Here is a 1143321-nt window from a genome sequence, read left to right on the forward strand (position 1 = left end):
GTCCCCACTCATTGTGCATGCCATTTCTCATCAGCACCTGTGGCTGTGTACCAGCCTTTTTCTTTTGGGCCACCCACCAGCTCCCAAATCTGGACATGGAAACTTACTATTAGCTATGAATGCGTTGCCTAGCTTCGGCACGTTTCTGGCTAGTTCTTTTAATTTAAATTAACCAGTTTCTCTTTAGCTACCTTTTGCCTCAAGGCTTTTTGCCTCCTTTCTGCATATTTTACTTTCACTGCTTCTCATGCCTGCTGGCTGGTGGCTGCTTGGCTGACCCTGGGCCTCTCCCTCATTCTCTCCTCTCTTCTTCATCTTGTTCCCCCAGGCCTAGATTTCTCCTCCTCTCCCTGCCTGGCAGTCCCACCTATCCTTTTCCTGATTAGCTATTGGCTGTTTATCTTTTTATCAGACCAATCAGGTGCCTTAGGCAGGCACGGTGAAACAAATGCAACACATCTTTACATAATAAAACACACATCCTTATATAAATAAACACAGCATAAACAAATGAACACATCTTTGCCTAGCTAAAATAGTATTCAACAACAGGCATGGACTCTGAGCACGCTTCACTGGCTTCTCTAGCCTGTTGTACTGGCATTAAATCCTCTGTTTTTTTCTTTCTTTCTTTTTATTTTTTTCTGAGAGAGGGTTTCTCTGTATAGCCTTGGCTGTCCTGTAACTCACTCTGTAGACTATGCTGGCCTTGAATTCACAGAGACCACCTGCCTCTGCCTCCCAAGACCTGGGATTAAAGGTATGCACCACTGCCTGATGTTTTCCTTTTATTCTCAGGACAAGTTTGTGAGGGCATAACTTGCTGGTGCCCTGTGGGATTGTGAGTACCCTTAATTCCACTCTCAGGCTCCAAAGATCATGGCTTAGGATAGATCTGAAGCTTCACCCCACCCTTTACAAGTCTCACTCATCAGTCTAGTATGGTTTACCTCATCAAACTTTCTTCTCTTCCTCTCTCTTAGATTAATTTCCTAGCAATGACCACAAACCTGGCACTATATAGCCACCATCACTTATCCCTCTGAATAAATTCCAGAGATCAGAAGTCTGAGCCTGGGTGTGGGAGAGCCAGCCCTGCTGTGGAAGGATGAGGGCTCACTCTAGCCCACATAATCCTGGAGCTTCCCAGCAGCCTTAGCATTCTTAGCATAGAATCTGTGTCCCTTCGCTCTGCCTCTCTGGTCACAAGGCATTCTCTCTGTGTTCCTGAGCCTCTGTGTCCCAATCTCCCTCTCCTTATAAGGACACTAATTGCTGGTCTGAGGACCCACCCTAACTTGGTGCCACCATATGGTAGCTTGATCATAACTGCAAAGGCTGCTTCCAAATAACGCCACAATCCCAGGTGCTGGTGGTTGGTGTATGAGCCTTACCCTTTGGGGGATACAATTCATCCCCCTCTACCCTTTCACGTTTTCATTTTTTTCTTTATCCCACAGTAATTCCAGCCTTTAAGAGGGAGAGTAGAGGCAGGAGGATCAAGAATTCAAAGTTATCATCAGCTGAGCCAGAGACTCTGTTTGCAAAACAAACACAAAGCAAAGCAAAACAAACAAACAAAAAAAAAAAAACCCAAAGCAAAAAGAGCGTGTGTATATTTCTTTCCTGTTTTATTTTACATCTTATTTATTTATATGTGGGTGTGTCGGGGCTCTTGGCTCTTGTGTACCATGCCATGCCTGTGGAAGGAAGTCAGAAGCTCATTGAATTGATTCTCTCCTATCAAGTGAATTCTGGGGATTGAATTCAGTTCTTCAGGCTTGGCAGCAAGCACCGTTACCACTGAGTCATCTCTGTGGTCCCATTTCTCCTTCTTAATATGACCGTTTTCTTATCAATTTTTGTGATATTTTTATCTTCATGTATGTGTGCATGTGTATGTGTGGCATGCATTTGTATTTTGTGTGTCTACATTTTTGTGTATCTAGTTCATGTGATGTCAGTGTGCTGTTTGTAGTTTATGTGTAGTGAGTACATGTGAAGGGTATTGTGGTTGATGGGTCTTTGTGGGTATATGTATGTTTCTATATCTTGTATGCATGTCTGTGATTTGTATGTAGTGGGAGTGTATTGCTATGTGTTTGTGTATGTATGCTATATATATTGCTGTTTGTATGTAGCATATGTGTCTATGTACGCTATGTGGTATATATTGCTCTATGTCAGTATGTAGTATGTATGACTGTGTGTCTGTGCCTGGTGCCCCAACCCCAGATCCTGGCACATGGATAGAAGGACCTATGTGTCCATCTTCCACATCTCTTTGTCCTTGACATCATTTTCTGGTTCCATGTTGGAGAAATTTATTTCTGTGTTCTGTCTTCTCCTCAGGAGCTCCTCACTTACAATGCCACTTTATCTGAGTTTTACATTTGAATGCACATTTATCCCCACTTCTATATATGCACAGGGTCCCCTGATTTTCCTCAATTACCCTCTCATCATGTTTTACAGGGGAAGGAGCAGGAGCGATTTCCTTCTCCAACTGAGCTGGTGTTTCCTGTTTATTTTGTAGAGATGCCTGAATAAGGGCCTTGATGCCCTGCTCTTAATCCCCAGGTGCTTAACATGGCAAAGAAGCTCTGCAGATGGCACTAAACTCAAGGGCTAGAGATGGTTCTGGGTCTTCACAAGAATCTCAGAAGGAAGCAGGAGAGCCAGGGTGGGGCGGAGATGCTTCAGTGGAAGCAGATGGTTGAGAGGCTGTTACTGGCCTTGAAAATGGACAGAAGATGGGCCCGAAAGATGGAAGACTAGGAAATAGGTCCTTCGGGACCCTTTCTCAGGAGAGCCTGACAATTCCGCACTCTCAGTCTGCTGACATGCCCAGAGAATGATGAAGATGTTCTGTGTTAAGCCCATAAGTTTGTGGTTGTTTGTTATAGCCGCCAGAGAAAATGGATGCAACAATTTAACAGTGTTCTCAACTGTACACTGATCGCTGCCACAGTTACGTCGCCTGCTTGGAGTGGGAGGGAGGGGAAGCCTGGGGGCCCTTTGGGGTTGCTCTTGGTCCTCCTCAGAGGTAAACTATTCATAAACATAATATTATTTTGTTTTCTGAAGTGCTGGGGACCCAGAACAAAGGACGTATTAGGCAGACACTACTACCCAACTGTCCTCCCAACTCTACATGTTCATCAAAAACACAAACAGAACTGGAGCTAGATGTGGTGCTGGACATTTAATTCCTGTGCTGGAGACAGAGGCAGACAGATCCCCGTGAGCTCGAGGACAGCCTGGTCTACACAGCGAGTTCCAGGTGAGCCGAGGCTACTTAGTGAAACTTTGATTCAAAATAAATATACTAAAGGAATTCCAGGGGCTGGAGAGATGGCTCAGTGGTTAAGAGCATTGCCTGCTCTTCCAAAGGTCCTGAGTTCAATTCCCGGCAACCACATGGTGGCTCACAACCATCTGTAATGAAGTCTGGTGCCCTCTTCTGGCCTGCAGACATACACACAGACAGAATATTGTATACATAATAAATAAATATTTAAGAAAAAAGCAAACAAACAAAAGGAATTCCAGGTAAAGTGGCTCACAGCTCATTCTTGGTACTTTGGGGTGCAAGGCAGGAAGATCTTGACTCTAAGGCCTGTTAGTCGTCGTCGCCCCGGCTCCCTCCGCCGCAGCAGCCGCCTCTGCCGCCAAGACAGTTTTACCGTCATCGCTGACAGGTGCATTTCCTCCATTAGCTACGCCACATGTGTGCCCCTTAAAAGTGTTTGCCTGGTACGGCTCGCCTGCTTACCTCTCTTCCCTGCTCTGTCTGTCTGTCTGTCTGTCTGTCTGTCTGTCTCTGTCTCTGTCTCTGTCTCTGTCTCTCTCTCATATCCCCACTTCAACACCACCTTTGGTCTTTCGCGCTCCCCCTCTCTCCTCCTCTCAATAAAACCTCTCGCATTAACTCTGTGTGTGTGGTGTTTGCTTAGTGGCATACCTTGGCAGGGCCCGAGAGGTACCCACTTAGCCTCTCTGTTTTTAATCATTACAAGGCTAAGCTGGACCTCATCCGTTTCACCCCAGTAGGACAAACATATCTGTATAAGAGGATTAGGGGTAGGAACAGATTAACACAAGATGACAAGCTGGGTCTGGCAAGGTAGCTCAGGAGGTCAAGACGCTTGCTGCCAAGACTGATAAGTTGAGTTTGATCCCAGGGACCCACATAGAGCACAGCGGAAGAAGAGAACTTTCTGTAAGTTGTCCTCTGTGGAATATATAATAGTGCCTGCATTCCCAAGCACACAAATAAATAAGTGTGGGCAGGGAGAGAAAGGGAGGGGGGGAGGGGAAGATGGAAACTGAGTAGGGATAAGCACCAGGGTACCCATCCATACTGGGTAGTCCTGGAAAGAGGGGAAGAGGGCACCAAGCTGAACCAGGAACAATCACCTCCCACAGGACTTGGCCCCTTCTAGCCGGGGCTAAAGACTCCTGGGGGCCGCATCTGCCTCAGTTTTCCCATCTCCTACCTAGACCAGGCCAAGCGACCTGGACCAGGATCCGGGCTCACAGGATAGAACATCCTCATCTTTAAGCCCTTGTCGGAAAGGCACCTTACCTGAGGCTCCGCCCTTGTGACTCACCCCTCCTCCTGACCCCGCCCATGGCCACAGCCCCTTCCCCTGGAGTACCTGCCTAACAAAGACCAAGGCCTTGGTGGGGATTGGCCACCTCCCACGTAGTCCTCGGCTTCTACCAAGATCCGCCCCTACCAGCAGCTGAGCGCCCTCATGCCCTCCCTCTCACTATTATCTGTTCCTTCACCCTACACCGCCCTACAGCAGGCCGTTCTGATGCTCCCTGCCTTGTGACAGTCAGAGAACCAAGACTGCTAAAATCAGGGGAGGGGAAGGGAGTGTGTACTGGGGGAGGTGTCTTCTTCCTCCGTCCTGACCTGTACGATAAACCTCAGATGGGTCAGGAAGAGCGCACTTGTCAGCCGCGTGATAGCTGTCAGGGACAAAGAGGACTTCTGAGTGGCCTTGGGTCCTCTCGTGCCCCCAGGCGGCCAGCTGCCTCAGAGAAGCGCCTGGTCCTTTTGCGATTGAGTTGCTATAGAGTTTTCAGACAGCTGCAGGAAACCGGTGGCCTGTGTTTCCTGTGGGGACTTTAAGTTTTTCCCTGAGGATAAGCATTCTTTTCTTCAGTTTGTTCCACGTTCTGGGATCTGCGAGCCCTCCACCCCCAGCCACAAAATATGTTGTTTTGAAATAGCATTGTTCTGAGATTTCAAAGCCAAGGCCAGCAGTCAACACAACATTTTTTCCTCCAGCTGTAACCATAAAACCTGGATACACTATACTGGAAAAGCACACAAGATTTTAAACGTTGCAATAGCTGCTTGGAGATAAGAACTCTCGTGGTATATTTTCCATCCAAAAGAATATTCACATTTATATCATACACCCGAGGATCTAAAACCAGACTTCACACTTAATGTTACATACGTATTGGGTTCCTCAGGCTTTTCTTCACATCCTAAGGGCATTTGGAAACTCCATCCCACAGCTGGGATCCTCTGCTCACTCTTCCTAGACAGTCTGACTTTGTCCTTAATGTGGTGATAAACGCGGTAGAAGGAAGCACCACAAGGAAGTGTCTCACCGTGGTCAGGGAGGCGAATTCTGGGCCAGAACTCAACTCCGCGGCTGCAGAGACATTGCTCTTTGGTCTGGAAGACACTGGTTCCTTGCCCAAGCCCCAGGGGAGATGGAGAGTTTGTGGTTCTCCACCTGACAGAGAAGAAACAGACTCAGAGAAAGGAATAACTGCCCTGCACAAAGCAATTCAGTGGTGAAGTGGGAAGCCTGAGAAACTGGCAGAAAACCTAGGGGCCAGGTGGAGGGTGGGGCTGATAGCAGGATCCAGCACCTCTGTCCTAGGAGCAGACCCAGCGGGGCTCGATCCTGACAGCAAAGGGAGATCTCATTTGGGCATCCTCCCTGCTGGCCAGCAGCTGCTAAACCGCCCCAAGGACAGTGACTAGGAGTCCACTCTGCAGTCTATATGTGTGCGCACACACACACACACACACACACACACACACACATGCTCACAGGAAATCTCTTCCGGGACACACCCCACCCCAAGGTCAGAAGTAAAAATTACCCAACCCAGAGAGCTGAAGTCCGAACACGGGCAGGCGCTTCCTATCCTCTCCTGGTGGTCTCCTAGCCTTCTTCACTCAGCAATCTCATTATCTCCCTGGTAGTGCAGGCTTCTCCAATCCTCAGATCATTCAGCTGGACCCAAATGGCCAGGAAGTAGTGAAAACCACACAGAAGTCCCCAGGCTGCTCTTGCTACAACCCAGGCAGGTTAGGGATCACGCGAAGAATTTTGCCCCAGCACGTAGGCCACACAGTGAGATGTCACAGGCTGGGTGGACAGACAGCAGCTGTTCTAGCCTTGCCCGTGGCTCACCTAGTCCAGTCCTGGGGCTCTTGGTCTGCCACTTGGCTGAGATCCATGCTTAGACCCCTTGGGGATGAACTCCTTGACGCTCATTGCCTTTCCTTGGGCATTGACTTCTCACACTATTTTGCCAATTGTTTTTTTCAGCCTGGTCTCAGTGGTGTAACTGAGTCCTCTACCTCTCCGGAGGCACAGTCTACACCCCACAACCAGTGCCATACGATCTCAGTCTCCAGGATAAGTGAACAAAAAATGCCCAGAAGATTCTGATGTGCTACAAGAACGAAATCCACAAAGATGCTCTGGTGTAGGAGATTGACAGCTTGGACCATGCCATGAGGGCTGAAGAAACGGCACGGGAGACCAGTAATAACAACTGTGAGGTCTCAGGAAGAGGAGTCAGCAGCAGCATTTGAAACCCTGACATTAGGGGAGTCAGGAACCCTCAGGCAGTGAAACAGACAAGTGGCTCTGGGGGCATCTCTGATAACCATGGAGCCCTGGGGAACAAACGAATAGCAGCTGAGGAAGGTGAATGAGGAGGAAGCCTGGGGCTGGACTGCCTGAGTTGGTTCTGGCCTCTCCCTCTGATTCCAGGCTGGATTCATGCATGGATGTTGTCCTAAAACTGAAGAAGAGGCTGAGCCACCTTGGGGGAAGAGTAGGGATGTTAACTCCTGAAATCAGAACCCATAGGTCTGCTCCCAGCCCATGGAGGGACCATTTGTAGTACAATTCAAATTTTTGGTTGGGGTGATCCTCAGTGAATCACATGGTCATCACAGGACCCCTTGAGTGACATAGCTCACTCTAGGGAGTGAAGAGAACCAAGGGATGGATGGTTCATGCACATCCTTGTTTCCTTGAGCATAAGCCAGATAGGATGGTGGACAGAGTACCATAGACCTGGTGAGACCTGTACTACACCTCCAAGTTCTGGCACAGAGCCGGTGACTTGTATGTGAGGTTATTTGTCCTACAGCAAAATGTGCGAACCAAGGCCAAGGGAACCCAAAGTTCCATGTTTCCTCAGTGGAGGCTTGGTTCATAAGGAGGACAGGTTATATCTAGGCTAGATAATGAAACTGAGACCTTGCCTTCCCTGGCTTTGAGGAAGATGTGTGCTTATCGAGTATCTGAGTTTCTCTCCCGTGTTTCCCAGGGATTCATTAGGAAGGTGTGCCACTTCATGCTGGGGTAAGGTAGACCAGATGTCCCTCTGGCTGTGTTCTCCTTCAAACCCTCTCTCTGCACTCAGGACAGATTCTGTAGGGGAGAGGAGCATCTTTACACCTGGGGACAAGACTTTGCAGAAAGATATGCTGACATCTTCTGGTTGCCCCACTGCCCTACCCCCTATATTTGTGTGTTTGTACAATCTGGCAAATGTGACCTGTGCATAAGAAGAAAAGGGCCAAGCCTCTCCATGGAACAAAGGAGCCTGCCACACAAATGCCATCCCCAATAGTCATCTCTCAGGAGTAGTATCGGAGGAATAACATAGTGTGGAAGGCAGCCAGTAGAGTCCAGTCCACAGTTGCCCATAGAACAAGAGGCTTGATTTCTACCATGACTAAATGGTGCTGACAGAAGCAGAAGCAACCATAACAGGCAAGAACTATCAAGCTCCTGATTTGAACAAAGAGTTTGCCAGTCTCACAGGGGAAATCAGGCGAAATTTAAACACTGTGAAATGAGTGTGTGGCACGTTCCTAATCCCAGATCAACACCAGCATCCTCCCGTCCCTCCCTCCCTCCCTCTCTCCCTTCTTCTCTCCCTTCCTTCCTTCCTCTATCCCTCCCACCCCCTCCTCCCCTCCTCTCTTTCTCTTTCTCTCCTCTCTCTCACCTTCCCCCTCTTCCTTTCCTTCCTCTCTCACTCTCTTCTCTCTCCTGCCTCCTCCACCCCACCCCCCTCCCTATCACTCTCCCTCTCTCTCTGCTCTCCCCTTCTCCTCTCCCCACCTGCTTCCTTCCTGACAGTGGATGCAGGGTGACAACCTGCCACCATGCTTTCTCATCATGTGGACTATATCCGCCCAAACTATGAGCCAAAACAAACCCTTCCTTTCTTTCCTTAAGTTTGTTACGAGGAGAAAAGTAAGTAACACAGTGTCTTACTACATTGAATTCACTCTTCCTGTGCTGAAGTTGAGATGTAACAACACTGGTGATTCTGCTTTGGAGAACCCTGACACACACTTACACTTGCTATTATTGATTATCAGTGTTTTATTTTCTACCAGTGATTGTAGTGTACACACACACACACACACACACACACACACACACACGGTTTGTATTCCCTTGGGGCTTTAATTTTTCACTTCCCTGCTGGTTGCTGACTGGGTACCCTTTTTGTTTGTTTTGTTTATTGAGACAAACTTTCTCTGTGTAGCCCTGGCTGTCCTGGAACTCTGTAGACCAGGCTGGCCTTGAACTCACAGATCTCCCTGCCTCTGCCTCCTGAGTGCTGGGATTAAAGGTGTGCACCACCACCACTCGGCTAGTGCTTTTCCTTTTTGTAGTAAAAATATAGAAGATGAAGATACCATTTTAGGTCTACAATTCAGCGGCCTGAGTAAATTTCCAGTGTGACTATTTTTCCCTCATTCCGAACAGAAGGTGAATGTGTCCATGAAGGTGTGTTTTCCCATTTTCTTCTAGGCCCTGGGAACTGTTACTCCATTTTCTGCCTCTTGGGGTTGGCCTCGTCTTCCTACCATGGGTGTAGAATTATGTTATTTGTTGTTTGTGTCTGCTTATTCAGTGGGCAGTTTTATCCACTGAGTCACCTCCCTCTCTTCATTCACCCACCCCTTTTACGGTGTTTGTCTCCGAGGGTGTGTGACGTGTCATTTCAGTGGAATTTCTTCATTGGTTTTCGCTCTGGGGAGTGAATGCACACTCATAGCTGAGCCACATCTCTCGGAGGTTTTTGTTTGTAGTTCCACAATGTTTAGTAACATTAAGCCTCTTCTCCTGCAGTTACAATGGTAAGGGGATGCAGCTCAGGCCGGCCACCAATCACCTGATAAGCTCCTTTTCTCTTTAGGTAAACCCGGAACCTTGCCTACATTACAGAAAAAAAAAAAATTCATGACCAGTTAAAGTAAAGCCAAACTGGTGAGTTTAACAAGCATTTAAATAGAAAGACATACAGGAAAACTATGGGGCATGCTTAAGACACGGGAACGGAATGAAAGAATCATGCTTAGGTATCTTTACAGTGGATATATGTGTGCGTGTATGTGTATATGTGTGTGTGTGATTGTGATTTTTAAAGATATATTGTTCAAAGTATATCATTAAGAGTCAGGTGGGCCGGGCGGTGGTGGCACACGCCTTTAATCCCAGCACTCGGGAGGCAGAGGCAGGCGGATCTCTGTGAGTTCGAGACCAGCCTGGTCTACAAGAGCTAGTTCCAGGACAGGCTCCAAAACCACAGAGAAACCTTGTCTCGAAAAACCAAAAAAAAAAAAAAAAAAAAAAGAGTCAGGTGGTAGTGGCCCATGCCTTTAATCCCAGCACTTAAGAGGCAGTGGCTGGTGAGTCTCTTTGAGTTCAAGGCTAGCCTAATCTACAGAGTGAGTTCCAGGACACCCAGGGAAACTGTCTCAAAAAAACAAAAAAAAAAACAACCAAACAAACAAAAAAAAAACCAAGTCAACAAAACCCAAAAAGACAATGAGCATTAACACAGTTAAACTCAAAGCCACAAATGCTCTGGGCACAAGAAAGCATAGTCCATTGTATTTAACACCCTTGTTTGTTTGAAATGTCTTTAAGAAGATAAGCACTACCTGTGTGGGCCATTTTGGTTTCTTGCCCCTCATTTAGCACGGAGCACAATAGCTCTTAGGGTGTCTTACTTAGAGTGTCTGCTGCTGTGAAGAGATACCATGACCAAATGGCAATCCCCAGATCTCTGGGTTTAGACCCCTTCTTGTCCCCATTAAATCATGCAGGTTCAGACTTTTGGTCATTGATATGCAGTGACTATGTCCTTGTTCAGTCTAAAGAAGCATTTGAATACAGTTCTTCAATTATCCTCAACCCCGAAAGTCTCAGGGGAATATCAAGATAAAAAGAAAAAATAATTAAGGGAATGTAGGAAGAAAGAACAACATCTTGCCTTGTGTGGTAGTTTGAATGTAATTGGCCTCCAAAAGCACAAAGGAAGTGACAGCATTAGAAGGTATGACCTTGCTGGAGTAGATGTGATCTTGTTGGAGCGAGAGTATCACTATGGAGGCAGGCTTTGAGCTCTCATATATGCTCAAGCCATGCCCAGTGACATAGACCCCTTCCTTCCAGATGTAGGACTCTCAGCTCCGGCACCGTGTCTGCTTTCATGCTACCATGTCATACCATGACGATAATGTACCAAACTTCTGAAACTGTAAGCCACCCCAACTAAATGTTTTCCTTTATAAGAATTGCCATGGTCATGGTGTCTCTTCGCATCAATAGAAGCCCTTAAATAGGACAGAAGTTGGTACAACAAGTGGGGTATTGCTCTGATAGGCTTGACCATGCTTTTTTTAGGAAGGAATATATGCTGTGAATTATTCTCATTGTTAATAAAAAACTGATTAGCTGATATCAGGGCAAGAAGAGATTGGGCAAGACAGACTGACAAGAGAGAATGATCAGAGGAGGAAAAGCAGAGTCAGGGGAGTCGAGAGAGTCTTGATCCAGCTGCCCAGGAAGCAAGACATGCTAGAGGACAGGTAAAGTCATGAGCCATAAGACAATGCATATATTAATAAAAATGGGTTAATTTAAATGAAAGAGCTAGTTAGTAATAAGCCTGAGCTATTGGCTGAGCATTTGTAATCAATATAAGCCTCTGTATGTTTATTTGGGACCAGGTAGTTGGGACAGGAAAGCTCTGCCTACAAATATAGACCTTGGGACTAGGGATTAGAAAAGCAGTTGAATGATTTAAGTACTGCTTCATGGTCCATCCTATTAAGAACATTAAAGACAGGTGCTGAGTGTGATTTGAACTGTGGGTGCCTGGATCAAGAGGTTTCAGAGGAGAAGAATATTAATATGTGGCCTAGAGATTGTTCTTGTGATATTTTGGTAAAGAATGAGGCTCCTTTTTGCCCTTGTCTGAAGAGTCTGCCTGAGGCAGAATGAAGAGATTTTGATTAATTCCATTGGCAGAGGAAATCTCAAAACAACACATAAACTCTGTCCTTTGCTTACTAGTGTTTATGCTTGTAAGGATTTATAAAGAAAAGGAGCAATCTGAGCATATAAAAATACAAAATGTGCGGATTGAGAAAGGGGGTACCAGGAAGTAGGATGGAGTTAAGTCCTGTGTTGAAGGAGAAAAACATTAAGAGATGGACTAAGGGGAGAGGTGACCTCAGAGCAAGACCCCACTCAGCTAAATTTCCAAATTGTGAAATGGAATTAAAGGAAATTTTAGAGCCAGGCAGCTTTAATCCCAGCACTTGGAAGGCAGAGGCTGGTGGGTCTTTCAGTTTGAGGCCAGGCTGGTCTATAGAGCAAGTTCCACAACAGCCAAGTTCAAGCAGTCAAAGAAACCACAAAAATAGAAAACTGGTGAAGATGTGTTGAATGAGGGGCCATGTTCCAGTCCAGTGAGCAGCAGAAGTTGGCAGATTACTGAGCCTGTGGTCCTAGAGTCAACAATAGAAGAAAGGCATTCTGGAACCTTCCTCTGTGACTGAGGAAAGCCACTGAGACCAGGCATGTGTCAGGGGTGTCCTTGCATGGAGGCCTAGAGAGGCCATTGTGTGGAGCTGGGAAGTTGAAGCCTGAATTGCCTTGGAGACCCCAAGATGTTGGAGATGCCAGAGTTGTGGGATATCTGCTGAAGAGAGCTGCTAACAGGGATGGAACCAGCCCAAGAGAAAGAAGAGTGCTGCAGTCAACAAAGCCAAAAGGAGTGGAAGATCTGAAGAGCATTTGGCATTGGACATGAAGATGCAGAGTTTGGAGTTTGCCCAACTGATTTTTGGTCTTGGTTTGGTCCAGTATTTCCTCACTATGCTTCCTTCCCGGCATTTTGGAATGGTAATGTATATCCTCATATATCCTGTGCCATTAACTGTTGGAAGTATGTGATCTGCTTCTTGATTTTGATTTTTTTTTTACAGGTAATCACATTTAAGAGATTGCATGAATCTCAGAAAAGACTTTAAACTTTGGATTTTAAAACATTGTTGAAACTGTGATAGACTGTGGGGACTTTTGAAGTTGGACTGACTGCATTTTTGCATTTTTTCATTATGTTGTGGCTACAAGTCTTTGGGGGGCCAGGGAGTGGAATGTAGTGGTTTGAAAGAAAATGGCCCCAAAGGAAGTGAGATTATTAGGAGGTATGATCTTGTTGGAATAGGTATGGCCTTGTTGGACCAAATGTGTCACTGTGGAGGTGGTCTTGGAGGTCTCATATATGCTCAAGACCAATGTCTCAGACCACTTCCTGTTCCCTGAATATCAAAATGTATCCAGCACCATGTCTGTCTGCGTGCTTCCATGTTTGATCATGGTGAGAATGGCTTAAACCTCTGAAAATGTAAGCCACCCCAATTAAATGTTTTTTTCTTTGCAAGAATTTCTGTAGGGGTCTGAAAAGATGGTTCCCTGGTTAAGAGCATTAGCTGCTTCTTCCAGAAGTCTTGAGTTCAATTCCTAGCAATCACATGATAGCTCACCACCATCTATAGTGAGATCTGATGCCCTCTTCTGGCGTACATGCAGAAAGAGCTTTATAATCATAAAAATCTCTTTAAAAATATTTAATTATTACTTATATATAATTTTTTGGTTTTTCGAGACAGGGTTTCTCTGTGGTTTTGGAGTCTGTCCTGGAACTAGCTCTTGTAGACCAGGCTGGCCTCGAACTCACAGAGATCCGCCTGCCTCTGCCTCCCAAGTGCTGGGATTAAAGGCGTGCGCCACCACCGCCCGGCAAAAATATTTAATTATTTAAAAAAAAGAGTTGCCGTGCTCATGGTATCTCTTTTTTATTTTTATTTTTTTTATTTTTTAAAAGATTTATTTATTTATTATGTATACAGAGTTCTGTCTGTCTGTATGCTTGCTGGCCAGAAGAGGGCACCAGATCTCACTACAGATGGCTGTGAGCCACCATGTGGTTGCTTGGAATTGAACTCAGAACCTCTGGAAGAGCAGTCAGTGTTCTTAACCTCTGAGCCATCTCTCCAGCCCCTCATGGTATCTCTTTACAGCAATAGAAACCCTAACTAAGACAGACTGTACCTGAAAATAATAATTTGATGTCTTACTTTCTCATTCTGGTCCCTTTATGTCTTTTTCATGACTAACAGCTATAGTTAAAACTTGGAGCATTAGCCGGGCGGTGGTGGCGCACGCCTTTAATCCCAGCACTCGGGAGCAAGGAAGGCAGATCTCTGTGAGTTCGAGGCTAGCCTGGTCTACAAGAGCTAGTTCCAGGACAGGCACAGAGAAACCCTTGAAAACAACAACAACAAACAAACAAACCAAAACCTTGGAGCATTATACTGAATAAGAGAGGAGAGTATGACACTGGCCTTGTCTTGCTCCTGGGTTTAGAGGAGATGCTCTCAGTTTGTCCCATTTACTATAATTTTGGCTATGGGCAAAGCCATTCTAAATGGAACTTTATTGAACAAGAGCCAGCTCCAAGTGTCACCAGAAGAGATTAGATAAAATAAAAAGTTTCTGCACAGCAAAAGGAAATATCAGTAGAGGAAACAGACAGCCCACTGAATAGGAGAAAATCTTTACCTGCTTACTTCAAACAGGGGACTAATATCAAAAGTTTACAAAGAACTACAGAACTTAAACACCACAGAAATAAAGCTGCCAATCAACAAATATGCCGATGAGAGAGGTTAATGAGACGAGAAACACTTTCAGATTTATTTTACATGGAAGAGTTTTTTGCCTGCGTGTATGTGTGTGTACCTTATGTATGCCTGGTACTACAGAAGTCAGTCAGTAGAGGACATCCAATCCCCTGGACAGGATGGCTGTGAACCACTATGTGGGTGCTGGGAATCAAACCCAGGTTCTCTGCAAGAGCAGCCAATGCTCTCAACCACTGAGCTGACTCTACTGCCCCACTATGCTTTTTAAAAAGCATTTAGCATAGTCAGTTATCAGGGAAATATAACTTACTACTACTTTGAGATACAACCTCCAATCACAATGGCTGTCAGAAAATCTGACCACAGGGCTGGAGGGCTCAGCAGTTAAGAGCCTGTCTTAGGTTTCTGCCGCTGTGATAGAGGACTGTGGCAAGAGGAAACTTAGTGTGGAAAGTGCTTACCTGGCTTATTCTTCATATTACAGTCTGTCATCAGAGGAACTCAGGGCAGGAACTCCAAGGCAGGAACCTGGTTGCAGGACCATGGAGAAGTGCTGCTTACTGGCTTTCTCTTCAGAGTGTTCAGTTTGTTTTCTTAAATGCCTCAGGGCCACCTGCTCAGAGATGGTGCCACCCACATTAGTTATCATTCAAGAAAATACCCCAGGCTTCTGTACAGGTCAGCAGATGGGAGCATTTTCTCAGATGACATTACTGGTGCTCTTTCAGAGGACCAGAGTTCAGTCTCCTGCACCCACACTAAGTAACTCATAACCTTTAGCTCCAGGGTCTTTTTGTTGTTATTGTTGTTGTTTCAAGACAAAGTTTCTCTGTGTAACTGCTCTGGCTGGCCTGGAACTCACCAAGATCCTCCTGCTTCTGCCTCCAAATGCTGGGATTAAAGGTGTGCGTCACCACTGCCTGGCTCGGGGTTCTGCTTTAATTCCTTTTCTGTTGCTGTGATAAAAGCACCATGACCAAGGCAACTTATAAAAGGAAGGGTTTAACTGGACAGTGGTGATGCACAGAGAAACCCTGTCTCAAAAAAACCCAAAATGATTATAAATAAATAATAAAAAGTAGAACTATCATAAGACCCAGCTATTTCACTCCCAGTCATATTTCCAAATGACTCCGTACTCCACATCCTACCAGAGATATGTTCAACCATGCTTATTGCTTGCTACTCTGTTCACTACAGCAAGAAAATGGAACCAGCCAGATTTCTATCAACAGATGTTGTGGAATATTATTTTAACTAGGGAAAAATGTGTTACATTTGTTTAAGCTAAAGAATATCACTTTAGGGGCTGGAGAGATGGCTCAGAGGTTAAGAGCATTGCCTGCTCTTCCAAAGGTCCTGAGTTCAATTCCCAGCAACCACATGGTGGCTCACAACCATCTGTAATGGGGTCTGGTGCTCTCTTCTGGCCAGCAGGCATACACACAGAAAGAATATTGTATACATAATAAATAAATAAATAAATATTAAAAAAAAAGAATATCACTTTAACTGTGTAAAGGTGTGTTCCTTTGCTGCATCTGTTTAATTGTGTAAAGATGTGTTGCATCTGTCCCGCCTTACCTGCCTAAGGCACTGGATTGGTCTAATTAAAAGCTAAACGGCCAATAGCAAGGCAGGAGAGGGATAGGCGTGGCTGCCAGGCAGAGAGAATTAGGAGGAGGAGAGTAGAGACCAAATGAGACTCCTCAGGGCCGGAGGCCAAGCAGACGTGTAGAGACAGCAAGAACAAGAGAAAGGTTAGAACCACCAAGGCAAAATTAGATAGAGAAACAGGTGAATTGAAGTCAAATGAGCTATCCAGAAACGAGCCTCCGCTGGGTGGAGCATTTATAACTAAGAAGTTTCCAGGGCATGATTTGGGAACTGGTTGGTGGCCCCAAAGAAAAAGCCTAGTGCAGAGAGAGGAATGGCTAGTACACAAAGTGGAATGTTACTCAGCTATAAGGAAAATGTAAGTCATTAAATTTGCACGAAAAGTATAATATAAGCTAGGCGACCCAAACTCAGAAAAATACCACACGTTCTACCTCATATGAGGAAACTAGCCTATAATAATAATGTATATGTGTAAACAGATGTAAGTATGGGTACAGTAAAACCAAAATTAGAAAAGAGACCACGAGCCGGTAAAATCGCGTGTGAGTCATGAGAAAGGACATGAAGCTGTTTCTTCTAGCATCAGCTCTCATGGTTTCCTTTTTTCTTTCCTTTGTAGTGGATAAATGAATAAAACCACCGCAGTTGACCGTGAACGGTTAAAACCCCAGGGGAGGCTCCGCTGCGTCTGAAAAGCCACGTGAAGAACTTCACCGAGAAGTAGAGTTCGGGACTGAACAAATGCTGGGTAGGTCCTTGATTTAGCTGTGCGATGTTTTCCATTGTGATTTAACTAAAATAAGGCGATTTTCATGCTAAAAAGTTAAGTCTTTTCTTGTTTGGAGAGAATTTTTAAGCTTTAAATGGTTCGTAGGTTCGAAGAATTCGTCTAGAGGCTGCGGAGACTCAGAAAAAGAATGGACTTAATTCTCTTTCCACCCTGAGATGTCAGCAAATATGAGAGCCAAGGGAAGTCTAATAGGCAATGCCTCTTCTGGAAATACGACCCTTTAATCAAGGTGGGATCTCAGGGCAGCTCCCTGGACCACTATGGAGACAGAGTGCGCAGAATCTAACCTCAGTTTATGGGTGGACTTTCATCCTTTTCCCGCAAGACACAGATGACTAAACTAGTTAATATTTCACTTTCCAGGCGACGTGAGTCATGAAGTTCCTGAATCATTTTTCTTTTTATTGGTCTGCTTGGGGCAACAGAATCTTGGGTTCCCTTGAGTCCACCAGCCATTTTCGGTCTCCCTTCACTACGGAGCCGGACTCTTCTCTGTGTCTTTGGGGACGATGTATCAGAACCCTCTGTGCTGGTCCCTGGAGTTAGGTACACCAGTCAGTATGTCACCCGGTGTAATGGTTAAGTCGCTCTGGCATCCCTGGGTACATTCCTGCTCTCTGTGTAAGTCATCGGACATCTCCAAAAGAGATAAATTCTTAGGTCTGTATGTAACCAGATGGTTTTCCCTGTTAAAAGTTCTCTCTTTGGGGGCCAGCACGATAGCTTTGAGATTGTGTACTGCTCTTGCAGAGGACCTGAGTTTGCTTCCCAGCACCCACATCAAAGAGCTCACACCAGCCCCAGTAGATCTAATACCTTCTTCTGGCCTCAGTCAACACATGCATTCACACATACATAATTTTAAAAAGAAACATATCTTTTAAATAAATCCTCATTTTTTTATAGAGCAGCTTGAGCAAGAAAAGCTAGGGCTGAGGTCTTCTATTCAGTGCAGACAGCAGCTTGCTTATTTTTCCCGACTGTGAAGCAGTATGTTCAGCGTTTTGAGCTGAGGTGTTTTGAGGAAGGGGCTCTGTATGTCAGTTTGTCTATCTATCTATCTATCTATCTATCTATCTATCTATCTATCTATCTATCTTCTATCTATCTATCTATCTATCTATCTATCTATCTATCTATCTATCTGTGATCTATCTATTTTAGACAGCATCTTCATGGAGCACAGGCTCCCCTCAAATTCACTAAGTGGCTGAGGGTAAGCTTGAACTCTTGATCCTCTATCTAAGGATCCCAGAACTCTGCTTTCTGAGCGCTGGGGTTAGAGACCTGCACCACCATGTCCGTTTCTGTGATTACTTCTTTATTTGATTGTGGGGGTAGCTAGTCCCATGCCACGTGTGTGGGAAGTCAGAAGACAACGTGTAAGATGTGATTCTTTCCTTCTGTCGCATGGATCCCAGAACTTGAGCTCAGGGTATTAGACTTGGTGACAGGCCCCTCCCCTCTACCTCCTGAACCACATCACCGGCCCCTATAACTGTCTCTTGGAACAATCCTCTCTTCTGTTTAAAGGGTTTTGCTTGCTTATTCATGTAATTACTTTATTTGTAAACTACTTTATTATTTGTTAAAGGTTGGCCTCTCAGGTTAGACTTGCTAGAATAGATATTATAAGATTTTTACATTGCAGTAGAATTTTGTTTGTTTGTTTGTTTGTTTTCATTTGTTTTGGGGAATAAGAGCAAAATTATCAGGCTTAGCATGTGGCAAGATTTAAGGATGACTTTTAATTTGCCTAATGAATGAGTTTGATATGTAGGCGTCTTCTACTTAATTACTGGCATGCATTGATTTTAAGGCTCTGTTTTTAAGTGATTTATTCATTTTTATTTTATGTGCTTTGATGTTTTGCCTGCATGTATGTTTTATGAGGGTGTCAATCCCCTGGAACTGGAGTTACAGACAGTTATGAGCTGCCACATGGGTGCCGAGAACTGAACTGGGATCCTCTAGGAGAGCAGCAAGTGCTCTTTTTGTTGTTGTTGTTGTTGTTTGGTTTGGTTTTTCAAGACAGAGTTTCTCTGTTTAACAGTCCTCGCTGTCCTGAAACTTGCTTTGTAGACCAAGCTGGCCTCGAACTCACAGATATCCACTGGTCTTGTTCTCCAGAGTGCTGGGTAAAGCGGTGCACCACCAAAGCGCTCTTCACCACTAAGTCATCCTTCCTGCCCTTTAAGTCCCTGTTTAACACAGTGTTGAGTTCGGTCCTTGTTGACGTCAGGCTACCCCCTGTTCCAGTTACTCCATATTATATAAAAACAGCTCTCTTTCAGGGTGTGCCCTTGAAGACTTCATTTTACAAGCAGTTTATAAACAAACAGAGGGAGGATGACTCAGGCCCTGGATGGACTTAAGAACACCGCCTGCTAGGCGTTACCTGCTTATCGCAGGCTGATAAATGAGTAATTCCGGGGAACAGACTGGAATAAAGGAACCTGCGTTCACCTTGGCCAGATTGCTAAGGGAGGGAGGGCAATATGACAAAATATTGTTATCGAAGCTGCTAAACCTTGGGAATTTATTGCTCTTCAATAAATTCGGACATTGTGGAAAGACCTAGACATGTTCATTTATGTTTCTGGCACAGAACACTTAGGACAACCCTCTAACGTGGTGGTCCTCAACCTCTGGGTTGCAATCTTTGGGGAGGGGATCAAATGACGCTTTCACAGGGGTTGCCTATCAGATATGATAGTTATGAATAGCAACAAAGATAGTTTTATGGCTGGGAGTCACCACACCATGAGGAACTGTGTACTAAAGGATCGCAGCATTGGGAAGGTTGAGAGCCACTGCTCTAGCAAGTGTCCCAGATTGAGTTCCGTGGCATCAAGTGCCGGCATTGCTGTTAGCTCCTCCTGGGTATTCTGACCACCCACATCTACAGACTCTCTGTTGGAGAAAGCCGGCTACGGGCCTAGATACATCCTCTTACAAAACGGGGACGACTCCCCACGAAACCTTGTCTTTCTGTCACATATAGGACAAAAAGCTGCTTGATTTATTTATTGATTAAGATAGAGAACGAAGCCCTATTATCTAAAAGAAATTCAATGTTTTATACACCCCCCATCAGGGCTTATCCAAGGCTCCTCACTGATGCCTGCAGTAACCGAGGGGAGATCCGCCAGGGAAAATTGGTGAGCTTCAGTCTTCAAGAGCAGGCATCACTGGAACGAGGCCTGTCCCCCCTCAGGAGGTCAGGGCATCTTGGCTACACCGATTCCTCTCTGTGCAGGACAAAGACTTGATGTCTTAGAACTCTGCTGAGGATAGTTTTCTCAATGTGCATTTCACACAGCAGTGCCAGGAACTGGTCCCTCTACAAAACTCTGTCTTTTATATGGGGTCTCTTTGAAGAGGACGGTTTATTTGCCTGGGGGAAATGTATTATTTCCAGGACTAAAGCTGTCAAATGAACTTGACTGTATGTCATTTCCCCTGGGCTGTGGACTGTCTTTATTTTATCTCTGTTGTTGAAAAGTCAAATATATTTCTAGGCATGGTGGTGTACGTCTTTAATCCCAGCACTCAGGAGGCAGAGACAGGTGGACCCCTGAGTTTGAGGCCAGCCTAGTCTACAGAGTGAGTTCCAGGACAGCCAGAGATATACAGAGAAACTCTATCAAAAAAACAAAAAACAGACAAACACACACACGCACACAAACCAGACAAAAAAAACAAAGGAAAAAGGAAAGAAAGGTCAAATAAAGTTGATTTGGAGGTGATTCACAGGTCTATTTATGAGACTGATGTCGTGTCCGTCAGGGAGCTTTTAAAGGTTTCTATTAAGGTCCAGAACAGACTGATAAAATAAACATGGAGGAAAATTTGGTTTTAGGATTAAAAAAATGTCTTTATTTACCATACATATACTATCACTAAATTTATCTTTTGTAGTATCTTGAAACTTTAGGAAAACAAACATTATCATAAATTTTATTACATTTGTGTGTGTAAATGTATGTGTATGTATGTGTGTATGTGTGTGTGAGTATGTATGTGTGTGTATATATTTGTGTGTGTAAATATATGTGTATGTATGTATGTGTGAATGTGTGTGTATGTATGAGTGTGTATGTGTGTGTGAGTGTGTGTATATGTATGTATGTGTGTGAGTGTGTGTATATGTATGTGTGTATGTATATGTGTGTATATATTTGTGTGTGTATGTGTGTGAGTGTATATATATGTGTGTGTGTATGTGTGTAGGTCAGAGGACAACTTTCAGGATCTGGTTCCCTTCTACTCTGAGGCTCTTAGGGATTGAAGTCAGATTGTCAAGTGGTCTGCCCATTTAGCAGTCTGCCAGCCCAGCATTATCTTCATGGACAATTTTGTTTTGATTTTTTTTGAGACTGTGTAGACCAGGCTGATCTTAAACTTGCTGTGATTCTCTTACACTTCCTTAGTGTAGAGATTATAGCATGTGCGCCCTGCATAGCTTTTTACAGGTGGTTTGGGCTTTATCAGCTGCATTATAGCTTCTTGGCATGCAGCCAACAGGAAACACAAGTAGCTATCAAGATGCCAGGGGTTTTCCCCCTTCTTTTAGTTCCTTGTTTTTGTTTTACTTTAATGTTTATTTCATTTTTTTGATTTTATGTGTGTGTGGGGATGGGGTATGTACGCGTGAGTCAGATGCTAGAGGAGCCCAGGGGTGGTGGATCCCTTGGAGCTGGAGCTACAGAATTGTGAGCGTTGGACTTGGGTTCTGGGAGTTGAACTCAGGTCCTCGGCAAAAGCAGTACTCCCTCCTAACTACTTCGCCATCTCTCCAGCCCTCTCTTGGTTCTCCCAGCTGAGCTACATCTCCCGGCCCTGACCCAAGCACACCTTTTCTTGAGACAGGCAATCCTCCTCCCTCAGTTTTCTGAGGACTAGGACTCTAGAAACGTACCACCAAACTCGGCTTTCCAGTCTTTTTAATCTTGATTTGGTTGGTGTGATGGCTGTTCTTGGTTGTAAACTTGACTATACCTGGAATTAACAACCCCAACACTGGGGCACGTCTGTGAGGGATTTTTGCTTAGTTTGAAGTGGGACAATCCGCTTCTAATCTGGATCTTTGAGGTAGGAAGACACCTAATCTAGATAATTTGACTGGGAAAACCCACCTCTACTCTTGGCCACACCTTCTGCTGGAAGCCTATATAAGGACAAGGAAGAAGGAAGCTTGCTCTTTGCCTGCTGCTCTTGCTTTGCTAGCAAGTGTCTGTTCCTTCACCGGCATTAGAGCCGACTTCTTCAGGGTTCCAGCATGTACAGAAGATGAGCCGAGACACCAGCCTTGTGGACTGAACAACTGCCGGATTCTTGGGCTTCCCATTCACAGCCCGCTATTGTTGGATTAGCTGGACTGTGGCCTGTAAGTCATTGTTTTTTGTTGTTGTTGTTTTTTGTTGTTTTGTTTTGTTTTTTTGTTTTTCGAGACAGGGTTTCTCTGTGGTTTTGGAGCCTGTCCTGGAACTAGCTCTTGTAGACCAGGCTGGCCTCAAACTCACAGAGATCCGCCTGCCTCTGCCTCCCGAGTGCTGGGATTAAAGGCGTGCGCCACCACCGCCCGGCTTTCCTGTAAGTCATTCTAATAAATCCCATATATATGTGTGTGTGTGTGTGTGTGTGTGTGTGTGTATGTATGTATTAGATAGATAGATAGATAGATAGATAGATAGATAGATAGATAGATAGATAGATAGATAGATAGATTCTATAGGTTCTGTTACTCTAGAGGAGTCTAATGCAGCAAGCTATCTGTACACTTTCTATGAAAAAATGCTTAAATTCTTTGCCCATTTTGAATTTTAGTTTAACACATTATTGCTGGGTCGCAGTTCTTTGTCTATTTAGGGTCTTAAACCTTTTCAGGTGTATAATTTGCAAACATTTTCTCCCATTCTGTGGGTTCTCTTTTCTCTTTATGTATGTGTATGTGGGTGTGGCTCTCTCTCTCTCTGTTTTGTTTTCTATGTGTGCTTGTCTGTAGGTGGATGTATCTGTACATATATCCATGAGTAAAGTCGCCCATGTAGGCATATCTAGAGGCCAGAGAGTCTTCAATTGATTCTCCGCTTCCTTTCAAGAATATTTATTATTATTTATGTATATCGGTGTATCTCTCTGTGTGTGGGTATATGCCACATGCGGGGGAGGGGTGCTCCTGGAGACTAGAAGAGTGTTAGGTCCTCTGGAGCTGTTGTTGGGGGGCGGGCAGTTGTTAGCCGCCTGACACAGCTGCTGGGAACTGAAGAACAGTAATCAGCCGCCTGACGCAGCTGCCGGGAACTGAAGAACAGTAAGCACTCTCAACTGCTGAGCCACCTCTCCAGCCCCTCCCCATCATGGCAGGAGACAGGATCTCTCACTGACCCTGGACATTGTGGTTTCAGCGAGACTGGCTAGTCAGTGAGCCCCAGGGATCTCCCTGTCTCTGCCAGCCAGTACCGGAGTTACGTGTTGTGTTTGCATGTGAGGGCTGAGTGTCTGGACTCAGGTCCTTATGCTGGTCAAGCACACACTTCACCCAGCGGGCCACTGCCCAGCCTTCTTTGTGTGTGCTTGTTTTGGTTTGGTTTTGGTGTGTGTGTGTGTGTGTGTTCACACATATCCATGTGTGAGGTCAGGTATGCGTGTGTAATATTTGGAGATCCGAGGACTCAGTCTTCACCATCCACCTTGTTTGAAACGGCGTCCTTCATTGTTCCTCACGGCACATGTCAGGCTACCTGGCCTGTGATCTTCCGGGGGATTCTCCTGTCTCCAGAACTCATGTTGCCGGAGCACTGGAATTACCGATACCCAGCTCAGCTCACGTTCTGGGGCTGGGAACACAGGTGCTCACCCTTGCATGGCAACTACTTTACCTAGCCCCCTCTGTGTGTGTTCCTTAGAGGTTTATTTTTATTTATGTGTATGAGTGCTTTACCCGCACATACACGGGCCGTGTACCATGTGAGCGCCTGGTACCTGAGCAGAGACAGTTATGAGCCACCTTGGGTTCTAGTCACCAAACCCAGGTCCTCTGCAAGAGCAAGCAGCCTGTGTAGGCCAGTCTGGCCTTGAACTCACTATGCAGGCCAGACTGGCCTTGAACTTAAGATGTACACCAGGCTGGCCTTGAACTTAAGATGTACACCAGGCTGGCCTTGAACTTAAGATGTACACCAGGCTGGCCTCTGACTCAAGTGCAAGGATTATTCCTCTTTGGGTGTTTTCAGAGTGGGTCTTGCGATCTGTAGCCCTGGCTGACTTTGAACTTGTATGGATTCTTCCAACTTTACACTTGCTTAGGACACTCATTTATATAGGTTTTGAAGTTACTTGTTTCCATCTTATCAGCTTGTTCTGCCTGGAACTACCAGAGAACAAACACGGTGAACTTGCAGCTGGCACAGGGACACGTTCCTGTGTGTCTTCTGGGGGTCGATCGCTGGCATTTTCTGTGAGGAAAAGGGAAAATCTGGAATCTTGTCCACTCTTACCTAGTGGGAACCTTTGCTTTAAGTTTTCTGTTGTTGCTCTTAGTCAGAGTCTCACTATATTGTCCTGGCTGGCCTGGAATCTGCTTTTTCTACCAGCGTAACCTCAGACTTGAGGCCGCCGCTTGCTCATTTGTAACAGTGAACTCACAGCACTGTGCCTCTGTGTCAGAAGTTCTTGTCTTCCAGAAACACACACACACAGATCTAGGGGCTAAATGGGGTTTGAAACTAGAGTCACAGAATATTTTAAAGATGCGCTAGACAAGCAAAAACAGTTTCAAAATGGAAAGTCAGCTTTAGGCGGTGGTCTGAACTGGAAAGCCAGGTTTAGGCGGTGGTCTGGACATTGCTGCCAACTCAGATAAGCTCTGGCTATAAGGAAGTCTTGAACACCCTGGCAGCTTCTGCCATGGCTCAGGATAATAACAAACCCTCCTCCCAAGTATGAGAGAGTCAAATGAACTGCAATGCAGAAACACTGAGAGCCCGACCACTGTAAATGCTGTCTCAGGGGCAAAGAGACCCCACCTCCTGGGAGTGAGGGCAGGGATGTTAGTTCTATGGAGGGCAGTGTCCCCTCTAACATTTCAGGTGTTTTGCACGCATTGACTCAGTGAGTCCCTTCCAGGAAATGTCCCTGTGCTCCCCTGTGACGTCATCACAGGGGTCATGGTACAGCAAAGGTCAGGACACACCCTGAGCTCATCACAGAGATGCAGTCCATCTGTAGGTATTGGCCTAGATTTAGAATCCCATCTGTTGTCAGGAAGATCAGGCAGGTGTCCTATGTGAGATGTACTGTGTGGGCTGTGCAGTGGAGGAGGGCACGGGATGCCTTGTGTGAACTTCTATGTGTGCCTGGGAGTCTTCAAAGGCCCCTGGGGCTGGTAATAGCTGCTTCTCTGGGAGAAAAATCAGACAGGAAGGGTGAGAAAACTACTTAATTCCAGAGTCAATGAATCTTCTTTCCTTCCTTTCTTCCTTCCTTCCTTCCTTCTTTCCTTCCTTCCTTCCTTCTTTCTTTTCTTCCTTTCTTTTTTTATTCTGAGACCCAATGCTTATTTTAATAGAAATTTTGTTTGGAGTTTTTACATTTCTCATGTGAATTAATCTTAATCCTATGCCCCATGGGTGGCCCAGTTCTGGGGAGCAAGTGCCCAGCTTTCCTCAGTGTGTGGGAGCCTGAGTGTCAGGCCTTTTTCCTGTCTTGTTTGGGTTCCAGGAAGGAGAGCATCTCCTCTCTCCTCTTGCTTCAGGGGTTACAAGGGAGTAACAGAGATGGGGAGAGAGGATAAAGCTATCAGTCAAAAAAGACCAGAGCCATTGTGACAGCTATTTTTGGTTGTGAACTTGACTACATCTGGAATTAATTAGAACCTCAAAATGGAGGGGCACACCCATGAGGGATTTTTGCTTAATTTGAAATGGGAAGATTCACTTTTCATCTGGATCATTGAGGTAGGAAGACACACCTTTTGTTATCTGAACTGGGAAAACCCACCTCTGCTCTGGACTGCACCTTCTGCTGAAGCCTATATAAAGACAAGGAAGAAGGAAGCTTTTGCTCTTTTCCTGGTTGCCCTTGCCTTGCTAGCAAGTCCATTCCTTCACTGGCATTTAGAGTCTACCTCTTCAGGATTCCAGCATCTACTGAAGACCAGCCGAGACATCCAGTCTCGTAGACTGAGCAACTATTGCGTTCTTGAACCTTCTGTTCATAGCCAGTCATTGTTAGATTAGCTGGACCACTGCCTGGTCATTCTAATAAATTGTATAAATCCCATAGATATAGTGTTAATATATATATATATATGTATGTGCATACATACATGTAAATATATAATGACCTGTTACATATATAATTTTTTTAGACAAAGTTTATTTGTGTAGCTCAGGCTGATCAGAGGTCTGACTGTCTCTGCCTCCTGAGTGGGGATTAAAGGTGTGTGCCACCATTGTCTGAGCTTCACAACAGACACATGTATCACCCCCTCTAAAGGTGAGGGTACTAAGAAGGAAAGAAATGAGGGGTCTGCAGCTCCCATGCTGCCCTAGCAAAAACTCCAAGGACATTCACAGAAATAGAAAAAATAGTTCTAAGTTTCATATGGAGGCACAAAGGATCTCAAGTAGCTACGGACATCTGGAAAAGGCAAACAGCTGAAGCAGGACTGGATGGCATACACATGTCATCATCCCTAGAGGAGACATGGAGGCAAAGAGAATCATGGGTTCAAGGCAAGCCTGGGCTAAATAGGGAGACAGTGTTTTAAAAAGTATGGGTATCCTGAATTCTATCCCTAGCACTGGCAAAAAACACAAAACAGATGGAAGGGGCTGAAGAGAGAGCTCAGTGTTTAAGAGCACTCATTAGTTTTTTATATGACCTGGGTTCGATTCCCAGAACCCACATGGTGGCTTATACCATCCATAACTCCAGTTCCAAGGGATCTGACACCTTCTTCTGACCTCCACGGGCACCAGACACACACATAATGGTACACATACATACGTCTAAGCCAAACACTCAAACATAAAATAAAAAAATATATATGAAAAGAAAAAGTTGGAGACATCTTGGGGCCATATTTCAAAACTATAGTAATCAAAACAGTAAGATATTGGAGTAAAAACAGACATACAAGCAAATGGAAGAGAAGAAGGTCCAGGGGGAAAAAACCTACAAATACATAGTTTCTGTGGTTTGAATGTTTATCCTCTTCAAAACTCATGCTGGAGTTTAATAACCATTGCAACAGCCTCAAGAGATAAGACCCTCAAGCAGCACCTGGGCTGTGAGGGTTCCACCCTCATGAATGGACTAATGCCAATGGAAGGACACTCGGCTGTCTTGCTTCTGTCTCCTTGTCCTCCCATTGTGAAAAAATGCAGTAGGAAGGCCTCATCATACGCCAGCATATTGATCTTGGCCCTTTCAGCCTTCAGATATGGGAGAAAGAAATGTCTTTCTTACAAGTTTTATAGCTTTGAATGTTTGGTTATAGTAGACATGACTACAGACAGACTCAGGCAGCAGTCAGTCTTCAACAAAGCTCGTGGGAATACACAGAAGGGAAAGACAGTATCACAGCCAAGCAGTGCTGAGAAAATGGATGACCACGTACAAAAGAAGCTGTATCCTTGCAAAATACAAGGCACAGAAACCAACACCAAATAGATCAAAGATTTACACACCTGATCTAGAAACCACAGGACTCCTAGAAGTACAGAGGGAATCTCCTTGCCTTTGGTCATGGTAATGATTTTTCTGAATGTCATTATAAAAGAAAAAACACAAATGGGACCTGGGTTAAATCCCCAGCAATGCATAAAGCAGGCTTGTAGGCTTGATAATGCAAGTCTTATAATTATAACACCCAGGAAACAGAGACAGGATTATCAGAAATTTGTGTGTGTGTGTGTGTGTGTGTGTGTGTGTGTGAAGCTTATGCATAGCAGGGGAAATTATCATAATAAAGAAGAGGGGCCAGGCGGTGGTGGTGCACCCCTTTAATCCTTTAATCCCAGGCAGAGGCAGGCAGATCTCTGTGAGTTTGAGGCCATCCTGGTCTACCAGGACAGGTACCAAAGCTACAGAGAAACCTTGTCTAAAAAAAAAAAAAAAAAAAAGCCCAAGATTGTGAAGTGGAAAAATATAGATCCAAGCATGTATACTATACAGGAGAGGGGAGGGGGGAGAGATCCCATAAGTAACCTGACATCACTGATGGTTGGGGTTAGAGGTCATCAGTAGAGGTCTTGCTTATCGCTCTCATGGCTCTGGGTCCCATCTCAGCACCACTGTGCTGCTCTGGCTATTTCTGACGAGATTATTTTTCCCTTGTAGAGCGCAGTTTCTGTCTGGCTGTCACACTGCCTGATACCATCTCTTTATCCCTGGAGCTGTGCAGTTTCGCTGGGTTGCTGTAGAAGGGAGTTGTTTTTTATTTATGCTGCTGACCCGTGAAGGGCACTTTTAAGAGCCTTTGTGACTTTCTTCACGTCTGGAAGGTCTTAGTTGGTATATTTTCAGACAGTATCAGGACCTGCAAGTCATGCCCGGTGAAGACTAGGTAGAAAGAATTGCACTGTGAGCCTGGAGTCTCAAAGATTCTCTGTGGTGAGTGGTGTGTGTGTGTGTGTGTGTGTGTGTGTGTGTGTGCATGTGTCCATATGTGTGTGTTCTGTGTGGTTGCATGCATGCACGTGCATGCTCACACACTTGCCTGTAGAGGGCAGAGGTTGACATTGAGTGTTGTCTTCAGTCCCCTTCACCTTATCTTTTGAGACAAATTCTCTCAGTGAATCTGGAGTTTGTCAACTTGGCCAGCTGCTTGTCCTGCTTCCCTCTTCCCAGAGCCGGGATTACAGAAGTGTTCCATCTTTCTTGGCTTCTATGTGGGTTCTGGGGATCTGAACTCAGGTCCCTGTGCTTGCATGACAAGTGCTTTGCCAACGGAGTCATTTTCCCACCCTCGAAATTATTTATCCACCAAAGAAAATCTCCTAGTACCTTGTCTCCCACCCCTGAGCTCCCAGCTGTGGTGGAGGCAGAGTTCACACTGCCGTATTTGCTCTTGGTGGGTCATAACTAAGGGGTCCTTAGGCATTTGGTGGCTGTAAAACCTCAGTGAGGCTTCCCTGCCTCTGCTCCTCCTGCTAGGTTCCATTTCCTGCTTTCCTTTTACAGTTAAGACTGGGAAATTCCTCACACTCTGTTGTGAAACCACAAGTAAATATTTCTTGTCTAGCTATAGTGTAATTCTAAGCGTTGAAAATCACCTTACAAACTGGTGTGCTATGTTGTGGGATAATCTTTTTGTACACTATGAATGTGTCTCTGCTAAGGCACCTTCTGATTGGTTTAATAAAGGGCTGAATGACCCATAATGAGGCAGGAGAGGATAGACGGGACTTCTGGAAACAGATAAAAACTCTGGGAAGAAGAGAGGTAGGTTTTGCCAGAGAGACCCAGAACAAGTCGGAGGTATAGTATGGAGGAGAAAAAACAAGCCATGTGACAGACACAGATTAGTATGAATGGTTTAATTAAAAAGTGTTAGTTGGAAACAAGCCTAAGCTAAGACTAAGGTTTCAGAATGAAGAAGAAGTCTCCATGTCATTATTTGGGAGCTGGTGGTCCAAAGAGATACTGGCTACAGTGCTTACACCTTTATTCCCAGCTCTTGGGAAGCAGAGGCAATTGTAACTCTGAATTTGAGGCTTGTTTACGTAGTGAGCGCCAGCTCAGGGACACATAATGAGACCCTGTGAAAAGGAAGAAAAAAAGAGAGAAAGAGAGACAGAGAAAGAAAGAGAAGGAAGAAAGGAAAGGAAGGAAGGAAAAAAGAAAGAAAATCGCATTTAATATTTTATTGTTATTGCTAAGACATCATTTGTTGCTGAACTGAGATAAACACAAGAAACGTCCTCACCATAACACAGCATATTTGCTAAAGAAGACTTTCTTTTCAAAATTACCTTCAGAGCGTAGGCTGTAGCTCAGGGGTTGTGTTTACCTATCTTGTGAGGTTTCCTCTCCAGCACTGCATCAAGTGCCAAACGTCCCATCCCTCATGGCCTCACAATGTAACTGAGATTTGGGCAGAATTCCTAAGATCTCACACTCCTGCCTCCAGGAAGGATTTTGATGCTTTCTCCCATTTAACTGGGTTGAGTGTGTAACTGACAGAGAGGTTGCATTTCTTCTGATTATAAGTCAATAAAAAGTATTCTGCCTTAGTCTGTTAGAATGTCAATCCTTGGAAACCCTTGCTCTGGCCTGAACTGTGTGCCCCCACCTCATCTGATGAAGCCCTGTGTAGTGGTTTGAAAGAAAATGGCTCATAGGTACTATTAGGAGATGTGGCCTCGTTGGAGTGGGTGTGGCCTCGTTGGAGTGGGTGTGGCCTCGTTGGAGTGGGTGTGTCACTGGGAGCAGGCTTCAAGGTTTCACAAGCTCAAGCTGGACCCAGTGTCTCTCTCTGCGTGCTGCTTGTGAATCCAGATGTAGAACTCTCAGCTATCTCTCTGACACCGTGTGCCCCTGCATGCGGCCATGCTTCTAGCCATGATAATGAACTAAACCGCAGGACTGTAAGGCAGCCCCAGGTAATGGTTGCCTTTATAAGAGTTTCTGTGCTGGTAGTGTCTCTTCACAGCAATAGAAACCCTAACTAAGACCCCCTGAGTCTCAAAAAGACTATATTTGGAAAGGGAGTCGCCAAGAGGTGAAGCTAAATAAGGTCACAGCGTGGAGACAGTGATAGGATTTAGGATTTTTTTTTTTTTTTGATACAGGGTTTCTCTCTGTAGCCTTGGCTGTCCTGGAACTCACTCTGTAGGCCAGGCTAGCCTCAAACTCACAGAGATCCTACCTCTGCCTTCCGAGTGCTGGGATTAAAGGCCATGCCACCACCTCCAGGCCGTGATAGGATTTCTTAAGGAGAATTGCCAGGTCCCACCTTCTTGCAGTCCTGAGAGCAGTGAGCAGGCAGTGGTACGCAGCCCACCTGGCCGGGAGCTAAACTAGCTGCCATCTTCATTTTGAGCTTACCGGCTTCCAGAACTGTGGGGAATAGATTTTGTTTGTTTTGTTAAGGTGATCAGGCTTTGGTATATATATTGTTATAATCTCTGAGCTGACACGTACAATCTTCGTATTCCTCCTGCCCAACCCATGGTGAGGAGTGTGTAGAGTTCAGAACCAGGCAGTGGATCCCCTGGAGTTGGAGTTACAAGCAGTTGTGAGCTGCTCATGTAACTGTCAGCTAGAAACCAGCCTGGTGCTGGAAACCAAGCTCAGGTCCTTTTCAAGAGCAGTAGGTGCTCTTAACTGCTGAGCCAACTCAAGTCCTATTATCTATCTATCTATCTATCTATCTATCTATCTATCTATCTATCTACTTACCTACCTACCTATCTATCTATCTCTCTATCGTTTATTGTTGTAGGATATTCAAACATACTGTGAACCCTGAGTTTGCATTTGTGTTAATTAAATAAAATCAGCCTTGGGTCAGGAGGCAGAGCCAGCAAGTAGTTGACAGAAAGTAGTCACAGAGAGTCAGAGGGAGTCCGGAAGATGGATAGAGATGCACAGGAAGGAGTAGGGAGGAACTTTGTGTGTGGCGGGTTTTTTTGGTTTGGCGGAGTAGAAGGATACACTCTGACATCAGTGAAGTGGGAAGGTCAGCAAGTTGCTCCTCAACCTCTCTGAGCTAGCAGGTTTTCACCCCAGCCTCTGATTCCTGAGTCTTATTGTTAAATAGAATGATAAAAGTTTAGTTACAAACTGTATTTGGTGGCAGTGGCAGGAGGTGAATCTGGTGGGATATAAAAGTTCCACTGGTTCATTGCCTGAGAAGTAGTCCAGTAACTGCAGAGCTATAATTACTGGTTGAGGTAGCTGTAACTGCTGTGACTGTGGAAAAACATCAATTTATTTATGTGATTATTCTTTTTATTTTTCCTATTTATTTTCTGGGAGGCAGAAGCAGGAGGATCTCTGTGAGTTTAACACCAGCCTGGTCTACAGAGCAAGTTCCAAGACAACCAATAATATACTCCCACCCCAAAATAAAATAGAGAAGGAAAGAAAGAAAGAAAAAAAGAAAGAAAGAAAGAATAAATGAAAGAAAGAAAGAAGAAAAGAAAATATCTCCACAAGCTCTGACTGTAGATAGTCTGTAGGGAAATTTTCTTAATTAGTGATTGATACGAGAGGTCCCAGTCCATTTTGGGTGGAGCCATCTCTGAACTGAGATAAGAAGGAAGGCTGAGCAAGCCGTGAGGAACAAGCCAGTAAGCAGCACACCTCCATGGCCTCTGCATCACCTCCTGCTTCTATGTTCCTGCTCTATTTGAGTTCCTGTCCTTTCTTTGATGATGAACAGTGATATGGAAGTGTGAGCGAAATAAACTCTTTCCTTACTAGTTTGCTTGGGTGATAGTGTTTTCTCACAGCAACAACAACCCTAACTAGGATAGACGTCGGTACCAGGATAGGGGGAGTTGTTATGACAGACCTGATGTCTTGGGGATGATTGTGAGAGGACTTTGGAACTTTGGGCAGGAAAAGCCACTGAGTGTTCATACCTTGGTGAGCTGTTCTGCAGGAGCTTGGATGATAAGAATATTGACAGCAGCACAGATAATGGAGCTCTAGTTTTTAATCCAAGTTTTTCTATTACCAATAAAGACTAAGGAGTCAGATATTGGAGTGAAAACTTGAGAGATCAAAGAAACAGTGGAGGAGTGGCCAGCTGGCCTTCTCTCCACATTTCCCAGATCAGAAAGAGGCAACTCCCCCACACCTCAAATCTCAAAGTCCCTCCCTACTCCTTCCTATCAGTATTCTGGGTCCTCCCTATTCTCTATGGCTACTTTTTGTCAATTAGTGACTGTCTCTGCCTCCTAATTCAAGGTTAGCTGTATTAACACAATCTTGGGGTGTTATAGTTTGTTCAAATGTCCCACAACATTTCTCCCTTTTTGTCTAATTAAAAGAAAAGCTTTTAACTTTAAACTATACAATAAGATCAATAACCAGGTATTGTCTAAATAAAAAGGAAAACTACATATAATAAGAACAATTATCAGATAAGATTATATTCATAATGTCAAATTCATTTGTATTTGGCAAATTCAGAGAAAATATTCTATTATCTATCCTATCTTGATGAATCCAAAGTTTTATACCTAAACCACTTTCTATCATAGCTTCTATTACTATCATAAAATATCCTTTTAGATCTTAAAACATTTTCTTAAATGAACAACTTAAGCTTTTATGTCTCTCAGTCTTATATACTTTGCATTTCTTTTGTAAGTTTCTTTTCTAAATTTTGTAACAAAGAAAATGATGTAATTATCTAGTCTTCAACCCCATCAGAGACCAAAGAAGGATAAAATATTACCTGAGTAAAGAGGAAGTGTGAAGGAAACAACTTCCAAAACTATAGAAAGACAGAGACGTCTGACTGCCTAGATAGTCACCCAAGATTCCTCTGCAACATTGGGACATCCATATTCAGCTTACAGGCCTAGAATAGCTGACAGACTTTTCTGTGAAGCAGGAATTTTGAAGGACTGTCTGACCTTGTCTTGGCAAAGTTCAACAGTCAATTTCTGTGTGTCCTGCTTATACAATTTTGATAGCATATGGTCAGCAGTCAAGAAAAGGAAGTTTCTTGCCCAGTGGCTAACCTTACCACAATGCAAGCAAACCCCATATGGAGGTTCTTTGATGCCCATCATCCTTTTTTTGAAGTTGATTAGTGCTGTTAGGAACAGACGTATCTCACTATCGTGAAAAAGTTTATGTTATTAAAACACCTTAAATGCCATATTTTGTAGGTCTCTGAAGTGTTTGAAGACCACCTATATATCTAAAATATATTTGTTTAATCTTGAAAATATATCTAACATGACTACAAGTTTGATTGTTATAAATGACTAACTATCCACCTGTATTTCTTTATTGAGTCTACTTTTAAATTAAAAACAACTACTAGTTTTAAATATTTTATATTGGTATGGGTTTTTGTATAATTGGTATATACAAATTCACAGTTATTTTGTTACAACATATTATAAGTTATTTTGCCTAACCAACTCATTTAAAATTATAATATAAAGTTCTAGTCCTCGAAAGCTACTATTACAAACTGTTTATGATAATTAAGAAATCAACCCTTTATTCTATCGTTCCTATATTCCCTTTTATATGCTTTTTAATATACTTTTCAGAAAGAGATTCCTAAGTCTAACCTCCTTTGCTTTGATTTATCCCTGGCCATGATCAATAACAACTTGCAATTTGCCCTCCCTAAATAATGACAAACATCCATAACTCATCAAATAACCAAGACCACCTACCCCAACTCTCGGGAATGTGGGTGTCATGTTCTTAAAATTACATCCTGTTGTCTGGGGAGGCAACAGCATCTTTAGGGGACCCTGAGGAAATTGGGATAGTGGTCAAGTCCTGGCAGAACTAGCTGTATCATTTGTTGTTCAGTCTCTGTGTGATGGGAAAGTAGAAGATTTACTTGAAGTCCTGGGTGGAGTAGTTTATGAGGCTGGACCATCTTAGCTAACTACTTTGAAGTTGTCCTGAGCAGTTTGTAGTTCAAAGATATCTTTGGGTGGTGTTTGTCAGCTCAGTGCCATTATTACAATCAAGGTGGATTTGTCATTGAAGGACTTCTTGAAGAAGTCAAAGGTGACTCACTACCAGAAATGGTCACGGCTCACTGCAGAAAACTTTTTAACATTTTAAATGTCATATGCAGCAGATCTCCAAGATGTTAAAGGACCACAATCTATGAGATATTTCTGGGGTATACAAACTTAGTTCCTAGGTATCTGCTTTAGACTCAAGTATGAAATCACATACAGGAAGCCTAGATAAAGCTTATTTCTAAAATTAGTTAGTACTCCATTAATATGACCATTAATATCACAACAGAAAGTTTATATATGTATGTGTGTGTGTGTTAGTCTTACAAATTTTGAAATAATATTTATACCTTAAGAAAGTTTTAAAGAATCAAATGGAAACCAAAGGATAAGGGATTAGTGGCAATAGAATAGTGCCATAATTTTAGTTTTCTTCTGTCCCGTACCAGGTGACTCTTCTGACATGAGACAGAGATTTTGGGTTTTCCTTTTACAAGCATGCCTGGGTTTAGAGATCAGAGCTCCACCTTCCAACTACAAAGCCAGCTTTAATCTTTAATTGAATTGGGACCAAAAAAAGACATTTGCCTTTTATGTCTGTAGAGAGTAGCAGAAACAAATGTTTGGGAAGATTTATGAAATTTTATCCTGTTGTAAATGAAGTATACCCATTAGACAAGTTTTATTCTTCTTGGGATGTTATTCTCTGTATGATGCATTCTTCTTCTTCAGATGTCTCATTTGTCCAGTGGCCTTCAGACTCCTTAGTTGGATGCTTTTATTTTCCTGGAAAGACAAAAACAAATCCCTGCCCTGAACTAACTTTGGGGGGGTTCCCTTTTGGGGGAAGGTGGGTTATATCTTTGTTAAGACAAATGTTTTTGGCAACAGATATAGTATTATATTTTAATAATAAAAATTATTTTCTTATACCTGACCTAACAGAAGGCATTTATTAGTCTTATAAGTTAGGGTAGGTAGACTTTTCTGTCCCACCAACCTGCTCCCAAATAGCCACACAGAGACTTTTGATTAATTATAAATGCTCAGCTGATAGTTTAGGCTTGTTACTAACTAGCTCTTTCAACTTAAATTAATCCACATTTCTTATCTATACTCTGCCACATGATGGTACCTTTTTTCAGCATGGCATGTTCATCTCATGCTTCCTTTGTGTCTGGCTTGCAACTCTGCCCTCCTTCTTCCCAGTGTTCTCTCATTCGAGCTCTTTCGCCTAACCTCTTTCTGCTTAGCTATTGACTAGTTGATTCTTTATTAAACCAATGAGAACAAAACATCTTCATAGTGTACAAAAGGATTATTCCACAGCAAATTAGTTTAGATTGAATGATCAAGTTGTTTGATGAATTATCACCTCTCCTAATCAAGCAATCTCTCCTGTTTGAGTCTACTATTTATCAATCTTGAAGGTATCCGTGACTTTTATTTTCCTGTGGAAACAAAGAAAAAAACCTCTTTGCCAATGTACCACATATCCTGGTTTTCATTCTGAGGTTAACATATCTTTAAAATACATAGGCTTATTTAAAGTTAATAACGCATTATATAATTTTTTCTCTGGGGGGGGTCTTTATTACCCTTTTCTGTTTTTTTTAAGATTTATTTATTTATTATGTATACAGTGTTCTGTCTGCATGTACACCTGCAGGCCAGAAGAGGGAATCAGATTTCATTATGGATCTTTGTGAGCCACCATGTGGGTGCTGGAAATTGAACTCAGGACCTCTGGAAGAGCAGCCACTGCTCTTAAGTGCTGAGCCATCTCTTGGGCTCCATTTTCTGTTTATTAAGCATATATTTTAAATTGCAGTTAGATCTTTCTATAACTGCTTGTCCTGTAGGATTGTGTGGTATACCTGTAATATGCTTTATGTTGTAATATGCAAAAAAAACTGTTCAATTTTACTAGAGTCATATGCTGGAGCATTGTCAGTCTTAATTTGTACAGGTATCCCCATAATGGCCATGATTTATAATAAATTATAATTACAGAATCAGCCTTTTCAGAACGTAAAGCAGTTGCCCACTGAAATCCTGACTATGTATCTATGGTATGGTGCACATACTTTAAGTTTCCAAACTCTGCAAAATGAAACACATCCATTTGCCAAATTTCATTGAGTACCTTTTGGGTTACTTCCTACAGGTAATAGAATTTGATTATACAGAGAGCAGTAGAACATGGCCTTATAATTTCTTTCGCTTGTTGCCAAGTGATAGAAAAATCTTTCTTCAAACCTTTGTTGTTAGCATGGTGCTTTTTATGAAATTCTAGCACATTTGCTACCAATAGCTGACCACTTTCATCTGTTATCTTGTGCTAGAGGGCCTGGAAGACCTGTAAGGCTCTGATATGTGTTATATACATGGGATGGTTTCCGTTTCTGATTATTACTTGTAACTGAATAAATACCAAAGTTAATTCCATATCATCTGGAATAAGTTCAGCAGTTTCAATATGTAAGACTACTCTTTCTGCATATTGAGAATCAGTAACTACATTAGGAGGTTCTGGAAAATCTAATAATACTGTAAGAATAGCATATAATTCTGACTTATGAACTGAATCGTAAGGGATTTGAATCATTTTATGTAATTTTTCTGACTTATACCTTACCTTTTCTGTTTTATTTGCATCAGTATAGAATGAATGGCTACAGAAATTGGTGTTCCCTTAATTATATGGGAAAGAATACAGTTATTTCCTTTTATAAACTGAAGTCTCTTGCTTTTGGAATATTTGTTGCTAATCTCTCCCAAGAAATTACTGCAAACTCTTTGTCAGTGTTCATTTTCCATCCATAATGAAGCAATTTCAGCATTACTAAAAAGTTCTACAATTTCTGCTGGGTCCATTCCTGCTAACTGATGAAATCTTGATTTTCTTTACAAAATCAATTCAGAAATTCTTTCTTCATAGCTCTTTAATTTTTGTACTCTGTTTGTGTGACTAAAATATCCATTCTAAGATATTATCATCTCTCTGCATAAGAATTCACACGGGAGAGTGAGTATAAGGAAAAATATCTAAAATACTATCAAGCTTTAGATCCAAGCAATCCACATGTACATTCTGTTATTTCTTTTCTATCAGAGTCAATTCTCTCTCAGCCTCAGATGATAATTTTCTTGGACTATTTATCACCTTGTAAGGTTTGAAATAAATTACTTAGTTCTTGAGTTGTTAATCCAAATGTGGGCTGTAGCCAGTTAATATCTCCCACCAGTTTTTGAAATCACAAAGAGTTTATAATTGATCTCTCCTGATTTGTACTTTCTGTGAATGAATTTTTGTAAACTTAGCTTATATCCAAGGTAATTAATATAATTTCCTCTATACTTTTTTTCAGGAGCATATTGTAATCCCCAACAAGGCAAAATTCTCTTTACTTTAATAAAATATTTTTTCTAAGGTATTTGTGTTTGAATCAGCTAGTAAGATATCATCCATATAATGGTAAATTATAGATTGAAGACACTGTTTACAAATTATTTCTAATGGTTGTACAAAATATTGACACAAAGTGAAGATGTTTAACATTCCTTGTGGAAAAACTTTTAATGGTAACTTTTAACAGTCTGGGAATTATTTAAAGTCAGCACCATGGAGGCAAATTTTTCTCTATCCTGTTCTTGTAAAGGTATAGCAAAAAAAAAAAAACAGTCTTTTATGTCAATTACTATAATAGATTATCCTTTAGGCAATAGAACAGGCCAGGGAATTCCAGGCTGTAAAGAGCCCATTGGCTGGATCACCTTAATACAGCTCTCAGATCTGTTACCATTATCCATTTTTGAGATTTCTTTTTAATAAAAAATACAGGAGAATTCCAAGGACTGGTCAATTCAATATGTTGAGCATTTAGCTGTTCCTGTACTAGTTGTTCTAATTTTTCTGATGTCAAAGGCCATTGTTCCACTCACACAGGTTTGTCATTTAGTCATTTTAAAGGTAGGGCTGTTGATCCTTTGAAAGAATAACAGCAGTTGTGCCCTGCTTATGTACAACCTGAATAATCTGTGACTGTTTTTGATAATACATTTTAATATTTCTCTCAGAAGCTTTATTTTATGGTTTGTTTCTAAAATTGGAGGAATGCTAACCTGTGCTTTTCATTGCTGTAACAAATCACATTCCCATAAATTCATTGGCCTGTTAGGGAAATTAAAACTATATGTGGCTATCTGTTCTTCTGACTCTATACACTCTACCCATCTTGTACTTTGTTTTACCTGAGATAAAATTCCAATCCCTAGAAGCTAATATTTACCTACTGAAGAGGCTAATCTGGGTGCCAAGATTTTGGTGAAATTATTGTTACATCTGCTCCTGTGTCTATCCATTTATTCATATTTTTAGTTTTGATCTTTGATCATTTATAGAAGTTCTCCTAAATACTTGTTTTCTGGTCTCTCCTGAACTTTTGATTATATTTATAGAAGTTGTTCTGTCTTTGTCACCTCCAGAGTGGCATGGTTTTTAACAACAGGTATTGTTTGTTAATTGCACTGTGGATGAGTTTCTCCAATGCTGACAGGGAATAATTGAACCAAATTTGATAGTGGGGCCTGTGGGAGGCTCCCCAAGGCATTACCAAATGGCAAAGAGTTACCTTGCCTGTCTCTTGTTGATCTGTTTTCATTAGTCCAATGCTGGCCTTTGCCACACCTTCTGCATACCCAAAAGGTAGGGTCTTCTATTTGGATTATGTCTAGAAAAAAAAACCTTGTTTACAGGAACTCCCTGACTGCAATAACTTTTCAGATGACCTTTCTCACCACAATTAAAACACCTAACATTTTGATTTTTAAAAAAACTTTTGGAAATCACTTCTCCCAGCTAAGTGTCATCATAAGCATGAGATCCAATATCAGTTGTATTTCTAGTTCATTCATTTACTTGCCTTTAAAGACCTAATCACCCTTTCTGAATTAACATTTTCAAAATCAAAGATTCAATTAATATTTATCTGACTTCTGGATATAATAATGTTCTATTCACAACTGAAGTCAACCTTGTCCCAAGTATTGAAAGCTGTTAGACAACATAGTGGTGTAGGAGGTGCTTCTGTTTATGTGTTACTTTCATTGGTTAATGAATAAAGAAATTGCCTTGGCCTTTTGATAGGACAGAACTTAGGTAGGCAGGGAAAACAGAGCTGAATGCTTGGAGGAAGAAGAGAGAGTCAGAGAGAAGCCATGGATCCTCTGCCTGAGATGGATACACGGATTAATGGAGATGGGTCAAACTAATATGTAAGACTTAGCCAATAAGAAGTTAGAGCTAATGGCCAAGCAGTAATTTAATTAATACAATTTCTGTGTGGTTATTTCGGGGCTAAGATAGCCGGGCGGCCAGGACAAACAAGCGGGCCCTCTCCATACAACACCATAGAACCATGGTGGGATCATCAAGTCCAAACAGTCTTTTCAAATCAGCATATTGGCCTTTGCTCAGGAAATGATCTTGGGAAATATCAGTACCTCTAGCAGCCTTGTCCCATTCTTCTATGGCCTTAGCTTCCTCTTTTCACCATGTTCTCCATTGTAACTGAAGACCAGGCTCTAATATTGCTATGTCTAAATCTTTCCAGTCTTGGGGGATAATTCAGTTCTGAGTTGCCAGTGAATTTTACATCTGCTTCACAAAGGGTGAATGCATACCATATGAAATAACCACTTCCTTAAATATCCTCAAATCTAAGACTTCTATAGGATTCAATTTAACTTATGACCTTGGGGGTGCCTGTGATCTGCTGGTCATTCTTGTATTGTAACTGGATTAACTAAGTTTGCTTTTCTAATAACCTTGGGCCTCCCCCTTCATTTTCACCATGCAGTGGTGTGGTAGGTTCTGTTCTAAATTCCTCTGTCTGTGTCTGAATATTTTTTTTATTTTCATTAGTAGGCCTTTCGAAACTTGTATCTTATTGATAGTAAGTCTTTCTAAGGCTTGTTTCTTATCAGTCAAATTTTCATATTTGACACTATTAGCAAATAACTTTTTTGTTGTTGTTTTTAGTTTTGGTGTTCATGTTTGTTTTTCAAGACATGGTTTTGCTTTGTAGCCTTGGCTATCCTTGAACTCACTTTGAGACCATACTAGCCTCAAACTCAGAGATCTGCCTGCCGCTGCCTCCCATGGGATTAAAGGCATGTGCCACCACATTTGGCTTCAATCCACTTTTTAAAGAATAAATTATGAAACACCAAATGATAGTAGTTATAATCAACATCACATCAATCTCAGCTAAGTTGGTTATCTCTTCATTGTAGGCGGAGACTGTTCTTTTGTTTCCCAACTGCTCTGACTCAAATAATCACACAGAAACTGTATTACAACACTGGTTGGCCAATAGCTTAGGCATATTCCTGGCTAACTCTTATATCTTAAATTAATCCATTTCTGTTAATATATGTATCACTATGAGGCTGTGACCTACCAGAAAGGTTTTCCAGTGTCTTTCTTTTTTGGCAGTTACATGGCATCTCCTTGATTCCGCCTACTCTCTCTCTCTCTTTCTCGCTCGCTCTCTATGTCTCTGTTCAGATTTCCTGCCTATCTTTGTTAAGTCATTGGCCCAAACAATTTTATTCATCAACCAATAAAAGCAGTACATACACAGAAGGACATCCCACATCATCTCCCCTTTTCTGTCTAAATGAAAAGTAAGGTTTGAACTTTAGCATAATAAAATTACAAATACAAAACAGTTAGCAAGCAAGAATTACAGTTACAATATCTAGTTCATTTACATTTGGCAAATTAAGAAAACTATTATCTATCCTATCTTTGTGAGTCTAAAATTTTATATCTGATTTATCTTTTATAATAACTAAGGAAAACTATAACTATCTGACTTTAACTCTTTAAAGATCCCGGAAAGATAGAATATTACTCAAGTAAACAGGAAAGTGCATTGTAAACAACTTACACAGTTCTAGAACTGACAAAAACATCTTGCTGTCTAGACAGTCACTCGAAGTTTTTTTGTAATGTTGGAGCACCCATCTTCAGCCTACAGGCCCAGAGTATCTGACAGACTTTTTCATGAAGCAGGAAATTTAAAAGACTTAATTGCCTATATTGGCAGAGTTCATCAGTTTTCTTCTGTGTCCTGAAGAATGTCTGCCAGTTTCTTTTGTGAAGAAGAAACCCTCAAGGCCCCACATTGAGCCCCATTTTGTAAATGAAGATGGGTTTTTTGTTTCCCTACTGTTCAGACCCAAATAATCACGCAGAAACTATATTAATTACAAAATGGTTTGGCCAATAGCTTAGGTGTCTTTCTATCTAGCTCTTATATCTTAAATTAACCCATTTCTATTAACTGTATCACCACAAGGCTGTGGTTGTGTTCTAGCATCTTTCTCCTTCAGCAGTTACATGGCATCTCCTTGACTCCACCTATTCTCTCTATATAGTGCTGTTCAGATTTCCCGCCTGGTTTTGCTCTGCTAAGCCATTGGCTGAAACAGCTTTATTCATCAACCAATAAAAGCAACACATATACAGAAGGACATCCCACATCACTTTATCTATTTTTCTCCTTCTTCAAGTCTTCCATACTTGCATTATTCAGAATCCTAGCTCCCTCTATTGTGATATTTCCCATTCTTAACATGGGAAAGATTTTTCCTTTTTGATATACTCTAACTCTCACATAAAAAATTTCCCAGATGGCTCACCAAATCCACTGACTTTTCAGTTTGTCCACATCAGCAGTGAGAGTGAAGGTGGTGTCAGGAAGCCAAGGGGCACAGTTGGGGAGGGGTATCCAGGCATATGTGCTGGCTCAATTGGTGCTGAGGGTGTGGGGGAAAGGGGTACAGCAAGCTAGGGCACAGTAGGAGCCAAGGGCATGGCAGGTATCAGAGCTGCCTGGCTGACAGAGCCTGAGGTTGGTGGCTGTAGCAGGACCAAGTGGGAATGGAGTGTCCTGTGTGCCCATGTGGAGGATTAGCAGCAGCAGAAGCCTGAGCAGGCTCTGTAGGTAGGTGCATGTGACTTTGGCCCAGGGAGTGGACACAGGGGAACTACAGCAAAAGAAGGTGTGGGTGGTGGTGATGGGAGAAGCAACCCAAGGAGTCCAAGGAGTGACTGCAACAGTGTGTGTATGTATATGTATGTGTGTGCGTATGTGTGTGTATGTGTATATATGTGTGTGTGAGTGAGTGGTGGCTTCAGAAGCATCCACATGATGTTGTGCCACATGTTGGGTGCCAAATGTTTTTATGTAAGTTACTCTATTACTAACAAGGACTTGGGAGTCGGATATTTGTATATCTAATATATATCTTTGATATATACCTTTGATGTATATATCTTTGATATATACCTGATATATCAAAGAGGGAGCAGAGAAGCCACTACAGAGGCCTGGTTTATGAAATTTCAGAGGGAAGTTTGTGAGTCCCTTAATGATACTATCAGGGAAGTTTGCTATTTTGAGTTGAGAATCTGTGGTTCTGATCTGTTGGGCCTGAAGAGGCATGATTAACAAGATGCCAGAACTACTGAAGTGAAATTTTGCTTTGCTGCCTCAGTTGATGCTGGTCAGCTGGAGCTGAGAAATCAGTGGTGATTAAGAAGAGACCAACAGGGGGCTGGAGAGATGGCTCAGAGGTTAAGAGCACTGACTGCCTCCTAGTCCTAGTACTAAAGTTGTGTACCACCACCACCTAGTGAAAATAGATTTTTTTAACAAAATAAAATATGATAATATAAAGCAAAAACCATCATATCAAAGTTGGATAAGGCAAACCAACAGAAGGGAAAGATCTCCAAGAGGAGGCCCCAAATCAGAGACCCACTTATCCACACACTCAGGAGTCTTATAAAAAGATTAAACTAAAGACTATATGTAAGAACCTGGTACAAACCTGTGTAGGCCCTATGCATGCTGTGTCAATCTCTGTGAGTTTATATGAGCTTTTCTCAGTTGATTCAGAGGGCCTTGTTCTTCTGGTGTCCTCCATCCCCTCTGCCTCCCACACTCCTTCTGCCTCCTCTTCTGTGGGGTTCCCTGAGCAGGAAGGGGAGGATTTGCTGGAGGCGTATCACTTAGAGCTGCATGTTCCAAGCTCTCCCCCCCCCCCCCGTGTGTGTATGTGTGTGAGATCTGGCTGTGGGTCTCTGTATTGGTTCCCCTCTGCTGCAGGATGGAGCCTCCCCTATGATGGTGGAATAAGGTCTTGATCTGTGAGTGTAGATGAATATTATTAGTAGTCATTTTATTGCTACTTTTTTTAGAGCAGTTATGTTTGGTTTTACCCTAAGTCTCTGAGCTATGTAATCTCTGGTTCTTGTCACCCAAGCAGTGTCCTATATGAGCTCCATTGTGAAGTGGGCGGGCCTGACGTCAAACCAGACGGTGATTTGTAACTCCCACGAGTCCTGTACCACCATCGCACTATCGTATTGTGCAGATGGGACAGAATGTAGGCCAAAAGTTGTGGCTGGGCTGGTTTGACCTTTCTCTTTTGGTAGCCTGCAGAGTCCCTTCCTAAAGACAGTAGAGCATGTGAGCAAAGGTTCTTTGTGGGTATCAGCTTGACTTCTCCATGTTCAGCATGGATATTACACGGGCTCTTAACTACTGAGCCAACGCTCCAGCCCCAAGATTGAATTTTTTTAAGTGTTTGAAACTATAGGACTATGGGACTTTTTAAGTTTGTAAAATGTTTTATATTGTGATGTCGAAATTAATGTGTAATCCTGGGGCTAAAAAATGCTGTGCTTTACAGTTTGTGTGTCAGGTTGACAAGGGGGTCAGTTGTGCTGGGTAATTTTATGTCAACTCAAAATACACAAAAGTCATCTGAGAGGGAGAAAATGCTTCCATAAGATCAGGATGTAGGCATTTTCTTAATTAGTGATTGATGAGGGAGGGGCCAGTCCATTGTGGGTGGTGCCATGCCTGGGCTGGTGATCCTGGATTCTATATGAAAGTAAGCTGAGCAAGCAATAAGAACAAGACAGTAAGTGGCACCCTCAATGGCTTCTGCATCAGCTCCTGACTCCAGGTTCCTGTCCTGTTTGAGTACATACCCTGACTGTGAAAATGCACAGTGGTACGTAAGCTTAAGCCAAATAAGCCCTTTCTTCCCCACGTTGCTTTGGTCATGGTGTTTTATCACAGCAATAACTAAGCCACAATGATTTTATTGTTTTATATGTATAATAAGACATTCCACATCCATGTATGTCCGTGTAACACTTATGTGCCTGGTGCCCACAGAGGCCAGAGAAGGATTCAGATCCCCTGGAATTGGAGTGACAGATGGTTGTCAACCACCATGTAGATGCTGGGAATTGAACCTGGGTTCTTTGCAAGAGCCTGCAGTGCTCTTAATAGTTGAAAAAAAAAATCTCTTCATGCTCTTGGGAAATGCTTCAGAGCCAAGTCACAACAGAAGTCTTTCTAAATAGCAACAGCCCTTGGCTATCTGTTTGATCCAAGAACAAGGCGATAAGAAGACATAAAGTTTAATCTCATAAATAGTACTTTTCATATTTAATGTGAAGGTACCTGCTTAAAATCCCATCACTTGGGAGGCAGAGCCAGGATTGCTGTAAATTTGAGGCCAGCATGGGCTATGTAGTGAGTTTTAGGTCAGCCTAGGCTACAGCGTGAGATCCTGTCTTAAAAGACAAATACAAAAGCCAAGAGCGATGGCTCAACCATTAAGAATTTTTGTTGCTCTTTCAGAGAACCAGAATTTAGTCACAGCATCCATGTCAATCAGCAGGCAATCCACCCTGTAACTCCAGCTCCAGAGGATCCAACACCCTTTTCAGGACTTAATAGTTGTAACAGGTCTTTCTTTGGATGCCATTTCCTGAATACGGAGACATATTATTAATTATGAAAGCTTTTCTTGGCTTAGGTTTGTTCCCAACTAGCTCTTAAAACTTAAATTAACGCGTGTATACTAATCTGAGTTCTGCTATGTGGCTTGTTACCTCTCCTTAATACTGTATATCCTACTTCCTTCTTGTCTAGCTGGTGCCTTTCAAATTCTTCCCCAGTTCCTTTCTCTCCAAGAAAGACCCGCCTATCCTCTCCTGCCTAGCTATTGGCTGTCAGCTTGTTATTAAGCCAATCAGTAGGTTCCCTTGGCAGACGAGGTAAAACAGACCCATCTTCAGTGTATAAATAGATTATCTTGCTCCAAAGCTACAGAGAAAAAAGAAAAAAGATTATCTTGCAACAGGTGAGTAACCATTCACATGTAGCATACAGACATATGCCCAGAAATAAGTCTTTAAAAAACAGAGTAGGACTTGCCAAATGCCAGGTTTTACTATAGGAGGGCTAGGTAGGGGACTCAGGCTATCTTGAAGGCCACACCACAGATAGTCTCTTTCAGGGGCAATAAACATCTTTGCCCCCTTTGGCAGGACATAGTTCTATGGGGCCCAGTGTTTGCAGGAAGTCTACTTTATTCAGGGGAGGCGGGTAACACAACGAACACCCTAATGACCACGTAGTGAAGTTTGGAGATTAAACAGAGTCAGATGCAAGGTGCTGTCTTGGATGCAAGATTTGAGAAGGCCCCAGGATGGTGCAGAGAAAGAAAATCCACCAGGGAGCAGAAACAAAACGCCTTCAACAGTGGGAGAGTCAGGGGGAAGCTGTGGGTTTGCAGGGAGCCTTCACAGGCGTTGAGTCTGTAGAATGGACACGATACGGGGCAAATCTCCCTCCCGTGGCACACTAGGAGATTGTGCTGAGGCGGACACTGCAGACCTGGTCCCTCATGACGAATTCCACCTGATTTCACAGGATGAAGGGCATCTTCCAGCTTAGGGACACCTCACTAGGACCACAGACATCTTTCTAGCACCCGGTCTTGTCCTAGGGCCCTACGATTACACCTTTACAGATAGAGAAACTGAGGCAGGAGAAGCATGAGCTTCAAGGCATGAGCTGTGCTGAGCGACTTCTCTAAGGCGTGTGTGAGCGTGCGTGTATATTGCGTTTAAAGCTAGAGCACCAGGCTCTGAGGATAAAGTGGGTCGTGACTCCACCGTACTAGTACTAGCCCTGAGGCTTCGTAAACAGCTTCGGGGAAAGTGAGGTGGATTGAAAGGCCTGGAAAACTTCAGGGCAACTGCGCATGCGCTGTACTCGGCACACTGCGCGGCCTAACTGGTGGGTCAGCCCCTGCAAGAACCCAACTCAAGGTTCCAATCCAATCTGTGGTGTGTAAGTGCCTCTCCACTGTCCGCCCCACCGCATGGCCTGCTGGGATTTGTAGTCTAAAACCCCCAGGGCCGCAGAGTACCCGTGCGACTCCGCATCCTACCGCGCAGCCAGCTGGGACTTGTAGTCTCAACTTCGCGGGCCCGGGGTACCCGGCGGGCGGCGGGACTCCTAGTCCCACAGAGCCTCGCGCTCGCCACGACACCCTGCCCATAGCCGCTGCCTCCACCTCACGGGTTGGGAGGCCTGGGCGTTCCGGGAGACCGAACTGCGGTGGGAGCCGCCGTGGGGACTGCGAAGGGGGCCGGGAGTCCGGGATGGAGCCTCCCGAAGGTGGGCGCCGCCAGCGGGCCGCGCCTGGCTGTTTGGGAGGCCGGGCACGCCCTGAGGGCGGGTCGGTGGGCTCCTGGCTCGGGACCGGAGGTCGCGGGTGGAGGGACTCCACGGAGCCCGACCCTGGGCTGCTGTTGATCCAGCGGCCTGCGGTTTCTCGCAGGTGCTTGAGGCGGACGGGCGGAGTGGCTACAACGGACCGGTCGGGTCAGTGGGGACATGGCTCACCTCAGGGGCTTCGCGCACCAGGTGAGTGTGGGCGTCGGCGTGCCCTGGGTTGGCGGTTCGCGGTGGAGCGGATCTCTCCACACCAGGCGGGAGAGGGGCGGAGGCCGTGTGCCCTGGGGAGCGTCTGCGGGTCCAGGTCACCGTGGCCTGTGCGACCGAGCCGGCGGAAGACGGGATCCACGGGGCCCCTCTGCTATGTGACGGCTCCTGCTCAGGAGTCGCTGTGGACAGGTGCAGGACCTGCTTGACCCAGGCTCGGAGCGCCTCCAGAAGATGGGCTTTTCCTTCCTAGGCTAACGGGATGCAATCCCAGCACGGAACCGCACAGGCATGGAGGATGAGGCGGCATAGGGTTCAAGGACTCGGGGATTTGCTCTCTGGACCCCTTCTCTCCCTCTCTCTTTGTTATTTCAAAGCAAACGTGACAGACAGCCGTTAGTGAAGTGGAGCAGACTGCCCTGGTGGCTGGTTTTCCTGGGCTTAGCTGTGAGATTTGCTTTTTAAGGACTCGGTTTGGTTAGACTTAGGGTTGACAGTTGCCCAGCGAGGGAATCAGCTCTTGAGGACAGAGTAGCCTCCCCCCCCCCTTCCCCCTGCATCCTTCAGAACTGGGTGTGCAGACAGGAAGCGCGTCCGTCCGCTGCTTGTGGGCAGGAACTGGAGGCAGGGCTCCTTGGAGGAAACCAAACCAGCCTGGAAGACTACTCAGTTGTTGGGTAGGGCGTTCGGCCCAGCTGTCAACAGATGGGATCCCCGGCTTGCTAACTGCTGCTGAATTAAGCTAACACATTTTAAATATGTTTTTTTTGACATTTTGCCTCTAATTATATAACATCTGAGAGGAAAAATCTGCCTCTAGTTTATTTTTAAGAGGCTTAGACTTAGCTCCTGTAGGTCCCAGGATGACACATTGGAGCTGTGAACTGTGAGGGAGTAGAGGGATGCTGGCTAGGGGACCTTTCTCAAAGACAAAGCACCTTTTTGTCTTTTTAGGGGCCTGTATCCAGCCTAGACATATTTGGCTTCTGAAAGTAATACAAACCTTTGTAGGACTCTTTTCTCTCAACATGGCTGCCATGGCATCCTTTGAAAATGCCCATTTGTGTGGTAAGGATTCTATTGTCATCCATAGCCTGCGCTCTTGCCTTAAATTACTCTTTACCTGGCCAGTCCATCTCTGGAAGGACCAGATGATTATGGGCAAGCACTGTGTGGTGGTAGTTGAGGATGTGTATTGGATAGCTCCTCTTTTTGGGGGGGCGGGGTGACACACAGCAGGCGTGTTGGCAGATACACAAGAGGCTCCATGTATAACAGCCCTAGGAGTAAATGGAGAGTATCGTCTCAACTGCACAGAACCAGTTAAATGGCTTGAGTGATGGTTCATAGCACATCCTGTCCAGAAGAGAAATCTGAGCCACCCAGATCAGGATGCTGCCTAGCGGTCCCAGTTAGGGTTGGGACTAGGGCTGCTTCAAAGATGTAAATATAATGTTAGGACCATGCTGGGAAGGTTCCTGTCATACTGATTGTGCTAAGGCTGGCTGGTCCATATATGTAGCTATCCAAAAAGCATTGGCTTTGAAGAGTGAGGTTCCCTCCTTTCTTGTAGAAAACTTAGAACTCTGGCTTTGGGGTCTGCTGTATTCTGAGGCAGTGGTGAATGAATGCATGACCTGAGGATTCCCTTCTTGGGCTGCTGTGGTGGACCCAGTTCTGACTGTAGGCTCCCCAAGGGGAGAACAATTAAGGATCCTCAGTGTGGTTGGGCAGTGTGGGAGGACATTGTGTCTGTCAGGAGTGGGAAAAGGGGCCCCTGAGATCAGAGGGATGGTGGCCTGGGTCATGGTTCTACATCACCCAGGTTTTCTCAGGCTGCTTAGCAGGCACTAGATGAACCAGTGATAAGACTTTTTAGCCTCAGGTCATCAGCTAGACCTCCTAGAGTCTTGAGTTGGCTCTCAAGGGTCTCACAACTATGTACATGGTGGAGCAGTAGCAGCTGAAGAAACAGTAGGACTAAGTCGTAAGAGGAGGGTTTAAGGAAGTGTTTGCAGGGGCTCTTGGAGCAGAAACAGGCAGAAAAAAGTCTGCTCTGTGGACCTTATCCTGCACCTGGCTTTCAGGACTGGCTTTGAGCAGGGCATCAAGTGACAGGAGGTGGCAGAAGACTGAGGTACCTTTGTACCGACCTCTTACACCTGTATTGGTGGTCTACACACTGGTGAATGTGCTGAGAGTACGTGGCTCAGAGTGTTTAGTTCTCACCCGGCTTGGGTCCAGTGCCAGTCTTGGAACAGCCAAGGTGTCTGACTTATCAGCCACACTAGAGGAGTTTTTCTTGGCTTTTCACTTGAAAAGCTGAGAGCTTGGGGGGCAAACACTACTCCCTGGCCTGTGCAGCCTAAGGTATCTCAGGCAGTGCTCTGCTTCCTCTGTCTGGTCAAATCTCAGTGTGGCCTTTCAGGATTTCAGGCAGCAGATCTGCTCCAAGCATCGACTGCCGCTAAGTGAGAACTGGTCTCAGGGTCTGGCTGCCAGTTCTGATGAGGCTGCGAGAAGGGTCACTTTAGATGGATTGGTCCCCCTTTTCATTTTCTTTAAAAAAACAAAACAAAGATTACATTTATTTATGAATGGGTAGGTGTGTATGTACCACAGTGTAAATATTAGAAGACCACTTATGGGCGTTGGTTCTCTCCTACTATGTGGGTCCAGGGGATCAAACCCAGGTTGTCAGGTTTGGTGACAAGTGAGCCATCTTCTGGTCCTGGTCCTTTTCTTTTCCTTCCTTCCTTCCTTTCTTCTTCTTCTTCTTCTTCTTCTTCTTCTTCTTCTTCTTCTTCTTCTTCTTCTTCTTCTTCTTCTTCTTCTTCTTCTTCTTCTTCTTCTTCTTCTTCTTTTTATTTTTCTCTTCTTTTTTTAAAATAGGTCTAATTACTTTTGTGTGTGTTTGTGAGTACATGCATGTATGTATGTACACCACATGTGGGTAGTGCTTGAGATCATCTGGGTTGTTGGGAACCAAACCCGAGTGCTCTTACCCACTGAGCCATCTCTCTAGCCACAGTAGGGTACATATGGATACCACAGCTAGTCTGCTCAAAGTGCCTGCTCTGGGCACTGCATGGCGCTGTGTTACATACTCAGGCCTCTCAGAGGCAGCTTTGCTTAGAGGAGGCGGCTCCTGTGTTGACACCGCCCTTGTTCCTGGAGCTCTTCTCCACACTTCTCTCTGCTCGGCTTGAAAATGGGCTGGGGAGTGTGGTTCTCTGTGTCTCCACATTACTTCTTTTATGCTTAAAAACTTTAGGAATGTAGTTAGTTGGCAAGTTCAGATTGAAATATCTCTGGAAAGTCTCAAATGGGGTTAGTCAGGTCTCTGAAACCAGTTGCCTTGCTTGGAGAGAAAAGGCTGGGGCAATTAGGCCTCAGGGAGGCAGGCAACATGCCATTCTTAGAGAATAGGCTCCTTAGGAACATGGTAAACACCTAGGACAAGCTGTTCCCTAAACACAGAGGGATTTGAGCATCAGTACTTACCACAGTTGTAAGTAAGTGTGGTTTGCCTTTTTGTATCTTGCTCCCTGCACCCACCACCCTGTGCGGGACCAGGGGCTGAACTACAGGCCTTGGTTATGCTAAGCAAATGCTCTGCCACTGACTTATTTCCCTAGTCCTATTAAAGAAACAAAACAACAAAAAACCTATACCTCCCCATGTGTTGACCATGGTACGTATGGGTCACCAGACTGCTTTTGGGAGTCAGTTCTCTTCTTCCACCATGTGGGTCTAGGGAATCAAACTCAGTCTCGGTGGCAAGTGCCTTTACCAGATAAACCATCTCACCAATCATATTTGGTTCCTTTTAATGGACATCCTTTTCGGGGAGCATTTCCTAATGGAGGTGAAACCTCACAGGGTTGAAAAACTGGATGATTTCAGTGTTCCCATTTCTAGGTCTTGGGCCTGCTAGTCAGTGGTATGGAGAGCACGTTCTTTTCCAGAGTCTGCCAGATATCACAGGCAGGGGACACTCATTGATGGCGCTGGGAGAAGCTTTTCTGCTTCTGTCCTTTTCTGTGCAGCCCAGGAACATCTCTGTTCCCGGAGGCAGCCCTGGTTCAAACGCTGTAGTGTGGTTTGGACAGAGGACATACCTTTGCCATCCTGGTTCTTTACTTGTAGTGTACTGGTATTTAAACCAGGTATCTTCAACACTGTTGGTTCAGCAATGATAAATTCTTTTTTATTAACTCGTAAGAGCCATCAAGGGCGCTGTCTGTGTTTAGTATCTAGAATCAAGCATCTGAGGAAGTGTTTAACTCAGTGCTAGTCTGGGGGTGTAGCTTGCTAGAGGACTGATTTGGAAGTAGAGCAGTACTTTAATGGGTGTAGCTTTTCGAAGTGTGGAAAACATGTTAGCTTGTGCTAAATTTTAATCTCTCTCTCTCTAGTTTTGTTTTTTGGGTTTTTTTTTTTTTCTTTTTTTGAGACAGGGTTTCTCTGTGTATCCCTAGCTGTCCTGGAACTAGCTCTATAGATGATGCTGGCCTCGAACTTGGAGATCCACCTGCCTCTGCCTCCTAAGTGCTGGGACTAAAGGTGTGCACCACCATGCACAGCCAAATTTTATTTTTAAAATATGGGGGCGGTATGTACATGTGCGTGCAGGTATTCCCCAAGGCCAGAGACCTCAGATACCCCTGGAGCTGGAATTGTAGGCGGTTTTGAGAATTGAGTTCCAATTTTCTGCAAAAGCAGCATGTGTGCTCTTAACCACCAAGCCATCTTTCCAGACCCCAGCACACATTTTTTTTTTTTAAGAACAGTTTTAGATTTATAGTAAAATGAGTTTTAAAATACTCTGTTACACACACATATACGTTCCTATCTGTCATTTCTGTTAGGTCTTGGCCCAGCTCACTGTTAGACAACTGATGAGGGCACTTTGAGATGTGCTATTACCTAAGGCTTATAGTCTACATTTGAGTCTATAGATATATGTGAGTTGAGTCTATAGATATATTTGATTCACTGTATCAAATCTATTGAATAAAGTGATTCTTGGAGAGTGCAGAGTTTAGGTTTTCTGAATAAGGGTTCAGATAAAAGCTGGAAAAGAATTGACATGAGTTCCCTTCCCTTTAGCTCCTTGCAGTGGCCATGCCCTCAGTCAGCAGAGTAGCCCCCTTCTAGTATTTCTTCTGGTGGGTGTTGTCCGTGCTCTGTCTCAACATTCTGTCCCTGTTGGCTTCAATAGCACTCTCGTGTGGACCCAGAGGAACTCTTCACCAAGCTTGACCGCATTGGCAAGGGCTCGTTTGGGGAGGTGTACAAGGGCATCGACAACCACACCAAGGAGGTGGTGGCCATCAAAATCATTGACCTGGAAGAGGCAGAGGATGAGATCGAGGACATCCAACAAGAGATCACTGTGCTCAGCCAGTGTGATAGTCCTTACATCACCCGCTACTTCGGCTCCTACCTGAAGGTATCTGCAAGGTGGAGGGGCATCTGTAGTGGCTGGGGGTGGAGAACTCTGAAGATTCTGTGACATGTTTTCTCCTTTGTTTCCAGAGGGATTAATTTGTACCCAAGGGTAGAGAAGAGCAGAGAAAGGCACTGCTGGGCACATGGGAATTCCTCTGGAAGGGCAAAGAGGGCCCCCCACTCCCACCCCATAGCTCAGAGTCACAAAAAAAGTCTGTTCTCTTGAGAAGTGCCAATCTGCAAGGGTCAGTTGGCAACCAGCTGTCTTCTTATCTGTGGGTTCTGTTAGGCACAGTCTAAGGGGCCCCTGATGGCAGTACTTTGGGGACCTGCAAGGAGGGCACTTGGACTATTGAAGTAGACTTAGCTACTGCTCTTAGGACTTGGTCTGTCCACCAGGTGCCTGTACCAGAGGTATGGTAGCTGGGTAGTCAGTGAGACCTTTTCTCCTGCCCCTCACCCTGGGTGTTGTCTATGTAGACCCGGCTGGCCTCAAACTCTAAGTGCTGAATTAAAGTGTATGCCACCACTTATAGGCCTCTATTTTTTTTTTTTTTTTTTTTGGTTTGGGTTTTAGTGTGTAAGTGTCTTTTTGTAGTTGTTGTTTTTGTTTTGAAGCAGGGTCTCTCTGTGTAGTTCTGAGTCTCATTGTGCAGACCAGGCTGGCCTTAAACTCACACATACCCTCCTGCTGCTTCCTCTCTAGTGCTGGGATTAAAGGCATACACCACCATGATTGACTTGGACCTCCTTTTAAGAATATTAATTTTTTATTATTACTTTTACCTATATGTGCCAGGTGGGGGTATGTGCACATGAGTGTGCACGTGTGCCTGAGGAGGCCAGAAGAGGGTGTTGGATCCACCTGGAACTAGAGTTAAAGCCCTTTGTGAGCCATATGATGCTGGTGTTGGGAATTAAACTTGGGTCTTCTGGAAGAGCATCAAGTGCTCTTACCTGCCAAGACATCTCTCTATCCCTTCTTTCCCTTTTTAAAAAAACAAGGTCTTAAGCCAGGCGGTGGTGGCACACGTCTTTAATCCCAGCATTTGGGAGGCAGGCAGACAAACCTCTTTGTGTTTGAGGCCAACCTGGTCTACAAAGTGAGTTCCAGGATGCTCCAAAACTACAGAGAGAAACCCTGTCTTGAATCCCCCCCCTCCAAAAAGAAAAGAAAAAAAAAATACACAAGGTTTTGTAGCCTCGTCTGACCTTGAACTTCAGCTCCTCTCAAGTGTTGGGATTATAAGCATTTACTACCTTGAACCCTTTCCTATTTGGGTTCCTGGTAGGAACTAGCTGGTGTAGTTGCTGACATAGTAGGCTGAGCCCCTAGCTGACATCTTTTGGTGGAGGTAGAGGGGTTGGCCTGTGGACTCCACTCTTGGGTATGCCTCCTTCATTGGCTGCGCAGGCACTGACATGTTTCTTTGCTCCCAGAGCACCAAGCTGTGGATTATCATGGAGTACCTGGGTGGCGGCTCTGCACTGGACCTGGTAAGATCAAGCTCAAGCAATGAGCAACTTGCTGTGGGGGTTGTGGTGTCTTCCAGTGCCCCAGGGGCCACTGCTCTGCAAACTCTTAGGCTTGTGGGCTTTCTCAGGCTACCTGTCTACTGACTTAGTGCTTTAGATGTTAATCAGGAATTGTCAATTCCCAAAACAAATTACTGGTTATCTTGCCCTGATTGATGGTGAAAGAGGTCTTGGACCTCTACTGGCCTGGGGGCATAGGCAAGGTTAGAACTCCCAAATAAGAGGGTCAGGGTCATGGTTAACAACCTGTTCTTATCTTTATAATGACAGAAAAGATAAAAATAGCTTGTTTTTGTTTTTTTTAGTTTAAGACAGGGTTTCAGCCAGGTTTAACAGCCTTGGCTGTCCTGGAACTCACTCTGTAGACCTGGCTGGTCTTCAATATCTGCCAGCCTCTGCCTCCCAAGTGCTGGGATTAAAGGTGTGCACCACCACGCAGCCTCTGGAAAAAGCCTGTCACCCCACTTCTCCTTCCCTCATTATCCCTGACAGCTGAAACTTCCAGAATGAAGGAACACAAAAGCCTTGTGCAAGGACTCAGAAGTTGGTGGGTGGTGGAGCTACAGAGCCGTGGTGGTGTGGGTATCGTAGCTACAACCGAGGTTCTTCTTCCCTGATGTCTTTCTTCAGCTAAAACCTGGTCCACTGGAGGAAACCTATATTGCCACCATTTTGCGGGAGATTCTGAAGGGCTTGGATTATCTGCACTCAGAGCGCAAGATCCACAGAGATATCAAAGGTCCCACGGGGTGGGCATGGTTGCAGTTCTGCTCATGACCTAGAAAGAGATGGGCATGTAGAACCAGTAGATTGTGGTGCCTGAGGGCATGGGATGTGGGGAGCCCTCTACCACCTGGGAACTGGGGTGTGTGTTTTTACCGCCCTTTTAAATGGCCACACTGAGGATGGAAGCTAGGGGATTGTGCACGCTGAGCAAACATTCTGCTGCTGAGCTACTTCCCAAGCCTTGGAAAACCTTCCTAGTCTCAGTCTTCATGTATGTGAAGGAAACCAGTTGTGTACCTAGTACATGGCAAAAGCCTTGACTCAGCATCAGGTGTGGTCCAGTCCTGATGAGGACTCACAAAGCTGGGCCAGCCCACCACCTGTGGACAGAGTGATGGAGTTCCTGACTAGCCCATGTTAGCTGTACCCTTTGGTTAAGGTCACTATGATTAGATGTGATGCGGATGTCACCTTTGTTGGGGTTTGTCAGAAAAGGCAAACAGGGAAGCCCTGGAGCAAAGATAGGACTACTCCTGTAGGTCCCCCAGCTTGCCTGCTTCTGTCAGCAGTGGCCTGCTGGCCCACAGTGGCAAGAAAAACTGAGGTCCCAAGACATCCCTGCTACTATCCCCAGGGGCCAGGGATCCCATGATTCATCAAGGAGTTGCATGCAGGGCTACTTGGGGCGGGCTCTTGGAGCCAAGGATGATGCCCACCTGTCCTGTATTGAGCAGCTGCCAACGTGCTGCTCTCGGAGCAGGGTGATGTGAAGCTGGCAGACTTCGGTGTGGCTGGGCAGCTCACAGACACACAAATCAAGAGGAACACATTTGTGGGTACTCCCTTCTGGATGGCACCTGAGGTTATCAAGCAGTCTGCTTATGACTTTAAGGTGAGTTCTGGGTGGGAGGTGGGAGTACACTGCCACCAGCCCAAAATGTTACATGCAGCAACTGTCCTGTGTGATACCTGTCTAGGCTGACATCTGGTCCCTGGGCATCACAGCCATCGAGCTGGCCAAGGGGGAGCCGCCAAACTCTGACCTCCACCCTATGCGAGTCCTGTTCTTGATTCCCAAGAATAACCCACCCACGTTGGAGGGCCATCACAGTAAACCCTTCAAGGAGTTTGTAGAGGCCTGCCTCAATAAGGACCCACGATTCGTAAGGCTTATCTCCACTTCCCCCTCCCCCAGGCAGCTGAGGGTCTTGGGGAATCTTATGAAGGGAGGATGCTTATTTGGGGTAAGACAGGGCCCAGCCTTCATATCCCTACATGCCCTGCCTTGTGTTCACTGTGAGGGTGGAACTCAGCTCTGACTATCTTCCTGGCAGCGACCCACTGCCAAGGAGCTCCTGAAGCACAAATTCATCACACGCTACACCAAGAAGACCTCCTTTCTCACTGAACTCATTGACCGCTACAAGCGCTGGAAGTCTGAGGGGCATGGCGAGGAGTCCAGTTCTGAGGATTCTGACATGTAGGGCCTTTTGTTGTTGTTCTAAAGGGCTCCCTGGGTGCTTTGATGCCAGCGGAGGTCTCCTCCAGAGGCAGACTTAGAGTTAGTTGCTAGGGTGGGGACTGACTGATATTGGGCAGGGAACTTTCATGCTGAAGAACAGGACCTTTTAACTATCACCTAGATGCGGCAGCCTGGGACAGCCTAGGCCAAGAGGCTACCTCAGAGAAATAAGATGTAATTGGTACGATGGTTACTTCCAGCCCTGTCTCCATCAGCTCTTCTGATTCTTTATCCTCTTTAGTGATGGCGAGGCTGAGGATGGGGAGCAGGGTCCCATCTGGACGTTTCCCCCAACCATCCGGCCAAGTCCACATAGCAAGCTGCACAAAGGGACTGCCCTGCACAGCTCACAGAAGGTCTGTTCATACCCTGGGCCAGAGCATGGCCCATATGTACCAGCCCTGCCTCAACTTCCTGGGGGAAGCAGATAGGGACTGCATGCAGTCTGAGTACCAGGCTTTGAGGAGGTCAGCTCCAAAGTGCCCTTGACCTAGGGCTATTTTAAAACTCATTATCTGGGGTCTGGGAAGGACAGTGTAGAGCAGGTGGTTCCTAAGCTTAGAGTGGTATTGAGCTAACTAAGAATCATGCTGAAACCTGGGTCTTCTGTGCTTAGGTGTGGGCGTGATGAGAACTGATGGCTTGTAGTTTGGGAGTTGACCCCTGGTGTATATACTCTGTCAGCGTAAGCCAGAGATTGAGGAGACAGAGAAGGGAGCCTCTCTTATCTCCTCCATGTACCCAATCCCTGCTTTCCCATTGCAGTCTGCTGAACCTATCAAGAGACAGCCAAGGTCCCAGTGCTTGTCCACGCTAGTCCGGCCTGTCTTTGGAGAGGTGAGAGTTGGGGTGAGCCTAAGGTCACGTGGGGTAGTAGCTTTGTTCGTTATAAGTGCTCCCTGCAGAGGCATGGAGTGGTGTTCTAGTGGGCCCTGTGCCCGGGCTTTATCCATTTGATTTCTGGGTCTGTTGCAGCTGGTTATGCGCAGGCTTGTGGGTCTAGTTTCTTAGCTGGAAGGACCATAAACCACCAGGAAGAACTGACCTGGCCAGAGTCCTTTTGTGTTCCCAGACTTGCTAAGGTTGTCTGGCATTACAGTACTAGTGTGTTTTTCAGTGTGCAACTACCACATGGTTCTTCTGTGGAGGAGGACAAAGAACTGTTGATGCTGGGTCAGTCCTAGGCCAGGGAGGTGATTCCTTGGTGGCCACTTGACCTTATGTCACTGGTACCTGCTGAGAGAAGTCAAAGCCATCATTAGAAATACAGTGCAGCAAGCTGGGTGTGGTGGCGCACACCTTTATTCCCAGACAGAGGCAAGTGGATCTTTGGGTTTGAGGCCAGCCTAGTCTACAAAGCAAGTTTCCAGGACAGCTAGGGCTATTAAACAGAGAAGCCGTCTCAAAAAACAAAACAAACAAAAACACACAGTGCAGCCAGGAATGAGTGCTCACACATGGATGTGAAGGTCAGGCAGTAGGGGTAGGCCTATCTTCCCACCCCTGTGGGTAACAACAGCACCTGGAGCCCAGGGAGGGAGTGCAGGATACAGGTGAATAGAAATAGCCATCTCCCTGAGGACAGTGGGTAGAGTAGGGTTTGGCAGTGACCCTAGCCAGAGTAGGAAACAGCCACTTAGGGCTGTTATGGGCAACATGCAGTGTTGCCCAGGGCCAAGAAAGGGCTTCTTAAGTAAAAGTACTATCAAGGGAGGAGGTCCCGAAAGTGGTTATCAACGCTCTGTAGTCTGATCTGGGATGTCCGTCAGCATCCTTGTAGTGTGCTCTGGGTTACTGTACTAATTTGTAAGTTAGACTGATCCACCTAATTTGACTTACTGAACTTCATCCTGGAGAAGCCGTTTGTTCTGACCTTTTGAGAACCCTAGTCAGGGGAGAGGAGAGCCCCCGTCAACAGGGCCATACAAAGTGCTGCCTTGCTTTCTGTAGGTCTTCCAAATGTGGGTCTCAGGTCAGATGCCAGTTAAACGGTCCATGTTCTCTCTACAGCTCAAAGAGAAGCACAAGCAGAGCGGTGGGAGCGTGGGTGCCCTGGAGGAGCTAGAGAACGCCTTCAGCCTGGCTGAGGAGTCCTGTCCTGGCATCTCAGACAAGCTGATGGTGCACCTGGTGGAGCGTGTACAGAGGTGAGCACAGTGCCCTGAGGAATTTCCATGGGGGAACTGAACACAAAACAAAGCCTGGGACTCATTCTTGGGAGCAGCTGGTTTGGTCCTCCTTTTTTACTGTTAGCATACTCTCTCATTTGTGCCTTTGGAGTTAAGAGAGGGAGAGGCAAATGGGCCACTTGTGGCTTTGAACCACATCAAGGTCGGACCTCAGTCTCAGGCAGTGTCTGGACAGAGTTGCACAGAATGGATTCTGACCTTTCTACTTGGTGGCTTCCTAGAGTCCTATGCCCAGGAACAGCATGGGTACTCTGTAAGCCAAGGACTTGTCTACTGTTGATGGGGAACCCTGAGCTGACTCATGCCCGTGAAGGGACAGGGCAGACACTAGCCCTTCCTTGGCAGCTCCACAGACTCGGGGTTCCAAGGCTGTTAGAGGCAGCTGTACCTGTTTCTTCTCCCATTTCCTCTGGATCCTGTCCTTATGTACTAAGAGACCCACCCTGGGGGTTGTTAGGAGCCCCAGGGTTTGGTCTAGTCAGCACTGAGGACATCTTGTGAGATGCTGTGAACTGCACATCTGAGAGGCTTGTGAGGTGCTGCTCAAATACATGCCCAGGACAGTAATGGTACCTTCCACTTCCAGGTTCTCACACAGCCGGAACCACCTGACGTCTACACGCTGAACTGGATGCACTGCTCTTCATAGAGAGGGAGAAGAATGCGTTTTGTTTTGAGCTCTAAAAGGACTGACTTGGAAACCTTCGTGTACTGTGCTGCAGCTGCAAAGATCTGCCAGCCTGTAGGCTTCACCAGCCAGGTCACCTTCCTTCTGCCCACCATAGTGTGCTGCCCTGCACAGCAGCACTCGACACCTGTGCTCTCCTCCTGGGTTGGCCGACGCTACAGTAGGTAGCCAGGGCCCTTGAAGAACTGGGTAGCAATTTGGGAAGCTGGGGTGACCTTCCAGAATCTTTGGTCCTGCAGCTGCTAGACTAAGGATCAAAGCAACTGTTGGGCAACTCTGGCTCTCACCCTCCACCAGGGATAGTGTCTCGGGGGCTCATAGGGTCCAAGATGGTCATAATTTGGTGTCAGTTCAGGTACTGTGTGTTCTCATGAGTACTCAAATCGTTCAGAATATTTTGCACCCCCCCCCCTTTTTTTTTTTTTAAAGAAAATTGAACTTGCTAAGTATTCTGACAGTAAGCATTAGTTTTCATAGAGCATTGAAAGCCCTACCATTTCAATAAAGACCTGGATTGGAGACATTCTGATGATGGAGCCTGGCCAGATGGGGTTTCTGTAGCCTCTTAGCTAGTGTCCTTTCTAAATGTTGGTATATAATCTGACAGTTTCCTTTGGCCTGCTGGAGAACAAAGTAAGGCAGAGGGGATGCTGGTGGGTGGGGATATGTCCTTTTATTTATAAGTCACATAAGTGAACAGGAGTCATAGGCCTGACCTACTTGATGAGAAATACCGGGAACTAGTAAGAGGAGCCACCCTCCCTCCCAGGCCCTGGTGGTGGGGTCTTTGGTTTCTGCTTGTCTAGATGGTATGTGGAATGGGAACCAGAGTAGTTTTTGCCCTTCTCTTGTTTCGCTATATCTGGAGGCTAACCCTGAGGTTATCACATAAGCCTGAGTATAGTGCTGTCTAAGGCAATGTGAAGTTGGCTATTGGTGCTACAGGTAGAAGTAGAAGCATCCAGTCCTGTCCTGTGTTTGGGGCCAGTCCTCAGCAGAGGACCCTCATTTCTTTTTCGTGGATCTTAGACATGTCCCGCAGCCATCATGAACCCCTCCTGGAGGTCTGAAGGCTCATTCTAGGGTCAGTGCCACCTTCATCTGTGGAAGGACGGCTCTGGTTGCTCAGCTCTGGGGGCGATACCTACACTCCCTGAAAGCCTTGGTTATAGGTTCTTGTCCATGCAACCCGAAGGACATTCTTCCTTCCCTCTGATCTCTGCCTCCAGCCCTGGAGAGAGATGTGAGCAGTCCTGAGTGAAGCTTGGGGGTCTCTCCGGTGAGCTGCTGGCCCTTTCAATGACTTCCATCCACCTGTAGAAAGGTCACACCAGTGGCATATATTCACTTACCTTCCCAAGAATGATAAGTACAGCTAGTTAGTAGAGTTCTCAATACTCAGTCATGAACTCAGTTTTACCCCTAGTACCTGAGTAAAAGCCAGGTGTGATGTGCACTTGTAACTCTAGCACTGAGGAGGTAGCGATGGATTTACTGGTGGCTAGCCAGCCTAGCCTCATCAGTGAGCCCCCAAGTGAGACACCTGTCTCAAACAAGGTAGATGGGGCCAATGCGGTGCCTTAGCAGGTAGCAGCACTTGCCAAGCCTGGCAGCCCGAGTTCCATCTCCAGAACTCACACACTGTTGGTACATGGAGAGAGCCAACCCCACAAAGTTGTCTTCTTGCCTCCACATACAAGTGGTGCATGTGCCCATAACCCCCACAATAAAAAAATTTAATAAAAGGAGGGGGGACTAGAGAGATGGTTCAGTAGTTAAGAGCACAGGCTGCTCTTCCAGAGGACCTGGGTTCAATTCCCAGCACCCACATGGCAGCTCACAACTGTAACTCCAGTTCCAGGGGATCCGACACCCTCCCACAGAAATACATGAGCGCAAAACACCACTGTACATAAAATTAAAAAAAAAATAAAAAGGATGTTTCCTGAAGTTATACTTTGGTCACTATATGTATGCATATATGTGTGTATGTACACTAGTGCCCGCATACAAACATGAACATACACTGAAAGCAAAACCCTGCAAGCATTATTTGACCCTAGTTTCCTGGGAACTGGGAAGTTTGCCTCTGGCTCTGTTATTGGCAATGAACAGAAGAAGCATAGCAGAATCACCTTTCAAATGTGTACTTGCTCTCAGCCCGGAAGAAGTAGACGTGAGATTTGAATTGGAGCTTGAAAACGTAGTCTTTGTGGATGCTGTCAGCCTCCCTGGGGAGGCTCACACTGTAACCCAGCAGTGGGAGACTGGCCAGGGGGTAGTCATCCTGGAACAGCACAGGAACAGGGTCACTGGGTGTTGGGGTGCAGTTCTGCACTCAGGGCCCATTATTCTGTGGTGCCCCCCAGCCCTTTACTCGCTACCAGTGGTTCTCCCAAGGAAATGGTAGTTTGTACAGAGGGACCCGCAGGTAAGAAAGGCTAATTCCATTTCCATAGAAAAGGTGTTGTAATGGTGGAATCGGCACCAGACTGTGAGGAGGAAATAGATAAGCAGATGTGTCGTGTACTCTGTGCCTAGACTCCAGTTAGGCTCAACATACCTGATGGGTTTTATAGAAGAACAAACAGAAGTTGGTAAAGACCACCCAGAGCTTCTGCCAGCCGTTGCTGTTCTTGAACTTTCTCAGCAGATATCCCGAAAGCTGGTTCTGTCAGTAGAAAAGGCAAAAGCACTTTGCTGTCACCATAATCCTTGCTCAGCAGCTGTCACCAGCTTCATGACCCTGACACCTACCAGATCTGCGTGCTCAGCAAGGCTTCTCTGTGTAGCCCTGGCTGGCCTGGAACTCCCTCTGTAGACCAGGCTGGCCTCAAACTCAAGAGATCTGCCTCCCAAGTGCTGGGATTTTAAGTGTTGCCAGCACTGCCCAGCTGATGCTTAGCGTTTTTTATCAGCATGGTTTGTGCATACTTAAGACCTGACAACAGGATGTTAGTCTGGGAACCGGTGTCCCAGACACTTAAGTGTACGAGACTTCTCTTTCTGATAGATAAGTTAGTTTCCCGATGAAAGCATACATTTGCAAACCTACATGAGAACAAGATGAGGATGGTGATGACACCTTGAACCAAGTTTGGAATTATGGGGGGAAGGAGGGCATTTAAGTGCAGCACTGCAGAAGACCCTGCCAGCCAGCCCACTGACCTGTCCTGTCTTCTGGGCCTGTGTCTAATATGTGCTGCCTAGCTTCCCAAGAGGTCCCCACCTACTTTGATCTGTAGACATCTCAGGTCTCACTATGGACCTGTGCTCTGACCCCCACAGCCTTCAGTTCTCCATAGCCCAGTAGAGTGGGGATGAGGCTATGGAGACCTTAGAGTCGGGCGTGAAGGGAGTAAGTCCAGGAATGGGTATGTAGAGGTGTAAGCTGAATAACTTGAGGTTCTGTGAAGCCAGATGTGTACAACCACTAATCCTTGGGATGCGGGTGAGCATGAGCCCAGGATGGGAAGTGGGAAAGGGAGAGTACTGCCCTGGGGCAACATGTGGGCCTTCCAGCAAATTCCACCACTGCTGTCTCTGCCATGACTGCCCTTACAAGACACCAGGAGACATTTGGTGTGAAGTCCCCTTCCAAAGAAAGCTTGAGTAGACAGTGAGCCCTAAACTGGTTTCTGACAGTGGGGGAGGGAGGCAGGTGGCAGCTGTCTGGGCACCGGTAGAGGAAACTTGCAGAAGGGCTCACGCGTATGCTCATGACAGCCATACCTCAACAGCTGCACTGTGGTCTGCTCTGGACACACTTGTGTTCCGGTACCAGCACACATGCATTGTGGTGTTGGCCCGGTGCTGGCTGTTCCCTTCCAGGGAGCCCCGGGTTCCTCGAACATCTTCTGATTCCTCCAGAGAGACCTCATCGGAAGATCCTGGGGAGAGTTAGCCACACCTGGCACCATGCACCCATGAGGGTCCTCCAGGTTCTGGGAAATAGGCACTTGGTACCCAAGTCAGCAGCCAGACAAAATCATATGGTGCTAGGATAACCCAAGACTTCTGCCACCTGGGCATGGCCACCTATTTTCCTTGTATGGGAGGGAAGCTCATGGGACTTGACATGCTGGGCAAGATCAGGAAAGCAATTTCTAGAAGTTTTTAGAGCTACAGAGGGACTCTCCTGGGGTGTCTTGAATCAAAACTCACTGGGGGTCTGAGTACACACTGGGCCTCCCAGCAGCACTGGGGCTGAGTCGCCAATACTCTTGGCTGCCTGGATTGCGGTGTTCAGGTCCTGCATCCACTTTTCCTTTTCTAGCCGAGTGCTGTAAAGGAGAAAGTCAAGTGAACGGCCTCTGCCTGGAGTTCTGTCCTTTTGTGTCAGGAGACAGGTCTGGTTTGGGCACCTGCCCATCCCATGGGTCCTTCTCCAGCCCGTTCCTAGGGTGAGCTAGGAGGAGCTGGAGAAGCAGGCAGCCTTTGGTGCTGGAACTAGTGAGTTTAGCACCGAAAGTCTCAATGCTGAAACACGAGACTGGATTGGGCTCATGATTAAGGTGGCAGTTCCTGGTGGAAGAGGACCAGCCAAGACAGATTTCACTGAGCAGGAGCTACACCTGAAGAACGCACTGATCTGGAGAGGAGAAAGCCTGTTTCTCCTTTGCTATGGCCCCAAGTTGACTTTCACCATGGTAAGTACTTCCCTTATCTGAGGGCTAGCGCGCTGCTGCCATTAGAAGACCAACTGCCAAGAATCCTAGGGCACAGGCACCTTCTCATAAGCACCATGGTTGGTCTCTTGAAAACCTCAAATGTCAGCAATCCTTCCTGCATAACCTGGGAACAGCTGAGTCCCCTGAAGCTCTAGAGGCTGGTAACTGAAGTCCGCATCCCTGCAGCAGGCCCTGTTCTCAACTGAATCGTGAAGAAGGCCCTTACCTGGCTGCCACCACGATCGTTTTCTGAGCTGCATAGATGGTGAAGCAATGAGGAACTGACCACTCATTGTCGCTTTCTTCTACCTGTAGGCAAGAGAAGAGGTGACACCCCATGGGCAAGGAGGATGCTAACAGCCTGAGGCATGTACAAAATGACTAGGTGCAGCTGGCTTGGAAGGCTGTACAATCTAAGACTATATAACTACAAGGGAAATGCAGGAGCACACTTGTGTCCCTACATTCTGGAGCTGCCGCCAAGTGACTGAGGTCTCATTTAGAGACACTGAAATACTCACCGGTGGGTCCAGCACTATTAGCTGAAAATCAAGCAAAGAAGATGTTGAGCATTTTGGAAAATTAATCTGTCAACCTGGCACCAAAATCCCTATCTGAAGCCAAGGAAGCCACTGCATACTGACTCAACCAAATCATACTGATGATGTGGTGGAGTAATTCCAAGATAAAATATTGCCAAATCAAACCTAAAAGCATATTCAAAAGTGTCCTAGCACCAAGCAAGGTGGATTTAAAGACTGCAAGGATGGGTTTATAACAGAATTCCTTAGTAACAGAATTCATCCTGTCAGAGGTCAGAAATGGTGATTTCTTTACAGACTGAGAACACCTTTGCCAACACTTCTAATATTTCTGACAGTAAATAGAAGTAAAGATTTCTCTGCAAAAGAAGGAAACAGTTTTAACATGACCAAGTTTCTCTCAAGCCGAGAACCTCTCTCTCTCTCTCTCTCTCTCTCTCTCTCTCTCTCTCTCTCTCTCTCTCTCTCTCTCTCTCTCTCTCTCTCTCTGAATAGCTTAGATAAGGACACACACTGGTCCTGAGGACTGCCAGTTACAGATGATCCAAAGAATACACAGTTCCCTATACAGAACCCACAAGACAAAATTCCCTGAGCTTCACTCTTGACAGAAGAGATCTGAATTGGCATCCTGGTGGTCATTTAACAGAATGTGGTGTCTTCCAAGTTAATATTTAAATTTGTGTGATTTCAGATGAAATGACAATGATATTTTGGAATGTAATTTGTCTAAACAACTCCAGAGTTTACTTGGAGTACTTAAATGCATTTCTAAGAAGTGTGTCAGCTTTCTACTTCCACTTTCCATGGGTTCCAGGAGACCCAACTTGAATTGTCAAGCTTGCACACTAAGCACTTTATCTGAAGAACTATCTTGCTGGCCCTGTGTGGATAAGGATGGGGTGGGATGTAGTCCCTCACACAGTATCTCTCTCCACTGTGGGTAACACCAGTGGAGTGGAAGGTCCTGCTATAAGGAGAGTGGGAGATGAGGCTGGCACACAATGCAGGCAGCCTTGGAGTTCAGGGAGAACATGGAGGCTTCAACAAAAGATGGGGAAAGTGACTCTATGGAGAAAAAAGTATGAAATCCTTAACCAATTACATCTAGCAAATTCTAGACAGACTGGAAAATGAAACTGAAGAGATGGCCCAGCAGTTAAGGGTGCTTGCTGTTCCTTCAGGGGACCAAAGTTTGGGTCCCAGCACCCACTTGGACGGCTCACAGTTGTCTGAAACTCCAGCTCCAGGATATCCAACACCCTTTTCTGGTATCCAAGGACACCAGTACACATATGTAAATACCCAAACATACATAAAAATACATCTTAAAAAACATTAAAAAGTGCCAATAGGATTGTGTGTGATGGCACACATCTTTAATCCCCCACTCAGGAGGTGGGCAGAGGCAGGCAATGTCAGTTTGAGGTCAGCCTGTTCTACAAAGTCCTAGGACAACTGGAGCTACTCTGTCAAAACACCCCAAAATAAAAGCCAATGCAGTGTTATGTCTAGCCTGAAGGGGCTAAAAATAAAGCTCTCATGGAAAGGTGGGAAGGACTGACCACAGCAACGTGTCTACAGCATTCCTTCAACAAACAGTTAATGCCACCCTCCACATTTCAAGGCCATTCCAAAATAAGACACCTCCACAGGATGGAGTTTTAAGTTTCACTAAATTATAGAGAAACTAAAATAGCTAATTACTATAAGATAAAAGCATTTGTGGCCTGGGGCTGAGCAGATGGCTCAGTTCAGTAAAATGAGTTCAGGTGCCCAGTACCCATGTGAAAAGCTGGGTGTGGCAATGAGCATCTGTGTCCCCAGCACTGGAGACACAGTCAGACAGACCCCTGGAACCCACTGGCTAGCCAGTCTAACTACACTGGTGAGTGCTAGGTTCAGTCAGAAACTGTCTCAAAAATAAGGTGGAAAGCAACCTAAAAGAACCTAATGTTGACCCCTGGGCTATCACACTCATGCACAACCCCCATAGACATGTACACGCATGCATGCACACAGGCAAACATGCAAACACACACACACACACACACCTGTAAAGGTTGACTAGCCAGCTTTGCTATAGAAAGGTTTCCCTACTGTGTAAAAATGGAGACAAAGCAACAGATACACTAAGTGCTTATTTTGCAGAAAACCAAAGTGCCAAGATTAGGGAATGGAGAGTAAAGTAATGGTGCCCTCTCCCCAGGTGGGGAAGGCAGAGAGATGACCCTCATGTACTGTGGGCCAGGGGCACATTTAGAACTCGCTGTGAGCAGCTGACTGGTGTTACTGCTGGGCAGCCATGAGCAGAGACACTAAGAGCAACATGTGCTTTGCATGATGGGACCCTGTGAGGATGGATTGGAAGATGTTTGGGAGACAGAAGCTCAATAATGTGGCATACACTCTTGAAAGACCATACTTGGCCTAAAGACAGGTTAGGTTAGGTCCTCTGGAGCTTACTACTGGTCGCCAGGTTCCCCTACTGCACCAGTAGTCAGAGACTGTAACAGAGCGCTCAGGGTGAGCTCAGCTTATATAGACGGTGGTAATCCGTGTCACGTCACCACAGCTAAACCTGGAGTGCTGTGATCACAGCGATATTTAGCTTATAGTTTCAGTTTTCCCTCACAGGAATGTGTATTTTAAAAGTAAACCATCAAACAACCAGGATGGCTTCCAGAGGTGGCCCCTGCTAAACCCAGCGAAGTGGAGTCACATATTACAAACATGTTTCAAGGCTGAGCAGAGTAGAGTCAGTGAGAGAGGAACCTCGCATGATGCTGCAGCAGTAGAACCTGCATGATGCTGCGGCAGTAGAACCTGCATGATGCTGCAGCAGTAGAACCTGCATGATGCTGCAGCAGTAGAACCTGCATGATGCTGCAGCAGCAGACCCTCGCATGACACTACAAGAGCAGACCCTCGCATGCTGCTGCAGCAGTAGACACCACCTCAAGGAGCAGTGTGAGGGCCAACAGATGAGCACGGCGCTAAGATGTCCTGGAACCACATGCTGCATCGTCTTTGCCTTCAGTGTCTCCACGACACGTTTCAGGCCAGGTTCCAGGGCCTACATGAAGAGAACACAGCCTCTAGAGCAGTGGTTCTCGACCTTCCTAATGCTGCAGCCCTTTAGTACAGTTACTCATGTTGTGGTGATCACCAGCCATAAAATGATTTTCATTGCTACTTTGTAACTGTAATTTTGCTACTGTTATGAAGTATAATGTAAATACCTAGCTTTTCCAATATCTTAAGCGACCCCTGTTAAGAGTTGGTTGAGCCCAAAGGGGTTGCAACCCGTAGGTTAAGAAGCACTCGCTGCTCTAGTCTTCCTGACTCTCTATGACTTTAAATAGGGTTTTCTTTTTCTAAAATTTGTTTTGAGATTTATTTCCTTTTAGTTCATGTATATGGTAGTTTTACCTGCATGAATATCTGCATGCCATGTGCATGCAGTGCCTACCCACCTAGACAATAAGACAGTGTTGATCCCCTGGAATTGGCATTACAGACAGTTGTGAACTCCCATGTCTATGCTGGGAATCAAACCTGGGTCCTATGGGAGAGCAGTCAGTGCTCCTAAGTGCTGAGCCATCTCCAGTGTTTATTTTTAAATATGTATTATTTTTATGTTTGTGTCTGTGTCCGTGTGAAGGTGCTCACAGATGGCATTGAGTCACATGGTGCCTGAGCTGCAGGCTGGCATGGGTGCTGGGAACTGAACCTGTGTCCTCTGGAAGAGCAGTAAGCACTCCTAACTGCCCGCCCTCTCTGCAGCTCTTAAACAGGTTTGTATTAACCTCCAAAGGCAGATCTGATAGACTGGATTATGTTAAAGCCCAGCGGTTATCCCATGTCAGACATCCTGGTGAGCACATATGCAGGGTGTGCAGAAACTTCACGGCGGCAGCAGCAGTGGCTCAAGCCCCAGGCAGCGCTGTATCAGGCACAGTCAGTGACCACAGCCTGTGTCTGTCCAAGGAATGGTTGTTCCTGGGTGAGCATCATAACTACACGATATCTGGAAATAGCTGATACCAAAACCCGCTCCAAGTTGTGGGCAAAATAGGTGAATACTATCAGGTGCTAAAGAAGACTGACCTAGAAAGCTGCCCATGGGTGGAATACGGTGCAGTCTGGGGTCAGGGAGAACAGTAGCCACGAGGAAGAGCGAGAACAGTCCATCATATTCCCTCAACACCAGGTGGCCTGCTCACCCCTGAAAATGACCTCAGACTTGCTGTTGTATTAGGGAGGTGGGGCAGAAGCCCAGCCCAGCACCTAAAAACCAAACCTCAGGTGAGCATGGTGCCACTCACCAGCATTCCACGTAGAGGAAGGAAGCCACGGATCCGGAACTGACTGGCCCCGGTGACACTTTTGCTTGTGTATAGCAGCATATCTGAGAACTGAGGGATGGAAAGATACAGACAAGGGACAAAGCTTCAGTGTCAGTGTAGTTAGACTCGAGCTACAGACAGCCATGGTGTGTTTACCAGATCTACAGAAGTTATTGGAAATTGTTGGGGAAAAAGTTTGTTCCTTTGCTCCTTTTCGACCAGATATATGCAGTAGTCACATGAGCTAGCAGAACTGGGGGCCAGTCACCAGTCTCCTCCGGTCTGGCCTAGCTGGTAGAAGCAGCCAGGAGCTCTAGCAGGTGCTCCTTCCCTGTGTGGATCAAGTCTGGGGCACTTGGAAAAGAAACCTGGTAAGGCTGGGCGGTAGTGGCGCACACGTTTAATCCCAGCACTCGGGAGGCAGAGGCAGGCGGGTCTCTGTGAGTTCGAGGCCAGCCTGGTTTAGAGAATGAGTTGCAAGATAGCCAGGGCTACACAGAGAAACCTTGTCTTAAAACCACCACCATCCCCAAAAGGAAGAAAGAAAGAAACCTGGTAAGATGAGGACACATGGTCAGGTCCTCTGTACCCAAGTTTCTGGGCAGCACTGAAGGCCCCTGGCTGCCACTAGGCTAGCCATATGGACATCTCTGAGTTGGCCCTGCTTGCCCTCCCAGAATGAGGACTAGGAATAAACAGGCAGCGTGGGCAAAGCGGCTGCTTCCTATTGCTCACTCTTGAGAGACTGCCTGAGTTTCCAGATGCCTGAGCTGCCATCCCAGGGATGGAGCCAGCAGGCAGCGGGCCAACTTTCCTGATAGACTTTACCCGCCAATTCTTCCCAGAGTGGAAATGCAGTTTGGGGCACAGTGGGAAACATACCAGGAAAAACATCCTCTGCTGCAGGCCCTTCTTGGTGAGCTTGTGAAGGCAGCCCTCACGGATGAACTCCTGAAAGACAACCAGGGTTCCTGTGAGCAGGGATGCAAGAGACACGTGGTAGTTGGGTCAAAGGTCATGGGAGCCAACAGTAACCTCTAGCTTGTTTGCACACGCCATAGCATACGTGTGAGGGTCAGAAGACAACTATCAGTACTGGCTCTCTCCTGCCACTTCGTGGACTATAGGATTAAACCAGGGTGCCAGACCTACATGCACACCCCTTCCTGCTGAGCCATCTTGCCAGCCTCTCTGGCTTCTTTAAGCCCTGCTGAGTGGCAGCCCTCTGGGAGAGCCACTACTCTACCCTAGTTACCTATCCTGGTACCAACCTGGTCCCAGTCATCTACCTGCCCTGAGGCGTGGGAACCAAGAGGAGAGACACTAGTGGAGAGACAGTCTCTGCCAACACTGGGTGGCTACAGTTCACTGCCCTGCACTGGAATACTGAATAAAGGCTCAGAAAGTCAAGCCGCCAAGCATGGTGGCACACGCCTTTAATCCCTGTACTTAGGAGGCAGGGGTATGAGGATCTCTATGAGCCTGATCGACATCGTGTAGTTCCAGGCCAACCAAGGCTATAAAGTGAGAACAGGAGCCCATCTGAACGAAATGACTGAAGCCAGGGTGGGCACAGCACCCACCCACCAAGGCACACAGAGGAACTACACATTATTGACATAAGATGAAAACAGCCCTAGTAGGATTTTCCCCTAGGAGACAGGAAGGTGTACCACCCTGTATGTGAACTTCTGTAGTGGTTAGCACTTAGTAGGGCTAGTTACTAAGCTTGCTTACTCTTTGCGTCAACGGTACCGAGTCAAGAGCAAGGCATCTACTACACAGGGAAGAGACATACCAACTCATGCGATGAAACTCAAAGTCCAGAAAGAAGCCCACACATCTACGGGGCTTCTTAATTTTCATAAGGAGGACCAGACAATTCAACACATGTGCCAGGGTAGCTGATGTGTGTGCAAAGGAATAACACTGGACTAACTGGGCCGGAAGGCTGGGCATGTAGCTCAGCCGGTATGTGCTCAGCAAGCGGGTTCCATCCCCGCTATCACATAAGCCAAGTGCAGTGGCGCACACCGCAGTCCCATCAGTCAGGAGGTGGAGGCAGCAGGACAGAAGGAACAGAAGTTCAGGGTCATCCTTAAATACACAGCGAATTTGAGGTCCGCCTGGGTTACATAAGACCCTATCAAAGGGAAAAAAGATAAGAAGAACTCTTAGAAGAAAAACCTGTAGGTGACTAATTGGGTTAAGACACATCTGGTATATGATACCTAAGGTATGAACAACTAAAGAGGACTTGAAAGTCATTAAAATGAAAAGTTTTAGTAGTATAAATGATAAAAAGACAAAGCCAGAGAAGGGGAGAAAATCCCTCAGGTATGATCCTGTTGCTTCCCATCTCAGATTCTGAGATGAAATCTCACGATGCAGCTAAATGGGCCTCAAAATCCACAGCCTGCAGCCCAGCCCCGAGTGTGGGATTCGGATGTGAGCCACCATTCCTGCTTTTGTGCCGTCTTGAGGCATTTCTCCCAGTACCTGGGGGGAGGGGGGGGCTCTTCTGTGCTTCCCGCTACCAGAACGGGGACCAACAACTAATGGGTCTTGGGGTTTCTTTCTGGGAAAATGTCCCCAATTGGTGATGATGGCTATATTAACTGAGTGCATGCAAAGTCACTGAATTGTGTACTTTAAAAGGTCAAGTCTTAGGCTACATTAGTACAATTCAATTGAAGACAACAGGCATAAAATCTTTCCCAGGTATGGCCACTTACCCTTCCAGGAGCAATGAGGTTTTCTACACCAACCAGGTCCCGCTGTAGCTCCGTCAGCTTCTGGAGGTTTTCTAGCCGGGTGAGGCTGTGCTGGAGCCCGGTGGTCACTTCTGTGATGGCCTTCAGTGCCTCTGTGTGGAGAGGTCGCCCAGTTCAAACCCTGAACAAGACTCCCCAGTCTCTGCCTTGTGGAAGAGCCAGTATTTTCTAGGGTGCCTTTAGCTGGAGGCACTGCAGACTCCGGGCAGGGCTCTGGCCCACTGGCACAAGCTCCTGTCTAAGTACAGTCCCTGCAGAACCCAAGGGGGTCAGGGGTCACCGGCCAATGCTATGCCTTAACGGGGCAGGTTCGGGAAGCAGTGCAAAGCACTGTTAGTTCTTGAAAGGGATCCTTCAATGTCTGAAGTAGCTTACTTCTTTCTGGTAACAGACGCTCACCTGAAGCAAATGTAAGACGTCAATAAACAGGAAGAAGCTCACTAAGATGAACGTGAACTCTACACCAGCCCCGAGGAGGCGACACTGGATAGAAACAGGTGCTCACCTAGTCCTGCCCTCTGCTGTCCCTAACGCAGCGACCTCTCTTACCTGCCAGACCACTAATGGGAACTGTTCTCATCTCTTTTAGAAGAAATTTTATTTTTTTGTGTATATGTGTGTGTGTGGTTGTACGTGACTGTGTACACACCTGACTGCAGAAACCCTCAGACTGTAGACAAGAGCACTGGATTCCCTGGAGCTGGAGTTACAGGAGACCGTACGCCTCCTGACATGGGATGCTGGGAACCAAACCCGGGTCCTCTGCAAGAGCAGCAAGTGCTCTTAAGCACGGAGCCATTTCTCCAGCTGCCAGGACCCTCTTCCTGCCCAACCGCAGCGCCTCACTCGTAGATCCCCCTCTGTGAGCATCTGACAAGGTCTGCAGCCCTGACTCACACGGCCTTATCCTCAGACCCACCCTGACAGGGACTTCATGGAACCAAGGACTGCTAGTGTTCTTTACAGGGTGCTTGTGGCTTTCAGAAGCACAAGCCAACCAAGAGAGGAACACACCCAGAATTCATCATCCTTGACAAATCATAAACAGATCCTTCTATAACTGCTCTGCAGACAGCACTGATGACATCAGGGAGAGCCTGAGCAAGGTGACCACAGCCTCACACGAGCCATGGCAGCTGCTGTCTGCAGACTCTGGGCATCTGCATTGCCTTGTTCTGCCTCTGCAAGCCTGGGGGCTGGAGAGATAGGTCAGTGGTTGGGAGCACTGACTCCTCATACAGAGAGGTCCCAGGTTCATTTCCCACACCTACATGGCATCTCATAACCCCCCCCCGTAACTCCATTCAGTGACTCTGCTACCTGGAATTCCAGTGACCCTCCTGCCTGTACTTCAGGCATCCTCCTGCCTGGGCTGCAGTGGCCCTTTTTCCAGGATTCCATGAACCCTCCTGCATGGACTCCAATCACCCTTCTGCCTCAACCTTCCAAGTAGCTAGGATTACATTAATCCGTGGGCCACCATTCCCAACTAATTATATTTTAATGACAATTTCAGTAATTTATAGACAGAATTTTCTTGTTCTAAACTGATGCTATAACTAAAATTTCTATTTGTAAATGACAAGATTCAGACTTTATTCTTTTGTCCCTTTAACAAATAGAAAATTATGATTCACATAGGTCAGAAACTTCCAACAGGCTGCTTGGCTCAAACATTTGCTAAGTCTTAGAGTCAAGTCTTCCAGGCCAGAAACACCCACATAAAGAGGTCATTCTAGGATATGCCCCATCCCCCAGTGCCCTCGCGTGAGAGACCTTGACAGCAGGAGGCCACCTTGGTTACAGTACCCCACTCCACGGAAGGAGAACAGTTCAGCCTGGAACCCGCTTCTCTGAAGCAGCTGGGCAGAGGCCAAGGCCAAGGCCAAGAGCCAGCAGTGAGCGCCGGGGCTGGCAGCCGCTCCCGGCAGAGCCAGTGGAGTCTAACACCACGCACGCCGCCCTCGGCCTCACTCACCGTGGCAGTCGGCATAGTCCCGATGCCCAGGGGCGTAGTGAGCACACAGGCGGCTCAATAGCAGGCGGTAGTGCACCAGCCTCTGCACGGGCTTCAGCAGGAAGGTGTTGAGAGGCAGGTAGCAGACCTTCTGGAGCTCGAACTCTTTGTAGGCGGCCTCCAGCTTCTTGCAGTGTTTTGTGGCCTTTTCCAGTTCTGTTAGAACCTCGTCGTGTCTTTGGAAGTAGCTGGTAAACTCCTATCGAGACACCAAAGGACAACACTTGGGTGGAGAGGCATGATGGCAAGCCTGGTCCGGCCGGGTTCAGCAGCTCGTCCGCCTGGGCAGAGCCCAGTGTGGACTGGGGGTGCTGGAAATGCTGACAGGGCGTAACAGGGATGCACAGTGTGGTAGGTACAAGCCAGAGTTTCTCTGTCTCCCCATTTCCCCATTTTAGACTCTATCCCAGTGTGTACCTTACTCCGTTCCCAGGGGTCAGGGCTCCTCCGCAGCCGGTCCTCACCATGACCACTGCTAATTGATTGATTCCTCCATTTACGGATAAAGAATGACCCTCAGAGGCGAGGAGAGCCAGAGCTCACCTTATGGGACACACTGAGTACCAGGCAAGAATGAAACTCCATTTGAGCTCTGCCCAGGTTCAGTGCTGACCGGGTTACTGGAGAGAGGGAGCAACCATGTTTTGGGCAACTGTCCTGAGAACTATTCTGAAGGATCGCTGTGCGGAGGGGCGGGCTACTGGAAAGGCAGCAGTGGTCAGAGGGATTCTGTTTTAGGCACTGTGTCTGGGGAGAATTCTGTAGTGGATAAAAGCATGGTTCAGGGGACCCTGTTGAGGGCAGTGCTATGCTGGAAATGCATGTATGGAGGCTTGCTTCTCTGAAAATTACTGCTCTGAGGGCGGCTGCTTTCATGGGAGCCTCATTCAGAGGGCTCTGTCCCGAGGGTGTGTTAGAGAAAGATATTCTGAATAAAACCTGGTTCTGAGGGGCACTGTTTGGTTGGTAAGTTGTCTAGGGAAACATTTTGGAAGAATGATACTCCCAGAGGAACCTGCTCTGGGGGAAACATGGCTTTAAGAAATTATGTTGAGTAGCCAGGCAGAGGTGGTGCATACCTCTAATCCCAGCACTTGGGAGACAGAGGCAGGTGGATCTCTGAATTCAATGCCAGCCTGGTCTACAAAATGAGTTCCAGGAGAACCAGTTACGCAGAGAAACCCTGTCTCAAAAAAACAAAAACCAACCAACCAAACAAACAAAACAAAAGTGAAAAAGAAAGAAATTACGTTACGAGAAATACTGTTCCGGGGAAAGGTGTTCTGAAGGGAACCCTGCTGTGGGGGCCCCATTCAGAGCAAAACACTGCAAACAGGAAATCCTACCCTGAAGGAACTTATTTCTGAGGCATGATGTTCTGGGGGGGGGGAAGATAATCATATTGAGGAGAATGCTATTCTGAGGAGACCCCTTTCCTGGGGAAAGCCTTATCTCCTTCTCCTGACCCTGACTCTTCCCAAGTACTGGGATACCACCATGCCCTCTCAGAAGGGGGCGCCAGATCCACTGGAACTGCAGTGCTGGGACGTGGGTGCTGGGAACCCAGCCCAGGTCCTCTGTAGGTACTAGGAGACCTCTGACCACTGAGCTGTCTCTCTGGTCTGGGATGTTGTCCTGAGAGCGCTGCAATTGGCAGGAACACTGTACAGGGGGACCCTTAATTCTGAGAACATCATTCTGAGAGGAAACACAGGGGTCCACCCTTCTAGAAAAACACTGTTCTATGGAACTCTGTTCTGAGGGGAACCATGTTTAGAAAACAGCTGTCATGAGGTGGTAAGGCCACTCGAGGGAAATACTATTTTGGTGAAAGACATTCTTAAGGGGGACCTAAGGAGAGGTGGTTCAGTATTGAGCAAGCCCCTCCTGAAACCATGTTCTGAGGAGAGTTGCTTCTGAGGAAAACGTTTTCTTTTCTCTGAGAGGCCTTTGTTTTAAGCACATCTTCATTGGTAAAATCTTGTTCTGGGGACTTTGCTTTGAGGGGACCCTTGCTAGGAATTATACTCTGAAGGAACCCTGCTCTAAGAACGTCTGTTCTTAGGCTCTTGTGAGTCCTAGCATTTTAGGAGAACCACGTTCTGAGGAGACCCCCGTTCTGAAGGAAACCCCCTCCGGGAAAACCCTGAGACAGGCTGTGTTTTTATTGGGATGCTGTTCTGAGGAACACCGTCAAGACAACACTGCTATTAAATGTACAGTGTTTTTCAGGGAACAGTTTTGAAAAGTTCTGAGTGGAGCGTTTGGGCGACAAGAACCCTCTCCTCAGGGGGCCCTGCTGTGGAGAATGGTGAGATGAGCTTGTTCTTGAGAAGGCTGCCGTGATGGGGACACTGTTCCAAGAACAACAGACATGTTTCCATCACAGCTTTTACTCTAAGCCTGGCGTTCCCGCACAAACTCGCCATACCGTACCTTTAACTGACGCATGTTCCTGAGGAGGATGTCCCCAATTCGTTGATCGTCACCTTTTAAATGGGCACCAGAGGGCCCTTCCCTGGATTAAAGGAACAAGAAGGTTTATAAATCCATGAAAATTTAACGGTAACATGTTGCGGTAGTCGTAGTCCTTTCCCTCTGACTGTGTAGCTGGAGCTGCCCCACGTGTGATTCTCCTGTCTCTGTCTCCTTGCTGCTGGCTTTATAGGATGCATCACCACACCCAGCAGTCAGTCAGAATGACAAGGAATTTCCAGGTGGAAAGAACTTAACTCTACGGCAACAATGACTGCATTTCTCTAAATACGATGGTAACCAGGTGAAAACATTCTTTTCCTATTTAACTTGCTCTAGTCCCTTCTCTGGAATAGGATAGATAAAATGCATTATTATTAAAGTTTATTCTAGCTTGCCCAATAGAATTTTGAAATACACATCAGTGAAATAATGGCTGTTCTGAATTAGCTTCCTGAGGCAAGGGCTGGTGTCAAAGATGGGTGCTCCCCAGGGAGAGTTCGGGACTCAGGGGCTGCTGGTCCAGGCCCCCAGCCAAGGTGCCAGCAATGTGGGAGCCATCCAGAGGAGGCTTCAGAAGGTGGCGGCTCCTGTGGAGGGAGGTAAGGAAATAGCGCCATCTGCTGTATGGTACGGTTACCAGAGAGCCAGCCTCTGCTCCACCTCGTGCAGGAAGCCTCGATGGAACTCGTAGACGGGATCGATGTTGGAGAAGAGCAGGGTCATCAGGGCGGCAGGCATGGCGTCCTCCTTGCTCACCAGACTTCGGAACCACTATGGGAGGAGTTTGGCCTGGTGAGAGGCTCAGCAGAGAGCTGTGACCTCATGACACCAAGCAAAGCTCCTCCAGTTTATAAGAGCTTAAACCAGCGTTCCACGTCCCCTCTTTATCGACTGTATAATTTCCAAATACAAACAAACCAATTCTAGGTCAGAACTTTCAGACAGATACATTCTTAGCTTTACAGCGTCAGGAAAACTGAAGACATCAGATTTTAACATGACTTAGACATCGTGCTGGAAGGCAAGTAGATACAACAGAATTTATGTAAGTGGGTCTCAAAACTGCCAAAGATACTTCTCAGGATGGCGCCTCTGTGTTTATATATAAAGCATATTAAGGAAATAAAAAATAATCAAGGACTAAGGTTCCATACCACAGTAATAACTTCTAAATCTTTCACATATGTTCGTTCTGTAGCGAGAATCTCCTTGGCTATGAAATAGGCCTTGTCTTCTGGCAGGTGCTGAAAGAGGCAGAGAGAAACGTGAGCACACTTCCGGGGGACATGTTACCTTTCCACACGCAGGGAGAGCCCGAGGCTTGTAACATGGTATGCTCAAGCCAACATTTTAGAAACTCCTGCCTTAATTCCTAGAGGGATTTACTGTAAAAAAAAAAAAAAAAAAAAAAAAAAGTTGGATTTATTGGTATATGTGTATGCCTGAATGTATGTTTGTGTACTGCATGTGTACAAGTTCCTGCAGAGGCTAGAAGGGGCCACAGGTTTTCAGTTACAAGTGGGTGAGAGCCACCCGATGTAGGTGCTGGAAACTGAATCCGGGTCCTCTGTAAAATCAGCAAGGACTCTTAACTTCAGAGCCATCTCGCTAGCCTGATCTGCTTGTAAGTAAACACGTCCAAGTAAGCCCAGCTACATTTCTCTCAACATGTCGTCCTCATTATATCACTGTACACCATTCCTTAGAAAAGTAATTGCTATTCAAATATCAATATATGTGAACAGAACCGAAGCTTATTACTGGTTTTGTGGTGAAACTATGATCCTTTATCACTGCCATTGATGAAGCTGGTTAAAAGATAAGGAACCATGAGTGTATGTTTAAACATGTATGTATGTGATGAAGGGCTGGAGAGATGGCACAGTGGTTAAGAGCTCTGACTGCTCTTCCAGAGGAACGGGTTCAAATCCCAGCACTCACATGATGGCAGACAACCACCTATGACTCCAGTCCCAGGAGACACCTGGTGGTCTCTCTGGGAACTACATGCACATTGTACATATATACAAGCCACAAACGTATAATAAAAATTGATAAGAACATATGTATGTGATTAAAATAATTAAACTTGGGCTGGAGATAAGGCTCAGCATAAAAATTTAAAAAATTAAAAGAATAATTAAACTTAGCTCATAAAAGTAACAACAAAAACCTCCCAGTGTCTTCTTAGTGTGCCTATGACAAGGCGCTGAGCTGGCTGGCACACTTCCTGTGTGCAGAAGAGGACCCAGGTCTACCTCCAGGCTCAGCTCTCTGCAGCTCCCCTTATGCTTGCTAGAACGGGACCCAAGATGAACCTGTCTAGGGGGTTGGTGAATCTCCATCAGGGCTCTGTCTAATGTGCAAACACAACACTCAAGTCAACGAGGGGCTACAAATCACAGCAGAACACAGTCATGGGGAGCACAGGGCGGAAAGTGCTGGAGGCTGCAAAGAATGTGACCAGGCCACAGATTCACATGGAGTGGGTGGAGCGCCCGGGCCAGCAGACAGGACAAATGTCAAGGCACAGAAAGTGATGTGGGATAAGAAAGAGGGGATGAAAGAAAGTCATCTGGCCTCTGCGGTTCCGGAGTGTTGGGGGTCAGTGTGTGTGCACTCTGATATGTGTGCATGCAGGATGCAAGCTGACCTGGAGGGGCAGACGGGAGTCTCAAGAGGCCTCTGCACAAGTCCACTGAGATGGTGTTGGTGTGCGTGTGATGTGTGACTGACTGACACAGCAAGAACAACTGCAACAAATTCTGCCTCAAGTCAAGGGAAAGATCAGCAGTCACCACCGGGGGTCAGTTCTGGGAGGAAGAACAGACTAAGTTTGCACCAGGATAGCCTGCGATATGCTTCCCAAGCTGCATAAGGAGAAGCAAGGGGCCAAGGCGATCCCAATGGAGGCCCGTGTTTGGGGATCACATCTTCTTTTCTGTGCCTGCTGTAGTTAAACACAGGCTGCAATATTCTCTCACAGTCCCTGGAATAAAGGAGTAATGGGTGTGTGTGTGTGTGTGCTCATCTTATGTGTTCTGGAGCCCATGGAACGCGGTGTCTTCTACCATCACAGAACACACCAGGGGCACTGCCAACATCCTGCAGAGTCAAGTCCTGCCATCCTCTCCCTGGGAGTCATGTTCAACATCTCCATCAGCTCTTCTCAAACGGCTGGGAGCAATGTCATAGCCTGGATCCCTGGTTCCATCCCTTGGTCTCTTCATGTTGTTCCTGGAGTGTGGTCTTTCTCTCCCAGAACAGCTCACTTAGTTTTACAACCTTCCACAATGTTTTTGGGTTTTTTGTATTCTGTGTCATAAAACTATTTTTTTAAATTCTAAACCAATGGCATCTTTAAAAAGAGTCTTATCTCTCCCTGGTTTGGTATACATATGTCATGAGCTTTCAGCAGTGAGAGCTGGGTTTCTCCAGCCTTCCTCACAGCAGGACAGATGTTCTGCTTGCCAGTTTTGTGTAATTCTGGCCTTGGCCTGGGACAAACATGTCAGGGAAGATGACCTCTTCATGGCAATTATCTTTGTCTGAAACTCAAAAGCACACCCTAACTGTGCACGTGCTATAGAAACCAGGTCCAGAGCCCCAGACCAGCTCCTCACTGTGTGAAGAAAACCTACCAGAGCAGTCCCAAGAGCGTCAACAGAAACTCTCTCTGCAGGTGCCACTGATGGCGACAAGCTACCAACTGCCCTGCCCCTGTTCTAGAATGACCTAATCAAACCCAAGCAAGCTGACCTGCTGGCCAGAGACAGCTGGGGACAGCACCATCCACCCATCTTCGCCACCTGCCACCACAGCATAGCACCATTTCTCAGACCCACACAAGCACAAAGAGAAATGCTTCTGCCATCTTTTAGCAATCTTGCCTTCTGAATCCTGCTCATCTTCACCAGCCTCTATCAAAAACGAAGAAAAAAAACCTGCTCTACGTGAGGCCAGAGAAACAGCTCAGTGTTCAGAGCACTGGCTGCTCTTCCAGAGGCCTCGGGTTCAATTCCCAGCCTCTATATGGTGGCTCACAACCACTGTAATTTCATTTCCTGGGGATCTGATGCTTTCTGTGCCTCTGTGGTCACTGCATGCATGTGGTACACACATACATACAAATGAAACACTCATATACATAAATACAATAAGAGGTGTCAAGTGGAAGGCAGTGGAACGAAGGGGAAGACTGGCTCCTGCTCCCACCAGCAGGTGTGGGGGGCCATTCATTCCTTATTCCTCACAGCTGAGCAGCCAGAAAAAAGTCCAACCAGGCCTGGGCATGGATGAGGCAATGCAGCTCTAACTCACGCCCATAGGCACAACCAAAAGGCACAGACGCTGCCCAGGGTGAGTCTTCAAGACTGTCAACAGTGGCTTTGATTTCCGATCAGGAGAGTCAGAGACTCTGATGGAAATCTACCTTCAGGTCAACTCCAGCTACTTCTGTGGGTCTGTGACAGACCTGGCAGTCTGTGCCCCTGTTAGACACAGACTAAACTCTGCTAGATTCTAGCTTTATTAGGTCCTTAGATATTTGCCTGTACAGTTGCCAGACCAGAGCTGAATCTCAGGGGCTGCTGCGGATCTACCTCCATCTTCGGTTAAGCAGCTACCACCTCCTGGAAGGCATGTATCAGTGAAGGCTAGAGGTGACCTTAACCCACAGGCCTGGGAAGGGTGTTGCTTTCAGGTTGTATCATGATGACCAGACACCTTCTCTTAGGACTACACACTGTGAGCTCAACCATCTCAGATGAAGAATCAACTAGCTTTTTTTGTTTTGTTTTGATAATGTGGTAATGTGAACATCCAGTGTTAAAAGCTGTTTCCTCAATCTACTTTTTTTGTACCAAGGAAATGATGAAATAGATTATTAGGTTTCCAAAAGAAATGAAAATGGCTATAAGACAATTGTGTTCATGCCAAGCACAAGTGGCCAATGAAGTTGGAGTGATCTCACCATGGCTGATCCTACTCCTGCGAGTAGGCCACCTCTTGCCTGCAGGCCTCCAGGATAGCCACCTCGTAGCCAGCTCCCTCATCTGGTTCAAAGGCCTTCTCCCAGGGAAGGTGGGGTCCCAGAGGATCCCTGGGCACAGAGAAGGGAGTGGCCTGTCTCACAGCTTGTGGAAATGGATTTTGCCCTCCCTGCCAAGGCGTCTCAAATGTCCCAGGGGCCTCGCTACTCTTTGGGTAATTAGCCTAAGATCTTGCTATCATTTGGATTTGGACTGTTCCTGAAAGGCCGACATGTTGAAATACTTGGTCTCCTATTTGGCAATATGGGAAAGTGGTGAACTTCAGGTGGGACCCAGTGGGAGTTTTGGGGCCACTGGGGGCAGGAAAGTCCCCAAAGGGGTTAGTGGGGTGCAGTCCTGCTTCTCTTTCATGTCCCGGTCGTTCCACCACGAGCTCCCATCAAGACAGCTTCTCTGGGGCCCAGACAGCAGGGCAGCAGACCAGGGGCTAAAACCACCCACACTGTGAGACAAAATAAAATTTGTGTCTTCATAATCGACCTGTCTCTGATGTTCCTGTTAGAGTGACAGACAGCAAACACAAACAGGGAACACAGGCGCTGCAAGGAAGACAACTTTCCGCGACGGTGCTGGAGACAACCCCAGGCTGGCCACCTTAAGGCGAACGCGTTGTCCCTGGCGCCTAGGAGTGAGTGGGATCTGCTGCTTGTTCGTACTCTCCTGGATATTCCCAACGTGCCCTCACTATAGAGACCTATAGGAACACCATGTCATGTCACGTCACAAAGCCCAGGACCCCCCACCTAAGGCACTCTCTCTAATGTTGGCCAGGTCCCTTTATCATCCAGGAAGTCTCTGATAAAAGAACTTCTTGAGCCCCAACCAACCTTTCTTTTGCAACGGGATCTCCAAGTTACTCACCTACAAGGATGGAGAAAGGAAGGAATGGGCAGGAGCGAAACAAAAGGGGAGAGGCAGTGACCCCTTGCAGGGAATTAGCCTGCCTCTTTCCCACTCATCTTCGGGATCCAGCCTAACACTTGGAACCATGGATGCCAAAACGGCCTGTTACCCAAACAAGGGAAAGTATGTTTACATGGAGCTTCGACTTCTAAGAATAACAGTGTCTCAGAAAGGGGTTCTGTTAATGTTCTGCCCCGGGCTTATGGGGTGTGAACGTCTTTTCCTGGCCACCCGGGGGCTCCCTGGTAAAGGTTTGCATCCATTAGCACTGTCAGTCTCAAGAGTGGCCCACCTTGTGTTTCTGCTCTTCTTGGTTGTCCGTCCTGGCTGTACTGAGGACAGGGCTGAGAACAGGGGACGGTCCCTGCTCAGCTGTGCTCAGAGAGGCCTGAAGCTCAGGGCTCTGCCTCAGCTGGCTCTTCAGGCTGGAGGGAGAAGGCTGAGGGCTATCCACAGAAAAGCCTGGAAATGAATGAAGTAGGGTGGAGCAAAAATGAGAACAGCTGTGAGGTCGGCCTCCCTCGCGCTAGACTGCAAACCTCGTGCTGCAATGGCTTTTATGGAGCATGTGTGTGGTCTGTCACCTGCGCTCCTAGACACGCCACCAAAGGGAGCGTGGTGATGGCTATTCTGCCAGTATCAGAGACCAGCACATGGTGTGACTCCTCCTGGCCCCGAATCGTGTTTCTAGGGGCTTCTTTCTGGGTAAATCAAACACCGCAGGCCTGTGAAGCAAGGCTCCACGAGGCCAAGGATGGCAGAGGCCCATGCCTCACATGCCGCCCGCCTGACAGGCACACCGAGATTTCCGCCTGTGTCACTACCGAGTCATTAAAAAGAGAATACATAAAGCCGCTCATTTCACAGTTCCGTCTTCTAGTTGCTGGCCTTTTCACTAACGAGTGATTTTTTTCCTTCCTGTTGGTTTCTCATACCAAAATAAGAGACTAGTCCTTAACTCCTCTCCTTATTAAACAGTTTGCTTTTGAATAGCCTAGAATTTTAGCCAGCTTCCTAGGAGGTCAATGATGAAGCATAATTCACCTGACAATTTATAATACTGAAATTTCCTTAGGAGGCAGAGGCAGGATGATCATGAATTTAAGGCCAGCCTGGGCAACAAAGTAACATCCTGTCACACATATAAAAAAGGAAAATTCTGGGGCTGGAGAGATGGCTCAGAGGTTAAGAGCATTGCCTGCTCTTCCAAAGGTCCTGAGTTCAATTCCCAGAAACCACATGGTGGCTCACTGCCATTTGTAATGGGGTCTGGTGCCCTCTTCTGGCCTGCAGGCATACACACAGAAAGAAGACTGTATACATAATACATAAATAAATATTTTTAAAAAAAAGGAAAATTCCCTAACCTCTTGTCGAAGGGTTCTCATATTTTTCTATGGGAAATCAACAATTATTAAATGCCAAATTTAGAGATACATTTAAATGTACCTCCTTACCCTCTTGCTTCCACATCCTGAATGCCCGGACGACAGACAGACAGCACCATAACTTCAAATGGTATTGTACAGAAGAAATTCAAATGCTATTAGAAACTCCGGACATTTTTCCTAACTATGACTATTAAGTGCCCGAGTCCCCTGGTTTCAGGGACGCCACAGTACCTGGCCTCCCCTCTCCACCCCTTTCAAAGGAAGATCCTCATAGTCTGTAGCGACCAGTTTATAAGATAAACCTTGGTTATTGAGCTTAAAGATTCCAAATGAGAAGAGGTAGCATGGACAGGCACAGGCCCTGGGCAGGGCAACCTCTGGTGTGCCAAGCTGGAGCAGAGGAGGTCCTTATTTTCACATTGACAAAGTCAGCGGCCGCAAGGACCTCGCCTGCTGCCGGGGAGTTTGAAGGCACTCTGATAGCGTTCTGATAGAGCTCTGCTCGGAAATGGTTCACAAGTCATAGCTGAAGGCAGGAGAAAGCACTTATTGACATAGAAAACCTAGACGATGTTATTATATGAAAGTTTAACAACAAGTTTATTAAAATTTGCTTTATTACATATTTAAACATGCTAGACAACAATAGTGATAAAAAATTGTATCTGCCACTGCATTTCAATCAGAGTGGAGCCGGCCTCCCCTGCTGCCCTCAACTGTGCGCTATTCCCCATGTGGAGCACATCCCAAAGATGTACCAGCTAAGGGTTATGCTTCAAACTCTTTGTTGCTGGTAAGTCAGAACTGCATGAGGTCCTTTTATGAAATTAAAATTCAGAGAAAATCTAGAAGCTATGTCTTACACTTTATACTGTTTAAAATATAGTTGTGATGTTTTACATTCAATTATAAAAAGAAAATCAAAGACCACATTTTAGAGCCAAGAGATGGTGGTGCATACCTTTAATTCCAGCACTTGCGGAACTAGAGACAGGAGGATCTCTGAGTTCGAGGCCAGTCTGAACTATAGAGTGAGTTCTTGGACAGTTACGGCTACATAGAGAAACCCTGTCTCAAAACAAAACAAACCTCCCCCCCCCAAAAAAAAAAAAAACAAGAGAAGGATACCTAGGCTACAATCCACAATCCCTGAGAATCCAGGTAACAAGGAGGACCCTAAGAGAGACATGCATGGATGCCCTGGAAAAGATAAGATCTCCTGAATAAATTGGGAGTGCAAGGGGGAAGGGAGGGGGAAGGGGGAGAGGAGAACAGAAGGGAATGGGATGGTTGAGTTGGGAGAGGGACAGAGAGGGAGAGCAAGGAAATCTTAATAGAGGGAGCCATTATGGGGTTAGGGAGGAATCTGGCGCTACGGAAGCTCCCAGGAATCCACAAGGATGACCCCAGCTAAGACTCCTAGCAATAGTGGAGGGTACCTAAACTGGTCCTCCCCTGTAATTAGATAGATAACCACCCTAACTGTCATCATAGAACCTTCATTCAGTAACTGATAGAAGTAGATGCACAAATCTACAGCTAAGCACTGGGCCGAGCTCCCAGAGTCCAGTTGAAAAGAGGGAGGAGTGATAATATGAGCAAAGGGGTCAAGATCATGATGAGACAGCTGACCTGAGCTAGTGGAAGCTCACTGACTCTGGACTGACAGCTGGGGAACCTGCATAGGACCAACTAGGTCCTCTGAATGTGGGTAACAGTTCTGTGGCTTAGGCAGTCTGTGGGGCCACTGGCAGTGGGACCAGGATTTATCCCCAGTGCATGAACTGGCTTTTTGGAGCCCATTCCTTATGGAGAGATACCTTGCTCAGCTTCGATTTGGGGGAGTGTGGATGGGCTTGGTCCTACTGTGACTTGATATGCCAGACTTCATTGACTCTCCATGGGAAGCCTCACCCTTTCTGAGGAGTGGATGGGAGCTGGGTGGGGGAAAAACGGAGGAGAGGAAAACAGGAACCGTGGTTGGCATGTAAAAACTCTTTAAAAGTTTTTTTTAAAAAATTTTTTAAATAAAAAAATTAAAAAACTAAACAACAAAAAGGAAAACCGTAAAAATAACAACCCTCCCCCCCAAAAAAACAAGAGACCACCACTTTACCCATGTCTCTAATGCTCCTTATAGCATCACACTTGAAGATATTAAGTCTAGGGAAAGTTCTAGAGGACAATTAAAAAGTTCCTGGACTACAAAGCAATACAGAGCACGGACCAGCCTGCAATCCTAACAATTATAAAGTCAGCTGGGCTCCACAGCAAGCCCCATCTCAAAACAAACAAAACACACTCCCCGCCCCTCAGAACAAATCCAAAACCAGACAAAACAAAACAGGCTACCACAAAGGCTGGAAGGATGGTTTGGTGGTTGAGAGCATTTGCTCCTGTTCCAGAGGACCCAGGCTTGGTTCCCAGCACCCATATGGTGATTCACAACTGCCTGTAACACCAGCTCCAATGGATCTGATGCCCTATTCTGACCCCTGTGGGCACCATGCGTGCATGTAGGGCATAGAAAGATACATGCAGGAAAAACATTCATAAACATAAAATAAAAATAAATCTCTTTGAAAAGATTGTCACAAAATTGGACATTTTTAGTAGCAGGAGGCGCAGAACATGCAGAATGGTGTGCTTTAGGCACCATTAAACAATGCACTTCTGGGGTGCTGGTAGGTTAGCAGGAATGTGCAGCCAACGTGATGGAAACAGTCATGAAGGCAAGAGACGCACTGCCAGCAACCGGCCTTTTAGTAAACACCCTATAAAGAGGGGAGACTCCACTTTGGGATGGATTAGGGTTAGTGTAAACTACTTTTGGTTTTATGGCAGTTAAAAATCACTTGATATTATCACTGTACATATTTTATATATTATAAAAGTTATCAACTCAAAATTTAGTGAATAATCCACAAGGTTCCCTGAAACATTTTTTTTTACAGTTAAACTGGTGAGAGAAAAATTTCTAAATTATTCTTGAAATTATACAAATAAAGACCATCAGGTGTTAAATAATCCGGGTCTGGGACTTAGTAGAAGAATACTTCTCGGGCTGGAGAGATGGCTCAGAGGTTAAGAGCACTGACTGCTCTTCCAGAGGTTCTGAGTTCAATTCCCAGCAACCACATGGTGGCTCATATCCATCTGTAATGAGATCTGGTGCCCTCTTTTGGCCAGCAAGCATACAGATAGAAGACTATACATAATAAATAAATAAATCTTTAAAAAAAAAAAAGAATACTTCTCCAGCACTTGCAAGGTCCTCAATTTGACCCCCAGCAAACACACACACACACTCCACCACTGCCACTACTCTACCAAAAACTATGAGGAAATGTTTTGACAAGTAATTGGCAATAAACATGAAGTTTGTCTAAACGTGAGTGTGGTGTGTCTTCTGAGCTCCATCAGCACAGCAGTGTCTGTCCCAGCAGTGCGTTCAGCTGGAGCCACCACTGTCCACAGCATGTGCGTGTGTGCACGCCCGTGTGTGTGTGTGTGTGTGTGTGTGTGTGTGTGTGTGTGCATGTTGAAGTGTGGCTAGCCAGGACGCTTTCCGGAAGTGACAAAGACAGCATGAAGTCAGTGCCATTCAGGTTCTGTGACTCAGTGTTCCCTGACGTGAAAGACAATTGGCCTGACAGTTCTCCCATTGAAAGCCCTCTTATTACTGAGACATACTTTGGTTTTGTTTTGTAGACAGGATCCACAAGTATCTCAGGCTGCCCTCCAAACTCCCTGATCTTCCTGCTTCTACTTTCTGAGTACTGGGATTACATGTGTAAAAAGAATGCATGGCTGAAGTTGTCTTAAGAATAGTTTTACGTGCTATGTAATGTTTTATGGTAACTGACATTTCACCACAGAGTCATCTTAAGTATCTGCAGAAACACCGAAGGTCCTCTCATCGGCAGCAGCGAGAGTAAATCAGTATTGCGCTGAGCCACGGAATCCGTTATGAAACTCACTCATCCCCAGCTCTTGATGTATATGCCCGCACGCAGAGAGCACTCAACCCTCCTGCTGTCGGGTGAAGGACCAACTTCTTTAGCTGCAGAGAAGGGTTTCTTCCGTCCCAAAACAGCATAAAGAACAGCTCTGAACTCCACACTTCTGTGGGGACAGATCCCACAGTCTACTGGGAGACATTGCTGCACAGGCTGGAGGTGGGGGTGTCATTGTCTCAGAGTTACAAACTTGCTGTCACAGGGCACTTAACACTTCAAACGGTCAGCAGTCAGCCTTTCTGGCAGGTGGTTTATCTCCTTAGACTTCTCAAAGTACATCTGATGATTTTGAAATGTTATTTAAATTCTTTTGTGCTTACCTTCACTTTTCCTTCAAGACAATTGCTTTTGTTCTTCTAACTAGAGATGGAAGATGATGAAAAAGGACTTCACATTTAGAGAGAAAAGAAAATGTACTTTTATTTCATACCTTTAAGTTCTTTTTAAGAACTCTTTAACAGTCTTGAACATATCTGCCTCACAGCACAGCATCAGATCCTATTCAGCAAAACTTAAGGTCAAGTTGAAGGTTAATGTGAGTCTAGGAGGCACAAGGGAGAGAAACTATGGCTTGAATGGAAGACTGTCAGTTTCAGAATGGAAGAACCCCCACCCACCCCAACTGACTGCATGATGAAAACAGGTAAATGGGCATTTGATGAGTTCACAAACATTGTTTCAGGCTTTGCTACCTGGCGAGTGTCATGATTCACTTTTACAAACAGAATCTGTTGAAAACAAGCGGAAGGTGGTGGAATTGTTAACAGTGCCTCCCTACCTTGATGAGGAGATAAGGAAGACAAGGACTTTCTTCCCAATGGTCACTATGGTTTTATGAACAGCCCCACCAGGCCCACAGCCCAGAGCCAGCAGCCCTTTGCCCCCTCCAGCCTTCTCAGAACCACACCAGGGTGCTCACTATCCCTGTGGCAGGTGTGCCAGACCCCCTGCCAGGACGTGGAAGCCACCATCAACTGCCAGATCAACCTAGAACAGCTCCAGTGTCTACCTATCCTGTATTAGCGCTGACACCGTGATGGTGTGTGGCTCTCAACTTTGTTCACCAGAATATCACAAGAGAAAACGATAAAGCTGCAGAAACCATCGAGGTAGCTGGATCTTCCTTCAGGCTGTCAAGAAATCAGACTGAAGCAACTGAAACAGTGGGCTGAAGGCATGCTCCACCTGGGAAGAAGGGGGTTTTATTACTAGAGCTGGACAGACTGCCACGGACAAAATACAAGCACACTTGTGTGACGTCAGTGAGACTCATTACCTGAGCAAGTAAGTGAATTCCAACAAAGAACTGGTGATCCCATGGCCAACAAAGTCAGAGTTCCCCAACGTGACCTGGGACAGCAGTGAGAGCCGAGCCTGAGGCAGACTCTCCTGTAGCTCATGTCAGGCAATTTTATGCTTGTTGGGGCTTAACACTGCACAGAACACCAACTTAAGTTCTTTAATTACAGAGGGGAGGGAGGAGGAGGGAGGGGAGAAGAGGCACAGCACGGCCAGGTCATGTGGTTCACTCCTGCACATAAGACTTTGATAGTTTCGTTTTAGTGGGACGATTCTTGGGTGGGGGAAGGGTATAGCTTACTGGCAGAGCATTTACCTAACATGTATGATCAGGTCTAAAACAGAAAGCAAACCCCTTCAGATCCAAAAACATACTTTTGCCTAAAACCTTTAGAGCCTGTGACAAGTCAAATATAGTGAGTCTACTGAGTGGGTCTCATCAGAAGTGGCAGAGTTTAGCAGGCAGTGGTGGTGCACGCCTTTAATTCCAGCACTCAGGAGGCAGAGGCAGGCAGATCTCTGTGAGTTCACAGCCAGCCTGGTCTACATGAGCTAGTTTTGGGACAGACTCCAAAACTACAGAGAAACCCTGTGTCAAAAAACAAAAACAAAACAAATCAATCAATCAAACAAAAGTAAGGACCTCGCTGGCTTTACCATCTCCATCAGATGGGGTGCTAACTCAGGTCAGATGGTACACAAAGCCCCGAGCCAGAACACAGCAGCTCATTTATGTCAGTTTTCTCCCTAGAGACCCACACACTAGGTCATTACTTCATTCATGTGCAGCAGGTGCTGGACAGTCAAGGTGTCAGTAGGGAGTAGGCCTGTGTGACAGGAGACCTGAGTTCCTGAGACTAGTCTCTTTTGTGTGAGAGGTGACTGCCACCACGGACTGTCTCCCACGAGTGCTGTTGCCCAGGCATCTATTGTGTGGAAAGAGACAGAGGCTGGACTCTGTGCTCCCAGCACCTCAAAGAGTCAAAGTGCTCAAAGTGTTTTCGGCCACTGCTGCCCAGAAAGTGGCAACAAGGTCCTGAGCCTCCCAAGGATGCAAGGGGCCAGAAAAGTATGGACCTCCAAGCAGAAAGCAGAAAACCTCTGTTAGATGAATGGGAAGTTCAAGTTTGTAGCTGGAGAAAAACCTGCTTGAGACCACTGAGCTCTAGGGAATAAGCACTGCACTCTGGGACAGGTCTCGTCTCTGTGGGAGCACACTGAAAAGATGTCCTAGCGCTCAGCTGTCGGGGTCAGCAGCACTTCCTGCGCAGTGTGCTCGACACTGAAGGTGGCAGGTTGAGGCTTGCGCCTTCAAGTGTGGTACGTGGTCTAAGCACGCTGCACAGGCTCCTCCACCTCCTCTGCCACACTGGCCATGTTAACCATATCAGACAACAACAGAAAGGTATTGAAAGAGGGCTAAGACAGAGGAAGCAAGATGCTACACCCAACTGTTGGCCTTCAATACAGATATCACTACCCACAGCCACAGTAATGCAATCTATGCAAGCACCACGCTGCCTGTTTGGTGCTCGGGAGCCCATGAAAGAAACATCAGTGAAGGTTTGCATAAATACTTGCTTGTTTCAAGAATTAATTTAATATGTGAAATAATCTGCAACCTATATAAATCAAAACTCTTAAGTAGAGGGAAAGAAAGCTAAAAAGCCCATTTAAAAATTCGTAGTAAATATTTCCTCATTTTATTGAATAAACAATTAAAAATTGTCAGTACATATCTGCAAATTTATAAATGGTGATTTCAATAGAAAACAGATTTGATAAGTACCACAAACCAGACAATCGAAGTGTCTCTTTAAAGCATCAACAAGTTCGAATGCATAAAGAAACCCCAGCTCCATTTCTCTTCATTTCCTAGAAGAATCAATGTATACGCTTTCACCCAGAAGACAGAGCTTTGTGCACTAGTGGACACTGGCATTGGCGACTTCAAGGAAGGAGGTAACAATACCTGCCACCTGCAACAGTGTCTTTTGCATAAGTAGCCCTGCGACAAGAGCCAAAGTGAGACCACGGCAGATGCAACGCCATGGACTTGAGAACAAACATTAACCACTGAATACTACACTGATAATGAAGTAACTGTTCCTTCCAGTAATGGACTTTCTGCTGTTCTAGGAACTGGAGGGAATGAGTGTACTGTGAAGATCTACAGGAACTATCAGCATTGACTGGCACATAAACACATAAGAGTTAAGAACATGTGTGTGCACATTGCTGTGTTATCATAACCACAGTGAGGGTGACACAATACAATCATTACTCAGGCAGAACAGGGGAGATTACATGAAAAAATGAACATATACCTGTGCACGAAAGCCATCGGAAAGGATGGGATCACTGGGCATGTCAACAGTTTTCATGTTACATTCCTGGATGTGCTAGTGCCCATCCCTTGGTCATTTGCACTAAATAAAACACAAGTGCTAACGAAGACAGGGCATTCTAATCTAATGCCAGACCCAACACCTCTGCCATGTAAAAAGGCACATGGCCGTACCTAATGGATCAGAAGCCTATGCAGTGCAGAACCCTACACATCTCTAGTACGAACAGTCTCGCTGCCATGCAAGTATTGTTAGTCTTCAAATATTCACGTGGTTTATATAAATTACTGAGACTTTGGGATCTTAAATATAAAAATAGACTTGATAACTAATAAAAATGTATCTAAAGCAGAATACATTGTTAGAGGTGGACTTAATGGTTAGAATAGATACTGCTTGATGGTGGCCTTGTACTGCAGGGGACAGCCACAGTCTTGTCCCCTATAAACACTGACACACTGGTTACTATTATTTACACAGACAGACCTGACCACTGTTATCTTTCTGCATGGACACACTGGCTGTGACAGCTCTCTACCTGGGTTTCCTTTCTACCCATCCTAAAAGTCACGAGGACAGCCTTGACAGAAGCTTATGCCCTTTAAGAAGTTCTGGACATAACTAAGGAAACCAACAGACTGAGCACTAGAAAACTCACTCTGAGGAGCTGTTCCAGATCAGGACATGCTACTCAAGGCTATGAACTCACCTCCCTCAGTCTCTGCATCCTTCCCAGCCACTGGTTACATGGGCCACACCCCCACGTTGCAGCAACTGATGACACAGGCAGGCAAACCAAAGAAAGGCTCAGTGCGTATTCTGGATTGAGTGGCTTCAGGCCAAACTGCAGCTTCTCCCAAGGTGAGAGTGGCACCGTAGCTCAAGAGCAGCAAGGAGAGGAGATCTGTGACAGCTATGGCACCCTGGGCTCTAGGCTGAGCACCTGCCCACTGCGACTCCTTAGGAGGGGAGGTCAGGACAGTGTGAACAGGAACTCAGAAGAAGGCACAGCTGAGGAAGTAGCAACACTCCATTAAAAGAAAGTTGTTTAAAATTTCTCCACATTATGCCAAAAAGTAACCCTGTACTAGTGCCACCCATAGAGCCTGGGACGCCAGGCTCGTACCAAAGCTGCCTTGCCCCCTTGTCCACTGGAGGTCATGTCATGTGGGGTTACAGAAACTTGTATCATACCTGGCTGGCCTCCTGGGTACCAGTCCAGGCTTCGGGACCGGAGGCAGCATCACTCGCCTGGCTTTCCCTACAGGGCACACCCTAAAAATAGGGGATGACTGAAACGTAACAGGCAGACATAGAAAGCAGGCCATGTCTGTCTCTTGACTTGAACAGTCAAACACTAACTGGCTTGTCACTTTTTGAGACAGGATCTCACCATGTAGCCCAGGCTGGCCTTAACTCAAGAGCCTCTTCCCTCCACTTCCAAAATGCTAGGATTGCAGGTGTGCGCCATGCCCAAGCATTCTGAAGATCACTGGGTAATTTAAGTACATTCTCAGCATTGGGTTATAGCAGGGACCTATCATTTTATACGATAATGAGTGTGTAGGCTCATGTAGAGTGTACCTTGTGTTTCAGAAATACTCTCAGAATTCTAAAGAAAGGTATAATAAGCTTCTTTAAAATGCTACAGTCCCAATTGGAAAAGGCAAAGGATGGCAGTAAACACCTATAATCCCAACACCGAGGAGGCTACAGCAAGAAGATCACAAGCCCAAGGCCTGCCCGGGCAGCTTAGCAAGAGCGTGCCTCAGCATAAACGGTAACAGCAGACTGGACAGAGCTGGTAGTAGGCAGAGCTGCAAAGAGCCCAGGTTCAACACCCAGCACTGCAGACAAACTAGAAGAAAAGAGACAGAGTAGGTGTGCCAAATACCAGCAACACAGACGTGGGCGGGGACTGAATGGGGAGAACAGGTTTATTATACTTCTTTTGGTTTTGAATATTTTGAAAACACCCCCCATGAAGGAATTATCTACAGAAAGTGAGGTTCCATTAGGAGAAATAAAACAACAACAACAAACTCACTTTATAGGAGGCCTAACAGAAGATGGTGACAACAGACTTCACTGTGACTCTCTAAGGGGAGAGTGTGGAAAACTGATTTAGAGGAGGAGGTCCTTGCCTGTCTGATGGGAACGACCCTTTCCATCAGCACTAGCTTTACCATGAAGTAGTCACCCAAGCCTGGTAGTAGAGTCAGCTCTACCCCTCCTATACTTGACCTGTATGAGGGTGGGCTTGCTTAGAAAACAAATGAGTTCAACCCTCAGTACCTCAAAAACTGGATGTGTGATAGCAGGTACACTTGTAATCCCAGTGTTCTAGATGTGGAGGTAGAGGGCCAAGATATCTTTGGCTAGATAGCCTTGGATCCAGGGTCTCAGAAAATAAGACCAACCAGACAGCCAAAAATCACGAGTGACAACCTGGCTGCTTCACAGCATAATGAGTGCACTGGGTAAGTGGCAATGAGGGAGCAGGGTCGTCTTCAGCAACCACGCGAATACTAAGGTTCAAGAACAGTTTAAAGATGATACATACTAGTTCTTCCCCAAACACAAATCCGAGGTTTACTCTGGGAATGAAACACGGGAGAAGACCAGCACTTCTGCTCTAAGCAGCGCTACCTTAGATGCACGGAAAGCAGCACCCCACCTCTAAGAAAAAAGGGGACAGAGTCAACAATAACTAAACACACAGCAAACACTGATTGACTGGACCAATAGAAAAGACTGCAGCTTACAAGTCTAAGGGAATTACAAAAATGAAAATTATGGCTAGGTATAGTTTATGTTCCCAGCATTTGTGAGGTTGAGACAAATAGATTGCCATGAGTTCAAGGCTAGCTTGGGCTACATGAGTTCTAGGTCAGCCTGGGCTACACAGTAAGACCTTGTCACAAAAACCAAAAGAAAAGAAAAGGATACAGTTAGCCACACCACCTTGCTATAATCTGAACTATACAATAAGAAAAGACAGATGCCCACGGTGCCTCAAAGGCCAGCACTGTTATTCCATCCAAGCACAGAACCGGAATGAATGGTGAAAGTTCCCAGAGGAGGCTGGAGGTGGATCTCAGTGATGAGACACTTGCCTAGCATGTTCAAGGACCTGGGTTCACACCAGAAAAAAATGATTTCCACAGGACATTTTGAGAAGAAAATAAAACTTTCAATGTGTATTGCACTGCTATATAAGATCACAAAGGACCACCACCAAACCAATCAAATGCACGGTAACACCTAGTCAGTCGCCTGTGGACCAGACACACATAACCAGGCCAGGACAGATTAGGGTCATCACTTATGAGATCCTGGCTCTCATGTCAGTGGCTTATCCTGTCTGTACCATGAACATCAGTTCTGTCCTTCAGAGTACTTTGGAACAGGTAGTCCTCCACATAACACCAATCAGGTCTACCTCAGCACATGCTCACTGGGCCCTTGCTGCTTTGGGGAAGAGCCATGTCTGCAACAATATCTACTGGAAACAGCTAGCAATGTATAATACAGACTCATGCAACCCAACATCACTCCTAGAGAGAGGATTAAAATTCTAGTACATCCTGTGGCATTTTTTAGGTTCTAATCATTTTAAACAAACAACTGGCTAGGCCACTAAAAGAAATGACTCTCCTGCACCAGCTCATGTTATGACCTTCAAAGCTCACTTGTGGATCTGGTTCTGCTCGGCTACAACCACAGCGCCTACTGCACCTGTAATTAAGATGAACAGAGGGAAGCAAAGCAGCTCACACTTTCACAGTGGCTTTTAGACCAGTACCTCTGCAAGCCTGCTCTAAGCACAGCATGGCCTTGGTCTCAAGTCTGTAATAAGGAGAGTCCCAGGGCCACCTCTGCATCCAGAAGGCTATAGTCTCCACTGTCCCTCCAGGGTTAGAATGCCTTCAAGGCATCCTGCAGAGATTTTATACACAGCGCTGGCTGTACAAACTAAACAAAACCTACATGGGAAGCATGGGTCATTTTAAAAGCAGCACCAAGGGGCATGACACACAGTCTATTACAGACGAACAGAATCTGATCCGCATAATATTAAAAATGTATAGCACCAGTTTTTACTTGAATTCAAAGCAGGTGTCAAAAACGCCAATGCTGCAGAGGCCAATTCCTCAGTCACTACAGGGAATGGCTGAAAACGCTCCTCTAGTTTAGAGTCACGTGTAAGTTTAATATCACTTCAAATCAAAGTTTTAGCTCCTTGACATTCAAAACCAAATAATCTACCTGTAATTAGAAACAACCCCTGACTATCTAGCATGAACTCATTCACCTTCTACGTCTGAGGCAAAAGATTCTGATCTCTAACTGTGCCCAGGGGGAGGGGTCTCTTTATAAAGGAGACCTGAGGGTCAAGACGGGTTTTGATCTATCTGCTTTCCTGGAGTGGAAGTCTTTAAATTGGGCTGAAAACTGAAAGGGACTCTCTCCCCACCAGTCTGTGCAAAAGGGTTGCTGAAGAAGAGGCTCATGTCCAGGGGCGCCTCAGCCTCCGAGTCCCACGAGTCTGAGTCTGTGCTGCTCGAGTCTTCAGCAGTTGTGGGTGGGTAGCTGAGCTGCTCTAGCTGGTCTATAATGTCAGAGAACTGGAAGGCTGAGCTGGACTCGGAGCGCACTGAGTAGGCTGGGAAGTTGACCATGGAGCTGGCCTCAGACTGATTGGCTGAGCTGGATGTGTGCAGAGAGAGCCCACCATGCAGTGGCATGTTGTTGAGGGAGCTGTTATCAGACTGGTTGTTCCTAAGTGAGCTAGTTTCGGAAGGACTCAACAGGCTCTGCATCAGGCTAGCCTGTGCCTTCACCTCAAACAGCTCTGAGGTGTCTGAGGGATGGACATTGCCATTGAAGTCACTTCCTTCCCCAAATTCAAAATCATCTTCTACACTCATGTCCACTGCTTCAGTGGAGTATCTATCTGGGCTGGACTGGGCCGACACTGGGTGCTGGAAGGAATCCAGACCACACAAGGCAGGGGACCCAGCGGACTGGACGGGTAACAGCGACTCCTGAAGGACTAAAGAACCATACCGGAAAGAAAAGGCCTCGGAGCCTCCAGCAAAGAAGGAGATGTCTGCCGGGTCATCGTCGATGAACTCTTCAGACACCTGCAGCTGTGCGTTTGTCAATGTGAAAACAGGGGGCCCTCTGAGGCCACCCTGGGACTCCCCGCTGGGCAAGAAGGAGCCTGCAGAAAACTCATCCTCACTACTGTCATTCCTGCCAGGAGCTTTCAGTCCCCTACTGGCCCTCCCTTTGTTTAGGTCTAAAGCATTGGGACTCTGTCCTCTGGGACAGGCAGAACCATGGCTGTTCACAACACCACAAAACCCGGCACCTGGACCAGGCTGGAGCACAGGGGGTCCAGGCAGATGGGCCGACTGCGTGCTGGGGCCTTCGGATGATGATGTTCTGCTGTTCCTCTCTGCTGCTGTGCTCTTGACGGAGGGAACCTGGGGATCCACAAGGGAGCTGCTGCTGTCCTTCACACTGAGCATACCAGAAGGGGACAGAGAGGAAGCAGGGAGTGCATAAAAGGAGGCATTTGCTGAAGACAGGGAGGCAGAAGCTCTCAAGCCATCGGTGAAAGAGATGCTCTGGGGATCAAAATTGAGAAGAAAAGAAAAAAAGGCACAAATGAAATTAAAAAATGCTATTACAAATTGTAAAGTCCATTGGGTCAACTTCCAACATCTATGCATCCTTACAGTTTCCTTCAAAAGGGAAACTGAGCAGATCTGCCCTTCACCAAGTGAGGGTTTGCATTCTGTTTAGAGACTGTAGTCTTGGCTAGTCTCAGACTCGCGGCAATCTGTCTCCCAGGTACTGGGATTATAGATGTGTGCCATGCCTGGCTTAGAAATGCACACTCTTGCAAACTGACCTAAGGCCATATGCTTATAAACACCCTTTAATTCTGTCCCCCACTGTTGCGGCATGAAATGTCACAGTGAAGAAGAGAAGCTATCACAGCAAACTAGGTAACAGGCAGACGAGGTTTTGTGGCAGCCCTAGTTCTCCTACATTTATAGGCAGATACAATTGGGTGTTCACATCTCTGTTCAGCTAAAAGTGCCCTCCACTGTGCTGCTGACATCAGATGACAAGGACACAGTGACAGTCCTGGGCTCGAGTGTTAGGAGATTCAGTATCACCTAGGAGGAGATACACGTGTCAGCCCACTGGTGAGATGGGAGCTGAGAACCACTGACTAGGATGCCACCTGCCAGCATCAAGTGTAAGAGCCCTGGGACATTCTGAAAATGCTACGGTGGCTCTAAGTATGAGTCAGGAGAGGCTTACAGCAGGCTAGGGAAGGGAAGGAAGCACACCGTGGTCCTCACTACTCCAGGTGCCCTAGCCATGACCCATTCATGATGTGACATGCAAGGATGTCTCACTTCTCTACTTGTTAAGCATCACTCTTGTGTGTGCATTACTAAGATACAGTCATGCCTTGAAAAAACCCTTAGCTGGGAGGTGGTGGCACACACCTTTAATCCCAGCCCTCAGGAGGCAGAGGCAGGTGAATCTCTGTGAGTTTGAGGCTAGCCTGGTCTACAGAGAGAGTTCAAGGACAGCCAGAGCTACACAAAGAAACCCTGTCACAGAACTGTATTTCTGGAGCAGTATGTCCATAAGCAATATCATTAGGTATCTACACACGGTAGCATGAGAAGCAAGCAAGTGCTGTCCCAGGAGGCCCATAACCAGTCTTGTAGAAAAACACAGCTGGTCATAGTTTAAAAGGAATCTATTTCCAATGGCTACCATAGTGCATGCTTTTAGTTTAGTTTTGTTTTGTTTGCGGCAGTGTATTCTATGTAGCCTAGGCTGGCTTTGAACTCAAGCCTCCTGCTTCAGTGCTGAAATTATACGTGTCATTCATCATGCCTGCCATATTGCCTTTTCTTAATCATTCAACCACATTTCTTTATTTTCTGTGGTTTTTAAAATAATATAACGAAAGCATAAATGTAATTTTTAGGATATTTAACATCTAAAATTTAGTTAAAAGATGGGGACTCTAAACATTAAGCTATAGGGTTCAAAAGAAGCTCTCGGAACCTGTGCTCAGAATAAATGACAGACTCTCAATAAAAATGGGCAACTACTGCTCAGAATGAACTACAAGTATGAAATCACAGTAGCACAAGGAAATAAATAATGATACCCGAAAGCAGGATTGGTCATACAATCATGCATGAGTGTGGGAGTTGATATAAAAATGATAAAAGTCTTGTTCTCAGGGAGACCTGGCTCAGCATAGAGCCATGGAACGGCTGATATCTCATTGGCGACATCCCTGACATCCCTGCCAAGTGCTCTTCCAGGAGGAACCTGCACATCTCTGTGCATCTCTGCTTTAATACAGCTGTAGTCAGACCAGACACACACAGATGAAAAGCTGTTGAGTGTCAGCGGCAGGGATGTCTCTGTGCTTCATCTTCTTCCAGAAGTCCACCACCCGGAGAGTCTACTGTGTATTTAGGAAGTCACCTGCACAGCTGGCACTGGTTTAGGTTTCCTAGCAGACTGCACAGGGCTATGATTCACAGGGCAGAGCTCACGGCTGTCTCATCACCTGGGATTCACTCTGAAGTCAGAGTGTGCATTAGGTCACGTGAGCCTTCTTACAACACTGAAGAAGACTGTCTAGAAGAGCATACCCTCGCAGTTAATACTGCCATGGTTTCAACCAAAGACTGACCTGTTTAGGCAGATCGACAGTCAGAGCATGAAGGGACGTCCGAGTCTTACTGTGCCGTCTGCAAAACAGAGAATATGTGTGAGGCTCACACCCATCTCCTCATCTGCCATTATCCTTTTCACCATGTGTTTCTAGATCACATGTCTGTATTGTATCCATGAAGAAAGCTCACATAAGAACATAACCAAGACAGGGTGGCAAGCTAGAAACTGGCAGAATAAAAGGAGTCAGTAAGTAAAATTAAAAAAGAAACTCAAAGGGGACAAAATTATATATGCATACTAATAAAAACTTTCCACAGGAGTTTTGAGGTTGCTTACCATATTATCAAGGTTAGTGTTAGCTGCCAACATGACAGGATCTGGGATCACTTAGGGGGACAAGCCTCTGAGGTCAGTTAGCTCTGGGGTATGCCTTGAGAATTATGCCGATAATGTTAACTTCCCACTGTGAACGGCCTTCCTCACTGGGAGAGGATCTATTCTTTAGAAGGAGTGAACTGAGCAAAGCCATCCCGCATCCTCCTCCTGGCTGTGGCAGCACTGTCACCAAGTGCTTTGAGCCTGCTGCTTCCATCTCTCCACTATGACCGACTGCCACCTGGAACTGAGAACCAGAACAAGCCCCTCCTCCCTCCCTTACTTCCGTCCAGTGTTTATCACAGTGACAGGAGAAGGAACTAAGACACCACGGGGAAATGTCATAAACAAAATGAGCTATGCAGTTTACAAACTATAAATTCATACTAAGTATGAATGCAATTATCTCCATGAAGACATTACAAACCTTATTAAATTCTTTAAAAAGAATAAAAAGCAAAAACAAAACCAAAAAACCTGCATTTAAATACATGTTTATACCTTTAAAATGCCATTTATCCAAGTAAATATTTAAAATAACCTGAACATGGTGGCACTTGCCTTTAATCCTAGCACTCAGGAACACAGAATCAGTAGGATTTCTGTGAGTTCCAGGCCAGCCCAGGCTACATGAGTTCCAGGACAGCCAAGGCTACACAGCGAGACCCTATTTCTTAAAGGAGAGAAAGGGCTAGAGAGAAGGCTCAGTGGTTGAGAGCACTGGCTACTCTTCCAGAGGACATGGGTTCAAGTCCAAGCATCCACCTGGCAGCTTGCAACCACCTACAACTCTAGCCCCAGGGGGTCTGGCGCCCTCTTCTAGCCTCTGAAAGCCTGGAGGCTTGTGATGCACAGACATGACAGCAGGCAAACACCCACACATAACATACTTGAAAATAGCAAATTTAAAGACACAGACTTTATATGATAAACACTACAGTTTACCTTTCATATGGAATTCTCTTCATCCCACCGTCTTTGACATAATCTACTAGTTGTTTCTGAGTTCTTCCACTACAAATAAAGGCTCAGTTAAAAACAAAACAGTAATTCACAGTATTACCTTTACAGTTAAGAGCAGAAGTAAGACTGTCCATCCTCTCCCAGACACATGTATAAATAACTCAAAATTACACTCTATAATAAGCATAGACAATTTTCTAGGCAGTCTTTAAGCCTATTCTCTCATACTTTTTTGTTTTGTTTTGTTTGCAACAGGGTTTATCTGTGTAGCTTTGGAGCCTGTCCTGGAACTCACTCTGTAGCCCAGGTTGGCCTTGACCTCACAGAGATACACTTGCCTCTGCCTCCAGAGTGCTGGGAGTAAAGGCGTGTGCCACCACCACGTGGCTCCTATTTTCTCATACTTTTAATATTTGATTTTTTCTTTATGTATTGTTCTTCACAAAATTACTCCTAGATGCAATTATCTGCCCAGCCTATGACACCTCCCTCTCACCGCCCCTCCCCAACAGTCAGCTGTACCTACAGCTCAGGTTAGCCCTACCTGTATCTGAAGGAGGAGCCCCGGCTGAAGAAGACAGCTTTTGCCTTTGGTTTAGGCTGGTCAGAAAGCCTAAAAAAGGTATGGTACTCCACACATATCTTCCAGAAGTTCTTACATTCATCTCTGCTACCCAACAAGAATTCTAATGTGTCCTGGTAGGGTCCCTAAAAATAACATACAAAAGTTCAAGAAGCAAACACAACAATAAAGTTCTGGAGAACAGAAAGCAGATCCTATCACAGGTAGTTTCAAAATTAAAAATTAGAGCCAGGCATGGTGGCACATGCCTTTGATAACTACAAGTCACATTTTTAAGGCTCACATATATCAACATGAAGAAACCATTGCTGTCTGACTCTTTGATTTCTTTAGGTGCCTAGAAATGAAGTTCTGAGCTCTTAGACCACATACATACATTTTTAATCTTATGATATATATATTACCAAATCACTTTATACAACTGTTAATACTTTGATCCTTCTACTTAGTCTTAGAAACTAGGCAGCCGAATGGTGGTGGTGCACACCTTTAGTTCCAGCACTTGGGAGGCAGAGTTAGGCAGATCTCTGTGAGTTTAAGGTCAGCCTAGTCTCAAAGCAAGTTCCAGAGCAGAGCTGTTTACACAGAGAAACTCTATCTTGAACCCCCCTCAAAAAAAAGAAAGAAAAAAAATCTATGTGTTTAGGGACTTAAATGCAACTTTCTCAAAACAAACAAACAAACAAACAAAACCCAAAAAACCCTAGGTGTTTAGGTATTTAAATGTAACTTTAAAACATGCCATTCCAATAGTTACTTTTGTAAACTGAGCAGTGTAGCAAGCTTTCTTTTGGGTTACCAACTAGCTCCCAAATCATGGCACAGAGATTTATTATTAGTTATGACAGAACAGCCTTATCTTATTATTATCCCACTAGCTCTTATAACTTAAATCATCTACGTTTTGCCTTGGGGCTTTTTTACCTTCTTTCATTCCGTATGTCTCTGTGTCTGACTGGTGGCTGCCTTGGACATCTCTCTTTCTCCTTCATTCATTCTTTCTTTTTTTTTTTTTTTTTTTTTTTTTTGGTTTTTCGAGACAGGGTTTCTCTGTAGCTTTGGAGCCTGTCCTGGAACTAGCTCTTGTAGACCAGGCTGGTCTCGAACTCACAGAGATCCGCCTGCCTCTGCCTCCCGAGTGCTGGGATTAAAGGCATGCGCCACCACCGCCTGGCTCCTTCATTCTTTCTTGTTCTCTGCTTTCCTCTTATTTATTCTCTCTGCCTGCCTGCCCTGTCTATCCCTCTACTGCCTAGCTATTGGCTGATCAGCTTTTATTAGACTAATCAGGTGCCTCTGGCAGGTAAGATGAAACAGTAACATATCTTTACATAATTATATAAATACAGCATAAACAAAAGCAACACACCTTTACATAATTAAACAAATGCAGCAGGAACAACTTTTTAACTTTAACTTTTACAGTTAAAGCAATATTCTACAACACAGCAGTATTTCTATTCTACCTTTCCAGAATAACTCTAAACACATTTTACTCAGAGAAAAGGGAAACCTTTGGTTTGCATCTTTTTATCCATAGAGAGCAGAGTAGTATTTAAATAATAAACAGCAGAATACCTTTCTTTTGATTGGGTCTGTGGCATGGGGATATAACCAAAGCACTTAGGAGTCTGTGGCAGGTAGTCTGGGACACACTGTCTCATAAAACCCCAAACCAAACCAAATAGCAACAAAAACAACCAAACAGCCAAGCAAACACACAGACACAAGCAGACACACAGACACATGCTCTAAGTCTCTACTGAAACCAGTGCTGCCCCATACTGCACATCAACATGGACAAAAGCCCCATGTGTTTCTCAGAGGTTTAGACAGAGACACCCTTCTGACTGGTTCAAGGGCCCAGATGCTGCTGGGACAGGAAGCACCCTGAACCCCACCCAGGTTGCATCTCAAGCTTCAGCCATGCAATCTACTGTTTTCTAACTTCCTTTGGACAAAGAAGATACATTTGAAAACTTAACTACTTGAAGTACTGAATTTTCCCAATGATCACATAACACAGATAGTTCCCTTTTCTATTTCTAATCATTAGATGAAATTATGGTTATTAGCTTGCCAGCTAGTGTTGATTGAAATCTCTGGGGGGCAAAAGGGAGGAGGGTGTTTTTTGTTTTTCTAGATTAGATCTTGCTATATAAACCAGGCCCGTCTCAAACTTTATAATTCTCCTTTCCCAGCTCCTGAGTGTTGGGATTAAAAGGAGTTCCTTTGTTTTTGTTTTCTTTTGTTTTTTTTTCAAGACAAGGTTTCTCTGTAGCTTTAGTGCCTGTCCTGGAACTAACTCTTGTAGACCAGGCTGGCCTCGAACTCAGAGATCCACCTGCCTCTGCCTCCTGAGTGCTGGGATTAAAGACATGTGCCACCACCATCTGGATTAAAAGGAGTTCTTATTATTTCTTGATAATCAAGGATTATTCAACCAGACCAAGTAAGGGGTCAAGTTCTGGGGATTATTTATTTAATGTTTCTGTGTATGTACCTGCTTGTATGCCTGTGGACCATGTGTGTGGATCATGTGTGAACATGCCTGTGGAGGTCAGAAAAAGGGTTGGACCCCCTCAAACTGGAACTACAGACAGTAGTGAGGCCCGATGTGGTTGCTGGGAACTGTGCCTGGTCCTCTGCAAGTGCAGTGAGTGCTCTTAACTGCTGAGCCACCTCTCTGGCCCCCAAGATCATTAAAAGCACCTGGGAAGACAGGGGAGGCCCCTTAGCTCTGTCTAGCAGAAGTCCTCACTGTACATTGCTGATAGGCTCAAATTACTCTCAACATGTCTTCCTAGGCCAAAAATAAACTGGAAACCTTCAAGGTAGGAACTGATAAGTTCCCCAGAGGGGCAATGTGGGCATGCTAGGCACTCATCCCCATTTTGACTCTAATCCCAAGTCCCGACTTTAAATTATTAAATACCTGATCCTGAAATGATTTATAAAGTAGGGTTTTTGGAGACAGGGTTTCTAGCCCAGGCTGGGCTCCAATTCCCTAAGTAGCCAGGGATGACCTTGAACTTCTGATCTTCCTGCCTCTGACATTACACATGTGTTTCCCCAATTTTATTTCAAATGCTTAAAAAAACTTTTAATAATATGTAGGATTAAATTGCCTAATAATATTAAAAATTCTAAGATAATACTCACATGGACCTCTGGGTGGAGTTTGATGAGAAACCTTTTCCTCTTGAAGCTTAGCTTCCGGACCTTGGACCAGTTGAAAGTGTTGATTTTGGTGGTTCCCTGAAACGTCAGAGACAGACACACATGTCACTTGTAATGTGAGCACACACACCTTTTCCACAGAGAGCAGGCTCCGCTGAAGCCGCATCCTTGATAAGCAGCAGAACAGACCAAGTGCACATCCCCATTTCTCCTAGAGCAGCTCTGAGTCAAAACACCAACACCAAATCTGTTATCTGTTTTGTACTGGGGATTTCAGTTTCTTAGATACAGTTTCATTACAAATTTTAAAAAACAACGGTAACACAACACATTTTGAAGTAGTCCTAACAAAAGGAAGTGTCTGGAAGAGGCAGTGGTGTTGACCAGGCTGGTGGGGTTTCTTTCTAGGGAAAGGCAGGAAGATGATCCCAGACTACACTGTAGTTAAAGAAAACTTCTGGTTTCCACATCTGCTGATGGACAGATACAAAAACAAATATAGGCATGTGCCCAGTGCACACATATGTAGCTTACAGAGGGCTTAGAAATGAGTCCTTAAAAAGCAATGGGCAGACCTGCTGCCCACATTTTGGTTTAAATTTTTTTTTTTAAACTAGGGTCATCAGGTTTGGTAGTAGGGGCCTTTATTAGCTGAGTCATTTTGCAAACCTAATCCTATTTCTAAATTTGTAACTGTTGTTCTACCTTTGTTTTTCTCTACCATTCTGATTTGTTTTTAGGGATTGATGTTTACTCTGTGACAGTAACAGACGGACAAGGCTCAGAGCCTGAAGCAGCAGTGAGTTCACAGCAAAACCTCCCTCTCACTCTTGACTGAAGGCCTGTCACTGCAGCCAACCTCTGGAGGACAGTAAAAACACCAGTTTAATTTGTACAGAACAGTGTGTGTGTATGCACAGGTGCATACATGTCATGGAACATGTGTTGAGGTCAGAGGACAAGTTGTAGAAGTCAGTTCTTTTCTTCTTCCATGTGGGTTCTTGGTGTAAGAGGTCCTTCTGTTTACGTGTTGCTTTCATTGGTTGATGAATAAAGAAACTGCCTTGGCCTTTTGATAGGGGAGAACTTAGGTAGGCGGGGGGTGGGGGGTGGGGGGGTGGGGGGTGGGGGGGTGGGAACAGAACTGAATGCTAGGAGGAAGAAGGGCAGAGTTAGAGAAGCCATGGATCCTCCGCCTGAGACAAACGCCGGTTAGAATCTCCGGTAAGCCACTGCCACATGGCGATACACAGATTAATGGAGATGGGTTAAACTAATATGTAAGAGTTAGCCAATAAGAAGTTAGAGCTAATGGCCAAGCAGTGTTTAAATCAATAGTTTCTGTGTGGTTATTTTGGCTGTAAGTTAGCCAGGCAGCCAGGACAAACAAGCGGGTCCTCTCCTGCAACAATTGGTGCTCCAACATGGTCAACTAAATCCACGTAAAACCTGAGAGAGCTTGAAAAAGAAATTCTAGACAAAAAAAAAAAAAAAGAGAGAGAGAGAGAGAGAGAGAGAGAGAGAGAGAGTGAGAGAGAGTTTAACACAGCTTGCGATTTGCTGGTGGCATGCCGCAGCTACTTTGAGGTTTTCCTGACTCAGCAGCAATAACAGAAAAAAAGCCGCACCAATTTAAAATGCAGCTTCCTGGGATGTGCTGCCGGCTATGAAGCATTTTGATGCCATTTGTGGGCCCAGGTGTTTGTGTGTCCACCAGTGTTAGTAGGAAAGTCGCTGAGACCATGCCCATGGCTCAGCACTCCCGCTTGGGCAGGCAGCTGGATCAGGTCTACTAGAGTGCACAAGCAGGAGTGCATGGTGGATTCCCACTGCCATCCAAAGAGATATTTCCAGGCTGCACAGTGCTCTGCATGGCAGATTTGGCTGTTACTCAGATAAAAAGGGTTTACGTGCTGCACGCTCATTCTTGAGGTTGGACTGCTGAGCGCGGCTCCTGCCTGGTGGCCCCAGAGCTAGCACTGGTGGTACTTCCACCATTTTAAAATTGGAGATAGGCAGAGCCAACATCCAGAGCATCTGCAACCAAGCTGCTTAGCATTTTAAAAGCTCTACAAGACAGTAAAAAATTACAGATAATGCAATAAGGACAGATTCAGACATAAAAAAGAACTTTATACGAGTCACAGTGTTGGATAAATGTACATAGGGTTGGGAGAGAGAAGAAAAAAGAGTATAGAAAGTCATAAAATAAAGTTAATGCTTAAAAAAGGGTAAAGTGCTGGATGGTGGTGGCGCACGCCTTTAATCCCAGCACTCGGGAGGCAGAGGCAGGCGGATCTCTGTAAGTTCGAGGCCAGCCTGGTCTACAAGAGCTAGTTCCAGGACAGGAACCAAAAAAAAAACTATGGAGAAACCCTGTCTCGAAAAATCCAGAAAAATAAATAAATAAATAAATAAATAAATAAATAAATAAATAAATAAAAACGGTAAAGTCTTTAAAGAGACAGGGTACAGATAGTCATAGATTAAAAGGAGTAAAAAAAATAAGCCATGTAAAATGGAAAATTCACAGAGTCTGGATTATGTGTATTATTGTATTTTCTTTGAATTTTTTGACTGTGAAGGAACTAAGTACAGAGAAACATTTCATTGTAGAGGCTGCTAAGCTAAACCAGCATATATGTTCTAAAGATATCATTACTTCCAAATTTGAGTCTAAGGATAAACTGCTTGGAAAAGAGGCTCTTCTTTTGTTTTCGCAGAAGATGAGAACCTGTGGATTGCCTCCAGGCAAATATGGTTTCATGGACCAAGACCTCCTGAAAGATTGCCATAAACATCCTCAAAAAATTACTTCGCCCAACTTCTGACTGAAATGATCTAGCACACAAGATACATCATGAAAGACCTGATTAACAGTGCCCCCAGTCAGCAGGATGGACAGAACTGCACCCATAGTCCAAATATTGTCTATAAATGTTTATTTACATTTAAAGGGGGAATATGATATAGGTATGAATAATTTGCATTGGTATGAATCTTGGTTTATTGATACAAATTTAAGTTCAATTTTGTTATGTGTATATTTCTGCTCTTGATTAAGGTATTGTGATTGTATAGTTCATTTAAAAATGTAACATATAATTAAGAAATATAGGTTACTAGAGAATCTATAATAGTCAAGTTTGTAGTTATATTAGATTTTCTAGATGTATAGAGATATACTTAAGTTAGATACGTATTCTTCAAATTTTTCAGAGACCTTCAGAATATGGCATTTAAAATGTTTTTAATAACTTAGGACTTTTCATGACAATGAGACACATCTGCTCCTGGCAGCACCAAGCTATTTCAAGAGGAAGATGGGCATTGAAGACACTTCTTATGGAGTTGGTTAGCCATTTGGGCAAGAAACTGCTCTTGCCTGGACTGTTTCATGGTATGCTGTAAAAACTGGACATGTAGAACCTACAGAGAGAGGACTGCTGAACTTGCCTAAAGGTGAGATGATCCTTTGGGGTTCCTGCTTCATGAAAGAGTCTGCGAGACATTCTGCAGGACACAGAAGAAACTGACTGAACTGTCTTTGAAATTTCCTGCTTCATAGGAAAGTCTGCTGGATACTATGTGCCTGTAGGCTGAAGACGGATGCTCTAATGATAGAGAAGAACTTTGGTTGACTGTCCAGGTAGCAAGATATTTCTGTCAATTCTAGAGTTTTGGAAGTTGCTACAATGCACTTCCAGTTTACTTTGGTAATATATCCTTCTGGAGTTTTTGATGGAGTTGGAGAATAGATGGTCATCATGATAGTTTTCCTCAGTTATGAAAAGATAAAATATGGATAAACATTGTAACTGTAGCTTTTACTTGATACCTGTTTTGTTATATATAATTTTACTATGTTAAAGCCTTCCTTTTTGTTTAAACAGAAAAGGGGAAATGGTATGGGGGTCCTTCTGTTTGTATGTTGCTTTCATTGGTTGATGAATAAAGAAACTGCCTTGGCCTTTTGATAGGGCAGAACAGGTTCTGAGGATCAAACTCACGTCATCAGGTTTGGCAGCAAACAAACTTACCCAATGAGCCAGTATGCTGCCAATTTTTTTTTTTTTTTTTTTTTTTTTGAGGCTCGCTTTGTTGCCCAGGCCGGCCTTGAACTTGTGATACCAACTCAGCTCCGTGACAGCTGGGATTACAGTATTAAGGTATCAGTGGTAAATGCACTGTGGTTATGTAAAAGAGCACCTTGTCCATAAGAAATGCATATAAAGGTCTGAAGGGTCAGGATGTACACACTTATTCTCACAAGACACTGTGTGGCAGAAGCCGGGACCGAGTGCTCCACAGTGTTGAGAAAGGATAGACCCAGGTTAGGGACAGATGGGGTTCTCTGTGCCGCCCTAGTACTCAGCTTTCCAGAGAAGCTTCCACACCAATGCTCTGTTGCAGATACCACCATCAGCACCTTTGGGCTAGACAATCAGGCTTTTCAAAGAAGCCTCCAATTTCCTGTCAATCTGGCCAATGTTCCTGGGAGCTGACACATGGAGGGACTGTGTCACCTTCTAACTGCAGGTTTCTTGTGAGTCTACATTTTCAGGGAGGTGCCTTGATTCTAACCTCTGACACAAACCACGGAGGGGGACTCTTCCAGTAGCACAGGGAATGTACACTGTGTCTGCCAGCGGGCTGCAACGGCTTGTCATACAGACAAATCAGGCCTTCTGTTTTCAGGCCCACTGTCTAACTCTGAGCTTCTTGTCATCAAAACCTCTCGTAGCCAGCAGAGTTCTTACCCCCAGAATGTCCACAGCTCCCCCAACCCCAGAAAAGATCCTGATTCCCAAGGATCACTTTGGTTCAACATCAGAATGAATAACAGAGGAGATATTTTGGGCAGTGGTCAGCCCTGGTGGTAGTGGGGATGGTGAGTTCCAGGGCAGTGAGCAGGGTTTTATGTGAGAGAAGGACAAGAAAGCGGTGCTGGCCAGGCTGGCAGGCAGGGTCAGATAATGTGCTAAGTTTCTCTTCCACACATAGCACTCACTCATCACAACAAAAATCCACCAACAAATACACAACAAATACACAACAAACCATGCCCACTCATTGTGCACCAGGACTCAGGCCTGCTCTGCCCCTCCCTGTCCTTCCACCTACCTGGAACACGAGGACGCCCATGTGAGAAACTGCCAGGTTAATCTTGGTCCCTTCTCTATCAGAAGCCATGTGAAACCTGATGCCATACATTTCCAATTTTCTTGCAATTTCTAGCACCTGAAAATCTGATTCAGCAGGTGTTTGGCCCCTATAACAAAGAACATTTTAACATATCAGACTTGTCTTCTAAAGGAGTCAAAGCATATAAGAAACTGAGTCAGAAAAACAATGAGATAAAGCCAGGCAACAAATCAGTGTGGAAGGTTTTGTTTTCAGAGGGAATATGGCTCACTTCTATGCATTTACCCACTACAAGCTAACATACCATATAGAGAAGCCAAGGAAATAGGTTCCTTCTATGTTAGTCTTCTATCTTCTTATTCTCATCTACTTGTAAAAGATAGACTGTTGCATTCGAACTCACTAAGTGACCAGATTTACAACTTACTTGAAGTTATGTGCAAACAACATATCTAGCCACCAAAAAGTGAGCTGAAGGAAATGTCCTAAATGATACTGTCACAAAACAACTGGATTTATGGAGTGGTGGTGGCACATGCCTTTAATCCCAGCACTTGGAAGGTAAGGCAGGCACATCTCTGTGAGTCCAAGGCCAGCGTGCTCTACAGAGAGAGCATCTAGGGCTACACAGAGAACCCTACCTTGAGAAAACAGCAACAACAAAAGTAACTGGATCTACCCACATACAGGTAGTTCACTGACCAGGCTACAACACTAGAACACAGAAGTGAATCTGGCCAGCATCCTAGTAAGCAGCCTTCAGGAAAGTGATGCTCACATGATCTCACAGCTGGGGAACTACACTACCCCCCTTCCCGACCAACTTACGTGTGCCTCTGATGGAAGTCTAGTATCTTTTCCAGGGATCGCTCCTGGTTGGGTAAGTACTCATTAGCTTTGAGGTGTTCTCGATCCAAGGCTTCATCATAATCTCCTATCTCCGCTGAGATGAGACAATGAAAGTCAGCCACTTAAGATTTTGAAATAAATGATGAGCACTGAGCATGCAGATGCTTTATATTTTATCTTTCTAAATATGCTGTTCATAGGTAAACACAGAAAAGACATAGTGATTTACCCCTCCAACTCCTGAAGACCAAAAATTCTGATTAGAGTTTATAGTAAATCCTGAGTATAAAGACCATTTTTATTTTACTTTAAAAAAGATTTTTAAAAGTTTATGTGTATGAGTGTTTTGCCTGCATATGACTATAGCATGTATATGTATCATGTGCATATACCATGTGCATGCAGAGCTTGAGGAGGCCAGAAGAAAGCATGTACTCCTGGAACTGGAGTTGTAGATGGTTATAAGCCACCATGTGGGTGCCGAGAACAGAACCCGAGACCTCTGCATGAGCAGCAAGTGCTCTTAACCTTTGAGTCATCTCTCTAGCCCTTGCTTACTATGTTTTCCTTTTGTTTTTTGAGACAGGGTTTCTCTGTGTAGCTCTGGCTGTCCTAGAACTTACTCTGTAGACCAGGCTGCCCTCAAACTCAGATATCTGCCTGCCTTTGCTATTAAAGTGCTGGAATTAAAGGCGTGCGCCACCACTGCCTGGCTTCTGTTTTTAAAAATCAGCTTATACATATATTGTCTCATGAATACTATAACCACAATAATCATTTTCCTTTAGAAAAATGCACGCTAAATCATTTTTCCCTTCAGAGCTTTTCAAATTTTCAAAAATATCCTAAATTTATGAATTTTAAAAAGTTTTTTTTTTTTTTTTTGGTTTTTCGAGACAGGGTTCTCTGTGGTTTTGGAACCTGTCCTGGAACTAGCTCTTGTAGACCAGGCTGGTCTCGAACTCACAGCGATCCGCCTGCCTCTGCCTCCTGAGTGCTGGAATTAAAGGCGTGCGCCACCACCGCCTGGCAAAGTATTTATTTTTATTGTACATGTTTTGCCTGTACATAGTAAGTGCACCATGACATGGCCTCACCTTTAGTCGAAACAATGTGGGTTCTTCTCTTTCTATTCCTGTGACTTCCTAAATCCTGAAAAACACACAGCCGTGTCTCTGAATCTCTTGCTACACTTCTCACAGTTTATTTCTGAAGTAAGTTTAGTTTTTATATCCTTCTCCATCACCTTTTGTTTCATGGAAGACATTAAAAGAAAGTGTTCTCTTCCCTTTAGTGTTAATGTTTAAAGACAGCGAGGACTGTGATTCACCCTCGGGAGGCCCCTTTCTGGGTGCACTGAGAAGCTGATTTATGCCGGATTCTGAATATGTATTGCTGTTGAATTAGATAAAGGTAGATGGGGCATGGAGACAGAGGTCGGTCTGGGGGTGCACAAATTAAGACTGGTCCAAATATATATATTTTATATTTGTGTAAAAATATAAATAATAACAACAACAAAACATCCAAGAGCTGGTTCTGTGGTTTAGTGGCTGAATGTCTGCCTAGCATGTGGAAAGCTCGGTGTTCTTTCTCAGCATGGGAAGGGGAAGAGGAAGCATGAAGACACATGTGGGAGACAACGCTAAAGAATGGATGTGACTACAATTCTAGCTTTGAGTCTATATGCAGAGCTATTTGCCTCAAGGAGTGGTGCATTGAAGAAGTTAGCTTTCATCTTATCAAGAATATATCTAAATAGAAATGTACATTTAAAAAAAAAACCAAAACCAGGCATGTCAGTTACACATGAGCACCAGCCAACTAAGGGCAGCTCTGTTGGCGCCTGCCCACGCATCTTCCCACAGTGGAGATACTAACACTGCAGAAGGTGGGATATGAGAAGGGCTGCAGTGGTGGCAGCGCAGGGCAAGCGTTCTTCCAGGAGGTCTCTCTTGAGCTGTAAGGCAAACAGGTACCTAGAAAGAAATTCAAAGCAAGAGATCAACTCCAAAAGTTCTCTGAACACAATACAGCCACGCCTCTCTAAGAGAGCACACAGCTCTGCGGAGTAGCACACAACACTGAACAAACTGTAGAGTCCTCCAAGAACAGGCCAAGTCACAAAAGCCCTTTCATATAGCAAGCAGATACCAAAGGTCAGACGACAAGAGCTCAGCAGGCTATCGTGCACGTCAGAGCACACACCAAGGACTCAGCATACAGAGGAGCTTCTGTCCAACAGCAGGACAGAGAAACTAGTCTTTCAGGCTACCACTGACCCACGCAATCACACTCTCTAAGATAATACCTTCAACAAGGAAGTTCATAAATTCACGTAACAAAACAGCACTCAACAGATTTGGAAGGAAGAACAGAAGTACACAGTTAAGACAGCTTCAAATGTGCCGTGGTTCTTTTAAGCAGATTGGTAATACTCAGTCTCGGTGCGGATCTAAGAAACAAGTGCTTTAAAATACCACTGGTGAAAATGTAGACAGAGAAGACAACTTGGAAGCATTTGTGAGGCAAACTGTGTGGTAGCACACACTTTTAGTCCTGGCACTCTGGAGGCAGAGGTAGGTGGTCTCTGTGAGTTCAAAGCCAGTCTAGTCAACATAGTGAGTTCCAGGAAAGCCAGAGCAACATAATAGTCAGACCCAGTCTCTAAATAAATAAATAAATTAGGTAGGTAGGTAGGCAGGCAGGCAGGCAGAAAAAAAGAAAAGAAAATATTTATATCTTAATTTAATCCTTTAATAAGCAATGAGTAAGAGGTTTTTTCTTCTTTTTTTGACTTTTCAAGACAGGGTTTCTCTGTGGCTTTTTAAGCCTGTCCTGGAACTAGCTCTTTTTTAAAAAAAAATATTTATTTATTTAATTTATTTATTTATTATGTATACAATATTCTGTCTGTGTGTATATCTGCAGGCCAGAAGAGGGCACCAGACCTCATTACAGATGTTTGTGAGCCACCATGTGGTTGCCGGGAATTGAACTCAGGACCTTTGGAAGAGCAGGCAATGCTCTTAACCACTGAGCCATCTCTCCAGTTCCTGGAACTAGCTCTTGTACACTAGGCTGGCCTCGAACTCACAGAGATCCACCTGCCTCAGCCTCCTGAGTGCTGGGATTAAAGGCATGCACCACCACCACCTCCCAGCCTAAGAGTTCTTTCTAAGTATTGTTCTAGGAGTTGCAAAACTTGGTGAATAACCCAAACTCCCTATCTCCACAGAAATTTACACTTTGGTACAAACTATTAAAATTTTACTAGATTTGGAAATGGAGAGCTGACTCGGCAATTAAGAGTACTGGCTGCTCTTCTGGAAGACAGGGCTCAGCTCCCAGCATCCACATGGGGGCTCCACAACTGTCCTGTAACTCCACTTCAGAGACTCTGATGGCTAGGTGGTTATCAGGCACGTGGTACACAGAAACTCATGCAGGAAGACACACACATGTGAAAAAAATGCTACATTCTCTCTTTTTGAAAAATGAAATGGAATGCTTCATGAACCTGCATATGGTTCTTGTGTAGATGCCATGCTAATCCCTGTGTCCTTCCAATTTTAGCATGCGTGCAGCTGACAGGTGCGCCTGCACGCTCCTAGAACTTAAGATGTGTGTGCTTTTTAACTAGGCGGTTCCAGGCCAACAGTTTCCCCACGGCAGCACTCCCAGCATTCACAAGGGCATGCCAAGAGTGATGCTTATTTGTGACATTTTAACAGAAGACTGAGAATAAGCCCCAAATGCACTAAGATGCTAATGACTAAATAAATTAGGGCCGGTCCACATGCAGTGTGAAAGGCCATGGACTGCTAAAAATGGGGACAGTTCATTCCAACTGAGAGTTCACACGTGTCATTTGGCTGTGCTCTGCAGCCTAACTTTCTTAAGGCTCTGCTGTGTCCATGGAAAGGCTGCAACCCGCACAAAGACTTCTGCCAGTGTTTGCACTTACCTGGGGAGTGGAGTGCGAGGGTGGGCAAGGACAAAAGAACACTGGTTTTTCATTTTACGTAAGTTTATCTGAAATTTTCTTTTTACCATAGTTATACATTTTAATAAATTAAAGGGGAAAAAGACCTTCTGAATGAAAATAAGAGGAGAATAACTGGCTTCCTCGGGCTGGGATGTTGTAGAGTGCTCACCAAGTGCCTGAAGCCCTGGGATCCATCCCTAGCAACACTTAGACAGGCTGTCGTGGCCAAAGCCTAGAGTCCTAACACTCAGGAAATGGAGACAGAGGGTCATTCTCAGTCACACAGTGAGTTAAAGGTTAGCTTTAGTCAGAAGAACCTTTTTCAACAACAAAACAAAAACAAACAAAATCAGAATGTCCCAAACCAACCTGAACCTAATACTCTGACACAGGATCCTGAATCAAAGAGCATTTTAATTTGTGAGAATATGATTTAAAAATGATTCCCCTTCAAAAAGGGGTGCTTCTTAGACTTCAAAAAATTGCCAAGGGCTGGAGAGGTGGCTCAGCAGTTAAGAGCACTGACTGCTCTTCCAGATGTTCTGAGTTCAATTCCCAGCAACCACATGGTAGCTCACAACCATGTGTAATGAGATCTGATGCCCTCTTCTGGCATGCAGGCAGAACAATGTATTCATAATAAATAAATTTTTGCTGAGTGGTGGTGGCGCATGCCTTTAATCCCAGCACTCGGGAGGCAGAGGCAGGCAGATCTCTGTGAGTTCGAGGCCAGCCCGGTCTACAAGAGCTAGTTCCAGGACAGACTCCAAAGCTACAGAGAGACCCTGTCTCGAAAAACCAAAAAAGAAAAAAAAAGCCAAGGTATGCTTTCTGTGTTCACTCTCGGTAGCACTGCTTTCTGTGTGCACTCAGGGTAGCACTGCTTTATGTGTGCACTCATGGTAGCACTGCTTTCTGTGTGCACTCACGGTAGCACTGCTTTCTGTGTGCACTCAGGGTAGCACTACTTTCTGTGTGCACTCAGGGTAGCACTGCTTTCTGTGTGCACTCAGGGTAGCACTGCTTTCTGTGTTCACTCTCAGTAGCACTGCTTTCTGTGTGCACTCACGGTAGCACTGCTTTCTGTGTGCACTCACGGTAGCACTACTCTGCTGTCTACAGTTTGGTCCCTTCATCTACCTGAGAACAAGAGGCTGAGCTGATGCTGTGTCCTCCTCTCCTTGCACCTGATTCTGTGAGTTTCTGGTGTTCTGTGACCTACAGAGCATTTAAGAGTGGGTCACTGTGACTCAATTACGATCCTGGTGCAGTCAGAAATTAAGAGTCATTTTGGGGGACACTATGATAGTATCCTATTCTCTTTCATCTGCATCTACCCAGGGTCTTGAGCCCATTTTATTTTTATTTTATTTCGGTTTTTCAAGATATGGTTTCTCTGTGTAGCCCTGACTGTCCTGTAACTCACTCTGTAAGACCAGGGCACTGGCCTCAGACTCAGGAATCTGCCTGTCTCTGCTAGGATTAAAGGTGTGCATCACCATGCGGCTTGAACCTATTTTACAGTTATTGTTTTATTTCTGATTATAAATATATATGCATGAGCATAAAAAGTACAGAAAAGATTTCCTAATCTTTACCACCTAGAGGACTACTGTTAATATGCCAATAATTTCTGCAAAAACGCAATGTATAATTAGAGAAGCAAGGGGAATTTCCTTATACCCCTGCCCCACTCATTCCACGGCCTATTCACGAGGACTACAGCATGGTATACACCTCCCACTTAAGTAGGCTTTTATTGACAAAGATTTATCTGTCCAGAATTTTGACAAATTGTATTTATAAACATAAATCTAGCCAACCAGAGAATACTGACTTGAAACTGTTCTAGCACACCATTAAAGGTTTTTTTTTTCAAATTTTAGGCATAAGTCCTTGTTCTAAGCTCTACCTCATGTTTGTGTTTGTGTAAGAACCTACGATGCTCCCTTTAACTGTGTTTACTGTTATCTGTCTCCGAGCTCATGTATTTTTAACTTACATATTTCTTTGGGGATAACACTGTTCCCCACACATGCATGTGAAGGTGAGAGCAGACTTTGGGCGGCTGTGTCCCTCTCCACCATGGGCTCTGGGGACTGAGTGCAGGTCAGCTGGCTTGGCAGCGAGCACCTTTACCCACACTGAGACATTCAACCTGCTCTCACTCATTCCTTTTGTTTTAATTGTGTGTGTGTGTTTTAATGCACCAAAGATAACCTTAAAGGTACCAAAATGTGTTGATGTTGCATAAGAATGAAAACAAAACCCTTCATTTTGTATTTATGTGACTAAGAACAAGACCAAATTTGAATTCTCCACTATTTTCCTCATATCTTCTCTCTGTCGTATTTTGTGGTTACTGGTCAATCTGTGTTCTGCTGTTGTATATATTTGTGCCTGCCTAAAGTCTGACTATTTCTTATGCCTGTCTGTCTCCTAACAAGGAACTTGGGCCTGAATTTATTGAACTACACCAAAAACAGCATGAGAAAGGGACAAGGATTCCTTTATAGAAGAAATCTTTAACAGAGTTCTATAAGGGGAGTCATTTTACCACCCCTAAATCATTCAGACAAATAATAGCTATATTTTTTTTCCCAACATTTATGGTGAATACTTACAAGGTTGCTTCTGATCTAACCTGTTGGATGCTTTCAGCAGATAGTTACCATGGCACACACATGTATGCACACACACTCTATCCGGGCTAGGGGCATGGAAGAGGACATAACTTAAGATTGAAGCCATGAATTAGCCTCGGCTACAAAGATTGATTCCACGGGAAATCCAAGGCAAGGCTGGCTGTTACGAAGCTCTCTTAAAGGCAGGAGGAACCGAACATGTTAAGTTGGCTTTTTGTCAGTCTCACACAGCTGGAGTCATTTGGGAAGAGGGAACCTCCACTGAGAAAATGCCCCTCCAGAATGGTCTGTGAGCAAGTCTGTGGTGCATTTTCTTGACTCGTGATTAATGTAGGCAAGACCATCCCAAAGGATGAGGGGTTACAAAACAGGCTGAGCAAGCCATGCAAAGGAAGCCAGTCACCAGCATTCCTCCTTCAGTTCCTGTCTTGAGTTCCTACCCTAACTTCCCTCAGTGATGAAGTGTGACCTGGGAGTTTTAAAATGAAATAAACTTTTTCCTCTCCAGGTTTTGCTTTTGTCATGCTGCTTTTCCACAGCAATGAAAATCCTAACTAAAACGAAGATAAAGCTTATGTGATCTCAAGGTATATCATGAACTTGGCTGTGAGGTCCAGCAAAAATTCAGTCTCTCTGGGTGCAAGAAATATTTCATCAAATTATAGCACTAAAATAGAGTATCATAATCTTTTTCACAATAAATAAAATGTCGTAAAAATACAGTTTAGCCACACTCAGTGACAACTAAGTAGAAGCGCAATCTCATTCACGCTAATCACTCAGGCAGAGGAACAACAAAGTCCTGGCTAGTGTGAACATTTTACCTTGTGTACTCTTCCTGTAACTGACCAGGGTCTGGCGGGAAAAATTTTACTGCTAGACGAAGCACTGCATTCTTTGGCCCTGTAAAAATAAAATAAAATTTCACTGATAAGGTTAATCTCCATATTTATTTTCTTTCTATAATAAAATTTTAAAGAAATTTCCTATGCACACATTTATGAGTACTTTCTCAATACACATGTATTAAGAAATCTTAATATTTTGCTTTAAGCAGAGATTACTCCGAAAACATTCTAAAGTAGGTGGGAAATTACAGATTAAAACTTTAAAATTAATGCCAGGTATGGTGGTGCTCACCTTTAATCCCAGCATTTAGATGTCAGAAGCAAGTGGATCTTTGTGAGTTCAAGGCCAGTCTGATCTACAAAGTGAATTCTAGGCCATCTGGGGTTAACAGTGACACCCTGCCTCAAAAAGAAAAAGAAAACAAGCCAGAGGGGACATAGTGAGTTGGTAAAGTATGTGTCTATGATACACAAGGCACTGGGTTCCATCCCCAAGACCACATGAAAACCAAGTGTGGTGTATATGCCTGTAATCCCAGCACTAGAGACAGAAGGACCAGGAGTTCAAGGTCATCCTTGGATACTTAGCAAATTTGAGGCCAGCCTGGACTACCTGGACTACGTGAGATTGTCTCTCAAAAAAAAAAAAAAAAAAAAAAAAAAAACAACCAAACTGAATTATAGCCAGGTATGGTGGCTCATGGCTGTAACCCCAGCCCCGGGGAGACTGAGGCAGTAGGACTGCTGGGCATCTGAAGCGATCCTAGGCTACACAGTAAGCCTAAGGTAGCCTGGGCCAAGAGTAAGACCCTGACCCTAAAAACAAAAGCAGCATCAACAATAAATATTTTTTAAAAAAATATGGGCCAGGAGTGATGTAAGATCCCCAGTACTTAGAAAGCTGAAGCAGAGGGGATCATGGGCTCAGGACTAGTTTGAGCTATAAAGACAGACCTTGTCTTGAAAATGAGCAAACACATAGAATAAAATAAATTTCTGTTTACATTTTAGGATAAAATTATATTAAGATGCTTATAGCATTATATTGTGGTAATAAAAATACATTTTTCCATCCTTATATACATTAGAGAGAGAAAACATCACTGGCACTAACCGAACCAGAACAGCCTGACTCTGCAAAAGGCACCAGACACAGCAGATCTGATGTCTGTGCCACTGAAATTTAACAGCCGGGCTGTACAGTTGTTAGGGAAAGAGGAGGAAGTTGGCTAACACACTATGGTAACACCAACAGCCTTTTCTTCTCTGCACGAGTTACTTCTGTGTATCCTTCTTTCAATGTAGTCACTTAAACCAGGTGTATTCAATGCTGTGCATGGTAGCACATGCACTACTCCCTTCTCTTGGGAGGCTGATGCAGGGGGATCATGACTGCAAGGGCAGTCTGGAATATGTGGAAAGAAGCTGCTTCCTCTCCCCACATCCAAAACCCAAACCAAGAAAACATGAAAAATCCCCAAGCCAAAACGTTTGCTTTGTTAAGTGGTGGAGCTGCCTGGTGCCCTTGGAAAATGGTGGCAGGTATCCTTGGGAAAGGGTTGCAGGTGGTTATAAGTGGATCCTGTGAGGGCAAGTGCTCTTAACCACAGAAGCATTTTTCTTAAAAGAGGCCTGTCAATGTCTTCTCATGACTTAGAAACTTCTTTTTCCCCTTAATATATTGATCCACAACTAAGATACCAAGCAAGTTGATCCACTGTGACTATTACCACCTATACAGGGCCGTGACAATGGCTGTGAACACACCTAGAATTCACTGTTCCAGAACAAGTCACCTTAAATGAGGAAGGTTTTTAAGAGTTAAACAAGGTACTTACTTCGCACTTGCCTAATGATGGGCTTCATGGGCTCAAGCCAAATCTAAACAGGGTTTTTAATAGAAGAGAATAAAACTATTAAAAATCTCCTCATTTAGTAAGTATGCTACAAAATACAAACAATCAGATTTTATGACAGGATTTTTATTTTGTTCTCTTACACATTCATCATATCTTAATAAGCTGTACAGGAAGCTCAGCAACACCTGCTTCAAGAAGCTGGAGGAGCATTAATGTGCTACAACTCCACAACATTCATTTGGGTAACTCTACAGTCTCAACCAGAACCAGCTGTGCGCAAACAGCAACCTGAAGTGGTGCTGCTATGTGAAAGGTGTCTGCTGTGCACCGGAGCAGAAAAACTCGGCACAGCACAGCAACGACACATTTTCTGATCTAAAGGGCTGATAAGTTTTTTGTTTTAAAAACAAGTCACATCTATAAATAATAATAATACTACACCACACATTTTACAGTTTGTCTAATAAGTAAAATGATGCAAAAATCAGTCCACTTTGCTCAAAATCAACCTGCAACACAATTCATATTCAGCAGGATGCATCAGTGGTTGCCATGGCAACTCAGGTTCCCTTGGCACAGATGCTAGTGGGTGGAATGAGTTTAGGGAGGCTATGCATTTAGGCTTAAAGGCAGATGCGCTCTCCATAGCTGAAAACCAAGTACTTTCATATCACAGCTTTGTTAAGAATAATATGTCATTTATCAAACAACTTGTTTACATCATTACAGTATGACCTAAAATGCTCTGTACATCCCGGACACCATGACTATTCTACAACACAGTCAGACCCAGTTTCCGAAAGCAAATGAAAAGCACATACCCAGTAGGACTGGACGTTCTTAAACTCCAGACCAAAGTAGTCACATTCAATCAGGTTCAAACGCTTCCACACTTGTGTCAGTAAGACCTGTCCATCACACTTAGGCTGCAAGGAGACAGGAGAGAAAAAGCTCACTGATTGGACAAGAACAAAGGTACGTAAAAGCTGTCATAAAGTCACATGTTCCACATAAAGTTTTATTGAATTTCTTGCTTCATTTTGCTTTTGTTGTTATAAGATTCACAAGCTATCACACAGCAAATAAATAGATCTTGTGCTTAGAAACTAATAGCAAAATAAATATGCAAACAAAAACTCTATCTTATAGTCTCAGTGTGTTTTAGTCATCTTTCTTTGTGACTTTAGACTACAGAAACCATTTCTAGTCTCAGTTAACATTTTATCAAATAATTCACCACATAATTTACCAATAAAAAGCAGAGTTCCAAGGTCTATTTATGCAGTGTTCCAGTGAATATTTTATTATTTGACAGTATTCACATGCTGTGTAGTCTGGCTGTTTTGGAACTCACTTTGTGGACCAGGCTGACCTTGAACTCAGATATCCACCTGCCTTTGCCTCCCCAGAGCTAGAATTAACTTTCTGGCTGAAAAAATATTTGAATAGAGAGATGTTGAACAAATTACAACAATCTAGAATCACACTGAATTACTATAATTTATCTTCTACCCACACATAAGCTTAGAAAGAAAAACAAATGAAGTTTAGAATTAATAAATTAGTCCCAGGATAAATTAAAATTGCTTCATGTGGATATCAGAGGACAACTGTGAGGAGCTGGATTCTCTTTTCACCTTACATGGCTTCCGTGGGTCACGGGGATTGAACTTAGGCTGTCAGACTCAAGGCTACCTTGATGGCCATATTTCAAAGAACTGGAGGTGTGGGGAGCATGATGCTGCATACCTGTAATTCCAGCACTCAGGAAGCAGAGCTAGCCTGGTCTACATAGCGAGTTCCAAGTAAGCCAGGGTTACACAGTAAGACTGTTATCTCAAAAACAAACAACAACAAATCCAACAAAACAACAACAAAAATCTTTAATATTGCCGGGCGGTGGTGGCGCGCGTCTTTAATCCCAGCACTCGGGAGGCAGAGGCAGGCGGATCTCTGTGAGTTCGAGGCCAGCCTGGACTACAAGAGCTAGTTCCAGGGCAGGAACCAAAAAACCTACGGAGAAACCCTGTCTCGAAAAATCAAAAAAAAAATCTTTAATATTATTAATAATATGTGTAACCCTTGAGGAGGAAATCTGAAAATAATCTCGGTCTAATGTGTATTTATGGGTCCGCCTCTAGAGCCTTCCATGCAGACATCTCATAAACTGCACAAGGCTGGTTACACAGGACAGAACCAGCAGAGGACTGGCCAGCAGAGAGACTGAAGCAAGCGCATGGCTGTAATCCGAGCACCTGGGGAGGCTACTGTGTCTGAAACTGGCCTGACAGACATGGTGAGTTTCCAGGTAAGCTTGGCTCAAAAACAAACAAAAAAAACCATAAAAACCCAAATAAATAATAACACAACCATGATGAAAAGAGAACACTGAACTCTTTATACACTATGGAATAAAGTACAAAGCATACAGATAAGGTAAGAGGAAAATTAAAGTTCTCTATGTTCATAGAGTCCATATAATATGATTCTGTCTTATATATAGCACTTATAAATTGATAAATAATAAATTTGGAAGTTGCACACCAAATCTTCAAGAAAATTATCATTACTGTACTAGATAGAGACAGCAGCAACACTTTATTTCTTTATTTCTGAGATGTTAGATCAAGGTGCTGGGCAATCTTTCCTTCTGTAAAACATACAAGGAGGAGGAGAGGTAAACTTTCTGTCTGTGTGACCAGTGGTAATGCTCTTCAGGAGAAAAACTATTTGAAGGAATAAACTCCTAAAATTTGTAATAACAAAGAATCACAGAGTAAAAATATACAGTGTATACCTTAGCAGAGAAGAAGGCCTATAGTGTGAACATACAAGTGTCTTTTCTGGAGGGTGGGGGGCAAAGTCTCCCTATGTAGTTCTACATGGAACTTGCTATATTGACCAGACTAGCCTCAAACTCATAGTGTTCTCTCTCTCTCTCTCTCTCTCTCTCTCTCTCTCTCTCTCTCTCTCTCTCTCTCTCTCTCTCTCTCTCTCACGCACACACACACACACACACACAATCTTACAATCTTGAGTTCTGGGATTAAAGGTGTTTTTTGTTGGTTGTTGTTTTTAAGACAAGGTCTCACCATGTAGCCCTGGCTGGTCTGAAACTTGCCATCTGAACCAGAGATGGCTTTAAACCCAGACATACAAATGCATTTCAAATATATTCTTTAAGAATTCATATATGTGGGCTGGGGAGATGATGGAGGAAGGTCATTGGCTAATAAAGAAACTGCCTTGGCCCATCTGATAGGGCAGAATTTAGATAGGTGGAGTAAACAGAACAGAATGCTGGGAGGGAAGAGGAAGTGAGCGCAGATGCAGGGCAGCTCCTCTGAGAGACAGATGCCATGCTCCCCTCTCCCGGGCAGATGCAGGGCAGCTCCTCTCAGAGCCAGAAGCGATGAAGCAAGCCGCCAGGTCAGACATGCTGAATCTTTCCTGGTAAGACTGGTGCTACACAGATTATTAGAGATGGGTTGATCGGGATATGAGAATTAGCCAGTAAGGGCTAGAGCTAATGGGCCAAGCAGTGTTTAAAAGAATACAGTTTCCGTGTAATTATTTCTGGTGTAAAGCTAGCCGTGCGGGAGCCGGGCAGGATGAAAAGCAGGCCTGCAGCTCCACACTACAGGGAGATGGCTCAGTGGGCAAAAAAGGCTCTTGCTGCTAAGCCTGTTTGGTCTCCAGAAGCCACATGCTTGAAGGAGAGAACCCACTGTGTAAGTTATCTTCTGGTCCCCACATGTGAACTGTGGCACAAGTGTACCACCCCCAATAAATGAAGACTTCCCAATTTATCATCCTCCCTTCATAAATTGCCATATTATTTTTTAAAAAAAAATGTTGGCCCAGTGGCGGTGGCACACGCCTTTAATCCCAGCACTTGGGAAGCAGAGGTAGGCAGATCTCTGTAGTTCAAGGCCAGCCTGATTTACAAGAGCTAGTTCCAGGACAGGCTCCAAAGCTACAAAGAAACCCTGCACTGGTGTGAAGGTGTCAGGTCCCCTGGAACTGGAGTTACAGTTGTGAGCTGCCATGTGGGTGCTGGGAACTGAACCCAGGTGGGACCCCTGGAAGAACAGCCAGTGCTCCTAACAGCTGAGCCATCTCTCCAGCCCTGAAGCAACTCACTGAGCCTAATTAGTTCTGACTATATAGTAGAGATGTATAAGGCCTGGCTTCTCAGAGTCATCAGTGTCTTAAAAGGGCTTGATGTAAGTTCCTGAGTGTAAGGGCCATGCCATCTCCAGAGGACAGTGTTTCACTGCCAGCCTTCCTGCCTCTAGCTCTTATATCATTACTAGTCTCTGCACTGTTACAAACACAGTTTATAAATAACAGGAGAGCAGACATCAGTAAGTCACCCAGACATTATCTCTTGTCACCTCATGTGATGGGCTTCTCCTAGGAGGCTTGCCAATGCTTTGTGCTTTGAAAGACACACCCCACCAGGTATATACTTCTCAAGCTGAGCAATCAACCTCCAGGGTTGTTAAACAGTTGGAAGTCACAGAAGTCAAACCCCAGAACCATTCCAAGGAAACCTCTCAGAAGCTATGGTCACTAGGATGACCACATGGGACATTCTCTCTCTTAGTGCTCCCTGTTTCCTGAACTGTCAAGTTCAAATCTAAGGGTGAGATGGGAGCGGGGGAGGCTAGGTACACCCAAATACTGCTTTAGAGGAAACACACTTCATTCTGTCAGAGCGCCCCTCGACAATCTAAAACACAACCAACCTACCCATGAATCTCAGTCAGTTCTACCTCTCATACTATTTGTTAGTGACTCTAGCAAGATAAACATGACACTGATGTCTACCAATTTGTTTGGTAGTTCATTCTTCTAGATAGTCAATCTGAAGAGCAAATGGCAACTCCTAAAACATGCACAACTGTTTAAGGTTTGGATGGTAGCTGTAGTCTGAGATAAGTCTTATTTCAGGTGGTACAGAAAGGAGGCAGTTCATTCCTCAGCCCCTCTTCCTTCCTCTTCTACTCTGTGCAAGCAGAGGGCGTGACCTGGGCTTGCCCACCAGACCAGGTTAGACCCCCATGACAACCACAGAGATATGCAGGAGCATACTCAGGATGGACCTTAATATCTAGTAGGTCCTATACCTATTTATATATATTTTTATTAACACACATATGTGCCTGTGAGAATGTAGCCTCTAAAACTATAGTTTTACTAAACAAATAAAGTTCTCTCAAGTTTAAGTAACAAAAGAAATTTCACATCTTTTGAGTCACTGAAATCAGACTTCAGTCCAAAAATACTACCATATTCATGAGGTTTCACAGCTACAAAAAAGAGACATTTTCAAAACATTTCTTCAAAGCATTAGAGTCGGGGTAATATTTCCAAAACTTGAACACACACAAACATATTCTCACAGAAAAATTCAAATTTATTGGTATTAATAAAAATATCCTTAGTGGGGTTGGAGTGGCTCAGAGGTTCAGAGCACTAGCTGCTCTTCCAGAGGTCCTGAGTTCAATTCCCACTAACCACACGGTGGCTCACAACCATCTATAATTTGATCTGGTGCCCTCTTCTGGTATGTAGGCAGAACTCTGTATATATAATACATAATTAAATTTAAAAAAATCCTTAGTAAAATGTAGGCAAATACAAGTCAGTTAACAATGAAAAGAATTCTATTATAACAATGCAAAGTTTATTCAAAACATTTAAGAATAGTTCAAATCAATGCTAGGAAATTTAGTAATGTATTATATCAATAAACTTGCAGAAAAAAATCATATTACCATGTTGGGCAAGATGGCTTAGTGGACAAAGTGCTCACTGTGCAAATTGAATCCCACAGTAAAAGGTCATAACTGACTTACACAAGTTGTCCCCTGACCTCCATACATATGTAGCCAGGATGGCAGAGGAAAAAAATCTTGACCTCCTGAGCTTCTTGACTCTACCTCCAAAGTACTGCGATCATAGGTTCGCACCACCACACACCTCCTCAATTTCTATTCTTGACATAAATTCTTCTATGCTGTTTTGTTTGTTTGAAACCAAGTCTCTCTATAAAATTCTGGTTGGACTGGAACTTGCTATGTAGACAAGGCTGTTCTCAAGTTCAGAGACCTTCCTGCCTCTGCCTTGTTGTGTGTTTGGTTTTTGAGACTGAATCTTGCTATGTATTAAAGACAAGCCTCAATATGGCATCAATCCTCCAGCCTCAGCCTTCAAAATGCTAGGTTTACCACCATGCTTGTTGAAGAGGCCTAATTTAACATCAGAGCGACCATACAGGCTGCAGACTAACAAAACTGGAACTAGGTCTCACCATTACAATAACTAGGAAAAGTCACAGATTGCACCATGTGTGGGACCAGTCAGAATTAAGACAAAAAAAGTACTAGATACTCTAGAACATTAAGAATAGTTTACCTAGGGGCTGGAGAGATGGCTCATCGGTTAAGAGCATTGCCTGCTCTTCCAAAGGTCCTGAGTTCAATTCCCAGCAACCACATGGTGGCTCACAACCATCTGTAATGAGGTCTGGTGCCCTCTTCTGGCCTTCAGGCATACACACAGAAAGAATATTGTATACATAATAAATAAATAAATATTTAAAAAAAACAAAAGAATAGTTTACCTAACTTGTATATAGGTTGCCAATTTCTTTACAGCCACGCCAGTACCAATCCCTGTTTGACAAGACTTCTGTTATCCCACTCCTGCCCAATCAGGAGTTCAACTCCCATCTAAATCTGGAATTCCCCTAACCCCATCCTTTATTCCTTAAAAACTCTGTCATAAGGGAGGGGAGCAGAGAAAGATGTAGAGCTCAATAAAAATCAGTAATAATAATAATAATAATAAACCCTGCCATAGCTAGCTGAGCACAATGCTCTCCCTGATCCAACCGCTGTGTTGGAACTGACGGAGAGCCCACACTTGAGCTTGCAATAAAGGCTCTTCACTTTTGCATATAAGCTTGGACTCTTGGTGGTCTCTGGGGGACTAATGATGCAGACATAACACTTGACACACTCTTGATATAATTATTCTTTAAGATTTATTCATTATCCTTAACTTTGTGTATGAGTATTGTGCCCCTCTTCCTTCTCTTCTAATGCCTGCAAGTACTTCTACTCTGCGTGCAAGAAAGGTGTGGTGCCTGCAGAGGTGAGAGGAGGCACCAAATCCCCTGGAACTGGAGTTAAGGATGGGAGTTGTGAACTCAGCCTGGGCCCTCTGAAAGAGCAGTCTCCAGTTTTTTTCAAGTTAGTGGAGCTAGTGATAAGAAAGAATACAAGATTCTGAGCACAGCAGGCAGGTACTCTATTGTTAAGCTAAATCCCCAGCTTGATATAATTTAGAGATTTTTTGGGGGGATGGAGTGGGGCACGGTCTCACTACATAATTTTTATGCCTTTCCTGGATCTCTTTAAGTAGATCAAGCCGGCCTTGAGCTTGCAGGGGTCTTTTTTGCTGCTACCACTTAGTGCTAGGAAGATAGATGTGGGACAGCAGGCTATCAAATGTGACTTTTTGTTTGAGAATAGTTTTTATTTAATATGGTTGTAAGTGCTTATGTGACACTGAAAAGCAAACCAGTGTCCTCATAGCAGCAAGAGTTCTTTTTTTTTTTTTTTTTAAATTATGTGTGAAAGAGAGTCACCAGGTAGTTCTTGGTGAGCACTTAGTGTGAGGGGGGTTCACAAGTTACTCTGTTTGGATATATTAGGGCATATACCTGTTTTGTTATTTTTTAAGTATTTATTTTTGTTTACGTATATGAGTGTCCTGTCTGCATAGTCCTCTGCTCAACAGAGAAGGGCACTGGATCCCATTATAGATGGTTGTAAGCCACCATGTGGTTGCTGGGAATTGAACTCAGGACCTCTGGAAGAGGTTCAGAGGTTAAGAGATACTCTTAACCACTGAGCCATCTCTCCAGCCCGCAGCAAGAGTTCTTAACCGCTGAACCATCTGTCTAGCCCCCAATTTCTTTTTTCAAGACAAAAGTCTTATGTTGCGCAGGCTAGCCTTGAACTCATTATGTAGACAAGGCTGGCCTTGAAGTCCTGATTCCCCTGTTTCAACATCTATAGTGTTAGAGTTAAGTGCATAAGCCATCATGCTCAGTTACTGAAGTTATTATTTTTTTTTTCTGAGACAGGGTTTCTTTGTACAACCCTAGCTGTCCTGTAACTCACTCTGTAGACCAGGCTAGCCTCAAACTCAGAGATCCACCTGCCTCTGACTCCCAGGTGCTGGGATTAAAGGTGTGCACCACCACCATCTGGCTCCAGAAGTTATTCTTTACCATCATAAGACTGACTTCCAAAATTCCATCTCTGTTGTTTTAACACCTGTATCAAGAGAGAAAAAAGAATCTGGGTGGTGGTGCATGACTTTGATCCCAGCACTCAGGAGATAAGAGCAGGCTGATCTCTGAGAGGTTCAAGGCCAGCCTGATCTGCAAAGTGAGTTCCAGAACAACCAGGGGTGTTACACAGAGAAACCCTGTCTTGAAAACAACCAAACCAAAGGTGGGGCAGAGAGGTTAAAAACCTAAAAGGAAAAGAGCAAACTATCATAAATTGAAAGTGGTGTTATTATTTTAAAAATCCAAGGACACCAATTAGAAACTATTACAAAAGAAGTCAAATTCAGTTATGTAACCAGGAGAAAACTATTACACACAGGCAACCAACAGCCTTTACTTACACAATTAACTATAATTTGAGGACAGACTAGAAGAAACAACTACATTTTTAACAACACAAAAAGTGAGCTATCTTGGAACATGCTCACTGAGTCTGTAACACTGATCATGTCTGCAGCTTCTTGGTTGATTTTCTGTCTATCACTGTGGTAGGGTGTTGAAGTTTCCAACTATGGCCCTGTCCTCAGCTTCCTCCCTTCACATGCTATTGTTAGCTTTAGAGGCAGGTGCTCTGATGTTGGGCTGAACTGACACTTCCATCACTGTTTTATTGTTTCTACAGTTTACTTCGTCTCCTACGTACACCTCTTTCCTTCTACCTAACATTTTCATGGCATACCATTTCGGCCTGTAAGCATCTCTGAATCTAACAGCATGTTTCTTGTAAATAGCATATAACTGGATCTTACAGATTCAACTCAATTCCTATAAAAACTCTAATGAAACTTTTCATATAAACAGAAAAAATTCTAAAATTTGTGTCTAATCACAAGAGGTCTCATATTGCCCAAAACAATCCTGAAAATAAAAACAAAGTTGGTCATACCATACTCACTGATTTCAAGTGACATTATAAAGCCACATCAATCAAAACAATATGGCACCAGAATTAGTTATACACAAAACCAATGGAGTATAGAGAGTTCAGAATAAACAGAAGTAATTAAGTCAGCTAAATCTGTTTTCAAGGAGACAGAATAGGAAACAATAAACTCTTTAATAAAAGGTACTGGGGAAAGAAATTTGACCCTTACCTAATATTGTATATAGAAGTCAATTCAAATAAAGACTTGAACATATCTGAGTTAAAACCATAAAACTTCTAGAAGCAAGGCCCAAAATAGTATACCCAAAATCCAGTACACATTTAAAAGTGGCACATGAGAGGCAGATGCAAGATGATCAGCACAAGTTCAAGGCTAGCATGGTTTACAGGGTGAGCTGCAGGCTAGCATGGTTTACAGGGTGAGCTGCAGGCTAGCCAAGGTTTCATAATAAGACCCCGCCTCACAGCTGCTTCCACAAAACAAAACAAAACAAAAAACGAAAACAAAAAAAGAACAAAACTTTCTCAAAATAAACAGAGAAAAGGTTACTCAACACTGACTGGCCTAGATTTATTTGTATATCATTCCAAAAGCAAAAACAGACAAGTGGGACTACACCATAAGGAAGAGCTCTGCACGGCAGAAGGAATTATCAACAAAAAGAAAACTTGGTATGTGGAGTGTGAGAAAATAGATGCAAAGCACATATGACAAGAAGCTAGTTGCCAAAATATATAAGCAAGTCACATGACTCTAGAACAAGAAACCCCAAACCAAATAACAACAACAGGAAGGACAGTAAACCTTAGTGGACACTTTCTAAAGAAGATGCGAAGGTGGCCAGCTGAGGCATAACTCAGGGGACAGTACTTTCTAGCATGTAGAGGCCCTGGGTTTGATCTTTTGTACCAGGAAAAGAAAGGGAAGAAGAAAGGAAGATGAGGAGGAAGAAGGAAACGAAGGAGTCGAGGAAGAGGAGGAGAAGAAGAAAGAAGACGACGACAACCACCAGTGAGAGCGCTTAATGAGCTCATCACACTTATCTCTCCCTGCAGAACCTTAATGAGCTCATCACACTTATCTCTCCCTGCAGAACCTGAGGTCTCAAAGTACAGCATGTTGAGAAAGTGGAGAACAAGCATGTTCGCGGGACAGGCAGTACCCAACAAATCCAAGTATCTGCACCATTATCTTCAAATGTCCCCTTCTTAGAAATACAGTGCAAAATCATGCACGAAGACAGCATTTGTTATAATAATATTTCTAATACTAACTTTAAACATAAATCGTTCAGTAAAGTGTTGTAGGATATTTGTTTACACTGTGTGAGATGTGTCACCATGACTGGTTTAATAAAGAGCTGAATGGCCAATAGCTGGGCAGAGAGGAATCTGGGATGGATCTGGGCACTGAGAGACACCAGTGAGACACTCAAGAGGCCGTACATATGGTACAGAGAAGAGGTAACCAAGCCACGTGGCAGAACGTAGTAGGTTAATTTAAGTTTTAGAGTTAGTTGGGAAAAAGCCTAAGCGAAGGCCAAGCTTTTAATTACTAACAAGTCTCCACGTTGGTATTTGTGAACTGCCAGCCCAAAGGAAATACGACTACAATAGAGGACTGCTTGATAAAATCTAAACATTCAGACCAGGAAATGCTGAGTGCAGTAAAAAGAGTAAGGCTGCCACCTGCATACTGAACTGTGAGTCTCTCCAGAATATAATGCTATAGAAAAAAAGTAATATGATTTATGCTGCGCACAGATTTCCAGAGATTTCCTTTTTTTAAATAATTTATTTTATGTGCATTGGTGTGAAGGCATCAGGTCCTGGAATCGAAGTTACAGACAGTTGTTAGCTGTCATGTGGTTGCTGGGAATTGAACCTGGGTTCTCTGGAAGAACAGTCAGTACTCTTAACTGCTGAGCTATCTCTCCAGTCCCTCTCAGAGGTTTCCAAGATGGTCATCTGGCACCTTTGTTTCTGGCCTGTGCATGGTGAGGCTGAACATCTGATGGAGAGCATGGGGTGCACCAAGGTGGCTCACAGGAGGCAGAGAAAATGAGAAAGAAAGGCATAGGAACAAGATATACCCTTCAAAGGCACTTCCCTAGCCTCCCAACTTCCTATAGCTAGGTTCCATTTCCAAATAATACAAACAGTTATGGAATATTAAATGGATTAGCTAATTGAGAAAGTAGGACACATAATCAAATCACCTTTCTAGGGCAGGAGAGATAGCCCAGTGATTAAGAAGAGCACTGACCGCTCTTCCAGAGGACCTGGGTTCAATTCCCGGCACCCACATGGCAGCTCACAACTGTAACTCCAGTTCCTGGGTACCTGAAATACATGGCAAAACACTAATGCACATAAAATTAAATAAGTAAAAAAAAAATCACCTTTCTGTATTACCATCAGCTGGGGTTCAAGCCTTTAACAAATGAGCCTTTTTGGGGGGAGACACTCTGTATCTTAACAAAAACATATGGTAAGGACAATGGGAAATAAAATCAAATAGAACCTCTCTCTAGTCCTCTGACTCATGGGTGTGCTGCCCGGCATCACCAAACTGTACCAGCAACTGTCCTTCCTGAGAGCTGGTAAGCCTCTGGTCACAGGGTGTTCCCCAGACATCATTTGGCCCCTGTGTTTAACAACAAGGGCAAGTTTCACTGTATACTTACGAGACAGGCTTTGAGGCTAGATGCCTGGTTTCTATTGAGTGGTTATTTTAAGCCTTGGTTTTCTTCATCTGAAGATTAAAAGCTATTCTTATCCTATTGCTGGTTACTGTTTTGTCAATTTGACCCAAGCTGGAGCTATTTGGGAACATCTGTGGGCAAGCCTTAGGGCATGAATGACCGATGTGGGTGGGCTCATCCTAGTGTGGGCAGTGCCAACCATGGATAGGTGACACTGAGCGGTCATAGAAAGCAGGCTGAGAAAGCCCATGGGGGTCAAGCCAGTATTCCTCCATGAAGTATTCCTCCATGCTCTCTGCTTCAATTTCTGCTACCAGGTCCCTGCCCTGTCTTCCTTCGATGATGAAGTATGATGTGGACATGTAAGAGAAATAAACCCTTCCTTTTCTGGTGTTTTTTGTCATGGTAGTTTAACTCCACAATAGAAACCCTAACTTAGTTATTTTCGAGACAGGGTTTCTCTGTGGTTTTGGTTCCTGTCCTGGAACTAGCTCTTGTAGACCAGGCTGGCCTCGAACTCCCAGAGATCCGCCTGCCTCTGCCTCCCGAGTGCTGGGATTAAAGGCGTGCGCCACCACCGCCCGGCTGACTGGAAGGGTTTATGGATATTTAATGAAATAACAGGAAATAGGCTCTGTACCATGCTAGGGACAGGTCTCCAAGCTGAAAACCAATATATACCAACTCAATACAGAAAACATCTACCTGCAAACACGCCGAGGAAGCACACAGGTCCTCAAGTATGTAACTATCTCTTCAATGAGGTCTGCTGAGAGGATAAGACAACAGATAGGACTGCGATTCCTTGATTGTATGATGGATGAAGTTACTCAAAATGACATCTAATAATTTCTTCCTCCTGCCTATATGTAGACACAATAGGTGCTGGAGATGTGGCTCAGTGGTAGAATGCTTGCCCACTATGTTCAAGACCCTGGATTAGATCCCAGCACTAGGGAAAAAATATAAAACATGAGAAATTTTATCATTATCACAATGTATTTTATTCTAATTTTTTAAATTTTTAAATTTTATGTGTTTAAATGCTTTTTAGATATGTGTGTGTATGGTGCTCATGGGAGTCAGAAGAGGGACTTAGATTCTCTAGAACTGAAGTTCTGCATGACTGATCCACTATGTGGATGCTGGGATCCAAACTTGGGTCCCCAGCAAGAGCAACAAGTGCTCTTTGCCACCGATCCATCTCCCTAGCCTGCCATGATATATTTTAAAGATACAAAATTTTGAGACTATTTTTCAACATTACTTTCCAAATAAATTTTTATAGGCTCACGCTCCTTAATTTTTACAGGTGCCTCATGACCTGACTGGAAGCTTAGAAAATGTCATAATAAGCTCAATTCTTAACATTATACAGTTCTATCACATGCCCACTCTGTGTGTATGACATATATGACTGCAAGTACATGCATGCCATAGCTCACACATGCCATAGTGCCCCTCTGGAAGTGAGAGGGAAACTTTGGGAGTCAGTCCCTGACCTTGCACCTTGCTTGAGGCAGGCCTCTCTTGCTGCTGTGATTTATCCTCCAGGCACGTTACTCAGGAGCTTCCAGGGGATTCTCCTGTCTCTGCCTACCACCTCATTGTAGGAATGCTAGGACTGTGACTCAGATTCACTGTGAGGACTTTGACGTGGGTTCTGGAGACCTGAACTTGGATTGTTTTACTTGCATAGCAAATGCTTTTACATTCACTGAGCCATCTCTCCAGCCTCCATATGTCCACCTTATCATCTCCCATATTCTCTTTTAAAAGTTTAGTCTCTATACCTGAAAATGAAGAAATTCAGTTTCAGTTAGGCAGTAGTAGCCTATCCCCAAAGCAATGATCAGGTGAAACAAGACTGTCCATGAGATAAAGTGAAGACTGTCCATCCACCGACAGAAACACTGCTGTCATCCACAGCACTCAGACTGGAGAGAAACCTGTTGTCCCACTTGACAATGCAGCCACCCAGATCAGAATGCAACATGAGAACTAGAGGGTAAAAAGCAAAACATTTTGTTCAATGTTTCATCATTTTAGTTGGTCATGGCATTCAAGTAAGTCCCTTCTCCAAGCTTAGACATAAAGTATATTGTTCAAAATCTACATCTACAAAAGCGCCATTAAAGATTCTGTCTAGATAGAAACGGGCACAAAAGCTCAGTTAACAAAGTACTTCTTTATCCTTTGTCTCAGATCTGTGGGAAAATTCTTCTGCAAACAGCCTGATTTTGTGCTCTAGCCTGTTTGCCTCACGCACCCATTTACAGTTCAAGTCGAGTCGCCCTGTGACAAAATCTGTATCTGTATCATTAGCTTCATTACTTAATATTTGTTTCTTGTCTCATAGTTGGTCATCCTCAAATTGCTTTTTATAATATATGGTACAGCCGGGCGGTGGTGGCGCACGCCTTTAATCCCAGCCCTCGGGAGGCAGAGGCAGGCGGATCTTTGTGAGTTTGAGACCAGCCTGGTCTACAAGAGCTAGTTCCAGGACAGGCTCCAAAACCACAGAGAAACCCTGTCTCAAAAAACCAGAAAAAAAAAAAAAGGAATATATGGTACAATCAAAATAATCTTGGGAACTTGTGGGCAACTATAGCTTTATTCATCGTGGATTCACTGAAAGGTCGTCACCACTGTGGACAGCCATCTTCAGTCTCCTATCTTACAACTTCACGTCTTAGGTGCTCATACATCCTTGAATGGTGTTATCAGGTGCTTCTAACTCTGCACCAGTGAGGCACAGGAAGTGACTCCATGCATTCTACATTCTTAGGACAAGAGACCAACTGAAGACAGGGGTGGTGGTGCAAACCTATAATCTCAGCACTCAGGAGACTAGGACAGGAGGACTCTGAAGTTCCAGGCCAGCCTGGGTTAAATAGGGAGACTCAGCTTGACAAAAACAACCAAGTAAACAAATAAGCACCAATGTCATAGGGTATCTATAGACAGCAATTATTCTCCACCACAGTACAAGGGGAAACACAAGGTCACCTGACATTGTACTCACAACAGTTATCTTAAACTTCTCAAGGAAACAATGTAAACTAAGATTCCAATTGAAACCTGTTAACATCAGTGAGATAATTATTTCTTTACTGTCTCTCAGTCCAAAATCCATGTTCCTCAGCCATGCTGGGTGCTGGGGCAGAGAACTGAGGAAAATATGAGAAAGAAGTTTTCTCCTATTTGAGACTTCAGGAGTTGTGTGTGAAGGATGGCCAGTGACTTCCACTATCCCATGAACTTCACTGGCACTCCAGTCCAGGCCTGCCAACATTTCCACTGACATCACCAAACTTCACCATCATCCAGTGGTCTGAACCTCAACTCTGGGGAAGGAGGCCTCTCCAAGTCTGTTATTTCACTGAGTTTCCTTTCCCTCAGCTCTAAGGGGCAGCTGCTCTGTACAACTCCAATTCCCATACTCTTGAGCATTGCCATCCCCAGCCTTTCCGTTAACCTGCTCTAACTAGTTAGTTAGTGGAAGGTCCTAGTGTGGATAGTCTGTTTCCCGACTAGACCATGAATAACTAAGTAGACAGACTCTAGATAATGCCCTTGTACTGGCTATCCTTAACATTTTGTCTGAAAAGAGAAGCCCATGAGTGAGCCAGGAAAAGCAAAGTCCTGTGGTACTCCTGCAAGCTCCAAGTGAGGCTGCTTGCACAACAACAGTAGTGTAAAGGAGCAGAAGCTCTGCACATCCAGGAGTGGCCAACTGCTTCGTAGAGGCCATCAGACATCTGGTCCACTCGGTACTGACCTGTACTCCCAGGCTTATCAGCCCAAAGAAACCTTGACTGTCAGTGTCTCATGAGTGAAGCAATGAGCCTGAGACACAGAACCTGAGAAGCTTCCTAGTAGAGAATCCATTGGACTTGTAGAGCCCGAGGCATGAACAGAAGTGCAGATAGTAGTGAACTACTTACTATCCCACTAGTGGAAGAAATTGCTCAAGTCTCCCGACTGAGCAAGAGCAAGAGCATATCAAGAAAGACTGCACTTAGTAGTTTTACTACAAGCTTGTTTTCTCAACACACTTGCATGAAGCATATGTCATACAGAGAAACAACTTATTAACTGATGTTTAGGATATGAACAATTAACACAGGACTTCCTTTTATTTCTTATCTTCTACTCAGAGAAAAAGTAAAACACAAAGACAATTTGGCTCAAAGAAAACTCTCTAAAGTAAACCACATTAGGTAATTCCCTTATTTCTTCTTTATTAATGGAAGTGGGTCCTGACTTGTGAGTACATGTGGAACTGGCACAGGGAAACAGAACTGCCCATCAGTGTACCCTCACTGTGCTGGTACCCTACTCATTTCCACGGCTCGCTGCAGCATGGAGACCCATTTCAAACCACACAGACAAAGAAAGAGTAACCTCAAATTCCTAGACTATCAAAGCAGAAAATTGACTCCAATAAAAAGTGTATTGGCACAACAAAGAGGAAAATATAATTTTAAAAATTTGATTTTTTAAAAGATTTATTGTGTATGAGTGGAAAGAGGAGGCAATATCTTCCACATCTCCTCTTACACAGGAATGGATTCCATTCCACTTGGTGATCTGATTACCTCTCAAGTCCCCTATCTCCAAATATCACATTGACAGTATCAGCATTATTTTTATAAGATATAAATGTTCAGCCTATAATGTAAGAATTATTTTATAGGGGGCTGGAGAGATGGCTCATCAGCTAAGAGCACTAGCTGCTCTAGCTGCTCATCCGCAGGACTCAGGTTCAATTCCCAGCACCTACATGGCAGCTCACAGCTGTCTATTTAACTCCAGTTCCAGGGAATATGACTCCCTCACACAGACTTGCATGTGGGCAAGACACAAGTGAACATAAAATTAAAAAATAAATAAATCTTAAAAATATTTTAAAAGGAATTTTGGTAGGTGAATCAAAAAGCAAAAATTAAAAAAAATAGTTTGAACAGAGGTATCCCTTGTGGGTGTATAAAGCTGCTCCCAGAAGATGGTTATTAAGTGAGTATTCTAGTGACAGGGGTGAAATATCGTCCTACAAGCTGATAGCCAGGGAGGCACCTAGGGCCTCCAACAACACAGATAACTGTCACTGCTCTTGATCAGCTACTAGAACAGTTGGTAAGACCCTAGTGCTGAAGCTATAGGTCTTGATCTCGGAACATGGAGAAATCAAGCTAGAACTGGAGTGGCTAGTCCTCCTAGCACTGGAAGGTACTGTGCAGGCTGCTGGAGAGAATTGTCATTAGCAGTCTTAGTCTTCCTCAGCTGGAGACCGTGTGCAATAATACTACGGTAGTCGGGGTTTCTATTGCTGTGATGAAACCCCATAGCCAAAAAGCAAGTTAGGAGGAAAGGGTTTATTTGGCTTATATTTCCACATCACATTCCATCACTGAAGGAAGTCAGGAAAGGACAAGAATTCAAACAGGGCAGGATTCTGGAGGCAGGCACTGATGCAGAGGCCATAGAGGGGTACTGCTTACTGGCTTGGTTCAGCCTCCTTTCTTATAGAACCCAGGACCACCAGCTCAGGGATAGTCCCACCCACAATGGGATGGGCCCTCTTCTTTCAGTCACTGATTAAGAAATGCCTTACAAATAGATCTTATGAAGGCATTTTCTCAATTAGGGTTCCCTCCTTTCAAATTCCAACTGGCCAGGCAAGTAGATTTCAGCGGTACAATAGTGGCAAAGCTGTTATGGGTATAACCAACAGCTTTCTGATTGGATTTGATAACCACTCCACAGGAGGGAATTCATACTTAGTACTTTAAATCCAGTCAAAAGCCAGTGGCTAGGAAGGCTACAACCACCAGCACAGAAGCCATTGCTGTTGGTCTGCTAACTAGACGTGCTGTGCCTGTTAAACTGCCTTAAAGTAACTACATTTATCTCCACAGAACAGTGTTGCTGTCAGTGTTGGTGAGAGACGCTTCTTTTTGCAATGGCCAGCTGTAACCGCAGAGATGAATAAACTGTCAAAGTACAGAGAGTTAAATGACTGCTGACTGCCAGCCATAAATGGGGCACTTAAAACATCCACCCAAGACTGAGGGAAAATCAAGGAGGAAGATATAGAAAGAATGCAAGGGGCAAAGGAAGCGGAGCAGTGTGGAATGCTGACCCACAGACATGACATAGTAGTTGTACACACAGCAGATGTGACTATCTGTGCAAGATCTCCAAGAGACTGGGTCTCTCAACACCCTGTGAGGGGAGGGGGATGAATGTATATGGCCCCACCCTCTTTGAGGATTTATTTGCCAATAAACTGAAGATTGGAGGGACATTTTCTTCAGTTGTGCACATGCTTCTGTAAACAAACTCCCACCAATGTTCCTATCAACAACTAGGTATTAGTCAGGTTTCTTTAGAGTAATAATGAAAACACACACAGTGGATCTATTAACAGCAGTTTGTAGACTAGTCCAGCAAGTCCAACAGTGGCTGTCTCCAGACAGAAAGGTCAAGAATACAGTATATTATTCAGTACAAAAGGCTGGATGACTTAGTTGATCTTTAGTGTATGCTGGAATCCTGAAGAAGTAGGTTCTAACACCAGTGAAGGAATGAATGCCTCAGCAACAGGACTGCAAGGGCGAGGGCAGGCAGGCAGGCAGGCAAGAATCAAAAGCTTCTTTCTTCCATGTCTGTTTTTGAAGTCTGCCACCAGAGGATGCCCAGACTTAAGGTGGGTTTTCTGACTTCAAACAATCCAGATCTAGGATGTTTTCCCACCTCAAGGATTCAATCAATAAAAATTATTCAGAGGCATACCCAGCTACTTTGGGTTTTAGCTGATTCCTGACTTAGTCAAGCTGACACCCAAGGTAAGCCATCATAAGCCCTAATGATATTCCTAGTTATCTCTAAATGTGACTTTTCTAATTTGGTAAGGTGAAACTATACAGAAAAATCTTGTCTTGAAAAACGAAAACGAAACAAATGTGTGTGTGTGTGTTCTCAGCATGACTTGATATAAGATTCCTAAGATTGTCTTTTAGTTCTTTAAGACAATTACAAGTTCTACTTTATAGGTTAAGATTTACATATAATAACAATTTTATTAACAATATTTTATACCTAATTATATTTAAGGAATTTTTGTTATTTTATGTTTTTAAAATACTTAAGACTGGTGGGAGGAGACAAGAAGAGATAAAGAGATGGTACTTGCCGCTCTTACAGAGAACATGGATTTGGTTCCTAGCATCTACATGGTGGTTTACAAACATCTCTTAACTGTAGTTCCTGGGGATCTGATGGCCTCTTCTGATCTCTGAGGGTACCAGGCATACACATGGCACACACACATTCATGCAGGCAAATGCGTGTGTGTATGTGTGCGCACGCGTTCACTGTCATCAGTGAAATATTAGGTAATAATGCTTGCTATGCAACCCTGATGACCTGAGTTTGAGCTATGAAACCTGAGGGGAAGAAAAGAGCCAACTCCCACAAGTTGTTCTCTGACCTTTATACATGTATCTTACATAGACACACACAAATAAAATTTAAAATTCAAGTAATGCTATAAAACCAAGAATACTTTTTAAATTATTTAATGTGTGTGTGTGTGTGTGTGTGTGTGTGTGTGTGTGTAAGTCAAAGGACAGTTCAAAGGAGTCAGCCGTCCCACCATGTGGGCCATAGAGACTGAATTTAGGATACCATTACTGGCAGCAAGTGTCCTTACCTGCTAACATGTCTCATTGGCCCTAAAAGGAAGCACTATTGATCTAACATAAATTTGCTTCACTTGCTATCAGGACTGGAGAGACGGTTTGGCAGTAGTAGTAGGTTTGATTCCCAGGACTGACATCAAGGGTGAGAATTCTAATTCCAGTCCCAAGGGGAGTTGACCCCCTCTTCAGGCCTCAACTGAGAAAATGTCCCCACAAGATTGGCTTGTGGGAAAGCCTGTGGGGTACTTTATTGATTGATTATGTGGGAGGGCCCAACTCACTGTGGATAGTGCCACACCTGGGCTGATGGTCCTCGGTACTACAAGATCACAGGCTGAGCAGGCCATGAAAGGCAATCCAGTGAGCAGTGACCCTCTATGGCCTCTGCATCAGCTCCTGCCTCCAGGTTTCTATCTGGTTTCTCTCAGTGACGGATTTATAAGCAATAACATGAAATAAATCCGTTCTTTCCCAACTTACTTTTGTTCACTGTATGCTATCATATCAACTGAAACTCTGACTCAGACAAACCCCAACTCCATTTAATTTTTAAATGCTGATGTAAAAGGCTTTAGAAGGTTCCTCAGAACTTTGGATGGCTGCTCACTTTAGCAGCCACCTATGGGTGTGGCCATGAGAGTTTCCAGGTTTCTATAGTAAATATACATTACTTTCAAATTTTGTTTGCTTTTGCTTGTTTGTTTTTTTTCCTTTTTTGAGATAGGGTCTCTCTAAATCGCCCCAGCTGTCCTAGGGCTTGCTATGTAGACCAGTTTGGCCTCAAACTCAAGAGAGATTTACTTACCTCTGCTTCCTAAATGCTGGGATTAAAGATGTGTGCTATGCCCAGTTAAAACAATTATTTTTTAGATGAACCCTCTGTAAAATCTTAAGGCGGAATAGCGCTGAGACACCCATGTAGCAGTATGCAGCATATGGATGTAATGGCTGTATAGAGTTCCTGTCTGAGGCTTTCCCAGGGAAAGCCAAGGAACTGCCAGTGCAAGCACAACCCCAATGGGGACACACTGCTTGTAAAATAACATAACATCTATAAGTATATGATATTCTGTAAGGTAGAAAAGCAGAGTGCTGTCTCTGGAAAGACAGAAATCACTGTGTTTGTACTCTCAGCATTCTGGGAAGATCTTGGTCTCTTTTTATATCTAAAAGTGATGGGTAACAGAATAAAGCAATTTTGTTAAAGACAAAATCTCACTATGTAACTCAGGCTAGTCTCAAGCTCTCCATCTTCTTGCCCTAGTATCCCAAGTGCTAGGTTTGCAGGTATACACCATCACGCATAGCATAGAGTTTCCTTTTTATATGTTGTAAGCAGGACTGATGTGACTGAGAAAGGCCCACAGTGAAGGGGATCTGAAATGGAAAACACACATGGAGAAGAGAGGCTTTCTGCCCACAGGTGAATGAGGAAGATTTTTTTTGGTTTTTCGAGACAGGGTTTCTCTGTAGCTTTTGGTTCCTGTCCTGGAACTAGCTCTTGTAGACCAGGCTGGCCTCGAACTCACAGAGATCCACCTGCCTCTGCCTCCCAAGTGCTGGGATTAAAGGCGTGCGCCACCACCGCCCGGCTTTTTTTTTATTATGTATACAATATTCTGTCTGTAGGCCAGAAGAGGGCACCAGACCTCATTACAGATGGTTGTGAGCCACCATGTGGTTGCCGGGAATTGAACTCAGGACCTTTGGAAGAGCAGGCAATGCTCTTAACCACTGAGCCATCTCTTCAGCCCCCGTGAATGAGGAAGAGTTAGAAAAGAAATCCCTGGCGGATGGTGACGGGGAATAGAAGAGCCCCATTCCCAAGCTCATTAACTCTTCTCACAGCCACAGCCTACTGGCTATAAATGTTTAGGGAGCTCTCAACATGACACCCACCTGTTTACTGCTAGGCTTTAAAGGCCACTGAGGTGGAGTCAGGACATGGTTGAGACAGTGACCAGGGCAGGCCTGGTTTACAGGCCCACAGCAGGTCAGGTGAGAGACAGTAAGAACTAGAGCATGATACGGCCCTGTGAAAGCTGGGGAAGCAAAGACAGAAGACAGCAGCAGGGATATGATAAAAAAAGGGACCAAAGTCCTCCCATCCTCCCCTTCTCATGTTTCTCATCCCATTTCCCCTTTGCCCCATGCCACCTCACCCGCAAGTTCCCAGTTTTTGCCATGCAATCTTGTCTACTTCCGCTCTCCAGGCGGATGACTATACGATTTTCTTTGGGTTCACTTTCTTATTTAGCTTCTCTAGGATCACAAATTATATGCTCAATGTCCTTTATTTATGGCTAGAAACCGATTATGAGTGAGTACATCCCATGTTCCTCTTTTTGGGTCTGGGATACGGGAGCAGCGAAGTATATATCCTAACTAAGGGAGCCATCTTAGGGTTGGCAAGAGACTTGACTCTAGAGGGGTTCGCAGGTGTCCAGGGAGATGTCCCCAGCTGGTACCTTGGGCAACTAAGGAGAGGGAACCTGAAATGACCCTATCCTATACTGATGAATGTCTTACATATCACCTTAGAACCTTCATCTGGCGATGGATCGAGGTAGAGACAGAGACTCAATTTGGAGCAACGGTCTGAGCTCTTAAGGTCCAAATGAGGAGCAGAAGGAGGGAGAACATGAGCAAGGAAATCAGGACCACGAGGGATGCACCCACCCACTGTGACAGTGGATCTGATTTATTGGGAGCCCACCAAGGCCAGCTCGTCTGGGACTGAATAAGCATGGGTTGAAACTGGACTCTCTGAGCATGGCGGACAATGAAGGCTGATGAGAAGCCAAGGACAATGGCACTAGGTTTCGATCCTAATACATGAACTGGCTTTGGGGGAACTTAGCCTGTTTAGACGCTCACCTTCCTGGACGTAGATAGAAGACCTTCGTCTTCCCGCAGGGCAGAGAATTTGGACTGCTCTTCAGTATCGAGAGGGAGGGGGAATGGTGTGGGGGGTGGAGAAGAGGAGTGGGGATAGGGGGAGGAGAGTGGGGGGAGGGGGCAATATTTGGGAGGAGGGGAGGGAAATGGGAAACAGGGAGCAGGTGGAAATATTAATTAAAAAATAAAAAAAAAAAAAGGGACCGAAGTTGGGAACGAGTTGACTCCTGTGGAGGTCACAAGACTATAAAACAGCTTACTTTCCAGAACAATCCAGCAACACCTTAATAGCAATCCAAGATATGTAGCCCTCAACTCAGAAGCACAACTGTGCACATGCTGACATAAAAGAGTATGTGTGGCAGTCGGCTAGACACAGTGAGACTAAGAACAGTCTCACCACTCACATCTCTTGAGAGGCAGCAAATCAGCTGGAGCCACCCATTTCTTCCTGAGTCATCACAACAGCTAAGGGAGGCAAGCAGTTCTAAAGTACTATATCATTCTACTTTATGTGTGCTGGGCAGCTGAGGAAGGACTATAGTGACGTATGAGCCCCTTGGCTTCTGGGAGCAAGCTGGTCTGCAATCTCACTAACCTCAGGAGGCTAGTGCTAGTGACTCTTGGTCCTTGTATTTGTATCTGCATGCCCAGATGTGATGCCTGACCAAACTGTCCTACCAAATCTCTCCCCCAGATTTGCAAATTGGTAGAGATGCATGTCCACACTCTATCAGGCGGCTAAGGACTGACATACAAACCTTGGTCCTAACCAGTTCCAGAGATGAAAGCTGATGAAAAGATGAATGAGCATGTGGGCATTGTATGCTTGAAATAACAGCAGACATGCCTTGTGACATAACCTACCCTCCTCCTACTCTGATGAATAATCCATGTCCTGGCAGGTGTGCTCCCCTTGTCTGGAACCAAAACTTCTAGGCCAGCAGAACTTAAAGTGGTGGGAACAGGAAGCATCACTAGCGGTGACAGTAAGTGGAACGAACCATTCTCATTCCACCCCTTGACTGGGGATCTGTGAATCCTAGCTATGGGAGAGACTGTACCATGGCTGACACCTAGTTGGTGCTCTATGTCATCCCATTGTTCTGTTGGGTCAGACGCTTCAGGATGGTGAGGAACATGGTAAAATAAATGGATTCTGTGAGCAGGGCCCATTGCCATACTTCTGTGGCTGTGAGGTTAAGTTCCTTGGTTAGAAGCAATATCGTGTGGAATACCATGACAGTGGGTAAGGCATTCTGTAAGTCCCTGGATGGTGTTTAGGCAGAAGCATTACATGCAGGAAAAGCAAATCCATAACCAGAATAAATATCTATTCCACGAAGAACCAAGCATTGTCTTTTCATGAAGGAATTTTTTCAATGTACCTAACCTGCCACCAAGTCACTGGCTGTTCACCACTGGAAATGGTGACACATCTGGGGCTCACTGCTGCTCTCTGCTGTTGGCAGATCTGGCTCTCAGCAGCAGCTGTAACCAGGTCAGCCTTGGTGAATGGAAAAGTCCATGTTATTGAGTCCATGCATAACCTCCATTTCTGCCACTCTGCTCACAGTCCTACTGGGAAATGACAGAAATGGCTAGGGAAAGAGGCTGACTGTCCCCAGACTGGTCATCCTATCTACTATCAAAAGGTGAAGTCACCCCTTGATGAGCACTTACATAGGACAGGAGAATCTTCACAGCCTTTGCCCTTTTGGAGGTTCCCCCAGCACCAGCCCTGGGGTGGCAAAACTCACAGTGGTATCCCCTAGCTCTCCCGATTCCCATTAATCTCCAATTAAGAAAATGCCTGTCTTAGGCTTGCCTGTCTAAGGATGGATTTAATGGAGGCATTTTTTTTCCACTGAGGTTCCTTCCTTTCAGAAGACTTTGGGTTGTGTCAAGCTGACAAAGGACTAGCCAGAACAACCTATCTATGAGGGGTTAAGTCAAGAGTATAGTGTTTGAATATCAAACGGACAACCTATGTATGAGGAGTTAAGTCAAGAATATAGTGTTTGAATATCAAACGGACAACCTATCTATGAGGGGTTAAGTCAAGAGTATAGTGTTTGAATATCAAAAGGAGATTCAAAAACAGAAAGGTAGTGATAATTCAAAGGTAAAATAAGCAGACGTCTCTCATGAGTTAACTTCTTTCTTGATCATGCAAGTAAAAAGAAAGCACAGAGGTTCTGACTGGGGCTTATAGCTCACATGTCCCTATGCTACCTGGGAGGACTCCTGTTCCCTGCTGGGGTTGGTAATGAGGAGATAAATGACATCAAGGGTGAGAATTCCCTGGTACTCAAGGAACAGCACTACAAGCCAAGATATCCTGACTTTGACCTACTTTTTCCCTTTCACCCAGTAAAATTTTCATGATCCCAGTTGTACAGGCATACACAGTAGGTGTTTACCAGTAAATCATAAAGAAATTTCTCTTAGAAATAATCCTTTGGTGTTGTATGGAAGAGGGCCCACTTGTTCGTCCTGGCCACCCGGGTTGCTTAGCCCCAAAATAACCACATAGAAACTGTATTAATTGAATTACTGCTTGGCCCATTAGCTCTAGTCTCTTATTGGCTAACTCTCACATCTTGATTTAACCCATTTCTATTAATCTGTATATCGCCACGTGGCAGTGGCTTACCGGGAAAGATTCAGCACGTCTGACTCTGGTGGATCCATGGCGGTTCTCTGACTCTGCTTTCTTCCTCCCAGAATTCAGTTCTGTCTTCTCCGCCTACCTAAGTTCTGGCCTATCAGGCCAAGGCAGTTTCTTTATTCATTAATCAATGCAAGCAACACAGAAAGAAGGACCTCCTACACCACTCTGGCCTGGCAGTGGTGCTGCATGCCTTCAATCCCAGCACTCATGAGGCAGAAGCAGGTGGATCTCTGAGTTATGAGACCAGCTAGAGAGTGAGCCCCAGGACAGCCTGGACAGCACAGAGAAACCCTGCTGAAAACAACCAACAACAAAAGCAAAATAAACAAAATCTTTGGTATACAAATAAGTTCATCATTTATTAAGAACAAAAGCAAATTTGAATACAAAGAGATAGAAGTACATTTTTGTTTTGTTTTATTTTGTTTTTTTGAGACAAGGTTTCTCTGTGTAAACCCAGCTGTCCTGAGACTCACTCTATAGGCCAGGCTGGCCTCAGTCTCACAGAGATCCATCTGCCCCTACCTCCCTGGTGCTGGGATTAAAGGTGTGCTCCACCATTGCCTGGTGCATATTTACTTTTAAGAATTAAATCTTGGGGGGGCTGGAGAAATGGCTCAGAGGTTAAGAGCATTGCCTGCTCTTCCAAAGGTCCTGAGTTCAATTCCCAGCAACCACATGGTGGCTCACAACCATCTGTAATAAAGTCTGGTGCCCTCTTCTGGCCTTCGGCATACAGATAGACTATTGTATACATAATAAATAATAAATAAATATTAAAAAAAAAAGAATTAAATCTTGGTTGAACATTTGATGCTGCAGGACACAGAGAATGTTTAATGTTCTTCAGGGTTGAACAATATTTTGATTTTATAGTCATCAATGTTGAGAATGCTACTTTGTATCAATATATAACATAAAATAGATGTTTACTGCCATTTCAGAAACAATTGGAAACTCTAACCTAATTCTACAAAGTTCATTTAATATTTTAAAATGAAACTTAAGTCATCAAAACAAACATTCTAACACAAGACAATCAAAAGACATATTAATTTGATACCTGTTGAGAGAAAACGATGGTAGGAAAGTATTAAAAATCTTTGTTTTCTATAATTAAACCATTATATTTCTATAGACAGAGAAAATTTTGCATGTATAATAAAAACAAGGAAACTTATACCATACAACAGCCTTGAATCTGAGTTGAGGCTTTTCAGGCAGCATTCACTGGGCTTGCATGGTGTGAGGTATATACAGTATGAAGGGTGCACGCTGTGTTCAGAAACAAGGCAGCAATCGGTATATGGTGCAGTGTAAGGTAGGTGAGCACTGCATGCACTATGCACATTCAGTTCTGAATTACTTTTTAGTCACTGTTCATTAAGAAATCTTTTACTGATGCCAAGTTTTTCACAATCCGCACATTCAGTTACATGAGCCCATATGGGGTTGTGACCCACAGCTAAAGAAGCTGGGAACTGACCAACAAATTCACTTCTATATCCTCTACTGAGATCCTGAATCGCTGTAGCAGTCTCCTTTATAAAACCATGGCTAAAGGAGTTTTGGGGGGTACCAGGACAAGCAAGATAACATTTCTGATCCTCTATTTTAAAACTTACCTTCATCAGGCATCATTTATTTTCTAATAAAGCACAGGGGGTGTTTGCTGGCGTTAGGCAGGGGGAGCTGGTACAGAGAGTTCCAATAACACATCAGAATAGCTAAGAATAAGAATGTCAATGCCTGCCACGCACCACCCAACCACATTCCTAGCATTAGGATTAAAAAAGAAAAAGATCAATTTTCTATGACAAAATCATAGGTTTCAAGATCTAGAGCAGAGTCATATAACAGCTATGTATCCTAAAATCTTCTAAGAGCTTTTGCAAAATACCTACATTATCCCCAAACTTAAGATGTTAAATTACTAGCTTTTTCTTCTGAGGTCAGACCAAAATGAGTTCTAAGGCCATTTATTTGCCATATTTAGGATGCTCATGTGGGAGAAATGGCAAACATCTGTTTACAATACTTTCTGGAATTCTGACTATTTTTTCCTGGTCAGAACGAAAGCATTAAGCTTTTACTGGAACACAAAATTTGTATTCTAGCATGGAACTTCATGCCTGAGAATTTGTCCTTGTCACATAGTTGAACTATTGCTTTTTTTAAAAATCATTTTTGTTTGTTTTGATAGGTATTTCAATTGCACATGCTGGCCTTGAACTCCCTGTGCAGCTGAAGATGACCTTGAACTTACATCAATGTGGGATGCCGGGCAGTGACAGCATGTGTAGTATCATACCCTATTTATGCAGTGCCAGAGACCAAACCCAAGGCTCTGAGCATAACAGACAAGCATGACACCAACATGGCTACATTCCCAGCCTACCTCTGTATTTCTTTTACTTCTTTAAAGACGGGGCTTAGCTAGCCTGCCTCTGCCTGAGTCCTGGGATTCACACCTGGTAAGTTATTTCTTCAAAAAAGAAAATGAAGGCTCATGCATTAGTTTTTGCATATACTAAAGTATATTGAAATATGAAAAAATAGAGTAGTACTAATGAAAAATACCCAAGAGCTCATTAGAACTTGATTCCGATTACTCAGTAAAGGTACAGAACATCCTTCCCATCTGCATCCTACATCTACAGCCCAGACCTCTTTTTCTTTTCTTTATTTATTTTGTTGAGACAGGGTCTTTGTTAGTTATTAATTTATTATTTATCTTCTGTGAATGAGTGTGTACCACAAGCATGCCAGAGATGCCTTCAGAGACCCAAAGAATATGTGGATTCTCTTGAAATGGAGTTATAAATCGTCATAAGCCATCATGGGGGTGCTGGGAATCAAACTCCAATATTCTGGAAGAGCAGCTAGTGAATGCTCTTTACCACTGACCCACCTTTTCAGAGACAGGGTCTTTTTACATAGCCCTGGTTCATGCAGAACTCAGAGATCCGCCTGACTGCCTTCCCAGAGCTGGGATTAAATGCTTTTGCCACCATGCTCAGCCTAAGACCACCTTTTTTATTTGTTTGTTTAGAAAAAAATCTCATTCTGTAAACCTGGTACTCAATATGTAGTATAGGCCAGCCTCAAATTTATAGTAATCCCCCTACATCAGCCCCCAAGACACTAAGATTACAGGAGTATATCACTATACCTATTTTACTTTTTTTTTTTTGGTTTTTCGAGACAGGGTTTCTCTGTGGCTTTGGTGCCTGTCCTGGAACTAGCTCTGTAGACCAGGCTGGTCTCGAACTCACAGAGATCCGCCTGCCTCTGCCTCCCGAGTGCTGGGATTAAAGGCGTGTGCCACCATCGCTCAGCTACTTATTTGTTTGTTTGGTTGGTTGGTTGGTTAGTTTCTAGCATGGTGCGGAAAGTTAAACTTAGGGCTTTCTTTGTACATGCTAGCAAGTGCTCTACCATTGAACCACATCCTCAACACCAGTGCTTCTTGTAATTATTAAAGTCACTTCTGCTACAATACTAACCTTCAGGTAATAGAAAAATTATTCCTTCATATTAACTCCTAAGTTTTAAAAGAGCAAATCATCAACCAATGAAAGTTCACCTGTCCTAGACTTCCTGCTCTCTGCAGTTTGGAGAGGACTCTGTAGGAGAGGTCTTGGGTACCCCCTTCACTGTATGAATGACAGAGTTGGCCTGTCTGTCAATGCCAGATCTGAAAGCATTTCTACTCCACAGCACAGCATGTGGGACAAAGCAAGCTGATACATAACTTTCTTCTACAATGTTCTGAAATAGTTATGTCTCTAGAGACTAGCCTTTAGATAGCCAAATATCCCATCTATAAATGTCAAAAGTCCATTATGATAAGAATAATAACTGAAGCCTACATCCACACGCGCGCTTCACCCCAAAACTGTCCCAGTGGTCTCCTCTTTTTCCTGCATCACTGCAGTAAGTGCCTTCCTCACAGACAGTAGCATCTCAATCTAGTCGTAGTCAGTATGAAGAACCACGATGTGTGTCTTCATTCACCATCTTACGAAATTCTGGTAACTAAGTTTGTTTCAGTAAATGATATCTATGGATAGCAGTATCATAAGTCCTGATTCTAAAATAAACTTAAGGCTGGGTGTAGTGGTGCACTCAGAGGCAGAGGCAGGCAGATCTCTGTAAGTTTGAGGCAAGCCTGGTCTACAGAGTGAGTTCCAGGATAGCCAGGGCTACATAGAGAAACTCTGTTTCAAAAAACCAAAATAAATAACCATAAGGCTCAAAACTAAGACCCTTTAGAGCGGAGGTCAGACTATAGTGTTTACAACCATATAGCTCATTCAGTTAACTGAGACAAATGACACTCTTCCCGGCCAGAAAGCAGCCACTGACTGACCTCTGGACAACCAAATACCACATCTATAAATGTCAAAATATTATTATAAATAAATAAATATAATTTACATATATAATGCATAGTATTGATAATCTTAAGTGCAATAATGAGGAGGAAGGGGATTTGGTTTTGGGAAATCCACCCAAAGGAAGTGATAGTTTAGCAGATTCCTGATGGATAAATAAGATTTAGCAGCCGAGTAGTAGTGGCACACCTTTAATCTCAGCACTCAGGAGGCAGAGACAGGTGGATCTCTGTGAGTTCGAAGCCAGTCTGGTCTACAAAGTGAGTTCCAGGACATCCAGGACTACTATTACACAGAGAAACCCTGTTTTGAAAACAAGATTTAGCTACATATTAAGTGTTGGAAGAAACAAGGATGTGCAAGCTTATTAGCCAGGGTTCCTATTTTCAAAACACCATGACCAAAAGAAAGTTGGGGAGGAAAGGGTTTATTTCACCTTATAGCTTAGAGTCAGTTCATCACTGAAGAAGTCAGGGTAGGAACTCAAGGCAAAAACTTGGAGGCAGGAACTGAAGCAAAGACAATCACTGCTCACTGGTTTGCTCCTCATGGTTTTCTCAGCCTGCATGAACAACTCAGGACCATCGGCTGAGGGGTGTCACTATTCACAATGGCATGGGCCCACCCACACCAATCATTAATCAAGAAAATGCACCACGGGCTTGCTTCCAGGCCAATATTTTTGGTGGCATTCTTTCAACTGAGGTTCCCTCTTCTCAAGCTTGTGTCAGTTGAAGAAAAACTAGCCAACTAGTGATGCATGAGAGGTTGGGGATTCCAGGACATGCTGGTGTCTGGGTTCAGAAGGTAATAAGTGAGAGTTAGGACAATATAATTAATGTAATTAATAATATCAAAAAGAGTAAGAAAAGAGCAAGTGAGCAGGACGTGATGACGCATGACTTTAATACCGGCACTCATGATGCAGAGGCAGGCGGGTTTGAGTTACAGGCCAGGGTGGTCTACAGAGTGAGCCAGGGTTACATAGTGAGACCCTGTCTGAAAAAAGAAAGCAAAAAAGAAAAACAAAGTATCATTTCAATTAATGCAAAAAATTGGCAAATTTTAACATATGGTTTTAAAGAGAAGGGGAGAAGTCTCACTTAGCCAGGAATAGATGGCAACTTCTTAACATGTTAAAGACATCTATAAAAACCCACAGCAAACAATATACTTAAAGATAAAGTTGCAAATGTTTTGCCATAAGATTAAGAACAAGACAATAATGTCTTCTCTCAACATGTGTGTTTAACACAGCACTGGAAGCTATAACCAATGTGATTATACAATGAAAGGCACAGAGAGTTAGAAAGAAGAAACTACCTTCACAGACAATCCAATCACGATTGTTAAAATTAAGAAATGCAAAAAGCCAGAAGGAATAAGAAAAAGTGTTTTCAATGAGTTGTATCAATTCATAGACTCTGTCACAACCCTTTATCTGAGGGACAGAAACCATCCTGTGTGTCTTCTACGACACTGCCTAAGGAGGCACTTTGTAAAGCTTGCTGTGATGTCTTTTTCAGTGTTTTTGACATTCATAGACCTCCTGGATTCTCTGAGAATATTTAAGTGTAGGTGTTCTAGGTCTCCACAGACTCGCTGGCTTGCTGGATTTAATCTTGGGGGAACTTTCAAATGATGTGGGTGCCTTGAGTATGAAGACTTTCACAGCTCTTGCTGAGCTTAACTCAGTATTCTGGGTAATAAACAATCAATAGCCACCTAAGTCTCACTGAGCAAGTGGCCTCTGAGTTCACTCTCCGGCCCAAGAAGCATATGGGAATTGGGACAACAAGTAAGAACACAACGTGTCCATTTATTAAGAGAAAGTAAGAAAGAACTCCCAAGAGTACAAGTGGCAACAATGGAAGATAACTTTTTTAGCTTCAGCTTGTCTGTAATTTGTGGTAATCCTCCTGCTTCAGCCTCCTGAGTACTGGGATTACAGATGCACACCACCTTATCTGCTACTTTATTTAAATCAATATTTAAGCTTATAGTTCAGTTTGAGGTCAACCTGGACTGTACACACAGAGAATTCTATGCTAACCTGGGATATAGAGTTTAACTGCATCTCAAAACCAAACCCAAACCAAACCTGACAGACAGACAGGAATCAATTTTTTATTCCTACAAACCTGTGTAACATTTCTAGATGGAACTAAAATGTTCTAAAATCATACAACTAAACTTTTGTTCATATACCTCTTCGGGGTCTTTATGGGCAGAAGAAGCATACCTTCCCCTAGCTCCTCCTACCCTTGCACTGCAGACACAGCTCTCTCTGCTGTGCTGACTCAGAGACAGGGCCCACTCTGACTGAGTCACTTTGTCCTAATCTATCTCAGGAGCAATTTCCTAAATGTCACACCCACTAGAATGGCTGAAATTCAAAGGTTCAAAAAAAAATGTGGAGAAACCAGAATGTTTTAATATGGCTGATGGGAATAAAAAAGTAGAACCGTGATTTTGGGAGACAGATTAGCATCCTCAAATGACTAAATGAGTTATCATGTGATGTTGCAATTTGACCTCCCTGTCCCGTACAAAAGAAATTAAGACATGCTCAAACAGAATCTTTTACATGAATGTCCATAAACAGCATTATTTATAGTTAAATGGTATATACTGACAAATGGAATTTTTTAGCTACAAATCATCTTTAGCTATATACAGAGTTTAAGGTCAGTCTGGGTTACAGGTGATCCTGCTCAAAAAAAAAAAAAAAAAAACCTGTATAAGTTAACCTGAGCAAGTAAGTTCTGCACTAATAACGTGAACTGTCTCCCAACATTAGCACTTGCTGTGCACCTCCTCACAACAGCAGGCTCACACTCACTGCACATGGCCTTTAAGGCAGGTTCACTGTACTGCCTCAGGAAGTCAGGCCTACACTACCCAATGCAAGACCCTTACTACACACTAACTCCCAATGTAAGGCTTTCCTGTCTGCTCCCTGTCAGTGCAGGCCCTCACTGTCCAGTACATATTGATGTCACCCCTCACTGTGTAACACCTCATAAACAGGCTCTCTTCCTAGTGTTCATTCAGTCCCTGAGCAGGAAGGACTATTCTTTGCTCAGACAGGTATGCTGACACACCTTGAGGCCACCTGGCATCTATTATGGAGGTACCAGGACTCCAGACACCTACACGGGGAATATATGTCTGAGTCAAAGCCATTTGGTCAGTTTGTATTCTTTAGTCATTCTCTGAAAACAAAGGAATTTTATCTGAAAGTTAACTTAGATCTACTATTTCCAAAGACTCTGCTGGGTAGCCATCAAAGCAACTCTTGGTTACCTGAATAAATACACAACACAAACTCTTACCAGCAAAATGGAGTCTGGTACAGAATTACTTGACTTTAGAACATAGAAAGGAATATGTCTTAAAAATCAAGCTTCCTACCTCAATGTCAAATACTTCCACAGTACTATCCAGCAACTTCACTCTGATGTGCAGGTGCTTCTCCTGCATCCTGGGTGTGAGGGTCTCCTCTGGTTCCAGGGTACTCCCTCCAACAGAAGTCTGGCCGCCCAAGCGCGTCCCGGAAGTTGGTAAAGCTCTGTATGTCCCTTCTATCTCCCCCATTCTTCATTGGTTGAAGGTGGAGGAAACACTAAAACAAAAACATACTAAATCACTACATTATTTAGATATTAAAGCAATGTAAAAAAAAATTGGGCTCGGGGCTGGAGAGATGGCTCAGTGGTTAAGAGCATTGCCTGCTCTTCCAAAGGTCCTGAGTTCAATTACCGGCAACCACATGGTGGCTTACAACCACCTGTAATGAGGTCTGGTGCCCTCTTCTGGCCTGCAGACATACACACAGACAGAATATTGTATACATAATAAATAAATAAATAAATAAATAAATAAATAAATAAATAAAAAAAAATTGGGCTCATAAGGACCCACAATATTGTATATTTAACTTCTATAAGTTTTAAATTACATCAAAATAAGGAACACAACATTTTTCTTCATCTATACATATGGTTGTAGCACAAAAATCAATAAAATTACCCCTAGTAATATTTCCAAGGTTCTCTGAGCCAGGCACACATATTAACTCATCAGTGACATCATTACCACTCCCCTGGGAGAGGGAGAACACCTATGACTATCTCTCTTCCCAGAACTGCTCAATACCCAGCATGCCTTCCTGCTTCAGCCCAGTCACATGTGCTAACAATTAGGTTCAAGTGCTGGACAGTGTCCTTTCTAGTAAAAGTGATCAGAGAGCATCAACATGTGACTGGCATTGTCATAGTAATCTGAAGCAGCCATGGACCTGTCTTTTACATTAGCTCAGTGTGCAAAGAAGGCCACCAGGGATGAAGCCAAAGGACATGAAAACAGCCAGACTCATCTTTGCCAGCTTCATACTCCTTGTGCTTTCTAGAGCAGAGCAGTTGCCACTGGTCATTTGGGAGGAAATCGGAGGTACAGCACCAAACGGCAGTCCAGATGAGGACCTGGTAAATCCACACACCTGCTGCAGACTATCCTCAAGTTGGACCCACCTCAGACCCACCATAATACTGGCATCATCATGCAAGACCATATTATAGATGACACCAAAGGTCCAAGAGGGCCAGGGTCATTTTCAGTCCTCCTGTGGCACTACAGGAAAAGCTTGTTTATAGGTTGTCAAGTCTAATAGGGTAATATCCTTGCTGTCTTTAACAAAGAGCAAGCTAAGTATCTGTTCGAATCTATAATATTGTTTTTTCTTGTACTAAGGTACTTACTACTTATGGAAATTTTCATTTTTAAATATATTATTTACATTAAAAAATCAACTTGAAGAAAATTAAGGAGTAGGGCTGTGGCCTGGTTATTACAGCATTTGCCTGGCATGAACAAAGTCCAGAGTTCAATCCCCAGGATCACATAAAGCAAGGTGGTGGCAGCACACACCTAATTTCAGCACGCAGGAACAGGAGTTTGGGTCTGAGTTCAAGATCATCCTTGATTACATAGCAAGTTCAAGGGCTAAACAAACTGGATATAGGGGTCATGCCTTAAAATTTCAGCCTGCAGGAGGCAGAGGCAAGAGACACTCTGTGAGTCTGAGACCAGCCTGATCTACACAGTGAGAACTTACCTTTAAAACAACAAACAACAAAGAGAAAAAGAAAAAGGAAAAATGTTTAACAGTAAAACCAGGATAGCAAAAGATACATGCCCACGTGGTAGAAGTGAGACGCAAACACCAGATGTCTAACCAATAAAGAATGCAGTCTGCAAAACTGACTGCACGTCTCTTAAATCACTTTGTGAATGTTTTCTGTTAACTATAGTCTTTTTTGGGTTTCTCTGAACTGTAGTAACCTCTTAAAGAATTTATTTCACTTGGGCTGTAGCTGTAGCTCAGTGGCAGACTATTAGCCCAGCACTAAGAAAACAAAAACCAACAAACTCACTCAATCCCCAGCCCATTCTCTTTTGTGCCAACCACTGCTGCGGGTCCTTCCCCGTTTTCACACATATCTTATCAAGACAAACCAAACAAGGGGTCTTGTAGCCTTTGAACTACATTTGAAAAGCTTCTTCATAATTCACTGCTAACCAATTCCTTCTTAAAACCATATCCCACAAGGATGTTGGTTGAGAAGTGCTGCAAGCTCCCGGTTTATCAAAGAAGGGTAAAATCTTTTGGCAAAGTGCAACATAAGGGCCAGCGAGCAGGCTCAGCAAGTAAAGGCACTTCGCCAAGCCCAATGACCTGGGCTCTACCCCAGGGCTCACATGGTGGAAGGACAGAACTGACTGCAGAAAACTGTTCTCTGGCCTCCACAAATGCACCACATATGTGCACCCACACATATGCACACAAATATTTTTTAAAACAAGTATAATGAGAGAGAGAGCAAAATGATGAAGTGGTACATAATTGTACCAAGTTAGTTTTCCACCTCAATTCCTGTATAAAGTGGTTCAGACCAATGAATAAGCCAACTACTTCCATGTGACACTCAGGTAGCTGTGACCCACTCTCTAGTCTGTACGCCCCTGAGGGCAGGGACTAGATTCTCACTCTGTCTGCTAGCTAAGTAGTTACTTAGTACCGTAGCATTAAAGACATTGCACTGTCTCATCAAGCAGTATACTGTATAGACTGTCGTGGTAAGACTGAAGACCGACTACAGCAGACCAGTACTTAAGAGTGCCCCACTGTTAATACTAACATGCGTCTATGAAGCTTCGAGAACTACACTCACAGACGTTTTCACTTCACTTTCACAAAATTTTAATGCAAAAGAGACTGTAAATGGAGACTTCTATCTTTAGGGTACGAAACAGTGGCCTCTCTGCTCTTCATCTGTTTACATTTATAAAATACTGGAATCATCCAGCGTTCTGCTAAAGTTTGAGCATGAACTGTTCCCAAAGGTCCCAGTGTTAAAGGCCTGGCTACCATCTGATGGGCTTTTGAGAAGTGACTGAATTATGAGTGCTCTAACCCTATGGTGGATTAACCCACTGCCAGGTTCATAATTGGATGGCGTTATTGCCTGAGGGCCTGCTTGGGGGAAGTAGGCCGGTGGGCATCAGCCACTTTACTCCACCACAGGCTCTCCGTCATGCTGTTGTTTCACTACAAATGGACGCAGAAGCAAAGAGGAAGTGATTGTGGACTAAAGCCTGAGACTGATTCAGATAAAGCTCTCTTCCCTGGAGTTGTTGGCTCAGGTGTTTTGTTACAGTGATGGGAAAACTGATGAACTTAAGTTAGTTCTCCTGAAACAAGGAATGTGTTTCACTCTGCTCATCAAAGCCAGTCTTCCCTGAAGGAAGACTACAACTCTGAAAATACATAAAGTCAAAATACATTTTTAGGGGCTATTTACCGAATTTATCTTACTATGTAATTATCACTTGTATTTTCATATGTATCAATTTAGAGACAGGATTTTATTTATTATATTCCCTGACTCAATCCATCCTCTTGACTCTCACAGGTAGAGCCATGGGTACCTGACACTGGGCTCAGCTCCTTTATTGAAAGGGAAAAATTGCTCAGGTTTTCTGTTGTATTTGTTTTTCAAGACAGGGTTTCTGTGTAGCCTTGACTGTACTGGAATCCACTCTGTAGATCAGGCTGGACTCGAACTCACAGAGATCCATCTACTTCTGCCTCCTGATGCTGGGATTAAAGGTGTGTGCCACTATTCCCCAGCTTGTATTTGTTGTTAGAAGGTTGCATCTAACCATACAATGCTAAGAAAATGAACAAAGATAATCACAGGGCCTAGAAGTATACACTGTGTTGGAAAAAACTACATTAAAAAGAAAATGCAAGGGAAGTTATTGCTAGTACACTCAGAATAAGAGTCCCTCTCTTACTTAAATAGGTCACAGCATAACTACTAGGGCAAATAGAATTCACTTTATAAAGCATTAAGCCACACAGAGTGGTGGCGTACACATGCATCTAGGAGGCTGAGGCAGGTGGTCAAAAGTTCAAGATCAGCTTTAACAAAAGCTCTTAACCAGTGGGCAATCTCTTTAGCCCAGCCCCTTTATTATTTTTATTTTTTATGTGTATAGGTGTTTTACCTGCATGTATGTCTGAGCACCTCATGAATGCAGTGCCTGAGGAGGCCATAAGAAAGCATCAGATCTCCTGGAACTTGAATTATGGACAGTCGTGAGCCACCAAATGGGTGCTGGGAACTGAAGTGATCCTTTTTCAAAAAATATTTATTTACTTATTTCTGTGTGTGCCACATGCCTATAGGAGCCTGTAAGGTGGAAAGAAAGCATTGGATCCTCTGGTACTGAAGTTACAGGTGGTTGTGAACATCATGTGGGTGTTGGGAGCTGAACCTGGGTCCTCATGCAAGAGCAGTAAGCTTGCCTTCCTCCCCCGCCCTTTTTTTTTTAAAAAAAAAAATTACTCATTTTGTATGTGAGTGTTTTGCTTGCATGTATGTCTATGTGCCACATGCATGCCTGATGTCTGGAGGTCAGAGGATCCTCAAACAAGGTTCCCTGAAATAAGTTATGGACAGTTGTGAGCTGTCATGTGGGTGCTGGCAATCAAACCCAGGTCCTCCGCAAAAACAAATACTCTTAAACACTCTCTCAGAAACAAAACAGATGGAGCTAGAGAGATGACTCAGCAGTTAAGAGCACTTGCTGTTCTTGCAGAGAACCTGGATTGAGTTCCTAGCACTCACATCAAGAGGCTAACAGCCATCCGCAGCTCTAGTTCCAGGGAATCTGATACTCTTCTGGCCTCTGAAGTCCAAATGCACACACATACAAAACAAATCCTTTTTTTTTTTTTTTTTTTTTTTTTTTGGTTTTTCGAGACAGGGTTTCTCTGTGGCTTTGGAGCCTGTCCTGGAACTAGCTCTTGTAGACCAGGCTGGTCTCGAACTCACAGAGATTCACCTGCCTCTGCCTCCCAAGTGCTGGGATTAAAGGCATGCGCAAAACAAATCTTTTTTTAAAAAAACCCTACAAAATTAAGTCATATTTCACGCTGTATGTGTATATTTAGCAAAAATATATTTAAAACAATTTAACTCTAACCATAGCTGTAACTTTTCATTTAACATTAATTAACTCATTGGCTATAAGAACAAAAGAAACAGAAGAACTCGAGGGATATCAAAGCTCTCCTGAACTACACAGCTTACCAGGGAAACCTCTGCAAGCTTACACACCTTCTGAGCCATGACCTTTGTCTTTCTTTTCATCTGGTTCAAAGAGAGTCATTCATAGAGCTACAGCTGAGACCCAGAGTCCTAACACACTCTTATTCACACTGGTTTGGAAAAGAAATGACCCTGGAGGCGCTCTGCTGCAAATTCACAGACAAACCTGTTTGCTGTTCCACAATGGTGAGTAGTGTGTGTCAACCACCCACTTAACAAGCACTCGTGCTAAGTCCCTGCTTGAGACGCGGTCTTAAGGTTAAAACTTGAAGCCTCGGTATATCACCAAGTTCAGGAGAGATGAAAAGAACTTGATAGAACACTGGTAGACAGCGGCAGTGAGGGAATGCCGGAGAGCCTTTCTCTCTGCTCTCTCAGCTGCTTCGGAAACAGCAGACCGCTGCGCTCTGCTGGGCTCGGCTGGGCTCTTACTGCAGAAGCACAGGGTGCTTCACTCAGTATCGTTTGCTTTCATCTGACAGGAGGAAAATTTGAAGGAGGGGAGTATGCCCTGAATCTGCCTTATGTAAGATATGACCTAACAGGAATGAACTTTATTTTGTTTTGTGTGCTTATAAATAAATATTAAGAAGCTTAGGATAGAAACACAGTTCCGGGAGCCCATGGTCCACTTCTGCCCTGTCGTGGTATCTGCTGGAGCACCACCCCCAGATGTCCACAGAAAGGCAGTGCAAAGAACCAGAACTCAAGGAATTTTCTCATCTTTTTTTCCATGTGAATGGAATGCTTTGTTGTCTGCATTCCTAAAAATATCTCTGGTAGCTGGATACAATTTCCATCATTTTGTACCATTCACTACAAATCTGGCTGCTTCGGTATGTTCCCATTTAAAAATAATAATTTAAAAAACCCTGTGACGTGTCATTTCCTAGAGTTGGAAAATTCAGCTTAAAAGTTGGCAAAGGCTTTGGGGATGGTGGTGATGTAACAGATGTCTGCTCTGGAAAGGGCTGCTGACAGTGGGGGATGTACAGGATGGAACGGGTATGCAAAAGCTCTGCACTAAAACTGGATGGATAGACAGACAGACAGACAGACAGACAGACAGCCACAGAACACTTAACCAGAGTCTGCTTTGAGTCTTGATCTGGTTACCAAGATTCTTGCTCTTCCTGAACAAAGGCACAGTCTACTGTCCACAGTAAGGGAGCTAGCTAGAATTCTGCTGGGCAGTGAACATCTGCTTTCCTTGAAACCCTGGGTCCTTGTGGGAAACTCCAGAGTCAAAATTCTTTATTGACTAACCAAAGAGACAGAATATCATACTTTCATTTTCATGAAATCTGTCTTACAGGTCTAAAATTTACTCAATGTTAAGAACTTAAAAAACAAAAACATTTATGTTTGTGTATATGTGTATGGGCACATCTGTGCCACATCATGTATGTGGAGGTCATAGGATTACTTGTGGGAGTTGGTTCTCTCATTCTTCCATGTGAGTCCCAAGGATGGAAAATCAGGACATTAGGTTTGGCAGCAAATGCCTTTACCGGCTAAGCCATCTTACCGGCCTGTGAGTCAGCTTTCATAGCTGGTGATAAATGGACTCCTACCCAGTCCTCCAATCTTGGGCTACACCCCTGCAGCAGAGCAAGAGATGGGTCCCTCATTCTCTAAGCACAACTGACTAAAAAAAGATAATAAGTAAGCAAGTTAATCAATACGCAGAAGCTGAAAAACAATGTTGGTTTTATATTACAGGGCAAGGTTCAAAGACCCGAAGAAAAACAGCTAGCTAGGCAGATGGGCAGGTGTGAGCGAACATCCACACCCTTCCCAGGAGTCTCACTGTATAAACATACACCACTGCTCCAGACACAGTTGCACTGCCAGTTGGTAGCTGACGTGGCCTCAGCACCACAGAAACCAGACCTGGAGTCATCCTCTGCACAAATGTGACCCTTGCAAACACTGGTTCTGCCATCCTCAGCAAGATCAGCCAAGAGATCTTGATGCTGGTGACTGTTAAAGCTTTAAAGGCCATAGAAGAGCTGGGAAGACGGCTCAGTTGTAAAGTGCGTGCTCTACAAGGCTTAAAGACTTGAGCATGGATCCCCAGAGTATTGTGAGATACTTGTACACTGTGTGAAGATGTGTTGCTGTGACTGCTGTAATAAAGAACCGAATGGCCAATAGCTAGGCGAGAAGAGGTTAAGCAGGACTTCCAAGGACATAGAAGTTAGGCAGGATTTCTGGGGATAGAAAAAAAAGGCGGAGTTGCCAGTCAAATGTGGAGGAAGCAGGATGGGCAGTATAGACAAAGTTAACGCCATGTGGCAGAATGCAGATTAACATAAATAGGTTAATTTAAGTTATAAGACCTGGTTGAGACAAGCCTAACCTAAGGCCAAACTTTCATAATTAATAAGAAGTCTCTGAGTTGTTATTTGCAGGCTGGTGGTCCAAGACAGTCCAACAAGGAAGCTTGCTACACCAGAACTCACACAAACCAAGTGTGCCTGCAATCCCAGTGCTGGGGAGGCTGAGACAGGCAGCTCCTGGGCGTCTCCTGGCCCAGCAGTCTCAGTTTGTAAGCGCTGAATTTAGTCTCTTAGCCACTTTAAAAAAATTGCTGTGATAAAATACCATGTCCAAGGCAACTTATAAAAGACTTTGGGGCCTACGGTTTCAGAGGGTTAGAGTCCATGATGGCAAAACAAAGGTACTGGGGTAGAAACAGCCAAAAGCTTATCATATCTTGACCCAACAGTTGGAAGTAGAAAGAGCAAGACACACTGGGACTGACAGGAGTCTGTTGAAACCTCAAACCCACCCCTAGTGGCATATCTCTTCCAAAAAGGTGGTACATACTTCGGAATCCTTTGCAAACAGTCCACCAACTGGGAACTAATACTCAAATATATGATCCACATTTAGTAAGAGACCTTCTAAAAACTGACTGAAGATGACACCTGACGTCAACATATATCCATACACGTGTGTGCACACCCATGGTATACACACACACCATACCAAAAACCAGACTGAGGCAGGCATTTGCTGAAATGAGGACAGCAGATGGAAAATTTAGAACTATTACACACAGATCCAGTCCCAACTCTGTTGTAAGCTTCTCAATGGAGCAAAACCTGAAAGCTGATGTGCCAACTAGTTTATAGTACTTATAGCCAAAAATAAAATAAGCCCCGTAAAGCTCTGTGATCAGTCTTCTGAGAGAGGCATGTCTAGTACTGGCTATAGAATAAAGCCTTTGGCCGGGCAGTGGTGGCGCACGCCTCTAATCCCAGCCAATACTCAGGTGGCAGAGGCAGGTGGATCTCTGTAAGTTTGAGGCCAGCCTGGTCTATAAGAGCTAGTTTCAGGCTCCAAGGCTACAGAGAAATCCTGTCTCAAGAAAAAAAAAAAAAAAAAAAAAAAAAAAAAAACAGAATAAAGACCCTTCACACAAACAGCACGGAATGAACTAGCCACCGGGTCCAAAGACACGCCTCTGGACACAACTGATATTCACCCCCTTACAGCTTTACTTTCACTCCCTAGTTGTTTAAGTATCTGAACATTTCCTTCACTGGAGGCTTCAGACAATTGCTAGATGTTCTAATTTTATGTAAAACAAAATTCTGTAACTGAAAAAAATCTTTTTATGGTGGCCTCATAAGCACTAGGTAAGTACCGTAGGCCCAGGTGTAACCGCCAAGGATAACAAGAAGCTACCTGCATTCTTGGCTCCTGGCTCCTTCTAAGGCAGGAAGAATTTATATTGAAAACACATGTTCTAACATCTCTACCTCTCTCTTCTGGTATCAGCCGGAGAGAGATCCCCACAGAACTCCAATCACATGAGTGGACCACCGAAATCCAGGCCAGCCTCATTATTTCAATGTTAGCTGAATAGTACCCTTAATTACATATGCAAAGTGTCCTGTTTATGTATCACATTTCCAGAATGAACACTAAAAATTAATGGCCAAAGAGGCCACAATCCTGCCAGTCTTAGGGTTTTTACTGCTGAGATGAAACACCATAACCAAAAAGCAAGTTGCGGAGGTTTATTTGGCTTACACTTACACAGCATGGCTCATCACTGAAGGAAGTCAGGACAGGAACTCAAAGAAGGCAGGAATCTGGAGGCAGGAACTGATGCAGAGGCAATGGAAGGGTGCTGTTTATTGCTTCCCTGGCTTGCTCAACTTGCTTTCTTACAGAACTCTAGACCACCAGCCCAGGGATGGACACACCCACAATGGGTTGGGCATTTATCCACCAATCAGTAATTAAGAAAATGCCTTACAGCCAGATCTTACTGGAGCATTTTCTCAACTGAGGTTCCCTCCTTTCAGATAATTGGATTTTGTGTAGCAAGCTGACATATGACTAGCCAGCACACTGACAATCACAAAGTTCTCAGACCAGTTCAATATTTTCACTGCAGTTTTAGTCTGTGAGCATTTCCTTGCGTTTTCATATATGAGTATCTTTGGATTATATCCTAGACTTTTAAAACACTCTGCTGTCGGAATCTTATTTTAGTCCTATGGAGCATACTGGTATTTGTAGGGACATAGCCCCACCCATTGGGGGCGTGTTCGCCTCGGGCTAATGTTTACGGATAAATCTGACGGGCGTGAGCCCAGCAGCCCTTTTTCTTTTGCTCCGCTTTTCCAGTGCTCCGCGGGAACCTGTGGTCCTGTAAGTCTATTTCCTTATTAAAGCTGTATATATCTATATAATCTGTCTACATTCATTTGCGCCACCACAGGTATTTCTGATGAGAAGACACTGGCCTGACTGGATTCAGGCTGCCAGACCCATCCAGTCTTCTGTGGAATATTGTTAGTGAAATTCCATTTCAGAACCCTGATATTCCCCAGTAAAACCCTACTTACCCTGTGTTCCACTCACCCTGATGCTAGAACTGCAGAGGCCAGAAGAAAGCATAAGGTCCCTTGGAACTGGTTGTGAACTGGCATGTGGGTTTGGGGAATTAAAAACAGGTACTCTGGAAAAACAGCCAGTGCTCTTATCTGATGAATCATCTCTCCAGACCCTGGTTCTCAGTTTCTGACTCAGATATGCTCAGAGTTGAGTCTCTAAGTCCAAAAACTTGAAGTGGCAACTTTCTCTCTGGGACCTCTCTGGTATACTTTGCTCTCTTTTCAGTCCTTTAGCCAGAAATTTGGGGTTTTGGCAGTGCTGTTTGCCCACAAATTGTACTTTGCCCGGACTGGAGCTCCAAGAGGGAAGAGAGGAAAGAAGCAACTGCTAGAGAAATGACTGAGAAGCAGAGAGGAAAACAGTGGACTTCCCCACTCTCTGCTGGAGCCCACCTCCAGGTTCTGAACATTCTGATTTCCTTCGCCAGGGAATGGTGAAGGAAAACAGGCAGCTCTCTATTGAGGTGGCCTTCATCTCCACTACCCATTACCTTTTGCTTGTCAGGGTCTTCCACAGCTGCATCACACGCACATCCAGATGTTCTAAATAATGAGTGGGCGGGCCGGGATGGAGTGTGCACTCCCAGAAACTAAGCTCCATTATCACGTTTTAAACCATAAGCCAAAATAAACCTGTACTCCTTTAAAAACAAGCCCAAACATGTTTATGGTGGGTCTCACTGGGAAAGAGTAAGGGACCAATTTTTACTTGTCTTTCCCATGTAAAATTCTTTCCCAACTGTTTACAGTAATGGATGTATATTACCTTTGAAATCACACAGCTTCCAGAGAAGGCAAAAATACTGTCTCTTCTCTAAGAGTTACGGTTGTTCTTGTTGTTTTCCTAAAACAGTTTAATTAGTAAATACTTTTAGTTGAGCATAGTGGTGCCTGTCTTTAATGCCAGCACTTGGAAGGCAGAAGCAGGCAGATCCTTAAGTTCGAGGCCAACCTGGACTACAGAGTGAGTTCTAGAACAGTCAGGCCTACTTGTTTCAAAAAACCAAAATAAAAAAAAAAAATACATAAAAACTTTTAACACTGGAATTAATTTTGATATTGTGGTCCACTCTCCATATTAACTACTACTGAAGAAAATTTGACTTTAGTAAAGTAGACAAAATATTTAGTAAAGCTTTGTAAGTTTATTTCCAACATTACTTCCTCCTTCTCAAACAAATGGCTGAGGAAAATGCACTTAGGACCTGCGTGCCACACACTGCTGGTTTACTTGGCATCAAACACGGAGTATAAAACTACCCCAATAAAAGTTGATAAACAAGTAGTCTGGCATGGAAGGTACATGGATAATAGAAAGGAAAAAAAACTGAAATACAAGGAGCTGGAAGCTCATTTGTGAGAAAATTTTCAGTAGATCTGTTAAACTCTAGGCAGAGTTCAGTTCTCAGAAGAAAAAGTACAAATCCTTACCTATCAGAAAAATAGGTCAGTAATATAGAACTATAATTGTAAATATGCCTTAGATGAATATTTTTCTTCCTTATTAAATGTAATTGTGACAAAGAGAATAAAATCTTTCCACCCTGCACCCACCCCAGGAACATAAAGCTGTTTGTATACAATTATAAAATATATCTATATGTGAAATCATAAATTATGTATTCTATCACTAAAAAATTATCAGCTATTCTAGAAGAATAGATGAATTCTATTTTCTCACTATCATGAAAAGGAAATTAAAAATACATAGCTAAGAAAAAAGGGATTATATATGTGGTAATAAATGTTGCCTCCTTTCCAAACAGTCTCATGCATCCCAGGCTGTCTTGATGACCCTGAACTTCTTGTTTTCCTGTCTCTACGACCCATGCTGAGATCACAGGGATCCACCACTATGTCAGGCTTATGCGGCACTGAGAATCACACTCAGGACTTTGTGTATGCTAGGAACGCGCTCACTCTTTATCAACTTAGCTACAATCCTAGCTCCTTACTTTTTTGCATACTAAACAAATGTTTATTTAATGAATTAACTTTTATTTGTAACCTTATTCATTTAAAGAGATTTGTATTTAATTTTAAATTGTGTGTGTGTGTGTCTGTGAGCTTGCATTTCTAGTGCAGGTGTCCAGAGACCAAAGGTGTCTGATCCTTCTGGAGATGGAATTTTTGGCTGATGTGAGCTGCCTATCCTTTTCTAATTATATATGCCTCAGGTTTCACAGAACCTAGCATCAGACTTTGCTCCCCCACAAGACTTTACTATTACTGTATTATATTACTGATTTATTATTTTGTATTTCAAACATTTAAACATTATTTAAAACTTTTTCTGATACTACAGAAACTCTAAGTGTTTAAGGATACAGGACTTTCTACAGGGGAAAATCCCTGCGGTGCAGTGGAATGGTAGATGGTAAGTGCATTAAAGTGAGGATGGCAGAGGGCTGGCAGAGCAGCTGGGATAGAGGGACAGTCAAACCACAAAGAGTTATCAATCCTCATACGCATGACAGTAGCTACTATGTCCCAAGTGACTCCCACTACCAGAAGGCCCAGATCAAGTCCTTTGCTTTACACTGTGCCATTTATAGCTCACAAGCACCTGTAATAGGCAGCAGTGTTTCCTCACTATAACTCAAGGAATTCCAGAGGAGAATGACTTGGAGTTCCTCACCTCCGCAGACGGCTTCAACTCCATCCTGATTCTACAGTGCACACAAAAGGAGTTGAATGGAGAAAGGAAAGCAACAAAGTAAGCCCACAAGAACACGTGTTCACTGAAGTCACATTTAAAAAAATCACTAGAGCAGTGGCTGCTCTGGCTGCTCCTGCTCAATGGGGTGGGTCACTTACAGGAAGCAAGGGATCGAGTGGAGCATAATGCACTCGCCCTTACTCCCAGCACTCCTGAGAAAGAGGCAAGCAGGTTTCTGTGAGTTTGAGACCAGCCTGATCTACACAGCGAGTTCCAGGACAGACCCTGTCTCACTCAGGTGGGGAAGGCAGAGGACAGCCAGCTCAAGACAACAGAGTGGAGCAGAGGAAGCTGCCTGGGGCTGAGCTGGGAGGGCTCCAGCAGGCCGACTAGGGACATTAGGGAGGAGAGAGGAGCCAAAGCAGCTCTCCTCATCATATCCTGTTGTCACAGCGCCTTTGTGTTTTATTTACATTTACTTGTGGACGCGTGTGCACGTCTGACACCGTTCACATAAAGAGGTCAGAGCACACCTTTTGGGAATCATTTCTCTCCTTCTACCATGTGTGTCCCTGGTTCCAGTGCAGGTCACCAGACTTGGCAGCAAGCACCTTTACCCATTCAGACATCTAACCGTCCTCAGGTTTGTATCTTTAGGGAGCAATAAACTAAAATACCTTAGTATTTAGGGTTAGTGGGAAATAATCCTATAAGACTAAAACAAAATCACTTAAATCATTCTGCCTTCCTAATTCTGTCCCTGTCCTCATGCATATTTTTTACACTTGAACTTTTGTGTGCACATGATTTCACCTTTAAGGTTAAAGGCATATTTGAAGCATATTTCCTGGGATCAAAAATGGTTCAAATTATGCTTTGAGGAGGAACAGGAATGAGCTTGCCAAAGAATGTTGACTGGCCAAGAGTACTTACTTAACCACCTGACCGATACAATGTTTGCTTATCTGATTATTTTTTAAAAGTGGGATTTCAAAAATCAAAATATCACATACTGGTAGTTGCCTTCCAAAAATAGTCGACCACAATCCTCTCCAACATAAACAAGAAAATGATAGCACTGGGGTTTATCATGCTAAGTTTTAGGAGGTCCTCAACTTTTTAGCTTTCCTCCATAAAGTCAAACCATCACATCAACAGAGCCATTTGCATCAACTGACGCCACACATACTGACCTGAGTGAGCAGACTAAAGTCACCCAACTTTTCAATGTGTTCTGGCTGCACACCTAGCCCCGCATGGCGTTGCACGAAGCTCATGAAGGGAAAGGGGGAATCAGACGGGTAAACGGGGGAAAGAAAAATATGAATGTAACTGAGACGGCAGACGGAACTGAGAGAAATCTGTTAACGTGTGAATACAGGTGTTCGTGTGACTAGAAGCAGGAATGTTTGGAAAGGGGACACTGGCCTATAGACGTAAACGGCCTCCCATGGGACCGCCCAGGGATTAATCTCTGCTTAGGCAATCCAGTTCACATCCTTCCCTCCACGCAGGATAACTGTGGCACCACTATGTAATCCCCTCCCAACTCATCTGACAAACACCCAGGGTTAGCCTGTGCTACTTTCACTTGCTAGTAACAGTTACTGAAGTTCACGAAGTTCTTACTCAATGCAAGGTCATTTACACAGCTTCCAAACGTTGATTCTTAGTCCTCACAACAACGCCTGAGGTAAGTACATTTTAAACCCACTCTATGGATAGGGAACCTAAGGCAGGGATAAATGAAGGACATACCTTCTAGTGACCTGCTCTTTGGTAAAGGAATTTGTAGGTATCATCATCTATAAACTCGCTAATAAATGTAGCAAAGCAGGCCATTAGAGACTGGTTTTGCACATATCCCAGAATGCCACCCTAAACCCATCCAGTTTGCTTCTTCCTGGGCTCGAAAATGGAGGTGTGCACAAGAAGTCACGATGTACACCTCTACTCTCGGCACTCAGAGGCTGAGGTAAGAGGGTGGCGAGCTGGAGGCCAGCCTGGGCTATGGAGAATGTCTCAATAAGAACCGTGGGGATGTGCAACTTGGGCATGTCCCCTTTGAAGACTTTAGAACCGACAAGAGCAGTCACGAAGTGCTTCACAAATGACTTTCTGTCTCCAGACATTCACAAACATTTTACTTAGCCTACAAGTCAAGGTTACTTCACATCTCCCTATTTCAAACGACCTCTTTCATCTTTCTAACACTGAGAGAATCGTAGGGCCGACTATGATACTGTCTCCACCAGACCAACGCAAAATCAGTGTTAACCACTAATTACCAAACATTTTCACAGTGGCCCAGTCAAAACCACCTCATGGAAACAAAACAAAGCTAGCGAGACAAGCCACCCTTTAAAGATTTTGCCCGGACTTTGAAGCCATTCCATTTTCTGAACACTATGTATCGACATTATTTCCTGCATGAATGCCTCGTTTTAGTTTCAATTTTTCACTACCATTACTGGGGGCATGAAAGATCCTGAGAAATCACTGCCACGTGTGTAAATGGCAAAGGTGTTTATAATCTAGGGTGAGTACAACGCAATGGGCCAGTACTACTTCTAGATCCTAGCAGAGTAAGAACATTAACACTTGAGTCTCGGTTTTGAAGGAAAGGCAGAGAAGAAAAAACAGGGAGTGGCCAGTGCCCTTCTGGGCTTTCATTTATGGCTCTTGGTGGTGCTTCCCAAGGCTCTTGCTTTGTTGAGCGCTGGCCTGGGGGATGGGGTGGTCTTCAGGAGGGCATTCTAGTGGCCCTTAACCCTCCACGGGACACCCAGTGTCCACGACAGCCGCTGGGACTCTCGATCATGCCCCTTCCTCTACAGCTGGTCTCCACGTGTGATGTCCCTGCCCTCAGTACTCTGCTGACAGCCAGGCTCCTTGCGGAACTCCGCAGCTCTCAGTCCTCCCCAGACTGCCCATTTACACAAGCAACACTCCTGTCCTCAGCGGACATCTAGTCTCTACCCGAGACTCTCCTCCCTTCGCCCCTCAACGGACAGGCCGTTCACAGACGTGTGTTGTCAACGGCGGACTCGGCGAGGAGCTGGCGCGCCTCACCAAGGCCTCAGTGCCCGGCGTGGACTTTCTCTGGTGGACGGCCAGCCTCAGGCCTGGTCCGACTCAGGTTCCGCTGAGGTCCGGCCGACGAAGGAAGCCCCAGCTCGCCCCACCGGCCCTGCGCGGCTCGCCCGCCGCCCCCGCCCACGGCCGCCGCGTCCTCACCGTGCCACATACACCGGCCTAAGACGCCGCCAGCCAGGCCTCCTCCACGTCCTGCGCCCGCGCCGCCCGATCCCGACAGCTAGCTGCTTCCCCGCCCCCGCCGCGCGTCCGCCGCAGCCCCGCCCCCCCGCGGACGCACCACCGATTGGCCTGCGGGCGGGTCCTCCCGACGGGCGCCTGCGAGCGCGGCACCCAGCTCTGATTGGTGGCCACACGGGGAAGGGAGGGGCGGGAGGGGACCCCAGTGTCCAAGGCAAAACTGTGCAGCTCCTCCGCGGGTGGATCCGTGCCCCGCACGCTGGGCGGACCTTCGGTGCTGGGAGGGGTTTGGGGACTCGAGAACTCTGTACTGGGTGGGACTTAGGAAAGCCGCGAGTTCTTAGTCTTTGGCTTGCCAGGAGGATTCGGTCTTGGACCCGGCTTCGGAACTACAGGAAGACTCTGGCCTGAGCTGGACTCTGGAACGCGGGTGGGCCCTGCGTGAGCCTTGGGCGGGACTGTGGCACAGGGGCGGGTCTCAGCCTACAGTCTGTCTTTGGCAAACAGGGAGGGTCTGGGTGGGGCCTGGGATTGCTCACGCACCCCTCCCCCAGTTCGCCGGACTACCCCGACATTTATACCCTTGGTCACGCCCCTGCCAGCCTCCTTGTCTCCCATTCGTCGTGTCCCGCCGCCCTCGGGAATAATGGAACTGTAGTCTTTGGACACCAGGGTTGTTTTTGAGGTGCTGTGCTGGAGGCAAGCTACGCCAAAGAAGCGCCCTGAAAGCTTTCGTTGTTCCCTTCTAGTTTTGAGGCTCTTTTTGGGAATCAAAACGGTGACACCAGATTCTGGGCCCTCCATTCCTGTGACTTGCAGTACCCCCTTTCTTGTTCCGTTGGTTAATTGAATGGCCCTGCACGGAGCCCTCTCAACCATGGCCAGTCTAAATAAACCCAGAAACAGTTTGCGCACAGTCCCAAGTGATTCATACAAATCCCTGGCGTTTGGAAGAGTCCCTAAGATGGGAGTGCCTCGGCCCACTGAGGGTGGGGCCTCTGCTTCCCCAAGGCAACCTAGGAGCACGGGTAGACTGAGCTCAGTAACATGGGGAGGCCTCCCAACTTCTTCCACCACCCCTGCCTTTTCCTCGAACCAGACAATGCCACTGAGTGTGCTATCGATCATAAGAAAAGTGACAGGGCAGGAATGACGTTAGACTGAGCAACCTAATGACCTAGAGAGCAAGAATCCCACTACCCTGGGGTCAGTGTGCTGCTCAGAAAGCAAGAGGAAGAGGGGCCCAGATAGCACTGCCATGGTCAATACAGTGGTCTGGCTGCCCAAATGGGCGTGAGCCCAAGTCGAGGGGGTTGATCCACCACCCAGATTAGGATAAAGTTTAGGGTTGTGTGGGTTTTGTTGTTGTTTTCTAAACAATTTTGTGTCTCCTTCCACCTTGTATGTCTCAGGACCAAACTCAGGTTTGATCAGGTGAGTGGGAATACTCAGCTCTGAACCTCTCACCAGTCTAAAGTCTGGTTTTTAAAGTTGCTTTCCTGGGATGGAGAGATAGTTTAGCAGTTAGGAGCCACTGGCTGCTCTTCCAGAATACCTAAATTCGATTCCTGGCACCCACATGGCTGCTCACGGTTCCAGAAAATCTGACATCCTCTTCTAGCCTCCTTGGGCACCAGACATGCACATGGTACAGACACGTGTATGCATGCAAAACAGTCATACACATAAAATAATGTCAAAGTCTTAAAATCTGAGCATGGTGGCTTACACCTCTAATCTCAGCACTATGGAGGCAGAGGCAGGTGGATATCAGCCTGATCTACTTAGGGAGTTGCAGGCTAGCCAGGCTAAAGGGAGACTGTCTCAAATACTACCAAACAATAAGTAGTTACTTAAAAAATTAAAAAGCTGTTTTTCGAACTCATCTCTTATATGGAGAAACAGAAATATATTTGAAACACTTTTACTTCCCACGATGTTGAACAGTTGTTGCTTTGTTTTCTAATTAATAAACTTACTTTTGAGGTTTTAGTGTCCATTTTTACCAAATAATCTGTTGATAATTTGATAACCTGTACAAAGTTCTGTCCCAGCTGTACCATTTCTTATCAAATATCTGGATTATCACTGATAAAAACATATGCAGTACTCATGCTATTAATACAAGCAACCTCCTGTTTGGATACACAGTTGTCACTGGGGCCCTGAATCTTCCCAGTGAACCTCACACCTTACTCAAATAAAACGAAGACTGCTCATTTTATTAAACAATAGTGCTTTATTGAAAAAGGGTTAGTTTAAATGGCTACAAAGTTGAAGTGTAAAATGTGTACATTTCTACAGGTACAAGTTAACTTCTTAGTGAGAAAGCAAATATTTATTAGCAAAAGTGTGTTTAGATTTGGATGGACAAACTGAAGGGGATTTAGAATTGTGGCTGCAAGATCTTCCAGCACACGTTCACACTGTCACCTTCCGATGTCGGCTGGCTCTCAGTGGCACCCTTAACTCACAAACACAGGGCTCACACTGAATGCTTGAAAATGCTTTTGTTTAAAAAAACAAACAAACAAACAACAAAAAAAAAACCCTTTCTCCAATCAAATTAATGTTAAAATAACCCAAACAGGATTCCATGGGTGCACTCCATAGTCATCAACACTTTTCTTGGTAGAAACTTCACACAATTAACCCCCAACCATTCACAGTGATGCAACAGTGAAGGGGCAAAATGAGCAAACGTATTATTTTCTGTAATTTGTAACAATTTTTAAGTCTCATTTTATTAGTACTATTGATTTTTGGCCTGAATTACGCATGAATCCCTGGCTCATCATCAATCAAGCACTTTCTTCTGCAGCAAAATGACAGCAGAGAACTAGCACCTGCTTTGTTTCCTCCGCACCACCGTCTCCTCACTTGCCCGTTTCTGTGGCCATTAACTGACATTAGGGGACACGTAAGAAGGCAGGCCATAGTGCCAGAGAATATAAGCCAGGTGTGGCTCTGCTCACCTGCTTGCAACACAGATCTGAAATGCCTTTCATTCATGCCACACAGACATTTAACTACACAAACTGAGGAAAATGACAATGGCTGAAAACAGATGAGACAGTCTGCACATAAAAAACTGCTATTTTCCTCCCAGTAGAAAACCATTGAAAAGGGGAAGAGTTAGAGGAAAACCTGGCAGGGCAGGCATTTGGGCTTCAAGTGGCATTTTGTGCAGAGCACCACCCAATCACAAGCCTGGGTTCCGATCTATGCCAGCCAAGGACCATGATTCCCACTGCCATGGCTATCTTTGCACCTAGTTACACAAAGTACATTAAAGTGCAGTATAAAATATAAACATTTTGGTTTCTTTAAAAAAGTATTGCCTTTTAGTTGAGTAGAAAGTTTACTGACTCTTACTGTATAAGGAGTCTTGTTACAATATGAAGCTGGAGCTCACAGCTGCTTTGGTTTTCTCCACAGCACAGCACTATCAGCATCCACAGTATAAAAGTCCTTGTAGTGAGTTCTCTACAGAGGTTTGAAAATGATCTGGCACTAGAATCCAGAGCTCTTAAAATTCAACCCTGAAATCCTGCTTTTTAAAAGCTATTTAAGTATAAACATGTATCTCATTAGATAAATCTCCTCTGTTCTGCCTGGTTAACAGATAAATGTGCAGATGAATTAACCGTACTAACTACAGCAGCAAAAGTGGTTTTAGGTGTTCTGCACAAATATAAAGTTAACAGTGTGTGCTTCATTCTACTAAGCAAATATGCTGCCACCAAGTATGCACAACCACCTCTGTTACAGGTACGTCATGTCCACCACACAGGAACATTCTGAGCAAAGAAAAATGTCTAGACATAAATCAAGAGTACTTGTCAATGATTAGTCAGGCCAGCTAAATCAAAGAAATTCACTATTAAGTTATACATGTTGACTGACTTTTAGAAAAAAATTCTAACATTAGTGGTTAAGGAAGAAAAAAATCAGGATTTACCTCACAAAATATAAAATGTAACATACCAATGAAATATAAATGTTAAAAGTACTTCATACAAGAGGGCAAAAAAAGAGAAAAGAACAAAATATCAAAACCATCAAAAGTTTAAAAAACAACAAAACAAAGTCCCAACTGAAATCCTCAGACACAGCGAGTTAATCCGGATGGACACACTTTCAAGCGTGTTAAGAAACTTGATGCTGCAGCACTTATCAGGAATACTTTTCTTTTAATCCAAGAGTGTTTTCTGGAGAGCAAAAACAAAACCATTTAAATGGAAGTGATACATTTATTGCTTTGATCATTAACAATACTCCCTCTTATGTGAAAGGGCACGAGCTGAGGAAAATGTTCTAGTTAACTAAATCAAGATGCCATTTATGAAGCTTTCTGAAACCACCAGGTTCCATGAAACTAAAGTGTAGAGAATTACACCAGACCACAAATGTAAATGATATGCCCATTTCTAATGGTCACATATTGTCTGTAATCTCCATGCATCAAGGTGACCTTCATTTAGCTGGCATTAATTCTTCTTCCTAGTACCTATACCATTCATCTGCAAAAGCTTTTAATAAATTAAGAAAGTTCTTTCTGAAGATGTTCACAATATTAATGAGTTTCCAATACTATGTCTAATGAAAGTTTAAAATTTTTTCTTTAACATAAATTATATATGTAACATTAGAAAATAGGAATGTTTTTATTAGACAGTAGGTGGCAGCAGAGAATGGTTTTTGCTTTTCAATGAAAGGTTAGGGATACAGAATGGTAGGTTCAAAAACGCAAAACATTGGTAAAGCTTAAGACAGAGGAGCCCCTGATACTCAAGGTGAGCTGATAGTGAAGTCACCTTACCTCTCCAATGTACTAATATGCAAACACCACCTCACACATGGTGCCCGAGTGTCCCACTGTCACTGTCACCACCCTGCATCTGCATCTGCATCTGCGCTTGCATCCTTGCAATCATCTCCTGCATGCGGCGAAGCTATGAACGGGACATGTCAGATACAGTGTTAGTGTTGTCATAATATTTAGCTTTTACTGTTTTTCTCAAGAACAGTATGCTCAAATAAAAAGAACTTCCAAACCAATCTAAAAAGTCAATAATTCATCAAAAATCCATGTAAATGACAAAATATGCATTAAGACAAAAATTACCAATAAAAAAGAAGCAACAGTTAAAGAATACGACAATGCTATTACCCTCTGGGGAACAGAAAGGGATAGGGAATGGGCATGAGTCATCTTTTCTGCTTGGCTAAAAGGTCTTAGCCATGAAAACAATGCTTACCCACTGCTACCCTTATCCTTTTTTTAATCCCTTTTTTTCCTTTTATTTTTGAGACACATTATCATGTAACCCAGGCTAGATCAAAACTCCCTATGTAGCTGAGGATGACTTTGAACTCTTGATCTTCCTGTTTCTACTCCTCAAGTGCTAAATTACAGGCAAGATCCATCATGCCTATTTATGCCTTTTTAGACTGAACCCAGGGGTTCCTGCATGTTAGATAAGCACTCTACCACAGAGCTACATCCCCAGACTCCTACCAATTATTATTCTTGAGGTATATGTTCAGAAAGGCTTCAGGCAAATACTCTAAAATACACAAATTTTCTTCACAGTAGCTTTGTGGTTATGACAAGTATCCACACTGGATTGATTTGGCCAAAGAAATGATTTCTTTTTCTTTAAAAAGGTTGTCCACTTATGAGCACTAAATAATCTACATGCCACAGCTCTAGCAGGTCTGAACGCACCATTTTCATTAGCACAGTTGTATTCCTGACTGATCTCTAGCTGGTTATTTGGGTGTCAACTATTCTCTAAAATGTTTCTGTAACCAGAAGGGCAAGGCTCTTCTCATGAGTCCAATTTAAATGCGTTCTCTGTACCTCACATGCTTACTTATTCCTTCAAACATTAGGATTACTTTACCCAGGAAAGATAAGAGCAAGCATTACTTTGTACAGGTATTTTTAATATGGTTCTAAATTTAGAGGTTTAGAAGACTGAATTCTTATAGCAACTTGTCCTATCCACAACTTTTTCATGACTTTTCAGTCTTATTAGAAGCATTTTCTAACTTCTCCACCATTTAAGTCCTATGTATTTCTACCCTTTTTTAGTGATGAATGCAAATTGCAGCCTCAATGTGTTTCTCAATTGGTTATTATCCATATATAGGAAAAAGATTTTTGAACATTTTCTGAAAATCAGTCACATTGCCTTTTATTGTTAGCAAAACTGCTACTAGAGACTGAATGAGGAAATGTATTTTAAAATATATTACATATATACACATAAATTTAAAAGCTTTATGTATAATGATTCAAAAAAGGAAGAAAGAAAATTGTAATAAATTAATTATAAATATTTTTGGATAGGGCTGGAGAGATGGCTCAGCGGTTAAGAACAATGGCTGTTCTTCCTGAGGACCTGAGCACCCACTTGAAAGCTCACAACCACCTATAACTCCAGTTCCAGGGGATCTGACAGCTTCATACTAATGTACATAAAATAAATTTAATGAATTATTTAATAGGAAAATATTTTTGAGTAGAAAACAGCTACAGACACTAGACTGTGGCTGTTCTACTTACCTCAGCCTCCTTTTCAAGCAAGATCTGATCTTTATTCATATCCTCATTCTCCACTTTCCTAAGGGAAAAACAACAAAAAAATTACAATTGGAATATTGCAATGTACTTCTGAAAAAAAAACAACTTTAAAATTCTGAAGGCCACCACTTTATAATTACATGCTTACAGCTTTTTAAAGTCATGAAAAAAATATCAAAACATGAAACTGGAAATTCAGAAGATGACCTGACTTTTGTTTGACAGTCACAAATAGCTGGTCTAACCCAAAAAAGGGTCTTGGTTTTACGCTCCCCTCTATGACTCTATGGTGAATAAAACTGTCCTTGAAGGAGTCAGAAGGAGCTGAGTAGGCAGAGCATGACTGACCAGGACTGAGAAAGGCACCTCTAAGCACACTGACACCAACACCAGGGTATACTACTAGGGATTCTTGTACTTCCTCATTCTAAACCTTTTCTTAATGTCTGGTTTTCAAATTAACATCACAATACTCCAAAAAGCTTTTTTATTCTTAATTATGTGTATATGTGTATGTCTATATATGCACACATGCACACGAGTGCTGGTGCTCCCCAAAGGCCAGAGGCACTGATCTCTTGAAGTTGCAGGCAGTAAGCTTCCTAGACACCAAATTCCGGTCCTTTGGAAGGCCAGAGTGCATTTTTTAACTGCTGAGCCACCTCTCCAACCCCTGTCAAAAGACTTTGAGTAACTAATATATCACTTATTCATCCAGCTCCATTTTAAGTGGAGACATGGTTTTATCTGATGCAGACTGGGTCACAAAACACATACATTAGGATAGTAAAAAAGAAAAGGTGAATGAATGTGGCCCCATGGAATCTATAGGAAACAGAGCTGCTACTCTAGGGACACCCATTGAGAACTTACCCTAGAAAGCTTTCAAAGGCAAGTAAGTCTGCTTACTTATCAACACAGTAATGCTAAGGAAGTACCAATATAACAAGCCTAAAGTTGTTTGCATAAATAAATCATTTTATTATTATTCCACATATTTGTGTTTTGCCTGCCATATATGCTCACACACAAGCATGCCTGGTGCCCAAACATGCCAGAAGGCATTGAATCCCTGGGAACTGGAGTTATAGATAGTTGTGAGCTGCCATGTGGGTGCTAGGAGTTGAAATGATATCTCCTGCAAGAGGAGTCCTTCAAGAGCAAGTGTTCTCAACCACTGAGATACCTCTCTAGCCTCCAAAACTGCACATTATGTCTCCTCCCCTTCCCAATTTGATTAAATTAGGAATATTCTTTTAATAATTCTTCGATAGGAAGTATATATTGTTTGTGATCAAGAGGTCTGAGGTAGACACACTAAAGACAAGTGAAAGTGACTCAGGGAACGTGATATGGGGAAGACTGCACAACCTGCCGCCTCTCTTCAGCCTCTCAGAACGGAAGTTTTCATAGTGAAGGTCCTGGGTCACTTCCTGTAGGTCTTGCATGTGGGTACTGAAAAAGAGAAGGGATATAATAAGGATTTATGTGTATGGCCGTCTCATGGGGAACAACAACAATCAAGAACACATAAAAAACTGCCAGTACTAAGAGCCCAAATAATTATTTAGTAAACTGTACACAGGTTGCTAATCTCAGGATAAAACTATGGAAATGCCTAGGTGAAGGAGCTCCTTTGCAACCACAGTAAGCTATAACACAAAGGTTTGGGTGAAACACTTTCTCCTTAGCATTGCCACAGGCACTACGAGACACAGTACAATGCTAATACACAAGAGACTTTAGGAGACTTTTAGGTAAAAGATACCAGAAATAAAACACATTATTTTTCTAAAAGATCTTATGAAAAACAAACTATTCAAATAGCTGTTTGCATAGCTTTTTTTCAAATACTACACATTAAAAAATATATAGAGAACATTACAACATATCCCTGGTTTGCTGAGGATCTCGGCAGATAGTAAGAATGTGGATACAAAGGTAGCTGGATCTTTTTCATTCTAAGAAATACACAATTGGTGTAACAAAGAACCACACCTCTCATGTAACACTAACAGTCCCTGAATGACAGGGACTAGGACAGCCATGGGCTCAGCACTGCAGACCAAGTGTGTCTTAAGTACTTCAAAGCTATTATACTATATTTATAATAACTTAGGTGGAAACATGTTACTGGTTCTCATTCGGTAAACAGTGTTAGTAAGAGGCAATTTTTGCTAATCAAAGTATTAGTTTATTCAAATTACTTCTCTTTTAACTTCTTTAATTAAAGGTATATTTTATGGAGAACTACAAGAGGAAAAGTTGAAGGCTCTATAAAGAAGTGATAGAAGAAAATTGTTTGGTACATATAGTATATGGGTGCTAAATACACTATTCCCCAAAATATGTATAATCACATGCTAATAAAAATAAAACAGGTTATCTGTTCTGTCTCATCATGTGATAACCTGATTAATTTTAACACAGCAAGGAGACCCTCATCAGATGCCAACGTTCTAGCTTCCAGAAAGTGACAAATAAGGCTCCAAATTTATGAATTACAACAATAGGAAATAAACCAAGATAATCTTATGTTAACTTGACATCTGTAACATTTATAGAATTTTCTAGGTGAATTTTAAGAGTGGTACTGATTTACAGCCTATAGCATTAATAGGCACCGGGGGCTCTCGCTTTCTTTGCTGGATAGTAGCCACAACACCATGGGGCCTGATCTGCACTAGTAACAAGCCTGCTATTGGTGAGACAATGCTAACATGTAGGTAGTTCCGTATGCCAGCCTAACCTTGACATTATCACCTCAGAATGCCTTTGGTTTTTTTCTTTTAAAAAAAGAAATGTATTTTTATTTATGTGTGTACATGTATGTTCAGGAGCTTACAGGGGCCAGAAGAGGGTGTCAGTTCACTTGGAGCTGTTGTTGAGAGCCTGACATGGGTCAACAGCAGCAGGCACTTTTGACTGCTGAACCATCTCTCTAGCCCGGTTTTAAACCACCCCCTTCTAAAATTTAGAATTCAATAGACTATATCTGTAGCATGAATAATAAAAATCCAGAGACAGATACAGGGCTAAAGATCAAAGAAGCAGAGCAGTCAGCCGCTAGAGAGACCTTTACCTCTACCAATGCTCAGACTGAAGGGGCGATCCTCAGATTGCCTAGACTGCACTGTGCGTCTCCACCAAACCTCAAACTCCACACTCCAGTGAGTTTCTGTCTCTTCCCCTTTATACTCCTTTTCCCACCCACCCACATGGCTCATCTCCACCTCTCTAGTGCTGGGATTAAAGATGTGTGCCACCACTCCCTGGCCTCTAGTGGCTTAGCTTTGTACTCTGAGCTTTAAGCAAGCTTTATTAATTAAAATACAAAATAAAATATCACTATGTATATTCTCTTTTTTCATCCTGTTGTTCAAAGTCATTACCCTTAATTATAAAACTATTCAGAATCAAGGGTGACGGGATTCATACTTAAAAAAGGAAAGGGGTGTGTTGTCTTTAATCCCCTTTTCTGTACTCCCGTATTTCTATATGGTATGGCAGCCAGGCTCTCAAGCCATAGTTTGCACCTGAGATAGCCTTCCAGACAGGCTGTCCCTACCCTAACAAGGGGTCAGGATGTTGCTCTGCTCCTTCTCTGTAATTTGGAAGATGCCTGAATGCAGATGCTAATTCAAGCCTACGTGATTGAGCTAGCATACTGACCAGAAAGACGTAACAGAGGAGACATAAGTAAATATGGACATGACTAAAAATTCACCTGGTTACCTAGGAAACAGAATGCTAATGGATTTCACCCTCAGTTTATATTTTGATATATAAGGCTGTTTGGAGAATAAACAAGAGGAATTTCTCAGGATGTGAACTCAGGATTTCATGAGGGATCATGGAGAATTTCCCTCCCGATAAAGCCATGTGAGTTGTGTCTTTATTCCTGTGCCTCCACGCTGGTCAAGAGAGATAGTTTATGTTGGATGGTCGAGAGAAATAATTTATGATCTGGGCTGCCACTGGACCACAACACTTTTCTAAGTTTACACTTATTTATGGGGAAGCACTTGTGTCATGGCCTGCCTGAAGGTCAGAGTTGGACAACATGCAGGGGTCAGTTATCACCTTCTGGTGATATGGATCCAGCAGATAAAATTCAAGTAGTCAAGTATGGTAGTATGCATGTTTATTGGCTGAGATAACTTACTGGTTTCTATTTATTTTCTTTATCGTGTGTGTGTGTGTGCGCACACATGCATGAGAGAGAGAGAGCGAGCGAGAGCGAGCGCGCAAAGGTCAAACATCTACATTTGGGTGTCTTCTTCAATCAATCTCAATACTTTAAAAAAAAGGTAAAATGGGAGAGGGTTCTAAAGAAACTGCCTTGGCCCTTTAATAGGACAGAAAATTAGGTAGGCGGAGTAGACTGAACAGAATGCTGGAAGAAAGAAGCCGAGTTAGGCATTCACCATGATTCTCCCACTCCAGACAGACGCAGGTTAAGATCTTTCCTGGTAAGCCAGCTCGTGGTGCTACACAGAATATTAGAAATGGGTTAGATCAATATGTAAGAGCTAGCCAATAAGAGGCTGGAACTAATGGGCCAGGCAGTGTTTAAAAGAATACAGTTTCCGTGTAATTATTTCAGGTAAAGCTAACTATGCGGAGCTGGGAGGGAACGCAGCCCGCCGCAGCTCCTTCTACAGGGTTCTAAACAGGGAGGGAAAAGGGAGAGAATTACAGAAGAAATGAGGGTAAAATAAAAAAGGAAGTGTGTGTACACACATACACAAGTGCCTGCAAAGGCCAGAAGAAGGAGTTCAAGGGCTTGAGAGATGGCTCAGCAGTTAGTAAGAGCACTGACTGCTCTTCCAGAGGTCCTGAGTTCAATTCCCAGCAAGTATATGGTGGCTCAAAACCACCTAAAATGAGATCTGGTGCCCTCTTTTGGCCTACAGGCAGGATACTATATAAATCAATCAATCAATCAATCAATCAATCAATCAATCAATCAATCAATCTTTAAAAAAGAGGGAGTTCAGTTCCCTGGAGCTAGAGTTACAGGCAATTTTGACCCACCAGATCCAGGTGTTGGGAAACAAACCCAGGTCCTCTGCAAGGACAGCAAGTATTTTATGTTGCAGGATATTTGATCACACTATGGTGAAGATGTGTTGCTGTTTTACCTCACCTGCCTACAATACCTTCTGTTGGTTTAACAAAGAGCTGAACGGCCAATGGCTAGGCAGGAGAGGATAGGCAGGACTTCCAGATAGAGATAGGAACTCTAGAAAGGATCTGATTTATGTGTGTGGCAGGGGAGGGGGTTCACCAGTCAGACACAGAGGAAGTAGAGCATACTGTACTGAAGAGAGGTGCTACACGGCAGAAAGTAGGTTAACATAAACAAGTTAATATAAATAAGTTTGTCATTAGCCCCTCCCCGATTTTGAAACAAGGTTTTTATGTATAGCCTTGGCTGTCCTGGAACTCGCTCTGTAGGTCAGGCTGAACTCACAGAGATCCTGCCTTTGACCTCCAAGTGCTGGGATTAAAGGCGTGCACCACCGCACACAGCTAATTTAAGTTTTAACAGCTAGTTGGGAACAAGCCTAAGCTAAGGCCAAGCTTTTATAATAAGAAGTCTCGATGTCATTATTTGATAGCTGCGCTCCAAAGAAAGTCCGATTATACTTTTAAATTGCTGAGCCATCTCTCTAGCCCTTTCATCTTCTTTTTTAAAATATACAGGTAAATTATATGTGTGTGCTTCCACCATAGTCCATATGCACAGGCTTTGCAGTACCCTACTGCCAGCAACTGACACATTTCATGGCTCTCTCTACCATTTCCCCAAGATAGGGGTTCTCTGTGTAGCCTTGGCTGACGGGGAACTCATTCCATAGACCAGGCTGGTCTTGAACTCACAGAGATCCACCTGCCTCTGCTTCTCTGGTGCGCCACCACTGCCTCCTCTCTACCGCATTTTTGAGAGAGGATTTAATAATAAACTTAGAATTACTGATGTGGCTAGGCTGGCTGGCCAGTGAACCTCAGCGATCTCCCGGTCTCCACCTCCGCAGTGCTGGGATCACAGTAATGTGTCACTGTACCCATACTACTTTCTGTGAGTGCTGAAGATCCGACTGCAGGTCCTTATAGTTGAGTAGCATGCATTTTACTGCTGAGTTATCTCTTCAGCCCCCTCAAAGTGTATTTTTTTTAAAAAAAAACAATATGCTTTCTTCTAATGTGATGGTTTGAATGAGAAAAGTTCCCCACAGGCTCAGATGTTTGAATACTTGGTCCTGGCACTGTTTGGATAGGTCTAAGAGTTGTTGCCTTACTGGAAGAAGTCTGTTATTGAGGTAGGTTTTAGGATTTCAAAGCGTCATGCAACTTGCAGTATGTTCTTGCTGCTTCTTGTAGTCAGTTAAAGAAGTGGACTCTCAGCTTTTGACTACCATTCCTGCAGCTTCCCTGCCAAGGGAGACTCGTCCCTTACAAGTTGTCGCTGTTCTGGTGTTTTATCACAGCAACAGAAAAGTCACATCTATACTTTACTCTCTTAGTAACAACATGGGGCTGGGGATGTAATTCAGTTAGTAAAGAGCTTGTTTATCATGCAGAAGGCCCTGAGTTCAGGTCCCAGTACAAACTGGGTGTGGTGGCACATATTTAGAATACCAGCACTGGGAAGGTAGGAGAATCAGAAGTTCTAAGTCATAATTGTATACATATTGAGTTTGAAGCCAACCAACATCTTTAATACTAGACATGAAACTCAACTATAAAGAAGTTTAACAGTTGCTAAAAATAAACAGAAACCTCAAGGATACCTGGGTCCATCAAATGTGAAATCTTCAGGCTAACAAGGAGGAGCACCATGTGTCAGAGCTGGGCCTGGGACAACTCCAAGAGGCTGTCCACCTTCTTCTATACCAAGACCTAGCACCTCTTGGGCCGTAGCTAAGGTTTAATTTTCCTTTAGCATCAGTGACTTAAGAAGAGAGGGCAAGAACAAGTACTATGAGAAAGAAGTTAGTTCAACAGCGATTCAGAGCCCGAATAAAGAACCTCAGTCCCTAACTGCAATGGTCTTATCAGTCTGATGCAGGTATACCCTGTATACCCTGCTATAATGAATACAATCAATGTCTTACATGAGCATTGTTCTCAGCTTCAGGAAGTCATTGTGTTCTGGGTTCTCCACCTCTACAACACCCCATGGGTAGAGACGACCTCTGACCTTCTTGCCTTTGGCTTCAATCAACTGGTTAGAGCCAACCACAGAGAATGGGATACTGGCCTAAAAAGAAATATAAGATAGTAGGAGAATACCAACGTTCACTGTAAACCAACAATGAACACAGAAATGACTTCATGTTACTATATTACAAAATTGCTTTTTCTGTTATTATTGTTTTGAGACAGGCTATGGATGGTCTGGAATTGGCTATGCAGACTTGACTAACCTCTAACTCACAGTGATCATCCTGCCTCTGCATTTCCCAGCCTCCAGTGCTGGTACTGAATAGGTATGCCAGTACACCTGGCTTTAACTATGTTTGACTGAGTGCTAAATGCATACACTTAGAAATGTCAGTTATTTTCCAAATAGGGCAAATGAAATCTGCAATGACACGTTCAAGCCTTAAGTAAAAATTTCCTAAATATACTGAAATCAAAATATATTACTTGCCAGTCTTGATCAAATTTGTCTTTTAAAATATGTATGTAAGAAAACAGGGAAGAGAGCTGTTCATGTTATGTATCTGGAGCCAGTTCTTACCTTGAGGAGTCTAGTCTGTTCCTTAAAATCTTCATCTTCATCTGACTCTGCATCTGGTAAGTGATAAATTTTGATGTTATGCTCTTCAATTTCATCCAAAATCTGGAAAAATAGCAAAACTAGAATCAATTTTAGTTAACTGTATATCATTTTAGCTAGCCCATATTAGAAATTCAGAAGAACTGTACTCAAGACAGACCCTTGTTAAGTTCAAAGCCAATTTAATTTGCTTATCAAGGTCCAGATAAGCCAGAAGTACAAGTAAGATCACCTTAAAACAGTGACAACAAAACCAAAATAATATACAAGAAATACGTAAGAGGTACTTGAATACTGAGGACCAAACAACTAATAAGTTATTTTCAAGTACTTTAAGAACTGTTAAAAAGGTTATTTATGTTTGCACTTTTAACAATAACAGTAATAATCGCGGGCAAGCCATCACTTTCAACATACAAAGCAGTAGCAATATTAATGATAGCCCCAGTACAACAGCTAAAGTGAAAATATTCCCACCATCATCTACCAAGACAAGAATCCGAGAACAAAGAGATACTGTGAGCACCTAAAGTTCCTGGGCAACAGGCAGGCGTTTCATACATAATCATGGAATGAGAAGAGGTGTGTATAATGTAGGCAAAAAGAATTCTGGAAGAGTGATTCCAGTGCTTGTTGGCAAAGGCTGGTGGACCTCCGCATTCAAAGCCACCCTATTTTACATAGCTATTTCCAGGCCAGCCAAGGCTACACTGTGAGACTATCTCAAAATATTAAAATTCTTTAATTAACTAATCTTGAGCTGGGCATGGTGGCACATGCCTTTAGTCCTTATCTCAGAAAACAAAAATAAAATAACAACCAACCAAACAGGGAACCATAGAGACTGGTCAGTGTTGGACTGGCTGAGATGCATCAGGTGGTAGACAGCAGCAACAAACACAGGGAACAGTTCTACTTAGACAAGCTCTTAAGTGGACCACTGCAGCGAAACAGACTTTCCTGGAGTGGTGTGGGAGAATTGTTTATATTCTGTCAATCATGTTTTAAATAAACGCAGATTGGCCAGGCAGGAAATATAGGTGGGAAAACCAGACAGGAAGTAGAAATGATGTAAGGAGAACAGGAGAATTCTAGGAAGGAGGAAGCTGATTCCTCCCACTCCTGCCCAGACCACAGAAGCAGCAGGATGTGATCTGCCCCACTGAAAAAAGATACTGAGCCACATGGCTAACATAGATGAGAAAAATGGGTTAATCAAGATATGAGAGTTAGCCAGTGAGAGGCTAGAGTTAATGGGCCAATCAGCTTATAATTTATGGAGACCTATGTGTGATTTTCTTTGGGGCTAAACAGCTGGGGGTACCGGGCAGGACAAAAACCCCAACAACAAACAAGCCAGGCCCGTCCATGTTACACTGGAGAGTGCACCCTTTCGTTATAGCATTCACTTAATACTTGTGGGAGTTCCTTTTACTCAGCCACTTGCTATTCAACGAGGCTAATTTTATCTAAGAAGAATTTAAACTCTACAAATCTGATTCTTCTATGAGGATAAAAAGTAAAAACTAGAACAAACAAAAACTCTTCAAACAGTGAGTAAGCTTTGAATTCCAATACACAATGGGAAATGAATTCTGTAGTCCTGCCTCTGGTAACTCAGTTGCAATCTTCCTTCCTCCTGCTTCCTGAGCTGGTTCAAAGTCATGCTGAGGAGGCATTTGTAGCCAGCTCTTACCCTTTTCTTCAGCCGCTCACGCTCCTTCAGAGTGAGTGTGTCAGCTTTTGCGATGACAGGCACAATATTCACTTTATTATGTATTGCTTTCATAAATGCAACATCTAAGGGCTTCAATCTAAAAACAAAATTCAAAAGTCACATTTAGGGAAAGACCATGCATACAACACAATTTGTTTTTCTCAAAAGCACCTCACTTCTTATATTACAACATGCAGCAGGTTTCCGTGATAAACAACTGACTCACCCATGTCCAAAAGGTGAGATAAAGTAGAAGCAACAATGAACCCTGTTATCAATGATGTGCCGCCTGTTCAGTCCACTCTCATCATGTAGGTAGCGTTCAAACTGCTCATCGATGTAGGAGATAATTGTCTTAAAACTGAAACACAAATTTCAAGAGTAATCATGGGTACAGTGACAGGCAGTCACTAACTTCAAAGGAAAACAAGTTTCTCTTCCCTTTCCCAATAGTACATAAAACAATCCATGAGAGAAGACTGACTGTTAATCTTTAGCAAAATGAAGGTGTGTGTGTGCACGTGCATGTGTGCATGTGTGTGTATGTTTAAAATGTAACAAGTATTAAGTAGGTTTGGTGAAAAAGTGGGACTCAACAACCTAAGTACAACAAGTTACAAAGTATCTGACAGGTAGCCTGTGAAATTAGAAGGCTGCCAACCCTTTCAAAACATTCCACTGCTTCACAGGAGGCCAAGAAGCAGGGCACTATGGGAAAGCATGCAGTCCAAGTCAGGATTACATAAGCTGTCAAACAGGATAGCACATTCACAGAATGGTGAGAAGGGGGGCATTCTTAATGCAGAAGAAGGGCAAAAAGGAACCCCTTGTTCCTTTTCTCAGTGATGCTAAGTTGACACTTTATTTTAGCAGGTTTAGAACAAGGAAGCAGGTACAAAAGTAGGATTTTCTGCACGATGAACAGGCTGCTTAACCTTCTTAATTTCCTTATTTGTGAAAATAATGGCAAAGGGAAGTCATTCACAGGTACTATGACTCAATTTCACCTCCTACCATACAGAAAAAACGTACATATACAAACAGCAACTTGTCCACTGGTTGCAGTTCATATCACAGTGCTTTATGTTAGCAATTACAGATTAAGTTTTGAATCTCAGGTCTTATTAGAGTGCTCTTAGAAAAATTCTCAAGCTGAACATAGCGGCTCATACGTATTATCAAAATACTTAGGAAGACGAGGCAGGAGAATTTTGAATTGAAGGCCAGCCTATATGATATAGTGAAACACTGCTTCAAAATAGCCAATATTTAGTACTTTTAAATGATTAGATCCAGCACTTCAAGTGTTATTAACATTGCCTATAAATGTAAATCCATTCAATTAAATAAGTAAAAAAATGCATAGCACTTGGCACGTTAGGGGTTCTGCACCCTCTGGATTCCTACCAATCCCTGCAGTTGATGGCATCCCCATAGCCAGGTGTGTCCACTACTGTAAGCCGAAGCTTGACGCCCCGCTCTTCAATCTCAACAGTTGAAGCCTCAATTTGGACAGTTCTTTCAATTTTCTCTAGAAAAGAAACAAATTTAATAGAAAATGTACTTTAAAAATCAAACATACTAAAGGAAAGATTATCCATTATCTATGTTCTTATGAAAAATGACTTGCAAGAAGGTATGCCTGCCAAGTGCTAGGATTAAAGATGTCTGCCACCACCACCCATGTAACTTTTTAAATATATAAAATTCTTTCAGTTGAGTTTTTCATCCAAAGTACAATAGAGATAGAAAACTAGGACTTTACTAGATAACAAAATAAAATAAAGGTTAGTTGCACAGATACAGAACAAAGTCTACAATCAAGATCCTAGGAGCTCAAAAAGAGCCCACTTTCCATACTTAAGTGGACAGTCTATAAAACACAAAATGACTAAGCAAAACATACATCTAAGGCTTAAGGTATCAATTATATATTCTAACAATATTCAGGTAAAAATTATACTTAACAGTAACATAAAAATATTCACCTGCAGCTCCAGGTATAATTCTTTCTGGGTAAAGATCAGTCAGGAATAAGCTGTTTATGAGAGTTGATTTTCCAAGACCAGATTCACCTGAAATGAAAACATTGTCATGACGTTCCCCATATAATTGTTAAAGCTATAGTGTTTACCATCACATTTGCTTCACGAAAAGGGACATGTATGCTCAAAGAAGATGAGCAACCTGCTTAAAGAACAAGAATCCAAGACAATGGGATAGTACAATTTGGTAGTGGCATGATCACAAACAGTTTTATCTCTTCACAGGTGTATAGAATGTACTTTGTAATTTCACTGTTGTTCTTTAAAATAAACTTTGATTTCTATTTCTTAAAAACCTTCATTAATTACTTCACTGATTCTTTGTGCTTCAATACTTTCACAACGATTTTCTACTACTCAAATTAAGAAAGTACACTTGATCCTGTCAAAAACACATTTAGCATACATGAAACCACATGTATGACATGCTTCTTTATGCTTTTTGAATAATCTGATAAAGATTTTAGGTCTTAACAGCACACACCAATTTTAGTGCTTTCCCAAACTTCTTAGTATAAGGCAAACAATCTTATCACCAGGGGTTCAAGGTGCACTAGTTCTTATAGAAACTGTATTATAGGAAAGACGACAATAGTATGGGCCATGCTGCGTGTGTATAAGCACCATCCATGGAAAAGTGATTTTGTTGCTCCGAGATGGGGTTTTACTATGTAATTCAGATCCTCTTAGAGAGCAGTGTTCACTCTCAATGTATAAGCTGTTACTGGATATTTTGATCACATCCTGAAGCTCCCAAGACTCTCAATAAAGTTTGCTTTGAATCAGAGGGTGGAGCTAGTTACTAGCTGACCAAAATTTACCAGAGGGTTTGGAGGACTGAGAACAGAAAAGCACAAGGAGTATAGGGTGGGGTTTAGAGTCTCAGTTTCTTTGGATTGAGGAATGAGAGGGGGAGGGTCACTGGTTGCTTCACCGCAGCTTTTCTGATCATTCAAGTTCATACTCCAAAATCTGATTCCCAAGTTTTTATTGATAAACAATAATTAGAAAAATGCTTTGGTGGGATGCAGATCTCTGGGTTTCCCTTACTCCTTCAACAAGTAAAATGCCTCCAAGGATATGTTGTGGGATATTTGTACACTGTGTGAAGATGTATTGGTTTGTTGGTATAATCAAAAGCTGAACAGTCAATAGCTAGGCAGGAGAATATAGGTGGGACTTCTGGGCAGAGAGAGAAGTCTAGGAAGAAAAAAGCGGAGACAGCAGCCAGATGCAGAAGTAGGATGGGCAGTACAAAGATCTGATAAAGAGCCACGTGGAAGAATGTAAATAAAGAAAAAATATGGGTTAATTTAAGTAATAAGAACTCGTTAGGAGCAAGCCTAAGCTAAAGTCAACCATTCATAATTTCTGAGTCTCTAGGTCATTGATTGCAGGTTGGCAGTCCCAGTGAGAAAGTACAGCTACATCGAGCCATGTCTCCAGCTTCAAGGTAATATTTTTCTGTATAAAATAAAAAGATTTACACTAAATTATGTGTATGTGTGGTTGGGGGTTATGTAGAAGTGAGTACAAGAGCCTGATGAGAACAGAGAAGATGAATCCCCCAGAAGCTGGAGTTAAAGGCAGCTTTGAGTTACCTCACAAGAATGCTGGACTGAACCCGGGTCCTCTGCAAGAATATCAAGCTCTCATAATGGATCAGACATCCCTCTAACCACCAACATAATATTTAATGAAACATTTTTTCCCTTCTTTATAACTATTCTTTATGATCTATGAGATATGTGATAGCTCTGTCAGAAAATTATGCTTATCTACTTTCTTCTAAATTTTTGCTTTTCATTATGTGTAGGATCTCTTTCAAGTTAATTTGCAAGTACAATAGGAAGTACTAGCTTAAGATAATTTTTTTCCACCAACACTCATTTAGTATTTTTTAAAAATTTAGCTTTTCACTACTGAATAATCCTGGTACCTCAGTCAAAAGTAGCTAACCTTATAACATGGATCTATTTCTGGGCTATTAGTCTCCATGCCTTGATTATTGTAAGTAAGTCTTCAAATCTAGTTAAGTTCTGCAACTTTGTTCATGTTCTAACCTGCTTTATTCACTCTAAGTTCTCTGAATTTTCATTTAAACTTTGGAATTAGATTTTCTTTGTTGGCTTTTTTTTGTGGTGGTGGTTTGTTTTTTTGAGACAGGGTTTCTCTGTTTATCCCTAGCGGTACTGGAACTCTCTCTGAGATCAGGCTGGCCTCAAACTCACAGAAATTTGCTTGCCTCTGCCTCCTGAGTGCTGGGATTAAAGGAGTGTGCCACCACCGCCCATCTTGGAATTAGATTCTTAATATCTATTTTTTAATAGCCCAATAAAAATGTTGATTGGGAATAAACTGACTGTGTACAATCTGGAGGAGAAAGGATATCAACTGTGATGGTTTGAATGAGAAATGTTCCCTCTAGGATCAGGCAGTTGAATATTTGTTCACCAGTTTGTGGCCCTATATGGAGAGGTTTCCTGGTTAGAGAAAACAGATCATTTAGGGGTTAGGCTTCTATTGCCATGCTAAAATACAATATATATTATGATCCATAACACGGTATGACAGAATCTGTATCTGACAAACACAAATACATTCAAGCAACCATTCAATTTCAATAGTCCTCCACTGTAATTTTATGATTTACTATTTTTAAGTGAAAATTAAACACAATACTAATTAAATGATTATATTCATCATCTCCAATATGTAAAAATTCTGCAAATTCACCTTTAATAATACCTCACAAATTTAGGCTGTCAGAAAATTTGACTGTCTCCTTTTCGCTGTTGTTCTTGTTTTTTTGAGATAGGGTCTCTCTGTGTAGTCCTAGCTGTCCCAGAGTTACCAATGTAGACCAGGCTGGCTTTGAACTGACTGAGATCCTCCTGCTTCTGCCTCACAAGTGCTGGGATTAAAGGCATTCACCACCATATCGGTCTTTGAGAGCTTTCTGGTTTGATGTCTCATGAGAGAGTAGCTAATGTTGGCAGGGATGGCAAACATGCAAAGGAAAACTAAGAGGGACTAGAGGATGCTTCTGAAGTGGGTCACCAATAAGGCTACTGGCAGCCTCAGTTCCTTGCCTGATAGTCTTTTACAAGGTCATGACAGCTAGATTCCTCTAGAGAGAATGACTCAAGCCATGGCAAAGTAGGAGCCATAATATCTTTACGACATAGTATTGGAAGTCCTATCATTTCTTCAACATCCACTGGCTGTATTAACCCTGTTTAAAAGTGGAGCAAAAAAGAAAGTAAAGCACTTGCTGCTCAAGCCTGATGACATAAACTCTATCCTTAGAACCCATATAAATATGAAAGGAGAGAACCACCTGTTGCGGGAGGTCCTTCTACTCCTCCAGCCAATAGCCGCTGAGATACCAACCCATTGGGGTGTGATCTCTCTCCCTTTAAAAAAGCGGCCACTTCCCTCCTCGCTCTCTCTTACTTCCTGCTCCGCTTCTGGCGACTAGACTCCCTTCCTCATTGCACAGAGGGCTGTTGTCTGGGACGGTGATCTGTAAGTTTTTTCCCCTTTAAATAAATGACCATTATATTAATCATAATTCCAAACTAGCATGGGATTGTTTGTGACTTACACCTACGCCTTCATCTGGCGCCCAACGTTTGGTTTTAGGACCCCTCCTTCCTCCGCTCAGCTGCCTGCCACCAGTTCGGCCGCGGCCTGTGCCTTGTGCATGGAGCCAGCAGTTTAACATAAATCATCACACAGTGGCTTTTCTTGCTGCAGTTCTTTATATTTTCCCTTTAGACACCTCAGATTGACTTCAAGTCCCCACGCAGCCTATTGTTTGCCTCCCCACGTGGATTTAAACTCCACAGGCCCACGTAGTCTCTGCCCACGTGGTTTGTTCTTTTCTGAGTCGTTTTTAAATCTCCCTCCCAAGCGCTTGAGTGGCGGAAACCAGAGCATGCAGTTGCCGGTTGCCTAAAGCTGCAACCCCTTGGGGTGACTCTGTCACATGGAGGCATACACGGCTTCCGGGTTACTCTTCTCTACCCCTGGACTCTGGGTTTATGGTTCCGTGTACAGAATTGATTCAATTACATTTACTTTGTTTAGCAACTTACATTTCCCACTTTTTAACAAATACTAGGCGGACACTGAAACAGGACCCCTTTTCATCGTGACTTGGCAACAGCGCCACCTGCTGGATAATATGGCAGTTTTCGTTTCCAACACAAATTTTACTGTTTTGTTTGCCAATACAATGGGTTATTTCATGCAAGGTTTATATGACTATGGGTATAACTTAATTTACTGGTTACTAGGTTTCAGTATTCTTTTGAATATTCTATCATTTAGGAAGATTATGGCACTCCTAAGAACCATACAATCTTTACTAGAAACTCATGCAGGTCAGGATATTCAAGATTCAAAAGAGACAATAATAAAAAGACTTGAAATGATTGAAGAAATTATTGGAGCTGGTGAACAGAGTAAGAAGGCACAAGGACAGGATACAATGCCACCACCAGCTATTAGAACTGGCTTACCCAGGGTTTTAGCGACATACCCTGTAATTCATTCTGACAAAGCGTCAACTTCTAAAGGCTCAAAGGAGTCAGAGAAGCTAGATGGATGCCAATAGCAATGAATGATCTAAAAGAAATTAAGCAAGCTATTGTTACCTTTGGCTTGCACTCTGCATATGTTAAGAAAATGATAAGGACTTGGGCTTCTAATGCTAGAGCTACCCCCCATGATTTCCATCAGTTAGTGTCTGCAGTTTTAGATAATAGACCTTCCTTGATGTTTGAAATCTATTTCAGAGAAGAATCCAAACATATGGAACAGCAAGGAAAAGCAAAAGGTGTGGAGGTTTCCCAAGATCAAATTCTTGGTGCAGGAGAATATGCTGATCCACAGGTCCAAGCTCTTTATGATGATGAAGTACTGTGTCTATGTCACCAAGCAGCTTTAAGTGCTTGGAATAGGCTACAAGATCCAGCAAAAAGGGTTGAATCATATACCAGAATTAGGCAGGGACAGAGAGAACCCTTTATTGACTTTTTGCAAAGATTAATTAAGGCTCTGGACATAGGGGCAACAGACCCAGAAGCTAGACGAATACTTCTTGAATCTCTAGCTTTTGAGAATGCAAACATAGAATGCAAAAAGATAATTGGGCCTTTAAAGTCTAGATCAACACCTATGGATGAATGGATTCAGCATACAATGAATGTTGAGATGTTTAGCTATAATGATGAATCTTGGGTAGGAGAAGCAATTTCTAAAGCAATGAGGAGACATCAAACTGCCAGGTGTTTTAATTGTGGTAAATTAGGACATTTGCAAAGGGATTGCAGGCAAGGAATTACTAGGAATAATATCTCTTCTGGGAATGACAAAAATAGGAGACCTCGGCCTTCAGGTATATGTAGGAGATGCGGTAAGGCCGACATTGGTCTAACAAATGCAGGTCAACAACAGACAAACAAGGCAACCAGATACCGTCGGGAAACTCGTTGAGGGGCCTCTCGCAGGCCCCCAAGCCAACAGTGGCCCAGTCATTCCCAATCACAGTGGAGAATGTGCCTCACCAAGAAAATTAAAAGCTCCAATTTCCGCTGTAAAAAATATTACTGGTCTAAATGATGAATTACACATGGAGGATGAGTCAAAAAACCCAGTAGGACAGAGTAAACGTATATTTTGGCAGACTTTTATTAACGATCAAAGACCAAAGCTAAGAGTCTGTATAAATGGCACTTTTATTGAAGGCTTATTAGACACAGGTGCGGATGTAAGTATCATTACTCCAGAATCTTGGCATCCGAATTGGCCTCTTCAAGAGGTAGATGTTCAGTTCCTGGGAATTGGAACCCTATCTCGTGTAAAACAAAGCACAAAATGGGTTGAATGCATAGGGCCCAAAGGGCAAATAGGAAGACTAAGGTCATATATAGCCAATAATGCAATAAATTTATGGGGCCGTGACCTGGCTAATACCCAGATTAACATTCCTGTAGTTCCAGGAACTCATAATTCTGGGAAGGATATGATGAGGTATTATGGAAAAAGGCCACCAGCCATTCAGGCTGTACAAGAACATACAGCAAATACCAAACCTTTAGAGGTACCAACAGCCCTACCTTTAAAATGGCTAACTGAGAAGCCAATATAGATCAAACAGTGGCCTCTAGCTGAAGATAAATTACAGGCATTGGAACAGCTGGTGCAAGAGCAACTAGATGCTTAGCATATTGAAGAATCAACCAGCCCTTGGAATTTTCCTGTGTTTGTTGTAAAAAAGAAATCTGGTAAATGGAGAATGGTGACAGATCTAAGAGCTGTCAACAAGGTAATTCAACCTATGGGCCCACTACAATGTGGAATTCCTTTGCCTTCTCTATTACCAAAAGGATGGCCTCTTATAGTTATTGATTTGAAAGATTGTTTTTTACTATACCGTTACAAGAAAAGGATAGAGAAAAATGTGACTTCACAGTGCCTACTTATAATAATTCTCAGCCTACTAGGAGATATCAATGGACTATCCTCCCACAGGGTATGCTCAATAGTCCTACATTGTGCCAATATTTTGTAAGTAAGCCATTGGAAATAATTCGTAAGCAATTTCCCAAGTCCATAATTTATCATTACATGGATGACATTTTGTTGTCTGATTCAAATAAAGATACTTTAGAAAGGATGTTTGAAGTAAAGAAAGTCTTGCCTAAATGGGGATTACAAACTGCCCCTGAAAAGATTCAAAGAGGAAATTAATTACCTAGGTTACAGAATAGGGTTAGAGAAAATTAAAACGCAGAAGGCACAAATTAGGGGAGACCGGTTAAAGACTCTTAATGACTTCCAAAGATTCCAGTCTACGACCATCTATTGGGATAACACCTGATCTAATAGTTCATTTAAACAAAACCTTAGATGGTGATAAAGATTTGAATAGTCCAAGAAAACTGACAGCTGAAGCAGAAAAGGAACTGACAATGATTGAGGAAAAATTACAGGAGGCACATGTGGATAGGGTGAACCCAAATCTTAGCTGCATCCTAGTCATATTGCCTTCCAGAACTTCTCCTACAGGGATTCTAATACAGAGGGAAGATATTATTTTAGAGTGGATATCTATACCTAATAAACCAAGTAAAAAATTAAAAACTTATGTGGAAAAGGTCTCTGAATTAATTATAAAAGGTAAGCTGAGACTTCGTCAACTAGCAGGTATAGACCCAGCAGAAATTATAGTGCCTTTTACTACTGAAGAAATAAAAAAGTTATGGGAAGACAGTGAACCATGGCAAAGAGCTTGTGCTAATTTTTTGGGAGAAATTAAAAGCAACTATCCCAAAAGTGGTAGACTTAACCTCATAAAGAGAACTTCTTGGATTCTTCCTAGAATTGTACGTGATGCTCCAATAACTGGAGCCCATACGTTCTATATTGATGCAAATATATCAGGGAAAGCAGGTTATAAGTCAGATGAATTGAGTAAGGTGGAACAAGGCAGAATTATATGCCATTCTTATGGTGCTAAGGGATATTAAAGAACCTCTTAATATAGTTACAGATTCACAATATGCAGAAAGAGTTATCTTGCATATTGAAACCGCTGAATTTATACCAGATGACAGAGTTGACTTCATTGTTTATCCAGGTACAAGACATAATCAGGAACAGGCTTTGTCCGATGTACATAACACACATCCGGTCCCATACAGGTTTGCCTGGTCCTCTAGCACAAGGCAACACTGAGAATGATCAATTATTGATTGGAAGTGTGTTGCAGGCCTTAGAATTTCATAAGAAGCATCATGTCAATAGTAAAGGCCTAAAGAAAGAATTTTCCATTACATGGCAACAAGCTAAGGACATTATAAAGAGATGTCCTACTTGTTCTTTCTATAATCAAACATCATTGCCTGCAGGGAGTAACCCAAAGGGTACTAAGAGAAATGAAATCTGGCAGATGGATGTGTTCCACTTGATGGAATTTGGTAAATTAAAATATGTACACCACACCATAGACACGTATTCAGGTTTTCAATGGGCTACTGCCCTGAGCTCAGAAAGGCTGATTCAGTAATCACACATCTACTGGAAGTTATGGCCATCATGGGAATACCTGCACAAATAAAGACAGACAATGGTCCAGCATATGTATCTAAGAAAATGAAACGCTTTTTTGCTTATTATAATATATTATGTGATATACACATTACAGGTATACCACATAATCCCACAGGTCAGGCAGTTATAGAAAGATCAAATCGTACTATAAAGGATATGCTGAACAAACAGAAAGGGACCGAAAATACCCCCAGAAATAGATTACATAATGAGAAAGGAACAACAGCAGCAGAAAGACATTGGATAATGGAAAAGTCTGCTGAACTAAATCAACCAATTTATTTCAAAGATGTGCTGACCTCTCAATGGAAGCCAGGAGATGTGCTACGTTGGGGAAGGGGTTTTGCTCTTGTTTCCACAGGAGAAGAAAAATTGTGGATACCATCAAAATTAATAAAGGTTCGATTTGGAGAGAAGAAACCTCTTGGAAAGGAGAAATGACAACTCATCCACAATGATGATATTCATACAGGTGGTAAGAAAAACATATAGAATGGGGGCAGGGTTCTGTTCTTATCTCCACAGGAAAACACTCATCTTTGAAAAATTCAAGGGATCCTGGATGTTTGGATACTGACAGATGGAAAAATACCTGCCCAATAGGAACTATCAAGAAAACTGAATAAGTTGTGTAAGTAAAATATACTAAACCATATTTCTAAATTTATAGAGCTGGTTTTGAAGTTGGACTCTGGCTCATTCCCTCTCTAATTCCAAGCCTGTTGGTAAGAGAAAAACCCAGAGTTTCTGGAGTTTCTGTCTCATGTCAAGAGCCATGATAGGGGACAGAAAGAAATATGAGTTTAGAAAACATCTTTGCTTTTCTTCACATCTATCATACTTTTCATTGAATATATCTATCATGCCTTTCATTGAATATATATATGTGTGTGTGTATATGTCTATATGATTAATGTTTAAGGTTTTCACAATGAACAATGAGTTTTTCCTGAAGTGACATTTAAAGTTTCCAGGAAGAAGATGGGGCCCCATAACAACGACTCCACCTGGTTGATATGACGTCATGATACTGATAGCGCTACTACAAGACCTGTTCTGGGTAGCAGCTGCACAAGACAGTTCCAACTTGGTTAGCTGAAACGGTGCACATCTTATACAACATTCTGGCCAGACCTGCACAAAATACTCAGAGACTATTTGCAATTTTAAAAGACATTGATCTTGAAATTTAACCATCATTTTACTTTCATAGGATCCCCCAGAAAGAACGTCGCCCCCATGACAGCTGGAAGTAACTCTAGATGACGACGTCCCCTCTCCCAGTAAAGTTTGCCCTTGGGTTTAAGGACATCATTTAGGGGTTGATTATAATTGGTATACGGTTGAGGGTTGGGGGAGGAATTTTATAAACTCAGGGATTGTTTGAAAAAAAAAAAGAGGGATAATGGGATAATAGATTGGTACTTGTTGATACTTGTGAGTTATTGTTTTGAGACAAATATATTGGTATCGATTCTTATATATTGATACAAAGTGAAATTATATTGACTACTGTATGCATGCATGTTTCTACCTGTTTAAAACATTTTTTATGTATTGACAAATACCGTATTGATATATATTGTATATATTTACCATATTGCAGTGTACATTTCTACCTCTGATTAAGATACTTATATATTGTTTGTGTATTGATATATATTTATCATACTGCAATGTATATTTATACATTGTTTATATTTGGAGGTCATTGTCCTCATTTGTTTCACAGTCGTTTATTGTCTTAGTCTTTAAGTTAGATAGGTACTGAGAATTATATAGATCAATAGTATTCTAAGTTTGTCATTTATAATTAGACTAATCAAGTTCTTTAGATACATAGAGATTATACTCAGTATAGATAGATATTCTTCAACCTCTTCAAAGAGCTGTAGAAAATGGCCTTTAATCTAACTCAGAGTTTTGTGGTAGTGAGACACAATTGCTCCTGGCAACACCGCTCTATTCCCGAGAGAAAGTTGAGCACCAAAGACACTCTACCTGGAGCCTTTCTTCTTGGCTGAACTGGCCTTTGGTCAAAGAAATGCCCATACCTCAACCACTGACAGAAATACAGAGTATTCGTGAATGGAAAAAAGAGGACTGTCATATCCTGCCAAGACAGGGTAAGATAGTTTTGACAAGTTTCTTGACTTTGAAAATGGTATGTCAGTTATGTTAGGCCTTAGCCAAAGTTGGTTGCTTCAATGCTGCAAACATGACCTTGGGTGATTGCTGAGGTAGCTAGTTGTCTCTGTGATTTGTTGCATGTTTTGGAAGTTGTTTGATTGCACTTCCTAATTACTCAGGTAACATTATTTCCCTTCTCAGATCTTCGATGGGGTTGAAGACTATATAAATGTAGTTACTTTCCACTCATGACTTGGCCAAGCTATTTATTATACAAGACCTAAGCTAGTTAGAATAGGATATTTGTACTTATTGTATATAATTTCATAGTAGGTTTAGAACTCTCTTACTTAAACAAAGGGGGGGGGGTGTTGCGGGAGGTCCTTCTGCTCCTCCAGCCAATAGCCGCTGAGATACCAGCCCATTGGGGCGTGGTCTCTCTCCCTTTAAAAAAGCGGCCACTTCCCTCCTCGCTCTCTTTACTTCCTGCTCTGGTTCCGGCGACTAGACTCCCTTCCTCATTGCGCAGAGGGCTGTTGTCTGGGATGGTGATCTGTAAGTTTTTTCCCCTTTAAATAAATAACCATTCTATTAATCATAATTCCAAACTAGCGTGGGACTGTTTGTGACTTACGCCTTCACCTTCAACCACCTCTACAGTGTGCCCCTGTGCACACTAAAGACACGCATGCATATACGCACACACACGCGTGCACACAAACAAATACAAAAAACAAAAACAAAGAAAACAAAATTAAACAAAAAACCTACTCAGTATGGGAAAGGACTGGTAAGGGTTGTGACTACTTTAAGTCAAGTATCACTGGTGACTATTTTGAAAGTTAATTATCACAAAGAAACATTCATTGTACACAAATAAGGAAATAGCATAAATCGTATTTTCCTTTTACACAAAATTTCCTGAATGTATATGTGCATATAAGTGAAATCCTGGTCAAATAACAAATGTTTTTAAGATCCATAGGTGATTTTGCCAAAAAAGAAATTTTCTTAATTATATGATAGGTCAGATCAGTGCATTTCACAGGCTGGGAAAAGGGGATATTTAGTAAAATAATTTCTTACCAACCACCATCAGTGTGAACTCGAACCCCTTTTTCACTGATTTTCGGTGAACTTGATTGGGAAGATTTGCAAATCCAACATAGCCAGGAGTTTCTGGATTTATAAACTGAGTTGGTTGTTGCTAAAGTAAGATTTTAAAAATAAAAAAGAGCTAATGAACATCTTATTGGTTGCTTTTATGACATTACCAGATCTGTGATAAACATAGGCAATCAGCAGTTCTACAAATTAAAAAAAAAAAAAAAAATCAAAGAAACTTCACAAATTATCATTTTCAAAACTTACACCATTATCAAAAAACAGTGTTCACTTAAGAGGACAAAAGAAAACACAATCTGGAGCTGGAGAGACAGCTCAGCAGTTAAGGGCTCTGGCTGCTCTTCCAGAAGAACTGTGTCAGTTCCCAGCATCCACATGGAAGCTCACAACTGTCTGTAACTCCAGTTCCAAGGAATTCAACACCCTCATATACATATGCAGACAAGACAAAAAAAATAAAAATAAGTCATTAAAAAAACATGATTCAAACTTTGTAGCTATATGCTGACTCATAATATTTTGTTAAATATTCTCCTTAGCAATTTAACTATGCAAAATATAAAATATTAAATTATCTCAGTGCAAATAAATTTAATTACAGCTTGAGATAAAGAGAATTCAGAAAACAGACTCCTTTCATTCAACACTTAGCTAAAGAGGAGCTGCAATCAGTTATTAGGTATGATGGGTCTGTGAAAGCATCCAGGAAAAAACAATTCTTGCTATTCTTCCTCTTATGACAGACACAAAACTTTGTCTATGGAAAGGCAGAGAAGCTAGGAGTGGAATGTTGAGAATTCAGCTTAAAACAAAAAACAAAAAACTATGAAACAAAAAACTATGAAACAAAAAACTAAGCCCACAGCTGACTATACTGAAATATCTATCTGTTTGAGACAGGCTCCCTGCACATTCCTGGCTGGTCTGGTGCTTGCAATCTTCCTGCATCAGCCTTCCAAGTGCTGAGATTATAGGCATGTGTCACCGTTAAGAGGCACGATGGTAAAGAGGCGGTTAAAAGAATTCTTGATGAAAAAATAACTGGTAAGACTAAAGATGACTGAAGATGTGATAAATCAAAAACAGTAAAACCACAATCTAGGATATGGGAAGATAAGAGTACTTGCTTTGCAAGTCTCAGAACCTGAATTCAACCACTATAACCTCAATTAAAACACACACACACACACCAAAGCAAAACAAAACAAAAAAAACAAACAAAACAAAACTGGGCATGGGTAGTAAGCTTTTGTGATCCCAGCCCTGGATAAGCAAAGACAGATAGACAGTTGAAGCTCTAGGCCAGTGAGAGATCTGATTGTCTCTCAGTCTCTCTTCCTTCCTCCTCCAACATGATAAAATAGGAGAGGGGACAAATAAGCCTACAAACAAAACACTGGTGAATAGTGAGGAATGGCGCCCAAAGACCCAAGGTTGACATCTGGCTTCTACCTACACACACACACACACACACACACGCTAATGTACGTACACACAGTAAAAGCTGAGTGGGCGAGCCCAGGGAGTGTGTGCAGCCAGGTGCAGGTGAGGAACCCAGCACCATGTAACTTCTTTCTAAAAGGAGCAACTTCAGCATCGGTTTCTGTACTCTGGGGAGCTGAGCAAAGGGGGTGTCTTCTCAAACGTGGACATCCAAAGCTGCACTCAACACATTAAAGCTGAGTAGACCAGAGAACAAGACCTCTGGTATGCCACAAGCACACACTCACACTTTCATCCTGTTCTCATATGCCAGCACTCACATAGAGCTACAGACACAAAGATTCACATGCACACAAACATATACCCAAACAAACACCATACTCTAACACACTATACTCATTCAGCTTTCAGAAACTCAAACAATCTTGGGCTGGAGAGATGGTTCAGTGGTTAAGAGCACTTGGCTCCTCTTCCAGAGGTCCTGAGTTCAATTCCCAGCAACCACATGGTGGCTCACAACCATCTGTAATGAGATCTGGTGCCCTCTTCTGGCCTTACACATTCATGTAGACAGAACACTGTATTCATAATAAATAAATGCATCTTTTAAAAAAGAAAAGAAACACATATCCTTACACACTCAGACTGTCATTCACAAGGAACTCCCACATGCACACTTACCACACTCCCACTCATGCATATATACACAACATACTTTTATCTTCACATATACAAGTCTTACGCATACCATACGCAGCTGCACAGTTACACACACACATACACACCCCACACACGTTGTGTACATGCAAAAATCCTTCAATTTATGCAGTGGCATATTAAAAATGAAAACATTTTAATACACTATCTGAAGTAGATGAAAAAGACAAGGTATAGCCTTTCTTTGAGGATGACATTTTCTAATTATCCATTCACATATATACACAGATAAAAATATACCTAAAACCTTCTGGGTTCTAAAATAATGGCTTGTTTATCTTTGCTCCACATTATTTTATAGAAAGCAAAAACTCATGTTATGGCTTTCTTTTCTTAAAATTTTATGTGCATTAATTGTTTTGCCATGTGATTTGGGCACCCTGGAACTGGGATTAAGAGACAGTTATGAGCTGACATATGGTTTCTGGGAATTAAACCTGGGTCCTCTGGAAGAGCTGTCAGTGCTCTTAACTGCTGAGCCATCTTTCCAGTCCCATGGCTTTTCATTTGTAATAATAAACACCCATAGACTAAATAATAAAGGACAAAGACTAAAAATTAAAGAAAAATGGTAATTTTGCAGTTTTAGCCACAAGTCCCACTTTGTTAGCTTATATCTATTAAAGCTAATTTATACAAAGATTCTGGACCACTTTATTTTATTTTTTTTTTTTTTTTGGTTTTTCGAGACAGGGTTTCTCTATGGCTTTGGAGCCTGTCCTGGAACTAGCTCTTGTAGACCAGGCTGGTCTCGAACTCACAGAGATTCACCTGCCTCTGTCTCCCAAGTGCTGGGATTAAAGGCGTGCGCCACCACCGCCCGGCATCTGGACCACTTTATAAGGGCTAATCTAAACCAATGTAGATGTCTAAAAGCCCCAACAATTTAATTATATGAATTACCGGAATTCTGAATTGCTACTTGATTGGTTTTGGGAAAAAAATCTAAGACAGTTAAGAGCATTTGCACTGACAAATTTAAAAATTTGGAAAAGGTAACTCAAAACTTTAGACTAAAAACCCAAAATTGGAAATTTACCTATAGAAACCCTACTTTTTAACTATTTGATAATATAAAACAATTTCTCTTTAGACCATATATATATGACATAAGACCTTACCTTAGACATCTTCCTTGATTTTTCTGTCTATCTGTTAAAAAACAAAACAAATATCTGAATTTGAATACACACATTTAACAACATGAAATGATCCATGAAGATACAGATATGTGACATCAGTTTTTTTCTAAAGCTTCTCTATAGCTTGAAACATTGCCTCCCAAGTGCTGGGATTAAAGGTGTGCACCACCGCCTGGCCCAAATATATATATTTTTTTCAGTACCGATTACATTTTAGACATCAGGAATGAAATGGGAGAAAAACAACCTACAACTTAACTGAAGCCTTTCAAAGAAGAAAGGATACCCCTGTGCCTGTAGTACTGTAACGTGATTTGTGTGCCATCTCTTCTTGAAAGATTCCTAGAGTGACTTGAGAACTAAATTTTAGCACGGAGGTACAAAGTGCACTGTGAAGCACATTTACAAGTAAAGAGGACAGATTGAATTTGTTAATATTTATGTGCCTGCCTGGTGATCTCTGAAGTCAGAAGGTATCAGACCCCCTGGATCTGGAACTATGGAGGTCTTCTGAAAGAGTAGTAAAGGCTGTTGGGCACTAAGTCCACCTCTCTAGCCCCAGAGGACTGAATTCTTATACAAATTTTACAACCTTGAAACTCTGGGAAACAAGGAGTGTTAATTTTGATTTCCTTTAAAACTCAGAAAGCTTCTTTGATGTTTTCTAAACCTTAACATATGTGAGCACTGCAAACCCCAATTTTCTCTCTCAAACAGAAATGTTTTCAAGCTCCTAAGACAAAAATGAGGTTCTCGCACTTCACCGTATTTGGGCAGGCTAATTAAGGCAAGCATGCAAAAAATGGGCCTTTAATTCAGTATTATTATGTTTCATGGGAAACCTAGGTTACAGTCTTGATTCTCAGTTTCTAGTGGCTTCTATAAGCCTTACTGTTGAAAAAGTAAGGAAACCTACATTATTACAAGAACTTTCAAAGTGCTGGGATGAGGGAAAACATAGAGAGGCAAAGAAAAAAGAATAAAATTTTCCTGTCAAAAACAAATACCAGAGTCTGTACATTAATCAGCTCTCTGGAACTATGAATAGATGAGTGAATTAAGGCCTTTGGGTAGAAAGGACAATCTTTAAAAATGCTATTAATAGAACAACTAAAAATATTAATCCCAGCAAAATTGAAAAATTAGGAGCAGGAGTAAAAGCAGAGACGTAAAACTTTCTAAAGGAGAGAGAAATGGGTCAGAGGAAATATGGTTTGTCAGAAGCTATACCCTGACTGCAAAGAATAGAGTCCAGTTAGGAAATAAATGGAAAAGTAAACACTAATGGGGAAAAAAGTAGACTTTCCGAATCAATAAAAAAAATACAAAACTATGGTGCTGGCCTACATACCTGTACCCCCAACACAAGGGAGACTGAGGCAAAAAAACAGTGAATTCAAGATTAGCCCTGGATATCTGTCTTGCATTGTGGGTTTTGTTTTTTCCTTCCTCCTATTATATATTTCTTGCTGGCCTCAAACTTAACAGGGATCCAATTGTCTGTCTCTGAGTTCTGCAATTAAAAGAGTGATCCACAACACCCAGCTAATATTTATCTTGTTTAAGCCTTAAAAAATAAAAGTAAAAGTAACAGCAACCTAATCAACACCTAATCAAATCTGCAAAACATAGGGAAAAAGAAGAAATTATCAATAACAATCTTAACATCAAGACAAAAAAGATGAAATTCAAAAAGATGAGCGTGAAAAAAGGTACCCTCCATAAAAGACAGACTGTGTTAAAACAAACAGACCAGGCAGTAATAACCTGATTGTACTGCATATGGAGTGAAGGTAGGGCAAGAAAGGTTGAAAATAAAGAGGCAGGCAAAGAGATACCCCGCCAGTGCCAACACAGACAATCGTGAAGTTGTTTTTTAAGTCACAGAAGAGTAACTGACAAGAGAAAATGTTAACAATGTATTTTAACATAAAACATGTAGGATACAGTTTAATACCATTTGTATGGAAAGAAAAATAGACATACGTATAAAATCATGCATAAAGTATTAAGAAAGATATACACCCCACATTTATGGTTATCTCTTTGTTGTTTTGTTTTTCGAAACAAAGTTTCTCTGTAGCTCTGGCTGTCCTGGAACTCAGTTTTGTAGACCAGGCTAGACTGGAACTCCTAGGGATTCTCCTGCCCCTACCTCCCAAAGTGCTGGGAATAAAGGTGAGCTGCGCCGCTGCCACACACACACACACACATCCTCGGCTATGTTCACATCTTATAGTTGAATTGGATTTGATTACAACTTCCCGAATATAGTTCATCAGCCCAGCAACCAATATACTTCATTTGTTTCTCTGAAATTAGTCTAAAATAATTTTTTTTTTTTACCACAGCCTGCCTCATAGGTCACAAAATATTTCCATCATACAGCTACTGCTGTTTCCATTAAAAAGTTGATGCGACTTGCTTTTATATATTGGTGTATGGAGAACATTCTTAACTAGTAAAAAGAATGCCACAGTAGACACCTGGCTGTACAAAGTTATATAGAAAACTGGAAATTCTCTACACATGATTTTCTCTCTCTCTCTCTCTGTTTTTTTTGTTTTGTTTTGTTTTGTTTGTTTTGATTTTCCAGACAGGGTTTCTCTGTAGCTTTTAGTTCCTGTCCTGGAACTAGCTCTTGTAGACCAGGCTGGCCTCGAACTCACAGAGATCCGCCTGCCTCTGCCTCCCGAGTGCTGGGATTACAGGTGTGCGCCACCACCGGCCAGCTTGATTTTCTCTTTTTTTAACACAGGAAAAAAAATGCTATCATTAGCTGTTTTACATTCCTGGTATAGTTTGAAATGTGTAATTCAGGAGTTAGAACTGAAGATTTCTCCTCCTACCAGCAAATGACCTGTAGTGAAAATTATGGATTTCATTTCCAAATGTGGCTATTAATATTTTTTTAATTAACAATTTTAAGTGAGATCAGGGATATTAAAATGTTTGTCTTCTGTAAAAAGTCAAAACAAATGTTAGACAAAACATCAAAAAAGAATTTAAAATTTATTGTGGCGGGAAAATTAGCTCCTTCCCCCAGCATCCAATTCTTCCTGCTTTTATTGATGTCCATGTATCAGAAATGTCAAGATTGTGAAGTTATTTTGATTTTAATAAATGACATCTGAAGTCTTTAACAGTTAGAACATAGAATATATTTAGGATCCCATGATAACAGAGTTGTGTCCCAAATATACATGTATAGGCCATCCTACCACTCTTGATAACTTACATTAAACAATGCCGAAAATAAGATTTTCTGTTTCAGAACCCACTCTACTGTAAAGCTGTTTACTGGATTCTCATTTAAAATAGTAAGCGAGAATGTGGATCTTCTGAAGTTAAAAATCAGAGACAAACACCTGCCCAACTTCAGATGCTTTCCATGCTCTTGTACTTCCCCCAACTCCTCCCTAACTTCTGCTCCCTCCCTTGGGAGTGAAACCCAGACAAGTCTGTGGTTAGCTGATTAATATAGTAACTATTGGCATCCTATCTGTAAGGAAGCAAAATCTGTCAAAGAGCAATTTTCTGTCTTTGCCCTTTCACACAATTCAATCCTGCCTTTTTTCACTTTCTTCTTTCCCAAACTCGTAGATGACTACTAGAGTGAACGTATGAAGTTTCCACCAGTATATTTCTAGCAGCTGTTGGTATGTTTGAAATGATCTGATCCTAGCAGAATCCTTCCATACCAGTGGGATACTACCAACACGACATTCCTCCGGTTCAAAATCTCCATCATCCTCACAGTCCTGCAAGATGGTCTGCTTATCCTTACACCTTATGCTATAGGCACAGATATTATGGGTGAACACTGACTTTTTTCTTAGTCTCACGGAGATTGACAAGAACCATTTTTACTCATTTAGAACAGTACTGTGGCCAAGTGTGCTTTAAAAGTACTTCTTCCTTCGGTATGACTCATTTTCACTGATGCTGAAATCCAACGCTTTAACTGGTTTTTTTTTTACTGATATTCTAAAATGAGATCATCTTTGTATTCAATATTTTCTTCAGTCTCCCCCCCCCCCTTTATATCTGAGTCTGGTTCTGTCAACCTGAAATTTCTGTATCAGAATATCTTTAAAAAAAAAAAAAAAGATTTGTTTATTATATGACATGTTTATTATATATGCATGTCAACCTATATGTCAGAGGAGGCATCATTATAGATCTCATTACAGATGGTTGTGAGTCACCATGAGGTTGCTGGGAAATGAACTCAGGATTTCTGGAAGAGCAGCCAGTGCTTTTAACCTCTGAGCCATCTCTTCAGCCCAGAATATCTTTTCTTTTCTCCACGTACTGGCAAAAGATTCTTTCACCAGTATTCTGTCTTTTTTTTTTTTTTTTTTTTGGTTTTTCAAGACAGGGTTTCTCTGTGGCTTTGGAGCCTGTCCTGGAACTAGCTCTGTAGACCAGGCTGGTCTCGAACTCATATTTTGGGAGGACCTGGCCTTGATCAAAGGACATAAAGGGGACACTCTCACCGTACCAAAAAGAGTAACTTTTCCTTAAGGCTTTTTGATAATGGTGCACATTCTGCCCTTTCAGCCAAGGTGCATTCAACTGATAAATAAGTAGCTGTGCCTGAGTATTTACTTGGTAACATTACCTGCAAGCAAAGTGTCTATTTGGGGCCATCTATATCATCAATGATTCTAGTACAGAATTATTTTGGCACAGCCATTAATGACAAACTATTCCTAGCCATAAATGGTGTCACTTCTTCAATTTCCTCATTAGTTCCAGAGGAATAGGAGTCCATCATCGTTAAGATAAGGAAGCATGGCAGCAGGCACTGGGGCAGCAGCTGAAAACTCAAATCCCTATCTATACACCTTGACATTGTTAATACAAAGCAAGTGGAATTCAAGAGAAAATAATAACACAGGAACAATGCATTAATAATCATTTAAAGATTTATAAGGAAGATATAACATGTCCTGTCCAAATACCTAACTGCAGGCAGAACCACAAAGCAAAGACAAAGAAAATTACCAAGTCAATTTAATAAAGATACAGTTCAAACGAGGAAGTATTAATAGGCTTTTCTTAGAATTGAACAGACTAAATAACAGTATTCCAAGGGTAGAAAGGTAATAATACAACCAATCGTGCTTAATTGATATACAGAGCTTTATAAAATAGGGAATAAATAAAATCACATCTTACATTTTGAAGGTATTAACAAAATGTGAAAACTTTAATTTACCTTTTAGGGTTTTGTTTTAGAGACAGTGTCTTACTATGTAGCCTTGACTGTCCTGGAACTTGCTATGTAGACCAGGCTGGCCTCAAACTCATTAGAGATCTGCCTGTCTCTGTTTCCAGAGTGATTGGATTTAAGGGTATATACCACTATGCCCAGCTTTTTATAATCAATACTCTCAGTGCATGAACTGTTTAAACTAAGTGTGAAAAGAAACAAAGTAAACTCTCAAGGAGCTGGAATAATCCTGAACAACTCTTGGATTAAGGAAAGCCCAAAAGCAAAACTCACAAGCTGTCTGCAGAAACCAAAGGAGATGGGAGGCCCCAGGAGGGGAGGGTCTTCAGATGTCCACATTTATATGAAAAATTCAAACTTGAGTTTCACATAGTTTTATCAGTAACATTGAAAATAAAGAAATTTTCCCGGCCGGGCGGTGGTGGCGCACGCCTTTATTCCCAGCACTCGGGATGCAGAGGCAGGCGGATCTCTGTGAGTTTGAGGCCAGCCTGGTCTACAAGAGCTAGTTCCAGGACAAGAACCAAAAGCTACGGAGAAACCCTGTCTCGAAAATCAAAAAAAACAAAAAAAACAAAAACAAAAAGAAATTAATTTTGTCCCTAAAAATATCCACAAATAACAAAAAATTCTAAAGAAATAAAGAGGAAAAAACGAAACTATGCCAAAAATACAAAGACAAGTAAATTCAAAGAATCTTTGAAACTAATTCTTGTTTGTTTTTGAGGCAGGGTCTCACTATATAGCTCTGGCTGTCCTGGAACTCAGCTATAGAAATGAGGCTGACCTCTGACTCACAGAGATCCACCGGCCTCTGCCTCCCCAGTGTTGGGGTTAAAGGCGTGTGCGACCATACCTGGAAGAAACAAATTCTTCATACAAACCCAATTAAAGAAATGAGAACAAACATAAAAGGTGGCACAATCAAAGATGCAGACTATAAAAAGGGCCACAAATTGAGAATGAGAGAAAAGAATACTATCCCCGGTACTATAAATTACCAAACTAGAACAAAAACTACAACCAGTGCCACTAAATAGCCCACTAAAGCTAGATAGCCCGTGGGGTAAAGGTACTTGCCTCCAGCCTGAATACCAGGGTTAGATCTTAGAAATCCACATGGCAAAAAGAGAAACCAGGTTCCAGCAAGTTCTTCACTAATCTCAAGCATACATAAGGAGCATATGTCCTCACTCCCACCAAACACATAAATGTAAAACAAAACAAAACAAAAAAAATCTAGCCATAAAGCAACACACACATACATACCCTAAACTAAAAATGTGAATGGCTAACACCAGATGGAATTAGAGCAAAATAGCATGTAATTCCGAAGAGATAATGTCATTTAACCATTCCATTTAACTATTCCAAGCCATTAGAAAAAAGGAACATGAACCAATTTATCTGTGAAGTCAGCATAATTTCAATAACAAATCCATAAGGGAAAGGAAGGAAGGGCCCTGCAATAAGAAAAGACCAGCAAACATCAAATCAACCTCATTCATGAATATAAATACAAAAATTTTAAATATTTGCCAGCGATTAGATAGATGATTCTAATATTGTATCAAAGGTACCAATAAGACATAAAAATCAAGAGAAAGCCATATATAGATACTGATGACGTATAAAATAAAATTCAATCAATATACATGAAAGCACTAAGGAAACTGCTTAAATATAATTCAGGATTGTTTCCAAGAATAATAGCAAATGCTATTCCTCAAACAATGAAATTACTTAAACTAGGGGCTGAAGAGATGGTACAGGTGAAGAGCACTTGCTGCTCTCTTCCTGGGGACCTAGGTTCGATTCCCAACAATGAAACAGCAGTTCATATCTGTCTGTAACTTGAGTTCCAGGGCACCTGGTGTCCTCTTCTAACCTCCCTGGGCACCAGGCATTGTGATATACAGATGTACATCTAGACAAAACCTTCATACACATTAAATATAATGTTTTAAAAGAGATACTAAACCTATTTGAATAGTAACCAATAAGATTTAAAATGTCCATTGCTCTCATAATTACTTTAAAACACAAATAAAAAACTTAAAGCACACACAAAAACATCACAATAAAACCCTCAAGTACTAACCTTTATTCAATTTCAATAATTAGCAACTCAAGGCCAATATTAGTTTATTTCCAATTTCCCTGAATTACAGTAAAGCAAATCCTAAATACACACTTCATTTATAGTTCAGTATGCACAAGACTCCTAAAAATGGCAAGCTATTATTTCTAGAGAAAATTAATTTTAACTGTTTAGATCAATCAAATACTCAACTGCCTCATTTTTTCATTAGAATCAAAATGAAGTAGGATCTATATTGCAGTTTTATTATTATTTAGTATTATCCTATTAGGATTAGTGAATCAAAAAAAATCATGAAACGAAACTATTTTGCTGACAGGACTAAGTATGCATAAAACATAATACTTGAGTTATAAGAACACAAAACAACAGTAGCCGGGCATGGTGGCTCTCACGTCTTTGATCCCAGCACTTGGGAGACAGATGAAACTCTCTGAGTTCGAGGCCAGCCTAGTCTACACAGTGAATTCCAGGACAACCAGCACTGCATAAGAGAAAGACTCAAAAAAAAAAAAAAAAAAAAAAAAGGCCAACAGTAAAGCAGGCTGAGAGGTACAGGCCTTCAATCTCAGGTATCTGAGTGACTGTCACAGGATCATGAGCACAGATGTTCCAGGTCAGGCTGGAACAAAAAAAGAACTTTAGAATAAGGTAATTTATTTGGCCGGGTGCTAAAAAAAGGTATGTGATGAGTCAAAAGTTTCTTTCTAGCTGGCTGTGGTGGTACACTGCTGTAATCTCAGCACTCAACAGAGAGGAAGACTGCAAACCGGAGGCCAGCTTGGACTACACAGGGAGACAAGGTCTCAAAAACTGTAAATTTCCTACTCTCTGTGTGTGTGTGTGTGTGTGTGTGTGTGTGTGTGTGTGTGTGTGTGAGAGAGAGAGAGACCCCTGGTTTCATGTATGCTAGACAAGTGATTCTATCAATGAGCTGCACGCAAACATTCAAAGTTTCTTTTTATACAGCATTAAACATTTAGGAACAGAAATAGGGGAAAATACTTTTTTTTTTTTTTGGTTTTTCGAGACAGGGTTTCTCTGTGGTTTTGGAGCCTGTCCTGGAACTAGCTCTTGTAGACCAGGCTAGTCTCGAACCCACAGAGAGCCGCCTGCCTCTGCCTCCCGAGTGCTGGGATTAAAGGCGTGCGCTACCACCGCCCGGCCAGGAAAATACTTAACAAGAATAAAATCAAGAAAATCGAACCTCATGTGGTAGCACAGCAATAGAGGTTGAGGCAGGAAGATTACAGATTTGAGGCAAACCTGGATTATACAGTGAGCTCTCAAATAGTATAGGCAACAAAGAAACCACGTCTGAAAACACAACAAAACACTCAAATACAAAAGAACACATTTTAGGTTCTTTGTCTCTCTTTTTTTTTTTAAAGATTTATTTATTATGTATACAACATTCTGCCTCGATGTATGCCCGCACGCCAGAAGAGGGCGCCAGATCTCATTACAGATGGTTGTGAGCCACCATGTGGTTGCTGGGAATTGAACTCAGGACCTCTGGAAGAGCAGCCAGTGCTCTTCACCTCTGAGCCATCTCTCCAGCCTCGTCTCTTTTGGTTTTAAGACAGTCTTTGTACTCAAAACTCACCTTGAACTGGCAATCCTGCTTCAGCCTCCTGATTGCTAGGATTACAGGGGTGCAATACTATTCTTGGCCAAAAACAGATTTGGGGGGAAGCGCTAAACATATTATTGTTTCCCCAAATTGGTATAATTAATTCAATTGTAAACTGGCATCCGTAAGGTATGACTTCTTTAAGCCCTGGGTAAAATAACCTTTGTGTTTACTTGGAAGGATAAATACCTGAGAGAAGTAGAAGAGTAGATACTTGCCTTCACCACTATTATACGCATTTGATTCCAAACCACCACAAGAAGATACAGGAAGCATCATGAGCACCTTTTCTACCCTGCAGTATCTACACTGCTTTACTGACCCAAGTTCCCATGAAGACATGGGTCAGTTCAAACCGTATTTTCCTTTCTTTCAAAATGTTTCCTGATGCAGAAGGAAAGTACAGAACTGAAGAATACAATGATTCTTCAATATGGAGCATGCCAGGCTATGAATTCTTTACATGCAAACCACTGGATCCACAATGGTCTTCTAACAATTTAGTAACCAAAACAAAAAAGGGTTTAGGTTTTGTGAAGGGGGTATAATAGGGATCCAGGACTCTTGCACTCAGAGAAAGCACTCTACCAACCGAACTATATATCCCCATTAATGCCAAAATGAAAGCTGCGAGAGGAATACTGAATTTCTAAAATACTTGGTTTTTAGTGAGAAAACCTTGATCCATTAACATATTGCCTAAGTACAAAGTGCAGATCAATTAAATCCCCCACATCTAAGATAGGTGAGTAAACTAAATTGTTATTCTTTCACACCGTGTAAATTTCAGATGTCTTAAGTTATTTGTAAATTCTTTATCTTTGACCCACAGCTTCTTTATTCCAGAGTAGTATTATCACCCCAAATTAGATCAAAAAAAAATGAATAGGTTAACAAAAGTGCATTTTTGACATTAGAAGCTTATTTTTGCAAGTGGCATTTATAGTAATGGAATACTCATAAATAGAAAGCGCCATTCATGTACATAAACTGCTACATTTGTATGCATCACCCCTCCCTTCCCCCAATGAGACTTCTCAACCTAGGATCCTGAGCTTTTATAAAGTGCCTGGACTACCTTGCCATTTAGATTTCTTAGATGTGAGGATTGCACAAGTACATTATGCAGCACAACGCTCTTAATGGAGCTTGGGGCAGCAAGCCACAATCAAAGGGAGCTGAATTACACTCATGAATGATAATGGAAGGAGGTCCCACCCCCTTTCCCTAGGCTATCCAACTAAACCAGAATGAGAATCTGATCTCATTTAAAAGCTCTTGATCTTTACAGAGCTGTAAAGAGGAAAAACAACTCAAGGTGGAAAATTTGAAAAGTAGAACGTGACAAACTTTACAACTAAGAAAATCATCACCAAAATTAAATATAGCAGCACAAAATGACAGTCTGGAAGTTGGGTACTGCAAAGAATCCCTGACCGGCGACTATGAAAAAAAAAGCCACTGAAAAGGATTAAATCAGAGGCATGATGAAGAAAGTTTTCATGACCTATACAAAACCCTACTTCTCCATATGTTAGCAAGACTAATTCAGAAATGTATCTGAGATGCTAAAATCAGGCCACCCGCCAACGGACTCGCCAAGGGCCTAGGGTGACCCCGCTGTCGGTCCCCCACCACCTCTCTATAAATGATAACACTGCGGAAATACTTGAAAACCCGAGGCTTGAATCCCTTGCTATGCAGTAGGCACACCAATACTAAACCCCAATGGAACACCTAATCCGTCTGATAGAAATCTCACCTAGAGCCCTGAATACCAAGCAGCGAGCAGGAACTAACACAACAGATAAGAAGACGGAGAACGTGGGAGGTAGCTGAGCTCCAGAAAAGACGAGCAAACTGGGCTAAGGCCAGCGCCAGAGACCACAGCGGTCTGAACTAGAAGTCCTAAGTATAAGAGTCCGGCATTCGTGTAAGATAGGACTTACATGGCCGGGAGTCACTAACAAATGAGGCCGGAAGATACAAAAAGGCCAGGCGTGGTCTGGGCTTAAGACCCGCTTCAGAGTTAAACTTCAACGCTTCTCACCGTCAGAGGCTTCCGCTCCATGCCCCCTAGTCCGGGTCACTACCACTGTTCCAGTTCTTTGTCTAGCATCGCACAACGCCGGGGAAGGCCACAGCAGAAAAGATCCCTCCTCCATACAATTATCCACAGTCTCCAATTGGGAAACTTCATTAACATCTCGGGGTGACTACTAGTCCTTCGCTTCCCCGGGACGAAAGGGCACCGTTAAGTGAGAAGATGGCCACACAAATAGAAGTGCTTCATAGATGGGAATCTACAGCTGCCTCGCCCAACTTCACCACCCGCCACCACACAGCATTTGGACCGGGCGCGGTAATCTCACCGGAACCAGCCACGCCCGCCCCAACGCCCTGGACCCGGCCAGGGCGATTACCCAGATGGGGGACGCCCGTCCAGTTGTCCCCGAAGGGACGACGCCCGCCGCGCGTCCACGGCCGGAGCCACGGACCAAGGGCGCGGCCGCCCCTCCCCCCACGCGTACCCCTTCCGCACCCGTCACCACGGCCCGAGTAGCCGGGGCGACCGATGGAACCCTCGCCAATTCCTCAGGACGGCCAGTTCGACTGGGGCCCCCGCGACAGTGGAGACACACCGCCACACACACTCACCCACTAACACGCCAGAGAACTCTCGTCGGACCACAGCACGGGCCTGCCCCGCCCCGCCCCACCGCGCGCGCGAACCGATTGCGTCATCGCGCCGTCCCGCCCCATGCCAACTCCTTCCTGAGCCCCGCGTAGTCCCCTCCCCCGAGGCTGCCAGCAGAGCGCAAGCGTAGACCCGGCTGGCGTCCACCTCTGCGCAGGCGCTGTGCCCCTCCCACGGCGGTTGGCCATATAGAGGCTGGGGGCGGGGGGAGGTCAAGCGTAGCCTCTTCTCCTTTACCAAGATGGCGTCTTGTTCCTGTTTCGCCACAGTTCCTACCTTATGAGCTTGGTTTCCTCGCGCTAATAAGAGAGGAACAGGTAATGAGATGCTTCGCTTTGTGGGAAACTAGAGTTGGGGGAAGGATATTCCTTAGGAGGAACGAGGTGTCCACTGACACTGAGAGCCGATCGGGGGCGGGCAGGTGGCAGCGTGAGTGCGGAGCGGTGAAGGGGAGGGGGTCCTTTGCCTCTGCCCTTTCCTCCAGGAAGATGGCGGCAGCACCGAGCTCGGAGCCCTGAGCCGGGATGGACAGGCGCCTTTGACTTGCCGGCGGGCATCTCTAGCCGCCTCCGCGGTCGTCTCGATGGCGGGTCGCGGTCCTGCGATTGGATAGGCGCTAGTCACGTGGATTCGCGGACCCCTCCCCCCCACGCAAACCATAGAGTGCTGCCTGTCCCTGGGGACGTGGCCTTCCTGTGCGGTCGTGAGCCCGTGCCCCGCGGGGGAGGGCGGAGCCGACACGGCCCCTCGCCTCGTTTGGTCTAGGGGCGCGCGGTGAGATCCGCGGCACGCCCTGCGAGCCTGCTGGTCGCGACCGGCGCGAAGTTGGGGAAGGTGCAGTGCTGGACTGCGGCCTGGCCCGGTTGTCCTTTCCTCTGTCCCGGGAGGTCCTCTGACAGGGCAGCGGCCGCAAACTCCCGCCTAGGCCTTGCACCAAGGCCTTTCTAGAGGAAAACACCCTAGGGTACCCCCGCCTGAGAGAAAACCATAACCGCGCGACCCTAGTGAGTGATGTGCACAGTGTCGGTACCCCAAGCTGTTTTGACTCATGCCTGTTGTAAGGGGGTGTTTTGTGAGTATCTACTTTTGAAAAGTAGCCGGTTGCTCGTGGCTACCTGCTGTATGTATCCTGAGTTAGAAGACCGGAGGGTCAGTCTGGGCATGGTGTTTGCATACGTATAACTATACCAAAGGAGAAACTGACTTAGGTTTTATTAGTGTTTAGAGACAACGAAACAGTATTGGGGGGAAACTGGAGAATTACAATCTTCACTTACATCATGACTTGCCCTTCAGATTTTGGTTTTTCTACATAAGCCCTCAAGCAATGACTTCACATATTTGTTGGTGTGCCCGCCTTTATTCCCAGCACTCAGGAGGTAGACTAGCCTGGTCTACAAAGTTCCAGGACAGCCAGGGCTACACAGAGAAACCCTGTCTCAAAAAGCAAAAAAAAAAAGTCTCTTTCTTAGCAAGTAACTTTCAAAAACCCAATTAAGTCAGTGATTGTTCTGTTTGAGGCTAGTAGCCACAATCCACAAGCTAAATATTTATTATGAAAGCATATGTGAATATGAAAACATGGGGCAAAACCTATTGCTTAGGCTTATGTTTTGAACGCTTTAAAGTACCATAGGCTAAACTTGTTAAACTTGTTACTTATGTTAGACACTGGGATACTTGAAAGCAGTGCTTTAAAGTGGCTGAAAGGGTCTTTTGTTTAAAAAAGTGTATTAATACTTCTGCTTTCAAAACAATCCTTAACTTATTATGACAGTTTTAAACTTAGAGAAAATGGGGCATATTTTCTCCAGTGTCAGGGATAGTCTTTGAAAAAGTTAAGTAATTTCCAATGGCAGCCAAACTGTGTTGACTCATTAGTTATGAGTCCTGCACTTCTTAGAGGCTTGCTTCACCTTGAGAACACCTGGAAGAGGCAGCTGGCTCAGAATGGACAGGGACACTTACACAGATAGATCCTTATCCCTTCCTGTCTTACAGACAGGTTGACTTCTCAGTGGCCAAATAGACTTTTAAGTACGTTTCTTTTAGTATTGTCTTAATTTTCTAATGTCAGCCTAATAACCCCACTTCTTTGGCTTTTAAAATAATGGGGCACAACATGCTGTTAAAAGATTCTGGAGATGCAGATAGAAAAGATTTATTTTTCTCTTAGCTGTCTATGGTCTAGTGTAGAAGATTTACTTGGAAAAGAAAGCTTATTTTACAGTCTAATGAGGGCCATGATGGATTATATGAATGAGATAGGAAAACATAATTAGTTGTTGGAAAGCCTTACATACAGCGAAAGGTTGAGAATTCAATAGTCATCAGCTGATTCCTTGAGCGGTAGAGGGCTTAGCTGAGACTGTGTGAAGAGGGCATTGTGACCTGCTGAGTCCCATCTAATTCTGAATCAGGATAGGATTATGACCACTGGGATGATCTGTGACATTCCTTACATTCTATCTGTAAGGTCGATTCTTCATTAATACCTCCCAACTGAAAATGATTTACTGTAGAGTCTTGAGCAGAGAGCATGCTTTTTTGTTGTTTTTGAATCTCGGACAATTTCACACATCTATCTTACATATCTTGGTTATCTCCACTCAAAACTCTCCCCTTCCACTCTCTGTGGACAACACCCTTCCCCTTTTAAATAACACAGAGTTCAGTTAGTGCTTTTAGCATGAACGTGGAGAATCTACCAGCATTCCCTACCAGGAAGAAAAATGATACCAGCCCAACCCCTTGGCAGCCATTTATTGCCGGTAACTCCTTAATTGATGTGGAGCTTCATGAGCCCCTATCCTGTTCATAACTGAAATTGACTGGCTTAATCTTGTGCGGATAACTGTACTGCTCTGAGTTTGTTCCTGTAAGGCCATGTCCTGTCTAGCAGGCAGTACTTCATAGCACTTCTTCCTGTCTTCTGACTCCTCTATTACTTTCCACCCCTCTTCCGCAGTGTTCCCTGAGTCTTGCTGGGAACCAGACCCCATTTAGGGCTGAGCACTCACAAGAATACCAGATTTCTTGAACATTTCATTTTGGATTAAAAAATTCTATTATCTTAGAATTACAAAGAAGTGACTGTTCTTTAGTGTTATTAAAGACTGTGCTTTGATAAACAGTTTTCATCATGAAGACATCAAAGACTAAAGTGGGCTCTCATTTTTAGTTGTGCAGGTAAATATTATTTTGGGTGTGTTTTAAAACTTTATTAAAACTAAATCCGTAAGCTCATTCTTTTATGAATAATATTTTTTAAGGCAGGAAATAAAATGTAAAACAAATTACAAAAACAAGCATGGTGAGAATTTATCATGTTTTGATTTAAATGAGCTAGGGGTCTCAGAAAAAGTCTGTCATCAGGGAGGTAAATATGAGTCTACTCTTCTCTTTGTACCCAATATATTTTATAATTTAAAATCTAAAAAAAGCTACAGGACTAGAGAGAAAGCTCGGTGGTTAAGAGCACTTACTGCTTTTGCAGAGAACCTGGATTCAGTTCCCAGCACCCAGATAGCCATTCATATCTGTCTGAAATTCCAGTATCAAAGAATCCAACACCCTCTTCTGGATCTTAGGGTACCCGGCCAAAACATGGAGTGAATACATAACATTTAGGCGACTTTTACAAGCATGAAAAGAAATAACTATAGTTAGGAATGGGGGGTGCATGTCTGTAATTCTAGCACTTGAGAGGCTGATGGAAGTAGCTGAGAGAAGAGATTCAAGTCCTGCTCTGGGTACATGATCGCCTTCTCATTACTTTTTATTCTAGAAGCTGTTTTGATGAACAGAGAAAGACGGAAGACTCTTGATGGATTGTAGCCACACTCAGTCATGTTCTTGTCCAGTTCTTACAGACAGTGGAGGTGCTCTGTAATTGGCAAAGTATAATCTCTTTTGGCTTCTTTCCTCTGTTCCTTTTCTTCCCCCCATGGCTCGTGCTTTTTTGTGATAACCTGTTGGCTGACTCCTCGTATACTACAATTAGATGTCCTGTCTGTGTCTCATTCTGGAGAGCTTTTGTGTGGCAAATTTAACATTTCTCCTGGATTTCGAGACTCCATTGTAGTCTGAAGTAGGATGGCAAACTGATATTTGCCCTTCCGAACTTTTGTTCTTTTGGCTGCTTTTGATGACATAGGCCATCTCCACATATTCCACATACTCAATCCACCTAGGGTGCATTTGTATACATGTGTACACAGGATAAAAGGCTGTAGTCCCAGCCGGGCGGTGGTGGCGCACGCCTTTGATCCCAGCACTCAAGAGGCAGAGGCAGGCAGATCTCTCTGAATTCGAGGCCAGTCTGGTCTACAAGAGTTAGTTCCAAGACAGGCTCCAAAGCTACAGAGAAACCCTGTTTCCAAAACAACAACAAAAAAGGCTGTAATCCTAGCACTTGGGCAGTAAGAAGATCAAGCTTTGTTATTCCCAGCTATATGTTGAGTCCCAGGAATCTTGGACAACATGAGACAGTTTCAGAAAATGTTATAAACAGTGCTTCAGTAAACAAAACACTCTCATGTTTAATCCAAACATAGAAAAGGGCAAAAGGGTTATTCTTTACATGTTATGTAATTACTTAATTGGAAAATTGAGCAGAGCTATTGGTGACAAGATTTTAAGTTGACCAGGTACAAAATATCTGCAAATCTAGATTTATTTGTTTATTTATACGTAGGGTTTCTCTGTGTAACAACGCTGGCTACCCTAGAACTCACTCTGTAGACCAGGTGGCCTTGAACTCAAAAAAATCCACCTGCTTCTGCCTCCTAGGTGGGATTAAAAATGTGCGCCGCCACCTGGAACTGGCTATTCTGGAACTCTCTATGTAGACCAGGCTTGCCTGCCTCTGCCTCCTGAGTTCTGGGACTAAAGGAATATGCCACTATACCCAACTTTAGATTTCTTCTCTGTAGAAATAATCAGGTACAGAATAACATAGAAGTAAGACATGGTGGCACACCCCTGTAATCTCAGTACTCAAGAGACTCTGTCTTGAACGTATGCACATGCACACACACATACCCTCAACGAGAAAACTGATCTGATTACCTACCACAAATATGTGTGAACATATAAATGTGCACAAATACATATGTATACATGCATGTGGATTGTTGTGCGTGTGAGTATGTGTGTGTGTATACAGGCACACAATAAATCTATAGCACTTAACGAAAAATCTAAAAAATTATTGAAAGGCTTTTATTAGACGACTGTGTTGTAATTCCTCCACAAGTTGTAACTCTTGGTTTTTCAAAAGGTGTTGTTGTTATTACTTGGTTTGGGTTTTGGTTTTTCGAGTCAGGGTTTCTCTATATAACCCTCACCCGCCTTGAACTCGAGATTTGCCTGTGTCTGCCTTCTGAGTGCTGGGATTAAAGGCCTGTTCCACCACTGCCTGTCATGATGTTATTATTTTTTGTTATGTTTATGAGGGGAGACGAACATGTGCTAGTGAGTGCAGGTGTCTGTGGAGTGCCCTATCAGCACTGGATTTCCCTGAAGGTCCAGTAGGCAATTGTGAGCCACCCAATATGGGTGCAAAAGCAGCAGCACACACACTTAGCTGCTAAGCCATCTTTCTTGTCCCTTGTTGTTTTGGTGTGCCTGTGTTTTAGTTTTATTTTATATGTATGGGTAGTTTGCCTTCATGTATGTCTATACACACATACGCAGTGCCATAGAAGCCAGAAGAAGGCATTAGATCCCCTATTGCTGAACTTACAAACAGTTGTGAGTTACCATGTGGGTGCCATGAACAGAACCTCTGGAAGAACAGTCAACACTCTTAACAACTCAGCTATCTAGCTCTCTCTTGATATTTTTAAGTAGAATACCTTTTATTCTTGTACAGTTTCATTCGTGTAAACAATCCATCTTGATCGCATGCATCTCCCAGCCTTCTACTCAATACAGGCACCGCTAATACTTTCCTAGTCCCTACTTTGCATTCTTTCCTTTGTTGCTATTTTGTTTATTAATAATGCACTGAGTCCAGTAGTGTGGCCTGTTAGAATGTCGACTGATCTTGTGCAGGTAATCATAGCTGCCCCAAGTTTATGAGTGTATTGGCCACACTATGCTCACAGTAATCCTCTCTGTCCTCCAACTTTCTGCCCCTTTCTGTGATGTTTCCTAAGCCATTGTGGCTGGGGCAGGGCTGATGTAGGTGTCCCCATTAGGGCTGGACACGGAATAGACACTGCACCTCTGGACTTTGACCCTTTCGTCAAACTGCAGAGGAAGGTTCTCTGGCCACGGTTGAGGGCAGCATTAATCTGAGTATAAATACAAATATTTAAAAGGCAACTTGACAACACATTACTTTTTTTTTAAAATATTTATTTATTTATTATGTATACAATATTCTGTCTGTGTGTGTTTGCAGACCAGAAGAGGGCAGCAGACCTCATTACAGATGGTTGTGAGCCACCATGTGGTTGCTGGGAATTGAACTCATGACCTTTGGAAAAGCAGACAATGCTCTTAACCACTGAGCCATCTCTCCAGCCCCCAACACATTACTTTTTCAAGACAAGGTTTCTCTGTCTATACTAGGCTGTCCTCTGCCTTCCAAGTGCTGGGATTAGTAGTTGGTTTAGCAAAGCAATAGTACTAGGTTCCTCCGTAGGGCCTGTGACCATCAGCTTTTGACCACGTTTACTTTATCAGGCCTGAATTTTTTTCCTGTGGACCAGACCTCAGTTGAATCCAAAAGTTTTTGTTGTTGTTTTTGTTTTGTTTTGTTTTGGCCTTTTGAGATAGGGTTTCTCTGTGTAACAGCCCTAGCTGTCCTAGAACTAGCTCTTATAAACCAGGCTGGCCTCGAATTTACAGATATCTGCCTGCCTCTGCCTCCCAAGTGCTGGGATTAAAGACGTGCGCCACCACTGCCTGGCAAATTCCAAAACATTTGATTACTCCCATAGCCTCTGTGCCACTGTTAAACTAGTGCATGCATCCTCCCTGGCGGGTTGATATTGTAGCATGCAGGGTTGGATACAGTGATGTCTTGGATGCTAAGGATTCCAGATGTTTACAGCCATGCCCAGTACTTCCCTTGGTTACTGATAAGAATTTTTAAATTAAAATTTCATTTAAAATCAAGTTTATATCTTCCTATATTTTAAGTGTGAACTCCTAGAAAAGCCAAAGATACCAATACTCTACCCCATTTACAGTTCCAGCCTCTGTAGAGAACCCACGAGGTAAATTCTCTTCGTTTTCCAATTTAAAAGTGCTGTCTGATTGTTTTCCACCCGTGTTTCCTATATTGTCTCTTCACTTAGCTGAGAGTAGATGAGAAGTTTCTAGTCTGATGTGATTCACAACTAGGTCAAATGCTGTAAAATGAGGTTATCATACATCTTGTTTGCTGAACCTTCTTAGTTTTCTTTATGTTTGTCACTAAAACCTAATTTCACATTCTGCACATATTGTTGAAATCTTTTAATAAATGTAATCCTTTTTACCTGATGAAATGCAGTATTCTGCCCATTTCAGTTTTAAGGTTTAATGTATTTTTATGTGTATAAACGTATACCTGTTTGTATGTGAGAGAGAGACCGAGACCTTTGGAAGCTATAAGAAAGCATCAAGCATCAGATTCCTTGAAACTGGAGTTACAGAGAGGATTGTGAATAATCATGTGGATGCTAGGGACCAAACCCAGACCCTTTGCAAGAACAAGTGCTTTTAACCTCTGAGCCATCTCTCCAACCCACCCTGCTCTGTTTCATTTGGTGTACTGGAGAAATGGGATCCCAGGTCCTAGAAGACAATGCAGAGCATAGCCAAGTGTGTGGCCAGAGAGCTAGAGATCAAGGAAAGAGGAAAGCAGACTTTAAGGCCCTTGGTTATTAGGTGCCTTTAGAGACCTGCGACAGAGTAACACTAATGGTGGCCATAGTTTTCCCATCAGTCTGGGAGTCAATACTTTACTCTCTCCTTCTGAGGGAGACTTAAGGGTGAATGCAGTTGGGGGGAACAAACAAAACATGGTCTGTACCTTTGCCTTTTATTTCTTGCTAAACCTAACCTGAGACTATCTCACATTCTACCACTTATCCAGAGGGCTGCATACCCTCCAAAACTTATCATACGCATACAGTTGTAACTTCCTTGCCATTAAAATTACCTTTTGTCCAGCTAGGACAAGTTCGTGTTTTTAAATGCAATAGAGCTCTAGCAGGTTTAGGCTTCTCAGATGATCATCCTAAGTTACTTTTTGACTAGTCTAAAAGGATGTCTTTTTCAATGGATTGATGTTTTCTCAAGTTTTGCTTCTATCTCCTTCAGCAGCACTATTTTAAGCTTACAATTTGAATTTCATGTCAGATCATCAGTCCTCTGTTCACTCCGGTTCTGTTGGCTGACTGGATATTGTGATTTTTAGAAACATGTGTTGCATCACTCTGACAGAAGACTGGAGAGAGGTTATGAAGAGTGTGGGCTTCATAGTCAAGAAATTCATATGGAGCTAGAGAGTTGACTTAGTGGTTAAGAGCAGCATGCCTACCGAGCAGTGGTTGTTCATGCCTTTAGTCCCAGCAGTCGGGAGGCAGAGACAGGTGGACCTCTGTGCATTTGAGGCCAGCCTGGTCTACAGAGCAGGTTCTAGGAAGACTCCAAAGCTACAGAGAAACCCTGTCTTGAAAAACAAAAAAACTGGGGGCTGGAGAGATGGTTCAGCAGTTAAGAACACTGACTGTTCTTCCAGAAGACCCAGGTTTAAATTCCAGCACCCACATGACAGCTCACAACTGTCTGTAACTCCAGTTCCAGGGGATCTGAAACCTTCACACCAATGCACATAAAATAAAGTTAAATTATATAAGAAAAAAAGAAAAAAAAAAAAACTTGAGTTCAATTCCCAGGCAACTCACAGCTACTTGTAATTCCATCTACTATAGGATCCAACTCCTCTGGCTCCTGTGGATCCCTGCATTCATGTGTACATAAATATACACAGATACATACCCATAAAATAATAAAAAAATCTTTTATAAAAATGAAAAATTCAGATGGCAGATAAGCTAAGTGAGATTTCAAACTAACAGTAAAAGAATTGCCTTAAAATTATATTTTCCTCACATCAGACTGGGAAAAATAGACACGATAATGTTAGTTATTGTCAAGAGTGACAAGGATAGTTCACAGATTGTTACTGGACAGTTGAGCTCATTAGAAGGTGGTTTTCTTCTGGCAGTACAAATTGCTGCATTGCCTGGAAAAAAAAAATATTTTTCAGGAATTTTCCCTAAGGCGGTTCAGACCCAACTGAACAGAGACCTTCCTTCCTCCCTTCCTTGTTTTTACTCCTTCAGCCCTTCCCTTGAAAGAAACTCACAGAGTAGCCCCAGGCCAGCCTCAAATTCTTAATACTCCTGCCTCCTCTCCCAAATGCTGAAATTAAAGATAGAAGCCACCACAGGCAGCCAAAGAATTTTCTTTTCAGCATTTTTTGGTAGCTAGTAGTAAGATGAACAAACAAAATATAAGATAGCTTTAATATATACCTTTAATCAATCCTAGAACTTGGGAGACAGAAACAGGTGGATCTCTGAGTTCTGAGGCTAGCCAGAGCTACATAGTGAGATTATGTTTCCAGAAAAAAAGTACAAGATACTCAGGAGTTCCATCAGTGGGGGATTTATTGTTATGTTTACTCAATATGATATGCAGTTGTTAAGAAATGAATTAGATTTGTACATAAATCTTAGACAGCCGTGACCTATTTATGTATGGAAATAGGTATGGCAAGTGGTAGAGGTATGTAATGAGATCTTGTTTTTATTTAAGCAGCTTGTTAATGTTTGTACAGAAAATATCTGTAAAAGATTGAACATGGCCGGGCGGTGGTGGTGCACGCCTTTAATCCCAGCACTCGGGAGGCAGAGGCAGGCCAATCTCTGTGATTTCGAGACCAGCCTAGTCTACTTGAGCTAGTTCCAGGACAGGCTCCAAAAAACCACAGAGAAACCCTGTCTCAAAAAAAACAAAAACAAAAAAAAGATTGAACAATGAATTTGGAAATGTTTTCTTAAAGAATAAACCTTGAGCTAGGTGTGGTGATGTACGTCTTTATCTTTAATCCCAGCACTGGGGAGACGGAGGCAGGCAGGTTTCTGAATTCAAGGTCAACCTGGTCTATGTAGTTTAGGACAGCCAGTGCTACATTGTGAGATCCTGTCTCAGAAAACAAAAGCCAAAACAAAAAAAGACTTAATTTTTACATAGTTCTGTTCCATAGTTTGTATTGCTTAGTGATAAAATTTCATTCCTTGTTAGACCATTCCTATAGCAGCTACACATTAATACCAGTGAATTAATTTACCAGTATTAATCAAACCAGTATTGATGTATCCCCTCCTATCCCATCTCAGGCCCTGCTGTGGGCAGAAGACTCAGAGTAGATGGAGACTCTGCTGTGACAGCAGGCTGCAGCTGGAGTGACCAAAGGTAGGAAGTTGCTGGTGTAGAAACCAGTTTTTTGCAAGTGGCTGTGAGCAATCATGAAGGAAGTTTCTGAAAATACTCTCAGCTTTGCCCTTTATTCCCTTGTGATGGTTTCCAAACTTTCTAAAGGTGAGCACTGAAAACATGCAGCAGTATTGGCTGTCTTAGGTTCAGACTGCTAGACCTCCATTCTTCATCCCTGACTGGATCAAAGTTTGAGGTGTTACCTACCTTTAAGCTTTGCAACTGTTATTTTTTGTTAGTGTTGAGAAAAGGTTTCACTGTATACACCATACTGGCCTTGAACTGGCTACACAGCTCACATTGGCCTTGAGTTCACCTGACTCAGCAAAGCACTGCTGAGTGCTGAGATTTACAAGTGAGGGCCACAGTGCTCAGCTTTTGGAATTGATAGGGTTTTTCTTCTTTTTTTGAGACAGTGTCTCACTATGCATCCTTGGCTGACCTGGAGCTCTCTATGTAGACCAGGCTAGCCTTGAACTCAGGTCCTCCAGCTTCTACAGGTTCTTTTCTCTCTCTACCTGCATCACACAACTTTGCTAAAATGGCTGGTCTTGGTGCTCCTGGGATCTGCCTGTCTCCCCATTCCAAACCCAAGTACAGTATATGTGGGTGTTAGGGATCCACACAAAGTTCTCAGGCTTCTGTGGTTAGATTTGAATGACTGTACTTTTATATTTTTTTAAAAAATGCTGCAAGATCCCTGGCAGCAGTAGGCAGCAGAAATGCTGTAAGTCCCAATGGTGATAGCCGGCCATGTGGCGGCAGACAGCGGGCCCTGAGAGCAGCCAGTCCCCGAGCAGTGGCTGGTCCCAGGCAGGGAGACACATGGCGGGCCGGTGGGCAGGAGACAGAGACATGGATAGACACGACATGCAGAGTGAGGTAGAATATTTATTCAGGAGGTCATGGAGGAGGAAGGGTAAAGGGGGGGACAGAGGGAGAAAGAGACAGAGAAGGGGGGAAGCGGAGAAGTGGGGAGAGAGGCAGAAGTGAAGCTGCCTCTCCGAGAGGAAGATGGAAAAGAGAGCGAGCTCAGGCCGGAAGCTGAAGAGAAGCCTGCCTCAGCGGATGGGGGAGGGAGTGGGCGTGGCTTGTCTCTTCAAGAGACAGAAAACCATAACATGTACCATCTCCCTAGACTTTGCTTTCTAGTTTAAAGATGAAGAAATTAGTCTAAAAGGGTTTATTTTATAGCTCTGGAATCTCAGAACATTTGATTGACTTGGTTCATTAGAAATTTGGTTTTTAAGATTTAATTTGTTTTAAAAGTAATGCATTATTAGCTAATTGTATAGTTTTCAGCATTGCGGTCCATTTCAAAAATGAAGCCTGGTGTATCAGCACACGTCTTAGCATCTGTGAGGCAGAGACCAGCTTAATCTACATAGCAAGTTCTAGGATAGCCAGGATTACATAGAGAGACCCTGTCTCAAAAAGGGAGGGGGGGGCTAGAGAGATGGCTCAGAGGTTAAAAGCAATGACTGCCCTTCTGAGGTCCTGAGTTCAGTTCCCAGCAACCACATGGTGGCTCACAACCATCTGTAATGAGATCTGGTGCCCTCTTCTGGCCTTCAGGCGTACATGGAGGCTGAACACTGTGTACATAATAAATAAATTTTTAAAAAAAACGGAATGCATCAGTGATACAGAAAGCCTCATTTGCTATACATAATGATAAACACTTGTAATCCCTATATCTTGGAGGCTGAGGCAGGAGGATTGTGAGTTTGCAGTCATTCTAAGCCACAAAACAAAGTCTTGTCTCAGAAATAAACAAGGCAAGACAGAAAATACCTTACCTGCTGAAACTTGTGTTCATTGCTTTCTTTACCTCCAGTAGTGGTTCTCAGCTGGGACAGGTAAGTTGTCTTCAGTGGCCATCTGGCAGTGCCTACAGACCTTTGGTGGAATGGGTGCTTCTCAAATCTAATGGGTAAGACTGCCCTACACTGCACAGGACAACCACATAAAGATTGTCTGACCCAAATACCAGCAGGTCTTGCAGGGTGAGTTTGTAAAGTTGTCATCACTGCCCCTATTTTCCAGCTTCAGGGAGTAGAGGCTGGTGGAGTAAAGCCTGTTGCCAGTATGATTTGGTGTTGTGTCACCTGCAATGTAGATGCTCTCAGGGATGATGTTGGTAATAGAAAATCTGCACTTCTACCTGTGCCAGATATGGGTTAAGCATCATGTGTGAGCACATTTAATCCTCACAGTGACACCAAATGATACAGGAGAGGAAACAAATATACAGAGTCAAGACTTGAAATTTTTGGGGGGTCTTGTTTTCATCCTTTTGTGGGGGGGAGGGGTCTGTGTAGCCCTGAATGTCCTGGAAATCAATCTGTAGAGCAAGCTGCTGTCCAGTTCAGAGATAGCGTGCCTCTGCCTCCTGAATGCTGGGACTAAATGTGTGCACCACCGCCATCTGGCTTGTCCTTGCTTTTAGAAGTTAACATTTAAATATTCAGTCACAGTTACTGGTGAGTGTCTGTTGAGCCTCTCCAAAGTTCAAGGCTTAAAAGGTAATATCCACATCATTCTTTCTAGTCCAGGAATGAGGACAGTCAGGTCCTTGTCTTTGCGTAAATATAGATATTCAATCCAAAAATAACCACTATTGAAATTGTACTATGTCCCTAAATCAGTAAACATTTATTTTTACCAAGTACATATTCCCTGAGTGGATTTCTGGTAGGGAATGAACAATTTGAGTCTCAGTCCTAAAACCATCCATATACTCAGCTCATCTTTACAGTAATCTGCTGTTGATTAACACGAGAACTAAGACCACTTGTGGGTATCTTCAAGAGATGGACTTTCTAGTCTAGACTACCTGCCATATCAGTATTTCTGTCATTCTGTCAGTGATGTAACTCCAAAGATTCTTAGCATCATCCTGCTGTCTAATGAAGGCCTCCACCCCAACTCTAGATTAAGGGCAAGCCAATGATGAACATTTTTTTTGTTTGGGATCCCCTTATCTTAGCTGGGTAGTCAGATAATCAAGGGTACCAGCACATGTTTGAGGACATGAACAGGATATTGTTGGTTGGTATTGTGTACACTTGTCTTTTAACTGATTTTTTGATGAATTATATTGGACTTCCCAGATCTAGATCCTCAGTTTCACGCTCTGGGAAAATGCTTGTTATATGTAGGAATATAGTCTGAAGGCCATCAAGTGATGTCAGTGTCCAGCTTTCTCTGGAGTTTTACATGTGCTGGGATTAATAGACTCTTGACATCCAGGTTTACTTGAGTCAGTGCATTCTGTGTCTGAGTTCAAGTGTTTAGGGCCTGCTGTTGTTTGACACTATTTTTGTTTGTTAGGAACCGTATTACTTGATGGCATATGATGCTTTCTTCTCTCACCTCTTACTTTCTGTACTGGTCACCTTTATTAGTACTAATGTCTTTGCCCTTGCATCATCCTTTTGCAGGGGTGAGGAGGCAGGGGGCACCTCAGTGGGGCCAGGGAGCAGTGCTTTATGGGTCTGCCTGTAACAAGCTTTCTTGTCGGACTATCTTTGGACCACCAGCCCGTAAATAATGACCCAGAGACATATTATTAATTATGGATGTTTAGCCTTTAGCTAAGACTTGTCTCAACCAGCTCTTATAATTTAATTAACCCATATTTCTTAATCTGTTTTGCCTCATGGTTTGGTTACCTCTGATCTGTACCATATGTCCAACTTCGTTAAAGTCTCATTAGTCTCTCCATCTCTTCCCAGAATCCTCTCTGTCCCTGGAATTCCCACCTAGCCTCTTCCTGCCTAGCTATTGGCATTCAGTTCTTTATTAAACCAATCACAGCAATATATCTACACACAGTATGCAAATATCCCACAATATTTGCCAAGTAAAAGTGGACATGGATAATACTGAGCTACTGGAGGAGTCTCTGGCCCTCTGAAGTTGTCCTGGACAGAACAGACAACTTTTCTTTCACAGCTAATTGGACTGACAAGACCCAGTGCTAATTCTGGTTTCTTTCCAGAGATGGGAAAGTAACTTCAACCAACTACAGTCCATTTGCCATGTTATCTTTACTGCAGATGCTGCTAGAGGTACATTGAAGGACAGTCTAGGGTGCACTGACACTTGTGTGTCAAGCCTTCCCAGTACTTGATCCCCACACTGGGATTGAGTTAGTGGAGATTGGAAAGCAAATTCTGTAACCAAAAATCCTCTTACCTTGAGTCAAGCAGATAAGGACACATGTTTGGGTTCCTGGGGGAGGGAAAGTGGCCCTCTGTGGGTTCCTTGGCATTACCACCTGCAGAAGAGCTCAGCCAGTGGAGGTTTGAAGCCTGGAGGGAGGCAGCTACAACAGTGGTTGCCATGCAGAGGCCTTGGGGAAGTGGTAACTGGAGAAAGGGCTCTGACCCACCAACAAGTAGAAGAAAGGAGAGAAAGAGAAACAGTCATACAAGTGGAGAACTAGTAGAAAGTTTTTGAAACAGGTTTAGTTGATTTGACTGTTTTTGTAATTAAGATAAGAGGTGACTTACTAACAAATGTGTTCTCTCAAGGATTCCTTTCCTGTATAAAATGTGTCTAAATCCCAACTTTACTTGATAAGGTTTCAGAATTGATAGTGTATATGAACAGAAAACTTAAACAATCGTTTCGAAAGTAGGTGTAGGGGTTTTTGTTTGTTTTATGATACTGGGTATTGAACCTGAGACTTGAAACATGTAAGGCAAGCACTCTAGCACTTAACTATATCCCCAACTGTATTAGTCAGTGTTCTCTAGAGTAACAAAACTCAGAGAATGAATCTAGAGAGAGAGAGAGAGATGGGGGGGAGTGAGTTTACTTACAGGCCACAGTCCAGGTAATCCAACAATAGCGGGCTGTGTGAATGGGAAGTCCAAGAATCCGGCAGTTGTTCAGTCCACAAGGCTGGTGTCTCGGCTCATCTTATGTACATGCTGGAACCCTGAAGAAGTCGGCTCTAATGCCGGTGAAGGAACAGACACTTGCTAGCAAAGCAAGAGCAGCAGGCAAAGAGCAAGCTTCCTTCTTCCTTGTCCTTATATAGGCTTCCAGCAGAAGGTGTGGCCCAGAGTAGAGGTGGGTTTTCCTATTTCAAATGATCTAGATTAAAGGTGTGTCTTCCTATCTCAAAGATCCAGATTAGAAGTGAATCTTCCCATTTCAAATTAAGCAAATATCCCTCACCGGTGTGACCTCCCATTTTAGATTATAGTTGATTCCAGATGTAGTCAAGTTCACAACCAAGACTAGCCATCACACCAACTTTTTTCATTTTTATTTATTTGATTTATTTTGTGTATGTTTATTTCTTTATGTGTGTACACAATTCAGCCAGATTCTTCTCTGAGGCAGAGATAGGAGTCCTGCTCTCTGTAAGATTGAGGCTAATCTGGCCTAGAATGAGCCAGAGGTCCATAGTGAAACCCTGTCTCAAACCAACAAACCTTACACAACCCACCCCCTACCCTCAAAAAAAGACAGATTCTCACTAATCTGCCCAGGTAGGATCCTCTAGCCTATAGAGTAGCTGAGATTGATTACAGGTGTGCCTTGGCAGACCTGGCTGCTTTGTGCCCTTACTAGATTTTGCACTAAAGCCAGAGTGTTTCTCAGGGACTCTTCTGACTACTGTGAATGAAATCAAATGTGCTACATTGTCCTCGTGTATTCTGTTTTATATAAACTCTTGTTTAGCTGTTAATTTTATTATTTATTTCAGGGCTAGAGAGATGGCTCGGTGATTAAGAGTGCTGGCTGCTCTTCCAGAGGACCTGGGTTTCATTCTTAGCATCTACATGGCAGCTTGCAACCATCTGTAACTCCACTTCTAGGGTACATAACATCCTTTTCTGAACTTTGTGGGCCTCGAGCATGCATGTGGTGCACATACATATTTGCAAAAACCTACACACATAAAATGAAATATTTGTAAATATTTCAAGTAGAGTTATGGATTGTTTTTGCTTTTCAGTTTTTAAAAATTTAAAAAAAGGTAATCCACTAGGTGGTATTGCAGTCTAGACTAAATCTTATGTGAGACATCAATTTGAAGGCACTTTTCTTTTAAAACAAGGCTTCTATTTTGATACATTTGCTTCTACTGGGAGCTGCTGACATGCCAGCCTCGGGAGACTAGTGTTCCCTGTTACCTCTGTTGCCTGCACGGTGAGCCCTGTGGGATTGTAGGGTGGCCTCACACAGGACACTTACTTAGCCTTCCTAGGCTTACCCTGGCAGTTTGGGGGACATAGTAGAAAGAGCCAGAGCACTCAGGCAAGAACATCCTTAATTTGCATAGATTCCAGAAATGGTTGTCGTCATATCCCTTTGAGATTGGTAAGTGCAAGGTGGGGTGACGATGATATTACTGAAGAAAATCAACTAAAGTCTGGTCGTCTCCTTTGACCCTGTGTAACATGAAAGATGCTGTGTTGCAGAGCAGTGATTTCAGTGTGCTGGTGCTGCTGTGGCTGTCCTCATCTTCCTGTCCTTGACTAGCTCTGATTAGGGTCTGCTTAATTAAGGAGGAAGGAGCCCTGAATGGGAGGAAGGGAATGTGTTATTCCAAATGAAAACTTTTTCAAGTTATGCTGTTAATTTTACAGCAAGATCTTCATGCAGATTATGGCTGCAAAGCACAGATGTGATAATAGTTTTTTCTCCATCAAATCTCACTAGTTAGCTCTTATCGTAAATTTTGCTGTTTGAACTGGACTCCGTTGAAGGTTGTTTTAGCATATTAAGAACTTAATTTGGCTTTCATTTACAAGTCTGAAATATTTTAATTCCAGTATGTAGTTTTGCTTGTCTCATTAAGTTCCACATCCTGATTTGGTAGGGATGTGATAGCAGAAGTCACAAAATAATCCCACACTAGTTCAGAATTATGAATAGTAAAGGGTTATTTATTTAGGGGAGACTTATAGATCACGGTCCTAGGTAACAGTCCTCTGTACAAACGGGGAACAGGAACACAATATAGCAGCCGGAAGTGAGAGCTGGAAGCGAAGAGAGCAAGTGCATGCCTTACAGCTGCGTTTATAGTATAAGAGACCACACCCAAGTGAGCTGGTATCTTGAAGGTTGTTGGCTGAAGGAGCGGAAGGAGCTCCCACAACAGGGATGTGTGTCTAAAGGAGCAAGTGTGCCTGTATTTCCCTCTTTTAGCCATTGCTGATTGACAGTTGCTCCCTTACCTTGGTCCTTGGCCCATGTGTATGTCATGTGTTGACCAATCTATAAGCAGTTTTTTAAGTTTTTCATCTTGCTGTGCTTCAGGATAGTCTGTCTTTGGATCCTTAGCACTGGTGATAGGCTTCTCGTGGAACGCTGATTTCTGGCTGTTCCTGGGTGGGATGGGTCTTCATGTAGGCCTTGAAGCTGTCTGGTGTGTGTCTCTGAACATACCAGGCTGAGCTCAGTAGTTTACTTTATACTTTCTAATAATATTTAAAGAAAACAAAAAACCTGCCCTGCTTTCAGGAACTTTTGACAATATGAGTAACAGGCTTGAATAACGTTACATCTTTTTTAAAAAAGATTTTTAGGTAGGTGGGTATGTGTGCGAGCGTGTGTGTGCGTGTTAGCAGGACTCTATTCCCTCTCTGGGCTTTAGAGAAGAGACTGCTTTGCTTCTTCCAGCTTCTTAGTGGGTACCTTGTCACCCCATTTCCATCTCTTTCTGTACAGCTTGCTCCTTTCTCTTACTGTTCTGTCTCTCTCACACAAAGACACATATCATGAACTTAGAAAAGAGCATCTTTTGTGATACAATCTCCTGGGCTAAGGCTTGATATCTTCTCCCTTATGCAGGTTTTCCTGCCAGCATATACATGCAGTCTATTGAATGCGAAAAACACTTCAGTTTTACCAGCAGTCTGAACTCTTCCCTTCAGTGCTCCTAGGACTTCAGTACAACAAAAGAGGTTTTACTAGACAGGTCATTTGCAAATAGTGCCATTTGTCTTCCTGCTTAGTTGTATTTCCTTAGATTAAGTGTTTGCCAGTCTTTGATGATAACATCTTGTAATTTTGTTGCTCATTTTAGTGTAATTGTAACTCTTCACTAAATATACTAGTTAACTTCTGGGAAAGATTATACATGTAGACATTTCCTAAGGTTGAAACTGTAGGAAGCAAGGAGTTGATGTGAAATGTCCTCAGTATCTGGATTTTCTTTTTCATGTGTATGTGTGTTATATGTTTTTTTTTTAATGATCCTTTGTCAGTCTGTGTGTTTGTACTCCTTTAAGTTACAGCTGCAAATGTACTGGAATTAAATCATTTCTGCATGTAGAATAGATCTACTGAGGTATAATGTTTTATTTTTTAAATGTGATTTGTTAAGCTAGTGTACTTAAAATTTTGCCTGTTTATATATGGTTTGGATTGATAATCTCTTTGCGACATCCTCCTTGTTTGGGGATTCGGGAAGCAGAACCATGTTTGCTCTGTTTTCCTTTGGGGGACCATCCTTTCCACCAGGTAGAAATCATGTGTTTGGGATAGAGTGGCTCAGCTGTTTAGATAGATGTGACTGGTTTGCCATGGCCCATTCACTAGTTATTGGTCCCTTAATGGTCTCAGGACCCAATTACTGCCAGTGAGATACCAAAATAATTAGTGAGGCCCCATGAGATATGGAAGCTCTTATTTCCTTAGGAGCTAACAGATGATATAATTACTGCTGTTTGTAACACTGTTCTTGTTCAGAACCAGGCATAGGTCATTTTCATATTCTCTCTCTGTATCTCTCTGTCTCTCTCTCTCTCTCTTTCTCTCTCTCTGTCTCTGTGTGTGTGTGTGTGTGTGTGTGTGTTCATCTTTGTTGAACTAAAGTTATTTTTCTTTTTAAAAGAATCTGACACTTGAGTTTGGGTGGCTGGGGAAATAGGATTTGTTTGTTTGGCTTTCTGATACAGGTTCTCAGTGTATAGTCCTGAGTGGCCTACAACTTCTCGCTCTGAAGTTACTTACTAGAATTATAGGCATATATGACCTCACCTTGACCTGACTTGCATAAACTCAGTTTTGTTATTGCTTTTATTTTCTCTTTGGCCAGTTCTTTTGTTTATTCCTCTGACTATTAGTTTTTTGTCTTGCCTTGAGTACTTAATTAATTTATTTTCATCCATCCCTTTAGTACAGGTTTGCTTTACCCACTGAGTACAGTTTTAGTCATATCCTGAGGACTTTGGTGAATAGTGAGTGCTCTTTGCTCCTTTTCTTTTAAAAATATTTTTCCTTAGTAAAACCTTGAAATTTACAAAAAAAGGGGGGGGGAGTATTTGAAATTCTACCAGCCAACTTTTAACAGTTGTCAGTGTATTACAATTTTGTCTCTCCTCTTTCCATCTCTTTAATATTTTAAATCAAATTTCAGACATTATATCATTTCTTAATACTTTAGTGTACTACCCTTAGTAGATGTGAGGCTTAAATCATAGCCATGTTATCATTATCAGTGTTATTAATATCATCTAATATATATCAAATATTCAATTTACCAGATATCACAAAAAATAGTATTTTTATACTTGGCTTATGAATCAGCTACAAAGCTCTTATCTCCCCTCCTGTTTGGCATAAACTGACTCTTAGAAAATCTGGAAAAATACATTTCCTTGTTATAAAATGTCCTTTATACAGTTAAGAAAGTGTAGGGCATCTTTACTGTGGGGTGTCAACAGTGTGTGTTTGGCTCACTGGATTTTGTACTCGTCAACATGATTTCGCAATCCTTATATTTCCTGTAAATTGGAAACTAGATCTAAACAATTTTTTTTGATTTCAGATATTTCCCCCTACCCTCCTTGGAGGTCATCGGAAATATTTCATGGGACTGGAAAGATGGTTCAGTCATTGAGAGCAAGTACTGCTCCCCCAGAGGACTCAAATTTGTTTCCCTGCACCCACACCAAGAGACTTACAACTGCTTCTTAATTCCTCCAGGTGGACCAGGCACCTTTGACCTCTGTCAAAGCACAGGCACAGACACAAATACAGATGCACATGCACACAAATACACGCAATTAGAAATGAAATAAATCTTTTTTATTAAGAAAAGAATATTTCTAGACATTGCTGAATGTTTATTGTGCTTGATGAGGAGGAGTGGTACCTGACTTAGGATAGGTCAGTGGATACAGTGCAGTGACATCGGGGATGATTTGTGAAGTTCCTTGTCAACCAGTTATCTAATAGGCTTAACAGTCGTTTTGCTTGTTGCTTGGGTCCATTGTTTCACTGGAGTATTGGTTTCCTGTTGCAGCTGTTCAAATTACCAGATTGTGCCTGAAATGAGCCTTGCCAAGCTAGTCAGAGGATCACTGGATGGCTCCTGGAGGTGCCTGGGGCTCCCTGCTTTTTTCCCTTTGTAGAAGCCATTATTTAGCTTGTGGGCCCTTCCTCCTATAGATATACCTTTAGATGCATAGATACAAAATATCCCACATGAGGGTTTTAGGCATGCAAGGCCAGCACTCTATCATTTGAACTATATTATCAACACCTTTGATCTTTTTATTTGATTTTTGAAGCATATCACCTAGACTGGCCTCCAGAATGTAGCATGACCTTAAACTTCTGATATTTGTGCTTTAGTGTCAAGGGTTGAGATTACAGGAATAACCACATGTAGTTTTATTAGATGCTAAGCATCAAGCCTAACTGTGTGCTAGAGAGAATGCTTGATAATTAAGAGCACTTGCTCTTGTAAGAGATGCTGGTTCAACTTCCAGTACCAATATGGTGGCTCACAACCATCTGTATCTCCAGTTCCAGAGGATCCTCTGATACCCTATTCTTTCCTCTGGAGGCACCAGAGTGCACATGGTGTACATATGTACATGCAGGCAAAATATTACTACACGTAAAAATAAATAAAATCTTTTAAAATTATAACATTAAAAAAAAACCTGGTCCCTACTGGGTGAGTATTCTCCCAACTGAGCTATATCCCCAGACCAACTTCTTTTTGAGCTAGGTTATCTTTATTTTTATTTAAATGTGTGTTGGGGGGAATAATTATGTACAGGTGCCCATGGAAGGCATTGTGTCTCCTGGAACTGGAGTTACAGGTAGTTATGTGCCTCCAGATGTAGGTGCTAGGAATCAAAACTTCAGTCCTCTGCTAGAAAAACAAGAACTCTGGATTGCCGAACAAAAAACAAAATGGAAACTCCTTATTAATTATGCAAGCTTGGCTGATAGCTTAGACTTGTTTCTAACTAGCTCTCATAACTTAAATTAACTCCCGTGTCTTTTAATCTATATTCTACCACATGGCTTTTATCTCTATTCCATTTTGTGTGTCTGACTCAGTCCACATCTGGCTGCTGACTCCTGATGTGTCCACCCTTCCCCTTCCCAGCATTATCTCTGCCCTGAAAATCCTGCCTAACTATTGACTACCTTTTTATTAAACCAATCACAATGACATATTCACACAGTGTAAAGAAATATTCCACAGCATTTTTCTCTTTTTGTCTAAATAAAGAGGTTTTAACTCTTAACATCATAAAACTATAAACAATAAGAGCAATTATCAGATAAGAATTATATTTACAATGTTATTTATTTATAATTACAATTATATTTATTTGGCTTATTTGGATTTTTCTCTTGATGAGTCCAAAACTCTGTACCTAGTTTACCTTCTATCATAACTAAGGAAAACTGCAAATAAAACTAACTAGTCTTCAACTTCAAAGGATATAATGTAACCTGAGAAAACAGGAAGTGCAGAGTAAACAGCTTCCAAAACTATAAAATAACAGAAACAGCTATAACATTGAGGCATCCATCTTTGGCCTACAGGCCAGAATATCTGACAGACTTTTCTGTGAAGCAGGGATTTTTAAGGACTGTCCCACCTTGTCTTGACTTGGTGTCAAGACAGTTTTCACAGCATAATGTCAGTAGTTGAGGCAAAGGTAGTTTCTTGCCCAGTGGCTAACTTTTGCCATAAAGAAAACTCCATATGGAGGTTCTTTGTTATCCATCATCTTCTCTGAAGTAGGTTGGTGCTGCCAGGAGCAGACCTGTCTCATTGTCATGAAAAGCCTTATTCTATAGGTCTTTGAAGTGTTTAAAGATCACCTATCTGAAGCAAAATTAATAATAAAAAAAAAAAAACCCAGAGACAAATATTGGCATTCAACCTGAAGAGCAGAAAAGCAAAGCAGCTAGCCACTGGCTCTTACCCCAACCTCAGTCCAAAAATGGTGATCCTGCCTCCAGGAAACATCAGAATGAGACTTGAGACTGAGAACTTACTCCTCCCATCTTATATTCCTCTCTAGTTCTGGGATTAAGGAATGCACCACAGCCAGGCGGTGGTGGCGCACGCCTTTAATCCCAGCACTCGGGAGGCAGAGGCAGGCGGATCTCTGTGAGTTCGAGGCCAGCCTGGTCTACAAGATCTAGTTCCAGGACAGGAACCAAAAGCTACAAAGAAACCCTGTCTCAAAAAATCCAAAAAAAAAAAAAAAAGGAATGCACCACAACTGCCTGGTTTCTATGGTAAACTAGTGTGGCTGTGTGGCTGCTAGGATTAAAGGTGTGTCATTACTGTCTGGTCTGTAAGAGTGGCCAGTGTGGCTGTTTTACTTTCCTGACCCTCAGGCAAGCTTTACTAAAATACAAAAGAAATGCCACTACACCTATATGTCTAAAAGATCTCTGTATGACTTTGAAAACTATTACATAAGTTATGAGGACTCTATAGCCAATAAGATTTATCATGTCTCATATCAACTCAGAGCTGTTCTCATGTAAGGGATATACACTTACACATTACTTGTCCTGTAGTCTCTTGACTTCCTCCCCCTTGTCTGTAGCCAAGATAGTCAGGAGGTCTCCCCCAGTCAAATCTGATCTCTGTTAATCTGTAAGGAATCTACAGCCTTGCCTTTCCTGTGGAAATAAAAACATAACCTCTTCCCCAATGTAACACATTGACTTCCATTTTGAAAATATGTAGGATGGTTTAATTTAGCATTTTCTATAATGTAGTATCTCTCAACAGCTGTTATTTTTTTTGTACATTAGCATTTTAAAAATTCAAAGTTAATGAGACACCATTTAGGATCCAGACTTTTTGTGTATTTTCCTTACTTGTTTTTTTATTATTTTACTCTCTATCTTTAAAGACTTTATTTAACATTTATTTAACTTTATTTAGAGGTTTTGTCCATCTGAACTTGCTTTACTGTGTCTGTATGAGCAAAACCTTAAACCCACCATATAACTTAGGTCGTGGTGCACTGGAGCTCAGGCTCACGGGCAGCTTGCTAGAGAAGTGAGAGACATGAGACTAGGAAGCGCCACTTTTTTAAGCTTTCTTAGATCTTATGTGGATATATGTGAATGGATGTCGGCACCATTTGTAGGTGGATTTGTCTGTCCCTCCAACCAGCTCCTAGAAAACCACACATAGACTTCTTAGTAATTACAAAAGCCTGGCCGGTAGTTTAAGCTTGTTTCTAACTAGCTCTTATAACTGAAATTAACCCATATCTTTTAATCTATGTACTACCACGTCGCTTTTACCTCTATCCCATTTTGTGTGTTTGACTTGTTCCGCATGTCTGGCTGACAGCACCTGGTGTCGCCACCAGCATTGTTTCTGCCCTGAAAATCCTGCCTAGGTATTGGTTGTTTAGCTTTTTATTAAACCAGTCACAGTGACATATATTTACACAGTGTTAAGTAATATTCCACAATAGTTACAGGTTCTGGGAATTAGGACTTGGAGAAAGACTTTTCTAATTTGATTTGTACATTTATTCGATTTTTATTTACTTACATTTTAGTGTATGTGCGTACACGTACATACATACATACATACATACATACATACATACATACATGCTGTAGTGCACATATGTAGATCAGAGGACAACCCACAGGGTTCTGGTTTGTCCTTCAACCATGTGAGTCCCAGGGATCAAACTCAAGGCAGCAGGCAAATTTATCTCCTGAGCTCTCTGGCTCTATTAGTTGTAATTTTCATAGAGATTCCTGTGTCATTTGCTTGTCCTGAAATATGATTTCTGTAAGGAAAACAGACGGTTTCTGTATCATATTGAAACATATTAGAACTGACAACTTGCAAGGATGAAATGTGGGTTTTTGAGCTTCTCGCCTCTAGAATTGACATGTAGATAGTTGCATGTCAGTTCACCGTAACCATTTTAAGAAGCTTGTATTGTCCAAGTTGATTTCTCTGTACCTTACTCTTTAACTGCTTCCTTTTTTGTTGTTTGGGGTTTTTGTTGTTACTTTTATTGTTTTTTTTTTTTTTAATTTTGTGTGTAGATGTTTTGCCTGTATGTATATAAAGACACCACAAGTTTGCAATGCCTGTAGAAGTCAAAAGAGCGTGTTGACTCCCTTGGAATTTGAGTTAAAGATAGGTGTAAGCCAGCATTTGGGAACTGGGAATCAAACCCAGGTCCTCTGAAAGAGCAGCTAGTGAGTGTTCTTAAGTGCTAAACCATTTCTCCAGCTTGATTGTTGTTTTACTTGCGTGTCTGTATGTGTCCTTGATGGCATTCCAGTTTTAGTCTCTCACTCAACCTAGAGGCTTGCCTCAGAGATTCCGTCTCTGCCTCCCCATAGCTGGGGTTATTGAGTGGTTGTCACAGCTGCCTGGCTTTTGCATGGGCTCCAGGAATCCAAAGTCCTCACTCTTTTGAGGCAAGGCTTTTTTATCCACGGAGCTATTTCCAGGGCCCCAGGACTCCTTGCTTTCTGCTACGGCAGGATTGCCAGTACTGTCTAAATCTATTTCAGGCCTAGAGCCATTTCTCAATGACTCCTGGCCCAGTGGGAATGTGGTACCTGCCATTAGGTTGCTTCTTGTGCAAGCAAACATAGAAATGTATCCCAAGACCAAAATGAAAAGACATTTACATATTTCCAGTATAAATAACTTCTAGGGTTTTTACTGTAGTGTATATCTTATTCTGAAAATTTCAATTCTTAGGGATATAAAGTTGATTACCAAGACACATAAGGGTGTAATAAACATAATAGAAGACTGTGTATATCTAGATAGCCTCTTTGTCAAATTTTGAAGTTTACCATCCCCACTCTTGTCCTACATGGTTCCTAAGATCTACCTGTTGGTTGCAATAGAGGACACTCCACATCCCTTGTTGCTGATCTTCAGCTATTCTGCTTGGCTCCGTCTGGTTTAGAATCTTTGGATTGTCTTCATCTTCCTTCCCTCTTTGTGTGGTTCTGGTTTTCTAGCAGAAATTATAGTTTGTGAACTGAAGAGGTAGCTCAGTTCATAAAGTACTGACCTCATAAGCAATAGCGTGAGGATCTGAGTTTGATCCTACATTAAAAAACTAGACTTGGCCAGGTGTGGTGGCTCGTGCATTTATTTAATCACAGCACTCAAGAAGCAAAGGCAGGCAGGTATTAGTGACTTCCAGGCCAGCCAAGAATACATAGTGAGCCCTTGCTCCACTCCTTATCTCCCCCAAAAACCAAACATGAAATTATAATCAAGAGCACTGGAGAGGCAGAAACAAGCAGAGATCCTGAGGTTCGCTGACCTGAAGATTGTTCTTTGCCCATCATACAGTACACACACGTATGTGCATGCGCACAAATTATACTTTGGGTTTTTTTGCAAATAGCCTTCTCATTTGACAGATGAAACATCCAAGTTCTTGCTAGCCAGATGTGAGTCCGTTTTTCTCTTAAATTGTGGCATCCTAATGTTAGAAAGTGATGTTTTGACTATCTAATTTAGGATAAAGGAAAATGACTTTATTCTTGTATGAGCATGATAGTTGTATGAATGCAGTTTTATGTTGAATTAATTCATTGCACAGAGAGGAAGTGTTTCCAGGAAGTCTGTTTGTTTGTTTGTTTGTTTTTTCGCGGAGACAGTTTTACTGTGTAACAGCCCTGGCTATCCTGAGGCTTGCTCAGTAGACCAGGCTGACCTTGACTTCACAGAGATCCACCTGCCTCTGCCTCCTTAATACTGGGACTAAAGGTGTGCACCACACCACCACCACCACCTGGCTTCAGAACGTCTTTAAATCTAAAAGTGAGATTTAATTCCTAATAGTTATGTTATAGAAAAATAGTACTGAAAAAAGGAGGCAGTCCCACTAGCTCATTATACAAATGAGAATCAAGCCAAGTGAAGGAGGAGAAATGTCCAGTGTAACCAAGGATGTGACCTCTCTGAGTGCTATGGGCTCTATTCTTTGGAAAAGTAGAGAACCCAATTAGTTTGTTTGGGTTTCTTACAGAGGTTTCATTTCTATTTGGATAGAACTGGTCTTAAGCTTACTCTTAAAGTTTTGTTGTTGTTGTTGTTTTATTTTGTTTTTTTGTTTTTAAGACAATCTCACGAATCCCAGACTGGCCTGGAATTTTCTATGTAGCTGAAAATGTCTTTGAACTGCAGATATTCACTCTTTCAAATGCTCAAGTATTTGCCTCCATGACTTTAGCTAGCATTGTATCCATAACAAAGCTTTTTATAAAGATGAGCTTAATCTAGCTTGTAGAATGTTGTAAGAAGAAAGTTAAAAATCATTCAGATAAAATCCTCAAGTTGTAAGTTATATATACAACTGTCAGTTGTCAGAGCATTTTGTTTCTTGCCGATGGGATTCATAGTGAGACTTTTCTGAGTGCTCAGAGAGAAAGCTCTCCTTTATAACCATTTCATTTCTTGCCCTCATCCCCAAAATATTAGCTGTTGAGGCTGTATTGTGGGCTCCAGAGCTGCTTTGAATAAAGCCTCTCTTTCCTAACATGGTGGTGTACATCTTTAATCCCAGCACAGGGGAGGCAGGGACAGACAGATCTCTGTGAGTTTGAGGCCAGTCTAGTCTACAAAGTGAGTTCCAGGACATCCAGGACTACATAGTTAGACCATGTCGGAACCATGCAAAGCAAGTGATCTTGGGTGAAGATGCAGGAAAGCATGTTCACTTTCTTTTTTTTTTTTTTTTTTTGAGGCAAGGTTTCTCTGTAGCTTTGGATCCTGTCCAGGAACCAGACTGGCCTTGAACTCACAGAGATCCACCTGCCTCTGCCTCCCCTGGGATTAAAGGCATGCTTTCAAGGCCTGTTTTTTTGTTTTTGTGGAGGAGGTGACTTGGAGATGGTGCTGTAGTTTGACAGGATTGAGCCTGTGTTGCTCTCCAAATTCTCAGAGCAGTTCTATATCATTTTCCCAATGCCCACAGGCCTGTGTATGGTTTTTATTTTTTGTTGTTGTTGTTTGTTTTTTGGTTTTTTTTTTTTGTTTTTATTTTTTTGGTGGTGTTAGGAATTGAACTTACTTGTTGGCACAGTAACCAGTTCTACCATTTTTCCTTCTCCAAAGCTGTCTTTCTAAAAAATGGTTGTTATTTTCTGTTCCATGGCCTTGGGTGTAAGGTTGAAGTCCTATTTATTACTAGACTGTAGTCAAGGCTCTAATGGCTGCCACTTACTGAGTGCTGGGTAGAGCCCTGAGACCTTGTGCCTCCCACTTGAAATAGGTCTACCAATTAGGTTCCATTTGCTTTCTTAGGTAAATCAGACATTAGCTTCTAGAATTTTAATTTTTTTTTTAGATCCAGAACTTCAGAAACTTAAAAGCAAATAGAATATACTGTTCTTTGAGATTTTAAAGATAGTTTTTTTCTCATTGACATAATTTTTGAAGCAGTTTGCCTTTCCTAAGCATTTCATTATAGTAAACTTAATGTTCAAGAACATTTACTCTTGCTTCATTATTTGTACTATTTTTACATGTGGTTACATTAACAACCAGGTATGAGAGTAAGCCCAGTGGAGTCTCTCTAAACTACAACATCCCTGGTGGGAGCCATAACTCAGGGCAACCAGAAAGCAGGCTGTTAACGGGATCTGACATCATCTGACTTTCACTGGGGTGGAGGTTTGCTCTATTAGGATTGAAGAATAGTCTATTCATTTCTGTAGAAATCTGTTGACTTACTGTTTTGTTTTGGATCTAACATTTCTTCTACCATTTTTTAAAAAAAATTACATGTTTTATTCACCTGACATACATTCTTTTGAATATATCTTAAATACATTTTAAAAAAATGTTTTGTTTTATTAGCTATATACATATATGCTGATTATTTCAGTATTTATAGAATTAGAGTCTCAATGAAATTTACTAAATGTACTCCTCATTTAGTGGATTTGCTCACTTAGTGCTAGCATTCTAAACAGCAAGATACTATCTAGGCCAAGTTCTTTAGATGTCACCACAATGGACAGAAACCCCACCCACCCACCCAAATCTACAAACAAGACAGGTAAAAGTTAAGCTCATAACAATTTAGGCAAGATGACCTGAATCATATCTGAGGAAGATTCTAAACTCAGGCATTATGGCAGCACATGTGGTCTGTGCACTTAGTTCAGCACTGCAAAGTGCATACATATTTTCACATTACCAAGAAATACATGCCCCCAAGAAATAATCCAGAATAACCGTCATTGAAGAAGAAATTGTTACCCTATCTGTCACTCTCTGAAGAGACACTGATAGAATTGGGGGTAAGAGGAGACGAGATTGTGGCTGAGTGAGGCGTCTCAGTCGGTAAAAAGTTTGGCAAAACGGGACTCTGCCTCAACAAGGTATAAGGTGAGAACCATATCCTTCAAGTTGTCTTCTGACTTCCACGTGTACTATGTGGTATATGAATGCCCTGAGTTGACAGAGATTTCTGTCTTACCTGGTCCTACTGCCATTCAGCCTCAAAGGAACACACAGAGGTCTATATTAATTATAAACTGATTAGCTTATTAGCTCAGGCTTATTAACTCTTATAACTTATATTAACCCATAATTCTTGTCTGTGTTAGCCACGTGGCTTGGTACCTTTTTCGGCGAAGCAGTCACATCTTGCTTCCTCTGCTGCTGGATGATAGGTGATGACAGCAGGCTCAATCCTTCCTCTTCCCAGAATTGTCGTGTTCTCATTGTCCCGCCTCTACTTCCTGCCTAGCTACTAGCCAATCTGCATTTTATTAAAAATAATACAAGTGACATGATAAAAGACCATTGTCACACAGCACCCTCCCCCCATTTTTTAAAACAAGAACTCTGAATCTAATATCCTTTGATTAGCTTTTTGTCCCAACCATTATCCATGACATTATAACCAACACTCTAAACAAAGTTAAATATCCATGGGGGAATGTGGGTGTAGTTTTCCAGGCTACTTTCTGCCGATTGGGAGTGCTGATAATCTTATGGGGACCTAAAGAAAATTTAGGATGTGGTCAAGTTTTGACTGGAAAAATCTGTGAGGCTTGATCATCTCAGCTGGCATTCTTGAAACTGTTCTGGATGTAGAACTCAGAGGAAACTCCAACAGAAGTCCTCTGAAACGTTGGATCATCTGGACCATCCGCTCCTATCTGAGATTTCCTTGATCAAACCTGATTTTTCTTAGCCCAGAATGAATCCACAGCCTCTAATTTCCTGTGGAAACAAAAACAAAAGCTCTTCTCCAGAGAAACATATCTTTTGACTTAAATTTTGGAGTCAAAGTATTTTCAAAATACGTATATTGGATTAATAATCCAACAACATTTATAATCAAATGTCTTTTAGCAGCTGTTTCTCCTTCCTTAGCAGTCATACAATTCTAAGACAACACAATAATGTACAGTATCCACACTTTCTGTGTATTTTCCATCTTTACATGGCTTTATTTTAAAAATTCTATTTCTTTTATTTTTACTTATAATTTTTTGGTTTTTTGAGACAGGATTTCTCTGTATATCTTTGGCTGCCTGGAACTGTAGACCAGGCTGTCTGTCCCAAGTGCTAGGATTAAAGGTGTGTGCCACCACACCCAACTACTCTGTTTCTTTTTTATCTTAAGGATTTTATCCTTTTTCTTTTCTCTCACAAGCCTACATATATTTTTAAGTCACACTGTAAACCATTTAGAGGTTTTCTTCATCTGAATCTATCTTTATATCTTTTTCTGACCACATGAGTCTTTAATTTACTAGACAGTATGGCTAGGATTAAAGCCACGGCTTTGACGGCTGGATCCAACCCAGTCCTTAGCTTTCTGAGAGCCTAGCTTCATGGCAGAGGTAGTAGCTGGAGCCATGTTTATTGCCACAGCTGTATGAAGTTGCAAGGTCCCTGACACCACTAAGAAGCATGCTGTCAGCAATTCATAAACATCATTTAAGTGTTTGGTGACATGGCCTCTTAAAAGTTTCGCAGCTAAAGTTGAGTCAGGAAGCCTCTCTTAAATGTGATGTGCTTGCCTCTAGCAAAGAGACCAAACCCGAGAAATTGCTGCTACCAAGAAGCCATGCTCAACACTCTTATTTTGTGTCTAGAATCACTTCCCAAGCTCTCTCAGGTTTTCTGTGGATGCAGTTGTCCACACGTTGAGCACCTTTGTTGACAGAGATTTCTGTCCCACCCAGTCAATCAGCATTTTATTAAAAATAATACAGGTGACAGGATAAAAGACCGTTGTCCCACAGCAGCCCTGTCTCTCTGTCTCTGCTTGCTCTGTCTCTCTCTCTCATACACATACACACACCCTCAATTCTGTGTAGCCCTGGCTGTCCTCAAACTCCTTCTCTAGACCAGGCTGACCTCAAAGTTCTGCCTGCCTCTGCCTCCTGTGTGCTGTAATTAACACCACCATCGCCAGACATAATTTTATTTTTAATGAAACATAAAAACAGACACGGTGTCTCAGTGTGGGTAAAGGTGCTTGCCCCAGTTCTTATGATTGAGCTCTATCTCTAGAACCCATATGTTGGAAAGAGAGCACTAACCAAAGAGAGGGTGACCAAAAGTCGCCCTCTGGCCACCATGCAATTTGTGGCATACCTACATCCCACAGTAAAAGGTATTTATTTATTTTTTTACTTCTAAGGAAAAAAATGTTAAACATTTACTATTTTCTAGGCAATATGAAAGAAACTAAAGAGTTATTTGATTCTCTTACTGAAATTGTACTAATTTGTTTTAGGCTCCTGAATTGTGTATGCATATGACAACAAATATCAGTGAAAGAAAAGTCAATTTTGATACGTTCATTATTAAGATTATTGCTGCAAGTTTACCTAAACTTTTTTTGTTATTGGGTTTTGTTTTCCAGGCAGGGTCTTGCTGTGTAGCTCTAGTTGTCCTGAAAATTTACTCTGTAGACCAGGCTGTCCTAGAACTCACAAAGATCCACCTGCTTCTACTTCCCCCAAGTGCTGGGATAGAAGGCATGAATCACCAAGCCTGGCTTGCAAGTTTACTTAAGCATAGTCATAGAAGGGGTTTACACTAATAAAAGTATGATATGGGCCATATACATTTACAAATCTTTAGCTATCGAGAAGGATGAAAACATTTGGTCACCAGTCTCAGTATGAGTGATCAAACTGTTAGCATTGTCATTCCTTGTTGATAATTAGTGTAGCATGTCTGGTGTAAGCCAGTTTATTCTGTGATTTTTTTTTTTTTTTAGGTGGGGAAGTGTAACTACTCTAAAAGTGGTGGGACCTGGGAGAATAGACACAATAAAGGAGACAAACTGAAGTCTCATGCAGTCACCTTCTCTATTCAGAGAATCAGACATTTATACTCTGAGGGTTAAGAAGAGTCACACGTGTAAAGGGTGCAGTCACAAGGACATGACAAAAGCATGTTTTCCCTAGAATTATAAAAAGGATAACTAAAGGACTTACTTAATTGAATAACAGCAGCAGGCAATAATGAGTAATCCGAAGTAAACTCACTCCTGTTCTCTATACCTGGGAGGAGCACAAAAACAGTCCAGGAACAATTCTGGGGGCTGGAGAGATGGCTCAGCGGTTAAGAACACTGACTGTTCTTCCCGAGGACCCGGGTTCAATTCCCAGCACCCACATGGCAGTTCACAACTGCCTGAAAATCCAGTTCCAGCGATCTGACACCCTTACACCAATGCACATAAAATAAAGTTAAATAAACCATAGAAAATTAAAAAAAAAAAAAAAGAACAATTCTGTGTTTTGAAAACACTGGGGTCAGAAGACTATTGTTTTCCTGGAGTTTTCTCACAAGCACTCAAAATTCTCACATGACTCCATTTGTGAACCATCTTCTCAACAGGGGGATGTGTTCCTTAAGTCCTGAAATATTCTCATTTTTCCAGTTTCTGTTCGTGTTCTCTTGCTTTATGATTCCTCTTAGAATATGTTAGACTGTATTATCCTCTACTCCATGATTTATTTTTTATATTATTTTGCTGGGCTAAGAATCAAACTAAAAATTTGCTCATGTTGGGCAAATGATCTACCACTGAGCTACATCTCCACCTCTGAAATTCCACTCCATGATTCTTAACCATCTTTCTGTTCATTCTTATGCTCGCTTTATTTGTATTTATTTATTTATGTTGAAAGCCCAAATGACAGCTAGGTGTGCTGGTACACAACTTTAATCCCAGCATTTGTGAGGCATAGGCAAGCAGATCTCTCAAAATTCATGGCCAGCGTGGTCTACAGAGTGAGTTCCAGGACAGTCAGGGCTGTTATACAGAGAAACCCTAGTTGGGGTTTCTATTGCTGTGAAAAGAGACACTGTGATCACAGCAACTCTTCTCGTTTTATTTGGTTGGTTAGTTTTGGTTTTTGTTGTGGGTTTTTTGTTTGTTTGTTTGTTTTGTTTTTTTTGTTTGTTTGTTTGGTTTTTTGAGACAGGGTTTCTCTGTAGCTTTGGAGCCTGTCCTGGAACTAGCTCTTGTAGACCAGGCTGGCCTGAACTCACAGAGATCCACCTGTCTCTGCTTCCCGAGTGCTGGGATAAAAGGCGTGTACCACCACCGCCTGACTAGCAACTCTTATAATAGAAAAAAATTTAATTGCAGTGGCAGCTTATAGTTCAGAGGTTCAGTCTATTATCATCATGCCAGGGAGCATGTGGCCTGTAGGCAGACATGGTGCTGGCTACATCTTGATCACAAGGCAACAGGAAATGGTTGGGTCACACTGAGCAAAGCTTGAGCAAAAGAGATCCCAAAGCCCGCCTCCACAGTGACATACTTCTCCAACAGGGCATTCCCACTCCAACAAAGCCCACCCTCACAGTGACATACTTCCTCCAACAGGGCATACCCATTCCAACAAAGCCCACCTCCACAGTGACATACTTCCTCCAACAGGGCACACCCATTCCAACAAAGCCACCTAATAGTGCTACTCCCTGAGATTATGGGGGCCCATTGCATTCAAGTTATCACATTCCACTCCCTGGCTCCCATAAACTTGTATTAGTATCATAATGCACCAGGCGGTGGTATTGCATGCCTTTAATCCCAGCACTTAGAAGGCAGAGGCAGGTCTCTGTGAGTTCCTGGACTGGCTCCAAAGCTACACAGAGAAACCCCCATCTCAGAAAACAGACAAACAAGCCAACGAAATTATAATGCAAAATGCATTTAGTCCAACTTCAAAAGTCCACATAGACAACCGGGCATGGTAGTGCACACCTTTAATCCCAGCAATTGGGAGGCAGAGTCAGGCAGATCTCTGTGAGTTAAGGCCAAGCCTGGTCTACAGAGTTCCAGGTCAGCCAAAGAAACACAGAGAAACCCTATCTCTAAAAAAAGAAAAAAAATCAAAAAAAAAAAAAAAAAAGCCCACATAGTCTATCACAGTCTCAATAATGTTTAAAAGTTCAGAGTCTCTTCTGAGAGACATGCCATCTCTTACTGTTATCCCCTGTAAAATCAAAATCAAAAAACATCATGTATTTCCAACAATGGCACAAGATACACATTACCATTCCAAAACATAGGGAAGGAAGCATAGCAAGAAAATACTGGACCAAAGCAAGACCCAAAACCAGCTTGGAGTTTGGGGAAAACTCCAAACTGCATTTTCATGTCTTAGGTCAGAATTCTCTTCAGATCTCCAACTCCATTCAGCTTTGTTGACTGCAACACACTTCTTTCTTTTGGGCTGGTTCCACTCTCTATTCGCAGCTTTCCTCAGCAGATATCCCACAGCGGTGGCATCACTAACATCTTGGGTTCTTTAAGGCAATTCAGGCCTCAATTTCACAGCTTCGCAAAATGGGCTTTCTAGGCCTCGATTCAGGGACACCCCGATATATGTTTGGCCGCTGCAGAAGCTAGACTCACATGGCCAAAGCTGCTAAACTCTGCTGCTTGCTGAAACACCCATTTGTATTTATTTTTATTGTTTGTGGTCTATGTCTTTAATTATTTCAAGTTTTAATAGTTATATCACCTCAGGTTCTCGTATCTGTCTAATCCTATAATTTAATTTTTTAATTTAATTTTTTCAATTGTAGTTTTACAAATTTTCATAGCAATAGAGAGCAAAGCCAGGGTATGTGTATGTGTGTGGTTCCTGGATATATGTCTGTGTACTGCATAGAGCCTGGTGCCCAGGGAAACCAAAAGAGTACACCAGATACCCTAGAACTGGCGTTGCAGACAGTTGTGAGGTTAGATTTTGATGCTCGGGATCAAAATTGGGTCCTCTGCAAGAGCAGTGAGTGCTTTTTAACCAGTTAGTCATCTCTCCGCCTTACCCCTATCTAAAGAGGTGTGTATGTTTTATACAGGTGTTTATGGGGGTGCCAAGTGAGTTACATGGGTGCTGGGATCCAAATTCCAGTCTTCATGATTGCAAAGCAAGTGCTCTTAACTGCTGAGCCATCTCTTCGGCTCCACTGCATCTTACTCTTTGAACTTTGGACTTTAAGCTTCTATACTGTAGTTGATCTCTGAATATTTTATCCTGTTATAAAATTTATTCCTTCTTGAGTGTGCCTACTTTTTTCTGTTTATTATTTTTGTTTAGGGTAGGATTTCCTGGACAGAAAGGGTAGTGGGGATTTAAACCCAAACCTTTAGAGTTCTAGTCTCATGTCTCTGAGCTTCCCCAGAGACGCTTTTATCTCCCAGCCCAGTAGAGTCAGAAATTTACAGCTGTTTGTTGCTGTTTCTGGTCTTCTGCTTCTCCACTTAGATCTACTTTCTGCTTAGGGTACACCCTTTTTGGTTTTTTGAGACAGGGTTTCTCTGTAGCTTTGGAGCCTGTCCTGGAACTAGCTCTTGTAGACCAGATTAGCCCTGAACTCACAGAGATCCACCTGCCTCTGTCTCTGCTGGGATTAAAAGCGTGCACCATTTAGGGAATCATGATTTGAGAATTCAGAGAATGTGTCTATGTTCTAGGCTTTTACCCTGAGCAGTCAGGAAGCTTATTCCCTGTTCCTTGAGGTATGAAAAACCAGGCCAGTGGTCACTTTTTGACACTTCTCATGTCATCCTTATGGGCATTCCAGGAGCATCTGGGATATGTTGTGGTGCACATTTAACATTTGTATCTTTTTTGTTTGAGATAAAGTCTATTAATAGGCTAGGTTGGTCTTGAATTCCTTAATCCTCATGGCTCTTTCTATCTCTTAAGTACTGAGATCACAAGCCAATGTTACCACACCTTTCTTGGTTTAATAATTTCATTAATTCCATGCTTTGTTTTATTTTTGAGACATCACCTTACTCTGTAGCACACTGTGACCTCGAACTCCCAGTACTCTCTGCATCAGCCTCCTGAGTACTGGGATTACAGGATATCACCACACCTAGCTAACCACATTTTTTAACCAGCTCATTCAGGTCTCCTTGTACAGCAGGCACTGGGCTAGCTTGTACTTGTGTTGGCTTCCTAACTCCACTGGCGGTCCCTAGACAGCAAACATGTTGACTTGTGGGTCCTTATCCCTTTTAGCCTCATCTCCCTCTCCACAGCACTGAGATCTCAGTAACAAAAGAACAACAACAAAAACTTTTGTTCTAGTTACTAGTTGATTCATCTCCAGGGAAAGGCAACTTGGTGCCTACAGAGGCTTTAGGAAGCTGTATTACTCGGTGGCTGCTGGCAGTTTGGAGATGCCCTTGGGTCTTTCAGACAGTGCACATTCTGTGCCTTCAGTGATTTAGGTCATGAAGGGCTGTGATGTTCTTGCCATTTGTGTTGCTAGTTCTGGGGCTTCTGAACTCTGCCACCACAACTTGCATATACTTTCCTATTCAACAACCCCCATCCCCAGCCTGAACTCCTTATTCTTTGCATCTCATTCCTCTTTCTTCCTTGCCCTGTCTTTAGTGTCAGCCCAATTAGAGCAGCTCTTCCCAGTCCCTCAAGCCAAGAACTTGAGTGCTGTGTTGTTTGTAATGCCCAGTACAGTGCTACTACACTTCTAAGCATGTGTCAAGTCTGTCTGTCTAAAACCTTAGGAGCCTTAGACTGAAAACTGCAGAAAGCCTCTCGAGCCCTTTCCACCTATCAGTGTCGCACTAAAAATACACCTGGGAGGCACATGTTATCCAGACCTGGTGGCCCAGCTGCGACCAAAGAACCTCTAGTTCTATACAGTGAAACTTGGTCAAAAGTGAGGTGGGGAGCACAGCTGGTTGATTGGTTTCTAGCCTTTAGTCATCCTGGATAACATCCATCTCATGGTCACAGCCAGTGCTGATGGGTTTCATTGACCTGTCTGCTCTGCCTAGGTCAGAAGTGTGTTCATGTCACCTCGGTACAGGTTCAGAATGTCTACAAATTCTTCGAGTAGTTGTCACTAGACACAATAGGATAGAACTAACCTGCTTCCAAAGAAGGAAGCAGCAGCCTGAGGACAGAGGTCCTGCATTGTCCAACTCAATATAGGTGGGAGAGGAGCACACTGCAGGCTGCTCTGTACAGATGGGACCCTAAATAAAATTTCAGTTTCGGAGTTTGTTATGTTTGTTGGTCATTGAGGAATGAAGCAGCCGGCTGTAGTAGAGGTGGGGAGGAGGAACAGAACCCTTGAGATGTGCTCCACAGGGAGTGCTCTGGGGGATGGTAAAATGGTTTTCTCGGCTGGCCGGGCCGGCCGTCTACTGTGTGAGGTCCTCGGAGCTTTTCCCTTTTGGTGACACTGTTGCTGGTGGCCTCGACTTGTGCACCCTTGAGCCCTTATATCGGGGCCTGCCTGCTCACTGTAAGTAACTAACTTCCCAACTCGCCCCCTCTCAAACCGCAGAACTCTTAAGAAGTTGGTCGGCTCCCGGGCGCTCTAGGGACCCTGCAGCGGGCGGGGCGGGCGGCCGGTCTGACGTGTCTCGGCGGGATTGGAGCCGCCGCCCTATATAGCAGCGGCGGCCCGAGCGCCGCGCCTCGGAGCGTCCCGGCTTCTCCCGCGCAGCGGCAGCGACAGACGGACAGGCTCTTGGGCGGTCACACTCACTAGTGAGAATCGGGCGAGTTGGTGGGCGGGCCGGCGGGGGGCTCGTTGCTGGGCACGGCCGGGGTCGGTTCCCCAGCTACCCGGCCGCACTGGCGCCTGGTCTCCGCTACCGCGACGGGCGGGGGCCGCTACGTGTCACTCTGCGCATGGCCGCGCTGGAGCGCAGAAACTTTCCCAAGTCCGCCACGCGCCGCGGGTCTGCTTGCGGGCCCGGGTAGCCTGAACTACCGGCTCTCCGAGCAAGCCGCCGCGGTGGGGGAGGGGAGCGACCTGGCCAGGTTGGTGACGTGGGCAACCGAGCCGGCCCCTCCCCCGCACCCCTTCCCCCCAGCGCGGCCACACGGGCCCTACGGGCTGTGGACAGGACCTGGGTCAGTGGCGCCCTAGTTCGCGCGGCAGGCTGGGATCTTCACCCGGGGCCCCTATGTCCGGCGCGGTGTCTCGCTATACCTCTACCTGCGGCGTCCGGCTACGTGGTCACTGAAGGACTCCAGGCCCAAGTACTGCTTGGATGTGCCCCAGGGTCCATGGGTGAAAAATACATTACGGAAAAATACCGAATTTGGATGAAAGGCTTGGAGGCCGAGCAGGATGCTGTCCCTTTAAGCCTGTCCCCGCCCGCGGGCGCTCTTGGCCGGTGGGAGGGCCATGCTGAGGTGGCATCTGCGAAAGTTCCTCCCAGGCTGGATCTCTGACTTCCAGTGCTGGGTAAAGCACTAGGCCGGCCTTGGTGATCACAGACTGAAGAGTTTGATCTCAGCAGAGCCTGGTTTTATTCTTAATTTTGAAGTTTGTACTCTTGAATATTATTGTGGGGGGTACCTTCTTAAGACTTCAGAGGACTGTAAAAGTAAACACTTTCAACTTTGGAAGAGAAACCTGAATCCCAGCGGAAGGTTTTCACGCTGGAAGTTTTTGGTGACCTCCATGAGGACTGGTCTAGAGTATAAAAGAACTTCATTCTCTCTAATGGAGGTTGATAGGATATACTTTCTGGAGCGTGTCTGAATTCTCTTCGCATACTCTTGGCCCTTACATAAGTAGTTGGCACAACTTAGCGCAGGGGAATCAATTTAAATGCTTCCTTGTTCAGAAGCAAAAAAAGTAGAATTCTTCACTTACAGCCTTTTATGTTTTCTAGATTAACACATGGTTTCAAGCTGCCACAGCCTCACCTTTCTCTTTTGCAGAAGTCACTGTTGCTCCTTAGTTTTTGGAGGAGTAGAAGAAACTGTCCCTGGCTTCTACTTATCTTGCTTTATTTAGTTCTAGTTCTGTGTTGAGAACTGACGTTCTGCCATGTTCTTTTATGCTCTCTGAAGGAAATTGTAACGGCAAAGTTGTAGGTTAGCATTGGGTACTAACTCCAGTGTCCAGTGGCAAAGATGGTTGAGATGGCCTCAGTGCCAGTGAGGGACTGGAGACTCTGGAGAGAAGGGGCTGCACCCACTGTAGGAGACATGTAGCAACCAGAAGAGGAAAGAGTAGATTTCATCCTGTCTTGACAGAACCTTTACAAGGAGGCAGGGGAACTGGGCTCCCAGGAGCACTCTTTATTTTCTCTGTTGGTATTTGAAAATTAGAATAATACTCAATGTCTTTCAGTCCTAACATATGATTCGATTCACTCCACCAAAAGTCTGAGCTACCAAATCATGGGCTCCTGTACTCCTGAAGGTTTTGGCAGTGGAGATGCAGAGTGGAGGGCACATGTTCAGCTGTAGTGCCTGCTGCGCAGTGTGGACAGCCAGGTGCAGCAGGTTAGGCCTGTGAATTTTGTCAGTAGAGGTAAAGCAGGTGGGGTGTAAAGACAGAGGGACTGTTGCGTAGGTTCTGCTGGTAAACCAGATGCAGGTGGGCTCTCAGGCTGTGCGCTACTGGAAACTGGAAGGCATGTACTGACCTTTACTTCTGGAGTAAGTAAAGCTTCTTACTCCAGAGTCTACAGTGGAGATGAAGTCTGTATTTACAAATGGGCATTAGGTATTTATTTTAATTTAAGATTTTAACAGGGTTTTGAGTTAATTTTTAAAAAAGCCTTACCAAATGATAACCTGAACAGACTCTGTTCAGTATATCTTTAATTGTGATCTCTATGCCCCAAGCTCTGACAAACTTTGAAATCTAGAAGCTAGACCCCAATAAGTCTTGTCAACCTGTCTGGAGTTTTCTAGAAGTCCACTCTGCTGTTCCTGGCTGCCAGAGGGTGTCTGTAGTTGTCCAGGGCTCTGGAAGCTCTGCTCCAGTTTCTTCCTTGGCAGTGACAGTGGGCTTAGACATGGAGGTGCTTTCGGCAGTCACTTGGTTTGTTGTAAATACTCCTGGAAAGGGATGCTTAGGTGTGGGGCATGCTTAAGAGTGTGCAGAGACTGTGTTGCAGTCTGCACAAGGCAATATATGGTGTAGGCTTGTATATTCCTCTGTATCAAGACTAACCTTGTCCTGGAAAGCAGGGGCAATAGTCAGTGGCAGCACAGAGACAAAAACACATAGTTAGGGTCACGCGGATGAACCTGGTAAAGTGGGTGGGCATCAGGGTTTAAGAAGTGATAGCAGAACACACTTTAGTCCCAAAAGTCAGGAGGCAGAGGCAGGTGGATCTCTGAGTTCAGGGCTAACATGGTCTACATAGAGAGATCTTGTCTCAAGACCAAAAAAAGGTATTTATATGTAATTTTTGGCCTCCTCTGGTGGCCTTGGAATCTTGAAATTTTATGACTTGATTTTTAAGTCTTTGTAGATTAGAAGGGACTGAAGGACTTCTACAGGACAATAGCAAGAAAAAAGGAACTGTAAAGTTAACAAGGATTCTTTTGGTTTTGATGTTTTTGAGGCAGGTCTCGCTTTGAAACCCAGTTTGATCTTGAACTCACAGAGATCTACTTGCCTCTGCCTCCCAAGTGTTGGGAGTGTGCCACTCCTAGCTCTCTCTGTCAAGGAGCCCTTGGGCACTCCGATAGCTCAAGCACAAGATGTGCATTCTGCTAGGTGACAGCTTTACAACAGAGTCAGTCTGGCAGGTCACAAGGACCCAGTGTACAGATCACTTCTAAGATCCCTTGAAGAATTGTCCTGAGAGTTCTAGATGATTCAGGTTTTACTGTAATGTGTCTTACTCAAAGTTAATGGCCTAAGACCAGAGCTTTTGTAGTGTTTTTTTTTCTAAGAGATTTGCCTAACTGTTGCAATTACTAGAAACTAAATGTAAAGAATATTTAGTCCCGTTGTTTCTTGAGAGGTGAAAGGGTCTAAATTATAAAGCATGGATAAGTAACCTTTCTGGGTTTTGTTTGTTTGACTTTTGTCTGTTTCTCTCTCTTTCTCTTCCCTATACTAGTAAAAGCTGGCAGGCTGACAGAGGCAACCTCGGGACGGACTTTCTGGCTACTGACCATTTTGCTGGTAAGTTTGAGTGCCCTTCCTGAGGACTTCTGTGCCTAGATGTGTGAGTTAGTTCTAGCCTGAACCATTTCCTCTTAGGCTTCTTCTGTGCCGTAATAGGCAAATCCATGGCTTCATGTGCCCTCCAGCTGTGTCCTCTGCCTTGCATCTGTTTTTAGTCCTTTTCGTCTTAATCATGAATTATGTTTTGTTTTCAGAATTTGGGTCTTAATATGCTTTAGGAATACTTTGTAAGGTTGGGAAGAGGTTTTTACATTATTGTAATAAAGTAATATTTTTGTTTTGTTTCATTTTTTGGTGTTTTGTTTTTGATACAAGGTTTCTCTGTGTAGCCCTAGCTGTCCTAGAATTCACTCTGTAGACCAAGCTGGTCAGAGAGATCTGCTTGCCTCAGCCTCCTGAGTGCTGGAATTAAAGGTGTTTCCATTGACAGCCAGCTGCATAATTTATTGAAGTGCTTGCATTTTACCAAGATATGATATACGTAAGGCACTGGTGTATAGTGGTGTAAAGAAAATGAGTGCTTCCTCACTCTGGTGTTGTGAAGCTGCCGAAAATTACAGAAGGGCGGAGAAGCTAACAACTGTGCCTGAGAATGCTGCATTGCACCATAGGTTACAAACAGGGAGCTGGGACCTTCAGAGCCAATGTCCACAGCTGTCCTGGAATAAGGAATGCTGTGCCTTGAGCCAGTTTCCTCTCTTGTGAGTGAATCTCCTCCACACTGGGCAAAAGTGCCCTGTGATAATCAGCAGGTTGAGGTACTTGGCACAATATGTGGATCTGGTTTTACTGACAACATGAAGCACTGTGAGGTTTCTTCCCCCCCTCCCCCCCAATTTTCCTGAGATGTTTGAAATGGTTATGGCCTCTGGATAAGTACCTTACATGTCCTAGTTGTAGTAATTGTCATTTTTATGGTTCTTAAAAGCATCAGGAGGCATATATGAACAAAATAAGATGGAGATAGCTATTAAGAGAATGATCCTGGGATTGATCTGTAACAAAGATGGGTCAGGCAGGTGGCAGGTTCCAGTAATCCCAGAGTACCCATGATTTTGGGCGGGGTAGGGGGTAACAAGCTGTTATTGAAGCCCTCTCACTGTGGCTTCCACAATGGGTAGGTGGTACAGATTCTAAGTTTTGGGCTTCTAGGACTCTTAGCCAAATCTTGTCTACTGTGTGACAGTTTCTGAGAAAACAGTTAATCAAATGGGCTAGAACCCTACTTTACTTGAATTTGCCATGTTCACTCTTCCATTGAAAGTCTGAAGAATAATTTACATGAACCTTGTGCAGAAAATAAACACTATAGCTTTCAGTAAGAAGATAAAAACCTTGACTGAAACATTTAAAACAGTACTATACATTACTGAGTTAGCTGTACTTGGGTTGTCTCCTCCTTGATTACCTTTCTCTTGTAGTGTCTTACTAGGATTGTGTGTGGACGTGAGATCAACCATGAGCTCCGTTGCAGTTTTGACCCAGGAGAGTTTTGCTGAACATCGAAGTGGGCTGGTTCCACAACAAATCAAAGGTAACAGACTACTTTACAAGTTTTCCTTATTAACTTTGGAGACTGGGCTTCTGCTAATTTATATTAGTTGGTTGCAAGTGGGATTGGACAGGTGTGAGGAATGACTCCAGAAACAGATCTAAGTATGGGCAGTTTCTTAGAAATCCAATTAATCTGACAGTTGGCAATGACTGGGATCTTTACAAAATTGCTGCTCTAATTATGGGGTGCTGAAATACTGACTGAAGCATCCTGAGCCTCTGAGGATGAGGGTGAGATGTGACGTCTGTGCTCTTTAAGGCTATTAGTCAAGATGGAGACCAGCATTGTCCAGTGGGTTAGAATGCTAGTCACATAAGCAATTTGGAAGTTTTCCAAACCCAGGTTAAATAAAAGGGAATAGGTGAATTTTTTCCCAAATATTTTCAGTCAAAAGTTTTGCTGTTTAAACCAGACCAATCTCAAACTCATGATTCTTCTGCCTCTGGGATTGCAGGCATATACCATTACACATTTAACACATTTAGCCTAATGTATGTAAAATATTGTCCTTACAACATCTCAATATAAAAAATACATACCTTAAAGCCAGCTACTTTATTTTATTTTTCTTTAAACTTTAGTATATATGTTTATGCGGGGCATTTGATTTGAGTGCTAAATTTTTGTTCAAACGTCTTTGATCAGGGCTAACAAGACAGCGAATAGGTAATTGTGTCTACTTGCCAAGCCTTTGACCTGGATTTGATCCTAGCACCTACACAGGTGAAGGAAAGAACTGACTCCTGCAAAGTGTCCTCTAACCTCAATATGCAACTCAACATGCATACATATGCAAATACACAAATAAACATAGATAATATTTTTAATTTTTGATTTATATTTAGATTTTCTAAAATTTTTGAATGAAAAAAATAAGTTGTTCTAAGTTGTTAGAACATATTTAAATTTTTCCTAGAATGGAAATGAATATCATTTCTTAAATTTAGATTGAATTAAGCGTTTAAAATTCACTTCTTGGCTACACTTTACCCACTCATTCCCAGTGACCACTGTGTTGGTCATCCCTAAGACACTGCTGGTTGTCTGGTTCTCAGTATCTGGGGTCTAAGTGCAGCTATCTGTAGTTCTCCTTTCTTAAGAGGGAAATGGCACTTCAAGAGTCCTGCCTCTGTTTATCCCACCACCATCAGGCTCAAAAGCAGTGAACTTAGACTAGAGTCCTATCTAATTCCAAACGTCATCTTGTCCTCTCCATATCTGCATGCCCCATTGTGTTTTTATTGGGCCCTGCTACTGGTAGATACTGCTTAGCCTTAGGGATATGGGATTATCTAAAACATCTATATAGTTGTTTTTGTGGAGATCATAGTTAAACTAGACAAAAGCATGAACAAATTTGAGCATCATGGACCATGAACATGACTAATAGTCAGGCCCTAATTTCTCCAAGTCTTGCTGTTCCTGTCTTGGCTTGAGAGGCCATCAGAGACAGTTCCCGTGTGAGTTAATTTCACCATTGTACATTACAAAGGGAAATGTGGAACCTTTCTAAAAGCTAATTCTTTTGGGTTTTTTGTTTGTTTGTTGTTTGTTGTTTTTTTGTTTGTTTGTTTTTAGAACAGGGTTTCTCTATAGCTTTGGAGCCTGTCCTAGAACTAGCTCTTATTGACCAGTCTGGTCTTGAACTCACAGAGATCTGCCTGCCTCTGCCTCCCAAGTGCAGGGATTAAAGGTGTATGCCCCTGCCACCCGGCTTTAAAAGGTAGTTCTTAAAAGCAGTGTTTAAAGTTGTACTATGTGCCAAGCATTTACAATCATGATTTACTTTTGTACTATTAGAAAATATGAGGACCTAAAAATCTGTCACAAGCTTGCATTCAAGGCTTTATACATCTCAGTACTAAAATGGGACTTATTGTCTTACCTTTCATAGTGGGACCATGTAGAGAGCAAAACATTAACATTTCTACTGGGAATCTCTAGCCCCATCCATTTTGCACACTCAGGGTGCTGGCCTGATGACTACCTGAGGTTTTTTCCCATAGCTATGAATGAGGAAAGTGTAATAGTAGCCTTGCTCATTCACCACGTTTTAGTGGGGGTTCCTGCTACCTTTCTGCTTTGTTTGTTCATAGAATGTTTAATTATAGTGCTTTCTTCCTAATCTGTGTGCTCTGGTCTAGTTGCCACATTAAATTCAGAAGAGGAAAGCGACCCGCCTACCTACAAGGATGCCTTCCCTCCGCTTCCTGAGAAAGCAGCTTGCTTGGAAAGTGCCCAAGAACCTGCTGGAGCCTGGAGTAACAAGATCCGGCCAATCAAGGCCTCTGTCATCACTCAGGTAGAAACACATTTCTTTTTGCTTTATCTGTTCCTTGTAGGAAGCAAGAACTGATAAAGGGCTTTTGAGTCTGCAGTGGTGAGTACATTTTGGGTATGTAAAGTGGAGGAGTCTAAAAAGGTTACGATTCCTCCTGTGGAGCACACCCTCCACCATGATCCTCCCACGCAGCCTCCCTGGCACTCTGGACAACTGGCACACAGTTTGAGATAGGCCATTATTTGTCAGATTCATGGGACCATGTACTTTTGTATTCATTGTTGCCTCTGGCTGCGAAGTCTGCCTTTCCTTATCCATATGACAGCCAAAAGCTAATCTGTTACTGGGCTTTGTAACACCTAGCTAATCTATCACCAGAAGCAAGAGGCAGGCAGATCTCCAGAGTCAGAGGCTAGCCAGAGCTGCATAGTAAGACGGATTAAAAAAAGAAAAAAAAAAAAACATAAAAAGTTAATAGTCTGTCAGTAACAACTAATTTATTTCCTGGTTTCCTTTGGCTTCATTCCCCTTCTCTCTTGAGCTATTGAGCTAAGAGTTGAGTGCAAAACTGATGCCTGGTTATGATAGAAAATTATCACCCTTGTAACTGATCTTTTCTTTGTGGCCTTGTTGCTATCTTGTCTTGTTAAATGTATCTTTTGAATGATTCAGACCTCTTTTAGGGATAATTGATCTCTCTTGCTTCTACCACTGCTCCTCCTCAACTCTCCATAAACCCTCCTTGTTCTTTTAGCAGAATTTATTAAGCTTAAAATCCTTGATGTCGCCTATGCCCCTGCCTCCTGCCTGCTGCTACCTCTGCTGTTTCCCATCATGGGTGCTGCTTTCTCTTCAGAAAGGTTTTCTATTGTGTCCTTGGTGGTTTTGACCTAGGCACTTGCCTCCCTTCAAATTCTTAACAGGCTTTTTGTTTCTGGTGCTGTTCATTGTTATCTGTACCTCATGCCAGCCTCCTATCTTGGAGGATTTCTCCTTACTGTCTTGCCTACGGCACTGCTTAGTGGGTGAAGGATTAATAAATATATATTACATGTGGTCATTCTTCCTTTTCTTTGATTGTTTAACTTTGTCTTCGGGGGTCTTTTCTGAACAGGTATTTCATGTACCCCTGGAAGAGAGAAAATATAAAGACATGAACCAATTTGGAGAAGGTGAACAAGCAAAAATCTGCCTTGAGATCATGCAGAGGACTGGTGCTCACCTGGAGCTCTCTCTGGCCAAAGACCAAGGTCTCTCCATCATGGTCTCAGGGAAGCTGGATGCGGTCATGAAAGCCCGGAAAGACATTGTTGCTAGACTGCAAACACAGGTGGGTGTCGCTAGGCCTGGCATCCCAGGTTACTTGACTGATCCTGGTGCAGGCCAGAGGACAGCAACATTTAGAACCTTTCTGATTTTATTCTAATCACTAAATTAATGATAGAACTGGGGTACCTGTCAGATCAACCATTGAGCTAAATGTACTGAAAAATGAGGCTTTTTCCAGATTTGAGACACTTAACAGCAGTGAGCTTGCTAGGTAGGTAGTGATCGTCAATTTCTAGACCTCAAACTTGGGAAGTAAATGATCAGATTTTTTTTTCCTCTATTTCTACCAGTCTGGTGCCAGTACTTGGAATTATTTGAGAACAATTAGAATAAAAGGCATTTCTTCAAGGCATTTCTCCTTAAGACCAAGAAAAGGCAGAGAATCTTACTAACGTGCCATGTGATAGGTGCCACGCTGTGGGGTTTGTTCAGAGATAGGGGCTACTCCCACTTACTGCTGAGCCTCTAGACAAGCTAAAGGGGAGTGATCCTGCTCTGCCACTGATGTAGCCAGCACAGTCTAAGATGGTTCTAAGTCCCAGGTATCATCATGGAATTACACAATGAAATGTCATTGTGCTTGTGATTGTATAGCATTGGGCTATTGTATATATTGGGCCCTGAAAAACTGTTAGGAGAATTTTTAAAAGCAAACTCCAAAAATATCATTTTACTTCTAAATAGTATACTATCTAATGATTGTGCTATTATATTACTTTATAAAAGAGATGCTAAGGATTTCATATTTGACCCTTGGTTTAGACTTATGTCTCTGATGTCTTTCAAGTTGGTTGTTTAAATCAATGTTCATTTGATTGTGGCATCACATGTCTCCTTAACAGTATCTCCCCTACACACACACACACACACACTTAATGCCATTGATTTGTAAAAAGGTTAGTAATTAATTGCTCTGCTTTCCTTTGTCATTTCTTGTGAACTGTTACTGGGTGCTAAGAGCTTGACTGCTTTATTTCTTGTTTTTTGGGGTTATTTTGTTTTGGTTCTGAGACAAGAACTCTCTATGTAGCCCTGGCTGTCCTGGAGCTTGTTCTGTCTCCCAAGTGCTGGGATTAAAGCACTTGCCACCATGCCTTGAGCTTGATTACTTCATATTCAGCTTGTTTGGTGTGGATACTTGTTATCACAGATGGATTTTGTTGTTGTTTTCCCATGAACTGATTGTGTGATTGATTAGTAGAGTGGGTGTCATCTGCCTTATTTGTCCTTCGCTTATAGGATTCACTGATGATCTGGCTAAATTCATTAAAAGTTGAAAATGGGCGGGGGGGGCTGGAGAAATAGTTCAGAGGTTAAGAGCACTGGCTGTTCTTGCAGAGGTCCTGCGTTCAATTCCCAGCAACCACATGGTGGCTCACAGCCATCTGGTGTCCTCTTCTGGCATGCAAGCATAAATGTATAGGCATACATAGAGGCAGAATGTTGTATACATAATAAATAAATCTTTTTTTTTTAAGAAAATAAAGTTGAAAATGGTGGTTTTCAAGTGTATGGTGGTGCTGGAGAGCCGGTTTTGTGAGGAAAAATACCTACCTGCTGGCAACCTGAATTCAATCCCTGAAACACACACACACAGTAAAAGGGAAGAACCAATTCCCCAAAGTTTTCCTCCAACAGCACACAAATAAATGCTCATAAAATAAATAAAAATGTAAATTTTAAAATAAATCACTCGGTCTGGGGGTGCTGTCAGTGATGGGTAAAATGCCCTTTTTTTTTTTTTTTAAATATTTATTTATTATGTATACAATATTCTGTGTATATGCCTGAAGGCCAGAAGAGGGCGCCAGACCTCTTTACAGATGGTTGTGAGCCACCATGTGGTTGCTGGGAATTGAACTCAGGACCTTTGGAAGAGCTGGCAATGCTCTTAACCACTGAGCCATCTCTCCAGCCCCTAAAATGCCCTTTTTTATTGTTGTTTGGCATCTTTTGTTTTTTGTTTTTTCTTTTTGGTGACAGGGTCTCTGTATAGCCCTGGCTATTCCGAAACGCTCTATGTAGACCAGGCTGACCTCAAGCTTAACAAAGATCCACCTGTCTCTGCCTTCCCAAATGCTAGGGTTAAAGGTGTGTACCACCACCCCTAACCTGGTAAAGTATGTTTAAGACCCTAGGTTTGATCTTTAGCATAAATAAATTAAATAGTTAACTAATTAAAATAATAATTTTTCTCTTTACTATTTTCTACCATCAGTCTTCAGCAGGTAATTGTCACATTTTAGTACATCTTTGAATTACATTGTGTTAGAATGTTTGAGAGAGGCGGGTGGATCTCTGTGAGTTTGAGGCCAGCCTGGTCTACAAGAGCTAGTTCCAGGACAGGCTTCAAAGACACAGAGAAACCCTGTCTTGAAAAACAAACAAACAAAAACAAACAAACAAAAAATGCTTGAGGGACTGAGTTTAGTTTTGGTTTGGTTTGGTTTTTTGCTTTTTCAAGATAAGGTTTCTCTGTGTAGCCCTGGCCATCCTATAACTCACTCTGTAGACCTGGCTGACCTCTAATACCTGTCTCTACCTCCCGAGTGCTGGGATTAAAGGTGTGTGCCACCATCACCCAGCTAAATTTAGTTAAATTTTTTTAAGAAATGTTAAATAAATTTTGAGCAAAATTTCCAGCATTTTTCTGCAATGACTATAAATATGCTTTGCCATTTAGTCCTACATAATCAGTAAATATTTAACTTGTATACCTGGAGTATCAGAATTTCTTAGGTACAAAGGAGTTGCTGCTGCTGGTGACTCCTGGTCCAGACCATATTGGTTCTCTGAGCACATCTTCACTGCTGATGAGAGAACCAGGCTGTCATGGAACCATGACAGCCATGCAGTCCAGGCTGGTCTCTAACTCATGGTCCTGTCTCAGCTGTCATGTTTTGCCATACTAGAGAGTTTTCATAAAATGTCATTGTGAGCTTGGAGAAGTTGATAAATAAGCCTCCTCATCTTTGATCAGAGAAGTTCCTCTGGGTTTCTCCTTGCAGGCAGCTTTCTATTGTCACCCAATAATCTGAATTTCTTCATTTGTAACATAGAAAGCTTTCTCAGCTTAATCTCAGATAGAAATTTTTGAGGAAGGAATATGACTCATTCAAACTATTTCTGTTTAACATGAAAAAATAGTATTTTTAAATCAATAATTTTCTTTTTTGGGTTTTTCTATTTAAATTTATTTTCAGTTTTTCAAAATTATTTCAATATTTGCATAACTATAATGTCAAGCTGAATAGAGATCTTCCCAGCTTACGTAATGTGCTCCTGTCCTTTCCATTATCATCTTTATACACCACTGTGTATGTTCTTCATTGTTTACATTTACTTTTTTTTGTTTGTTTTGTTTTTTTGTTTTTCGAGACAGGGTTTCTCTGTAGCTTTGGAGCCTGTCCTGGAACTAGCTCTTATAGACCAGGCTGACCTTGAACTCACAGAGATCCGCCTGCCTCTGCCTCCCAAGTGCTGGGATTAAAGGCGTGCACCACCACCACCGCCCAGCTTGTTTACATTTACAAATAGAAGCAGAATACAACTTGCCATCATCCCTGATCTCTACGTTGCTTTTTTTCCATTTTCTGTGGTGTCTTGTGTATCAATAAATAATGATTTTCTCATTGTTGTAGAAAGCAGTGTGATTCCATATGTATGCTGTAGTTTAAGCTCTTAAGTGGTTTGTAGGCTCTTGTTTCTGTGTGACCAAAAAAGTGCTGGGGGTCATGTGCATAGGCTGTTTCTTTTTAATGGTTTATCTTTAGGGATAATCCTGGAAATGATATTGCTAGGTGAAAAGATTACCTTAAATATCTACTTTGACTACCAGCAGCAAGTAAATTCCCTCCCTTAGAAGTTTATGTCTTGCTCTCCCATCTGCAGAGTACAAGAGCCACACTCACCTAATACTCAGGGTTTTGCCAATCTGAGGCATAGTCAGCTTCCCAGTTTGTATATGACAAATGCTTATATAGGTGTTTATGTGGGTGTATGCTTGTGTCTGTGGAAGCTAGAAACTGACACCCTGGTGTCTTCCTTGAGCATGCTCCTCCTCATTTTTTGAGATAGGGTCTGCTGCTAACCCTGGAGCTCCAGCTTGGTGGGTTGGTCCTTGAATTCCACAAGCCCACTGTCTTCCTCTCTGCTATTAGGGTCACAGACTAGTGCCTCTGCAGCCAGACCTTACTTAGCTGGCAGGCACTTTACCAACCAAGTCAATTCCCGGCTTCAGGAATATACTTTTCATTTGCAGCAGGATTTGTGTGAAAAGTCTGTTATTCTGTCCATTTTTGATGTCAGATTGTTTACCTTGCTCAGTTTGGGGGAATTAACACTATAGAAGGACTTCCAATCTGTTCATCAGGCATAAAAAGTAAATTTTTTCCAATTTATTGTTATTTTTAATCTCTGTGTTTTGCTCTGGATATTTGGTCCGTTTATATAGTTAACATTTACTGTTTTTATTATGTTGAATCATTGTTAGAAAAGCATTTTCTACTTCCAAATCATAAAAATGTTTATCTTTTTTTTTCTTCCTGCACGTATAAGGGTGTCCTTCTTTTCCAGTTTCTGACTATTTGGGTTGTATTTCAGTCTTGTGAAGTACTGGCCCAGGTTCTCCTCTTCCCACATGACTGCTTTGTCATCAGCACTGTTTGCAGAAGGCAGTCCTCCCACTGTGGCCAGAGGCTGTTCTCATCAAGTCCTAATGCCCACAGTAACCTAGGTCTTTCCTGGGCTCCAGGTCATGGTCCATTAGTCAGTCTTTGTAACTAATGCTTTCTCACTTTCTCTAGTGTTCACTATTGCTTGGTTTTCTGGTTTCCCCATGCAAGTTTGGGGTGAGAGAGGGGTGTGTGTAATGTACAGGTGTGTGCACATGTGGGAGGTTGACATCTTTCTTCACCTCTTTCTGAGATAGGGTGTCTCACTGTACTTAGAGCTCACAGATTACCTAGACTGATTGACCAGCCAGCCCCCAGGATTCTGTCGTCTTCACTTTGCCAGCACTGTGACCCGTGGAAGTTTATGATCAACTTTATGCTCAAAACTCTAATAATTTTTTTGTAATTAGAAAAATTGATATTTTTGTTATTTAAGCCACCTTTTGTAGCTTGTATGTGATGTTGTAGTAATCTTTCTCATGGTGGGAAAAGGCCAGGGTTTATAGACGCCTGTCCAGGCATATACCACTGGACTACACACCCCCATATTACACCTCGTACCTTGCAGTTAAAGTTGTTTTAAAAAAAAAGACTCCAACTGACTTCTGGAGTCTTTTTTCTTTCCTTCTTGTTATAAATGGAAAGAAGAATTTAATGAAATAGTGATTTCCCCATGCAGTCAGATGTTTTCTTCTGTCTCATAATAGAGAAGTAAGTCTACATAATGGTGTGGCCCTGGTTTGGACCAGGGTAGGCTCCCTGTGATCATGACATGGGGTTTGAGCTCTCGTGGTTATAAGGGGATGAATGAGATAGCTTTCTTGAGCATTCTAATTAGGGAATATCCTAGAAGAATGTGCTTTATCAGAACCCTAGGTAATTTTTTTGTTTGTTTAAAGTTTTTGGTTGATTTGTCCTGTAACAGGCCTCAGCAACTGTTACCATTCCTAAAGAGCACCATCGCTTTGTCATTGGCAAAAACGGAGAGAAACTGCAAGATTTAGAACTAAAAACTGCAACCAAAATCCAGATCCCACGTCCAGATGACCCCAGTAATCAGATCAAGATCACTGGCACCAAAGAAGGCATTGAGAAAGCTCGCCATGAGGTCCTTCTCATCTCTGCTGAGCAGGTGAGCCCTCTGAGTGCTCTGAACCCCTGCACTCTGCGACACACCCAGCCTTGTTTCTGGTGTGCTGCCACTTTCAGAACCAACTAGAGGCGCCGTGTATATGTGAGGCCTTGACTGTGACTTTGGCAAGCTCTGCTGTTCCAAGGTGTTCTTATCAGTCAGTTCATTCTGCCCTTTCCAGGACAAGCGTGCTGTAGAGAGGCTAGAAGTGGAGAAGGCCTTCCACCCCTTCATCGCTGGGCCGTACAATAGACTTGTGGGCGAGATCATGCAGGAAACAGGAACACGCATCAACATCCCTCCACCCAGTGTTAACCGGACAGAAATTGTCTTCACTGGAGAGAAGGAGCAGCTGGCTCAGGCTGTGGCTCGTATTAAGAAGATTTATGAGGAAAAGGTGCAGTATGGAGGTGGCAGAACTGGGGAACAAGAACAGTTAATGGGATTTTAGTGTGCACCCTTTTACCCTTGAACACAAAGCTTAGTATCTGTGTCCAGTACTTGGTGGCTACAGTTCCCTACTGTAGGGTATGCTGTAGGCTGTGTCCTGGTGTTCTGTGTGTGTCCTTTCTCGGGATCTGTGACCACACTGGTAGGTTGCTGCTATAGGCTCGGCGCACACCTTTTAGAGGTGACTTGTAGCTATTCTGACTTTGAGGTAGGCATGAAACCTTTTCCTTATTTGGAAAAAGTAGGGTGGGAGTATAGCTCTGTGGTAGAGCACACTTGTCTAACAAGGAAAAAGCCCTAGGTCAAATCCCCAACACCACAAAAAAAAAAAAGAAAGAGAGAAGGAAAACGGGGAAAGCATTTATTTACTCAAGTGTTCAGGGTTGACATTAAGGTGACCAGACTTGGGAAGTCCAGACACCTGAGAAGTAGAATTTCTGGGGGAGCTGGTTATGGTCTTCACTTATTGAGAACCACATCTAGGTCCCCAGCTGGCTTTGTTGGTAGTGACAGACTGTCCATACTGCCTGTGTCTTCTGTCTCTCCTGCTGACTACCTATATGGTGCTCTTCATTAGAAGAAGAAGACTACAACCATTGCGGTGGAAGTGAAGAAATCTCAGCACAAGTATGTTATTGGGCCGAAAGGCAATTCATTGCAAGAGATCCTGGAAAGAACTGGAGTTTCTGTTGAGATTCCACCCTCAGACAGCATCTCCGAAACTGTGATACTTCGTGGAGAGCCTGAAAAGTTGGGACAGGCATTGACTGAAGTCTATGCCAAGGTAGTTCCCTCTAAGTGTGCTTTGATAATTTCTGGGGGCCCATTATGGACTGGCTGTTAGTATAACCTGGAGACCCAGACACAGTGAAATGTGTCAAATTGGGGGTGGGGGGATAGAGATGCTCACCACTGAATTCTTTGTGTGTTCATATGCATGTGTTTGTGCTAGTCCATGCGTGTATGTAGAGGCCAGAAGACTGTCTTGGGGTCATCACTCAGGAGGTGAGACAGTCTGTTGACATAGAACGTCCAAGAGGGCTGGGCTGGCAGGTGACACAAGCCCCAGAATCTTTACTTCCACGAGTCTACATGCATTACCCTGTCCATCTCTTGGGACCAAAATAGGTCCCTGAGCTCACACAAGTACTCCTGACTGAGCTGTGTCCCCAACCCCACCTCTATACTTTTTTACATGAGCAGTTTGATAGCTTTGGAGCCTGTCCTGGAACTTGCTCTGTAGATCAAGATGACCTTAAACTCACGTAGATGCACCTGCCTCTGCCTCCCGAGTGCTGGAATTAAAGCCATCACCGCTTGGCGACTTTTTGTTTGTTTTTAAATAAGGTCTGACTGTTAGACCAGACTAAAACTCTTAAAACATCTCCCTGCCTTGGTGTCTTCACTGCTAGGATTTAGGGAATGCACCATCACACCTGATTTGACCTTTGTTTTAACATAAAGTCTACAGACCCATAACATACTGTAAGATCTATAGACCCATAACTGTTTCTCTGTTTTTGTCGTAGGCCAACAGTTTTACCGTTTCCTCAGTCTCTGCCCCTTCCTGGCTTCACCGTTTCATCATTGGTAAGAAAGGGCAGAACCTGGCCAAAATCACTCAGCAAATGCCAAAGGTAGGGAAACATTTTTAACCTGGTATTTTGAAACTGCCTGTCATGATTTTGTTTTTGTTATTTGTCCTGTGGGTGCTTTGAAGACTATAGAACAATATTAAGCTTCAGTTACCCTGTTGATAGTCAGCTTCCACCAATAACTATGGGAAAGCATGATAAATGTCTTTAGGTATATGTGTCATGTTCTCGTCTTTGTTACCCGAGACTAAAGAAGGGCACTAAAAAGAAATCCCACACTAGCTCAGAACTGAGTATAATAAAGGATTATTTATTTAGGGGTAGACTCACAGATCAGTAGCCTCTCCATGAGCAAGGAACAGGAACTGAATCACACTGCCGGAAGAGCGCAAATGTGTGCTTTACATCAGCATAATATAATATAAGAGGCCACATCCAAGTGGGCGGGTAACTTAAAGACTACTGGCTATAGGAATTCCTATAGCAAGAGATGTTTTTTTCATTAATAGGTTTAATAAGTGTCTTAACTGAATTTAGTAATTATGTTATGATTTCATAATGATTTGAAGAGCAATACTTGGAAAGGGACTTAAATGTGTCATCATCTGTCTTAATACTGTTGTCCTTACCAAGAGGCAGCAGAGAGCTTTATTCCTAGTTTGTTGACATGAGTATTGTTTGCCTTACCTGTCATTTCAGTCTTTCTAGCCTAAGAATCACTAATGATTTACTTAGATGTAGGCAGACTTCTCTCCCTTTCCAACTACCTTACCCTTTGTGTGTTACAAACAGCACAAGATACTGACCTGCTCGAGTGAAAAGTGAGTTTTATTCCATCACTTCGTTTTCAGAACTTTTGTCCTTGGGCTGAGTAAATATCTTAGCCACTAAGACATTTGCTGAGAAAGTATGAAGACAAGAATGTGGATCCTCAGAATTCCTATACATGCCAACGAGGCATGGCAGCAGTTCCTATAATTCTAGTCTCAGAAGGTAGAAACAGGATCATCAGAGCAAGCTCTGGGTTTCATTGAGAGACCCTGCCTCTTGAAATAAGGTGGAGGAATCATCAAGGATGATTCCTGACATCTGCTTCAGGTCTCTACAGACATATACTCACATGGGTTTATACACAAAAATGAAGAAAAGAAAACAAACAGATACTGTCTTTGCCATCTTTTTCTCTTTATACAATCAAAGTGAAGTCTGCCTTCCAAAAAGGAAAACAATTCCTGAGACCATGAACAGTGGTGATGTCTGTACATACTGAGGGCAAGCACACTGTGAAGGGCTTCCCAGCTCCTAGTCTCAGCAAAAAGAAGGTATATCAGAGCTTGGGCCATGATGTATAGTGCCATCCTTCAACCCTTCATTTCAGTTCTTTGTGTTGGTGGATGAGCCCTTACTACCTGTGCAGTGCATAGCAACTGTGTTATTTGGCCTTGGCCATTCCTTTCCTCATTTTGGTCTGGTAGGTTCACATTGAGTTCACAGAAGGTGAGGACAAGATCACCCTGGAGGGCCCCACGGAGGACGTGAGTGTAGCCCAAGAACAGATTGAAGGAATGGTCAAAGACCTGGTAAGTAGAACATTGCTGGTTACAGGGAAGGCTCTGGTAGGGTGGAGACAGGTAGAAGTCTTGTCATTCAGGACTTACACGGGTGTCATGGTGATGGAAGAGTAGCCTTGTTGTGTGTGTAATAGGTTCTGAAACACAAGATGACTGAGGTCCCCTGGGTGAAAGAAACTATTTTGAGGTTGGGACCTTTGAGGGTGCAGCAATTCTTGGTTGTTGAGATAGGGCAAGTCTTGCTGGGTACACATGGTGGTACACACCAGGGCGGGGGCAGATGGGTCTCTGTGGAGTTGGAGGCCAGCATGGTCTACATAAAGAGTTCCAGGACATTCAGGGCTACATAGAGAAACTTTGTCTCAAAAACAAAAAAAAAGAAACAAAAACAACAACAACAACAAAAAAAAAAAAAACAGAGAAAGGGTAAGAAGCGAGAAGCATTCATCTGTTTAACTTTATGCTTCCCTTGTAGATTAATCGGATGGACTATGTAGAAATCAACATCGACCATAAATTTCACAGACACCTCATTGGAAAGAGTGGAGCCAACAGTGAGTAAGGCCGATGGGTGGTGGCAGGGCTCTAATACACTGAAACCCTGAGAAGGACAACCTCAGTGCTGAGGACCCTCATGGTTTTCCTGCGTTAGCCTCCTGGGTGCTGGGTGAATAGGCCAGGCTGGGTGCTGCTGTGAATAGAAATTTGATTCTGCAGCTTCGTACATTTTCCTAAAGAGACTGCCTTTCCCTTTTGCCCAAGATAAATTGTCACTTTCAGAATCAGCCCTCTCTTTTTTTTTTAAAGATTTTTTTTTTTAATATTTTTTATTTATTTATTAAGTATACAATATTCTGTCTGGATATATGCCTGCAGACCAGAAGAGGGCAGCAGATCTCATTACAGATGTTTGTGAGCCACCATGTGGTTGCTGGGAATTGAACTCAGGACCTTCGGAAGAGCAGGCAATGCTCTTAACCGCTGAGCCATCTCGCCAGCCCCTAGAATCAGCCCTCTCTAGCTAGAAATTGTATTTTTACTTTTCATCCAGTCTGCTTTACTTAGCCCACCAGTGTTTGTGGGACTCTAATGGTTACCTTCCCAGACTTGCACCCAAGTTGTCCACTCAGGAGTTTTGTTAAGTGAGTAGTAGTAGTCATACACTGTCTAAAGATTGGGGTTTGTGTGGTGGTTGGTTGGTTGGTTGGTTTGGTTTGGTTTGGTTTGGTTTGGTTTGTTCTTTTGGTACAGGGTTTCTCTATCCTGGAACTTTGTAGACCCTGCCCCTGCCTTTAAGGCATGTGCCACCACCACCCAACCTTCAAGCTCGGGTTTTAATTTGTTGATTGAGATTACAGGAAGAGCACAAGAATGCACTGACCAACTGGGCGTGGGGGTGTACACCTTTAATCCCAACAGAGGCAGGTGGACCTCTGTTGAGTTCAAGGCCACCCTGGTCTACAAGAGCTAGTTCTGGGACAGGCTCCAAAGCTACAGAGAAACCTTAGTAATGTGTTAAAGTGAACCACACACAAAGATTGATAGGTTGAGAGATAGAAATTAAATCTAGGCCCTTGAAAGTACTAGGCCAAAGAATCCTCTACCCCCAGATAGGATATCTATATAGCCTAATTGAATTCGTGATCTTTCGTGGTCCTGAGAGCCGGGATTATAGTGTATGTCAGCACTCAGGTTCTTTTTTTAATCCATCTTTTCTGTATGACTGTATTCATAACACATGTTAGCATATTCTTGAAACAACTCCATGGTACAGGGGTTCAACAAATCCTTTTGCATTTCATTTTGACTTGGACCCATTCATTATGTTTTTGTTGCTTGTAAATATAAGCCTCTCCGCTCCAGTGATGGTAGTTTCGATTCTGTGCCATTTTCATGACTGTGATAATTCCCCAGCTGAATGACCTTGACTCACATGCAGCTTGAACCTTGTGTGTGCAACCAGGAACTTGCTTTTATGGTTTTGCTTTTTTGTTTTAGTTGACTGTAGAGTTTACTTAATAGAAATAGATTGAACTGTAGTATGGTCAAAAACTATAGTCTACCAGTTAGAAACCTTCCTTTTCTTCTATATTCTGAAATCTGCTACTTATTTCCCCAACCCACCCATCTCTTATTCTTGAATTTAACCTGGAACAGCTGGTCATATCAGTCCCTACCAGATTACTTTCTCTGATCATATACTGTCTGTGGAGCCCATCTTGGGCTTTGGTTTTTCTGACTGTACAGTGGACATTTCTTGAATGGGGTTACCATGTTCTGTTCAGAGAACATGATGGAAGATTTTTGCAAATTTTTCCAAACAGCTCTGTTCTGCCAAAGGTGTAGTCTCCTAGCATATTACCCCCAAAGCCATGATTCCTTGAGGGACCCCAAATTAAATGGCCCTAGTGTGGTGGTACATTCAGGAGACAGGCAGATAGATCTCTGAGTTGGAGGCCAGCCAGGGCTATTTAATGAGACTCTGACTTTGCCAGGGCAAATCAGGTCCCTTCAGTGGCTATGTCCTTATTTAAAAAATGTAATTTGCTACCTGAATTGTAGAGTCCAAAATTACTTTCATATTAGTAGTACCTGTGATAATTTAGATAGTCTAAGACCATATGTATACTCAAGACCAGCTATGTTTCATACTAATTAACACTGGTCATAATTAATTTGAAGCTCTTACGACAGTTGCAGCTTCTATTCAAGGCTGGAAGACAATGCCCTAGAAACTTTGCTATCTGATAGAGATCTCAACCAGGTTTTTTTGGTTTTGTTTTTGTTTTTTAGACACTGCAAATTTTAATTAATGGGAATGACTCAATAGCATATTGAAGCTTGGTCCTTATCCCCCTTTGTTGTTGGTCATTAGTAGGCCACCATACCTTTTGTGTTGAAGATGTGTTTGTATTTCTTTTTGTCCTAAGTCAACAGAATCAAAGACCAGTACAAGGTGTCTGTGCGCATCCCGCCTGACAGCGAGAAGAGTAACCTGATCCGGATTGAGGGAGATCCACAAGGCGTGCAGCAGGCCAAGCGGGAGCTGCTGGAGCTCGCCTCTCGAATGGTAAGCCAAGCATCCAGACCATACCCAAGAGGTGCTGGCTTGTGCCTGTTGGCTGCCACTAAGGAAAAGTATTGTTGGTCCTAGAGCCGTGCTCTGCTGTCCTCCTCAGACCACCAGCAAGGCCTGGTGTTAGAGTGTTAGGGGTCTCTTGACCCCTGAGTGTTAGAGAACAGAGGTCCCATATGCTTGGCTGTCATTTCTAAACTTGAACATCACTACAGTCTCACTCCCTGTGGGCCTGAGGCATCCAGTAATGAGGATCATGCTTCAGTGATTCCTAACTGGCTGCACATGCAAGTTACTGGCTTGATAAAGACCTGATAACTATGTCTTACTGTGTGCTGGTCCCAGTTCATTTTCTTATCCTAGTTCCCACACTCGGAACCTCAAATTGGAAGAAATGTTTTATGGGAAGTGGTTATTTCCTGTAACCCAAGGTCTAGCCTTTGGCTTTCCTCTGACATTCCTGGGCTCAGTCTCCAGGCCAGGGTCTGCTGTTGGCATCCTTGCCTCCTGCCTTGCAAATCTTGCCCTGGAGTGTGTTCTGCCTGTTCTTGAATCACTGTCATCAGATCCTCCAGAATTCCTGAAAATGTTTTATAGGCAGACGGTGTTCTTCCTGTATTCCATCACTGCCTGCTGCTCTTGCTTGTGGGCAATAGAGGACATTGAGACTGGTGTGGATTCAGTGACCTGTGATAAGGCACTCTTTCTTATTTATCCATGTAGGGTATGTGGTCCACGTCCATTGTACTCGAGGAATGCTTCCGTGCTATGTGAGATGTTGTAGTTCTGGTGGAAACACGTGCTTCAGGCTCAGTTTAGGGATTAGTGCTACCGTGACTGCATTCAGGGCTGAAGGGCCAGCCCTGCAGTCCATTCTTTAACTGTACTGTTTAGGAAGATAGCTCACCAGCAGCATAACATAAATTGAAAGATTAAGCAGGTATCCTAGAATAGGCACCCCTGGAGACATGTTGTTTCTGGAGGCTGCCACAGACAGCTACCTGGGCACCACCTCATGGTTTTCGAGGCGTTAGTAGTAGCCTCTTGTGATTAATGGCTTCATCCACTTTAATTGTATTTTAGGAAAATGAGCGTACCAAGGATCTAATCATTGAGCAAAGATTTCATCGCACAATCATTGGGCAGAAAGGTGAACGGATTCGTGAAATTCGTGACAAATTCCCAGAGGTAAAGCTTTCCCCAAAGCACTCTCCCTTCTTTTTCACCTTCTGGGTTTTTTGGGGGGGGGGGGGGGGGATTTTTGTTTTTATGCTTGTTTTTTGTTTTCTTGTTATTTGAAATCAAACCCCCAGGGCCTTGTACAGTCAACTGAACTACACTGCCAACCCCAAAACTCTGACTTCTGGGAGTGATAATAATCTTCGCTTAAGGAATTGTCAATATTTCGCTTTAAAAACATTGACGCCATGGGGGCTGGAGAGATAGCTCAGAGGTTAAGAGCACTGGCTGCTCTTCAAGAGGTCCTGAGTTCAATTCCCAGCAACCACATGGTGGCTCACAACCATCTGTACTGAGATCTGGCGCCCTCCTCTGGCGTGCAGGCATACATGGAGGCAGAATGTTGTATACATAATAAATAAATCTTTTTTTTAAAAAAAAATTGACACTTATAGTCATACATACCACAGTGGATATCTAGTTTGAGGTCAGGGAGCATCTTTCAGGAGTTAGTTCTCTTCTGTGTGAGTTCTGAACTCAGATCATCAGCCTTGATGGCAAGCACCCTTCCCCACTGATCCATCTTGCTGTCCCCAAAGTTTAGTATTACAATAATTGTACACTGTCCCCTGTGATTTGTTTTAGGTTATCATCAACTTTCCAGACCCAGCACAAAAAAGTGATATCGTGCAACTTAGAGGCCCCAAGAATGAGGTGGAAAAATGCACTAAGTACATGCAGAAGATGGTTGCGGACCTGGTAGGTGACTGTACGCACCCTCTGGGGTTGGAGAGCAGGGCTCTCACAGTCCCTGCAGGAGTTCTGCCTTTAGGGGTGGTCTGCTGTGTCAGAGGCTTGGAACAAAGTGGTGGTAGCACCTCTCTCAGTGCCTTGGTGTTTAGTTTTCACTGTCGGAAATTATCAGCTTGTTTGTGGTGGAATTAAATTGAACTGGAAAGGGAACTGTAATTGAACCTATCTGTAATTCTAGCTTTCAGAAGCAGAGTCAGAAGGATCTTGAATTCAAGGCCATACTGGCTACATATTAAGAACCTGACTCCAAAATGAGAGGGGGAAAGAAAAATAATTAGGGGGCCTGGAGGGATGGCTCAGTGTTAAGAACACTGAGCTCTTTTAGAGGACCTAGGTTCAATTCCCAGCACCCATATGGCAGCTCACAACTGTCTGTAATTCCAGTTCCGGGGGACCTGACACCTATGGCAAAACACTAATGCACATAAAATAAAAATAAGTAAATTTAAAAAAATAATAATTGTAAAAATACAATAAGCTGAAAGGTTTGGAAAGTGTGAAAGGGTGATTGATGGTCACATGAGGGGTTCCATTGTAGTTTCTGTCTCTCCTGAGTTACCATTGAACTATTGCCATGATGCTGCTAGGTGCTATGCTTCATGGGGTACCAGGGCTGACAAGCCTTGACATCAACTGTTGCTGAAGCTGTATAGACAGATTTGTTTGTGTCTATATTGAGGAGCTACAGTCTTTGGACTGCCACTTTCTAAAGGGACTTTCTGTAAATTGATATGCCAAGTTAATTGGATGGTGAACAGTTTATCTAATTTTTCCTTAAGTAGGTGGTGGGGGAGTAGGCACTTTCTGTTTGCTAACAGTACGTACTTGAGTTCATGTAGCTTTGAGGGATAAATAGGAGACTTCATCCTCTGTCTGGCATGAATAGTTATTGTGCCATTCTCTTGTCTTTAAGGTGGAAAATAGCTATTCAATTTCTGTGCCGATCTTCAAACAGTTTCACAAGAATATCATTGGGAAAGGAGGCGCGAACATTAAAAAGGTGATCAATTCATCTTGCCCAGCCCTAAAACCTTTGTGGATTAAAAGGAGGAACTGACCTTCCTTCCCAGCCCTGTGCTCAAGTGTGTGTACTGTAGGAAAACTGTTTATCTTATATACATCTCCTTTAGATTCGTGAAGAAAGCAACACCAAGATTGACCTTCCTGCAGAGAACAGCAACTCTGAGACCATTGTCATCACTGGCAAGAGAGCCAACTGTGAAGCTGCCCGGAGCCGGATTCTATCTATCCAGAAAGACCTGGTAATGGGAGATGTTTCTTGGTGGAACTCCTTATCCATTTCCTGTGTTGTAAAATCTGGGCTCGGCTTTAAACCTGGAAAGTGTTAATCATGTGATCAACAGCTCTCTACTTCTGTGTCTGAATTCTTGTTTACTTGGCACTACAGCAATGATGCCGTTTGTCCTTGTGTTTGGCCCAGTGCTACTTTAGTATATTTGGTTTTTTGAGACAGCTTTCTCTGTCTAGCCCTGGCTGTCTTGGAATTCACTTGGTAGACCAGGCTGGCTTCAAACTAAGAGATCCACTTGCCTCTGCCTCCAGAGTGCTGGGATTAAAGGTATACCAACATCACCACCACCCTGCATAGACATTTCCCTTTTGTTAATTTTTATGCCACTTGAATATCATTTCCGGAGCTGGATAGATGGCTCAATGTTATAAGTACTCACTGAGCAAACTTGAGGACATGAATCTCAGAAATCATGTTGAAGCCAGGCTCAGTAGTATACGTCTGTGATTGCACTGTGTGGACATACATGGATATGGGAACTGAAGACAAGAGAATCCCCAGAATCTTATAGACCAGCCAACTTAACATACGTAGTATATAAAAAGAGGCCCTCTCTCACACAAGGGGGAAGATGAGGATGATACACCCAAGATTGTTCTCAGACACATACACAAGGTTTAAAAAGGAAAGCAAACTGTATCTCAAAGTGCCCACCAAATTTTGTTTAGCTCTAAGTTAGAAATGTTTCCATTGTGCAGTTTGGTAATCTTGGTATGTATACACTCCTGAAGTCATCTTATTGTGTGACTTCTCCTAGGGAGACCTAAGTGAGTATCTTTTCATACTAGATAGGGCACGAACAACACAACAAAGTAACCAGTACACCAAAGTCCAATTTGGTAACCCAGTGAGTTTATTGGTCATTTTAGAGAACATAGATGAGAGATTAGTTACAGCTACATGGGTGACCTCTTGTGAAAGCATCATCCCTGAACCTCAGTGTACCACTTGGAGACATCTTAGACAGTTGGAAACTTCCTCTCTCTGCAATTATTACTTCATGTATAACTGTGGGTAGGGTCTTTGTGGATCTTGTAAGTTTCAAGATCTTTCCAAGACTTTGGAGGGGTTTTTAATTCCTGAACTTTATAAATTTAATTTACTTGCTGAGACGGGAGCCTTCTCCAGGAGAGAACTTGCTTTTGTTTGTAGACTGGGTCTGACTACTTAGCCTTGCTTGGCCTAGAACTCAACAGAGATCCACCTGCCTCTACTTGGGACGAAAGTTATGTGCCACTACACCCAGCCTAGAGAGATTAATTCGGAAATCATTATACAGCACATCCCTATAAGTCAAATTAGTGTCTAATTATTGTTGCATGCTTTCATATACTTTTGAACTTTAAGTTATTAGGAAACCATTTTGGGTTGTTAGACAATATCACACCTGACTGTATCTAGTTTATGTCCAAGTACCTTCTGCTGAGTTTAGAGGCATTGAGTACTGTGATAGTCTTCCAGAAACTCGGCACCATGTCATCTACTGAAGGTGGTACTCTGGGCTATGACTGGGATACAGGCACCATCCCTTTCAGTCCTAGGTTCCTCCTCTGCCCAGGGTAATGTGTATGTAGACCAGTATTTGAGTGGCCTCTATTTCTCGGGTTTGTAAATCCATGCTTCCCCCTTTAGACTCTGGTCTGTGTACTCAAACGGCCTCATCCCTGGCTGATAGCTGTTTCCTCACTTCTTGTGACTCAGCTTGCCTGTTTCTCATCACCAGTATCTTTAAAATACTTTTCTGGACTTGGGAGGCAGAGGCAGGCGGATCTCTGAGTTCGAGACCAGCCTGGTCTACAAGAGCTAGTTCCAGGACAGGAACCAAAAGCTACGGAGAAACCCTGTCTCGAAAAATCAAAAAAAAAAAAAAAAAAAAACTTTTTTGGGTAAAGAGTAGATTCAGTCTTTATTTCATCTTGATCAAAATCAGAATCTTGGTTTTGATAAGAAAATTTGTCTCAAGACATATTCATCTGCCAGCCACCTGCAGAATTGACTAAAACAACAGGTCCAGCATTGCATAGTCTAAAGTCATGGCTCTCCTATTATGCTCCTTATGCCTTCCTGCTGCCCTAAACCCAGCACGCCATCCTGTTTCTTCAAACATCCTCAAGTTGGAGCTGCATTCTTTCCTTGTGGGCTTTTCTCACCACACAAATTGTAACTTCCTCTTAATGTTGTATTTGGTTTCAGGCCAACATAGCTGAGGTGGAAGTTTCAATCCCTGCCAAACTTCACAACTCTCTCATTGGCACAAAGGGCCGTCTGATCCGCTCCATCATGGAGGAATGTGGTGGAGTCCACATCCACTTTCCTGTGGAGGGTTCTGGAAGTGACACGGTTGTCATCAGGGGTCCGTCCTCAGATGTAGAGAAGGCCAAGAAGCAGCTCCTGCATCTGGCTGAGGAGAAGGTGAGTCGCTGCTGACACTCCCTTTGTCAGTCTGGAAAGTCTTAAGTGTTCTTCCGTTGTAGCAGGTCAGAAAACAACTTCAGTAGGCACTTGTGTGTGCAGATGTCCACGCATGCGAGCAGAAGGTAGGTACGTGTGTGTACAGATGTCCACACATGCGAGCAGAAGGTAGGTGCGTGTGTGTGCAGATGTCCACACATGCGAGCAGATGGTAGGTACATGTGTGTGCAGATGTCCACACATGCGAGCAGAAGGTAGACACTTTGAATCACTAAGGTGGTGGGTTAAGGAGAAGCAGTTAACATTTCAGAATGGATTAAAATATGATTTACCATAGAACTCAGTTCTTTTATCTGTAGTTCTGAGATTTGACCAAGATAGTCCTCTAACCGCCACTGCCATCAATTTATTAACTACCACCTTTTTCCAAAAACTCTCTATTGGTCCTTCGGTCAATCCCCCAGGGGCTGGTGTGGTGTAACATGCCTTTAATTCCAGCAGTCTGAAGGCAGAGGCAGACACATCTCTAACTTCCAGGCCAATAAGAGGTACATAGTGAGAGCTGTCTCAAAAAAACTAAGCAAACAAAATCTCGTTCTGAATATAGACCTTTCTACTTGGACAGAACAGGTTTGGATGGCCAGCCTTACAGACCGGCATGTCAGCTGATGGGGACTCCTTCCTTCAAGTGTAGTTTCTCTTAATTTGTAATTATTGAGATGAGGAGCAGAATAGGGATAGCTTGGTGGTTAAGTACTGATGCACTAGGGACGAGACTTACCACAAACCATTAGGATTGGAGTTTGGATCCTCAGAACCCGGCTAAAAGCCAGATGGATATGGTAACCCATCCATATCTTAATTCTTGGGCAGCAGAGCAAGATGGCTAGTCACGGGCTGCAGAGATGGCTCAGAGGTTAAGAGCACTGACTGCTCTTCCAGAGGTCCAGAGTTCAATTCCCAGCAAACACATGGTAGCTCATAACCATCTGTAATGATCTGGTGGCTTCTGGCCTGCAGGCATAATATAAAGTAGAGGGTAATTAAACAATGTTGAGCATAAACACACACACACCCTAAAAAAATTTTTTTTTTATTAAAATTTGCTTGAGCTAGCTGGGCAGAGGTGACACATGTCTTAACTCCAGCATTTGGGAGGCAGATGTAGGCAGATCACAGTAAATTCAAGGCCAGCCTGGTCTACAAAGTTAGTTCCAGGGGAAAAAAAATTTGCTTGGACTGTTCTGATCTTTTGTTTTTCTACATGGACTCAACTATTATCTCTGTTTTTAGTGATACTATAAATAGGTATTTTTAATTTTCTGTGGTTGACATGTAGAAATATATTTATTTTTTATATATACTAAATACTTATCAATTCTCATAATGTCTTGGCACATTTCTGTCTTGTATGTAAAACTCACAGGTCTGTGAGTAGGCACATTAGTTTTTAAATAATGTTGATTATGAACATCTTTATCCAAGGAGTAATCAATTTCTAGTAATATTTGGTGAAGTCTTCTTCCTCATATTCTTCATGCTGTGGGCCAGGTGGCATATCCAAAGGCAGGCAGGCAGGCTGTATTCTGCCAGGCACACACCTGTAAAGAGATCACAGTGTCCAGCTTTTGTTGTGCCCTGCTTTGTTGGTGCAAAACAAGGGCTTTGGGCTACCGTTAGTTGAGGGCCATGTCTCTGCTGTGGCCTTTATGGCTGGTGGTTCTCCAGGCTTGAGCTGGTGAGTTGCTGTTGTGTATTGGCTAGTCTGTGGCGCTGGGAAGGAACAGGGCTGGCATTTGGAATACTTGATGTGTGTTTGATCCGGAAGAATATGAAAAAGTGGGAGAGCCATGGCCCAGTAAACCCTGCTCTCCTCAGGGCTTGCACTGTACCTGTTTGCCACCACACATTAGCATACCTCTAGTGGGTAACAAATGGCTTGGAGAAGTTTAGTCATTGCTGATAACTAACTGGACCAGAATTATTTCTGTATTTTTCTGATGGCTGTGGAGAAAAATGACTGTCTAGGTGTTCTTGTGTGGGGTGTAAGATGTGATAATTCTATTGGGTGTGGGGTGTTAATAAAACACAGGACACCCTACTTCTCAGATCTCGTACACTGTGGCCCAGGCAGGCTGTGAAGGGCAAACATACATGAAATTTATTTCTACAGCAAACCAAGAGTTTTACTGTGGACATCCGAGCCAAGCCAGAATATCACAAATTCCTCATTGGCAAAGGGGGAGGTAAAATCCGAAAGGTGCGTGACAGTACTGGAGCCCGCATCATATTCCCAGCTGCTGAGGATAAGGACCAGGACCTGATCACAATCATAGGAAAAGAGGATGCTGTCCGTGAGGCCCAGAAGGAGCTGGAAGCACTGATCCAGAACCTGGTAAGTTGCGGGCCTTAGCTATCAATGCTGCTCATGCTATGGTAGGAGAGTAGATCTTCTTCAGTTCCTTTCTTCACTACAGGATAATGTAGTTGAAGACTACATGCTGGTGGATCCCAAGCACCACCGCCATTTTGTTATCCGAAGAGGGCAGGTTTTGCGAGAGATCGCTGAAGAATATGGAGGGGTGATGGTCAGCTTCCCACGCTCTGGCACACAGAGTGACAAAGTCACCCTCAAGGGTGCCAAGGACTGTGTGGAGGCAGCCAAAAAGCGCATTCAGGAAATCATTGAGGATCTGGTGAGTACCCGAGGGGCTCTGATTGGACTCTGATCACCTTTGTGTGTCTGTGAATCCATAGAGCAGTCACATGAAGTCACCAAGACTGTCCTGAGAGTGTCCCCTTCTTCACATGTATTATAGTCTTCCTTGCAAGGACTTATGCCCCCTCTGCTAATAGTTAGCTATGTCTGATGTGACTGCCCACCAGCAGACAGTGTCTCATGGGCAGCTTGCTTCAATGAGGCAACACTTGTATGTAAGGCAGGTATTATATATTTATATGAGTCTGTGTAAAAAAAACTTGCCGTGGGTTGTGGGTATCTTTTTTACTAGAATCCATTGCAGGAGGCCAGCCCCCCTACCCTGTGTACCCCTCCACCCACTCATGCTGGGATCTCTAGGTTCCCTTCATAAAAGGTGGTGTGAACTAGTGGGGAAGATGGGTAGGGAAAATGTGACTTGTATTTGACCTTTGTTCGTTCTTGTGTCTACCTTCAGGAAGCTCAAGTGACGGTGGAATGTGCTATTCCCCAGAAGTTCCACCGATCTGTCATGGGCCCCAAAGGTTCAAGAATCCAGCAGATCACTAGGGACTACAATGTTCAAATTAAGTTCCCAGACAGAGAGGAGAACCCAGGTGGGTCTGCTTAAGCTTAGCCCTGGTGATCACATTGGTGGTGACCATCACTGCCCATGGTGCTGTCAAATGAGTCGATCCTGGTGGTTCTTTCTTGCCTCGTTTCGGCACTGGAATGGTGCTCGAATGCTAGCATGGATTTCATCCTCTTGGTCTGTAAAGACAGTACAAGACCCATAAGAGGGCCAGGAGCTTCCTTTGTCTTACCTAGGAAATTGCTGAGAGTCTACTTCCACTCTTTTACTTGAGTAGTAGAGAGATGTCTGCTCAGCCGTAAAGAACCCTGTGTGCGTATATGCACACACTCTGCAGATAGATCCTCTCCAAGCCTCTTACCTCTGCCCGGGGGCACCATTAAGGTACCCCATATCTCTTCCAGAAAGGCCTTAAGCCTAACAATGCTTGTTACCTTGTTCTACTTGGGTAGTTGGTAATAGGAGACTTTGGTTGAAGACAAGAAGAGTTAAATGTGGTCCACTGCCAACGAAGTGTCATGTATGAACTTTGCCTGCTTCATGTGTGTGAAACACAGGGTGTGGGCTTTAGTACTGATGAGTCCTTGTTGATCTGCATGATCTAGAAACACCCTGCACCCTGTTGTATATTTACTGTCATTGGCTTGGTGCCCATGGCATTTGTCCAGTCCATTTTCCTAAGGATGCAGACCACTTATTAGAAATCTTGACCATACTGATCTATGGATTTCAAAGCTGAATAATCTGTTCTCAGCAGTTTAGTGTTGAAACACTTACCAGAGGAAAAACTGCATGGAATAGCATAATGAGCTGTAGTGTGTTTTCTTAGCCATCCCCATCCCCCAATTATCAATACATTTTCTAACTTTGAGTAGCATTTATACAATTATTTTATCAGTGAGTGTTTCCTAAGAACCTTTGACTTAACCTTGGCATGTTCATCAAGATCATGTCTAGTATCACATAGCTATTACATAATTCATAGTGTGTCTTCAGAGCTACCCTTTCCTAGAATTCCAATTGATGACTCTCTCATTATTTGTTTATTCTATTAGCTCACTTTGATGCATGGGTTAATATTATCTGGGTATTTTTACAAGATAATATCTGGGCATTTACACCTTGCTTGTGTCCTAGTGACATGCCCCTTTATTTGGGGGCTTTTCCTTTCTGGCATGAGGAACTATCATGGGCCTATTTTGGCCTCTTCTTTTTGTCTTTCCTAAATCTATGAAACCCTGCCATTCCTGTCCAGAGCTAGGTCGCTTGAATTGTACGTACCAGTGTTGGGTAGTGAGTGCTGCATCACAGCTTCCCCAGCATTCAGACTTCTGCACGCCTGTGACTCACGAATGTATGTGATTTATACCTCTGCAGTTGTCAACTAGGCTTTTCCCTTTATTCCTAGTTCACAGTGTGGAGCCTTCCATCCAAGAAAATGGAGAAGAGGCTGGAGAGGGCAGAGAGACCAAAGAGACTGACCCTGGCTCTCCCAGGAGGTGTGACATCATAATCATCTCTGGCCGGAAAGAGAAATGCGAGGCTGCCAAGGAAGCCCTGGAGGTGCGTTTGCCTCACTCTTTCTCTTCCTTGGTAGTTCAGACTCTTCCCGGGTGGCAGCAGACCGTAGATCCTACCATTTCAGTCCCAAAAGTGCAAGCATTTGCTCTATGCCTTTCTTCGCTGCTCACACAGCCCAGGGAGGCCATTTCTTTTCACCAGGACTCAGGATTCTATAGTTTACTCCCTGACAGCAGTGTTAGGGCCTAGCCTCTTGGGCCATAGCCATGGCGTCTGTAAAAGGATCTCGTTAGTGGGTGGATGTGAACTCGTCCAGACAATGCCTGTATGTCAGTATCTGTTGACTGGTAGTGGTAGGTGCCATGCAGGAGCAAAGACTGAAGAGTGGTAGACAATACATACGGGAATTGAGTGCAGATAACTGGTCCACCTGTCTAGGAGACTCCCTTGCAACCCACACAGGCTTTGGCGAAGTTGTCACAACCACAGAGGCGTGTCAGGAGTTGGGCCTCAGTATACTGTGTCTTCCCAGTGGGCCTTGGCCTGCTAAATGCCAAAGTATAGGTGCAAGAGTAAATCCTCTCTGCCAACATTACCTTAGACTGTGCTCCCTGTCCTTTCTTTTCATTGAGATCTATGTAGACTGTTGGTCTGGAGCTCATGATTTCTACCTAATTTCTACCATTGTTCTTCTAGGCACTGGTTCCAGTCACCATCGAGGTAGAGGTACCCTTTGATCTTCACCGTTATATCATTGGGCAGAAAGGAAGTGGAATCCGCAAGATGATGGATGAGTTTGAGGTAAACCATGTTTACTGGGTGCTATACTATGTGGGAACTGTTATCTGGAGAAAAACCCATGGCCCTCTGAGTGCTTCGGTCTTTCATCAACCCATATTGGCTCTGCCTCCGTTGTTTTGTTAAGTCAACCACTGTCCTTCCTCCCCCCCCTCAAATTCCCCAAGGCAGGTGAGCATCACTGCCTTTCCATCTTGGTCCTGTAGACACCGTTGGCTCTGTTGTGACAGGTGAATATACATGTACCAGCTCCCGAACTGCAGTCAGACACCATTGCCATCACTGGCCTTGCAGCAAATTTGGACAGGGCTAAGACGGGGCTACTGGATCGAGTAAAGGAGCTGCAGGCTGAGCAGGAAGATCGGGTGAGCCAGAACGAGGCTGCCGGGCTGGGCTGGGGTAGGAAACAATCTGGTTCAGAGCCTATTTCAGACGGTAGGGCAGGAGGCCAAGCCAGGTGCCATTGCTGTTTTGTCAGAATCTGGTGGTCCTGCTATGAAAGGGCTAAAAGCTCAGAGTTTCCGTTACTCCCCAAATCAAGAGAAATATTTTGATATATCAGCTCCTATAGAAAGTATAGAAGATAGTGCCTCATCTCAGGGACAAGTAGCTCGCTCCTGTGCCTCTGGCAGGGTGCTCTGTAAAGAGTTTTGAGTGACATGCTGCTGGGAGTTGGGCGTGGTCTGGGAACGTGGAATGTCACTTTGGGGAACTGGCCCTTTGTCGGGAGAGTTGTGTGTGAGTGCACATGTGTGGGCAGTCCTGTGGTATAGCACAGCTCAGAAGCTTGTGCACATTATGACTGCTGTGGTGCATCTCTAGCCTTGGGCTGTGGAGGTCCTGAATGATCTCTCTGTCCTATGGACAGACAGGCTCCAGGAAACTGTTTACAGATCATTTTCAATGGCTGACTTACAAAATATTGGCACAGGGTGGGCTATTTAACATTCCCTGTGAGAGATCCTTTAGCCCATCCCCCAAATATGGTTCCAAACAGAAAATGTCTTGGCCTCTTCTATATGCCAGCCCTAAAAGACCTAGAAGATTTCATTCAAACTGATTCATCAGATCCCTGGTTCATAAATCAGAAAGCAAGAATAGAACTTCAGAAGCAATTATATACTAGGTGAGGCATGAACAAGATCTCTAGTTCTATAGCAGGAACAAAGCAATACCTAGTTCTTCTGGACCCCAGGGTTAAATTAAAGTCCTCCGCTTTAATTTAACCCAGAAATTAGAGTTTCTGGCTTATGTTTTAAAGATCAGGCTGGACCTGGGCAGGGGTGGTAATCCCATCACTGGGGGGCTGGATCTCTGAGTTCAAGGCCAACCTTGAAAAACAAACAAATCAGGCCGGAAATGGTACCTGAGTACAAGTGGCTTAGTTTTAAATATAAGTGCTCATACTCTCTCTCTCCCTATCCCCTTTTCTCTCCCTGCCCTCTCCCTGCCTCCCCCCCCCCTCCTCCCCAACCACCCTATCCTCTGCCTCATTCTCACTTCATTGTAGGCTTTAAGGAGTTTTAAGCTGAGCGTCACTGTAGACCCCAAATACCATCCCAAAATTATCGGGAGAAAGGGGGCAGTGATCACCCAGATCCGCTTAGAGCATGAGGTGAACATCCAGTTTCCTGATAAAGATGATGGGAACCAGGTAAGATGACCATCTAAAAGGTTGTAGCTAGAACACTTGGGCAGGTAGAATCTTGTTGACCCTTGCCTTGACCTGGGTTTTTTTTTTTTTGTTTTTGTTGAAGATGATGTTTTTGAGACAAGGTCTCTATGTAGCCTTGGCTGTCCCGAAACTCAGTATGTAGAATAGGCTAATGTGGGATATTTGATAGCACTGTGAAACTCCAAGACTGTTAATAAATTAGTTAACCTTGAATCATGGGGCGGAGCCAGTTGTCAAGAATTAGCCATAGAGAGTATGGAACACTCAGGAAGATGGAGAGAGAGGCACAGAAAGGAGCAGGGAGGGACTTAGAGGCTCTTAAGGCCTTTTAGGTTTGGGACAAGTGGAGATGTGCTCTCTTGCTGGTCTCCAGCCAAAAAGGAAGGTCAACTGGTTGCTTCTCAGCTTCTCTGATCTAGCAGGTTTTCACCCCAATATCTGACTTTCAAGTCTTTATCGACTCAGATTAAAAACAACAGGCTAGCATTGAAATGACGGATCTGCCTCCTGAGTGCTGGGATTAAAGGCGTGCACTACCATGCCCCGCTTGACTTGGGAGTTATACTTAGGCAGATTTGTCAAGTAAGAAACAAGTGGATCGGTTAGAGGGACAACGGTGTGAGAACCAGGGCCTAGTAGTTGTCAGCTTTGTGCTTCCTTGATTATTATCTGAGCAGTTTTAAATTCCCTATGCCTACTTTGGCACTCCTGACAGGCAAGCCCTGAACCTCCAGCTGGTTCCTCCTTGAGCCATCATGCCTACATATGTGCACACTATGTCTACCAGTGCCAAGACTTTGTGGCCAGGCTCCACTGAACTACTGGAAGCAGAAGGATAAAAGCCAGCCCAGTCTAGATTCTCTGCATTCCCCATTCCATTAGCCATGGTCCCTGATGAGCTCTGAGCAGCCTCCTGTTATACATAAAAGAATGTGAAGGGTAACTCACCTCCTCACTTGGTTCCATCCTGGTTGGACAAACAGTTCATTCCACCTCACCTCCAAGTTTGCTTATTGCCCTCAGCTATGAGTTCAGTCCTTCCTTATTTTTGGCTATCATGTCCATACTGGGAATTGAACTAGGGCCCTCTGGAAGAGCAGCCAGTGCTCTTAACAGCTCAGTTATCTCTACAGCCCTCAATTTCGAGATATTTTTATATTAATATCTCCAAATATATATGTCCCCAAATGGGGGGGGGGCATAGTGAGGACAACGGATTTTATACATGTGTATATATAAATCATCAAAAAAATACATAGTTTGTTGTCCTCACCATGCCTAATCTCCCATCAGATTCCCTGTAACTACTAATATTTTTAGGGGTTGATTCACCATTTTGACTTAACTAATCTGTGAGCCTAGTAGGGTAGAGCAGATGCATCTCTTTATATAGGGCACACATGCGCCATAGGGTGTGTGTAGAAGTCAGAGGACAACTTGTAGGGTCAGTTTGTTTCCTTCTACCATGTAGGTCTCTAAGATTGAACTCACTGGGTTTGGCAGCAAGTGCCTTTACACACTGAGCCATCTTACCAGCCACAATCTCTTTAAACCCACAGCTTTTTCCTGTGAAAGTTGCACTTGCAGGATTGGTTCTGTGGAGTGTGCTGACCATGGCCATGGCATGCCTGTTTTGGGTGAACCTTAATTGGATCCGCTGCCTGGCTTTACCCTTAGTCTGGACAGGAAGTTCTTAGTCTGCTGCCTCTCCCCTTGTTCCTAGATCTCTTGCTTCCCTCGCAGGCTGGATCTTTCTGCCTTTTATTTGGGGCCTATTGCCCAGGAAATTAAAACACTGCCGCTGTTTCGTTCCCACATGTCCTTCTGTTGCTCAAATCTGGAGGCCTGAGCTGGTGGGTTTGAGTGAGCAGAGAGGACTCTAAAGGTCCTGGACACCTCCAAAGCAGGTTAAGGAACTGGGAACTTTGTCACTAGTCCCCAGCCTTGTGCCTGCTTTCTTGAAGCCACCTACTGGTGCTTCTCCATCTTCATCATCAGGTGTCCTTCCTGGCCTTGTCCTTTTTGATTTTTTTTCTAACATTTCACACATGTACATGGGTGTATGTACATGTGCATACAGATGTGTCCACCCCACAGCACACACATGGAGATCAGAGAACAGCTTGAGGGAGTGGTTTTTATCCTTCCACCATCTTCGTTCTGGAGATCAGACTCAGGTTGTCAGATTTGGTAGCAAGCACCTTTATCCACTGAGCCCTCTCACTAGCCCTCCTTTCTGTCCCTTACGGGGGTTTGGGAAGGAATAAGTGCATAATGGATGTTAACTCTGGGTGGTTGTTTTTGAGTGTATGAATGTTTCGCCAATGTGTAGTATCCAAGGAGATTAGAAGAGATCTGGAGTTGTGGGTGATGTTTGTAGCTTTGTGGGAGCTGGTTACCAAACCCAGGCCATCTATGAAAGCAGTGTGCTCTCTTGACTATTGAGCCATAGCTCCAGCCCCAAGTTTTAATTTTTAGCTTTAATTATGTGTATTTGTGTACGGGCTCATGAGTACAGGTATCCACAGAAGCCAGAAGAGGGCATCAGACCTCCTGGAGCTAGAGTCACAGGCACTTATGCGCTGCCTGACATAGGTGCTGGGAATTGGCTAAGAACTGTGGTCCTCTGCAAGTATGGCAAGTGTCTTAATTGCAGAGTCATCCTTCCAGCCCTTAACCTGTGGTTTACATCAGCCACCTGATGTGTTTCGACCTTATTCTGAGAGAATGAGTATCTTCCCTAAGGTGTGGTCTGATGAAGAACCACCATCCACACACCTGCCGTCCGTGTGTCATTTCCTCAGGTCAGCCTACTCGCAGCGCACTGCTGATCCTGGGCGTCCCAGAAGAGTCACTCTCCTCTCTGACTGAATTCTCCTTTTTAAGCCTCAGGATCAAATCACCATCACAGGGTATGAGAAGAACACTGAAGCTGCCCGTGACGCTATCTTGAAAATTGTGGGTGAGCTTGAGCAGATGGTTTCTGAGGATGTCCCATTGGACCACCGCGTGCATGCCCGCATCATTGGTGCCCGAGGCAAAGCCATCCGGAAAATCATGGATGAGTTCAAGGTGAGTCCAGACAAAGCCAACTGAAGCACAAGATTGAGAATGCCCATGGCAACCTGCATGCTCCTACTGTACTACTGACCACACGAAGCTAGGAGGGAATGGGTATTTGGTAAGTACAATAATGAGGGCTCAAGAAGGGCAGAGTTATCAGGCTATCTGCCATGCTCTTCTGCAAGGTGGGACTATCAGGCACACACTCAGTGCCTTTTGTCTTCAGGAAACCAGGTGGTCTGGCAGGATGATGCATGTGACTGCCTCAAGTGAAGAATCCTAAAACCCGACTTCCTAAAATTTTCCTGAGTTCACTGACTAAGAATAGAAGTGTGATGGTGGTACTTTGATCTAGAGTCCCCCCTTTAATGCCCTTTGACATTGTTTCTTCCAGGTGGACATTCGCTTCCCACAGAGTGGAGCTCCAGACCCCAATTGCGTCACTGTGACAGGACTCCCAGAGAATGTGGAGGAAGCTATCGACCACATCCTCAACCTAGAGGAGGAATATGTGAGTCCTGTGCAGGCAGGATCTAGGGGGCCCTCAGCCCAGGCTGGGGTCTGAAGCATCCTGTCCCTTGACTAGTTGGAGGCCTGGCTATAATCCTGTGACAACCAAGCATGGGCAGGAGCAAGTGGGTGGGTGGGTGGCCCTGTGGTATCTAGCAGAATGGTCAGGTGGCTGTCTGTAGCTGACCCACACCACATTCTCTGCCATGCAGCTGGCTGATGTGGTGGACAGTGAGGCGCTGCAGGTTTACATGAAGCCCCCAGCACATGAAGAATCCAAGGCACCATCCAAAGGCTTTGTGGTGCGAGATGCTCCCTGGACCTCCAACAGCAGTGAGAAGGTCAGGTGGCACTTCTGTATTCTTGTTTCCCAGGGCAGGGGCTAAGCTGCTGGGATAGTGGGATATGGGTGGAGTTACTCTGGAAACTATCTAAGTCAATGAGAGCCACCTGTCACTAAAGTTGTGTCCTCCCTCCCCACAGGCTCCTGATATGAGCAGCTCTGAAGAATTTCCTAGTTTTGGGGCTCAGGTGGCTCCCAAGACCCTCCCTTGGGGCCCCAAACGATAATGATCAAAAAGAAACCTTTCCAGCCTGCTGCCCAAACCCAGACACATGATGGTTCGTCTCAATCTGACCCAGCAGCTGGACCCTCGTAAATTGTTGATGCTCTTCCCCCTCCCCGAGGTCTCGCAGCAAAGCCTGGTGGGCTGGCCTTGAGTGGCTGTTTCTCCAGGCCTGGTCAGCACCCAGCAGGCTCAGGGTCTGCTCCTGATGCTGTGCTCTGGGACAGGCACGTCACTGTGTGAAACACTAAGCAAGGTAATCGAGCATTTCGTGATCACAGACTCCAGCTTCCTGGTCCACCCAGCATGTAGTCAGCACTCTGACCTTCACACCAGAGCTCCAGCGGCTAGGAGCTGACTTCCTGTGTCATGACCTCAGGAAATAAATTTCCTTGACTTTATAAAAGCCAAAACGTTTGCCCTCTTCCTTTTCCCACCTCCCTCCTGCCCGCCACCTGTCACCCAGACCTTCCTCTTGTGGAAAGCAGTCAGCTACCTTTAGCTGTCAAAATCTGCTTAGCACAGGCTACAGGAGAGGAGGAAGGCATGGTTTGGGGCAGCAAGAGGTCAGATGTCCTGGTGATCAAGTGGGTTGAGAGGTAGAGGGTGGCCTGGGTCCTCAGATAGAACTGATGATACCCATGTTGGGTTCTGAAAGCATCAGCGGCTTCTACTACAGCTTTCAGCCTCATGCGCTGGAATATATACCCTAGAGGCACGGCTGTGTGTATGTCACCTGGGTTCCCTGTGGCTGTCACAGTGGACTGGGACGACTTGAAACTTTGGAGGCAAGGGGAGGTAGAGACTGGCTTCTCTTTGGTGGGAGAGGGGGCTTGACCCAGTGGCAGCTCGACCTTTGGCCTCTTTGCCTCACCTAGACACCTCGTGTTCAGTTGCCTTCTTTCTACCTCAGCCAGTGTGGTAGTACTCTCATGTGTGGCTAGTGCCACCTCCAAGGCTCTTCTTGATTTAGACATTCTGGTGATTCTGGGCTTGCCACTGAGTGAAGGGTGGAAGCTAGTGCTTTCCTTCAACCCACATGATTTAGGGGCTGGTGCAGAGCAGGGTGCTCATTCCCAGCCAGCCTGACATGTAGGCTCTAGCAAGCATACTTGGATGCTTTATGCAGTCCTGAGGGACAGGTTTGAGGGCAACTATCATCAATAGAGCCTGTTATTTAGCATGGATTAAAAGGGAAGGCAGAATGAAAACAAAGGGCCCAGTGCAGGGAGTGCTGCTAGCTGAGGGAGGCCTTTTCTCAGGTGCAAGAGGTAACTTGGACCACTGGCCCCAGCCCTGACCAGGAAAAGTGGTCCCCAGTAGAAGTGCCCCCTTTGTGTTATGGAGACTGAGGACGGGTCTTTTATCTCCAGGTCATCTGATCAACTAGCAACATGTCATGGCCTTCCCTGGAAACTAGTTGTCACTGCTACTGTGACACCTTTCCCCAAGTCTTTCACTCTCCACTTACTAACTCAGGCTTGGCTACCTGTAGACTCCTAACTCCTAAGTGGATCCAGAATTGCTTCTCCAAGTCTAACTTCAGTTCCCTGTAGATGAAGCAGCCCCACATGTACCCCATTATAGGAATGATATTGAGAAGGCCGGCAGCTTGGGCCAGGCGGGGGAGACAGGGAGAGGGCGTCCCTGCCTTTCCCGGGAGCTGTCTCTTCTCCCATCTGCATGAGGCTGGGGACACGTTGCTTCCCTCCTGCCCTTCCAGCCCCCTCATCGTCTCCACAGTCATCCTACAACATCCAGTCTCCTCCTTCCCAGAAAGTAAAGTTGAGATGACACCACAGGATTTTGCACATCTCCATTTATTGCTAAGTGCTGTAAACGTAAGCCCTGCCCTACACTGTTGAGGGTCTCACTCCTTTTCTGATTGTTAATGAGGACTATGAGATTGACTGTGCCTGGGTCACCTCTCTGCAGCCTCCAAGCTGCCCAGGGGCCTAGGCAGGGGTGGGGAGTGTCCTTTCCTCGTTGTTGAATGTCTTCCATGTCCTGTTTCCATAGCTACATCCATCCCTTGGCCTTAACTTTGGAATTTGGAGATTATATGCAAACCATGTGTAAAGGCTCATGAATATGGATGACACTGGAATTTTATAAATTCTAAAATAAAACCCAAAACCAGATGCAGTGTGATGAGACTCATTTTATCAAATATATATTCTCTCCTTGTGACTAAGTGGTAATTCCTTGATCCATTTTAGATTCTCTGGCAATTCTGTCCTATTCAGTGGGATTTCCCTGGGGAACTCTTGCCTGTTCCTGCACCTTAACCCATCCCAGTCAGTGGCTTCCCCTGAGCTCTTAACTGAGACAGCTCTGCTTGGAGAGCAGCTTGATCTTTGCAAATCCCGCAACATCCCCAGGTTTGCTGTTGACATTTCCTGACAGGCTTTCCCAACACCAGGCTGAGGTTGACCTGGAGGCAGGGTCCTGCCAGGAGGCTGTAGAAGCTGTGAAGGAAGGGGGTGGAGACAGAGCAAGTGTAGGAAAGGTTACTCCAGTTCCCTTGAGATAGAAGATCCCATTAAAGAGCAGGGAACTAGCATAGCCCCTCTGTTGCTGAGAAGACTGATAACCCAGCATCTCCATCCCAAGACGTGCATCCTGAGTAAAATGGTTCCAGATAAAAACAGGATCCCACAACCGGTCTACCTTCAGGTTCCAGCAGCCAATAAACACTTCCTATATAAGGCCCTCCCTGGTGTGCAGAGGAAGTCACTGGGAATCCATGACCCATTCCTGGCGTAGCTGTCCTGGGTGGGGTGAGGGCATGTATAAGTGTGGGCCACCCTGCATTGGTTTCAGCCTTGTGTTTACTTGAACATTTTAAAGATAGCACCAGTACGATGGCTGAGCAGGTGCATGCCTTAGTGACTGCTCTGCCACTGAAAAGACAAGGCGACCTTCAGAAGGAACTTTACTTCGGCTTACAAGGTTCCCGGAGGTTTAAAAGTCTACAATACTGGAGACAGCGTAACAGCAGGAGGATGAAAGCTCACATCTCTACCCATAAATATGAAGAGCACCAACTGGAATGGCACACTTATTCTCAAAGCCTACTCTTCCATAAAATTTCCTCCAGCAAGACTGCAACACCTAAACATCCCCAAATAGCATCACCAAATGGGGATGGAGTATTCAGCTGCCAAAGCCTACCAGGGACGTTTCTCATTCCAACCACTACACTGCCCAAGCCTGGCATTCTCTGGAATGAGTTCATTCTCTGGACCCCGCAGTGGAAGAACTGGCCCCACAAAGTCATTTCCTGATGCCTACATATGAGCTGTGGCATACATCCCCATATTTACCCACAGTAATAGATTTTAAAAATTACAACAGCAGAACAAACAGCTTGAAGCAAGTAAATGTAGTTGGTGTTGTTGTAAGGCTACCTAGTAGATTCATTCATTGAACTGGCTAGGTTGTCCAGTAGCCATGCAAGGTTCAGTGGGCAGCTGCGACCCATTGCAAATGGCAGAGTGAGCACAGAGCCACGTCTGAGGCCAGAAGTTGCCAAAGTTAACAGTGGGTGGGTGAGTGAGTGGTTTGGGGAAGTTTTTGAAGCAAGTGTGTGTGCTTCACAGCCCCTTCCAAGGCTGCACAACCCTCTTGTCGCAGCCGAGAACCCTACAGAAATAAGCACAGGTGAGAGTGACTGAGACCTTTATTCCAGTGTGACTGAAAGGCCTGGGTCCCATCATGAGTGGGCAGCTAAGTTAGGAAATAACTGGCAATTAACCATCAGTTAACCCAGCTAACAGAAGGCAAGCAACAGGAGGGAACGGCCCAAATTGTACCCAGTCTGAAAAGTAACAGAAAGGGGAGAAAATAGGAAAGACCCACTAGGTATCCCAGAAATCTGTTTTCTGTGTCTTGTTTTGTCCTTCCTGCTTCCACTATAAGGGGTAAGGCTTCATTCCACAGCCTTGCCCGTTCTGTGCTTGCTGTGTGCTGAATCCCTGACCCAGCACTGGAAAGCACAGGAGACAAAGGGGATAGATACTGCAGGGGCCTTGATCTGTCAGGATAAAGAGGCCAAGACAAGAGAGAACCCAGAGGTCTTAGGTAATTGGGTATGAAAGGAAGAGCAGGTGCAAGCTGTGGCCTGGGATGTATCAGGTCTGAGAGCCAGATGTGCAGATGTCTACTGGCCATGTGAGGAAAGGCAGAGGGTGGGTCTGGAGGGGTGACCTGACCCTACACTATCACAAGGAATGGCAGGGACCCCAGAGTCTAACCTGCTCAGTTTACAGAAGAGTTATGCCAATGGATAGGGGTGGGGGAGGGAAGGATATGTCAATAGTAAAGCCACCTCCTGGTCACTAAGATTCAGGAATGCATACAGAGGACCCTTAGTCTTTGGTTTAGGGACAGGAAACAGGGATCCTCCCTATTGGGGACAAGAGAAAGTCATGGCTGAGGCAAGGGAAGGACAGGTGCTCTGAGTCCAGTGGCCAGTACTATAAATATGAGAGCTACAGAAGCCCTTCATATGCCCTTTTGCCTTGAAATCATTGGCTCATGGGACTTGGGAATGGCAGTAGGGGATAGCTTCCTAAAGGCTAACAGCTGTCTCCATTTGGGTGGCCTTAGGAATATCTAGTAGAGGTGGTAACCAAGCAGTATGTGTGAGCTGAAGACAGTGGCAGCCAAGGGCCATGGTTATTCTAAACCAAGCATAGGGGATAAGTTGAGTCGGGGCCAGGAGTACAAATGACAGAGACAACTGGCTACCTGCCCTTCTCCCTCCCAGCATTCAGTCCAATCCTCTCCGCCTACCTAAATTCTGCCCTATCAGGCCAAGGCGGTTTCTTTTCCCATTAACCAATACAAGCAGCACATGCACAATGAACTGGCTCCGAGTGCATCTTCAGCCGGCTTCCAGGCAAGTGCATCAGCCTCCAGTAACCCCTACTGTGACTTCAGAGATGGAGGAGCGGTTACCAGTTCTAAGACCCTAGGCTGGAAGGCCCAGACTCTGAGCTTGGGAGCTGGTCATCCTTCACTCCGCTTGCTCCAAGAAGAGCCTGTCTTGAAGAAAGTGAGTTGTCAGGTAGACTACAGAACAGATGTGACAATAAAGCCCTCAGTCCTTCACCCACTTTGTAGCTGTCCTGCCAGGACGGAATAGGTGGAAACCAAGGCCCATGGTTGGCCATGAGGCCAGAGACAGCATGAGGGACAGGGCTCGGGTGCTCACCTCGTTCTCAGCCAGGGCCTGCTTAGCTAAGTAGTATTCCCGCTTCACCTTGATCTCCACAGACTCTGGGATGTCAGGAACCAGGAGATCCAGAAGACGGCCAATGGAAAACACCACGTGCTGGCGGTAGAAGCCCCACCCCAAACTTGGTAAAACAAAAGCCCAGACTAGCCTTCAGGAGACCAGGCAGGCTCCCCAGGTGAGTGGAACTGCTGGACCAACAGAGGCCTGGACTACAAAGACCAGGCTGTACACCCCCTCAGAGTTCCCCATGGCACCTTGCGATCCTCAAAGTATGAGCCAGGGACAGAGGCCAGCAAGGGAAAACAAGATGCATAGAATTTTGATGGGCTAGGAAAACAGAATGGGGGTTCTTTAGGCCTTACTGATCTTTCCCATGCCACAGGCTTAGGTTAGACAAAACGAGTAAGGGGCCAGCAAGATGGGAGTCATTGAAAAAACTTTCAGATATCTTGGATACCTCAAACACGATGACAAAGGCCAGGCGGATGGCCAGGAGAGTCCAGTACGTCTGGGAATAGTGTCCATCATCGTCCCTGAAAGCCCGGTACCTGCAGGAGACATAAGACTCAGGGTAGCACTCTTGGGTTGAGCTCTTGCTGGCAAATGGTCCATCTAGAATCAGCCTTTCCATTTCCCCTTCTCTGCCTCCTTGGTGCTGCCCACAGACCAGCTTTCTATCAATGGTCCTTGAAACAGGAATTACCCCCAAACAGGGACTCAGATAGTATCTTCAGCTGGTGAGGTTCTGAATGGGTGGGCAGGAAAGCTAAGCTGCAAATGTCTTTAATAGATGTAACAGCTCAATGAGGCTTCTACAAAGGATATCTATCTACTTACACCCAGAAGACGTAATCTCGACGAGTCAGCAGCTGCTCTATTCCCTTACCACAGCGGCTTTTTTTTTTTTTTTTTTTTTTTTTTTGGTGGGCAGAGTGTTTTTTCGAGACAGTGTTTCACTATGTAGTATAGTTCTGGCTGTCCTGGAACTCACAGAGATCCGTCAGCCTCTCCCTCCAAAGTGCTGGGATTAAGGCATTTGCCACTATGCCCAACCTGATGCCCAGTTCTGATCTTTCTCTGTGGGCAATGTACTCATGTTGTACACAGCAGAACACACACATAAAAGTATATTTTGAGACTGGGGATCTTGCTCAGTGGTAGAGTGCTTGCCTAGCAAGTGCAAGACTCTGGGTTGGATCCCCAGCTCAAAAAAAAAAAATTTAAAAAACATAAAGAACTGATCAGTCATGGTAGCACATGCCTGTAATCCCAGCACTCGTGAAGCTGAGGCTGGAGGATCACTGGAGTTTGAAGCTAGCATGGTCTGCATAGTGAATTCCAGGGCAATCAGGAGCTAAATACCAAAACTCTGTCTCAAATAAATAACAACAAAAACCTGAACCTGCCTACCTAGTCATCACACATCCTTCCTGAAGAAACTACTTAAAAGATGTACTTCAAGGGGGCTGGGAAGATGGCTCAGCAGTTAAGAGCACTGACTGCTCTTCCAGAGGTCCTGAGTTCAATTCCCAGCAACCACCTGGAGGCTCACAACCATCTCTAGTGGGATTTGATGCCCTCTCCTGGGATAAAGATGTGCATGCAAATAGAACACTCATATACAGAAAAATAAGTAAATCTTTAAAAAAATAAACAAAATACAATGTACTTCAGTAGGAAGAGAAAGATGCTCAGAGGGAAGACATCTACCTATACCTAAGAAGCAGCTGCAGGACCAGCGAGCTGGCTCAGTAGGACGTTACCTGCCATCGAGCCGTCATGACCATAGTTCCATTCCCAGGTCCCACATGGGAAGAGAGAACCAGCTTGTACAACACAACAACCAACAGAGTCAGGAAGATACACCATTAAATCTGATAGTGTCGTAGAATAGTATTTTAAGGTATGTTACTTTTGCATATGCTCTGAAACATTTATTTAATGATGCAAAAATGTGTTTGATTAAATAAAATTCCCCTGCAGCCAGGAGACTGAGCCAGCAAGTAGCTGACAGGAAGTTCTAGGGAGGAACCAGGTGGAGAAGGATTTTGTTTTTGTTTTGTTTTGTTTTTGCCAGGCAAGCAGTCAGTGGTGGAACGCAAATTTAATCCCAGCACTTGGAAGGCAGAGACAGGCAGGTCTCTGTGAGTTTGAGGCCAACCTGATTTACAGAGCGCGAGTTCCAGGTCAGGCTTTAAAACAAAACAAAAACAAAAACAAAAAAACAACAACAAAAACTACATAGAGAAACCCTGTCTCGAAAAAATATAAATAAATAAAATCTTAATTTTTAAGAGTTCGAGGCCATCCTCAGATACATGAGAGACCAACCCAAGAAACAAACAAAAGAGCCCTATATCTTGAGGGTAAGTGGGGGCATCGGGGGAGGATGAATCAACAACCTAGAAAGCGAATCCTGCACTTTCCCGCTGCACGCTCACCTACAAGTGCGGTTGTGTGCAGCGGCGAAGGTGGATGGCGCGCGCGCCAGCGTGAAGTTGAGGAATCCGCGCAGGTCGGGGGCGCGCGTCCAGCGGTAGTAAGCACGCGGCAGGAAGTCCGAGGAGAAGGCCAGCAGGAAGGCCTGCGGGGACGGGGTCAGCACGGGGTCTGTAGCACCAGCACCACCCGCCCCACCCGCCCGCCCTCTCCACCGCACCACCCTGCAGGAGGCCCGGGCGCTCACGTTGCTGATGACGGCGAGGTGTGTGAGGCCGGCTAGGATGTGGAACCAGATGCCGATGTCCTGGGCGCGTTCGGCCACCGGGCGCCGGTACTCGCACACGAACTTGCGCGCGTCCAGGCGGATCTCCACCCAGTTGTTGAGCAGGGCAAAAAGCGGCGCCAGCGGGCAGGCGGCCACAAAGATGGTGACGAATCCGAACTGCAGCACTGCGGGACCGGAGTAGCCGCGGGCTGGAGCTGGTAAACCTCTCAGACCACCCCAGGCGGGAATGGGGTAGGGATGCCCAGCTTGCCCACCAAAGCACCAAGCAGTTGATTTCACGCTATTTCCCTCCGCTCCTGTTGTATTCAGAGCAAGGACCACTGCCCACCTTCCTGACTGGTCCCTGGGAGCCCTGATCTGCACTGCTCTGATATTGGTGCTCCGGGATAGCCTCGGCCACCCAGTACACCTGAAGTCCCTTTTTTTCTCCAAGGGCGGCATGGGTCTTCTATAAAATTGCTAGGGAGGTCTTCAGATGCCATTGTGGAGGGTGTGAGGATACATAATATCAGACTGCTCCCCCTAACTCACCCTGATTTTATCCACAGAAAGAGCCTGCAACTGTTACTGCTTATGCTTTGGTTGCCAGGCAACTCAGTCACGTGTTCTGCTGAGCCACTGTGCTCACTAAGTTATGACTGTGCCAGATCTCCCTTCTATTAGTCAGGCAAAACCTCGCCCTCAAAACCATCACACCCCTCAAGCTGTGGGTATGGGCCACCACTTGACAGTTAATACCTGAGGAAACAGCTGGAGGAAATTAGTCCTCTAGGCTGGCATGGCCCCGGGTGTACTTATCTTCCCTGTTGGAGAATCTTGGCTCTGCCCCAGGACCTGCTTTCCCTAATACACAGTGTCAGCTCCCAGGCATCCCCCAAACTCCCCCTCCCCCACCCCCGCCCCAGCTTTGCTGCCCACCCAGCTCTTCTCCAGGTATCTAGAGGCCTGACTCCCAGGGCCCCTTGTGCGTTCCCATCTCCCAATGACACATTGCATTTCAGGGTAGTCCAGGGGCAGCAAAGCTGTATTGTGGGTCTTACCCATTTCCAGGTACTCGTGGAACAGCCCCTCACAAGGCAGCAGCTGGTAGTCAGCCTCCCAAGGTGCTGGATGGGTCCCCGTGCCAGCCTTCCTTCTCCTGGAGTACCACTTCTGCCAGCAGCCCCTCAGCTTTCTGCAGGTAGGAAGCAGAAGATGGCCTGGCTGTTCCTGTGCAGCTGATGACTGAGCTAGTCAGAGAGGACACACACCCTGGATGGGCCGTTGTTCGCAGGCGAGGCTGGGCGGGACAGCAGCCTGGTCTGCAGTTCTTGTGAATCAGACTCCTCCAAGGCCCCTGGCCCCGTGATGTAATTTGCCCTCCTGGCTGCTTGCTGTTTCCTCAAGAAAGGAACCCCCCAGCTCCCTGGAACCTTTGGAGGGTGGAGCCATAGCAGGGCTAGGAAGGAGCTAGTGAGGGTAACAGCTGAATCCCAGGGAAGCAGAGGCCGTGGGGACCCAGGTATGTTGGCTTCGTCATACTGGGGTCACATAGATGTGGCCGCATCACACCTCGGAGGCAAGTGTCAGTCCTGTGTGGATGGGGCTTTGTCAGAGGTTGTGAGGTATCATGCATGGAATACATAGGTTGCTTATCAGATTGTATGGGGGCGCTCCTGATACAATTGTATCCCTATACAATTATCATATTGTATGTATTGGCTTCCTCACACGACCTGCACCTGCCAGACACTGAGCATGACCCTGGACTTCCTCGTCCCACTGAATACCGGAGAAGTCGGGATGCTTCCAGGGACTGACTGCCATGGTTGCAGCGTCAGAGCGAACCCTGCCTTTTGCAGGTGGTAGTAGGCATCTGGGTTGGTGTGGCTTCGGGTAGGAAACTGTCCCTGGGCAGACTCTTTGGAGGACTCCAGCCTGTGAGGGAGGCCACAGTTCCAGCTAGTGGGACAGGGATGGGGAACTAGTCCCTAACAAGGGAACCTGAAACAGGCATATGAGTCTAGGAGTCAGGCCTGAGGCTCTAGCTTCCCCTTGCTTATCCTTCTCCTGCTGGTTGGTGGTGGTAGGAAGTGTGTGCTGGCCTGTGTGGCCTCCTGCTGAGCACTTCCCCGACAGAGCTGTCGAGAGGCAGTGCTGGTGACAAGCTCCCCAACACCCCAGTTAGAACAACGGATGAGAGAGGCTGTCATGAAGCTCACACTATGACATGGAGGTCCTGGGATGACAGGTCCTACCTCCCCCTTTAGTCTCCTAGCACCCTAGAAACTGCAGGACAAGGTGAAGGTGACTTACGGGACAAGGACCTCCTGCACATTGTTGATGACCTGCTTGCCCACCATGATGACCAGGAGCTCCTGTGCCAACTCAATGAGGCACCCTCCAGCCGCACACTGCAACAGCACAACCTCAGGTGAGCTGGGGGCGGGGCCGGGCTCACACACTCATCCAGCTTCCTTCTTGCCTCAAAGGTGGCTTCTGTACCCCCACCTCCCATAGGACATGCCTAGAGCACCTTGAGACCTGCAGAGATCAGCCCTTCCCACCCCACTTCAGTTACGTATGGGAGCAACCGCTGGGCAGCTGTAGTTAGTGCCCCATAGCTCCTCAGCCACCTGCAGCCACAGCTCCAGGGAAGACCCAAGATGTGGTCAGTAAACAATCAGACCCCCCCGCCCCCCGCCAGGAGCTTCTAGGAATGCATGCCGTGTCCGGGAGCCCTGGGAGCCTCAGTCACATTGGGGTGTCATCCTCTCCAGGTGGGAAAACCCTAAGAACCCAGTTAGTGCTGGGGGCAGCACCTGGGTCCAGCCATTCTTGAGTTGCAGAGTCTTGAATAATTTCAATGCAAGACCACGTGGTAGCCCCTTTCCCCGCCGATGCCAGTCTGAATTAGGCATCTTGCTAAGAGTTGGAAGGTGCCTCACATTATACAGCATCCACGGTCATGCTCCCTAGGTAGGGGCCTCGTTGCTCTGCCTCTCCCTACACAATTCCCTACCCGTAATGCAAAGGTGGACAGCACCCCTCAGGGAGGTGACCCGCCTTGAAGTAAGAGGAGACAATGGCCCAGGCCCTGGGAAGATTTCTGTTCTCCCTCCTCTAAAAAGAGAAGGGTCTTTCAGATCCGGTGCTCAGTAAGGGCGGTGGAACCCCATGTCCCCATCTCCAGTTCCACAGTCACCAGTGGGCAGCTCCAGATGTACCCGCCACCCTGTGGGACCTCTGGTTAATCCTGCTCGGCCCTCAGCTAACAAGGCCAGAAGTGTAGAGATAATTTTTGGGGGAGTCTGGGCAACATAGGGTTCATTTCTTACTCCTTCTTGGTATTTATGCTTTGGTGTCTTGTGGCTCTGTCACCTCCAGAGGAACCCACCTGCGATCCTCTGCAAAGGCCACCGCACATCTGAGAAGCCAGGCTCTCCTGATTCCCAGAGTTCCCAGGTCCCAAAGACAAGCAGAGCATACTAGGGCTAGTGGAGGGTGGCAGCCCCGGGAGAACCCCGGATAGTGAGGCTGTGGGCTACTGGCTTCAGCAGTGCTGTGACTCATAGGGGGCTTGGATGCCTCCAGGGTGTGTGTTAGGTTGAAGCAGAGAAGGCCTAAGACCCATGGGGTGAGCATTCTTTAGACAGTGGTTGCCGATCAGGACCTGGGGCTGATGTGCGAAGAGTCGTGGGGTCCTGGGAAGCAGCTGTTAAGTCTGGCCACTGGCTCGGACAGTGGTGGGAGGTGGGCACGAGGACTGGCATCCAATGAAGGCCTCGGTGGGTACAGAGGGTGCCTAGCCTCCATTGCCTGGCTAGGTGTGTCCTCAGCACTCACCTCTTCGTTTCGGACTCCAAACAAGGTGTGGTAGTTGCCTGGGTATCCCACAAACCTAGCAGGGTCCAAGTTGTGAGGCTGTGAGGGACTAGATTCTGAGTGTCACCTCTCTCTCTCCCACCCTGAGGCCTGGCCTGGCCTGGGAGAAGCACAGACTTGTCCTGAACCACCCCCCTTCACCCACCGTCCCTCCTGAGCACACCAGACAGAGTGGAGCAAAGCTGAGCCAGGGGGGAGAGGTGATAAGTCAGGAGGGTGACCCCCTGCCTGCCTAGGGGAGAGGTGACAAGTCAGGAGGGTGACCCCCTGCCTGCCCAGGGGAGAGGTGACAAGTCAGGAGGGTGACCCCCCCATGTGCCCAGGGGAGAGGTGACAAGTCAGGAGGGTGGTGACCCCTACCTGCCCTTGAAGAAGGCGATGTACACCGGCGAGGCGTAGAAGTTGACAAACTGGAAGATGAACACCTTGAGGGTGAAGGCATCCTCGAATGCGGTCTGCGTCCGGTGCATCTCTGCAGATGGGGCTTGCACTCAGTTCCCCTTCCCGTGAGACCACACCACCATCCAGGGTGAGGAAGAAGCCATGTTGTCCAGATAGGTTAAATTTATTAAAGGAAGGGTCAACATATAACAGTCCTACATTTCTAATTTCTAAATTTTCCTAAGACATGTGGATTAAAGCAGTGGTGGTAAATCTTGATTGTCTGCTTGGTTTAAATTAGATTATTAAAGCACACCTGTTGGTCTTTCAGTGAGGTTGTTTCCAGAGAGTATTAACTCATGAGGATTATGACTTTATCAGTGGATCAATATTATTAATCACATGGATTAATAATATACTGACAATATTTGGGAGTTGGAGCCTGCATGGAAAAAGGTGTCCTGGGATCTGTATACCACCTGATCCTGTCCTGTATTCCCCTTCGTGGGAATCACACCCTCCCTGCTGTGAGGGACTGTCACTCAGAAACTGTGATCAGGAATACGGAATTCCTCCCTTAATTCATTCTGTCTGGTATTTTGGTCACAGTGGCAAAAAAAGATAACTAATACAATTAGGAATATCTGAAATAGTTGATCAAAAAAACTCCAGAACACTAAAACCAAACATTTGCGCCTTCATTAAAATAGCGTGTACAGGAGCAATGAGCTGGCTCAGTGAACGAAGGTGCTTGCCTCCAAGCCTGATGACCCGAGTTCCTTCCCCAGAGAGAACTAACCCTCACCAGTGCCATAGCACACACAAGCCACGACGCATGAGCACACATACACATGCATTAAATAAATGTAATCATTTTTAAAGTGTGTATAGATAAGGTTGGGGTCGGGGGGGGGGTGTCCAAAGACAAAATAGTTTCTGGTCAAGGTTGAAAGGCTGAATTATAAGTGCAAAAAAATTGCCAAGACCACCAGGCAGTGGTGGCACATACCTTTAATTTCAGCACTCAGGAGGCAGAGGCAGGCGGATCTCTGTAAGTTCAAGACCAGCCTGGTCTACAGAGTAAGTTCCAGGACAGGCTCCAAAGCTACAGAGAAACCGTCTTGAAAAACAAAAATTTGCCAAGACCAGTGTGGAAACGTAAAAGGTCATTTGGAGAAAAAAGGGACCCAAAGTCCCACAATTGTGGGAACGCCTACACCAGCTCCTATTCCCCTACTCATTCTCCTTGGGACACTGCTAAACCACTCCCCTGGCACCTACCTGGGAACATCCCATAATACTGTGTTCCCTTTTCAACCATGATCACTGTGCCCTGAGTTTGCTTTGTCCCCTCCCCTCAGGGCCTTGGCCAGGGCTGGTTTAGTCAAGGTCTTGTGAGATGAGTAGTTAGGCCTCTTAGCGTTCTCTCTTAGGGAAAGTTGAAGACAGGAACAGAAGGAGAAGTGGAGAAACAGAGGCAGGGGGAGAGGCATCTAGCTCCTAGGGACAGAAACAGGAGGATGTGCAGACACTTGGTAACCATTTGGAGTGGCCTGAGCTGGTCACAGCCCCACAGTCCACCTGATGTGATCCTAGCCCTTGTTCTAGCGATTCTTGTCTCACTCTGATCCCACAAGCTGGAGGGATCTGGGAGGACAGCAGGAGAAGCAAGGCCCCTGGCTGAGTGCTCTTGACCTTCCTCCCTGTTAGTGTCATGTAAGGGCTCCCTGGGAGACAGCTCAGACACCTCTTTGGGGATGTGGGTGCACGGTAGTTGGTCCATGTTTGTACTGCCTTGGTCAGCACTCACCCCATCTTGTTAGGACCTGGGCCAGGACCACATAGACCTTGGAGAGGATGACGATGAAGACAAGGTTCACCACCGACCCTGTGAGGCTGGCGATTCGTGGAGCCTGATAGGGAACAGGTGATCAGGGAACAGGCAGAGGAGTACGGCCAGAAGCCCCCAGAAGAACAGGCAGCGGAGACTCACCCAGGCGGAAAGGAAGGCATTTTCTGACTTGGACACAACGACAGCCATGATGGCCCGGTACAGGATGATAGACACAAGGCACATAATCACCACGGCCACCTGCACGGCCGGGAAAGTCCTGAGCCCCCTGCTGTGGACCCGGTACCCACACCCTCAGGCCTCTGGGTCCACAGCAGCCCCACAGGTTCCTTTTCCAGGGGCTCCCATCTGCAGCCTGCCCGTGTCCCCTGTCAGGTTAGGATGCCAGGTAGTTTCTGTAAGTTGTCCTTATACCCAGTGTTGAACTGTGCCCCATTCACCCACCTCCTTACAGCCCTAAAGTGGGTTCCATACCTGGAGAGGGTCCTTTAAAGCAGTCTTTGGCTAGAGGGTACCAAATTGATTAGCGTGCCCCATGCTCATTTTTGGAATCTGTTCCCTCGTTTAATGGGTGCCACACATGGTGAAGCCCTTCCAGGACCCCTCGTGGTACATACATATCCCCTACGAGAGCACATCTCTTAGCCCTGGGCTCCGGCCCTTCCCTGAGGCACAGAGCACAGAGTCTTTCCGGGGGACAGTGATAATGTTATGTCTGTAGGAGATCTCAGGCCAGGGCAGAGTGGAACGACCCCTGTGGCTCAGGAAGACAGAAGCAGAGGAGAAAGCGGGGTGCCAGGGTCCCCTCACCATCATCAGGAGAACCACAGAGCCAGCCAGCATGCGGTGTACACGGCGCTTCTCAGGAAAGTAGGGCTCATCTTCCCCAGTGATGGGGTTCAGGGCTGTCGTCGGAGCTCTTGCAGCGAACTGGGGCCGAGGCCTCTCCTGGAAGGGAACCGTGCTCGGTAGGGTGTGACCCTTCCTCGCCAGAAGCCACCTAGCCCAGCTCACTCACCTCAATGTCCTCGTAGTCCGAGCAGTCCCAGCGGTAGGCCAGCGTGGCATTTTTCCGCTTCCAGTACTCCAGGAACAGCACTGCCCATAGCGCCATGAACAGACTGAAGAAAACAGTGCCACCGTGGTCAAAGAGCCGCCCAGCCTGGAGGGGAGAGGGGCATCCGCGTCTTCCCAGGGACGGGTGGGTGGTCCTCTCACACACCCGTTCTCTAACTGGAGCATCTTCCCACACAGGCACACCACGATGTCCCAGACCCACAGGGAAAAGCGTTCTGCTCAGGAGCCACAAGTACCTAGTTTTACCCGGTCTCGGGAATTTTGGTTTATTTATTTATTTATTTATTTATTTATTTATTTATTTATTTATTTAAGCTTTATTTGTTTATTATGTATGCAGTATTCTCACCGCCTGGCAAAGGCATTTCTTTTTTTTAAGTTTTATTTATTTATTTATTATGTAGACAATAGTATGCCTGCATGTATCCCTGCAGGCCAGAAGAGGGCACCAAATCTCACTGCAGATGGTTGTGAGCCACCATGTGGTTGCCGGGAATTGAACTCAGGACCTCTGGAAGAGCTCTTAACCTCTGAGCCATCTCTCCAGCCCGATTTATTTATTTATTTTTTATTAAGAGTACCTTCAAACTCACCATGCCACTGAGGAAGACATTGAATTCCTGATCCTCTTGCCTCTATTTCGGGCATACTACCGCCTTTGTTTGTGTGGAGGGGGTCAAACCCAGGCAAGAGCTCAACAGTTTGAACAGGGGGTGAATGCATTTCACACACAAGGCAGACAGGAATCAGGGGGCTTGGGAGCTGTAGGGGGTTGGATTGTGACTCTCAGGAGATGTGTCCCTTGACGTCATCTCATCTGGAGTAGGAGGCTTTGCATCATAGAGGTGACTAAGGTTAGGGGCAGCAGAGTTAACAGAGCTCGCCGAGGGCTCTGACTTCACAGGTAGAGCCAGGACCTATGGGAACTGTGAGCCCCCAACACCTTCACCCCGTCTCTCGTTCCATACCTGGGCCAGAGCGCAGGCACTGGAGAGCAGCCAAAAAGAACAGTCGGGGCAGAGTGGGCACATGTCGAAGCCATCAGAAGTGTGGCACAGCTCCTGCCTGTGGGGTGTGGATGGTTCCAGGGACCGAAGAGCTGCACCCCCTCCCAAGTCAGCCCCACTCCTCCCCTTCAGGCCATCCCTGCTCTTCCAGCCCTAGAACTTTGGGTTATTGTTTTATTTTTTGAGATAGGGTCTCACGTATCCCAGGCTGGTCTTGAACTTGCTACGTAGCTGAGGATTCCTTGAGTTTCTGATGGCCCTGACTCCATCTCCTGAGTGCTGGGATTGCAGGTGTGCACTACCACGTCTGGCTTCGGAAGGGCTGGGACCAAAGCCATGGCCTCGTGCATGCCAGGCGGGCACTCTATCCATTGAGCTACATCTCCAACCCTACCATCCTTTCTTTAAAAAGCAGTTGTTTCTGAAAATTTGCAACAATAATAATGAAAGGTAACATTTGGATGTTCAGCTACACAATAAAATAAAACACAAAGCCAGTTAATATAGGAAAAGCCTTACACTATCCTAAGGACAAAAGACTAAGTGTCAGTACCAGCCTGGGGACACCCTTGACAACCTGTCATCATCCTAGGGACAGCCCGACAATCTGTTATCCTGGGGCACCTCTGTCCACTGGTGTCAGCCTGAGGTATCTCTGTCCAGTCTGCCTTCTAGCCATGTCTTTGGGAGAGCAGGCTGTGCTTGGCACATACCTCCACCCCAGCTCTATACAGGGCCTGGTGCTTGGGAATCCCATGGTCACACGACCCAATGAGGCCCAGGAAGCCTTGGGAGCCAAGGTAAGAGGGACACTTACGTTGGTACATCTGAGAACACCAGGAAACATCCCACCAGGAACACCACTGTGCCTACCACAGCTGCAGGCAGGAGCCAACCCGTATAAAACCCTGCAGAGGAAATGCCAGGGGTACAGAGGTTAGAAATTGGGTGTGCCCAAGGGATGTATTTGCTTTATGGGACCCAGAACCTCCGGCAGGATATTGAGAGACCCTGGACTCTTCCCTGGCCTTAGCTTGACTCTAAGCATCTGTCCTCAACTCTCTCACCCTGCTGACTTAGTAGCAATGTCTCCCTGACTCCATCCCCCTGGGTACTTTATCTCCTGGTACCCATTTCCAACCAACTGCTCACTGGTGTCTTTCTGAGAGGCTCAGCATGCATTGCAGTTTGAGCCCCAGTGAAGGTGTGGGTCATTCTAGACCTACCCTGCCCCACTAGGGTACCATCTTAATGGACCACACCCCGGTCCCCTGATGTACTCCACATCCATCAAATTTACCTGATTCCTGTGGGGTCAGTCCAGACCCCAGTCAAGTGTCCTGGTCCCTATTGACCCTGTGAGGCCAGGAAGACACCTATAAAATGTCTCTCTCTGGAGCCTGGATGAAGAGTCCTTCCCCCGCCCCCCAGAAGTTCTCCAGCATAGCCATACTGGAAAGGCAAATCTCAGGATGGGGAAGGAGGATCAGAGGCAGATCCCAGAGAGGGTTGCTAGGCTCAAAGGTACCAGTCTGACTAAGACCAGCAGAGAATGGCTTGGAGTAGACTTCCCCATGGGGATGTCTTTTCTCTCAGGGTAGACATTCCTGAGGGAGCTTCCCAAAAGGGAAAAGGTGCTAGTTGGGGGGGGGGGTCAAGAGGACCCCACAAACTAAAGGGCTCTCAGTGTAGTGTCTAGTGTTGTTGTGGGATATTTGTACACTGTATGAAAATGTATTGCTGGGGGCTGGAGAGATGGCTCAGTGGTTAAGAGCACTGGCTGCTCTTCCAGAGGACCAAGATTTGATTTCCAGCACCCACATGGCAGCTCACACCTGTCTGTAACTCCTGTTCCAGGGGATCTGATATGATACAAATGCATGTAAAATAAAGTTAAATAAATTATTTTTATAAAAAGAAAATGTATTGCTTTGGTTGGTGTAATAAAAAGCTGAATAGCTAGGCAAGAGGTATAGGCAACACTTCTGCATAGAGAGAATTCTGGGAAGAAGAAGGCGGAGTCTCCAGCCAAATGCAGGGGAAGCAACATGGGTAGTACAAAGAGAGAGAAGGTAATAAGCCACACAACAGAACACAGATTAAAATAAATGGGTTAGCTTAAATTATAAGAGCTAGAGCAACAAGCATAAGCTAAGGCTGAGCTTTCATATTTAGTAATAATTTAGTCTCCATGTCATTATTTGTGAACCAGCAGTCCAAAGAAAAATCCATCTACACGGTGTCTGTTTTATTATCAGGGGAATAAGGTCTGGCAGCAGAATTATCCCAGAGGGGAGGTTGTCATAACGCAAAGACCTTGCAGAAAGACAAGACTCACCAAGCCAGGCGAAGTAGAGAGCCACCTTCTCCCCGAAGTACCTACGCACGTGGTCCAGTGGCTGGTACTTGCACCACTTGCTCCAGCGAGCCCAGTGCTGGAGTAAGACTTGGCGCTGGGTGGGGTTCTCTGGTACTGCAGAGATCGGGCCCTGGGAATAAGAGGCCGCTGGGCTGGGCTTCTCCATGCTATTTTCACCTCTGCTCACTAGTCCTCCCACAGGACACTTCTGGGAGTGGGAAAGAACTTCAGTCTGACCCAGACCCACAATTCCACCCTCCAGGGCCAGCATATGGCACAGATCCCAGGGGATGGTGTAAGGAGAAAACACAATCGCACTGGGGGAGGGGCCAAAAAGTGTCTGAAGAGAAATGTGCATTGCGTTCCTTTGACTCCCGGGACTGCTGGATGTCCAAGGCACTGAAAGAGCTGGTCAGGTCAGTAACTGGGGTGCAGGTCGACCAACAGTGCACCTATGCTGTGTGCCACCCAAGCGATGAGCCACTCCTCATGCACCCAGTTCAGTTGACGTGAAGAGTGATGCCCGTGCAAGACGTGTGTGTGTGCGAGCCTGTGTGTGCGCGCGTGTGTGTGTGTGTGTGTGTGTGTGTGTGTGTGTGTGTGAGAGAGAGAGAGAGAGAGAGAGAGAGAGAGAGAGAGAGAGAGAGAGAGGGGTGGTGCCTGACATTTCTACACCCACTTTAACTTCATGATGTCAAGTAGTACTGTCCGCATGACTTCATGGGCACACATGACTCAAGCCCTTTTGAAATTGCTCTTCAGTGTCCCCTGAAGGCTACAGAAAAGCTGGGACCTGACCTACACATGGGATGCATAGCAATGATAGAAGGGGTGCCGGGAACACCAGACAGCTATTACAGTGAATGTCTCCCTGCCTCTGCCCCAGATTGCCCAGCTTCAGGGTAGAGAGAAAGGTGCTGGAGACCTTCCTATATCTTTCCTAGTAAGAGACACTGCCCGAGAAACCCAGACTTAGCACCCAAAGTGGAGACCTGGTATATTTGCCGGGGACCCCCAGCAAGGACAGGAGACCAAGCTGAACCTCAGCCTCCAACACTGGCTACTTCACATTACAAGGCTATGCATTTGGTATTCCCGACCCCAGGGAGAATGGACTGTCACAGGTGGCTTCCTGTGGGTAAGGTGGGGGAACTCACAGTCCACCCTGGCTCAACTCACGTCATGCAGGGGGAAGGCAGCGCTGAAGGCACCTTCTGCCAGCAGCTGATCGATCCCAAAGAAGCATTTCTTCTCATGGCCGTATTGAGTCTTGGCCAGGATCTCAAACAGCTGTGGGATGGGTGGAGGATAGTACCTATCACTGGTCATGTGATGGCACAATAGGGAGACCCATCCTGGTGCTGAAACCTTGGATGACCTCTTATGGCCCCCAGTGACAGATAATGATATTGATGGAGTGTCCCCAAGGCCTTGACACCCAGGTCCTATGTCACAGCCACACCTGCGTGACCACACTGGTAGGGATAACAGTCAGTCATTCTCCCATCTTACAAACCCAGAAGGCTTTGACTGCAAACTCCTTAGAGTTCAGCCTGGGTTCGAACCTGGGCCTGGTCATGCATGGCTGTGTGGAGCCCTGTTCTAGTAGGATCAGCTCCGTTAGGATACCTGTCTGGGGTGGGAAACCTCTGCCTTGGTGGCCACAGGAGCAGTGGCTTTTGGTGGTCATAAGCTGTTGGACCACACCTCCTAGTACAGTGGTCCTCAGCCCTCCTAATGCCCTGGCCCTTTAATACACACAGTCCCTCACATTGTGGTGACCCCAACCCATTGCTACTTCATAACTAATTTTTATTGTTTTGAATTATAATGTAAATAGCTGTGTTTTCTGATGGTCTTAGGTGAGTCCTGTGAAAAGGTCATTTGACCCCCAAAGGGGTCGAGACCCATAGGTTGAGAAACACTGCCCTAGTGCCTCAGACCCGCCCCTGTAGCCTGGTTTTGACAGATGAGCTTAGGGCATACTGAGACCTCTTGCTTGTCTGTTCTGGCCAGCCAAGAGGACCACCTCACCTGGGCCTGGTGCCTTACCTGCCTGTCCCAGAGGTCCATAAGCATGTATTGTCCTGGGCCTCAGATTGGGGAGGGTACTGGATAGAGAGCTGGCCTTCACCTAACTGAGTGCAGTCTGGACATGCCCCACCCCCACCGTTCTGCACGCAGGCCATATCCTCCCTCTATGCAGCAAGATCAGGGGCAGTCTCTCAGGCTTTGGTCCTCTGGCTACAGGGAGCTTGTGGTGGCCGGGAGGATGTCAGGGTCCATGGTTGGGATATGTCAGGCCTTTCTGGGCCTAGTCAGATTAGGGGCTGCAGCAGGCACACCCCACTTACAATCTGGTGCCTCTTGGTACTGGTGAAGAAGGTGTCCTGGTTCCCACTTCCAAGGAACCTGCAGGGGTGAGTACAGTTTAGAGATTTGAGAGCATGGGAATTTTTGCCACCCATACGTTAGTAAAGCCACAGGGGCAGCCACGGCGGAGAAGAGTATGTGCACGCAGAGTCTGCGCAGAAGCCAAGGAGTATACACCAGGCCGGATAAACTCAGTTCTCGTTTCTGCCTTTTCTTTTCCTCAGACAGGAGGCCACGACAGATGCTACACAACACACACATGAAGCAGGGGAAAAGCAGACAGTTCGTACAGAGGACAAGCCCTGAGCAGGAGGTTAGGCCCACCAAGAAGCCTCTAGCACACTTGCTCTGAAACTTGTAAAAAAAGACCTAAATAAAGGCACAGGAGGAGGGTCAGGGGTCACAAAAGCCTGGGTGCTTCATTAGTGGAGGCAGCCATGGTGGGGCTTGGGCTGCAGGCTTCGTGTGGTCACACAATTGCTCTGTCCAGTCATGAATGTGCTGTCTCCCTCCCCAGTCAGGGAAGGTGTGATGGTGGTGTCTGCTGACCTGGACATTGGAACAGAGCAAGGAATGCTGTGGTCTGAGTGTCTCACTAAAGCTCATGGGCTGTGAAGGGTCAGGTGGTGGAACTTTTAAGAGTGGGCCCAAGTCAGGCATGGGGGTGGCACACGCCTTTAATGGCATACCTGGGAGGCAAAAGCAGGAGGATCTCTATGAGTTCGAGGCCAACCTGGTCTACATAGGCAGTTCCAGGAAAGTGGGGGCCAGTACAAAGGCATGAGGTCATGTGGATTCCACTCTTAGAAGGGACTAATTCTGGTCTTGTGAGAGACTCAGTTATTGAAGGAAGCCAGACAACTCTGACTGCCCTTCTGTCTCTGTTGTGCTGTGCCATAGCTGCTGTGTCTAACCAGAGGCCGACCAGCTGAAGCTACCAATACTGATGTTTCAGCTGCCAGATGTGCCAGCTGAATGAGCATCTTCTTTTAAAGAGCAGTTTATTTTATACAGCGGGAGGGAAGAGCAGGCTGGCAATAATCACTGCACATCATGTATATTCCCATATGTGTATGACATGTGTGCACATGCCACAGTGCACGGGTGGAGGCCTCAATACCGAGGAACCTTGTCGAGGCAAGCTGTCTCTAGTTCCTGCTGCACTGTGTCCTCCAGGCTAACCGGTCTGTGAGCTTCAGGGCACTTATGTCTTAGCCTCCATCTCAGTATAGGAATTCTGGGATTGCAGATGTGCATCATCCATCACATCTGGCTCTTCGGGTGGGTTCCAGGGATGGAACTCAGGTTGTCAGGCTTGCACGACAAGTATTTTGACTTGTTAAGCCATTCCCCCTGCACCCAATTTTTCTCAACAGAGTACCCATCTTTGGGTATTTTGTTATAGCCTCAGAAATGGATTGCGACTTGGGCCTCATGCATCCTATTCCTAGAATCTGGGGCATATTTGTTCCACAGCACAGCCACCCTATCCTGACTGATGCAGGAGACTTTACCAACACACAGCTGTTTAGTAGGCTTGTCCACCTGGGATTCAGCTGGTGTTCTCTGAAAATCCCAGGTGGGGAGAGCATTTGAGAAAATGCATGATGTTCAGTTAATTCATTCACAGTCTTGTTCATTTACACTCTCACTCATACATCCTTCCTAGTCCTCATAGGGGCTGGTCCCCCAGGAGGCTGTCCTGCTAGGCTCACCAGGGCTGCAATGCCATACCATCGCAGCTTGCTTGCTTTGAACTGGCAGGAGTAGTACTCAGGAGGCGTGTCCGGCACCTGCTCCAGCAGGATGTTGGGGATGCCTAGCCACTCCAGGAGCGTGGCCGACCAGTTGGAGGCCTGGTTGGGAAACTCCTGGGGGAAAATAAAATTGTTCAGAGGGAAATCTTCACAGTGGGGGAGGTGACTGGCCAAATCCGCAAATGGGACTCCAGTCCAAGGGCTCAGCAGTGAGAAATGACGTCTCTTACTCTTGGTCCTGTTGCGGACCCTTCCCCTTTGGGGGCCTTGGGCTCTGAGAGTTGCTTGACTTGTTAAATTGAGGACCAGAACTGCTCAGGCCACTAGGGAACGAAAGAGAGTGAACAGTGTGTCTCTGTCTACCCCGGAGCCATGCTGGAGAAACCCATTGTGAGCGGTCCAGGCTCATCATTCTGGGGACCCAGAGAGGCAGCTATCCTTTATCCTGAGCACGCGAGGTTGGAGCTACCTCAGCAGATGGTCCTGTGGGTTCTGGGCCTGTAGAGAACTCAGCCAACTCAGCCGCCTTACAGCCTTGGCTACCCTCCCCAGTGCCAGCTTTTTAAATTCCTGAGCCTGACGTGCAGGGTGTTATCTGCTGTTCACCCAGTGCGTGTTTTGGTGTTGTAGGTGACAGCGGATCAGAGGGAAACTCGAGGTTCCCAGGTGGGAACACATCCAAGGAGTGATAGTTTTGGCAGATGAGCCCAGTGTGCAGGGATCCATCAAATGTAGACCTGGGTGGGGACCCCTATCCTCCCCCTCTGCCCTCACCACCCCCCCATACCTGCAGAGGCAGCTTCAGGCGCAGGTCTTCCGCATAGTAACAGAGCACAGCCCAGGGCGCTCTGAGGAGGACGTAGTGAACTGTGGTGGCCTTGTCCTGGACATCATGCTGTGGGTACCAGGGGCTTCTGTGAGGGCCTGAGGGTGTTGCTATGATCTATGTATCTATTCGCACTTAGGAGAGGGCTAACGCTGGCATAGCCCTGGTGCTGATGGACAGTTAGAGGCTGTGGCAGTTTGAATAAGAATGGCCTTTATAGGCTCACATATTTGAATTCTTAGTCCCCAGGGAGTGGAAATTTTTGAAAGGATTAGAGAGATTACGAAGTGTGGCCTTGTGGGAGGAAGTGAGTCGGGTGGGGTGGGGTGGGCTGTGAGGCCCAGTCTGTCTGTCTGTCTGTCTGACTACAGATCAGGATGTAGCCCTTAGCTACTGCTCCAGCACCAGCCTTGCCTGTCAGGTGCTCCCCGCCGTGATGATAACGAACTAATAACTCTGGAACTGTAAGCAAGCCCCCAACTAAATGCTTTCTGTTTGAGTTGCCTTGGTCATGGAGTCTTTTCACAAGAATAGAACAGTGGCTAGGAGGCAAAAGAAGCTCTATCAGTCAGTTAAAACAAACAAAACTCAGGGTTGGAAAGATGGCTCAGCAGTTATGAGCGCTGACTGCTCTTCCAGAGGACCCGGGTTCGATTCCCAGCACCCACATGGCAGCTCATAAGTGTATGTAAATCCAAAAAAATCCAGTCCCTGGGCGATCTGACACCTTCACACCATTGCACATAAAATAAAATTAAAAAAAAAAAAAAACTCACATCAATAGTGACCCATGTCACCAGCAATCTACGTATCTAGAACAAACGAGTTCTACACAACTGGGCAGAAATAGACAAATGACCCAACAGAAAAGAGTGTAGCTGGCTTCACAGCTGCTCCCGGCCTTAGATGGCTCAGCTCTGGATCTCTTCGTATTTTAGGACAGGTTGCTCATAATAATATGCATATGTGCACACCAGACTTTGGATTTGGGTCCCACCCTCTCTGATGATGCCGGGAAGCTGCTGTGAGCACAGTTCCCAAGGGGAACGTCTGCCCTATACAGTGTACCGTGTGGCTGAGCTGGAGTGTTCGGTATGATGGGTGCATTTGATGCATTTTTAATCCTACCCAGGTCTATCTAGGTTCTAGGTTCAGCTGGGTTATGGTTGGGAGAAGGTGCCCCACGATAAGTCAAAGAAAAGCTTCGTGGGAATACAAAGGGCTCATAAATGTGTAAAACGGCACAACCTCTTTAGAACCAAGGGAAAAAGAAGGTGAAAGCTGGAAAGCCAAGCAGTGGTGGCACACACACACCTTTAATCCCAGCACTCGGGAGGCAGAGATATGTAGATCTCTGTGAGTTCGAGGCCAGCCTGGTCTACAGAGTGAGTTCCAGGACAGGCTCCAAAGCTACAGAGAAACCCTATCTCAAAAAAACAAAACAAAACAAAAAAACAAAACAAAAAAGAAAATGAAAGCTAGAGTGAGGTACTGTTGTCTGTCAACAGACTGTTGAAGATGGGAAAGGCTGACAATGCTACATGTTGAGGAGATTCAGAGCAGGGAGCCAGTGTGAATTAGGTCACCAGTGAGAAAAAGGGCATGGTCACTGTCGTAACCTCAGGTGATTGTCAACCCTGCTCCTAGGAGAGATGCAATATAACACCCTCCCTGCAATGACTGACAACAGGTAGCTGCCGCTGGGGTCCTCGATGGGGACTAAAGCAAGCACCCAGCATCCCACAGCAAAGCTGGATGCTGCTCAGGAGAACCTCACAGGCCACAAAAGAATGAAAGAAGCAAGACTCTTTGGGTAAAAGTCAGACCGACAGAGCCAAGCCGAGGTGCCGAATGATCTGATTAGCAGAGTGTCACAACTGATTCTTGTGGTGGAGTCTATGATGATAACAGCTCTGCTGGGGACAGAGGAAGGTGGCTGGGATGGCAGAGGAGGAAGAATATGTATGTAAAGACCTGGCAGTGAAGGGCATGGGGATAAGACAGGGCTCCTCATATCCCCTCCCCCTGAGATCCCCTGTCACCTGCCTGCCCCAGCCAGCACCCAGGGCTCACATGACAGTGAGCCTAGTGCATTAGGATGGATCCATGTTCTTCCTGGCCTGGGGTCTGTGGCCCCCAAGCCACAGGAAGGGTGGGTATCCAGAAGGTGGGGGCCCTGATTGCTTCCTATCTTTGGGTAGTAAGCAAAAGCCTTCCCTCCAGAATGCAGAATCTATAGAGCCCTGCTTCTACCACCATGTACCTGGTCTACATTCAGGCCAGCCAGACGAAGATTTTCCAGAAAGGTCTCCCTCCAGATCTCATGTGTGTCTGTCTTGTCCTGGGAAGGACTCTCTTGATTCCTCAGGTCTTCTTCCCAAACCAGAACAAAATCTGCAGGGACCAATGGGGGACAAAGGCAGCGTGTGCTTGCTGATGGAATGCAGGCCCAGGGTGGGGTTGCTAGGGTCTCAGCTGGGACACAGGGCTCGTGATGGAAAGTGAGAGCCTGGACTGTTCAGTGGCTGTTGCCCAGCCCTCGTCTTAGTTGTAGTTAGGGCTGGAGGGCAGGCGAGTGTGCAAGGCAGATCAAGAAAAGAGGCTGGGGAGGAACTGGGCGTTTCCTCCTGGGATTCCTTCTGTAGCTTGGTTCCCACAGTCTAGGTCCCAAACTCCTAAAGGAACCTGTTAGGTGTGATTTCTTGGATCAAGCAAAAGCATAGCAATAAAACAATAAAAGTTGATAAGACAAATTTTAGCAGAGGACACCATCAAAAAGGTTAATTGAACACAGAGAATAGGAGAAAATATTTCCAAAATGTATTTCTGATAAGGGACTTGGATCCAGAATTTAGAGGACTTTTGCAGTCTAACAACCATTCAGACACAGACACACAGACACACACACACACACACACACAAGAACAACTAACTTAGGCAAAGAGTTTGAATAGACATTTGTCTGAAGAAGATATGGAATGTCCAGTTGGCACAAGAAAAGACAGTCAATACCATTAGTCATTAGGAAAATACACACCCAGTCTATAGTGAGATAATGTTATGGAACTAATTCGCCTTCTCAGTGAGCAATCACCAGTGCACTTAGAGAAGAAGGACAGCTCTTTCCTGAAGCCCCTGACTGACAGTGGGGGGGAACTGAAGCCAAAATAAGAGAGAGGTTTCTGTAGCTTGCAAACACCTCAAGCTCATGCACCTCACATGCATGGTCATCCTTAAATCATTTCGGGTCCTGGCCCCAGGTTACACTTCAGACAATTAAGACAGGACTGCAAGTGTGGCCGCTTAGGCTGATGGACAGTGTATTACCACAAAGATATTGCCACAGCTAATAATTGTCACCCAGGGTCTCTTCTTCACCTGGCAGAATGATGCTTTCCCTGATAAGAACACAGGGGACTTCACAGCAGACAAGATCTTAATGATGGTTGTGACCCTGCACTGCCTCATTGGGCTCCCTGTAGAGGTGAGTCTTTGGTATGGGACTCGGGGCCTTGAGAGCTGCACAGTCCTAGTGTGGAAACATCTGCATGCTAATTTTGCTAATCTCCAATAGGCCCGGTTTGCAGACTATGTATCCTGTGGGGTCATTTGGAGGCAGCACTCTAGTTAAACTTGTGGCTTTATGTCTCCTAAGCAGAATCTCAGAATCTCCCACGCTGAGTTTCCGCTAACATTTCATACCCCGCTGTGCCAAAGAGAGGCAATGGTGTGCTGAGAGAGTGTGACCTCGCACGCTGTGGTCCTATGTGAAACAGGTAACTCGCTCTTTGGAAAACAGTCTGGCATTAGCACAAAAGGTTAAACAGTGAGTTCCCTTTTGACCTAGCAATAGCACCCAAAACTATCAACTCAAGAAAAAATTCAAAGTGCGTCCATATAAACACTTGCATACAAACGTCCATCTTACAACAGAAGGAAAGAATGGGTGAACCTTGTGGTACGCAAATTATTTATCAACAAAGCTGCTTCAAAACAACGGCCTGAAAAACCCCAGCAATAGCAACATTTTCCTCCCTTGACCACTTGCAGAGAGAGTTGCTGAGCCCCATGTGAGTGTGTGCCCCTTTTCCATGGAATCTTCAGTGTTTTCTGTGCTTGCCATTTTGCATCCCCTCGTTCCCCTCCCACAGACCTTTGCCTGACTTCGCTTTTCTGTAAGAGGCATGCTTAGGAGGGCGAGAGTCATCTACTCTCCCTTTGGAGCTGATGGGGAGGGTGGGCCCTTGACCCCACCCAGACATACTCAGAGCAGGTCCCACCACAGAACAAAGGTGACTTTGTGCCTTGGGGGGGACGGTAGGAGAAGTGGGCCTGAGAAAATCTAAAGGTAGAAAAAGATGTGGTGCAAAAGAAAAGAGAAAAGAGTCTGAGATGACCAGAATTTGTGGATAAAAACCAGGGGGAGGGGCTAGTTTGTCTAAGGCTGGAGCAGGCGGAATGGGTTTTCCTCTCTGAGCCCTCTGGTCAGTGTGGACCTCCTTTCCTGTGTCTGCTCTGCCTGTCGCTTGCTCAGCAGGCAGCTCTCCCCTCACCTTCAGGACTACAGCTGTGCCCAGAACACAGGCGACATCACAGGAGGCCTGGTTATGGAGTGATCCAAGCCTATTGGCTTCCTGTCACCACTCAAGGCACCCCATTTGTGACCCCACCCCAGGACGGAGTACAGATGGCTTACCAATCGGGGGTTGGGCAGGGCTCCCAACTCTGCTGGGCACCACCTGCTGTTTACCTGCCTGAAGGAAGGAAGAACACCTTCAGCACCCAGCCATCAGCATGACTCCCTCCCTGCCCCAGTCCCCGGCAGCTCCTTGTCTCCTCAGCGGTTCTCAGCCTTCCTAATGCCTTTTAACACGCACTTCCTCATGTTGTGGTGACCCTCAAACCATGAAATTATTACGTTGCTACTTCATAACTGGAATTTTGCTACTGATATGAATTGTAAATGTCCGATATGCAGGATTCAGATAAGCAAACCCTGTGATATGAGAACCGAAGGGGTCACCAGCCATAGGCTGAGGACAGAAGCACTGGTCTACCTTCTTCTATGTCCCTCCCTGCCCCTCCTGTCTCCACCTTGCACCCTCTTCAACCCTCCCTGATTCTTCCTGCCCCTTCTCATTTCTTCCTCGGCCTTCCCACTCATCCCTGTCTCCTGACCCTGCTCTGGCCCTGCCCAGGACCACCCTGCTAAGAGAGGGGCGTAAAGAGAAAAGCTGGGGGCTGCAGGGCAGAAGATCCTGAAAGGCAAATTCGAAGGGTAGGCTAGTGACCAGCCTTCACCATCCTCATCTTTCTCACCAGCCCCCACTGGGCTAGGAGTGCTCTGCCAGGCCTGTGTCAAGAATCAGGTTGGCAAAAGCCATGGTCAGGGCTGTGCTGAATGCTCTTCTTGGTCTCCATGCTGCCCACATTGTGGCCCTGAGGGCAAGTCAGAGCAACCAGAGTATAGAATCTTTCTTGTCTTCCTTACATTCTTTTTCCCGTTGAAGAACAAAACTTTGAGTTCTCCTCTCTGGGGGCCTCACTTCATGGTACAGAGGGATGATAGAAAGGGGAACTTACATTTACCCTCAGATTACTGGGGCAGCTTTAGGGAAGGAGCAGGGCCTCCTGTATGGTTTCAAAGACTGGGACTCCCAGTGCTCCCAAGCCTACTTGGGATGTCAGTGGGCTACCCAACAGAAAGTCCAAAAGACAGACTAGGGTAAGAAGGCCAGAAAAGGCCACCTAGAGGGACTCGGTCCTTCCCCAGGAGCTAAGGGCTGCCTCTTGGTTGTGTTCAGGAGACAGTGTCTATGGCTCAGTTGCAAAGAAGCTCAGCCTAGGCCAAAGGAAGCTGTGTAGACCGAGATGCCCTCCCTCTGGGGCTACTTCTTTGTAGAAGCCCTCTACCTGTCTCTTGGGGATTAACCCTTATCCCAAACCTAACTTCCCTGGTTCCCTACTCAAACTTTAGTCTTCGGGGAGTCCCAGGCCCACCTCCCCTCCACCTTCCACTAACTGCACTGCCCATCCTAGCCAGGACATGGCTACGATGCTTTTCCTCCAGCAGGAGTGGGCTCCCTTCAAGAGCTACTTTTCTGACCAGAGACTAAGCCACAAGCACCTTTTCACTTCCAGAAGAGAAAGTACGGAAGCAATAAACCACCTAGGGTGTGGTGACCTTGTGCCTTTGTTATCTGAGTTCTGGTATTGACAGGCCTTTGCGTGCTTACGAATTCAGAATTCATGGGTGACTCCCCATCCTCCCATCCCTCACGTCCGTAAGAAACATGGTATGTGGCCCTCATTTCCTCCCTTTCCTGGTGGCTCTGGCAGAGGGGACCAGACCCTGCACCTTGGTCCTGTCTTTGCCTTCTCTCCTCCTGAGCCTCCCATCTAACAGGGTCTCTGCTTGTCCCTCCTAGTTTGACAGAGGTGAAACTAGGTCACAATGGTGACCTGATTCTGTGTCAAGAAGGCATCTGTCCCCTTGAGGGGCATCCTGGATGCTGCACCCACTTTTCAAGGGCTCTAGGACAAGGGAAAGTGTCCTGACTAGGATGGGAGACCTCCCAAATCAGACAGCACGCAGGAGCCTCATGAGTCTAGGAAGGGGGCTTTCACCATGCCCACTGCTACCTCTAGGGTTGAGGATACCTCCGCAGCATGGGCTGTGCTTCCGTAAGAGGACTCATTCCCTGGTTCGAGGGAGGCCATGTCAATCAGCACCGCATTGTCTTCTTCCCGGGCTCGCTTCCGCAGCATCTTACTCCTGCACCGCAGCAAGGCCAGGGTAGCCGCAGAGGAGGGAGTGGTTAATAGACACCAGTAAGAGCCAGCCCCGACACTGTGGCGGAGCCGGCAGCAAGCCTATTTTACAGGTGAGGAGACAGGTTCATAGAAGTGGACAAGGGCTCCTCTGCCAGGGCCAGAGAGCATTATCCTAAACGTGGGCATGTGAGGATCCCCACATCCTGGGACCCGAACTGCGGGAACGAGTCAAGCACTGAAAGGAATATCTAGAGCCTGGGGTAGCATTCATCCACCCATTCGTCCGCTCACCCAGTTCACCCAGTTCACTCAGTAAGTGCCAAGTCCTCCTGGCCCTGAGTGTTTACTGTCTGTGTAAGGCAATGTCGCAGCATGAGGTAGCAGTGCAGACTGCCCCTTCCTTCCTTCACCTAGAGAGGATCGCCATCTGGGCCAGGAAGGATAGACGCTGCCCTTTAAGGCCATTTGCCTTCACAGTAATTCTGGAGAACTTGTTGCAATGACCCCAGGCTCCCCGAACAAGACAGAGCACAATCCCTTAGAGAATCCTATGGGGTCTCCATGCCAGCCTATGATCTGTGGCCCAGGTAGGTAGGGCCTGGGCTGTAGTTCAGGAAGGGAAAGGCATTGCTCTCATTCCAATTCCCTATTTAAATAAATGGAGGCCTGGAAGGGCAGCCATAAGCCCAAACCTCCGCTCCTGCCAGGACTCCAGGAGTGAGTGATAACCACAGGGTGCTCTTGGGACAAAGGCGCTGGAGCTTATGCATCCTGATGGATTGGACAGGGAATGAGGACAAAGGAGTCCCAATCAATCCCAGACACGACCTATTGTGAGTAGGTCGAATGTTTACTCCTTAGGGCAGGGTGCCCTATTCAAATTAATACTGGACACTTGTCCCTGCTCTCCAGTGCTTGGAGCAGACACTGTGCCAGGCCTATGGGCCCAAGAGTAAGCACCAATACCGTCTCTCATAGTTCAGAATGTGGAACCCCAGGGAGCTACAGGTGCTGGCTCAATTTTCTGGAGTCTGTCTCCCTTCTGCCATCCCTGTGGTCCAACCATCTTGGAGGAGGTCACCTCGCCTACCTGGCACAGTGGCTTCCAGGAGATCTCAGAGGTCACAGCCTGCCCATCAGCACAAGCCTTGTCTCAGCAAGAGCAAAATCAGGACCAGTGATCCTAGGGCCCTGCCTGAGCTGTGGCAGCCACTCACCTGCCCTTGCCTACAGGCTAAAAGGGCTGGAAGCAGAGAGGTTCTCAGTGCAGCTGGCCACCGAGAGGTCTATCATGTCTCTGGGCAGGATCTGCCTTTGTTTAAGAAGAGGGTGTGGGGTTCTGAGCCTGCAAACACAGTCAGCCCATTTTCCGGAGAGCCTTCACACACCCTCCATGCAAATTCCATGTGCCTCTGGCACCTTATTTGCGTAGAGATTCCAGGGCAGCAGGCCTGTCTGCCGTAAGGAAAGTCCAGGGAGAAGTTAGTTACAGTCCAGTCACAGGTCTCTCCGTCAGGAGCCCTGTTTATGTGGGGGTGACGTGAAGCTTCCCGGGGTTGAGGGCACTGAGAAAAGGGTGCTGCTTGGCGTGTCAACTTAGGCACTGTCGTGAGCATGCTTTTAAGAATATAGACAAAGAGTTGGGTTTTTTTTCACAATGTAATGTTTTATTGACAACAAATCCACAAGGTACAGCATCTTCAATGGCAAAACTATTTGCCAGATACTCCTGCTTTTCTTGACAGTCCTGGCTGAGGCAACATGGGTTCTTGTCTTTTAATCTTGATTACTCTCCAACGATACACGGCCTATCACACAGTAAATGTATCTCTATATATGTATACATGTAGATTATGGAATGGCTGTAAAGGGTTAAAAGATACAAGGGGTTTTAGAGTTTCTGACAGGCCTGAGAAGCCAAAGCTGGGAAACTGTCAGTGACAGGAGCCTCTGATAGTGAACTAAAGGAAACTGGAGAAGTTGGAGAAGCAGTGGCCCTGAGTCAGGACACTGAGGGTCATAGGTTTGAGAGTGAACTGGGAGAGCTGACTCCAGCTGCCGGGGCAAAGGGCAAGACTGGTCCAGACAACGGGATGGGCTGAAGGATGGAGGCAGTACCAGAGGGGACAACAGGAGGATGGGCAGATAGAATCAGACAGCCTGAAGCCTCTGGAACAGGTGGGAGTTCTTTGCCTGTTAGTCAGTCCTTGTTACATGCTGGTGGTGAGAAATAGGTCCATGAGGACTGTCACCATCCAACTGCTAGATGTTTACTTCTGTATGGGGTTCAGATGAAGGACTTACATACATACTTTCCATGGCTGGGTGTGCCCACTAAATTCTTGAATCTGATTTTCCTGGTATGATTTTAATATTCTCACTTGCCTCTACAGTTCCAATCCACCACGATAAATTACAGAGTAGTACCGTTGCTACTCCCAGAAATAACCAGTGATTACTCCGTGCCATGAGGATGATGTCGGACAGATGGTGCAGTCAACGAACATCTTCCTTCTAGAGTACAAAGATGCCTGTAAACGGGGTCTCTCGGGGAGGCAGTGTGAAAAGCCACTGTTTTACACAACGTGGAATAAATTAGGGCAAGGTGCAGCCTGACCTCAACAGGCACGTACACAGGGCCTCCTGTGAAAGGGCTTGCGAAATGGAGAATTGTCTCAGCTTTTCTCCTCCCTGGTTTTGGTCTGTCAGTGAGCCACTCCCATCTCCTTGCTTCCCCATGCAGGCAGTGAGAGTCCTCTGCTCCCTTCTGAGATCTTTCAACGGATCTCAGACTCATGTCTCCAACGCCCCCCGGCTTGGCACCTCCCAGGAAACCTCTATTCTGGGTCCTGTGATGTGCCCTTGAACAGCAGGTAAAGCTCCGATGGGCAGCAGGCCGTGCATACCCCAGGGAGACCAGACTTCCCAGGCCCAGAGTTAGACCCTGGACATGACTACAGTCATCCTCACAGTAAACAGGAGAGCACAGGGGGATGACAGAGGGAGAGAGGACCAGAAAGGTGGGGGTGAGGATGCCAGTGGCTCTCAGCAAGTCTCAGCTTGGTTCACTGGGATAAGCTGGAAAGTATGACACGATCAAACTGCCTCCCCCAGCCTGCTGCAACACTACTCTTTTCGCTGGTTGGTCAATACCAGAGAAACATCACAGGAAAAAAATAAAAAAATAAAAAAAAACAAAACTCAAACAACAAAACCTCTGAGGACTCTCCAACTCCAAATCTCTGCTCTTGTATTGCTTCTTTTCTTTTTGTCTTTGAGACAGGGTTCCTCTGTGTAGCGTCAGCTGTCCTGGAACTCACTCTGTAGCTCAGGTTAGCTTTGAACTCAGAGATTCGCCTGCCTCTGCTTCACGAGTACTGGGATTAAAAGTGTGCCCCACCACACCCAGCTATGTAGCTGGGATGTGGATCTTGCTGTGTAGCCTGGGGGTGGTCTCAGACTACGGGCAATCATACTGCTCCTGTCTCCTGAGTGCTGGGACCACAGGCGCCACCACAGCACTGGCTCTGGTTTCTGCTTTTGGTGGCAGCTGGAGCAGGCTGAAGTCACTTCAGACTACAGCAATGGGGTGGCAGGAAAGCCTGCAGGGAGGGCTACTGTAAGGCACCTGAAAGGACTCTCATCCCTGGGCCAAGATTAATTTAAAAATTATACTTATTCATGTAGGAACGTGTGTGTGCATGCACACCCATGCACGCATGCCATCACGTGTATGTGAAGGGCAATTCGTAAGAGTCACTCTTTTCCTGCCACCATGTGGGTTTCCAGGGATGGAACCCAGGTCCCCAGGCTTGGTTGGTCTTAACCCACTAAGTCATCTCACTGGCTCCAATGGGCTAATTTTCTGTATGTATGCTATACAATCCTACATGAGGTGGTGCTTTTTTTCAAACTGTATTACTTTTTACAGGAAAAAAAAGAACTAGTCAGTACAGATATCTTGTTAGATCCCAGGTGCTAGGGAGAGCTAAGAGCTAAGCCCCGAATCTTTGACACCAACTTAGTTTGGCTCTAACTTTTTATTGGCTTATGTGACATTTCTAAGTCCATAACAGGGGCTGGAGAGATGGCCTAGTGGTCAGAAGCACTTGCTGCTCTTTTTTTTTTTTTTTTTTTTTTTTTTTGCACTTGCTGCTCTTGCAGGGCGCCACTGTTCAATTCCTAGCACACTCAGGACAGCTCACAATCATCTACCACTTAGTTCAATGCCCTCTTCTGGTCTCCAAGGGCAACACAGTACACTTTGGTGGGGGAGAAACATACACATAAAAAAAAAAAAAAAGTCCATTCTATAACAGGAGAGTGAGTCCCTACCCAACCCTGCCCAAAAGTTTAGGTATCCATGCAGGGGGGCAGAGAGGCGACTGTAACATCTAGGTGGGTTGGCCTCAGGACCCTGGTCTGTTTTCTATCTAGGCTGTGGTCCTAGCAAATTGGGTCACAGGCTCCCACACCTAACCCTGGAAGTTTTCTGTATCTCTCCAGCCTGCTGTCCCCAGACTGTTTTGATGTCTCTCAGGCCACATCTCACAAAGGTCAGAGGCCCAGCGATATCTTTCTCTGTCCATGAGGAGTGTTGTAATCTGCTAGACCAGAATTGGCCTCTGTTACATCTACCACACTTGGTCTGGCACCTGCCTAGGGTGCTCCTACCCCTTCCCTTACTAAAACACCCTTTCGCCGGGCGTGGTGGCGCACGCCTTTAATCCCAGCACTCGGGAGGCAGAGGCAGGTGGATCTCTGTGAGTTCGAGACCAGCCTGGTCTACAGAGCTAGTTCCAGGACAGGCTCCAAAGCCACAGAGAAACCCTGTCTCGAAAAGCCAAAAAAAAAAAAAAAAAAACCACCCTTTCCAGGCTTGGTGCGCAGGGGCAAGGAGAGGGAAACAGGGTAGGGGCCACAGATTGGCCCTAACCCTCTGCCCCCACCTGACAGGAAGCAGGTCCCTGGCTGCCCCTCTGCATGACCCATGGTGGTAGAGATGAAGCTGCAGCAGGGTTGGGAGTGTTATGAGACACTGCCTTGTCCCAGCCAACATTCCTGATCCCAGCTGGCAGAGCTGAGCTGGCCAGTGACAGAGAGAGCTGGCAGGTGGGTCTGGGATGACCAGGATAGAAAAGCACAGGGGAGCAGGTCTCTGAATAGGAGGGTGAAGACAGGGGTGAACACAGACTCTAAGACCTTCCACACTCTGGGGACTGGGAGAGGTCATTTCTGGAGAGCCCAGTGAAGGGAGAACTCACCTGTGGTCCCAGTTCCTCCAGCAGAGGCCTCCTGGTGTGCTGGGTTCTTGGGGGAACAACCTTGAAGGGACACAGTACTCAGTCTAGTCACAGTCAGAAGTAAATCTTGTTTAGTAGCTGGTCATGCTTTGGTTAGACATCAACGGAGCCATAGGCAGAGATGCTGAGAAATAAAAGAACTCGCTTTTATACAGTATGTTTCCTACTGCTTCTGCCTAGCTGCCATCTTAAAACACACAGTGCCTGCTGATGGCACACTTCTTTAATCCCAGCACTCTGTGAGCTCAAGGCCAGCTTGGTCTACCGAGGGAGTTCCAGGACAGCCAGGGCTACACAGGGAAAAACCTCTCTTGAAAAACCAAACCAAAGCAAACCAAACAAGCCCACGAAGGACATCACATACCCCAGTTCTGGAGGGGTCAAGTCTAAGTCCGTCACTAGACTAAGGTCATTCTGTCCTGGGGTCTGGGCACAGCCCTTTCCAGTTTCAAGGGACAGGATGATTTATAGGTTCTCCGTCATCACAGCCATCTTTGCATCTAACAATCCACCTTCCAGTCACACTTCCCCACAGTGTCTCAAAGTGTATACTTAATCCAAACTGCAACCCTCTCCTGCTCTATCAGGTCTCAGAGATTAGGGCCTGGATGTGTGAGGGTTCAAGTTGGCTTCACTTTCGTGGGCAGCACTGGACAGGGTCTTAAGTCGTTATATACACATCTGATTATCTCAGCAAGACAAAGTTTCAGAAGAGGGGAGTTGAGTGGAGGAAGAACTTACCATGGTGTGGGACTGCTGCAGCCCCAGCTTGCTGTGAGTATCTTAGATCCCATCAAGAGAGCAGCGGGCTTATCCCCTGAACCTCCACAACGCGAGTCACTTAGTGCCCACTCACAGGCATTCTGTCGGAGCTGTTTGGGCGTTTGCTGTATTATTTTGCAGTGCTGGTGATCAGCCTCACATGCTGGGATAGCACTCCACTCCGGTTAACAAAGGCTTTAATTGCCCGTCAATGATTACTATGAGCTGTATGTTTGCTATGCACCTGTTTCTTCTGATGGAAATTCCCAGTTTTCTGACTTGACTTTTTTATTAAAAAATTACATATTTATTTGTATGTGCATGCCAGAGGACATGTGGAGGTCAGAGGACAACCCACTGAAGTTGTTTCTCTCCTCCCATCATAGACAGAACTCAGGTCATCAGGATCGGTGCCCAGTGGAAGGCCTGACTCTTGTATTGTCCTGTAGGTACTCTATATACTAAATCATGAAGTTTCACAGGTGACTTTCTACTTTACTGTTTGGAATGTGGCTTTTGGTAAGAGGGGCCCTTTTTCTTAATGGTGGCTCTTTTATCAGGTAGCAAATTCCGAAGTCTGGGTTCTAGTCTCACGATTAGAAACCCTTCCTTAGCCGGGCGGTGGTGGCGCACGCCTTTAATCCCAGCACTCGGGAGGCAGAGGCAGGTGGATCTCTGTGAGTTCAAGGCCAGCCTGGTCTACAAGAGCTAGTTCCAGGACAGGATCCAAAACCACAGAGAAACCCTGTCTCGAAAAACCAAAAAAAAAAAAAAACAACAACAAAAATGAAACCCTTCCTTAGGAAGGAAGTCAGTGTAATTCTATCCATATTTTCCTATGCTTCACCAGTTACTTCACCTGTGTAACAAACAGATCTGTTCCTGCCTGCGGGGAAACATACCTTGTATCGATTTCTACTTGCTTTGTTTCCATTTCAGTGATCATTTGTAGTTTCTAGCCCTGGTATTTATGCAATTTGTTTCATTTTTCACATTTCAGTATCTCTGGACTGAGTATACAGAGTACAAACGAGTACAACTAATTGTCAGGGTTTCCTAATGGTTAATAAAGTGCCAGTATCTTACAATCCATGGTATGCACATCTGATGAAATACAGCATGGTAGTGTTTCGTATGTGAATGTGTATGTGCTACTGGTGGAAGATGAAACGTCCTCAGAGGCTTAAACATTTCAATATTTGGCTCCCAGTTGGTGGTGCTATTAGGGAAGGCTGTGGAACCTTTGGGACATAGAACCTAGCTTTGTCAGTTCCCACTGCTACCATGGGAAGCTTCCCCTGCTGGCACTATGTTCATTGCGCCATGAGCTAGGTTAAACCCCTCCTTATGCTGTGTCTTCAAGATAAGTCTATCGCAGTGACAATAAAAAATAAGTGTGTCAACCAGTGGGGAAAGTGCCCACCCTTGGTCATTCCCACCCCCGGCAATGGGATTAGGGCCTGGCATAGTCTAAACACACACTCTTCAACAGAGCTATCTTCTTCTAAGGTTATAGTATTGTAATCTTGGTCAGAAACAGTGCTCAGTTTTTGACATGGAGATGGGGATTTAAACTCAGGTTCTCAGGTTTGCAGAACAAGCTTTCTTACCCATTGGCCTTTCTCCATGGCTTGAGTTTATTTATCAGATTCTATAATCTTTAAGACATCTTTTTATTTATAAAGGAATAAAAATGTTACAATTCATGAATACACGAGCCAGTGAGATGGTTCAACAGGTAATGGCTTGCTGCACAACCCTGACAAGCGAAGTTCAAGTGCAGAGCTCACAAAAAGGGGGAGGAGAGAACCGACTCTACAGATCTGTCCTTGGAAGTGCACACGGTGCACATGGCACATATGTGCCCACAACACACACTGACATCATGCATATAACAACAACAACAATAATTAGTTTTTCCTTGAAAGAAAATCCAGGGATTATATACAGCTGAGTCTTTGTAACATTAAGATAACTGGTGGTGCTTTTTAACTGCACTAAATGGTGATATATAGAAATGGTTTGTTTCCTTTCTCTTCCCCTAACATCTGAAACTGAACAGGGTCTCCGATATGCTAGGCAGGTATTCTATTCTTTTTTAAAATACTTATTATGTATACAATGTTCTGTCTGTGTGTAAGCCTGCAGGCCAGAAGAGGGCACCAGACCTCATTACAGATGGTTGTGAGCCACCACGTGGTTGCTGGGAATTGAACGCAGGACTTTTGGAAGAGCAGGCAATGCTCTTAACCGCTGAGCCATCTCTCCAGCCCCAGGTATTTTATTCTTGAGCTATATTCCCAGATCCCTTGTTATTTTTTATTTTTGAGATAGGGTTTCATTAGGTTGCCTAGGTTGGCCTTGATGCCATTCTGTAGCCAAGGCATGCCTTAAACTTTTAATCCCCCTCCCTCAGCCTCCTGAGTAGCTGGGATTACAGGCCTGTACCCCAGGCCCAGTCCTGTCTACTCTTAAACCATCCTTGCATTCCTGAGATAAAACCTTGGTCAAGAAGCAGTATCTTTTGACTTGCTGATCTTTTATTTAAGACTTTTGCATTTATGTTCCTATGTAAAAGCAGTGTTTTCTTTTTTCACATTATATTTGTCCATATTTTTAGCAGGGTCATTCTCAACGTAAACTGAACTTTTAGCTAGTTCCACTCTGGAGATTCTGGGACCTAGAACTATTTTAAGGAATAACTTTTCACTTTTTTTTTTTTGAGACAGGGTTTCTCTCTGTATAGCCCTGGCTGTCCTGGAACTTGCTCTGCATACCAGGCTGGCCTTAAACTCAGAGATCCACCTGCCTCTGCCTCCAGAGTGCTGCGATTAAAGGCACGTGTCACCACCGCTGGCTTAAGGAATAACTTTTTGACATGTCTTCCTACTTCTAGATTTTGAATTCACTTGGAGAAAATTTCCCCGCCCACTCTATTTAACTGTTAAAATTCTCCTACCACTGAATGTTGCAGATGATCCTCGAGATGGTTGTACTACTTTGGTGCCTGCTGCTCCCTCAGTATTACTTCTCTCTACACACTCTACAGAATCATGTGCACGTGTGTAGGGCTCCTGTGACTGCAGAGGAGACACCGACATTTCAGTCCTTCTGAACTCCCAGGGCTATGGCACAATGTTCTTGGCATGCTGCTCCACCCACTTTTTCTTGCTAAGAGCTTGTTTCATGACAGGGAGATGCCGCACAGATTCAGATCATACAGTTTATTTTGGTGAGAATTAGAATCATGAATGGATGTTAAATCCCATGTAAGCATTCTGATGTTACAAACTCCTTGTCAGCTGGCCAACTGGTTAGCTTGGACACCTGGGCACAGGCTTCACAGCACAAGGCAGGCTGTTCCGATACTGAGCAAAGTCTAGAGCAGTGCTGCCTAGGACCTTCTGTAATGATGGAAACGAAGAGACGCAGTGTGAGCACAAATGATGATAAAATAAGTTCAATGGACTTAGACATGAACAGTAACTGCTGCACATGGCAGTTAGGGCCCCATCTTAGACTGTGTAGAACGAGAATCCTGGAAGCTGAGGAGCCTGTGGCGATCATATTCAGTCCTTACTGTGTGAAACAGGAGATTTGAGGCTCACAGGGACGACAATGCCTTTGCAGCATTAGATTCATGCCCTAGTGCTTTGCTCAGAGAGACGTCATATAATAAGGCCAAGAGGATCATGGGTAAGAATAGGAGGCCATGTGACTAGTGGCCGAGAGCTGAGTTACTTATGTTTTTAAGAACCACTTAGTTTCAGCACAGCTGGGGGTGTGTGATGACGCTCTCCATATCTCGGCTCCCACCAAGTGGGAACAGGGTCATACAGTGCCCAGTGTGCTCATGATGGGAAGGCTCTAAGGGCTACAGCATCTGAGATCCGACCAGATTTTACTCAATTTTTTTTAAATACAATTTTTTTTTCTTTCCAAAATTGGTCTGAAAGACTATCAAATGTGCTGTTGTGGGTCATGACTGCTTAAACCCTGCAAACTGACTTGAGGGCCTGCTGTAGCAGCCTGAAATGCCCACCAGGCTAAGGACATAGACAGACAAGAAGAACAAATGACTGTAACATGTCCTGCATTTTCTCCATGGCTATAATAACCGTCACCAATTCACCAGGAAGACCGCGTGGCAAGATTTAATAGTGTTGGCATCTCCAAATGGTGTGTGGCATCATAGGCCAACTACCACCAGTGCCTTATTATTGCCATTGGGTTGTGACTGTTGGTATAGTGACGACTTCAGGAGCAATAGGTAGATTAAAAAACCGTGGCTGGGAAGTTCTTTCGAGGAGAGGGACCAGGTGAGGAGCAAGGAGGACTCAGAACCTGACGAATGTGGCATCGATCTGCCGCACGGAGGGTAGGGCCAGCATGATCTTCCGCCGGTACTGTGGGTCCTTCTGCAGGGGGTTGCGCTCCAGGTACACGGTTTCCAGGTTCCTGGCACCCTTCAGCTCATCAAGGTCACTCCAGCTCTCCAGGAGATTGTCATTCATCTGAAGGAACACGAGGAAAAGGCTGTTAGAGATCAGCTCTGGCCCCTATGTGCCAGGATCCCAAATATGAGACAGGGGTCATTAAAACACACTACAGCACTGGATCTCAGCCTTCCTAATGCTGTGATCCTACAGTTCCTCATGTTGTGAGGAACCCCAGCCATTAAATTATTTTTCGTTGCTACTCCATACCTGTAATTTTGCTGTTATGAATTGTAATGTACATATTTCTGGAGAAGAGGTTTGCCAGAGGGGTTGCAACCTACAGGTTGAGAATCATGGCTCTATAGTTCTCCTTACCCCAAGCCCTCACAGATCTTCTATCACCACTTGGCTCTTCCTGGTTGCCTTTTGGCAGCACTGGGAAAGCTCCACTTGCTCACACGCAGACTAAGATCATTAAGAAGAGTGGGGTGACGCTGGCTGTACACCTGGCCCTCAAGCAGCTCTGAAGCGGGCCTGGCTACTCTTCCTACATACTGGCTCTTACTAATTGCTACCAATGCTGAGACTGCGCTGACTGTAATGCAGCTGGCCAGAGGCTGCTCTACTCCAAACATGACTCTTAGATCACCTTAGTGGTACATTTCTGAGGATATCTAGCTCCTGTATGCAAAGGCCACCAAAGGCTGACAAACACTGCCAAAACCAGATGAGGGACACTGAACCCTACAGTGGGCTGGGGTCTGAGCACGGCAGGAGAGTGCTCTCTCTTTTCAAATGTGCCATCAAGATGAGACCGAACTGGATGACTCCCACAGTGTTCAAAGATGCATGTTGTTTCACATTGGGATCAAATTTTGAGACAAAGCTACCTTGGGTAAGAACCTACAGTACCTGGTTAAACTATCCAAACCCATTTTCCAGTCTAAGTGCTGAGGCAGAGGCTTGGGAAGGGTGCCTTTAGCAAAGTAGCCACCTAGATGTGGGCCATGGTAAACTAGCAAATGTTTAATGTTTAAGCAACATTTTGTTCTACAGGATAGAGAAAAATCATAAGTTGAGTGTGCTACTTTCTATGGTGTACCATGGCTGACTTAGCACCAACACGACACCACTAACTATGGATTAATTATAGATGTTAGGAGTGTGCACAATGGACACTCATGTCACTGCACCTATGGGTTTGAAGACAGAAAATAAAGTCAGGACTAGCTGCTATGTCAACAGCCTGAACAGAGGAGCCAAGTCTACCATCAAACTTTAGGACTCTGCCTGCGGCTCCTGTTCTGCCCATGTAGAAGTCAGAAGTCATGTCTGTAGATACTACAGGCTGCAGGGTTTGCACCAAGCAGCTGTAGGAAGAAGCAGGGTACCACTCCTGGAGACATGACCTCTGCAGCCTGAGAACCTACCATGGGACAGATAGGCTACATGTGAAGCAGAGGGGATCAGGATGAAGAGTCACTGGATGAGAATGCAGTGGAGGGGGCATCTCAAGAACTAGATTAATTTCCATGTAAGAGCTTCTCAGGCACTTGTCCTAAGACTTCACTGTCCACAGGACTTGATCTGGTACCATTCCTTTGGGTTTGAAGCACCTGGTCAGTATAGGTTCTGGGACTGTTGTTTCTCCTGCGCTGATGACTCATGGGGCCCTATCCTGTGTGAAGCCCTGAAGAATGCGGGATTTGGCAGAGTGATAATACTTGTGGAGAAAGGTAGGGAAGGGATGGGCAATACAACAGGGAGAGCCATTGAGGGGATCATGGAACTTTATAGGAATTACGCTTTTATTCCTAAATGGAATGGGAGTCCATACAGGATTTTTTTCTAGAAGGTTCTTAATGATTTTTGCCCTAGTTCTTGTCTTTTTATTAATTCATATACAATAAAGATATGGAATGTTTCATAAATGTCTGTCATCTTTGCATGAGAGCCATGCTAATCTCTGTATTGTTCAAAATGTAGTATATGTGCAGCCAAAGCAAGCACAAGGATCTTATTTGGAGGGTAGATGCAGGGCTTCAGGTCAGAAGGCCATCAGAACATACAGGGAAAGGGTGCTGGGCAAGTGGCAGCAGCAGAGGTGGGAAGAAACTGGGGTTTTGGATGCACTTTAAAGGCAGAGCAAATATTTAGATGTTGGAGTGGATCTGGTACACAGGAAAGGGGAAGTTTAGGAGGGTGCCAAGACTTCTGGCTTGAGGATCTGGAAGGACAGAGTTACTGAGGGACTGTGGGGATAATGCATGAGCTCGGGCTTGGACTTGTCCTATTTGGGTGATGGCTCAACACAAGAGCAGACAGCTGGATCCAGGAAAGACAGTGGAGCTAGAAACAGAAGCTGGCTGCCAGGAGCACAGTGGTGACATTTAAATCTGTGAGACTGGATAGGGCTGTCAAGGAGAAAGAAAAATGAAGACTGAATGCTGGAGCATTCCTGTGGGTGCAGAATAGAAAAGAAGCAAAGACAACCAAGAAAGACTCAGGGAGACAGGAGAATAGAGGGCCAGTGGCTGGCTATCTATTTTGAGAAATGTATAGGAATCAAATATAATTGTTGTTGGGAGGTGAAAGAAAGATGCAGAATTGAGAGGATGTTGAATCTGGAATGTGTCCACTGGTACAGTGGGATTAAAAGCAGCATATGAAGGGCAGAGTGTGGGCACTGACCCACTGGGATACCCAGATGCTGGCTTCCAGGCCATGCTGGTGGCTGCATGCTTAATTGCAGCAGGCTCAGGAAGATGGATGTCTGCTCCACACAGGCAATCACCTAACAGGGCAAGTCCAAGTTTGACATCATAAGCCCCCTTTGCTGCCCCTCTGTCTGGCTCAACTTCAGTGGATAAGGGTCCACCCCTGCTGCCAGGCTAGATAAGGACTGGCTGTGAAGGAATCAGGACGTAACCAGGCCAATATAAGTCTGAAGTTCTTTTTTTTTTTTTTTTTTCGAGACAGGGTTTCTCTGTGGTTTTGGAGCCTGTCCTGGAACTAGCTCTTGTAGACCAGGCTGGTCTCGAACTCACAGAGATCCGCCTGCCTCTGCCTCCCGAGTGCTGGGATTAAAGGCGTGCGCCACCACCGCCCGGCGAGTCTGAAGTTCTTGGAAAAGGGTATAAAGATGAAGAGGTGGAGGAACTGAGATGTTAGGTCATTAGAGAGATCAACTACAGGGACACTGGTATCACCAACAGTGTAGACAGACTGAAGTGGTGTCGGAGAGTGTGAACTAATTACAAATGTCTGCAGAGAAGAGAGTAGCTGTGTGTGGGTGTGTGTGAGAGAGCTGTCAGTGTGCAGGATGCTTGGATGGGCTATACAGCCTCTACCAGCAACCACTAAGTCACTGGCCAGGCATACTACCAGGCTGCTTAGCACTGACTGCAAACACAGGACAGAAGTTCCGAGAGGCCCAGTGGGCTGATGCGAGCACAGGCACATTGAGAGAAGAGAAGCATCTGATTCACTCATTGCTGGTGACACACAGGCAATGTGTGCTGCCAGAGTAGGTGTCAGCAGCAAGTAGGCTGCTGCACCAGGTTCTCCTTCCTGCTGTAGATTTTGGTCAGCGTGATGTCTGCTTTACCAGTCTGGTAAGGATAAGGGGCAGAGGAGTGGGCCCTCCAGGGACCTGTGTCATCCGTCCTAGGTCCAGACTGTAACCGTGGAACATTTCAAATAGCAGGAATAAGACAAACGGCTACACACTGCCCATACTTACCTGCCTGCTATTTTCTACTGGTTGTTTTCTTGTCACTTTTAAGGTCCCATACATTATAGAAAGTAATCTTGGCCTTTCAGGTGACCACCACACTCATGCATCATGTGAAATGTTCCTAGGTTTCATATATAATAATGCATCTAAAAAGTGTATCTAAAAGATGGATATGATATATGCTATAAAGGCTTTCCTTTCCTCTTTAAGCCTGACCTTATGTATAATAAACATGCATTTTTATTATCAAGAAACGCAACAAAGCTTTTACTACTATGGGAAACAAATCATGTGCCACCTGATGACATTTTGGCCAACAAAAGACAATGCGTCATGTTGGACCCCAAGTCCATCTAACCGAGCCCTACATGGTGTCTTTGTCTGTGTACTCTATGATGCTCATATAACAAAAGCTCCCAATGATGTATTTCTCAGAAGTGTCCCACTGTATAATGACACAAGACTACTTTACATGTATGTCTCATCATTTTGTTAGGATCCTGGATGCGTCACCACCATGCTTTAGTGAGTGGGTATGTTTTTAAGGTTCTAAATGCTTCCAAATACTTGTGCTAAGCACAGGGGTTGCTGTACTACAGACTGGCTGCAATCATATTTCACAAATCTGCCAACTGCACGGACAAAATGCTGTATCTCATTGTTTTTAAAAAATGGAATAAGTTAGGAAGTGCCAGCAATGATTACTTCTTCTGTTTCTAGCAGCAGAATGCTAACCTCTCACTTGACATGTGTAAGCTCGGTTCTAACATTAACACGGTTAGCCTCACTCAAATGACAAACCTTCCTTCCCTAACTCCCTCTTTTGGACTCACCAAATCTATATCAAGCATTGTTCTAAAGGTTGGTGAGACAAAAGAAGAAACAACATATACAGAATAGAATAGTACTTATCCTTCAAAAGTAGGGAAAATCTCACTTGTGCTAAAACAAGGAAGAGCCTGGAGCACAGCCAGTGAGAAAAGGTCAAAAACTGTAAGAAGTCAGAAAGAAGACTGGTAGGAGAAGGTCATTAGTATTTAGTGAGGGCAGTTTCGGTTTTGTAAGACAAGCATGGTGGTGGTGGCCACACAAACATGACTATGTTTCACAACATTCTATTCTATACTAAGAAGGTTCACATAATAATTTTTAGGTTTTATATATATATATATATATTTTTTTTTTTTTTTTTGGTTTTTTGAGACAGGGTTTCTCTGTGGTTTTGGAGCCTGTCCTGGAACTAGCTCTTGTAGACCAGGCTGGTCTCGAACTCACAGAGATCCGCCTGCCTCTGCCTCCCGAGTGCTGGGATTAAAGGCGTGCACCACCTCCGCCCGGCTAGGTTATATTTTTTAAAGATAAAAAGTCCTAAACAACTTTATTCTTTGGTCTTCATGACATTTAATAGTGGGGAGACATAAATACAAAATTAAGCAAATATAGCTTCAGCTTCAATCAACACTGGAGCAACTGTTGCTAGACTATAAACTAATAGAGTAGGGCATGGTGTGGGGACAGCTGCTTTCATAAGCTGGACAACAGGCGGTGCAAACCAGTGATTCCTGAGAGGAAAAACAAATGGGTGAGTGCTACGGTCACCCTGGCTGGCCTCTTTATGAGGAAGGGGAGTCAAACCAGCTCTGGAAGCCACACTGAAGTCAAGTGAAATTATGTTTAGGTGGGGAGAGGGGATATCAGAATTTCTAGGTAAGAGTGAGCTATATAGGAAAACAAAATCCAGAGATCCCGTGCTGTCTCCCTTCTTGTATCTTGAAGCAAAGACTAAGGCATATACAGAGAGTAGGGAGTATGGCTGAAATCTACCAGGGTCCGCATGGGGTGGAGGCATGTCTGTGGCCCCCATGAAATTTACTAGAGGTCACAGAGGGACAATACACAGGGATAGAGCTGGTTAGCCTAAGAGGACAAAACATGTAGGCTCACCCCAGCAATAAGCCTTGAAGTCTAGCAGTGACTTCACTTCCTGCTAGATACAAAGTCCAATATATTCTGCAGAAAAACAACACAAATCTGACATACAACTGTTTAGTTTCACAATACCCAGCATACAAGAAGTTACTAGCCATGTAAAGAAGGAATGACAAAGAAACATAAAAATCTAATAAGAAATCCAATCTGTGAGAAATAAAAAAAGAACAATACAGGCTGAAGAGACAGCTCAGAGTTTAAGAGCAAGTGCTGTTCTCATAGAGGGTCTGAGTTTGGGTCTCAGCAGTCGTATCAGCTGGCTCATACTCCCTGTTAACTCCAGTTCCAGGGATCCAATACCATCTTATGGCCTCCACAGGCACAGGTCCTCACGTGTTCACAATTCATACTCAGACACATATGTGTATATATTTACTAAAAAAAGAAAAACCTTAACAATATGTTCTCAAAGAGCCAAAAGGACAACCAGAACAAAAATTCACCGAATAGGTATGATTAACTTCACTGTCAGCACGACTGGGTTTAGATTCACCTAGGAGATGTCTAGGGATGTCTGAGAGGACTTCCAAAGAAGTTTAACCAAGAAAGGAAGCCATATCCTGAATATGGGTGGCATCGTCCCTTTGGGCTGGGATCCTGGACTGAATAAAAAGGTGAAAAGCAAGCCGGGCGGTGGTGGCGCACGCCTTTAATCCCAGCACTCGGGAGGCAGAGGCAGGCGGATCTCTGGGAGGGAGTTCAAGGCCAGCCTGGTCTACAAGAGCTAGTTCCGGGACCGGCACCAAAGCTACAGAGAAACCCTGTCTCGAACCCCCCCCCCCCGAAAAAAAAGGGTGAAAAGCAGTATCATGAGATCCTGCTCTATTTCTCAGCCTTCCCAGATGGGAGGGGTCCAGAGTCCAGCTGTACACTCCTGCTACCATGAACCTAGGGCTAGAGAGGTGGTTCAGGGTTATGAGTGCTTGCTGCATAATGAGGACCACAGTTTGGATCCTGTGTAACAAGTCAGGCACCCTGCATGTGTATGTAACCATAGCTCCAAAGGAGGCAGACATGGAATCACCAGGGCTTGCTAGCTTCCAGCTTAGCGGAGTGAGAAAATAAATGCCAGACCCAGGTTCAGGGAGAAACTCTGCTTCAAATAAACAGGCAGAGGATGACAGAGGAAGTCACAGCTACCTTCTGTGCCACCCACAGGCATAGACACCCATACATATACCTATGTACTATAAAGAGACATAAACACAAATAAATATGTAAGTCTCTAAAAACTGAAGTAGCTAAATAATGATCTTAAAAGCAGACTGGGTACTGCAGAAGGGAAAATAATATCTTGAAGACAGAGCAATAGAAATGGTGGCGCATGCCTTTATTCCCAGCACTGGGAAGGCAGAGGCAGGCGGATATCTGTGAGTTCAAGGCCAGGCTCCAAAGCTACACAGAGAAACCCTATCCTGAAAAACAAAAACAAAACAAAACAACAACAACAAAAAGAAAGAAAGAAAGAAAGAAAGAAAGAAAGAAAGAGAAATCACATAAACTGAGGCTCATCTAGAGCAAAGCCTGGGGAAAGGAGGGGTAGACGAGCAACAGATGTGCTATGATCTAATTACCAAAGGACTAACACACATATACTGCGTTTCAGAAGAGGACCTGGAAAAATTTTAGAGCGAAAAAAATTTTGTTTTCTTTATTTCACAAAAACTATACATTTACATATTTAAAGCTCAGCTGGGCACTGTGGCTCATGCCTTTAATCAGAGCACTTATGAGGTACAGGCAGGTACATCTCTGTGATGTCAGAATGGTCAGGGCTACACAGGGAGACCTTGCCTCAAAATAAACAAACAAATAAATGAAATGATATATCTATAATAGTATACTAAAAAAATTGAAGGCAGGGATGGTGAGATGGCTCAGTGGGTAACAGCACATGAAACAACTTGCATTTGATCCCCAGGACACAGGCATGGTTCACTGGGTATCAAGGCTTCCAGGACTAGCAGACTTTCATTCATTCACATGTTTTACTCAACAGGACCCACTGAGCCAAAAGAGAGATGCCAATCCCGCTATGTTTAAGACTTACCCAGAATTCTTGCAGTTCTGTTAGATGGCTGATATTTTCAATCTTTTTTATCCTATTTGATGCAATGTCCAACATGGTGAGTTTGTTCTAAAATAAGAAAATTTTTTCTGGATTACTGAACTTCAATAGCAGCATGCAACCACATGCAACAGTATGAGGCTGAGCTGAAGACTGCATAGCTACCCTCTATGTGCCTTGGGGCGACTTTGATAGAGCTGGACTGATACCACCTACCCACTTCCTGTGGCTTCCTCAGCTGGACCTGATGCAGTGTTTTTGTCAAAACCTCATGAAGCCCTCACCGTTCCTAAACTTTGTGTCAGTCTGAGGCCCCATAACTGTGGAGGACCCCAGTAAGACCCTTGTTCCTGTTCATGGGGTCTGGGGAGAGCAGTGACTCTGAGCTTTGAGGAAGGAATGACAACCGTTGTAGCAAGTCTTTAGTGATTACTGTGAGGAAATACAGTGCTGAATTACTGACAATGGAATTCCTTTCTTCAGTGAGGCTGAGGAGCTTGAGGTTCGGGGGAGGATAAGATACTCCAGGCACACAGTAGAGATGGGAGGAATAACAAAGAGGCCTTCCTGTCTTGGACAAAGCTACCTGGGGCGATGCCTGGAAGGCCAGGTACTGAAGGGCTAATATTGGGGCCTGCTAGAACTTAGGAAAGCAATGAAGGCAAGTGGGACCTTAGCAGCTGAAGATGGTGTCTGTGGGTACCAAGTATCCTGCAAGATACAGCATTGTGCCTTATCTCTCCTTCCCCCACACCAGACAGGGTTTCTTTGTGTAGCCCTGGGTATCTTAACAGCTAGCTCTGTAGACCAGGTTAGCCTCGAACTCACAGAGACTCACCTGCCTCTGTCTCCTGAGTGCTGGGATTAAAGGCATGTGCCACCACTGCCTGGCTTTATAATTGTTTTCATGGTTATAGTTTCAAGATTCAACAGCAGAACAATATCATGGTGAAAATTAAGTCTACCGTAACTTATAGTGCTTGCCAATATGTTTTAACAAACCACTGGGATGCTTTCCTAGACTCCATGGCAATCTTACAGCTGGCTGGAAGTCCTTCCCCCATCTGCTCTAAAGATCTCTCAGCACTTTAGAGATTCATGGTCCTTGTTTTCTACTGCATTCCTGGTATCTTGATCCCAAACCTTTCCAAGTTTTAATGGAAATTAAAAAAAAAAATTCATAGTCAGTAGCTATTGATTAAAAAAGTCACAGGTGTGGCTTCCTAATCCCTTGAAGGTTCCACAGTACCACCCTACCTGCCTCCACATCCCATACAAGCATCACACAAGCATTGGCACACATGCTAGAAGCACTGATTCCAGATATGCAGCACAGGTATGAGAGTACCAAGTAACAATTCATGGAGCTTCAGAGTCAACAGAACCATAAAACAACGATATGGGGCTATAGTGCCAACCCGAGGACAAGTCCACCAATGGAATCCTTCCCCAGCACTCGTGACAGCTCAATGAGCAAGACTGTAAACTAGCAGAACAGTAGTAGCCTGAAACCCACTATAGATCTGAGTCCAAGGCTCAGCAGGGAAGAGTGCTGGTGGTGGATACTGGCCCCCAGGACGGCTCACTAACCTTTCTGACCTGAGATCCAGCTATACACTCAATCCCCTTCTGTTTGAGAAGGATTTGAGTGCTTATTCAAAATCAAACAAGATTTTTTTTAAATTAAAACAAAACAACACAACAGGGTAGGGAAGGCAACTTATAAACATGATAAAGAAACACCCAGGTCAAGAGCCAGAATAAACATTTTAGGTTAACAAAGGGAAAATCTCAGGGTACAGAAGAGCCAAATCCATCAGACAGGCGCCTTGGGACACTGAAGAAAGAACATTTGATAAGTGGGCCAGTGACAGTGTATGTGCCACTTGGGAAAAGTCACTTCTTTTTCTCCCACCATGAAAGTAAATTCTTTTTTTTTTTTTTTAAAGGATTTTAATTTATTTATTATGTATACAATATTCTGTCTGTATGTATGCCTGCAGGCCAGAAGAGGGCACCAGACCCCATTACAGATGGTTGTGAGCAAGGCTGGGAATTGAACTCAGGACCTCTGGAAGAGCACGCAGTGCTCTTAACCGCTGAGCCATCTCTCCAGCCCCGAAAGTAAATTCTTGATTAAGATAAAACTTGGGAGAACATTAGGTAAATACTTATACCGAAATAAATCTGAAAAGACTGTCACATTTGATCAAGGTAAACATTACGATGACACAGTTACTGTTAACACAGTATTTCTCTGTTCTATTTTAGACATGACATGTAACCAAGACTTAGCTATAAGATACCTTGGGTAAGACTCTACACTCACACTTCTTTCCTGTTTGAAGACAGACCTGTACCATGAGGGAATTACAGAGCAGATAGACATGCTGGTCCCCTAGAGGGGACTGTTACCTGTGAGGAGCAGAGGTACTGGTGCTCTGTCAGTGTGTGCACCCCACCTAGCCCCAAGGCTTTCTGAAGTTCCCTTGCTCCAGCTGCTGCCTCTGGCTCTCCTTTTAACTACCATCCTACACTACAGAAGGTCACATGCTGGTTTTAATTGTTTATGTGTGTTTGAGACAGGGTCTCACGCTGCCTAGGCTAGCCTTGAACTTCTGATTCTTCTGCTTTCAACATTCAAGTGCTGTGATTACAGGTGAGTGCTACCACACCTGGCTTCACATGCTAGCTAAATTCCTAATTTGATTACAAAGTTAGAGGAAGGTTACCAAACTTTGAAAAGGCAAATTTTAGCTTTCCTAAAAATTCTTATACAAGTGATTAACTAAAACTCAGAACACTAGTTTTCCTCCAGAATTTCACTGATGGGGCACAAAGGGCAAAGGAACCTATGATGAGATTTGAATAATGATGATTCCAAGAACAAAAACCTGACCTAAGCTTGTTGCATTTGATGGCAATTTAACAAAAGCAACCAATCAACCAAATAAACAAAAAACATTACCCTGAAACAAAACAAAACAACCCCAGTAAAATTGAACAAGAAAAAATATTTTATTTGTCTTGAATCATGCTTGGAGGAAAAACAGGTGAGATCAAAGGCAACTGTAAGTAGGAGAAGCTCTTCTTGAATGGGAATCTGGAGGTGGGTGGGAGGAGTGGACAGATTGGTGAAAGGTAGTGGGAAGGAGGAGACCTTCAGCACTCTGGACTCCAGGAGCATGGCTCTTCCTTCTAAGCAGGCTAGGCTCTCCCTGGAGTCTTTACAGGCTGAGGCAAGGCAGGAAGTTTAGTGGCCAGAGGGAGTAATGGGAAGGACAGAGCTGATAATACTTGTGTTAGCTATCTGTGTGATACAGGGGCAGGTAAGAATTTTTTACATCACCCAAAGGCCTAGAATACATGGCAGATGTGCAGTGAACTGCCCTAGGAGGGTGTCTGTCTGTGATAGCTGTGTTGAAACCCCACAGGTCGTCATGTGACATGCTGGCCCTTTGACTCACTGGGGTAGAGGGCCCTTAGCTCACATCCTGTAGGCACTATGTCCACCTGAGGCCAGGACTGGAGGGCAGTGGATGCCAGTACCCGCCCCTTCCTCTTCACCTCCCTTTAGCTCCCTCAGACAGACCAATGGGCTCTTACGTTGTTCTCCAGGCCCTCGATAACCTCGATACCATTGTGGCTGAGGTATAGTTCACGCAGGTTCACCAAGCTCTGTAGACCCTCAATCTTTGTTAGCCGATTGCTCTGTAGAAGAGAATTAAAAAGTATCATCCTTGGGGCTGAGGAGATAGTTCAGTAGTTAAAATATCTTCCACTTAAGCTTGAGGACCCAAATTTGAACTTCCAGAACCCACACAAATGCCAGGTGAGTATGGTGGCTTGCCTGTGATTCCAGCCATGGAAGCCCAGAGATAGGTGATTCTCAGAGCAAGCTGGTCAGCAAAACTAGCCATAAAATTAGCTCTGGGATTGACTAAGAGACTCACTCTATGAATAAGGTGGAAGGGCGATCAAGGGTGATTCCCAACTTTAACCTAATCTGGGATCTCCATAAGCATACACATACACACACATGCATGAATACACACACAATCATACCACATACATTCATACCACACACAGGAAAATATTAAAAGATAAGAAAAAGAACAGTCAGCTACACAGAAGGTGAGAAATACAAGGGCTTTAGAAATGAAGTTTCCCATTTATCCTATTTAATTTAAAAAGTGTTGGGGGGTGAGGGTGGATGGGTAAAGAAGTGGTTCAGTGATTAAGATCATTGGCTAGTCTTTCAGAAGACCTAGGTTTCATTCCCAGAACGGGCACAGCTGCTCAGGATCATCTGTCACTCCAGTTCCGGGGTATCTGATGCTTTTTTCTGGCCTACAAGAGCAGTAGGTATACATGTGGTACACTGACATACATGCAGGCAAAACAGCCATACATATAAAAATAAAAAATTGGCATTCAGGAGGCAAGGCAGGTGGATCTGAGTTCTAAGCCAGCCTGGCCTACAGAGTAAGTTCTGGGATGGCCAGAGCTACACAGAAACACCCTGTCTGCATAACTAAAACAAACAAACACAATAAAATCAAAAAATTAAAATATTCTTGAATGGGACTTGAGAAGAGGACTAACATTTTGGGTCTGTTGTACTGGGTTGAATATCATGTTGAAGTTTGGGGTTTTTATATGAAAATCATAGTTTTTTTTAGATGTATCTGAAGGCTTATTTGAAGTAATTAAGAAATAGATTTGTCTTGTGTATGTATGTGCATATGACCATGTAATGGTGGGTACATGGAGGTCAGGGGACAACTTGTAGAGTCAATTTGCACCTTCTATCATATGGGTGCTAGGGATTGAATACAGATTTTTTGTTTTGTTTCTGTTTTCATGTGGGAGTGTCTTCTATCTATTTGTTGCTTTCATTGGTTAATTAATAAAGAAAACTGCTTAGCCTGATAGGGCAGAATTTAGATAGGCGGAGTAGACCGAACAGAATGCTGGAAAGAAGGGAAGTGAGGCAGACACATAGCTCTCCTCTCCAAGATGGACGCAGGTTAAGATCCTTCCCGGTTGGTGGTGCTACAAAGATTACTAAATATGGGTTAAAGCAAGATGTGAGAATTAGCCAATAAGAGGCTGAAACTAATGGGCCAGGCAGTGTTTAAAAGAATACAATTTGTGTCTTGTTATTTTGGGGCATAAGCTAGCCTGGCGGCTGGCAGGAAGTAGCCCACAGCTCCTACTACACTGTTTGTTTGTTTTCTTGAGACAAGGTTTCTCTGTGTGACAGCCTGAGCTGTCCTGGAACTGGCTCTGTATATTAGGTTGTCCTTGAACTCACAGAGATCTGTCTGCCTCTACAGAGTGCTGAGATTAAAGGTGTGAGTCACCGCTGCCAGGCAGGTGGCCAGTTTTGGCAACAGGAGTCTTTACTTCCTCTGCCATCTTTCTGGACCACTTACTATAACAATTTAAAAATCTCTAAAGTATCAATGAAAACATTTTTTGTTTTTTCTGTATGGGTGTTCTATCTGTATGTATGTTTGTGTACCACATGCATGCCTGGTGCTGAGGCCAGAAGAGGTTGTTGGAGCTGCCATGTGGACATTGAGAATGAACCCAGGTTCTCTGGAAGAGCATCCAGCACTCTCAACTGCTTTCTAGCTCTCCTCAAAGTATCATGGGTTTTGTTTTTGTTTTGAATATTTAAGCCGGGCGGTGGTGGCGCATGCCTTTAATCCCAGCACTCGGCTTAAATATTCAAATATTCTCTGTAGCTTTGGAGCCTGTCCTGGAACTAGCTTTGTAGACCAGGCTGGCCTCGAACTCACAGAGATTCACTTGCCTCTGCTTCCCGAGTACTAGGATTAAGGTGTGTGCCACCACCACCTGGCTCATTTTTGTTTTGAAAGGAAGCAATTTCCATTTCTTTTAGAGTATCTTACAACTCGATTACAGTTCTCTTTGAAGTCGTCTGTAAGATATTTGTTTTACTCAGTCTTTGAGGTTCCTGTGCCATGTCAGTGGGACCTTCCACACGAGGCATCCCAGGCACACCCAGGCACATCTCCCTTTAATCCTTTAAGGTCTGATTCTGCCAAACAAAAACGAAACTTCAAAAACCAACAACAAAGTCCACATGAATCAGGCATAGTGCTGCACACCTCTAATCCCAGTATGCAGGAGGCAGAGACAGCAGGATCTCTTGTAAGTTTGAGACCAGCATGGTTTATAGTGAGTTCCAGGCCATCAAGAGTTACACAGTGAGACCTTGTCTTAATTAAAAATAAAAGTTAACGAGTCTATACATACATTAGTGCTGAACAGCTAAACTGTCCTCAAACCCATGGTCTCACAAGGTCTGCCCTCTCTGTGTAATATGGACAGAGAATTTCTACCACTGAACAGACGCACTTGAGAGGACTGGAGTGAGCTCTCCCTCCTAAAGATGGCCACAGAGTTCATTTATTGTTCAACTGCCAATAGAGAAAGGAATGAACATCACTATTATTTTATGTGCATAAATGTTTGCCTGCATGTATGTCTGTGCATCACATGCTCGCCTGGTGCCCTCAGAAGCCAGAAGAGGCTATTGGACTAGAGTTACAGATATTTGTGAGTTGCCATGTGGGTGCTAGGAAGTGAACCTGAATTGCGTGGAAGAGCAACCAGTGCTCTTAACTTCTGAACCATCTCTTCAGTCCAAGGAATGAAATTCTTTTAAAAATTAAATTAAATTTATGTGTGTGGGTGTTTTGCCTGAATGTCTGTCTGTCTGTATACCATCACATATGTGACTGGTGCCTGTGGAGGCCAGAAGAAATGTGTCAGATTTTGTGGAACGGAACAGCTGTTGAGTCACCATGTGGGTGCTAGGAATCGAACCTGGATCCTCTGGAAGGCAGCTGGTGCTCTTAGCCATCTTTCCAGCTCCCAAAACTGAAATCCTTAAAAGTAAAAATTATATAAGAACAGAATTTTAGTTTAGAATATATATGTATGTACAATCTGTGGATTCTAATGTTTCCACCATCTACTGACTGTGAAACAGTGTTGGTCACGGACATACTAAGGGAACAAAACAGGTTGGGTGTGATGGGTCTGGCCCTGTGAGAATGAGAAGCTGGGAGCTGGTGAGGCCCAGTACCTGCATACTGAGGACTGTCAGGTTGCTAAGTGCATCCAGGTTCTGAAGTTTTGTAATTTTGTTTTTTCCCAGAAACAAACTCTCCAGGTTGGTTAACGTGTCGATATTTTCAATTGCCTGTCAAACAGACGAAACATCAAGTAAAGAATCTAGACCACAAGATGAGGCAATCTAAGACTTCAGCTCTGTGATGTTTGGACTCTGGGAACTTGCTAATGAACTATCTCTTCAATATACAGTATGGAAAAGAACAAAAATGATGGAGGATTGAAGACTGATTCCTGGGGCTCACTCCCAAACCCAAAATCTCTCTCTCTCTCTTTCTTGTTTCTTGAAATAAGAGATTCTCTGCATAGCCCTGGATGTCCTGGATACCTGTAGACCAGGCTGGTCTCCAGTTCAGAAACTCGCCTGCTTCTGCCTCCCAAGGCAATATGCTACTACCACCCGGTCAACTCTCATACTTTCAGAGCTCTGGGATTATTTGAAAACTCATAAGCTCGCTGATTTCTCTGGCATTTCATTCTACACAGCTTTTGAGACTATGCATTCCCATGAGCCTAGGCCTCTACAGAAATCAAGATACTGGGAACTTTGATCTCAGAAGCCCATGAGGGATGCCCCATGGCTGTTCCCATTCCTTGTCTCTTGCTTTTCCTTGGTGCAGTCATATCTACTTAGTTCTAGTTTTGTACCCTTATGGCTCTTGAAGAACCATAAGGACAGGCCACAAAGTGTGGTACAGTACTTCCAAACACCAACTGGGTGCTGCTTCACATATGGAGTGGCAGACACAGGCATGTAAATACCTGCCTCAGTCACTAACCAAGCAGACTGAGGATAGACACAGCATGATGACACAAGATGTCAAAACTAGGCTCATATAGTCTTAAGACTGACAAAACCCTTGTGTGTGCCCATGGGTAAGCTTCCCTCCTCTGCCTGGCAGATCCTCTTCCAATATTAGAACTTACATGATCCTCTGAGGTTCCTGACTGTCAGATACAAGGCACTTTCCCTAGCTGTTATGTGTCAACTGGCAAAAACTTGGGTTTTGCTGGGTGTAGTAGTATATGCCTTTAATCCTGGTACTGGGAGATCTCTGTGAGTTCCAGGACAGTCTGGGCTACACAGTGAGTGAGACCCTATCTCAAAAGACTTAGTTTTGTTTCTGTGGAACACTGTAGCACTCCTTTTTTCAAAGGCCTTTCATTTTCATTCTGACCCATGTTTTCAAGGCCAAATGGATCTTGAACATCAAACCAAATTCTTCCAGAGGACATTTTTAGGGGATGAAGGACCAGCCCAGTGTTCTTGGGGACATTTCAGCAGTAAAAATCTTGCTTATCACATGATCACTGAAAGTGTGAAACACACCTCAGTTACAGATGAAAGAAAACTACTATGAACAGGTTTAAAAGAAAAGCTTAGTTGGCTTTCTTTATGGAGTACAGCTGGCACTAGTTTGGCACAGGATCGTGATACAGATGAAGAGCCATGAAAGCTAATTACCAGATAAGATCAGTTGGTGTGAGCACAGTTCTTATTAATACTGGCTTCCAAGCTCACATAATCAACTAACCTGGGCTCACAGGGGCTTACGGAGACTAGAATGAACCGACAACCAGGGAGCCTGCATGAGACTGGCCTAGGCACTCTGCATATATGTTACAGTTGTGTAGCTTGGTACTCTTATGGGACTCTTTTTTTTTTTTTTTTTTGGTTTTTCGAGACAGGGTTTCTCTGTGGTTTTGGAGCCTGTCCTGGAACTAGCTCTTGTAGACCAGGCTGGTCTCGAACTCACAGAGATCTGCCTGCCTCTGCCTCCCAAGTGCTGGGATTAAAGGCGTGCGCCACCACCGCCCGGCTTCTTATGGGACTCTTAATGGGAACAGGGGCTGACTCCAACTCTTTTACTGGCTTTTGGGACCCTACTCCTCATACTGGGTCATCCTGCCCAGACTTAACACATGGGGAGGTGCTTAGTCTTACTGCAACTTGATACGCTATGTTTTACTGATACTCATAGGAGACGTGTCCTTTCCTGGATGGAGATGGAAGAAGAGGGGTTGGGGGTGAGGAATGGTGGAGAGGGACTGGAGGGAATAATGGAGGGGAGGCTGTGGCCAGGATGTAAAATAAATAAATGAATTTAAAAAATATTGGCTTCCAGTTAGCAGTTTTCCTTAACTATTTCTCTGCATCCTCCAAACAACATGAACCTAACAAAGCCTCAGCTGAGCACATACCCTATGTGCACCACTGCAGATCCATCTGTACTTACTCGGATGCGGTTCGAGCCCAGCTCCAGCATCTGTAGTTGATGTAAGGTACTTAGGTTCTCAATTTTACTGATCTTATTGTTGACCAAGAAGAGTTTTTTCAGCTGTGTCAGTTTGTCAATCCCTTCAATGTTCCTTAGCAGATTAAAAGAAATATCTAGAATCCTGGAAAGAAGCAAAATATTTCTTGAAGGAACACAGGGAACATAGGAGTCAGAATTCCACTTAGAGGATATCTACCTTCAGGATCTGAAGTCACTAGGAGGTTGGATCTCACCATGGCCCCATCACTCACTGACTGGAGCTGACCTATGGGACCATGAAGCTGTCTGGCGCCTGGAGGGCAGTAAAGGCAACCTGCAGGCTATGAACACTGTCTCCTAACTGCCCTATCTAGAGCAGAAACCAGGTTTCATTTATGCCTGTGTCCACGGCAGAACCTAGTACCATGTTCAACCTGAGTGGTGTTGGACTAAAACTGAAACAAAGAAAAATCAAAACAGATGGGCATGGTGGCACATGTCTGTAAGGCCAGTAATGGAGAGGTGGAGGCAGAGGGCTCAAGATTCAAGATCATCTCAGCTACAGAGAGTTCAGTTCAGCCTGGGCTACTTCAGACATGATCTCAAAAAGAAACAAAAACAAAAGTCAGCACCAACAAAGGAATGAAGCCAGATAAGGCTATAGTCAGGTAAAGCTGATCCCTTTAGTCAGAAATGTGGTTGACACTTGTTTTTTAAAAAGGGGATTATGGATTAAAGATCCTACTTCCCAGTTTTTACATCATTATTGAATGCCTTCAATGTTAATGGCATGTAAGAAACTGTTGCTCCCTCTTAGAGCACTAGCACAGGGCAGCCCTCCAGGACTATAGCCAGTGGGTAGGTCACCCTCGTCACCCAACCCATCCCATCTCCTCTGGGTCTCCCTACTCACTCCAGTTGTGTCAGTGCCTCCAGATTCTCAATCTTCTTGATCTGATTATCATAGAGATCCAGTTCTCGAAGACTCTGCAGTTCCTCCAGGTTCTCAATGCATTTAATTAAGTTTTGACGTAGGCAGAGTGACTGGAGGATAGGAAGAGGGTCAGCATTGGAAAAAAGAACACAGGGCCACACTCCTGGGGCTATTTCATGCTGACCTTCAAGGGGCAGTGAGTGGGGATAAGAAGCTGGAATTACTCTCCTCTACTTGAGAACATGCACAGGCCCAAAGGAAAGTCAGGAAGACCCATATGGAGCATACCTGTTTGGGGAGGGACGCCCTGAATAGGGTTGGAGTGTAAGTCAAGTTCTCGCAGTTGGAGGAACCTTTACTGGGCTCCATTTTGAGAGGTAAACTTAACTGTAGTGAGCTAGTACAGGAGACTGCAAGGCCTCACCAAGGCAGTACTAGAGCCCAGACATCCCACCTGTCCCACTCAGAAGAGAAACATGAGAATATAGTCCAGCGTCACCCACAGGATGAGAACAAGGATTATGCATATTCTCCAAGTAAATGTTACCAAGTCACCTTGTGTGCAAGGACAGATTCCTCTCACCTTCACTTTCTTCAGCACCTCAAAGCCTTCAATCTTTCCAATACGATAGTGATTCAGATCAACATCCTGAAACACAGAGGAATTTTGCTTAGAACCATCAGAGTTTCTGGAGACCTGGCCAGGAGCTGCTTAGGTGAATGCCGGAAGAGAAGGGAAGGGAGAGGCTGTGAGGCTAGTAGATCCATTTGTGATTGGCAGGTCGACATTTGGTTTAGTTGTGATTTATGTTAGTTTTATGTAAAACTGACCCAGTGGTTAGTCTGAATCCAATTCCCTAGCAACTGGACACAAATCCACATCCACACTTTTCCAAAATTTGGGGTTTAAGGATCCATATCAACAATATGATCACTGGATTCATATAACTTGAATCAAAAGCATTTCATTTGTCACACAGGTCTTAACTATCTAAACAGAAATAGATTTCAACTGCTGGTGTTAAAAATAGTAAAAATACAGGAAATCAAACTAATCAAAAAAAGTCTTGGGTGATCTCTTTAGTCACTATCTGCCACCTTTATAAAAGATAAGCTGATGGCTAGGGTCATCTGTAACCATGCCCCTTGAGGCTGAGTCAGGCAGGCAGCATTACCTCTGCATCTCGGTCCAGGCTGATGGTTTCCATATCCACTGTCAGCTCATGCTCCTCTAAAAACAAACAAGCAAAAAGAACAATTCTGTTTATAAAGAGTTGCTACTCTGCCCTAGGACTGGAGAAGTTTGATGCAAGGGACACTGAAGATGAGAAGGGTGATAGCAAAGCCTCCAAAAGCCATCTGTGCCTCTGAACCTCCTAAGAAGCCAAAGGCAGCTTGAAGTTTTTGGTGGGAAGGAGGAGGAAAGCAGCTGCCTGAGTCTTGGTGAACCCAGGGAAGTTTAGTCACTGCTGGGAAGCATGTTCCCATCATGACCGTCACCTTGGAATCCCTGGAGTTTGTGTTGCTAGAAGTCTCTCTACCCATGTCTTCTTTCCCTTCTGTTTGTGGCAATAAATTGCGCCACTTGAATACAGCTCATGCTGGGCGTATTACATGTTCTGGGATGTGCCTTTTATTGCTTTGGAAACTAGCCCAGCATCTACAGATGCTTCCTTGACAGAGAGGGAAACAAAATGAAGCAGAGCTCAACAGACAGAATCAAAGAGCTTCACTGAATAATTTAAGGGTTCTTCTCAACTGGAAGCCTGGTGAACTAATTCCAGCAGAGAAGCCTATTTGAATGTCATGAGACTATCTGCCCTAGAGAGCCAGATACAAACTGCTTTCTGCTGCAGTGGAGAGTCTTATATGAAAGCCCCGTTTGCATTTCATCAGAACCTGATTAAAAATAATGCTGAAAGAATTAAGGAACAGAGGAATACAAATACATGTGCACATATCCCCAAAACACTTGAGATTAACAGCATTTCCCTTTACTACCAAAGTGTCATCTGCTTTCCCTAGTGGTCTTATAGTTTTTCCCCTTAGTTTGTAGCCATTGACATCCAAATAAAGCTATTTTGACTGGATTCCTGCCCCACCCCTTTTCTCAGACTCGGTTTCATTCTGTAGCTCAGGCTGGCCTTGAACTTGTTTAAATGTTTATGTACACGGGTGCTTTGTCTATGTGTACGTCTGTCCACCAATTGAAAGACCAGTAGAGGGTCCCCTGGACCTAGAGTTACAAGGTGCTTGTGAGCTGACATGTGGGTGCTGGGAATTAAATCCATGTCTTTTGGAAGAGCAGCCAGTGCTCTTAACAACTAAGCGATCTCTCCAGCCCTTAGCCTTGAATTTTTAATACTAATGCTTTAGGTCCCAGATGCTGGAATGATAGATAAGTACCACCACACCTAGCTGCATGGCTTCATAGATGGTGTTTCCCTTAAGACATTTTTTTATCTTGAAACTTTCTGTAGGAAGGAAATAGACTGCTTTTTTTGATTGCTTCTTTGAGTCTAAACTGTTTTGTCCCAGAATACTCTTGCCTCTATTTCCTTTAACTTCTTATCACTTATTACTATTTTTTTCCTAGGCTCCCTTTTCCTGTGTTTCTTTTCCTTAGTGCAAACATGCACTTGCATCTATAGTAGAGCCAGCTTACGCACTCTTGACCTCAGCCCATATCTGGCTCCTCCAAACATTAGCAGACTATGTGCTGGTCAGCCTGTTTCTTAGAGAGAAGCCTTAGAGAGAAGCATGTGGCAAGGGACCAGCTTAATAACAAAGAAGAACTGGCCCTCCATGGCCATTCACTTCACTGACTTTACATGATGTCTTCTCTACAGCAGTCAACAGTACCCAACTAAAATATGTTACTTTTGTTGTTTACCTATAATTTATAGTATATGAACTAATCTGGTATTAAATAAAAGAAATTAGACAAACAAGAAGACATTACAAGAGTCCCCTTATCCTCAAAAAAAGCAGTAATTCACCATCCATGAGCTCAGGAAGTTGTGACATGAAGGCACTGTAGCTAAGGCAAGTAGCCAGGCCACTGATGTCCAAACCAGACACGAAGACTAAAAGTAGGCACAACCGGCAGCCGCACTGGGTTAGAAATGGGGCTCTCCTAGGCTTCTCAGGATATGTGCTGCACAGCTCAAAATTTCCTGTCTAACAACAGCATCCAGCATGGGTTGTTCCTGTCCCTTCTTGAAACACCAGCTTAACCTGGAATAAAGTTACCAACTGGAACAAACTTCTGGTTTGGTGTCCCCCCCGCCCCCAGACAGGGTTTCTCTGTAGCTTTGGAGCCTATCCTGGAACTAGCTCTTGTAGACCAGGCTGGCCTCAAACTTACAGAAATTCACCTGCCTCTGCCTCCTGAGTGCTAAGATTAAAGGTGTGCGCCACCACCGCCTGGCAGAACAAACTTTTGAAAGTATCATAGTTGCAATTTTTAAAGTAAGGGTCTAGGGATATAGCTCAGCTGTAGAGTCTTGTATAGCAGGTGTAAGGAAGCCCTGGGTTCAATCCTTAGTACTGAAGAAAAAAAGTCGGGGGAGAAGGGTTGGGAGATAACTTAGTGAAGGGGTTGTGTAAGCCCAGGACCTGAGTTAGATCTCTGGAACACACATAAAAACGTTGAGCATGATGGTATACTTGTAACCCCAACACTTGAGAAGTTCAAACATGTGGGCTTGCTGCAGTCAGTCCAGTGTAAATGGCCATTTCTAGGCCAGTATGAGACCTTGTCTCAAAAACAGTAAACTGGAGAACAACACCTGAGTCTGTCTTCTGGCATCTACATGCACACATACATACCGGTATACATAAACACCTCATAAATGTGAAATGTATATAAACATACATAAGTTAGGAAAAATAGCCGGGCGGTGGTGGCGCACGGCTTTAATCCCAGCACTTGGGAGGCAGAGGCAGGCGGATCTCTGTGAGTTCGAGGCCAGCCTGGTCTACAAGAGCTAGCTAGTGCCAGGCTCCAAAGCTACAGAGAAACCCTGTCTCGAAAAACTTAAAAAAAAAAAAAAAAAAGAAAAATAGGAAGGTAATGATTGACGTTTGAATGTCTTCTGCTGAAACTTACGTAAGTATGAGCAGTTCCAGTTTTTTTAAGGAGTAGAAATACATGTTCCCAGAGAATTACTATGTGTTCTAGTCACCTGGAGGCAAGAGCATGGACTTTAGTAAGCTGGGCTCTAGCCCAACTGGCCTGCCTTGCAGTAGCGATCTCTGGCTAACATGGGATTTTTACTCTCCTCACCTATCACACATTAGAGTTCTTTTACAGTGAGAAACCCATTACAGTAACATAGCCAGGAAACAAAGTTTAGGATCATGCTGCTCTAACTTCCAAGTCTTCCAGGTAGCCTAATATTTCAGTGGCATAGATCTCAGCCCTTCCGTGACTAAATCAAATGATGATGACAGCACCCATTTGCTTTATCCACCCACATCACCTCCAGAATATCAGCTCTGAAGTTCCAAACTAACTGTGGTGGGTACTTTTGTGGTAATCTCCTTTTGCCTTAAAATTTGGTTACCATAGTTACCAATCATCTTTGCTGGCACACAGTGAGCAATGCTATTTTAAAAAGTAGCTATGTTTTTGCAAATTTATTTTTATAAAGGTAATGCATAATTATGAATACCTGAAAAATCCATACAAATCTGAAAAATCATGAGGCAGCTTCCTCTCAAGTCTTCTGTTAAAAGAGATCCTCAGCAATGCTAATGTGTTTTCTTTTTAAGCAGGTAAAATTAAATACTCATGCTTTTTAACTAAAAGTCATATTTTAAGATACATCCTACTTACAAATTGCCCCCCCACAACAATTCAGCTGAGACATTTTCCTGTGGTTATATATTTTCTGTCATTCTTTTCCATGTAAACTGATTTTCTGAGGAAACATGTAAGCATAGGCCATTACTGAGGAGGATATAAAACCACCATAGGAAGCTGCTCAGTTCCAAATGGAGTGATCTCCCTAACATCTATGCTTGTAACAGGTGTCTCTCAGGTCTAGATGAATGTTGAGGTGGATGTAGGCACAGTAGCACATATCCTGAGGAGGCAGCGGCAGGCAGATCTCTGAGTTTGAGGTCAGACCGGGCTACATAATGGTTTCAAGACCAGCCTGGCTACATAGTGAGATCCTGTCTCAAATAAGAAATGTCAAGGATGGACAAGAAGTGATTTCTCATCACTGTGGCAGGTACAGAAACAAAGCAGTCAATCACTATGCTCTCTTCAAATTCTACTTTCTGAGGAAAGGATTAAAAAAACATTTTCTGGCTCTGCTCTAGGTGACACATTAGTGCCAATATCACCAGTAGTAGCACTGTCCCTTCAGCAGAAATGGATATTTCTCTACCCATAAATGTAAATCTGCTAGTTGCTGAGGCAGCACCGCAGAGAGCAGGCTGCCCTTTGCCAGCATGCCCAGCTACCCAATCTACTGGGGACCTCTGAAGAACACAACTGCTTCCACGAGGAGACATCACACGCAAAGAAACAGCAATCTTCAACAGCACACTCCCCCCTCAATAGTGAGTTCAAGGTTAACCATGTCCAGTACCTTCTGGGTCTTCTGCCCCCTGTTCTACTCCATCCTTCAGGCTCTGCTGGCTGAGGTCTGACACAATGCCACCGCCGTGCTTCTTCCCTTCCTCATCACCTGATTCTTCAGATTCAACCCGCCTGTCAACTGAACCCAAACACATCAGTGAGAATTCACATCCATTTCATGTGACCATTTGAGGAACAGAGAACAGATTACCACAAGTTGTAACTCAGCAAGACTTCTTTCTGAAATAGTTGAATTCAGTTTATATGAACACTTCTATGTCCCAGCACTATTAAGACACAGAGACAGGACCCAAGAGGACACATGGGCACAACTAACATGCTGTTCTTCCCCCCCTAAGAGCTTGGAAAGAACTGCCAAGTGTTCCAAAAGCCTCTAGGCCACCTGTGATCAGGTACACTAACGGCACCACATAGTGAAGTACCTTCCAGGTGACTCTCACAGTTGACCTGATGTCCACCACAAGAGGGGACCACTGTGATCCCTCTACCACATACCTTCATTGATGTCCCACTATCCATTTGGCCATGAAAAACTGGTTCAATTTACAGGGTCCCACATTCTGAAAGAAATCAAGGCTAGCTAAAATCAGACTGGGAGCTCCAGTGAAAATGAGAATCTGTCTCAAGTGCCAGATGCCAGGTAACCTACTGACGTGAAAAGATCACATGACAATGTTACCAATGCAAAGCTTTTCAGAGTAAATAAACAGGCTTTGAGAAAGCAACAATGACATGTGGCTCTGCCGAATGATCTTCTTTTCTAAACCTCAATTTTCGTATCTGTAGAAGAGAGTTAGGGGAGTACACTCCCCAGACCTCCATTAGGACCAAACGAGAAAGGGCACAAGAGTGGCCTGGTGTGTAGGACATGGAGAATGTATGAGTTACCAAGAGGCACACAACAGTCTGTGATCCAGGATTAGGGAAACTAGGTTCAGTGTAGCAGTCACTGAGGAACCAGAGGACGGAAGGGACAGTTGCTGCAACCTGTGCCTTTATCCTCAGGTCAGCAGAGGTTCTACAGTTTGGGACAGTGTGCAAAAATGTGACTGTGTGGTCCTGGGGATGACAGTCTTAACAAAAAGGAAAAAAATATATCAGGAGGAGGAAGGTTTGATTTAAGGTATTGGCCTTATGACAGAGAAGGTGACAAAACACGGAGCTCACTAAGCATGGTGGTGCATGCCTTTAATTCCAGCACTCTGGCAGACTGACATGGGTAGATCTCTGAGTTCTAGGTCAGCCTGGTCTGCATAGCAAACTCCAGGCCAGCCAAAGCTGCATAGTGAGACCCTATCTTAAAACAAACAAACAAATCAACCCCCCAAAAAACCAACCAACCAACCAACCAACCAAACCCAAAACCCCTCCTCGCCAAAAGCCATGAGGCTATAGAAATACAAGTGTCAGCTGGTAATGACATGTGTGGGAGTGGAAGAGAGAAAAGCCTGGCTTTTGTATTTGCACTTTACTGAGAAACAGAGGAAGAAGGGGGAGAAAGGTACTGGAGGAGGGAAGGGTGAGACAGGAAGAAGCATTTCCTTGCTTTGAAAAGATTCAAAGGTAAAAGAAAGCCCCAGCATGACTCTCTTTTTAGGCTCTCCATAATCTTTTCTGGGAAGCCTTGCCGGCTCGTCCCAACCCCCATCTCATCTGACTGTTAATTTAGGTCAAACTCTTTTCCATACTCCTTTGCTTTGGACTGGGTTTCCTTTCTCTGGAATGGTCCTCCCCACCTGTCCCCAGCCTGGATGATATCTAGAGATCCTTCAAAGCCCAACCCAGGGCAGCATCACCACTCTTAAACACACTGGACTTTTCTTCCAACACTCTTGTTCCTTGCTCTGCAACCCTCTTCCCTAGCAATCTTCTCAGAAGAGTGACTGCGTGACTATTCTTCCAGAAGGAAAACTCACCAAAATAGAGGAGTCTTTAAAAGGCATTTAAGGGTTCAGATTCGCCGGATGCTACAATGGGTAGTATACGAATGTGTGTATGTATATATGTGTGTGTGTGCGCACACACAGCTATATATATGCATACACACATACATATGCACAATGTAACGATTATGTATCTAACAACTGTGTACAAAAACATGCTCATATGTAATACATGTGTGTGTATGTATGTATGTATATGCAGACACAATTCAACACAATGAAAAAGGGAAGAAAGTTGAATTTAGTCCTTCCAAGATTCTGAACGTAAAGAAAACAAGACACCGCCTCGTAAACAATCTCCGGACCTCCTTGTCATCCATCGCTCTGCCACAACCTATTCGCTTCCCGATTAGACTCTTTTCCATCCATGCCTCGTGAACAACTATGGACTTGGCAGGTCCCCACGCCTGAAACCTCAGTTTCCCAATGAGCTGACAGAGGACAGTCCCCCGCCTCCTAGCCTGTCAATCTCGGAGCTTTAAGACTAGGTTCCCATAGCCGCCGCTTCCTCGTCCGTCCCTTTTTCCTGGGCGGGCTCGCGCCACGTTGTTCCCGGGGCTCCGGTCTTCCCTGCCCGCTGCCGCCCTCGGGCCGGGGCTCCCGGGCTCCGAGCCTCCCCGCCCCGTCCAGCCGGGTTGGCAGCTGTCAGAGATCCGCGGCTATGGCCGGAGGCTGAAGGCCGAGCTCCGATCCGGCAAGGGGCCGTGCCCGCCCAAGCCCAAGCTCGCCGATCCCCGGTCGCCCGCAGGGGCCGCTCACCCTCCATCATCTCCTGCGACTGTTGCTGCCCCGCGCCGCGCTCCGCCGCCATATTGGCTGCTCTTCCCCTTTCCGGAATCTGTCGCCTCAGGCCATGGACCAATCGGGACTCCCGGCCCTGTCAGTCAGCCAATGGAACCGAGCATAGAAGCGCTAGTTGACGCGCTTGCGTGAACGCAGTGCTTCATGGGAGTTGTAGTTCCCGTAGGCGCCGGCTCCACCTGAGCTAGGTGTAAGAGGAGTGAGAGGCGTCTAGGCGAGCAGGGCGAAAACTGACTTCCCGGCAAGGCATCAGGAAGCATGGGAGCTACTTCAAACTTGCGGGTTCGCCCAAACCACCATGTCGACTTTCGGAGGCGTGGAGGTACGGCGGTCAGGAGAGCGCTACAGGACACAGATGAGGCAGGTGAGACTTGCACCCGCGATCTCGGGAGCCTCGCTGATGTGTGTCTGCACGACGGGCCGGTGGGCCGGGAAGACGGCTTTATTCCGCGCCTGCGCGTTGCCTGGTGCCACGGGCCGGTTGTCGCGGATGCTCAGAGCAGGAGGGAGGGGCGGCCGCGGTCCGGCTCGGGGGCGCACGTTCGCCGCTCCCACCTCACGCCGTTTCGTCCGCTTCCGCTCTTCCTCCGCCCTCCTTGAGAATGTGGCCGTCGAAAGGCGGATTGCGCGTCGCTCACCGCTCTCGGTCCGCTCTGGGAGTAAACGGCAGTCCCTTGGCGTGGGGGGTGGGGTGGGAGGGTGACAGAGAAACGGGTCTCTTTTGGCTCTTTGGGGGCGCGGTAGGGTGGTGTCCGGTGAGTCCCTAGCAACCGTTGCGCGCGCTCAGCGGCTTGCTTTCACTGAGGCCCGCCCATAGGGGTGTCTGGTTGGTTCGTGTCGCCTGTCACTCTGCGCAACTCGTTCTGCGATTGGTCAGTAGGTAGAAGCGCGCGGGATCTTCACGTTGTGAATCGGTCCTGGACGGTCGCCGGCCTCAGGTGAGACACCCGTGTTCTAAAGTTCTCTTGCGGGTGGCGGCGAGGTGTGGTCCCTACCTCGCGCGCCCGCACTGCCTTCATCCAGCCCCGGCCCGGGTGGTGGCGGGTTCCGGCCGTTTGACCCGCGCACAGGAGCTGCCAGCACCGGAATGCCCCAAGCTTTCCTTTTAGGTTAGGCTAGCGGGCCAGTGAGCGCTGGGGATTCACTTATCTTCATCCCCTAATTCTGGGATTGCAGGTACGTGCATCCATGCCTGGCTTTTTATGTGATTAAAAATTTAAATTCAGGTCCTCATGTTTGCATAACAAGAACTTATAACACAAGGAGCCATCTCCCCAGTTCCTATATTTTAAAATAAAAATTTGTAGCGTTGACAATTTAGCTTGAAGAATGGTATTTTTCTTTTATAAATTAAGATTTTATAGCAATGTATTATGAAGTTATACAACTTCTAAAAAACGAAGCAAGGTTTGGTGGCATAGTGTGATTGTATCATTGTTTGCTTTAGCAGTAATTAGTGCATTTAGATACCTAGAGAAGATGTACACCTTGGATATTAAAATGCTACTACTTGAAGGAAAGTTATACATTCCAAAGTCATACATTTCTAGCCCCTACGTATCTTTATTTTGTTTGAGACAAGGTGGTGTGTCATAGAGCCTTGAACACTGTGTAGCTGCTTTTATTTCATATTGAGTTGTTGCTTTCTAGGATCGCAAATTGAGTGTCTGTGCCTATGTATGTAATATGCAAAATACGGAGGGCAAATAGTCCTTATGTAGGGTTTGCTCTAGGTTTAGTACTCAGCTCCACACAAAAATAACAATTGTCAGGCTGATGATGCCTTCCTGTCTTCCCAGCACTTCCAGTGCTCTGGAGACCTTGCCTCAAAAAACAAAAGGAATCAAAACTCTACAGTTTGGGCTCAGCAAAATGGCTCAGGGGATAACAGCACTTGCTGCCAAAGTCTGACAGTTTGGGTTTGATCCCTGGGATCCACGTGGTGGAAAGAGAGAACTGAGCCTCTGACCTCTGTAGGACCTAGCCAGGACAAGCTCAATGGAGGCCTGAGTCTCAGTAGTTTACCCTAGGGCAATACCTGGTTCCTGTAAAAACCACAAACTGAGACCACCCAGGCACTACCCACCCAGGAACTGACCTTCCAAAGGAAATTCCTAACGGTCCAACGCTGTAGATAGGGTCATCTGCCAGCCCACACCCTTGGCTTTTCACCAGGACACCCCTAGACAAATGTCAGCCAGCCAGTCAGGGTCCTGAACCTTAGCGATCCCTCACCCCCACCTTTGCTACTATAAAAACCCAACCCCAACTGAGCTTGGGGGCCTTCTCTATCATTCCTATATGCTGGACACACGTGTAAGAATGAAGGCTCTTTGCTTTAACATCCAGGACTCGGTCTCCTAGTTGGTTTTGGGGGAACTCTGTGATCTGGGCATATTTCTAGTTAGCTCTTACATCTTAACCCATCTCTATTAGTCTATGTATTGCCACGTGGCTGTGGCATTACCTCATTTTCTACATGTCTTGTTTTCTCGGTGGCTGGCTTGTGTCTGTCTGATTCCACCTACTCTCTGCCTGGTTTTACTCGGCTAAGCCATTGGCCAAAACAGCTTTATTTATCAACCAATAAAAGCAACACATTTACAGAAGGACATCCCACATCAGCACTCCTTGCTTCTTGTTTCTCCACTCCTGTGTATTTCTCTGAAAAAGCTTCTTGTAGCACAGATTTGGGCTGACTATCCTCACTCTGTAGATCTGGATCTCTGGGACGCCTGGACTTGGGCTGTTTGACTGCTTCTGTGTTCTGTACTGCAGACCTTAATCATGCATCCTTTGTTATCCAGGTGAGGGCTATTGGAGTTGGGAACTTGGTGACCAGTTGGCCTGCTCTTCATGGAGGATGGGAGTCCACCTGTTTTTGCTAAGGACCAGAGATGCTTGTCTGGAAGTTCTCCTGCCCAAGAAGGTCCAGCTTCTCAGGCCTCCTCTGAACCCAGCAAGCCACTCTCCATAGCCCATAGACATCCGAGCAGGAAGAATGGGCTTTCCAGACTCTGCCAGAGTCGAATGGCACTCTCTGGTAATCATCTTGTGATGTTGTGGGCATCAACCTTGTAAACTAAAAACATGGAGTTGCAGTTCCTCCCCTGGGAGCTGTTTTATTAGGGACTAAAAGACGGTTTATGTTTTCTTGCCAGGGAGAGGTGTGTCTTCCAAGGTTCTGGTCCATCCCTGGGCCTGGACCATAGCTGGGAGGAAAGAGCTAACCTATCTAGTGTTGTGTGACAGGGTCGTGGGGTTGGGTGGGGAAGGACTGAAGGACAGTAAGGTGTGTACTTGAAACTGAGGGGGATCTAGACAGCAGGGAAGTCTTTTAGGATGGCAGATGTCCATGGACCAGAACAGAGCACAGTAAGGGTTAGGATCCTGTCTTGAGGTCACAGAGCAGCTTGCTGGGACATCAGGTATGTTTGGTCCTGGGAGAGGGCCAGTGGTGCAAGGCAGAGGCCACAGCTTCCCAGGAGGCTGCTTTGCCTGGCACTGACCAGGTTCTTTGCTTCAGTGTTGACATGGAAGATTAGTTTCAGATACCCTAGGCAGCTGCTCAGGGAACAGGGGCAAAAAGGTAGAGGTGTGAGTAAGGTACTGACTTGGTCACTGCTGAGGCAAGTGGGTGGCCTTGGGGAAGGTTAGGCTGAGGTCAGGTACTAGAAGAAAGGAGAAAGGACGTGGTAGGAGAGCGGTGAAGACTCAGGCTATGTGCATTTGGTTTTAAACTTCGGAAGAACAGGCAGTGTGGGAGGCACTGGGAGTTGGGTCTTGGAAATGATTGGAGCTAGAGGTAAGTGTAGGTGCCAAGTCAGGTAGTAAAGGTGCTGGGAAATGGGAGAGGTGGATGGATCAGTTGGTGAGAAGAGGGGAAGGGAAAGCACTCGGGTGTTCAGATGGGGTCTGGCTGAAGAGCTCAGTGCTGCCAGTAGGTGGAGTGGGGTGAGGACTGAGGGTTTGCTGATGGGCTGAGCATTTTGGAACTATTGGAGAGGTGGCTAAGAGCAGCTCCTTTAGTGTGATGGGGACAGAGCCCATGGGAGGAAGCAGGTAGGATGGTGGGCAACAGGTAGCCTTAAGTTGTCTGACAGTTCTCAGGAACAAGTGACTGGGCAGTGGCTAGGGATGACTGGTATTTGAGAGGAGGCACTGTAAGCAAGAGCTTTCTAGGTGTGAAGGGCAAGGCCTTAGAGTGTGACCTAGACAGAAATGTTGTTGAGCTGTCTGTATGTCTCAGACAATATTGATGGATGCTATTGAGCCCTAGAGGGTTGTTTTGGAGAGACTCGTTCAGCCATTCATTGGCACTTGTGGGTTATACAATGCTTGAGTCCTGTGCAGGCTGTACACTTTGCCTGTCCTAGAGGCCTGTTTTGGTAGCTGTCTGAGATCTAATACTTTCTGTCCTTCCTTTCCTCACAGAAGACAGGTGGAGTTCTTACTGCCTCTCATCACTGGCTGCCCAGAACATTTGCACAAGCAAACTGCACTGCTCTGCTGCATCTGAACATGCCGACCCTGCAGCTGGGCCTCTGGGCAGTACTTCCTGCTGCTCCTTGCTACGTGGCCTGGCTTCAGGGTGCTCTGCACCCCTGCACTCCACTCCTGTGTGCAACCCCAACAAGGCTGTCTTTACTGTGGATGCCAAGACCACAGAGGTATTTGCTGTAGTTTGAGGCCCAGCATAGATGTGGATTTGGAATTGTCAAACTTGGTTCCTTCAACAGAGAAATTTGTGTTTGAAATGTAATTAGAAAGATAGTTGATCTTACCTATATGATGCAAAAGAGACAAGAATTTTTCCTTTTTGGACAGAGGTTCAAAAGAAAGGATGAAGTGCATTCTCTGTTATACTTTTAGCATGTTGGCTTAGTTATGTAAATGAAATTCAGTGCCTGAATAAGATGTATTTGTACTGTGTACATTCATTTCTACAGGAGCTGAGACTGTTAGACAGGAGTGGAGTGGTGCAAATTTCCTCATTTTTAAAAATAATCTTAAGTTAATTGATCATATTATATTTTTTTTGTGTGTGTGCAAATGTGTGTGTGTGTTGGTGCATGTGTGCCACAGTGTGAGTGTGGAGGTCAGAGGACAGCCCTGTGGGAGTCAGTTTTCTCCTATCTTGTGGATCCCAGAAATTGAACTCAACTTGTTAGTCTTGACTGTAAGCACCTTTCTGCTGAGCCATCTCCAGCCCTCTCCTAGCTTCCTAGTCTTGATAGGCCTGTGCCTGTCTTGGCTGGTGGAGGGCCTTGGCTATAGCTGGCCTTGATTGGGTGGGTGTGTCTGAGGTGCAGAGTGTGAGAGTCCCTGAGCCCCTGAGGGGAAGGTGTTAGGGGCAGTGCTGGAAAAGGGCGGGTCTTGGGCCTCCTTGTTGCCTCCTGTGTTGTTTTCTCCTTTGTTCTTTCTAGGGCCCCAGGAACTTTTGGTGATATGTGTGTCCTCTGCAGATTCTGGTTGCCAATGACAAAGCCTGCAGCCTCCTTGGGTATAGCAGTCATGACCTGATTGGCCAGAAGCTTGCACAGTTCTTCCTCAAGTCTGATTCTGAGGTGGTGGAAGCCCTAAGTGAGGAGCATGTGGAGGCCGACGGCCATGCTGCAGTGGTGTTTGGCACAGTGGTGAGTGAGTGTAGGTAGGGTAGGGTGGGGAGGATGCTTTGCCTTTTATTTTTTGGTTTTTCAAGACAGGGTTTCTCTGTAGCTTTGGAGTCTCTCTGTAGACCAGGCTGGCCTTTAACTCACAGAGATCCACCTGTCTCTGCCTCTTGAGTGCTGGGGTTAAAGGCGTACGCTGCCATTGCCCAATGATTTGCCTGTCCTTAAGGCAAGAATAGCATGTAAAGGGAAGGGCTCCCATTTCCCTGCCTCACTTTTGACTTTGAGCTTTGTTCTGCTTTATGACTGGCAGCACCTGAGTTTAGCATCTTCACTGAAACATGGTCTTGGTACTATTTCCCTACTTCAGATGTGAAGAAGGATGGATGGGCCCTTTAAAACCAAAGTATTTAAGAGGGATATAGTGACTCTGGCACTTTGTTTTCATGTTTTAGTGAGGGTTGAAGCTTGGACTACATTTTAAAAAACTACAGGTATCACGTGAGAGTTCCAGAAAAGTAATAGATTCCCCCCTTTTTTCATGTACTTGTGTGTGTGTGCATGTGTGTGCATGCATGTGCCCTCCTGATGTTGATGTCAGAAATCATCCTCCATCACTCTTCCACCTTATTCATTGACGCAGGGACTCTCAGTCAAACCCAGAGCTCTCCAATATGGCTAGTCCTGCTAGCTGACTTGCTCTGGGTGTCCAGTCTCTGTCTTATGAGACTGGACTAACAGTGGGCCTCCATTCCCACCCAATATTTAAGTGGGTTTCTGGGGATCCTGACTCAGGTCCTAGTCTTTGTATGGCAAATACTTAACTGTGGAGCTATTTCCAGAGCCTTCTGAAATGATACAAATTTATCACTGCACCTGATTCTTTAAAGCCACACATTCCATTTATTTGCTGTATGGTGATGGGATGGGAGGGTTTTACTGGAGAGTTTTGGTCCTCTCTCCTAGGCTACTGGGTATATCTGGGATATTGACAGGTGAGTTGAATTATAGGATGCAGAAGGCTAAGCTCTAGGCATGAGAACTTGGTCAGGGTCAGTTGTATCAACAAATTACTGGGCCAAGAAGCAGATTACTTCCAAAACTACCAAGAAAGTAATTATAGCTCTCAGCATATGTTAATGCCTATTTATTTTTTCTTTTTAAAATACTTATTTTTATTTATGTGCATGTTTACATGTATGTACATACGTATGTGGGAACTCAAGGAGGCCAGAGGAAGGTGTAATAGCCACCGGGGATGGAGTTACAGGCAATTGTGAGTTGCCCAATATAGCACTGAACTTGGATCCTCTGGAAGAGCAACAAGAACTCTTACCACTGAACCATCTCTCCAGTCCGTTTGTCCGTCCGTCCTTCCTTCCTTCCTTCCTTCCTTCCTTCCTTCCTTCCTTCCTTCCTTCCTTCCTCCCTTCCTTCCTTCCTCCCCTTCCTCCCTTCCTCCCCTCCCTCCCTCCCTCCCTCCCTCCCCTCCTCCCTCCCTCCCCTCCTCCCTCCCTTCCCTCCCTCCCTCCCTCCCTCCCTCCCTCCCTCCCTCCCTCCCTCCCTCCCTCCCTCCCCTCCCTCCCTCCCTTGTTTTTGCTTTTGTTTTTCAAGACAGGGTTTTTCTATGTAGCCTTGGCTGTCCAGGAACTCACTCTGTAGACCAGGCTAGCTTTGAACTCATAGAGATCTGCCTGCCTCTGCCTCCTGAGTGCTGAGATTAAAGGTGTGTGCCACCACTGCCCACATAGTGCTTATTTCTTGAAGAAATTACAGATTCCACTTTTTTTTTTCTCCTGCTTCCTTACTGTGAAGCTGAGTGTATTGGTCAGTTTTTCATATGCACAGGATCAACTGTATCTGGATAAAGGGATTTATTAGATCATTTTGTATGGTTGGAAGCTGGATAGTTCTACAGTAGCTGTTTGCAGGTTGCAGACCCAGTGGAACCAGTAACCACTCAGTCTAGGAATCCAAAAGCCCCAGAACCATAGGGATTGATGATGCAGCCTCAGTCTGGTGGATGAAGCCTCCTGGAAAGTTGCTGGTGCAGGAGTGCATTCAAAGCTGAAGACTGGAGTTCAGTGTCCATGGGTGATAGCCACAGCAAAAAGCACCCACTCACGTCAGAAAAGCTGGAGTGATAATTTATACCTGTAATCCCACCACATAGGAGACCAGGAATTGAAAGGCATCTTAGGAAACATGGGGGGTTGAGAGCACATGGGCTCACATGAGATCCTAACACCAAAACCCACGAACACCAACAGCACAAGGATAGTTGAGTGTACATGGGAGCTCTCCTTACCCGCTGCTTTTCTTTTCCTTATAGGCTCCTGCCTCCCATTCGAGTGTGGTTTTACCCTATGGTTCAATGATACACACCAGTACTCTCTGCAAATACCATCATAGGTACACCCTGTGTGTGTGTCAGGCGTTTTCTAGGTGTTTCTCAGTCAAGGGTGGCAACTAAAAATTGACCATCACACTGGGTATGAAAACCCTTTTGATAAAAATTCAGTCAGACTGTAGCACTGAGGACTAGAAGACTGTTTACACTTTGGTAGGTTTTTGAAAGGTGAACAGAGATTGGCTGCGCTGAAGCGTTGAAGCACCAGGGAAGGTCTCTCCTGATGAGAAGCACTGTGCCATGCTAGTTGCAGAATCCACTGCAGTTGCTGTGCACCCTGGTACAGGAAATGTATTTCTACAGGTTGACGTTGTTAGCCGAAGTGGGGAGAAAATTCCAGTCTCTGTATGGATAAAGAGGTTGCAGCAAGAACGTGGCTTATGCTGTGTAGTGGTTCTGGAACCCGTGGAGAGGGTCTCAGCCTGGGTTGCCTTCCAGAGTGATGTGAGTATATTTCCAAATCGCAGCTGTCTCTGCTAACACAATGCTCTCCTCTCCTTTCATAACTTAGGAAGGAAGTGCCAAAGCCAACTGGAGGTTTGCCTTGGCTATGGCCCTTACTAACTGCATGCTTGAGCAAGGAGTACAGTCCTTGATTGCTCAGATTTCCTTATCAATAAAATGGGAATAGAATCATAACTACTCAAGATTGTTCTTTCTTCTTCTTCTTCTTCTTCTTCTTCTTCTTCTTCTTCTTCTTCTTCTTATTATTATTATTATTATTATTATTATTACTATTATTATTATTATTAAAAATTTCCACCTCCTCCCATTTCCCTTCCCCATCCCCCCCCCACTTCCCCTCCCCTTCCCTCTCCAGTTCAAAGAGCAGTCAGGGTTCCCTGCCCTGTGGGAAGTCCAAGGCCCTACCCCTCCATCCAGGTCTAGGAAGGTGAGCATCCAAACAGACTAGGCTCCCACAAAGCCAGTACATGCAGTAGGATCAAAACCCAGTGCCATTGTTCTCGACTTCTCAGTCAACACTCATTGGCCGCCACATTCAGAGAGTCCGGTTTGATCACATGCTCCATCAGTCCCAGTTTAGCTGGCCTTGGTGAGCTCCCATTAGATCAGCCCCAGTGTCTTGGTGGAAATAGAAAACACTATCCTGAGTGAGGTAACCCAGACCCAAAAAGATGAATATGGTATGTACTCACTCATAAGTGAATTCTAGCCATAAATAAAGGACATTGAGCCTATAATTCATGATCCTAGAGAAGCTAAATAAGGTTAACCCAAAGAAAAACATATAGTTATCCTCCTGGATATTGGAAGTAGACAAGATTGCCAGGCAAAAATTGGGAACTTGGGGGTGGGGGTAAGGGGAGATGGGGAGAGAGAAGTGAGAAGGGGAGGATGGGGAGAGTTTGGGGGAATGGGACGATTGGGATGGAGGAAGGGTAGATATGGGAGCAGGGAAGTATATATCTTAATTAAGGGAGCCATTTGAGGGTTGACAAGAGACTGGACTCTAGACGGGTTCCCAGGTGTCCAAGGAGATGTCCCCAGCTTGTTCCTTGAGCAGCTGAAAAGAGGGTACCTGAACTGGCCCACACTGATGAATATCTTGCATATCACCAAAGAACCTTCATCTGGTGATGGATGGAGATAGAGACAGAGACCCACATTGGAGCACTGGACTGAGCTCTCAAGATTGTTCTTAAGCTTAAAGATGCTACTCTTTTAGAATAGTACTTAAACATGAACTTGGGTGTTTTTATTGAAGAGTCTGGATCAGGGCTTTTTTTTTTGTTGTTGTTTGATGTGGTATGTCCTTTTGTATATGTGTTGCTTTTATTGGTTGATGAATAAAGCTCTTTTGGCCATATAGCAGAGTAGAGCCAGGCAGGAAATCCTAACAGAGATATATAGAGAGATTGGGTGGGCAGAGGCAAACAGCTGTCAGCCGCCAAGGAAACAAGAGATATAGAAAATGAGGTAACACTACAGCCACGTGGCAATACATGGCCTAATAGAAATGGGTTCATTTAAAAGCTAGCTAGAAATATGCCTGAGCCATCAGCCAAAGAGTGTTGTAATTAATATAGTTTTTGTGTGATTATTTGGTCTGGGCAGCCAGGAGATGGAAGTGTAGTTTCTGTTTACAGTTGTTTTTTTTTTTTTTTTTTTTTTTTTTGTGAGGCAGGGTTTCTCTGTGTAGCCTTGACTGTCCTGAAACTCGCTCTGTAGACCAGGCTGGCCTTGTCTTAAACTTACAGAGATCTGCCTGCTGTTGCCTCCTGAGTTCTGGTATTAAAGCCGTACTCACTGCCCCCCCCCCCCCAGTTGACCTAGGGCTTTTGAAGAGTTCTCTAGAAAGTCACTTTGGTACAGTGAGGAAATGGTATTGTTCTTGTGAAAGCCCATGGCAAGCCTCTTGGGCTTTGACTATTGGAGCTGTGACATTGTTCTTGCATTTGGTTTATAAACACTAGAGCATATACTTCAGTGAAGTTTAAAGACAACTTCTGTGAGAAGCGCCTGTTAGAAGCATTGCTTTTTTTTCCCCAGGGAACTATCACATCATGTGACAGTCTCTTTGCTCATCTCCATGGGTTCACATCTCCAAAGGATGTAGTTGGGCAGTGTGTCACAGACTTGATTCCATCGATGCAGCTCCCTCCTCCTGGTCGACATGTCCCAAAGGTAGGTTTCTGCACTGGGTGCTGGGTCTTGAGTTCTTCGACTTGACCCTGTAAGTTGACAACAGGACCATTCTTGAATGGGGCAAAACTCCAACTCTAGTTCTCTGAGCTTAGAGGCTCAACCAACGCCTAGAGTCATGTGGTCTCCTGACTGACAAGCCTTGTCCCCTAAACCCTCTCTTTCCTGAGGGCCCAGGAGGATACTTTGATCTGTAGGGTAACCTTGTATCCCGGTTAGAGTTCTTCAAACTGAACAGATAGGATTTTATATAACTACACATGATTAGTTGGGGGAGTTGATGCTTGTGATTATGCAGCTACTTGTAAGCTGGAGACCCTCGGGTAGGCCTTGGGTGTGGCTCATCTAAGACTGAAGGTCTGAGAATCCTGAGGGCCTCTGGGGAGAGTTCCAGAAATCAAAGTTAGAGCGCCTAGAGTTCTGACATGGGGCATCCCAGCTGCAGAAGAGAAATTCCAATTGCTCCTTCCCTCATTTTTTTCTTCAGACCTTGAGTTGACTGGATGGTGCCATCCACATTGAGCGTGACACTTCCTTATTCATACTACTCAGACTCACACACCAATACCTGGAGACACCCTCACAGACACACTTAGAAATAGTGTTTGAATGACGTTAGGTATTTGTTAGTCAGCCATCACCTCCTGGAGGTGGACAGCTGTAATTCACAGGGAGTGGCAAGGAGATTGGGGTATGGTGGAAGCCTGATTCATACTGACTTCTTAAGGTCTCCACTTTTCAGCTTGTGTATGGCATTTACACAGGGTAATTGACAGTTGTGCCTTTACCTGCTGTCATTTCTGTGTCTTTAGGAATGAATTGAGCTGTTTCGGCCAGTTAGTTTTGCTTACTTTATAAGTTTTTCCCTCCCTCCCTCCCTCCCTCCCTCCCTCCCTCCCTCCCTCCCTCCCTCCCTCCCTCCCTCCGTTCCTTCTTTCCTTTCTTCCCTCCTTCCTTCTTCCTCCTCCTTCCCTTTTTTTTTTCCTAAGGAGAGGACATACAGGTGTGTCCTCTCTGGGTGTGCTTCACTAAACCCAGTCCCCTACACTGACTTTTTGTGTGTCAGATTTTCTAGTTCATGAGATGCAGGCCTGCTTGCGGTGGTTTTACTGAAGAGTCTGGTATATACCAGGCTTTTTTTGTTTTTGTGTTTTGAGACAGGATTTCTCTATGTAGCCTTGACTATTCTGGAACTCGCTCTGTAGACCAGGTTGGCCTTGAACCCACAAGAGTTGTCTTGTCCTCTGCATTCTCTAGTCTACTCTGAGGAAGTTGTCTGCAGCGTGGCAGGGCATTGTCTGGTGGCAGTGCTGTATGTAGAGCCCTTTACAACAGCTGTTGCTGACTAACTCTCAGGAAGACCTCTCACTCCCCGAGGCAGGGGTCCTGGAGATGGCAGGAGCAGACACATGTCAGCGTATTCTCAGCCCAAAGCAAGTCACCTTCCCTTGTAACAGATGGAACCTGTACAAACAAAGAGAAGTCTTTGTCTCTTCTCATTGCTGTGTTTGGTCTTGGGGTCAAGTGGGATTGGTAGAGGTGGGTGTTGTGATCTAGATACAGAGGAAGCAAGATGCATGAGAAAAGGGATCAAGCCACTTGGCTAAACGTAGATAAGAATTATGGGTTAATTTAAGTTCTGAGAGGTAGTTAGTAATAAGCCTGAACAATGGACCAATAGTTCATAATTAATTTAAGCCTCTATGTGTTTATTTGGGACTGAAGAGCTGCAGGACTGGGAGAGAGAGAAACTTCTGTCTACATTTTACTCTTTTGGCTTTTTTGGGGGGGAGGGGTCCACCATTCCATCTCCCAAATAAATCACACACAGAGGCTTATTCTTAGTTAGCCCGGCCTTAGTTTGGCTTGTTTCTTGCCAGCTTTTCTTGACTTAAATTATCCTGACTGGCTTTTGCCTCTGGACTTTTCCCTTTTCTTCTGTATATTTTACTTTCACTCTTACTCTGTGGCTGGCTGGGCAGCTTGGCCCTGTCCGCCTTCCCTTGTTCTCATTGCTTGCTTCTCTTCTTCCTCATTTCTCCTTCTTTTTATACTCTCTGCCTGCCAACCCTGCCTATCTTTGCTCTTGCCTCACTATTGGCTGTTGTTCAGGACTCATGGCCTGGGGGCTCACTATGCTCAGGACAGGGTAGATGAGCCACCAGACCTCCAACATGGTCCCTAACTTTTCATGTTTTCCAGGTAGAAAAGAAAACCTAGGTCTAGGCTCTCACCCGAAACCTGATTCATTCTGGTTAGGATCAATGCACTACAATTTTGCTTTTTTATTTTATTTTATTGGATGTAACACCTGTGTTACTCTCTATGGTACAGTTTGCACTACTGTACCATTTGTGAGCCGGGCAAGGGCCTGGCGAGTAAAGGAACACACAAGACATGCTGAATGCCATTTATTCAAGCTTAGAAAAAAATCTTATATACCTAACTGCTGCATAGTGGAAATCCTCCCAGGCAGGTAGGAAATTACCAGGCCCAAGACAGAGTAAGGCCACCAGCAGGAGCAAAAGGAGCACAGGAACAAACAGGATGGATGTTTTGCCGGAAACTGCAAACTATCCTCAATATGAGCCCCGGGAGGGGGGGGTAGAGTAGACCTGTGGGCCCTACAATTTGAGATAGGGTTTCTTTGTGTAGTCTTCACTTTCCTGGAACTCTTTCTGTAGACTAGATTGGCCTCAAACTCACAGGGATCCACCTGCCTTTACCATCCAAGTGTTAGGATTACAGTTATACCACCACCCTGCTTGGCTCTATTCAAAGTCTCCATTGGAAAATCACATGCCTTCCAAATGATAGAAGTAGACAGTATGTAATGTAAGGATTTGGTTGTATGTTGGGGGAGGGGCTGAGAAGGTAGATGGTTCCCTGAGTGGACAGTGACAACAGGAAAGCAATACCTCTAGGTTGGAGGGACAGAAGACTGGGTGTGGAACCAGGGCTGTTGTCTTAGTTGCTTTTCCTGCTACTGTGTGAAAGAGAAACTAACGAAAGCAACTTGAGAAAGAAAGGATTTATTTTAGCTTACAGTTCAAGGGTACATCTAAGGCAGCAGGAATGTGAGGCAGCTGGTCACACTGTCTCACAATCAGGAAGCAGAGAGTGATGACTGCCCACTGCTGCTCAGCTCCCTTTTTCCACCTACACAGGCCAAGGGAATGGTGCCACCCACAGTAGGTGAATCTTCCCACCTTAATCAGTACAGTCAAGAAAACTCCCCTATTGGCAGCATACCCAGAGGCCTGTCATGAAGGTGGTTCTAGATTCTGTCATGGTGACCTTAATCATCACAGCTACTCCCAAACATGGACTATACATTCGCTGAGACTAAGAGGTGCTGGAGAAACATGACAGTTCTTTCCCTTCCAAACTTGGAGCTGAGAAGGGTGCAGCCTGTGGATACTAGCAGGCTGTAGTTTGGCACAATGCCTGCTCGGGATGAGTCTGGGTCCAGTCCTCTCATTGGTTTGTGCCTTGGTCCTTTCATTATGCATCTGTTCCAGACCCTGAGTCCTCCAAGCCTGCTGCTGCTGTTCCCAGTGTTCTGAATTCTTTGAACAGGGTGGGACTGAGGGATAGTTAGAGAGAGCACCATGGATGAGGGTTGTTCCTAGCACGTATATGTGAGTGGAGCTTGGATCTGAAACATCACAGCTCAGGATTCTGTGTACATAGATAGTATTGCTGTAGTACTGAAATGGGGCTTCCCTGTCTTTCAGAGTCTCAAGATTCAAAGGTCTGTTGGGAGAGCCAGAGATGGTACCACCTTCCCTCTGAGTCTGAAGCTGAAATCCAACCCCAGTGAAGAGGCTGTAGCTGACAGTGAGGCTACATCTGAACCAGGTTACCGGGCATCTGTGTGGGTGTTCTGCACCATCAGTGGCCTCATCACTCTCCTGCCTGATGGCACAATTTATGGTGTCAACCACAGCTTTGCACTAATGTTGTTTGGTTATGGGAAGACTGAGCTCCTGGGCAAGGTAGGCTCACCTAGTTTCCCAGCTCCTTGGTACTCTGAGGAAACTGTTCTGTATGGGCTATAGAGCTTACAGGCTATCCTCATCCTATTTACAACCAACTGTTTCATATTCCTGGGCCCCACATCAGTGGCCTCTCTTGAACTGTCCTGAATTGTTCCAGAGAAGGAAGTGGGTCTTCTGCCTGGGATCTCTGTTCCCACCCAGCTGGCTCTGGTCTGGCCCATTGAACCATGTTTTGGTTACACTATGGATACTGCTGGTTCACCCATCCTGAGCATGGTTGGTGGTGGGCACTGGAGAAGGAGGGGTTCTATAACCTTCCTTTCTGAAGTTGGGATTGGACTTGGATAGACGTTTTACTCACCAGGAGACAGGCCATTACCTTTAACTTCTCCTTACCTAGACTTGTAGGGTGCAGTCTCATTGTGGCTCTGTGCAAGCCTCCAGGACAATGTTTAATGCATTCCAAGTCATGAATCAGCCTATTAGGCTAGGCTTACTAGGGAAAGGCCATTTTGTTCCACATGATGCCAACTGGGGTGACTCACTAGGTGATTGTGGAATCCTGAAGCCTTGAGAGCTTACATTCTTGGCTCTGATGCTGTTTGGAACATTAATGGGAGCATCCTGCCTCTTAAGTCTCACCTCAGCTGCAGAAGTCATGCCTCACAGCTCCCACAACCACTTATTTAGGAGGTGGATCCCAGTGGTGTTCTGAGCCCATTGGGGGGGTACATGCCTCCCAAATGCCAGAGGGGTATCATGGAGCAGCCTTGGAAAGCCACCCAGTCCTGCCAGGTGATTATGTAGGATATATAGGAGAGAATCCTACATATCTCTCCCCTGATTTTGACACCTATTGAGTGCCCACCAGGCTCACCTAGTTCCTGGGTGCAGGTACTTAACGCCCTTTAGTAAGCACCTTGATCACTTGGGGACTGCCTCCATAGCAGGGACCTCTGTCTTTTCTTGTCATTTCTACGGGGTGCTACTAGACTGTGACGCTAAAAAGAGGTTATTCTGCTTTTCAATAAAATCATAAAGAGTAACTAACCTAAAGTTTAGTTGAGTTTATTTGATTAAAAAGCAGCTAGCAGAATCCCTGGTTGACAGTGTTCTGGAGGAGTCTTACAGGTGTTGAGACCTCTTGGAGTCTTACAGGTATACAGATTTGACTCTCCTTGAGGTTAGAGTTGCTTGGATTCTTGTGGCCACAGGTGCTTTCCAGGATGGAGGCTGCATACACATTCAGAAGCAGCATCTGTGTGAGCAGCTCTTACTGTGTAATATGGTCCCTGATGGGTTCACATCGGTGTTCTTGGACCAAGAGCTGTAAGATGTTAGCTTGGCAAATACAGGGTTTCTGTTCTCAGTAAATGTGAAGTCACAGGCAAGATTTCTGCTTGGAAGACATGTAGGTATTGGTATACCTCGCCTTAGAATGTATTGTTTGCCGTTTTATTAAGCAAAATGAAAAAAACTGTGCATTATGTGTCAAGTGTCAGAGGGTGTATAGATTAGCCAAAAACATGTGACCCAAGATCTTTTCCGCTCTGAGCGCCTGAACTGTTCACATTGCCAGTGTTTTCATCCTAGAAGGATGTATTCAGTGGGTCAGAGTGGGTCCTCCTAGATTCTGAAATATCACTGCTTTGCTCTCTAGAACATCACTTTCTTGATTCCTGGTTTCTACCACTACATGGACCCTGCATATGACAGTTCTGTACAGCTGCCAGACCTTGTCAACTGCCTGGACATTGGCAGTAAGACTGGGCCTGGAGAGATGAGCTCTGATGCCCAGCAGGACTGGGAACTAGCCAGTGGAGCACACGGTAAGGCACAGCCTCCTCCACACCGTGTCTCTGTGGCTGCCCAGCCCCTTATAGGCTGGTGGCTCTGTGACAGAGAGGAGGAGAGCAGAAGTCATTGGTGACCTCTCCAGAAGCTCAAAGGTGGGCAGAGTAATGGGAGGCTCTGTCTTGTATGGCCTCTTGTTTTTCTTTCCTGGAGATGGGACAGTTGTGGGTAGGTTTTACAAGTATGTTGGCATCTAGAAGTCCTCCAAGACTGAACCACTTGTGCCTATGTCTGAGACAGAAATAGCTGGCCAAAGTCTTGTCCATTTAAAGAGAATTTATAACCAAGCCAGGTGTAGTGGCACATACTTGTAATCCCAAATTAGAGGGTTGCAGTTATTTGAGGCCATCTTAGAATACATAGAAAGACCCTATCTGGAAACAAAAAGCTGCTTTCCAGGAATCCCCATCCCCCAAATAAAATTTATATAGTTTCATGTAGTATAAGATTGAATTGTTTGATGAATAAAGCTGTTTTGACCAAAAAAAGATTGAATTGTTATAGCATATCATATTTATTTATGAATTATGCTGTATACTTATTGACTCCAATATGTTTATCCCAATAGTTTAAGGTCTTCAATGACTGGTTTGTAGAGATAGTGTAAGCAGTGAGCTTGCTATTCCCTTTGTCTCAGAATATTGGGAGGGTGTGGGACTTACAAAGCCAGTGTTTGATCTCTTGGGGGTTTCTGGGCTGTACTGGGGCCTGTGAATCTGGTGCCATGGAGTAGGAAGGATCTCTGATCTTCTAGGGAAGGGAGAGAGGTGATGAAACAGGAGCAATGTGAGGAATCAGTGCTAGCAGAAAGCAAAGCTTTTGGTGTGCTTCTGTTGTACATGCTAAGTGTAGGCTGAGTATTTGAGGTTTTGATAAACAGAGTGCTTGGAATAGAAAACTCTCTTGATTTTGCTGTTAGATCCAAGGGTAGACGTGACGTTGGCCCATGACCACGTGCTATCACAAGATGAGCCCTTGAAAATGATGGGAGGACAAGTCTCCCTTAGGACTCAGACACGGTTGGAAACCGAATGCCAGATACTTCCTTCTTATTCGTCTCAAACCTCCCTGGGGTAAGTGCTTTCGTGGGAGGTTGCAAGTTTACCAGACACCTGGTTAGGGAATATCCAAGTTATGGGTAATAATGACAGCGATGACTAATTTGTACTGGTCACCTACTCTGTCTGTATACACTAGTGCCTTTTCCTGTTGCTTGACTGAGTCCTTACAACCCCTGTGAGAGAGTACCCATGATGTTATTCTCCTCTTATGGGCAAGGAGGCAGCCTGTTGAGAAGTCAAGAAAATGTTAAAAGATAGAAATTTAGAACTTTGAAAATCATTTAAAACCATTCTCTTCATATATTTTAAAATAACGTTATTAATTTTGAATAAAGAGAATTTATATTGGAAAACTTTGTAGAAATAAAAATTCATTTGTCTGTCACCATAGCATTTTAATGTGTCTAATGATGTTCTAAGAGCTGGATAAGTGTCCATCACATGTACAGTTAGTTCCTGCAGAGGTTCATTCACTTATTCTTTCATCTGTTTGTGTACTCATTTACTCTTAACTCAACAAACTTGTAGAAGACTTAAGGTCTCATCCCCAAAGGTTGCAGTGTACTCAGGAAGGTAAGCTTCCATTGTCAGATGTCTAAAAGTCAGGACTTGTTAGGGAAGGGAGCGAGTGAAGTGTGTGTTCTGAGGAACTGATGCCGAAGCTGAGTTAGTTGTTACATGGTAAGCCAGGTGCTCAAACAAAACAAAACAAGACAAAAAGCCCCAGGTGAAATACTTGGTCAGTAATTGGGGTTCTTGGCTCTCTAGAAGCCAGCCCTTGGTGCTCCCTGGCAAGAGGACTTGAGGTTCCTGGGGCAGCTCTGGACATAATTCCCAGTAGCCTTATGTGAACCTCTGCTGGTAGGAAAAGAGGAGGGGCTCGTAGCTCCAAAGGGTCACTTGAAAACCTCTCTCTGTACCTTTCCATTTAGTGACAGGTGATACTTGATTGCCAGGGGCAGCGTGCAGGTTTGTCATTCTAAAAATTAGGGATTCTAAGTCTCCAACCCCCAAACTTGATGCTAGCACTGTGTTAATGGTCAAATCATTGCCGGACTGATGAGATGCAATGGTAGCCTTCCACTGTCCCTTGCAATGCAGGATTTAGAGGCCATGCTGTAGGGAAAAGATCATGTCCCCAATCTACCAGTTTTTCTAGCAAGTGTGACCTGTGACCTTCCTAAAATTTCAGAGTCTATCTTTCAGGGTTTGCGATAGAAAGGGAACAGGTGTGACAGTAGAGAGGAAAACAAATACTGGGACCCACCAGCATTTGGAGACCCTAAGAGGGTGAATACCACACCCAGGGCTGTCCAGACTTCTTGGCAAGGTCTTAATGAGGCACTTCTGGTGTGCACCCCCTGTGCCTTCATCCTTAGAATGACCCTGTAATCTGTTCCTGGAGAGTGCTAGGCTCACCAGGGAGGGGAGAGGTGGATAGATACAATCCTTTCTTGCTTTTCTCTGCAGACCTTTTTATCTCTGCATCTTTGCATTTGCTTTTAGGACTCCACCCACAAAATCCACTGTGACACTTCTCTAAGCTCCCCCACCTTTTAGTTTTTTTGTTTGAGACAGGGTTTCTCTGTAACTTTGGAGCCTGTCCTGGAACTCACTCTGTAGATCAGGCTGGCACAGAACTCAAAGAGATATGCCTGCCTCTGCCTCCTGAGTACTGGGATTAAAGGTGTGCGCCCCCATCTTTATGGACTTCTGTCATACAATTTGTGGGGACCCGCAATTCAAGACCATATAGTATATCTTGATTACCAGGTATTTGACCTTAGTCATGGTTGATGTGAACAGACACTATGAAGAATGGGCTGGTGGAGGTAGATCATCCTGCCTGGACTGCGTGCTTAGCAATTTCCTCACTTCTTGCGCAGCTTCTTCACACGACGTGTGCTCACCCTCGCCCTGTTGAGTAAAGGTCTTTCACCTTGCTCCGTACCTCAGCTCCTGAATGCATTACTTTGTCAGCGTTCTCTGAGCTGCCTCCCCAGTCTCTGTGCAGCTAGATGTTAGATGGTGTTGAGACCCAGCCTGCCGTCATGGGGTTTATTAAACACTCTGAAATCCATTTCAGTAGCTTTCTTTGATTCATTCTTGGTAAATGTAGATTTATATGAATAATGTTTAAGAGTAGATATTTTAATTTTTACCTTTGTTATAAAATTGAGAGACTTTCTGCTATAAATTTATCATGCTAAATGCATTGTACTTGTCTCTCATAAAGGGAAAGTCAGTGTGATCTCTCATTACCACTAGTGACTCATCCAAATTCCTGTCTCCAGGGTGGACAGCAACCCAGTTTATGGTGAGCATTCATTGCCCACAGACCATCAAAGCATTCCAAAGAGAAACCTGCTGCCTCATGATGCACAATTGCTGTCTACGAACCAGCCAGACACTCTAGAAGTATCCCCACCAGTCCTTAATGAACATTTATTGTCTGAGATTCAGAAAAATACCTCAGAAGAAAGCCCACTAACCCACAGGAAATGCCTATTGCCTAAGGCCCAGCAAGACACCACAAAAGGAAGCCCGCCAGTCCATGATGAGCAGTTACTGCCTACAGACCAGCATATCAATGTCTTGGGGAAGGAGAATCCTTCCACAGCAGAGAGCTATAGACAGGGTCTTTTAGAAGAAAGCAGGTCCAAACCAAATGATGCAAAATTGCTTGTTTCCTGTGAAGTTTCTGAGCCACTAGTCCCAGCTAAGAACAGGAGCAGCAACATGGACGTGTGTAGTCTACATCAGGAAGCTCAGCTGGAACTGATGGGCGTTAGCAGTCCCAGTAGTCCAAAGCACTGGGCTGATGCCACCATGCCTGAGCCCCACACTACAGGGCAGCTAGCAGGAGGTGGCTTCCTGACACACTGCCCACAGTATAGGAGTGAGTGGATCTTACAGCAGCGAGGCCAGGACTTGGCTCCCAGCCCCTCTGGAATGGCATGTGTTTTGCTTGGGACACCCACTCTGGATGAACCATGGCCAGGAATGAGAAATGACCGAGAAGAGCTGCAGACTTGCTTGATTAAGGAGCAGTTGTCCAAGTCGAGCTTTGGGGGAGCTCTGGGCATCTCCTGTGTGGAGCTTGTCCCTGCAGAACATCCTCCTTTCACTGCCCCTGTGTCCTTCTGTGATCTGGGAGGCCGAGACCTGCATGCTAGCCGCTCAGGCAGCTCCTCAGCCTGCTATGCCTTGGCCACCGACCTCCCTGGTGTCCTGGAGGCAGTGGAAGCCCAGGAGACTAATGTGAATTCTTATTCCTGGAACCTCAGGGAGCTCTTTCTCAATGATCAGACAGACAGAACTCCATCACATTGTTCCTGTACCACGTCTGAACTCAGCGAGACACCTTCTCCTTCAGTGGTGGGCTCAGATTTAGATGTGGGTGCTTTGCACAGGCAGAGTTCAGATATTCTAGGTGACCGAGAGATGTTGCTCCTCACTGGCACCTATTTTGACCTTGGTGAAGGCCAACAGTTCCAGGAGGTGGACGCAGGACATAATCGAGCAGAACTGTCTGACATCTCTTTGGTGTCCTCTGAACACTATGAAACCAGTGACATAGAAAGCCCAGACTGTGGCCCTCCTGTACCAGATCATCCCAGTACTGATGGTATGTGCCTATCAGCAGAGAAGCCCAAGCTGAGTGTCCAGATCACTTCCACTCCTGTGGCACCTGGGGCCCCCACCCTACAGCCGGATATCCAGGAGGGCGTCTACTCTGGAAGCTGCTACCACCGAGATGGCTTACGACTGAGTATGTTCTGGGGAAGAGGCTTTTTCAGTCACAGCAATGTTAAATGAGGTCATTGGAGGGATTGGCAGAGCGCTGTACTCCCTCACCTCCCTGCCTTTCAGGTATACAGTTTGAAGTGAAGCGAGTGGAGCTCCAGGGCTCCGCAACCCTGTTCTGCTGCTGGCTAGTGAAGGACCTCTTACATAGCCACCGGGACTCAACCACCCGAACCCGCCTGTTCCTTGCCAGCCTGCCGAGTTCTACCCACTCCATGCCTGAACTCTCTGGATCCGGCTTTGGAGAGGTTGGTATCTGTGGTCAGCTCACTCCTCTGTTCACTTTCTTCTGTGCTGCAGGTTTCCCAGGTGCCTTTTCTGCCCTTTTGGCTGAACTGGGTGGAGGGTCTGTCTGTCTTTAACATTGTCTTCTAGTACCAGTGTAAAAGTGTAAAGCAAATGCAGGGCTTTGAATGAATATATGCCTTGTGCAGTGGAATGTAGGTGCATTTAGACAAATCAGTTTGGGTTGGTGAGTGGACGCTGTCACAGGGCTCCATAGGTTTTCAGACTAGGCCCCTGTGAGCACAGGAGATAAGAACAGCATGGATGTCAGTGCTGTTGATGGAGATGAGGTGGCTTGTGATCTCCCAGACCTTTCTTTGTCTCTATAGATGCTCAGAGCCAAACCTTGGTTTGAGGAATCCCCAACACCCGCAGAGCTGGAGGGGCTGGCGGCCTGTGAGGGCGAATACTCCCATAAGTATAACACCATCAGCCCACTTGGAAGTGGGGCCTTTGGCTTTGTGTGGACTGCAGTGGAGAAGGAGCACAACAAAGAGGTGCTTGGGTTCATGTGGGGATGGCTCTACTGGAGGGTCCTGATCCATAGCTCTGAGACTTGTAATGGAGGAGGAGGGACCAGGATATGGGTGCTTTCTGGATATAGGTGGAAGCTTCTACAATACACATTCACTCCAGAATAGCCCTGTTGAGTTTTGCATTCAGACCTTGCTTTCTTGCATGCTCTTGGACCCTGGCCAGGCCTTTTCTGTGTTGTTACTTCCTTTCTTCTGAACTCTCTTATACTATTTTTCTACTGTTCACATGGCATGCTGTTGCCTCATGAGCATATAAACTTGCTTTTAAAACCAAACTCAGGACCTCCTCAATTCAACTGGAAAAAGAAGCAAGTTAGCTAATAAACACAGGGTCTACCCAAAATTTCTTATGATAGCTCTTATGATATCTCTCAGCTGGGTTTGTACTTCATTCCTCTTGGGTGCCAGACATTCTTTTAGGTATACTGATTCCTCCAGCTGGCCTCCCTCTCCAGTATTGAGGGTCATTCCTATGCATTCCTCTTGAACCCAAGCCTTGGAACTCATTGTCCTTTGCTCCCAAATCCCACTGGTATTTGTGATTTTAGTTCCAACCCTCCTACTCAGAAGCAGCCTCCACTCCTTGCTATGATACTGTCACCAGGCATGGACCACTAGCAGATCCTGGAGTATTGCCACAGAGTTCTTTCGTATCACTTGTTCCTGGAATGTACCAAAGAGCTGTGTCTGAGTTGCCGTTTCATAGTCTTTCTGGGTCTAGTAATTTTCAGAGGATATTTTAGAATTTTCTTCTCCATAGCATGGCAGTTTTGTCTTTCCTTTCTCTGGTTCACTTTTCATCCTTTCTCCTTCCTGTCACATTGGCTAGGGCCCTGGAACAGTGTTACTTAACAATTACGTCACTGTGGTAGGTACCTTTCATTTCCCAATGAGCACATATTATTTGAAGATATTACATTTTATTATTCGTCCAGCTGGGTTGGTAATTTTTTTACATCATTTATTTATTTGAGTGAATGAGAGAGAGAGAGAGAGAGAGAGAGAGAGAGAGAGAGAGAGAGAATGTGTACATGCACAAGGTCAGTGAAAACTTACAGGAGTTGGTTCTCTTCTTTCACCATATGGGTACTGGGGATCAAATTCAGGTGGTCCTTTACCCACTGAGCCATCTCACTGGTCCCTGAATTTTTTTTTTTTTTTTTTTTTAAAGAATGAGTTTGAGGGGCTAGAGAGATAGCTCAGTGGTTAAGAGCATTGGCTGCTCTTCCAGAGGACCTGAGTTTAATTCCTAGCACCCACATGGCGGCTCACAACTGTCTATAACTCCAGTTCCAGAGAATCCAGTGCCCCACACGGATATACATGCAGGCAGAACAACAAACATTAAAAAATTTTTTAAAAAATCATGTCGGATGGAGGTGCACACCTTCAATCCTAGCACTTGGGAAGCAGAGGCCGGTGAACCTCTGTGCGTTCGAGGCCAGCCTGGTCTACAAGAGCTAGTTCCAGGACAGGTAGGATTGTTACACAGAAAAAAACCTGTCTCAAAAACAAAAATAAATAAGTAAAAAATCATCACAAAATTGGGTGGACAACTATTGAGTGATGTCTTTCCAGCGCTTATTGACATGGTTGTACTCCTGTTTCCTGCAACATAATGATAACAATGGATTTTCTTGTGCTCCTGGATTCCAACTTAGCTGTGTATAATATTTTTCAATGCATTGCTGGCTTTGATTAACTGTTGTATTATTTATTTTTATTTAAAAACTCTTGATTATAGGCCAGGCATGGTGGCACATGCCTTTAATCCCAGCACTCAGGAGTCAGATGCAGGTGGATTTCTGTGAGTTTGAGGCCTGCCTGCTCTACATAGAAAGACCTGTCTTAAAATTTTTAAAATTATTATTGTATGTATATGTATAAGTGCATGCTACACAGTGGATGTGGAGGCAAGAGGACTGAGTTGATTTTCTGCTTCCGCTGTCTGGGTTCTAGGGATTGAACTCAGGTTTTATCAGTCTTGGCAACAAGCGCCTTTACTTGCTGAGCCATCTTGGCAGCCCTAAAATTGATGATCCCCTATTCACTTGGTATCCTGAAGATTTGCTGAACTCCTTGCATAAACTTTTTGTGAGATAGGTTCATTTTATTACATTTTTGCACATGTACATGTGGTGTACATGCCTGTATGTATCATGCATGCTCATGTGTATGCATACAGTGTGGAGGTCCAGGTTTTATGTTGTGACTCTCAATCACTCTCCACCTTACTGAGGCAGGGCCACTCAGTTGAACCCAGAGTTTGCCAATGTAGCTAGTTTAGCTAGTCAGTTTGTGCTCGGATTTCTTGTCTTCATCTAATGAGAGCTGGGCAGGCCACCATGGTCATGAGGTTCTAAACTTTAGTTAGTTCCCACACTTGTGTATCAGACCCTTTAACCGCTGTGCCATTTTCCCAGCTTCAATTTCTCTATTGAATATGAATACCAGACCATTCCTTTTTTTGTTTTTTATTTTAAACTTGTAATGCTTGTCTTTATTTTGTTCCTTATATTTTGAAAGTGAAAAGAAATAGTATTGAGTCAGTTCCTTTTTTATGTTTTTAAATATCTGTTCTATATATTTACAAGCCTTAAGATTGCTCTAACGATTTCAGTGGTATTCAGGGTATTTCCAAGGTAGCACTTTTTTTGAACAATTCTTGGATTTTTCTAGTCCACAGTACTTCCTTCTGTTCCGAGGTTATGTATGTTTTGATTACTAGTGTGATTTTTAACTTTTCAAAGTTATTTCTGACCTGGGTACCAAAGAATAGTCTTAAGAAATAGTGCTGGTAGCTGTTAGTCCAGACTTGAAGATTTATTTTAATAAAAGTCTTTATTTTTTGTTTTTAATCAATCTCCTCTCTTATTTCTGTGACACTCACTTCAGGCATGTGTGGTAGGTAGCCCTTGGAGATTGCCTGCCTTTTTCGTCATCTTTCTCTGTGCAGGTGGATGGGCAATAGGCATGTCTATTTAGGATGTCTGAAGCAGACCACCTGCTGGCGGTTGACCGCTCTTCCTGGGCACTGAGCCCTCTCTTCTCAATTCCTCAGTACCCTACATCTTCCTCCTTCCTTGTCATCTTTAGAGTCTGTCTGCTTCACCCAAACTAGATCTCTTCTCACTTGATCAGGTGGAGGATAGTTGTGTAGCGTGGAGACTTCAGACTGCTGCTGCTCCTCCTGCACACTTGCTTGGCTTCCTACAGGTCTGGGCCCTTGCTGGCTCTTGTTCCAGCTTTCCTCCCTTGCGCCTGCCCACTTCGTGCCTCATCATTTCTTTTTTTCTGGGCACTCATCATTCCGTAGTACATGATACAATTTACTGTCTACTTCTCAGTAGAGGATCAGCTCCTTGGAACATGACAGTGTCTCTCACTGATACACAGAAAGACCCTGCTGGAATTTTTACCCAGGGCTGCTTTATCTGTGTACCTAACATTCCACATAGTAGCCCATCTGCTGAGTGGCAAGCATGTCTTGTAGTGAATGACATGCACTGTTTCTTCTTTACAGTGGAACTTAGTCCCGTTACACCTGGTAACTGAATGCTGCCTGCTGTTGCCCGGTGGTGTTTCTTGTGTTCACCACAGCCGTCAGGCTTGAGGGACTCCCTGGTTAATCTCAACATCAGGACTGACACTTGTCTACCAGTGACAGTTTTCTTTATTTTCTCTACTTTTTAGATTTATTTCATTCTCTTGGGTGTGATATAGAGTATTGTGGGAACACTTGCTGTTAAGACTTCTTTTCTCCAGCAGTGAGCATTGCTCCTCAGGCCCTCCAGGGATCCCCATCTGTCCCATCTTGCCCATAATAGGCAGGTAGAAATTACCGGCATTTCTGTTTGGCTGCTGCCTTCTCCCTGTCTCCTGTTGCAGGGACTTTCTACAGGGACTTGTTCTTTCATGACTGTGGTCTTAGGGGAGGGAGAAAAGTGTAAGCCAGTAGTGAGCACCAGGTTTAACAGATGATAGAGATATGCTCTCCTTCTCCTGTATAGGTGGTGGTGAAGTTTATTAAGAAGGAGAAGGTTTTGGAAGATTGTTGGATTGATGATCCCAAACTTGGAAAAGTTACTTTGGAGATTGCAATTCTGTCCAAGGTGGAACATGCCAACATAATCAAGGTAGGTGGTGGTCTGTGTGCTGACACCCTCATGTTATAACTAACATTAATTTGTTGATTGGAGGTATTTCCAAACAAAACTAGACCCTGTCTTGTCTCTTTCAGGTTCTGGATATATTTGAAAACCAAGGGTTCTTCCAACTAGTGATGGAAAAACATGGCTCTGGCCTGGACCTCTTTGCTTTCATTGACCGCCATCCCTGCTTGGATGAGCCCCTGGCGAGTTACATCTTTCGACAAGTGAGAGTGGGCCAGGGCTGTGTGGGTGGATGTGGGGTTGGGTAATTGAATCCTATGCCTGCAAGGGTCAGTGGCATGTAGTAAGTCTCCTCAGTGAGCCAGTGTTAGCCTTCAGCCTTGGGGTTTATGAGGTAAGATGCATACTTTGAAGAGAGAGTTGTATGACTGAAGTAGACAAAGTGAAGTTGGAAGGAATTATCGGGGAAGTGTATTTTAGTGATTAAAGTTTATTCATATCTGCATATTGTTTTTGTGCCAGTCACAAACATTAAACAACAAAGAGATCATGCTGGTTCTGAGCCCTGTGCCTTTGATCTGAATCTGTGTCCTTACCAATCATGAGACTTGTGTGTAGCCTTAACCACCTAATGTGTGCAGTTGAAAACACTGATGACTGCATGAAAAGACTGTTGGGATTAAATCAGAGATCACGTAAAGAAGCATGAAGATTGCAATTTGAGCTATCCCATGTTACAAAGTTTGTCTTGATCTGTTTTGTATTGAAATGTGTGTGAATCTTTGCTCACTTGCTGTTTCATAGGCATGGAAAAGTGATCAGCAAATCTGGAAGGCATCTGAGAACAAGAGGAAAGGAGGGCAAAGACAGTGACTCTTGTTTTGAGTAGCTAGAAGGCAGTGGCTCCTGTCGGTGCTCCCAGAAATGTGTGGATCATTTATACTTGTCCTTTAGTTAGTTCCTGAAAGGATGCGATTTGTAGTGAAAGCTTCTCTAATTTATAGTTCTTGAGTGTAGTGAGCTCCTCAAAGCTATTTTGGTTTCGGAAAGTTTCTCGGACTCTGCGCTGTTTGGCCACTGTGGTTGCCAAAAGACTGCCCCACCCCTACTCTCACACTTCTTTTTTTTAAGTTTGTTTGTTTTTATTTTTTCTGTGCATTGGTGTTTTGCCGTGGGTGTTGGGTCTCCTGGAACTGGAATTACAGTCATGAGCTGTCATGTGTGTCATATGGGTGCTGGGAATTGAACCCAGGCCCTCTGGAAGAGCAGTCAGTGCTCTTAACCACTGAACCATCTCTCCAGCCCACGTTCTTTTTTGTTGTTGTTTCTGTTTTTTTATTTTTTGTTGTTGTTGTTGTTTTGTTTTGTTTTCAAAACAGGGTTTCTCTGTAGCTTTTTGGTTTCTGTCCTGAAACTAGCTCTTGTAGACCAGGCTGGCCTTGAATTCACAGAGATCAGCCTGCCTCTGCCTCCAGAGTGCTGGGATTAAAGGTGTGTGTTACCACGGCCTGAGTAGCCACACTCTTACACTACTTTTTGTAAGATTATACATTTTTTTTTCCTTCCTTCCTTCCTTCCTTCCTTCCTTCCTTCCTTCCTTCCTTCCTTCCTTCCTTCCTTCCTTCCTTCCTTCCTTCCTTCCTTCCTATTATCTATCTGTTTATCATCCGTCCATCCATCAGCACTGCTACTTGGGGATCAGCACCGTGGGTAGCTATATGGATACAGCAGAGCTGGGACTTGTGGAAAGGAAGAATGAGCTCGGTACAATTTAGTTATAGTTGTTTTATAGTCTTGTTAAAAACATGGCTTCTAGCTGGGCGGTGGTGGCGCACACCTTTAATCCCAGCACTCGGGAGGCAGAGGCAGGCGGATCTCTGTGAGTTTGAGGCCAGCCTGGTATACAAGAGCTAGTTCCAGGACAGCCAGAGCTGTTACACAGAAAAACGCTGTCTGTCTCAAAAAATCAAAAAAAAAAAAAAGTTTTCTGACTAAATGTACAGTACATACCTATAATTTCAGTACTCCTGATGCTATAGCAGGAGGATAGAGAATTCAAGGCCACTCTGGTCTACATAGCAAGATTCTCCCCTGACCCAAGTCTCCTGTTTGGATTCTAGCATGTATGTGTCTATGTATGCATGCATGTATGTTAATATGTTAATGAATGTTCAAATATATGCATACATGTAATCATAAATCTATATGTGTAAATATACAGGCAAGTGTTTATAATGTGTACTTTATTTTTTAATTGATTGAGCTTAGTTGACATGCCATTAACTATTTTTCTGATTCAAACATTTTTCATTTGGAAGTATAAAATTGTCTCCAAAGATGAAAATGATTGATGTCCAAGAAATCACTAAATTGATTGCTCTAGTTGGTATCCAAATTGTGGTGCAAATATTCTTACTGAAGCCACAGGAAGCTTGCTTAGCAGACCTCCACTGTAAAGATACAGCATGCCTGGGCAGATGTGTGTTAAAATGCCTGCCTTCCAGAGGCAGAGTGCTTATATACAACCTGCTTCCTGTGGAGCCACTTACTTCACATAGAGGTAGGTGTGCTGACTGGGGAACACAGCACACAGAGGATTATCTGTCCTACTTTGACTTTAAACTGCTGTGCAAAACACTTTCCTTCCCTGTGAGCTGTGGTATCCACCATAGTGCATGGGTACTTTGCATGTGATACTGACCAACAGTGATCCCTCAGTGGCCTACATTTTTCTAAGTACCTACTTGTGGCCTTTCTCCTGATATGGTTATAGGGCAAGTGCCTGCTGGGAGGCTCTTTTGGGTCAGTAATAACAGAGATGTCATGAGGGATGAGGTATTTGCTGTTGCTTGCTGGCCTGTGCTAGTCACAGTGATGGACTCACAGAACAGCTGTGCCTCCTGTATATGCAGAACCATATCTCCAGCACCCAAGACTATGCACTGGAGAATGGTTTTTTCCTTTGCTGTTGTTTTAATTTTTTCTTCCTAATATCTATTGTAAATGCCTTTTGCTTGAATTGCTTTTGAAGTATTCTCCTGGCTTCTGATTCCAGCTGGTGTCTGCTGTAGGATACCTGCGCTCCAAAGGCATCATCCACAGAGACATCAAGGATGAGAACATTGTGATCGCCGAGGACTTCACAATTAAGTTGATTGATTTTGGCTCAGCTGCCTACTTAGAGAGAGGCAAACTATTTTATACTTTTTGTGGGACCATCGAGTACTGTGCACCTGAAGTTCTCATGGGAAATCCGTACGTATCACATGATCCTGGAGTTTACCCTCCTCCTGTCTTGCATTGTGCCCATGAATATTGTGATTTTATGAAGAAGTGGTTTCAGTTTGGGGTGCTTTATTGAGTAACGAGGGTATTGTTCTGGAAAATCAGTGTGCAATAGGCAGGAAGCTGGACGATGGACAATAGGGGTCGATTCCACCATTTCAACTTTTGATTGGAATTTGATGATACAGAAAGTTAGAAAAATACAAGATAAAGAGGAAGGTCTCAAAAACTGGAATGCTCTGAGTGACTCCTATAACTTGCTGTACTTATTGAATAACAGGAATAATCGTTACTTCAAGGTGTTATCTATCTGTTTGTATAACAGTGGGTTTCTTTATGTAACAGCCCTGCTATCCTGGAACTCATTCTGTAGATCAGGCTGGCCTTGAATTCACAGAGATCCTCCTGCCTCTGCCTCCTGAGTCTGGGATTAAAGGCATTCACCACCACCGTCCAGGTTATTTTTATTTTGTTCATTCATTCATTTATTTATTTACTTATTGGTTTTTCGAGACAGGGTTTTTCTGTAGCTTTGGAGCCTGGAACTAGCTCTTGTAGGCCTGTCTGGCCTGGCGCTCACAGAGATTCACCTGCCTCTACCTCCTGAGGGCTGGGATTAAAGGCATGCAACACCACTGCCCAGCTTTATTTTTATTTATGTGTATGTGTGTTTTGCCTGCAGGTGTGTCTGTGTAGCATGTTCAGCCTGCAGGTATGTTTGTATAGCATGTTCAGTGACTGCAGAGGCCAGATAAGGGTTTTTGATTCTGTCCTGGTTAATGTTTTGTCAGCTTGACATAAACTAGAGTTATTTGGGAACATTAATTGACCAAATGCTCCCACAAGATTGGCCTGTTTCTTAATTAATGATTAGATGGGCTGGATGGTGCTACTCTTGGCCAGTGGTCCTGGATACTATAAGAAATCAGTCTGAGCAATCCATGAAGAACAAACCAGTAAGGAGCACTCCTCCACGCTCTCTTGTGTGAGGGTTTGAATGAGAATGGCTCTTCATAAGCTCATGTTTGGATACTTGGGGCCCAGTTGGTGGAACTGTTGGGGAAGGATTAGGAGGTGTGGCCTTTTTAGAATTCCTGTGTCACTAGAGGCAGACTGAGGTTTCAAAAGACTAGCATCCTTCACACTTAGCTCTCTCTATCTCCTCCTTGCATCAGGACGAAGGGAGCTCACAGCATGTTGGGTAGCTTTTGCTCTTCACCATTAGGTACTCTAGCCGTCTGAAACTGTAAGCAATCAAAAGCTTTCTTTTATAAGTTGCCTTGGTTATGGTATTTTATCATAGCAATAGAAAAGTAACTAAGACACCTCTGCTTCAATTCTTGCTTCCAGGTTCCCTTTTGAGTTGTTGTCCTGACTTCTCTCAGTGGTAGTTTGTAACCTGAGACTTAAGATGAAATAAACCCTTTCCTCCCCAAAGGGTTTGTGGTCATTGTGTTTTATCACAGCAGTAGAAACCCTTAACTAAGAAATTGGTGCCAGGTTGTAGGGTATTGTGACAGACCTCATCATGTGTTTTTGGAAGGATTGTGGTGGATTGGACTTTGGACTGGAAAGACCTTTGAGTGTTCAGAGCTCAGTGAACTGTTCTGTGGGAGCTTGGAATTTAAGAATGTTAAGAATCGTGCAGACAATGAAGGCCTAGCTTAGGAAGTTTCAAAGTAAAGTTTGAGAATCCTTTAAATACTCTATGGGGCTGTTTGATAATTTGAATAAGCATCTGGTTCTGGTGAGCTCGAGCTAAAGAATCAGCAGTGATTAAGAGACCAGCACCACCGAAGTGAAACATTGGCTTTGGTGGGACAGTCTGTTCAGATGGGGCTGAAGAATCAGCTGTGATTAACAAGAGACCAGCATCATTGAGGCTAAATCTTCTGGAAGATTCTTCAAGGTCAGTACACAGAAGCTGTGGTTCAGAGGGGACCAGTGCTGACTTCTGACCTTGGGCCAGCAGCCAAACTTGGCAATATGTAAGAGTCTCCCAAATGGTATTGGTATTGAAGACACAAAGGACTCATGGAGAATGGCTGAGGCTTGGCGCCTTAAGAGATCAGGAGAAGCCATTGGTGAAGGACCAGCATTAATTTTAGTTAAAGCCCTAGGAGTAATTTGGAGAGAAAGCTCTAGGAGAGAAATTGAGGCTTGGTACCATATGGCAGGGTTAGAGTCCCAGAAGAAAGCCCAGATAGCTATTATTAAAGGTGAGGTCTATGTAGAGTGGATACCCCAACATTTTAGAGATGCTAGTACCATAGGACGGTCATCAAGGATAGCAGTAGGAGTGGAGTGGAGGTGAAGCAAGCTGGGTGTGCTGTGGGTGCCAGCGCTGGAGAGTGGAACTGTACAAGCTCTCGGGAGCCCAGAAGACCGTGAGTCCCAGACATTGAACACGGAGTTAGTTATACTGTTGGAGTTCTGATTTTCTTTTGATTTTATTGAGACTACTCTGTTTTTTTCCTTTTAGTGTAAGAAAGTTATATAACTTATTTTTTGTTTTACAGGAGCTCATGGCTAAGAGACATTGGGATTTTAGAGAGATTTGCATATTTTAGGGAGACTTTGAATGCTTTAAAGAGACTCAACTTTTAAGGACTGTGAGACTTAAAAGCTGGAATGTCTTATATTGTGATATTGATATTAATATGAGAACTTGGGATAAATAAAAAAAATGTTATGGTTTAATAGTAATGTTAGGTGTTTTAGGTTAACAAATAGTCAGTTGTCCTGGCTAGTTTTTTTGTCAACTGACACTAGAGTCATTTGGGAAGAAGAGAACTTCAATTGAGAAAACGTCCCACCAGATTGGTCTTTGGGGTATTTTCTTGACTGATTGATGTGGGAGGGCCTAGCTCACTGTGCAGTGTGCTTCCCTAGCTGAGTGGTCTGATTGCATAGGAAAGCAGGCTGAGCAAGTTAGTCAGCAGCACTCATCCTGACTAACTTTCAGTTCCTGCCCCACATTCCTGTCTTGGCTCTCCTGATGATGGACTGTGACCTGTAAGACAAACTCTTTCCTCCCCAAGTTGCTTTTCATAGTGTTTATCACAGGAATAGAGACCTAACTAAGACAGAACCTTTTGGGCTAGAATTACAGACAGTTGTGAGCTGCTCTGTGGATGCTAGGAATGGAACCCAAGTTCCCTGGAAGAGCAGCCAGTACTCTTACTGTGGAGTCATCTCTCTAGTTCCAGCAATCAGAAGCTCAATAATAGTGTTGGGCTGACTATAAGAAGGCCCAATAGGAAGATTGAGAGCAGGAGGAATGATGTGAAGGAACTGTCGGGGCTCAGATTCTTGGCTCTGAGCTCGGGGAAGCAGGCTCTGGGGGTAAAGGCTGAGTTTGTTGCTCTGTAGTTGGGGAGTCTGTGGGCAGCAGGAACCTGACCTGAAAAGACCTCTTTTCTTGGGACGTGAGAAAAAGAATTGAAATGAAGCTCATTGCCCACATGTATAGGGACTGCATAGAAATTGCTGATAGTGGTTTGTGCTGTCCATGCAGGGATTGTGGTCTTTGCTACACACTAACAGGTGTGTCTGTATAAAATAACCTTCCTTAGTCTTTTCACACAATGGTATCTTCCTCTTCTTCCTGCACAAATCTTAGGTATCTCAGGAAGAGTGGGTAGTTAGAGGGACAGAATGTTTAGCTCTGTGTGGTCTTATAGAATAGTGTGTTGAGTCAATAGATAGACATGGTCAAAACTGGATTTCACATTAGGCCTGATCAGGTCCTGGTTGTCTGCTCAACCACTATCCTACCTTGTGTGAGAAACCTTCAGCAGTGGGGTTGGGAGGTGACCAGGACCCAGGCCTGTGTCTTCTCAGGGCACTTTTTCAAGTCACAGTCAGAAAGTGAATGTTGAAGGGGCTGGAGAGATGGCTCAGAGGTTAAGAGCATGAACTGCTCTTCTGGAGGTCCTGAGTTCAATTCCCAGCAACCACATGGTGGCTCACAACCATCTGTAATGAGATCTGGTGCCCTCTTCTGACTTGCAGGCATACATGGAGGCTGAACACTGTGTACATAATAAATAAATAAATCTTTAAAAAAAAAAAAAAAAGAAAGTGAATGTTGAGTTAGCTTTCACTGATTCCTGGAGCTTGGTCTCCTTAATCTGCTGTAGCCACCCCCATGCTGAGCTGGCCCTTGCGTGCAGCACAACGCAAGGCTGTGTGCTACTAGCAGAGAGTGAAGGGGGCAGGGAAACTTTCCCTTTTGGAGTCTCTGTGTGTTCAGAGCTACCATAGCAAGGTGTTGAAGGGACTGTAGTTTCTCTTCAGATCTGATTCAGTTGTCCCTATTTCCAGTGAGTGTCCTGCTCTGGTACCATCCTGTAGTGGTTGAAATATAGGCGACATTGAAGAGGAGCTACATGTAAACTGGCTCACTCTAAATGCTTTGTGTGACTGGTTGGCTGCTCCACGCCCAGGCTATGATGCTTCCATCTCAGTACTTAGCCATCTGCGGCAAGTGCCTTCCCCATGTGTCCTGTTTACACTGTGCTTTCTGCTCGCTGGCCATCCTTTACAGTCGTGTGTGTGCTGGTCCTACTTGTGGACCTCTCGGTCAGGACCTTGTCTCATTCTGCATGCTTCCTTCCACATTGCACACACATCTCCATCTCATCAGACAAAAGGCTTTCTGAATCCTGATTCCAGATTCTATCTGTAAGAATGTTTTTTCTTCTTGTTTTTTATTGTTCTTCCTCAGGGGTCGGCAAACCATAGGCAACCTTTAGACAACCTACCTGGTGTGGCTGGTAGCATGGTGAAGTTAGGATACCACCTCCCCTCCTCCCCCAGGCCTAATCTTCCAGGCGGCCCTAGTTCCTGATAAACTCCTCCATCCTACCGTTCATTTCTCTGACCCCTCAGCTGTCACATACTTTGTTCTCTTGTGTTTCTCCTGTTTGATTTGACTTTAGGTGTCCCTTTCCTCTCACCACATGGTCTTTCTGTAGGGTGTACCACCACTTGTTCTGATGTTGCCTGTGGCCCCTGTTGGCCCTTACTGACACCAAGTTGTGACTTGCTCTCTGGTCCTCTACTCTCCCCGCCTCTGGGAATCATCCCCCCTTTTCCGGGTCATTTAGAGTGTCTCTTGCTTGAGGTAGCCCTGTGTGGACTGTGAGAATGCAAGTCTCTGACTGGGGTTGGAAGGCTCTGACATTCAGAGTGGGGCTGACTCGGTGAGCTTTGTACTGAGTGTTCTCGGTTCCTCCTTGCAGCTATAGAGGGCCAGAGCTGGAGATGTGGTCTCTGGGGGTCACTCTCTACACGCTTATCTTCGAGGAGAATCCCTTCTGTGAAGTGGAGGAGACCATGGAGGCAGTCATTCATCCCCCGTTCCTAGTTTCCCAAGGTGAGCATGTCCAGGTGGTGAGTGATGTCATTGCCTGAGAACTCAACATTTTGGTTCTGTCTCCTCTTTGTCTATGCTGATTAGTTCTTTTATCATTTTTATTCTAACATTTTGATCTGAGCATAATAATTTTAATATGACTCAAAACATTTTGGTAATTTTTATTAGTGTCCCTTGGATCTTAAAGGCCCTCTTGAAAGTGATATTTTGCAGTCAGTAAGCTTGTCTGTGGGAGCATCTATGAGATCAGACATTTAACTTAAGCCAGGAGCCCCATTTGTGAAGGAGGGTGGTGTCAGTACATGGTGAGACTTGACCCTCAGAAGCTCACATAGAAAATGTCAGTCAGCCGGGTGGTGGTGGCGCACACCTTTAATCCCAGCACTTGGGAGGCAGAGGCAGGCGGATCTCTGGGAGTTCGAGGCCAGCCTGGTCTACAAGAGCTAGTTCCGGGACAGGCACCAAAGCTACAGAGAAACCCTGTCTCGAAAAACCAAAAAAATAAAAAAAGAAAAGAAAAGAAAATGTCAGTCATACCATGAGCCCTGTGAGCAATTGTGACAACAAGTTGAGGCCTAGTGGTAATTTGTATCTGTAGTGAAGGCCGGGGTCAAGTGGACTTTGGCTTTCTAAGCTTGGAGCAAGTACCTTAGGAACCTGGATCCTGGAGGAGTTCATAGTGCGGGCAGATGCGGTCTGGTGTCAGCTGAGCCCCTTCTACTCTAATATCCTGTGGTCCCACAGCACTCACTCACTGGTAGGACCCACGTGGTGACAGATCTTCAGTCTGTGTCTTAGCCTCTGCTTAGGTTAGACACCTCTGTCTGTTCTAAGAAGTCCAGATAGGACCTGAAACAACAGATGACCATTCAAAGTAGCAGGAACTGAAAGTCTGAGTAAAGGTGGTGGCAGGTTCAGTTCTCAGTGAGGCCTCTTTTCAGCTTGTGGATGGCACCTTCTTGCTGTGTCCTCATAGTGAAGATGGAGAACCAGTCTTTTCTACCTCTTCGGACACCAACTCCAATCTTTCTTCCCACTCACGGCTTCCCCTAACACCTCCCAGCACCCCACTGCCCTGCACAATCTCATTAGGGGTGAGCTCTCCAACACACAGACTTTGGAGGGACATATCAGCCACAGCAGCTTGGAAGAGGATTTTAGAGCTTCACTGGTGGGTCCCTACGATGCTGCTGTTTCTGTGGTGTACTGTTCTGCTTCGGGACTGCTCCATGGCTTCTCATTACACAGCTGGGTTCCTGCTGATGTGGCCCAGAGGCTCTGGCCGATGCATACACATACTTGGAGGAGACAGGGCCCAAATGCCTCCCCTCAGAATGATATGGGGTGCTTCAGTTGCCTGCCATCTTCCCTTGCTTGTCATGCTCATCCTCAGCCACTCACAGCTGAGCTCCTGTGTCATTATTAGGATTTCCATTGCTGAGATAAAACACCATGACCAAAAGCACCTTGGGAAGGAAAGCATTTCAGCTTACTAGTTACACAGTCCATCGCGGGGGAGTAGGACTGAAACTAAAATGGGGCTGGAACCTGGAGCTGCTGTTTGCTAGCTTGCTCCTCATAGCCTGCTCAGCCTGCCTCTCTCTCTCTCCCTCTTCCTTCCCTCTCCCTTTCTTTTTCTTTCTCTCTCTCTCTCCTTCCTTCCTTCCTTCCTTCCTTCCTTCCTTCCTTCCTTCCTTCCTTCCTTCCTTCCTTCCTTCCTTCCTTCCTTCCTTCCTTCTCTTATTTTATTTGAGGCAGGGTTTCTGTGTGTGTCCCTGGCTATCCTAGAACTCTCTTTGTAGGTTGGCTTTAAACTCACAGACATCCGCCTGCCTCTTCCTCCTGAGAGCTAGGATTAAAGGCATGTGCAACCACCATCCAGCTTCAATCTGCTTTCTTCTACCACCCAGGACCACCAACCCATGGGTGGCACTATCCACAATGATCTGAGCCCTCCTACTTCAATCAAGAAAATGTCCCACAAGCCAATCTGGTGGTGGCATTTTCTCAATCGCAGTTCTTTCTTCCCAATTAACTCTTTTTTGTTGTTGTTGTGGGGGTGGGGTGGGGTGGAGGGTTCGAGACAGGGTTTGTCTGTGTCACATTGGAGCCTGTCCTGGAACTCTATAGACTGGCCTCAAACTCAGAGATCTGCCAGCATCTGCCTTCCGAGTGCTGGGATTAAAGGTGTGCGCTACCATTGTCTGGTCCAAATAAATTTTGTTTGTGTCAGGTTGGCACACCTTGAAATCAGACTACCTGAGGTTTGATTGAGCTGGATCTCAACTTCCACGCTTCCATTTGGAGGTGATAGATTTATAAAGGTATTCTCTGACAATACCAGGGCAGACCCTCAAGCCCTAGAACTCCAGGCTGCTTCCTTGCTTTGTGAGAGGTTCCGTGAAGCAGGACACCCTGAAGTCTGAGGTGTGTTCCATTTGACTTGGCTTGGTTCCACCTGTGTTCTTTTTTTTTTAATTAATTAATTAATTAATCAATTTATTAAAGATTTCTGCCTCCTCCCCGCCACCGCCTCCCATTTCCCTCCCCCTCCCCCAATCAAGTCCCCCTCCCTCGTCAGCCCTAAGAGCAATCAGGGTTCCCTGCCCTGTGGGAAGTCCAAGGACCACCCACCTCCATCCAGGTCTAGTAAGGTGAGCATCCAAACTGCCTAGGCTCCCACAAACCCAGTACGTGCAGTAGGATCAAAAACCCATTGCCATTATTCTTGAGTTCTCAGTAGTCCTCATTGTCCACTATGTTCAGCGAGTCCGGTTTTATCCCATGCTTTTTCAGACCCAGGCCAGCTGGCCTTGGTGAGTTCCTGATAGAACATCCCCATTGTCTCAGTGTGTGGGTGCACCCCTCGCAGTCCTGAGTTCCTTGCTCGTGCTCTCTCTCCTTCTGCTTCTGATTTGGACCTTGGGATTTCAGTCCAGTGCTCCAATGTGGGTCTCTGTCTCTGTTTCCTTTCATCGCCTAATGAAGGTTAATATTCAGGAGGATGCCTATATGTTTTTCTTTGGGTTCACCTTCTTATTTAGCTTCTCTAGGATCACGAATTATAGGCTCAATATCCTTTATTTATGGCTAGAAACCATGTTCCTCTTTTTGGGTCTGGCTTACTTCACTCAGGATAGTGTTTTCTATTTCCGTCTATTTGCATACAAAATTCAAGAAGTCATTGTTTTTTACTGCTGAGTAGTACTCTAATATGTATATATTCCATACTTCATCTATTCTTCCATTGAAGGGCATCTAGGTTGTTTCCAGGTTCTGGCTATTACAAACAATGCTGCTATGAACATAGATGAGCATATACTTTTGTTGTATGATAGGGCATCTCTTGGGTATATTCCCAAGAGTGGTATTGCTGGGTCCAGGGGTATGTTGATCCCGAATTTCCTGAGAAACCACCACACTGCTTTCCAAAGTGGTTGCACAAGTTTGCATTCCCACCAGCAATGGATGAGTGTGCCCCTTTCTCCACAACCTCTCCAGCAAAGGCTATCATTGGTGTTTTTTATTTTAGCCATTCTGACAGGTGTAAGATGGTATCTTAAAGTTGCCTTGATTTGCATTTCCCTGATCGCTAAGGAAGTTGAGCATGACCTTAAGTGTCTTTTGGCCATTCAAACTTCTTCTGTTGAGAATTCTCTGTTCAGCTCAGTGCCCCATTTTATAATTGGGTTGATTAGCCTTTTACAGTCTAGTTTCTTGAATTCCTTATATATTTTGGAGATCAGACTTTTGTCAGTTGCGGGGTTGGTGAAGATCTCCACCTGTGTTCTTTATGTCCTTAGAACTTATGACTCTTCTGTCTGGGCTGCTGCAGCCTTCCCCTGAGCAGCGGACCACTTTAGAGGAGCTGATCCTAGACCCCTGGGTGACACAGCCTGTGAACCTTGCTAACTACACCTGGGAGGAGGTGTGTCGGACCAACCAGCCAGGTGAGAAGTCTCAGCCTCTCCTCCTCCTTCCCTTTCCTGTGTCTTTTGTTTGGGATGGGAAGGTGACTAGGCCTCCTTCCGGGATGAGGCTTCTTTCACCACACTGTCCTAGATACATATACCAGAATCTGTGGCTGGTCTGAAAAAATGGGGCTTGACTGTGTAGAGACCCTTAGGTGCCACTTGGGTGTGGCCATGGACCTTAGAGGGAGGATAAGTGCTTTTAGTAACCTTGGCCGGGAGAGATGAGAATGTAGTAGTTGAAGAGTCAGCTGGTTGACTAGTCCCAAGAGGGGTCAGGGTACAGATGCTGACCATGATGCTGAGGGGCTAGACGGGGCATCATGTCTCTTTAGAAAAAGACTCCCTAGCTCCAAGTCAGAGCTCCTGAGGAACCAGGCTGGAGATTAGTGCGTGTATATGTGCGTGCTCACACACAGTATCTCAGTAGGATCTTCACCTCTAGAGTATCACCCTGTGATTTCAGAATCCACTGCCTACCCTCCCCCAATTCTGTTGTTCCTAAGTATTTTAGAATCTTATTGTTATGTTTTCTTCACCCTTTAGAAACTGGCCTGTTGTCAGCTGCAAGTTTGGAGCTTAGGAGCAGGGGTCCAAGTGAAGTGACTCACACAAAGGATTTCAGTGGACCTCCTGCTCCCAGGGAGGCTCCTGGTGATGAGCACTGCCTGCATCCCGAGGACCCATCTCTGTCAGTCGGCTGAATGAAGGCTCTCTCCTGCTATTTTCTACTTGATCTGGGAAATTGTATGCATTTCAGGGCTTCCTACGAGGAGAAGAACTGGGATGAATTCCCCTTCTACAGATTTCTGTGCAAGTGCTAAAACAAGCCTGCAATACTATACACACCACACACACACACCACACACACACACACATTGGTTTTAGGTTTATGAAAGGCTTGTAATTCATTTTTTTATAACCTTGGAAAAAAGCATTCTAGTGTTCAGTTACTTTGTATTATTAAAGGACTTTAACTAGTGAGCCTCAGAAAGACATGAGGAATATTTCAATTCTCTGTTTTGTTGTTTTGTTCTTTGCTTGTAAGCTTGTGAGACAGGATCTTACCACGTAACTGTTGCTGGCCTTGAAGTCATAGAGATCTGCCTGCCTCCTGCGTGATAGGATTAAAGATGCGTGACACCATGCCCAGCTCTTTCATTCTGAGAGTGTGTGTGTGTGTCTTTCCCACTGACTTGGTATCTGTGATAATGTTGTAGAGACCATAGAGTTAGCTAGACAAAAATGACTAGAATATTTTCTTTCTTGAACTTTTTCCAAATTAAAGCTACTTAATTAGTTCAGTTACCCTGGCTAGGACTCTATGGGACAGTATGAGAAGTACTTGGTTTTCTTCATTTTTCCATTTCTGTACCCCACTTACCACAGCCCAAAGAGCAATCTATCCTGGTTTACTCTGGGACTTTAGGCCTGTCAGCCATCTATCAACCCATAGTACCCTCCCAGCACTTTCAGACATCCCGTGTCTGGCCCAGCTCTGCTTCGTCTGTGTGAAAGACTCTCGGTGAAGGGTGTCAACTCGACTGCCACTGAGGGTTTCCAGGCCCAGTCTCCAGAAGTTGGTGACATTTTAGCTTTTGATTTCAGATGAGCTGTGTTTCTTAGAATGAAACAAATGTTTCTCCTTGTAGTCTTTATTACACATAAAGCACAAGATATTACAGATTTTTTTTTCAGACAGTGTAGTAGGGCTGAGGATGCAAAATGCAGCTTTCTAAGAACCATTTCTATATTAGAAAAAAAAATAAAGCTTTTGGTTATAGTCTGATGTCTTATGGTGTTCTTTGCAGGAAAACAAAACCAAACAATACAAAAGCTCTCAAAACCTTGGAGACTAAGGTTCTGAGTTGGCAGCTGATAATTTTCCCTCTTGGAATTTCAAGTTTGATTCAAGATGCAAAGTTTTGTGAAGACTAAAGATCCTGCCAGACTTTGACAGCAGCCCTGTGTTCTAGCCATCATTTTGTTCCAGTGCTGGCTGACTGGTTCAGGTTCCTAGATTATTTTCAAGAAGTTGGAGTGGCATGGGGTTTTCTTAGGCTTTCAGTGTAGAAAATTAAGACAAAAGAAAGTTTTATGGAGATTGCAACTTTCCTGTCCTTTTATACAACCCAACCCTTCTGTCAAAAGATATGTTTAAATACTTTAGCCCTAGGTCAGTGTCTAGCACAAAGTAGGAACATGTTTATTGATGTAACAGCCTGATCTCTTTTTTCACATAAGAAGCCAATAAACCAGGAAGAAATAAATATAATGACTTACGAGTGGTGGAATTTAGGCAGCTGTGAGAACACAGCTTTTTATCTTTTACTGTTCTCTCCTTCTAAACGGTTCCCAGGCTTTTTGCCCAAACAGGTCTAAGATGCAAATTTAATGCATACAAATTTGTATTGGAACATTGTGGTGCCTCATCTTTATGGGAAATCAGACCTCTGTGCTAAGAGAGCTCTATTGTTTATAAGTGAAAATGTGCCATTGTTCCTATCATTTTATTACTTGGGCCATGTATTTTTTTTAATGGCAGACATATTTCTCTGTGTGTACCTATGTGAGTTTATATGTGTATTACATACTTGGTTGTTACGGTTGGGTGTCCTCTGTAACTTTGAGGCCGGGTCTCTCCCTGTACCTGGACCCACATTTCTTTTTGACTAGACTGTCACTCAGTAAGTCCCGTTGATCCTCCTGTCTCCTTCCCTCTCCGTGTTGGGATTAAAGGCATGCATGGGGTCACACCTGGATTTTTATGTGGGTATTGTTGGGATCTGAAGTGAAATCCTTATGGTTGTGCTGCTAATTGCTGAGCTATCTCTTTAGTCTCTACAGACTGGCTTCTTTTAGTGTGTGTGGCCAGGTATTCACGTTGAACACAGAGTTAAAAAACAAAAACTTATATGGGCATTGTGTGTGTGTGTGTGTGAAGGTAGACATTTGTGGAGTGAGTTTGTTCTTTTACACTTTTACATGGGTTTCTAGGATCAAACTTGGGTCATCAGACTGGTGTGGCAAGTATCTTAATTGCTGAGCCATCTTGCTGACCCTAAACACGCATTTTTAAACAATACAATTTACCAAATACCTTTATCTAGGTCTGGATCCAGCTTACCATTTCAGGAAGAATTTGGGGCTGTCCTGAAAAGTTATTGCTATATTACAGTGTCCACCAAAACCAGTATTCACTTCAAAGGTGAGCCCGGGAGCATGAATTTTGGTTGCTCCAAAAGAGATTCCACTGTGGGTGTAGTTAGGTGAGATATTATTAGCTACAGAACAAAGTCATAATCAAGGCATTTACCGGACACATTGATGGGGATAGAGATAGGAAGGTGACTGCAAAGACATTTACCTACAGTATTTTAAGTGTTAACTAATTATATGATTAGCTTTTGGATTGGTGAGAACCAGTGGTGGTCTAAGAATATATTTTAAAGGCCTTCATAGTCACAAAACTGTTTAGTTGGACAGTGAATGAGTTTCAAAAAGGCTAAAAGATAATCCATGATATTTTGATTCTGGTCTGCGACATCCTAACTCCACAATTACAGTTGGGTTATTTGGTCTTATAGAATCTTTTTTAAAAATTTATTTAATTTTTCTTTTTCATTTTACATATCAACCACAGTTCCCCAGTCTTCCCTTCACCCAACCTCCCACCCACTCCACTCCTCAGAAAGGGTGAGGTTTCCCATGGGGAGTCAACGAAGTCTGGCATATCAAGTTGAGGCAGGACCAAGCCCCTCCTCCCTGAATCGAGGCTGAGCAAGGTATCACTCCATAGGGAATGGGCTCCAAAAAACCAGTTCATGCACTAGGGCTTATAGATTTTTAACACGCGCTTCGTTTTTGTGTCCCGTCTCTCCCGGTGCGCCTGTAAGAGTGGTTTACGACAGGAAATAATGGTGTGAGCTTAGCTTCTTCCGTACTTTGAAGGGCAGTTGAGAAACCCCTGTGGTCTTGCTTGTTCCTGGCAGAGCACAGCTGAGGGAAGCTGCATCTGCATGCGGCGGCGCGGGGAAAGAGCCCAGGGGATTAAAAGCTTGGCCGCGGAACAGAGGAACGCTGGCTCCCAGGATTGCAGCGGACACAGACCGGAGGACGGACGCTGTGGGCCAGGAAGGACCGCCCCTTCCGGCGATCCAGTAACGTTCGCCTCTGGGGCTCCATGGCTGCTCTAGGACGGCAGGTGAGAATGCCATAGGTCCGGGGATCACAGCAGCTGCGGGCGGAACGTGCAGGAGGCCCTGTCTCAGGTTGTGACCACATCCGGCCGCTTTGTGGCAATAGCGCTCCCGGGTGGCGTGGCATAGACAGCCTGGTCCTGAAATGAGCCACTGGCTTCTATGGAGTTTCGGCTAATGTGGCGGCTATGGGCTTAGGAGAGAGAGGAGGCTGGTCGTGCTAGAGAGGTTTTGGATTGGCATCGGATGCCTTATTTGTTATGTGATGGTCCCACACACCGAGAATCGACAGACTCCTGCCCAGGAATATTTTTCCTTTAATGAAAGATAGCATCGAAACAATTATCCTTTGTTGTAATAAGTTTAGGTAGTGCATCTATCTGGTGGCTTGTCTGCGGTTCAGAATTTTCAGCCAAATATTAATGACTAGGAGTCCTTCATAAAGGTCAGAGTATGGGCTGTGCCCGGCTCCTGTATCTTCTGTAAGTGCTGTCGTCTCCATGCTAATTTTCTTCTCTGGAGACCTTTTAGGCCCAGGGGTTTTACAGATTGTTTACAAAAACTGTTAGCTTTTATGGGCCAAGGTCCAAAATACTCGCGCTCCGTGATCTTGTGGTGGTTATTATCCCAAGGTGGAACTGATTGTGTTTTGGCTCTGTCTTACAGGTTCCTGACTGGCACCGACTAATGACCCGCTCCTGGACCTGTTTGGCCAGGCAGACCCCTCATCTCAGAGACCGTAAAAGGATGAGTCCTTTGTTTTGCAAACTGACTACAGTACCCAGTGGAGAGAACCTTCAAGAGTCCTCCTGTGTTAGACCCAAAACGTATGTGCAGGAACCAGAGTACAGGACACATCTTGTTCAGTGTCTTCATGAGGAGCAGAAGACTTTTGTGGATCCTAAGTCCACGGAGCTTGCAAATGTCATCAGTTCCCTCCAGGACATGGGTTTTGATGAAGCCCATATTAACAGCTTGCTCAGTATACAGCCAAGCGTCCATCCTCAACAGCTGCTGGACATAATTTCAGAATTTCTACTCTTGGGATTGCACCCAGAACCTTTACTTATGGCTTTGAAGAAAAGTTCACAGTTACTGAAACTGTCTCCAGTGCAAATGAAGAAGCGGTCCAGTTACCTGCGGAAGCTTGGCCTTGGAGAAGGTAGATGGAGCGGCAGACTTTGTAGTGTGAGAGGAGTCAGAGTTAGTGAACAAATAGCCTGCCTTGGTTCAGCCTTCTGATACTGTGACATGACAGGTCATATACAAATGTGTTAGGTTGCATTCCTAGCTATCCTGGGATGCATGTGGTCTGTGGGCTAAACACACCTTAGTAAGGTGAAGTGAGATTGGAAGGTTCTCCGAGGAGATGTGTGATGGGCCCTCTGCAGAAGGTGTTGTAAGAGGTATGCGGGGAGATTAGCCAGGAGGAGAGAACCAAGGCCAAAACAAGTCCCATGTGTTCTGTTCATTGAGGTCTCGAGCTCCAGAACAGTGGGAACATGAAGTCTGTTTTTGGATGCTTAGAGTTGCTATGTGGTAGTGATATGTGTATGCATATGGGTGACCACTGCAAAAACATCCTGTACAAAAATTTAGACCTGGTGGTACCAGGTTCCTGGAGAGCTGCAGAGTGGCCTCCTGCTAACTGTTGTCATTCCTCTGGAGAAGGGAGATGGAAATCTTCAGTGATGTCTACCCATTTGACCACTTTTTATTTCTTTTTATTATTGACTTCCTGGTAAGATTTTTACCACCCAAGTAGGGGAGGCTTAGAGTCCACTGTTTGGTACCTCTGTAGGTCTCCTCTAGAAGATGAGCAAAAAAGAAAAAAAGGTTTTCCTGTAGTGTCTTCTGAGTCTAAGCTCAGTATTGAAGCACAGCCTGAGAGATGAAAGCAAAGTGCACACCTTGGCTGGGCGTGGTGACACATGCCTTAAATCCCAGCCCTTGGAAGCCAGAGGCAGGCGGATCTGTGAGTTCTAGGACAGCCCCAACTACACAGAGAAACCCTATCTCAAAAACAAAACAAAGAAACAAAAAACAAAAATAGCTTGCCCTTTGGAAATTCCTCTTAACACAGCAGTCAAGCAGAGACAGTGACCAACTATGCTGTTGGGAAAAATAGTTAATAGTCTAAGTAGTTTTTAAATTTCCAGCTATTAAATTTGCCAATATTCCTAAGAAAATTGGTCCAACTACTAAAAGAAGACCATTTACTCCACTTTGTCTGGGACAGCTCCTGTTTATAGCAATTGTCTGGATATACTAATGTGGCTCACGAGAGGACACTTGGAGGCCAGGTTAGGAATGTAGGGTGGGCTGCTGGATCTGAAGGACGTGTTTCCACGGTGCTTTATAGAAGGCAGAGTCTGAAGTCAGCAATCCTATGGAGGTGATCCTTGTCAGAGTCTGTGGGTGTATTGTATCTGTGAGTGTGTTTGGTAGCACATGTTCCGGGGCTTACGTGGATGCCATGAGACAACTTTGAGAGTCAGTTGTCTGCTTCCACCGAATGGGTCCTGGAGATTGAACTCAAGTTATGAGGCGTGGTGGCGGGCGCCTTTACCCACTGACCGACCTGTCTACCAGCCCCTAACTATTGTTCAGCCCTTGGCTTTCCAGAATACCTGAAGTTACATGCTTTCCTTTTCTTAATATTCTACAGGGAAACTGAAGAGAGTGCTGCATGGTTGCCCCGAGGTTTTCACCATGCGCCAGCGGGACATTGATGGTATTGTGAAGGTCCTCAAGGAGAGGTGCATGTTCACAGCACAGCAAATCACTGAGCTTTTGCACAGGTGCCCAGGCGTTCTTCAGGCGGACCCCAGTGAACTAGAGTACAAATTCCAGGTGAGCATGAGTGACTAGACTCTTGACTTCAGATTTTAAGTTGAGTAAGGTCAGCTGTGTGGACAAGAAGCCTCTGAGTAGAGCTCAGAGCTTCTGTTCTAGAGCAGTACAGCTAGGTTCTTTTCTCCCCCAAAGCAAACCTGTCCTTCCACTTTACTTCCTTGACAGTGAGGGACCTGGCCCCATTCCAGGTCCAAGTAGGTACTCAGAAATAACTACTATTGAGAAAGCTAAAACTTTCCTACCCTTAGAGTGAGTGGGGATTTGGAAAATGTGACAGAAGCACCTGTGCAGCTGGGAAGGGTGGTACAGTCCTTTAATCTTAGCTCAGGAGGCAGAGGCAGGTGGACCTCTGAGTTTAAGGCCAGCCAGGGCTATGTAGAGACCCTGCCTCAAAACAGACAAATGAAAACCCTTGTGCCAGCATGAGGACCAGATTCTGGGGACCTGTCAAAATTGAATGTGCAGTGCCCCAGCACCCCTGTGGGGAGTTGTGGGGTAGAGACAGATGAATTCCTGGAGGCTTGTAAACCACCTAGGCTGGCCTTTGACCTTCACAAACATTCTGTAACATACTCAAATAATTGTGCACTCACACATTTTTTAAAATTCCAAAGCATCTTTGGGTTGGATTTTTCTATACTCATAGTTTTTGTTCCCCTGTTTAAAGAAAAACTTAACACACCCATTTGTTTTCTGCTGCATTTTTCTCAGCATGAATTTTGAAATGCTTTGAAAACTGTCAGACTTCACACAAGTGAAGAGAGTAGCTATTCTACCGTTTCTAATCAGGCAATTCTTTTCTAATGTTTTTGGACTAAAGTTTGTTTTGAACTGAACGATAGGCTTTAAGGTTCTCTGCATAAATTCCTAAACATGTTTGTATCTTCCAGTATGCATATTTTAGGATGGGACTTAAGCATCTGGACATAGTCAAGAATGATTTCTTACAGTATTCAATAACCAAGATCAAGCAGAGACACATGTACCTGGAACGCCTTGGACGGTACCAAACCCCTGATAAGAAGGGACAGACACAGATCCATAACCCTTTACTGAAGGACATTCTCAGGGTTTCTGAAGCTGAGTTTTTGGCCAGGACAGCACGTTCCTCTGCCGAGGAGTTTGAGGTTTTTAAAAAGCTCTTGGATAGAGAAGAAGAGGAATCTGAGAGCCATGCATCAGAGGAAGAGGAGGAAGAGGAGGAGGAGGAAGATGAAGAGCAGCTGTGATGGAGGATGGGACAAAAGGGTCCAGAGATGCCAGAGATCATTCCCGTATTCTCAAAGCTTTGGGCGATCACCTGGATCTTCAAGAATTTTTCATACTAACACTGGTCATTTGATAGAAAAAAAATAAAAGAAACTGTTAAGATCCACTGGAGATGTAGGTACATCAAACCAAATAGGAGATGCTTTGTTGCAGTCTAGTGGCTTCTGTGGAGGCCCACTGCATCCTAAATAAAGGACTTAGCTGTTAAAATCCAGGGGATGCCACCCATCCAAGTTTGGTATCTTTTTCTCTGTTGAAATACGTTGGTGTTAGTTCTGAAATCGTGTAGAAAAAGAGGTGCTTTCCAGCTCAAGAGCCGCTGCGTGTTTCCTTGTGGTAGTAAAGGTAAAATCATGAGAATGTAACATGAGGGTAGTATGTCATAGCACTTTATTTTATGAAAACAAGCAGGTTTTCCACAAAATAGTCATGTTTTTAATCCGACATCATTTCACGGCCCTCTAATGTGTTCAGTGTACAGCAGAGTGAAAGGCGTTGGTTAGTAATGTGTTTAGTTTTGCAGTCTTCGAACTAGCAAAACATTCTTCTCATCTGTGAGATGCTGACCCTTCCTGCTTGGGCAAGCTGGCCTTCATGTGTGTTCCACTTCAAGGCCTGATTCTTTGGCTCTTTAGCCTGTGCTGCCAGAGTGAACGGGCTCAGAACCAGCACTTCAGGGGCTGGGGCTGGGGCTGGTCTCTGAGGGACTTCCCTTCTGCCTTCTGTGTGATAGATGGAGAACACAGACCCCAGGTCTGATTTTAGTTTGTTGTAGGGATCTTTCAGATACCCTGTCACCCTGGGGAGCACAGTGAGTGTCTCGGAGTGCTGTTCAGTACTGGTGCTGGCATGAGGTGAGCTCTGAGAAGAGGCCTGGTTGGTGGAGCTAAGGCTCAGAGGATTGAGGCCTCCTAGGAAGTTGTCTGTGGCCCTTCCTCAGGAAACCGCACAGGGCTGGTGATGCAGAAAGCTTTTTTGATGGTAGAGCCAAAATCAGAAATGCTTGGTAATATTTTTTTTTCTACTTAGTGACATTTAATAGTCATGTGAAATCCCTCTATGGGTCTTGTGTTTCCTATATAGACAGAACCGAATGCATACATGGGGATGCCCTAATTCTCAAGATATCTGACAATCTTTGGAGATTTTTCTGTGTGTCCGGGCCCTGGGATCTTGAGAGTAGAAGCCAGGGATGCTGCAGAATACCCTCCCTTGCACTGCACATGAATGGTCAGGTCCACAAAGCAGTGTCCAAGACCTGGCCCAGTAAAATACTGTGACCATAACACATTTGGATGGTAAATGGGCTTGACATGTTTATTTCTGTCTAAAGTAGAGATCTTGCTGGATCTGAGGTGTATTTTGTGAGGAATCAGCACCAAGGCGCGGAGGCTTTGGACTCACCTAGAGCCTGACTGCAAAGAGAAGAGCGTTCACAGAGAAAAGCCGCCATCCCAAGACTCCCGTCCAATCAGAGCTCCCGCTGTGTCAGGTCTGTGAGTCAGGCCAACCCCTGGCAAGGCCGTGTCTTTGCCTGTTGGACTCTCCCACAAAGTAAGACACAGCAAGCCGTCCTGTCTACCACCAGCAGCCCGAGGGCAGTAGAGAAGGGAAATGCCTCCTAGCTGTTCTTGGCCATAGACAAAGCTCTTTGAGAACAGTGATGCTCGTTCTTTGCTGCTCACTCTTCTAGTTTGTGGCACTGAAGTGACCTCCACTGTCCCTGAATGTAGGATATTTGGCCTTGGGCTCCATCAGAGCTAAATAGAATGCTAACCCTGAGCTTAATTAGGTATCTGCTCATCCCGTGTTTGGATTAGCAAACGGTAAGCCCAACAACTCATGATTGCGTCTTCATTTTGACCCCAAAATAAATCTTTACACCTTGTCAGTCTTCTGATTCTATTGTGACATTTCCCAAGTGGACAGTGACTGTTTTGGAAGGACATACATCTGCTTCCGAAAGATGTGTGAGAAAGCAGAGGCATGTTTGGAATGTTACCCATGACTTCCCTCAGCATCAGCAAGTCTGTCTCCACTCGGAAACACTGGAAGGATTGTGTGCCAGCTCCACACTCAGCCTTCAGTAGGCTGGGTCCTGTCTGAAATATAGACTCCAACTGGAGGTGGGAATGTGGCAGCGTTGGCCTGGCGGGTGAGGCTCCTGAGGTCGTTACTATAAAGGTTTCATCTCCGTTTCCAGTGATATCACTTGGTCTTGCCATTCACTGCTAACGCTGTAGCTTATGTAGCGGGATGGTGGCAGGTCTCACTGTCGCATGGAAGTCGACTTAGATGTTTGTGGACCTGGTCTCTGAGCCCTGTCTTTGGCCCCCCAGGTCTCTGGAGACAAGCCAGTGTGAGTTTTTGATATGAAAAGGAAAAAATTGCATAATGCACAGGCTCAGCAATATTTGGTAAAAATAAATGTTTTTCTTCAAAGTACGTTTTTATGAACTGAGGACAGGAGGCCTCTGGTTGGTGCTGGATCTCCAGTCAGGCTCTGTTCTTGAGGGATCTTTTTTCCAACCTCACTACAGGAGAAGGCAGCTGGTTAGAGCCTTGTTGATAGTAGAGTGGAAAACAGAGACTGGGTGAAGTGTGTTTGTCTTTGTTGGCATACCATCTACTTGAGGCACGGATTACAAGTAGCCTTGGGCACTGTCCCCAGGAGCCTGCCCGCCCTGTGCCACTCTGTGCTCCCTTCAGATGAGTAGCGCTTGCTGCTTTATGGTGGAGGCATATCTTAGGTTCCAAGCGAGGATCTTGGCTCCTTTTCTTCTGTGACATTCAGGGGTCTTCATGCCTTGATGGCAGTTTGTCCTTCAGGAGATGTCTTTCTGTACAGAAGACCAAGGTCTAGATCTAAACCAGGTACTGCCAACTATGGCCTACCGCTTGTTTCTGTGGATGAAGCGTTAATGGGATACAGCCATGCTGTCTGTCTACATCTGTGACCGTGTTGGCAGTACAGTAGCAGAGTTGGGTGGGTGCCAGAGAGGTCACGCCATCTGAAAACCCAAAATACTGCTTGAGCATTTGTCTGCCCTGCCAACTCCTGAGTTGTAGACCAAGTGTCTAAACTCCGTAGTAGTAGTGATTAGCATTTCTTTGGGTCAGTATAAACGAGGGTAGAGCTCCTCTGTTTCCATGTGGCCCATTTTGCATCTCTTGTGAAAGCTGAATCCTTCTCTTCTTGAGGTTTTGAAGGTTCAAGAGACACTTCTCTGATGCTGGAATCTGGGGCAGGTTTCCAAGCATAGAGAAGCACCACTGACCAAGCCTGCTAACCCAGGTAATTTGCACACTCACTGCTCACAGAGGTACTGGCTACAGCTGCAGAAACAGCAGCCTGGGTTAAGATTACAGATGCTTCAGGGCTTCCCTTGCAGGAATCCTTGGGTGTGCGGATCTGGTTGTCTTCTAGAAATCTGAGGACAGAGATCTTAGGGGAGACTGACTACAGCCAAGAACTTGTCTCGTGTCATTTTTAAGTTAGATTTTGGACCTCATCTTCCTGCATCTTGAAAATTCTTGAGGTGGGCAGTGTTACCAGCACCTGCTGACCCTTAGAAGTAGGAGCAGCAAACTGAGACTCCTTTTTATGCTCACTGTCTTTCTCTGGGGGCAGCAGGCACTGTTGCCCAGGGGACTTGTATTCATTCTTGCATCGCCAGAATTCCAGCTGGCTGTGATAGAGGGTGGAAGTGAGAACACAGGCACCTCTATGAGGACACCTGGGTTCAGCCCGTCCTTTAAATTTGAATCAATAGGCTGCTGGTCCTCTGCTGTCTTCTGGAGATGGCACTGGGTCGTTTTCCTAGGGCAGCCTTGAATGGTGTTTTCTGTGAGTGTGTGTGTGTCTGTCTGTGTGTATGCGCACACGCATGCGTGCTTCCTGTCTGTTTTCCCTGTTGCTCTGGAAATAAGTGTTCTATAAGTCAGTCTGTGGTAAGTAGCTGGGGATTATTAATTTTTATAAAAATGGGCATTCTGGGTGAGTTCTTAAAAGATACATTAATATTTTAAGTGACATATTGCCGTATAAATATTTTAAAACCAAATAATTTCTGGACTCTTGATCTTCGTTTAAATTGCTCACAAGTGTTGGAGGTGTTTTGTGTTTGCATTCTTGGAGGCTGAGGTGAATGGTGATGCTGTTGAGTGGACAGGATTTGAGTGTTGTCAACTGCTCTTCATACAGGGTTTTCATAGTTGAAACGGTGAGGATGCAAAGGCCCTGCTGCTTGATGTCCGAGAGCCTGCTGTTCTGATGCCCCATCCATCTTTGCTCATGTCCTATCCCTTACTGTGAGCATTTTTTCCTTAGGATAAGCATTGCCTGGAGCTCCTTTTGTTTGTGGTTGTTCTTAGGCCTTTGGGTGACATTTCTCCTTCATGTCCTCCAATGCAGCTGATGTGGCTAGTTTCCAGATACACCTCTCTCCCAACACAGGAAAAGTGAACTGTTCTGGCTCTCCCAAGGGAGGGGAGTAAATTATCTTGGGCCAACCAATCTGTTGTTCCCAATTGATGTCACGTCAATAGGAAGTCACTGTGGGGTTGAGTTTGGGCCATACAGGGGTCTCCTCAGAGTAACCCAGTATTTTCCAGACTGTTGTGGAAAAGCATCCAATGCCCTTTAACATCTCACAGTTTATACATGGGGAGGTGGGTGGCAGACAAAGTTTCTTTCATTTCAGGAATATTGGTGCTTAGAATCCCAGGATCCACCCTAACCCCCCAGTGAGAGGCTGCATTTAGGATCATCTGGGTGTTACACGACAAGGCTCCCACCCCATTTTACCAGTAGAATGCCATTCATGGGGTTGAGGGTATTTCCTTAGAGCCTTCCCAGCACCCCCAGGGTTGTTTGGCATCCTTGATCCTTCTACCACCCAGGCCCACTGCCCTAAAGGGGCCAGGTGACTGTTGTGCCTCGCTGTAACTGATCTGCCGAGAGAGAGAGAGAGAGAGAGAGAGAGAGAGAGAGAGAGAGAGAGAGAGAGAGACCCCTCCCCCTTAAAGTCTCATTTCCACCTGAAAGCAGATTCGTATTCACGGCCAGACCAGATTGTATCTACAGGGAGGCTATAGTCAGGAATTCTGGAGCCTTCCTGGTTGGGTCTGTAAGAGCACAGTGCTGAGTTTGTGCCATCAGTGTCTGGTAAAGGACTTCAGTGCTCAAGGTGCTGGGTGTGATGGTGTCTCCAGTTCTCAACAGATCTTGGTATGAAGGAGTGTGCCTTAAGATTTCTTCAGTGTTTGACAGTTACTTTGTTTCCTGAAATAATGAAGAAAACCAGTTTAGTGAAAACGAATCTTGTGCACCTTAAACCCCACCCTTAACCTTCTCTGTTCCTCATCTATAACCCAGCCAAGCCCACATACAGACTGCCGGGTGTCTGCCCTCTCGGTCTGGTGGATGCACACACCAGCTGAAAGTGGCTGTTGGGGATTAAGCAGAAGAACCCTGGCATTGTGGGGAGAGTGTGGAAGGAAGCAAGCAAGGGCTGCCCTGGGAGGTAGCGACACACTCTGGTCAAGCAGCACTCCTGGTGAGTGCATGCTGCAGCTGCCTCTCCTCAGATTTAGTCATGCAGAGCAAGGATGTGATGTGTGGCTTCACGTGGTCATGGAGACCATACCTGAAGGTGGACTCTCATTGTCGGAACACCATGCTCTCAGTAGAACTTTGAGCAAGATCCTAAACAGCGATGCAGCTTGTGACTACCTTGAACTGGGGGGAAGCCTGGCTGTGAGTGGTGTAAAAGGATCGTCTAAACTTGCGCTTACACACTTGGGCCTGTCAGTAACATCCTGTGCTTTCCCATCACAGCACCGATTCTCTGTGAAGGACTAGAGTGACCGCCTCCAGGCACTGCTGGGCCTGTCTGTGCCCCCACACGTGCAGGTGTGGGCATCCGTTTCCGAGCAGGGTACAGCCGCATGCGAGGTGTTTGGGCAAACAGCCTGGCTTGCTCCCACCCACCCACAGAAATGCACAAGGCAGCCTGGCCCCAGGGTGTACCTGCTTGGGGTTTGGGCAAACAGCCTGGCTTGCTCCCACCCACCCACAGAACTGCGCAAGGCAGCCTGGCCCCAGGGTGTACCTGCTTGGGGTTTGGGCAAACAGCCTGGCTTGCTCCCACCCACCCACAGAACTGCGCAAGGCAGCCTGGCCCCAGGTGTACCTGCTTGGGGTTTCCTGAGGCTTGTGCTCTCACAGCGCTCTTTAAAGCAGATGTCCTGGTGAACTTTGTAGACTTTCTTATACCTATTGTCACAAGAAAACTTTGTGAAACCAGACACCGGGAGAGGCGTCTGTTTCATCTAGGCTGGACAGAGGCAGAGCCCACTCTTTTCTTAATACAGTGTTACTGGGGGTGTACGTAAAGTCTAGCACGCATAAGGATGTATTCATTTCAGGGTACCGTTTCACAGATGCTGACAAAACCAAGGTGGTGAAAGGAGTCACTGAATTTTCAGTGACAGGACATTGCTGGGGCAGGCCACTTGTCCTGAGGCTTTGGGACGGTCTGACTCGGTGTGCTAGTTAGTGTTTTTATTTGTTTGCTTGCTGATTTGTTTTGCTGGTCAGCTTGACACAAGATAGGGTCATATGGGAAGAGGGAACTTTAATTGAAGAAATTCCTCTATCAGATTGCCTATAGTCTGACAAATATGTGGGAACCTTTTCTTGACTAATGATTGATGTGGGTGGGTCCAGACTGGTGTGGCTAGTTTAACCCTTGGGCAGGTGGTCCTGATGGTATAAGATAACTTGTCCAGTGAGCCATGGGGAGCGAGTCAGTAAGCAGGACATCTCGTGCTCTCTGCTTTAGTTCCCGACTCTGTTTCTGTCGTGGTTCTGTTCCTGCCCTTTGTAAAGACTAAGATAAACACTCTCCTCCCTGTAAAGACTGAGATAAACACTCTCCTCCCCAAGTTGTTTTTGGTTGTTCTTTGTCACAACAGTAGAAAGCAAATCAGGAAACCCAAGTCTTCTGTTCTATGAATGTTTCAAGAACACAGTCATGAAGTCTGGCCCTGGAAGTCTCAAAGGCAGGCAGTATGGACCAGGAGGCCTGATGAAGCCTGCCCATCCCATTTTTAATTAGGCTATGCTAGCAAGCCTGTTTAGCTCCCAAGTCTCCGTTTCACGTGTAGCGGGATATACTCATAGAACTTCTCAGCATTCTGTGGGAATGGGACTGTGTCTGAGCCATTGAAAAGAAAACCAGGGAGGTGGCAGAGAAGCTCCTGCCTGCACTAGTTGGGAGGACCGTTTGGAGGACTTCTGGCTGCGAGGGAACAGAGGACCTAAAGTTGACCTTCAGCTTCAGCTACCAGAGAACTGGAGGGGAGAGGGGCGTAACTGAGAAAAATCGCATGCCCTGAGAAGAGGGGAACGTGAGAGGAATATTGCCATGCAGGCTGGAGCATTTGCTGGGAGTAGGCAGTGGTCAGTGTTGAGGAGGCAGGCTTGAGTTGGTGAGGCAGAGGCAGCTGGAACTTGGGGGTGCTCTGGAGTAGAGAGGGATCCATGGGGGCAGTCTGGAAATCTGCCATGAGAGGCGAGCTGTGCACACACAGGCCTGGAGTCCTGAGCAGCAAGGCCAGACCTGAGCCAAGAGTGCTAAGATCTTGTTTGACTCCAGGAAGATAGTGCCACAGAAGAGGGTGAAATTAGCCCTAGATAAAGTCTCTAAAACCATCCTAAATCCTCAAAAGGACCAAACTGTAATCAAAGCCTGCCTTGCAGAAAATAAAACAACAAAAATCTCTTTCTTGAAAAGAATTCAAATAAATTCACCTCCCAGTAATATGAAATTTATAATGTTCAGCATCTGATAAATTACACATTCAAAAAATCATAAGAACCAAAAATCAAAATCAAATGAGAGGAAAACTCTGAAGTATCTGCTACCTGTTTGTTCAATAAGCTCAAGAAAAATATCAGCAAAATGAAGAGAGAAGTGGCTGACAATGATAAACACGGTGTTTGTGCTGGGGCTGGGGCTCAGTAGCACAGTACTTGCTGGGCAGCCTTGGGTTTAATCTTAAGACTGAAAAAAAGTGACAACCCCCCCCAAATCTAATCCAACAACCATCAACAAGTATCTGAAGTTGCAGTTGAATTGTTGAATTGGATTGATAACAAACTAGATGATGCAAAAGAGAAGGTGTGTGGCGTTGATCACATAGCAATGCAAACTACCCAACAGGAAGCATAGATATACACACATATAACACCATTCACAACACTAAGACAATGGAAAGATCTACAGTGACCCGAGGGACAATATTAGTTAAATATATTCATAATTGAGCTCTAGGAGAGGAGAAATGGAGGAACGAAGAAGATAACAATGGCTCAGATTTGACAAAAGCTAAAGCCCCAGAAACACAAGATTAACAAATTCCAGAGAAGGAACCCTTTAATTCCAGCCCCCCAGAGGCAGAGGCAAGTATATCTCTGTGAGTTTGAGGCCAGCCTGGTCTACATTTGCTAATTCCAGGACAGGCAGGACTACAAAGAGAAACTCTACCTCAAAATAAGTAAATAAATAAATACTCAGGGAATAAAAATAAACACTATCAAAACCAAAACACATGATCAAGTTGACCAGAAAGAGCAATAAAGAGAAAATAAAAAAGGTGCCACAGGGATGGAGATGACATGGGTGGTGACAGAGCTAAATTTGTCAACTCAGTTGCACCTAGAAGCACACGAGGTAGTAAAGAGCATCCTTGGTTGTGTCTGGGGGTGTTTGAAGAGAAGGCTGCCGTGATGTGGGTGGCACCATCCCACAGACTGTACAAGTGGATAAAGGAGAAAGCCAGGGAACCATGCCAGGAGCTCTTACACTTCACCTTGACCTCCACCATCATGGACTGAAACCTCTATAACTGTGAGCCAAAAGAAATCCTCTCTTTTCATTATGTGCCAAGTATGTTGTCATAAAGATACTTCTAACCTGGAGTGCTGAAACAAGGATCAGAGCTGTCAGCTAATCATCCTATAACTTAGTAAATATTTATGCCCAAAGCGAGGCTTAGACAAAAGTCTTTCAGACCATCGAGAGCAGAGAACCATCACCTATGAGTCTGTGTCCTCAGAAATGTTCCAGTAAGTTTTCCAGAGAAGGAAAATGATACCAGATGGAATCTTAAGTTACACAAAGGAATGATGAGTGTTGGAAATGCAAGGCCTTCAGCGTTGCATAGCGATAAATGGCTGACAGCACTGTGACGTCTCCTGCTGTAGATGGGAGTAAGTCTTCTGTAACTGCAGTTGTATGCAAGTAATCAAGGTAAGTGGAGACAAACTGAAGATGTACGTTGAAAATCCTAGAGTGACTATGGGACAAAATGAAACAATTATAATCGGTGACCCAGCCAGAGAAGAGGAAAAAGCAATAAGGTTCAGATGGAAAAGATAGAAATCGATACATAGATTTAAACCCAGCCACACCACCCATTATGATAATTGTAAAGTGATTTAAACTCTAGTAAGACCAATCAGAATATAAGCAAAACCCATCTCTATGTTAGCTAAGGGGAGTCTCTTCAAAGATACATATAGGTTACAAGAGCAGGACAGAAAGTTTGGTGAGTGAAGGATTCTCACATGACGGGGGCATCTAACACAGAGGCAGACTCTGGTGTAACTAGAAGAGCTGGAAGCCGGAGGACTATGGTAGGTTCAGGCTAACATTGCCATTGTGGGTCCAGGGTGAATGGTGGTCAAGGCTGCTTCCCCAAACTCATACAGATTAGGACCTTTGACCTCTTCCTTTTCTTTCTAAGCCTGGCTTTGCTTCAAGCTTGGGGACACTTTCTGCCATTTTCCTTCTGTTCTTTCACCTGCTTCCTCCTCCTCCTCCTCCAAGCATCCAGAGGGGCTTGAACAGCGTGGTCACACATCACCATCCGCACAGAGCCCTTTAGGATCTCTGTAGTTCATGGGGAACAAATGCCACGGTCCGTCTGAGGGTCTCCAAGATCCCAGGAACCCTCCTGTCTTCTCCCACATTATTCTCTGCTCTGTTGGCCTCTGTTCCTCAGACATATTGGGCACCTTGCAACACATGTACCTGGTGTCTGGAACATTCTTTTCTCTCTGATAGCCCCACCTCCTCCATGTCTGTTCAGTGTCCCTCTCTCATGAAGCCTACTCCTGTCTTATGCTTTTTTTATCTCTCTCCTTTCCTGGGCACTCCCTGATTTCTCCTACACTGTGCAGAGATGTGCCTTTGCTATGGCTGTCCTCATCTAGAGCACTCATCCCTGAGTGCCTGGAATAACCTGGCACAGCAGGCCCTCAGACACCTGACCCAGAGTCATGAGTGCTGTAGCAGGTAGGGTCTCGAGATGAGACAAGCAGTCCTTCCTCCTGGGCCAGGTGGAGAAACCGCGGCAGGAGTGGTTTGCTCACCGCCACATCATGCTGGGGTGGTAGAGCTGGGACTGGGGCTCTCCTGTGCTGACTGATGTTTGGGCTTTAAGGGAAGGAGGAGAGTCAGGTCCTGAGACTGTGTGAGGGCTTCCATGCATGGGACTCAGCCTGTGTTCTCTAGTCAGTTCTTGGGCTTCATGGGCTGGACAGATAGTTTAGACAGAAGTGGCCCAAGCCAGTATCTGCAGTGTTTGTCCCTCCTTGGGGGGCGGGGGGAATAAGGCCACAACACCAGGGCATAAGGGCAGAGGCAGAGCTGACTTACACGTGGTGGCAGACATCTCCTTCCCAGACAGGAAACGACTTTGTCTCCGAGAACAGCCGTGTGCAGGGGCGAGGCACTTTTTCACAGGCTGTGGCAGAGAAAGAAAGGCCAGCCTTGAGGAGGAGGCTCTGTTTCTGCCTCTCAAGAGAGACCTTTGCCTGGGAAGAGCCCTGCAGCCTGTGTGAGCCTGGGGATCTGTCAGCTACTTTCTGGACTTGGGGCCTTGCCTCAGGGCGCTCAGTTTCAGCAGGTTAGTTTTCCTTAAGGTTCTTGTGGCCTCGGGATTATTTTATGTCTTTGTGGGAGCTTCCAACACTTTTGGTTCTCAGTCCAAATATGTTCCCTCTCATCATCAGTCCAGCGTCTGAAATGTTTCCTTGCAATCACCACCCATTCCTGACTTCCTAGGCTCTCTCCTGGGCAGTGCCTTGAGTAGCCCCATGCCCCTTGTGGTTGGTTCATGGTCCATCCCTCAGGTCCCACATCCACCATCCTTCCTACCTGGGCTCTTCTGGCTCCTGCCTTGTAATCTTTCAGATTGGAAGCCCTTAGGTATAGCCAGTTTGTATGCTCAGCCTCCCAGGGCCAAGTCCCAGGTTACCGTGTCAGCTGCCCTGAGGCCAGTAGCCAGCTCTGACTCACCAAGCTCACAGTGTCTGCCTTTGAACCCAGGCCTGCAGTCGCAGCTGTGGGCATTGGCACCTGGCACACAGGTGCCTCCATTCTGACAGGCATCTTCTGAACAGCTACCAGGGGCACCTGGGAACAGGAAGGCAGTGTCAGCTTCAGGGCCTGGGGAGGCCTGCTGACACTGTAGGCTGCATCTCCTGGTAATCTGGCCCAGTACACAAGAACAGCTGTCATTAGCGTTCTTGGTTTCAAGTTGTCCCATCTTTGTCTAACTAGAACCCTTTCAGGTGAGGAGCACAGTCCCGCCGACTCTTATGTCTGACACAGTGGATGCTGGGCTTAGTCTCTATCTTGCTTGGGTCTGAAAATTGCCGTTTCCCTGCATTCGTGGAAACATGTCTGGAGCTGACACTCAGCCTGAGCTGTCCTGCCTAAGGCCTTTCCAGTGAACAAAACGGGATATTAGGCTTTAAAGAATGAAGCAAGCCAGGTATGGTGGCACACGCCTGTAATCCCACTTGGGAAACCGAGACAGGAGGATCACAAGTTAGAGGCCAGCCTGGGCTGCGTAGAGAAACCCTGTGATTATCCAGTGAGTCTGTTTTATCCACTCCAAAAGCAGCAGGGCATCTTCAATACAGAAACAAATCCAGACGGTGGTGGCTCACACCTTTAGTCCCAGTACTAGGGAGTCATACACTTTTAATCCCAGCACTAGAGGGAATATAAATGGGAGAAGAGAGAGTTTCTGTCTGCTTAGTCTGCAGTCATCCAGCCTTGGTAGAGGCGAGACTTCTCTAGTGGCTTGGTTGCTTTGCTTGTCTGGTTTTCAGGTTGAACCCCAATATCTGCCTCTGGGTTTTTATTGTTCGGGCTACAAACCACCCTCCCAGTGTGCACAGGGCACACACTGGAGCTGGTACAGGTGCCCCTGGGCTGGGGAGAATACTGAATTCAGGGATCAGTGACCCTGTGTTTGCATATGTACCCTCTGGTACTGTACACGTCCTTACTAGGGACAGATGTCCTTGGAGGGCAGAGTTTTCAGGTGAGGTGACCTTGAGGGTCACACTCCCACAGGTACTCAGGTCTTCTTTGGAGCTAGGTGAACACAATCTAGTCCCTAATATGACTCAGAGGAGAAAAGAGTTCTGGGTCCTAGGCGCTGGAGAGATGGCTCAGAGGTTAAGAGCACTGTCTGTTCTTCCAAAGGTCCTGAGTTCAATTCCCAGCAACCACATGGTGGCTCATAACCATCTGTAATGAGATCTGGTGCCTTCTTCTGTCCCACAGGGATAAATGCAGGCAGAATATTGTATATATAATAAATAAATAAATCTTAAAAAAAAAAAAGAATTCTGGGTCCTAGGAAACTCTCATCCATAATCCCTAGAGGGATCAGAGGGAGGACAGAGCAAGAGTCTGACAGTTTAAGCAGAGGCCATGCAGTTTGTGCTGCCGACTGCTAGCCCAGAGGTCTGGAAACACACAATGCTGTGTGGGGAGAGCCAGCTGATCAGACGGTACAGGCTGAGTAGCCCTACAGGTTGCCAGATTTGAGAGGGCATCCCTCAAGGCAGGACTTGCTCAGTGGGCACTCTTCACTGATTAGCCTGACTTAGTACCTCCTCTCTGAAGTGAGGCTGGGTGGATCCCCAGGGCAGGTAAGGGGCGAGATATGGGTGGCTACTGGGAAGAGGTGGGATGGGTCTTTCCTGGATTGGCCCTGTTCTCCAGCCCCCTCACTCATGATGCAGGGGACTGTTTTCCAGATGGGGTGCCCAGCTGCCCCTTGGGCAGAACCTGTGCCTCCTAACTTCCCACTGTGGTGTTCTCACTGTGGTAGCTATATGCATAAGCCAGTTCCCATCCCCTCCACACATGTGACTTACTTTCTGGATCCTTGCTGCTGTTCTTGGATAGCTGGAGGGCCAGGCGGACCTGCTCAGGGGCCTCCTCTGTGTTCTTGAGCGGCACCGGAGTGGTGGGTTCTAGGAGAAGCTAAGGGTGACCACATGGCCCTTGCTTCATACCTAGGCCCATCCCTGCCAGCTCACCCACTGATGCTACAAACTGGCAAAGAGCACTGTGGTCCCAGCCCTGTCTCCCATCGAGGCTGGGCCTCGCTCCCGCTGCCCCTCTGAGAGACATGCTTTCTACTTTCCCAGAGCTGCCTCCTAAGGGGGATCCTTGTTGTGCGGCTGAGGTGTGGGGCTCTCTAGCTTTCCCAGGCTCAGGTTCTCCTGTCCTCTTCCCTACAGCCCTGCTCCCTGGGTGGGTATATTTTCTTCTTTTTCAGCATTTTCAGCAGCCTGGGCTCTTGGCCCCAGCTGCAAGTCATCTCTACAGAACTGAATCTGCCCGTAGGCATTGCTGTTGCCCCGTGTCTGCAAGTCTGATGACCTCTGCCTTGGTACTCCACATCTCAGCCTGCCCGCCAGCAGGCATCCCCTCTCTTGCAAACTTGGCTTGGTGTTGTCCTTTTGTCATGGTCCCCCTGCTCCCCACTGCCCCTCCCTCTCTACTCATGCCCTCTGCTTCCCACTGCCCCTCTCCTCCCTATTCATGCCCTCTGCTCCCCACCCTCAAACATTCTCAGTCACCAAGGAGCTGGGGAATCCCATGAGGTTTGGTGGCTGGCCTCTCACAGGCAGACTCCTGGGGTGCCCTTAACCTGGTCAGCCTTCCCACTGTGATGGCAGGCTCCTTTCCTGCTACCCTAGAAGTCTAAAACCTTACACACGGTCAAGATCGTGATTGCTGGTGGAGCGCTCACAGGCTAGTGTGATCTAGTTTTAAGGGCCTCAACATTTTTTACGCCAGGGGCAAGGGCAGTGAGGCCACTAGGTTGATTACCAACTTGGTGCCAGGAAATTTGCAATACTCACGTGATCTCACAGTGACTGATTTACTGGGTAAGCCACCAAACCTGGCACTCACTCTTGCTCTTCCATCTACAAGCTCTGAGAACCTGCAGACAGGGTAGAAGGGTCAAGGGTTGAGCACAGCCTAGGAACCCAGGGCCGGGGCTAGCATGTGTACCTGGGTGGCTGAGTTGGTGTTTCAGGGGCACTGTGGTCATTGAGCAGGCGCAGCTCTGGAAGGCGCACGGGGGCCGGTCTATTTCTGAGCATCCGTAAGTGGTGTCCTCCCTGGTGCCAACGTCTGTCAGTGCCATCCCTGGAGGCTGCAGAAAAGGAAGGAGAAGAAGCCACCAACTAGGTCGCCTGGTGTCCCCGTCTCTACTGCAGGAAAGTGGCGGCTCACACCCAGCTCTGCTTAGGCAAGGGCAGAGAGGGGTACGTGTTGCCCAAGAAGCCTGTATCATCTGCTATATCCTTTTTAAGCGGAGGCCATGCATTTGTGCTGCAAGAGACACACTGGCCTGGAAGAAAGGCCAGCTCCCCGACACTCCCTGGCAGAGCCTTCATCTGCTAAGCAGATTGGATCACAGCCTTGTGAGTCAGCAGTTTTCCTGATGGGCAGCTTCATGCCTTGTCACCCTAGAGTGTCCTTCAGCCTCTTCCTTTATCTGCCCCATCCTGGCTCTGATCTGTTGTAATGACAGGTTCACAGCAAGACCCCACCTGGCTTTCTACCTGGCAGGTATGCCAGGAGCCCAGCTGGTAGAATGGCAGGGTTGGGACTGAGAATTAGCATGGCAGATAAGCACTGTAGAGGCTGTTGTGTCACAGAGTAACCTCCTGGGCTGGGAAGAAGGAGGAGGAGCGGCCCAGGAAGGCTTCCATTGCCCTGCTCTTAGGTCCTGCTGCTTGTCCCTGTGCTCCTGCTTGCCCTCTCACTGTGCTCAGCCCAGTGAAGCTCTTCACGCACCTCGTGTGAGGTTTGAGAATGTAATAAAGGGCACAAGGGACACTCGTGGGTTCCCGCAGGGCGCCCTGTCACCCTTGGGACCTGAAAGTCCCACCCCAGCTTTTTGCTTTTGCACTTCTCTGTCCAAATGTCCCTTCCAGTCCTCCCAAGCCACTTGAGGTCTCTGGCCCTTCTTGTGCTCATGTTCAGTGACTCCTTTTAGGTCAGGCCTGGGCCTCTTGTTGCCTGCTTGGTGGCTCTTTCAGGATGAGGTCCTGCATTTGCTGCCAAGGCTGCCTGGATTGGATTGGTGAAGGCTTGACAAACATGTATTTCCAGATTGCTAACCTTGTCAATTGTCCTTTCTTACCCGTGGGTAAAAAGCCCCCTTTCTCGTGCCTGTGTCTCTATTCCCAGGAATGGCCCGTGCCAGTTGTCTATTCTACCTCCTCTGAGCAAGGACACCACACCCCAAGAACATCAGGCAGCAGATGTGGGTCTGACCGGCACCCAGCCCCCTCCTGTCAGAACACTCACAGGTGATGATGTAGAGGAGAGCAGGCTCACTGTGCAGCTGGCCCTGCTCCGTGCTCTGCACAGCCGTAACTGAGAGCTGGTACCGCCGACCTGGCAGCAGGTCCCGCACCGTGTAGGACACCAGCTTCCCATTGGGGATGTAGCGGCTCTTGGTGCTCTGACTGGTGGTCACATTGATGACATAAGCCTCCAGTGAGATACCTGGAGCGGGGGCGTCCCATACCATGTGGGCAGAGGTGTCTGTGACTCGAGAGGCAGTCAGATTTGCTGGAGGCAAAGGCCCTGAACGAGGAATGGACAGAGGGAGAAAGCGAGAGTCAGGTCAAAGGGCATCTGGCAAAAACATCACCTAGGATCTGAGAGGGATCAGGAGCTGCATCTGAAACCAGCCTTGGTTACTGGTGACACTGTCACCCCAGGGGAGCGTGGGGAACTTGTATGCAGAGGTTAGGTCACTCGTCCAACACGCCTCCTCAAGTGTCTGAGGGCCACAAATGGGCAGTCCTGAGTCTGGGAGGCATAGAGTTGTTCTCACTAGTCATCCTTGCTTCACTAAGTTCCACAGCTCACAGCCTGCCTTCTCACAACCCATACCATGGAAAGAGCATGTGCAACGCCAAGAAGTGCATCTAGAGTGGGCTGGTCACATGGCCCCAAAGCCCTGGGTGTCCTCATCCCAGCCTGCTCCTTGGACTTTGACGTGTTCCACAGAGGGCACACTGAGGAATGTCTTGGTGTTCTCAGGTGCTGGGGGCAGTCTTGGACGACAATATCTCTGGCAGAGGGCTTCTCCCTTGGGGAAGAGATCTTGGGGAGGTCAAGGGCTGGGCTTATAGTATAAGGACACTTTGGAAGGGACAGAATGTCAGGAGGGTGCCAAGTGCGACAGAGGACTGCAGGGAGAAACTGTGCCTGTCTACTTACGGGTCCACACATTCAGTGGTGCTGAGGCCAGGCTCTCAGTAGGGTGCTCGGCTCCTCCAGGCCCACTGAGGGTGGTTAGCCGCACGGTGTATCTTCTTCCTGGCAGCAGGTCCCTGCCAGAAGGGGGCAAGGAAGAGAGGGACATATAGGGCTCTGTGGCTAGCTCTGTGTGACCAGGAATGGGGTATTTTTGCTGTTAGTGGTTGAGGGCACCTCCACGAGGGGCAGATTAGCGGTCAGCCCTTGGACTGTACTGGCCCAGGGCTGGAAGGTCTTCCCACTATCTAGTGAAATGAGAGAAGCGTCTGGACATAGCCACAGTGCGGTCAGAGGACAGATGTTCAGATGGGAAGTCCAGAAATGGGACAACCTGAGAAAGTCTCTGTGTAGATCCATGTAACGGCCATGGTCTGGCTTTTAGAGCAACCTTCAGAATGCTTGCAGGGCAGAAGGAAACCTCACTCTAAGTGACAGGGGTCTCCACTTGCTGCTTCTGACCACAGAGGACATGGGGGCCACAGCTGTTGCACCCCTCCACTGTTGCTAGTCCCATCGCACCCAGTGATGTAACATCCAGAGAATTCAAAAGCCAGTGCCCCTCTGCCAACTTCTATTTTCTTTTCTTCCTATTTGGGGAGTCAGGCATTAAGGAGCAGGGTATTCCAACACCAGCTGCATATCCAGAGAAAATGGGGAAAGTGACCATGCAAGCCAAGGGTCCAGTGGCCTGGGTTGACCTTCGCAGAGATAGCTTATGACAAGACAAAAAACTTAAAACCAAAACAAAATGGAAGAAGAGAATCAGTCCTGGAGTTCTGCATCACCTGGTTCAAATGCGCAGATTTAGTAAAACAAAATCACAACCATAGAAGAATGGTACATTCAAAGGGAAGAGAAGCGGTCAGGAGCTGCCTAAGAAGACATGATGCGGATCTACTGACAGAGATCTAAGCAGCTACATCGGAGGTCAGGCCAGTATCGAAAGGGAGATGTGCAGCAAAACAGGAGCGCAGTCTATAACAAGTGGACTGAAGAGACAGGCGGCCTGCAGAGAGATGAAGAAAAGAACCCGGGAGGCCACGAACAAAGGCAGCCTGTCCTCAGCACAGCTGGATGACTGGTTTGCAAGAAGGAGCAAGAAGCTTAGGAACGAGATCTTGAGAGGGCTGGGAAAGGTGTCTCAGTGGGTAAGAGCACTTGGTCTTGCAGAGGGCCTCGGTTCCATTCCCAGCACCCACGTGGTGGCTCACAACCATCCACAACCAGTTTCAGGAGTCTTCTGTGGTACAAGGTGCACAGACATTCATGAGAGCAAAACACTTATACACATAAAATTAAATAACTCAATCTAAAAAAATAAAGAAAAAATTGTTTGGACAATTCTGTGAAGGACACGCCTACAAACCTAGAACAAACCTGGATTTTAGGGCATTCTGGGGTCCTTGCAATACTATCAGAGTACGGCTGTTTGTAGTGGCTCGGGGATACACAAGGTAGGACAGCATACACACACACGCATGCACACACATACATGTGCACACACAAACACAGACACACACGCACGCCCATGCACATGTCCCCAGTGAGGCTGGCTCACTCAGGCCCCAGCCCCACTCAGGTGAAGGATGGTAAGTGTATGGATACACAAACAACACCCTGGGCCCGTGTTCCTGAGGCAACTGCTCTTACCCGAATGTGAGTCGGTCCACACTCCTGTCCACCTCAGTGGACTGGGCCACTGAGGCCTCAGGGTAGAGGATAGACACTCGAACACTGCTGACAGTAGCATGCTGGATCCTGTGGAGAGCCCACTGCACTGAGATGGCATTGGCTGAAATGTTGGTGACCTCAAAGTCTTCCACAGGGCGGGGTCCTGGAGGGCCACAGGATGCTCAGTTGATACCACACCTCCTGCTCCTCATTGCCCAGCCCAGTGCCTGCTCCTTTCTACCTGATCTCTTCTCTGATATACCCAATAGGAAGGGCAGCGCCCACACAGAGATGGGACAGGTTCCTCCCCTGGGCAGCGGTAGCCAGGACACCTTCAGGAACTCACGGGTGCGGGTGAGCAGCGCTGTGGGCCTGCTGATGTCGTTTTTGTTGTTGGTGTTTCTTTTGACGGAGAAAACGGAGATATTGTAAGCACGGCCGGCTGCTAGGGCTCGCAGCTGGTGAGAGGAGCGGCTCCGGTCCACGAAGTCTGTGCGCCGGAAGGATCCGTCCGAGGAGGCGTAGGTGACTGCATAGCCATCCAGCACCTGTCTGGCCATGGTGCCCTCAGGTGGGCTCCAGGAGATGGAGACCCCACTCTCCTCTACCCTCTCTACCCTGAGAGCTGTTGGTGGGAGGAGCTCTTCAGAGTTGTCACCAAACACAAAGAAGGTGCAGGGGTTAGACTTTAAGCTTGAAAGAGCAGCTCCCCAGTCAAGTCTCCTAGATTGGTTCTGGGGCTTGGTCACCCAGGCCATTGCTGGCAGGGAGCCTTCTCATTTGGGCTGCCGTGACTCTTGGAAGTCTGTGTTTCCACATGTGTGGCTGTTGGTACCACCTCCCTGCTCTCAAGAAGGGGACCTACGTCAGCAGCTGTCTGCCCATCTTTCCCACTTGGCCCCTGGCCTACCTTCTGGCCCCCTTGCTCCTCCATCCTCCTTCCCGGAGCTCCTGGCCCTCACCTTTGGTGCAGTCCTTGCCTGTGTAGCCCACTTTGCAGGTACAGCTGTGGGACCCGTTGCTGGCCAAGCAGTAGCCGCGGCCCCCACAGGGGCTAGAGAAGCAGGGGTCACTCACTGAGGGGGGGAAATAGCATAGGTGATGTGAGTTGGGGAGGAGTGGGGTGGTGTCATGGCATCTGCTGTCTCTCTAAGTGCTACCTGCCAGGGACTGCATAGCCAAAATAGTCTTGGCTCTAAGTCGGTGCTCCCATCCAGGAGGGGCTCGGTTTCAGGCTGAGACAGAGACCATTCTAGAATGGACAAGAATGCTGTCCAGTAGTACTCTGGTGCTGGGAGCAATGGTGAGCAGGGATAAGCTGCTACCAGTACCAGTGCCAGTGCCAGGAAAGGCCTGGCTGAGGGACCTACCATGTGCTAATAGGAGAGAGAGTTCTCCCCAGAAATGACAGTGAGTGTGGGTCCCTGGGGCTGTAAGCTCGGCCTCTCCAGGGACAGCAGAGGCAGTTAGGGTGGATGTGGAGCTATGGACTGAGCCTGTCTTCCTGGAGGTGCAAGTGGAGGAAGGTGAAGGCAGCAAACATGGCCACCAAGGAAATCAGAGGGTTATGGAAGGGCCCCCAGTGGGCAGAGAGGCCTGAGATCCTACCTGTCTCGCAGTGGTAGCCAAAGAAGCCCTCTGGACACACGCACAGGTAAGCCCCACCACCGTCCTCACACCGGCCTCCGTGCTGGCAGGGGCTGGAGGCACAGGCGTCCACCTCTGGAGAACACCCAAAGGGTTGGCCCGAGCTGCAGGGAGGGACTCTGGGGGAGGGAGGAGAGTACAGCGGGAAGAAGGGATAGGGGGGAGGCAAGGAGCAGTGGCCAGGAGAGGGGTATGGCGCACCTGTGGGTAGGAGGGGCTCTCGGGGATCCCTCCCACCACCCAGTTTCCTTCCTCCCTCCAGGTCACCACAGCCTTGGGGGGTTTCTTTCCCTGGGTGGATTGTCCAGCAAGAGGATGTCTCCTGACTTCCCTCCAATCTCCTAGTAGCCCTGGTTCTGTGGGACCCACCTGAAAGAACCCTACCTGTTTCGCAGTGGACTCCAGTGAAACCTTCAGGGCACTTGCAGATGAAAGCCCCCGGGAGGTCCCTGCAGGAGCCTCCATTTCTACAGGGCTGTGCTTGGCACTCGTCTGTCTCTGCATAGACAGGGGATGGTACTGGCTCATACTGGAGCTCCCAGCATGTCCCCCAGGATTCTAATTGCTCCCTGACGATCAGCAAGGCCCCGAGGCCACAGTCCCGGGGGTCTCAGCTCTGGACCACAGCCTTTCTGTCACCAACACTTGTTCCCTCTTGGTTGGTATATTGCCCATCTCTAATGAAGCATCCCTAATATCCTTGTGGCTGCTTCTGTCCTCCGTGCTTGAATGCGCTCTATCATACGCCTGGAAACAGCTCCCAGGCTTTGCCCTTCCAGAAGCCAGTGTCTGTTTTGGGGCTTAGCGCCCACACCGGCGCTAGGGATGCAGGTCTCACCCTGTCATATATTGGTCAGGCCTCTGCTCTCTCCAACATGTCCATCTCCTCTGCCCCACCCCCAGGCCTGAGTCTGATTCCTAGGCCAAGGATTTTCAGATGAGCTCTCAGTCCCCAGGGCAGGAAGGGACAGAGACATTTTAAATCTCTCCTGACCATAAGAACGGTTCTCGGAGAGCCAGCAGGGGTGGGATGGTTACTTAGGCAGAGCTCTGTCCAAGGGAAGGAGTGGTGGAACAAGGCAGCCATGCTGGGGAACCCCAGTGTCTTGAGCAGACCTCTTACCTAGCTCACAGTGGACTCCTTCGTACCCTGGGCTGCAGAGGCACTGGTAAGCAGCGGTGAGGTCCTGGCAGGAGCCTCCATGCAGGCATGGCTGAGACCGGCACTCATCTACTTCTAAGGAGAGATCCCAAGAACAAAGCAAGGCGGCTATTATTACTCTAGACGCCAATGGTTAGGAAGTAGCATCGAGGCCTGGGACAAGTTTACAGTACCCCTTGATGCTTTGGCCAAATCAGGGTCATCCGTAGAGGTCTCATGCCCGGCTCTTAGCTACACAATGACTGGGGTTGCTTCTGAACCACTCAAGAGTCTCCCAGAAAACCTGCTGGATCCACAGCCTCCCAGGCTTGGCAGGAAACGCCTGGTGTCTGACCTTGCTATTTCTGTATGTAGCAGACCCACGTGAAACTAGCATGTTTCAGGGACAGTCTGTAGCTTTAAAACGTTCACCACCTGCTGCTTTTAAACCGGAAGTTGTGGTCCTGAATTTGAATGTTTGATTTGAGGAAAGTCTAATGTCACACTTGAGAAGTAAATAAATGGTGGGGGCCAGAGAGACACTTCAGCACTTAAGGGCATCTATTGCTCTCACAAAGGACCCAGGTCCAATTCCAGCACCCGCATGGTGGCTCTGTAACTCCAGTTCCAGAGGATCCAGTGTCCTCTCTTTGCCTCCTCGGGTACACGCATGGTGTGCACACACAAATGCAGGCAAAACACTAACACACGTAAGGTAAAGAAATCTAAACATCATTTGAAGAAAGAAATCAATGGTGGTGACTGAGTGCTGGGACCAGAAGCCAGAGTGTTACTTCCCATCGGCTTACAGGTCCCTCCCTGCTGTACGACACCCAACACCTGTGTCTGTCGTTTCTTGGTTTCTTTGAAATTATGTTTTAAACTTATTTTTGGAGACAGGATTTCACTATGTAGCTGTGGCTAGCCTGTAACTCTTTTTGTTAACTAGGCTGGCCTTGAACTCGTAGATCCTCCTACCTCTGTCTCTGGAGTGAGTTTTGAGATTAAAGGCGCATGCCACCATTCCCAGGCCTAAAATCAGTTCTTAAACTTTTTGAATTACCTGAACAAGACATGGCTTTGATTTTGTTGCTTCTGAACTTTGACAAAGTGCCATGATTGGTGTTCTTTCTCACCTAACCTTTCATTAGTGGGGGACCTCCATACTGTGTGGGTCCCTGTGGTTCACCACTGCCACTGCTGTTAATGCTCCAAAGTTGATTATATCATACTTCTTATTGACAAACTCTTGAGTTGGCGCTAGATTTTTTTTTTCTTCTCTTTCTGGTAACTACAAAGACAGCTGCTGTAGAAGTTCTCCAAATACCCTGGTGAGTTTCTCAGGTTTACTAGGAAATGGGATTGTTGAGACATAGGCTGTATTGGTAGTCAGCTCAACAAGCAAATTGCCAAATCATTTCCAAGCGCTTCTGGCAACTTAGAGTCCCTCTAGTGACTGATAAGACAATTTGTTGTCCATGTTCTCACCAACAGGCTTCCGGACTTCTCAGATGTGGCCAGCAAAATGCATCTCGCTGCTTGATTGGCAGTCACATTTCCCTGATTACTGCAAAGTAAAATGTCATTTCCATGTCCGCTGGCCCCCTACAGCTCTTCTTGAAGTAGTCTTGAAGTCTGTCTCTGTCTCGAGACCTAACTGACCTATCTATAGTCATACATACACATCCTCTCGCTTTCTGTTACTTTCTTCAAAGCTTTAACGTCCTAATTTTTACATACCCCAATTTGTCCATTTCTTTCTTTCGCATGGTTTTTTTTGTGGTCCAAGGAATCTTTCTTCATTCAAGCAAAAAAGATGTGAACCAATATTTCCCACACAAAAGTGCTATGTAAGTGTCTGCCCCTCCCCCAGTCAATCACTTTTTTTTTTTTTTTTTTTTGGTTTTTCGAGACAGGGTTTTTCTGTGGCTTTGGAGCCTGTCCTGGAACTAGCTCTTGTAGACCAGGCTGGCCTCGAACTCACAGAGATCCGCCTGCCTCTGCCTCCCGAGTGCTGGGATTAAAGGCGTGCGCCACCACCGCCCGGCTCAATCACTGTTATTAATGACTGGAAACAAATGCTGTAATCATCAGATGCATACCATGTTATTCTAGATGTCAGGAACATTTTCCCCATATGCTTTCTCTGCACCTTCTAGCCTTAGCTTTTACGTAATTCTTCTTACACATGCAGAAGCTGTGGCTCCAACGCTGCTGTGCACAGTACCATTCTACTGCATTTTCCAAATGTTCCCCGTGAGACTATGGGAACTGGATTGTTCTACAGCCTGCCTCATTTCCTGTAATCTCATTCACCCGTGGGTTGTGTCAGCAGCTTCTCTGGTAGCATCTGCTTAGGGTTTTCTGTGCACACAGCTGACCTCCTTTCCTTGCTGATGGCTAAGCCTTCTATGGCGGTGTCTCACCTTAGCAGTGCTCAGGACCTCCTGGGCAATGCAGGAAAGCCATGGCGGAGTGGCCTTTCCCCGTGGTGGGCAGCCTTCCACCATTAATCTTTGTTGGCTGTAGAGTTTTTATGGATGCTCTTAATCTGACTGAGGAAAAACGCCTTCTGTTTTTAGTTGGTGAGAAGTTTGTTTTATAATAGCTAAGGTCTGCAGAGAGATTGTCCTGGAGCAAATGAGAATCACATGGTTTCTCCTGTTTCCTAATATTGCGAATGTGGATCAACTTTCAGATGCTGTGCCAGCCTTTGCCCCTGAGATAATCCCACTTGCCGAGACATTATTCTTTTATGTGATACTAGGTTTGATTTAGTAATATTTCATTCAAGTTTTTTGTCTTTATCTTCAGGAATATTAGCCTATAATCTCAAATTTTATAATGTCTATATAGTTTGGAATTAAGGCAGTACTATTCTCAACAAATAGTCTCTGTCATTTAGAAATTAATTTTTCACAATTTATAGTTCACTTAAATTATTTTCTCTCTGATTTGCAGTTTGTGTAATTTTGTTATACTTTGGTGGTTTTTCCTATTGTCTATTCTGTTGGAAATCCAGTTTAAACCAGCCTATCCCAGTAATTATCATAATGTTGCATTTTCAGTTTAGAGTCTATTTTGTCATTTAAATTTCTTTATTATCTCATTCAGTTGGATTTCCTCTTTCTTTCTTTTTTGTTTTTGCTTTTTTTTTAAACAGTGTTTCTATGTGTAATAGTCCTGGCTGTCCTGGAACTTGCTTGGTAGACCAGGCTGGTCTTGAACTCACTGAGATCCACCTGCCTCTGCCTTCTGAGTGCTGGGATTAAAGGCATGTGCCACCACCACCACCCATGCTGTTCTTTCTTTCTTTCTTTCTTTCTTTCTTTCTTTCTTTCTTTCTTTCTTTCTTTCTTTCTTTCTTTCTTTTTCATTTTAATAGTGGCATTTTAAAGTCCTTGCTTGTGAGTTCAATAATTTCTTTCCTACATTATCTGTTATGATTTCTTGTTCCTCCAGCATAGGGTAAACACAGTACAGACCTAAGTAGGGCATTTCTTCCCTGGGCTGGAAAGCTGTTCATTGCCCTGCAGCCTGCAGGCTAATCTGCCTGCCTCTGATGTTACTGGGTCATTCACTGTTGCTGGAGGCGTCTGGGGGTTAGTTTTAAATTCTTAAGGGCTGGAGCAAGCCTTTCCTGCTGGGTTTCGGTTCTGAGTCTTGTGGGAGAATGGGGTGGCTGTCTTCAGACCTGCCTGGGTTTTACAGGCATATGGCAGGTTCCTGTGGGTGAGAACTGGTGGCTGTGTGAAGACTTGCTCTATGATTTCGGCATCTCTGCCATCACTGCACTGTGCCCGCCCTACGGGATTTGCCCTGCTTTGTGGCTCATTTCCCCTTCCCTATCACCCCTACTCAGGGTGGGTCCCTGCTCTGAGATAAAAGTGCCAGCATCCTGTCTCACATAGGAAAGGATGCCTGACATTCTGGGCCTTCAGCTCTGACAGGTTCACAGGTGTGAGTCTACGTGTCTCATGGTGTTTACCTCCAGTTCAGCCAGGGTGACTGTCTCTGTCCTCACCCAAGTGCCACTGAAAAGAACGTTCTCTCTCCCCTCTGACGCTGTTGTTGAGAAGTCTGATGCTGAGGTGATTCCTTCACCATGCTGTCCCCCCTGGCTAGTCAAGGTTTTGCTGTTACTGCATGATATTCTGACATCTCTGGCTTGGTGCTGCTGCTCCCCTCCAGGCTCTACACTTTCTTTGGTGCACAACCTGCTCCTCTTTTTTTCCCGGGGAAGTTCTCGTGACTGTCTTTCAACTTACTGACTTATTCTTCATCAATATTTACTAATACATTACGCTGGTTATTTTAACTATTGTGGCGTAAAATCTCATCTTTCTACTTGATTTCTACTGACCCCTTTGTACATGACCAACGCCATATGACCTTTTGCCTACTGTCACCATATACGGTGCAATATAAAATGTGTACAGTAGACGAGTATCCTTTTATGCTGTGTAGCCATCTCCAGGCATTTGGAAAATGGTAATTGTCGTAGGTGTTGTCCCGATGTAGGTGTCGTGAGAACTGCCCTACGATCATGCAGTTCCTGAAGGCAGATGCCATGAACTTGCAGCCATGGTTAAGAGCTTCACAGAATGACCCTGGAGAGGATGCTGCTTGGGATAGCACTCCTTCAGTGCATAGGTGAGGGCTAGGATTTTGCTTAAATGCAGCTTGATTCTCCAGCTCTAGGTGGGGCCCTGAACTGAGATCTGCTTTCTTAGGACCCTGCACTTGGATTAAGTCTTGACCTCAGCTGCTTTATCTGCAGTTGTGGGTCTGCAGCTGCTGTTCAATCTGCTCATGGTCTCTCTGAGGACAGGGATGCTCTAAATAAGACTAGTGCAGAACAAAGCTGATAGCAATCACCTGTGTCTCCACAGGATGTACAACCTCCATTTACAGAGGAGATGGGGGAGGGGCTTGCGTGCAGGCTCTGTATAAATGCATATAGCTGTGAGAGAAAGGTGTTGGCCCTACCCACCCATCCCTGAGGGCCCACAGAATCACCAATGCACTGGGGAGGCTGACTCCAGAAACCTTGTGGCTGGCAGACACGCATGTGGCCAAGAGCAGTCAGGCTGAAGCCACGATCACATGTGTACAGGGCCACTGAGCCCATGTGAGTTCCATTGAAGCGCATGGTCGCATGTTTTACCTCCTCAGGGCGACCACAGTCCACCTCTGCAAGAGAACATTAGCATTTCCTGAGTGTCAGCATGTTCACTTAGTCCAGTCTCTATTCTTCCATGTGACCAGGGAGGCCACCTGCTCAAGGGGACAGGGCTTGGTTTCTGGGGGCTGACACCTCTGAAACTGATTTTCCCTTTCCCACAGTGGTTTGAATGAGAATCATCAGCTCATATATTTAAATACTGGGTCCCCAGTTGGTGGAACTGTTTGGGAAGGATTAGGAGGTGTGATGTTGATAGAGTTTGTATCACTGGAGCCAGGCTTTGAGGTTTCAAAAGCCAATGCTTTTCCCAGTTAGTTTTCTCTTTCTGCCTTATGCTTGTGTATCAGTAAGCTCTCAGCTTCTGCCCCAGCACCATGTCTGCCTGCTGCCATGTTCCCTACCGTGATGGTCATGGACTCACCCTATGAACTGTAAACTCCCAATAAACCTGTCTGTAAGCTGCCTTGGTCATGGTGCTAGGTCACAGCAGCAGCAAAGTAACCAGCTGTTCAATCTGCTCATGGTCCTTACCCTGCCCAGCTCTTAGGGGATCTGCAAAAGATGCCACGCTCCCAGCCCACACACCTGGCTCTCACCTGCCTGACACCGGTGTCCTGTATACCCTGGCTGGCAGTGGCAGAAGAAATCTGCTCCTAGATCCTCACAGGTACCCCCATTCATACATGGACTCCGGAAGCAGGGGGAGGGGGCTGCAAGAACACAGAAGACCCCTTTTACCATGTTTCTTCGAGGTCCTCTGTGTTGTACAGAGGCATCCTGCTTCCTGTTCTCAGCTCACCCCCCACCCCTCCCAGCTCAGTTCTGCCCTTTGATCCAGTTTTCCCATGTGCCCAAGAGAGGATCCCTGCCTGCTGTCACCTTACCTATCTCACAGTGCCGCCCAGAGAAGCCTGGAGGGCAATCACACTTGTATTTGCCAATGTAGTGAAAGCAAGTGCCACCATTGTGACAGGGACCAGAGGCGCAGGAGTCTGGCTTTCCTGGAGGCAGAAGATACTTATCACAGTCAAATGTTATAGATACCATCTCTCCAAGTTCCCACCGTCCCAGAAACAAGACTTCAGGAAGGTGTTCCTGAGAAGCAGGTGCATGGCAGTCAGGTCCTGGCCAGCTGGATTCTGGCTGGCTCAGCCCTAGCTCAGAGCATGTCCCTCACCAACCACCCCTGCCCTGGGGCCGCACCAATCTCACAGTGTCTCCCGGTGAAGCGATAAGGGCAGGTGCAGTGGTACTCATTGCCTGTTTCTTTGCATGTGCCCCCATTCCGGCAGGGCCCCGAGCTGCAGAGGTGTGGCCGGGCTGTGTGCAAAGACAGAGAAAGACGGTGAACGTGGGTCAGCCTCCTAGTGGTGCAGAACTCCTGTTACTGTGCTCTGCTTTTCCAACCCTTCCGTAGGTACTGAATGGGCCTGAAGTCAGACCTGCTTCTCAGCTATGCCCCAAGACCCAACATAGCAGGAGCCATATCAGCCAGGTTTAAACAAAGGGTGGGTGGAGCTCACAGGCTGTAAGCCCCGACCCTGCCAGTTTTCTCTTTACTGAGAACTGAGCCCCAAGTCACAGCAGACACATGCAGGGCCCTTCCAGAATCTACTCTGGACCCCCCAGCCACAGAATTCACAGCTCTCCGGGATATCCCTCCCAGAGACCACTCCCTCTCCAGGCTAGGCTTACAGGGAAAAGTGTCTCTGTCTCATCATTCCTATGCCACCTTAGCAAATGCACAGGTCCCCCTCAGAGCAGATGGGGTTTCAGGGGTAGCCCTCTCTGCTGCTTCAGGGACGGAGGCAGTTGCGAGGGTCTCAGACACCCCTGGTACACAGCAGGAGAGGTGATATGGGCGGCTCCTCATATATCCATTATGGTCTTGGCTCTCCCGAACAGTCAGACTGTGGGATGCCCAAAGCCCTGCATGAGGTTACAAAGGCCTTCAGTCAAGGGGATGTCTGAGATGCTTGGTTTGTGAGAGTGTGTGTCACCGCATGTTATTTCATGGAAGAGATAATCCTGGGTGGCACTGGTGGAGATGGCAACACTTGCAGTGCATTATGGAAGAACACTTAAATTCTAAGTGGATGAATGTAAAATGTCTGCATCCTCTACGTTAAACGAAATTTAACAAAATTGGAATAAAAAAATTTAAGTTCAATATAATCATTCTAAAATCTATTTGGAAAAATGCTGAGGGAAAAATGAAGCCTCTTGAGGCATGCAAACCAGTGACGAAGTGCTGTGACAAAAGTGACGAAAAAATTAACTGTCAAAGACGACGAGGCACATGCTGCCCTAGATGGAGCAAAGAGCTCCTTGGAGCAAAGAACCTAAGGGAATCTTCAGAGAAAGAGAGAGAATGATGAGAAGGCGCACCAACAGCTGTGGGCTTGCGGGCTGGGAGCTCTCCGTGGTGCTGACGGCGGAGACAGGGGCGGCGCACGCCCCGCCCCCTCCCCACCCGGACCCGCCCCGCCCCGCCCCCAGCTGCGCTCCAGAGCACACCCCGCCTCATCCCTCACCCCACTTCCCTCCCTGTCCCGCGTACACGTCACCTTTCTCGCAGTGCCTGCCGTGGAATCCACGGGGGCACTCGCATGTGTAGGAGTCGTCGTGGGCATCACAGGAGCCTCCATTAAAACAAGGGTCGGAGTCGCAGGGTGACGGCAGAGCTGGGGGAAGAGGGGAAATGCTGTCCTGGAGCACGGGTCTGCCAGGGTCACCTTGCCAGCCCTTCTGGCTGAAACCAAGGCCTCTTAAAATATACTCTGCGTGCATCTGCTTTGCTCACCTTAGCCCTAAGGCCTCAACCCTCCCCCCACCCCCAGTTTCTCCTGCTCTTTGATTTTAGCAACATTCAAGCTTCCTCTCTTACAAGGTATCTCTGACCTGTAGCACCGCCAGATTTATACACCACTTAACCAATCAGTGCCTTTATACTAATGGTAGTGAATGCATCGGTCACACAAAATTGTACGCATTAAGGGCTGAGGGACGGTAGTTTGTGGTGCCGTATCTTTGTCAAAATGTTTTCCCTCAGGGAGTGAAGGAGACCCCTGCAACCCATGCAAGTGAAGCTGCTGTCATCTCTGTTAACCCTGGCTCTGTGGCATCGCCTGCACCTTCTCCTGCTAGACCACTGTCCAGGATCCCTGGTGGCCTGCCCCTAGCCACTCACAGTGGCTGATGTTGTGGTCTGTGTGGCAGACGCAGAGGTAGCTCCCGCCGTACTCCATGCAGTAGCCTCCGTCTGGACACTGCGTGTTCATGTTGCAGGGTGTGGCTGTGACTTCTGCAAAGGAAGAAGTTCCTTCAATGCCCACTCACCTTCCCGAGGACCTTGTTTTCTTGAAGAAGGTGCTCCCCCCCAAGACCCAGTGACCCTGTTAATGATATCCAGGGATCGGTCAGAAAACCTACCAAATTCACAAAGGAGCCCGAAGAAGCCCGGAGGACACTGGCAGAGGGTGATGTTGGCACCCAGGCATCTGCCTCCGTTCCGGCACTCACAGTCATTGGGGATTCCTGAATGCGGACAAGAGAGAAGCTTCCATGGGTGAAATCTTCTCTCCCTTAACCCTGGCCAATCCTACGTCCCCCCCCAAACAAAACAACTGAGCACACACACACACACACACACACATACACACACACTCACACATTTTTCCCCTCGTAGAGTTTCCTGCATGTATAACCCAAGGGAGGACATTGCCATAGGCAGCCCACCCCCCGCCCCTCCTCCTGCCCCAGCCCTGGGACATAGCCCTAGCAGCCCCAACATACTATCTGTGCAGTCCAAGCCCATGAAGCCTTCAGGGCACTCGCACACATATCCCGGATCCGCATCCACACAAGTGCCCCCGTTCTGGCAGGGGTTGGAGAGGCAGGGGGAAGGCATTGGGTAGCTTCCTGCGAGAAAGACAGTGATTAGTAGCAGCCACTTGAGAGAGACGAGGATGCTGGGGCAAGAGCAGCCACGGCTGCTGGATATGGAGGAGAAACTGGCCGCCCTGTGAGTTCCCACATTGGACGTCTCACATTTTGTTCTTCTGAGTAGATCTATGTTTTTGTCTTAGATAATTTTCTTCTGTCTAAAAAATTTCATTTAACATTTTTCTCTCTTTTTTTGTTTTTGTTTCGTTTTTTGAGACAGGATTTCTCTGTGTAGTCCTGACTTGTCCTGTCCTGGAACTCACTCTGTAAACCAGGCTGGCCTCTAACCCAGAGATCTGGCTGGGATAAAGGTGTGTGCCACCTCTACCTGGCTTCTTTAACACTTTTCAGGAGAAAGGTGTGCTGTTGAATGCTTCTGCAAGCAGGTCTTCATCTCTTCTCGGTTCTGGAATGTAGTTTTGTAGCACTAGGCTGGTGATGCTGGGCTTGCCTGGCTCCTAGTAAGTATCTCCTGTTGCTCATGCTTCTCTAGATGTGAAATGCTTCTGCTGACTTACGTTTTAGAAAATGGTTTACTTTTATTTATGATTACATGTATGTCACATTTATTCAGGTGCCAGAGGCCAGACGAGGGTTTCAGAGTTCCTGGAACTGGAGATATAGCTGGTTGTTAGCCCCATGGATACTGGGAATGGAACTCGGGTCCACTAGAAGACCAACAATAGCCCCTAACTCCTGAGCCATCTCTCCAGCTCCATCCGCCACCCCACTCAGCAGCTTTGAAGATGAGTTCTTTATCTCTGATGTCCAGAAGATTGGTCATAGTGTGACTCTGTAGAGTCACGTGCATTTCTTGAAAACCTGGGATTCAATTATCATCAAATTTGGGAAATGTTTTGTTATGACTTCTGTTTGTATAACTCCTTCCCTCATCTCCTTCTCAGACTTCAGATTCTCATGCCAGATGTTCATGTTATTTTACAGCCCCTGGTGCTCAGTTATTTCTTCCAGTCTTGCTCTCTGCATTGTCTGTTGTTTCTTTTTTCTCTCTCATTGGCTTTTTGTTGTTGCTGTTGTTCAATGTCTCACCAGCTGCTACTACTACCAGTTGGACTCTAGAAATTCAGACACAGTTTTCACTGCTAGCAATGTTAAACATATGTCCCTCTTCTCATTATGTCTCCTGCCTTAACAGTCGTGAGACTATGAATCCTATTTTTATTAGTTGATTATTTGTGCCTAGTAATTCTTTCATCTGTCTGTAGGTTACTTTACTTCTTTGAATTCATACCTAATGACTTCACTGAGGTAATTTTAGGTGTTGGTTTCTGTCAGATTCCTGTTATTCTGTGGTAAGTCTGTAGGATTTTATTCTGCACACAGTCAAGGCTTGGGGTCCGCTGGTCCTTTTACATTTCCTTCTAAGGTTTACTGGGGGCAGGCCCAGGCCAGTATAGTCCTCTAGCAACTTCTTCCTCTCTCCCAAAGTAGCTCCTGCTCAAGAGAGGCTCTGCTCCACCCTGGCCCAGGGTGTGGGCTCTCTGAGTTCCACAGCTCCTTGGATTTCTCCCCAGCCCTGTTGAGCCTGAGGAGCTGCTGGGTTTCCTGATTTCCAGTGGTTCTTTCCCAACCTGGTAGAATCCCTGACACAGATCCGCCAAGTCAAGACAGGGGGCCTCCTGCTGCCAGGATCCTCCCCTCCACTAGAACTCTAGCTGCTCTGCTTCCCACCTCCCCACTTTAGCTGCTGTTGCGTTGGACTTTTCTCCTCAAGTCAGAGGGACTGGTCGCTTGGGCCATACGATGGCATGGAATCTGGGGGGGGGCAAAGATAGGGCTTGTTCTGGACCCTTCTCTAGGGTTGATAACTGTGCAGTGTGGTCTAATGGCTGAAGACAGCAATTTTATACAATTTGTCTGGGGTTTTAGCTACTGACTGTGAAAGGGGCATTTTCCGGGCAGCTAACTAGAGCAGATTAGATAATCTGGTTGTTGTTGTTTGCTGTTTGTTTGTTTTCACCAGGGCCTGTCCTGTTGTCTTGCTGTGGCATCTGACAGCATCCATCCATCTGGGTCTTCCTTGTGAGTAAACTGTGAACCCTAAAGTTAGCCAGAGACAGGGTTTCTCTGTGTAACAGCCCTAGCTGTTTAGCTTTCCAGGAACTCACTCTTATAGACCAGGCTGGCCTAGGAACTCACTGAGATTTGTCTGCCTCTGCCTCCCTGGGTGCTGGGATTGAAGGCGAACGCCACCACTGCCCGGCCTTTTATCTCGTTTTTACACCATGCTTTGCAATCTCTAGTTGGCTTTGTCATTGATCTACCAAGGCACAGCCAACATTTAAAACATGAGGTAGGGTAGAAAAGAGCATACTTGGTCCCATGTGGCAAAGGCCAGTTTTCTGTCTGTTCCCCACAGTTCTTTAGTGCCAGGAAAGAGACAGTGCTAAAGAGCATAGAATCCTGAGTTGAAAACACGGACTTGGGAATGGTATCATCTGCCCCTGCGTGTTCTAGATGGAGACCAATGCCCAGGGAGGAAAAGTCCAACCTGGTTGCCTCCTGCTCTCTCCGTTTGGTGACTCTGGAAGGGCTGAGAAGTGGGGCGGGAAGGGAGGAAGGAACCGGGAGTGGCTAAAATGACAGCCACTGCACCAGCTGCAGCCACGGTGGAGGACTATGTGGCAGCTACCTGTCTCACATCGAGGTCCCTCGAAGGGCTCCGCGCAAACACAGCTGTAGTTTCCAACCAGGTCAACGCATGATCCTCCATTCAGGCATGGGTCGGAGCTGCATTCATCCACATCTTGGGGCAGGAAAGATACGGGCTTAGCTTAAGTCAGACTGTGACCATACTGAACCTCAAGAAGGGAGCCCCCCCAAGCACTCCCTGTCACCCAGAGTCCCCCACCTCCCATCCTGTGTGTAGGTCACTCACCTGTCTCACAGGTGGCCCCAGTGTACCCAGCCTGGCACACACATGCTGCGGAGCTGCTCTCTGCCTGGCACTGGCCGCCATTTTGACACACTTTGTTGTCACAGGGAGACTGGGCTACAAGTAAGGAGGAATAGACAGGGTATTGGAGGCCTGATGAGCCGAAGTTCCTGAGGACAGGCACTGGGCCTCACCCTTGACAGCTCTAGGCTCAATGAGAGGGGATCCTGGTTGTCTCTGGAGGGGTGACAGGCTGGGAGGAAGCCTGGTTAGGGCAGTTCCAAGGGTACCCAAAGCTCTGTATGAATTGGTTCTCGTTCAGCAAACCTGGTACAGAGGAGGGGCACGAATGCGGGACAGGATGTAGGGAGAATGGAACCAGCTTCTGCCATGCATCCAGAGTGCTGCTGGGGCCTGGGGCTTCCAGCCTGTCTCAGTGGCTAAGGAACGGCTGCTGCCCAGCTCGGCTCCTGTCCTCTGGGGCCGTTCTCATACCTCATAGGCTGAATTCTCCCTAGACAGCGTGGTAGCACCCTTCGTCCGGGTCTGCACAGTAGCTCCCACACCTAGCTCTGCTGGTGCAGGGAGGGCAAGTAGGGCCCAGCCCCTGCTTGAGGAAAAGCTCTTTAGCCCAGAATGTGTTCTGACCAACCAGGCTCTGGTTTGGGCTGGAACAACATAGCCTTGTCCACATTGGACAGCTGAAGGTTCACTGCAAATCCCTCTTCCCAGACGGAAATCCCATCTTTGTCTGCACCGAAAATTACATTTCCTTTTCATTTCTTTCACAAACTCATTCCTTCGTGTGTGTGTGTGTGTGTGTATCCTGAAATTAGCATTTAGCTTCTTGTGACCATGAATCTTGATAGGCTTGTTTTTCTAGACTGAGGTATTGAGATGGAAGCTATTTGAACACCCGCAATCTGAATCCTACGTTCTTAAACTGTGCATTGCCAATCCCATATGTGGCTGCATAACTGAAATCGGATATTGTGAAAAATTTGCAACAGCAAAGTACTTCTGACTGCATAACTAAAAATTCAAAATGAAATGCATCCTAGATCTGAGGTGGTTTTGTCTTGGCAGTGTGCACTGTGTTGACTCTCAGCTTCAGGGCTGCCTCAATGCTGAACACACTCCACCTGCCACTGGGCATGCCCAGTGTACAACCCTGCCTGAAACCCCTCACCAACCTCACTTTTCTTATTGTACATATGATGTTTTCTTCTAGGGCAAATAGAATGTTTCATGAAAGCAAAGGCTTTCGGTGCTCACCTACTATCCTTTCTCAGCACGGAAGTATCAAATTAGTATTATCTTTGAATTATGGGATCTTAGAGAGAACTTGACTTTTGACTTTCTTTTCTTTCCTCCCTTCCTTCCTTCCTTCCTTCCTTCCTTCCTTCCTTCCTTCCTTCCTTCCTTCCTTCCTTATTTCCTTCATTCCTTCCTTATTTCCTTCCTTCCTACTTCCTTCCTTCCTTATTTCCTTCCTTCCTTCCTTATTTCCTTCCTTCCTTATTTCCTTCCTTCCTTATTTCCTTCCTTCCTTCCTTCCTTCCTTCCTTCCTTCCTTTCCTTTTTTTTTGAGACAGGGTTTGTCTACAGAGCCCTGGGTGTCCTAGAACTCACTGTGTAGAGCAGGCTGACCTTGAACTCACAGAGATCTGCCTGCCTCTGCCTCCCTATTGCTGGGATTAAAGGCGTGAATCACCATGCCTGGCCTGAGAGTTTGAGTTTTAAAACTGCTGTTTTACCAGAGTCAACTCGAAAACAAACAAACAAAAACCCGGTTGAATTAATTTGCGTGTGTATGCATACATACATGTGTGTGCGCTTGCATGTGAGTGGTGACCAGAGGTTAATCTCTGGTGCCATCCTTCAGGCACTGTTTGCCTTGTTTTTTTTTTTGTTTTTTTTTTTTTTTGAGACAGGCTTGGAAGTTGCCAATTTAGGGTAGGATGGCTGACCAGTAAGCTCTAGGGAGCATCTTATTTGTTTCTGGATGGATACAAGTACCTACTACGGCACCTGGATCTTGAAGATGGAGTGCAGGAATTCATCTCAGGTTCTTATGCTTGAGTGGCAAGTGCTTTGCTGAGCCATCTCCCAAACGCCATGAATTTTGGCTTGGGACCAGGGCTGTTTTCAGCATTGCTGATGGCGCTAAACGTACGTCTGTCATTTTGTACTATACTTTTATGTGAAGCAGTATTCTTATCATTGATGATTATAAAATCAAAATATTCATCAGCTCTGAATTACTGAAGATGCCCTGCATTATCAAATACTCAGCCACAATTTAATTTTTTATGTAAAAATAAATAAGCACATATACGCTGTTAGTATTCAAATTTAATGGCACCTTTTTTTCCCCTCTCCTTATATTTTGAGAAATGGCCTCTCCATGTAGCCTTGGCTGACTTGGAACCCTCCATGTAGACCAGGCTAACCTCAAACTTATAAAGATCTACTTGCCTCTGCTTCCTAAGTTCTGACTTTAAAGGAATTCACCACCACTCCTGGCTGCTTTCATCTTTAATCAGTAGTAAAAATTATATGTATATTTGGTAGTTTAAAGATAAATTTCAATATTATTTATCATTAGTAAATGTTTGATTTATATAGCGATTTTGTGTACCTGTGTATCTAGGATTGCATAAAAATTTCTTTAGCAAAAGGTTGGTGCATAGAAAGTGTTTAAGAATCCTCATTGTAACACTGTAGTAGTATTTTATAATGATGGTTAGATGATGTAGAACACTATGGAGGTGAAAGGGGTGCCTGTTTGGCTGAGCTGGGTCGGGTATGGTGGTCACTGTGTTTGACATTCAGGGGCTGCCTTGGAGTAGCCCACATGGTGATGCTGGAGGCTAGAATGCCCACTTTCTAGGACAGTGCAGGGCAAGGAGGGCTCTCAGATGGTACCAGTGGACAGTAGGAACCCAGAGCCTGAATCTACTGGGGGATGCTTCAGATGAGTTGGAACTGTGAAAACAAAGGGCTCCAACGGTTGGAAAGCAACAGTGGAGAAGCAGCAGGACCCCACCCTGCACCTGCCCAGATTGTGACAGCCTTGGAGGGAGCAGCTGGTTCAGGGGTCAGTGGATTGTGTGGCAGAAAGCCTGTGCTCTGTGAGCATGTCCCTTGCCCTTTCCATCTCAAAGCTATCCCATCTTACCCAAGAAATCCTCCACCTTCTCACTCCCAGAAGTCTCCTGACTCTGACCCCGGCCAGTGCAGGACCTGGGCTCTCATCTATTCCGAAGCATCAGGGCCAGGAAGTCTGTGTTTGCTACACTCACCCATATTTGTTCCTGCCCACACCATAAGACATTGGGCTCCTGCACTCCCTTATGACAGAACTTTCTAGGCTGCCCACGCTGGTGCCAAGTTCTTCTGCTGTTCTCAGTCTCACTCTTCCCTAGCTGAGTGCCTTGAGTCTTGCAGCTAGCAGGGTCGGTGCCTTCTTACCTGATTCACAGGTGAGTCCCTTGAAGCCGACGGGGCACTGGCAGCTGAAGCTGTTGACACCGTGGGTGCAGGTCCCACCATTTTGGCATGGGTGGGAGGCACACTCGTTTACATCTGAAACATGGAGCAGGCTGGGGCCTCAGTAGAGGAAACTGTGAAGGAATTGCCAGGGCTTTGGGTAGGGGTGGAGGACAGACTAAGCCCCGAACCCAGACAGGCCTTAACTTAGAGTGGCTAGAAGTAGCAGCAGCAGCAGCAACAGCACTCACTACCACAGGGCCATAGCCTTAGACCTCCATCAGTTTCTCCGTCACGAGCACGGAGACCTTGGCCCTCTGCGCCACTGTCAGTATCCCCCTGAGCCTGGCATATGACCAGTGGGTGGGGGAGTGATGTCGTGCAGGGCAATCAATGGGCACCTTGTCCCCACCTGGGTGCCAGTGACTCACCCAGGTGGCATCTCCGCCCTGTGAAGCCAGCGAGGCAGGAGCAGGTGTAGGAGGGGTTGCCTGTGACGCAGTCATCGATGCATTTGCCGCCATTGAGGCACGGACGCAGGGCCAGGCACACAGAGGCTGCGGACACAGGAAGGAGCCCAAGCCTCATGCCACTGCATCAAGAATGTGGGCAGGAGAGCCACCTGCAATGGCTCCCTTCCCTCCACCAAAGGGTCAGTTTAGTGACCACGACTTGGTGACAGTGCATCTTTGTGTTCAGTTTCTGGGTCTTTGAGCTGGACCCCAGTTTGCCTGCAGGTACCCTTGCCAGGGTCTCTTGCTGATTGTTCTAGGCTTAATGTCCTAGGCTCTGACTCTGGCTTCCTGTGAAGCCATCCCCAGAATCATCTGCACCCACAACTCCTCTTATCTCTCTAATCCTTTCTACTTCTACCATGGCCACTTCTAGAGCTGCTCAGCTACCCTCCTGGTTCCTACACGTGTAAAATGAGAAGCTGTCACAGCCAGTGTTTATCACAGCACGGGCTCTTAGGAAGGCCTCCCGGGGTTCCCCTGAGACCTCAGCAACCCCCAAATTCCATTCTGTAATTTCTGGCTGGGCTCCTGAAATAAGAGGTTAATCACAAATTGGCAGGAGATGAGAAAGTCTCAAGGACTCCAATCGCCTATTGCTAGGAGGAGGACTCCAGGGAGGACTGATGGTCCCTCATACTCTTCAGACTGTGGTGTCTTCTGATCAGGAAGCTTACCTTTCTGTCAACTGGGATCATTTAGCAGCACTGTGCTCACCCGGTCTACTTGAAATTTGGCTGCTCTTTGCAGCCATGGCCAGAAGCTGGGTTTGCTTAGGAGTTAGACTTCCATGCACCAGGCGCCACCTCTAAGGCACCGTTCGCCCTCCCTTCTGAGCAATCTCACATTTCTATAACAACACCCCACAATTGCCCCCAGACTTTCAGCATAGCTATGTCCCTGCTCCGAGAGGCAGCACAGCGCCAAGGCATCTCTGCTGCTGTTTCGTGTTCCGTCTTATCACATAGACCTGGGGATGGTGCTCTGCAATGGGGGGGCGGTACCCGGAAGGACCTGGTGGGATGCTCTCCTGAGAGTCCCCCTTCAGCTGAGCTGTAGCAGCTTCAAAAATATGGTCTGCCCATACGTGCCCCTTGCTCCTCAGCCAGAACCTAACACTCGGGCCTTCGGCAAGGGACCTGATTTCCCAGCCCCCACTGCAAGCAGCATCCACAGGCCCACTTGAGATGCCACTGACCAGGGTCCTAGTATCAGAGCTGACTGCTGGCCAGGACCAGGGCTGGGGCTGCCCTGGGGTTCTGCCCCCTTAAGTGTTCCACTTGCTGCTCTGGGACTGGGATGGCATAGAATTCAGCTTCGGCTTCCCAGGCTGGCCTGCTATGTACCCAGCATGTCAAGTGTGTGCCAACTTCCCCCTCCCCAGCCCTGCATGTCCTGAGTACACTCATCCTCGTCTCCCCTTCACCCCACGGTCCCCCCTGACCTGTGGCTGCTCTGTGTAATTTCCCAGTTGAGTTCTCTTCAGGGGATTCAGTGCCAAGGAAAAACACCCTGTTCTGTGGCCTCATCCATATGACCAAGTGTGTGTGGGGGTCCCGGCAGGGACATGTCTTCAGCTCGGATTTAGGAGGGTTTGTGACGAAGGGATCTACTGGTCAGTCAGCTAGTGCTTTGACACCTCTGCATTGTGTACAGGGTGTGTCTGGGTATGGTACCTTCTAGAGACCACATGGTGGTAGAGCTGTTGTTCCTGAGTGGGTGCATGGTCAGTCTGTGCTACCAGGGTCACCTGACTGCTTGTCCTACTAGACCAGAAGGACCATATGAAGTTCTGACTTGTCAGTACCATCAGGCCTATAGAGGTCCCCATCTTCCCCCCTCACCCCTGAGATGGAGGCAGGGATGGGATGTGGGCAGGGACCCTGTTTTAGTCCTCACCAGGAAGACCCTGATCACCTGAGGCACGGGACAGGATGGGCTGTGGGTCAGGGGTGGGTGGATGGGGATTTAGGGAGGTGGGGGATAGGTTCTAGCCCCTGAGTCCCGCCCCTACTGCCACAGGGTTCCTCAGCCCTCCCCTCCCTGAGCCTCTTACTTGTATGGCCGCAGCCCCCCACGCGCACCTGGGCATCATCGATTCTAAACGCCCAGCGCCCGGGCACGCCCACGTTGGTGGTGGTCTCCACCTCAGCCATGTCTGCTGTGCGTGACCCAGGGATGTTGAAGTAACGGTGCCCATCACCTGCGTTGAAACCTGCCTGGGAGCGGGGCAGAGAAGGAGGCAGGTCTCCTTACAGTCACTGAAGCCTCTCTCAGGATGGCCAAGTCAAGGATGGTGGAGGGATGGCCTTGTAAGCAGAGGACACGGTGGATGCTGGGGTCTGCTGACTTTAGTAGTCCCTCCAGTCAAGCGTGGTGCTCGACTTCCTCCCTAGCTTCCAGCACTCACGCATTCAGCATCTAGGCCTCATTTAGGGCCCGTGGAAGTGTTGCCCCAGGAGAAAGTTAGGGACCAGAGGTGAGTGGAGGAGCATGGCTTGAGGGATGGGCACAGCCCTCCTGACACATTTGGGACAGAGACCCTTATCAGGGAGGAAGGGACAAAGGTACCAGGGGCTCTTGTGGTTCTGGGCACTGAGAGGCCTGAGGGACAGTCACCGTGGCTGCCACAGACTGATCTCTGCATAGAAGTGGAGGGGAGCAGGTATCTGCTACAGTGGATGTCTGCCTACTGCTTCTGCCCATGGTATCTTGGTGGGAGGAGCAGGGTGGATGCCAATTCTAGCCTGGCCTACCTGGGCTGCGATGCCTCCCAAGCCGTCAGCGTCACCCCCGCTGCTGGCGTGTGTGCCTGTGGTCCACAGGATGGCCTCGTAGTTGAAGATGGTGAAGGAGAACCGGCCATCGGTGATAAGCACTATTTGGAATGTGTTGACCTGCCAGGAGAAGGAGCCAGCTGTGACTGGCTGCATTCCCTGCCCCACATCAAAGGCCCTTTCTCTTCCAAATGCACAGCCAAGCAAGGTAGGACCATGGTAGTTTTTTGTCTATCTCTACAGCCTACCCGAACGTTGAGGGACAGGGCCAGAACACCTGGAGCAGACATGGTCCCCAGCTACAAGGGGCTCAGGTTCCTGTAGAGGCTGAAGTACTCCCTCAGCCAAACCCACAAAATCTCTGTGGTAGGAACAAAAACAAAGAGGAAAAGTAGCTGCTAATACTAGGGTTTACAGTTTTTGGACCTTTACTCTACAAACATCGTATGAGCAGTGTACCCGAAGAAGACATTTCAGACTGGGGTGAAGAAACTGAAAAAGGGCAAAGCTAGCATCCTGCCCCGCTTCACACCTTGCATGAAAACAAATCCCAAATCCAGTATTCTTTTTTCTTTCTTTCTTTCTTTCTTTTTTTTTTTTTTTTTTTTTTTTTTTTTTTTTTTTTTGTGACAGGGTTTCTCTGGGGCTTATCCTGTAACTCTTATAGACCAGGCTGGCCTCCAACTCACAAAGATCCTCCTGCCTCTGCTCCTGAGCAGGGATTAAAGGCGTGTGCCACCACCGCTTGGCTCAAGTATGTTTTTAAAACAAACATCATAGAATTCCTAGAAGAAAACACTGGGTAATACATGTTGCATCTCAGAGAAGGACTTCTGTGACGCTTATTAATAGCAAAGACCAAAAGAGAGATCAACACATTTATGGACAAAAGCTTCTGAAGAGTGGAAAAAGTGTTGTGATATTAAAATGTTTGGAGACAGTAGCAAAAAATGTATTCATTAACATACAGCACATAAGACTGCTGTTATCCTTCATATCCAGAAGAACTTAGAACAATAAAAATGGACCATAAGTATTAAGAGAAATTGGAAGAAGGCATGAATAAGTACATTAGCCCTAGCAATGATACTAGAAAAAATATCTAACATTTGTAGAAGCCAAAGATGTCTAAGTTTTAAAAAAGCATTCCTTGATTTGCTTGTAGTGTTAGCAAAGAAGAAAAACGACAGAGCGCTTATCTGGGGTGCAGAGAACGGGCACCTCCAAATGGACTCCTGTAGGAGACCCTGCGAGGGCAGCAGCCTGCTCTGGAGATGTGTTTCGCAGTAGAATCTCGAAGGGCCATGCATAAGGCACTGGTCCTCCTCACAGTCCAAGGTTGTCTCAACCATTGGGAACAATGGAGAATGGAGCAGGAATCATTCTCATATAAAATTTGGCAGGAGAGAGTAAACAGACTGATGCTAATTCTTTGTGTGGGTGGCAGGAAGGGTGACGGTCGCAAAGGTCAGTGGTCAGGGCTGTAGAGCAATGAGATGCACAGATCCACCTGGTGTTGATGAGCCTCCCCAGCAGGTGCTACCTGCACAGACTGCACTTCTGAGCATATCCCCGTGCCTGCTGTCTTTGTTAGGGGCCCATATAAGCCCCACAGTGTGGGCTTGTCTTGTTGGTTCTTCCCAGGGCTGCTATCCAGTACTTGGGACACTGCCTGCCACCCAGAAGGTGCCCTTACCAAAGCCCTTTTGAAAGTCCACTTGCATCCCAGGGCCTCTTTCTGTGTGGCTCAGTATCCAGAACAGGCCTATGTATAGTAAGTGCTGGAAAGTACCCATCTGGATGGGTAACATCAGCCAACCACACTCACCAAAGACACAAAGGGCTCAGCCACTCCATCAAGGAGTGAAACGGAACAGTCAGGTATGCCAGCACATACCTGTAGACCCAGCACTCTGGAGACTGAGGTGAGAGGATCAGGAATTGAAGGTCATCCACACCTACGTAGTGAGTTTGAAACCAACCTGGTTTTACATGATTACCTTACTCCAAAACAAAACAAAACAAAACAAACCCAGCAGTTGTGCTGGTGGTTCAGCTGTACAAGTGCTCGCTACACGAGTGTGAAGATGAACATCTAGCACTAGTACACACTGGAACATGGCCACACATAAGCCTGTGTGTGCACATAAGCATAAGTGCTGGGGTGGTGGAGACAGGGGGATTGCTTGAGTTTTGCCGGCTGCTAGCCTAGCCCAAAGTTTACTGCTAGCCCCTGTCTAGATGATATAAGGGAGAAAACGACACAGAACAGGACACCAATGTCTTCCTCTGGCCTGTCCATAGGCATGAACACTTGAAGATACATGCGTGAATACACCTCTCTCTCTCTCACGCACGCACGCACACATGTGCGTGCACACACACAAAACAAACCTACAAGAACCAACCAAACAAAAAATATCCCGCCGAGAACAGACCCTCCCTCCCTCTGCCCCACCCTGGAACTGTTCGAGAACCAAGCCATTCCAACAGAAATCCTCCTAGCACCTATGCAGCTCCCTCCTGCCAACTGCTGTGCTGGGCCTGGAAGGGCGAGGCTCTGTCCTCCTCCACCCTGGCCTTGTGATCTCAGAAAAAGATGGCATGACCTTAAGCCCAGAGTCCTCTCTGGCTGTAGACCGTCTATACCTGGCCTGCCACGGTAGGGTCCCAACCACACAGCCTCCCTCCCAAGCCACACAGCCACCTGGACTCACGGGGGAAGAGGAGCTGCCTCCAAAGAAGGTCACGCGGTACCAGGTGGCAATAAAAACCCAGGAAGCAGAGAAGTCCGGGAGCTCAGGAAAGTACCGTCTGATGTCCTCTGTGGCTCTCTGTAGCGTGGCCGGGTCAGTGGCCTCCCGGTAGTAGACGTCGCCTGCACGTCGGTTGTCCACATCTGCCCAGAAGGCTGCCACCACACAGCGGTCTTTGGCAATGGGGAAGGCCACAGGGGTGAACTGAGAAACCTCCTTCAGGAAGGAGATGATCCCGTTATTGTTCACCTGTGAGGCAGAAAACCAGAACGGGTATGGACTGGGCACGGCAGAAGGTGGTCAACCCAGCGGTGTCTCAGTCGCCCTACCCCCAGCATCCTTTAAGAGCGATCCAGCTCAGGCAGGCATCCCAGGCTGGCTGGCAGCCCCTTACCCCTGAAATGGAACCATGTGGTCCTGTTCTATCCTCTCGTGCAGGTCTTGTACTCAGGGCCAGGCTCTGCTCTGCTGCTACCAAGTGGCTCTGGTTGCTACCCAGGCCATACTCTAGCCAGAGGCCTTGGGAGGTGGGTCAGCATTCTTTCATTGAGCCAAGTGCGTGAGAGTAAACAGGAGGCTCAGGGGCCAGCATGGCTTGGAAAGTCTGTGATGGTCAAGCTGGGCAGTGTGTGTTTGGACCTCAGGATGGGCAGGAGGCTCTGTCCCCAACTCTGCAACTCACTAGCTGTACAGTCTGAGACAATTTAGCCTGGTTTTTTCACCTCTGAGACTTGGCTATACTACCTGCCATGTGTTAAAATCGTTAAGTCAAGGGTGCAGTTAAGAGGGTCAAGCCCTTGTGAATGGGATCAATGCCCTTACGAAAGAAGCCCAGGGTCCCTTCTGCCATGTGAAGACACAGCAAGACTCCCATCTATGAACAAGAGGGCAGGCCTCACCAGCTATGGATTCTGGTAGTGCCTTGGACTTCTCGGGCTCCAGGACTGTTAATTAATTCCTATTGCTTCCAGGTTGCACGGTGTAAGATACTTTGTTATAGCAGTCAGGTGGACTGCAGCTAGCTCTAACCTCACCGGGTGTCAGGCAGTGGTGCATGGTTATACTCTGGGCTTCATTCTGAGGAGACCTGTACTAGCACTGTATGGCATCATTTATATCATGGCATTATTAGCAATATCTAAACATTGGGAGCAACCCAAGTGTTTACTGATGAACAAACGTGTCAACAAGACGACATAGCACATGCAAAGAATGGGGCATTATTAAAAGGGAAAACACCTTGACATGCGATAATGTGGATGAAATTTAATAACATCCCGATGAGTGAAATATAAAGATAAATACCGCATGACTGCATTTTTTTCAAAGCCTCCAGATCATTAAACTCACAGAGGTGGAAGGAAGACTGGTATTTTTCATGGGCTAAGGAAGGGGGCAATGGGGAACTGTTCCTTAATCAGTATAGGGTTTCAGTTTTGGAAGATACAAAGATTTGCTTGGATGGACGGTGGCTGTAGGGAGGGATTAAGGTCCTGAGTGGATGTGTATTGTTGGCATGGACACAGTCACGTCTAGGACCCTGATACCTCAGATCCATGGGAGCAGCAAAGGCTTCCTTGGGTCTGAGTACAAGTGTTGACAATGTGTGCAGAAATGTCCACCATAGCTTTCTTCCTCTAGATATTTACAGCCCGAAGACTGCTCTCCTACAGAGACTGCTCCTACCAAGATGAGCTAAGCCTGCTTCCAGCTCAGTTGTATACAATAACCTCAGCTCCCTGTCTATAATAGACATGCTGAGCTTCCAGGGTACTGCAGCTTCTCCATCAGATAACCCAAACCGTATGACCTCAGCTCTCTGTACTTGCGTCTGTGGGTCTGTCCTTTCTTCAGTACCTTGTCCCTAGTCAGGGTTGTGAGACCCAGGTTGTGGAAGAACACGACAGATGGTAATGGTTAACACAGCAATTAAATGCCCGTTAACACTGTTTATACCTAACATTGAAGCTGTATATTTTATTACAATAAAAATTGGGAGAAAACGGTTGTGATAAAAAATCTTGATGATAATTATAAAAGAAGATATTTTCAACTGGGCAGTAGTGGTGCACGCCTTTAATCCCAGCACTCGGGAGGCAGAGGTAGGCAGATCTCCGTGAGTTCGAGGCCAGCTTGGTCTACAGAGCAAGTTCCAGGATAGTCTCCAAAGTTACAGAGAAACCCTGTCTCAAAAAACCTGTAAAAAAAAAAAAGAAGTATTTCCAAAGCCAAATATAACAAGGAATCAAATACATATAATAAAGTAATGAGATTTCAAAATCAATTTGATGCAATTACAGAAAAGCAGTGGACTGAAACCAAAAGGATGATGAGATGGAGGAATCAGAATAAAGGTGAGAGGCACAAAAGAACCAGCACAAACACCAGAGAGAAGGAAAGGAGACAGACAGTGCGAGAGCCTTCCAGGATCGATGAAGGACACAGAGCTGTACATTCAAAAGCCTCAGAGATCAAGTAGCTGGGAAAACAAAAAATAAAGCCACAGTGAATCCGTGCTAGAAAAGTAGGAAACCAACTGCAGAAAGCCCTTCTGAAAGAAGAGAGCTAACAAGTCAGGGGCGGTTCATGCACAGACAGCTGACTTTCCCTGGGAACCATGGAAGCTTGAGAACAGTGGAGTTACGTCTCCGGCACCAGAAAACAACAGTGCCAACATAAAGCCCCAGACTCAGAAGTTACATGAAGGAAATCCACACAAGCAGTAACAAAGGCACACCTAGAAATATAGACCCAACTTCAAGTTGGCAGGAGGTGTAAGGTCAGAGATTCAAGAAGGAAAGAAGGAAGAAGCTAGAGCTTAAATCCAAGTGGACAATGACCAAAAGGAACACTATAGTTAATGAACTAGTGAGGAAAATCTACAAATTAAAACTCAAGACAGAAAAAGCATAGACACTGGAAAAGGCATCAAACTGAGGTCCCCTCAGGCCACAGCTGTTCCAGTGGGGAGTAAAGGTACAAGGGGGCCTATTAATGACTCCTGATGTATTAAAGGTTATCTTGTACCATCTGGAGAATCATTGAGACCCTGGGAGCTGAACATCCTTGATGGAGAGAGATAAGATAAGGCAGTTAAAATACTCAGAATATGATGAAGAAGATTAAGGATGAACCAGATAGAACCAACTGGTAAGGGGTTAGAGATAGAATCAGTTGTCAGTCAGAGGGAATGAACAGCATGAGGGATAGAGATGAAGACATCTCTTCCAGCCACACAATGTGTTAAAATGAATTAGAGGTTCTAGTGAAGATAAACCAGATGCTAGCCAAGGGACAGCTGGCACGGTTGTATTATCATCAAATAAAAAAGGGCAAATGGATCACTAGAGGGAAACATAACTTCACACCCATCAGGCAGATGTAATGGCTTCACACCTAATGGGGTCTCAGTAAATGAGAGGGCAAATGGAAATAGGCCACTTCGTGACCATGGTGGGCATCTCAGAATGTTCTCTGGTGAAATGTTTGGTCAAGAATATGTGGGCCAAGGAGTAGCCTGACGGGGGAAGCGTTCACTGTGGGCCCGAGCCTAGACTTTTGCTGGAAACAAGAATGCTAGGTCCTGTCGGCTATCGACAAGGTCATTTCCTTGCATTGTGTTCGCGGAGCGCAGCCTTGAGAGATGAAATATTGTCCTCTTGGGGATGAAGAGCAGGCTTGTGGTAAGAGCCAAGCTTCTCAGCTAAGAGAGCGAACCCACGACGTGTGAGGCATCTACTTGGGCCTTTGCGATGTCCCCAGACACTCAGTAAAGAAGTGCAGACAGAGGGACTCTTTACGAGGCTCACATGGCCTGTTCTGGATGGACAGTTACGTTTGTAATCGTCAGAGTCTGGAGATATGGACGCGGGATAAGTTACTCATGGTTATCAAACTGGGATTTTGTTAGGAAGATGTGACTTACATTAGAAACAATTTTATTTATGGTTAAACTAATTTTCTTTTTCTTTTCTTTTTGGTTTTTTGAGACAGGGTTTCTCTGTAGCTTTGGAGCCTGTCCCGGAACTAGCTCTTGTAGACCAGGCTGGCCTCGAAATCACAGAGATCCGCCTGCCTCTGCCTTCCAAGTGCTGGGATTAAAGGCGTGCATCACCACTGCCCGGCCGGTTAAGCTAACTTTCATCAATCTAAATTACAATTGAGGGAGAAAATCCCCAGTACACAGATATAAGGAATGCTGAGAGCAGGAGAAACAGTCTTCTCAGGGAGGAGCACACCAATTGCTCATCCGGTACCAAAGGGTCAGCCCTGAAAACTTAGATACAAAAAACATTATAGAGGCTGAGCAGGTTGTAGTTGAGTATTTAGGAATATTATGCATATATATATATATATATATATATATATATATATATATATATATAAAACAATTAGTGAAAAAGAGAGACCACTAATTTGAAAGAGAGCAAGGAGGGGTATGTGGGAAGGTTTGGAGGGCGTCTGAACCTGGAGCTCTTCATCCTCTGGGATGGGCCATACCCAGCTGTAAAAGAAAACAATCTCCCATTGGCAACAACATGAGCTGTGCCTGGATGACCCCAGGAGAAGTGAAATAACCCGGGTCCAGAAAGACAACTGCCACGTGAGCTCATGCGTGGAATCTAAAAACACCAAACCCACAGAGCAGGGATTAGAAGTATGGCTTTAAGACTTGGAGAGTGAGCCGGGCGGTGGTGGCGCACGCCTTTAATCCCAGCACTTGGGAGGCAGAGGCAGGCGGATCTCTGTGAGTTCGAGACCAGCCTGGTCTACAAGAGCTAGTTCCAGGACAGGCTCCAAAACCACAGAGAAACCCTGTCTCGAAAAACCAAAAAAAAAAAAAAAAAAAAAAAAAAAAAGACTTGGAGAGTGGATGGGGTGTGACAAGCAGCAGCTGAAATGGCATTCTAGTCTTTATCATTTAGTTATGTAAGTGCTCCAGTCCAGTGGTGCTGGCTGCATTAGAAATACAGTATCGTTTGCTTGATACTAGACCAGCTCCCACCTGTGGAGGCCCACGTGGAGGAATGCTCATGGCATTCATTCTCAACATACCCCAAGTCGCTGCATCGCATGAAACCTGAATACATATACTTAGGTCATTTTACCAATTTTACTTCAATAAAGCTGCAAATCTTAACTAAAACAAACCCCGGAACAGCCCTGACTGTCTAGCACTGAAAAACACATAAATATCTCATAGTCTGTTCTGCCAGCCACACGGTAACGACGAGGAGCAGACAGTGCCATCAGGAGCAGGGACGAGCCACCCTGGACACAGTGAGGGAAGGAAGGTGGTGCTTGCTTGTGGCTGGGGTAGACTGTGGAGGGGCCTTGTCAATGCTGTGTGCAGGTGCTAGACAGGGGTGGCTGCCCAGAGGTGGGGTGCAGGAAGATTGGGCAGCTCCGGGCCTTTTCCCGAAGGGAAGACAAGCAGGGTCTGTGTTATATTTCCTTGTTCTTAGTACACATCAGGAATCCCTTTCCGACTGTTCTAGAGAAAAGACGTAAGGGTTAGAGGGCACAGGGGACAAAGGCGACTCTGCTGGGTGTGGGGGGGTCAGTGTCTTTGGGACTGGACTTAGTGACCAATGGAGATGGGCTACCTTCAGGGTGGGGTCCTGCTGCACTGCCCCTCCCCACAGCCACCCACTCTTTTGGCCACTTCAGCTTCCTGAGTTTTCCTTCCTGCCTCAGGGTGTGAGGTACGCCATGTGTGCAGAAGAGGCCTCCGGCCTTTACGGTCTCCTATGTTACACACCAGACTGCTGTTGCTCTTCTTCTCAGGGTAGGAGCAGGACCAGAGCTGGGGGTGCGGGTGTCCAGGAAGGAGGCAGAACAAGCTGGCGCTGTTCCCCTGCCAGGACAGGGCAGTACCAGGACCACAGCCAAGCAGGTACTAGGGCCCAGATGCTGGGCTGGCAAGCTCGCTTTCCTGGGCAGAGCTTTGTGGGCTTCCTTTCTCTAGATGGAGTCCATGAATCTCTTGTGGAGGTACGCAAGGCCCAGGCCAGAGATCTAGGGAGTGTTTGGTAGCCCTCTCCTTCAGGTCCTGAGAGATGCTGTGTCTCCCCAGATGTCAAGTTTATTATAGTTTTTCTGTACTTCAGTACCACTCTGTGAAGTACGCAGAGAATGAATGAGACTTGAGTCCCTGACTGATACCCCTGAGAACTATGGATGCCAGGCATTCCTACATGAGTAGCCATCATGTATTGCCCTGGCTTCAGAGGTGACTACCAGACAGTCTGCTGCTTGGCCACTGGCTCCTCAAAAACCCGATCATGAGTCCAGATGTTGTCTCAAGACCCGTGTTGATACTCATCCAGACACCTGCAGAAATGCTAGCTCCCCAGGAAGCCTGCCACCCTGGACAAGGAGGGGGCCATGTTCTCTAGGGATCTGCAGGCTGAGGATGCTACTACATGCCTGGCTTTGGTTCACAATCATGGCCTTTCCCAGCCCTTCCCTGAAAGTTAGGCAGGGCCTTCCTGTTGGCCACTCCCAGGTCTCCTCTGGGACCTGCAGCTTTTGGGCCAGTTCAGGAACATTGTCTTGTCTTCGGCCTGAGCACCTGTTGTTGAGATTAAACAAGGCTGCCACCTGGATGTCACATCACAGTCCAGCGTGGGTGACAGAGGTCCCAGGAGGAGCTTTCAGGATGATTGCTGGTAAAGTCTGCAGTGGACAGAGGTGAGTATAGATGGCTCCTGCTTCCCAGGGGTGCCCTCCCCTCCTGGACTGTAGCTAGCTTTACCAGGAGCAGGCTGAGATTTCCCCTGGGGAAGATTCCTTGTCAGCTGTCCAGCTGCCCAGCTGCTTTGGGAGGCCCGGAGGTCTCAGGAAGCAGCAGTGACTGTGAACACAGCAAGAGGTGGAGGAGGCGGAGCATCCTGGATGGTGTGGGGCTGCCTACATGCCAGCATATCCACACTCTCCGGTTGCTTCCCCCCACCCCCATTTCCCCCTTGTGGCTCCTGCCGGAAGGCAGCCCTGGCTGGAGGAAGCGGAGAGGCAGGGCTGTTGGCATTTCCGACTTGTTTGAAGTCAGGAACGTGGAAATGGCCTGAGAGACTAAGTGCAATGTGGCCTGAGCCTGGGCCAACACCCTGGAGTCCAAGGCCAGAGGCTGCTCTGGGTAGGGGCTCTGGCTTACCAGAGAGGCTGCTCCAGTTATGCAAACATCAGATCAGAGAGGGCGTCACCTGGGTTCCTTCCTTCGGCTTGGACTTCTCTCTCCCAGCCCAAATAACAAAGCTCTCCTGACCCCAGGCTTTTGACACTTGTTTTGATGACTGTAGGCATGTCATTTATTTCCTGGCAGCTTTCTGGGCAGTTAAGATTCCTTCTGCAGGCACAGTGGGGGCTGGTGTCCTGGGCAGCTGGCAGGGAGGGCTGCTGTGTGAGCATCCTTTCTTCTCAGCCATGGAGGGAAGGTCTCCCCCCCCACCCCACCCCCACAGCAAAATACCTTGGTACAGGGTTAGGCATCATAGAGCTATATAAGTGGTTGTGAGAGGGACAGGAAAGTCACTAGGGACAGTCAGGATAATGTCCAGAAGGAGGGGTCCTTTGAGCTGTGGTCTGTGCTCAGGTTGGGAGGGGTACATCCTTTCTCTTGCCCTCTGTCCTCAGTTACAACTTTCTGATGACGTAGAACCTGTACTTGGTGTAAGTTTGTGACCGAGTGTGGTCAGTGATACTCTCGCTCATGTTCTGTCTCCAGCTGTCTCAGATTGTCCTATGTAAATGGAGCCATTGCATCACCTTCAACATACCTGGTCAGATGCTCCTTAAATTTCATGTTCAGCAGGGTCAGAACCCACCCCCCTGGACATGCCCAGCCAGTGAGTTCTGACTGTACCTTGCCTGGTGTCCAAACCTTCTTTTGTGTCTGTCCCTGGCTACGCCACTTGCCTCCTGTACTCTCTTGAGACTTTGGGCCTTGATGGCCTTCCAGCAGCCCTGCGGCGTCCATGTCAGAGGTAGACTTTCCAGGCCAAGCCTGTGGCCTCCTGCTTCCCTCACAGAGCTGGGACTTCTTGGTACAGTGGTCCTTCCCCAGTTCTCATCCCCAGTGGGCCTCTAAGGCTCCTAGGCCTGCTCTGCTTCCCATCCTGCCATCTAGCAAAGGTGGCAGATGTTTGCCCAAGGTCAGTCTCATAGGCCCGGGGGGTTATGTCTGACCCTTGACAAGCTCTGTACAAACTCAGAGAATAGCATGGGCTAGGCTGACCTTGGTGTGGAAGTTCAGGGTCAGGGGTCTGCCTAGAAGCTGCCTTAGTCTCTCTCTTTGTACTGCCAATTAGGCATACAGAACCTTTAGGAGACAGTAGCATGTACTGATTCCCAAGTGCAAGGGGGCAGGGCCGTGGTTGTATACAGTGGGACTTAATAACGGGGCTGCTTGAGCAAATAATTTGCCCTGACTTGTAAAGAAGTGTACACACACACACACACACACACACACACACACACACACGTCAGGCTGGGAAGATGGCTCAGTCCTGCCTCAAAAGCACAAGGACATGAGTTTGATCCTCAGAACCCACATTAAAAGGCAGGTGTCATGGCATGCTTGTCATCCCAGCACTGGGGAGGGTAGAAACCGGATCCCCGGGGCTTGCTGGCTAGGCAGCTTCACTTGCTTGACCCGCTGTGTAGACAGCTTTCCTCATCATAAGCACACCAGTAATGTGTTGTACGAAGTCACCATAATGTTCTTGGTTGATGGGAATTCTCAGCTCTACTTATCACCCTGGAGGACGATTCCTGACATGACTGCATGGATGCATGTGTACATATGTCATGTGTACACATGTCATGTCTACATAGCCACATCGGGATCCATTATCACAATGCATACAGAGATGCAGGTACTGCGTGTTAAAATGATCCGTCCAACTCAAACCCGACACAAAGCCTCCCTTTATTTGTGCTTTCTCCTCTCTGAATCTGCAGTTGTCATCTCTCACAGTGATGCTCACTGTCCCCTTTAGCTTTGTCAACTTGACACAGCCCAGAGTCATCTGAGAGGAAAGCCCTCACTGAGGAATTACCTAGACCCGAGAGGTCTGTGACCCCATGTGGAGATGCGCTGTCTTGATTCCCAACTGATGCAGGAGGGTCCAGCCTGGTGTGGGCAGTAGCAGTACCACAACGAGGCAGGTGGTCCTGGGATGTATAACGAAGCTGGCTAGGCACGAGCTTGCAAGCAAGATGAGAAGGATGAGCCAGCAAACAGCACTTCTCCATGGCTCCTGCCCTCATGTCCCTTAATGATGGATTGTGACTTGGAAGTGTAAGCTAGATAAATCCTTTCTTCTTCTAAATTGCTTTTTTCTTTGTTAGTGTTTCATCATGGTCACGGGAAGAAACTAGGACATTCACATTACCCTCCTACGTTTACCTTTCTATTCATTAGTTTCAAAGCTACAAACACATACCTCAGTGAAGCACAAAACTACATCCGGAATTCCATATTTGTTTACTATTCCTTTTTAGTTTATTTTTTCAGGCCTATGTACAGTCAAAGTACTTCATTAAAATTACTTTCTAAAATTAGTACGGAAGCAACTATTATAAATATAAGACATCAATGGAAGGAAAAGAGAAATAAAAGATGCAGAAACAATCCAAATAAAACTATGAGTAAAAAAAAAAGAATAAAACAGTTGAGGGCTAGGAGATAGCTCGCTCGCTACACAAGCATGAAGGCTTGAGTGTGAGCCTTAGAACACACATAACAGGGCTGAGTGTGGTGGCTCACACTTGTAATCCCAGTGCTGGGGGAAAAGGAATGGGTGGCTCCCTAGGACTTCCTGGCCATTCAGTCTAGTTGAGCTGGTGAGCTCCAGGCCAATGAGAGACCAGGGTTCACTCTGGTCCACACACACACACACACACACACACACACGAACACGGATGCTCACTCACACTTGTGAATGTGTACACACAAACAGATAAAAAAGCTAAAATAAAAATACATCGAGTCAGGCATACTAGCAAATGCCTGTAATCTTAGCACCAGGGCAGCTGAGGCAGGAGGATTACAAGTTCAAAGCTGGTCTAAGACATATAGTGAGATCCTGTCTTGAAAAACCAAGGGCTGAGGACTTATCTAAGTGACTGAACACTTACCTAGCATGCCCAAACCTGTTTTTAATCCTCAGAATTGAAAACAAGGACAAAAGCAAAACAAAGGCCACTGAATAATGTGAATAGGAAGACTGGCCACTGCAGATCAGACTACCAGTGACCATGAAAACACAGCAATTAGAAACACCTCAAGACCTAGCTATACCAGTGGTAACTCTTGGGGATATACTCAAAGAATGCTTCATCTTATTGCAAAGACACTTACTCAACCATGTCCATTACTGCTTTATTCATAATAGTCAGAAAGTGGAAACAACCTAGATGTCCCTTGATAGATAAATGGATAAAGAAAATGTGGTGCATTTACACAATGGAGTATTACTTAGCCGTTAAAAAAATTACATCATGAAATTTGCAGGCCAATAGACAGAACTAGAAAAAAAAAAGTCATCCTGAGTGAGGTATCCCAGACTTAGAAAGACAATTCTTGTATTTATTTACTTATATGGGGGGTATTAGCTGTTAAGTCAATGATAACCAAGCTACAATCTGTAGAACCACAGAGAGTAGGTATAGAGTAAGAGACTAGAGGGCACAGATAGATCTTGTTTAAAAAAAAAAGGAAAATAGATAAGTATGACTGGATATGGGGGGCTGGAATAGGAGGATCAGGTGAGGAGGGGAAGGAGAGAGGAGATTGAGAGTGAGACTACAGAAAGAGATAAAATTAAGAACTATTTGAAGGATAGTATGGAAACCTAATACAGTAGAAGCTTCCTAAACACACACACACACACATATTTCATTTAGATTACATATATATATATATATATATATATATATATATATATCCCCAAATGATGGGGAGACAGAATCTCAACAGGACATCTCTTTGTCACCAAATGAAGCTTCCAGTGCTGGGATTGGGATACCTAATTTGAGCTATTGGCCAAAGGGGGCCCATGGGAATCCCCAAACAATCCAGGCTATTGCCAAGACAATAAGTTGCTCTCCATAAGCTGACAGCAAGGCCCCATTGTTGAAGGCAATACCCCCACAACTCATTGAACATAAAGAGTTCGAGCTGGTGCCTACAGAGAGCCTTCATCTCTACATGCTAGTGTCTTTGGTACAGGAAGATAGTCTGCATTCTACCAAAAGAGAAACATAAACATCAAGCCTGCCACAAACCCTTCAATCTACAATGGTGTCCTGTCTGCAACGATAATGCTAGAGCAATGGTGGCACAAACCTTGTGGGAGTAGCCAACTAATGTATGATTTGACATAAGGCCCACTCCATGAAATGGAGCCCAAACTTGACACTGCTTGAGTGACCAAGAACCAGAGACTAGATAGATATCCCAGGGACTTAGGGTAAAACCAAATACTACTGGTCTAAAAAAGTTGTAGTGACAAACTGACTCCTAATAACATTCTGTTATAAGCATAAATCAGTTCCTTGCTCAGTCAGCATCAAAGAAGCTTCTGAAGAATATGGGAACAAGTACAGAGACCTACAGCCAGACATTACACAGAGTGTGAAAGACTTTGGAACATTTAACCCTAAATAGAATGTCTCCATCAAATCTCTCCTTTCAGAGCTCAGGGAACACCACAGAAGAGTAGGCAGAAAGAACCAGAGGAGATGAAAGACAGACAGACAGACAGACAAACAGACACACACACACACACACACACATTGCAGGATATTCGATCACACTGTGAACCCTGAGTCTGCGTTAATTAAATAAAATCTTGGGTCAGGAGGCAGAGCCAGCAACTAGTTGACAGGAAGTAGGCATAGAGAATTAGAAGGAGTCTCGAAAACAGAAATGCACAGGAAGTAGTAGGGAGGGACTTTGGTTTAGTGGTCTTTGGTTTGGGATGGAAAGAGAGGCTCTCACTTGCTAGATAAGGAGGAAAGGCAATTGGTTGATGGAGGAAGGTCATTGGTTAAAAAATAAAGAAACTGCTTGGCCCTCATAGGTTAGAACATAGGTGGGTGGAGTAAACAGAACAGAATGCTGGGAGGAAGAGGAAGTGAGCTCAGACTCGACAGCCCTCCTCTCTGGGGCAGATGCGATGAAGCTCCGACCCAGGATGGACGTAGGCTAGAATCTTCCCGGTAAGCGCACCTTGGGGTGCTACACACATTATTAGAAATGGGCTAGTCCAGGTGCGAGAGTTAGCCGAGAAGAGGCTAGATATAATGAGCCAAGCAGTGTTTAAAAGAATACAGTTTGTGTGTTGTTATTTCGGGGCATAAGCTAGCCAGGCGACCAGGAGCTGGGGCGGCAGGAACAGAGCCTGCAGCTCCTACTACAATTGGTTGCTTCTCGGACCTCTCTGAGCTAGCAGGTTTTCACCCCAGCATCAGATTCCGAGGTCTTTATTGGTAAAATAGAATGATAGAGACTAAGTTAACTACATCTTGCTGCATGCAGTTCTGGTGGGAAGGGGAGTCACGCCTAGGCTTGGCCTGAGCAGCAGGAGAGTGACGGTGGGGCTGCAGTCGGTGGCTGGAACAGCAGTAGATTCAGGTGTGGTAGCTGGGCCGACAGTGAAACAACACATGCAAAAAACAAATAAACAAAAAACAATAACAAAACCAAACCAAGACCTTCTAAATCAATATGACCAGAGCTCACAGGAACTCAGAGACTGAAGCAGCATGCACAGGGCCTGCCTGGGTCTGTACCATTATGGCTTCCAGCTTAGTGTTTTTATGACTCCTGAGTGTGTGAACGAGTGGGTCTCTGATTCCTGTACCTTCTCTTGGGATCTTTTCCTTCTGTTTTTTTTTTTAATTATCTTATTACATTTCATTATTATCTGTTAAAAGCTTGTTCTTTTCTAATAAGAGGCAGAAGGGGAATGAACCTTTTGGGAGAGGAGATGGGGGAGGAATTGGGAGGAAAAGAGGAAAGGAAAGTCATAATCAGGATGCAATATGGATTATATGAGAAAAGAACTTATTTTAAATAAAAGGAAGAAAACAGAAAACAGGAAAATGAAAAAAAGAAAAGAAACATCCCAAACTAGGTCAGTGAGATGGCTCAGCAGGTAAAGGTGTTTACCTCTAAACCTGGCTACCTGAATTCTGTCCCTGGAGCCCACATGGTGGAAGGAGAGAATCAACTCCTGCAGATTATCCTTTGGCCTTTGAATGTGTGCTATGATATGCGCCCATTTTCGCAAATCAATAACATGTAATAAAAAAATTCTACTGAAAATAAAGGGCCCAGGGGAAGGGACTACCAATGACAGAAGAACATTCCGGTGAGCTCTGGGCAGCAGCACACAGTAGGAAGTGCCCACAGTGAGTCTTCAAATGAGGGCAGCAAAGGACAGAAGAATTACTTGAAGATAACAGAAGTTTCTCAAATTTCATGAAAACCATATAACCACAGGCTGTAAGTGTGTATGTATGAACCTTGAGCAGAAAGGTTAAAAATACCACACTTTAAAAAATACCACAATGACACACCCAAGAATCAAGCCACTGGGAAGCAGGGCAAAAGGGAAATCTTGCAGTCAGAGGGAAGAAGACATGTTAGACCCCGTCCAGCCACACGAGAATGGCAGGAGCCATTAGAACCGTGCAAAGTCAGTGGAACTTCCTTTAAAAATGCAATGTTCAACCCAGAATTCTACAGCCATACTGCAGACACAGCTCTCAAAAGGAAGGTGAACAAACCCATTTCTCAGACAAGATAATTTATGCACATCAAGTGAACACTACAAGAAATGTCACGGGAAGTCTTGCTGGAATAGTGTGAAATGGGAAGGAATGAAATCTGGAAACAGCAAAGCTGGGTAAACAGAAAAGACTGTCTAATTTTAAAGTCTATAAATGACAATTGGCTGTTTATAGATAATATCAGCAGTGTATTATTTGGGCTTCTTACCTACGTGAACACTATGGCAATAGCATGCAGCAGCATGGGGAAATAGATGGATGCTATTTCAAGGTCCTGACATTGAATAGGAAGGAGTGCAGTTCTATTTGAAGACAGAATGTTGGCCAAAGAGGTCCTATATGCTCCCCCAACATTCTAGACTAAAGCTGTTGCTCACTCTCCATAGCCCAATGGTAAGGTCCTACTGCTGAACACATAACCTAGATCATCGAACATGGGAAAAAATCGAGCTGGTGCCCATCTAGGATCTTCACCCCTGCTGACTAGTACTGGCAGTTACTCCAAATGCTACTGGAGAAGAAAAGTAATTAATTTCACATGTGAACAGTAAATCAGAAGGCTAAGCCAGCCATACTGGTAACCGTTATCAAATGCAAACACTATAAACGCTTCAATTGAAAAAAGAGAGACTGCCAGGCTGGATAGAAAACATCCAACTTCATGCCCTTCGCCCTTAACAGGAGAGAGAATAAAGGCCACCATCGGCATGGTGCTGTGAGTGTCCTGGAAGTCGGAAGGAGAAGTCGCACCTGCTCTAGCCAGGCTGCCACTGTCTGTGCTGTCATCTCTATGCACCTTCTGTTGTCCTGGCCTGGGGGGGGGGGTGTCACATCTTAGCCATAAGACAAGCATCAGAGCTATAATCAGAGAAGTAAAGAGGCAGGGCTTGGCAGTGAGGGGCCTCTTCAGGAAAGGCCTCTTAGAGGAGCCAGGCACGTGTGGGAAGGGGAAGAGACACGGATCTCATTGGTGCTCTCAGTTCTGCTGTGTCTACAAGTAGAGGGGGCAGATGGTAAGGAAGGTTAGGAACTGGGCATCCAGTGAAAATACACTTTCAGGGACAGAGCCTGGACCACAGTGACTGCAGATTCTGAGAAGTGGTCTAGGGAGCAAAGAGGACTTCAGTTTGGGTCCCCCTGTGGGGGCACAGTAAGAAGGCAGCTGGATACGTCTGAACCCTAAGTTCAGCTTTCTCATCTGCACATCTCGCTCGCAGACTGGTTCTACTTTCCCAAGTCTAGCCCTCTCTGTACAGGACCCCTGGCTACCAGCTCTGGCTATCTAGAAAATCCTCTCTGACACACACAGTGACCTGCTGAGACCCAGGCCCAAGTACAAGCATACAAGGAAACCCTGGCACCAGAGGGAGAAATCACTGTCTACTATGCCAGAGCTAAACCAAGGCTCATGAGAGGAACAAGTCCAAGATGACAAAGTTGCACATAGAGGAGGAAGAGGAAGAAGAAGAAGAGGAGGAGGAGGAGGAGGAGGAGGAGGAGGAGGAGGAGGAGGAGAAGAAGAAGAAGAAGAAGAAGAAGAAGAAGAAGAAGAAGAAGAAGAAGAAGAAGAAGAAGAAGAAGAAGAAGAAGAAGAGGAGGAGGAGGAGGAGGAAGCTGCTGCCGCCACCACTCTGGTCCAATGTCTGAAGGGTAAAGATGGACTGTGCTCTAAGGGTAGGAAGGCCAGCACATGTGATGGTGTGGAATCAAGCCTTGCCTCAGGTATGTGAGAATTGATGTTCTGGTCAGCAAGAGTTTGAATCAAGCTGACTATTACCTGTCCTTCTCACCTTTGGGCTCACTCTCTCACCTCTAAATCCTTGCTGTTTTCCCACCCCACGCTCTATAGTTCATGCACTGCCTCCAGAGTTTTCCCAGAGACCAGTATAGTAAGTAATTTCTCAGGCACAATGGTCAGGGATGATCAGAGCCTTAACATGGTTGGAGGAGCTACCTGGAGGATGGGTGGAGATGGCTTCCCAGAGTGCCAGCACCCTGTTGGCTCCTTCATCCTGCTGGGGCTGGATACACAGCTGGGAGGCCCCTGATCACACTTCAGCCACTGGACCACCTTAACAGACTCCCGGCCCTTGGAGGAGCCCAGCACCCTGAAGGACGTGGCTCACATGGCTCTCCCTTAGAAGCCGACAGGTTATACCTGCTACCCAAGGCCACAGCGGGGGCTCCCAGTGTCAAGCGAGACACGATTCAGGCCCGGCGGGCCTTATTGCAGCTTCAATCTTTACTAAGTGCCTGGCAGTAAAAGTTCCAGCCAGCAGGTGGTGGGCAGTACCCCAAACCCACCAGGAGCTTCTTACCTCAGGAGCTTCAAAAACCCTCAGCAACAATGTGTGCGCTCAGTAATTTCAGGGCCAGCTACTATGGCACGAGGAAGCAGCAGAACATAAGGTCTTTGCTAGATAGGGGCCACCCTCAAGCTAGAGCTGTCATGCTGGGAACGTGTCTGCATTTCTCTAAGGAAGTCACAGAAGCGCCAGTCTCATGCAGGGCACTTCTGATTTCCGCTGGGATGTGGGGTGACACAGAAAATTGGGGCATGCATTCTTTCACTCATTCCTTCAACAAGCCTACTTTTAACCAAGCTGTGAGGGCAAGAAGAGCTTGCTATGTGGGATTGGATGAGGGCCAGAGCAGGCATTCTCTCAGCCTGAGGGGCCTGGGGACAGTCAGCAGACACCCTGCTCTTGAGACAATGCCTCCTTTTCTCCATATAGCCTTGACAGTCACCTACCCACATGCCCCAAGGGCTGTTTCGGGCTAGATACATGGGCATGGCTTCCTGAAGAATTCCACTTTCACCGGGCGGTGGTGGCGCACGCCTTTAATCCCAGCACTCAGGAGGCAGAGGCAGGTGGATCTCTGGGAGTTCGAAACCAGCCTGGTCTACAAGAGCTAGTTCCAGGACAGGCTCCAAAGCTACAGAGAAACCCTGTCTCGAAAAACCAAAAAAAAAAAAAAAAAAAAAAAAAAAAAAAAAAAAAAATTCCACTTTCTTTTCCATTGAGCAGAGGGAAAGGCAGGGCACACTGTGTGCACATCAGTGGGTGTTTTTTTTACAGTGTATGTTTCGGGGAGAGGCTCCTGTAGGGCGCATGTTTTCCTAGGAGCCAGAGGTTGGTTTCTCATGTTAAGAGGGTCAACCATTTCAATAATATTTTCACCTGCGATGTGGGAGTGGAAAATTCAAAGCTAGCCAGAATGCTCAAAGAACATATTGATAGAGATCTGTTAGGATGAGTCTTCACGTTCCTGAGATGTACAGGCGGCCTCCTCCTGCTGATTTTCAGTGATGGCTGCCTCTCCTCTTGCTCCATGCCCTCCCTGTTCATGTCACCCCACCAAGGTGAGGAGGCCATTTTGAGTGGGTACAAGAAGGCTGTGGAGTGCCACAGTGGTGGGCTGTGTGGGTTGATGGTGGCAGCTGTGGGTGTTTTGGAGATGGTGGTGGTGGTGGACAGGCTGGTGGACAACGTTCCATGTCAGGATGAGAATGCAGACTATGTGGCTGGTGATGGAGACATTGCTCAAGATGGCAGGGATGCCGATATGGGGCCGAAAGAGGCAGTGCCTGTGGCAGAGGTGAGGAGCCAGTGGTAGTACTGATAGTAGAGGTGGTAGTGCTAATGGTGACTGGCATTGGATGTGGCAGAGGCTGTGGTTAAGAAGATGGTGTTTTAACTGTAGACCAAGTTGGCTCAGATGTTTCTAAGCTGATTGGGTGATTGGGTGGTTCCGCAGATATCAGGGCTGGCGCTAAGTGGTCACTTCACCACAGCTCATTGCGCGCCCCCCCCCCCCCCCCGCTGTGTGTACAAGTGATTGGCTCAGGGTCAGACCCTGGGAACAAGGAGACTCAGGCTTTGTCATCCACTGACACCTTTTCTGCATCCGTGTTGGGGGGTGGGAATTACCTTCGGGAGTCCCGTTTAGAGGGTCTGAGCCTGGATGACCAACCTCCGGACTAAGAATGGGAGAGAGGCGTAAACCCTCCACACTGCCCCTAGCTGCCAGCCCTGCCCAGCGCAGGTCAAGCCAGAATTCCTTCTGGCCCCGGGCCTTGGGTGTTAATTGTATGTGAGGTTGAAGTGGCCCAGAGAGGGCTGAGACCATCACAAGCCAGATGCCCCACTGGGAAAACTGTGACCAGAGGCCATATACCCACTGCCACATAGCTCTGTGAAGGAACAGGAGCGAGGGTCCCCACTTGGTAGCTCTGTGGATGCCTGGCGAACAACTCTGCCAATGTCCCAACAGGTCGGGCCATGAGCCGGAGGGGCGCGCCGCGCTCCGCTGGCCTGGCTGTCGCCTAGGTGCCCTGGCGGCTGCTCGCCCCGCCCTGCCCACGCCTCTCCAGCCAGCCGCTGTCCGGCCTTGGCGGCGGGAGAGAGGAAGCGCTGTCCTCATTCCACCTCTGACTGCCGCGGTGCCAAGATGCTGGCCGCAGCAGCAGCGGGAGTTGGGGAGGAGGGCAGCGACGCCCTCCCTGGAGCCCCCTCGAGCTCGGGGTTACTCACGTAGAGTCCGGAGTGCTCGGCGCCGAAGAACGGGAAGGGCACCGAGAGGGGCTGCAGCCCCGAGCCGCCGTCGTCCTGCTTTGGGGTGACGGCGTCGCCGCGCTTCGTCCCGAACGGGTAGAAGTCGGCGAGGGGCACCGCAGAGCGCACGCCGCGAGCCCCAAGCCCCAGGGCTGCGGCCAGCAGCAGCGCCCATGCGGCGCCGCGGCGCATCGCCGGGCTCTGAGAGCGGACCAGGGTGCTCGGGCAGGTGGCCGCAGTCACCGCACGGCCGACTGGCGGCACCGTCGCCTGTCGCCTCTCGCTAGCTCGCGCCGCACTCTAGGCGCAGCACTGCTCAGGAAGGCACGAGGCAGGACCGCGGACCGCCGGCCCACCTCCGGTCCCAGGGTTTAAATAGCCCTGGAGGCCACCCGGGAGGGGCGGGGAGAGGCGGGGTCATGCAAATAGTGGCAGTTTTAACTTGCTGGTCTTCTGGGCGGGAGGGAGCTGGAGCGAGGTCCCAGGTCTCCCTGTTTCTAGGCGCTTAACGTCGGACTAGTTCTGGGTTGGTTCCCCCTCCAGCCCCGAGACCCCCTATCTCTGGAGCTCCCTTGCAGTTGGGCATTCATGAGGTGAGGAACTGCGTTTCTAGGCACCAGCTTGGGGCTTGCCCACCAGAGGCACCTGGGCTAATCCAGCAGTTCTGAAGCTGACTGGTTGCCCTAAGGCCTAATTTTGGACAGGTTTCCTGAGTGTCCTCTGGGTCCCTGTCTGTCCAGAGCATCTTCCCCTGATAGAATGTCAGTCTGGGCCCACTTTGTCCTGCAGCACTTAGATGAACCAAGTGTGGCCACCACACCCCAATCCTAGCCTAGGTCACCAACTTTCAATGCCAGATGAAGCCTGTCCCAGGGTCTGTTCCTTATCTGGTTTCATTGAAGGTGAATCTTGGGCCTGGGAGACTTGAAGACTTACACAGCTTTCTCCCTATGTAAGGATTTTTTGTTTTGTTTTGTTTTTTTCCTCTGAAGGGATCAGACACCTTTCATAGCTGGAAAGTATCAGGGAGACCTGTGGGATAGGCCAATATCCAGCCCTGGGGCAAATCAGTTGCTATGGTGCCTTAACCCTCCTTGCTCATCTTGAGAATTGCTTTTTAAGTGGCTGTCCTGCCTTAGGAGCGCAATCTAATCCATTTCTGTGTCCCCAGAACCACTACAGGGATTTGACTCCTAGGGCCTCAGTCCCCACCTTCTTGTCCACTCCCACATCCTACTATTGGGTGACATATAGCTATAAGCCAAATCCGCGATCTCCAAAGGCAAGATGATTTCTCTCAAAGAGAAGAAGAAGATGAAAAAAAACCTGCAAGAGTAACAGCTGCCGTTACTGAGATTCTGGGTGGTTTTATGCTGGCTTTGTGTTTTCCGTGTTTCCTGAAATCTCTCTAACAAGCATATGCTGTCTTTCAGTTAGAGCAAGGAACATAACATGCTATTTTTTAAGGTATAGCAGAGAGTTCTATGTGTGTCAGTCAGGGGTTCCTAGCTTATACAGATTCTGTACTCATCAACCTTACCACTGTAATGTCAGGGACAGGCACTAAATTTAAGGACATCTTTGTTTGCAATGGCGAGAGCCTGAAAGTGACCACTTCCTTCCATCCTATGCCTAGTGCCTGGCTTGCCTTGCTCTTGCCCACACACCTCGCTTTGTGTGGCGATCCTGTTTTGCAGAGGTGTAAACCAAGGCTGGAGACGGGAAAGGTTCACCTCTACAGTTAGCTATAGAAGATCAGCCCCTGGTGACAGAGGTGGTGGCACACACCTTTAATCCCAGCACTCAGGAGGTAGAGGCAGGTGGATCTCTGAGTTTGAGGCCAGAGTGAGTTCCAGGACAGTCAGGAAACTACACAGAGAACCCTGTCTCCAAAAACAAACCAAACCAAACAACAACAACAACAAAAGATCAGCCCTTGGGCCAGGCTCCTGGATTTAAGAGTGCTTTGTGGGAAGTTCCCTGGCTTCACTGACCAGGCCAAGTCAGTGTCATCAGGACCAGGCCTCTCAAGGCATCCTCTAGCCCAGAGCTTCCAGCCGGCTTGGTCACTCTACCCTGTACCCAGGAGCTCTATCTAGCCTCTTTGTTGGGTTCCGCGCCTGCTAGGAAGCTCCAGTCTCCTCTGTCACTGGCCTTCTCACATGGAAATGCAGTCCCAAGGGTGGAAGCTTAGGGGATACAGATTCACCTTCCTGCCCCTGGGACACTAAACAGAACCCACCACTAGCCAGCCCTGCCCGTACAGCCTTGCTTTACCCTAAGTGCCTGGCCCCAGCTCTCACCTCAGCCCCGCCACCCTTCCCCCAAGTACGTGCCTCAGAGGGTCCCAGCAAAGTCTCTCTTTGGATTTGGGCTGGGGTCAGCTTGAGAACTTCCGGGGTGCCTCAGGACTCAGCACACTGCCAGGTACATACACAGTGTCACTCAATAGATCCCTTGATTGAAGACTGTCCTTCCAGGTATGTAAAACAGTGGGTGGCACGTGGGGTCCGACTGCTTCCCACAAGAACCCCCTGACTGGCTGCGGGGTAAAGGGCACAGGCTGATCTCAGAACTGGGCTTGTGGGGAGGTACAGCTGCAGGCTGGGTCCTCCGATCTCCATCAAGAGAGGTGGCACTGACCTCTGTCTCCAACTGGGTGCCCCGTGCAGACTTTCAGTGAGGCTTGAGAGACAGGGTTTGGGGATGGAGTGGGGGCTAACACAGACCTCACTATTGTTGCTGGGCATTATTTCACACACACACACACACACACACACACACACACACACCCACACCCACAGGCAAAAATCTAGGGAAAAATAGTTTTTTTTTTCAGGTGCTAAAAATATTGTCAGGAAATACTTTTCAGCAACATGCTGTTTTAGGTCCCCCCCTGGACTCAAGGGCGCCTTTGTCTCTACCACAGAAAATCCACATTTATCACAACCAAAATCGTTTTATCAAGCAGGCTCATGTTCTCAGGAAACTTGAGCCCCCCCAAGAGGCCTGTGACACTTTAATTTAGGGCCCGACTGTGTGTGCCTGTTTTGGTAGGGGAGCCCCAGAGCCACCCACCAGATGTTCAGGCCTTAGGAAACCGTGAAGGTCAAGATGGGGAACACTATCGTTGTTCTGCCTGGTCGGGGGATTGGGCTAGTCAGCTGGTCCCACATAGCAGAACTGAGGCTGCTGCCCACCCCTGCCTCTCTCCGCCTTCCCTTTGGATGTAGCTAGAGAAACCCACGCTCCCCTGCAGCAGCTCTTTCCATCACCGCGGTACAAACAGAAGCTCCCTCCCCACTAGTGACCCCTGACTGTTCCGGGATGGGGTGGGAGGGGCCTCAGGACCCAGGGCAGGTGGGGCCCTGCTCCTGAGGAGAAGCACATAGCATACCCATAGGTGAGACTAGACAGCCTGCCTCGACAGAGGGGAAGGACGCCATACCTGCAGAGCATCTGCACATGAGGCCTGCCAACCCTAGCACCCGTGACGTGACCTTTGCTATTGATGCTCAGCATGTGCTCCCCAAATTGCTACAACTTGCTTTGTTTCAAGCAAATGGGAACTGAAAAGGCCAATGCAGGTGAGGCTCAGGCAGAGCTTTCCCACCAGCTTGCGTGGGCCATGATGCAGGAATTGGCCTATGGGAAACTCCGAGTCCACTCGAGGTACAGGGTGGCCGGGAACACGTGCAGATGCGGGCCTGGGCTCCACCAGGTACCTTGGAGGCCAGCTCTTATTTCCTGCTTCCTGAAAACCGAGGCAGCTGACACAGGATAGGCCTGTAGACCTGGAGAAACCGCAGCTGATAAAGTCACGCTGCTGGGATATTTTTAAAGGCCTTGGGAAAACTCCGATGACATCGTGCCAAGGAAAACATTTGGGAAACAGCATTCAGAGCAGTGTGCCCCTTACAACCATCCTAAGTGTGTGTTCTGGAGGCAGGAACAGCTCAGGTTTCCCCTCTGAAGGAGTGGGGTTCGGATCATGTGCGGCGGTGTGATCTTTACTTGCCTCCTGCGAGGTTTTATTTTCTCGTATAACAATCTTCCTGTCAGGTACGGATCTATTCCAGATGGTCTCCAAAGTGGATCACCCGGGAATACTGCAGGGACCTCAGTTTGTGTAACAAACTCCGTGATGCTCTGCAGTGACCAAGCTGTCCAGTGACATTTCTCAGATGCATCTTCATTGTCACACCACACGGGATGTATTTTTAAGAAAAACGTCAGCGTTTTAGACATCTCAGATAAACAGGGCATGTGGAGTGCATCCCGCTCCAGCACAGTCAAGAGGAACCTTTGCTCCTGCTCCAGCTCTGACGCTGACCAATCTCCATGTGACACCGAGCCCTCAGTCAGGCCTTTTCTCCAAACTCTCCCCAGGCCCAAGCCCTTCTGCTCTGTTTATCTTCTCCCTACACTGACCTGAGAGGCTGGTAAGGCCAGTGGCTCCAGACTGGGGCACCCAGGGGTGGGTGTGGCCAGAGCCCCTGGGTGAAGGGACTAAGGATGTTAGTACCCTCGGTGTGTCCCAAATCCCTCAGTGGAGGTTGCACGACGGCATGTGTCTGTCAGATTTTGTGTTATCTCTGGTAAGAACCGGATCAATGCCTGATTCTGGGCCCTCTGTGTGTCTGTGTACCTGTTTGTCTTTCTCTCTCCTGTGTTCAGAGCCCCGTGAGATGCCTCGCCTGTATTTTGTGCTTCCCAACCCCTGGAGAGGATGGGCAGGCAGAGGCTCATCTCTGGAGCCACACACGGGTTCCAGGTCTAACAACATACGTGTTAACTCCAGGCTCTACGAGGAGCCCTGGGGCTCCACCGTGGCAGGACCAGGCCTGAGGACCACTTTCTCATTTTCATAGACATCAAGAGAGCCTGTTTGGATTGCTCAGGTTAGGGGCAGAGCTGAGGCACCCATCTGAAGCCAGCACCTCTCAAATGGATGTTGGAATCCATCAGACTTCGTACAGGCCAGGAATCACCAAATGTGGGGTGGTCCAAAAAAAACAAAAAAAGAAAAGAAAGGAAAAAAAAAAAAAGAAACTGCCTGCCTTCCCTTGGAAGTGGGACTGGGCAATTCTAGTACTGATGTTTCATAACCCTGTCCTCCCAGACTCTGGGGAGGACAAGAGCCAGAAGGCTGGGTCCCCCACCACCTGCAGAGCCTGAATCATTCACCCCAGCTGCCTCCTTCCTTGGCCTCACCTCTGCCGAGGGATCCCATTCTTTAGTCTGCATTCCTGTGCCTGCAGCTCCACTGGGCAGGGCCCGAATGGAATGAGCTGTGGGGTCCTGGGTTTGACCAACAGATAGTTACCTATTTGATCCTGGCCCAGCTGCAGCTTCCTCACCCCCACACACTGGTCTCAGAGCATGGCTGGAAAGGCCTTTCACAAGCACCAGCCCTCTGCCCAGGGCAGGAGTCACCAGACTCTGACACACATGAATGTGCACACGCCTTCGAAAATGTTTAGAGAAATGCAATATATTCTTTCGAACAATCCCTTTTCCCCAAATACATTCTTTTATGTTGAATAAGTAACAGCAATATTCCCTGCAGCGATTCAAATACTCAAAGCGCAGCATTCTCGAAAGCCCTCATTGTACTCAATGTTCTTCCGAGCAGCCCATGTAAAGGCCCCAGATCACCAGGGAGCACCTTGGCTGGACCACAGTGTCTTTCACTTTGGTGCTGAGAAGTACCCAGGCCCCTCACTGCTAAAGCGTGTCCTCAGCTTCCAGGTACATTTACGGGGTACCTCCTCAGCTGGCAGCTTCAGTACCACTGATGTCCCCGGGACACCAGTGAGCCCTGCGAGGACAGGAAGAGGCATGGACACTACGTGGGCTCCTTGAATGAGCAATGGAGGCGCTCCCTGGCCTCCCGGGGCAATCGCCAGCTTCCGGGCCACTCTTGGGACCTTGAGCAGGGAAGTCAATACTATTCCGAGGGATCTGCAGCCAAGGGAAGGAGGAAGGTGAGGGCCAAGTAGAAAACCCCACTTTCTCAGTCCTTGATGGGTCAGGCCATCCACTCTCCTACGCCAGGCTCAGTGTTGGCTGGTACCTGGAAACTGTAGGTGGGCATAGAGGCCGCCTTTGCCACCACCAGCTTATCCTTTGTCCAGGGAAGCTATTGCCAAGGGATCCCTGTGCTCTTCTTTTCAGAGCCTGGGCCAAACCTCAGGATCTTTCTTCACACGGTCTTCAGTGAACCAGCCTGTCTTCCCACCTCGGCTGCGCAGGGTCTGGTTCCTAAGTTCAGCCAAAGGTCTGACAGGATGGCTGGTTTTATGTCTGGCGGTCTTGGAGTCAATGACAGGCTGTCACACACCTCGGCCACAGCTACATGACTGTGACTGGATGGGCTCCAGGAGCCTCTGGCCTTTCCTGCCCCATGCCAGCATCCTCGAAGATGCTTTGGGAGGTTTGGGCAGAAGCACAAGCCGTGGGGCAACCTGCACCCTGTGGTGTAGGTAAGCATTTACCAGGCTCACCGATCACCTAGAGGTACTGGAAATGCCATTTACAATGCCAGAGATGCTGACTGGAGGGGAAGAGAAGCCATTCTGACCACTGCTGAATAGGAGAGAGGTTTACAGATGCCATCAGGTGAGGCAGGAGCAGGTTCCGGTAAAACGATGGCCTCGGTGTCTCCATTGCACCAGAGCAGGATTCCCTACTGGCACTTGCCAGCACTTTTGGTGTGGAAATGCGAGATGCTGGAACAGCTTATCTCCCACGGCCAGCGAGTCACGGACATGTAGCTGAGCCATTTCCAGCCACCTGCCACGGCACCGGGACTGCAGTTCCTGGATGTGGAAGAGTCTGTGGCCTCTGGATATGGGGTGTGGCGGCTGGCCTCGCAGGACACTGTGTTTTTGGCTCTTGCCGGTGGAAATGTTTTCCATGTGTTTCCCTGTGTTTACAGATCTGAAGGCATGGAATGCAGCCCGTGGTGAGGGAGCTGGTCTGACAGGGCCCAGTCACCAGTGCTTGGCCCAGTAGCAGGGCCAATGTGGGAATGGATCCCCGGGCTGGTATGGGCTGAGGGGTGGTCAATGCGCCTGCTTCTTGCGGCAGGAAGGAATATTAAAGAGCAATGACCAACAGCGTGGTCCAGCCCAACCTACGTGTTCCCCACAGGCAGGACTTCTGCAGTCTGAGGAGGAGCTGAAGGAATAGCGTGCTTTGGTTGGTAGCTGTCTATATGTGCATCTTCTCACGACACACCAATGCTTGCTGGGCTTGGGCCCCCCAAGTGGGCATAGCACCAGTTTCCCCAGCAGCACAGGGCCCTAACGTCTCCCCCGGAGCCTGCTGTTCCGGCTGCTTGCTGCAGGCCACCCAGCACAGGGAGGTAGTGAGGGAACTGCAGTGGAGGCCATTGCTTAGCTCAGAGTGTCTAGTCACTGTGGGCCTGCTGCTGTTGCTGCCACACTGCCTTGTCCAGTTGCTTCTTCAGGCTAGCCACCTGGGGACACAGTAGAGCTTCAGTCAGGTGGGAAGTGACCCATGGAGAGATACGTCAGGAAGGGCTGGGGGAGGCTGCAGCCCGTAGCTCCCAAGGGAGTGTGCATGGGCTAGAAACAGTGGGTAGACAGGCAGAAGGACTCTTTTCATCGGATTAGACCTGCCATGATGGACATCGGTGAGCATCCTATGAGTAGTGAAGGGGATTGTTTTTTCTGTTAAGGCCAGAAATATACTTATAATGACTGGGTTAAAATAAGCATTGCTAGTGGGGCACGAAAACTAAATTGAAGGTAACACTGGGCAGTCACTTGGCCTCTCTGTATCTCGGTTTCCTTTTCGTAAAATAAGGGGTTTTGACCATCAGTGGTTCTAAGGTTCTTATGACTCAGCAGCTCAGCTATGGGCTGCGGCAGGGCTCAGCACACATGTACTTGTGTGCGTGCACTGTGTGCACACTCCTGAGGCTCTGTGCACACGTGTACTTGTGTGAGTGTACTGTATGCCCACTCCTGAGGCTCTGTGCACACATGTACTTGTGTGAATGCAATGTGTGCACACTCCTGAGGCTCTGTGCACACATGTAATTGTGTGAATGCAATGTGTGCACACTCCTGAGGCTCTGTGCACACATGTACTTGTGTGCGTGCACTGTAGGCACACTCCTGAGGCTCTGTACATATATGTACTTGTGTGAATGCACTGTGTGCACACTCCTAAGGCTCTGTGCACACATGTACTTGTTTATGTGCACTGTGTGCACACTCCTGAGGCTCTGTGTACACATGTACTTGTATATGTGCACTTTGTGCATACTCCCGAGGCTCTATGCACACATGTACTTGGGTGAGCGCATTGTATGCGTACTCCTGAGGCTCAGCACACACAAATACTCACGTGAGTGCTTTGTGTGCACACTCCCAAGGCTCTGTGCATACATATACTTGTGTATGTGCATTGTAGGCACACTCCCAAGGCTCTGTGCACACATGTACTTGTGTATGTGCATTGTAGGCACACTCCTGAGGCTCTGTGCTCAGATGCACTTTCCCAACCTACTAAGCTGCCACGTGTTGATGCTCTCCCCATGCCTCAAAGGACAAGTGTGGGGCCACCACTGCTAGCTGTACACAACAGGCAGTCTCTGCATGTCCCTCATGCATGTTCAGGGTCATGGCTATCTCTGACTGAAATCATCCTCTCAGGGGGCAGGGCAGTGGAGGTCCAGAACCCATTGATCTGTGGATGATCCATGGAGCCACTCATAAAAGGGCAGACATACAGCGTACGCTAGGAACCAAGGCTCTCAACAGAGGTCATGTGGTTACCCTTGGGGTGCCATGGGGGCAGGGGCCCTTCCTTTTCCCTCATGCAGCCCTGCTCAGAGGACAGGGGCTGCTGGCCCTACCTGCCTTTCCAGGACCATCACCCTCTGCTGGTGTATCTGCTCACGGGACTCTAGAGCTTGTGTGGCCTGCAGCTGGGCCTCGTGGAGCCTCTCGGCCTCAGCTGCCAGGTCCCGCTGGTGCTGGGCAGCCAGCTCTTGGAGCCGCTGGGTGTGGGCCTGTTCCAGCTCGGCCATCTGGGCCTGGAGTGAGAACACAGGCACTGAGGGCTGCCGGGATCCTGGGGTCAGGTCCAGTGGGATGCCCCACCCTACCTTTGGGGCTGCACTTCCTGTCTTGGCCCCACTGCTTTCGGCTGGGGTGCTGGCCCTGGCCCAGAACCAGCAACAGACCTGGAGCTGGCATACATATTCAGCCCACAGGTTTTGAGTCCAGGCCACCTGCTATGGGTTTTGCTGGGCTGGAGCCCAAGCCACAGGCCCCAGGAGTGGGCCTTATATCTGTGTGAACAGCATCCCAGGTTCTCTTGGAGGTCACTGAATTTTGATGATTATTCATCCTCTCTGGAATAGGGGGTGTCCCATGGTGGAAGGGGAGACTGAACCCTCAAAGGAGCACAGGTTGGTATCAGGCCCTGGGCTTAGAAGACATATATGGCTCTATCCTCCAAGCAAGCTTGATCCTCCATTCTGTTTCTTGTGCCATTCAGCCTGGCTCACAAAGGGCCTCACCGGTTCCCCCATTCCTAAAAGACTGTCCCTAGTGCTGACCAAGTCCTGTCTGGAGTTCTGAAGGATCTCTGGTGGATTTCACTGTTGTCTCAGTCTCAGCTTGGCACTCGTCACGTGACCTGTCTAGCTGCCTTTTCTGTACACGTGCCTGTATACACAGGTGACATTCACAGGCATGAGATACATGTGGGCCCCCCCTTGAGGGCCGCACCATTTGAACCTGCCCCAGGTTTACCCCCCCAAGCTTACATACCATAGAACACCATTGACTCAGCTCACCTGCAGCTGCTGGCTCTGCCGCAGGGCCCCGTCTACTTCCTGCTGTAGGCTGCTCAGAGACTGGAGCAGCAGCTCCTTCTTGGCCCCCAGCATTGCTGTGTCCTCCTCCTTCCTCAGGGTCTCCTGCTCTGCCTGCAGGGAGAGGGAGGCAGAACTGTGGTGGAATTTAGGGTCTTTCTGGAAGAGGTGCAATATTAGGTCAGACTTCCCTCTGGAGAGTAAAGGGCGCTTCTGCGATGGAGTCCAAGTTTCCCGGTGAGGCTGGCAACAGTACTACTCCCTGTCCAGGTCTATTGGCATCTGCAGCCACAGCAGGAGTTAAGGAGAAGGGGCAAGTATCTGTCCTGTTTTGGACCAGCAGAAGTTCCTGTAGTAATCCTTGGTAAGGGATGTGGCATTTGAAGACCTATGTCTCTACCTCTTCCTCAGGCTTCTTGAACCCTACATGCCCCTATGCCCTTTTGCAATGCACAGGACCTGCTAACTGCACAGCCAAAGCCATGGATCTGACTATGGTCATTGTCACAGTGCCAACAAGCCTGTGTCAAAGTGGCAAAGCTCTCTCTGCCATCCATCCTGGGACAGAGCCCTCTTAGTCACTCACCCCCAGCAGGGTGGATACTGGCTAGGAGGAGTAGCCTGGAGGTTAGCTGTGAGACATAATCATTTTCCATGTGGAGGTCAGGGACCCTTTAACCCTGCAGCTGGGACCTCAGGAAGACAGAGCTGATGGAGAATCCTCTCCTTTGAGATCAGCAGAAGCCTACCTACTCACACCAGGAGCCTGGAGTGGCTGCACGGTGCTCTTGGAAACTTAGTGGATCCTGGCTTTATAGTCTCACCAGGCCGGCCATCACCAAGGCAGGATCAGAGCCAGTCTGCCTCTGTGGTCACTGCTGTACCCGCCTGCTGCTGGCCTGCTGGGGTCATGTTCCGTGCCATGCAGCACCCTTTCCAGTGCTAGAAAAACCCACTTTTGTCATCTGGGGCCTGGAGCCCACGCGAAACTCTCAGGGACCTTGGGATATAGTGAGCTGTTTGCACGGGCAAGGTTATAAGGTCAGGGTCTGAGCACTAAAAAAAAAAAATAAAAACTTTCCTCTTCAGCACTGAGAAAAACAAAGAGTTCTCTCCACTGAAAAGGGAACCCTGTTTCTTTAAAAAAAAAATCTAGCTACACTGCTAGAAATGCATGTTATAAAGAGAAGAGAAAAGTGAAATCCAAAATAAATAATGCCCACATCCGGGTTTCCCCTCCTGAGACACCAATAAAGGGTTTATGGGTTTGTGGGCCCCTCACAGCTGACCTCCTGGAACTAATTAGCTGTTCCTGCCCTCCCCCTCTCAGGCCCCAAGGACCCAATGCTGGCATTGTGCCCATAGCTTGCTCTGTTACCCCTAGGCAGTGCCACCTCCCCTTGCCCTAGCAACCTCTGGGAAGGCACGATCCTTCTCCCCACCCAGGCTCAGGCTGGGAATAGCTCATCCTTCCTTCCAGCAACTACAGGAAGACTCAGGTGACTCTCTCCTGCTGACACCACCTTCCCTTTGTGGGAGGACAGGTGGCCTTTTACGGACAAGCTGGTTGGTGGCTTTTGTAACTACCCTGGCCTCTGACTCCTGTGCCCTGGGCAGGCTGAGGTGGAGGGCGAGTCAAGAGGCCTTGAGAGGGGCAGCCTACCTTGGAACCCATGCCTGAGGCCCTCAATGTCTCAACTCAAAACATTCCTGCTCCACTGTTTTGCAAATGGAGACCCCAAAATCCTCGAGTAATCAAGTTGCTGATGCTACTTGGCCAGCCTGAGAGATTCTGTCCTCCCCTCCAGTCTTCCACATGCCATCTCCTCCTGACTCTCTGGGCCTTTTCTGTCTTGGAGAGGGCATCAGAGCTCTGTGATCACAGTCTAGCCCGGTGCTCTGCTAAGCTAGCTTGAATGGGCCGGGTGGCCATGTCCTGCTGCTTCCTTCTTCTTTGTAGCACAGTGGACACCTTGCTGCACAAATTTTATCTTGTACCCTGACTTGGGCTGAGCAATGACCATCCCTAGCCCTACACAGCATCAACACTGCCCCGGTTTCATGGCCTGCCTGTCTGCTCTGCTCTACGCGAGCTCAGTGGTACTCTCCATGAGAAATGTGTGTGTGTGGGGGGGGGGGGACACGACTATGGATATGGAGAGAGGTTTGCAGAACCGATGCAGCGCATGACATCCTCAATGTAGGGTGTTTCACCTCCCTCAAAGACAATCAAGATGGGTGCATTGCCACCACCAGAGGTCTCTACAAGGTGCTCTGAAGCTTTAGGGCCGGCTCTGAACTTGGCACCATTGCCAGGCCAAATGCAGACACTGAAGCCTGCTGGACCAATCTTTCTTTTTCCCAGCATCCGCTCTATGACCATCCGTGGATCTTCCCCCGCTTCTTGCAGCCCTTCCCTCCATCTCTAGGAATCTTTTCCGCCTCAAAACCAATACCTGTATGAGGCGTGTGCGCAGCGCCGCGAGCTCCCCCTGTAGGCGGGCCCGCTCGGTGCGCAGGGAAGTGGTTTGCTCCCGTAGGGCTCGCCTCTCTGCCCGCTGGGTCGTTGCAGCTTCCCGTTCCCTGCGACTCTGCAGGAGCACCTGGGTGAAGAGAAGCTGCATGTGCGTGGGCCAGGGATGGGGATCCTTGGCCTCTTGGAGCCAGGCAGTCTGTCTGAGGAGGGTCTTGGGCTCAGTTTATTGTTTTCCCCTAAACCTGCTCCCTCTGGAGGTGCCTACTGTAGAGCAAGGAAGTCAAACCTCTCCCTCCCTGTGGTGTCCTTCCAACCAGGTTTCCTGCCTGTCATCTGGGAATTGGATGTTTCTTGGTCACTGCACGACTTCACACTTGCCTGGCCTCTGGCATCTTCCTAGGCTTCTTTTTTTTTTTTTTTTTTTTTTTTTTTTTTTTTTTTTTTTTTTTGAAAACATTTCATTGTGGTGGCTTGCTTACAATTCAGAAGTTTAGTCCATTATTTTCTAGGTGGGAAGCAAGGTGGCATGTGGACAGACATGGTGCTGAAGAATGCCCTGAGGGGTCTTACATCTTGATCCCACAGGCAACGGGAAGTGATCTGACTCACTGGGCATTGCTTGAACATATATGAGACCTCAAAGCCAGCCTCCACAGTGACACACTTCCTCCACCGAGACCACACGGACTCCAACAATTAGGTCACATCTCCTAATAATGCCGCTCCCTTTGAATGTAAAGTATTTTTTTTGTGTGTGGTTTTTCGAGACAGGGTTTCTCCTTGTAGCTTTGGAGCCTGTCCTGGCACTTGCTCTTGTAGACCAGGCTGGCCTCTAACACATAAAGATACACCTGCCTCTGCTTCCGGAGTGCTGGGATTAAAGGCGTGGGCCACCACCGCCCCTAGGCCTCCTTTTATACTGAAGAACTTTTTAGGTATTCAGATGCAGCATCTTGCCACAGTGAGCAGGTTTATTGCCTCCTGGTGACAGATAGACCCTTTCCTCCTGGGGTCCCTCCTCCTGGGGTCCCTTACCTGCTTCGGGGGCTCCAGGTGCCTCCCCTTCTCTGTAAGGCTCTGACTGTGCCTGCTGCTCTCTTCCAGGGCCTGGCGCAGGGTGTCTACTTGCTCCTAAGAAGAGAGAGAGAGAGAGAGAGAGAGAGAGAGAGAGAGAGAGAGAGAGAGAGAGAGAGAGAGAGAGAGAAGAACCTGAAAGTCATGGTGTCTGCTGGAGAGCCAAGGACATGGTTGAGATAATGTGCTGTGCTTTAACTGGTCAATGGACGGTGCAACAGCAGAGGGATGGAGGACTCTTTAGATGTCCTTTGGCTTCATTAGGAAGGACAGAACAGGGGCTGGAGAGATGGCTCAGAGGTACTGAGTTTGGTTCCCAGCAACCATATGGTGGCTCATGACAACCTAGAATGAGATCTGGGGCCCTCTTCTGGCATGCAGGCATACATGCAGGAAGAACACTGTACATATAATAAATAAATCTTTTTTTTAAAAAAGAACAGAACAGGCTATCAAGTACCCTAAACCTGTTCCTTGGGCCCCAACTGATGGGGAGTTGAGGGGCATGTATGTATGTGTTCATAAGGCTTGTGTACATGTGTGTAGGTGCTTATCCCTATACATGGGGAAGCTAGAAGGATGTTATACATTGTCCATGACTATTCTCCACCTTAGTTTTTTTTTAAATTTATTTTTGTTTTATGTGTGAGAGTATTTGCTTGTATGTACATGTGTGTGTACTGCACACATGTCTGGTGCCTGAGAAGGCCAGAAATTAGCTTTGTTTGATTGGATTCCCTAGAACTAAAGTGTGGGTGCTGTGAATCGTATATATACTCGGGTTCTCTGCAAAGGAAGCAAGTGCTTTTAACCCCCAAGCCATTTTTCCAGCTCCTCCTCAATTTTTGAGACAGGGCATCTTACTGAACCTAGAGCTCCTTTATCCCACTAAGCTGATTGGTTAGTGTGCTCCAGGGCTCCACCTGCCCCCTCCTCAGTGCTGAGGTCACAGACACACCCCTATCCCATCACGCTGGCCACCATGGTTTTAATATTCTTCTCCAAAATTTTGTTAGCATATCTCAGATATCATCTACCTTGTAAACAGACAAAACTAAACCAAAAGCACTGAGCCAACAAACAGCCATCAAGCCCACATAGACATAAAGACACACATGAAACTGATTCAAACAAGCCATCTTCTGCTGCACCAGAGCCCAACCCCTCTAGGGAGCAAGTGCACAAGGGAGGCCCAGCTCAGCTCGTAGAGTGCGTGCCTAGCATGTGTGAAGTCCTGCGTTTGATCCCTAGCACCACACAAACCAGGCACGATAATGTCTTCCTGTAAAGGAAGTACTAGGGAGATGGAGGCAGGAAAATTAGAAGTTCAAAGTCACCCTTAGTTAGGTTCTGAGGCTAGCCTGGACTACGTGACTCTGAAAAAAATAATACCTACCAACCAGACAAACAAACAGAAACTACTGCGGGGCACACACCAAATCACAGCTAGGGGAAACTGAAGAAGCTCAAACACTAACCAGTCATGCATTCCACATTCACAAAGTAGAAAACAGCAAAAAAAAAAAAAGACCCCCCCAATATCATAGAATATTATTTGAGATAAGAGTTGAAATGCATAGATGAGATACAAATGAGAGAAGAGATAAAAGTTGATTATTTGAAAAGACAGACTTTGAGTAAGGCAAATTAAGAATAACAGACTAGCAATGCAATGGTTAGGGACAGCAGGGTGTATGGGTCCAGACACCCCTCCACCCAGAAAACCATTGTGCACATGCAGGCATTCATGTAACATATTTGCACCTGTGTGTAAGCCATCTGAGGCTGAGGGAGATGTATATACAGGTTGTTGGCATGCCTAACTCCCAAATGACACGCCTCAAAAGTGGCAGAGACAAAGACTGGCCCGGAATGGAGATGAGTGTGTAGGGTGGAGTAGGTACCCTGTCTTGAAAAGCTGATTCCTGTGCAGTTTCTCTATCCCTCCATTGATAGACAAGGGCAGGAAGTGCAACAATTCTTTTTATAGCATGAAATATTATTAGCACAGATAAATCCAAACAAATGTGACATCATTAAAGGATTACAGCTGTGAACATTTGACAGCAACCGTGGCCTCATGTCTGCGGTGTAAGCCCCGGCAAACGTGCACCTCCAAGGCAGGCCAGGTGGCTCTGGACTGGAACCCGGGGCTTGGTCCTGAGGCTTCCGTATGCTGGCAGGAGAGAGAGAGAGCGAGAGAGCAAGCGAGCACAGTGGGCTGTGTAATGCTAGTGGAGTTGTTCAGGGTGTGCTTGCCACAGGGGAGGCCTGGGCAGGAGTCCAAGGACTCTCCAGGCGCTGCTGGGACTATGGGGCTGTGACCTGGTGCCACAGAGAACATCAGTGGCCTCTCCACTGGGGCATGAGGAATGTGCATGGGGGGGGGGGGGGCAATTCTTGGTTCCTCTGCCCGAAATCCTGTCCAGATGCCTGTGTCCTGGTGTTGGGTGGATGCGTGTCCTCATGCTGCGGACATGGCTGGACATACATGGCTGGACATACATGGCTCCCTGGGGGTAGTCCTATGTGTCCTGTCATTCTGCTGGGTCCCTAGGACAGTCCTCTGTGTCTGTCATTCGACTGGGTTCCCTGAATAACCTTTGTGTCCCATTTTTTCTCTTGGGTCCCAGGATAGCCATGTGTGCCTTGTTGTTCGTCTAGATTCTCAGAGCAGCCCTGTGTGCCCTGTTGTTCTGCTGGTCCTGGAGTAGCCCTGGCAACGGGAAGGAGTTGCTCTCAAACAAGAGTTGTACTGTTTGCATAGCACAGCCTCCATTTAATTAGAAAAATATGTTTTTAATTAACTTTTTCTTGACAAACACATTGGCTTATGTGAACCAAGTGGTGGTGGGGGGAGCAGGGGGGAATCAGCCCATGAAAGTGAAAGAAGCTGTAGAAAATTCAGGGCTTGCTTCGGAATATGCCCTAGGTTTGGCAGAACCAGGAGGGCACTAGGCCAGCCCTGTGGGGGCCGGCAACTACCCAGCTGTGGCAAAGGGGGTGGCACGAGGAAGCCATAAGGGTAGCCATGTCCCCAGGTCTCCAGCTGGCCAGGAACAAATGGTACTTTTCTAGGGTTATGGGAAAAAGATGGCATAATGTTGACAGGTTCTGCTATAAAAGCAAAGTGACTGCTTCATTGAATCGAGAGGTGATTATGGACAGGGGAGAACAGAAAGACACAGAGCTGCCCCCTGCATCTTGAGGGTGGGAGGCCCCAAGGGAGATCTCCCAATCCCAGGTAACCTGGCTCATGTGAATGAGGTGGTCCCCTGTCTCCCTCAGGACCCCACCCTGGCAAGCTTGAAGCAGAGGGCACCTCTATAACAGTGTTCCTGGGAAAGCAGGCCTTTGTCTCTTTGTTCCCAGGACGGAGGGTCTTTGGAAGGAGGCACTACTCTGATGCAGGCCATCAGGGTTTCCTTCACCAAGGGGGACGCTGGAACCTTTCTCTGCCTTTCCCTTCAGCCTACGATGTCAGGATAAAGTCACTGAGTTCCCACTGGTTCTGCCCCCACTCTGATTTCCAACAATAGCAGAGGTCCGCTCTTCACAGATATGCAAAGTTAAAAACAAAATCTGGAAGAGTGATCTTCAGAGGGGTTAGGTTTGAGGCCCTCTAACTAAAGTGAGTATTGTTTTTAAGGTGAGGTAGGGCAGGAGCCAGAGTTCCAACGAGCAGAAAAATGCCAGTCACAACCCAGGATACAGGGAAGACTGATGACCCAAGTTCTGGATTTGGGGGAATGGTGATAGGAAGGAGAAGTGGGGGGTCAGGGGCCAGGAGTCTAACTTAGGACCCAGGATCAGGAGACCTGAGTTTAGGACGAAGCACTGAGAAGAGAGTGATAAAGAAAAGGGTTTTGTTTGTTGTTTGCTCTATTCTTGTACTGGAGATTGAGCCTAGGACCTTGTATACGCTAGGCAAAGGCTCTACTACTGAGCCATATCCTCAGCCATTTTCCTGCACTCAGGATTTTACCATGTTGCCCATGCTGTCCTTGAACTCCCTCAATGTTTTAGTTCAACGCCCTTGAACTTTCAATTTTCCTGCATCAGCATCTGGAGTGGCTGGGGTTATAGTCCTGACTGAGATGTTTCTGAAGTGGGAAGGATGTGAGCAGAAGGCAGTGGATTCAGCTCTCCTGGTGGACAAGGCTCACAGCAGACAGGTAAAGGAGATAAGAGGGGCTGTGGCAAGCCAACATTTTGGTAATTCACACAGCCCTGCCTGGCTTGGAGCTTTTTTGTCATATGAAGCAAGTTGACTTTGAACTTGTGGCAATCCTTCTGCCTCTGCCTCTGGAGTGCTAGATTCGCCACCACACCCAGATTTGGCAACGTATTTAAATTTTAAAGACAAGTGAGCCTTCTGGCTTCTACCTTGGAGAGAGCCCGAAGAAAAGAATCAGCAAAGTGTCAGTCACATCTTTATAACACACCTGAGATGCTACTCAGAGAACAACAAGGAACCTGAAGTCTAAGAGAAAGCAGCTCCCTCCCAGGGGAACCGGGTGTAACCACATACCAGTCAGGTTCCGAGGGACCCTTGCATCACCCTGCCGTGCTGAGATCTATGAGGTCGCCTAGCAAGGCGTTAGGTAGGGGGTGTGAAGTCTACACATCTGTGGATGGGTTAGCTTGCTGCTCAGCTCCATCCTGTCACACAGGAGCTTTGAGCTAGGATCAGAAGAGGAGCAGAAACCATCCTGAGTTGCCTAGCTCACACTACTCTTCTGTGAGTCAACCCAAGAGGGGCCATGGTTGGGATCCCGAGCCCTGGAAGCTAAGTGGTACTTGGCCCAGGCCCAGAACCTCAGTCTTAGAATTGCAAGGAGCTGGACCTGCCCTAGCAAGCCTGGAGGGCCTTCTCCAGGGCCTTTGGTGGGGATTCTGCCAGCTCTCCCCTGGAGAGGCCCTCTGTGCCAGTGCTGTCTCAGGGAATGGGCTTCCTGCACGAGGGAATTTATATCATGAGCTCATGGTCACGAGCTGCAAAGACCCGGGAAGCTGTTGGCCAAGCGCAGGCTGTAGTGGCTAGAAAGCCTGTGTCTGCAGCAGAAAAGGATGTGGGAGTTCAAAACACAAGTGTGGGATGTGGTGACAAGCAGCCTCCCCAAGGTTACTCTAGAGGAGGTCCAAGAACAGACAGACAGATCCTCGGTACCAAGACACAGGCAGAAGGAGTATAAGGAGCCAAAGATTCACAAGACATTGCCTGGCAGTGGGAGGACCCCCTAGCACAACCAGCGATGATCACCCTTGAGACAACCCTAGAGAAACACCTGAGAACTGAGGCTGGAAGAAGATGGGAAAACAAAGAATGAACTTCCTTTTGTGGGTAAGAAGAAAGCTCAGAGAAGTGAGCACGGATGCACTCTGAGGAAAAGCCGTGTCTCATCACGGGACTCTTGTCAGGGGGGTAAATGCCCTGAAAAGGCAAGGATTGATAGAAATAGCTGGGAATGAACATAAAGGGCAAAAATGTGGAAGCTTAGCTGGGCAGATAGTGCAATGGGGGTCCCGTCAGCCTTGGTCAGGTAGGACTGAGGACACAGCATTTAACTGGAACCAAGGCCGTTCTCCTCCGTACACTGGTGTGGGACACTGCCTTAGGAGGGGCATGCCATTGAGTCTGTGCTGAAGATCCACAGAAGCAGCTGATAGTGACAAAAGGAGGAGCTGGAGAGGTGGCTCAGCAGTTAAGAATCAGTAGCTGCTCTTATAGAGCCCCTGGGTTCAAGTCCCAGCACCCACGTGGAAGCTCACAACCATCTGCAACTGTAGTCCTATGGGATCCGATGCCCTCTTCCCGTGTGCAGATACACATGCAGACAAACACTCATTATGCATTAAATAAATAATAAAATTAAGCCTTTTTAAAAAGTGACAAAAAAGTCACAGTAGACATCAACACCCTTCTCTTGGCCTGGGGAATTCAGAAGAGACATCACATTGGCAGAATATCAGTCTTTGTAACTTTGTAATGGTTTAGAAAGGCCTGGGGAATTCAGAAGAGACATCACATTGGCAGAATATCAGTCTTTGTAACTTTGTAATGGTTTAGAAAGCCCCCTTCAAGCCGGGCGGTGGTGGCGCACGCCTTTAATCCCAGCACTCGGGAGGCAGAGGCAGGCGGATCTCTGTGAGTTCGAGACCAGCCTGGTCTACAAGAGCTAGTTCCAGGACAGGCTCCAAAGCCACAGAGAAACCCTGTCTCGAAAAACCAAAAAAAAAAAAAAAAAAAAAAAAGAAAGCCCCCTTCCAAATGAATAACCCAAAAGTGATAAGCTATTTTCAGCTCTGCTTGGAGAAAACACACACAAGTGAACATACATGTAAAATAAAACTGACCTAGCCCAGCAGGCCAACCAACCCTGACTTCTCTGATCCCTCATCTCCCGAGTACACCAATCCTGTCACTGCCTATCTAAGCCATTTAACTGCAACCAAGGCCATTGTCCCCATCCATCGATGTGGGGATACTACATTAGGAGGAACATGCTCCACACACACACACACACACACACACACACACACACACACACACACTGCACAGCAGCTGTGCCTAGAGGGGTCTTTCTGAAACCTCCTGGGCAGATGAGGAAGCTGCTCCTGGAGGCAGGAGAGGCTCTCTCTTCTGCCTTCTGTCTCCCTCCTTATAGGCTGAGGGAGGCCCCTGCCCACCTAGACTGCTCTGTGCAGAAGTCCCCTGAGGGTGGCTAGACTCCCCTGTGATCCTCGTGTGGAGAGAGGGAGTGAGGCTGGTGACCAGTCTGGTCTAGTAGTTGCTTCTTCGGTTGAAACTTAGAAGCCTGTGAACCCATGATGTCGAGAGGCTATTATTCACTTGCCGCTCCCTCCTTGAAGGGATACTTGGGGACAAGTGACCTGCAAGTTTTTCCTGCGTTCCCCCGTTCCCACCCATGGTTGCCAACTTTATCCTTCTGGCAATCGGCCCAGGGGATCCCGTTTTCCCGATACTTGGTGGAGGCCTTCCAGCTGGGTGTGTTCTTCCTACACATCTGGGCCTGCCTGGAACATTTGGGAAGGCCTCAGCTGAGCTCTGGAGTCCCGCCCCTGACCAGGGGAAGCCCAACATTTTCTGCATTCCTTCACCTGTAGTCCATGGGTAGAATCCCTTGACTGAGCGGGTGGAGGGAGGCCAGAGCCAGGTCCTGATCTATGGCTTGACTGCTCCCTCTCTAGGGTTTCTAGGCCCCATGTCCTCAACTAAAATGGAAACTCCAGTAGCTACCCATAGCACAGTACCCAGTATAGGAAAATGTACTTAAGTCCCACGCAAACCCTTCTGTGTCTGAGTGATGCAGAATAAAAAGCAGGCCAGGAGCAACAGCCAAGGGCCCCATGAGGATCTCAGAATTAAGCAGGACCTCCTCGTGCCCGCCTGGGTGGACCTGTAAGGCAGGAATCCAGTCCTAGCTCTGCCCCTTGCCAGCTCTGCCCCCACCAGAAGACCTCAGTTTTGCCAATCTGTACGATAAGGTCTAGGACCACCTCAAAGATAACTGCGCTGGGGATGGGCCCAAGACCCACATTCTGATGCCCATCTAGTTTGTCTGTAGCAATGTCCCAGGAATCTTACCTGCATCCTCCGCCTCTCCTGGCTTGCAGCTCGTGTCCTTGCCAGATGCTCTGCTTCCAGCCTCTGGAGTGCCTCCTTCTGCAGGACCTGAGTTGCCTGGGCACCGTGCAGTGCACTCTCTGCCCTGCGTTGACCTGGGGGCAAAGCAGTGTGGCTTGAGGCTCCCAAGCTTGCAGATCTATGGGGTAACTTCCACTTGATACTGCCCCTCCCCAGCTCAAAGACCACAAGTAGGCTCAGTGAGTTGAGGCAAGGGTCACCTGTGTGCAGGGATGGGAGAGGTTCCCCTTCTCAGCTGGGGTGCTAGGAGTGGTCCCAGAGCCTGATCGTCTGACCTTGGGTCACTGCTCCCTGTATCTGTCTTGCTTCCCATCATTCTTCCCATCATCCTTCCTTCTTCTTTCTTGGGCTCTGGGCTGCCACCCCCCACATACCACATACCGCCTTTTTAATGGGGGCAGTAAGTTTAAAATAGTAGGGGGAGTCCCAGCAAAGGGGCCTCTCTGAGGAGCTGACAAGAGGAATCATGTGACTTTCTGGAAGGGAGGGTGCCATGTAGAGGAGGGCACAGTTGCAGCTGGCTTGAGGTGGGGGGTGGGGGATATGGTTAGGTTCAGCAGGTCCCAGAAGTCTCTGCAGTCCACCCCTCTAATAGGAAGTCATTACTGAGAAAGGTGGCATTGAGTCATCCTGGGGACTGGGTACAGTCCCCGGCCTACCCCAGAGCCCTCCTGAGACCAGACACCAAAAGTGGCTAAGGAAGGGCCATGGAAGGGCCCCCTCATAGGAAGGAGAGATCCACCTTCCGCTGCATCTGCTAGGTCCCTCTGTAGCTGCTCCACACGGCTCTGTAGGTGGATGAGCTCGCTCTCTGCCTCTCTCAAGCGGCTGTTCAAACTGGCCACCTGGATGCAAGAGTTGTCCTAGGCAGAAAGAAAGAACTCAGCAGGGTGAGTTCTGGCAGGCAAGAGGGAGGGGGCAAAATATTTACTAGTGAGCTGTGTGGCCAGGCAGGCATCTTCTGATCTAGCCCATAACATATGGGGCAGAGTCGTGGGACCATAAGCTGTAGGGAAGCCAGCTATGGTGGATGGCTGAGTTTACACACTAGCTTTGGAAGGCATAAAGGCTGGCTTTGGGTAGAGCCTGAGGAGCCTAGATTTGGGGGCATGGATATAAAGTGGGGGAGCTTCCAGGGGTGGCCATAGAAGGCTGGAACAATAGGCTAAGGATTAGAGCTGAGAAACTTGCCCCCAGATCTAGCATTGTGGGAAGGGGGAGCCCACAGAGAAAAGGTAGACAAGCCCTGTGGTCTCTGTGATTATGGTCTGTCCCAAGCTCATCTGTTACCAAGGAAGTCATAAGGGGACAGCCACTGTGTCCCTGATGGAGTCCTGGCACCAGGGGCATTGGTTCCTAGGAGGGGAGAATGCCTCCATGTGAGAGACCGTGGGGGAACACTCAGGTGTCCTGGCCAGGTGTGTAATGCAGTGTGTCCTCAGACTCTAGAAGCTTCAGCAATGTGAGCTCCAGGGCACCTTCTGCTGCCTACCCTGAAGAACAGAGTGACCTGTGCCATGTGAGGCAGTTGGATATGAGAGGTGCTGGCATTCCTGGTGTTTGTCACCACAGGGTAGTCTAAAAACTGACCACAGAGTGTTTCCCAGGTCTCAGCAGGCCCATAAATGGATAGACACATAGACAGTGGTCTTCAGTGAGTGATTAAACTCCCCCCTGCCTCCCAGAGTCCCTGGGAGTATATGACCATATGGGTGTGGAAGACCCGAATCCCTTTTACCCGCTCCTGCTGGACTTCTTGAAGCTTTTGCACCAAGTCCCTCAGGGCATCCCTGACAGAGGCCACATCTATGATATGTGAGTCGGGGTCTCCAGGTACAGGTGAGGGCCATCGGGATGGAGAGTAGGATCTAGTAGGGGGACTGTCCCTTTGCCGTCCAGGGCGAGTCTGGGAGCTGCCTGCAGGAGGTGAGAACCCGGGGAATGTGGGTGGGAACAGACACAGATATCCTGCCTGTAGGAGCTGGGAGCAAAGCTATGGTAAGCACAGACTCCTAAAATTGTTGGGACTGGTCTGGCCTCATTATTATGTGGGTTGTGAGGCCTAAGGAGAGGTTGGGGTACCCAGGTTGGGAACAGAAGAGAGCCGAAATCACTGACCTGTTGTGGGAGAATGGGACCTCTCGGGAGAGGCCACGTGGCTTTGGCTCCAGAGCCCTAGGCTACTGCGGAGTGTGGAGCACAGTCGGCCCAGCTGGGCCTCTGCATTGTGCCTGGCACCCTCAGTCTGGGCCAGCTCCTGCTCCAGGATGTGAACCCGGCTACAGGCATTGTCCAGGCTGCCCTGGAGGCTGTCAACCTGGCTGCTGGCCTGTCGTAGCCTCCTGGTGAGTTTGCGCAGCTCGCCCCGCAGGGTCTGCTCAGCCCTCTGGCTCTCACAGAGATGTCCCTCCAGTTGCTTTGCTCGGGCCTCCCCTGCTGCCTCAACTTCGGCCAGCTTCTGCTGTAGCCCTAGAACCTGTAGGAAGGACATTGGGACTCAAATGTAGAATTCCAGCATCTATGCTGGTTGAATCAGTGGCTCAGCCAGGCCAGGAGGAAAATGCTGTTCTGCATACCTCTTGAAGCATCATTTCAAGACAGGTTTTAGCTGGAAGGTGCCCTAGCTCTGTCTCCTAGTGTTTAGCAGGTGGGTAACCCAAGCCAGGTTAGGACTACCACCTCAGCATCATGGTGTATCCGTCAGCAGCAGAGAGTTCTGCTGGCAGCTGTCTGCAAAACTGCAGCTAGCTAGGGCCACAGACTGGCTGCCCTCTCCTGCTAGGGACCCACCTCAGCCACTCTTCTTCACGGGCCACTTCAGGGCCCAGTCGTGACCAAAGCATGCTTTGTTATGTCTCTTGCCATGGGACGATACCTGTGCTCCACATACTCATGCGTGCACGAGCTGGGAATGCACAGGCATGGGGAAGACAGAAAGGCAGCTTGCCCCTTCCCCTGAGCCAGCAAGGGGAACCTGGCCTCATGTCCCTTTCTGGGTGACTGCATCCTAACAATGGCCCTATTCACAGAAGGAGGTGTGGGGCTGAGGTCATTCTGGGTCGCCTGAGCTTGGGAGCTAAGCCCCCACATTCTAGGCATGACTGGTGTTCACGATGGCCAGGCATGCAGTTAGAGTACGGAAGCTGGGGACTGCTGGGCTCAGAAAGGCCCCTCTGTCCCTGGAGGCATGCAGTACCTTTAGTACACTGAACTACAGTCCTGGGCTATGGTTAGACAGTGTCTTGGGAGCTGGCCTAGGGCCTGTCAGTCCAGGGTGCAGGGGTGTGTGTGCAAGGGTTGGGCATGTGTGATGTGGGCAGGTAAGGTCTAGGCATTAACTCTGTGTCCTGAGGCCTCCCTACCTGGCTCCTGCCCAGGACTCTGCCTAGCACCTGGGCAAGACTCGGCTCTTTTGTAAAACAAATCTGGGGAAATAAATGGGTTACAGCTTAACCAAACCCCTTGCCCTCAGATCCCGTTTTGCCCGCCCCTTGCTGCACATGGTCATCACGGGGACAGTGGATGGAGACAGAAATGGACATCAGGCTTCTTTCCACCAATCCCTCTCATTGCCTCCTGCCTCCCCCACAGGTGTTCCCATGGACCTTGTCTCAGTTCCTGTTTGTACCAGAGCTCGGTGGTCCCCCTAAGAGGGGCAAAAAGCCTTCCTACCTCCTTCTGGGCACCGTCACGGGCAGCCTGGGCCTCAGCTACCTGCCTCTGCAGCTCCAGGACCTCCTGCAGGTTCTTCCGTCGCTGCTGTGCATCCTGAGAGACTTGGGCCCGCAGCTCATTTACCTCCTTCCTCTTCCTCAGGTTCTCAGCTTCCAGTGTCCTTGTCTAGGATGTAGGGGCGGTTCTGAGGGGTCAGGAACCCAGCAGCCCCCATAGCCCCTGCCTCTTGTCACATGGTCTCCGTTTAGGAGCTGCCCACATTCGAGGGGCCTCAGTTCAGGTCAGAGGGCTTGGGATCTAACCTCTCCTACTCTGCAGACATACACGCGGGGCTCCTCTTTGGGGGTGCTGACTGAGGAGGGTGGGAAGCAGCTGTGTGTTGGTTATAGCTCTTCCTAGGGGAGTAGCTCTGGCCAGTGTCACTCTATGGCTATAAGACAGGGACAGGGGAGGAGGACCTGGGGCAGCCTGGCTGGGTGGAGGTCCCCTCACCTGTCTGTGGTGCTCCTGGAGCTTCCGGTGGGTATCCGCCTGTGCCTGTTCCAACTCCTGCAGCTTGGTCCTCAGCTCGCAGGCGTCCTTCTGAGCTGCTGCTTGGGCCTCCTGAAGCACCAGCAGCCTTTGCTCCTGCTCCTCCTTGGACCGCTTTAAACTAAGCAGGCCACAGGCTGGCTGGACACTGGGCCCAGAGCTCATCAGACAGACCCTCCCCAGGGAGATGCTATTCTTTGTGAGCTCATCAGACAGACCCTCCCCAGGGAGATGATGCTATTCTTTGTTCCCTATTCTCTGCCCTAAGACCTGACCTCTGGAGGGCTCCCGTTACCCTTGACTCAGAGTCTATCCAAGTCTTAGTACCAAGAAGTGCACCCCTGTTCACTTTCACTTCTCAGCTCCTCTTTAGCTCCACCCTCTTTTACCTCTCTATCAACCTCCCAAAGACCCCTTGTCTGGCCCAGCCTCCTGAGCCACTCATAAGGACTCCAGTTCCCTCACCTGTTAAGTCTGCTGGACGGGAACTCCTTGATGACAGGAACAGGTTGGCTTGGTCCTTAGCCTCCCCGAATAGACTAGCATTTGTAGGCATTTTAATCTGGGTACCTGAAGGTTGCTTTCACTGTCTTTCTGACCCAGCTCACAGGCTACCCCTGCCCTGCGCTCTCTCACTACGGCCTGGCTGAATAGCAGGGCTGTAGGCTCTTCTCATAACTACTCTATAGGGTACCCGTCATACCCTGTCCGTACCTGGCCTTCTCTTGCTCAGCCCTGTGGATGGTGGCCCGCAGCTTGGTGTTGGAGTGCTGCAGCACATTCTTTTCCTGAGCCTCGTCATCCAGTGCCCGGCGGGCCTCCAAGGCCTCCCTGCGGAGCTCCTCACGACTAGCTTCACTGTCCTGAAGCTCTTGGCGCAGTTCAGACAGCCGTTCATGGGCCATGTTTAGCTGGGCCTGTAGCCCCTCTGCCTATGGGAGAAATGTGCTCTAGTGACCAGTTTGGGCACCCATGGGTGCACAGGCAGCTGCTCCAGGGACCAGAGAGGGTACAGGATTCTTACTCTAGCTGGATACCCCCGAGTCACCCAGCACTTGCGAGAGAAAGCAGATCCCCGGGGTACAAGGCCCAGATAGCGTTCGCCTTGACTGTTCCTGGAGCTGGCTCCATGCTATGTTCACTCTGTAGAATGCTGAGATGTGGATTGGGGTTCAGCAGGGCCTTCCTGGGGCATAGTTTTGTTTACACATAGCTTTGACTACCGATAGCTCTTTTTACCTGCTAACCTGGGGCTTGCTCCTCCCTTTTGATACCTATATAGGTAGTGTGGGTCAGCAGTCGGGTGCTTAGCACCAGCAACCACATAGTCGTGAGGTCAACCATCCTCTCCAGCCTCTTAATAGTGAGGGAGACGGGGGGGGGGAGCTCAGGCACCTGCGCTCTTCGAATTTTCTAGCAGACTCAGGGCTTCTCAGGCCAGGCTGCTCCATTGCTGAAGCAGGAGGCGATAAGCATCACAGGAGTCTCCAAGGCAGGGGCATGGATACCCTTAAACATAATGGAGGTCACTTAGTACCTCTGTGAACTGACCCAGGGAAGGCAAGGGGTCACAGTGTAAGTTTCCATCTCCTGCTGGCTGGCCCATGGCCCAGAGGGTGACCCCATCATTCCGGAATTGAGGGTAGGGCCTTCACATTGCAGGGATACTAAATCCTGGTTTCCTGCCCTGGGGCATAAAGCACCCAGGTTCTATATGGATGGGTCCAGAAAAGGGCCAGTCCACTCTTAACTCCCAGGCTATGGGATAGGGACTTGCTGAGGCCTCCCAGTCCCAACCTACAAGTCTGACCAGAAGCCTCAGAGAAGGCTCCATCCTGGCTCTCAAGTGTCCCTGGGGAGGAGGTGGAGGAAGCCAGCAGGGACATGTTGAGAGAGGAAGCCACAAGAACTCAGTGATGTTGAGTTGCTGGTTTGCCAAAAGCAAACCCCTCTCTGCGAGCTGTTTTCACGGGACATTGTCCAGGCCCCCGGCCGGCCCGGCTCCAGAGTACGCCCGCTGTTATTGTTGTTCTGTTTTTGGGAAGGGCCAGGGCCTCCCCACTGCTCCCCACCCACCCCCCACATGTGGGAGCCACAACCGTGCAGAGCATTTTCCGCTGAGCTCAGCAGAATCCACCCAGAAGGTCAAGGACCAGGGAGAGGGCCTGTCCATCATAAAAGGAGCTGCACTCATTTCCCGGAGTAGGGGAGATGAAAATAAGCAAAACAAATGGGGGAAGGGCCCCCCTGCTGCCAGGACACCTCCTCCCCCCGCTGTCCAGCACCCCCATCCACCGCCTCTTGAGGACATCCATCCCTTTTGCAGGAATTTTACAGCCAAATCGCTTAATGTGATTATAATAATTATTTCTTTACTAGAAGTTGTATAAACAGTCTCTTTTGAAATTTCCTGCAGGGAGGCAACTCCAGAGCTCTGCAGGGAGGAGGGCAGCAAGGCAAGCAGGGGAGAGGTGACAGCGGGGTAGCCTGTGTGTGCATTCATGCATTCATGCATGAGTAAGGGTATTCGTGTGCGCTTTGTGCACACCCAAAGGATATGTGTGCATGCATATAGATGTATGTTTACACATGTAAGATGGGTGTGCTTCTAAGTATGCATGTGTGTTTGCTCTTCATCTATACGCACATGTATATGCTTCTCAATGTCTGTGCTTTCATATCCGAGCCCTGCAAGTGTCTGTGAATGCCTTAGGTGTGCCTATGCACATTGCTTAGTGTGCACATACCAGCGCGTATCTGTGTTCATATATGTGTGCTGTCTTAGGTTGCACGAGATGTGCACATATGTGCATGCAAATGGGAAGTTATCAACATGTAGACTTCCATGTCTGTGTACATATTTACATGTGTGTGAACCCCAAGAAGGTCTGTGAGAACATACAAGTTCCTGCAGTTGGAAGTGGGGGAATTCTGAACCAACCTGACCCCCCGCATACCCTTCTGCAGTCATTTCTCTTTTCCACTCCATCCCCCCACCTTTTCAGACTCCTGTCACTCCTTATCACTTTCTGGGGGGCTTCCTTACTGAAAACTTGACTTTGCTGTGAGATTCATATCCTTCATCTGACCAGAACAAAGAGCCCCCCTCCCCTCGATCCTCCTCTTTCTGCCCCCAGTTTTGAAATTACACTTTGCTTCTCCATGTGGTCGCTGACCAGGCCTCGGCTTTGAAATCTGTTGGAAGGAGCCCGTTCTCTTTGGGGCCAATATAAACAGCCCGTCATGTTCAGTCATGCTCTCTTCCTCTCCCGGGCTCTTGGCCGGCCCCTTGGGGTGTGCTTGGGGAGGGAGAGCCCCTCTCCTCACCACACCAGGCCAGCTGCCCTGCCTGCCAACCTTGGCACACAGCCCAGAAGCTGTGAGGCCGCTTTGTCCCCACAGGCCCCACCTGGGTTCTGGCTGACCCCCCTCCATCCTCAATCCACATACCCCCCTGCCCTTGCCTCTCCCAGGAGCCCCCAAGTCCTGTCAGAACTCCTCAGAAACACCTTTCCATCCGCCGGCCTGCTGGGCCCCTGCCTGGCCTAGCCCTGGCCTCTTCTGGCCCCGCCCAAGACTGTCCCCCATCCTGTTGTGATCATGTGACTCCTGGAGCCTCTGTGTGAGCATCAGGGCCCATGATTGTCCCTGAAAAATCCCACCACCATCCCACTTCTGCCTCTCTGCCCTGCATATTCTAAACTCAGCTTCACGCCTCCCCTGCACCACGCCTCTTGTACAGGCTCCCCATGGCTCGTTAGGTGGACAGATTTTTAGATAGCATCTCCCACCCCTGTGTCACAGTGGAAGCCACTGTACAATGACAGCTCCCTGTTTCTGACTCCTGGTCTCTGAACTGTGTAGAGGTGAAGGTTAGGCTAGGGAGACCCTGGAGTCCGTGCCATGGTTCTTATCAATTGTCCACGGCTAGTATCCCTGGGTAGCCAGTCTCTGACTGTCCCCACAGGAGCACAGATGCTCTGTGGTCTCCCTGGGGGGAGGCAGGACCGGTGGTAGCCACGACTGGGCCTCACATCTACCTACAGCAAACTACAGCAGCTCTGCTTTCTCTTAGCAGTGGCTCGGCTCTGTCCTGTCAAGTCTCTTAAAGCCCAATCTATCACTTTGGGCTAGAAATGATGCTAGGCCATGGCCTGCTTTCCCCAGCTGATATCAGGAGCCAGGTACCACTTCATTCCTCGGAGAGATGCCCCTGGTTGCCGAGCCAAATGGGGAAGTCCGTTTGACTCTTGCTGGTCTTGTGGTATCTTCCTTTCTCCTGCATCCTTCCCCTCTCAGTACCATCTTCTCACCTCCCTCCTCACACTGCTCCGCTCGGCTGCTGTCTCCCGGAGCTTCTCTCTCAGAGTTTCGGCTTCTCTCTGGTGGGTGGAGATGGCCTCCTCAAACTGGACCTGGAGAGCCCGGAGCTCTTCCGTCGTGGCGGTGATGGCGGCCTGGGGATAGAGGGACCACTGGGTCTCTGGGAGGCTGGCCTGTGGCCCGGCTGCCCGGCCATGGGATGAAACACGTGGTATGGATGCTCTGAGGTGAGGCCCATGGCCACGGCTCTTCACTTTCCTTCCGGGATTCCCAAGCCATCATCTTGTGGCAAGTGAGTGGACAAGGCCTGATTGGTGGGGGGTGGGGCTCAGGTGTCCTTTTCTGTCTAACAGTCCTGTTTAGCCCACTTTATATGGAACCCACCACCGGGGTCCTGCCCTCAGTGGCACTACCTGGGCAAGCAATGGATCTGGGGCTGAACCTCTACCCCAGTGAAACTTTCTGCTACTCAGGTCACCCAGGTCTGTCTGGTCCTCGGGCATCCACTACGGTCAATGTCGGGTTGGCATGGGGCAAGGAGGCAGAAATCCCAGTGGAGAGATGTGGGACGGGATTGGGCACTGCTCACCACGTACGTCCCCGTCCACCTGGTACCCAGTTTCCTGAACTTTCCAGTGGTGGCAATAGGGGACAGCTACCATCCTACCATCTATAAATGAATGTGCCCTAAACATATGTGTCCTGCTTCCATATGTCGAATGCTGCCATCATAGCCTGGCAGCTGTGCTGTGCCAGGGACTCAGGGCAGCCCAGGTCTGCTGCCCTGTTTCACCACAGACTATTCCTGCAGACTGCTGAGCACCCAGAGGAGACTGAGGTCCTCTAGGCACCAGCTCCTGGGTTCAGTCTGAAGCACTTCCTTGTCTGACGATGTTACTTCCCTCACCTTGACGAGGCCCAACACAGTCCCTGGTTAGGATTCTTCCCCACTCACTCTGGGCCCCATCCTAGGCCTCACATGGTTCTTGCCCAGGACTGCAAAGTCTCAGTATTTGGGAGAAAGCACTCTTTCCCCATGATAGGCTACTGTGCCTGATAGGCTGAGGATCGAGACATCTAGGCAGGTGGTGTCAGGGCCCCTCCAGAACCTGCAGTTTTACCGAGAGGCACCAGCGATCTGTGGAGGCCCCACCCCCACACCTGCATTCTGCAGGCCACCACCTGGGGTTAAGGCTACATAGAGGCTTCCATCCACCCCACCTCTCCCTCTGGGCCTTGGCCCCCCGCTCTCCTTCTCAATGGGCACGAGTCACCTAGGATGGCCAGGTCAATGGTTTTGTGCCCACATGGTCCAGAATTGCTTACTCAGTGAGGTTGCGGTTCCCTGTGAATCTTGGGGACCAGGTCCTGGAGGCAATGATGACTCAGGCCAGTAGGCCCCTCCAACCATCAGTGGCTCAGTGCCATGTCACCCCACAGCTGGGGTTCCTTGGCTGTACTTCCCCACTCTCAGCGGGTTTTAATTTCCATTTTCTAAGCCTAGGTGGCAAAAGAACCCTTAATGAGCTCCCGGAGGAGCCGAGCTGGCTGGAAGGCCTGGTCCCTAGCCCAGGGGGAGATTTGGCCAGCATGAGAGAAGGCTCCAGAAGCTGCAGAGGTTGGTCTATGAGGAGGCAGCAGCTCCCTGGGTCTCAGGATGCTTTTCTGCCCAGAGGGCAGAGATTGGTAAAGGTGCAACTTGGAAAGAAGATCATAGCCATAGACTCCTCCAGGACCATGCCAAGGAAGTGCTGCCCAGCCCTAGTGAGGGACTGGGGGTGAGAGAGGACAGAGCAAGAGGAAAAGGAGCCAGGGGAAGCTTTTGAAACCTGGGTACCACTTAGGTTGTCCTCATCTGTGATGGGGGGTCAAGGTATGTGTACTGGGGTGGGGAGTCATAGCTAATTGCCACACCGTTTCCTACTGCACAGCACTGGGGACCAGCCCCTGCCTACTTCTATAAAAGCCACCAGGACATCCTCCCCAAGAGCCTGCCACCTCTGTGCACCTGCCTCTTGCTCCTGCTGGGTGATCTTCTCTCATCGTCCATGTGGTAACAAGAACAGATCTCCAAGAGTCAAAGGCTGGCCACCAGTAAGATTAGTCGAATGCCCTCCCACAACTGGGCTTTATTAGAACTAGCTTGAGCACAGCAGGCAAGGTTCGTGCTATATAGACCAGAAGGTGGGGACATAGGCCTGGGTCTACTCCTCTCCAGGCTGTTGCCATCCAGTATATGGTCCAGCCTGGCTCTCCTGTCAGTCTTGATCAAGTCCTGGGAGCACCAGGCCAGAAGAATCCCAGTGCCCGTAGCCAGCACAGGCAGGAGCCAAGGCATAGAAAGCCATAATCACTTGGCTACTTCTGCCTTTGAGATGGTGGTTTCTCCCAGAAGGAAACTTGGAGGCCAGGGAAACGTAAGACTCAGGAAGACACAAAGAGGGGGGTATACTTCTAGAAGCAGACAGAACGGGGGTATTCTGGGGGCTCTGCCAGGACTTGCTTGGCCCTACAGGACCAGGCAGTTGTCTGACCCTTGCCTGGGAACTGTCGTCAGTGGGGCTCACCTCAGCTTGTGCTTGCTGGTGCTGGGCCTCCTGGCGGGTCCGTTCCAGCTCTCTGTTAGCCCCAGAGAGCTCCTTGCTCAGCAGGCTCTTCTCTGCTTCCTTCAGAGACATCGCCTGGACATGAGGAGACAGAGAGCTTGTGAGGGAGCTGAGGAGTCAGGGAGCTCAGCAGAGCTGCTAGGGCTCCCTGTCTGAGGCACAACAGGATGAATGCCATGTTAAGTTTTCTGTCAGGCTTACCAGCTTTTGTTTGCATACCCTGCCACTGGGCAGGGGGTGGTCCTGACTCAGGCCTTTACTGGCAACATACTCCTTCACCCTGATCTCCCCTTTGGGGGTTCAACCATCCTTCATGCCGCTCCCACTTTTCCATGACCAGAGGTCTGGTTCTCATTGGACAGACTGGTGTTTCATGATTTTCTATCATCCCGGTTAAGGCTTCCTACAGTGATCACGAAGAAGCCGCTGATGGCACTACATCCCAAGAATGTCTGTCTCACCAAGGGTATTAACAGGATACAGCAGCCAGACTCGGGGAGACCCAGCTCCACGAATGGCAGGACTGGAAACAGACTTCAACCATGCCCCAGTCATATCATTGATCAAGCCAGGCAGAGAAGTCCTAAGAGCCTTGGATACCGGCTCAGGGAGAGTTCTGGTTGGTGAATACAGGCAGGCTAGGAGTGTGATGGGCCAGTCCAACTGGGAGCTGCAGTCAAACTGGTGGCCTGGCTTGTCCTGATTGAGATAAAACTACAGCAGCAAGCACAGCACATTCCTGATGATCCAGTCCTTCCCCTGACTCTCCGGTTGTGGGTCATGGCACTTTTCACACTCACAGTGAGTCTGGTCAGAAGTAGGGGTAGCAGGAGAGCACCCCTTTAGCTTCCAGCCAACATACATCTAACCCACGGCAGCTAGGATGCGTTGCATCGCCGAGGAATTTAAGAATGACAGTAGCCCCCCAAAAAGAGGTGGCAAGGCAGGAATGCCACTCTTCATGTTTCAAAGAATTAAAAAACAAACAAGCAACAAACAAACAACCCTTTGCTCCTCACCGATCCTCTCCCTGTCAGAACGCATGCTTGCTTTCTTCTGCCTCATTCTGGTAACCCGCCCACCCCTAGCCTGTGAGACGTTTGAGACCTGGGGCCTTGATTTCCATTCTTGCTAATGGACATAGCAAGAAAACACTTGTTGAAATCATAAGCAAAACTTCATGAAGGACAGAGTGTGACTTTCACTGCAGCGAGGTGAGCAGGTCACAGTTCAGGCCCAGCTGACTACAAGAGTGGAGAATTTAGGGGAAATGGTCCTTCATAACCAGTTGTCTTGTTTCTTTGAGGTCTGGTCCATGCAGACTCTCTCTTCTTGCCTGGGGTCTCCTGAAGATTGCACTATGGTTGAAATTGTCAGTTTCTTCCAAGAAGTGTGGCGTGCAAGTTCTGCCTGCCAGATCTTCCCCACCGGGCACTGTTTCTTCATGTTGACATGAGGGGGAGCAGATGGTGTGGGCAGAGGGCCAGGGAGAGGCCCCTGGCTGCTGTGGTGACCACTGCCCACATGCCTGGCTTTCTGGATTATAGCATTGGAGCACAATGTTATTGTGGTCTTGCTGTGGGTCTGGGGAAACCATTGGAGGCCATTTTCTCTGCTTGTTCTCCTCTTATTGATGCTCCTCTCTGAAGCATTCTGAAGCCAGGAAGCTTCAGTCAGATGGGAATAGGTGGTGTGGCCTGGTGTGGCCTGGTGGGTGGTCTCAGATGGCAGTGAGGGACTGTGTAGGGCCTTGACCACTGCCCCAGATAGGTTGCTTCTCTGAGCATCTTCTCATATACCCATGGGGATGATGTCACTGGATCCTTCACAGGTGCAGCTTTTTCGGCTTTAAGCTCTGTATGTCCTCTCTGAATTCAGCCTCGTTACCCCAACCCTCTTCATATTACTCCTGCTTGGAAACATCTATATTTTCCATTACTTGAACCTGGTGCATAGGGCCTTCAGGGCTCCTCTGCAGTCCTTGCCATTCAGTTCACACAGCTCCTGGTGCCCATACTGACACATGCATTCCAGATACTACTGAATGCTCTCATCCAGCCTCTTGCTCCTATTTCCATAGCCTGCTCCTCTTGCAAGGCCTTAGCTTCCTCTAGTACACAGTTAAAAATCACGCCTCCCGGGGCTGGAGAGATGGCTCAGAGGTTAAGAGCATTGCCTGCTCTTCCAAAGGCCCTGAGTTCAATTTCCAGCAACCATATGGTGGCTCACAACCATCTGTAATGGGGTCTGGTGCCCTCTTCTGGCCTGCAGGCATACATGGAAGGAATGCTCTGTATACATAATAAATAAATATATATATAAAAAAAATCACACCTCCATGCCCAGAGTGTACATGGGCAGGAGACCAACATGTGCCCTTCTCAATTTCCTACTAGTCAAATACCTTATGAGGCTAGAATGTTGACAGTTCATTAGAAACACAGTCTTGCCACAACCCCTACCTCTTCCAGCCACCTACATTCTCCCCTTGCAATTTGTGATCAGTGCAGAGAGATTATTGTCCTTGCTCACTGTGATGGCATGCTTGTGTGTGTGTACTTGTCTGCTCAATTTACTCAGCAATGGATTCTTGAGGACGGCCCAGTTCCTTGGAAAAACCTGGGCTCAAGGGTAACCCAGTGTCCAGACTTGTGGCATGGAAGAAGGCTCAGGTTGAATGAGAGTTGTGTGGCTGGACCTTGCAGATAATGGGGTGACTGGCCGATCAGGTGAGAGAGTTGACAGACACATGGATGAAGAGTTGGGCGCCTGGGTAGATAGCTGAATGCATGGCTAGCTGAAAGGGCATCTCAGTGGGTAGGTCGATGGATGGCCAGGGAAGCTGACAGAGGGATGGCTGGGCAAATTAATGGTCAGCTATGTGGATGGAGAGCTGTGTGTGTTTCTGGATGGCCATGGATATGGTCAGTGAGCATAGAAAGAAAGATGGATAGTCAAGTAAGTAGAAGGAAGATGGATGAGTGGAAGGACATTCAAGTGTGTGGATGGGGAGGTGGGTGGATGTGCAAGGAAATATATGAATATATAAGTGTGTGTGTGTGTGTGAAGGGGTGGTTGGTTACGACGACATATGAACGTGTGGCTGGATGGTTGATACATGGGCATGTGGATGAACGGATGGGTGTGTAGACGGCTGGATGTGTGGGTGTGTGGATGTCTGTTCATCAGGATTCCCACGGCAGCGCAAGGCTGTTGCAGCCTGGAAGGGACGCATCCACATGTGGGAAGCCTCACTGTGGCCCTTGTGCTGGGACCCAGAAGAGAGCGCAGCAGGTAAGGACCCCAGTTCCCACACCACCATCACCTGCTGCATCTCATGCTCCAGCTGGAGGAGGCTCTCATCCCGCTCCTGCTTCAGGCTCTGAATTTCTCCCTCCAGAGCCTCCCTCTCAGCTGTACTTCTTGTCACCAGTTCCTTTTGCCGTTCCATCCACTGGGCAGCCACCTCTTTCTCCTCTGCCAGGGATAAACTGAGGGTCTCCTGGCCAAGGCAAAGGGTAGGTTGTGAGGTCAGGACTGGGAGACAGGTAGACACTTGAAGCTCTGAGATTTATCAACCTCCTAACCCCGAAGAGCTAGGGGTCGGTGGTCCAGCAATCAGTTCTCCCTTTGTCTTCTCTACAAACAGAAGCTGGGAGACCCAGACCTCTTTGGGTCTCAGTATCTGCCACCCCATAGTAATCTAGCAGATCTTAAGATGCTCCCGAATCTCTGCCAAATGTCACTGGGACAGGGGCATGGACATAAAGATGGATGAGTATATAGATAAATGGCTGGCTGGCTGGATGACTGGATGGATGGATGGACAGGTAGATGCATGGATGGATGGATGGATGGATGGATGGATGGACAGGTAGATGGATATACATATAGATGGAGGGATGAATATATGGATGTGTGTTTGGATAGACAGATGGGTGCGTGTCTATATGGGTGGGTAAATGTGTGGATGGATGGATGGACAGATGGATGAATAGATGGATGTGTGGGTAGAAGAATGGGATGGAACAAACAAGGCCTTCAGGGTCGCAAGACCTTAGTGGTACAGTCTGACAGATGTGAAACTGTTTGGTCTCTATAATAGCCTGAAGCCAGGATAATGGATCTTCAGGCTCAGTTCCTTCTCCGAGCAAGAGCCTGCTCAGCACATCAGCTACCCCTCCCCCATACCGTGCAAGGCCTTCCCTGCCAGGTCCCTCTCCCTGTTCTTCCACCTCTGCCTGTTAGGAGGACACGGAGGACACGGCAGACCTTCTCCCTCTGCAGCCGTGCCAGGTCCTCTCTGTGGGCCAGTCCCTGGCGCTCCAAGGCCAGCCGTGCCTCCTGCTCCTGCTGCGCGGCCTGCTGCTGCAGCTGCCCCAGATCCTGCTGCAGCTTTGCCTCTCGGACTTCCCAGTCACCTCTCAGCCGCTCCATTTCCACTGCGAAGGGTCAGGAGTGTCAGATCACGGTGCCCTCTGCTAGCACACGGTGGGCAGTCCAAGTGGGGACACAAACACTGGGAAAGGGTGTGGGGCAGGAAGCCACTATACCATCCTTGTGACTGCACCTCAGATCTGAGCTCAGAGTCGGCCACAGCCACAGAGCAGAACGGGCCAGGCGGCCCCCGTACATCCCACACAAGCTCTAAGCCCTTGGGTCTCCCCTTACAGGGCCCAGGGAGGGAGAACAGCACCTATAGGAACTGAGTTCACCCCAACAGTGACTTGGGGGTCAGGGCAGAGAGGGCCCACCCACTACCGCACCTTGCAAAGCCCTGCGAGCCAGTCGAGCAGCTTGGGCTTCTCCTTCTAGCTGCTCCTGCTGGGCCTGCAGCTGTGTCACCAGCTGCTGAGCCTCAAAGAGGCTGTTCTCCAGAGAGTTCCTCTCGGCCCTGTGGAGAAGCATCAGAGAGAAGGCACATCACCACGTGGTCCCGAGGTGTCTCCTAGTTTGAACATGTAAGAATCGGTTGCACTCTATACAAAAACACGTTTCGGGCCAAATTTAAAAAAAAAAAAATAAGCAAGTCATCGCAGAATAACTCAGAACTGTAAAAATAGAACATATGCGGAAGATATTTTAATCTTCTTAAGCCTGACACGAAAGCCACAATTAAAAAAAAAAATAAAGAGGCCAACAGATCTGGATATACTTAAAGGAGGAAGGGGTGGTTTTCCATAGAAGAGATTTCATAAATAAAGTTGGAAGGAAAGGGCAGGTAATGAAACCCATCACTTCGACTGCTAACTTTAGAAACTGATCTTTAAAAATAAAAAAAAAAAAGATGACAAGCGGCAGAATTAGAAGAAAATCTGTATGTACTATATAAACATAGGGGTAAGCATCTATCCTATGTAAAGAGTTCTTGCTAATCATTAACAAAGTCAGCAAAATGAGAAAAATAACAGTTACAAAGAAAGCTTCAAATCAAGACAAAAGCACATGAAATGTACTTTACCGTACCATGAGAGAGCAGAGCCCAAGGAAATTCAAAGTACAGCCAGGCAGTGTCATTAATCATAACACCAGATTAGCAAAGGGCTACAGACAACATGCCTAGCGGTAGCGCAGGAGAGCTAGGGAAGACTAAGAGTGCTGACTTCACCCAGGGCAAGACAGGTTGCTCACCATGGCTTTATGTGGGGCGGGAGCTGGATTTGACAGGAATGCCAACAAATGGGAAACTGTTGTAGACATGGTGGTGCATCTAACGCATGCAGCATCACACCCTTGGCAAGGGAGGGGTCACCCACAGGACAACCAGCAGAGCTGGAGTGTTGCAGGCAGTGTGATCCACTGTGGGAAATGCAGCCCAGCTTTGAAGGCAGAGGCTACCATTCAGAGGTACGTCTTGGAGGGAGGTGTACCACCCCACAATAGTACCCGCTCCCAGGGGTGGTAGTTGGGTAACTGCCAATGGCTTGACTTCCTGACCGTCAGCTGACAGCGATCTGCCAGCCCAGAGCCACCAGCATGATTTGTCCCCGAGCTCTGGTGACACCATGAACACCTCAATTTAATGTGCATCATAACGTGACATCAAGGTGTGCTCTCAATGGGCGAGGGAGGCCACTGCCCCTGACCAGTCTGAGAGTTTCGCCACAGCTCCTGTGTTGTCCTGGAGAGCACCAGAAATCTGCCAGGACCTCCTGCTGTGTGAGGAAAAAGTTCTCTGGACCCAGGCTACAAGCTCTAGAAACCTCAGAGTCGGCCTCACCATAGCCTGCCTCTCTTGTTAACTACACATTTCCCACTCTACGAGGGAATACGTCCTCTGCCAAGGTGCTCTTCTCAGCTGTGTATGGAGAACATCCTTCCTCTGGGCTGCCTTGAAGGCCCCTCCTAGAACTGTACCTGGTTTTGTCTAGGGGACATGACCTCTGACCCTCTGGTGTCTGTCTGCTCACCACCTGAGAATCTGAGGGTGTGTTCAGTTTCTTTTCCCAGAGTCCCAGGAGCAACTCACTGTGGTTGAGGTCACGAGTGGAAGCCTGGTGTTACAAGGGGAAGGCATATGGGGCCAGCTATACTGTGATGTACAGGTGTATACATCATGTATACAGATGTAAGCCTGGCCCATCTCACTGATGAGCAGCCAGTACTCGTGAATGGAGAGAGGTTTGGTTCAGGCAAGTCCCCAAGTGGCCCTGCCACTAAAACCAGCCATCATGGTACACTGGTGGTCCTTCAGGGCTGCCATATGCAATGGCCCTGGGTCCAGAGGTCAAGCCTGGAGCCAGGGGAATGTGGGGGCGGGGCCCTACCCATGGAGGACTCTGACCAGGCTCATGGAAGTCAGGTTTACATTCTGGGTAGCAGTCTGTTTCCAGGGCTCAGGACCCACTCTGCTCTTGTTCACCCCCAAACTTGCCATTTGGATGTCTGCACCAGCCTTTATTCAGAAAGTTCGGTTCTGAGAAGCTGAAGATCTGGGTCCCTCTAGTTCCCCATGGCCCTAGTTTCTGGAGTTCCCAGAGGAACTCCTCCAGGAAGCCAGCCCTCCATGGCTGAATAGGCTCTAGAGAGAGAAAGCACCAACCGGCCTTGGGTCCCAGCAGAGGCTGTGGGACCAGTCTAAGCAACCACTGTTCTTGCCTCCGTGTTCCCACTCTAAGTTTTGGATGTTGTCTTGTTGGTTGTGGGGCTTCCCCAACCTCCACTGTCAGGACCATGGTTCCCTGCATGGACCCTTCTCCAGGCTGCACAGTTTTGTCTCTCTGGCTCCCAGAACTGTAAGGGAACAGCCACTGGATAGAAGTTCAGGCAGGCTCTCTTGCTACCTCTAGGTGTCTCCCTGGAAATGAAATCTTGGAGGCACTCGGCAGGAGGAGGGGAAGGATCTCTGAGGTCCTAGAAGCTTCTAGACACAGCCGGCCTGAACTCCTCATTCTTCAGGAAGAAATTGCATATCTTTCTTTTACCGGTCTGAGCTGAGTTTCTGGTCTCATAGGGTTGCCCCTGTCTTCAGGAAGGTGACCCCAGGGCACCTCATCTAACACTGAACCATCTCAAAGGTGCAGTGCCTCCTCTCTGTACAACCCATAATACCGTATGCTGACAGCAGACATGCCCTGTCCTATGTCACTGTGTCTATGTAGCACCTCTGAACTCATAACCCCATGGGCTGTCTGAAGGCAGGATCACGAGAGGTGTGCCCCGACTAGTGGTCTCACTGGTACCTCAGATCGGCTGCCTCCTTAGTCACAAGCTCACTATGTCTTTCCAGGGCTTCCTGCTTAGCCAGTAGTTGGGCCTGCTCCTCCGAAAGAGTGTTCTTCTTGTGAAGAGCTTCTCGCAGAACGTCCATCTGAGCCTCCTGATCCTGCAGGCTCTGTGCCAGCTGCTTCTCCAGGGCCTGTTTCTTGCAGGTGACCTAGGGGGGGAAAGAGAGACCGTGGGACAATGAAGAGAGTGAGCCAATGGGAAGAGGCTGCAGGAGGTGAGAAGGCACGGGAAGAGGAATGCTATGCAGAGTGGCATGGAGGTGACCGTAGAGATGGTGGGTAGACATGAGAAGCATTGACACCCATCGAAGGGCATATGGACACCCTTCAAATTGTGTATGGACTTTCCAACAGAGGGAGCAGCCACTCTGAAACCGGCCACTCTGAAACCTTGGTGCACTGTGACAGAACTGGGTGTTTCTAGGTGAGAGCCAACTGTCAATCTCAGTGGCAACCTTTGCTAGACTGTGAGTGCCCGGGGAGTTGGTCATGTGATGTAGGGGTACAGACGCAGCACAGGGTGGAGTCTAGTGTTTTCACCAGGAACCTCAACAGAATCCAGGCAAGACCTCTCGGAGCCTTAGAGCTGCAGAAGCAGCAGTGTCTAGAGCAGCGGGGCTCTTGGGGCAGGGAACAGCCACTTGGGCCTCTTCTCTCCTCAAGGCATTTGCTCATTTGTAGTTTGGGTTGTGATGGTTCTGAGGAATTCAGTTACCAAGAATACCCCAAGTCTTATTTGGTTCCATTGTCCACAGAGGGCTTGACTCGAGTTGTAACTGTGAGCCAACTATGGGCCACCCCTGCAGACTAGGAGGCAGGATCTAGCTCAAGGAAATGGGTCACTAGGAACAGGCCACAGGGGGATCTTGTCCCTTTTGTCATTATTTCCTTGTTTCCTGACTTCTGTGATGTAAATTGTCACTATTTCTTTCTTTTTTCCGTTTTCTACATTTTTATGCCAACATGGTATTCTGTCTCAAAACTGACCCAGAAATGTAGAGCCACATGACCATGGCCGGAAACCCCTGGAAATCAGGGTCCCAAATGCAAGGCACTCTTAAATGTCCTTGTCACTCTTTTATTGCTATGAAGAGACACCACAGACAAGGCAACTCTTATAAAAGAAAGAATTTAATGGGGGCTTGCTTACGGTTTCAGAAGCTTAGTCTAGTGTCATCATGGCAGGAGCATGTAGCACTGGAGAAGGAGCTGAGAGCTACTGATCCTCAGGCAGAGAGAGAGAGAGAGAGATAGAGAGAGAGAGAGAGAGGGGGCCATGGGCTTTTGAAACTTCAAAGCCACCTTCAGTGACACACTTCCTCCAACAAGGCCACACCTCCTAATCCTTCTAATCCTTTCAAACAGTTCCACTCCTTAGCTACTAAGCATTCAAACATATGAGCTTATGGAGGTCATTCTCATTCAAATCACCACAACTAATATGTCAGGTGCTTTGCCACAATGACAGGACAGTAACTCACCCAGCAAGGCAACCCAAACATGGGGGTCCCTTGAAACAGGGACTGGTCAAGTGAAGATTAGCATGGAAGACAGCACGTGTTAGTTCCCACCCCACCCTGCCCACCTGTGCTTCTCACACTCTGATGATACCGGAGTCACCTGGAAGGTAACTGAAATCCATATTTCCAAGTCTTACTGAGGGAGTGTCTGACTCAGTGGATCTGATGGTCACAAAGCTTGTGTTGTTACATACTCTGAGATCCATGAAATTGATACAAAATGGACGGAAGGCCTCAACCAAGGCCACATGAAAACACAGAAGGTGAAATTTTGTCCTTAGGAAAACTTCAGGACATAGGAAATACTGATTGTAAGATAAAGAAAGCCTGGCCTGGTGGCTCATTCATATAATCCTAGCAGTTAGGGAGATTAAGGGAGATTAAGGTTGTTACATTTGAGGCCAATGTGGGCTACGTAGTGAGTTTCTGGCTACTGTTTCAAAACCAAACCAAAACAACAAGTCCACCACAACAAAACAGAGCAATGATTAAAAATGTAAAAGAAATTTGTCAAAGTTAAACCTTTATGTTCTTCAAAAATATCACTAAGAAAATGGAGCTGGGTGATGGTGCATATCTTTAATCCCAATACTCGAGAGGCAGAGGCAGGTGAATACCTGTGAGTTCAAGGCCAACCTGTTCTACAGAGTGAGTTCCAGGATACCCAGGGCTACACAGAGAAACCTTGTCTCAATAAACCAAAAAAAGAAAAAAGAACAAGAAAATGGAAAGATAAGACAATAGCTGGAGAAATCGTTCACAGTACATCTGTCTGACAGAGTTCTTGTATCCATATATATGAAAAACTCCTACATAGACCAAAACACAAAATCTACATTTACAAAACACGCAAAATCCTAAAAAAGACACACAAATTCAACAGGTGCCTGAAAATGTGCCCAAAACACCACTAGTTACCTTGGAAACAGGAATCAAAGCCTTAGCATGTAGAATATCACACAGAGAAGAGCTTAAAAAATCAAATGGATGATATCAAATGCTGACAAGGTCAAGGAGCAGCTGAAATGCTAGAGCCACTTCTGAATCAGCACACTCCTTCCCATTTTCACTCTTTGTATTTGCTCAAGAATACTGAGGAATGAGTATACAGAAGTTTTCAGGAGCCTTGTGTCTACTGCCCAGCCAGAAATAGCACAGGTGTGCAGAAGCAGTGAGGAAGGAACTGTGTTTATACCTACCACAGCATGCAGTTATGTGCAAAAGCAAAGAGCTATGCTACATGCACGTACATGGATGAGTCTTACAGGGTGTGTGGAAAGAGAGAACCCTGGTACAAGTGACCCACACAGCCAGTGCAGGGTACTCCATGTTGGACCAGAGGCTCCTGGGACTTTAGGAATTTGAGCAAGAACTGGGTAGCCTATGAGGGAAGCTTTTGGACTGGTGACTGGTCATCCACAGGGCATACCATTGTCAACTCATTGTCCTGTCTGTCACCAATACTGCATACTGATTATATCTTACCAAAAACGGGGAACATTATAAGAATAAGGGCCTGAGAATGGGGAGAGGTCACACTGTTCCACATGAAACAAGGATTCCCGGATGTCGCCAGAAGTCTGAGACCCACCAGAGACACAGTTTCTGCACAAAATGTATTGTAAAAGACCAAAATGGCTTCAGACTCAGTCCACACTGAGTGATTCTCCTATAGCTCAGTGGGTGAAGAGTACTGTGGGATAATGGTCTTGTACCCTGTAAAGATTTGTCACTTGTATTGGTTTAATAAAATGCTGATTGACCAATATCCAGGCAGGAAGTATAGGCAGGGTGACCAGACTGGGAAGGGGAAAGGCTCAGTCTGCAGTTACCAGCCAGACACAGAGGAAGCAAGATAAGAATGCTGTACTGATAAAAGGTAACAAGACACATGGCTAAATATAGACAAGAATTATGGGTTGATTTAAGTTGTAAGAACTAATTAATAATAAGTCTGAGCTAATAGGCCAAACAGTTTATAATTAATATAAGCCTCTGTGTGTTTTGTTGGAACTGAATGACTGCCGGACTGGGCAGGATAGAAACTTCCATTTACACCTGAGTTCAATCCCAGAGCCAATGTTGAAAAAAATCTGAGCATTGTGGTATGATCTTGTAGTCCCAGCACTGGGCAGAGACCAAGGAATCCCCCATGGTCACTGATCAGCCTGTCTAGCTTAGTGAGCTCTGAACCAGCAAAAGATCCTCTCTCATGAACAAGGTAGAAGGGGCTGGAGAGTTGGCTTAGCTGTTAAGAGCACTGGCTGTTCTTCCAGAAGACCCTGGTTTGATTCCCAGCACCCATGTGGCAGTTGACAATTATCTGTAACTTCAGTTCTAGGACACCCTCTTCTGGCCTCCACAGGCACTGCATGCAGGTAGTGCACAGACAAACTCAAGGTCAAAACACTTAAACACTTTAAAATAAAAAAAAATAAAAAGAAAAAAAACCAAGGTAGATTACACCTGAGTTGTCTTCTGACCATCACACGGATATATGCACATATGAATGCACACACATGTGCATGTACATCTGTACATAAGCATAAAACAAAACCCCCCAAAGATATCCAACAACCAAAAGACAGGAACTAAAAAACACACAGATGTTTAAACAATGAGTGACAGGCGAGTTCAACTGTGAACACACAGACCATGTCCCAGGGGCCAGGAGCAGAGCCCCATCCCAAACGTGGAGAACAGGTCTGACTCAAATCTCCCTTCTACAAACTCCCTTCCCCTGCTCACTGAAGCTCCCACGGGGATCGCATATGCTGCTGCTGGCTCCTCCATTCTGTAGGTCCTGATAACCTCAATTCAGGCCCCCAAGCTTGTGTACCCTGAGCCCTCTCTCCACCCCTCTTTAGAGGTACAACCAGCAATAGCAAGACAGATGTGTGACTGCTCACTGCCTGGTCTCACCTGGTCCACCTGCTCCCGAAGCTGGGCACTCTCCTGCCCGAGCAGGGCCACCTGCCCCTCTAGATGTCCCTGCTTTTGCTCCAGGTGACCGCAAGTCTCCTGCAGACTTCTCCGCTCAGCCCTAAGGAGGCCTAGCTGCTGCTCTGTCTGCGCCAGCTGCTCCCTGGCGTCGGCTTGCTCCTGTTTCAGAATCTTCTGCAGCTCATGAAGCTGGTCCCGCTCCTGCTCCAGCTGCAGAGCCGACAGGAGGACATTTAATCTGTGGACCGCACACCTCTAGTTCCCACAAGCCAGTCACCCAAGTAGGCCTTCCATGGAGATGCTGTGACCCCTGCTTCAGGACTGGCCAGCGTCGGTGGTTAAGGTCTATTTCCCATCTCTAGCACCTACCTTTGGGATGGTGGTCTCAGTCCAGGTAGGAAGGCGTTCTGAGGGATGGATGACAGGACAATCCCATAGAGAAGGTTCAGGGGCACCTTGGGGAAACTGAGGCCTTGGCTCTTGCCTTACCTGAAGCACCAGATGGTTTAGGGTGTCTTTGTCCTGGGAAAGCCCTTCCACCAAGGTAGTCATCCTGGCCAGTGAGTCCCGATGCTCTCTGCCCTCCGACTTCAGCTGTGCCACCATGAGTTCCAAATCAGCATTGCTAGATTCAGCCTGCAAAGGTGTGGTGGTCACCCAGAGTTGGCTCCGGGGAGAGGCTTCAGATTCTTCCCAGGAGAATTAAGGCTCTGATTAGAGTTGGTGACTGGTGGCCCAGGGAGCATTCCCTAGAAGATGTGGCCAGAAGGGTTGGGAGGGCAAGGTGTCAAGAGTGAGGCTGGTGTACAAAGATGGTGACCAGGAGCCCTGGTAGCGGACCAGGCTGTGTGGGTAAGGACAGAGGCAAAGACGATGTGTACTGGGGCACATACCCGGGCCAGGGCATCACGCAGGCTCTCCCTTTCAGACTCCACGATGTCCCTCTGCAGCTGCATTGAACTTAGTGCCTCCCGGGCTGTGGCCAGCTCCTTCCTGAGCCCAGAGACCTTCTCTTCCAGTTGTTCCAGGCGGCCCTGACTGAGGCCCAGGGCCAGAAGGCAAAGTCAGTGGTCTCTTCAGAGATGTCCCCACAAGACTTATAGGCAGGGAAATTCTAACAAACCCCTTTAAGCCCAGGGAGCCCCAAAGCTGCATGGTGCCCCCCTTGAGAGCAGCCTTTGGCTGTGTGTCTGGGTGAGGTATAAACATGGGAGGTTTGTATACATAGGGCCAGGCATTGGGCTGACAGAGGTGTGGGAATGTGGGTTGTGTGATACCCTGCCCGCCCCCTGCCCCTGACGCATTGTTGGTTTCTCACTTGTCATCTCACAGTCTAAGGGACCCTGCCATCCTGCAGCCCCTGTGGGACCCACCTAGCCTCCAGCTCGCGCAGGCTCCGCTCACTCCGCTGGGCCAGCTCGGCTTTCTGCTCTGCCCGCAGCAAGAGGCTTCTCCGCAGCTCTGCATTTGTGACCTCCAGCTTCTGTGTCTCTGCCTCCCGAATGTCTGCCTTCGCTCTTAGCTCCGTCATTGTCGTCTCCAAGGCCTCTTTCTCCCTGGGAGCGGGAGCAAAGGGAGAGGCCGCCTCGAGCCATACTTCGGGGGGAAGCCCCTGAGCCCATCAAGATTTACCGGAATGGAGAGGGTGGTCAGGGGTGAGTGGGTATGGATCAATAGGGTATGTGTCTGTAGAGGTTGGGGTGGGTACAGATCCTCAGGGGTCTCAAAGGCAGATGGAGTTCAGGGAAGAACAGGAAGAGGAATTGACACTGTGACCCAAAGCCTCAGGCCCTCACTAGCTGGTTGAGATGACGTGACCACTGTCTGGCTAGACCAGCCTTGCCCTTCCCTTGCAGGAGCTTAGGGTCCAGCTCTCTGCCACATAGGCCAAGTCTGGGCAGTCATCACAGATCTCTCTCTGCCACACAGGTAATGTCCACCCCATCCTTGCAAGCCTCCACCATAGAAGCGACATCTCTCTGGCTATTATCTACCCAATCTGTCCCTTAGCCCTCAAGTCTTCACGCCTGCGGGTCCTGAAACCCCTGTGCAGTGGCCATGGAACTCTGGGTGCTTCGCCACACTTCTCTTACCCTGTCCTCTGAATATCAGATCCCATTTCCTGAAGGTCATTTGGATCTGACACTGCACGGGCCCATTGTGTCCAGCTGATATCCTCCCAGCATGCCCCCTGCCGCTTCTGCCCTGCTCCAGCACCCCACAGTCACCCCATCCCACGTGGCCTCTTGTGGTCTCTGCTTTTGGAGATGTGGATAGACCTCCCTCTGTGACATGGCCCTGCCTGCCCAACGGGCTCACCGAAGTCTCCCTATAGACTGCCCACATAGTACTGCCTTCCCTCTGGGAAGGCCTCCCTGCCCTCTGTGAGCTTATTACTGCTGCCTTTGGATTTCAGCCCCTGGGTAAGGCTGCCCTGATCTGCCCACCCTTGTGCCCTCCTGCTCTGTGTCCCTCCAGGACAGACTGATTCATACTCTTTTTGTGTGTCACTACGCCTAGTGTAGTCTGCTTGGAAGAGCTGTGAAGGATGTGTGGTCTGTCCCCAAACCGTGGTAAAGGGGGCATAGTTGTCCCTGCTCCCTGGGGCATTGTACATCTCTTTCAGGAAGGTTTCCAGACTCACGGCTAACACCTGGTTCTTACTCAGCTTACTCAGCTTGCATCCAACAAATCCCAGAGATTCCCTGTACACTCCATGGCCCTGGTTCTTTCCAGCCCCAGGTCTAAGAGTCCTGTGTAGAGAGTATCTAGAACTCTATCGTGGCTGCAATGGAGCCATGGAAGCATAGGGTATGTGGAGAGTGGGGTTCTTTTGGCCATGGTAAAGGGTCACCGGTAGAGAAAGGTCATCTAGAGGGGAGTCTGGGGCAGGGGTAGTAGGAGAGCAAAGACTGCATGAGGCCAGAGCTTCTGGGGATGGGATATGGGCCTGGGCCTGCAGAGAGCTTAGGGCATGTGCAAACGGTGCTTTTGATGTTCAGGGAAGGGAAAGCCAGATCAGCTACAGTATAGGGGTCACAGAAGAGGGAGAGGAGCTACTCAATCCAGGCAAAGGGGGTGCAGAGTGAGGGGTAGCCTGATCACCAGAAGGTCTTTCCTGGAGATATGGCGTTTTCTCGCTCCTCCTGTGAGAGCTCACAGTACTGCCCCATCCCACCCTGCCGCTCCCATCACCTTTCCAGGAGATGGATAGACGACTGGCAGTGCTGTGCCTCCTGCCTTTGGGCCTCCAGCTGGCCCAGGAGATCCTCATGCTCCTGTGCCCTGTCCTGCAGAAGTCTCTGAGAGGCCCGCAGCTCCTGCCGGTACCCAGACAGCTGCTCCTGCAGCCTGGCTGCCTCCTCCTGGGAGGACTCCAGCCTCAGACGCAGCTCCTGCCGGAGTAAAAGAACCCATAATGAGCACCAACAGCCATCTAGAGCTCCTCAATTCTCTCAGAAAGGCCTCCCGACCCCTGAAGCCCCTTCCCAGGCTTTGGAGCTCAGGGGCAGGCTCGATGGCCACCAACCCCACCCCCACCCCCCGCACCAGGGCAGGTTGTGAAAAGTTCCATAAAGGTCAAGATTTGTGGCTCTGGTGACCCTGTGGACCGTGGTCGCATACCTGCTCCCTTTGCTGCCGCCTCTCAATGGCGGCTCGCACAGCCTGAAGTGCAGAATCCAGGCCGACTGGAGAACCGCTCAGTGTTGGGGACATATGCCGGTGGGGTGACACAGAACGAGGGGGGCTTCTCAGTCGGCCCTGCACCACCCTGACCTCACTGCTGCTGCTCCAGGTCAGCTCTGGACACATTGCATCTGACTGGGCCACCTTCAGGTCATACAGAGAGTGACGGGAGAGGAGAGAGCACAGGGCCACCATTAAACAGTACCTTCTGGATGAGGATCAACTAAAATCAATGCTCCCAGAGGCTTCTGAATCCAGGAAGAACATCAGGCAAGACCATACCTCCTTGATGCTGGCCAGGACATGGTGCAGGGCTTCAATTTCATCCGTCAGTTCATCTACCACCACTTGGCCCCCACTGCGCTGGGATTTCTGTGGACAGAGAGCCCTGAGCCGAGCAGACATGCCCCCATGGCAAAGCACCCCAATCTCCCACCCCCACAAACCAGTCTCTGGATGTCCGCCTTGAGTGTCAAGATGGATCTCTCTCCTTCTTCCTTCTGCTTAGAGAGCTTCTCTACCAACAGGGTCTGCTCTGAAAGTCTGGAGAGAGATGGGGTTATGATGAGGGGCCCTGAGGGTGCTGTGGGCCCATCAGGACTCCTCCTGATGGTACGGAGTCCACACAGTGCTAAGGCTATACCTCAGTCCATGTCCTAACTTGATGCTTTCTCTGCTATAGAACTCTGATAACTCTTGCTATCTTGAAGCTCAGCTGTCATGGCTCATGCTTTCACTCCGACTCAGATCTGAAGCCCCGTGCCATCACCCGGAAAAACTGCAACCATTCTCTCCACTTCATCTTAAGTCCTTGTGGGCATCCCTGCACTAACCAGCCAGAGCCCAGGGCCCACCTGGCTTGTAGCGCCACCTTCTCAGCCGCCCAGTGGCCCTGCATCTGTAGCATTTCCCTGGCCTGCTCCCTCAACCGCTGCTCCAGGTCACGGGTCATGCTGCTGGCTGTCAGCTGCAGGTGGGAGTCGAGGCTCAGGCAGGCCACGTGCAAGCGCTGGGCCGTCTGGGCCATGTCTGCCTGAACGTCAGCGAGACCCCTGGAATATAAGAGTTGTACCTTGACTGAGCCTCATGATGCTGCTGGGAGTTTAGGACCCAGGATGTTGCAAGCCAGATCTCAGAGGGAGAGGCAGGTCATATGAACAATGACCATTTCTATGAGAAGTCCTACTGTATGCTATGAATTGTCTTCTATGTCATAGAATGGTGAGGACAGAGCCAAAGAGGAGTGAGCAGGGATGAGCCTGACCAGAAATGACAACTTTGAGTAAGACACTGGCTTCTGGGCCTTTATTTCCTCCTGTGTACATTGAGGATAACTGGGCATGCCTAGGATCCCCAAGAGGTGTCCAGAAAGGCCTAGATGGATCCCTGAAACCCTGTGAAAGCCAGTGTCCGCCCTCCCGCACCTGTGCCAATCCCCTGCTCTCATTTCCCCTTCTCTCCTCCTCCCTCTCTCCTCCCCAGCTGTCCGCCTTCCCACGGGGCAGCCAGAACCAGCACCATTGCAGCCCGGGAGGAGCTGCGTCCTACCACTCAGGCACCACGGGGTGGGCACTTCTGCTTACCTCTCAGTGGATGCCCGGAGCTCAGCCAGGTGTGTCTTCAGAGCTTTGGCTTGTCTCCACAGGGGGAGGATGTCCCGAGGCTGTCTCAGGCCCAACCTTTGGGTCTGATAATAATAAGAGGTTGTGCTTACTAGACCACGTTCCTTCCCTCTCCTACCACCCTACCATGGGCTGCAAGGGGAACCTGGGTCACCTATTAGGTGTCCAAGCCTCATATCCATCCCACGGGCTTCCCAACGCCACATGGGAGACACTGCCATGTCCTCCAAGAGAGGACTGTTTCCAGGTCCTACCATGGCAGCAGGGAGTATTGTCCCACAGTAGAGGGCATGGCAGGGCTACTGAGAACCAGGTCTCCCCAGAACGGAAAGACTCCCCCAGGAACTGTTGCTGCCCTCTGAGGGAGGAGCTGCTCCCCTGTCCCCTTAGTGCCATGGTCTAATGCTAGGGGGTTCTACAAGATGTGCAGGACCCATGCCCTGCAGGGGCTAAGAAACTGGGCAAGAACACCCAATAGAACTCTAGTGCAGCCAGAAGCCGAGGAGTTAGCAGAGAAGCCAGGCAGGAGGAGGAGGCAGCTGGTGATGGTGAAATACATGCCCATCATAACATGTGCCCACAGCCTTTAGCAAACAGTGGGGATTAGAAGGCTCTTGGGGTCTATATGCTACCTTCCTGTCATCATATCTCACTGTGTCCTGTATGCTGACCTCTGGGACCCACAGGGTTCTCTGTATCAATTGCTCCGTTATAGCTCCTTGCAGGTCCCTGCATGATTTAGCTCCACCTAGGACCCTTCAGCATGATTTTCAGATGGTCACTCTCCCTATGCCTGTCTAAAAGCCACGCCTCTTCCTGTGTGAAGCCATTCCCGACTCTTCAGCAGACCCTGTGTCTGAGCCCTCTGTGGGTCCTGATCCCAGGACCACGCTTCTGTACACCTTGGGACCCAGCAAGGAACACTTGATTGTGCTCTGTCACATCCCAGAGATGAGACGGACTGGCTCCTGTCTCATGGGAGCATGAAATTCTAGACCTTTCCTCTTCTTGACAAGGCTGAGTGGGCTAGCACAGTGAGCGCGTGCAGCCAGGACATGGTGCATAGCCAGGTGCAGGCGAGGAACCCGGCACCATGTAACTTCTTTCTAAAAGGAGCAACTTCAGCATCGGTTTCTGTACTCTGGGGAGCTGAGCAAAGGGGGGGTCTTCTCAAACGTGGACATCCAAAGCTGCACTCAACACATTAAAGCTGAGTAGACCAGAGAACAAGACCTCTGACGTGCCACAAGCACACACTCACACTTGCATCCTGTTCCATGTCACATGCACACAAACATACACCACACTGCAACACACTGTACTCATACAGCTCTCAGAAACTCAAACATTCATATGTCACATGTCCTTACACACCCAGATGTCATTCACCACAATGAGCTCCCATGTGCACACATACCACACGCCCACATATGCACATATACACAATACACTTATATCTTCACATATACAAGTCTTACACATACCATACACACAGGCTTACACACACACACACACACACACACACACACACACACACACACTGTCTTGCAGAGAAGCTGCCTGTCTTAGAGCAAATAAACAAAAGAAACAGCTCTTCTTTGTGCCTAGAACCATGGCGAAACATCATGTAGCCTAAATGCACACACACAATGCAGATTTTTACAAATGCAGAAGCCAAAAGCCCATTGCAGTGTGGCTGGAAGACTATTGGAGCCTCTAGGCCCCCATCAAAAGCAGTTAAAAATCCTTTCTGGAAAAATCCTGCATTCATCCCAGTTTCAAAGAATTTTCAGGAAGTTCCAAGGAAAATAACCAGCACCCTGTTAGAGAATCAAAGATCACCAGTGACATAAGGAGACAATGCTGAGGTCAGCAGAAACAATGGGCTCAGACTCGGGCGAGGGCAGGTGGTGGAACATCGGACAACAAGCACAACATAGCTGCGTGGGATCCACACCAGCCAGGGAAGGGGATGTTTACATAAGACTCAATCTATTCGCCTAAAGATGAAAAGTCTGCTGTTTGGACTTTAAGTCACGGAGGCAGAGTCCAAGGTGATTGAAAGTTAGAAAGGACAGTGATGAGCGAGAACGTGGGTCTGAAGAAATTAGCCTGGCTCAGGGTAAAAGAGGCAAAGTAACTCAGAATGATTCTGAGCACTGGAGATGGTGTAAGATTGACACGGACCCCTTGTTGGCATGAGAGGAGGGGGAGGTAGGCATAGGTAATACTGAAAGGGTTAACGGTCCTTTCCGGCTATGAGAAAGGACACAGGCTGGATAAGCCTTAAGCAGAATAAACAGGAAGAACCCACACTGGGGTGTGTCATAGAAAGCTGCAGCCTGCCAAAGCCAAAACGAGGTGGGAGAAGTCGCCCGAGCAAGGAGACCAACAGTCTCATGTCGAGTTAGGGTCAGGGGAGGCCACAGCCTTGTTGGCAGCAGCAAAGGGTCCAAAGGCAGAGCCCTTCACAGGCCTGAGAGGAAGAATCTGACCCATAAGGAGCAAAGTCAAGGTGACTGTGGACACTGCTTGTATAGCATTGTTTGGTGGAAGCCACTCAGGTGGGTGGTGTGAACCACACCCAGATACATAATGTGGGCAGGGCAATGGCTGTTATCTGCCTTAGCAAGCCTATTTCCAAGCCTCCTGGGATGACAGACCCAGCTCTCTGGTGCCTCTTTCTCACACCTTAGCTGTCACGGATATCCTCCTGTCTCCTGCAGAAGTGGTGACGACAGGTGTGTCAACTGTAGTTGCTGCCAGGAATGACATGTGTGAGACAGGAGGCAAGGGACCTCTATGGCTGCCTTTCCTGACCTCGGAGGGCAGGGCAGTGGTAGCCTCTCTGACGTGGATTTGTTTGAAGGGATGTATGTGGACCCAGGCCCAGGGATCTCCCTCAGCTCCTGCTTTCATATGGAGAGCGTCTACTCTTCAAGTGACTTCAGAAGGGAAATCCTACCACTGGTGTGTGCAGAACATTTGGATGTGCATCCATACTCCTCTGGAGCAGGGCTATAAAAGGACTCCTGCCTGCTCCTTGCTGCCCACCTACCACCGTTGGCTGCAGGCACCAAATTAGGCAGAAACAGGGACAGGCTCTGGGGACCAGCGACATACCTCCCGCAGCTCCAGCTTGCCCTGCAGGCGGAGCAAGCTGTGTGTTGTTCTGGCCAGCTCCTTTGCCAATGTGTCATTGGCCTTCTGCATGTGCTCCAGCTGTCCCCGCAGGAGGGTGTTTACTTGGGAGAGGCCCACGCTCCTAGATGGACAAAACCCACAGCTTCATGTGTGGTGACTTCCTAAGGAGGCACACGGAGCCCAGGGGTCTAAACCAGGGGTCTAACCGATGCCCTGAGGCTCCCGCGCTTGCTCAGGTGCATGCCCCTGCTTGTGCTCCCAAGTGGCACTGACCACCTGCAAGGAGCCCCACATGAAGCCAGCATCAGAAGAACTCTCCCCAGGGCCAGCTCAGCATCATCTTTCCTTCCCGAGACTCCTGTTCTCCCAAGTTCTCCCTTACCCCTAGCCACTCCTTTCCCTGTAAGAAATTTATAAGGTATGGGAGATACAAAGGGAGCATTGGAGGGGCAGGCTGGCAGGAGCTGGGCACCTATGGGAGATGCTAGCCATCCTGTCAGCTTTTCAGCCATCAGGCTCCCCCGGGGCTCTTCTTCCCCCTCAACATGGGTTTTCAAAATGCTCTTCAGCATTTTCTCCCTCCGCCAGATTCCTGGAGGATAAGCCAACCACAGGATGTTGGTGATGGCAAGATCAGCTCAAGTGGGGCTCTAAGGGCTGTTTCTGGGACTGGGGTGTGGTGCATTCTTGCCAAGTCTGAACAAAAGGGCCTGTTGACATCAGAGAGGCTTGGAGCCAAGAGTTCTGCAGTTGTGGTTGGCGTGGTAAGGGGAGCTAGAGAAGGGCACCCAGGATTGTGTATGCCAATGGCTCATGGTTGACTGTGGTAACCCACCAACAATGATGGCCAAGCGTCCTGGCATCACACTCAGGGAATGGGGTCAGGGAGCCCTTGGCAATGGCTGTGCCTTGTGGGGCTGCCCATGAGCCCAAACCCATTCCTGCAGTGGGTGGGGAGGAGTGAGCAGATTCCCCCTCAGTTGCTCTGGTCTGACATGGATGCTCCCGTGTCTAGAGGGTGGGAATATATACTGAGGAGTGTGGGCAGAGGACAACAAGGCCATCTCTGATGCCAGCTGTCACTTGTAGATGGTCTCTCAGAACCCTGGGGGGCTGGAGAGATGGCTCAGAGGTTAAGAGCATTGCCTGCTCTTCCAAAGGTCCTGAGTTCAATTCCCAGCAACCACATGATGGCTCACAACCATCTGTAATGGGGTCTGGTGCCCTCTTCTGGCCTGCAGGCACACAGACAGAATGTATCCATAATAAATAAATAAATAAATAAATAAATAAATAAATAAATAAATAAATAATAAAAAAAGAACCCTGGGATATTAAGTCTTCAAGCCTCTGATGTCTTTGCTCCCTGTATTCAGGGGTAAAGATAATCACTATTAAAGAGACTAGGAGGCATCTCACTCACCCAGCAGTGATGAGAGGGCTCTCAGCTCTGTACTGTCTGTGCCCTGGCCTGTGTCACAGGGAAGGCAAGGGCAGGGAACCTGCTGCCCACTCTACAGACTGCCCTTTCTCTCCCTTCTCGCTCTCCCTGGCCCTGAAGGATGAGAAGCTCTATGTGAGGATATGGGGATGGTCTCCGGTGGAAAGCAAGGGAGAGCAGCATGGTACCCAGCTCTGCTTGATGATGACCCCTCTTTCCAAGGGTCCTTCCCCTGCACCACTTTTCACAGTGAAAGTTAACTCAGAATAACTTTGATGGGTTGGCCAGTAACTGTGAGGCAGAGTGAGGTCTGCCCCCTCTGGAATGATGGCCGCACTCCTGCAACCCGGATAGCCTGTCCATTGGGTCTCACCTCTGCTGTGAGGCCTCCAGCCGGCTAAGGGCCTCCTCCAAGTCCATGCTATGCTCCAGCTCTGACTTCCGAAGCCGGGCCTCAGTAGTATCCAGGCGGGCCTGCAGCTAGGAAGGAGTGTGAGCCCACCTGGTCCACCTCTCTCTAGTCATCCAGGTAGGGCATCTTTGACATAAAGCTCACTCTGGGCAGAGGCAGGAGACAGGGCCTCCCAGGGGCCTGTTCATACCCTGCTTCTCTGTCCAGTGCCTGTGGCCCACAGAGGAGGGGGAAGGGAAGCATACTGGTTGAGTGGATGATGCTTGGGTACTATTAGGCTTGGGAATACAGTGAAAGTGGAGGGACCAGCAGGGGGCAGGGCTCCGGAGGTCCCCGGAGACACTTCACCCTTGGTGGCTGGGAGCAGGGACAGCTGAAAAGCAGGCTCTGCCATGCCTGCATGGGACATGAATCTGGGCCCTCTAACCTGACCTATTTCCCAAGTTGTACCTCCACTCTCAACCCCCATTCTTAGGAGGTGGGAACTAACTCACACGAAGCCAAGTCCCCTTGCTCCCAATACAGAGCATTATCCCAAGGGGTTAGAAAAGTAGGCTGGGAACAATGCGGGCGTCGGGAAGGCACACCCAAGGCCTACCGCTCAGAGTCACACGGCCATTACTACAGTGGGGATCTGAACCCAGAGCCTAGGAAGTCACGGAGTCCAGGAAGTTCTGGGAGGAAAATACAAAGAGCAGCAGGGCACGGTGATGGAACACAGGACTGGCCGATGGCCAAAGACCTGTTTCTCAGCCACCAGCAGTGTGACAGTTGGGATCAGGCATTGTATTGCCATCAGGGGAGGACACACTGGACACCCCTCGCCCAGTTGCCCCCATGTGCTGGGGAGTAGTGTGGGGCAGGGTCTCCTGGCACCCCCATCTAGCTGGCTCTGAGCTGAGCTCTGACTCATAGCTTATTAGTTTACTCCTCTTTGGAAGGACATCTGCAGCTTCTATTCCCTGAAGTCCCTTCCCAACATCCCCCGCCCTGTGCTAGGAAGATCCCTACCCCCAGAATGCACCAGGGCAGAGGCTCACAGGAAGAGTAGCCTCACGGAGCTCCTGAGCCAGACCGTGATAAGAAGGAACTCGCGGTCTTTCTTAGAGGGATTCTAGGGATGGAGCTAAAGAAAACAGCATTTTCCACATTTGGTGGAAAGGACATCCGAGAACTGGCACCCAGCGGCAGGTGGGCACCTTAGGGCTAATGTGGTTGTACTCGGAGGCATGGCCAAGGCAAGGCCAAGCATGGCAAGCCTCTGATTTGTCACAGTTACATGCCATAGGACGAGCAGATCCAGGGCGGGACTGGGCCTGGGCATGGTTGTGAGATATCAGGGTGGTGGTTCTCAGCCTTCCTAATGCTGCGACCTTTGAATACAGCTCCTCATGTTGTGGTGACCCCCCAACTACAAACTAGTTTGTCGATATTTTATGACTGTAATTTTGTTACTCTTGTGAATCATAATGTAAATATATTATGTAAAATATATCTGCTAAGCACCCCCCCCCCCAAGGCAGGCACAAGAACCATAGTTTTAGGGAACACTGGCCAGTGCTGAGCCTTAGTTTCCTCATCTGGCCTGCCACACAGAGCTCAGGCTAGGTTCATAGATGGCCTGGTGGTCGATCCTAGAGAGTCAGAGCCCCCACTCTTCTCCCTTACCTATCCTTCAGTTCTGCTTCTGAAGCTCTCATGACTCGGAGAGGATAACGTGTGCAAAGGGCTCTGGCCTGGACAACGCCTTTGCTTTTCTGCCCGAGTTTCTTTATCTTCATAGAAAAAGCATCCCCTAGCCCACAGGCATCCCTCCAAACCTCTGGCTGAAGCCTTTACCTCAGAGGTCACCCCTCACTTCTCCCATTCTGAGACCTGGAGGTAAGTAGGTGCATGAGAAAGGCCTAGGGGCTGGAGCAGAAGTGTTTGCCCACAGGCTCTGCCTGGGGTCTGAGGCCAGCCCTTCCTGGCTCTCTCTTCTGTTCAGAGCTGGCTCTGTGATTATGATTGACAAAGCCCTGGGACCAGCGGGTCATCATTGACCGGGTCACGCCATAGGGCTCCTGGAGCAGACATACGTCTGAAGGGAACATCGGCTTCACCTGCTTACGTCTGGTCTCCATCTGTTGCCCAGGTCCTGAGACTAACTGACGGACCCACCACTATAATCACCAGTCCTGGGAGGTGGTCCCTAACAAGGGCTCGATGGGGAGCACTGGCCTGCAGGTACCAGCTGCACACTCACCCTCTGGCTGACCGTGTGACACCTGCTAACCAGTTCCTCCCGCTCAGCATCTGCCTGAGCCAACAGGTCCTCCAACCGGGCCAGCTCCTCTTGCAGGAGCTCGCTGTCCTCCTGTGTATGGGTTGTAGTAGCTGGCAGCTCCCGCAGCCCTGTGGTGAGCACAGCATTAAGATCAGGCCAGGGCCCTCCTCAAACATCCTACTGCTAGGTCTGTAACAACAGGAGAGGGCTTCCATGAGGAACTTCACTTCCTCTCCTGTTACTAAGCACCCTTCCTACCCTTATTGCCTTTGGTAAACATCTTTAACCTTCTCAGACTCGTGCATGGCCAGGCCAAGTCCCTACCCATCAAAGCATGTGTGGGGGACACTGGGTACCACCCATCATGTCTGGGTCCTGAGCAGTAGTGGAAACGCTGCTTTGGGGTAGCAGGACCCTGCTACCAGAAAGATTGCTTTTCCAAATATGCAGTGGTGTTTCTCTGTTCTTTCCCAACAGTACTCGGGGCCATCAGAAGATTAGACACAAAGGGGTCATCAAGACCCCAGCAGAAGGGAGCCGTGAGATCAACTGGAGGTCAGGGAGCCTGACTCCTATTTGACTTCCATGCAGGGATGGAGTCCTTGGAGCCTGTTCCTGCAAGGTGATGGTAAGATGTGCATGGGACTGGATGGAGGGCAAAGACAAAGTTCAGGATGTCTGAGCTCAACTTAAACTGAAATGTCAACCTTTAGGATTTTCACTCTGGCAGAAAAAAAAATGAAGATGGATAAAATCAGGACACAATGACATAACGGTGTCACAACACAGAGATTACCTCCATATAGCATTGATAACAGCCTCGTAGCTATCTGCGTGACTCCTGGGGACCCAATGGGGAGATCATTTCCCATTTGGGAAAAATGGGGCTAGGAGAGTCTGGGATGGGCAGCAAGGGCCACAGACAGTCCTAACGGTGTGGCTCCCTAAGGCCAGACTCCGTGTGCGGCTCTGAGGTCCCACGGGTACCTGAGCAGCTTCAGCGCCCTCACCTGAGAGTGGCTCTTCCAGGCTGCTTGACACGATCTCTCGGATACGGGCTGGCACGGGGGTGGGTAAGGCCCGCTGGCTTTCTCCACGGACAGTCAGTGCCCGGTCCTCCCTGCTGGCCATGGGGCTCAGGATGGTGTCTTCCAGCTTCTGAAAAACACCCAGAACTCTGGTTCGTGCAGGCCCTGAGCGACTTGCAGGCCCCTCGCGCAAGCTCACTGGGGCCAACAAGTGACACCACACGGTCACTTCCATGTAGCAAAGACTCCTGGGGACAGCAAAGTGGGGCGTGGCTGGTCACTCAAGCCACATGCCTTAAGTCTCCCCACTTGTGGGCTGGCATTGTGCCAGTCGCATACCGTGCTTTGGCAGAAATGAGGTGATCAAGAAAATGGCCATTTGAGAGGATTCCTAGCTTAGGTCAGCGCAGCTCACCTCTAAGCCTTTTTCTAGCGCTAAGCAGATTGGGCTAAGTCCTGGGCCGACGCAGACTAAAGGGCGGGCACTTTCTCTAGTCACTCAGTAGAAAATATGAGACTTGGGGTTGACTGACCGCAAGCGTGTGGCGCTCTTTCCCAGCTATCTAAGCATCTTGCCGGTCACTCTTCTCGAGTTAGAGCAGTCTCCTGTCTCCAACCCTCTGGTGTTGCAACATCAGAGTCAATAAAAAGCTTGTTCCGGAATGGTTTCTTTGTCCACATTGTGGTCTTTAGCATGAGCAACATGGGCTGGGCTGGCTGAATGAATTAGAGACAAGACCTCAAGCTTCTAAGTCTTAGCAAAGTAGAAGCGGCTGCATTGGAGGGTACGAGGAGCTAAGAAGCCTGACACCTGGAACTATGAGCCACTCTAACGCTGGGCATGGCAGCTGAAGTGTTCAAGACAGTAACTGAGGGCAGAAACCCAGAAGTTAAGAAAGCTAATGAGAGGCGCCGGTGAGATGGCTCAGAGGTTAAGAGCACTGGGTGTTCTTCCAGAGGTCCTGAGTTCAATTCCCAGCAATCACATGGTGGCTCATATCCATCTGTAATGAGATCTGGCGCCCTCTTCTGTCCCACAGGGATATATGCAGGCAGAATATTGTGTATATAATAAATAAATAAATCTTTAAAAAAAAAAAAAAAGAAAGCTAACGAGAAAGCTAGAACTCAGTGAAGAGCACGAGGGTGGAGCCTAGACTTGGTAGACTGCAAGCCCCAGAAGAATTTGGGAGAGCTGCCAGGGTTCTAGAGGCAAGTTGGGGTACCTAGAACGGAGGACACCGGCAGGTAGTCTGAGCCAAGAGCAATGGACCTTGGTCTCAAGCACACAAAGCAATAAACTTCTGACTGAAGGCTTGGAGCCATAAGCCTCTTGGTCCTAAGACTTAGTGCCGTGGGCCTCTGGCTTTGGAAATTCAGGCCCTAAAACTCAAGGTCATCAATACCACGGGAACAACTTCTTGTCTACCTAGACATGGTCTTTGGGCGCTCAGATTCTTAGCAACATTTTCTTGAAGGGGGGAGGTACAGTTTTGGGAAAACAATGGTCTGTGGGCAGACTTGTTGAGTGTCAGCTGGAACCTTCCAGATACAGGACGGGCAGATAATATGATGAGGATTAAGAACCTACAGTGGCCCACCTGCCCCGTGCATGAAGGATGTTTGAATTAGAAGCATTGGGCTAACGACTGGTGATGGATGCCGGGGGCCCCACTCCCAGAGCTTTCCAGGGCAGCAGCCACAGTGGGACGCCCCAGACCCCTTTCCCACCTAGAGCTCCTTCAGGTGTCACTAAGAAGTCTCCTGACTTCCATTTTTTAGCCCCCACTGACAACCTTTTTTATCTGGAGCCCTGCTTGTTCTGACTCTCAGGCCTGTGTTCGTGGGGAGGTCCTGCTTCTCCACGTGGCCCACCTTCCTTATTCATACTTCCTCTTGACTGTAGCCAGGCCTCTTTCTACTCTGAATCCTGACCACCTCCGTGGAGATAAACCAGGACTTTCACCTAGTCCTCCTAAATATAATGACTGCCCCCCTCTTCTTTCTGAGACAGGGTTTCTCTGCATAGCCCTAGATATCCTGGAATTCCCTCTGTAGGCCAAGTTGGCCTTGACTGCAGAGATCTGCCTGCCTCTGCCTCCTGAGTGCTGGGATTAAAGGCATGTGCTACTGCCCAGTTGACTCCTCTCTTAGGTTAGTCAGATTGGAGTCACCCCAATATCCAGATTCTCCAGGGCCCTGGACAGGGCCTGTCCTGGTCCCCCAGGAATCCTGCAAAGGTCAAATGCTGCAGATGAGTGAGTTCAGGGCCTGGCTAGTCTGCCCCTTCAGGCTGGGCAAAGGCTTACTTTCTCAAGGTTTTGCACTTACTCCCCTAGGTGGTCTTGGAAGGTGCCTCTACTTTGCTTTCCTCCAGAGGACCTCCCAGTCTTGCTCTGAGTGGGTGGTAAACAAATTTTCTTGGGTGCAGCAGCTCCACTGGTGAGGAACAGAACTTGCTACATCTTCCCAAGACCACCAAGGCCTCGCCTGCTTTTCTAGGAGTTGGAAGCGCCCAGCCATGGCTGCCCTGTTTTGCACAGGAGAAACCCAAGGCCTAGTGGGGGTAGCAAACAGCACCCCAGGCCCCCAGATTAAAGACGTGATGCTGGCTCCATTTAGAGGTTCCCTCCAGGCCGGAAGGACCCTGCCTCCCCTCCCTCCTCTCCCCGGAGCATCAACGGCGCCACCCGCTAACGGGAAAGCAGCGGTGCAGCACAAACTTGACTCATTCCTAACGTTTACAGAGGGTCACTTATTAGCCGGGACGTCCCGAGAGGCGCTGGGGGCGTAATAGGTTCCAGCTGTGGCCGGGTGCCTGCGATGGGTCGACGCCCAGCCAGAGCAGGAGGGGTGCGGAGGGGGAACGGGAGGGGCGCGTCCCTGGCAGCCCGCCCTTCCCTCCCGCCTCTGGTCCCTAGCTCGCGCGGGAGGATTGCAAGCGGGGCCGCCCCGCCTCCACACAAACGGCTCGGGGGGAGGGGCGCGGGGCTCTGCTACATCGTGCATGGAGGTCTGTGCTGACCCGGGCTTGGATCTCGTGGGATCTTACCCGGGACCGCCTCCTTCTCCATCCCAAGTCTGGCCCATGGTGAGGAGTGGGGCTAGGGGAGTTTCCAGCGTGTGCCCCACAGACTTTGTCCATGTTGCCACCAGCGTCTCCCCCCCCCCCCCGCCCCCCAGCCTGGGTGGGTAACCATCTCCAGGGCCAGGATCTTTCCTATCCAGCCTGGTTCTGGGGAAGGTTCTAGCGGGACCTGGATAGCCTCTTGGGGGGATCCTCGGACTGTGGGAAGGACGCCAAGGTTTGGCAAAAGGGACTTCCATGGTCACTTTCCTAAAAGACATCAGATTCAGATGAGCTGGTCCACGTTTGCTCCTTCCTGTTGCTCTCAGTGCGTTCCCCAGCTCAACAAAGACCCCAGGGAGGCCACTGCCCCTGTTGGTCATCTAGATCTAGCCCCACGTGGGTTTGTTTGAGACAGTGGGGACAAACGCCATTGTCTCCTATTCTTCTGTGGTTGTGTGGAGGAGTCCCATCTAGGGGACTGGCCTCTTTACCTCACTCTCTGAGTCAGAGCAGGACTTCCTTCTAAGAGAACTGAGGAGGGGTCCCCGCTGTGCCATCAAATGAAAGGTGACCACGGATATATCACACCACCGTCTGTGAAGTGATGGAGATGAAATTCAGGCCATTCTGGGTTCCAGGGCCCCAGGGGCTGTTGAGTGAAGGCTGGGGTTCAGGTCTAAAAAGGAGGGAGACTGAGCACCAACTGCCTACACCCCTGATAACAGCCCCAACACTGCCCACCATCCCCTGGGCTCCTGGGAATGCAAACTGCTCAGGTCTTCCTTGTAAACTGGCCTCCCCATCCTCTTGGGCCTAGGAACCCCAGACTGCACTTTTGCCCTTGCCTAGAGACAGACTGGAATGGGGAGTTTTGGGGGTGGGGTATGCATCCTCCCCCATTCTTGAACTTGACTCAAACATTGTGGGGAGACAGCAGTTGTTGTAGATGGTGGGGGGGATGAGGTCAGGGGCAGGGCTCCAGCCCTCGGTGTAGGTTCATATCCGGGAAAAGAGCCTATCACAAGGATGGGCTCCAGACCAGGGCCCTGTTCTGTCCTCCGAGGCTCCTGCCCCACAGCCATGACCCTTCCAGATTTGGGATGGTGATCACCCTGAAGGGGAATCCAGGCGACATCCAAGCACAACCCACTGCTAAGGATCAGTGGGGAGCCCAGACTCAGAGGAGCATGGCCTCTTTCAGCTCTCAGGGATCCTGGGCTGCTGTCTAGGTTGGGCAGGAGGAGGAGTCAAAGTGTGCTCACTGCAGGGGGTTTCTTGAGCAGGGTTTGGGTGGTCTCTCAACTGTTGCTTCAAACAGTGGAGGCAGAATAGAGCACACAGGGACAGGCACCCCAAGTGGTCGGTCCCAGTGGGTAGCCTGGCACCTTCTGGGATGCAGGTAAAGGATAAAAAAACAAGACAAAGCAAAACACACAAACAAAACCCATTAAACCCTCCAGGGGTGTAAGAGGTCTGACTTCCACTCTCCCATCTGAACCAGAACCAAGCAGGGACTGCAAAGGCACGAGTGGGAAGCTCCCACTACCCGTAAGTTCCCCTTGGTGGACTCCCTGAGGCCTCTTACAGTGCCAGCAGCACTGGCCCACTCCCTGAAGACCGGCAGGGTCTTCTGTGGCAGGGCTGGTGTGACATAGAGACAAAGGGGGTCAATAAGCAGAAAGGGCAATGCACACAAGCTAATTCACAGCCTCTTGCTCACGACTATGGCCACAAACAGGGGGACAGTCTAGGCGCTGGTACCCCAGGAGAGAGCAGAATGGGTTTTAAAAGGACCTTGGCCGCTTCAGGTGTGGAGAAAGGCAGAACTCACCCATATCTTTTAAATAAAGAACTCAGTAGCAAGCAGGACAGGGCCCCTCCCCCCAAGTCTCCGAGGGAGAGGGCATTCAGCAGACAAGCCCAGTGGGATGCTATCTCAGGCCCTAACCTAGGCAGCAGGCAGAACATGGCTGGGTGACAGAGTCCTGGAGCCTGGAGAGCTATCCTGTATCTATCACAGTGCAGTGCAGGGGTAGCTAGGCTTGCTGCTAATGTCTGCATGCTGAGCTCCAACAGTGCCCCCGTGTGGCCCCATCCAGTACTGCAGAAGGGCTTCAGGGCCTACCCAGCTGCTGGAACTCGGGGGCTCCACCATGATGGACAGTAGAAGAAGCTATGATAGTGTGTGAGTTGAGGAAGGTTAGATTGTTTGTAGTTCCTTAGCGCTGTCCACTGTCCAGGAGCAGACGTTTTTAAATCAGTTACCTCGACTTGGAAATTCTGCCCTTCTCCCTCTGGGGAAGCCTGGGCTGGGCAAGCTTAGCACTGCTGACAGGGTCTATGTTAGGACCGAGACTCGACCCTGGGTCCCCAGATACCTGTGGGGCTAGTTTTCTGGATAGTCAGGTCTCTGAATAATCCTCTGCCTTGTGTGCACCTGGTTGGATGTCCGTGGACCCTCCTGCACCCCCATCAGTGAACTGGCCTGGTCAAGAGCAGGCCCAACTGTAGGCGCAGAACACTGTTCTCCTGCAGAGGGTTTGGTCGGTACTGCTGGACTTGGTACCTGTAATGCCTACTCCTGTGTCCCACAGGCTGACATTAGTTCTGTTTTGATTGACACCCCTCACTCCCACCTCTGACTGTACCTGTCAAGCTGGGGTATGGGCATTGCCCCTGGAGCAGACATGTCTAAAGTCACGAGGGGACTAGATGTTGGCGCAGGGGCTGAGGATGAAGGGGACAATGTATCCTTCCACCCCTATCACAACGCCTGCCATCTAAACAGGCTCAGACAGGTTCCCAGCACAAGTAATTGGGAGCTGTGTTGGAATGGCCAAAAGGATGAGTCACTACCTACAAAATGACTCACAGCATGGAATGCTCAGCAGGATGGAGATGCTGTCTGTCTTGTCTGCTCCTATGTCCAGACACCCTCACAGGCGTCCTGGGGAAGACAGCAGGCCTGCAGAGCATGCAAAGGCCCAGGATAAAGAACAAGGGGCGAGGAGTGAGGAGACAGGAGGAATCAGAGAGAGGGGAGGCGGGATAGACACAGCAGAAAACTTGAGTGCCATTGTCAAGGCTTGGGATGTTCTACCGAGGAGGGCAGGGCCTGTCTCTGCAACATGGTAAGAGAAGTCTGAGTAGACCATCTGGTCAGTGCAGAGGTACTGGTGTCTGAGCATGTGGCCCTGGGAACAGAGCTAATTGGTGTGTCCTTCCCTAGCTGGCATGTGGTTAGCACCGTGGCCAGGCCACATTTGGGCCATCATTGGCTCCTGTCCTTGAGGGGCCCACTCTCCTGGGACCTCACACCCTTGATCTTAGAAGTGAAAAGTGACTTTGAAAGGGGAGTGTGAGGGGGAATGGCTGGGTCCCTGGGGAACTCTGGAATGGCAAAGGCAGGATGAGAGCTCTGGATCTTTCTGCCCACTCCCAAGACAGCTGGTGATCTAGTACTTCAGTCCTCAGGGATGTAATCAGTAGTGTTTATACAGGAAGTACCCACGAATGCCCCAGTGAGGGGCTTGGTGTGGCTGTAGGGCTGGGGCCAGCGTGTACCCCAACAGGGTGCTTCAGCTCTCCCCGGCATCAAGTTGTGAATTTCCCCGAAGGAGCCCTTTAAGTCAGCGTCAGGTGATGCCTGAGTGTTAGCAGCTGTTTTGGGGAAACCTTGGGTTTAGCTAGCCAGTCAGAGGGCAAAGGGCAGCCTACGATGGTGTCTGACCTGTTTCCTCCTGTAAGGCTAGGCCCTAGCTTTACAGGTATTACAACAGGTGGGTCCAGAGCATTGATGAATCGGCTGTGGTCAGCAGTTGAATGAGTGATGGGTGAGAACAGTCCCTAAAGCCAACGTCTTGCTTTAGACACATGCATTCGCAAAAGAGTGTGGGAATGAAAAATAGTGGAGTCGCTGAAAAATAAGGCGGGTTCATGTGGAATTAGCGCTGGATCCCTCAATTCTTCTAGAACAGACCCTACAAAAATGAAACCAGAGACCCAGGCGTTTGAGCCTGTATCCCAGTGATGCTCTTAGTGGTGCATGAAGGAATGACTTGGTGAGCAATGCATGGTCCATCCACAGGAGAGATTGTCCTCAGCCATGCTCAGCTGGGAGGACCTTGAGAAGACACTATGCTAAGTGAAATAAGTTGACAGACAGTTCCATCCATGTGAGATTCAAAGATACAGAGACAGGGAGCTGGGAGAGCTGGTGTTTAAGGAGAATGACAATTCGGGAAGATGAAATTATTTGGGACCTGTATAGTGACAAATGCCTTTATAAGACTGGCCTATATGCAGGTCTTGTGGGGGTGTTGTCTGGATTAATGATTGATGTGTGAGGGCCAAGTGCATTGAGGACAGTACCACCCCTGGACAGGTGGTCCTTCAATATATAAGAAATCAGGCTGAGCAAACCATTAAGGAGCCTTCTTCCCCCATGGCCTCTGCTTCAGTTCCTGCCTCCAGGTTCCTGCCCTGACTTCCCTGAATGGTGGATTACAGCTATAAGATGAACTCTTTCCTTCCCAGGTTGCTTTTGATCATGGTGTTTTATTACAGCAATAGGAACCCCAACTAAGACTAGGGTCAAGGAGAAGAAGAAGCAGGTGATTCTCAGGGAGACCCCCTCACCCTGGTTAGTCCAACACTTTCTTGTACTTAAGAAGCATGTCTTAAGTTCTGGAGACCTCTTTTTCAGACCCTTTGGGAAGAAGAGGTGGCTGCTCTGTCTGCTTCAGGTCCCATGATACTAAAAATTCAGAAGCTTATGAGCCACTACCCTGGTTCATGTCTTGCTGCCACGGTGAGCCTGGCCCTTGTATAGATAGAAATGGGGGTTATTTAGCTCATGGAGCTGGAGACAGGGCCTCTGACGGGTGCTGGTGAGGTGCCTGGCTATCGCCCAACATGGCAGAAGCCGTTGTGGTGGACGTATGTGTGAAAGAAAAGGGTATGTGGTGTATGGGAGGAAGGAGCCAGAGAGTGCAGGAGCCGGATTTGCTGTCTTTTTTTTTTTTTTAAACAACTCATCCTGGAAGGAAATGGGGGCCAGAAAGAAGCCACCAATCCCTTCTGGGGCCAGTGCCCTGTGACCTAAACACTTTCCACTCTTCATTACCGTCACCCCCTAGACTTCCAGCTCGTGAACCCTTTGGGGGTACATTCAAACCACACCCAAACCATAGCAACAGCTTTTGCCAACAAATATGAAAATTTATAATGGACAAGTTCCCAGAAAACTAGAACTTAACCCAAAAGAAACAGTTCAAAAAGTTCTATGCTGTTAAAGCAACCAAGTCAAGAGTGGGGACTCTTCCCACACCACTCGCATCACCTGGGTCTGAGAGGACGCAGGAAGCTCCGTCTCCTGGTGCACATGTAATTTTAGGGGTCTTTGAACTCACCAAGTCAGTGGGTCCTGCCCCTCAGGATCTAGCTCAGGGCTCCCAAGCCTGGTCCTTGTCTCCAGTTCTAGCTCTCAAAAGGCCTGGGGGGCTAGGGCTCTAGGACACTGTGCAGAGGTTATTAAGGTAGGGTGTGCAGATGAGGCAAGGGAAAGGGGACTCTGACCGGAGGAAGAGGGATGCTGAGGAGCTCTTCCCATCTCAAGAAGCAGGCTGAGATCAAAAACCATGTTCCTGGTCATATAGGGGGCTTCCCCGACTCAACCTCAGGCCTTCTCTGGGTCCCACAGTTTCCTGTATGTAGCCAGAGGAGCTGGAGGTCCCTAGAGTCCTGTCACTAGTCTGATATGCCTATCTGGGTATCTCATGGCGCCTTCCTGCTGCATGCTCACCTGATGTAATTGCACAGAGATCTCAATCACAGCTGTGCAAATAGCAGGTGTGGCCCGGCAGACAGAACAGTCTCACCAGGCTCTGTATGACTCTTAGGTGACAGCTTCCCAGGGACAATGGGATTAGGTGCAGGCAGAAGCCCCCATCACCTGTGCCCAGAGCTGTTCGCATCACTCTGGGTTTCTCCCTCAAGTACCCTGGCAAACACATGGCCACTCACTTCTACCCTGAAGCCTCAAAGGAGCCGACCAGGTCCTTACAGGGTGATGTGATGCTCAGATGTGCTGGGCTGGGAGTAGTTTGTGAGCTGTGGTGTGCTGACCACTCCTTCTGAACCCACCATCAGTCTTGTTCTCAGAACTCAGCCCGCGACCCCATCAGGCAGAGCTTGCAGAGTGGTTCCAATCTCTTGTCTTGTTGCACCAGCTAACCTATTTCTTAATTACACTTATTTATTTGTGTGCAGGATTTGTGTGTGTGTGTGTGTGTGTGTGTGTGTGTGTGCCTGCGATATGGTATGTGGGGAGGTCAGAGAACAAATTTTGGCATTTGGACCTCTTTACCATGTGACTCCCAGGGATCAGACTCAGGTCATCAGACTTGATGGCAACGGCCATTACCCACTGAGCCGTCTCCTCCACCCCAACTGGCTGTAATACTCTGTCTGTGTCATGGTCTGTCCTATGTGGGCAGATGTGTATGCCTATGTGTGCAAAGGTGCTACCGTGTTATTTAGTCACTTGTCACCTTCTGTGCAGCTACTCCTTCCAGGGGATCTGATGCACTGTTTACCTAGGACCACGTCAACCCCCTGCAGCATGGCTTTGAGGGGCTGAGAGCTGGATTAATGAGTGCTCTGAGTCAGCAGGACCATCTGCAGCACACTGCGATCCCCAGGGGATGGGCACTGCCTGGCTGGTGTGGTTGGATGATGACGGTGAAGGGCAAGCAGGATGTGGAGGCTTAGGATGAGGGACAGCAGGACCGGCAAGTAGATGAGCTTTGAGGAATGGGAGGTGGCGAGGAGGACGGGGATGTGGGGATGGATGATTCCATCAGTGCTGTTCTGCAAGCAAGTTCCATGATGATAGAAAAGAAACTTCTGCAGCTTACAGAGTGGGCATTGGGGGTCCCCTCAAATTGAACTCTCCCTCCCAGCTCAGCTCCAACTGCTCCCCTACCTGGCTACCAGAACAGAGGAGCCCCTATTCTCCCCACCTTGGTATGCAGTCTGCAAGCCCAGGGCTCCAGGGAGCTGGCCTTCTGAGCTGCTGCACCAGTCTGAAGGTCTGCACTTACATGCTCATATTCACTATGAGCACGTGCTGCGCATGCCCCTGGGAGGTGCAGCAGCCTTCCCTGCATCGTCCTATGGAAAAGTGCTCTCAAGACCTGCTCTCCAGGGGTCACCAAGGGCAGCCACTTCACTGACCTGGATCACGGTGGCCAGCCCCAGCTGAGACTGCTCAGTGGTGTCCCCGTCTTCAGGGTTGCTGGAGGTGGAGCTCATCCTGGGCTAGAGCACAGCCCCTCAGAGAAGCAGTGCCTGGACTCCTCAGCACGTCTCCTTGTGCCTCCCGACACCCGTGTGCGATACCTGGGGCCACTCACTATGCTGGTTCTGCCCTGCTGAATTCACTTGCTCCTGGGTGCCCAACTGCCCCACCTTGATTGTGGAGACCACACACCAAACAAGCCCATGAGTGTTGCTGCGGCAACCAGGACGCTGAGGGCTGGGTTTCCCTGGAAACAGGAGTAAGGGCTTGTTGTGAGGACTAAGGAACACTGTTGGCTGAAGCCGTTTCCCTGGAGACCTGGAGTGAAGCTGACCCGAGGGCGGGACTAGCCTCTTCCTAGAGCCCCCATTTTCTGTCCAGAGAGACTGTTTGTTTGCCGACCACACCTGAAGGTGCAGACTGTTCTCCATTCAGGGTCACAAACTGACTTAGGTAACATGCCAAAGAACTTTATGATCAGTAGTGAGATGTGTGTCATGGATGTCTAAGGATTAGGGGGGAGCAGACCTTGCCCAGGAGCCTGGCAGGTTACCTGCTCTGCAGTGTGCCCTGCTAGACCGTACAGAATCACATCTCTCACTGGTTATCCTATTGGCACCTGTCTGGTTCATACTCTTATCGGCACAGATTCTCAACCTACTTCTGAGACCTTTTGAGCTTTGCCGCAGCCTCTCTGTTCATCTGTGCTGCATATGCATGCAGATAGAGAGATATATTTACTGCACAGTACGTGATATCAACGTTAACATTAGTAATTAAAATTGGAATAAAAGAATCTGCCCTCCCCTTGGACTGGGCGACCAAGGAGGGTGGAATTGTATGAAAAATGTATGTTATTGAAACTGCTGAACCTGTGTACTTACTGTTAATTCAATAAAATTTGACATGGAAAGCACAAATATGTTTTCTTTGTGTGGGACACGCATGTGCTTTTCTGGCATTGCAAGCTCACGGCAGCGAGGCATCTTCAGAATGTCTAGGACTAGGAGGGCTGGTTCTCAGGTGGGGCCACCCTGTTCCCTACTCAGGCATACCGTCTGATCTCCATACTCAGTCTCTAGGTCCTAGGATGTACTCTACGGTCGACAACCACCTTGGTCTGTCCTCCTCTGGGCTGTCTGAGAGGACCTTGGCAGTGTTCACCAGTTCACCCCTCTTAGCCATGCACAGGAGCCCAAGACTCTGCCTTTGCATCCACCCCTGATGCTCTGTGTGGTCCATGACTGTAGCTTCTGGTCCAGGACTGTTGATGGCAAGGAGAATCTTCATGGTCAGCCCAGAACATAGTCTATAAGGAGCGCTGTGAGATTGGCCATTGAGGATAGTGGGCCTCAGGAGGGTCTCGTCTAGTCCTGACCCCCCTCCTAACAGACTGGGCTGTTGGGCCCAGTACCCTGAACCTCCTGTCCTGAAGTACGGGGAACGAGTTCCTCCATAGTTGCCAAGGACAGGCTCTGGCCCTGTTGTCCATCCTCCTAACATGTGGCTGATTTGCTTCTGTCTGTGGCCACCTGTCTGGCAGGCTGTTTGATACTTCCGTACTCGTAAAGAGACTCCTTTTCAGAGGGGCGTTTGTTATCATTCCTTCCTCCACACCTGAAACCTCACCTGAATCAGCGCCAGGACACCACAACCCTGGATTTCCAGTTCCTTGGTGGACAATTAATAGCTCTCTGGTACTGAACATGAGCACTGTCATGGCTGGCCTCAGGTTTGCATAGGCACAGACACCCTGGTGATGATGGGAGGTTAGCCTTTGTACCGAACAGGGTTGTAGTGAACCAGAAGAAGTCCAGTGCACAGGGCACTTCCTCCAGAACGTACAGGGCATGCACTTTTGACAGAAAAGGGGCAGCACCTCGGTCAGTCCAGCCTTGGCTACCCTCGAGAACCACTCCCTGTGAGCAATGGCTGCCGCCTCTGGACCTGTGAGTTCAGCACGTGTGGTGTCCGCCCTGTCTCCGGGGCACAGAGCCACCAAAGGGACAGAGACGGCCACAGACAGCGGGTCAGATTCCAGAGCACTTCCGACCAGACAGGCTATCCTGGGGCTGTGAAGCAAGGTCAGGACATGACATCCACCCTCTTCACAACACAAGAGTTGTCCCTTACATGAACTATGCTCGGAGGATGTCAGAGCCCAACAGGGCTAGGCATCAGGGCTCCTTCAGAGACTGAACGATGCTATCCTCATTCTTGGCCGTTGAGTGAAGTGGAGAGGCCAGGGCAGGGTTGGGGTGAGGCTGTGGGCGCCCAGCCTTCACACAGAAGGTACATACAGGTTCCCTCATGAGGACTTCCAATGTCCCTTTCCTACTCCAGAAAGGTTTGGGTCAGGGTGGCAAATTACGACATTCATAGAGCCAGCCGATGGCACAAAGAAGAGACGCTAACTACGTCTGAAGGATCCAGATAAGGATGACCTGAGGGGTCCCCTGAGCAGAGGAGAACCTTGCTCTCTACCCGCTCAGTCCTCACCTGGCCCGTTTGAAGGATGGTGGTTGGTGAATGGTCCTGGATCATGACTGCCAGGTTGGCTCAGGAACCCTGCCCTCTGTCACCCATTCTCAAGGAATACCAAGATACAACCAGGAAGAGACTGCTTTCAGTGACAGGAGAGGGTGTGGGGCTGCTGCTCATTACCAGTTTGGCAAGGACCATGGCGTAAAGAAATGAGGAAGGCCCAACACACCGGATCTGGTCGTGACTTCCTGGATACAGTCTGGCAAGCCTGGCTGTCAACAATAACAGATAACTTGAACTTCATAAACATTGAAGGGTTTCATACCTCGGGGCAATATTAAGACAGAGAAAAGACAACAGCCAGGATATTATGTGAAAAAAAATACTTGCAAATCGTCCATCTGACAGAGAAATAAAATCAAGAATATCTAAAAATTTTCAAGCAGTCAGCAATACAGTACAATTTAAAATTGAATCAAGAATGGGAGTGGATATTTCTCTGTTGGACACATATAAAAGGCTCGCGAGCCTACAGAAATGTTTGACCTTACTAATTATTGGGGGAAAACTGTACCGATGAATGTCACACCCATTAGGGTGGCTGCTATTAAGAAAGTAGAAAAGTATGTTGATGAGGATGTAGATTAAGTGGAGGCCTTCGGTGCTGCAGGAATGTGCAATGGTTAAGCTGACTGAGAGCAGCAGGGCACTTCCTCAAAAATCAAACACACGCCACGTGATCGAGCAGTTCCACATCTGGGCGTGTACCCAGAAGAAAAGAAAACAAAGATGGAGAGATCTGGCCGCCATGTTCATAGCAACCGAGTGTCTGCTGGTGAGTGAATAGGTAAGCCACATTTGGCTGTCTGTACAGCTGGATGACTGCTCCGTATTTAGTTGAAGGGACGTTCTGACACATGTTGCAGCAGGGACAGACCTGGAGGACGTCAGGTTGAGTGAACTAAGCCAGTCATAACAAGACAGGACTGTGCAGTTCCATCTCTATGAAGCTCCTAAGGCTGTCATATCTACAGAGGCAACCGTTCTCCCCATGCTGCTGTGGCTGACGAGGTGTGTAAGGGGTTAGTGTCTCATGGTGGTACAGCTTCTGCTCCAGAAGACAAGAGACTAGCTGGGCATGGTGGTGCACATCTGGCTCTCAGGAGACAGAGGCAAGTGGATCTCTCTGAGTTCAAGGCTAGCCTGATTTACGTAGCAAATTCCAGGCCAGCCACGGATACACAGTGAGACACGGTCTCCAAGAAAGGAAGGTAGATGGTAGTAGTGATGGCTGTACAATGTGAACTTTTTAATGTCACTTTAATGCATACTTTAATATGGTTAAAATAATAGACACTGTGCTTATTCAATAAACCTCTAAACCCAAACCCAGCAACAGCAAAAAATTTTTCTTGTGAACACAGAGGCAAAGGGAGACCTAGCAGAGATGGCACCCACAGATTCTGAACCCAGAATTGGCTAGCTTCTCCTCTGTCCTGGGCTGATTAGGTGGCCCTGGGTCAGAAAGAATGGCCTTGTGTACCCCATGTGTTGAGGTGCCCCACGTTGTGTTCCCATGGCCTGACAGGTCCCCCGACACTCCCTTTCACCCTTATTCTGGTATCCCTCCCCTTTGTCTATCTTTTGTGTCCCATGCTCCCCTGAACAAGTGTCACAGTCCCATACCCCCACTTGCTGAGTACCGGGGCTGCTTGGACCCCAGTGTAACTGAATAGCAGGCAGGGCTCACAGTGTCCCCTTGGGGCAGCTGTGGGGTGATCGTGAGGACATTCTGAGGGTGGATGACAGTTGGTGATCCCAGTCTTGGGTCAGTAGAGCCCTGTAGAATATGTTCCCAGTAAATCACTAGACACAGAAGAGCTGCACATATTATAAGTTTCCTATATATGGTGTCAGAGGTGCCTGAGGCCAAGATCATCTCTCTGATAGAGGCCGGAGGTTGAGTAACAAAGGGGGCGGTGGAGAAGGTGAAACAGGGAGACTGTACTGACACCCCTGAACTACAGGGGTGGGAGGAAAGAGCAAGGAAGAATGCAAAGGACGGATGGGAAGGTATCCTTGCGTGGCCTTGACACCTCCTCTGTGTGGACAGACACTGGGCAAGTGGAAGGAGGAGGTGGGGCTGAACCTCCCTCTCTTACAGAACCTTCCCACCTCAGGCCCTGATGCTCACATTATCTTTCCCCTGACTAAGGAATGAAGGGAAAGGAGAGGCCAGCAGGGTTTGGTTTTACAGCTTGAACCCTTTGTGGGGCATGCTCTGGTGTCCTAGCTGTGTGAGGGACGGAAACAACAGGGAAGCAGTAGTTCCAGCTCCTGTCTGGAGCCTCTCGGACATCCGTTGGTGAAGCTGAGGCTCCTGGGAGCTACCATCCTGCCTGTCTTGGTCCTGGTCGGCCAGCTTTAAGCTTGGATCCCATCACTCCAGTACCAGCAAACGACAGCGGGTCAGCTCCAGGATGTCAGTTGAGCAAACCCAGTCTTGAAGACATCTAGCAGACTGATTTTCCCCGTAGTTCCTCCCTTACCTCCTAGGACAGTGGTTCTGAATCTGTGGGTCATGACCCCTTGGGGGGTCAAATGACCCTTTCACAGGAGTCCCGTATCAGATAGCCTGCATATCAGATACTGACATTATGATTCCTAACAGTAGCAAAATTACAGTTATGAAGCAGCAGCAAAAATAATTTTATGGTTAGGGGGTCACCACAACATGAGGCATTATATTAAAGGGTCATGGCATCAGGAGGTTGAGAACCACTGTCCTGATATGACTGTGGACATCTGTCTTCTCCTGAGATCCAGCTTGGTGACAGACACAATGGACCCTGCTCAGCTCTGTTCTTAGCTGGGTGGCTAGGGTTTCCCGGGCCTGCTTCATGCTGGAGCTCACCCTATTGACTCCGTCATCCTCCAGACCATTCCCAGCTCTTTGTCCCCGGCTTCTGCTTTTCCTGAAGTGTGTTTGCCTCCGATACTTGCTTATCCCACAGATGATGACTGTGGCATTCTCATAAGCACCCTTAGGTGGGCTGTGGGACTGGCGTGTGAGCCAACAATGACTTCAGCTGCTGTGAGCGTTAGGTCACTAAGTTGTAGATAGTCGTCTCTCTTGTCTGATCCTTCTCAGTGGGCACACACATGCTCCACCTCATGGGGTGGGGGCAGACTGAGCAAATAAAACGCAGGTCTCTCACCATTCCATAACAAGGAATGCTTATGACCTTCTCGCATGTCCAGCGTGAACCTCAGAAATCCCGACTTAGCTGGGTGCTGTATGCAGTATCAGTCATCCATGCCGGACTTAGACCATGATGCCATGTAGCAGGCAATGGGTATAGCCTGTGAGAGTTTGTTCAGCATGGTGAATCCCGCTGTTCCATCTGAGATCCTGAACTACCCATCTCGTTGTGGTCACTTGCTTCCCCAGGAGAGAGCTTGTGTCAAGGGTCTCTGGGTAGTCAAGAATCTACTGGGCACTCTCAGAGTGTGGAGGCAGCTGGGAGCACATATCTTGTGACCTCCCATTCTTGGTTAAAGACTCTAAGCCCAGACGCATGCGCTGGGGAACCTGACTTTCTGTGTCCACGGCTGAACTTTAACAGGTAACAGGCACTCTGGGCATAGGGATCCTCTCAGACCACAGAGTTCCAGAGAGAACCAGCACAGCTCACAAGAGAGGGGAGGAGTCCATCCCAGAATCTACCACGAACGCCAGTGGACCTCAGTGGCCTTTCTTAGGGTACCAGGCGGTGCCTGCCTTCTCATGGGCTTCCCTTTGGTCATTGCTGCAAATCCTGGAGGTTGGCACAGAGCTGCTTAGTAGAGAGTAGAAGTGGTGGTCTGGGAAGTTGATGTGGCCATGTAGGACTGGTGGAGAGGCTGTAAATGCAGAAGCCAGGTGGTTGAGTCCCGGTATGGTGGTATGTGTCTTCAGGTCACAGGAGGGGAGGGGCAGCCAGATGACAAAGACCTTAGGCAGACCTTGCTCAGGGGTGGCTGAGTTTCCCTGAGTGACTTTAGGAGACTTCTGTGAGGTTGGGTGGAGATCAAGGCTAGGAAAGCCCAGACTTTTCCAGACCACTGTGGCAACCTGACAACTGGTCACTTGCAGTGACAGAGCCTGTGTGGCCCTCACGAGGAGATCATGAGGACTGGGGACTTTATTTGGTGGCCTTGAATGCCACCTCACTATTCCTCATAAGAGACAGACTGAAGGCAAAGGAACATGAGGTAGGAGCTCTAGAGGACGGGGCAGAGGCAGCTTGATGCCACGGAGGCAGCTGTAGCTAGATCCAGAAGAACCTACAATGCTTTCTGGAGTCCTCTGAGGGAGCTCAGCCATTTTTACCCTGACCCAGGGCTTCCAGGTTCTGTGCCCAGGAAGCCAGGTCTACTAGGGAGACCTGGTAGCCCAGGGGACTCACAATGGCTCTGGGCAATATCCATGCAGAGTCTACAGCCGTGGGGCCGTGTGTGAAATGTTGAGGCCATGTGGCGTCCGCACCTTATACTGAAATTTATTCTATGCTTCCATACTTCTATGCTTTAGACTGGAGTGTCCCCTCCCTGCCAGAACACTTGGGAATTCCCGAGGCACTGAATCAGTGTGGTTGTCCCTGTGCTACACTGAGAAGGTGAATCGATAACGTTTGTGATTGGCCCCATCACCAAGGTCTTGTGAAACCCATGGGCTCCGACAGCTACACTGACCATCTGGCTTCCCTGTCTCCTCCATCTCCCCTATTTTACATATCGTCGCTCCGGGGTCTGCAGGGTGCTAGACTTGGGCCCTTCCTGTAGGTCCCTTCAAAGTCAAACACAGCCACCATCCCCACCTTCCTCTCTCCACTGCCTGCTTGTGATGTCTTTAAGACATCCAAGCAGAGCCCAGGTCACGCTCTTCTTCCCTGGCCACCCCTTGCGGGGCTGACCATTCGATATCAAGACCAGATGGAGAGGGAGCACACGGAGGAGAATGACAATGACATCGCCCCAGTCATGGGGAGCTTTCACTATCGGTTCGCGGGGGGGTGGGGGGTCAGCATAGAGGGTGAGAAGCTTAGGCAGCACCCCTTGCTTGGGGGTGGTCCGGTCTCCTAGGTGGCTTGAAGGGACTTCTGTGAGGTTGTGTGGAAAAAAGCCCAGGGTCTCAGCAAGGAAGAAACTGTCTGGCCTGGTGCGTCACAGCTGGACTATCTAGGGCTGCAGGGCCTACCTCTCACAGACTACGGTGCAGTGGGGGTACTGGGTGGGGCAGAGCAAGCAGTGTGAAGGGCAGAGGCAGCACTTTGAAACCTGCATAGCCTTGGTGAGCTGTATGCTGGGCAGCCCAGCAGCCAGAGCTGCACTAGGCTGCAGGGAAGCCTGTTTCTGTCATGGAGGCTCACAGAGGCCTGCTCACAGGTCGGAGCCCCTCAGAGGCTCTGAGCAGCCACTCCAAGAAGGGTGGTTTTCCTATCCTATCATCTGGTAACTCTGACTTAGTGCAGATGGCTGGGGTCAGAGGTCATGTGTGGTGTGGCTGCAGAGATGGAATCTCTGTGACACCCATGGGGCTGTCGCCTTGTTGTCTGTTTGCAGACTAGAAGCTGAGCTGCTACCTGTACAACTGGAGCTCCTCTAAGGGCCAAGGGTCGCTAGGGGTGGCTCCCTCCTGCCTGTCTGGACTTGCATGACATTGAGCAGGGAGGAGACGGTGGGCAGGGCGCTGGCAGGTGGCTCGTAGGGTAAGACTTTCCAGCCATGAGGTGGAGTCAGAGGCCGCTTCTCTTCTAGAAGGCAGCAGCTCCTGGCCAGGTGAGTGTTAACTCTTCTCAGAGGGAGGCTGGAGGGATGAGACAGGCACCCTGAGGGGCCGAGCTGGCCAATTATATGGATGACAAATGGAGAAGGGATGATTTACACTGGTATCTGGGGAATGCTTAGGAGGTACTACCCAGGTCAGGCCCAAGTCTTGCTCCTCTCGCAGCCCAGCCGCCTTAGAGAGGAGAGGACCCATACAGAGTACAGAGTCGGGCGGGGGGGGGGGGTGTGAAGCATGAGATACACCTGCCCTCCTCCAGGTTAGGCCACTGTGTTTTGAACCTAAGGTTCAGGAGGGAGTAGGGAGGGAGGAGAGTAGTAAGCAATTGGGCCTCCGCCTCCCGGGACAGCCCCCTGTGATACTTTTAATTATTAGGTACTGACTCACCCCACTTCAAAGGCCTTGGCCTTGGTTCAGCTATTTAACCTGCTGCGCGGCGCCTGCCCCTCTGGAACTCTGCCTGTGGAGAGCTGAGCCCTACCTGCAGACCTTCGCCTCACCTGGGCAGGTACCGCTTCCTCCTCGCTTCCTCCTCCTCGCTTCCTCCTCGCCAGTCCCGCACCAGCTGAAGAGTCGTCCCCAAGGGCCCCTAGGCCCTGCTGCCTACTGCTCAGGGATGCCTGCCCCCTGTGTCTTTGCTCCAGACATGACCGAGCAGGTGCCCCTGTGGCATCACTACCTGTTGGCCATCCAGTCCCGGGAGTCACCCCGTGTCCAGGACTACCAGAGAGCGGAGAACATCCTGCTCACCGTGCTGGAGCGTGTCCATGCCTTGGACCCCCGCTTCCTCGTCGACTATTCTCGAGACCTGGAGGCCTTCCAGTTTGCGCTGCGCTCCTCAGAGGACCCGCTGGATGTGGCGGTGCCCCTGGGGGTGGATGCCGAGGTTCTCCTGGTTGAGGAGTCAGAAGCCACTGAGCCAGGGGATGGCCCTGCAATCTGTCGCCTGGGTGTCCTCAAGGAAGCATCTGGCCTGGAGCCATGGATGACTGATGATGTCTTTAGCATCTCCTCAGAGAGCAGAGACAAGTGCTGTGGCCACATTGTACCCAGTAAAGTATTGTGTGTCCTTAAAGATCTTCTGGTGGCTGCTATTGTACACTGCAAGCATCACAACCTCGTCCCACCAGGTAACGGGGTGGGGAGTGGGGAGGTACTCTGCACATATGTGCAATATGTGTGTGCATGTATGTGTGTGACCACTGTGTTGGAGGGCTCAGGGTATGGATTGGCCCATGGGCGCTGCATACAGGTTCCTCTGTGTGTGTGTGTGTGTGTATGTGGTGTGTGTGTGTGTATTCGCTGTGCATATGAGTACAGTGTGAGTTTCATTGTGTGTTGGGGGCCCGTGTGTGTGTGTTTGTGTGTGTGTGTATTCCCTGTGCATATGAGTACAGTGTGAGATGGTATTGTGTGTTGGGGGCCCCGTGAGCCAGGAGACTTGCTCTGGCCCCTGAACCCCCAGCATCCCTGAGAAAACAGGTTGTGAATCACATGTGACCTGTTTCTGCATGGTGCTTTGGGGAAGATATTTTAACGAATGTCACTTTATTAATGTCTGAGAGTTTAGGGCAAGCTGTGGTTTTGCTGGCTAGCTTGCCACACAGGGTCTCTGGCAAGGTTTTAGGAATTCAGTCTGCTACCTGTTACAGTCTGTGGTGGTGATACTTAATGCCTGTCCCCACTTCAGCCTCGGTCACAATCGCTCAGACTGTACGTGAGTCAGGATGCAGACACATGCTAGTGTGCACGTATATGAGAATGTGGGGGTGTGAACAGACATGAGTACACATGTGAATGTATATGTGTGAATGTGTGCCTCTATATATACAGGCATGTGTGCATGCCTGCTCCAATTTATGACTGAGATGCTAACTTCGTACATTAAGATCCAGAATGGGTATTTTTAAATATGGCAGGAACCCAGCCTCAATCTCTTGTGGGATATCTTGTTTATATAATCTGGGGTATTGGCGCTTCAGGTAGGTCTCAGCATGACCAGAAGTAGCCAGTCTCTTTACACAAAGGTGACTTCAATAGTAGGTGCAGCTTGTGACAAGTAAGAAGATTGGGGACCCTAAGTGAAGACACTCGTCCTCTTGAGTTCAGGTATAGGAAGTCAGGTTGATAGGGCATTGGAGGCCAAAAGAGAATGTCCTGTTTTTCTTGGGAGGAGACAGACACATGATGGTGGCAGTTGCTATTTTCTCATACGTTTGTCTTCTCAAGTCAACTTCCTGGTATTTATACTGTGTCGTCAGCGAATGGGTAGTTGCCTCCCCAGAGGGCAGTAACATGCCTGAGATCCCTAGTGTGTGGAGTCTCAGCCTGGCTGCATGTCTAGGGATAGTGGAGCCTGAGGCAGTGGACTGCTGTTCCTTCCTAGGACCCTGGGAAAAGGTGTCTAGCAGAGCCCACAGCTGGGCACCTAGGTTTCAGTCTGGGCTGCAGGATTCAGAAAGCCCTTGGGCTCTTAGGCTTCCAACACCAGGGGTCAGTTTCTGTGGGCAGTCCCTCCCAGACCTGCTAGGCCAGGTGTCCTGGAGCAGACTGACCTTCGGGTGGCCAGAGACCGTTATTAAGCATCTGGTGTTTTGCAGCTCCTTGGGCATCTTACGTGGTCATCTCTTGAACCCTCTAATTCAGCAGGACCATTCCTGCCTTTTTGCTTGACCTAACACAGTCATTGCCACTGCTAGCTGGCCCTGGCTTCTGCAGGCCCCACTGTTTTGCTGAGACACAGACCTATGGGGTAACTAGGAGATTTCCAAGTTATGGCCCATCAAGGACAGTGCAAACCTCTAGGCCCCGCATGCATAACCAGAAAAGAGACCCCATAGCCTATGCTGCTGTGGTTGAGCTGGGCCCATGGGGACATTCCAGGCATTGCTTCCAACACATACCTTAAAAGGGAAGCTATTGCTGGTGACAGGGTTCAGCTATTCACTCCCTGGAACCGGTGAGACCAGCCAGGCCTGGCTTAGAGGTAGCCTGCTGAGAACAGGTGTGGCTGGCTGTCTTCCAGGTTGCCATTTCACAAATAAAATGTGTGACTAGAGGAAGACAAGGAGACATTTAAATGCTGAGCCAAGAGGGTCCCCTCCCCCTTCGCGGGGAAACTGAGGCTCATGCAGAATGGAGGATTCCAGAGGTTGCCTTAGAGTTATTCTGCAGATCATGGGAGCTGAAGGGATACACAGCAAGGCCCAGCTCTTTCCTTGCAATGAAGGCTCTGTTACAAGGCTTGGGTTGGGGATTCTGTTTTGAGCACACCCAGCTCCCAGACGACTGGCTGTTCTGGCTTCTGACCCAGGTCCCTCAATGGACATAGACAGATAGCGCGGGGGTAGGAGGGAAATGGTTCCACCCTGAGCCTGTGTGATGATGTGGGCGTCTTTGTTTTCCCCCTCACTATCTCTGTTGCTGACTTGTTTTGAAAGAAAGGGAACACTGAAGTAGAAGGCTCCTGGATACACCAGCATCCAGCCCTGTCACTCCTGAATGTTCCCTCTTAGGGGCCTAGGGGTTCATGATAGGGACATGAGCTCTGGGTGAGGTCTCAGTAGGGAGAGGAGACAGAAGCCTCTCGGCCATAATGTGTTATTCACCAGGTAATGGAGGTAACCAATTCCTGGAGTGTTAAGTAGATACAGACCTCATCATACAGAATGTTCAGGCTTAGCCTGGATTTCTGGGTCATGGCAGCCTGGAAATGGGGTCACCTAGTACTTCCTCTCAGGATACCAGGGCCTTTCCCAACATGGGCAGTTCTCTCCCACGAATCTGATCCTAAGCTTTTCCTGTTCTTTGCTGCCCAGTCCCACCTGTCTGGTAGGAGGACCAGCATGCGTACATGCATGCATGCATTGGTGGCTCTGACCTGAGCTGTTAGGGAGGCTCTCGGTGTAGGGGACGCGATGGGCACAAACCCACCAGCTCCTCAGCAGAGGTCCAGCCTGGGATTGATCCCCCTAGCTTTGTTATTACTCAGGTGAGCTGGGCTATCATGTCTGTTCTCCCTGGCCACAGCTGGCTGGAGCAGGGATATGAGTCTTCAGACACTGCAGGTGACACTGTAGCTAAAGGCTGTCCTTTGGAGTTATCAGTGTCTAGGGGGTACAGAGTCCCTGGAATGGGATGCTAGGCCCAAGAGCACCCTGTTGACTTTCCTTAAAGACTGGAAAGGTTCGGAATGAAGCAATGAGATGTCTTTATCACAGCGATCCGCCAAAAGAGCTGCAGGCTCTGAGCTGCCCAGGGAGGCAGGGGAACTCCACCAGCCCAGCTCCTCACACTCCAGCTTTAAGCACCATACATGTTCAGTGCTTCTCCTTGGGACTTAGTCTCTCTCCTGGCTCCAGCCTGGACACTGAATGGAGCTGACTTGAGCAGAGGTGGAACAGACAAGGGGCAGATCCCACAGGTCCAGGAGGTGTGGGAAGCAGGCTCAGGCAACAAGACTGAGGGAGGGGCCTAGCAGACAGAAGGCTCATGAGGGAAGGTGTTGTTATGAAGGATGCTATGATGTAGCTCAGCTGGCATTGCTTCATGCGTAGGGTTGTGCAATGGTTCCTATGGGCAGGTAGAGGAGCCGCAGATACCGGGAAGGGCAGTCATGACAGCAGGGAGGGTGTCCCAGACCAAAGCAGGGTTAGGCCCAGAAGAGGGGAGCTAGATTGATGGCAGGTTGTTGCAGGTTCCCTGAATGCTGCTAACCTGAAGGAAGGGCAGCTGCACCTGTCCCTGCTGGTGTCCAGCGGCTGGAGGAAGATCCGCTTCAACGTTGTGCCTGTGGTGAGGAAGAAGCATAGGGTGCCTGCCTTGGAGCGGGTCCAGTTGAAGCCTGGATTCCCCGAGGGCATCTTGAGAAGAATTGCCAGCCACGGGGTGGACCTGGTGCCAGCTAATGCCCAGCACTGGAGGTAAATGCCACTCTGGACCTGAGGGAAGGGAGAAACACCTCATGCAGGAAGATCTGAGGGATTCTTGCCTGTTTCTGCCCTGTGGACATCTGTATCATGCTGAGGTTTCTAGAATCTCTGGGGCAGTTCTAGTGTTTAATGACTCACAGGGAGCTTTGGGGAGGACATGGCTGGGCCATCTTCTTCAAAGAAGGTGACCAATAGCATAAAACCATGATGAGATATCCAATGTGGAAGGTGGTGTTTTAGGGGGTCTTTCACCAATAGCCAGCTAAACTCTAGCAGAGAGGTTGTCTAAGGTCCTCACACAGGAAGGATGCTCACACAGAAAGGATGTTCACATAGCAAGGATGCTCACACAGTGAGGATGCCAATACATGAGAACATCCATACAGCAAGGATGCTCACACTGATAAAAGTAACTTGAGCTTGCTAATAACTTTCACTTGGGGTGGCATTGCCAGATTTACAGAGCCCTTCCCAGAATCTTCCTCCACTTGAGATGTTTAGTTACAGATGTTTCCTTTCGTGTGCCAGCCCTTATCTCCACCCCTGACTTCTTTGAGTCCCCTGAAGCCTGTGAGTTCAGTGAGGGCTACTTGCTACCAAGTCAGTATCTGTGAGAAGGTGAAGGGGACAGAAGCTCAGCCACCAGGACTCAGGGCCTGGGACCCATCCAAGACTGACATCACTGGCACCCACCTACAAGACCATAGTGATTCTGCTGGGGGACTTGAAAAACACTCACATGCCCAAGGTGCTGCCATCTTGGAACTGAGTTGCTTCTTATAAATGACATTTATAAGCTGCTGTGACATTCTGAAGCTTTTGCAGAGCTCTGTGGGCCCCATACCCTGCACCCTTGCTGACCCATTCATGCAGAACAGGGCCTGTGCCAAGCATACTGAGTAAGCACCAGCCCACCAAGGCAGGTGAAGGGTGGGGCCAAGAAGAATATGGCCTTCCTGTTGCCCCACCTCTGCCCACCCTTTAGAACTGAGATTCACAGGGCGTGGAGGTCCTACCCAATGCTGGTTCAGCAAGCACAGAAGTGCTTGTGATGTGCTGGGCCCTGTGCTAAGGGTCCTAGATGAAGACCCTCCACCCTCTGGCTCCCATGGCAGACAAGGGGACTTTGGTTTCCCTAATACACCCTAGAGTGGAGCCCACACCCCCTGCCAGCCTGGAGCTCCACCAAATCCCAGTCTAAATAAAGGGTAGACTGGCTGAGGTCTCCCATAATCCCTGCAATCTTTGATGGGGAGTCTGAACCCCAGATGTTCAAGCTAGCAAACGGAATCAGCTGCTAAGAGAGACATAGGTCATGGAACCCCAGGATGGCCACAGTAAGGGTATGACCCCCCCTATGGGACTCACGAAGTTCTAGTATTGGGGAGCAGCCACCACCTGCTTTTTCTTTTGGGTGGTACACAGGGTGTTGGGTACTGTGAACCCCAGACCTGACAGGTGGGTCTGGCTTTCAGGATCTCCACCGGCTACCTGCTCAGCCGCCTGCTTGGTGCACTAGGCTCCTTCCCTGGTCACCGCCTGGACAGCCTCTCCATCCTCGACCGGGTGAACCTAGAGAGCTGGCGAGGTGGCAGCCAGAGCCCCGGCCTAACTTTTGACCACTTGAAGGTAGGCATGGTAGCTCACCATCTGCCTTGCTCCGTCACTCACATCTGTGACTAGACGATAGAGGGCAGGGACCCCCTGGGTGTGTCCCTCACACCAGCACCCGTGATGAGCAGTCTCAGGTACTGCGAGGATTCCAGGTTCACCTGAGGAAGAGACCACAGCCCACGAGGTCTCGTAGGCATGGCTGTAGAGTGGTGCCATGATGCTGGCACCATGCTGGCCTTGGCCGTTCCTAGACAGGTGTCTTGGGAGGACTTGCAATCGGAAACATGACTCGGGCCACACAGCGGTGGACCTCTCCCTGGCATGAGTCCTCTCGTCAGATTCCCCTATGGACTGGCGCCAACTGGGAACCCATGGGAGCACTGGCTCCCTTCCTATGCTCCCTGGGGCAGGACAGTCACGTCACATCTACATCCTGCTCTGGATGAAGAACAGGGGTTCCATCACCCCTGGCCCCTGGGGCAGTGAGAGGCAAGTAGGTAGAGCTCTGAAGTCTTGGGATCCTCCCAGGGTGTGTGTTCACAATGGAGAGGACCCTCTGCTTGGTCCATGTTGTCAGATACTGGCTCTGGGCAGTCAGTCTGCTGTCTCAGGCCTCTGCCCGAGGTGGGGATCCGGTTTCCATTGGCCATTGGGGTCTGATACACAGAGGATCCTAGATGAACTGAGAGATGAGGAGGAAGATGGTCTGAGGACACAGATATGCGGTTGGGTAATGGGGGTGGCAATCTAGTAAGGGCCTTGGAGCAGAAAGGAGGAGGAGGAGGAGGAGGAGGGAGAGGAGAGGAGGAGGACTTCTAATGCCCTTAGGGCTGGTCTACAAAGATCAGTGGAGGGGCATGGAGGAAGCCTCAGATAACCCGAGGGAGTTCTGAAGTTGACCAGAGTTCAGCAAAGGCTGAAAAGGGAGGCCCAGAGGAGAGAGGGAGGGGCAGAGAAGGTGATGGGAGCCCCAGAAGCTGCTAGGGTGGCAGATATCAGAGAGACTCTGCATTGGAGGTGTTGAGGAGGGTTGGAGGATGTGAGCTGGTGCAGGGCTAGTGGACAGACAGGTGGTGGGGAGCCGGTCCAGCCGCCCCTTGACAGGTCTGACTTTGTGTCCTGCAGACCGTGCTGCTGTGGGCCTCTGTGCTCTTCCCAGCACCCGAGGACTGGACGGATCTGCAGGGGGCCGTGTACCGTCTGCTGGTGGTGCTGCTCTGCTGCCTGGCTACCAGGAACCTGCCCCACTTCCTGTACCCGGAGCACAACTTGCTGCAGGACAGCGGCCTGGACCTCGGCGTCATCTACCAACGCGTTGAACACTTCGCCAGTCAGCCTGAGGAGTCCTTACGCATCCACGTCACCCACCTGGGCCACAGCCGTCCGCCACGCATTGACAATGGAGTCAAAGCACTCCTGCAACTCCCTGCCAGTGACCCTACCTACTGGACCACTGCTTACTTTGATTTTCTGCTTGATAAGGTGGGTGCAGCTGTTTCATGGGGGGAGTGGCTTAGAGTCCTGGTCTTGAACCCTGACCACTCTCTCCCAGGTCAGGAACTTAAAGATGGCTGTGGTAAAACCAGAGCTCTGAATGGTGGAGGGTTAGATGGGACATAAAATGCCACCTCAGGAGAGGCTCCATGGGTGGAAGGTTGCTCTCTGGAAGTAAGGGCAGAGTACCTGAGATTGCGCCCGTGTTCCACAGAATTAAACCACCCAGAAGATGCCCAGAGCCCTCTCTACTTTGGGGCTTTGACTTTGCCTGGACCTTCTGGGTTCAATTTCCTGTGTATTGCTGGACTTGGCATTTTGAGAGTCACATCCTTTAGGACCTTATGTTCTCTGGCCTGCTGTTTTGGGGTGCCTACCCACTGTCCCTTCTACACCTAGGGAGCCCATTGGCCCCCGACAAAGGCAGGGACTCATCCACCCAGGTCCGAATACTGCCTCCAAAGCATGCCTGACATTTCTTGGTCAGGAATGTGCAGGGAAAAAGCCTTCAACCACCGTTAGTGGGACCTCCTCAGGCAAGGGGTCATTACTGTGTCAGGGATACATCATGTGAGGTAGGGCTGTTGGAGGAGGGGTGCTGGGGTGGTCCACCTGCAGGGGTGATGGACCAGGTGGACACTCATAGGTAGGGTGGTCAGAGAGGATTCTGAGACAGGTGCAGCCTGGCTGCCTGTGACCCTCTGTCCCTGCCCACTGCAGTTCCAGGTCTTTGACATCCAGGATAAGGACAGAATCTCAGCCATGCAGAACATCTTCCAGAAGGCCAAGAGCATGGGAAGTGACCACAGCTGAGCTGGGCGGGCAGGTCCAGCCTCTACCAACCTGCAGAGCTCCCTGGAACTTGTGGGAAGGAAATGGGGAATCAGAGATATTTCTTTGAGTGACTGGTGGAGGGACTTGGTCCCTAAGGACTCCTGTGCAAGGGATGGCTGTGAGACTCCAAGTACCTGGCACTGTGGTCTTGAGGCAGCTGCCATGTTCCAGACTGGGACTGAGGTGGGTGGTTGTTTGCTTCCCAGAGACCCATGGATCAGAACAGATATAGGCAGGAGACAATAATGGGTGTTTGCTCTGCCTCTGCTCCACACAGCTCCTGGGGTTGAAATACTGTGTGTTCAGTGTTGAATACATTCGTGCCCCCGTGTGCCCTGTGGAGAGGACCCCCCCCCTCTCTGTATCTCTTGGTGCAAATATAGACTCCTAAGACGCTGAAAGGCTTGAGTGCCAAGATGACGTCATTTCAAACCTTCTCCACCCTCAGGTAAGGATTGTCCCCCTGGACAGATGTCCTTACTCTCCAGGTCAGAAGGAAATGGAGCCAGAAGAGGGACTTCCACAGCCCCCTTCCCCCTATACTGGTCTGACCTACTGCTCTGTCTCTGGAGGAGTGTCTCCTGTTCCCAGAATCCCGTGATTCGTGTCTTCTCATTAGCTTGAAGCAGCTTCCCTGGAGCCCCAGCTCAGAGACATCTCTTCTCCACTGTCTTTGGCCCTTGATGACATTTGCTCTTTGACCTCAGAACTGCAGACTGCACCCAGGTCCCATATGTGGACAGGTCATCCAGTGTCCCAGTGTCCTCCAAGGACTGATAGCATTGTCAGAGTAGGTATACAATGAGCAATGCTCAGAGCCTCTGAATGTTGTGGGACCAGGGCCTGAGCTATCATCAGCACAAGGGAAATGCCATGTTGTCTCCAGAGTGGGACTGAAGTCGACCCAGGCCCACCCTGGCCACCTCCTTGGGGATGAGTATAAGTCACAGTGGCTGCACTTAACAGAGATGAGAGCTATGAGCATAGGAAAGGCCAAGAGGACACAATTTTTTAGACATGATCTTACTATATATAATGCATGGGACTCTCTGAATAGGCCAGGCTATCCTCAGACTCTTAGAGATGTCTGTTTCTATCTCCTGAGTGCAGGAATTAAAGGTGTGCACCACCACACCCAGGTAAAAGCTTTTAGAATTATATTCTGCGTATATATTTTGTTTATACCAGTGTGTATAACAATGTGTGTGTGTGCGCGCGCGCGTGCGCGCCTGCGTGCACCTGCGCGCGTACACACATGATTCCATGGTTTATGTGTGAAGGTCAGAGAACAACTTGGAGGAGTTGGCCCTTTCCTGCTCTTATGGGTCAGTCCAGGGATGAACTCAGGACTTCACCCACTCAGCAATCTCATCAGTCCTCAAGGGAATATATTGAAACTATCCCTAGTCCACTTCCCTTTAGTTAGTCTACCCAAACACACCCCAGAAGGGTGTAGGAGCAGAATGGAACACTCCTTTCAGTGTACCTCAACAACCCCAGTAAGAACCAGGTGGACTGCAGTGAGCATTGGGAAGATGCTGTGTTAGACATGTGACCTATGGTAGGATAGGATGGCAGGGCCTCTGGAACTTGCTCTGTAGGCATCAGCACAGGAGGCATACCCTCTCTGGTCCATTAGAAGGGACGTCTAGAAATGGTGTGTTGGAAGAGGACCGTGTAAGATCTAGGTCTGGCCAAAGCTAACCCTCCAGCTCTGGGCACGAGACAGACCTAGGAAGAAACGCTACAAAAGGGTTCTATGATGATACCATGCAGATCAGGGCCAGGAAGACTCGCTGGCAAGTTCTCCAGTGCCTTACACAGGTGTCCAACTTTTGACATTTCAACATGACATTATGGTCTACAAATGAGCTGGGTTCCATTCACATGGTCTGTGGGCCACAGGTTGGATATGCCTACAGGCTTACAAAATGCCCTCATTCCATAATTCAATCGGGGCGAATCTTTGTACCTTCTCAAGGTCAGCCACACAGGCAAAACCCTTGGGCTCAGAGGCCCAGCATAGGCTGGGACTTTGTCCTACCTGCCTTGGTTCTTGGTGACCTCTCTGGATCTTGAAGACTCTCTGCATCTCACCTACAAATACCCATCAACTAAGTGACTATGATGATTATCACTTCTGAGTGGGAACAGTACACAAGCGGCTTCTACAGCAAGTTTGTGCTGTGGTAGGACCATAGGGTCAGGGATATGTGGATCCCGGCAAGCCCCAGCAAGGAGCTGAGACCCTGGAGCAAGGGATTGTCACACACAACAGAAGGAGCCCGATACACCATGTGACCCCATTCCCACTGCCACAGGCCTCGTGTGTGTTGGCAGAGGTGGGAGATGATGGATCTGGAGGACAATGGATGTGGTCTATCTGGGGCCAGTCAAGCAGGCTGAGGGACAGATAAGTTACAAGAACAGCGGCTTGTGCATCTCTGTCATCACGCCTGATGACCTGGGCTCCCCCTCACCTCATGCTGGCCTTGGCGACTTCTCTGGGTACTCAGAGTCCTGGAAGGCAGCAATGAGGAACGGTCCTCAGAAACAGAGCTTCAAGACAAAGAATTATTCCTTAACTGAAGAGACGAGAGGCCCATGAGAAACATGCAATGGAAGGAAATTACAGGGGTGAAGGTGACTGAAGATGGCATCCAAAGTAAGTCCTCAGGGAAGCCCAGAAATTCTGAAGTTAAACAGTCTCCATACCCCAGAGGACCCACGGAACGTGTGGGCACCTGGAGATAGGAACAGACCCCCAAGATATGGACAAGAATTACCTGTCAATCAAGAATTTATCCAAAATTTCAAAGAAGTGCCAGTGAGATGGCTCGGCAGATAGGAGTTTCTACTGACAAGCATGGTGACCTGAGTTCAATTCCCAGGACCCCCATGGGAGGAGGAGAAAACCAACCCCTGCCAGTTGTCCTCTGGCCTTAACACATCGTGGCATATGTACACACACACATACACAGGCACGGAGAGGGAGGAAGGAGAGAGAGAGAGAGAGAGAGAGAGAGAGAGAGAGAGAGAGAGAGAGAATAAATAGAATGTAGAAAAGTTTAAATGAATAAATTAAGACCACAAGAGATCAAATGAGGACTGTACAGTAGATCAGAGAACAGACGACAGAGAAAAGGCAACACAAGCAAACACTGCAGTTTTGAAAAGACAGATAAAATCAATATTTCTGTCAAGGCTGATGAACAGAAAAAAAAAAGGAGAAAATATAAGCCACCCATATAGAGGATGCTGAAAGAAAAATCGCTACAAATCCACAGACACAGGAAGTCCATGAAGGGACGCTGTGAGTGACGTCGTGCTAGCACACTTAGCAGCTGAGATGGAAGTTAACATGCCATGGGTAGTACAATTCTCAAAATTGATACGGGAGGAAGATAACATCTAAAGAACCCATATCCAGTCAGCTCTCAGGGGGCTGAGGCAAGCAGAGTGCAAATTCGAGGCTAACTCGAGCTACATAAGGAGACCCTGTCTCAAATGGAAGAAGGAGGGAGAAAGGCAGAAAGGGAAGGAGGGAGGTATGGAAGGACTCACATGTGTTGAAAAAAGTTTTAAATTTCTCTCTTAGGAAAGTTTCCATCCGTAAGTCCTGGGTTGTTGAATTCTACCAAGCACATGCGAGCAAGAAAATATCTCTATTTCTAGATAGGCTTTATTAGAAAATAACAGAAAGTATTGTTTAAATTGTAACCTCAATACCTAAGAAGTCCTGCACAGTAGGTAAGGGTGGGAATGTTGTGAGCTCACCACGGACAGCAAAATCAGCAAACTGAGGTAGACAGGAACTACAGAAAACCTGCTACTGGTACCATTCATAAACTGAACACACACACACACATCAAATAGATAAAAATTTTAAAATTCAAATATTCAACACTTTCTCTAAGACTGAAGTTCTCCTAACCATTTTTTTTTTTTTTTGCAATGGCTTTATGATCCTCAGCAAGGTGAGAAAGAAAGCCGGCGAAAAGGGTACATGTTTGAAAAGATGTATCAATGTCATCATTCAGAGACAACTTGATTATCTACTTAGGAAAGCCAAAGAAATATACAAAGAAGTCATTAGAAGTATGACCCTAGTAAGGTCAGTAAATGCAAGACTAATATAAAACACCATATTAAAAAGAAACAGTTGGAAATGAAAAAAATAAATACCATTTATAATATCAGCAAACTCCTTAGAAATAAATCTAACAAAAAGATATATATGCAAGACCTCTACATTGAAAACCTGAAACATTGCTTACAGAAATTTAAAGTCATCTAAATTAATGCTCATGAACTCAAAGTTTATGGTATTTCTAAGATTTCTACTGTCCTTATCTAATCAAAATCCCAGGAAACTATTCTGTAGAAACAGACAAAATAAGCCCAAGATTCATGTGGAAACTCAAAGGTTTTAGAATAAGAAAATTCTCTGCAGGTGGGTGTGGAGAGAGAGAGAGAGAGAGAGAGAGAGAGAGAGAGAGAGAGAGATTGCGAGATTGCTTCGTATTCAGACTTACTGGTGGCTGCACATTTTGAGATAAGGTCAATTGACTTAGGAACAAAAAAGCAGGCAGAGTAGAATAGACACCAGAAATCAATCCACAAATACGTAGTTGATGACATTTGCCAAGTTGGCGGGTCAACTAAATGGAGAAAGCAAGGTTTGTTTAACAAGCGTACCGTTGGGACAACTGGGCCCTGCTATGGATAAATGCACTTTGCCCCATGTCCACACCATGGAACAAAGGATAGACCTACATTGCAACTCCAAAAGAAAAGACAGAAATATCTGTAACAGCCTCAAAATAGAGAAGACCTCTGGAGCAAGATACAAATAGCTGAGATCACAGAAAGAAAACTCATAGGACTTTGCCAACATTAAACAGACCCACTCTTTGGAGCCATCAGTAGGAAAATAAATAGGTGAGCCACAGCACAAGGAAACCCTTGGCACACAAACATCCGGGTCAAGGATACAATTTCTGAAGTCTATTATGGAACTGGGGAGACAGCTCAGTGGGTAAAGTATTGTCACCAGGCAAGCATGGGGACCTAAGTTTGAATGCCCAGCAGCAACATAAGAGCTGGGTACAGCTGTGCACACCTGTAATTCTTTGAAGGGGCAGAAATGGGTTTGCTGGGCCGAAATGTGAGTTCTGGGTCCAGTGAGAGATGCAGTCCCAAAATTAAGGTGGAGAAACACGGGTGGAAGACATTCCAGAGTTTACCTTTGGCCTTCATATGCACCTGCGTAGACAAGTGCACCCCACCACACACACACACACACACACACACACACACACACACACACACACACACGGGAACTAAGTTACAAATCAGCAACCCAAAGAGGAAAGTCCACATACTGAACGAAATATTTGAACTGACACTCCTCTAAAGAAGGTTTGCAAGTGGCCAGTGGCACAGTCTCCAGGGGAGGGTACATTCGTACGCAGTTAGTTTGACAGTTGCTAGAACAAAAGGATGCCCGTCACCTGGGCAAGGATGTGGAGTGACCGCAGCTGGTAGGCACAGTGTCTCCTAGTCAAGGTGGCCTGCAACTGAGATCCTTGTCATTTACTCAAAACAAGTGAAAACACACAGCCACACGAAGCCTTGAATCAGGAGGCCCTGACAGCTGGGTTTATAAAAGCTCCACACTGGAAATGAATCAGGTGTCTGTCCATCACTGGCAGGTCAAGAGACAGAATTTCTACAGTGCGGTCATGCACTCAAGGACAGTCAGGCACACGTGTGCAGAAGGTCCAAGATGCTGGGCAGGCTTTCATCAGAGAATGTTTGTGGTACGGGGTGCCACAGCTGATCTGCGGGACCAGAGCCAGGGGATCTTCCACTGGGTGATTCCTGGGTCCGTTCTCAGCCAAACCACTTGTGTACCTTAGTGAGCCTGCCTCTCAGGAGATCAAGTCAAGATAAGACAAAGGCCAGGCTCCAAGTGATCACATGGCCTTGGGCATTCTGGGCCCTGAGCTCTCCTGAATCCTCTCCAAGAACCCCCTCCTTGCTCTGCTCTAGGCCCCTGTGTGGCATTGATCACAAGTCTGCTGTGACTGTGTCTGTGTCTCTTAAGACTGTCCCTTCTGATCAGCAGAGCCACAGGGCTCTGTTGGCTCAGGAACCTATCCCACAACTGTGACCAGTTGTACTAGGGATGTAGACATAGCCAGGCCAACCATTCTCTGCCAGGGGGTGCATACCTACTGGCAACCTGGTAAGAGAAGGCTCTCCAGCCTTGGCAAAAGGGGAGCCCTCCAGCCTTGATAAGTGTGGGGGGTTCTTCAGTCTTTGTAAGAGGGGCGCCCTCCAGCCTTGATAAGTGGGGGGTTCTTCAGTCTTGGTAAGAGGGGTGCCCTTCAGCCTTGGTAAGATGGGGGTTCTCCATCCTTGGTAAGAGGGGTGCCCTCCAGCCTTGGTAAGAGGGGTCTCTGAGTATAGCTGCCGAGTGTGCTCTAGGTCTGAGTATGCCGGACAACTGAGTCAAAACTGAGGTTTAGGAGACAGAGCAGGGAACTGGGCCTCAGGGGTCCCCTCAGGTGCATATGAAGCCTCAGTGGGGAGGGCCAAGGATGTGGGCCTTCATGGTTATGAGTTTCGATTCTGCGTGTTTGCGGGTGTCTTGTTTTTGTGAGAGGGGTTCCTTGTAGGTTCACTTGAAGACAGTATTATGAGAGTGTGTTTGGAGACTGAGTGACATCTGGAAACTGAAAGCAGTATCCTTAGACCCGGGAAAGGATCTGTGTGCAGGCTCCAGAACAAGCGACTCTCCTCAAAGAGCCACACTGGGGCCCTGCAGGCAGCGGAGGGGCCCCAGTTCTCTCTTCCACACCCAATTTGACACAGTCAGAGAAGAGGCGTGACTGGCACTTTATTGATTCTTCCCAGAGGGCAGCGGCCTCTACACTGCAGCACTATTGGATGGTGATTACCACCCTGTGTCCACAAGGTCCCATCTGGAGGGGACGGGCAGCTTCACGCTGTTCCTTCCCACCTCGCCGGGCTGTGTCAGCCGCTTTGTGTCCCCAGGCCTGGTGGCCTTGTACTATTTTTTGGTTCCTGTGATACTTCCAGCTGCTTCAGGAGTGCATAGTCCGGCAGAAGCTTGCTCATAGCTTGTTCTTAGGACAATGTTGCAGGGCTTCCCTCAGGGCCTTGACCAGGAGGTCCACATTCTCCATGGTGGCATTGGAGCCCAGCAGGCCAATCCGTAGCACCTGGCAGGCATGGAACAGGCAGATGTCAGTCTCTGTTTGTGGCCTCTTTCCTGATAGAAGCTGGTCAGGGTAGGGTGTATTTACCACATGGGAACACCATCCATCTGGTATGCAGGAGGGAAGTGGCTTCATGCATGCCACACAGGGGCCAGAGCCAGCCTTCCCTTCTGTCCCCAAAACATAGAGAGTCCAGGGTTGGGGCCAGAGTGAACCTGGTAAAGCTAATGTGTGACTTTCCCAGTGTGTGGAGAGGGTTGAGGATATTCTGCCTGAGGTGCTGTTCTGGGCCCTGCAGTACCCACACAGGTGGGGGCGTGTGCAGCAGGGCTCAATACAGGGTTGTCTAGTGCCTCTGGCGCTCCAAGTGCCTCCTCACCTTCTCCTCAGAGGGCCCAAGGCCACCAGAGATTTCAATGTTGAAGTGGTCCAGCACGTAGCTGACGATGTCCCTCCAGTTGTAGCCAGCAGGCACCGTCACCGTGGTGACTGTGGGTAGCCGAATTGCCTGCAAGAAGTGCCAGGCTCAGCCATGTAGGAGGAGGAGGAGCCTCTTTGATGAAGCTCAGGTTTCTGGATCTGCGCAGGCTTTTAGAATCCAAAGAAAGGTCCAGAAACTTGCCACTTAGCTGGTGGCTCCTGAAGGAAGGGCTCCCTTGGCAGGGAGTAGGAGCCATCTGGAGATTGCCAAGGGCCTAAAGCGGTTGTCCCCAGCTTTGGGAGGCTCAAGTCCCACTGAAACATGGTACACGGTCTCACCAATTGATGGTAGCCTCACCCTCCCTGTCAGACTAGTGTCTAGGTCAACTGACAGTCACCCACTTCTGATGTAGGTGGGTCTTCTTTCTATGTGTTGCTTTCATTGGTTAATTAATAAAGAAACTGCTTGGCCTGATAGGTCAGAACATAGGTGGGTGGAGTAGACAGAACAGAATGCTGGGAAGAAGGGAAGTGAGGCAGACACCATGATTCCCCTTCCCAAGACGGACGCTGGCTAGACTCATGCCGGTAAGCCACAACCTCGGGGTGTCATACAGATTATTAGATATGGGTTAGTCAAGATGTGAGAGTTAGCCAATAAGAGGCTAGAACTAATAGGCCAGGCAGTGTTTAAATGAATACAGTTTGTGTGTTATATCGGGATATGAGAACACCAGGAGGCCGGGAGCCGAGCAGGATGAAAAGCAGGCCTGCTCGCCTCTTCACTACACCCTTCCTTTGGGCTTCTCACCGGGTCCTTCACAAAGAGCTGCAGGCCCAGCTCCTGCAGGCGTTTGTGCAGATATGCTGTGGCTTCCCTGTGCCGTTGCCAGGAATTTTCCAGGCCCTGTGGGGGAAAAGGTGGCCATGACCAGCAGACATGGTGGAAGCCCCCCCCCCCAGATGGTAGGACCCACAAGGCTCTGTGGCGTAGGTACACTGAGGTAACTCTGGAATCCCAGGCCCTGAGGAGACAAGAGGGTCTAGGCTTGACCAACTTGAGAATAGAGGATATTTTCTGAGTCTGAGAGGGAGAGAGGGGGTGCCAGCTTCCAAGGGGTACCCAGTGAGCTCTGGGGAGATAGGCAGGACACATTTCAAAGTGTAGGCTGCCACTGGGGGAGGTTGGGATTGCCGGCCACACACGTCTGGTGTGATCAGTCAGGTCCTATTCATTCTGACCCTGGACCTCAAGGAAATGTGATGCATGACCTCTAAGAACTATTCCTGCCCACTCGAGACCCACAATCACTTCCAGGTCTCATCTTTCCAATCAGCTCCTGCCTCCATTGGCCACTGGTTCTGCTTAGCTTCTTAGTGGATCATCAGGCGAAAGCTGCCGGAGTTCACTGAGCTAACCTCTTCCCCAATACTCTTTCTTCTTCCGTTTTAGGGTCTCGGTATGTAGCCCAGGCTAGCCACAAACTCTTGATCCTGCATCAGCCTCTGGAGTGCTGGGATTACAGGTAGGGGCCACCATGCTTAGCTCCCCGTGACTTCTTTCCTTTCCCTGTCCATCTCAATCCTAGCCCTTGCTCCACAGGGATGTCCCCCCAATTCAGAGCCTTAGCCAGGGTGTAGGTGACCATCTAGATCACGGTCACCACATCTCTAACCCACTCCTCATGCAGCGATTTTTTGGGGGTGGTCCTAAGAACACAAACATGATAACTACAGCCAAGGGCCTCATCGTGGCCTCTGACTGGCAATGCTTGATGACCCATCAGGACCCAGAGGAATGCGGTCAGACTTTGGTGGGTGTTTTCTGTTCTGTGACCCTGCACAACCAACTGGGCCTGTAGCCCACACTTCACCTCCATTTCCTGAGACTGGACTCTGTACTGGACACAAGCCCTGGCCCAGTCACACCCAGCTGGCCTGGAACCTGCACATGCCTACAGAGTGCCAACCCCTTCTTGACTCTCCTGAGTGCTGTGGTGGCCAGGTGTGCCCCCAAGGCTTCCGTGGAAGCTATCTTGGCTAGTGATACAGAAGCCACAAGGGGTGCTGGCTTGTGTCTGATGGTGGGGTTTATAATGAAGCCTAAGATAGCTGGGCATGGTGGTACCTGCTTGTAATCCTAGAACTTGGGAGGTAGATGCAGGAGAACTGGGAATTCAAGGCTAGCCTGGAACTCAGATACACAGTGAATCTGAGGCCAGCATGGGCTACATGAGACTTTAATTTAAAAAAAAAAAATGTCAGAAGCCAGAATAACCTTTTCTTACTCCACCTGGCTCTCTGGCCCAAGTGATGCCTCAGATACACTATGATGGAGTTAAGTGTAGGCTCTGACCTTGAACTTAGATTTTCCAGTTTCCAAAAACTTTCAGCTGAGTAAATCTAACTGTAAAGCACTCCGCGTGTGGCTTTCCGTTAGAACGACACAAGCTAAGATAGCCATTGAATTACCGAGCAGCGGCTGCACACACCCCGACCCTGAGACCCCTCTCACTAAGCCTATCTCTCTCAGAGCCCCCACTCTATTTCAGGGATCCCCCCCCACTTTTAGCCTGCCCTGTGCTCTTCTCAGTAACTGAAGGGTCAGATGCAAGTGTCTCTGTCTGTCCTGGGCTCTGTCCTCCCAGTCTTTCCATAGTTAGTGCTCCATCCTCCTCGTCGAAGAAGCCCTTCCTTCCCTGGCCCTCCTTAGGAAGAACTCCGTCTTCCCAGTTACACCGCAGGGAAGCCTGGGTCCGTTGGCAAACAGCTTCACTGCTGTCTCACAAACCCTCTTGTCCCCTTTCTCCAGAGCAATCTGAGGGAGTCACGGGGAAGGAAGAATCCCACAGGTGCCCAGTCTGAGGTACACACAGGTCTGAGGGTCTTCCTTCTCTTCCCTTTCTCTTTCTCCTCCCCCATGCCTCCCCCCACCTCCTCGGGCAGAAGTCCCTCTAGTACCTGCTCTGAAATGAGCGCCAGACTCTCCCTCAGGCAGTATAAGCTGATGACAGGCGTGGTATGGTGAACTCTAGGGAACAAAAAAGAGCCTGGTCCAGTATCATGGGAGGGGCTGGGCCAGGAGCTGATTGTCCCATCCCAGCCACCCAGACTCCATGGCAGGAGCCAATCGTATCTCAGGGACACTTTCCTGTTTCACTGTTTCAGAGTCACAAAGTCAAGGATACCAGAGAGGGAAGGCCAATGTAGGGCCTGGCAACATGAAGGGAAAGGGGAGAAATACAACATGGATCCCCTTGCTACCAAGACTCCATGTTCCCAGGAAGCCAACATTGGACCCTTTGTGCTCACCGACCTCCACCGGCCTAGCTCCTTCCCTGTCCCTCCTTGGGAAGAACTCTATCCTCCCAGTTCTGGTTCCCTGTCTTGTGTTTAATACAAGACCCCTCGGGATTATGACCAAGATGGTCTATGGAATCTCTGGTGAACCTTCCAAGAGAGGAAAACTGAGGCCTGAAATAGGAGGATATAGCAGAACCAGGTGTAGAAAGCTGATGGAGGACAAGGATTATGGGAATGGTAGAGGAGGGTGTTTATTGAACCCAAGCCTCTGGGCCAGTGACAAGCGAGGCCTGGATTTAACGGCCAGCATAGGAGTTTCCCATTAGAGCCTGGCAGCTAAAGGCGCAAAGGCATGAGATGCAGAACTGGACATGCATGGCTGAGAGGAGGCTGATGCACAGCTGGCACAGGGGCACATGCATGGCTGAGAGGAGATGGATACACAGCTGACACAGGGCACAGCCACCCTGCTACCCTCACCCCCGGCCCTGCCCGACACTCACATTCTGGTCTTGCCCTCACAGCCCCACAGCTTGGCCAAATACGTGATGTCCATGTAGAAGGAGACGGGCTTTGTCTTCCGAGAGTAGACCTTGTGTCTGGGCAAGAGAAACCCGTCTGAGTACCCATCCCTGGCTGTGGGCTGTCCTGTGTCACAGTTGGGGTGCAGCGGCAGAAAGCCTACCGTGGAGCTTGAGTTCTCGGGACCTTGTGAGTGTGTTCAGACTTCCCAGCCCTCTGCCATCTGAATGAATGTGACTGTCACATGGGTACCTAAGCCCTCTGTCCCCACCATGCTTAGTCTCTTTATTCCTTCCACTTCTGCCCATGGGTTTGTCCTGCCTCACTTCTCAGGGAAACTGAGGCCCAAACTTGGGTGGCACACTGCTTTCCCAGGTGGAACTTCCCAACCCTTCGTCCCTCTCCTGATGTGCTTCCTCTCTATCTAGCTCTCAGCTCCCACTTTCCCTATGGTACCGCTGGTGTTTGCCATGACAGCCAGGAAGAATTCCTCACTGTACCAAAACTGACTCATTTGGGTTGGGATACAAATGCTGGTTGCAGCTGATGGTCACGACCCGCTGAGGTCTCTCTCTCGTGACCCTGTCTCTCCCTCCAATCCCACTGGCCTGGCTCGGGATCTAGACTGCAAGAACCTGAGATGATGGTGGAACTGCTGAGTGAGGGGTGGCTTGTGCCTGTCTCTGGCAGGTCCTGTGCCAACTCCAGGGAGCTGATTTGGAGTGGAAGGATGGGTGCTGGGCTCTGAGTATTCAGACACATTAAATCAATCACCCCTTAGCATGATACTGGGAGCCTCCAGAATACCAGCCTCTGATCCTGCCCACACCTGGGCCCTGGATGTGTTCATCCCCGCCCCTACCCCCTGCCCCGACTACTACTACCCTGAAAGCCAGCTTTGAACACATCTTGGCTTTTAGGACATCCCAGCAGGGTGAACAGGGAGAGGTTTCAACATGGAACCTTTCCTTTCCACCCTGCAAAGGCCAGAGACACCCCCATCTGCATCCACAGCCCAAGGTGAGGTGGGGACCACTCACTTGGCCTTGTCACTGAAGGAGATGAGGGAGATCCCTGGTGGGGCATTCAGAACCTTCTGGGAGCCAGAGTACAAGATGTCAATGCCTAGGATGGGGATGGAGAAGGGGATGTCTGAGATCTCACAGAGGAATTTACCAAATAGATGTGTCTGTCCAGTCCAAACCATGTTCTGTGACTGGAGTACCAAGTCTCTACTGATAGGCGGAAACCAGGAGGTGTATGAGAGAGTCCTGGCTTCAGGTCTCAGCGCTGTTTCATCCAGCTGATGACCCCAGCCTGGAGCTTCTTAGCATGGCTTCTCTAACCCTGTGAACAGCCAGACCTGGGCAGCATAGCATGGCGTTTGAGGGACGGCGCCGACACCCGCGGCACTGGACTTGCTGCATCTGATACACAGGGTCCCGCCTTTCATCCTTCTGTCTGCTCCTACTGCAGCTGGAGTGCCTCCCAAAGACCCCCAGAGTAGCAGCTGCCTCCCGCTGCACCCCCACATCCTGTCCGGTGGCCTGGCAGATACTCAGGCTGTCAATTCGCTTTGGAGTCTGTGCGGGACCCAAGGCTGTGGTGGACATGTTAATGTGCTGCTCCAAAGGCTTATGTGTTGGAATGCTGGTCCTCAGTGTGGTATGGGAGGGCTGGGACCGCTGAGAGGCCCGACCTATCGGGAAGTTATTGTGTCCCTGGGGCTGTTATGAAAGAGCGAGCCTTTCACTTCCTGGTCTCTGGCTTCTCATCCCACCCTGTGATGGCTTCCCCTTGTTTACTGTGTTGCTGTCTTCTATGAGGTGACACAGCCAGGACCCATGCCAGAAGCCCTACCACGCTGCTCTGACTTTCTGCCTACCTAGCAAACTTCAAGCTACGAAACCTCTTTTGCCAGGGCCTGTGGAGACGGCTATAAATTCAGTTACGGCCCAGCAGTGGGCCTACAGGGACTGTCAAACTGAGCCTTCTGTAGCCTCGGAGTCTGCCAGCATGTGTGACCTGGAATATGGGAGCGGGGCATGCTCTTACCTTGCTGGTCCATGTAGATGGGGACCCCGCCCAGCGATGCTACAGAGTCTACCAGGAATAGGCACTGGTACCTGGAGGAGTCATGGGCATTGAGGCAACACAGTGAAGTAGAAGAGATCCTGGGAGTTCAGAGTTCAGCCTGGACTGGGTGTCTGGTGGGGTGGGGGGTGGGGGCAAGGGTAGAGCAAGGGAAGGGCAGCAAGGAAGCAGGAGGGGTCCCTCTCACTTCCTACATGGTATTCCCTCCCTAAAGCAGCTCCTTGAAACCAGAAGCAGCTGTAGGGTTGAGCAGGCATCTATATTGGGGCCTGGGTGGCTGGGTCACAACCCAGGTGGTTCTGTTGCAGGACTTCTCAGAGAATGATGGGGGTCAACCAGGGTTCCGAGTGCTAAGAGCCGGTGCAATCCAGCAGCACAAAGGTCTGGGCCTCCCTCCACCAATAGCTGCACACTTGGACAGCTGCCAGAAACGCACAGCCTTTAGAGGCCAGAGTCCACCTCTAGTAACAACCAGTTACGTTCATTCTCTTCTATCCAGATTTCCTCATAGAACTATGTAGGCACAGCCATGGGCAAGGCTTGAGTCCCATGGTCTAATTGGGCTTCATGCATGGGCAGGACTCTGTGTGAGGGACTCTTTCAGTGGGGTCCCTGCCCACATGGGTTCCACGTCCCTGAGGCCAATGGTGGATCTGCATGGCAACCCTCTACGGCTGTGGAGAGGTCTGTGGCCAGCACTACAGACAGCACTCCCAGCTTCCAGAAGGGCTACTATGACACGGAGCCATTCTCCTGTAAATCTCTGTGTGGGGGGTGGGGAAGAAGTGCAGGCAAGGGGCAGCTTTGGTGCCTGGGGAGAGCAGACTTTGAGATGCACATGGTGGGCCATCCCAGCCTTTGCTGGCCATGGGGCCCCCAAGGTCAGTACCACTGTGGTGGCATCTGGCAAGAGGGTGCTTGGCCCTACTCCAGCCCCTGCATCCTCACCAGAAAAAAGCTGAGCACATGCATTCAGCCTGGAGCAAACCCTCCCGTGTCGTGGGACAGTGGCAGGAAGGGAGGCGAAACGGGATAGTTGGGATACCTTGCCACCGCCAGCCCCGCAGCTCCCTGCCAGCGTCATCCAGCCAGGTTATAAGTTTTGTTCGATCCTGGTACTGGCACCCTAGGCCAGACTCACCTGCGGCAGAGCTCCCCAAAGCCGTCTAGGGGTTGCATCACACCAGTGGATGACTCCCCGTGGGTCAGGAACAGCAGTACTGGTTTGTGCCGGGCCAGGCCCTGAGGGACAGAGGTGACAGCTGTGTATAGAGCTGATGGGAACCTCTCCCTGGATCAGCCGGCCCCTTACAGAGGGACAGCGGCGTGTGAGGACAGGGTCAGGATCATCCACATACGCCCAGCTCCCTCCAAAGTGGAGCAGGCCAATGTAGCAATCAAGAATGCCATGTGCCTCTCCCGCTTCCTGTCAGTGTGTGCCAATGTAGGGAACCGGGTAGAAGGCTTTGCCAAGAAGAAAGAGTGACCGGCATCCTCCCCGGTCTTCAGGTAGTTGGGACTGACCTGACCTCACAGGGACGGGCTGGCACCCTGGAGTTCAGTACCAAGTTGTGCCTCCCTGACCCCACACAGCTTGCAGCCACACTGGCCCTGCCCACAGGACTGCATCCCAGACTTCATTTTCAGTCAGAGGTAGGCTTCCCACATGGTCCTAGGTACTGGCTCCACTCCTGTGGCCAGTCCTAGACACTAAGACCCAAGTCAGGCTATCCCCAGGCCTCAGCATCTCAGCCCAGCCCCTCCCACCATGACTCAGTTGGCAGTACCTCCTCCACCTCCTGCAATGTGTAGTGTTCTCCAGGCTCCTTGATCATCTGGTGCACATGGGCTCCTGAGGACGGGGGCAGAATGGGTCAGTGAATAAGAAACAGGGTGGGGGACCCCATTCATGCTGACTCCCAGGTGGCTATTCCATAGAGGGAGTGGAGCAGGTTCCGGAAAGGCTGCTTTTTGCATAGATGTAGCACTGTCCTGGCCTCCAGGGCTTTGAGAAGTCCCTCCTCAGGCTATGCACCTGAGGCTCTTGGCAGCCCTGTGGTATAGATAGTATCTACAGAGGTCACTCTGGGCACAGCAGGTGGCATGGGATCCACCTGACCCAAGTGCAGTTCCCGATATCCCACATCTTTGGGTGAAAGACTGAGCGAAGGCTGAGAGGAAGATATAGGTCTTGACCTTGTGGGTCTGGTGATACCAGGAACCAAGCAGCTATCCTGCTCTTGTCTCTGAGTCCTATACCATGTGCACCTGCTCACAACCAGGGTCCTAGCAGGGGAGGGACCTGAGCCACTCAGGTCTCAGTGAAAGGCAAAGAGGAGCCTGGATAACCAATGCCCTCTTGAGTCCCTAGCCCTGCCCTACCCTGGCTACTTTTGAAAATGGTGGCCTAGGGCCTGGAGAGATGGCTCAGCTGTTAAGAGCACTGACTGCTCTTCCAGAGGACCCAGATTCAATTTCTAGCATTCATGTGGGCAGCTCACAACTGTCTACAACTCCAGTTCCAGGGAATCTGACACCCTCACACAGACACACATGCAGGCAAAACACCAATGCACGTTTGTAAAAAAGAGAGAAGGAGAGAGAGAGAGAGAGAGAGAGAGAGAGAGAGAGAGAGAGAGGAAGAAAGATAGAAGGAAAAATAGACAAAAGAAAGAAAGAAAGAAAGAAAGAAAGAAAGAAAGAAAGAAAGAAAGAAAAAAAGAAAGAAAGAAAGATGAAGGCAAATGGTGGCCTATCAGGAAGCGGTGGGAGCTCCACACCCCCCTGGGCCCTCTGGCTGTCCATCAACACTGTGGTCATACTCTTGTGAACCATGCAGGCCATTTGCAAAGGCCGGGGTCTACCAGGAAGTCTGGGAGCACACCTGTCCTCTTCCATCTCAGACGATGGAGAGACAACCGTCCCTAGGTCCACATTTTACAGATGAACAAGGTTCTGAGATTTGGGGAGGGAGTTAGTCTCTGAAATTCTAGTCTTCCTGAGGTCCCCAGAGAGCTGCTGGAGCTCAGCCCGGGGGGGGCGGGGGGGGTCTCCCAGCAGCACTTCATCCATGCATTCCAGAAACAATTTTGTTCTAACTGAAATGTCAGTGTGTGTTCATCTGCTGGGGCAGGAGAATACCCTGATGCCTGCCTCAGGGAGGAGGCCTTAGGGCTACAGGAAGGAGTGCCCACCAGGATGGCACAGACCTGATCTGTTGGAGGCAGCTTCGGGATTCCCCCAGGAGGCCAGGCCGCTGGAGGGATAACATTGGGGGCGGAGGAGGAACACAGTGTCATAGACTGCTCTTTCCCTTACCAATGCGCTCAGCAATCTCTGCAGCCCGCATTCCCCAGATGCCATTGGCTCCCACTAGAAAGGAGTCCCCAGGCTCTAGCAGGTTCAATAGGGCAGTCTCCATGGCACAGTGTCCAGAGCCGCTGACCACCAGCGTGAGGGGGTTCCTGGTCTGGAACACATACTGGATGCCTTGCTTGATCTCGTCCATGATCTAGACAGTAGGCACACAGGTGAGACCCTTTCCTTTGCCCGTCACCAAGTGATTACCACCCCTAAGCTGAGGCTGCTGCCACCAAGGCCTACCTGAAACATCTCTTTCTGCATATGGCCGATCATCCTTAGCCCTCCGGCTGCCAGCACTCGAGGAGCCAGGTTGGAGGGCCCTGGACCCAACAGGAGCCGCTTAGGAACCGACAGGGGCTTGCTCAGGGCCTCTGGGGGTGGCACCAGCAGCTGGTGTGAGCCCATGGTCCGTACCCAACCTGCAGCTCTGCTGCCCAGCGTCACACTGGTCTTGATCAACATCCGGAACATTTCCCAGCTAGCTCTGGGCTGGACTCGGAGGCGAGGCCTGGCTGATGAGTCCTGTTGCTCCTGCCCTTTTATTGTCAATTTAACCCTGATCGATGTTTGTTCTTCAGGATGAATGGGACAGTGGAGATGTTGAACCTTCTGTAGGGGGCAGGGAACCTCTACTGTCAAAGAATAGCAGTATGACGTCACACCCTGCTCCCTGGGTCCACACACAGTCCAGAGTTGTGAAAGTTTCTTCAAGAATCAGAGAACAGGTGCCTGAGGCCTGTAGGACTGAAATATTGTAACTATCACCTGAGCAGTGAGGTCCCATAGCAGCCAGGGTGGATGGGGCTGCATTCCAAATCAACTTCACTCATTTGGTGCATGGTGTAGGACTGCCCTCTGCACAGGGTTAGTCTCCTCAGATGGGGTGGGATTCGTGAGCTCCTGTCCTGCCCCAGTCATGCTGGAAAGCTGACTGGATTGGAAAAAAAAAGAACACTTTAAGTCAGGTACGGAAAAATGAAGGGGCGTGAGGAAGAAATTGAATTGGAGGGGAGGGGAAAGGGTGGATTTGGTCAAAACACATTATACATATGTAGGAAATTCTTAAGTAATAAAAATAGGTTAAAAAATCAATCAATAAATCTTTTAAGAAGATTCCAAAGGCAAGACACCATATGTTTTGTTTTTTATATGTTGCTAACTAAAAATGGTTCATTGCAGATAAATGTTTATACTGAGGGGCAAATCTGTCCATTGACTCTCAGAGGTTAGAGAGGGAGAGAAAATAAAGCAACTATTACAGAATCTTATAATGCCTTAACTACAATGTTTTGTTCATATTCTGCCTTCCAGTGAAGGAATATCTTTGTCAAGTATATGTGTGCATGTGTGTGCATGCACATATGTGTGTATGTATGTGTGCATGCACATGTGTGTATGCACATGTGTGTATTTCATTCACATTCATAAAACAGGGTTTGGGGGTCCAGAGACTGTATGTAGCTTGTGGACCTTGGATTGACTGATGGGTAGGTGCATTGCAAGAAATGTTTGTGTGTGTGTGTGTGTGTGTGTGTGTAGATTCCACCACACCCTCCCTCTCACACTGAGACCCTAACCCTGCATGAAGACACAGAGATGACATGAAGACACGGAGATGACACGGAGACACGGAGACATGGAGACCTCCACCTCACTTAGTGCACTCACCAAGACACCTCATGGAGACTGTCACCTCTCACCATCCCCTCCATGCAGTTACCCACACGACTAATCCTCACACAGGTCATGCACCCACACATCAGTTCTCACACTCATGCACAGACACAGACTCATATATGTCCCACACGCTCACCTTTACATACGTGCCAACTCACATACACCGACTCTCACACTCATGTACTTGCACAACCACACAACAGCTCTCTCTCACACATGAGCGCATTAACTTCTGTATTCACACCAGCTCTTATACACACACCAATTTTAATGCATTCTTACACTTACACACCCTCCGGCTCACCTGCTGCCGACATGCTCAATTCTAATCTATTGGGCGTAAGGACTCCAACAGCCCCCTCCCTCCAGCGTGCCCCCTCAGAACTCTCTGGAATCAAGTTCACACTCACAACCAACCAGCACAGGCAGAGCTCTCTCTGCTTTCCAGGTCAACATTCAGAAAGGATAAATGAAAACTCAGGTTCCTAAAGAGTAGGAGTCAGCCTAAACTGAGGGTCCTGGGAAGTAAAGAGGCTACATAATCACTCTTCCCTGCTTTGAGGAAGTGAGGCCCCGCCCCCATATCCCTGCGTGTGAGGAGGTGGAGTGCAGTCGCTGTCCTCGGAAGACCAGGTTTGCTGACAGCAGTGGTTTTTTTCTTCACGGTGCTCAGGAGCCAGGCTGTAACCTCACAGGACTCAAGGCCCCTCTGATGGGGCAACCCTGGGCTTTGACAGCTGAGGTCACATGTATCCAAACACAACAGGAGCCAGCGCAGTGGCTCCAGGAAACAGTGGTGCCCCAAGGACCTGCTTCTGAGCTGGACAAAGGGTACAGGACTGACTCACAGGCATCAGGGTCATTCCAGAGGACCAAGCTTCCAAGCCCCAGGTCATCCTCTTCCTTCATCCCAAGGGCACGCAAGCCATCATCATCAAGACCCTTATCATCATAGAAGTCCCTGCCTCCTAAGGGACAGCACCCCCACTCAGATCAACTCCTGCTGTAGCCTCCAGAGAACCTACTCCAGGTCCATCAAGCCCCCATCCCAGAGACCTCCTGGACCACTGTCTTTTGCTAGCTTGTTGGGTCTTGGGTGGCTTTGTCCCTTTCATTCCTGTTAGGAATATTTCTTAGGACGAGCCTCTCTGCCAATGCAAATAATTCCAATGAGACTGAATTAAACCAAATTAAAGATGCCCATGTTTAATGCAGTGCTCCTGGGTGGCACCAGGAAAGCATGGTGAGGGAAAAAGAGAGAGAAGGGGAGACCACTTGTTCATTCTTGGGGGGGGCAGTTTAAGTAGCCTGTAAGGTCTTGGCCTTCCCTGGGGAGGGTTTACCATTTGGTGGACCTTCTTGACCCTCCCTGGGGAGGGGGTCACTGTTTGGCGGGCTTTCTCGGAGGTGGAGTTTGGACTAAGGCAACTCCTAGGGGAAGGGATTTGAAATGGAGTTTCCTGCCCAATATTCCAAAGGTGAATGCCAGGGCCAGGGATGAGGCCCCTGACTAAATATTTCAAACAATTCCCTCACATTCTTTGCTGCCCATCCAGCAGATACACCCAGGCTCCTGCACACAGTGGTCTTTCTGCCTGGGATGTTTGCCCCTTTCTTGGCTCTACTCCCCTCTTGGAATCTGGGAAGTGTCCCTTGTTGGAACTTCTGCGTGCTTTTGGATAGCCTTCTGCAGGGTAAGGGCACCTCCTTCAGGCCACATGCGTAAGCGTGACACCATGCATTGACCACCTGCCCCTTCCTACCAGGACCCCCTGGTATGCTCTGTGCAGCTCTGTGCACCCAGTATGGCTCATGAGAGGCACAGAAGATGGAGGGACACTTTGAGGGGTGCGCGTGCAGCCCCTCTTGAGCCGGGAAGGTATGCACTTTGCTCAGGGCCGAAGCAGGCTCACCTGTGCCGTCAGAGCCAGGAGCTGTTGCAACCCAGGGAGGGCGTTATCACAGGCCTCACACTGATTGGGAGCTGGGGCATTGACAGCAACAAACACCAGAGCAGGAAACGACCTCGGTTTCCATGGAGATAAGGGCCACCTGGGCCTGGCAGCTCCAACCTCCACGTCAAGCTGGAAGATGCATCCTGGAGTGGATTGTCAAATAGGAACCAAAAGTGTGTCACCCATGGGCCTTGGCCCGCCGTGTGTCCAAGGGTGGGTGTGTCAGATCCACATTAGAACCTGGGTGACTGGGGGGGGGGTCCCAATAGGGTCTTAGGTGTCCAGACAGAATCCCCAGTGGGTCCAGCCCTTGACATTTTGTACCGTGATCTGAAACAGTGAGGACAGCTGCTCTGGCCTGCAGGTCCAGCATTTGCGTACTAAAGTAGTGTGCTCTGTGACCCTAGAGTGTGCCACATAAGTTATAATGTCATCATACTTCTCTTCCAGGCTGCCCACTCCTGCCAGCACCTCTGAGAGGCACTGTTCTGTGACATCCAGGCTGGAGTGACCATTGTGACCGAAGAGTTCATTTCCCTGACAACCAGCATAAATACATGCTGCAATCAACACTATTTAGTTATCAATATATAAAAACAAAACATGCAATATTTTGTCTTTGGAATCTTTTGAAGATATATTTATTGATTTTTCTAATCTAAGGGACTTTTTTTTTTTTTTTTTCCAAGACAGGGTTTCTCCGTAGCTTTTGGTTCGTGTCCTGGAACTAGCTCTTGTAGACCAGGCTGGCCTTGAACTCACAGAGATCCGCCTGTCTCTGCCTCCCGAGTGCTGGGATTAAAGGCGTGTGCCACCACTGCCCGGAGTGACTTATTACCTGAGAATTTTATACACTCATGTAATATGCTTTGATCAAATCCATCCTCTTCCTCTAAGTTCTAATTTTTCCCTTATTCCCCTTCCAAACCCACAGCTCTAGCTGGAAGGGGAACTCGTTGTCTATGAGCCAGCTGAGGGCTGAGCAGCTCTGCAGAAGGCCAGGGTCCAGACCCAAGACGCCCTCTTTAGGTCAGGATCTGCATGGCAGACTTTGGTCTTTGTCAGGTGTGTGCCCCTCAGAATTAGTCCCAGCAAGCAGCTCCTGACCTTCCTGCCAGCCCTGGGTGTCTATTTTGGAGGGTGGTGATAAGCACCACAGGTCAATGTCCTGCCACCTGTGGAATTTGACACAGTTTCCTCACCCGTACTTGGTGTTCAGGACACGAGGCATTCAGACATGAAATGTGGACACACATGCCAGACTCAGCATGGGAGAGAGGGCAGTGGAAATCCAGTTAGAAAAAGGAAACACAGATCTTTACTGAACTGCGGTATCACAACCTGCCTTAGGGTCTCAGGGTGGGTATCAGGGGCCCAAGGGTGTGAGATTGAGTTGAAGGAGAGGCAGGGGGCGGTAGTGATGCAAAAACTGTTACAAGACAACTTAAACCTTCAAAAGAGACTTGTGTGACCTGTCTTCCTCCAGGCCCTGTAGTTGGACTGTTTGCTCAGGCATTGCTCCCACCATGGTCTCTTGTTGTAATAGGAGCGGCGGGGCTGTGTTCCGCCACCCGGCTGCCCGCACGACTAGCTTATGCCCCGAAATAATTACACGGAAACTGTATTCTTTTAAACACTGCTTGGCCCATTAGTTCCAGCCTCTTATTGGCTAGCTCTTACATATTGATCTAACCCATTTCTAACATTCTGTGTAGTACCACGAGCTGGCTTACCAGGAAAGATCTTAACCTGCATCTGTCTGGAGTGGGAGAATCATGGCGACTCACTGACTCGGCTTCTTTCTCCCAGCATTCTGTCTGTTTACTCCACCCACCTAAGGGTTGGCCTATCAAATGGGCCTAAGCAGTTTCTTTATTAATTAACCAATGAAAGCAACAGATTAGAAAGAGATCACTCCCACATCAGTCTCTTACCCCACTATCCTGCCTTGTACAAGCCTTGCACATCTGGACCCCAGGAAACCTTCCTATCTACATCTGTATCAATTCTCTGTCTTCAGAAGGTGTCTTGGGTCACAAGGCAACCACAGGTTCAAAGTAGGAATCACATCTGCCTCCTGAACCCTATCTCATTCCTTATGCCATCCCTGACAGCTTAATGGACTTTGGGGCACCCCTCCTTGGACAAGGGGTAGGGGGTCTTCCATAGGAATCTTGGTGCAACCCACAAACTCTGAAAGCTTGGGAGCTGGAATATTAGGGGATTTCCAGGAGACCAGCGTTCCTTTCCTGGCCTTACTGGTCTAGGCTTGTTTCATGGGTGTGGCACAGCCTACCCAGGTAGAGTAGGGGTTCCTAGAACAGGAAATTCTCCACCCTATCCTCAAGACCCACCCAAATCCCCCACTCCAAGGGCTGTGAAAGGAGGCTCATTGTGGGCTGGCCTCCTGGACGCGGTGGTGTAGGGAGGGCCATGAAGGGTCATGTCAACCCTCCAGTCTGAGATCTGGACACAGTGTCCTTAGGCCTAAAGCAGGAAGAGACACTCAATTCCTGAAAGTCTGGTGGCCAAGAACCACAGGAGATGTTTTTTGCTGGATCTCCACCCCCACCCCACAGGACAGTCCACCACTCTTTTCTGGTCAGTGGTATAGACATATACTGGAAGGTAGAATTTCCCAAGATACCTTCCAGGTAGGTAGGCTGGCTGGCTCAGTCAGGCAGCCACATCCACAGCGTGCCCACGCATGCATGGAAGCCAGCATCCAAGGACTGCTCAGGAAGTGGGAAAGTCCACACCAGTCTTGGTGGTTATGGTTTTGTATCCCTCAATATGTGTTTTAGTCCAGACCCTTGGCGTCTCTGATGGTGACCTTGTGTTTAGGTTTTCCAGATATGGTAAGATGGGTCGTTCTGCATCAGGGTGGTCCTGATCCTATGACGGTAACCATATAATAGAAGGGAATTGTGCATACACGTGCACACGCATGCACATGTGCACACACACACACACAACACAGAGACTTAGATACACTCGCAGATATACCGGAAGCCACAGACACACACAGCAACATGCAATGCCAACTCAGAAGCCAGGTGAAGCAGACACAGCCTAGGACAGCCGCAATCACAGAAGCAGGAGAGACACCAGCCTGTAGCTTCAGAGATGGGCCTGTAGACAGCTCGATCTTGGACAGCTTAGTGTGTGTCATCACAGCCACGGGGGACATTAGCCAGAGCTAGAGTCTGGTCCTATCGAGGGTTTTGTCATCAACACCTGTAAGCACTGAGCTCAGGTGCACTGCGACTTGCCTCCTGGGTATCCATCCCAGCCTCCACCCTACCTGGGTCATCAGGCCTCAGTGGCTGAGGTCTCCAGGCTTTTCCTGCTTCATCTTAACTCCACATCTCACATCTAGCTGCCCCTCTGAGGGCCACCACCGTTGTTCTCATAGCCTCTCACTACGATCCCCTCCCCCAGAGACTTCTGAAACTTTGAGACATGGACAGAGGGAACACACAGGGGTGGGGATAATTCCTCATTGAAACTCTTGCGTTTCTCACAGACTTCTGAGTGTTATGTCAATAGCAAACCACAGTGAGAATGTACAATGCCTTATGGCTGCTTGCCAGGTAAGGGCAGGCTGAATAACCAAACAGGTGCTCTGCCATGCCCAGCCTTGCCTCCCGAGCAACTCACCTCCTCCCCTGTTTCTGTGGAAAGGTTTCAAAACTTTTTATGGGGCTGTGAAGGCTTCTAATCTGAGAACTACCGTCCTGGCCCTCCAGCCCTTCTGGGCCTGACCATTTGAAGCACTGAGGGACACTCTCCAAGAGTCAGAGAATCAGATCCACTGTCTTAACCTGCACTGGGATCTACAAGGGGTGTGTGTGTGCGCGCCCATGCGCGTGCATGTGTGCATGCATGTGTGCGAGAGAGAGAGAGAGAGAGAGAGAGAGAGAGAGAGAGATGGTGGGTGGTACCTCAGGAGCTGGGTTCTGTCCATCAGCATCTGAGGGATTTTGAAAGATTGACAGATACAACTTGAGGGGAGATGCTGGGACCCATTGCCCTCTGAGCTCCCAAGCCTCTCCTGGGATCCCCTGACCCTCCTGTAGGGTCCTCTAGCCTTCCCTGAACTCTCTTGACCTTCCCTGGACTCCACAAACCTCCCCCAGGCTCCTCTGGACTCCTAAAGGATTTCTCTTTAGTCTCTCTGGTCTCCCTGGGACTCCCCAAATTAGATCCCCAATTCCTTTCTAGGCTTCCCTGGGCTCCCTGGGACCACCCCCTTTGGACTCCCTCTTTCCTTTCTAGGCTCTCCTGGTCTCCCTGGGGTTCTTCTGATCCTTCCTAACCATCTACTCGCCTCTGGCCTTCTTTGAATCCCCTGACCCTCCCTAGATTCTCCTGAGATTCTTTTAACCCTTCCTGATCTGTCCTTAGACCCCCTGACTGCCCCGGGCTCTCTTGTGCTTCCCTTGGGATCCTCTGACCCTCTTTTTTGGGGTCCCCTAGCCCTCTTAGGTTCCCCTGGTCTAGTGCTTCCCTCCTTCCTCTGTGGCTTGAACTTTGTACGCTTTCCTTGTAATAAGTCACAGCTGTGAGTGGATTGTTCTCGCCAATTCAAAGATGTGTACATGCTGTTTTCACAGTCGGGTAAGACCCTGAGAAACACTAGGATTCTGTGCCAGGAGACTACGGCCTCAACAGAGCCGGCACCCGTCTGGCACCCACGTCAGCAGGGGCCCTGAGACGGTCAGAGTGCCCAGTATGGCAGCACAAGACAGTAGGGCTCAAAGGGATGCGGGGGGGGGGGGCGGGGGGGGCAGAGGCTCAGAAGTCCATGCTTGAACTCACCCTACCCAAGGAGCTATCAGCCAGGAACTGTAGAAGATGATGTGTGCTCCCCCTCGAAAACAGCGACACCCAGTGGGCACACTGCAGCAACTGTGTGTACCACACCCCCTTCCTCACAGGCTTACAGCCTCTGTGCTCCCTCTTTTTCTTTTCTTTTCTTTTTTTTTATTTTTAATTGTTTTTATCGCACTATTCATTTTTCTCTGCTCCCCTACCTTCCTCCCCTCTCCCCTTCTACCTTCTCCCGTGATTTCCACGCTCCCAATTTACTCAGGAGATCTTGTCTTTTTCTCCTTAAGAAAAGTTTGAGGCAAATGCATGAGGTATAGAGTATTTTGCACAGGCTTTTCAAAACCCACCGTGCTATAGGAAAGAAACAGTTTAAAGAGTTTGCTTTTCTCATTGTTTCAGAGGGTTCAGCCCACAATCAGCTGACTCAAGCGTGTCTAAGCCTGTGGTAGACAGACTATCCTAAACCCCGCCATGGAACAGAAGAACCTGCTCACACTGTATGGTGGCTGAAGAAGCTGAGAGACAGACAGAGAAGGACCCAGGAAAAGAGAAAGTCCCCTAGGACCATGGCCCTGTTGACCTCCAAAGGTTTCCATTGTTCATCAATGGATTAATCCATAGATTATGTCAGAGCTCATGATCCAAATTTCTCTCAGTGACTGGGTCTGCTACTTCCAAACTATAACATGGAGGGACACAGAAAAGTCCAGAGAGGACCTGCACCTACGCTAGCCCGGCACACAGAGCTTTGGCCGTGGCATACGGTTGCAGATCCTGCAATTGACTCGTGAGTGTCAGCCTGGACACTGACCTTCTGCGTAAGGAATGCTGAGCCCAGTGGCAGTGGCCTCTGGCAGGCACAGTCTGTGAGCAGACAGAAGTGTGAGGTAGTGACAGGTGACATGGCTCCTGCCTGGCAGAGCCGGGAGCCTCACCTCACACTGACCCAGCAGGGCCAGGGTTTGGCAAACAGAGATATCCGGAGCCGAGTAAGTGGGACAGAGAAGCAGTCACTCGGCCTTCACTCCTGGGGGGAGGAACAGCCTCTAGAGGGGAGCAAAGGCGGTTGGGACACGGGCAGCAGGCCAGGATCTAAGCCAGGAGTACACCTTCGTAATGAGGACTGTCAGGAACAATGGGCAGACTGGAAAGGGCCTGCAGGGGCTCTGGCCTCCAGCAGAGTCACTCCGAGTAGTCCTGGTGGCTTTGGTGGGTTCAAAGCCCTGGGGGAGGGAGGGGCTTGCGGACATGGCTGTGGGGTTCAGATCCTCCTGCCTCTCACTGACATGGCTATGCTGCAGTCTCCCAGAGTCCTCTCATTCAGTGTTTTACCCATCATCCCCTGGCTTCTGTCAGGGTGTGGTGGTTCCCATAGGCTCACAAGGAGCGGCACTATCGGGGGGTGTGGCCTTGTTGGAGTAGGTGTGGCTTTGTTGTAGGAAGTACGTGTGTTTCAGTTCACTTCCTGCTGCCTGAGGATCAAGATGCAGAGCTCTCAGCTCCTTTTCCAGTGCCATGTCTGACTGTATGCTGCCATGCTTCCCACCATGGTGATAATGGACTAAACACCTGACCTGTAAGCCAGCCCCTATTAGATGTTCTCCTTTACAAGAGTTGCTGTGGTCATGGCATCTCTTCCCAGCCGTAAGGACCCAGGGGATTTCATCACAGTGACAGGACAGAAACGGAGACACCTCATCTTCACATCACAGACATCTTGAGGAAACTGGATCAAAGCTCCCCATCACTGGCCCACAATTTGGTCTTAGCATCCACAGTGGACTCCCCACAACATTCCGGTGCTCACCAAATCTTGGTTTACGCCTGCTGGCTCAACTTAGTTCAAATGCGTCTTTGTTTTGGTTTCATCCATCTCCCACATTTCCTACACAGCCTGTCTGAGGAAGGCTGAGTCTTCCTGCTGTGTGTCATCCGCCCCACTGGTGACAAGTGGGTGGGGATTCCTGTCACCCCTACTTTGCAGTGGCAGCCAGCTCTCGTGCGGTGTGGATAAGAAGACACCTGAGGGTAGGAGCCCTAAGACAAGTTGGCAAATGGACCCAGGAGTGACGTCCCCTGGGATAGAGGGCAAATATGCCAGTCTAGACAGGAGAGGAGAGCCAGGCCTGAGCCCACTGGTTTCAATCTGTCTCTTTTTGCTTCAGTTTCCACGCTAGGGAGAGACATCGAGCCATGAGGTGTCTACTCGAGTCAAAGCCTGAGATCTATAAAGTCCTCTGGCCCAGAGGTGGAATCGGTCCCGCTAGGAAGCAATTCACCACAATGCCTGGTCAAGAGCCAGCTCCAGGATGGGGGCAGGTGTGTGGGTGAGCCTGAGATAATGTTCCTGTCCTCCATCCTGATGCCCTTGGCCTCCAGAGTTGGTCTCCTCTCTCACCACCAGAACCCAGACCTCCTGTCTCAGAACTAGAAGACCAGAGACTCATCACCATCCAGAGGCTGAGCTTCAAGCCCTTACACCACAGTCTGAAGTCACAGGATCCAGCTACCCTTCATCTGGAGGACATCCTTGTGTGGCTGCTAGAACCTCAGACAAGGCATGTTGGCTGCCACAAAGCAGGGCCCCAGACCCCCTGAGAGAGACCTTGGCTCTGTCCATTTAGAAAGAAATCACCACAAAACTCCCACAGGAAGCACAGTTTCAGAATGTTCTAGACCAATCTCTGTGTGCCCTGTCTCCAGGTTCTACAGGTCCTGCTCAGCCACATCACATGGTTCCTAGAAGAAGACCTCCTACTTATCCTCCCGTCAGGAGAAGACACTGACGTCCAGGACAGGGCGGCGACCTTCCCAAGGGCGTCCTGCAAATGGGGTAGCAGTCAGCTAGGGTAACCTGGGTAGAACTGGAGTGCAGGCTAGAACTTTCCACTTGAGATTCGGGGTCCTGTGTATGTCCTGACATGGCTTTGACAATGCCTTGGGGTTTCCCATCCCCAGGGGGTCAGTTTCCAGTCACTGTGCTGAGACACCCTCTCCCCCAGGAGGAAATTTGGAGAGTAGGTGGCAGGCCCAGTGGAATATACTGCCTCAGATCTGGCTCTCTTTTTTATCACGTGTCTCCATATGCTAGAGTTCATCTCTTTTACCCGGGTGTCATGCTGGACAGGCTATGTAGAGCCTTCTGACTCAGTTGGCTCAGATCATGCCTTCACTGGATCCCAGCTGGAGAGTCTTTTCAATTCTCCACTGTTCTCGCTCCAGGACATGCCTTAGTTTCCAGTATTCCCAGTGAGTCCCTGACTCTGACCCTCCTTACCTCCCCTGCCTTTCTCCCCTTCGCATCTTGAGTTGTACCTGGGGAGAAAAGGGGGACCAGAAGTGGTCCTGGAAAGCAGTGACCAGGGACACCTGGAGAATGTTTTGTGAACCACAGCACCATTGACTGTGGGCTGGTCGCCCTTAGACATCCTCCTGGGAAGCAAACAGGAATCGATCTCTAAACTCCTTCCTCCAAGGTCAGCCTTTCTTCTGCCAAGATCTAAGAAAAGACTTGGTTCCAGCGGCTTCTGCTGGTGGTTGGGTTTTGCATTGTCACCGTCTGACCCATGAGGTTGGACGGGATCCTTGTGCGTGGTGTGTGGGTGGAAGTGGCACCCAGCCTCTTTGATGGAGCCCCTGGGGCTTCCAGGTTTACACACAGAGAGATCAAAGCTGGAGAGACAGAGCTCTTCCCGAAGCTAGGAAATACCATCTGGAAGTGGAGATGGGGAGGGCTCAGGTATGCCTTTCCTGGGGGTTTTCCAGTGTGGGCTCTGGGGAAAATCACTTCCTAGCTCCATAGAGGGGGCTAAGAGGAGGTAAGGCCAACAGCTCAGTGCAGATGGATTCCGAATTGTCAACACGACCTTCCACAGGGCAGGTGCTGGAGGCCATTCTGACCAGTGGAGCACAGAGAATGGGCACAATGAATCCCCTGGCAGCTGGGCCTCTGAGGATGTCTGATGGAGTCTGATTCCTGTCTACAGATGAGGAGGCCAAGCCTATGGGGAGCGGATGCACCCAGCTTGTCCCCCACCCTTGGCCATGCGCAGCAGCTCCCTCTCTCTGTCATAAGTCGATGCAACATGTGTGTGTGTGTGTGTGTGTGTGTGTGACATTTATTTGTTGTTAGATTTATTCTGTGACTTACAGAATCCCATTGCTGGTGTATAAAATCTGCCTTCCACATGTTCATATGTCAAAACATTTTGAAGGTCAAAACTGCACACCCATCCCCAATTTAGTAACTGTTAACGATTTCCTTAGTTTTGCCTCAGACCTCCTCATCACTTTTTTTTGTAAAGGAAACAGTTGTCAGTTGCTGCAGTCACCAGCCAGTGTGGCATTGGCAGGAGGAAAGCAAACGGATCGATGGAGCAAAGTTTCACCAACAGACGCAGCACCACGGGCAGGCCCTAAGAGAGAAGTGACGCTGAGACAGAGAAAGGTGTCTTCAGTGAAGGGGCCGAGCTTCGTCATACTGCGTCTGTGGCTCTGACACGGGATCTTATGGATCGGTTGCCAGAAGATGACAGTGAAGGATGTCTTTGTATTCTCAGGGACCAACGGTGCCCCCCCCCCCCAGAGGCACTGCGACTAACTATAAAGGGAGAAAGCTGGGCTTCGATACATTGAAAACTTGCTCACCCAAAGCATCATCAACAGAATAGAAAGGTTACAAACTGGGCTGGCAAGAAGCTAGGCAGGCAAAGGTACCTGTCACCATGCTGGATGGCCTGTGCTCCAGCCTCAGGACCCGCATGGTGGAAGGAGAGAACTGACTCCTGGGAGTTGTCCTCTGACCATCACATGTGTGCTGTACGTACACATGTGCATACACACAGAGAGAAACATACCAAATATATGTAAAAATGTAAGACAAGAAGGTGCCAGTTCTGTGTACCTAGAGGAAGGAAATGTGATGGTTCTTTCCAAGTGAAACATTGTTACTGCTTAGGAAGTTTGAGAGAATAAACACATTATCAAAGTGACCAAACTCTAGATCAACCAGAAAAGCCAGCAGCAGCAACCAGAAAATGCAATGGCAAGGATGGGAATACCAGGCAGGAGAGGGAACAGCCAGTAAACAGGAACACACACACACAAAGATGCTCAATCAAAATCAAAATTAGGAGCTGGCAAGATGGCTCAGCAGGTAAACATGCTTGTCACCAAGTCCTATGACCTAGGTTTGATGCCCAGAACTCACACCACAGAAGAAGAGAACTGACTCCTTCAAGCTGTCCTCAGACCTCCACACACTGTGTGTGGCGTGTGCATGCACTCACACTCACAAATAAGAAATGGAAGAATTTTAAGCAAAATGGAAAACAAGATGCTATCTCATAGCCCATGTATCTGACCAGGCCCAGGTGGCAAGCTGCTGGCCAAGGCTGAGTCCCACACACCGAAGGACCAAAGAGTAAAGATGTGCTTCCCTAAAGACCAGTGGTCCTGCTCCAGCAGGAGAGCAGTGTACTCAGGGATGCTCATTGCTGTGTTAGTGAACATCCCCAAATGCATCAGCATGGAAGAGTCCCTGGGCAGAAGACTGGGCAAAGGAAGTGTGGGTGCTCATGTCCTCAGCACCAAGATGGAAACAGTACCCAGATAAATTCCCCACGCAAAGCTGGATGGTGAGAGTCAAACAGCCAGCCACTCCCCAGCCACTCCCCTGCCACTCCCCAGCCACTCCCCTGCCATGTTTCACTGCAGACCATGCAGCCTGTCGCTTCAAGACTTTACATTGTCATAAATATGTAATGAATATTATTTAGAAACCACAAGCTGGTAGAAATATCGATAGCCCAAGTAATTAGTGAACGCATTATATCTAGAATTTGAATCTTGCAATTCAGACATAAAAAGACAAAAATCCAGGCGAGGTGGCACGTGGCTTTAGTCCTAGCACTCAGGAGGCAGAGTCTGGCAAATTTCTGTGAGTTCTGGGCCTGCCATGTTTATATGGTGAGACCCCAACTCAAAGAAAGTGGAGGGGAAGAAGAAGAAAAGATAGGTGTTCAACCTTCTGCTTACAATAAGCAAAATATGGAACAAGCCTTTCACAAAAATAATATTCACGCACAAATAAAAAGATGTATATGAAAAGGTTCTCAGTTTGTTGGTCACAAAAAATTCTCAAGTTTATTAGGAAACACACCTTCTAGAATGGAAAAACCACCATACGGACAAAACCAGCAAGAATGTGCAGCACCTGGAACCTTCCAGAAGGGGTGGACATTTTGGTTTTGATTGAGCATCTTTGTGTGTGTGTTCCTGTTTACTGGCTGTTCCCTCTCCTACCTGGTATTCCCATCCTTGCCACTGCGTTTTCTGGTTGCTGCTACTGGCTTTTCTGGCTGATCTAGTATTTGGTCACTTTGCTAATGTGTTTATCCTCTCCAACTTTCTAAGCAGCAACAATGTTTCACTGGAAGAGAGCCGTCCCATTTCCTTCCTCTAGGCACGCAGAGCCCGCTCCTTGTCTTCCCGCTTGTGGAGAACAAGCACTGTATGTGAAATGTTGAGAGTGGCCAGAACAGGAGCTTAGCTTTAATTTGTTGGAAACCCACTGTCAGTCATTTCAGTTCCATCCATCCATCATTGCCATGCATTTATCACCTCACGCACTTATGAGGTACCTCCTTTTTAGAAATTGGCATGTAGTAATTGCATGTATTTATGAAACATAGCATGACAATCTGATGTATTCATGTTAGCAGTCGAACCAGGGCAGTTAGTATTTTCCTCTGTAATATTTATTCTTTATCAATATTTATTATATATACACATTCATAGTATACACACATAAATATATGTTGTAGCATGTATATAATATTTAAATATGTGTATACATCTTCATATACATGTATGTACATACACTTTTATTACAGCTGGCGGTTAAACCCAGGGTCTTGGGCATGAAAGGCCAGCATTCTACCCGAGCCGTATTCCCAGCCCAACATTTATAGTTCCTCTGTATTAGGAACACTGGGCCTCTTGTCTTCTAGTTCTTTATACAATATTCAATAAGTCATTGTAACCTATAGTCCCACACTGTGCTGTAGAGTAGAACAGTGGACTTTCCCCTTCCCTTCTGTGTGAATGGTCACCCTGCCTCGCTCTCCCACTCCCCCGTGCCTTCCCGGCTTCCGGGAACACTGCTCTGTGATTTCTACCAAATCATCTTCAGCTTCACTTATGAATGTGAACACGGAGTGCTTGTCTTTCAGTGCCTGACTTGTTTCACTTAACAAATGGCATTTCGTCCTCCTTTTTGAAACTATATTTAGCCAAGGGTGACCTTGAACTCCTGCTCAGCATGCCTGCTTTATGCTGTGCTGGGGTTTGAGCTCAGGATTTGGTGTGTGCCAGGCAGACATTCTACCAACGGAGCTTCATGAGTTTCACCTTATTTCCTCCCCTCCCTCCCTCCATGCCTCCCTCCCTTCCCTCACTCTGTGTCAAACTTGGTTGTTGGTTACTATTAGATTTAAATGAGTCAGCCATTCTCAGCCCCCCTAGCTTCTCCGAGGGCTTATGGCTTGCTTTCTCCTTGCTGGAGGGGCTGTGTCCCTCTAGAGTGTTAATAAGAATCTCACGTTCATTCATTTCTGAAGGACTTTCTTTGTTCCTTAGACCCAGCAAAATTTTCAACTTCCCAGAACTTGGACTTTTTTCTCATCTGTGCTCTTATTATTAATGGGCTCAGAAACCAATGCCCTGTGTAGTTTCTCTGCTGACATTTTTTGAGGCGCAGCACGATTAGTTAAGATGGCATCAGTGCTCCTGGGTTCTAGAGATGGCCTGAGCATGTCAGAGAACTGCAGCTGGAAGCACAGGGTACTGCAGATGTCATCAGGACTGTGGACTCCCAGAGAGGGGAAGGCTAGTTACTAGTACCAGCCTGGAGGGTCAGAGATAAATCCATTGCCACATTGTGAAGGAAGAGGCGTAGGATCCAAGGCCCTCTAGCGAGAGCTGAAGTCACCTGAGAAGGACTAGGCAGAGGTGGGTTGAGGAGGCCCAAAGGACCTGGGCTACCACACTCTGGTACCTCTATAGGGTACTCAGCACACCCCAGCCACTCCACAGGGTACCCAACACATCCCTGCCCCTCGAAAAGGTAGCTAACACACTCCAGCCCCCAACAAGGTACCAAGAACACCCAGCCCCCCACAGGGTACCAAGCATACCACAGCATCTCCTAAGGGTACCCAGCACACTTTACCCCTCCATGGGTACCCAGCACACCCCAGTCACTGCACAGTCTACAGAGCATACCCCAGCCCCTCCATAGGGTATTGAGCACACAAGATTCCCTCCACAGAGAAACCCAACAGACCCCAGCTCCTCTTCAGTGTACCCAACACATCCTCAGCACCTCAACAGAGTATCAAACACACCCCAGCCTCTCCACAGGGTACCCAGTGCACTCCAACCACTTCAGAAGATATCAAGAACAGCCCAGAACATCTGGAGAGTACCCAGCATACCCAGCCCATTCCACCGGGTATCCAGCACACCTCAGCCCCATAAAGTACACGGAACACCCCTGTCCCAACACAGGCTATCCACATACCCCATCCCATCCACAGGGTATCCAACACACCCCAGCCCCTCCACAAGGAACCCAGCACCCCCAGCCCCTCCACCAGGTTCCCACATGCCCAGTCCTTCCATAGGGTACCCAGAACACCTTAGTCCCACTACCAGGTACCCACACACCCATCCCCCATAAAGGTACACAGAACACCTCTGTTCCAAAAACAGGGTGTCCGCACACCCCACCCCATTCACAGGGTACCCAACACACCCCAGTCCCTTGAAAGGTTACCAACATACTTCACCCCTCCCAAAGTGTTCCATGCACACCCCATCCCCTCCACAAGGTATCCAGCATCCCCTCAATCCCTCTTCAGATAACCCAACATACCACAGCCCCTCCAGAAATTACCCAACACACCCCAGTTGCTCCACAGAGTACCCACACAGCCCAACCCCTCTACAGGGTACCCGCACACCCCAGTCCCTTCACAGGTTACCCAACACACACCATCCAATCCACAGAGTACCCAGCTCACCCCAGCCTTTCCACAGTTTACCCAGCACACAACAGCCCCTTCATAGGGTACCCAGACATCCCTGCCCCTCCTCAGGGTACCGTACACTCCAAATTCTCATCAGGTTCCCACACAGCCAACCCCAGAACACACCCAGAACACCTGTGCCATTCCACAGGGTACCCAGGCACCCCATCCCCTCCAAAGTGTACCCAGTACATCCCAATCCCTCCACCAGGTACCCACACTTCCAGCCTTTCCATAGAGTACCCAGAAACCCCTGTCCACCCACAGGGTGCCAAACACACCCCAGACCATTCAAGGATACCCAGTACACCCCAGTTCCTACACAGGCTACCCAGCACTCCCCAGACCCTCCACAAATCATCCAAAAAACCCCAGTCCCTCCACAGAGTAACAATACACCCTAGACCCCTAGACCCCCACTGGGTATGCATACATCCCAGGCCATACACAGAGTACCCATCAAATGCCAAATATCCACTAGGTACCTAGCACACCTCAGCCCCTCCACCAGGTACCCACACTTCCAGCCTCTCCGCAGAGTACCCTGCACACCCCAGCCCCTCTACAGGGAACCCAACGCACCCCAGCCACTCCACAGGAAACCATGCATACCCCAGGCTTTTCACAGGGTACCCAGCACACCCCAGCCCCTCTAGTGTACCCAACATATCCCATCCCCTCCACAGGGCACCCAATACACTCTCCCCACTCCAGATGGTACCCAGCACATTCCAACTCCCCTACAGGCACATCCCAGGCCCCCACGGGGTATCAAGCATACTCCAGTCCCTGCAAAGGGTACCCAGTACACCCCAGATCCTCCCTAGGGTAGCCAGCACACCATATCCCCTCCAAAGTTGAGAAAATGCCTCCATGAGATCCAGCTGTAAGGCATTTTTTCATTTAGTGATCATGAGGGCCCAGCCCATGGTTGGTAGAGCCATCCCTGGACTGGTGGTCCTGGATTCTGTCTGAAAGCAGGCTGAGCAAGCCAGGGGAAGCAAGTCAGTAAGGTCTTCCATGGCTTCTGCATCAGTTCCTGCCTCCAGGTTCCAGTCCTGCTTGAGTTCCTGTCCTGTCTTCCTCCAATAATGGATTATGATCCGGAAGTGTAAGTCAAATAAACCCTTTCCTGCCCAACCTGCTTTTTGGTCGTGGTGTTTTGGTGCAGCAATAGGAATCCTAAGACAGATTTCATTAATCAAGGTTTCGTTAGGGACTATTTGTTCACCGAGAACCCCCACTGTACTCAAATCTAGTTTTCATGTTTAAAAAGATTCCCATTTCTTTTTCCACTGTGTTACAAGAGAGTTTCTTCATTATTCAGTATAATTTGGATAAAAGGAATCTATTCTTTAAAATGACCAAACCATATTTTAAAACTTCCGTAGGAAACTCTATTTGGGGGTTGCTTATATTTTAAATCCAAACTCTTACACAAACTTTTTCCAAAAGGAAAAGTTATATAACTGGGTCCAATCAGTTGGATTCTTTTTTTTTTTATTATTTCATTTCATTTATTTATTTAGTTTCAAGACAGGGTTTCTCTGTGTAGCACTGGCTGTCCTGGAACTCACTCTGTAGACCAGACTGGCCTTAAACTCACATAGATCTGCCTACCTCTGCAACCCCCTCTCCCCCCAAAAGTGGTGGGATTAAAGCTAAAGCTAATCACTTTTTATGAGGTCATAACTATAAGGTCAAACTGGTCTAACAAGCAAAAAATCAAAACAAAAACAAATTAAACACCAAAAAAAAAAAAACCCAAACAAACCAAACAACATCTCCCCACCAAGATTATTTTAAATATGCCAAATATAAAATAGCTCAAAAAGAACAAAAAACTGTAACTACACAGGGAGCACAGCCTAGGAAAAGCTGAAGAGAAGGGCTGGCCTGCCACAATGGCCAAGCAGCGGGGTAGATGCTTGGAGCCTAGCAAGCTAGCTAGTCCTCGGAGGTCTCCATTTCCCTATGAACCTTTGAATCCCTAAAGGCTTCCACTGTTCAGTCTGCGAGGCCTCATCCCAACCCCATTGAGCAAATGCGAATCCTCAGAGCTCCTCAGGCTCGCTGACACTTCAGAAATCTGCCGGACCAGCAGCCAGACACTCAATGCAGGCAGGACCAGGCTCTGGCTGCGGTTTACAGAGCCCTGCGGCTCTCACGCCTGGTGGGGCCTGCCTCGCTGTCGCTGTCGCTTAGAGCTGCAGTGCCTAGCAAAGGGCGGGGCAGGGAGTCTAGCAAGTACCAAAGAGGTTACCATGGCAACCAGGCCTCCTGTGGGGCGTGGCTTGAGGGGTGTGGCTCGAGACAGAGCCTGGTGGTGTGGTACCGGCTGGAGTCGCCAGCATCCTCTCAAGCTCCAAATACACGGGCTAAACCCAAGCTGGGACCTCACAGCTAAGCTGTCTTCTTCACTATGATTGTGTTCTTTTTGACCTCTACGTTTGTTTTTTGTTTGTTTTGTTTTTCTTGCATCCTTTGTTAAGACTTGAAATACTATTTCAGTGTCTTCATTGTCTATACTCTTAAACTCCAGGGGATCTTTCTGAGCCCCCGCCCCTTACTCTGCAGGGCGCAGGCCCGCCTCCTGACCCGCCTAACCAGATGCTCAGCTAGTCTTCCCTTAGGCTAACCCGGGTAAGACTTCCCATTCCCATGTCCACCTAATCCCTGAGTGCTTCCCCCTTTCCCCCCCAGACCTGAACAACAGCTGTCTGGGTGCCTCGGTTCTCCCTATCCCTGGGCTCAGCTTGGGCAGAACCTCCATGTTTTACTTTCTCTTGGTCGGCAGGCAACTTCTGGAGGGTTGTACCTTTCAGACTGGGAGCTTGGGCTCTTCTGATGACCTGTTACTCTGACACGTGGTTGAGCCTTTAAAGTTTTATTAATTTTTTTTATATTATAATACAGCTACATTATTTCTCCTTCCCTTTCTTCCTTCCAAACCCTTCCAATACTATGCCACCTCTCTCTCTTTCAAATTTATGACCTCTGTTCTCATTAAGTGTTGTTGTTGTTGTTGTGTGTGTGTGTGTGTGTGTGTATGGACATCACGAAGGGAAGTCAAGGCAGGAACCTGGATGTAGGAACTGAAGCAGAGGTTACAGAGGAACAGTGCTTAACGGAGCACGTGCACACACACACATACTACTAAGTACAAGAATACAACCTGTTTATTCTGCATGTGTATTTATGTTTACAGATACGATCATTTGGTATTGAATAAACAATTGCTATCTTCTTTCCTGGGGAAAATTATTTCTCCCACTCCTGACGTTCTTAGTGGTCTGTAGTTCTTTTGTAGGGTGGTGGCCTCCAGGGTACACTCCACCCCATCCATATTAGCCTGTGTTGATGTTGCTTGTGTTTAGGAAGTCATGAGTCTGGCTCAGTGAGAGGGAAATCATGCCTGGTACCAGACACCTAGTCAACTCTCCAGGGCGAGTGAAGTCATGGATCTTGGAGGAAAACATTCAACCACCACTTTGCTAAAACAGTACAACCCAGAACTACACATTCTAAGTATTTGTCCTTATACCCATCTCTCATTAAGGAAACTTCTCTTCGCAACAAATGGAGAACATTACAGAAACCCACAACCAATCAAAACGCAGAGTTGTGGAACTCTGACCCAAGGGATGCATCTACAACATAACTTCTGCGCTTAAGGTTCAGAGATAATGGCAGAAGAGAGGTCAGAAAGATCGTAAGAGCCAGGGGATCAGGGAGTTAGTTCTGAGACTAAGTCTCCTATGGATACCAGATGCTGTCTCCACGACCTCACCCATGTGACTGCCCAAGCGTGGGTTGAACAAGGGCAACAACAATAGAGATATTGAAGTAGATGGAGAAGAACCCTCATGCCTCAACCTACACAAAGAACTACAGACCAGCAACTAAGGGAGGTTGAGTGTTTGAACCTCATGGCATACAATCATAGACCTTAGACACCAGGAATTTCATATGATTCAGCCAATTATCTGTTCATCATGGTTCGATTTTTATCTCGATGTCTGAATCTCTAGCAAAACATTTGAAACTTTGCCTTGTTTTATTGGAAGACTGTTTTAGCTCTGTAAACTCAGAATACTACTAAAGAATTACTTGCCTTCGTCAGTACTCTTAAGTCTGCTGGTGAGAAAGTATTATATCGGAACAAAACTTCAAACTTCGAACAACAGAGGGAGATTATTTATTTAAAAACTGAAATGAAGATTACCACCCCTCACTCCCAGCAGGTTCTGTAATCTTGCCAACCTTAAAAACCCAGAAGCAAGGTTACCTACTCACAGAACAGATCACTACAATACCTGTCTCTAAATAATTCATCAAAACATTCTGGTGTGCTAGTTAGTTTTGGTCGACTTAATACAAACCATAGTCATCTGGGAAGAGGAACCTCAATTGAGAAAATGTCTCAACCTCACTGGCTAGTGGGCACATCCATGAAGCGTTTTTCTCGACCAATGATTGACGTGGGAGGGCCCAGCCAGATGTTGGCAGTGTCACCCCTGGGCAGGAGGTTTTGGGTTGTATGAGAAAACACTCTTGAGCAAGCCACGAGGAGCAAGCCGCTAAGCAGCGTCCTCTGTAGCCTCTGCTTCGGTTCTGACATCCAGGTTCCTGCCTTGAGTTCCTGCCCTGAGTTCCCTTCATGATGTAAACGGAGATAAACCGCTTTTCTCTCCTTATTGCTTTTGGTCACGCTAGTTGTCACAGCAACAGAGAAAAAAGAGAAAAAAACTAGAGCATCTGGCCATCTTTCTATATCATCATATGCTGTCCACACATACACACACTCTCGTTGGCAGCTTTGGGGATGTCGCCCCACTTCGTCAAGCCACTTGATGACGAACACTCCATCAGCTCCGTTTTTGCATCAACCGGGGCACATATTCTTGTCTACTCAGGGAAATCTTTGCATAGACAAAAAGCACAGAGCAGGGAGCGAATGCAAGCACAGTTGAAATGCAGATGGATCTTGACAAGCTTCCTCTAGGGGAATGGCACCACTGGAGTGTCCTGGAGTTACAGTGACAGACAGCTGGCTCTGCTGAACGTCACTAGACCTGCTCATCCTCAGAGGCCATATAGATCTCTCTGTTTTGATCCGAATTTCTCTGCGATGGTCTTTTTGCCTGGCACTCATCCATTCTCTTTATGTAAGAGGCCCATCTCAGTCTTTGTCCATCTGTCTAGGGATTACATGTATTGTTGTTTTGCTTGCTGTTGACCTGAGCAATCTTTTCTTACAATTAGGAAATTCTTGTCGCCTTTGTGTGTGTTGAAATGGTCTTTCTGGTGTATGGTGACCTTTTGGATTCTGTTCTTGGCTGGGTTAAATAGATGTTCAGGCATTTTTTTTTCCCTTCAGCCCATCTATCTTCTTTAGAGAGTTCAGATTACATGCTATAGCCTGTGTTCTCTATTCCATCCAGCTCCCTAAATGTTCTGGCCGGGGATTTATCACTGTCAGGTATCAGGTGGAGTCCAGCTTTATATCTTCATACTTCCCCAAACGATGTCTTCATCATACACACCTGATGTTCTTCATGCTGGCATCTTTGTAACTATCAGAGTTTCATAACGTTTAGGTGTTTTTGAGACAAGCTGTCTCTTGGTAGCCCTAGCTGTCCCAGAGAGCTGGTTGTGTAAACCAGGCTGAACTAAAATTTACAGTAATCCTTCTGCCTCTGTGTCCCTAAGGCTAGGATGACAATGCATGTCATCCCAGCTGGCTTATGATTTGACATATGTGTGACAAATCCTCATCAGGACTTTTTATTATTATTTTTCCCATGTAAACATCTGCCGCTATTTTATTAGGGAGTCTACTGCACCTGTATTTTTTTTCTTTTTTTTTTATTCTTTTTTAATTAAAATTTCCAACTGCTCCCCGTTTCCCATTTCCCTCCCCCTCCTCCCACACATTGCCCCCTCCCCCCACTCCCCTCCCCCATCCCCACTCCTCTTCTCCTCCCCCCAGTCCATTCCCCCTCCCTCTCAATACTGAAGAGCAGTCCAAATTCCCTGCCCTACAGGAAGACCAAGGTCCTCCCACTTCCATCCAGGCCCAGGAAGGTGAGCATCCAAACAGGCTAAGCTCCCACAAAGCCAGTTCATGTATTAGGATCGAAACCTAGTGCCATTGTCCTTGGCTTCTCATCAGCCTTCATTGTCCGCCATGTTCAGAGAGTCCAGTTTCAACCCATGCTTATTCAGTCCCAGTCCAGCTGGCCTTGGAGAGCTCCCAATAGATCAGTTCCACTGTCACAGTGGGTGGGTGCACGCCTCGTGGTCCTGATTTCCTTGCTCATGTTCTCCCTCCTTCTGCTCCTCATTTGGACCTTAAGAGCTCAGACCGTTGCTCCAAATTGGGTCTCTGTCTCTCTCTCGATCTATCGCCAGATGAAAGTTCCTGTGCCATTCTCCTTGGCCTCTCGTCAGCTCTCATTGTCCGCTACATTCAGAGAGTCCGGTTTTATCCCATGTTTTTTCAGTAGCAGTCCAGCTGGCCTTGGTGAGCTCCCAATAGATCGGCCCCACTGTCTCAGTGGTGACAAAAACTTTAAGGCATTGAAGAAAGAAATTGAAGAGGATACCAGAAAATGGAAGGATCTCCCTTGCTCTTGGATTGGGAGAATCAACATAGTAAAAATGGCAATTCTACCAAGGGCAATTTATAGATTCAATGCAATCCCCATTAAAATCCCATCAAAATTCTTCACAGATCTTGAAAGGACAATAATCAACTTTATATGGAGAAACAAAAAACCCAGGATAGCCAAAACAATCTTATACAATAAAGGAACTTCTGGAGGCATTACCATCCCTGACTTCAAACTCTATTACAGAGCTACAGTAATGAAAACAGCGTGGTACTGGCATAAAAACAGAGAAGTCGACCAATGGAATCGTATAGAAGACCCGGATTTTAACCCACAAACCTATGAACAACTGATTTTCGATAAAGGAGCTAAAAGTATACAATGGAAGAAAGAAAGCATCTTCAACAAATGGTGCTGGCACAATTGGATGTCAACCTGTAGAAGAATGAAAATAGACCCATATCTATCACCATGCACAAAACTCAAGTCCAAATGGATCAAAGACCTCAATATCAATCTGAACACACTGAACCTGATAGAAGAGAAAATGGGAAGTACCCTACAACATATGGGCACAGGAGATCGCTTCCTATGTATAACCCCAGCAGCACAGACATTAAGGGCAACATTGAATAAATGGGACCTCCTGAAACTGAGAAGCTTCTGTAAAGCAAAGGACACTGTCATTAAGACAAAAAGGCAGCCTACTGACTGGGAGAAGATCTTCACCAACCCCGCAACAGACAAAGGTCTGATCTCCAAAATATACAAAGAACTCAAGAAACTAGACTTTAAAAGGATAATTAACCCAATTAAAAAATGGGGCACTGAACTGAACAGAGAATTCTCAAAAGAAGAAGTTAAAATGGCCAAAAGATACTTAAGGTCATGCTCAACCTCCTTAGCGATCAGAGAAATGCAAATCAAAACAACTTTGAGATATCATCTTACACCTGTCAGAATGGCTAAAATCAAAAACACCAAGGATAGCCTTTGCTGGAGAGGTTGTGGAGAAAGGGGTACCCTCATCCATTGCTGGTGGGACTGCAAACTTGTGCACCTGTATTTTGAACTTGGGGGAGTCCTACCTTTACACACCACTGTACCTTTTCACTAAGCTTTAGTGGATTTTTACTCTTTTCTATAGTCACAAATAACTACATCAAACTCACTGTCATTATAGCTTTCCACTTGTCAATCAAGCTTTCTAGATAGATCATTATGTCATCTGACAATAATAATTTTGCTGCTGCTTTCCTGATATATTTATCCTGCGTTTAAACAGGAAAAAAACCCCTGTGTATTTCTTCATAGCCAATATCTCTGGAACTGTAGGGGTGAGATTATCCTACATCAAACGGTTCTTCAGCTCGCCTGCCACCGGCCAAGTGTCCCGCAGCTCAGCTCCGTCAGGGATTACCTAAGCCAGAGTGAATCCCCACAAACTCTGACCTGGCATGTCCCTCTAGAAGGCTTAGGTTCAGCTGAGTGGGACAGCCTTCCCTGAGAAGGAAGATGTTTCTTCAGTGCAGGGCATGTTACAGGCTGTGATCTCTCGCTAGAACCTCCCAATAAGCTATGAAGAATAAAAATGTTGGTTTGGCTTACTGTTTGAGGGAATACATGTCAGGGAAGGCATGCCAATGGGTGGTTTCTTGGTGACTGAAGTCTGTGGCTAGGTCTCAGTGGAACCAGAACCTAGAAGCAGACAAGAAACAAGGCAGGTTCCCAGGCTCAAGGCATACCCCAGTGGATAGTGATATTTATGTTTTAATAACTAAAGCTTGCCTGAATATTAGAAAAGCAAAACAACCAAGCCACTAGAAAAGGCTTACCTCCACCAAGGCGGGCAACTGCAGACAGAGAGCTGAAACTCTGTCTCCTCCCATTTTATATTCCCCTTTACTGCTGGGATTTAAGGAGTGACTCCCTAGGACTGTAATCAAAGGTGTGAGCCACCACCACCTGGATCTGTTCCTGCATTGATCTTGTGTAGCCCAGGGTGGCCTTGAACTCACAGAGATCCATCTGCCTCTGTCCCCCAAATCCTGGGATTAAAGGTGTGTGACACCACTGCCTGGCCTCTAGTGGCTTAGTTTTACCCTCTGATCTTCAGGCAAGCTTTATTTGTTAAAAACATAAGTAAAATATCACTGCACCAGTGTCCCACTTCCTTTAGCTAGAACCCTCTTTCATTGGGTTCTACAACTCCCAAACCAGCTCGAGAACCAAACATTTAGACAGACACACCTATGGGGGCATTTCATGCTCAATGGTACCAAGCAAGAATCTCATTCGTGAGGGCTCTGCTCTTCTGACCCAATTCCCTAACCCCCCCCCCCCACACTCTCTCGTTTTATCCAAGATAGGGGTTTCTTTGTGTAGTTTCAGCTCTCCTAGAACTCACCTTGTAGACCAGACTGGGACTGGCCTCAAACTCACGGAGAGCCACCTGCCACTGCCAAGGGCTGGGATTAAAGGAGTGAGCCACCACCGTCTGGCAAGATTCTATCTCTTAATATTATCTCACTGAGGGTTAAGTCTATCTGGATGACCTAACAGAATACCTGAAACAGGTATTAAATAGGGTGGGGGCAACATTGAGTCCATTGTCTTTATCGGTAGGTATGATTCGCTATGAACTCATCTTTAGCCTCTCTATCCTCAAAGATAAGGGGGTGAGGTTGAAGATTTCCAGCTCCCAGCATGGCTTAAGCTTTTCATGACAAACCCTAGGGCCTGAAACTATTCAGGAGCACACCGCATTGTACTCACTGGAGCAAAAGACATTCCATTGTCCTGGAAGGCTCAAGAAGAGAACCCAGGTCTTGGAACCAAAGATTTGATCTGGGAGAAAACTACAGAACAAAAGATGGTCCTATACTCAATAAATTATAAGAATTTTAGAAGTTTGATGGACAGAGATGGATATGAATATATTCTCCTGTCACATTTTCTTCTTTTTTCTAATTATATGGGTTGATATTTGAGTTGAAGCAAGAGTGCTTATTCTTATGCTAATAGGAGTTATTTTGCTGTCTTACTATTATAAGTCTTATTTACATGTTTTTTGCCGTGAGCTCAGACCCAGGCTCAGCATTCATATGTGCTAATTCATTTTATTCTTCTTATGCAGCTGCCTGAGGGTGGGTGGCCTTTTCCCATCAGCAGAGAAGGACTAGCCCAGAGGCTGGCACCTGTGGAGGTCACACAATTGATGGACTTCTGCCCAGGTTGTTCCAAGAATGAAACTGTCCAGTGAGACCCTGTACAGCTTCTCTTTTCTCTCGTAGAAGAGGAGGTCAGCCTTCCCCAAAGGAGATGCTTATTTATTTTTGTACTGAGCAATGAAGCCAGGGCTTTAACCAAAGTAGATTTGCTTAGCTACATCCCCTAGGCTTGACCAACCCAGTCTAAAGATTTAGCCGTAGTGTGACATGTATTGTAGAGCTGGATTCTGCCCAGTCATGGTGTTATTATAGTGTCAGCATTCTCAGAAACCCGCCAGGGGTCACTAGGGCCTCCCCACCAGGCAGCATTGTCGTTCCGACTTCACAAAGGGGTTTTATGGGCATCCTCCTTTTTGTAGGTGTAAGTCACTTTTGTCAGCACCAGAAGGTTCTCGACTATTTTTATGATTGAAAGAGCGTGACATTCTCCTGGCCAAGTCTGTGGGGTGCTTCTCTGTGAACGTGTCCATTTCCCCCATGATGCTCATCTGTTTGAGCTTCAGTTGATTTATTCACAAAACTCTTCACTTCATAGGTATTTTCAAGTTATTTGTGTCGCGTGTTTCTCTAACTCTAAATCTGTTTTCTCTCTCTTTTTTTAATTTTATGTTTCTATGTTCTTTAAGTATCCAGCCAGCAATGTTTCTGCCCTGCCTCCACCTTTGTAAAAGTCTGTGTGTGCAAATATGCTGAAGTCACACTCCGTAGCCAAATTAGCCTGGGACTCACTGTATAGCCTAGGCTGACCTGGAAATATTGCAATCCTCCTGCCTCCTGAGGCTTCAGAATAATTTCCAGCCAGGATCCGTGTTAGAGTACTTTACATTTCATGAGTAATGTAGATTAAAAAAAAAAAAGATTCAAGAAGTATGGAGCTAGGCAAGGAGATCAGAGGCTCAAGGTCACTCTCTGCTAGAAGATTCTAGACCAGCCAGGGCTGAGTGAAACCCAGTCTCAAGGCAAACACGGAGAACCAGACAATAAGAGGGTCAAGTATTTCAGAATGTGCATCTGCTGTTTAAAGCAAGAAGTCAGGGGAAGAAGAATGTGTTTCTGCTGTAACCGTAAGTCTAGACAGACTCAACAGTGCCTGCGATGGAGAAGAGAAGAGACCAAGGTGATGCCCAGAAAGTGAATACTGGGAACGTGCATCCGTGCGTGAGTCTTGTACTCTGCACCTGAACGTCCCAGACAAACACCTGACCCCAGTGGCACTGTGGGGAGAGGGCATGGATCTCTAGAAGGTGGAGCCTAGTGGGAGATCCTTAAGGCAGTGGGATTAACACTTTACTCCAGCACGTGGAACCCTCATCAGATGGCCAAGGCACAGTAGTCAGTCTCCCCAACTGGGCCTGGGACCTCCAGAGTTGTCCACTAATGGTGAATTTTTTTCTTTCTATAAGTCCATTGTTTAAATGTTTTATTTATAATTTTTAGTTTTTTGAGACAGGATTTCTCTGTGTAGCTTTGGACCCTGTCTCACTCTGTAGACCAGGCTGGTCTCTAATTCACAGAGATCCACCTGCCTCTGCCTCCCAGTGCTGGGATTAAAAGTGTGTGCCACCCCTACCTGATGTAGGAAGTTCTTCTGTATATGTGTTGCTTTTATTGGTTAATGAATAAAGAAGCTGCATTAGCCTGTGATAGGTCAGAGTAGAGCTAGGTGGGAAAACTAAACTGAATGCTGGGAGAAAGAAGGTGGAGCCAGTGAGAAGCCATGTAGCCACCACAGGAGACAGATGTCCCTGTGGAGCCTGCCGGAAACTTGGTGATGAGATTAATAGAGATGGGTTGATTTAAGATGTAAGTGTTAGCTAGAAATACACATAAGCTAATAGGCCATGTAGTATTGTAATTAATAGAGTTTCTAGGTGATTATTTTGGGTCTGGGCAGTTGGGAAATGAACAAGCAGCCTCCAACTACAGCTACCCAGCAAATATTTTATTATAGTAACAAACAAGCACACAAAGCAGAGTTGTTGGGGCTGGAGAGGAGGCTAAGCAGTTAACACTTGTTGCTCTCGCAGAGGACCTGGGTTCAGGTCCCAGCAGTCATACTGGGTGACTCACAATGGCCTGTAATCTCCAGGGAATCCAATGCCCTCCTCTGGCTTCTTAAGTCACCTGTACAAATAGGTACATACACTCAAATATACATATAATTTTAAAAGAAAACTTTAAACTGGGATATGGGATAAATCAAAATGAGTCTTAAGTTTGAAGCAATTTCCATAGAATAAAAGAATAATTCAGGAGACAAAAACTCAGATTATTCAAGGAGAACACCACTGAATTAATGAACATTTTAAATATGGTGTTAAAACCGGGTTTTTGATACAACTGATTATTATAGTGAATTAAGTTAGAATTAAAGATTGAAACAAAGTAGACTCATAAGTTCCAAAAATTGACTGGGCAGTGGTGGCACATGTCTTTAACCCCAGCACTTGGGAGGCAGAGGCAGGTGGATCTCTGTGAATTTGAGACCAGCCTGGTCTACAGAGTGAGTTCTAGGACAACCACTAGTTCCAGTTCGTAGAGAAACTCTGTCTCAAAAAATTAAACCCCCAAACAAACAAATGACAGCAACAACAAACTATCAGGGTCTGAAGTGGCTCAGCTGTTAAGAGTGTTGACTGCGTACAGAGAGCTAGGCTTCAGTTCTCAGTACCCACATGGAAGCTTGCAGCCCTCTGTAACTCCAGTCGTAGGCGATCAAATACCCCCTTTTGTCTCTTTGGGCTCCCGAGTTAATATGGTGCACACACACACATACATTTACTTCTGGCCAGAACTTTGACCAAACATACTTTGTAATGTAATGAGGTTTAATTGGAAGGTGGTAACAAAAGATTACAAACACCTCTGGAAAGTAAAATTATTTGAGAGGTCATTAGGGAGACGAACTTTTAGATCATAATGATCACGAAAACAGGATCAAATTTGTTATGTCAGTCCAAAGCAGGACTTTAGAAGGAGTTCTGGGGGCTGGAGAGATGGCTCAGAGGTTAAGAGCATTGCCTGCTCTTCCAAAGGTCCTGAGTTCAATTCCCAGCAACCACATGGTGGCTCATAACCGTCTGTAAAGGGGGTCTGGTGCCCTCTTCTGGCCAGCAGGCATACACACAGACAGAATATTGTATACATAATAAATAAATATTAAAAAAAAAAAAGAAGGAGTTCTGTAGCTTTAAATAGAAACCTTAGAATACCGAAAGGTTTAAGGGAGCAACAAACAGAATCTAAAGACCCATGAAGGGAATAACAGGTGAGGACAGGAATAAGTAAAATAAAGGGGAAACCGAGAATATTCACAAAACTAAAGTTGGACTTCTGCCAGTATTTAAAAACATTGAAAAGAATGGGGAAATGACCCAATGGGCGTTTGCTTTGAAGGCACAAGGAACCAGAGTTCAGATCCCCAGGGCCTGTGTCAATGCTGGGTAGGTGTGGTAGACCATCTGCAATACCATTGCTTGGGAGATGGAGGCAGGAATATCTGCATAGAGTTAGATAGATAGATTTGCCAAATCGGCAAGTTCAGGGTTTACTTGAGAGACCTTGCCTCAATATTAAGGTGGGAGGCCAAGAAAGAGACACAGTGTCAGCCTCTGGCTGCTACATGCATGTGCACACATACAATGTACTTGCACACACATGTGGTCTCACTCATAAATGCATACCACATACCACACACACCAAATGATATATATATATATATATTTCTAATATATATATTAGAAAAAAAAAGAGATCCAGAAACCAACAGTCTTCAGTCTGGCTGGATTTAACATCACCAAGAGACACAATGTGGACTTTGTCAATGAGGTGTTTCCAGAAAGGCTTAATTGAGGGGAGAAAACCCCTAAATGTTGGCAGCACCATCTCATGGGCTGTGGTCCTGAATTGAATAAAACAGAGAACGTAATCCGACCCAGCAGTCATCTCTCTCTGCTTCCTGACAGTGGACACGATGTGACTGAGGACTCACGGTGACCGTGGACACAAGGTGACCGGCTGCCTCAGGTTCCTGCTAACGTCCTCCCAGGAGCACATCTTCCCACTGTGATGAACAGTATACCTTCTTAAACCACATGTTAGCAACTCAAAAACTCAAAGAAATGAATGCTTAGAAGCTCAGTTGCCTGGAGAGCTGTAGACTTTGCCGGGATTAACATGCGAAAACGGAGTTGGCATCACCACGGCTTTCTGGTCATGACATCCTTGAAGATCAACTGCCTATTAGCCATATTGTCTATAGTTGTCCAGTATCTTATTTGGGTAATACTGGAGAACAAGAAGGGGAGCCGGAAGCTTTTCCCTGGCTTTTGAGGGGTGTGGTAGGAGTGGGGGTAGTATCTACCAGAAGATGGAGGGTCTGGGCCCACGCTGCCAACACGGATCTTGCGAACTAAGGTGGAGCATCGCCTCCCTCAGGTTGCTGTGGATTAAATGGCTAACAATTTACAGAGCCCAGCAACTGCCGGGGAGCAGGGGATGTTGCCGGCAGGGGCTCTTTGGCCAGAAAGCCTGGAGCCTTAGTTTCATGGTCGTATGACGTCATCTCACCCACCACCGCAGTGCGGGGAGTCCCGGTGGGTGAGCTGACCATAGGCCGTGTCAGAGTAATTTAGTCCTGGGCTGCGGTTGGCCCCATGTGCATCGAAGCTCAACCCCGACTGAAAAAGGACATCAGAGGCGAGTCCTTGAAGGCCGGGTTTGCCGTTGAAGATCTAGGGAAGCATGCGGGTTGAGGTTCAGGGAATTCAGACCGGAGTGATAGTGTGTGATGACAGCCTATGACCCATGGAATAGGGAGACAAGGATGGAGGTCTCCACCCGAGGGAAGGAGATGCGGGTCAGTCCGCCGGCTGTGGCGTCATCCTATTAGCAGCACGCCCCGCAATGCTCTGACTTCCCTCTGGTGATCTGGCCCAGGCACCAGAAGCGATTTTAAGACTCACCTGTTAATTCTCTGGAGTCCAGAACCATAGCCCGCCCTACATACCTTCTTTAGTGAAAGAAGCACCCCAACCCCAAACCCAGTGGGTTTTTTTTGTCCCCCTACGATGCACCTGTGATGATGTTCCTGGGCCCAGCAGGTGGATGTTTTACAGTTTTTATGATTTCAACTGAAAACAGTAAGGAGTATGCAGGCAGGTTCAACTGGGCGCTACCGAGCCCCTCTCTGGGAGCGAAAGGCAGTGCTGAGCTAGGGGCTGCTGCATCCGAATCCGGGCGTCTGTCCCCCACCCCTCACTGGTGATGTCACAGCCCAGCCCCAGCCCCAGCCCCCTCCCGCTCCAACCTCATCTCTTCTGCGGCCCGCTATGCCCGTCCCTCTCCCCGCGCGACAAACCAGCTGGCGGCTGAGGCTCGGACGCAGCGCGCAGCCAACCAGCGCATCGGGAGGGGCTCGGGGAGGGCCGGGCCGGGGGCACGGAGCTCGTCACGCGGCGCCACCGTCACAGCACCAGGAGCAGCCAGCAAGCAGCATCAGTTCCAGGCTCGGGGACTCTCGCCGATGCCGATGCCCATGCGGGGCCACCACCAGTGACGCCTGAGAGGTAAGGCTACCGCCCGCCCGGCCTGTCACCATCCGCGTTCATCCTCCGCGTTCATCATCCCGCACCTGTCTGTAGCATCCGGCACCCGCACTAAGTGTGCATCGGGTGGTGGATTCCGGGCCGACGTCAATGTCCTTGTCGCAGCCCGAAGCGCGGGCTCGGAGCTGTGGCTTCCCTTCCCCCGACCTTCCTCCGCCTCTTCGAAGAACAAAGAGGCGAATTCAAGGGGTGTTGGTGCTCCCTGCGAAGCTTTTCAGGGCCCTCAGAAAAGACTCCTTTGCTGTCGCGCGACCCTTGGCCCATGTGGGCGGAGGTCGCCAGCGAGAGGGACCAGCAGATTTATTCACAGACTCCTTTCCCCCTGTATCCCTGCACTGCAGAGAGGCTACCCAGAGGGATGCGAAGGATCCGCGGGGGAGGGGAGGCAGAGATGCGGAGTAGGGCTCAGGAAAAGGCTGCGGGGTGTCCGGACCGGGCGCGGCTGAAGATTTAGGCCCTAGGGGAAGGTGAGCAGGGCAGCCGCTCTGGTCCCTGGTGGGTGGGGGAGGGCAGATGCTGGCGGCGACAGCAAAACAGGCGGGCGGGCGGGGCGGGGGATGCGGCGCCACGGCCAGGCCACCGGCTTAACGTGCACTTGGTGACTGCCCATCACTCCTATTACTCCCGATGCCCCTCCCTCCAGAGACCCCATATCCCTTCCAGAAAGACAGCGCGGGAGGAACCACCCGTAGACACGCCTAGAGGCTACTAAGCCAGCGCCCCAGTAACAGGTGTGGCCCCCGGCTGGAGGGAGGGGGCCGAGGGACGCAGTCGTCTGGGTTAGTAGAGGTCCCCAGTCATCTGGCATTGGTTGACTCTAGGAACATTGCCAGCGAAGACCCTCGCACTACCTCATTAAGCCACTCCTTGCTCCAACTGCTTCCTAGGAAAAGGCCACCGCCCTCTGCTCCCGAAAGGGCAGGGACCGCATTTGGGCTGAGAGGGAGAGGAAGGGTCTGCGGTGCAGTGAGGTGCAGGCTGATGGGGGCCGCAGGCGAGGGAGGGGGAGGGGAGAGAGGGATTGCCAAGTCATGGGGCCTGCTGGGCGCCGGCGCGACGTCGCCCGGGCGCGGACCCGATGCGCGCCCACGTCCCCAGGAATGGGGACTTTTCCCCAGAGGCCAGAGGACCCGTCCCCCAGAGTCTAGCCTACCTAAAAGGGAACCGCATTGCTGGGATTAAAGGCCTGCTAGGGTAAGCGGATTGGGTCACGCGGCTGCGGGAGGAGGAGGTGCGGAGAGTTCCTGCTGCGTTCAGGGCTGGTGCTAGTCCAATCTCGGGGACCCACAGACTCAGCGCAGGCTCCTGCGGAAGACACGGTCACACCGAGCTGCCCGAAGGCGGCTGTCAGGGCAACGTGCCAAGCGCCTCTGTCTAAGGAGGCAGCGCGGGCTGCAGGGAAGCTGTGGGGTTCGGGGGGGGCTGGGGACGCACCTGCGGCGGCCATTTTGCAGGTGTGGCTGGCCACCTGCCCTGGTCAGGCTGTGAGGAGCGGGTGGGCAGGGCACGTGCGGGGCACCAGGATGAGGGGTGCTGCAGGGTCCAAGGCAGAGCTCAAGTCGGCTCTAGCTCTGCACAAATCTGGTCCCCTGGAGGTTCCTTGCTTTTGGTGGGTGGAGTCAACATTCAAGTCTTCTCTGGCAGAGGGCTGTGTCTGGGTGTGAAGCCTGGGAGGGCCCTGTTTCCAAGGCAGGGATCCCAACTAGTTGCTTCCTCCTGTAGTGAGGATGGATCTGAAGGACAGGTTGTCCTTCTTGGTTTGTGGGCCACGAGTCAGAGAGACTGCCTTAGGACGTCCCTGTGTGGGAGCTTGCCATATGACCGTGGGGGCTCCCTCACTGGGCACCGCTTGGGCTGGATGCCTCTCTTGCCATGCCCCCTGATGCCCTACTCAGATGGAGCATGGAACCTGCAGACTGCGCTAACCTCAAACAGGTGGAGGTCTGGGCTCTCCGCAAAGCCTAAACTAATGAATGACTGAGTGGTATCCAGGTCCAGGCCAGTGGGATGAGGGGCGGGTGTCTCAGGATCCAGCCTGTTCTGTGCCCAGTTTTCTGTCTCTTAGGCTGATTGTGTGCTCTGCGAATGTTGGGCAATACTCCTATGGGCTTTGTGCTGGGTTTGGGGGGAGCAACTAAGACAGGGTAGCAGGTGAATCTGACCGGCCGCAGCAAAAGCCTAGGGCAAGATTATTCAAGGACGATCATTCTGCACAAAAAACGGTATCCTGGCCAAGCCTTTGGGCAGAGCTCATCTCTCCAAGAACGGGAATGGGACTCAGTGGAGAGTGTTGGGCCTGGGTCACTGAGCTGGCAAACGAACATGTGATTTGCAGTATGCAGAGGTCCACGTGTTCCCTATGGGCAAAACCAGGGCTCTTAGGCCCAAGGACAGAGCTTCCCATGGTCGTCAGCAGAAGCAGTGAGAGACTCCCCAGGCCCTCCTGATGCCGTAGTGTTTGTTGCTCTACTCCTGAGCCCAGCCAGGGTCCTGGATCCACACTTGACCTACTGACTGCCCCTCCCCCCCGGGTCTTGGTGACTCAAGGCTGGCCGAGCCAGGCCTGCCATGGTGAAGGTGAGGGCACTGCAGGGCTCAAAGATTCAGTCGAGGCCAGCAGCAAAGGCCCTCCTGACTCTTCCGAGCGCCTACCCCAGTCTTGCCCGCTGGCACTTAGTTCCTGAGTTTGCCCTCAGCAAAGCCTAAATTTATACCCTACGTTCAGTCTAATCCTGGGTGTGGCATGGGCAGGCCAAGACATACAGATGATCTGGAGGTCCCCCTGTGTGCCATCTCTTGCTCGGATGTCAGGACTCACATCTACCTACCTGGGCATCCTTCTTAGCCCCCGCCCAATGCCAGGAATCGGCAGCAGTGGCAGCCCAGGTCCTAGAAGCAGGTGGGGGACTAGAATCAGGGACACTAAGTAGCTATGTATCCCTTGTTCAGATTGGCAGTGTCCCTCAATGCTGGTTCCCGCTGACCCCTCATCTTGGCTTGAGCTAGAAGTAGGTGAGGAAGGCAACTGTGGCCCATCTAAGGGTCGCTGGCAGGAGAGACAGGGTAGGAGTTCTGGCATCCATGTAGGAATTCCTGGGTACCACTAACTTTACAGTGGGACGGATCAGAGGCCAGCTCAAGGGGAGGGGCCACAGGAGCAGTCAGGGCCGTCAAGACCCTGAGGGTTTTATCTTCCCCACATTTACCTCGTGTGGCTGGGGCCACACACACCAGATACAAACACACAGGTCACACTGGTACACATATGCACGTGTGTGGACTACATACATTCAGCATCCCTGGGTCCCTGCTTTTGTTTTGACTCTTCTCTGAATCGTCCTCTTCCGGGCCCTAGATCTTCCTGAAAGGCCTCTTGGGTACTGCCTCCTTCAGAAAGCTTGCTGTAGGTCACCAGCATGAAGGGAAGCTGTAGGCTTGGGGCTGGGAAGAAAACAGAGGACATTTATATGACATTAACAGCACTGTGTTATTGTGTGGATTCCATGATCTGATACTCTCAGATACTCCTCAGTGAGGAGGTGGTAGCGTGCCCATTACTCAGATGCAGACACTGAGGCTCCTGAGAAGTCATGCTTGACTTTTCCAGGCTCCAACAATTGCTGCTCTTTTAGTTCCTTCCGCCTACCTCCCACCCCTCCCATCTGTCTTTCCTTTTTCTCTTATATCTCTATTCCTTGTCCCTTTTCAGGGGGCAGCATAGTGTCACCTCCTACCCTTCAGTAAGACTCAGTGAGTACCATCTTTGATCTCCAAAGCCCAGGGTAAGCAGCTGCTACACTGTCTACTGGACTGGGGTAGTCTTAGGTCTGCGACTAAGATTTTTGAGGCTGTCTGGGGAAGACATCCTTCCCTTTGGGTGGAACTCTAGGGGTCACCACAGCCCCTGACTGTTCCTATGGTCCCCTCTCCTTGAGCTGGTCTCTGGGGATGATGATGATGCCCAGGAACGTGCTAGAGGGGTGCCCAGACTCCCCACATCTACTCACCTTCCCAGGGACCTCAGCAGCCTGTCCCATCTGTTACCCGTTCAAAGTAAGAAAGTAAGCGACTGGGCCAGTGGGCACCTTTCTGAGACTTCCCTGGAGGTGGGGACTCAGCTGCTTCGTGTGATTGCCTCTCATTTTCTGGCTGCTTCTTGGTCTAGAGTCACTGTGGCTGCAGGTCCCCAGCATGGGACAGGGCATGGAGGAGCATGGAGACACATTGGCCTGGAGTTTTGCTGCCTGTGCCTTACTTCTGTGCTTCCGCAGGGTTTCCTTTTTTTAAAAAAAAATATATATTTTTTTTAAAATTTAATTTTATGTGTATGTGTGTTTTGTTTGCATGTAAGTCTGTACATGCATGCATGGTACCTCAGGAAGCCAGAAGAGGGTGTCCCTGGAACTGGAGTTATAGACAATGGTGAGCCACCATGTGGGTGCTAGGAATTGAACCCAGGTCCTCTGGAAGAGCAGCCAGCACTCTTAATCACTGAACCAGCTCTACAGTCCTGGCAAGACTTTCTTGATTAGATTTTTTTTTCTTTTCTCGAGACCTCAGATTCCTTCCTTCCTTCCTTCCTTCCTTCCTTCCTTCCTTCCTTCCTTCCTTCCTTCCTTCCTCCCTCCCTCCCTCCCTCCCTCCCTCCCTCCCTCCCTCCCCCTCTCTCTCTTCCTTTTTTAAATTGAATGGGTTTCTTTTGTCTCCAGGGTTCCTCAGAGTCCCCTCTTTCCTGACACTGCAGGCCTGGGAGCCACCTCCCTCTGGCTGACTACCTTCTGTCAGTTGGCTACTGCCTTCCGTCAATTGAGTCTCTGATTCTTGACCCCCTTGGCTGTCTGTTTATGCTTTTCTATCTTGCTTTGCTGGGGCGCATCCTTTCAAGATTTAATGAAAATGACGCATGACTCTGAGCGAGCCTGTGAGGGGCTCTGCTCCATCCTCACCCCCTGCTGAGTCATTTCCTCTGATCTTGGGAGGCTATGACATCACAGGCCTGGGCATCCCTGCGCCTTCACCTGTAACTCTCCTCCTTCTGGAATCTTTGTTTTCCACGGGAATCTACCATGCATTTGGATAGGTCTCAGTGGGTGTTTGTTTTTAATGATGCGTGTGGGCCATTTGGATGGAGAATCAGGTCCCTCATTTGTAGGTTCACAGTCCTCCCACCTTTTCTCTCCTTTCTTCCTCTAATTCCCGTGTTGCTGCTTTTCTCCCCCACATTAATCTCCTTGTCTTTTCTGCTTCGCGGACGATTCTTAGAGTTCATTGCCTAGTTCTTGGTCTGAAATTCTGCGTACTCCCTTTCCCATGTTTCACCTCTAACACCTCACTTGCTTTAACTGCTTCTGTCTCAGAGCACCCTACTCTCACTGCTGAAGGTGGCTCTTTTTGGCGTCTGTAAACTAAGTTTGGTCTGCTTGCTCTGTCTGTGGCCAGTTTCCTGCAGCTATACCCCAGCTCCCCACTTTGCTCATCCACGGGACTCAGAGACCCGGGAGTCCTCATTGGTACACACAGGACTTGGGAGGCCCAGCATCAGAGGAGTACGTGTGATCCATCCGCTTTCTCTGAGCGAGACTCTGACTGGGGTAAGGACCCTTTGCAGGCTGACCCAGGGGATGGGGTGGCTGCTGCCAAGTTACCTACTCAGTACCAGAGTTTTGGTCTCTGCCTCTGCCCTGAAGCTTGTGCTCTTTAATATTTGTGGGAAAAAAGAAAGCAGTCAGCTGCCTGCTGATGGTCCCAGTAATGTTACTGATTATGAGGCGGGTGGTAGCAGTGGGGGTTGGGCAAAGTTTCCTATTTAGCCCTATGCCTCACGCCGGCCTTCATCAGGGTTCTTTGGGTACCCTGGGAAGCAGCAGCCCCGGCACCACTGAAGTCATCCAGGCCCTTTATTCTCACCATTGGGGTGACTCTGCTGTGCCTTTCCTCTCATTGCATGAGGTCTTAGTGTGACTGGCAGGCATGATGGTTGGTTGAGGGCTCCCTCCTCACACTGTGGGAGTCATGGGTGTGAACTGGCTTTGAATTGTGTTAAGAAAACCCCTTCCAGATGTCTTTCCTCCCTCATATCAAGGAAGAGATCCCTGGCAATGCCATCTTCTTCAGTGTCCCTGGCATGGTTGTGTGTACACGGATCAGCCCACTGACCTATCTGAAAAGTAGACAGACCCCTAGGTAAAGGCTGCTAGGTTGCCAGGGAGGCCATCGTGGGTTCTCTGTAGAGTCTCACCCTTCCTTGGTGGCCAAGAGTACCTGCTGCTCGTGCCTAGCCCACGTATTTGTCTGCCTTCTGCACGTGTCTTGATCCGAGTTCTGTAGCTTTAATGAAATACCTGGGACCATGTAACTCACAAAACATATGGTCTTGTTTGGCCCATAGTCAAAGAGCGCAGTGCCTGCCTTTGCTTAGCTATGGTGAAGGACTTATACCACATCCAACAGCCAAAACTATCCCATTCAAGACAGAACAGGTGTACCAGAGGGTTTGATTTTATATTGAAGTTGAGAGCTTGATTTTATATTAAAGTCACTCCTGTGATGAGCCATTAACCCGTGAATCCATGAATGGTCCATTTTTTCATCCTAAAGATGTTGTTAGCACACGACTCAGGGGGATTAGGTTAGACCCATGACTGCATTCTCAGGCGTTGCATCATGGCTGTCTCCTACCCACTGTCCACAGGGATTTGACATTTCCTCGCCTTCGCTGTGCACAGTCCAGTCCCATGTTGATGTAGAAGCCTGAAATATACAGATGCATCCTGGCCCATGCCTCCCTCAGACACCGATAGCGTGCAATGCCTCCGATGCCCCAACATGGGTCCTGTCCCCTGGCTCAGGAGCCCCCAGGACAGCCTAGTTTTCTTTGGCTGTGTCGATACCATGCTCCACATTAGCCGTCCCTTCCTTTGCGCACAATGACCCATTCTCTTGGCCTCTGAGAGAATCTGCCATCCCCCACCCCCTCTGGAGTATGGTGTGATGATGTTATCCTAGCTACCCTTTCTTAAATTAAGCATATTTTAAGAGTCTTTGTATATATGTGTGTGTGCAGGTGTTGTGCCCAAGTTTGCACATGCAGAGAGGATGCAGAGGCCAGGGGAGGACTTTGAGTGTCCGGCTCTAAAGTCTCCATCTTACTCTTTTGAGACAAGAATTTCTCACCGACTCTGGCTCACCGTTGGTTTAGCAAGCCCTTGTGACTCTTTTGTCTCTGTAACCTGCCTCCTCAATCCCTGTTTGGGTTATGGGTGTGCCTGGCTTCTTACATAGATGTTGGAAATATGGACTCAAGCTGTTATAATAATAAACCTGACAAAATTTACAACTTAGAAACTACTTAGTTTTGCAAATTTCCATTTAATATTTTTAGGTCATGGCTGCTCCCAGGTAGCTGAATCCAAATGTGTTAGCTGTTTTTATAACAAACATTCAAGAGAATCACCTTTCAAAGGGGAAGGTTTTGTGAGGCTCACAGTTTTGTTCCAGGGTTGCATGACCTCATCGCTTTGGGCCTGTGTGGAGACATCACCATAGGAGTTCACTGTGAATTAAGCCATTTTTACCTCATGTTTAGGAGAGAGGAAGAGAGGCTAGGGTCCCTCTATTTCTGTCAAGAATCTCCCCAGTGAGCTGGAAGGACCCCCCCGCCATTCCTTTCCTAAAGACCACATCACCTCCCAGCAGAGTAAGCTGGGATCACAGCTGAATGTGGGAAGTCTAGATCCAATTTGTAGCCCTGGGAACAGTGAATCCATGGTCTGTTCCCTTCAGACTTGGCACTGGCATCCCTAGTATCTTGTTCTCCCACACACATTTTTAGAAGTAAGTTGCCAAGTTTAATAAAAGAGATTAAGATATCACTTGAAATTACGCTGATGTTTTAGATCGATTTACATAAAAGTCAGCATTTTTGAGATTTTTGTTTTTCACGAAAGGCCATAGCTTAGGCTGGGGAGGTAGCTCAGCTGGTGTCCGGCAAACATGAGGACTTGAATTCTAATTCTATCCCTAGCACTATTGGGGAGTGGGCAGTTCTTGCTTGCAATCCAGGTGCTGGGGACATAGGGGCAGGAAGGCTCCTGGGGCGTGCTGGCCAGCCAGTCTAGCTGAACGGGTGAGCTCCAGGTTCAGTGAGAGACCCTACGTCAAAGAATAAGGTGGAAGAAAATACCTTATGTAAACGTCAGCCCTCCCACGCACCTACAGGCATCATGTACACAGACATGCGCACACACCATGTATGCACTAAAATAAACAGGAAAAGGTCAGAATTCTTTATTTAGATCTTGGTAAAGTTTAAAGCCTTTCTTCATGAAAATTTCATAAACTTCTTAGTGATGATCTTTAGGTACTTCATAGTTTGGTTATTATTTTAAATGGTATCATACAATGTTTCTAATTCTCTGACCTGGTATATATCAACACATAGATTTCCAACAATCTTGCCAAAACCTTGCACTTATTCATGATTTGTGGGAAATAAATTGGCATCTATGTAAATGAACAAACAGACTGGGTGGTAACTATCCTCTTCCTCCCTCCCTCTCCCCCTCCCTCTCTCCCTCCCCCCCTCTCCCCCCTGCCCTTCCCCCCTTCTTTGTTTATTGTTTTTCCTGTCTTACTGTGTGGTTGGAACCTCTGTAACAGTTAAGCAGAAGTGGTGGCAGGCATTCTGGGATGGTCCTAAATTTTTTATAGATGGAACATTTTTTTCCCCAAGTCACTGACAAGTGTGACGTTTGAGTGGTTTCAGAGGACTGCTTCTGGGATTTAAAAATCATTTTTTTTTTCAAACATCACTCAGAGATTTACATATGTGGGTCGGGAAGACTACTGATTTTTTGCTGTTATTTGTTTTGTTTTTTTAATATCTGTTGAGGATGTCTATATTCCATTTCCCAGCTGTGTAATGAGTCACAGTGACAGATGTCCCTGTTGTACTTTATACCAATATTTCAGGAGCTCCAGGTTTTTTGTTTTCTAATTAAATTTTTAAAATGACATTTATTTGCTTTCTATTGCATGCGTGTTTGTGAACTTGAGAGCCGTGACCACGCCTGTGGCGGCCAGAGGCCAACCTGTGTTAGCTGGTTCTCTCCTCTCGTCACGTATTGCTTGTGAATGACGTCAGACACCAGGCTTAGTGGCCAGCGCCTGGACCCTCTGAGCCACCGTGGGAGCTCCAGTGTCAGCTCTGTGTTCATTAGTGAGATCCATCTATAATGTCCATTTTTCTAATTCTCCTTGACCAATTTGTCACCAAAGTTTTGCTAGCTTCAGAGAATAAATTGGAAATATAGACTTCCTTTCTGCACCCTCTCTCCCGCCCACTTTCTATCAAGGTGTGTATAAAATTTGAATTATTATTTTTAACATGTCTGGTGGACCTCATTTATAAAGCGCTTCTAGTTTGTTGTCTAGTTTGTTGATTTTTTTTTTTTATGTTATTTACTTTAGTTCTTTCCTTGAGGTGGAGTCTTGTTCTGCTGCCCAGGTAGGGATCAAAATCCTGGCCTCAAATGACACCCACCTTAGTCCCTTTAGCGCTGGTGCCTGGCTTGTGGGTGAATTAATGTAGAAAAATGTGTGTTTCTGTTGGCTGGCTTTTCTCGAGTTCCAGGTTTTCCTGCTTCTCAGCACATCTGGAATTAATTTTTTGGACACCAGGTGTGGTTTTCCCACTCTGGTTCGAGTCTTCACAGGTTTTACCTCTAGAGCGCACTGGGTATTGCCCTGGCAGGCTGGCAGCTCTCTGGAGGGGCGGCTTTGTCAGTCAGAAAGAAGTCCATGAAGCTTCTCTAGGGTAGATCTAGAGTAGATTTCCTGCAGGGAGGTGTGTTGAGTTACCTAGTTACAACAGGATTCTTCGGTATCTCCACAGAATTCCTGGGATGGAGAAGACTCTTGTTTCCTGACTGGATCACAAATACCTCTTTAAAAAACAAACAAACAAAAAAAAAACCCCAAAACTTTTTTTTTCATTTATTTTACATACCAACCACAGTTTCCTCTCCTTCCTCTCCTCAAAATCCTGCCCCATGTACCCCCTCCTCTTCCACTTCTCCATCTCTGTTCAGAAAGGGTTTGAGCATATCATGCCTTCAGTGGTACTCTGTCCACAAACCCCTCTTTACTCAATGGGAGCTTTGGGGATTGTTTAGCCTGCAACTGCTCTGTCCATTTATCTCTGGACCGCATGGCCATAGACTGATACTCTGCAAGACTCAGGGGCATCACTGGCAAATACCTGGAGCTATGAGCAGTCTCTTCCCCTGCCCCAGAATTATCCAACTTTTCCCACCTACCCAAACCCTGAGAGTTGAGTCTGGTCCTTGTGACTCTGTCCTGGTTGGAAGAGAAGCCCCATTACGGTTGCTGATAGTATTTTTGTTATTGTTTACTAAGAATTTCTGTAGCTCCATTGTGACTCCTTTGGTATATCCATTATTTAAAAATTTATTTTTAAAATTTCTAAATATGTGGCTTAGGGTTTTATTGTTATTATTTAGCTTGTTTTCAAGTGAAGCAATTCATTTGATACATTATGGAAGTTATTGGGAGTTACTTTGTGGCTTGCTGAGTTTTAGACTTCTTTTTTTAAATTTATTTATTATGTATATAATATTCTGTCTACATGTATGCCGGCAGGCCAGAAGAGGGCACCAGACCTCATTACAGATGGTTGTGAGCCACCATGTGGTTGCTGGGAATTGAACTCAGGACCTTTGTAAGAACAGGCAATGCTCTTAACCACTGAGCCATCTCTCCAGCCCATGAGTTTTAGATTTCTAAAAGTTCACATTTTACCTTGTTTTTAATTTAATTACTGCTTTCTTCAGTAAACATTAAGACAACTCTATCTGGACATTTGAAAACCTGAAGCCTGGGCTGGAGAAAAGGCTCAGAGGTTAAGAGCACTGGCTGTTCTTCCAGAGGTCCTGAGTTTAATTCCTAGCAACTACGTGGTGGTTCACAACCATCCATAATGAGATCTGGTGCCCTCTTCTGGCCTGCAGGAATGCATGCATGCAGAACACTGTATACATAATAAATAAACAAATCTTTCAAAAACCAAAAAACGAAACCTGAAGCCTTTCGGGCATCATATCTGCCTACGTCCTCTCTCCCTTCCTTGGCTCCTAATGGAATAAATTGCTTTTCCATTTGTTTGGCGATCTATGATTTTGAGCTTCTATGTGGTTGGCGTGTACTACATCTACACGACATAGGCATTTTAGGGAGGCTGGAGCTGGGGAGCATGGGTGCTGGTAATTTTCTGGAAAGCCTGTGGTTGTTCTGAGGATTCAGATCTGATGCTGAGACCAACTTGGGTCTGAATATCTGTGAGTCACACAGACATTCTCGATTTGAAACTGAGATACCATGAGGACAGTCCGTGACCTTAGATTCTTAGAAACTCTCGGTTTGTCATTCCTTGGGTCCCTTTAATGGTGAACTGGTCTCCCCAGCCTTGCTGTCACTGTGGGAGTAGATTTGAAGGCTCTGCTGTCTTGAGGTGATGTTTGTAGTCATGAGTGGTCTGCCTCCTGCCACGCCGTCCCAGTTCTCGGATACCTTGGCATTAGCAAAGGCCTGTGCCTTCTTGCTGACATGACATCTTCTTTCAGCGATGCTGTTTAGGCAGTTTCCATTTACTTGTCTTTCCCGGGTAGTTCCCTCGCTCGTTCCCTATGTGTGTTATCTGTCCCGGACTTCTAGGTGCTCTGTAATGTAGGCTGGAGGTGGCTGTCCCCACTCCTCTCCTTCTCTCTACTGAGAAATGTCCATTTTAATAAGAAAACATACTCTTGTCTACGCTTGTGCATACATGTGTGCACACACGCGTGCGCACACACACACAATGTTGACCAAAACGAGTCTTTCTTTTCTTGTTTGTTTGAAGACATATGGCCCAGGCTGACAGAGTGCTCCAAACTGCCTATCTCAGCTTCTGAAGTGCTGGGATTACAGGTGTGTGTGTGTGTGTGTGTGTGTGTGTGAGAGAGAGAGAGAGAGAGAGAGAGAGAGAGACCACACCCATCTGAGTCTTATTTATTTATCTGAACCACTTAATGATAACATTAAAATAATTCTTTTAAAGTTAATATGCACACAGAAGAATCAAATGATGTACCAAATTTAGTTAGAAAAATCACCAGTTTTTACATCTATCTATCTATCTATCTATCTATCTATCTATCTATCTACCTACCTACCTACCTATCTGGTTTTTTGATACTAGGTTTCTTTGCGATACAGTCTTGGCTGTCCTGGAACTCACTCTATAGACCATCCTGGCCTTGAACTTACAGAGATCTGCCTGCTTCTGCCTCCTAAGTGCCGGGCATAAAGGCGTGCGCCACCACTGTCTGGCCCATGTAAATTTTTTAAATAGTAAAATAATGGGCTTACCCTGTCAGTCCTCAATATTTTAAGCATTGTACGGAGAGGCAGTTAAGGTATTTAGCCTTTGTGTTGTGTTTATTTCAGTGCCTTGCTTTTGAGATTCATTCAGTCATACTCTCTATTCCGAAATTAAAGGACAGTAAACTAAAGAAGAGAGCTGGGCTTTCCATGAGGACAAGGAACAGGCAAGAACACAGAACAACCAAATCAGTAGTGTTGTGTGATGTTTTACTCTTTTGGCTTGGGGGGGGGGCACCCAGCTCTTTCCCTCCTGGGCTTTTACCTGTCTTAGTTCTATAGATCTTACTTTCACTCTTACTCTGTGGCTGGCTGTGTGGCTGCCCCTAGCATTCTCTCTCCTCCTTTTCTTGTTCCTCTTCTTCCAGATTTCTCCTTCTGTTTATACTCTGGCTGCCAGCCCCGCCTATCCTTGCTCCTGCCTTGCTATTGGCCACTCAGCTCTTTATTAGACCATCATGTGTTTTAGACAGGCAAAGCACCACAGCTTCAGAGTTAAACAAATGCAGCATAAATGTAAGTCACACACCTTAAAATAATATTCCCCAACATTTCCCCCTTTTTTCTTTCTAAACAAAAATGAAAAGTTTTAACTTTAACATAGTAAGAATGTATACAGTAAGAACAATTATCAAATAAAGATTACATTCACAATGCGCTGAATTCCAATTCATTTGTATCTGATAAATTTAAAGAAACTACTTCTATCTTAGTAATCTATCCTACCTTAGTAAATCTAAAATTTTATATCTAACTTATGTTCTATCATATCTAAGGAAAATTACAACTATAACTATCTAGTCTTCAACTCCATCAAAGACACCAGACGGATATAATATTATTTAAGTAAACAAAAACTGCATTGCAAATGACTTCCAAAATCTCTAGAAATGACAGAGACATCTGACTGCCTGGATAGTCACCCAAAGTTCCTTTGCAGTGTTGGGGCATCCATCTTTGGCCTACAGTCTAGCAGACTTTTCAATGAAGCAGGAACATTGGCAGTTTGCCAGTCCCGCCTACATTGGCAGTTTGCCAGTCACTTTCCTCTGTGTCCTGCAAAATGTCTGGCAGTTTCTCCAGTGAAGCAAGAACCCTAAGGGACCATCCCACCTTGTTTTTGGCAAAGTTCAGTGGTCACTTTCCTGCGGGTCCTGAATGTCCAGTTTATGCAACATACTGTCAAGCAGTCCAGGCAAGAGCAACTTCTTGCCCAAATGGCTAGCCTTGCCACAATGAAAGCAAACTCCCTAAGAATTTTCTCCAATTACCATCATCTCCGAAGTAAATTGGTATTGCCAGGAGCAGATATGTCTCATTTTCATGACAATCCCTAAATTAGCAAAACATTTTTAATAGGTCTTTGAAGTGTTTGAAGACAATTTATCTGTCTAAAAATATATCTCTGTATGATCTAGAAAACATACCTAACATATGTACAAATTTGATTGCTATAAATGACTAACCACTAAGCTGTGTTTCCTCATTATTCTAAATAGTTCATAATAATAGCTTTCAAAAATTAAAACTTCATCCTACATTTCCAAATGAACTGCATAGGCCCAATACCTCAAACAAAAATAAAAACATATATACAATATGTTGTAACAAAAAACTTTGAATTGGTATCAATATACAAAAATCCTTTAAACAAGTAAAAATATATATACATTGTAACAAAATTGATTTTGAATTTGTATCAATATACCAAAATCCATGCCAATGCAAAAGTATCTGAGATTAATAGTTGTCTTTTTTAATTTTTTTTTTTTTTGAGACTGGCCTTTTCCCCTTCTTGTCCCTTTATAATCTGCAACATTTATTCAGACTATTTAAAAATATTTGTGTGTATGAGTGTTTTGTCTGCGCATTTGTATGCATGTGCACCATATGCATGCCTGGAGCCCTTGAAGGACAGCAGAAGATAGCACTGGATCCTCTGGAACTGGTCATGAGCTACCATGTGGGTGCTGGGAACTGAATGTAGATCCTCTGTGAGAGCAGTAAGCTTTTTAAACTGCTGAGCCATTTCTCCAGCCCCAAGCCTTGTAACTTTTGACAGAAGGGCTCATTCTACCAACTGAGATGCCATCCAGACTCTGACACTGCTGCATCCCGTTGCAGGTGACTCGCCTCCCCTACAAGCTTCAGTCACAATCAGTTGAGGCCAGGCTGTGCACAGCAGGGTTCATCAATGTGGCCTCGTCGACTGGGCTCTGGATTTCCAAGAATGGCCTACGTGACCCCCACAGTTTTTAGTGCTTGCTAACTGCTGTGGAAATTTCCTTTGACTTTCAGAGGCTCTCGGTTTGGGCTCTGAAATTCTCTACCTGGGATTCAGAACTTGCCAGATGTTGAAGACACAGGAGAGCGCCTGTGTGTCCACCTTGGCATCCTGCTTCCTTATCGTGGCCTCCTGTTTGTTTCTCCACCACAGCTCTGCAGGTTTTTCTGTCACTCAGCAACAGCTCTCTGCCTGGAAAGACTCCAGTCTCTCAGTCTCTCACCCCGTGTCCAGAATGCAAATGGGCTGGGAGCCAGCACTGTTTAGTGTTTTCTGTTCTTGCACCCTTCTTGCACCCTGTCCTAGAATCTTGGCCTGTTACTCTAGTTGCTTCAGTAACTCTGAATCCTTGGAAGATCGAACATTTTATCTGCACCAGCTGCCCACCTGCATGCAGGACTGCTTTGCTGGCTTCCTGAAGCGGCATTTTTGTTTTCTTCAGGGAATAGACCTGTGTGTTTGTGCTTCCAAAAAGAAAGTTCCAGCTCATGATTCAAAGAGGCCAGTTGTTCAATGCTGACCTTAATTTCTTTTTCACTGTCTGTGTGAATGTTTTGCCTGCATGTATGTCTGTGTACCACATGTGTGCAGTGTCTACGAAGACCAGAAGAGAATATCAGAACAACAAATGCTTGTGAGCTGCTGTGTGGATTCTGGGACTCAAACCTGGGTTCTCTGAAAGAGTAACCAGTATTCTCAACTGCTGCCCTAGTGCTGAGCTTGTAAAACATTACTATTTCCATAAATACACACACACAATATATATATACATATGTATGCATGTATGTATATATGTATGTATGTGCATATATAGTAATATATGTGTATGTGTGTCAGTCTGTGGACATAATCTGTCTTTTCCACAGAACCTCCCATGTGGCTGCAGTTCTGCCTAGCTTTAATTGCCAAGTTGACACAGCCTTGGGTCATCTGAGAGAAAAACCTGAATTGGGGAATTGCCCGAATCAGATTGGCCTGTGAGCATGCCTGTAAGGAGCTGCCTTGATTATTAATTGATATAGGAGGGCTCAGCCCACTGTGGGCGGCACCATCCCTAGGCAGGTGGCCCTGGGCTGTATAGGAAAGCCTGCTGGATATGAACTCACAAATGAGCCATCAAGCCGTGTTCCTCCACAGTGTCTGCTTCAGGTTCCTGCCCCAACTTCCCTCAGTGATGGATTGTGACCTGGAAGTCTCAGCCAAATAAATCCTTTCCTCCCCGGGTTGCTTTTGGTCTGTATTATTCCAGAAACAGAAATAAAACTAGATCAGACGCCATTCCAGCCTTGAAATGAGCACAGTTTATAGTGTATGCCGGGGCTGGGAGGGGTGTGGCTGTTCTTTGTCCTCATTTCCCAAAGATTTTTATCTTGCCAGATTTCACCAAAATCCTGTGGAAATATCTGGGTGACAGGAATCGAGCATCTGTGCAGCTAAATTTGGGGAGCGCGAGAAGCTTACCACGTCGTGTATCTCAAACATGTTCTCCCTTGCTAATGACTTCCTATTTCGGTCGCAGGGTATACCGCCTTAAAGGGTGTGAGGTGTGCTGCCGCACATACCACCTAGGACTCTTGTCCTAGCGACTTCATGGCCTTGCCTGCACCCACCCTCATCCCTGGCTAGGATGTCAACACAAGGAAACACGCTTCACCTGCCCTTCTTGGGTGGTCACTCGTGGATTTGGGAAAGGTGGCACCTGCTCTCGGAGTGGCTGATGCTACGCCTTGGAGCTGAGGGGCTGCGTGAATCCAGTCCCCGCCAGTTTCTGTTCCTGTCAGTTGTAGGGAGGTCTGTCCCTCTCCGACCCGAGTGAGGTCATCACACCCCAGTTTCAGCCTGTGTGCAGGCTCATGGCTCTCACCCTGCTCTCTGGTACACCCATAAATGCCCAGGGGTGAATCACACAGCTGGACAAAGCAGGACCAGGACCAGACTGACACCTGTCCATCTCTGACCCTTGCTCAAGGAGCCCTGTAGGTGTGAGGGTTACCAATTTCTTCTTCTTTTTTAAAATTCAGTTAAAAGATTTTTCATACAATATACTTGGGTTATATTCATTTTTTGTTTGTTTTCGGACACAAGGTTTTTCTATATAATAGTCCTGGCTGTCCTAGAACTCACTCTGTAGACCAGGCTGGCCTTGAACTCACAGAGATCCACCTGCCTCTGCCTCCCGAGTGCTGGGATTAAAGGCATGCGCCACCACCACCTGGCTTGGGTTATATTCATTCTCCTTCTGAAGTTTTTCCTACCTCTTTCCCCATCTCTACCCACTCAACTTCATATTCTTTTTTTTAGAAACAAAACAGCACAAAATGAAAATAAGAAAAAAACATACACCCTCTCATCCCACCCAGGACACACACAAGAAAACAAAAACAAAACAAACTAATAACGCAGCGTCTGTTCTATGTTGGCCAACTATTCCCGAGTATACTGCCCTGGGGTGTGGTTGATAGACCTGTTGTTAACTCATGCTCAAAATCTGTACAAACTCAACCCAAACAAATCCTAGCACTGAGGAAAGGAAGTGGGCACAAAGTCCCATCCCTAACCAAGAAGCCATTTGCAAATTATAGCTGCTGGGAGAAGGGAACCAGTTTTCTTGGCTGGAGGGTCACCTTGTTCTTGCAATGGGCTCCCTATACTTAGTTTAGCTCTGTGCTATTAAAATCAGTTACCTGCTCCCACTTCTGTGTCCTGTTCATTGGACACCACACTGTGTCATTAGGGTGGTCGAAGTGGGCAGAGAAGTCCTGTGGGTACGGCCAGGTACCCTTGTACTGCCTCTTTGAATACTGTTCCTAATTTGTGTCTTCTCCCCATTCCAGGTGACTCTGCCCTCTCTGGGGCAACCAGAGCTGCTGAATTACCAACAAACTCCACAGAAATGGCCGGGGCCTCTGTGAAGGTGGCGGTCCGCGTCCGCCCCTTCAATTCCCGGGAAATGAGCCGCGACTCCAAGTGCATCATCCAGATGTCAGGGAGCACCACAAGTGAGTACTGGCCATGATGGCTACCAACAACTGCTGGTCACGTGCAACCGTGGGACCATGCCTACTAGCCAGATTTAAGAGCCAGCCTAGCCTGCATTCAAGAGCCCTGAGCCTTCCTAATCCACATGGCGTGTGAGGGCCGAGGGCTCCCAGGTAACAGATGAGCACAGATGATGCAAGCCAGACATTCAACACCAAGGCGTGGGCAGGGGCTTCCCCTCCACGCAGGGGACCATCTTTTCTGATCTCTCCGAATGTCTGGTGGTTGTTGTCTGGCTGGATTTGTGCCACACTGCTGTCACTTGGTCTCCCTGCTATCCGTGCCCCTGTGTTCGGGTTGGTTGTTTGAGATAGAGTCTCAAATTGTATCTTCTTTTTTTTTGTTTATTTTCCACCTCCTCCCCTCCTCCCTTTTCCCTTCCCCCCCCCTCCCCCTTCCCCCCCCTCTCCAGTTCAAAGAGCAGTCAGGGTTCCCTGCCCTGTGGGAAGTCCAAGGTCCTCCCCCCTCCATCCAGGACTAGGAAGGTGAGCATCCAAACAGACTAGGCTCCCACAAAGCCAGTACATGAAGTAGAATCAAAACCCAGTGCCATTGTCCTTGGCTTCTCAGTCAGACCTCATTGTCCGCCACGTTCAGAGAGTCTGGTTTGATCACATGTTCCATCAGTCCCAGTCCAGCTTTCTTTGGTGAGCTCCCATTAGATCAGCCCCACTGTCTCAGTGGGTGGGTGCACCCCTCACGGTCCTGACTTCCTTGCTCATGTTCTCCCTCCTTCTGCTCCTCATTTGGACCTTGGGAGCTCAGTCCGGTGCTCCAGTGTGGGTCTCCGTCTCTATCTCCATCCATCGCCAGATGAAGGTTCTATGGTGATATGCAAGATATTCAGCAGTGTGGCTATAGGATAGGGCCATTTCAGGTTCCCTGGATTATTAGTCACACTGTAGCCCAGGCTACCCTTGAACTCTTTCCTCAATCTCACAGACTGTAATTCCAGCCTGGCCTGAGACACGGGCGTGTGTCATCCCTGGATGTATCGCTGGCCTTTTTACAAGGATTTAAGGCATAACTAACAGTTAATCTCATCTTTACCATCCTGTTTGCAAGCCTGTCATCTCAGCTGCTCAGGAGGCTCAGGCTGAGTACCACCTGGGACCAGGAGGACCCAACTTCGGTACCATAGTGAGGTTATGTTAAAGGAAAAAAAACAAAACAAACAAAAACCTAAAAAAACCAAACCAAACAACAACAAAACAACAAAAAACCTGTTTCCAGATAAGATCACACCCTGAGGTTCCAGGAATATGAATTTTGGGGTGGAAGCCAACATAATTTAACTCAGGAGTGATGGCTCAGTGGTTAAGAGCACTGCCTGCTCTTCCAGAGGTCCTGAGTTCAATTCCCAGCATCTACATGGTGGCTCACAGCCATCTGTAATGAGATCTGGTGCTCTCTTGAGGAAGAGACCTGGTCAGTCATCCTCATCAACTTAGATCATGAAATCCAATATGGCCAAGTTCAACAGAACCACCATATACAGGCTGTTCGAGCATACTTCAGCATGGCCAGGACAGAAATTTCATTTTTTTTTCTTTCATGGTTACAGCCCCGGGTTTTCAGCTCCCCACTTTATCTGTTCTTTGCTGTGTTTCTCATTTAGGTCATGTCAGACTTTGAAAAGTGGGGGGTATGGTTTTGTCTTGGGGAATAGGAAGCAATAAGCCTGGGGACAGCCCTTCCATAAGGCCAGGGACATAGACCTGCCCCAAAGGTTCCATCAGCTGCAGGATTTGACTGCTGGGATGGGAGACGGACCCAGGCTCTAAGGCTCTTGTCTGCTTATTATTTTATGGGGAAGATTTCTTAATGAGCTGTGGTAGACCGGCAGAGAGGTGGGCAGATCACAGTGGGAGTCTCACTGGAATTTTCAGGATCTGACAGCCACACCCAGATCTGCAGTAGTGCTCAACAGGGCCAGCTGCTGCTGTAGTTCCCCCATTCCTCCACCAGGGGAGCTGTCGGCTTAGCTTCTGACTCCCTAGGCTGGGTGGGCCCACTTTGGGGTCCTCTGCGAATGGCCCAGGGTTTGAGTGGACTATGCTGATCACAGTCCACCCTAAAATGCTTCCATCTTTGGATTAGAACTGGCCATCGCCTCTGCTTATGGTTGTCTGGGCTTGGTGGATATGTGAGCCGGGGTCTCATGTGACTTCTGTTTATTGCCTCCCACAAGCTTCTGCTGGTCCAAACTGCACCTAATGGTTGGCACCAACAGATACCTGATCCTTCCTCAGGGTGTCAGATGATGACATCACAGTGTCCAGCACCTGTGCAAACACCTGGCTGGTCGTTTCCTAGCTCACAGGTGGCTGCTGAGGTTGAGGGTCTCAGATGTGTCCATAGATGCCCCCTTGGGTGGTCTCTCAGCCTATTGAGGGAGGAGGAGGACCCTAGAATCACTGTGGGGTGCTCCAGGCACTTTTAGGTCCCACTGTTCTGGAATTGTCATGGGGCAAACAATGTTTTGTGTGCTTTATTTGTGGTCTGTCTCCTACACAATGGGGCAGTCTGCACCTCTTGCCTTTTTTCTCCTATTGTCATATTCTAGTCTCAGAGAAGTGTGGCTCTGGTTCAGCCACGTCCCTGTGCAGGCCTCTGGGTGGGCTGGTGACTAGTCTCACATTGAGGGATCAGCCGAGGATGTGGCCCTGAAGCGAGTTCCTGGAGAGCCAGGGATAGAGAGTCTGAGAGGGAGGGATTCTGCTGTTCTCTTATCTTACTTGGGACTGACCTCAGTGGAACATCTCTTTAGGCCTCAGTTTCCCCACTTGTGCAAAGAAGTGATGCTGGGTCCTCCCTACAGTCCCAGCTTCAGGTCACTTCTGAACCCTCTCCCAGCCACACAGAAAACCCCTGGGGTCAGGGGGCACCTGCTCCTGCCTCTGCCCAGCACACTCATCCCCTCCTTCTGCATGTTCCTGGCTGCAGGGGACATTCTGATGCTGAGAAAACTGCTCGATTAATTTCTTTCCCTCTGTCACTCTGCACACTGCCCCCACCCTCACTTTTGTCCTTCTCACCAGGTGGCCGCCTCCATGGAAGAGCCTGGCGCCTGGGGGCCCAGCCAGAGTAAAGGGTAGAAGGGCCGGAGCCTTAATGAGCTGGTCCAGGGGACCAGCTTCCGGGCCTAAGTGGCCCCATTTCGCCCTCCTCCTGCTTTCACAGAACAGCCAGTTGCTTTCTGGCCTGACAGGCTCTGCTTTTATGAAAATCAGACTGATGGGGAGGGAGCTGTGGCTGGACAGCCAGGCCTGGTGCATTATGGGATCTAGGCCTTCTGTGTTATGTGAAATGCGGGGAATGGCTCCACTCTGGAGTAGATTGACTGAAGAAGGTATTTCTAGTAACATACTGAGGGATCCAGGAGACAGGCTGTGGGGGGGACAAGAGCAAGCAGGGTCTGAGCCTAGGGTTCTATGCCAGGTGGGCCCCACAGGAGACTCCCCACTTATAGCTTGAAATGAAGACCTCTCCTCCCCATTCATTGTCTGCTGCCCCGTTCCCATGAGCTTGCGTGCTTCCTTTGCCCTGGGAGGCTTCAACCCCAGGGAGCTTAGGGCCCATATGGGGGTACACTGACACCTCTAATACCAGGACCCCATCAGAGCCAGAGAGGATGGGGCGGTTGGGACATGGAGTCCGGAGCTCAGGCCTGTCCGGGAGTGAACAGGGAATCTAGGACTGTGTGGAGGTTTGGACCCACAGTACGAAGGGTGAAGGAGCAGAGCCAACAGAGGTGGGGCAATGGTGACATAAAACAAAGGGGTCCTGGCTTACTCACTGGGGCTTCAGAGGCCCACTTCAGGCTGCAGTGAAGAAGGCGCCACAGTCGTTTCCATGGCAACACCTCCTCTGGGCTCCGGTTCTGGCTGCATTGAGGCCACTGTTCCTGGGTCCCAGAACAGAAAATAGGTCAGTTTGCACCGCTGCCCCCTTGAGGCAGCTGTGGTAGGGCATAAATAAATGGTCAGTCACTGTGTCTAGGGGCCCAGGTAGGGTCCGAGCAGAGAGGTCTCCCCGTGTCTCTTGGATGTTTGACCAGAGCCTTGGGGGACATTGAGTTTGTTACAATGGCAGAGCTGCCATGACAAATCATGGAAGGTTAGTTTAACTTTTGGAATGTTCTACACAGCCAGCCATGCTGCAGATTTATAGTCTGGGCTGAGGCCTCCTGAGGCGGGGAGGGAGGATCTCCCCCCAGACCTTTGCAGAGCTCTTGGAATGCAGATGGATTTTGGTGTTGTGCTTTTATCTTTATCTTAACAGGATGCAGCGTTCTCCCTGTATGTGTGTCCCCAAATTTTCCCGTTTTGTAAGGATATCAGTTATACTAGATGAGGGTCCACTCTGATGATGTCACTTTAATAGACTCCATCTGCAGTGACCCCCCCCCCCATCTCCAAACAAAGTCACCTTGACATACCAGGGGCGTCATTTTGAAGTGGGTGTAGGTTTGAGAAAACAATTTAATTATGACTGAGAACAGGTGTCTGGGCCCTCCCCATACTGTAGCAGGAAGTCATCTTGAATGCAGACTGGTGGGTGACCAGGGATTCTAAGGGCTATGTTGTGGTTCTCACTGAGGAAGCCTAGTCCCAAGTTGACAGAGTCCTGGGGGTAGAGAGCTTTGCTTTCCGGAATTGATGATGACTATGATGGACACATGTCCTTTATGGATGTGAGAACTCAAGGCAGTGTGTGCATCAGGCCTGGGGTCCTCAAGTCTCTATCATACACAGGTATTTTGTCTTTGACAACCTGGGGAGCACAGCCTTAGGATGTGGGAACCAAGTCCCCTCTCTATGGCTACAGGTGCTGTTGGTCAGGTCTGTTGGAGATGAAGTCATAGGTTATGGTGTGGCATTGTGGGGCTCCCGGATTACTGGGGGTCTCTTCCGGGAAACTTCAGGCCCTAGCTGTTGGTGACACATCAGGGCTCACTCAGAATGTGTCCCTGGCTGTGGGACTAAGACGCTACCTCAGTCATCTGGGTCTCTGGGGTTGGGATAGGGACCCTGTGAGGAGCAGGGAGGAGGCAGACACTGTGATACCTCAAGAGGAACAAGTCAGGGGATAGGCCCATGAGCCTGGGTGGTAACAACAGGCTAGAAGGCATTTACTGACAAGAGAGGAGTGGATTGTGTTATGCCTGGCAGTGAATACCTCCCCTGTAAGAATGGGAGCATGGCACCCACAAACACCCAAATGAGCTGTGCAGGCGTGAGAGTAAGACTGGCAATGTGCCAGGGTGCCCTAGACATCAGCTATTTTGGAGGCACAAGTGTGCCGGGCAGGGCAGGTAGACCAGTAGGCTGTAGAACCATAGCATAAGGGAGCTGGAGCTTGCAGTATGACTGTCTTCAGGAAGAAGTCACCAGATGACAGGCCTGGCCTGGTGATGCTCTCTGACACCCATGAGTCTACTCCAGAGAGAAGGGCAGAGACCCCTGTGTGTTTGTAAGTGGGTCTCTTGTCCCATCTAGTTTGGGGGTTGGTCTGGCTTGCCTGGGATTCTCTGAGGATTAGGCTTCTACTTTAAGATACCGTCTGGATGGTTGGGATTCTATTGCATAGAATTAACCAGCCTCATTATCTGTGTCCCTTGCAGCGATTGTCAACCCCAAACAGCCCAAGGAGACACCCAAGAGCTTCAGCTTTGATTACTCGTACTGGTCACATACCTCGGTGAGCTGCATCTGGGGAAAGGCAGGCTGGTGTTGTGAATACTGGCCCAGCCCTGACTGGAGTGTGACCCTCCGGAGTCCCGAGACCTCCCTAAGCTGTGTGTTCTCCTATAAAATGGAATGAAGAAGCTACCCTATTCACCTGGAGGGTCACCCTGAGCTGGTCACCAACCTCTAAGGACAAGATCCTCTTGTTTACAGTCCCAGCATCACAGTTGTGACCATTTCCTTATGTCTTCTCCCCTTTCCCAAACATTCCAAACTCAGAAATCCCAAAGCTGAGCCTGGCCTGGGAGCTCCAGCCTCCTGAAAGCGAAGGAGACTTGAGGACTCTAGACTCAGCCCTCCCCAGCCCCAGCATCCCGTCCACATCAAGCCCTGTTCACAGTCCACCTCTTTCTGGCTTCTTTAGAAGCATGCAGTCTATGCCCTCAACCTCCTTGGCCTCTGGATCTCTGGATGTAGCCCCGGAGTTCTTCAGTGCTACCTCCCCATCCAGTCCTCCTACACAGTTCTGCCCCTTGGCTTGGCCATGCTTTCTCTGCCTGAGGAACCCTCTGCCCTCAGAATAATCTCTAGCCTACATGGTCCCTGAGCCCTTGAGCCCTGACTTCTTTCAGCCCCTAACCCACCACGGTCAGGAACCGGCTGGGTTGATCTCTTATCTCTGGGTCTTTGCACACGCTATACTCTGCTGTGATCTCTTTGCCCTGCTCCCCTCCACTGCCCAGGCACCCTCTGTCTCCCAGTCAGGAACAGGATGCATAGCCCTTCACCCTAAGGTTCTAACCCCATGTGGGCTCCGACCACTCAGGAACAATCTCTTACAGCCACGCCTCTTCTCTCTGCAGCCCGAGGACATCAACTATGCCTCTCAGAAGCAGGTGTACAGAGACATCGGGGAAGAGATGCTACAGCATGCCTTCGAAGGCTACAATGTTTGCATCTTTGCCTATGGGCAGACAGGGGCTGGCAAGTCCTACACCATGATGGGCAAGCAAGAGAAGGACCAACAAGGCATCATCCCACAGGTATGGTTGGGGTCTAGAAAGGCTAGTGGGAGGTAACCTAAGAGGAGGAAGGAGTAGGGCCTGGGATGGGCTGCAAGAAGGGGGTCAGCCTTTGACAGTTCCCAGTGGGGGCGTAGCCACAAGATAAGACACTAGCTGGGGAGATGTTCTATGTGGGTGTTCTGAGGACCAGGGGTAGATGTCAGGTGGCCAATACAAGAGGTGACCACATGTTTATAGACGACTCCTCAGAAGCCACTATAAGTCTGATATCTCCCAACACTTCTCTCCTCCCAGAAAGAGGTCTCTGGATCCGAGCTGGGTCCATACTTGTCCTTCTCAGAGAAGGAGGGATGCTGGGTCAGCTGAGGAACAGTGAACCCAGCCTCTGTGCAGATGAGGACGGGGTGACAGATGATCGAGGAAAGGGTCAGATACTAACCAGGGGGACATTAGAGTTAGAAGGTGGGGTGTTTGGATTCAGGTCTTTACACTGGAATGAGCATCTTGGAGGAAGCAGAGGGGTCAGGCAAAGCAGCACCCTGCCTGGGTACAAGCTGCCCACAGCACTGTGAGGGGCGGGGCTCCGAGCCACCAGCCCCCATCACTAACGTGTTTCTCTCCATCCTTGCAGCTCTGCGAAGACCTCTTCTCTCGAATCAATGACACGACCAATGACAATATGTCCTACTCAGTGGAGGTAGGACTTCCTGCCTGCTGCCTGTTTCTGAGTGTAGATCTGGGCAGTTCTAGGTGTGGTTGGTGATGCTTTTCTGACTTAAAATGAATATCTCTATTCCTGTCACTTATCCACACTGACTGTGTCAGCATGCCCACACGGGACTTGGAGACTCTCAGCGCTCAGGAGGGGTGATGGGAAGTTGGCCCCTGGCAGGTGTTTATTACACAGCTGCTTATTCTGTCCAATGTAGGGGCAGACACCACAGAGCCTGAGCTATATTGTGGCTCCATTCTTGAAGCTGAGGTGCCCCCAGGGTGACCACAGGGGCTTGCGCCATGTCATTAGTCTCAAGATGGCTCTGAGTGGGAGAGGGCAGGGCAGGGGAAGTAGGCTGACCCTGGTCGAGTACCCATGTGTGCCCTGCCCAGTCGGCAGGCAACCACTGTCCTGCCTTGGAGTCTCTGATGGCATAGCTTGGTCCTGTTGGTCAGTTACATGGAGGGAGGACTGGACAGCTAGAGGTGGGATGACATTCACATTCTCATAGAGGCCACAGGCTGGACGCCCTGTGTTCCCTTCCTAGGGATCAACTCTCTGCCCTGCCACAGGGTTCTGATGGTGAAGCTTGCCTCACTTGGGGTCCTGATGGTGCATCCTAGCCTCACTTGGGGTCCTGATGGTGCAGCCTAGCCTCACTTGGGGTCCTGATGGTGCAGCCTAGCCTCACTTGGGGTCCTGATGGTGCAGCCTAGCCTCACTTGGGGTCTTGATGTTGCAGCCTAGCGTTACTTGGGGTCCTAACAGCCTGGCTTCACTTGGGGTCTTGATGGTATTGCTCTGCAGGTCAGCTACATGGAGATTTACTGTGAGCGGGTCCGTGACCTCCTGAACCCCAAAAACAAAGGGAACCTTCGTGTGAGAGAGCACCCTTTGCTGGGGCCCTATGTGGAAGACCTCTCCAAACTGGCTGTCACCTCCTACAATGATATCCAGGACCTCATGGACTCAGGGAACAAGGCTAGGTATGTGGGATGACTTTAGCCACACTCTCACCTCTGACCTGGTCCTTGGGGCACTATTGATTTTACCTCCTGATAGGTCTGTGTGGTGACTCCTAGGGCAGCATGGGCTTCGTGTGCCAGGTCACTGAGGACCTGTTTCAGCCTGAGAGGTGCCTTGGCTCCCACCTGATGAGGGCTGTTCATGGGCTGAGCAAATGGGCTGTGTGACTCTGCCACCTCCAGTAACTAGGCTCTGATAGCAATACCAAGAGCTCCAGTCTTGCCCAAGGGTAACTGTTTTGTCAGGCCTAAGCCTAGAAACTGTGTGGTTCATCATGGTGGCCATAAGCAATCCACCCCCTTTAGCTTGGGACACTGGTTGTCATGATGGTTCTTCTGCATACATTGATTGCCTCAGGTTGCTCAGGTGATTGCCATCAGTTCCTGAGGTAGTGTATATGTGTGTGTGTCCTGAACTACCCCGACAGACCCTCAGGGTTGTACATAAAGTTGCTCAGTGCATGTAAGGGACACCGTGACCCTCGCATGCCAGGTTCTGAGCCATTGCAGTGAATTCCATCTTGGGAGATTCTGTGAGGTGCTTGGCAGGTTGGGGCAGTGTTGGAACCAACCCCCACCAGTCCCAGGCAGCTTTGGGATTTTTCCTGACGGCCACATAGTTGGCCTATATTACCTTCTGTGGGGTATGGCTACTGAGGACATGATACGCTCCTAGGACCCCCAGAGTGCCTGCAGTGGCATGAGATAGATGAGTGGTGGGTATTGGTCCCTTCCAAGAGGCTTTCCCACATTAAACCTGTGAGGACTTCTGTCCAGTTGGATGATATTGAGCCTCAGTAACAGGAAGCACCAGAGACTCTGTAGCCACCCGCCCCCCACATATGAGACACCATTTGAGGTCTGAGCACCTCCAGCAAGCGGGAACTGGGCTTGAGTCTTGGCAGGCAGTGTGGTCTCAGCCAGGCCGCAGAATTTGAGTCCCGTTGACCTAGATGAGCATATTGCTACCTAAGTCTCACGTCTGACCCCTGGGTAAGGGACAGATAACCTCACTCCACTTCCTGCTCCCAGGACTGTGGCGGCAACAAACATGAACGAGACCAGCAGCCGTTCTCACGCTGTCTTCAACATCATCTTCACCCAGAAGCGCCACGACGCTGAGACAGACATTACCACGGAGAAAGTGAGCAAGCGGGTGGAGTAGTCTGGGCGGGCAGGTTCCAGCTTGGGTGGTAGCTGCCACAGGGCTAGGGTGGAGGGTTTAGTGGTATTTGCGGGCCTTTGATACTGGCTGGTAGGGCAGGGTCTCCCACTCCTCCTGGAGCGATGGGGTCCCAACCGGGAACAGGACGTGTGGTGAGCAGTGTCTTCTTAGGCAGAGTGCCCGTGCTGAGGGAGCACAGTCCCCGCAGTTCCGGCTCCAGATGCCCCTCCTCCAAGCCACACCTTGGCCTTTTCAGAGGGTCTGGACCATTGTCTGAGTATTGTTTCCTGTGGTCTATGTCTTAGTTATCCAACCTGTGGGCTTCTGGGAGGGTAGCAGAGTCATTCCGGGCCTCTTGCCATCCTTTTGCCAGAAGGTCTTCCTGTTCAAACGTTCTCTCAGACGCCTCAGGAAAGAGCTCTGTAGAGGAGCTAAGTGTCCTTTAAGGTCTCTGTGGGTCCCTGATAGTTCTGGGGTCACCTGGGCCTGGTGCCATGCTCCCAGCTGCGTCCCATGACATAGTAAGAGGCTCAGAAAGGCTGAGGAAGGCTGAGGTCACTGGAGAAGACAAGGTTTTACCGCCGGGGTTTCTCTGAGAGGGTCCCTCTTATATCTACTATCTATCCAGAAGAGGCTGTGCCTTCCTGGGGTCATGTGATTGACTGCTTCCCTGCAGGGAGCCTGGCCAGTGCTCTATGAGGCAGCTAAGCGACAGCCATGGCCTTTTGTGGACCCGGGTTCAAAATCCATCACAGATGATTAGAGACATCTGTGGAAATGGGTGACATGCCCTGCGTCTGCCTCCTGTGTTGCTGTACAGTATGCCCAGCCCAAGAAGGCAGGACTGGGGGAGGTGTGTGCAGCCTCTGAAGGGGTGGTGTGGTACCTCGCTGGGATAGAACGTCAAAAAAAAAAAAGCTGTGAATGGGTGTGCAGAAGGAAACTGGGGGGACCTCAGGGAAGGAGTGTGGCCATAGCTCCTCAAGTAGCTCGTGAGACTATCCCCAGAGGGACACGATGCCCCTGCAACAGTCTCAAATCAGGGACTTGCAGCAGGAGATTGCATTTGATGCATCTGCCATTTCAGGTGAGCAAAATCAGCCTGGTGGACCTGGCTGGCAGTGAACGAGCTGATTCCACCGGAGCCAAGGGCACACGACTCAAGGTAGGGCCAGGGTATCAGGACCAGAGAAAGCGGTAAATCTGCTCAGAGGTCCAGTGTCCAAGCATTTGCTGCCCCAGGGTGGACTGGACGGGGGGTCTGTTTGGGGATGGAGCAAGGTTGGGCCACCTCCAAAGGCAAGCCTGAACAGCGATGGTGGGGTACATGGGCCCGAGCCTTTGGTCTTCAGTAGACAGAACATCAGTCTTGGCACTCCGGCTCCAGTGAACAAGAACAGACACCAGTCGGAGAGTAAGCTCCTAGTGTCCGCCACTGGGCTTCATTTCCAGAGCTTTCTGCTTCCCGCCCCAGGGAGACAGGCTGTGGGGCAGCCGTGGACTGAGCTGCCTAGCCTGTGTCCTGAGGGCACACCCACTCTGAAAACAATCTTGCGTGTCAGGAAGGAGCATTTTTAGTTTCCTGAGCATCTGCCTTTGGCCCATGCCCATGATCTGTTGACTGGGAAGGGTCCCTGTAAGTTGTTCTGTGTGGGTTCAGATGTGTGAGAGGTTATCTAAGGTCCTGATGGGGGCTGAGCAAGAACCCTGGAACTCTGACCAGCTAGCTTCCTGCCCCAGCATCCTCTGTCCCTAGTGACCTCAGAGATCAGCTTCAGGGTCTCAGCCCCATACCCCACAGACCAGGCCCCAGAGGAGGACCATGCTAGATCAAGAGGCTCCAGGTGCCAACTGACATCCTGATCACCTTCTCCACACATAGGAGGGAGCCAACATCAACAAATCTTTGACCACCCTGGGGAAGGTCATCTCTGCCCTAGCTGAAATGGTGAGTGGGCTCCAGGCTTCTGGAGCTAAGTTGGTGGGGTGGGCTACAGAGGAGTGACCCTCACCTGTCCCTGAGGAAAAGCTGGGTGTCTTTCACGCATGTTCCAGGATCTATCTTTAGAGAGGTAGCTGGGGCTCAATGGAAAACTCAGAGATGGGGAGAGCGCCGCAAAGCTGGAAACGAAATAACAATCTAGAATTACTCCCCTGAACCTCGGTTTTCTTACTTGTAAAAAAGGGATGGTGGGCCTCGTTTATTGCACCTTTCTGAGGGTTACCACATGTCAACTGTGAGCTTGTTCGGCTGATATCCTTGTGAACGGGTAGTGCAGTCCTTAGGTCCGACCATTGCAGGTCTGGTAAAACCATCCTCTAGAGGGAGCCCACAGTCCTTGGAGATGAAGAGCTAGATGTCTTTAGAGGACAGTGCATTGTCTACCTCCCCCCCTCCCCCAGAAAAAAACATCCAGGGAAGATTCTGGAGACTGTATCTTATTCTGAAATTATTAAGCATATACAAAGATTGCTGTGTGACAACCGCCTGAGAAGTCACACTCTTATGACCAGTTCAAGGTGGCCAGCTGTGCTGGGCAGTGAATGACAGATACCTGGCATGTACTTGGGCTCCCGTCTGCCATTTGTCCCTCTGCAGCCAGCCTGTCCTCTCTGTCCGCTGTACCCTTGGACCCTAGCCTTGCTCCAGGTTCTCAGACTCTTTCTGTTCTTTGTTTTTCAGGACTCTGGACCCAACAAGGTAAGCTGAGTGCTTCAACTTCAAGGGAGAAGGGTCAGAAGTCCTTGGCCCCGGCTCCCTACTGTGCAAGTCTCAGCAGTAAACTCAACACCTCATTCATTCACTTAATGAGGAAGCACGGTGTGCTTCTGAGCTGGGGATGGTGCTAACAGCTGGGTCTTAGGATGAACAACCCAAATGGCCCCAGAGTTGGGGCCAGGCACAACAAATAGGAACATGAAAATGTAATTGCAAATTGGAATACATTCTACACAGTGTGGCGGAGGGGGGGCAAGTTTTCAATGGTGGCCCCAAAGTGAAATCTTTAATCTGAATGGATAGAAGGTTTTTTAGAGAGACACAGCCTCAGGCAGAAGATCTGAGAACTGGCGAGGAGCCAAGTGGGTCTGGCATACAGTGGGAGGCACTGGTGTGAGTGCTGAGGCCATAGAAGGTTGGTAGGAGTAGGGAACTGTGGGAGACAGTGAGGCAACAGGAGAGAGAGAGAGAGACGGTGAAAAGCGTGTGGAATTCTGTGAGGAAGGACGTGGAAAGGTGTGGGATGGTGTGAGCAGGGACATGTGTCGGCCACTGTGGAACTCTGTGTGATAGGCTGTAAGGAAGTCTGTGAGGAACCACGTGAGCAATCCTTACCATGGGGTGGAGGTACATGGAACAAACACTGTGAGGAGCCATGAGAAACCTTGGGGGAAGGCCTAGGGAACTCAGGTTCTGGCCGAGACTGACATGAATTTTGAGAAACTGTGGGGCATGAGAGGCCTTACGGGAATATGAGATGAAGTGGTGGCTTTGTGGGGAGCTCCGTGGAAATTATGGGAGGAGTCGTCAGAACGTGGAATTTGTGGAACTGTGCGGAGTGTATGAGCAGTTTTGAAACCGAGTAAGAGTTTCTAAGAAACTGAAGGGAAGTGTGTGTGTGTTGACTCTCCCTGCGGTGACAAGATCTCCAGCCGCAACTTGAAAAGGGAAGGGGACTCGCAAGATGGCTCAGTAGGGGACTCGCAAGATGGCTCAGTGCGTCGAGGCGCTTGCCACCAAACGTGACCACATGAGCCTGAGCCCTGGACCTGTTGGTGAAGGAGAGCCAACTCCCCAAGTTGTCCTTTGACTGCCACATGTATACAGCGACACTCCTGTGCGTGCACACCTAAATAAATAATAAAAAAATGGTGTGTATATATATTTGGTTTTTTGAGACAGGGTTTCTCTCTGTAACCCTGGCTGTCCTGGAACTCACTTTGTAGACCAGGCTGGCCTCGAACTCACAGAGATCCACCTGCCTCTGCCTCCCAGGTGCTGGGACTAAAGGTGTGCACCACCACTGCCCAGCTGATGTTTTTAAACAGAGAAAGGAAGGGTTTATTTGGCTCACAGTTTGAGGATACTGTCCACTATGGTGGGGAAGGCATGACAGAAATTCAGGGGGCAGACAGCCATGAACGCCGCAGCTCAGCTCTGTCCTCGCTATTCAGCCCAGGACCACTTCAACCCCGTGAAAGGAACGGGGTCACATTGGGTCTTCACACTTAGGTGAAATCAGCTAGGAACTCTATCACAGCCACACACACACTTGTCTCCTAGACAATTCTGGGTTTCTTTTCCAAGTTGACAGTATTTATAATCATGCTGTAGTCTGTGAGGACCCAAGAGGTGAGCATTGTGAGGAGCTAGGAAGCTGCATGAGGAAGCATGTCCAGGACTTTTGAGGATTTGTGTGAAGAATTGTGGGGAATTTAATTCTGTAGACAACTGGATGAATGATAGGAGCGGGGTGGAAATAGGTCACGGAACTGTGCGGGTCTGTGCAGGGAACCTGTGTGAGGAACCGTGTCTAAAGGACCCGTGTGCCTGTGTCTGAAGAGATGTGAGGAGCTGTGGAGAAACTGATGAGTTAAGAGGAGCTGAACAGTGTGAGAGGTGTGAGTGTGTATGTGAGTGTGTGTGTGAGGTGTGCGAGTGTCTATAAATGTGTGTGACTGTGCGTGATTGTGACTGTATGTGAGTGTGTGTGAGTGACAGTGTGTGTGTATGTGTGTCTGTGTGAGTGCGTGTGTGAGGTGTGTGTGTGAGTGTGAGGTGTGAGAGAGTGTGTGAGTATGTGTGTCTGTGTGAGTCAGTGTGTGAGGGGTGTGTGTGTGTGTGAGTGAGGGAGTGTGAGGTGTGAGTGTGTGTGTGTGAGGTATGCGAGTGTGTATGAATGTGTATGACTGTGTGTGATTGGGACTATATGTGAGTATGTGTGAGTGTGTGCGTCTGTGGAGTGTGTGAGGTATGTGAATAAAGTGTGTGTGAGTGTGTTTATGAGGTGTGTATGTGACTGTGTGTGATTGTGTTTGTGTGTGTGTGATTGTGAGAGTGTGTGTGAGGTGTGTGTGTGTAACTCATGAACACTGTGAAGACTACATGAGGAAACTGAAAATGGATATTTATGCAATGGGTTCTGTGAGAAGTTTGAGGGACAGTATGAAACTTTTTCAGGGAAAACATGTAATGAACCTCGAGTGACTGAGAGAACCGAGAACGATGTAAGGAACCATGGATGGACTGGTGTGGAACTTCGAGGATCTGTGTGCACTGCTGTGAGGACCATCTTGAGGAATGCAGTGTTTAACTGGGAGAGACCGAGTGAGGGCCAGTGAGGCTGCAGAGGACCTTGTGGGGACAGTGTAGGTGTGTGAGGGACCTTGATTAAAAACTTCTAGGAATGGAGTGAGCTTTGAAGCTGCTGGCTGAGGAACAGAACCTGGAAAGGAAGCAGCTGTCGATGAAGAGGAAGGGCCACGGGCCTGAGGTTGGGTGTGAGGTCTTGAGTCCACCGTCAGAATCGGGCTATGATTTAGTAGAAAGCAGTGGGTGGATTTTCAGCAGTACTAAGTCAGATTAATCAGGGCTGTCCGTGCTCAGGCGAGAACGTAGATTACGAGTGAGGTGGTAGGTCGGGAGAATAGAAAGTCAGTGTGGGCGTGGTTCAGGCTTGAGATAGCAGAGAGGAGGGAGAGAGAGAGAGAGGGAGGGAGAGAGAGAGAGAGAGGAGGGAGGGAGGGAGAGAGGGAGGGAGGGAGAGAGAGAGAGAGAGAGAGGAGAGAGGAGAGAGGGAGGGAGGGAGGGAGGGAGGGAGGGAGGGAGGGAGGGAGGGAGGGAGAGCAGAGAGAGCAGAGAGAGCAGAGAGAGCAGGAAGTTATTCTGGGAAGTGGCAGAGAAGACTGGACAGTGGGACTGGCTCCCAGGGGATGGAATAAAAACAGTAGAATAATGGGTTACTGTCGGGCTTCTTGGCTGAAGTGACAAATGTCAGTTATGGGAACAAAAAAATACAATATATGACAGAGAATTCAACCTCAGGGACTAGATTAGAAAACCAAACCAGAAATATTTTTTTCTTGTACTGAGTTTCCAGAAGTGCCTCGCATGGACAAGCTTTGGGGGTGGGTGCGGGGGGGCGTGGCACTGTTACAGGCTGCTCATAGAGAAGTTGGGGCAATGGTTCTGAAGCCCACTTTGATGGTGTGGTGTAAGGACATCCAAAATGTATTCGGTTGTGAGGTAGTGGAGCTTGTCCTAGGATTCATCCTAGGAATAACGATGAACTGTGCCTGCATCCGAGGAAACGGAACAGCCCTTGTGATGGTACCCATTGCCTCCCTTAGAGCTGACCTGCTAGGTTTCCAGGGACTAATATTAACCTTCTCCTTGCTGCCTGAATCCTGAGTGGGGAGAGATGACGGCTCAGGGGACAGGGGCTGTGTCTGCGGGCCACAACAGGTGCTCAATTACCGATTTGCAAACAAATGCACCATGAACTAGTAGACATTGGGCAGTAACTATGTATCTGTAATTTACAACACTGTTAGGTCCCTGGCAGAGTGTCCATGAGAAGCCAGGGGCAAGAGTATGGAGGGTGCCCACGCACAGGGAGGCCCAGGAGAGTAAGTTATTAGAGGAGGGGCTCAGAGTTGGCTTCTGAAGGACAGGAGGGTGTTCTGTCAGGAACAGACTGTGTGGATATTGGAAGTGCCTCATTGTGGGGAAGTCTTTCCCCTCTGCTGGAAGGGGCTCTGTCCTGGCAGAGTAGGGGGAGACACAGTGGCCAGTGATGTCATCATTCCTGGCCTCGAGTCCAGTGAGTGGACCAGAGCGAGGGAGGAGCCGGAAGAATGTGCTAGCTTGGCCTTGATCTCAGCCCAGATTGGAGTTGCCTGGAGGTGGCACCCCAGGATTCAGGTGAAGTTTAGGGAGGCACTGAGAACATGGTCCTTGCCTCCTTCCCCACTTCTGTTCCCTTCCCTTCCCCTCCCCTCCCCTCCCCTTCCCTTGCCTTCCCTTCCAGTAGACACAGACTTGACCTTGAATGTCCCCACAGAACAAGAAAAAAAAGAAGACAGACTTCATCCCTTACCGAGACTCCGTATTGACCTGGCTTCTCCGGGAAAACCTGGGTGAGCATGCACCAAATCCTTGGTCACCTGGACTTCCACTCCATGCTATGCCCATCTCCGTGTGAGGAAGAAACCATCTCATTGTCCAGCCACAACACAGTCTCTTGCCTTTTCTGGGCAAGTCCGAAGTAAGCTTGGAAGGGCCAGTTGGTTCATAGTACAGCCCTTAAGGTCTGGGGCAAAGGTGGGTGAACCAAAGCAAGTTGGAGGGGCCATCATGGCCCTTGGGACCCACAGAACACATGCCCTGGTGTCTACTTTATTTATGACACCTGAACTTTTATTTATGGTGAACTTATTTTGACACCTGAACAAGTTCCCACCCTTCTCTGAATTTTTAGTTTTGTCTGTAACAGGGACCTAGCCCTTGGTTCTGGGAGCACTGCTGTCCTGCTAGAATTCAAGGGACTGATATTCGAGGGACCTGAATTCTACAAGTGGGGAGAGACGATAGACAAAGGCTGATGGATGTACAGCATAGAACCCATCCTTTCCAAACTGACTTCAGGGTCCTCTCTGGATGCCTTTGTAGCTGAAGACACTGCCACCCCAGAGTGATAAACTAGATCTTAGGTGGGACTCCCTGGCTCCCTTGGCTACATGACTTTGCACCCCACAACTGGATACACTGATGTCCAGCTCAGGCCAGCATCGTATCATGGCAGCCCCAAGTATATGACAGCATGTAGGGCCACATGGGCTCTAGTGAGAGGGCAGGGGTGTTGCCACAATTACCTGTCCCTTCAACTGGGATGGGATCTAAGTCAGAAGCAGGCCTTTCTCACAGGGCCGCAGTTTTAGCCCTAGAGGAGGGCCTCAGGGCAAATCCTCTCATATTCTTGGGGTCTGTGCCCAACCCTTTCTCTCCTCACTGTCTCTGTAGGAGACTCACTGGAGAGCCACACCTCAGGAATGTGGCCCCAAGACACGGTTCTCTGAGGTAAAGCAGGCAAGAGCAAGTGCATATTGAGGAGAGTACTTCCAATGGAAATGGTAGAAATGAGTAAAAAAAAATTGGCCACAAATATAGAAATCAGTCTCAAAACAAATAGACAACAACAAAACAAAAACAAACAAAATAAAACAAAAACGAACTCTCCACAACTCATCTCTGCTACAAGGAAAAGGGGCCCATGACTGGAGACTGGAAAATGGCTAATGAGAGCCGAGGGGCAGCCAAGGAACCCCCGACCTGCCACTGTCTCCGTCACACAGGACTGTGTTTCAGTGTCTTCTCTGGGCTTCATCATCTCCACCGGTAGCTTCAGTAAGAGGACCTTGTGTACAAATGGATTGTCTTCCCACAGGAGGTAACTCAAGGACAGCCATGGTGGCAGCCCTGAGCCCTGCAGACATCAACTACGATGAGACCCTCAGCACCCTGAGGTATGTTCTGTGGGGGACCCTGGGGCCAGCACATGCCTTTCCATGAAGGGTGTTCCTTTGGGGCGCATTCTCTAGGAACTCAGAGGCCAGCAGTAAGATTCCGGAGCTCTAAGGTGTTCATGGCCTGTTCTGTCCCTGTTATTTATACTTCAGGAAACAATTCAAGGGGGCCCAGAGCCCTGTGGCTCCAGGTTGGAAAAGCCATACTTCTGGCTGTGGGAGTGGAGGACTTTAAATTAGCAAATAAGGTCCCATGAGCTCTCCCCAAATCTCCCACGGTGAGGTGGGCATTTTGGGATGGGAAGCATGGGTGCAAGAGGCAGCTTGATTGCCTGGGTTGGGAATGTCTGGCCTGTATAAAGTGTACACTTTCTGTGGAAAATGGAGCCTGTGTCGTGGCAAATTCCCAGGTGCTTCTGGGATGGCAGATAGCATACTGAGCATTGGGTACCACTGTTCTAAAGTGGTCCTCTCTATCTTGGAATGTCTGACTCAGGTCTAAGGGTGTCAGTATAGGATAGGACAGCATGCTGTGCGTTCTGTCCCCGACACCTCAACCTTCTAAGTAGATGAGAAAGGCTCGACTATCCCGCCAGTAGGATGTTCTTCGCCGCTGGTCCCAACCGCCATCCTTTAGAGTGGTGGGCTGATTTCTCATTCTGCCAGCCTAGGTCAAGGATTTTCTCCCCAGCTGAATTCAACCAGACAGGGTTCTGAGCACCCCTGGGTCTGCTCTGTGGACCCCATCCCCCAACTCCTCTATCCCTTTGCTGCCCAGATACGCAGACCGGGCCAAGCAAATCCGCTGCAATGCCATTATCAACGAAGACCCTAACAACAAGCTGATTCGAGAACTGAAGGATGAAGTGACCAGGCTACGGGACCTTCTGTACGCCCAAGGTCTCGGTGATATCACCGACAGTGAGTGTCCGTGGCAGCCTGCCCTGGGTGGGGCAGGGACCTCAGACGCCTCATGCCCTCTCTCCTGGGGCTGCTTCCTACTCTTGTGCTGTTCACTGTAGCCACAGTTGTCGGGAAGTGTCGAAGTTGCCCAAAGCCTCATCCCTCCTCCAGCTCCTGGGCAGAATGCCTTGGGGTGGGAGGCTGGGGCGGGCAAGGACAGGGCCAGGTTTTCTGGCCTTGGCCTGTATGGATTGCATGGTTTGGGTTTGGAGCTGGCCTAACCAGGCCAGGGAATGTTTCTTGGAAGCCCCCAGGCCAGCTGCAGCTGCTGGGACTTTGAGGGGTTCTATGTCCCTACATTGAAGACCTACTTTCCCCTATGCTATTCACTCTGTGAGATGGGTACATGGACCCTTGGGGACAAACTGCTCTGTTTCTCTGTCTCTTCCTCCCCTGCCTGCCCTCCCCATAGCCAACACTGTGCCCGGAGGACCCAAATGTGTGTATTCCCCACTGCTGCTCTGCACCCCTGCTTTTATCCCGGCCATGGGGGCCACGGGGCAGCACGGGTGGGGAGGGAGGTCCCACCACCCTCTTCTGCCTCCCCCACGAACGTTCCTGGTTCATCCCTGTCTGCGTGGGAAACTGAGGCAATAAATAGGCAGAGTGCAGTCAAAAGTGGTTGGGGTAGACTTCTGAGCACCCATGGGCCTAGAAAGGTTAGATGTTAGACCCTGAGGACTTGGGGGGCCACGAGGCCATGCTATCCTGGCTCTAGGCCCGACCTACCTCTGTCTGCTCCTGAGCCCCCCACCCACAGTATCTCCTCCATCCTGAGATCTGGATCCTTGGGGTTCACTTCCCCAGTACCCCGTGCTGTCCTGTGTTGGCTGCTGCTTTGCTGTGTGTCTGCTTCTACTGGAAAGGGCCTGGCACGTCTCCTCCAGGTGCCACAGCCCAGCCTCCCATCTGTAAGGGTGGTGGAATTCTGGGGGGCGGAAGAGTAGGGGCTCCCTCGTGAGTGTCCTCCTCGCAACTTCTCCAGGTAGTCTTTGGGCCCATTCTGGGTTCAGTGGGGGTGATGAATACAGCTCGGCTCACAGTAGAGTCCATGCACAGAAGATGGCAGTGAACCTTAGGGTATAGGGGGGACAGGTGACCTAGTGAGCTGAGGTGAGCTCCTGGCCTCAGGTGCAGGATGCTGTGAGGTGGCTAACAGGCATGGGCCTCGAACACAGGTGCAGAGTCTGCAAAAAGGCCCCAGTCAAAGGGAGAGTGGAGTGGTATATGTACAGAAGGGGATGGGTGCTGTTAAGGGTTGAGAGGGCCCGTGGGTCAGGCAGGCAAGTGGCAGGGTTGTGGGTAGCAGGAGACCTTGCATGCGCTTGTCCTGGGCAGCTGGGCCAGGCTGCCTTGCCTTGCCTGTGCTTCCCATTTCTTGCCTTCTCCTGACCCCGCCTCTTGCTTTCCCCAACTGTTTCTTTCTCTTCTCTCCCTCTTTCTCTCTTGCCTTCCCCTCATGCCTTAGACATGTCTGACCTTGAGAACAGTAACCATAACTGGGGGCGGGGCCGAGCTAAGCCAAGCCCCTAACAATTTCTTCACAGTGACCAATGCCCTGGTAGGCATGAGCCCCTCATCTTCGCTCTCAGCCCTGTCCAGCCGTGCGGCCTCTGTGTCCAGTCTCCACGAGCGCATCTTGTTTGCTCCAGGCAGTGAGGAGGCTATTGAGAGGCTGAAGGTGAGGGCCACCTGATCCACGGCACTCCTGGGTGGGTGATGGGCATCAGCCTGTAGGACAAGGTAGGCTTAGAGAGGTGAGAGCAGACTCTTGCCTGTGACCTCTGGGACACCCCTTAGGTATGGCCTCACCTCTCAGGAGCAGCGTGATATAATAATGGAAGTCTTTGGCATGTGGCCAGCCTGGTGCGCTGTGGCCAGCCCACCCACAGCAGCCAGAACAGCTAGTGCCTTCAGGCACCAGGCTGAACCAGGTTCAGATAATGAACAGAACCGCTGGGCAGTGAGTACCTTTGAAGGTTCTTGAACCTCTCTGGATGGCTCCGACCCTGAGTGCTAGGGGAGGGAAGCTCAAGTGTGGAATATCAGGCCAGGGTTCACGCATGAGCAGGTGCTGGTACAGGGAACAGTGGACTGTGTGGTGACCAAGGTGGGGGGTGTCCTGTCCCAGCAGCACCTCTATGGTGCCTCCGTGGGTGCTGGCAGCTCCGTCTGGCGTCCTGCAGAGCTGCTTTCACCAAGAAGGGAGGTGGATGTTCGGGCTCTTAGCCACTTCCAGACTGTTGGTTTTTCCTGGCAGATGAGGTCCCTGCTCCCCAACACTGTACTTGGCTAGCTCCAGCCTCATACTCCCTCTGGATGCATGATGGTCTGCACAGAGAGCCCAGCCCCTGGGGGCTGAGGGACCAAGGAGACAAGGGACAGAGGCTAGCATGAGGAGTAATATAGGGTGACCAAGAAGCAAGCAGCATAAAGCTCCTGAGATGTGGGATAGATGGCCTGTTTGGGACTTGGGGGCCCAACTGAAGTATAGCTGTGGGGGAGTGGCTAGGAACTAAGTGGGAAGGGAACAAGGGCCAGTGCCACTGATGAGAAGTGAGGCCATGTCCTTAGAAGGGGCTATTACGTTTGGGAGCTGCTCCCAGTGTTTCCCAGGGGCACTTGCTTCCTCTCTGCTCCTGATCTATTTTGCTGTCCTTGTTCTATGTGGTGTGTTCACAGGAAAGTCTGTTGTACTTCACCTGGATCCCCCAGAATTTCACAGGCTGGGAAGCTCCTGGGTGTCTGAGCCCCAGGGCTCTGCAGCCCCTTTCCTGACTCCCCTACATCCTTGAACGCCCCACCCCACATACATGCAGACACTCCCTGGGATCTCACCATGCTCTGTCTCACTACCCCAGGAAACAGAGAAGATCATTGCTGAGCTCAACGAGACCTGGGAGGAGAAGCTGCGGCGGACAGAAGCCATCCGAATGGAGAGGTGAACAGAGGGAGGCTGAGAACAGGCCTGGGAGTGAGAGCAATCCTGGCCTCTAGCCCTGGAAACCCAAACCCTGGGGGAGGTTGCATGCTAGCCATTGGACAAGTCTATACTGTCTGACCCAGGCAGCTAATATGTGGCACTGGCCCCTGGCCATTGCGGCCTTGAAGAACAGATCTGTGGGTGAGCCCAGTCCCACGGGTGGATGCTGCCCAGGCACTGCTGATAGCTCCTGGTTGGTGGGTGGGTCAGGCAGGGTGGGGATAGTCCTGGAAGCCTCTGAGCTTGAGCTGACTGCAGCTCTGTCTTCCAGGGAAGCCTTGCTGGCTGAGATGGGTGTGGCCATGAGGGAAGATGGTGGCACTTTGGGTGTGTTTTCTCCCAAAAAGGTAGGAGCTGAGTCGAGTGCTAGTGTGGACAAGGTGGCACCACCACTGGTGGACATCAAGTGGGGGGTTCTGGGGAAGGTGTCGTAGGATGGGGTTCTGACCCAGGCATGAATCAGCCTTACTTAGACTTTTCATTGTGTGGTGGGACATCCCGGTGGCTGGGTGACATCATGTCGGGCTCTGAACTGCTTGAGGTTTAGATTGGAACCCTCAGGACTGGAACAAGACTTGGGGGTAATGTTCAGGCTGCAGAGCTGAGTGTTGTGGGCCTATCCCCACCCTGAGTCTGCTACTTCTGGAAGCTTCTGGCCTTCCTTCCCAGAGCAGCTCCACGGGCTGCAAGGCCGAGTGGCAGAAGTCCAGGAGGATGGCGCTGGTCCCCAGTCATAGCCAGTTTCTAGGCCCTGCTTTGTGCTGAAGAAAGGCTGCCTTGGGGGAAGTGGAGTTAGCAGCTTAGGCATCTGAGAGATAGAGCCAAATACCCGTGGTGCGGCCTAACTAGATTCTACTGAGCTGCCTTGGTCTAGGACTGCTTAGAAACAATGTATCACATGACAGCTTGAGGTGGCAGGCTGGGGGACATGAAGAGAGGCCCAGGCCGCTGGTTCACTGTGCGCACACAGAGTGGTTGAGGACGGTCAGAACTCCACACCCATGCTTCAAAGTGCACTTGGATTTATAGTTTAGCGTGGCGGTGACTTACCTCCAGGGTACCATGAGGGGAAACAGGAAGCAGCCCGTCCTGGCACCTCTTCCTTGTTATAGGACCCTCGTCTAGGACACAGGTATAAAATGGCTCCAAAGAAGCTCGCAGGAGGGGGCTGAGGCAAGAACGACCTAGGACAAGAGGCAGAAGGCAGCTATCAATGGGTGTGGGAGACAGGAGGCAGATACCTTGACCTGGAGTTGGGATGCTAACGTGCAGGTCCTGGGTTGCTCAGTGGTGACTCCATCAGCTGATTCTTCCCAGGCCTCCGTGGAGACCCTTCTTGGCCAAGGCCCTTGTTCTTCTTGCTGATAGTTTCACTGGAGAATCTTTAGTTCTCGGTTGTCCCTCTAAAATGAGCTTCCCAGACCAGCTTTGTGTAGTGCAGGAGTCAGGGGCCTAGGACTCTTGAGACCAACCCTGGAGCCCGTTGTGCACCCTACATATCCAGGACTTCCAAACACAGATTCCATCTAAGCTTGACCTGGGTCCTCCAAGAACTGGGAACTGGGTCTTCCCAATCCCCCTGCAGCCCATCTTCCCACAAAACAGTTCAGGCCCCACCGAGCCTGCTGTTTTCAAGATGGGCTAAGCTTGGGCCCGGAACTTTGTCTTTCATTTTTCTGATGAGGAGTTGCCAATCTGTGAGGCCAGCTGAACTTGGGACTCTGGGGTTCTGGGTGCCCTACTAAAGGCTCCCTGGGGGGTCCTTGTCCTCCATGTCTCTTTTCTTCTCCACTGGGCTGGGTAGAGCATTATGTCCCCAACAAATCCAGTTCTGAGAATGGTGATACTTTGGCATCTGAGCAGAGGGCATGCGGGATGGCCACTGTGAGGACTCTGCTCCTCCCCAGGAGAGTGACCTTTCTGTTTCTTCCCAGACACCTCATCTTGTCAACCTGAATGAGGATCCGTTGATGTCAGAGTGCCTCCTCTACTACATCAAAGATGGAGTCACCAGGTAGGTGCTAGATGAAGGTAGAGGAAGGGTAGCCAGCTGAGGAGATCACAAGGTGAGGGAGCAATAGCATCTCCAGCCAGCCTGGTTCTAGTGGGTTGGGGAGTGCGGGTCCCCTGTTCCCACTATCCTGTGCTGTCCCTGAAGAGCTGAGTTGTGTATTAGCCCTATGTGGCCTGCAATGCTTTTTAAGTGTCTCTAGGGGCCATCTGGATTTCCCTATAGCCGGGCTGCCCTGGGGCTGTCTTGCCCGCTCTCATTTCTCCATGTTCCGACAGTACATACACCCTGGTATTTTAAAATAAAAACAAACATGAAACAAACAACAGCAAAAGCAACAGCAAAAGCCAGCTGGGCATCCCTAGGAAGCTGCACGCAGGAGTGGGTCAGGCAGAGTGGGTATGCCGGGGCCCTAATGCTATGCCACCCGTGATTCCTCAACAGAGTGGGCCGAGAAGATGCAGAGAGGCGGCAAGACATCGTCCTGAGTGGGCACTTCATCAAGGAGGAGCACTGCATCTTCCGGAGCGACTCCCGGGGAGGTGGAGAAGGTAGTGTCATCCTGTCTCACCCCACCACCCATCCTGCCCCCACATTGCTGATCAGGCATCAGCGAGACCTAGTAGCTCAGCCCTCGAGGGTAGGGTGCTAACCATTCACTCAGCTTCTCAGCTCTAAACATGCTTCTGGACAGAACTCTATGAGCCTTGAGGACAGCTGAGTGATTAGAAAGGTGTTTGGGAAAGGCCCGCTGACTCCTGTGGCCATGTGGCTGTTGCTCTGGGGAGCCAGCTGCCTTGAAGACTGGAGCCCAGGGTCATGGTGGGATGCTGGGACAAGGGGGGTGTTGAGTATGGCAAGTAAGCAGGCGGGGATGAGTATGGGCAGAGGGACAACGGGCCACATGGATGGAGCCCACTCTAGGGTTGACGTGGTTTTGAGAGCATGCTCTCCTGTTGGCTGGGTAGCAGCTGTCTGATTTCTCTGCCTGCCAGCACCCTGCATGGTGCTGCCTCAGTGCTGGGCCTGCGTGTGCTGGTGTGCAGACACTGGGTCCCTGCCTCTGCCGGTGTGCAGGGCTGGTGTCCTAGCCAGAAAGCATCTGACCATCCTCAGGCTTGTGAATCTATTATTAGATGCCTGCCTAACTTGGCCACCTTGGGATGGTAGGCCTCAATGGTGCTGGGGATAATTGCCACTCCTAGATTTTCCTGTCCACAGATTCCCATTTCTCTCCTGTGCAGACGAGTCAAAGGAATCTAGAGCCTCCTGTTACATGGTAGCTGCTCTCGTTCTTCTCCACTTAGAGACCTGAATAAGAACTTGAGAAGTCAAGCCTAGCATGGCCTCCTCAGCTTTGACCTTGGCTCATGTGTCTACTTTTTGACATATTTTCCTCCTTGACTAACTGATGGGACCCTTGGGTTCATCCAGGGGTCATGATCAGGTTCTATGGCCGGCCGGGGATGAGGAACCTGACTGGTGCCTGCCAGGGGCCAGGAGAGCTGAGCCACTGAAGTAACAGCTTCTTACAGTGTCCCTCTTATCTGTCTTGCAGCCGTGGTGACCCTGGAGCCCTGTGAAGGAGCTGACACGTATGTCAATGGCAAAAAAGTCACTGAGCCCAGCATCCTGCGGTCAGGTATGGCTGGGAACACTCGGGGACTGCAGGGTAGACAAGGCGAAGCCTCAGGGCTCATCCTGTCAGGCACAGTTTGCTCCCCGCAAAAGGCAGCATTGCTGTGAACAGCAATGAGACCCTCTGGTCCCCAAACTGGGCACTTGAGGACTAGAGTGCCTGGACCTGAGACTAGAAAAGCAGAGGGGTTCCCACTTACAGGATACCGGGCTAGTGCAGAGTGAGAAGTCAGAGTGGGAGGTCCCTAATGGTCACTTTGTTGGGCTATGCTCAGGAGAGAGGGCAGGAGACAGGCAGATGGTTGGCCCAACTGTGGTCAGTGTGGGACAGGTGAGCGCCCTCTTCAACACCTGTTTCCTGGGATTAAATACTATAATCTCCACCCTGCTGCTATAAAAACCACACACATGGAGGTGTTAAAATCTCTTTCAGAAAAGTCATATAGGATATTTAAGGTGGGTCTCCAGATGATGTAGCTCTTGCCTGCATGATGGGAGGCATGGATGTACATGGGATTGAAGACAGAGCTGGGCCAGATGAATACTGAAATATACACACATGTATAAGGAGACATCTCAAGGCACCAACTTACAGGAGCGCCAGTCACCATCTGTTGCTGAAACAGAGCATCCGAGGAAACCATTTGGGGGAAAAGGATTGCTTTTGGCTCACAGTTTCAGAGGCTCCAGCCCATCTTCACTGCTTTGGGCCTGTGGTAGTCAGAGCATCATTGTGGAAGGGTGGGTGAAACAGAGCTGCTCACCTCTCGGTTGCCAGGAAGCAGAGGTGAGAATAAGAAGGTTCTGGAAACAGACACACCCTTCAAAGGCATACACTCTACTTCCGCCAACAAACCCCACCTCCTGGTCACTCACTCATCCTCCAGTGAACTCACCAATAGAGTAATCGACCAGTGAAGTTAGTACTCTCATGATCCGATCGCCTCTCAATAGTGCCACCGGCTGGACCCCTAGCCTTCAACATCCTTTGAGGGAGACATCATTCTGAACCCGCAGCATTCTACTCCTAGTCCCCCAGGCTGTGCCCATCTCACAATGCAAAGTGTATTCCGTCTGTCTCCAAGAGTCTCCACACACTTAAAGTTCCATCATTGCTTAGGAGCCCAAGTGTAAAGTGTCCTCTTAGGCTCAGGCCAAACTGTGGCGAGCCCATGTAACACCAGAATGGAAATGACATACTTCTGGTACACGATGAGTCAGGGTGTACATTCCCATACTGAAGGGGAGAAAAAGAAAATTAGCCAGGAGGAACGGGGCTAGAGCAAGACAAAAACTCAGCAGGGCAAACGTTAAATCCCATAGCTCCATGTTTAGAAGCTAAGGCATGTTGTGTACAATGCAAACTTCAAAGGCCTCGGTAACCTCATCCCTCTGACCTCCCCCGCTGTAGCCTACAAGGCTCATCTGGAAGGCTCTGCTGTGGCTCATGGCTTTCCTTAGAAGATGTTCTGTGTTCTGGGCATCTCTAACATGCTGGGATCTTCACAGAAACATAGCATTTACTCTCATGGCTCTATACGCTTTCCTCTCAAGGTCTGCCTGTGAGGTATATAATTTCTACAATATATTTAATATATTATATATTATAAACATATGAAAAAAATATATAAAACTGACCTCTCCAAATTTACATTGAAATCTGTTTGGAAGCCTTTGTAACTACATAACTCTAATGGTTCACGTATCTGCAAAATCATCATCACTTGGACAATGCTAAAACCCACTGCCAGCTTCAGCGGTACCTGGGCCTGCTTGGGTCACGGCTGCAGTTGCCACTGAGTATCTGGATGACTGGACACAGGGAAGTACTTCCCGAGACAGCCTGTGCACACACCTCCCTTGGCTCTAGCATGTCAATGTGCTTCTTTTCTACTAAAACTTCCAAGTTTTTAAAATCTTCTGCTCTGGTTGTTGCTCCCCAGTCATACTGTAAACCTGGTCAGAATCAGCCGTTGGAGTCCATGCCATAGCTACCTGGATGCTATGCTGCCTTGAAATCCCTTCCACCAAGTTAATTAGTCCAACACTTTGAAATCCAGCCTCTCACATGGTCTTAGCACATGGACAACACGTAGCCATGTTCTTTGCCAGGACATAGTGTGAATAACCTCTAGCCCAAGTTCTCATGGAATCCTGTTCTCATCTGAAACCTCACGAACGGTCTTACATCTGATCTCCAATCAGTGTTCCAATCCTTTGAACTTAGCCTTATAGCATCCTGGGACTTCTATAGCCTGTGTCTCTAAACGTTACCAATCCCTCCTACAAAACCGAAACCACATAGTCAAGGGGATAGATTTGGGAGACAACAAGGAGTCCATTCCAAGGAGAAAGGTGATTTGGAGCCAGGGTTTGGGGGGCTGGATGCTCTTCCCGAGGTGGGTGATGCTAGGATACCCAGACAGATGAAGTACCTGCACCCCTTTCTCCCTTCTCCATCTCCCAGGAAACCGTATCATCATGGGCAAGAGCCACGTTTTCCGTTTTAACCACCCCGAGCAGGCCCGCCAAGAGCGTGAGCGAACCCCCTGCGCAGAGACGCCTGCCGAGCCAGTGGACTGGGCCTTCGCCCAACGGGAACTGCTGGAGAAGCAGGGCATCGACATGAAGCAGGAGATGGAGCAGAGGTGAGGCCTGGGGGCAGATGCCTGCCTGCCAAGTCTCATGGCCTTGTGTTCACCCAATGCTCTCTTGCAGGCTCCAGGAGCTGGAGGACCAGTACCGGCGAGAACGGGAGGAGGCCACATACCTGCTGGAGCAGCAGAGGCTGGTGAGGATGTGCACCCCACTTTCCAGGCCCCTATATGCTCTAGCCCACTGGGAAGGCAGCTCTCTGTTCCCTCTGGCCATGCTCTCTGCTGGCCAGGTCCCTCCTTTGCACTCCAGTGGGCTAGGGTAAGACCGTCTCAGTTGATGGTAGAACCACAGGCCCTCCCTGTCTCTTCAGGACTATGAGAGTAAGCTGGAGGCCCTACAGAAGCAGATGGATTCCAGGTACTACCCAGAGGTGAATGAGGAGGAGGAAGAACCAGAGGATGAAGGTAAGGACTTAAATTGGGCTTGTCTCCTAGCAACAGGGCCTGAAAGACCAGGTCCCAGGTGGCTCTCTGGAGGTCTGAACTTTTGCCCTGGGAGGTAAACCTCCTTCATTCAGGGAACTATCCTACAGGCAAGGTTTGGGAGGCTGTACTGGAGCAAGTGACCACACGTCTCATGCACACAGACACGTATTTGTTCATGGGAGTGGGCCAGAACCATGGGTGGTCCTGATGAGGGCTCTCCATGTTTACTGTGTGGTGTGTGGAGACCACCAAAGACCTGGTTCACTCTGCACCTCAACTAAGGATTCCCCTTTTCAGAAGGGCTTCGTGAATAGAGGATGTGTGAGCCTCTACTCTGCTCTTCTTCCTCTCCCAAGAGTGCTCTTCCTCACTGCCAACCCCGCAAGGCAGGTGTGGCAATCACTGGTGATACGGCCTCTGAGCTGCTTTGACTTCCAACCTATTAGGGAAGCTCATTTGCGGGGGGGCACTTAATCTTTGGGTGATCTGGGGCATTTCCACATTTCTTATTTGACTGGTCCTTCTGTTAGGGTCTCCTTTCTCCACACCAAGAGGGCTTAGTATGAAATCAGGAATGCGAGCATGGGGACCCCAACCCAGAATGGCAGGGACTGATCGGAGGAGCCTTTATCTGGGGAGAGAGGGCTGGAACCCAGCCAGTTTTCCAAGTTAGCCTGCCCTTCAACATCTATCTCTGGCTACATTGACTACAGAAGGGCTACTCTTTATTCAACAAACCAGCTACAGTGTGGACCGGATCCACTCAGCTGGTCCTGTGATGTTGCCAAGTCATCTTGATCTTACAGGACTCAGGTTGTGGTAGGCTATATTATGACTTTCTTTGATGACACCCATGGCTTCTCCCCTAGTCCAGTGGACCGAGCGGGAGTGTGAGCTGGCATTGTGGGCCTTCCGGAAATGGAAATGGTACCAGTTCACTTCTCTACGGGACCTGTTGTGGGGCAATGCCATCTTCCTGAAGGAGGCCAACGCCATCAGCGTGGAGCTAAAGAAGAAGGTGGGAATCCATCAGAGGAGTTGGGTTCTTCATGAGTGATGGGCTAGTTGCTTATAGTCACAGCTCAATACCAGCACTCAGCCAACCCTAGAGCTGACTGGGGCTCTTGCCTGAACTAGGTACCCAGTGTAGGTGGTTGAAGGAAGCCCTGGAACTGGGCTTGGGAATCAACAAGCAATGGCGGGGACCAGGGTTGGAGTGTCGAACATTTTTCAGTGACTAGTTGAATAGTTTGGTGAACTATAGAATATAGAGCTGCAGTCTCGGTGGGGTGGGGAGAAGCTCCCTGGAAACCTGGCTCCCTCTCAGCAAGGAGTGGATGAATGAGCATCTTCTCCCCTTCCAGGTCCAGTTCCAGTTTGTCCTCCTCACAGACACCCTCTACTCCCCACTGCCGCCAGACCTACTGCCTCCAGAAGCTGCCAAAGACCGAGAGACACGGCCCTTCCCCCGAACCATTGTGGCAGTGGAGGTCCAGGATCAGAAGAACGGGGCCACCCACTACTGGACGCTAGAGAAACTCAGGTGCCGCTGATGGGCAGTGAGGTGGATGGTGGACGGGTGTCTTCCTCGGGGACAGAAACAGACTGGAGTGTGCTTCACAACAATGCCAGTGTGTCTCTGGGTGTGATGTTTTTGTTCTGCTTCTGAAGGAGCCCTCAGGCAGTAGAGGGGCCTGCAAGGTGGCTCAGTGCCTGCAATCTGGTCTGTGCCAAGGACCTTAGAGCTGGGATGGGGGGGGCTGGCTTCTCCACTCTACATGCCTGAGGGAAATCATCCCCTCAGCTCCCGGAAGACTGAGGATCTGGGCAGGTGGTAGTGCCCTGCCATAACTGAAGTTTTCCACTGCTTGTGTGTTTTATGAGTACTTCTGCCTCTTTAGACTCCTCCCCTAACTCTTGCCAAGTCTTCATGTGTGAAGATGACCGGGTAATGACTTAGCATCTGCCACGAGAAGGGTAGAATGTACTCACAGCCCTGGGAAGAGGAGGCACAAGACAGGCCCATGACTGGGCATCAGTGCAGGCTAGGAGTCAGAAAGCCTGGGACTGCGGAGGAAAATGTGGAGTAGCTGGTCTCTGTGGACCAGCTCCCTGAATTAGGCCAGCCTTGAGCAAAGGACCTTCCTAGTTTCTCGCTGTCCTTGGTGATTGAAGGCAGAGAGAACACTGGTCAAGTGTGTGAGACCTTAGGAAGAGGGGAGGTGAGTGTGGACTTGGGGTCTATGGGTTAGCATGTAGAAAGCAGGCTCACGAATGAGTTGTTAGTTATCTCTCAGAATTAGTTAGATCAGAGGCTCTCAACCTGTGGGTCGGGACACCTTGGGGATGAATGACCCTTTCACAGGGGTCGCTTAAGACTACTAGAAAACACAAATATTTACATTACAATTCATAACAGTTGCAAAATTACAATTATGAAGTAGTAACAAGAATAATTTTATGGTTGGGAGTCACCACAACATGAGGAACTGTATTGAGGGGCCGCAGTATTAGGAAGGTTGAGAACCACTGAGCTAGGTAGAGAGGGCTCTTCCCGGTCAGTCAGGCCTCCTGAAGATAGCAAATATGAACAGCAAACATTATTAGTAGGCACACCCTTTTCTTGTTCAGTTTGTGTGTGCCTCTGGGCTCTCCATCCCTGCTGTGTCCTAGGAAGTCAGGCGGAATATAACACCATCCATAGTGGATGTTTCTCTTCCTAGAAGGCAAACTCTGAGCCCTCTAGAGAGCACGATCTCACTTTCTTCCTCCTACATTTTGTCCTGCCTGGGGGTGGGGTGATATTTAAAAATGCTTTGTGGTCTCCATTCCCTTTCCTGCCTCACGACAAGAGCTTTCAGGGCTGTGCTACCAATCCCGCTTCTGAGTTGCTGTAGGGTGTCTCCCCACGTCTCTGTCAGCTCTCCAGCTGTGCCCTGCCTTGTCAAGTCTGTTCAGCTCACTTTTGCCATCACCGGGTAGGACTTGGGAGGCAGTTGGGGGTGACCTGCCATTCTCATGGGTTTCTAGCTGGCAGACCTCTGAGCCTGTGACCCTGACAGGACGGTGGCGATGGGACCAAGCCGAGCCTGATGCCTAGGAGGAATGGGGTGCCAGGCTGCTTCTGGGCACTGGTCTGAGCCTACATGGTCTTTGAACCCCAACAGGCAACGCCTGGACCTGATGCGGGAGATGTATGACAGAGCCGCAGAGGTGCCCTCCAGCGTCGTTGAGGACTGTGACAACGTGGTGACCGGCGGGGACCCTTTCTATGATCGCTTCCCCTGGTTCCGGCTGGTGGGCAGGTGGGCACCTCCTCCCATCCAGAGAGAGAGAGAGAGAGAGAGAGAGAGAGAGAGAGGGAGAATGAGTGCACACAGTGGGGTCAGAGCCCAGACCCTGAGCTGCCCTGTCCTGAAGTCAAGAAAGCCATGTTCCACTTTTGTCCTTCTCTCCATCATTCCTCATCATGCACCTGTAGGCCCAGCTTTTTTTTTTTAGGAGACCTGGGGTGGCATCTTGTCACTACTGCCGTCACCTACTGTGATACATATCCATGAGTGTGTGTGTTGCCCAAGTACCCAGGTGCCTACAGCAGGCATTCTAAGTGACTAGTGTTTTGGGGGTGGGAACACAGAGGCTCCTTCCTTGTTTTCCAGTCTGGTGTCTGTATCTAGTCTCCGACCCCCATGTCATCCAAGGAGGCCCTCAAAAAGCTTTGGCTATAGCCAGCCTGGACCCTTGTTCTCGCTCATACCCGTTGGTGGTGCTTTCCAGAGCCTTCTACTGATAATGGATTCTGTTGTCGTTGTTAGCTTGGGGTGTTTTGTTTTGTTTCCTCTTCCCAGCCCTGAGACTGGGCGCCTTTTCGTTCATCGTCTTTTAAAGCAGCGTTTCTTGGTGGTTGGTGCTTGGTTTGAAACAGAAGTCCTCCTTGTCCCGCCCCACCCTGCCCCACCTTCCCCAGAGTAGCTGGTGTTAACCTCTTTCTGTCTTGTCGCACTAACCTCAGTTCAGTCATCTCTGGCTGCAACAGCTACCCTCTTCTCAACACATGCATGAGCGAGCGCATGGCTGCTCTCACCCCCTCCCCCACCTTCTCGAGCCCCGACTCCGACACCACCGAGCCTGCCGAGGAGCAGAGCGTGGGGGAGGAGGAGGAGGAGGAGGAGGACCTGGAGGACGACGTCTTTCCGGAGCACACGCTGTGCGACGGCCGGGACCCGTTTTACGACCGGCCCCCCCTGTTCAGTTTAGTAGGAAGGTTGGTGAGGTTGAGGCACGCATGCTGGGGAGGAACCAGCTCTTTTGCATAGGAGCACTGCTGTGGCAATCGGTGGGGTTATCAGGGCAGACACCGGACCCTCTGGGCCAGGCAGGCTAGGGCTAGCTTCTGAGGAAACTGAGAAAGCCCGGCTCCCCTGTGTCTTCACAGCGGGATATATGCACATCTAGAAGATGGATACTCTGGCTCAGCAGGGAAGAGTCTGGGCTTCGAGTACAGAGCTACAGCCAAGAGCTCCTGGTGCCCACTCTGGGTAGCTGGGATGGTTCCTGTAGTGGCTGTAGGAAGTGAACAAGATTCTGTGACCCCTTGGGCAGGGTTCAAGGGGCATTTGAGAGTGGAAGAAAGATATCCCCAGGAAGGATGCTCCAAACCCTTGTCTTGGGAATCAGCTTTATTCAATTGAGGTGCCTTCTGCTTATTCCACTGTTGTCCAAAAAAGAAGGTACCCTATGTATTCAGTGCTACTCTGTTCTGAGAAAAAGCCAGACTGTGAGCCTCCCAGGGCAGGGGAGGAAGGGCCTCCACCTCTCTGCTTTAATTTTGTGGAGCCTAGCAGGTGAGAACAGTTCCAAGCCCCTGACCCAACATGATGAGATGGGCACGTGCCCTTTGCAGAGAACCCCCAGCTGCTTACTTTCTGGAACAGGTGAGGGAGGCTGAGGTTGAGGGAGTGGGCTGCAGGGAGGCAGGTCTAGTTGCTGGCTTCAGCAGTAAGGCACATAACTTCAGACATGCTAGGGTTTGTCGCTTACCTGCTTGGAATGGCTGCAGTCTTAGGAGTGTCCTCTTGTGGAGTTTAAGATTGATTCTCGGACAGTGGGAGTTTCAGAGCTCTTGATCTTGGGGCACAAGTATTGAAAGTTCAAGGCTGAGCCTAGTCCCTTACAGACTATGGACTTTCTATGCCATTCCTTCCTTCCTTCCTTGAATGGAGGTGGTGGTGTGAGAGCCCCTCTCCCTTTAGGGAGGTAGCAGGTCCCATATCACTGGCCAGGAATGTCTCTGATGTGTTCTCCTAACTGTCGTTGGCTGATGTTAGCCATGATGAGCTCCCAGCTGCACACAAATGGGTAACCTCTCCCTCTGAGGTACCCTGGGTCTGGACTTCCACCCCGCTGAGCCTGAGCAAGAGGAACAGATTACAGGCCAGCTCTGCACAGGCTCCCCCCAGTGAGCCTTGGGCTATAGTATCAGACCTCCCATGCCTGCTGGGCCCTGGGTGTGGTTCCGGGTGTCAGGTAGACAAGGGGTCAGGAGACACAGAGGATGATGATATTGAGGAGACATGGGGTATGGGCTCCTCAGTCTTGTGAAAAGAGCTGGGTCCTTCCAACGTTGTTCCCCCCTCTTGTGGATTTGAGATTTCACAAAACGACCAAACTTAGCAAAAGTCATCCATGAGAGGCCCGGGCCCCTGTATTGTGGGGTACTCTGTGCAAGGCTTCATTTGGCAATATCCTGACCTTTTTGGTTTGGCAAGAATTGGCTTCTCCGCACAGCAGCTATGCAGGCCCAGCCCTGAAGAGGGCTCCACCTTGATTTTCCTTTTACCCTCTGGTAGCTGCTGGCTCTCTCTCCAAAGCTTAAGCAAAATTGGGGTGCCCACTCTCGTCCCCTCTGGAAAGGCTTCCCGGGGCCCCAGCATGCGTTTCTGCACCTCACCAATCTGTGGTTAGCGCTGCCTCCTCCCTCCTGCCTCGCCACACGTGCCGCTCTGCCCGTCCTGCCCTGCCCTCCTCTCCTCTTTTGGGTGTTCAAGTCTGCTTCAAGGTAATCTGGATCTGGGCAGTCGTCTCGTGGCTATAACCAGAGAGCCTCTTCTCACATCCCAGGTCTCTGATGGTTAGGTGTCAGGTGGCCTGGGGATGTGGTTGAGTTGGCTGGTGAAGTAGGCCCAGAGGCTCCCATTTTCTACCTCACACACATCCAGAAGATGGGGGCAGGGAGGCAGGCACAAGAGAGAGGAGGATAAGAGTTAAGGGTTTAGGGGGGATCTGGGGAGGGTACTAGAGGGGTAAATGTTGACCCAGAAAGAAGCTGCACCTGTTAGCTCCATGAGTCTCTTAGCTCCATGCTGGGCCTCCTTATCCGGGCCTCCTGTCTTTGCCAGTGTGGCTGTGACAATATTCTACTGACCGAGAGCAGCCAGGTGTTCGACTGATGTGGCACACTGAGGTTGGCAAGGGCTGTGTTCTGACCCTGTAGCGGCTTACACTATCTTCTAGTTGTTTCTGGTGCCCAGAGAACAGGTAAGATGAAGGCTAGAGTCTATGATCCCCCTGAGCGGTGTCCGCCTGGGTGCCCTCATCTCCCAGGTGTGCTGGCTGAATGAGTTCTACTCAGAGTGGGGCACAGAAGCCTTCCAGATTCAGCTTGTGGTCCCTTCAAAACCAGTCCTGCCCCTGGAAGGCAGTCCAGGCCCAGAGATCTCTTCTAGCAGAATAACCCCACCACAGTGCCAAGTGGGCTGGGTTGATGGTGTAGATCGTGTAAAGGAAAGGGGAACATTACATCATTTTTGTCCTCGCCAACATCTGAGGCTGCAGCTGGATCCACAGTTCCCATGTGATCTGTGTGGGGATCATGACATCAGGGAGGATCTGGGGCTTTGGCCAAAAATGGGTCTCTTTCAGCACATGACCCCCAGCCTCCAGTGAGAGATTAGGGTTAGGATTAGATATGGACCATACGGTTCCTACAGTTTGAATGGGGATCTTGGCAGCCTGGATTTTCCCTCTCTGATGGGAGGAAGTTCTAAAAGATGGAGATGCAAGATTGATTTGTGATTAGTTGCACTGCCAAGCAATAAGTGACAGGATTGAGAGCTATCTAAAGGGTAACTTGCAGGTCCCATCCTAGCTCTGGCCCTTGCTGCCATCCTGGCTACTGCCCAATGTTTTTATGCATCAGTTTCTTCTCTTGTGAAATGAGCCTGCGTGCCATATTGCACCAGCTCTAATGGGCCATGCCAGACTCTAGACTCTACATCCATCAAAGAGGAGAGCACAGCTAGCTAAATTTGGGGGCATCATGGTTAGGACATAGTTGATAAGCTACCTTCCAGGTGTTGGGGAGCAGCAGCTGTCCCAGGATGTGTATTTCTTCTTTGGGTCCTACAGTCTCTGGGGTCACCCCATTTTACAATAGTCCTCGTAGGGAGCCTGGATAGCTGCCTGCTGATGTCTTACTGTATGACCTAGGCACGGCCTTGCTCTGCCTCAGTCTCCCTCTCTGGGTACTGCTCCAGAACCCCTAGTTCTGGATGGTGGGGAAGGGTCAAGTGGTGAGCTTCCCTATGGGTACTCACAGAGCTGGGGGTATCCCCATAGCGCCAGTAGGGCTCATCTGTCTAGCTCAGAACCTGGGCTTGAGTTCAAGCAAGCTCTGTGCATCCTCTAGAGAGGTAACTTATGTTATCAGGGCCTTGGGATGGCAGAGGTAGGTTTCGGTCTGGCTCAGGGTCCCTGAATAGCCAGCACAGTTCCAGTGTGGCTATTCCCTCAAAGTCCTCTGTAGGTTCTCTATATCCTCTCCACAGTAATGCCCTGACTGGTGCCTTGAACAAAAGGGTTTGGGCTAGTGCCCTTCCTGAGAGGCCACTGTGCTAGGAAACTGGGTCCCAGGGAGATAGCCCAGGGGGACCATTATGCCCTTTGAAGGTAGCTGCCTCCCACCCTCCAAGGCCTGACTTGGAAGACTTTGCTAGAACAACTTGCTGAAACTCTGTCATATATTAAAAGCACAGAAAACCAGAAAGACTACAGAGAGGTTCTTAAAGTCAGAAGATGGAACCAGAATGAGCTGTTGTCATGAGAGCAGGCAGATGACAGGGACTCATTGGCCCGTGTGGCCAGGTGGAGGCTGCACGTGGGGGCAGTAAGATGGGGTTGGCCGTCCTTGACTGCATAGGGCTTAGATGATTCAATAAGGAGCTTGGGCGTACCTGAAGGTGTGGGGACTTCTATGTGACAGGTGCAGGCAGGGTGATGGAGAGGCTGAGGGAGCTCCAGCAAGACTCTTGATATAGGTAGTGTTGTCTAGCAGAGAGGATCAGGGCAGTGCCCAGGCTTCTGAGTGATGGGCGCACATTCGGAGTTATGCCTGCCCCGAGAAGGGTAACACCTAGGGACGGGTTGTGTTTGACCTCCAGGTAAGCGGAGAGGGCACGGGTGTCTGTTAAAGGAGCTCCACGGAGGGGTTGCTTGATGGCGCCATGGAAAGTAGACATCCGTACTCTAAGCGTTGAGGCTTTGTGAGCATGTCCCTGTTCAGCCCAGGTCCCCCAGCCCTTGAAGCAGGCTGAAACCCCCTCTTCAGCTGTTCTCTTCTCAGACAGCCATGTCCAGGCTGAGCTGGGCTGTGCCCTCCACTCACTGAGCTCCTTCCTCTCTGTTCCTCCCCCTCCTGTCTTCTCTGAGCACTGAAAACCCTCCTCCCTCACCCCCCGTCCTTGCCTGTGCCCAGCCCACCTCGCTGCGTCTGTCTGCCCTGGCTGTCTCGCCGCTTTGCTACGCTTTGCAGCTTCATGTTGTGTGTGAGCCGGCCTTGGTATCACTGTTGTAGCTCAGAGCACCTCCCGAGGGTCGCCTGTGACAATGGCTCTGCTCCTGCAGGGCCTTCGTATACCTGAGCAACCTGCTGTACCCTGTGCCCCTGGTGCACCGCGTGGCCATCGTCAGCGAAAAGGGAGAGGTGAAAGGCTTCCTCCGTGTGGCGGTGCAGGCCATCTCAGGTGTGTGTGGCTCTGAGGCCCTTGGCGGAAGTGGGGGGCTTTGCCTTTGCAAGCAAAGGTGGGAGGAAAAATATTGTGCAGGAGCCAATATGAAACTGACTTTACCCAGGACCCACCCGGCCTCCCTGAGGCCAACCAGGCAGGAGGGCAGGTGGGGCTTGAAGGAAAAGTATGCCAAGTCCTTGGTTCTGGCCTCCTAGGCTCTCCTGGACTAGACGGGGACATCTCAGCTATGCAGGCTCTGCCCAGGATGCCTGAGCCTGCTCTGGCTTGGAGTTCCCACCTATCACACAGTTCAGGTGGGCCCAGAGATTTCTGTTACCTCCCAGCAGCATGGACTGCCTACCTGCCAGCCCAGCCCACTCGCCACTTTCTCCATAGTCAAGGGAACCTGCAGACTGCTGGCCCCTCCCAGAGTGGCTCTCAACAGCTGCCTCAGTTTCTCTTCTATGTTCCTCCCTTAGGTCCTGGTCTCAGGCACAGGCCTAAGCTGGAGGCTGTAGACTCTCCTCATCGGTGGGCCTGAAAACAGAGGCTCCTCCATTGTAAAAGGCGTACAGTTTCTCACGCCCCATCCCTCTGGAATAGCCGGGAGGTCCCAGGATTAGCCAGTTGCAGAAGCCCCTGGGCCTCCGTTTGCTCATCTGTAGTCCTATAATGCAATCCTTGCATGGTGAGAATGTTTGTAGGACTTCCGAGAACAGTGTGAGGTCATGGTTCAGAAGGTAGCCGCAGGTCAGTGGTGACATCTGCTGTAACAGCAGTTCAAAGGTCTGTATACCATGGCTGCCCAGGCACCTGGGGACAGGGAGACAGGAACCGAGTGGGGCTGAGTGGGATGCTGCAGGTCGGCCATGGTTAGTCTGGCGCTGGCTCAATGTGGGCCCCTGGAGGATCTGGGAAGGCCAGCATCCCAGTGTGTTACACACTCCCAGGTTCTCATATTGTTCTAGATTGTCACACTCCCCAGGTTCTCCTACCTCCAGGATATTATGTCCCAGCTATCCCCCTCACTCTCATACTCTCAGATTCATGATACCCCAACTTCTCACACCCCAAATACCACCAATATACTTGTACCCCCAGGTTCTTCTCTCCCCCAGGCTCTCATACCTCTGACCTTCCAATGCCTCTTCCTCCTCCACTCGGAAATGTCTAATCATTCCTTCCCTGGTATTCTGGCCACATTAGGTGACATCGGTTCTACTAATTAAGCTAATTGTGGGCTGTATTGCCACTCTCGTCAGCCTGTGATTTCCAAATGTCCTGCCCTGCCCCCGCCCGTTCCAATCTATCACCAGTCATGACGCACTAATAATTGCTTAGATGAGCACAGTCACTGTTTCCCCCAGCGCTGGTCCAGAGCTCCCCTCTAGCAAGGAAAACCAGGAGTGGGAATTATGACCTGGTTAAAAAAAAAAAAAAAAAAAAAAAAAAAAAGCCCAGACTTCAGTACCACCCTGGCCTCACTGCTGGAAAGTGAATGTTACCGAGACATCCTTGTTTAGGGGTGCCTCCTTCCTGGGGAGTTCCTCCTCCATCTTGCCAGGCCCTTAATCTCCTATCTGATCTAGCAGCTCCTAACCACACCGGGTAGATGTCTCCATCTTGTCCAAATATTCCTCGAGGCCAAGGGACTCGCCTACGTCCCTTGCAGAAGAAGTGGCTAACCTGCTCTGTTCTCAGTAAGAAGAGCCCTCTAGGGGGTCATCCTTAGGATTGCTGGCCAATGATCCCATCTCCAAATTTAAGCTGAGGTCTACCTCCACTCTAAACCCAGCGGGACTCAGTGGGTCCCCCATATATCAGAGGAGGGCTGAGAGTTAGGAAGGTGTGTGAGGCTCAGAGCCCAGGCCTATGAGCAGCCACAGCCCTGCTGTCCCCCAAGTCATATTCAGGAAAAGAGGCTATGATGAAGTCTGATCTGGGATCCCCAGATCTTCTATGAAGACAACTGGATTTTAGCACGTTTGGGGTCATAACTAATATCTCCCCACCTGTGGCAAAGAAAGAAAGGAATTGAGGAAACACACAATCTTGTCACCCCTGTCCGGCCCTGTGGCCATGGGTTGGGGTCAACTCATGCATTGAGCCCCATTGGGGCTGGTCCTGGCTATCAGACACGGTTGGCTGGGTGGTGGCAGAGGAGTAGCCACACTGATGGAGGTGACATAGTAGGGCCCATGAGCTCTGAAGAGGGTGGTGGAGAGGTGGCAGGAACCTGTTGCTCTCCCTGAGCACCTGGGACAGGCAGGTCGAACAGGGTAGGGCTTTGTGGCTCACGATGGGTGGTTATGAGAAGGACATGCCTCTGGGTCCCTGAGGCAGCACAGGCTGATGGTTAGTGTGTCCTGGTGACTCCTGAGCTGCGGGTGGTGATGTTGGCTGCTCAGGGCAACTAAGAATCTGGTCACCAGATTCCTATACCCTCTCCACAGTCCCGGCCGGGGCCCTTTGGCCTGGCTCTGTCCACTATGGAAACAAGTTGGCCAATCAAACCCCTGCTTATTCCTCTTGCAGCTGATGAAGAGGCTCCAGATTATGGCTCAGGGGTCCGTCAGTCAGGGACTGCTAAAATCTCCTTTGATGACCAGCATTTTGAAAAGGTACTATGAAGGCTTGCCTTGTATATTCCTTCCACATAACCCTAGGCTCTAGGGGATCCTTGGCAGGAATCCATGGGCGTGGAGTCTTTTTTCTCTCCCTGAGCACTGTGCCTGTCCCATCCCTTGCTGTCTAAAACACACAAATGTCCCTTCCCCAGTTTGTCAGGACCCACTTGGTCCAATCATCTTCCCGAGTCTCCCACAGCAAGGCATAGAGCTGGTGAGTAAAGGCAGCTTTTTAGAATGGGCACCCCCATTCTCTCTCCTCTTGGGTTAGCTGTTCTCGGGGTTCCTATAGCGTACTATATTTTCTACCATCCTTCTTCTGCTTTCCCTCAAACCTGTGAGAATGAGAGCAACCCCACTGAGGCCGCCCTCTGACCCCCACAGAAAGGACTATCTGAGGAGATGGTAGAGAGGTTAAGTCCATGCGTGCCCCTCTCCAGCCGTGCTTATTTAGCTACCTAGCTTAAGATCTCAGCCTGAGGATGTCCAGGATGGGAGAACTGCCTGTGACCTGCCCCCAGGAAGGCCCTAGTGTCCTGGGGGTAGAACTAAAGGCCAGGAATGGTTCCCGGATTCCCTTTCCTATGTCTCAGGCACTGAGGCAGGTGGTGTGTTCCTCTCGGGCAGACCTCAGCTCATCTAAACCAGAGTCAAGGTGGGCTGCTCATGGCAGTGGGATGAGAGGCCTAGACGGGTGGGTGCTTCATCTAGGGATCAGTGGCAAGGCTGGCTCAGGACCCTAGAGACCTAGGCCCCGGTGCACAGATCTCTAGTCTGTGGCAGGGTGGCTTTAGCTTAGCCGTCTAGCTGATGGGCTTTCTCTAACTCTGTGTCCTCACAGTTCCAGTCTGAGTCCTGCCCTGTGGTGGGGATGTCCCGCTCAGGGACCTCCCAGGAGGAGCTGCGCATTGTAGAAGGCCAGGGCCAGGGTGCTGACTCTGGGCCTTCAGCTGACGAGGTCAACAACAACACCTGCTCAGGTAGGTGCGGCCTCACTGTGTGCTACACAGATGTGTGGGACCAGGGCCTGAAGAGCCTGGAACCTAGAGGCCCTGTCCCTCTGCCCTGGCTCCCAACAGCTGTGACTCCTGAAGGCCTCCTAGACAGCCCTGAGAAGACCGCTCTGGAGGGACCCCTGGACACAGCCCTGGACCACCTCCGCCTAGGCAGCACCTTCACCTTCCGGGTGACAGTCCTGCAGGCGTCCAGTATCTCTGCTGAATATGCCGACATCTTCTGCCAGTTCAAGTGAGCCTGTTGTCTGTACCCTGGGCTGCTGGGAAGGGGATGCTCTCCTGAGGGGCGCACGCCCACATAGGCTGTGGGCCATGCAGCCTCATGTGATACCCAGTGAGGCCACAGGTCCTTGCTGCAAGTCCTTGCTTCAAGTTCCTCTTCTTGATCCGCAGCTTTATCCACCGCCACGATGAGGCCTTCTCCACTGAGCCCCTGAAGAACACTGGCAGGGGACCCCCTCTTGGCTTCTACCATGTCCAAAATGTAGGTCCTGGCCCCTATCCCTGAACACCCAAGGTCCTTCTACAAGACTAAGCTTTGTTTTCCCTTCCTATCCGGTCTTTCTCCTCTGAATGGGCTGTCCTGGGGGCTGTTTGGCACCAGGTTGTAGAACCTCCGGTGCCATTCTGGGATACTGACGTACAGCTACATAGCAGGGGAATCTGTGATGTTTAAAATTGGAACCTGGGGTCAGAATAGAGGTCCTGAAAACTGCTCACAACGAGCCCTGAGCAGACACGGGCACCACATCCAGGGATGTCGTGGCTAGAATTGGTGCAGAGGGCTGGGCCCAGAATACTGTGTTTTTATAGACACAGAACTTTTTCAGATACGATCCATACTTTCCCTCCTCTCCTAGATTGCGGTAGAGGTGACCAAGTCCTTCATCGAGTACATCAAGAGCCAGCCCATTGTGTTTGAGGTCTTTGGCCACTACCAGCAGCACCCATTCCCACCTCTTTGCAAGGATGTGCTCAGGTCATCTGCCTAGGTCGCCCAAGTGTCCCATGTACCTCTGATGTCCTCTCCTTAGCTGCCCGGCATGGTCAGAGCATGGGCTGTGCCTGCCACTGCCCTTTGGAACTGGGTTCTTTAAGGACCACTGTTGTCAGTACCTTGACCATCAGCCAAGCGTGGGAGTCTTCCGGGGATTAGGCCGGGCTTTGCTGTGGGCTGGCCACTTCTAGGAAGGGAACCGCTGTCTGATTCCCCCAGTCTTTGGGGAGAGGGGACAGAGGGAAGTCTCAGGAGGTGGGGGTGTGAGGTTAAGGGACCTGTAAGCCATCGCACCATGGGTCCAGGAGATGGGACAGGAATTATAGCCACCCTGAGGTCTGGAAATATGTTGACGGGCCTTTGCTCCTCTCCAACGCTATTTCTCGTCAGCTGAGCAGACCTCACAGCTGAGGGATGCCCAGGGTACAGGAATGGAAGAGGGAAGCAGCAGGGATTATTTGGGACGCTGAGTCCCTGGGGCCTTGTGGAGCCTCTGGGATAGTATCTAAGACCCTAAGGGTTCCTCCTCTCATATCTAAGCATGTACAGAGACCTGGGGTTCTTCCTGTATCTGGTGGGACAGGAAACTAAGGGACACATGAATGCGCTTCTGAGCAGGCTGCCCTGCCCTGGGCTGCCCCAGGACTAAGACACCAGCCTAGGTCTGCTCACTCTGACTTTTCCTCCACAGTCCCCTGAGGCCCTCACGTCGCCACTTCCCCCGGGTCATGCCACTATCCAAGCCAGGTAGGTGAGGTTCTCCTTAGTCCAGGGGGGGCAATGAGGGCCCCCACTATGGGTGAAAGTGTGGTTGGACCCCGCTGTGGGTGTAATGGTCTTTCAGGCTGCAGCTGACAGCAGATGTCTTCTGGCCTGAGGAATAGATAGTTTTCGGCTTTGTGCTCACCAGCCTGTCCGCAAGGGAGACATTTAGACCCAGTGACTGGTGACATAATGAACACTCAGCGGGGACTCAGTGGAGGAAGGGCCCAGAGCAGGGGCTGTGGACAGACATGGTTGAGCCCAGGAATACATGGATGAGGTGGGGTGGGTAGAAGCGGTCAGGGGGTAGACATATTGGAGAGCCAGCAGAGCTGAGTTTAGGGCATCCCGGGCAAGTTGTGGGTGCTTGGCAAGACACACTTGGATTGATACATTTTGCTGTGTCCCAAGTGTAGATCAGGTAACAATCCGGGCAGAGGAGTCTTTTTTTTTTTTTTTTTTTTACTTATTTATTTTTATTCTTTTTTAATTAAAATTTCCACCTGCTCCCCATTTCCCATTAGGGCAGAGGAGTCTTATACATTGGGAAAACCTATGAACAAGTGTCTCTGCCGCCCTAGCGGTGCGTGGAGTCCCTAACCACCACTCTCACACCCACGTGTGTAAGGCCACATGCTCCTACCTGGGTGTAGAGAGTGTAAGTGTCCACACATCTGAGACCAGTTCCAGGTTTCTCATGCCTGACTGTGTAGAGCTGGGGCTGACCTGGCCATGGGTAGACCAGTTGGGTACCTCTGGGCAAGTTGTTGCCCATGCAGCCTTTGCTGATCTCTCCTTGAGTGCCCCATCCCACGGCATTGCTTTCTTATCTTCCTAGTGCCCGCCACTAAGCTCAGCACGATGACACGGCCTTCCCCAGGTCCTTGCCACTGCAAGTATGACCTGCTGGTCTACTTCGAGATCTGCGAACTGGAAGCCAATGGCGAGTGAGTGGGTACCCGGAGTGCCCATGTTGGTTGCCAGCTTGGAGCCTAAGAGTCTGTAAATAAAGAGGAGAGGGGCACTGGGAATGGTGTTCTGAAAGCAGCTGAGAATCCACAGTGGCTAACATGGGAAAAGAGGGCCGGGGAACTCTGAGCTGGTGTCGGGGAGGCCTGGGACCAAGTTCTCCTTGAGTGTCCCAGTCTTGAGGCACGGATCACAGAAGTCCTGATACAGCTGTGCCCAGGTCATTGGGTATATAGATTTCTGACTTTTAAGGTACATGGGAAAATATGAGAAAATATGGGAGCCGTTACAGACAGACAGCCCTGAAGGACCTGCTCTCCTGAAGGGGTTTTCAGCTCTGCTGACTCTGGGACCAGGTCTCGTGCTGTGGGTGGGATGGAGGAGGGGCTTTGCATCTCACCACCACCATCTCTTCCAGTTACATCCCTGCTGTGGTAGACCACCGTGGCGGCATGCCCTGCATGGGGACCTTCCTTCTCCACCAGGTGGGAAGCCTTCCCTGCCTTCCCCAGAGCTTGCCCTGCCCTGAAATTCCTTGTATCCCCAGTGCCACCTGACTGTTCCCTCTCCTGGCACGTGACAGGGCATCCAGAGACGGATAACCGTGACGCTGCTGCATGAGACAGGAAGCCACATCCGCTGGAAGGAAGTGCGAGAGCTGGTTGTGGGTGAGTGGGGCAGGCAGGGGTTACCTCAGGAGCAGACAAAACCCTGGGATCTAAAACCACAGTTCTTCCGGGCGGTGGTGGCGCACGCCTTTAATCCCAGCACTCGGGAGGCAGAGGCCAGCCTGGTCTAAAAGAGCTAGTTCCAGGACAGGAACCAAAAAAGCTACGGAGAAACCCTGTCTCGAAAATAAAAAAAAAAATAAAACCACAGTTCTGTTTTGTGTGGGGGTCTGGCTAGGTCATGAAGTCTTTTTGCGATTCAGCCCATCGCCCAAAAGGGAGTGCCCTGGATCTGCTATAGTACCAAGTTTCTACCAAATCTGTTGCCCTTCCAGGGTTGTTGAAACCACAATTAAATGGCTTAAAACAACAGGAAACTACTAAGTGTCACAGTTCTGGAAGTCAGGGTACCAGCAACAAGCATGCTATCTGGGACTATCTGGGACACTTCAGGGTCCTTCTCTGCTTTGTCCAGTCTTGGGAGGTGGCTGTGATCCTGAGTGTTAGCTTGTGAAAGAGTACTCCAGTCCTCAGCCCTATAGGGCGGGCTCCACACATTTTGATGGTGCCAGACACATGGCAGTAGGGCTACCACACTCACCCCGTGACGACTTCAGCTTGGTCAATGCCACCGCTGGGCTATGGGGTCGGGACTCTAGTGCACTTTGCTAGGGAGAGCAAGAACACTGTCTTTCTCTGTGACCTCGTCTTTTGAATTCCCCTTTACCAAGCTGTCCCCTAGACCCTCATTGGGGGACATGGGTAGATACTTATCCCAGTATGTACCTTGGGGCCGAGGTATATCTATCTAGAAGCAGCTCCCAGTCCTGGGTAGGCAGGATCTCAGGACCAGTGTCCTTAGACTGACCTGTCGTCCTGGGTCCCCACACACAGGGCTGTGGAGAGTTGGTCTGGGTACCAGGATGGACGCTTGGGCTTTACAAGTGTGTGTCAGGGATCAGAAAAAGCATGAAACCCGTGATCAAAGTATCCTATGGGGAGAGTCCAAGCTAAATCCATCCCAAGGCCAAGGTCAGACTTAGTACCTGGCTTCTGAACCCAGCTATCGCTGGAGTGGGGGCAGTTCTGCCTATGCTGTCATCCGGTGGTGTCCCATGCCACCATGTCCTCCCTCTCAGATGGACAACCCAGACTGTCTTAAATCTCACCTCTCTTCTTCTAAAAATGCAGACACCAAAAGCTGCCGATTTGTGGTGGCAGTGGGGACTTAAAGGAAGTGAGGGAGATACAACCATGAAAATTTGGTCCCATTTAGGTTATTGCTAAACCCCAAGCCTAACATCCCTAGCATGGGCCTTTTAGGCCCTGTGAAGTGGACATTGCGAGAAGGGCCATCAAGATGGATGAAAAATAAGAGACCTTGGTGGCCATGAACTCCATATAGGTGGCCCTTTGAGGGATATAGATGACCCTAACCCAGTCCCCACCTCCCTCTTGTATCCTGCCCGAGTCTCTCCTCAGGTCAATTTCCTAGCGTTGAGTATCTGCTCTGGGCAGGCTCTCCTTGCCCTAAACTCCTACTTGCCATGGGTATCCCAAGTACTGGAGAGTTTGGCATCAAGAAAGGACCCTAGATTGTCCCCTCCCAGAATCCTTATGCTGCAGAGCTGCAGGGAGCTGGGCAGGATGGCCCAGAATGTGCAGTGGAGGAGAGGCATGCTGGTCACTCTCTTGCCAGGGCAGAGAACCTGTGAGCCAGATGTGGGCTCCTTTAAATGAGAAGATATTTGCTTTCAGGCTGAGGAGTTAGGAGACGAAGTATCTCTCTCACAGACAGACAGATGGACACCAAAAGCAGGCATCTTCTAGGCCTGAAAGAGTGGTTTGTACATGAAGAGCATATGCAGGGACGATGTGGCTTCTCCCTTTGTTATTATCTTTAAGCATAAAATGGGGTACACTCATTCCTCAGTCTGATTTAGGTCCCCTTGTCCCACAAGTAGAAAGGCCTGAGCTTGCTAAGCTAGGCAACTGAGATCCACCAGAAAGTGTAGAATTGAAAAATAGAACGCAGCCCTCTGCTGGAAGGAGACAGAGGAAGGAGACACTGGCCATGTCACAGGAACCATCAGGTTCCCATCAGCCTCCCTGTCCACCCTAGTGCCCCTTACATGGCTAACAGTCATGTAGGGAATCCACTCGCTAACCTGGCTTCTGTCTAGAGGCCTCAGTATACCTGGGCCACTAGCCTTCCCGGGCAATGACATTTGGCCACTGCCCTTCCCGCAGGTCGCATCCGAAACACTCCAGAAACTGATGAATCTCTGATCGACCCCAACATCCTGTCGCTCAACATCCTCTCATCAGGATATGTCCACCCAGCCCAGGATGACCGGTGAGTCACAAGGAAGGTGGGAGGATCACAACCCCCACTGACCAGCTCGCACACGGGTCAACCACACCAGCCTATTATGGCCTCTACTGACCAAGGCACTCATGCCATGGCCAGCGCCAGGCCCACATTCCCTCTTTCTGACACCTAAAGGAACAGAGCAGTGAGTGGTGGCCCGTGGCCTCCGAGTCTCTCTGCTCCCTCAATTGCATGTCCCCCATCTCTGGTTTACACATTCACGTCATCCTGTCTCCTGGGGAGTGTCAGCATGGGCTTGTCCTGTCCCTGGGGGTTTGTGGGTAGATGGTTGGTTACAGGGGGTGGGAGACCAACACCCAGGCCATGTTTCTGAGGACCACACTGATAGGAACAGGTCTGAAACCTCTGGCAGGGAGGATGAGTGGGGATCAAGAAGGCAGGTCAGAGTTGGCAGCTGAGTAGTTCGAACAGGTTGTGAGTTACCACTTAACACATGCTTCTCAACACTTTCCAAGCTCCAGAGAGTCCCAACCCCCATCTTCATTTAAACAGTAGAGGGGTAATGCCCCCCCCCCGCCCCAAGATGTTCTTGGCAGCCCTGAAGGGTTTGCCAAGGTGCTTGGGCATGACAGAGTCACACAAATGCTGCAAGGGCCAGAGTTATCCTGTAAGAGTCATCATGCCAGGGCGGATGCCCAACTGGACAAAATTGCCCGGGACACAGTCTCCCAAGGATTTGTGGGGTATTTGGCAGGGGCTGAGTCCCAACATGGGTCTTCCTCAATGACTCAGCCTGGACCAGGGTCAAGGAGTCAAGAGCTGACCCAGGAGCTGTAGCTGAGGCTATATGTTGTAAAACATTTTTTAAGGGTGCAACACCCTTGGAGAAGCGCGGGAGGGTCACATCCCTGTGAGGGGTTGCATGGACCCAGAGTCCTGGAAGTGGCGTCTGTTCTTCCGACTTCTGCATCCAGAGCTCCTCTTCTGCACAGACACATAGGGAGGGACCAGAAGAGGTGCTCCCCCAAAGCACCAGAGGCAGCTTCAGCTGAGTGGCAGTGAGTACAGCCAACAGGAGAGGACGGAGACTGGGGTGTGCCCATGTGGCTCTGGTCCTCACCCCGCACTTCCGGAGGTGTTCTCTTAGGAAGGTGGTACTATGAGGACTAGGCTGGAGTTCACGTTGAGAGATAGGAGGGGAGCCAGACTACTGTGTGAGGGGGACCCAGAACTTCTTCTGGTCTTTCATCTCCTCCTGTTCTGCAAGTGCACCCTGCTGAGGCAGAGAGGCCTATGACGCCTAATATGGGTGCTGCCCCCTAGTGTTGGCCACTGTGCCTGAGCATGGGAGTTCAGGGCCACAGAGGCAAGGGTGAGGGCCTGGCTGCCACTGAGTGCTAAGGGGTGCTTTGGGGTCTGGGAGTGGCTTAACCCCCTTGACCTCTGATCACCCACTGCAGGACATTCTGGGAGCCAAGGGGAGGGGTAGGACCAGGAGGTCAGTGGGTAGGTGGGAGCCTTCCAGACCTCCCTTTTAGTTGTCTCCTTGTGCTGAAGACCTTATTGCTGGTGTCTTCTTGTCATCCATCCCCCACCAGCCCAGCTATCCTTGACCCTAGCTAGGTAGGGGACAACTATGAGGCCAGGACTCATTGTTCCTCAGCTGACAGGACGCTGGTTAAACAGGCTCAGGCCTGGCCCTGGACTGACTAGCTTCTGTCCTGTTCCCTGTCCAACACCACACCTAGGCTGGAGGCCCTGGGTGCCAGGAGGAGGGAAGACAGATGTGGCCCCTCGCTTGGCTCTTGCCCTCGCTGTCCCCGCTGGTGCAACCCCAGCCCTTCCTACCCCAGAAAAGCCTCAGGCACGCTCCTTGGCCCATGGCCTCCTCCCCAGAGCCCGCTGGGGCCAGCTTCCTGTTCCCTGGACATGGCTGACGACATCCTAGGAGCCATTGAGAGCCAGGCTGCTCAGAGATCAGCCACTCCATAGAGGCTGAGGCTTGGGCCTGGCCTAGCTCTGCCCAGGGCCTCAGGCTACCATTCGCTTTGCCACACCTGGGCCTCTTCCTGCTCCACGGTCCCTGCTTTGCAGCCCTCCCTGGCCCTGAACGGGTTAGCCAGCCACAGGCGGCTGCCCCCCGCTGCCGCTTGCTGCTGTCCCCTGCTGTCCCACTGCCCACCCGCAGCTCTTCACTAACGTGTGGTTGTTTGTGTTTTGCAGGCAGTTTCTTGATTCGGACATACCTAGGTACCATTTCTGTCCCTTGGTTTGATTTTAGCCTTTTTCCCTCCCTCCTCCTTCCCTGGTCACCTACACAACCCTAAGATTTTAATTTTTTTTTTTTTTTTTTTTTTTTAGCTTTTTCAACTCATAACCTGCTCACCTTTCCTTCCTGTTTTCTCCCTCCTTTTAATTTCATTTCCTCGGAATAGCGTTCTGGTTTTATTTTAATTTTCCTCCCCAGCCCCACCTTCCTGGCTGAGTATCTCCCACCTTCTCTAGCCTTCATTCCTGATTTTGGCTGCTTTTGTAGTTTTCTGCCTCTGTAGACACTGGCCGGCCTCCTGCTCCTCCCACCCCAGCCTTGCCTTCTCTGCCAGCCTCTAGCCTGGCCACAGCGGGTGCAGGTTATCTCGCGCATGCAGGCTGGACAACCCGGCTGTTGGGCTGCACCAGCTCACAAGGGCCAGCCAGTTCCTGCAAGGGGCCATAGCAGGCAGAGCCAGGAGCATGGGGAAGGGGCAGACAGGACTCACTGCCAGGAGACTCCAAGCTCCCATGTGCTCCACAGCTGCCCAGGAGCCCTTTTTAGGCCAAGTCAGGAAGAGGGACCTCACTCTAGCCTCACTATCCCAGCCATGGCCTCGGCCTCACTTTTTGGAAGTGGCAGGCGCTAACTCCGCAAGAAGACTCGCAGGACTTTGAACGTGGCTTGTGCCCATTTCAGACTCACTAGTGCTGAGTAGGGGGGATTGCTGTGACCTCCTTTTACCTGGTCCGAGGAAGTCCCAGAACACACTGGCCTATGCTGGGACTGTGATCTCTGGGAAAGGACTTCCAAGTCCTGTGTCCATATTGGGTCCAGGGAGAACTTGGGGCTGTTCTGAATGGGAAGGCCAAGGTGTCACCTTCTGGGCACTTGCAGGACAGTGGCCAGAGCTTCCTGGTGGTTGTCTGTCTCGTGGGTCAGCTTTCTTAAAGTCACGAATGCTGCTTAAACCTTTAAGCTGCCTTGCCTACATAGAGTTCTAGGATGGAGTGGGCTGTGTCCTTCTCGGGCCATGGCTGTAATGATCAATGCGGATGGCATTCATTGGCCGTCTTGCCTGGGTACCTGGGAGTGAGGGCCCCAGAAGGAGGCTCTATGGGGTTATGGAGCTGTGGTTCTCTGAAGCATATTCCCAGGGCCATGGATGTGGGACACCTGAGTTACTGACTCAGGTCAGTAACTGTGGGCCAAGAGCTGAGTGGACACTCCCTGGAGACCTGGGGCTAAATGAGGCAGAAACCTCATCAAGAGACAACTGAAGTGGTGGCCACACTCAAGCAGGGGACATAGCCCTTTCAAGCCTGAACATTTCTCCCTACCAAGATCAGCTGGGTGGGCTCACTGGAGGAGGTGGCGTGTGGGTTGTGGAGGCAAGTGATCTATGCAGAGATGGAATAGAATGGGGCTTCTGTCTGCTGGCAGCCTCTGTGTGTTTGAGAGGTCTTCTTGACTGGACCAGATAGCTCTAGCTACGAACATCTAGTGCCTCCTGGGCGCCTTCTGAATGAGCAAAGAGACACTGGTTCTGTGCAAAGGAGGAAGCTGGTTTTTTTCCCCTTGGTACTTCTTTCTCACGAGCTCTGATTATGCACCTGGGTTTGACCTTCTTGGAGCTGACCCTCCCATTCTAAAAATAAATGTGTTAGTAACAGGCCTGGGGCTTGGCCTATTGAGAGAGAAGGAAGGAAGGAAGGAAGGAAGGAAGGAAGGAAGGAAGGAAGGAAGGAAGGAAGGAAGGAAGGATAGGAAGGAAGAAACGAAAGGCAGGAAGGAAGAGCAGGAAGGAAGGAATAAACAAAGGAAGATCAGAAAAGAAAGGCAAGGAAGGCGGGAAGGCGGGAAGGCAGGAAGGCAGGAAGGAAGGAAGGAAGGAAGGAAGGAAGGAAGGAAGGAAGGAAGGAAGGAAGGAAGGAAGGAAGGAAGGAAGTCCTTAGATTGGAACTAAAGCTTCCTCCCAAATCCAGTTCTACATGACAGGAATCCATCGTGGTGGCCAGTAATACCATCACGATCATGAAGGAGAAAAGTCTTATCACATGTGATCCTGGGACCACACAGCTGAGCCAGAGGCATCCTGATTAAGTCATTTGCTAACTAAAGAGGGACATACAAGTGCCAGAACTTTCTGGATGTTACTTCTGCCCTGCGGATGGGGAATAATGAGAGCTGCGGGCTGTCGTGAATTAGCTGATTCATGCAAAGCTCTCAGTTCAGGTCCAACATGAGTCTCCCATCCTTGCCACTGACAGTGGCATTTGGTGTAAGAATGCAGAGCCCCTAAACAAATTTGTGGTTTGTATCCTAACTGCTGAGGAACCACACCAAGACACAATGGGACACACACAGGGACTCCAGAGAGTTGTAGAATGCTAGCCTGAGTATTTATCACTTAATCCACATCTTAAAAGACAATCTGACCTCTGCCCCTCCTGTGCTCCTTCATACCTCGCCTGCCCTGAGTTACGGGGTTCCCCTAGATAGATATAAGGGGCAACAGGTCCTTCTGAAGCGTCCCCAGGAAGTAGAGACACAACTGGATCTTGGCTCTCTTCATCTGCCCAGCTTCAGAACTCATTTTCCCAATGCTCCGAGAGTTCTCTAGCCTTCTGGACAGGGCCAGATGCGGGGTCTCATGGAAACTTATTTTCCTATCTGTCTCCCCTGACGTATTTGTGAGCCCATAGCGTTCACTCTTTCAGACGTCCCTCCAGTCCTGTGAGCTGTCTTTAGCTTGACATTAGGAACTCTGGGTCCAGAGACCCAAAGCCTATTGGATACTCATTCACCCCATCCCCACTGCAGTTGGTGATGGAGCAGGCTCTGTCCTTGCCTTGAGGCCCCAGGGTTGGGGTGAGGGGTAGCAAAGAACTTTGCATCGGGATTCAGCTCCTGGAACCTCCTTGATGAGGGATAGGCCCGATGAAGAGACAGCACCAGGAAGAAGAGATTAAACCAGGCTGGGAGTGGAAAGGGGTCCCGTGAATACAAAAGGAGAGAGTCAGGCAAGTGATGAGGATTTCTCTAAAGGTAGGTCTGGCCAGGGTCCTTCTCCAAGGACAGTGACTCTCAAGACTGGGCCTGGCCATGTGGGCCGGCGAGTCATAGAATGAAGGTTGTCTATCAGGTACAGAAGTCATTACCAGCTCAGGTTGCCTCTACTGGGCTCTGGCCCCAGCCCTTGCCTGATAGATCCTGAAGAGAGTCACACTCTCTTCTGGGTTCCCATATGCTCCTATGGCCCATGTATCAGGAAGAAGGTCTCTGCAGCTGCATGCCTCCTATCTAGCCTGCCTGCCATCCCAGCTCCTCAGCCCGCATCCTCGGCAGGCTTCAAGCTCAGCAGCAGCTCTTCCTCCTGTAGGCGCCCTCCTCACCTGTTCATCTCGGATCTCCCTTTCCCTGTCTTGATCTGGTAAATACGTCTTCGGGTTAGGATTCAGGCTCTATCATCACACGTCCCCCCAAGGATGGGACCCTTGAAGGAGCCACAGGTGACCTTGAAGAGTGAGGAAATTAAGCCAGGATGACCAGGACCCGGTCAGAGAGGTGGAGAGCCACCCTTAACCTGCAGGGTGGGTTTGGAGTGCAGGTGGCTGGTCCAGCCTTCCTAGGATGTTTTTTGGTGGCAGCAAAACTCAGCCTGGTTGTGCGGCTGCCATTTTAGTTCTGGGAGAGGGTCCAGCCACATGTGGCCACTGTCCATCCTGGGTCATCAGATCCGGAGCTACGGGTGGAATTTGTGCTTGGCTTTTGTTGTGCCATGTCCAGACCTTCCGTACAGGATCTCCAAGGTCAGCTTGGGAGTGGTTCCCTTGTTCAATTTGTCATCAATCATGCCATCAAGCCCCCACGGTGGAAGGAACTGCCCTGACCGTAGACTGGGAACCTGTGACATCAGTGAGCCTGTGAAGGGGCTTCCTTGGAGGACCTGGACCCCCGCCCCCCCCCGCTGGAAACACACTTCTCAGGGCATTTGGGGTTTGGGGCTGCAGTCGTAGGCCTGGAGTTTTATGTTCAGATCCTCAGGAAATCCCCTTGCACTGATACCCGCCTTGTTTGCCCTCCGCGACTGGGATACCTTCAAGGTCTCAGAGTCATAGAGCCACAGCATAGTTCAAGCACACTTTGATTACCGTCAGCAGCAGGCAGCGAGCTTCACCCAAGAGTGACGACATGTATTTACAAGTTTGCACAGGAACACGTGTGTCCTAGTGACCCACAGGCTTATTTAGGGAACATGAGCAAGAGGAAGACTTTTTTGTAAAGGTTTTTCTTTTTTCGGACTATATCAGGTGTTTCGAAACAGTGATCTTTAGTCGCAGTGATCAATACCAAGAGACGTCAGTAGTAGGTTGACCAGACACACTGGGTAGCTGTCCTTGCGCCAGCACCTGTGCAAGCTCGTGGTTTTGACTGCCTTGTGACAGTCACTTGCAGGCAGTTGTGATGAGAAGCCTCCATCCATGGCTTCCTGGCTTTAGCCTTCATCCGTCATAGCTGACACAAGGGAGTCCATTTCAATGCGACCTTGTCCTCTGTTCTTCCGCACTATCACAGACGGTAGGAGCTGGTGCTCTGTAGAACCTGGTGTGTTCATGAGCTGCCCTCTGTCGGCCAGGCAGGAAGTGCATCTGCCTCCACAACGACTGGGGAAGTGCCTGTTTCTAATTTACAAACGTGTGGTGGCATGGGATCACTTGGCCAGGCGCCTGCAGCCTGTCTGTGATAACGGAGGTAGACAGAGTGGGTGTCCCACAGCGCCCACTGTCCTCTCTATGGGCAGCCCTTGGTCAGTGATGGCAGAACTCACCACATGGTTTATAGCCTGCTTGAGCGCTTATGCTTATTGTATCACAGGTCTGAACTTGGCTGTCCTGTTTGTAGCCTTGCAAGGGTGGCTGTGTCCCCTTAGAAGAGAAGAAAGCCACACAGTAGGCCTCCTGGTGTCCCTCCAGGTCAGCGAGCCAGTTAGAGGCAGGACATTGCCTAGAGATCCCACCTACTACACCCTCTGACTTTAGGAGGAGTCTTGCTGGCCAGCCTTTCCTTTTGAAGACCCTATGTCACCTGCCCACACTCTGCATGGTACCGATCAGCCATTTCACATCCCTTCCATTGAATGGGGCCCCAGAAATGCCACATCTATAGGGACGCCAAGGGAGTACACACAGTAGTCACGGACTCAGGTGGCCCCAGAGGGGCCGCAGTCAGAGCAGTTGCTGATGGGGCTTGGAGGGACTTTACCTGCCCTAGGCCTGTTTCTTCAGCTGTATTTGGAGGGTCCCCAAGATGACGGGGAAGCAGAGCAGATAGCAGAGGCCATTTGGGGTCAACTGAGGTTGTCTGCTACAGGAAACACCAGCCAGAGTCTCTGACTCAGTGGTATGGGGTGAGGCTCAAGAATGCACATCGTAACAAGTTCCCGAGCGGTTCTGGTGTAGGGTCTTGGCTGTTTGGACTGCTCTCGGAGTGTGTCTGAGAGTGGCTGGTCCATTTCCCAACACTCTAGGAAACTATCTGAGGTTGGGTGACTAGGAGAAGGGTGTTTGGGCTCAGAGTTCTGGTCCACTGTGGGTTGGAGGACTTGCATCTGGAGAAAGCCTCTTGTTGCAGAGTTATAAAGTGACGCAGAGTCAAGGGACCAGAAGCAAGAGTCGCATGCTTTGCCTGTCTCCTCTTAGCCATCAGAGTTTGGTCATAGAGAGCCCCTGGCCAGCTTATCATGTCTAGAGGCCGCATCTCTAGACACCGTCTTCCAACCTGTGGATGCCTCACAATAGGGCACACATTTTGACCCAGGAATGCTGGGGTCCCCACCTCCAAACTATTCACTAAATGTCAGCCTGTAAGGAATGAGGGGGTGTGTGGAGGAGATCCAGGCTTCCCCTGGGGTACCTGATACCCAGTGATCCAACTGGATCCTGAATTCCATGTGGAGTAAGGGCCCACTACACCTCCACGGGCCTCCCCATTGTCCTTGTCTTGGGCTTTCCTATGCAGGACACCTGGGTCCCACCTAATGGCCTGCATGTTTGGTGGAACCCATGAAGGTGGCAGTCCGTCTGCTTCCCCTGAACCATCCCCAACTTGCCCGCCCTCAGCAGAGGCCTTAGGGACGTTGGGAAGCTCCAGACCCTCCAGTCCTTGGGGCACCACAGTCTATGTCCCATGACCTAAGTCATGGCTGGTGGAAAGTAAAGGCTGGCCACAAGGCCCTATGTGTGTAGCCCCCAGAGGACAGCCGGTGACCTCTAAGACGAGGGACCGAGCATCACTTGGGAGTAACTTGCAAGAAGACTCATGACTGCTGATGTCGGAGCCTGTTCTGGTTGGCCACCTGACCGCTGGAGGATGGGGCAGTGTCTGAAAAGGCCAGTCCTGCTACAGAAAATGATCCAAACGGAGTCACACCTGCCTCAAATAGACATCTGCTGGTCAGGCCTTCAGAGATAGCCCAGTTTGCTTGGGTTTGTAGCATCCTCCACCTATACACTCAAGGGCCACCATTTCGTTTTCTCTTACTTGGGCCTGGGTTAAGGCGGCTTTAGACCCAGCTGGCAGGGCACCCCAGATAAGCTCCGAGACCCCACTAGTCTGGCCAGATTCATTCCTCTGGGTTTTTTCACTCAGGTTTGAGAAACAAGGACAGGCCTGGGGCTCAATCCTTGTGGGGGAACCCAGGCTGGGGAAGCCATACTTTTCACACACACACACACACACACACACACACACACACACACACACACACCCCACATTCAGAAACTGCAGGCCACTTCAGAGACTTTGAAGGCAAAGAATAGTAGATGCAGGTGCATGGTCCAAGCAAGACGTGACAGTGGTGGTCCTACCCTGGCATCGTTGTAATGGTGACCCTGGCTCTAAGATGCCCCCCATTCCAACCCTCATGCTCTCCTCACCCCCATGTTAGCTCCTTGGTTCTGAAGGGTGCCATGACCCTTGTGGTCATAGCTGGAAATGGTTTCGTGAGGATACTGGGGCATCTGTGGGGCTGGGCTGGGGCTCCAGGGGGCCCCTCAGCAGCTGTGCTGGCCATGGAAGGCCTGTTCTGACGTCTCGCTCTCTTCTGTGTGTGTGCGTGTGTCCTGGCTGCGCCCTTAGCGTTTCCTTCGGAAATGACACTAGGTACAGGCACCATTCTCTCCTGCCCTCGCTTGCTCCACCCCCCTCTACTCTGTCCCTTCCCCCTTTTCCTCCAGTGCTGCCTGCTCTTTGCCCTGTTCTGGTTGCCCGCTGTCTCCTCTTGCCTTAGACCTCTCCTTAGTGACACGTGTCTTACAGTGGCCCTGCCCAGCCTGCTTTGTCCCATGCCCCTGACCCGTTGACCCCGTATCCTATTCCCCGGACAGTGTCGTACAGGATGAAAGGCAGCGCCAGTCAGACTCTCCCATGGCCAGGCATCTCAGGGAGCCGGCCGGTGTCCTTGGACCGCCTGGCCATGAGGTGGTAGGAGAGTGTGCTGCCGCCTGGGCTGTGAACTGTGTGTCAGCGAGGATGCTTGGACAGGATGGGGCTGTGGAGTGGCCATGCTGTGAACCGAGGCAAATCTTCTCCCTGGAAGCCCTGGAGATTTGTGTTAGGATAAATAGTACAGATACTGTCCCACAACAGCCGTCTTCCCGAGAAGGAGCCTCTGGGGATTGTGGTGCAGGGGTCCCTATGGTAGAGGCAAAGTCCTGGGCTCCTGGTAGCCACCTTGAGCCAACCTGGGCAAATCTGAGCCCTGCTGACCCCCCGGCTGGAGATAGGGACAGAGGAAAGAGCCATGGTTGCTATTCCCATGGACCTGCTCTCAGGAGCCCAAGGGATGCTGTTCACAAGCCACCGTTTCCACTCCAGGCATCCTCCCCAGAGCCTTCCCCTGGCAGCGTGAATCTCCATGGAAAGGGGTGGGTGGAGGAGGAGTTAGCTAACTTGGGGAGATCCCTAGTGATGCCTCTTGGCTCAGACTGAGGCTGGGACAGCCCCCTCCCCTTCCTCTGCCTTCCTCCTTGCCCCTGGTGTGTCCTCTGAGGGCTCTCCCCTTCCTCCTAGTCCACACCATGGAGCCGAGGAAGCTGGAGCCGGCAGGAAATGGCCCTATGGAGGCCCCTGCTTGGTGCTAGGTCTGAGTGAGGAGGGATCTGCCACCCAAGCTTCCCGACCTGTGACTCCAACGACCCCCCCTGCAGTTCTGCCCTCTGTGTGTGTCTGCATGTCCCCGTTCCCGCCAAGAGCAGCCCCACACGTTGTCCTTTACCTCGTCTGCTTTCTTCCAGGACTTTCTACCAGTTCGAAGCAGCCTGGGACAGCTCCATGCATAACTCTCTCCTGCTCAACCGTGTCACCCCTTACCGGGAGAAAATCTACATGACCCTCTCTGCCTACATTGAGGCAAGACACCCACATCCACAGCACTGCCCCCCCCATAGCTCGAGTGACACTGAGGTCCAGTGACCTCCTCCCCCACACTCTCTTTCCAGAGAATGCCTCAAGTCCTTGAGTAAACCCATATGCCTTTGATGGCAATGCTCAAAACTAGTATACACCTGTATCTTTAGTGTGTGGATTTTAGCTTTGAGACTGCAAAAGGACTGCGTGACATCATTATTACCTTACATCAATATTCCAGAAATGACAAAAAATAGAAGCACTTTACTGCCACTCCTACCTCCAGGCTATGTATGGCCAGGTGTGTGCTGTGGCCCCTGAGTGTTTCTGCCTGGGCACAGCAAGCAAAGGAGAAGTGTGGGGATGGTGGGAGTGAGGGCACCGCTTCTCCATAGAGACAAATCACTCTGGATATCAGCTGTGGGCTGCCTCAGGGGCAGTGACACAGCCCGGCAAACACCAGTAAGGCCCCATCTTCACATTTGTTGTGAGATGCCCACTATGTGCAGCTAGAGTTACCAAACATCCACAGGAAGGAGTTTGCTGTGGTCTTTTAGAGTCTGGAATGAGAGTGGCCAAGTTCGGCCTTGAGCTACAAGAAGATTTCAGGCTATGCCCCTGGTTTACAGTTACACAGCCAAGGAGCAGAACAGGTTTAGTGCCCTGGAGATCCTTGCTAGTCTCTGTCTTCAGCAATGGGGGGGGGGGGGGGGGGCAGAGCCCTGGCTCCCTCCCCTAGGATTCTGCCCAGGGTCAGGAGCAGGCGTTAGTGCCTTCAGTGACTAGCTCTTATATCCTAGAGGAAGGTGGGGAGGGATGGACATTGTGCCTGGTTAGGCTGGGGCCTGGGCGCTCTGGACCATCTCTATGCCTTGACCTCTGTCGTCTGTCACAGATGGAGAACTGCACCCAGCCAGCCGTCATCACCAAGGACTTCTGCATGGTGTTCTACTCTCGCGACGCCAAGCTACCCGCCTCACGCTCCATCCGCAACCTGTTTGGCAGTGGGAGCTTGAGGGCCACAGAAGGGTGAGCTCGCTAGGGTGGGCAGAGGTGGGAAGCCTGAGCTTCAAAGAGGGGAGCCTTGGGTGTCACCCAGGTAGACAGACACTCCTGTGTCAGGCAGCCTAAGCTCCACAGTGCAGGCTGCTGGAGTGAGGACCAACCATCCTCCCTGCAGCTCCCTGTCTTCAGTTGTACCTGCTGGGCAGTGGAAGCACATGTAGGAGACATGCATCATGTCAAGTAGGCATGACGGAGTCCTCTATTCTCTATGGGAAGCAGAGAGGCCTATGGACACCAACCTCCCCACGGGTGCCCTGCAACTCTACCCCAGGAATTTCTGCCCTTAGGTCTGCTTGCAGCTCACAGGAGAAGCTGAATGAGTGTGGTGGGAGTGGGGTGAGAGAAATGGCTTTGCTGAACCCTGGAAGGCCCAAGGAAGTTGGGTTTCAGATACCGGATCATCCTCTTCCTCCTCCTCTTCCTCCTCCATTCTTGGCGCTTACTGTAGCTTCAGTGGGAGGGCCTGAACTTGAACCACGGAGGGTGGAGGGGGCAGTGAGGCCCTCTGCAGCTCAGTGCAGGCCACTAATCTACCACACGGAACCAGGGTCTGGGCCAACTTCGGGCACAGCCAAAAGGAAGGTGCTTGAGGATTAGGACTCAGTGGCCATCAAGGCCCAGCTCTGTGAGAGGGTTGTGTTGGTGACCTTGGTGGCATTGGTATCATAAGAACAGGAGGGTTTCTCTGTGGGGTTTGAGGACTTCAGGAGACTGATGGTACCTGGTGCTGAGTGTAGCAAGTCTTTCTCTGTCCCACCAAGTCAGCTCCCAAATAACCACATGGAGACTAATTATTATTAATTATGAAAAGCTCGTCTGGATAGCTCATTTCTAACGAGCTCCTGTAACTTAACCCATTTCTTTTAATTTACACATTGCCACATGACTCTTGGCTTGTCACCTCCTCTCCTACATGTCATGCTTCCTTCATGTCTCCCCACGACTCCTTCCTCTTCCCAGTGTTCTCTCTGCCTCCCCCAAATCCTGCCTAGCTATTGCTCATTCAGCTTTTTATTAAACCAATCACAGTGACAGACATATCTTCACACAATGTAAAGGAATGTTCTACAACGGCTGAGGATCTGGGCGGGGGACGACAAATATGTCCATGTCTCTGTGTACCCCAACTCCCCCCAAGCAACTCCTGCTTCCAGAAGGGTCATTTAGTTCACACAGCCGAAGTCTCTTTGGGGTCTTGATCTAGAGCAGAAGTCTACATAGAGACTGTCGCTCAGGAGGTAACATTAACACAACCTGAACAGGCTACCTGCCTTAGGCCTGTGATGAGATCTGTGCCCAGAAGACATCAGCGGTGGTGCTCTGTCCCCAAAGCTGTGCTTGCTAATGATATGACCTCTCCCTCTGCTTCCTCAGCAACCGCGTGACTGGTGTGTATGAGCTCAGCCTTTGCCACGTGGCCGATGCAGGTAGCCCAGGTAGGAGACTGTCTTGACTACTCTCTGCTGGGACAAGAGTCAGCACCCTGGGACTCCTGGCTAGATTTCCCTCCAGTCTCCAGCATGTCCTCAGATGGGAGGGCAGACAGGAGGAATCAGGTTTGCTAGCTGCTGTGGCCACCTATGTCACAGTCTCATGGGAGAGGGACTGTTAGGCAGTCTGTGGGTGAGGCCCAGGGGAGCCAGTCTTGAACCCAGAAAGGAAAGAACTTTGGAGAAACCTGATGTCTGTCTGTCAGAACGCTAGAGTATCAATCCCCATACAGGGATGCAGCGCCGGCGCCGGCGTGTGCTGGACACATCAGTAGCCTACGTCCGGGGTGAGGAGAACCTGGCTGGCTGGAGGCCTCGGAGTGACAGCCTAATCCTGGACCACCAATGGGAGCTGGAGAAGCTGAGCCTTCTGCAGGAGGTGAGTGTGGGAGGCACTGGGGACCAAAAGGCACAGGAGAGCAGGACTAGGCAAGTGTAGCTAGTCAGCTGTGACCCGAAGGAAGCCCAAGTGAAGCCAGAGAAGTGCCCTCTGCAGAGAGCTGGCACTGCTGGGTCTACCCACAGGGCACACACAGGAAGCAGGATGCAGAGGCACAGTCCCCTACTGCTCACAGCGGGGCCCGTGAGCATCATGGGGAAGCCTCGCTATGAAGGAGACGGCAAAGCTTGCCTGGGACTTCTGAGTCCTGCCAGCAATGTGTCCCTCAGGTTACTAGCCATAACCCAGGCAGAGAGGACTTTCCCACACTTTACCAGGGGCCCCCTGCTCTGGCTGGTGCCCCCTCTCACCTTTGTCCCCTTGGCAGGTGGAGAAGACACGGCACTACCTGCTCCTACGAGAGAAGCTGGAGACCACCCAGAGGCCTGGCCCCGAGGCGCTGTCGCCAGCCTCCAGCGAGGACTCTGAGTCCCGCAGCTCCTCGGGTGCCTCTTCCCCACTGTCAGCTGAGGGTCAGCCATCACCCCTGGAGGCGCCCAATGAGAGGCAGAGGGAGCTGGCCGTCAAGGTAGGTTGGGCTGGTGGGTGCTGTGGCCACAGCAGTGACCCAGCCTGGTCTATGGCAAGCTCTAGTCTGAGTTGCCAGGAGTTTAGGGATGGGGATGATTGGATCTAGTTAGTTCTTTGCCTGCTACCTTCCCCCACTTCACTCTCCTTCAGAACCCCCAGTCTGAAGCCTTTTGTAGGTTCCATCCCAGCAGTGACTTGCCATCTCTGCGATCTCTGAACTGCTGGGGAGCTAGCTCCCTGCCTCCATGCAGAGCCAGTCCTTGCTACTAGACGGGCCATTAGGGAGGCCTCGTGTCGTTTTTTTTTTTTTTTTAAAGATTTATTTATTTATTATGTATTCAGTATTCTGCCTACATATAAATATAGGCCAGTAGAGGGCATCAGATCTCATTACTGATGGTTGTGAGCCACCATGTGGTGGCTGGGAATTGAACTCAGGACCTCTGGAAGAGCAGTCAGTGCTCTTAACTTCTAAGCCACCTCTCCAGCCCAGGCCTTGTGTCTTTAGGTGATGCTAAGTCACAGCCTCCCTAGAAGAACAGTGTAGAAGCTCCTTAATGTGTCCCACCCCATGGCTGGGTGGAAGTGTTGCCTCCTCAGCTTCCTGTTCAACAACTCCCCACCTGGCAATGTCCGGGGCAGGGTGGTTGGAGGCCCCAGGCTGCCATCAGCGCAGGTCTAACCATGCGTTCTCCGTCTGCAGTGCTTACGACTCCTCATGCACACTTTCAACAGAGAGTACACCCACAGCCACGTCTGCATCAGTGCCAGTGAGAGTAAGGTAGGTTCATGTCCCAGATGTCTATAGTCGGGGGTGAAGATCTCAGTTCTCATGGCCCAGTGAGATACCTCATAGCCGAATGGCTGGTTTCCCTGGGCCTGGGATCTGAGGAGACTGGGGTGTGAGTGAGGGCCTGACCTGGCCCATCTCAGACCACCTGGTGTCTACCCAGGCCCTGTCTTCTGCTCGCTTCCTGTCCCCTTGATATTATCATATTTTCCTGGGACCATCATCCTGCAGGTTCCTACCAACTCCAGAAGCTCCTGACCCTGTAGACGCTGAAGGGGGAACCCACCTGAGTCAGGGCAGTCTGAAGCCCTGGGAGGAATAGTCAGGACTCTGTAGGAGTTAGAAGGAGGCCAGGGGTACAAAAAACGGAGCACCCTGAGCTGGGAAAAGCGGGAGGGAGGGCATACAAATCAGAAAGTAAAACGCAGGCCAGCCTCATCCTCCTCCAGGCCCAGGGGTTCAGCTGAGAAAAACTTTCTGTCCCCTGCAGCTCTCTGAGATGTCTGTCACCCTGATGCGGGACCCATCCATGTCTCCTCTGGGTGCGGCCACGCTCACTCCCTCTTCCACGTGCCCCTCTCTGATTGAAGGACGCTACGGTGCCACGGATGTGAGGTGAGTGAGCTCCGCTACTGGAGAAGCTTCCTGACACCTGAAGCCAATTGGTGACAGTTGCTGGGACTCAGGGATGGAGAAAATAGGTGCTAGGTCCCAGAGAAAAGCGGGGCCTGGCGGAAGGATGCACTGGGCTTCTTGGAGTACCTGTGTCCATCCTGCTCATACAACCTCTGTGCCCTCTAGCTCCTAGCTAGCACAAATGAGAGATATATTAGTGATAAACCCGGAAACAAGAGAACAGAAACACCACCCTTTCCAAGGACAGGGCTCTAAAATTCTCAGTGGAGAGAAGGTAATTTGACCGGCGGAGGCTGTGGTTTAGCATGGTAAGGAAACCCCACCTCCCGTTGTAACATTACTGATTACTAAGAGTTTGGGCTGTTTTCATTTTTTTACTTTAAAGAATATTTTAGACTTTCCAATTAAAAAAACAAACAAGCAAAAGTAAAAAGCATAAACAAACAATCAAACAGAAGGCATGGAACATTCTCTCAATACAGAGCAGCCTACCCCGGCTGAGCGACCATGGAGCCTGTTCACTCAGCCCAGTAGCTCTGGAGCCAGGTGGACTCTGACGCCTGGGTACTCCTCCTGAGGACTTAGCCAGACAGCCCCTGAACCATTCCCCAGCAGCTCTGAGGAGGACGTTCCCAGGAAACACTAGTCCCTTGAAGAACCATGGCAGAAGGCCAATGCTACTTTCCATCTCTAGGACCCCCCAACCCTGCTCCAGGCCCGCCAGTCCAGAGCCCGAGCTCCTGCCAGAAATTGACTCCAAGAAGACGCCTTCCCCTGCTCGGGCGTCAGAGGCAGACAAAGAGCCCCAACGCCTGCTGGTCCCCGACATTCAAGAGATCCGAGTCAGGTATGCGAGGTCTTTGACCCAGTCAGAAGCTGTCTAGCAACAGGCACCCAACCCTGATGAGTGTGCAGGGCAGAGCTCGGTGCCAGGGACCCCCTCACCTATGTACAAGGAAGTCAGGCCCCTCTGGCCCTTGGCACAGAGGGGAAACAACCAGAGAGTAGAGGGTTGAGGAATCGGGCAGAGATGGGGACCGAGTGGATGGTGGGTACTGGGTAACTGTTCTGAAACTTCAGCTTTTTCCTCCCGAATCTCCCCACTGAAAACTGGGGAATTAGCGCAGATGTGAGTTGGTGGTTCTGCTCTTGGGTATCCCAAGGCAATATCAGTTACCTTTTCACGTCTCCTTCCTTCCCGAGGGCCTAGTGCAGGGTCATAGAGTGTGAGCCCCCGTGTTGGTCCCCTACCCCAGCTGACCACCCAAGGTTCCTGAGCCAACAGGTGTTGTCTCTGTCTCCCAGCCCAATCGTCTCCAAGAAGGGGTACTTGCACTTCCTGGAACCACACACGGCTGGCTGGGCCAAGCGCTTCGTGGTGGTGCGGCGCCCCTACGCCTACATGTACAACAGCGACAAGGACACGGTCGAGAGATTTGTGCTCAACCTCTCCACGGCCCAGGTGGAGTACAGCGAAGACCAGCAGGCTATGCTCAAGGTGCGGCCGGGGCCCAGCTCAGACGTACTGAGTCCACCAGGGGCGGTACCCACTTTTCCCTCCCTGACCTGCCCCTTTCTGAGCCTCAGCAGCCACTGATGATAGTGTTGCCATTTGTCCATGCAATGGCCAGCAGTTAGGTCCTGTCCTGGGGCTCCCGAGAACCCTGGCAGGTCGGGTTACAGCTCCAACAAGCTCTCTTGCCAAGGCTCTCCACAAGCAAACAGTGCTCTAGAGGTGTGGGAGCCAGCCCCTCTGTAGCTGGTTGGAGGGAAGGGCTCTCCAAGACTGGAAGGAGGCTACAGTGCCCACCGGATATTTTATCTCTTGTGGTGAGAGCAAACTATATGGACCTAGTTACTATACACAACCAGCACAGAGGGCACGGATGAATGGGGCACTTCAGCCAGGGTCCCAGGCAGAGGTGTGGCCCATGAAGGTCAGAGTCATTCCCTGGGGATACAAAGCAGCATGAACACAGAACTGGAACAAGCTTCCCGACCTCAGAGGCTTCCAGAATGGAGCTGCATGCCTGTGTGGTCAGGACAAAAGTGTGTGTTTTACAGAGAAGCTAGCCCCGTCCCTGGGGAAGGGGGTGCTGTGCTGTGTAAGCTTGGCTTTCTCTCGCACTTGTCCGCTCTTAAAACCTTCCAAAAGGGCTTTTTCTCGGGAACGGGAGTGACCATGTCACCCCGGAGCCTTCTCACCAGTGACTTTCCTCTACAGACACCCAACACGTTCGCCGTGTGCACTGAGCACCGAGGTATCCTGCTGCAGGCCAACAGCGACAAGGACATGCACGACTGGCTGTACGCCTTCAACCCACTCCTGGCTGGGACCATTCGGTACGGGCTGAGCAGAGAGATGGTACCTGTTTCTGTGCTGTGGCTGCTCATGCAATAAGTCAGCCGGAAGACTTTCTGAATGCAGGTCCTAACGGGTGAACCCGGGCCCTTGTGGATGGGATATCACCTCTCCCAAACCACAGACTTGTTGAAGGGCCATAGGGATGAGGAGGGGCTAAGGTAACCCCCCCTCCCAAGCATTGGTGTATCAGATAGCAAGTTTCTATCTATGAGTATAAGGGGCCAAAGAAGACACGTGGCTGTGGTATGGTGTGGGGATCTGCTGAGCTGCCTCTGGCTGCTGGAGGGTCTGGGGATCGACTCCTGGCCCTGACCACAGCTTCTTTACCCGTACCCTTGCAGGTCCAAGCTCTCCCGAAGGAGATCTGCGCAGATGCGGGTCTGAGCCGAAGCCTCCTGGACATCCAGTGGCCCAGACCACTCCCCTGTCCTTCTCATCTGTCCTGTCATCTGCCACTCAGCCCTTCTCCCACCAGGGGACACCTGTGCTGGGCCCAGCAACCCCACCTCTGGTGGGAGGCCTACACCACATGACGAATTGTGCCCCCCAGAGGTTGTGCGTGTTGTTGTTTCTTCCAAAATTGCTCTGGTGGAAAGTTCGGAATGCCAGGAAGGTCAGAGGGCACAAGACCCAGGGTATTGCCGCTGTTCTAATATTTTTTTAAGCATAGACAGACTTATAATTAATATACATTAGTTAGTGGTGTTGAAACAGTCCTCTGAGACATTAACTATAAGACTGTGTTCTGTTTGTAAGTATTTATTTCTAATGCCTCCAGGTAGGGCTGTAAGGTTCACGTGGAGCTCTTCCCAATACCCTGACCCCTCACCCCCTCAGCCTAGGCCCTGTTGGTTCCCACATATGTCTCCAGCCTGCTAGGAGCAGAGAGAGGGAGGGGGATGAACAAGACATGGCTCTTCACAGCTGGCCCAGGAATGCTCTGCCCTGGCCAGTTTTGTCTGAGATGTACCTACCAGGGTCTGTGTGTGAGAGGGGTCTGCAAGTCCCAAGACTTAGGCGACTCAGATGGTGGAGTCTGCTGCTTCTGAGGGAATGGTTCCCAAGATGGCTCGCTAAGGGTAGAGCAGGCAGCTTCATTCCCAGAGTGGGGAGGGTCCGATGAGCGGAATGAAAGACGATCACCCCTTGCTAGGCAGTGCAGACTGGCTCCAGCCGGGCTGTGCACAGGCTGTTGGGTAAAGTGGCCAGGTTTACACAGGGCTGTGGGTGGCAGAGCCCACTGGTGTTCAGGATGGGGGTCTCTGACTTTAGCCTTGGGTGTCATTGAGAAGAGAACTCAACGAGTGATGTGTGTCCTTATCAGGCAGTTGAGGGTGACCTCGTGGTGGTCTCGGCAAAGGGACTCTTCTCTTCTGCATCTGGGGAATTTCCATAACACAGGCCTATTTGGAAACCTGAAGCCAAACCTCAAGTCCCCAGCGCCCCTCAGGAGCAGTTACACTCAGCATCCAGCTATTCCAGGCCTCTCTCTCCACCTTCGCCATCTCTCCCACCCCCAGATAAACTGCTGGGTCTGAGCTCCCTGTCAGACCAGGCTGTCTTCACATGGTACTGACATGACATGGAGACTCCCGAGGCCATTGTTCACAGAATCTCTGCTGACTGGAAAGGCATAGCAGACGGTTCTGGCTTCAAGGTCCCTTAGCATAGTTATCAAGTGCCCTGCCCTTCATCCAGGCATCAAGATTCAAGGTGGTAGCAGGGTTCATGCTGGCATTTGTGTGTGCACCTGCCAGCCAGTGTGAGCCCTGCTGAGACCAAGAATCCACCCATCACTGGGGTCAGGTGCCGTATGGGTGGCCACCATCATGTCCGGCTATCCTCACCCCAGGACCCGAGGTAACTGTCCTTAGCATCAGGTCTCAGGAAACCCTATCTTTGAAATATAGAATAAGACTTATTTCTATGAATCCGGACCAAGATGCCCACCCCTGGACCAAAATTAAACCATAACCAGAAACCAGGTGACCTGGGCTGTCTAATACGGACCTTGGAGGCTGGGGTAGAGTGGAGAGAAGACAGCTGTGTGTTTGACTCTGACACTCATGACCTACAAAAAGAAGGGAAAGAGCGAGTTGCTTAGATTTCTTGGTTCCCCAGGGCCACACAGCCACACAGCTCCCAGCAGGCAGAGAGGCAGCCAGGCTTGCCACGCTCGCTCAGGCCAACCAACCTGAAGCTGAGGCCTTGGAAGGGTCTGGCTGCACCCAGCATGTGGGTGTCTGAGGCCAGCCAACCTACAGAGCCCCTGTGCCTGGGTCGGGTTATAGAAAGGTAGGAACTCTACCCCCTCCCCCCCACACACACATACACTATTCAGAGGCATTGTCTAGGAACCAAGGTGGGCTCCCTGCTTTTGTGGGAAGTCCTGAGTCAGAGTCTAGTAACCAGAACTAGTTGAGCAAGAACCCCATCCACAGCCCAGGAAACCTGATTTCTTCATGCCCTCCCTGCCCAAAATTATGTCAGCTGAAGGTCATTTATCTGAGCCGACACGGAGGGCTGACTTGGAGACGGGGTGTACTCATGTCTTGAACTACAAGCACGTCTTTCTGTTTGCTGCTAAATGCAGAGAATGAGACGGGTCCAGAAAACCACTTCCACAGACAGTTTGGTTTTGATACTTGATGCTGCCCAGGCTGTGACCTCAGTTTAATTTGGGATAATCATCTTTCCTGGAGAGGGTGGGCTGCTTCTGCATCCTGGGAGAATTTGGCCCAGTGCTGAGTTCCTGTGAGACCCTGCTACTGCCTGAATAACACATCTAAGGCCTCCTGTCCTGCTCTAACAATCATGCCAACCACGCGTGTACACACACACACACACAACAGCTGTACTAAATTGTTCTCCTTATCTCTCCTGGTCCCCGGAGACCCCCGAATGTCTTGGGATTACTGAATGTGACTGATGTGACAGATGTGAACAAGGCTAAGGTGTTGATTCTCTGCTCCACCTAGCGTGGGAACCTCAAGAGACACATTCCTTTACCAGTGGGACTGGAACCATGCAGTCCCCCAGGATGGACAGATGCCATGGCTGACCCGAGTCTCTCCTTGAGCCTGGACCTCCTGTAGTCTGTCTATACCGAGGGCCCCCCTGCAACTCAGAGGCTGTGTCCCCGACTTGTACATACGTGATTGCCGTGGGCACCCCCTGGCCCCCTTGTCGTAACCATCCGACGTAATGACTAGTATCCTGCTGTTTACACCTGAGTGTTAGCTGTAAGCTCTTGTACTGTTTGTGTGCTCCCAGGGCTCTGTCCAATTAAGAAATAAACGTGGCTCTCATGCAACACACAGCCATTCACTTCCGTCTCTGTCTATTGGCTGTGACTGGACATGCTCACCGGTGGTACCGGCCCCCTGGGGGTGAGGAAGGGAGGAGGCGGCTTCTTGGATGCCAGAGAGGCAGAGGCTTTGAAGGGTGAGGGGTGCAAGAGGGTTCTAGCTCTGAGCCCGTCTGCTTCCTTCAGGACTTACTGAACATATTCCAGGCATCCCTACCTGTGTGCAGCGGGCTCTAGGCAGCTGCTACTCACCCCTTCTCCCAGCAGCCTTTTGGGTTGCAGTGCCTCAGAGGCTCTGACCCACAGGGTGTGACCAAGGCCTGGGAACTTTCCCTGACGTGAGGGCCTCACTCATTCACGGGGTCCTGATCTTTCTATGGACTGAGAGTTTGGAGTCCTACTGCACTGGTGATTCACAGAAGTATAAGAAAGGAGACTTGGACTTCAAGAAAATGAATACACATATCCAAAGCATATGGCAAGTCAAGAGCCCAGTGCCTCGCTCTGGTGGTCATCGCTTTTCCTCACATTCTTAGGCGATTGGCTAATACCGAACTGCACAACTTCTGGGAAGAAATGAAACTTATCATATATTTTGATTTCAAGAAATGCCGGTCCTGTAGGAATTTGAATTTCTATCAAGTGGCTTCTTTACATTTTTTTTTAAAAAAGTGAAGTTCTGTCTTGTTTAGCCCTTTGAGAGGAAAAACAGTCTTTGCTTCCATTTGTCATGGGAGGATGGGGTCTGTATGGTTGCCAAGTGTTAACTGGCTACCTCCAAAGGACACCAGATTGGCTGGGACCCTGGGGGGCAGAGATGTGCCCTGGAGTCTCCTGTGGTGTCACCCCCTGGCTGCAGATGGTATTGCCCCAGCCTGAGAAGCAGTTGCCTCAGTGGGAGTCTTGGGTCTCAGGTCTGGTAGGCTCTAGGCTTGCGGTCTGCGGAGACCAAGAAGACATCAGAGGGCATGGGCTAGCCTTCCTTCATCTTCCCGAGCTAGATTATCGTGTTATATTCTAGTCTTGAGTTCATTTGGCTTGGCCAGTCTCTGCATGTCCTAGTGTAATGAGATTGGATCCCTACCAGGTGCTCCAAAGTTGGGGGTCAAGATTCCCAGAGATTGGGGCGGTGGTGGCGCACGCCTTTAATCCCAGCACTCGGGAGGCAGAGGCAGGCAGATCTCTGTGAGTTCGAGATCAGCCTGGTCTACAAGAGCTAGTTCCAGGACAGGCTCCAAAAAAAAAAAACCACAGAGAAACCCTGTCTCGAAAAAAAAAAAAAAAATTCCCAGAGATGCAACATGGCCTTGAGACACCCAAGCTCTGGAAAGCTTTTGACTGGTCGCTCCAGACTAAGCAGGGCTAGCTTTGAGGCCACCAGGCATCAAGAGTAACAGGTGTTTTCTTAGAGTAGGGCCAGCTTGGTTCTGGAGTCATCTCAGGGTCTTAGCACAAGGTCCTCCTCCTTAGGATGGGTGGCAGGATCCTCTTGGGCCCTGGCTTCAGGGGACCAGGCTCTCTTCAGCCCAAGCAGGCTCTGGCATAGCAGAACATGGGCTGTGGAGAAGGCAAAGGGCCCAGCAGGGGCAGACAGGGGAACCCTTTTGGTTGATTGGGTTGGCCTGAGTAGCTTGGGGTTTGGGAGTGGTAATCCCAGGCTCTTCTGCCCCGAGTGTCCTAAAGGCTATGAAAGTTTTAGTCTAGACTTATGCAGGGCACAAGAAAGATGACCTTACACTCAGGAATGACAGCGGCCTTCCTCTGATTTAGGATGAGTGTCTGCTGCCAGATGCCCTGGGTTAGAGAAACAAGGCCTGAGAGGACTGCCCGTCAGGGGCATGCATTGAGGAACCAGCATGGGATTGCCTAGTCAGGAGGGGCTGTGGCCCAGGAGGAGGAAGAAGACCCATAGGGTACCACCCGGGAGACCAGTGGCTCTAGACTCCAGAAGACAACCACAAAGAAGGTATTACCAGCTGCTAGAGCCTGGGGGCATCCAGTGGCCTGTGAGCTGACTCATGTTTCCATGCCTAGGTATTTCAGAGTCTGTTGGTAGTCACTTAGCATCTGTGGGTGCCTAAAATGGAGTCAGGGATGGGCAGAAATGACACAGGTTTGTCTTTACACTGAAATGCACATTCACTTTTAAACTTGACATTTTTATTTTTTCCAAAAAGCTTCTACCAGACTCGCTGCTGGTATGTCCAGCCCTAGGCTAAGCCTTCTGAAAATATGACCTCACCTTCTCCGCATCCCAAGCCACAGTGAAGCTGCTTTGACTCTGCCAGTCTTCACTTTCCTGTCTTGGCTCATGTCCCTCTTTTCATTTTATTTTATTTTTTTAAAGATTTATTTATTTATTATGTATACAACATTCCTTCCGTGTGTGCCTGCAGGCCAGAAGAGGGCACCAGATCTCATTATAGATGGCTGTGAGCCACCATGTGGCTGCTGGGAATTGAACTCAGGACCTCTGGAAGAGCAGCCATTGCTCTTAACCACTGAGCCATCTCTCCAGCCCCCCCCCTTTCATTTTATAACCGATGAGCCATCTCTCCCCCCGTTTCATTTTAAAAGAATTAAGCAATAATGTAAATTTGTTGTAGGGCAGTTTTCAAAATGTGAGTAATGGCAGCTTTGTGAGAAAAAATGCAAACAACAAAAACCCACCAAACACAGCAGAGAAGCTGTGACCCGCCTCCCAGTCCGGTCCATCAGATGTTGAAAGGTCTGACTCAGTGCCTAGAAGGGGAGAGACCCTGCAGACTGCACCCACTGGGATAGAGGACCGCACAGGCTGAGCACCTCCCAGCCAGAAACAGCCACTTCCTGAGCTCAGATCCTGATTTCACAGTTCTGCAGAAGGCGCTGGGGTTGGACTGTCCCCACAGACAGCCGGGTGTATTTCCTGAGGAGATTGTCCATGGCCACTCGGCTTCCTCCAGCGTAGATCCGGCAGGCTGCCTCTCTGCCTGCATCCCTTACCCACCTCCTATCCCATACAGAGGAAATCAGTGTTGCTCTGCCTTTTCCAAACCAAAAGTGAAACTATTCTGATAAACAAGTGTGCATTTTTCTTGCTAGAAATAGATTTATTTTTCATAAAACACTGCATTTTATTTTGTCAGCAAATCTTAACTCATGGAGTTTTAGAGACTTCTCGATGTATCGCTTCATAGACATACCATAGTGAAAACGGTCAGTTTTCAAAAGCGTTGGAAACAGTGGTGCAGCAAACACCAAAGACTGGGAACGTACTCTGGGATAAATTCCTTTCAAAAGTTGTGTGTGGATATCCACCCCTCTACCCCATGTATGTGGATGTGTACACACGTGTGTACATGCGTATGCACACAACACCTGCACAGCTTCTAGAATAGCTCCAAGCTGTCCTCTCACCACGACGGCACAGACACGTGTGGCTCTTACATCCTCCATGTACATCACCCCGTACAGCCACCTTATATATAATGTATTATTTTTTTCGCTTTCCACATCTGGACCAAGTTCTGCCACATCGTGTCAAAAGACTGTGACCTTGACACTTCAATCCCAGCAGGATTTCTGTTCCAGCTCTCTGTGCAGGCCATGAAGCCCCCAGGCTGCCAGCCTCCCTGGGTTCAGTGTGGCCATGAGGAGCTGTCTCTGTTCCTGGGATGCCGCCTTGGGTGCAGCAACTATGACGCCACCCCCAGACCTGATGCAGCTATAAAGTCCTGCAGGGTGCTGGTAGGCACACGGCCCTTATCACCTTCCATTGCACGCACACTGCCCCCACATCACCACCTCTGTGTGCTCACCATCCCAAAGTCAGAGGCCACACAGAGCTGGCTCTCCAGCCCCTTCCAGGAGCAATCAGGGAACTGGGGTCCTTGTCACTCATTCCCAGGTTGGTCGCACCAACAAAGGGAAGGAGGCTAGGTGTTCCGGACAGGGACTTCTGCCAGAATGGGTGTGCAGAAGAGCCTTAGAGAAAGTGAAGGGGCAGGCATGGAAGGGTCTGGAAGGATCTTCTCCTTGTTGTGGCCTCACCAGTATCCAGGAAACCCGGACTATCCTCTTGCTTTGTCCTCTGGTCCTACCCCATCACAGAGCAACTGACTCAGGAACTCCTGGGAGAAGGGTTGGCCTAGCTTTGGGGGATAAAGAGCCAGTGTCCTAAGGGTAGGAAACATGAGACATAGCAGCATTAGGTTCCTTGCTCTGGGCCGGGACCCCTGAAATATATCCACTGATCTCCACTGCAGGTTCCACAGTTGTCCTTGGGGGTCTCCAGAAAGTCTTAGGCCTCTTTTGACTGTGGGCTCCCAGGCATGTACCAGGTAGCCAGGCCCAGGTTAGCTCACCCTGAGCCTTTTGCCAGTCTTTGTAGCCTTAAATTTTTATTATCACTCTGTAAACATGAATCAGGAAATAATGTGTCATAGGTAAAAAGGACTCACCCTCCCCTGTCCTTCCAGAGGCTTCTGTCAGGCCAGGGAGTCAGGTGGGTCACAGACACGGTTTATTGGCAAATGGATTCATGGAGGGGAGCCCCAAAAGTCTCATGAGGTGACTGAAACCTTGTGAACAAGACAGCTCAGCTGGACCCCAGTATCTACAGCTCTTTGCCACTATACTCCTTTGTGGGCGTCTGGGTAGCCGCAGAACCTGGGGACAGCTTCCCTCTGGGAGTTCGGTACTTGTTTTTCTGCCGATAGAAGAGATTTCTCTGGAAAAGGCGGGGAAGGTGGCCCTGATGGAGTAGGACGGCCAGGATCATACCTGCAAGAGATGGGGTCAGGTTGTAGAAGATTCCCATCAGAAGAGCCCAGGCCCTCTCTGCAAGGCTCTACCTGGGCTCTGGCCTGGCTCTTTCTGGCCACAGCCTTCCTCTGGGTCTTGCTCCTTAGTGCTGAGAACAAGCTGCCTGGATCTTTTGGAGCATACATGGGAGGTAGGGATGCTTCTAGATTATGCTCTGGGGACCCAGGATTTAGGGTGTCCCACACAAATGTCCTACACCAATTTTCAGTGCCCTCTGACACCCTCTCTTTCAGGTTGTCTCTAAGGGTGGCGTAGCAGGCTGCTTTCAGTTAGCAGAAGTTTGGGGGGAGGGTATGCTGGATAGTTTTTTTTTTTATCAACTTGACACAAGGTAAAGTCACCTGGAGGAGGAAGCCTCAGTTAAGAAAATGCCTCTACCTGGTGGTGGGGACGTATACCTTTAAGCCCAGGACTTGGGAGGCAGAGGCAAATGAATCTCTGTGAGTTCTGAGCCAGCCTGTTCTACAGAGCATGTTCCAGGACAGCCAGAACTACACAGAGAAACCTTTTCTTTTTTAAAGCCTCCATAAGAGTGGGCTGTAGGTAAAACTATAGGGCATTGCATTTTCTTAATTAACAATTAATGGAAGAGGGTCCAGCCCAAACTGTGGCTGGTGCCATCTGTGGGCTGGTGGTCCTGGCTTTTTTAGGAGAGCAGGCTTGAGCAAGCCAGAGGGAACAAGCCAGTAACTGTACCCCCTCCATGGCTTCTGTGTCAGCTCCTGCCTCCAGGTTCCTGCCCTGTTTGAGCTCCTGTAGTGACTCCCTTCGATGGTGAACAGTGCTGTAGAAATGTAAGCTGATTGACCTCTTTCCTCCCCAACTTGTTTTGGTCATGGTGTTTGTCACAGCAATGATAATCTAAGATGGGGGGGGCAGGGCTAGAACCCAGCTGGGAGGGACTAGGGAGTGGGGAGCTGGCTCAATCTCTGTTTTCTTCTGATATCCTCAGTCTCCACCTCCTCCAGGGTCTCAGAGGGACCAGCTAGCCAGGGAAGGAGGAGCGGTCTGATAAGTATTGAACTTGTGTAGTGTTCCCCATTAGGAACTCCCTTGGTCCCACGCATGTCATCTGCTTCAGTTGAGATAGGCTCCTACGGCCTTCACTCCCCTTGTCCACACTCGACTGCTGACCTTGGTCATCCCCTGAAGCAGGTGTGGTGCTGCTATTCTGGGTCCAGAAGCAGAGACAGCCCCTGCTCTGAGACTCCCGAGCTGCAGGACCAGCTTCCGATGGCTTCCTGATCTTCCCCACCAGGGGGCGCTGCCTCACAACTGCCCCTCCTCTCTCTCTCAAATCTTCTTTCTTTTCTTATTGATTTATTCATTCATTTATTTATTTTATATCCCAAGGGTGAATTCCTCTCTCTCCTCTCCTGCTAAGTTCCTATCCTGTTTGAGTTCCTGCCCTGAAATTCCTTGATGATGAGCGGCACCTGGAGCTGAAAAGAGGGAGGGAAGGAGGGCACATGAAACAGAAAGTAAAACCCAGGCCAGCCCCATCCTCCTCCAGGCCCAGAGGTCCAGCTGAGAAAGACTTTCTGTCTCCTGCAGCTCTCCGAGGTGTCTGTCACTCTGAAGCAGGTGATATGGAAGTGTAAGTCAAATAAACCCTGTCCTCCTCAAGGTGCTTTGGTCACGGTGTTTGTCACAGCAATGGTAGCTCTAAAACAGGTTAGATCTGGCCTGGGAAGGACTAGGGAGCAAGAGGGACCAGCCAACTGGGGAAGGAGGAGAGACCCCAATCTGCTGTGTCCATCCCACCTCCCCTCTGCCCGTCCCCCATCCACTCCTCCGTTTCTACTCAGAAAAGAGCAGATCTCCCATGGATACCATCAAAACACGACATATCAAGTTGCAGTAAGAGAAAGCTCCTCTCCTTATATAAAGGCTGGGCGAGGACACAGGAGGAGAAAGAGAGTCTCCAAAGCCGGCAAAAGAGTCAGAGACAGCTCTTCCCCGGACTGTTAGGGGTCTCGCAAGTGGACCAAGCTACAGGACTGTAAAAAAGATGCAGAGGGCCTAGGTCAGTATCATTTAGGCTCCCTGGTTGTCAGTCCAGACTCTGTGAGTCCCTAAGAGCCAGAATCGATTCTGTGGGGTTTTGTTTGTTTGTTTATGGTGTCCTTGACCCCTCTGGTTCCTTCAATCCTTCCTCCCTCTCTTCAGTAGGATTCCCTGAGCTTCGCCTAATGTCTAACTGCCCTGTTCTTTTTTTGGGGGGTGGAGGTGTCTTGTTTTGTTTTTGTTTGTTTGTTCTGTTTTGTTTTTTTGAGACAGGGTTTCTCTGTGTAGCACTGGCTCTCCTAGAACTTGCTCTGTTGACCAGGCTAGCTTTGAACTCATGGAGATCTACTTGCCTCTACCTCCTGAGTGCTGAGATTAAAACCAACTCACCTTAGTTCTTAACGGTGACTTTCTCTCTCTCTCTCTCTCTCTCTCTCTCTCTCTCTCTCTCTCTCTCTCTCTCTCTCTCCTCCTTTCCCGTGTGTGTGTGTGTGTGTGTTTCTACATCCCAGCCATATGAAGATTGTGGTGACTTGATCTCAGTTCCTCATGTGTTCAACAAAAACATTTTATGGCACAGAGCCACCGCTCCAGCTCCTCAACGTTGAATTCTAACTAAACTTTGTAAATTTTTGTTTTCGTGTTGGCGACTTCTAGATGAATGGGACTGGAGCTAGGCATGGTGGCACATGCCTGTCATTCTGTCGCACCAGGCAGGAGGCTCAAAGTCTGAGGCCAAGCTAACCAGAAGTGACCCCCAATGGGGGATGAACATGGAGGCAGCCTACCCAAGTTATGTTAAAAACTGAAATATTAGGGTTGAAGAGATGGCTTGGCCTATAAGGTGCTTGTCTTAAAAGTACGAGGGCCTGTTTGGTCTCCAGCACCTATGTATCTATGTAAAAAAGCCATACAAGCCAGGTATAGCACACACCTTTAGTCCCAACACTCAGGAGACAGAGGCAGGTGGAGGGCCTATCTGAGTTTGAGGCCAACCTGATCTACATAGAGTTCCAGAACAGCCAGGGCTTCATGGAGAGACCCAAGCTCACCCTCTCCAAAAAAGTAAGATGCAGTGGTACATACTTGTAATCCCAGCACTGGGGAGGAAGAGATAAGATCCCTGGGGCTTGCTGGTCTCCCAGTCTACCCTAATCAGAGAGCTCTCTCAAAAACAAAAACAACACAAAACAACAACAAAGGAATGACATTCAAGGTTGACCTCTGGCTTCCATGTGCACATGCACCCAAATGTGTACTCACATACACGAACACACATGCGCACTCATGTATATGAACAAATGCACACACATGCACACACATGAACACGTGTACACATGTGTACACACGCATGCTCACAAGCATGAACACATCCGCACGCATGCACATATGCATGTTCACATAATGAACACATGTACACGCGTGCATGCACACATGTTCACAAACACGAACACATGCACACACACACGCATGTTCACATACATGAACACATGCACACGCATCCACACACACCTATACACAAGTTAAAGCTGAAAAGTCATAGAGAAGCCCTGCAGTGTGTATTTGGGGACAAGGACATAAATTGGAAGCAGTCCACAGAGTGGCCCATGGGTAGGTCACCTTACAAGAACCCAGGTTACAGGTAGTGAGCCTGCCCATATCTCAGTCCTCATCCCACGGTTGTGTTCGTGGGAAGAGCTGGGACTTCTGTTCCTGTTCCCCTCGGGTTGAGGCTCTGCCCTGAGTCCTGCCAAGTGTGGACCCTGAAAGGAGTGGAAGGTTTCCAAGGTTCCAGTGGGCCTCAGTCATCTGGTAAAGCCATGGACGGTGTGGGGAGACCTAGTACCTGGGCCCAGTGCCAGAGAGGAATTCCCCCAGATCCTGTAGCGAGAGACAGAGACATCTGGTGGCCTTCCTTGAGTCACTCTAGCCCAAGGACTTCCACTGCCATTCCTCTTTCAGAACTTGGACGACTGGAGGGGGTTCGTTTTGTGCTTCAAGGAGTCACAGGGCAGACCCACCAGGAGTCACAGGCCCTGACCACCCAGGGCTGCAGCCCTGAAAGGCATGAGATCATCCAAGCATGACCTCTGTGCCTCAGAGACCCTGTGGCAGCAGAACCCAGAAAGACAGCTTTAACTAGGTATGTGATGATGCCCTGGGGAGGAGGGAATCCCAGTCACAAGTGAACTTGTGCAGCCTGTCCCTGCTGCCCACACAGCATTTCGGAGGGTCCGATTCCCCACACCCCACTTTCCACCGAACACCGTCCCCTCTCCTCTGTGACAATCCAAACCGAGACATAGCCATCTTAGTCACTTCCTCCAGCTGCCCACACTGCAGACACCAGGAAGGAGAACTGATCTCAAACTCTTGTTGCCCCAACACCCAGGATCCCAGGGAGCCAGGAAGGGTGGCAGCATCGTGAATCTGTAGCTGGCAATGCCCTGTGGGTCTGTGTCTGCCCACGGACACTACCCAGGACAACCTTGCCTCCACTACTCACCCGCCACAGGACCAAGGCAATACACATGAGCGTACTCCAGCAAGGTGTTCCCAGAGCAGTGGAATGTGACAGAGGCAGCCAGGGCGGGATTGAAGAAGGCAGATGTGTAGGGCCCAGCTGTGGACAGAAGCACCAAATCCTCATGGACTGATTCTGATTGAAGCTGAGACCACGCTGCTAGACATGAGATTGGGCTCTTGGCACTAGGGGACTGGGGACAGCCGCTCTCCCTGTTGGATGCTGATGAGCACAAAGGAACGAGGCCAAAGGTCACGGGAGAGGCTCTAGGACCAAGGTCGTACCAGGGATGTCTGACACACTCCCCCATTCCTCATCCTGAGTGAGACTCCTACATCAGGAGTCCTCTGATCCAACCTCCCTACCTTCTGGGAGGTGGCCCAGAGATATTGGGGAGAAACAGCAGGGGATAGGGAGAGGGAAAGAGAAGAGAGGGCCAGAGCCAGAGAGGTGAATAAAAAACAAAACAAAAAAATAAAACAAGGAAAGGAGCCAGGGTAGGGTGGGGGTGGGGCAGGAGGCAAGAACAAGACAGGGAGAGTGAAATAAGAACAGTAGCAGGGACAGAGATGTCACTTGCAGGCCTTGGGAGAACTACAGAGAAGTCATCTGCTGAGTAGCCACAGGAGAGAAGTGGGGTGAGGGGAGCAGTTGAGCCCGTTACGACCTTTCAAGCCATGCCAGGAAGCTGGACAATGGCCCTGGGCAGGCAGAGCAGGGTGTGGGCCTCAGGAAGAGCAAGCGCCCTGTGGACCTATACTCGGGTGCAGGGCACAGGCAGCTCTGCTGTGGGAGCTGGGAAGCCTGGCCCCCAGGGTAGGGTAAGGTACAGCTGCTCCTGTGTGCTCTGCTGTAGATCACAACCCTCCCGCGTTCTCTGTGCTTCTGGCCTCAGCTCATCGCCTCTGACCAGGGTGCTGGAGGTACTTCCCATGGTCTTGCTAGGGTCACCAAGTGTTGGGCTGGCTTGGCTCAGCATTGGCTAGTGCTGGGTTCTTGGCCTTCTGGAACAAGCTTTTAGAAATCTCAGCTCTGGGGCTGGAGAGATGGTTCAGAGGCTAAGAGTACTGACTGCTCTTCCAGAGGTCGATTCCAAGCAACCATGTGGTGGCTCACAACCATCTTTAATGAGATCTGGCACCCTCTTCCGGCCCGCAGGCATACATGCAGATAGAATACTGCATTCAAAATAAATAAATAGTAATAAATAAATAAATAAATCTTTTTTAAAAAAGGAAAGAAAAATCAACCTCAGCATCCATCGTGATGTAGCATCCATAGAGCCCGCAGCTCTCAGGAGCAGAAGGTCAACAGCCTGTAGTGTTCCCTGTCCTGGGACTCCATCTAGGGATGCCTTCCTCCAGGGGGATCCCTGGGCTGATAAGTGAGGTCTGGGAGCCTTGAATCAGCCTGAACTGGGCCCAGAGAACCCCTTGAAAGAACATGAGGGACCACACAAACCTAGTCAGGATGCCAGCATGGCCATGGCAGAGATCACAGGCGTGAGGGACTGCTGCTGTCCCGGGCCTGAGTGAGGAGGGTGGGACGACCCAGGGAGAAAGAAATCATAAGACTTGTTGCCCTTTTTGGGGTGCTCGAGGGCTCAGGAGCATCCAGAGCACAGCCAGGACCAAGCCATGAACTGAGTAATTGCTTCAGCTGCCCCAGATGTAATGAACACAGTTGGGAGCTATGGAGACATGCACGGTACAAGACTCCCCTACACACAACCTAGGCCTAGTCTCCCAGCCCCTACCCACCTGTTGGGGGGCCCAACAAGTGCCTACAAGGACTTGTGGGCCCCTTGGTCAACAGACCCCCCTGTAGGGTACCAATGAAGGTGCTGAGGCCCTGAAAGTGGAGCCCGTCTTACCTGTGTAGGCCATGAAAGTAACCAGCAGGGCCAGGGCAGGCACCCTGTAGACGAGAAGGCTGTGCTGCAGGTGGAGGAGGCTCAGATGAAAGAAGAAGGTGCAGGCACCCTCCACCAGTGTACCCTGCAGCACGGATGTGCGCAGGGTGGAGCTGCAGTGCACAGCCATGAGGCTCTGTAGCAAATGTAGTTCACTGAGCTCCCAGGTCCAGCAGTGCTGGGTCAGGGCACAGGCGGCCTGGGCACCCAGGACCTGGGCCACCACTTTCAGCAGGGTGCTGGGCAGTGATGCCTCAGCCATGAGGAACTCCTGTAAGGCCACAGTGGGGTTGGCAGAGGCCCCATCAAAGGTGACCCCGTGCACCACGAAGAGCAGGAAGATCAGGGTCAGCAACAGGTCGGGCCCGAAGCCCCCGGCCCAGGGGCCAAGTTCCACCAACACTCGCAACTCGAGGCAGCAGGCTGCCAGCTGGGCTGCACCCACTGCCTCCCGGGAAAAGTTAGCATAGGTGCCTGCTGGGAGCAGGGCTTTAGATGCCCTTCTCGCCACCTCACACAGGGCACAGGTGGCAAAAAAGAAAGAGAGGGATACGTTCAGGCTGGCCATCACTCTGGGACCTACAGGGAGTTCTGCTAAGCAAGGACCTGGTGACGTGTGGGAGACTGGCTGGCCCCGCAGTCCAAGGACAGAGGAGCTGTACGAAAATGCACCTGGCTCCTGGGAACACCACACCTGTACCCCTCACAACTGACACCACTGGTCACAAAGCCAAGTGCTACAAGGAACACCCACAGAGGACCCGCCATGCTTGGTATTCTCCTTGGGCTGAAACACCCTGTCCCTACTTCCCTCTCTCACTAGTCTGGGGCTCTGGAGACAGGACACTTTCTTCAAAGCCACCAGGAGGTCTGTGACTCACACCAGAGTCCTGGCACCAGGACCACAACACCTCTTCCCAATGTCTGCATTATCCCTACCTTGTCCCTCATCTCCCTGCTACTATACTATGTCCCCTCTTGGGAAGGTCCCTTAGAGCTGGGAGCCATACTGTCTCATGTTCCTGGAATTAGCCGAGAAGTAGCTGCCCTACTGGGATCTGCTGTATGGACCAGGTCCCCCCACTCCCATCCCCACACACGTACACAGGAAACCGGTGGGGAGCTTTGGGCTTCAGGACACTAGAATTACAAAGGTGGGTCACTTCGCTGCGCTTTTTGGTTTTCCTGACTGGCCGTGTACAGAATAACCTAGAGGAAGGTCTTGACAAAATGATTGACAGAGAAGCATTGCTGCTTCCTACAGACCCCGGGATGTGTTGGACCAGGATGAGGACATGGTGCTACCTGCTGGGGACAATGCCCTACACAGTACCCTGCCCTTTCACTGTGGACAGGTATGTTCCTGGGGCCATATGGTGGGCTGTGGCTCTCGGGACTAGAGGAATCAGAGCAATTGGGGACACTTTGGGGACTCTGTGCTGGGCCCTGGTCAGGTTGCAAAGCATAAAGGCTAGAGGTCACGGTCCCAGGGTGGAGGGTTGCCGTAGAAGACCGCAGGGACACTAATGAACAAGAGGGTGAGTATGCATTCAGAGGAGATGCTGGGGTGTCTTCAGGGCAGTTCAAGCAGCTCCCTCCCCACATGCCAGTCCTGAGAGAAGGGTGAAGTAGGTCCAGATATAACATGTCCCCAGCCACAGAAAAGACATTTCCAAAAATTGCTGCCATGATAAAAAGACAAGAAATCAGCCAGAGATCTGGCCAATGTTCCCCCAAGACACCGCTACAGCTCTAGAAAGGGGAGCAGTGTGAAGGGAATAGAGAGAATGAAGGGTCAGATGGAGGTGGGACACCTGCCTGCCTGGGCCCCCAGCAATCCCAGAGACAAAAGCTTTCCGGGCCCCACTGAGGTCAAAGTTAGGGAACTCAAAGAGTAGGTGTTGTTGGTTGTTTTGCTCTTTGGGGGGCCCGCCACCCAGCTCCCAAATAAATACACACAGAGTCTTCTTTTTTCTTATGAATGCCTGGTCTTAGCTTGGCTTATTTCCAACCAGCTTTTCTTAACTTAAATTATCTCATCAATCTTTTGCCTCTGGGCTTTTTATCTTTCTCTTTTTCTGTATATCTTTTCTTTCCTTGTTATTCTGTCTGCCTGTGTGACTGGGTGGTTGGCCCCTTCTTTTCTCACTTCTTGGTCTTCTCTCTTTTTCTCCTTCTATTTATTCTCTTTCTCCCAGCCCCGCCTATCCTTTCTCCTGCCTTGCTATTGGCCATTTAGCTCTTTATTGGACCAATTAGGTGTTTTAGACAGGCAAAGCAACACAGCTTTACAGAGTTAAACAAATGCAACATGAAAGAACGCAACACATCTTTGCATCATTATAAACAGAATAAACAGATGCAACACATCTTTTCTAAGATTTTTATTTTGTTTTCATTACATGCCTGTGTATGGGTTTGTGCACATGCATGCAGGTTCCCACAGAGATTAGTGTTGGATCCCCAGAAGTTGGGGATGTGGCCTTGGGGGCTGCCTGGTATGGGTGCTGGGAACTGAACTTTGGTCCTCACTCCTGACCTGACCTTTATTAAGTCCTTGCTCCATCACCAGCATGTGCTAGGGTTTCTATAGATGCCTTTGGTCAAGTTGACGGAGCCCCCCTCTGGGACTAATTTACTGTAAGTTTTATTAAGCATGGACATCAGAGCTTGTCTGGAAATTTCTCTACAGAGACATTACAGGCAGCACAGTGGGTACCAAGGCAGAGCTTTCAGCTCATCCCTTCCTTTTTTTTTTTTTTTAAGTCTCATCTGGGCATGTTACTCCCTCCTGCTTAGCACCCCTCCTGAAATGGGGTACAAGCTGACTTGCCTCATCAGCACTACCCCCTCCCTCTGGATCAACCCTCTTGAACTCACCCCTCAGCTGTCACCATGAGCATCCAAGGTCACTCTATCAAAGAAATGACAGTGGTGTTGAAGATTGGGAAAAGGTGTTGGTGGCCATGGTGGCACCTTCTCCTCAGGCTCACGTAGCAGCGATGGTGGGGGACAGTGTGCAGGAGTCCCAGCCATCTTTGGTTCTGTTGTCAGCAACCTGCAGCGGAATTGAACCATCCATTACAAACAACAGTTCCCAGGTGAACCTGACCTCACGGCCTCTCAACTTTCACAGGGTGCCAACGACTGACAGATCACCTCTTACTCTTCTGAGGCCACTCCTGACCCCAACGGCAGCAATGGCAGTGAGCCTTCCGAGAATCGCAGTGTCTGGTGGGCAGTGTGCTGTGCCTGCCACCTCCGGCTTATAGAAGTAGCGAGTCCTGGCAGGTCTACCCAGAGTGATGACTAAATATTCAGTATAAAGTCGTCCCACGGTTCCTGCACTGACAGCCAGCAGCTGCAGTTTGCTACCATCGAGGCCCAAGTGCAGCAGGATGGGTCTGGTCAAATGAAGATCATACCAGCTGCAAACCAATGGGTGACTACGAATCAAGGAAATGGGGCATCACCGCTGCTGTGCCAGTCCCGTCCCCTTCCAAGGCCTGGCTAATGAAGCGCTCTCAGACAGACTCCATATGTGACCGATGGACCAGTGGCCCTGAATGGAAGCGTTATTTCGCTACTCTGTCAGCAGCGTTTCAGCGAGTACCTTGACTCCCCAGACTCCCAGTTCTCAGGCAGTCACGATCAGCAGCTTCGGATCCCAGGAGAGCAGCCCACATCATGTCACCTCAGGGACTTCCATTGGTTCTGCCTTCTCGCGGTCTTCACACGCTAGCTCCAGCTCCTTTTGTACCAAAGTCGATAGGCACTCAGCAACCACTACCACCAGCAACACGGAAATGACACAGTTTACTACCAGTAGATAATCAGGGACCAGCTCTCAACGCTGGATGCTCCAGGTCAGTGGGCTACAGGAGCCTGATGGGAGAACATATGGGAGACACTGGGACACTCGCTGCAAGGGAGTCAGCCAAAAGAGGGAGTGAACCCTGCAGATATAGTAAAAACAAACCCCACTCCCCTCAGCTAGTTCAGGGGGACAGCTCTTCAGGACCCCCAAGCAGCCCACCAGCAGGGCAGAGCTTCACAACTCAAGCTATTTCCCTGGGAAACTCTTCAGAATCTCCAACTTTGAGACACCAATAGTGAGAGTCAAGGAATGTGTCAGTTAGCAGAACACCCCCCACCATGCAAAATCTCCAAGTTTAGAACCCAGTGCTCAGACAATCACCTTGGCTCCAACGCAGGGTCTTTACTTGGAGCAGAATAGCAACAGCAAGATCACCCAGAAACCCACTGCCTTAACTGCCTGGTCAGTGTGAATTCTGCCCAGTTCCCCTTCACATCAAACCTCCGGGTGATTAACTTCAGTCTGGGGTACTTCGGGGAAGCAGAACCATCTCCCAGCCTGCACTGACTATCGAAAATGCCCCAGTTGATCGCAGAGCTCACCTTGACCTCCGTGGATCTGGTGGGTGATAGAACACATAACGAGACATCAGGTGGGAAAGAGAACAGCCCTGATTCCTATCCCCAAGCTGGGCAGAGGACCCAGTGCGACATGTGTATCTGTCCCTACTATAAAGACAGCAGAGGAAGGGACTCTGGAGAGCCTGGCACAAAAACAGACTGCACATTTGCCGCATTGGGGTGTGCCAAAGAATATGGCAAGACCTCCTACCTCCGGTACCATGAAGCTGGCACGTAACGAAGAGACATGTTTGCATGTTCCTGGCCATGTGGGAAGCCCTTGGCACATCCAGATGAGCTGAAGAGACAGAAACACACATGCACAGGTGGGAAGAAATTTGCCTGCTACGAGTGCCCAAAGAGTTTCATAAAGGGTGGCCATCTGTCAAAGCTAGCAAGGCTCACTGGGTTAAGAAGGGAAGCCCTGGGCGGAGGAACCTTGCCTCCGGACAATGGGGCAAGTTTGGAAGGCTGCAATAATGCCACTACTTAGCCTTTATTACCACCAGTATGGAGGCCATCTGTCCTGAAGACATCACCCATATTGCCAACAGCGGCATCAGTGCCATCCAGGTGGCAATGATTTCTGAGATGAGACACCTGGGGTTAGGTCCATACGAGCTATTATCTATCAACCATGGGGTGCAAGGTAGCGTGGGTCCATGAGACACGTAGAGGAGAGCCACGGGGCATTAAAGTGCACGTGGTGGGAAGAATTTGGAAAAGGACAACAGATGAGATTGTGGCACCCATCTATGTCACCTGTACCTCCTTGAAAGTGGAAAATACTAGTGAAAATTCTGTTGCTGTCACCCTTTAGGGGAGACACCCCAGTGCACTTCTCTCTCTCTCTCTCTTCCTTCCTCCCTCTCCCTCTGGGAGAGATCTGGTGGGTAGGAACTCTTAACTATTTGGATTGTTTCGTTCTCCTCCGTAGCCCCCGGGGAACCACTCCAACCAGTAGTCCAGGGTCTGGCATCTCTCTTGACCAACTGAGGCTCACCACACGTACTAAACCTCCTTCACCTGCCGCCAGGCTTGGCCACTGCACCCCCTCTTCTCATCCTCCCTCTCAGATGACCCCAAGACCCTTCCGTTCAGATCCTACTCTGGAAAGCAGAGACCTGTCCACACCGTCTGACCACAGAAGAGTGTCACCTCCTCTTCCAGAGAGCCCGTCCTTCAGGAAGCCTGCTGCTGAATTCTAGAGTCACAGCAAGACAACTCTCTCTGCTCAATGAATGCTTGTTTTTCTCTTTTAGTGTTTATGGCTGTCAGTCAGTCTAACAGATAATTCAAGACCAGCATTCTGTATTTAGGCATGCTGGGTAATTTAGATAGGACTCTTAGAAATTAAATGTTATTCTCTTTGGAAGGGGGTGATTACATCATTTTGTGGTTGCTGATAAGTATAATGAAGTGACAGGAAGCTCAAGGAGAACTTGGAGAACTTGGTTTTGTCATTTTGATGTTTTCTTTATTTATTGCTCTGGTCTAAGCGGCTATGCAGGCTTTCCATGGAGCCCTGAAAAGGATGACTTTAGGGTATTGTCTGATGCTTTATTTTACATTATATGAAGTGCTTTGTTTTTTGAGAGTGGATCTCATATGATCCAGGCTGGCCTTGAACTTACGACATAGCTGAAGGTGACATTGAACTTCTCTGATCCTCCTGCTTCTCTACCTCCCAAGTGTTGAGATAGAAGATGTGCACCATTATGCCTGGCATAAATACGGATTCTAGGACTGGAGAGATGGCTGAGAGTGCTGACTGCTCTTTCCAGAGGTCCAAAGTTCAATTCCCAGCACCCACTTGGTGGCTCACAACCATCTATAATGAAATCTGGTGCCCTTTTCTGGCATGCACGCATGCATACATGCAGGCAGAACACTGTATAAATAAATCTTTTTTCCCTCTGGTAATTTTTTATTACGTTATAAATAATAAAAATCAAAATTTCCACTTCCTCCCCTGCTCCCACTTCCCTCCCGCTCCCCTACTTACCCCCCTTCCCCCTCCAGTACTAAGAGAGGGCAGGGTATACCCTGTGGGAAGTCCAAGGCCCTCCCCCTCCATCCAGGCCTAGGAAGGTGAGCATCCAAATAGAATAGGATCCCAAAAAGCCAGTACATGCAGTAGAGACAAATCCCAGTGCCATTATCATTGACTTCTCAGTCTGCCCCAATTGTCAGCCACATTCAGAGGGTCCAGTTTGATCCCATGCTCGTTCAGTCCCAGACCAGCAGGATTTGGTGAGCTCCCATTAGCTCAGGCACACTGTCTCAGTGGGTGGACCAACCCCTCGTGGTCCTGACTTCCTTGGTCATATTCTCCCTCCTTCTACTCTTCAACTGGACCTTGGGAGCTCAGTCCAATGCTCCCATGTGGGTCTTCGTCTCTGGCTGGACGAAGGTTCTATGGTGATATTCAAGATAGTCATCAGTCTTACTACAGGACAAAGCCAATTCAGGCACCCTCTCCTCCACCGCCCAAAGTTCTAGCTGGGGACATCCCTGTGGATATCTGGGAACGCCTCTAGAGTCAAGCCTCTTGCCAACCCCACAATGCCTCCCTTAATTATCTTCTTCCCTGCTCCCATATCTGTCCTTCCTCTGTCTCAACCATCCCACTCCCCCAAGCTCTCCCCAACCCTCCCCTTCTCCCTTCTCCCTTCTCTCTCCCCCTCTCCCCTTCCCCCCACTCAACCCCTACTCCCATGCCCCCCAACTTTTGCCTGGAAATAGAAAACACTATCCTGAGTGAGATAACCCAGACCCAAAAATATGAATATGGTATGTACTCACTCATTAGTGAATTCTAACCATAAACAAAAGACATTGAGCCTATAGTTTGCGATCCTAGAGAACCTGAGTAATAAGGTGACCCCAAAGAAAAACATATATAGATCCTCATGGAAACTGGAAGCAGACAAGATCGCCAAGCAAAAATAAATGAATCTTAAAAATAAATATGGATTCTATTAGCGTTCTATTTGATTTCTACATGGTGTGAGTGGTTTGGAGAGTGTCCACTGACCCAGAAGTCCCCACTCTCATAAACCAACTAAGTCTTTCCCCTAACTTGACTTCATAAGGCTGTCATGGAGGAACATGGGGTGATTACACACATGCACTCTAAAGTGAGGTGGAGCTCTAGATCTGCAGACAGCAACTCCAAATGTAGCTTGTCCGGAGGGGAGTCCTGAGTGAGCTGTGATTGCTCTTCCCCTTGGGAACAGTTAGGGATGCTGCAGACATGACTGCATGGGGCTGCTCTGTGGAGCAAGCGATGGGCTCACCCCTGACACAAGACTAGTACGTTCATGGTCAGGTGTGTGTGGTAAAGGTTTGGGGAGCAGTGCATGAGAACGTCCCCCGTTACTGGCATGTTGGTGACTCCAGGAGGTACGGCCATGAGCTTTGCTTTCTCAGTCTTTTATGCTAAACTTCATCTTGGGTGAGTTCTTGAGTGGCATCCGGTATCTCCCACTTGAGTGACAGCTCTCAGAGCCAGGGTTACTAAGCACACTTCAAGGTATTCCTATGGTTAGGACAGGGCCACCAGGATGTTCCCAAGTTGGATCACCCCTTCTCAGCCAGCCCTGAACCCAATATTTTCCAAGATTTTGACTGTCCTTGCTTGCTCTGTGTGCGTTGCCTCCCAAACCTCTGCCCATTCCTGGCTTTAGATGCCCAGTTCTCACCCCCACCCATGACCTCACTAACCCTTCCACCACTCTCACCTTTAGCTATGCTTGGCCACACCCACTGACAGTTACAACTGCCCACAGCGGACCGTTTAGAATTCTGCTTCCTCCCAGGGACAAGAACAGAGAAACCCTGCTGGCTGGCCATGCCGCCCTGAGTGCTGTCCACCTTCTCCACACTGTTGTTGGGTAAGGCTATCATAAGACTGGACACAAGTCTTGCATAAGCTCATTGCGGTCAGAATTTGACATCAAGAGGGAGACTAAGTTCGCATCAGTGGGAAGAACATTCCCTTCTCCCTGAATGATTACTCAGGGATAGTAGCCTCTGAGTGAGGGGGTCTGCATGCTTCTCCCAGTTCCCTGCTGTAGAGACGATGCCTCACACTGTCCATTTGGTCACTGAGACTGCCTGACCGGAGCTACCATCAATTTAGCATGGATATTCTATCCTGGGAAGACAGACCAGTCATTTCCTCCAAGTCTTTGGCCACAGGCTTGAGTGTAATGTGGAAGATTCTAGCACTACAGAGAAATGCTTCCGCAGTTCCTCCAAAGCCCACCGACAGTTCTCTGTTGCCCTATGCGGTCTGAGAAAACCCTTCCTTCTGAAACCACACCTCATCCTGGTGGGCTTCACAACACAACATGCCCTTACATCCCAGCTGCCAGAACAAGGGTTTGGTTTTTTCCCCTGAGCCTGGCTTTTGCTGCCATCTCCACTGAGCTCCTGGCATCCGAGGAGCCACCAGCCTGCCTTGGTGTCAGTCCTTTGTTTGATTTTACTTGGAACCCGGACTTCCCAGCTGTCTCTATCCCATGGGCTAAATACCTCCTCAGGATCGTTCATCTCTAACGTTGAGGGAATGGCTTCAGTGCATCGTGTTCTGGAGGTGCTGGTGAAGCCTCAAATCTAATACACTGATGCTCCCACATGGGTGAATTGGGGTTTAAAGGCATAAAGAGCACCATGGACACAAGAAGGACCCACTAGGGAGGCCCTGAAGCTCTGGTGGCCTCCCCTCCCCCATCAAGAGAGGTAACTTTTCGATCCCCCTCCAACTCTATGCACACCTGTTTCCTCACTTCTCTGTGTTCAATGTACAGTACAACCCAGAGCGACGGGGATAAACTGGCTGTAGCCTCAGCCTCTAGCCTGCAGACTTGCAGTCCGGGGACTCCTCCTGGCTTCCTTTGCAAGTTGCTGTCTGTTGGATCTCAAAGGCATCTGTTGATTTATGACTAATGTTCTCAGTCCGCAAGCACAAAGCCGACTAGTTACAAAGGAGACAAGATGTTTTCCTATCTGGCCCTCTACAGAAAAGGTTGGCCAGTGCTGATAGAGACCCCCTGCCTGACAAGCTGCTGCCAGAACCAAAGCAACTGGTCTGCAGACTTATAGGCCAGTGATCTCACACTAACCCAAGAGGATAACAAGTGAGCACCCAGTCAGGGTCCCAAGAAGAGCACAGATCTCACTGTGGGAAGCGGACATGCCAGATAGATGCTCCCTCCCCATTTGCCTGAGGTGGTCCTAATCTTCACTTCTCCTCCCAGGCTGCCTCAGCATCCTATGAGACCATCCAAAAGCTTAACAACACACAGACAGCACCCACTCTGACCCACAGGAAGAACTGTACCCTGCTGTTCATCTATGGCTCAAACCTCCCTTCATTCCCCCTGTTCAACAAAGACCCCAGAGTACCTGCCATCCAACAGCCCTACTCTGGTGCTCAGTCCAGAGCAGAAATCAGTTTCCTCAGACTTTAATCGCCTCACCCAGCTAGAGTGCGGCTCAGTGATAGAGCCTTTGCCAGCTCATCGGTCAGCGGCACCTCGGGCTCATCTCTCCAGCTGGCCAGGACCCTTCGACCATGTTCAGATACCTCCGCCAGCAAGTAGCAAACCAGGCATTGTTGCTGCTAAGACCTCCTGAGTGGTCTTCGCTGATGAGCATTGGCATTGGTAACAGGGCCATCACGCTACTGGCAGATACTGAAATCTGATCAACGCTCACTGGGATTTCCAGGTTCTTGTTTCCTGGGAAAAGAAATGGCACAGGGACGTGTGAATAGCAGTAGAAGCAGAGACAGTTTATTAAGGAAGAAAGCACTTCTGGGGGGAGAGGTGGGCCAGAGTTTGAAGAAAGGTCAGAAGCTCAATGGCTCCAGTGCGCTCTTTGAGGATCTGCTATGAGTTGGTCTTGGACGGGATAGGTTCAAGTTTTCTCTACCAATAGGATTTCTTTAAAACACTAATGTGGGTCTACCCCTCTGCCCTGCTCTCCTGACATAATCACCACTGTCACGAAGGGCCATGCTGGTTGTTTGTCCTTTTCCAGGTCCCAGGTCTCAAGGCCGGCAGTTCTGTACGCATAGCAAGCCGCAGACTGCTAAGTAACGCTTTCCCCTGATTGGAGGCACAGCTGCCCTGGCCTTATTATTTTTTTTTTTTCAGTAATGTGGTGATTATTTGGGTGACTTTAGTCCCCTATTTGGACTGACAATGTCACAAAGACAGAGGGACTGGGGCCTGCAGTTCCACAGGCACCGATGTAGTAGTGTTTGACTTGGGGCCTGCAGTTCCACAGGCACCGATGTAGGTAGTGTTTGACTTCTATTGCAGAGGTGGCGTCCCGGCTGGGGTTCATCCAGCCTGGTCCTTGGGTTGGTTGCTTTAAGGAACCCTGGAAAGCAAATACCTTTTCTGTCTCTATCTCTCAGGCCTGCCTAGAAGCCTGGAGTCATGCTCAGCTGGGAAGATAGTGCGACATGCCATCTGGCCCCCTCTGGCCCACAGCAGTTGCCTGCGGAGGGGGGCACATTTCACACCTGAGTCAGGTGGTGACTGAACCATGTCCCCAGCACTGGTTTTGGCCTGAGCACTCTAGGAGGATCTTATTCTGGGGTGGCCACAACAGGGAGTCCAAGTAATAAGGTCAAGTCCTAAACTTTTCTCGGTTCTCACCTAAGGGGACAGATGCAGGGCAGGAAGCTTCTCTCCTCTCCCTGGATATGAGCTGCTGGACTGGGGGTGGAGTGGGGGTGGGGCAGAAGCCTCTTGATCACTCACAAATGGATCAGCCCCCAATGGCCCAGGCACGCTGTGGGAACAAGAAGAACAGCTGAGGCTGGCCAGTGTCTGCTCACAGAACTATTGAAAACTAACCAGGAAATCAGTGCTTAGGTGGTAATCATGGTCACTGCTACCATCTGAGGCCCCTGGGGAGCTGCCCTTCAGGTGAACAGTATTTGTATTGGCAAACTTGGGCTTCCATACTCCCAGGGCTGGAACAGGCTGCAGAGGTACAGCCTCCCTGGCCCCGCCCCAGATGTCTCTGTACAGCTGAGGCCATAACAGGCTCTTGGAGACTTTTACTGAGTAGCACAGATTCCTCACTTGGACCCACAAAGCCACAAACCCCAGGATGAGACCTTGGCATCTCTGCCTTGTTTGGTGTACTGATGAACCTATCATCCACCTTCAAGGCTGAAATCTCAGAGAAAATTCGTTGTCCTGACCTGAGGTTACCTTGGATTCTAGGAGCAACAAAGTCTCCCAGGAGAGGCCTTTTTTTTTTTTTCCAGAGGAGGACAGTGATCTACGAGGATGAGGCTGCTCCTTGGCTGGGTTTGTTTCATTATACATACTTCCATTTCTCCTGCACCGGTTCTCTGTTTTAACCTAAAGCTCATGTCAGTATTCCCAAAGAGGACTTGGGAGATCCTCATGTCTGTTCCTCTTTCTACTGCGGCCACGGTGATTACATTTCCTACTTCGCATTACTGCTTGTTTCTTGAATTGGTGGGCCAGTGACGAGGGTGGGTATTGGGGTGTGGTGGGTACATCTAGAGAGGGTCCAGGTTCTTACATCCCAAAACAAGAAATTAGACAGAGACGCACAGGTAGTAATAATATAAATGAATGTCTTAAGAATGTGCCTCCAAGGAAGAAATGTGCTGGGGCAGAAGGAAAGTTTAGAAACTTAGTGTTGGCTCACAAAGGATTGGACTGGGGCACTTGTATCACTAGGGTGGGTTTTAGGGGGTTCATTTGCATAGCACCTACTTTGTGGTTCATTTGTATAGTATGGGATTTCCTGCACCCTGTTACATGTTGCTCATAATGAGTTACACCTCACTTTTGAGCATTCTGGAACAACTCTACCCCTGTCCCAGTAACTTCAGCCAATTCTAGTCAGGCTTGGTGGTGGGTGAGCCGTGCTAGCTATCTTTGTTTTTGCCAACAGGTGTTTCTCATATTCTATCTATGCATCCTTTTGTTTGTTTTTGGTAAGGTCTTCTAGATCTCCCACTGTAGCCAACTCTCCCACCTGGACTCCTTCCTGAGAACTGTGGTCTGTAATCAAAGGTTTCTCCGTCCCACCCTGTTCCACAGTCGCTTCCAAATAACCGTTCAAAGGCTTATATTGTTACGAATGCTTGACTAATGACTCAGGCTAATTACTAGCTAGCTCTTACATTTAAATTAACCCATATTATCTATGCTTGTCACTTGGTTCGAGGCTTGTTACCTTATTTTTTTTTCATGTCTTGTTTCCTCAGTGGCTAGCAGCCTCTCCCAGACCCTGCCCTTTTCCTCTTATATCTTGGCTTGAATTTTCTGCCCGGTTCTATTCTGGCTTGCCATAGGCTGGAGTAGTTTATTTATCAACCAATATTCACAGAGTCCAGAAAGACCACCCCACAGCAGTGGTCCCAGAAATCTTTGGGGGAGAGCTAGAGGACAAAGATCTTTTAATATCTTTCAATAAGCATTTCCTGGTGTGAAGGGCACAATCTCTAAGAGGAACCACAAAATTCCCTGTTCTAGTCAGTGACTGCAGAGATTTGGACCCCATGTAGTAGGAATTTTCTGAAATCCCCATCTCACAATGAGTTTACTCTGAAACTTCTGTATTCTCCTAGAAGACTCAAATTTTATAGCAAGGTTAAGAACATAAGATCCAAAGTGCCTACTAATGATCCCTAATGGGGCAAGAGCCAGGAAAGCTATGACTGTGTGTTGTCCCAGGGGAGCCATCCTTGTCCAGTGTGCTCCTGGGCTATATCTTTGGGCTGCTTTAAAACAGAATACTGGTGGTTCTATATTGATAATGTGGGGAAGAAAAAAATAATTCTAAGAAGAAATACAACTGTGAAACAGATTAAAAGGAAAACAGCTGATGTTGTAGTCACTGAGCGTGTATTACACGAATAGTGCCAAAAGAAAATATCAAGACAAGGCTGTTACATATGCTAGCAGATGCATTAACCGGACATCTTTACACTTAAAAGATATATTTTTATAATAAAAAGATACATTTTCTTGATTAAAAGAATTTTTTTTTTTTTTTTGGTTTTTCGAGACAGGGTTTCTCTGTGGCTTTGGAGCCTGTCCTGGAACTAGCTCTGTAGATGAGGCTGGTCTCGAACTCAAAGATCCACCTGCCTCTGCCTCCCGAGTGCTGGGATTAAAAGCGTGCGCCACCATCGCCCGGCTTAAAGGAAATGTTTAATTTTAAGTTTTCAGGTATAAGTGGTGTTATTCTTGCGGTCCCCGCCCTAGCCACGCCCACTCCTTTTTTACCTCTGACCTCCGCTGCCCTTTCTCTCTCCCTTTCTCTCTCTCTCTCTCTCTCTCTCTCTCTCTCTCTCTCTCTCTCTCTCCCTTAATAAATGTTTATGGCTACCTTTTGTGTCTATGGGTCTGCTCACATGCGCCCGCCGCATGGCTCCCCGCTGATGGGAACTCTGCCGCCGCTCGCTCTGGTGCTGGACTCTGGAGCCGGAGCTGGCACCGGGCACCTGCCAGCCCCACTGGCATCTGCTGGAGCTCGCTGCTGCTCCGTGAGCCCCGGGGGACCCCCCCCCATTTTAGAAACAACAAGTGGCCTTCAAGATGGCCTTAAAATCGGAGAGACCCAGAGAAATTGTATTCTAGTGATTAATCTTGTTAGTCTAGGTGGAGAAGGCATCTCCCCACTCTGAGAAGATCCCAATAAACATCAGAAGATATTTACCTCCTGGTCAAGGCTTGTCTTTTGCGTTGCTTTGGCTGCTACAGCTTCTAAGTATCTAGGTCTGTGCATACCATGGGTCAAGCAATGTCCCCGAGCTTTTGAGTGAGGACTCCCAATGATAAGGCCTATTATTAAACCAACACAGGGCAAGTCTCTAGCAGGAACACCTCCTGCATTAGGACAATTAGGTATGATGGCAAAGTTGAAGCCCCAGAAGGAATAATCTGAGAATCCATACCCGGAGAAATAGGAGTTTTGGGGGGGGACCATCTTCTGGGACCAGAATTGAGACAATGATCAAATAATACCTTGACCAATTATGTGTATCTCTTACTCTCTGTTTTATTTAAATTTAAAATTGTGTCTAAATATGGACCTGGGGCTGTTACTCTGTTTTTTTCCAACGGGGTCGTGTTGATGAACCTCTTTTCTCTATCCTTTTCCATCATTTCTTTTGAGGCTACCAACCAGGAGTTTGGACTAGCACTCCATTTACTCTGTGCACTAAAAGGAAAGTTTTCAGTTCATGTGACCACTTATTCATAAGCCACTTGGGTACCATGTAAACAACATACAAACCTAACATATGTAGACAGCACATATCCACACATGGCTACATATACAGATTTAAACCCCAAAGGTTTTTTAGCTTTCGACTCATCCTTTGCCAGTTTTTAACTTAGACTGTTGATGTGATTATTTCCTCCACAGCACTGAGTGATATTTAATCCAAAACCTGCTCTTTTGAAGGATTTTAATAGAAATAAAGAGGGCTTAGACCTTAAAGACAGACACGAAGTTGAAACCACCCCACTACTGTGGGTACAACATAAATATATAGGAGGCATGGCCAGTTAGCAAAGTAACGGGATTCTGCCCAGAACCCATGACTTCCCCAGCCATGGGCTTTTGACCAGGATCACAGTACCAGTCATAAAATTTCTTCCTGTAGAACAGGCCTCAGATCCAATCAGAAGGTAGTTAGTTAATCGCCATGGCAATCCTGCCACCATTGCACCCGTGGGCACATCTTGCTGGACAAATCAAAATTACAAACAAAACAAAAACGCAACAGGTAACGGTAGGGAGGGTTTGTTTCATTTTCTTTCCTGGACCTCTTGCTCCAGTGTGCATCTTATTACCTGGGAGTAATAAATAAATGTACACCCTCACAGATGGGACTGTCCGCAGTAAATGGACAGGAAGGACACGACACACGGAAAGTGTGACCAGCAGCTTGAGCTCTTGTGTGGGGTTGAATCTGGAAAGATAAGGCCATAGTAGCTCATTATCTTCTTAGGACAGAAACTGAGGCAAGGCACAGGGCCCTTAGGAGGAGAGAACTTATATTTTAAAACATCACAAGCCACTGGGTCAGACTCCAGGCAATTGGGATCTGATCTTTAGTGGAGGGGGGGTGTCACGTTTTGGTTTTGGCTTTTTTATCTCTACATCCCCTCCCCCGACAGATCGACAGGGTCAAATTATTGAAGAGTAAAGGTCTCCTTCCATCTGGAACTGATTGGGGTCTAGGAGACCTGGATGCTGCCTTCCTGACAGAGAATCCTAGGATGATAAGGCACGAAGAGACCGGGCTGCATATTTGAGAAAGCACTGGATAGTTATCACAGGAGGTTGAAGGCCACATGTGACATCATTTAGAGGTCAAGAGGTCCTCAATTGAGGGGCACAGTATCAGTGTAGATAGTAGTCGATATCCCTGAGACAATCCTAGCTAGAGCTTAATGGACTATAATCTGAAGGTACCAAACATGCCGGAAGGTTAACCAAGCAGAAGCCGGGGTCTCGGTAACTTTCCTGTTGCTATAATAAAGTACCTTTACAGCATCATCTTTGGAAGGGAGACTCTGTTTCCGCCAGCAGCCCAGGGTCCTATCCATCATCACTGTGGGGAAGCCACAGCAGCAGGCACGTCATGTTACAAGAAGCAGGGGGTTAGTGCTGTATGGCAATCTCCTCCAAGCTGAAACACCAGGAAGTAAACTTCACATGGCTGGGAAAGGGGCAGCAAAGGCTGCCAGGACCCTTCCCTGGGGTCACAGAACCACCGAGGTGGCTGGGCAGCCTTGCTGCCAAGAGAGCCTCGGCCCTGCGTGCAGGTTACATGCAGAGTTCTAGGAATGCAACCTTCCTGAGTCCTGCATTGGGATAGCTTTTCCATGATGCAGATACCTTTGACATGGATTTGTCTGGTCTGCAGATTTAATAAGTCGTTATGTACTGAAGGGGGCTGCTTCCAGGAGGTCACTGAAGGGAAGACAGGGCCTGGACTAGGGCCTATCCAAAAAGGTGGGGAGAAAAATCTAAAAAGGTGGGTAATACCCAAAGCCCTAACGTGAGACAGACTAGACAAACTGTTCAGTGTTCTGGATGGAGGGGGTCCTTGTGATATTTTGTTTGTGCTTTAACAAATAAAGCTTGCCTGATGATCAGAGTGCAGAGCTAGTCACTAGTTAGCCATAGAGGCCAGGCAGCAGCGGTGGTGCACACCTTTAATCCCAGCACTTGGGAGGTAGAGGCAAATGGATCTGTGAGTTCAAGGCCATCCTGGGCTGCACAAGATCAATCCAGTCTAAAGGAGAATCAGAGGCAGGCAGTGGTGGCTCATATCTTTAATCCTAGTACTTGGAATTAAAATCACACACCTTTAATCCCAGGACTAGGGAGATGGAGGCAGAAAGGGATACAGCTGAGCAGAGAGAGGAATATAAGGCAGGAGGAGACAGGAGCTCAAGACATTCAGTCTGAGGATTCGTGTGGACAGGATCACCCCTTTAGTCTGAGAATTCAGTAGAGAGAAGAACTAGTGGCTAGCTGCTCTGCTTCTCTGATCTTTCAGCATTTACCCCTGTATCTGAATCCAGGTTTTTATTATTAAGACCAATTAGAAACCCACTGCAGGTCCCGCCATTTGAAAGCAAATAGGAGCTGAAAGTCTAGCCGGCTGAGAACACAAAGCATCCTCAGCAGCCAACACTGTGACTCAGGGGGCACTGGAGGAAACCCTAGTTTCTGCTGTCTTGCACTGATGAACACCATGACAGAAACCTGAAGAAACTGAAGCAGAAGCCGTGGAAGAACACTGTTTTACTGACCTACTTCCCATGATTTGCTCAGCTGCCCAGGAGAGCCACTGTCCACAGCAGGTTGGGCCCTTCCACATAACTAGCAATGTGAAAAAATGTCCCACAGACATATTCCTAGGTCAATCCTATGGAGGCAATCCTTCAGCTCAATTACCTCCTCCCAAACTGACAAAATCTGACCAGCACAGAAGGAAGGTATCTATCCCAGAGCATTAACGGATTTCACACTATAATATAAGATGGGTTAGAATCACACAGCTTCATTTACTGTTGTTTGGTCCTGGACCATTCTGGAAGATCCATTTGATTTCTTTATGCCAAAATAGGGGTACTGCATTTAGAGGGTTACATATGTGCCTTAGCTCAGTAACCAGAAGTTATTGAGAGGCTAAGCCTTCCTTTTAAACTAGTATCTTTGAGGAAAACTGTTAGAGCCCTTAAGAGTAATTGTTGGCCGAGCAATAGTGTTGCACACCTTTAATCTCAGTACTCAGGGGGCAAAGGCAGGTGGATCTCTTGAGTTCAAGGCTAGCCTGATCTACAGAGTGAGTTCCAGGACAGTCAAGGCTACACACAGAAACTCTGTCTCAAAAAAAAAAAAAAAAAAAAAAAAGGTAATTGTGACAGGAATTTGTCAGAAATTGTGACAGTAATGTCCAGGAATGGAGGCCCCATACTTCAGTGTCACTTGTCAGGTAGGCGTCTACAGTAGAGACTATAGGAAAGACACTTGAGGCTCCAGGTACTCTTGGCCACCATGGGACAGGGAACTTGACAGTAGGAATGTCACAAGAGCCTATTGGGTTTTAAAAATCGACCTGAAATTTAGAGATGGTATCTCTACTTGGCAAGGGATGGGGCAACAAGGCAGTACCAGAAAGGGATGAATGAGAAGATGTGTCTGTCATATACAGTACAGGGGGTTCATCTGGGCTAGTTCTGGCTTTCCAGAAACAACAGCGAGGAGAATGGGGAGTGAAAGGGTGAACCAGAGTCGCCAGGGTGGAAACAATAGCTCCAGTGTCCAAATGACAATAATTTTGTTCCCTATCACGTTTAGGCTTACCCAAGGCCATTCGCAGAGGTGCAGAATACAGAAGCCCTATCTTGGCAATGAAGAAGTCAGATGGATTGTCCAGAAGAGCCCAGGACCTGAGTTTAGTAAAGAACAGATGGAGAGGAGGTTGGGGAGGAGGAGGAGAGGGAGAAGTCTGGGAGGGTACGTGGGATCAAAGTTGCTAAGTGGAAGTGTAGCTGGATGGATTGTGATGCTCGTCCTCTGGGAAAGGAGCTGACATAAGAGAATCTGGTGAAACATAAAATCCCTCTCACAGGACATGGCATCCCTGTGACAAGGCCATGAAGGTTTGGACATGGGAGTCTCACAGTCTTTTGAAATTATGAGAAAAAGAGGTCTAATTGCAAGACCTAGGTATAGCTTAATGAGACATTAGGCTAGCAGCATTCTTGGTCTAAGAGTGGATATAAAGAATCAATTTTTTACAAGGGAAAATAACTTGAGAGTCTGCGGCTCAAACGGAGCAGTCCTAAGGATATACTGCACTGTATAGGTGCCTTAGCATATAATAGAATGCAGATGTGATGTACAAAAGGTCCCTGCCCCCTGCTGTGTTCCCACACAGTCTGGTCCAAGACTAAGCCCTGCCTTCTTGTCCCTCTCTCTCCCTCCTCTGACCTGTACGTTCCTTCCACGTGAATTGCAAAAAGACAATGGGATGTGTTATTTTGGTTCTAGTGCCTGTGGAGGAGATGGCCATCATGAGACCAAGTGGGTCTTACCAGATGATGAGCACAGACCCTGAATGCATCCCTTACAGCAGTGGGTTGATCTGTGCGCACTGACTCAGAGGGCATGTCTTCTTCCTGGGTATCCCCCAAGGAGAAAAGGGCCTTCCCCTGTAGCTGGAGAGCCTGCAGAGCACTGCAGCTGGCTTGAATTCCCAAGTTAGCACCTGGGCTTTGGATTGCCTTTTGTGACTGTTACCTTTTGCTACTGTTACCTTTTGTGACTGTTACTTTTTGGTACTGTTATCTTTCATGACTGTTACTTTTTGGTACTGTTATCTTTCATGACTGTTACCTTTCACAACTGTTACCTTTGCAACCTTTAACTTTTGTGATGCTACCTTTTGTTTGAAGAGTTTGAATCTTATGAGTTCTTCCTGAAGGGTTTAAGGCCTCTGAAAAATTGGCTGTGAGAAAACTTGGATAACAAGAGGCCTAGCTACTGAGAATTGCTTTAGCATTTGTTTCCTTGATGGGGAACTTTCAGATAAGAGGTTTTAGTATGTGGAAATTGACTTGCTAAGGTGTAAATTGTATAACAATTATCATCATCATCATCATCATCATCATCATCATCATCATCATCATAAAAGCCCTTTTGTAAAGCAATGTCAGTCAGTTCACCAGAAACTTTTCCCTAGTGCTGCTAAGCCAAAATTCATTCGGGACTTACCCAATTTCTTTCATTATGCCATGCAAAACTGAATGCCAACACTCCCACAAGGAGGTAAAACCCAGTTTCACTCCAGAGGCAAACCAGCCTCAAAGGAACAATCGTAAAGTGTACTTGTCCTCATAACTGTGGTGAGGGGAGGGACTCTCGCTATCCTGGAGAAAGTTAAACCCTGGTGAAGCCAGAAGTCAACCAGTTTGGCTGGGAAGGAGACAGCAGGCTCAGACACCTCCGCCATTCTGCTCCCTTCTGTTCTGAAGGGTGGGGCAAGTGCTGGGGTGAGGGAAGGAGCAAGAAGAGAGAGAAATGTGGGGGTCATTTTAGAGAGGTGGTTCTCAATTTGTGGGTTGTAATCCCTTTGGGGATTGAACAACCCTTTCACAGATGTCACCTAAGACCATCAGAAAACATAGATATTTACATTACGATTCGTAACAGTAGCGCAATTGTAGTTGTGAAGTAGCAATGAAAATAATTTTATGGCTGGGGGTCTCCACAACATGAGGAACTGTATTAAAGGGTCACAGCATTGGGCAGGTTGACAGCCACTGCTCTAGCTGGATGCCATTCTCCCTGTTCTGCAAATTTCGGGTGAGGGAACTTTTAGAAGGGAAAAAAAGTAGTCCTTGCCCTTACAGACTACAATGGCTTGACTTGCTTCAGGCTCTGCCAAGGCACTCAGGATCTGTCAATTGCAAAGAAGAAGAAAAACTTTCCACAGGGGGTCAAAGTAACTTTTTAGCTAATACCTTGGTGGGTGATAGCCGGCCAGAATCACAGTGCAGAAGCTTCCACACCCAGACACAGATCTCCAATTACATGTGAACAGCTGAGCTGGCCACCACAAACATCAGCGGCTAAAGAATCAAGGCAAGGGGTGAGCTTCCCCCCAGGAGGCTGACAAAATATTCTAAAAAGGAGGAGCCCAAGGAACAAAGGTTTTACTAAAGGCAGAACTGACACATGAATTGCAGTAAAGGACCCCATCACAATGAGGAAATTCCCGAGAGATAATTACCACCTAACCCCAGGAGGAACTGGGTCCCTTTAAAGCAGTTAAGAAAGTGACTTGGCCTTGCCTCTTGGGCAGTGTGGAGATCATATGCAAATTGCTCAGAGGAGGGCAACTCAGTATCTTCTTGGGTGGGTACATTTGTGATGCTGTTTGCCCCTCCAGAGACTAGCCATTCAGTATGAGGGGGTCAGCCTTCTTCGTTAGGAGTTAGGCTGTGGTCGCTCGACTAGAGGCTGGTTTAGGCTCCAAGCAGTCAAGGTCTTATTGTTAGAGAGTGAGGGTTCAAACGCACCTTCGTTTTTGTCCTTTTTGTCTCCTCAAAGTAGAGGAGAGAGAGAATGGTAGCCATTTTAGGCTCCTTTCAAGTTACGACTCTCAGCAGGAAGCTGCTGTGGTTTCACAGCGTCCTGGAGCACAACCGCGGCTCACGTTGACATTGTCCTGTCACGGGAGTCTTCAGGTGTAGCGTGTAGTTCCTTGACCCATACCCACAGTTTGCGTGGCTCCTCTCAGATACCCCTAGGATGAAGAACATGTTCAAAGAGGTTAGACACATAAGATTTGCCTCTTGGATGGCTTGCCAAAATGTTACTGAGTTCAACAGAATTTCTGAAGGGGTTCCAGGTCTCCCAAACAAGGAGTTGGACAGAGACATGTGGATAGCAGCAAGCAGAGCAAGAGAATTTATTAAGAAATGATCCACTTCCAAAAGACGTAAAGCAGGCTGGTACACGGAGGAAGTTGGGGAGCTCAAACAGAGATGGCACACATGGGCTTTTGGGGTCATTTGCATAGAGTCCCCGCTGGGGTTTCTATTGCTGTACTAAAACACCACAATCAAAACCCATTTGGGGAGAAAATGCATTTCATCTCATAGCCCTCAGGCCATACTTTGTCACTGAGGAAAGTCAGTGGCCTGCTCTCCACGGCTTGCTTAGCTTGCTTTCTTCTATACCCCAGGACCACCTGCTCAGGGGTAGCACTATATATAACGGGCCCGGCCCTGTGCATCAATCACTCATTAAGAAAACAGGCTTGCCTACAGGCCATTTTTTCCTTTTATTGAAAATAGATTGCTTTCTATTGCATAATACCCCCACCCCTGTTCCTTCTCACAGCCCTCCTATCCAGAGCTAATCCCTTTCTGTCTCTCATTAGAAAGCAAGCAGGCTTCTAAGGGACAATAAAATATAACAAAATAAAATATAATCAGATAAAACAAAAACTGTCACCTCAGAGTTGGACAAGACAAACAGAAGGAAAAGAGCCCAAAAGAAGGCACAAGAATCTGAGATCCACTCGTTTGCACACTCAGGAATCCCATAAAAACACTAAACTGAAAGCCGTGATAGATACACAAAGGACCTGTGTATATACACACACAGGCCCCATGCATGCTGCCTCAGTCTCTGTGAGTTTTTATTCATTTGATCATGCTGATTTAGAGGGCCTTGCTTTCTTGGTATCCTCCATCCCCTCTGACTTTTACATTCTCCTGCCTCTTTTTTCTCAGGGTTCTCTGAGTCCTAAGAAGAGGGATTTGATAGAGACATCCCATTTAGGACTGAGTGTTCCAAGGTCTTTCACTCTCTGTATAATGTCTGCTTATGGGTCTCTGTATTTGTTCCCATCTGCTGCAGAAGAAAGATTTTCTGTTAATGGCTGAGCAAGGTACCACTCTGTAAGCATAGCAGAATAGCATTAGAAGTCATTTTATTTCTGTCTTCTTGTTGTTGTTAGAACATTAGGTATTTGGTTTTAACCTGGACAAATGCATACCCCAGGCTATCTAGTCTCTTGGTTATTGGTCACCCAAGCAATGCAAGGTATGGGTTCCATCTCGTGGAGTGGGCCTTATGCCAAATCAGATATTGGTTGGTGACTCCCACAAGCTTTGTGCCACCATTGCCCTAGCGTATCTCTGCACACTACAGGACACCATTGTAGATCAAAAGGTTGTGGCTGACTTGGGATTTATGTTTCTCTTTTGGTGGTGTGCAGACTTGGGATTTGTGTTTCTCTTTTGGTGGTGTGCAGGGTATCTTCCAGTACCAAAGATGTCAGATGTAGGGGTGGATGCCTCTGTAGACAGCAACTCGACTTCTCCATGCTCAATGAGTTCTGTAGGTGTTGAGGCCTTGCTGTCAGTTAGTGGAGAGCAACTTACGGTCCTGGCAGCAGCCTGGGTTGTTTGGGGAGTCCCATGGCACCCCTTTGGCCAACAACTCAATTAGATGTAACCCAATCCCTGCACTGGAAATTTCATTTAGTGACAAGAGATGGCCTTTGGGGACTCTGTCTTCCCCATTATTTGGTGATTTCATTTAAATCACCTTCATATTTTGTATATATTTTAGGGAGCTTCTACTGTATTAGGTTTCAATACCACTCTCAAATTGCCCTTAGTTTTAGCTGTCTCTCTCTACATTCTTTCCCTCGTGCCCCTCTGCTCCCCTCCCACTTGATTCTCCCATTCCAGTACCTCTGTCCACTCACAGCTAGTCTGTCTCTCTTTCTCAATGGATCTAGCTACCGACCCTTACTCCCTTACTCTATGCCTACTCTCTGTGGTTCTGCAGGTTGTAGCTTGGTTATCATTGACTTAACAGCTAATACCTACATATAAACAAATACTTACCAATTTTGACTTTCTAGGTTTGGGATATCTCACTCAGGATGATTTTTCTCTCATTTTATCTATTATTTGTGAATTTCATGACGTATTTTTTTTTAAATGAATGAGTGCTTTTACTCCATTGTTTAAAAGAACCACATTTTCTTTATTGATCCTTCTGTTTAGGGATATCTAGGTTGTTTCCAGTTTCTGGCTATTATGAATAGGGCCCACATCACTCAATCATTAAGAAAACAGGGTTGCCTACAGGCCAGTCCTACTGAAACATTTTCTCTATTGCAGTTCCTTCTTTTCAGATGACTCTAGCTTATCTTGACAAAACAAAACCAAACCAGCCAGTACACACAGAGTGGGCTTTGGGGAAGTTATTTGTGTAGCATGAGCTTTCTCACGAATGCTCTGTCACATGCAGTTTTTAATAAGTCAGAGGTCATATTCAGATGCTCTCGAGTGTCCCGGCATCTACTCCAGTGGTTCTCACCAGTTCTAGCTGGCCTTGGCCAGTAGTGGTAGGTATGGGTTCAGTCTTCCTCTTTGCCTACGGGGTTTCCCACTATGCTATTTTTATCTCTCTGTCTATCTGTCTATCTGTCTATCTATCTATCTATCTATCTATCTATCTATCTATCTATCTGTCTATCTATCATCTGTCTGTCTATCTATCTATCTATCTATCTATCTATCTATCATCTATCTATCTATCTATCATCTATCTATCATCTATCTATCTATCTATCTATCTATCTATCTATCTATCATCTATCTATCTATCTATCATCTATCTATCTATCTATCATCTATCTATCTATCATCTATCTATCTATCATCTATCTATCTATCATCTATCTATCTATCTATCTATCTATCTATCTATCTATCTATCTAATGTGTGAGGCCAGAGCACAACCTGTGGGATATGGTTCTCTCCTACCACCATGCTGGTTCCAGGGTGTGAACTCAGAATGTCGGACTTGATTGAAAGCACCTTCACCAGATGAGGCTTCTCACTGCCTCTTCATATTTTTTAGCATGCTAACTTTGAAGCTTTTGTGTAAAGATTCTGTCCTTCACTTCCCATTCATTTCTTCAGCATCCTGACAGTTGATGAAGTCTAGCCTATGGGAGCATGGGATGTCCCCTGAAAACTGTGGCTACAAAGAGGATGAGGAAGGTAGAGGGCTATCTTCATCAAGGCAGGTGCTCTGCTGGCGTTGTGGGCAGGAAGCCTACTGCTACACACTAGGAGATGCTACGTGGGGGGGGGGATCTATTTCCTCCTCTCCTGAGGCTTTGTTTCTTCTACACGGTCAGGCCATTTAGAGAAAGTGTCTGTTCTTATAGTCTAGAGGCATAATCCTCAGAAAAGAATCACAGTCACACACATGTATATTATATATTTATATATAGATATATATGGATACATCATACCTTCCAAGGCAAAGGTTTGGAGAATATTGCAGAGTGTGGAAAGGGGAGCTGAAGGAAGAGCGGTCAAATGTGGTAGGAAAGCCATTTCCTCTAGCTTAGCATGATCATCAGCCATGAGCAAGAACACTGCTGCTATGATCCACCCAAGACCTTGGCCCATAGTCGTGGCAATGAAATTAGCAAAATACTACTGTGGTAAGCAGACTGATGTTGGTCCGGAAGCTGTTAGCATTCCCTTTTACAGGAACATGAGGGTCAGCAGCCCTGAGATTCCAGCCACCACTCCCTGTGACCCCCCATCTGCATCTTGTCTGGAGCGGGTGTCCAGGTCTATACGAGGTGGACATTTCCTAGGGATTGGTCATCTAGTGGTGCTATTTTTGTGAGTTGTCACCCACGCTGAGTGAGGCTTCGCAGTGATGGAGTCACCATGGAGTCACCAAGCTTTGGTAAGTAACTCCAGCAAACTGGTTCACCTGTCTGGATTTGGATGGAATCCTTTCTTTGGTATCTGGAAGGTAAACAGACGTTTGGTTTCTGCAGAAAAGGTCATACGAAAGAGGTACCAATAAGAGCAGGATGAAGTGGGAGTTGGGAGTCTGGAGAGGAACTCCCAGTTGGAGGGGTTCTGGCTGCAGCATTTGGACCAAGACAAAAGATAAAGTTCAGAGGGAGAAAGCCCAGGACTATCAACACCTCCAAATGTGCTCTGGCTCTGAGCTAGCTTTGGTTTGTTTGTTAATTCGCTAGTTTTAAAGATTTATATATGAATATAGTGTTCTGTCTGCATACCAGGAGAGGGCGCCAGATCTCATTACAGATGGTTGTGAGCCACCATGTGGTTGCTAGGAATTGAACTCAGGACCTCTGGTAGAACAGGCAGTGCTCTTAACTTCTGAGCCATCTCTCCAGCCCCCGAGCTGGCTTTGAAGCCGGTCCTTGTCTCTGGAACCCCTTGCAGGCCACATCCCCCAAGAGTGCAGGTACCAGGCCAAATATCAATCTTCCTCACAACAAACTCCAGCAGACTACCACCACAGCCATTGAGCCTGTGATCAACAGGCCCACTACAAAATGGAAACACCACCAAGAGGCTTAGGGCTTCAACAGCAGCGTGCTACTGCATTGAGCATTGTTTTATGACCATGGGGTCTCCTGAACTGGAACCCCCGAATACGGAGCCTAAGCAACACTGACAGCCATGTGCCATAGAGGACAGCCTTCCAGACCACAGCCACTGCCCTCCTGCCTACCCCTACAGGAAGCATGAAGTCTGGAGGTCTCTAGAGGAGGCAGCCATCAGACGGTCCTCTCAGAAGAGATCTCCTGGCTCTTTGAGCTCTTTGTTCCTTCTTTACATCTCACCACTTGCATCTGGGTGACACCGAGGGCCCTGTCAGGACTGTGTCCAGGGGAGAGCTCTGTTCTAAACCCAGTGGCTGGCCATCAAGGCCCCATTCTGGTGCCTCGGGGGTGGCAGGTCCAGGGTGACAGGTTCCAGGGTCCTTCAAGTTGATCTTTAGTCTCAGTCCTCTGGTCTCTTCAGGGGAGCAGACACAATCTCTCTAGGCTGCCTGAGCTTCCTAGAGTGTTCAAAACCCACGTCAGGTTCAGGATGATTTGGGGGCTCCTTGATAATATCACAGGTTCCTCTGGTCCATGGTGCATGCTGGCTTCTAGGTGAGGGTCAAGCTCTGAGAATCTTGGCTCTTGTGGGGAGTGTTGGAGGACATGGCTGACATGGATGCATCCTGGAACTCCTTGGCCATGTAGTAGTAACAGATGGCATCCAGGCAGCAGTTGGCATCTGAGAGCTTGCCTGTGATGGACAGGGCCCGGCTGAAGGTGAAACGGGCAGCACAGGTGTTTAGACCCAGGGAGAACTTCACCGTCAGGACCACATGCAGTGGCAGGAAGCAGATGATAAACACTGCCAAATTGGCCCAGATCATGTGGGTGGCCCTGCGGGTGACCTCTACCTGCACCACATCAGTGGTCGGCCTCTGCCCCAGCGCGGTCACAACCTGCAAAGAGCAGAAGACCATGATGGCCAGGGGCAAGTAGAAGCCCAGCAGTGAGAAGGCAATGGTGCTGAAACTGTGCCGGCCATAGTTCCTGAAGCAGAAGCCACCCTCCTGCAGCCCCAGGTGCCAGCGCACTACCAGGGAAGAGAGCACCACCACCCAGAGGGCCACACACACTGCAGCAGCCTTTCTTGGGGACCGCAGCTCACGGGCGCGTATCGGATGCCGCACTGCCACATAGCGGTCCACAGCAATGACAGTGACCAAGCTAATGCTCATGTACCTGTTGGCCAGGTAGATGCCCTGTGAGAGCTGGCAGACTGGTGTATCTGAAGTGTGTTTCAGGGAGTATAGCACGAATGGCAGGGAACAGAGCAGGCAGAGGTCAGCCACAGCCAGGTTGGTCATGTAGACGCGGGTCTCCGTCCACTGGTGCATGCGACAGCAGAACACCCAGAGCGCCAGGCCGTTGAGCAGCAGGCCCAGCACCAGCAGCAAGACCAAGTAGGCGCCGAACACGTAGTAGAGCGAATCAGGCCATAGGTCGTCGCCGTTGCAAGTTGCATTCATGGTCCTGGAGCTGCAGGAGAGTCAGGAAGTCAGTGAGGGTAGGTAGAAGGAGGAGCCCCAGGATAAGTTCCTGCCCCTGTCCCAAGGCCTGCCCACCTCTGTGCAGGAATTCTGGGAGCAAGCATGTACCACACTGTGAAAGTCCTCTTTCCAAAGAAACCATAGAAACTGTAGAAATCTCAAAGTCACTCTCATTGGACCTTTTCTCATTGGACAGGCAGGGAGACCAAAGTCTCCAGAGATGGAGGAAGACCTAATGGTGCAGTGACCAGCCCAAAGCCAGAGACAGAAGACTCCTCCCATCTCCCTGGCCCTCCTCTCCTTGGGCCAGCCTGTTGCAGGGGAGAGGGAGTGGGAGGAGGGTCCACAGGTCCTATCCAGGAAGCTCCAACTCTCTAGAGCTCAATGCCCACCAGCCTCTTTCAGCACGCAGCTCTCAGCAGGGAGGCCTCAGAGCAGCCCCACCTATGGGTGCAAGGATCCCCAGGCTGGGCTCTGATTGTGAGAAAATACCTACACTTGATTCACAGATACGATCAGCACCCACTCTGTCTGGTCTGCCTCTGAAGCACACGGCAATAGAGGGTACACAGAACTGAGATCACCCCTGGAAAGCTGTGGAAACTTCTGAGGTGCCACCACCAGGCCTGTATCATCCCAAGGACCCATTCCAGGCTCATGTCTGAGATCGGGGTGTCCACCTTGACCTCAGAGGTACACAGTTCCCAGAGGCCATAGCCCTGTACCTCCAGGACCTGGATGTGCCCAGAGGCCTATGCCATTGCCATTGCCAGGAACATCCCCAAGGCCACCCTCCACTGTCCGCTCTGGCCCTTTACTGCCCTGTCTCCTCTCTACAGTGAGGCCCAGGGGAGTTACTAATCCCATCAAGCCCCACCTAGGTAGCTTGGGCAGTGGTCTAACATCTAGGGTGTGGCAGGTGGCATGGCAATGGGTGGGAACTAACTCAAGAAAGTGCCAGCAAGTGCTGAGCCCAGGCACACTGGATGCCTGGCCCACTCCCTTGTTCCTTGCTGGGTACCAGGGCCAGGAAGTGCTGCAGGATTGGGTGAGTCATAAGTTTAGGATTTTCTACAGGGGAAGACGACAGGAGAGGAAGAACTGTATTCTCCAGGGAGAGTCAGGCCCTAGCTGACTATCTTGCCTTGGAGACGTGGAAGGCATCATCAACCTTCCCCACAACGGAAATGGACAAGCACTCACTCAGACCCGGGGATTGCAGACAGGGAGGTTAATGCATGCTAGATGAGCCAAGGCTCATTTCCTCTTTGGTCTCCAGGGAACCTGCAGGCCCACAGTCCATTAGGGAAGTTAGGAACAGACTCCAGCCGAGCTGGATATTCTGCCATCATATTTTGTGTCTAGATTCTATACCTGCCAGATCAGAATGGGCTGAATGCCAGCAATCACAGTTTCATGGGCCCTGCTCTGCGCTTTCTGTTTGCTTCTGTTTGGTCGGATTTTTTCATACAACCCAGGTTTCTGAAGACACTGGAGGGACCCTGAGCAGGGCTAAGCTCTGAGGACGTCCCCAGAGCACCCCCCACCCCCCACAGATTACTAGATGGCCTTTCCTGTCTGCCCTGCACTCCCAGAGACACTCACCCAGAAGCAACCTGGGGTGCCTCCAACAGAACACATCCTTGGCATGTGTTCAGTGTCCAATAGCAGCATCAGGAGCTGGACAGACTGGGTCCTAGGCTGCCTGTGGGGAAGGGCTCCACGCTGCCAGCGGCTGGGCTCCCAGCTGAGCCCCCTTCACCTGAAAATGCAGCCCCCCCCCACACACTCTTACTGTCTGCCTCTGGAGGCAGCCTGGCTTCTCTGCTACCTGAAACCTGTGAGTGTGAGATGTGAGGTCACTGCTAAGAACCCTAAGGAAGAGGGATTCAAAAGTTCCAGGAGGTTAGTGTGCACACATAGCTCATGGAACACTGCTCCCTCAGGATACCTCCCTGCAAAATCCCAGAGCCCAGTGACAGCCAGCATGTCCTAGCCTTGCCTTGATATAGCGCAGGGAACAGAAGTCAGACACTCCCAATTGCCTCAGAGCAGCAGGCGGGTTGCCCTCAGCAGGCACTTGGCATCTTTCCCACAGCCAGTTTCAAGATGCTCACAGCTTGGTCTGGAGAAGCTGCCAGGGGCTGCCAGGTTGTGGAAACGGTGCTTTCAGGCAAGTAACTGCCTAGCCTGGGTAAACCATGGAGCTGGCATGAGAAAGGGAGCAGCTGTGCACAACAGGCCCTTTCTTTCACTTTTGTGGGCAAGATCAAGCTCCCTTATACACAGAACAGGCAGAAGGCTGTCCTGTGGCTTCAGCACTGACCATTCAGGAAAGAAGTCTATGGAGGCCGATGGAAAGCTGAGCCCACCGGAGCCTGCTCCCTTACCCATCCTGATGTCTGGATGGAGACCTACACACACACACACACACACACACACACACACACACACACACACACACCGCCCAGTGCTTGTCTGCTCATAGTCAGGCAGGCCTAGGGGCCCCACCCACTGGCTGAGGTTTGGGGGCAGGAACAAAGCACTATCAGATGGATACTGCAGAGGCTCAGAAACCTCAGGCGCTGGAGCCTGGACCCCTACGGAAATGCCCCAGGCCCCACAGAGGTGGGCGGCTGAAAGCTTGCTGCTCCTCTCAAAGGCACAAACAGCTGTTTTCTAGCTTTCAAGTGCAAGACACCACCTACAGAACAGACTTGGGAGTCTCAGATGAGGGAAGTACCAACGTCCAGAAACACCTCGAGTTACTGTGCACTTACTGTTCATGTCATCCCCTCCCCACCTCAACCCCTATGAAGAAGAGTGCACTGGTCCCAAGTGTGAGCGCTTCTGCAGGCTCCCTCGAGAAGCCTACCCTGAGAACCCACATCCCCAGCACAGTTGGGACTGGGCTATATCTATCTATATACATACCAATCTGCAAGACCTCAGCCAAATCTCACCCCTCTGCCAGACCCCAGCCAAACCCCACCTAACTGCCAGACCCACGCCCCAGCTCAGCCCCACCCTCACCTCCCCCCCATGAACCTCAGCCCAGCCCCCCTCATCTGACAAAGCACCGCTGCCCCGCCTTACCCATCTGACAGATTCCAGTCCAGCCTCATTCATTCCAAAGACTCCAGCCCAGCCTCACCAAATGTGATAAGTCCCATCCAGTTCTGCCCCATGAGGAAGCCCCAGCTACATCAGTTTCTCGCGGGGGGGCTAAGGATGGTCAGCCTCACAGCAGACTGTCTCAAGCCTGCCTGTAAGCTGAGTAGGCTGTGGGGCTTATTGACGACATCAACAGAGAGGTGGCAGCTCCCCGCCCACTGCCTGCACTGCTTTCCCCAGTCCTCAGGCTGGGTTAAAAAACTGGGGATTTCTGGAAGGGAAGCTGGTACCTGCCACTTCTGACGACACCTACAGAGAAACAGCAAAGAAAGCGTTTGTTCTAGAAACATCTTGAAATGGTTAAACCCAATTGCTCAACCCCACCCTTGGAAGCTTCCTCTTCATCAACTCACTTCATTCTTTTTTTATCATGACCGGGCAGGGCCCCCACAGAATCTGTGGTCATGAAATGGCACCCTATAGCCTGTTCCCTGGCCAGAGGGCAGCAATGTTCCCTCTCTCCCATGCTCATGAAGATGTGTTTGACAGTAATGTCCCACATCCCTACCTGACAGATGACCCAATCAACATGTGTATAGGACAGAGGCAGGCTTGACTCAGTCAGCCCACGGACAAATGCAGATAGGCCACTCTAGAAATCTTTCCAGGGCTCATTCTCTTGGTCCGGAATATCCCTTTACACCTGTAGGTCTCGGTGGGCATTCTTTGCTACAAACATCTTCACTCAGAGCTAGGGTCTTTCCTGAGGCCACATTTCTTGCAGATCACCTTCCCAGTCCCAACCACCCAAGGTCTGGGGACCTTTTCCACACGAGTCCCACAGCTTCTGATCACAGACAGCGTTTCTGTCTTCAAAACTGGCAAGGGGCTAGGGAGAGCCTCGGTTCCACCCCTCCCCATCGCCCAGAGGTGGGGATGGAGACACAGAGGAGGAATCTATTGGTTAGGGCGTCACAGTCGACAGCGGGTTTAGGACCTACACCCTAGTCTGTGTCTGTCAGGATGAGTTCCCTGCCCCTAGGGGAAGTTTGCTCTAAGCTACTCTCTTTCACGGTTACCACAGGCGCAGCCTAGGCCCTAACTACCTTTCCAGACCTTGGTCCCACCTGGGAGAACTGTCGGCTGCCTGTGTACTGAACTGAGTTTCCATCCTCAGTATCTCCCCAATTTCAGCCTCTGGCTAGAGCATCTAAGATGGTGCTGCTGGGTAGAGGCTTGGTTCCCTACTGTTAGGTGGACTGGCTCACATGGCAGGGCTCCACTCCAGGACTTGCTTACCTCCGGATAGATAGGTAGGGCAGCCGCATCAAGGCCTCTCCTCCCTCCCCACTGAGCTTCTCCTCAGCAGCATCCTGGCCATCTAGAGGGTAATGTGTCCTAGGAAGATGCTCAACACGTGGAGGTCATGGTGGGCTGTAAGCCACCATCTTCTCCTGCACAGGGCACAAGTTGCCCTCAGCCCTGTCTCCACACCCCACCAATCCACTTGTACTCTAAGCTAGGCTCTGCAGGAGACTCAGGGCGCTACTACCCAGGCTGCCCTATGGGGACGCCCAGCCCTTTTCTCAGGGGATTTAGATCCCTGGTCTCAGAGACCTGGACATTGCTGGCCAGGCTCCAGGGTCCTGGCCAAGTCCACACTGTCCCTGCTGGGCAGCCTCAGGACCACAGCTGCAGGAGACTTACTGGTGCCTCTCAGCAATACCAGCCTCGGCTACTGGGCAGCCCTCCCTCCCTGAGGCCTGCCTGCCCCACCCTGAGACCTGTCTGCCCCAGCCAGGGTCTGACTTGGAAGCCCTCACCTTCTTCTCATATGCTGAGCTGCTTAAGCCCACACCAGGCCAGCTTCTCTCCCCCTTCTCTCTCCCTCTCTCTCTCTCCCTCCCTCCCTCCCCCTCCCTTCCTCCCTCTCTCCTTCTCTCTCCCTCCCTTCCTCTCTCTCCCTCCCTCCCTTTCTCCCCCTCCCTCCCTCCCTTCCACCCTCTTTCCCTCTCTCTCTTTCTCTCTCTCTCCCTGTGGTTCAGGAGCTCTCAGCTACTGTCCCAGCACCATGCATACTGCCATGTTCCCAATCATAGTGATAATGGACTGACCCTCTGAAACTGTAAGCCAGCCCCCAATTACATGGTTCCTTTTATAACAGTTGTGGTCACAAGGACTCATCACAGCAAAGAACACAAACTAAGACAGGTGCTCAGGCCTGCAGGCAGTTGGAGTCCAATACCCTCCCCTTGAGGATTCAGGGTACCGTGGCCACCTCTCGAACCTGAGTCAGAAGTTGGATGGAGCCTCACCTGCCATCCACCTCCCCAGGCTGACCTGGTAGTGCCTAAGGCAAAAAGAACACTAAGGTTGTGACCCTGTCTTTGTCTACAGTGCTGCCACTGATCTACACAGATATCGCGGCATTGGTCTTACAGAGACAGCGCCTCAAGCATTGACTTTTCTGGAAGTCTATTTGCTTCAGGGCCCTCTTAAGTGCCATGCATCATCTAGTGACTATGTGGCCACACACAGATGACAGGATTAGAAGGCAGGATCCTCTGTGTCCTTAACCCTGGCTGTGCAAGGTAGGGCTAGCAGAGAGGATGTGATTATCTCCCAGTTTTCTGTTGGCACTTTCGGTTCCCTCTTCACAGAACCAGGTCTGGAAATAACATCTTCCTGGGAACACCCCTCCCCCACTGTCTGGCCCAAAGCCAACGACTACATGACCCTGCTTCTAATGGGTTTATGAACGAGAATCCACAAGAAGTGGGTACAGAGCGGAAAGACAACACGGAGGGTCGCGGCCCCGCTCAGCCATTGGCCCTGGATGGTTCAGCCTCTCTTGCTTCTCATTCTGCTCTCACACCAGGTCCTTCCAGCACCAATCCTGGCAAGGCCACCTCCCTTTCCTCCATAGGTCATGTCCCCACTTCACAGGACAACAAGGTGACAGAGACTGAAGCCCCTCACCATCTCAGGACCAGAAGCTTTGCAAGCCCTCGAGATCTGCTCGAACTAAGCTCCTCTCCATCTCAGGATCGGAAGCTCTGCACCTCCTCAGTAAACTCCCACCCAAAGTCTTCCCTGCTGTTTGGAAGCCCCTGGCATTCATCCTGGTGTGGATCCCAGGAGTCTCCAGTGAGATACCTGGGCACACCCTTGCTCCCTCCACTCACTCCCTCCCCCCTCGGACTCAGCAACTCCTCTGCAGGGCCCGGCCTCCATGACTCCTTTTAGTCCAGTTCTCCCACTCTTGGCTGGGACTGCTGGGCACATCCCAAGCCACAATGTTCCCCTGGATTGTTCTGACCCGCCCGCTGTTATCCTCCTCTGCAGGGTGATCCTGACAAGACACAGTTAAACACCAGGCATGGCTCTTACCTCCAACCCCAGAACCTGGGAAAAGCTACTCTCTGGGTCCTCGCCTCTGTAGGCCTTGTGAGGCAGCCTTTGGCACAGCCCAGACTTTTGCCTGGGACTAACCCTCACAAAACTTGTCTGCTAGCGACACACACTCAAGTGTCTGACGTAGTATCGGGATCTGCGGTCCTCCTGAAAGTCCCTGGTAGAGTAAGACTGGGCAGAGTGGGGTCTTCACTAAGCAGATGTGACAGAGGTGGCCCCGTGGGGACGAACGACTGGGACACTGTTAGCTCTGCCTTACCCGCCCCCCACTTTTCTGTGCATTTGAAAATCTCCATGGGTTTACACAGATACAAAAACGAGTGAGCAGCTGTGAGACGGTTTGTGAATGGAAAAGTCCTCCAGTTATCTAGGAAAGGTGGCCAAGCAGTTGAAAGACATGTTGCCAGAGGCCAGTAACTTTGTTGTGGGGTCCCTATATAGCCCCTTGATGGTTGTACCCCAGCCTCTCCTGCCTTTCCTGAACAAAGAAACCCCCTCAGGCTCCTCCAACTTCCTGGTAAGGCACCAAGAACCCAGACCATAGAAAGAGATTTGTTTTGAGGCAGGGGAGGCCAAAGCTTCCTCTGAGTGGGAGGCAGCTGGAGGGGGGACGGATTAAGCAGCAGTTACTTTGTATATCTTTTCCTAAACAAAAGTGCCTCTGAGATCTGGGCCACCCTCTCATGCAATGCCTTCCACAAAGTTACGGTTTAAGACAAGCGTGGGGGTGGAGAGCTGAGAGAGCAGGGCCTGGCTAGGCCTGGATTCACGCAGCCCTCTTAGGTACCAGCCATGCCGCACAGACAGGCTTGTGTTTTCCACTCAGACTAATTTAAAACCATCATTTCAACAAAAATGTGGCCAAGACAGAAAGAACCCATCTTAGTTCCAGGGAAGGTACTGGGGCCATGCTCTCATAAGGCCCTACAGTCCTCGGGTAAAGTCCCTGGCTCTCTGATGAAGCCATACCCTCCCACTCTCCCCAGGACGGCTCTGACTCTGCTGCTCCTTGGCTGCCTCTCCTAGGTGATGCTGAAAGCCCCTCCGCTCCCAGAAGCTGGACCTCTTCCTCCATGTGCGACAGTTAGTGTATTCCCAGGCACAATGACAACAGCCCTGGTGTGGTGAGCGGCCTTGCCCACATCAGCTTCCCCGTCTTCTCGGCCTCTCTTCCGTCTTAAACAGCACATGGAGCTGTTGCACAGAGTCATCTCTGCAGTGGGCAGCTCTGGGCTCTGCCCATCCTAGTTCCATGGTCCTCTACTGGTAGGATTTCCATAGGGCAGGGGGTTGTAAGCTTTGTTCAGAATAAGCTCCCAAAGGATGGTTGAGAGACATGGTGAGGGCTTAAAGAACCCCCGAAGAATCTTGAATCAGGTTCTTAGAGAGCCCCGAGGAAAGCTAAAGGAGTTTTGAGGGGGCTTTAAGAGAGTTGAGGATTCATACGAAAGGGTCCTGAGGACATCCTGATAGAGTCCTGAAGAGATTATGAGGTGATTCTGAGGAGGTCCGAGAGGACCCTGAAGTAGTCCCAAGAGGGTTTTGTGGACATCCTGAGAGGGTCCCTGGAGGGAGCTTTCAAGAGTTCTAAGTAAGTCCTGAGGTGTTCCTGAGTTGTGGAGGGGGTTCTGGGTGGCTGCTGTGGCACCCACTGTCCTTCCTGCCTCACTCATTCCAGCACCCGCCTCCAGCAGTGAATCCATGTCTGCGAGACCCATGGCTGCTATCCTTCCTTCCAGGAGCCTCCTGGCCACACGTCCCTTGATGCCCACAGACAGTTTATATCAACTGGGTCCTAAAGACAACTAAAGTATCCTCACCTTCCAAACCAAACCTACAGGCTGGCTGCGGGCAGGTACCAGCTCCGAGACCCTAAGGACGCACTCACCTTAGGCAGCGCTCTTCTGCTCCAGATGGGCCCTCCCAAAGTGCTGCTCAGTTTCAGTGCTGCCGCACACCCATCTGGGACACCCTCCGGACAGTGGGATGGGACCTTGCTCTCCAGGCTGTAGGTTCCTGCCTCTTCAGAGCCTCATTGCCCTTTGAATTGCTTATTCACACTCTCTGTCCTCCTTCCCCTTTCTCTGACTGGAAGGCTGACTTCTGACCTCACATGAGCCCCACTACTGGAGATGCTATCTCCCACCACAACCCTCTAATCACCCACTGTGTTTCCTGGTCTCAAGGGAGTTTCATGAACACATCATAGCTTTCTGTCCCCACTCAACCCACCTCTAGTCTGAGGGCCCCTCTAGCTACCCCCTTAATCCAGAATCCTGACTGGCTGCTGGAAGAAAGCCTACAGGTCCTGACCTGTGGCAGAGATCTCAGACTAGAGAAATCTAGTGGGCCAAAAATTCCAGCTTGATCCAAGGGGTGGTGGCACATGCCTTTAATCCCGGCACTCCGGAGGCAGAGACAGGTAGATCTCTGAGAGTTCGAGACCAGCCTGGTCTAGAGTAAGCTCCAGGACAGCCAGGGCGACACAGAGAAATGGTGACTTGAAAAACAAAAACAAAACCAAGCCAGCTCATGAGAGTTGTGGGTAGTGAACGTGTCACTCTGCTCCAAGTGGAATGGTCACCACCCAGAAGCTTGACACTAGCCAAGAGGGGCTGGTCCCCCTGTGAGGGACTTTTCTACCTCCCCCATCAGGACATCAGCCTTTTGCTTGGGTAGACTAAGGTAATGTGTCTTGGGTGGGCCAGGAGTTGGCTTAATCAATATCACAGACACCCTGAGGCAGCCATTCTGAGAAACACAGAGCTGAGGGTTCTCACAGCACCCTTTCCTCTACCCGGGTCACCAGCTCTCTGAGCCACTTCCTCTGAGGTTGAGCAAGATGTGGCTGATGATAGAAATGGAAGCAGAAGAAGATGTGTTACATGGGCTGCTACAGATATGAAAATGGTCCCTAGCACAACTAAGAAAAGACAGATACGAATCACCAGTTCTCTGCAGCACCATGACTGTTTCCTCACATGGGCATAAGTCCAGGAGTCTGAGACAATCTCAGAGAGACATCTGGTATGACTCATTGATTGCTAAGATGTTACAAACCCCAGTGGGGGCACTTGGCCATGTTGAGCAAAATGAGGTCTGTAATTATCATTTGACCCCAAAACCCCTTATCCAGGAATCAACCATAGGCAGTGAGAAAGTGACAAGCAGCCGGGCGGTGGTGGCGCACGCCTTTAATCCCAGCACTCGGGAGGCAGAGGCAGGCGGATCTCTGTGAGTTCGAGACCAGCCTGGTCTACAAGAGCTAGTTCCAGGACAGGCTCCAAAACCACAGAGAAACCCTGTCTCGAAAAACCAAAAAAAAAAAAAAAAAAAAAGGAAGTGACAAGCAAATGTTTTAGGGTGAGCACTATGGTGCGGACCAGAGTGGCAACAATCTATAAGCCTCAAACTTCAATCTGCGGGGATCTGGTTGAAGGAAGGATTCTGGTGCCATAGAACACCGCATAGCCGTAAGAAACAAGAAGACATTCTGTGTCTAAGATCTATTTCTGGGCCAGGCAGTGGTGGTGCACACCTTTAATTCCAGCCCTTGGGAGGCAGAAGTGGGCAAATCTCTGAGTTCAAGGTCAGGTTGATCTACAGAGCAAGTTCCAGGACAGCCAGGGCTACACAGAGAAACCCTGTTTAGGAAAACAAACAATCATCTATTTCTAAACATGTTTATATATGTATGTATGTTTATGTATGTATGTATGGGTGGATACACGTTTGTATATATGTATGTATGTGTGTATGTAGGTATGTATGTATATGGGTTTGATGGAGTATACTGGAACCTCACACATGCTCAGTAAGTGTTCTACCCCTGGGATACAACCCAAGCCCTCCTTTTACCTTTGACCTTCACACAGGATAGGCCCTGAAGTTGTGATCTCCTGGTATTAGCCTCTGGGTCAGCCTGGGAAAACATGCCTGTGCCTCCAGATCCAGACAATTTGTATTCTTTTCACTTTTATACTTTTCCTTAATTTAATGTTTTAAGGACAGGATGTCACTGTATAACCTAGGCTAGCCTAAAACTCATGCTCCTTTGCCTCAGTGGGATGCGATGACAGGTATGTGACACCGTGCCCAGATAATTTAGATCTTGTTTATATGGAGCCAGGAGTTTATGAAGCTTGTTTGTTTGTTTGGTTTTATTTCTTCTGGAGACTGAGTTTCATTTAGCTGAAGCTGGCCTTGAACTCCTGCTTCTATCTCCCAAGTTCTAAAGTTACAGGTATGTGCTATCATGCCCAGTAATTTTGTGTTTTTACATATGAGATATATTATTTATATTTCATATATAAATTATATATAATAAAATCAATACCAGGAGATGGTGACACACACCTTTAAACCAAAGATAACTATATAGTTTTTGATTATGTTATTAGCCAGAGGGTGTAAATGGGATGAAGAGACAGGAGCAGATGCTAGACTTCAGTGAATACACCTGGGTTTGTAGATTTGCTTTGGAGACACATGTCATTGTAATTGCCAAATTAAACTATTTTTAAAAGATTTATTATTTTTATGTATGTGTGTGTCAGAGAGAAGGAGGGAGGAGATGCAGGAGGGAGGGAAGGAGAGAGAGATGCATGGATGTCTTCAGAGGCAGAAGGAGGGAGGGGATGCAGGAGGGAAGGAGAGAGAGATGCATGGATGTCTTCAGAGGCAGAAGGAGGGAGGGGATGCAGGAGGGAAGGAGAGAAAGATGCATGGATGTCTTCAGAGGCAGAAGGAGGGAGGGGATGCAGGAGGGAAGGAGAGAGAGATGCATGGATGTCTTCAGAGGCAGAAGGAAGCATTGGGTACCCTGGAGCTACAGTTTCACGTGGTTGTGAGCCATCCAATATCGGTGCTAAGTTTCAAATTCTGGTCCTCTGAAAGAGAAACTGCTTTTAACCTCTGAGCCATCTCTCTATTCCTGTGGTTTCATTGTTGCTGCTGTTTTGTCTTGTTTGAAATAGAGTCTCGGTATATAGATCTGGCTGGCCTTGAACTCTATATAAACCAGGCCGTCCTGGGATTCAGAGATCCACTTGTCTCTACCTGATTGCTAAGGTTAAAGGTGTGTATTACCATACCAGGCCATACAAAACTAAATTTTAAGAATTCTTAACAGTGACAGAAAAACAATGCTAGCTGACCTGTACTATCAGTGGATAACACAACCTGCCCACTCTTACAAGTGGTTATGAAACCCAGTCATTTCAACCTAGTAAAAAGAAGGACCAAAAACACTGTTTTTAATAATCATTTCCAAATTTTTTTAAAATGCTGTTTTGCCTATATATCAATACAGTCTAAAAACTGTAAAAATATTACACAAATCTGCACTGTTTTTCAGCAACCACGGCTGGCACTGGCCCTGCTCCCTAGTGCTGTGTGTCTGAGGATGAGGGAATCAAATGACTGAGTACTGCTGCGTATTGGGGTGGAGCGATCGTGATTGAGATTAAGTAGACATAGTATGGAACTGAATTTAACCAAAAGTGTCTGTTTATACTTATCTTGCCTTAAGAATAATCAGAACATTTCTTAGTTCTGTCCACTGACAAAGCCCTCGACACAGAGGTTTAACCGAACAGCGACAAGTTTTCCTAAAGTCCACACACTGCTCTGAACACCGAATTGCTTACGGAGCAAGAGAAACTCTTCTAAAAGGCAGCCTGGGATGGAGGGAGCAGAGATGAATAAGATGAACCTGGAAGGTCTTTCTGTGCTAGAGAATCCAGTGACCACAAAGATGTCAATGCAATGCTCATGGGGACTGACTCAGGCATGGCCCAGATGGACTTCACTGTATAAAGAAGGGAACGTTTGGCTATCAGCAGGGTGTGTTTAATGAACTGGAACATAACAAGTTTAAACCCATAAATCTGTGGTCGCCCTTTAAAAATCCGTGACTCACCTAAGATGCTAGGAAACCTGTTTGGAAAGCCAGTCTATGAAAACGAAGACCCACACCCTCATCCTCCCCTCCCACACGGCCTGCGTCAGCGTGACCAAACAACTCCGGAGGCTTCTTTACATACTAGCAGCTAGCAAAGGAAGGAGACTACCGGCCACACAATGGTCATCAGTAGCTGCATCACAAAAAGATCCAGCCACCCCTCCTACAGCATGGTCTTGCCAGGAATCCAGTGACACCAGAGTCTTCTTGGGCATCTAGAGTCTGCTTGGAAGATTTTGGGAGAGTGGTGGGCATGAAACACTGAGTGAGGGATGCGAGCAAGCGGGCAGGATCAGTTGGGGTAGAGGTGGGATTTTTCAGGGCAAGAAGCAAACAAAACAAACAGAGTCAAAAAGGGGCAGATGCTGGGTGGGGCAAGGAAGATGCCCTCAGTGATGAGACTTAGAAGGCCCATGAGCAGTAAACTGGGTGGATTCTCTGGCCTCCGCTGAGTTGCTGCATCAGCATGGGTGGCCAGGGCACAAGTCATAACTAAGCCTGTGTCCCATCTCCCAAGAGAAGGAAGGAATTGCCAGCTCCTCATTGCCATTGGCCCTGATGACACAAAGCAAGAACCACTTGACATACAGATGGGGCTAGTCTCCCTGCTAAGGGACTGGCAAAGGCCCTTGCCTTCGGATGGACCTGGGAGGGGAAGAGGAAGGCTGAGTGCTGCAGCCCATATGGGGCCAGGCCACGGTCCTGGAGAATCCTGTGAAGAGGGTTGAAGCTCGAAAAGGGCCAATATGATGCAAGCACAGCCTGCCCCGAGGAGGCGGTGGTGCAAGGGCTGCAGCCCAGAGACAGCAGGGAACTGGCTGACGCCCATTCTGGTGACATGCACGGAGGCTTCTCTCCTCAGGGACCTGCTGGCCCAGCCTCACAGCTGCGACAGAGCAAGCTTGAAAGATCACACAGAAGACTCTGGCCTGCAGCCAAGCCCTCTGGTCCTGGTTCAGTTACGAAAACTGCTCTTTCAAATTTAAGATGGGATTAGATACCTGCCTCTTTCTACCCTGCTACAAACAGGTGATCCTCTCGCAGCCAGGGTAGCAGTGGTTGTAAGAGTCATGTCGTTTTAGAATTCCTTCACATTTCTCATTCTGGACTTTTTATTGGTGAAATGATTAAAATCATCTGAGCTGGTAGAGGGAAAGTAATATTGGTCATGGTTTGATCACCACTAACATGAGTTTGGTGGACTTGTGTGTTTCCTGTGTGTGACAGTTAATATTGGCTCTTCTGGATGGTAGTGGCACACACCTTTAATCCCAGCACTTGGAAGGCAGAAGCAGGCAGATCTCTGAGTTCAAGGCCAGCCTGGTCTACAGAGTGAATTCCAGTACAACCAGGGCTACACAGAGAAACCCTATCTCGGTTACCATCTCCCCCCCCCCCCAGCCATGTTGGCTATTAACTTGACACAGTCTAGAATCACCTAGAAAACAGAAGCCTCCTCAGGACTCAGGGCTGGGTGGCTCATTTGGGTGCCTGCTTCTGTACCTACAGCACCAAATCTATACTGCACAGTGGAGAGGAATCATGGCCCGGCAGAGCCAGACATGGGCTGGAGTATCCAAGAGAGTGCAAAGAGGGCAGAAATGGATGACCAGCTCAGGCTTCCTGGCTGAGAAAGGAATGACAAAGGCGATGGGACCCAGGAGGTCGTGTAAGCCCTAGAGAAGGGCAGGTAGCTGTGGGCTGATGGGGAGTGGAGGAGGCAACAAGTCAGAGAGACAAGTCTCATCTAGAGTATCCAGCTAAGGGGCAGGCAAAGTGCTATTGAGAATGGTTTTTGTTTGCTTTGGTTTGCTTTGGATTTCTGGAGACAAGGTCTCGAGGTCAGACAGAAAGACAGGGAAATGCACAGACAGGAGGAAAAGAAACCCCTCACCAGAGTCTGATTGAAGCCTCTCATCACCTGAAAATCAAGAATTTCAACATCTTGAGCATCGCCAAAGACCTTCCTCCCTCCTGTGACTTTCTAGGAATCCCACCAGAAGTCCCCTTTACAGTAAAAGGACGTGTCACAATGCCCTGTGGGTCCTACTTTTATTTCCCCATCTTGTAATCCCATCCAAGGCACCTGTGGCTCAACCATACCATCCCATTTATTAAAAGCCAGGAAGGAAGGAAGGAAAATAATTGCTTAACAGTCCTTTGGGATGTAACTTGAAAGTCACCAAAACAGTATGTATGGACAGTATATATGGCTAATCCGAAGACACTTAATTGTGACTGTCTCGAGTGGTCACACTTGGGTGTTTTTCATCTTTTCTGTATCTCTTGTCCTCTTAAACACATACTTAAGATCCGTTAAAAGTGTCTTAATAAAAGGCAGCTCCTCCGGAAGGCCACACCCACGCTCCCAGGTGTGTCTTCTTTCCCTTAGTACCTTTCTATTTCTAGCAAGCCCCACACCTACTAGATGCTGGCTTGCCCTAAAGTTCTTTTGTGCATCAAAGTCAACAATCTGGTGTTACCTGCATTTAGGTCCCTGAACTCCCCAGGCTGCTGCAGGTGACAATATAAACCTATGTTTCCATCTCAGCTGCTTCTGACAGTCTCACCCTGTGGCCTAGGCTACTTGGAACTCAGGACGATCTTCCTGCCTTCGCAGGAGGCCTCCCAAGTACTAAGATTATAGGCAAGAAACCACTCCATGACAGGCCTACACGTAAGCACATGTGGATGTCTATGAAGATAGCAGAGGGCTTCCCTAGCATGTGGGAAGCCCTAGCTTCAACTTTCCATACTGCAAAATAAATAAACAAACACCACCTGCCTAGAGTTAACCAAGGAGTCACCTCTTTGACAACAGGCTGGCCTGTCATCACAGCACAGCTGCTTAGAGCCCTTAGTGGATGCTCTGAGGAGACTTCAGCTGTAAGCACCACTGTAACCATGGCTGCGCTGTAGCGCCTTCTTCTGCTTCAGGGGCCTTGTTCCCATCACCACTCCAGCAGCCTGCAATTGCTCCAGGTGACTCTACTTTGGCCATGAAAAGCCTTGGTTGCTGTCTCAGTGACTCTGTTCATCTTTCCACTGGAGGAGCGCAGGGAGAACTTCCCTGTTTGCTCCTGACTGGCGCACATTCAAGGCTTATGATCGATACACAGGCTGGTGGTGGGTTTAAAGCTGTACACAACTTAACACATACCTTCTCTGGCTCTTTTATGCAGCATCGTTTCTGCTCTCTGGGGTCAGTCCTGGAGACGTCTCTTCCATTTACCAATATGAGGCCCCAGAAAAGGCTGTCTAAATGAACTCTTCCCTACTTGTGGTAGAGCAGGCTGAGCTGGCTGCACAAAGCGGACAAAAACTCATCTTCACTCTCAAGGTCCAGTTCCTCAACTCCCTCAGCACTAAAATGTTCTGGATCATGCAGTCCCTGTGGACTCCCAGATCACTAGACCCAGTACGTACCTGGTAGACACTATCTTGCTCCTTCTGCAGGCAGTATCCAACAAAGTTAATACGGTCTCACTTTGGAGACTTTTTTTTTTTTTGATGAACTATTTTAGTGAAATTCTGGATAATATAAATGAACTCCCATTTGCCCACCAGAAAAATTAGGGAAAGAACTTAAAATGACCTTGGAGGGCCTCTTGCACATTGCCCTGAAGCCCTCTCCTGCCCACACCACCGCAAAGCCACTTCCTCTTGTAGTGGCCGCAGCACACATGCGACCTTGCCTCCTCCTACTCCAACCGTTCCACTCACACTGTCTTCCGTGAGCTATCTCGATCCCGGACTTGTCATAGCACACACGCTCCACAGGCAGATCTTCCCACTCCCACTGATCTCACCGTTACCTGTGCTCACAACCCTGCACTACTGTCAGCCCCGACTCTGGAGTGAGTGCACGGGGCCATGCAGGGCTCTGCTAACAGATGTTTTCTCTCAGATGCTTCCAAAGTACTTTAGCATCAGTTTGTACCCAGATGGCCTTATCATCTTCCAAACACCAATTCCCTAGAATTTCCCAACCTAAAGAGTGACCGCTCTACTGCCTATGCCACATTTGTGAGTCTGAGTTTTCAATCTTCCTTCCTCTTCCACACTTTCAATTAATCAAGTATGCATGTGATAAATCTTATAATAATCACTGAAAATAAAACAAAAGGGTGGGATCACATAATCGAGGAGGTAACTAGAATAGAAAACAAGATGCCAACTCTCCAAAATTGGGAGAGCACAGGCAGGAAAGGGTACAGGGGGCAGCCAAGAGAAACAGAAAACAAAGATGGTCACTTCAAACCAAATGAAATTAACAATTGCTTAAATGTAGCCTGGTATAAACAATCCAGTCAAAAAGTGAAGATAAGCTGAGAATGCTCGGCAGGTAAGAGCACTTGCCACAAAAGCTGGATGACCTGGGAAAAGGCCGAATACAGCGGCACACATCTGTAACCCTAGAACTTCTATGGGAGATGGGAAGTGGAGAAATACCTGAAGATTTGTGTGCCAGCCAACCTGGAGTATGCAGTGTGGGAACACAGAGAGAGCTGCCTGAGCAAAGGAAAAGGGGAACCTCTCCCTGAGAGGTGCCCTCTGACCTCTATGTGTGTGCATGATGGAGGAGTTACTTTCATTTAATAAAGAAACTGCCTTGGCCCATTTATAGGCCAGCCCTTAGGTGGGTGGAGTAAACAGACAGAATGCTGGGAGAAAGAAGCCGAGTCAGGGAGTCGCCATGATTCTCCCACTCCAGACAGATGCAGGTTAAGATCTTTCCTGGTAAGCCAGCTCGTGGTACTACACAGAATACTAGAAATGGGTTAGATCAATATGTAAGAGCTAGCCAATAAGAGGTTGGAACTAATGGGCCAGGCAGTGATTAAAAGAATACAGTTTCTGTGTAATTATTTCGGGGCATAAGCTAGCCATGCGGGCGGCTGGGTGCCGGGAATGCAGCCCTGCCGCTCTTATTACAACATGTGCATGTGGTATATGATCACCTGCACACATACAAACACGCCTAAAAATAAAAAAAGAAAATCAACAATTATTAAAAGTGGGTTTAAAAGCCAGGAAGCAATCATATGCTGGCTGTGGCACTTTAAATACAAAGAAAAGTTAAGAGTAAAAGAAAAACAGTATAGAATAATGGAGAAGTTATAGGATTTGAGCACTGAGACTTTAATGTCTTTCACAGGAACTCAGAACAAGCAACCCAAAGTCAGGACACGCTACATTGGGGAAGCAGCTGATATGTCCTAAGTGGAATTTATAGGACACCACACCTAGAAACAGCACAACAGGCAGGACAATGATTACCTTCAAATGTACACAGAACATTCTCCAAAATAGGCCACATGTCAGCTGTAAAGCATCTCTGTCAAATTAAAAGTCAGGTACTGTGGCATATGCCTGTAATTCCCAGCACTCAAGAAGCTAAGGCAAAAGGATCACAAGTTCAAGGCCAGCCTAGGCAACTTACGAGTGCTTGTCTCAAAAAACTATACCAGAAACATTAAAAAAGCCTTAAGTGGAGCTGGAGAGATGGTTCAAAGGTTAAAAGCATATACTGTTCTTTCAGAAGACCTGAATTAATTCAGCTCCCGTGTTGTGTGGCTCATCACTGCCTGTGCCTCCAGCTCCAGGGGATTCGATGTTCTGGCCATCATGGGGACCTAAACCCATGCATTCATACACATACTATGCACATGCATGCATGTACACACACATAATTTCTTTTAAGTCTTTAAGTTATACAAAGTATATTCCTTAAATATAATTAAACTTAACAACAAATCAGTAACAAAGAGCTATGTCACCTAAAGAAAGCTCCAAAGCCTGGGGGTGATGACACACATTTGCTATCCCAGTACATGTGAGGCTGAGACAGGGGGGGTGGCTATAAATCCAAGACTAGCCTTGGCTGCATAATGTGACCCTGTCTCAAAAAACCACAACATATATTTTTAAAAATTTTTAACTTGAAATGCTTCCAAAACAACACATTTAGAAACAAACCAAAGATCAGCAATAACTGAAAGAGCATTAGTAAATACTTTGAGGGCTGGAGAGATGACTCAGAGGTTAAGAGCACTGGCTGCTCTTCCAGGTCTTGAGTTCAATTCCCAGGAACCACATGGTGGCTCATAACCATCTATACTGAGTTCAGGTGCCCTCTTCTGGCGTGCAGGAATATATGCAGGCAGAACATTATACACATAATAAATAAATCTTTAAAAAATACTTTAAATCAAATGTGCCACATTTTCTTTATCTATTCTTTGGCTGTTTCCAGGTTCTGGCTATGACAAACAATGCTGCTATGAACAAAGCTGAGCACATGTTCTTCTGGTATGATTGCGCATCCTTTGGGTAGAAACCCCAAAGTGGTATTGCTAGGTCTTGAGGTAGGTTGTTTCTTAATTTTCTGACACAATGGAGTACTATACAGTGGTAAAAAATAATGACATCTTGAAATTTGCAGGCAAATGGATGGATCTAGAAAACACCATATTGAGTGAGGTAATCCAGACCCAAAAAAACAAATATACTATATACTCACTCATAAGTGGCTCTTAGACATAAGGCAAAGAAAAACCAGCCTAAAATGCACAACCCCAGAGAACCTAGATAACAAAGAGGACCCTAAGAGAGACATCCATAGATCTAAGCTACATGCGAAGAAGAAAAGACAAAATCTCCTGAGTAAATTGAGAGCGTGGGGATCACGGGAGAGGGTAGAAGGGAAAGGGAAGGAAGGGAGGGGAGGGGAGAAGAATATATAGCTCAATAAAAACAATAAAAAATAATTTGAGGGCTGGAGAGATGGCTCAGTGGTTAAGAACATTGCCTGCTCTTCCAAAGGTCCTGAGTTCAATTCCCAGCAACCACATGGTGGCTCACAACCATCTCTAATGAGATCTGGTGCCCTCTTCTGGCCTGCAGACATACACACAGACAGAATATTGTATACATAATAAATAAATATTTAAAAAAAATAATTTGAGCTAACTGACCATGAAAACAGAACTTATTGATGTTTATGAAAGAAGTCAATGCCATGCTTACAGGCAAATTTGTAGCTTTCCTGTTTATTTCAGGAAAGAAGAAAGCTACAATCATTGAACTGATATTCCACTGTAAGAGCCTGGAAAAACAACAAACTAACTTAACAAGTAGAAGAAAGGAAACAGGAAGGAAGAAAGGGAGGGAGGGAGTGAGGGAGGGAGGGAGGGAGGGAGGGAGGGAGGGAGGGAGGGAGGGAGGGGAATTTAATGTGTTAGAACAAAAACAACAAAATTTTTTTTGAGACAGTTTCTCTGTTTCTCTGTGTAGTTCTGGCTGTCCTGGAACGTGTTCTGTAAACCAGATGGCCTTGAACTCACAGAAATCCACCTGCTTCTGCCTCCCAAGTGCTGAGATTAAAAGCATGTGCCACCATCTCCGGCTTAGAAAATCAATTTTTTTTTTTTTTTGGTTTTCCGAGACAGGGTTTCTCTGTAGCTTTGGAACTCCCTTTGTAGACCAGGCTGGCCTCGAACTCACAGAGATCCGCCTGCCTCTGCCTCACAAGTGCTGGGATTAAAGGCATGCGCCACCACCGCCTGGCTAGAAAATCAATTTTTAAAAGCTGGCTATAAGCTTGGCCTGGTGGTCCAGGTCTGCAATCCCAGTTCTTCTGGAGACTAAGGAGGAAGGTCCTGAGTTCGAGGCCTGTCTGATGTACAGCAGTTTCAACAGCAGCCTACACAACTTAGTGAGACTTCATCTCAAAACAAAAAATGCTGGTTATCTGCAAAGGTAAATAAAACTGGCAATCTTCTGGCTAGATTTGTCAAAACAAAATAGGTACAAATCCCTAATATGAGAAATGAAAGAAAAGAGTTGGGGGACTTCCAACATTAGTAAGCTAAAAATAGTCGTAATAACTTTAACCAAACACATCTGACAACTTTGATAAAGTGGATGAATTTACTAAAAGTCACCACTTTGTCAAAGTTAGTATCTCATGGTCATGGTGAATGTGTGGACAGCCTGGGTGCTTAGCTTTCTTTATGCCCAGTGACCATGAAACTCTTACCCTTAGAGGTTTTCATCACATTCAGGACATAGTGCAGAATTGGGGACAGCACTGTGCTCCTGGTTGAAAACAGAATAGTTTGTATCCACTAAAGTTCTTGAGTTCGTAATGTAAGACCTTTCTACAAAGAAAACACCCCAGCTTGATAGTGTGCTTGGTGAGGTCCCTTCCTGCATTTAAGGGTAAAGTGAACTGAATGTTGGAGGGACAGTCCACAGAGCATCCTCTAAGGCAGACCAGTGTCACACATGAACATAGACGTGGAAATCCTTCCTCAAACCCCAGCGAATGAAACAACAATATGTAAACCGACCGATCTCAAGCCATCAACCAGTACCCTAGAAGTGTGAGGCTAGCTTTAACATGGGCAGATCTGTCAGCGGAATTCGTCACTGGAAAAATATGAACAGGGAAAAAATGAAATTTATATAATCTTCTCAATAAATGCAGAAAAATTAGACAAAACTTCCTACTCCTGAAAGATAAAGCCCTTAGCAATCTAGGACTCAAAGAATGGGCCCGTGTGTGATAAAGGACATCCGCAGATGACTGACAGGAAACCTCCCGAGAGAGGGAGGGGCCCTGCCATTGCTATAGAATGGAACTGGAGAGCAGAATGGGCACAGAGCACAAGGTGGTGGGAGGGCACTGAAAAGGAATAACGGTATCGTCACCTTGGGTTGAAACGCGCACACAGAAGCCGTAAGTATTTACCAGGGGGAAGAAAAGCAGAAATTTAAAACTAATAGGTGGATTAGAAAATTATAGGGCACTCTATCAACAGACTGAAACAACTTATCTCTATACAGTAATAAACAATTGGGAGCTAAAACGACAATACCATTGTGGACACTGAAATATTAAGGGATAAGTGTGAAGCCTGTGTTCTCAGAGTTATAAGATATTGCCGAGAGAAATTCAGACAACCCTGGATCGCTGAGAGGAAGGTCCTCTTCTCCTTAGACTAACCTAGGGGACTACCAGACAACACATCTCACTGGGCTCCTGACTGCACTGGATCATGGCCTCTTTCGACTCTATGGCCTCCCAGGAGTTAAAAGTTAAGACTAGCCTAAGCTCTGGTCTGGGTGGGGGGACCGCAGACATCCTTAACTGAGTCTCACACCTGTATCTCCCGAGATGCAGGGAAACAGGCCATGTGGCTCCAGGCCAGACTTGAAACAAAAGGTGTGTGGGTGCTGTCTCTCAGAGGACAAAAGAGCAATGGCCAGGGTGTTCAGCACCAGGTGGAGGACTCAAAGCTCTGCAGATGTGGTCTAAGCACCATGGGTGACAGGTAGAAAGTGCTCTCAGCCAACAAAGCCTGTCGGCCTGCCCAAGCAGAGCAGAAAATCACCCTCTGCCAGCACAGCTCCACCAGAGCTTTGTGGTGGGCCTGGAGGCTGCCGTGGGTTTCCAAGAACAAAATGATTCTTCCATTAACTTCATAGGGAGGCAAACCTGGCTGAACATCTGGCAAATATCAGAGGACAAAAAGACAGGAAAAACCAAGAGAGGCATACCTGGGAAGCTTTGTAGGTTAGTAAGGCATGTTTATGAATGGGAAGTGAGAGAGAGAGGGAGGGAGGGGAGAGGGAGAGGGGGTCACGAGAGTACAGTGACAGAGCATGGGATCTGTGGCTGGCTTATATAATGCCCAAGGCTCTCACCAGCTTACCCCAACCCTCTTAGCCTCCTATCCCCTCCAAGACCCCTGCCTCAGGACAGGGCTCCATACTCACCCTAGAGGCTCTGGACCCTCAAGGTTGACTGAGCCTGGGAGGAAGGAGGGGTGAAAACAGGAGAGGGACAGCCAGCACACGGCTCCAGGAGGCGTTCCCACACTTCTCTGGAGCAGGAAGTACTGGGAAGGAGCTAGAGTGGTCAAAGTCTTCCAGGAGGAGACATTCTCACACAGACACACCCAACCCGGCCTTCTGGATCGGCCAGAACTACCCTCATCCTTTGGTGGCAGCTGCCACCAATGATCTAGTCTGCTCAGCAGGCACCGTGTGGCCCTGGACACCGGGAAGACAAACAGGCCCTGCTGAGATGCCCCAGCTCTTCCCAGAAACCTGCTGCTCCCACCAGGGTGGCTTTACATACCAGCTGGCTTATAAACAACAGAAATGTATCTAACTCTTCTGGAGGCTGCAAGTCCAAATGCAAGGCCACAGGGATCCAGGGGCTGGTTCATGGCTGGTCATCTTGCTGCAGCCTCATATGGTGGAGAGGTAATGAGGTTCTCTAAGGTCCCTTTTATAAGGTCACTGTATTAGCTACTTTTCTCATTGCCATAATGGAGTATGATTTAAAACAACCAAAGGAAGGGTGAATTGACTTTGGCTCGTGGTGGGCAATGTGACAATGGCAATGTATGACAATGAGGCAGCTTGTCACACTGTATCTGCAGTCGGGAAACAGGGACAGATTCTGATAGTGGGCTTTTGCTCATCTGGGTCCCCAGCCCATGGGATGGCACACCCATATTCATGCCGGGCCCGCTCACTTCAGTTAATCTTCTGAAAACAGACATGCTCACAGTGCTCCTGGGCGATTCTAAACCCTGTCAGGCTGAAAGATCCTGCCAAGCCCTCAAGCCTGCTCCCACCCTGGTTATGGCAGTCCTGCAGGCCAGGGCACCACAGGGCTTGGCATACTCAGGCTGGTGGGATCTGGCCCTAACCAAACACCACAAACATTAGTGCCCCTCATGCAGTCTCCACTTGGATCCCAGCCACCTTCCCAAGGTCCAACTTGGGGGTGGGGGGCAGGCTTTCAGACCCCAGTGGTAACCCCATGGCCTTAGGGTGCCACTCCCCACCTGCCCTTTAACAGTAGCCTGTCACGGCCCCCCTCGTCCAGCAAGGAGGACGCGCAACACCGGAGCTCTTCTCACTGCAGTTTTATTCAGGACCTTTTTAACAATTGTAAAATTTCTCTCTCTCTCTCTCTCCCCCTCTCTCTTTTTCCTCTCTTTTTTCCTCTCTCCCCGGGCAAACCTCTCCCAGCCCTTAAGTAGGCCTGGGCTACCAATCCTGGATTGCTAGGTGGGCACTGCTCATAGGTCCACGCATATGCAAGCAGCTGATAATCATTGCGTGATAATAGCATAAGTCAGGCCTAGTTGATATTAGAAGTTGATTATCACAGAGCACTCGCTTTCGGGATTGCGGAGGGCGGGAGCCAGCACCATCATGTGCGACTCCACGCAGCTCTCTACATTGCCATCAGGTGTGGCTTCACGCAGCTCGCTACAGTTCCCCCTTTTTGTTTTGTAAAGCTACAGGCAAGAGTAGAGGTCTGATCTCTGTTAAAAATGGAACATGTACTAGTGTCTGTCCAGGTGTCATCCACCCAGAGAACACTAGACCTGTCCGGTGTCTTTTTACAGAGGTGGGAGTTAGACACCAACCCACATGCAATCAGACTTGCTCTTCTTGAGGTTGATGTATGCTTACCTCAAGTGCAGTGCCCAAGCCTCGCATCCTGTGCTCGCTTCTATCTCTTTTAAGACAGATAGCCAAACTTGGGGAGACTGTCCTGCTTCAATGGCCGTGAAGGCCTGAATGATCATAACTGCATTGCAATGCTGTGAAACCCTTATGTGACAGACGCACCACAGGCATACCAGGGAGGCAAGCACCATTAAGCCTGTTAGGGCTCCTACTCCCGCCCACTCCTTCAGATGATCCATGGAGTGATCCAGGAGGATAGTCCTTCTGCCAGGCTGGTATCCATGCATGTGGAATCTGCAGTCACAATCGTCATCCGCAGCTTTTCCAGTTGTTTTTGAATTCACCAGACCAATTACCTAAAAGATATGTAGACAATTCTTTAGACAGATTAGCTGCATGGGTTAATGTTTCATACTGAACGCTGGTCACACACAGCCCTGGATGGATAGAAATGTCTGACAGACTGGGGTATGGACTTGCCTCTCAACATACCCCAGCTGCCATACCCCCATGGCACATTCATTCTTGTCAGCTGAGTGCATGGAAGACACCTTCTCCTCGTGCACCTCTTTGGCTTCCCTAGCAGCTCAGCTGATCCTGCTTCTGCTAAGTGACCATATGCTGCATTCTCATGAGTTGTCTGATCTTACACAGGATTTAAAGATAAATGCCCATGACAACAGGTGTTGAGATTGCCAGCAGTAGGGTTCCTAATCACCATTAGACCCAACCTCCCATTTGGGCTATGGTATTCTACCAACCCTTTGGCTAAAACAGTACCCACAGGTACCTGCTCTTACAATAGGGCAGTCTCTTGATTAAAATTCGCTCTGTCACAGACTCTTCAGCAGCGTGCAGAGCCTAAAACTGCCATTGCCTTTTCCTTGCCCTGCAGCTACACTGCGTTCTCAGGCAGCCCTGTGGGGTCTGTGCTCCAGCTTGTCTCAGCTCCAGCACTTGTTGCGTTTGCTGATACTCTTAGCACTGCTGTGGCATCCGTCAGGCTAGGCACCGACTGCTGAGGCAATGTGCCTTCCACCACAGCCACCTAGCAAAGCTCTGCTCCAGCTCTGCTCCAGCTGCCTTTCTGCCCTAGCTGCATTCGTTCTGGGTCCAGACTGGTGCATGGAGTTGAGCAGAACTCAGGGAAGCAGGCTTGCTGCTCTGCAACCATTGAAGGGTCCCCACTTACATGTTTTAGGGAATTTGGGCGTTGTCAGTCTGTCTGGCTACTTCCTGCTGAGCGGGGACGTTGCATTCTTACTGCCATTTTCAGCTGCGCTTGGACACAGGTCGCGGCAGCGACTGGAGAGAGGAGGGGACTCTACCTCCCAACCCAGCTGGAAGGTGGAGGCGTGGCAGCGCAGAGCAGCCCTGGTTGTGCTGAGCTTCTATGCCCTGAGGCACACGCTGGGAGTGGCCTAGCGTTCTGGCCTTGTTGGTCCTCAAGGCAGGTCCTGGGTGTTTGCAAGTTTGCAGACCCTCAGCGCTGCTTGGCCTTGGAGCCGCAGCTGCTCACTCTCCACTTGCAAACTCAGGAGGTCTCGGTAATTCAAACCACATGAATCTAACTCCCTTCCTTAGCGTACCTTGTTCTGCAGCAAAATTCAGATCTCTACCAAGCTTGTCCCAGGATGACACATTAAGATTGCCAGAGACGGCAAACCAAGGAGCAATTGTGTCACATTCAGTCAAAAACTTTTCCAATGTGCTCCGTAACAGCTCGTTAAGAGCCAGAAAAATCAGGTGTGATGTTGAAGCGCCCATTCTAAAATCCCATTCTTTTATTTTTATTTTAAACCGTCCACTTTGGCTGTGGCTCTCACTTTGATCCGTCTGCTATAGTCGCAGCTCTCATTACCCCTGTAGCGAGCTGCGTGAAGCCACACCTGATGGCTATGTGTAGAGAGCTGCGTGGAGTCGCACCTGATGATGCTGGCTCCCGCCCTCCGCGATCCCGAAAGCGAGTGCTCTCTGTGATAATCAACTCCTAATATCAACTAGGCCTGACTTATGCTATTATCATGCAATGATTGTCAGCTGCTTGCATATGCGTGGACCTATGAGCAGTGCCCACCTGGCAATCCAGGATTGGTAGCCCATGCCTACTTAAGGGCTGGGAGAGGTTTGCCCAGAGAGAGAGAGGAAAAGGAGAGAGGAGGGAGGGAGAGAGGGAGATTTTACAATTGTCAAAAGGTCCTGAATAAAACTGCAGTGAGAAGAGCTCCAGTGTGTCGTGCGTCCTCCTTGCTGGACGAGGGGGACTGCGACAGTTGGTGGCCCATACGGGGACAAGACAAGTGGTGCCGCGTACGGGGAACCTCCAAACCTCTCTCCGTGGAGCCCAGAACTTGCTGCAGTCGGGGTGCGCCGGATAATCCTCAGGTAAAGACTGGGGATCCGCGAAAAAAGCGGGTTTTCCACTCTCGCGGTAGAAGGGAGAGTGGGGGTAATGAGAGCCACGACCAAAGTGGACGGTTTAAAGTAAAACTAAAAGGAAGAATGGGATTTTAGAATGGGCGCTTCAACATCACACCTGATTTTTCTGGCTCTTAACGAGCTGTTACGGAGCGCATTGGAAAAGTTTTTGACTGAATGTGACACAATTGCTCCTTGGTTTGCCGTCTCTGGCAATCTTAATGTGTCATCCTGGGACAAGCTTGGTAGAGATCTGAATTTTGCCGCTGAGCAAGGTACGCTAAGGAAGGGAGTTAGATTCATGTGGTTTGAATTACCGAGACCTCCTGAGTTTGCAGTGGAGAGTGAGCAGCTGCGGCTCCAAGGCCAAGCAGCGCTGAGGGTCTGCAAACCTGCAAACACCCAGGACCTGCCTTGAGGACCAACAAGGCCAGAACGCTAGGCCACTCCCAGCGTGTGCCTCAGGGCGTAGAAGGGCAGCCAACCAGGGCTGTTCTGCGCTGCCACGCCTCCACCTTCCAGCTGGGTTGGGAGGTAGAGTCCCCTTCTCTCTCCAGTCGCTGCCGCGACCTATGTCTGAGCGCAGCTGAAAATGGCAGTAAGAATGCAACGTCCCCGCTCAGCAGGAAGTAGCCAGACAGATTGACAATGCCCAAATTCCCTAAAACGTGTAAGTGGGGACCCTTCAATGGCTGCAGAGCAGCAAGCCTGCTTCCCTGAGTTCTGCTCCACTCCGTGCACCAGTCTGGACCCAGAACGAATGCAGCTGGGGCTAGAAGGCAGCTGGAGCAGAGCTTTGCTAGGTAGGTGGCTGTGGTAGAAGGCACATTGTCTCAGCAGTCGGTACCTAGCCTGGCGGATGCCACAGCAGTGCCAAGAATGCAGCATATGGTCACTTAGCAGAAGCAGGATCAGCTGAGCTGCTAGGGAAGCCAAAGAGGTGCACGAGGGAGAAGGTGTCTTCCATGCACTCAGCTGACAATGAATGTGCCATGGGGGTATGGCAGCTGGGGTATGTTAAGAGAGGCAAGTCCATACCCTAGTCTGTCAGACATTTCTATCCATCCAGGGCTGTGTGTGACCAGCATTCAATATGACCCATGCAGCTAATCTGTCTAAAGAATTGTCTAGATATCTTTTAGGTAACTGGTCTGGTGAATTCGAAAACAACTGGAAAAGCTGCAGATGACGATTGCGACTGCAGATTCCTCACGCATGGATACCAGCCTGGCAGAAGGACTATCCTCCTGGATCACTCCATGGATCATCTGAAGGAGTGGGCGGGAGTAGGAGCCCTAACAGGCTTAATGGTGCTTGCCTCCCTGGTATGCCTGTGGTGCGTCTGTCACGTAAGGGTTTCACAGCATTGCAATGCAGTTATGATCATTCAGGCCTTCACGGCCATTGAAACAGGACAGTCTCCCCAAGTTTGGCTCCATTTTTAACAGATCAGACCTCTACTCTTGCCTGTTGCTTTACAAAACAAAAAGGGGGAACTGTAGCGAGCTGCGTGAAGCCACACCTGATGGCTATGTGTAGAGAGCTGCGTGGAGTCGCACCTGATGATGCTGGCTCCCGCCCTCCGCGATCCCGAAAGCGAGTGCTCTCTGATAATCAACTCCTAATATCAACTAGGCCTGACTTATGCTATTATCATGCAATGACTGTCAGCTGCTTGCATATGCGTGGACCTATGAGCAGTGCCCACCTGGCAATCCAGGATTGGTAGCCCATGCCTACTTAAGGGCTGGGAGAGGTTTGCCCAGAGAGAGAGAGGAAAAAGAGGAGGGAGGGAGAGAGGGAGATTTTACAATTGTCAAAAGGTCCTGAATAAACTGCTTAGCAAGAAGAGCTCCGGTGGTCGCGTCATCCTTGCTGGACGAGGGGGGCCGCGACAACCCCCACTCTCCCTTCTACCGGTGAGAGTGGAAAACCCGCTTTTTTCGCGGATCCCCAGTCTTTACCTGAGGATTATCCAGTGCACCCCCTGACTGCAGCAAGTTCTGGGCTCCACGGAGAGAGGTTTGGAGGTTCCCCGTATGCAGCACCACTTGTCCCCGTATGGGCCACCAACTGTCGCGGCCACCCTCGTCCAGCAAGGAGGACGTGCAACACCGGAGCTCTTCTCACCGCAGTTTTATTCAGGACCTTTTTAACAATTGTAAAATTTCTCTCTCTCCCCCTCTCTCTTTTTCCTCTTTTTTCCTCCCCGGGCAAACCTCTCCCAGCCCTTAAGTAGGCCTGGGCTACCAATCCTGGATTGCTAGGTGGGCACTGCTCATAGGTCCACGCATATGCAAGCAGCTGATAATCATTGCGTGATAATAGCATAAGTCAGGCCTAGTTGATATTAGGAGTTGATTATCACAGAGCACTCGCTTTCGGGATTGCGGAGGGCGGGAGCCAGCACCATCATGTGCGACTCCACGCAGCTCTCTACATTGCCATCAGGTGTGGCTTCACGCAGCTCGCTACAGTAGCCTATGTTCACCCTTCCAAACCAGGGCTACCCTGAGAAATAACACCCTGGTGGCTGCTCGCCTCGCCCCTGCCTGAGCTAGACTCCCGGAACTCCTCAGATCATGGAAGGTAGGCTGGCAGGATCTAGCTGAAATGGTCCCATGATCCTGAAGAGCAGGCCACAGCTTCAGTGCACCTCCTGGAGGTCATTAGAGTGAACCACACTGAGGAGCAGCAGCCTGTTCTGTGGGAGTCCTCAGGCCTCCCTCAGGAGTCACGGAAGACTGGCCGGTGGTGACACTGGTGAGGCACAGTAGCCGTGGAACAGTGGACAAGGGTGTGGGAATCCAGATGCCTCCAACCCCTAAGAGATCTTTGATAGCTCTTGGAGGTAGGAAAAGTCCACTGGGTGGAGGCTCAGATATGTTCCTTGGGGCATCCTGAGGGGACAGGTGCTCCAGGGGCCTTTCCTGTAAGCTGTCAGTAGAGGGTTTCCCTCAAGAGTCATCCTCAGATGTCCCTGGAGCTACCAAAACAGACATTGTTGAGAGGGGGAAGGGACAGCAAATAATAAACATGCTAGCTCAGGGAGCAGCTGGAGGGGAACCCCTGGGAAGGCCCGCTGTGGCAGTACAGGTCTTTAGGGTGGACCTTACATTTGAGGCAGCCTTGCCCAGGTGACAGAGCTGGCTGGAACCCTAAGACCGAGCATTTCAGCCCCATGAGGAACATTCAGTCAGGCCTCCATCCTTCTAAAGACCCTAAATTTGAGACTGGGACTGCCCGAGTGTCTCAAAGAGTTGTTTCTACCCAAATGAGTTGCCCCTAATCTCATTCTGTTGTGTACTTCTCGAAAAAAAATGTAACAATTTAGGCTGTGGAACTGGATTACCCGCTACGCACAAAGAGCAAGGGTTCATAATAGGCAATGAGGAGACAGCAGGGCCTAACCAGAGTGATTGTCCTATCTGTTGAATAAGGCGTACATGAGAGGGGAGTGTCTAGTGACACTCCTAGAACAGCACATCGTCTAGGTGACGCTGAATAAGGTGAGCATGGACGGGGATGTGATGGACTCAGCACACTGTCTAGGTGCAGACTAAAGAGGGATTCCTGGGACGACAGGGATGGCTGTCGAGGGAGCAGCTGTAGATGGCTGCTGTCCAGCTTGATCGAAGCCCTCAAGTGTTACTTTTAAAGGAAAGACCAGGTCTTTTCCTGCCAAGCCCTTGGGCCTACTCCCACCCTAGTTAAGCTAGCCCTGCAGGCCAGGTGATTGTGGAAACTGCCATTACAGGGCTTGGTAAATACCAAGGACAGTGGGATCCAATTCCAAAAAAGACAAGTGAGGTGAAAGGCCTTGTCAATAAGAGTGGCACCGTGCCGGGCGGTGGTGGCGCACGCCTTTAATCCCAGCACTCGGGAGGCAGAGGCAGGCAGATCTCTGAGTTCGAGGCCAGCCTGGTCTACAAGAGCTAGTTCCAGGACAGGCACCAAAACCACAGAGAAACCCTGTCTCGAAAAACAAAACAAAAAAGAGTGGCACCGAAAATAGCTGCCTAAGGAAGTTATGGTTTATCAACAGGGGTGATGTAGAGGGCCACAAGTCAGACATTTGACCAAGCAAATCAATTAAGGATGAAGAAGGAAGCACCTCAACACAGTCCAAAGACCTGGCCCACAAGAGGACGTTTGTTGTCCACATCAATATGATCAGAAATCCTTCCACCAACAAATTCTGGACCATGGCTGTGTACTAGGCAGGCTGGCTGTTCAGGTATCCGGCAGGCCTGTGGGTGTGACCGATGTTGACAAAGCTTGTCAGAGCAGGACACAAGAGTGGCAGTTTGTAACAGTTCAGCAAAGACGAGCTTGTGCAAGTCCAGGAGGCACGCTCACCGCAGCCATCCCGACCCCAATTATCTAACTGGGACTGACTTAAGGAAGTGATCAATACCCTTAGCACATCACTGGAATTGAGTATCACACAGGCACAGATCGCAGCTCAGGGAGGCCAAAGTAGGATGCTAAAACTATGCTGAAATCTTTGGCTTTTAATTCCCTACCTCCTCCAAAGCCCACGCTGCCTGCCCTCACCCCCTCGGCACCTCCCCGGTGTGCAGCTGACTGCTCGGATGCTAATTTGACCTTGGGCTTTGTGAAACAAGACCAATTCATAAATTACTCATGTTTATTTATAAAGTCGTTCCTAAAAATATTTCAAGTAATAGTTTTCAACATTTGTCACCAGCTGCCTGCCTGGTGTAAGGCTCCTGACGTCAAGAAGGGCGTGAGGGTTCTGCAGAGCCTTTCCTGGCCGGCCTGGGCACCAGGAATCTCCTGGTCTTCACTGAGGAATGAAGACGTCACTTGGGAGTCCTAGTCCACTACAGCACCCACTGGACTCCGAGATGTCTTCTATCCAGGACAAAGCACCCTACTTTCTCCTCCGGATCCACAGACAGCCCTCGGAGCTGAGGAGCTAGGCTCACAGTCGCTGCAGATGTGCCTACATGCTGAGTCGGGGAGCGGCAGTCAGGCTTTCATCACTGCCATGAAGGAGACCTGCAGGGAGAGAAGATAAGGTTGGGCCCTGCCTTCTGTTCCCCACTGTCCTTCTAAATGCCTGAGAGTAAGACTCAGTCTCAGCTCCCAAATCCCTGAAAGCTCTGCCTTGTGACTCTTTATGAGGGGTCACAGCACTTTATATATCAGAGGCCACTTGCAGCAAGGCTACTGGGAGAAGGATGAGGGAATTAAGACCCCAGACCACCAAGGATACATAGATAGGTGAACCAAGCTAGGCAAGGGTACTGCATACAAACCTCCTGGAGTAGCTGGCCCAGCATCTCCTGGCTGTGAATGGACTGCCTGTGGAGAGAATGTCAGGTCAGCCCCCAAGCCTGCCTTACACACCTCCCACCAGACCCAGGCCCTATCCAGGCTTAGACCAGCAAGAAGTTCCAAAGCCCATAGGAGTCCCAGAGCCCTCTTGGCTCTGCCAGAAAGGCAGGAGCGTGGGCACATGGCTCAAGCAGGAGACTCACACGGAAGAAAGAACTACAGTGCTGAGGACCTGGAGTCCTACCTGTCTATTCTGGTTGCTATGGTCACTGTGAAGGTACCCTCTGTATCTGGCAGGTAGGTGGAGGGCACAACCCTGTAGGTCCCCACTGACAGGAGGCAGAGGCGGCTCACTTCCTGGGCATAGCGATGTGGTACACAGCTTAGCAACGGCTCCTGAAGCAGCAGGGAACGTGCACTCTGGTTCTCACCATCTGCGGGAACCTGGGGCAACAGTGCAATCAGCATGGAGGCCTACACAGGACGGCATGATGTGCTCTCCCTCTGAACAGTACCAGCTGAGGGCATAACACCCAGGGTCAGCTGGAGTAGCTGATGCTCTCAGTCCTTGAGCTATTTATTAAACCCCTTTGCCATGGACAAAAGCCATGGAGCCATGCCACGTTTGCCAGAGGCCCTGTCAGAGTTCCAAGTGGCCTGACTCAAGACTCCAAGAGTTCAGCTTTTTGTGATGTACTGACACCCTCAACAGGACCTTCTTAATGCGAAATTCCTTTTCTCTCCTCCCCACGTCACCTGCAATCCAGGCATGCATGCTTCCACCCACCACAACGAATCCTGATGCAGGCCAACACACACTTAGCCAATGCTCACTGGGAAGTGAGGCCCCAAAATGAACAAAGCCTCATAGGAGGGAAGCCTTATTATTACCATCACGGAATCTGTAGCCTATGACCCTGGGCCTCTAGCATATTACCTCTCTCTCCTCCCATTTCTCCAACTCAAACATCACTAAGTGTGTTCCCTGGTCTGGTTTCAGAGCCAGGGGAGCTGCCCCAGACAACCCCAGCAATTACGGACTCTGTGAACTTCCAAGTGAGTCTTTCTTGAGGCCAGCCAGCTGGACCAACAGACTCAAATGACAGAATCCAGCCCCTGTGTCACAGCAGCTGGCCTCTCCTGGAATCCAGCTCACCTGAAAGATGTGGAAACCAATGGGGTGAAGCTGGCTGTCACTGAGTCGGCAGTGTTGGTGTAGGGTAACGCGGATGTAGCGGGGACCAGAACCCTCAGGAACGGAGAAGGGGAGGCAGGGATTGCAGGGGTAAGAGGCAAAGTTCCTGCTGCCCCCGGCTGTCTGGCCAGCTCTCCAGCAGCCCCGCAGCCGCACAGTCTCCCACTCGCCTGCAGGCGGGGCTGTTCCAGGTGATGCAGCCTTGGCGGCCAGCCTGACAGCACTGACGGGAGGACAAGCACAGAAGGCGATGGCAGCCTTGTCCAGAGGAACCTGCCCACGTCCTGCCCCACACTGAGCGCACCCCTGCTCCTTGCCGGGCCTCAGTCCAGCTGAAGGAAGCCCAGCTAGCACTGGCTCCTCACCTGAGGGAGATTTTCCCAGTGGAGAAGACTCGCAGCAGGAACTGCCCTGACACATCCTTCAAGAAGGTGCTAGGGACGGCCAGGTAGTAGCCTGGGGAGAGCTCACAGCGCAAGTGGACCTCACGGTCATAGGCATGGCATGCAGTACCAGCTACCGGGGGTGAAGACAGGACTCTGGGCAGGCTGACCTTCCGCTTCTCTACCTGCATGATCGGACACAGGAGACTCTGAGGAGACTCACATTAATACAGTGGGCCTCTGCCTCTCTGCTCCTTACCACTCAGGCAATGAATGTTCCCAGGAGACAGCCCTTAATATCCATCCTTTTAAGCTAGGGTTCCCTCAAAGGTGCATAACAGACAAATCTAGAACTATGTTCAAAATGGCCCCAGTGCAGCCTGGGGAATGCTGGAGAAGGTACTTTCCAGCAACTCTTTTACAGGAGCAAACGACCATGAGGTAGGTCACACTTGTAAAGGAACAATGAACGAAAGGTAGCCACTGAGTAAGCAAGTAGCAGCTCCTCAGTGACCTGTTCTAGGAAACAGATAATCGTTCACAGAATCGACCAAATGTCTGAGACCCACAATAAACAACCCTGCACACGTATAGGTTGTAAGGGAGGAACCAGGGGAAGGTAGCTAGGCTGGAGTACACAAGGCAAGCAGCATCCCTAATATAATGGGAAACTTCCTTCGGGGAAGATGGGATTGTAGTCATCAGACTAGCCTCCACCTCAGTGGTGGGATGGGCAGGCTTTGAATCAGTTGCAACAGCTGCATCTGCTGGCATATGAGAGGTGCCTGCAGCCAGAGGACGTGGGAAAAGGACAGGCGCTGCTAGGGACCCAGGCCTCCAATATGGCTGCCCGTCTTTCCAACATAAGGCCAGTAGATGGAGTTACCTTCCAGATGTGCAGGCCCACAGCCTGGTAGTCCTTGCCGGGGAGAGTCACTGGCGCAGGACTGGCACCCACTAGTGCCCGGGTCTGGCCCTCGAAGCACCTCCGGGGTCTCTGAAGGACAGCCACACACACCTCACTGGGTTCCAAGAGCCGTAACCAGAACTTGGGGTTGCAGGGAAAGCAACTGTTGTTCCGGCAGCCTCCGGCTGACTGCCCTATGACCCAGGCGCCAGGCAGTGCCCGTGTGTGACACAGCACCTTCTCTAGTGGGAGAGCACATGAGTCAGCTGTGAGAGGACCTTGCTGGCTAGGCTACATCCACAGGCCAAGGCAAGCACACAAGTGGCAGTCAGCCCACCCTATAAGGACCTCACCTGTCCCCTTCTCCAGGTCCTCAGTCCATGAGGCAGAAAGGGCTGTACCCAGTCACCAGTGTGCCAGCCTGTGAAGGTCCTACCTGTGTAGAGACTCTGTAGGTGGCCAGCTTCTGTGACGGGGTAGCCAACAGTGACCTCGTCAAATTCCCTGAGGAACTCCTCTTCTTCCACCCAGAATTCTCCTTCCTGGAGCTGTGCCAGCATCTCAGACGCCTCAGCTGGCTCTACCTGGTTCCACCCTTCACCCCTGCAGAAAATCTCATTTCAGTACAAGTTCAAGGTGGAACATCAACAGACAAACAGGGAAGTGGGACCCTGGGGGGTCAAGAGTCCCAAGTTCCCACCAAACCCTGGATGGCCAGCTGCACAACACACTCCCTTGCTAAAAAGTGACCTATAGAAGGTGCCTTCTGTGTGCTGACTGTCCATCAGAACCCCATGTCTGAGAACTTGCCTTCTTAAGGCCCTCAAACCTGAGCCCAGCCTCTCTGGTCTCTGAAGGAGCTGTCACTTGAGTAGTGCTGCTCTGCTTAGCAGCAGCACCAGACTCAGCCTGGGCGCAGAGGGGAGTTGGGATCCAAGAGCCTTAGAGCTCCCAGGCCTCAAGGGGATCCTGGCTTAGTCGGGTCTTAAAACTGAGCCGAGGACTTTATCTGCGGGCCACCCTCAAAGCCATGCTTACCAAAACCCCAGGCCAGGCATTCACTATCCTATGGGTACCCAAGATAAAGCATCATAAAATAAAAATAAAAAACTGTAGGATCCCAGGTCTTCCAAGACCTAGACAAAGCAAGGGGGTGCACAGACAGGTGTTGGGTAAGCTCTGCCATAAGAAAGCAAGCACTATCCTGGCAGCTGGATATGAACACAAACCAGGCCAGATGGGCACTGCGGCATGAATGCCCTCAGAGCATCAACCCCTCCTCACACATGCAGCCCCCACCTGGTACTCACCCCTCTCTCCAGAGGCCCTGCCAACAACGTCGGCCCCAAGGGTTGTGAATTCGCAGGAGGAGGATACCCTGGCCAGTTCGACTCCACAGCTCCCGCAGATCTGAGATGATGAAGGCATGGAACTCCCCGAGCTCCCTGGCACCTGTGGGACCAGGTCAGTCATGTGCAGGACTAACATTACCATGCCCCAAACTGGATAGGACAAATAGATTCTTGCTTTCTTGCCTGTAGGAGAAGCCCTGGGTCTCTACAGAGTTAAGGAGCTCTGTTCTAAACACAGGCCAGCTACTTGCTGTGTTCACTGGCATTCTGTGCCAGGAAAGGCCAACAGCTGGGCCCTGGCTCACTGCCACCAAGGACTGTTGCTTCACACTATATTCCTTCCTCTGGGTCTCAATTTTCACCACGTGTGCCAGTGCAGAGCCAGCTATCAAGTATGAAACCACCATTACTGTCACCGACATATCTAAGACCATCAATAGCTAAAAGAAGCCTCCCCTAGGCACAGCCAGATGGAGAAGGAACACGTGAACCAGAAGTCAACACTGAGGACTTGAGGCCAAAAGGAATTCTACCTGGCTAGAGACCACAAAACAAAGGGCCCTTATGTGAAAGAGAAGAAGTGCTATTCCAGGGAGGGGGGCAGCCAGAGAAGGCAGGAAGGCCTGTGACCATAGCTCTACTCCCAAAGGCTCTGCAGCTATCATTCTTGGTGTTCCTCTCAACCCCAGTCCTTGAGGTTTCAGGAGCCCCAGCAGCTCTTTGCCAGGGAAAGGGGTTCTCCAAAACCAGAAGTATCAAGAATCAGCCCTCCCACTCAGTCACCCAGCATTAACAGTTCCAGGAAGCTGATGGTCAAGGAGGGAGGTTTAGGGAGCCAGCGTGAGCCACAGTGAACACACACCCTGCTCTTCCCTTCAACCCCAGAATCACCTGAGGGGATCCCAGCCTTTCCAACTCTTCCCTGTTGGACTGGCCAGGGTGATTACCAACAAGTTTTGGGTTATTTTGATAGTCATACTTAATTATTTACATGTGTGTACGTGAGGGGGTGTGTACATATACACATGTGTACAGGCCAAAAGATAGCCTTGGCGTTCTTCCTCAGGAGCTGCCTGCCTTATTTTTTGAGAAAGAGTCTCTCACTGGGACCTGGAGTTCACAGACTCAACTAGGTTGGATGGACACCAAGCCCCAGGCATCCTCCTATTTCCACCTCCTGGGAGTTGGAATTCTAAGTATCCATCAGCATGCCTGGCCTTTGACCTGGGTGATGAATATCCAACTGGGCTCCTCAGGCTGTGCAGCAAGCACCTGACTGACTGAGCTATCTCCTAGCACCTGAGGTCCCTATTCTTAAACCAGTTACAGAAAATACTCTGAAATGTGAATAGTAAATTATAAAGGTGTTCACTACAGTATTATCAGAAAATCTAGTTGGGCATTATACTGCCAGAGGTCTCAACATTTGCACATCAGAGGCAGGAGACCTACTTGAGTTCTAAGCAAGCATGATTCCCCCAAAACAAAACAACAAGGATTGAACTATCCAATGTTGCTGGAAGGATCAAGAAAATCACACAAGTCCAGCAATGGAGGAAGATACTCTGAAGTTTATGTAATAACATAGAAAATGGTATACGACAAAAACAAGCAAGATTGTATACAACCTTTTTGTGAAGAAAACTCAAAAAGGGTACTAAAGAGTTGCAAGTGGCTTACAGTGCTTTTATCTGGATGCTCTTTTCTTTCTTATTTTTGTATGCAAATTTTCCTTCATGAACCTAAATATGTAGTACGATAGAAAATGGCTTTGGACTTTGGTTAGCTGGTCACCAGCTGGGCAGGGAAGATGGTGTGATCAGCTTAGACACTTCCTGCTACTGCTCCTAAGCTGTCTAGGAGCAACAGGGGATATAAATTAGGTCCTGCCTTGCTCTAGGTGAAAGAACTGGTCTAGAAGAGGGTCACCTCTCTCTAAAGGAGGGACAATAGACACACACAAACCCAAGACAGCCCTCTTGGGGACAGACTTCCTTCTCTATAACAAGCTCTTGGTGAAAGGAGTTGTGGCCACAGGCTGTACCTGCTCTGGGGCTGAGCACAGAGCAGCTGATCAGACACTGGTTCTTCAGGCGGAGCAGCTGCCGACAAGTCCTTTGCTCTCGGCTGCTGGGTCTGTCCTGCTGGCCACTGGCTCCCACTATGTCTTTCAGGCTCCACCTTTCTGCCAGGCTTCCAGTGAGATCCACCAGGGCATCTGCCACCTGCCCTGCCCACAGGTGCTCATAGGATCCATGGACCCTGGAAATCACAAGCACAGGAGGTATATAAGCCTTGCTACTGGGGGCTTCCTGCTGCTCCTATTCCCATAATTCATCACACCTCCAAAGCACCTTCCAACCACCCTTTCACTGCACCTGGATTGCTCCTCTGCTTTGTATCACATCTTCACTCATCTATTAATGTCAAATCTGCTCTGGCCCTGTTGTTCTCTGCCCAGGTTCAGACCCATTCTTCTCTAGTGTGGGCAGCAAAGGACAAGACAAGGGGCCATAGAGGCTCCATCTCTGAAGCTCAAACCCCACTGTCCCAATATGGATATTCTGCTAGCCCTGAGAACCTCTGCTCAGACACCTGCCCATTAGCTAGCCTCCCTCAGAAGCCTAACACTATGTAGGAGGGACAGCTTTTAACTGGGGACCGCAGTGAGAGCAGGACCGTGATAAGCAAGTGTTGCTCCACAGCAGGCTCCTCACTCCCCTAAAACAGGCAATGTACCACTTGTCCTGAATGTTCAGAAACATACATGGGGGCATCTTTGTGCTGGGACTGAGGAATGAGGAGGACCTCTCAGCAGAGTGCTGGGAAATATGGGAAGGAAGAGTGAGCAGGGAGGGGAAACCATAGTCCGAAAAGCAGAGTGTCCACGCCAAGACCCACAGGATTGGCTGCCAGACCCTGAGGACTGCAAAGCGCTCTGTAGCCCAGGGCAGAGGAGATGGGCCTCTGGGGACAGTCTGAGTACTGATGCCACCCAGACTGGCTGGCCCTGCCACTTCTATACCATACGTACTTAGCATAGGCCTTTTCCAGTAAGGGAAGCCAGAAAACATCCTCTCTCTGGCACCGGGAGAAGCAGAGTCTCCCAGCAAGGCAAGGCAGACGGTCATCTATGGTCACCTCCTCCCAGTGTCCAAACTGCCAAATTCGACAGGTGAAGAAACCTCGATACTTCTGGTCAGACCAGCTTGGCTGTCCTGGAGGGAAAACCTAACGTGCACAAGGAGAGGCCAAACACACAGTATGAGATCAGCTTTTGTGAGCTCCTGAGCATCCCAACAGAAGCACTGCAGACATCTGATGGGCCAGCTGAGGGACCACCAAACACCTGTGCTCCTCAGCACCCCAATGGAACACTGCAGACACCTGACGGGCCAGCTGAGGGACCACCAACACCTGTGCTCCTCAGCAACCCAACAGAAGCACTGCGGACACCTGACGGGCCAGCTGAGGGACCACCAACACCTGTGCTCCTCAGCATCCCAACAGAAGCACTGCAGACACCTGAGAGATGAGGATCATTGTGCGCCTCAGTATCCTAAGAGTGGCTTCAACAGAAGCTCTCCATGAACACCTACTGAGAGTAAAGGGCTCTGCTCTGTTGCCTACCAGATCTATATGGCCATGTCACACCAAACTCAACCAGTGAACACAAAATCCAGATTTTCATATAAATAACTCATGTCCCCAAGCTTACAGCCAACCACGTTTACTGCCCCAAATAAGCACTTGACCTGAATTCAAAGCTTTGGCTGGCAGGCGGCAGTAACTCAATCTCTTTTTTTTTTTTTTTGAGACAAGGTTTCTCTGTGTAGCCCTGGCTATCCTGGAACTTGCTCTGTACACCAGGCTGGTTTTAAACTCAAGAAACCCACCTGCCTCTGCCTCCTGAGTGCTGGGGTTAAAAGTATGCACCACCACACCCCGGTTCTGTAACCCAGTTCTCAACAGACCTGGCTGTAACAGGTAGCCACAAGCCTAGCAGCCCTTCCTGCTTCTCAAAGCCATGTGCCCCAAACTGGCCAGTCACTGGCGAGGCAAAAGCAGGCTCTGCACCTAGGGAGACGTAATGTGGTGCTGGCTCCAACACTCAGGAGCAGAGGAAATACGGTAACAATGGCATCAGCATCCTTTCACAGGAAAGTTAGATGTCAGTAAGGCTGTAAGGAGAGGTAACAACAGCGATGAGCTTAGCCCAGGACACAAGAGAAGCCATACACGGGTTATCCACCTCAATACTGTTGCCTTAACTGAAAACCCTGAGCAATGAGCCAACCTAAAGCAGGCAGCTCTGTAAGGAAGAAAACCCACAATGCCTTTCTTATGGAGTCTGCCAGTATCAGAAGACAACTCCAATGACCTTTTCCCTATTGGTATTTAAAACCTACATATGAAAAAATAAAGAAATCAATCCATTAAAAAAAGCAAATTCCAAACCAGAGATACAGATACTTCTGCTGACCCTGTTCCACCTGTCAGCTTGGCCTGTTTTCATGTCCCAAATGTGTGGGTGATTCCAGTCTGGTGAACAGGCCACACTTGAGTCACCGTCTTGGTGCCCTAACCTTCCCTCCACCCATGCTGCGCAGTCACAAATGTGCTACAGCAAGCCCTGCTTTTGGAAGAACTTCCTGTCCTGTGCAGGCAGAAGGACTCAATTTGGGAGAAGCCGAAGGTGGCCCGTACCTGGTCCAGGAGGTGTTGACTCTTCTGCAGGGCAGCACAGGCACACAGGAACCAGCAATCCCCCAACAGCCCTTGCTTCACCTGTCCTTCCCATGGGTTATCTGGAAACAGCTGAGGTGTGGCACAGATTTCCTGAAAGCATGGCATCCAGTTAGCTCGCCTGCAGCTACTCTTTAAGCTAAGAACACATGAATCCAGGACAGGCTATGGAGGCACTTTCTGATTATCTAAGCTTCTGGCCCAAAAGGGAAAGGGAAGCTGCCCTCCGTCACCCCACCCTCTAGCGCCGCCTTGGCTACAAGTCTCCTACGAACATCTCTACACACTTTCCCTATCTGCAAGACCTCAATTCTGGATGACCCTTTTTGAAACAGCTAAGTTTAGAAACTAGCTCTACTTCATAAATTCGTGGTGACAAATATCAAACGGGTGCTCTACACTGCTAGAAAGTCTACTGTGTTAAAGTCTACAAAGGAAAATTCCCACATCCACAGACACTCGCATACCTTCCCCTTTTGTCTCTCAAAACATCCTCATCCCCTTTGCCCACACACCTGAGCTACCAACCTGTCCTCCTACTTCCCAGAAGCCACTGGGCATCCACCCTCTGCTACCTTGGAGCTGGACTTGTACTGCTAAACCCTCTCCTTCTGTATGTTCAGGCATTCCACTCCTGGGGCAGACCACACCAGCATGCTAGCAGGACAGAATTCCCTTTCTAGGCTCCCTTCAATGACAGCTTCTTAGAGAAACTGCCAACCCCTTTGTCCTTGCCCTTCACTCTAATCAAAGTTTGTTCTTGCTCCTCAATCATGTCCCCAAACTGCCTCAATTTCACCTTTGTGATGTTAAATTTAATGGCCATGTCCTATCATTTAGTAACTTTCAGAACGGCTGGCTGGCCCCCGACTCTCAAGCGCATGGAAGCTCCCATCAGCTTCTATGATGTTACATGCACCTCTGGTAGTCTCCCTCACCCACCTGCGGCACCTCACCTGTTGCTGACTACCTGCTAGGGTGCTCACTTGCACACTTATACACGAAGACTTAAGGCTAAGTCTCAAGACCCTTGCTCTACCCCTGAGCCAGATCCTGAGTGGCTCTCCCAAGCTGGATCACAAACCATCTATCCCATCTATCATACCCTTCCTGATCTTCTGCCCCACTACCTGACACCTCCACCTGAACAAGGGAAGCAAATCAGGGGCTGCTGAGGACCACCACCGACCTATCACTCTGATCAGGAATCAAGAAGTCATTCTTGTTTTCCTCTATCTATACAAATTATGCCTGTTTGCTTGCGACACAGTATAAGTATGGAGGCAAGAGGCTAACTTATTGGAGTGGGTTCTCTCTTCCCATCATGTGGGCCCAGGATCAAACTTAGCTCATTAGGCCTGGCAGTAAATGACTATCGGCTGAGCTGTTTCATGGCCCAAGAACCCACTCTTGATTCCTACTTTGACGTTTACTTAAGCAGGCACTCCTTCCAAAGCATTCTCAGAGCTGTCTACTGCAAAACCCCCTCCCCCCAGCTGTCAGGCCAACCTGAACACTGAGATCAACTTCCAGCACTACTAAAAGGGCAGCCTGCATTCTAGCCCTGATGACCATCTCCCTCCTAGGAGTGAGCTTCTTTCCCAATTGTTTTTTTTTTTCTGTCTTGTTTACTACTGTTGCTACAATCATAAAGAGGGATACACTCACATGGCTACACTATAAAAAACAAAAAGATATTATCCCTGTGTCCTAGCCACTAAAGAGCTAGTTTCTTAAAACATTCCAGCTCCTTAACTGAAACCCTTCACAGGTCTCTCATGGCACTGGAAATTCATATATTAGTTTGTATTTGATGTCTACGAGTGTTTTGCTTGACTCTGTCATGTATTGCTTTCAGAGGCTAGAGGAGACTGTTGGATTCCTGGGGACTGGACTTACAAATGGTTGTGAGCCACCACGTAAAACCCATTTTTTATGTTATTTAAAAAACAAACAAACAAACAAACAAAACACCTAAAACCTGAAACTCTCAGTGTGCCCCCCCCAAAAAAAACCAGGATGCCTATCAACACCATTGAGTCAGGCAGTGCAGCCTATAGAAGGGATGGTATCCATCCAGTTGTCATGGATACAGTAGCACTATATCCATGTGGGCCAGACTGTCCCCTAGGCAGTCTTGTTTAGCAGATAAGCCACATCTAAAAACACCAACTAAAACCACTAGGCCTGGGCATCCATTTTAGCTGCACAAAGTCCAAAAAAACATCCACCACAGTTCTCTGAGGTCATGAGAGGGCGACACTGCTGTGAGGTGCAGATCTGTGTGGACACAGCAAGTGACCAACACTGATGAGGGCTGGGGAGAATCAGGAAGGTGGGGCTGTGCCTGCTACAATGACCAGGTGTTCTGCCAGTTCTTATGCAGCTCCACCTTCAGCTTCTGGATCAAATAGATTTGTTCCTGCAAGTTAAATTGTGCAGTTGAATACATCTGCAATAAATTGACCAGTCGATCCAGAAACTGCTGGTTGGGGACTAGAATTTTCATGTCTATTTATAATACATAGTCCCACCTGCCTGTACCATTTAAGGCAGTAATGAGAAGAACAGAAGCCCCTTAGATTTTTCCCACTGTAGTTAAACACAACCACGCCTCTGTTCTGTGCCACCTCATGGTGTTCATACCCCAACGCCAGGAGATACTAAAAGAAATGTAAGCAAAGTACAAAGCCAAGAAAGATATGTCGGGGCTGGAGAGGCGGCTCAGCGGTTAGGAGCACTGGTTGCTCTTCCCAGAGGACCTGGGTTCAATTCCCAGAACCCACATGGCAGCTCACAACTGTCTGTAACTGCAGTTCCAGTTCCGACACCCTCACACAGACATGAATACAGGCAAAACACCAATGCACATTTAAAAAAGGAAGAATTTGTCAAAGTATGCTGAATTATACGATGTAGGTGGTGAGATATTGAATTACTGCTAATATTCATATTTGAACAACTCCCTTATTACCTGACTTTGGGTCGTACTATATTTTTTAGTACAAATACTCCAAAACAAAATCTAAAAGACAACCCGTCAGACTGCTTCCAACCTCCTGAAATGGAGCTGCCTCATCTCAACCCTCAGGGTCAGCTAGCACATCCTTCTGAGTGCACTTGAGGAACTACCAGACCAGGAGGCGGCGGGTACTGCTAACCCCAGAGCCCCACCTCTGCGGGTAACTTATATGCAACACCCGCCCAGGCGAGAGAACCGGATGCACCTGGGGCCGTCTCCAAGTGATGTCCTCCCGAAACTGGGCCAGAGGCGTGGACAAGTTGAAAAAGAGCGAGGAGTCCGAGGCGGGGAATGCGGCGTCCCGGAAGAGCTCCCGCGCCGGCGTCTCGGCCCGGACCGCCCGCATCTTCGGCGCCCTGGGCTCCCATCTGCTGCCTGTGGACTCGGTCGTCGCCTGGGAGCGTGTGCGTGACCGTCGCTGCGAACCTGGTCAGCTTAGCCCGCGAGACCCACTGGTGCTGACCCGCCCGGCGCCGCAGGCTTCGTTGTCCAGGTAACCCAACTGCAGCCAACCAGGCACCCTGCTCGGGTCATGTGACACAGCTGCCGAATCGCGCACGCGCTGCGCCCCAGCTCCAATCCAGGAGGGCAGGACTCGCAGGGCCTGCTCTCGCGTTAGCTCTGTCTTTCTGCTTCTTTCGCGGAGGCGCTACCCTGATAGATCTTTATGTCTTATTCTCGGGATGGCGCAGCTGCACTTGCTTGAACTCGAGGTCTAGGGGACCACAGGAAACTGAAAAGACGCTTTGGTTCAGGGCGCTTTGCCAGCTACCTATCCCAGCACGCAGCGCGATCCCAGCGTACTTCACTGATCACAGGAGCCGCCCACTTCCCAGCGTGCGTTGCTCTTTCCGGTGTCAGGCGGGAACTTGGCAAACCGCAGGTTTCCTTCCTGGGTTCTGAAAGAACCCGTGAGGACCTGGCTCGGGAAGGCCCATTGTTCCTCCTCCGGGGCCGACCTAGTGTTCGTGCCGTGGTGGTGTGTTCTGAGGAGGCAGGGGTGTCACCGGCTTGGGCGGGTGTCGGGGACGCTCTGGATCCTAGAGAGGGCTGTGGGATGCGGATGGAACTTTCTTTGAGCCCCTGAATGGCCGGGCATATGGTTTGGTTGGCGACCACCTGGACTTGCGGCTCCATTCACAGTTTCTCGGTCATTGTATTTCCATGGAGATAGCGAGATGAGAAAACAGGGTCAGCTTGCAGATTACCCAGGTTAGGTTGAGGGTAGTGGTGGGGAACAAGAGGGGACTGAGTCTTGGAAAGGGGACAGTTAAGGTGTCCTCAGTGAAGAGACTGCCAGAGAAGACATTGAGTACTAAGTCTTTGACAGGCTGCCATGTTTACTGGGGACCTACCATACAGCTCCTATCCTCTTAGAATAACCCCGGTTTTAGTTTTTTTTTCTGGTAGTTAAGTCATCTATGGAGTCTGACCTCTTCCTGGCTCCGAGGTCATACATTCAGAAAGGAGGTGGACAGTCGTTTGGGATAAATGGCGTCAAAGGTAAAGTGCTTGTTTCAGAAGCACGAGACCCTGAGTTCTATCTCTAGGACCCACAGAGAAAGCTGATCACGATTGCATATTCTTGTGATCGCAGTACTGAAGAGACACGGATTGGGAACCCTGTGCTCAATGCTAGCTCAGCCTAGCCTAATCCAACAAAGCTCAAGTCCCAGAGAGAGATTAGGTCTCAAACAAGGTTCATGGCATCTTAACCTAGTCCCTAAGAATTTCCGCTCACTGTCCACCCGTGGAGCCCAGGGCCAGTCATCTGCTTTGCACCCCATTTCTCAACTCTCAAAACTGCCTCATGGGTACTCTGATGAAGCTGTAAATAAGAAAGCAGCCGGGCACGCGCGCACACACACACACACACACACACACACACACACACACACGTAGCCTGCTGTCTGCCGAGGTCTTCCCTAGTGCGTCATGTAGAAGATACAAAGACAGGTATCCCATGCCAGCCTCCAAGTGCCAACGTGTGCAACTGGAGTGCTTCCATCTGCTGAGACAGCTTGTAATCACATGGTGACATGCCAGAGACAAAGACCAGGGTACTGAGAACCTGGTGCAGACAGTGATACTGCGAAGTGCTCTGGCTGGTCAGGTAAAGTCACCTCAGTTTGGAGCTCACTGAGCATGTGGTTACTTTAGATGTAACTTCTGTTGAAAACTTTGTGGTCTTTGTGGCAAGACATGCAGGAATTTTGTTTGCACTATCTACTATGTAACAACTAACACTCTTGCAGCTTCCTCACGATGTGAATTGGGAGCAAGTCATTTGTGGTTCTAATTGAGGATCTCTCAGAACATAAGGTTAGTGTGAGGCCAAGGCTGAACATATCTGCAGGCTTGCCTGGGGCTTGCCTTACTTCCTCACTGTGTGGCCACTGTGATTCGGTTTTGCACAAGCTTGCAGGACAGGTTTTTGCCAGAGGAAATTTCAAGAGAAGGGAGAAGTGCAGGCCACATGTTTTGTGACCCACCACAGATGGCATGGTCTCATCACAAAGAGAATCAGGACTCTTAGGAGTGAGTGGAGGGAGGTAGCCCTCTTGTCGTTTAAAAACTGTATATCACACTTGCCATTAGGGTCAGACGAGCTCATTCCAATATCTGAAGCTTCAGTGTAGGAGAGACTTGGGTTTCTAGAAGTAGCGTGCTGAGTTGTCACAAACAGCAAAGTTGTAACTTGGAGTGTGGAGCATCCCTGTAGCTACAGCATTGAGGTGAAAGCAAGAAGATCACAAATCCAGACAGGCCTGGACATAGCAAGCTCAGGCCAGCAGATGTTAGAGGTTGAGGTGTCAGCAGACACAGAATATGCCAGGTCCTACAGGCCTGGAAGACAAACCAGTTTAAGTAGCTCATGAGACTGAACTGGATAAAAGTATCCTGACGTGAACTTGGGTTAGGCACACACACAGTTACTTGTGCAGATCTGAAATGCAAAGCACTTTAGGGATGCTAAAGAGTGACAGTTTACACACAGCATCCCATGTGGGTTGTCTGCTGATGAGCAGGCCTGGTGCCTTGTCTCTGTGAGAATGGCCTTACCTTTGAGCCAGGGACTTAATAGTAGGCAAGTATGGATTTTATGGGTTCTCCACATTATCAGGTCCTGAGTCACAGGTTCACCTGCCACCATGCATCTAGAGCCTTCCAAGTATAAGAGGTGATGGGAGCCTGGCACACACTTCAGTGGGCCTGAAGTGTGTCTAGAGAAGCACACCTGGAGTCCCGGATCCCACAGCTCTTTTCAGGGAATAAGTAGTGAGGTGAGATTCTAGGTCTTGAGTAATAGTGGCAGTTATGGGCTTTGGGTGTGACTGGCAGTCAAGTATGAATTGCTCTTCTGTGGAATTGTCTCATTTAAGGTGCAGTGGGGCTAAGGTCCTGAGAGCTTGGGCTTTTCTCCTTCATCAGCAGACAGTTTCCAGCTAGAAGACTTCTTCTGGTTAATATTGGGGCAGAGACTGTCTTTCCTGTAACCTTCCCTGGGGAGAATGAGGAGAAGGCCACCTGGGCAGATCCCAAGGACTTCAAGGGTCAAACCAGGTTGACGTGTTGAGATTCTGATCCGTATCAGCCCCAGAGGTCGTTATTCTCCCATTTTATGAATGAAGAAGCCGCAGTTCAGACAGAGCAGTCAATGACTTGGGAGTATAGAGGGCAGGAAGGCCATGGCAGCTTTGGGAAAGGCAGAAAACCAGGCAAGCTGTCTTAGTTAGGCCTTTGTTATGATAAACACCACAACCAAAAGCAACTTGAGGAAGGGTTCTATTTCATCTTACACTTCCAGGTAACTGGTCAGAAGTAGCCACATATCTGCTGTGCACCTCAGGCAGGGGACATCACCTCTCTGAGCAAGTCTTCACATCCTTAAAATGAATAGTCTGACTACCCTGTTTCTTTCACTGAAGGAAGTTGGGGCAGGAACTCAGGCACGGCAGGGACTGATGCAGAAGCCACAAAGGGGTGCTTCTTGCTAGCTTGCTAGTTTGCTAAATACACAACCAAAGCCCACATACCTAGTGAGCTGGACTCTCCAACATCGATTGATCAAGAAAATACCCTCTGGACTCTCCTACAGGAAAATTTTATGAAGGCATTTTCTTATTTAAGATTCCTCTTCTGGAGCCGGGCGATGGTGGCGCACGCCTTTAATCCCAGCACTCAGGAGGCAGAGGCAGGCGGATCTCTAGGAGTTCGAGGCCAGCCTGGTCTACAAGAGCTAGTTCCGGGTCAGGCACCAAAGCTACAGAGAAACCCTGTCTCGAAAAACCAAAAAAAAAAAAAAAAAGATTCTGCCAGGCAGTGGTTGTACACGCCTTTAATCCCAGCACTCGAGAGGCAGAGGTAGGTGGATCTCTGTGAGTTTGAGGCCAGCCTGGTCTACAAGAGCTAGTTCCAGGACAGGCTCCAAAAGCTACGGAGAAACCCTGGCTTGAAAATAAAAAAAAAAAAAAGATTCCTTTTCTCAGATGACTAACTTGTATCAACCTGAGAAAAAAACCAACCAGGACGATTGACCCTTGTCAACGTGGTACACAAACACATTAGTATTCAACTGTAACCTTTCCTTTTTTGTTCAGCCCCAAGATCAAGATCTTGTATTAATAACACCATATAAAACAAATAACTTTAAAAGTTCTACAGGCTTTAAAACTTTCCATCACTTATAAATCTAATGTCTCTTTAAAATATTCATAGTTTCTCTAAATTACCCAAAGTCTCATAACTGGAGGCTCCCATAGGAATCAAAAAACATTTTGTTTTGCTCCCACAGGGAAGAAGCAGGCACAGTCACAAATCATAGCAAGACTCAAGGGCTCCACCTCTCTGCCTCTGTCATCCGTAGCACACAGAGCATGTCTCAGACTCAGGCCAGCTCCACTCTACAGCCACTGCTGTCCCTGGTGCTCATCCCATGGTGTAGGGATCTGGGTATCTTCAATATGCCGGGGTCTCCACTGTAACTGGGCTGCACCTTCACCAATAGCCTCTCCCGGGCTGTCTTCTAGGATTCTGACCCTGCTACACAGTGCCAAGCCTCAGCTGCCTTCCATGACCCCCTCATGCCTTCAAAACAAGCATCACTTGGGTGACTTGAACACATTACCGAGTTCAGCTGCCAGCATGAGACAATACCCTCAGGCCCCTCTGGACCACATCATCATCATCATCATCATCATTTGGTTTTTCGACATAGGGCTTCTCTGTGTAGCTTTGAAGCCTGTCCAGGAACTTGCTCTGTAGACCAGGCTGGCCTCATACTCACAGAAATCCACCTGCCTCTGACTCCCATGTGCTGGGATTAAAGGCGTGCACCACCATTGCCCGGTTGGAAAGGGTTAATATCACCTTACACTCCCAGGTCTTAGGGTTTTTATTGTTGAACATGACACTATGACCATAAGCAACTTGGAGAAGAAAGGATTTATTTTGCTTATACTTCCACATCATAGTTTATCATTGAAGGAATCGGGGCAGGAACCTAGAGACCTAAAGCAGAGGCAATGGAGGAGTACTGGTTACTGACTTGCTCCCCACGGCTTGCTCAGCCTGCTTTCTTATACAACCTAGAACCACTGACCCAGGGTGGCACTGCCCACAGTGATGGATCCTCCCACATGAATCTTTAATCAAGACATTACACCACATAGTTGCCTAGTTGCCTTCAGGTCCATCATATGGAGGGATTTTTCTTTTTTAAAGATTGATTTATTAGGTACACAGTGTTCTGCCTGGATATATGCCTGCAGGCCAGAAGAGGACACCAGATCTCATTATATATGGTTGTGAACCACCATGTGGTTGCTGGGAATTAAGCTTAGGACCCCTGGAAGAGCAGCCAGTGCTCTTAACTTCTAAGCCATCTCTCCAGCCCTGCAGAGGGATTTTTCTTAATTAAGATTTCCTCTTCCCAGATATGTCTAGGTCTGTGTCAAAGTTGACAAAACCCAGTCAGTATACTATCTATCACGGAGAATTCAGAACAGAACTCAAGCACAGGGAAAGAAATTGGAAATAAGAACCAAAGCAGACACCTCTGAGGGATCCTAGTCTTGCTAGTCCAGTCCATGAGTCTCGTCACATCACTGTGAGTATTATAACAAATTTTCAGTATAAAAAATTTCAACATGGTTCTATAGCCAAAATGGCTGACAGATTTATTCTTAATTCCCATCAAAATTCCAAGTACATTCTTCACAAAATAGAGAAAAATATATCCTAAAATTCACATGATAGCATAAAAGATCCTGAGCAGAAACAGCAAAGTTACCAGTGTCACTGATTTTAAATTATACCACAGAGCCATAGTGGTAGTAGAAGTCAGTATGTTAGTGGCAAAAACAGACTCGTAGACAAGTAGAATACAATAGAGGGTCCAAAAATAAACCCATTTAGTCATATGATTAATCTCTCTCTCCCTCCCTCCCCGTGTGTGTGTGTGTGTGCTATGATATACAATTAGGAAGGTCAGAAGACAACTTTGTGAAGTTGGTTCTCTCCTACCTGTAGAAGGGTTCTGGGGATTGAACCTAGGTTGTCTGGTTTGTATGACAAAGTACTTTTACCTGCTGAGTCATCTTGCCTGCTCAGACATCTGATTTTTTGACAAAGGTGCTCAGAACACATACTAGAAAAGACAGCCTCTTCAACAAATGGTGCTGGGAAGGGGACATCCACATGTAAGAAAACGAAAGTGGATCACTCTCATGCCTTCAACAAAAATCAGCTCAAAACCGACCAAAGACTTCAATATAAAGCCTGGAAGTGTTATACTGCTAGAGAAAACCCTTCAAGATCTAGGCACAGGCAAAAACTTTCTGAAAGACTCCCATAGCCCGTGAAATGACAAGAATGACAGATGAACTTGCATAAAAATCAAAAGCTCCTGCACAGCAATAAAACAAAGTGAAGAGACAGCCTAAAGTGGGAAAAACTTTACCAACCGTACATCTGAGAGGATGTCAGCATGGTACCTAGCATCTATAAAGAATCCAAATAAATAGATACCTAAAAACCGCACCCCACACAAATAATTCAGTCATTAAATGAGCAAGTTCTCAGAAGAATAAATACAGGGGAGGTGAGATGGCTTGGCAGGTAAAGATGTTTTCCATCAAGTCTGAAGACTGGAGTTCAATCTGTGGAACCCAGATAGTAGGAGAAAGCCTGCACCCACAGGTTATTCTGGCCTCCACATGCGCACCAACACCACAAGTGCATCCACAGACAAAACAAATAAATACATGTAATAAAAAATACAAATAATAAATACATAAAAAAATCTCAACATCTCTAGCTAAAGGAAATTTAGATTTCAAATTACATTGACGTATGTAGCTATCTAAACACACACACACACACACACACACACACACACACCATACACTGAGATTCTATCAGCCAGAATAGTTAATATAATCAACAACCAAACAAAAATTGCTGGAGGTAAACTAGTGCAGCTACAATTGAAACCAATGTGGAAGTTCTTAAAAACTTAAAAATATAATGATCGATATGATGATGAAACTAAGCCACCCCTGGGTTTGTATCTGAAGGAATATTCTCAGCCTACAACAGAGAACCCTGTGCATCTGTGTTTACTGTAGCACTGTTCACTACAGTTAAGATACGGTATTAGTCTAGACGTCCATCAACAGATGAATGGATAAAGGAAACGTGGTGAACAAATGTAGCTGCAGTACTATTCAGCCACAGAGAAGCATGAAACTATGTCCTTGGCAGGAAATTTGATAAAACTGGAGATTATCCTGTTAACAGGAAAAGGCTGAGGGGTTGTTGGAGAGATGGTTCAGTGGTTAAGAACCCTGGTTACTCTTGCAGATGGCCCACGTACATGTAGGCACTCACAGAATATAAAGAAGGACTCAGAAACCTTTTTTTCTCTAATATGTAGAATAAAGAAGGGAGGGAAGAAGGGAATGAGTGAGGAAGGGGTCTGGAGGAAATTTGTTTAGTGGAGAAGAGAGGCATGAGAAGGTAATAAGTGAGGATAATATATACACACTATGGAAACACCATCATGAACCCCAGTGTTTCATATATAAAATCTTATAAAAATGTCCGTGGTTTCTGGCGTTTTTGTCAGCATTGTTACTGTATTCCTTCCTATGTAGTCTGTTTTACACCCTCTCTTGTTTATGTGGGCCACGTGCTCTAATGTTCTCTGCCAGTGTCCCCCAGCTGTCTCGAGTGCAAGCTTGACTTGTTCTATGTTGTCCTTTGCATTGCTGGCACTAACCAGTAGATGATCTCAGTCGTGCTTTGTCCTTATGCCAGAACTTCTCCAGAAGGCTTCCCAAGTCTCTGTGGAGGAGAGTGCTAATAGACATTCCAGACTGCACAGGCCATGGCCTGATGAAAGGGACTCAGAAAACTTGATCTGGGGCCTAAGGACCCGGGTAAAGGTTTTAGGTACCCACCATCTCCTCATACCACCGCCTCAGGCCAGCTTCAGGTCTCTGTGGACTTCAGTCTCTTCTATCAGGAGCCTGGCCTCTAAAATCTTTTTAAATTTATTTTATGTGTATGAGTGTTTGGTTTACATAAACACCTGTGCACCATGTGTGTGTCTGATATCTACAGAGGTCAGAAGAGGGTGTCAGATCTCCTGGAATTGGAATTACAGTTGCAAGTAGCTATGCAGAGTGTTGGGGTGGAACCTGGGTCCTCAGGAAAACCAAGTCTGTGCTCTAAACCACTAACCCATCTCTCCAGGCCCTGGTCCATTTTTTTTTAATCCTTATCCACAGCTTCATCATCCATGCTCCTACATGCCTAGCTCATCCCTATTCTTTTGAAATGTACATATCCCCCAACCTTTCAACCTCCGCTCCTTAACTGGTACTACCTGCTAAATACTCCTAGGCACAGCCAGGGTGGGCTATGGGGGTAGAAATGGCACATGACCCTCTATAGCTTTTATTCTCTGGCACATTGTCTGGAAATACTTGAAATCCCTTCCACCAGCACAGGTCCCTGGGTAGCCCCAGAGGGAGAAAAAGACAACATACCCCCACCATCCCCGTGTGGCTCTCACCATTGTCTGTGTTGGGTATAAGTTAGCCTCTAATGCAGAGACCTCCCAGAGGAGAGATGCTGGCCAACAGGACACAGGGCATGTGGTACTGACTGGGGTAGGCTGTGGATGGAAGCAAACACCGGGGTTTGAAATGTTGGTTTGCCATGGGAACGTGAGGGCAAAACATCTGAAGCCCACCTATGATGGATGATGACTCGCAAGGCAGAGAGAGTATGGCAGAGTTAGGTAGGCACAGTAGAGGAAGCTGGAAACACTGGCTGTGAGTGACAGCTACAGGCTGCCCTAGCAAGATATTACAGGGAAGAGAGTAGAGCCAAGGCAGTCCAGCTTTGCCAGCTGGAGAAAACACAGATGAAGACCGGAAATGCAAGGATGTGGTGAAAGTGTGCTCCTCTGTACCTCTAATGGCATTCAGAGCCACGGCGGATCAACATTAAGGATGGCATTCTAGGTAGGCACAGCTCCATGGCTGTAACTGCTGGGAGTAATTTCTGACTTTGTACAGATCTAAGGAGCGTCTGGAGGACACTGTGGGTACAGTGGGGGTACCCAGAAACTGGAATCCATGCTCTGGGAGACCACAAAGGTGTCAACTTGTATTGTCAATGAGAAGCCCAGATGAGTTTGTGGTGGCAGGCTTGAAAGCAGTCTTAGCAGGAACAGGTTGAAAGCAGTTCTGCCATTGAAGAGGGCTGTGCAGACATCTTCAGGTTGGCCCTCTGGATGGTGGCACCTCAGCCAGAGGGCAAAGCTGAGTGGGATATCCAGGACTCTTGGTTATGCCAACTAGTGGTGCTTAAAATCAGATGCTCCTCCCCCTCAAGCCTCCCATTACGTTTTACATCTAAAAGCGCCTCCTGTCCCCAACCCAGGCTCAGATTTGGAACATCAGATCATCAGTTCATGGTGCTACTTTGAACGCTATGGAACCTTTAGGAGATGGGGCTGGTGGAAATAGGTCCCTAGGGGCTGGTCTTCGAGTTATATTTGCCTGAATTGCTGTCTCTGCTGTGTAGAACTGAGGAATCCCAACAAGCCCCCACTGCCAAGCTTCTCTCGCCGCCATTCCTTCCCTGCCACTAAGGTCTAAAAAAACAGCCAAAGCAAATTATTGTTTCTGCCACTGTTACAGCAGTGAGAACAGTAGCACCTTTCTTCTGTAAGGTCCCCTCTGCCCTCTGCTGGTTGTGAGGGATGGGTCTCATTCTTGAATGGGATAGAGCCTCAGTCAGTAGAGACAGCTAACCCCATAGCTTGCCAGGCTAGAGTTCAGTCTCAGCATTCCCAACCAATCCCTGTCACGCACACCTCCCTTGCACTCTGGTTGTGGAGGTCTGGGTGCCCCAGTGCCAAGAGGCAGAGGTATGGTCAGAGTCACAGAGGTGAAAGTCCAGAATGAAGCAGACAAACAGCCTCTTTAGGGTCCTGAAGAGGCCATGTTCAGTCAAGGTCTGATTGAGGAGCAGAGAACAAGGGGCGACCTACTGTTCCCCATTTCGGTCTCTAGGGTAGGTTCTCACCTCTCTCTCTCTCTCTCTCTCTCTCTCTCTCTCTCTCTGTCTCTCTGTCTCTCTGTCTCTCTCTCTGTCTCTCTCTGTCTCTCTCTGTCTCTCTCTGTCTCTCTCTCTCTCTCTGTCTCTCTCTCTGTCTGTCTCTCTCTCTCTCTGTCTGTCTGTCTCTCTCTCTCTACGTCCGTCTATGGGGACAGGCTATGACCATGACTCCTGTGACCAGTTCTCATCTCTTTTGGCCCTACCATGGCAGCTGGGTAGGTGCAAAAGACAGGGTAGTGACAAACAGGAAGGAAGGTCGGGTCTGCAAAGTGGAGATTTAATGGGACAGTTACCGTGGTTCCTGCTGCAGTGGTCCCAGGCTGAAGCCCACAGCCTAGTGCCGCTCCGAGCAGGCAGACACATTGAGCACCAATGGTACCCAGGTAGCCACATGGACAGGCCATTCCCTGTACCTCTGGGGCCTGGACTCCAGGTGCAGAGACGGAGACCTGCTTGAGAGGTCCATCCTCTCCTTCTGTTCCCTGCCCTTGCCCCTCTGTCCACTGTCCCTCAAGCAAGTCGAGCCCCGGGGCCAGACATAGGATAGGGCTCTGCAGGAAAGCACACTTCCAGGGCCATGCATCCTGGGTCTCTGGCATGTGTAAGGCACATTGTGGTTGTTGCTGTGGGACTGCTGGGATCACTGTCCCCAGGGCAGTGTTCGGAAGATGCTGGCTCCAGGGTGAGGCATGGCTGTCAGTGTTGAGACAGGAGGCATGGTGGGTATGGGCCAGCCCTGGGCCCCGCAGTGCAAGAGAGCAGGGACAGGGTGGGCCCTGGTCCATAAGCCTCAATGGACACAAGATCCTTTTCCCAAGCCTCTGGCCTGGAGCCAGTAGGAAGGGATTATGGTCCTGGGCAGAGCTCGTGGCCAGAGCCAAGGCGCAGTCATGGCGCCCGGACCACAGAAGGCACAATCGTGGTGTCTGGGAGGTTGAGGGTCAGTCACCAAGGCTAGGCAGACACATTGACATCCCTGAGAGAGATGGTGCTACTGGGGGCCTCGTCCCCAAGTAGCAGGGCTGGCGAGTCTGGGTTCGTGTCTGCCTCAGCACTGCCCAACTCTGTGCTGGTCTCTGCACTGGGCTCAGCACTGGGGCCTAGTCCCTGGGACAGGATCTGCTGGATGGTTCTGCGTAAGTTGGGATGTAGCCGGCCCTGTGTCTGGTAGAAGACCTCCAGTGCGAAGGACTTGAGGGCACCGGTGCAGAGGTCCTCATACAGGGGGATGGTGTACATGCGCGACATCTGTGGAAAGCATGTGGTCACACTAGCAGGCTCCCTGTGCGCCTTCTGCCACCCAGATCCAGATGTGCCCCAGCTGCTCAGGAAGACTTTGGTCTGGACTCACATGCTACAATGTCCTCATCAGTCTCACCCTCACCTCTCCCTCTGACTGTCGGAGAGTTTGGGGTGGAAAGACTGGGCAAGGAATAGGGATGCCTGAGAAGCTTGATTGGCCCCTGTACCCAGACATGGAACATGATGCCTACAGGCCTTAAGTCCAACTAGCTCAAGGCTGATGCCAGTGGAGACCCAAATTTTCCCCATGCTGGAGTTCAGGCCACTCTGAACTAGTTTTGCATTCTTCTCCCGTCTCACCTGTACTGTGGCCTCTCTACTCTAATTTTTGGGTCTGTTGGCTTCTAGTCCCCTCTCCAGGACATGCCTGGTCTGCCTGAGTGGCCTGAACTCTACTCTGATGGGGTGAGATGGGCCCCTGAGGAGAGGCTGTCCCCCTCCCCCCATCATAACCCGGGCATGTAGCTGCACCTGGTTCTCCAGAAAACGGCGGACCCTGTGGAGATCAGGATAGTAGTCATTGCGGACAACGATCTGCAGCCAGCGGATGCGGATCTCAGCATTCATGGAGTCCAGCAGGGATGAGTAGCATTTGGACAGGCTCATCACCACCTCTGTGGGGTGGTGGGCAGGTCAGGGCTGGGCCGGAGCCACATCCCTTCCCCAGACTACCCTGTTGACTGGGGGACCCACCCTGGGGCAACGGGGATCCATCTAGCAGTCGGTCCAGGAAGAGCGCTGTCTGGAAGGTCCTCCACTTGGAGATGTCAATGGCACTGGCTGAAGCTGTTGCTTGCTCCAGAGGCTCCGCAGTCCACAGCTGGAAGAGGGCCTCTACAGGCCGGGTGAGGCTGGACCCCTGAGACAGGTCTGGCTCAGCAAGTGGTGGGCCTGTGGCATTGAGCCAGCGCTCGAACTCCAGCCCTGCAGGAAGACCAGGCCTGCGGTCCCTGCCTGGGCTGGGGAAGGGGCCACTGGAGCAGCCTGCCAGGGAGACTCCAAGCCCAGAGGGTACCCCGGCAGGTGGTCTCTTCTAGGACCCAGAGCCCTCAAAGAATATAAGAGTTTCCCAGAAGTTTGTGCTTTCCCCTTGAAGCCCAAAGGGGGCTCCTACGCAGGACACAGGGAGGTCAGGAAGCTTGGGCTAGTCACCAGAGGATTCTCTACCTGCTACAAGCCTGTCTTGTATCCAGCAATGAGGCCAAGGAGGCTCTGCTCTGCTCTGTACCATTCAAGAAAAGCACACGGACTCGGAGGACCCCTACCAATCTTACTGTGCACGTATATACCTTCCAAACTTGGGGTCACCATCCCTAGACCTTGAAATCCTCTAGCAAACTTTAATTTCTCTCTGGATATGCAGTTCTTCCAGTGTTTCCTTTGGTCCTCAGGCCCCCGGGAGACCCCTACTATGCATAGACAGGGTCCCAGAGCCAATCCCACCACCTTGCTGATCCTCCTCTAGGAACTCTGCATATTCTTTCCATAGCCCATTCCTGCTGGCTGCTTAGCTTGGCCTGCTTAGCCTAGGGGCCGCCTCTTCTAGGAAGCCCCTGTCGCCCCATCTCCTTGCCATGGTCCTTTAGATTAGGAGGCACAGACTCCCCTTTACTCTCAGGGCATCCTGACCTAGAGCCTGCACAGTGCAGTTGGGGTTGACAAACTTTCCTCCAGTCACGGCTACCATCTTGTTCTCCGCCCTTGTGCCTGTAGCGGGGTAGGTGGTCTCACCTGCCCGGCAGTCCACGCTCTGCTCCTTCAGTTCGGGAAAGAAGCTCAAGAAGGAGTCCAGCAGGTCCTGGGCCACCACGCTGGTGAATTTGTATTTCTCCACATAGGCCTGTGAGATGAGGGGCAGGGCCTTAGCAGGTATGGAAGGCTGGGGTGTTTAGCTCTGGCAGAGTGGGGCTGGCACACTGGGACATCTTCTAAAGATGTGCATCACAGTCCAGGTGGCCCACAGGCCCTGCCGAAAGGGTAGGAGAATGAGGGACAGTGCCTCAGAAGGCCAAATCCCTTCTTCCCAGAGAAGGGGCAAGTCTGCCAGCTGGAAGCTGTTTTGGACAGGAGGTGGTAGGGCCCATGCGCTTACTCGGAGAAAGTCATCAAAGCGCTGGGGATCTCCACAGAGCTGGGACAGGTAGTATACGAAACAGTAGCCCTTCTCATAGGTGAACAGGTTCATCAGGTGGCTGGGGTTCACTCCTGCAGGGAAACACCTTGTCTGGGATGCCACTTGACTATGTCCTTCATGTGGGGCTGGGGCGGTAGTGTGGAGCTGAGGAGTGGGCAAGGGGGAGGGCCACAGTCCCTTATATGAGTACCAGCATCCTGGGTATATAGTGGTTTGCGCTTGCTCTGCCCCGTGGCAATTGATGCTCAGACTTTGTGGGGTTGTGGCAAGCCTAGGGCACCTGAGAGGTTTTCCCTGGGGCTAAGGACACCCAGCCTGACCTTGGAAGGAATTCAGGTATGGTGATGTAGAGGGGCCCCAGCAGGGCAAGTGGACAGCAGGAAAGGAGGGCCTGTGGATGCCATGCATGGGTTCCCAGTGAGCCTGGAGTAGAGAGTACCTGGTTCTAGCTTGACCTGCAACTTGCTAACTGGACTATCCTCCCCAAGAAGCCGCATCTGCCTGTGCAGGGCGTCCAGGCGGAAGGCTGTCTCTAGGCAGGTGAAAGCAGCCCCTGAGTGAAGTCAGAGTAGAGAGAAGGTGGAGGTCAGGGAGGTGGGAGCATCTACAGCAGGGTTGTCATACTCTACCCCCCACCCAGTCCCAGAGACCGTTAGACCCTGTCAAGCTGGAGGCTAGGCAGGGCTCTGTGCCCCTTACAATTGGTACCTAAGAGGGCCCAAGGCTACTCCACCCTTGCCATGGCTGCCCCAGACAATACCATAGGTCTCTGTGGTGATGCGGCGCTGTGCATAGGTGGCCAGGCCCTCACTCAGCCACATCTCCTCCCAAGTGGCATTGGTGACAGCATTGCCGAACCAGCTGTGGGCCACCTCATGGATGACATCAATCACCAGGAACTCATCACTCTCAAGGATGGAGGAGATGATAAAGGTGAGGCACGGATTCTCCATGGCAACGATGGGGAAGGAGGGTGGCAGGAAAACGATGTCATATCTGTGTCCATGGTTGCAGGGTGAGGAAAGGAAGGGCTCTGACCACAACTCATCAAGCCCACAACTATACTTTTTTTTTTTTTTTTTTCTGGTTTTTCGAGACAGGGTTTCTCTGTGGTTTTGGAGCCTGTCCTGGAACTAGCTCTTGTAGACCAGGCTGGTCTCGAACTCACAGAGATCCGCCTGCCTCTGCCTCCCAAGTGCTGGGATTAAAGGCGTGTGCCACCACCGCCCGGCGTACTGTACTGTTCACCTGGGATAGCAGCCCAGCCCCGCAGTACCACTTCCTTCCCAGGAGACAGAGGACAGGAAACCCGGGGTTAGACAAGGAGTTTCCAGTCTTTCTCTGAGGGAAAGAGTAAAGCCAGTGGCAAAGCCAGGGGACAGGACATACCTGCCCCACATGTACGGCCCGTATAGTCGCTCTGCGGCACTCAGCCACTGTTCCACAACACCGGATAGCTTGCTGGTGGCTGTGGGCAGGAGGCATGGCTCAGCCCACACACGGCTCCTGTCACAAGGCAGAGAAGGTAGGCTGAGGCAGACAAGCCTGGACCTTAGTTACCCCACTGGATCCTCCCTCTGTCTTGTCTGGCCCTGCTCCCTGGATGTAACCCTTGCCACAATAGTAGGGGAACTGCATAATAAACCCAAGATCTACTCAGATCCTTTTGTCAATGAACTGAAGGAACTAGTACGGACAGGAGGGTGCAGCTGGTTGTGTGGAAGCCCTGGGAGTGATGGCAGACTGCTAGGCAGGGCACTGGATGCATCATTTAATTGTATGTCTGAATGCAGCGTGTTCTCAAAGAGGCATGGTAGTCATGTGCGTGGGTTCTGGGCTCTTCCTGAGGTCCTGCTGCCCAGGACAGTGCAGCAGGATGCAGAGGGGGCCTTACCTGGGCCCAATGTCCGCTGGCTTGAGGTCTCCGGCTACAAGAGCCACGAGGTAGGCAGGTACAGGATGCTCCATGTGGAAGTGGTAGACGCCTTCCCCCTCCACGTACACGCTCCGCGTTGCACTCATCAGCACCTGTACCCCTAGTGGGGCCTGCAATGGGCTAGGCTGAGGACTGGCAGCCTACAGGACACAACCACCTCCCAGGAAAGGGAACCACACTTGGGAAGGATGACTCATCAGACAACTCAAGTCAGAGGACCCCGTGTCTGTGACAGGGAACCTTATGGCCCCATCAGGGGGCTCTCCATCTAGAAGGCACCACCACAATCCAGGTTGAGGAACCCCATATCCATGAGGAAGCCCTCACAACCTCATAGGAACTGTGTCCCCTTCAGAAGACCACACATTGGAACCCCAAATCCTCTCAGTTCAAAGTTGCCATGCTTTGGCTATAACTCAAGAAACCCCATCAGGTTCCTGTGGATCCAGAGGTCCTGGAACCCAACTGTCAAGTATGTCCTCATTGGTGCTGTACCGTGGTCCCTGCACCCGACCTCCATAAGGCCTGTCTCTGGCTTCTCTGCATAACTGTCCCGCTAAGACAATGGCCTTTAGCAGCTGGGGTCCTAGTCTAGGCAGAAGAGTGCAAGGAGGTGGGCCAGAACTCATCTGCAGGCTTGCTGTAAGCGCCAGTCTTTTACAATCCCCACAGGAGGCAGAAACAACCCCAGCCGCGATTCTGACCTTGACAACGGCTGAGTAGGTGCACTTGACGGCGGGCGTATCGAAGCACGGGAAGAAGGAGCGGTTGCACACAGAGTGGCCCTGGGTGAAGACGAAAGGCTTGGCATTGCCATAGGTCAGCTCTGGGTCCAGCCACCAGATCTGCAGGCAAGGTGAAACATAAGCAAATGTTGTCACCTGGTTCAGGGCTCTCGCTGTTTTCGCTACAGGTCCACAGCTGCTCCTGCACCCTTCACCTGCCCGCCTGGCACACTCACTCCCCTCCCCTGGCAGGAACTGTCAACCCAGTTTGTGTGTGCCAGACACACCAAGCAGCCTTGTTCCAGACAGGAGGCCACATGTCTGGAGCTGGCCCACGGTATCTCCCAGCACTGCCTGAGGAAAGAGGAAAATGCCCACCATGGTATTAGCTGAACTTCCAAAGGGGAACTGAGGAACAGTCAGAGCGCCTGGATTCAAATTCCCACAGGTTGGTAGCTAATCTGATCTTAGGAGCAGGGAAACATGGAAAACAAATGCTTCCTTACATGGGCATAGAGGAGAGTAGAGGGACATAGAGGGGTCAGTCCAAGTGCTGGCCAGAGCGGAGGCTAGATATGGAGCTCTGATATGACAGGAGCGTTAAGGGGAAGGCCTCCGAGGTCAGTGCCCAGGGAGAGGGCTGTGGCAAAGAGCAATCCCAGTAACTGATGTCACCCACTCTCTCACCGTCAAGGTCCCTGGCCTAGCCAACCTCCTTCCCAGCCATGGCTGTTGAGACATTCTGAATCTTCAGATGTCCAGACCAGGTCCCGCCCCACTGAGGAGTTCCAGCTACAAAGCAGTGTCTGCCCCATGCTACCCTCTGCTAGGACAGCGGGAAAGTTGAAACAAAGTGAATTTTTCATTCTGGTGATCAAGGGCATATGGGTCCTCTCAGGAAATCACAGATAGGAAACACCCCCAACACTTCTCCACGAGTGGACAAGTGTTCCACCAAGGCTGACTGTCATTACAGGGAACAGAGCCAAGAGTCAGCGGGGCTGACGGCTCCCAGACCACTGATGAGGGATGGTGGTGGGGCTGCTTGTTCCACAGACCTCGTGTGTGGGGGGAGTCATCCATCCCAGACCCAGAAAGAAATGCTTGCTTTCAGACCCCAGAGTTGTGTGGAATGCCTGTCACCACAGACCCCAGGCCGGGGGCCTTGACTGCCTACTCTAGAGCTGGGGACGAAGGTAAGTGCTTGTCCACAGACCCCAGACTGGGGGTGGTGGCAGTGGAAACTGCCACAGACCCTAGGATCTGGGGTACTGTCTTCATATAGACCCTAGATATGCCTTTCCCAAAGACCCAAGAATTAGGGAGTAATGCCTTGCCCCGCAGACCCGGGAGTATGCCTAATCCACAGATCCTAGACCTGGGAGAGATCCCTGTCCCAACAGACCTAGAGATGGATGCCTGCCCCACAGACTCAACACCCAGGAGGCTTCCTGTCAGAGTGGGTTGCTTGCCATGTAGTCAGGTCTCTGCCAGCATTTATGGACTTCTTCCAAAGTCGTTCTGTCTGCCCCATCACTGTCTTCTCCCCACAGCAAATTTCCAGATGTGTCTTCCTTTTCTGCTGGGGAACTAGTTCCAAAATGTAGCCTCCAGAGGTCTAGGACCCAGGGACCTGAATGCAGGATTGTCCCTGCAGTGGATCCTGTTGAGAGCGGGTTCTTGATCCACTTTTGGAGAACACACTCCCAAATGCTCTTCGGTCTCTACCTTCTCCCCTTATACCAGCTACACTTCAGGGGCAGTACAACCCGCTCCTCTTCCACTGATCCCCCAGGCTCTGCCTACCTCTCATCCTATGTAGTGGGCAGGCTGCCTTTCCCAGACACCAGAGGGATGCGATGGACTGAGCCCTGCCCCAAAGGTGGAAGGCTCCTGTCCCAGAGCACAGCAGCTGATTGATGGATAAGGAATGGGTCAACCAACTCAGATACTGAAGGGCAGGAAAAAAGCTGTTCTTGTAGGGGTGGAAAGGAAGGGCTGGGGTGCAGAGGAGCCCTAGAATCTGTAGCACCTCCAATCTGCCGCCCCTGGAGCAGGGTCTCCTGCTACATCCTCACTAAGCACGGGGCAGACACGGATGTAAGCCCTGAGCAGCTCAATGCTCAGGTGCAACAAACAGTAGGCGCCTGAGGTTAGGGGCCAATCTGCTTCCACGGGTGTGGGTGAGCTTTGTCCCTCTGGAGGCCCTGTCCAAGAGGACCCTGCATCTTGTCCCTGTCCGGAACAACCACAGCCCCACACATCAGGACCACCCTTGCCCACTAGCCTTGTCTACTGCAGTCCAATGAGGGTTCCACTCCCAACTCGTTGCTGTCAACGATCAGAGCAAGCACATATGGTACATATTCACAGGTAGAAGCCAGGAAGCAGCCTGCCCCTCAGTTTTCATCGGACATGCTAAGAAGCAGTCCCAATACCTGCAGAGGCCCCACAGGACCACGGCAGACAGAGGGCGAAGCCCTGCAGACCAGGTGCCAGCACGTGGCAGGGACTCTGGGAAGAGGTGGCACGTGCCAATCAAAACTCCCGAGAAGGGTGCAGGAAGCCCGCAGATGTGAATCCCATCTGGTCTTTTGCTGCCCAGAGGTCACCTTGTTCCTTTGCGGCCACTGGCCTGTTTATTTGTGCTCCCCAGGTAGTGGCAGATGGACTTTCCAAGAGCCCTGCAGAGCTGCCTGCGTGCTATGTAGCCATGGCAGATGTCACATGAGCGCTCTACTGCCTGGGGAGCTGGAGGGAGGCATCGTGCCTCTGGAGTCAAAGGTCCTGCTCCAGTCTGCAAACCCACTGGTTGTGCTGCGACGGCCCTTGCCCGACACCCTTTGCTTTCCCATCAGGGCCTGCGGGATGGTGGGCACCCTGTACAGAAAGCCTCGGTAGAGCCCTGTGTGTCTACTGGGAGGTGGGGCGCACCTGCCCCAGCATGTCACAACCCAGCTCGGGGAGCCCAAAGCCCAAGCATCACAGGCTACAAAGGAAGGCCTCTGTGCCACCTACTGTCTCTCATTCCACCTGTAGAGAATAGAGCCGGGTGTCCTCAAGTCATCTGAAGGGCCAGGTCATAGGCTGACCCTTCTGTAGCAAACACTCCCAGAAGATCCCTCAGTATGGAATCTTACAGCTGGCTTAGCAGGGGTCCACCAGAAGCTGCTCTTGTACAGGGAAGTCCCCCCCCGGAAGTCCCCCCCCCACACGAAACATGCTATTGAGTAGCTCTACTGTCCACCGGGGCTGGCCCTGGGGCTCCACTCAAAGGTCCCAAGAACTTGCAGGCAACATCTGGGAATTACCGTGGGTACCTGGGGAGGACTCCAGGGCCAGGCTGCCCCTCGCTCCCCTGCAGGTGTCCCAGAAGCAGGGTGCGGATTAACATCACCTGACCCGGCAGTAAAGCGAGGGGTGCCTGCAGAGCCCCGCCGATCACCCACCGGCCTGACGCCCACCCGGGCAGGACTCACTGCGGGGGCGTCCGTGGAGGTGTAGCGCAGGATAACCTGGAAGGGCTGGTGCGCCTGCAGTTCGGGTGGCAGTGTGACGGTCAGCGAGGAGCCATAATCGGTGAATGGGTCCAACCTGAAGGCCAGAGGGCAGCCGGCGGACTCCGCGTCAGACGTATTTGCGAAAGCGGGCAGCGGGGGCCCCAACCCGGGGACAGGGAAGGCGAAGGTGCAGGGCGACTCGGAGGCGGCAGGGGCGCGGCGGAACGAGACCGAATGCAGGCGCAGGGCCGGGTGCGCGTCGAGCACGAGCGCGCGGGGCGCGGGCCGCAGCGCGCACAGCTCCAGCACCAGGCAGCCGGCCAGCTCGCGCGCCTCGGGCCGCAGCTCCAGGCCGAGCTGCAGGTGGCGGAGGCGGAAGAGCTGCGCGCTGGAGGCCGAGGCCACGTCCAGGGCGGGCGGCGGCTCGGGCGGCGGGCGGGCGGGTGCCGCTTCGGCACCGGGCGCCTTGCGGCAGCAGCACTGTGCCGCCATGGCCACCGGCGCTAGGTGAAATCCATGGGCGGCGGCCGCTGCAGGCCGCGGGCAGTGGGCGAGGGACCCCGGGCGGCGGTGGTGGCCGTGGCGGTGGCGGCGGCGGCGGGGCGCGGGCACAACAGGAAGTCGCGCCGGGAGCCGCCCGGCCCGGCCCCGCGCCGTGCGCCGCCCCGCTTGGGCTGGGCTCGGCCGCCGCCGGGGGCGCTGTGTACGGCCCCGGGGCCTGTGCGCCGGAGCGGAGCGAACCGTGCAGCGGAGAGCGAGGCTGGAACACCCGGGGCGGCTGTGCGTCCTCAGCTTGCGCTCTGCGCTCGCTCGTTACGGCTCGGAGGACAGCCTTGGAGGCGGGACCGTCGCTTTCCCAGGGACGCCGGCGGCACCTTGGTAGTCGGTCCTCTTACTTCGGGAACGATTCTTGTGGTTCCGCTGACGCGATTCCCTCGTGAGTCCTCCGGTTGGTTTGTACCGTGGCCAGGTGGTGCCGAGAGGCTCGGGAAGACGCGAGGCTGTCAAGTACAGAGCCCATGCAGGTGTGGCTGTTTAGATCCAAATTAAGCAAAAAGAGACGCTGTCAGTTGCACTGGCCATGTTTTAGGGTTGGCTTTATTGCTGTAGAGGTGTGTGTGTGTGTGTAGTAGAGATAACACTGCTGAACGTAGTTCTGTCTCAGCTCCAATCTAAGGGGGCTGCAGGAACATGTTAGGCTGGCGCAGCAAGGCTACTCAAAGGTTGAGCCGTTCAGTACAGGACCAAGGTGGACAGAGATGTCCTGCCATCTACGGCAGGAGGCAGGCATAGATTCTGAGGGAGAGGGGCTTCCAGTCTCCCCAGACGTAAATCAAGTGGCCCTGCCTTCCTTCCACGGGTGAGAGTCACAGCTCAGTGGCGAATAAGCCACAGGTGCAGCCTAAACACTGAAACATGGCTTCCTTTAGCAGTGGCCCCTCACGTCTTCGTGTGCACTCTTAGCTGGCAATCCATGGCGCCCCCATTTCAGACTCTGGAAGAACTCCAAGGCTCATGCTGTGACCCAGAGGCAAGGATGAGAGGGAGAAAGACTGTGGGCTTGGTGGAAAGCACTGGGCATTCCAACAGTCGGGAGACAAAGGCATCGGATGTTCACAGTCATCCTTGGCTCTATGTGGAGTGTGTGAGGTCAGCTTGGGTCACTGACATCCTGTCTAAAAAATAAAGAGTGAAGAGACCTGGAGTTAAGGTTACTGCCATTTTCTGGTGTCCAGTGGCCTGTCCACCAGACTATCCAAGAAGGCATTCTCAATCCTGATGACCTGGGTTCCTTTTGTCCTTCTTGATGTAGATTGTAGGGTTCTCCTATCTTAGTCTCTCAAATTGGACCCCCAGGGATTGGGGTTATATCTGTGTGGTTCTGGTGATACTCCATTCCGCAAACAGAAAGGGTGATGTGGGGGCAGCCTTGACCCAGCTATTCCACTTCTAAGAGTGGGGCTGGATATGCCTCCACCCCGTATTTACATAAGGAGCCAACACACTTCTTTCAAGACCAAGAGGACATTTTGCATGGTGGATTCAGGAGACTGCAAACACAAGCCCTCAAATAGTGTCCAGTCAAAGACCCTGTCCCCTAACACTGATAAGCTACCTTGAGTGCCCCCTTGTGGTTTCAGTCAGTGTTATACCCCAAGCCCCAGAAGAAAAGTGTTTGGCAGGGGTGGGGGTTGGGTGGGGTGTGTCCTGTCCTCCCTGGGGCAGAGGTTTGAAAGCAGGTCATGCCAAAACTACAGTTGATTAGCTCCCAGAACCAGGCTGGTGGAATAAAAAGCACCCGGTATACTCCACAGCTATCCTTCCAGCTGACCTGGGCAGTATGTCCCTGGCATCTTTGTCACCTTTAGGTGACCTGACTCTAGTCATCAGGTTAGGAAGTATGCCCTGCCCTGGTGGGAGGGCAGTGGCCTCTTGGAAGGTGTTGTGAACCAGGGGTTGTGGGCCTCTTGGAAGGTGTTGTGAACCAGGGGTTGTGGGCCTCTCAGAAGGTGTTGTGAACCAGGGGTTGGCTTAGCACACTGGGGGTGGGGCGACCTGGGCCTGGAGCCTTGTTCTCTGCAAGCCACTGTAGTCTCAATGGCTGATTGGGGGAAGGGGGGACAGTAGCAGAGGCTCCTTTAAGGGATGAACATATGGGACCTGGTGGAGGAAGCTCGGTGGTCAGATGAGCCAGCTTGTGCAGCAGTCCTGGCATGGACAATGCCAGCTGATCACACCTTTAAGGCTAGGTATTCCCTACAAAGTGTAGCGAACACTTTGAACCAGTGACCGCTGAAGGGCTTGCTCATCACAGTCAGAAACCAGAAGTGTGGGGGCAGGTGGGGAAGGCGGTGCTCACTAGCACCCCAGTGCCTTGATCATGAACTGTGTGCCTCACGTCCCCTCAACCTTGGGTTCAGCTAAGTGAGACGGCTTCATTCTTCATTTTAAGGGAGAACCCTCCATCTGGGGACCCGAGTATGTCTCACTGCATAGAGGCAGACATGACCAAACCCTTTAGTCTCTTCAGGGGCAAAACGGGGAGACAGACCACGATCTTCAAGAAGCTGATGCAAATGGACTATTCCGGCCCCAGAGACCATAAGCAGGGAGAAGTAGAAAAGAGAAACCATAAATATCAACTCTGGGATTTTATTCACGGATTCATATTTGTTGGCAAATTTACCAGTGGCCACACATCTGTAATTCACACACCTAGCCCAGGTTTTTCTTTGCTCTTCCCTCACTACTTCTTTAAATGGTAACTAAGTTTCCAGGGCTCTTAAGGAAACAATGTCTAAGAGGCTATGTCTGAACTAGACGAGCAAGCAACACAAGGTGACAACTGACGGGCCTGCCTGCCAGCTGGGGAGGATGGTACACAGTGTATAATGGCAGCTTGACAATGCTAGGCATTGATACAGGTTAATTACGGCGGTGGGGAGAAGGGCAGATGCCTTCCTCCCACCGCACAGCAGCTGTAAGATTAAAGATGATGGGCCCCGGACCTCCTGCTGGGAGACTCTAAGCCTCTGCCTAAGAAGGGGCAAGAAAGAAATCCAGGGGGCACGAAGTTCTGCCTGCAAGGCCAGGCAATCCCTGGGAGGAGACAGCAAGCTAGGACTCTGGTCTGTCACTCTCTATCAACTCTCGTAGGCGCCCCAGACTCATCGATCCCTAACGCGAGTTCTCTACCTAAAACTTAGCTGGTTTGTATTTGACCCAAACCTGATGAATAAACGAAGCCCCCCTCTTCAGTAGACACTCCTGGACTGCCACCAAGAGGGGGCAAAACCCTAGGCCATTGCCTATTGAAAAGAGGGAAGGAACGCCTTGCAGTGTAGACACCTGGCCACCCAGCCGCTGAAGGGGGCGGCTTACTCGGGATCAGCGGGTTCCCGGGGCAGGAGGGCCTGGGCCCGGAGGTTCTGTTCAAACTTCTGCAGCTGAGCCCAGAAACCCAGATTGGGCTCGGCTACCGGGCGAGCGCTCTTCACCATCTGCAATCAAGAAAGCTACGATGAGCGAGACAGTCCCCGCAGCAGAGGCTCCGCCCCCAGGGTGAGCGGGGTGGGCGGGGCCACCCTGGAAGAACCACTCTCTATGTGGGGGCCCGCCCCGGAAGACCCGCCCCTGGACGCTGGCACCTGGAAGGCGCGCTCCAGGCTGTGCCCGCGGTGGCGCATAAGATAGGCGGTGCAGACGGCGGCTGAGCGGCTGCGGCCGTTCTTACAGTACACGAGGCAGGCGCCGCCGTCGCGCACCGCGGCCTCCATGGCGGCACAGGTGGGCTCCAGGTGCGTCAGCAGGTCTTCCGCCGGGTCGTCGAACACGGGCACGCGCAGCTCGGCCACTCCGGGCGCGCGCGGCCCAGGCTGCTGGCGGGAGACGTTGACGCACAGAGTGATGCCCGCGCGCACCAGCAGCTCCGTCGCGCCCGCGGCTCGCGCGTTTCCGATGAAGAGCGCGGGGGCGACGCGCGCGAACGGCGGCGGTGCGGTCTCGGAGGTGCCCATGACCCCAGCGACCCGAGGGTCAGCCGAGGGCCGCGGCCTGCGGACTTCTTGCTGTGGCCGCTAGGAGGCGACCTCACCGCGTCGTGGGGCGGAGCCTCTCCTAGCCTCGGCTCGGCGTTGGCTAAATTGACAGTGGGCGGGGCCAGGAAGAGGTGGTGCGGATGTAAGGGGCAACAACAGGTGACAGGCGTGTTTAGTAATTGCTATGAGGCTGGCCCCGCCCAGGACAGCAGGGTACTTGTCAGTTGCAACATTATTTCCTTTTGTTAAATGCTGTCTAGTAAATTGCTCCGTGGCACCCCCAACTTTTCCTTTGTAAAACATGGTTCATATGCAATAAAACTACCACAATGAATTCGTGTCTTCTAGACCAGAATTTTTTTTTTTACTTAATCATAAGGTAAAATCGTAAGTCGGTGCTGCGACTTACCAAAGCTTGTTTAGAGTTATTTAGTGAGGCCATGGAGATGGAGATGGCACAGGGAGTGAAGGTACCTGTTGCCGAGCTTGATCTGAGTTCTATTCCCGGGACCCACACAGTTGGAAGGAGAGAACCGACTCTTGCAAGTTTTTCTCTGCCCTGCACATGAGTGCTCATACAAGCAATTACAAAACCGTTTTCAAAATTAGAAATAGAGGTACTTAGTGCCTATGAAAACCATTTTTTTTCTGATGCCCAGAATTTTAGGAGTAATTTTCCTAAGGCACCATCAACTCAAAGCCATGAACAGATAGATTGATCATCTCAGCTTCAATTTTGTTATAGCAGTGAAAACTTTTGGTTTCATTTCCTTGCACCCTGAAGTCAGTTTCCATTACTCCATACACCCCAGTAATAATATTTCTTCAAAAATCTTGGCAATAAGGAAAAAGATGGGCCTACTCTCTCCCCTCCTGCTACTAGATGTTGGTGACTCCCAGCTCACGACTGTAGCCTGGTCCTCCTCTTGTGCTAAATCCTCAAAATATCTGCAGCCAGATCAGCCTCGCTGCCAGCCCGTACAGAGCGGGCCTTACCAGCAGCTGCCTCAGCTTTTTGATCCCCCAAGGAAGGAGCTGACTTGGCTTTATTGGGACAGGAAAACAATGTGTGGTCAGAAAACAGTTCTAACCTCAAAGGAAATGAGTTAAATATGAACGGCCATGGCTGGCAACGAGGACTCAAGTTGCCTCAAATGGCTTGTTTCAGTATAGAAAGTTTCACTAGCATTTGTAGCTACAGAACAAAAGGAAAGCACTTCTCAAATACATTAGTGGAAACATCAGGTAAGTGGGTGAGAGAAAAATGGGAGATCTGGTATAGGTTTCAGACACTTAGCTTTTGGGTTGGAGGCAGCTAGTCTATTAATACAGTCCAAATACTTACCTCATAGTCACAGACCATTAGTGTATAAACCAAGGGTGTGACGCTCCAAGGTATGGTTAAGCAGAAGGTTTTAATTTTTATTTGTTTTGGTTTTTTGAGACAGGGTTTCCTTGTGTAACCTTGGCTGTCCTGGAATTTGCTCTGTAGACCAGGTTGGCTTTGAACTCACAGAGATCTACCTGTGCTGTGGGATAATGTTCTTGTACCCTGTAAAAATTTGTCACTTAATATTGGTTTAATAAAATGCTGATTGGAAAGTAGCCAGGCAGGAAGTAATAGGCAGGGTGACCAGAGTAGGAGAATTCTGGGAAGAGGAAAGGCCCAGTCTGTAGTCACCACCCAGACGCAGAGGAAGCAAGATGAGAATGCTGCACTGAGAAAAGGTACCACATGGCTAAACATAGACAAGAATTATGGGTTAGTTTAAGTTGTAAGAGCTAGTTAATAAGTCTGAGCTAATAGGCCAAACAGTTTATAATTAATATAAGCCTCTGAGTGTTTCTTTGGGACTGAACGGCTGCTGGACCAGGCAGGATAGAAACTTCTACCTAAATGCCTGCCTGAGATTAAAGGCATGTTCCACCACTGGCCAGCTGAAGGTTTTTATTGGAGATGTGAGGGAGAGTACAGCCAGAGGCATCTGAAAGAGTCCAGGACACAGAGAGAAAGTAGTAGACAACATATGGCTAGTAGGTTGGACTTGGCTATGAGAGGAGAGAAAGAGGGAGAGCAAGAGAGGAAAACAGAAGAAGACCAAGAAAGAGGGGGAAAAGAGAGAGCATCGCTGAAATAGCAGGGTTAAAAGGACAATGAGAAGCTGGAGGTATGGAACCCCTTGAGCTGGAGAAATTTGGGGTAAGTGTGAGAAAAGTCAGGATGCCAGCATGGACTCTGAAATGTGTAACAATGACTAGTATACTGAGGGAGCCTGGAGGCCAGCGTGTGTGTTGTGTGGTTCTTGGACTACCAGAAACCACAGATCCTTATTTGTCTGAGAGTAAAATGGTTTCTTTGGTGGAGGGGAACTGGCTTCATGAGTTCCAGAGGAGTGCTGGCTTTTATGAGACCAAGATGTGGGCCATGAATGGCTGTTAGGAGAATTAAAGACAGTCCACAATCATTTAACTGGATTAAATGATCTTTCCAGTTCTTTCCGGTCTCAGTGTTCTAACTGTCCAGTCAGCCTTTAGCTAAGTGTCAGTCTTTTGTTTGTTTGTTTTCTACTGACTGTACTTCCTCAGTTTATAGGAGCCACCCACTCAGGTGTACATTTCTCTATCCCCCGGTCTCGGAGCAAGCTCAGGATGCTCCCATGTGTCAGGGAAGCCTCACACCCTGTGATGGTGTCTCAGTTACTTTTCTATTGCTGTGCTCAGATACCATGACCAAGGCAACTTATAAAACAAAACATTTAATTTGGGGGTCAGGGTCACAGAGGATGGAGGAGTTCATGACCATCACAGAGGAGAACACGGAACAGGTAGGCTGACATGGCTCTGAAACAGTAGCTGAGAGCTTGCATTTTGAGACAAAAATCACAGACAGAGGAGTGGGGGGAGAAACCTAAGTGGATGTGGAGGGCTTTTGAAACAGCAGATCCCATCTACACTGAAACCTCCCCAACAAGGCCACACCTCCTCATCCTTCCCAAACAGTTCCATCAACTGGCTATCAAACATTCAACTTTCTTATTCAAGCCAGCTCTGTTCTGAAATAATCTTTTTGTGTGCTGTGAAGATGTGCCTCTGCCAAGGTGCATTCTGATTGGTTTAATAAAAGGCTAAATGGCCAATAGCTAGGCAGGTAAAGGATAGGCAAGACTTGTAGATAAAATAGAGCACCAAAAAGAGAGCTCCAGGATGGAGAAGACATCTTCATGGCAGCCTGATGCAGGGGAAGCAGGAGATTAACAAGCTGTGCTGAAGAAAGACACTGCCATGTGGTAGAGCATAGATAAGAAATATTGATTAATTTAAGTTGTAAGCGCAAGTTAGTAACAAGCTGTAGCTATTGGCCAAGCATTTATAATTCATAAGTCTGTGTGGTTATTTGGGGAACTGGCTGGCGGGACAGAACTGAGAGGCAGGACAGAGAAGGTCTGCCTACAAACCACAGATAGTCTCAGGACTGGGACTGGACTAATGGGAATGAGGGGGAAGGGTTGTAAGGTTTTTCTGTCCTGTCCAGTGGTCAGCATGGAAGACAGCTTTGGGTAAAGGCAGGGCGGCTGGGAGAAACTGAGTCATTGGAGCTTGGAACCACTGAATCAAACCAAACTTGGAGTCCTACTCTGGGATTGCTTCATGTGTCTCCCTAGAGGGTATTGGAGGTGGGTGTGGCTCCAGAGCCTCTGAGCTGATATCTCATGCTCGACTCTACTGAGCTCATGAGTTGCTTACCAAGTCTGTCTACCCCTTGGCTGTTCTCTCCTCTGGGTAGCTGGAATATACTTTCTGAAGCTGGGCTTTCCTGGAGGTGAGCCCTGACTCTGGCACAATGTGCTGATTAACCATTAGTGTGCGTTAACAAATCAGTTCCGTAGGTCATGACCAGCATGGTTTTTCTTTTTTCATTAAAGATAGAGAAAAGAATGGACTACATGAACAACTGGGTGTATGCATGCAGTGGGTGAACTCTTTATGAATCTCTTTCTTTCTTTCTTTCTTTCTTTCTTTCTTTCTTTCTTTCTTTCTTTCTTTCTTTCTTTTTTTCTTTCTTTCCTTTCTTTCTTTTTTTTTTTTAAAGATTTATTTATTTCTTATGTATACAACATTCTGCCTCCATGTATGACTGCAGGCCAGAAGAGGGCGCCAGGTCTCATTACAGATGGCTGTGAGCCACCATGTGGTTGCTGGGAATTGAACTCAGGACCTCTGGAAGAGCAGCCAGTGCTCTTAACCACTGAGCCATCTCTCCAGTCCTTTATGAATCTTTCTGAGCTTTGTTTTGCCATAGTATAAAAGGGCATAGTGTGTCGCTGTCTTAAACGTTCTTACTGTAGGTTGAAGGCAAAAAGTTTAAGCCTCTGAGAGAACACACAGAACAGCATGCGTTTAGAACTGTTCCGCTGCTCTGCCTTCAGCCTGGATTTTGAGACCCCTCCTGCCCTTTATAGGTAACTCACTAGTACTGAGTGTGAACCACATTCCAGCATCCGCATCAGTGTAGGGGAACTGCCTGGGTGCTGGTTCCCAGGCCTGCTGAAGATCTGTGGAATCAGAAATGCTGGGGTGGACCCAGAAAGCCTGCTTTGGAATGGCTTCATGTGTACTGACATTTTACCCATCATTTAGTGAATCTTAAGTTATTTAAAGTCACAGAGCTAAAATGAGTGAACACATAGACACACACACACATACACACACACATACCACCTTAATGGAATTTTTTACTTAGTACGTGCCACATATATTCACGAGTTTTGAGCTAGGGCTAGGTGTTGGGTAAACATCATTAGTGGGCCCCAGTACTGTCTGCCTTCCAGTTTTGTGAGAACCTAAAACCGTGCTATAGACAATAAAAGGAGAGTCCTTTTGGAATTCCACTTTTCCCACCATTGCTTCCAAATATCAAACTTGGGTCTAATATGTGATTTGAAGTGATTTCCTTTGCTAATTTTTCAGTCTTTACCAGATTTAGTAGAAAAAGCCTCATTTCCAGCCAGCGATTCACCGAATTCTATAGCAACAGCAGTGGCTCAGTAGGCACCTCATGTTTGCAGATACCCATTTTGGCAATGCAAGCCGCTAATTTGCTGAAAGCAAGTTGGCCTGAGATCAGTTTCCAACTGTCGAATCTGTGGAATCTGCTAAGTTTACCAATTCACCAACATTTAAAAAGCTAATGTAACTAGGTTTTCTTAATGAGTGTTAACATTTTATGAAAACATTACTTTTGAATAACTTGGGACGGGTGGAGGGCTGAGAGGATGCAGGGTCTCACTCCGTGATCCAGGCTAACTTTTAACTTGCAGCGATTTTCCTGTCTCAGTCTCCGAAGTGCTGGGATGAGGGGCTTGCTTGTGTCGCTGTGCCTGGTGAACGTTTATATGACAAACTATAGAAACATAGCTTTTTGGGGGGAGGGTGCGATGTGTGGGAGGAGGGGGGAGGGAAATGGGAAACGGGAAAGAGGCGGAAATTTTAATTAAAAAAGAATAAAATAAAGATAAAAAACATAGCTTTTTATCTTTGTATACCAACTGTTCATGTATTTATTTATGAATATAAACAAAATTTCAGCACGTTATGTGTTTTGGTCCAGCCTCATCATCTGCAGCTCCTCCTATCACTCAAGGTACACTGGTACCCATTTCCTCAATGTGACTCTGGATGCGCACTCCAGTGCTTCCTCTCTGCAACCCTGTTCTAGAATCCCCTCTTCTAGAGGTCTTTCTCTTCGCCAGGACCAGGTTGCCGTCTAGGGCTTTGCGAGCGACTACTGCATACAGTTGGGTTTAGCAGTCAGATGGCCTTAATCAAGCCATGGCCCCAGGGTCTTTCACCGAGCTTTCTCCTTAGGAATGCTGGCAGCTTCTGGTCCGAGGCTAACCGGGGTTGACGCGCCGCGTTTACTGAAGGACTGGAGCTTTGGCGATAGCTGTACCAACGTGGCCTGTTCGGGGATTGGTGGTGGCTGGGAGGAGGCGTGGTAATCTCAGATTCGCTCGTGCATTGGCCGAGGTTTGTTCAGGGGCGAGTCTGGGGCGTTGGGGGAGGGTCAGTGCAACCTGGCTGGCTCCGATTGGCTGGGGCTGGGAGCACACCGTGGGCGTGACCGTCTCCAGGGCAACGTGACGCTCGAGTAGTGGGTCTACACGGCTTGCTGTGCTCTGAGGTGCTTGATACCCTCTAAGCCAGGGTCTCCCGAGTGCGTCTGGAGGTCAGCAGGCGAGGCTAGATCCCATGTGGTCCTGACGGCCCTTTGCGGTGAAGGGAAGGCCAGGGAACTCCCCAGGAAAGCCAGTGAGCCCTCAGGAGCTAGGAGTGTCTACTTGGAGACTCCGAAGAGGGTCGCCCAAGTTAGGTGGGACTGCGGGCGGGTCCCCCAGCTGCCACTGTCCTCGGTCATGAGGGCGAATTGTGAACACAGATTTGCTTCTAGGTTTGAAGAGGACAGACATGGACGACGTTCGTTCCATTGCCACTCTGGACTCCCAAGGCTCGAAAACTTTCAGTTCCAGAGGTCTGGAGGGACGGAGTGGTCAGTCTCCTGACACCGAGAGTCAGGAGTCTGTGAAGAGCTACACCTTCTTCACCAGAAGGTGCAGGGGACCCGCTGGCAGGAAGGTGCAATCAGCACCAGAGGGCCATGCATCAGCTGGAATTCACTATTGGGGCAGGCCTTAAAAATCGCTAAAGGAAGGCTCATGTGGTAGCACCCTACTTTAATCCCAGCATTGGGGAGACAGTGACATGCAGATCTCTGTCAGTTAAAGGTCAGCTTGACCTACACAAGGCAATTCAGGCCAGTTAGTCCACATAGTGAGACCCTGCCTCTAACATTACTACTACCCTTCCACTACACCCTTAAAGATTCCTTTACCTCTCCAGCCTAGTCTCTGGAGAGAGAAAACTCTCAATTATACCAAACCGAGAGGAAAAAGGATGGGCAAGTAGTAGCGGGAATCCCATACCTGCTCTTGGCACTGCCCGCATAGTCAGTCCCATTCACTTCTAGGCAACTGAAGGAAGCCCTGCCCCAGCCTGTTACCCGCACAGCTCCTTCACTACTCAGTGGATAATAGTAGGGGCTGCTTGGGCCAGGAGCCTCGGCAGAGCCTTATCCATAATAAAACCCCCACCTGCTCTGCACTCATTGTACTTGCCCTGCTATGGGCTAGGGTTGGATGCTCGTGTACCTCAAAATCCATGTTGACACTCTAATCAAAGTGATGACACGTGGAGGCTAGACTTGGGGAGGTCGTTAAATCCAGATGATGTCATGAGGGTGAAGTCTCATGATAGGACTAGAGTTCTTACAACACGAGAAAGAGGGACCGGGCCAGAGCGCTGTTTTTCTCTCTCTGCACTCTCTGCCAGTCTGAGCTCACATCCACAAGGTTCTAGGGAGTAAGTCCTTGTGAGCTCAAAAATGCTGCCCTCTGCGCTTAGCTCGTGGCAGTTGGCGGTCAACTCCATCTCGCGGCAGCTGTCGGGAGGCGTGGCTCTGCATTGTGGCCGGGGTGAGACTGTGAGACTAGGAGTCTAGGAAGCTGCACCTGACTCAGTTTTTGTTTGTGGTTAGAACCTTATTAAGGCTTTTTTCAGGTCTTATGTGGATCTTTGTCAGACAGTGGGCACCATTTGTAAGCAGAAATTTCTTGTCCCCACTGTCTCTTCCCAAATAACCGGCAGCCACTTCCCAAATAACTGACTCAGACACTTGATATATTTTATAAATGCTTGGTCGATAGCTTAGGCTTGTTACTACCTCTTACATATAAATTAACCCATTTTTTTTTAACGCTTTGCCACATGGCTCATGGCTTGTTACCTCATTGTCTACACGTCCTACTTCCTCAGTGGCTGGCTCCATTCTTCTTCCCATCATTCTCCTAATTTGATTGTTCCACCTATGGTTCTGGCCTGGCTACCGGCCAGTCGACTTTTATTAAACTGGAGTGACGAATCTTCACAGTGTACAAATGTATAATAGCACAACAGTACAATATCGTACAATAGTACCATACATATACTATTAAAGTGGCTTACAGGCTGTGGTCTGAGTATTCCAACAATTTCTGTCTCCTCAAAGAATGGCCAAGAATTAACAATGATAGTTGTCAAGGCCACAAGGTTGGATGTTTCAGCTGACTTTTGGTATTTGTTAGAACTCATAGAAAGTAGACTCTAATAATGGGAATGCCTCAGCAAGCAGGACAGATAAACTTGCCAGCAAGAACGAGGGAAAACAAGCAGAAGCAAAAGCTTCCTCCTTCCATGTCCTGACTACTGCCAGACAGCGTGGCCCAGACTTAGCATGAATCCTCTCTCCTCATACTATCCAGTGCAAAAAGTCCTTCACAGGTGTGCCCAGCTGTTTTAGGCTTTAGTTGGTTCCAGATGAAGTCAAGTGACAATCGAGGTCAATTATCACCGGGTCTGAGGGAATCCCATGTTGTGTGCTACCAATCTAGCCACCAGCCGGACACTGGGATTGGCCTCATGAGAAGAAGCATCACCACAGAGCATCCCGAGAGAGCCAAGAGGAGGCTGAGGGGGGAGTGTCACAGGCTTAGGACTGAGATCCTTGTCTAAGTAACAACTCATCCCTTCAGAACTCAAGGGCCAGAGGGAGGCAAACCTGCCTTGTACACACTTCTCCTTCCTACTGTAGTTTGTGCTCTGGCATCTGTCCATCTGTCTGTCAGTTTGCTGCCCCTCCAACTGCTCTCAGACCTTTCCTGGGTCTACTTGTGTGTTTGAGCATCTGGTTTTTGCCCAGCCCAGGGCTGGTACTGCCAGCTCAAGAGGGAGGACTGTGGGCAATCTGTCTGGAAATGGCTAGAGGGACTGACTGGCCCTATCTCAGGGGTGGGCATAATTTACTCACGTCAGTTTGTACCCTTCCTGCACAGTTCATTTCCTGGGGAATCCCATAATCACTACATCACTACATCATCTATGGCCCAGTTTCCCTTTGGGGAAATTCGGAGCCTTGGGTTCCTCTGGAGAGTGACAGGAGATGGAGGGGTGGAGCTCTGTACATGGTCACCCTTGGGGTGTCCCTGGTTGCTCTTCTGTAGCTCTCTATCCTTCTAGGGACCCTTCGGTGGATCCTAGGGAGGATGAGGCAGAGTCTGAAGGCTCCCCGAGAGAGCAGGACCTGAAGGAGACCTACATCCAGCTTGTCCAGGGGGTGCAGGAATGGCAGGATGGCAGTGTCTACAGAGGGGAGTTCGGACTCAACATGAAGCTCGGATACGGCGAGTTCTCTTGGCCCACAGGCGAGGTAGGTGGCTTCAACAGAGGCCTCTCTCCTGAGGGCAGGCATTGTGAACCTTCAAAGCAGCCCATAGGACAGGGTTCAGGCTTTCTGCAGGAGAATTCCAGAGGCGTTCTCTGCACATTTCTGTATCATGTCATGGTTTTCTCGGGGTCATGCATGGGGTTCGGGAAGCTGCGACTGAAGAAGGTAAGTTCTTATTCTGAGTGGATGTTTTATTATTTAAAATGTTTTTGTTTATCCATGTATAGATTTTATCTTGAGCATATTTTGCCCCACTTTCCACTCCCTCCAACCCACCAACATGTCCCTCTCTCTTTAAAATTTCTCCCTCTCTCTTTAAAATAGTTTACCAAGTCCAATCAGTGCTCCTCACATTTGCATGGGTGAGGGGCCCTCCCATGGAGCATGGGCAACCTACCAGCAGACACCCCACCCCCCAGAGAATACCGTGTTTCTCATCCCCAGAAGTCATTAACTGCCAGTAAATAGCTCCTCAGCTCGGGGTGGGGCCTCGTGAGCCCCTCCCTCATCCACTCTGGAGTCTTACGCAGACCTTGTGCAGGTAGCCACGTGCTGTGAGCTCATGAGTGTAGCCACCATGTCATGTCCAGAAACCAGTACTGTACAGCTTTCATCCCTGGCGCATTCTCTCCCCACTTCTACAACGTTGCCTGAGCCTTGCGGGACGGAGATAGATTCAGATGTCCCGTTTAGGGCCGAGGACTTATCAATCACTTATTCTCAGCAGCTTGGCCAGTTATAAATCTTTGCGTTGACTGATTCCCACTGCGAAAAGAAGCTTCTCTGACCAAGGTCGAGGGCAGCATGAATCAATGGATATTCATATAAACATCGAGAAGGCAGCTTGGCAACATATCCGTTTGGCAAAACAGCAGTAGTAGAGTCCCCTCCCCCAAGGTGGGAAAATGTTTCAAAGCTTCAAATTATTGCAGAAACTCGCATATTTTACCTTGTTGAAATTGCTTGCTGGATAAGATATTCTTAACTATAAACTGAAAATGTACCTCGGCCCCCATGCTGGGCTATGCCCAGGACCTAAGAGAAGACTTCACGGAGGCAGCGACCCAAAACCAAGCCCCGTGACCAAATTTGTGCTTCCTGTGTCACTATTGGGGACAATATCTCAGTATGCAGCAAAGCAGGGGTGCAGCGTGTCTGGAGGCCTGGCCTGGTCACCAGGGATGCAGTGCTATGAACACTTCTGGTGGTTTTGTTTTTCTATCATGTGTGTTCAGGTAGAGGACTTGGAGAAAGAGCCTAGGGTTTTTATTGCTGTGAAGTCTCACCATGACCATGGTGACTCTTATAAAGGCAAGCTTTTAATTAGGTGGCTCACTTACCGCTTCAGAGGTCCAGTCCATTATCATCGTGGCCGGGAGCATGGCAGCCTTCAGGCAGATGTGGTGCTGGAGAAGTAGTTAAGAGCCCTACATTTTGCAGGCACAGCGGGAAATGGTCTGAGGGTCACACTGAGTAAAGTTTGAGCAGAAGATACCTCAAAGCCCGCACCCACAGTGACACACTTCCTCCAACAAAGCCACACCTCCTAAGAGTGCCACACCCTTTGAGATTATAGACCACAGGTAGTCTAGGAGCCCTGGCATTGGAATCTTTTCAGTCTGGTGTTAACTCATGACATCTGGGGAGTCATGGGCTCCTGTTCTGCTCCTTTGCCCCAAGGGTGGCTCTGCCTCTGGCAAGGGTTTCTCTAACTTAGTACCCAAGCCTGGGGTTACCTGGTCCAGTCCTCCCTCCAGCATCCTCCATCCAGCCTGGCCTCTGTTACCTGATGGAGAGCTCATCAGAGTGGGGCCAGGACTCCTAAGTGGGGGGGCTCTGCCAAACCTTGGGTGGGTACTGTCCTGGCAACAACTATAGGCAATTCTGACACCCTCCTGCAAGGATACCAGAGCAGAGGGCAGGGCGGGTGGACTCATAGGGCTGGCTGCCCGGAGACCAATCATCCCATTGGCTACCTGGCCTGAACGAAGCCTTGTATCTAGGTACCCAAGAAGCCCATCCCAGCCTCATGGTCCTCATTCTCTTCCAACCAGATGTGGTGGACTGGCTTAGCAGTTCCTGCCAGGGTTGGGGTTCCAGATGGAAGTGGCTTCTCCCAGATAGGGGGTTCACTCACCTTTTCTCTCCATAGACCTACCGTGGGCAGTTTTACCGGGACCATTGCCATGGTGTGGGCACCTACACATGGCCGGATGGCTCCAGCTTCACAGGCATGTTTTACCTCAGCCAACGAGAAGGCTATGGCACCATGTACACGAAAACAAAGTTATTCCAGGTGAGGAGATCCTGTGATCATGTGATATGCGGGACCACTGTGTGTTCATGTGAGGGGCAGGGTTACTATGTGTTTATATGAGGAGATGCTACTACATGTTCATGAGGGGAGAGGCTACCGTATGAACACACACATGTGAGGAGGCGTGGACCTCTGTGTGTTCATGTGAGAGGTGATACTACCTGTGTCACCTGTGTGTTTATGTCGTGTGGGGCCTTTGTGTGTTTGGGTGAGGAGTGGGTACAGCTATTATCTAGGTTACTGGAGAAAAAGATTTTTTAAAATAATTTTTGATAATTATTTTTTACAACAATTTTTTCTCATTTTACATACCAGTCCCAGTTCCCACTCCCTCCCTTCCTCCCACCCTCTTCACCTTCCCCCCACCTCACCACCCATCCATTTCCTCAGAAAGGGTAAGGCTTTCTGTGGGGAGTCAACAAAGTCTAGCACATCACTTTGAGATAGGACCAAGGTCCTCTCCCCATATCTAGGCTGAGCAAGTTATCCCTCCAAAGAGAATGGACTCCAAAAAGCCAGTTCAAGCACTAGGGACTTTTTCTTTTGGCCCAGTCAATTTGGTGTTCTGTAAGCTTTTAGTACCTTCATAGGCATATCCTTCTTTAGGTTAGGAAACTTTTCTTCTATGATTTTATTGAATATATTTTCTGTGCCTTTGAGCTGGAGTTCTTCTTCTATCCCTATTATTCTTAGGTTTGGTCTTTTCGTGGTATCCCAGATTTTCTGGATTTTTTAAAAATATTTATTTATTTATTGTGTATACAATATTCTGTCTACATGTGTGCCTGCAGGCCAGAAGAGGGCATCAGACCTCATTACAGATGGTTGTGAGCCACCATGTGGTTGCTGGGAATTGAACTCAGGACCTTTGGAAGAGCAGGCAATGCTCTTAACCGCTGAGCCATCTCTCCAGCCCTTTCTGGATGTTTTGTGTTAAGAATTTGTTGGATTTAACTTTTCCTGGACTGATGAATCTGTTTTCTCTACCATATCTTCAACTATTGAGATTCTGTCTTCCATCTCTTGTATTCTGTTGGTTACACTTGCATCTGTAGTTCCTGTTTGTTTACCCAGGTTCTCCATTTCCACAATTCCCTTGGTTTGTGTTTTCTTTATTGCCTCTGTTTCAATTTTCAAATCTTGATCTGTTTGAGATGCTTGCTTCACCTGTTTGTTTTTCTTGGTTTTCTTTAAGAGAGTTATTGATTTCTTCCATTTTTTGTCTTTTCCTCCATTTCTTTAAGGGAATTTTTCATTTCCTCTTTAAGGGTCTCTATCATCTTCATAAAGCTATGTTTATGATCATTTTCTGCTTCTTCTGGGCTAGGAGGTTCGCGTCTTCCTGTTGTAAGACCACTAGGTTCTGGTGGTGTCATATTGCTCTTTCGAATGTATTCTTATATTGGTACCTACCCATCTCTTCTACCAATTGGTGCAGGCAGTATCTTTGCCTCTTGGTCCAGTTCTTGCAGTCACTGTCTGTGTCTCAAGAAGCTGCTAAGGTCTCTGGGATGGGTGGGTTTGGGGGCAGAGTGGGACTTGTAGATTACAGGGTCCAATGTGGGGGTGTTGGAGCAGCCTACCTGCAGGAGGCTTTCTTGCTAGCCAGCTAGTGCAGCTGAGGTGAGTGGGGGAGGGTTCTGGGGTTTTGCCTAGGGGCCTAGGGCCTAGTGACTGGCTGTCCAGCTGGGGGGCAGGGAGGGCTAGTCACTCACCTCTTGGTCTGCTCTGTGTGGTTGTAGTCTGTGTCTCATAGAGCCGCTGAGAAAAAGATATTTAGGTTCTAGAAAAGCTTAAATAGAAATAGCTTTCTTATTTTAGTAACTGTAATACTGTCAGTAATAAAGATATAAATAAAACAACCCAAAAATGCATCTATCTGTTCCCAGAAGGATGTTATCAAGTTATTTATCTTTTTTATTAAAAATACCATGAATTTTTATTTTTAATATATAAAATGTGTCTTCCTTATATGTACTGTCTAAAACTTGCCTTTCCCCCTCCCCCAGGAAAAAAGTTCAAATGATTTTCCACTCCTTAATTTATTAAATATAATTCACAATTATATGCACTCTATCAGTAGAAAGTTTTGAAAGTTTCAAGTGTAGATTTGTCTGCAATGACTCCCTTACCCCACATCACTGCCCATGCCTCTGTAGTACGCGTTCCTTCCAGTTCCAGCCACGGCTTTACCTTCTGCCTGTAATTGTGCCTTTGCAAGAGAAGGCCACAAGATGGTGCCCTGCCGAACTGGGTCCAGCGTCTTCCTCTCCGCAGTGCAGATCCAACCCCATGGCCCAGTGTTCCCCTTGTTTCTTTGGTTACTGAAGTCTCCATCTCTTGGTATGTGGTATGAAGTAACCACAGCTTAACTGAAAGTCCTTTAGACTGTTTCCTGTTTGGGGCAACTGTGAATGAAGCTGCCGAACACATATGTTTAGTTTGTTTTTGTGTGTGCATGTAAACATTACATTCATGTTTTCATTTCCCTGGGGAAACTTCTAAGTATAGCCTGGAGTGTCTGAATGCTCCCTGTCTGTAAGATTTCATCCCCCACCAATGACTGTGGGATGCCGGTCTGCATCTGTGTGAATGCTTAGAGTTGTTAGTGATCCTTGCGAATAGCAAGGAGCCTCAATGTGGGTGGGACTATTTCCTTCCTAACAGGGAGCCAATATAATCCCCCAACCCCCCTGTGCCAGGTGTTTATCAATTTTGTTATTTGGTTCCCTCAGAGAATCAGCTTTGGTCAGCTTATTTATCCATTTGGTTCTGTTTTACCACTAGTTTCTTTCTGCCCGCCCTCCCCGCTCACCCCTGCCTCCGCCCTCCCTGTGCACCCCTGCCTGCAGTGATTTCTAGGCTCTTCTCACCTGCTTGTCAGATATACACCCGGCTCTATGTTCCACAGTTTTGATTCCCTCATATTGTCATTTCCATTCAATTCAAAGTGCATTTTAACTTCTGCTCTGATTGCTTTCTGATCCATGGGTCCTTGTCATGAGTATTGTTTTTCATGCTCCGACTTGGGCTTTTGCTGGCTTTTTGCTACTAATTTCCTCTGTGCTTGCTTAATTTGTATGATTTCCATTTTTTAAATTGGCTGTGACTTGTGTTATGACCTAGACTATGGTCAGTCTTCTTTTTTATTTTGTTGCTGTTGTTCTTATTTTTTTATAGTGCTAAAGTTCAAACCTAGGACCCGGTGTAGCAAGGCAAACACTCTAATACTGAGTCCCAGTCCCAGACCTCTTTGTCCTCGTTTTGAGACTGGCCTTGAACTCACTCTGTACCCAGGCAGGTCCTGACTTGGCAGTCATCCTGCCCAGCTTCCTAAACAGCTGGGATGACAGGCCTTTATCACCATGTCTACCCTGCAGGGCTGACTTAGTAGTGTTTGTTTTTTAAATCTGTTTATTCACATGAAGGTCAGAGGATAACGTTGTGGAGTTGGTTCCATGTTTACATGTGTTCAGAGAATGGAATTCTGATCACTAGGTTTGCACAGCAAGTCTCTACCCGCTGAACCTCTCATCAGCCCATGGCTAACTTTTGTTGTTGTTGTTTTTTTTCTTTTTTTTATACTTTATTTTATTTTTTTAAAAGAAGACAAACTATCTTTTTTTTTTTTTTCATTTTGTATACCAATCCCAGTTCCCACTCTTTTCCCTCTTCCCATTACTTTTCACCTACCCCCACCCCACTCCAGCCACTCCTCAGAGAGGGCAAGGTACATTGCTTTGGGGAAGGTCCAAGTCCCTCCCTACTATATCTAGGGTGAGCAAGGAATCCATCCAAAGAGAATGGGTTCCAAAAAGTAGGGATAAATCCTGGTGCTGCTGCCAGTGACCCCTCAGTCTGGCCCAGCCATACAACTGTCACCCACATCCAGAGGGTCTACTTTGGTCCTCTGCTGGTTCCTTCCCTGTCCAGCTGGTCCAAGGCTAACTTCTAAATGCATTTCAGCAGCTGTTGACCACAGTGTTTCTAGAGCCACATGTTTTTGCTGTTTGTGTTATTTTAAGTTGAATATACATTTTTTGTTTTGTTTTGTTTTTGTCTGCTGACTCCGCCAGTGCTCAGACATGGTGAGTGATGATGTCTCACCACAACTGAAAATTTTAAAATTACTCCCTACAGCGCCACATTCATCTTAATATACTTTGAGACTGTGATATTTATTTAATGAGTAAAATTGGAGATTTATTGTATGTCCCTGGTATTTGTCTTATGCCCTTTTATTATAATAAACGGATACACCATCTTTAGAAATAATCTCTTTAGGCCAGGCTTGGTCCTAGCACTTGGGAGGTAGAGGCAAGTGGATCTCTATGAATTGGAGGCTAGCCTGGTTTATATAACAAACACCAGACAGCGAGAGAGAGAGAGAGAGAGAGAGAGAGAGAGAGAGAGAGAGAGAGAGACCCTGTCTCAAAAGCAAATAAATGAAAAAGGGAGAAAACCAAAACCCAAACAGACAAAAATCCTCTTCAGTATTTCATGACCCAAATCTAAGAATTTTAGTGTTAATAAAATTATATAGATTTTGGAACATTATTTTCACTGTGGTGTATCTGTCACCATAATTTTAAATAACTTTAGATATTTCTTCTCTTTAGTTTTGGTCACTGGACAGTTAGATCTGCCTTGTCCCCTACAGTGGCCGAAAGACATTGTGATTGTGTCTACTGAATGGCTGAGATGCAGCTCTCCAAACTAAGGTGTTCTGTAAATGTGAAACATGCATCAGGTTCTTTATTTTGACAGTGCTGGGGCGGAGCCCAGGGCCTTACACATGTCTAGCTACACCCTCAGCTCCCACAGACCAGATCACAAAAAGAAAAAAAAAAAAAAAGCAAAATATCCGAAAAGCTTTGAACATCAGGTATATTTATAAGCGATATTTTTGGAAAGGTTGAACTAAATATAAACACTATAGTAAAATGAATTCCACCTCAGGACAGGAGATGCAGCCCATTTGGTATCACAGCTCTCGCAAAGCTCCGAGTACGATCAGTGGATGTCATAGTGCATGCCTGTGATCCAGGAGGCAGAAGCAGGAGGATCAGAAGGTTAAGCTCATCCCTGGCTACTTAGCCCAAGACCAGCCTGGAATACACCAGTCCCTGTCTTGAAAAAGAAATAGAAATTTGCCCAGATTTTGACTTTTGTAGTGCTGCTACTGGGAAGTTTAACATCACATGTTTAGCTCTTGGTTTCTCGCCTGCCTCTGATCAGGCAATTTGGCGTTGGTAGAAGCACATTTGGGGTTAAGTCTGTTGCCTGGTGTGTGCTCTGCTGACCCCACTGTTCAGCATTCCTCCGCCTCTGAATTTCATTTGGATTGAGAGGCTATTTTTAAAACCAAAAACATCACCTTATTTCCAGACTATTGGTTTTATAAGTTTTACACTCTTCTTTTTTTTTTTTTTTTTTTTTTTTTTTTTTTTTTTTTTTTTTTTTTGGTTTTTCGAGACAGGGTTTCTCTGTAGCTTTGGTGCCCGTCCCGGAACTAGCTCTTGTAGACCAGGCTGGCCTCGAACTCCCAGAGATCCGCCTGCCTCTGCCTCCCAAGTGCTGGGATTAAAGGCATGTGCCACCACCGCCCTGCTACACTCTTTATTCTTTTTTTTTTTTTTTAAAGATTTTATTTATTTATTATGTATACAACATTCTGCCTCCATGGATGCCTGCAGAATGCCAGAGGGCGCCAGATCTCATTACAGATGGTTGTGAGCCACCATGTGGTTGCTGGGAATTGAACTCAGGTCCTCCGGAAGAACAGTCACTGCTCTTAACCGCTGAGCCATCTCTCCAGCCCCCTACACTCTTTATTCTTTTAGGACTCCCCCTACTCCCAAATGACAGGATAAGTTCTTGGTTGAAAAATGTAAGAATGAGTTTAGATTATTTCAACTCCATTTTCCTATTTTGATTATATGCTAATTTTAGATATTAAAAGCACATATTTTCCAGGGTTTTTTTTGGACAGCGTATCAGGAGATGCATTTTGTTGTTGTTTGTTTGTTTGTTTTTGATGTTACAAGACAGGGACTCTCTGTGTAGCTCTGGCTGTCCTGTAACTCTCTTCATAGATCAGGCTGACCTTAAACTCAGAGATCCACCTCCCTCTGCTCTCCAGTGCTGGGGTTAAAGGTGTGCATCACTACTGTCTGGTACACACACACACACACACACACATTAGTTTTTTGTTTTAACATCACCCTTTACATTTTTATAAACAAAGTCATACTATATGTAGTTCTTCCTGTCTGCTTTCTTTTGTGTAGGGCATGACTCTTTTGAGACTCATTTGTTTCCGTGATCCACTTAGTTTTATTATAGATGAGTATTTCACTGTGTGGAAATCTTGCGGTTTTGATGTTGCTATTGTTTGCTTGCTTGCTTCTTTTCAATTCACTGATAGATGCTCTCTTGAGTTCTTCAAATAAATTTTGGTAACATCGAACTGAGAGGCAGTCGCTAAGAGCAGTAGCTTCCCAGTCTCACGTAGACACACGCCTGCGTTTATTCTCACCTGGACAATACCCGGGAGTGAGAATGCTGGTTTCGATGGTAAGCGTGCAGTCGTTTTTCTAAGAACTGCCCCAACTGCTGTGCAAAGTGGTCACACCATTTCCACCCTCAGCAAACACTTCAGTGACTCCACGTTCCTGTCTGCACTTGATAGTCCATCTGTCTTTTAGATGTCAGTATTCTTGTGGGCACGAGGGGACGTCTCCTTGTGGTGTGGGTTTGGAGCACCTCGATGGCAGGCGATGCTGATTCGGCCTCACTCCTGTTTGTTATCTGCATATCTTTTGTGGTGAATTGTCTGTTTATGTTTAGCTAGTGATATTAATTAGGTTATTTGTGTTACTACAGTTAGAGAGCTCTTTCTGCCCACTCTGCCATGTGAGTAAAATCACATCATATCAGTGATGTGATTTAAAAATATTTCTCAGCACTGGGGTGTCTTTTGAGGAATCACTTTAATGCAATTACGATTCAACCCTGGGACATGGGAACACTAAACTCTCTTGTGCCAGAGAGCTACATCCCGGCCCCCTTTTTAGCTTTTGTTCAGAGAGAGGGTCTTACCGAGTCACCGAGGCTGACCTTGAGCTCGCTCTGCCATCCAGCTTGGCCTTGGATGTGCAGTCCCCTCACCACACACTGGAGTAGCTGAGAACGGAGGTCTGTTCTGTTGTGAGGAGCCGGCTTGTGGGGTTCTGCTGATGTTTGGCCTATCTTTTTTGAGTGGTTTCCTATCAGTGGGGCTGCTGGGTCCTGATCAAGAGCTCCGTGGACTCCATGCATGCATCCGACAGCGTCTTTCCCCCTGGAGTGCCTCTGTCCCTCTGGCCCCTGTCTTGCTTGACTCCCTAATGCCTCTTCAGCTTGCTCTTACAGCTGCTACCTAAGCTGAACTTTCCAGATAAGGGTGCTGCCTCCCTGTTGGAGCCATCAGGCCCGCAGATCACCTGGCTCCTCACTGTCACACCCCTCCTCTGACTTCTGTCTGAGTCTTCCACCCCACCGCTTTGGCCCCTCTTGGGGCCTTCTGGAAATGTGTCTGTCACCCCATGTCACCCTGTAGAGTGAAGCCACCCTCAGACACCGCACCCCTCTTTCTCATGATCCACTCTACAGACCTTTTACATTGCTCACCTCAGACTGAAGCCAGGAAGCCGAGATGAGATTGTTTTCTGGTAGATGAGGGCACAGGTGCCATCATTTCTATATTTTAGGCCGTTGACTTAGGTTGACCTTTGACCTCCCAGTGACCTCCAGGCGTCTTTGAATGTGACTTTAGAAGTGGCATTCTTGTGGCAAGCTAAGACTTGACTTTGAGCCCTGCCCCAGACCACTGCTCACTGTTTTCTTGTCTGAGATCCTTTCTTCTCTGCAAACCCAAGGCCGGTGGTGATGGAAGCGTTTAGAACGCCTAGAAACTGCATTCTCCCTCGGGGTCGTAGAAAGCAAAGAGCAATTCCTCTCCTCTTCTACTTTCTGTCCTCTTCCTTCCTCCTCCTCTTCTCCACTCTGGAGTAAATCAGAGTGACAGAAGGGGTGGGGCTGGTTCCTAACAAGCTTCTCTGAAGGACCTTATCTGAGATAAAGACATAATTAGGCTTTGATGTTCATTGAGCGCAACATCACAGGCCGCAGGTTCCCGTCCTCTAAAGTGTAGAAGTTTGTAGGTAAAACAGCCTGTCTAGTAGCTAACTTCAGGCCTGCAGGAGTCTCTTGGGATTGAACACACGTGTATCTATCCATCACAGCTTCAGCTTACAGCCCTCTGTCCTGTCCTCATTGGAGAGATGCCACTCCTAGCCTGGCCCTTTGTCTTCCAACTTGGCCACAGCACCTTCTCCATGTCCTGCATTCTGAGCACCACGGCCTTGCTCTGTCCTAGTGCCAAGCACACGTCATACTTCAGCGCGTGTGTGTTTGTGGTGTGTGTGGTGTGGTGTGTGTGTGTGTATGGTGTGTGTGTGGTGTGTGTATAGGTGTGTGTGTGTGTGTGTGGTGTGGTGTGTGTGTGTGGTGTGGTGGGGGTGTGTGTGTGGTGTGTATGTGTGTGTGGTGTGTATGTGTGTGTGTGTGTGGTGTTGTGTGGTGTGTGTATGTGTGTGTGTGTGTGTGTGTGTGGTGAATGAGTACATTTTCTTTTGCTGATTTTATGGAACCGCATCTAAGTGGAAAACTCGACTGAGTGTCTCTCCTGGCCCCCGGGACTTCCCTTGTAGGGACTGTATAAAGAGGACCAACGGTTCGGGCCCGGCATCGAGACCTATCCGGACGGCAGCCAGGATGTTGGACTGTGGTTCCGTGAGCACCTCCTCAAGCTAGGGACAGAGGTTCCTGGCAGCTTCTCCTTGCTGAACTACCCAGAATTCTTAGACTTCATCACAAGCTCCAGGCAGAAAATCAGTCTTTCGGATGAGCAGAAGACGGAGCAGGGTCTTCCCGAGGAGCAGGACCCCTTCTTCTACGAATATAAACGGTTTCTCCTGAACGATGACCTAACGCTGCCTCCCGAGATGCATGTCTATTCTACTGACAACAACCACCTGCCCATGACAGGTTCCCTGCGCAAGGAGCTGGATGACCGCATCTTCTTGAATGAGATCCCTCCGTTCATTGAGGATGAAGAACCCTGGCTTATAACAAATGAGACTCCTTTGTTGGTCAAAATCCAGAAGCAAACTTACAAGTTCAGGTGACCAGTCTGGTCTTTCTCTCCTTCTTGCCCCCTCGTTGAACAGGGATCCCATTTTAGGAAGGGTTCTGATGCTCCCCTTTGCTGGGCTGCTGCTAAGGGCCCAAGTACCTCTCGGCATTGCTTGTTGGATGAGCATGAGCACACAGCCTTTGCTTCAGTGACTCAAACGGTCCCTGCTGTGCTGTGAGACCAGATGGGTGTCCTGAGGGTAGGGAGCCAGGCAGAGTGGTCAGGCATCTTTGTCTGTGTAGGGGAACAAGGTCTCTAGCCTTCCATTTGCACACTCTCTGAGAGAGGAATGGCCAGGAATGGCTCACACATGTGCAGCTGCCGTAGTCCCAGGCTGGAATGAGAACCCTGAAGGGGATATTATCTAGGATAAACTCCTGAGCAGAATCCTGAGGACACACCTTGGCTTTTGGACCTGTGTACGTTCCCTTTTTTGTGAGCCAGAGGTTGGGCACTTTAAGGGCAGATTCCTGTGCCACTAGAGGCTCTGTGAGTCAAGACTCTCCACACCAACGTAATAGAAGAGATCGCTATTACTATCATTTGTTAACGACAGGTCCGGCAGAAAGCCAAGGGTGGGATGCGGGGAAGGAATGGGATCTGCAAACTGATTAGACCTCTGGCCTTTGTAAGGAAAGCCATGAAACCTGGCATTGTTCTGCCGTCTCTGAGGATACCCTCCCTACCCACAACCCAGGGGAAGGTCAGCACCCACCCAGGGAAAACTGTTTTCCTTAAAAGTTAAAATACTCAAGTACCTTCTACTATCCTTACATCCTTAGACAATGCCCTCAGATATCAGTGAACATGTTAGAAAGCATTTGATGGGCACACATGACTATTTTCCATCCATCTACCGATACATCTATTCTTCCTTCCACCCATCCACCTATACCCCCACTCCACTGACCCATCAATAGGTTAATGCAGCCACCCACTCATCCATCCTTTTACCTGAGAAACCACCTTACATCTATCCACCTGTCTATTCATTCAATCCACCCATTTATTCCCCCATACCCATCTTCCTCCCCATTCCATCCTTGCATTCAGCATGCACCTTTCCATCTACCCACTTACTATGTCCATCCACACACACATATATATTTACTCCATCCATCCGTCCATCCATCCACCCACCCGCCATCTATCTACCTACGCCACCCATCCATTGTGTAACCATTAACTGAACTCATAAACATCGACGACTATCGAGTGAATAGAATTCACCTGGTTGTTGATTGTGGATGGCATTCTGCGTACCCGGGAAGAGTCAGTGTGGTGTGATGACCTGGGCCGTGGGACACTGATATTGTCAACTCCAACAGAAAGCAAATGAGCAGAGGGTGGGATGACTTGGCTCGACTCCAACAGTGGAGCCACGTGTATGCCACCTGCTGCCCACTCAGGGTCCTGCCGTTGAGAGCTTATTTCCCAGTAAAACAGTAGGCAGTCCAAGGAGCCAGCCAGGGACAAGGTTGCAGTCCTTGCTGGGGTAGCACGTGGCCCGAGTACTTTACCTCAGGGTCTCATGTCTCCCTCACTGGGTATCGTGATTATAACCGGTAGGCAGCCATTAGGGCTCAGGGTGATAGAGGAGTGATGGATGCAGAGAGAATGGAGAGCCCAGGGAAGGAAGGGGAGTTCTGAGGGCTCGGAAGACTGAGGGGTGGAGGAAGGCAGCCAACCGCCCCCCCCCCCCCCCCCCCCCCCGCTTGGGCTCTTTCTTGTGGACAGTATCAGGTGATCCAGGTTCTGGTCGGAGACCAATGAAGCCCGTTGTGTTGCCAGGAACAAGAGTGCTCATGCTAGCTGGAACATAGGCGCCATCCTGGAGGGGAAGCGCAGCTCCTTTGGGCCCAGTGGCCCCAAGGAGCACACTTCCAGGGAGATGATCCTGAAGGCGCAGGAAGGGGACTACAACTGGATCTTTGGAATCCTGAGGGACAATCTCGCCTGCGCTGACGTGGCTGACTCCAAGGGCTACACCGTGCTTGCCGCTGCCGCGGTAAGTCCTTTCCCGACGGGAACCCGGGCCTGTGGGCTCCCTTGTGCGGTCCACTCTGATAGTGAGTGTCTGACAGGAGCTGACCAGTCCTTGCTGCTAAATAAAACCCCACTCACTCAAGTGTGATATTCAAGGCCGAATGGAAGCAGGCTGGGCCTGATCCATTCGTTTCTCCATCCTACACTGGCCCCTTCACCAAGTGTTGCGTGCCCTTCTGTCGTGCTGCCTTCTGAGGGGCAGCATGGATTCCAGGTGGTCCTCCCCGTGTCCTGCTGGGGGCCAGTTCCCGGATGCACAAGTCTGACTTTGTCGCTCCCTAGGTGCATTCTCACCGCAACATTGTCAACCTCCTCCTGGATTATGGGGCCGACGTAAACAAGCTCTCGGATGAGGGCCTCACCCCCCTCAGCATGTGCTTCCTCCACTACTACCCCAGCAAATCCTTCCAGCCCAATGTTGCCGAGAGGACCCTGCCCCAGGTCAGCCCCCATCAGCCACCACACCCTCATCATCCGCCGTGCATCCCATTTACCTCCGCGATGTGAGAACCAGGCCCGTGTAGGGTGAATGGAAAGATAAGTCTATCGGGGAAGAGGTCAGAAGAGAGAGCCTGGGGACTCCCAAAGGCATCCTGAGGCCATATGCACCAAGGGGTGTGTGCTCCCTCGGAGCCACATACACAGCAGCCTGGGGTCCCGAGACCTCCCCAGCAACGTGCCGGGAAGGGAAAGAGCCAGGGAATCTACATGTCTCACACATCCCTGGTGGTTGCGCGGGTCACCCAACTAGGGATTTCTCTTTGAGAATCCAGGTGCCTAAGGAGAGAGGTGGGGAGCAGGTCAACTGGGCAGAAACACAGTTTAACCTGGAACACAAGGGTACAATGAGAACTTCTGAGTGGCAAGAGAGTAGGGAAGTGAACCGTCATGATGCAGTTGTATTTAACATACAGTACGTAGTACCAGCCCAGCCCCGTGTGGACTCAGCCTGAGGGATGAGAGTGAGTCATCTCCCCAGCAGCCATCCTTGGCTTGCCCAGCGATGCTCATTCTAGGCAGATCATGTACAGGAGGCACAGGTGGTGGTGGAACCCCGAACAGCGGCTGCTCACTTCTAGTTCTGTGTTCTGCTCAGGGTGGTCCCTGTCCCCCTCCCCCCCCAGCAAGGGTATGTAGACTGTGGAAGGAGCCCCGCACCACCACCCAGGTTCTCACCGGGCCAGTTCCTTCCTCCAATGAGACTTTTTTTGGTGCTTGCCATAGGAACCTCCCAAATCCTTGGTCACCCCCAAAATTTCATTCTTGTTTGGAGAGTCAACCGTGGATTATTTCTACGATATGGGCACGTCCACCCCAGGCGGAGAGGATCTTAAGTCATCACCGCCCCTCTCAAGCATCCTGGATGATGCCCTGGTCCTGGGGACTGCACAATCCCGGGACTCCTTAAGCTGGAGGAGCAGTGTGGTTCACAAGCGAGACACCCCCTCAGTGAAGAGTGCCAGCAGTGACTTAGAGAAAGAGCCGGAGGACATAATAGGAAACGTGGACGCCAGCACCCTTCACAGCATCGACACAAACTTCGAGTCTAACATGTGCCTGCGAAACTACTCTATCCACGTATCGAAGGATATCCTGGAGAAGAGTGCCCAGGCCTACAGCTCCCTGCTGCACGTCCCCTCCCTCTCAGACAAAGGGACCGTGAGGAAGATGGCACAGACCATGGCTGAGTAAGTCACTGATGCTCTGGGGTGGGGGCGGAGGATCGCTGCCGGGGTAAGCCATATATTCAGTGGGTGCCCATCACAGCCCTCTGCCACCACCAGGAGCTGTTTCTAGAGACTGTGTCCTATTGTCTGGGACTCCGTGATGACTAGTTTTATATCAACCTGACAAGCTAGAGTCATTTGGGAAGAGGGGACCTCAACTAAGAAAATGTCCCTTTAGATTGGACAGGGGGCAAGCCCGTGGTGCATTTTTTTTTTTTTTTTGATTGATGGCTGATGTGAATGGGCCCCGGCACTGTGGGCTGTGTCACCCCTGAGCTGGTGGTCCTGAGTTGTATAAGAAAGCAGTCTGAGCAAGTTATGAGGATCAAGCCAGTCAGCAGCGCCCCTCCATGGCCTCTGTGTCAGCTCCTGCCTCCAGGTTCCTACCTTGCTTGAGTTCCTGCCCTTACTTCTCTCAGGGATGGACTGTTACCTGGAAGTGTAAGATAAAATAAACCCTTTGCTCTCCAAGTTGCTTTTTGGCATAGTGTTTTTATCAAAGGAAGCCCTCACTAAGACAGCATCCTTGCAAGGGCACTGTGGTGGGGCTGCATTTTCAACACGGGCAGTGTGTGATGCGTGTATATTTGTGTTCGCTTCACTGTCTGGCACCTACCCCAGCAGAGTCCAGTTCTCATCTCATGAGGTTAAGTGACCCATGCTGGACCAAAGCCTTGTGTGACCACAGCTGAGGTTGACTCAGGTGACCCACACAGGGAGGTCTGATGTTATGCTTCTGAAACTCCCAGGGTGGGGACCAGGCTCTCGGAAGGGCCGACGTTAGGTATTTTCAAGGAAGACTCGATACCGGGGTGCAGTGTTTTCTACGTGGTCAGCACCCCACATCTCTTGTGTGGAAGATCCTGTCCAGGTCATAGGTGTGGCGACTACCCTGCACATCCCCTCCATCCTGTGAGACTGTCCTTCTGGTACCCACAGGCGTAAAAACCGCTGGCTGACCATCACTTTGCTGCTGCGTAGAGGAGCTGATCCCAACCTATGTCAGGTGCCCATGCAGGCCCTGTTTTTCGCCGTGAAGGCCGGGGATGTGGATGGGGTGAGGCTGTTGTTGGAGAGCGGGGCCCGGACTGATATCCAGTATCCTCCACAGGTAGGTGTCAGGGTACAGAGGGGCCTCTGAGGCATGATGGATGTCCCCCCACCCCACAGACTCACAGGTCCTTCTTCACAAAAGCCCACAGCTCCTCGGGGCCAGCAGTCGGGCTGATCCACCCTGCCTATAAACACTGGTATGTGAGGCACTGGTCTTCTAGCGGTAGTTCCCTGAGCCATGGCTCCACCATTTTATTTATGGCACCTCATCTTCGCACACATCAGCACAGAACTTCTGTCATCTCGTGAGAAGTGTGACCCACTTATGCACTGCTGTGAGAGATCCTGGCTCCTTCTGTAGCTGGTCTTCCTGTTTGGGGTGTTTGGTGTTCCATGGCTTATGCACCCTCATCGCTTTGCTGTCTTGGGACGCACCACTAGCTCTCCTCTGTTTGTTAACTGGGGAGCGAGGAGCAGCATGCTTTCTTTTTTTCCTGTTGTTTTTGGGACGCTTCCACAGTGGCACCATCCGATTTCCCCTTCGGTTGTGTCTGTTGTGTCTGTTCTGTCGCTTGCCTCAATTGCTGCATCTCAGTAACTACGGCTGAAAAGTCTGTCATGGATGTGATCTCCTGCTGGGATCCGCCGCAGCAGGAAACTGCGCTCTCTGCTGTAGTCACTCAGTCACTGTGTACCAGGGAAGGAACCTAACCGCTCATGTGACAGCTGAGGCTGCTGTCGGTTGTGGGTATTGGCTGTAGGGGTGAGGACTGTCTGTAGGTTTTTTTACTCTTTGGGGGTCCACCACCCACCCCCTAAATAAACACACAAAGATTTATTTTTATTTATGAATGCCCGGCCTTAGCTTGGCTTGTGTCTAGCCAGCTTTTCTGACTTAAATTATCCTGTTTCTCTTTAACTACATGTTGCCTTTGGGCTTTTTACCTTTCTTGGTTTTTTTTTTTTTTTTTTTTGGTTTTTCGAGACAGGGTTTCTCTGTGGCTTTGGAGTCTGTCCTGGAACTAGCTCTGTGGACCAGGTTGGTCTCGAACTCACAGAGATCCGCCTGCCTCTGCCTCCCAAGTGCTGGGATTAAAGGCGTGTGTCACCACTGCCCGGCTTTACCTTTCTTTATTCTATATATCTTTCCTTCTTACTCCATGCTGGCTGGATGGCTGGCCCTGGCAGCCTCATCTTCTCCTTTTCTCGTTCCTCATCCTCTTTTATTGATTTTTCCTCCTATTTATTCTCTCTGCCTATTTTCTCTCCTACCTAGCTACTAGTCATTCAACTCTTTATGAGACCAATCAGGTGTTTTAGGCAGGCAAAGTAACACACAGCTTCACAGTTAAACAAATGCGACCGAGAAGAATGTAACATATCCTTGCATCATTAAGCAAATCGTCCACAGCATACACTATCACATAGTATCACATCTTTTTTTTTTTTTGTGGGGTGGAAGTTGGGGGGCGTGGTCACCACAGGGTTTCCCTATAACTTTGGAGCCTGTCCTGGAGCTCTGTAGACCAGGCTGGTCTTGAACTCACAGAGATCTGCCTGCCTCTGCCTCCCAAGCGCTGGGATTAAAGGTGTGTGCCACCACCACCCGACATAAGGTATCACGTCTTAAACTAATAGTCTACAACACCTGCTTGCTCGTGGGCTCTGGAGCCTTCATGCCTGAGTTAGCAGCTGCAGGAGCGAGTCACAGGTCATGTGCCCTGTAGAGCTAATGCTTCCCAGCATTTGAAGATTCCCCTGCCTCATCACATCCACCCACTGTGGGCTCTTTCTGCTTTCTGGGCTAACCATACCCTGCCTTCAGGGGGCTCTCCAGGCGCTTTTAAAAAATATTTATTTATTTATTATGCATACAATATTCTGTCTACATGTGTGCCTGCAAGCCAGAAAAGGGCACCAGACCTCATTACAGATGGTTCTGAGCCACCATGTGGTTGCTGGGAATTGAACTCAGGACCTTTGGAAGACGAGGCAATGCTCTTAACCACTGAGCCATCTCTCCAGCCCTCCAGGCACTATTATTCAGGGACACCTTCCTATTTGAGTGAGATCACACTGAGGGGAACTGGACTGGAGACAAGTGGAACATGTCTTCCTGACTTCTCTGTCTGGGTCCTCTCAGTTGCTGGTATTCAATCTGAGAACAGGGTCCCCACCCTCCATGGCCATTAGCTGTTGGAGGTCGGAGACCGTCCATCAGGGACCAACTTCAGACAATGGAGAGAGGGACACCATGGGGAGAGTCAGAAGGCTGTCGGATGATGGTGTCTGAACCAGAGCCTGGCGGGGACACAGAGGTGGACCTCTTAGAAGATAGTGTCAGACAAACGGCCTAAAACCAACTGGGTTCAAGCCAGTTGATTTTCAAGCATTCAGAGCTGTGATCCCGGATGCTTGTGGCTTACACGGCATGTGGAGAGCATCCATTGTTCGTGGGCATTTGTCCATGTCTGCCCTCCTGGGCCTCTGTGTCCTGCGCCCAGAGGCCTGGTGAGGAGATGGTGTTGTGGAAACCTGAAACAGTTGCAGAAAGGTATGCATCCTCTCCTCCGCTCAGGCAGCAAGGACCCTGACAAACCCCAAACCAGGGCCTCACCTGCCTGGCTGCAGACTGGGTTTCACCCTCGCCACACCTCCTCCACAGCTGCGGTCTCTGACCCCGCTCCACATCGCAGCCTCGCTTCCTGGGGAGGAGGGTGTCAAGATCACGGAGCTGCTGCTCCACGCCGTCACTGACGTGGATGCCAAGGCGGCTGACCAGGACGACATCTACAAAGCTGGCAAGGTGTGGCTCTGTTTGGATCTGCAGCTTTTCCTGCCGACAAAGAGACCTGCGTGCATGCTCTGATCGCTGTGCTCCTGACCACGGCCCCTCCTAGTGTGGGTAGGCCAGATGAGTCAGCACCCAACAGTGGCCATGGCAGGAAGCAAGCTTGACACGCTTGGGAGACTCCAGGCAAAAATAATTGACTAAAGGGCTGGGGATGTCGCCAGGCATGGTGGCACATGCCTCTAATTCCCAGTACTCAAGAGGCAGAGGTGGGCAGATCTTTGTGAGTTCCAGCACAGTCTAATCTACATAGTAAATTCATAGGGAGAGACCCTGTCTCAGAAAGTGGGGGCGGGGAGTCTGGGGCTGGAGCTCAATTGGTAGCCCAGTTTCCTCGGTATCACATAGCAACGAAACAAAGATACCATCACCACCACCACCACAACAACAAAAACAGGCTTGGTGGTGCATGCCTGTGAGCCCAGCTCTCCAGAGGGTGTTCTGAGTGCTGTGGGAGTCACGTGGCTCTGGGAGGATTCAGAGAGGTGTGCGGAGGGCTCTGTGGGAAGATACTCCACACCTACAGCCTGCCAGCAGGCACTCCTGCACACATAGGATCTCTCTCAAGCCTTGTGTTTACCGCAGAATGACCTCCTGCCCTCAAGCCTGAAGCTCAACAATGAGCCAGGCCCACCCAGAAGCTACTACACCGTGCACTCGTTAGTCCCGGAGGAGGGTGGGCGCACGGCTCTGCACGTGGCCTGTGAACGAGAGGACAACAAGAAGGTGAGCAGCCATGGAGCCCTGCCGTGGGGTTGGCTGACTTCTCAGAGTATGGAGTGTGATGGTCGGGGCAAGGAAGGGACTGAGCTCTGAGCCCCAAGGGGTGCTGTGTGAGGGATGTTAGGCCAGGCAAGAGCTGTGTTCAAATATAGCCTGTATGTGTCTATAAACTTTCACCTCTAAGTTGGTGTGTGTATGTTCATGTATCTACACATGTGGGTATTAGTGTGTGCACATTCTCTCTAGAACCCCAGAGGGCAGCTGTGAACTCTGGGAACAGGGGCAGGGAGATTCCAAGAAGGCAGACTGACCAAGGCTCCAGCCAGTGTGAGGTATCAGCCTGAACAAACAATTTTCCCCTCGTGTGTATTTCAGAATGAAAAGTCCTGGGAAAGTAGGAGGCACTAACGTGGCACTATCATTAGGTAGTGGAGACATCAGTGGCGTGGAGTTCAGAGTCCATAGTTGAGGGCATCGAGGCTGCGGTAGTCAAGCTATTACACCTCCATATTATCCGGTGAAGATGGAGAAGGTTTCCCAAGAGCCCCTCCACAGATTTCTGGCATGTCATTGGCTTCAGGGAAACAGGCTGGGGAAGGAGATTGGTCCCCAGCTCCTAGGGTTTGTCACATTCTGAGGGTATAGTGTCAGCAAAGTGTATAGGGCAGCTAGAGAGAAGCCCCTGCGGTGAGGGAAATAGAGGGACCACTGTGTAACAGACAGTACTGGGGAGAGGCTCCCAAGTGAGCCCAGGTAAAGGAACTTCCCTCCATCATCCCAGTGCCTTTCCTGTTTGCTTCCTGTAAATGAATGCTTGGAGTCTGTCTGAGCATCCTCCATCTCCCCTGCCCCATATCCCTGTTCGGAGTTTTTGCTTAGGTGGTGCTGGTGCAAGGAGCCAGCAGTAGAGTCAGGCTTGACTTTAAAGGTGGCGATAGTGTTATTGATGGTGTGTAGGGGAGCCTCTGATTTCAGGTGCTTCTGCCTTTCTTCCCACAGTGTGCCAGGGACATAGTCCGGCTTCTTCTCTCACACAGAGCGAATCCAAACATGCTGTGGAGCGGCCACTCCCCGCTCTCCCTGTCCATTGCCAGTGGGAATGACCTGGTGAGCCTGTCGGCACCCACGAGCCTGACTCCTGCACACCTGTTCACCCAGTGCCTGTCTTGTGTATGTGGTGCTCATATACCCAGCTCCTGTGTGGATGTGCACCAGGCAATTGTGCTTTCTCTGCCACCATTGACCCCTTTCCTCAAATCAGCCACTGGGTTTGCTTTGCCGTATTCCACTTCTTCGTCTACTGGTTGGTTCATCTACCCAATCTCCCACTTACTAACCCATCCAGCCACCTACCTGCCAATCTAACCACATAGCTACTCAGCCTTTCCCTTACCTACCCAGACGTCCATCTACCTTTCCAGCTACTCGTTCATCCACCCTCCCCTGGCCTACACAACCTCTCACCCATCCTTCCTTTCATTTAACTTTTGCTTACTGAGCACCTTCAATGGGAAGGAAGGAACCACTATGAGCAGTAGGTTTTGAATAGAGCCTCTGCTTTGAGGATCCCCCGACACACATCAGAGCTGGGGGAATCAGGACCTACACCAGCATGCAGCACAGTTTTAGATACTGATGAGTATCGTGAAAGAAAAAGGAGAGTTGGGGAGGAGCAGGCAAAGGGCCCGGACAGGATGCGCTCCTGGCCAGTGGTACGTACCTGCCCAAGAGCCACGCTCTTTCCTGGGCTAGAAAGTGAGACATGAGCAGGACCCATCAGAGCAGCTGCTTTGGAGTAGCACCAAGAGAGTGTCATAACCAGGCCCTGGGTAGAACTGCAACTCCTCCCTAAGGAGCTTCACCATGATCCTTCCCACTCATTATGTTCCCTGTGGGTGGGACCTGTGGATCGTACCCAGGGTTATGGTTGCTGAGGAGTCTGTCTATGTGTCCAGGTTGTGAAGGAGCTCCTGTCCCAGGGAGCTGACCCCAACCTGCCTCTGACCAAAGGCTTGGGCACTGCCCTATGCGTTGTATGTGACCTGGCCTATGAGCAACAGAGGAGCACCGAGAACAAGATTGCCCTGGTGAGGGGAAGCATGGGAGGATGCAGGGGATGAGGTAGGGGGATGGTGAGTACTGGCTGGGGTCAGGGTGGGATAGACTGCATCATCTTAAGACTAAAAGACCCAGCATCCTGCAGCCAGCACTTGCCTCCCATGGTGCTTGGGAAATGAGATGGTGTTAATCTGTTGACAGTGTCTGGACCTGGTAGGTCAGCTTCTGCATTGTGGGCTTCTTGGAACCCAGGGTTTGGAACCCAGGGTTTGTGACCTGTATGAATGAAATATGCTAAGAAAGTGTAGACATTTGTATCTTTCCAGAATGCCTGAATTTATTTATTTAGGTGCTTTTTTCTTTTTTTTTTTTTTTTTTTTTTTTTTTTTTTTTTTTTTTTTTTTTTGGTGTGTGTGTGTGTGGGGTGGAGATCCTTGTTCTGTAGCCTCTCTCAAATTTGTAACCTTTGGTCTCAGCCCCCTAAGCGCTGGAATTACAGCTGTCCACCACCACACCCAGCTGGGGTTTATTGAATAACAGCCACATCTAGTCCACAGGCTGCTGCTCACCACCCCCTCCTGATTCCACTGATCAGCCAACTGCAGCCGTCACCGTCTCTTTTATCGTATTCCAGTCTTGGTTGTGAACTCTGACAACTCTCAGGCCATGCGTTGCACTGCACATAATAACACGCACAGGCTAAGGCGTGGTTCAGAAACAGGTGACGCGGAGGTGTTGCCCCCCCAGTGTGCTGACAGAGGGTGCTTCTGACTTCTGTAAGCTGGACACAGCTTTTGAAGGCTGATTGGTGCTCCACTGTATGTGCTTGCCACATTCTGTCTATCCATTCACGATGTTACTGTGACCATGAATGGAGTCAGGGAGGGCTCTCTTCCAGGGAGTGGCCTCTTAGGATGAGGCTAGGTCAATCTTGTCTATCGTATTTGTCTCTGACTTCCTCACACACGTGGGGCATGGCTAGAAAGCAGGGGACAACAATCCTTCTGGGCAGCTGTGCTCTCTGGCTGGGCGGTGCCCTTTGGCTGTCTTTCAGCTGTTCAGTGAGTAGCGTTCACAGGACCCGAGAGCCATGGTCACGCGTGGAACTGCCCCACACAGTCCAGTGTTGCACGTGGCTTCTGCCACCCTTCCAGTAGCCCTGTGTACTTAACAGATTCTGCGCTTTCCAGATTGACCGGCTGATTAGCTACGGGGCAGATATTCTGAAACCTGTGATGCTTGTGCAAGGTGACAGGATGGCAGTGGGGACAGCTGTGGACTATGGCTACTTCAAATTCTACCAGGTGTGGCTTCGTTTCCTGAGCATGACCCCTCTGAGACTTGCCTTCTCTTGGGCAAAGTTAGGAGTCCACAGCCAAGGCTGATCTTCCGGGGAAGATGACCTCATGATGATAAATTGGTGCTTTGGGCACTTGTGGGCAAGTGGCCCTCTGTGTCGAGCAAGTGTCTTCTGTGTCCTCGGTCACATTAACCGGGGATGGAGAGGTGGCCTGCTCACTCAGTTACTCTGCAGTCTGGGCTGGGGGTGGCCCATAGTCCTTGGTGAACCTTGAGTGTTCTTGGCTGGCAAGTGACAGCCCCAAGGACCCATAGTGACCCTGTGTTCTGTCGTAGGACCGGAAGATCGCCCACTGTCCCTTCCATGCTCTGATGCCAGCAGAGCGGGAGATATTCATGGCCCGGAAAAGGCTGCTAGAATATATGGGCTTGCAGCTGCGGCGTGCCGTCCTTGGCAAAGAGAATCAGATGGACATGAAGGCGCTGTACCTGAGCAAACGGGGTAGGTGAGGCTCGTCAGGGTGCACGGCCTAGCTCCGCTCTTGCCCCCAGCGCCCTCATTCTTCAGGCCCCTATCCGCTCACCCACATCCTTTCCACACCTCCCCCACTGACGATGCCCCTGACGGTTTCACTCTCAGTCACGTCAAACTGCAGCCTGCCCTGTTCCAACCTTCTCACACATGGCTACACGTCCGCTACTCGTCCCCAACACCCCGATTACCCACCGTGCACATAATCTTCATGCCCACGATGCCTTCACTCACATTGTCCCCAAAGCACACCTGTCCACCCACATGAAACTCCCACACATGAACCACTGCCTCCACCATACACCCTACGTCCACACACACAGATACCTGCTTCAAAAACATGTTGGGTCCACTTATCTCTGCACATATACCAACCTGTAGACCTTCCTGATGGCCCCAAATTTGGCCACAATTAAATATAATCCACTCTTTCCCCTACAGAGTAGCCCACTCCTACCCCACAACCATATCTGCCACACACATGCACACCTACCCACCCGCACACCCACACCCCGATATCCTGAACCCCCCTACACGCATTCATCCTCCCCATCTCCCATGCTCACATCCACCTACCCCCATTCTCCACAAATAGTTCTCAGCTACACACCCACGCTTACACACAGCCATCTACACACCCACGCTTACACACAGCCATGTACACACCCATGCTTACACACTGAACTACCGCCCTCTCTTATATACACACAACCAGCCCCCTACACACTACTTACAGTCCCACCCATAAACCTACTAGCACATTTGTGGCCAGAACCTAATTATTGTCCACGTATACACACACACACACATACATAGCCTGTACCCTTGTCCCGCCCACGCTACTAACTCGTCCTGACGCAAACAGCTGTCCCGTGTGGACACAGATGAAGAATAAGGAGTTCTGGCCGGTGTGACTGGAAGGTGATGCCTGTATTCGGATGCAGGCTCTACTGTGGAAGCACAGGCTGTGCCTTTGCTATGATACCCCTGAGAATTCTGGGCCTCTGATCTCTCACAACCGTTCCTAGGCGGGGGACTGGCTGAGGGAAGCTGGCTGAGAAGACCTGACCAGACAACCTCTCCTTTCCCTCACTGAGTAGATCCCAAAGTAGGGATATCACCCATGGAGAGGTTTGCCGTCCCCCACTGTTTCCAGAGCCTTGGCACCGTGCTGTAAAGCAGTAAGCTTTGACAGAGAAATGGACTCATTTTCAATAGTGCATGGACCAGTTCAGGCTGGATAGTGAGATGTACCTGTGAAGGAGTTGGTCCAATGGTACCACAGGCTGAATTGCAGGATGACTTACCACTAGAAAGATTCAGGAGAAATGAGGGCAGAGGAGCAGTCCAGAGTTTAGAACAAGCTCAGGCCTTGGAGACTTGCCCCTGAAATAGCCACAAAGTGACTGACTCAATCCAAGGGGTCACTTATGTTCCAGGAACACTTCTGAAACCAGTGGAGTAACCAGCTCAGCACTGGTGGAGCTGATATCTAGGTAGTCATGGACAGAGACAGAGAGGGTGACCGGAGCCATGTCCTAGGCTGCACTTCATGGAGAGCAGTATTGGGATGGGGACACCTCATAACCCAGATAACCACCAAACAAGTGAACAGCTGCAAGCCTGGGCTGGGTGTGGGATTAGGATCCAACACAACTCTAAGACCAACACAAGACACATGCAAAGAAAGAGAGTCTAACCCATGTGCTAGCATGAACCACAGACACTCCTGGCGAGGGCCCAGATGTCAGATTTAACAGCAGTACCATTATAAACATGTTAAAAAAAAAACCCAAAACACATTGTAAAGAAGTAAAGGAAGGTACCCTGACAACACCTTGCATAGTAGAGAACATCAGTAAAGAGTGGAAATTATCAAAAATACCAGTTGGGAATTCCAGTGTTCACACTCAGTTCAGCCCCCAAGTCAAATATTCTCTTAGAGGGTCTCGGCTATAACTGAAAAAAAAAAAATCATCAAGCCAGAAGACTATAAAGGGATGAGTTCAGTCTGAAGAGGAGAGAAGAAGGTACCAAGATAAAGGCACCGGGTTCAACAGAAGTGTGGCACCCGTGAGCTCATCAGCACATGTGGTGGGATTCCAGGAGAGGAAGAGAAAGAGGCAGGAAGCTGTCAAAGATGTGTGAGCTACGGTATCCCAGGGACACTAAAAGTGCTAATCAGTACATTCTAGAAGATAATCCCTAAGTGCAAAGAAATCCAGAGACACTTTATAGTGAAATGTTAGAAACCCCCGAAGACCAGGAGGAAATCAGATCATCAAGAACAAAGATGGCTTAGTCCTTACAAGGGAGTACCTGTAAGAGGCACTGCTCTTTTGCTTTAAAACTATCACTAACTTTTTTATGTGTGCGATTGTTTTGTCTGCACATATGCATGCACACCACTTGTGTGCCAGGTGCCCAGAGAGCCCAGAAGAGGGTGCTGGTGGTTCCCTTGGACCCGGAACTGCCATGTAGGTGCTGGCAACTGAACTCAGGCTCTCTGTGCTCTTAACCACTGAGCCACAGAAATTACTCCTGACTAAGAAGTTTTCTTTATAGCTAGCAAAACTATCCTTAAAGAAAGAAGGCAAAACAAAACCATTCCCGGATAACAGAAGTCAAGAGCTGTTAGCAGACCTGCTATATGGAGTATGAGAAGTTCCGAAAGAAGGACGGTGGCTGTTGAGACACAAGGGCACAGTTCCGCTCCCTCTTCCTGATGGGTGTAGCTCTCACACAGTAACAGATCTAGTGCCCACCTTTACCATGGTAACCTGGCACTGTCTGAGGACCCAAGACACACACACACACACACACACACACACACACACACACACGCATCAAAACACAGTAAGAATGCAACACCTCACCATGTAAGATTTCTGCAAGTGGTTCAAAGACCGTGCAAGGTATAAGGGAAAAATTAGTCAACAAAATCCACTAAGTTCCATGCCAACAGACCATAATATTGAATGCTAAACTGGGGCCTAGCCAAGAAAGCCCCAACAGGAGGCCTTTCTTCTAGAAACCCCCAATCGGAGGTCTTTTCCTCCAGAAATCTCCAACAGGAGGCCTTTCCTTTCTGGAAATCACAGAGGACAGCGGTCTTCATGCCGTCTTTAGCTGCCCACTCCACAGGCCAGGATCTACACTGAGTGCACCCCCCCTCCCCCCCCGTGACGGGAAAGAGAGACTCCGCTGTTGCACTCAATCTCCCTTGCTGGACAGAGAGAGGCACAGCCTCAATTTCAGTGTTGATGAAGATCCTGGGACCCCGACCACCTTGTCCAGTTGGTGGGGCAGGATTCCATGCCAGGAGACGCAAGCTGTGAAGACCTCCTACTCTGCACTCGGTACTCAGTTCCTAATGTGAGGGCTGTCCCTTAGAGACGTGTGCCATTGTCTCCACCACCTGCTCCAGGACCTCAGTTCATATTACTCAGAGGAAAAGCCCGTTGAACAGAGCGTCCTAAATCTCTCTCAAGGATGTAACATTGAACTGAGACTGGTCTGTTGGTGTTCTTGGAGCTACTAAAGGTTTTGAGGGCGATCGTGAAGAGTGGCAGCCCAGCTGGAGGGACAAGCTGGACAACTGTGACTAGACGCCAGTGAGCATGGGGGAAGTGGCTGGAAAGAGCAAGCAGCCAACACCGATCTGGGCCTGTCCTTGCAGCCAGCCCTGATTGGTTGTGTCGGTCTTTTGAGCAAGTTCTGCCAGGAGGAAGCACTGTTGGAAGCCAGAGACAACCAACCAGCAATTCAAAGAATTCAACAGCCTGGTGTGGTCAGGGAAGAGCCCTGCTCAAGCCACCGGCATCCTGTGGTGACAGTGGAATTCCCAAGGCTGCACCTTCCAAGGAGCAGTATAGTACTGGGAGCAGGGGAGAAGAGATCCGTGGGTTACTGTCCTCATTGCTGTGATGAAACCCTGAAGAGAGCTACTTCAAGGAGGAAGAAATTAATTTGATTCGTAGTTTAAAAAGGGACTATAATCCATCATGGTGGGAAGGCATGGCGACAGGAGCTCGGAAGCAGCTGGCCACGTGACACCTACAGTCAGGAAATAGAGCGAGGTTAATGTTGCTGTTCCAAGTTGCTTTCTCTTCTTTACTCATTCACAGCCCACAGCCTAGGGGCTGGACCCCGCCCACATTAAGGGTGGCCTTCCTGTGTCAGCTAAACCTGTCTGCTGTCTCTGGCAATTCTAAATTCTGCTGCTTGCCTATCAAGAGGAAAGATCGCTAGTCCACTCATTGTCAACTCGGCCTCTAAACACATCACCCTTAGTTTTACTTTTATTTCCTTTAGGCTGTATGTGTGTGTATGTGTGTGTGTGTGTGGCGGGTGAATGTGTGCTTTGGCACACACGTGGTGGCCAAGACAACATGTAAGCATCAAGAATCAGTCCTCTCCTTTTACCACGTGGTGGCAGAGATTGAACTCCTGTGGTCAGGTATGGTGGAAAGCGCTGTCCGCCTGTTGAGCCCTCTCTCCAGGCCACACACCACTTTAAAATCATAATATTCTACTGGCTTTTCTAGGGCCTCATTCTCATCTCATAGCACATGGGGTGAACCTCCCCATTCTAAAAGAGAGGACCAAAGATAGTGTGGTGATGTGGATGACAGTGGCTCCCATAGGCTCATGAATTTGAATGTTTGGCCCTCAGTTGGTGAAATCACTTGTTAAGGATTAGGGGGTGTGGCCTGGTTGGAGGAGATGTGGCACTGTGTTGTAGGAGCAGTGGGCCGCTTCCCTGCTGCCCCAGCTCCCGGCCGCCTGGCTAGCTTATGCCCCGAAATAATTACACGGAAACTGTATTCTTTTAAACACTGCTTGGCCCATTAGCTCTAGCCTCTCATTGGTCAACTCTCACATCTTGATTAACCCACCTCCAATCATCTGTGTAGCACCACGAGGTGGTGGCCCACCAGGAAGGATCCTAATCTGCGTCCATCTTGGTGAGGAGAGCTGTAGCGTCTGCCTCAATCTGCTTCTTTCTCCCAGCATTCTGTTCTGTTTACTCTGCCTACCTAATTTTCTGTCCTATCAAAGGCCAAGCAGTTTCTTTATTAACCAATAGACATATGACCCTCTTCCATCAGCACTGGGGCAGGCTTTGAGGTTTTCAAAAGCCGGTGCCATTCCCAGTTAGCTCTGTCTCAGGTTTGTGGACCAAGATGTAAGCTCTCAGCGACTGCTTCAGCAGCCGTGCCCTCCTGCCTGATGTTATGCTCTCTGCCATGATGGTCACAGACTCTAGCCCTCTGAAACTGAGTCCCAAATAAACTCTTCTATAGCCTCTCCTGGTCATAGTGTCCGATCACAGCAATATAAAAGTAACCAAGGCAGATAGCAAGAGAAGATCAACGTAAAGCAAGACCAAATCTCAACAAGGCAAACACCAAAGCCTACAGCCCCATTTCTGCACATCTGGAGATTTTCTCGAACTATATGAACTCCCAAAAGCTTTGGCTAGCCCCACCTCAGGTTCTACTGCACCTCACATCGTCTCTCTCATGCTAGCTCTGTTTTCCTCACTAAACTTGTTGCTCTCTCTCACTGATGATCCAAATAAGAACAGTGAACAGTGACCGTGCCACAGCCTGAGTGCCATGCTGGCATCCGCTAAAGAAATTTCTACATTAGGGATTCAGCCTCCCCCACACTCTGAAGACATGGGTTGAATGAAGGTGGATTCTTTGCCAGAGTATAACCTGAATAAACTCCAGTCCAAGTCTCAAGGGAGTCCTGATCTTCTCAGAAACTTCATGAGCTGAGCCCCCACTGCCTATGGTTCTTTATTCCTTTAGCCGTTCTTGTTTTCCAAACTCCCCCCAGAAAGGCCCACTGAGCTCCGTTTGCAGCAGTCTAGGGCTAGTCTATCCCTCCGCTCCAGACTCTTCCATGTTCCTCCCACACATCAGTTCCTCCACAGGACCAGATCCATCACAGCAACAGCCTCAGCCCCTGGCACTGTTTTCTGGATTAGTTACTTTCCTCGTTACCATGGCAAAGCACCCAGCACATGCCACTTAAGGGAGAAAACATTCATTTTGGTTTAAGGTTCAAGAAGGAAGTTGTGCTGAGAGAAGCAGGAAGTGGCTGGTCACCTTACGTCCTCAGTCCAGCAGAGGAGAGAGATGAATGCTCGTCTCGGCGCATGTCTCCTTTTTATTTAGTCTGGGCCCCCGTCCCATGGGATGGTGCCACTTATATTCAGGATCGGTCGAGCCATGTTGGTTGAGCCCGTCTGGAAACGCCCTCCCAGACATGCTCAGAGGTTTGTCTCCTAGGCGATTTTAAATCACCAAACTGACAAGATTGGCCACCACTGGACTCCACCAATTCAGGTTTCTGAGCGAGTGACAACTGGCCTCTGAGAACGAGCAGGAAAAAATAACCAGAACTTCAGAGACAGGTGGGAAGCCATCAGGGTGACTCCTTCAGAGTCGGCGGACTGGGCAAGGCTGCCTGGTAGCCTTTAGTGGTGGTGAATGGAAGTGGAAGGCAACAGCAGGACCTAGGCAGGGGCTGCAGGTAGGTAAGCCCTTTGAGGCACAGGTGGTGGCCCCAGGTGAGGACCCCTCCCCTAGCTGCTGCGCTCCCCTGCCCACCAGGTGCTAACTCAGCTCTCTCCACAGCGGAGCTGTCCCCCAGCCACCGGATGAAGAAGAGGAGCTCCAGTGTGCCTAAGACCTCAGCCACAGAAAAGCAGCAGTGAGTGGGTCCCTGGGGGCCACCTTGTCTCTCTGTCCTGAGCAGTAGCGCCTTGGCCAGGCAGCCCGGCATGGAGGCACAGGCTCCAGCTGGAATGAGGCTGACAGATGGGGTCTCAGGGCACACTCAGTGAACTGGGTTGTCTGGCGGGGGGACACACGAGCTCTGCATCCTCAGGGGAGTGGGGGGTGGCCACCTCCCGCGGCAGAGCACAACCCAGCTCAACTACTGTTTTTCCAGGAAGTCCCATCATCCTCTTGCAGGGTGTTTCTGTGGCAGACTCTGTAGTCACCTTCTGTGTGTGCCTTCTGGGGAGGACCCATACATACTCGTGGGAATATCCGCACCATCAGTCCGGAGGGACAGGGCAGGCATAGAGAGGGCGGTGGGGAGCATCTCCTCTGGAAATGGAGGTTGGTGTTGAGTTTCACCCCACACATGAGCTCTGAGCTCTGCCCTCGAGTAGCTGACTCATTGCAGCCATGCTATTCACGACCCGTCTCTCTGTGCTGGTAAGCTGCCATCCAGCCGCCATGTTGGATGCACAGACTTTGCCTGAGCAGCCTTTATGGCAGAACCTGTGGTGGGTCCAAAGGCTCTGTGTGTATTAACTGTTGAGAACTGTGTGGAGACCATTGTGGTGGGGACATCAGGGCTTCTGTTCATATGTGGTAGCTGCTCTGCCTGGTGGGATGTGTGGCCATGACCGCAGACCTTAGGAGCTCAGGTGTGGGCACAGACCTGACCTTGGGATTCTGTCACAGCCTTGCCTTTTACAAGTTTTGCTACCAGTGTGGTCGCTCCATTGGGGTCCGTCTCACACCCTGTCCCCGCTGCTATGGGATCCTGACCTGCAGCAAGTACTGCAAGACCAAGGCCTGGGCCGACTTCCATAAAAAGGACTGCAATGACATCATGATCTTGAGTAGGTTGGGTGCCATGTTAGGATGGGCTGGCGAGGGAGGGGCCTTCTACTGCCTCCCAGGACAAAGATGTAGGCCTGGGGAATGGGTGGGGAAGAGAATCGCCATCTCCCTTGGAAGCTCTTTTATGCTGTTTTCCTGGAATTTACAGCCAGGACTGAGTGTGTGTTTTTGTGTGTGTGTGTGTGTGTCTGTGTGTGTCTCTGTGTGTTGAGGGGTAGAAAGGGGAGGATAGAGCAGGGAGCCATCCTGGCTCTTCACCTGTGGTGATGTCTCTATGCATGGCCACTACCTGGAAAGTGGTCATGTAACTTCCTTGCAGAGCTGAGATATGGGTGCCAGGCGATTTGCTGTCACCGGGCACCTGCTAGTCACATGCAGCACAAGATGGTGCTCACCATAGGGGCTGCTTCTAAAGTGTCCACTTAGCAGCCCCCCTTAGAATTTCTAGCAATGTGGGTTCCAACAGGTGTCTTCTTCTATGAATGGCATCCTTGATCCTTTCCCCTGGCTCTGTCCTCCCCTCCATCCTCCCCGCCCCCTGACTTTATGCCCTTCCCCTCCATCCTTCTTCTCCCTGACTCTACTAAAGTGGTGAATGACACGGGGGTCTGGCTATATTCTAATACTAGCATTTTAGGGGACATTATCCACTGTCCTGGACTTGGCACCTGCCAAGTGGCTGGGCTACTCCTCTATAAAACCCTCAGTGGGATTTACCTAGAATTTGGTAATAGCTTTTGTCTTGCAGATCTTGCAGGCAGTTGTCTTTGAAGGGTGACCATGGCCAGCCCTTCCTATTGTTGCAGGCAGCATTTACAAGCACTTACTGGGAAAAGCATAGAGAAGTTGATTGCAGGCCGTAGCTGAGTGAGGTGGGGGGCTCACTCACGGGTAACCCGTAGAGTGGGGGCGGCTCAGGGAGAGAAACATTTTGGTCTAGGAAGCAAGGCGTAGTGGTCACTGCTCCAGGGCCTGACCTCCTTAGGGACACTCCAGATTCATCTACCCCTTGAGTCTCTTGCTCAGGCCCAACGGTTGGCCCTCCATACCCCTTCCTGTGCCTCCTCTTATCCATCCAGTGCCCCATTTGGACAACTCAGTTTGGAGGGCGGCAGAATCCCCGTGAGGGGACAGCGCTTGGTGCTCAGCCTTGGGAGAAGCCCAGGGTTGCACCCTGTGGTGGTCTTGTGCAAGAAGTATGTGTGCTACTGCGGCTGCATGTCACAACAGTCTTTGTCCTCCAGACCCGGCAATAAAGTAACCTATGGTGTGTTCTCAAGTCTGTGTCCTGGGCCAAGTCTCAGAATCCCTGTCCATGCTGGTTATGACTACCCTGGTAGTCTCTCATAAGGCCTGTGCTGTGCAGATCAGGGGTAAGGACTCTGCTGGAGGGCTGACTGCAGGAAAATGACAGCTCCTGGCTCATGCTGGCACTAGCTCTCCCAGTTGGAGGCATCCCCCGGTACCAAAGAACCGTTCTCTGCTGTCTAGGTCCCTTCCAGGGACTCCAACTCCCTATGGGGTCCAGGGTACTCTTGTGGTGCATTAGTTGCTTGTCTGCTGTGTGCTCAGCTTGTCCTGCGGCCACAGTGGAAGTCACAGGGACTGATGAGGGTAAAGGGACAGGACTAGAGCAAGGCAGTGTGGCCAAGACTGGCAAGTCTGCCCCGGAGAATCAGTTACACTTTCAGGGTGACAAAGAGGGCAGGCAGGCAGGGAGGACTGTAGCCACTTGCCTGAAGGTAGACAGGCCTAGGGGTGCCTGGGGGAGGAAGTGGGGCAGAGAGCACAGGACTGGAGAAGAGGTGGAAAAGGGACTACAGAGCCTGAGAGGACTGGGGAAGACACCGGCTGGGCAGCCTGTCTCCTGGCAGTAGCACGGCAATACTGGTGCCTGGGTTTTGAATTCTACTCTTGAGGGGGAGGTTCATAGGGGTGGCAGGTAAGGCTTACATATGTAGGTGGGGAGGACAATAGCCAGAGGAACAAGCTGTTCCTTTGTGGAACTCAGTCACAGATAGCTTTCCAAGAGGGGCTCCTGACAGGCAGGGACTGGAGCTTTGTCCCCTAGCACTGATCGGTTGTTATCATGGCTGACCCAGCTCCTTGTTCTAGAGTGGGCCTTCCCGGTTGGGATGCTGGTGCCCATGTCAGCAGCCAGTGTGCACGAGCATCCCACTTCCAGTCCATTAGCAAGGAAGGTAATTTCCATGCTTCTTATGGAAAGCAAGAGCAAGCAAATGCTATTGACAGTTACCCTGATATCAACAAGGGTCTTCAGAAATGCAGGGATGCAGGGACTAGCCAAGGACACACACACATGCATACCTAAAAGTAAGGGCATTCCTCTGTTCCAAACAAGGCCATGAACACCTTTTATTTGTACTTTTTTCTACAACATTTTCTCCAAGTGAAAGCCCTACCATGTTTCACTAAAATATGTGCTAATTGTTTTCATTTGATCTTGAATGAATGCTTTGCCTGCATGAATTTATGTATATAAATGCCTGGCTGATGACTGCGGAGGCCAGAAGAGGGCACTCAGTCTCCTAGAATTGGCGTTGCAGATGGTTATGGGCTACCATGTGGCTTCTGGGTGTTGAACCTGGGTCCTCTGGAAGAGCAGAAAATCGGCTCTTAACTGCTGAGCTAATTTTCCAGCCACCCCTAATTGCTTTAAAGGAGATAATAGTGACAACCATATTAATCTTAGGGTCCATTCTGAACACTTTGGGGAATATATTTAGATTTTAATCTGTGGATGCACACAGCCCTCCAAGATGCCATGCACACATACACACACCTCTCCACTGGATTCTGCCTTGAACAGTTACTGTGGCCTAAAGCTTACTTTTTTTTTTTTTTTTTTTACTAATTATAAATGCTCTGCCAATAGCTTAGGCTTGTTACTAACTAGCTCTTATAATTCAAATTAATCCATTTCTATTAATTTACATGCTGCTATGTGCTATGTGGTTCATGACTTGTTACCTCATTTTCTTCCTGATCCCTCTGCATCTGGTTGGTGACTCACCCTTCTTCCCAGTGTTCTCTCAATCTGGCTCTGTTGCCTAGCCTCTTCCTTCCTAGCTATTGGCCAGATGACTATTTATTAAACAGTGTGAGCAACACATCTTCACAGTGTTTCATCTCTATAAAGCCTAACACACAGCCTGCCTATGGTGTCAGAACTCAGGTCGGCAGTTGCTCTTGGAAAGGAACCGACGGGTCATGGGGCCACTTTGGTGTCTGTGAGGAGGAAGAAGAAGTTCTCCTAGATTTAGTTGCTGCCTATATGAGACTCGGTGCTTAAGACTAGTGCACTTTATGCACACAAATACACATGTATTGTGGGATAAAGCTTACTTTCTAATGCACTTGTTCCACAATTTCTCAATTAGTCGTGGAGGCTGGTCGGAGCGACAGATTAGAACTCAGGCCATTTTGTCCTTCAGTCTACAAAGGGTCACACACTCATTGGGGTTTTATCCCTTCCAGGAAGCTTCCCTGTGTTCTGAAGTGTGCTCTTGTAGGTTATGAGGTGGGTGCCTCATAGTGACCATGTGTGACATCTGTCCGTGTTGGTGTGAAATTTATGTTCTTTCATCTTCTTCCTCACACCTCTTGTGTGGAGAACTCGGTGGCATGGGGACTCCTTTTTCTGCCTCACCTGTAAAGTGGCTTCTTGCAGCCTGAGCTGTACCACATGAAAGTTCTCAGATCCCTCCATCCCTGAGGCTGAGGGAGCTGTTGGCTGATGAGGTTGCAGACAGGGGTGACTTATTTCTGCTGTCCATAGCTATTTTAGTATGTCACCAATCGACCTGTGGTTTCATTGTCTGCCTGGAACTGAAAGGTCCTGGGTCTTCCCTAAGATGGCCCGTGGTGACTGGCAGTCATGTCTCTCCCTGTGAACTGCAGGTGACTCCTAAGCCTGTGGCCTCAACCTTCAGGGCTGTGACACCTTTTCTTGTCTGCTGGACAAACCCACTCACATCTCCCTGAAGCCCTTTTAGATATGATTGTGGATTTGGTGGTTGAGCTCAGTTATCTTGCTGGAATCGAGCTCAGTTATCTTGCTGGAAGCTTGCATTTGGCTGGTTTTGTGAGAGACAGTGGGGAACCTGGAAGTACTGAGACCTCGGGGTTCAATGTGAGGCTGCACTTCTGTTGTTTTCTTTGCATGGGATTCGTTGGTGGCTCCTCTCTGGCTTTCGTATCACATCTTACCTGTTGAAGTCAGCTTATCCCTGCCCTCAAAAGCAAAGCCCGGTGGAGCCCTGTCCCTCCCATCTTGATTATCCTGCACGATGTTCCTGGCTTCTCTGTCCCCTCCTGGCCTTACTGCTCTGGGGTCTCCCTGCCACTGCAGCAATGCCTATCTTTAGCCCCACCCAGACTTGCTGGCCCCTTGTGGCTCCCTGCTGTGTCCACCTCCACTGGGTGGCTTTCGCTGGGTCCTCTGCCTTTCCTGTTACTCACAGGCTCAGAGATGCATTGCCTCTTCTGGATGAACTCCGTTTTGAGCCAGCCCCTTTTAGGTCATGGGACATGGTGGCCTGGTCCCTGTGCCTCAGGCTCCCACATTCCAGCTACATTGTTGTATATTGGTGGAAAGAAGGATTGAGTGAGAGGGGGTAGGTGGGGCAATGCATACATGGATGGGGTCGCTCATTAAAGCCAGGAGGAGTCTTGTGGCCCTGGACATATGGTCTAGAAAAGCCCCTCTATTTTTTTTTCCAAGAGGAAGAAGTTACTCTGTGAAACAGTCCTGGCTGTCCTGGAACTCGAGAAAAGCCCCTCTTAGCAGGGAACTTTGTTTCGAAGAAGAAGAAGAAGTGAGATACCAGGGGAGGGCTGGGGCTAGAAATCCAGGAGGGAATTGTATCTATGCTCTTCCCAGGAGCAGCCCCTCCCCGTCTTTTTTTTTTTTTTTTTTTTTTTTGTTTTTGTTTTTGTTTTTCGAGACAAGGTTTCTCTGTGGTTTTGGAGCCTGTCCTGGAACTAGCTCTTGTAGACCAGGCTGGTCTCGAACTCACAGAGATCCGCCTGCCTCTGCCTCCCGAGTGCTGGGATTAAAGGCGTGCGCCACCACCGCCCGGCCCTCCCCGTCTTCTTAGAGCCTTGGCAATTCCTGCAGAGCAGTTAACTTTCTCACGGAGCCAGCTGGCTTGTACTCCAGAGCAGTCGGAGGCCTGAACTATCAGGCCAGAGAGCGGAGGAAAAGGGAAGAAATTCTAAAGTGGTCATGTCCCATGCCACTGATGCTTCTGCCTGCAGAGAAGAGAGGTGATACTCAAAGCTGGTATTCATAGCAGAATGTCTTTCTTCCTCACCCTCAGTAGGGCTGCTGGCCCTAGTGCTGTTTGTGGGTATTCTGGGGCAGGTGGTGTGGGGAAGAGCTGCACGGTCACTTGGAACATGGAGGGAAGAAGTAGGAGATGTCCGCACATGGCCATATGGAGGGCAGGGCCTCCTCTACCATATACCTGCTGTCTACCGGAACCTCAACCAGCCCTCTCTAGGGGAAAACCCAAGCACTTGTCCCAGCATCTCAGAATCCATCTTGTGGCTCCTGCCACCAGCACCTTTCCTATCTCAGGGGCCTCCGGCATAGTACTGAGACCACTGGGTGAGCCTTCTGTGCTGTTCTATGGTAGGGGTGGGACAGTAGGGGAAGGAGATGCCGGGAACCCCAACAACGGCTCTGTTTTCTCTCTGACACTCTCTAGCTACTTATGCCCTGGCTGCTCAGCTGTCAAGCCTCCACCTTGAAGCTAACTGCCGTCCCTGTTGGGAGATGCGCTCCTTCTCTTGTTCTAGCGTTGGCACCTCCTCAAAGTAACCCCCGCAGGCAGGCAGCCCTAGGGAAATCACAGCTGCCCTGGAGCTGCACATCCTGGGGGACCCCAGTGGGCTCAGGATTCAGTTTAGAGTCCAGCCTGCGTACAGAGGACACGTGCCTCCATCAGGTGTCCCGAAGTCAGGGAAGCTGTTGAGGACTCCACTAGCAGAGTGGGGCTGAATCTCTGCCTCCGAGCTGTCTCGATGGTTGCCAGGTGCTGCTGGGAACTTGAATGTGGAAAGGACATAGCGCATGCCCGAGTGGTTGCCACGCTGCTGCAGCCCGTCTGCTCCTGTTCTCGAAGCATGTGGGATCAGCTGGCGGGATGAGGAGGATAAAGGACAGAGACTGATGAGAGCTGTCGAGGCCCAGGCACCTTGGGAGGGAAGAGAAGCCCTTTTTCTGGAGGCACCTCCCCAGGGGGGTTCTTAGGCCATCCTCAAGGTGCCAATGTCTGTGGGACACAGTATCTCCACCTCTATTCCCCCCCCTCCCCCTGCCAGAATCCCCTTCTCAGTGCTTACCTGGAATTTTGGGTTCTCCTTTTGGGCTAGACTCAGCTGCCCTGTCCTTTCTGAGTGAAAGGTGTCTTGCTATCCACCTGAGCCCTCAAAGGCCGAAGCAAGGAGGCAAAGCCACGTGGGCTGTGGCAAGTGATCAGATCATACCTTTAGAGCACAGACTCAGGACAGGAAACGAGGACAGAGTTATAGGGGAAAGAGTCAGGAAGTGATGGATGTGATGGCCCTGGCCAGTAAGCAGGATAGGGACAAGAGGTGCCCGGGGGGTCTCTGAAGGAGGCAAGACCTGGCAGGCTGTGGACACAGATGGAGTTTGGCTCCATAGAGACTAGGAAGTCAATAGGGAGCAGCAAGAGAGGGCAGAGTCTGGGGCATGGAGTTAGAGTTTGGCTGTAGACCAGCAAGAATGGGCACCTCTTCTCAACTCCCTCCGACATCTGGCCTTTTGGGAGAGTGGGCTGCTGCCGGGGTTCAAGGCCAGGTGACCATCCAGGGCTTGGGAGGAAAGGCGAAAGAGCTGTGGATGGCCCCGAGAGGGTCTCAGATGGCAACAGCGAAGAGTAGCTTGGGTCGTGATGGAGATGGAAGCCTAGAACATGGCCACCAGGGTTCCATGCAGAAGTTTGGGAACCTCCGTGTTCTCTAGAGAGGGAGAAACAGGTAGCTAGAAGAAGGGTCTGTGCTACAGGCAGTGTAGCTGAGGCCAGGGCTGTGGCTTCTTCCTTTGATAGTTTGTTCCCTTGAGGCCTGGGAAGGACATCCAGTTCCCTGTTTTCCCCCAGGCCCTGGCTCCACCCGATTGAAGCCAGGAAGCCTCTTCAGACTACACTGCTTGGGAGGGTATCATTTCTCCACTGTATTCTACTGGTCTTGTTGAGTAGCTGGATGTGTATGCTTTCCCTAATTCCTGGGCTTCCTGTATTCTTACCCATGTCCATTCTTACCTGGCTCCCGCTACTGTTTCCATTAGTTTTGTTGGCAGATTTAAACAGAAAACGGGACACCTCTGTAGTCTTGGTTCTTCCTCAGACACAGCTTTGGCTCTCACAGTCTTTTGTGCTTACATACGAATTTAGGATTGCCCTATGAAAGATATTATTGGGATTTTGGTCTGTAGATTGTTTTGGATGGTATCACGCATTCCAGCAATATTAATTTTCCCAGTCCAGATTACGGTATATTTTCTTATTTACTTATGGCTTTTTAAACTTGTTTGTCAATGTTTTCTGATTCCTAGCTTATAGTTTTTCGCCTCCTTAGATATATTCATTTCTAAGTATTTTAATTTTCATGTTATTACAGATGAGATTGTGCCCTTAGCTCCTCCCTTTCTTCTCTCGCGCCTTCCCTGTCCCATCCACCCCACTTTTCTTCTTGGCTCTGAGAAGCAAACACAGAGCTTTGCATAGGCGAGACCAGCACTATTTCTGTGCTATATCCCTAGACAGAGTCTGGCTATGTAGCCTAGTCTGACCTTGAACTCTATCCCCCTGCCTCAGCCTCCTGAGTGCTGGGATTGAAGGTATGCACCACCTCCCCTGGCCCCTTAGTTTCTTTTCAGATGACTCATTGTTTTTACGCATGGACTTTATGTCAGTTCTGCATCTTGGTACTGGGCTGAGACTTCTTGTTAGCTCTCAGAATTCGGCGTAATTCTGCAGAGAAATACACATGTTGTCGTCTGCCAGTGGAGGTAATGTGATTTTAGAACTGCGGCCCTTTCTTTTCTTTTTCTTGTCTTTTGCTGTCTAGGACTTCTAAGCAATAAGCTGAGTGAAAGAGGTGAAATGGGATCCTCACCTTGTTCTTGATCTTAGATAAAGAGATTTTAGGTATTTTTATTTGTTTGTTTTTTGTTCATCAAGTATGCTGTTAGGTGCGCGCGCGCGCACACACACACACACACACACACACACACACACACACTTGTTGACAGAGGCTACTTGTTCATTTCCTGGCCACCCAGACCTGAAATAATTACACAAAAACTATATTAATTGCAACATTGCTTGGCCTATTAGCTCAGGTTTTTTTTTTTTTTTTGTTGTTGTTGTTAACTCTTACATCTTAAATTAACCCATTTCTATTATTTTATATTTTACCATGAGTCTCGTGGTTTACCAGTAAGGTTTTGGAGGGCTGGCGACTTTCTCCTTTAGCGGCTACATGGTGTCTGACTCCACCTTCTTTTTTCCTCTATCTCTGCTTGGAATTCCCACCTTGCTCTATTTTGCCCTGCCATAGGCCCAAAGAAGCTTCTTTATTAATCAATGGTAATAAAACATATTTACAGCACACAGAGGGGAATCCCACATCACCTCCCTTTTCTGTCTAAATAAAAAGGAAGGTTTTAACTTTAACACAGCAAGATTACACACAACAAAACAGTTATCAAGCAAGAATTATAGTTGCAATATTTAGTCCATTTATATTAGGCAAATTAAGGAAAATACTCTATCATATACTAAAATACAGTCCCTCATAATAGCTTAATTTTATTCTTTAACCATAAAAATATGTTAAGTTTTGTCAGAAGTTATTTTTTTCACATCTCTTGTGATTACTGGGTGGTTTTTATCCTTTATTCTGTGACCAATCCATCACATCAATTTTATATGCTGAAGCTCTCTGCAGCCCAGGGAGGTGGCCCTGGGTCACATCCATGATCCCTTCAATGTACTGGTGACGCTGACTGTGACAAGTTCACAGGGAAGGTGGTTTTTCTTATTGTTCCCTTTCTGAATTTGGTGTGAGGGAGATCACTGCCCTGTAAAATGAGTCTATAAGACTCCCTACCACCTCCTGTTCTGTTTTCTGTGAGATTTAATCCTCCTTTAAATGCTTTGTAGAATTCACCCACAAAGTCCCCTTGTCCTGGGCTTTCATGTGGTGTTTTCCTGTCATTTGCTGGTTTAGTATCTTCATGTTTGTTCAAACTCTGTTTCTTCATAATTTAGCCTACATAAGTTGTATATTTCTAGGACATTCTCCATCTCTTTCAGGTTTTCTAATGTGTGGGTATAAAATTATTACAGTAATCGTTTATGATCCTTTCTATTTCTATAGCATGTTGTAACGACTCCTCTTCATGAATAATTTTGATTTTTTTTTTTTAGTTTAGCTAAAGATTTGACAGTTTTATCACTTCAGAAAACAAGGTGTCATTAATCTTTTGGGTTTTTTCTAGTTTCTATTTCATTGATTTCTGCTTGGATTGTGACTATTTTATTTGTTTTATGTATAGCTTGTCCTTTTTTGTCCCTCCAGTGAAGTTAGGTTGGCTGGGTTCTTTTTTATGGATGTTTGCCACAGCAGATACTTCTCAATGAACTGCTTCGGTGCACTCCAAACTTTCACTTTTTCATTTGCCTCAAGATAGCTTTTAACTTCCTTTTGAATTTCTTTTTTGACTTTCTGGTTATGGAGGAGTATGTTACTTATTCCCACATACCTGTGGGACTTTGTCTAAGTTCCTCAGATTGTTGACATCTAGCTTCATAACACTGTGGTTAGAAAAGATATCGATAAGATTTGGATCATGTAATCTGCCCTGGAGATGTCCACGTTCCTGAGACACACAGGCACTCTGCGGTGGATGGAATTATCTGTGTGTATGCTAGCCCACCCTATCTTTAGTATTTTTCAAGTTTGTTGCTCCCTTGTTATGTTCTGTCTGGATTACACACTCATCACCAAATATTATGGGATGCTGAAGTTACTGTTTACATTCCCTTCAGACGTGCCAGTGTTTGCTTTGTATGTTCAGTGCACTGGTGTTAGGCACACATTTATTTACAATTGCTATGTCTGAACTGCCTTCTTTATGATCACATGGTGACCTTGTGATTGGGACTGGCAAACTGTTTTGTCTGGTTGATAGAGACACTTCCATGGCCTTTTAGTTACTGTTCACAAAGGATATATTTTTAAATCCCTTCTCATTCAGCCCAATGGTTGTCTTAGTAACCTTCCTGTTGTTATGACAAAACACCACTATCAAAGGAACTTGTAGAAAAAAATCTTTATGGGGACTCATAGTTTCAGAGTGTGAGTCCATGACCATCATGGCAGGGATCATGGTGGCAGGCAGGCAGGCAGGCATGGTGCTGGAGCAGTAATTGAGAGCTTACATCTGACCCACAAGCGCTAAGCAGAGGAAAGAGTCAAACCTCAGAGGTCCCCAGGGATACACCTCTGCTAACAAGGCCATACCTCCTAATCCTTCCCAAACAGCTCCACCGGCTAGGGACCAAACAGTCAACATATGAGCCTGTAGGTGCCATTCTCGTTCAAGACATCACAATGGTGAAATGAATTTCATATATAATGTATAACTGGATCCCTCTGGCCCAACATCAGAGGTCTTGCTGTGGTCCCTATGCTGGCTTCAGAATTCCTGGTCCTCTGACCTTTGCCTCCAAAGTCCCAAGTATAGTTAAAAATTTTGTGTAATTATTTTGTGGCTCATACCTGAACACTGCATTTACATCATTTCTATCCCAGCCTCTCCCTCTTCTAACTCCTATCATGTCCTTCCACCCCATCTCAATTTCATGACGTCTTTATTATTGTTCCACAGACAGACATATACACATGTATGTGTATAACATATAACCTACTTAGTCCATTTAGTGTTGCTCATACATATATGCATTTTGGACTGACCATGTGGGGTTGGATAACCTATTCCCTTTTTCGGGGCTATTAATTGCCTCTAGTTCTTAATCTAGGGGTGGGACCTTGTGAGATTCCCACCATCCATGTTGGCACGCCAACTGGTATTGTCATTGTGCAGGTCTTGTTTCAGTGACCGTATTTTTGGGATGTCATGGGTGCAGCTTCCCTGGCATGTCTAGAAGGCACTGTGGTACAGCACATGTCCAGGTCCCCTGGCTCTGAAAATCTTTCTTCTCTCTGCTCTACAGTGTTCCCTGAGCCTCACATTCCATTTTAAGTTGATAGTAATTTCTCAGTTGCAAAAATTATATTGTTATTCCCCACCCCAATTTATGCTAGTCTTTTTATATTGTGTATCCATTAACAAACCATTGCAGCCACATTTTTAAAAATGCATTTGTCTGTTTTTATTCCAGGTGAAACACTAGCATTATCAATGGTTTGAGCTCAGCAGTGGACTTTCTTCACTAGAGAGTGGCATAGCTTCATGCTTGCACGGTGTTGGTTGCTATCAGGTCAATATAAAGGGTTCCCATTGGCATTTCTCATTAGGCAAGCATAAACACGATACCTGGGAATTTCTCAGCTAACTTATGTCTGGGAATATCTTTATTTTGCATTCATTTCTGGGTGGCAGCTTTTTTAGGTACAGTGTTCTTGGTTGGAAGTTAGTTTTTCTTTCAAAACTTTGGTTTCATCATTTCATTCCCTTCTGGCCTGCAGAATTTCTGCTGAAAGCTCTGACACGCACGCACGCATGCAGGCTCCCTTGTATGTGGCGGATCTCCCACGGCCTTTAGAAGTCCCTATCTCTGACTTAGTTTGCTTATGTCTCAGGCATCCATCTTCAGGTTCATCTTGCTTGGAGTCCTTTCAGCTTCACAACTCTGGATAACCTACCAAGATTTGGATAACTCTCAGCTATTATGTCTTTAACGTAAGCTTTCTGAGTCACCCCCTCTTCTTCTAGGGTTTCTCTAATTCATGTTTTGTGAACACCCACAAAGGCTCATCCTAACCCGATAGCCTCTGTTCCTCCCTTTCTCAATGAGCACTTACAATTTTAGTTTGCCCGTGATATGGTTCTCAGGGTAAACTGTTTTTTTGCCATGTTGTGATTTTACAAATCTCAGCTTGCCGCACCAGTGTTTCTTGACTTCTCTTTCTTTGTGAGGATCTTGCTGCTTCTGTGTGTGACCCCTCCAGGGCTTTTGCATTTGCTCATTATATACTGTCACCAGCCACTTACTCTTTGTGGGGGGCCCTGGGGAGCAGCACATGCTTTCTTGCTCTCCAGAGATGAGGGACCTTGTGGCACGGTGCTGTTCTGTCACTTGGGGGCCCAGCCCTAGCTCCCACCACAGGTATAGGTCTGCATCGGACATACACTGCTGTTTAATCTTGTATAGGCTGCCAGCTGTGAAACATTCACACCTCCTCCTCGTTTGATGTTTGTGAGGGAAGGGGTTCATCCTACAGTCTACCGTGTCCGTAACCCATTCAAACCCACACTTCAGAACACTCATCACAACGGGCCGCGGTTAGGCTGACTGCTTCCATCATTCTGAGGGCTGCCATTTTGGCTGGCTCGCTCCAGTGCTACTTCAGACTGCACTTAGAGGTGGGTCTTTGCTGGAAATGAGTGCTCCGACTCATCCTTTCGGGATGGGTAAAAGGGAAGTGTTTAGTTACTAAGGTTTTCCTTGCAGGGCAATCCACTTGTCCCCGAGTTGTGTGAACATGGGGTCGTTTTCATCTAGGAGGACTTTCTTGTCGAGGGAAAGCTGACGGGGCAACGACTGCCCCTGTTCCTCACTAGGCAGTCATGGTTTTCAGCAAAGCAGCTGGCCAACTACAGCTGTGCCCTAGGAGTCCTAGCCCCTCACCCACCCAGGGTCACCTCGTTGGCTTTCTAACCTCTGCCTTCTACTGGCTCGGGATGTATGGGCATGTGCATGGACGAGTATGGGTGAGTGCACGCGTGGGCTAAAAGCACCGTGCTGGTTTGCAGGATTGCCTGCAGGTCTGTGGGAGAACTGGCCGCTGCCACTAGGCCAGTCAGGATGCTGGTGCCTTCCTTCCTGAGTTCTCACAAGGAAGGCTCTGAGAACTCATGATGGCAGAGAAGGGACTACCCTCTAGCTAGCTTCTTTGGCAGCACTGTGGCAGGACTTAGATGCAAGGTGCTGACCTGGCATTTGTCTGGTGCTAGACCTGGCCCAGGCCTGGATGCTGACTCCTGTGTTGGGTACCCATCTCAGACATGTCCTCCTTTTCTTGATAGGGAGGAGGGGCTTCCTGCCCTCACTGAACGAAAGGCAGACGTATGTGCCCACCAATGTCCAGCTCAAAAAGAAAAAGGAGTCCAAGTGTGTCTGGTTCGAGGATTCAAAGCAGAACGACGACGTGTCCACAAAGCGGAGAACCTGCTGGAGTATTTGACACAGTGCTCCATCGGCAGGCACTGGTGAGCACCAGCTTACACAGCTCTCCCCACAGGGCTCTACCGAGCCTCGCCCTCAATCCATGGCTGTCTATCCTGACCACTTGAGGAGAGAGGACTGTACTCCTTTCCACTCCCAGGGAAGAATCTGGGCCACTTGGCTTCAGGGCTTCCCAGGACTTGCAAAGAGGCAGAAAGTGAAGATGCAGCTGCCACCCTGGGCCTGGACACTGTAGGGACCCTTGAGTAGGGTCTAATACGCAGCAGGAGCTTGACCGAGGACCCTTCCTTTTGGGAGATGTTTGTGTCTACTTGGGATGTGTGGTCGAACAGCAATTGTGGGTTAGGGCTCTGCTCTGTTCCTTCGTGTCCCCATTGAATGGTGGGTGACACTGTTAAATGTACTTCTACAGCAGCGTGGGCCACAGCTCCCAGATCAAGTACACATGCCACACCTGGCTGAGCAGGGCTTCTGAGTCTCGCTACTGAGTGAGCTTCCTAGCCATGGAGGCTGGCACTGCGTGCTCACACAGGGTCCTTGAAGTGACGGTGAACAGGCCTGGGTGCCTTAGGCTATTCGGGGTCTGTCTGCAGATGTAGGACAGCATGGAACAGACTGGAGTGGGAGGACATTTCTGGTTCCTACACTGTTCTCCTGGGTAACTCAGAGGCACTGTGGCAGGAATAAGAACCTTTCTATGGGTAAGGCACATGTGCATTGAGGGGCGTTGGTAATGTTGGAAGGTAGGCGGGGCCAGCGCAGGCTGGTATCCTAGCCCCTTCCTCCCATGAACTTTGGCATGTTCAGTGGGCATCCTCCCAGGCAGTACTTGGGAGAGGTTCAATGGTCAACCATCACACAGAATCCCTAGGACCTTGCTACAGGTGCAACCCATGCTCACACCCCTTCCAACAAGCCCTGCCATGTGCACGCCATGTTCACATGAACACAAATGCAGCCTCACCAGTTACATGAAGTCATGTCCACTGTAGGTCTCCAGCCTTTAATTCATACAAGGACTCAAAGAACACATGTTACCCACTGGCACTGAGTGACACGGAGCCTCATGGAGGAAGGACACAGTAGCTTGGCCACCATCCTGGCTGTCCTGACACGTAGGCACTCACCTCCTGGAGCCCAGCTCTGGCTCCTGCCACCCCTGCCTGAGTGGCAGTAGCAGAGCTGTGTGGCAGGATGGGTACACTCAGGGCAAGGACCCACAAATCCATGGACCAACCGCAGAGAATACCCATTCTGTCATCCTGGGCCAGGGGACCTGACTACTGGGCAGACCTTGGTGCTGGCAGTAGCCTCCCTAACCCAATGACAAAAAGAAAAGAAAAAAAAAAAAGTGGTAAGCAAGCAGCCTTTTCCAGGCCTTCTGCATGTCAGGACCAAGGTCTTCCAGGCTATAGCAGCTCAGCACCCCCAAGGTCCTGGAAGGGAAGAAGGAGCTGTGACAGCCTCAGTAAGCTAGGTGCTCCCCAGGTCTCAAGGCCACAGGAGGATACCAGGATGCAAATGGTGACCCGAGCCTCTCCAGTGCCGTCAAGGAAGACTGAGATGTAGCGCTCAGTGGACAAGGACACCGAGGGTCTGAATGTGCATGTCTGTAAAAGCCCTTGACTGTCAATGCTCCTCCAGCTTCTGCAGGGCTGCCTCAGTCAGGAAGGGGCCCAGGCATCCTCCCGACCTGCAGTACCAGGTCCCATTGACCCTGAGCTGAAGTTTCACCAGTCACCCAGCATCCCTGTGGCCAGGGGACCTTTAGAAGTGGGATGGGAGGCTAGACATGGCCGGCTATTCCCCTGAAGTGAGGTTCCTCACGGACCCCCCGCCCAAGGCCGGACTTTGTGAGCTCATGTGAGGGAACAGAACACACCCTCAAGCAGTGTGGCAGAGTTGAGTCTAGTGTAGCCATGCCAGCTGCCACCTCACCTATGCCACACTCAAGGACACCCACAGTGGGTCTTCTCTGGGCCCACATTCACTGGGCTCCACAGTGGCACAGGGTCCAGGCCTGGTGTGTATGGGAATCCTGGCTGCAGAGTTTCTTCTGAGCAGAGGGTATCATGCATAAACTTGAAGGCCCTGCCAGAGCCTGGACAGCAACATACTGGCAGCCCTTGCAGGCTTCCTGGGGAGCTGAGGGATGGGCCTCAGTTTCTGACATCTGTGGCCCTTGGGGTCTGGTGGGGCGTCCCCAGTGGGAAGAGGCGGGAAAGGAAGGCACAGGCTCACTTGAGGTCTCCGATGGGTTGCAGCTAACAGCCACCCTCTGGTTGGCCTCATGAGCTTCCGGGGTGGTGCAGAAGGGTAAGGGAGGAGTGTGCAGCCAGAGGTGCCCCTGAGGTCCCTGAAATACATGGCTTTTGGGGACAATGGCTCGCAGCTGACCTGATACGAAATTAAAAGCTAGGGTGACAGGCGTGGTCAGACCCAGCAGGCCGGCACCCCATGCACCCCGCCCCAGTACTCAGAGCTACTGTCTCCTCATCCTGCCCTGAGCCTCGACGGCCAAGGGAATTAAATATTGTCTGTTGCATGTTTTGGCCAAGACAGTCCTTGGGGCTAGGGGATAGTTACCGCCACCTGGGTCCGGCTGCTGCAAGGACCAAGGTGACAAGGAAGAGCAGGAAGAAGCTGTGGGGCTCTGGGCAGCTGGCGGCTGAGCTCTTCCGTCCTTCCTGTTCTGACAGGCCGGGGAGAGCATGGGTCAAGGGGGTCCGGGAGCTGGAGCTCTTCTTGCTGACCCTCCGGCCACAGGTGTCATCTGGGCAGCCGCCACCACTGCCTGAGCCGCTGCCATCATCACCTGGGGAGGACGGGAGGCTGCAGCAGACTCTTCCTACCCTGCTGCACCTGAAGACTCAGTCCCTAGGTCTGCCCCCTGCTGTTCCCACCCGTTCCGTGAGAGCCAGATGCACATCCTGGCTGGACTTCAGCTGTGCTACAGGGAGGGACGTGGGACCCTTACAGCATTCATGAGGATGAGAGGCTGTGAGGGTCCCAGGCAGAGGAGTCTGGAGAGGACTGTCCCCTTCCTTTTATGAGCAGGACAGATTCCCGCCCCAACCCACCCTACCCCTGGTGGGCCTTACTGGCATCCTGAAAGTCCACGTCGTTCCCACCGTAGGCGCCACGTAGGCGGTTGGTCATGATCTTGAGCTGCATGATCTGCTGCCGGATGGTCATGTCAGGCTTGGTGATGTCCACTTCCACTTCAGGGTTGTTGATCTGATTGGCCAGTCCATCACCCATCACCTCAGGTAGGTACCTAGAGCAGGGCAGTCAGGGCCACAGTTCATGACATTGGCTTTCGCCAAGGAGCTGAACCATGGAGTATCATGTATCACACCCTTAGAGCCAACGAACCTCCAACACAGTGGGAACCCATGCAGGCCCCACAGTAGCGGGTATGTGCTCATGCTGGGAGCTGGTGAAGGTGTGTAATCCTCTAGCCCACCTTCCCACGCTCTGGGCGTTTGTAAGGACGTGGCCAATGGTGGCTACCTACCGGCCCTTGGATATTCCGTTCCAGCAGCGGTCATCACTGGCAGGGCTCATGGCCATCTTCTCGCTGCACAGTGTCCCTGGAAGGCTGATCCAGAAGTCCTGAATGTCTCGGAGCTGGGCCTTGGCCTCAGAGACCTGTTGGACGGCAGGTAGACCAGTGAAAAGCCAGGGGGCAGATTGCCTGTGTCCCCTTCCACATACAGGGCTCTAGCCACTGAAACGTGGAACTTACCAGCTTTTCCAGAGTACCTGTGGGGGTCTTCTCTTGCAGTGCCAGTTTGCCACGGCGACGCTTCTCCTCAGACCCAGTGACCTTGGGGTTTCCACAGCCCTGGATGACCTGGGGAGATACCAAAAGAGGTCTGGAGGGACAGCAGGGTTTCTCAGGCCCAGATCTGGACAGACCCTCCAATGCTCACAGTGCCCCCCACCCCAGCCCTCACACACCTTGGCTGTGAGTGTGTCCTTGTTGTCCTGGAGAGCGTTGATGGCGTCCGCCAGCCACGTGTGCACACTGCCAATGACATTCTCCGCACCCGATGGGCCCCAGAACTTGTCAGTGATGAGCACCATGGAGTCTGGCAGGGGTGTTAATACACATGCACACACATTACCTATGCATGTTAATAACACACCGTCTTGACAGCACCAGTCAGAGGTACTGACCAGCAGATTCACAGGCGCTCACACTCAGACTGGGAAACAGCTCACCCTCGTGAAGCTCAGAGTATTAACAGTGGATACCCACATACAGTGCACAGGTTTCCACGAACACACAGGACATCTGGCAATCTTGCTGGCCTAGTTCATGTCCATATATGGCCATGTTAGCTCCTGCAGGTATTGAACATGCTCGAATAGATGTGTATGCATGGAGATGTGCCTCATAACCAGCTCCTATACACATGAACTGTGGATCTGCACGTGCATGCTTTCATACAGCACAGATGTAACATGTCAGATGGATGATGACCGGCATACTAACCAGCTCATGCCAGCTATGTACCAGTGCCAACACGTATGCATGCTAATGCGCCTCACAGCAACAGTGTTCACACGTATTGGCGTGTGTGTATGTCAACTCGCCAGTACATGTAGGCACACCTGTGACTGGCAGGGAGACCCTGTGCACACCACACAAATGCCTATTGTGTGAAGCACACATGCATGCCAGCTTGCACATGTCACTGTAGTTCATGCACGTATAGGCTTGACGCATTCCACCTATGTGTTGGTATATGTGTATGTTGAGGAAGTCATTCAACCACACCCCTTGGGACAATAAAACAATCTGTCCCTTGACCCCCACAGACCCAATATACTAGACCCTTAAGCCTTTCATTTGGCCCAAACCAGGGGCTACTGTATCCCAGGGACCCCTGTATAGCGCCCTAAGGACAGGACAGGCACCCTGTGGGTAGGGCTCACCCAGGAGGTTCCTCCATTCAGCATCCAGGTCGGCCTGGTTGGCAAGGCAGCCTTTGAGCACATTTCGGCAATAGTCGGGACAGGGCCGGGCACCAGGGACTCCCCGGCAGTGAGCACAGTACACCAGCTTCATGACAGCCCGAGAACATTCTGGGGCCAGAGGTACCTGGAGAACAAAGGCACCCTGAGCCTCCCTGTAGTCCTTGAGCACCTGGTCTCCAGCTACCCCTAAAGAAGCACCAATATGGAGGGTTAGAACATCTGGGGTCTGTGCTAACAGGCTATGGGACTTTGCCTAGACCATCTCAGGCCCACAGTCCAATGGACACGATGGCACACTGCTGTCACTAGGCTTCACGGCCCAGAGGTTGGGAGGTGACTTGCTGGACCAAGCAGAGATGGGGGGCAGTGAAGCTTAAAGCTGTGCCTTCCCCATACAGGTCTGTTGTGCACTGCCCCATTCTGTGAGATACCGTGCAGGTCTGCGGGGCCTCAGCTTGCTCAAGGCCCAACTACATCATTTTCTCATTTCCTGTTTCCTGAGCCCAGCAGCCCAACGTCATCATTTGGCTTAGGACACAGGACTGGCCAGCAGATGGACAGTGGACTCACATCTGAAGACCGGCCGTGTGAGCATGGGTTGCAGCCGTGAGGCTGAGGGCCCGAAGGCTCGGAGAAACAGCGCTCAGAGTGTAGGACACCAAGTGCCTGGGTGCAGCATGAGGGACTCCCAAGGGTTCCTTGGGCAGTATGTGTACCTGGGCCACCTTCCGGACTACATCACTGGCCACACCCAGGCCCTGCACGAAGGAGCGTGCCGCCACAAAAGCACGGGTCGCCCGAAGGCGCAATTCCCGCGGGGCATCCCCAAAAGGCCGTAGGGCCTCTGCCTGCTTGCCCAGGCAGTCCAGGTAGTCATCGGGCAGCAGCAGCTGCGGGTGCAGCTGCTTGAAGAGGCGCTCCAGCAGCCGGGCCCAGAACTCGGCCAGGGTCTCCTCCAGGTGCAGGTTGGCGCCGCGGTAGTAGAGGCGCAGCTCAGCATACAGGTCCCGGAAGGCCCGAGTGTTCTGCGTGTACAGGTCCCCAAAGGCCCCTGGGAAGGCATCCTGCAGCGTGCGCTCGGAGTCATTCAGCAGGCGCTGGAAGTGGTCTGTGCATAGAGGAGAAGCATGACCCCTTGAGGCGGACTGTGCTTCTCTGCCAATCTGCTAGCGGGTTTGGCAGAACACCCCCTGCTTTTCAGAACCTGCTTATAAAAGCTGGGGACTACATTGCAGAGGGTTCTGCAGCTTCTTGGAGACCTCTCTCCTCACTAGCGGTGCAGAAGTCAGGGCTGTGCTCTCTAGGGACATAGGCCTCTAGCTGGGGTTCCAGAGGTCATATCTGAGTTGGGTCTTAGGACCCAACGGATGCTGAGATTCAGTGATTCTGGGAGGGGCTATAGTAGGGGTGTGTCGGGGAACCAGAGTGACCTTAGCTTACCTGCCAGCTGCCCTGTCTCTTCCCCCCTCCCCACAAGGCTTCCAGTTGCCCTAGGCAGCCCTTCCTCCTTCTTGGGCTCTCCAGCAAGCCCTGCCCCCCAGCTTCTCAGGTTTCAGGAGCCTCGGTCCTCAGACCCTCCTGTAAGCCAGCACCTCAGACAGATGCTTTCTGGGGAGGTGTGAACATGCGCACCAGATTCTAAGGTTTAGAGAAATGTCCGCGGTGGACCCTGGCATCCACTTGGCAGTGGCATCTCCTCTGGAAGTGAGACTTAAGGTCTGTGACTGCTAAGCCCCTCCCTTCCATACCGAGCAACAAGTGTCAGTGCGGTTAGGGGCTCTCTGATATTTTCTGGGATATTTGCTGGAATTTCCAACCCCTCAAAGCTATGCCCCAGCTGTGGTTAGACTCAGTGTCCCTGCTTTCTCTCTACAGCTTCATAATTCCTGCTTCCCAGCTCCACCCTGTAAAACTATACCAGTTCTGTGTTTTAATCGCTATGCGCTACGGGAACTAGGCTGAAAATTTAAAAACACACAGACAGACAGACGGGGCCGCGGGGCCATCCTTGATACAAGAGTGCCAAGAATGCCCACTTTATTGTGCTCGGGGCAGCTTAAAGAGGACTCTGGCCACGCCCCAGCTCTCGGGCTCTTTCAGCTGCAAGCTCATCAGAACCCACTCCCCTGCCATCAGGGTCTGCAGGCTGCTCAGAGCAGTCAAACAAGTTGTTCACTGGAAATTCAAAGTCTGGAGGTCTGCAGTCCACAGCTTTGCTAGGCCCTGTATCCCTTCTGAAGACAGCAAACCTCATTGCTTACAGGTTAACACTTTAGGGGACTCCTCTGACCCCAGGGCACCATACGGTTCCTGTTGAACATGCCATCACTGTTTGGATACTGTTCTCTCTGCCCATATACAGCGAGGTCACATGAGGGGTTCACCATAAATGATGCTAAACAGTAGCTGACCTGCCTCTTGAAGCATGTAGGAGCCTTTTAACCCTGGCTAAGAAGAGGCAGTCACCTCAGGGCAGGCCCTGCACCCTTTACACCCCCAGTCTAAGCTCCCTGGCTAGGGGATGGTAGCTGGGATAGTGGCCTATCACAGGGACCCCAAAAAGTCAGGTGAGATGCAGAGCAGCCCTCTGTAGGTCCTCAAGGGAACTCTGCTTGGGGCAAAGTGATACCCCAAGAGCAGCAGTTCCCCTCGGAAGGGCAGGCCCATTCTCCCCAGGGCTCTGAGAACAACCTGGGTTCACTGTTCCATTCAAGCCCTGCAGGAAGAGGGAAGTCCTTTTGCTGATATGAGCCATCCAAATCCTGGCCTTGGAGTCCTGCCCCGCACCCACAAGTCCCTACCCTCCAGCCCCTACTCACCGTCGATGCCATGCAGCTGGGTGGCCAGCGTGGCCTGCAGGGCACGGCTGCTGTCATGGAGAGCTGTCTCTAGCTCCATTCGGCTATGGTTGGCTAGGTTCTCCTCCATCTCACTGGTGCAGCAGGTATAGCCCTGGGGGCAGATTCGCAGGTGTTCACCTGTGGGATGGGAAAGGATAATGTAACCGGGAGAAACGGCCCAGGATGTGATGCCCAAGGCAGAGACAGGGACAGGGTAGGGCAAGGCTGGGCTCCTATGGCCCTGACCTCCCAGGACCCCGATAAGACTCGGGGATGGGGTTCCACAGGTGTTCTAGAGTCATCAGAGGGGGGTATTGTGTGGTACATCCCAGCAAGTCAGGGGCACAAGGACAGTCATTTTAGGGCTCCCAAACAAAGAGCCAGCTTGGACCTTGCGCAGAGAGGGAGAGGCTGCCTGCCTTCAGTTGGAAATCTGGCAGAGGCTTTCAAGCCTGGCAGAAGACTTGGCCCGGAGTGGGGGTCAGAGGGGAGGAAGCCAGCCTCTTCTTGGCCCTCCCCAGTCTCAGAGGCCACCTAGTTCCACACGTGATGGACAGACAGTGGAGTGTCCGGTGAAGACGGTTCTACAGGGCCAGTGGCAGCATCCTGCCAGACCCTGGCTACCAATCTGGGCTGAAGAAAAGCAAGTTCTCTCTGTGCAGGCCCTGAGTCCCAAAGGCCGCCCAGTCCTGGCTTAAGGTTCCACTTAGCTGGATACACTCCCAGTTCCCAGAGCTCTGGCTGGAGCTCCCCGACTCCACCAGCTATCCGGGGCTGCTGTGCTGAGGTGCCAGCTCCTGGTGGCCCTGCAGTAGCACCATTCAAGACCATATTGATTCCCACTTGCAGACAGAGGGTTGCTCTGGGCCCACAATTAGTCGTGAAGTGTCCACCACGGAGCCCTTACAGCATGTGCTAGGCAGCTTCATACCCAAGAGAGTCTCCTGGCATCAGAAGAAATCCTCAGCAAGATGTGTGAGCCCCTCTGTTAAGGTTACAGTGACACCTTTCACAGGGAATCCCAGGCTTGGAGATTAGGTTTTTGTCCCAGTGTGTGTGTGTGTGTGTGTGTGGGGGGGGTCTCTGAGTTGTTCAAGACCCATTAGGCCTGACAGACCCCAGTCTGTCCCACTCCCTACTCAGAGGTCTCTGAGTTAGAGAAAGCCCCCCCCCCCCCGACTGGCTGAGTTGGACAGAGGGGAGGTGGAGGTAGCGGCCCTTGCCTTTTCCTTGCTGACGGATTGGTGGAAACGTGAGAGAGGAGTGGGGAAGGTGAGATGCTGAGGACTCCAAGACGTAAGGTTGCTCGATGCTGTGGGGGCGGGGTGGAGGACTCCGAGGAGAGCCGGAGGGAAGTGGACAGCAAGAGTGTGTGTGGACAGGAACCTTCTACCGCAGGAGGAGATCATTGTGTGCTGGGGGGTGTCTACGACCCCTCACCCACCTGAAGCCAGCTGGGAGTGGAGACCCCAGGAATGATTTGGAGGTTGAAGTCACTCTAACGAGTACGTCATGAAGTAAAAGCAGTTGTGTGTGCTGAACGAGGGGTGGGGTGGGGTGGGGTGGTGGTGGTGGTGCTGCAGGGTGGATCTGTGTGTGGCCTCTGTGACTTTAATCTGACATAGAAGAGACCTACCCCCAGATTCCGAGGCTACCCTGAAGTGAGGGACTAGGAGGAGGAGTAGCGCACGGAGGGGGGGGGTACTAGAGGACCAGAAGAAGAGTCAGGATGGGTGGGGGCTCGCCATCCCTTTTCTACCCCTCAGCCCCGGCAGTCCAATCTCTATCTAGCTCTGCTCTCTCAGCTTCAGGTTGAGGTCTTTAGTGTAGAGGCCCTGCCTCCTGCTCACTGAGGTATGGGAGCTGGGCCTCATCCCAGAACCCTCTGGGGACTTCTACCTCAGAAGCTGAGGAGTCCCATCTGGTCTTTGAGTCCCCAAAGGCCCACAGAGCAGGGCAGTGGCTGCCAGCTGGTAAAAGAACAGACAGAATTGTATTTTTTTTTTTTTTTTTTGGTTTTTCGAGACAGGGTTTCTCTGTGGCTTTGGAGCCTGTCCTGGAACTAGCTCTGTAGACCAGGATGGTCTCGAACTCACAGAGATCCACCTGCCTCTGCCTTCCGAGTGCTGGGATTAAAGGCGTGCGCCACCATCGCCCGGCCAGAATTGTATTCTGAATCAAGAGTTCTTGGGGGAGTCAAGGATGGGAGGCACACACCTCTGGCCCTCTCATCACTCCCCTACCTGTGCCCCCCGCCAACCACTCTGCTTCCTCCTGCCCAGGGTACCTGCCCCTTACAGGGGATGAAGGTCCTGGAAGCAACATGTTACCAAGCACCAACCTCAAGAGAGGGCTGGTGTGGGGCCCATAGAGCTGGGAGCTACGATCTTGGCAGAGATGGGGACCTCCCCACGGGTTCCCTGCTCTTCTAGAGTAGGGAGGGCTTGGCAGAAGGTTATCAATCAGTGAGCATGCTGCCTGCCCTACAAGGGGCAGGACTGAGAGCAGGACCTTCCACTTGCTCTCCTCCAGGCCATGGCCTGCTTGGCTGAGGTAGGATAGCCCACATCTCTCTTTCTCTCCCTGAGTAGGGCTTTAAGGCTACATGCTGTGGTCACTTCTACCTGAGGATCCACCCATGACTCCAGTAATGAGATGGGGAACATTCCCTTGTGATGGAGGTTGCAGGTGTCAGTATGGGGTGCAGGGGACATCCTGGGTCAGCTGTGACAGGGGCATTCAGGGCAAAGGCATGTTGCAGGCCCAAGATTTCAGGTGGAAAATTCAAGGCTGCACAGGGGAGCACCAGGACAGAGGTGAGCCCCTCCCACGGTTCCCTCTCTCCTGACATCCTCCACCATCTTGGTGGATCCAGCTGCCACCCCTCACCATGTATACGGGAGAATTAGGCCGGGGCCGGAAGAAGGGAAATAAAGGCACACACACACTCAAGAAACAGGCACTGGCCCCATTCCATTGCAGGCTCTGGGTGGGTGGGATGCACGAGATTCTTGGCCAGCCACTATGAACATTCCCCATTTAATCGCCTCCCCTTGCAGCCCCCTCGCTCTGCCTGGCCACCTCGCCCAGCCAGCCCGGTGACCAGCGCTGTTCCAGTTGCCCCAGCACCGCCCCCGTCCCTCCCTCCCTCCTTGGACAAACACGGGAGTGAAGACACGGAGCCAGAGCCCGGGCACCGGCCTGAGGGCCCCGGGCAGGCTGGGCCAGGCTGCCCAGAAACCCGTGCAAGGCAGAGCTGCTTGCTGGGGGGTAAAAGACAGGAGGCTTTCTGGCTGCCTGCTGAGCCCTAGCCCCTGAGATTGGGGCCACAGGTGACAGACACTCAGTATCAGAACAGCAAGGGCAGGGTCTGCAAAGCTTTCCACACCTCCAGAAAGGCATCTTTCCACCTTAAGGGATAAGCCCACCAGCAGCTCTCTCCTTCCCAGTCCCAAAAGTGGGTGGGGACAGCAATATTGCGCCGCCCCCATCTCTATCAATCAGAATCTTCCAGATTTTTCCCTCCTTGGTTTTTGGGACGTTCCCCTCCTCTGGTGCCCCCAGGTTTTAGTTGGGGGAGGGGGTTGTTTGTTCATAGCAGGTTTTCCTCACCCTAATCTCCTTTCTAAACCTTGTCCCCTCAACCCGAAGCCCCCTCCCCCATTCCAGCGCCTCTGGCTTCTAGTGACACCCAGCATGGCACCCCATTGCCTCAAACCCATAGGCAACCTCTTGTCTTCCTCCTCCCGGATTCTGGCTGCTTGCGTATCCCCCACCCCCACTCTTCTCCAGAGCAGACAACAGCCTGTGGCTTCCTACCTTTCGGGGATCACACCCTCCTGCCACCTGCTGACAGCTGCAGCTCCTGCTCCTCCCCAACAGACACAGCACCCTTCTTGGTCATCAGTAGTCACCCTAGGGCTTTAGTATTCTGAGGGCATTTCACATGCTGTCCATAGACCTCTCTGACCTGATCTCTCCTGACATCTCGGGGACCCAATGCCCTGAAACCCTCCACCCTTTTCAAGAGACTGGAGTCAGACCACCTCCTTAAGCCCATCCCTCCAGAAGCTTCCCTTGTTCACAGGATGCCGAAGAAATGGAAAACCTGTCTCCCTTACCCGGGCAGTGCAGGAACACACAAGAGGACAGATGCTCTCAACACCACAGCTGCCACAGCCAAGGGAGACAGACGCACAGGCTACCCTCCCCTACCCAGTGCTGGCTCCTAGAACAAGCTTTTCTGTTGACTGATAGATAGGGCAGGAAAAGTAAACCAGACCCCTGTGCTCCTGGGTTCTTTCCAGCTCCGGAGGCTGAGGGTCTCTCTCTGGTGGCAGAAAAGCAACCAGGAGCAAATGGCTCAGCTTTCTGAGGGACTACCCGCCTCCCAGGCAGGATCCAGGGGGGCTTCACTATCGTCTGCTTCCGTTCCCCAACAAACCTGAACCTGGCTAGCCCCTGAGGGTCACACCTGAAGGAGGGCATTTCAACCCCATCTTTGAAGTTGGAAAAGCATCAAGTACAACCCTTTGCCTTCACTTCCAATACGCCCACCCTCCTGGATGCCACTAGGACCCCCACACCCCTGCCTCAATTTCACCCAAATGACAACATCACCAAGAAGATCCTCCATCGTGCAGGGGGCCCCCTAACTGGGGGGCATCGGCTGCTGGTACTTCTATGGGCTCGGTGGGAGGGGTCATCTCCGGGCAGGCAAGGGTTCCTGCTAGCTAGCTGCCTCTCCAGCATCAGGCGATGCCCAGGCGAACAAAGCCTGGGCAGGCGACACCTGCAGCTCCCACCTCTGCCTCCTTTATAACAGAGATGGTTCTGCGCAGCTGGAGCTGGCAAGCAGGTTCTGCAGATGCCGGCGCTGGTGCTGGCGGCGCAGTGAGGAGGGGGCGCTGCTGCAGTGGGTGCGGCTAGTGCGCGTAGTGCTGAGCGCTGCGGCAGGCAGAGGGGGCACTTGGAGGGGGGCTGCGGCAAGCAGGAGATGGAGGGGAAAGAGGGCGATGTGATTGGCGGGGAAGGGGCTTGCCGCAGTGGGCGAGGCAGACATGGGAGGAGGAAGGGTTGTGCTAAGGCTGCAGGGAGGATGGGTTCAGCAGAGGAAGGGGGGCTTGCTGCAGGAAGGGGGCTGCGGCAGCCCGTGGGGGTGCAGAGGGAGGGATGGGCTAGGGAGGGGTAGCCAGGATGGTGCAGGACAACTTCAGGGAGATGGGGATGGGACGAAGGTGAGGAGTTGGAGAGACATGAATGGAAATTGGGGCTGGTGACAGAGGAAGGAGATGAGACACAGATAGTCTGTAGTGGAGCTGAAGATGAGAAGTGAAAGCGTGGGGGAGGAGGAGGCAAATGGGAATGGTGATGGAGATGGCGGCTAGCAGACTCAGCCTGGCACCAGTTTAGCAGGTACCCTCCTGGCCTTAAGACCCCCTTCCCGGTTGGCCGCTCCAGCGGTGTCCCCAGCTATGGACGCACTCGGGATGGCAAGAGTGATTCCGAGTGCCAGTGCAGGGGCCCGGCAAATGCAGAGCAGCAGGACTCAGCAGGAAAAGCCAGGATGAGGCTCGGGGCGCCTGCCTGCGCGGTGGACTCTGCAGCCCAGGGCACCAGGGCAGTGACAGTCTTCACTGGCGCACACAGCTGAAGGCGGCTCCCTGGGACGCGCCTCCTCCCGCAGCCTTCACTGGCAAGTCAGCGCCGCCCCTGTCTCCCTGGAAACAGTAGGCGTTTGCGCTCCCCCCCCCCTCGCCCGCGGTGATGCCCCGCATTTCCGAGGACTCACGGATCAGGCCTCTTCCGCTAGCCCCAGGCCAGGGGTGAGGGTGGGATGCAGCAGCGGATGCTCTGACTCATTGGCCTCAGCAGGGCAGATACTCATGGAAAACTTGGGCTAGTTAGCAAGAGAGGTCCAGGGATGGTCAGATTTCTTTCCTGGAATGTGATAGCTGGCTGCATTGAAGAGGTCCCTCTCTAGCAGAACGCCAAATCTCCTCTGCTCTCTGAACTCAAAGGTCAAATCTCCCAGTCCTTCCTAATCTTCCCTGCATTAGGCCCTGTCCCCAGTTCCTGGAGGCTTCTCTCACTCTAACCAGCCAACTTAGCCCCAAATTCCTCCCAGGCCACTCCGTCTATGGCCCTGATCCTCCTGGGACAAGGGCAGCTCTCTCACTCTGTTGATCATAGCCCCTTTCCAGCTTTTGAATCCAGTTGGGGAAAGCCACCTACTCACACTTCCACCCTGAAATGGATAGAACCCTCCAACCTTCCTAGTCTCACTGCTGGGGGTGCAGGAATCTGCTGGGTGAGCAGCTGTTTGATCAAGGGGATAGAAAGGAGTTCTATCCAGAAACCCTAATGGCTGCCCTCTAAGCTACCTACTCCCTGCTAGGTAGGAGATGTCTCAGCAGGGCCAAAGGTCCCACAGGGGCCAAAGATCTTGCCCCAGTATTCATGGCTCATGTTATGCTCTTGGAATACACTGGAGATGAAGAAGACCCTGTGTTTATGCCTACCAAGACCACGATCTTGTGACCTGGCTGTAGGGTGGAGCCCACTCAGAGCTTGGGGTCTGCAAACCTCAGCCCCGGCTTCTGGTTCAGTCAATCCCCACGTGGTGCAGAGTGGGGAATTCAGGCAAGATACATGTGAAAGGGACGGGTTATGCCTGTGGTCTTGGGCTCTATACTGTTTTCTCATCGAGCTGACCCACCAGTCTACTTCCGGGCCACAGGACAACTGAGGAGGCCTACAAGACAGACTGGCCCTGCTTCCGATGTGTCTACATGGAATAGAGGGACAGAAAGCAGGCTCCTTCTCAGGGCTGTAAATACCAGACTGGTAGAGGTGACAAAGACATGCCACAATCCAGCCAGGATGGAGCCCAGGGCAAAAGCACGGGACCACTGGCAGCCACCCTAGCTGTTCCTATGGGCCTGGTAGCCACCTTCCTAAACCCATCCCCTGCTTCCCTGCAAAGGTTGCTCCCATCCTCTTCCCCAGGAAACTTCACTTCCTTTTTTTCACCTCTACCGAGCAGGCATATCAGCTCTCATGCTAAAACACCTATAAATACAACGGGTAGGGGCACCTTTGCCCAGCGTGGGCATTTCTGGAACGAGGCTATCACTATAACCAACTCAGAACTTCTTCCAGCTTGTGCTGTAAGAGCAATGTCTTAGTTAGGGCTTCTATTGCTGTGAAGAGACACCATGATTGCAGCAACTCTTCTAAAGGAAAGCACTTCACTGGGTGGCTCGCTTACGGTCTTAGAAATCCAGTCCATTCTCATCATGGTGGGACATGGTAGTATGTAAGCAGACATGGTGCTAGAGAAGGAGCCAAGAGTCCTACATCTTGCGGGTAACAGGAGGTGGTCTGAGAAACTAGGCGTGACTTGAGCATGAGACCTCAAAGCGTGTCTCCACAGTGATACACTTCCTCCAACCAAGTCACACCTCCTAATAGTGACCCTTCCTTTGGGGGCTATTTTCTTTCAAACCCCCACAGGGAGGAGTTCCCATCCTTAAAGGCTCTTATTCCTAGCACCTGATCAGTGTCACACAAACAAGGGGTCAGGGTTAGAATCACTATTATCTACACAACTTGTCAGCTACTGGTGTGGTGGCGTACAGATAGCTAAATCAACATACCCAAGGTTAGTGGCTGGGAATGGCTCTGTGAGGGGTGTTGAGTGCAGTGTTGGCCTCCCTGGATTCCCATCCCAGGGAATTCCTGGGTGGAAGGCAAAGACTGCAGCAGGAGTCAAGGTGCTCTGCGAAGAGGCAGCTTCCCTAGGCTGTGCTGCCCAGCTTCCCTAGGCTGCTGCCCACACGGCACCTCTGTTTGTTTAACAAGGGCATGAATGTGGCTTCCAGTTGTGGGTCCCACCCTGCCCTGCAAGCACAATCAGAGTAGGGTAAAGGGAACTAGGATGTCAGTTACAGTTTATTTTTTTTACATGCATTTATAAGTGTGTGTGTGTGTGTGTGTGTGTGTGTGAACAGGTGTCATGTGTGGTCAGAGGACAACTTGCAGGAGTTGGTTCCCTCCTTCCACTATGTGGGTTCAGTGGATCAAGCTCAAGTCTTCAGGTTTGGTAGCAAGCACCCTTTACTTCTGAGCCATCTCACCCACCGACCAGTTATACAGGAATCTCAATACATAATGCATTCATTTTTCATATAAAAATCGACTCAAAAAATTCAATTTTTGTGTGTGTGTGTGTGTCTGTGTCAAACAGACACAGCAGTCACAGAGCCAAAAGGTAAAAGCTTGTCTGAATGGATAAACCAACTATAAAATGGAATACTGTTATGTTTCAAGAAAGGAATTATGACATATTAGATGGATATCATGCTCAATGAAAACAGCCGAGTGAGGTCCCTGGGGCTGTCAAAATCACAAGAGACAGAGTGAAACTGCATGTCAGAAGCAGGGGAGAGGAGTGGAGAGTGTGTGACTTTCAACTTATCACAATCTAGAATCATCTAGGAAGAGGGCCTTAGTGAGGTATTATTTAGATCATGTTCTCCTGTGGGCATGTCTATGGGATCCAGTCCACTGTGGGCAGCATCATCCCCTAGGCTGGGCCCTGACCTGAATAAGAGTGCAGTAAGCTAATTGACAACAAACAAGCTGTCAGCATAGATGCATTTGCTTCCCTCTACTCTTTACTGTGGATGTGATGTGTCCAGATGTCTGATTTCTTCATAATCATGGATTATATCCTGGAAATGTTAAGTCAGACAAACCCTCTCCTTCCCCAAATTGCTTTTGCCAAAGTGTTTTTTTTTTTTTCTATAGCGATGAATTAAAAGTAGAACAGGGAATTAGTGTTTAATGGGGACAGAGGTTCAGAGGTTCAGTCGGTCGGTAATGATGGGAAGCTAGGCACTATCCACCCAGTGGAGCGGTCTGCCTTTTCATTGCTGTGTCTTGCAGTCCTTTGCAGGGTGTATTGGTTAGTTTTTTGTCAACTTGACACAAGCTAGAGTCATCAGAGAAGAGGATGCCTCAATTGAGAAAAAGATCCAGCTGTAAAACATTTTCTTAATCAGTGATCAATGCGGGAGGGCCCATTGTGGGTAGAGCCACTCCCAGGCTGCTGGTTTTGCGTACTATAAGAAAGTAGGCTGGGCAAGCCACTGGGGAGCAAGCCAGGAAGCGGCATCCCTTCATGACCTCCACATCAGCTCCTGCCTCTAGGTTCCTGCCCTGTTTTGAGTTCTTGTCCTGACTTCAGATGATGAACAGGGATAAAAACGTGCCAGGAGAATAAACCCTTTCCTCTCCAAGTTGCTTTTTGGTCATGGTGTTTCACTGAAGCAACAGAACCCTAGGACATGAGGTGTGGCCTAACTGAAGTCCACTGTCCCTGGTGGACATCCAACCCGAGGGGATGACTGAGGTCCCCAGCAGTGAAATGACTTACCCACAGCAGACCCCAGCGCCTAATGCTGTGCTTTCCCTTGGCCCAGGCTTGGCTGGTATGAGAGACCTCTGGGACCTCATGCAGCCTAGCGCAGTTCTAGGGATATAGATGAACCCTTACCTGCAAAACCAGGGCAAAACAGGCCTTGCCTGGAGCCAGATGTGGCCAGTGCACTGGTCGGCACAGCTTCTGTCTGGTCTTGACCAATCTTTCTGAGGCCTCAGTATGTTAGCAAGTGCCTGTAAGGCCCTGTTAGGAGGGCCACCTATCCTGCTACTGGTGACAGTCTCACAAGTCACTCCAGAAAGGTCCCTCCCAGGCCCACAACAATCTCTTCTGGGACTCCTATGCAACAAAGTATTGTCTTTGTCATTTGCATAGTCCCTACTCTTCAAAGGCCAGACTCCCTCTGGGCTCTAGGACCATGGGATGGATCACTCTGCCTCCTCAACTCACTTCTCAAGGATGCTCACACAGCTGTCTTTTGAGCTGGTGTCTTGGCCCCCACCTTGTCTATGCCCAGGCTCTTGTCAGTGATTGCTGGCAGGCAGAGGGACACAGGGATTCAGTGACACTGCTCTGTAGGGGTGGAGCTCAGGACAGGCAGCTTGGCTCCCTAGAGGTAGATAGATGAAGGGAGGAGTCAGTGCTTCCCCAAAGGAGCATCAGGGCTGTGTCAGAGCCATGGGATCGGCCACAGAGAGGCCCTCCCTGCTGCCTGCTACCTGCACAGGCCTGACAAGAGGCTGGTCCCTTGACACTTTCCTGTTCCCTCCTGCCTTTCCTGGGACCGATGTTCCCAGGGGCCCCTCCTTGGCTTCCTTCCTAAAAGTCAGCTTCTATTTGCTGGCCTGCCATCCACACAGCCCTGTCCCCTCTGCTGCTGTGTTCTGGGGACACTGCTCTCTTTGGTTTCAGGAAGGAGCACTGTGGGATGCTGGCTAGGATCTCTCCCCTGCATCCAGGACCTCCCTGCCCCATGGCTCTTTAGCCTCCCTAGATGCTAGACCCCTCACTCTATTGAGGTTCCCTCACTCATAGCCTGTCTGGAGAAAACAGTACTCGGGAGCAATGGGCCTCCCTGTTCTCCAGGAGGGGTACAGAACACACATAGAGGTACAACAGTCAGCCCAAAGTCACACAGCCAAGTGAGCACAGAGATAGCTCTTGAGCAGGGTAGACTAGCTAGATCCAACGGACCAGGACTGGATTCTGTGTGGGTGTGTCACAGTGCGTTGATAATAGCCACTGGATAGGTCACTGTCCTTAAGAGGTGATTCTCGGCCAAGGGTGTGGTTTTCTCCAACAGGCCAGCCAAACATTCCTCCAGAACCCAGTGTCACTGTGCCATTGCACACACAACAGAAACAGCCCAAGACCTTCCACCCACATGCCTTCCTCTCTCCATTCTACATGGCTCAGATGCCACTACACTGACCCCAGTCTGGCCACGCTGCCAAACAGAAGCTCTGGAGGTCCGGGTACAGAACTTGGCTGCATCCTGACACCCAGAATGGATGGTGTCTTCCGGGGCAGCTCAGGGAGTTCTACTCCAGGGAGGAGGTACAGGCTAAGACACTCCACACTGGGTTCATAGAGCTGACTTCCAGTCTTGCCCTGCTTTAGAGACAGGCATTATACTCTCAGCCACTGCTATAACCACTACCTACCCTTGTGTTGGTTAGTATATCTTTTTGACAGGACTTAGAATCATCTAGAAGAAGAGGGGCTGTAGAGATGGCTCAGAGGTTAAGAGCATTGTCTGCTCTTCCAAAGGTCCTGAGTTCAATTCCCAGCAACCACATGGTGGCTCACAACCATCTGTAATGGGGTCTGGTGCCCTCTTCTGGCCTGCAGGCATACACACAGTCAGAATATTGTATACATAATAAATATTTTTTTTTTAAAAGAATCATCTAGAAGATAAACTTCTGGGCATGTCTAGATTGTGTTGAAGAAGACCCACACGATATATGGACAGTACCATCTCTTGGGCTGTGGTCTTAGACTGAATAAAAAGGGGAGAGAGGGTTGGGGATGTGATTCAGTGTAGAACCCTTAGCTAGTGTACACAAGCTGTGGGCCCAATCCCATCCTGGATGGTTTTATGTCAATTTGGCACAAGATAAGATTCATTTGAGAAAAGGGGACCTCAGTTGAGGTTCACTCATTCTTATTCAATTAGTGATTGATGAGGAGGGTCTAGATCTTTGGAGGTGGTGCCATCCCTGAGCTATAAGAAAGCAGGCCGAGTAAGCCCTGAGGAGCAAGCCAGTAAGCAGCACCCCTCCATGACGTCAGCATCAGCTCCTGCCTCCAGGTTCCTGCCCTGTTTGACTTCTAGTCCTGACTTGTCTCTGCAAGAGTATGATCGGTGGGTTGTAAGCTGGAACAAACTTTCTCTTTCCTAACTTGTTTATGGCTACAGTGTTTAATCATAGCAACAAGACACATTACCAGTGTTACATGAAAACAACAAAACAACCACAACAAAGGGAGAAAACAAGCCGAGTACCAGCATTTACGATCTGCTTCTTGACTGTGGATATACTGTGAGCAGCTGCCTCAAGCTCCCTCCACTGTCACCGTCCCAGTCCTGATGGGCTGCACCCCTGAACTGTTAAGCCAAAATACATTTTTTCTTTCCTTAAATTGGCTTGTCAGGCATCTTGCTGCAGCATCTACAAAGTAGCTAATGTACCCCTCTCACCTTATCCAGTCCTACCCCTGTGACTAGACCTTTCTCTGTGGCTCCATGTCCAGGAAAACCCAGAGAGGTCACCAGTGGCAGGCTCTTGCCAAGAGTTTCAGCCACACTGTAACAATGAATGATCCCCACCCTCACCTCTCACTCTGCTGAAGGCCTGGGTACTTAGTTTCTTCCAGTCCCTTCTACATGGCTTCTCTCTGGTTCTCTCAATAGCAGGCTAGACTTTGCTATTCGATGATCTTGGCTATAAATCCTGGTAACTTTTGTAGCAAACAGAGGCTGGCTCTTCAGGTAAATGCCAAGCTCTAAGTGCCCAGCCAAAGGCAAGAGTTCCACAGACTGACACAGAAGGCTGGGACTGCCATACGCTGACTCGACAAGTGGCCAGAGTGTCTTAAGCTACTTTGATGATATGTCAGGAGAAACCCAGAGCTGCACATAGGATAGTGGTCTGGGAGCCCTGGGCCTGTCCTGTGCAGCCTAGGGTTGGGTCACTCAGGCAGGTGTGTGGCTGTCAGCCTCGGCGATGACATTCTGATGCCCTAATTTCCCAGCATCCCCTCCACCCTGCCTGCCCCTCCTCCCCCCTCCCAGGGGACAAAACCAGGGCCTTGCATGTGCTAGACCAGAGAGCTCCATCACTGAACCACACCTGTAGTCCTCCCTGTACTTATTATTGTTGTGTGTGCATTATGTGCCCATGTAATGTGTATGTGTGGGGTGTGTGTCATGATGCTCCATGTGAAGGTCAGAGGATGACTCTGTGCAGCCAGTCTCTCCTTTCACTTTTACTTGGGTTCTGGGAATAGCCAGGTCTTCAGGCTTGTGCAGAAACTTCTGTAGCCTGTTGAGCCATCACGGTGGTCTCCCTGCACCCCCACAGCCAGGCACTTTCATACTTTTAAATGATCTGAGTAACAGTTGGTCAAGGCTCAAGCAAGGCCATGCTTAGAGGGGGGCAAACTGACACCTGCTTGCTTTTGCTGACCCTATCAGCGGCACAGCCTGAGGATGCTTCGTCTGCCGCCATGATTCAGTACCAAGAACAGCACACAGCACACAGTAGGTGCTCCAGCAGCAACCCTGAGATTTCAGATGGCCTCTTGCGAACCCCTCAGACCTCATCACTGTCCAGACTAGTTATCAAACTCATTTCCCAGCCCAGCTCTCACAGTGGCAGGCTCTCCTGGTCACAGATTAGCCCTTCCTCTGCCACCCAGCTGGACTTGGGCTCCATTCTGGACCCGGTGCCATCTGGTGGAGGCTGTCAACTCTTCAGGACTGAGTTCATGAAATGAGAGGGCTATGGAGGCCGTTTGGAGCTTCTCTCTGACCCAAGGAGTCAGCCTTCACTTATTTATTTTTTGTTAGCCTCTATTTCTTACAAAACTCAGTGAGCATTTATCAGAAAGTTACAGAACGTAGTGGTGCACCGTTTCCCATGGACACACTGTGTTGTGAGACCTGGCAGCTGGTCTAATGCCCACTGGAGTTTGCACTTATGGCGGTGCCGCATTCCCAGCTATCTGCTATGAAAGTAAATGAACATGAGGATACTGGCAGTTTCTACACTGGCCAGGCCCCAGGTCCTACTGTTCCTAAGAAGGACATGCTGCAGCCTGGTTGGGGGTCAGTCTCCTTACCCACATTCCTGAGCTCTGAGTTTCATTCGTGTTCCTGTAAGGACCCCTGGCTCGCACTACTCTGCCCTGCCTATTTGTCACCCTTCCGGATTCAACTCCATTTCCTCTCCCCATCCAAAGTTCCCCTGACTGTGGCGGGCCTACAGTTCCCACTCAAGTGCTTCTCCCAGGGCTGCTGATGTTTATGGAAGACGCGAACTCCTGGGGGAACCCGCTAAAAACGGCACCCACTAACTGCTAGGTACGGTGCACTGCCAAAGTTCCATGCAGTGTATCCGGTTAGGAGTATCACCTCACTCACGGAGTAGTGTGTCCAAAGGATCTAACTTATGGCCACTGGCCCGGAGCCCTATGTGCATACATACTGGATGAGATGTGCCAACCTGGAGTCCTAAGATACCAGGATGTGCAAAGAGTCCTGGGTACTGATCCAACGAGAGTAGGGGGGAGGCAGAGGTTAGAAATGGCACACTAGTAGGAATTTTGGTACCTTAGTGAGATTTACAGTGAATTACTAAGAGCTTCATCCTTTTAGATGTCTGTGTGGTCCAGTGTGTCCCGAGCTCCATGACAACTGCAGACGTGTAAACGCCTGAGCCAACCCTGGCAGCAAGTGGCATCAGCTTTTTCCCCAGAGACTGGCAGATGGTCACAGCTGGGTGGGATGTATTCCCTGAAGCCCCCAGAGCCTCTGGTGGGCACTTGTGGCCAACATGCTTGAGGAAACACTCAGATGTCATGATAGTTCACCATGCGGATGGTCTCAGAGGACCACTGAGAGCCACAGACAATGAAGACGCCCCAGACACCAGGAAGGATGGCCACTCACAAATCATGGCCTGGGATGTGATCCACAGCTGTCCTTGGTAGTTAGAGATACTTCTGAAGGTGCTTCCGAGGCTATCGTGAGCCAGGGCAGCTTATGGGGAGGTGGGCCAGCTAGTCAAGGCCTAATCAGCACCTTCCGGACTCATATTTGTTGGTGTTGTGACTCAAATGCACTGTCCTTACTAGAGGCTGGTGGGTGTGGCTGAGGCTCACGTCCACAATGCTGTAGTCTGGTCATCATTGGATATGACAGGCCCTGGAAGCCCCAGCTAAATTTCTCACCAGAACTTAAACATGTTGAGTCAGGGACCGAAGGGAAAATAACCTCATGCCTTCCAGCCTGGCCAGCTTTCCACTGTCCCTCCGAAGGAGGCATGCCGGCTTGGCTCAGGCATCTGTGACCAGTGAAGGGCCAGCTCTGACCTTAAGAGATCTACCTGGGTGTGGCCAGCTGAGGATGGGCCGAGCTTGTGTGTCTGTCCTCTCAGGCAGCTAGCCAAGACGATGTGTCCTCACATGGCTCCTGAGGACCCACACCCTTGGAACCTGATCCTCCCAGTGCTGGCTTAGGATGCTGCAGTCCTCTTGTACCTGAGGGAGTCTTAGGCTTGAGAACCAGATTCCCGCCATATAATCTCACCCTTGCAACTTGGACACTACCTTTAGCATCTCTGAGATGGGCCCACTTCAAGGTCTCCTGTGCTTCATTCCCAGTTAAGTGCCCAGGTTAGCACCATAAGCTGGTGTACACACACACACACACACACACACACACACACAGAGAGAGAGAGAGAAACACACACAGGCACTTGCCAAGTCTGGGCTGGGACAGTGACTTACTCAGAATGGGAGCTGGTTGGTTAGTGCAGCAAACCTCCAGCGAGGCTCTGCCCTGTGCTCCATCTTTGGGACTCAGTTTCCCATGTGCATGCTCATCAGGGCTCAGTCTACCAGGAGCTTGGGAGCATTTATCCCCTAGGTATCTTGCAGGGGCTCCTTTCTGAGCCACCTAAACAAAGGTCCTTGCATTGGCCAGGAGCCAACTGAGTTTGCTTCATCCACCTGGAGTGCCCGCAAGAAGACACAACAGGCTGACCTTCTGGCATTGGCTGCTAGGTCCATTCCACTGAGGGCTTGCGCTGTCTCTCTTTTCCTCTCTGCCATGGCCCTGGCTTTCCCGGGGGTGGGGGTGGGGGTTGGGCAGATGGCCAGGAAGCAAGATTTGACGGAGCCCCCAGGGGCTGCCCTGTCACCTGGCCAAGTCCTCAGAATCTAGGGAGCCTTCTGCACAAATGAGCATCAGCCTGTTTGGCTGGCCCTCGCCCCAGGGGAGGTGGCCCGCTTGGCATGCTGTGGGGCTTTCCACCAAAGCCAGCCTGTCCTGTCTCGTGCTCCTCTGCTGTCCTCTGAGAAGATGCTCAAGGGTTGCGTCTCCCACCTGACTTGAGTCTTCTGCTCACAGGTGGCCTGTCACCACGGACTGCCAGCCAGCTAGGGTCTTCAGGTCACAATTTCATTACCCACCCACCCAGGGTCTGTGACATTCCACAGAGATGCATCACTGGTTTAGCAGTTGCAGCTCTGGCCACTGAGAGAGCACCGTCAGACTTAGAATATCAGAGAACCCCGGCCTGCCACCGGACATGGAAGGCAGGCCCTTCAGGAAGGCAGGGGAAGCCACGGGAAGAGGAAGCTCTGTTGAGAAGGCAGGTAGGCAGGGCAAGGAGTTGAGGAGAGGTATGACGCTAGGTCAGAGAGCCCAGGATTTCTGCCGCCAGAGAGGAATGCCCAAGTGCTGAGAATGAGATACAGGTATCACGGCGTCATTCCTTGCTGAACCGTGTCCCCCAAACCTGTATGTGGAAGTGTGACTCCCCCACCCAAACTCAAGAAGGGAATTTTATTTGGGTATGAGGTCACTGCAGATATTAACGACTAAGAGCATATGAGTGTTCTGTGCCCTAATTCAAGATGATCGGCGTTCTTATAAGGAGTTTAGAGATAGACATATGGGAGAGGCTATGTGAAGATGAAGGTATGGTTTGTAAGCCAGGGGCACCAGCATATGCCAGGATGCTGGGAGAGGCTGGGCTCCTGTTTTCCTACAGATGCAGAAAGGTAAGACCCTGCCCGGTGCCCGGGGCTCAGGCTCCCAGTATCCCCAACCATGAGGCAGCAAACTAAGTGTCTGCAGGTACATCTGTTTGTTGTGCTTTGGGACTGCGGCTCTGGAAAATGGAACTGCTGACAATTTCCAGGGCTGGTCCTCGGCCCGGCACTCAGGGAGAACGTAGAAGTATCCACCACACGAATGGACCTACAACCTGCTCGGGTGAGATTTCAAGCAGGAACGTACGTCCCTGCAGACAGCAGTGGCAGATGTGCCCCTAGGTGGGTACAGGAGGGACTGGCCTAGGGGGATAGCAGTCATGTGCCAGGGGAATGAGCAGGCAGTGGGTGATAATGCTGAAAGCATAGGCAGAGGAGGTGGTAAGGCTGGTTGGTCCCTAAAGGGGTCATCAATGGGGTGGCATTAGGCTCCTTTCACACTCCAGAGTTTCCCTGATGTAGGTGATGATGGAGAACAGCTAAGAGATTCAGGCACCCTCAGCTCATCCCTGGCTGCCCTGCACTCTCACCTGCAACAGCAGCCACTTCGTGGGGTAAGGGCATAGGTGGAGTTAAGCCCAAGGGAGGGAGGATCATATCAACCCAACCCAGTGGACAGTGCCTCAACACTCCCATGCCTTAGACAGGTGCCTGCCCAGGCCTTCTCTCAAATGCCACTGCAGGACATCAGTGAGGCGCTTGGGCTTGGGGTAGAGGTACCAACTTGCGAGTCACTAAAGGTCAAGAGCTTCCTGCACCAGATGACTGGGCCCATAGCCAGGTTAGGTCAGGACTGGAGAGAGACTCTAACTCAGGGAGCCCCTCAGCCTAGCTTTTGATATAGGAAAGACCCCCCAAATCACTCTGGATCCAGCCTGAAGAGGACAGTCTGGCTGAAGGAAGAATCCACCTTTCCCTACCCATCTCTTACTCCCCAGACGACAGCTATGTTACCAGAGCCACGGTGTAAGAGAAGCTGTGTTCATACGGTGACTAAACTTACTTGCTTCTAAAGCTCATCCCTGCCGCATGGCATGCATGCCAGTATATCCTTAATGCTTTGAGGGTGGGCTGGGGGCTTCCAGAGTCAGGGCACACTAGAGGTTTGCACTAGCAGTAGCATAGGGCCACTATCATTGGTAGACTCACTTGCCATATTCCTTGGCTTACCCTGTGTCCTGGGCATCTGTCTTTCTGCTATTATTTTGGGACTTGGTCCCATTGCCCCAACTTGGAGACTTCCCTCTCTCAGTTGTTGACAATCGGGGGAGGGGGAGGTCTGTCCTTGGCTGACAAGAAGCACAGCCAGGGTACCTCTGTGCATACTCTGGGGCCACCTGTGTCACATGCCTGGGAAGCTGCTCTGGTCATTTAAAAGAATTCCTAGACCCCAAGAAGGAGATAAAGGCAGAGAATCAGAGTACAGAGAGCAGCTGTGAGGTCCACCAGGCTTGCATTGCGAAATTCTACTTCAGGTCTCTAAGCTGAGAGAGCATGAGACTCCCAGAACACAGAGCCTAGGCAAAGGAGGTCTGGCCTGCTCCGGCTTTACTGAGGTATAGCTGCCAGCAGACTTCGGGCTTAGCCAGGCAGCGCCCTAAGAAAGGAATGTGGCCTCTCTGGCCTGGATGCCCCATTCTTTCCAGTGGTTCACGTGGGCCCACTCATAAAGTGTTCACGGAACGGCCGTGAAAATGTCTGTGGGGCCCAGCTCACAATGAGCACTCTCAGCCGATGGACGCCATCACCTGTGCAGTATGTGCTGACTCTACAGAGAGACCCTGGAGACCGGGAGAAGTGTTTCCATGGAGAAGCAGGACGGCCTGTCCAGTGTGGGAGCCTCGGCACTACAGCAAGGACCCAGGCCATTGCATCACGCACACGGCCCTGCTGGATCATGGCTCCCCTGGGCACACAGAAGCCCGGCCGTGGTGCTGGGGATGATGAAAGCCAAGCTCCTAGCAGCATATCAGGGGATGTGGACCACCTTGGGGTTCGTGCTGAGCCGCAAAGGGGGGTGTTTTTCCCTGGGCAGAATAGGACACACAGAAACTTCTGGGCCACAGTGGGGAGTGCACCAGTGACTTCTTAGAGTCACAGACCTCAAGTGAGGGAGAGATTCTGTTGGGTTCCAGAGAAAGCCAGATAACTTCTTCTAAGAGGTGGAAAGGGTCATCAGATACAAGGACCTTGGATTCTCAGCTGCTGCTGTACAGAGCCCACACAGAGAACTAAGTGTTGCTGGGTGTTTAGAGGATGCCCAGTTTGTATCGGGTGTGAGGTGCCCACTCCTGCTGGCAGGCAGGCAAACAGGCACACTGTGACTTTGGGGCACAGGAGAAGCTTGGCAGTTCTGCTGATGCCCAACTCCCACTTCTGCCCAGGCTGGAGACCTTAAGGAGGGCCATGCGTGCTCTGCTGAGGCCTTCTCTGTATGCCCATGCTGCAGTTCAGCATGGAGAAGCATTTGTCCATCTGCGGTTGTTCATAGAGAACCTACTTGGGGCCAGTGGCCTGGATGGGCTTTGTGGTGACCATCAGTGACAACAAAGACCAGGTAGGGGTGGTCCCTGACCTTAGAGGCCAAAGAGGATACTCTGGTATAATACTAACCCTACGGGGCACACTTGGTAATACTCATGCCCCAGAACAATCCTGCCAGCCAAGAGAGGCTTGCTTGACCACGGCTGTGACTCGGCAATGGGCTCCTGGCAACTTCACTCAGACCTCGCTCCCCTGCAGGGCCCTGGCATAGAGGGAGGACACCACCATAGTAGCTGTCTCCCCTGGCTGCATCTCATCTATGGAATGGGACAGCTGTCATCGCTGCTCCCTGGCCAGGCCACCCAGAAAACTAAACAGTTTCTTAAGTGGGGACCATTCCCTCTGATAGGGTGCTGTTTGATAAGAGTGAAATCTCCTGTTATCCACTGCTATTTCTGGTCCCGAAAACAGGGGCAGGAAAGGACACCCATGTGCCCAGGGACTAGTCTTCCTCTCCTCTCCCAACTACCCACTGACCCCAGTAGAACCTCAGCAGGTATCTATCTCCTGGGGGATTACCATGCTCCTTAGAGGAGCATGCTCTTTGGAAATCTAGACTGGGAACTTCAGGAAAGGGCTCACATAGGATTTAAAGCTCTGGGGAGGACTGTGCCACCAGGGGCCACCAGAGGGCGCCTGGTCCCTGGCGTCCAGGTCTGGTGGTACAGAACCAGACAGGACCCTGAGCTTGGCTGCCCATTGGGCTCCCGCTATCCTGAAGGCCACCCCGCTTCTCTCAGTCCATGTGCTAATACTCACTCCAGGGCCCTGGGGCTTGTGGGTACTCCCTCTCCCATTCTGCGGGCTGTGAGGTACAGCCCAAGGGGTTCCAGGGAAGTGTGGCACCAGTTTGAAGGAGCACCATTAGGGACGGTGGAAGAACAGTCCCCAGTCTTGAATGTCAATAAGTGGGGTGACTCTCAACAAACACCAGGCCCCAACTGGTACAACTGCTGTAATTCTGCAGGGTAACCGTACACGCTAGTTGGATGGCCAGCACCCACAGTGGAGACAGACAACAACACATTTTGCTTGAGTTCCTTATCCCCACATTCCCCAACCCAGGGTAGTAAGACCCAGACTCTCTGGAAAGGCCATACCTCTGCCTCTTTATTTTTGCCCTCTCAGTGCCCTTGTCACTGCCCACACTGCCAGTCCCTGTCTACATGGGCACAGTAGCTGGGGCTGGGTACATGCTCTAGAAGGTCTCCAAGAAGGCATTAAGATGGGTGGGCCTGGCCATGCCATGGGGAGCTGTAGGCTGGAAGGTGTCAGACTGCTGTGTGTGAGGAGCTGGAGGCTGGCAGGGATCAGAAATAGGCAGGGATGCCCTGGTAAAAGTTCCTATTTATGTGTATTTGGAGGAGGGGAGAAAGTGAGCTAGGCGTCAACGAAATTATACTAGCACCTTTTGCTGCCAGGCATCCAGGTGGACAGTGCCCAGAGAAGTGCAGGAGGTGTGGCCTTGACATGGCAGGGCTGTCTGTGGAGAGAGGCATAGAAGGGCCTGCACTGGGGGTGTTTGAGGGGGAGTTAGCCAAGAGACTCAGGCCAAGCAAGGTATCGGTGGGTTCTGTCTCTCCCCAGGGCCTGGCTGTAAGTTACTACCACTCCCAAACAAGGTAAGGCCACAGGCTACCCTTTCTGGTTGACACTCCGATTTTCCTCGTTCAGAATGCCTATGGTACCACTTGAGTTTGGCCACTAGCCTTTAAGCCCCTTCAGTTTCAGAAGAACCCTACAGCAGGATTTCCCTGCTCATCAAAGCCCCGATGTTGCACCCATCCCGGGAAGCTCCACACACATTTAAGAGTGAAGCCCGGGGCTGGGGAGGTCCTTAGGACACCGCATAGGGCACTCCAAGCTCATAAAGATTCGGTTCCCAGAGCTCCTGAGGCAGCAGGGAAGGGAAGGGAGGGGAAGAGCTGCTCTCAGCAGCTGCAGGGCCGAGGCCGCCGCCAGGAGGGCCGCTCTTCTTACAAAGAGATGACAAGGCCCCTGGGCGGGATCCAAGACGCCGACCACCTGCAGCTGGGCTCCCAAGCTCCAGGCGGCCCCAAGTACCCGGCCCGACCACGAGTGCGCTAGGGCCGGGGCGCTGGCGGGCACAAGTTCTTGGGTAGGAATCCCCGCGAGCCCTGGGGTCGCCTGAATCCCACAGTGGGCTCACATTTCCTTGGAATTCAGGCTTGAAAGATAGGATCTCCTCCCAGAAATTCCACTTAGGCTGCTCCTGCCGTGGACCCGCGGGAATTCCTAAGTAGAATCTGGACGCCTCTGGGAGAGGTCCGTATAGAGAAGTTCCTAGCCGGCTACCACCGGGAGCTGTGCCCCGACAGACCGCCCCACAGCTACTGCTTGCTCCGCCACAAGGGCGGCAGGCACGCTGCCCCGGGAGCTGGGATTGTCGCCCCGCCGGCAGACTGGGCCAAGCCAGGGGCAGAAGACGCCCAGTTTTAACCCTGACCCGAAGAGAGTGCACCGCGCTGGGGTCCACTCGTTCCTAGTCGGGCCAGAACAGCGCTACGGGGAAGGGACTCCAGCGCGTAGCGACTGGGAACTGGGAAGCAACAGAGCGAACCGGAGCTCAAGAGGCGAGGGCCGCGGGGTTCAGAGCAGCATAGGCGCAAGAGGCCACTCCAAGTCTAGGTGGCGGGTTCTGGCGCCCGGGGCTAGCTGCAGCGCACGGGTCCAGGGGCCCAGAGCAGATCTCCTCCTGAGTGTTGGGGTCCGGAGCCCCCAGACGCCGCCGCGCCCTTACTTACCCGAGATCTCTGCCTGGGGCACGTCGCTCAAGCTAAAGCCCTTGGCCCCGTAGATCTGGCGGACTTCACTGCAGCTCCGGCTCTTGCTGGCGGGGTCCCCGCGGGCGCAGGCGACCAGCGCGGCGGTCGCACACAGCAGCCACCAGCCTCGGGCCCGGAGCTCCATGGCGGGGGGCCCGGGACTCCCTGGCCGCCCGCGCGCGCCTCCCTTGCTCCCGGCCGGCTCCGCTCAGCCCAGTCTGCAAAGGGCAGAGCCAAGGTCCCGGCGCGCGCGGCGGCTCGTGGTCCAGAGGCGGCGGCGGCGGCTGCCGAGGAGGCGGAGACAACAAAAGCCGGCTGCGACTGCGGCGCGGGGTGCGAGGCGCGAGGCGCGAGGTCCAGCCGCTCAGTCGGGCCGCCCAGAGCGCGGCGAGCGAACGCGCAGCCCCGGCTCGGCGCCTCCCCCGCCGCCCGCCCGGCCCCACGGCGGCCGCGGAGAGGGGCAGGGAGGGGCGGGGAGCGCGGGCGGGAAGAGGGGAGCGCCCGGGCGGGGCGGGGCGGGGCGGGGCGCGGCTGGGGGCACGATCGGGGCGCACCGGGCGCTCCTTTGCTCTAGGGAGGGGGAGGCATGCAGGCCCTTCCAGTCCATGCGATGCGCTCGGTTGATTGGTGGGAACGGGGGCGGGGGGGTGCCGGTAACGCAAAGCTGAGTCCGGGGTCCCCAAAGGTGCCCCCCAAGCCCAGCACTAAGGGCGGAGGCACCACCTGTGGGGGCGGGGGCGGGGCGGGGGGGGGACCGCTGAGGCAGGGCTTCCCTCGCCGGACGTGACATCACGTCCTCCCACGGCCAATCAGGGGCTTCCCCGCCCCTTGCCGAATTCAGCACCCCTTTGCCCCTCTCCATCCTTCACTGTCCGTGGCTTTCTCTCTCATCGCTTCCACCTCTCTGTCCTGGTCCCTTGCTTCCTTGCCTACCTGCACCCCCACAACAGCTCCTACCTCCCTACGCCCTTTCTGGCCGCTCCGGCACGGCTCCAGTTCTCATCTGACGTGTTTTGGAGGAGGGTGAGGGGGCTGAACGCGGGAAACTGGCCAAAAAAACTAGCCTTCACCAGCTCAGATGACTTAATTGTTGCAGATTGTCAGCGGGTGTTTCGGTCTGCTCTTCGTGACTCCTTGGGTGTTCGGGCGACAAAAGCAACGGGGCAGAGGCAGGTCTATGGGCTTGGATGTAGAGTGGCAGGTGACCTCTGGAATGAGGAGTGGAGTGAGGAGACTATGTAGGGCAACTCAACCCCAGACATGTTGTGGTGGACTGTCAGCTGCTGAGTAGAGCTTCAGGGATGATGGGGGAGGAAGGGAGGGTACCTGGCATCCCACCTGGAAGCTGCTGGTTCTGGGTTCAGAGTTTCTTGCTGGGCTGCTGCTGGTGGCACTGTCCCTCCCTCTCTCCCCTCTACCCTGAGGATAAAGCCAGAGGACGTCATAACTGAGGTCAAACTATGAACCCAGAGACTTAATCTGAAAATGGGAAGAAAGCAAACGAAGTGGCTCACTTGGTTAAGAGTTGTAAGATAACCCCTGTGTGACAAAAGAGTGTGGGGCACTTGGATTCACCTGCGCCAGTACCTATGGGTTTTGTGACAACACCCCTAATCACCCATGCCTCAGGATGCCCCCTTCATCAGGGTCCCTAGACTGCTGGTCTGTCGATTTCAGGAGACTGGGTTTCCTGCCCTAACTCCTGGTGAAGTTACCCCATCTTCTATGCATATAGTCATTGCTTGAGAGCAGCAATGGAGACCTAGTCCAAGAGAGCAGATCTCCCACCCCTGCATTGGAACACCTTTCCTGTCTCACTGACCCCTGCACACTGCTTGCCGAGGCCTGCTTGGGTCCCCTACCACCTTTAATAGGGCACTTGTATCTGACCCAGGCTCCTGCTTGCTTTATATGGTCTCCTTGTGGTTTAGCCTTCCACCACATGCCTGTGGATGAAGGGGTAGCCTCCTTGGTGGCCTGGGAATTGGCTCAGGTATTAAACCTGGCTGAGGCTCAATACAGGCCCCTGTGTGATCTGTTGCCGGTCACCATTGCATGTGATCCTGACTCAGCTGGTGCCTTGTATAGGGTGACCTCCTCTTCTAGGGACATCCTTATCATTCTACCTGCAAAAGTGTAGCATAGCACCTTCCCTCAGCTTGCAGTACTGGCAGCCAAGACCTTCTTCCAGAGGGATGCTCCTCCCTGAGGAGCCAGAGGGCAGCATGTAAGGGCCTGGCAGGTCCCCAGCAGCCTCCCTCCCTTGCAGGGTAGGGTACCTGAAAAGGCAGTGGCCTTGTTGCTCCCAGGGAGGAGCCCTTGGATGTGTATGCCACACCAAAGTTAAGCTTCTATTCCTACATTTGCTGATCAGAACACTTGACTAAAATGTGGCAGGAAGCTACCTACTTAGGTTGTGTCTGAGATAACTCACTTGTCTCAGCCTTGGATAAAAGGAAACAGACCTGGTACCCAATGGGACCCACCACTTACCAGCTCCTTTAGTAGACCCAACCCACAGCATAGCATCCTTATCCTCTGAGGGTGGCAGAAGTTCTTACCATGACATTTGGGGTATATGGAATGTGCAGGAAGCAAGCTGCCCCATTGGGTGCTGTCTTCAGAGTTCACAGAGATCCTCCATCCTTTCTGGGAGATTCTGGGAGGGTCTGTTAGCTTCTCAGCCCATTTCCAGGACAGAGTTTAAGCCAAGGGGCAGGAAGGGACATAGGCAATCTAGCCCTCTCTGCTTTAGGTAGTCAGGACCTGTCAGAGCCGTGGTGATAAAAAAAAAAAAAAAAAAAAAAGAGGCTGAGCTGACGGGACTTCATGGCAGAGGGGGCTCTGCTGAAGCTGCCCAGCTGCCATCAAGGTGACAAGGCCTCGGGAGGAACACAGAGAAGATGCTGCCCGTTCCTGCTCTGCCCTGCCCAGTGCCTCTTTTGTTCGGCTGTCCTCACCCATGCAGCCTCCTTGATGCCCCGCAACCTTTTGAGAAGGAGTGGTTACAATTTTTTTTTTTTTTTTGGTTTTTCGAGACAGGGTTTCTCTGTAGCTTTGGAACCTGTCCTGGAACTCCCTTTGTAGACCAGACTGGCCTCCAACTCACAGAGATCCGCCTGCCTCTGCCTCCCGAGTGCTGAGATTAAAGGCGTGCGCCACCACCACCATGCTGGAGTGGTTACAATTTAGAGTAACGGTTGCTGGGAAAGCTCTTGCATCCTAAAGCCGTGGCCCCTGGAACCTCATTATTCCTGAGATGAGAGCTGCACACACCAGACCCTGCCTTACTTGCCCCTGGGCTCCTGGCTGCAGAGATGTAGTTATATATACCACAACACAGGCAACGACTTAGCTGTCCCTTAGCTAGGCCATGGCATAGCTTGGCACAAGTACCCTTAGGGCATTGGATGCCAAATACAGGCTTTCTCCTGGTTGGAGCTACCTCCTGTGGCAGTTGGGAATGGGGTTACAGTGAGACTTTGGAAGGTTGGGTGCTGAGGCCACTGTATGCCTTCGGTCCTTGCCTGCCCAAAGTATGGTATGGATGTGAGACAGAAAGCAGAAATGAAAGGGTGGAAAGCAAATTAAAAGGGGGAAACAGCATTCCTCCAAGCCGGATGAAGCCCGGATCTGTACTTCTATTGTCACAGAGCGTGGAGCTGAGTAGAGTGGGGCAACAGAGTGCTTGTTCCCAAGCTCCCGGCTTCCATGAGAGTCCTGAAGGGATCTGGGGGCGGGAGTATTGAGTCCTGACTTCTCAGAGGGACATCGGGACTAATTGGAGGTCTGCTGGTTCCTAGGAGGCCTATTGGCCTCCACATTTTCCCTGTGATTTGGCACTGCCTCCCGCAGCTGGTTGAACCAACATGTTTCATCTTCTCTTTGGCTTCGTGTTCTTCTTTCAGTGGCTTCAAAAGCAACTTCCAAAGAGACAGCACTCAAAGCCACCATCTGTTAACAGGTGCAAAGTGGAGCCAGAAGGCAGCAGGGGTCAGAGGCATGGACTGGGAGCAGGTGACAGGTGATGGCACTTAGACCTCTTAGGAGGTGGCACGGTACCTGGGGAATATGGAAAACCTAGGGGGCCCACATCTCTGCAGGGACCCCACCCTGGGCTGCAGCGTGAGGAAAGAAACAGATGCGGCCAGGGGTCTGGTGAGAGAATTGTGGCCTCCAGGAGCGACTGGCAGCATGGTGCAGCTCAGAAGATCCAAACAGTCACCTCCCTAGACATATTTCGGCCATTGGCATCAGAGTCCCTGCCAGAAGGAAGCAGGACCCTGAGTGGATCTGCAGAGCCAGGAGAAATGCCCTCCTCACCTTTTGCTGCCCGGAGCACTGCAATGTTCCTGTTTCTTCCCTCCATGTCTGAGGGAAGTTACTGCACTAGATCGGGATGACATCTGGGGTTTCACACAGGGCTCAGATCAAGAGAGATCACCCCTGTGTGGGTTCTAGGAAGTAGGGTGCTGTTTCCCCTCCACTCAGACACGAAATAAGTCCCTACAAAGTTCTCCTAGTCCTGGATCGCGTGCCTGGTTCAGAGGTGCTGAACCTCAAGTCTGAGTTCCAGAGCGGCTCTTGCTTCTAGGACTTGGGGGCTGCAGGAGTGGGCATAGGGTGCTGGCTGGAGACAGCACTGGCACAGTCTGCTCAAGGGTGGTCCTACCTGTGTTCACCCCCTGCCTGCCCCAAACCCCTGCCTGCGGGCACTCCACATCAAGGCAGCACGTTGGCAGCCGTTCGGCTCTGCTGAATCCCAGGTCCCTTTGATCAGCCGGAAGTCTGGGCATGTCTCCGCACTCAGGCCAGCCGAAATGAGGCCTGCTCAGACGAGGTTGGGCCACCCATACGGGCTGCAGCTATGCCCCTGCAGAAGCCCACTTTTGTCTCTGTCTGAGTGCCCCAGCAGGAGATGGGCCCAGATACTCAGCTCTGGGCTCCACTGTCCTTGCGTCCTTGGAGCTGTTTTCCTGCCTTGCTGCCCTGACTCTGGGACAGGACACTGAGGAGAGAGGAAATTTGGGCATGAGTACCCAACCAGGTCTGATGTGCTTGGACAAAGCTCTCCACATGACTGATAGATGCAGAGAGACGGGTGTGCTGATAATCCCAAGGCCCTGGACAACAGGAACTGGGCTGTCCTCCGGGACTCACCTGCTACCCTTTGGCTTTTGCGTGACGTCTGCCTACCTGCCCTGAAACTCTTCTACTTAGACAGCTACCAGCTTCTGTTCTGTTCTGCATTCCATGCAGCCTGGTTGTTCTTTTTGTAAAGCCAACTTCAATCAGAAGCCTGCGGGGACTCTGCCTGCAGAGCTCGGAGCCCTGAGTGCATGTGACAGCAGCCACATGAGCCTTGCTCACGTCTCTGGAAGGGCATTTTTAACTGAGCCAAATGTTCCACCTGTCACTCTCAGATCCCAGCTTCTCCCCCAAGACAGGCTTCTTAGGTGCTTCCAGCTCCAGAGGTTTGGAAGCAAAGGGTTTTGTAGCCATACAGATACAGCTCCTGAAACATCAAGAGGCACGGAGGCCTTCTTGCCTCTAGACTCCATCCTCTTGTGTGATGAGCATGGCTCTTAAGCCGACCTAGATGCAGGGCTTATTCAGTTCTCCAAACAGCTGCTTACAGAGTAAGGCCAATTTTTGTTTTGTTTTGAGGCAGGGTTTCTCTGTGTAGTCCTGGGACTATCTCTGTAGAGCAGTCTGGAGAACTCAGAGATCCACCTGCTTCTGCATACCTAGTGCTGGGATTAAAGGTGTGCCCCACCACCGCCCAGTGGGTAAGGACAATTGAACATACCTGGTTAGTAGGCGTGGTGATGAGTGCTGCCTGGTGGGCAAGGCCTGGCACGACCACCCACACCCACCACGGTGAACTTCCATCTGTTTGAGGAAGAAGTCCACTATCGTGTAGAACACCTACTTCTGAACTATTTGGGAGCTGTTGTTTGAAGTGCACGCAGCTTAACAAGTCTGGCCGTATTGGTTCAAGGTATGCAGGTCAGGGCCAGTGTCTCGAAGGTCCTGGTGGCATTCACACGCGCTCCCAGCCTACTCTGGGTGCGGCCATTTACCGACATGGGTCTAATAGAAACTCCGCTGTAGCATCATTTGGACAAGTCCTATCTGGCTTTGGTGTACATCACAGATACGACCCGACTCAGAGGCAGGACGCTAAGGTAGTTGCTGTCTGGCAGCTCTGCAGAGACGCAACCGCTCTGAGCAGTGTGAAGGAGGCCCTGCCTTCTTCATGGTTGTTCCGGACATTGCTGCCCCTGGTGAGACTGCTAGAAGACGCCAAGCTGCTGTTCTCAGGATTATTGCGAGGGCGAGCTCCTCAGAGCTGAGCTGCACAAGGGGCAGTGACTGGGCAGGGTACCGTCCACCTCCATCTGGGGATAAGAGGTCACCGGTGTGGCCTTGCTGGCAGCAGCAGGCGAGAGAGGCAGCTGACACTTGGCTGAAGAGGACGATAGTTTTTATGTTAACTCTTAGGGCTCTTTGGGGGCCCACCACACAGCTCCCAAATAAATACCTGGAGGCCTATTCTTACTTATGTCTTAGGTTGGCTTGTTTCTTGCCAGCTTTTCTTAACTTAAATTATCCCATCTACTTTTTGCCTCTGGGCGTTTTACCTTTCTCTACTTCTTACTCCCTGACTGGCTAGGTGGTTGGCCCCTTGAAATCCTCTTTTTTTTTCTCCTTAATCCTCTCTTCCTGAATTTCTCCTTCTATTTATTCTCTCTGCCTGCCAGCCCTGCCTATCCTTTCTCCTGCCTCACTATTGGCTGTTCAAGCTGTTTACTAGGACAATTAGGTGTTTTAGACAGGCAAAGCCACACAAATTCAAGTTCACAGAGTTAAACAAATGCAACCTAAGAGAAAGAGAATGCCACCCACCTTTGCATCATTATACAAATGTTCCACAGCATAAACAAATGTAACACGTCTTCAACTAATATTCCTCAACAAAGGACCCAGATTTACATTGGTTAAGACTGAGGTCTACACTCTAGGCACGAGAGGGACTCCTGAGGAAGAGTCTCGTTAAAGGGGAGGCATTGCAAGAGCCTGGAGAGCAGGTTGCACAAGCTCAGTGGCAAACTGCAACCCCATATGCCATATGCGTTCTCCTCTATAAAGGTAATTTTGCCAGATGGTCTTTAGAGGGCAAGAGCCAAGGGCAGTGGACCTGCACGGGTTGGATGTACAGCTTCATGACCCTGAGAGGGGAAATAGCAGGATCTGCACTGCTCTGGGAGTCCCTGCACCTTCCTGCAAGAGCAGGGATGTGTGCCTAGCTGAGGGTAGCCAGGTTGAGAGGCTCAGTGGGAGGAAGGGATACAGGTCTATTCCAGGTTCCCGGATGGGTCAGAGAAATGGTCCAGGTGCAACTGGAGGTAGAAGAGGATTCCAGCCCTGGTGCTGGGTGCAGCCCCTGGTTAATTCAGGAGAAGAGAGGGGGAATAATACTGAAAGAAACCTCAACCAATGATTACAGTTCAAGAAGCTGGTATCCACAACCTCTGGCCGTGACCTGATGAAGAGTTAGCTAGCCAGCTAGCCACATCCATGCCCTAGCCTTGAATCAAACCACCATTGTCGAGGAGAGGGTGAGCTAGGAAGTGGGGTGCCCTTCTTAGAGGTGGCTGGTGGCGTTGATAGCTGGCCTGGCCCTTAACCTCTGTCCTTTAGTGATTGTCTGTTAAAGTGTCTCTGTAGAAGCAGGTGTGACAGCCTCTCTTTTTCCAAGGGCCTCATACGCAGCGCTTTCCTCCTGAAGATGGACTGGAGGCCAGAGAGGGTGGTGGAAATACTGGCCTGTTACAGCATCAGGCTAGCTGTTGAGCCCCTGGAGTGGGCGTAGGCTGTTCTCTGAATCAGATTAAAGCTGAAGACTCACGTTAAAAACTCACTGCCAAGCTATGGTAATCAAAACAGTCATACAAACCAATGGGACTGAGGGCTCAGATGGAAAGCCTGCCCTTCTGTGGTCAGTTGCCATAGACAAGAATACCAAGACTGTTAGGGGGAGGAAGAGGAGTGTCTTTAGCAAGTGAGTCCAGACACCTGGAGTTAGACTCTTTCCCTCCCACCCCAGACAAAGATGAACTAGAAATGGATCAAAAGCCTCAATAAGCTAAAATTATAAAACTCTTAGAAGAAAATCCTAGATGAAAAACCTTTGTGGTTTTGGATTTAGAAGAGGATTCCTGGCTGTGATGTTTGGCAAGCAACAAGATTTAAAAAGCAGATAAATTCGACTTCATCGAAATGAAAAACTGTGCACCAAGGAAGTGTTATCAGGAAAACAAAAGGGACAGCCGAGAGACTCAGAAAAGTCCTGTAAATCACCCCTGCAAGGGATATAGCTGTAAATCACCCCTGCAAGGGATATAGCTTTTTAGAAAACACAAAGAGTCTTTATAACCAAAGGTAAAAGGTCAACTGTAGAAAGGACAGAGGAACTGGAAAGGTATTTTTTTGCACAATGATGTAAATGGCTCTATGGTGGTTTTGTTATGTGACTTTGAGTTCAGTAAAGCCCAAGAGAACAGGGTGTTCCTGAGGGAGAGTTGGTGGAGTATAGCCTCGGGCAGCCTGGTGTGGAGCCAGCTCTGTGTAGGGCTGACACTGTCATCTTTCTAAAGTGACTCCAGCCTGGGATGCCTGAGTTGGAATGTGCTGGGGGTTGGGGGACCAGAGCTACGCCTTGGCGACTTCGACTTCCCTCTTACTAGAAACCGAGGTAAGCTGTTTTTCAGGATAAAAGTGGAGAGCCTGGAGACCTGACCTCAAATGTCCCCCCAAAAGCCCTTCAGTGCCACAAATCTCCCATGGGCAGAAGCTGAGAAGCAGGACAGGCCTCTGGAACCTCAATTAAAATAAGGGGTGTTTTCGATAGCTGCAGGATAGACCGAAGTCAGTCACCAATGCCCTGTCTCTGGTTTGTCCACCAAATCCTGGTTACAACCAACTAACCTCTTCACTATGGAAAGGAAGAGGTGGATAGCGAACTGCCCTCCTGAATCTTGTCAATCAATCCACAATGAAACTTCTTTGTGCTGAAGGCTGAATTCAGGGCCGTATATAAGCTAGGGTTTATCAAGAGCTCCATCAGTGAGCCAGGTATTCACAGCCTCTTCACCCTTTTGGTTTTGAGGCAGCCTTGAACTTGCAACCCTTCTGCTCCATTCTCCAGAGTGCTGGGATTGTCTGCACCATCAGAGAGCAATCCTTCCTTTTTGTGAATTCTGGGACAGAGTATCAGTCCTCACCATGCTGGAAACCAACTCTCTCTGTGACAGGGATGGCACCATTGGCAGCTGGCCTCCTCAGTTTAACCTTGGTCTGCATTGGCTTTATTGATGCCAGTGCTTGTCCAGGGCCAAACTCCTTCCTCAACCCTCAGAAGCCTTGGGTTTCACACTGTGTGTGAGGCACCGAGGGTACTTTTAGGCTGTTCACTGGGAGAGAGAGGGACAGAGAGCCACTGAGCTCAGGTGAAACTTGCCAAGCTTCTGGAGGGGGACAGGCATTGGCTCAGTTTCCAATCTGTAGCCCACTGCTGCTCGGTTGACCTTCCATACACCCCAAAGCACTGCCGTGTTACCATAGAGACCTTATTGTGGTTTAAATCCCTTTCCAGAACTCGTGTGGAAACTCAGTCTCCAGGGCAGCAGTGTTGGCACTGGGCTCAGTGGTGGCATTGGTGCCATTATGTAAATGTCTTGTGGGAGTGGGACTGCTGTCTTTCTCAGCCATGTGAGGATATAGTAGGTGTCTCACTGGATGACACAGTGTCCAAGGTGCTATCTTGCAAGACTGGAGCCTCTTAATCTTGGGCTTCTTGGATTGAGAAATGCTTCTGTACTTTATAAATTACCCGGTGTGTGGCATTGTGTTAGGTCTGCACTAGTGACTAAGATCATACGTTGTGGCCATATCAGGTTACAATACACACTGGACAGGAGCCTGGAGGGAATCATTGGGGCAGCCAAGCCTCCAGGAGTCCACCCTTGCTTGACTTGCAAATACAAGTTAAATACAACTTCAGCTGGTTCAAAGAAGGGCTGGAGAGATGGCTCAGTGGTTAAGAACTCTGACTGCTATTGTTAGCAGACTCTGTTTTGCTGGGTGGTGGTGTATGCCTTGAATCCCAGCACTCGGAAGGCAGAGGCAGGCAGAGGCTCTTTTGAGTTTGAGGCCAGCCTGGTCTACAAGAGCTAGTTCCATACCCCGTGGGCACTGCAGTGGACATTGCAAACATGGGGTGCACAGATACATGTCCAGGCAAAACAGCCAAACACATACAATAAATAAAACAGAATAATAGAATTTGGGCTTGCTCAGAAGTAGCCATGAAACTTAGGTGTTATGTAAGATGTTTCTCAGCTTCTTGCTATATAGAAACTAGTGATATTTGGCCTCCACACTGTCTTAGCATCTCTTCATATTGCTGTGGTAACACACTCTGACAAAAGCAACTTACATTAGAAAAGGTTTATTTTGGTTTCCCGTTCAAGTTTCAAGTCCATTGTGGTGGGGGAGTCAAGGAAGGTGGAGCTGGAAGCAGTAGTCCGATCACATCCACCATTGGGGTGGAGGGGAGGAAGAAAGAGAGAGAGACAGAGAGAGATAGGAGAGAGAGACAGAGAGAAACACAGAGAGAGATTGAGAGGGAGAGAGAGAGAGAGAGGAGGGACAGGGAGAGAGGAGAGAGAGACAGAGAGAGATAGGAGACAGAGAGAAACACAGAGAGAGAGAGATTGAGAGGGAGAGAGAGAGGAGAGACAAGGAGAGAGGAGAGAGAGATAAACACACACTCTCGCTCTGTGCCCTTTCTCCACTTATACAACCTACAATCTCAGCTGGGGAATCCCACCCACAGTGGGCCCATGTCCCCACCTTAGTTAACACAGTTAAGATGCCGCGAAAGCATGCCCAGAGGCCAATCTGCTTCTCAATCTTCACTAAATATTAAGGTTACTGTTGGTTTAAAATTCTTATTAATATATGGAGGTAGAACTACCAAAATAACAGGGACGAGACGAATGGTCACAGTTGTCTCCTCATCACCTGGGGAAACACTTGAGGGGCTCCCGGTGCCGGCCTCCACAGTGGCCACGGTCCTTTGTGTGTGCTAGCTTCCCTATACTGACAAACCTGTGACTGGTTTACAAATCAGGCACGGCAAGAGATTAACAATCACTAACAGCAAAGTGGAAAAGGTTGTAAGAATACACTGTAGTGAAAGTTTTGTGGGTATGGTCTCTGCCCATGCTGCCGCAGTAGAACGACAGCTGAGGAGGTCGCTGTGTGACTGGCAGGTGAGTGGAACACACAGCGTGGAAACACAGGACCAGGAAAGATTTCCATTCTGGTGGACACAAGGAGATGGCCTCCGATTTCTTCCTGTTATTCAAAACATTATGCAATTTAAAATTATGATTGCTTATATAAATTTGTTGTTGGATAGTTTAATATTTTTTGGTCGTGATTGCCTCTCAGTAGTTGAAAGAAGGGAAACCAAAACCATGGAGGGAGGCGGTAGGACTGCATGTTTAATATAAAATATGTTTCATATAAAAGAAAGGACTGGATTTTAATAAGAAAAAGGGTATGAGACCTGTTTTAATAGAAAAAAAGAAAGTACTTTTGTCTTAAATCAATTTATTATAAGATACAAAAGAAAAAAGACAAGAAAATCAAACCTGACTGAATAAAATTGAGAGTGATGGTGACACAGTTGTAATCCCAGTGTTTATGGGCTGAGGCAGGAGGATAGCTTGGACTACAGTGAGACCGACTCAAAACTAAGCAAGCGAGCAAACACCCTGTGCAGAGAAAATTGAAGGTATACGGAGGAGAAAGTGTATTTGTGGTCACTGTTCTGAGACGGACAGCATTTATTTATGATTAAAAATGTAATTCAGTGATAGGCTGATCGGAGGTTGGAGTGGAGCTTTCACTGCCAAGAGGACAAAGGCTTTGGAGTTTTAGTTTAATCTTGAATAGGAGGGTGTTTGTTTTTTGTTTGTTTTATTTTATCTTTTTAGCAATTGGCCTAGATAACGAAGATTTTATATTTTTACCAGTACCAGTTTTCGTGTATATGTTGTCCTTTGCTGTTCTATTTGTCCTTGGCTTACTTAAGGAAAGTATAAAAGCTGTAAGCTCTTTGTAGCTGTCTCCATAAGCACCGTGTAACTTTGCATGCTGCCATGCTGGTTTGCTTGGCGGTGGCCTGGGGCCTTAGCAAAGTGTTTTCAATACTTGCACATTTTTGATAGCTTCCCCAGACCAAATTCTAAATTAAGTCCTTTTAGCCTTGCGCTAACTCTGGGTTCCTGGAACATCTCCAAAGAGTATACTTTCTGACGATAAAAATAGAAATGTTGGGCTAGCAAGATAGCTCAACTTCGTCTGATGACCAGAGTTTAATTTCTAGAAAGCAAGGTGGAAGGAAATAACTGGGTCCCCAAATTGTCCTCTGACCTCCACAAACCCACCATGGATGGCACTGAGTGTATGGACACACACACACACACACACACACACACACAACATTAATAATAATAATAGCAATTTAAAAGATGTTAAATTAGATGGACTTCTTGGATGTAGTAAAATGCATAGATCACGTGACAATCTGAGAAATCTGGTGTATCTTTTTATGATACTATCAGTCATAAATAGAATTATTGTTAACATATGGTATGCCACAAACAACCCAAATTCTTCTCCCCTTCGAAAGATTTGGAAAGCCGCCCTAATACAAAATAACAAGATATTTATTATGAAAAAGACTCTGGCCAAGTTCAGATTTCTAGTAACTTTAAAATCACACCGTTTGACTAAAAATCTCCCAAAACAATGGGGAAATGACTGGTACTCAAGAACTGTGTGGTGGAGACAGTGAACCCAGGAGCTGTGTGGTGGAGATGGTGAACCCAGGAGCTGTGGTGGAGACAGTGAACTCAGAACCTGTGGTGGAGACGGTGAACCCAGGAGCTGTGGTGTGCAGATGGTGAACACGGGAGCTGTGGTGTGGTGGAAATAGTGAACTCAGGACCTGTGGTGGAGATGGTGAACTCGGGAGCTGTGTGGTGGAGATGGTGAACTCGGGAGCTGTGGTGGAGATGGTGAACTCGGGAGCTGTGTGGTGGAGATGGTGAACTTGGGAGCTGTGGTGGAGATGGTGAACACGGGAGCTGTGGTGTGGTGGAGATGGTGAACTCGGGAGCTGTGGTGGAGATGGTCAACACGGGAGCTGTGGTGTGGTGAAGATGGTGAACTCGGGAGCTGTGGTGGAGATGGTGAACTCGGGAGCTGTGGTGGAGATGGTGAACTCGGGAGCTGTGGTGGAGATGGTGAACACGGGAGCTGTGGTGTGGTGGAGATGGTGAACTCAGGACCTGTGTGGTGCTCCAGCTCAATTGTCGGCTGGCTAGGTGGAGAGTTAGCAGAGTTCACCTAGGATGTCTGTGAGGGCGTCCCCCAGATCAGACCATGAGAATTTGACCTAATGGATAGTCTCGTCCCTTGCTGACTGCACTCGTGTGAAAGGCTGATAGGTGTTCTGTTCACCGTTCGCAAGCTGCGACACTGTGTTCCACAGCTTCAAGATACCCTATTTGTGTCTTGTGTGTGTATGGGGGCCAAGGCTACACTTTTTTTTTTATTAACGTGTTTTACAAGATATGTATTTCATACTTCGCAAATGCCTTGGCTTTTCTTTCAAATGTTTTCCACATGAAGCTTGAACTCAGCCTGTCGATTTCATAAACACAGACGGAAATCTCCCTGGTATTATAGATTGTTGCTGGGAGGACTGAAATAGAGTCTGCATGCCAGAATTTACTGTGTATGTCAACTTTTTCCTTTTGGTTTGTTTATTGGATTGCTTTTTTCTAAAACAAGGCTTCACGGTTTTAATTACATAGATCTGCTAACATTTTTCTTGGTTGTCGCTTTTAAGAAGTTAACTGTCATAAACAACCGTGAACTTGTGAACGGAATGGCATCCTGTGACCCATCTTCTAAGAGCGGCGTTGCTGTGTGTGGCAGTTGCTGACCGCTGGATGGGCCTTGTGCCTCACAGCCTCACTAAACTCGCCAATCATTTTTTTTTTCAGTTGCACTTTCCTGTTACTACCTTGAACTTCAAGAATAATTTTTATTTATTAAATAATTTTTAATTATTATTTGAAACTTCATACATGCATATACTCAGATGCAGACACGCATTTTGATCAAATCCACCCCCTACCTTTGGTTACTCTCTCCAATCCTCCATGCCACTTTCCACCACAACTTCAAGTAATCTTTTTTCTCTAAAACCCACTGAGTCCTTCTAGTGCTGTCTGAGTGTGCATGGGTGTCTGACCATCTGCTGGACCCAGGCAGCCTTCCTAAACAAAACTAACTCCCCGTCTCCAGCAGCCATCCAGTGCCAAGAGCTCCTCAGACTGGGGTGGGACTTCATGGGTCCAGCCCCTGTCCACATTTTGATTTTAACTGTCTTGATCATGTGTATTTGTCCTAGCTACTGTAGTGCGCTTTTAATTTAAAAATACGTACACTTTTCATTTTTGTGAAATTATACTATTTCAGGCTGGGAAGGTGGACCAGTCGGGAAAGTGCTTGCTTTGCAACCTCCAGAACTCGCGATAAAAAAGCAGGGCATGGTGGGACATGTTTGTAATATAGGGAAGCAGAGACAGGCAGGTCTTTGGTGCACACTGACCAACTGGTCTAATGAGTGAGTTCTAAACCAATGAGGAGTGTCTCAGACTAGGTGGACGGCATTCCTGAAGAATGACACCCGGAGGTGTCCTCTGGTTTCCACAAACACACACACACAGACATGTATACCTCACACAAGAACACACACATACAAATGTGTACACATGCACATATATACACACAGAGTGATTGCCTTGATTGTACTCGTTACTACTCTTGTGGTTTGGATATGAAGTGTTTCCTGAATGGCTCATGTGTTGAAACCCGGTTCCCACGGTAGCAGCACTCAGAACTAAGCTTTGGGAAGTGGCTCTGACCTCACCAATGGATATGTTCCCAATGTGATGACCGTATTGGGAGATGTGGGAAACTGAGACCATCCCCTACTGCAGGACTTAGTTGGAGAATTAGGTCACCAAAAGCTTGCCCTGGGAAGATGCACCTCAAACTCCCCTTGTCTATCCTTCTCTGCTTCCTGCCAACCATGGTGTGAGAAGCTCTACTTGTCCATGCCCCCGTGCCCTGTTGCTGTCTCACCCTGCCCAGAAACAGCAGAGCCAGGCAATCAGGGACTTGAAGCCCAAACCTGTGAGCCCAAATACATAGTTCTTCCTATAAGTTGTTCCAGGCACCTTTCACAGTGGCAAAACAGAAAACAAATAAGAGCCAAGTCAAGAAATATAGGAATAGTAGTTTTGAAAAAGGCTGGCTAACCAGCAAGCACCAAGGATCCTGCTCCACGCCTCTCCAGTGCTTACAGATCCATGCCTTTGTGCCCCCCCTTTTTTCTTGGGTGCTGGGTGTTGAACTTAAGTCTTCATGGTTGCATAGCAAACATTTTCCCGAGTTGTCTCCTTAGCCCTCACCGTATCTCTTTAAACCTTGGCACTCTGTAATCAGAGATGTAAGTATGAGGGCTGCCTGAGGGCTGGGAGCAGAGACCCGAGTGAAGGTTGGGTGCGGGCTTGAATCCTCCATGGCCTGGTTTGCTTCTGTACACTGGCTCTGAGCTCTGAGTGCTCCTGGGCATGGCTTCTCAGTTGATCTGGGAAACTGAATGTGTATTGGGAGCGGAAAGGAGACTCCCATCCCCAGGACTTTCAGAAAGAGCAAAACCTCTGCTCAGAATTGTTGATGCTTGGCTCTGAACCCTAGGGACAAGCCAGCCAGCCTTGTCATTACACATGGGCCTGTGGCTCAGGGGCAGCCACAGGGCGTGGTGCCCATCTGCAGATGGCCCAGGGCCTTGACCATCCCCCACTGCAGTCACACCAGGGCATGCCAAGCCCCAAGTGGGTTGGGGAGCAGGAATTGACCCCAGGACTCTGCTTACCCCCAAAGCCTACCCATGGTCTCTACCCTCCTGGATTCCTGCTGTCAAGATGTGCTCAAGACTCTGGCTTGGGCGTCATCATCTTAGTGGAGAAGATACTTTTCATGTTCTTGCCCTCCTGGTTTCCTGACTGCCTTTCCCTGATACATCCAGTCTCAGGCCATGCATTCTCCATGCCCCAAGCCCTGTTCCCAGTCCCTTCCTGTGTGCTAAGGATGCTAAGACTTTGGGGCCCCAGGGCGGGATCTGCTTGTCTGTCCCTCCCCAGGGGGATGCTGAGGAGTCCAGGAGAAGGTGTGCTAATGACTGAACAAGGTGGAGAATAGGTCTCAGAGCTTGGGCCTCCTTTCAAGAACTGTGATGGCTGCTTCTCCTACCCCTGTTCCCAGTGGTCCCCACATGCTGACTTCGTGGCATGACAGTCAGGAAGTCTTCAGGCCTCATCTGGCCACAGTGGCCTGGGCTGGGAGAGATCGAACTCCCTTTAGAGACCACTTCATTGAAGGGTATAAACTAAACAACTAAACTAAACTAACACACCATAACTAAACTCAGCTACCTAAACTAACCTAAACTGTAACTACACAGAGTTGGGGAGAGGCCTCTCTGCTTGGATAAGTCTGAGGACCGTGGCAGTAGCAACAGCAGACCGCGGCTCCCTCGGAATGCACAGTGGTTTCATCTCTTGTGCTTTTTCCTCCTTTAAATTATAGGAGGGCGGAGGGCTTGGCAAAGTACAACTCAAGACTTGCCAAGCCCAAACTATTTGAAAAAAAAAAAAAAGTCCTAAGATTTTTTTTGCCTAAACTCTAAAGGGATTTTTGATTCTGCCCGAAATCTGAGGTGGGTGCTGACAGCCCTGAAGACAGGCTTAGCTTTGGGAGGGGAGTCCAGGCCTGGGCCCTGGCGTTAGTACACTGTGGCCCTGGGCAGAACACCAGGACTCCCTTGCTACCCTCCTCTCTGCAGCATTTCTTGCCTGAGGACATTTATATGCTCATAAAACCCTCTCCATGAATACAGCTGTGTTGAGATCAAGGCAGGGCCTTCAGCGCTTAAATGTCTGGGGCTCCCTAAGATGCGGAGACACAAGGAGATTCAGACTCCTTGTGGTGGATCTGAGGCCGGGCAGGATCTCAAGGACACAGGCATGACCTGGGAGAGGTCCATGGGGACCAGTGTTTCGTTTCCACCCTGACCATGCTGCAGGCCTGGATATTCCTCACCCTATGCTACTTCCTTCAGATCTGAAGGCTCAGGCAGGCGTAGCCAGTGTCTCCGAGGCGTGGGCCTCCAGGGTGTGGGACAAGTTCTTCTGAAGTTGCTAGTAAAACTGCCCAGCCCTGCACTGGCCTGGATTCCTGAGCCCCGTGGAGTCCGCTGTATTGTTTAGAAACAGAGAGCAGCTGCAGAGCCCCTGAAGAGTCTCTACCTCGTCCTTTTCCACCTGCTCCTTGTCCCCGCCCTAGCCTGAGACCTAGTGGGAGGGGATGACCATGTGTGGCTTGCTTCTGCCTGGTGTCCAGAGCCATAATCCGAGCAGAGTAAGGATGAGAAGGGCAGGGATCCCTTGAAGTGCTGATATATATATATATATATATATATATATATATATATATATATATATATATATAGAGAGAGAGAGAGAGAGAGAGAGAGAGAGAGAGAGGAGAGAGAGAGTTGGGACACTGTTTTATGGAGGGTCTGTTCAGAATGATTCCGGGTGTGGTGTCTGGGGGTAAAAGCCTCACACACTGTTCTTCCTGGTTGCCTGAGACCTGGGCAGGACTAAGCAGCCTCTGCATACATACTTTCCCAGTCAGGACGACCCACAGTCCAAGGAAAGACAAGGGCTAGTGCAGCAATTGCTGAGCAAGGGCTGAGCAGGACCCACCAAGCCCCATGAGCTTCCCCAATGCTTGCTGTGGGGGTATAGTGGGGACCCTAGGGAGGCACGGACCTCAAAATGGAGTAGCCAGCTTGGAGGTGTATCAGACATATGACGATAGTGTTGGTTGTGGGCCTGCAGACAGGACAGAGATGTCACAACATTTGAGGTCTGTCTTAGGGTTTCTGTTGCTGTGAAAAGACACTGAGACCATGGTAAGTCTTACAAAGGAAAACATTTTATTGGAGCTGGTTTACAGATCAGAGGTTTAGTGCATTATTGTCATGGTGGGAAGCATGGTTGCATGGAGTTGCCATTCATGGTGTTGGAGAGGTAGCTGATAGTTCTACATCTGGATTGGCAGACAGCAGGAAGAGAGAGACACTGGGCCTGGCTTGATCATTGAAACCAACCTCAAATCCTGCCCCCAGTGACACACTTCCTCCAACAAGGCCACACCTCCTAATAGTGCCACTCCCTGTGGGCCTATGGGGTCATTTTCATTCAAACCACCACAAGGGCAGATTTCTCATGCTGATGGTTAGGGCTGTCCTAGGTCATGAGCCCAGAAGTCAAAGACATGAGACTGCATCTCATGGTGTCCAGGGCTCAGCATTATGTGGCAAAGACTCTAGCAGCAGCCTTGGGACACTCTCAGGTCACTACTATCTTCTCTCAGGCATGGACCTCCATGGAGAGGGGATCTAACACTCACATGCCCTGAGTAAGGCTGCCCTTGGGCTTGTGATCATGAGGGGCTGTGACCATGGGGTTTGTGACTATGGAGGCTGTGACCATGGGGTTTGTGACTATGGGGGTTTATGACCATGTGGGCTTTGACCATGGGAAGGCTGACATCCCTGCTATCTGTTCCAATTCATCCCAGTCCTTACGAGCTTGGTAAACTAGAAGCATTCCATGTTCTTGCCTTGCAGCTTTGTCAAAAAGAATCCCGTGCATCTTCTGTCTTCCCTGTCACTTTTAAGTTCTGACTAACTAAGTTAAATCACCCCCAAGCCCTAGGTGCGCTATTAGTTCTAAAAGCTTGTCCTTCCTGTTGGGGGTTATTTTCTCCTATGCCTCCTTCCACCCAGACGGTGGCAAAGGTCCCACTGAGCTGGAGATTTGGGCAGTGTAGCTATGGTTCCAGGTGTGATCCCATATGGAATTGTCTCACTCCAGGATCCAGGCATACAAGCATGCTGGTAGTTCTTTGACTACGTTTGGGATTCTGTTTCCACTCAGTTGTCGTGGATGCTTTTGTCCCACTCAGATAGAAATCATGAGGAGGGGAGGGGAGGCTGTCCTAGGGCTGAGACCAAGCCTTAATTTAGGTGCTGGAATAGCAAATCTGGAGACTTAGAACTCCAAACCTTGAGTGGTAGAGCTCCATTGCTTCAGGCTTTAGAAACCAGAGACAGAGGGCTCCAGGCAACAGGCTGGAGGCTTGTTGCTGAGGGATAACCATCAGCTATCATAATCTTGAGCGTCTGTCAGTGAGGAGTGGAATTCTGCAGAGCAGCAGCAGCCGGAGCCTGCAAGTGTTGGCCAGGCCTGCAGTGACAAGCGTCCTACCCTCATGTCTGTTGCCACAATAAAACACCCTGACAGAGAGCAACTTAGGGGAGAAAGGGTTTATCTGGGCTCCGTTCCAGGTTGAGGCCCATTGTTGTGGGGAAGTCGAAGCAACAGGAGCTTGAAGCAGGGAGTCCTGTACACAGCCAATATCAGAGAGCAATGCTTGCACATCAGCTGTGGTGGTTTGAGAGAAAAGGGCCCCCAAAGGGAGCAGCACTATTAGGTGGCATGGCCTTGTTGGAGTAGGTGTGCCTTTTGGAAGAAGTGTGTCACTGTGGAGACAGGTTTTGAGGTCTCCTATCCTCAAGACACCGCTTAGTGTCTCAGTCCGCTTTCTGTGGCTTGCATATCAAGACGTAGCCAGTACCATGTCTACTACAGGCTGCCACGCTCCCTGCCATGATGATAATGGACTCAACATCTAAAACTGTAAGCCACCACCTAGGTTAAAAGTTTTCTTTTATAAGTGTTTCCAAGGTAACGGTGTCTCTTCACAGCAATAGAAACCCTAAGACACCTGCATGTCCTCAGCTAACTAATTCTGCTCATACAATTCAGGGTCCAAAACCCAGGAATGGTTCTGCCCACTTTTGGGCTTGGTTTTCCCACATCAATTAAGGCCATCAAGACAATCCCCTACAGACATGCCCACAGGTCAACCTGAGTTAGACAGTACCTTGGGGAGATTCTCTTTCCAGGTTTTTCTATGTTGTGTCAAGCTGACAATGGAGACTAAGCACCACACAGTGGCATAACTTTTAGGAGTCGGTTAACTTAGACTCTTGGTCCTTCCATCAAACAAGTTCCCTAGGACAGACACAGCCACCACGGTCCACAGTCTCATCCGCAGCCACCACTGGCCCCATTGTTCCGACTTCCTGTGTTTCTGACCATGCCGCTGAGGCTTGTGGCGACTGCTGTGTCTCCACTGTGACCATTCTGATGCAGCTCCTCTTCCTGTTACCAGCCCTGTCCACTCTACTATTGATGAAGACCGAAAGTGAGAAATAACAGACCGTTTGAGAGGTCTAGAATGGGGCAGCCGGGGTGTGTCTTTTGGCTATTTCTCAAGGTGAGGCCAGCCTGTGCGTGAAGTCAGAATAGGGCTATGGTAATGGTGTTTGCGTAGATGTCTGCAGAACTTCATGCAAATAAGGGGCTGTGTTAGCAAAAGTCGCAGATCTTTCGCTGGGCCTCTGGGAGAAATGCTACCTTCTTCCCTGGGTAAAGCTAACTATAGAGTCATGTAGATTTCACCAGGGTAATTCGTTTGAAGTATCACTTTGGCAGCAAGCACCTGTAGTCTCCATGTAGCTTCCTCAAGAAGATCATGGGGTTTTCAGTGCAGCTAGGCTGGTGTGAGGGCAGTCTTGGCTGATAATCGGGAAGGGGGTCTAATAGCTGTCAATTAGTGACTAATCTTCCACTCCCCACCCCCTTCAAGAAGGACTCACGTAGCTCAGGCTGGCTTTGTAAAGGCTTTGTAGCCAGGGGGTAACCTTGAATACAAGATCCTCCTGCCTCGAGCTCCCGAGTGCTGAGACTACAGGCATACACAGTCAAGCCTAGCTTGCCTTTTCAGTTAGTTAAAAAAAATCTGTCTTGCAGAAGTATTTTACAATTCCCTTCATGCTGTGATTTTACATTTCTTGTTCACTTTTGTTCCTTGGGACTTTACAGTTTTACTGCTATTTCAAATAGAGACGTGGCTTCCATCTTATCTCTTGCAACTGGCTCCCACCTGTCCTTAAGAAAGGTGCAGATTTTCGTTTTGTTCTTTCCGTATCCGGTCACCATACACATTCTTTTCTGGCTCACGGCATTCCCCAGCTGCAGTCGTGTGGTCTGAAAATGGTGCTGATACTGTTTCTTCATTTTCAGTTTTAATGTCTCTTTTTCCTCCTTACTACACCTGCCAACTCCTCAGTAGATAATAGAGCCTTCCCCCACCCCCGGCCTTTGAGACAAGGTTTCTCTGTGTAACAGCCCTAGCCGTACTGGAACTCGCTCTGTAGCCCAGGTTGGCCTTGAACTCACGGAGATCCATCTGCCTCTGCCTCCAGAGTGCCGGGATTAACGGTGTGCACCAGCATATCTGATTTCTCTTATTTTCTGAAGAGATGACAACTCACTGTGTGTTGTCACACTGTGTGTGGCACCAAGTGGCTAAACTTGAGCAGAGCCCCAGCCTCAACCTTTCAAGTACGCGGGCCTTATTTTTGTAGTTTTTCTTTTTGCTTTCTCTTGCGTTTCTAGCCAGGTTTAACTTTTGTTTTGAGGGACTTGAGGTTAGGATTTCCCATGAAGCATAGCGTTGCACATTGGGTCGGTCTGTGGCATCTTTATTCCCTGGGTAAGGTTTCCATAACCTTCTACCTTTCAGGGAGAAGGAATGCCTCATTCCATCAAGCCTTTCTTGACAGGCGTCCATCATGTCAGAATCTGCCCCAACTATCTACAGATTTGCTACTAGTAACAATGGTGAAAATAGACCATTTTACCTTTTCTTCTTCCTCCTTCCTTTCTCTTCTACTATGCAGCTATAATTATCACCACCGTTCTATTTAAATTTAAATTTTGGGTGTATGGGTGTTCTGCTTGCTTATTTCTATTCAGCACATACATGCCCCATTCCCTGGTGCCTACTGAGGCCAGAAGAGGGAATTAGATACCCGGGGTTAGAATTTAGAGTTACAGATGGTTGTGAGCTGCCAAGTGGGTGCTGGGATTCAAACCTGGGTCCTCTAGGGAGATCAGTCAGTTTTCTTAACCACTGAACCATCTCTAAAGTCTTATAGGGTTTTTTGTTTATTTTTGTTTGTTTCTTTCTTTTTTCCTTTTTTTTTTTTGAGACAGGACCTCGGATATCCCCAGCTGGCTTTGATCTTACTATATATATGAAAATGACTTGGAATTTCTGGTCCTTCTGCCTCTACCTCTTGAGTGCTGGAATTACAGGCCTGTGCCATCACACCGAGTATAGAAGTGCTGGGGCTGGAAGCCAGGACTTCCTCCACTCTCAGCAAGCTCTTGGCTAACTTAGCTATATCCCCTGCCTGGTATTAGAATTCTCACTGAGCGTTTTTTGTGGCTACTAAATATTACCTCTTCTTTGCTCAACTTAGGGATTTTGAAATAATATCCTCACGACAGAGAAGATGAAATCAGCATATCTAGCCATTCTCGCCTTTCCCCAACTCTTACTACTCACATGGCTTCTAGACTTTGGCCTATCTGACATCCTGTGTACCACAATGCTGGCCACATCTCTGTCAGTTTCACTCCTGGGTTGAATGTGCCTCGTCACTCTTGCCGTGGCCGTGGTGGTTTTTCTTCTTAGTCTTGCTTTCATTGAAGTTTATTTCCTAGTAGTTTTATCAGTATGAATGTTTGGAAACTGTTTAAGTTCTTGAGTGGTTAAGTGTGTGTAGTGCTTAGGATTTGAATTTTGTTTGTCCTCCTCTAACATAGAATATATTAAGAAGAAGTTTGAGGCTGGGCTAGGGGATGTAGTTCAGTTAGACTGCTTGCCTAGCATGCGTGAGGACCTGGGGCTGATTTGTAATGTCAAAAGAAAAGGTATTTAAGGGTGATAAGATTTCCTTTACTGGGAACATGATTTTGGGGGAGTGGGGTGATGAGGACAGGCTAGGTCGCCACTAGCTTCTGACTGTCTGTGAATTACAGTCATTGGGGAAGATACATATCCGTGTTGACTGTACACTAGTCTCCAAGATCCAATATAAACTACCTGTAAGTCAAGTTGCCTTTTATTTTGGTACTTTCCTCCATCTTGCTGTACCTGGTTCTGAGCATCCCCCTCTCTCCCCTCTTCCCTGGATTCTATTTTTGTAGGCACCATCTTCCCATGTCTAAGAGCAACCTTTGATGCTCTCTGCCGCCTTGGCTCACAGTCAGGCACTGATTAGCCTGTTTGCGGAGTGGCCTCAGGTAAGTTCTTTATTTGCTTTCCTGTTTCCCACAGCTGAGTATGTGTAGGTGGACGAGGAGTGCTGGGCTACTGCCTTGTGCAAGGGCTGGGAGGGTTAGGGTTACCTGAGGTTTGATTGGTGTCATTGCGTGGCCGCAAGTGTTCTTAGTCCTTAGATTTCTGTTGGTGATTTCCCCGTGGCTGTTTCTGACTTTACACCAGCTCCTGAAGGCACTTCCTCTTGCAGGAACTTCAGGGGCCAGTGAGATAACCCTGACTCCACATCTGCTTCAAGGCAGATACCTGTGACGTCCAGAAATACTGCTTGGGGCATGTGGACTCGTGTTTCTGGGCTGGGAAATGCCCTGATAGATCTTCTCAAAGCCAAGCATAGCAAACGGTGTCCCAGCACTCCTGAAGGGGTGTGCCTCCGAGCTACAGAAGCTCCTAGCCACTTAATGCTGTGTCTACAAACTCAACATTGTTTACAAAAGCCAACATAAAAGCAACTCAGTGTCCATCATCTGCTGGTCCCTGAACAATCAGAATCCATCCATGCGTTGCAGTGTGAACTGGTAATACCCTGGAATGAGGCACCGATACTTGGGGCATTATGATGGTTCTAACCAAACCAGCCACCAAACAGAGACCATGTTGTACAGGTCTCGACTTGTGTGGAATGCCTGGAACATAGCTAGAGGCAGTTGATCAAGGGACATCTAGGATCAGGTGGGAAGAAGGTGACTGCCAACGGAAGAAGGATTTCCTTTGATGACGAAGGCGTTTTAAGGTCAAGATTAGGGTTGTGGTTGTGCAGCTTGGTAAATATGTTAAAATCATTAGGTGGGATGCGGTAAGCATGAGAACTCCCTGGTATGAAAATGATATTTCCACAAAGCCGTTCAAAACTGGGCAAAAGTAAACACAGCTCAGCACATACCGCTGGTCTTCTTGACACGCAAGACATAAACCCGCCGGCTGGCGAGCCTGAGTCATCTGGGGAGTGCCTTTGAGACAGATCAGAGCACCCGCACTCTTCCTAAGGGCGTTTGATGAGGGTTAAGTGCTGGCAAGTGGTGCTGAGAATGTTAGTTTGGGGTTAAGCTTTTGTTACACCCCCATCGCAAACACCCTCCTGTGGTGTGAACAAGAGTACCACTCAGTGGTGGGGTTCTGATCCCTTGAATGACAGACCTTTCCATAGGCCAATTTCCTCAAATTTGGCTGGAATGTCTTCATGGCAGCCCACGTTGGGCATTTTGAGAACCCACCTGGAGTTACAGCAGCGGCAGATGATTGTGGCGGCTCTACCACCACGGCACACATTCAGAAGGCCTTGTTCTAGTCGCCTCGGCTCTAGAAAACCTCACCTGTCTCTGAAGACATTACTCCAATACAAGCCTTGGGGAACTCTAGGTGACCCTGCCACCATCTGACTCAGGCCAAGGGTGGGGAATACTTACCCTATAGGGTTCAGTAGAAAGCTTGTGTGTAGTGTATGTGGGGGTCTATGATTGGTCCTTATGTGAGGCTTGTGGTTTGTAGAACTGGATGCTGTTCCATGACTGCTGGCACATTTCGGTGCCTCATTGGCACATCATACCCATGTCACTTCCCCTTTTGGCTTTAGAAGCAGGCTGTCTGGCTTACTTTTCAAGTATGTTTGGAGATACCCTCCCCTGCTGTGCCCAGATGTTGTAACACTGAGCCCAATGAAAGACTTCTGGCAAGTGGCTTTTCTTACCCGAAGGTCACTTTTGTCATGGGGAGAGCAGACTGGGACAATGGCCACGGTTGCACACAGCCGCTGTATTATTGGTAGTGATGCCATAAACGTGGCAGCAAAAAGTAGCTTCAGAAATTCCTGAGGCATCAAAGAGGAGATGAGGAAAGACAGTGCAAGAAGGAGCGAGAAGGCTGTGAATAATTAAGTTGAGAGATTGTTGGCCCTGGTCACTGGAAGAGAGACAGGGGTCCTACATCCTAAGGGGTGGGGAGTCTGGCACCCAGTACCCGAGTACTAATGTACCGGATGCTGTCAAGAGCTGGGTGTCTCAGGGCTTGGTATCACTGGCTGTCACCATCACCTGCTGATACAGACACTGCTCTAAGTCATGGACTACTGGCTGCTGAGTGAAGGGTCACCAACAGTCAAGGTCTAGAGCAATAGATCTGAGAACCTAAGTCTCAATAGATCTGAGATGGGTAAGTCTCTGGCCTTTAGGGTCAGAAGCCATGTGCCTGTATTTCTCAGGGCCCAGAGCTAGAAGCTTCTAGTTAGTTAGGCTGTTAGTGAAACCCTTCTTTTCTTGCCCCGCAAGGGTCCAGAACCTTCTATACTGATGAAGCTGTCCTCTGTTTATTTGTGAGTTTTTCCAGCTAGAGAACCCTGGCCGGCTTCCTGGTAACACCCTGGGCCCAGGAAGAACTTTATGGGCTCCTTTAGTATGAGGTGGGAGACCTCAAACCTATTACATTTCCCCCCTAATAATTTACTAAAAATTAAAACAATGGAGGTATATCTCATTGATTCTTGCAGTTTAAATGCTAACAAGTAGGGTTAGCATCCAGCTGTCTATGGTGTGCATTTCAGAGTTTCTCAGTCTCCCACTGTTGAAGAGCAGGCCTGTCCTTCACTCTTCTTGGGAGCGTGAGATGTAGTGGGCTATGGAGGTAGCTATCTGCTCCGATCATGCTGGCTTCCTTTGTGAGAACTGGCCATGCTTCCTGACCACAGTGAGATCTTAGGTTGTTCTCACTCCAGGCTGTTTTAAGTTTATAGTGTTGCTGTAATAGGCACCCCCAAATCAGTGGCCTAAGTTGACACAAGTCTGTCCTCCAAGAGTTCTTAGGGGTGGAGACTTTACATGGAAATACTGTGTTTGTGCGTTGAGGGGACCTTGCCTGGCTTCTCTGGTGGCTCTTGGAGACTTCATTTGCTGGCCTTTCCTGCTTTTAAAGCCACCTCTGTGTCTCTACCATTCTGTCGTAGGTCTGTCTGTCCCTGTCCTGTGACTCTGATCTTCCCATTCGTGGGTGTTGCGGGTTGTGTTGTGTCTGTTCAGCAGTTGCTAGCAGGAAGGTAACTGACAGACAGCTTCTTGCTTCTGGGCGGAACATTGGGATCACCGGTAGAGACCCCATCTAGCTCTCCGGGCAGATCCCCGTTAACTGACAGGCCTGCTGCCTGCTGGAGCTCAGGAGGGGACCGTAAAGGCTCAGAGGAGGTGCTGGTTACTCTGTCCACTATCCAAGGCTTTCTCTCACTGGTCTCTCTACAGTCTTCCTGAGGGAGGCAAAGGAAGCCCATGAGGCCTGCCTGCCAGCCAGCGAGTCAGGTGCTAGACTCATAGGGCCAGGCTCTGCACTTGGTCATAAAGCCAAGGACTTATCCAACCTCAGACCCTCATCCACAGCCTAGGAGTAGTGGGTGGGATCTCATAGGTCTGAGGGCACTGCCAACTAAGCACAGATTGGTGGATCGATAGCTATGGCATAGAGAATAGGGTTGGCACTGGGAAGTATGGTCTGCGCACATGAGACCCCCTGAGATTGAGTTCAGCTACAATGAGATGAAGCACAGGTCATATCAGTGGCCTCTCTCTGACTACTGTCCACAGATGTGTGCTGCCACACCCTGAGCAGCAGTGGGTGCATCCTTGCCTCTAGGAGAGAACCCCAAGGTCCTCTTGGGGTAGTCTTTGAACCTTCCCTGGGCCCAGATGGATCTTGACTAGGGCCTTGCTTGGGAGACTGCTTTCTGTCTGTGGTCTCCCTCCCCCTCTGGACTAGCACCTATTGCTTCATAAGAAGGCATTAGAGAGAAGCTGGCCAAGCCCCAGCCTGTCCCCTTTGATGTCTTTGTCCTCTAACCTCCCAGGCTGGGCTTTGTCTGGGCAGGTAGCATGCCCCCACCTTCTCGGCTGTGGGTCCCTGAGGGCAGTGACAAGGGCACCTGACTGTCCTGAGGACAGTTGCGGGGTCCAGCCCAACTTACCTGCTTGTCCTGAAGGCCAGGTTCCTTTTCTCATTCAGAATCTCCTTTGCTCTCTACCGCTTTCAGTCCCCAGATAAGGAAACTGAGGTGGGAGAAGGGAAGCCGTATGTGGACAGCAGGGGTAGGAGTCCTTGATTCCTGGCCTGAGGCCTCTCCCTGGGACAAACCTTAGTTCTTGGCTGGGGTCCTTCTCTGCAGATCCATCAAGCAGTTTGTGGGAAAGCACAGCTGTTGGGAGCAGCACAGCTGGATGTTTGTGCAGGAGACGATTGCACTTCAGCATTGTGGCCCTCACATAAGTGGTTCTGCTGAGAGGTCTGAATCTCAGGGTAAGACAGATCCCAGAGGTCAGAGGTTCCTGGGCCTAGGCTAGTACAACTCTAGTGTAGATACGCCCCCACACACAGACACACACAGAGACACACATGCACACGGTTCACACCTCTACATTGTTTTCATTGCAGGAGGAAAGCAGCTTGAAAAGGCTGGAAGTCAGCTGGGCAGTGGTGGCACACCTTTAATCCCAACACTCGGGAGGCAGAGGCAAGAGGATCTCTGTGAGTTCGAGGCCAGCCTGATCTACAAGAGATAGTTCCAGGACAGGCTCCAAAGCTATGGAGAAACCCTGTCTTGAAACAAACAAACAAATGAACAAAAGCTGGAAGTCTTTGGAAAGGGCCTGTCTTCTATCTTAATGAGGCAGTTCTATGTTGATTTTACAGTCCCCTTCCCAGGTACCTTGGGGACAGAGCCCAGCCTCTTTCCGCCCCTCATTCTGAGATGTTGGACTTTAGGGTGTGTTTTCACGAGTGAAAGACTTACCTAAGTGGCTCTAATGTAAGGAAAACTATGAGAGTCATTTCCTGTGTTCACTGTAAGGCACAGGAAGTCAACTGTGGGGTGAGGGAGGGGCCTCTGAGCCTGCATGAAGCCACCAGTCCCAGCACAGGGTTCTTCAGCTCTCTTGGGACCTGGATCTTGGTAGTGTCCAGCTGGTCTCACTCTACACCGTGGAGAATGTCTGGTCTTGTAGGTGTGGTTCAGGCTCCTTACAAGCTTACCTCTTGCTGGAACCTCTCCTGACTTGGGCAGGACAACTGGTCTACCCAGGAATAGTCAATGTTTTATGTCTGATAGGATTCAGAGATGGAAGCCTCCTGCTCTGTAGCTCTCAGACACTCAGGTCTGTTGCCATCCAAGACCAAATACCAGGTTCAATTGTGTTGTGTATAAGACACCAGCTTCCCTTTGATACCTAAAGCTGGAAGGTCATGTGATTGAATGTTGTACTCTTTCTACTCCATACACATCAGTTTCTCATTTCCTAGACACTGTCCTGGAGGTATCTGTGACTAACTCAGCCATGGCTTCTGGTCAGACGAGGGCTGTGAGCAAAGGTCTGGATACTACATAGGTTTCTTGGGATTGCTACAGTCAGATGAAGCTTCCCCTCAGAGTCCAGGATTGTCCTGGACATGGGAGGAGGATGGTTTCATCTTCCTGGTAGAGTTTCTCTGGCATGCTATGACCCCAGCTTGTGGGCTCTTTCTTTACTTTGAAACTGGACCAGGTTTGGATGAACTTGGGAAGCATCTCTGGGGCTGACCAGAGCTTCTCCCAGAAAACAAGTCTTGCGTAACTCAGCTTGATACTGAAGATAAGGGCATCAGAGATGAAAGCAGGACCTGCCGCTCCTCACCGTCCCTTGTGAGCAGTTTCCTTTCAATGTGGGATGCACAGGGTCAGCTGTTCACTTCTGATCTGTCTCCCATCTATGATCTAGGGTACAGGAGCTACCAGCCTTGAGGGAGGCATCAAACTGGGCTGAGGGACTTTGATAAGTCTGGTTAGGGAGCTTGGAACTCCCAGAGCCTTGAGAAACCCCATTCCTGACCAACCCATGCAGTGCTATGAGGCCTTTGCTGCTCTGTTGTCCACGGCTTGCAAGTGGCCCAGTCTGGCCCCAAGTAGCATTAACTATTAAAGGATCTCCTTTCTGTCTGTGCCTTGCCCTTCTCATTGGCCCCAGGGCCACAGGATCAGCCTGGTACTAAGGACTCCTCTGCCAGCTCTACACACTTGTGGTTCCTGGAGTCTCCCTCCAAAAGCCCCTCAGGGCCACCTAAAGAATCATCCCAAGCCTCCTATCCCTGGGTCATCTCTATATGTCCCACCAGCATCTGCCAGGGACAGAAAGCAGAATAAGAGTCATGGTTCTATTGTCCTCTCCTTATCCAGCTCCAGTCTATTCTCCAGTAACCCAGTCTGACCTCCAGCTTGACCCATACCCCAGCTCTGATCACCAGTGTATGCCCTGAAGTGGTCCTAGCCTGTTCGCAGCCTTGAAATCTTAGTGACCAGAGTCAGAGAGGCCTGGTCTCTGAAGTCCTTTCCCAAACCTGAGGCTTGGTGGTCACTTGGATACCATGGGTCCTGCCTCATGTACTTGACTCTTTTTTTGCTTCCCATGGTATGGGGAGTCCCCCAGTGCCCTTTTCTAAGGCTCCGTGGCAGGCCCTGTGAACACTTTGCTCTGAACTAGGTCAGCCAACGGTAATTGTTGACTCCATAACTGATATTCTGGTCAGATGCTCTGGCCTTGTTAGGTTTTGTCCCAGATCGGCCTTGTTGGTCCTGGCTAGGGTGTGGTGTTTGGAGAAGGTCTACAGGTCTGGCTGCCTTTGTATATGTCTTCTCGTGGCTGAGGAGAACTCTGGGGAGGTCCTGCCTGTGTGCTGGGGTAGGGGTCTTCAAAGAGAGGTCAGATGACTGTGGCTTTCAAGGAGGGGTCCAGGTAACCCCAGTAGGGTATATGCCAGTTGGCTACTGCTGGGTGAGTACTGTGATATTCCTCAGCTGCCCTGGGATCTCTGGCTAAGTCTTTCCCAATATCCCATCCTTTTCTGGCCTGATAGAATCTCTGCTTATGCAATTACAGTGAGCACAATGCCTCAGGCCCCGAAGGCTGGAGAGGAATCAGAATGTCCCCAAGTCTTTCCAGACCCACAGTGTTCCTGAAGGTCATAGTCTCAGGAATAGGGCCACTCCAAGCTGAAGACTCGTGGATGGCTCTCTCCAGTGGCTATGACTTCTGGAACTTCCAGCTCTGAGGTTCTGGGGTTGGGGACATCATGACTAGGCAGTACGTGAATCATTCTCAGATCTACTGTGCAGCCACGGGAGCTTTCATGACTCAGCTACTGTAAGGAGAATGAGTCAGCGCTGTCCCGATGCAGGGTTAGTAACTCAGGGGCTATTAGTCAACATTCAGACATTCCTGAAACCCAAGTAGCCTCCTTAAATCCAGGAATGGCATCTACCTGTCTATTGTGACTGCACAAGATTTGACAGTTCTGAGCATGGTAAAGCTTAGAAACCTTCTGTGTCGTTCTCGGAAGTAACATGCTGTGGGTCTAGTGATCGTGCATAGGTATCATGTGTTTGTATTTGTGGTGTGGAACTGTACAAAAGTGTGCTTCAGTGATCAGGAACTGAGAACACAGATGTGAAAGACAGATTAAGTTAGAGAAACAGCTAAGCATCCTCAATGCTAAGTTTGCAGGAGTGGGTTTCAAAACTCATATTTCTTTCCAAACTCTTATAGTTCCTACTTATGCAGAGAAGGCTGGGAAGCCAGGATGGATGGCAGTGGGGTACCCAAGTGCAGATGTGGCTGAAAACACGGAGACAACATGGCTCTCTCTGGGAGCCCTAGTGTGTGCGCACAGATATGTATGTGCTAAATAGCAGCGTCATCTCATAGGAGGATGAAAAGAAAAGGTTTGCAGCGGAAGAGACCTTACGCATTGGCGACGTGGACCTGAAGAAGCAGCAGCTGCACAAGGCAGCATGCTACTGACGTCTTATCATCAGCATCAGTAGTGACCTCTGTGGATGCTAAGCCTTTGCAGGCTCCAGAGTATACAGATGCATATCTCTTGCTGTTCCGCAGGATGCTGCCACTGTGGAGAGAGGGTCCTACCATGGAGATTAGCAGTTGCTGCAAGTCAGCCTGGCCCTCACTGAGAGGGAGGCGCTCACCAGCACCTCACTAGTAACTCACTCACTGAGTAGCCAGTGGAAGCTTGCTGGTCCACACTACAGTGGGTAAGGGTAGCCTCCCAGGTGCGTGGATGCAGATCCCAGGTGGGAGGTAGCATTTGAGGGCGTTATCCATGGTGGACCTCAGGGACTTTAATTACTAGTATAGGATTTACCTGTGGGTATGTTGTAAGCAGGGTGCTGGGTCTGAGACGAGGGGGCTCCTTAACACCCATAGAAGGCTGAGCTCTATGTTGGGAGTGCAGTGGAGACTGGGCATAAGAAAAGAGGAGCCTCTAGCCCAGAGTGTGACCTTCTATGGTTCTCAAGTGCAGCCTCGAGGACTGCCAAGACAATCTGTGGAGAAAGGTCATGGTTGGGAGGGCCAGAAGCTGGTTGACCCCACGATGGAACCTGCCCAGGTACCCAACCTGGTGAGACCCATAGGAGACTTCACTTTGGTACCTTTCAACTTTTAACCTGGGGCCGGCTCCCCCCTCAGCTCTGGGAATCCCCTGTGGGAGAGCTGCAGAAAGCAGCTGGTTGGTGTGATGGTGGTTTTGTTGCATAGGAATTGACCTGATCTTAAGCATAACTCAGCTTCTTATGCCCGAGAGCAGAGAGCCAAAAGTCAGAGTCAACCTTGGAACAAAGTTTACTTTTGGTATCTGACTTCGGGTGGGAGGGACTATAAATCATATGTTTCCAAAGCTAAATATGGCATGCTAAGACTCTCCTGAGCTCTTTGGTTCTCTGGTCTCCCAGGAACCTGAGGTGGTGAGTCGATGAACATTGGAAACAGATACATGGGGCTCAGAAGCAGAGGGAGTGGTGACAGCCAGCGCAGGGGAAGTCACCTGTCTCTGGTCTGCGTTATGGGCTCAGAACTGCATTGCACATGCTGCTGCTGTACTTGGAAGAGAGCACATGCATTATCATGCGTATGTTTTCTACTCCATTAACATTTTGTTAGATTAAAAAAAAGTATAGATTGAATTCACAAAACTAATTGTTTGACTTGATGCATCTAAACCCATGAGTGTGAGCATGCTCCTGAAACCACCATCTAGACAGGAAGATGGGGTTTGGCATCCACCAGCACTGTTCTGACCCTGTAGATGAGACTGCCCAGCTTTGACCATCGTCATATCGGTCAAACTGCAGCATGGACCCTGGCTTCTTTTGCTCTGATTGTGTTTGTGAAGTTCACGGGCTCGTTGGGATAGAAGTTTATTGTTCTTTACTGCTGTGTTCAGCTGCGTGACAGCATACTGTTAACAAGCTTTCCTCTGGCTGGACTCAGGCCGACAGACGCTTGCTCATGACATGGGCTCGTGTGGGGCTTCGTAGATGGGAACAGTCCACTTCAGAAGGCATAGCCAGCTACTCAGAAACCGTATGGACTGTTGTGGCGCACGCCTTTAATCCCAGCACTCAGGAGGCAGAGGCAGGCGGATCTCTGTGAGTTCGAGGCCAGCCTGGTCTACAAGAGCTAGTTCCAGGACAGGAACCAAAAGCTATGGAGAAACCCTGTCTCGGAAAAAAAAAAAAAAAAAAAAGAAAAAAAAAGAAACCGTGTGGACTTTACGCTCCCTCAGAATGTGCAGCTCCCTAGATCTGCTTCAACCCTTGAGCCCTAGAACCATTAGAGCCTTTGATTTTTCTGGTGGTGTGGCTGAATTCTCATTTCTGGAATGACCAACACTTTCGTGTTCATGCACCACTTTGTGAGTGGTTTTTCAAGCTCTTTACTCATTAAAGGAAATCAGTTCTCAGGTCTGGGAAGACGGCTCAGTGGGCAAAATGCTTGATGTGCAAGCACGAAGCCCTCAGTCTGGATCCCCTGTGGCTGCATGGGAACTGGGTGCAGTGGATCCCTGGAGTTTGCTGACCAGCCAGTGTAGACAATAAGTGAGCTCCAGGTTCAGAGAAAGACTGACTCAAAGAATAAGGAAGGCAGAGAGTGACAGAGGAGGATGTGTGACTCAGACCTGTAGTCTTGACATTCATATGCACAGATGTACCCTTGTACCCCTTCCCCAATGGAAACACACGCGCGCACACACACACACACACACATACACACACACACACACTGGGTGGTGTACTGTTCTTTGTTGACTTTGAAAGTTCTATGTAGATATTTCATGTGTCTTGCTATGTTGTCCAGCCTGGCCTAGAACACTTGGGCTCCAATGATCCTCCTGCCTCAGGCTCCTCAGGGTAGCTGGGACTACTGGCAGGAGCTTTTTTCTTGGCTGTGGCAGTACTTTATACATACCAGAGATTAATATGCTTTATTGTATATATATGTATATAGATATATGAGCATATGTAACATATTTTCTCAATACCGGAATGACTGTTTTTGTTTACTACTTTGTGAATGCTTTTCCAAGTCCTTTGCTCATTAAAGAAAATCAATTTTTAGTTGGGAAGATGGCTCAGTGCGTAGGGAGCATGTTGTGCAAGCATTAGGCCCTTAGTCTGAATGCCCAGACTATGTATAACATGTATTCTATAAATGTATTATGCATACATATCTTGAAATTTATGCCCTGGCAATGCTGAAGCATGCATGGGCAGCCCTTATATGGTGGTCCCGTTGAACTTGTCCATATTGGGTTTCATGGTCTAAGCTGATGAGGATGATTGACCAGGTCTCTATACATATATCAGTCAGGGCTGTTACGAGAAATAGAACTAATTTGACACAGAAATCCTCTGTGTCCACAGGGAGTTGGTATCAAGATAGCTTTCCCATGGATTTCAAGGTCCTCTGATGCTGAAGTTACATAAACCTCTGGTGTATTTGGGCAGAACCTGGGCCGTCTTTCCATAGACTTTGCATCCTTGCTGGGTGACACTCAACACTTGACACAGGGTAAAGGCATGGAAACGGCCATTCTCTTTTATTGTTTAAGGAATTAAAAAGTCAGTAAGAGTCCAGTACAAACGACATTTTGCTTCACATTTTGTTGTCTCCACGGATGTGGATCCCCCACATATGGAGGGGGCATACTCTCAGGAATATGCAACTCCTATTGACCCTGTTTCTATGGAGACCACCAATCAACTCAGGGTGAATTCAATTAAAACATATGTGTAAAATAAGGACTTGGCTTGTGAACTTGTGGGGGCCTAGAGGTGCCGTGGTCTGCTATATGGCACCTGAGACCCAGAGCAGCCTGTGGTGTAACTCAGTCCGTAGAACGGCGGCAGAAACAGAGAGCCATCGGTGTGGATTCTGGCCAGGGGGACACTGGCAGTCAGCGTCAGCAGGCAGGGAGCAAAGAGGAACTCTCCTTCCTCATTTCCCTCTCTACTCCATCTGGGGCAGCAGGGCAGTGGCTAGTGTCACCCCAGGGCAGCAGCAGTCTTATGTGGGCGCAGGGCTCAGAGCGTGAACTGAGTGTTGAAGACGGTGGCACGCTCAGATCTGCACCCAGATCGGAGGGAGAACAATCGCTATGAAGCTGGATATGAAGTGGCGAAGAAATGGAGTCACATGCTGCCATCAGGTCCTGCAGCTTGAGCATAGGGAAGGACAGAGACACCATTCTCTGTGCGTGAGTGTCAGGTGGGCTCCTGGCACGGGGAGACTGAGATACCTTCCAGAACAGCTAATAAAAATTGCTTGGAGGTGTGTGCTGTGGGGTCCGGACCTGGATTGGAAATGACAGCAGGGTCAGGTCAGGTCTACAGGTCAAGGGTGACTTAGAATGGGATTGGAGCATGAATGGAGCCTGGGTACAGAGGGTAAGCACCAGGGACTAGTGGGGAACTACAGAGAGGCCGGGGGAATACAGGGGTGTGACTTCCTGAGAGCCACGTGAAGGAAGCGTTTTGAGCATGCAACAATCAGTGTGGCAGAGGCTGAAGCATCAGTTAGACTTAGCAGGCTAAGGTCACTGTGATGGTCCCTCCTAAAGTCCCCTGGCCTTTGCCTTCTCAGATTTCTGCTGCATTTGTCACCTGGACTCTGTGATCCTCTCAACATGACCCATTCCCTTGCATCTTGTACCCATACGCCGCTGGCTCAGCCCTGGGCTCATAGAGTCCCTTCTGACTACATTCTTCCTCCTTCCGGAGCAGTATCTACCTGCTCTTTGCTCTGGCCTGCTATCTCCCTGGACTTCCCGGATATGGCCACACTATCCCTGATCCTGTCTAGATACCTACAGTGTTCCTGCTGTCACAGTGATGACATCTCTGAGGATGACATTCTTCTTGGTCGTCCCCTTGTACAACTCCTGTTAATAACCCATGTAGCCTTGCTGGGGATGGAGAGAGAGCCAGCATGTTGAGGAGAGAATGCAGGAAGAGATGAGACTCTAACCAACCTCAGGAGCATTCAGGAATGAATACCATGGCTAAAAGCAGACAGTCACCACCTGTGGAGGGATTGTTTTCCCTGGACAATGTTAACAGGGTTCCCATTTCCTTACCTCGTATTCTCATTCATTCCACTTTCCAAGGGGCTGTGATGATCATTGTAATTGATCCTTTGATTTATATATTTTATAGTTCTTTTCAATTGCTTGCTTGTTGTTCTGAGACAGCGCTTGTGTAACCCAGGCTGGCCTGGAACTCTCTGTGTACCGTAGACTGATTCTGAATTTCTAATCTTCCTGCCTCCATCTCCTAAGTGATGGCATTACAAGCTTGCTTGGATCTAGGGCTAGCTAGGCAAGCACTCTATAAACTGAGCCATGTCCCTAGCCACCCTAGGGTTCTTTTGAAAAAACATCTAAGGAAGTATTCATTATTTTAAATTTTTAACTGTCATCCAAAAGGTAGTTCTATAATGTCTACTTTGGGGTGGGGGTGTTTTAGAATGTTTTTTTTACAAATTGAGGAGTACAAGATATATGGTCATGTACACTACACATGATCTTGCAGCCCCAGTGGGTTGTGGTTTTGACTAGTTCCTAGACTACTTTGCTCTTCCTAACCCCCCAACCTATTCTCTCCACAGGTTCCTACATACTAATATCCAGGAAGAAAGTATAGCGCTTAGAAATGAAACCAAAAAGTGAAATAATTTATGCATGAGGAAGTTGTGCTTTTTTTTTTTAGAATTTATTAAGATGTTCCTTGTGGTTAACTGAGGGATTGGCCCAGGAAAAGCATTTAAGTGTTGGGGGGAAAAGGTGTTGCTGGCATTGAGGACGGAGAGTGAACACACAGACATGCTGGTGTCGGAACGCCACGAGACTGAAGGTGTGTTTTCAATCGTACTGTATCGCACTGTCCTAGACTTCAGAATCTTTGTGGGCAGAGGGTCATTTCTGAACATGTATCCGAGTCAAGGGTAGGTTCTCTCAGGTGCTTTCCCACATCTTCTTGGCCACTGGCTTCTGAAGAGGGTCTCAGTCAACTAACCACTCTGACTATGCCTTCAATTCATGGGGCTGGTACAGACAGGTCCACAGGAATGGAAAACTCCAGGTGCCCCAGGAAATGTAGGGATGGTAATTTTCTCTGTGGGACACCAGGAGAGAACTGGGAATGGGAGAAGGATGGAAACTAGAGATGATAATCACATGTAAACCAGGCTGTCCTTGAGCTTGCTATGTTGCAGAGGGTCAGGAGTGGGCATATAACTCATTTGGTTGATCACCTCCTTAACAGGCACAGGGGCCTAGGCTCAGTCTCCAGCACCGCATACATCAGGCCCGGTGGCACATGTCTGCAACCACAGCACTTTAGAAGTGGAAGCAAGGCGGACAGAAGTTCAAGACCATCTTGGATACACAGCAAATTGGAGGCCAGCTTGGGATACATAGTATATAGTGTCATATCTCCAAGGCTGACTGGAAGTTCAGTAACTCCCCAGGACGAGTTGCTTCAGTCAGTACATCTCCAAAGGGTTCTTCTCCCTGTCCCCGGATGTAACCTCCTGTCTCTCAGCCTCCAGAGAAGCACACTATTAACTGCTCAATTACAGACCCATTTCCGGCTCCCCTTCACAACTTTCCTCCCTGTCATTGGCTCTGATTTATGTAGTTTGGTGGAGACAGGTTTAGACAATGTTGGAGAGGGGCTGACATACTCAACTGCCTGCCCCAGAAGGAGCTTTGACCCAGGAGCCTTCCCTGGGCACCCCTGGGAGGATGCTATCCCAGCAGCCCTCACAGAAGTCCTTACCCCTTTGGTGTTGGCTCTGCTTGTGTACCCAGCTGGTGCTGGCAGGGTGGAGGTGTCACGGCCACTGTTCAGACATGGGAGCAAGGTCAATCGGGTGAAGCCTGTGGCAGGGTACTGAACAGAGAGGGGACATGCGGCAGGGAAGCATCTGGGAATGAGTGGTTCTGGGTTTTGCAGGTCTGCCTTACAGAGCCTCAGGTTCCTGGCTGGCTCTCTCTCCTAATTAGGATCAGTCCTCCAGACGCCAGCTCCCACGTGCTGTCTGCCCCTCCAGATACGCAGTGTTTGGTTCTTATCCTTATTGGTGTCGGGATCCAGGAGTGGGGGGCGGGCTATGAGGCACGCAGGGCAGGCGGCATGCTGACCTGAAGCTCTCTGTGCCAGTGCTTTCATTTCTCGGGGATGGGGAGGGGCTGTTCACTGCATGCTACTGGAGAGAGGTCTGTGCTGTGCACAGCATTCAAGACACTCAAGGTCAAGGTCCTTCGTCTTTCTTTCTGTTCTACTTGCCCCATACCCCTCCACTGACTTTTCTTCCCTTCCTCTTTTCTGGATGAGGAACCAGGCAGAGCTGTCGAAGGCCCTGCTACCTGCTTACCTGCGGCCCTCCTCTCCTCGTCTTTCCTGTCACCACTGTCCTGCATTGTCCAGGAGCCACATTTGCATCCCAGAGTGGCAGAGGTACAGCCAGAATTTCCCATCCCGACCTTGTGCTGTGGAGCCTGTTTTGAGTTTCTCTTCAGGATGCATTTTGAGGGCTGACCAAACCAGAGGTACATTGAACCAAGAATGAATGCCAAGTGGGTGCTCTGAGTTTAGAGCCTCCCCCCCCAGGAGCTGAGGGGGTGGGGCGATTGATCGCGCTACAGAACCAAGGGCATCTGGAACTACAGAGTCTTGAGGTCCCCCGTCAACACACCCTGCAGCTGTCCTGTGGTAAAATACCCCCAACTTTTCCATGTGACATCTTCCTGCCCTCACTCCTTCCGTGGATCCACCATGGGGCAGGTCCTGGGTTTCCCCATGACACTTGGGCTGCCTCCATCTTCTGGGGTGCTGAAGAGGGCAGGGGCTATTTCACACGTCCATTCTGTCTGCCTGCATTGTACACTGGGGTAATATGCTTAATGTGGATTTGCTGAGGGAAGGAGGGAGGGAGGGAGGGAGGGAGGGAGGGAGGGAGGGAGGGAGGGAGGGAGGGAGGGGAGGGGGAAGGAGGAAAAGCCCGCAGGCATGGCATCAAAGCACAGAACATAAGAAGGTAACCACGGCATCAGAACTGACATGGTTCAGGGTCTGGATATGTAAAGAGCACCTCAGATCACTCACAAAACAACAGGTGACCAAACAGGACATCAGGCACGTCGCTGGGACTTGCGCTTCCAGAAGAGACCTGGTTGTCCAGAGACATGAGAACAGGTGCCGGGCTCACAGTGTCAGGGAGATGTGCTTAAGGCTACAGTTGATTACCAGAACAGGGCCACACAACTGACAAGAAGAAATCCTGATGCTGTGTTAGAGGCAGGGACTGACATTCACTAAGTACAGACCAATCAAGTCACTTTGGAAAATTGTTCTACAAAGCTTTGTGGCCCTAAAGATCCCAATACACAGCTCAACCTCACTGAGTCTACACATACATTCCACCCACACCCCCAAGACAGACGGATGAAAGGACACCAAGACAGCACACAAACAGCCCTCACCTCTTGTCCCAGCATCCAGAACTCAAACAACTGGAAAGGCCACCAAGACCAGATGGAGATGCACATGGTGCAGGTAGTTAAAGACCAAGCTGTTGGTCCATCCCATAAATGAATGACATTATAGGCTAGCCACAATTAGCCACTCCAGGGAACTTCATGGAGCTGAAACTACTGAGTCAGTTGGCTGAGCTGGTAGCAATAACCTTAAGTAAAAAGAACACTGGGGGAACAGGCATCAACTCATAGCTGCTGAGGGTTTAGGATGCATCTTTCAGAAGACCTAGGGAAATGGGTGTCAGCATCATAGTTACATCCAGGCAAGCTTCGACATCTATCAAGTACCAGCTCTCTACAGAAACCAGCTGAATGGAGCACATCCCAGCTTAAATACAGCCTGGAGCACCGAGGAACTGCTCTTTTCCTCCAGAGACCCTGGGTGCTGGTAGGGGATGCTTCTCTCTAGGGTGGAGCTGGTATCCCTCGCGGTGCTAGGCCCCTGACAGGGTGCCCAGCTGTCCCTGTGCTCAGGGGCAAAGACAAAGCTGGTACCTCTTTGGGCTGCTGAGCCTTCATGGGTCCAGATCATCTGCACCATCTTGATTTCGAGGACTGTAGATTCTCCTTGGTCCAGGAGCCCGATGCTCCCTCCCCTGAGACCTTGGCTTTTTCTGTGTTCCCAGGCTCTTCACATTCATGGTCAATGTGAGAGGTGGGAAATTTACCAGAGAAGTCTTTGCAGCATGGCTGGAAGCTGCCTTTGTGGGTCTCTTCCCTCCAGCTTCCCCAAATGACATCCTGTGATAACGTGACTGACTGTGTCACTCCTTAGGAATGTGGCTCCATCAGAGGCAGCAGCAGCAGCAGCAGAGTGTGTGCTAGCTGGGGCCTCCCTAGGCCCCTCGAGTGAGGGTACCATCCTTCTGTGGTCCCCAGGACTGTTGTTCTGAGTACATTTTGGGCCACAGTGACTGCCCTTGTAAGACAGCCAGAGCAGGTGGCTGGTGTGTGTGACCACTCCGTGTGACACACCCTCATCCTGGCCTATCTAGATGTTGGCCTATGGGGTGATGTGCCAACAGTTACCACTGTCTCTCAGCCTGGTGTCCCTAGGCCTCAGAATCATACCTGCAGCCAGGAGGACAAGGCAGGGGTAGGCAGGGACAGGACACACCGGCCTGATGGGCTCCAGGGTAGGAGAGGTTTGGAGGCCTAGGCTCAGTACTGGTCAGAGCACCATTAGGGCCACTAGGCTCCTCTAAACACTGGGCCCCACAGACAGAAAGGACCATGGAGGAGGCAGGGTTAGATTCCGGACTCAGGCCAGTCCTGAGGCTTCCTGAGTAGATGCTGGGGTCCAGACAGACCAGTATCCCTGGGTCTGCAGCTAGGGGCAATAGCCTAGTGGGCGGAGAAGGTCCAAGAAAGGACAACTGAGGGATGAGATTGAGGACACTGATGTCACTGACCTTCTGATGTTAGAACTGGTCATCTGTGCGTAGGGGAGTGTGTTTGCCGTGGTGAGTGGTGTCCGTGTCTGTGTCTGAGTGTGACCTTGTATGAAGCTGTGTAGCTGTGGGAGACTATGCCTGCATATGTGTGCCCTTGTGAGTGTGAGGCAGTGTGGATGTGGAGGAGTGTGAGGTACTACAACCCAGTGCTTTACCCAGGAAGACCCCAGAGCCTGTCTGAACCAAAATGTTGTTTTTCCTTGGTCAAAGCACAAAGTCCTTCAGAAGTCTGGCCGTAGTCTCTTTCAGCCAACCCCCCCTCCTTTGCGGATGATGTTTGATCACATTTCTCAAGCTGTATGACAGATATTTAATTTCTTAAGATGGTCTTCATGGTATGTGAACTTTGTCATCTCTGTGTACGATCCACTTGACAACAAAAGCCAAAGGGAAGGCTGGCCACCTGCGTCGTTATTTGACCTCCCTTAGCTGTCCTCTCTCAGGGTGAGCACAGCTGCTGAATCCTAGGCCCTGATACGGAGCTCTCCATTTTGCAAGATGGACTCATGGATTTTAGCTTCCTCTGGATGGCCCAGCTCTGTCCCTCAGGCAAATGATTCGGAGGCCACTACAGAGCATCCAGAACATAGGTGTAACTGTAGGGTACCCCAAGGGGAACCCTGGGAAGTAGAGCCGAGTCTCAGGGGCCTACTCTACTTCCTGCCTCTCAGGAGCACTTTCCTGCCTATCCCCCAGCCCAGGATCGGGGAGGAGTCCATGAAGCAGCTTGAGGTGAGTGACTCCTAGTGGCTCCGAGGCCCTTATAGAGGGCACAGGAGTCGTCATCAAGGAAGGAGGCACAAATGTCATTCAGTGATTTTCAATAGTGTTAATGGATCTCCTGAGCCAGTGACAGGGTCACATAGACCCCTGCCCCACTTAAAGCGAACAGACGGCACCCCGTCTTGGATGGATGGGTTATTCTTTCCCATAGAGGTGTCCCAAGAGGAAGGTGGCTTCTCTATCTTCATATACAACAGCCCACCTCTCTGGGTGACCCAAGCTGGTCAAGAGGGTGAATTTGGCCCAAGCATCAGGGAGTGGCATGATGCTCCAAGTGCCTGGAGGGCCTCTGTGGGACCTATGCAGGAGCTGGGCTGTGGGTGGCCAGGCCTCTGGCTGTCCATCCCATCCCACCGAGGGCAACATTTTGCTCGGGCCAAGCAGGTGCGGCCCCAGACAGCTGGGCTGCCCAGCATGCTTGCGGCGTGAAGTCAGCTGCCCAGCCCGGCCACCAGCCGCACCCTGGCTATTTTGGGAGCCTCCAGCTCAGAGCCCTCCTTAGCTGTTCCCACCCCTGCAGCTCCTGGGAGTCTGATCAGAGTGGGGACAATGCCCCTCTTGTTGCACATCTGTCCCTTCCCCAGAGCCCCTGCAGGCCTCTCTCCTCCATAGACACAGCTGGTCCTGCCCGAGAGTGGGAAGCAGTGCCTGGCAGGAGGAAGCTGGCCTTGTACTAAGTAGGTCTCAGGATCACAGCAGAACTGGGCCTTGAAGAGTTGGGAGGAAGAGTCTGGCAGGATGGCTTTGATAATATTCATGCTTAGAGTAAAGAGTCTGACAGCCTCAGATGAGTGGCAAGGTCTACCTTATATATTATTATTATTATTATTATTACTACTACCCAGGGCTCTGAAAAGTTATACCCAGACCCTCCTACCCTGTGCCTTCATAAGCCCTGAGAGGTGGTCAGGGAATGGCAAGGTTTGCTGCTCGGCGGGGCTGGCCCTGACTCTCCCACAGCTGGAAACATGTGTAGGATCTCTGTAGATGAAGAACTGCATTGTTTGTTCCTCCTCTCACTGCCTGGACAGATTTCCAAGCCCTAATGTTAAGGATTGCATCAGTCTTGTTCCTGGATTGGAGCGTGTGCCCCTGAACGTATGCTCTGATCCTGGAATATGTGCCCTAACTTTGGGGCAGGCAGCTCTGTGCACAAGGGGCATGGGAGGAGGGGCCTTTGAGTACCTCTTCTGCTGGGCTGAGTGTGACAAGCTGGGGTCTTCACTGGGGGTCAGGTGAGTGTGTTGTGGGAGCGAACAAGGCAGGAAGGCTGGAGGACACGTGACTTTAGTGTTTGGGTGCTTTGGCAACAGGACCCACTATGGAGCTCTGAGGAAAGGAGCCACAGGATGGGGGTCAAGGATCAAGAGGGAGGGGCAGAGGGCACTGGAAGGAGGCAGTGGAAGTCACTGCGGGTATGATTAGCTCGAGAAGGCCAGTGGGTCAATAATATGTTCACGGAACATGCTTGGTAGAACATCTGTGTTCTACTGCATCCCAGCTCAGAGACAAGGCTGAAGGCTCCAGCTGCTTCCAGATGGAACCTGGCCCTGGGTCCTATATGATGGAGGTGGGTCATCTTTCTATCTGTTGTTTCATTGGTTAATTAATAAAGAAAACTGCTTGGCCTTTGATAGGACAGAAAATTAGGTAGGAGAAGTAAACAGAACGGTATGCTGGGAGAAAGAAGCAGAGTGGGTCAGTCCCCATGATTCTCCAACCCCAGACGGATGTAGGCTAGAATCCTTCCTGGTAAGACACCATCTCGTGGTGCTACACAGATTATTAGAAATGGGTTAATCTAGATATGTAAGAGCTAGCTAATAAGAGGTTATAACTAATGAATCAAGCAGTGTTTAAAAGAATACAATTTGTGTATTGTTATTTCGGGTAAAGCTAGCCGTGTGGGAGCTGGGTGGCGGGAAGCAGCCCGCAGCTCCTTACTACAGAGTGTCGCTCCAACGTGATGGACTTAATCCACTTAAAAACCTGAGAGGGGCCGGCGGTGGTGGCGCACGCCTTTAATCCCAGCACTCGGGAGGCAGAGGCAGGCGGATCTTTGTGAGTTCGAGGCCAGCCTGGTCTAGAAGAGCCAGTTCCAGGACAGGAACCAAAAAGCCACAGAGAAACCCTGTCTTGAAAACTCCAAAAAACAACAACAAAAAAAAAAAAAAAGAAAGAAAGAAAAGAAAACCTGAGAGGGCTTTAAAAAAAAAAAGGGAAAGAGTTTAACACAGCTTTTGGCTGTTTGTGGGTGGCTTGCCGCAAAGAAATTTTCCTGACTCAGCAGCAGGAAAAAACTGGCTGTTTTAAAATGCCGGTTTTCTGGGCTGTGCCGCCATCACAATCTCTGCCTGGCTCCTGCGGGAGACAGAGCTTTTGAATGGACCATTTGGAGTAAACTGCTATAGCTTGCTTGATGGCAATATGGACTGCTGTGTGCCTGGAACTGTGCTTGGCTCATGGGCACCAAATGGCTCTGAGGCAGGAGCAGCTCAGCTCTGCCATGCTAAACTGTGCTGGTCTCAGGAAGGAACTGCCGTAATTACCATAATAACAGCGCAGTTAAGGTTTAAACTGGCAGTAAACAGGCTGTACCGTATTACCCCTGTGTGGCACAAGCTAAAGTTTTTAAGAAGCGCTTAGCATTTTAAGAAGTGCTCCTGAACAGTAAAGAATTACAGATTCACAATAGGACAGATTCAGACCACTAAATGGATCACAATGTTGGATGAGTGTATGTAGGCTTGAGAGAGAGAAAAAAAATATATAGAGAAAATAAAGTTAATGCCCTTAAAAAAAAAGAGGTAAAGTCTTTAAAGAGACAGAGTACAGATAGTTATAGATTAAAAGAAATAAAGAAAAATAAGCCATGTAAAAATGGAAAATTCACAGAGATTCTGGATTATGTACATTGTGTTTTCTTTAAAGTTTTTGACTGTGAAGGAGCTAAGTACAGAGAGACATTTCATTACATGGGCTGCCAAGCTAAACCAGAATGGATATAAGGGTATTATGATTTCAAAATTTGGGTCTAAGGATATGATGCTTTGGAGAGGGTCTTCTTTTGTTTTCACAGAGGATGAGACCCTGTGGATTGCTTCTATCCCAATATGGTATGATAGACCACGCCCTCCTGAAAGGTTGCTGTGAACACCCTCAAAAAATTGCTTTGATAAACTGCCGACTGAGATGAACCTGGCACACAGGTTATCCCATGAAAGACCTGTTTAACAGCGCCCCCATTTAGCATGAAGCAGTTTGGAGAGAAATAACTACGTCTATATTCCCAAATATTGTTTATAAATGTTCTTTTACATTTAAAGGGGATATGATATAGATATGAATAATTTGCATTGGTATGGATTTTAAGGTCAATTTTGTTATATGTATTTCTGATCTTGATAAGGTATTGTGATTGTGTAGTTCATTTTTAAAATGTAATGTATAATTAGGAAATATAGGTTGTTGATGGATAACCATAAATAATAGTCAAGCTTGTAGTCATGTTAGATTTTCTAGATATATAGAGATATATTTCAACTAGATAGGCATTCTTCATATCTTTCAAAGACTACAGAACATGGCATTTAAAATATTTTAATAACTTACGGCTTTTCATGACAATGAGACACGTCTGCTCCTGGTGGCACCGATCTACTTCAAGAGGAAGATGGGCATCGAAGAGGCTCTTTATGGAGTTGGTTAGTCATTTGGGCAAGAAACTGCTCTTGCCTGGACTGATACATAAACTGGACACAGAGAACCCTCAGAGAGAGGACTGCTGAACTTGCCTAAAGATGAGATGGTCTTTCGGGGGTTCCTGACTCATGAAAGAGTCTGCGAGACATTATGCAGGATACAGTAGAAAGTGACTAAACTGTCTTTGAATTTTTCTGCTTCATGGAAATGTCTGCTGGATACTATAGGCCTGTAGACTGAAGATGGATGCCCCAAAGTTACAGAGGAACTTTGGGTGACTGTCCAGGCAGCGAGATGTCTCTGTCATTTCTAGAGTTTTGGATTTCTTGTTTGCTTAGGTAATATTATATCCTTCTGGAGTCCTTGATGGAGTTGAAGAATAAATATAGTTATAGTTTTCCTTAGTTATGATAAAAGATAAACTAGATATAAATATTGTAACTGTAATTCTTGCTTTATAACTCTTTTGCTATATGTAATTGTACTATGTTAAAATAAAAGCCTTCTTTTTTGTTTAAACAGAAAAAGGGGAAATGATGGAGGAGGGTCATCCTTCTATCTGTTGCTTTCATTGGTTAATTAATAAAGAAAACTGCTTGGCCTTTGATAGGACAGAAAATTAGGTAGGCGAAGTAAACAGAACAGTATGCCGGGAGAAAGAAGCAGAGTCGGTCAGTCACCATGATTCTCCCACCCCAGACGGATGTAGGCTAGAATCCTTCCTGGTAAGACACCATCTCGTGGTGCTACACAGATTATTAGAAATGGGTTAATCTAGATATGTAAGAGCTAGCCAATAAGAGGTTATAACTAATGGGTCAAGCAGTGTTTAAAAGAATACAATTTGTGTATTGTTATTTCGGGTAAAGCTAGCCGTGTGGGAGCTGGGTGGTGGGAAGCAGCCCGCAGCTCCTTACTACACCTATATGCTTCTCCCAGAATCCAGAGGTACCTGAAGTGTAACCTGTGGAGACAAAGCGTGCTCCATGTTGTGGAGAATGGTCTGACATTTGCCTTGCCAGAACTCCTGCTGTGGGACCTCCAAGTACCACCTTCCCCCAACCCCACTTTCTCCAGGCTCCTGCAGCAAAATCCCGCAGCCTGGATGGCTTATGGATGCTATAACCCCTGTCACCACTCAGAGGGCCCTAAAATCCAATCAAGGCAGAAGTAGATGCAGCACTCTCTATGACTTTGAGGTCCAATTGAGGTCCAACTTTTCCAAAGGTCATTGTGTCCTCACATAGGTAGACGGGCAAAGAGGCTACCTCTCCCTCTCCCTCCCTCCCTCCCTCCCTCCCTCCCTCCCTCCCTCCCTCCCTCTCTCTCTCTCTCTCTCTCTCTCTCTCTCTCTCTCTCTCTCTCTCTCTGTGTGTGTGTGTGTGTGTGTGTAACGGGGTGAGCAGAGGTCAGCCTTGAACATCTTCCTCAGTTGCTCACCACCTTATATTTTAGATACTGTTTCTTAGTGGTCCCAGAGCTCACCAGTTCTGCAAGACTAACAGGCCAATGCGTCCCAGGAGTCCTCCCATCTCTGGTTCTCCAGCATCAAGACCACAGGCATGCACCACTGTGCCTGGCTTCTGATATGGAAGCTGGGAATCTGAACTCAGGTTCTCGTGCGTTTTTGAGTCAGGGTCTCTCATTGGCATGGACCTTGCCAGGTAGGTCACTGAGCCTCAAGAATCCACCTGTTTCCATGTTGACAGTGCTAGGGTCGCAATGTGCATTGCTAGCTTTTTCTTAAAATGTGGGTTCAACTGAGGCTCTCTTCCTTAACAAGGCATCCTTAACAGAGCTATCACCCTAGTTGCTTTTCCTCCTTCGCAAGGACTCAGATTCTCTCCATCAGGGCTATGTTTTCACAATGTGCTCATCCCCAAAGGCTCTCAATACCATAGCATTGAGCATTAGGTTTCAACGTGTGAATCCAGGGGATGATTGTGAAATAGTCTCTTTGTATACTCTGAAGATATGTCACTCTGATTGGTTCAATAAAGAGCGGAACAGCCAATAGCTAGGCTAGATTTCCAGGCACAGAGGATGCTGGGCATTGCAAGGAGACTCAGAGGAAGACAGACATCTAGGAAAGGAGGTAACAAGCCGTAAGGCATGATGGTAGCACATAAATGAATAGGAATGGGTTCATTTAAGTTATAAGAGGTAGTTAGAAACAAACCTAAGATATTGGTCAAGCTTTCATAACCTGCCTGGGAACAGAACAGGTGTTAGGGAGCGTGGTCCTGGATGCCCCTGGAGAGAGATGAGGCAGGTACCAAGGGTCCTCCCCCACAGACACCTTGAAACCATGGACCCCTGCTCGTGAGCCCTTTACTAGGACATGTGACCCTAACATTTTGGGATGGGGAGTCCTAAGCCCCAGCAGGTCTCAGGTGTGGGAAGTGCCAAGGCCCTGACTGGCACTCTGCTTGGGTGTCCCTGGGCTTTGGTCAAGATGTTGGGTCTGAGCTGACAAGCCATCAGTCTTGTCTGATGTCATAGTGGAGTCCATGCCTTCCATGGCTTATGGCGCTTTCACTCTCCTGTGTGGAATACTTGATGCCACCACGGAGTCCCTCCTCAGAGTTGGGGTCCAAATGTGTTCTCTAATCTCTCTTCCCACCCTTGCCCCTCCTGGGTGTCCCACACAAAGAGGTTCTCCCTGGTGACCTAACCAGAAGGTAGGGCTGATACTTATTCTCAGTTCTGTGTACCTAATGCTTTCTCTTCATCGAGTACAGTGAGAGCCATGTGCTCAGCCCTCCACGGTTGTGAGCTGGTGAGTATTCCTGGAGCGGGGAGATGCTAGCTGGCCCCGAACTCCTGTCTTCTTCCTCTTCAAATCTCGGCTCCTTTAGGCTGGTCTGTACTCTTTCATGCTCCTCAACCCTGCTAGTGCAGACTCTTCTGAGGGCCTCAGAGTCTTCTCAGCTTGCCATGGGTGTGTCTCATCCCTATCTCTCTAACGAAGAGTCAGTTTCTCCCTGATTCACCCAGCAGAGGAATTGCGAGGCTTCCAGAAGCTAACCACCATCCCGCATGCATTCATCCAACTCTTGGCTCACAGCAGCCTGAGCCTAGGAAGAGCCATCCTGTCCCACTGCATTGGGCTTTCCACACTCTGCATTGGGTGGAGCTTCACTCAGAAGCATCAGTGTCCAGGATTGAGGCTCTAGGAAACACCGTGTTCACTCCGGCCTTGGGGAGGCGGGAAAGGAAGTGATCCCTGCTCCTCCACAGAGAGACAAGGAAACCTATTTCCAAAGATGGCACTTTCTCGCAAGGACTGAGGCTGCCAGTTGTTATCCTCTTCCTAAGAGAAGGCTGGAGAGGGATGCGTGCAGGTCCACTCCTTTCAGAGCTGGCTGAGGCTGTGTGGCCTGGCAAGTCCTGGCTTTCCTGGACTATGTGGTTTCTGGGGCCTCTGAGTTCAGAGAAGAATAAAGGTCACTGGATACGCTCCCAGGACTGCACAGCCTGGGTTTCTGAGCCTGTGTAGGGTAGAGGAGAGGCAAACTTGCTGTTCTCTGGCTGCTTTGGAGTTTGTGGCAGATGGTTCAGGGTTTTCATCTCAGGGTGGAGAAGGCTCCCTGTTCCTTGAGGTCGTAAGTGATTGAGGAAGCTGGGTGGGATACTCCTGGCCCTGCCGAGCCCGAGCTCTCCTGACAGCTGTGGCCAAAGGCGACAGAGGTATTCTTGTGTTCATGACCACCACTGCTGGGCATTGCAAAGGGGTGTCCTTGTTTCTCAGTTCCTGTGGAGGGGCCAGTTCAGAGCTCACACATGCCTCTGAGACCAAAATCAGATTCCGATTCCAAGTGATAATACCAAAAAGCCTTGGAGCTCAGGGAAGGAGACTTGGGGAGGGAGACAAGTGTTCTCAGGGTACTCGGGCTGGAAAGCCTGTAAAGACTGAGCACCCCAGTCCCAGAGTTGAAGAAGATGCTGCCCTGAAGGCCTGCTCTGAGCTGCGGCCGTCTTGAGGCATCCAAGCCACAGGGTGGAGGAGAAAGAACATCCAGAAGCCAGAATGTAGCCAAGGAACTCTCATCTGCGCTCAGGCCAGCCGGAACCCACAGGCTTGAATTAAGCAAGCCAGGCTGCGACTGCACCCCAGATTCTGCGGGCACCGCCCAAGATGCTGCCTGAACCACCACACCACAAGGGTTTCTTCCTGCACAGGCAGACATCTGTGTGTGCTGTGGGGGTGGAGGGCAGATCCCCTGGGATATTGTGTCCTGACAGCGTGTGGAGTGGGGGCAGGGCAGGATGCTGAGGTCTTCTCAGGGTTGGGGTCCTGACCTGCAGAGGAGAGAGAATTGCCGTTACTCAGGCCTGTGAGATGACACAGGCTGTGGCTGGAGCCTCAGGGCTGCCTGGCCCACCTTCAGGGCCAGACTTTTCTTTTCCTGTTGACCCAGTTAGGATGAGCCCAGCTTCCTGGGAATGGAGGTGTGGACTTGGGAAAGCCCTACGGTGGGGTACAAGAGGGTATATTTGAATTCTCTTTGCCCTGCAAAGAGAGGTTGCTGGTGGCAGGCAGAGTATAAGCCATGGCTTCCCGTCCTGTAAAAGCTCCCACATAAGCAGGAGGGATGAGCCGTGTCCCTTCCAATTACCCACACACAGGCTGATGAGCTGGGAGCCTCAAGAGCTGTGAGGAAGCAGTTCTGTTCTCACAGCAAGCTAGCTCTTCATCACTCCTACTTGGTAGGCCCAAGAGGGAGGCCTAGGGTAGGGCCTGGCACAGTGCTCTCACAGTATCCTGGGCATCTCGAAGATTCTGAGTCTGGGCTGGTCTACAGACTCGAGTTCAGCCAAGGTTAGCAGTGAAGGCTTTGGGAGTTGCTTGACCCTCCCTCTTGATGGGCAAGTTTGGGAGCTTTTCTGGGCCTGTGTATTTCTCGTTGCTGTGCTAAACATTCAGCGGCAGGAACGAAAGGTTTATTTTGGCTCATCCTGGTGGCAGGAGCTTGAGCTGGCCACGTTGTGCATGGGGTTAAAAAGTAGAGGGAGATGAATGCTAGCGCGCAGCTCTCTTTCTCATCTTTATTCAGTTCAGCGGCTGCTGGCTAGGGAATGGTGCTGCCCATTGTATCGGGCCTCCTTCCGTGAGTCAAGATCATCATTCACAGACGTGCCCATGGCCCCTCCCAAGTGACTCCAGATCTCAAGTTGAGACTTGAGGTTGACAACCACAGCCTTTTTACAAATGGAGTGAGCCATCTGGGTGCCACCAGGCCTCTGTGAACTGTGTGTATGAGCTCATGCATGCACGTATGTGTGTGTGTCTGTATGCGCATGTGCTCATGCATGTGTGTGCGTGTGTGTGTATGCGCATGCGCTCATGCATGTGTGTGCGCGCGTGTGTGTGTGCGCATGCGCTCATGCGTGTGTGTGTGTGTGTGTGTGTGTGTGTAGTGCTGACCAAGCCTGCAGTACTGCTGTGACACAGTTGACCCTCCAACGTGGAGTCTCAGTCAAGCCAATGGGGATAAAGAGAAGGCTTTCTGGACGGAGGGATCTAAGCACTGTGGTGAGGTGAGACAAACTTGTGGAACTGGGGGTCAGTGACTGCCCTGCTCACATAGAGAAGGAAGGTCCAGCAGCCAAGATGCCTCAGGTACAGACTTGGTGGTGTCCCAGCGCCTTTGGATGCAAGGACTCTCCACCTAGCAGGTGCTGGCTGTCCACCTGAGTCATTTAAGCTGATGTTTTAGGGTGGGCAAGGTGGCTCTACCCACAAGGACAATGTCTCAGCTGATACTATGGTCTGTTTTGAAAACAACGGTACCTGTCTGGAAAAGCCTCTGTGATGAGCATTCAGAAGGCTGGGAATTCAGAGCCCTGGAACCAGGAATGCAATTCCATGCTGGTATAGATTTCCTGTATCTAAGGCCCAGGTGGGAAACACTGTGGGGAAGGAGGTCTAGGACAGCCACTGTCCTTGGGGGTAGCAGGACTGAGGAAGACACTCAGCTTTGCCTTGGAACAATACCCCTTTAAATCCAAGGACCACAGAGTAAAAGAAAAATCAATTTCCAATTACTTTTAAGCCCAAGGCTTTTCAGGAAGATAAACTCAGAAGGTGGTGGCTGATGAGTACCGCCACAGAGGGGTAGCATGTCATCCTGGGCGCTACAGGACCTGAACGGCATGCACCAGGAACCCCCCATCTTCCAAGGATAGGATGGACATGCTGCCACCCTTCTCTTTCGGGGGCTCCCTGTGCTGTACTGGTGCATCATTGTACCTGTGATGAGCGTTGAGACTGGGAAGAAGGGTGAGGGGTGGGTGGGGCACAGCCTTTCTCCCTTGACACCCTACTGTGGTTTGAATGAGAATGGCCTCCTTAGGTTCATACGGTTAAGTACTTGGTCTCCAGTTGGAAAGTGTGGCTTTGTGGGAGGAGGTTTGTCACCGGGCGATGGGCTTTGAGGTTTCAAAATAGCCATGCCATTCACAGTACCCTCTCTGCCTGCTGCTTGGGGATGCAGATGTGATCTTTCCTGTCCTTATTGTTGTGACCTGGGTCTGCCTCAGTTGGCCACTCCAGAGTCTACACTTAAGGCAGAATGGGTGGCACCACTCAGAAAGTCTCTGAATCTATCTTTGTGTGTCGTGGTTGTAGTGGCAGTTTGTGTGCATGTGCACGAGGGACGCCAGAGATCAGTCTCGTCGTTGCCCGGACACCATGCACACTGTTCCTTGAGAAAGGATCTCTCAATGTCTGTCCCTGATTTTTTAAGACTTAATTTTAATATTTTAATCACATGTACATGTATGCCTGTGCATATGTGTATATATGAGCATATGGATTCCCTAGATCTGGAATTAGAGATGGGTATGAAAAGCTCCAACCTCCCCCCCAACACACATCTGGGCCTTCTCTCTTTATTCTCTGGGCTGGGTCAGCCTCCCTCCTGGGTGGGATTCCAGCTCCTTCTCATAGGAGGAGCAAGTCAGTATCTTGGGCTGTTTAGGAGTTATGGGCAGAGATCACCTGCCTGCAATGGTCGCCAGGGGCTGAGGAGGGGGCAGATGAGAGCCTGGAGGTCACTGCATCCCGGCCATGAGATCTCCCACCGCATGTTGCTTATCAAATATGATCATGACCACGGCAAGAGGGGCCTCTGTGTGTGAGAAGCAGGTTCATGGACAGTCTTAGTTTCTCTTCTGTTGTTTTGATTGAACACTCTGGTTAAAGCAGGCAACTCAAGGGGAAAGGTTTAATTTCGGCTTACAGTTCCACAGAGCTCGAGTCCACTGTGGTGGGGAAGGTGGGGCAGCAGGAGCCTAGTCAGTACCTTACATGGCACAGCAGAGAAGGAACAGGAAGTGGGGCTGGGCACTAAAACATCAAAGGCCACCCACAGAGGCGCACCTTCTCTCACACGGATCCATCATTTCTAAAGGTTTCCTAACCTCTCCTAACAGCAGCAACAGCTGGGGACCAAGGGTTCAACCACATTAGTCCACCCTGGGGGAGGTGGCATTTCACATTGCAAGCACGCTTTCTGACCTCTCTCATTTACCCGTAGGGCCAAACTGGTCACCAACTCCCTTTTGGGGCTTCCAGATCTTCTCACCTTTAACTACCAAGTAAGCCTGGGAAGTTCTAGCTTCCCAGGCCTGAACACAAGGCTGAATTCTTTTACGGACCCAACAGGGGTCTTGGAGGTTGGGCTCACCATCCTCAGAGGGTTCAATTAGGCTGAGAGGTGCTACATTGGAGCCCCTCAGGTCTGGGTGCCAGTCATGTTGGGGATTTGTGTGCTTCCTGTCACCCTCACGAGTGTTGGAGGGCTCGCAGGTGGACTGCAGACTTAGTCGTCCAGAGTGCTCACATGACCCACAGGTGCAAGTCCCGGGGAGATGATTGGATGTCCTGGGAGAGATGGAACAGCTTCCACCACTGGCTGCACCAGGGCAGCCTGTGTCCATGGGTCCCAGAAAGATAGACAGTTCATGGCACTGTCTACCCACAGAGGACTGCCATGGTACAGGTGGGGACTGGGACCTCTGGGGACTGCTGCTCACAGGGCGGCTGACATCATGGCATCACGCGCAGGGGTTTGGCTCACACAGCTGTGGAGCAAACCCCGCAGTTTGACCTGAGGAAAGAACCAGGGTGCAGACCCAGCCAGGAATAGCAGGGCTGAGCAGGGTGGGGTTGAGCTGAGAGAGGATACTTTTCCTTGCGTGTTCCTCTGTGGGAGGTGTCATTCACTTCTGTTTCACATAGGGTGGCTTAGCTCCTGGCAGACCTCTCTTTTTACAGGGTTTTTTGTGGTTGTTGTCCAGCAGCCTATAGTTTAGAGCTAACCTGTAAAGCGGTCCCCAAGCGGAAACTTCCACTTGTTGAGCATGAGCGTAGGTGGGGATGACTGGGATGACTGGGGCTTCAATGTGGGTAGCTCCCAGCTGTCTACCAGCACCTGTCCCATCTAGACCAGATGCTCTGCCCTTCCTCTTAATGTTCCCAAGAGGATGTGTGTATGCGGCAGGTCTGCAGCCTCCTCCCTCCACATTTGGGAAACTGAGGTTGCAAAGCACAGAGACAGAAAGACCCATTCTCCTTAAGAGTGTTCTGTACCAGGGATCGAACCCAGGCCCCAATAATGCTAGGTCAATGCTCTACCACTGAGCTAGGTCTCCAGCCCCAAGTTCAGCACGGTTAAATCATGTTAAGAATGTTCTTATCTTTATTGTAAGCACCCTCTAGTGCTTCTTTTTCCTTCAAATAAACTAAGCTGTTGAGCTCTGTGATGATTTGACCCTTTGATTGATGTCTGCCAGACCCCTGGCTTGTGCCCGACTCCCTTGAGCAGGGAGCTGTCAACCAAGCAGCCCCTCTTTTGTTAGCTGACTGGACCATGGCATCCTAAATGCTTTAAATGGTTTGAGAGACTGCACTTCAGCTGCCGGGGCTTCTTCAACCACAGAGCTACTGGAGTCATGTGCTTCTGCTTCAGAGACGAACTTTCTCCAGTTAGGACTGCTCTAGACAAATCCACTCAGAGAATCATAGGTCCCAGAGAACTCTAGATGAAGCTGCTTGTCCTGCAGCTACTCAGGACAGGAGGAAGATCACCTCCCTAGTGACTCAGCCAAAAGCCTATGATCTGTGTAGAATGATGCTCATGACTGGCAGAATCCGATGCTATACCCATGCAAGGCTGTGGTTTGCGGGATTACACTCTGAGTACAGGTTGCACGCCCATCTCCTGCTACACAATCAGGCTTCTCTCTGTGTACTGACCCCTGGTGTTGCAGAGGTCAGGTCCATTCGAGGTGTCACCTGAGTGACCTCTTACCTACTTTTGGTCTTCATTATGGGTGGAGTGGGCTGAGTAGGCGCACAAGGAACAGACAGAGCCCTGGGGCTTCTAGCGGCGACAGAGGAATAGTTTCAGAGAGCCACCAGGACCTAAGGGTTTGGATAGAGAAGCTCTGAACTGAAATGCCAGAAGGCAGCTGGAGTCCCAGAGGCTGACTAAAGGCATGGGCATATAGAGAAGGTAAAGACACACAGAAGCTGAGACTACAGCACATGAGAGGCTATGAAGTACCAGAAGTAGGAGGTGAGCCATGCGGCTGGGGCTCTAGGAGAGCTCAAGAGGGACACCTGAGAACTGAGGGTCCTCATTCAAATCTCCAGAGATGGAAATGGAGCTCGATCTTGGTGCTCTAAGCCCTGGGCAGCTGAGCCTCAGCCTTGAGGACTTGCAGTAGCAATCAGCTCTGGCTCTGAAAGATTAATATTCCAAGCCACTGGTTCTCGGGGCTTAGGGCTAAAAGCCTTTCGTCTGGAAATGCAGCTTGTTAGTCTGAAACACAGAGCTGTCGGCACAAAGGGAGACATTCTTTGTTTACCTGCAAATTCTGTGGACTTCTAGGCAGCTTTTGTGACACCACCAAGTGGCTTCCTGGGAGGGCTCAGCAGGTGACTTGCAGAGGACTTGATGTGAATCTGTCTGGGGTCCAGGACTGAGCTCGGAGGCCTCTGGTGCTGGGTGGACGCAGAGCTACCCTGCAGAATACAGGATGCTCTCATCCAGAGTGCCCGGTCCCACCACAAGCAAGTGTGGGGTTATTAGTCCAGGAGTGTTCTCCTAGGACACTGTTCCGTGTTCGACTGTCTGAGGAGCATTGCTTCTATTGTGAGGGTCCCAGGGTACTCCTCACGGGACCAGTAAACCTGGATTTAAAGCCAGAAACTGGTTCTGTCTGTCGTGTTTGTGTGTGTGTTATATGTATTTCATGTGTGAGAGATGTATACAGGTTCACGATATATGGTTTGTGTGTGTGCATGTATGATGTGTACATGTATGTGATATGTATGGTGTGTGTGTCCATGTGCCCAGAGCTCCTGGCTCCCTCAGAGCCACAGGGGAATGCAAACTACACAGAGACCCAGGTGATTACAACAGTGACCGTTGGAAAACCCCTTTTCCAAAGCTTTGATCTGTTTCAAAGAAACCAAAACAAAATAAAACCACAGCCCTGCAAACAAAAATCTTGCCAAACAAAACCAAATCAAAACAAAACAAAACAAAACAAAAAAAATCACTCTAGCCTGGAGAGAGAGACCATCACAAATGTTGAGGAGGCCGTGATTAAGCAAGAACAAACACCTAGCTCTGAAGTCACTTCCAAAAGACTCCTGGCCAAGCGGGAATGCAGATGTGAAATTTTACTGCCTCAGAATCAAGGGCTGCAGCTTCCTGGTTAGGCATTGCACCATTCACTTGCAATATTGAGCAGGGCAGTGACAGAGAAACTGGCGGTAAGATGCATAGATGGGTCTTGGCATCCAGACTTTTCTTTAAGTGGTGATGCCTATCGCTCTTGGGAGCAGAGAAGGCTGCCTGCCCAGTTAACAGCCAAGGGACAGGGCACCTGACCTAAAGTCGAGGGGCTGAGCAACTTTGCTGACAGCTCAGCCCATCTGAGCCCTATCTGCGGCTCTGCCGGTAGGATTCACAGGGGACCAGCTTTGCTTCCGTACCTCCCTTGCCAGCAGGTTCCCTACTTCACAGCTCCGATTCCACTGCTTCTCGTCATCGAGGTGCTCCTCACGTTGGTCCCCAGGATACCCACAGTCCTTTCTCAGTGGTGTTGGCTGCTTCCCTGAATCATCTGGAAGCCAGCTGTGCTGGGAAGTTTGCACACTCTCCTTAAGGATTTATAAAAAGAGGGGGGGACTCCCAGGAAATAAAAGGCCAGGCTCTCCTGAAGAGTTGAGCGTGCCTGATTACTAATCCCCCCAGACCAGCCTTTCATCAACGATAAGGCCTGTCTGAATTTAACAGCCGCAGAGCCGCACAGACTGGAGACTGAGGAATGACATGCCCTTAGATCGCATTTGACGCAAATCCTTTTCACTTTGTCTCATACTGGTACTTCAAAGGGGCCGAGGATCCCGGAGGCAGAGAGCCGATGCCACCTCCCGCCACCACAGGGATGGCCCTGCGGTGGCTGCACTTTGCTAAGAAAGGCATCTAACCTCTGGTTCCCTGTGCTGGGCATGGGCTTGCTCGCTGACACTGCTGGCTGGCACACTCAGCCATCTCATGTGACCAGGCCACAAAAGCCCATGGCAGACATGTAGACTCATTGAGCCCCAGAAGGAGCTGATTTTAGTAAGGGATGCAGCTGACACAAAACAGACTCAGTCGAGACTCAAAACAGATGCAGCCCGTCCTCATCAAGAGCTTTGCAGAGAGAAACCCACACCAGGATTGGATTTTAACAAGAAGCAAACCATTTGCACATGAAGGGCAATGAGAGGCGCTTGACATAACGTCTTGCCAATAGTGCGCCGTGATGACAGGGCCTGTCTACAGACAGGCTAACGGAGCATCAGGCTTGTGCGCACGGTTTCCCGAGCCATCCTTACTACTGTAGTTCACCCCCTCCCTTTCCCCCCCCTTTTTTTTTTCTTTTCCTGAAGTGACTGCATTAGTAAGAATGGTTGCAATGGTATAAGCTACCATGAACGGGCCATAGCCTCCATGATTTCTTTTTTAACCACTGTAATGTGGAACAAATGGATCTGGCCAGGAACACATGAGAGCACTTGCCTATTCTGACGTGGGAGCCCTGGACATCTCCCGCGTCATCCTGTCTATTGCTTAGCCAGCATGCAGCTCCCGCTCTAGCGGGGCAGTGCACAGCCGCCTCGCTGAACCCCCTGCTGCATCGCATCATCCGCTTAGGTGAGCTCATGGATGCAGATACACCCACACGTATCAGTTTCCTATGGCTGTGCAAACGGATGGAGTGACGTGACATGACGTGACACAAACGTTATCATTGCAGTATGCAATCAATTAAAAACGACGGCTCAGAGAGGAGACATTTTTATTGCACCTTCAAGATCAGGTGTGCTTTACTTTCAGCTCATCTCGAGGTAGATGGCCGCCTTTGAAACGCCCGGTGGCTGGTGTGCTGTTGCTGGCATGGCAAGGTCTGAGAGATGACTTTGGGTTTTCAGAAGAAGCAGCTATCGACTAGTGATGAAACTGGATGTCAGGCATCCAGGAGCCCTGTGCCATCGGCAACACCAGCTGCTCATGGTCCTTCTTGAACTTTTATCCCTGAGAATGCCACGTCCCAGTTGGGTCAGACTGTTGGTGTGTGTCTTCTGATCCCCCTTCCCCACTCCGCTTGCCCCCCCCCCAATCACTGGATGTCAGCATCATTTCCTCTAGGTGATTGGTGAGGGTCTCAAGCACTGGCCCCTTAAAGAGCATGAAGGTATTTGAATGACCTCAGGCTAAATGTGGGGGTCCATTAAAAAGCAAACAAAACTACAGGTAGAAATTGTCTTAGGGTTTCTATTGCTGTGAAAAAAAAAGCCCACCATGACCGAAGGCAACTTGGGTTTATTTCATCTTGTGTTTCCAGGTGACAGTCTGTGGCTGAGGGAAGTTAGGGCAGAACCTCAAACAGAGCAGGAACCCGGAGGCAGGAGCTGATGCAGATGCCAGGGAGGGGAGCTGGTTTTCTCCTCACGGATTACTCAGCCTGTCTTCTTATAGCACCAAGACTGCCCAGCCCAGTGGTGGCCCAGCTCACAGTGAGCTGGGCCCTCCCACATCAATTATCAATTAAGAAAATGCACCAAAGGCTTGCCCAAAGGCCAATCTAGCAGGAGCACTTTCTCAATTGGAGCTCCCTCCTCCCAAACAACTCTAGCTTGTGTGAGGTTGACATGAAACTAGCGATCACTGTGATGAAGCTGAGGGTCTCGCGGAGCCCATACTTCCTCTGCCTTGGCCTTCAGGGCTAGATGTGGGTACCAAACACAGGATGCCAAAGCCGCCAGCTGTCCGCTTCACACCACTCCTGAGATTCTCTATGGGTTTCCTCTTGATCTGATTTGGTTTATACTTTATATAAAATTATATGACCCCTTTATCATTATATCGTATTTCTCTCGTGATTACAAACGTTCTAGAAATGTGCTTGTTCAGACGGAAGCAATCCAGAAACTGAGTTCCTCCATTTCAGTGGGGCCGTCCACAGCAGGAGGGTGTGCCCGGCATGGACCTTACTCAGGATGGCTGGTTGGTTAGGCGAGCTGTTCACTGTAGGGCCCCACAGCGCTAACCAGCATATACTAATTTCCTGGGCAACTCACTGACGGGTAGGCTGGCACCCCTAGAGTTGAGGTGCCAGGCTGGTGCAGAGGAAAAGGGAGTGTTTCCCCACTGCTTTGTCTAGGATGGGGTCAGACCAATAGGCTTGAGAGCTGGCAGACAAGATGGAGTCAGGACCACAGTGATGTGGCTCCGGTTGTATCAGGCAGAACTAGGACAGACAGCAGGCTTAGGAACAGAGGCTGAGGTGCCTTCACTTGAGATGCCAGAAACCCAAGGGGCATCTCTCCTGCCCATCCCAGAGCTGAGCCTGAGGATGTGTTCGGTGGCATGGAGCCCTTGTCTAATGCTCCTGCCATCCTCAGGCCGCCCTGGAGGAGACCAGCTTCCACTCCCACCTCCCCCCAGACTCCCTAGTGGATCTGGAGCCCCCTGCAGGGTAGAAGGGAAAAAGCCTCAGGTCTGTAACGGTCTCCATCTAGTTTGTCTGTGCCTCTATAACAAAATATCCTAGACCTGGCGGGCCAAGGCCGAGGCCCTAGCAGGGCTGGTTCCTGCTGAGATTTGCTCTCTAAGTCCAAGGTGAGAGCAGACCAGAAGAAGTAAGATGGGGCTATGACTTGCGAGCAGATGGACGAGACTCCATTGCTATGACTTTAGCCCCAGCAGATTAAGGAGCCTCTTCAGCTCAGGGAGAAGAGAACGCAGAGATGGAGGGAGCAGGCTGCTGCTTGCAGAACAAAGGAAGCAGAGGCTTTACCGCTTGCCCGGGGTGGGCTAAAGTTTGGCAGTTGTCCATTGGTCTTGGGCACCGTTTCAAAAGATGCTTTCTTCTCCTGCAAAGCATTCCGGCCTTGAGGTTTGCAGGCGGACGGGCAGTGACTTAACCTGGAAACTGCTGAGTTACTCATCTTGCATAAATATTCTGACCTCGTGGTTTGGTCTGAGCTTATGATGAATCCGAGTGACTTCAGGGCCTGAGCTGCTGAGAAAGCACAAGGGTGGCGTGGAAGAAATGCACACCGGCTCCAGTGATTGACAGGCGGAGTTCATCCCGCATTAGTGTCTTGGACAAAACAGGCCTCTATATACAGCTGAGTGGAGTCTTGTTCAAAGGTGGGGCAACAAAGGGTACAAGATCCAGTGTGCAGAGATGCCCATCCTTTGACCCGTCTTGCTCGCCCTCTGGATATCTGTGGGCTCCAGTGAAGACTCGGTGGTTTAGCTACTGCAACTTAGGGTTTCTGTGAAGTCACCAGTGTGACTGTGGCCACAGCCCACACGTCTGCGTGATACTCGCACAAAGTTGGTGGGGAACTAACAATGTGTCACCCAGCTGCGTGGCCTCCAAAGTGGAAGGCTGCCTCAGCTATGGTGTTCTCATGGCCAGCTTGACATCTGAAGTGGATCGGAGAGAATGAGGTTCCTTGTTTTGTCTTCTATGTGGCTATTTCAAATCCCACCTGTTGAACTGTAGGGGCCCCTAGTGCTGGGAGCCTGGCACACAGTCCCCAAGGAAACAGAAGCACTTCTCATGCAGGGGATGCTCCTTTGGGTTTCCATGTCCTCCAAGGGGCCTGGGAGTGCATGGGAGTGCCCCTCCCTTGAGAGGCTCCTCGTGGTGTAGGAGCCTCGTGTGACCCAAAGGGCATCTGGGAGGCAGACAAGGGTCTGTGTGGATGCATATAGTATCCCAGAACAGAGGCTGTAAAGGGAGTTCAAACCTGCTGGCCAGTGCCAGGTAGCTCTGAGGGGCCAAGGCTCTCAGCCTAAGCCTGGGTCCGGAGCCGGCAGCTCAAGGTTGAGAATCACAAGGGCGATAGGAAAGATGAACTTGCTTTTCCCTCCCATGTGCCCCTTAAGATTTGAGCAGGCACAAGAACATTTGGACATGTGACTGGGGGGTGGGAGGAGGCCTGTATCTCAAGGGGGGTTGGGCAGCCTTTGAGATTGACAGAGACTGTTGAAACCAGGCTCAGCAGCGTTTTAATAACCAGAAAGGACAGCCAATAACAAGAAAGGAACAGTCTGTCCCCTGTGAGGAGGGGGTTAGGATGATGCATTGGGTGGGACCTGAGATCAAATGGCTTCTGCTTAGCATTATCCTATGATGGTAACCAGGGAGGACTTGTGTGGTGAAAGCTGTGGATGTCAGTGGGTTTCCTTACCTGGGAGGGAGCTGAGCCAGATTCAAGAGGTTGGAGAGCCAAGCAGCCGGTTTGGCCTTATCCAGGACTTGTTCACCCCAGTGCTGGCTCCTATACCAAGGATTCTGAGTCTCAGTCCGACTCTCTCTCTTGTCTGCAGACCTCCCCTTATTCCACAGGGTTGTGTGGCTGTCAAACACTGATGCCCTTCTGTGCTCAGGGTTTGTTGGGGGTTGAAAGAGACATGGCAAGGAAGCAGCCCTGAGGCTTGGCCCCTAACCTGATAGCAGAGAGCCCTTCTTTCTGTGTTCAGATTGAGGCAGGCCTGTTCTGGGCAGGCCATGGGCATCAGTCACAGCCTCCTGGGCCTCCAATGCTGAAGCCCCCTGTTCCGGGCCCCATTGTGATCTCACTGGGAGGCCTTGGGACCAGGCTGTGGTGAACACTGTCTTTTTGTTGCCTTGGCTCAGGCTCCATCCTGGGGTCAGATGGCTCAGAAAGGCCATATTTGCCTTGTAGGCATGGAAGGGGGAGGGGGAGGAAGCTGGGCCCGCTGCAGTGTGTTGTTGTCTCTGGGTCCCTACCCCACATACTGTGTCCCATTCATCCCAAGGCAGCCAGGGACAATGATCCTCAGGACGCAGTAGGGCCCCCACCCAGGAAGGGTATCACATGACCTCACCCAACTAGTCAGTAGCAATGCTGATGGAGGGTCCGACAGAAACTGGGCTCTGGGCATCTTTTACCTGTTTTGGGGTAACCAGAGCCTGGCTGTGGCCCCACTCCTGGAACCGGAGCTGGGTGGGCCAAAAGGAGAGAAACTAGGGGGAGGGGCTAGCATCTATCCACTAGTCCTATTTAAAGGTTGCTCAGTACCTTTCAGAAGTACCCCTGACCAAAGTGATTCAGCTCAGCTACCTCTGCCCCCGTCTGGACACCCACCTGATTCAGTTCAAGAGAAGGGTCTGCCAGGTGAGAGCTGGTACACGTGTGTGTGTGCATCCCCCTCCACGCACAGGGATGAGCCCCCATCCCCCAGCAAGGGCTTTCTGATTTCCACTGCATCCAAAGGCTCTGCCAAGCCCAGGGATCTCCTGGAGAAGGAGGCGGTGGTGCCGCTCCAGGATCCAGTTTCTACCGGTTTTGCCTTAACCTCTCTCTCTGTGTGTGTAGAGGGTTAGACTTGTCTATAGTGAGGAGCTCCCCTGGTCATGGAATGAAGAAGCTCTTCTCTCTGCTGCACCCTGATGTGACCGTGGTTGGGTGGCTGGGAGCTGTGGTTATCATAGAACCGGTCCTTCAGTGGTGGTCAGGATATGCCATGTAACCACACCTACCTGCTGCAGCTGAGGCTTTGCTTGCCTTCCACTCTGACACACCCTTGTCAAGCTGCTCCCTACCTTTCTCAAGTTTACCTGCGGGGAAAGTAAGGCCCCAGAGAGCTCCTTCATGACTACCTATCTGTCCAACAGAAGCAAGCAGACCTTCAAATAGCTACAAAAGCCTTTATTCCAGGGAAGGGTCTCTTCCCAGGCTGGGGTGAGGACATGGCCGTTGTCCATTGGGGGCAATCAACCGCCCCAGTTTCAAGTCCACACGTGTGCACAGCAAGGCTAATGGCCCATCCAACCCTGACCTGGTCTCCCCCTGGTCCCCAGCCCCTCTGATTCCTCTGCTCCAAGTCCCAGTCCCAACACCCCTTATATATTATGTTCTGAGCAATGACACAGAAACAAGGAGCATGCGTGGCCTTCACCTTAATTCCAAGCTGTCCCTTTTACTGTTTCCAGCCAGCTAAGGCAGTTCCATGATTTTAAACAGGATGAGCCAAGAGCGTCTTACTCCATAGTGCCATGGATGAGGCCAAGCAAGGGGATCCAGTTTCTCTGACAGGGTGAGCCTCCATTTACTGGGCACTTGGCAGGTGCCCACCCCGAGCGGCTAGCCTTCCAGACCCAGGTAAACTCTGAGTTGGTTTCTGTGAGAGCCTGTGTGTCATAGATAAACAGGGAGGGGACAGTGGAGGTCAGCCACTTGCTTGCTATTGACATGAAGACCTAGTTAAAATCTGTGTGTGGTCTCCATGTAGAGTCTTTTAGCAAACACACCTGTTGTCAGCATGACACAGCTGGGGCTGTGTACAAGCTGTTCTGAAGATCTCTCCGACCCTCTCTCCCAGTGTTTTGAGCCAGTGGTTCTCTGGCCTGGCGCCAGGGCAGTAGGGGCAGGACGGGGTTGGGAAGAGCAGGACGCTCTGCTTGGTATGTACAGAAAATGATGTGTCCCTACCTGTGGTCTCCGAACCCTTCAGTGACCTGAGGCATGAATCAGCTTGATTCTCTTCCAGTTCCTGCCTGCCACTCACTCCAAATTCAACCTCAGGTTGCCTGTCTCCCGAGGAAGTTGGCTTTCTATGTATTTGGGGTCCTGTTCTGTCTGTGAGGCCTCTGCCCCACCCTTTCGCCTTTCCCTTCCCTGTCACCCCCTAGTAAATTCATCTGAAGTGATGAGAGATGAACACATACTACTCTGTTCTTCACAGGAGACCCTACAATGCATTTTTCAAAGTCAGTTTCTGCATCCTAGACAATACCAACTTTGTGCTTCCTCCCCTTGGATTTCTTGGAACATAGTGGGTACTTGCAGTGGCACATAGGGGTTTGAGCGACAGGGGGGTTCTCTTCTTGGTGCATCCCTACTGCACAGGATGAAAGTTGCAGCAATAACGCAATGTGCTCCTGGTGTCAAGAGCACCTAGAGAGCAGAGCCCTGGACCAGGGCATGAGACAGAATTCTAGGTGGCAGGTACTCTCAGAGACAAGGCTCCCCGAGGTACACGACAGACTGTGGAGGAGGGAGTGGCAGAGGGGAGTCTCTAAACAGTCAGTTTGTGCCTCGATTGCTGAGGAACCTGGAAACAACTTCCCTGGGGGTATATGCCACGGTGCACAGCAATTGTTGTCCCAGGCTGCTGTTGGATACCCCACAAGTGGGGACTGGGACAGGGCCTGACTGTTCTGCCTGTCCTTCAACATCTCATAGAACCATATTCACGATAGCATCCTAGAGCATCCTGAGGACTGCCGGTGAAGAAGGAGAACCAGGTCATCAGAGGTACTCTGGAGGACTTTCCTGTGACTCTTACTGTCTTGGCCAAAGAGATGTGAGCAGAGGCAGTGTGTCCACCTCTGAGGGGAGTTTATGAGCCAGTTCTAGCCTGTCAGGGCCACTTCCCTCCCTACCTGGCTTTCTGCACTGATGGCTCCCCATGTTGGTGCTGAGTGACCGCAGTGGGGACCAGATCCTTGACTGACTCATGGAGGATGAATAATCTTGGCTGTGGAGAATGCCCCAGATCTGGGTGTTGGGCTATGACAATGTAACCCAGCACCCTTGGCTGCTTGGCACCCACAGTGGAATCTCAGTTGTGTTTGATGGGACAGTGTGAAATGTAGGCAGGTCAGGACTGAGCTTCACACCAGAAAAGCAGCCATACACCCTCACGTAAGGGACAGCCTCTGCTAACTCTTCTAGGGGACTAGATCACAGCTACCCATCATGAATAGCTGCGGGTCACCTGACTGTGTCCGGTGCAGCACCAGGATACTGACCTGGTGGTGGAAGTGACCTGCATTGTGGATGTTCACAGTGACATGGCCTTCTTGCACACACTGGCTTTGAAGGGAGATTTCACTGTTAGTTACATGTGTGAACTAGTCACCTGTGTTCTTTCATATCTGTCCTGAAAATACTGTCCCCCAAGGAAAGGCCAGAAGTAAGAAAATGATGGCACAAGCAATCACAAAGCCAGGAGTAATGAGCGACTATCACTTGACTCAGGGCAGAGCCTTCCTGGTCCTCACATTCATTTCCAGTGGCCTGAGGTTGCACTGATGCCCAGCTGTGCCAGGCTTTGTCTAAGTTGTCAGGATGGGGGATGTGTGGACAACAAGACAGTGTCTGGTGTGCCACACATTGCCCAAAGCACCTTCACACTCTAAATGTCTGAGAGGAGTGTCAATAGAAACAATCAACAATGTGCACTGCCAACTTGCTTTCCAGACAGCCTGCATTGATTTGCCCTCCAGTGGCGACATGCTGCCCATACCTTCTTCTGGGCTCTCGAGCAGCAAATTCCATTTCCAGGGTCTCGGCTAATTTTACAGGCAAGCTCTTACACACTTCTCTTCATCTCCCTTTGAATTTAGACACTTTAAAACGGGACCATCGATGGCTTGTGTTTCTTTCTTTGACTTTTATGTTTTGTTTTCTCTGTGCTTTTCTTCCTGTTAAAGCCCTACTGTCTGGGCCAGTGGGATGGCTCAGTGGGTAAAGGCATTTGTCACTGAGCCTGAAGACTCGAGTTTGATCCTTAGAATTCATAGGGTACAAGGAAGAAACCAACTCTCACAGTAGTTCTCTGATGTCCACAAGCATCCTGTGATATACCTACACACCTACACACACACCTACACATACACCTACACACACCCCTACACACACACCTATACATACACACACCCCTACACACACCCCTACACACACCTACACACACACCTACACACATGCACACCTTCACACACACCTACACACACACCTACACACACCTATACATACACACACCCCTACACACACACCTACACACACACCTATACATACACACCCCTACACACACACCTACACACACCTACTCATACACACACATACACACATACCTACACATACACACACCTATACACCCACACCTACACCCACACCTACACGCACACCTACACGCACACACACACGAATACACCAAATGTTTGAAGAGCCTACTGTTGTAAGAATACATTAATCACATACTTCCAGTAAACTCAATATGTCAACAGCACTAAAATGTGCTGGGTGAGGAACGGAGCTGACTGTGACGGGCTGTCCCTTAGCCCTTGCAGCTGCTCTTTGCTCTTCAACTGGCATCTTCTGGCTCTGGCTTGTCAGGCAAAATAGCCTCCAGGTTTCGTGTGAACTTGGGATGATAAGATAAGAGGATGCCCAGAAGGAAGGCATTTTTGCTCTTTAGCTTGCTCAGCCTTTATTCTTGTTGGTAAGTTCATCTACTCTGTTGCTTCCACTACTGATTCCTTCACGGATACTAAGCCAGCTTCTTCATTCTTCCAACTTGGATTTTCTAGGAGTCTTCTAGACCTTCAATGCCAGAATGGGAATGCCCAGGCATCAAGCCTCATGGACCAAGCACCTTCTGGGTTCTTGGTCTCTCCCGTGTGAAACGGCCATCGTTGGGTTACTCTGACAAGAAGTCAATCTGATAAAACCTCTTTAATGTTCATTCCTTCTATGGGTTCTGTTCCCTTCAGACCCCTGATTGCCATAGCTGGGCAGCGCATGTGTTCTGTGCTGACGTTAGGTCCTAGTCCCCCCTACTTCATGCCTCAGTCTTAAGCCTAAGATTTTAAACTGTTTGTACTTTGCAACATTTGGACAAAGTATCTGACATTAACACTTTAGGAAAACAGATTTCAGTCAGGTGATGGTGGACACCTTTATCCCAGCACTTGGGAGGTAGAGGCAAGGGGGATTTCTGTGAGTTCAAGGCCAGCCTTGCCTACAAAGCGAGTTCCAGGACAGCCAAGAGAAACCTTGTCTCAAAAAACAAAAGAAAAAGAAAAAGAACAGATTTCTTTTGGTCCATGGTTTCAGAGGTCTGTCCATGGTAGGCTGGCTCTGTTTCTTTGGGCGTGAGTTCAGGGTTACTCATCTCATGGAGACCAGATAAAAACAATGACAAGGCTGTTGTCTCTCAAGGGCAGGTTCCTGGACACCCGTCCACCTGGCCCCATGTTGCAGGGTTACCAAGGCCTGCAAACAGACCAATCAACATAACTATTGTCCAGTCCCTTGATGAATTCACCTCTCATTGGTTGGGTACACCAGCCTCAGACTAACCTCTCAATACCTCAGCCTCTGAGAAAAAAACTTCTAGATCCAAAGCACAGAATGAACAAACAAACAAACAAACAAAGCAAAAACCTGGAGTGCATACCTATCATGACTTTGTGACTATTATTTACTTTCAACCAAAATAAAAAAAAAGAGGAAGAGGAAGAGAAAGAAGAAGAAGAAAAAGAAGAAGAAGAAGAAGAAGAAGAAGAAGAAGAAGAAGAAGAAGAAGAAGAAGAAGAAGAAGAAGTTGAAATTGTTGTTGTTACTTATCTTCCTCGGTGAAGCTCTCTTGTATTAATGTTTTAGGTACCACAGTGTATTTTCCTTCCTGGGACGTTAATGAGTGCCCTTCCCTGGTTTATCTCAGTCCCCCAGTGAGTTGATCAGGGATTCTAGCACAAAAGCTTTTCTTGGAAGTCCCAGCCGGCCTTGGTGCTTCCTTCTGTGATCTTTGACATTTCTGCAGCCCAGGGGCCTGCTGGTTGGGCTGCAGTTCAGCTGGGGTTGATGACATCGCCGTTCATCCCTTAGGCTGTGTCTGGACCCCTGTCTCTTTCTGTTGTGCCATACTTCTTCATGTTCACAAGATACGATCGAGAAGCCGAGGTAGATAAGTTGAGCGCCCATAACTCCCCAGTAAGAAGGCAAAGCTGAATTTAAAAGTTGGCAAAGGACACAGGAAAGTTGTGACAATGGCCAGCATACTTAGGGAAACACAGGTTAAAGCCACACTGAAAGCCCATCAACCAGGACAGCAGTAAGGGTGGACAGGGTCAAGGGCAACCCCAGCCTCAGTGTCCCTGGTGAGCACTGAATGGTGTAGGAACTGAGGCTAATAGTTTTTGCAGCTTGCAGAAAGACCACAGATGCTGGGAAAGCCATGGAGATGTGCTCACACATCTGGTGGGTGGTAGGCAGTAGGTCCTAGGACTCAGGGGCCTGGGGACCTATTGCCACTTGTCCTCATGAATGCTCGTATTTTCTATTTTAATCTGAGAAAAAGAATGTACTGTAACTACACCTGCCAAGTGAGAGAAGAAAATATCCTGGAACTCAGAATTCTGTACCGAGGCATACTCCAGACTCTATACCAGGAACTTCAGTAGCCCAGCCCTGAAAACGGCCTTTCTGCTGAGGACACAGCCTGAGAATTAAAAATGTATTCACGGAGCCATCGGGATGGCTCAGCAAGTAAAGGTGCTTGTGGCGCAAGCCTGGTGACCTACATTCGATAACTGGAACTCACAGCGGAAGGAGAGGACAACCAAAACAGTGAGACTCGCTGAGACATTTACCCACTGGTGGAAGGAAATACTATATAGTCATCAGAGGGAGTGTAGCGCTATGTTCTGCAGTGTAGTGAACTCTGTGAATACTGAGCTTAAGGTAAGAAGCCAGACAGGAAACAGGAAATATGGATGAGGCCACTTATTTGAAATGTTCACCCTGGGCAGAAAGCAGTTTCGTAATTACCAGAGGCCGGGGACAAGGAGGAATACCTTTAACAAGGGTACAGAGAGGTGATGACCTGCTGTTCAAGAGACATCTGTACTCCCTCCTGAAGGTCCCGACCTTGAACAGAACATTTAAAATAAAGATTTTCTGAGTGTGTGAACGGCAACAGTAAAAATCCATGCTCACGTGGTTTTGTGTATTCCAGCATGGCCGGGGTAGAACCCCCTGGAGACTTTATATGTCTGTGCCTGTCTTCGTTTTCACTCTGCTCTCTTTCCTCACTGCCTGAGGAGTTGCTGCCTGGTACCCCCCCCCTCCCCGCCAGACTAGCTCCCCGGTTTGTGTTTTTCCGGCCCATACCTTTCCATCTTGATAACCAATTGATAGAACACAAGATCTCTCTTGACACAAAGTATTTTCAGCTGATGTCTGTCTCCCCAGAAAAAGGTTACATTATTAAACTAGAAGTGCAATTGGATATTGTAAAGTCCTGTGTATCATCAAAACTCTTGAATTCAACCAAACACAGTAGGTCGAGTGTCAGAAAGAAGCCTGAGAAGGTGTCACTGGGGCTCCGTCTCGGGCATGCGTACAGCAGCCATCCAGACACTGCTCAACAACTCAGACTTAAAGTTTGCTAATCTGTAGGTGTTTTCTCACCCTTTATGCCATTTTAGGAAATCCGCAGGGTTTTGAGATTACTCTGTATTCATTGTAACTTTGTTTTAAACACGATGAAAAGAGGCTTCTCAGGCTGTGTCCTCAGCAGAATGGATGAGTTTCAGGGCAGGGCTACTGAAGTTCCTGGTATAGTCTGGAGTCCGCCTGGGTATAGAATTTAGGGATCAGAGAGATTTTCTGCTCTCACTTGGCAATTCTTTCTCTAGGATTAAAATAGAAAATACGAGCATTTATGAGAACAAGGGATAATAGGTCCTCAGACCTGAGTCCTAGGGCCTGCCGCCCACCACACTCTGGTGGAAGGTCCTCTTATTCCAAGGCTTACAATGTGTGGGATGTCTGTCTCCTCTCACAAGAGAAAAACAACTTGCAAGATGTCCCCAAGGAATGCTGGTCACCAAACTGCATCTTCCATGGTAACATTCACTTAAACTTTGAGGAAGAGATAAAAACAAAACAAGAACAAAACAAACAAACAAACAAAAAAAAAAAACCCACGCCAAACCAAACCACAACAACAAAACCCTCACATCATTCTTTTGGCCAGCACACCTCAGGGTCCACACAAACCTGACAGAGAAGCAGTACTCCCTATCAGTCAGAGTCTCCTTGGGGCCACACGGGCCCTTTCACTTGAAAGCCTCTTCTGGAGCTTTTAGACTCCCTTTTACTTTAGGGGTCTGCGTGGCATATGCCACATGTCCCTGGCTATTGTGGTCATGCCCCTGCCTTCTTCCTGTTTCCATGACTTTTCTAGAATCACAGACCTAAGGGAGTCTGTCTGCCTGGTGCCTGGCCCCATGGCTCTGGTCTGGGAGACCTGACAATAGGTCCTTGATTGCCAACTTTGTCAACACTCATGTGTGTCCTTGAACTAGCTCTCAGTTAAACCCACATCTGTGGTCTAGCTTGGCATTAGCATTCTAGGTCTTTGACCAGCAATACGGTGAGAGCCCTGGCTGGCAGCATTGTCTGGTTCTGGGGTTTGAGTCTGTTTGACAGTGTGGACATGCCAGCCTAGGGAAGGCACAGGACAGAGTCACAAGAGAGGTGCAGCTAGTTCCTGTTGTGTTGTGCTCCAGCCAGCAGCTCTTCATTACCCTTTGTGACTGGTGGCTGCCCTCAGTCCTCCCCAAGAAGCTACAGTGGTCCCCAAATGTGTTCCTTCCCCTTTACACCTTTATCTCAACCCCTCTGGATACCCGGGACACAGGCTAAGTTTTGCAGGTGTCCCCTGGAGTGTGTTTGGAGTGTGTGTGTGAGTGTGTGTGGTGGTCACAAAACACAGCCATTGAACAATCCATATATTCCAATACTGCTAAACAGCATCTCACAAAGTGATCTGCTTTGTCCTTAGCTTGAGCTGTAGGGGAACAGAGCAAGGTGAGGAGGGCAGGACTGTAGAACATCAAAGCTCCAGCATTTAAGATAAGCATCTTTTGCCTTGGAGCCTTTACAAAAGCCCAAAGGGGCAGAAATAAAAGCCCCAAGACAAAACAGATAATTTCAAAGGGTTGGGCTTGGTTATAGGTGTGAGCAGGAGCCCAGGCAGAAGGGCATTCAGGACATTGGTCCTTTCTTAAAAAGTGGCCAGTGAGGTGGTTGTGGGGTGTCTCTCAGATGGGACAGGCCAGCCTTGGTTCCAGGGCTGTGGGACTCTTAGTAGGGAGATGTGGAAGCTTCTGACTTTGCCCATCAAACAAGTATCCACAGAGGAAAAGTCAGGGTTCCTCAAGTCTGGGACTCAGAGTGAAGCAGACTTTCTGTTATGTGAAGCAGACTTTCTGTTATGTTCTTTGCTCATTGCTGCTCCATGTGTAAGGAGCCTGAACCAACATCAGAGACCACATAAAATCCAGAGCCCTGGATTTTCTGTACTGCATCAGCATTTCTACTGAAATCCTCGTCCTGGCAGAGTCCTGATTCTCCAACCTTCCAGAAAGGAAGTGGGAGCTGCACTCTCTGGCAGTCAGGCCAACGGCCACTGTCCTACTTCTGCCAAAGCAAATACTACGAGCCAACAAGTCACAGGAGAAATAGGCTTGGCTGTCATTGATTCTGTTCTCATGTCTTCTGTCTCGTGTCCTCACAGCTTCCTGTTGCCTGCTTATCACACGACACCCAAGACTGAATTCAAGGCGAGTGGACCCAGGACAGCGATGCCAAGAGAGCTGAGATGAAACCACGCCACTTCTGAGTCAGCTGATTTGTGTCACTGTGACCACAGTTCTTGACAGGGACAGCTTGGAGGAAACATTCATTTTGGCTCGTGGTCTTCAGGGGTTTCCGTCCATCATGACAGAGAAGGCCTGGGGCAGTAGCTCAGCTCATGGCGGAGGGGACATAGAGAGGAAGCAGGGAGGGAGGGAGTCGGAGCCCAGCTGTGACCTTCAAAGACCTGACCTAGTGACCACGTCCACCGATGAGGCCCTGCCTCCTAAAGGCTCCACAGCCTCTCAAAATCTTATCGGCAGCTGAGGAACCTGCATTCTAGACACTGGACTTCGGAGAGACGTTTCAGATTTAAACCAAACTACCTTGTTGATCAGGTTTCTCATGGGACAGCCTGGTTAAATTCAGCTTTGGACTGAGCCCAAGGACCCCAGACACGCTGCTGGTGGCAGTGGATGGAAGGGACAGACTGGAAGCATTTTTTCTCTGCATCCAATGCTGTGAGTTGAAGTCCTAAACCCTGGTCTATGTGACTTTGTTTAGATCAGTGGTCCTCAACCTTCCTAATGCCATGACCTCGTGTTGCAGTGACCTTCAACCAAAAGATTATTTTCATTGCTACTTTATAGCTGTAACTTCGCTACTGTTATGAATCGTAATATAAATATCAGATATGCAGGAGATCTGATGAACTCTTGTGTAAGGGTTATTCACCCCCCAAAGGGGTGTTGACCCACAGGTTGAGAATCACTGATTTGTAGTCTTCAGAGATGTAAATCACGTGGGTTAGAGTGCAATCCTAATGGCAATGCCCTTATAAGAGTGAATTTTGGGGCCGTACAGAGATACATGAGGAAAGGCAGCCGAAGTGCTCCGTGTCAATTCAACCTGCCGTAAGCCAATAACAGCAAATATGTTAAGCTGGGAAATTGGCAGTCGGTGTACAGCAATCACCCGGTCCTCTCAGGGAGCCCCTTGACGAGTCTCTGCCTGCTGAATGGGCTCCCCAGATCTCTTCTGTAAGGCTGTGATCCTACACCTGACCAACTGCCACTGTGGAGGTCAGCCTGTACCCTGCTCTAAGTGACAGCCGTGGCTTCCAGTGACTTCATTTTATAAAACAGCGGCTGGCTCCACTGAGTGCAAATGCCAGGGCAGAAGCTTCCTCATCTTAGTTCTGCAAGCCAGCATCCATCGGCCCAGCATGAGCCCCAAAGGATAGACAGGCAACATATACAAATAAAATATCACCTCTTCCTATGAATTCTCCAAATGAAACCAAGAGCCCATGGACACCACACAGGGACTCAAAATGATGACAGAAAAATAAGGCCTGAGAGAATATCAAACATGGAGAGCAATCCCTGAGGCAATCTTTATCCCTCGGTGTAGGATAAAATGCAGGCATGACCTGGCGGCCTTCTAAATATGAAGCATGGTGCACCGTGCCCCTGAAGTCGGAACACTGAATTCTGATGCAACCGAGTAGCTGGTAGCTGGCTGGTTGGCCAGTCTGCACTCTCCACCCTTCATTTTATATGTTACTTCTGCCCATAAGCCTTGTGGCAAGGCCCTGGAAGCTGGCAAGGGCATCACACAAAGAACCGTCAGGATTGTCTTCTGCCACCAGGCTTCAGGGAAGTGCTCTAAGAATGAGCAAAAATTCCTGCAGGAAGTCAGCTGCCTAGAGGTGAGGGACACCTGGCCCATGACTAGAAACTGCCATGGCCTCTGTTACTAAAGCTAGGGAAGTGTGGACATAGAGGAGGTAGTATAAGCGCTCACCGTCCAATCTGAGGTAATGTGCTCACCAAAAAAGGTTGACAGGCGTCCACTAGATAAGTAGTTGTTCATGTATAACAACGCAGATGCTGTTCCCTAAAACTGTCTCTTGAGTAGCTCATCTCCACACCCTTTACTGGCCCACTGGCATTGCCTTCTTGGCAGGGATGCCCCAGTCATGAAAGCATTTGGGTCACAGAAAAGGAAAAACACCCAACGTTGGTCCCAGTGGCACTCACAAACTAACCTGTCGTCAGACTGCTGTATTCGCTCCAGAGCTCAGAGCGGATGAGCTCTCGGCTTGATCCTCGGGGTTTCCGCCCAGCACCACTCCCTGCTCTGACTTTAGTGAGGAAACACAGGGCACACTAGAGGCCACATCAAAACTCTAGAGACTCCTGGAAAGCAGAGAGAGGAAAGGACGGTTCTTCCCCGAAGCCTCTGGAGGGAGCAGTGGACACCCCAGACTTCAGACTTAGAGTCATTAGAATGTGGAAGAAACCCCCAGTTTGGAGGTGATTTCTGGGAAATAACCTTGGAAACTGACACCCAGATCGAAATGCCAGCCCTTCTCTAAAGTTGGGGGTCTTACACACACAGCAGAAGGAGCTAGAATAGGGGAAGCATTTTGGACGAGGGGTGCCTCTTCCTTCAGCTGTTGAGGACTCGGGTGAAGGCCAACGCTGTGTAGCAAGTGCTTTTCATGACCTTGTGCAAGCTCCAGGAAGGGCTCCTGACCGAGGTGCTGTCAGGGACCCCTGCGGCAGATAGACTTGTTCTTTTGGCTTACCTCCGTCTTCTGATGTTCCTCAGTTCAGCACACAGAATCTTTGCAAGTGAGAAAAAGGCACTAGCCCACAGCTTTTAAGTGACAACTTAATGTCCTGGCCTGGGGCTGTCCTTCTTCTGTCAAACGTCAGAGCTTCCATTACCAAAGGACTGGGAGGGCTAAGACCCTGACAGAGCCCGTGGGTGCCCCACTTCCCTTAGCAGGTGCCCTGCTTGGTGTGTCTTTCCGCACCAGCTGCTCCCATCTCCCCTCACTGTCCCCCTGTCGTCTAAGACACCACCCCGTGTACTGTCACCGCCACTGCCTTGAGTACATCCCAAAGGGCTTCGTCCCTTAAGTCCCGAGCCAGAACCCACGAGTCTTGTGACCAGGCCCTAGAAGCCTGCAAGGCCATCAAATGCAGAACTGTCAGGATTGTCTTCTGCCACCAGGCTTCCGGGAAGTGCTCTAAGAATGAGCAAAAATTCCCGCAGGAAGTCAGCTGCCTAGAGGTGGGGGACACCTGGACCAGGACTAGAAACTGCCATGGCCTCTGTTGCTAAAGGGAGGGAAGCGTGGCGGTAGAGGAGGCACTATTCCATATCACGTGTGGTTGGAATGGCAAGCAGCCAGCTGTGGAAGTGGCCACCTGAGTCTGATGCATGCAAACACTCCCAGGCACACGCACCATGCCGTGTGGACAGCCTGTTAGCGTTCACGCTTTTATGTCCTACCTGTGGTAGGGTTAGGGTTCAGTGCTTCAGTGCACAATGGACCTGCTGATGGCATCAGGCACTTGGCCAGACTGGACTAAGCCAGGTGTGGACAGAGATGCAGAGGACAGACGGTTCAGGTCTGCTAACTCTAACCTGAGCCAGAGACATTCTCCATGGACCATGGCTTCTGCCGGGTCACCTGCAACGAGGCTGGGCCTGAGATGGAATTCGTTGGCATTGCCCTTAGTGGGGAGGACCAGGGCTTGACTGCTTTTAGGCACTGTAATAGTTGCAGCTTAGCTGTCAGATGCCAAGATGCAGTCAAAGAGCATGAGAGCATGTTGGGGACAGCAAGAGTAGCAGGGAGTTGAGCAGCTACTGGCATCCACAGAACCAACACTCAGTGATAACGGGGCTGGACCGGACGGGGCTGAGAGGAGGTGTGTGAAGACAGGCTGATGGGCCCGAGGCAGGACTGAGTTCTCAATCCAGAGACATCCTGAGAGCCATTTAAGTCTAGAAATGAAGACAGCACCTACATGGACCTTAAAACGGTGGCTGAGACTCACCTGCTAATGGAAGAGGCACCCAGAAGTGAGTCCCTTTATAGACAAGAAAGAGAAACAACTGGCATTCTGCCGAATTACAGACAGAGCCCTGAGGGAGATTGGCATTGCCATGCTGGGCAGAGCTTTCCCCAGGAAGTCTATCCACCCACTCCCCAGCACAGCAAAGCTAGGATGGCGAATGTTCTCTTGGCAGACTTCTCGTAGAGATTCTGAATCACAGGTGAGGCAGAGGGCAGAGTTCTGTCTTAGACTTGTTACTGGCAGAGGGACAGCAGGAGAAGAGCCCCTCACCCCAAACACAGACCACTTTATGCCAGTGGCCTCTGCTCAATGGTAGAATGTGTGGGACTGAGGGCGGACATCTCCTTGCCGTTCATTTGAATCTGATGCTTCATTGTGAAAATCTGAGCTTCTTCGTTTTGAAAGTCCCGGATCTGGGGGGATTTGGGCTTCCAAAGGGCCATGCTAAGTCCCAGTAGACTTTGGGGCTTAGCTCCTGCTCTGTCTCTCAGGGCTTCTCCAGCTGTGGTTAGTTTCAATTGTCAACCTGACTCAGTGTAGAATCTCCTGGGAAGACAGTCTCAATGAGCGGTTGTCTGGATCAGCTTGGCCCGTGGTCATGTCTGCGGGAGATTATTTTGATTATGGTCATTGATGTGGGAAAGCCCATCTTAAAAGTGGGTGGCACCATTCCTTGGCTTGGGGTCCTGAACTGTTTAGGAGTGGAGAAAGCAGAGCAGTGGGCACGCAGGCCTTTATTTTCTTCCTGCTCTTGCTTGTGGATGTGACTAGCCGCTTCCAGTTCCTGTCTTGGTTCCCCCACAGTGACAAACCTGGAACCGTGACCTTAAATAAACTCTTCTTCCCTGAATTGCTTTTTTACCCCCCCCCCCAGTATTTTTTTTTTTAATCACAGGAGCATAAATGAAATTAGGATACCATCCAAAAGGCCAGCAAGACGAGGCGGGCCGTCAACACATTGGCAGGAGGAGACATGGGAACAAGACAGAATCGCTTGTCTTGTGAGGCTTTGACGTGTTAGTGGCTGGGTGGTGCTGAGCAGATCTGAGCTCTTGGTAACCCACATTTCCACCATAACTGCTGTGGGAGGGTGCCAGGGTCCCAGGTATTGGGGGTGGCAAGCATGGCGGAACTTTCCCATTATCCTTTCTGCTGCAACTCTCAAGAGCAGAGGCAGTGGGCCCTGAGGATCTGCCCCTGCAAGACCTAGCCTGCCAGGCCATGCTCTCCTTAGGCAGGCTGTGATGCTAAGAGCCCAAGGAAGAGATGTTGTGTGTTGGTGCTGATGCTTAAAGCTGTGTCTCTCTAGGGGAAATTCTTTGACCCCCAAGGGGCTGTTTTAAACATATACTGCTCACCCCTGACCCAGTTCACACCTTCTGGCTTTCTGTGCTGTACCTGCTCCAGTCCTTGCTGCCCAACACAGGGTGCCCATACCCTGCAGTGCTGGGTGTAATAGCCACATTGATTTCAGCTTCTCCTTGGCCCAGTTGCTTTCCATGTCCTTACATATGTGAGTCTTAAGGGTCCAAGTCCCTGGAATAGAAATAGCCAGTGTGGAAAGTCTGCTTCTTGGGATAACCAATCCCACAGGTAATTCTGTCATGATGATCAGCTCCCGGTGAGCTGATTCTCCCCACTGGTGAGGGCTGGCCCCCTGTCACCTTCCTTGTCTTTCCTTTCTCCTTCCTTCTAGTGTAATCAGATCACGTTATCCTTTCAACCTTTGTAGCAGCAAATACTTCACACAGGTAACGTCTCATACAGGGAGTACCTCCTACAGGGATGATCTGCATAGGGAGTACCTCACATAGCAAACATCTCTTGCAGGGAGCACCTCCTACAGGGATGATCTTTATAGGGACTACCTCACTGTCTTAGGGTTTCGATTGTCTTAGGGTATTCTATTTCTATTCTATGACCACGGCAACTCTTATAAAGGAAATCACTTAATTGGGTGGCTTACAGTTCAGAGGTTCTGTCCATTATCATCATGGTGGCACATGTGGCAAACAGGCAGACACGGTGCTGCAGAAGTAGCTGAGAGTCTTATGTCCTGACTCGCAGGCAACAGGAAGTGATCTAAGACACTGGGTGTGGCTTGAGCATATATGAGACCTCAAACCCCATCTCTACGGTGACACACTTCTTCCAACAAATTCACACCTCTTAATAGTACTGTACCCTTTGTAGGGGGCATTTTCTTCAGACCAACACACTCACAGAGTGGATATCTCTCACAGGGAACACCCTACACAGGGAGCATCTCATGAAGAGAGCGTATCCTGCAGGCAGTTCTTCACACAGCAAACACCTCATACAGGTAGCCATTGTAGCTGTCTTTCTGTGGTCAGCCTATGGCTGTGTGACACCAGGATCCTCCCCTTGGACTCCCCTCCTCCACCTCCTGATGCCTGCATTGTTTATACTCCATCATCAAGGTCTAGATTTAGTCCCGCCTTACACAGAGAACATCCTAATTTGGAAGGTAAATGTTTGCCTTGTGGGCACCCAGATTAACTATAGCAGAATCAGGGAGCAGCTTTCTTTTCTCCTGAAATCTCAAGGGCATCCTGGGCACTCTGCCTCTATGTCGTTGCTTCTTTTTCGCTCTATCCTGGAAGATCTTTGAAGTCTCCTGGAAGCCAGCACTTTTTCACTCCATTTTAGACAAAGCAGATGTCTAGGGTATCAGGGCTGCAGTGTAGCCTGGCCAGGATGGAATCCTCACTGCCTCTGCTGCCCACAGGAGGGTCAGGGCCGGGTCAGGACCTCTGGGAGCTCCTTGTTTCCCAGTTCTCGCTTCCCGGTAGCCAGTCTTGGAGCTTTTCTGGCAGGTATGGATTGCCAGAGCTCCCAGTCTCATGCCTGAGGCATCTGGGAGGGTGTGTCATCAGAGCTGAGGGTGTGGGTCCTTGGGGATGTTGGGAGGTAGCAAGGTTCCACAGCTGGACTGCCTGCTGCCTCCACACAGCAGCGTGACCTTGCTCCTCCCTGCAATGCTCCGCATGGCAGATCCCCCAAGTCTGTCATGTGGATAACACTCCTCGGTGGTGTCTTCCTCTGTGCACAGACCATGCTAGGGACTCTGTGCCATGTCACCCACTGCCCCTTTGTCTTCAGCATTCAGGCTTCCTCAAATGTATTTAAACCCCGAGTTCATGAAGGCACCTCCCCATTCTCTTCATGGCAGCAGGTCTGTTTTGTGTAGCTTCTCCTACCGTGGTTCACAGGGTCCACATGGAGTTCTGTGATTACCGGCCATCACTAGCTGGCAATGGGGCTCTCTTTGCTGTCAGGGAAACCTGCCAAGGGCTCGGCCACACACCTTGCAGATGTGGACTCCAAGGTTTTAACAGCTCATTGCATTTACATACCTGGTAGAGATTTAACTCCCTGATACTTACATATCAAACAGCGGTGCTGACAGCTGGCACCCGCTCACCATCACACCCTTAATCCAGAGACTTGTGTCCTCTGACCTTTTTATGAAAAAAAAATGCCTGAATACTTGAAGAGTCCCATCTGAGGCAACTTCCCACGAGAAGGTGGCTTTAGAGACACATGTGATATCCTTTCCTTCATTCTTCCTTTCATGGTTGCAGGAAGGAGCCTGAGCTGGGGAACTCTCTCCCTCTTTTCTCCTTGGCTGTGCAGGTCGTAGAACAAGGGTTTGAAAACCCCAGTGTCTGGAGTGGACAGATACAGTGAGCTCTCACCCAGGATCAAGAGGGCTCTCTACCCACAACTCCCTTCTGCTGGGTCCAATGCTCAGTGCATTGCAGACCTGCAGACTTGCAATCCTGGATGATCCTGGACTCTGGCGCATGCACCACTGGTTTGGAACTGGATTTCAGAAGAGCAAGAAGCTGCAGAGTATCCGGCCTCCAGCTGCAGGCACCCCAGATCTCTTCCATTCTTGCACATGCTCATCACCACATGCATAAGGCACGCGTCTGCTCCTCATGAAACTGGGACAGCATCTGCTGTCCTTCCATCACTCTTCCTCCACTCCTCAGAGCAGCGACAGTAGCCCTGCTCTGCCCTCCCTGGTCCTCCTGAGCATGCGTGGTTACACATGAACCAACATGCACAGACTTGGCAGCAATGAAGTTTCTGGACAGGAGGAAGGATGCTGATTAATCTCCTTGCTCTGGCTCTGCCCTTTGGCTAGAGCACCTTCACATCCCTGGAGGACCACAGGCCCTTGGCACCCGTGGCTGTATGTGTTTTTGGCTTGCATTCTCTTGGACCCTACACCTTCCCAGCCCACTCTGGGTTGGTCCCCCTTGAGAGTGTTACAATGCTTCCTGTCCACAGGAATTTATACCTTCCTCCTGGGGACCAGGGATGCTGACTCAGGGGGAAAGGGCAACTGAACAGCACACTTATGACAACCACTAAGACTTTTTCTTCAAGATCCAGAACCAGTTTTCCTTCCCACCCCAACCCCAAGGTGAGGCACATTAGCCAATGCGGATAGCACAAGCAGATGGAAGGAAATTTTCCCTTGGAATGGGGGAGACATATCTCAGACCTGAGGGAGACTCCACCTTGGACCATGTTAGCATCTCGGAACTGGTCTAGGATGTTGCACAGCTGAGGACAAGGGGCATGTTTGTGTGACAAGGACTTGTCCAGAGCTGCCTACAACAGACCTGGTCTTAGTGTTTTGATGGGGAGGACTGTCTTTCTGAGTTCCCTTCTCCCTCAGGTACACTCTGACTTGGCAGTCTTCCCAACACCTTCAGACTATTGACTTCTGCACACAGGGTGAGACCTGCTCCTTTTCAGAATAGTTAGTGAATGAACAAAATGTATCCCATTGTGCTGGGAGTGAGGAAGGTGGTTCTTTTTTACTATAGTCAGTGATTCCACCCTTTTCCTTACAGTCCGATGCTGGTGTTTCTCTGGAGAGTCTCCTCTATGCCTAGTCCCAAGCATTTTCTCTTCCCCTGTGCTCATCCGTGTTGAAGGTTTCCCCTTTCACACCTGTCTGTAATGCTGAAGCTGAGTGTCACTATGCTGTTGGGAGGGACGGTGACTCATTCCAAGGACAGAGATCCTGTCACTCATGCCAAGCTGTAAAGTTCCTTTTGCAAACCTTTGTTTAAAAAAAAAAATGGTAATTTGCATACAATTCCGGTCTAGCAAAAGCCCTTTGTTTTTCTCTCTGGCTTTTGTGACAGGCAGTTGATAGAACCCTTGTCACCCTTGCTTGTCTGATGCATTGGAAGGTGTCACTCAGCTCAGACTCTGCCTGGTCTTGTTAAACCCCTACAATGTGAGGGTGGTGGGAGGAGCAGCGAAGAGGATTCCAGAGAGCAAGGAAACCCTGGACTTTCCCAGGCTCCCAGGGAGAGAGCTCAGATGGCTGCCAGAATCAACGATTCCATTCTAGTCACAGTGCTTGGAATATAAACCCACTTACACGTGGTCTGTCTTAGTTGCTTTCCCATCGCTGTGATTAATAAGTATGACCAAGGTAACTTGCAGGAGGAAGGGTTTATTTGTGGCTTACAGTTTCAGATGACTCAAGTCTGTCACCATCACAGAGCTGAGCACGGTGACAGGCAGGCAGGAATGGTGCTGGAGCAGCAGCTGAGAGCCCACATTTGATCCACAAACACAAAGCAAAGTGCTAATTCAAAATATTATGTGTCTTTTGAAACTTCAAAGCTCATCTATCCTCAGTGACACATCTCTTCCAGCAAGGCCACACCTCAAGATCCTTCCCAAATAGTTCCACCAACCAGAGACCAAACATTCTAAGAACATATGAGCCCATGGAGTCATTCTCATTTAAACCATCACATGGTCATAGGATTTACATATACTGGGACTCTTATGAATGGGAGCTTAGGTCTAGGGAGAACATGAGGGGTCACTAAGCATGTGCAGGCATGGGAGAATGTAGAGGTCCAAGGATCTTTGCTATGTTGAATATGAGACTAGTCTTGTAAAAAAAAAAACCTCTGTGTTAGTTGGCTTTTCGCTATTTTACACAATGCTTCAGATAATCCACTGCTCCTAAAATGGGTAGTTTCAGCTCACAGTCTTCAAGGTTTTGGCTGATTGGTCTTAAGCTCTGGTGAGTGAAAGATGGAAACGGCAGTGGGGACAAAGCCATTTATAACACATGTCAGGACGTGAAGAAGAAAGATGATCAAACTGGGAAAGCAGCGTGTGAGGTGGTGGCATGGCCCAAACAGTAGAAAAACAAGTAGGGGCAGTAGCATACATGGCCTTCAAAGACTTGCCTTGTGTGCCTGTTTCTGCCAGTCGTACCTGACCTGACCTCCCAAAGTACCCACCACCTCAAATATTTGGGAGACCACTATCTAGGGACAGGAATTCAAAATATGAACCTGTGGGAGACATTCATATTCAAACTATGACATTTCACCCCTAACCATCAAAGCCATGTGATTATCTTATAAAAGAGAATGGATCCAGCTCAACTTCAAAAATCCCCATAGTTTTACTGGTTCTAATACTGTTTTCTAAAAAAAAAAAAAAAAAAAAAATATGAGGCTCAAGGAAATCTCTTAACTGTGAGCCCACATTAAATAAAAAGAATTAGAATCTTCCATCATACAATTTAACAGAGCAAGGCAGAAGATACTTTGTGGAAAAATTGGACAAAAGCAAGAACAAATGCCAACAGGGAAAACACCACATCTTGGGGCTTCATGTTCTTCATCCTGGCCATGTAGTGGCATCATTTGAGCTCTGTAAGAATTGGGTATGTATCTCCTTTAGTTTCATTCTGTTGTTGTGACAGATACCAAGACCAAGAGCAACTTAGGGGAGGAAAGGGTTCACTTCATCTTACAGGTCACAGTTCATCATTGAGGGAAATCAGGGCAGGAACTCAAAGCAGAACCTGAAGGCAAGCTTGGTTGCTATTCCACACAGCACTATTTCCAATCAGGGAACTAACTCACAGCCAAGGAAGTACAGCAACAGTGATGGAGAGACACGGCTTAAAGGCTCCTAGGTGAGTTTATACGCAGAACCACCTTCCTAGGGAATGGTGATGCCCATGGTGGCTAGAACATTCCTACATCAATTGACAATCAAAAGAATTGCTGACAGACACAGACATAGGCCAACCTGATCTCGGCAGTCCCTCAATTTATACTCTTTTTTCAAATGACCTTGGCTGTGTCAAGTTCAGTTAAATCTACCGAGGACAGCATCTCTAACCTTACAGGCCTGCTGCTTGCATCACACAAGGTCTCTCTAATGCCATTTTCCCTGGAGAATTCCAAGTTTCTGAGCTCTCCAACATCTTGAGAACCACTACGGAAGGTGACTGGGGAGACTAGATATGAGGTCATTGGCAACATTAGGACTCCCCCCCAGGTGCAAAGAAACCCAAGGCAAGACGCCTTATGTCATGGACCTCCAGCTGCTGCCCTGCACGACCAACTTCCAGTTCTGCACTCGAGAGGATCCTCTGAATGAGTCAGCTTTAAATCTCCGGGGGGGGGGGGGGACAAACAAGGCTTTAAGATATGGATTCCCAGGAGCCTGAACAGTTATAATCAAAGGGCTGTAGGGGAAGATGCTGGAGTCCGCGGTCCACACACCATTTGGGGATTCTGGGAACACCACACTAACTGGGCTTCAGTGAAACAGTATCAGCCCAATAGTAAGCTATTTTACGGCCTTTAGTAAAGCCGAGGAGCAATACATCTGTGTGGCTGTCACTGGGTGAAGGGTTTTGTTTGTTTTTGTACATTTTCTATGTTTGCTAAATTTCCTATAGCGGTGATGTATTTCTTTGAGAGTAGAAGATCTTTTCTGTCAAAGGGTCTTGATTAATAGGGCAAACACGGAAGCCTACAGGCCACAAGTGTCCATCACTGTGGGCTAAGACCGTGACTTGGCTCTGTGCCAACATGGGTGACTTGAGCAGCCGCAGGCGAGACACAATTATCTGCTGGCTCCCAACCAGCGATTCATGGTTTTAGATCAGCAGTTCTCAGCTGATCTTCAGGTCACTGCCAGGCCCCTGCTTGTGTAGGGGTGGAGCTACTGGGCTAGATGCTAGAGCGCGGAAAGACGTCAGTTACATTTTGTTAACTCACTGAAAGTTATCCACAACAAACTCATTGCACTTCAGCACAGATAATTCATTCTGATGAAGAATATAAATATTTTCCAAATAAAAAGGGTGGAGCTGCACTACTTAAAAAGTTGCTTATCGTTTTGTGTACATGTGAGTGTCAGTGTATTTGGTGTGTACTCCCACCATGACACATGTGTGCACATCAGGAAGCCACTGACAGAGGTTGGTTTATTCCTCCCTCTGTCTGTGTCCTGGTTGTCAGTCTTGGCAGCAAGTGCCTGTACTTGCATAGCCACCTCACTGTTCCAATTAGAAAACAACAACAACAAAACCGTTTTTCAGATCTGTCTAGTGTTGGGCTTGCTAAAAGGCAGCTCGATTTTCCCAGATGCTTCTGTATCCTCTCTGTGGTCAGAGTATGTCTGCTACAAACGGCAGCTTCACACAGGAGACGCGGGAGAGTTCAGTAGACTTTGTTGACAATTGTGGATGCTGTTCTTTGACATGTTAGCTCTTCGTTAGTTCAAAGGAGATTATGATGGTGCGTCCAAGACGGAACATTTCTTTGTTACATAACAATCCAGAATGGACTTTTGACAGTGATTTTTGCAGAGTTAATTGTTGGCCATTTGGGAAACATGGGTTTACCACCTTTCGTGGGTCTCCCTTCCTTGTGCAGCCTCCCCAGTGCTGAGGCACCTTATTACAGCGACACACAGCTCAGAGGACTGGCCCTCAGGTGCTGGCGTTGCGTGTAGCTCTCAGTGTGAGGTTTCCACAATTCCAGCTTTTGATTGGGAGCTTGACTGTTATCATTGGCTCAGTTCTATCTGCTACCTTTTTTTTTGAAGTCAAAATCTCATTTTGTTCATTCTTGAGAAAAATGTCTGTTAAATACCGAGCCTGATTAAACACAGTTTGATTTCTGTTACATCCTGCACAGTTCCAGGGACAGACAGACACACAGAAAAGCAGGGTTCGGTTATAATGAAGTCTCTGATGGAGAAACCACAAAATCCTTGTAGCTCAGTGTGTTTATTACATAGAGTTGAGCAGAGATGACGGGTTATTGCGTACAGTTAAACAAGGAGGCAGGGTTTATGGGGGTACAGCTGGATCAAGGAGATAGGTTAATCTCTGGCTCAAAGTGGATGAAGAGAAGACTTTGTGATGAGGCCTGGGCACTGGAACTTGTCTACAGGATGCCAAACTGTACTGGTATAAGGCAAGGGAACTTGTCTACGGGATGTTGAGCTGTGCTGAGACAAGGCCATGGAACTGGTCCACTGAGTGCTGCCCTCTAATGGAGCAAGGACAATGGAACCGAGCCAACAGATCTTTCCCATGAGCCTCAGACTGTGCACTTGAATACCCGATGGGGTAGAGGACAGTTAAGGGGTAGGGGCGCCATGAACTGCAGACCTGGTTTCAGCAAAATGTGAAAGGCCATTTGAATTCTCAGATGTTGGATTTCAGCAGGGATTTCCTTCTGGTCCTCGCTTCCTGACTGCCCACTACCCTTTGTGATCAGCCCGGCTTCACTCTCTTCCCTGATACCTCTCAACTTCCGGGCAGAGGGAAGCATATGGACTCCCTGAAGCTTCGGGTCCAGTGAGATTCTGTTCCTTTGTGCCTGACAGGTCCTTGACCTCTGACTTCCCTGGTTGGCAGTGTTTTTTCCTTCCTGCAGGAGCCTGGCACACTTGTACTCAGAGTCTTTGGCTGGCTGGTTCCTGGGGAGCAGCAGGCTTGTTGGGTGGATCCTTCATGCCAGGCACCGAAAGTCCTGAATGAAGACACATATTACATAAAAGAAGGAAGATGAGAAGGGAAGGCTTTTGTCTTAGATGGGGAAAATTACATATCCCATTCAATATATTACTGCTGGTAAATCTCTAAAAATTAAGATTAAATCAACTCCTGAATTTCTGACACTTGTCAATTCTTATGGTGTAAATATGGCACTGTGTTGATTCATTTGGAAGTGCTGGCTCTCAGGAGCTGGCAGCAGCAGCTCTTGCCCTGAAAGTCAGTGCGCAGGCCCAGGGCTCCTCCACTGACCCCCTCTGAATGAGGCATGTGGAGCTGTGACGTAAGTACAAGCTCCCATCATGTTGATGTGTAAGGTGACGGGTCCAAGGGCAAGAGCATTGAGTCTTGTCCACACAAGTTCCCAGGTTCTGGAGCAATGACAAAGAAGGAAACAAGACAGGCTGAGGAGAGGCTGCCTCCTCAGAGTGAGGTTTCCCTCTCCATTCCTCATGTCCTTCGTTCAGCTGCTGACTGACCAGTTTCCTTCTGTGCCATGATGAGCTCCCTGTGCTGAGTGGCCGGACCTCTGTCTGAACTGAGAGGAATCAGATTCTCAGACAGTCCAGGGAGTTGAACACTCATCTCCCCTCAGACTCACATGTGTATTTGGAGGATCTCCCCTGTCGGTTCCTCCCTCTGCCCTGAAGGCCTCGATGCCTGACCCAGCCCATGGCAAGCTTCGTTTGCACCTTTTGGCAGAGCTGGGGTGCTGGGCCATTTGGGTAAGTGAAAATCTTATTTCTGCTTCTTAGTCACCTCTGGGCTTCCTCCACAGGCTCCCCTAAAGTGAAGCTGCACCCACATTTCCTTGTGCGGGCTGCCAACCCTAGCATCACAAGCTGTCCTTGACTTGGGCCGTTTCGGTTGATTCCCGGGTCTCAGGAGCAGGACAGGGCTCAGGAAAAGTGCCTTCCTACCCCCAGGCCAGCCAGCGAGGATGACCTTGTGGGTCAAAGGTTTCTTAATAGGTTCCAGACTGCTTGAGGGGCAGACCAAACAACATGCCCTGGCTCAGGGCTTGTCCTGAGTACCTCTGAAGCTCCTTCACACTACAGTAGCTGTGAAGCAGAGGCTACGTAGATGTCTGGACCGGGCAGATGGGTTGGCGTTACTCAAGGTGGAGAGGCAGTGCCACCCCTAGCACACATGACGGTTCTAGCACTTCTGCTTTGACTTTTGTGATGAACACAGAGTTCTTTGTTCACCGAAATTATTTTTTTTGAACTGAAAAAGAACCACAATTCCCCATGGTTTCAGAGTGGTGGAGATTGGACAGGATCACTTTGAAGCAGGCCCATCCACAAGATCAGCCCGACCAGGCCTCAGGTCTTCCTTTCTGGGCTACACAAGCAGCAGCAAGGCTGTAAGGGGGCTTGCTGCCCTGGTGAGATTGTTCAGCCTGGGTCCAGCTTGCAAGCATTGCTGACTGGATATTTCTTATATGTTTGACTTAGGCTATGGTTTTTCTTGGTGTGTTGGTGTGTGTGTGTGTGTGAAGGTATTGGTATATTTCAGAGCTTAGAGTCAGAGGAGGATCGGGTAGGACTGGCCTAAGTATCTGGGCTCAACAGTGACATTGATGGTCTTTAGGGGTTGTGGGGTCAGTGCTGTTCCTCGAAGGGAATGAGGTGCCTGCTGCTGGCTTGGAAAAGAAGCTCATGGATTAGACACGGGCTTGCCCCGCAGTGGGAGATTTACTCAACGCCTTCAGGCAGGGTCATCTGAAGCCAGGTCAGAAAAACCTTAGGAGGGAGCTAATTGGATGGGGCTAGAAGATAGGTCTAGGCCCTTGGGTGGTGGGGTGTCCTCTTGACAGTTCTTCACTTTGACAACTGTCCTATCATCCACCGCCAAGGCCTGGAGCAAGGCTAGAAGTAGAGTTATGTGATATGGAAATGGCCAGGAACTTTCACAGAGACAGACCACCGTGATACTGAGTTGGGAGTTTTGGAAGGGGCCAGGGGAGTCTCTCTTGCCAAATCTTTCCTTGCTTTGCTATTTTGTCCAGGACGGGATTTTAGTTGCTTCCCAAGAGAGTTCCATTCGAGGTTTCCCAGAAGCCATGACTTTCCCCCTGGGTTAGTTTAGGTCCTGTTTAATCAAGCCACCCGGGTATCTGGAAAAACGTCAAAAGAAAGGAGAGAACATTAAAAAGAAGGGAAGGAATGAGGGGGAAGGGGAAAGAGGGAAGGAGAGTGTGGGGAAGGAAGGAGAGAAGGAAGGAAGAATGGATAGGAGCGGAGAAGGAAGGTAGCAACAAGGAGAGAAAGAGGAGGGAGAAAAAGAAGGGGGAGGGGAAGAAGAAAAGAAGGAAGGGGAAAGAGAGAGGGGAGAAGGAAGGGAAGAGAGAAAGACAGGTGTAAGTAACCCCTAGGAATCTATCTTCCCCCAGCTCCCAGGCTGTCACTCAATTCCTCTGCAGCCTTCAGATGTGGATGGTTTCCTGTACCCATGCTCCGCTTCTGGATTTTACATTTCAAGCTTTCTACTGTAGTACTTGGTCTCCTGGGATCTACTCCACACTCTCAGACTGCTCCCAAAGTTGGCACCACCTGTCCTTTAGTGAGCAGCTCAACGGCTCCAGGGCTCTGTAAATGTTGCCCACATCTCTGTAGGAGTCTATGGTGGCTTCTGGGTTGGAGGACAGAGGCTGCACATGGGCCAAGTCATCAAATGCCCCTTTTCTGGGAAGCCCTGGTACCAACTGCTCTGCCTTGAGTTTCTTCTGTTTGGGGAAAGCTGAGCAATTCCTGGGGTTGACTCTGTCCAGTCTAGGAAGGCCCTCCTGTGGGAGCAAGACAATGTAATTAGGTTAATTAGGGTGTCCCCAGGACACAATTTTTTGGGGTGAAGGGCTGAGGGGTAGACTTGGTAGGAATCTGGACCCAGCAGGACAATCAATTTATCTGGAAGGAATATCTTTGGAGTCAAGTGTTGGGCATCTGAACCTCCTGCCCTTCCTTTTCTCTGGGGTACACAGAAACTTCTCAGTCATCCTGGGAGCCTGGGAGTCACACACTCAGGCTGTCACCGGGTCCAACAGAACCTTCTAGATTGTCAACACCTAGGTTCCCTGGTGCCACTCTTCCCCAACGTGACTCTGTGCTCACCAGCTAGGACCTCCGTGTGGACAGCTTGCTCCCTTCTTTGTTCTTTCATGGATCCCCACTCCGAACTGTATGTAATTCTGTCCCCTGAAGTCTTCCCTGAAGTAGTGCTGATCTCCCGTGGTGTAACATCTAACACCTTCGAGGCTCCTCTGATGGAGTTTGCTGGGCTAGTGCACCCTTGAGCATCTGCAGAAGTATCATGCAGCACCTGCAAGAACGGGTACCAGGGCTTCCCAGCAGAACACAGGTCCCCTTGAGCCTGTTTAATGTTAGCAGAGGGTTGTTCTCCTGAAGGATTAAAGGGAAGCAAGAAGAGACAGATCCAGTGGACTACAAACGGGGGCTTCCTTCTGGAGGCCCATCTGGGCTCCACCGGGGTCTGGTAGGCTCTGAAACAGCTTCATTGAGTAGACCAGAAAAGACCAGGAGAGCTGAGAGGAAAGGGTCCTGGCTCCAGCCCAGAGCATGCATAATGAATGACCAGACTGTCAAGGGAGGGGGGCGCCCCTTCAAGACAAGACCCCACCCTTTGGAAGGGTACCACCTTGGGAAGAGTCACCAGAAACAGCACCCTCAGACTGGTCTGCAGAGTTAGGACAGGCAATCGGGAACAAAGCAGCTATCTTGAGCCCTGTGTTCTGGGTTACTGGAGATGGTTCAGAGAGGCAGAGAGTGTTCCGTGCTGGCCTGGAGAGAGGGAGTGGTCACCAAGAACCTTCCCCAGCCCTCTCCCCTCCTACTGGGCCGGCAGGAACCAGCTCTTCCAAACCGGGGAGAAAAAGGGGACCTTGCAAGGGCTGGCAGCATAGCCCTTCATGAATATGCATGAGGGAGGTGCCCCTCTGGGGGCCATTCCCACCCGCCAAGGCACTTATCTTTGGTGGTGAATAGGGTGCTATTGTGGGCAGGGCTTCAGAATTTTAATGACTTGCAAAATATAGTTAATTATGTAAAAAGACATCTTCTGCACTTTTTCATGTAAATGAGACAAATTAATTGGCGCTCAGTAGTTTTGAGAGCTGCCTGGTCTCAGGGGGCGGGGAGGAGGGGGAAGTCCTTGATGGTTCTGAAGTAGGTGCTTGCTGAAAGCAAGGTGGAAAGCAGACACGGAGAAGGGCAATTTCTGATCCATTTAATTAATCCCATCACTAAACCCGCTTAGGGTTTGTAACTCAAACCGTGAGAAAGCGCAGCCCGCGTGTTCTCGCGCCACTGCCAGTCAATGGGTATAGCCCAGGAACCCTAGGGGCTGCTGGGAAAGGCTGGGGGGCAGGGCCCTGAGGCAACCAGCTCCACCAGACCCTGGTCCTTAGCCAAGTTCTCAACAGAGACTCTGAAGATGACACTGGGGGCATGGGGGGCAGTGTCCCTCAGGTGAGACAGAACATTTAAGTGGCAAAATCTGCATTTTCAAGGTCTTGCAAGGACATTTCTCCAAAGATATACTAGTGGCCAGCAGGCACAGGGAGAGTCGGGGCACCACTGTCAATCACTGAGAAGTCTGAGTTCAACCATGGAAAGATGCCACCTCCGGCCTGCCAGGGTGACTATAATCAAAATCACAGAACACACGTGTCCACGAGGACTGGGGTGAGCCTCAGTGTGCTGCTGTTGGGGATTTTGTTAGGTATATTTCTCTCCACCGACACAAATAATTCCAGTCAGACCAAATTAGACCAAATAAAAGATGCCCATGTTTAATGCCGCGCTCCCGGGGGGCCCAGAAAAACATGGCGAGGGAAAGAGAGCAGGGGAGACCACGCAAAACCCTGAGAACCATGTGTTCCAGTCAGATGTAAAGTGATGAAGGCAGAAAGCAGTTTGGTGTTTTCAGGAAAGGTTAGCTGTAGAGGCACCATATACCCTCGCCACTCTCCTTTGGCATGCAGACCTGGAAAGCAGGGGCTCAGAGATGTTTGTACACAGTGCTCACACCGTATTATTCACAAGAGGTAAACAGTCCACGTGTCCGTCAGAGCGGGTAAGCACGGGGTCCATCCACACAGTGCAACGTTATCCAGCTACACAAAGGAAGGAAATGCGGACACAAAAGAATCTCAGGGACACTGAAAAAAGTGAGCCACTTGAAGGACCAAACTTCTCCAAGGTCCCCAGGCGAGGCAGAAAGTGGAAGGTGGCTGTTAGGCAACACAGAAGTTTTGGTTGTAGATGAACGTACTTGGTGTCATTGTCCAGTGAAAATGATCTCTTGAATCCGCCCCTTTGCCGGCATTATCCGGAGCCCTTGTCTAAGCTTCTGCAGGACTTACAGAAACCCTCCGGCAGTCAGAGTACCAGGGGACACACTCACACCCTGGGCCCTCACCCTCCTCCTGCTCTGGCAGCAGCAGCCACCAAGGGGGTCACTTTACACATTCCCAGATCCTAATCAAATCGCACCTGCCCCACTTGGCTCATCTTTCTGAAGCCCCTTGGCCCAAGCAGCCTGACTGAGGAGCCAGCCTGGAGGCCTCTGCCTGGCATGGGAAACGCCATGGGAGAGCTGGCAACAATGGGCTTCTATCACAGGAGAAACCTGACCCAGTGTTCTCATGCCTGGGCTGCCCAGGCAGGGGTGGAACCTGACCCTCACACGCTGCTGTCGTCTTACTGGCTTTGGAAAATAAGAATGGAGGCAGGGTCTTGGGGTAGTCTGCAGGCAGTGCTGGGGATATGCCCTCTGGCACGGCCGTTCTGCTTCTTCCTGGGGCGCACTGCCCTGCAGCCCTGGGATTCCCGTCAGACACTTGGAGACAGCACATGGTCCCAGGCAGCAGGCAGCCTTGTTGCCACCCAGATGTGCTGCCAGAGCCCTGTAAAGTCACAGCTGTCTGCAAAGCATCCAAGCCGGAGAGTTGCAAAATCGCCTGTAACTTCCTAATTTCTGCCATGGGCACCCACCTGAGTTGGGATGCTACGCAGCTTCACTGGTTTCCTGGGAAATAGTTAGGGCCCAAATTATCTGTGACAAGACTGAGCCTGCGGTCACCTCCTAAGGACATCCAAGCCAGACACACTGACCATGACATGGCCCCAGGGTGTCAGGTGCACACCTCAAGTTGCCAGAACACAGCCGGCCAGCACCTCTGTAGGTCTAGCAGAAGCTCAGGCTGTCAGAACTCGAGGTCACTCCTCCCTCTGAGACAGGAACACACCCTGGAAAGGGCTCCCCCAGGCCAGCCATGGTGGCACTGCTCTTCTCTTCATGCTTCTCCTTTCTCTGTCATTAAGAGTTCTCCGTGTCCCTTAGTGCTGGCTCTGTAAGCCAAGGGGCAGGGCAACCTGGACAGGAGTCTCCTTCCCAGGGTCACTAGCACCGCAGCGCAGCTCCACGGCTGGGCAGAGGCTGCTTGGTGAAGACCAGGCCTGGCAGGTTAGATGGTCACCAGCTGTGACTGCCCTAATTTCCTTCTGTCTGTAATCCCTGCTACTGAGCGTGACGTCACTGGATCCGGAAGTCACAGAGTCACTCTGATAAAGCACTTACTCCCGCAAGGTACATCTTCAGGAACCAGTGACCTTTCCTCCTGAACTGCCCTCAGGGCAAAGGCTAGTATCTTCCGATACAGCTGGGGATCAAGCAGGACTAAACACCAGGCACTGTTACACACAGTCTCCACCAGAAGCTAGCGACCTCCTTCCTCCAGGTTGGTCAAATGACAGACTATCGTAGTGGGGTTAAAAGCCAAGAATGTCAAAAGTAGTGTTGGTTGGTCCTGGAGTCCCATCCCAATCTTGGTGCCCTATGATGCCTGCTACCACCAGCATCCTGCCTAGCAGTCTGTTGGTCCTCTGTGGAAGGTCTTGACCTGAAGGTTGGTGTTAAAAACACTCCTTTCCCAAGCCAGCTTCACGGTTGAGGGGTGAGATGGGCACACTAACCTGGGGCCTTTGAGGTCTGGGCCTGTTTGCTTCAGTGTCCTTAGGGTGTGGTCAGGGTTCAGTCCATGGGGACACCCAGAAAATGAGAAAGGGAAGGGAGAGAGAAAAAGGCTAAAGAGGGAAAGAGAGGCAAGGGTCATGGGTACCGGAATATATAGGTGGATAGGGTCAGTGGTCCAGGCTGTGCAGTGGTTGAGAATGCAGAAAGCCTGAACATACACAGTAGCACTATAGAGCCGTTCTGCCCTGCCAGGCACCATTAACAATGAAGGGGTATTTGAGAGCATGGATGCATGTTTACACATGTATGTACATAAAACCAACCTTAGTTTAACAAGGGGGTGTTGGTTCCCTAAGTAATAATGTTTGGAGTCCTACGTATATCAGAATAGAACTAACTCATTCCCTCCCCCCACCGCCAGTGCCCATGGCATGACAGACGGATTGAAGCTTGTCACTGCGTACTGACAGAGCTGACTGTCGTGGATCTACTTGTTTTGAGCAGCCACCCCTTGCTGTCAACCCTAGAAGTTGGGGTTTTATGACTAGCTGTGTCTGTGTACCATGGGCAAGCAACATGCATTGGGTAAATACACAGAACCTGTAGACCGACTGACTGATACATGACTAACGTGGACAGATGTCCTCCTGCTGTCTCTGAGCTGCTCAGCATGGGCCTCCGGGAGCACCTACCCACTCTCTCTGAGTCTGTCAGCTCAGACACGGGGGACTGCAGCTCCCAGTGATCTCATTAGTGTTTTGCCGATCCCCAGCAGACTGGGTATCTTTCTGGATCTGATCCTCTTGCATTACCAGTGTGGTAAGGTGCGTGGGACCTTGTTCTGTGAAGCAATACAGGTGGGAGTCTGGCTGTGTGCAATGGTGGTGGCATCGTGACTGACGGACTGACAGTGGTGGATTAATGAAGTCTGTCTTTGCTCCAGGGCTGAGGCAGTGCTGCAGGACATGGAGGAATCCGTGCTCTCTTGACCACAGAGAAAAGAGAGGGAAAAGGGGTGAGCTGCCCTGGATCGTTGGAGATTGCCAAGATGCCCCTGAGTCCAGAACCTTCCACTGCACAGGGTTTTCCTGTGCCTGACACTGGCCGCTGCTTCTGGACTTTGCCTCTTTTCCTTCTGTTTTTGTCTTCTCCGTGGTGACAGGAGGGAGGCAATGTATTCTGGACATGGCTGATCTTTTGTGTTTCATCTGTCATGAATGTTTCCTCGCCCACTGGCACTTGTCTTTTCACTTGAAACACTCACTGAAGATATTTTTCAGCCCCCGAAAGGCATTAATATTCATGAGCAATAAATGTCTGTCAATATTTCCCTTAGAGCGTCTGGGCTTAGGGCCCGGAACTGCAGGACATCGTTCCAAGGTTACAGAATGCCGTGTGGGAGTCACTATGCTCCAAGACCCCCATTCTCATGGAAGGTTCTGGGCTCAGTGGTGACTTGGCAAACTGTGGTCATCCAGGGAGCTCTCAGCCCACCTGCCTTCACGTATTTTGCCTCTGCATTTCTTTGCGGTCGGGAGGGCCCCAGTCTGTGTACCTTAGTGCTGCCTCGGCTCTGCAACAAAGATGGACCTGGGTTCTTTAATTCATTATGTGTTCCTGGGTCGTGAGGGTAACAGCATCCAGCTCCGAGGGCTCACTCAGTACCTAGCCCAATCCCCACCTGGAGTCTTTATGTTGTGAAACTATTGTTCTATCCATTCAATCACTTTGGTGCAGGAAGGCCGCTGCTGGTGTAGACTAGGCTCTGAGCCCAGAGAAAGGAGTGCCTGGGCAGATAGACATCTTCGGGGCTGTTGGGCCAGTTTGAAGCTGCAGCAGTAGCAGCAGAGGAAGTGATGGGGAAATCATCTGGAAGAGCCTGGGCAGGGAGTGTCTTTCCCTCTGGTTCTGGATGGGAACCGTTCTTTCCTCTCTGGGTACTTGGTGAGGAAGATGGGCAGGCCAAATCTCAGTCCTTAACCTGGGCTTATCCCACAGCTGTGGAAGCTCTCCGGGAGAGGGTCTTGTCCCTCCTGTAGTACCAGTGGGCGGCAGTCCACAGAGCTCATGGGACCTAAGATGTAGGCTAGGGAACCATAGCTGGGTCACTCCAAGACACCAGCTTGTATTGAGGTAACCCAGAGACAGGACCCAGGCCAGGCCTTTGCCTCATGTCCTCCATCCAGGTTACAAGGGCCCAGAGGGTGTGAGGAGAGGGTGGGGGCACAGAGATGGGGTGCAAGGGCTATCCCAAGCCCTGGTCTCCCAGAGTGAGACCCAGGTGTTCAGGGCCACACCTCCCAGTATTCCAGGGTCTGCAAGAGCGATTGTGGTGGTCAGGGCTGTAGGCGGCAGATGCTAAGTGAAAGGTTCTGGACCATGGCCACCATATTACTTTCCCTCAGTTCTCAGCCTCCTCTGTGACCTGAGACTAGGCCCTCATCAGCTCAGAGGGAATCAGAGAGAACACCCTCTAAGTTCACCAGGTCCCTCCATATCCTTCACGACATCTTCACGAGGGTCCCCTACAGTCAGGGTAGGCAAGTACACCTATCTCTACCCGAGACCTTGAGGGAGGACCCACTAGCCCTGGGAGCAGTTCCTCACATGGCCTGCCCCTGGCCTGGCCCTCAGGCCTGCCGCTCAGAATGTCTGCCACCAAACCACTTACAGAATGAAAACGAACCGAAATGGAGGAGAAACTGGGTTGGGGAGCCACAGTTGAGATGCTACATCACTTAATTAAGACATTAGTTAAATTATACAGGTTTACTCATCTCAGAGAACCTTGCTGCGTTCTTCCTAAGGAGGCCACAGAGGGGACGCACTGTCGGGGGCTAGATTTCTAACCAAATCGCTGACTCGTTTTTGCCAACTCAGGCTCCATCGAAACATCTCGTTGAATAGACAAAGGTTTATATGATTATTGGATTCTGCGGCTGATTGGTTCTAAAAAGAGAATAAGGGCTGGTCAGTTGGCTCAGGAGCTACAGACTGGAGCTTGTATATTGACTCGAGATAGCATTTTAAGGGTTCCCTTTCTGCGGTGGCTCACCCAGATCTATGGAGCATTCATCAGGAAGAGTGTGGGCCAGGTATCACAGCCTTCACAGGTAGGTTTATAGCTTGTCCCTGGCCTGGGTTAGGGCAGCCAAGCAGGTTCTGAATATACCAATGTGCAGGGTGTCCCCTGGGTAACAAACACTAGATGAGAGGGAGGTGCTGTGGCGGGCGGGCGGGGACTGTCTGGGAACTCAGGGTTGTTTGAGGTGCTAGAGTGTCACATGGGGTGGGGGAGGGTGACTGCCACAGCCTGAGGGCTTGTCTTCCCTTTGACTTGGCGTCCCTGAGCAGCAGAAGCAGGCTGTTCCAAGATCCTGGCTCTTGACTTGCTCGGAGATGCCAGCTCTGCTCAAAGCCTAGGCGAGACAAGCCTGGCCCATGGAGGGGGCAGTCAGCATCAAGTTTTTTCTCAGCTTCCCCGGGGGGTCCCCAAAGTTTCACCCGAGATGAGCAGCACTGTCCTAAGGCATGCCGAGCCAGTGGGGGTGCTCAGGGCCCAGGAAGACAGGCTGGCTGGTGGGAGCAGATAGTCCACTGGAGGCTCTGGAGGAAGAGAGAGGCTCTCCTGTGTGACTCTCTCTTATGGGCTCTGTGCATCCAAATGTCAACCTTCCAAGGCCTTGCTGAGCTAGGGAGGCCCATCGGAACCAATGTGCCACGTCACTGTTCCCTGCAGCAGAGTGTCTCTAGGGTGCTGGGATTCTGCAGATAGGTACCATGTGTCTGTGAGCACTGGCTGTTCAGAGACACCGTGATGTCCTTGTCACAGACTTACTGGACTATTCAATGGGCTTCCTACCAGACTGCTTTATAGGAATACAATGAGGTCTTTCTGTCCATTGTTCCTATTCTCTGGCTTTGAGCATGTCTCAAAGCTCAGGGGGCACGGACCCCAAATCTGTTCAAGGACACCTAGCCAGAACATCCCCCATTGTGAACCTAAAGTACTTTGCTTGGGTTAGAACTTCCCTTCCAATGGCATGTCACAGCAGGCTTTCCATCGCTGTTACGCAGCCAAGCCCAAATCATATTTCATTGGTTTTCAATAATGGTGTTGTCATCTTGCCAATTCACTCCCGTAATTGGGCCAGCAGGAAGCCTGCAGAGAAGGCTCCTCCGTGCTTGCCTGAAGGCACAGGGGACCTGTGACAGGCAGGGCTGTAGCCAGGCATGCTGCAGGTCCCACCCATTCGATAGCACAGGGGGCAGTGCCCGTACAAGCTGGCATCCACCCATTTCAGTCTTTGCTACTGCATTTTGTGTGCTTGGGAGCTTAAGTCGAACTATTTAGGTATTTCCTTCTTTCCTCCCTCCGATGGGAGACAGGCACTGACCGGAGCATGAGGAGGTGGTTCTCAGCATTTGTCCCTTTGCTGAGCTTGCTAGGGATGATGTTAATCTAGGCCAGAGACAAATGCTACAGTTACAAGGAAAACCGCAATACTGATGATGGTCAATTTCAAAAGTGAGAATTTGAGCCTTTCCTGGTTTCAGTGCAAAGCTATTGCTCTCAAGTTCAATATTGCTTCGCTGGGTGTCTCAAATACAAAAGAGATGCCCTGAATGCATCCAGGACCTATGACTCCCATGGGAGGGAAACCTCCAGGGGTCCTGCACCCAGGCAGAAGCATAGATATTTCCAGTTTCTTAGAGGCTTCTCTCACATTCCTCAGGAAGGTTCTCCCATCCCAGCGTCAACCACCAAAGCCCTACTAATATATTTTACAAATGGAATAATGTGAACCATTCCATTTAGTGCAAGGCTTCACTGAGTAGCAGGGTGTTGGTGGGCTCCATCTTGCTGTGGTTTAAACGTGGAATGTCTCCACAGGCTCACGTTTTGAACACTTGATCCCCATCCTATGATGCTATTTGGAAGTCTGGAAAGGCTTTAGGGTGTGGGGTCTGGATAGTAGAAATAGGTATGTGGGGTGGGCCTTTGGAGGTCAGATCCACTTCTGGTTCTGGCCTATCTTCCCTGCTTTCCGATCGATGACTATGATGTGAACAAGCTCACCACATGCTTCTTCCGCTGTGGAGCCAATCCTCCATGCCTTTCTTGTTGCTGCCATGGACTGATCCTTCTGAACCACGAGAGGATGGGGAAAGACAAGGATGTGAGCAGGGGGCTGTCAACCTGTCCTTGTTCTCTTTTCTGTTGCTCTGATAAAATACCCAAACCAAAGACGTGGTTCTTTTTCCCATAATTCTTTTTTTTTGCAGTCCATGCTTGTAGTTCATCACTGCAGTACATCACTGTAGTCCATCACTGCAGCCCATCACTGCAGCCCATCACTTCAGTCCATCACTGCAGTCCATCGCTGCAGCCCACCACTGCAGCCCATCACTGCAGCCCATCACTTCAGTCCATCACTGCAGTCCATTGCTGCAGCCCACCACTGCAGTCCATCACTGCAGCCCATCACTTCAGTCCATCACTGCAGTCCATCGCTGCAGCCCATCACTTCAGTCCATCACTGCAGTCCATCATTGTGGTCCATCACTGCGGTCCATCACTGCAATCCATCGCTGCAGCCCACCACTGTAGTCCATCACTGCAGTCCATCACTGTGGTCCATCACTGTGGTCCATCACTGCAATCCATCTCTGCAGCCCACCACTGTAGTCCATCACTGTGGTCCATCACTGCAGTTCATTGTTGCTGGGACTTGGAGGAGCAAGGCCATTGGCCATCAAGAGCAGAGAACATGTATGTCAGTGTTCAGTTTATTGTCTCCTATTAGATTAATAAGTCCAGCTCATGAAATGGTACTACCCACATTCAGGGTGTGGACTTCCCAGCTTAGTCTAACTTAGACAAACTCTATCATGTCTACACACTACTCCAATCCAGATAATTCCTCAGTGAGATTCCTTTCCAAAGTGATTCTTGACTGTTTGCCATTGACAGTTAAAACTCTTATACATTAATTCCAGAATTTGATAGGCAGAGGTGGAAAGATTCCTATGAAGGTGAGGCCAGGCTGGTCTGCAGAGTGAATTCCAGTCCACCCAGGGCTACATAGTGAAACCTTGTCTCATAAAAAACAAATATATAAATTAAAAAATCCTAACCATCACACCATGAGAGCCACAAGATGCCTAGAGGGCTCAGGGACTGATGTGACAGCATAGTACACGGGGGAGACATACTGTTAGACTCTCCTGACCCTAATCTTGAAACCTGCTAGCCACCCTCTCGCCATGCCTCACTTTCTCTACCAACCCAGGCTTGACCCTCTCCCTCAGCCATCTCTCAGATCACTGCTGGCAGAATTTGATAATCCCAGGTGAGAGGTAGTCATGCTACCTGGGGCTAACCCTTCCTGGCTACACAGCATGAATGGAGCCTATAACTTTTTTTTCCATTTCTTTGTATTCTGGATGATATATATATATATATATATATATATATATATATATATATATATAGCCTACATTGGTAGCTAGAGGTCAAGCCTTTAGGGACTGGTAACTTCACGGAGGCCAACAACCCAGATCTCTTAAGGCCCTGGCTGTGTGTCTTGCACCAAGTTATTTGGCCTCTCTGAACTCATTGCTTCATCAATAAAACACAGGGGAGAGTTAGATCACCATTGATGAGGTCCTACCCTGGAAAGTCAGCCCTTATACCTGTGACAGGTGAAATGGGCCTCATTCTCCAGCCAGTTTTTGAGGGAACCATTGCTTTAGACTGGTGTTCATACCAGACTGAAATTTATGTCTCTTAAGACAGTGTTGTTTCAAGCTGTGCCTTGCCTGGAGAGACTCCATTTTAGAAGCAGCACTCGATTCAATTTTAATGCAAACACAAAACCGGAATGACTGTGTCACAGGAGACCCTTGACAACACTGTTACTACTGCATCGGCCGTGAGACACATACTGACAACTTATTTCAAAAGTAGAAAGGGTGCCGCCTAGAAATTTGATCTAAATATACCCAAGACAATTGGGACCTCAGGAAATCAAATCAAGATGACCAGACCTGAGAAACATTGAACACACCAGACTAGGAAAAGGAAGCAATATTACTCAGACCTCCAAAAGGGAAGGAAGATGCCTTGTGATGTTGATGGCCCCACAGACATTCCATCTGACCACCTGGCATGTGAGTCCAAAAACAACACCGAGGACTCATGGCTGTCCCAGAGCTTCCGCTCAGCTTGTCCTCTGCTGTTGACATGGCTTACTAAAGTCGCTCTATGTCTGTCTGTCTGCATAGTCATCTGTTTGTCCATCTTGACCTCCCATCTGTTCATCTACATATTGGTTTGCTGGAGACAGTGCCATGTCTTTGACCTCTGTGGTCCCAGGACATTTGTGAACTTGAATGAGGGATTCTTTGGTTCAGAGGCCTGGGTGGTAGGGGGCTGAGGGTAGCTTTCCACTCAGAAGTATCAGGCATGGCTCTTTGGGAGGAAGTAGGATTGGATCCAGGGATGGAGCCTGTAGGTGTGTCTGTGGGGAGATGCTCAGGATCCTGCCGGGCTGTTGCACAGGTGGGAAAACGCCCAGGTGTTGGGTTATATCCAGGTGTGTTGTGTATGCCCAAAGGTATGCCAGGGAGCCACAAAGTGTTTTGGGCATGGGTTGTGCACATGGCATAGCCAGGGAAAGTTCAGGCTCCTTGGGCTGGTGTTGCTAGGCACAGTAGCCCTTCTTCAGGATTACCAAGTCCCAATGCCTGGTTGTTCTATGGAGTTGTAGTCATGGTGACCATTCAGGGACATGCCCTCAATCACCAAGCTCGTTCAGCAGTTCCTGCCCTCATCAACATCATAGTTACTCAGTTTTTACTGGTTTAGTCTGGGGTCTAGGATCTGAATGGGGCCTGGATTTGACTGCTTGTAACAGAGAGATAAACATTGACTTATACAAAAAAGAATATGCTTATCTTCTGTCTATGAAATAAAATAAAATTTAAGTATTTTAAATATATAATACTTAAGATGTAACAATAAATTTTATTATGCTATTTAAGTACACTTAAATACACACATGTACATAAGACAGAAACTAATGTGGACTGAGGCTACCTGTGCTCAAGGACCCCACCCTTTCTGTCTTATTGCTAGTGTCCATTAGATTTGCCTTTGTCACTGTGGTAGTTTGAATGTAACTGGCCCCCATAATTTCACAAGGAGTGACACTATTAGGAGCTGTGGCTTTGTTGGAATGGGTATGGCCTTGTTGGAGGAGGTGTGTCACTGTGGGGGTGACTTTGAGGTTCCCTATGCTCAGGATACCACCCAGCGTCTTGTCGGCTTTCTGTCGCCTTTCTGTGAGATGTAGGACTCTCAGCTCCTCCTCCAGCACCATGCACGCCTGCATGCTGCCATGTTCCCTCCTAGGATAATGGACTGAACCTCTGAACTGTAATTGAACCACCCCAATTAAAGGTTTGCCTTTATAAGAGTTGTCATAGCTGGGTGGTGGTGGTGGTGACACATGCTTTAATCCCAGCATTCGGGAGGCAGAGGTAGGTAGATCTCTGAGTCTGAGGCCAGCCTGGTCTACAGAGTGAGTTCCAGGACAGCCAGTTACATAGAGAAACCCTGTCTGGAAAACAAAACAAAACAATAACAAAACAAAACAGAAGAGTTGCCATGGTCATGGTGTCTCTTCATAGCAATAAAAACCCTAAGACAGTCATATCTGAAACAATATCAGGATATGTTTTGGTTCCTGGGTTCCTGGTTTCATCCAGTCGGGGTAGAACATCTCACCTCATGGCAGAAGTGAGTAAGGAGCAGGTACGACCTTCAAATTCCTGCCTACTGTCTCCTACTTCCTCTAGGCAAACCCCACCTCCTGCATATTCTACCGCCTCCTCAGATAGTGCCACCAGCTGGGTAGCATACGATTCTGTGGGAGACACTTCATATTCAAACTCTAACATTCTGCTTCTGGCTCCCAAGGTCATGGCCATCTCATAAGGTAAAATGCATTTAGTCTATCCGCAAGAGCCTCTTAGGTCTTAAACATTCTAACAAGTCTAAAATTCTTTCTAAGACTTAAAGCAAGCATTTTAGCTGTGAGCTCCTGTAGAAACAAAAACAGGGTACATAGTCCACGGATTGAGAGCATACAGTAAACATTCCCATTCCAAAAGCAGCAGTAATGATGTAGGACTGAAACCCAGAAGAAGAAACATAGACTGGATCTGAGCCATATCCTGCCATGTCCTCTCTTAAGGGTTGCAGCTAACCCACTGCTATGGCCCTGCCTGATGCAGCCTGCACGGACTCTTTCGTTGGCTGGATCTGCTCATGGCTGCCAGCTTTCCTCAATATTTGACATTCCCAGAATGTCCAGGGTCCCCGTGGGATCTCTACTGAGTCTTTGGTCTGTACACATCTTCTCTGGGGATGCTGCAGGCCTTCAGACCCTGTGACAGATCACTCGGCTCCTCAGGCCTTTTGAAGTCTGGGTGGACACCGCTGTGACCTCACAGTTTTTGAATTCTGCATGCCTGCAGAACCAGCATCTTGTGGGTGATGCCAAGGCCTGCCCACAGCAGTGGCTTCTGAGTACCTAGACGGCTGAAGGTAGGGAAGTATTTCTCTAGGTGATCCTGTGTGAGCAGGTACCCTGGAGCCTTCTTCTCAAAGTCTTTCCAATGAGCTAAAGCCTTTGTACCCTTGAACCGGAGCTGGATGGAGTCTGGCCAATCCCTGAGATGGTTAGGACATCTTTCGCATTGTCCTAATGCAGAAGTACTTGGCTTATTTTAAGGTACAAATCTCCTTCACAGCATCATCTTCCTTGACCTCAATTTTAAATGGACTCATTTTCTGGCCAAAATGGATGATTTTCAAATCTTTTTGTTCTTTTTTTTTAAGATGTATTTTTTTTTAAAATTATGTGTGTGCATGCACATGTGTGTACATGTATGTGAATAGGCACATGTATTGAGTGCAGGTACTCATGGAAGCCAGAAGAGATTTTGCATCCCCTAGAGCTGAATTTACGGGTAGTAGGTGAGCTACCTGCTGTGGGTGCTGGGAACCTAACTCAGGTCCTGTGGAAGAACTGTGTACATTCTTAACTACCAAGCCATCCCTCCAGCCTCCGCTTTCTGGTCTTCTCTTTCCTCCCAGTTCTCTCTGTTAAACTGACTGAAAGCAGCCGCCGAATCCCACCCATGGTGGCTCATTCCTGCAATCCCAGCCCTCTGAGAGGCTGAGGGAGGAGGATTTTAAGGAAGGAGTTCAAGGCCAGCCTAGACTCCACAGCAGAACCCTGTCTCAAGTCTTCTACCTGCAAAAATCTGTATTTCTGCTAGCTGTGTCTCAGTAGACGGACAAGAGGGAGATGCGTTCCCTTCTAGATGTGACATGCACAGCAGAGTTACTGTTCCCACCTGAGACCCGGGCACAGCCTTCGCTGTGCACACCCCTTGGCATTCTGATCTTCCGAGCACCACCAGAATCACCCCCAGGCATTGTCGACAGCACTCTAAGCCTTCTCCAGCCTGCTTCTCCAAATGTTTCCTCATTCCTCCCACAAGCCAGCTCCAAAGGCTTAAGAACCACATGGTGAGGTTTAATCACAGGAACAAACCACTTCTCTGGCACGGAGTTTCTGTGTTAGAATCTTCATTGCTTTGGAAAATATTCGAGAGAAATAAGAGAGGAAAGATCTGTTCCGGCTCAGGGTATCAGAGGGTTCCATCTGTTATGGTCGGAAGGGTAAAGGGCAACAGCCTGTGTGATGGTGGCCAGGACGATGGAGGAATTGCGGGCCAAGTATTGTCTTCCAAAGCATACCACAGTGACCCACTCCTCTGGCTCGGCTCAATGTCCTGAAGTTTCCAGCACCTTCTGGAACAATACTACCAGTTGGGACCAACATACGAGCGGCGGGACCCATTTCGTATTCAAACATCACACTATTGTACCTCATTTAGAATTGACATTTACCCTCGTGGTTACCACGTGGCTGCTACACCTCCAGGCATCGTCTCTTCTTTCCAGGGAGGAAGAGATATGAAGAGCAAAGAGAGTGAGTGAGCCAGTCCCTGGCAGGAAAATAAAAGACAGCCCTGGAAGGCTCACGTGAAGGGCTCTGCTCAGGTGGTGGCTGAAGGAGGCTGTGCAGTGAGCACCCCAAACTAGAAGGTGTGAGGATTGGGGGGGGGGGACAGCGAGCTCTCGGGCTGCTTTGAACTCTCCTAGGGTATGTTACCATGACAGACAGACACCGTAACACTCCTAGGACATTGTGGCTTATTCCGAGTACATAATCATGATCCTTGTGTTTATCGAAACACAGCTATTGGCTGTCTTAATTGGCACTGAAGTTTGCTTTCAGGTTTTTGTCTTTAGGAAGGAATTTCTCTTTGCTTTTGTTTTTGTGTTTTGCCTGGTTACTAACACTGCCAATGAATAGACTGAATTATGACTTGTTGAGGATTGATGATTAAGGTTTTAATTTTTTTTAAAAAAAAGATTATGGGTCCTTGTCACAGACCCTGGTGTGAGGAATGGACACTGGAGTTTGTCACAAAGAGACCCTGTGAAGATGTACCCAGGGCTCTGCCTCATGCACAGATCCCAGATCAGGGAGTCTTGGGCTACGCACACTTTTCTCCTCAAGAGTCTGCATCTCTGCCTGATTGTCCCCAGTATGTGACCTGTCAGGCAAGGTCACTGTAAGAGAGCTAGTTCTGGCTGAAGCCCGCTAGTTTTCCTCCTCTGTATCCCTTCTGTGGCTGCTTCTGATCCCCATCCAAGGCCAGCCATGAGCCTTTGCACACAACAGTAGCATCTGACCCTTGGGAGGCCCTACTTGGGGTCATCAGAGCTGAGGGGTCTGCCTTGTCTGCCACTGGAATTCTGAAGGGCACAGAGAAGCAAGGGATTGGGTTGCAGCAGACCCTGTCCCGGCACTGGCACTGAGCCTCCCAGGAACGCTCTGTCACAAGTCAAAAGCAGCTCCCTCCCTCTGATGAGAGGACTCCTTGACCGGCTGCCTCACGACTGGAGAAGTCTGAAGGGACACCGTGTCAAGAGATTCCCCAAAGTCCAGGAAGGAGCCATCAGTCTGTATGAAGAGGGAAGCTGGCTTCACTAATGAGCCTCACTCAGACCTAGCCCTGAGGTCTGGGCAGAAGAGGGCTCTTTGGGAAAATGGATAGAAGGGGGCGTCTCCAAGATAGAACGCTTCCCAGAGAACCAAGGGAAGAAAAAGAAAGGAGAATCTCACTTGGACAGAGATCCTTGGTCATGGACAGGAGAGAGAGAGAGAGAGAGAGAGAGAGAGAGAGAGAGAGAGAGAGAGAGAGATGCTCCAACTGAGACCCAAAGAGAGAGCATTCAGTGGGCTAGCTAAGGAAGACGCTGACCATGGCTCAACTTGACAAGCTGGCATTTGTTCACATTTCAAAGTTGGAGTTTTGAGGAGCTCGGGCCACAAAATCTGGGCAGTTAACAAGAGAAGGGAATGTTGACATGATAGGTCTCATTGGGGACACCAAGTACAAGATGACAACTGGCAGCAACCCAGACTCCTGAGGAGGGAAGTGTGCATAGCCCAAAACCTGTTCTCTCAAACCATGATCTATACACAGACACAAAGTACTACGTCCATGTTTAACAGTGTCTGTGTGATAGAGCCCCGTGTGCATCCCTCACAGGGTCTGTGTGTAATAGAGCCCCATGGGCATCCCTCCCAGGGTCTGTGTGTCATTGAGCCCTGTGTGCATCTCTCACAGGGTCTGTGTGTGACAGTCTTGTGTGTATCCCTCACATCATCATCTGTGTATGACAGCCCTGTGACCATCTGCCATACGCTATTTGTGATAGAACCCCATGTCCACCCCTCACACCAGAGTTTGTATGTCATAAAATCCCATAAACTGTTTTTAATTATTATTATTTTTTTTGTGCTTTCCTTGATGGTTGCCAACAGTTCTCTAATTGAACTTAAGACTCACTCAACAAAAGAGAAACCATGCCTGGTACTGGAAACCTAACTACTCAGTGCTTGCAAAATCACAGTTATTGGGGAGAATCTTTAGCCACTCCTCTGAATCAGCATAATTCCTAACACCCAATAAACATTATACCCACAGATAAGTGTGGTCCTCACCTCTCATCAAAGAAGCTTCTCTTTGCAAGAGACAGAGATCACTACAGAAAACTACAACATCAAAATGTGGAGTGGTGGATCCCAGCCCAGTGGCTACATCTACAAAACACTCCCACACCTAAGGATCAGAGGGAACAGAAAGATTGTAAGAACCAGAGGATGAGGGAGTTTGCTGTGGGATGGTGTCTCCTAAGAATGCCAGAAGCTACACCCATAATGTCTCACCAACATGACTGCAGAAACATGAGCTGAATGAGGATGACACCAATGGGCGTGCCAAAGGGGACAGGGCAAAGCCCTTGAGGTCTCAACCCTTCACAGAGAGCTATAGGCAATGATAGAGGAAAAAGGGAGAGGTGATCCTTCCCAGGGAAGAGCACAGCAATTGGTCAGCTCTGAAAACATACTTACAAGTAACACATATGGACTAAACAGGTAATATTTACGAATATATATGTGTGCATATTCATATGCACACAATAACACACACACAAAGATTAATATGCATATAATAACAATGAATGAAAATTGGCCCTGCATTTGAATGGGACAGTGTACATGGGAGGGTTTGGAGGGAGGAAAGGGAAGGGAAAGTGTTGTAATTACATTATAATCTCAAAAATTAAAAGAAAGTTAAAATTTTAATTATTTTCAAACTCCCTGTGTTGGCTAGTTTTATTTCACTCTGACACAATCTATAGTCATTCGAGAGGAGGGAAACTCAATTGGGAAAATGCCTTTGTAAAACTGGGCTATAGAGCATTTTCTTAAGAGATTGATGTGGGAGCACCCAGCCCATTCTGAGTGGAACAACTCCAGGGATGGTGATCCTAGGTCCTTTAAGAAAGCAGGCTGAGCAAGTCATGAGGAGCAAACTAGTAAGCAGCACCCCTCCATGGCCTCTGCATCACCTCCTGCCTCCGGTTCCTGCCTTGCTTGAGTTCCTGTCTTGGCTTTCCTCAATGAACTGTGATTCCAAATATGGGAGCCAAATAAACCCTTTCTTCCCCAAGTTGTTTTTAAAGGTCATGGTGTTTCACTATAGTAATAGTAACCCTAACTAAGACATACACCCTCAGTACCCCCTAGCAAGTCATAAATTTGTCTATGGATCCAGCAACACTGGGAAGTAGAAATGATGGTCTCAGATCAATGGTCTCATAGCTGGCACCAGATTCACGCTCTAATGATAAGCTTTGAACAAATACAGTAGAGTTTAAGGCATTCGTGTGCAGCCTAACACAGACAGGAAGGAAGGGGGTTAGTGCTAAGGAGCATCTGGCTCACAAACCCATAGAGAAGGGCAGGGCAGTTCACCTGGAGTACCTGAGGATGGCGGTTCAAAGTGGGAAGAGACCAGGCCGGGCGGTGGTGGTGCATGCCTTTAATCCCAGCACTCGGGAGGCAGAGGCAGGCGGATCTCTGTGAGTTCGAGACCAGCTTGGTCTACAAGAACTAGTTCCAGGACAGGCTCCAAAAACACAGAGAAACCTTGTCTTGAAAAACCACAAAAAAAAAAAAAAAAAAAAAAAAAAGAGACCTAAGAAACTAGGGAGGGCACAGCTTGGGTCTGCTTGGGTATTTTTCATAAAGTTATACCTTTGCTTTTTCTGGACCTAGTGATTCTCCTTCTGTAGACTTACTGAGAGAAATGAAAACGGGTGTGCAGAAAAAGATATGGACAGGGCTGGAGAGATGGCTCAGTGGTTAAGAGCATTGCCTGCTCTTCCAAAGGTCCTGAGTTCAATTCCCGGCAACCACATGGTGGCTCACAACCATCTGTAATGAGGTCTGGTGCCCTCTTCTGGCCTGCAGACATACACACAGTCAGAATATTGTATACATAATAAATAAATAAATATTTAAAAAAAAAAGAAAAAGAAAAAGATATGGACAAACATTTAGAGCCACGTTGTGAGTAAAATCTCAGAACCAGAAAATGGCTCAAATGCTCCTGAAGGGCGAATTGGACAAATACATAGTTGGCATTGTCACACAATGGGATACTATGCAATAGTAAAAATGAGCATAGAGCACTGTGGAAAACCCCCAAGGCTTGGGGACAAGTGACAGAAACCATATACAAACAACATGGTCCAATGAATCTGTTTTAATGAGTACAAAGAGTGGCAAAGCCAATGGGCAGTGATGGGCATTGGAAGAGTGTGTGAGTCAGGATCGGGGAAGCAGCGACCATCCTGCGAGGAGAGGGGTACTCAGACTGAGATCGACTCTTGGAGACATTGTGAGCCACAGGGCACAAAAGTACAGCCTGCCCGGCCCTGCCCTGCCCTGCTTGGCCCTGCCCAGTCCTGCCCAGCCCTGACTGGCCATGGCGATACAGTCAGGCCATCTATACGGACGGCAGGCCTAGTGGAGTTACAAGCATGCAATCCTCCAAGCTTGTCACTGGTTCCAGGGAAGCACTAGCTGTCCCCACCCAGCCAGCGTCCCACAGTGGTTACTCACAGACCCTGCAGGGCCCTTTAAGCTCTGCCCTTCCTGCAAGCTCTCGCTTCAGTGTTAAAATTATCTGGTGACTTCCCTTCTCTCAGGCCTCACGATGAAGTCCAGGGCTCCCCTGAAGACATTGAAGTGACCCCACCTAGGGCGAGTGTGCATCTCAAAGCATTAGAGGGACTGGGGAGGCTTGAGAGAGCCCTAGTAAGTATGGGCAAGGGTGCCAGAAACAAGGAGAGTTGGTGTGGGCTTGGGGAAGCAATCAGGAATGGTGTCCCACATCAGGTTGGAAGCCACCATCCTGGCTTCCTTCTCCTGGGAGGAGCTAACTCGGACAGATGGGGCAACTTGCTGGCCCTGCTCTCATCTTGAGTTGGGACGAGGAATGGGGGCTGGGACAGTGGAGCCAGGGGCACAAAGCTCCCTCTGTGCCAGAGATAAGTCACAGCGCCGCTTCTGTTGTGTTGTCAGAGGGCAAAAATAGACCAAGTCTCTAGACGTTTTCCTGAAGAGGCCTGCTGTGGGGCCCCAGCAAGGAGGCCTTCTGCATTTAGTCTTGAGAAGAGCATGCCTGAAGGCACAAGGCTTCTTTCCTTTTCCTCTTCCTCCTCTCCCTTTCCTCCTGCCCCCAGCTCCTCCTTCCCTCTACCTATCCTCTTCCTCCTTCTCCTCTTTCCCCTTTACCCTTCTCCTTTCCCTTCGATGGTCCAGGCTCTTTCTCCCCAGAGGTACAAGGATAGGAAAGACTCTAGACCTGCCTGTCTGTCTTTCCTTGGAGTCCCTGAGAGAAGGAATCAATAATCACCCTTTCATGGGACTTCACTGGTGGGACTTCCAGGGCCACAGAACCTAGGACTCGCCCAGGATAGGGGTCTGTAATAATGTGGGCTCAGTCAGGAGAGAGAATCAGGCAGACACACTGGCCTCCTCTGAGTTCACACAGGAGGAGCCTAGGCCAAGAGCTGGACCCAGAGGCTGCTGGTGAGTGGCCTCCCAAACCTGAGGCTCTTTTGAAACACTTGTTACTATAGGCCATGGTCAATGAAGAGGCCTGACAGGTGCCCCAAAGGCTTCCTGGGTCATGCAGGTGAGCAGAGGGCTGTGAGAAGCTTGATGTCCTAGTAAAGCTGTCCACTTTCTACATGGGGCCATTTCTAACCCTGCTCCTTCCTGGATATCTCACCTAGGGAGGGATGCCCTGTACTGGCTCACAGAATCCGTTCATCAAGCAAACTTGTGGGGGTTCATTCCACCAACATTTTTTGGGGTACCGGCCTCAGGGCACAGCCTGAGGTGCTACGTGGGGACCGATAAGCTGGAGGAAGAAGTGTGCTTGCTTTCTTGTTCTGGCTATTGCTTGGTGTGAGGGGAGACCCAGACGGCCGAGGGGCAGGAGAGGCAGTGTGGGATCAGCCGTAGCTTCAGCCTTTTCTGTATTGTGAGAGTTTATCCTTTGTCATTGCAACCCTTAGTAAATCGTTTTTTTAAAATATTTATTTATTTATTATGTATACAATATTCTGTCTGTGTGTATGCCTGAAGGCCAGAAGAGAGCGCCAGACCTCTTTACAGATGGTTGTGAGCCACCATGTGGTTGCTGGGAATTGAACTCAGGACCTTTGGAAGAGCAGGCAATGCTCTTAACCACTGAGCCATCTCTCCAGCCCCAGTAAATCGTTTTTTAATACCTCTGTGAGTTCATGCATCACACACTGGCTTCTTTTTATGTGCTGGGCATAAGAGGGAGTGGAGGGGCCTAACACATTGCCTCCAGACACAATTACGTCAGAAGGTGCAAGAAGCAGATCTATTTCGGTATGTCCAGTCATAGACAGGAGCTCTGGAGAGACTGGCTGCGTACCTGGAGAGAGGTATGGTATGAAGTCATGGTGAGAGTCAAGAGCTCTGGTGGCATGGTGGTCCTCACTTAGTCCAAAGGGAGGGACTGGTCAAAGCTCCTACAGGGCTTTCTAGAGAGCGCCAGGTTCTCAACGGGCGTCCCCACCATGTCTGGGTCCTTGGTAGTGTGACCCCAATCACAGCCCATTAAAGCCTGAAGTCTACCGTGAGAGATGGAACCCTCACACAGCTGGGAAAGAGCCGAGGTCGGGGCGGGGACACAGATGGCTCAGGAGCATATAGTTCAGCCACATCCCCGCTCGACCGCCATCCTCAGGAGACTGGAGGAGTCTGGGAATTTGCCGCATGGTGAGGGCCTACCCAGAAACCGTTTGCGATTGAGATCAGCCAGGCCAGGAGGGCAACCCCACCTGCCTTTGTGGGAGTCCGGATGACAGAATGAGGTAGGAAGATGCTGGCCAGTGTGGCAAGTTCCATTCAGGCAGCTGTTAACTAAGGCGACCAATTAGGGACTGCCTTCCCTGGGCAAAGGGTGGTCTCAGGGTGCCTCAGCTGATAGACCCCTGCCTGATAACACCCAATTGAAGGGACAAGGAGAGGGACTGGTTTCCTCCAGGGTGATACCATTCTGCCACTGTCTCCTTTTGTTCTCAAGCTGCCTGGGGCTGTTTGCTCTGACCTGGGCCAGCTCCTTGGCCTTTTGTGAATTCTTGCAGTCCCCTGTGCCAGGTAACTCTGCAGGGGTTGAGGAGGCGTGGCTAGACCACCAGGCAGAGAGTGGGCTCCACCCCTCACGGTAGACTTCAGGCTTTAATGGGCTGTAATTGGGGTCCACACTTTCAAGGACCCAGACACGGTGGGGACGCCCCGTTGAGAACCTAGCGCTCTACCCACCCCCAGGAGGCTTCAGGATCTGAGTGTGCAGCAGAGCCAGGAGAGGCAGTTTCGTGCACTGCTATTTTCACCCACAAGAGCTATGGAACTGAGCTGAGGGATGGGGCCACCAGACTCCTTTCAGGCCTGCGCATGCTTGAGCCTTCTGTCCTTACTCGCTCTGACCCCACAGCCTGTATCCCGATGTATTTATGTTTCTCTTCTCTCCTGTAGTGCATTTCAGAGGTGGATGTAAAGAAAATTCTGGTCTTTTAAAATAGATTCCACAAGGTGAGGGAGAAAGGCAGGGATGAATTCACCAGGAGATTGCTTTAAAATAGGCCAGTGTGCACCTTGGGTATTTGCCTTTGGTGCCAGCTCCAAGGACAGCCCTTTCTGAGAAGGCCACATGCTATTTCTATGCTGTTGACTCTCAGACCAGAGGGGAACTTGGTCTAATAATGATACTCGTGGTTGGATGTGTATGTGGAGAGAGAGAGAGAGAGAGAGAGAGAGAATGAACATTGAGGCTGGACAAGGAATGGTTCCTGAATTGTCCTCAAATGCTCTTGAGTTATCATGAGTCATGAGTGAGCAGGCATAGTGTGAGCTCTCTGAAGCTGACCAGGGAGTGGTCTCTGTGCTGGTCAGCAACTAGACAGACCCCTAGGCCCTGTGTGGTCTCAAGCAGTCCCTAGTGAGCTGACTGGAGCGCTTTATACTTGTGTGGCTTCATGGTGGAGTTCAGGGGTATACGTCCGAGTGGGGGCAGGGTAGGAACTCTCTGGTCATCTTGGTAATTCACAGCAGCAGAGACTTCCTGGCTAGAAGCACCCCTACTTTTGTGACCTCTGAGTTCTGATCTCACCTGTGGACACTGCAGGTCCCTGCCAGCGAAAGCTCCACCCCAGGGGGACGTGACTTCTTTCTCCCCACTATTCTATCAACTAGAGACAGCAAACAGACCAGCCCAACACAATCCGGGTGAGGAAGGACTTAGTGCTCAGAGAATGCTCCTGTGCAAGGAAAGGGCCACCTTCAGTCTGTCTCATTGTTGCTGCTTTGCGTCTTTTTTTGTAACAGGGTCTTAGATAGTCTAAGATGGCATTAAACTCATGCTGAGGATCCTTCTGAGGGTCCCGCCCTCATCTTCTGAGCTCCAGGATTAGGGGCATGCACTACCATACCTATTTATGTCATGCTGGGGGTGGAACCCAGGGATAGGACATGCTAAGCAAGCTCTCTGCCATTCTCAGTCATAACCGCCAGCTGCATCCCCAGCCCAGATGTCAATCATCCTTAAAACTTGTTTTATACAAGTAGAAAATGTAGGGACAGATGAGTTTTATCAGTACAGCTGCATCTGGTGGCGGGGGAGGGGCAAGAAGGCGTGAGTGTTCGGGGCATGTGGGATGTCAAGTGTCAGAAAGACCCGTCAGTCATTTCTAGGGGGGTGTTGATGGCTCTAAGAACCTTCACAGACTTCCGAGTCTCCTATCAGAAAGATTTGCCATTTGGGGCCAGGTGCCCTACCTTGTGCCAGACAGTATCTTAAGGTAAACAGAAAAGATTGGCCAGCCTGGACCATGGGTTCACTGCTGTTTCCAACTCATCCAGGTCTGAGCATCTCTAGAAACACAAGGATTTGATCCCACTGCCCATGGTTACACCAGGGGGCCAGAAGGCCCTAGGGAGAGATAGTGTGTTGGCTAGTTTTTTAAAATTAACTTGATATAAGCTAGAATTATCTAGGAAGCAGAACTTCAGTTGAGAAGACACCTCCATTGGATTGCCTGCAGGCAAGCCTGTTAGGTGTTTTCTTGATTGATTGATGTGGGAGGGCCCAGCCCATTGATGGCGTCATCCCTGGACAAGTGAAAGCAGGCTGAGCAAGTCATGGGAAGCAAGCTAGCAAGCAGCTCTCCTCCATGACCTCTGCTTTATTCCTGCCTTGAGTTCCTATCCTGATGGCCCTGAAGGACGTTACTGGAAGCTACCAGGTGCAATAACCTCTTCCTTTCCCGTGTTGCTTTTGCCATGGCGTTTTATCACAGCAATAGAAACACTGACTAGGACAGAAAGTCTTTCCAATTTTGTTCTGAGGCTCCAGCTCTACTTTCCAACTCCTTTCTACTAGAGGAAAAACAAAAAAACCCAACCCTGTAGTTTTCAGGACCTGCCTGGCCAAGACCTGGGAAAGGTTCAAAGAGGCCTGTCCAGTTTGCCAGCTTTGATCTGGGTTTGGGAACTTGATGAAAACACAATCCGAAGGAATGCGTGTGATTCCAGGTATGCACAACTTCTATCTTGGATAGAAAGTGGCGTTCCTCTGCCAGCTGAGGAGTCTCCTGGGGTTTAAGCGCCCCCAAAGCACCTCTCCTTTTGTCTAGTGTGCAGCTGTCTGGCAAATGCACCCTGCTCCGCTTATCTGGAATCCTAGGAGATGAGAAAGCTCGGGGGCTGTACCGGGGCCAGGTGGCATTAGAACAATCTTAGGACAGCTGGAGCTGGTAGTTCAGGGGTGTGTGGTCTCAGTTCAGCTAGACTGTGTCTTTGGATAAGGTCGAATCTCATTTCCGGGTCCCAGTTTGAGCCGTCTCTGCTTTGTGGCATCTGTACAGGGCACAGGTTTTGGCTAGCTAACCCTGTTCACTTTCTACTCTGATGTTGGTTGAAATCAAATGGAATACAGTTTGTAGTCATTTCCAAACGTCAGTCATCCAAATCCCAGCCAGGTCCAGCCTGGGAACAAAGGAGAGAGAGCTTCTCACTGGATGAGCTACAGGAAGGAACTTCAGGCGGAAGGGCAGCCATGAGGATGCAGAGTTGAAGGGCAGCCGTGGGGATGCAGGGTTGAGGGGCAGCCGTGGGGATGCAGGGTTGAGGGGCAGCCAGTGGAATCCAGACTTGAAGTGGGCAGTTTTGAAAAAGCAGATGCCCAGGCAGTAAATGGCAAGGACGGAGGAACCAAGACAAGAGCACGGCAGGGGCACAGGAATGATGCAAGGTTTGGTTGTATAAAGCTGTGACCAGGGTCAGGGCAGATGGCCAGTCCCCCCTTCCCCTTGTCGTCGGCATGGAGAGGTATGTAGTAGTAGTACTTCTACCCTTGGCTGTCAGTCAAGTGGAAGTCAGGGGCCTGGCTGGTGGAACCATTGAAGGGCAGGATTTCTGAGCACCGTGAGGCTCAGTCCGCTGACCTTCCAGAGTTAGATTTGCCTGCACAGTGCTCCAGGGCTCAGGTGGGGTATCAGGCTGAGGCAGAAACCCTAGCAAACACTGCGCTGGCTTTTACATGGCTCCCAGACACACGGAGTTGGCTAATGGGACTTGAGGCTAAGGGCCAAAGACACAATCCTGGCAGTGGGATTCCAGTGTTCTGGAATCTCTCTCAGTACTAGGCCCACCTGTGGGTGGTCTCCACTCTTCTGATTTTACAGCTTCCCCACTATGGAACCTGACCTTCTCAAGGTCATGAGATTCAGATTCTGCACCAAGAAGCTCCGTAGCTTCCATCACTAGGGCCTGGATCTCCCTGAGAAGAGCACTAGTGGGGATATCTCCCATCGCTCTTCTGAGTGTCACAGCGACTCTAACAGTTTCTGCTGTGGATCCCAGAGCAGGAATACTACATTCCTCTTTTGTTCAGGCTCTACAGCTAGCCCAGGGGACACAGCGTTGAAGGAGGAGAGGAATTCAATTTCCTTCACAGTTCAAAGCCCTAAATCGCAGCTCAGGTGCCAGCAGAAGACAGAGGAGCTAGCCTTCCCGGGGGTGGGGAGGGGGCTATCCGGGACAGGAAATTAGATCAGGTGCAGCAAGGGGCAATCAGAAAGCTGCAGCAACAGCGCCCTTCGCTGGGTGGGGGATGGGCCAGCTAGCGCTTAGAGGGCTTTCAGATAAAATCAATTCCCTTTAAATCACTGGCTAATTTCGTTTGCAATTCCTTTAGGCTTGAGTGGAACAGCAATAAATGGAGGCATCCTGGTGTGAGGCCTGGAGGGGCAGTGAAAGTGACCCAGTGACGACCAGCTTCCTTCTGAGGCTCTGAGAGGCTTGAGAACGAGCAAGTCCCTGACTACGCGGGGACAAGATGTTCCCAACCACCTGGTTCTAATTCTTGGTCCTGATTCTGCCTCTAGGGCACTGAGCCCCGGTGTCCATGCAGAAGGGTTGTCTGCCACAGATGGACAGGCACACTACTTTGCTCTTTGCACCCTTGGGGCTTCCTGTGGAGCGAAGTGAAGTGGGTAAGAGAGTCTCTCCCACGTACACTTAACTCCTAAGCCCCATGCAAGCATGACCCTATTAAGTGTCCTTGGAGGCCATTAAGGATCTTGAGATGTGACCGTCTTGCAATGAGGACAAACTGTAATCTACTGCCAGCATCTAAAAGAGAAAGGAGAGGAGCCCTGAGCCAGATGTAGGGAGGAGGCCACATGAGAACCAAGACAAGAGAAGTATACCATAAGCAGGGACACCCTGGAGCCACCAGGAGCTGGAGAGGCGGAGGGGGGGGGGTTCCTGCAGCCTGTGCCCCTCCCTCACATCCTGGGCCCATGGAGCCCTGTGCAACTAGAGGACTCCTCTTCTGGGTAACTCGTGCCCTGTCTAGCATCTCAGACACCCCTCTGCATCTGTGTGTCTAGTTCAGCCCAGGGAGGCACTCGCCAGCCTCCTTCAGGGAAGGCTACTCTGCATCCTGCGAAGGAAGGACCTGTAACCTGATGTGACCGTGTGCTAGTTCGTTTCTGTTTGCTGTCATGAGACATTGATCAAAAGCAGCTTGGGGAGGAGAGGGTCTATTTGACATACACTTTGCAATCACAGCCCATTGTTGGACGGAACAGAACCAATTAAGGAATACCGATTACTTATCACGGACCACTCTGCTTGCTTTTTAAAATATAACCCAGTACCACCTACCTAGGGGTGGTGCCACCCATAGTGGGCTGGGCCGTCCTGTATCAACCATTAATGAAGAAAATGCCTCCACAGACCTGCCTATAATCAGCCAATCTAATGGGAGCCTTTCCTCAACTGAGGGTCCCTCTTCCCAGATAACTCTAATTGTTGTCAATTTGATATATAAAAAAAAAGAAAAAAACACGCAAAAACTAACCATCAGAGATGTGGATGACTCACAAGGGTCCCTGTGAGGTCGCATAGCAATGGGTTTAGGGCAGACTGAATCTGACCTAGTCTGCAGCCATGAGCTGTTGCTGCCCTTATAGGCCCAGGCTTGGTTCCTGGTCCCCAGACTGTCCTTAGCCAGCGTCTCTCAGTAGGTCCAGCTCTCTTTCCTGTTCCAAGGCACTGTGGTTTCCTTGCTTCTGCTCTGTGGCCTTGTGATTGCCACCTTGTCCTAGCTCGGGTTTTGATTAGCTCTGAGGATTACCTCTGTTTCCCTGACAGTACTTCTTATGAGACATGAAGGGCAGGGTCACGTCTCACTAGGCTCTGTGTATCCCAGTGTGAACCTAGAGCCAGCACAGGTGTGCTCCTTGTATGTGAGCTGTGCCAACTGCAACCTGTGCACAGCCCAGGGTGGACAGCAACTCAAGAGCTTGGGTCAAAGCTTGTTACGCTCCGTGACTGTAGTGTCCCTGCCATATGCTGGACTCTCTCAACTCAGGGCCCAGCGATGACACAGGCAGCCATTGCAGTGCTGACCCAGGTGGGGACATTCAGGCTAGATCCTCACAGTGCTGGGGTGGATTGGGGACACTGTCACCTCCCAGGGTTGGGAGATGTAGCTTCTCACTGTCTCGATAGTCACAGTTCATCCGTGTTTTACAAATGTGAATTTCTCAGGTGTCTGTGAACCAGCAGCACCCACTTGGTGATTTGACTCACCCAAGTATTGTCGCCTGCTAATTATAATTAAATCTTTCACAAGCTGCTGCTTATCATCTTAATTAAAATAATTATGAAATATGGGGATGGAGTGGGGGGGTCATCTCACTCCGATAATGTAGAAGGTGCTGGTGCTCAGACTCACCAACCAGCCCGTGGTCAACTCTAGTGAGTTCCAACTCACCTCAGACCCTCAGAGCCAGTGTCTCTTTCCTGAAAGGGAGTGAGCAGGACATGGCGGCTATCTCCCCATCTTCTGGCAGCAGGTGTGCTCACACCAGACTCTTATGTATGTGATGTTGGTAGGCTTGGTGCACTCCTGGGTTGTCCACAGTGTGACTGTGACCCATGAGCCTGGCCCATGCTCCTTTGTTTGTCTCAGCCTGCAATGAGTGAATGGCTGAACAGGGTCACTCAGCACTTCACAATGTACAAAGCCCTACATGAATAACAGCCCTGTACATTGCTCCAAACCTCGGGTGAATCACAACACTCTGCAGATTCTAGAGCCTTGGAGGAAGCACACTGCTTCAAAGGCCAGGTCACGGTGTCCCCTCCCACAGGGACCGGGATGTGACTTAGGGAGAAGCAGGAGCAGCGAGCCTGGAGGCGGGGGCTTGCCCACCAGGAATGGTGAGTCACGGCTTAGTAGGAACACAGCCGGGACCTTGCCAGTTTTCCCTACCATCCGACATTAGAGCGTAGCACTTCGTCTGCAGGAAGCAGAAGGCTTGCTATCCCAGGATCACACCGCCCACCCCCAAGCCTTGGTTCTCTCTGGATGGAATGGGGGTAGGGGAGGCTTTGAGGTCACCGGGCCTTGAGATGGGGTGTGACACCAAAGATAGAAAACAAAGATCTGATGTGAGTCACAGCCTTGGCCCAAACTGTTCCCTCAAGGCTGTGGGTTAAGTTATCGCCCCAGCTGGGAGACTCACATGCGTGGAGAACTCAGTGCAGCCCGGGTCCTGAGCCAGGGCAATGGTGTCTTTGTCACGCAGTGTTGGTGAGGAGACAGGGCCAGATGTACCCTGCATACCTGGCTGGTCAGGGCTCTTTGGAGGACAGGTGGGGTTATGAGCTGTCATAGCTGGGCCAGGTTGTCCTGCGGGTACCCGGGATGGGCATGCCACCCCCTTTCCCGTAGATGTTCTTCTCTCCATAGCTCCCAGTGCCCTATTCTGGGCACTGACCTGTAGTGAGAAGGAGACAGAAAGAGAAAAGAGATGGGAGGCCATCCTTTCCAAATAAGTTCAGGGGCACTGATTCCACCCTGGAGAGGCCTAGGTGCTTGGTCCATGGGGCATCTGCCTCTTGTGGGGAGCATTTCCTATTGGATAACTAGGGATGGGAACTGAGTGTGGCCGCTGCCCCTGGAGGCCCATTCTGGGGTGAGGAAAGCCCCCAAAGAAAGGATGGGTTAAGCCTTGAGCTCTGGAAGCTGGGCAGCTCCCTGTTGTTGCTATGGGCTCATCCTTAGGGCAACACCATGGGTGCTGGGTGTGGTTATATCGACGTGCCCTGGATCCACAGACTCAGGTCGGGCTACTGGGCTGTCTTGTGGGGGATCTTGGGTGCCCATCAGCTTCTTAAGACTAAGAGGGTGTACCAGGGGAATGTGCCAAAAATGAGCATCTCTACCCTTTGAAGGACAGTTAGAAGAGGAGAATGGCTTGGGCCATCAGGCATACTCCAGGGATTGCTGTCTCAGAAAGACTGTGCTGCACAGGGAGATCCCCTTTGTGTCACTCAACTCTTTTAGTTCCCCAAGGAGCACTGGGGCAGAGGTGCAGAGGGACAGACAGAGCCGATCAGGATACGCAACTGAGGGTTGATTCTCAGGGTAGCCATCTTGGTGGGGCGCAGCCTGTTTGTTGGTCTTGGCCTCTGAAGACTCTCAGAGACTCCTGACCCACCTCTTGGTATCCTTTCTAAGTCAACACCTACCGTGTTGGAACCTTTCTCCACAGCCGGGGAAGACTTCCCTCCGAATCTGCAGACACGTATCTGCCCTTGTAGAAAACAATGAGAAAAACAAAAACACACAGGATGGCTTGAAGGTTCTAGAAGCTTATTCCAAAGCAGCCCTGTACACCAAAAATGCTGAGAATTCACATAGATGAGTTGAACCCTAGAAATAGTGTCTAGGGGGTCATCAGTCTCCTTGGAAAGCCACAGTGAGAGGTGGCTCGAGGAAGGAGAGAGCCGTCCAACCCCCTGCCCAGGGTGGGTGGGTGGATGGGGGAGTCAGACCTCAGATGGGGGAGTTTTCTTCCTCAACTTGCTATTGAAGCCTACTTTTAATGCCATAGTCTCTGAGGAGCCCTCAGGGGGTCCTCGTCCTCTCTATGTTGTCCCTTCTTGCTTCCTGGTTCCATGTCTCAGGAAGAAATGATTATAAGGCCCTTCTGATGTGGCGGGGGGCGGGGTCCTCTCACCACTGGGTCTGGTTATAGTAGATATAGCAATCCAAGGAAGGGGCTGCCACTAGGTAGAATTGGAACAGTCCCTGCTATAGCTTGCTCCTCAGCTGGGCACGGGTCAGGCTAAGACCTGATGAGGGAAAGGTAGCCAGCTGCGGGCTCTCCCAGATCATTGGTGTTCCTCCAGCGCTGGACACAGGCTTCTGGGGGTCTGGAGACACATCAGACATCTGGACCTACTCTCCAGGGTGAGGAGAGGTAACATTATTGTGTCAGTTATTCTCCATTCTCTGCCTTGTGGTCAGGCGGGGCTGTGACACAAGCTTTGGTCACTGGGTCACAGGGGACAAGATGGCATGTGGATAAGGCTTAGGATGGAATCAACCCTACTTGGCATCTTGTGATGGCCTTGCTCTAAGCCAGCTGTTCTCAACCTTCCTGATGTTGCGACCCTTTAATACAGTTCTTCATGTTGTGGTGACCCCCGACCATAAAATTATATTTGTTGTTATTAATAACTGTAATTTTGCTACTGTTATGAATCATAATGTAAATATCTGGAATGCAGATGGTCTTAGGTGACCCCTATGACCCCTTGACCCAAAGGGGTTAATGCCCACAGGTTGAGAACCACTGCTCTAACCCAAAACCCTGATACTTGACCCCCAGGTCAGGTGCATTGAAGTCTTTGTGTCTACACTGTCTGCAGATGTTATCCTGTGGCATGGGTCAGGAAGGCTCTGTGGGGCGATGTTAAAGCTTTATGTAATGGGACTATCCAAGGGACGGACCCTCCAGGTAAGGGAACATGAGTGAAGGGACCCTGAACCCCAAATCAAGGATTCTGTGCGACTGAAGAAGGGGACAGAGAGAGCAGGAGGTTGAGAAGGAACCAGACTTCTGAAGACTCTCTGGCCATGAGGAAGACATGAATGGTGACTTTAAGATGAGGTCTTGGGGATTCTGAGCAGATGGACAGGACCTGGATTGGACTGGTGGAAAGACTCCAGGCAGGCATGGGCCAGCACTTTGAGGTCACTTAGGATAGCACCTCAACATGGGATCTGAATTGTCCTAGAGCCAAGCTGGCATGTTTGTAAATGGGCTAGAGAGACTATGAGACAGAAGTCGGGGTGCCAGCTTAACCTTTAACTGACTGATACAGTCATGTATTGGGCAGGAAGAGAAGTGGTCAGGCCTGGGAGTGGGGGCCTGATGACACTAAGCTTGCTGTATTGGTTCCTGCAACACAGACCCTGGGAAGATGACCTGCATGCTTCCAGAGGGATAACAGGGGTCTCGGTGTTTCTGTGGACTTGTGAGTTGGTCTACTCCTAGGGGCTGTTTTCTGATGGCCTGGAGCCAGAAGGACATCCAGGCCATGCACAGTAGATGGAGAGTAGAGGCAGCACAGGTAGAAAAAGTGGATCTTAGGGGGCTGGAGAGATGGCTCAGAGGTTAAGAGCATTGCCTGCTCTTCCAAAGGTCCTGAGTTCAATTCCCAGCAACCACATGGTGGCTCACAACCATCTGTAATGGGGTCTGGTGCCCTCTTCTGGCCTTCAGGCATACACACAGAGAGAATATTGTATACATAATAAATAAATAAATAAATAAATAAATAAATAAATAAATAAATAAATGGATCTTGGAAAAGGCCTGAGGGCATGTGCCTTTCCTCCCAGCTTCTTGGTAAGCCAAGGTATGAACATTAGAGCCTGGGAATTTGGGACCTGCTAGGGCAATATAGTAAGGTTGAAACACAGAGCAGAAATGTTATGTGTCTCTCCAACCCATGGCCTCAGTACATGTGTGCTTGCCTGTGTGCCTGTGTGTGTACTAAGAGCCATTGGGACGCCCAGCCACAGCATCCATATGGGCCTTAGTCCTTGACCCCACCAAGTCAAATTCTGCCTTCTCCTAAGAGACTCGAGATTCTATCTCTTCCATGTCCAGTTCTGCTGGAGGCCACAGCCTGACAGGTGGGCAAAGGGACCAGCGCTGGAGGGAAGGCAGGCATGCATACGGCATGCAAGCTTCCCTGGGGCAGCTAAGTGGCCCCCTCGCGTGTGTTTGTGGTCACCACACACTGCAGATCTGCTGTCCCTCTCATACTTCCCTGTGATCCAGCTGCTGAGAAACGTCTTTCCCCTCCAACAGCTGCATGTCACGGCGTGTCCCAGAGGAGCGCAGCCCTGACGCGGAGCCCCAGGAGGGCAGCAGATGTGTTTGCACCGCCAGCAGAGTTTATTTTCTTGTGGAAACAGCCATTTAGAGGGACAGTTGCCAGAGACAACTGGAATGATGAAGAAAGGATCCTTAGATTAGGGGCTCCCTGCTTCTCAGAGGTATTTAAATTGGCTCCTGACTCAAGAGCAAACTTGGCAGTCATTTAGACCAACTTCTCAGTTTATAGATTCCCAAACTTTGGTTTGGAGAGGTTCTGGGTGCTCAGGGGTCCTACGGTGTATCCTAGCACCATGCCAGTAGACAAATAACTTCCTCAGCACCAAACCCTGTGTACCCTAGGGGCTCCGTGGGTCACACGGCACAGTATCCTCCCCTCATGCGGGTCAGGATTTGAAAATACATCATATTTAAAGAAACAGAGAGGCTAGAGAGATGACTCGGCAGTTAGGAGTGTGTAGTAATTTTACAGAGGTTCAGTTGCAGCACCCATGCTGGGCAGTTCACAACTCCAGCTCCGGGTGTTCTGATGTCCCCTTCTGACCTCCATGGGCAAGTTTGTGTGTACACATGTCTACACACACACTCACAAACACTGACACTACAGTTTTCATTTAATGATCATGTGATCTGGGAGCATCATTGGCACTCATATCACAGACTCACAGAGTTACCTGCAGGAGATCAAGATTCCATCACAGATGGGGTAGATCATTTCCAGGCTCCAGCTCTGACTGAGGGGCTATTGGCCATGGCAGTTGATTGGGGATGAAGATGTCGCCAGTGGCCACTGCTGGGTCCCTTGCTCCAAGGGATTGTCCCATGCCCATGCTTGTATCTTGTATTGGCAATACTTAGAGAGAGAGAGAGAGAGAGAGAGAGAGAGAGAGAGAGAGGGAGGGAGGGAGGGAGGGAGGGAGGGAGGGAAGGAAGGAAGGAAGGAAGGAAGGAAGGAAGGAAGGAAGGAAGAAATAAGTTGAATGATGTGTTAAGGGAGAGAGACTTGGAGGGGGCTAATGGGGACATCAGATTCTATGCAACTGTGCTACAGGGAGTTGTGTTCTATATGGTATGAGCTTTGGGAACCAAACTAGGTCTGCAATATAGCACAGCAATTATCTTAACTGTGGAACCATCTCTTCAGCCCCCGAAAATGTCAATTTTAAAACCAAAGGAAAAAAAATACATTCCCATGGTCCCCATGCTTCCCATTGCTGTGATAAAATATGGTAACAAAATTAATTTAGGAGAGGCTTCTTTAGGCTCTCAGTTTGAAGGGGACAGGGGGAAGAAGGAGGGGAGGGACAGCGACAAGGGAAAGTGTAGTAGCCGGAGCAAGAGGCTGCCTGGTCACACTGCATCTGGGCTCAGCAAACAGCAGCAACAGGAAGTGGGAGTGGGCTATGAAGCCCTCACTTCCTCCAGCAAAGCTCTGTGACCTTCCCAAACAGCCCCAACAACAGGTGAGGACCAAGGTTTCAAACTCAGGATCCTGTGGGGGACATTTCTCATTCAAACCACCACAATAACCAAAAACAAGGGACTCTCCCAAAAGTGAGATTAAGAAAAATATTATGTGGAAATACCCAGATAGAACAACTAAACAGATAATAGTAAATACCACATAAGACCTCAGAAATATATTTGATATAAATGAAAGTATAATTTAAGAACTGTATGAGAGGTGGGTGATGGTGGTGCAACCTTGAATCCCAGCACTTAGGAGGCAGAGGCAGGTGAATCCCTGAGTTTGAGGTCAGTCTGGTCTATAGAATAAACTCCAGAACAGCCAGGGTTACACAAAGAAACCCTGTCTTGAGAAACTAAATGAGAAAACAAAAACAAAAACAAAACAAAACTATATGGAAGTTATCAGAAAATGGAATCATATTGATGAAAAATGTCATGATAACGATGGATCTAAGAACAAAATATCTACTGTGGTGGGGGGAAAGAGCATCAGTAGATACACTGTGAAGAAACCCAACAGCTTTTGTTATTTAATCAAATGACCTATTTTAAGAAGATAACTCAAGGGTTGGCAAGGTGATGTACACTCAAGAGGCAGAATCAGGCAAACCTCTGTGAGTTTGAGACCCAGCCTGGTTTCCACAGCACGTCCTGTCAGAAAGAAAGAGACATTCACAGACATTCAAAGAAAAGGATTTTCGGGGCAGACATTCAAGAAGCAGGGAGAGGTGTCCTGAAGGCATCAAGGTCGGACAGCCGAGCACAGCCACAGACTGAGCCACGGAGAGGCAGTGTGTAGCCTGATCCAGGCTCATACAGCCAGGAGCCTGCTGCTGAGCTCAGGGAGGTCATGGCATCATAGGTGGGCACTTTGTGTTTCCAGAGCTATCAGAATGGATGGGAACTGGCTTGTTTAGTTTCAGACCTGGCCATTACGAACAATACTGCCGAGAGGGCTGGAGGGAAAGCTATGGCCTTTGTGCTGTAAAAATCCACATCTGTAATTTACAGATGTGCATCACTTTCAGAACCTGCACACAGAATCCTCTTTTTAAATATATAGTCACTTCAACAAGCCTTGGCAATGGAGATGAAAGAACACAGCTGGGTTCTTCTGCTGAACATGACATGGCAAAGTGGACCACGGGCTCAACACACCAGCTAAAACCGCAACAGTTTGAGAAGACACAGGAGTGCACCTGGATGGCTTTGGGTTCCAAGTCAATAGAAACAAAAGCTTCTTACATAAAGATAAAAAGACAAAAGCAAAGGGAGAGATAGATGACGCGGACTCTGTGGAACTTAAAACTGCTGTAAAAATCAGATATTGCAAGGAGGGGGCAGGGGTTTGGGTAGAGTGCTTATTCCACATGCGTGAGGGCTGGATATCCCGGTCCAGGTTAGATCTTCAGTACCCACGTAAAAAGCCACACATGGTGCTGTGTGCCTGTAATCTCAGCACTGGGAAGGGGGAGATAGGAAACCCCTGGGGCTTGCTAGCCAGCCAGTCTTGCTCAATCAGTGAGTTCTGTGTTCAGTGAAAAACCCTGATCTAAAAAAATAAGGTGGACAGCAACCAGCAAGGACACTCAGGGCTGACCTCTAACCTCTACTGCCTGTGCACGTATACCCCCAGCAGGAACACGTGTGCAGTGCAAGGGAAGCACACAGGATGGAAAGAATAGTCAGGATTAATAAAGATCCCTTGCCTCTAGGCAATGAAAACGTCACTGTTCTAGTCTCACCCCTCTGCTGTGGGAAAGGACTGACCAGAAGCATCACAGAGGAGGAAAGAGTTTCTTTGGTTTACAGCTCTGTGTCACAAGCCATCACTGGGGGAAGTCAGGGCAGGAACCTGAAGTGGGAACCATCGCGGAATGCTGCCTGATGGCTCACATGGATTCACGCACACTCAGCCAGGGATGATGCTGCCCACAGTGGGCTGGGCCCGCTACATCAGTTAATGAACAAGACAGTACCCCAGAGACCGGCCTGAAGGTCAATCCCTCAATTGAGGCTTTCCTCTCAGGTGACGGTCAAAGCTGACCGAGGCGATAGCCTAGAAAATGGCCGAGGATCGGAAGAGAGGTCTCTTCCAGGAAGTTACATAAGATCCACTCAAAGCAGGAAAAGACACTCAAGATCATTAGCCACTAAGGAAATGAAAACTGGCTGACAGTCACACAGACCCAGGAGGGTGGCCACAGCCAATTCCAAGTGTGGACAGGGTGTGACCACATGGGACAGCCAGGTCTTACTGATGGAAACATAAGACACAGCTCAGACGGCTGAGCATAGGGGTGCCTATGGCCTGGCAGCAAACACATCTACATGAGGCCCCTGGCAGCTGGAGCTGCAGCTCCGAGCAACCGCAGCTCAGAGCAGCAGCCTTAGTCACCATATCCCAACTGGGAAACTACCCAACTTTCCACCAGCCGACGCGAGGACGGATTACGTGCGGTATCATGGTCATGCAATGCAATATTATTTGGCACGGAAGAGAATGAAGCCCTGACACAGGCTAGACACGGAAGTCCTTGAAAACATTCCGTGGAGGAGAGAGGGCAGTCATGGCAAACCACACCACATGATCCCACGACTGTGGCATGTCCCAACGAGGGACATCTGCAGAGGCAGAGAGGGGACTGATTCATGGCTGCCTAGGGCTGGGAGAGGAGGGGGGATGGCGGAGGGACTGTCCACAGGACGTGGTTTTGGGAGTGGAGGAAAACTTCTAAAATTAGAGCGGGCTGATGGCTGCAAGACCCTGTGAGAGGGTAAACCCGGGAGGCTTCCACTTTAAGGGGTGCACACATGACACACTGGCCACATTGCTGAGGTTGTTAAAGATGTGGAAATGGGTAGGGATGACAGATAGGAAGGAAAAGAAGGGCGGGGAGATGTGGCAGGGGAGAGCAGGGACAGAGGACGACGAAAGCTGTTGTCTTCAGTACCGTGCTCCACACCTCAGGACGGGCTTTACATCTTCATCCTGTCTGTAAAGATTGAGACTCTGTGCCCAGGAATGATGACCCCATCCAACCCTAGTGCCTGGCCTATGCGTGGGCGCCACCTGTCCTGTTTCCTGCTCTAGCAGCTGGAGGTTGGCTGGCATGGCAGAGAGGGAACCAGGCTCAGCAGGCATCAAGGGTCCCTCTTGCCAAAGTCATCTTCCCAGAGAATCTCAGGGCTAGAGACAAGCTGCTGGCTCTGTGGACTTAAGGGGCCACATGTCACCTTGTAGCCTCCCTCAGCCAACACCCTCAGAGCCTTGAGCCCAAGTGAGTCCCTTGCTGCCCTAGGTCTTGTCACCATGCTGACCACCTCTTCTCCATAGGACAGAAAGTAGTCAGACCAGTCTCTGTCCTCACAGAACTCTGGTCCAAGTAGTTAGGGAAGGGGCTAACTCCTCCTGTAGGCACTTGGTGGTGGTCTCTGGGAGCAAGGGGAAAGTGGGGGGCACACAGGGGTAGAGCAGAAACCCAGAATTAGACTCACAAAGGCGGAACGGGGCAAAGCTCTCTCTCAAGAATGCAGAGAAGACTGACTTTTTGTTGTTTTGTTTTGTTGTTTTTTGTTATTCAAGATAGGGTTTCACTGTGTACCCTTGACTGTCCTAGAACTCATTCCGTAGACCAGGCTGCCCTCAGACTCAGAGATCCACCTGCCTCTGCCTCCCAAGTGGAATTCAAAGTATACACCACCACTCCTGGCTAAGACAAACTGATGGGCTCTGGACCATTGACAGCCATGCTAATGGAGACAGACTTGAACCCACCTTTCTTTACGAGGGTCACACAAGGCGAGACACGTTCCAGTACCCACCCTCCTTTACACCTGAGACAAAGGACCTGAAATTAGAAGCAAGAGCTCACTGGCAGAGGCTTACGTGGGCAAAACACACCATGGTCTAACAGGCATGTCTGACTCACGGCCTGTAGCCCACATGGGGCTCAGGATAGCAGAGAACGAAGCCCAGCAGATCATTGTAATCGTAGAACATTATGATTTCTTCTTAATTATAAGTTCGGCTGTGCAGATCTCAAGCATGAAGATTGCAGGTGAGCACGCTATGTGTTTACGTCAAAGGGTCCTCCTCCACCTGACCGACACCCAATGGCTCAAGTGAAGGGCTTAGGTCACCGATAGACCCGAGTTCCTAAAGAGGAAAATCCAGCAACCTGGAGAAAAGCTGACAGAAGACATGAATGGGTGAGAGCACAAAGTCCCCCCACATGGCTGAAAAGGACACTGATCTTGTTCCAAAGACATAAACCTGAATCTTAGCAGCCCTGAGATTCTGTTTTACAAGTTTTGAAAAACAAAACAAAACAAAACAAACAAAAAAACGAGTAACAACTTTACCTGGAGAAGCTCTTAGAGGCAGGTGTCCATATGCTGGGTGACAGGAATGAGAATGGCTTCTCCTGCACAGAGGGCCTCACAGGGATTTGCAGGGTCCTACTGCGGTTCATGGGCCTGAAATATCCAACAGGGACCCAAAGGGGCTCACAGGGGCATGAAGTGCCCCAAAGAATCTAACAGGGCTCACTCACAGGGGTCCCACAGGGGCTCATGGGCCTGAAAGACCCAACAGAAGTTCACAGGGTCCTGCAGTGTCCCACAGGGTCCAACAGGGTCTTATAGGGGCCTGACGTGTCCCATAGGGGCTCTCAGGGGCTCTTGGGGGCATGCAGGGGGCCACAGAGGCTCAAGGAAACCCACAGGTGCACACAAGGGCCATCAGGGGCCCACAGGGAATCACAGGGGCCTGCAGGGGTCCACAAGGGCTTACAGGGGCATGCGGGGGTGCACAGGGACTATCAGGGGCTCACAGGGGCCTACAGGGCTCATGACGGCATACAGGGACTCACAACTCAAATATCTTGCTCAGTCATGTGTATAAATGGCTTTGCCCCATCAATGCTACTTCTCTATGTCCCTTCCAAGGGCATGCTGGGAGCACACAGTGTTATTCCCATAAGCTGTTTGCTGGGGTTATTCACAGCGAGAGCAAAATAGAAACCCCCCTGAGTTTCTTGTGTGGACATGCAGTGCTGGTCCAGACCACAGGGCGTGGGGTGCAGCCTCAGGGAGGTGGGGAGAGCAAGGGGCTGGCCTATCTTGGTGTCTCCAGGGAAAGCGTAGTGCGGGTAGTGCCTGGGATGCCGTGAGGTAGATTTGTTTGTGCTTCTGATGTTTTTCAGTAATTCCCAAAGTAATTATGAAGGCCATTCATGGGTGTGGGAGGGAGGAAACCAAGGAAGATTTGAGTAGCTGATCTTGACTTTCCTGTGAGCAGTGTTTACCCTAGAGTCACCAGAATACTTTATTGAAGAAAAGAAATCGTAAGTTGGGGACAGATAGTAATAAGGAGATCTAAGCGTTGTCACGTTGCTGTGAGAAATTAAGCAGTTAAACTGCACCTTCTATCCTGGCAGCATTTTCAACATTAAATCCTCCTGAGATAAGTCTAAGTATAAACCAAAAAAAAAAAAAAATGTTCTTTAAAAAAGTTTTACACGTATGCTAAGTGAGACCTCTATATCCCCTCTGAGGCTCAGGGAGTCGAAAGAAAGGAGGAGACAAAGGTAGGGAGAGTGTTGCCAATGCTGTCTCCTGGCCTTGGCCTGGCTGCTACAATCAAGACCTCACAGCAGGTCAGGCTAACAGCAAGAGATATGCATGAGATTGGGTCCCTCACCTTTCCATCATGGGTGGGGAGGAGCTTATGAGGCCCCACCCTCTCTAGGATCTATTGGCTGCTGAAGGAGGGGGAGTTATTTTCTCTAGTGGTGTGGCCACTGGTAAGTTGTCCTGCTCAAATAAATAACCCAGCACATTCATGCTTCTGTAAGCAAGGCTAAATAAAGTCATTGGGGCGCACATGCACACACACACACACACACACACACACACACACACACAGAGAGAGAGAGAGAGAGAGAGAGAGAGAGAGAGAGAGAGAGAAGAGAGAAGGGGAGGGAGGAAAAAGGGGGAGGTGCTACATGCCTCTTATCACAACACCTAAGGCAAAGGAAGCAGGTTTTCTGCATGTTCAAAGGGTACCTGGTCTGCATAAGGAGTTCTGGGTCAGCCTGGTCTACATAAAGAGTCTCAGGCTCAGCCAGGACAATATAGTGAGACCATGCTTTTAAGAAAACAGTCCTAAAGAAAAGGAGTAGCAGGAGAAACAGCAGGAGACAGTGTCTTCCCTGTGGGACGTTCCCTGACAGCAGTTCTCTGAATCTTGCTGAGGAGGCAAAGAAGAGGACAGCCTGGCCGGCTGCTGACATGGAGCTGGTGTTGGCTGGACCAGGCCAGCACACAGCAGGAGGTTCTGTGGCTCTGATTTCTCCCTCCCTCTCTCCCTCTCCCTCTTCCTCTCTCTCTCTCCCCCTCTCTCTCTCTCCCAAGAAGACTAATTATGCACAGGGCAGCCTTAGGAGGAGCAGGGAAAACCTGGCTTCTGAGGCTGGGTCACTGAGGACTCCCTGAGGGAGAGATCCTGCTGATTTGGCCTAGGACCACTCCAAGCCCTGGTCCTGGTGACACATCTGGGGCAACCAGGGCTTAGCTCTAGCAGGGCAGCTGCAGTTCACTGAAGAGGCTAGAATGGAAGGAGGAAAGGAGGGATGTCAAAAGAAGCAAGGATCCATTAACGCGACCTAGGCTGCCTTTTTTCCTGGAGCCCAGGACTCCATGCCCCTTCTATCCCACAGCTGCACACACACACACACACACACACACACACACACACACCCCTAGGAGCAGAGGCACCACCTGTCCAGGGCTCCGACCTGGTGAGTCTCTGGCTGCAGTTGGTGGGGTGGTACTCAAAACCATGCTGGAGGGGAAGTGGGGGGAGCAGGCTACATATATAACCACAGCCTGGCTCAGGGCCATTTGGGCTGTGAGACAACAGGCGTGGCCTTCCTTGGCCATCTCCTCACCCCTGCTGCAGCCTAAGCAGGGGTGACTCTGCAGCCCAGCGGGGAGGGCCACAGCTCCTCCCAAGCAGGCAGCTACTTCAACTCAGCTCAGCATGCAGGGCACAAAGGATGACAGGTGCCACTGCCCCTGGCTGCCTGTCACTGGGAACCAGCTGCCTCCTGTCAGCAGCCCATCAAGCCCAAGGACCAGGACAAACAGTCCTGCCGAGCTGCCGCTCCCTGACCTGCCCCCAGCAGGCTTTCGGGGCCAGCGCGCGCTTCTGTCCAGTTGCCTCCAGGATCTGGCATGAACAGGCCCTGCAGGAGGGAGAAAAGGTGAGGAGCCTAGGGAGATGCTCTCAGGAAAGAGGCTCCTGGTGGACGAACATGGGGAGGCTTTTGGAGGAGGAGACAGGAGAGCCAGTGGGCCAAGAAGGGATGGGATACACTGGGGAAGTAAAAAAGGTGCAAGTTGGAGGGGGGCGTGTCTCAGGTTTATGACGGCAAACCTTGGAGGACAGGGGGACTTAGATGGATGCCATTTATGGAGGTGGGTATCCTGGAGGGTTCTGGACTGGAACACCCCAGTGGAGCTGGCTCAGGGCCAGCCGAGGTCCCCACTTCAGACCAGGAGACAGAAGAACCAAAGACAAGAAGGATACGGAGGCACCCAGTCCCCACACACAGCACCACCCATTGCTGCCCCACCCAGGTTCCCTTCTGCCATTGGTCAGCACAGCAGGCCACAGCAGTGTTGGCAGGACCACAGCTCCATCCCAGGAGGCCATGGCTTCTCCCTACCCATGAAGCAGTAGGAGGAGCATGGGGCATCTCCATGGAAAAGGCAAAGTCTCCATATTGCTTTTACGGGTTTCCTGCGTGGCGCTGTGTTTCTGTTTGATCCACTTAATTTGAGACTCAGTGCAGAAGTTTTACAGCTGCTGTGGGCTGTGGTGGAAGGAAACTCAAGTTAACACTGGCTCTAGAGTAGGGAACTCCTGAAGGACAAAGGAGGTGGCACACGGAGGAGCTGAGACCAGCCTGTGGCTTCTGTACCAGCAGGGGCCACAATCACACCGGAGCTGCCAGGCTGGGGGCAAGGGCACCTATCAGCAGGGGCTGTTTTTAAGCTGTGTTGGGGGCCAAACCCAAGCACCACAACCTTGTCAGAGAATCCTTTCAAGGAAAGATCTCCAAGCCAAGAGGCGGACCCTGACCATGGAGTGGCTGGGTCTTACCCCTCTCTCCTCAGCTGCCCATCCAGAGCCGGCCCTAAGAAACAGCCCTATGCCTGTGGGTGTTTGCCAGGGCCCATGTTTGAGCTCTGTCTGGACACACAGCCTATAAACTGAGGCTCAAGAGGATTCGCGGGGGGGGCACTGTGAAGCCAAGCATGTACAGACAAAATGATGCAGGTTGTATTGTCCCTTTGTGTAGCACCCGTGACCCCGAGTTCTCCTGAGCGCTCCCCTATCTGTCTTTTGGTCTCATCCTGCTCAGTCGACGGCTGAGACCTGCAGGTGCCTTCACAGCCCACAGAGTCTTTGAGCTCTGAAAAGCTACCCTGAAACTGGAGCTCCAAGGGATAATCAGAGAGCTCTGTGCATGAGGGAACTCAAAAACATTCTGCCCAGGCAGGGCTGGTATCCAGCGTGGGTTTTTTGCTGGCTGCAGAATTCCACAATACTTTCTGGGGCCTCGATGGACATGTTAAAACAACAAATTGGGGCCCAGAGAGGTCAGTGAGGACACCACCCAGAGAAGCCTGGATTCTGCATAATCCCATAACACACCTTTCTCATTCCCGATATCCAGCCTCAAGAGCTCAGTCTCCAGGGTCATCAAAGTGGTTTCAAGTAGAGGGGACAGTCTGGGACTGGGAGCCGCTCACTGCCTGCTGAAGGTTTGCATAAGTTAACGCCATTCTTACGTACCAGGGCCGCTCCTTAACCCTCAGATCACGCAGTTCTGTATGTTGGTGTACAACGTTCTGGGGGTCAGTCCCAGCTTAGCTGCTTCTGGGCTTAGCCACCTGGGCTAGATCATCAAACTTCTCTGGGGTGCGACTTCTTTGCATGTAAACAGAGGTGATCATGGTGCACCCCTCATCTGGGTGCACTGAGCACTAGATGAACTCCTTCACAGAGTACCTCACACAGCCTGTGAAGACTGCCTAGAGAGGGCACCTGATCTACTACTGGGAAGCCTGGGGGACCGTGGTGCGGCCGGGATGGGATGGACAGGTTCCACTTTAGTCGTGCTGGACAGGTGTCACAGGCAGATGTGACAGAGAGAGCACCTATCCTGAGCTCCTAGGGCTCCCAAGGACCTGGGCCATGTGAGGCCATCTAGCTGTTATCTGCTTAAGGAACATTCCTTATCCCATACTATGAGCAAGGGCCTGCACCCTGCCTTCAGGGCCTCACTGCCATCAGTACAAATGGTCGAGGGGGGATCTCCCATGTTTTCCAATAAAGAACTTGTCAGAACCATGTGTGGGGCATGAGGTGCCTGCATGCCAGGAACCACATCTCCTGTGTGGTTGAGGGAGGCCTCCATCTCCAAACAAGGAAGGAAGGCCCGTTTTTTCCCCCGGTCTGACTGTAGATTTGGGGGTCCCAATCAGTTGGGGGTACATCTCCTTAACAAGTTAACTCTGGCAGTTGCGATGGGGTTGGGGTGGAGGCCATAAACAGGGATTCAGAGACTGACTGGCAAGGAGTGTGTCTGAGCCATCCTCCAAGGTCTTTCTTGAGCTTCAGCGCCCCCTAGTGGTGGGAGGCCATCATTTGCCGTAGGCCATGGGTGCTTCAGCGTTTTGTCTCCCCAGCCCTCCTGGTCTTAGGATTTGGGTGCTGCTAGGAACCCCACACCTAAGAAAGGAGCACGGGCCTGGAATCAGAAACTAAAGGACACAGGCAAGGGAAGTGAATGAATGCCCTGGAGAAGACAGGCCTCCTAGAAGGCTGTCGTACATCCCACAGAGCAGGCCAGGAGACCCCTTCTCTTCGGTGACTTAAAATTATTCTTTGTTGGCATTAGGCCAAGCTGAGCCCAACAACAGGGTTGTCTGGAAAGGGGTGTGTGTGTCAGGACATGTGGCGTGTCACACTGGATACACAGGCCAGGACTTGCATCTCCCCTGTGTGACTCTCCCGGAAACCAGAAGTCCCAGACAGGAGCTCCTGGGGGGACATCTGGGAGAGGCTACAGGTCGGGAGGGCGGCCTTGCTGGGCCTCTTCTGGGCATTTGTTCTTCAGCTGGGCTCACACCTACTCAACCTGTCCGCATGACCTGGGGAGTGAAGACCGGTTCACCGGTTAGAACAGGCTCTGCCCAGGCATTGTACCGGAGGCTCTTGCCTGCGCTCCCTGTCCTCTGTGTTTAATTCCGAGTGGCCAAACATCTGGGATGGGGAGGTGCCAGCACCTGAAAACTAAGTTAATTTGATGGTTGGTGTGGTGGTTTGAATTAGAATGGTTCCCACAGGTCCATAGATTTGAGTCATCAGGGAGTGGAATTCTTTGATAGGATGAGAAGGATTAGAAGGTGTGGCCTTGTGGGAGGAAGTTGGGCTTTGAGGTTTCAAAATATCCATGCCAGGCCTTGTCTGTCTGTCTGTCTGTCTGTCTGTCTGTCTCTCTGTCTCTCTGAGTACAGATGAAGATGTAGCTCTTAGCTACTGCTCCAGGCCCTTGAGTGCCCCACCATGATGATAATGGACTAAGTCTGAGATTGTAAGAGAGCCCCAGTTAAATGCCTTCCTGCATAAGAGTTGCCTTGGTCTTGGTGTCTCTTCAAGGCAACAGAACAGAGACTAAGACAGGTGGATATAGGGAACTTTAAAGCTTGGCACCATGTCTTTAGGGTAGAGCCCTATGAGGTTCAGCTCTATTCTCTCTTGGCTTTGTGGGTTTTGAGTTAAGGTTTCACACTGTAGCCCAGGCTGGCCTTGACCTCACCCTGTAGCCCAGGCTAGCCTTGAACGTGTGACAGCCCTCCTTTCTCAGTCTGCAGCAAGTGTGCAGGGATTGCAGACATGAGTCACTGTGTCCAGCTGTTCACATGGCCCCCAGGAAGTGCCCATTTCTTCCAATATTTTTGTCAAACTGGATATTTTGTTTGTGAAGTAGTAAGCTAAACTGTCATTTTTATTGTATCTTTTCTAATTCTTCTGAATTAACAAACTATATTAGTCTGTTGATTCTCAAATCTATTTAGCAGTTCTTGTGTGTGTGTGTGTCTGTGTGTATGTCTGTGTGTGTGAGTGTGTGGGTAAGCCAAAGGGTAACGTCAGGTCAGTCTCCACTTTATTTGCCCCCTGAATCTGGAGCTCACCAGTTTGGGCTAGTCTCTCTAGCTAGCTTGCCCTTGCGATCCTGTGTCTGCCTCCAGAGTGCTGGAATTACCCTGGCTTTTAGTCGGCGCTGGGGATTCGAACTCTGTTCCTCACACTCTTGCATCAAGTTGTCCTCCACCACGTCATCTTTCCAACCTCGCATACAGCAGTTCTATTCACTATTTCATTCTGTTTTACTATTCTCTGAATTTGATGGGCAAGCATCACAGAAGTTCCGTCCACCTTTTCTCCTGGTTTTCCCCACACTGATACATACTTTGCATATTGGAAATTCACCCTCAGCCTCTGTCTACTATCTTGTTCAATAGTCTGGAGTTTCTTGCCTCAGTATTTCTGTTGCTGTGGCCTGAAGTGCTATGCTCCTTGTCAGTGGTGGGTGGTTCCAGAGGCACCGAACCACTTTCACAGGCTTGCAGTGAGGACAGCTTCCTTGGTGCTTATCTTATCCCAGGCAGCTTCCCCAATGTGTGCTTTGTCTCCCTAATCTTTCTATTAGCATCACAGTGTGTGTCTGACTTAATTCCTGTGGTTTTCTTATGGTTTAAAATACGAAACTGGCTTATCTGCATAATAAAGTATTTTGCTTTTTTTTCCCCAAATACATTTTAGTATGATTTATTTTTTTAAATATTCTTCCCCCATGGGGGGGGCTAATATGTTGAACATGTAAATTATTTAGCAAAGAATTAGCAACTCTGACCCGTTTAGTCTGTCACTTGGGGACATGACAATGTCACTTGTCCCCACTTATACTGAGGTATACCCCACCCCCAGACAGGACCCTGCATAGTGCTTTGGTTCACTTCTGTTCATTTTGGGATTTTGAGGCAATTATGAGTTATTTTTGTGTCTTATTATCTGCTCTGCCAGGCTGTCTCAGCCTCGGGGAACGTCTTTGGTTATTGGGTTTCTTTTCACACCCTACTTCTTTGTTGAAACTTTATATTAACAATGAATCTTTTGCTGATTGTTTTAAGGTTTAAAATGGTAAAAAGTTTTTTGTTTTGTTTTGTTTTACTGCTTCCCATTGGTGACTGAGACCCCTCCTACACCTGATTCAGTCTCTGCTCTCTCTGCTCACACTGCTGAGTTAAAGATTCACACAGTGGAGAGAAGCTTCTGGAAAGCAAAGGGCATGGACAACAAGACAGAACTGCAGCCTACAGAATAGGAAAAAATCCTCACCAACCCCACATCAGACGGAGCTCTGATAACCAAACTATACAAAGAACTCAAGAAATTGGTCATCAAAAGGACAAATAATCCAGTTAAAAAAAAAAATGGGTACAGACCTAAACAGAGAATTCCCGACAGAGGAATCTAAAATGGTTGAAAGACACTTAAGGAAATGTTCAACATCCTTAGTCATCAGAGAAATGCAAATCAAGACAACTCTGAGATTCCATTTTACGCCTGTAAGAATGGCCAAGATCAAAAACACTGATGACAACTTATGCTGGAGAGGTTGTGGGTTAAAGGGAACACTTCTGCAGTGCTGGTGGGAACGCAAACTGGTACAGCCACTTTGGAGATCAGTATGGCGATTTCTCAGAAAATTAGGAAACAACTTTCCTCAAGACCCAACAATACCACTTTTGGGTATATATCCAAAGGATGCTCAATCGTGCCACAAGGACATGTGCTCAACTATGTTCATAGCAGCTTTGTTTGTCATAGCCAGAACCTGGAAACAACCTAAATGTCCCTCAACCGAAGAATGGATAAGGAAAATGTGGTACATTTACACAATGGAATACTACACAGCAGAAAAAATAACGACGTCTTGAAATCTGTGGGCAATTTTCTAGATCCAATGGATGGATCTAGAAAACATCATATTAGTGAGGTAACCCAGACCCAGAAAGACAAATATGGTATACACTTACTCATAAGTAGCTTTTAGACATAAAGCAAAAAACAAAACAAAACAACAACAAAAAACCCCAAACAGCCTACAATTCATGATCTCTGAGAACCTAGACAACAAAGAGAACCCTAAGAGAGACATACATGGATCTAATGTACATGGGAAGTAGAAAAAGACAAGATCTCCTGAGTAAATTGGGAACATGGGCAACCATGAGAGAGGGTAGGAAGGAGGGGAACAGAGAAAAAATATATAACTCAATAAAAACAATTTTAAAAAAAGAATTACACAGTTGATAAACTTGTGTGGTGCAGTGGGCACACCTGTGCCTGTGAACCAGCATTTGGGAGGCAGAGGCTTAGAAGTCCCAGGTCATTGTAGCACAAGTTTGAGATCAGCCTGGACTACATGAGACTTTATCTTAAATAAATAAATACATAAATACATAAATAAATAAATAAAACAGAGTTACACAATTGGCAAATGAGTGTTCTCACATACTGACTTCAAGGGCCCCTTCTCTGGGATGCACCGTAAGGAAGTGTTGGAAGGTGATACTCCTACCGAAGATTTCCTCTGTGTCTTGATTACTTGTCCCCAAAGCATGGTGTCCCAGTAATAGATGTTACCACACTTTCCTGGCCCATCCAGGGTGGAGCTGACTTCTTTCTCCTCATAGAAGCTCCTCTGCCCCACTTCCTGCTCCTGAACCCCCAAACAGTGTGAACCACTGTCGGCACCCCCTCTACCAGGATGGCCCTAGAAGGCAGCTCCCATGGAAAAATACAGGACCTCCCCAGTAAATCACCTTACCTTCTGATTGCAGAATGGAGGGGTCCTCCAGCTCGGGACCCCTTTCTTTCTGCAGCTGTTACTTTGCTATTGGTAACCCCTGCTAAGACACTGCCTTTGAAACCATGATCTTCCATAGCCGCTCGTGTGTCCTTTCCTCAGACACTGGGGCCTGCTCTGAGACATCCTCTCCACCGAGTGATTTCCACACAACTCTCAGTGCCAGCCTTCCTGGCCACTACAGTGACACTTACCAAGGCCCTGGTTCTCTGTCATCCCTCCCTGAACTCTGCTGGGTGGAAGTGCCCCCCCCCCCGAGATGATATATTCTCTCTGGATGATTCCTATAACTAACTTCCTCCTGTCGTTGTTTCTTCCCAGTCCAGTCCCTGTCACTTCCTCCTGTCCGGACTGTGACTACCTGGACCACTCTATTCCGTGTTTCATCCCCACATTCCTTCTTTTGACTACACTGGGAAAAGCCCATTTCTTGAATCATTTCAGACATTTGCCTGGAAAGCCACCCAAGTCAGCTCGCATTATAGCTTTCTGCCACCTACACTGGGCACTCTTGAGATGTAGTTTTAATGGCCACCTCTGAGGAACCAGCTCTGCCTCTACTGTTGGGTCCCAAGATCCACCTCTCCACCCACAGCTACCCACACTACCAACTAAGAGGCAGGCAGATGCCATGTTGGGGGACTCCTGACCTATGCCAGTGACCAGCTGCAAGGCAGTGTGGGAAGTATACTGCTAGCCACACCTGCCTCTGAGGTAGAGGAAGACACACACTGGCAGAGGGTCACAATAGATACAGAGCAGATAAGCTATGGGGTTGTATACCTGGAGCCTCAGTGTTGGGTTCCAGGTGGGGCTTAGTTTGGCATTCTTTGCGCTGACTCTCATGGGCTTCTAGAGTCTGAAGAGTTATGTCTACCTATCAATATATCCTTTCCCTGGTGAGGAGGCCCTCCCTCTAGGACTCACATTAATATAAGTTGGTCTCTGCTGTTCTTTGCACCATTTCTCTTGATTCTGCAGGCTTTTCACCTCTTCAGTCTTTCTGCACTGTGTTCTGGAAGAATCTACTACATCTGCTGTATGTACCCATTAAGACCGCCATAGCAAAAAACCATAGACTGGGTGGGTTAACCAACAAAAATTGAAGCTCAAACACCAAAGTTACACAGAGAAGCCCTGTCTTGAAAAACAAACAAAAAGCAAGCAAGCAAACAAACAAACAAACAAAATGAAGCTCAAGGTCAAGGAGAAACATGCACACATTGGGTCCCTGCACATTTAGTACATGCTCACACTAGGTCCATACACATTTAGTACATGTTCACACTGGGCTCATGCACATCTGGTACATGTCATGCACATCTGGTACATGTACACACTAGGTTCATGCACATTTAGTACATGCACACATTAGGTGCATGCACATCTGGTACATGTACACTAGGTCCCTGCACATTTAGTACATGCACACATTAGGTCCATGCACATTTAGTACATGCACATGTTAGGTCCATGCACATTTAGTACATGCACACATTAGGTCCATGCACATTTAGTACATGCACATGTTAGGTCCATGCACATTTAGTACATGCACACATTAGGTCCATGCACATTTAGTACATGCACATGTTAGGTCCATGCACATTTAGTACATGCACACATTAGGTCCATGCACATTTAGTACTTGTACACACTAGGTCCATGCACATTTAGTAATGCACACACTAGGTCTCTCTTCATGTGTAGATGACCATCTCCTGCTTGTGTCTTCATGTGGTTGTTTCTCTTTGTCTTTTGCATTTTTACCAATCTTTTCTTTAAGGACACAGGTCCTTGAACTAGGGCCCATCTTAATGAACCTACCTTAAATTAATCACCTTCTTAATGCCCATTTCTCCAGACACAGTCATATCCCAAGGAGGTGGGTTTTGTTAAATTGCCAAGATGGCACAATCTAGACTCACCAGGGAAGAGAGTCTCAAAGAAGGACCACCTAGATCGTGTTGGCCTATGGTCAGGTATGTGGGACCACCTAGATCAGGCTGGCCTATGGTCAGGTATATGGGACCACCTAGATCAGGCTGGCCTATGGTCAGATATGTGGGGAATTGTCTTGATTACAGTTCCATTAGTTGATGTAGGAAGAGTCAGTCCACCATGGGTGACACCATTCCCTAGGCTTGCATCCTGGACTGTGAAATGGTAAAGAGAGTGAGGTGAACACTAGCATGGGACATTCATTCTCTGTTCTTGACTGTGGATATGACAGCTGCTCCAGGTCGATGGGCAGGGATCGGGAACTGAGAGCTGAATAGCACCCCCACCCCAAGTTGCATCTCCTCAAAGCCGGCTTGCACTCCGAGCACTTTGCCACCTGAGCCATCTCCCCAGCTCTGTTAATTTGCTTGTTTGGTCTTCTGTTAAGTTTCACTTCCAAATACCTACCCTACATGGTAACTTGTAGACGTTTGCTTAGTTCTTCTTTAGATCTTATTAACACATTCTCAATGTGGCTCTTGAAATTCAATTTCTTCACTTTAAAAGATATTCAATGGGGGGGGGGTTAGATTCTTTGGTGTATGAAGTTTTTAGGGATGCTACTCTTTCTATTTTTGGTAAACGCTGACCTTCTAAACTCATTCATATTCAAACACACATGGCTACACACACATGCATATACACACAATCACATACATGTAGGTGTACACACATGCTCACTGTTGGACATCTGGGGAACTAGGACATTAAAGCAAGCCTCTGGTAAGCTTTGGTTTATTAGCTTAGGGCCTTGTGTAGAATAATCTGCAGGCAGTTTAGGCCTGCAGTCTGGTTTTCCAAGACAGACGTATCCAATCAGTTGGAGATAGGAATGGGCTACATACACATGGCAGCTCAGAGCCGGTGGTAAAAACCTGCTAGTCAATTTTTTTTTCAGTCACTAATTAGCAAAGTTCATGCCAGTGCCTGCAGTCCTCGCCAGCAGGAGCTGCGCACACAGCGTTAAGGCAGGGCAGGATGTATCTTGCAGGAATCTGCTGTCTTCATTTGGCGCTGTGGTGTCATTTCTTGCTAACATGTCTGTGGCTGGAATCGCGAAAGGCCAGCGTGTGTTGTGTCTGGGGTGAGACGCGGTTGTCTACATTTTAATCTCGGTTTTTCTAAGCTGGGAGTTTTTATATGTCCATATAAAAATGAATAACGGCTCCTGGGATGTAGCTTGCTTAGTTTGATCTCCAGCCCCACATAAATCAGGCATTGCTGGTGCGCCTGTAATCTCTCCAGGAAGTGAAGGCCTCTGGGTGGGAATGGGCTGGCAGGAGCTTGGGGGCAGCCCATGCCCGGACATAGCAGTGGGTAAGAGGCAGATGCAGCACCTTGGAAACCAATGTCACTCCAGGGCAGTTGTGCTGCAGGTCCCAGCAGGGCGCTGAGATTCCTGACAGGGGGTGTTGGCCCTTATTGTGAGTGTGCTCATGGGGGGGGAGGGGGGAGGGGGGAGCTCCCAGATCTACTGGCACGGTGGGGTGGTGGGGTGGGGTGCGACGGGAGAGCCTCACTGATGGCTTCATTCTGATGCTGCAGTGAGCTGCAGCCAGCTCAGCTGCTGAGTTGTGGCCTCCCTTCAGAGTGCTGCAGGACAGCGGGGCATGGGAGAGCCACTGTGAGGCAGGCTCCGGTCAGCTAAGATGGAGGGATCTGTTTGATGGCGGTGGTCCTGGAGAGGGAAGTGAGAGAGGGGTCTTCCTGAAACAAGCTCAGGTCACTGTAGAGACTGAATTCCTTTGTAAGAACCCAGCTCCCCATATGAGGTTCATGTGTACTCTGACTTCCTGAACCCCAATACCCTACCATAGACAGTGACACTCTAGAATGTCCCTTCTCTGCCCCTGTCTTCCTAAGGACAGAGACAGGAAAACTGAGGGCGGGGTAGCGAGCACCAGATGAGAAGTCAAGGGACCCCACCCCTCCTTCTTAGATGAGACTTCAGCTCAGAGGGGTGCACGGTCATCTGAAGCCGTAACTACGAAATAGACTCAGTGAGAGGAATACGATTTTCCAAGTGCAACTAGATTCTAGAAGGATCTGCTCTAGTCTTTGGCTTGGGCTCCCCAGTCAGAAGGGCTGACCCCCGCTTCCTGAAGAGCTGTCTCCAGGCTGAGGGGGAGCTGCTCAGCTCCTTGGCCATTCTGGGCCCTGCGGTGTGATGTGGTGATTGGGCTACGAAGTGTGCGAAGTGTGCGTTAGAATGGGGTTGCTATGGACAGAGCTGTGGCTGCTGCTCCAACAAGCGGGACATGACGGTTCAGTCAGGGCAGGCTCTCAGGGCCTGACACTTGTCAAAGCAGAGTGTGGCAGACACTGCGGTCATCAGGCAGGGCTTGGACACCCCAACTCTTCTACCACCCTGTGTCTTAGCTAAGCAGAGGCAAGAAGTCGCGGGAATAAAATCCGCATGCCGATGTTTTCTGAAGAGCTTTCAAAAACCCTCATTTTCATTATAAAAGTCACCCATATTCATTATCTAATAAACAGATGAGTCAAAACTTTTCGAGATGCAATGACCACCAACCATCACTTCATGTTTCAGTAACCACACATTTTTGTGTCTGCCTTTCCTTTGTATTTTGCAAAGCTGAGGTAACCAGTGTCCTTGAACCAAAGGAAGTGTTTGACCCACTGCTGAGCCGTACCTGTGTGTGCATTGGCGCCTTGTGGACATGCCTTTAGGAGCTGCTTCACCTCAGGCCTCACATGGCCCCACTGAGCCCTCAGTCACCCAGGCAGGAAAGGGCGGGGGTCATCTGTGATAAAGAAAGCCACGTCCTTCTCAGAATTTATCTCCGATTTCCCACCCAAAATCTTGGCGTATGAGGGCCCAGCTTGGTGGTATCACAGGAATGTCTCCACATCTCTCGCACATGTGGGCCCCAGGTGGGGCCTGCCATGATTATCCTGCGAGTGTCTCAGGAGAAGAAGCTGTTGGAAGGCATGCTGGGCTCATGTTGCAGGTTGATAGTGCTGGTGGTCAACTTGACAGAGGCTGTAATCACCTGGGAGACAGGGCATGCCTGTGGGATTATCTCCATCACATCAACTGTGGTGCGAAGCCCACCCCACCCCAACTGTTGATAACACTGCCCCCTGGGCAGCAGTCGCTGGGCAGCAGTCACTGGGCAGTGGAAGTGGAGACAGAAGCTGAGCAGCAGCGTGCAGACATTCTCTGCTTCCCGATGGTGGATGTGTCTGGTGCTCCAGCCCCTGCCACCTTGATTCCCCCACCATGATGGACTGGATCCTAAAGTGCGAGTCAGAACAAACGTTCTTCCATCACCTGTTATGTTTGTTTTTTGAAACAGGGTTTCTTTGTGTAATAGCCCTGGCTGTCTAGAACTTGCTCTGTAGACCAGGCTGGCCTTGAGTTCACAGAGATCCGCCTGCCTCTGCCTCCCGAGTGCTGGGATTAAAAGCGTGTGCCACCACCATCTGGCCTCTCCCTTTAATTCCTGTCAGAGCATTTTTATCGCAGTGATAGGAAAAGGTGGGTAGTGTCTTGGCTTCCATCGCTGTGACAAACACCACACAGAAGCGACTTGTGAGGAAAGTTTATTTTAGCTTATATTTAACAGTTCATCGCCCTGGAAAGTCAAAAACTCATGGCAGTAACTGATGCAGACGCCATGGAGGAGTGCTATTTATCAGCTTGCTCCTCATAGCTTGTTCGGTTTGCTTTCTTAAAGTACCCAGGACCACCAGCCCAAAGATGGCACCGGCCACAGTGATAATCTGGGTCCTCCCACGTCAATCATCCATCAAAAAAATGTACCACAAGCTTGCCCAGATGGCAAACTGGTAGGAGCATTTTCTCAATTGAGGTTCTGTCTTCTAAAATGACTCTAGCTTGTATTAAGTTGATATAAAACTAGCCAGCATAGGCAGTGACCAGGAGGTGTTTCCAGAGTGACTTCTGGCACAGGAACCTGGGAATGGCATTCTGTGCCCTGGGTAGGACAAGAACATGGACCAGCCTTCAAGAGAGCAGTTGGTGGACTAGAGAGATGGCTCAGAGGTTAAAAAGCACTACCTATTCTTCCAGAGGTCCTGAGTTCAATTCCCAGCAACCACATGGAGGCTCACAACTGTCTATAGTGAGATCTGATGGCTTCTTCTGGCATGCAGGCATACATGTACAGTTGAACACTATATATAATAAATAAATCTTTAAAAAAAAGAAAAAGGATAGTTGGCTACCATGGGAAGTTGGGCTCGAGGGGATGACAGTGTCTGGAAGGTGAAAAATCTCTTTAGGGACCTGAGGGTCATCTCTAACATCTTTAAAAGCTAGATAGACATAAATAAGTCAGGAGTAACAGTGCCTAATGTATTTCTCTTACTTTTCTGCTTTCTCTTACTCCTCCTCTTCTTCTTTTTGAGACATGATCTCAAGTAGCTCAGGCTAGTCTTGAACTTGCTCTGTAGCAGAGGATGACCTTGAACTTCTGATCCTCCCAGGAAGCCTTTACTAAAGAGAAGAGGTATTTCCATGGCTACCAGATACCTAGAGCACACATAGAAAATACCCTGTCTCCTGATGGATAAAAACAAACACATAAACAAGATCCAGTCATGCCAGAACCAAGGGCATCCATAGAGTCACTTGTGGGGCTCTGACTCCAGTTACCACAGTTCAACACAGGTCTAGTTTCCAAGCAAGGAGAAGACCTCACTAAGACACTGGGGCCCAAACTCGCACAACCCAGGGCCTAACCCAGTCAGCTCAGCCACAGCACCTACTTCTGAGGTTGACAGAATTTTGGAGACTTGACTGGGAATATACAGACATGACTTAAGCAGAATCAGATGTGGGGCTGTCAGGAAGGCAGCAGCACCCGCTTGCCATTTATTCGTAAAGACTTCTGATTGGTGACTGAAGGCCCAGCTGTAGAATGTAACGAGCAAACGTGATCCCTCTCTGTCCAGCCCCCACGTCACACATTTTTTATAAGTTGCAGGTAGGAATTGCTAAGGGTGAGAGAAAAGTCTCCTGACTCCTCAAGGCAATAATTGCCAGACACGAGTAGGGAGAAACCGAACATTTGAAAACGGCTGACCCACACATTCCCAGTGATCTCATCGTGGTGAAAAGCAGAAATCCCCTGGGGAAAAGGGTGTGCATCTTTTACAAACACAGGATGACATGGGAGGCAAGAGAAGCCAGCCATCAGCTGGCCATCCCTGGAGACAGCAGTGGTGTGGAGGAGCCGTCACATCTCCTTACAGCTGCGCTTTCTTTGCTGAGTAAGAAGGAGTCCCTGTGTGTCTCACCCCTTCCCTTGTAAGGGCAACAGTGATGTGCCCAGCTTTCATGGAAGAGGCAAAAATACAGTAAATCTCTCTCCTCAAACTCCAAGCAGAAATAAACCTTTCTCTACATAAAGTTCATCTTGCTAGATAAGTTGTCACTGCAATGAACTAAGGAGCTCGCCATCAGATGGCCTCCACAGCATCCCATTCCTCCTCCATGGCTCCTGGCCTAGGATGTCTTCATATCACAGGAAAGTGCTTTCTGAGTCCTCGTGTTCCAGATCCACCCATCCACTCACTGAGCTCCTACTGTGTCCCAAGCTGGGTCCCCAAGCAGATAGACAGACAGAAGTGACAAGGTGTGTGTAGCAAGGCTGACAGGGCAGCAGCCCAGGGAGTTTCGGGACCACTGAGGAGAAAATATAAGTCAGGTCAAGTCTTATAAAGCTTCATGGAACCAAAGACCAGCTAGACAAAGGTTGAACATGCTGGACAAAAGAGGAGGAAGAAGAGAAAAAGCAAATAGACCCCACAGCAGGGAAAGTTTCCATTTTTGTTCATTTGCTTGTTTTCGCAACTGTTAATATGAAGACTCTGCCAGAGAGAGTATTTTTATAGCGCACTTGAGAGTGTGTGTGTTAGACAAAGAGCTGGGAAGGAATCAGGTCAAAAGGCCGGAACCCGAGGCTCATAACCCTTCACAGGTCATTTTTGTAGTGCTTGCTTCTCTCTTTTTGGCAAATTCTGGGATTTCCTACATGAGAACTATTACATGTGGCACAGGTGGGCACCATTTCAGGCCTGTGCCAACCAGTTTCATCCATGTGTTAATGTTGTTTTGTTCTTCTCTGGTCCATGCTTTCCTGCCAGGGTCCTTCATAGCGTGGGTGTGTCTCTTGATGGCAAACTTCCACACATTTAATAACCCATGGGTCAAAGAATGTAAGAGGAATACTAGAAAATATTTTGAACTGATGAGAAAACACAATTTATTGTATACATATCTCTATTAGAAAACAAACCAAATAAATCAAATCATTGATCTCATCTTCCACCCTGAGGAACTAGAAAAATAGTAGTAAGTCAAACCGAAGCAAACACAGTAAATAGGAAAGATCAGAGATTGGTAAAATAGAACATAAATATTAGAGATTAATGGGGACCATGGGTGGTTCTCTCAGAACAAAATTAATAAACTCCTTCACCAGACAAACCAAGCAGATAACCAGTCACATATAAAAGAACATGAATCACCTCTCACAGGAAGGCGGGGTCACTTTGGCTGCTGAAGAAATTAATGTCCTCAACGACTCCATGCCTACAATTCAGCTGTCAGACAGAAGAGACAACAACTTACAGGGCTTTGCACCCAGACGCACACAGGTAGAAACACAGACTGTGACCAGGTGTCCACCTAAGGGAGAGGGCAAAGGCGTGTGTCACACCGCTTCCCACAAGGAAGCCTCAGGGCTCCGAGCTTCCGTCAGCAGATTAACATAGTACCAGAAGGCAAAATAACACTGTGAAAGTGGGTGGGAGGAAACTCTCCCACGGATTCTGGGAGGCGGCATGAACCTAATATCAGAACCCACAAGCAACTCAAAGGTCACTTCACACAGTCAGTTTTCTCATGAGAGGGATTTAAAAAAAAAGCTGTAACAAATGTACCTAGCTATATCTTGTATATTTATATTTATACATGTACATAAAATACACGAGTACTTATAGCATACATATTAAGCATATAATACATATAAGTGTATACATAATTTATATATAATACATGAATAAATCTGCAACGCGTAATGTTGCAGATATAATTATCTTTGAATTCACCCAGTTGCCTTGCTGCATGAGCATAGCTAGTCTGCATATTACTGACCCTGAGTGAACCACTTGCCAACGCCAAAGTGAGATGTCTCCAAAGAGAGATTTCTGAAGAGAGATTGCACGCGGTGGGTGGGCTTTGCTTTGAAATGCAATCCGCAACACTACTCCAAAGATGAGCCGTCTCTAACTTGCCTGAGTTCTTATCAGAGATAGGGAATATAGTTTGGCTTTTGAGAAGAATACCAATTCAGACATGTAGGAAATTCTGTTTCTTAAGCAATGATTTTTCAGGACATCTTTGGATATTTTTTTCAGCTCAATTCATGGCCTCCAGTTTGATAGCTCTATTTCTTTTCTTTTCTTTTCTTCTCTTCTCTTCTCTTCTCTTCTCTTCTCTCTCTCTCTCTCTCTCTCTCTCTCTCTCTCTCTCTCTCTCTCTTTCTCTCTTTCTCTTTATTTATTTGAAATGGCTTCCTATGTAACAGTCCTGCACTTGCTCTGTAGATCAGACCGGTTTGAAACTCACAGAAATCTGCCTGCCTCTATCTCCCAAGTGCTAGGATTAAAGGTGTGCCACCACTGCCTGACTTGATAACTTGAACTTTTTGGGGTGGTGGTGGGGATTCTGTTTTTGAGACATGGTTTCTCTGTGTAACAGTTCTGACTTCCTAGAACTCACTTTGTAGACCAGGCTGGCCTCGAACTCACAGAGATCCGCCTGCCTCTGCCTCCTGAGTGCTGGGATTAAAGATGTACACCACCACTTGACTGATGGCTTTGTTTTTAAGTGTAAGATTTACAAACTGGGCCCAAAACATGTACGTTAAATTTATATAAAATTATGTACATTATATATTCATATGTATATATTTACATATAAATAAAATATGCCTAAATTTTACCTTGTACATATACGAATATATGCAGTATCTTCACATGGAAATATACATTTAAAAAGCAGCCTGTAAATATCACCAAGTCTTCCACAGATATGTGCCTATATTTATATGTATGTGTATCTAACATATGTATATACATATCTCTTACATGTATTTCTTTTATGTGTATAATACGATTAGAGTTTAACAGTAGAAATCAGTCAACTCAATTGTAGAATAAAGTGAGGAACCAAATGACCCTGTAGCTGTTAAGAGAACATCTGAGGAGCTATGGAGATGTTGGTGAAGGGTCCCATACATGCATGAGGTCCAGCATTTGAACCCTCAGCACCTACATAAAAATCAAACATAGTCAGCTGGATGGTGACGGTTCACGCCTTTAATCCCAGCACTCGGGAGGCAGAGGCAGGCGGATCTCTGTGTGTTCGAGGTCAGCCTGGTCTACAAGAGCTAGTTCCAGGACAGGTTCCAAAGCTACAGAGAAACCCTGTCTTGAAAAACCAAAACCAACCAACCAACCAACCAACCAACCAACCACCCAAACAAACAAACAAACAAAACTGTAATGATGCTTGCCTGCAATCTCAGCCCTGGTAAGGCACAAACAAGCAGATCCCTGGCGCTTGCTACTACACACACACACACACACACACACACACACACACATATATACACACATATACACATATATAAAAGGGGAAAAATTTTTATGTTTTAGGTCAGTTTAGCTGTCCTGGAGCACATGTGACCCACAGGCAGAATAAACAACCCTGCTAGAATATACAACGCAACCTGGAAAAAGAAACTTAGGAGCCCCTATAGTGATTTAACCTTTATTATTATAGGGTTGAGTGTGGAGCTCAGTTCTACAGTACCTGATCAGCCTGAGTGAAGCCATGTGTTCAATCTCTAGTGTGCCTTGCACACATTCCCCACCTCCAATACACAGGCAATGGGGTCACTGTGAGAGAGTCTTAGTTAGGGTTGCTATTGCTGTGATGAAACACCATGACCACAAGCAACTTGGGGACAACAGGGCTTATTTATCGTATGCTTCTAGTGTTAATGGTTCCCCACTGGGGGATGTCAGACCAGAAGCCCAAGCAGGGCAGGAACCTGGAAGCAGGAACTGAAGCAGAGTGGCTTGCTCCTCTTAGATTGCTTGGTTTGCTTTCTTTTATTTTTTATTTTTTTATTTTTTTATTTTTTTGTTTTTTCGAGACAGGGCTTCTCTGTGGTTTTGGAGACTGTCCTGGAACTAGCTCTTGTAGACCAGGCTGGTCTCGAACTCACAGAGATCCGCCTGCCTCTGCCTCCCAAGTGCTGGGATTAAAGGCGTGCGCCACCACCGCCCGGCTTGGTTTGCTTTCTTACACACCCGCAGGACCACCTGATCATGGATGGTACCACCCACAACGGGCTGGGCCCTCCCCGCATCAATCATCAACCTAGAAAATGCCTCCCACAAGCTTGTCCACCACCCAGTCTGGTGGAGGCATTTTCTCAATTGAGATTTCCTCTCCCCAAAGGGCTAGCTTGTGTCAAACGGACGTAAAAACTAGCCAGCAGAGAGTAATATTAGCACAAGAATTAATCACGTTGCTGCGCAGGATGGAAAACCCAGAACTTTTGTCTACATTTTGTGGCCACTTGAGTTTTTGACACAGTCAGGAAGGAAATTTAGCAGGAAAATCTGTTGGACCAAAAGTGCTGGAATAATTCATGGAAGAAGAGTAACAGATCAGAGCCTTGGTCAGACGAGTTCAAGCCTAACTAGGGGTTCGGCTCACAGCTGTGTGAGTATCTGGGCTACACGTATAAGGGGAGGGGAGTAGCCAGTCAAACCTTCCAGAGAGACATGGCCCTCAGTGGCCTGGCTGGATGGGGTGACTGGCACTGATTATTTAGAACAGGGTCATGAGCTCTAGGTAAAGGCCAGCTCACTAGGATTTTGGGCTTTAAGGAAGTGGGTACAGTGTCCCTGCTGTTGATTCTCAAATGCCCCCTGTGGTCCCCAAGTGTCCTTGACAGTGTGGATGTGAGTGGGCCTAGCTGTCTTGATTTTAGCCATGGCAGGAAATGGCCCATGGACCCCTGGTAGCAGCACTCTGGGAGGTGGGTTGGGCTGGCTATGGTGGGAGAGACTCTTCTGTGACTCAGCCAGCAGGCTCCTCATGCCTCCCACCTGACCACTAGCAGACCACCTTGTTCTAGGACAGCTGGAGATTCAAGTCAGCCCTGGGAGACCCTCCAGGTCCCTGCGGAGGGCCTATCACTCTGGCATAACCATAACATGTTAGGTTCTGTGGAGGGACCCTGCCTGCCGTGGTGGCAGAGGCCTCAGCTCTGTCATATAAAGACAAGCTGTGTCCCATCCCTTCCCTTTCTGCTTAGTCATCAGCGAAGCTTCCAAGGAAACAATCACAGTTGTGCTGGAGGCTGTGGCACAGACAGACACAGCTGTTACTTACTTAGCACTGTGTGCGTAGGCCAGGGTAGTGACGGGTGCCAGCCTGTCAGGGACACTTCAGGCAGAGGCACGTTCTGCCAGGAGTCAGGCCTGAGCCCACCTTGAGCAGTGATAACTGGCTCTGGAGCTGGAACTAGGCCCTTGTCAGGTTGTGAGGACCAGCAGGAACAGTCCTTAGCTTCTCCTTTAAGGCCTGGCAATGAGAAGTGGTCAGCAAGAGAGACCACTCAGCTGGACAGGTGCCACACTGTCCAGAAGCTCAGATGCCTCGTGTGTTAGCAGAGGCCCCTGCACCCTCAGGGGTGAGCTGATAGCCTTGACCATCCAAGGAGTCCTATATGATACGTTTGCTATAGCCGTTTGCCAGCTGAGGCCTGGAGCTTTTGATAGGGAGTGAGGATGAGCTGCAACCTGACGGGGAGACCTCACTAGACTACAGCTGCCTTCCCAGAGGGCCCTTATCCCTCTCTCTAAAGCAGGAGAACCATCTGCAAGCCAAGGATGAGAACTGGACTCAGCTTAAGGGTCAACAAGCCCAGGTTCGGGGTTGCCTGCCTCTCTGTTCCTTGTGAACTCTTAGGAAGGCTCTGCGGAGGCTCCTAGGAGATCTGTGGGCATGGGAGAAAAACCAGAAAGAGGATTGAACACAAAGGAGGGAAAGGCTGTGTCAAGGTCAAAACAACGGTGTTAGCAAGTCACTGGCTAAAGACGGAGATTCCTGGGGTACAGTAGGGGACGGAGGTCTACTCTGTCATAGAATTTAAGGTCCTATGTGGGACACAGGCACATTATCAGGGAGGCAAACACTCCCCAGAATTACAGTGTATGAGATGCACATGGCTCACATGGCTCTTGCTGTTAAGTCTGCTATTTTTCTAATGGTCTCCTTTGCTGAGACAGTCCCTTCCCCATCCTGGAGACCATGCCTCTGCTCTGTTCGTCATCAGGAACTGAGAACCTTTGCCAGTGGGGTCTCCTTTACGGGCCGGGCTGCCTACTTGCTGAGTGAACACATTCTACCACAACCAGGGTAGGAGGTCAGGCTAGCACACTGACTTGGAGGACAAATTCCCCTCCCGGACTTGACCCATGCCCGTCTCCCAGCTTCCTGTCCTTGGTGCAACTCAGAGGCTCAGGCCCACTCAACACAAGGCAGGAGAATAGATCCCTGCCTGAAGCAGATGGAGATGGTGGGAAGTGGGGTTGTAACAGGCCCAGGGGCAGGGATGCTTGTGGGGTAAGGCCCATGAGGGGTGCACCAAGACTCTTGCCGAGTGAGGTCAGTAGGCAGGACTTGTCTACCACATGCAAAACAAGTTGCACCCCAAATGAATAGCAGGAAGAGTGCAATAGGGTTGGGGAGTGGTGGTGGTTTGTCCATGTCTGGCCAGGGGCAGTTAAATCAGAGGACAAAGGGACAAGGGAAATGCCCTGGGGCATCCTGGCTTAAATGAGGGCAACAGAATTTATGAGGTTTTTCTTCAGATTCAGCGGGTTTCTGTTGATCCAAACTTGTCCTACAATTTGGAGAAGGTGTTTGCTCCCAACACCTTGCAGCCCTGAGAACTACCGTGAGGGGAGACGATACAGCGCTTCTTCTGGGCACCCAGGCCAGACTGAAGGCAAGAATGAAGCTGGGGCTGTGGGCTGTCGGAGATCCCAGATGGAAAACAGAACTTCTCTCTCACACTGGAGACCTTCAGAGAGCCCATTGTTGGCCAGGATGAGTACTATTGGTGAATGCAGGACATGGTAGTCTATTGAAGGACTTGTAGACGACCCAAACAACCTTGGTCAGTACCCTGCCAGGGTGCATCCAGAGGAAATGCCCTCAGCACTTCCCCAGAGACAGGCCAGAAGACCAACCTCCCTGAGAGGAGGGAACAGGAAAGTCACTACAACTTGGATGGTTTGCCACAGTTACTGCCATTACCATTCATAAGATCACGCCCAGAGGAGATGGTTGAGGGAGCTGGCCTTGGCCCAGGAGACCCAGTCGAGTGTGGCAGCTGCCCATGTGGTAGGGGCGGGAATGGTTGTTTGTCAGTCTCTGTTGTTGTTCGGGGGAAGCCTCCTGTAATCTTGTATTGTCAGGGAGTAAATTCAGATGAAAAGCAGTCACATTCAGCGCGCGATGGCTCCGCCTTGGGGAGGACAGCAGCAAGAAGATGGATTGGAGTTTCCGTGGGTGCATGCTAATAAGCTCCGGCTTAAGCGGTGCTTATGGGTGGCAGCTGCAGGTGTCTTACCCGCCCCCGCCCGTTGCCCTGCCTGCCGGAGCTGGCCCCTCCCACTGACCTCTCCACCTTCCTTCTTCCTTCTCACCTTGACATTGAGACTAGGGCAGTGAAGCGCGGGGGTCCGTCTTCTGCTCTGGGGGCTTTGGGCTGAGGGGGCCTGCAGCTTCTGGTAGATTCTGAATGGAAATGCCTAGGCGGACGCTATTTTTAGATGATGACGCTGAGGTTGAAGGGGACTCACAGCTGGAGCCCCTATACTGGAAGGGGGCTAACTTGGGGGCAGAAGACACCCGTGGAGCTCTCACCCAGCTGGGATCTAGGGACAAGAACTCATCTGGGGCTCAAGGCGGCACTCTGGGAAGTAACTGCTTTAGAGCCTAGAAGAGGCTTGGAAATTGATTACAGATCCAAACTGTGCCTATTGCTCTTATAGGAGTGAGATTTTTGATTCCCATTGGGCAGTCCTACATAGGAATTCTCTGCTTTCCCTAAGTATCAGACCACAGACTATGGACCCCATCGGCCTACCGGAACCCACGCATGAACTGTAATCTGGATTTCTCTCATACAGAAGCTCCACAGAAATTCTGTCCTCTGCCCACTCCCCAGGCAAGCTCCTCCCAGCTGGTGATGACCTGGAGAGCTCTGGGCTGGGGGTGGGGGCTCAGGAGAAGCCTCCTTAGGCAGGGTAATATTCCCAGGGGCTGGTTGTGCATTGTGGGGTGGGGTCTATTTGGAGGACAGACGTGAAAAGGTCTTTGAAGAAAGCCTTTTCTGCTCTAAGTGGGCAAGCTCTGTGCCATCAGCCACGTGGGGCCCAGTGTAAGTAGGACCAGAAAAGGCAGGGGCATCATTGCTCTCATGACGTCAGACTCAGAATAGATATTTGAGGGTCTCAGGGACCAGTGGACTCCCACACCAACCACTCCTTCCTCTAGGCTCAGAAGGGCTAGGACCCGGGGCCTGAAGCCTAGCAGGCCTCCATTGGCCTCAGAGATTGCTGTCGCCTGCCTGTCCAGATGAGGCAGTAAGAGGATGTATTGTTCTGGCTTTGGATGGGTGTTCTTCAGTAATGAAACCTTGAAGATGGCGCAGAGACCATTCTCGACTGACTTCAGAATGAGGGGAGTGTAGCCCCACCCTTGAGAGAGTGGGGCCCTGCCCAGGGGCAGTGAGCCCTGGGAGTGTAATCCAAGGGAGCCTGGGATCTCTCAAGGGGGGGAAGGCAGATCATATCCTGGGGGCTGGGCTGGAGCACGATTGGAATAACATCCTGTGCAGCTTCCTTTGATATCCCTGCTGTTGAGGCCTGAGGTACACAAGGGACAGACACACATGCATCCTTATAAAAGATAGATGTAAATTACATCTTGTGTTATGTATCAATTGTTTGTGAATCGTACATACATAATTTATACATAAATTATGCATAATATTTATATAAATACATAAAATACTTTATTCATATTTATGTCGCATGCATTTAGATATTAATATACTCCTGCCTCTCTGCTTTCTATTTTCATTTAATAATTAATGTTGAAATTCTTCCCATGCAGGACATACAGATCTATCTAACTCTTTCAGATGACTGCATAACAGGCCATCCTGAGGGCTGCCTATCACTAATTCATCCACTCCACTTTGATGCGTGTTTGGTTCATGGACGGCTTTCAACGGGTCGTAAAAAGGGCTGCGATGGATGTGTCATTTCCTCCTTCTATCCTTCAATATAGGAATTTCACAGGTTTCTTAACATCGAACCATCCTTGCATTCTCTGTGTCAGTAAATGCAGGACTTAGCTTTTCAAACATACTGGTAAACCTCAGATCCTAAGACTTCGTTTAAGATATGGTCATCAGAAACCTGTGGTTTTCCTTTCTTAGAAATTGCTTGATAGATTTAAGCAGAGAGTTAAAGTTACCTCAGCTGCAAAAAGAAGTGTGTTTATATTTGAGGAACGCATGTGCTTCCAGCAGGTAGGCAGTTGCACAGATGGGAAGAGGCAAAACTCACGCCCACAAGCGCTGTTGTCGCAGCTACGGTGCACATGCTATGTTTCATATCTGTGTCTTGTTATGATTAATAATTTATGGGTGGATCAATAGATATCCATATACTGGGCCTCAAGGAAATGTTAAGACCCCACTGGTTCAGTACATAGTCTATGCTTGTAAATATTTCCTTGATGTGCAATGAATATATTTTTTGGTACACAGGATACACACCTAAATATGTATTAATTGAAAAATGTTCGTATGCTGAGTTCTGAATTGCTCTTAAATCTACTTGCCCTATTAAGGATTGAGAAATGCCTTCCACTTTATTGAAATTTTGTGGGGTTTTCAATGAATAGCTTCTAGATGTTTATGGAGATGTACAAGAAAACCTGTTACTTCCCGGTGGGCTGGAGAACCCTCAGCACAGGTGAGCTTGTTGAAGGAAGTGGGAATAGGCATGGGTCCAAGCCCGGAGTCACAGAGAACTTAAGGACGTGGAGGGAGCGGGCAGAGGCATGGAGGATGGGGGTTCCCAGTGAACTTGCTGTAAGTTGGGATCCACAGGCATCACCCCAAAACCCAGTCAGAAAACATACCGAGTCTTGGACAGGATAGGGCTCGACCTCACCTTCAGTTAGCTTCCCAGTTCTAAGTATAAAGGAGAGGCGACTTCAAAATTTTGCTTCGGTTCCAGAAGCTGCTTAATTATTCAAAGCAGTTCCATTATCCGTAATCAAATTATTTTGTACAGTCAGAAGAGGAGATCTTCACAGGGCATTGTGGCTTAGGCCTCTAAAGTCGCACATGGAGGCATACTAGAGGGAAGGAGCCTCCTCGGAGGGAGTAGGGGAGCATCCCGGGGGTGAGGGGGCTCTGGTCATTCCTTGCAGTCTTTTCTCCAAGAAGCATTAGGGAGGGGGCGGAACAGAACAATGAATTAGCTATGCCTGTGTGGGTGGGAGGAGCAGGGTTTCCCTGCTGAGCCCCACTGACCGCAGCTCTGAAACCCAAGGAAGTGAATTTTCGAAGTCCCAGGTGGGCTCTGCATTGAGTGTGTACCATAGGCTCAACCAGTGGCAGCCAGTGGCAAGCAGTGGGGCAGGGGTTTCTCCTGGCACATGGCGCAGAGACCATCACAGGGCCACAGACTCTCCAGTGGTCAGGCCACAGTGTGGAGTACCTCCATGTCAGAGTACACCCCTGACCACCATGAAGAACAGGTGTACACCCCATTTCCTTCTCTGCCCCGACTCCCTCCTTCCACCCTCTGGGATGGCCCGTGCTGAATCAGGGCTGTGAGAGCTGACCCAGGAACCAAAGGAATGGGCTGGGGAACAGGAGGGCAAAGAACTAGATTCTGCAGCTAATTAAGCTATGTGTCTCTGTAGCAAGGGATGAGAGAGGTGTCAAGTTGGAGGTTTCTGCTTGAGTCATCGCCAATTTAATTTTTATGTAATTAACAGCTGTGCACGGTGTGGTTAATAAGATTCCCTGATGAGGTCCCTGGCCTGATGCCTCCTCCCTCCACAACTCCCTTTAATTTTTTTTTCCTGCTGGCCCACGCATCCTTAAATATTTGTGTATGACATTGGTCCGCAGGACCAACAGCTGGCCTTGAGCTCGGCCACTTTGCAGAGGCCACACATGCGAACCATGGAGGGGAACATTCTGCACTACGCTCTAGGCTTAGATGCCTGGATGCTCCGCACATCTGCCGCCCTCACGGGTTACCAAGGTGTCGGGTGGCCTGCCCTCCTCTGCTGCCAGTGCAGGATCCTGAGGGCCTGGAATTTTTCTCTGTCCTTTAAGACTTCCAGCATTTAGGTCTACCTCAGTGTACAGTGGGGTTCAGTGAGTGTGCACACAGAGGTTCAACTTAGCTGTGGGGATAGCTAAGCATGGCTGTCAACCAGCCATGGGTCCTCACATGTTGTAGGGTTAGGTCTCTTTCCACTCTTTATCACATGAGCCTCTCCATAGGGTGCGAGGTGGCTTCTGAGGTTTAGAACAAGAGATGACAGACGGGAGAGGTGAGAATAGCCCAAGACCAATGTTAAGTTCTTTTGCATCCTTCCTGAGAGTCTTGGTCCCTCAGCTGTCACTTCTGCTGTTGCATGCTTCTCTGAGAAGCTGAACTCTGGGTCCAGCCACATTCAAGGAACAGGGAGCTCTCTACTTGTTGGGGCAGTGCCTCAAAGATTGTTGAATTCATTTCAAACCACCTCCACAGCTTCTGCAGACCCCACTTCTCAAGAGAAGTAGGACCTGAGGGGATCATTCTCGATACAGTCTGGATTGCACATCACACGACTGGTTACTTTTCTCAGGACTATTGAGTAAAACATGGGACAGGAGACCACTTGTTAGAGGAAGGAAGCTTCTTCTCAGACAGACATAGAGGTGTGTGTCTCCTAGGTGATTCCAAAGCAAGGCAAGCTGACAATGAAGATGACCACCACACATATTATTAGGGGCCACCAGTAGCAAAACCACATCAAATGCATGCTGGGAGTTTACAGCAGCCCATTGCTTGGGACAGAAATGTGAACTAAAGTCACAGAAGAAATCACATTAGCATGGCACACATGGCTCCAGGCAGACATCAAATAGACAGGGGTGGAGATGATTTCTCAAGACTAAAGACCATTTCTGTTCTGGAAGAAGCTCCTGGTGTCCTGATGGCCCTCCAGTGACTCCCCTGCAAAACTACCCAAGAAAGCTGGGGAGGCTCAGAAAGTGGTTGTTAGGACCAAGGCCAGAACTGGTCCCAGTGGCCCTGATTTCCTGTGTGTCTGCTGGTTGTAGAAGGGGAAGCAGGGATGGGAATGGGGAATGGGCCTCCACTGTGTGAGAGCAGGGTGGGCCAGTGTGGAAGGCCTTGATGGCTGGAGACGAAGACTTGAGTATCAGTGAATGTGACCATCTGTGCTCCTGCTCACAGTGGGAGGTATGGGGGCCGTGGGAACCCTGTCTATACACCTGGGGCTAGACAGGGCCCACACAGCTACCCTGAGGGGGTCCCTGGAAGACCTGATTGGCCTGAAATTCCTAGATGCTGAAGCTGAAGAGAGGCTGATCACCCTGGGACGGCACAGGGTCTATATGGGACAAGGAAAGGGCAGTCCAGGCAGGTATCAGCTCTCAGTATGGCTGGCTGTTCAAGATTTGCACTAGCTTCAGCTCAACTGTCTGATGAGGCACCAGGCATCAAAATAGGCAGTGGTGGAGGATGGAGATACGCAAAATATCCTTAGACCTAAGCCACAGCCACATCACCAGTCATGCGTGCGCCCTTCCAAATAAACTACCCAGAAAACTTTGCAGAGGTATGAGACAAACGGGACCTTGACTGATGACCATGAGCCAGGCTTGGGATGAGAGCAGCAAGGGCATCAGTGGGGGCTTCCAGGCAGGAGGGCTAGGATATGTGATGACGCAACCCCTACTCACACCAGGGTCATCCTGGATAGACCATGTCCTCTCATAGGAGGCCCATAGGACTGGGGACAAAGACCTGAGCACCAGTGAATGTGAGTGGACCCTTGGGATCCAGTAAGGGGCTGTTCGGGTCCCTTTGTAAGAGGTATAGGGGCATGGCAGCTGTAGGTGCCTGAGAGACACCAGGGTTCACAGAGCTCCTCGCAGTCAGTCCTAGTTGTGGTCAGGACTGTTCTAGGCAAGCCTGGTCTCCACACATAGAGGTCAGATCACCTCCTCCAGTGTGACAACTCATCACCCAAGCACTATCAGATAGTGAAGTAATTTCTTTACCTGAGCTCAGCCATCCTGGCTCATAGTCATGGCTAAATCCCCTCGGTGTCTGGGGATGAGCGAGTGGGTTCCCAGGGCTGCTGGGCAGTGAGGGAGCTGCTGCATCCAGCAGACGTCTCGGGTAAGTGCTGGGAAGAGGTTATTCTTCACTCGTCCCAACAACATCCAACCATGGCAGGCTCCTAGACACAGTAGATATGGAATAGAAAAGGACCCAGCAGCAGAAAGCAAGGCAGGTCCCAAGAAACTGAGTGGAACCAGAAGCAGTGAGGCTGTGGACACGAGGCTACAGAAAAGGGCCCATGACTGGGCCCCCCTCAGGCCTTGACTAGGAATGTGGCAGGCTGGGTTGGCCTGTCCTAAAGTGGCTAGCAGATGTTAATACATTGCCTGGCCTCTTGGGAACCCACTCAGGATTCAGGAGTGTAGAGAAATCAGGAACCCATCTCAGTTCTGTCCTTCCACAGTTTGGGGGCTGTGAGTCTGAAATCCAGGGGGCTAACAGCACTGCCTCTCCCAGCCTCCAGGCCCCAGGCTTCCTTGGCTTGTGACTGCATTGCTCCAGTCTATCTCCATCCTCACACGGTCTTCATTCCAAATCTTTGGTTTGCTCCCCCTGTTATAAGGATGCCTGTGCTGGATTCTGGGCCTGCTCTAAACTGAAGATGGTTTCATCTCGATATCCTCCGCTTACTGTATTTACTAAGTAAGGTCTTGTTTCCGAGCCAGGACATCGTCTGCTCTCAGGGTTCCTGGTGCACACTACTCTTCTAGTCACAGAAGACAGCATCCTGCCAGGGGAGGAGTCAGGCAGGCGTTCCAGCCTGGCAGTAGTGACGGTGTCCCACTCCACTCGACTTTCTTGTTCTGCTCAAGGGAACAGCTCATAATGACCATTCCTTTCTCCATCTTGAGACATTTATAATGCAGAAAACCAGAGGGGAAGTAAGCAACCTCTGGAGTTCATCAAATCAAGGCGATAAGGCACAAAGAGGCTCAGACAGCAGAAAGAACTTACCTGAAGCCTTCCATCTTCACGATGGACATCTGAGATCTTCCAGACCAAATGCGGACTGCTAATCTCATCCCCAGCACTCAGAATCCAATCCTAATTGAATCCACACCGCGCAGAATTACTTTAACCATGATTTTCCAGCAGAAGGTGTTGAGAGAAACACATCCCTTTCTTTATTTTAATCAGATTGCCTTAGTTTCAGGGAATGAGTTAGCAGAGAGAAATGAGCTAGCTGAGAAAGGAGGAAGGAGCCACCTCCAAACCTCTCCCCTGGCCCGATAAAAAAGGTGGGGCTTTCAAGAAGACTGATTCCTCCCATGGTTAAGGGGGGCATCGTAAACAAACATCTGCAAGGGATCTGCAAGCCCTGTGGCACCAAAGGCTGCGGGAAGGGCAGCTGAAAACCCAAAGTCAGAAAAGCGGGAAATATGTTCTACCACAGACATGTCCCCGGAGAACAGGCAAATCACGGGATGATAGGCAGTCCCATGGGCAACCAGGGATCTGCAGACAGCATGGCCACTGCTGGGCTTAGCTCAGAGCCACTTTGCTGCCCGTTGCACACACCCTTGTCCTATATATGACTTCCCCCCTCTCCCTTGCCTTATGCTAGCTGGGCCATCACCCCTTGAGAAGAGTTCCACGCTTTCCCAAAATCTGGGCTATGGTATTCATTGCAGCATTTGAACATCATGAATGACAGTGTCTACCCTATTACAGTAGCTACATTTTGCTTCCATTGCTCTGAGACCCAGAAGCCAACACCAGCCCACAAGATCTTGGTCCCACTAAGTCATGTTCAGCAGGATGGGTCACGTGAGTGAGCGAGAGCATGCTTCAATGAGTAAGAGTCTTGGTTGGGGTCGGACCACCCAAGGATTCCACCATCCTAAAGCCTCTGCTGTGGGTGAGAGAAGCCCGAGGGCTACCGCACGCACTGCCAGCACCCCTGACCACTGCAGCAACAGTACTTAAGGGCTCAGTCAATGTTTCTGGTCAAAGTTTATCAGATTTTCATAGACACAACTGCTGTTCTTCTCTGTATCGTAAAGAATGTCTGATATGACATGTTTAGAGTGCCGATCTCTGGAGATCATCTGCATATTAATATTTGCATTACGACTCATAACAGTAGCAAAACTGTGAAGTAGCAACACAAATAATTGATGTTATGGCTGGGGAGGTCACCACACCACGAGGAACTGTAGTAAGGGGTGGCAGCGCTTGGAAGGCTGAGAACCACTAGTTTAGAGGTTGTCAACCCCAGAGTGACGCAGAGTCTTGGTACAAGCCTCCACGACTCCATCCGTGTCATAGTCTGCATGTCTGCAAAGCGAGTACCACACAGACGTTACCGAGTTCTGCTACCAGTTTGAGAAGCCGCCAGCCTCCTATGCCCCACCCTTGCGGAAGCAGCCTCTGTCTACATGGCTGAATCTGAGGACCACCTGTGTAGGCAGTAGACCCCAGTGGTATTCACTTTTCAAGTGGAAAGTCTTAGTTTTACACCTCTGGAGCATCCATAGATGAAAATTTGCCCTCTCGATGCCGTTCCTATTATCCCGGTACAAAGGTCTCTCTTAGCATCTCTTTAAGTGTTCCAATCTTCTGACAGCCACCGTGTCCACAGCTTTAAACATGTTCACACTCCTTCCTTAGCCAAGCAACGCATTGCTCCCTTCTGCTCTGCTTCTGGCTCTTGTTCTTCACCGTAAACTTGGTTTCAAGTGGCCACCAACAACCATGTCATAGCCTGGATGCTATGCCATCTTGAAATGTTCTCTGCCAAATTAATTAGTCCATTGCTTCTGAATTCAGCTTTATTCAAATGTTTAACACGTAGGCAAAATGAAGTCGGATTCTTTGCCAAATATATCACATGTAGACTCGAACCCAGCTCCTCGTAGCTGTTCTCACCCAAAACTTTGTGAGCATCCTCTTAAATGTCTTCCTTTCTGTCAACACTCTGACCGTCCAAATTCCTGTCAGAATCATCCAGCGGTCTTGGATTGCAGCATGCTAGGGCTTCCCCCAGGCCACATCTCCAGACTCTACCACACACCCCGAGGATTACACTCCCAGCCTAAGTCACAGCAGTGGCCTCGCTTGTCTGGAACTAATTCTCTGTACTGGTTTTTGTTCAATTTCCATGACAAAATACCCCATAGGAGCAATTGGAGTAAGGGAGAATTGAGTTATTTTCATGATTTCAGGAGTTCTCTGTTCAGGGCTCAGCTCTCTGGAGGTAGAAAGGAAAAGGCCTTGTGATGAATAGTTAAGTTGCTTGCATTCGTTGCAGTGAGAACAGAAGCTGGGGTTAAAGAGTTAAAATGCAAACGTTTAGAACATGGAGAAAGATGAATAAAAAGGAGTTTTTTAGCTGGATATTAGACAACTAAGCGAATTAGATAAGAGGAGGGACAGGCCTAAGGGCAATGAAGACAATCTACTGCCCAACCCTCAACCCCCACCCCGCCCACCACCCTTAGGAATGCATGCAATGCATCATTGTCCTTCCTTATACCTATACCCTTACTTCTAATGCAGCTAAAGTAACTAACTGTAAAACAAGTATGGGAGAAGAAACCGCCATTTATTTCAGGAAAGAGACCCATGGCATCTTGTAGGCAAAGAGGCATCCCAGAAAGATTGCTGCTACATCTTGCTGGTGATGATAGGGTTAACTCCCTGCCATGGCAAAATAGCAAATCGATCAAATTGCTGTGAGAACAAGGAGAACACAGTCTAATTAGCATATACCCAGACACCTGCAAGGCCAGCGGTGGCTACAATGGCCAGGCAGGACTCACAGCTAGCAGACAATCAAGGCCATGGGCTGGGAAGATAGGGGCTTCAGCCATCTTTCATCGTGTGGGAAATGCAAGAATGGTACCCAGTCATCCCTCTGGTCAGGCCTGGGAGATGTGCAGTGTGTGGGCCAAGCCAGTATTTCCTCTACAGTCTCCAGGGGACCAACCTCAGTGTAGATCACCTTAGCTGCTGTCCGGTTTCATCCCACAAGTCCTAGATAAAGGGATCTGATGGCTTTTCCTTTCTTGGACACCTCTCCCAAACCAGAGTTTCTCTCATTTTTCAATTTCTCATTCTTCTGTAATAATTCTTGTGTTGATTCCTTTTCTATCGCTGTAAAACAAACAAACAAAACAAAACAAAACAAAAACAAAAAACCCACTAAGACCAAGGCAACTTAGAGAAGGAAGGGTTTATTTGGCCTTATGGTTCTAGAAGATTCGAGTCCATTTTTGTGGGGAAGCATCAGACAACTAGAATAGCAATTTGAGAGCTTGAACCACAGGCAGAAAGGTGGAGAGAGCAAACTGGGTAGGGCTCAAGGTTTTAGGACCTCACAGCCCCCCCCCCCCGCAGTAAAAGTAGGGAGGCCACTTTCCCAAACAGCACCACCACGTGGGAACTAGGTATTCAAATGACAGAGTCGATGGAGATGTTTTCAGCCTTAACCACGATTCTCAAAAAAAAAAAAAAAAAAAAAAAAAAAAAAAAAAAAAAAAACCCTCACTTTTCCTCTTGCTCCCATGGAATTCAGAGTCTCCATCATCATTGGCGTGGGACAATAAGCTCTGAGCCATTGCCCTAGCTTGATGTTTGATGAATGTGACTGTTTAGCATCTTCTATCTTTGAGCCATGCTCTGTTGGGCTGTGAACTGTCGTTCGCAGAATCCCCTTATCAACACGGCATAGTTCAGGAGCGCAGGAGCATGGGTCAATGGGTCTTTTCAGTTTTTTCAGAGCAGGGCAGATGAAACCTCCAATGGCCCGCCCCTACTGATCTACCTCTGCCAATCAGGCTCCATCATTTGAAGGCCTTTGAACTAGTTTCAGCCAATGAGGACCAAGCCCTGAAAAATGTAGGCCTGTGAGAGACATTTAAAATTTTAACCATCACACATGTATTCCCCAGTCACTGCGGACTTGGGTAGTCCGGAGGGGTTTCTTGATAGGCACAGGTTTCTGGACCAGTCTGGGCCAGGACTTCGTGGAAGTTAGACCAGATGGCATCTAGGCTCAAGGCCCTCCCATCAGGCTGCTGGTCAGGACTGTAGTCTCATCTGAAGACTCACGGGAAGTGATGCATTTCCAAGTTCACTCCTGGGGTCATTGGCACGGCTGTTGCCTGGGCCACTTTAGATCCTTGGAAGGCTGTGTTTCTCCACAAGACAACTTATAGCACAGCAACATGGTTGCAGATTTGCATCAGAACAAATCCCAGGGCAGAAGAGGGCAAGACAGTCCCAAAACCAGGCTCAGAAGTTACCACTTAGTCATAGCTTTGGGGATAAAATGTGAAAATGACAAAATAAAAATGGAACCACCTTGTCACACAAACAAAAATGCAAGCTCAGCAGGGAGGTGGTGGCACACGCCTTTAATCCCAGCACTTGGAAGGTAGAGAAAGGTGGACTCTGTGAGTTTGAGGCCAACTTGGTCTACAGAGTGAGTTCTAGGACAGTTCCAAAGCTACACAGAGAAATCCTGTCTTGAAAAACCAAAAAAGCAAGAGCTCATGTTTATTACAGCACACATACACACACACACACACACACACACCACTATTTTTCAACCATAAAGAAAAATGAAGTTATTTCATTTGCAGGAAAATGGATCTGACAGATTGGAGTTCATCACATGACAGATCAAAATATGACAGACTTGGGAAATAAATGTCACATGTTTTTCTATCATTAAAGTAAAAGTGAGGCCATTGGAGATGTCAAGGGGCGAGAGGAGGGTGCAGTGAACTGTGGAAGAGCAACAGAGGGAACAGCATGATCAAAGTACACCATATATATGAATAAAAATGGTTCTGGGAAGCCTAGCACTTCGTAGAATTAGCTTTGGCCAGTGAAAGCTGAGAGGTTGTGAAAAGGTAGCTTACAGGATTGGTCAGTGGCAACTTCTGCAAAGACTCTGCCAGAAGCATTTTACCAACCAGGCCTCTGTGGTGTTTTGAACGAGAATGGTCCCCATAGGCTCATATATTTGAATACTTTGTCCCAGGTTGGTGGAACTGTTTGGGAAGGATTAGGGGGTGTGGCATTGTTGAAGGAGGTGTGTCACTGGGAGTGAGCTTTGAGGTTTCAAAAGCCCAAGCCATTTCTAGTTAGCTTTCTCTCTACCTCATGCTTGTGGATCAGATGTGAGCTCTAGTACCATGGCCCTTGCTGCCATGCTCCCTGTCACTGTGGTCATGGACTCATCCTCTGGAACTGTAAGTCCCAATAAACTCTTTCTTTTATAAGTTGCCTTGGTTATGGTATTTCTTTGCAGCAATAGAAAAGTAACTAAGCTAGACACTGCAGCCCTGTGTAAAAAACCATTCTGTCAGGACATCTGTCCACCTGGCAAGTGTCTACTTGGAGGCATACTAGTGGCACTCTGGTTATTGATCCTTGTGGAATTATTTCAGAATATCTTGTTTACCAACCAGAACTCCTACTCATCCACCTTTGAACACATTCAGTCCACTGAGTCACACTGAAATGTGTGACTATTCCTAAATGAGACAGATTCTGCTTTGATTTTAACATCTAATCCTTTATCAATTGACAGAAGCAAGTCACGTCCTGAGCACACACTGAGAGCGAGGGTGACTCTCGGAACATGTCCTAACCTGGTTTTTGTGTAACTTACCCCCCAGTTAACTGCTTCCTCCAAGAGTGGTGAGCTCCCGATACTAGACTATTCCTGAGAGCACCTGCATGGAGGGGTGTAGACATCAGGACCTTAATGTCCCAGTCTTTCCACTGATAGTCGTTCTTCTACACCAAATAGCCTCCTTGCTGTCTTTCCTCTCATGTCTCAGAACCTCCTGTGGGTCTGACTTGATGAGGGGCTGTAAGATGGTGGCCTGGTGATGCTTGAACGGAAAAGGCTTCAAGTTTTCCATTCCTCATTATCATGAGGCAAAAGGTGTGAAGATTTTCAATTTTCTTTTTAATCAAGATGGCATCCTCTGAGGAATACCTGCCAGGTCATTTTGAAAAATGTTTGAAAAGTCCTGAGTCCTGGGGAGACTTAATTAAACCTGTGGAAACACAATGGGGACCAGAGCAGCACAGTGCATGCCTAAGGGCAGCACCCACCCACAGCAGCTCAGCATAGATCAGGGGATAGTGGGAGGCACGATGCAAGATAAACGCCCGTGAGAACAGTACAGCCCAAGTGCCCACTGGCAGGAAGCACTGGAGTACAGTGTAATGGTAAGGATACCAAGTCATGACTGGGCATCAGACCGGGTGAAGACAGAGTGGTCATGGAAGCTACAGGTACTCTATGGCATCTTTACTATGACATGCAGGGTCTTTGGACATCAAACAAGACCTCATGTGCTACCCAGGGCAATCACATATCCTTGACAATCAGAAGAGAGAGAGAAAAAAAAACCACATATAGCATGTGTCTTGAGCTTGGTTGCCTAACCAGCGGGGGCCAAATCCCTGTCCTGTGGGTGACTGAAGTGCTCAGCCCCAGAAAGTGATGGTGAGGAGACATGAAGGCCAAGCTTGATAACAATCCAGGACGTTCCAGGTCAGCATAGTGGCCAACCAGCTCTGCTCCAGCAAAGGGAAGAAGGTTCCAGGCTCCACCATGCAGTTGTTTCCCTTCAGTATCACCCAGAGAGGCCCTAGGTCCTGATGTAGTGTCAGCCCCAAGCAGAGCTCCTACTGGCTCCTCGTCTGCACCAAGCTAAAAATCAAACAAACAAAAACAGTTGAGTGTAGTTCAGAGTCCGCACTGATCCCAGAGGCCAGAGCAAACTTTAGAACCACAGGACACAGCCCCAGTGCAGCAGGGCTACTCGGGGATGCCTGTGGGTTCCAGCTAGACCCTCCCCTCTTGGAGTCTATTCTAAAAGAGGATGTGACTTCCATGGCATTTGGGGCACGGTCTCAGGACTCCTGGTGTGGGGGTTTTCAGGCTGCAGCACACTGTGTGCTGAGCCTCCTAAGCATGTCAGAGACCCTCCACAAGAAACCCAAGACAGCTGCAAGGGGTTTGATCATTTCCCAGAAAACTGAGGCTCAGAGAGGTAGGAGGACCTCCCGAACCCTCAGAATAGCAGACACGTGGGACCTTGTCCTCAAACCCGAGAAGTCCAGCCTGCTGCTTCGTTTCCCTCAGTGCCTTCCCTCCCAACCCAGCCCATGTTCTCTGGGTTTCTCAGACTCAGTCTTCAGATCCCCTCAGGCTGCATTCACATCCTCCAAGGTCTGTCACCTCCAGACAGAGAGGACAAGGACCTAAACATCATAACCATGGCTGGTGCATTCAGTGCAAAGCCTGGGGGTGTGGAGGGGACATGCAGACCTCACCAGAGTGCAGGGACATGCTGAGGAGAGCCTGGTGCTGGGACTGGACTTGGGAAGGAGGTTCACCTTTGAAAGATAACATTATGTATGTATGTAGCACAGGGCTCATGCAAGGAGTAGGTCTTTTCCACTGGGGGCCTGATGTGGGATGTCTCTCTGTATGCTGTGAATATATTTATTATCATTGGTTAATGAAGAAGTCGATTTGGCCAATAGCCAGGTAGAATAAAGCCAGAAAATCCAAACAATGATACAGGGAAAATGAAGGCGGAGTCTGAGAGACACCAGCAGGCGCTGGAGGAGTAAGAGGCCACAGCATTGCCAGTAAGCCACAGGGCATGGGGTGATACACAGAATATTAGAAATGGGTTAATTTAAGTTGTAAGAGCTAGTTAATAATAATCCTGAGCTAATAGGGCAAACACTTTGTAGGTAATATTAAGCCTCAGAGTGGTTATTCAGGAACTGGCAGGTGGGACAGAAACCTCCAGTTACAGGAACTTCTTACAGTACATGGGAAGACGGGGACAGCTGAAGATAAGGGAGGCCTAGAGTGCTCCCTGAACTGACGAGTGCCACATGCCACTCTTGTCTCACCTAGGACTTATTCGTGTGGCATTACTTGAAATAGTATCACTGCAGACATAATCAGCTGAGAAGAGGTCATCGGGTTGGGGTGACACTTAGCTCCTTTTAAGAGGAAGCAATTTGTTTACAGATATACGCAGATAGAAGTTGGAGTGATGCTGCCGCAAGCCAAGAACATGAGGATTCTGGAAAAACCCCAGCATGCCTCTTCCCTGAGACTTTTGACCTCCAGGACTGTGGAAGAATAAATTTGAGTTGTTTTAAGTCATCCAGTCTCTGGTATGCTGTGGCAATCCCCTAAACAAACACAAATAGCAATGATGGGTTCCATCTACCAGCACAGAGAACATGAGTCTGTAGTGCCTTGTGAGCCTGTCCTCCCTCCCCACGAGAGCCATTTCAGGAGGATCTGGCCAGGTGGAAGGTGGCCAAGGAGCGTGGACATAGAGAAATCAAGGTGAAAAAAATGTAGCCTCCCGAAGAGTGAAGATGTAAAGACAGCTGGGAAGGATAAGAAAAGAGGAAGCAAGAGTAGTTAAGTTTTTATGTAATAGTCATCTACAGCTGTGTAACAAATGATCATTAACTTAGCCTCATAAAACAACACACACCTATACTCTCTGAGGTGAAGCTTCCAAGCACAGCTCAACTTGATACCCTAACTCAGGCTCAGTCTAGAATTCAGGCATTGCCTAAGGCTGGAGTCAACACAAGACTGGGGAGCAATCCACTTTCAAATTCACTCACACAACTGCCGTTAGGATTTAGGTTCTTGCTGAGCACTGGGTAGTCCATCACAGATCTTTATGGAGAGTGGCTCACTGCATAGCCACCTCCGGAGAGGGTTCAGAGGAGGCGAGGGGCAGCAGGTGGGCACGAGGGCGGGGGTGGGGGATCCAGGAAGAATGGGAGAGGAAGGCTAAGAGAACCTCCAGGAGTGAGTTAGTCCTTGAATGTGGGTTATACAAGTTCGTGGAATACCACAGCCAGGGTTGGAGGCAGGCTCTGGGGAAGAGGACCCACATGGGGACCCTTTCAAGAGAAAGGGACATTTGGCTCCTTGTAAAGGGGAGAAATGAGGCTACGCACAGAAAGAAGACAATCAATGCAGATCTGACTGCAATCCTATATTTTCAGTCAATATTTTATGGATCCTGTTTTGTGCGGTTCTCGCTGGTGAAAACAACTCTCCATAAATCTCTGTCTGGGCTTCCCACAAGACTGTCAGCATTTCCAGGCCCAGGCTTAGCAGGGACAGGCCATAACCCCTCAGGTCTGCTGCAGGCGCTGTCCACAGCCCCATGAGACTCTACTTTCAAGGTGACAAGCTCACCTGCCTTGGGATGCAAGAAAGGCCCTCCCTTCCGTCTTGCAGGGCTCCTCCATAGCTGCAGGTGGCGCTAGAGGAAGTCGGGCAGACACCATCCTCTTGCCAGCATGAGCCACGTGTTGCTTACGTACTCTCTTTCCCCAAGTCCTGTTTCCTCTGCACTCTAATTGGTACGCCCCCATACCATCCCCTGTGTACATGAGTCTCATCACCCCGCACGTGGGTCCCACCCTGTGGTCTGGAGCTTGTTAAAGCTGCATGGAGACCACTTGGGCAACACTTTGGATAGTGCCTGACTCAGTCTAACCCATGACTAAACCTTGGCCACAGTCTCAGAAGATGGGATGTATCAGTATTCCCCCAGATGCCTAGAGCCATGGGGGAGTGACCCAAGTTGCTCATTGCTGTGTTGTTTATGACGCCAACAGAGGCGGAAACACCTGTGAGCATTTCAACTACTCCTGCTTTCAATAATAAAACAGGTACACTTGAATATGCCACTCTCAGAAAACATGATGTCATAACATGTGTAGATTACCCTGTCCAACAGCCACATAATAAGTATTTCTTTTGAGCAAACATTTGAACTAAGACAGACCGTACACTGAGCCTTAAAGTAAAGCACCATTTTTTTTTTTAAAAAGATGTAAGCCATAAAAACATGCACCCTGACAGCATGGAGTTAAATTCAAATTCAACAGCAGGGGGATATACACGTATTTGGGAATTAAATAGCACACTCAAATAACCCATAATTCAGAGAAGAAATCAAAGGGGGAAAGAAAAATGGAACAGAACGAGCTTGGAAGCCCAGGCCGTCTGCACGCTCTTTTGGGCCCTGTGTAGGTGCTGCTACGTAGGGCTTTTGAGGCCCGAACGCCCAGTACAGGAAGAAAGAGCCATTGTAGATGGATGGCCCACCTCTTACAGTAAGAGACCAGAAAAAGATTAAGTGAGCGCAGTGTAAACACCAAAGGGGGGAAAACCAGGATTACAATGGAAATCGATGAGCTAGAAAAAAGGATTAGAGAGAAGAATCCATAAAGGCAAACACTGGTTCTCAAAGTAGATCAATAAAAGTGATGAATCTTCAGTCAGATGTATCAGGAAAAAAGGGAGAAGACACAAATTACCAATGTGAGGAATGGGGAGGTGACATCATGACAGATTCTGCAGAAATCAGAGGATAATAAGGGACCGTGGTGGCCAACTTTATGCTAATGGATCTGATACCTTAGATGACACAGACAAATCCTTTGCAATTACTGAAGCTCACTCATGGCAAAAATGCATTTGAGTGACCACTCCTTCATTAAATAGATTGAACATGTAGCAAAAAGCTTTTTTTTTTTTTTTAACAAGACTGAAGTTCAATAGCTTCACAGAGGAACTTAGTTGAATGTGTGAAAGAGACAGTGTCTTTCTACAAAACTCTTGCAGAAGACTAAAGGGGAGGGGACCACTCCCAGCTCATCCTGCGAAGGCACCATCACCCCAATATGAAATCTGAAGTCGCACTAAGGAAGCCACCAACTAATGTCTCTCCTGCACAAAACTGTGAACCGAATTTTGGCAAATTGGACCAAATTCTATGTGAAAAGGTAATAACCTGCCATGACCTAATATGGCTCGTCATGTTACTGGAGGTTGGTTTAACATTTTAAAATTTAACTGCAAAAGAAAGGAATGAAGGAATCATACGTTTATACCAATAAATGTTAGCAATTTATTTAGTAAAATCCAGTTTCCATTCCCGATAATAATTCTGAGGGCCAGACAGTGGTGGCACACACCTTTGATCCCAGCACTCAGGAGGCAGAGACAGGCAGATCTCTGAGTTCAAGACCAGCCTAGTCTCCAGAATGAGTTCCAGGACATCCAGGGCTGCACGGTAAAACTCTATCTTGAAAAACAAAAGAAAAAAAAAAAAACCCCAAAAAACAAACAAAAAAAAAACCAAAACCAACAAAAAAACAAAAAATGTTTGAGAAAGATTATTGAGGGCATTTGGGTAAAAGAAACTCCGCAGCTTCCACCAGGCTTCATGGCGGGAATAACTGTGTCCTCACTAGTGTGCGTGTGCACACATACTTTGTGTTGCTGTGTTTTCCTCCACAGTATCCATATTCAGTAACTTCAACGGCCTCTGACACCTTAAAGCTACGGGGTGGGGGAACACCTCTGTCCCCTCTTTGGTCAGCTCCCACCTGTCTCTACCTACAGCCTCAGTTTGTGCTCAGGGTCTAAGCTCTAGTGATGTTACCCCAGTATTCTAGCTAAAAGCGGGGTTCTAGAAGGGCTACTCAGCCGGGCGGTGGTGGCGCATGCCTTTAATCCCAGCACTCGGGAGGCAGAGGCAGGTGGATCTCTGGGAGTTCGAGACCAGCCTGGTCTACAAGAGCTAGTTCCAGGACAGGCTCCAAAACCACAGAGAAACCATGTCTCGAAAAACAAAAATAAATAAATAAATAAATAAATAAATAAATAAATAAAAATAATAATAATAGAAGGGCTACCCAAGTAAGAAACGAAGAGGCAATGGCTGGCCACGCCTTCTTCTCCAGTGCATGTACCAGAAGCAAGCCCCTCTTCCCACCCCTCCTACTCGCCTAAGATAACAGATGAAAAACGGGGCAGGAAATATGGAAAAGGTTGGATTTATCATCATTTTAGGGCCCACTGATCTTTTTAGAAAGCAGAAAAATTTAATAAATCAGAATTATTATGACCTAATTTTTAAACCCAAGCATTAGTAAGAAACAAAGTTAAGCAAAAACACCTGCCTACAATCAGGGTAAAAAAAAAAATCTATTCCCTACTTCTTAGTAGTACTGGGTATTGAACCCAGGGCCTTACACACAGTAGTTGGGACCTCGGCTTCTCAGCTGCACCCCAGCCCCCATTTCCCTAATTTTTAAGGATTTATTTTATCTAAATTCTGTGTATGTGTGTGGGAGAGTACACAAGACTGCAGTACCCACGGAGTTCAGGGGCATTGGATTTGCTGGAGCTGGAGTTACAGACACTCGTGAACTATCTGGTGTGGGTACTGGGAACTGAACTCAGGTCCTCTGCAAGAGCAGTAAGTGGTTTTAACTGCTGAGCCATTTTTCCAGTTGCTATTTCCCTAATTTTTATTTTAACTCCTAGTTAACGCCCAAAAGGATTTTAAATATTCTTACTTGCCTTTATGTGTGAGTATTTACATATATGAATTCTTTGGAGCCCTTGTGAAGGTCAGAGAAAAACTGGTAGGAGTTGGTTCTCTCCTTTAACCATGTAGGTCCCTGGGATTGAACTCAGGTCATCAGCCTTAGCGGCAAGCACCTCCACCCACTGAACCATCTTGCAGGCCCCCAGATAGACTCTTAACTCACTGTTCAAAGCCACAAATAGGGAGAGAAGGAGTTCAGTTACGCAAAATAAATTATACTTGCACAAAAGAATATCTTAGCAAGTGTACATGTGGTTGTCCAGCCATGGATGGGATTGAAGAGGGCCTTCATGTTTTTATTACACACGCCCATAAAATTTGAACAATTCATACGAGACAATGTGTTATATTTACAGTCTCTGGGTAATCAACCCCCCTACCCCAAGAGAAAAATCCCCCAAAGCTAAACAGAGGAAGAAAACAAGTATTAATTATTCTGACCCTTCCAAACAGCCTGAGGAGGCAACCAAATGAATGAGGTAAGAAGCAGAAGACTAGGGATTGGAGAAATGGTGAGCTGCTCTTCTCGAGGACCCAGGTTTGATTCCCACTACCTACATGGTAATTCGCAGTTTTCTGTAACTCCAGGTCTAAGGCATTCACTGCCCTCTCCTGGTCCCTGTGGGCATCACAGATGCACATGGTATAGAAATGTACATGCGGGGAAACACCTGTACATGTGATTGTTTTTTAGTACATATTTTATTTTTTAGTATATATTATATATATAATAATATATATATTTTTATACATAAGACTCCTTGTGTATCAAGCCTCTTTACAAGTTTAAGAATGTTTGAAATACACATATTGAAACCCTACTTCAGTGTGCCTGACTTGCCCTTGGTAAAGTTACAGGCGTCCGGTCAGGAGTGACAAAGATGGAGGGAAGCCCAACTCCTTCCAAGGAAGGAAACTACAGAGACCTCATCCAGCCATGTCTTTCTGCCCCGTCTGTTGATGGAAGTTGTTCTTGTCAGGGAAGCTGGTCCAGGCAGCAGAGAGTGGCAGGCAGCAGTGTTGTGTGTGAAGAGGGCTCTGGGAGGTCTGTTAGCCAGAGCACATCTGCCAGCAGCTGACCGCATCCCAGAGGGTCAGGATCCAGCTGCTGGGTCTGATTGGCTCAAACTCCTGAGCTGTGCAAGCTGCTGGGTCTGATTGGCTCTTTCCCCTGACTTAGAGAAGTCACTGGAAATAATGGGCCCCGCTGCCCCCACCTGATTACTCCCAAGATCCCAAGCAGGGCAGTGGGAATTGAGCAGCAAGTGTCAGGAAACCTCTCTGGCATTAAGTGGGGAGATGGGGGAGGAGAGCCTTCGTCAGGTGCTCTTAACAAAGGTGTATGTCTGGCCCCAAACCCCTTTGTCACCTATTTTTTTTTTTTCCGAGACAGGGTTTCTCTGTAGCTTTGGAGCCTGTCCTGGAACTAGCTCTTGTAGACCAGACTGGACTCGAACTCACAGAGATCCGCCTGCCTCTGCCTCCCAAGTGCTAGGATTAAAGGCGTGTGCCACCACCGCCCGGCTGTGCCACCACCACCAGGCTTTTTTGCCACCTATTTACGTAGTATTGTACCCCACAAAAACCCCACCCGTGCTAGTGCATTCCTATGATGCTTACATCTGGGAGGCCGAGGCAGAATAATCAGGAGTTCAATGCCAGCCTGGAGCACTTAGTGTCTCCTGCTCAAGAAGCATTGGAGTCTAGGTCATATGCAAGGTCCTGGGTTCAAGGTCCCAGCATTGGAAATAAACAAACAATACCTTTTAAATTGATAAGCCACCTCCCACTACTCCTAAGATGAAATTTAAATTCGTCAACCACACCCAAACCTTTAACACTACTCACCTACCCTGCAGACCCTGGCCCTGCAGACCCTGGCCCTGGAGGCCCCGGGCTTTCTGTGTGCTCTTTCTGCTCTGGTTGAAAACCCCATAATTCTATTAAAGCCTCTTCCTTTACTATGTGTGACAGCCTAGGGTGCCCCTTGGTGAATCACACATCCCCTGAATACTCTTACCCACTGTGTGGTCGGGGTCACAGATGGCTTCCAGAAGTCCTCCTCAGTGGTTCTGTGTGGCACAGGTGACGAGATGTCACCCGTGATTGTGGGATTTGTAAGAGAGTCCCTACCCACTGGAGCCAGAGACCTGCTTGCTAGCCGTAAAGTCCACAGCCACAGGACTATACATAGTCCTATAGCCACCAACCTATACAGGTTGGAAACTTTATGAACTCAGAGACTGGTCTCTTTTGGTGATCCTAGCCGGGTCCCCAAGAGCACTGAAGACCCAGAAGCTTGTATGTCCCCTGCGCAAGACAGGGGCATCCAGAAATGACTGTTTGCTAGGTGAGGACAGACTCATTCTTTCACATAAGATCCGATTGACAGCATAATTTGCTTCCTGTGGTTGAAATGAAGCACCGGGATGGAATTTAACATGACTGGACTCAGTGGCCAGGTTCAGGGAGGCACTAGCCAAGCCCAAGCCAGGCACCAAAACAAAGTTTGATCATTATTGAGTCTTTGATCTTCAATCCAAACTGAGTTCATGAAAAGGTGTTAACCACAGATACAGTTTTTAAAAAATTAACTTAGTTATATAAACAACTGCTTCCTTGACTCTCAAAATCGACTTCTCAACTGACTCAATACTGGTGACATAATAAAATGGTAAAATGTATCTCAGCTTATAATAAACAGCCTTGAAACCACATTCTAACCACTTCCCACCAAAGACCGAGGAAAATCAGACGTTCAGCATTTTCAGAAAATCTCTGTGATCTCGCTGCGCTTTGTTCAGAGCAGAATAAAGATATGTGGCCCCTGGTGACACACTCGCCCCAGAGATTCTCCCTCAGGCCATTTGTCCTGAGGTTGCTTGTATGGGCTGAGTAGCCCTGTTAAGAATTTAGGCAAAGGCTTGGGAAGTGTGGCTCTTATCCTGCCCAAGGGCAGCAAGGGGAGAGATAACGCAGTTGAATTCTGGCCTCTGACCTGGCCATTACATCCAAGTTCCACATTTCCAAGCCTCAGAGATACTACATAACTTGTCACCCAACAGACAGGACAGCTTTAAAAGTGAGGAGTAACTTTTAATAAACAGGCTCGGCTATACAACATGCTGGCCTACCCATGAAGGCAGAGAGGTATGCCCGCCTTTCACAGGCAATAGAGGATCCATGTTGTTGGAGCCTCTGCCCCATCCCCATGTTTCTGCTATAACTGTGTTGGAGCAGTCCTGCGTAGAGACTGGTCTCACTGCTGGGACAGACGTAGGACTGAGCATGAGTGCTCCTTCTTCTAGGTCCTCAGGGCCACTTGCATCCTAGTCCCCAGTGGTGGAGCACAGCGCACACCAGCAAAGACCTAGAAGCTGGCTCCTTTCTGAAATAGCTGAGGCCCTGTTCCCAGGCCTTTAGGTCTCAAGGCATGAAGAAACCCAGAGAGAAGTAGAGACCAGAGAGAGCCTATGGGCTCATGAATGGCTATGTCTTCTATTCTGCTGTGTTCTTACCCCAGTGTGATGGTACAGGAAATAGGGACCCTGGGGAGTAATTAGGTTGTGAGGGGGGTCTCGGGTTGGCATTGGGCCCTTACCAAGGTGACTCTGAAGCTCTGCCTTGACATCAAATGAGGAAGCAGTGAGAAGGTACAGCCTGCGAGCCAGGATGAGGATGCAGTGAACGGAGCCACCCGAGATCCAAGCTGTCTCAGTCTAGGGTCAGTAAGAGGTACCAGTTGTGAATCGGAAAGCCGGTCTTCACTTATCCTGGGTCTTGTATTTTCTGGACTCCAGCATTGTGAAAAATGGATTTTTATTGTTTTTACCCATTTTTTTTCTATTTTTGTGACTACCCTGAACTAGACCCTTCCTGGGTGAGAGGAAAAGGGCCTTAGACATTGCAATCTCAAGGGACTCTGCTGAGGGTCTTGGCGTGCAGTTGGAGGCCCTCCTTTGTGCTCGTGGTCTTCTTAAATGGTCTCTTGTGACACCAGGACCCAGGGAGAGCCCTGGTTTCTCTTGTACCCCCTTGCTGATGTCACAAGTCGATCACTCACTGGTTACCAACTTTCAGGGCTCCATACGCCTCACCACACCCACACTGGCCCTGCAGCGTGCTCATAGGACAAGCTCCAAGAAGTGAGCTAAGATGCCCAAGGTTGTGGTACCAGCGGCTCACTCAATAGACTTTAGTTCTTGTGATGCTCACACTGTACCAGGGGCCATAGGACCCATGTCCACCTGAGATCCTATCATAGGAGGCAGCCAGGGCTATGCCTGCCTCCTCATCCTGGAAACTGCCTAAGGGTTGACTGGACCTGCTGGTTGGGAATGCCCTCATCCTTGTGTATCCCAAGCGGCTGCTTGATCCTCGAGCTTCTCTTGATGTGGTGTCAACAGGAGCAGTTCCTGTGCTGCGCTCTGGGCACACAGCCCAGATGGGACCCGTGGAGAACATCTGGGGTGGGGCTAGTCAAGCCTGCTCCCTTTGACACATTCATCACAGCCATGTGTACCCCAGAGCTCCTGGGGGCTTGTGAGTCTATCCAGTCCCTTTCTCCTGCTGCCCCTGACCTATGAGGGGTCTGGCATTTTCTCATTCAAAGAGGCACAGTTTCTCACACCTCAAACAGGACTGGCATCTGCTGACGGAGGGTGCCATGAGGGTGCTGGGGCACTCTGGGGTGTATACACAAAACTCAGTTTCATCTCTAGTATGTGCGTGTATGAGAAAAGCCTGGGCTGTTTCCTGGGGACCCCAGGCTAGTGTGTTCTATCTTAGGGTCTTGCATAGGACAACAGCGATCCTAATCATGTGACATTAAACAGTGACCCCAGAGAAATTAGACATGACCCTCCCTCAGAACAGCATGCTATAGTTACTCGGAAGTGGTAGACTCTCACCTCATTATGCCAGGCGGCAGACCAAGGCGACCTTCAACCTTGACTTGGTATGAGGTCACTCACCACTCTGACCCGTGCCTAGCCAGATGCCGGGGGATAGCTGTAGAGGGTGGTTCTGCCGGCTCCTAGGCACTGTGGTCAGCCCCTGCCTTGTGCTGTGGGTCCCTGCGGATAGACCTGCATGGAAATAGCTGCAGATCTTAGGAGGCCACCACTGGCTCCTGGATGTCACAGCCTTTTGCTCCAGAAGCAAAGTCATCACACAGAGGTCTTCTCTGTGTGATCCCTACCAGCCAGCCCTTTATGAATCACCAGTCGGGCTTGACACTGATCCCTCGCCCCAGGCCCCTCAATCATGAGGGGGCTGGAGTGACACGTGCCACTGGATGGAACTTGCCATTAGCGGAGAGCTGTCCTCATCCTCCCTACGGTGACCCCACCTGGGATTTATGGCTCTCCTCCCTCTGCTGGCCCCAGGCCACAAGAGCAATTTCACTGTGACTGCATTTGTCAAAGCTGGTGGCAGCTTGGGGGGCTTGGGGGAGAAAGGGCCGCTGCTGTGAACACACTTCTGCTCCAGGGCCATCCTCAGAGCCCAGTAAAGGAAGGGGCCCTGCTAGAAAGTTCTCCAATGGTGGGATGTGGAGTGGGCTGCCTGGGCAACCGAGGTTTATGGAGAATGGCCTGCCCCAGACATGCTGAAACAGGAGACCAGAAGATTTCCTCCAAGCTTGATGCTCATGGGCTCCTTTCTGGAATTTGCCTGTGGTTTTAGAACAGCCTGCCTCTGTGTGCATGCTATGGGAGGCCACCACATTATGGGATTGGTCCCTCTTTCCCCTGTGCCCAGCAGGTGGCTGCCTTGCTTATCCTACCATGGAGCCTGCAGGAAAGATTCTGGGGACAAATGTCAGACAAGTCCTTTGCTCCTGATCTCTCAGAACAGCTCCAGTTGTGGCTTGACCTCACCATAGGAAATCACTGACACGTTGCTCCCATTTGAACCTTGGAATCATGAAGATTACAAATGTCCCTGTGTCCTTTACTGTCCTTATGACTGTGGCCAAATACCTGAAAGGAAGCAACTTGAGAGAGGAAGGATTTACTCGAGCCCATGACTTCCGGGTGTAGAAGTGGTTCATGGCTGGAGCAGCAGAGATGCTTATTTGGGCAGAGCAGGGAGCAGAAAGAAACTAGACAGGATGTGCTGGTGGTTGGGGCTAGTCTTTTTGAGGGGCACAATTCAGCTCACAGCCACCTCAGGCTTAACCTGATTCTGGTCATTTGCTCCCTGTACAGGGTCTCAGGACAGCTAGGTTCAGGCAAGTTCTTGGCCTGGCCAGCATGAAGCTCACAGTCTCATTTTCCCATTTCCTTCAGCGTCACTTTGAGCCCATCACCCACTAAGGCTTCTACTGGGGATTACAAAAAGGCAGGCTCTCAGCTCAGGAACCTTCCAAGCCCAGACAGTTTCCTCTACTGTTTTCCAAGCTATGTCTAGAAGGTTCCGGCTGGTGTCTAATTCTGGAGGCCCTGTCTGTAACCTTGCTGCAGGACTTTACCTCTCTGCCCTCTCCAGTTTCCTCCCAGCCTTGGCTTCCGCCCTGCGTGACCTTAAAGGGCCCTGCGGTCTCATCCCTTACAGCCTTTGTCCCTCGCCACCCTCGGGCTGGATTCGTTAGTAACTTACACCAGAACAAGGACACAGACTTCTTGGTGTGGGCTGGGTATGAGGACTCTGGTGGCATCCAGGACAGGGGAGTCCTGACTACAGGAATGCCACAGCACTACCCACTTCTTACAGCCACCTGGTCTCATATTTCATGTGGAACGAGCCCATCAGTCACCACACAGAGCACCAAGTCAAGACAAATTGGCCAAAAATCAATTTTCTAAAAGACACATTTGCTGATGGTCTAATGAGTGATGAGCGGGAGCCTTTGATGCTTCCTCCTTGAATCCCACTCTGTGATTCTGCACAGCAAGGGGGGCCCAATTAGGGAGGACGGAGAGGAAGAAAGGTGATCCCTACCCCATAGGCCAGAGCAGGGGCCTGCCGTGGGCACAGGCATTCAACCTGGCAAAGGTTGCTGGGAGCCTAGAAATGATAGCAAGAAAAGCCATGGGTGTCAGATACCAGACTTCTAGAAGGCTGCCAGGTAGAGAAGACCCTTCACATCGTTGTGTCTTTGTTCAGATGCCTGTCACAGGCCAGTCCATTTCATTCTCTGTCCCCTCTTCTCCCTGGGGTTCCTCTATCCTTGTGAGCCACCTGTGACCAAACACGCAGCACTTTTTTCCTAGATTTTGTGTCTATCCGCCCAAACCCACACCGATTCCCCGATGGGATCTGCAAATCACCCAGTTTCTTCCCCTCCTAGGAACGATGTACCTATACCCAACAGCCCAGTTTCTCCCAAATCTGGGGCCTCCATCCAACCTCTTCTGCATCAAGCTTGTCTCTGGCAGTAGCAACTCCCAGCTAGGGCGCAGGGTGTGGCCTGGTTCTGTGCACCTCCATGAGAAGAGAGTTTGGATTAGCTTCATTCTCTCCTTCCAAGCTGGGCAGGCCCAGCAGCAGCAGGAGCAGGAGCAGCAGCAGCAGCAGCAGCAGCAGCAGCAGCAGCAGCAGCAGCAGCAGCAGCAGCAGCAGCAGCACAGATCAACAGAAGGTTTCCCTCATGGCCATTCAGCTCAGCCATGGAGCCCAGGCTAGCGTACTCCTAAGCAGGGCTGCATGCTAATCTTCTGCACACCCTCCCAAGCTGCCTCAAGTATGGCATCAAGTCCTAGGGCAGCAGGGGGTAGGGTCGTGTGTGTGTGTGTGTGTGTGTGTGTGTGTGTGCAAAACCCAAAACCCAAAGCAGAGTGTCTCAACTGTTAGAGATGGGGTTTCTGGGCCATTTGGGGGTGCAAGCATGACAAATGATGTTGAAACCAGTCTCCACCCCCTGGGATTTCGCCATTCTGTGACATTCCACCTCTGACATGTGCTTGAGGTCCCAGGATCTGGCACAAAACCACATCATCAGATCATCTGCACTCAGCGTGTGATGTGGTTCCCTGACACGGACAGGGTCAAATCATCATCTGGAATTTGCACCCATGACTTGGAGACAACATTTGATCCCCTCTATCCTCTGCTCTAGGGGCCCCAGATCATCCATCTACTCATGGAACCAAAGCTGAGCGAGTCTATCAGTATCTGTGTGGGGAAAATGCCCACTAAAACTAAAACAATCCTGCCCTGGTTGCACTCATTCTGGGTGGGGTTTGCTCATGCAGGGGTCCGGGGCTGGACAATGCTGGAGTCCCACTGCACAGAAGAGTCAAGCTTTTGTTTTGTTTCTTCCCCTAAAAACAGATCTGGGCACACTGTAAGTGATGGGCAAACACCACAGGATCACTATTGGGTGGGTCGATACAGTAGGGAAATATCCAGTTTTTCTTGAGGAGTCACACAGCCCAAGAAACGTGCACTTGTGTGGTAGGTAGATGTATGTGTGTGTGTGTGTATGGTGTGTGTATGTGCCTTGCACGTGTGTACGCTTGTGCACACTCTGAGGCAAGGCCGCTTTGGAACAAGCTGCTTCCTTGTGGCAGAGATGTCCCAGTCACGTGGGTGTGGGGCCGACCGTCGCTATGATGGAAGCTCAGCTTTTCTTGCTGAAGACGAGGAAGGAATGGCCTGGGCTGGCTTGGCAGCTGGAGCGCCGCTGTACCACATTCCTGTGGCTTTTCTTCCTGGACACTGCTCGGAGTCAGAAGGGCTCCGAAAGAGCCCATGAGATCAAAGAAGGCAGGAAGCATGCATGGAGACAAGCCAAGTGGAGTAGGGGTGCAAGCCCTGCACCTTAAGCTTGAACCTGGTATGTGGAGCCTAGCATGGGGCTCGTTAGTGGGAGGCAGGTGGAGGCTCAGAGGATCCAGGTCAGAGCCTGCCTGAGAGCCAGGGTTGGGGAGGGGCACTTGGGACGCCTGTGTCCTGCACTCAGTGATTCTGACCCCTCTCCAGTGGTTCCTGAAGTCGCCGCCAACAGCCATTCATGGATCTGCTATGCCAGATTCTTGGGGACCCTGCCCTCAACCCCTGTGCAAAGGCTCATTTGATCCTGAACTCAGAGGCCTCCTGGCCCTGAGTGACTTCCTGACAAACTCAGGGCCACCTCCCAGGCTCATTCCGTGCTAGTCAGTCTCTACCCGGCCCCCACTGACTTGGATATGCTGAGTAGAACGTGCCAGGCATGTCGGTCCCCTGGGATGTAAACATGAGGCATTCAAAGGAGCAGCTTCTCGTGGGGGCAGGGCTGTGGAGGAGGACAGCAGGAATTATACTGCTCAGTACCTTCATGGCACGAGAGAAGCTTCTGCTGTCTGACTTAACAGGCAGAAATCAACTCAGTCCATAAACTGCCACCCTTTGCCTGGCCACCACAGTGGGGTCACACACTTGGGTAACTCTTTTAGCACACACGAAGCACTTCTTGTAGGACACACATGTCCCAGGATCCCTCACAGTGGGAAGGAGAGTGGGGTCATTGAACTGAAGAGCCATCAAGGCTGTGGTTGTCCCTGTCCCATGGAGGACAACAAAGACGTAAGAGAGCAAGGCTATCCAAAGACTGCCCCCCACCAGATGCCATGTTGGGTCACATCTGAGGACCACAGGCTCAGAAGGTGCACAGTGGCATCCACTCCACACCCCTCCATGGCACTAGGGGTAAAACCAGGAGGCAACTCATTCAGAGTGGCCCTAGCTTGCATACTGCTGACACTTTTATTATTAATCATGATTATCTGCTTATTCTGAGCTCTCTAAGAAGACTCGGGGAATCTCACGGCTCTTTATGAACTTCATATACCCTGGAGTCTCAGATGTTAGGACAAGATGTACTCCAAAGTGTGATAGCCTAGTGGAGAGACACCAGACATCTTTCATACATAACCTTCGCCTTTGGAGGAACACTCCCCTTGTTGTGAGGTTGTCTCCAGTGATTCTGCATTCCCAAGTCCCACGTTTCCCTTCGCTTATAAAGCAGAAGGCCCTGGGCATGCAGATATAGTTGCTTTTGTGGACGTATTAATGGCCACTGCATCAATGTTCGGTTATTTTCCAGAGTTCACAGGCCCTGTGTATAGTCCTGTCCCTTCCTACCCAAGTCTTTGTGAAATCATGGGTTATTGCTTACCTTTTCAAAGTGAAGCAACCTCAGGCCCCATTCCACATGCCACAGCTCAACCATGACTCTGCCAGGACCCATGGCAGCTCACTCCCGTCGCAAGCAAGATCCCCACAGCCAGTTCTGCAAGGTATGGACACAAACCTGTAAAGGAGTTCTCCAAATCTACACTAATGGTCCCATACATCCCAGAAAGTTTATAATGGACAAGATGGGACAGGAGGGTGAGGATACAATAGGTTTACCTGGTTTCCCTTAAATCCAAGATTTGCTCTTACTAAGACTTTTTGGTTTTGCTTCAAAATTTTTACAAAACCACGAGACTCATGGTTTGGGGCATCAGGCAGATTCCCACAGAGGCTCGTGTCTCAGGAGGTCAAGGTGAGACTTCTGTCCCTGGGCACCCATTCCAGGAAACTGACCACACAAAGGAAAACTAAGAACCTAAGAAACACTTCATGCTGCCCTTGGCATGCTGCTCAGAGCAGGGAAGTAGCGGGAGCATCCGGTGCCCACCTACAGGGGACAGCTAAGGAAGCACACTGTGCACACGGCAGGATCGTGTTCCCAACTTCAGAGTATTTCCGATGGTGTGGACAACATCGGAGATATCTAGGTTTATGATTGAGAAGAGCCCCTGGCATCCAGGGGCCAGAGGTCAGGGGCAACAACATATTGCAGTGTGCAAGGCCATTCCTCCTCGGAGAACCTGTCCACCAAGGGCATCCACGAGCCACTGGGACCCTGCAGTGAAGTACCACCACTGTCAGGAAGAGGGAGAGAACCTAAAAGTATATGAGCCTGGCAGACATGCAAAATGGACCCGTCAGGGAGAAATGCCACCATGAAGAAGGACTGTAGATGAGCCTGGCTATGCACAGAGCATACAGCCCAGAGTGATGGAGAAGTCCAGCCGGGTCAGTGCCACAGAGTGCTCATTCAGACAGGGACGTGGAAGGCAATGCACTTCATCTCTCTTTTTCACTTCACAAAGATGTTTCAATTTACAGTGTGCACACACCCCTCAGTCTGCTTCTGGAGCCAGTGGCGGATGCTGATGTCTCCCTGGGAGCAAAATGGGAAATGCATTCTGCTTTCAAGGCTGTGGGCTGGACAGGAGCCTCCCGGCCCTCTGCCTGCAGAGACAGATTTAGCACATGCTTCAAAGCACAGTCAGCCCTTTAATTCTCATACATGGTTCTTGGCTTAGCAGGGCTCTGCCCAGAGGGAGCCTCCTGATGCCCCGTCCTGTGGGCTCATAATACCTGCTTCTTGGATGAATCAACGGATCGCAAATCTAGGACAGGCAGCCAAAGCGAGGCCGGGGACTTGCTCTTTCATCTCTGTTTCCACCAGCATCAGGAGAGGAGAGCCAAAAAGTCAGAGAGGAACACAGTGGGTGGTCAGCAGGAAGCCTGGAGGAGGCGGGTGCCAACTCCAGCCTAGACCTGCAGAGGCCGAGCCCAGGGGCCCCCAGGGGCAACAGGACTGACCACGCTGCCCAGATGCCTCAGACAGGCTGAGAAACACGCTGAGCACCAGTTCCCATAAATCCGGCTTTCATGTGGTGTTGAATAGGACAAACAATGGATCTATTTCAGGCCACAGAGAACTGGCCCAGCCTGGGGCTCCTCTTGCCATCGGGAGGCTCAGCATAGTGGCTCTGGAACCCTGGCTCTGCCCAGAGCCTCAGGGAGCCAAATGACACTGAATTTTAGGCACTGAGGGTCCTGGAGTCTGCTGCTGGGTGGGCCCCATCTTAATCACAGGAGGACGTGGCCAAGATTGACCGCTGTATGTTTGCCCCATCATGTGGGTACCGTTGGCCCTTTGCCTGGGGTCATGTCTCCTCAGGAGAGAAACCCTCCCTGTCTCAGAACACCCTATGGGATGTCTATCTCTCCTCCTGTACAGCCAGCCCTCCCCCGCAGGTATCTCAGACCCAGGTAGGGGACGCAATGTGTCAAACCTACAGTCTGGTGGTGCTGTCTGATCTCCAGAAGGTCACAGACTGTAAGAGTAGAGCCTGGGAGCCCTTTCTCCAAGGGAGACAAATAAAGGGAAGTGTCCCTTAATCGAGTGTCCTCTATGGAGGCAGCCACAAAGAAAATCCCACCTGAGAGCAAGTGTGGCTAGGAGGGACACTGGTTAAAAGCCAGGAACACAGAACACCAGAAAGGGTCACTACTGTGACCCTGGAGAGGTGACCAAGGGATATACGTGGGAAGGCCAATGAATTGTCTATAGGATACCAGTTGCCCCTCCAACTGGGTGACTGGGTGACCCCTGGTGACATCTTTCCCCCAGACACAGGATCCATCCACTTACATCCCTACTTACATTCTGAGCTTACAGGTTCTTTCCAGGACCCCTGCAGTCCACTCCACAGGGCCTGGCTGCTTCTGAGACTCCTGTAGCCCACTCTGCCAAGCCCTGGGGACATTCTTAATCCAGCCCTAGAAAACATTTAACCTTCTCTATTGGATTAGGAACATTACAGGAAAGTCACTTGCGGTTCAGAGGGAGCTGAGGAAAAGCCTGGGTTACAGCAAGCAGATCGGCTCCCTCCAGCAGTCTGGGGTGTGAGGGCCTGGTCTGCCAAAGGGCTTCTTCTAAGTCAGTGGGCCTGCAGAGCACGGGGTTGGTGCCACTTCTACTGAAGCTGCTTTCTGGGTCTCAGGTATCCTGTCACCCGACCGGGGTCTGTGGGAGGTCCTTTGACCTGTCTCAGCGTGTCCACTTGGGTGACACCCACGGAGGAAATGCCTCAGGGTTCAGCTTTCACAGCCCAGAGTCAGCAGCACCAGCCCTTCCTGAGTCCTTGGAAGTCTTTTCCCATGAGGCAGAGAAATGCAGAGGTTAAATAATCCTGTGGGCAAAACCATGCAGAGTTATGTGGGGCCTGTCTCTCTGTTGGGGGTCACGAATGCCCACGTGCTAAATATCCATTGCTGGGAACCCTACTCAACTTCCCAAGGAGGTGGTGAAGAGCTGTTACTCAGTTGTGGCAAGCCGAGTAATCTCCTAGGGAGATGTCTGGCTCAGTGGCTCAGTTAGCCCTTTGGGTCACCCCAAAGTCATCAGTTAGAGTCCTTGGAGCTTCCTGTACTCAGGCCAGAGCCCATAGCAATGCCTGGATTCTTGACTTTGGCATAATCCCTCACTTCTTCCTGGGCTGGCCTCTGGGTCCATTGGCCATGAGCAACCCAGATGCTCATGGGGGCATCGAGGGTACAGTAGTGATTCTGGACTCTGGCCTCAGGCAGTTCCACATCCGTCTTGTTCTAGATGCCTTCTGACTTCAATCTCAACCCTACCTCAGCCCACTTCTTCCCCAACTCTATGGGATGGCAGGGATATATGTCTGCTTGCCTATGTGCGCTGTGTGCACACACCTGTGCATGCATATGTTTGGAAGGTAGTTTCAGCTAAATCGAATATTTGAGGCACAAGTAGATCCCCGGAGATGGTTGAGATGTAAAGCTTAACACTAGGAAAGTACTCATTAATTGCTTGAAATGCAAACATAACCATGCTGTCCCCAGGACACCCCCCCCCCACCTGCTACCTCATCTCATTCCACCCCAGGTCAGGTCCCCTTTGCTTCTGGAGATTCGAGAATTGACCTGGAACCTGTTCAGAAATTGTATGGTCAGTTCAGGGAAGGGATCCGGTCTTTTAAAATAAGGTGGTCACATGCTTGCACATTTCTGCTCCAGATACATAAGTGGTTAGTCTTATGACATGGAAGCAGGCTTTGATCCTGTTAGGACACCGACCCTGTCTTGGGGGCTAGCCGCACAGTATTCTGTGAGCATGGCGCCCCCTGGAGCCCATCTCAGAAACACGCAACTTGAAGTACTGTTTTGGGGTCCTCTGAACCCTAGGCTAAGCAGCCTGTGTGAGTTAGTCAGACACCACTCTGTCAGTCTCTGGGGCACCCAGGGACACTGCAGGTGCCCAACAACAGCACACAAGCAGGAAGACGATGTTACCTCCCGGGTGGAGGACTCAGGGCAGAGTGACAGGCTGCGGGAGGAGAGAAGCCGAGACTGTAGACAAGGAAGGCAACGCTCCCAGTTGCGGAAGGCAAGCTACGAGGCACCCTCTCCCCCAGTACTAACCCTAGCCACAGTCCAGGATGCCAGAAACTACCCTAGGATCAGTTACAGCCTGAGGCTGTGTAAACAATGTGGAAGTATTTAGAACACATTAAAGCGAGGCTGACCGTTTGCTGGGGAGGAGGATGGAGGAGGCACGGTGGCAGGATGGACTGCGGCATCGGGACTTTAAATTATGAGCAAATGTTTGTGTTCAAGTTGGGACAGTTCAGAGTTGATGGCCAGCTACTCTAGGCTCTGCCTTCTAGGAAAACAGGTGGACTGGACTGGCACTTAGAAGTACAGGCCTGGCTGGGTATCTGTGAGGCTCAGGGACTACCCAGCAGCCATGCGTAGTGTCCCAGGATAAACAGCAGGGGGCGCCAGATACCTCCGAATCATCCCCAATCCTGGCGTTCCTTGCAACCACTGACAGCTATGGGAGTATGGGGGTAGGTGGCGCCTCTGTACAAAAAGACGGCCTTATACAGCCTAAGCATCTCCTGACCCCCAGGGGAAAGAGACTCCTTAGGTCTTGGATGTCTCTGCAGGAGGTCCTGTGTGGGGCAGGGGAGAGGTACTGTCCTCCAGACCCTGAATATTGGAATTCCAGGCTTCAGGGCAGTCACTGGGCAGGTTTCAAACGTGCCGGCCCTATATGATACTGTACTTGGGTCCATCCTTCGGAAGCTTGCTAGGATACAGACCACTCCCCGTTCCCAGCGCTGAAGTTTAGAAGGAATTCTAGCTGTTATTAAAGGATGGAGCCACTGTTTTGAGATTCCCACCAAATGTGGATACACAAGGCCCCTGGAAGGCATTTAACATTTTGCTGTTGTTGGGTCTCTCTCTCTCTCTCTCTCTCTCTCTCTCTCTCTCTCTCTCTCTCTCTCAATATTTTTATTGATTATCTCATACATCTTTATTTGTAAATGCTCATTGCAATGACTCACTGGTTTGGTTCAAAGTCTCTGGCATCTGCTGCACCCTTGATACTGGCTCTCACTGGGACTCCTCTTGGATATTCTGCTGTTGCCTTGTGTCATGGAGATCTGGTAGCCTTGGATGTGCAGCACCTGGTAGAATGTGCCCTGCACCTCATCCAGGGAATGCAGCAGAACTGATCTGTGGGTGGGGGTGGGGTGAACCAGCCTTGAGGGCATGGGCAGATCTGACCTTGCCCCCTTCATCTGCCATGTGGTGGCATGGGTGAGGGAAAAAGCCCCCCCTCTGCTTGCTCTATGCTACCTATGGCAGACGGGAAAGCTGGCCCAGGGGTCACGAGAGTGGGAGAGCATGCCCTGCACCTCACTGGAGGAAAGCGGAAGAGCCACCCTGGTGATGTGGATGTGGATGAGTTGGTCCTGAGGACGTGAGAGCAGGAGAACTGGCCCCACTCCTTGTTGCCTGATGCAGAGGGTGAGCTAGCTGAGGCAATGATGGAGAGTTTGCCCTGGTGGTGTTGATGAGGGAAAACTGGAGGCTGGCCAAACCAGCTGCCACCCAGGTCCAGAACCAGGGCAGAACCCGGTGAGTGTTGAGCATACGAAGGGGCTGGGCTGGCATTTAACATGTTTAAAAATTGAATTAATTATTGTTTATGTGTTTGCATGTGTTGTGGGTGTGCGTGTGGAGGTCAGAGGACACTTGCGGGAGATTCTCTCCTTCCACCAGGCGGGCTGTAGGGATCAAACTCAGGTCCTCAGGTTTAGCAGCAAGCACCTCTACCTGTTGAGCCATTGTAGCGGCCCCTCTTGAAGTTATTTTGAGTGGTCTGCAGGATAACAGGGAGAGAGACAGAGAGGGATGGGTGGGGTGCAGAGGAGGTGTGTTCTGGGTGGCGGTGGCCCTCCAGGTGGGCCAAGGAGGGTCTCCGTTCAGGCCAGTGAGATAAGGAGTCCCAAAGACTCAGAGAGAGAGAAAGTGCGTGCGGTGGAGATGTGATGTGAGAAGGATGTGTGTCCTGGGAGGTGCAGGGACCTGGTAGATCGACTGGCCCTTATAAGCAAGCATAAGTACCAGAGCTGCTGCTGATGGGCTGGTTTATTTAAAGTTTTCTTATGCAAAGGTAATAAACCAAGGAAAATACATATCCAGAAAGGGAGGAGAAAGCAGCCAGACACCCAGTTTCCTCTCCCAAGCCCATTACAGATTATTAGCTCTAGACTTTGCTAAGTTGTCTTAATTAGGAGAGCAGGTTTCAAGGAACCACGTATTTCCTTCCATGCTTGTTCTGACCACAAGTGTCTTTCCGTGTTACTTTCAGATATGGGCTCATTGGGGTGGACGGTTGACGGTCACACCCTGGTGGGCCTCTGATGGCCTGACGCTCAGGCTTGGGGTGTCTGCTCCTTTGGGTTCTGACGAGCCCCCTGTTCCTTTGCCAGGGCCTCCCTGCCTATGCTGTAAGTCACGGTTGTAAGCACAGCTGTGTTGCCCTGATTGTCTCCGTGAATCATATACCTGGAGTTGCTTCATGGATCCCGACACAATTGCCCTGATTGTAGCCTCACCTCTTGTAGCACAGTGGCCAGGGTTTTGGAAGTGAAACCAGATGCTCTCTGCTGCGTGGCTGAATGCCAATACTACTGATTTATACCCCCCTCTGGGTCTCTGGTTAGATTTAGGCTGCTACTTGGGAAAGTATAAGTCATGAGTCGTTTGGATGAGGACTTGAGGGGCAACTACAAGGAACTGGGGACCCTTGGGCCACACAACTCCAGAACAGGGTACCAGAATCCCCGAAGTGTTAAGGAACAATGGAAACCATTACAACTGGAAACAGGCCCTGCATTCAGCATAATGAAGGACCCCCCAAGGATACAATGGAGATCATTAATCTGGACATAGGCTCTGCATCCAGCAAGGGGCTGAGACCTCAGGGGTGGAGCCACAGGGCTATACTTACCTGGATAGGTGGACACAGGTTCTAGCAAGGGATAAACACAGTAGACATGTGCTAAAGGGTTCCTATTGGCTTCTAATATTCCTTGGCTGGGACAGTGCCTTCCTAGTAGAGACTTGGAGGAAAGCTATGGTCTGGGGAAGGGGTCCAGTGTGGCTCCACACTTCCTGTCCCTGACCGCTCTGCCAATATCCTGGGCGAGGGAGTGTCTGCAGGCTTACTGAGGAGGCTGTGGGATCACAGGGGGCCCATAGCATAGGACAGGGATCTCAGCAGCTCCTGTATCAGATGTAGAACAGCCCTCCTTCTGGGGAGGAGGGGGTATTAGATACAGCCGTGCTGAACTCAGCTTTGAAAACTGTTGGATTTGATCTGTGGTCCTATTCCCCCAGCTCCTCCCGCCAGCCAGCTGGGAAACAGAGACCCACAGTCCTCTGCTTGGGGATGAAATATTCAGTTTGATGGCTCAGGCAGGTGGCGCTTCCTTTCTGGTCCCCAGCCCTCCTATAAAGAGGAGACTGAGCATTGGCAGTGGTCCCACAAGGCTGCAGATCGGGTGGAATAGACCAGCACCAAGGTACCTCTGGGAGGGTTTGGAACGCTTTCTCTACAGATAGGGTGAACCTGGTGTGTGTGGCGGGGGTGAGGGGTAGAGGAGTCATCTCCTAAACAGTCAGAATGAATAAGATTTCATCGCAGAATGATAATTTAGGAAAACAGAAACAGAAGTAGCTATGACAATACTAGAGTTCCTAAGGGTAGCCCACTTTGGGGTAGCAGGATGGGTTAGTCCTCGGAGGCAGCAGCAGCAGCATTCCTGGCTTCTTCCTGCTGCAGGTGGTCCTGAGTACATTGACTGCATATATCCTTGGTGAGGATGCAAGCCTGCATGCTGTGGTGGCTGGCCATTGGCGTCCTGCTGGCGATTCCTGCAGGTGAGGGGCCACTCAGGGACCGGGTGGAGCCGTAGCTCTCCATGTCTCTCCTTCACCCCGTCCTTGTTTTGGTCTGCAGGGGTTAATGGAGGGTTGCCCTAGGTGATGGCTCTCCTTTTCTTTTGCAGGAGCCAAACCAATGCCAGAGGAAAAAGGTACTTTTTTGTTTCTAAATGTCTTTCTTTTCTCTGGAATAAGTACATGCGGGTGGGTGGGGGGCAGAGGTTGCCATTCCCTGGCAGGCATAGAACAGTGGGGGCCCTAGCTCTCCTGGGAGGATGACAATGCAGGTGCTGTCGCCAGTAGGGAGCTGTTCATGCTGAGGGATCCAGGTTGGCCTTGTCTTCTGGACAAGGAAGCATCCAGGCAGAAAGGAGATGGATGAGCCCACGGGGTCCCACCCTCACCCTGGTCTTAGACCCTGGATCTTGTCTTCTGTCACATGGAAGCATCCAGGCAGAAAGGAGACAGATGAGCCCTCAGGGTCCCGCCCTCAGGGTCCCACCCTCCGCCTGGGCTTAGACCCTGGACCTCTTCAGGAGTCCCAGCTCAGTCCAATCCCACCTGTCCTCTGCTCTAGAACTCGGGTGCTGTGTGCTTTGAAGCCTTGTCTGGCATGCGCCTGAGCCCCTCACCCCTCACCCCTCTGCCTCTCTGTCCAGCATATCCCCAGACAAGAACAAGGCCCCATTTCCTTTCCCACTTCTCTCTGCCTACCAGACCTGGTACCCTAATGGCCAAAAGCTACACTCAGAATGATTCCGACCCCACTCCTGACTGAAAAGGTGTCATCACTGTGGCAGGCCCTGGGGACACCATCCACTTGCCCTGGCTGTATGGGGGTATTCTGGCAGCGATGATGGGACAGGCCCTGAGGAGTTACCGTGTCTTTCAGACCCCTACACTCAGCCACCAGCCATGCCCTACTGGCCTTTCTCCACCTCTGACTTCTGGAACTACGTGCAATATTTCCAGACCCAGGGTGCATACCCACAGATCGAGGACATGGCCAGGACCTTCTTTGCACACTTCCCTCTGGGGAGCACCCTGGGCTTCCATGTCCCCTACCAGGAGGACTGAGCAGTGTCCAGTCTGCTGCCTGCCTGGCTGCACTGGCTGGGGCCTAAGGTGGTCCAGAGACCCAGTGATGGACAAGGGATGGGACTCATGCTGAATAAACTCCCTATGAAGACGCATTACACCCCTGTGGGTTTCTTTCAAGGAGCTGATATGTGCTGTATCACTCTGTGAAGTAGCTTTATTCTGACAACTACTGAGCACACCTTTAATAAAAACAAGCATGATTTCTATGCTCGGGAGTGTCAATCAGGGCTTTCAACCTTAGGCATCACCTTGTCATTCTGTCCTCATAATGACCTGGGCGTGGGCTATGGTGGCCCCAGATTGTAGGTAAGGAATCTGAAACAAAGACATCAGTTCAGCCTGACTTGTTAAGGCCATGTACCCAGTTAGGCAAGTGGACACATCCCAGGCAGCTCCTTCGTGAACAGCAGTCACGTTGGGGCCAGGCACCCATGCTTGGCGCACATCATGTTCCTGGGGGAAGCAGGAATCACGGAGCCATATCCCTGTCTGCGAGGGAGAGTTATATACCACACTTGGTCTTTGAGGGAAAGATTCCAGGCTGAGGCTGCTGGGGGAAGGGAACGGTCACCCTGGGTAGTCCCGTGGGTGTGGGAAGATGTGCAAACAGTGTGGCATTAAGGCAGCAGCAGCAGCCTATTTACTCCACGACACATATGAGGCGTGCAAGCCAAGAACACGCTGGTTAATGCCACCCCCTCCCCCGCCACTAGTTAAGAGAGAAACTGAATAGAAGACTCCTCTTGGCTGCCAGCCTGTCTCAGCCTCCTTGGTTTGACCTTCCCTGGACATCTCAGGACAACAGTGACCCGGCATCTGAGGCTCTCCAGCCATTGCTTACTTCTCCTGGATCCTGCACTTAGCCTTGGGGGCGGGGAGAGGGTAGCAATGACTGCCCAGGCCACGATTCCCATTATATCTTGGCTAAGTCGATTTCCCTTTGACCCTGATTCTCACTCTAGCAGCCCAGACCCTGAGTCCTTGATGTCTCAAAGTTGTTCAAGGAAAAACAACAACAACAACCCAGTCCCTGAACACTATCAAATCAGAGTAAGGGAGGCCATCCAAAGCCATGTGACAGGTACAAGAGCCACAGCCTTGTACTGCATGGAGAGGCTTGACTCAACATTGGCAAATACAGATTGACAGCCAAGCAGTGGGGTGGGAGGTGGATGGGAAAAACTCAGGAGTAACACAGGGGTTTTGCTCAAGGCAGGGTCAAATGACACCATCTGGGGATAGTGGAGGGTGATGAGACCTCTCAGACATGGGGAACAGGCAGATATCAATTGGTTTCAGGCTTCTTGCTACACTGATTTCACAAGGATATTTATTAAAACTGGATCTTACAAGGAGGCACACAGAGAGTCCTAGGGAACCTCCAGGAGCCTCACCAGAATAGACTGTCAGAGTATCTCAGGATTTCTTCTCTCCCAATGATCCCCGCCCCCTCCATCCCTTCCTCATCTCTTTTCTTTCAGTCATTCTTTAAAAACCATGGTACAATACAATATAGCACCTTAAAATGGACAGTCCAGTGATATAACGAACTCTCCTGCCTCCAGCAAACACACACCTCTAGAACTCTTTGCAGATCTGAAACTGTCCTCTGAACATCTGCTACTCCCGAAGCCACTACACTGCGGCATTTCTAGAAGTTTCATTACCCGGGGAATCTCATGAGTGGGACCACAGCATTTGTTTTATTTCACTTAACAACATCCTCAAGGCTCGCCCATGCCCATGGGTTAGAAATCCCTTCTTAGTTAAGACTCCACACTATCGCCCGTGTGGGTAACACCTGTTTCGGTTTTGTCTGCGTTCACGCGACCACGGGTACCGGGCTACTTCCTCCTCTTGACTGAGGTGATCCTGAGCCATTTCCGAGTGAACTGAGGCAGGGATTCTGGGTCACGGCCACTGTGCACAACGTTTGGATTTCTGTTACCCCCATCTTTTCGCTACCCCATTACCGCCTGCGGTTTCTGTCTCAGTCATTCTGACGGTTTAGAGCTGCATCCCTGCCGAGAAACGGACAGTCTCCTTTCTCCTCCGATCACTCGTGCCCGTGGGGTGCTGCTGGTCCTTAACCGGCAATCTGCTGCCCTAGCCTGCTTGGAGGGAGACAGACAGCTCAGGGGCCCAGAAGCCAGGGTGGCGGGACACCACCGAGGCGCGGTCCTCCGGCGTCTAGACCAGTTCGGAGGTTCACCGGAAGTGGACGGGACTAGCCGGAAGTGAGCGCAAGGCTGCAGCACGGAGATGAAGCCAGCCGTGGATGAGATGTTTCCCGAGGGCGCGGGGCCCTACGTGGACCTGGACGAGGTTGGACTGCGGCAGTACGGAGCAGGGCACGGGGGCGGGAGCACGGTCCGCAAGCACGCGCGGGATCCCAGGCTCTTGCGGAGTCAAAAGCTGCAGGCGGCTGGGGAAGCGGGAGCTGGTGGTGACGGTAGCAGGGTGTCAGTGTTAACATGAATTGCAGCGAGGAAGTAGGGTTTCTGCGCAGACAGTTCTTTGACTGGGGCTCCGGATAAATATTCCCAGGAGAGAAAGCCCGAGCGAAGCTATGGCCTGACTGGCCGCCAACCCCCAAGCCCTGGGGGAAGGACAAGGGGCGATGTATGGCATTTGTGTGCTTTTCGCTGGGACTTGGTTAATTCCTGTAGATACACAGAGTTTTGGAGCGGGCTTAACTCCTTTGGTCTCCACCATGGCAATAGAACGACTTTATGTGGAAGAGGTGCTCCAGTGAGGTGCTTATGATGAGGAGTGTCTGTTGGCTTTTGTATAATCAGAACCTCTTGCTCCCACCAAAAGCTCAGAGAGAGATGCTCAGATGCGGCTCCTGTCCTTAGAGAGGTCAGATATGACCAGAAGAGGCCGATCGCAAATCCTAAGTGTAATAGCAAGGGTGGGGGTGCCCTACAGAAGTATCCATGGGATTTCGGTTGGCTCAGTTGAGGCTCAAGAGAGGAACCTCCCCTGAGCCAAATGGTGAAGGATGTGTCCTGTTGTCACGTGGACATGGATGAAAAGAGCCGTAGGAGCAGAGCTCTGGAAGAGTGATGTTCCCCGGGCCCACAAAAGGAAGGGAATGTTACCTAGTCGGGCACGGAGGGGAGGGAACAGGCAGGGCCTCATCGTGAAGCCTGCAGAATGGGCTCTGTGATCCACGGCTGAGGCAGTCACGTTCAGCCCCAGCTCCTCTGTACTGCAGCAGGGAGTGTGGGGGCATCATTGTGAGGAGAGACAGGCCGACTTCCTGTGGAGGTTGGTCCTTTGGAGGGTTCCGAGTTTGGGTTTGTAGGGAGACAGTAGAGAAATAGAGACAGGAAGGATTAAGCCCGAAAGAGATTCTGAGTGGGACAGCGAAGGTCAGAATTTCAGAGGCAGAATCTTGATGGCTTACTGTAGTGATGGAGCTGGGGAGGGAGGCAGAGTCCAGAGAGCATGTTGAAAGGTGTTCAGTCATTTGAGAACCAGGAGAAGGCTGAGCAAGCAGCCTTGGGGTGTTAGGGCACACGCAAGAAGGGGCCTGGGTCACCTGTCCAGGGTGCCCACCAGAGATCTCTGCTCCCACCTCTCAGGTGACTAAGTGGCATAGAGTCCCCCAGAGCATCATATCTCACAGATTGGCTGTGGCCTGGCTTTACCACCACCATATGGTGGCAGCCCTGAAGGGTCCTCTGGGAGCAGCATCGCAGACCTGTGCTGGGGTGGTCAGCTTCCCAGGGGGCGTGGCTGTATTCTCAGAGGGGAGGGACCAGAGTTGTTATCAGGCTTGCTGGGGGCTGAAAAGAGTGCTACACAGGGCAATGCCACAGAAGACTCGAGGAACACAGGGCCTCGAGAGCCCTTTAAAATCATTTGCCTGGCTTCCCCATTCACACTGCTTCCTTTGTCTGGAAAATTCTGGCTCCAACCTGAGTGTTCTTCCTGTCTCTCAATGTTCTGTTCCAGGGAGGAGGGTGGGTATGGAAATGAACCTACCACCTGCTTTTAGAAAACAAACACACTGGAATGACCTTACCTTTCATTCTCCAGGCTGGAGGGAGCACCGGGCTCTTGATGGACTTGGCAGCCAATGAAAAGGCAGTTCATGCGGACTTTTTTAATGGTGAGTATGCCAGGATTGGGTGCCAGGCTTAATCTGAGTTTCCTCTGCAGTGGGCAGCTTTGTGCCATGGATAATTTGGATGATGGTACAGTATAGCCCAGACTTTATGCCCTTTCTCAGTACTGTGCCAAGTGTGTGGTCACCTGGCTATTAGTTCTGGCTGTCAGCCTTATTTGGGGGGAAAAGCATGAAATAAATCCCTCCCCAGCACCCCAGGTTGAGTGTGAGCACTGGCATAGATAGCATATGCAAATGGACGCATTGATTATGGCTGTACCCAGACCTGGGCGTAGGGACCTGCATGGCTCTGTCTTCTCCTACTCTGTCCTGGGTCACGCCTGTTTGCCCACCTGGATTCTCTTGTCCTCTGCTGCCTTTGTGTTGTAACAGCTGTGCTGTGCTTGAGCTCGCCCTGTGTCTGAAGTCAGGATGGAGGATGTACTTCTGTCTCCTAGTTCAGAGCTTTCTTGGTTAGAATATTTTACCAAGTAAACAGTGAAAGCTGACTGTAAAGTCTCCAGGTACATAACAGGGCATGTTTGGTACCCTCTTGTTCTTCTGATTTCCGAAGGCCTCGTTCCTACTGGTTGACCCTTCCTTAGGGTTTAAACGGCAAGTGGGAATTTAAGGGAAGTGTCCTCCTGGGAGGGTAGTGGGTTTTTCTCCCTTTCCATCCAGCTTAGCTCTGTGGTGCATGGCTCCCCAAAGAACCAAGGCTCATCAAGCCATGCTGATTTCCAGCTTTCCTGAAGTCCTGAGCCCAGTTGGGTTTGGGGACTCTTTGGCATGTGGCTGCTGCTTGAGTCAGATGGGTGCATTCCTCCCTGGAGACATTACTTCTGCCCAACTGGTGCCACAAGGGGGGTTTGGGGACACACACGTAACACCGGAGCCTTCGACCTTCAGGGATGCATTGCTGTTTTCATGCCAAACTACAAGGTGCTTGTGTGTGTGTCTACAGAACCCCCATGCCTTTATAAAAATGCCTTCTAAATTATGATGTGATCAAGAATACACTATAGACAATACTGCGCCCCCCATCCCCCCCCCAGAGTTCTGTCTTCTCTCTCTGGCTGGATAAAGGTGAGAGCCTGTCTTGGGGATCCTTTGCTGTCTGCCTCTCTCTGCCTTTCCAACTGTCATCAAGTTCATTTTGCGGCAGTTTCTCCACTTGCTTGTCCTATATCTGATAATGTGTTATTTTTTTCCCCACAGATTTTGAAGATCTCTTTGATGATGATGATGTCCAGTGAGGCTGTCCAGTTGTATTTGCTCCACATCTGTGACGTGTCTTGAATTTATCCGGACAGGATCAGATGGTTAAGGAGACCTTGCAGAGATCACTAGAAGTCAGGACCTGGTCAGTCACAGGAGGAGGACTGTCTGAACCAACTGGGTGCTGCGGTCTCTGAGAATACTAGCCCCTTGTCCTTGTTTAAATTAAAAACAGCACCATAACATGCAGGGTAGCTTTGATTTCTGTGCTTTTGGATGAATATTGCAATTCCCCCTCCCCTTATGCAAACACAGGAATAAACCGCGTCTATTCCCATAGCAAACTCAACATGCAGCTTTCCATGTGCAGAGGCTGGGGATGTACTGTCTGGGTCAGCATGGACTGTGCAGGCGTGTGCAGATGCCTGCCAGAGCACTTTGGAGACCTGACTAAATGAGCCCTTGCCCCGTGGATGAAGACCTACTACACACCACATTTTTATGTAGCCTCCTTCCTAGAGCTGCTGCTCTTGGAAGACCTGAGAGTAGAGAGGTCCAGGATGGCTAGCTAGGGTAGTGACTTTGAAGGAGCCTTCTGCTGAGAAATGCCATGCTGCTGCTTCTTAGAGGAGGGTACAGAGTCTGTGGGACACAGTTTTAAAAGACTTATTGGAGCCGGGCGGTGGTGGCACACGCCTTTAATCCCAGCACTCGGGAGGCAGAGGCAGGCGGATCTCTGGGAGTTCGAGGTGAGCCTGGTCTACAAGAGCTAGTTCCGGGACAGGCACCAAAGCTACAAAGAGACCCTGTCTCGAAAAATCAAAAAAAAAAAAAAAAAAAAAAAAGACTTATTGGCTACGAATGGCTGAGACAATTAAGATGACATAGCAGTTTCACAGTGAAGGCTCGAGGAGTCCCATACCAGGTTACACTGTTCGCCGCTTTCAGGGCCAGAGTTGGCAGTGCCTTAGTGTCCTTACTGCTAGACAGGGATGCTGGTGGCTGAGGTGCTTCTGGTTTGGGGATCCCCAGCCTTCAACAGGAAGGAAAGACCTGAGGTGAAGGACAGAGAGCTGTGCAGTGACTACTCGTGTGTGCAGAGAACCTTGTTAGGACCCAGCCCGGCCCAGAGACCACAGCTAGAAACCCTGGAGGGCTGCCTTCTGCCCTGTGGAGTCCTTTCCCTTCTCGGAAGCCCTGCAGCTCCTGCAGTACTGAGAAGAGGGAGCTCCCTCCCCTCCGACCTGTCAGGGTCAACTCCAAGTGAAAGGGACTTTAGCTTCTATCCTGCTCCTGGCTTCTGCTCTTCCCAGTGACACACCTTCAGGGAGGTTATGTCCCACAGGGAACACTTGGGGACATTTTAGTTGGCCTGCCTTCTGTCTGGTCTCACAAAGTCTCACGGATAGCCAACAATGACCATGCCTCTGCTTTGGGAGATAGAACCATGCACCATCATGCTGTGAGAGGGCCTTTTCTTACCCAGGGCAGGGGAGCAGCGGGTGACCCCACATAGTGACAGCCATGAGACATCATGGGTCCTGTGTCAGAAGCATCCAGCCCTGGATCAATGCAGGGCTTTGGACAGCACTGAATTGTGCAAGTTACACCGCAGGTTCTGAATAATGGCTCCCAGATGGGCCAGGATACAGTTATAATGGCTGTTAGGTGACTTTGGAGGAAAGTCAATGTTGTGTACTGTTAGGTGGCTGTCACCTCAAGGGCAGCAGCAGGTAAGTCTAGCAATAGTCACTGTATTTGAGGGATGACCTTGCCTCTTTGTTCTCAGCATCAGACAAACCGTCCGACATATTGTAGGGTCTCAGCAGATGTCTGCTAAATATAACCACATGCATGCCTCAAGTGCATGTGGTTTGCAAACCATGTCCTAGGTCTTAAGGAGAGAGATGCCAGGCTTTGTCCCAGCAAGAGCCCTGATTCCATCTGTAGCGGCTCTACTTAAGTCACCTCCCAAAGGCTGGGCCTCCTAGTACTTCCCAGGGTGGGGTTTCAGTGTGAGTGGGTTGGAGGAGGAGCAAATAGCAGACAATTCACTTTGGAGTTGAAGAGTGTGCAAACATGGACAGCCGAACATCAGCCTAAAGGGAACAAGGAACCAAAACACATCTGTGGTGTGCTGCCTGGTCTAGGGTGTGTGTGAGAGGGCTCAGAGGCCATCAGCAAGGCCAGATAATGGTTGGTTTGGAAGTCACTCTCTAGAAGCAGGTCACAGAGCCAAAGCCCAACATTCTTTAGAAAATGAGAGAAATGCATTCAATGACATTCTTATCTGTTTACATGTACAAAAAATATACACTGATATACACCGTATATAAAGGTATATGCTTTTTGGGTGAGTAAGACGTATACATGTATACAGAACTCATCACCTATACAGCCCATGTTAGTCTATGGGCTGTGATCGCAAACACCTACACATGTGATTATACAAGTATACTCATGTTTCTAAAAGGTCATGCTTTTCATTCTATGAGGAAATATGTGCAAATCCAATGTGTCAGCGGTGCAGGCTAGAGCTCAGAGATCAGGGGCAGGTGCTGGCCCCACCTGGATGGAGCTCTTGCAGGTGGCCTCATGCAGGCAGAAGAGAGGAGCCTTAGGAGAATGTGCTTAGTCCAGATGGAGGGAGGAGGATTGAAAGCCAAAATGGGTGGCCACCTGTGGTGGGCCAGGCAGTCCTAGGTAAAGGCTGGCACCCAGGTTGGGGTCTTACTCTGTTTTCTTTGGCTCCATTTATAACTAAAATAAACAGGAGGGTTGACAGCCAGGGACAAGATCTGCCAGCTGGTTTATGCTGTGAACAGTGAATGACTACATGACTCAGCACTCATTAGGGCTTGAAGAGTTATATTTGGACAGGTATAATTTGGTCTGCAAGCGTGCAAGTCCTTTTTCCTAGCCAATTGTGTCTGGGTGGTTTGGGTATTGTTCTGAAAGGGACCTGCAGAGGGAGGAGTTCCTCTGAAAAGCAGGTGCACCAGGCTCTCCTGGAGGCTTCCTGCTGTCTGCTCTGCTCACACTGTGGAAATACAGAAATGGATTTTGAAACTGTGGGTCCACAGATTGGGGCTTTCTGTATGCAGGTCCTGGGATGTTTGTTCTGGTCAGCACTCTCTGGTTGGGTGTTTTGTTTTGCTGAGTTTTTGTTTTTGTCTATTTTAACTTCAAATTTCATTTTGCTGATTCTTAATTTATACTGTTATTTGGGAAGCTCATCCTTGTACCCCCAACTGTGCCCCAACTGGGCAGTTGCACAAATGTTGGAAAAGTCCGTAAGAATTCTTGCTGAGGCAGGACAACCACAAGACCCGCAATGGAAGTAACATTTGGGGGCAATTACAGATTTATTTATTTAACATCTTACTGATGAACATGCTTCCAAAAGATGTCATTCATTGCAAGCCAGTGTGGAGCCTGGTGTTGGTCCTCAGAACATTCTGAAGAAGGGCACAGTGGGCTCTCTTTGCAGATAGGTAAGCTGGGGCTTACAGGGTAGGATGGGAACCCAGCCTCATGCTGAAGTGAGCAGCAGGATAGACTGTCTTTGACTGCAGTGTCCGTTTCTGTAAGAGACCCAGGATCTGATCTCAGTTAGCGACCTGAGGCAGGATATCTGCCTCCCCTACCTGTCTCTGTTGTCTCCACTGAGGGGGATTTCTGCAATACTGACTTCAAGACACTGATGATTTCTGCGCAGCTATATACTCTTGAGGAAATCACAAGCTAAGACTCTGAAGAGATGTCCACAGTTCACTTATCTGACATGCTTTGTCAAAAACAGTTTGCCTATGTCAGGAACTATAAATCAAGAGCAAGCATGTCCAAGGTAATGAAAAAAGTGGCAAAAGATGTTTTGTATATAACTCATTTATATTTATAACTCCATATGAATGTTCAGAGAGCTCCAACGTGATGCACAGACCCATCAGCCTTCAGCGAAACGCAGGTTAAATTGACAGTGAAGGTCTAGTCCACGTTGATTTTAACAACCTAAGTGTAAAGTTAAAAAAGATGGACCAAATATCACCACGATGATGGAGTCGCCCTTGGACCTCCACAGTTGGTAGGACTTTCATCCATTATGATCACATTGAGGGGCTTTGGTTTCTTCTATACCCTACAGAATACTTTCCCGCAAATCCCAAGTAGGTATTTCCCCAAGAGAATGAGGAATGCGCACGCAGCACAGAGTTTCCCAAGATGCTCCGCAGCGTAGATGTGGAGCTCTGAACAAGCCCAGGCTGGATTAGGGGGCTTCTGACGAAGGTGTGGAGGAAATTCCACAGCCTTGCAACAGATGTGCTTGAACTAAAAAATCTTTACTTGGAGGTATTATCTCCAGTCCTTTTCTCACATGGCATATAAAAGTTAATTTGAGTTGGACCATTGATGTAAAGCTATATTACTAAAGCAACAAGCAAAAAACAACCAACCAAAACCAAGCAAACAAATAGAACTTTCATGGCTGTCTTAGCAGTGGACAAGGTTTCAGGACTAAAAATAAAAAACAATGGAAAAACTAGTTACCTCAATCAAAAAGTTAACACTCCCTGAAGAACATACGCTAAACCGAGTTCGGCACAAGAATATGCCCTGTGCTTGAGTTCCAATGTAACGAGCCTCGGCTGAGCCTGGTGGTGGAGCCCAGACCTAGCACAGTGGGTAGCCTGGTAGCATCCCGTCACAGGTGGCCAACCACGTTAGATGAGGGTGCCTGTCGGACACCAGGTGGGTTCTCAAACCTCTTCCGGCTTTCTGTCTGTGCCGGAGCATCGTGACAGTTGGAGCTCTTGAGCCTGTTCTGGATTGGAGGTCGACCCCTGAGTGAATGCTTAGCTAACTTCAGCTTGTGTGAAGTTTTTCTAATTTAAGAAAATAGAAAAGCAAAAAATATTTTCACTACACTGTGAAATCTCAATAATGGCCAGATCATGTAGTCCTCCCAAAACCAACTAGGAGACCGTGTCCTGTATGTAAAAGCAAAGAGCCTTCATTCTTACACAAGCTTACAAACTTGGACTCTCCGTGTGTCCAGCCTTGAGCTCAGTTGACTTCGGTGAAGGGGGAGCCCTCTCTAGCCCATAACACCCCACCTTGGCCACTCTAACCTTCCTATTCAAACCACCACAAAGACCAAATGAAGAGCTCAGAAATTTACTAGAAAAAAGGTCTGTAATTGAAAGAGAATACAGATAATCAGATGAATTATAAGGATATCAACACAGGACCAGGAGGGAAAACCTGGGAAAAGAGAGGAGAAAGTCAGCAAAATTCAGGAGACATTTCAGCAACGAAGTTGACATTTGGGGGAGAAAAGACAGAAACACTGGAAATGAAAAAAGTCAGTGGATCAAATAATAAACAAGATGGAAACCAAGCATCACTGATAGCCTAGCCCAAGATGGAGAGAGTATCAGGATGAAGCATGAGGCAGAAGAAGTAGCACACTCACCATGAAACTCTACTTCTAAAACTTTAAAACGCCAAGGAAAAGAATTGAGGACACTGGGAGAGGGAAAGCATCCCATGTCCATAACTTGTTGGGATTAAAGATATGAAAGTTTCTATGCTAATAAAAGCATTACAGATCTACACAATCCCCATCAAGTCCCAATGATGTCCTTCTCAGAACTAGAAAAAGGATCTTAAAATTTGGATGGAAGCACAAAAGACCTTGACTAGTCAAAATAACCCTAAGAGAGAGCAATGCTTGAGCCAACATAGTTCCTGATCTCAAAATAAAAATATACAAACCACAGCGATGAACCCAGTGTGGTGCTGGCACAAAAGTAGACAGATAAACAAATGGACTAGAATACAGGGCCCCAAAATAAACCCAATCAGCTGCCTCCCCCACCTAATCTTTGCAAAGATGTCTACACATATGTATGTCAAAGACAGCCTATTTAACAAATGGTACTACGAAAAGAACAAAACATGACTGTATCTTATATCATACCCAACTCAAATAAAACATAATCAAAGACCTTAATGTAGGAAGCTTCAAAACGGCTAGAGAAAGACTGGGTAGACCTTTAAGATATAGGCATAGGTAAGGACTTTTAAAAAAAAGAACTCCAACAACATAGGAGATAACCCAGTGATTGATAAGTAGGATTTGATGAAATTCAAAAGCCTCTGCACAGCAAATGATCAGCAGACTGAAGGATGGTCTAAAAATGGGAAAGAAATCTGTTGCAACTGCACATCCTACAGGGTTAATATGATTCCCAAAGTCCATCTAGTCGACAAGTACACAAATAAATGGAGAAAAGATTCAACTGGCCAATGAATATTAGGAAGAGTCCAATGCTTTTAGCTAGTAAGGAAAGGCAATTAAAACTATGTTGAGATGTCCTCTCACCCCATCAGAACGGCTGTGATAAGGAAATGAGCAAAGGTGGGGGAGGGAATGGGAGGGAAGGAGGGAGGGGAGAGAGAATAAACGTCGGGATGTAAAATAAAGAAAAACATTTAATAAACAAAAACAAATAATCCTGGGAGGCTGGTGGTGTGCAGAGGGGAACACTTACCTGCTGTGGGTGGAATATAAACGAGTGCTGTCATTATAGTGGCCAGCATGGCTTCCTGAAAAACTAAACAGAAACACCACATGGCCAGATTTATCGCCCTGTGTAAATAGCCAATGGGGTCTAAGTCAGTGTACCAATGAGGTACTTGCCCACAACGTTTATTGCTGAGCCATTCTCAATAACCAAGGCATGGAACCAGCCTGAATGTTCATCAACAGAGGAATGAATGAGTAAAATTAGGTATATGCACAGTGGAGTTTTATTCAGCTGTTAAAAAATGAAATTATGGCATTTGTAGAAGACTTTATGGAAGTGAAGATCATCCTGTTAAGAGGGATAAGCCAGGCTCAGAAACGGTTACCACAATCTTTCTCTGGTGTACGGAATAGCTACATACATACATATATACATGTATATGCACACAAAGATACATGTATGTGTATAAAAGGGGTCCTTTGAGGAGAGGGGGTGTCTAAGGGTGGAGATGGGGAACATATGAAGGCAATAGAATGTGTATGTCAGGGAACCATGATGGGAACAATTTAAGGGGACTAAGGATGAAAGGGACCAACTTGGGGGGGGGGGTTGGGGATGGCAAGGGTAGAACTGAATGTGAAGACATGTATGAGTATGTGTATAGATATTTATTTTTATATATAGGCCCTCTTTCTATTATCATACATACACAATATATGTGAATATATGTGTATACATGTAAGCAAACATCACAATGAAATTCTTTTCTTTGTATACCAATCAAAATTTAAAAGGCATAAAGGTAAACAAATTTGAATTGTCTTCAAAACTGGCAAGTGGAAACAAACTGAATGTTCATGTCAGTAGGACAAATGAATAAAATATGATGTTAATATCATATCAGATGGTCTACAGAGCTTACAAAGGTTCAGGATCAACTTACTTTGATTTTTATGATTATGTAAAAGCTCACTTCTACAACTGTTATGCTTTCCATATTTAGTACGGCGTTGAACCACATGAGACACTTTGCATTCTAGAATCAAGTAGGCATTGTATTGCAGTTAGATAGTTTTGCTCAACTGCAACCTTATAAGGTAGGTCGTCAATATGAACAAGAATAAATTAAATAATTTAATCTAATTAATTAACAGTTGAATGTATTTCTAATTTATGATATTAAAATGTGTGACATTTTAATAAGGATGCAAACTTTTGTTAACCTGGGGAGCATCTGAGATGGAATCAATATAGTAATATAATCTTTTACAGAAAAAAAAAACAGTCTGGTGTTGTAGACCATTACAAGCATTGACCTTAGAAAGGTATTGTTGAGAAATGAAAGCCAGTCGTAGAGAAAGAAGGGCTGTGCACTTCTATTCACAGCTAGTTGCGTAACCTGAAGTGTTTAAAATGAGTCTAATTGCCTGCCTCTGCCTCTCGAATGCTGGGATTAAAGGCGTGTGCCACCACTGCCCAGAGGCAGGCGGATCTCTGTGTTCAAGGCCAGCCTGGTCTACAAGAGCAAGTTCCAGAACAGGCTCCAAAAGCTACAGAGAAACCCTGTCTCGAAAAACAAGCAAAACCAAGCAAGCAAACAGAAAACAAAACAAAAAAACACCGAGTCTATATGTTGGATTCAGGGTGGGAGGTCACCTTGCGAGGCAATGTCAACAAATGGTGCGAGGACACTAAGATCTGAACAAATACTTTCTCTTGACCAGGTTGTATTGCCCTTGCAGAGCTACTACAGATATGATCCAAATGTGTTCTTGTATACTGCAAGTCTATATTTATTTATGTTTGTATGTTTGTATGTATGTATGTATGTATGTATGATGTATCTATCTATATATATATATATTGTTTAAAGTGCATTTCCATATGAGGTGGATATCTACACATCCTCACACAACTCTTCTAAGAAGCTGGGTGCTCTGTCTGGGGATTCATCTCTGAGAGCTGTGATGGAGCAGGAATCTGATGAAGTTTCTAGCTTAAGAGGAAGCACCTCAAAACCCACAGACTTCTAGCTTGGATCCTTCTTTAAAAATAATTTTTTATTACTTTTAATTATGTGCATGTATGCGTGTACATGGGTATGTGCACATGAGTGCGTGTGCCAAGGAGGCCTGAGGTCAGACACCCTGGAGCTAGGGTGCTGGGAACTGAACTCAGGTACTCTGAAAGAGCAGCAAGTGTTCTTAACCACTGAGCCGTCTCTCCAGACCCAGCTGGGATCGTTCTTAAAAGAGGTATCATTTGTTAGTTCTGGGACATCCCAAGTAGACCTACTCTTTGTTGACACCAGCCTCACTAGCCAGAGTGCCTTGGCCATTGACTAAGTTGTTGTTTTGAGAGAGCTCCTGGCAGTTGTGCAGAAGAAAGATGGGCTGAAAAGTGGAAGAAGAGGAGAGGCAGTTTGAGATACCTGTCACACATGGCCACCAGAGCAGGCATTGATGGAGGTGGGTCATCTTTCTATCTGTTGTTTCATTGGTTAAGTAATAAAGAAACTGCCTTGGCCCCTTTAATAGGACAGAAAATTAGGTAGGCGGAGTAGACAGAACAGAATGCTGGGAGAAAGAAGCCGAGTGAGGAGTCGCCATGATTCTCCCACTCCAGACAGACGCAGGTTAAGATCTTCCCTGGTAAGCCAGCTCATGGTGCTACACAGAATATTAGAAATGGGTTAGATCAATATGTAAGAGCTAGCCAATAAGAGGCTGGAAATAATGGGCCAGGTAGTGATTAAAAGAATACAGTTTCCATGCAATTATTTCGGGGCATAAGCTAGCCATGCGGGCGGCCGGGTGCCGGGGACGCAGCCCTGCCGCTCTTACTTCAACAAGGCATTGTGTTGGAGGGTTAACTGGGTAGAAACGTTTTGCTTACTGATAAACTTGATCAAGATAAAAATGCATAACTTCTCCTATAGAGGAGGCCAGGACGTGGCCCAGAGAAGCCGAATGGCAGTGGATAGAGGAGTCAGACCCGCTTTGACTTGGGGATGGTTGACATTCTTAGCAGGTCTTCATTGATTGGAGACCCCACCCTTTTCAACCTTTAGGGTTCTGCATGCAGAATTTTGTAGCTCACAGTAGGCCAATGCTGTGTCCATGAAATAGTCTAAAAGAAGACTGAATGTCGATGGGTAAATGATTTTACACATGTCCATTTTCATTTGAAGGAAGGTGGTGGTTTTCAGCGCTCGGTGATCCCCACAGACCCCTTCCCTCCGGCTTCAGGATAGCCCTTCATTGTCCACCCTTTTTCACGAGGTTGTGTCTGTGTCCCAACCGCCACAGGGCGTCCTTCACATCCTTGTTGCGCAGACTGTAGATGAGGGGGTTGAGCATGGGGATGACCAGGGTGTAGAAGATGGAGACCACTTTGCCCTGTGCCATGGATGTCACTGCTCCCGGCTGTGCGTACATGACAAAAAGAGTGCCATAAAACAAAGACACGGCTGTCAGATGAGAGCCACAGGTGGAGAAGACCTTGTGCCTCCCAGATCCTGAGTGCATCCTGAGGATGGTCACAGCTATGTAGCCATAGGAAACCAGCACAGCTAAGGTAGTGCTCACAATGATGAACCCACAGAGGCCGAAGAGCAGGAGCTCATTGAGAGCTGTGCTGCCACAGGCCAGCTGGAGCAATGGGGGAACATCACAGTAGAAGTAGTCAATACGGTTGGAGCTGCAGAAGGGCAGCTGGAACGTGAGGCTGGTCTGCACAATGGAGTTCAGGCAGCCCACACAAAAGGTACCCAGCACCAGACGGGCACAAGTCGTAGGGCACATGGTCATAGGGTACCTCAGGGGACTGCAGATGGCCATGAAACGGTCATAGGCCATCACAGCTAAGAGGAAAGTCTCAGTGGTAGCCAACAAGGAGAAAAAGAAGAACTGGGTGGCACATCCCTCAAAGCTGATGACCTTCGAGGAGGAAAGGAAGTTGGTCATGGCTTTGGGGGCGATGATAGAGGAGTAGCAGAGGTCGACAAAGGACAGGCTCTTGAGGAAGAAGTACATGGGGGAGTGCAGGCGGGCATCCAGGGTGATGACCACGATCATGGTGAGGTTGCCCAGGACAGTCACCACGTACAGGGCCAGGAAGACAGCAAAGAGCAGGGCCTGGGTCTTTGCGCCTCCCCCAAATCCCATCAGCACGAACCCCTGCAAGGACACTGCCGAGAGACTCCCATTTCTGTGGACTGCTGTGGCCATGAGTGGGGACAGAGGCAGAGAGGCAGATGGAGACGGCAAGAGGGAGGAGTTCTCACTGGTCCAGTCGGGTGTTCTACAGGCTGCTGGAACCTGTTGGTGACATGCTGTTTACCATGGACAGTTCACTTGCTGCTCTTATCTACCAGATGGGCTGGCGCCTCCTGCAAGGAAACATTTCTTTCAGTTTGCTTAATTTGTGCCAAACCCTCTCTGTGAATGGGACTGAGCTATGCTCTAGGGATCCGAAGAGGCTTCTAGATCCCAGGGACCCTGAGGGTGCAGACAGCCTTATAGCATCCCTGTATTGCGTCTGAGTTGCTCATTCTCTATGGAAGAGGATGCTTCTGAGAAGAGCCTTTGGGACACTCAGTTATCAAGACCCACACTACATTTCCCACACTTCTTCTTACTGATGAGAGAATGTTTATGAGGGTCTCCTGCCCCTCAAGCCTTGTACTGGTTGGCTCTTCCATCTGTAGGCTGAACCCGGAACAGGGATCAGTCATCCCTACATTGAAGCTGCATGTCTTTGTGGCTTACAGAATGCTGGCCATACCTCAGTAGCTCTGACTCCAGAGTGACAATCAGCATGAAGAAGCCGCCTGATTGATTGTCAGGAGTTCCGGCTAATGTATAGATGTCGGAGACTGTGGTGAGGTTGCAGCCCAGAACCATGTACTGAAAAACCAAGACTGGGGCCCAAACGTATTTGCCACATGTGATGGCTTCAAACCCTATCTCCCTGGCAGCTCTTATTTCTGCTTCACCTCAGCTTTGAGGGTTTCTAAAATTTTATTCTTTGCTCTTGAAAACTAGACAAAACTGGCCTCTGGCCATTCATAATTACTTTCTCTTATTCATAGGGATCAGAGGGCTGACAACACAGGAGTGTCCTATGTGAAGCTGGCTGTCACTTTTCTGTTTGCTCCCAAGAGATGCAAGAGGCTCCATTACCCTGGGGTGGCTCAGATGTCTTAGAGATCTGGGCTGGGCAAGCCCATTAGTGCCCCTATTATTTCCCTCCATTGTGTACATGGGCTGGGTTAGGGTGGAGGAATCTGGTTGAGACAACCAAGCACTATTATCTCAACCATGACCATCTTACTGCTAGTTCAAAGGTATAAATAAATGTATTGGCTTTGCATTCACACGCTCAGCAATTCCCCCATGCCTCCCACTGCTGGATCACACTTTTCTTCACAGTGAGTGTGAAATGCCAGGAAATGTTAATGTCAAGCCTGTCCCTTGTTTCCAACTAAAGGAAGGAGACGCATGGCCTCTCCAGCTTGCCAAGGATGCAGGGTATCCTCAGCGTCAGCGGAAATGACAGCTGGCCAAGGGTGGAGGATGCTGCTCCATCGTGAGAGAGCTGACTGCCACTGTCTATGAAGAGACAGCTTCTGTATCCCTGGGCCCTTCCTTACAGAGCCAGAAGCATCACTGTCTCCTGCATGGTTAGATGCAGGGCTTCAGTCTATCTGTCTGCAGAACTGAATAGAGGTAGAGACCCCACCCCCAACCCCCTCGCACTGAACCTATACCAAGGCCAGGGATGATCAGGACAGGACAGCTTACTGAGGCAGGCCCCGAGTGCACACTGTGTGCTCACGCCATCCTTCATGATTTCCTACTCCTCACAGGTGATGTGTTGAACTTACCTTTCCTAGGTGAGAGTCAGGTCTACCCCCAAGATCACACAGTCAACGTCTGTGCTCTCAGTGCCCCAGTATTGCTGAGCCTGGTCTCCGTTGAACATGGATGAGTAAACACCAGTTGTTTCTGTCGCTCCTTTAGATCAGTTATGGCTCTGAGTAGTGCAGTCAAGTAAGCATGGGCACAGGTGGGCACCAGGGTCCCTGCGAGGCTTTAGGTGCCCAGGTTCTGGCTACACTAGCTGCAGGTCTTCTGAAGAGGGATGCAGGTCCTTCCTCTGGTCTTCTTCCCATTAGCTGGACAGTGTGTGGAGGTACCCGCCCTTGGGGGTCACTCTGCTTGAGAGTATTCTCTGCACCTGGTAGAGTAGGGACTTGTAGCCTCCAGTGGCCAATTAGGGAAGCGCTGGCCTCTGGCAGCTGGCACTCTAATATCTTGGAGCTGCAGCATGCCTGAGGCCCATCTCTGCCTCTGTTATGGAGTTTGTGACTCCTGGGAAGAGGACACGGACTCAATCCAATTATAATTAAAAGATGTATTGATTAGCTGCTAGCAGGAGGAACAAACTTTGAGCCAAATTCAAGATTGCTGTGAGAAGGGGGAGCGAGGGAAGGATTTTTAAAGAGAATAGCTTCAAGAATATGTTCAATATCTATGCGAGTGTCTTGGTTAAGGTTATTATTGCCTTGAAGAGACACCATGATCATGGAAGCTCTTATAAAAGAACACATTTAATTGAGAGTGGCTAGCTTACAGTTTCAGAGAGTCAGTCCATTATCTTCATGGTGGGGAACACAGTGGCATGCAGGCAGACACAGTGCTGGAACTGAGAGTCCTATATCTTGCCGGCAGCAGAAAGACACTGGGCAGTATCCTGAGCATAGGAAACCTCAAAGCCCGCCCCCACAGTGATACACTTCCTCCAACAAAGCCATACCCACTCTCACGAAGCCATGCCTCCTAATAATGCCACTCCCTATGAGATTATGGGGACCAATGACATTCAAATTACCACACCGAGCAAGCAAAAACTGGTTTCTTCTGTGAGATTAAGTGACCCAAAATAAGTTTGGGTATCTATGTAAGGAAGTTACAGAAGCCAAAAAGCCATTATTTATAGCACAAGTGTATGATCTTGGCTGTATATTTTTGGGTGTGGGTCACTGAGTCAAGGTTACTGGGAAGTTAACTTCCAGGGACTAGTATCAAAGACAAATCACGGCTACCTAGATGGATACCCTGCAAAAAGTGGCATTTCTTCAACCTTCACACCTCATTGCTACTCTTTCTGGTGGGTTGGCAGGATGCCTGAAGACCCCAGCAGAAACAATTCAGAGGGACCCTGCGCCCCGTGTACCTCATGAGAGCACTCACTTCCGCATAGAGATGATATGGACTCACGGCACAGCCCTTGCCTCTGCTGTTTTCCATGGCTGTGTTGATGTGAGGAGGATGTGTGAGGAGCCTGGCATGCAACATCCGTCATCCCACTCCTTCCAAGGCCTTACTTAGCTCCCCTCAGCGCTACTAGGGACCTAGGTAGAGGACACCAATTTGCTTCCTCCTTTTGTTGTTTTAAGCACAAGAGTAAACTTCTTTTGTGTGGAGGGTGTTGAAAGTTTACCTCTCCAGGTCTTCTCCTGAGAATCAGGTCTGGGCTACCCCTCCTGACCTGGAGTGGAGCTAAGGTATTTTTGCTAATGACTCTCTGAGCCAAATTAAGTTTTCATCTTGGACTACAACACAGCTCTCCAACCTTCCGGCCAGGACTATAATTCCAAACAGCACTTCGTACAAGGATACGTACTTTCTTCCTACTGTGGTCCTACTGGTCCATTAGGTCATAGTCTTTGAGAAATCCCCAAGAGCATCCCTGGTCATACAGTTTCAATTCTAGTTCAGTGAATGAAGATCACATTTAAGCAGTCTTCTTAGGCTGGGGCAGCCATCCTGAAGGTCATTCTAGACTAGACGTTCTTAACCTCACAGGGGTTAAATGACCCTTTACAAGGGTAACGTATCAGAATCCTGAATATCAAATATTTACATTATGATTCTCAACAGTAGCAAAATTACAGTTATGAAGTAGCGATAAAATAATTTTATGGTTGGGGGTCACCACACCATGAGGATCAGTATTAAAGGGTCACAACATTAGGAAGGTTGAGACCCAAGTGACCGGTGGGTTCTTGTCAAGCCACAGTCGAGATTTGCTCCCCATGTTTGCTTCTGAGTTGGGATCTGATTTCACTGCTTCCCTAGGAATCCAAGTGTTATAAGCTCTCCAGGAGCCTGGGAGTTTTGTCCTGGGTGGTTTGGTTTGGCTTTGGTCAACTTGACACGAGCGAGATTTATTTGAGAAGAGGAAACCTCAATTGAGACAATATTCCCAACAGATTGGCCTACGGGACTTTTCTTGATTGATGAAATGTGGGTTATCCCAGCCCTCTGAGGGTAGTCCTGTCACTGGGCAGATGGTCGTGGCGTGTGTCAGAAAGCAGGCTGAACAAGTTATGGAGAGAAAACCAATGAAGCAGTGTTCCTCCAAGGCATCTGCTTCAGTTTTTGCAGGCAGGTTCTCGTCTTGAGTTCCCGCCTTGGCTTCCTTTGGATAGACTGTGGCTCAGGATATGTAAGTCAAATAAATGCTTTCCTTCCCAAGTGGCTTTTGGTTATGATCTTTATCAGAGCAATAGAAAACAAACCAAGACACCCCTGCCAAGGTTGGTTTTGCTCAGTATTTATCACAACACCAGAGCAAACTAAAATACCAATATTGTAAGCAAATTTATAAATTGCATTTTATAGTCAATCTCCTAACAGTTTAATATCTTACAATGTTTTTTATAATTAACCAGAAAAAAGAAAGAAAGAAAGGAAGAAAGAAAGGAAGGAAGGAAGGAAGGAAGGAAGAAAGAAAGAAAGAAAGAAAGAAAGAAAGAAAGAAAGAAAGTGAATGAGTGGCCCAGATCTTGCTCTGTGACTCCCAGTCCACAGCATCCATAACAGCGAGCCTGTGGCCCTACAGAGAAGAGGTGACCGTGAGAGGAGATGAGAGTTGAGGAAGGATAGAGAGCTGGCTGGTTAGAGAGCAGTTTAGGTGTGGAAGGGAAAGAATGGAGAGCATTCAAAACAAAGTGTGTGGGTGTGAGCCACAAAGGGTACCCAAAATCTCAGCCCATAGAAGACAGAGGCAGGAGGACAGTGAGCTTAACATCAGCCTGGGTAACACAGTGAGGCCCTGCCTACACAGGAAAAAAGGAGACATTCTGACAGTTATGATTGTGGAAATTTAAAATATTCACAGAATCAGAAGAGCATAGTGAGCTTCGAATACCACTCATTCCCCTTCAATAGTAACCAGCTAGGTCAGCTTGGGCAAGTAGTATGGAATCCCTCCTCCTCCAGCACCCAGAACCTTGCATTATTTTAAAACAAGTCTCAAACATCATATAATTTCTTTCCCATGTATTTTCTTCACATCTCCATAATGTAAGGCATTTACTTTTAGAAAAGTGCCCAGTAGTAGTATTTGCATTCCCTAAAGGAAAATAGTTCCCCAATGTCATCAAGTATCCTTCAGCATCCACACAAGCAACAACCCCATTATATAATGTGATTCTTGTGCAGTTGTTCAAATAAGCTAAAGAAAAAATTCTCACAGGTCTCCGGTGCCTTCTACACATGCAGGGCTCCCCAATCACTTTGTTTTGTTGCTATTGTTTATAAAGAATCAAAGAATGTTGGCCCATTTATTTTTAGCATAGATGCGTAGGCTTTCCCACATGCTGAAACTGATTGGGTCATTCCATTAAAGCTGTTATACTCCTCCATCTTGTGTCCCTTGTCAACTAAACCTAGAGGCCTGGCTGGAATCCAGTTGTTATCGTCACCATATGGGCATTGTTGACCTGACTGTGTTGTGGGAGGCATGGGCTCTTCTCTCAGGGAATTGTACATGGCTGTCTTCTTCTGTATGGAAAGGACCACTGGCAGCACTGCCCAGCTTCATTAATTCAATGAGGTTTCTAAAATGATGACAATTATAGGGCTTCTGTGTAGTCAGTCTTGGCTGTGCAGATAACTACCACTCTCCGAGAAACCACCTTGGTCTTGTCTTTGGGCCTAAGAAGATAATAGACATTTAATTATTGGCCACCATGTCCTCATATGTATATTTATATGGGAAATGCCAGAGAAATTTTGGTTTCCTCTAGCTTTGTGGTCCTTAACCTTCCTAAAGCTGCGACCCTTTAATACAGTTCCTCATGTTGTGATGACCCCAACCATAAAATTATTTTCGCTGATACTTAATAACTGAAATTTTTCTACTGTTATGAATCGAAATGTAAAAATTTGATATGACGGATACCTGACATGTGTTGTGCCTAAGGCCACTGACCTAGCTCTTTAGAGACCGCTTCAAAAACAGCAACTTGGCTCTTAATGCCCTCTAGTGGCCAGTACTTTTTGTGTCGGCAAGAATTCATGAGCAAGACTGTTTTTGACTCTTCTGGAGTTGTGGCTTCACTCATGCTAAAATTGTCTGTTTTTTACCCATTGGGAATCACTTTAATTTGGCTTCATAATCAAGTAAATAGAGTTAAAGTGTGAATTGAGGCAAAGTATCAGGCTGTGCAAGGTGGCCTATGACCGTAAGCACAGAACTCTGGAGAATGTGTTCAAAGCCAACTGATTATGATGTGACCGACCAATAAACCTTGCTTACAGCCAATACCCATCTCACATCTTTATGATCTTTTATTTTAACTGTATCAGCATGGCATTCTTATCCCCAAACCTGAGCGGTGTACCCCATAAGCCGCTTTACCATATCAATTACAAAAGGAAATTCTTTTTTTTAATGTATGAGTTTGGTTTTCTTTTTATTTTATTAAAAACTTCCACCTCCTCCCCTCCTCCCATTTCCATCACCTTCCCCCACTTCCCCTCCCCCACCTTCTCCAGTCCAAAGAGCAGTCTGGGTTCCCTGCCCTGTGGAAAGTCCAAGGTCCTCTCCCCTCCATCCAGGTCTAGGAAGGTGAGCATCCAAACCGACTAGACTCCCACAAAGCCAGTACATGCAGTAGAATCAAAACCCAGTGCCATTGTCCTTGGCTTCTCAGTCAGCCCTCATTGTCAGCCACATTCAGAGAGTCTGGTTTGATCATATGCTCCATCAGTTCCAGTCCAACTGGCCTTGGTGGGCTCCCATTAGATCAACCCCACCATCTCAGTGGGTGGGCACACCCCTTGCAGTCCTACTTCCTTGCTCATATTCTCCCTCCTTCTGCTCCTCATTTGGACCTTGGGAGCTCAGTCCAGTACTCCAATGTGGGTCTCTGTCTTTATCTCCATTCATTGCCAGATGAAGGTACTATGGTGATATGCAAGATATTCATCAGTGTGGCTATAAGATAGGGCCAGTTCAGGCACCTTCTCCTCAGCTGCCCAAGGAACAAGCTGGGGACATCTCCTTGGACACCTGGGAACCCCTCTAGAGTCAAATCTCTTGCCAACCCTAAAATGGCTCCCTTAATTAAGATATCTACTTCCCTGCTCCCATATCCACCCTTCCTCCATCCCAACCATTCCATTCCCCCTAGCTCTCCCCATCCTCCCCTTCTCCCTTCTTTCTCCTCCTCTTCCCTTACCCCCACCGCACTCCCACCCCCAAGTTCCCAATTTTTGCCTGGCAATCTTATCTACTTCCAATATCCAGGAGGATAAGTATATGTTTTTCTTTGGGTTCACCTTCTTATTTAGCTTCTCTAGGATCACGAAATATAGGCTCAATGTCCTTTATTTATGGCTAGAATCCACTAATGAGTGAGTACATACCATATTCATATTTTTGGGTCTGGGTTACCTCACTCAGGATAGTGTTCTCTATCTCCATCCATTTGCATGCAAAATTCAAGAAGTCATTGTTTTTTACTGCTGAGTAGTACTCTAATGTATATATATTCCACACTTTCTTTATCCATTCTTCCATTGAGGGGCACCTAGGTTGTTTCCAGGTTATGGCTATTACAAATAATGCTGCTATGAACATAGTTGAACAAATGCTTTTGTAGTATGATAGGGCATCTCTTGGGTATATTCCCAAGAGTGGTATTGCTGGATCCTGGGGTACGTTGATCCTGAATTTCCTGAGAAACCGCCACACTGATTTCCAAAGTGGTTGCACAGGTTTGCATTCCCACAGCAATGGATGAGCGTACCCCTTACTCCACATCCTCACCAGCAAAAGCTATCATTTGTGTTTTTGATATTAGCCATTCTGACAGGTGTAAGATGGTATCTCAAAGTTGTTTTGATTTGCATTTCCCTGATCACTAAAGAGGTTGAGCATGACCTTAATGTGTCTTTTGGCCATTTGAACTTTTTCTGTTGAGAATTCTCTGTTCAGTTCAGTGCCCACCTTTTTTAATTGGGTTAATTAGAACTTTAAAGTCTAGTTTCTTAAGTTCTTTATATATTTTGGAGATCAGACCTTTGTCTGATGCAGGGTTGGTGAAGATTTTCTCCCAATCAGTAGGTTGCCTTTTGGTCTTAATGACAGTGTCCTTTGCTTTACAGCCCTAAAGCTCCTCAGTTTTAGGAGGTCCCATTTATTCAATGTTGCCTTTATTGTCTGTGCTACTGGAGTTATATGTAGGAAGTGGTCCTGTACCCATGTGTTGTAGAGTACTTCCCACTTTCTCTTCTATTAGGTTCAGTGTGTTCAGATTGATATTGAGGTCTTTAATCCATTTGGACTTGAGTTTTGTGCATGGTGATAGATATGGGTCTATTTTCATTCTTCTACAGGTTGACATCCAATTCTGCCAGCACCATTTGTTGAAGATGCTTTCTTTCTTCCATTGTATACTTTTAGCTCCTTTGTCAAAAATCAAGTGTTTATATGTTTGTGGGTTAATATCCAGGTCTTCTATTCGATTCCATTGGTCAACTTCTCTGTTTTTATGTCAATACCAAGCTGTTTTCATTACTGTAGCTCTGTAATAGAGTTTGAAGTCAGGGATGGTAATGCCTCCAGAAGTTCCTTTATTCTATAAAATTGTTTTGGCTATCCTGGGTTTTTTGTTTTTCCATTTAAAGTTGATTATTGTCCTCTCAAGGTCTGTGAAGAATTTTGTTGGGATTTTAATGGGGATTGCATTGAATTTATAGATTGCCTTTGGTAGAATTGCCATTTTTACTATGTTGATCCTACCCATCCAAGAGCATGGGAGATCCTTCCATTTTCTGGTGTCCTCTTCAATTTCTTACTTCAATGCCTTAAAGTTCTTGTCAAATAGATCTTTCACTTCCTTGGTTAGAGTTACCCCAAGATGCTTTATGCTATTTGTGGCTATTGTAAAAGGTGACGTTTCTCTGATTTCCCTCTCTGCTTCTCTATCCTTTGTGTATAGGAGGGCTACTGATTTTTTTGAGTTGATCTTGTACCTGCCACTTCACTGAAGTTATTTATCATCTGTAGGAGTTCTTTGGTAGAGGTTTGGGGGTCACTAATGTACACTATCATATCATCTGCAAATAACAAAAATTTGACTTCTTCCTTTCCGATTCAAATCCCCTTGATCTCCTGATGTTGTCTTATTGCTATTGCTAGAACTTCAACAACTATGTTGAAGAGATATGGTGAGAGTGGACAGCCTTGTCTTGTTCCTGAATTTAGTGGAATGGCTTTGAGTTTCTCTCCATTTAATTTGATAATAGCTGTTGGCTTGCTGTATATTGCTTTTATTATATTTAGGTGTGATCCTTGTATCCCTAACCTCTCCAAAACCTTTATTATAAAGCAGTGTTGAATTTTGTCAAATGCTTTTTCCGCATCTAATGAACTGATCATATGGTTTTTTCTTTCAGTTTATTTATATGATGGATTACATTGATAGATTTTTGTATGTTGAACCAGCCCTGCATCTCTGGGATGAAGCCTACTTGATCGTAATAGATATTTTTAAAAATGTGTTCTTGGATTCTGTTTGCCAGAATTTTATTGAGAATTTTTGCATCGATGTTTATGAGTGAGATTGCTCTGTAATTCTCTTTCTTGGTTGAGTCTTTGTGTGGTTTTGGAATCAGGGTGACTGTAGCTTTACCATCTCATTTACAAAAGGAAATTCTTTAGAGAAAAGAGCAAATCAGCTCACAGATTTACTTCATCTTTAAATGCTGCCTAATTTTTTCACTCACCCGCAGGTTATGTCCTTTGAGCACCATGACTTCAAAGGCCTCACATCACACACCGCTGTAATTAACCACTAAGTGTACCTCTTAACTCCCATGTTTAAACACACACTTTCAACTCGTACATTCTGAATAAACACTCCACTCTGAGTGTGAGTCCTTCCTTCCTTCCTCCCTCCCTCCCTCCCTCCCTCCCTCCCTCTCTCTATTCCTTCCTGTCTCCTTCCTTCCCTCCCTCCCTCCCTCCCTCCCTCCCTCCCCCTCCCTCCCTCCTTCCTTCCTTCCTCCTTCCCTCCTTCCCTCCCTCCCTCCCTCCCTCCCTCCCTCCCTCCCTCCCTCCCTCCCTTCCTTCCTTTCTTCCTTCCTTCCTCTTTTTCCTATTTTTGGAGAAAGGGTCTCACTATACAGCTCTGGCTGTCTTGGAACTCACTATGTCGACCAGGCTAGTCTCAAACTCACAGAGATCCAATTGCCTCCTGCTCCTTAACACTGGGATTAAAGGCATGCACCACTATGCCCACCTCGTAGCTTTACAATTGCAGCAGCAAGCTTTTCCTTCTCAGACTTCCATTCTTGCTACTAGTTCTGGGTCCTAACTGAATGGGGTTTTGTGGAAGGTCACCATGGCACCTTAATCGGTTGCATTGTTATCCTCTGTGTGTGCAGCACAGGAAGGAAATGTCCTTTGTATTCAGAGCCATTTTCTTATTGGTTCCATCTGTGGGATGAAGTTAGAACACCTCCCATGGGAGGGACCACACCTATAGAAAGGCATGCTCCTCTTTGGGTGTGGCCCTGGCATTAAGGAAGAAACAGCTACGGGAAGTTTCTCTTCTTGATCATAACATCAAACAATAACTTTTTTAAGGATTACTCTCTTAAATTATTCTTATGACACCAGCAGAAGTTCACCACTCTCATGCTTCATTTCCTTCTCATAAGCAATGAGCTTAGACTCCACAGACTCGCATTACACGAGACTAAGAGCTCAGCTGCCACGTGCAGCTGATAACGCCTGTAACAGCCACAATCAGGGAATTGGATGTGGTCTTGTGTGTGGCGTATCCAGCACAGCTGAGGAAAATTAGTCACCTGATTGGGAAAATACCCAGAGCCCAGGAGATGGCAGTGTAAGACAGGCTAGGGCCGTGCAGGTAGGAAATAGGGGCTTTGGAATGGTCTCATGACTCTTGAATATTTTCTATGTTCTTCCCTACTCCTTTAGATACATAAGCAAACACTGGGACAAGGCAAAGCTCTGTACAAGCAAACATCTCTTTCTAGAAACTCGCTACGAGTCTGTTCTACAATGGCGGTCACTTTCAAGGCAGATGGTGAAAAATAGGAATAGCTCTTTTCCTATAACATAGTTTAGCATCAATATAAATCAGGAAGTAGAGAAACTCAGCTTAAAAATGGAACTTTGTACTATGGTAAAAAAAAAAAAAATCCTGCAGTGAGATTTCACAAGAAGAAGGACAAAATGGTCTGAAATTCATGATGTTTAGATTTTTATGTCATTATCTCAGAGTCCAAAGTTGTGAGGATTTGTGAGATTTGCTGAACCCCATGCTTGTGGAAACAGAGGGTCCCTTAGAGGGTTGTCGTGTTTTTAAAGGTGATGTATGCAGGCTCATGTGTTTGAACACTTGGTCCCCAGTTAGAATTACCATCAAAGGTTCTGTAACCTTTAGGATGTGGAGCCTCTCTAGGGGAGGTGGGTCACTCTGGAATGTCCTTGAGATGTACACCCTGGTGTCTTTCCGTTTGCTCTCTACTTTCCGAGTGCAGATGTAGTGTGATCTACTGCCCACATTCCCCTGCTGCGCTTTCTCAGCCTTGATGGACTATACACTCCCCCTCCCCATATAAGCCAAAATAAACCTGAGTTTATGTTTAGTGATGAAGCAAAAGTAAGAGTCATAGAGAAATCAGCAGTTATATAGCTTCACCAGGACATGTTGGCAATGGTTCCTAAACCTGGTTCCTCTCAAAGTGCTCTGCCCTATGTCAAATTAAAGGGATTTGGTATTCTTCTAACTATGGACCATTTGGTGGCAAAGAATTTGCCTTATTCTCATTCTGTAAATGTCTGCCTAATAATACACATTCATGGAAGACAGGGTAGACGGCAAACGGATGAGTGGATATTTGTGTGGATGATTACATCAATGAACAAAAAAAGAAGAAACAAGAGGACAAAGAAAACAGGACAAATAGATATAAATACCACAAAATACTCTGTCTCCCAAGGATCCTTTTCTTCTATGACCCTAGCATAGTCCCTGATGGTGACACCAGCCACTCTTCTTCCCCAGACTGTGTCTCTGTCCCAGCCTCCTCAGGGCGTCCTTTACATCCTTGTTGCGCAGACTGTAGATGAGGGGGTTAAACATGGGGATCACCAGGGTGTAGATGATGGAGACCAACTTGCCCTGCTCCATGGATTCAATACCTCCTGGCTGGCCATATATAGCAAAACCAGTTCCATAAAACAAGGATACAGCTGTCATGTGGGAGCCACAGGTAGAGAAGACCTTGTGCCGCCCTGACCCTGACTGCATCCTGACGATGGTCACTATGATGTAGCCGTAAGAAGTGATGACCACAAGAACAGCACACACAATGATGAACCCACAGATACCAAACATGACAAGTTCATTGAGAGTTGTGTCTGCACAAGCAAGCTTGATCAGTGGGGGCACATCACAGAAGAAGTAATCGATGTGGTTGGAGCTGCAGAAGGGCAGCTGAAATGTGAGGCTGGTCTGGACAATGGCGTTCAGGCAGCCAACACAGAAGGTACCCAGAACCAAACGGGCACAGGTTGTAGGGCACATATTCACAGAGTATCTTAAAGGACTGCAGATGGCCATGAAACGGTCATAGGCCATCACAGCTAAGAGTACAGCTTCGGTGGCAGCCAAGAAGGAGAAAAAGAAGAACTGAGTGGCACATCCTTCAAAGCTGATGACCTTGGAAGAGGAGAAAATGTTGGCCAAAGCATTGGGCACAATAACAGAAGAGAGGCAGAGGTCGATAAAGGACAGGTTCTTGAGGAAGAAGTACATGGGGGAATGAAGGCCAGCATCCAGGGTGATGACCGTGATCATGGTGAGGTTGCCCATGACAGTCAGCACGTATAGAGGCAGGAAGACAGCAAAGAGCAGGGCCTGGGTCTCTGCACCTCCCCTAAATCCAACCAGCATGAATCCCTGCAAGGACACTGCTGATAGACTTCCATTTCTTTGGACTGGTTTGGCCATGAGTGGGGACAGCAGAAGAGAGAGTGGGGGAGGCAGAGAGAGGGAGCAGATCTCAGCAGTACAGCTGGATGTTCCACAGGCTGCAGGAACTTGTTGGTGACATGCTTGTCTCTTGTGCAAAATTCAGTAGCTGCTCTGATACCCTTCTAGATGAGCTGGTGTGACCATGTGATTCATGAGGTCATGCTGAGCTCCCCTCTCCCGGTGTAGAAGCCTGAGCTCGTGTGCTGAGAATATAAAGAGGCTTCCAGACTTAGTGACTCCCAGAGTAAAGACCTCTCAGTATCCCTATGCCTTCCTCTGGTTCCTGTGCTCACACTACCAAGGGACACCCCTGAGCAGTGCCATTGAAGCAGCTCTCTCCAGAGTCGCATTAAATATTCCACAGTTATTTGTCTTACTGTTTCAAAAATGTTCATGAGGACCACGTGCCCTCCAATAAATTTGGAGTGGGCGATTCTGTCCTTTGTAGGGTGGTTTAACAGCAGGAAATTGCCCTTCCCAGATTCAGACTGTGTCTATGTCCCTCACAGGACTCTGAGCTAACCTCAAAATCTGTGGCCCAAATGCTGGCATAGAGTGACAATCAGACTCTTCTTGTTGATGTGAGCAGTTCCCGTCAATGTCTAGATTTTGGAAATTAGGGTGAGGGGGCAGCACCATGACCCGAGAAAAACCAGGACACAGTCATGGCCTCTAACCTGATCTCATTGCCAGCTCTCTTCTCTGCTCCAACTTCAGCTTTGGGGTTCACAGGGTCTTACTCCTTGCTGTTTGAGTCCAGATGAGGCTGGCCTCTACCCAGTGGCTTTGGGCATTTCATGGTTACTTTCTCTTCTCTTTATGTCCAGTCTGGAATGCAGATGAATTTCCTGTCGGGTAGCTATGATTGCTGGGAGGCTGCCTAGAGTGGAACAGAATATCTGCTCTACATTAGCCTTGAAGCTCAGGGACGCCCTTCAGGTGTATGGATTCAGCTTTTGTAGTGTCTACCATACACTGCACACAATGAAATCATGGAATCTACAGGACTCTATATGAGCATACCATATACTACAGAGCTGACTTTACCACACAAGATCAAAGGCAGGTAGGAAACTTTGTGCTCACAGTTGACACACTGACAGAGATCTAAGTACTTATCAAATGAATTTCCCTTGCAACCAATGTGATGTGTATAGATATGTATTCACCACAGCTGGTCCTATATTTCCTGTTGGAGCAAGGAGAAGCCTAATCTCTCCAGCTTGCCAATGATCAAATACATCTAGAGATATATGTGGAAGGAGAAGGTAGCCATGGAAGGTCTGCTGTGGGAGAACAGTGTCCCAGTGACAGTAAAGACACAGCTTGTGCTCCTCTTAACCTTGCCCCTCATAAGCCAGCAGCATCACTGTGTTCTGTGATGGATGCAGAGCTTCATCCCACATGACTGCAGAATTGGAGCTGGTGTTCAAGATGGTCACCCTGTGTGGGACAACACAGAACTGCTAACTGTGACCTGGACTAATGTTAGGCTTGGTCACCATAGGATGCCATTGTCTACAGAGTTAGTCCACAATTATTCCTGAGCACCCACCCCTTGTGTCTGCCATGTATGGTGTCTTCTACTTTCAGCTTCCCTGACAGATAACATGCTGACCTTATCTTATGTAGGTGAGACTCAGGACTCACACAAATTCAGATACCACCATCCATGATCCTCAGGTCCCCATGCTATTGAGGTTGGTCTGTGCTGAAGATAGAACAATAGGTTCCTTTTCTTTCTTGAGATCAGCTATGGCTTTCTTGGCAATAGAATGAGGTGGGTATAGGCAGAGGTGTAGACCTGGTCTGAGAGTCTGTGTGTGCAAGTCTTGGCTCCAGCAAGTTCTGTGTCTTGTGAAGTGTGAGGTCTGGGTTTGCTTGTCTTTCCTCCTCTTCCATATCTGTTATCAGGACAGTGTGTGGGTGTCTATAGTTGGGGTCACTCTGCTGGGGAGGATGCTCTGCATGATTGAGCTGGGACTTGCAGTCTCCAGTGGCCAATTAGGGAGGCTTTATCCTCTGTGGCATCTGGGACCAAACTAAATGGCCTCCAGAGGTATACCAGAGACACTGGACAATCTCTGCCTCATAACCACCCTCTTGTGGTGAGTTGGCAGGAAGCCTGGGATTCTGAGGAACCTGGGGAGACTCCATCAGGAGTTTGACAGATGACTCAGAGGGATCCTAGTCCAGTGTCCATCATTAAAGCCGTTACCCGAGTGGGTCATCAGGGCCTCCTGACCACAACATTTCTTCCTCTAAGTTCCTGGCTATACTGATATGAGGAAAGGAGGTAGGGAGTCCTGTATGGGGCTATTTAGCCTCCTCCTCCCACAACCAAGAGTCAGCCTTCTCTGTCCATTGACCCTTTAGTACCATCAGGAGCCTAGGGAGATGGTCTCAGTTCTCTTTCTGTGTCTTTGTGGTTATTTTAATTTAACACAAATCCTACTTAAAGGATTAAGAATTCAAGCCAATATATAATGATCCCAACCAAACGGATAGCTCTTCTCTTTGGTGGGTGACACTTTCTTCTCTGGGTGGTGAGGTCTGACTCCCACCCATGCCTTCACTCTGCATTCACCATCTGCTGTCTTTGTGAGGATGGCCCACAACACTCTCTCCTTCTGCACTGATAATGTCCTTGACAGTTCATTGTGGGCAACTACTTGGTCAGTGCTTGGGTTTGATGCCTCCACTGAGTTCTCCATTATCTTATCTCACCACTCCCTGCCACTTTCTTGATTCCTTTCTACAAACAATTCCTCCTCTCCCTTCATTTTCATGTATGTGTGAGTGTGTATATGTGTGGTTTTTTTTTGTGTGTGTGCACATGTGCGCACGCATTCCAAGGACTTTTATTAAGCTTGCTTACGTGCCTATGTTTGGGTTGTGGTTATTTACTTGATCAAGGCCAACTTATCCATGGCTGAGACTGATACTCCTAACAGTATTTGAAAGTTATTAAGAGTCCTCAATAGGTCTCTCTTAATTCGTGCCTTTTGTGTTCTAATTTTCTTAAACCTATTTATAATCTAGGCAACTGACAGAATCTCCACTCTGTATTTTTTCAGGAGCAACTTGTAATCCCCAGTTTGGCAATGCTTTCTTTACTTCTTTAAACATTCTTTCTAAAGTATCTATGTTTGAATCAGACAGCAAAATGCCATCAATGTAATGGTAAGCTATATATTTAGGAAATTATTTACATATTATTTCTAATGGCTGACTTACAAAGTATTGGCATAGGGTGGGGCTATTGAGCATGCCCTATGGAAGGATGGTCCACTGGTTGAGAATTATTATAAGCAGGCACTGTGAAGGCAAATTTTTCTCTGTTCTTTTTTTGGTAAAGGTATAGTAAAGAAACAATCTTTCAAATCAATAACTATAAGAAGCCATCCTTTTGGTAAGAGAAGGCAGAGGAATTCCAGATTATAGAGGGCCCATATGTCGAATTACCTTATTGACAGCTCTTAGATCTGTCTCCATTCTTCATTTACCTGATTTTTTTTAAACAATAAATACCAGAGAATTCCAAAGGCTGGTTAATTCTTCAATATGGTAAGCATCTAGTTGCTCCTGTACTAGCTGTTTCTAAAGCCTGCAGTTCATCTTCTATTAACGTCCACTGTTTTAACCCATATTGGTTTCTTTGTTAACCATTTAAAGTTAGGGCTGTTGGTACCTCTAAAGGTTTAATAGTTGCTTTGTGTTCTTGTACAGCCCGAATAGCTGGTGACCTTTGTATATAGTACCTTATAATATCCTTACCTAAATTATGAGTTTCTGGGACTGCTGGAATGTTAATCTAGGTATTCCATTGCTGCAGCAAGCCATGACCCAATAAATTTACTGCAATATTAGTCACATATGGCCTCAGCCTTCCTCTCTGTCCTTCTGGCCCTATGCAGTCAACACATCTCATGCTTCATTTCATTTGAGATAAGGTTCCAATTCCTAATAATTGAACATCTGCTTCTTGAAGAGGTCAATCTGGATGCCAAGATTCTAGAGTAATGATACTCATGAATACCCATGTCAATCAAACCCACAGTTACAATACTATTTATACATACTCCTAGTTTTGGTTTTTGATCATTTATAGAATTCTGCCAGAATATAGGTTTTCTACTTCCTGATGGAATTTTTAATTATCCTCCATGTTTATTTCATCATATAGAATAGTATACTTCTTTACAAAAGGCTCTAGATTTTTTTATTTTTCCTGGTGAGATATGTTCTCCACAGTAATTGGGTATAACTGGATTGCTTTTGACTTGGGGTCCTGCAAGAGGTACCCCCAATGAAGTATGATTTTTTGGGTTGCCTTCTCTGTCTTTTTTTTTTATCTGCATTCATTGGTGCAATGTTGGGCTTTGCCACACCTTCTACATATACTTGAATCCTGAGTCTTCCTGTTTTTACCATTCTGACAGGAGATATTTTTCCTAGGAATTTCTTGTCTACAATACCTTCTCAGATGTCCTATTCTACCACAATTGAAACATTTGGCATTTTGATGTCTCCTCATTCCTTTGTAAACTGCTTCCTCTACCCAAGATTCAGTATTACAGTCAAATGTCTCAATGTTCATTGTATGCAGGATCCATTCATTGATTGGTGCTGATCTAACCTTCAAAGCCCCAAGTTTCTTTTTGAATTCTAAGTTGGCATTTTCAAAAGCCAAGACTCAAAAAGTACCTGCCTAGCTTCTGTGTCTGCTACTCCTATTTGTACTGCCTTAGTTAATCTTTGTAAAAGGTCACCACTAAAGGGTTCTCTCTGACCCTGTTTAATCCTGGTATTTGATTTAATTTGTTTTCCTGGTTCTTGAAACATGTCTCAAGCATTTAAGACTGCTTTGTGGCATAGGGACAAGATTTGGTCACTGTAAAAATCTTGAGCCTGTGGGTCAGCATAAGTGCCCTCACCAAGAATTTGATCTTGGGAAGTTTCAAGTCCTTTTGCTTTTCCCTGTTGTTCTAAAATTTTAGCCTCTTCCCTGAAATAATATTTATACATCAGTTGAGGCCTGTCATCCAGGATTGCTGACACTAACTGAAGCCAATCATGTGACATCGCCTAAATGTTAGAAGCCCATGTCTTTATCATCTCCCTAACAAATGCAGAATGCAAGCCATAAGTTACAACAGCTTGCTTAATGTTTTTTTTTTTTTTTTTTTGCTCATTCCTTTTTATAGATATCCATGTACCTTCTTTGGATACTTTTGTGTCTTTAGAACTTGATGCTTTGTCAGAGTAGATTACAGGATAGGAAGCTAAAACCCTGAGTACGTCATCTCTGACAGCTAATAGTGATGTTGAATCCTGTCCTTGTACCTTCTTTTTCAGATCATCTACTCCAATGATTTCCTCAATTCAAATCTTTTTACTAGTGTCTTTTGTAAAGCCTAAATCTCCTGTCCTGTATATATTTCTAGTGATTTCATTGAGGCACATAGCCACTGGCCCTCATTCTGTACATGTACAAGGTCTGAAGTTTTTCCTTCAAAGATAACATCTCATCCTCGGACGTTATTTGAATAGTATTCAGATTGCTGGAGGTATACTCTAGCTTGTAACCTATCATGACTTTTAACAGATTTTGATTGTCAAATTCAACAGTATGAATTGTTTCAGTTAATTTCTCAGTATCCTTTGACATGGACTCAATTTTGCCTGTCAAATTAATGTTACCCTTTTCAATAGTATTAACTCTTATCTGGTAACTTTTGATTTTCAATGGTATTAATCCTGTCAGCTAGCTTTTCATTATTAGTCTGTAAAGACTGTATTATTTCCAAAAGTTCCTCATTCTTGGCTTTGTTATCAAACTGTTTTCTTAAGGATATAATATGAAGAAAAAAACTGAGTTCCAATATCCAATAAATAGATGTATCACAGTAAGTATGTAAACCTTGCAGTATACAATCCACAGTATTCGCAAAAAAGTTACTAAAAGTTTCAATGGTAATGTTATAGCGCAATTATATAACTTTTGAGTTTATTGATCTATTACTAAATAAAATATTTTCCTGGTATGAGGTCTGGTAAATTATTTTAGGTGTCATAATCTTTATTGTCCAGCAGGTGCTGTGTTTGCAGGGTCATAACTAAAGGCACAACCTGGTGTCATGAATAGTCCTGAGCCACTGTGGCTTTCTCAGCCCTGTACTGGTTAAATACTGAGAAATATGCTTTGTTTGACAAATTGAAAGCAATTAAATCAATTCCGTACATGGAGCAAAATGCCCAGAACTCACAGGCAGGGAGCATAAACTGAAAGCTGTGCAAGTTAGCACATGGCAGGGAACCATGGCATGGAATGTGGTAGTGGGGACAAGAGGCATGCGTGTGCTTAAGAAATTTCCAAGTCTTTGATGTAGGGGTTCTACAAAAAACAACTTAGGCCAAAGCAAGCCAAACAGGTGGAGGCGCAAGTCTTTTTAGCTGTGTATCTTTCCCTTTAAGTTGGTCCAACCAGTAGGTGTGGAGTCCGGATCCACTTGGGCGCCAAATGAAGAAGGACACTTAAAAGAAATCCGACACTAGCTCAGAATTGAGTATAATAGAAGGTTATTGATTTAGGGGTAGATTCACAGATCACAATTCTCTGCTTGAATGGGGAACAACAACCAAATCCAGCAGCCTGAAAGAGGCCTCATGCGTGCTTTTCATTGACATATATAGTATAAAAGCTATGCCCAAGTGGGCAGGTAACTTAAAGGCTACTGGTGGTAGAAATTCCTACAGCATTTGAACATATAGAACAAATGTTCTTGTAGCATGATTGAGCATCCTTTGTGTACATGCCCAAGAGTGGTATTGCTGGGTCCAGAGGTAGATTGACTCTCAGTTGTCTGAGAAACCACCATACTGATTTCCAGAGTGGTTGTACATATCAAACCCACCCCTGTACAAGGCCTATGAATGTAATGACAGCTGCTGAGATTTGACAGTACACTGGCAGTGCTATGCATGACAACATCCCACATACTGCCCCCAATCTGAATTTTACATTAATCCTCTTTTTCTATAATGTTCCTGGAGCCTTGGAGCAGATAATAGAGATTCCCATTTGAGCCTGAGCCCTCAACAGTTGCTTATTCTTGGTATGTTGTCCAGCTATGAAGTCTCTGCAATACTCACAGTGCGTTGTTCATAATGTGTCTGTCAAATTGCCTTTTAATTATTTAAGTTCATAGATTATAGGCAGATGATGATTGCTAAAGGAAAAGCCAAGTCATGGTCTCAAGTGGTACAGCCTATAGCAAATTCTCACAGGCCTGTAAATACCACCCTCATTCCTCTATAGTAACGCTAATCAAACTCATCTGTTTGCTCCTTAAAGGGGACAGAAAACTAGAGGTGGGAAGAGGAAGGGGATGGAGATCAACAAGAATGTGAGTAAAAAGAAAGGGCAATGGGGTGATTATGATCAAAACATGATATTTGCACACATAAGGATGTATAACTAGTGCATGTTCATGAGCTCCAATAAGACACATATGAGAAAATGAACATTATGTATCAACAATGTTTATGATTTAAAAAGAAAATCACCTGCATAACATGCTTAATGTTTTACCACACAATCTCAGAAATGGACAAAACAGGAGAACTGCAGGATGCTCAGAAACTGAAACTGGGAGGAAGAGCAAGCCTGCTTAGGTCTCCAGGGTAAGAACAGCATGATATCAGACACACAGGGAAGGGAGGTTCACAGGCAAGCCACATTTGTAGAGGGCTATTGTAATGTGGAGTTGGCTAAGGCTTCAGTCTTACTCAGAGAATAAATTAACACCTTGATATTGTCACAAGCTTCTGGAACAGGTTTTAATGAGTCACTGAACAGTGAATCTACCCACAGCTTCATCTATAACCCTGGTTGAAGGTTGGAGGGATATGCAAGGGGTCATTTGCATTTAGGTTCCTCAGGATTCTAGCAGCACACTATGATACCTCATGAGGAGGGCAGCATCATGAGCGGAGGAAGGTAGAGGCTATTGTAAAACAGAGGAGGAAGTCTACAGAGATTTTCTTTTAGCCCATCCACACACTAGATCAATATGAGGATGGGTCAACACACAGCTTCTAAAAGTCACATTCTTACATGCACAGAGGGAAGGTCTCATTAAATTCAGAGATGAAACAAAAGGAAAGAGTCATAGAGAAATATGCAATTATGTAGCTTCACTGGGAGATGTTGACAATGGTTCCCAAACCACGTTCTCGCCATAGTGCTCTGCCCTATGTCAAATTAAAGGGATTTGGTGTTCTTCTAACTATGGACCATTTGGTGGCAAAGAATGTGCCTTATTCTATAAATGTCTGCCTAATAATACACATTAAAGAAAGAGAAGTTAGATTGGAAAGAGATGTGTGTGTTGGTGAATATATTTGTGGATGAATACATCAATAAAAAGAAGTAAAAAACAAGAGGACAAAGAAAACAGAACAAGTAGATATAAATACCATAAGATAGTCTGTCTCCCAAGGATCCTTTTCTTCTACGATCCTAGCATAGTCCCTGATGGTGACACCAGCCACTCTTCTTCCTCAGACTGTGTCTCTGTCCCAGCCTCCTCAGGGCGTCCTTTACATCCTTGTTGCGCAGACTGTAGATGAGGGGGTTGAACATGGGGATCACCAGGGTGTAGATGATGGAGACCAACTTGCCCTGCTCCATGGATTCCATACCTCCTGGCTGTCCATATATTGCAAAACCAGTTCCATAAAACAAGGATACAGCTGTCATGTGGGAGCCACAGGTAGAGAAGACCTTGTGCCGCCCTGACCCTGACTGCATCCTGATGATGGTCACTGTGATGTAGCCATAAGAGATGATGATCACAAGAACAGTACACAGAATGATGAATCCAGAGATACCAAGGATGATAAGTTCATTGAGAGTTGTATCTGCACATGCAAGCTTGATCAGTGGGGGTATATCACAGAAGAAGGAGTCGATGTGGTTGGAGCTGCAGAAGGGCAGCTGGAATGTGAGGCTTGTCTGGACAATGGCGTTCAGGCAGCCAACACAGAAGGTACCCAGAACCAGACAGGCACAGGTTGCAGGGTTCATGTTCACAGAGTATCTTAAAGGACTGCAGATGGCCATGAAACGATCATAGGCCATCACAGCTAAGAGGAAAGCTTCAATGGCACCCAACAAGGAGAAAAGGAAGAGCTGAGTGGCACATCCCTCAAAGCTGATGACCTTGGAAGAGGAAAAAATGTTGGCCAGAGCATTGGGCACAATAACAGAAGAGAGGCAGAGGTCGACAAAGGACAGGTTCTTGAGGAAGAAGTACATGGGGGAGTGAAGGCTGGCATCCAGGGTGATGACCACGATCATGGTGAGGTTGCCCAGGACAGTCAGCACGTACAGAGGCAGGAAGACAGCAAAGAGCAGGGCCTGGGTCTCTGCGCCTCCCCCAAATCCCACCAGCACGAACCCCTGCAAGGACACTGCCGAGAGACTCCCATTTCTGTGGACTGGTTTGGCCATGAGTGGGGACAGCTGAAGAGTGAGTGGAGGAGGCAGAGAGAGGGAGCAGATCCCACTGGTACAGCCGGATATTCCACAGGCTGCAGGAACTTATTGGTGACCTGCTGTCCCTTGTGTAAAACTTCAGTAGCTGCTCTGATATCTTTCCAGATGAGCTGATTTGATCTGAAAAATAATTTCCTCAGATTTATTTAATTCATGAAGTTGTGCTGAGCCCCCCTGTGTGGAAGTCTGAGTTTGTACGTTGAGGATAAAAGGAGGCTTCCAGACTTAGTGACTCCCAGAGTACAGACAGCCTCTCAGTACCCCTATGCCCGCTTCTGGTTCCTCTGGTGACACTACCAAGGGACACCTTTAGCAGTGCCATTGAAGCAGCTGTCTCCTGAGTCCCATTAAATATTCCACAGTTATTCACTTTACTGATTTGAAAATGTTTCCAATGACCATTTGTCCTCCAAAAAATTGGGTTCGGTGATTCCTTCCTTTATAGATTGGTATCAGAATAATAAAATGCCCTTCCCAGAATCAGACTGTATTGTGCCCCTGACAGGACTCTGATCTCACCTTAGCAGTTGTGGCTCAAATGCTGGCACACAGTGACAATCAATATGCAGACTCTGCTTATTGATGTGACTGGTTCCTGCCAATGTCTAGATGTTGGAGATTATAGTGAGGGGGCAGCACCACATCCTGAAAAATCGAGGACTTGGGAACACACGTATATGGGACAAAGATTGGCCTCTAATCTGCCTCATTGACAACTCTGCTCCCTGCTCCATCCTCAGCTTTGGGTTTCAAGGGCCTTTCACTTTGCCATTTAAAACCATATGAGGCTGATATCTACCCAGTGTCTTTGGGCAATTCATATTCACATTTATTCGAATTATTTCTACTCTAGAATGAATACAAATGTCCTGTCGAGCTAGCTATGATTGCTACTGTTTTTCCCATGAGAAATCAGGGAGGTTGCCAGAGTTAGGAACCTGGCTAGGGAGGAAGGAATGTCTGTTCTACAGCATGCTCAAAGCTCAAGGACTTCCCACAGGTGTATGGATCCAGCTGTTGCACTGTCTACCATACACTGCATACAGTGATGTCATGGAATAGGAAGGGATCTATGTGAGCCCACCATATACTACAGAGCTGACTTTTCCACTGAAAGCTCAAAGGTATGCATGAAGAATTGTGCTCACACTTGACACACGTGACAGGGACATAAAACCTTACCACATAGGTTTTCCTTGTGATCAGTGTGATATGTATTGATATTTCTATGCCACAGTTGGTCCTATATTTCTTGTAGGGGCAAGGAGAAGCACAATTCCTCAAGCTTTCCAAGGATCAAATACATCCAGAGACATATGTGGAAGGAGAAGGTAGCCATGGAAGGTCTGCTGTGGGAGAACAGTGTTCCAGTGACAATAAAGACACAGCCTGTGCTCCTCTTAGCCTCACCCCTCCTAAGCCAGCAGTATCCCTGTGTTCCATGATGGATGCAGAGCTTCATCCCACATGACTGCAGAATTGGAGCTGGTGTTCAAGATGGTCACCCTGTGTGGGATGATGCAGAACTGCTAACTGTGACCTGGACTAATGGTAGGCTTGATCACCATAGGACGCCATTGTCTACAGAGTTAGTCCACAATTATTCCTGAGTCCCACCCTGATGTCTGCCATGTATGGCGTCTTCTACTGTTAGCATCCTTGACAGATAACATGCTGACCTTACCTTATCTAGGTGAGAATCAGGACCCACACAAAGTCAGATACCACCATCCACGCTCCTCAGGTCCCCATGCTATTGAGGCTGGTCTGTGCTGAATATGGACACCGTGGGTTCCTTTTCCTTCCTGACATCAGCTATGGCTTTCTGGACAGTAGAATGAGGTGGGTATAGGCAGAGGTGTAGACCTGGACTGAGAGTCTGTGTGTGCAATTCTTGGCTCCAGCAAGTTCTGTGTCTTGTGAAGTGTGAGGTCTGGGTTTGCTTGCCTTTCTTCCTCTTCCATATCTGTTATCAGGGTAGTGTGTGGGTGTCTATATTTGGGTTCACTCTGCTAGGGAGGATGCTCTGCATGGTAGAGCTGGGAATTGCAGTCTCCAGTGGCCAATTAAGGAGGCATGATCCTCTGTGGTATCTGGCACTCAAACTGAATGGCCTCCAGAGGTATACCAGAGACACTGGACAATTTCTTTCTCATAACCACTCTCTCCTGGTGAGTTGGAAGGAAGCCTGGAGACCTCAGAAATCCAAGGAGCTTCTGTCAGGGTATGGTAAATGACTCAGAGGGACCCATCATTAAAGCCATTATCTGTGTGGGCCATCAAGGCATCCTGGACACTTCCTCTTCCAACACCCTGGCTATACTGATATGAGGAAAGGAGGTAGGGAGTCCTGTATAGGGCTGTTGAGTGTCCTCCTCCCACAACCAAGAGTCAACCTTTTCAGTCCATTGACCTTTCAGTCCCATCAGGAGCCTGGGTAGATGAACTCAGTTCTCTTTCTGCACCTTTGTGGTTATTTTAATTTAACACAAATCCTACTTAAAGGATTAAAAATTCTAGCCAGTATGTAATAATCACAACAAAGGAATAGCTCCTCTTTAGTGGGTGACCCTTTCTTCTCTGGGTGGTGAGGTCTGACTCCCACCCATTCCTTCACTCTGCATTCTCCATCTGCTGTCTTTGTGAGGATGGCTCACAACACTCTCTCCTTCTGCACTGATAATGTCCTTGACAAGCTCATTGTGGGCGACAACTTGGTTAGTGCCTGGGTTTGATGCCTCCACTGAGTTCCTCCATTATCTTAACTTACCACTCCCTGCTACTTGCTTGTTTCTTTTCTACAAACAATTCCTCCTCCCCCTTCATTTCCATGTATGTGTGATTGTGTATGGGTGTGTGTCTTCTTGGAGGGTGTGTGTGTGTGTGTGTATGTGTTCCAAGGACTTTTGTTAGGCTTGCTTGCACATGCACATGTGGGGTTTGGTTATTTAATTGATGAAGGACAATTACCCATGGCTGAGACTGATTAATATGAATTCCTTTTCTCAGCAGTATTAATAGTCCATTGCTTCTATGGAAGGGATGGGGTCTCATAAGGTCCTCCCCATCAATGTACAATGTTGATTGAACCACACCTTGGCAGGTAGTCACACTTTTATTAGTTCATGACTACAGCAGCCATGTCAGTTCCAACAGACATTTCACAGCTCCTCCCCATCTTCTGGGTTTTATGCTCTTAATAGTTTTAGTACCTGCGTGATCCCTTCTGAAGGATTTTTGCTATTATTTAACTTTTTGGCAGTTATTTGGGAATCTTTATGGAAACAACCTCAAATCCAGAAAGCTCCTGGTGACACCTTAGTCACTCCTTTTGTCTCCACTCTCTGACGTGCCCAGATTTCTACAAAGTGATGTTTAATGAATTCTCCAGACAAGTTCCTGTGCAGCCATCTGTCTCCTTTCTTTTTTTAATTTTTAGGTTTTTTTTTAATTTATTAGAATTTTTAAAATCCAAGTTCCCACTCCCTCATTTCCTCTCATTCCTTCAATACACCCTCCCACACTACTCCCATCCAATCCTCTGAAAGCTCAGTTACATTGATTTGTGGAAGGTCTAAGGCCCTCCCTACTGCATCTAGGCTGAACAAGGTATACATTCAAAGACAATAGGATCTCAAAAGCCAGTACGTGCAGTAGGTTTAAATCCCGATGCCAGCCAGTGACACCTAAGTCTGGACAGTCATGAAACTGTCAACCACATTCAGAGACTAGTTTGGTTCTGTGCTTGTTCCTTCACAGTCCATCTGAAATTGTTGAGCTCCTATTAGCTCAGGTAAACTGTTTCAGTGGGTGAACCCATCATGGTCTTGACCTCTTTGCTCATATTCTCATTCCTTCCACTCTTCAATTGGACTTTGGGAGCTCAGTCCTCTGATCCAATGTGGGTCTCTGCCTCTGTTTCCATCAGTTTCTTGATGAAGGTTCTATGGTGATATTTTAGATATTCATCAATCTGACTACAGGGCAAGACCAGTTTGGGTGCCATCTCCTATATTGCTTAGGGTCTTATCTGGAGTCATCCTTGTGGATTCCTAGGAATTTCTCTAGATCCAGGTTTCTGCTAAACCTATAATGGCTTCCTCAATCAAGATATCTCTCTCCTTGCTCCCAACTCTGACCTTCTTTCACCTTGACTCTCCCATTCCCTCAAGTTCTCCTCAACCATCCCTTTCTCCTTTCTTCTTTCCTTTCCACCCTCTCTTCTTTCCCTACCCCCATGCTCCCAATTATGTTAAGCTATATTGTCTATTTCCACTTTCCAGGTGTATCTATATATGTTTTCCTTTGGGTTCACCTTATTATTTAGCTTCTCTAAGCTCTTGAAATATAGTCTCAATGTCCTTTGTTTATAGCTAGTATTCACTTATGAGTGAGTACATACCATATTCATCTTTTTGGGTCTAGGTTACCTCTCTCAGGATAGTGCTTTCTAATTCCATCCATTTGCATGCAGAATTCAAGATGTCTTTGCTTTTTACTGCTGAACAGTACTCTAATGTGTAAATTGCCACATTTTCTTTATTCATTCTTCATTTGAGGGGCATGCAGGTTGTTTCCAGGTTCTGCCTTTTACAAATAATTTGGCTTTGAATATAGTTGAACAAATTCTTTTGTAGTGTGATTGAGCATCTTTTGGGTGGAGAAGGATGCTTAAAAAATCGCATACTAGCTCAGAATTGTATATAATAAAAGGTTATATATTTAGGCGTAGACTCACAGATCACAGTCCTCTGCTGGAACTAGGAACAGCAACCGAATCACACAGCTGGAATAAAGAAAGGATGTGCACTTTGCATATGCATATAGTGTATAAGAAGCCACATCCAAGTGGGCGGGTATCTTAAAGGCTACTGGCAATAGGAATTCCTACAGCACCTCCTCCTTTTGTTTAAATAAGGAAGTTCCAAGCCTAATACAAAGTTATACATTAAGAACAAATATCAGGTATAAGAATTAGAATTACAACCACCATAAACATTATCAAGCAAGAAACACATGATAAATGTTTCAGTAATTATCCCATCCTAATGAGTTCAAATTTTGTATATAAATAACTTGGCCAAGTCATGAGAGGAAAGTAAGTATAACTATCTAGTCTTCAACCCCATCAAAGACCCAGGAAGGAAAATAATATTACTTGAGTAAACAAGAAGTACCATTAAGCAGTTTCCAAAATGTGCAAAAAATGACAGAAATAACTGGCTTCCTGAGCAATCACTCAAAGTATCATTTGCAATGTTGGAGCAACCAACTTTGGCTAAGGCCTAGAGTAATTGACAGACCATTTTTAGAGGCAGCAAAATTTTCAAACCTGTCTTACCCTGTCTTGGCAAGATTTGACAGTCTTTTTTTCTTGTATCCTGCTTGTCCTGTCCAGACATCATGCATTTTGTAAGTAGTTGATATTTAGGCAGTTACTTGACCAAAGGCCACTTTTGCCAAGAAGGAAACAAGCTCCAAGTGGAGTGTTTTTGGTGCTCATCATTCTTTCAGGAATAAATCAGCGCTGCCAGAGTAATTTTGTATCATTTCAACAGAACCCTAAGTTATTTAAATGCCATATTCTACAGCTCTTTGAAGTGATTGAAGATTTCCTATCTATGCAGAATACAATCTCTATGTATCTAAAGAACCTGATTAGTTTAACTATAAGTATGACAAACATGGATGACTATTGACCTATGAATCTTAATACCTATATAACGTAAAGACTAAGACTTCATATTAGACTATTAAACAATCTTTAAACACCTGTTCAACAAATGAGGACAACGATCTCAAAATGTAAACAGTGTATATGTATCTTGATCAAGATAGAAATGTATATTGCAATATGGTAAATAAACCCTAAAATTGTGTCAGTATACAAAATTTCTTAAGCAAAGGTAGTAGCATACATGCATACAATATAACAAATTAAGTTTGCCTAGATATACAAATATTATAGATGAAAACAGGAACATATTCAATATAATTTACATTTGTATCAATATCCAAGAATCTATACCAATGTAAATTGCCTATAAAAAATAACTCAAAAGTATTCACTCCATTATGCACTATTATTATTAGTGTGAGTGAGTGCAGACTAATCTATTATCCCATCCATTTTCCTCTTTTTTTCAAAGATATCCCTGGTGCTACATAAATTTCCTCCTAACCCCCAACACTATATCAATTATAATCAACCTTTAAGTGATGTCCCTAACACTGAGGACAAACCTTGCTGGGAGAGGATACATTGTCTTCTAGAATTACTTCCAGCTGTCATGGGGGCAATGTCTTTCTATGGGATCCTGTGAAAGTAAAATGATAGTTAAGTTCCATGATTACTGTAGAAGGAGGGGCCGCTTGTTGGATCCTGCCCATCTAGCTTATACCTGAAATAATCACACAAAAACTATATTAATTAAAACACACCTTGGCCCATTAGCTCTAGCATCTTATTGGCTAACTCTTACATATTAATTTAACCCATTTCTATTAAGCTGTGTATCATCATGTGGTAGTGGCTTGCTGGCAAAGTTTTGACATGTCTTACTCTGGGGGTAGCTACATAGCATCTCTCTGACCCTGCCTTTTTTCTCCCAGCATTCACTTAGTTTCACTCACCTAGCTGTGTTCTTTTGCCTATCACAGGCCAAGACAGTTTCTTTATTCATTAACCAATAAAAGCAACACATAGACAGATGAACCTCCCACACCAGACTACTGTCTGGTATAATTGCAAATAATCACTGAGTATTTGATAGGGTTTTCTGAGGTTACTATTTGGAGTTCTTTACAGAACATTGTCAAAAACTGCACCATTTCAGCTAACCAAGTAGGAACCATCTTGAGCATCTGGCACCCAAAACAGGTCTTATAGTTGTGTTATCAGCATCATGATATCACATCAACTGGGTGGAGTTGTTATTATGGGACCCCTTCTTTGTTCTGGAAACTTCAAAGGTTATTGCAGTAAAATTTATTCTTCATTGTGGAAAACTTAAACATTATTTTTATAGACAAATACAGAAGTATATATTCAATTAAAGAAATGATAGAAACAAAAATAGGTATGAAGAAAAGTAAGTTTTTTTTCTAAATTCTTTCTTCTTTCTATCCCATACCGGACAACTCTTGATATGAGACAAAAACTCTTTTAGCAACATGCTTGGATTTAGAGAATGACAGAGTTATTGTCCAACTCCAAAGTCAGTTCTATATATTCACAAATATATACATTTAAATGTATATGTGTTTTCACCTGTCCTTACAAGTCATATTCCTTTTTCTTGATGATCCTTATTGAGTAGTTATTTTTTTCTTTCAGCACACAAACATCCAGGGTCTCTTGAATTGTTGAAAATGTGTATTTTCCTGTAAAGACAAGAACAGAACCCTGCCCCAAGCCTATATGGTTTCCTTACCACCTGTATGAATGTCACTGTTGTGGATCAGCTGTATTTTCTCTTACTCAAGAGATTTCTCCTTTTCAAAGTGAATCTTTATTAATTTTGATGGTTTCCATAGTTTTTCTTCTCCTGTAGAAACAAGAGCAAAATCTCTTGCCCAACATAGCACATCTCCTGGCTTCCACTGTGAGGTCAACACATCCTTGAAATACACCAGCTGATTTAATTCAGAAGACTTTTCTATTATCCAATGTTTTTCTGCTGCAGTTGTCCCTTTCTCATTAGTGCTGAGAAAATTCAAGGTTAATAAAGCATTATATAATCTCTTTCTGGAGTTATTTTATCTCCCTTTCTGTTTGTTTAATATATCCTTTATAGTTTGATTTGATCTTTCTACAACAGCCTGACTTGTAGGATTGTGTGGTATGCCTGTAATATGTGTTCTATTATAATAAGAAAAAACTCATTATTTTAGAAACATATGCTAGACCATTATCTGTCTTTATTTGTGCAGGTACTCCCATGATGGCCATAACTCCTAATAAATGTGTGATTACTGAATCAAGCTTTTCTGAGCTTAAAGCAGTAGCACATGGAAAATCTCAATAATGTCATTGGTGTGGTGTACATATTTTAATTTTCCAAATTCTGTAAAGTGGACCACATCCATCTTCCAGCTTTCAATCCTTTGAGAATTCTTTGCGTTAGTCCCTGCAGGTATCAGTATATAGTCATAGAAAGGTCAAGTAGGACATCTCTTTATAATCTCATCAGCTTGTTGCCATGTAATAGAAAACACTTTTTTTAAACCTTAGCTATTGGAATGATGTTTCTTATGGAATTCAGAGGCCTTCAACACACTTTCAACCAGTAATCAACCAATGTCTATATTACCTTGTCCTAGAGGACTTTGCAGACCTGTATGGGATTGGAGTTGTGTTGTGTATATGGTACAAAGCCTATTCCTGATTATATCTTGAATCTGTATGAGCAGTGAAGTCAATTCTCTATTATCTGATATAAATTCAGCAGTTTCAATATGCAAAACAACTCTTCTGCATATTGTGAATCAGTAACTATCTTGAGAGGTCCTTTAAAATCCCTTTGCACCATGAGAATAGCATAGAGTTATGCCTTTTGGACATAATTATAAGGCCTTTGTCCTACCTTACTTAATTATTCTGATTTGTAACATGCCTTTCCTAATTTCTTTGTATCAATATAGAATGGAAGGGCTCCAGGTAGTAGTGTGTTCCATACATGTGGGGACGAATTCAAGTAGTTCTTTTAAGAGTTGTCGATATGTCTCTCATGATTTGTACCTTTTGTGTTCTAATTTTCTTAAACCTATTTTATAACCTGGGTAAGTGACAAAATCTCCACCTGTATTTTTTCAGGAGCAATTGTAATCCCTATTTTGGCAACACTTCCTTTACTTCTTCAAATGTTCTTTCTAAAGTATCTATGTTTGAATCAGATAGCAAAATACCATCCATGTAATGGTAAGTTATAGATTTAGTGATGTGGGAAGGTCATTGGTTAATAATAAAGAAACTGCTTGGCCCGATAGGTCAGAACATAGGTGTGTGGAGTAAACAGAACAGAATGCTGGGAGGAAGAGGCAGTGAGGTAAGATGCCTCAGACAGACGCCATGCCTCTCCTCTCCAGGGCAGACATGATGAAGCTCTGACCCAGGATGGACGTAGGCTAGAATCTTCCTGATAAGCGCACCTCATGGTGCTACACACATTAATAGAAATGGGCTGAGCAGTGTTTATATGAATACAGTTTGGGTGTCGTTATTTTGGGGCATAAACTAGCCAGGCAGCTGGGAGCCAGGTGGCAGGACGCCAGCCCGCAGCTCCCACAACAATTTAGGAATTTTTTTTATGTGTTATTTCCAATGGGTGATTTACAAAGTATTGGAATAGGGTGGGGCTATCCTGTGGAAGGATGGTCCACTGGTATTTCTTAGTAGGTTGAGAATTATTATAAGTAGGCACTGTGAAGGCAAATTTTTCTCTGTTCTTTTTTTGTAAAGGTATAGTAAAGAAACAATTTTTCAAATCAATACTATAAGAGGCCAAAAATTTAGTAATAGAGAAGACAGAGGAATTCCAGATTGTAAAGGGCCCATAGCTTGAATTATCTTATTGACAGCTTTTAGATCTGTAACCATTTTTAATTTTTCTGATTTTTTTTAAACAGTAAATACCGGAGAATTTCAAGGGCTGGTTGATTCTTCAATATGGTGAGCTTCTAGTTGCTTCTGTAACAGCTGTTTTAAAGCCTACAGTTTATCTGCTATTAACGTCCACTCTTTAACCCATATTGGTTTCTTAGATAACCATTTAAAGTTAGAGTTGTTGGTTCCTCTAAAGTTATGATAGCTGTTTTGTGTTCTGGTACATCCGGAATTGTTGGTGACCTTTGTGTATAGTACCTTATAATATCCTTACCTAAATTATGAGTTTCTGGGACTGCTGGAATGTTAATCTAGGTATTCCATTGCTGCAGCAGCTCATGACCCCATAAATTTACTGCAATATTAGCCACATATGGCCTCAGCTTTCCTCTCTATCCATCTGGCCCTATGCAGTCAATAAATCTCATGTTTCATTTCACTTGAGATAGGCATCCAATTTCTAATAACTGAATATCTGCCTCCTGAAGAGGCCAATTTGGATGCCAAGATTCTAGAGTAATGATACTCATGAATACCCGTGTCAATCAAACCCACAGTTACAATACTATTTATACATACTCCTAGTTTTGGTCTTTGATCATTTATAGAATTCTGCCAGAATATAGGTTTTCTACTTCCTGATGGATTTTTTTTATTATCTTCCATGTTTATTTCATCATATAGAATAATATAGTTTTTTGCAAAGGCTCTAGATTTTTAAATTTTTCCTGGTGAGACATGTTACCACAGTAACTAGGCATTACTGGACTGCTTTTGATTTGGGGGCCTGCAAGAGTCCCCCCAAGGAGTTTCCTTATGGTATCAGGTTGCTTTGTCTCTCTTTTTTTGATCTGCATTCATAGGTCCAATATCTGGCTTTTCCACACCTCCTGATCTTGCCACTCCTAGAGGAGTTATTATTTCTAGGAATTTCTTGTCTACAATCTCTTCTCAGATGTACTATTCTACCACAATTGAAACATTTGGCATTTTGATGACTTTTCATTCCTTTCAAAATTGCTTCCTCTACTCAAGATTCAGTATTATAGTCAAATATCTCAATGTTCATTGCATGCAGGATCCATTCATCCATTGGTGCTGATCTAACCTTTAAAGGCCCAAGTATCTTTTTGCATTCTAAGTTTGCATTTTCAAAAGCCAGAGATTCAATAAATACTTGTCTAGCATCTGGATCTGTTATTCCTATTTGTACTGCCTTAGTTAGTCTTTGTGAAAAGTCACTAAAGGGTTCTCTCTGACCCTGTTTAATCCTGATACATGATTTAATTAGTTTTCCTAATTCTTGAAACCTGTCTCAAGAATTTAAAGGTGATTTGTGGCATAGGGACAAGATCTGTTCACTGTAAAGAGCTTGAGCCTGTGAGTCAGCATAAGTGCCCTCACCAAAAATTTTATCTTGGGAAGTTTCAAGTCCTTTTGCTTTTCCCTGTTGTTCTAAAATTTTAGCCTCTTCCCCGAAATAACATTTAAACCTCAGTTGAGGCCTGTAATCCAGGATTGCTAAAACTAAACTGAAGCCAGTCATGTGGCATCACCTTAATGCTAGAAGCCTATGTCTTTATCATCTCCCTAACAAATGCAGAATGTAATCCATAAGTTATGACAGCTTGCTTAATTTTTTTTTTTAGCTCATTCCTTTTTATAGATATTCATGTACCTTCTTTGGATACTTTTGTGTCTTTAGAACTTGGTGCTTTGTCAGAGTAGATTACAGGACAGGAAACTAAACCCCTGGGTAAGTCATTTCTGACAGCTGCTAGTGATGTTGTATCTTGTCCTTGTACCTTCTTTCCCAGATCATCAGCTCCAATAATTTCCTCAATCGTTTCAAATATTTTTACTAGTGTCTTTTTTCAAGTCTGAATCTTCTGTCCTGTATGTATTTCTAGTGATTTTATTGAGGCATATAGCCTCTGGTCCTCATTCTGTACATGTGATTCCAAGGTCTGAAGTTTTTCCTTCAAAGATAACATGCCATCCTTGGATGTTATTTGGATAGCATGCAGATTTTCTTCCTGGAGAGATACTCTATCTTGTAACATATTATAACTTTTAACAGATTTTGATGGTCAAATTCAACAGTATGAACTCTTTCAGTTAATTTCTCAGTATCCTTTGACATGGACTCAATTTTGCCTGTCAAATTAATGTTAATAGTATTACTTTTTATAGTATATACTTTTCAATAGTATTGATTTTTTTCTGGTACCTTTTACTTTTCAATGATATTAATACTGTCACCTATCTGTTCATTATTAGTCTGTAAAGACTGAATCATTTCTAAAAGTTCCTCATTTTTGGCTCTGTTATCAAACCATTTTCTTTCTTTTTTATTGAAAAAATTTCTGCCTCCTCCCCCATTTCCCTCCCCCTCCCCCCACCTCTCCCCCTCTTCCCACTCCCCTCCCCCTCCCTCACCAGTCCAAAGAGCAGTCAGGGTTCCCTGCCCTGTGGGAAGTCAAAGATCCTCCCCCCTCCATCCAGGTCTAGGAAGGTGAGTATCCAAACTGGTTAGGCTCCCACAAAGCCAGTACATGCAGTAGGATCAAAACCCAGTGCCATTGTCTTTGGCTTCTCATCAGTCCTCATTGTCCACCATGTTCAGAGAGTCTGGTTTGATCATATGCTCCATCAGTCCCAGTCCAACTGGCCTTGGTGAGCTCCCATTAGATCAGCCCCACTGTCTCAGTGGGTGGGTGCACCCCTCAAGGTCCTGACTTCCTTGCTCATGTTCTCCCTCCTTCTGCTTCTCATTTGGACCTTGGGAGCTCAGTCCGGTGCTCCAGTGTGGGCCTCTGTCTCTATCTCCATCCATCGCCAGATGAAGGTTCTATGGTGATATGCAAGATATTCATCAGTATGGCTATAGGATAGGGCCATTTTAGGTTCCCTCTCCTCAGCTGCCCAAGGAACTAACTGGGGACATCTCCCTAGATACCTGGGAGCCCCTCTAGAGTCAAGTCTCTTGCCAACCCTAAGATGGCTTCCTTAATTAAGATATATACTTCCCTGCTTCCATATCCACCCTTCCTTTATCCCAACCATCCCATTCCCCAAGTACCCCCCTCACGCTCCCCTTCTCACTTTTCTCTCCCCATCTCCCCTTATCCCCATCCCACCTCACCCCCAAGTTCCCAATTTTTGCCTGGGAATCTTGTCTATTTCCAATATCCAGGAGGATAACTATATGTGTTTCTTTGGGTTCACCTTCTTATTTAGCTTCTCTAGGACCACAAATTATAGGCTCGATGTCCTTTATTTATGGCTAGAAATCCATTATGAGTGAGTATATCCCATGTTCATCTTTTTGGGTCTGGGTTACCTCACTCAGGATAGTGTTTTCTATTTTCATCCATTTGTATGCAAAATTTAAGATGTCATTTTTTTTCCGCTGAGTAGTACTCTAATATGTATTCATTCCACACTTTCTTCATCCATTCTTCCATTGAAGGGCACCTAGGTTGTTTCCAGGTTCTGGTTATTGCAAATAATGCTGCTATGAACATAGTTGAACATATGCTTTTGTAATATGATAGGGCATCTCTTGGGTATATTCCCAAGAGTGGTATTGTTAGGTCCTGGGGTAGGTTGATCCTGAATTTGCTGAGAAACCGCCACACTGATTTCCAAAGTGGTTGCACAGGTTTGCATTCCCACCATCAATGGATGAGTGTACCCCTTACTCTACAACCTCTCCAGCAAAGGCTATCATTGGTGGTTTTGATTTTAGCCATTCTGACAGGTGTAAGTTGGTATCTCAAGTTGTTTTGATTTGCATTTCCCTGATCGCTAAGGAGGTTGAGCATGACCTTAAATGTCTTTTGGCCATTTGAACTTCTTCTGTTGAGAATACTCTGTTAAGTTCAGTACCCCATTTTTTAATTGGGTTAATTAGCATTTTAAAGTCTAGTTTCTTGAATTCTTTATATATTTTGGAAATCAGACCTTTGTCTGTTGCGGGGTTGGTGAAGATCTCCCAGTTAGTAGGTTGCCTTTTTGTCTTAGTGACAGTGTCCTTTGCTTTACAGAAGCTTCTCAGTTTCAGTAGGTCCCATTTATTCAATGTTGCCCTTAATGTCTGTGCTGCTGGGGTTATACATAGGAAGTGATTTCCTGTGCCCATATGTTGTAGAGTACTTCCCACTCTCTCTTCTATCAGGTTCAGTGTGTTCAGATTGATATTGAGGTCTTTGAACCATTTGGACTTGAGTTTTGTGCATGGTGATAGATATGGATCTATTTTTATTCTTCTACAGGTTGACATCCAGTTCTGCCAGCACCATTTGTTTAAGATGCTTTCTTTCTTCCATTGTATACTTTTAGCTACTTTATCAAAAATTAGGTGTTCATAGGATTGAGGGTTCAAATCTGGGTCTTCTATTCAATTCCATTGGTCGACTTCTCTGTTTTTATGCCAGTACAAAGCTGTTTTCAATATTGTAGCTCTGTAATAGTGTTTGAAGTCAGGGATGGTAATGCCTCCAGAAGTTCCTTTATTGTATAAGATTGTTTTGGCTATCCTGGGTTATTTGTTTCTCCATATAAAGTTGATTATTGTCCTCTCGAGATCTGTGAAGAATTTTGATGGGACCTTGATGGGGATTGCATTGAATCTATAAATTGCCTTTGGTAGAATTGCCATTTTTATTATGTTGGTCCTCCCAATCCAAGAGCAAGGGGATCCTTCCATTTTCTGGTATCCTCTTCAATTTCTTTCTTCAAAGACTTAAAGTTCTTGTCAAAAGGATCTTTCACTTCCTTGGTTAGAGTTACCCCTCTTGCTATTTGTGGCTATCATGAAAGGTGATGCTTCTCTGATTTCCCACTCTGATTCCTTATCCTTTGTGTATATATAGGAGGGCAACTGATTTTTTGGAGTTGATCCTGTATCCTGCCACGTTACTAAAGGTGTTTATCAGCTGTAGGAGTTCTTTTGTGGAGTTTTTGGGGTCGCTTATGTACACTATCATATCATCTGCAAATAAAGAAAGTTTGACTTCTTCCTTTCCAATTCGAATCCCCTTGATCCCCTTATGTTGTCTTATTGCTATTGCTAGAACTTCAAGCACTATATTGAAGAGGTATGGAGAGAGTGGACAGCCTTGTCATGTTTCTGATTTTAGTGGGATGGCTTTGAGTTTTTCTCTGTTTAATTTGATGTTAGCTGTTGGCTTGCTGTAAATAGCTTTGATTATATTTAGGTATGACCCTTGTATCCCTAACCTCTCCAAAACCTTTATGACAAAGGGGTGTTGAATTTTGTCAAATGCTTTTTCAGCATCTATTGAAAAGATCATATGGTTTTTTTCTTTCAGTTTTTTTTTACTTATTTATTTATTTTTATTCTTTTTTAATTAAAATTTCCACCTGCTCCCCATTTCCCATTTCCCTCCCCTCCTCCCAAATATTGCCCTCCCCCCACTTCCCTCCCCCTATCCCCACTCCTCTTCTCCTCCCCCCACTCCATTCCCCCTCCCTCTCGATACTGAAGAGCAGTCCAAATTCCCTGCCCTGCGGGAAGACTAAGGTCCTTCTATCTACGTCCAGAAAGGTGAGCGTCCAAACAGGCTAAGCTCCCACAAAGCCAGTTCATGTATTAGGATCGAAACCTAGTGCCATTGTCCTTGGCTTCTCATCAGTCTTCATTGACCGCCATGCTCAGAGAGTCCGGAATCAACCCATGCTTATTCAGTCCCAGACCAGCTGGCCTTGGTGGGCTCCCAATAAATCAGTTCCACTGTCACAGTGGGTGGGTGCATCCCTCGTGGTCCTGATTTTTTGCTCATGTTCTCCCTCCTTCTGCTCCTCATTTGGACCTTAAGAGCTCAGACCGTTGCTCCAAATTGAGACTCTGTCTCTACCTCGATCCATCGCCAGATGAAGGTTCTAAGGTGATATGCAAGATATTCATCAGTATAGGATAGGGTCATTTCAGGTTCCCTCTCCTTAGTTGCCCAAGGTACCAGCTGGGGACATATTCCTGGACACCTGCGAACCCCTCAAGAGTCAAGTCTCTTGCCAACCCTAAGATGGCTCCCTTAGATAGGATATATACTTCGCTGCTCCCGTATCCATCCTTCCTATATCCCAACCATCCCAATCCTCCGAGCTCCTCCCATCCTCCCCTTCTCATATTTCTCATCCCATTTCCCCTTTGCCCCATGCCACCTCACCCGCAAGTTCCCAGTTTTTGCCCTGGAATCTTGTCTACTTCCCCCTCTCCATGCGGATGACTATATGATTTTCTTTGGGTTCACTTTCTTATTTAGCTTCTATAGGATCACACATTATATGCTTAATGTCTTTTATTTTATGGCTAGAAACCGATTATGAGTGAGTACATCCCATGTTCCTCTTTTTGAGTCTGGGATACCTCACTCAGGATAGTGTTTTCTATTTCCATCCATTTGCACGCAAAATTCGAGAAGTCATTGTTTTTTACTGCTGAGTAGTACTCTGATATGTATATATTCCACACTTTCTTCATCCATTCCTCCATTGAAGGGCATCTAGGTTGTTTCCAGGTTTTGGCTATTACAAACAATGCTGCTATGAACATAGTTGAACAGATACTTTTGTCATTTGATGTGGCATCTCTTGGGTATATTCCCAATAGTGGTATTACTGGATCTTGGGGTAGGTTGATCCCAAATTTCCTGAGAAATTGCCACACTGATTTCCAAAGTGGTTGCACAAGTTTGCATTCCCACCAGCAATGAATGAGTGTGCCTCTTTCTCCACAACCTCTCCAGCAAAGGCTATCATTGGTGTTCTTGATTTTAGCCATTCTGACAGGTGTAAGATGGTATCTCAAAGTTGTTTTAATTTGCATTTCCCTTATCGCTAAGGAGGTTGAGCATGACCTTAGGTGTCTTTTGGCCATTTGAATTTCTTCTGTTGAGAATTCTCTGTTCAGATCAGTGCCCCATTTTTTTATTGGGTTCATTAGCATTTTAAAGTTTAGTTTCTTGAGTTCTTTATATATTTTGATGATCAGACCTTTGTCTGTTGCAGGGTTGGTGAAGATCTTCTCCCAGTCAGTGGGTTGCCTTTTTGTCTTAGTGACAGTGTCCTTTGCTTTACAGAAGCTACTCAGTTTCAGGAGGTCCCATTTATTCAATGTTGCCCTTAATGTCTGTGCTGCTGGGGATAAACGTAGGAAGTGATCTCCTGTACCCATATGTTGTAGAGTACTTCCAACTTTTTCTTCTATCAGGTTCAGTGTGTTCAGACTAATATTGAGGTCTTTAATCCATTTGGACTTGAGTTTTGTGCATGGTGATAGATATGGATCTATTTTCATTCTTCTACACGTGACAACCAGTTCTGCCAGCACCATTTGTTGAAGATGCTCTCTTTTTTCCATTGAATACTTTTAGCTCCTTTATCAAAAATTAGGTGTTCATAAGTTTGTGGGTTAAAATCAGGGTCTTCTACTCGGTTCCATTGGTCGACTTCTCTGTTTTTATGCCAATACCAAACTGTTTTCAATACTGAGGCTCTGTAATAGAGTTTGAGGTCAGGGATGGTAATGCCTCCAGACGATCCTTTATTATATAAGATTGTTTTGGCTATCCTGGGTTTTTTGTTTCTCCATATAAAGTTGATTATTGTCCTCTCAAGATCTGTGAAGAATTTTGATGGGATTTTAATGGGGATTGCATTGAATCTATAAATTGCCCTTGGTAGAATTGCCATTTTTACTATGTTGATCCTCCCTATCCAAGAGCAAGGGAGATCCTTCCATTTTCTGGTATCCTCCTCAATTTCTTTTTTCATTGACTTAAAGTTCTTGTCAAATAGATCCTTTACTTCCTTGGTTAGGGTTACCCCAAGATATTTTATGCTATTTGTGGCTATCGTGAAGGGTGATGCTTCTCTGATTTCCATCTCTGCTTCCTTATCCTTTGTGTATAGGAGGGCAACTGATTTTTTGGAATTGATCTTGTATCCTGCAACGCTACTAAAGGTGTTTATCAGCTGAAGGAGTTCTTTGCTGGAGTTTTTGGGGTCGCTTATGTACACTATCATATCGTCTGCAAATAATGAAAGTTTAACTTCTTCCTTTCCGATTTGAATCCCTTTGATCCCCTTATGTTGTCTTATTGCTATTGCTAGAATTTCAAGCACTATATTAAAGAGGTATGGAGAGAGTGGACAACCTTGTCGTGTTCCTGATTTTAGTGGAATAGCTTTGAGTTTCTCTCCATTTAATTTGATGTTAGCTGACGGCTTGCTATAAATAGCTTTTATTATAGTTAGGAACGACCCTTGTATTCCTAATCTCTCTAAGACCTTTATCATAAAGGGATGTTGAATTTTGTCAAATGCTTTTTCAGCATCTAATGAAATGATCATATGGTTTTTTTCTTTCAGTTTATTTATATGATGGATTACATTGATAGATTTTCGTATGTTGAACCAGCCCTGCATCTCTGGGATGAAGCCTACTTGATCATAATGGATAATTTTTCTGATGTGTTCTTGGATTCGGTTTGCCAGTATTTTATTGAGTATTTTTGCGTCGATGTTCATGAGTGAGATTGGCCTGTAGTTCTCTTTCTTGGTTGTGTCTTTGTGTGGTTTTGGTATCAGAGTAACTTCAGCTTCATAAAAGGAATTTGGCAATGACTCTTCTGTTTCTATATTGTGAAATACATTAAGGAGTATAGGTATTAGCTCTTCTTGGAAGTTCTGGTAGGATTCTGCATTGAAACCATCTGATCCTGGGCTTTTTTTGGTAGGGAGATATTTGATAACAGTTTCTAATTCTTCGCGACTAACAGGTCTATTTAGATTGTTCACCTGGTACTGGTTTAACTTTGGTTTATGGTACTTCTCTTAAAAAATGTCCATTTCTTTTACATTTTCCAATTTTGTGGCATACAGGCTTTTGTAGTAAGATCTAATGATTCTCTGAATTTCCTCTGTGTCTGTGGTTATGTCCCCCTTTTCATTTCTGATCTTATTAATTTCCGTATTCTCTCTCTGCCATTTGATTAGTTTGGATAGGGGTTTATCAATCTTGTTGATTTTCTCCAAGAACCAGCTTTTTGATTCATTGATTCTTTCAATTGTTTTCTGTGTTTCTATTTTGTTGATTTCAGCCCTCAGTTTGATTATTTCCAGTCTTCTGCTCCTCTTAGGTGAGTCTGCTTTTTTTTTCTAGAGCTTTCAGGTGGGCTGTTAAGTCTCCAATGTGTGCTTTCTCCATTTTCTTTAAGTGGGCACTTAGTGCTATGAACTTTCCTCTCAGGACTGCTTTCATAGTGTCCCATAGGTTTGAATATGTTGTGTCTTTATTTTCATTGAATTCAAGGAAGACTTTAATTTCTTTCTTTCTTCCTTGATCCAGGTGTGGTTCAGTAGTTGACAGTTCAGTTTCCATGAGTTTGTAGGCTTTCTGGGGATAGCATTGTTGTTGAATTCTAAGTTTAATCCATGGTGATCTGATAAGACACACGTAGTTACTAATATATTTTTGTAACTGTGGAAGTTTGCTTTGTTACTGAGTATGTGGTCAATTTTTGAGAAGGTTCCATGAGCTGCAGAGAAGAAGGTATATTCTTTCCTATTTGGGTGGAATGTCCTATAGATGTCTGTTAAGTCCATTTGATTCATTACCTCCATTAATTCTCTTATTTCTCTGTTAGGTTTCTGTCTGATTGACCTGTCCATTGGTGATAGAGGAGTGTTGAAGTCTCCTACTATTAGTGTTTGTGGTTGATGACTGCCTTGAGTTTTAGTAATGTTTCTTTTACATAAGTGGGTGCTTTTATATTAGGGGCATAGATATTCAGGATTGAGACTTCATCCTGATGAATTGTTCCTGTTATGAGTAGAAAATGTCCCTCTCCATATCTTCTTATTGATTTTAGTTTGAAGTCAACTTTGTTAGAAATTAGTTTGGCCACAATTGCTTGTTTCTTAGGTCCATTTGTTTGATAAGCCTTTTCCCAGCCCTTTACGCTGAGTAGATGTCTGTCTTTGTGGTTGAGGTGTGTTTCTTGTAAACAGCAGAATGTTGGATCCTGTTTTTGTATCCAATGTTTTAGCCTGTGCCTTTTTTTTTTACCTTAAAAATGACTTTATGAAGATAATAGAGGGCATTATGTAGACATACAATTTATTTCTTTACTATCAGCCATTTTTAGTACCCTCATTTTGAAATTTTTTAATTAAAATATAATTGTGTGAATTTTTTTTCAATTTTTTTTTATTTTTTATTTTTTTTATTCTTTTTTACTTAAAATTTCCAACTGCTCCCCGTTTCCCATTTCCCTCCCCCTCCTCCCACATATTGCCCCCTCCCCCCGCTCCCCTCCCCCTATCCCCACTCCACTTCTCCTCCCCCTAGTCCACTCCCCCTCCCTCTCGATACTGAAGAGCAGTCCAAATTCCCTGCTCTACAGGAAGACCAAGGTCCTCCCACTTCTATCCAGGTCCAGGAAGGTGAGCATCCAAACATAGCCTGTGCCTTTTTATAGGTGAATTGAGTCCATTGATATTAAGTGATATTAATGACCAGTGGTTGTTAACTCTGCTCATTTTTTTTGGTAGTAGAGTTTGTGTGTTTCCCTTCTTCGAGTTGTGTTGGTGAAAGGTCACTAGATGTCTGAGTTATTGTGGGCATTGTTGGACTCCTTGGTTTGTGATTTTCGTTCTATTACTTTCTGTAAGGCTGGATTTGTGGCTACATATTGTTTAAATTTGTTTTTATCCTGGAAAATTTTGTTTTCTCCATTTATAGTGAACAAAAGCTTGGCTGGGTATAGTAGTCTGGGCTTGCATCCATGGTCTCTTAATTTCTGCAGCACATCTATCCAGGACCTTCTGGCTTTCATGGTTTCCATAGAGAAGTCAGGTGTAAGTCTGATAGGTTTACCTTTATAAGTAACTTGACCTTTTTCCTTTGCAGCTCTTAATATTCTTTCTTTATTCTGTATGTTTTATGTTTTGATTATTATATGGCGAGGGGATTTTTTTTGATCCAGTCTATTCAGTGTACTGTATGCTTCTTGAACCTTCATAGGAATATCTTTCTTTAGGTTGGGAAAGTTTTCTTCTATAATTTTATTAAATATATTTTCATGGCCGTTGAGCTGTTCTTCTCCTTCTTCTACTCCTATTATTCTTAGGTTTGGTCTTTTTATTGTGTCCCAGATTTTCTGAATATTTTGTGATGAGAGTTTGTTGGATTTGCTGTTTTCTTTGACTAATGCATTTATTTTCTCTATCGTATCTTCAGAATCTGAGATTCTTTCTTCTATCTCTTGTATTGTCTTGGTTATGCTTGTTTCTGTAGTCTCTATTCATTTACTTAGATTTTCCATATCCAGCTGGCCCTCAGTTTGTGTTTTCTTCCTTGCCTCCATTTTAGTTTTCAAGTCTTGAACTATTTCCATTATCTGTTTGATTGTTTTTCCTTGGTTTCCTAGGATATCATTTACGGATTTACTCAATTCTTCAAACTTTTTGTTATTCTTCTTATCCATTTCTAAGGGAGTTTTTCACCTCCTTTTTAAGGGCCTCTATCACTTTCATAAAGTAAATTTTATCTACTTCTTCTTGGTTAAGGTGTTCATGTTCTCCTGTTGTAAGTTCGCTGGGTTCTGGTAGTTTCATGTTGTTTTTCAGATTGTTGGGTGAATTCTTTTTTTTTTTTTACTTATTTATTTATTTTTATTATTTTTTAATTAAAATTTCCACCTGCTCCCCATTTCCCATTTCCCTCCCCTCCTCCCAAATATTGCCCTCCCCCCACTTCCCTCCCCCTATCCCCACTCCTCTTCTCCTCCCCCCACTCCATTCCCCCTCCCTCTTGATACTGAAGAGCAGTCCAAATTCCCTGCCCTGCGGGAAGACCAAGGTCCTTCCATCTACGTCCAGAAAGGTGAGCGTCCAAACAGGCTAAGCTCCCACAAAGCCAGTTCATGTATTAGGATCGAAACCTAGTGCCATTGTCCTTGGCTTCTCATCAGTCTTCATTGACCGCCATGCTCAGAGAGTCCGGAATCAACCCATGCTTATTCAGTCCCAGACCAGCTGGCCTTGGTGGGCTCCCAATAAATCAGTTTGGTATTGGCATAAAAACAGAGAAGTCGACCAAATGGAACCGAGTAAAAGACCCTGATTTTAACCCACAAACTTATGAACACCTAATTTTTGATAAAGGAGCTAAAAGTATTCAATGGAAAAAAGAGAGCATCTTCAACAAATGGTGCTGGCAGAACTGGTTGTCAACGTGTAGAAGAATGAAAATAGATCCATATCTATCACCATGCACAAAACTCAAGTCCAAATGGATTAAAGACCTCAATATTAGTCTGAACACACTGAACCTGATAGAAGAAAAAGTTGGAAGTACTCTACAACATATGGGTACAGGAGATCACTTCCTACGTTTATCCCCAGCAGCACAGACATTAAGGGCAACATTGAGTAAATGGGACCTCCTGAAACTGAGTAGCTTCTGTTGGGTGAATTCTTGCATTGGCGCCTGCCCATCTCTTCCTCCGAATGTTCCCCTGTGTATCTTCTTTTACAGGATTAGGTCTCCTTGCCCACTGATGGATCTTCTGGCACCGAGATCAGGTCTCCTTGCTGGCCAGCTAGCTCGAAAACAAAGGGCCTACCTTGCTTGCTGCAGGCAGGCTATTGAGACAAAGGGGCTCTCGCCCTCCCGGTTGCCCTCACGACTCAGTCCCAGCACCCAAACAGGCTGAGCTGGGTGATGTTATAGGCACGAAGAGGGGAGGGAGGCAGAAGGGAAGGGTTTTCTGGATGGAAGTTGGGTGGGGTAGGAAGAGAGAGGCAGTAGCCGTGGATTATAGCCCCTGCAGGAAGACCAGTAAGTATAGGGGAATGAGGAATGTCTGTGCTCCCTGTCCTGGGCTCCTGCCACAGGTCAGGAACTCACTCACCCTACTGATGTCTCTTCTGGCATTGAAATCAGGTCTCCTTGCAGGCCTGGTAGCTCGCAAACAAAGGGCGTACTTGCTTGCTACAGGCCGGCTATTGAGACAAAGGGACTCCCGCCTGCCTGCTTGCCCTCACGACTCAGACCACTCAAACCATTTTCGTAAGGATATAATATGAAGAAAACACTAAGTCCCAATATCCAATAAATAGATGTATCACAATAACCACATAAACCTTGCATAATACAATCCATAGTATTAGCAAAAGATTATTAAAAACTTTAATTTTAATGTTGTCTGCCATTATATAACTTTTGAATTTATTGATTTATTAATAAATAAAATATTTTCCTGGTATGATGTCTGGTAAATTTTTTAGGTGTAATAATCTTTATTGTCCATCAGGTGCCGTGGTTGCAAAAAAATCACCACTCAAGGTGCAACCTGGTACCACAAATAATCAATTCCTTACATAGAGCGAAATGTTCAGAACTAACGGGCAGGTAGCACAAACTGGAAGCTGTGGAAGTTGGCATGGGGTAAGGAACCATGGCAGGGAACGTAGTTGGGGGAGGGGAGGTATGCATGTGCTTAAGGAATTTCCAAGTCTCTGCATGCAGTTAGCTCTGCTGTGGTAGGGGTCCTACAAAAAACCACTTGGGTAAAAGCAAGCCAAGCAGGTGGAGGTGCGAGTCTTTCTAACTGTGGATCTAGGCCTTTAGGTCGGTTCACCCATTCAGTGTGGAGTCCAGATCGACATGGGCACCAAATGAAGAAGAACACTTAAAAGAAATCCGACATTAGCTCAGAATTGAGTATAATAGAGGTTTATTTATTTTGGGGTAGATTTACAGATAACAATCCTCTGCTTGAACCGGGAATAACAACCAAATCTGGCAGCCTGGAAAGAGGCCGGATGTTCTCTTTCCATTGCCATATATGGTATAAAAGCCATGCCCAAGTGGGCAGGTAATGTAAAGGCTACTGGCGGTAGAAAATCCTACAGCATATGAACGTAGTAGAACAAATGATCTTGCAGTATGATTGATCATACTTTTGGTATATGCCAAGGATGATTGGTATTGCTGGATCCAGAGGTAGATTGATATCCAGGTGTCTGAGAAACCACCATACTGATTTCCAGACTGGTTGTACACATCAAACCCACCCTTGTACAAGTCCTATAAATGGAATGACAGCTGCTGAGATTTGACAGTGCACTGGCCATGCTGTGCATGGATGACAACATCCCACATGCCCACCCCAATTTCTGAATTTTACATAAATCCTTTCCTTTTCCTATAATGTTCCTGGAGCCTTAGAGGGGGTAATAGAGATTCCCATTTTGGGCTGAGCACTCAACAAGTGCTTATTCTTGGAATGTTGATCAGCTATGAAGTCTCTGCAATACTCACTGTGCATTGTTCAGGATGTGTCTGTCAAATTGCCTTCTAATTATTTAAGTTCATAGATTATAGGTAGATGATAATACTAAAGGGAAGGCCAAGTCATGGTCTAAAGTGGTACAGCCTATAGCAAGTTCTCACTCCTGTAAATACCCCCTACTCATTTGTCTATAGTAATTCTAATTAAACTCATCTGTTTGCTCTCTTACAAATGGACGGAAATTGAAAACACTATCCTGAGTGAGGTAAGCCAGACCCAAAAAGAGGAACATGGGATGTACTCACTCATATTTGGTTTCTAGCCATAAATAAAGGACATTGAGACTATAATTCGTGATTCTAGAGAAGCTAAATAAGAAGGTGAACCCAAAGAAAAACATATAAGCATCCCCCTGAATATTAACCTTCATCAGGCGATGAAAGAAGACAGAGACAGAGACCAACATTGGAGCACTGGACTGAAGTCTGACGATCCAAAGGAGGAGCAGAAGGAGAGTGAGCACGAGCAAGGAACTCAGGACTGCGAGGGGTGCACCCACACACTGAGGCAATGGGGATGTTCTATCGGGAACTCACCAAGGCCAGCTGGCCGGGGACTGAAAAAGCATGGGACAAAACCGGTCTCGCTGAACATAATGGACAATGAGGACTATTGAGAACTGAAGAACAATGGCAATGGGTTCTTGATCCTATTGCACGTAATGGCTTTGTGGGAGCCCAGGTAGTTTGGATGCTCACCTTAATAGACCTGGATGGAGGTGGGTGATCCTTGGACCTCCCACAGGGCAGAGAAACCTGCTTGCTCTTTGGGCTGAGGAGGAAGGAAGACTTGATTGGGGGAGGGGGAGGGATTGGGAGGTGGTGGCGGGGAAGAGGCAGAAATCTTTAATAATTAAATAAATTAATTAAAAAAAAAGAACAGAAAAGTAGAAGTGGGACAAAGAAGAGGAACAAGATCAACAAGAACGTGAGGAAAAGATAGGGCAATGGTGAAATTATGATCAAAATGTGATATATGCACACATAAGGATGTATAACTAATACATTTTCATGAGCTCCAATAAGACACAAAAGAGAAAAGGAACATTATATCTCAACAAGCTTATGTTTATAGAAGAAAGCACCTGCAGATCACAGCTGATGTTACACCACATAATCACAGAAACAGACAAAATAGAACTGCAGGATGCTCAGAAAGGGAAACTAGGAGGAAGAGCAAGCCCTGCTTAGAGGGCAGATCCCCTTTGAAGGTCTCCAGGGAAAAAACAGCATGATATCAGATAAACAGGGCAGGGAGGTGCACAGGCCAGCCACATGTACAGAGGGCTATTGTAATGTGGAGTTGGCTAAGGCTTCAATCTTACTCAGAGGATAAATTAACACCTTGGTATTGTCACAAGCTGCCAGGCCAGGTTTTAATGATTCCCTGAACGGTGAATCTACCTACAGCTTCATCTATAACCCCTGGTTGAAGGTTGAAGGGATATGCTGGGTGTCATTTCCATTTAGGTTCCTCTGGACTCCAGCAGTACACTGTGATGCCTCATGAGGAGGGCAGCTTCATGAGCAGAGGAAGGTAGAGGAAGCAGCACTATTGCAAAACAGGAAGAAGTCTGCAGAGATTTTCTTTTTGCCCATCGTCACACTAGATCAATATAAGGACAAGTCAACACACAGCGTCTAAAAGTCAAAGTCTTGCCGGGCGGTGGTGGCGCACACCTTTAATCCCAGCACTCGGGAGGCAGAGGCAGGCGGATCTCTGTGAGTTCGAGACCAGCCTGGTCTACAAGAGCTAGTTCCAGGACAGGCTCCAAAACCACAGAGAAACCCTGTCTCGAAACCCCCCCCCCAAAAAAAAAAAAGTCAAAGTCTTACATGCACAGAGGGAAGGTCTCACACCACTGGCATCAGATTCAGAGATGAAACAAAAGGAAAAAGTCATAGAGAAATGTGCAGTTATGTAGCTTCACTGGAAGATGTTGACAATGGTTCCCAAACCACGTTCCCGCCATAGCGCACTGCCCTTTGTTAAACAGAAAGAATTCAGGATTCTTCCAACTATTGACCATTTGGTGGTAAAGAATGTGCCTTGTTCACATTCTGTAAATGTCTGCCTAATAATATACATTCAGGAAAGACAGGTTAGATGACAAACAGATGTGTGTGTTGGTGAATATATGGGTGGATGAATACATCAATAAAAAAGAAGTAAAATACAAGAGGACAAAGAAAAGAGGATAGGTAGATATAAATATCATAAGATAGTCTGTCTCCAAAGGATCATTTTCTTCTATCACCCTAGCATAGTCCCTGATGGTGACACCAGCCACCCTTCTTCACCAGACTGTGTCTCTGTCTCAGCCTCCTCAAGGCATTCTTAACATCCTTGTTGCGCAGACTGTAGATGAGGGGGTTGAGCATAGGGATGACCAGGGTGTAGATGATGGAGACCAGCTTTCCTTGATCCATGGATTCAATACCTCCTGGCTGTCCATATATTGCAAAACCAGTTCCATAAAACAAGGATACAGCTGTCATGTGGGAGCCACAGGTAGAGAAGACCTTGTGCTGCCCTGACCCTGACTGCATCCTGAGGATGGTCATTGTGATGTAGCCATAAGAGATGATGATCACAAGAACAGTACACACAACGATGAACCCACAGATACCAAACATGACAAGCTCATTGAGAGTTGTGTCTGCACAGGCAAGCTTGATCAGTGGGGGTATATCACAGAAGAAGGAATTGATGTGGTTGGAGCTGCAGAAGGGCAGCTGGAATGTGAGGCTTGTCTGGACAATGGCATTCAGGCAGCCAACACAGAAGGTACCCAGAACCAGACAGGCACAGGTTGTAAGGCTCATGTTCACAGAGTATCTTAAAGGACTGCAGATGGCCATGAAACGATCATAGGCCATCACAGCTAAGAGGAAAGCTTCAATGGCACCCAACAAGGAGAAAAGGAAGAGCTGAGTGGCACATCCCTCAAAGCTGATGACCTTGGAAGAGGAGAAAATGTTGGCCAGAGCATTGGGCACAATAACAGAAGAGAGGCAGAGGTCGACAAAGGACAGGTTCTTGAGGAAGAAGTACATGGGGGAGTGAAGGCTGGCATCCAGGGTGATGACCACGATCATGGTGAGGTTGCCCAGGACGGTCACCACGTACAGGGCCAGGAAGACAGCAAAGAGCAGGGCCTGCGACTCTGCACCTCCCCCAAATCCCACCAGCACGAACCCCTGCAAGGACACTGCCTGTAGACTTCCATTTCTGTGGACTGGTTTGGCCATGAGTGTTTATAGCTGACAAGAGAGTGGGGGCAAAGTGTTGAGGCAAAGAGGGAGCAGATCTCAGCAGTACAGCTGGATGTTCCACAGGCTGCAGGAACTTGTTGGTCACATGCTGTCCCTTGTGCAAAATTCAGTAGCTGCTCTGATATCTTTCCAGATGAGCTGGTGTGGCCTGAAAAGGGAATTTCCTCAGAGTTATTTAATTCATGAGGTCGTGCTGAGCCCCCCTGTGTGAAAGCCTCAGCTCATATGCTGAGGATATAAAGAGATTTTCAGATTTAGTGACTCCCAGAGTACAGACTTCTCAGTATCTCTTGTCTACCTCTGCTTCGTGTGCTCACACTACCAAGGGACACCCCTGAGCAGTGCCATTGAAGCAGCTGTCTCCCGAGTCCCATTAAATATTCCACAGTCATTCACTTTACTGATTTGAAAATGTTTTCAAGGACCATTTGTCCTTCAAAAAATTGGGTTGGTTGATTCTTTCCTTTATAGATTGGTATCAGAATAATAAAATGCCCTTCCCAGACTGAGACTGTGTTGTGCCCCTGACAGGACTCTGATCTCACCTTAGCAGCTGTGGCTCAAATGCTGGCACACAGTGACAATCAATATGCAGACTCTGCTTGTTGATGTGACTGGTTCCTGCCAATGTCTAGATGTTGGAGATTATAGTGAGGGGGCAGCACCACATCCTGAAAAATCGAGGACTTGGGAGCACACATACATGGGACATAATCTACATTTCTAATCTGACTCATTGACAACTCCGCTCCCTGCTTCAATCTCAGCATCAGTGTAGTGAGGAGCGGCGTGCCACGTCCCGCCACCCGGCTAGCTTATGCCCCGAAAACATTACATGAAAACTGTATTCTTTTAAACACTGTTTGGCCCATTAGCTCTAGCCTCTTACTGGCTAACTCTCACATCTTGATTAACCCATCTTTAATAATCTGTGTAGCACCACGAGGTGGTAGTTTACCAGGAAAGATCTTAACCTGCGTCTGGGTTGGAGAGGAGAATCATGGTGACTGCCTCACTCGGCTTTCTTACTCCCAGAATTCTGTTCTGTCTACTCCACCTACCTAATTTTCTGTCCTATCAGGGGCCAAGCAGTTTCTTTATTAATTAACCAATGAAAGCAAAAGATAGATACAAGACCCACCTCTATCACATCAGAGTTCACAAGGTCTTAATCTTTGCCATTTTAAATCAGATGAGGCTTTCATCTACCCAGTGACTTTGGGCAAATCATGGTCACTTTTTCGTCTCATTATGTCCAGTCTAGAATGAATACAAATGTCCTGTTGGGTAGCTATGATTGCTACTGTTTATCCCAGGAGAAATAAGGGAGGTTTCCAAAGTTAGGAACCTGGCTAGAGAGAAACGAATGTCTGTTCTTCAACATGATTAAGCTCAGGGACTTCCCTCAGGTGTATGGATTTGGCTGTGGCACTGTCTACCATACACTGCATACAGTGATGTCATGGAATAAGAAGGGTTCTATGTGAGCCCACCATATACTACAGAGCTGACTTTTCCACTGAAAGCTCAAAGGTATGCATGAAGATTTGTGCTCACACTTGACACACATGACAGGGATATAAGACCGTACCACATGGGTTTTCCTTGTGGCCAGTGTGATGTGTATAGATATGGCCACGCCACAGCTGGTCCTATATTTCCTGTTGGAGCAAGGAGAAGCCTAATCTCTCCAGCTTGCCAAGGATCAAATACATCTAGAGACCTTTGTGAAAGGAGAAGGTAACCGTGGAAGGTCTGCTGTGGGAGAAGTGTGTTCCAGTGACGGTAAAGACACAGCCTGTGCTCCTCTTAGCTTTGCCCCTCCTAAGCCAGCAGCTTCACTGTGTCCTGTGATGGATGCAGAGCTTCATCCCACATGGCTGCAGAATTGGAGCTGGTGTTCAAGATGGTCACCCCATGTGGAACCTTGAAGAATTGCTAACTCTGACCTGGACTAATGTGATGCTTGACCACAATAGGATACCTTTTTCTACACAGTTAGTCCACAATTATTCCTGAGCATCCACCCCTGATGTCCACCGTGTATAGTGTTTTCTACTTTTAGCATTGTTGAAAGATAACATGCTGACCTTACCTTATCTAGGTGAGACTCAGGACTCACACAAAGTCAGATACCCCCATCCATGCTTTTCAGGTCCCCATGCTGTTAAGGCTGGTCTGTTTTGAAGATAGAAACATAGATTCCTTTTTCTTCCTGAGGTCGTCTATGGATTTCTAGACAGTAGAATGAGGTGGGTATGGGCAGAGGTGTAGACCTGGACTGAGAGTCTGTGTGTGCAAGTCTTGGCTCCAGCAAGTTCTGTATCGTGTGAAGTGTGAGATCTGGGTTTCCTGGCCTTTCCTCCTCTTCCATATCTGTTATCAGGGCAGTGTGTGGGTGTCTATAGTTGGATTCACTCTGTTGGGGAGGATGCTCTGCATGGCTGACCTGGGACTTGTAGTCTCTAGTGGCCAATTTAGGAGGCTTTATCCTCTGTGGCATCTGGGACCAAACTAAATGGCCTCCAGAGGTATACCAAAATTACTGGACAATTTCTGTCTCATAGCCACCTTCTCCAAGTGAGTTTGCAAGAAGCCTAGGGACCTCAGGAACCTGACGAGACTCTGTCAGGGTATGGTATCTGACTCAGAGGGATCCTAACCCACTATCCCTCATTTCAGTTGTTTTCTTCATGGGCCATCATGGCCTCCTGGCCACAGCATTTCCTTTTCCAAGTCCCTGGCTATACTGATATGAGGAAAGGAGGTAGGGAGTCCTGTATGGGGCTGTTTAGCTTCCTCCTCCCACAACCAAGAGTCAGCCTTCTCAGTCCATTTACCTTTCAGTCCTATCAGGAGTCTGGGTTGAGGGTCTCGGTTCTCTCTTTCTATGCCTTTTTGGTTATTTTTTTTTCAGACAGGGTTTCTCTGTATCTTTAGAGCCTGTCCTGGTGTTATCTCTTGTAGATCAGTCTGGCCTCAAAATCACAGAGATCTGCATGCCTCTGCCTTCCAAGTGCTGGGATTAAAGGTGTGCCACCATCGCCCGACATAAATTCTACTTAATGGATTAAAAATTCAACCAGAATATAATAATCCCAACCAAATGGATAGCTCTTCTCTTTGGTGGGTGACCCTTTCTTCTCTGGGTGGTGAAGTCTGACTCCCACCCATGCCTTCACTCTGCAGTCTCCATCTGCTGTCTTTATGAGGATGGCCCACAACACTCACTCCTTCTGCACTGATAATGTCCTTGACAACTCATCATTGGAGAAAACTTGGTCAGTGCCTGGGTTTGATGCCTCCACTGAAATCCTCCATTATCTTACCTCACCAGTCCCTGGTACTTGCTTGATTCCTTTCTACACATAATTCCTGGTTTTTTGTTCATCACTTTAAGAGATAAGCCACGCCTACTCCCTGTAGCCACTCCTTCCCTTGCCATCTTGGCTTCTCTCTGTTTCCTTTTCTGCTCCCCCTTCTCTCTCTCACTTTGTCCACTTCTCCTTCTTCCCATTCTCTCTCTCTCTCTCTCTCTCTCTCTCTCTCTCTCTCTCTCTCTCTGTCTCTCTCTCTCTGTCTCTCTCTCTCTGTCTCTTTCCCCTCCTCCCTTCCCCCACCATAACCCCCCGAATAAATATTCAACCTCACTCTGCATGTCGTGTCTATCTATCTCTGTCTCCTGCCCGCCCGCCACGTGTCTCCCTGCCTGGGACCAGCCACCACTTGGGGACAGGCAGCCATCTCTGCCTGGGACTGGCTGTTCCCAGGGCCCACTTCCTGCCACCATATGGCCCACTACAACCATTTGGGACTTACAGCATTTCTGCTGTCTATTGCAGCCGGGGATCTTGCAGCATTTTTTAAAAAATCATAAGAATTCCTTACCTCCCTTCATTTTCATGTATGTGTGTCTGTGTTCTTGGTGTATGTGTGTGTGTGTGTTGCAAGGACTTTTATTAGGATTGCTTGCACATGCACAGGTGGGGTGTGGTTATTTACTTGATAAAGGACAACTTACCCATGGCTGAAACTAATTAATATGAGTTTCTTTTCTCAGCAATATTAATAGTCCATTGCTTCTACAGGAGGGATGGGGCCTCATAAGGACCTCCCCATCTATGTGAAATGTTGATTGTCCCTAGCCTGGGCAGGTAGTCTCACCTTTTATTAGTTCATGACTACAGCAGTCATGTCAAGTCCAACAGATATCATTTCATAGCTTCTCTCCAACCTCTCAGTTTTATGGTCTTAATAGTTTTAGTTCCTTTTGTTCGGTGTGAGCCCTTCTGGAGGTTTTTCACTATTTTTGAACTTTTCTGCAGTTATAGGGAGGCACACAGTAGTGCCCCTATTCAATTATCAAGAGTCCTGACTCCCTGGTCTTAGGAAACTTGCATTACCATTGACTTCCTCTCAAGGTTCAGAAACAGTGGTGTCACAGTGGTGCCTGGGGCTGGTGGAGTTTATAGGTAATTTTTAGATCTAAGAGTATCGGTATTCAAGTAGGAAAATAAGGAAGTGATGAAGAAGAGAAGAAAGAAGGTGAAGTGTGAATGGGTAGGAGAGCCTGTGGTTTGGAGGTGTGAGAGGTCGTGGCGAGGTCACTGAGGTAGAAATGCAGTAAGAAGGTTCTGTATAGAAAGATAAGAGGCAGTCAAAGAGGCAAAGATGGTCTCTCTTTGTAACATGAGGGCCTGCTCGTTGGGGTTTCTGTTCTGCCCGGTACCCCACAGCTGGCAAGCCCCCAAAGAAAATCACACAGATGTCTGCATAAGTTATAAAACTGATTGACCCATTAGCTCAGGCTTCTTATTAGCTCTTGTAACATATATTATCCCATTATCCTTATCTATGTTAGCCACATGGCTCAGCACCTTTCTCAGCAGGGCAGCTCACATCTTGCTTCTTTGATGGTCTGGGCAGAACTGTGGTGGGGGGGAGCTTCCTGCTTCCCAGAATACTACTGTTTTCATTGCCCTGCCTCTACTTCCTGTCTGGTTGACCCACCTATACTTACTGCCTGACCAATCAGCCTTTTTTAAAAACATGATTAACAGAATACAGACAACTCTTCTGTACCGTCTCCTGAAGAGACAGAGGACAGAGGAGGGTAGCTTACAATCCCCATACAAAACTGAAAGTAAACAGAAAGATCATATAAACATAAATTAGAGTACCAAAGGCTATAAAATATGTAAAACAATACAAGAAAACAGAATGAAATAAACAGTATAATAAAAGGTCTGATATTTCTCCTGGGGATGATGTGATTTTTCTTATGTAGAATGTTATCTGCCAGTCCTCACAGGAGGACAAGAGAACTACAATATCATACACCAGACTGTACACATGTGCATGGTGTGACCAATGACTGTGATCTCAAATTATTTCCCTCCTACTTTCTAGGCTATTCTTTTGTGTCTTGCCACATTCTAAGCATCTAACATCAGAGCTCAATAGCCTCTTAGTTCTCAGGAACTGTGTGGTGGGAAAATGTCCCATTTGGGAATCCATCAGACCACACAAATAATAAAGCACACAGCAGACAGAGACATTTCCTTTTAGGTTCTAATTGGACAATGTTCCTCTAGTCCTTAAGTCCTTGTAACTGCTTATCTCACTCCTACATAGGTGGGTCGAGACTTTTGCTCCATGGGTAGACAATGTCTACACTCCTGTTCATCATGGAGGAAGTGTCATCAAATGACCACCTAACCCCTACAAACAATTATGAAAAGAAGGTAAAATCTAGGGTGGGGTGAAGCAGGATGGAAAACTAGGGAGAACTATGGAGCATTCGTAAGGAATAAAAATGGTTTCATTGCCCAGGATCTGGCTCCCACTGACACTGCTGAGGTAACTCACCAGAGCACTGCACAGACCAAGCACAGCGTCTGTACTCTTTCCCGAGAGATTCAAACAAGAGTGAGAAAGCTGCTGGTGAACACTTCTACTGGTTCTTCCCTGTATTCTCCTCCTATCATCATCATAAACCTGACCAGTGCACCTTATAAATCACCTTCCATGTTCGTTTACCAAAAGAACTTCATCAAAAAAATTGAGTGACCCTCATGGTGGCCAACTGTGGGGATGCCTGGACATCTCTCCTGACACTTGGCTCTTCTGTTTTTGATTCATCACTACTTCTCTCTGAGTCTATCCTGCCTATTCCAATTTCTGTAAGAACAGAAAGGTAAAGGAACTTTCTGGGAACAACCTCAATTGCAGAAAGTTCCTGCTGACTTTATAGTAACTCCTTTGTCTCCACTCACTGAAGTGATTAAATTTCTCCAAAGTGGCACTTAGTGACAAGCTCCAGACAAGTCCCTGTGATCCATCTGTCTCCATTTCAGTGGATGTGTTAAGGATATGACTTAGATCATCTAGTATTCCAGTATATATACAGGAGATTTCAGTCTGTTTTGATTTGACATGCAGTTTCCTATTGTAGGTATTTGATATTATCCTGCATTTTTGTGACTGTAGTGTCAAAAAGTATAGAGAGAAAGTGAGTTATCCTATGTTACTAAACAGCTGAGCATATGGTTGGGAAGTCATGGAAGGAGGCCAGAAAGACAAAGTGAAGAAAACTTATTGAAAGAAACATTGACACTAAGCTTCCAATATGGGGATCAGAAAAAGACACTCCATTTCAAGTAGCTACAAAGATCACTTAGACTAGGGACTAGAACCAACCATGTGTATATAAGATGAATTATCAAAATTAAAATATAAAAGGGGGATTTTAATTCAGCAAATGAAAAGAGATATTACATGCAAAGAAATATACACAAGACCATTGGTAATTTCTTATCATTTACTCTCCAATCTAGATAAAAAAATGAAGTCAAGGAAAAAGTCATTCCTGAGAAACAGATACCAAGGGAGTTTCTCATGATTGACCTAGCTTACAGGACGAGCTGGAAAATGCTCCCTATGTAGAAAGATTGCTAAGTAGTGGCACAAAGCATCTGATAATATACATCTCCATTGGGATAAAAGAGAGGTTAGATGCTGCTGCCATGTGACACAGCAAATGAGAAGGGTCAGGACACTAGAGAAAGAGACTTCCAAAAAGAGGAAGACCGGCTAGTGTTGGAAATTATATGTGTTCATTAGACCTGGTGAAGACCGGAGAGGGCCAAAAGGGTGAACGGTATGGGTCACTTCTTCCCCTCAGGTGAAACAATGGGTTCAGCGTGTGTCAGGGAGTGGGGACACATGAGAAAATGGGAATGTATGGAGAGAAGATAGAATGGAGGGAATGTCATTAAACACAAGATGCATGCCATTCACTGAACAGAATTTTCCAGAACTGTCCAAAGAAAGGAAGAATTTGAAACCGTGTAAACATAAAATCAGGGAATAAGAATCAAGTCTGGAGGCGGAGACTAGATGGCCACAAGAAGGAAATGGAAGCCTTCAAGGTGTTCTGGGAGGGGAAATGGGAAGAAGCCTTCAGCCCTGCTTGGAGGTCTGTCTCTGCAGGTTTCCTGAGCAGGAACATCAGGGGACTGAAGATTGATATCAGACACACAGGCAGAGACACAAACAAGCCCGTATCTGGAGGGCAGCTGGCTGGTGAGACATAGGATGGGTGTAAGGAAGGGAGCCATATCCCAGAAGGCATACAGCCAGAGGCAAAGGACCAGAGGGATGAGGCTGGGGAAAAGGACAAGGAGGCCCATTGAGGACTCAAGCTCAAGATTCAAGCTGTTGGCCGGTGCCAGAGAGAACCTTAACTCAACAGAACTCCAGAATGTGCAACAAGAAAATGATGTTCTCTTTTCTACTTCTCACATTGGTGTAGCCACCAAGACTTCATTCCTGCTTGGAGATATCTGTGGTAATCAAGGACCCTTGACAAATTCATGATTTGCCAGGCCAGGCTTTAAAGGTCCTCTGAATTTTGATTCTAACTGTGGCTTCATATTGCTGGAGTTTTAAGGAATACATTGGAGTCAGTGCAATATGGGCTCCTTTTGTGTCCAGCCATGCATTGTGATACAAGAGGAGCAACTTCATGAGCAGAGGAGGTGGAGGAGGCAGCACCACTGTAAACCCAAGGAGGAAGTCTGCAGAGCTATCCCTTTTGCCCATCTTTGTACTAGAATAATGTAAGGAGGAGTCAACACACAGTTTCTAAGGATTGCAGTCTTAGATGCTCAGAGGGAACTCCCTACCGCACTGACATTAGATTCAGTGATGGAAGGGGCCATGGAGAAATCTGCTGTTATGTAGTGCACTGGGAGGTGCTGACAATGATTCACATGCTTGCTCAAGGACTCTTTTGTCAAACCAAAGTGAAAGGGATTCAGGCTTTATCCAAGTAAGAATCATTTGCTTTATCATGTCAATAAATGCCTCATTCACATTTTTAAATGCTTGAAAAATAATGGAGCACTCATGAGACATGGGATACAGAGTGGACATATGTTTATGTTCATGGATTAGTGGGTAAAATGGTTAAAGGATGGAATAAAAGAGTGACGTGGGGATGTGGCAACTCAGAAAAGCCAAAGAAATAGGATAATAAATAAAGAAGTAAAATAAAGAAACTTGGTGTCTTCCAAGGAGAGTAGTTTCTTTCTATGATGCTGACATGATCCCTACTTGCCTCCTTTCTTCACGAGACGGTATCGCTGTCCCAGCCGCCACAGGGCGTCCTTCACATCCTTGTTCCGCAGACTGTAGATGAGGGGGTTGAGCATGGGGATGACCAGGGTGTAGAAGACAGAGATCACTTTGCCCTGTGCCATGGATGCCACTGCTCCCGGCTGTGCATACATGACAAACACAGTTCCATAAAACAAGGACACAGCCATCATATGAGAGCCACAGGTGGAGAAGACTTTGTGTCTCCCAGATCCTGAGTGCATCCTGAGGATGGTCATGGTGATGTAGCCATAGGAAACCAGCACAGCTAAGGTAGTGCTCACAATGATGAACCCACAGAGGCCGAAGAGCAGGAGCTCATTGAGAGCTGTGCTGCTGCAGGCCAACTCAAGCAATGGGGGCACGTCACAGTAGAAGTGGTCAATACGGTTGGAACTGCAGAAGGGCAGATGGAACGTGAGGCTGGTCTGCACAATGGAGTTCAGGCAGCCTCCACAGTAGGTACCCAGCACCAGACGGGCACAGGTCATAGGACACATGGTCACAGGGTACCTCAGGGGACTGCAGATGGCCATGAAACGGTCATAGGCCATCACAGCTAAGAGGAAAGCCTCAGTGGTAGCCAACAAGGAGAAAAAGAAGAGCTGAGTGGCACATCCCTCAAAGCTGATGACCTTTGAGGAGGAAAGGAAGATGGCCATGGCTTTGGGGGCAATGACAGAGGAGTAGCAGAGGTCGACAAAGGACAGGCTCTTGAGGAAGAAGTACATGGGGGAGTGCAGGCGGGCATCCAGGGTGATGACCACGATCATGGTGAGGTTGCCCATGACGGTCAGCACGTACAGGGCCAGGAAGACAACAAAGAGCAGGGCCTGGGTCTCTGCGCCTCCCCCAAATCCCACCAGCACGAACCCCTGCAAGGACACTGCCGAGAGACTTCCATTTCCATGGACTGCTGTGGCCATGGGTGGGGACAGAGGCGGAGGTAGATGAAGGAAGAGAGAGGGAGCAGATCTCAACTATGCCGTCGGGTGTTCCGCAGGCTGCAGGAGCCTGTCGGTGCCATGCTGCCCACCGTGCAACAGTTCACTAACTGCTTTGATCTCCTTCCGGTTGAGCTATGATGACCTGAAAAGGGACATTTTCTCTGACTTTTAAATTCATGAGGATGTGCTGAACCTCATGGTTCAGTTCTGGCCAGGAAGCTGAACTATGGATCTGAGGTGGGAAAGAGACTTCTGGAGCTGGGTGATTCTCAGGTACAGACAGCCTTCAGCATCCATAACACTGCCTCTGGGTTGTGTGCTTTCTACCCCCAGGGATATTCCTGAGTAGCACCATTTGACGAGCCACCCCTAAACCCCACTTTAACCCTCCATCTCACTCATGGACGGAGGATCTGCTGACTTTCCAGAACTGGGTTGGGTGATCTTGTCATCTCCAGGCACGACTCGGGGTAGGAAAATGGCTCTCACCCTGAGACTGTGCCTGTGTCCCCTGCAGGGCGTTGACCTCACCTAGACAGTTCTGACCGACCCCAAGCCTGGTTCACAGTTGCAATCACCCTGCAGAGCCTCTGCTTGCTTGAGGTTGTAAAGGGTTCCTGCCAATCAATCAATCAATACGTGGTCAGTGGGCCGTGTTGGCCCATGTTCTGAGAAACAGCGGGACTGGCGCTCATGCATATTTGAGACCTGTTCGTGGCTTCCCTCTTGACCCCCCGCCAACCCTGCTACTGCTCCCCTTCAGCTTTAGGGTTTAAAGTATGTTTCTCATTCTAAGTTGAAAATC

General features: G+C 48.1%; 27 protein-coding genes, 2 non-coding genes and 1 pseudogene across 54 annotated transcripts; 10 read left to right on the forward strand and 20 right to left on the reverse strand.

The window, feature by feature from the left end:
* The first annotated feature begins 46765 nt into the window (after nucleotides 1-46765).
* Nucleotides 46766-59870, forward strand: Stk25 (serine/threonine kinase 25). Its single transcript, XM_057762833.1, has 12 exons — nucleotides 46766-46959; nucleotides 47123-47208; nucleotides 52451-52681; nucleotides 54121-54177; nucleotides 54847-54955; nucleotides 55677-55834; nucleotides 55920-56105; nucleotides 56277-56422; nucleotides 56706-56820; nucleotides 57230-57301; nucleotides 58475-58611; nucleotides 59240-59870. The coding sequence occupies exons 2-12, from the start codon at nucleotides 47179-47181 to the stop codon at nucleotides 59277-59279; spliced, it is 1281 nt and encodes a 426-aa protein (XP_057618816.1). The 5' UTR covers nucleotides 46766-46959; nucleotides 47123-47178; the 3' UTR covers nucleotides 59280-59870.
* A 221-nt stretch (nucleotides 59871-60091) lies between these two features.
* Farp2 (FERM, ARH/RhoGEF and pleckstrin domain protein 2) lies at nucleotides 60092-168565 on the reverse strand. The gene is made up of 27 exons (XM_057762832.1): nucleotides 168479-168565; nucleotides 152403-152613; nucleotides 120173-120277; nucleotides 119331-119373; nucleotides 117469-117547; nucleotides 111893-111990; nucleotides 109991-110105; nucleotides 109142-109289; nucleotides 104000-104095; nucleotides 100799-100962; nucleotides 100237-100305; nucleotides 98933-98990; nucleotides 96560-96818; nucleotides 82418-82587; nucleotides 77326-77415; nucleotides 76809-76942; nucleotides 76130-76211; nucleotides 73655-73892; nucleotides 71638-71768; nucleotides 69785-69853; nucleotides 68882-68971; nucleotides 64238-64320; nucleotides 63506-63624; nucleotides 63074-63231; nucleotides 61905-62012; nucleotides 61477-61628; nucleotides 60092-60655 (listed from the first exon to the last, which is right to left on the reverse strand). The coding sequence occupies exons 2-27, from the start codon at nucleotides 152583-152585 to the stop codon at nucleotides 60508-60510; spliced, it is 3189 nt and encodes a 1062-aa protein (XP_057618815.1). The 5' UTR covers nucleotides 152586-152613; nucleotides 168479-168565; the 3' UTR covers nucleotides 60092-60507.
* LOC130870580 (U6 spliceosomal RNA) lies at nucleotides 113508-113611 on the reverse strand. Its single transcript, XR_009056724.1, has one exon. It is a non-coding gene; the product is annotated as a U6 spliceosomal RNA (small nuclear RNA).
* A 4774-nt stretch (nucleotides 168566-173339) lies between the features above and the next one.
* On the reverse strand, nucleotides 173340-213045 carry Septin2 (septin 2). 5 transcript variants are annotated; one of them, XM_057759158.1, is made up of 12 exons: nucleotides 212970-213045; nucleotides 201318-201348; nucleotides 197998-198118; nucleotides 186604-186690; nucleotides 186023-186146; nucleotides 184842-184976; nucleotides 184595-184712; nucleotides 182860-182961; nucleotides 182231-182376; nucleotides 176481-176564; nucleotides 175092-175149; nucleotides 173340-173472 (listed from the first exon to the last, which is right to left on the reverse strand). In XM_057759158.1, the coding sequence occupies exons 2-12, from the start codon at nucleotides 201324-201326 to the stop codon at nucleotides 173371-173373; spliced, it is 1086 nt and encodes a 361-aa protein (XP_057615141.1). In that variant the 5' UTR covers nucleotides 201327-201348; nucleotides 212970-213045; the 3' UTR covers nucleotides 173340-173370. The 5 variants fall into 5 exon arrangements, with proteins under 5 accessions (XP_057615141.1, XP_057615151.1, XP_057615157.1 ...); XM_057759168.1 differs by having other exon boundaries at nucleotides 201318-201344; nucleotides 212970-212994; XM_057759174.1 differs by lacking the exon at nucleotides 212970-213045 and adding an exon at nucleotides 212854-212943.
* A 144-nt stretch (nucleotides 213046-213189) lies between these two features.
* Hdlbp (high density lipoprotein binding protein) lies at nucleotides 213190-291159 on the forward strand. Of its 2 annotated transcripts, none has more exons than XM_057755807.1 (28): nucleotides 213190-213326; nucleotides 254142-254206; nucleotides 255631-255743; nucleotides 257909-258066; nucleotides 259160-259375; nucleotides 264973-265179; nucleotides 265361-265576; nucleotides 266207-266413; nucleotides 267159-267266; nucleotides 268700-268804; nucleotides 269271-269349; nucleotides 271726-271865; nucleotides 272955-273059; nucleotides 273696-273809; nucleotides 274777-274863; nucleotides 274994-275125; nucleotides 277369-277587; nucleotides 279761-279982; nucleotides 280065-280283; nucleotides 280764-280902; nucleotides 282286-282440; nucleotides 283095-283199; nucleotides 283427-283561; nucleotides 284707-284850; nucleotides 287758-287943; nucleotides 288329-288445; nucleotides 288657-288785; nucleotides 288928-291159. In XM_057755807.1, the coding sequence occupies exons 3-28, from the start codon at nucleotides 255668-255670 to the stop codon at nucleotides 289012-289014; spliced, it is 3807 nt and encodes a 1268-aa protein (XP_057611790.1). In that variant the 5' UTR covers nucleotides 213190-213326; nucleotides 254142-254206; nucleotides 255631-255667; the 3' UTR covers nucleotides 289015-291159. The 2 variants fall into 2 exon arrangements, with proteins under 2 accessions (XP_057611790.1, XP_057611798.1); XM_057755815.1 differs by lacking the exon at nucleotides 213190-213326 and adding an exon at nucleotides 250707-250806.
* Nucleotides 291160-292639: 1480 nt separating this feature from the next.
* Nucleotides 292640-319244, reverse strand: Ano7 (anoctamin 7). Of its 2 annotated transcripts, XM_057761925.1 has the most exons (23): nucleotides 319137-319244; nucleotides 317173-317230; nucleotides 314740-314870; nucleotides 312438-312545; nucleotides 311628-311764; nucleotides 309875-309932; nucleotides 308700-308810; nucleotides 307500-307650; nucleotides 305979-306069; nucleotides 305123-305219; nucleotides 304096-304239; nucleotides 303888-304025; nucleotides 303219-303317; nucleotides 303036-303138; nucleotides 301205-301316; nucleotides 300806-300860; nucleotides 299276-299373; nucleotides 298021-298154; nucleotides 296939-297144; nucleotides 296694-296836; nucleotides 294710-294800; nucleotides 294229-294348; nucleotides 292640-294055 (listed from the first exon to the last, which is right to left on the reverse strand). In XM_057761925.1, exons 1-23 carry the CDS (start codon nucleotides 319242-319244, stop codon nucleotides 293978-293980), a joined length of 2571 nt encoding a protein of 856 aa, XP_057617908.1. In that variant the 3' UTR covers nucleotides 292640-293977. The 2 variants fall into 2 exon arrangements, with proteins under 2 accessions (XP_057617908.1, XP_057617907.1); XM_057761924.1 differs by lacking the exon at nucleotides 292640-294055 and having other exon boundaries at nucleotides 294101-294348.
* A 7219-nt stretch (nucleotides 319245-326463) lies between these two features.
* On the reverse strand, nucleotides 326464-356342 carry Ppp1r7 (protein phosphatase 1 regulatory subunit 7). Of its 4 annotated transcripts, XM_057762731.1 has the most exons (11): nucleotides 356226-356342; nucleotides 353513-353641; nucleotides 349085-349140; nucleotides 348493-348558; nucleotides 347889-348019; nucleotides 346955-347117; nucleotides 344671-344787; nucleotides 341154-341258; nucleotides 337530-337616; nucleotides 329660-329829; nucleotides 326957-328719 (listed from the first exon to the last, which is right to left on the reverse strand). In XM_057762731.1, the coding sequence occupies exons 1-11, from the start codon at nucleotides 356275-356277 to the stop codon at nucleotides 328710-328712; spliced, it is 1086 nt and encodes a 361-aa protein (XP_057618714.1). In that variant the 5' UTR covers nucleotides 356278-356342; the 3' UTR covers nucleotides 326957-328709. The 4 variants fall into 4 exon arrangements, with proteins under 4 accessions (XP_057618716.1, XP_057618714.1, XP_057618715.1 ...); XM_057762733.1 differs by lacking the exon at nucleotides 344671-344787 and having other exon boundaries at nucleotides 326464-328719; XM_057762732.1 differs by lacking the exon at nucleotides 326957-328719 and having other exon boundaries at nucleotides 329454-329829.
* Nucleotides 331663-331764, reverse strand: LOC130870572 (U6 spliceosomal RNA). Its single transcript, XR_009056717.1, has one exon. It is a non-coding gene; the product is annotated as a U6 spliceosomal RNA (small nuclear RNA).
* Nucleotides 356343-356475: 133 nt separating the features above from the next.
* Nucleotides 356476-397031, forward strand: Pask (PAS domain containing serine/threonine kinase). The gene is made up of 18 exons (XM_057763007.1): nucleotides 356476-356631; nucleotides 359075-359310; nucleotides 360702-360937; nucleotides 361733-361903; nucleotides 364593-364733; nucleotides 366801-366935; nucleotides 370691-370951; nucleotides 372615-372783; nucleotides 373728-373881; nucleotides 376164-377641; nucleotides 377743-377924; nucleotides 378291-378458; nucleotides 382508-382633; nucleotides 382738-382872; nucleotides 385665-385864; nucleotides 391141-391274; nucleotides 395078-395224; nucleotides 395792-397031. The coding sequence occupies exons 2-18, from the start codon at nucleotides 359124-359126 to the stop codon at nucleotides 395947-395949; spliced, it is 4182 nt and encodes a 1393-aa protein (XP_057618990.1). The 5' UTR covers nucleotides 356476-356631; nucleotides 359075-359123; the 3' UTR covers nucleotides 395950-397031.
* A 2316-nt stretch (nucleotides 397032-399347) lies between these two features.
* Nucleotides 399348-404038, forward strand: Mterf4 (mitochondrial transcription termination factor 4). The gene is made up of 4 exons (XM_057756051.1): nucleotides 399348-399449; nucleotides 400111-400606; nucleotides 402113-402297; nucleotides 403191-404038. The coding sequence occupies exons 1-4, from the start codon at nucleotides 399429-399431 to the stop codon at nucleotides 403527-403529; spliced, it is 1041 nt and encodes a 346-aa protein (XP_057612034.1). The 5' UTR covers nucleotides 399348-399428; the 3' UTR covers nucleotides 403530-404038.
* Nucleotides 404039-404994: 956 nt separating this feature from the next.
* Nucleotides 404995-464910, reverse strand: Sned1 (sushi, nidogen and EGF like domains 1). Its single transcript, XM_057756043.1, has 31 exons — nucleotides 464597-464910; nucleotides 446223-446510; nucleotides 443485-443625; nucleotides 442785-442947; nucleotides 440648-440773; nucleotides 440199-440312; nucleotides 436728-436841; nucleotides 436482-436595; nucleotides 433679-433804; nucleotides 433316-433420; nucleotides 433074-433187; nucleotides 432451-432567; nucleotides 431087-431203; nucleotides 430768-430884; nucleotides 430480-430593; nucleotides 429718-429891; nucleotides 424681-424794; nucleotides 423942-424055; nucleotides 423519-423632; nucleotides 422873-422986; nucleotides 422257-422553; nucleotides 421890-422073; nucleotides 420201-420313; nucleotides 419277-419558; nucleotides 417969-418113; nucleotides 417815-417897; nucleotides 416819-416917; nucleotides 414939-415055; nucleotides 414297-414384; nucleotides 409764-409846; nucleotides 404995-408853 (listed from the first exon to the last, which is right to left on the reverse strand). Exons 1-31 carry the CDS (start codon nucleotides 464807-464809, stop codon nucleotides 408828-408830), a joined length of 4230 nt encoding a protein of 1409 aa, XP_057612026.1. The 5' UTR covers nucleotides 464810-464910; the 3' UTR covers nucleotides 404995-408827.
* A 7036-nt stretch (nucleotides 464911-471946) lies between these two features.
* Crocc2 (ciliary rootlet coiled-coil, rootletin family member 2) lies at nucleotides 471947-533001 on the reverse strand. Its single transcript, XM_057762817.1, has 32 exons — nucleotides 532924-533001; nucleotides 522600-522747; nucleotides 521569-521717; nucleotides 519285-519391; nucleotides 517450-517591; nucleotides 514288-514391; nucleotides 513559-513756; nucleotides 513151-513247; nucleotides 512987-513076; nucleotides 512642-512848; nucleotides 512213-512412; nucleotides 510391-510573; nucleotides 509911-510055; nucleotides 509507-509653; nucleotides 508997-509227; nucleotides 504510-504703; nucleotides 501594-501721; nucleotides 501100-501269; nucleotides 500153-500329; nucleotides 496789-496902; nucleotides 494212-494355; nucleotides 490613-490830; nucleotides 489860-490019; nucleotides 489365-489532; nucleotides 487811-488168; nucleotides 487431-487609; nucleotides 486435-486555; nucleotides 485633-485766; nucleotides 477985-478080; nucleotides 476930-477076; nucleotides 474456-474587; nucleotides 471947-472100 (listed from the first exon to the last, which is right to left on the reverse strand). The coding sequence occupies exons 1-32, from the start codon at nucleotides 532999-533001 to the stop codon at nucleotides 472032-472034; spliced, it is 4935 nt and encodes a 1644-aa protein (XP_057618800.1). The 3' UTR covers nucleotides 471947-472031.
* An 8773-nt stretch (nucleotides 533002-541774) lies between these two features.
* Mab21l4 (mab-21 like 4) lies at nucleotides 541775-550384 on the forward strand. Of its 2 annotated transcripts, XM_057762667.1 has the most exons (6): nucleotides 541775-541806; nucleotides 541943-542428; nucleotides 545995-546220; nucleotides 547705-547858; nucleotides 548969-549325; nucleotides 550058-550384. In XM_057762667.1, the coding sequence occupies exons 2-6, from the start codon at nucleotides 541945-541947 to the stop codon at nucleotides 550148-550150; spliced, it is 1314 nt and encodes a 437-aa protein (XP_057618650.1). In that variant the 5' UTR covers nucleotides 541775-541806; nucleotides 541943-541944; the 3' UTR covers nucleotides 550151-550384. The 2 variants fall into 2 exon arrangements, with proteins under 2 accessions (XP_057618650.1, XP_057618648.1); XM_057762665.1 differs by having other exon boundaries at nucleotides 541787-542428.
* A 6929-nt stretch (nucleotides 550385-557313) lies between these two features.
* On the reverse strand, nucleotides 557314-567591 carry Agxt (alanine--glyoxylate aminotransferase). Its single transcript, XM_057762849.1, has 11 exons — nucleotides 567361-567591; nucleotides 567076-567268; nucleotides 565545-565609; nucleotides 564899-564999; nucleotides 563719-563789; nucleotides 562704-562788; nucleotides 561645-561740; nucleotides 560800-560869; nucleotides 558650-558745; nucleotides 557798-557926; nucleotides 557314-557421 (listed from the first exon to the last, which is right to left on the reverse strand). The coding sequence occupies exons 1-11, from the start codon at nucleotides 567589-567591 to the stop codon at nucleotides 557314-557316; spliced, it is 1245 nt and encodes a 414-aa protein (XP_057618832.1).
* Nucleotides 567592-599951: 32360 nt separating this feature from the next.
* On the forward strand, nucleotides 599952-686386 carry Kif1a (kinesin family member 1A). Of its 13 annotated transcripts, none has more exons than XM_057761966.1 (50): nucleotides 599952-600085; nucleotides 617678-617842; nucleotides 623509-623585; nucleotides 624436-624615; nucleotides 625229-625294; nucleotides 626120-626298; nucleotides 627370-627481; nucleotides 628590-628667; nucleotides 629385-629450; nucleotides 630186-630203; nucleotides 634564-634639; nucleotides 635947-636025; nucleotides 636804-636946; nucleotides 637401-637427; nucleotides 638536-638669; nucleotides 639850-639929; nucleotides 640243-640318; nucleotides 641906-641985; nucleotides 642427-642533; nucleotides 643541-643624; nucleotides 646088-646268; nucleotides 646339-646411; nucleotides 646589-646682; nucleotides 647573-647721; nucleotides 648068-648246; nucleotides 649871-650008; nucleotides 650716-650967; nucleotides 655605-655723; nucleotides 658244-658329; nucleotides 659177-659315; nucleotides 659415-659583; nucleotides 659745-659835; nucleotides 660212-660330; nucleotides 661040-661095; nucleotides 661949-662057; nucleotides 662498-662564; nucleotides 662663-662747; nucleotides 664998-665103; nucleotides 667303-667329; nucleotides 675628-675742; nucleotides 676635-676768; nucleotides 678179-678240; nucleotides 678528-678673; nucleotides 679062-679262; nucleotides 679968-680045; nucleotides 680545-680669; nucleotides 681385-681537; nucleotides 681996-682188; nucleotides 682915-683033; nucleotides 683397-686386. In XM_057761966.1, exons 2-50 carry the CDS (start codon nucleotides 617737-617739, stop codon nucleotides 683437-683439), a joined length of 5376 nt encoding a protein of 1791 aa, XP_057617949.1. In that variant the 5' UTR covers nucleotides 599952-600085; nucleotides 617678-617736; the 3' UTR covers nucleotides 683440-686386. The 13 variants fall into 13 exon arrangements, with proteins under 13 accessions (XP_057617949.1, XP_057617950.1, XP_057617951.1 ...); XM_057761967.1 differs by lacking the exon at nucleotides 667303-667329 and adding an exon at nucleotides 674471-674494; XM_057761968.1 differs by having other exon boundaries at nucleotides 650740-650967.
* A 4573-nt stretch (nucleotides 686387-690959) lies between these two features.
* Nucleotides 690960-698179, reverse strand: LOC130869267 (aquaporin-12). The gene is made up of 3 exons (XM_057761270.1): nucleotides 697573-698179; nucleotides 695682-695798; nucleotides 690960-691126 (listed from the first exon to the last, which is right to left on the reverse strand). The coding sequence occupies exons 1-3, from the start codon at nucleotides 698177-698179 to the stop codon at nucleotides 690960-690962; spliced, it is 891 nt and encodes a 296-aa protein (XP_057617253.1).
* A 2327-nt stretch (nucleotides 698180-700506) lies between these two features.
* LOC130869268 (transcription factor Sp1-like) lies at nucleotides 700507-702714 on the forward strand (annotated as a pseudogene).
* A 19734-nt stretch (nucleotides 702715-722448) lies between these two features.
* On the reverse strand, nucleotides 722449-725035 carry Gpr35 (G protein-coupled receptor 35). Its single transcript, XM_057761272.1, has one exon. The coding sequence runs from the start codon at nucleotides 725033-725035 to the stop codon at nucleotides 724118-724120; it is 918 nt and encodes a 305-aa protein (XP_057617255.1). The 3' UTR covers nucleotides 722449-724117.
* Nucleotides 725036-756106: 31071 nt separating this feature from the next.
* Nucleotides 756107-769128, reverse strand: Capn10 (calpain 10). The gene is made up of 12 exons (XM_057762868.1): nucleotides 768578-769128; nucleotides 765312-765443; nucleotides 763639-763835; nucleotides 762649-762866; nucleotides 760563-760704; nucleotides 759689-759855; nucleotides 759232-759494; nucleotides 758328-758530; nucleotides 757924-758185; nucleotides 757012-757211; nucleotides 756749-756794; nucleotides 756107-756488 (listed from the first exon to the last, which is right to left on the reverse strand). The coding sequence occupies exons 1-12, from the start codon at nucleotides 768716-768718 to the stop codon at nucleotides 756459-756461; spliced, it is 2001 nt and encodes a 666-aa protein (XP_057618851.1). The 5' UTR covers nucleotides 768719-769128; the 3' UTR covers nucleotides 756107-756458.
* A 4710-nt stretch (nucleotides 769129-773838) lies between these two features.
* On the reverse strand, nucleotides 773839-789236 carry Rnpepl1 (arginyl aminopeptidase like 1). 3 transcript variants are annotated; one of them, XM_057756183.1, is made up of 11 exons: nucleotides 788584-789236; nucleotides 785084-785224; nucleotides 784338-784489; nucleotides 783833-783949; nucleotides 783204-783439; nucleotides 782883-782996; nucleotides 782402-782514; nucleotides 782041-782149; nucleotides 781003-781200; nucleotides 780781-780923; nucleotides 773839-780255 (listed from the first exon to the last, which is right to left on the reverse strand). In XM_057756183.1, exons 1-11 carry the CDS (start codon nucleotides 789094-789096, stop codon nucleotides 779962-779964), a joined length of 2130 nt encoding a protein of 709 aa, XP_057612166.1. In that variant the 5' UTR covers nucleotides 789097-789236; the 3' UTR covers nucleotides 773839-779961. The 3 variants fall into 3 exon arrangements, with proteins under 3 accessions (XP_057612166.1, XP_057612159.1, XP_057612175.1); XM_057756176.1 differs by having other exon boundaries at nucleotides 781003-781233; XM_057756192.1 differs by lacking the exon at nucleotides 782883-782996 and having other exon boundaries at nucleotides 781003-781233.
* Nucleotides 789237-791374: 2138 nt separating this feature from the next.
* Nucleotides 791375-793209, reverse strand: Dusp28 (dual specificity phosphatase 28). Its single transcript, XM_057754103.1, has 2 exons — nucleotides 792753-793209; nucleotides 791375-792605 (listed from the first exon to the last, which is right to left on the reverse strand). Exons 1-2 carry the CDS (start codon nucleotides 793119-793121, stop codon nucleotides 792483-792485), a joined length of 492 nt encoding a protein of 163 aa, XP_057610086.1. The 5' UTR covers nucleotides 793122-793209; the 3' UTR covers nucleotides 791375-792482.
* Nucleotides 793210-799607: 6398 nt separating this feature from the next.
* Ankmy1 (ankyrin repeat and MYND domain containing 1) lies at nucleotides 799608-835080 on the forward strand. Its single transcript, XM_057754071.1, has 17 exons — nucleotides 799608-799750; nucleotides 802251-802440; nucleotides 804611-804754; nucleotides 813529-814001; nucleotides 815805-816021; nucleotides 816342-816500; nucleotides 817284-817747; nucleotides 818726-818897; nucleotides 821505-821645; nucleotides 822276-822416; nucleotides 823413-823520; nucleotides 824369-824500; nucleotides 825662-825775; nucleotides 826107-826272; nucleotides 832953-833028; nucleotides 833793-833953; nucleotides 835034-835080. The coding sequence occupies exons 1-17, from the start codon at nucleotides 799608-799610 to the stop codon at nucleotides 835078-835080; spliced, it is 3048 nt and encodes a 1015-aa protein (XP_057610054.1).
* Nucleotides 835081-848428: 13348 nt separating this feature from the next.
* Gpc1 (glypican 1) lies at nucleotides 848429-877918 on the reverse strand. Of its 2 annotated transcripts, none has more exons than XM_057754082.1 (9): nucleotides 877306-877918; nucleotides 855247-855405; nucleotides 853144-853535; nucleotides 852386-852551; nucleotides 851405-851535; nucleotides 851190-851297; nucleotides 850959-851092; nucleotides 850543-850718; nucleotides 848429-850256 (listed from the first exon to the last, which is right to left on the reverse strand). In XM_057754082.1, exons 1-9 carry the CDS (start codon nucleotides 877469-877471, stop codon nucleotides 850024-850026), a joined length of 1665 nt encoding a protein of 554 aa, XP_057610065.1. In that variant the 5' UTR covers nucleotides 877472-877918; the 3' UTR covers nucleotides 848429-850023. The 2 variants fall into 2 exon arrangements, with proteins under 2 accessions (XP_057610065.1, XP_057610074.1); XM_057754091.1 differs by lacking the exon at nucleotides 877306-877918 and adding an exon at nucleotides 859888-860106.
* A 187767-nt stretch (nucleotides 877919-1065685) lies between these two features.
* Otos (otospiralin) lies at nucleotides 1065686-1066823 on the forward strand. Its single transcript, XM_057751300.1, has 3 exons — nucleotides 1065686-1065743; nucleotides 1065872-1065898; nucleotides 1066639-1066823. Exons 1-3 carry the CDS (start codon nucleotides 1065686-1065688, stop codon nucleotides 1066821-1066823), a joined length of 270 nt encoding a protein of 89 aa, XP_057607283.1.
* A 2216-nt stretch (nucleotides 1066824-1069039) lies between these two features.
* Cops9 (COP9 signalosome subunit 9) lies at nucleotides 1069040-1072436 on the forward strand. Its single transcript, XM_057762396.1, has 3 exons — nucleotides 1069040-1069172; nucleotides 1070895-1070967; nucleotides 1072183-1072436. Exons 1-3 carry the CDS (start codon nucleotides 1069110-1069112, stop codon nucleotides 1072218-1072220), a joined length of 174 nt encoding a protein of 57 aa, XP_057618379.1. The 5' UTR covers nucleotides 1069040-1069109; the 3' UTR covers nucleotides 1072221-1072436.
* Nucleotides 1072437-1081969: 9533 nt separating this feature from the next.
* On the reverse strand, nucleotides 1081970-1082941 carry LOC130870099 (olfactory receptor 12). Its single transcript, XM_057762681.1, has one exon. It carries the CDS (start codon nucleotides 1082939-1082941, stop codon nucleotides 1081970-1081972), a length of 972 nt encoding a protein of 323 aa, XP_057618664.1.
* A 12125-nt stretch (nucleotides 1082942-1095066) lies between these two features.
* On the reverse strand, nucleotides 1095067-1096059 carry LOC130869270 (olfactory receptor 12-like). The gene has a single exon (XM_057761273.1). It carries the CDS (start codon nucleotides 1096057-1096059, stop codon nucleotides 1095067-1095069), a length of 993 nt encoding a protein of 330 aa, XP_057617256.1.
* An 8548-nt stretch (nucleotides 1096060-1104607) lies between these two features.
* LOC130869271 (olfactory receptor 12-like) lies at nucleotides 1104608-1105600 on the reverse strand. Its single transcript, XM_057761274.1, has one exon. It carries the CDS (start codon nucleotides 1105598-1105600, stop codon nucleotides 1104608-1104610), a length of 993 nt encoding a protein of 330 aa, XP_057617257.1.
* Nucleotides 1105601-1131894: 26294 nt separating this feature from the next.
* LOC130869272 (olfactory receptor 12-like) lies at nucleotides 1131895-1132887 on the reverse strand. The gene has a single exon (XM_057761275.1). The coding sequence runs from the start codon at nucleotides 1132885-1132887 to the stop codon at nucleotides 1131895-1131897; it is 993 nt and encodes a 330-aa protein (XP_057617258.1).
* An 8636-nt stretch (nucleotides 1132888-1141523) lies between these two features.
* On the reverse strand, nucleotides 1141524-1142495 carry LOC130870091 (olfactory receptor 12-like). Its single transcript, XM_057762668.1, has one exon. It carries the CDS (start codon nucleotides 1142493-1142495, stop codon nucleotides 1141524-1141526), a length of 972 nt encoding a protein of 323 aa, XP_057618651.1.
* Between the last annotated feature and the right edge of the window lie 826 nt (nucleotides 1142496-1143321).

The sequence above is a fragment of the Chionomys nivalis genome, chromosome 2, assembly GCF_950005125.1.
Source record: "Chionomys nivalis chromosome 2, mChiNiv1.1, whole genome shotgun sequence".
NCBI classification, from domain to species: Eukaryota; Metazoa; Chordata; class Mammalia; order Rodentia; family Cricetidae; genus Chionomys; species Chionomys nivalis.

Coding starts and splice junctions, on each gene's coding strand:
- Stk25 (XM_057762833.1), top strand. CDS start 47,179: ATGGCTCACCTCAGGGGCTTCGCGCACCAG. Junction 54,178..54,846: donor GCGGCTCTGCACTGGACCTG/GTAAGATCAAGC, acceptor GTCTTTCTTCAG/CTAAAACCTGGTCCACTGGA. Junction 55,835..55,919: donor AGTCTGCTTATGACTTTAAG/GTGAGTTCTGGG, acceptor ATACCTGTCTAG/GCTGACATCTGGTCCCTGGG.
- Farp2 (XM_057762832.1), bottom strand. CDS start 152,585: ATGGGGGAGATAGAAGGGACATACAGAGCTTTACCAACTTCCGGGACG. Junction 100,306..100,798: donor GGCTCCTCCTTCAGATACAG/GTAGGGCTAACC, acceptor CTTTATTTGTAG/TGGAAGAACTCAGAAACAAC. Junction 76,212..76,808: donor GAGCAGAGGCTGGCTCTCTG/GTAACCGTACCA, acceptor CCTTTAATCCAG/GGAAGGGCCCTCTGGTGCCC.
- Septin2 (XM_057759158.1), bottom strand. Junction 184,977..186,022: donor GCCATCAACTGCAGGGATTG/GTAGGAATCCAG, acceptor TTTGTGTTTCAG/TTTTAAGACAATTATCTCCT. Junction 184,713..184,841: donor ATCTCACCTTTTGGACATGG/GTGAGTCAGTTG, acceptor TTTTGTTTTTAG/ATTGAAGCCCTTAGATGTTG.
- Hdlbp (XM_057755807.1), top strand. CDS start 255,668: ATGAGCTCCGTTGCAGTTTTGACCCAGGAGAGTTTTGCTGAACATCGA. Junction 258,067..259,159: donor AGGCCTCTGTCATCACTCAG/GTAGAAACACAT, acceptor TTTTCTGAACAG/GTATTTCATGTACCCCTGGA. Junction 277,588..279,760: donor TGCATCTGGCTGAGGAGAAG/GTGAGTCGCTGC, acceptor TTATTTCTACAG/CAAACCAAGAGTTTTACTGT.
- Ano7 (XM_057761924.1), bottom strand. CDS start 319,244: ATGCTGCGGAAGCGAGCCCGGGAAGAAGACAATGCGGTGCTGATTGAC. Junction 314,871..317,172: donor CCCTGCCCAACCCCCGATTG/GTAAGCCATCTG, acceptor TGGTCCCTGCAG/ATTTTGTTCTGGTTTGGGAA. Junction 301,317..303,035: donor CCAGGTCCTAACAAGATGGG/GTGAGTGCTGAC, acceptor CCCCATCTGCAG/AGATGCACCGGACGCAGACC.
- Ppp1r7 (XM_057762731.1), bottom strand. CDS start 356,277: ATGGCGGCGGAGCGCGGCGCGGGGCAGCAACAGTCGCAGGAGATGATG. Junction 353,642..356,225: donor GTCGCAGGAGATGATGGAGG/GTGAGCGGCCCC, acceptor GTTTGGGTTCAG/TTGACAGGCGGGTTGAATCT. Junction 341,259..344,670: donor TGACAGTCCTCAGTATGCAG/GTACTGGGCCTC, acceptor TCTCTTCTACAG/AGCAATCGGCTAACAAAGAT.
- Pask (XM_057763007.1), top strand. CDS start 359,124: ATGGAGGATGGGAGTCCACCTGTTTTTGCTAAGGACCAGAGATGCTTG. Junction 361,904..364,592: donor CAGTGGTGTTTGGCACAGTG/GTGAGTGAGTGT, acceptor GTATTTCTACAG/GTTGACGTTGTTAGCCGAAG. Junction 378,459..382,507: donor AGAAGGAGCACAACAAAGAG/GTGCTTGGGTTC, acceptor TCTCCTGTATAG/GTGGTGGTGAAGTTTATTAA.
- Mterf4 (XM_057756051.1), top strand. CDS start 399,429: ATGGCTGCTCTAGGACGGCAG. Junction 399,450..400,110: donor TGGCTGCTCTAGGACGGCAG/GTGAGAATGCCA, acceptor TCTGTCTTACAG/GTTCCTGACTGGCACCGACT. Junction 402,298..403,190: donor AACTAGAGTACAAATTCCAG/GTGAGCATGAGT, acceptor TGTATCTTCCAG/TATGCATATTTTAGGATGGG.
- Sned1 (XM_057756043.1), bottom strand. CDS start 464,809: ATGCGCCGCGGCGCCGCATGGGCGCTGCTGCTGGCCGCAGCCCTGGGG. Junction 433,805..436,481: donor GGGACCTCGATGTGAGACAG/GTAGCTGCCACA, acceptor TCTTTCTCGCAG/GAAGCTACCCAATGCCTTCC. Junction 431,204..432,450: donor CGGCAGGCACTGCGAGAAAG/GTGACGTGTACG, acceptor CTTTGCACACAG/CCCGGCCACACCTCTGCAGC.
- Crocc2 (XM_057762817.1), bottom strand. CDS start 533,001: ATGAGCTCCACCTCCAGCAACCCTGAAGACGGGGACACCACTGAGCAG. Junction 513,077..513,150: donor AGGCGGACATCCAGAGACTG/GTTTGTGGGGGT, acceptor CTCTGTCCACAG/AAATCCCAGCGCAGTGGGGG. Junction 501,270..501,593: donor GGCTCGCAGGGCTTTGCAAG/GTGCGGTAGTGG, acceptor GACCCTTCGCAG/TGGAAATGGAGCGGCTGAGA.
- Mab21l4 (XM_057762665.1), top strand. CDS start 541,915: ATGCCTGCCCCCTGTGTCTTTGCTCCAGACATGACCGAGCAGGTGCCC. Junction 546,221..547,704: donor GCTAATGCCCAGCACTGGAG/GTAAATGCCACT, acceptor TCTGGCTTTCAG/GATCTCCACCGGCTACCTGC. Junction 547,859..548,968: donor TAACTTTTGACCACTTGAAG/GTAGGCATGGTA, acceptor TGTGTCCTGCAG/ACCGTGCTGCTGTGGGCCTC.
- Agxt (XM_057762849.1), bottom strand. CDS start 567,591: ATGTTCCGGATGTTGATCAAGACCAGTGTGACGCTGGGCAGCAGAGCT. Junction 567,269..567,360: donor TGCAGAAAGAGATGTTTCAG/GTAGGCCTTGGT, acceptor CCTACTGTCTAG/ATCATGGACGAGATCAAGCA. Junction 562,789..563,718: donor CATCTACATGGACCAGCAAG/GTAAGAGCATGC, acceptor TCCCCATCCTAG/GCATTGACATCTTGTACTCT.
- Kif1a (XM_057761966.1), top strand. CDS start 617,737: ATGGCCGGGGCCTCTGTGAAGGTGGCGGTCCGCGTCCGCCCCTTCAAT. Junction 617,843..623,508: donor GATGTCAGGGAGCACCACAA/GTGAGTACTGGC, acceptor TGTCCCTTGCAG/CGATTGTCAACCCCAAACAG. Junction 646,412..646,588: donor TGCTGGAGCAGCAGAGGCTG/GTGAGGATGTGC, acceptor CTGTCTCTTCAG/GACTATGAGAGTAAGCTGGA.
- LOC130869267 (XM_057761270.1), bottom strand. CDS start 698,179: ATGGCCAGCCTGAACGTATCCCTCTCTTTCTTTTTTGCCACCTGTGCC. Junction 695,799..697,572: donor TACTTTCATGGCCTACACAG/GTAAGACGGGCT, acceptor TTCTGTCCACAG/CTGGGCCCTACACATCTGCC. Junction 691,127..695,681: donor TTGCCTTGGTCCTGTGGCGG/GTGAGTAGTGGA, acceptor CATCTCTTGCAG/GTATGATCCTGGCCGTCCTA.
- Gpr35 (XM_057761272.1), bottom strand. CDS start 725,035: ATGAATGCAACTTGCAACGGCGACGACCTATGGCCTGATTCGCTCTAC.
- Capn10 (XM_057762868.1), bottom strand. CDS start 768,718: ATGCGGGCGGTCCGGGCCGAGACGCCGGCGCGGGAGCTCTTCCGGGAC. Junction 763,836..765,311: donor GTCAACACCTCCTGGACCAG/GTACGGGCCACC, acceptor TGTGCACGTTAG/GTTTTCCCTCCAGGACAGCC. Junction 758,531..759,231: donor TGGGCCTGCACATCTGGAAG/GTAACTCCATCT, acceptor CCGATCATGCAG/GTAGAGAAGCGGAAGGTCAG.
- Rnpepl1 (XM_057756176.1), bottom strand. CDS start 789,096: ATGGCGGCACAGTGCTGCTGCCGCAAGGCGCCCGGTGCCGAAGCGGCA. Junction 780,924..781,002: donor TGGATCCCCGTTGCCCCAGG/GTGGGTCCCCCA, acceptor ACCACCCCACAG/AGGTGGTGATGAGCCTGTCC. Junction 780,256..780,780: donor GCCGTTTTCTGGAGAACCAG/GTGCAGCTACAT, acceptor TGCTTTCCACAG/ATGTCGCGCATGTACACCAT.
- Dusp28 (XM_057754103.1), bottom strand. CDS start 793,121: ATGGGCACCTCCGAGACCGCACCGCCGCCGTTCGCGCGCGTCGCCCCC. Junction 792,606..792,752: donor GCCTGGAGCGCGCCTTCCAG/GTGCCAGCGTCC, acceptor TCTTGATTGCAG/ATGGTGAAGAGCGCTCGCCC.
- Ankmy1 (XM_057754071.1), top strand. CDS start 799,608: ATGGACGACGTTCGTTCCATTGCCACTCTGGACTCCCAAGGCTCGAAA. Junction 804,755..813,528: donor CGAAAACAAAGTTATTCCAG/GTGAGGAGATCC, acceptor CTTCCCTTGTAG/GGACTGTATAAAGAGGACCA. Junction 826,273..832,952: donor GCTGTACCTGAGCAAACGGG/GTAGGTGAGGCT, acceptor CTCTCTCCACAG/CGGAGCTGTCCCCCAGCCAC.
- Gpc1 (XM_057754082.1), bottom strand. CDS start 877,471: ATGGAGCTCCGGGCCCGAGGCTGGTGGCTGCTGTGTGCGACCGCCGCG. Junction 851,536..852,385: donor TGAATGGAGGAACCTCCTGG/GTGAGCCCTACC, acceptor CACCCCTGCCAG/ACTCCATGGTGCTCATCACT. Junction 851,298..851,404: donor AGGACACACTCACAGCCAAG/GTGTGTGAGGGC, acceptor GTATCTCCCCAG/GTCATCCAGGGCTGTGGAAA.
- Otos (XM_057751300.1), top strand. CDS start 1,065,686: ATGCAAGCCTGCATGCTGTGGTGGCTGGCCATTGGCGTCCTGCTGGCG. Junction 1,065,744..1,065,871: donor CCTGCTGGCGATTCCTGCAG/GTGAGGGGCCAC, acceptor TTTCTTTTGCAG/GAGCCAAACCAATGCCAGAG. Junction 1,065,899..1,066,638: donor ACCAATGCCAGAGGAAAAAG/GTACTTTTTTGT, acceptor CGTGTCTTTCAG/ACCCCTACACTCAGCCACCA.
- Cops9 (XM_057762396.1), top strand. CDS start 1,069,110: ATGAAGCCAGCCGTGGATGAGATGTTTCCCGAGGGCGCGGGGCCCTAC. Junction 1,069,173..1,070,894: donor CCTACGTGGACCTGGACGAG/GTTGGACTGCGG, acceptor TTCATTCTCCAG/GCTGGAGGGAGCACCGGGCT. Junction 1,070,968..1,072,182: donor TCATGCGGACTTTTTTAATG/GTGAGTATGCCA, acceptor TTTTCCCCACAG/ATTTTGAAGATCTCTTTGAT.
- LOC130870099 (XM_057762681.1), bottom strand. CDS start 1,082,941: ATGGCCACAGCAGTCCACAGAAATGGGAGTCTCTCGGCAGTGTCCTTG.
- LOC130869270 (XM_057761273.1), bottom strand. CDS start 1,096,059: ATGGCCAAACCAGTCCAAAGAAATGGAAGTCTATCAGCAGTGTCCTTG.
- LOC130869271 (XM_057761274.1), bottom strand. CDS start 1,105,600: ATGGCCAAACCAGTCCACAGAAATGGGAGTCTCTCGGCAGTGTCCTTG.
- LOC130869272 (XM_057761275.1), bottom strand. CDS start 1,132,887: ATGGCCAAACCAGTCCACAGAAATGGAAGTCTACAGGCAGTGTCCTTG.
- LOC130870091 (XM_057762668.1), bottom strand. CDS start 1,142,495: ATGGCCACAGCAGTCCATGGAAATGGAAGTCTCTCGGCAGTGTCCTTG.